The sequence below is a fragment of the Anolis sagrei genome, chromosome 4 (assembly GCF_037176765.1).
Source record: "Anolis sagrei isolate rAnoSag1 chromosome 4, rAnoSag1.mat, whole genome shotgun sequence".
Classification (NCBI taxonomy): domain Eukaryota; kingdom Metazoa; phylum Chordata; class Lepidosauria; order Squamata; family Dactyloidae; genus Anolis; species Anolis sagrei.
The window spans coordinates 7,226,104-8,379,536 of NC_090024.1; the positions used below are offsets into that span (position 1 = coordinate 7,226,104).

The window sequence follows — 1,153,433 nt, forward strand, 5'->3', positions numbered from 1 at the left end:
TCCAAAGAAGGAAGCAGAAAACAAGCTTGCTCCCTCCTCCCTGTGGCTTCCTCTCACATATTTATACATGGCTATCATATCCCCTCTCAGCCTTCTCTTCTTCAGGCTAAACATGCCCAGTTCCCTAAGCCGCTCCTCATAGGGCTTGTTCTCCAGACCCTTGATCATTTTAGTCGCCCTCCTCTGGACACATATAATATAAATTAAACATATCAATAAAATATACATTCATCGTGTCGCCTTGTTAAAAACGTTGTCTGGTCTCATTGTCGGCATATGTCAGTTACTCTGTATTTGGAAACACTTGTTCAAAAAGCGACGTCTTGACTGTTTTCTGGAATGTTAAAAGGGGGGTGGCCAGTCTAATGTCTATAGGGAGGGCATTCCACAGCCGAGGGGCCACCACCGAGAAGGCTCTGTCTCTCGTCTCCGCCAAATGTACTTGTGATCAAGGCGGTAACGAGAGCAGGGCCTCCCCAGATGATCTTAAGGTCCTAGATGGTTCATAAGGGGAGATACATTTGGACATGTAAGTTGGACCAGAACTGTTTAGGGCTTTATAGGCGAAAGCCAGCACTTTGAATTGTACCTGGTAGCAGAGTGGCAGCCAGTGGAGCTGGTGCAACAGAGGAGTTGTACGCTCCCTGAGCGCCAGGCCTGTAGTGGGAGGGGGGGGGGTTAGGGGTTCAACCCCCCCCCCCCAAATGTTTCAGATTTTTTAAAAAACCTGGTTTACTCATGAATTTTAACTGGTTAACCAAACCCCATGCTAAGTCTGTGAAATGCAAAAAATTAAGAGTCCCTCCAGAACTGCAAGCACTACCTCAAGCAAATATTGACAAATATTGATATTTATTCACGCTGTCATTACTTGCACCAATAGCCGATGTAGTGAAGCAACCAAGTTGGGAGTGTGTGTGTTGAATGCTCTCATTAAGGAGGCCAGACTTGGTGGAGGTGGTTGACAAGGGCGGAGCTGCAGGCTATTGAAGGTTGCTCTGCCCCCTGCTGTGCTCTTTGCTTCAGCGTGAGCTAGGAGGCAGGTTTCAACCCCCCCTGTGAAAATTTCAACCCCCCTGCAAAAATTTCAACCCCCCATGAAAATTTCAACCCCCCATGAAAATTTCAACCCCCTGTGAAAATTTCAACCCCCCCACAAAAATTTCAACCCCCCCCCCCGCAAAAATTTCAACGCCCTGTGAAAATTTCAACCCCCTGGTGAAAATTTCAACCCCCCCCCCGCAAAAATTTCAACCCCCCGCGAAAATTTCAACCCCCCCCCCCCACAAAAATGTCAACCCCTCCCAAAAAAAATTTCTGGCTACGGCCCTGCTGAGCGCCACTCCTATTAGCTCCCTTGGATATGAGCTATCCAAGATGCCGAATCATATTCCCAAAACAGAATCAGCAACTAGAAAAGTTTCTTTACTTTCCGGCTGAAATCCAGAAGGAATTATTGAGACTTGCGCTGCAAATCCTTAGTGTTTCTAGGAATGTGAGTAAAGTCTACACATATTAAATGATTGAGAAAAGTCAGATTTCAGGATCATGATCAATATCAGTACTGAGGTTCAGGTGTTATTTGAATCCATGTTAGCTGTGACTGACTCAGCCCTTCGAGTGAGCCAACAATTATAAAAATCAATGTTGAGGGGGTAATGAGCAGGAACCAGCAAGACAGATGGGAAACTCTCCCTTCTAGTCGACAGGCGAGTAGATCATGGTGCCTTATTTGGATATAACTGACGTTGTTCATCCAAGGCTCTGTCAGAGCTCTGGGCTATATCTGTCGTAGATCTTGCCGCAATTGTGTCTTACTTGGGAATAAATCTTCCGGGAACAGAAGGCGGGAATGCTATTTTCAGAATATGATATTCATCATGCTGGTGACTCCCACAGTGGGAGGCTAGTGATATTGGAATGGGAAACCGATTCATTGGGTGCATCTACACTCTTGAATGAATGCAGTTTTGGTGTTGAGCCACCACACCCCCTCCCAAATTAATTTAGACGTTTCAAGGACCTCCAGAAAAGTATATGATTTTCCTTGTATTTTTTTTGTTGTTCAGAAGTTGCTGAAAGCTCTGGGAAGACCCAGCAGCAACTGTACTCTGACCTCTATCAAATTATGGCAGTGTAGCCTAGAGGTTCATTACACCAAAGGAGCAAAAATCCCCACTGGACCCATCTAGTCTATATATGTGAAGATCTAAATTTCAGATTGTCCTTTAGGTTATGGCTAGTGTTCTGGTACGGCTGTACCAGGAGCTCCAACTTTATTTGCTTTGTATTAAATGTTTGCTGGCAGTCCAAGGTTCCTGGGATTCTGCAGATAGGTGGCTTCCTTTGGTTGCAGTCATAGGGCAAATCACCTGTTCATCATCGTTAAGTTTTGGTTCTGCCCCTTGCTCAGGGCAATTGGGAAGGGAAGGGAGCCATTTTTAGTTAGTCTCAGCAAGGAAAACTAATGTACAGGACATGTGCAAGCTTCCCTTGTACAAAAGCTTCAACCCTTAAGACTTTCCGGGGTAAAACAGTCTTAAGAGCATCCAAAACTTTCCGGGGGGGGGGGGGGAGTATTTAAACCACTTCTAAGAAATGTATCAAAATATAACTTAGAAACAGCTACTAATTTGTGACTGTTCAGATAATCTCCTGGGAATGGAAAAGGTTGGGCAAATCCCTCTGGCTATTTCCCAAGCCAGATATTAATAATCAGATTCAGTGTGTGTATGCAAAGATAGATAACTTTCTTTGCCAGTCAGATAAACCCCAAAGGTTGGTACTAGTAATATGAAACTGAAAGTCTGCCACCCCTCCATGGAAATAGAAGCTTAGAGTATGCGAATTTGTTAACTCTTTTAATGGCCGCCAAGGTCTTGATTACCCAAGATCAGCATCTTTGTCCCTTGAGTCATGCACCTTTGTTTCCTAAGGTCCGTATCTTTGGCACAGAACTGGACATTTGAGCTCATCAATGTAACTTTACCATTTGTTTTCCCCAGATTGTGCACTCTCAGGGGCCATCTCTGCAGTTGATTGGTCCTTCACTCTGACCAGTCCCCAGCTGCCATTCTCCCTCCCAGCCAATCAGGGTATAGATCCTAGCCTGCCTTTTTTTCAGCCAATCATGGGAGGGAATGGGAAGTTTGAATAGCTGTCAGAACTGTATAAAACATCTAGTATTTCCTCTGTATGTTTATACTTGTACATTTTAAAGCAAATTGCTGCACTTGCATCCTTTTTGGCTGAATTGTAGTCAAGGGCGGCTTAACCCATTACGCAAAGTAACCTTTTGCAGTATAGTTGATTTTGCCTAGGGGCGCTCTTGAGGCGCTCTTGGGGGAAAATAGACCTTGACATATGCGAGTTGTAATTACTGGGATGTATAGTTCACCTAAAATCAAAGAGCATTCTGAACTCCACCAATGATGGAATTGAACCAAATATGGCACACAGAACTCCCATGACGAACAGAAAATATATATATATATCAGTGATTGGTTGGGGCGGGGGGTGCCAAAATACTGTTTGCTTACTGTTGAAAATTACCTAAGGCCGCCTCTGATTGTAGTAAACCTTTGTGGTTTGTCTTCAACCTGGTGAGTTGGTTTCTCTGTTCTGGCCTCTCTGGTTTAGCATATGCTCGCCAGGCACAAACTCTCTAACAGCAGTCCTAGCTAAATCACTACATCTTTATCAGTCTGGATGAAAACTTTTGTCTTTTATTTTGGTGGGAAGCGAAGGCACTGATTTTGTCATTTTGCTTCTCCACTGAAAATGGAGGCAGACACATCATTGACGACTTCTTTTTTCAAAAATCCACTTTTTGGGGTCTTGTGTCAGTTTGCTTAATTAGTCAGACTAATGAATCTGCTGGAGCCTAAGAAAGGTCAATGAAAGTGACACTTTCAGAACTCACTTGGAAAGGGGAGATAAAGACAAAGTGTTGGATCAAAGTAGCTGCAGCATTTGCCAAGGAGCAAAAAGCAAAGAGACTGGGGATTTAACCCCATGTTAGCAGTGCAACAACAATAAGCACCCTTTGAAGCAAAGAGCCTGCCACTGCTCTAGAAAGGATTGTGTGAGCAATATTTGTGCTCAGTGTTTCTCAACAAAGTATTAGAATTCAAAGCAGATTTAGTTTTAGGAGGTGGCATACTTTGCAGCATTACCTTTGACTCTCCCAAAAATAATTGATGTTATATAAGCCCCGGAATTGTGTTTGCAAAGCCTAAAAGGTTATTCCTCCTGCAGACAGTAACAATAGACCGTGTACCATGATAGACAATTCAATAGGACTCCCGCATGACCTCTTAGCTGCTCCGCCTACCTTTTTACTTTTAATACATTTTCCAAGAGGACTAAATTTGCACGAGGGGAAAGGAAAATAGCACAGTGCAGAGGCGAGATGAATACAGGGTTAACCCTCAAGTGTGCTTTGCTTGTCAGAATAGCTTGTTCTGCGTTGTAGGCATCCATCCATCCATTCATTCCTTCTTCGTGCCTTGGAACATAGTATCAATAAACACTTCTAGGGCTCTCTCTTATAATATATTATACATACTGTGTGCTGCCACCCTAATGTTTGGTTAATTTTGGGGTCAAGTGGCAGCAATAAACCTTTTCTAGGAGAGACAAAAGGGGCTGCAATTCTGTTGGTGTGTTGAGCACTTGGAGGTTTCTCTACAGAAGTAGCTGGAACATGTTTGTCCAAAGAAACACATCTATCTGTGCTTCTTTTAGAAAGGGATCTAGGAGTCACAACAGACCACAAGCTGAACATGTGCCAATATTATGATACGGCTGCTAAAATTGTCACTTCAATTCTAGACTGGATCAATAGGAGTATAGTGTCTAGATTGAGGGAAGTCATAGTCCCACTCCATTCTGCTTTGGTCAGATCTCACCTGGAATAACCCTGTGTCTAGTTCTGGGTACCATAATTCAAGAAGGATATTGACAAGCTGGAGTGTGTCCAGAGAAAAGTGAGCAAAATGATGAAAAATCTGGAACCATAAATCCCTGATCCCTAGGCCTCTGAGGAGTGGCTTAGGAAGCTGGAGATAAAGAGGGGACATGATAGCCATGTTTGAAAGGATGTGACATTGAGGAGAAGGCAAGTTTGTTTTCTGATGCTCTGGAGATAAGGATACAAAGGAGCAATAGATTCAAATTGCAGAAAATGAGATTCCACCTAAACATTAGGAAGAAATCACTGCTGTAAGAGCTTCCTGGGAGTGAGGTAGAGTCTCCTTTGTTACAGTAAGTCGTAACAGGCTCAAGTATATGTGTGTGTTAAAGAAAACCTTATACTGTTGATTATTGTGTGCAGCTGCTATTGTAGGTGGTTCTGGCCCAGTTTACCTGTCCGACTGTATCTCCTGCTACAAACCACCTAGAATCTTAAGATTATCCAGGGAGGCCCTGCTCGCTGTCCCCCCACCATCGCAATCGCGGTTGGTGGGGACAAGAGACGGGGCCTTCTCTGCGGTGGCCCCTTGGCTATGGAATTCTCTCCCAAGTGAAATCAGATCTGCTTCTTCCCTCCTGACCTTCCAAAAAAGGTGAAATCCTGGCTGCGGGATCAGGCCTTTGTGGACTAGATCGATGTGATGGTAGAGCTATGGTTTAATTGATTCTGATGGACTCAAATGGACTGTGTGTAGGTTGATGATTTAATTCTGGTGATTGTTCTAATGTTTTTATGTATTGTCGAAGGCTTTCATGGCTGGAATCACTGGGTTGTTGTAGGTTTTTTCGGGCTATATGGCCATGTTCTAGAGGCATTTTCTCCTGACGTTTGCAGGCGAAACGTCAGGAGAAAATGCCTCTAGAACATGGTCATATAACTCGAAAAAACCTACAACAACCCAGTTCTAATGTTTTACTGTTTTTATGATGTTTTTATAATATTTTATACCCTTTTTACCTAAGATCTATATTTATGCTTTTGTTGTCAGCTGCCCTTAGTCCCTCTGCAGAAGTCGAGATAGGACGGGATATAAATGTCCAAAATATAAATAAATAAATAAATAAATAAATAAATAAATAAATAAATAAATATAGATGCAAGCCAGAGGAAAAGAGATCCGTCATGAACATAAGAAAGATCTTTTTGGTGGTAAGAGGTGTTTGATAGTGGAATACACTGCTGTCTGGGAGTCCAGTGGGATCTCCTTCTCTGTAGGCTTTTAAACAGAGTCTAGATAGCCAACTGTTGGGAGTAGCTTGATTGTATCTCCCTCCAAGGCACAATGGGGTTTGATGAATGGCCCTTGTGGTTTCTTCCAACTCTATAATTCCACGACAAATACATATCTGTACTCACTAACTTTTCCAGTTTATGTGCTTTTCATTACATTTACATTTCCAATGTATGTGCTTTTCTACACTCTTCTGCATTGTTGCAACCTGTAGCTATTTTATCTTTCCCCATTTCTATTCTACTAGAATACATATTGGATTATGCACAATTTTGGATATGTTTTACCAGGAAGATTTAGGATGCTCCTATACAGTAGAATTAATTCATGGCTCAATGCTATGTGATCCTGGAAGCTTCAGTTTAGTGAGGCACTAGTACTCTTGGGTGGAGAAGGCTAAAGACCTTGTGAAACTACAGCTCCCAGGATTCTATAGCATTCAGCCATGGTTGTGAAAATGGTGTCAAACTGGATTAATTCTACAGTGTAGATGTACTCTGGGCCCAGGGGGGGCTCGTCCATTATGCGAAGTAAGCGGTCGCAGAACACTTTTTTTTGCCAGGGGCGCAGAGGCACCTCTGTAAATGCCCCTTGACCACCACTTGAGGAGCGCCCCCTCGGCTCACAACAGCCCTAGCAGTCCGGGGAGAGCCTCGGCTTTCTTGCCTCGCTGCCAGGTGATCCCAAAGGGGCCGGGCCCTTGAGCCTTGCCTAGCCCCTCTCGTTCCTGCTCCACCCGGCCACCGGGTGCGTGAGCAGAGCCGGCGCTCAATTGTTCTCCACGTTCGATCCCTTCCCCATGACCGGCTCCCTTTCCCAATCCCCCGGCGCTCCACTCACTTCCTCTCCTCTCCTCTCCCCAATCTGCGGGTGGGCCAAGGGGTAGAGCCGCTGCGCCTGGCCCGCTTCGGGTCTGGAAGCGTGTCTGAAGACCCCAGTGTGCGCACCAAAAGTCGCCCCTTCTCCTGACTTTCTCTTCAGCCATTGGGACCAAGAGAGAGAGAGAGAGAGAGCCCCTCCAGGTGGAGGTATCTCTCACCTCCGCTCCCTCCTTTGTTTTTGCGCCTACCTTCAGGAAAGGTGGGCATCTCCACCTCTGTCTGTCTGTCTGTCTGTCTCTCTCTCTCTCTTGTTCCCAATGGCTGAGGAGAAAGTCAGGAGAAGAGGTGACTTTTGGTACACATGCCGGGGTCTTCAGGTACGCCTCCGGACCCAAAGCGGGCCAGGCAAGGAAGCAAGTGCGGCAAGTGTAGTTACTGGGATGTATAGTTCACCTACAATCAAAGAGCATTCTGAACTCCACCAATGATGGAATTGAACCAAATATGGCACACAGAACCCTCACGATGAACAGAAAATAGATATCAAGGATTGGGGGGGAGGGGGCAAAATACTGTTTGCTTACAGTTGAAAATTACCTAGGGCCGCCTCTGTCTGGGCCTGCTAATTTTGCGGGGTAAGACCCTGAGTGGTGGTAGGAAAATGGAACAGGTTGTTGTTCAGCTTCTGCCTTTGATACTGCGCTGCTTAGAGATCCCTTCTTATCACTCACATTTCTCTACACAATTCCATCTCCAGCCGACTATCAAATCATTCTCCCTTCTCTACTTTACATCATCTTTATGGAGACTAGAAGCAATAAATCTGTGCTGGAATGAGTCATCTTTCTGCTCTGGACTCCAAGGAACAGGAGCTGAAAACCAATATTGAACAAAAATGGAGGTCCATGTCAGTTTTACATTAAGTGGTTCTGAGCGGGGATATGAATGAGTCACCAGAAAGGGAAGCGGAGGGGGACATTTGACAGAAAATTATAGCTTGGAATATGAATCACTTGCCAAAACAGGCAGGAAAAGGGTCGGAAGCAAATGAAAAGCTGGAGATATTCGGTTTTGATGAACTGTTTGAGCTGAGGAGGGGGGAAAAAGCCAAACAGGCCATTCCTGCTCAAAGTGGGATGGATCTTTTTTCACTACCCCATTATTTTATTCTGAAGTGAAAGTGAATGTTACACAAAGGGATTGCTAATGGGTTCAAACGTCTACTGGGGTGATCATGTTCATTATTTGAAGAGGGCGTCCTACCATTTCAGAGCTTCAGTCTGGGCTTGGTAGAGCTGCTCATAAACCGGATCGGGATATAGGGTGGCAACTTGTGTTGGAAGGGGTTGCATTCCCCCTGAAGTCACAGGTCCCCAGCATGAGTGTCCTCCGGGACTCATCACTTATGCTTGAAGATCAGGTGTGGCGGTGGCCGGAAGGGCCTTTGCACAATTAAGACTCATGCGCCAGCTGCGACCGTACCTCCTGAAAGTGGATCTGGCCAGGGTGGTCCATGCCTTAGTCACTGTGCAGGTACAGCTGTACCAGGAGCTCCAATTTTGTTTGTTTTGCATTGAATGTTTGTTGTAGTCCTATGTTTCAGGGACTCTGCAGATAGGTGGTGCAGCTGGTTGGGAATCAGCTGCATTAAGATCACTACTGACCGAAAGGTCATGAGTTCGAAGCCAGCCTGGGTCAGAGTGAACTTCTGAACAACTTGTGTAGCTTGTTGTCGACCTTTGCAGCTTGAAAGACAGTTGCATCTGTCAAGTAGGAAATTTAGATACTACTTATGTGGGGAGGCTAATTTAACTAATTTACGAGGCCATAAACATCTCCAGCAAAGCATGCAAAGAATGAGGAAGTACTTCATCAGTGTCACAAATGGATGGTGAAGGTAAAGCTCCCCTGGTGGCCAGAAGCTGGAATGTAAAAACCTGTGAGTGTCTTTCTATATATGTTGTGTGACTATGGCATTGAATGTTTGCCATGTATATATACATTGTAATCCTCCCTGAGTCCCCTGCAGGATGAGAAGGGCAGAATATAAATACTGTAAATAAATAAATAAATAATTAAATGGAAGAAGGCACTCATGACATCTTCCTTGCCACATCTGCACCTGAAATTCCTTTCTCTAATTCTCTGGGAATGTCTGAATTGCCTGCTATTCGTGCCTTGAGACCTCTGCACCCTCTGTGTCTTCCCAAGGCCTATTCTCCAGGGAAAGCTCAGTTTCACTTACTCCGGTATGTGCAACATCTGCTGGTTGAGGGTCAGACCTGTCTGCAAATCTCTCTGAATGCTCTCAGACACTTAATTTTGAAACCCATCATCCTCATCAGAATCATCTGGCCCTTGTCAGGCTACAACAACCAGAATGGTTTTGTTTCCAGGGTTGACGGATGTGCAGCTACAAAAACCATGGGAGATATTGCAATATATGACCATTGAAGCAAGATTGCCATATGCACAAAGATGAAGCATTCAGATCTGCCCACTATGGAAGAGTAGTAAAATAAACCAATTGAACAGAAATTGATAAATTATCATGTTTGATTAAAGAAAGATCATATTAGGTGATCCCCTCATGACGTTTTGCAAAAGCAAAGAAAACGAGCTGTTAACTTTTGGGTTTGAAGGTTAGAAGGGTTGATTAGCGGAAGAAACTAAACTTATGTTAATGTTAGAGAGAATATTTAAAAATAACTGTGCTGAAAAGAAGATCGGAAGCCAACCTTTGCCTTTCCTCTCTTGTACTTTAGCTCTTTTCATCTTCTTAAATATCTTTCATTATATTTTTAGAACCTGTAATAATAATATTTTTTTAAAAAAGGAAATGAGACATTTAGAAGCATGGTATTAATTAGTGTGTCAGCTTTCTTCCTGAGACTAAACAAACAGTTAGAAATGTGATTATCTACTAATTTTCTTCTCAAATAAAGTAATTTTAACCATTTTCTTACCTTTGCAAGAAAGTTTTTTTTAAAAAAACGGTGAGGTTCTGAAAGCTGATTCACAATTTAGGACTCATTCCATGCAATATTCGCAGAGAAACAGTCTGCAGAGAAAATAACATTCCTGTGTACAAATAGTGTTTCCTGTGCAGAAAATACGGTTTCCGTCAGAAAACAGACACATGTGAATTTTGTGCAGAATATAGTCCTGGATGTGAAGATTCCCACCAGTCTACAATTCTGGTAGTCTGAATTTTTGATTATTTTGTTAATATTTTCAAATATAATAATAATAATAATAATAATAATAATAACAACAACAACAACACTTTATTTGTACCCCGCTACCATCTCCCCAGGAGACTCGGTGCGGCCAAACACAACAATACAAGCAATAATAACAACAATACAAGCAATTAAAAAAACATAGACAATAAAATACACAAAATTATCAATAAGACATCACACAATTAAAAACAGTGGGAAGGCCAAATGTAGAGTTAAAAATTGGAAATAATGCTGGGACATGGACGAAAGGTGATACCGGTGTCTGTGGAAGGGCATACGAGCAGACCTAAAGAAATGTAAAGTGCTTTGGAGGACAAAGTGCTATGGGATCATTATTCCGGGAAGGCACACTGGAACAGCCACGTCTTCAAGCTCCTCCTGAAGACTGCCAGAGTTGGGGCCTGTCTGATGTCTTTAGGGAGTGAGTTCTAGAATCGAGGGGCCACCACCGAAAAGGCTCTCTCTCTCATCCTCACCAATCATGCCTGCGATGCTGGTGGGATCGAGAGCAGGGCCTCTCCGGATGATCAAAGGGATTGTGTGGGTTCGTATACAGACATGCGGTCACGCAGGTAGGCGGGTCCCAAACCATTCAGGGCTTTGTAGGTAAGAACCTGCTCCTATCTATCTCTATAAACTAGTAACTATCTACTGTTATAACTTGCAGTAGACATACCAGTGGGATGGTGAAACCATTCTGGGTTTTGGTCTGAATGTTACATTATTGTTATTATTTTGATTACTACTATTGTTTGTTCATTTATTATATTCCATCCCACTTTACCTCTCCAAAAAGAGGCTCAAACTGTCTAACACTAAAACAATGCAATAACATTAAAACAGTGCATTATAGTAGCTTTCCAAGGTGTTGATCCTCTTTTTAAAACTAAAGGTAAAGCTTTCCCCTTAACATTAAGTCTAGTCATATCTGACTCTGTGGGGTGGTGCTCATAAGCCGAAGAGCCGGCGTTGTCCATAGATGCCTCCAAAGTCATGTGGCCGGTATGGAGCCTGATTGCATGGAGTGCTGTTACCTTCCTGCCAGAGCAGTACCTATTGATCTACTCACATTTGCATGTTTTCAAACTACTAGGTTGGCAGAAGCTGGGGCTAACAGTGAGAGCTCACTCTGCTTCCCAGATTTGAACTGCTGACCTTTTGGTCAGCAAGTTCAATAGCTCAATGGATTAACCCACTATGCCACTGGGGTTGCTGATCCTCTTTTAATACTAGAATTAATCACCTTGGATAGTTTTTGTAATGCTTGGAATAAAACTCACTTTGGATTTACTGCACCACTGTCCACAGATGAGTGGGCATTGAAATCACGATCCTGGTCAAGGATTCCTGGTCAAGGATACTACAAAAACAGATTGGGGTTATTTTTGTTGTTGGGTTTTCCAACCACTTCTGACAGTTGGTGATCTTGGAGCTAATATAGGGTCCCTTTTGGACAATATTTGCTCATAAGAGATTTGCCATTGCCTTCTTCTGAGGCTGAGATAACGTGGGTTCATTTACACTGTGGAATGAAGGCAGTTTGAGCATAGTATTCTCCTGGGTCATTTTGCTGGGATGGGACCGGGAGGCACTGTCTTACAGTGGCTCCAATTCTTCCCGGAGGACCATATCCAGATGTTGGCGATGGAGAAGTCCTGTTCGAACCTCCAGCCATTGACCTCTGGGATTGCTCAGGGTTCTGTTTTGTTCCCCATGCTGTTTAACATATACATGAAAATGCTGGGAGAGGTCATCCAGAGTTTTGGAGTGCAGTGCCACATGTATGTGGATGACCACCAGCTCTACTACTCCTTTCCACCTAATGCCAAGGAAGCTGTCCTGACCCTAAACCAGTGCCTGTCATCAGTAAAGGACTGGATGAGGGTTAAAAAGTTGAAAATTATTCCAGGCAAGACTCCTGGTCAGTTGGAAGGCAGGCTAGGATTCAGCCTAAAGACACAGATCAGCAGTTTGGTGGTCCTCATGGACTTGACATTGAACCTGGAGGTGGCCAGTGGTGGCCAGGAGGGCCTTTGCACAATTTAAACATGTGTGCTAACTGCACCCATTCCTTGAGAAGCCAGATCTGGCCATGGTGGTACATGCCTTAGTTACATCCTGTCTGGATGACTATAATTCACTTTACATGGGGCTGCCTCTGAAGAGTTCTTGGAACTTCAGCTGGTCCAAAGAACTGTAGCCAGGTTGCTCACTGGGGTTGGCTACAGGGAGTAGACAACCCCCATGTTGCAGTAGCTCCTCCGGCTGCCAGTCTGTTACCAAGCACAATTCAAAGTACTGGTTATGACCTTCAAAACCCTAGACCAGTGGTTCTCTACCTTGGGTCCCCAGATGTTTTTGGCCTACATCTCCCAGAAATCCCAGCCAGTTTACCAGCTCTTAGGATTTCTGGGAGTTGAAGGCTAAAAACATCTGGGGACCCCAGGTTGAGAACCACTGCAATAGACGGTTCATAGAATCATAGAATCGAAGAGTTGGAAGAGACCTCATGGGCCATCCAGTCCAACCCCCTGCCAAGAAGCAGGAACGGTGCATTCAAATCACCCCTGACAGATGGCCATCCAGCCTCTGTTTAAAAGCTTCCAAAGAAGGAGCCTCCACCACACTCCGGGGCAGAGAGTTCCACTGCTGAACGGCTCTCACAGTCAGGAAGTTCTTCCTCGTGTTCAGATGGAATCCCCTCTCTTGTAGTTTGAAGCCATTGTTCCATGTCCTAGTCTCCAAGGAAGCAGAAAACAAGCTTGCTCCCTCCTCCCTGTGACTTCCTCTCACATATTTATACATGGGTATCATCTCTCATCCTTCTCTTCTTCAGGCTAAACATGCCCAGCTCCTTAAGCCGCTCCTCATAGGGCTTGTTCTCCAGACCCTTGATCATTTTAGTCGCCCTCCTCTGGACACATTCCAGCTTGTCAATATCTCTCTTGAATTGTGGTGCCCAGAATTGGACACAATATTCCAGGTGTGGTCTAACCAAAGCGGAATAGAGCATGGGTAGCATTACTTCCCTAGATCTAGACACTATGCTCCTATTGATGCCGGCCAAAATCCCATTGGCTTTTATTGCCGTCACATCACATTGTTGGCTCATGTTTAACTTGTTGTCCACAAGGACTCCAAGATCTTTTCCACACCTACTGCTCTCGAGCCAGGCATTGTCCCCCATTCTGTATCTTTGCATTTCGTTTTTCCTGCCAAAGTGGAGCATCTTGCATTTGTCACTGTTGAACTTCATTTTGTTAGTTTTGGCCCATCATCTCTCTAATCTGTCAAGATTGTTTTGAATCCTGCTCCTGTCCTCTGGAGTCTTGGCTCTCCCTCCCAATTTGGTGTCGTCTGCAAACTTGATGATCCTGCCTTCTAGCCCTTAATCTAAGTCATTAATGAAGATCCTGAACAGGACCGGGCCCAGGACGGAACCCTGCGGCACTCCACTTGTCACTTCTTTCCAGGATGAAGAGGAAGCATTGGTGAGCACCTTCTGGGTTCGTCCATTTAACCAATTACAGATCCACCTCACCGTAGTTTTGCCTAGCCCACATTGGACTAGTTTGGACAGTTCTGATCAGCCATGGAGATTTTCCTCATTCTCTAGTTCCTTTGAATGCAAAGGGGCACCAGAACGGTCTTCATTGATTTGTTACTGCAAGGCGATCAGATCAGTAGATTGCTCATCATCCCATATTCAAGATGTGCCTCTATTCAAGAGCAGCGTCCTGGGTGACAAAATACAATCTCCCAGCATAAATATATGACTATTTCAATTTAAGTATGTTTTAGCATTCTAACTGCTTGCTCCCATAAGCTTGCGAGAAGTTATGGCTGCTTGGAATTCCATAGCATTGGCGGAAGACTTAATAAAACTGTCTGGGGGACTAATGAATTATTTAAAGACTGCATAAAGAAAATGTAACCTATGCATTTAAAGTAGGAAAATCCACTTTAACTCATCATTTCTGTCGTCTTTATCAATCTTCCCTTATATTTTTTTTCTTCCAAAAAGGAGGAGAAAGAAGAAAAAAAATATAATATATCAGTATTTTGTTTGTCCAAAGTGAATGAATTCAGAATAGAAATGGTATTGTCATTTAATTTAGGACAGTCCTTCGTTCGGCATAAATTTATATTGATCAAAAAAAGAGTTGACATTATGCATCCCGTATAGGTTTATTAAGTCACAAAGAGATTTGAAAAATAATTTATTTGGCAGGCTTATGTTTTTTCCTCTGCAAACAGATTCTGGTGGGATTTTGGAAGGAGAAAAAGGACATCCCAACAGACCATGACCTTCAACGTGATTGCTTGCTTATTTTTTCCTCCCTCCTGTCTCCTGAATAACAGCTAGTCATACTGAGTGGCCATATAAAAATATAATTCATTTCTCCATAGTTTAAACGTGTAATGCAACAGCTCATACCCTGCCTTCCTGGTGCCTTTGCCAAAGGAAACATGAATCACCACTTCCCCCCAGAAGAAAGGTTGAAAAACTCAATGGGAGCAGAACATAATAATATCTGAACAAAGTAGAGTTCCAAGCCATGGTCTTGAATCCTTTCGGGGAGAGACGGCAGGTTATAAATAAAGTACAGGGTTAGTCAAAATGAATAGGCCAATTCATTTTGACTAACCCTGTACATTGGCCTATTCATTTTGACTAACCCTGTATTATTATTATTATTATTATTATTATTATTATTATTATTATTATTATTTGAAACACAACAAGATGTGTCCACAGCAAACAAGATCACTCTGCTGGCTATTGTATTGAACCACATGTCGGACACTTCCCAAATGTCTAGGACTGTGTAGCGTATTGGTGAATAATGCGTGCAGATTTATTTATTTATTTATTTATTTACTTTGCTTATATTAGGGCTGGGCGGTTTCGTTTCGTTAATTCGTAATTCGTTAAAAATTCGTTATTTTTTTTTATAACGAAGCGATAACGAACCATTCTGGAGCAACTTAAAAACGAAACGAATTTTTAAATTCGTTTCGTAATTGTTTCGGATTCGTTATGTATTCGTTTCGTTATCGTTTTGAAGTCGTTTCGTTATTATTTCCGCATGTCTGGGGCAAGTTTTATAGTTGTTTTTTTGTTTAATTAGTGAAAAAAAATTATAATATCACACCAACAGTCAACAACAGAGGGAGAGGGAAGCTTCAGAAGTTCCCCCTGTCCCATTTGGAGGGTTTTTCAGCATATTTTGTGGTCGCGTCCGCCATTAACGAATCGATTCGTTATTGTTTCGAAATCGATTCGTTATTGTTTCGTAATTTTTTTAACATTTACGAAATTTCGTAAATATCGAACTTTTTAAAAGAAAAATTTCGGAATTCTTTTTAAAATCGAAACGCAAAACCCCCCAAAAAATGAATCGATTTTAGAAACAAATTTTTCCGTTGTTACCCAGGCCTAGCTTATATACCGCTGTTCTCAGCCCAGGGGCGACTCACAGCGGTGTACAACATAGAAAAACAAGGTTCAGGATTCAATACACAATCTAAAATATCAATCTAGCAGTAACCAAAAACATGAATATCAAAAACATCTACAATATCAATAATGCAAACAGCCATTCACGTCGTCTCATCGTTTGAACCACAATCCAGTATCATTTTCCATTGTTCCATTCCTGTCGTCATTAACAATTATTGCACTTCTTGTTCGAACGCCTTCTTGAACAGCCAGGTCTTTAATTTCCTGCGGAATATCATCAGGGAAGGAGCCAGTCTGATGTCCACGGGAAGGGTGTTCCACAGCCGAGGAGCCATCACCGAGAAGGCCCTGTCTCTCGTCCTCGCCAGGCGCGCCTGTGAGGCAGGCGGGATTGAGAGCAGGGCCTCCCCGGATGATCTCAAAGTTCTTGTGGGCTCGTAGGCCGAGATGCGGTCAGATAGGTCCCAGATCCCAGTAAGGTGACCTTCTGCAGGTGGCAGATGGTAATTTTGTCAATGCTGATTGTGTTTAACTGCAGGCCAAGGTTTTGAGGCACTGCCAGAGTTCTGTGATTGGCTCTGGCGTGGGGAGGTCGGCCGAGCCTCCTCCTAGCTGTTATCACGCTAGCCAATCACCGTCGAGCCGGGAGGAGGGAGGGGAGAGGGAATTTTGAAACTCACAACTGTGTATTTCCTATATAAATGCCATTTATTTCTGTAACCACATGCTTTGCTGGCGAATGATTGCGGCTCTGCATCCTATCCAGCTGAATTGCTCAATAAACATTTCGGTGGTGCTTCTTCAACCTTGGTGAGACTTTTTCTGGGAAATTAGGGAAATAAATATTGCTTAAAAATCAGGCTTCTCTTGGCTTGCCAAGGTAGCGTTCCCTCTTTGGTGGGTCCGCAGGGTCTCTCCTCCTGGGGCAGACCCTCCTAAAGTTCCTATCGACTTCAATAGTGTTTATTATGGCAATGTCAACAGGCTGCAGAAGGGAAAAGTCATGGCTTCGATTGTGTCTTCTTGCCTGGCGGAAAGGGTTCGGACTGGATGGCCCTTGGGGACTCTTCCAAATCTAGGATTCTATGATTCTATAACTTGGGGTTCAAACTACCTGTCCTGTTTGATCAAGGCAGGGGTGGATTAGATGGGAATCTCTCACAACTCTGTGATTCTTTGATTCCATATTCTGGACCAAAATGGTCAAAGGTCAGGAGGCTGCACTTTGGGAGGAACAAATGAGGGAGTTGATTAGATTGGAGAAGAAAAGGCTGAGAGCAGATGTGAGAATCACTGGTAGCAAGATATCTTTCCTGGGAGCCTTTTTGAAGTTGCCATAAATGAAAAAGACTGGGTGAGGAAACAAGGCTTGATCTCACAGGCTAGGAGGCTGCTGGGGAAAACAGCATCTCATTTGCATATCTTTGCATTTCAGTTCATTACTCCTGATACCATCTCTCCTTCTGCTATTTGCATTCACACATCTCAGCGCAAACAATGTGCCACGTCTCCCTTCCCAGAACGGCTCACATCTTGCATCTGTAATTCTCCCTTCTCTCTGCCAGCTTCAACTCGAGATCTCTTTTGCTTGCTATTCAAATTACAGATGTTTAAATATCCCGAGGTGCTCAAGTGTGGCAGCAGAGTGAGCGGCCTCTGCAGCGCCTGTCAAAGGCAGAACATGAAAGGCAGAGGTGTGCATGCAAGCCTGTTTTTTTGTAACTGTCTTTTGGGAAAGCGGTAATTTAGTTTCTTTAAAGGACAAAAGAAAAAAGGAGCGGAGGAAGGACTCACAAGCAAAAAGTCTGTTTGGCTTTGAAATCTTTGGGATTTAAAACTGTTGGATCAGGTCCTACCATCTTCAAGAAGTGAACACAAATTGGTTCCTCCAACTATTTTGGCAGCCTCCAAATATTTGCTCTTGGGATGTATCTTCACTATAGAATTAAGGTAGTTTGACACCTTTTTGGCTGCTATGGCTCAATACTATAGAATCATGGGAGGTGTAGCTTGGTGAGGTACCTAGACTATTGGGCAAAGGATTTCCCCAGGCAGTAAGAAGCCAGACCTCAAAAACTGCTAGGCCATTAAATGCTAATCAAAGTGGCCAACTGCTACATTCACATCTCAAACAGATAAGAGCTTTTTTCTCCTATCATGTCACTCCAGATATATGAACCCGATTTTCCTAGGATGCCTGCCATAGATGCAGGCAAAGCATCAGGAGAGAATGCTTCTGGAACATTAGCATTTGATGGCCAGGCAAAGCCTGGAGCAATCTTTTGTTGAGAGGTGATAAGATGTCCTTGTTTGTTTCTGCCAGGCCATCAAATGCTAATCAAGGTGGTCAGTTGAAACATTCACACCTAGCTCCAACAGACAAGAGTCCTTTGTCCCACCCTGGTCATTCCACAGATATATAAACCCTTTTTCCTAGTTCCAACAGACCTCACTACCTCTGAGGATGCTTGCCATAGATCCAGGCGAAATGTCAGGAGAAAATGCCTCTAGAACATGGCCATATAGCCCGAAAAAACCCCTACAACAACCCAATATTATGGCTGAAAACAGTCGAAGCTGGGTCTGGGCTCGAGTAAGTGCAGTGAATTCCTAAGTAGAGTCGAGGGAAGGTGCAAAAATGCAAATGTGCCAAGCTAGAGGGAATACCTTTGGCCATAAAGTGTCATAAAGTGCCATAAAGTTATCTGGTGAACTGCCTAATCAAAGACACAACAGAACATCCAAGTTCTTAAGTCCTTGCAGAAAATGGACAATGTGGGTGCTTGTCTGATCTCTTTAGGGAAGGAGTTCCAGAGCCAGGGGGCCACCACTGAGAAGGCCCTCTCCCTCGTCCTCACCAGCTGCAATTGAGACGGCGGTGGAAGCAAGAGATGAGCCTACGGATGATCTTAGGGTACATACTGGTTCATAGGGGAAGATGCGATCATGAAGATAGGCAGTTCCCAAACTGTTTAGGATTTTGTAGGTGATCACCTGCACCTTGAATTGGGACCTGAAGCTTATTGGAAGCCAGTGGAATTGTTTAAAAAGGTGGGTTGACCATTACAAGGAGCTAGTTACAGGTCTTTGGACCAACTGCAGTTTCTGGGCCATCTTCAAAGGCAGCCCCACATAGAGTGTGTTAGAGTAATCCAACCTGGAAGTAACGAGGGCATGGACCACCATGACGAAGTCAGACTTCATGAGGTACTTCATCTCCATGGATTATCTTTGAGAATCCATGGAGAAATTCTAGCAGACTGAAGGAAGGCAAATCTTGTTCCCATCTTCAAAAGGAGGGGAAAAGAGAACACAAAAAATGACCGAGTCAGCCTGACATCAATATCAGGAAAGATTCTGGAGCAAATCAATAAACAGGCAGCCTGTAAGCATTTAGAAAGGAATGTGTGCTGGTACAGCTGTACCAGGAGCTCCAACTTCCTTTTCTTTCTTTGAGTATTTGCATGTATTCCAAAGTTCCATGCATTTTGCAATAAGGTGCCTTCCCTTGGTTTGCAGCCACCTGCCTATCATCGTTGGGTTTTTTAGTTCCGCCCCTCTCCCCAGGGTTCAGGAAAGAAAGGGAGCCATTTTAGCTCAGTCTTACAGTTGAAAGCTTAGCTACAGGACATGAATCAGCTCCACCTGTAGAGAAGCTTCGTTTCTTACGAAATTCCGGGGGAAAACAATTCCAAAGGACTCCAGCTGGAGAATCTACAAAGCCTTGACTGGTAGGTCTACTCGGGACCCAAGAAGCAGTTTGGAGCCGGGAGTAGAGCCCACACCAGCAAAGTTTAGAAAGTAGATTGCCCAAGGAGGGGTTAAAAGGGTTTTCCTATTAAAGAAAAGAAACAGTTCACGAAGCCGGTTGCCTGTCCCTTGTGGACAAGATTAAGAAAACCACTAGTTGATTCAAAGCCTTGAAGTATTTGTTTGACCTGTTGAAGATCTGAGAAGTATTTGTTTGATTTATTGAAGACCAAACAATAATAAAGGACTTCGTTAAACTTTTCAAGCTTCTAAAGACTTTGTATAGGAAAATCCTTAGGGCCTCTCAGCTGAGGCACCCCGGCTTCCCGCTGGACACAAAGAGCACGTCCTGTTTAAAAGCCAATTGCTATAGGCCCAGCGCTTGACAGCACAGAATGCCATACTCACAAAAAGTCAACATGGGTATCTCAAAAAGAAGTCACATCAAAAAGAAGTCACATCAAAGTCACATCTCTCTTTTTATAATGTTACAAGCTTGGAAGATGAAGGGAATGCTCTTGATGTAGTATATCTTGATAGCAGCCAGGCTTTTGACAAGTCCAGGTTGACTTTTCATGAGTATGCCATTTTTTTCTACTGTTTAGGTGGATTAACTGTTTGAGTCACTATCATGGCTTCTTAGTTATGCCTGGAGTTAGTATAGAATTATAGAATCATAGAATCATAGAGTTGGAAGAGACCTCATGGGCCATCCAGTCCAACCCCCTGCCAAGAAGCAGGAATATTGCATTCAAATCACCCCTGACAGATGGCCATCCAGCCTCTGTTTAAAAGATTCCAAAGAAGGAGCCTCCACTACACTCCAGGGCAGAGTTCCACTGCTGAATGGCTCTCACAGTCAGGAAGTTCTTCCTCATGTTCAAATGGAATCTCCTCTCTTGTAGTTTGAAGCCATTGTTTCGCGTCCTACTCTTCAGGGCAGCAGAAAGGAAGCTTGCTCCCTCCTCCCTGTGACTTCCTCTCACATATTTATACATGGCTATCATATCTCCTCTCATCCTTCTCTTCTTCAGGCTAAACATGCCCAGCTCTTTAAGCCACCCTTCATAGGGCTTGTTCTCCAGACCCTTGATCATTTTAGTCGCCCTCCTCTGGACACATTCCAGTGTGTCAATATCTCTCTTCAATTGTGGTAGAAGAAGGAATTCTTCTTGGATTAGTTTCATAACCTTGAACTAGAACCATTCCACACCAGGTAAAATATCTATGCACTTCTGTATGCATAAGAAACCAACAGAATTCCAGTCACAACCTGAGATCCAGTTGTCGCTTCTGATGTTCAAACCAGAGAGCACATAATGAGAAGCAGCTGCTTCATGCTTTGGCTCCTAAGGGATCTAGGTCCCATTTCCTGGGACATCAAAATTCATAAGCATCACACAGCTTGGAGAAACCTATTTCGATCTCCATTTTTCTTTCTATTGCAAATTTCCAATTTAGCAATGGAAATTGGCATGATGCATAAGCCGCCCTTGCTCTGCGAGAGCTTGAAACGGTCTCGCAAATATATAATGAAATCATCAAAGGCATGCGACTCGATATCAGTAATCCAAGTCCTGAAATGTGTTGCTATAACATATAATAAGCCCTTACAGTTGGGAACAAAATTAGTCCAAGTGCTGTAAGCTGCTCCATCTTTAACCTAACTTGGCAATAGGATGCACATTCCATTTCCAGTTTAACCCTCTCCTTGAGACACCTGCCGTTCAAATTCAACTTACTTCCCTTTGGGGGAAGAACAGCAATAGAGATAGATAAAGAAAGAATAAAATGAAATTGTCCCAAGGCAGGAATAGGGAGGGAATGCATTTCAGAGACATCTGGGAGTGTGACTGCAAGGAAAAACAAACTCATCTATTTAGTGGTGATGGAAAATAACTTTTTGTAAATCTCCATACACACAATTGAACTGAAGACGTCATAGACTAGGCATGGGCAAACTTCGACCATGCCTGTCATAATCCCTATGAGAAATTCCATTGCACTACATTTATTTATTTATTTATTTCAAACATTTATATTCCGCCCTTCTTACTCCGAAGGTGTTGGGGTTCAGCCTGAGTTTGAACTTGAACCTGATTCTCTGTTTGTTCCTTCTGATGCTAATGAAAACATATTTACTGATGCTAATGAAAATGTACTTCCTGATGCTAATGAAAATGTACTTCTTGATGTCAATGCTCCTGAAATTAGTGAGGAAGAAACTTCTGTAGATTTGGAAAATGAAAGTACCAGTGTTCATGAGAATGTTTCAGAGGGAAGCGATGACCTTTCACTCCCTTCTGCACCTGGGAACCTTAATGAGAATAGAAGGGGCCAGATCTGGCAAGACAGAAGTAAATCACTCAGCTTGCGAAGGTCTTCCAGATTAAAAGAAATACAAACAAGGGCTTCAAAGCAGAGAGGCGTCTCATGAAACCAATTCCTTGGCTTTAAGTGCCTTCCGCCGGGCTGACTTTCTCAGTTCAGGCATCGTTTTAGATTGATGAAGACCTTGGCAGTTCTCCCGGTTTCCCTGGCCATCGTCTTGAAAGATTTCTAGGACATCAAGTACGATTAGTGGATTGCTAACAGGTTCCAGTATTTTACAGTATGGCTTTGCTGATTTTGCTGTGGCTTTTGACTTTGCATTTTCCTTTATTTTGTAACCATTTTTCTTCAATAAAAAAGGATTGTTTTTCACAGTCAAGTGTGGTGGATAGTTATCTTACGGCCTCGTTTCCTGCTCTGGATTGCAACAGAAGGGGACTCAGGGCGGAGCACAGCATATACACAGCAAACATTCAATGCCAGGACACAAATTCACATACAATACATAAACATTTAAAAAAATATCAAAATATTAAAATTTACACCATTTAAAACTGTTCTAGTCATCCGCGTCAAATCTAATTGGCCCCGTCATCTTTCCTATTGCCGCTTTATTGCCCTGTCCTGAAAGCTTGGTCCCACGGCCAAGTTTTACCATTCTTCTAAAGGACAGGAGGGAGGGGGGTGACCTGATCTCACCAGGAAGGGAGTTCCCTAGCCAGGGAGCAATCACCGAGAAGGCCCTGTCTCTCGTCCCCAGCAATTGTGCCTGTGACAATGGCGGGACAGAAAACAGGGCCTCCCTGGAGGATCTTAATCTCTGTGATGTGTTTGGACAGGTAATTTGGGCTGGGGTTGTTTAGGGCTTTATAGGTCAAAGCCAGCACTTTGAATTGTGCCCAGTAGCAAACAGGGAGCCAGTGGAGCTGGCATAACATGGGAGTTGTATGCTCCCTGTATGCCGCCCCAGTTATTAACCTGGCTGCCTCTCGTTGGACTATTTGCAACTTCTGAGCAGTCTTCAAGGGCGACCCCACGTAGAGTGTGTTGCAGTAGTCTATCCTAGATGCCCAACACTATTTCCACTGAAAGAGCTATTCCTCATTTGGATGTTTGGAATCATGTTAATTATGACTTGGTGATGCACATGAACACTTTGGCAAAGAAAGCTAAAGATCTTGTAAATCTACCGTATATACCCGAATATAAACCGAGTCACCTAATTTTAACCACAAAAAAACCCTGAGAAAATGGATTAACTTGAGTATAAGCCGAGGGTGGAAAATGCAGCAGCTACTGGTAAAATTCAAAATTAAAATAGATACCAATACAATTACATTAACTGAGGCATCAGTAGGTTAAATGTTTTTGAATATTTACATCAAACTGTAATTTAAGGTAAGACTGTCCAACTCTAAATTAACTCATAACTTCTTCAGTGTAAATGTGCTTACTTATCCTTCCAATGATAATAAAGAGAGTAAAATAATAAATGTAATAATAATAATAATAATAATAATAGAGCAAAATATTGCAAATGTAATAATAACAGTAATAATAGAGCAAAATAATAAATGTAATAATAATAAATAGAGCAAAAAATAAATGCAATAATAATAATAAAGTAAAATAATAAATATAATAGTGTGAAATGATAAATAATAATAATAGTAATAAATAGAGTTAATTTATAAATGTAATCTATATAAATAAAAATGTTCGTTTGTGGGATTAACATAACTCAAATACCACTGGACGAATTGAGACCAAATTTGGACACAAGATACCTACTAACCCAAAAAGCGACCATCACTCAAAAAATTGATTTTGTCGCTTGGGAGTTGTAGTTGCTGGAATTTATAGTTCACCAAGAATCAAAGAGCATTATGAACTCTGCCAATGATGGAACTGAACCAAACTTGGCACACAGAACTCCCATGACTAATAGAAAACACTAGAAGGGTTTGGTGGACATTGACTTTGAGTTTAGGAGTTGTAGTTCACCTACATTCAGAGAGCACTGTGGGCTCAAACAATGATGGATCTGGACCAAACTTGGCACGAATATTCCATATGCCCAAATATGAACACAGATGGAGTTTGGGGGAAATAGACCTTGACATTTGGGAGTAGAAACCAACATTTTTTATTACTTTATTTCCAGATCACCAGACTGGGTCTTTAATTAGGCGATCCCTCATTGGACAAGTAAGATGGTCTTCCATGATGGGTTTCCTTGTGGATTCGTAAGTGGCTGTGGAGCCCTATTCTTGACCCGCATCTTCTCCCACAGTGAAGGCACTGGTTTCCAGATGGAATGCGGTCCCGGTTGGGGTTGGCTTGACGCACCTTCCTCCTGGCACGTTTCTCTCTTTCACCCTCCACTTGTGCCTCCTCGAATTATGCAGCACTGCTGGTCACAGCTGACCTCCAGCTGGAGCGCTCAAGGGCCAGGGTTTCCCAGTTCTCAGTGTCTATGCCAAAGATTTTAAGGTTGGCTTTGAGGCCATCTTTAAATCTCTTTTCCTGTCCACCAACGTTCTGTTTTCCGTTCTTAAGTTCAGAATAGAGCAACTGCTTTGGGAGATGGTGGTCAGGCATCCAGACAATGTGGCTGGCCCAGTGGAGTTGATGGCAGAGGGCCATCGCTTCAATGCTGGTGGTCTTTGCTTCTTCCAGCATGTTGATGTTTGTCTGCTTGTCTTCCCAAGAGATTTGCAGGATTTTCCGGAGGCAGCACTGATGGAATCGTTCCAGGAGTTGCATGTGACGTCTGTAGACAGTCCATGTTTCGCAGGCATATAGCAGGGTTGGGAGGACAATAGCTTTATAGACAAAACTGGGTCACAGCAACGTGTGGCAGGGGATGGCTTGTAACAACAACAACAACAACAACAACAACAACAACAACAACAAAAACAACAGAGAAAAATAATAAATAACTTTGATTCGAGTATAAGCCGAGGTGGATTTTTTCAGCCTAAAAAAGGGCGGAAAAATTAGGCTTATACTTGAGTTTATACAGTATGTTTTCCATGATTCCATAGCACTGAGCCATGAGAGTTCAAATGGTGTCAAAATGCTTCAGTATTGATGCTCTATTGGCCCCTAATTAAAATAAGTGTTAGTACCAATCAGACCTCTAAGCGGAAGGCGTTTTGCAATTGGAGTGCCACAGCTGAGAAGTCTCTGATCCAATATGGTTGGATGCCTCTCTTCCACTGCAATCTCCACCAGTTAATAATATAGATCTCTATTGGGGACTGGTGTTCTTGGAGCAATGGAAATATTTTTGGAGATGGTGGGGAAAATGTGTCACAGTCCCATCTGTGCAGAATTTTATGACCACTCTCCCAGCACTGGATCGCGGCTGTCATTTTCTTTATATCGTGCACTCAGCCAGAGATGAAACAGAGGCCTCCAGCTGCCTTTTCTTTCTCCTTGCCAGCTCATTTCCTTTCCTTAAAAAAAAATCAGGACAGATAGCCATAAATTACATGAAAGCTATTCTTAATCACCCTCAGCAACATCGTTTATGGCACAGGCCAGAAAATATTTGTACATTGTAAAGGCAGCCTGACAGCGTGTTGTCTTGCCTTAATCATATCAGCCAAACGATTTGCTACTAAGTGCGGTAATGGATTTTTAATTAATATGATTATCGGCATCTTGGCTTAGAGCTCTTGACCCTGCAGAAATATTGCAAAGGTAGGACTCGGGAGGAAGAGCACTCCAGAATACATTGGAGAGGAGGACTTATCTCAGAGGAGATGGCTGGAGGGAACTACTATATATCCTCATGAATAAATAGACCTCATGTACAAGTCTAGGGCAGGCTGACATATTCGGCTTAAAGGTTTCTGGACCTATACATGAGCACATAGAATATTTAAAATGGCCAAAGATAGGATTTGTGAAGATCCTGAGTCATAGAATCATAGACTCATCATAGAATCAAAGAGTTGGAAGAGACCTCATGGGCCATCCAGTCCAACCCCATTCTGCCAAGAAGCAGGAATGTTGCATTCAAATCACCCCTGACAGATGGCCATCTGGACTCTGTTTAAAAGCTTCCAAAGAAGGAGCCTCCACCACACTCCGGGGCAGAGAGTTCCACTGCTGAACGACTCTCACAGTCAGGAAGTTCTTCCTCAAGTTCAGATGGAATCTCCTCTATTGTAGTTTCAAGCCATTGTTCCGCGTCCTAGTCTCCAAGGAAGCAGAAAACAAGCTTGCTCCTTCCTCCCTGTTGCTTCTTCTCACATATTTATACATGGCTATCATATCCCCTCTCAGCCCAGCTCCTTAAGCCGCTCCTCATAGGGCTTGTTCTCCAGACCCTTGATCATTTTAGTCGCCCTCCTCTGGACACATTCCAGCTTGTCAAGATCTCTCTTGAATTGTGGTGCCCAGAATTGGACACAATATTCCAGGTGTGGTTTAACCAGAGCAGAATAGAGGGGTAGCATTACTTCCCTAGATCTAGACACTATGCTCCTATTGATGCAGGCCAAAATCCCATTGGCTTTTTTTGCCACCACATGACATTGTTGGCTCATGTTTAACTTGTTGTCCATGAGTACTCCAAGATCTTTTTAACACATACTGCTTTCGAGCCAGGCGTCCCCCACTTTGTATCTTTGCATTTCGTTTTTCCTGCCAAAGTGGAGTATCTTGCATTTGTCACTGTTGAACTTCATTTTGTTAGTTTTGGCCCATCTCTCTAATCTGTCAAGATCGTTTTGAATCCTGCTCCTGTCCTCTGGACTATTGGCTCTCCCTCCCAATTTGGTGTCGTCTGCAAACTTGTTGATCCTGCCTTCTAGCCCTTCATCTAAGTCATTAATAAAGATGTTGAACAGGACCGGGCCCAGGACAGAACCCTGTGGCACTCCACTTGTCACTTCTTTCCAAGATGAAGAGGAAGCATTGGTGAGCACCCTCTGGGTTCGTCCATTTAACCAATTACAGATTCACCTCACCGTAGTTTTGCCTAGCCCACATTGGAGTCCAGCTGACATTATGGAGAATACCAAAAGTGTTGTAGTAGAGTCTGCTGGCAACGTTACAACTGATAGTAGGAGTAGTAGAGGAGAGATACGAGGTGCCAGGTGTTAGATGAGGAGCAGAAGAGAATTCGGGAGATACTTATGTCTTCCACAGACGAAGAATCCTTCGAAGGTTTCTCTGAGAGTGAAATGAGTGAAGAGGAGGAAGGAGATGGGCATAGAGGTATTAAGAGGATTACTCGGGAGCAAGAGTCAGATGTGGAGTGTCAGAGGAAGAGGATCCAGGACATACTTACTGCTCCCACAGAGGAAGAGGATTTCATGGGTTTTACTGGAAGTAATGGGTCTGGGAGTAGTGAGGATGAAGAGGAACCAGTGGATTGGACACAGGTTCAGGAGATCAGAAATGTGTGTACACAGCCCATGTCCACTTCACTCTAGAGGCACAAACTTAGCTGGTTACATTTATAGAGGTTCTTGAATGACTCTAGGCACTAAACAGATTTCAAAAGTTTTCTTTAGGCAAATGTTTCTTTCTTTAACAACCATTCTGGTAATACAAATAAACCACTTGACTTATTAACTGCATTGGCTCCAAGCCAAATCTTGATTGTATTGTCGAAGGCTTTCATGGCTGGAATCACTAGGTTCTTGTAGGTTTTTTCGGGCTATAGGGCCATGTTCTAGAGGCATTTCTCCTGACGTTTCGCCTGCATCTATGGCAAGCATCGTCAGAGGTAGTGAGGTCTGTTGGAAATAGGAAAATGGGTTTATATATCTGTGGAATGATTGGGGTGGGGCAAAGAGCTCTCTGCTGAAGCTAGGTGTGAATGTTTCAGCTGATCACCTTCATTAGCATTTGAAGGCTTGGCTGAGCCTGGGAAAAATGTTTTGTTGAGAGGTGTTAAGAAGTGCCTGGTTGTTTCCTCTCTGCTGTTTTGCTGTTGTAATTTTAGAGTTTTTTTTTAATACTGGTAGCCAGATTTTGTTCATTTTCATGGTCTCCTCCTTTCTGTTCAACTTGTCCACATGCTTGGGTATTTCAATGGCTTCTCTGTGTAGTTGACATGGTGGTTGTTGGAGTGGTCCAGCATTTCTGTGTTCTCAAATAATATGCTGTGTCCAGGCTGGTTCATCAGGTGCTCTGCTATGGCTGACTTCTCTGGTTGAAGTAGTCTGCAGTGCCTTTCATGTTCCTTGATTCGTGTTTGGGCGCTGCGTTTGGTGGTCCCTATGTAGACTTGTCCACAGCTGCATGGTATACGGTAGACTCCTGCAGAGGTGAGAGGATCCCTGCAGAGGTGAGAGGATCAAAGAATTAGTCCTCCCTGTGGTTCTATCACTACAGGATTCCTGTGGGATTTCTACTTCCACACAGGATCAACTACCTCTGTAGTTCACAACTACAGATCAGTTCCTTGATCCTCTCACTGGAGAATCCTCTCCTGTAACTCTCCGGTTATAGACTGCTGATCCACAGATCAGTCCTCTTCTGTAACTCTTCGGCTACAGACTACTGATTCACAGATCAGTCCTCTTCTGTAACTCTCCGGCTACAGACTGACAACTTTCAAAAAGCTGCGCTGCCAAGTGGCAGTTGGCAGTTGGCTCTGCTCCCATTGCTATGGCTACTCAGCTCAAGGCAAGCCAAGCCAGTTACCATCCCTAATAAAATACAATTCTACATACTTACCATTACTAACTACTGTCTAAACAATACATGACTATAGGAATAAAAATACACATAATCATACACCCTGAGCTTTAAGTTTGTTGTATCACAAGAAGGCATGGCACCCAAATAGTAAATTGGGCCTTTTAGATCTAGGAGCTTCATCTTGCCTAATAATATCAAGTCCCTCAACCATATCAAGCTTGAAGCTTCATGATAATATTTAAAATCTTGAGCACAGTCTGTTACAGTTTTCATCTTTGGAATGTTGAAGCATAGGAGTAAATGAAAATCTACTGTAACTTCATTTCTAGTTTCAGTCCTCAGCTGGGTGAATGAAATATTCGGCTGGCAAAATGTTGGATCTAACATTTCACCTTTTTCTTTCCTTTCTTCTTGAGGCCAAAGGTTTCTGTTGCAATGAAAATATGTTCAGAGAGTTGCCAAGGACAAGTGCTCTGAAGTAGTCCTGCATTCTTTTTGACCTTTACTTGAAAAAATTGTCCCTTTTTCTCTAGCAAGCAATTTGTTGGGTAATAGTTGCTTGGGACTTTGCCAAATATGAGGACTTGCTGACTCAAGGATTTCTTCTCTGTTCCAAGACATGAGCATTAGAAAATAGCCCAAAGAACACTCTCTTCTGAGATATCTATCTCTATCTACCTACCAATATCAGTTTCATTTTTGGCTATTTGGAATTACTTTATCTAAATTGAAATAAAGACCTCTCTCAAGGGCATATCTACACTGTCAAATTAATGCAGTTTGACTCTATTTGCTCAATGTTATGGCAGTTGTAGTTCGACAAGGTTTTTATTTTTCTCTGCCTCACCAAACTACAACTCCTAGGGTTCCACAGCATTGAGCCATGACAAGTCATGTGGTACCAAACTGCATTAATTCAACAGTGTAGATGCCCCCATAATTCTGCACTAAACTCTGGACACAGTGAAATTAAATATGTCTTTTCACCTCTTCTGAGGATGTTTTGCTCTACTTCATCCTGGTACAGAGAGATCTCTCTCTTCAACTTCCCACGTACCACAAGACTAAAAATGACATAAGGTGTGGTGAGTGGGAGAGGTGGAATTGGGTGAAGAACAGGGTTGGTTTCATGCACCAAATTAAATGTCCCATTTGTATAATTTACAAATATACTCAGACTCCTAGGAAGCCCATTGCCGCACGCTCTCCAACATTTCACAGGTGGAAACTTCAGAATGGGGTCAAAATAATGTTTGCACAACTAAAACTTGGGTGTTTGCACAACTAAGACTTGAGCGCCAACTTGAGCGCCAACTGCGCCTGTACCTTGGGAAGTCTGACTTGGCCACGGTAGTCCACAGCCAGCACGTCAATGACTTAAATCAAGAAATAGTTTTCATACATCTACAGAGGCACTCGCTGGAACACACCAGCAAGCGAGAGTCCAAAAGTGGCAGGCTCAAACACAGAACCTCAATCAATGGCGGATACCAAATGAGAGTCTCCCTCCTGGGCACACAGAAGACTGGGTGACTTGGAAGGCGCTGAACAGATTGCGATCTGGCACCACGAGATGCAGAGCCAACCTTCAGAAATGGGGCTACAAAGTGGAATCCACGACATGCGAGTGTGGAGAGGAGCAAACCACTGACCACCTGCTGCAATGCAACCTGAGCCCTGCCACATGCACAATGGAGGACCTCCTTGCGGCAATACCAGAATCACTCCAAGTGGCCAGATACTGGTCAAAGGACATTTAATCAACTACCAAGCTTGCAAACTTTGTATTTTATCTGTTTGTTCGTTTGTTTTTGTTAAAAATGTAATACAAATGTCTGGTTGCTGATGACATAAATAAATTATTATAAAACAGAATGTTGGTGGGCAGGAAAAAAGATTTAAAGATGGGCTCCAAGCCAATCTTAAAAACTGTGGCATAGACACTGAGAACTGGGAAGCCCTGGCCCTTGAGCACTCTAGCTGGAGGTCAGCCGTGACCAGCAGTGCTGTAGAATTTGAAGAGGCACGAATGGAGGGCAAAAGAGGGAAACACGCCAAGAGGAAGGCATGTCAAGCCAACCCCAACCGGGATCGCCTTCCACCTGGAAACCGATGCCCTCACTGCAGGAGAACATGCAGGTCAAGAATAGGGCTCCACAGTCACCTACGGACCCACCTTTCCCCTTCCATACCTACTCGGACAACGAGGGATCGTATAAGAAAGACCTCTTTTCCTACAATTTGAATCCATTGCTCTATTTTGGTTATAGAGTTGGAGGTGAAACAAAGAGCCATGTAATCCAACCCCCCACCCAATGCAGAAATCCACTCTGAAACTGCCCAAAAAATGGCCCTAGGGGCCATGTACTGCCTTGTAATTTGGAAGTTTGTTTTATTGTACCAACATAAACTGCTCCTTAACTATTTTCCTCCAAGTCTCTGTTAGAAAGAAGCCTTACGAGAGTAGAAAAATACTTGTCTGCACAACCCAGAATGATTAGTTCTGATCTGAAGAAGCCATTGCTGTCATCGAAAGTCCTTTGAGCTTGACATAACTAGGGCTGAACCATGCAACCTTCTGTCATTTTGTTACGGCAATAATGAAGCCATGGCTGTGCTCTCTATTCAAAATGACTTCCCGTTCGCTTCCTTACAAGTGCCAACATTTGTTTGCCTATTTGTTATTCTGCGAGACAGGAGGGCATTGAATTGTCACATTTCAATGTAGACTCCTGTGTTTATAAGTCGTGCTCCAAACTGGCACTGGGAGAGAGGCATTTCCACAAATTAGGCTTGTGATGCATTGTTGTGCCCCAACCCATTGGATTTGACAACCATCCACGACACTGCGTGAGAACAAAGAAGGGCCTGCTGCAAAAAGCAAACTTTGGCATTTGATGCTCAGTGTGACCTCTTTGCCTCCCCACCCTCACCCCATCCTGATCACAGTGGCATGCAAAAATGATAGCTACATGCCATGCATGTGTTTGTCTTACATGCTGGTTGGAACATCTGGAGTACATGAGATGGAAACAGGAGAACCACAGTGCCAAAGGAGTTGTGAGCAGTAAATGCTCACCTCCTGCATCTTGTTTTCTTGGCACGAAAGCAAAAGTAACAGCCCATTGCTGCAAAGCCAATTAAAATCAAATTAGTCAGAAGAGAAGCAGTGATGAATGTTTTCTTTTTGGTCTCCTCTGTTACTATAATGCATCAGAGCTGTCACTGAGAAAGCAGGGAGGTATTTGGATGACGTGCCATGGAGCTTATACATTTGCAGCTGGAATCCTGCTGTCAACAGACAGAATGTAAGTTGCCCTTTGTGGCTGGGATCCTGCTGGTAACTAGGGGTGTGCATAATGCCCCCAAACCTTCCTGTTTTTGGATATGTTTTCTGAGCTGTTGCCAAAATAACGAGGAGTGTGCCGTTTTCATTCTGGAAATGAAAACATTACTGCTCAAGCAAGGAGCTTTGAGATGGTAGAACAGAAGCTCTCTGAAGCTCTAGGTGCTCTCACTGCCTATTACAGGGAAAACCAGCTGATCCCTAACTCATCTACAACACAGACATGTGTATTTCACCTTAAGAACAGACAAGCATCCCGAGCTCTGGGGATCACCTGGGAAGGAATCCCACTGGAGCATTGCAGCGCACCCAAATACCTGGGAGTCACTCTGGACCGTGCTCTGACCTACAAGAAGCACTGCCTGAACATCTAGAAAAAGTGGGTGCTTTCTTAATGAATACAATTCATACAGTTGCTATATATAACCTTGAGATTTTTTGTATTATCCCTTGTATACTACACATCCCTGGGGAGTACATTACTCACAATGCCATCTAGTGGTGACTTCCTCTACACCTATAACTTTAAATGAGCCTTTAATTAACCTCTCTGTCTCCTCTACATCTGATGTGCATTTTCCTCTTTAAATAGAGGAAACCCCCAGATCCTATTCATACTCGCAATTAGAATCAAACTTAGAAGCAGAGTATCTTGTGAGTATACACCTATTTGGTGAAATATATTGGTAAAACATTTATTTTGATATATGTAACGTTTAAATGTTAATAGCCACAATTTGTTCCTTTTACCTAGATCCCATTGCAAAAAAACTTAAGTATCTCTTATGAGAACATATGTAAAAGACTGAACGTTGTAAGTATTTCTAAATGCATTTTATTTCATTATGTTCAACCTATACAATTGTAAAATGTATTTATGTATGTAAAATTTCAGACCACCCGAAGAAGGCCTAAAGCAAAGGCCGAAACCGGTCGTGGGAGACTGATTCATGAACATACAACGACATCACTAAAAGACTATACAGAACTTATTTCATATTGCTTAATTTTGTGACTACTGTGAATTGAACAGTCTAAGTTTCACAATTTACCTATTTGTTGGCTGAGTATGCATACCCAGTGTGGAACACATCTCACCATGCTAAAACAGGGGATGTGGCTCTTAATGAGACATGCCGCATTATCACGGGATGTCTGCGCCCTACACCACTGGAGAAATTACACTGTTTAGCTGGTATTGCACCACCTGACATCTGCCAGGAAGTAGCAGCCAATAGTGAAAGGACCAAGGCAGTGACATCCCCATCCCATCCCTTGTTTGGGTATCAGCCAGCATGTCAACGACTTAAATCTAGAAATAATTTTCTAAGATCTACAGAGACACTCGCTGGAACACCCCAGCAAGCGAGAGTCCAAAAGTGGCAGGCTCAAACCCAGAACCTCAATCAATGGATGATACCAAATGAGAGACTACTCCCTGGGCACACAGAAAAATGGACAACTTCAAAGATGCTGAACAGATTGCGCTCTGGCACCATGAGATGCAGAGCCAATCTTAAGAAATGGGGCCACAAAGTGGAATCCAGGACATGCGAGTGTGGAGAAGAGCAAACTACAGACCACCTGCTGCAATGCAACCTGAGCCCTGCCACATGCACCATGGAGGACCTCCTTGCGGCAACACCAGAGGCACTCCAAGTGGCCAGCTGCTGGTCAAAGGACATTTAATCAACTACCAAGCTTGCAAATTCTGTATTTTGTCTGTCTGTTCGTTTGTTTTTGTTAAAAATGTAATACAAATGTCTGGTTGCTGATGACACGATAAATAAATTCTGGAAAGATTTGGCCCATTGGAGACAATGGGGAAACTTTAGAGGCTTGCTTCTCAGACATTTTTAGGCCTATCAGGAGGAAACCTTCCTCTCTTGGAGGCCACATGTATGACTGCAAAGTACCTGCCAACTTTCAGAACATTTCACTAATTTTGCAGAATTTGGAAAAACCTTTTACCATAACCACAAAAGGGTTTTGGGAATTGTAGTCACTGCTGGTTGTGTCCATTCTCAGCCAATGTTGTGACTCAGCTGGAACCACAGAGTGCCTCTGATGAGGATGATAGGACTCAGGTTCACAATCTGGTTCAAAATGTCCCTGTTATGAGTCAATGAAGAACAGGGTGTGGAAGTTCAGTTTCCCACAGCAAGGAATGAGTTTGTTGATACTGAAACTAGCCAGGTGCAGGTGCAAACTGACTCAGAGAAGGAGGACAGTTCTCAGCCTGATAATGAGCAGGAAGGCAAACTGGATAACACTAACTAACAGTCTGACCTTGATGAAATGGGAACCTTAGATCGTGCTGACTGTTTGGAATTCAGAGTTCGAAGGAGTGTGAGAATAGCTAACTAGTAGGAGGTCAGAGGCCAAAGAAACACCTTCATGTTTTGCAAAGGGTATTAAGCAGTGTGTTTGGGACCAAACCTTTGTCAGAGCAACTTTATGTTAACCAAGAAGCTTGCATTTTGCTTGTCTGGATTACCTTGCAGTTCTGGTGTCCATGGTCTCAGGACTCAGTCATGTTCTCATGGGATTTTACTTTGCTGGTGCCTTTTTGGATCATGCTTCAAAGTGTTCTTTTGTATTGATCTTTTAGAACATTACTTTTGCTTTTAAGGACTTTTTATCTTTTACTTTTTAAGAAACCAAAAAAACTTCTGGCTGTGTGTAGTTTGGTGTTTTCAGCAAGGTGATGCTATTCTGAGGTGCGACAGCCAATCAGAGAATGGGCACAACCAGTGCTGATTGGCTGAGAAAGACACTTGAGAAACAGAGAGATAAACTTTGAATCCCATCATGCACTCTGTCACAGAGGGGTCTTTGGGAAGCAAGCTGGGATCACTTAGCTTCTTCTTCTAAAGAAACGAAGCAAAAAGGAAGGAAAGGAGCAAAAAAACCCCCTCTCATTAATTTATTATTTATTTACAACATTTCTACCCCGCTCTTCTCTACCCCCGAGGGGGGACTCAGAGTGGCTAACATTGGCAACAATTCGATGCCACAAATATCACACTATCACAACAATATAAACAATATAAAACCATAAATACACAATAGATTAAAAACAATAACATTAATTATACAGTTGTTGTGGCTCAGTTTGATTCTGAGTCTGAAACTGAACCCTGTGGGTCTTGTGAGCCAGAGTTCCCCGATGAAGAGGATGATGGGAGCCAGATTTCTGTTGTGCCTGCCTCAGACAGTGCAGCAGGAGAAACGTCAAGTCAGTTCTCAGAGGAAAAGAATGTCAGTGGGATAGATAACGGCCAGGTGGAGTTGTCTTCACCTTCTCAGTCTTCCCACTGTGATCTAGCCCAGCTGGACCAAGATAAAGAGAGCCTTGAAGATAGTGAATTAATGAGCAGGCAAGAACGCTTAGAATTAAGGGTTCGGAGGAGCTCTCGCTTAGCTGGTAAGCGAGAAGCCAAGTCGGCCAAGGGTCATCGCAATGCGTACATGATTGCAAAGAGTAAAGCCTTCTCGCTGACAAACGGGAGTTGTCAGTTCTATGTGGTTCTTTCCATGCAAACTTCTATGGATTAACCTTGGCTTTAAGCAGCTTACTTTTGGCTTCCTGAATCTGGGATTTTGGTTCTTGTTTTTCACTGTTTTACCATGAACTCTTGTTTGATCATTGCCTAAAGGATTATGCTTCATGTTTTTGCCTTTGGATCTTGGGAACTGTGTTTTTACATTTAAGCCTTTGTCCTGCTTGTGGAACATTTGCATTTCTTATTCTATGTTTTGACTTTGTTTTTTTTCTCAATAAACTACACAATCTACAGTTCTGGTGTGGTGGTGTTTGGGAGCAAGGTGAAACTACCCTGAGTTGCAACAACAGTCACATAACTGTTTCCATTATCATAACAATCATATGGTCCAGTTCAATATCCAAAGTGCCATTATGCCTGCTAACCAAAAGCCTGGTTCCAAAACCACAATTTCAATTTTTCCTAAAGGAAACGAGGGAGGATGCTGATCTATTCTTCCTGGGAAGCGAATTCGACAAGCAGGGCCGGTGGGACCGAGAGCAAGGCCTCTCCGGTGGATCTTAAACTATGAGGCAGAGAGTAGAGGGACATACGTCTGGACAAGTAAGCTGGTCTAATTGAAGAAGGAAAAGGAAGAGAGAGGAGGCAGAGTGCTGCTAGTGCTGCTCAGCTTCCATTAGCTGAAATATTTGGCTATTCATGACCCGTTTTGGGTTAGGGCTTTGGGTAGCCTTCCCCAATCTTTTTCGGCTGTTCCAAATGCTGAATTAGCCAAACTTCCCGAAGCAAAACAGATACCTGCACACAGTGCACACCTCTACTGGTCACATACATAATGTAAGATGCCCTTTGCTGGCATCATATCTAGTGTAAGTTGCCTTTTGCAGGTGGAATCGTGCTGGTGACATACTTGTGTAAGTTGCCCTTTGCAGCTGGAATCCTTCTAATGAAATACACAGTGTAAATTGCTTTTTTTTTTTTGCAGCTGTATTCTAGCTGGTGATTTAACAGTGGTCTAAACACCTAATATACCTGTACATATCATTTAAGATCATTATGCAATATCCTAACCTGTACCTACATCTGCAAGCACCCTGTTCCATGCTATGTATGCATTTTGCTTGAAACACTTTTGCAACAAAAAGTTTTGAAAGTGCTTTGCTTTGATGTGAGCTCCCCTTTGTTCTGTGTTAGGAAAAAAGGCAAAATGTAAATGTAATAAATAAATAAGTAATATTGTCGAAGGCTTTCATGGCCAGAATCACTGGGTTGTTGTAGGTTTTTATGGCCATGGTCTAGAGGCATTCTCTCCTGATGTTTCGCCTGCATCTATGGCAAGCATCCTCAGAGGTAGTGAAGTCTGTTGGAACTAGGAAAAAGGGTTTATATATCTGTGGAATGACCAGGATGGGACAAAGGACTCTTGTCTGCTGGAGCTAGGTGTGAATGTTTCAACTGACCACCTTGATTAGCATATAATGGCCTGACAGTGCCTGGAGCAAACATTTGTTGAGAGGTGATTAGATGTCCTTGTTTGTTTCCTCTCTGTTGTTGTGCTGTTGAACCAACCTGGACACACCATTTTATTTGAGAACACAGAAATGCTGGACAACTCTCACAACCACTATGCCAGACTACACAGAGAAGCAACTGAAATACACAAGCATGAGGACAATTTCAACAGAAAGGAGGAAACCATGAAAATGAACAAAATCTGGCTACCAGTATTAAAAAAAACCTCTAAAATTACAACAGCACAACAACAGAGAGGAAACAAACAAGGACATCTAATCACCTCTCAACAAACGTTTGCTCCAGGCACTGCCAGGCCATTATATGCTAATCAAGATGGTCAGTTGAAACATTCACACCAGCAGACAAGAGTCCTTTGTCCCACCCTGGTCATTCCACAGATATATAAACCGTTTTTCCTAGTTCCGACAGACCTCACTACCTCTGAGGATGTTTGCCATTGATGCAAGTGAAACGTCAGGAGAGAATGCCTCTAGATCATGGTCATATAGCCCGAAAAAACGTACAACAACCCAAATAAGTAATAAATAAATAAAAACATTATTTGGGCTGATTGAAGTAGAGCTGTTGAATCACTTTTATTTTACCAAATATAGAGTCACTATTCAACAACGAATTGGTTGGGTCTGCTCTGGTTTTGGCTAGGCACTTGGATCCCATCTCTTACTTAGCATTGGTTTTATTGGTTTAAGCCTGTTTCAACCTGCTTGCCATAAATGCCATGTTAGGCAACAGTTAATGGGAGGGATATGGTTGACTGCTTGTGTGGAAGGGTGCCATTGTTTACCTTATATAAACAAAAAAGAAGAATGATGTCAGGGAAGATTGAGCCGGAAATTAAAGATCCCATCATTTCTATCAGTGATCACTGTGAAATTTCCAGAGGCAGAGATGGCTAGAGTAATAAAAAACACAACAAGAAGGAAACAATAATCTATACAAAGGGGGTATGATTGGAAGGGATGGGGCCTGAAGTAATCCAAAAATCTATCACTGGGAGCCGTTTCTCATCTCAGCTTGTCTCTTTGAACAGGAAAGCTCATATTTCTTCCACTCAGAATGTGACAACATTCTTTTCAACACAGATATTGAAAAACCAGGAGAGTATTTCAGCTGCAGCCTCAGCCTTTTCCTTTATTCCAAAATTGTATATACAAGTAGATGAGGTTGCCAGGTATCAAGGACTTCCCCTTGTGTCTCCAATATTAGTATGTCCCGTCTAGGTGGAGGACGCAGTATCTTTAGTGATTTCAGCTTGGAGAGTTCTGTGCCCGGTGAGTCTTCGCTAAACTAGATCGGCCATGACAGAGTTCAGATGCTCAAGGTTGAAGGCAATCCACAGAGGCTTATTACAATTTATTTATTTAGATCTTTTATATCCTGTTCTTCTCTACCTCCGTGGAGGGACTCAGAACGGCTAACAGCAAAATTCAATGCAATACAATAAATAACATAATAAAGCAACATACAAGGCCTTCAAATGCCAATGAAGGTGGTCAGTTGAAACATTCACACCTAGCTCCAGCAGATAAGAGCTCTTGGCACCACCCCACTCATTCCACAGATATATAAACCCATTGTCCTCGTTCCAACAGACCTCACTACCTCTGAGGATGCTTGCCATAGATACAGGCAAAACGTCAGGAGAAAATGCCTCTAAAACATGGCCATATAGCCCGAAAAAACCCACAAGAACCTACTCCTCAGAGTGTTTCTGTAGTTAGAATCATAGAATCATAGAATCAAAGAGTTGGAAGAGACCTCATGGGCCATCCAGTCCAACCCCATTCTGCCAAGAAGCAGGAATATTGCATTCAAATCACCCCTGACAGATGGCCACCTAGCCTCTGATTAAAAGCTTCCAAAGAAGGAGCCTCCACCACACTCCGGGGCAGAGAGTTCCACTGCTGAACAGCTCTCACAGTCAGGAAGTTCTTCGTCATGTTCAGGTGGAATCTCCTTTCTTGTAGTTTGAAGCCATTGTTTCGTGTCCTAGTCTCTAGGGAAGCAGAAAACAAGCTTGCTCCCTCCTCCCTGTGGCTTCCTCTCACATATTTATACATGGCTATCATATCTCCTCTCAGTCTTCTCTTCTTCAGGCTAAACATGCCCAGCTCCTTAAGCCGCTCCTCATAGGGCTTGTTCTCCAGACCCTTGATCATTTGAGTCGCCCTCCTCTGGACACATTCCAGCGTGTCAATATCTCTCTTGAATTGTGGTGCCCAGAATTGGACACAATATTCCAGGTGTGGTCTAACCAAAGCAGAATAGAGCATGGGAAGCATGACTTCCCTAGATCTAGACACTATGCTCCTCTTGATGCAGGCCAAAATCCCATTGGCTTTTTTTTGGCCGCCACATCACATTCCTGGCTCATGTTTAACTTGTTGTGCACGAGGACTCCAAGATCTTTTTCACATGTACTGCTCTCAAGCCAGGCATTGTCCCCCATTCTGTATCTTTGCATTTCGTTTTTCCTGCCAAATTTAGCTTCTTCCTTCCATGCCATTTTGTTATGGTGTCAGGATTCACCTTTTACTTGGCTCTACATATCTACCTTTTGTCTAGGAACAAGTGTGCTAATTAAATGTTCTCCCTAAATAAGTGATATGGAAAACCGCCTTCATTTCACCCGTATATGGGAGCAGCCCTTTTAGCTAAGATTTTTGTCTCAATTTTCAAAGGGGAAAATAGTCCTCCCAAGCAGAAAATAAGAAGTAGGTACACCTCCCTTCTGCCACTTTCCACACAAATATTGTATTGTATTGTCGAAGGCTTTCATGGCTGGAATCACTAGGTTCTTGTGAGTTTTTTCGGGCTATAGAGCCATGTTCTAGAGGCATTTCTCCTGACGTTTCGCCTGCATCTGTATTATTTTTTCCTTTATTTCTGTACTTGGGAGTGGTAGAATAGAGAGGCAATGGCAAATCACTCCCTCCAATCACTTCCTCCTGTTCTGGATCCAAACAGAAATGAAGAAGTAACAAAAAGCACAGTATAAATTAAAACAGAATTTATTATTTTATTTATTTATTTCATATCATAGAATCATAGAATCAAAGAGTTGGAAGAGACCTCATGGGCCATCCAGTCCAACCCCCTGCCAAGAAGCAGGAATATTGCATTCAAATCACCCCTGACAGATGGCCATCCAGCCTCTGCTTAAAAGCTTCCAAAGAAGGAGCCTCCACCACACTCCGGGGCAGAGAGTTCCACTGCTGAACGGCTCTCACAGTCAGGAAGTTCTTCCTAATGTTCAGATGGAATCTCCTCTCTTGTAGTTTGAAGCCATTGTTCCGCGTCCTAGTCTCCAAGGAACCACAAAACAAGCTTGCTCCCTCCTCCCTGTGGCTTCCTCTCACATATTTATACATGGCTATCATATCATATATTTATATCCCACCCTTCTCCCCACAAGGAAGACTCAGCGCGGCCTCACATGAGCATCAGAGGATGCTAACCACATAATTACAATAAAAGTTACAATTTACAATAAAATCATTTTAAAACATTATACTACATCATCTGTAAAAATAAACAATAAGTTAATAGATTAACGTGCCAGTTAAACTAAGCCGAGCTGGGAGAATCCGTATCGCAAAATCCAAATTTCCTTTTCCTATTGCCACTGGCCTCTAATCGAACACCTGGCCCCAGAGCCAGGTCTTCCGTTGTCTTCTAAAGGACAGGAGGGAGGTGGCCAACCTGATATCCTTAAGGAGAGAGTTCCACAGATGGGGGTCACTGCCGAGAAGGCCCTGCCTCTCGTCCCCACCAACCGCATTTGCAAGAGTGGTGGGATCGAGAGCAGGGCCTCTCCTGATGATCTTAAGCTTCGTGGTGGTTCATAGCAGGAGGTACATTCGGACAGGTAATCTGGGCCAGAACCGCGGAGGACTTTAAAGGTTAAAACCAGCATTTTGAATTGTGCCTGGAAGCTAATCGGCAGTCAGTAGAGCTGGCGCAACAGAGGAGTGGTACTCTCCCTGTATGCAGTTCCAGTTAACAGCCTGGCCACCGACCGCTGGACTATTTGGAGCTTTCGAGAAGTTTTCAAAGGTAGCCCCATGTAGAGAGCATTGCAGTAGTCTATTCGGGATGTAACCAGAGCATGGACCTCCATTGCAAAGTCAGACTTCCCAAGGAACGGGAATTAATTCATGTTTAATTAAGACATTAAACAGTATAAAACACCACAAGAGCAATAAAAACAACATCATTAGCGTCTCCTTATTATCAAGCTTTGTCCAGTTCCATTGTCAAGTCATTCGATTTCCGATATTAGCTACTCTGCATTTGTGAACGCTTGCTCAAACAGCCATGTTTTTACATGCCTGCGAAACATTAAGAGTGAGGGAGCAGATCTGATCTCCCTAGGCAGGGTGTTCCATAGCCAAGGGGCCACCACTGAGAAGGCCCCGCCTCTCATCCCCACCGAAAGCGGGACCGAGAGCAGGGCCTCCCCAGACAATCTTAAACTTCTCGCTGGTTCGTAAGGGGAGATACATTCAGACAGGTAAATTGGGCCAGAACTATTTGGGATGTAACCAGAAAACGTAATGTCTTTCATTGCCCTTTCAGATAAAAAAACAAAACAAATGAACACATATATGCAAACACATTCTAACAATACAATGGAGAGTAATGGTTGCACCCCCATCTATAAATAACTGGGGAAACACATGGATTAATTTTTGGAGTTTCAACTCCTATCGAGGTAATGAGTCTGGCTAACTTGAATGACGTTCAAATTGGTGTATTTTCAGCTCGGCCAGGCTGTGCAAAGAAATAGAATAATCCCAGTTTTGTGCCTGAATAATTTCAACCTGTTCTTATTTCTGGGAAAGTGCTAATATTCCTATTTCCACATTAAGCCTCCATTAAGCATTTGAAAAAGAACTGAGAAAATAAATGAGAAAATGGCTTTTCGGGGTAAATTGCAGTAAATCCAGGCAGGCTATACCTAAAATCCTGTTCATCTGGTTACATGATTATATTCTGCTTGGCCCTCCATGGATATCGCTAAGCCAACACAGATGGCGGAGTATAGATTACTCCCTTTACAAGGGAACGAGGTGGCTTTTCTTCCAGGTATTGATTCCGAACAGTGGATTAGGCAAAGTGTTACAGCAGTCGAGAGAATGATATTGTAATGAATAAATAAGCTGAGCAGCAGGAAACAAATCACCGGGAAATGTTCTGAAAGTGTGCCAGCAGAGAAATGCCTGGCTTAGAAAGGCACACCTTATCCAAGCCTGTACTCTGTGGTTAGTAGGCTTGGGCGATCCAGTTCGTTAATTTCGTTATTCGTTATTGATTTGTATTTAAATTAGCTTACGATCCAATATCGAGCCATGCAGGAATAGTGTGAGGAGTAATTAAGAATTGAAACAATTTTTTCCAATTTTCGTAATTATTTCATAATTATTTCGTAATTATTTTGTAATTATTTCGTAATTATTTCGTAATTATTTCCGTATGTCTGGTGCATTGTATTGTATTGTATATTACATTATTATATTATATATTATATTACTATATTATTATTATATTATATTATAATTGTATATTATAATATATATAATATATATATTATATTATAATATAATATAATATAATATATTATTTTATTATATTATATATATATAATATTATAATAATAATATATAATATAATAATATTATAATAATATAATATAATATACAATAATATAATAATATTATAATATAATATACAACAATATAATATAATATAATATAATATAATATAATATAATATAATATAGTTATTGTTTGTTTTATCACACCAACAGTCAACAACAGAGGGAGAGGGAAGCTTCAGAAGTTCCCCCTGTCCCATTTGGAGGTTTTTTTAGCATATTGCACAATTGCATCCGCCATTAACGAATCGATTCGTAATTTACGAAATTTCGGAAATTTCGAAATTTTGAAATCTTATATTTCGTAAGTCCTCAGAATTTTGAAACGCTAGCGCACCCTAGAAACGAAACGAGTTTAGAACCAATTTTTTTCTTGATCGCCCAAGCCTAGTGGTTAGCATCCCATTTGTAACTTATGGGTAGGCATGTCCTTTACACAACTGGTCTCAAGCCAAAAGGATGTTCAGCTGCTGACAAACTCAGAGGTGTAAGGAAAGTCTGAAGCTGCACAACATGCATTATAGGAATATGGAAGATGAGAAGCATGACCCAGGAGAAACTAGACATTGTGAAATAAGAAATGGAATATATAAACATTGCAATACTTAGGGTGAGTGAGCTGAAATGGATAGGAATTGGACATCTGAATAAAACAGTGTTTTGCTCTTGAACGAATATTTAGAAGAAATGGGGTGGCACTGATACAGAGGAGCGGTGTAGAAAAGGCAAAGGATAGAATGCAAAATCTGACCAAAGCATATTGTTATTCATAGAATCATAGAATCAAAGAGTTGGAAGAGACCTCATGGGCCATCCAGTCCAACCCCATTCTGCCAAGAAGCAGGAATATTGCATTCAAATCACCCCTGACAGATGGCCATCCAGCCTCTGTTTAAAAGCTTCCAAAGAAGGAGCCTCCACCACACTCCGGGGCAGAGAGTTCCACTGCTGAATGGCTCTCACAGTCAGGAAGTTCTTCCTCATGTTCAGATGGAATCTCCTCTCTTGTAGTTTGAAGCCATTGTTCCTTGTCCTAATCTCCATGGAAGCAGAAAACAAGCTTGCTCCCTTCTCCCTGTGACTTCCCCTCACATATTTATACATGGCTATCATATCTCCTTTCATCCTTCTCTTATTCTTATTGTTATTATTATTATTTTACTGACACAAAAACACAGTATGTCACAGCAAATTAGATATAAACACTGGATTTCGTATCACAAAATCACAAGTCGAACACTTCCCAAGCGGCTAGGACTGTGTGACGTATCTTTGAATGATGTGTGCAGATCCAAGTCAGGTGGCCTTTTGCAGCTGACAGATCATGATTATGTCAATGTTTATTGTTTTCAAATGCCGGCTGAGATTTTTTGGCATGGCACCCAGTGTGCTGATCTCCACTGGGACCACCTGGACAGCTAAGTTTTTCCTGTTGTTTTTCCTCAATACGACTGTCACCTGGTATGATGACATCAATAATCCAAACTTTTTTTCTTTTCTATAATCATGATGTCTGGTGTAGGGCTGGGCGGTTTCGTTTCGTAATTTCGTAATTCGTTAAAAATTCGTTATTTTTTTGATAACGAAGCGATATTGAACCATTCAGGAGCATCTTAAAAACGAAACGAATTTTTCAATTCGTTTCGTAATTGCTTCGTATTTGTTTCGTATTTGTTTTGAAATCGTTTCGAAATTGTTTCGTTATTATTTCCGCATGTCTGGGGCAAGTTTTATAGCTGTTGCTTGTTTAATCAGTGAAAAAAAATTATAAATATCACACCAACAGTCAACAACAGAGGGAGATGGAAGCTTCAGAAGTTCCCCCTGTCCCATATGGAGGTTTTTTAGCGTATCGCGCGGTCGCGTCCGCCATTAACGAATCGATTCGTATTCGTTTCGTATTCGTTTCGTATTGTTTCGTAATTTTACAAAATTTTGTAAATATCGAACTTTTTTAAAGAAAAATTTCGGAATTCTTTTAAATATCAAAATGCAAAAAACCCCAAAAAATGAATCGAGTTTAGAAACAAATTTTTCCGTGGTTGCCCAGCCTTAGTCTGGTGTATTGTGTTCCACAATTTGGTTGTTGTTGTTGTTGTTGTTGTTTGTTGTTTGTTGTTGTTATTATTATATTATTGTTATTATACATTTTTCTCAGGAGAAGGCGACAATTTACAGTGTCATAAGCTGCTGAAAGGTCTATGAAGACAGCTCCTGTGATCTACTGCCTTTCAAAGCCATCTTCTATGTGCTGAGTCAAGTTCAGCACTTGCGATGTGCAGCTTTTGCCCTTCCTGAATACAGCTTTCTGTGGAAAAGCCTTTGAAAGAGTGCGTGTGTGGCATGCAGGCCCAGAAAGTGCTTGTGCCTGCCTGTATCCAAACGGCTCTCCTCTAGAGTAGAGAAACAGGTAAGAGAAGCCTCTTTAAAGCATGTGCCTGTCTACAGCTGAATGTCTATCTTCTAGAACAGGGGTCCTCAAACTTTTTAAGCAGAGGGTCAGGTCACAGTCCCTCAAACACTTGGAGGGCCGGATTATAATTTGGAAAAAAAAACATGAATGAATTCCTATGCACACTGCACATATCTTATTTGTTGTGGAAAAACCACTTAAAAACAATACAATAATTAAAATGAAGAACAATTTTAACAAATATAAAATTTATTAGTATTTCAAAGGGGAGTGTGGGCCTGCTTTTGGCTGATAAAATAGGATTGTTGTTGTTGTTATTGTGCTTTCAAGTCGTTACAGACTTGGATTGACCCTGAGCGAGGGCCGGGTAAATGACCTTGGAGGGCCACATCCGGCCCCCGGGCCTTAGTTTGAGGACCCCTGTTCTAGAATAACAACAGCTGAAATGCCTACAATGATTGGAAGGGGAGCCCCCCCCCCCCAATAATGAGCCAATAGAAAACAGGTTTTTCGGCACCCTAGAGCAAAAATGGATATTTGTCCTCCTGATTTCAGGAGGCTCCCAAAAATGGATTGGGGCCCCTACCTAAAGCTGGGACATGAAACAGGTCAAGGTTTACCCGGATTGCATAAGCCTATAGGAGATGCACCCAAGGTCCTTCTTGCTTGCCTGCACTTTCTTCCTCCAGTTTCCTTAAATCACACCACAAGATGAAACTACAGAATTTATAGCCACATTCTGCTGTTACAGCTGCCAATCCGGATGACTTTACAAAGGAGATTGTGGTTACCTCTGGCTATATGTATCACATCCAATGTCAAAGAAAGTATGTGTCTTTGTACCAGCTGTTGGATGTTTCAGGACTAGAAGGCATGATCATCAAGTTTGCAGACGACACCAAATTGGGAGGGATAGCCAATACTCCAGAGGACAGGAGCAGAATTCAAAACAATCTGGACAGATTAGAGAGATGGGCCAAAACTAACAAAATGAAGTTCAACAGTGACAAATGCAAGATACTCCACTTTGGCAGAAAAAATGAAATGCAAAGATACAGAATGGGTAACGCCTGGCTCGAGAGCAGTACGTGTGAAAAAGATCTTGGAGTCCTCGTGGACAACAAGTTAAACATGAGCCAACAATGTGATGTGGCGGCAAAAAAAGCCAAAGGGATTTTGGCCTGCATCAATAGGAGCATAGTGTCTAGATCTACCCCTCTATTCTGCTTTGGTTAGACCACATCTGGAATATTGTGTCCAATTCTGGGCACCACAATTCAAGAGAGATATTGACAAGCTGGAATGTGTCCAGAGGAGGGCGACTAAAATAATCAAGGGTCTGGAGAACAAGCCCTATGAGGAGCGGCTCAGGGAACTGGGCATGTTTAGCCTGAAGAAGAGAAGGCTGAGAGGAGATATGATAGCCATGTATAAATATGTGAGAGGAAGCCACAGGGAGGAGGGAGCAAGCTTGTTTTCTGCTTCCTTGGAGACTAGGACGCGGAACAATGGCTTCAAACTACAAGAGAGGAGATTCCATCTGAACATTAGGAAGAACTTCCTGACTGTGAGAGCCGTTCAGCAGTGGAACTCTCTGCCCCGGAGTGTGGTGGAGGCTCCTTCTTTGGAAGCTTTTAAGCAGAGGCTGGATGGCCATCTGTCAGGGGTGATTTGAATGCAATATTCCTGCTTCTTGGCAGGGGGTTGGACTGGATGGCCCATGAGGTCTCTTCCAACTCTTTGATTCTATGATTCTATGACTTGTCTCTTGCTTATGGGCTTCTCAACCGATTGGCCATAGAGTGAGCAGAATGTTGGACAAGATGTCATTTCCTCTGTTTCAGCATGTCTCTTCATCTGTTTGAAAAATCCTCTCCAACTATAATTTAAAAAATAATCACACACAAACACCCTGCCACAAAATTCTTTTTTGGGGTTGGGTCAGATTGACCAAATGAAGTGTTAAAATAGTTGATACTTCCTCCTACAAGTTTACAAACATCCAGGGACACTGAGACATTGCGCATGAAAAGGAAATTGCTTTGAGCATGATTTCTATTTTTGATTTTATTGCATTCTTTCCAAGATGGTTGACTCATCTCTTAGTAGAGAAAATTTTATTTTTTTAATTGAAAGAAAGATAACTTTTCTAGTGTAAGAATTATCACTTAGGCCCCTTCCACACTGTCCTATATCCCAGGATCTAATCCCAGATTATCTGCTTTGAACGGGTTATTATTAGTCTACTCTACCAGATAATCTGGGATAAGCAAATAATCTAGGATTACTAGGATCCACTCACTGAGTGTTGCTCATTGTTGCTGCTTATTGGCTCTGGGAATAGTGGGAAATTTAATAAACTGTAATTTGCTGATCCACACACAGAAAGGGTGTAGGAGGAAAGGTGTGACTGTCGCACCTCAGGGTAGGTTCACCTTGCTTAGAACACTACACACACCAAGGCTGTAGGTTTTGTAGTTTATTAAAGAAAAAGCAAAGCAAAGTTGCAAGAGTTCAATAGTCAAACAGGGTCTTAAATGCAAAGGCAGAGTTTCCAAAGTCCAAAGGCAAATAACATGAAACATAATTCATAAGCATTGATCAAACAAGATTCCATGGCAGCATGACAGAGTCCCAAGAAGCCAAGATCCACAACAAAGTCCCAAGAAGCCAAAAGCATTGAACAAAAACCAACGGCAATCCCAAGAAGTTATCAGGGTGTACGCTGAAGTTGCACTCACAAAAGGTTGCCTTCAATCAGCTCACTAAATATACTTTCCCAGCATGAAAGCATTCCTCTGACCTCTAACCTCTCTCTTGTTTGCAAGCCTTGTACTACAACAAATCCTGAGTTGCAAGCGATTCTCCCTATTTAACTGTGGAGTGCCTTCAAGGTCAAATGCCTCATTATCCTGGAGTTGGAAATCAACAGAATCGGCAGGCAGAGAGCTGCCAGGCTGACTCGCCTCCTCCGCCTGCACCTGAGAAGTTTCACTAAGATCAGAAACAGTTTATGACCCCTTTCAACAGCTGAATAAAATCCCATATTTTCTGCTTTGAATAAGGTTCTGTGGGGTCAGATAACCCAATTCAAAAAAGTTATTGTGGGATTTTCAGCCTTGATATTTTTGGTGATATGGCTCTGTGGAAGGGCCCTAAGATTACCAAAATTCAATTGGTACAAAACAAAATCAAATTTAGAGACCATAAGCATGATTAACTCTCTCCTCTCTCTCTCTCTCTCTCTCTCTCTCTCTCTCTCTCTCTCTCTCTCTGCCATAGACACAAAACATATATAAACATACACACATAGGCTATTTAACTTTCCAGCTTCATGAGGGTATGCTCGAATTCCGGCCACCGGGGGAGCTGTCACTTTACCTTCCACTTTTGACACTGATGGAGTACTTCCTCATTCTTTTGCATGCTGCTGGAAAGTTTTATGGCATCATAAATTAGTTAAATTAGCCTCCCCACATAAAACGGTACCTAAATTTCCTACTTGACAAATGCAACTATCTTTCGGGCTGCAAAGGTAGACAGCAAACTAGACAAATGGTTGGGAGCTTACTCCAACCTGGGCTGGCTTTGAACTCCTGACCTCTTGGTCAGTAGTGATTTTAATGTAATTGATTTCCAACCAGCTGGACCACGACCCTGTCTTTTTTTTTAAAAAAAAGAAATGATACAAAATCTATATGTAGTGAAGGAGTCACATACAGTTCATTTCTTTAGCTGCAAACCTGTTGTATCCTTTTCTCCATGAGACACAAGACAACAATTTCTAGTAACTACAGTACAAAGTGAAATTGCAAATGCCTTTCAATTTTTGTGTAATCCTGATTTGAGCTTCTATGCAAAAAATATTATACTTGTGGGTTTTCTGTAATCAAAGAGATTAAACCAAATGCAGGTGAAAGCGTAATCTTTGACTTGTTATTTCCAGATCTTTTGCTCCTATGAGGTTGGAAAGAATTTTGTCCATTTAACTTTTCAAATCTTCGTGAACGGCATTTTATGCATTTGTTTAATATCCTTTAGGAACAGTTTTCAAAGTGGTTAGTAGGAACAGTAAAAACACAATTAAAAGGACAGAATAAAACACAGAGCGTAATCACAGTGATATATAAAAACATCGGGAGGGAATGGGAAAGAATAAAAGAAGACGTTTCCAAAGCTCCTTGAAGACAACCAAAGTTAGTAAAACATGCTCTGATAACCGTTATCATCCAAATGGTGCTTGCAGGGATATTACTGCAGGTTGTGCCTCACTCTTAACCAAAAGGCTTGGAACAAGAAGTTGTTTGGATTTTGGATTTTTCGAATTTTGGGATATTGTTGTGACTCAGCTTGAGTCTAAGTCTAAAGCTGAGCTGTTTGGGCCTTCTGAGCCTGACTTTGGGCCTGAGCCTGACTTCCTGCAGGATGACGAGGAGGCTGATTGTTTCCAGATTCCTGTACAAGTTTCAGATGGGGCTGATAGTGTGGCTGCTGAAGGAGAAACAGCAAGTCAGTTCCCTGGGGAAAGGAATGTTCCTTTACTTAGAGAGACTGATACCGAGAGTGAAATCCCACACGGCCAGGTGGAGGATCTGTCCCAGCTGGACCCAGATAAGGGGTTGCATAGCCTTGAAGATAATGAATTAATGAGCAGACAAGATTGTTTGCAATTAAGGCTTTGGAGAAGCACTCGCTTGGCCAGCAAGAGAGAAGCCAAAGGTGCCAAAGGTCAATGCAATGCTTTCATGTTCGCAAAGGGTATTTAGCCTTGTAGCTGACAGGCAGTTTTTGTCAGTCCAACATTGCTGTTCCCATGTTAACTTCTAGAGATTTTCCTTGGCTTTTAGCAGCACGTTTCTGGCTTCCTGAGTCTGGGATTTGGGTCTTGTTTTCAACTGTTTACCATGGACTTTTGTTTGACCATTGCTAAAAGATTACGCTTCAGGTTTTTGCCTTTGGATCTTAGGAACTTTGCCTTTACATTTAAGTCTCTGTTTTGCCTATGGAACTATTGCATTTCTATTTCTTTGTTTTGATTTTGCTTTTCTCAATAAACTACAAAAACCTACAGCCTTGGTGTGGTGGTGTCTGGAGCAAGGTGAAAACTACCCTGAGTTGCAAAAGATATTTGTATTTGCATACATGAATGCTGGATGGGGGAAAGGGGGTTAGTCAACAGAATTCTGGTTGTGAGCGTGTGTTTGTTAAACACACCAGACCGGGTTGTGGTGCAGCTATTTGGGAGTCAGCTGCATTAAAAATCACTACTGACTGAAAGGTCATGAGTTCGAAGCCAGCCTGGGTCAGAGTGAGATCCTGACAATTCGTCTAGCTTGCTGTTGACCTTTGCAGCCCGAAAGACAATTGCATCTGTCAAGTAGGAAATTTGGGTACCGCTCATGTGGGGAGGCTAATTTAACTAATTTATGATGCCATAAAAATCTCCAGCAGCATGTGAAAGAATGAGGAAGTACTCCATTTGTATCACAAGTGGATGGTGAAGTGACAGCTGCCCCGGTGGCTGGAATTCAAACATACACTCATGAAGCTGGAAAGTTGAATGGCCTCTGTGTGTCTGTCTATATATGTTGTGTGTCTATGGCATTGAATGTTTGCCATGTATGTGTGCATTGTGATCCGCCCTAAGTCCCCTGCAGGATGAGAAGGGCGGAATATAAATACTGTAAATAAAAAAAGTCAATGTGGTTGGATATATGACAACCTAATTACAGTAGTCTCGCTTATCCAACCTTCGTTCATCCAATGTTCTGTATTATCCTCCTGCCTGGATCCACAGCTGTTTCAATACATTGCGATGTTTTGGTGCTAAATTCATAAGTACAGTAATTGCTACATTATATTACCGTGTATTGAATTGCTTTTTCTGTCGATTTGTTGTAAAACATGGTGATTTGGTGATTAATTGTAAAATCATAACGTAATTTGATATTTAATAGGCTTTTCTTTAATCCCTATTATTATCCAACATTTTTGTTTATCCAACATTCTTCCGGCCTTTTTATGTTGGTTACTCTTCTGTAACAGAACAATCTTGGAACCATAGAATGGTAGAGTTGGAAGAGATCCCCAGGACCATCTGACCCAACCTCACTCTGCGCCACAGGGAGACATCATTAACACCCTACCAACAGATGGCCACCCAGCCTCTGCTAAAATACCACCAAAGATGGGGAGACTCCATTGCACTCGAAGGCAGTAGCAGATTATTGAACAGCTCTTATGTATCTTTGGCATTTGTACATCCCCATATTATTAAAAATCCTCTCCCATGACCTCAAATTGATTGTATCCAATGTGGTTTCTGGGTGACCCAGGTAGTCTCTTCTAACTCTAAGACTCTGTGATTCTACTGGTATAGAGCAGTAGTTCTCAACCTGTGGGTCTCCAGATGTTTTGGCTTTCAACTCTCAGAAATCCTAACAGCTGGTAAACTGGCTGGGATTTCTGGGAGTTGTAGACCAAAAAACCTGGGGACCCATAGGTTGAGAACCACTGGTATAGAGGTCTGAGTACTGCTGAAAGCTTGAGCTAGATAAGTAGGGGCAATAAGATAGTAAGAAGTGAATGGCTGAGGTCACATTATTCCTGGTAAAGTTCTGGTGGTTCAGACATGCCTTCTTTCTGCTATGAATCCATGTACTACTGGAAAGATTGTTGGACTCGAACTAAAAACCAGGGTTCGAATCGCCAGTCAGCCCTTGCACCCCCCTCCTCGAGAATTATGGATAAATCACACAACATTTGAGCCTAAAAAGTGGGCATGGCAGCAAATCTTTGAAGAAATCATGACCATGGAAGAGATACAATCTGAGCCACAGAAAACTCCATGCTTAGTTCATCTTAGGGTTGCCATTAATGGGAAAGGACAAAGGCACACAACAAAAAGAAACATTCTCCAAAGTTGGAAACATCCATCATCTATTACTTACTTACTTACTTAGGCGATCACTTGTTGTCCGAGTAAGATTGTCCTCCAAGTGCAGTGTCCTGGTGGTGGGTACGTAAGTGACTGTGGAGTCCTATTCTTGACCTGCATGTTCTCTTTCAGTGAGGGCATCTGTTTCCAGGTGGAAGGCGGTCCCGGTCGGGGTTGGCTTGATGAGCCTTCCTCTTGGCACATTTCTCTCTTTTGCCCTTCATTCATGTGTCATCAAATTCTACAACACTGCTGGCCACAGCTGACCTCCAGCTAGAGCTCTCAAGGGCCAGGGCTTCCCAGTTCTCTCCCGGTGTCTACGCCACAGTTTTTAAGGTTGGCTTTAAGCCCATCTTTAAATCACTTTTCCTGTCTTCCAACATTCCATTTTCCTGGAAATCTCTTGGGAAGACAGGCAGACAAATGTGAGCATGCTGGAAGAAGCAAAGACCACCAGCATTGAAGTGATAGTCCTCCACCATCAATTCCTTTGGACCGGCCACATTGTCCTGATGCCCAATCACAACTCATCATCTATTATTCAGGTGCCAAAAGCTCTTGCCATTTCAACAATGCACAAACGTGCACTTTCTATACACCAGCTTTAAGGAAATGTATCCTTCAAAACATGGTACCTTATATGAATGTGCAAGCTTAGGCCATGGTCATATGCTATGCATGTGATCATATTCTATTCTATGTATATTCATACATCGCATATAGCCATGGCCTAAACTTACACATTAAAAAAAATGCCCTTGTCTTTCTTCTTTCTCTCTCTCTCTCACTCTCTCTTTGCAAACACTAATTAAAACTCCAATTTTTGAAAACTCAGTGTGAAAATGGTATATTTTTCATATGCATTTCTTAAAATGGATGTCTTTTTGTATGCAATATTTCCCAAAGGTCCACATTTTAACATCCATTTTGGAAACAAAAAGATAATAATAATAATAATAATAATAATAATACTTTATTTATACCCCGCTACCATCTCCCCTAGGGACTTGGTGCGGCTTACATGAGGCCGAGTCAACAATACATCAATACAAGCAATAACAACCACAATACAAAACAAAAAACAAATACTAATACAAACAATTAAAATAAATTTCATACATTTCAAGTTAGGTATGTTTTGTCCTCAAAGTTTAAACAGTTTTGTGGACACTTTCTCCTAATATTTGCATTTCTGTTCCTCTTGGACATGCATGCAAATATTATACAAATTGGATAACTGACAAGCTTGAGCCAACGTTTGCAAAGTGTGCAACTCTATTCTCGTTCATGCTTTGGGAGTGTGAATTATGTACGCGAGTGCGAAAATGCAAACACAACAAAAATTCTCCCCACCCGCTTCGGGTAATGCATTTTTATTTCTTTAATGATGCTATTTTGGTTCAAGTGCAGTGCAGATGTCCAAGGAATGGTTCAGGCTCTGTTATACCTTGGAGAAAAAAATGAGAGGTTGGCAATTTCCCCATGTCCGGTTCCTTTTGATGAGATACCATGACCCTTATGAGTTCAGTCCACTGGAATTTCCCCCTGAGACAGTCAACGTTTAGGATTGCGATGTCAAAAGTAATTCTACACGTGAACCACAAGGACCTTGCAAAGCTGAGTAGAAGACAGGGGGAAAGCAGTTTGTTGTTGTTATGTGTCTTCAAGTCATTTCCAACTTCAGGTGACCCCAAAAGGGATGAGAGTGGGAATTTAACCCTGGTCTTCAGAGTCTCTAGTGCTCAAAAACGATAAAGGAGCTTCTTACATGTCCAAAATCCTTAATGGGGAAATCCTCCTTGAGATTTATGGTCACTTGGCAAGTGCCTTTATCATTTTTTGCCTGCCAATCCCCAAAATAATGAGACTACACACCAGCATTTGGGTTTAAATATGGGCAACTTTTATGAATGGTTACCTATTACACTTTGACTGGATCTAAACCTATGGGCAACTTGGTGGCAAAACCAAGTAGCGTTCCCACCCGGCCTACCCTCGGTTAGTTAGGGTGAAACACCCGGGTCCCCAGGAAACCTAATCCAGGCAACCTCTAAGGAAAATGTGTTGGAGAAGTCCCTCTCGGAGTATCCGAGACCCAACTCTCCCCATTCCTAGACCATTAGAATCCCACCCCTCACCTCATCAAATTGAACCTTAAGTGAGTGTTTCAGTTAATGGCCTTCACCCCTGAAGGGGGTGCCTTGGGGGTATACCAAATTTTAGCCTTTTCTAACTGTTTACCGTGATCACCTATTTAATGCCACACCATCCCAATTTGCCCTGCAACAGTATAGGGTAGGCGAAAAAACCCTCCTAGAGTATAAGAGGGGGAAAAAATCCTACCCGGCTCCTTAACGGCAACCCTAATATACTGTTTAATGGACGGGAGTGGTGGGTCGACGCTTGGCTTTAGAATGAAGGGGCAGGGCAGGGTGGGAAAGGTTCTTAGTTTTGGAGTATGACTCAGTAGGTCAAGGTTTGTTTCCTTGCTATCAGCCCCTTTCTGATATTTTTCCTCCAATTGTAGAATGGACTTGAAGACTACAGTAATTCTACCACCCCAGTTCATATCCAGGTATTTCCTTTTCTTGGAAGGTAGAAGCAAAGAGTGACAGCCCACGAAGGCGGATTGTTGAGGGCTACATTCCAATAGCTGGCACATGACGATAATATCCATATTGTTGTGAGCCAGAGCCAAAAACAGATGGCAAAGATGATCTCCTTTGGCTGACTGCCTCCATGCTTGCATCACCAGGTGTGGGGATCCAAACCACTGAGAAAGGCTGTAGTCTACCTGATCTCTGCTTGGCTCTCCTCATACTCCTGATGCCAGGTATGGAGCAAGCAAAGGAGGAGGGGAAAAGGTTTATGGAAGGCTCTAAACTTACTGATAATTTCTTTACTCTCTCTACCCTCTTGATGTCACAAGGTGTGGGAAAGTCAGAGGGGAGAGCCAAGAGAGGATTATGGAAGTGTATGGCTGGAATATTGGGTCCAGATGATCTCAAAGCCCATACCTCCATGCATCAGCCTGCCCAGCATATTTGGTTTGATTTGGAAATGGGTTGATTATTACACACAACAGTAACAACAACTACAAGTGCAAACAAAACAAAACAAAGAGCAGGATTGCTGTAAGAAAGGTCAAACAATTCTTCCTAATGAGATTGAATTCTCACCTAATCAACATCTTATCTGAAAATCACGAAACATTTCACTTTTATTGCCTCCTAATTGAAAATAACTTGTAGTACAAATTTCATTCTAATCAGCTACTTTAGTGTGGCATTTTTTTTGACTTACAAAAATAAAACTATAGTCAATTTTGGGAATGAGGGAGGGAGGGAGACTAATGACGGGGTGAAATTACTATTATATCAGTCATGAATAGACATTTTAACTTCCCTGCTTTCCATCTCCTATTTTTATACCTCCACCTCAAGGTGAGCAGTACATGAATTGTGTAACTGTAATGAGCCATCCCATTTGTCACTATGGTGAGTAATCCTTTGTAATTAGAACAATGGGGAAATTCAGCGCAGCATGGCTGTCTTTGCAGAGTGGCATGTGGAGGTTCAAAAGTGGTGTTAACAAGCCAGGGTGGGAACGGAACTGGCGACATTTCAGAAGGACAATGAAGTTTCATTAATGCAATAATCCACTTGAATTCAGGCTCAAAAGTCTGAAAGTTCTTAACTTTCGAAAGCTATTTCTACACCAGGAAGTGTACTTTAGCGAACAGTTTCCCTGCATGGGAGCATTTCCGATCCAACATGTATGTGTTGAATCTGTGGACAGTGTTCAGGGGTATATCTACATTGAGGAATTAATGCAGTTTGATGGCACTTCAACTATCATGACTCATGTTATGGATTCCATCAGTGTTGCCTCCAAAAAAATCCTGCAAATCTCTTGGGAAGACAAGCGGACAAATGTCAGCATGCTGGAAGAAACAAAGACCACCAACATTGAAGCAATGGTCCTCCACCACCAACTCCACTGGACCGGCCACATTGTCCGGATGTCCGACCACCATCTCCCAAAGCAGTTGCATAGACACTGAGAACTTGGAAGCCCTGGCCCTTGAGCGCTCCAGCTGGAGGTCAGCTGTGACCAGCAGTGCTATAGAATTTGGAGAGGCACATATGGAGGGCGAAAGAGAGAAATGGAAGGCACAGCAAGCCAACCCCGACTGAGACCGCCTTCCACCTGGAAACCAATGCCCTCACTGCAGGAGAAGATGCAGATCAAGAATCAGGCTCCACAATCACCTACGTATCTTGGAAGACAATCCTACTCAGGCAAAGAGGGATTGCCTAAGTAAGTAAGTAAAGTAAATAAGTATGGAATCATGGGAGCTGTGGTTTTACAAAGTCTTTAGCTTTCTCTGTCAAAATGTGCTGGTGCTTCACCAAACATACAGCTCCCAAGATTTTATAGCATTGAGCCATGCCAGTTAAAGTGGTGTCAAATTGCATTCATTCTGCAGTGTAGATGCACCAGATCAGCTGGAAGTGCAATGGTCCCACAGGATGTCACCTTGTCCTCCGCTGTTAGGATTCTATGCTGGAGTGCTGCCATTCCTCTTTGGAGACTTGATACCATTGATTTTATACTCCAGAAAGTAAACTAGTAAAGCTATATTTAAGAAAATAAAAGGCAAGCATTCTGTATTACGGTTGTTGTCAAGACTGTCAAGCATCACAACCATCATCTATTTATAGGCAATGCAATTTAAAAACTTTGTGCTTTTTTACTCCATTAGTCAAGATGCAGCATACATTATACTTTTCAGTTTTTTCCCTTATTGGCAGCCACTCCTTTTCAGTTGGTCACTACTTTGCTAGTTGCACAGGTGCTCCCGTCTGACTTCAGATATCCATTGGAGGTCACTGAGTGCCATGGAGACAGGTGAGGTGGATTCAAGTTATGCCCAGGTTTTCTGGTTAGTGTAGTTAAGTCCTGAGTTACCTATTCTGGGAGGTATGGGTCCGCATCCTTATATTTTAACCCCTTCTGATGTATATGAAATTATGTTGTTGTTATTGTTGTGTGTCTTCAAGTAATTTCGGTATATGGTGACCCTGAGATGGACCTCTCACAGCTCTTTCTGGGGCTAAGAGTGGGGAATTGAACTCTGGTCTCCAGAGTTGTAGTCCAATGCTCAAGCCACTATACTTTGTGCACAGCACTGGGAAATTCCTATCTTGTTCAAAACAGGGTTGATATGAACTAATAATTAGCACCCAGTTTGTTCTCTAGTGGCTAAGGAACCCATCAGAGACAAGATCTCCCCTTCCATTTCTACACACTTTAAAAACAGTTTAAAAACAGAATCCCACAGAATTCATCATACGACACAAAACTACCGTATATTCTGGTGTATAAGACTACTTTTTAACCCAAGAAAATCTTCTCAAAAGTCAGGGGTCGTCTTATATGTGGGGTCATCTTATACGTGCAGGCATCATACACAAGAGTAGTCTAATACACTGGAGTAGTCTTATACGCTGGAGTAGTCTTATACACAGGAGTAGTCTAATGCATGGGAGTAGTCTTATATGCGGGAGTAGTGTTATAGAGCAGGTGCTGAAACTTCCAATCAAATTGGAGAATCTGTGGTTGCTGCATATGGTATGGGGAGCTCAAAAATGGCAATGGCCGTGTCCCTGTCATATGCAGTGACTGTATGAAAGCATTAAGTATAGTAGAAGAAAAGTACAGTAGAAGAAAATACTTTCGTCAATATTTGTGGACTTAATGCGGTCCCAATGGTGAGGTGAAGGGATGCTTCAATGGGAAGGTGTAAGTGAAGGGCGGAGTAAGCTGCAGGTGTCCAGTGTGCCCGGGGGTATGGAAAAAAGAGATAGAGTGGCTCTGGGCCCAGAAAAACACACCTCTTTTACCTGTCTGGCCCACCCTTATATCCTGTTACCATACCTCCTCCTCTGCCTCTCAGATCTCGCTCCTGAAGTCTGCAGTGAAGTGGTGCAGGTGCGCATGTGCGAGATCTAAGAGGCAAAGAAGGAGGTACAGTAATAGGAAAATTACCATATTGAAATCAAATCTGATGCTTTTAAAAAAAATTTGGTGTTCGTTGGAAGAGGGGTAGTCTTATACAGCGAATATATCCCAAATTCTATATTTTAACTGGAAAAGTTGGGGGTCATCTTATATGCCCAGTCGTCTTATATGCCGGAATATATGGTACTTCAATTGTTTCCTGAGGGGTGTTGTCTTAACAATGTGTTTAAAGTGTGTAGAAACACAGGTTTCAGGAGTGGGGTAGCAATCGTCTTCAGAGCTCCCCATTCATGAAGAAATGGGTAAAGGTGCTTGTTTACATGTGGGATGGGAACTATCAGGTCCCCCCCCCCCCCAATTTTTGATTGTTTCAGTGACGTTAAAGAGTGGGCATTCATGTGGATGGGTTGTTGTAGGTTTTTTGGGCTATACGTCCATGTTCTAGAAGCATTCTCTCCTGACGTTTCACCTGCATCTATGGCAAGCATCCTCAGAGGTTGTGAGGTGCCTGTGGATGGTTTCGAAGAGAGCCTCAATGCTCCTTTTCCCATTAGTGATTCTCTTGCTTCAAACTTTTATGGTATTTTTTTTTAAAAAAAATTATTTAGAAATTGTGCAATTTTGATATATCATCACTTTACTGTGATGCCCCCCTTTTACCCCTAGATTTTGGACTTCCTCAATTACAAAGTTTCCCTTTTTAAAAAAAGAAAAGAAAAAAGAAGAATGTGGAATGGACAAGGACTACACTCACCCAAGTGATAGCTCAGGATGCGGAGGATTACAGTAGAAAAGGACAAAAGTACATTGTGTGTGATGGGGGTGAATATTTCAATTTTCCTTATAATGGAATGGAACACTATGGTAAGAAGATAGGATGAAGTCCACAGTCCTCTAGGGCTGATGGGAGATGGATTCCAATCATATCCGGAGGCCCACATGCTTCTCACCCCTGTTAAAGTAGATGTGTTAATTTCTGCAAGAGGACAGTGATTCATGGAAAGTGCAGCTATATGTGGCAAGCTATAAAGATCCGACAGTGAATGAAGGACAGAGAATTCTTAATCAGATGTACTCTTAGTGCCTCTGAACATATGCCAAGAAGAGGGGAAAATTATATTAGCTTCTCTATCTAGTATGTGTCTAAGGCAGTGTTTCTCAACCTGGGGGTCGGGACCCCTGAGGGGGTCATGAGAGGGGTGTCAGAGGGGTCATCAAAGACCATCAGAAAACACAGTATTTTCTGTTAGTCATGGGGGTTCTGTGTGGGAAGTTTGTCCCAATTCTATCATTGGTGGAGTTCAGAATGCTCTTTGATTGTAGGTGAACTATAAATCCGAGCAACTGCAACATCCAAATGTCAAGGTCTATTTTCCCCAAACTCCACCAGTGTTCATATTTGGTCATATTGACTATTTGTGCCACATTTGGTCTAGATCTATCATTGTTTGAGTGCACAGTGCTCTCTGGATGTAGGTGAACTACAACTCCAAAACTCAAGGTCAATGCCCACCAAACCCATCCTGTATTTTCTATTAGTCATGGGGGTCCTGTGTGGGAAGTTTGGTTCAATTCAATCATTGGTGGAGTTCAGAATGCTCTTTGATTGTAGGTGAACTATAAATCCCAGCAACTACCGCTCCCAAATGACAAAATCAACCCCTCCCCACAACCCCACCAGTATTCAAATTTGGGCATATTGGGTATTTGTGCCAATTTGGTCCAGTGAATGAAAATGCATCCTGCATATCAAATATTTACATTATGATCCACAACAGTAGCAAAATTACAGTTATGAAGTAGCAACAAAAATAATTTTATAGCTGGGGGTCACCACAACATGAGGAATTGTATTAAGGGGTCACAGCACTAGAAAGTTTGAGAACCTCTGTTCTAAGGGCTTGTCTACATGAGTATGAAAACTCGGACACATTCTGAATTGGCTCCTGGCTATCTTCATGATGTTCCTTCAGTTCCAGTAAGTATTGTGGGTTAAACCAGGTTAATCCAATATAACTCCGTGTTATCAAAAGACAGGAGATGCTCCAGAATTTGCTTGAAACTTCAAAATATCCTACAACTTTGGGGCACTGTGGTAAGTGGGATTGGGTTTAATCCAGACTATTCTGTTGTCTACATTGAAGTTCCACCACCACCATCTTGTTCTCTCTGTAGCCATCAGCATGGGGAAAAGGGAATGAATCTTGCCCATGTCATCGCCATTGCTCCTCTAAGGTGGCCACAAAACTCTATGCAAGGTCGTGGTCATTGTGGGTGCTCCATACCGATATGCAGAGGTGCCCATGCAACCAAGGAGAAGGAGACATAGACCCCTTCCTTCTTTGTGATTGATGAGTGCCTCTTCTGAATTCATAACATCAAAGCTGTGATGGCAGGAGATCAAATGGAGCTCTGAGACTGGCTGGGAGTGGCGATGGTAATATAACAGGACCAATGTGGTTTTGGTCAGGCTGGACTGTGAGGACTTCAACCTGCTGCTGTAGTGGGTTCGAGGGGATATAGGCCTCACTGGATTTATTGGCCAGTATAGACTTTCTCTAAATCTGAAGGTAGCCTCCAAGAGGGACATCTCACATAGTCTGGAAAACATACATGGGATTTTGGTGGGGATGACTTCCAGTGTGCGACAATGGCGGAGAGACGGGCACTCAGTTCTCTCTGGAGAGGTGCCAGTTTTGCCAAGCGGCTGGGTAGAGTAAATACTCCCTTCCACTCATGGATCGAGGTGAGCAGAACAGCAGAACCAGGGGGCCAGCCGACGACCCAAAAGGGGGTCCTCTCCTCAAGAGGTATTGCCTCGGAGGAATGGCAGGCCGCAGCAGAAGCTCACAGGAGAAATTCCTGTAAATCTCCTTGCCATGCACATTTTAAATAAGAAGAAAAGAAAAGCATGAAAGTAAGTAGAACAAAGAAAGAGTAATCGGAAGGAGGTGGGGAAACTCTCTTTCAATGGTGGGCAAAGAAGAGAAGGAAGGGAAAGAGAAGAAGACAGAGGGGTAAGGAAGATAAGGGAAGAAAAGAAAAGAAAGATACTTTGGAAGGACTTCCAAAGAACATATAAGATCATACAAGAAGGTAAAAGGAGGTAAAAGGGAGAAAATATAGAAGGAAAGTCTGAGAAGCCTGAAAATAGAGAATATGGAATTGGAATAAGGAATAAAAGAACGAAGGGGAAGAAAGAAAGACTGAAGAATAAGGGGAGGAGGAGAGAGCGATTGGAAGGTACGAGCTGAATAGAGAGAAAGAGGAACGGGAAAAGGTATAGGGAATCTTCCAAACTTTTTTCTTGTGTTCTTTTTTTCTCAAAGACAATAACATCGAAATAATATTGAAAATACGAGAATACTAAATATATATTGATGCTACAATTAAAAAAAGAGTAAATTGAAGGAAACTGGTCCACTAGAGAAGTATGATTTTTTTCTCAAGTGGACCAGTTTCCTTCAAGGCCAGGGATTAGGAAAATGGCTCCCTGATTCAAGGAAAATTGTGCTATTATGGATAAACCAGCCAAATGGTTTCCTGCTAAACAGTCCCCAAAGCAGCCAGCCATACCTTAGACCGCTTCAAACGACACCCTCCAAGCTGCTGTATTGCACTTGTCTTCCTTGTTATTTCCCTGCTTAAGCATCTCAATAAACATGTGATTTTCTGCTCCTCTGCTTAGAACATAAGCCCATAAAGAGCCTGCAGGCTATAAACATCTCCTGCTGCACAGTAAACCATAAACAATCTCATCCCGACGGCTGGTGTAGTTTGCAGACTTTGGCAGCAGGAAATGGCGACACCACAAGGCAAATGCCTTGCATAAATAGATCCAATTGAAGAGATGTATAGTAGAAAGCCATGTTACTATAGTTATTCTGAAGTATATTATTCAAACGGTATAGTGATTTGCACTATTGTTTAGCTAATTGTGGAACAGTTGCTTGCCTTCAGCATATTGGTCACACTAAACTAAAACTTTGGACATTTTCCCCAGCTGTTATTCCTACTAAATACAGGTTGAACATCATTTTTCTGGAACTCCAGAATCTGGAAAACTCCAAAATTGTCCACATGGGTAGCTGAGCTAGTTACACCTTCGATTTCTGATGCTTCAGTGCATACAGACTTTATTGCATGCACAAAATAATTGAAAACATTGTATAGAATTTCCTTCAGCATATATATATATGCTACTCGGACAATGAGGCAATCCCTCATTATCTGAGTAGGATTGTCTTCCAAGATCGGTGTACTGGCGGTGGGTCCATAGGTGACCGTGGAGCCCTATTTTTGATCTGCATGTTCTCCCACAGTGAGGGCATTGGTTTCCAGGTGGAAGGTGGTCCCAGTTGAGGTTGGCTTGATGTGCCTTCCTCTTGGCACATTTCTCTCTTTCGCCCTCCATTTGTGCCTCTTCAAATTCTATAGCACTGCTGGTCACAGCTGACCGCCAGCTGGAGCACTCAAGGTCCAGGGCTTCGCAGTTCTCAGTGTCTATGCCAGAGTTTTTAAGGTTGGCTTTGAGCCCATCTTTCAATCTCTTTTCCTGCCCACCAACATTCCATTTTCCATTCTTGAGTTGGGAGTAGAGCAACTGCTTTGGGAGACAGTGGTCAGGCATCCAGACAACATGTCTGATCAAGCGGAGTTGATGGCAAAGGACCATCACTTCAATGCTTCATACACACATATGAGGATGAGTCAAAAGGTTTTGCCTCCTGTGTTATAAAAACGTTATGAATGAACACATAAAAGCATAAGTTGCTACAGATCATAGCCTGAATTGTCCTTTACATAAAACTACCATTCAACATAGTCACTATCAGTTTGTACATTTTTGCACCATTGTTTAACCCAGGCATCAAAACCATTTTGGAAAAAATCAGGATTTTGCTTCATGGCCCTTGATTTTAAAGCTGTTTTAATGTCATTCAAGTCATTGAATCTGAAACCACCTAGGTTGTCTTTCAAAGGGCCAAACAGGTAAAAGTCAGAAGAAACCAAATCATAAACATTATTTAAGCAATTATGGATTTCCTTAGGTGCACAAACTTCTTTTGCCAGAAATGCAATGACAGCTCTTTATTTTAGCTTCAGATTCATGGTTCTAATCAGTCAACCAGAAAAAGAAAAGGCTATATCCGTAGCGTAAGGTTACCTCTACCATATCATGCATAGATAGTCTATTAGCTGTGAAAGAAATAAAAGTTAGAGCAATGGAGGTATTACTTTTTGACATCTATCTATTAGGGCTGTCAAACCACGGAAAAATTTGTTTCTAAATTCGATTCGTATTTAGGGGGTTTTTGCGTTTCGTTACTTAAAAGAATTCCGAAATTTTTCTTTTAAAAAGTTCGATATTTACAAAATTTCGGAAATTACGAAACAATTTCGAAACAATAACGAATCGATTCGTTAATGGCGGACGCGATTGCGCAATACGCTAAAAAAACCTCCAAATGGGACAGGGGGAACTTCTGGAGCTTCCCTCTTCCTCTGTTGTTGACTGTTGGTGTGATAATTTTTTTTATCACTGATAAAACAAACAACGACTATAAAACTTGCACCAGACATACGGAAATAATAACGAAATAATAACAAAACAATTTCGAAACAATTACGAAACAATTTCGAAACAATTACGAAACGAATTGGAAAAATTCATTTCGTTTTTTAGTTGCTCCTGAATGGTTCAATATCGCTTCGTTATAAAAAAAAACGAATTAATAACAAATTATGAAATTAACGAATGAAACCGCCCAGCCCTACTATCTATCTATCTATCTATCTATCTATCTATCTATCTATCTTATCTAATCCGGAGTTTCAGAGTATGGTGTCATTTGTATGCAGATGACATCCAAATCCGTCACTCCTTCCCACCTGTCACTAAGGAGGCTGTCCAGACCTTGAACCAATGCCTGGCTGCTGTGTCGGACTGAATGAGAGCTAACAAATTGAAACTGAATCCAGACAAGACAGAGGTCTTCCTAGTCAGTCAAAGGGCTGAACAGGGCATAGGGCTACAGCCTATGTTGGATGGGGTTACACTCCCCCTGAAGACTCAGGTTTGCAGCTTGGGAGTGATCCTGGATTCATTGCTGAGACTGGGACCTCAGGTTTCGGCAGTGGCCTGAGGAGCCTTTGCACAATTAAAAGTCATGCGCCAAGTGCACCCGTACCTTGGGAACTCTGATCTGACCACAGTGGCCCACACTCTTGCTACATCCAAAATAGATTATTGCAACGCATTCTACATGGGGTTGCCTTTGAAGACTGTTCAGAAACTCCAACTAGTCCAACTGTCAGCCGCCAGACTACTCACTGGAGTGACTTACAGGGAGCACACCACATCCCTGCTTTGTCAGCTCCAATGGCTGCCAGTCTACTTCCAAGCACAGTTCAAAGTGCTTTTCTTGACCCACAAAACCCTAAATGGTTCAGCTCAGTTTATTTGTCTGAATGTATCTCCCTCTATGACACACCTCAGAGTTTACGATCATCAGGGGAGGCCCTGCTCTCGATCCCACCACCCTTGCAAGCGCAATTGGCGGGGATGAGAGACAGGGCCTTCTCAGTGGTGGCCACCCATTTGTGGAATGCACTCCCCAGTGAAATCAGGGTGGCTCCATCTCTTCTCTCCTTCAGGAAAAAAACTCAAGGCTTGGCTCTGGGACATAGCATTTGGGCAGTTGGCTGAGCAACAACTGTAATGACTTCTGAGAATTGTCAATGAAGAGACCTTGGACTGGAACTCTGGACTATGATTTGGATTTGCAGACTCAGACTTGGTTGTGTTAATATTTTAAGGGCCATTATTTTAAATGTATTTTAATGTATTTTTACTCTTATTGACCTTTTTATGTTAATTGCTGTGCTGTAATTGTTCTTTGTCAGCATCTAATGATCGCGAATTGTAAGCTGCCCCGAGTCCCCCTTTGGGGGTTGAGAAGGATGGGATATAAATGCGATATGTGTGTGTGTGTATAATGTATAACAATGATAGAAGATTTTGGTGTTTAGATTTGGGTCACATCTCCAAGACATCTCATTATGTACGTATCTTGGGAAGTCAGACTTGGCCATGATAGTCCACACACGTTACATCTCGAATAGATTACTTATACATGAGGGTGACTTATACACATGGATATATGGTAGTACCATGGTTTGCTTGCCTCCAAATACTTATTCACTAGCCTTTAGACTTCTGTTGCCAACACACCTATGCTTAAATAAATGTGTCCTTCGAGCTCTCTGGTTTAACTACTTTGGAGTCCACTCCATAAATCTTTGCTGTATTTTTTTTTAATGTTCATGCAGCACAGCCTGAATTATGCACATATTGAGGAGCTGTCTTCAAAACTGGGGTGACATGGATTTTCTTGTTTTTTTGGTGGTGGTGGTGGTGGGGGGGGGGGGTGGGTGGGTGGGTGGGAACTCTCAGAAATTATCTGCTGTACTTTCTTGACTTCCCATCATATTTTCTAGAGCGTTCATGTCATGGTTGCTGACCAGGCAATTTATTAGGAGCTGTGTTGGAAATGCTGAAATGAATGAGGAGCAGCCCTGCATCTTAATGCGCGTTCCCTCTACCCCCTTTCAATTGACTTCCAAACAATTTTAGCGGCACCAAACTTTTATCTGTGAGCAGGAAAGTAACGGAGCTGCCATTCCAAAAAGCAGCGCTCTCCCTTCCTCCTTCCCTTTGCCTTAATTTATATGAGTGTTTAGTCAATTTGAAGGTTCAGGTGGGTGGCAAGAAGTGAATAGTTTAAGCATTCCTGCCACATCTTGAATCATGGCTCCTAATTCTGAAGAAAAGATATTCAGGATCGGAATAAGTCAGTGTTTCCTTTCCAGAATCAAATATGAATTTTGGCATTGATATGTCACGCTTCAAATCAGTGCCGTGACGTCCAAGGAGGTCTTGACACTTCCCGCATGCCTCCAAAATGATTTGACCTTCAAAAAATGCATTTCTTTCCCTCTGCTCTATTATTCGTGCACACCTCTTCCTGGCCTGGCAGTCTACTTTGCTTCCTTTGTGATTTAACACAGGGAATTGAGTAGAGTGAATACTGGTCACAACCCCGGCGGTCTTAAATTATTTTCCAGGAATGAGAAGAGGAAATAGTTTCCTTGAAAAATGCACAGATAATTTCATGGTATTCAAGACATTGATGGGAGATGTGCAGAGGCTGGATGGCCATCAACTGGGTGTCCTTTGATTCTGTCTCCCTGCATGGCAGAATGGCGTTGGTCTGGATGGCCCTTGGGGACTATTCCAAATCTAGGAGTCTATGAAATCTCCAGACCTTGCTGGCCTTTGATCCCAATGATCCAGCAACAAGTCGATGGGATGTGCAACCTAGCAAGATCTGGTTGACAAGTCAGTGGAGATAGGAACCATGCTCAGACGGCATTAATTCTCCAGTGTAGCTTCATCCTAAGATGCCAGTTCTGGATGTCCAGAGATTTCTGAGACACTGCTGCTTATGGAGCCTAGAAGGCCAGATTTTTGGGTCCTCCAAGGGTCTGGAGGGATACATCCACTGCTTTAATAATGTTGGGGTTCAGCCTGTGTGTGAACCTGTACCTGACTCTCTGATTGTATTTCCTGATGTCAATGAAGATGTCAATTATTCTGAGGTCAATGTAGAAGATGACGGTTTGTGTAGTGAAAATCCTGCTGCTTTGGAAAGCGAAAGTACAAATTCCCATGAGAATGATTCAGAGCCAAGCCGTGAACTTTCACTCCCTTTTAGCTCTCCAGATAATCTGACACCTGGTCCCTTTAACGAGGATAGACGGGGGCAGATTTGGCAAAGCAGAGGCAAAGCGCAGAGTTTACGGAGGTCAGCTAGATTAAGAGAAATGCAAACACAGCCTTCAGGCACGTCACGAAATAGATTTCTATGCTTTAAAAACGCTTGGCCTGGATGCCCATTCAGTCCAGGTATCGTTTCAGATTCATGTACAGACTCTTGCAGTTCTCCTGCTTCCAGTGGGTTTGTTCCAAGGACTTTTCCTAGTGCTTCAAGGACGGTTAGTGGTTTGCTAACAGGTTCCAGGTTTCAGCAGTGTTGTTGTGGGTTTTTGATATTGATCATGGACATTTCTGGTTGCTGAGTTTTACTGTGACTTTTTACCTTGCATTTTTCCTCTATTTTTGTACTCATCTTTCATCAATAAAAAGGATTGTTTTTTTCCTGAAGTCAAGTGTGGTGGATTGTGGTCTTAGGATCCAGTTTCCTGTTCTGGGTTGCAACTATATATACACACACACACACACACACACACACACACACACATATATATATACACACACACACACACAATCATATTTAACTGTAGAGACACATATACATAACTACGCTTAACTTACAGTTAAAAATCAATGCTTCATCACTTTGAATTGGGCCCGGAAGCAGATTGGCAGCCAGTGGAGCTGGTGCAACAGAGGAGCTGTATACTCTCTGAGCGCTGCTCCTGTTAACAACCTGGCTGCTGACCTTTGGAGCATTTGGAGCTTCCGAAAAGTCTTTGAAGGCAACTCCACATAGAGCACGTTGCAGTAGTCTATACGGGATGGTTTAAAACCAAATATGTTTTATGGGAGAGTAGATGTTTTCAGGCAACTGAAATAACACTTCTGAAACTCTGCTGTTTTTGTGCATTGGCATAATCTCTGTTCCTAACAGATCAGAGACAACCAGGTTATCAGTCCCACAGCTGAGAACCAAATTTGCCTTGCATGAATACTAGTGGATATATTCCACTAAAAAGAAGATTGACTCAAATGGGTTTTTAGCTCTTCCTAGGAAGTTCATCTCCAGCAAAGGATCACCGCCTTGTCGGGGCGCTGGAGCTTGAGCACCTCAATGATGTCATGAGCGACACCGTGAAGGGACACCCAAGACGGGACGGTTGTGGCAGAGAGGTCAGACCAAGCGTGATCCCTGGGGAAGGCAATGGCAAACCACTCCAGTATCCTTGCCAAGAAAACTAAATGGACCAGTACAACCAGAGATATGTCGGTATGCCATTGGAAGATGGGACTCCCAGGTCGGAAGATGGCCAAAATGCTACTGGGGAGGAGCAGAGGATAAGTTCAACTAGCCCCAGATGTGATGACGCAGCTAGCTCAAAGCCGAAAGGAAGGCTAGCGGCCGACGGTACTGGAGGCGAACGACGAATCCGATGCTCTAAAGATCAACACACCATAGGAACCTGGAATGTAAGATCTATGAGCCAGGGCAAATTGGATGTTGTTATTGGTGAGATGTCAAGACTAAAGATAGACATTCTGGGTGTCAGCGAACTGAAATGGACTGGAATGGGCCACTTCACATCAGATGACCACCAGATCTACTACTGCGGACAAGAGGAACATCGAAGAAATGGAGTAGCCTTCATAATTAATAAGAAATTCGCTAAAGCGGTGCTTGGATACAACCCAAAAAATGACAGAATGATCTCAATTCGAGTGCAAGGAAAACCTTTCAACATTACAGTGATCCAAATATACGCCTCAACCACAGCTGCTGAAGAAGCAGAAGTAGATCAGTTCTATGAGGATCTGCAGGAACTACTGGATAATACACCAAAAAGAGACATTATTTTCATTACAGGAGACTGGAATGCCAAGGTGGGAAGTCAAATGACAACAGGGATCACAGGCAAGCATGGTCTTGGAGAACAAAATGAAGCGGGACGCAGGCTGATAGAATTTTGCCAGGAAAACTCGCTGTGTATAACGAATACTCTCTTCCAACAACCTAAAAGACGGCTTTACACATGGACCTCACCAGACGGTCAACACCGAAATCAGATTGACTACATCCTTTGCAGGTGGCGGACATCCATCCAGTCGGTGAAAACAAGACCTGGGGCTGACTGTAGCTCAGATCACGAACTTCTTATTGCCCAATTTAGAATAAAACTAAAGAGATCAGGGAAAATACACAGACCAGTTAGATATGATCTCACTAACATTCCTAGCGAATATACAGTGGAAGTGAAGAACAGATTTGAAGGACTAGATTTAGTAAACAGAGTCCCAGAAGAACTATGGACAGAAGTCCGAGACATTGTTCAGGAGGTGGCAACAAAGTACGTTCCAAAGAAAAAGAAAACCAAGAAGGCAAAATGGTTGTCTGCTGAGACACTGGAAGTAGCCCAAGAAAGGAGGAAAGCAAAAGGAAACAGGGATAAGGGGAGATATGCCCAGTTAAATGCGCAATTCCAGAGGTTAGCCAGAAGAGATAAGGAACTATTTTTAAATAAGCAATGCATGGAAGTGGAAGAAGACAACAGAATAGGAAGGACAAGAGACCTCTTCCAGAAAATTAGAAACATTGGAGGTAAATTTCAGGCAAAAATTGGTATGATAAGAAACAAAGATGGCAGGGACCTAACAGAAGCTGAAGAGATCAAGAGAAGGTGGCGAGACTATACAGAAGATCTGTATAGGAAGGATAATAATATTGAGGATAGTTTTGACGGTGTGGTGAATGAATTAGAACCAGACATCCTGAGGAGTGAGGTTGAATGGGCCTTAAGAAGCATTGCTAACAACAAGGCAGCAGGAGACGACGGGATCCCAGCTGAACTGTTTAAAATCTTAAAAGATGATGCTGTCAAGGTGATGCATGCCATTTGCCAGCAAATATGGAAAACACAAGAATGGCCATCAGACTGGAAAAAATCAACTTATATCCCCATACCAAAAAAGGGAAATGCGAAAGACTGCTCAAACTTCCGTACAGTGACCCTTATTTCTCATGCCAGTAAGGTAATGCTCAAGATCCTGCAAGGAAGACTCCAGCAATACATGGAGCGAGAGTTGCCAGATGTTCAAGCTGGGTTTAGAAAAGGTAGAGGAACGAGAGACCAAATTGCCAATATCCGCTGGATAATGGAGAAAGGCAGGGAGTTTCAGAAAAACATCTACTTCTGCTTCATTGACTATTCTAAAGCCTTTGACTGTGTGGATCATAATAAATTGTGGCAAGTTCTTAGTGGGATGGGCATCCCAAGCCACCTTGTCTCTCTCCTGAGGAATCTGTACAAGGACCAAGTAGCAACAGTCAGAACTGACCACGGAACAACAGACTGGTTCAAGATTGGGAAAGGCGTACGGCAAGGCTGCATCCTCTCACCCAACCTTTTTAACTTGTATGCAGAACACATCATGCGATGTGCGGGGCTGGATGAATGCAAAGCTGGGGTGAAAATTGCTGGAAGAAACATTAACAACCTCAGATATGCAGATGACACCACCCTGATGGCCGAAAGCGAGGAGGAGCTGAGGAGCCTTCTAATCAAGGTGAAAGAAGAAAGCGCAAAAGCCGGGTTGCAGCTAAACGTCAAAAAAACCAAGATTATGGCAACAAGAATGATTGACAACTGGGAAATAGAAGGAGAAACCGTGGAGGCCGTGACAGACTTTGTATTTCTAGGGGCAAAGATTACTGCAGATGCAGACTGTAGCCAGGAAATCAGAAGACGCTTCCTTCTTGGGAGGAGAGCAATGTCCGGTCTCGATAAAATAGTGAAGAGTAGAGACATCAGACTGGCCACAAAGATCCGCCTAGTCAAAGCCATGGTCTTCCCTGTAGTCACCTACGGATGTGAGAGCTGGACCTTAGGGAAGGCCGAGCGAAGGAAGATCGATGCTTTTGAGCTGTGGTGCTGGAGGAAAGTTCTGAGAGTGCCTTGGACTGCGAGAAGATCCAACCAGTCCATCCTCCAGGAAATAAAGCCCGACTGCTCACTGGAGGGAAAGATACTAGAGACAAAGTTGAAGTACTTTGGCCACATCATGAGGAGACAGGAAAGCCTAGAGAAGACAATCATGCTGGGGAAAGTGGAAGGCAAAAGGAAGAGGGGCCGACCAAGGGCAAGATGGATGGATGGCATCCTTGAAGTGACTGGACTGACCTTAAGGGAGCTGGGGGTGGTAACGGCCGACAGGGAGCTCTGGCGTGGGCTGGTCCATGAGGTCACGAAGAGTCGGAGACGACTGAACGAATGAACAACAACAGGAAGTTCATACTTTACAAAAAGGCTATTATTTTTCCAAATGGTGTGAATGCCAATTAATCTTGAAAACGTCACACTTCCAAAAGCCTTTGGAGATTCTGGTTTTCAAAAATGTTATGATCTCAAAGGTCATGCTTTTCCCCAAAAGTTATAAGTTTGACACCACCTTAACTGCCATGGATCAATGCTATGGAACCTGGGAGCTGAAGTTTGGTGAGATGTCTGCATTCTTCACTTGGGAAAGCTAACAACCTTGTAAAGCTACAACTCCCATGATTCCATAATAGTTAAAATGGTTCCATTTTAACTATCATGCATCCATTCATAGAATCATAGAATCAAAGAGTTGGAAGAGACCTCATGGGCCATCCAGTCCAACCCCATTCTGCCAAGAAGCAGGAATGTTGCATTCAAATCACCCCTGACAGATGGCCATCCAGCCTCTGTTTAAAAGCTTCCAAAGAAGGAGGCTCCACCACACTCCGGGGCAGAGAGTTCCACTGCTGAACGGCTCTCACAGTCAGGAAGTTCTTCAATTGCTTGCAAGCCTGATTCTGTGGGATGTATATTCTTTACTATTTCATCATTTGTATGAAACAACAAATGGTGAGCATTGTTTTCTTTCCATATTTCTGCTCAGTGTTTTCTCTATATTCCAGGGAGATTATTCAGCATAGAAGCTTACATTTATTTATGTATTTTTTTTGCTTTTATTTTGCAAAAGTCTTGGTGCTCTGTTATTCTTCCCAACAGGGTTTCCCAACTGTCAGGAAACCCATTTTTCAACCAGAAAAAAATGAATAATGAGGAAAGTTCTTTCCATTCCAAACTAATACACAGCTTTACGTTGACATGAAAAGGATTATTGCATGCTTGGAAGGATTCGGTCCCATTGTTCATCCTGGCAGAGCCTTTCAGGAGATAAGAAGATGAGCTACACTCTTGCTTTCCTGAAAGCAATGTTTTGGCTTAGCTGGGAGAAGTGCATATGAATAATTCGACTTTGCCTTCGCCTTTTCTGTTCTCCAAAGTTTAAGAGCAGTCTTTCTCATGCATTTTATCCTGGAGAAATATGATACCTATAGGCAAAGGAAATTAATTTCATAGAACCATAGAATCCTAGAGTTGGAAGAGACCCAAGGACCTCATCACATGGTCTTATAACTCGTTTGATATTCTTTATTTACTAGTGGTGCCTATTTATTTATTTCATTTATATTCTGCCTTTCTCACCCCGAAGGGGACTCAGGGCGGAGCAAAGCATATGGCAAACACTCAAAGCCACGACACAAATTCATGTATGCATACATAAACATTAAAAAATATTTATCTCAATGCACCATTTAAAACCATACTAGTCATCAGCGTCAAATCTAATTGGCCTGGTAATCTTTCCTATCGCTGCTTTATTGCCCTGTCCTGAAAGCTTGGTCCTACAGCCAAGTTTTTGCCATCCTTTTGAAGGACAGGTGGGAACGGGCCGATCTGATCTCAACAGGAAGGGAGTTCCATAGCCAGGGGGCAATCACCAAGAAGGCCCTGTCTCTCATCCTTACCAATTGCGCCTATGACAATGGGGGGACAGAAAGCAGGGCCTCCCCGGAGGATCTTAATCTCCACGCTGGTTCATAGGGAGAGATGCGTTCAGACATGGATCCTATGACATGACACAAGGTTCATTTTGTTCTTGTGGGTTTTTTCAGGCTGTAGGGCCATGTTCTAGAGGCATTTCTCCTGACGTTTCGCCTGCATCTATGGCAAGCATCCTCAGAGGTAGTGAGACCTCACTACCTCTGAGGATGCTTGCCATAGATGCAGGCGAAACGTCAGGCGAAATGCCTCTAGAACATGGCCCTATAGCCCGAAAAAAGACCTCACTACCTCTGAGGATGCTTGCCATAGATAAAGGCGAAACGTCAGGAGAAATGCCTCTAGAACATGGCCCTATAGCCCGAAAAAACCCACAAGAACCTAGTGATTCCAGCCATGAAAGCCTTCGACAATACAAGGTTCATTTTGTTGGTCCCTCATAAGCACTCATAGACAAAGAATCTGCCAAGTGATATATATTTTTTTGTAAAATGGGAAACAATTGACTTTAGAAGTGGAGTTTTCTGTGTGTGATGGCTAGACCTGTCTGTAGCTTGTCTTATGTGTTGGTGACACATCCTTCGGGGCACATTTTGGGGGCAGTCTTTTTCTCTGGCATGATTCTCTTTTGTGGAAAGGAAAATTCCACTACACGTGGAAGTCAGAAAAATGATCTAGGTCATTTTAAAAAGAAGCTGAAAAGTAAGTTGACAGAGACTACTTGGGATAGCCCAATGGGGAATGTTGAAAAGTATGTGTGTCTGTGGGCTGTTTATTGGGAAGGGATTCATAGCTTTTAGTGAGGAGACTCTGTGGAGATTGTTTTCAGATCCAGTCACTTAGTGACCGCTGTGGTTACACTTACGTTGTAGAATTAATGTACTCTGGCACCAGTTCAACTGCCATGACTCAGTGTTGAGGCACTAGCACTATCTGGCAGAGAAAGATAAAGACTTTGTCAAACTACAGTTCCCATGATTCCATAACATTGTACCATTGCAGTTAGAGTGGTGTCAAACTGCATTAATTCTAAGTGTAGATTTACCCTACATTTCTACCCTCCTTAAATGCCCCATTCTGAGTTCAATTTGGGGTTGGAAAATGACATAGAGGCACTATTTTCAAATGCTGGCCACCACTCGTGATCAAAACATATCCAAAGAAAATAAGATACAGACAATAGAAATGGTCTGTTGCCTCCAGGAAATCATCTCATTGAACATATGTATCTTATATACTCATGTAAATGTAAAAATAAATAGTTGGTAAATAAATCTTGGGTCCTTAATTTCAGCATCCAAGCAAGCCCTCGACGTATACATGATCTATCATATCATAGAATCATAGAATCAAAGAGTTGGAAGAGACCTCATGGGCCATCCAGTCCAACCACCTGCCAAGAAGCAGGGATATTGCATTCAAAGCACCCCTGGCAGATGGCCATATATCAATTTATATATGTGAATACATGGTATGTATATGTACCCATGAGATAATTAAAGCTCTTCTATCCCTCTCTTTATCGCAGGATCTCAAGGTCTCGTACAACATAAACAATTTAAAATATCTTCAGACCAAAATGATAAATGGGCCTCAATACAATACCACACAGAATTTCGCATGTGGACTTATTCCATTTGTGATTATTCATTCCTAGAATGAAAAATAAGGATCCTCGTGGTCAGGAAACCCTGTTTGTAAGAATAATAGGCCAACTAGAATTTTGTGAAATATTCCCTTATGTTCATTTATCTGGAAGTGTTGCAGAGGAATTATGCTATAGAGAAATAGGATGTAGGGTTTTGTTTGTTTTTGCTTTTCTGTGCAAAAAAAGTGGAATTTCTACATGGAAAATGGTGTTTCGCCACAGAAAATAACATTTATGTACAAAAATTGGATTTTCTGCGCAGAAAATGAGTTTTATGAACAGAAAATTGGGGGTGGGGTTTGCACACACACACAAAACAGAACAGTTCTTCTACAACCTCTGAATATTTGAATATGTGGACAGCATTGAGAAGAAATATTCTTTTTCCACTGCATTGGAGAGCAAACTTCATGTTAGCCTCTTAACATGCAAGGACTCATCTCCTTATTTTTCACATTTTCTGTACTCATGCCAGGGGCTTCCTTCCCTTGCTCTGACATGACTTAATGGCTATACTTGGGTATATCTACACTGACCAGTTGCCACGAAGGGTATCCAAACAAGCTCTGTGGTGGCCAATCTTCACATAGAATTAATCCAGCTTAAAGTAGAGCAAGGCCACCATAATACATCCTTAATCCATATCAGTAAACGTTGGAGATTGCTCTGAATCCTGTCTTGGAATTTGGAACAACCTGTGACTTTGGGTCCAAGGAAATTGTTGGGCCAGTTTCAAATTGATTGAAGGGCATGTAGATCCATCATTAATTCCTTTCTGCTGTGCTTTTGCATCTTTCTGATGCATATATGAGGTTTTGATGTGCTTAGAAGAAACATGGACACCATAGCTATCTCCAGAATCACACGAGAACTGAAAGAGGGAAGAAGAAACCCCTTTTCAAGCTGAAGGCATTGAGCGAGGTTCTTTTGGTTTATATTTAGCTTCAGCTCAGCTCTTTCTCTTCATTGTTGAAGAAATGTCCTCTTTCACATTAGGTCTCTTGTGAAGTTTATCATCTCATCTTACTTACTTACTTTTACTTACTTAGGCGATCCCTCGTTGGACGAGTAGGATAGTCTTCCATGATCAGTATTCTTGTGGATCCGTAGGTGGCTGTGGAGCCCTATTCTTGACCTGCATCTTCTCCCACAGTGAGGGCATTGGTTTCCAGGTGGAAGGAGGTCTCAGTTGGGGTTAGCTTGACGTGCCTTCCTCCTGGTCATCTCATCAATATTGTATCAATAGGAGTACAGTATCCCCTTTGAGAAAAGTCATAGTCCTGCTCTATTCCTCATTGGTCAGATCTCACCTGTAATAATCCTATATCCAGTTCTGGGTAAAATAAGGAGATGGAAAATCTTGAAGTGTCCAAAGAAGGGACATCAAAATGGTCAAAGCTCTGGAAGCCAAGCCCTATGAGGAGTGACTTAGGTTGCATCTACATTGCCCCATGCCCCAGGATCCAATCCCAGATTATGTACTTTGTACTGGATTATATGAGTCTACACTGTCAGATAATCTGGGATAAGAAGATTATATTGGATGAGATCTTGGGATATAGGGCAGTGCAAAATCAGAGAGCTGATTTTGTTTATCTTGGAGAGAGGGGACATGAGAGCCATGCTTAAATACTTGGAAGGATGTCACATTGAGAAGGGGGAAAGCTTACTTTTTGCTGTTTTAGAGGCGATGACACAGCAGAGCAATGGATCCTGATCTTTGTCCTCATTGCTCAATACATGTCCAACTTTCTTCTTAGGTCCTGGGTGAAGTTTATCTTCTCAACTTCATGTGAAGCAGAAGCAAGGGAAGACAAGAAAACCTGAACCTGTTGCCAATTCCTGCAAAAGATAGAAGCAAATCAGAAGCAAATTAGCAATGCTGGGCATTGCTTTTCAGTTCCAAAGCAAGTGTCCACCTACACCAAATGTGGGCAGTGAGTGACGTCCTTGGAAAGAACGTTTGTGTGCTTGTGCATCATTCCTGAGCGTTTACATGTTGGGAATGAGAAATGCTACAAATGCTCATGAGCCATCTCCTCCGAGCCCTCATTCTGCCAGCTCTGTGTAACTTTTTTGCTAGTTAGGAAAGAAACCAATTAAGCTTCTAACCTCAAAGAGAGGTACAGGGAAATTGAGGTGACTTCTGTAAAAGGAATCATATAATCATGACATCGGAGAGTTGGAAGGGACCCCAAAGGACATCCAGTCCCAATTCTGCCATGTAGGAAGACAAAATACAAGCCTTCACAACAGATGGTCATCCAGTCTTGGTCTAAAAACCTCCAGAGAAGGAGACTCCTCTGGACTCCAAGGCAGTGAATCAAATGCCCTGCTCAGGTCTTGCAAACTAAGTCCACCATGGCTTCACTGAATGACTCCATACAGTTGGAGCATGTAAGTAATCAGTGAGTGTGTGTGTCAATCATAAAATAAGATTAATAAAGCTGCTTGGCTGGGCTATGCCCGGGGAGCAGGCTGAGCCTGGGACTTTTGGATCCTGTTACATTTTTGTTCAAGCTTGAAACATGCAGGTGTTTGGAGCAGCAAAGACAGAGAGAATATGGAGTGTGCCCTCGCTTCATGAGTTGTTGAGGAGTTTATTTACATGGACATTTTAAATCTCCCATAAAAGGAGATTATGTGAGTTGATACAACTGATCACATTGTACCTACCTATGTTGTTCTGAACTACGAAGAGTAAACAACTTGTTATTTACTGTTCATCTGCATGACATATTTTCTTTCTCTGGCAAGGCAGTGTGTGGGCTGATCAAATGGGAACTACACATGGTTTATTTTTACATTATCCCAAACATACGCCATACATTGTATTGCAGGTTCCACCTCTTCTCTTTACTTACAGTCTTGTGGATGGAAGTGCCCCTATTTTTTCTATATCCAAATTGCCACAATCCATGCTAAGTTGGCTTGGAGAAATCCCGCGGACTGTAGAAATTCAAAAACAATGTAGTGATAGTGGCTGAGAAGATCTCAAAAAAGGACTGAGAATGCTTAGTGAGCTTGGAATGGTATTGATTAGAAGCAAAGATTTCTGCAGATGCAGACTGTAGCCAGGAATTCAGGAGACACTTACTTCTTGGAAGGAGAGCAATGACCAATCTCGATAAAATAGTGAAGAGTAGAGACATCACACTGGCAACAAAGATCCGGATAGTTAAAGCAATGGTATTCCCCGTAGTAACCTATGGATGTGAGAGCTGGATCATAAGGACGGCTGAGCAAAGGAAGATAGATGCTTTTGAACTGTGGTGCTGGAGGAAAGTGCTGAGGATGCCTTGGACTGTGAGAAGATCCAACCAGTCCATAATTCAGGAAAGAAAACCTGACTTTTCACTGGAGGGAAGGATATGAGAGGCAAAGATGAAGTCCTTTGGCCACAAAATGAGAAGACAGGATACCTTGGAGAAGAGAATGATGCTGGGGAAAATGGAAGGGAAAAGAAAGAGGGGCTGACCAAAAGCAAGGTGGGTGGATGTTTTCCTTGAAGTGACTGGCTTGATACTGAAGGAGCTGGGGGAGGTGACGACCGACAGGGAGCTCTAGCCTGGGCTGGTCCAGAAGGTCACAAAGAGTTGGAAGCGACTGAATGAATAAACAACAACAACAACAATACCAATCTTGATTTATTTCTTAAATGTGAGATGGCATACATTCAGAAGTGTCCTCCTCACTGAAGACCTCGTCATAAAGCCTTGTGAATATTTTGGGAATGTTTGGCGAAGGAAAAATGTGTGCAAAGGATTCATGTTTTTGCATATTATTCCATATCACAGCATTAATATAAAATATCTGGCTGGTTTGGGGAAATATGGTGTGTTTGGGGGTTTAAAAAGTGAGGATCGCATGAATAGATTTTTCCTAGAACTCCAAAAGAGCAAAAATATGGCAATTAATAGAGCACCAAACTGTATTAATTCCACTGTAGATTTCATGCACCACGTTAATTGCCATGGCTCAAAACTATGGAATTTTGGATAGTTTGGTGAGACACTAAAAACCTTCCTGCTGCTCGAAGAAGTGTATCTTATTTTAATTTAGGATATTACCTACTGCTGAGTTGTGCACGTCTGATCGAATTGATGTAACCCGACACCATTTTGAATGCCATTTGTAGTTTAGCAGAGTCTTTAGGCTTTTCTGTGAAAGAGAGCTGGCGTCTCATCAAGCAGCAACTCCTTTGATTCCTAACATCGAGACATGGCAATTAAGGTTGTGTCAAAGTGCTTTAATTCTACAGTGTAGATGCACCGTAAGTGTCTGAAATTGCAGAGCAGTTCTTGCAGGCGACAAAGAAGATGTCTGCAGCCCGCTCGTTTGTCTGCCAGGTGAGTCATTTGTTTTCAGGTTTTGTGTGGGAAGAGGTAAATTGTCGGCGGTGGAGAGGTCTCTTCATCTCTCACATGCCTTCTACCAAAGATGAACATTTTGCACATGTTTCATACAAAGAGGAGTGCCAGCAAGGAACAGGCAAGTGGGATACAGTTCGAAAAGTCAAGGCTAAGTTGGTCTCTGTCATCCATGTCCAACTTCTCAGTACAAATTGCAATGAGAAGTGAACCAGTTAGAATGCCAGTGCTCTTAACATCATTTTCCAAACCTGCCTTAACATCATTTTGAATACATTTTGGTAAATTGAGTTCAAACCCAAAGTGAACTAAAACTCTCAATCACACTTAGGGCAAATCTGTCAATTTGGTTTTATGCAGAATCAATCTTTTCCCCTCTTTTCTTTGGCCACCTTTATTTGCATTGAATGGCGTTGCAGCTTCAAAGCCTGGCTGCTTCCTGCCTGAAGGAATTCTTTGTTGAGAGGTGTTATCTGGCCTTGATTGCTTCCTATCTGGAAGCAGCCAGGCATTGAAACTGCAAGGCCATTCAATGATAATAGTTCTGGTACGGCTGTACCAGGAGCTCCAACTTCTTTTCTTTCTTTGAGTGTTTGCATGTATTCCAAGGTTCCATGCATTTTGCAATAAGGTGCTTCCCTTGGTTTGCAATTATAGGGCTAATGACCCATCAATCATCATTAGGTTCTTTAGTTCCACCCCTTTTTCGGGGTTTAGGGGGACCTCTAGTTTAGTTCACACAGAGAAGCCTTTTGTACAAGACGTGAATCAGTTCCAACTGTAGAAAGCTTCGCCTTTTAAAGCTTGTGCTGGGGGGAACTCAGTCCCACAGCTCCATAGCTTGTGCTGGGGGGAACTCAGTCCCACAGTCCCACAGCTCTACAGAGAAGCATAGCTTGTGCTGGGGGGAACTCAGTCCCACAGCTTTACAGCCAGCCTTCGCTGGGAATTGAAGACCTTTCCTCTCAGAAATCTACAAAAGGACTCTGTTTGGTAAGGACCACTCGTGGCATCCATAATGCAATTTGGACCGGGTGTAGGGGCCCACGCCAGCAGAGCCTAAGACAGATTGCCCAGGTAGAGGTCAAGGATTTCCCTGATAGTGAAGAAAGAGTATATGAAGATAGTTGCCTGTCCCTTGTGGACAAGATTAAGAAAGCCACCAGTTGATTCAAAGCCTTGAAGTATTTGTTTGATTTATTGAAGACCTAAGCACTAATAAAGAACTCTGTTAAACTTTCCAAGTTTCTAAAGACTTTGTTTAGGGAAATCTTTTGGGCCTCTAATCCAAGGCACCCCCAGTGTCCCATTGGGCATACAGAACATGTCCTGTCTACAGACCTTTTCACAAGCCCAGCGCATGACAGCACAAGTGTTGGGGTTCAGCCTGAGTTTGAACCTGATTCTCTGTTTGTACCTCCTGATGCTAATGAAAATATATTTACTGATGCTAATGAAAATGTACTTCTTGATGTCAATGCTCCTGAAATTAGTGAGGAAGAAACTTCTGTAGATTTGGAAAATGGAAGTACCAGTGTTCATAAGAATGTTTCAGAAGGAAGCCATGACCTTTCACTCCCTTCTGTACCTGGGAACCTTAATGAGAATAGAAGGGGCCAGATCTGGCAAGACAGGAGTAAATCACTCAGCTTGTGAAGGTCTTCCAAATTAAAAGAAAAACAAACAACAGCTTCAAAGCAGGGAGGCGTATCACGAAACCAATTCCTCGGCTTTAAGTGCCTTCCGCCGGGCTGACTTTCTCAGTTCAGGCATCGTTTTAGATTGATGAAGACCTTGGCAGTTCTCCCGGTTTTCCTGGCCATCGTCTTGAAAGATTTCTAGGACACCAAGTACGGTTAGTGGATTGCTAACAGGTTCCAGTATTTTACAGTGTGGCTTTGGGTTTTGATCTTCTTCATGGACATTCATGTTTGCTGATTTTGCTGTGGCTTTTGACTTTGCATTTTTCCTTTATTTTGTAACCATTTTTCTTCAATAAAAAAGGATTGTTGTTTCACAGTCAAGTGTGGTGGATAGTTATCTTAGGGCCTCATTTCCTGCTCTGGATTGCAACAACAATATTCAAAGTGGCCAATTGCCACATTCACAGTTGCCTCAAGCAGACAAACATTCTTTCTCTGACCCTGGTCATTCCAAAAATATATAAACCTCACTTGTTTAGTTTCCAACAGACCTCACAACCTCTGAGGATGCCTGCCATAGATGCAGGCTAAATGTCAGGAGAGAATGCTTCTGGAACATGGTCAGACAGCCTGGAAAACTCACAGCAACCCAGATACAAACTTGATTCAAAACCTATTGTATTAAAGCATTTTAAAAAGCATTATATCTTAAAACAGAAGCATAATGATACAAATGCAGCAGCCTTCCCATAAAAAGATCATTCCCCAGAGTTAAGCATCAAATACCAGTTTAAATGAAAACTCATGCAATGAAGGGATATCTAATCAAAAACAGAGTGACATTACACAATAAGGTTTGCCATGTTATGAACAGGCGGGAAAAGCATAATTAATTTCTCATAATATATAAATGGATTCACCCAGTGAATTGGCCCATTTAGCAGTTATTTTTGGACTGAAAACAGGCAGCATTTCTACAATTAAGATGAAACTTGAAATTTCCATCTGGTTTGTGGACAGGGGTATTATGGGCACTGTTTCACGGAATCACTCCTATGAGAGCTTTAACACATGTTGCTTTCTTTTTTTCCTAAAACGTAGCAGCAGAACCAACAGTGTGGGCAGACTTGCCAACTGTTTGCATCCTCAATGATGGCATAGACCTAGCATTGTTCTGGGTTGTGAATCTCTCTCAGTGGGCTATATCCTGTTAGTGACTTCCACTTGCAGGGATAGTAGTAGATCACACACTAGTTCCGCAGCTAAGAAGCCAATCTAATCCTAGGCTGTATCAATAGGAGTGTTGCATCTAGATTGAAGGAAGTTGTTGTTGTTTATTCATTCAGTCACTTCTGACTCTTTGTGACCTCCTGGACCAGCCCATGCCAGAGCTCCCTGTCGGCCATCACCACCCCCAGCTCCTTCAGAGTCAAGCCAGTCACTTCAAGGATGCCATTCACCCATCTTGCCCTTGGTCAGTCCTTCTTCCTTTTTCCTTCCATTTTCCCCAGCATAATTGTCTTCTCCAAGCTTTCCTGTCTTCTCATGATGTGGCCAAAGGACTTCATCTTGGCCTCAAATATCCTTCCCTCCAATGAGCAGCCAGGCTTTATTTCCTGGAGGATGGACTGGTTTGATCTTCTCATGATCCAAGACACCCTCCACATTTTCCTCCAACACCACCATTCAAAAACATCTATCTTCCTTCACTCAGCCTTCCTTATGGTCCAGCTCTTGCATCCATAGGTTATGATGGGGAATACCACTGCTTTAACTATGCGGATCTTCATTTGAGGGAAGTAATATAGATGTATGACACATGGCTTGAGAACACTAAGGGATCTAGGAGTATTAGTAGACCACAAGATGAGACCACAGCAAGATGCAGTAGCTAAAAAAAGTCAATTTCTGATGTGGTCAGACTTCACCTGGAATACTGTGTTCAGTTCTGGGCACCACAATTCAAGAAGGATATTGAGATGGTAGAAAATGTCCAGAGAAGGGCCACCAAAACCATGAATGTCTAATAAGAGCAACTCAGGGATCTGGGAATGTTCAGCTTGAAGAACAGAAGGTTGAGAGGAGTCATGATCAGCCAGACATGATCTGGCTACCAGTATTTTAAAAGTCTACAATTATAACAGTAAATCAACACTCAAACACAGGGGAACTCCAGAGAGGAAACAATCAGGGACAACTACTCATCTCTCAACAAAAGGTTACCCCAGGCATTAACAAGCCACATCCAAAAACTGCCAGGCCATCAAATGCTAATCAAGGTGGCCAACTGAAACATTCATATCTACCTCCAACAGACAAGAGTTCTTACTCCCACCCTGGACATTCCACAGATATATAAACCCAAATTTCCTAGTTTCCAACAGACCTCACAACCTTTGAAGATGTCTGCCATAGATGCCATATATTTCTCCATGCCTTCAAAAGAAGCTACAACTAAGGATAGTGTGTCTCCTCTGAATGAATGCCTGGAGGAAGTAATAGTGTGGATGAGGAAAAACAAATTGAAACTGAATCCAGACAAAACAGAGGTGCTTACCATCAGGGGTCCTAGTCTGAGGATGGAGGCGTGTCAACCAGTTCTGGATGGGGTTACACTCCCCCTGAAAGGCTGTGTTCACAGCTTGGGAGTGCTGCTGGATCCATCCCTCCAAATGTCAGCCCAGGTAGATGCAACAGTCAGTAGTGCTACTACCAGCTTTGGCTGATTTGCTGGCTGCACCCTTTCCTAGATTTGGAAGACCCAAAAGTGGTAGTACATGGTGGTACCTCAAGGTTGGACTTCTGCAATTTGTTTTACATTGGGCTACCTTTGTACCAAATTCAGAAGCTCCAGTTTTTTCAAAATATGGCAGCCAAATTGGTTATGGGAATATTCAGAAGTGAGAATATTATACCTATCCTAAAGTCACTCCACTGGCTGCCAATTAGTTTCCAGGCATAGTACAAGGTGTTGGTTTTGACCTTTAAAGTCCTACATGGTTTAGGCCCATGTTACCTTAAAATCATAGACCTCGTGGGCCATCCAGTCCAACCCCCTGACGAGAAGCAGGAAAATTGCATTCAAAGCATCCCTGACAGATGGCCATCCAGCCTCTGTTTAAAAGCATCCTGTGGTAAAGTGTGAATTTTAACCTACAGTCATGTATAATTATAGGTAGGTGTTTAAAGGGGCAAGTATTTAAAATAGCATAACTGGGGGGATGGTAGCCAGCTCAGCTCACTCTGAAATGGGTTGCCATGGTAAAAGGGGAGGAGCCAACTGCCACTTGGCAAGAGCAGGCATTTAAAATAGGCAGTTTGTGGTCAGAGAACCGCAGGGAAAGCTGGTTCTACTGTGTTGAGAATCAGGAAGGTTAAGGCTTTTAACCTGTGTTGTTTAAATAGGCCAAGCTGACTTATTTAGATTAGTAGTTAGAGTTTGAGGAAAAGAAAAAGGGAAGAGAACCCCTGTAAGAATCTTTACTGTAACAGAGATAACAGAGGGAAAGAATAGGCTAGTACCTGGAGTGATTTGTTAAGGAAAGAAACACATTTTGAAGGAAATAAGTTTAAAACCTATCTAGTGAAAAGAAAGGTCCTCTTAAGAGTTGTTTTATGAAAGATTATAAATGTAACCACTAAAGGAATGTGCCCCTAGGAGTTAAGAAACATTGAAACCATTAAGCTTCTATACTTCAATAAACTTATTACAGTTTCTCTTAAATCCAAGCCTCTGTTTCGTATACTTTCAAGTCAAGCCGAGCTACACATCAAAGGAAGATAAACAAAATATTACAGGCTAGTGGCTGTGTTATCGAATGTGTAGATTCATTACAAATTGTAGGAGACTGACAAATCAGTAACGTCCCTACAACTGGTGGCATCGTTACACCTCCAAAGAAGGAGCCTCCACCACACTCCGGGGCAGAGAGAGAGTTCCACTGCTGAACAGCTCTCATAGTCAGGAAGCTCTTCCTAATGTTCAGATGTTCCTTCAGAATTGCCTTCTCTTATAAAATCCACCGAGAACACTTAGGTCCTCTAGGGAGCCCGACTGGTGACCACCACCCAGAGGACCTTTTCATTGGCCACCCCAAGACTCTGGAATGACCTGCCAGTAGAGCTCCAACAGCTAGATCGGTTGCCGGAATTTAAAAACCACCTAAAGACACATCTTTCAGACAGTTTTTAACTATGAGTCTTTAACTATTGTATAGAAATGCGGTTTTAATGTGCATCTTCTATAGAAGTATGTATGTTTGTTGAATTTTTGCAATGTTCATGTTTTTTGTGTGTGTTGTAACCTGCCTTGATCGTTAGGGAGAGGCAGATAAGAAATATTATCATCATCATCATCATCATCATCATCATCATCATCATTATCTGCATTGTAATCTGAATTAATGCATTGATTCTACAATGCAGTTGCTGAACAAGTAACAGTAAAGAACAGGAAAACACAACTTCAGTAGAAATCTAATCCCTGCTTATAATTTAGAAAAACTGAAATTTGTCAAAACTTGCTGACGGTTGAGAACGTTGAGTTGCAGATCTGGAGACTTGTAATCTTTCAAACCAAAGATGTCTCTGACGTATGATATGTTTTCACAGGTACCAACAAATTGTTAAACATTTGCCTTTTGGGACTCCTCTCCAGCATCACAAACTTGTAAGTTATCTAGTTACTCAATGGCTGGCTCTTGAAAGTCATGACTCCTTCTGAGCCACTTAAAGCAATTAGAGATGATGGGAGCAAGGGAAAAAAAGCGTTTCACTCAGTTTGATGAAATAACAAGCTACACAGCCGCATATTTAAGAAATGGAAACGAGGAGCCCATGTTACATAATTACACTAAAGATGACAAAATTGCTGCGCTTGGGGAAAGCAACACAGAGAAAAATGTGCCCGCAGGTGATTTCCAAGTAGTTTGGGGTGATTTAACATCCCGCTGAAACATCTGCGACAACAAGCAAAGACAAGAAAAATATCTACCAAGTTTTTCATTTTGCTTTCCTAGATCATTTCAAAATATGTTGAGCTGAAGGGAAATGTTCACCTGTGAGATAAGTTACAACAGTTATGATTTCTTCTGGATTGAGGAGAAGAGCAGGAAAGAGATTAAACTGGGTAGACGTTTATCTTCATCATAATGAAGGTGACGAGAAGCTCTCGTGAAGCAAATTGCATGTATGGAACTTCAAGAAGTTCTTCCTAATAGTCAGGTGGAATATCTTTTCCGGAAATTTGAATCCATTGATTTATGACCTGGGGTACAACCACAGTATAGAAGTAATGCAGTTTGACTCATCTTTAACTACCATGGCTCAATGCTATGGATTCTTGGGAATTGTAATTTCACAAGGTCTTTAGCCTTTTCAACCAAATAGAGTTGGCATCTCACCAAACTGCAATTCCTATGATTCCATAGCATTGAGCCATGGCAGCAAAAGTGGTGTCAAACTGCATCCATTCTACTGTGCAGTTTAACCCCAAGTTTTACTACAAAAGTAGTTTTCTCCAGTGCAGATCATTTGTGTTAATATTTATACGTGGATTCATATTAGGATGAGTACTTACATGTGCACTTGGTTACATATTAAGTTGCATATTTCTTTTTTATATTCTTCAGTTGCCCAATCAAGTCTGAATTTGGTTGTGCATTTAGATGCATACACATTTGGCTTGTCATTTATTTATTTATTTACTTACTTACTTTATTTCTATACTGCTTTTCTCAGCCCGTAGGCGACTCAAAGCAGTTTACATAGTACAAATTATCACAAGACAATGTCATAGGCAATTAAAACACATTATACATAACAGTCAATATCAATAAACAATCATTATCATAACACCTCAGCACCAAATCAGAACCATTCTCATAATCCTTGTTCCATGTTCCTATGTTCGATTGCACCATATTCCTATAATCAATTGCACTGATTTAGCCAAACGCTTGTTTGAAGAGCCAGGTCTTCACCTTCCTCCGGAACGTCAACAATGACGAGGCCTGTCTGATGTCTACAGGTAGTGCATTCCACAGCCGAGGGGCCACCACCGAGAAGGCCCTGTCTCTTGTCCCCGCCAGGCGCACCTGTGATGCAGGCGGGATCGAGAGCATTCACTCTTTGCATTCAGACATGTTTTGATTTTTCCTTCTGTTGTACATTTGGTTCTGCATTAACTTATGTCAAGGTCTTTAGTTTTCTTTGCCAAAGAGAGCTGGTGCTTCATCAAACTTTGGAGTTTAAGATCTTTTGGGGAGGCCCTGCTCTCGACCCCACCTCTTTCACATGTGTTTTGTGGGGACGAGGGACAGGGTCTTCTCGGTGTTGGCCCCCCGTCTGTGGAACTCACCCCCCAGTGAAATTAGGTCATCTACATCCCTCCTTTCCTTCAGAAAGAAGTTGAAAAAGTGGTTATGGGACCAGGCCTTTGGGTAGCATGCTGACAATGACAATGATGACAACGCTATGGAAAATGGACTATGGACAAGTTTCTGATTGATTCACTGGTCACAGAATTCGGTTTAGACAAGGCCAACCAGCCAGTAATATTTTAAAACAGATTTTAATTTGAATTGATTTAATGTTTCTACCTGTATGCAATTATTGTATTTTATTATGTTGTATGTAGGGGCATCAAATCGTTGCCGGCTGTAAGCTGCCCTGAGTCCCCCTCCAGAGGTTGAGAAGGGTGGGGTACAAATAGTTGAAATAAAATAAAATAAAATAAAATAAACAACAACTTTCGGGATTCCATAGCACTGAGTCATGGCAATTACAGTGATGTCAAACTATATTCCACTGGGAAGATGGAGGCAGGGTACAAATAAAGTTATCATTATTATTTATTAGTAGACTAATAATAATAATACTTTATTTATACCCCGCCACCATCTCCTCAAGGGACTCGGAGTGGCTTACATGAGGTCAAGCCCAACAACACATCAATAAAACAAGAAAGCAATAAACAAAAACAATACAATTAGTATAAATCACATATAAACAATAACACACAAAGATTTAAAAACCCATGGCCATGGCCGGGCCAAATGTAATAGTTTAAACATTAAAAATAAATGCTGGGCATGAATAAGGTAGGATATATCTGCTAGGTGGGTGTTGTGGCTGAGATGTTCTGTGATGATGAGGATGATGGGATTCTGATTCCTGGCTCTTTTTCTGTGCCTCAGATCTCTGGGCCTGCGGCTCCCACAGACAGTGCAGAATCAACATCAACACAGCGGTTCTCAGGAGAAAAGAATTTTAATGAAGTAGATAGCGAACAGGTGGGAAAGCATTTGCCTCCTTCCCACGCTGATACTGAAAGTACTGAAAGCCTTAATAGTGACCTGACCCGGCAAGCTCATCTCGATTTGCGGGTCAGTCGGAGTTCTCGCTTGGCCGGCAGATGAGAAGCCAGCTCGGTGAAAGATCATCGCAATGATTTTATGTAATGTTTTCATGTTAGAAAGGTATTTAGGCTTCTTGCAAACCAAGGGAAAGCGTCAGTTCAATGTAGCTTATTGAACTCCCACCATGAAATAAAGAGTCAGACACAAGAACATGGATCTAAAGGGCCATTTTCTGACCTATTTATTGAAAGAATTTGCAGTAAGCTGTAGAGGGAAAATCTGTAAAAATGCAACATATAACTCATGGCTTAATGGCCACCTAGTGAGCCTAGTCCCTGGGCCAGGTGTCACTTCCTCTGACCACCTCCAAGGACAAGCGTGCACCAAGGATCCCGAGGGCCAAGCAAAATTCTTTGTCTGCACCTCTCAGCCGATCATAGTTGGAAAGCCATCATGAGGGCGCTCCCTCCCAAACCTCAGAGTTTTTCAAGAGTGAGAACCCTCAATCCAGCCCCAAGGGTAGCTCCCATTTTATGAAAACTTCTGGGGACTTTTGTGGGAGTCCACCCTTCACCCCCTAAGGCGGGGGTGCCACGGTGCCTACCATAACCATTTCACCTTTAACATGCCATGGAAACTTATTAATACTCAAGGAAACCTATTTAAATGACACCACCCAAAAGCCAATTACCACACCCATCTGAAACAGTATGAGGTAGGCGAAAAAACCCCCAATGCAAACTTGAGGGGAAAAAATTCCTACCCGGCCCATGTGCGACCAGTCTATACTCACACTGTCCATAGGGAGGGAGGGTGGGTCACGCCGTCCAAAGGAAACTGAAAGAAGAACAGAGCAGCCTCACCCAACTTTCTGCTCCGCCCCCTCACATGCATGGGCCAGCAACTACCTGGCCCAAACCAAGTCTGCCTCCTTCATGGGGTAATTCAAAATGCCCTCCCGCATCCTAAGCTTTGCTTGGCTGCGGGTGGGGCTTGAACTCCCACCATGAAATAAAGAGTCAGACACAAGAACATGGATCTAAAGGGCCATTTTCTGACCTATTTATTGAAAGAATTTGCAGTAAGCTGTAGAGGGAAAATCTGTAAAAATGCAACATATAACTCATGGCTTAATGGCCACCTAGTGAGCCTAGTCCCTGGGCCAGGTGTCACTTCCTCTGACCACCTCCAAGGACAAGCGTGCACCAAGGATCCCGAGGGCCAAGCAAAATTCTTTGTCTGCACCTCTCAGCCGATCATAGTTGGAAAGCCATCATGAGGGCGCTCCCTCCCAAACCTCAGAGTTTTTCAAGAGTGAGAACCCTCAATCCAGCCCCAAGGGTAGCTCCCATTTTATGAAAACTTCTGGGGACTTTTGTGGGAGTCCACCCTTCACCCCCTAAGGCGGGGGTGCCACGGTGCCTACCATAACCATTTCACCTTTAACATGCCACAAAAAGGGACAGGCGTCTGGCTAGTCCCTTTTCCCCACTAGGCTGGCCAACATCTCTTTTATTCCCTCTTTCAAATCACTCACAAACAAAACATTCCCCTCATCTGAGAGGTGCACTCCATCGGGCCTGAACAACTCCGGCCGTTTGAACACAATTTCTCGGTGCAGGACTAAACAGCCCCCAATCTGCCCCATGGCAGTTTCCAGTTCCCGATTGACCTTCCTTCTGGCCAAATCGAGTTTCTTGGGATCACAATCCCTTGGCCACCGCAATCATGGCAACGGTGCCAACCATGCAATCCGAACTACAGGCCACCATTGCCTGATGAGATTGCAATCTTTCTGGGCTTGATGAACACAATTTCTCGGTGCAGGACTAAACAGCCCCTGATCCACCTCATGGCAGTTTTCATTTCCCAATTGACCTTCCCCCTGGCCAAATCGAGTTTCTTGGGATCACAATCCCTTGGCCACTGCAATCGTGGCAACAGTGCCAACCCTGCAATCAGAACTCCAAGCCACCATTGCCTGATGAGATTGCAATCTTTCTGGGCTTGATGGACACAATTTCTTGGTGCAGGACTAAACAGCCCCCAATCTGCCCCATGGCAGTTTCCACTTCCCGATTGACCTTCCCCCTGGCCAAATCGAGTTTCTTGGGATCACAATCCCTTGGCCACTGCAATCATGGCAACAGTGCCAACCATGCAATCCGAACTCCAGACCACCGCTGCCTGATGAGATTGCAATCTTTCTGGGCTTGATGAACACAATTTCTCGGTGCAAGACTAAACAGCCCCTGATTCACCCCATGGCAATTTTCATTTCCCAATTGACCTTCCCCTGGCCGAAACGAGTTTCTTGGGATCACAATCCCTTGGCCACTGCAATCATGGCAACAGTGCCAACCATCCAATCCGAACTACAGGCCACCGCTGCCTGATGAGATTGCAATCTTTCTGGGCTTGATGAACACAATTTCTCGGTGCAGGACTAAACAGCCCCTGATCCACCCCATGGCAGTTTTCATTTCCCAATTGACCTTCCCCTGGCCAAATCGAGTTTCTTGGGATCACAATCCCTTGGCCACTGCAATCGTGGCAACAGTGCCAACCCTGCAATCAGAACTCCAAGCCACCGTTGCCTGATGAGATTGCAATCTTTCTGGGCTTGATGGACACAATTTCTCGGTGCAGGACTAAACAGCCCCCAATCCACTCCATGGCAGTTTTCATTTCCCCTTGACCTTCCCCCTGGCCAAACCAAGTTTCTTGGGATCACAATCCCTTGGCCACTGCAATCGTGGCAATAGTGTCGACCATGTAATCAGAACTCCAAGCCCCATTGCCTGATGAGATTGCAATCTTTCTGGGCTTGATGGACACAATTTCTTGGTGGAGGACTAAACAGCCCCCAATCCACCCCATGGCAGTTTTCATTTCCTAATTGACCTTCCCCCTGGCCAAATCAAGTTTCTTGGGATCACAATCCCCTGGCCACTGCAATCGTGGCAACAGTGTCGACCATGTAATCAGAACTCCAAGCCACCATTGCCTGATGAGATTGCAATCTTTCTGGGCTTGATGGACACAATTTCTCGGTGCAGGACTAAACAGCCCTCAATCCACCCCATGGCAGTTTTCATTTCCTAATTGACCTTCCCCCTGGCCAAATCGAGTTTCTTGGGATCATAATCCCTTGGCCACTGCAATCGTGGCAACAGTGTCAACCATGTAATCAGAACTCCAAGCCACCATTGCCTGATGAGATTGAAATCTTTCTGGGCTTGATGAACACAATTACTCGATGCAAGACTAAACAGCCCCCAATCCACCCCATGGCAGTTTTCATTTCCCAATTGACTTTCCCCCTGGCCAAATCAAGCTTCTTAGGATCACAATCCCTTGGCCACTGCAATCGTGGCAACAGTGTCAACCATGCAATCAGAATTCCAGGCCACTGTTGCCTGATGAAATTGAAATCTTTTGGGGCTTGAAAAATTAGTGCCTTTTCCTTTAATAGACCTGAATCATTGTCCCCCAAGTGTACAATTAACATATCATGAGGAGGTCCCCACCTCTCCTTGAATAACATTGATAATAGCACCCTGCATCGGAGTCCTCTTCTACCCCACCAGTCAACTATAACCTGGTCGCTCAGACCCAACTGGGTCCCAAGGTGACTTCAATGGGCATGTCTCTCCACCCAGAAAACCCAGCTATGGGCACAGACGAGGACACACCTGCGAAGCAATCTGCATCTGTGAACTAAACAAAAGAAGGGGGTCAATCATCACTGAGTCATTGTCTGGAATGGTTGTTACAACGCTTAAATGCCTTTGAGCACCATTTCCCCATGCACTGAACATCTTGGTCTTTGAATCCCACGCCATAGCGCTGCCCCAATCCAAAGGAATAAGTTCCAAAATTGACCCCACCCAAGCCCAAAATTTGTAGGGCCTGTGAGGTAACTTTCCAGAATTGATATTTTGTAAGTGGGAGGGAGCCCACATGCCTAAAAAGGACACACGAGTCTCTTTCCCTTACCTCTATGTATCGATGAAGAGCTCTCACAGGGCACAAGGTCTCATCAGCACAGGTAAGTAACTGCACTTTAGTTCCCCTTACCCGTTTGCTCCGTTTTGGAATAGTGAATATGCAAGATTGCCTATTCTGGCCCTAACTCCAGATCCTGCATTGACAGCGCCCTATCTGAGCCATCTCTATGATCTTATCACTAATTCGCTTACCTGCAGGGCCCCAGAGAAAGCAGTCAGAGCTGCAGCATGGAAAAGCAAGGCCTCGAAGTGAGAATGACAATTCCCAGGCCAAACATTTGCCAAACCCTTCAAGGTGGCTGGCCCCAGTGGCACCCGAGTATCTTTCATCGTGCCCACTCCCAAGACCGCCATTCTAATATATTATGGATCCCAAAACTCTTGGTTGGGTTTGGGTACCCCCGTCTTTCTATTGCAACTATCTTGAATCCCAAATTCCCAGCAGCATTTATTTTGGTCCCCTTGTTTCAAACTAGCATTGCTAGGGGAAAAACTAGTCCTTTCTAACAAATGGCCACTGTGGGCCCTGTCCCCTAGCATGAGGCGGGCAGGGTTCATGATCCTCATCCACATCTCAGGAAATGGCCTATCCCTTGGCAAAGTAGGAAAGGAGGCAGCCTTCAATGAAAAGACTCATCGTGGGAGAGCCATGCGGGTCCTTGATAGTCTGTATAAGCTTTCTGTATAATATCTAAGTATTAGGTCAAGGTGTAAGCCAACCGTGGCTGTACCCTGACAATGACTCCCATGTAAATATCCTAACTTGCTAACCAGTTATGCCAGGATCTATCTACCTTCTGTTTCTTTACCTCTTCTCATTCTTTGTCATCCAGTTGCTCCCAGTATTTATTTATTTTTATTATTATTATTTTTATTACCTTCCTGTGTAATAATGAGAATATATTGACATACTCACATACTCATCAACATACCCTTCAAACTTTTATCAATTGTTCTCTGAATAAGCTGATCTCCTAGCTCCATAGTCAGGTTACCTCGTGGGATGGCCGAGTAGGCTTGCAAGGTGAGCTGTTGTCACACCCAGCCCTGCCCATAAACCAACACTCCAGGCTAAGCTCCACTGGTGGCTTTGTATGTGCAGTGGCACCACCTGATGTTACTGTTGATGACGGGCCTGCCAGAGCATTTCCAACAGAAAGTGACCCAGGGCCTGCCACCGAGCTCGGTTGTGTGCCTATTGCCATAGGAACCAAGGGGGGTAACACCTACATAAGGTGGGGCCTGAAGCATAGTTGGTGCAATCTAAGAATATGTCAGGACCTGGGGTGCTGATAATGCTGCTGTAGAGGCCATTGGAACCAAAAAGGCAGGCACATGAGACACCACTGGTGCAAACTGAGGCATTGTAGGTACTCTGGCAGGGGCCACTGCTCCAGAAAAGGCAGGCAACTGAGGCACTGTTGGTGCCACCTGAGAATGGGTAACAGTCTGAGGCACTGGAGATAGTAATGCAGAAGCCTTGGTGCTAGAAATGACAGAAGCCTGGGGCACCGTTGGTGGCACCTGAAAATAGGAAGGAGCCTGAGGCAGTGATGGTAGTATTGTAGGGTAAGCAGGAGTCTGAGGCACCTGCAAAGGCACCACAGGAGCCACAGGGGCCCGCACACTTCCCCAGGGCCAAGCCCACCACTGCTGCTCCCAGGATTGTCAAATATTGAGAGGACCATGAGGAGTTCAATATTGCTGGCCCTGCAAAGGATTGAAGCTGGAGTGTAGCTGCACGTGCACTCTGGTGAGTGCCCTGTTGAAACCTCTGTGCAGGCAGCTGGGGCAATGGTGCAGCCCCCCAGCAGCGACCTGTTGAACCGGTGTAGTCCTCTGCGGCCCAGCAACTGCTTCAGGGCAGTAGTGCCCACCTCCTGGGCAGCAGGGCCCCCCTGCCCTCGGAATGTGTTTTCTCCATGAATGTGTTTACCTGCTGAAGCAGAGGGGCCCAGGAAATAAAGAAGTCAATCCCCAATTGATGGCCTGTGCCCTAATGGCACTGTCTGCCAAATGCAATGAAAAATGGTAAGTTTGATGAAACAAAATGGCTGCCAGTAGGTCAGGCTTCCATAAAGATACAACAAAATGGCCACCCTACTACCAAACAGGGTCTCTGCTGTTTAGAGATTAGGCCCAAAACAAAATGGCCGCCTTGCCAAGCAAAGGTATTAGAACAAAATGGCCGCCACACTACCAGACAGGCTTTCTCCTGGCCATGTGGTTAGGCCCAAAATCAATTATAGCTATCCTATCAATGTTAGTGGGGCAGAAAGTGTGGAATAACTATAATACTTTTTTTTTTTTTTTTTTTTTTTTTTTGAGGGGGAAGGGGGCAAAATAGCAAAGGTATAATTAGAGCAGCAAGCAGGGGCACTCCCCAGGCAGATTGCCCCCCCCCCCAACAAACAGGCCTTCCTCCCAGGAGCAGTTGGCACTGTGAAAGCCCAGGGAGCTGCTGGCAACTGCAAAGGAGGGTGAGCCTCTAAAGGGGCAAGAGAAGCACCCAGGGGCCCCTCCAAAGGAAGTCCTACCAGAAAGGCCTCTCCACAGGGAGTGGGGTGGAGAAGGACACACACACTTCCTCCCGGAGGCACGCAGAGGGAAGAGTGGGCTCTCTGGCACTGCTGCAAGAGAGGGCAGGCCAAAAGAAGGCCCTCCAAGGAAGGAAGAAGCCTGGAGGCAGCAGGGGCTGCAGGCCTCTGAGGGGCAAGGAAGGAGGTGGGCAGTCCTGGAAAGGCTCCTTAAAGGGAAAAAAAAAAAAAAAAAAAAAAACCAAGGTGCTGCCAGTGCCACTGGAGCCACCCAAGAAAGGAGCAGCCACCCAACTCACCCCCTCCCAGCCCCACTCAAACCAGCCTGGAAGAAGAGATCCAGTCCTGTGAAGAAGGCCAGACCAGAAGCTGACTCTCTCAGGCACAACCTCTTCTCACGCCGTCCAAAGGAAACTGAAAGAAGAACAGAGCAGCCTCACCCAACTTTCTGCTCCGCCCCCTCACATGCATGGGCCAGCAACTACCTGGCCCAAACCAAGTCTGCCTCCTTCATGGGGTAATTCAAAATGCCCTCCCGCATCCTAAGCTTTGCTTGGCTGCGGGTGGGGCTTAGCCTGAAAGCTTCATGGAATAACCTTAGCCTGGAAAGCAGTACGCTTGGGATTTCTTGCATTATGATTCATGGGGCAATAGTTTCATTGCTTGTACCTGGGACTCTGGTTTGAACTTTGCCAATAGGATTATGTCTCTTGCTTTTACCTGAAGATCTTTGGAATATAGTCTGCATTTAACCTAAATCTTTGGAACTTTGCAATGCTTATTCTTTATTTTGACTTGGATTTTTTTCCTCAATAAACTATAAAACTACAGCTCTTGTGTGGTGGTGTTTGGAAGCAAGATGAATCTCACTCTGAGTTGCAACAGAGGGTTTTAAAAAGAAGTGAGGGGAGCGCAATCCAATGAATAGTTAAAGTGCATTCTGAGGACATTTTGCTGGGAATTATTTCCTTATTTCGGGAAGGCACACTGGAACAGCCACGTTTTAAGGCTCCTCCTAAAGACTGCCAATGTTGGGGCATGCCTAATATCCCTGGGAAGTAAGTTACAGAGTCAGGGGGCCACCACCGAGAGGGCCCTCTCCCTCGTCCCCCACCAACCGAGCCTGTGACAGAGGCGGGAGCGTGAGCAGGGCCTCTCCAGATGATCGAAGAGATTGTGTGGGTTTGTACACAGAAATGCGGTCACGCAGGTAGGCGGGTCCCAAACCGTTCGGGGCTTTATAGGTAAGAACCTGCACCTTGAATTGGGACCGGAAAATAAACGGCAGTCAATGTAGCTCCTTAAACAGGGGGGATGACCGCTCCCTGTTACCTCTTTGTTTGTAGAACTCTACATGAGGACAGAGACATGTCTCTATGGGGAGGAAGGGCATTGCTACCCCAATGATTCTGGTCCCTAATAAAATAAATTCTTCATCTCTGTTGTGCTGCAAGTCATAGAGGGGAAAACAGTCCTAAACAAAGCATGGATTTTGTGGTTCTTGCCAATTTCAGAGGAGAATTTATCATTATTTTTCTTGCTCTGGTGCCAGATGCCTGTCTGCTGTCAGTTTCTCCATAAAAGCGTTTAATTCCCTGGAAGGCTGGGCAAGCAAATGCAATGTGATGGCATTCTTCCAAAAGATCCTAGGACTTTGAAAGCATGGCAAGCGACAGATCTTGTGTCCAAGGAAGCGTACGCTCCCGACTCCTGAGCTTCTTTCTATGAGATTAAAAGAATATGGAAGAAATGAGGAGTGACATATCAAAAATCAGATCTGTCCAGATTGATTTGAGTGAGTTTTTGTTTTTCCACATTAATCCCATTTTCCCTTCTCCCTGTTTGGAGCATGAGTTCTGGCATATGTATTCTGCATTTTTTTAAACATATAATTGGTTGTATCAGCTATGAATATGTGAATGACAGGATTGTAGAATCACAGAAGAGACTCCAAGGGCCATTAAGTCCAACCCTCTTCTGCCATGCATGAAGACACATCCAAAGCATCCCTGAGAGATGGCCATCAGCTTCTGCTTAAAAACCCCCAGAGAAGGAGATTTCACCAAGCTCTGAAGCAGCATATTCCACTGCCAAACGGCTCTTACCATCAGGAAGTTCTTTTTAATGTTGGATTCTATTTACCTGAACGTTTAAAACATTGCTCCATGTCTTAGTCTCTGGAACAGCAGACAAATCCTGCAAAAGTGGAATAACCCTAAATAAAAACACCCTGTTTGCAAAACCAAGAGTATGCCAGGTGGAATCTCCTCTCTTGTAGTTTGAAGCCATTGTTCCATTGCGTCCTAGTCTCCAAGGGAGCAGAAAACAAGCTTGCTCCCTCCTCGCTGTGACTTCCTCTCATACACGGCTATCATATCTCCTCTCTGCCTCCTCTTCTTCAGGCTAAACATGCCCAGCTCCTTAAGCCGCTCCTCATAGGGCTTGTTCACCAGACTCTTGATCATTTCAGTCGCCCTCCTCTGGACACTTTCCAGCTTGTCAACATCTCCCTTCAATTGAACATGAGGAAGAACTTCCTGACTGTGAGAGCCGTTCAGCAGTGGAACTCTCTGCCCCAGAGTGTGGTGGAGGCTCCTTCTTTGGAAGCTTTTAAACAGAGGCTGGATGGCCATCTGTTGGGGGTTATTTGAATGCGATGTTCCTGCTTCTTGGCAGGGGGTTGGACTGGATGGCCCATGAGGTCTCTTCCAACTCTTAGATTCTATGATTCTATGAATTGTGGTGCCCAGAATTGGACACAATATTCCAGATGTGGTCTAACCAAGGCGGAATAGTGCATGGGGAGCATGACTTCCCTGGATCTAGACACTATGCTACTATTGATGCAGGCCAAAATCCCATTGGCTTTTTTTGCCGCCTCATCACATTGTTGGCTCATGTTTAACTTGTTGTCCACGAGGAGTACTGCTCTCCTCATGGAAAGCAGTACTGCTCTCGAACCAGGCATTGTCCCCCATTCTGTATCTTTGCATTTCATTTTTCCTGCCAAAGTGGAGTATCTTGCATTTCTCACTGTTGAACTTCATTTTGTTAGTTTTGGCCCATTATCTCTCTAATCTGTCAAGATCATTTTGAATCCTGCTCCTGTCCTCTGGAATATTGGCTCTCCCTCCCAATTTATTGTCGTCTGCAAACTTGATGATCATGCCTTCTAACCCTTCATCTAAGTCGTTAATAAATGGGTTCCGAATCTGACGTCTATTGTTTGACACCACATGATGGAATCATGGAATCATGCTAGAGATATGCCTGTAGATTGAACTTTATTTAGATGGTTGATATGCTGAGAATTATGATGTGCCAACATTTACACTAGACATGTATGCAAGTCAAAAGGGAGGAATGTGCCAAGAGGAAGACGTATGAAGAAAACCCTTGTTGGGACCAGCTTCCACCTGGAAATCTATGCCATCAATGTGAAAGACCATGCGGATCCAGAATAGCTCTCCAAAGTCATTCACGGATTCACCGCCAAGGCTCTACCTCTGGAAGACAATCATACAAATGATCGCTCAAGATACGGCAGTGTAAATCCAACCAAAGTCTAGTGGCTGCCAAGCAGTTAAACTTAGCTTTATATAGAATTCTTACAAAACCCTGTTGTAGCGGGAATCCAGAATCAGAAGGCTGACCCATAAAAGTCTCAGCCATAATCCGCAAGCACTATTTCCAAACTGTGTGCGTCACTTTTGCTCTTTGCATCTCACGCTGGTCTCTTTTATCAGCCAAAAGTATCAGGTTGTTTTAGGACATAGCTCTGTACATGTTTGACGTAACTTGGAACCTCCAAGGGCGTGCAACAGGGTTTATATTTAAGCAGAGGCCTTCTTTGTCATACCTCTACTTTAATTAGGACAAAAGTGGGAAAAGTGTCATCCATGGATTACATGAAGCCCCTAGATCCCATTTTTGGAAGCCCCAAAGTTCTCTACCATTTCCCAAAAGTTCCTCAACTTCTCATTTCCTAAAACACAGGTGTGATTTTTGTACAGGTGTCGAAACTATGCAGGATAATTATCCTCTAAAGAGGGGAAATACTTATCGCCTCCAGCATCACAAAAATATTTATCTCCTCAAGCACCGTTGGACCCCACACCTGTTCTTAAAGTAGCCACATAAGAAAGAGGTAAGACCTTTCTTACTAAAACAACAGTTAGTACAGATATAAGTGCAATACAATATAACACAGATTTAAAGAACCAATACATCTCTAAAATACTCAGTTGATCCAATTAAAACTTGTTTCTGACCTGAACAGTTTAGAAATTATTTATTATACAGTATAGCAGCAATTAAACAGTTAAAAACAATTAAACGGTCGGTTCTCAGTTCCACAACATGTCAATAAACCAGTTTAACATTCAGCGTTCGCCGTCTCATAGTCCATAGTTTCAATTCCACATTATCAGTCCTGTTAATTCTAGTCGTCCATTGTCCTTAACTGCCAGGTTGCCCGAAGGCCTGGTCCCAGCTACACAGTGGCCCTTATTTCTCATGCCAGTAAGGGAATGCTCAAGATCCTGCAAGGAAGTAGACTCCAGCCATACATGAAGCGAGAGTTGCCAGATGTTCAAGCTGGGTTTAGAAAAGGCAGAGGAACGAGAGACCAGATTGCCAATATCCGGATGCTGGAGAATGGAGAAAGGCAGGGAGTTTCAGAAAAACATCTACTTCTGCTTCATTGACTATTCTAAAGCCTTTGACTGTGTGGATCATAATAAATTGTGGCAAGTTCTTGGTGGGATGGGCATCCCAAGCCACCTTGTCTCTCTCCTGAGGAATCTGTACAAGGACCAAGTAGGAACAGTCAGAACTGACCACGGAACAACAGACTGGTTCAAGATTGGGAAAGGCATACGGCAAGGCTGCATCCTCTCACCCAACCTTTTTCACTTATATGCAGAACACATCATGCGTGGATGTGCGGGGCTTGAGGAATGCAAAGCTGGGGTGAAGATTGCTGGAAGAAACATTAACAACCTCAGATATGCAGATGACACCACTCTGATGGCCGAAAGCGAGGAGGAGCTGAGGAGACTTCTAATCAAGGCGAAAGAAGAAAGCGCAAAAGCCGGGTTGCAGCTAAACATAAAAAAAACCAAGATTATGGCAACAAGAATTATTGACAACTGGAAAATAGAGGGAGAAAATGTGGAGGCCATGACAGACTTTGTATTTCTAGGCGCAAAGTTTACTGCAGATGCAGACTGTGGCCAGGAAATCAGGAGATGCTTACTTCTTGGGAGGAGAGCAATGTCCAGTCTCGATAAAATCGTAAAGAGTAGAGACATCAGACTGGCCACAAAGATCCATTGCCTAGTCCAAGCCATGGTCTTCCCTGTAGTCACCTACGGATGTGAGAGCTGGACCTTAGGGAAGGCTGAGCGAAGGAAGATCGATGCTTTTGAGCTGTGGTGTTGGAGGAAAGTGCTGAGAGTGCCTTGGACCGCGAGAAGATCCAACCAGTCCATCCTCCAGGAAATAAAGCCCAACTGCTCATTGGAGGGAAGGATACTAGAGACAAAGTTGAAGTACTTTGGGCACATCATGAAGAGACAGGGAAGCCTAGAGAAGACAATTATGCTGGGGAAAGTGGAAGGTAAAAGGAAGAGGGGCCGACCAAGGGCAAGATGGATGGATGGCATCCTTGAAGTGCCTGGACTGACCTTGAAGGAGCTGGGGGTGGTGACGGCTGACAGGGAGCTCTGGCGTGGGCTGGTCCATGAGGTCACGAAGAGTCGGAGATGACTGAACGAATGAACAACAACACACAAGGACACAAACTTGCAGAAATGTATAATTCCAAGTAACCAATCTATTGGTTCTAGCACATTTTTCACCCATTCTTTGGCTTTGGGCTCCAACTCCAAGAAATCTCAGGCAACCTTGACGACAATCAAGGATTGTTGGATCTGTCACCCCAAATTTCTGGAGGCCCAAAAGGCCCCCGTTCCTGCTGTCAGCAATACCAACATGGGTTGCAAATGGAGGGTTTTGCAAAAAGAGAAATAAAGTATGTTTCCTATAATGCAAAAAAGGTAAATTTCAAAACAGCGACTTTCCTAGCCCGGTTTCTTGCCTCCCATGCTGTTCTAGCTTTTTGACATGCAACAGCAGAAAGCAGCAGGAAAAGGAGAACGGAGGGAGGGAAGAAGGGAAAGGAAGAAACAAGAAGGTTACTCAGCAAAGTGGGGAAAATTTTTCTTTTCAAGACTGCCAGCAATCACTCGGCAAGCATTTCCCCAAAGCTCAGAGACACTGCCCCATAATTGTTCGTAATAACAAATAATAACACCAGTAGGCAGGAACAAATTGCTGAGGCTGTCATCTTGTTCCTTGGTGATTATTTTATCATTTCGCTTTTTGCAAGATGTGTGTGTGTGTTTCTTTTTCCTTTCTCCAAGGGACCCTGTCTTTCCCTCAAGACAACTGACTCACAACCAAAGAATAAAACATAGAGGTTGAGGAAGGCAGGCGCAAGAAGTAAACCCTGGGGATGGAGCCATTTTGCTGAGAAGACGTTCAAAGAGAAAGAAAGAAAAATAGTGCCTTAGCAATGCCCAAGTGGAACTGTGTGCCTAATCTCTGGGTTGTCTAGAGCTACTGCAAGGGTGCGTCTACATCAGTAATTCTCAACTTTTTTTTAGACCAGGGACCACCTGACCAGGGGCCACTTTGACCAGGAACCACTCTCTAACATTAGTACCAAAAGGGCTATTAATCAGTTTTTGGTTTGGTTATTTGGGGTGCTTATTCAGAAAATTTTACTGGATAGACCTCATCAGCTCTAGTTTCTGATACTTTACTTACTTGCTTGCTTGCTTACTTATTTGGTGATTCCTCATTGTCCAATTAAGATTGTCCTCCAAGTTCAGTGTCCTGGCAATGGTGACTATGGAGCCCTATTCTTGACCTGCATGTTCTCCCTTGACCTGCATGTTCTCCTACAGTGAGGACATCGGTTTCCAGGTGGAAGGTGGTCCCGGTCAGGGTTGGCTTGACGCACCTTCCTCGTGGCACATTTCTCTCTTTCGTCCTCCATTTGTGCTTCTTCAAATTCTACAGCACTGCTGGTCACAGCTGACCTCCAGCTAGAAGGGCCAAGGCTTCAATGTCTATGCCATAGCTTTTAAGGTTGGCTTTGAGCCCATCTTTGAATCTCTTTTCCTGTCCTCCATCATTCTATTTTCCATTCTTGAGTTCAGAGTAGAGCAACTGCTTTGGGAGACGGTGGTCGGGCATTCAGACAACGTGGCCAGTCCAGCAGAGTTGAACATATGCCATCGAGTAGTCACCATCCACTCGCGCACAGAAAACCATATTTCATAGATTTTGGCACTATAAGAGGGTTTTGCGAGACCAGGAGCTCTTGTTGCAACGGTAATGGTGAGTCCGCTGACCATATATTAGTTCTTGTGGACTATTAGTGATCCACAGACCACAGGTTGGGAACCACTGGTCTACACTATAGAATGAATGCTATTTAACACCACTTTAAGTGTCATAGCTCAGTGACATGGAATTCTGGGAGCTGTAATTTTGCAAGATCTTTGCCTTTTCTTCAAAAGAGGGTTAATGCCACACCAAACTACAACTTTTAGGATTCCATAGCATTCAACCATGTCCGTTAAAGTGGCATCAAACTACATTCATTTGGCATTATGGATGCAAATGCTCTGCCCAGAGACAGCTGCCTTCCATGTTGCAGAGTGAGTCATCTACTTTAGAGGTACCATCTGAGGTGCTGAACTCAAGGAGACTAACAAGAACCAAGAAATTGGGAATTTTACTCATAAACACAAAAACAACAATTGTCACCATGATTCAGGAAGGATATTGACAAGCTAGAAGATGTCCAGAAGAGAAAGGCCAAACTATGAGGAATGGCTCGGGGAACTGGGTAATGTTTAGTCTGGAGAAGATTCGAGAGGTGACATGATAGCTGCCTTTAAATATGTAGACCAGTCATTCTCAAACTCAAATTCTCCAAAAGTTTTGAACTTCAACTCTCGGAAGTGTCATCTGCCTTGGCTAATGATCAGAGATGATCAGAGTTAAAGTCAAAAACACTTATCACACTAGACCCTCCCTGGTGAGGGGGGGGGGGGTCACAAAGGGGGTGTTAAAGGGATTGCCAAAGAGCATCAGAAAACACAGTATTTTCTGTTGGTCATGGGGGTTCTGTGTGGAAAGTTTGGCCCAATTCTATTGGTGGGGTTTAGAATGCTCTTTGATGGTAGGTAAACTATAAATCCCAGCAACTACAACTCCCAAATGTCAAGGTCTATTTTCCCCAAATTCAACCAGTGTTCACATTTGGGTATATTGGTTATTCATGCCAAGTTTGGTCCAGATCCATCATTGTTTGAGTCCACAGTGCTCTCTGAATGTAGGTGAACTACAACTCCAAAACCTAAGGTCAATGTCCACCAAACCCTTCCAGTATTTTCTGTTGGCCATAGGAGCTCTGTGTGCCAAGTTTGATTCAATTCTATCATTGGTGGGGTTCAGAGTGCTCTTTGATTGCAGGTTAACTATAAATCCAAACAACTACAACTTCCAAATGACAAAATCAATCCCCCCCTCCAAAATCCCATCAGTATTCAAATTTGGCCATATTGGGTATTTGTGCCAAATTTGATCCAGTGAATGAAAATACATCCTGCATATCAGATATTTGCATTACAATTCATAACAGTAACAAAACTACAGTTGTGAAATAGCAACAAAAATAATTTTGTGGTTGGGAGTCACTACAACATGAGGAACTGTATTAAGGGGTCACAATATTACGAAGGTTGAGGAACTGCACTAGAGATTGTGAAACAGTAATGTAGGCAATGGGATCAATTTGCTTTCTGATGTATCAGATGAGTGTCTGCCTTCAAGTGACTTTCACAAAGTTTGCATGGGGTTTTCTCATAGGACCACCATGAGTCAAAGTCAACATGCCATCACAACAACTAGTGCTTTCAATGACTGCAGGAGCTATGACCCCCATTCTTGCTTAGAATCCATACTTGGAATGACCCATTTTGGAAATCAGGCTGAAGTTTTTGATTGGGACCTAGAGTATTGCAAAGACAGAGAAGCCACCAGCCCCACTACTTTTTGGAAGGGAAAAGCTATCAAAGTGTGTGAGTCTGCTTTTGCTGCTTTCTCCTTTCATTGCACCCATTCCTTCTTCCTCTAGTCCCCATCACACCTTCCTCAAAGTGAATTACCTTCAGAGTCCACCCTGAAAGAAAGTATATGCTCACCTCCAAGCGCTGAACAGTGCTGACAAACACTTTCTTTTCTGAGGATTGTTCTCTTTTTTCTTTTTCATCCCTCTTTGCTGGTGCAAAGGCAATCTGATCAGATCAGGAGCAATTTCATGGCAGGGAAAACAGTTTAACGTAAGGGCAAAGGAGAGAAACGAGACATAAAAGAGCCTCAGCCCATTAATTTCCACGGAGGTGTTCATCTACTTTTGTATAATAAGTTGGGAAGGCAGGTGGTGGCGTGGAAGGGGACAGTGTTCAATTCACCTTCTTAAAATTTTTGGACAGAGAGACATCTGGAAAAGACTCCAAAGGTCATATATTCCAACTCCATGTAGGATTTTAAACAGAGGCTGGATGGCTATCTGTTGGGGGGTGCTTTGAATGTGATTTTTCCTGCATCTTGGCAGGGGGTTGGATTGGGTGGCCCAGATTCTATGATTCTAAGATGCGATCTGTATTCGTGACAGATGACCATTCAGCCTCGGTTAAAAAACCTCCAGAGAAGGAGACTTCATCGGACTCCCAGGCAGCACGTTCCACCATCAAACATCTCTCACCATCAGGAAGTTCTTCCTATTGTTTAGGTGGAACCTTTTCCCCTGCCATTTGAATCCATAGCTCCATGTCCTAGTCTCTGGGGCTGATAATCCTGCCCCTCCTCAATGTAGTCCTTTCAAACATTCCAACATGGCTTGGCTACTATTTTCCCTCTTAATCTTCTCCTCAGAAGGCCTGACTTCCAAACCTTTGATCATTTTGATCAGACCTCACTACCTCTGAGGATGCTTGCCATAGATGCAGGCAAAACGTCAGGAGACAACGAATAAACATGGTAAGAAGCATGTCTTTACATGTCAAATTTACTTTAGTCTATGATCCTTGCCCCTCCCATTGGGGTAATATGATACCAGGATTTGGAATTTGGCCCATAGGCTGAGCATTCTTCTATGGCAGAAGTGGAGAAAAACAGCAGAGTTGCTGACTAGTTTTCCATAGCTGAAAGCCTGTCTTTTGAATGTGGTCCCGCTTCATATTCTACCTGCAAAGAAGCCAAGATTGCTTTGCCATGGGAAGTACCCAGCCTAATTCTGACGAGGATGCAAAACATCAGATGTTCAGTCTGTCTAAGCACTCCAAAACCTTCTGAACAGATGGACAGCCAGCTTCATTTCCTCTCATGATTAAATTTTGCGGAGCTCGGGTTCCTACCCCCCTGCTTTCAAAGAAATTTGCCAATTTCTGGAGTTCTAAAGAAAAAGAACCATAAGATGTTCAAACTACAAGAAAGGAGATTCCATCTGAACATTAGGAAGAACTTCCTGACTGTGAGATCTGTTCAGCAGTGGAACTCTCTGCCCCAAAGTGTGGTAGAGGCTCCTTCTTTGGAAGCTTTTAAACAGAGGCTGGATGGCCATCTGTTGGGGGTACTTTGAATGCTATTTTCCTGCTTCTTGGCAGAATGGGGTTGGACTGGATGGCCCAGGAGGTCTCTTCCAACTCTATGAGTCTATGATTCTATGTTTTCACCTGTCTTTGATGACTGGTCTCCTTTCTCTCTCTGCAATGGTTCCACATGCTGGCAGGATGAGGTTGATGACAACTGTATATTAAAGACCAAATGAGAACATTTGATTTGGGCATCCAACCCACCTTTCTAGTGAAAGAATATTTGTCTGGCACCATTTCTTTTATGATGGAGTGTCAATGAAGGCATTGAATGAGGATGATTCTTGCAGAACCGAGAGAGAAAGGAGAGGGCTGTGCCGATCTCCCTTCTTAAAACCAGAGCATCTCCTAGCAACTGGCAGGGAAGACAGTGAATGACACATTTTCTACAAACGGCTGAGAGATTCCAGAGCGGTAGCTGTGATGCTGTGGCAGGAAACACCCAAAAAGGAGCTAACCTTCTTTAAACTTCCTAAGGACTAGAACCTGCTTCTCCAGTAGATGGCACCACTAGATTTTGGAAAAGTCATCTAGTCTATTCTTTCACAGTAAGGACAGCTCAAGCTCCAACAAAGTTTGAACAAAAGTTGACTATTTGGTTGCTGAGGATTGTCAAGATGTTTCTGACTTAGAATCATAGAATCCTAGAGTTGGAAGAGACCTCATGGGCCACCCAGTCCAACCCCCTGCCAAGAAGCAGGAATATTGCATTCAAATCACCCCTGACAGATGGCCATCCAGCCTCTGTTTAAAAGCTTGACCCCCTGTCAAGACTTATAGTGACCACTATAATGTTGAACTCTCAATGTGAAAGGCAGTGTTATGGTCGATAATACCCCCAAGTGTTCAGAATTGCTTTCTCTCATAAATATCTTTGAACCATAGAATTAAGAACTGGAAGGGTCATCTAGTCCAAGCCCATTCTGCAATGCAAGAATCCACAGTGAAAGCAATCTTGGGAGATGGCCTTCCTACTTCTGTTTGAAGATCTCTTGTTCAACATCTTTACTAATGACTTAGATGAAGGGCTAGAAGGCAGGATCATCAAATTTGCAGATGACACCAAATTAGGAGGGATAGCCAATACTCCAGAGGACAGGAGCAGGATTCAAAACAAACTTGACAGATTAGAGAGATGATTGGCCAAAACTAACAAAATGAAGTTCAACAGGGACAAATGCAAGATACTCCACTTAGGCAGGAAAAACGAAATGCAAAGATACAGAATGGGGGACGCCTGGCTGGAGAACAGTACGTGTGAAAAAGATCTTGGAGTCCTCGTGGACAACAAGTTAAACATGAGCCAACAATGTGATATGGCGGCAAAAAAAGCCAATGGGATTTTGGCCTGCATCAATAGGAGCATAGTGTCTAGATCTAGGGAAGTCATGCTACCCCTCTATTCTGCTTTGGTTAGACCACACCTGGAATATTGTGTCCAATTCTGGGCACCACAATTCAAGAGAGATATTGACAAACTGGAATGTGTCCAGAGGAGGGCAACTAAAATGATCAAGGGTCTGGAGAACAAGCCCTATGAGGAGCAGCTTAAGGAGCTGGGCATGTTTAGCCTGAAGAAGAGAAGGCTGAGAGGAGATATGATAGCCATGTATAAATATGTGAGAGGAAGCCACAGGGAAGAGGGAGAAAGCTTGCTTTCTGCTTCCCTGGAGACTAGGATGTGAAACAATGGCTTCAAACTACAAGAAAGGAGATTCCATCTGAACATGAGGAAGAACTTCCTGACTGTGAGAGCCGTTCAGCAGTGGAACTCTCTGTCCCGGAGTGTGGTGGAGGCTCCTTCTTTGAAAGCCTTTAAACAGAGGCTGGATGGCCATCTGTCAGGGGTGATATGAATGCAATATTCCTGCTTCTTGGCAGAATGGGGTTGGACTGGATGGCCCATGAGGTCTCTTCCAACTCTTTGATTCTGTGATTCTATGATTCTATGAAGATCTTTCTCCAAAGGTGGTTTGGAGGTGACCCTCCACATTTGCAGATTTAATTTTTGCAGATATCGTTATTCATGAATTTAAGTAATACGTTCTAGGAATGAAACTCTTATGAAGTACTGTATCCACTATCCAAAGGGAGAAATCAGTCCTGAGCAGAGTCCAAAGTTAAGAGGTGAGTTGATGAAAGGATTAGTCCAAAAGTATGCACCAAAGATCAGAGAGACAGGCAGCCAGAGATGTCAGACAAAATTGCATATCAGTGGTTCTCAACCTGTGGGTCCCCAGATGTTTTGGCCTTCAAAACCCTAACAGCTGGTAAATTGGCTGGGATTTCTGGGAATTGTAGGCCAAAATACTTGGGGACCCACAGGTTGAGAACCACTGGCATAAAGCTTTGGATGGAAGCTGTTGCTCTGCCTCATTAGTTTGGTGTTCTGTGGAACCATAGACTCCTGGAGTTATAAAAGACCCTCAGGGCCATCTGTTCCAACCCCCTTCTATACACAATCAGAGCACTCTCAAAACACAACCTTCCAGCCTCTGTTTAAAAGCCTCCAAGGAACAAGCTTCCACCACACTCCAAGACAGTGAGTTCCACTGCTGAACACCTCTTACCTTCAGGATGTTCTTCCTGAAATTTGGGTAGAAACTCTTTACCTGCAATTTGAACCTATTGTTCCATTGTGTCCTAGTTTCTAGAGTAGCAGCAAACAACCTTGCTCCCCCCTCAATGTCATATCCTTTCTGATATTTAAACATAGCCATCATGTCCCTTCTCAATCTTCTATTCTCCAAGCTAAACATCCCCTGCTCTCTATTCCAAATCTCATAGGACTTGGTTTCCAGACCTTTTCCTGTTTGGTGTCCTTCTCCGGACACATCTCAGTTTGTTAATATGGTTCTTGAATTTTATGATGCAAAAGATTTCCTGGAAGTTTGGTGGAATCTCCTTCCCTGGAGATTTTGAAACAAAGGCTGGATGGTTTTCTGTCAGGAATGCATTTGATTGTATGTATCTTCCTGCCATGCAGAATGGGGGTGGATTGAATAGCTCTTTGAGGAGTCTTCCAACTATAGGGTTCTTCCTGATCATGCAAGCACCCCTTACTTAGGCAATCCCTTGTTTTCCGAGGATGATTGTCTTCCAGTATTCTTGTGGGTTCGTATGTGGCTGTGGAGCCCTATTCTTGCTCTGAATCTTCTTCCGCAGAGAGGGCATTGGTTTCCAGGTGGGAGGCGGTCTCGTCGGGGTTGGCTTGACGCGCCTTCCTCTTGGCACACTTCTCCGTTTCACCCTCCGTTCATGCCTCCTCAAATTCAGCAGCACTGCTGGTCACAGCTGACCTCCAGCTGGAGCGGTCAAGGGCCAGGGCTTCCCAGTTCTCAGTGTCTATGCCAGAGATTTTAAGGTTGGCTTTGAGCCCATCTTTAAATCTCTTTTCCTGCCCACCAACATTCTGTTTTCCGTTCTTAAGTTCGGAGTAGAGCAACTGGTTTGGGAGATGGTGGTCGGGCATCCGGACAACGTGGACGGTCCAGTGGAGTTGGTGGTGGAGGACCATCGCTTCAATGCTGGTGGTCTTTGCTTCTTCCAGCACGCTGACATTTGTCCGCTTGTCTTCTCAAGAGATTTGCAGGATTTTCCGGAGGCAGCGCTGATGCAATCGTTCCAGGAGTTGCATGTGACGTCTGTAGACAGTCAATGTCTCACAGGCATATAGCAGGGTTGGGAGGACAATAGCTTTATAAACAAGCACCTTGGTATCCCTACGGATGTCCCGGTCCTCAAACACTCTCTGCTTCATTCCGAAAAATGCTGCGCTCGCAGAGCTCAGGTGGTGTTGTATTTTGGTGTCGATGTTGACTGGTGGAGAGGTGGCTGCCAAGGTAGCGGAAATGGTCAACATTTTCTAATGTTACACCATTAAGCTGTATCACTGGCATTGGAGAGGGGTTGGCTGGTGTCTGCTGGAACAGAACCTTGGTTTTTTCAATGTTCAATGACAGGCTGAGCTTCTTGTATGCTTCTGCAAAGGTGTTTAGAGTGGCTTGTAGATCTTCTTCTGAATGCACACAGATGATGTTGTCATCAGCATACTGGAGTTCTATAACAAACAACCTATTCAGATAGCAAGCACCCCATTCAGATGACAGCAGACGTGCCCACGATGCCTGAAAGTGCTCATGAAGCTCCATGGCAAGTGAGGAATGACAGCAGTGGTGATGGCAGAAAGATAGTATGATGCGGTACCTTGGAGAGCTCCAAAAATCCTGGAGTCGATTCACCACCACACTGATGGACAAGCTACTAGTGCCTTTGATGCTTAGACTCATTTAATGCAGAAATGTGTTGTATATAAACATCCATCGGCAAGGCTTGTGTGCTGAAAGCATGGTGAATAGAGGACTCAGTTGACTGCTGACTGATCTCCAGAAGGCTGACCTGTGAATTGAGCTTCTGTAAGCTTTTAAAGCAAGTCCCAGGTGCATAATTAGATTTTCAGAGGCCGGGTTAGGCAGTCTTTCTTGCTAACATCCCAGTTGCATTGATCGCCGAGTCCAGGAGGATATGAGAGGCGAAGCAACTGACGGCATCTCTAATGAGGCAGCCCTCCTTTTGAACTCCAGACTGTTTCTAATTGCTCCTCAGTGGTCCTTTGAGGTGTCCCCCCCCCGCCCCCCCCCCCCGATTCTGCAAACAGCCTTCCATGTAAATGCATCTGATCTGGGTTAAACTATCCCTGGGGAAGGGATTTAAGTCCCACTCACTTCAAAGGAAGGCTATGCCACAAATCAGATTTCCGCGCCTGTGCAGAGAATAGAAAAGAGATAAGGAGTCGGTTCCTTCATGGCCAGTCTTGAGCACTGAATCATTGAATGGAATCATAAAATCTAAGGGTTGGAAGAGACCTCAAGGACCACCCAGTCCAACCCCATTCTGCCAGGCAGGAAGACACAACACAGGCACTCCTGACAGATGTTCATCTTTCTCAAAACCTTCAGAGAGGAAGCCTCCATTGGACTCCCAGGCAGTAAAGTATTCTACTGTCAAACAGCTTTCACTGTCAGGAAGTACTTTCCTTGGAGACTAGGATGCGAAACAATGGCTTCAAACTGCAAGAGAGGAGATTCCATCTGAACATGAGGAAGAACTTGACTGTGGGAGCTGTTCAGCAGTGGAACTCTCTGTCCCGGAGTGTGGTGGAGGCTCCTTCTTTGGAAGCTTTTAAACAGAGGCTGGATGGCCATCTGTCAGGGGTGATTTGAATGCAATATTCCTGCTTCTTGGCAGAAAGGGGTTGGACTGGATGGCCCAGGAGGTCTCTTCCAACTCTTTGATTCTATGATTCTATGTTTAGGGAACTCTCTTTGTCTGCTATTTGAATTCATTGTTCTGTTGTTTACATCCTTTCACCCATTTAAACATGGATATCATCTCCTTTTTTATTTCTCTTCTCCAGGCTAAACAGATCCATGTCCCTCAGCTGTTTCTCATGAGACTTGGCTTCCAGACCTTTGATCATTCGGGTCTCTTTTCTCTGGACAATTTCCAACTTGTTCATATCTTACTTAAATTGGACACAGGATATTCCAAAGAGTCCATGTGATAATAGAATGAGAGTATGATTTCCCTCAGTCTGGACACTATACTCATATGGATGCATCACGGGGTGACTGTGCCCTACACCACTGAAGAAATTACACTGTTTAGCTGGTATTGCACCACCTGGCATCTGCCAAGGAGTAGCAACCCTGTAAGCCGCCCTGAGTCCCCCCTCGGGGGTGAGAAGGGCGGGGTATAAGTAGCAGAAATAATAATAAATAATAATAACCAATAGTGAAAGGACCAAGGCAGTGACATCTCTGGCCCACCCCCTGTTTGGGTATCAGCCAGCACGCCAATGACTTAAATCAAATAGTTTTGTAAGATCTACAGAGACACTCGCTGGAACACCACAGCAAGTGAGAGTCCAAAAGTGGCAGGCTCAAACCCAGAACCTTAATCAATGGCTGATACCAAATGAGAAACTCCCCCCTGGGGACACAGAAAACTGGGCAACTTGGAAGATACTGAACAGACTGCGCTCTGGCATCACGAGATGCAGAGCCAACCTTAAGAAATTGGGCTACAAAGTGGGATCCATGACATGCAAGTGTGGAGAAGAGCAAACCACTGACCACCTGCTGCAATGCATCCTGAGCCTTGCCACATGCACAAGGGAGGACCTTCTTGTGGCAACACCAGAGGCACTCCAAGTAGCCAGATACTGGTCAAAGGACATTTAATAGAATACCAAGTCTGCAAACTTTGTGTTTTGTTTGTTTGTTTGTTTGTTTCTAATGCAATACAACTGTTTTGGTTCACTCCTGAGACAATAAATAAGAATAAATGCCCTCCTGATTTCGGGAGGCTCCCAAAAAATGCATCCCACCGAAAGCCGGGACGAATGCACAACCCTAGTGCTCACTTGGATGCCCCAGTGATATTTCATTTGCAATGGCATTTTCTCTGACACTGGATGATGGCCATCTGTCAGGGGTGATTTGAATGCAATATTCCTGCTTTTTGGCAGGGGGTTGGACTGGATGGCCCATGAGGTCTCTTCCAACTCTTTGATTCTATGATTCTAGGATTCTATGACTGGTTTATTGCCTTGCTCTCTTTCCTCCCTCTCCATTTGCTAGGAGGTTCATTAGAAAGTATTTCTGCATAAGGAATTATGCTGCAAAATAGTTGACCTGTACACTCTTTCAGCAGGTCAAGAGCTACACAACTCTTTAACTTCTCAACATCTTCCTCAGGCTTTCTTTCCTCCCAAAGCAGAGGCTGTGTATTGCTTGTTGTCTAGGAAAATTTCATAACAATTGCCTTGGTGATTTTTTTCTGCCAGCTTAAAGGCTTTCCGCAGCGTTATGAATTTCACTAACTCCACTTTTCCAGTGCTGAAGGAGAAAGAGCACTCTCCCAATTATCCCAAATTCAAAATAAATTGCAGTCAACAAGACTACTGCCATTACCTGTTCTCTCTGCAGAACTGGGACTTCTGAGCGAAATTACTTTGGATAATCTCCTATCAAAATGGGCTGTCAAGAAAGGTCGGGGAGAGGGAAGACAAGATAACTTTTACAGTAAAGTGAGCATAGTTTAGCAGGAAGTGTCAACCCTTTTCAAACATTTATATGGAGTGGAGTGTTGGACTACATCTCTGGAGAGCAGAGTTGGAATCTCTACTCGGCCCATGGCAATCAACTGCGTGACCTTGGGCCAGACAAATGCTTTTTGGATTGGGTTGTTGTAGGTTTTTTCGGGCTATCTGGCCATGGTCTAGAGGCATTCTCTCCTGACGTTACGCCTGCATCTACGGCAAGCATCCTCAGAGGTAGTGAGGTCTGTTGGAACTAGGAAAATTGGTTTATATATCTGTGGAATGACCAGAGTGGGGCAAAGGACTCTTGTCTGCTGGAGCTAGGTGTGAATGTTTCAACTGACCACCTTGATTAGCATTTGATGGCCTGGCAGTGCCTGGGGCAATCTTTTGTTGAGAGGTGATTAGATGTCCTTGTTTGTTTCCTCTCTGGTTTTTGGATTGATCCTAAAGGCCTGCACTTTTTATTGAAAAGAAGGAAATAGAGGTTTCAATTTCTATGGGGCTGAAACCTGTTTTGAGATCCAGGGAGAAATTTGCCCCTGGGCTCCATATAGTTAACCCCTCCTATTGAAAAATACTTTTTATATGCACCTTCTTTGGAGGCTTTTAAGCAGAGGCTGGATGGCCATCTGTCAGGGGTGATTTGAATGCAATATTCCTGCTTCTTGGCAGAATGGGGTTGGACTGGATGGCCCATGAGGTCTCTTCCAACTCTTTGATTCTATGATTCTACTTAAATCTTTGGACATTTTTGGATCTTGTGCATCTATCAGGCTTGTTTTCTAAGCTGACATGGGAACATAGTACTATAAAATATATGAAGAAGAGAAAAGGACACTTCAGTTCAATGTGTCACTTCAGGGCCAGGCAGAACCTTACTTCAGATCGAAGCATCTAAAACATTATCTGTTTTTGTTCTTTGATTATTGTTTTTATGGATCCCCTCTGCATTTCCTGATTTTCCTAGTTATTGTATTATAGAATGTGAGATATTTAGCAGGATTCGGAACAGGACACAGAACAATGGCTTCAAGGTACAGAAGGAATCCCACTGGAGCATTGCAGCGCACCCAAATACCTGGGAGTCACCCTGGACCATGCTCTTACCTACAAGAAGCACTGCCTGAACATCAAGCAAAAAGTGGGTGCTAGAAACAATATCATACGAAAGCTGACTGGTACAACCTGGGGATCACAACCAGATACAGTGAAGACATCTGCCCTTGCGCTGTGCTACTCCGCTGCTGAGTATGCATGCCCAGTGTGGAACACATCTCACCACACTAAAACAGTGGATGTGGCTCTTGATGAGACATGCCGCATTATCATGGGGTGTCTGCGCCCTACACCACTGGAGAAATTACACTGTCTAACCGGTATTGCACCACCTGATATCCGCCGGGAAGTAGCAGCCAATAGTGAAAGGACCAAGGCAGTGACATCTCCAGCTCATCCCCTGTTTGGGTATCAGCCAGCACGTCAACGACTTAAATCTAGACATAGTTTTCTAAGATCTATAGAGACACTCGCTGGAACACCTCAGCAAGCGAGAGTCCAAAAGTGGCAGGCTCAAACCCAGAACCTCAACCAATGGCTGATACCAAATCAGAGACTCCCTCCTGGGCACACAGAGGACTGGGTGACTTGGAAGGCGCTGAACAGACTGCGCTCCGGCACCACGAGATGCAGAGCCAACCTTCAGAAATGGGGCTACAAAGTGGAATCCTCGACATACGAGTGTGGAGAAGAGCAAACCACTGACCACCTGCTGCAATGCAACCTGAGCCCTGCCACATGCAAAATGGAGGACCTTCTTGCAGCAATACCAGAAGAACTCCAAGTGGCCAGCTACTGGTCAAAGGACATTTAATCAGCTACCAAACTCACAATTTTTGTATTTTGTCTGTTTGTTTGCTTTGTTCTGTTAGAAATGTAATATAATTGACTGGTTGCCCTGACACGACAAATAAATACAGGAAAGGAGATTCCACCTGAACATTAAGAAGAACTTCCTGACTGTGAGAGCTATTCAGTGGTGGAACTCTCTGCCCCAGAGTGTGGTAGAGGCTCCTTATTTGGAGGCTTTTCAGCAGAGGTTGGATGGCCATCACTTAGGGGTGCTTTGAATGCAATTTTCTTACTTCTTGGCAGGGGATTGGACTGGATGGCCCATGAGGTCTCCTCCAACTCTATGATTCTATGATTCTGAGATTAGCACAGTCATAGAAGTTTGATACAACTCATATCTCAGTTTTATACAACATTAACTATCAGAACCCCATACTACAGAATCCTGGGATCTATAGTTTATTGAGATATTCAAGGTCTTTAGTCCACTGTGTAATTTACAGTTAAAGGACTGACAACTCAGAAAACTACAAGTGCCTGGATTCCATCAAACTGATCTAACTATGTAGCATGGTTACATGGTGGGATGAATTTTCTGCTGTATCCACACTGCAGAATTATAGCAGTTTGACACCACATTAACTGCTATGCTATGGAGTTCTGATATTTGTAGTTTAGTGAGATATTTACCTTTCTCTGACAGAGAGAGCTCTGGTGCCCCAGCAAACTATGAATCCTAGTGTTCCAACAATGGAAAATGGTAACAAAAGTGGTGTCAACCTGCTATAATTCTGAGGTGTTATCTCTACGCAGATGATGTCCAAATCTTTCACTCCTTCCCACCTGTCACCAAGGAGGCTGTCCAAACCTTGAACTTGCTTGGCTGCTGTGTTGGACTGGATGAGAGCTAACAAATTGAAACTGAATCCAGACATGACAGAGGTCCTACTGGTCAGTCGTAAGGCCAAACAGGGCATAGGGTTACAGCCTGTGTTAGACGGGGTTACACTCCCCCTGAAGATGCAGGTTCGCAGCTTGGGAGGAATCCTGGACTCATCACTGAGCCTGGAACCCCAGGTCTCGGCGGTGGCTGGGAGAGCTTTTGCACAATTAAAACTTGTGCACCAGTTGCGCCCATACCTTGGGAAGTCGGATCTGGCCACAGTGGTCCATGCTCTTGTTACATCCCAAATAGATTACTGCAATGCACTCTACATGGGGTTGCTTTTCAAGACTGTTCGGAAACTTCAACTAGTCCAGCAGGTGGCAGCCAGATTAGTCACCGGAGCGTCATACAGATAGCATACCACCCCCCTGTTATGTCAGCTCCACTGGCTGCCAATCCAGTTCTGAGCACAATTCAAAGTGCTGGTTTTGACCTACAAAACCCTATACGGTTCCGGCCCAGTGTACCTGTCCGAACGCATCTCCCTCTACGTCCCACTTCGGAGTTTGAGATCTTCTGGGGAGGCCCTGCTCTCGACCCCACCTCTATCACAAGTGAGATTGGTGGGGACGAGGAGCAGGGCCTTCTCGGTGGTGGCCTCTCACCTGTGGAATTCACTCCCCAGGGAAATTAGGTCATTGACATCCCTCCTCTCTTTCAGAAGGAAAGTAAAAACATGGTTGTGGGACCAGGCTTTCGGGCAAACTGCCGGTTAGATAAGGACATTGACGACTAGAATCGCTAGTACTTGACAATGTGGAATGAATTTACGGACTCTGAGATGGCGAACGCTGAGCATTAGATTGTTTTTATTGATTTTGTTGTATATACTGACTGTTATAACTGTTTTAATTGCTGTTTATATATGTTTATTTGTACTATTGTGTAGGCATTGAATTGTGCCTTTGTAAGCCGCCCTGAGTCCCCCCTCGGGGGTTGAGAAGGGCGGGGTAGAAATGAGCGAAATAAATAAATAAATAAATGTGGAAGCTCTCTCAGATATAGATTTGGAAGATCCTCCTGGGTTTTTGGAAAGAACTTGGAAATGTTCATTTTGGACTTCAGGTATGAGAATTCAAGAGGCATCATGGCTCATGGTCATCGTTAATAGTGGTTCCTGGGAAATGTAGTTGCAAATATAACTTTTCTATGCTGCAGACCTGACTTACACAAAATATTAGGGTAAATTGATGAGCCCTGAGTGCTTTTCCCTCTACGGATACTGCATTATTATCACTCCTTCAGTTCACTTAAATTTGCTTTGAGGTATTTTTGATCACACATCAAACTGTCATCCCATCGTATCTCTCTGCCTCAACACAGTCCACTTCTTTGGCTCGGTATGAGTAAAAAGGACAATAAATTCTGTTTGTCCTTTTTAGAAAAAAATAGGGCAAGATATATGAAATTCACTTAAATCTCCAGCCCGACATAGACCAGGACAGGATTGGTGATTACCTCTTGGAAATTTATTAGCTTGCAGCCCACTCCGTATCCATGACTTTTCAAACTTTCTGACTTGTCTTGTCCTGGAGGAACTTTTAAAAAAGTGACTTTGAGATAGTTCAAAAATTTCAGAGGTAGGAAGACGGGACAATGTAGACCCAATTTAGTGTTGATGGAGGACAGATGCTGCTGTTGAACTGACGTGGGAGAAACTACTGAGCTTTGCTTGGGAAGTATACAGAGATGTGTTCTCAGCACGCAACCTTTTCAAATGGTGAGGACATTGGATTGTTCTTCTTCCCTTAAAAATTGATAACTAATGGACCTATAAATACTGCATGGCTCAAGTCCAGACTCTGAAAGTCCATATCTCCTTACATGAATCTTCCTGACTCTAAAGATCTTCACAAGAGTTCCCTTTCAGAGTCCCATAAACTCCAAGGTATGTCTTGGTGCTGTATGATTTAATCCCATGAGAAGCCACGTAGTTGCCTCTGCTCTCCTTTTGAAGGAGGCTCAAGCCTATAGTAGATTTGCTTTGGTAACAACATGGGAAGAAAGTACCCCTCCCTGCAGAGAGGGAGCAACACATCAACCGCAGGGTGGGAATACTCCAAGACATTGTGTGTTCTGCAACAGATAAGCTAGTTGTGAAGGTAAGGATTGCTGAACATGGGCTGAACATGGGCTGGGACTTGAGTGGCAATAGATATTTGGCTGAAATTTGCCCCAGAAAACATGTGCAGTAGAATCTTGATAGATAAGAAAAACCTATATATTGTGTGGTTAAGGGGTATGAGAAGACGGCAGCCATTTAAAGTACTATGACCTGCGTGTGAAGTATGGTTGTGAGGTCAATAACCCAAACTATATAGTCATTAGTCATCCACTTGAAAAGGAACAACTTTTTAAGCGCACACATCTCTGGGAATTTCTAGGCCTTTCTGGATGGTTTTGTGGCTGACTTCTGTTGGAAGCTGACCAGAGAATTGAATTGAGGGACCTAAAGATTTTTTTTGTCATGTAAGGAGCGACTTGAGAGACAGCAAGTCGCTTCTGGTGTGAGAGAATTGGCCGTCTGCAAGGATGTTGCCCAGGGGATGCCCAGATGATTTGATGTTTTACCATCCTTGTGAGAGGCTTCTCTCATGTCCCCGCATGAGGAGCTGGAGCTGATAGAGGGAGCTCATCCGCCTCTCCCTGGATTTGAACCTGCAACCTGTCGGTCTTCAGTCCTGCCTGCACAGGGGTTTAACCCACTGCACCACCGGGGGCTCCTAGAGATTCCTAGAGAGAATAATTTAATCAAACCAATGAATATACAAAGCTGCAAATGTGGAGGAGTAACTGCAGTTCATTTCCGAATTATGGCCCCATTGCAGTTTGGAAGCAAATGTCCTCTTTCTACACCAAGGTCTCTCTGAAGTCAAATTCAAAAGCTCTCAAAAACCCCTCCAACAAATGCATAGTGTATGTAGAGCTATTTTGATTCCAAGTTCTCCTTTCATTAAGGCTCCTGCCTTCTGCTTTTGATGCTAGTTGGCTTTGCACTGAATGTCACCGTTCTGATCAAGATCTCTTCTTGGCACCGACACGATCTGTCACCTTCTGTTGCCAGCTCAGAAATGTCACCGGCATCTGCTGTGCGAAAAGATTCAAAGAAAAGAAACTCCAGCAGGCTTCCCTTTTTCTTTCTCATTCTTTCTAGCACATTCAGGCACAGCGGAGGCAGGAAAATATCTCTCCCATCTCTCTGGAGTTGTTGATAGCTTTCAGACGATGCCCAACTGCCTTATGGGAATTTTGCAGGTTATGAGATTTGACCGTTATTTGCTCCAAACCACATAAAGTTATACAGTGATCTTTGGGGTAAATAAGTGATTGTTTTAGTCAAGTAAAGGACTTGAGAACTCATAACATTGGATGCATCTACATTGCAGTTTGACAATACTTTAACTGTCGTGATTTGATCCTCTGAAAACCCAGGGGATGTGGTTTGATGAGGCATAAGCATGCTTTGGCAGAGAAGGCTAAAGAACTTGTGAAAGTACAACTGAATCTGGTTGTTGGCACACGAAAAATATAACAATTCCATCAACTTTTGAGTAGTATATCAAAACAGTAGAGTATCCTGTTGATTGGGTTGCTGTGAGTTTTTCGAGCTGCAGGACCATGTTCCAGCAGCATTCTCCTGACGTTTCACCTGCATCTGTGGTTCATGATGTCTTCAGAGCTTTTACTGGGGATGACACAAGTGGAGTGTATACATACCTGTGGAATGTCCAGGGTGGAAGAAAGAATCCTTGGCTGCTTAAGGTAGTGGTTCTCAACCTGTGGTCCGTGGCCCAGCAGTGGGTCAGGAGAACGAAAATCCGGTCTGTGAACCTCCTTCCTCTTTATTTAATTATTTTAATGTATTTCCATTCCTTTTCACAGAGCTAACCAGCCCTACCCATTTTGGTACTAATGTTGGAGCGTAGTCCCTGGTCAAAGTGGTCTCTGTCTCTGATCAAGTGGTCCCTGGTCAAAGTGAGCACTTATCAAAGTGGGCCCTCATCAAAGTGGGCCCTGGTCAAAAAAAGGTTGGGAACCACTGGTTTAAAGCAAGTGAAAATGTTGCAATGAGCAAGCTTGAATAGCATTGAGTAACCATGAAATTGAAAAGTCAATTAGTGAGGATATCTGCATAGAGGTGGCCTGTTGATCTGTGGATTCAATTAGTCTACTTTAGTTGGGATTCCCAATGGGATTCAAGTCAACGTATTTTGATTGTCAAACTGGATTGCGCCAAAGAAAGCCCACCAATTCCTGTAAACCAAGCTGTGTGAGGGACAGGGGTGGGAAAGATTTTGGAAAAATATTCAAAAAATATATTTCTTAAAAAAATATCTATTTTATTAAAATACTTTAACAGTTGCATTGAAAGTTAAAAAAGAGAATTAAGATATGAAGTACAGAATAGAAAAACAAAAAGTGCAAAAAAGAAAACAGAAAAATAGAAAAGAGAGAGAGAGAGAAAGACTAGAAAAAGAAAAGTAGCTGACTTCCAATCTATCTTCATTCAGCTACAATGAATAACCTAGTCACCACCCTCCAGGTTTCATAGCATTGACTCTTTTCTTGAGGAAATATCCTATTCAAATTAGTCTTTCAAAACTTAAAATTGGTAAATTGTTTTCTTCTTCATTCAAAAAGTCAATAAAAGGTTTCCAGACATTCAATCCCCCCCCCCCCCCCACAGTATCCCTTCTTTTGATAAATAGGTTAATTTATCCATCTTGGACAAGTCCATTATTTTTATCATCCAATCTTCTGTTGTTAGTACTGCTGAGTTCTTTCATTTCTGTGCGTATAGTATTCTGGCTGCTGTGATCATACATTGCAGCAGTCTGTCATAGTCATTTATATCAGTCAGTCCAAGTAAAACAGTCTCAGGTTTTAATTGGATTGTTGTTGTTCATTTGTTCAGTCATTTCCGACTCTTCGTGACTTCACGGACTAGTCCACGCCAGAGCTCCCTGTCGGCTGCCACCACCCCCAGCTCCTTCAAGGTCAATTGAGTCACTTAAAGAATGCCATCCATCCATCTTGCCCTTGGTCAGCCCCTCTTCCTTTTTCCTTTCATTTTCCCCAGCATAATTGTCTTCTCAAAGCTTTCCTTCCTTCTCATGATGTGGCCAAAGTACTTCAACTTTGTCTCTAGTTTCCTTCCCTCCAATGAGCAGTCAGGCTTTATTTCTTGAAGTATGGACTGGTTGGATCTTCTGGCAGTCCAAGGCACTCTCAGCACTTTCCTCCAGCACCACAGTTCAAAAGCATCTACCTTCCTTCGCTCAGCCTTCCCTATAATCCAGCTGTCACATCCGTATGTGACTATGGGGAATACCATTGCTTTAACTATGCGGATCTTTAATTGGATATTTTTCCTCATTTCTTTCTAGATCAAATTATGGATTTCAATCCAGTATTTCTTGGCAAAATTACTAGGAGTGTGCAAAATGATAATTACAAATCAATATTAGAAACATGAAGGAAAGGTGGGAGGATTTAAGAACTGAAACATTCACCAATAATTTTAGTTAAAATTCTGTAACATTCAGATGTCTCCCAAGGTCAGTTTAATTTTCAGTACAAGCATTAAGCAACTTTGGTAAAGCCAAGTGAACATAAAGTGTTTCAAAAACCAATCCTTTTTCTTTGGCCTGATCCCCATAAGCAATGGCACTGGGGACAGAACTAGCAAAGTTAGGCAGGAGACTGAGAACACAGCACTCTGAGAAATGTGGTTTGGGAAGGCGAGGCTCCCCGTGGTAGAGAATGTAAAAAGCCCTGCCCTAAACTACATTTACCAGAATGCAGTGCTCAGGATCAGAAAGCCCCAATGAAGGCCTCAGCAGCCAGCCATTTAGAGTCAGTCTATTAATAATAAATAAAATTATTGAATCTGTAAAGAGCACTAAAGTAAGTAAATCTATATGAATAAAAGTGTAATGTTTGTTTGTGGGATTAGCAGAACTCAAAAACCACTGGACGAATTGACACCAAATTTGGACACAAAACACCTAACAACCCAATGTATGTCAATCACTCAAAAATTGTTTTTTGCCATTTGGGGGTTGTAGTTGCTGAGATCTGTAGTTCACCTACAATCAAAGAGCATTCTGAACCCCACCAACGATGCAATTGAACTAAACTTGGCACACAGTTCTCCTATGACCAACAGAAAATACTGGAAGGGTTTGGTGGGCAGTGTCCTTTGGTTTTGGAGTTGTAGTTCATCTACATCCAGAGATCACTGTGGACTCAAACAATGATGGATCTGGACCAAACTTGGCACGGATACTCAATATGCCCAAATGTAAACACTGGTGGAGTTTGGGGAAAATAGAATCTTGACATTTGGGAGTTGTAGGTTGCTGGGATTGCTAGTTCACCTATAATCAAAGAGCATTCTGAACCCCACCAACTATAGAATTGAGCCAAACCTCCCACACAGAACCCCCATGTGGGCCACAGCAACGCGTGGCAGGGGATGGCTATTAATAGTATAAATCTGTGCTAAGTTGAAGTTATGTGGTTGTGTGTCATAAAGACAGACAGACATTCAAGGGGGTGGCAGTGGTCGCTTTTTCACGGCGCCCAGAACATCCATGCGCAGCCTTCACTAACTGCAGAATGAAGGCGTGAAAAGGATTTTCTCAGGTGTTTAACCAACTGGGATTCCTCACCTTGGAAACTATGTTGACGCTATCACAAACTGGCTGAAGTTTTTATTTATTTATTTATTTATTTCAGGTATTTGTACCTCGCACTTCTCACCCCCAAGGATGAATGCAGCTCTATGTTATATAGCATTGTGGATCTCCATTCTCTCACTACACCAAGGGAGCCCGCTGTTCTATGCACAAACATCCGAGACATTGCAGTTCTCCTTGCTTGTGGTCTAAATCCACAGGAATGCATCCTCTTCCAGCAATCTCAGCCCGACTTCTTCCCCACCTCACGAGTCCTCCATTTGGCTTCAGAAGCAGTCTAATATTGAGAAGAGGAAGTATAAAATCTTTTAAAAGCAAGTAGCTTCCTTCTCTTGTGTCTTTTTCTCCTCTTTTCCCAATGGCTGCTTTGTGTTTGCAAGACTCATAGTCCTGTCTATTTATGTTGGTTTATAATTTACTGAGTTGTTCTTGATTTGTTTATTGATTTGTTTACATACTACTATTGACACTGAATGGTTGCCATTGTGTATTTTGTTGTTAGGTGCCCTGAGTCCCTTCGAAGAGATAGGGCGGGCTATAAATAAAGTTTCATTTCATTTCATTTCATAAATAGTTTTTGTCTATACTTTAAAAAATCCACAAAAATCTTTGTGTAAATCTTTCTGAAGCTTCTGGGGATTGTTGCCCTGTTTATCTTGTGCATTGTACATAAAATTCAAGTAGATAGCTCTTGTCGATTTTTTTTAAACTGTCAGGTTTCACAATGTATTGTAATGTAATATAGCTGAGTCATGCACTGCTAATGGGCTTCTATTGGAAATGCTGAGTCATGCATTAATTGTATATAGGGAATCATTTGGGGAATGTGTTCTGACCTAGTCCAGGTGATTGTGAATGATGTAATCCTGGGTTTGAGTTAAGTTAATGAGTTGGGAACCAATCAGAGATTGCTATGTGTAAAGGTACAGAATTGTATATAAGGAAGTCATGTACAGTGTATTTTCTCTCCTTGTGCTGTGATGCTGTTTGCCAAAGGCTCTGTGTAATGTATTAAAGGAACCTGTCTGCTAAGACAAGATATAACCGTGTGCTGTGGTAAGTTTGTAGTGTCATCTAGATTGGAGGGGAAAACAATAGTAAAACTGACAATAGCTGGGCATGTGCTCAAGTGCCTGTAAAGAGTTCCAGAGTGACTGCAGTTTGTGGGAGCAGTTGACTGAAAATACTGTGCAGGAAGAAGCTACTGGAAAGCGCTGTGCAACTGATCTGATGCTGAATTGTGAGATAAGTGAACATTCTGAAATTTGGTGGGCTAACACTGGTAAAAGTGTTTTACCATTGTAGCAAGTGTCGCCCCAATAGCTTTAAAAATGAGAGAGAAAGGAGCCCCTGAAGTTTCCCTAATAATAGTAATTATGTGCGATTTCTATAACTAAAGAGTAAAAAAATCATTACTTTTGTTATAGTAATGAATTTATAACTAACTAATACTATACTTTAGAAACACTTTAGAAACAAAATGTCAGTGTCCCCCAGTTTTGTAATGACTTTTGAACCATTTTTAAATGGATCTCACATTTCTAATAATTACATGCCCAGTCCACCACTTATGGTAGAAAACCCCACTTGTTAACATTTCTAACAAGTGTTAGAAACCCCTTTCATCATTCTAGAAGGCATTTCAGGACTCATATACATTCAGTACATCATTTTATAGAAATTTTATTTCATATTATGTGAATTTTAACCCTTTAGTCCACATTTGACAAGCTGGAATGTGTCCAGAGGAGGGCGACTAAAATGATCAAGGGTCTGGAGAACAAGCCCTATGAGGAGTGGCTTAAGGAGCTGGGCATGTTTAGCCTGAAGAAGAGAAGACTGAGAGGAGATATGATAGACATGTATAAATATGTGAGAGGAAGCCACAGGGAGGAGGAGGGAGCAAGCATGTTTACTGCTTCCCTGGAGACTAGGACGTGGAACAATGGCTTCAAACTACAAGAGAGGAGGTTCCATCTGAACACGAGGAAGAACTTCCTGACTGTGAGAGCCGTTCAGCAGTGGAACTCTCTGCCCCGGAGTGTGGTGGAGGCTCCTTCTTTGGGAGCTTTGAAACAGAGTCTGGATGGCCATCTGTCAGGGGTGATTTGAATGTAATATTCCTGCTTCTTGGCAGAATGGGGTTGGACTGGATGGCCCATGAGGTCTCTTCCAACTCCATGATTCTATGATTCTATGATTTTCTCCCATTCATCTATCATTATATTGTGCCCAACATTTTGTGCCCAGTTGGTCATACATTCTTTAACTTGCTCATCTAACTTTTGCTATTTCAATAACACCTTATACATCTTATATTAAATGTTCCCTCTAGGTCTTTGGGGTCACTTTCATTTCTACGCATGCATTAAAGGTAAAAGGTAAAGGTAGTCCCCTGACATTAAGTCCAGTCATGTCTGACTCTGGGGTGTGGTGCTCATCTCCATTTCTAAGCCGAAGAGCCAGCGTTGTCCGTAGACACCTCCAAGGTCATGTGGCCGGCATGACTGCATGGAGCGCCATTACCTTCCCGCCGGAGCGGTACCTATTGATCTACTCACATTTGCATGTTTTCGAACTGCTAGGTTGGCAGAAGCTAGGGCTGACAGCGGAAGCTCACGCAATACTATAGAATTAATGCAGTTTGACACCACTTGCCACAATGCTATGATGTCTTGGCAAGTTGTAGCGTGATAAGGCACCAGAACTCTTTGGCAGAGAAGGCTCAAGACCTTATCAAACAACAGCTCTCGGGATGTCATAGCATTGACCTATGGCAGTTACATTGCATAATATAGATGCACCCCTGTCACTTTTCCAGGGAAGGGATCTGTATTCCCCCTTCTTTCCCTTGCTAAATCAGCAGCTGTCCAGCCCCTGGTTAGTCATGAAATAGACACATGCAGCCCACCGCAGCCCTATGAACAAGCTAAGTGTGAGTCCACGATGCTATTATGAAATCCATCTGCTGGAGGGAGGAAAAAAAACCTCCCCACATTTGACTTCTCCAGCATGCTCCACAACGCTGCGTCATCTTGAGCAGCGAAACTCTTTAAATAAATTTCCGCTTCCCTGCCAGCGACCATCTGAGTATCCCAGCATCACTGTGTCACTCTGAGCAGCTTCGGTCTCCTTTTATGGTAGGGCTCTTTCTCGTTCAGAGCTGCAGAGCCGGGAAGCACTCAAAGAGCTACCTGGTTGGAGAAATTATGGTGACGGCTTCCCCTCAAACATGATCATAGAATCATACAGTTGGAGGAGACTCTAAGGGCCATCCAGTCCAACTCTCTTCTGCCAGACAGGAAGGCACAATCCAAGCCCTCCTCATAGATGGATATCTAACTTCTATTTAAAAATATCCAGAGAAGGAGACTCCACGGGACTGCTGGGCATCAGCATATTTGAAGATCAAATAACTCCTACCCTTGGGAGGTTCTTCCTAATTTTTAACTGGACCAAGGCAGTAACATCTCCAGCTCATCCCCTAAAATCATAGCATCATAGAATCAAAGAGCTGGAAGAGACCTCATGGGCCATCCAGTCCAACCCCCTGCCAAGAAGCAGAAATATTGCATGTATCAGCCAGCACGTCAATGACTTAAATCAAGAAATAGTTTTCTAAGATCTACAAAGACACTTGCTGGAACACCTCAGCAAGCGAGAGTCCAAAAGTGGCAGGCTCAAATCCAGAACCTCAATCAATGGCTGATACCAAATGGGAGACTCCCCCCTGGGCATATAGAGGACTGGGCAACTTGGAAGGCGCTGAACAGACTGCGCTCTGGCACCACGAGATGCGGAGCCAACCTTAAGAAATGGGGCTACAAAGTAGAATCCATGACATGCGAGTGCGGAGAAAAGCAAACTACAGACCACCTGCTGTAATGTAATCTGAGCCCTGCTACATGCACAATGGAGGACCTTCTTATAGTAACACCAGAGGCACTCCAAGTGGCCAGATACTGGTCAAAGGACATTTAATCAACTACCAAACTTGCAAACTTTGTGTTTTGTTTGTTTGTTTGTTAAAAAATGCAATACAACTGTTTGGTTTGCTCCTGACACGATAAATAAATAAATAAATAAATAAATAAATAAAATACTGGAATATCTTTTCTTGAATCCATTGCTCCATTATGCCCATCTCCAAAGTAGCATAAAACAAGTTTGTCCCTCCTTGTTGTCACCTCTTTCTTTTCCCCAAGCTAGACATACCTAGGTCCTTCAGTCACTTCTCCTAGGACATGGCTTCCAAACCATTGATTGTTTTGGTCACTCTTCTGTAGAATTCTTCCATCTGCTGCATATTCTTCTTGAATTGGTTTCCCCAGAACTGTACACAGGATTATTCCTGGTGAGGTCTGACCAAAGCAGAAGACAACGAGATTATGACTCCCCTTGATTTAGACCAGTAGTTTCTAAACACCCAGGCAATAAGACTAGATGGAAGAAGGAAAAAAAACCTTGTGGGTTCACAGTGCTTAGGAGCAGAGTTAGGGTTCCCAAATTGTTATCAAAACAATTTGGGAACCACTGATCTAAATCAAGGGAAGTCATAATCCCACTGTCTTCTGCTTTGGTCAGACCTCACCAGGAATAATTCTGGGTGTTTTGGAAATTAAGGACTTCATCACATGGACCTTGTGAAGCATTTATTTATTCATTTATTTATTTAAAACGTTTATATTCCACTCTTTCATCCTGAAGGGGATTCAGGGTGGAGCACAGCATATATACGGCAAACATTCAGTGCCGGGACACAAATTCATATACACATACATAAACATTAAAAACATTTATCTCAATATTAAAATACACCATCCTAGTCATCAGCGTCAAATCTAATTGGCCTCATAATCTTTCCTATTGCTGCTTTATTGCCCTGTCCCGAAAGCTTGGTCCCACAGCCAAGTTTTGACCATTCTTCTAAAGGACAGGACAGAGGGGGCCGACCTGATCTCACCAGGAAGGGAGTTTTATAGCCAGGGAGCAATCACCGAGAAGGTCCTGTTTCTCATTCCCACCAATCGTGCCAGTGACAATGGCGGGACGGAAAGCAGGGCCTCCCCAGAGGATCTAAATCTCTGCAATGGTTCATAGGGGGAGACGCGTTCAGACAGGTAAATTGGGCTGGGGCCGTTTAGGGCTTTATAGGCCAAAGCCAAGACTTTGAATTGTGCCTGGTAGCAAACAGGCAGCCAGTGGAGCTGGCATAACATGGGAGTTGCATGCTCCCTGTATGTCACCCTAGTTATTAACTTGGTTGCCTCTCGTTGGACTATTTGAAGCTTCCGAGCAATCTTCAAAGGCAACCCCACGTAGAGTGTGTTGCAGTAGTCTATCGTAGATGTAACAAGAGTGTGGAGCCCCATGACCAGGCATTGGGGATCATCTGTTTAGGGAAGGACACCATAGTGTTAGATCCCCAATCGTCCAGTTTCATATTATGTCTTCCCATCACACGTGCTTCATTTCTCAGTCTTTCCCTCGAACCTGTCCATGTTCCAAAACATCACATGGACAAGCCTCTCTATGTTCTTTTTTTAAAGAGGAAAAATCTTCACAATCCCAGATGTCCAAAAACTCGTGGTACTTCAGTATAGGAAAATTCCATTTCTAGAGATATCGGGATAGCGTAAGTCCACAAGTTATTACCTCCCACTGTATTTTAATATAACCATATAACTTTGTACTAATTGAAAACTTTGTACAAGCATTCGTGGCCACTGAGATTATGTGCCTCCTCTTTAGAGTGAAAATGGAAAGACTGAAGAGGAGAAGTAGGGTCCTGGGTCCTTGGTGAAATGTTAAGGGTCATTTGAAGAATGCTTGATCATACAGGAAAGGTATATTGATCAAGTAGCAGCAGAACACGGAGAGGAATATTGGAATATTGCATTCAAATCACCCCTGACAGATGGCCATCCAGCCTCTCTGTAAAAGCTTCCAAAAAGGAGCCTCGTCCACACTCCAGGGCAGAGAGTTCCACTGCTGAACGGCTCTCACAGTCAGGAAGTTCTTCCTCATGTTCAGATGGAATCTCCTCTCTTGTAGTTTGAAGCCATTTTTTCGCATCCTAGTCTCCAGGGAAGCAGAAAACAAGTTTGCTCCCTCCTCCTCCCTGTGGCTTCCTCTCACATATTTATACATGGCTATCATATCTCCTCTCATCCTTCTCTTCTTCAGGCTAAACATGCCCAGCTCCTTAAGCCGCTCCTCATAGGGCTTGTTCTCCAAACCCTTGATCATTTGAGTCGCCCTCCTCTGGACGCATTACAGCTTGTCAATATCGCTCTTGAATTGTGGTGCCCAGAATTGGACACAACATTCCAGGTGTGGTCTAACCAAAGCGGAATAGAAGGGTAACATTACTTCCCTGGATCTAGACACTATGCTCTTCTTGATGCAGGCCAAAATCCCATTGGCTTTTTTTGCCACCACATCACTTGCAAAGAACCTGATGAAGAGAAGAAGTCCTTGCACAATGGGATGAAGACATGTGGTACATACAGAATTACATTCTTTCATAATGGTTGTGTAGTGCAAATGATGTATCTTCTCAACGACAGTAGTAGCAGTATGTCAAATTTTCTAATAAATATTTCAGAAACAACATGACATTCCAGATGATGAGATCATTACATCTATACTTTAAATTGTTATCACGCACATCTAATGGTAGGGGTAAATATACAGCACCTGTCAAACATTGCTACATTGCTTCATATTTTATTTTACTTTTTAAAAAGGAAGAATGCACCTTTCCCATTATAATGACTACTAAGGATGGAGCATAGCGAATATTGATATCCATAATTTCAATATAGCAATTAAAATAGTATTACACTGCAATTTCAAAAGAGGGAGAAGCCATCCTTCAGAGTTTTGATATTTTTCTTTTGTACAATACTTGTCATTTTATTTATAAATAAACAAATAAGTACTATTAAGAACCATGACACCTGCGCTGTCAAAAAGACCTCCCACTGGAACACCCATAAGCAAATATCACTGTTCCGAAATGAGAAAATCAGATTTGACAGTTCCCATCCCATGTGTTTTTCAGTGGATTTGCCCATCCTCTCATGTGCTAGGGGCTCAAAACACGATTTCTCCCCCGTGTTTTGGCACAGTTCAGCTCCATTACCAGGACAAAAGGGGATGGATGACAGTCAGAAGTCTGTGATACTTTGTATTGTCAAAGGCTTTCATGGCCGGAATCACTGGGTTGTTGTAGTTTTTTCGAGCTATATGGTCATGGTCTAGAGGCATTCTCTCCTGACATTTCGCCTGCATCTATGGCAAGCATCCTCAGAGGTAGTGAAGTAGTTCATTTTCAGACTACTTCAACCAGAGAAGTTAGCCATAGCAGAGCACCTGATGAACCAACTTGGACACAGCATTTTATTTGAGAACACAGAAATGCTGGACCACCCCAACAACCACCATGTCAGACTACACAGAGAAGCCACTGAAATACACAAGCATGTGGACAATTTCCACAGAAAGGAGGAAACCATGAAAATCTGGTAGCCATGAACAAAATCTGGCTACCAGTATTAAAAAAACTCTAAAATTACAATCTAATGAACAAGGGTGTTACAGGTGATGAGAGAGAACGGTGTGTATATACTGGTAGGTTTGCTGCCACAACCCCAAATTACAGTTTGGGGAATTGTCTGGTCGTTGTACTTGAGGTAAAATGTCCCTATACACTGGTTCTTCCTTTTGGCTCCCGTTCTTGTGACTGAACTGTGGAGATGTGGAGGCTGACTGGATCTAACTTTTTATGCTGAAACAAGGCTGAGGCAGATTAACAGTAAACTAGAGAACAGGTTTATTGAAATATTTGAAGCAGACAACTCATTACTGAAAGGTACAACGCGTAGTTTGTTTCTGAAGCACAGACTTATCAAGCAAATGGTTTCTTTAGAAGGGGTAACTTTTTCTTAATGTGAGCTACTTTCCTCACACTATCCAGTAACATGTAACAGTGCGTTTCTACAACCAACCGCCCTTGGCTGCTCTCCAGAGTACCTAGGTTTCCACTAGCCTACTCTGAACTTTAGGGAAATAAATCCACTTGTATTCTATCCTAATACAAGTAAACAAGTCTTCATTTTGACTGCTTTAGTCAAACTACACAGAAGCCCTTGCTCTTTATTTATTCCCTAACGGTCTAATTCCTGGCTCACTAAGAAACTCTCTTCTCCCTGTCTGAAATCCTAACCTTCTCTCTCCTAGATCAAATCCTTCTCTCTCTCTGTCAGAAATGACAGCCTCTCTTTACACTCCTTCAACTCCTCCCCTTGGGGTCTGAACCAATCAGGAGTTAGCTGACTCCTCCCCTTGCCTCTCTGCCTTTACCAACATGTCAGCCATCCTGAACTGCCTTCCCAACATGGAGGCCAGCTCACTGACTCCCAGGCTGCGGCCTACGAAGCAAAGGTATAAGTTCATTACACACAACAACAGAGAGGAAACAAACAAGGACATCTAATCACCTCTCAACAAAAGTTTGCTTGAGGCACTGTCAGGTCATTATATGCTAATCAAGGTGGTCAGTTGAAACATTCACACCTAGCTCCAGCAGACAAAAGTCCTTTGTCCTACCCTGGTCATTCCACAGATATATAAACCCCTTTTTCCTAGTTCCAACAGATCTCCCTACCTCTGAGGATGCTTGCCATAGATGCAGGCGAAACGTCAGGAGAGAATGCCTCTAGAACATGGCCATATAGCCTGAAAAAACTACAATAACTCTGTGATACTTTGTCCTGGAAGGGGACCTGAAGTGTGTAGAAATGGGTCCAAAGAGATCCCCATTTCTTTTTTAAAGCAGAGGTTCCTTGAATTTGGATAAGATCTTCATATTCTGGCATGTACTTTAATAAAATGGGGTTTAAAAATATTTAAAAGGTTTTTTTTTTCAAAATTCCTGTTATGATTTTGGGGAACTCTAAGGCAGTGCTTTTAAAACTTTTTCCTCTCGTGAACCCATTTGTTGGAGAAATTTATATGTGACTTTATTTTAAAACAATTTGGTATTTTTAAAGCAATCTCTCTCCTCTTCCATACGAAAGTGAAATAAACTCTCCTGGCCAGTGCCCTTATTGTCAGATATATCAGCACCAAGTTGAGGCACTGAGAAAGGGAGGAGTATGAAGTACAAGAGAGACACTTGAGTCAGGGTGGTTCCAGACAGCGGTAAAGTCTGCACACCAGCCTGGAAAATGCACGCTTTTGGCGCTGGGTGTCTAGATGCTATCCTGGAAGGCGAGACACTCAGACTCTTCCCCAACCTCAACTCCCAAACCCATTAAAATAAAATAACTTACCTGGCCACCATTAGCGTGGTGGCAGAGGTCTCCTGGTGCATAGGAATGATAACCCAGGAGAAGAGGAGAGGAGGAAAATCACTCCTGCCCCCCTTCTCCCGGTGCATCATTCCTACATGCCAGGAGAGCTCTGGCAGCAGTCTAACAGCAACCAAGTAAGTTCTTTTATTTTTAAAAGGCTTTTCAGGAGGGTATGGGGAAGAGGTGGGAGCTGTCCTGGGTTTCTTGGGCTCTAGGAACTGAATAAACTGAGACAATGTGTTGTCGAGACAGCTGTGTAGATGGGCTCTGGAAGTCGCACAGCGCAATCTCCGGTCCCATTCACACAGCCCCTCACTTGGAAGATCCAGGTCTTTCCAGCAGACAAATTACCTTGGCACAAAGCAGGGTTTTCCTGCTTTGTGCCGAATAAAGTCACTTTTCCAACACAGGCTGTAACCCTATGCCCTGTTCGGCCTTGCAACTGACCAGGAGTACCTCTGTCTTGTCTGGATTCAATTTCAATTTGTTCGCCCTCATCCAGACCATCACAGCGGCCAAGCACCGGTTCAGGACCTGGACAGACTCCTTAGTAGCAGGTGGGAAGGAGTGACAGAGTTGGACACTCTGTTGTAAACAAATAAAATAAATAATGTTGCAAACAAATAAAATAAATAAATATCACCTACAATGTGTAGTCTGCCCTTCACATTTGCTGTGGTTAGGGGTGAAGGAGAGCTGGATAGAGAGATGGACAGATGGAAGGATAGACAGGGCGAGTGTGAAAGACAGTGGTAGGGATGTACATATACGGAGAGAGAGAAGGATAGAGAGATAGGAAAACAGACAGACCAGCAAGCAAAGTGATAGAGATGGGTGGGGAAAGAAAGAGAAGAAGGAAGGCGAATTTGAGAGAGCAAAAGAGACAGACAGATATTGAGAGAGAGATGCTCATCGAAAAGTATGTTAAATTGATAATTCTACCCTACTCCTGCTGTCAACTTGCTCCATTTCTAATGTATTCCCCCAATATCCCAAAAAAGCATCTCAGGTGGGTGGTGGCAGGCAGTGGGAGGACATGGGGGATACTGAGCCACCTCCCCCCGCATTCCCTGCCACCTCACAGAAGGCAGAAGGAATAGAAATAACGAGTAACACATTTCCAGCACTCGGCTTTCCACCCCCTCAGACTGCTGGCAGCCACTAGCTGATGAAGACCCCCATGTGCCAGGGAGTGAACAGTGAAAGGGGGCTGGGGGCAAAGACGCATACGTGTCTGTGTGAGTGTGTCTTTGCACATATTTATTTATTTACTATATTTGTATCCCACCCTTCTCGACCCTGAACGGGACTCAAGGAGACCTAAAGGAGAGGGAAAATTCAATGCCTTAAACAATTCAACAATTAAATAGCATTTAGTTAGAAATCTGTGGGAACGTACCAAGCCCTCAGACAGATCTCTTGCAAGGCTTGTAAGGCTTACTGGATTGGACAGGTTGGAAAATCTTGAAGCTCCCCAGGCTCCTCAGCTTCCTAAAGACATGAGTGCAGTTAGACGCAGCCCCCCCCTTCAAAAGGGAAATCAGCTAAAACAGACCCCTCCCCAATCAGGGAGCGGAACTTCAACATCATTGCCATGTCTAACTGCAAAATCAGTTGGATCAGAAGGAAGAAGTGAGAGGGAAGAACTGGGGAAATCAGAGAAAGAAATGAGCAATAGTCAAATGTTAAATAAAATAGCAGATCTGATCAAAAGTGAGACTCAGCTATTAAAACAAGATATCCTGACCAGTGCTAAAGAAATGAAATCAGAATTAGATATGGAACGAAAAAGCTCAGATAAAAAATTCCAGGCAATACAAGAAACCTTGAAAACAATACATGGAGAAATACAAACGAATAAAGCAGAAATTGAAAAAAACAAACAGGAACAACTTGTACTTAAACGGCAAACACAACAAAATGAAAATAGACTTTCAGATATGGAAAGAAAGTTTGTTTATATGCAAGACAATCAAAGAAGGAATAATGCAATAATTAAAAATTATCCAGAAGGGAATAAAAAAGAAGACCTGAAAGCTGAAATCCTGAAGTGGCTGCAAAAGATTACGCCGGTATTGAACTGGTCAGAATTGGATATAGAGAGAGCTCATCGCCTCCCGGCTGGAAGAAATAAAATAACACCCAGAAATATAATAATTCGATTCCATAATTTTGCAAAGAAGGAAGACCTGATGAAAATACTTAAGAAGAATCCTGATTACCTAAAGATGGGTGATTCAAAATTGGAGATATTTAACGACTACTGCCCAGAAACCAAGAATTGGAGATACTCAATGAAGCCTATCACGATTCAGTTAATGAAGGCTGGAATTTTGTATACTTGGGGATACCCTATCTTTCTTAAGTTCCAATGGAAAGGCAAGAGATACAGAATAGATTCACTGGAACAAGGTTATCAATTACTGGAGGAGCTTGGAATAGTAAGAAGACAAGAAAGAGACCGGAAGGAGGAGGAGGAAAAGGATCCGGATGGAGGAGAACTGGAGGAATTAATTGGTGCCGTTGGAGGAATCGAGATGTAAGAAGAAATTAAACACTGCAACAACGCTCTTTTTTATTTTTTTATCTAAAATGAGCACTCGGGGGGAGGGAGACTCTGGGCCACAGGATGACTTCACCCCCCCCCCTCCCCAATTGGGAAGGCCGGGGGCCATGATTGGGACGAGAAGTCCCGAAGATTGGAAGGGGAGGAAGGGGGGAAAGAGGGAAGTGGGGGGATTGGGGGGGAGGGGGAAATGGGGACTAAGGGTAGGGGAGGGAAAGGGTCAAGGGTTCACGTTGTTTCAAGCCACAAAAAAGCTTTTAAAGGGAAAGGGAAATGATGTCCCATAAATTAAGAATTTCAACGCTTAACACGAGGGGATTGGGGACGGTAATTAAGAGAAGGCGGATCGAATCTCTACTGAAGAAGGACGCGGCGGACGCCATCTTCCTACAGGAAACACATCAAAATAAACGGGGCTCGAGTGAGCTAAAGTCGAGTTGGATAAGGAACTATGAAACATCTTTTGGGTCATCAAAGTCAAGAGGAGTAGCAATAATAATAGCAAAGAAATGTAATTTTGTCATAAACAAGGTATTGAAAGATGAAGAGGGAAGATATATAATAATATATGGGGAAATAGGGGAGGAAAAATATGTATTAGTAAATGTATACGCACCAAATGTGAAACAGCAAGAATTTTATGAAAAAGTGCTAGAGCAAATAGAGAATTATCATCAACAAAATGTAATATTTGGAGGAGATTGTAATTGCTGTATGGATTTGAAGAAGGATAAAACTACGATAGCATCAAAAGCTAGAAATATTGAAACAACGGATTTAAGCAGAGTAATGAATAAATGGCAATTAAAGGATGTGTGGAGATTGGTAAAAGGGAATGAAAGTAGATATACATATTATTCATCGGTACACAAGGTGTATACAAGAATTGATTATATTTTTGTCTCCAAGAACATGACAAGTAAAGTGCTAAATGCTGATATAGGTATGATTAAGATTTCGGATCACGCTTTGGTTTCAATTGAGATTGCGTTGAAATGTGATTATGATAAAATGAAAAGGTGGAGGTTAAACACAAGAATACTAAATCATAAAGAGATAGTAGATAAAGTGCAAGCAGAATGGCAAGAAATATGGGGCTTCAACGAAAAGGGGGTGACAAAAGGAGTCCTATGGGATACTATGAAAGCAGTGACCAGAGGGTTATGTATAAAAGAGACAATTAACTTAAAAAGAAGGCAAGAAGAAAGGAAAAGGAATCTAGAAAGAGAAATAGAAGAGATTGAAAAAGCATATGTAATAAAGAGAGATACACGAATTTATGCTAGGTTAAGAGCAAAAAAAGAGGAATTGGATAAAATGGAAATAGACGAAGTACAAGAAAATTTAATTTATTTAAGGAGGGAATATTTTGAGTTTAGTGATAGGAATTCAAAGATCCTAGCCAAATCAACACAGAAAAAGAAAATGGAAGGAATGATAAACACGATAAAAGATAAAACAGGTAAATTATGTAGAGCTATGAAAGAGAAATTGAAAGTATTTGAGGAATTTTATAAAAATCTATATCAAACTAAAGCATGTCCCATAGAGGCAATCAGGAAATACGTGGAAGAAAATTGGGAGAGTAAGCTGGAGGAGAAAGATAAAGAGCTATTGGACCAACCTATTAAGAAAAAAGAAATAGAGGAAGTCATTAATAAATTAAAAGTAGGAAAAGCCCCAGGCCTGGATGGTCTAGGGACAGAGTATTATAAAAGCTTTAGAGAAGTTTTAACCCCAAAATTATTGGAATTGTATAATGGAATAATGAAGGGAGATAAAATACCCGATTCATGGAGGAGATCATTAATAATATTAATACCCAAACCTGACAAAGACTTAACAGACCCAGGGTCATACAGGCCCATATCATTAATAAACCAGGATGCAAAGATATTGTCCGCGATATTAGCTAATAGAATGAATAAATGTATGTATAAGTACATAAAAGAAGATCAGTGTGGGTTTATAAAAGGAAGACAAATGTCAAATTTGATAGGGAGAGCACTAAATAAAATTCATTGGGTTAAAGAGGGGAAGGGAAAAGCAGGGATACTATCATTAGACATTTTTAAAGCGTTCGATTGTGTGGAATGGGAGACACTAGGGGAAATAGTGAATAAATTTGGAATGGGAAATAAAATAAAAGGAGTACTAAAACAATTTTATTCAAAGAATTCAGCAGTGATAACTATAAATGATGGAGTGACAAACGAAATAAAAGTGACTAGAGGAACTAGACAAGGGTGCCCTTTGTCCCCGATATTATTTGCTATGGTGATAGAACTTTTTGCTAATAATATAAGGAACGATAAAAATTTAGAAGGATTAGGAAAAAAGGAGAAACAGAAGGTGAGCTTATTCGCTGACGATACATTGTTATTTATAGAAAATATAGTGGAGAAAATAGATAGAATAAAAGAACATTTGGAGATATTTGGGAAAGCAACGGGATTACAAGTTAATTGGAACAAGTCAGAAATGATGCTACTCAATTATACAAGAGAAGAAGAAAAAAAATTTATAGAACAGAGAAAAATGGGAATAAGAATTAAGAATAAATTAAAATACTTGGGAGTAATAATAACTAAGGATTTAAAAGAGATAGAGGAAGTAAATGTAGTAACTTTAAGAAAAGAAGTTCAGAAAAAGTTAATAGAGTACGAAGGTATACATTTATCCTGGTTTGGAAGAATAGCATTAGTAAAAATGAAAATACTTCCAAAGATAAATTTTATATTTAGAATGTTACCACTTCAAATCACAGAAGAAGAGCTAATTAGATGGCAACAAATGATTAATAAGTACTGCAATGGAAGTAAAAGAAACAGGCTAAACAAACAGTTATGGTATAGATCGCAAAAGGAGGGTGGACTAGCACTACCTAATATAAAAAAATATTATGAAGCAAGAAGATTAAATTTGGTTATAGAAGGAATGGTTAAAAAAGAGGGAATAGATTGGCTTAGTAATGAATCAGGAAAAGTGGAAGATGAAACTTGGAATATATTTTTTAAACAGCTTACTAGAAAAGAACTGAGGGAAATTAGAAACCCAATGCTGAGCAACATACTGAAAGTATGGAATAAATACAAGGGGAGGTTAATAAAGGAAGGATCAATTATAACCCCAATAGTGATGGAAAAGAAATTCCCAAAAAATTTAAAAAAAGCAATGGATAAAAAGGTAAGGGAAATAAATTTAGATAGAATAGGGGATTGGATGAAGGCGGAAATGAAGAGGGAAAGGATGTTGGAAGAGTTTAAAGAAATAAAATTATCATGGTTTCATTGTATACAATTAGAACAATGGTTAATAAACTGGAAAAAAAATAATAGAAACGGAAGCCAACTCAATCAATTTGAACAAATAATACAGAAGGGAAGGGCAGTAGAAGAACACGAAAACTTGAGAGGTATAATTAGCAAAATCTATAAGATACTAATTGAAATGAAGGATGGGAAAATGAAAAAGAGTACCCTTAAGGAGATTTGGGAAGAGGATTTAGGGATAAAAATAAGTGAAATAGAGTGGCAACAGTTATGGGGACAAAGACATTTAAAAAACCTATCGATACGTGTTAAAGAAAATTATTACAAGTTAATATGGAAGTGGTACTTAACACCGGTAAGAATAGCATATATGAATAAAAACAATTCAACAAATTGTTGGAGAGGATGTAAAGAACCAGGAACATATATACATATGTGGTGGCAATGTAAATATGTAAATAATTTTTGGGAGAAAGTATTTAGAGAAATAGAAAGTATAATGAATATGAAAATAGACAAAAGTCCTAGTATAGCCTTATTATCATTATATACCAATAAGCAACTGAAAAAGGAGGATAAAGAAGCGATAACAAACTTACTAACTATAGCAAGACTGCTCATAGCAAGGAATTGGAAAAAAGAAATGAATATACGAATAGAGGAGTGGTACAAGGAAGCATGGAAAATAGCATTAAATGACAAACTGACATGTATATTAAAGGTTAAAAAAGGTATATGGAAACAAAGTGATTTTGATGCTATATGGGGAAAATTTGTGGTAAATGGATTAAAAAATAAGGAAGGAAAATTACCGTCACAAGAAGAAATGAAATTTTGGACAGATGAAATGTAAAAAATGTGGCTTGAGACGGGTGGAGGGGAGCACTGAGGTGAAAATAGGGGGGAAAAAAAAAAAGAGAAAAGGGGAGGAAATGTCAAAGCAAAACAACAAAACAACATGTTAAAGAGGTTGATGTATAAAATGCAACAGTATGTAACAATTGTGATAAATCAATAAAAAAAATTAAAAAAAAAATCTAAATGAGGTTAAAAGCAATTAAAGCGTAAACAATTAGAGCTATAAAATAAGGTTATCCACAATCAAGGTCTGGCCATTCAACATACAACACCGCCTGAGCTCTGCGAGTGCAGCATTTTCCCAAATGAAGCAGAGAGTGTTTGAGGACCAGAACATATGTAGGGATACCAAGGTGCTTGTCTATAAAGCTATTCCCCTCCCAACCCTGCTATATGCCTGCGAAACGTGGTTTGTCTACAGACATCACATGCAACTCCTGGAATGATTCCATCAGCGCTGCCTCCAGAAAATCCTGCAAATCTCTTGGGAAGACAAGCGGACAAACATCAGCATGCTGGAAGAAGCAAAGACCACCAGCATTGAAGCGATGGTCCTCTGCCATCAACTCAGCTGGGCTGGCCACGTTGTCCGGATGCCTGACCACCGTCTCCCAAAGCAGTTGCTCTACTCTGAACTTAAGATTGGAAAACGGAACGTTGGTGGACAGGAAAAGAGATTTAAAGATGGGCTCAAAGCCAATCTTAAAATCTTTGGCATAGACACTGAGAACTGGGAAGCCCTGGCCCTTGAGCACTCCAGCTGGAGGTCAGCTGTGACCAGCAGTGCTGCAGAATTCGAGGAGGCACCAGTGGAGAGTGAAAGAGAGAAATGTGCCAGAAGGAAGGCACATCAAGCCAACCCCAACTGGGACCGCCTTCCACCTGGAAACCAATGCCTTCATTGTGGGAGAATATGCAGGTCAAGAATAGGGCTCTACAGCCACCTACGAATCCACAAGGAAACCCATAATGGAAGACGATCTTACTCGTCCAACGAGGGATCGCCTAAGCAGGCCATTCCAGTGATCGTTACACATAAAACCAAGCCATCTATTGCACTGTATTAGTTGCCGAAGGTTTGGTCACAAAGCCATGTTTTCACTTTTTTTAACATCAGGAGGGAAGGGGCTGATCTAATATCATTGGGGAGGGAGTTCCATAGTTGAGGAGCCACCACTGAAACGGCTGTGTCTCTCATCCCAACTATCCGCGCCATCAAAGTTTGCAGGACCGAGAGCAGGGCCTCTCCAGATGATCTCAATCTCTGAGATGGTTCATAGGGGGAGATACGTTCAGACAGGTAAGCTGGGCTTTATAGGCTAAATCCAGCACTTTGAATTGTGCTCGGTAGCAGCCAGCCTAGCTGATGCAACAGAGGGGTTGTACACTCCTTGTGTGTCACTCTGGTGAGCAATCTGGCTGTCACTTGGTGGACCATTTGGAGCTTCTGAACAGTCTTCAAAGACAACCCCACGTAGAGCCACATTATCCTGGGGTGTCTGCACCCTACACCACTGGAGAAATTAAACTGCTTAGCCGGTATTGCACCAACTGACATCCACCGGGAAGTGGCAGCCAATAGTGAAAGGACCAAGGCAGAGACATCTACAGCTCTTCCCTTGTTTGGGTATCAGCCAGCACGCCAACGACTTAAATCTAGAAATAGTTTTCTAAGCTCTACAGAGACACTCGCTGGAACACCCCAGCAAGCGAGAGTCCAAAAGGGGCAGGCTCAAACCCAGAACCTCAATCAATGGCTGATACCAAATGAGAGACTCCCCCCGGGCACACAGAAGACTGGGCGACTTGGAAGGCGCTGAACAGACTGCGCTCTGGCACCACGAGATGCAGAGCCAATCTTAAGAAATGGGGCTACAAAGTAGAATCCACGACATGCGAGTGTGGAGAAGAATAAACCACAGACCACCTGCTGCAATGCAACCTGAGCCCTGCGACATGGACAAGGAAGGACCTCCTTGCGGTAACACCAGAGGCACTCCAAGTGGCCAGATACTGGTCAAAGGACATTTAATGAACTACCAAGCTTGCAAACTTTGTGTTTGTTTTGTTAAAAATGTAATACAAATGTCTGGTTGCTCCTGACACAATAAATAAATAAAATAAATACCAAACTGACTCTCAAAGATAGGTATCTTCAGAAGGAGGTTTGCTGTGGCTTTCTTTTGAGGCTGAGAAACTCAGTGGATTCCTATTTCTGAAACCTGGTCGTCCAGGATCTTAATCCAAATTGCAGACTGCTGTATCACACTAGCTTATTGTTCCTAAGTCAACTTATGGTGACCCCATGAATGAGAGATCCTCAAGTCACCCTTTTATCAATAACACTGTTCAGGCCTTGCAAACTCAAGGGATATGGCTTCCAACAGCGAGTCTAGCCACCTGGAATGTGGCCTTCCTCATTTCCTATTGTCTTTTCTTGTTACTCCCATAAATTTTCATTGAGCAGTATGAGAACTGGCCACTGTGCATTCTTCTGCCAAATTATAATGGCTTTGGAATACAAATTTAATTTCTTTTGGCTTCATTATTGCCTTCCCCCAGCCTTTTCCCCTTCTTTGTCCTTCAATCCAGGCACTGCCAATTTCCACCCCCCTCCACCTAATTTTGAATAACTTCTGCTTAGAAATTAGAGCAAGGCTGAGAGACGCCCACATCGCATGTCTAGGGTGAAAATAACTTGCGACAGATGCCTCGCCTGGAAAACAAGTCAAGGATTCCCCACAGTTTTAGGGGGAAAGGAACTAGAATACAAGGCAGATATGACCCAGTTCTCAAACATATCAACAGGTGAAGGAGGTTCTTTGAATCCATGTCTCAGTTGGTCAAGAACATCATGGAAGTCGGTGTCTACGCCTACTTGATTAAGCTGGGTTAAATTGTTCTGGAACTGCTCCAATGTGACCCATAAATGTTCCCAGGGCTTTTTGGTTGTTCACATGGCCAACCAGGCTGAAGATGTGTTGGGGATGTTATTACTGGCATGGGGTTGCTGGTGATCTAACATTTATGGTTATATCTTTGGCTGCCTTGGTCCGACCTCAGCAGAAGCAAGGTCTACAGCAAGCATCTAGCAAGGAGCTGCTTGTTGGTAGCAATGTAGGCTGTTGGACATGTGAACCCATGTCCAGAGCCCTAAACGACTCCGGCACTGTTTACCTCTCCGAACGTATTCTCCCTTACGAACCATCAAGATTATTAAGATTGTCTGGAGAGGCCCTTCTCTCGGTCCCACCGGCCGCACAGGCGCGCCTGGTGGGGACGAGGGACAGGGCCTTCTCGGTGGTGGCCCCGCGACTCAGGAACTCTCTCCCACCGGAGGTCAGAACTGCCCCGTCTATCCTGACATTTAGGAAACGGGTGAAGACGTGGTTGTGGAGACAGGTTTTCGATGAATGAGACAACACCCTAGGATTTTGGATGGAAGATGATGTATATTTGATTTTAATATGACGACTGACCACCGTAGTTTTAAATATATTGTTATTTTAAATGTGTTACTGTAATTGTGAACTATGATATTTTACTGACTGTATGTGTTTTTATGGTTGGAAACCGGGCTGAATCCCTCAATGAGGTGAGAAGGTTGGTATAGAAAACTTTGAAATAAATAAATAAATAAAACCCAGCCTGATCAAACTTCTGGAAATCTGAGGTCACTCAGGAGCTACTTGGAAGCTCTGGAGTAAATCCTGTGTTCCCTTGACCTACATTAACAGCTGGACGCAGTACTTCTGCTGCAAATTGAGCCATGTGTCATCTGGTTTCCCTGAAGCAGCTAATTGATGAGTTCATTTTATTTTGTCCCTTTATGTAAGAATAATAATAATAATAATAATAATAACAACAACAACAACAATAACAACAACAATAATAAAAAAATAACAAAACTTTAAGGGAAGTCAATAGTAGTAAACTGCTTAAAGTGCAAAAGACAAAGAGTGAATACCTTAAAAACATAATCCAGAGCAGAAGAGAAAACGGGTGAAAGAAGGCTCTCCATGGACAGTTCCTGGGAAAAATTGAGAGCCAAACTGACAAAGAAAAAACATGGCTGTGGCTCACAAATGGGACTTTGGAAAAGGAGACAAAGGAGGGCCTGATTCTGGCAGCCCAAGAAGAAACCATTTGAACCAATGCCATCAAAGCCAGAATTGAAAATCACCGACAGATCCCAAAAAGTAGACTCTGAAAGGAAGCAGATAAAACAATAGATCACATTCTGAGCTGCTGCAAGAAGATCACACAGACAGACTACAAGCAGATGCACAACACTGTTGCTCAGATGATTCATTGGCACTTGTGCCACAAATACCATTTGCCTGTGACAAAGAACTGGTGGGATCACAAGCCTGAAAAAAGTTACAGAGAATGAACACGTCAAGATACTTTGGGACTTCCAAATTTAGGCTAACAGGGTTTTGGAGCACAATACTCCTGACCTCACAATCGTGTTAAAAAACAAAGTATGGATTGTCAATGTTGCAATCCCAGGCAACATCAAAGTCTTATCAGGTGGGGACTTTTCACACAGTGCACAGTGATTCCACTTTAACTGCCATGGCAACATCATATGGAAGACTGGAGTTTGTAGTTTAAGGAGGGATATTTAAAATTTTCAAAGGGGACAGCATGGTGAAGTGGTTGGAGAGTTGGACTACAACTCTGGAGCTCAGGGGTTGAATCCATGCTTGGCCATGAACACCACTGGTTGAATTTGGGCAAGTCACACTCTCACAGGGGACCTTAAGGTGACCTTATCATGGGATTTTCTTGCCATACTTATTCATAAGAGATTTGCCATTGCCTTTTTCTGAGGATCATAAAGTATGACTTGCTCAAAGTCACACAATGAGTTTCCGTCACCAGCTTGGAAATCAAACCCTGGTCTCCAGAGTCACAGTCCAACACTCAACACATCACACCATACTGGCTCCTTGTAATATCACCAGAAGTAATTTCACAAGGGATCTCAGGTTCTGGCACTGAAATAACTTTGATGTATTTGTTGAATTGATATTCTATTTTCTCTCCAAGAGAGATCTTAGGTGATATACCCTTGCTTGATAACCTTAGACATAGGCCTTCTTCTGGTTTGGTTTCCCCCACATGGGTAACTGCCCAGCATCTAGATAAGCCGATTAGTAGGAAAAACGAGGATCGTTGGAGAGATACTGCTGTGGCTTTTAGCAGTGAAGGAAAAGACTGAAGCGAGGAAATCTGCCATGAGCTGGATTGACAACGTCATGTGGGGGAGCTGAAATAGCAGCTTCTTAGCTGGCAAGGAGACCTAACGAAGCACTCTGACAAAGCCGTGGGTATGTGGGCTCAGCAAGATGAGGGAGACAGAACTGGTTATGAAGAGTGAGGAATGCAAAGTAGGGATGTATATCTGAGATCAAGGTGTGGGGAATATGCTGATGCCTCCCACCCCACACCTGTGCCCACCTGGTGTTACTAATCCTGCACCTTTGCTGTTCGTTTCCCCCAGAGTTTTTTGTGAGTCAGAGAAAGGGGGACCCCTGAGGCGGATGAGGGTGAAATCTGACATACTCCCACTCCGACCCAGGCGCACGATTTGTCCCGATTTGAGGTTCAGTCTGAGCGTGGGATTTCCTTCCTGTCTCACAATCTCAAGGATGTATTGAGATCTTTCTGCGCATGCACAGAATACCTTTCTGTGCCTCCCAATGACACGCATCAGATAATAATCTGTTGAGAAGGCCAGCAAAGGACATTAGTAAGAAGGCAAGAGATGCCTCTAAACATCATATTTTATTTGACCAGGAATTTCATTTTATTCAGAGTTTCTGAAGATTGCCTTTGGAGCTACAAAACAGCTGGTTAAAGTTATTGGTTGTGGCAATTGTGGGCGGTGTAGGCTTTATAAGAAACTTCCCAAAGCTTTGACAATTTTGTAGCAGTAGATGGAGGAATGCAATAGATTATTTTTTTTAAAATTCTATTTTTGACTGTTAACTGCAATCTAATTGACTTATGGTGATCCTATAAATAACAGATGTTCAAGTTCCTCTATCTTTAGCAGCCATGCTCAATTCTTGTAGATTCAGGTCAGTGCTGGCTTCCTTGGAACATCATCATTGTCACCATCAGCATCTCCATCTCCATCATCTCCATTTCCATCACCATCACCATCTCCATCTCCATCATCTCCTCCATCTCCATCTCCATCACCATCACCATCATCTCCATAATCATCACCATCATCTCCATCACCATCTCCATCTCCCTCTCCCTCTCCATCTCCATCACCATCAGCAGAATCTATATACCACTTTTTTTCCTGTTGAAGAGACTCAAAGCAGTGAAACCGCAAAGGGCTGCCAAATCACCTGGGTGATGGCTAAATGCATGCATGTATGAATACATGCATGTATTTTGACTCCATTTGAACTGTTGTGGCTCAAACAATGGAACTCTGGAATTTGTAGTGTGCCGAGGCACCAAAACTCTTTGGCAGGGAAGGCTATAGATCGTGTGAAGCTATGCCTCCTATGATCCCACAGCATCGAGCCATGACAGATAAAGTGGTATGAAACTGCATTAATTTGACAATGTAGATCAATGGTTGACCAGGAACCACTTGACCAGGGACAACTTTGACCAGGGGACACTCTCCAACATTAGTACTAAAAAAATTATGCATCAGTTTTTGGTCAAATTTAGATTCGGTTTGATTAGGGTGCTGATTCAGAAAATGCATTGCATAGACCACATCAGCTCTGGTTTCTGATACAGAACATATGCCATCCAATACTCAATATCTGCTTGCTAATGCCTACAGAAACCATATTTAATTAGCTTTGGCACTATAAGAGGGTTTCATGAGACCAGTTACTCTCATTGTAGTAACAGTGAGGCCATGGACCATATTTAAGTTTGTGTGGACCACTGGTGGTCCATGGACCACAGATTGGGAACCACTTGTATAGATGCACCCCTTGGCATTGTTGGCTCAAGGATAAGGCAGATGCCTCTGTTTCTCCTGAGTCACCTCCAATCATGTTTCACGTTTAGTCCAGTAGATTGTGCAGATGTCTAGAATTAAGTCGATAGAATTAAACTGAGTTGTCCCAATGTCTATGAAGTTGCATGCATGTGTATATGTGTGGGAGATTTAAACGTTCACCTGCCTTATCAAAGCATTTACTAATCCAGTTATATAAGTCACACAGCACTTTAATGAGCACTTACCAAGGGAGAGCAGCAAGCACACAGTATTGAGCGATGCGTTTGACGTCTGACTCGCTTCCATTATGCCTTTTAATTCAGCTCTGAAATTGCTTTGCAGGCTCTGGGAATGGAAATCGAAAACAAGAGGAGCACTTTGTATTCAAATGCAATGAACACAGGGATAGTTTGGTTTTTCTTTAAAAATGTTCCTTCTTACTTCTTGAAACAGGGCAGCTGATGCTAAGGAGTAGCGTGTGGCTAAAATTTGAAAGTATTTGTTGCAATCCAGAGCAGGGAACGAGGCCCTAAGATAACTATCCACCACACTTGGCTGTGAAAAACAATCCTTTTTTATTGAAGAAAAATGGTTACAAAATAAAGGAAAAATGCAAGTCAAAAGCCACAGCAAAATCAGCAAACATGAATGTAAATGGACAAAGCAAAACCAAAAGCCTCACTGGGAAATACTGGAATCTGTTAGCAATCCACTAACCGTACTTGATATCCTAGAAATCTTCCCAAACTATGGCCAGGGAACCGGGAGAACTGCCAAGGTCTTCATCAATTCTGAAACGATGCCTGAACTGAGACAATCAGCTCGGCGTATTGCAATTAAAACTCAAGAATGGGTTCCGTGAACCGCCCTTCTGTTTTGAAGCCAATGTTTTTAATTCTTGAATTCGGGAGGATCGACACAAACTGAGTGATTTACTTCTGTCTTCCCAGGTGCAGAAGGGAGGGAAAGTTCAAGGTCTCCCTCTGAAACATTCACAGGAACACTGGTACTTTCATTTTCCAAATCTACAGAAGTTCCTTCCTCACTAATTTCAGGAACATTGGCATTTTCCAAACCTACAGCAGTTTCTTCCTCACTAATTTCAGGAGCATTGGCATCAAAAGGTACATTTCCACTAGCATCAGTAAATATACTTTCATTAGCATCAGGAGGAATAAACAGAGAATTAGGTTCAAGTTCAAACTCAGGCTGAACCGCAACAGTATTCTTGATTTTCGTCTTCAAGGCATTCTCACTTGATAAGCATTATTGTCTTTTCTAGTGTGTCCTGGTTTGTCGTGATATGGCCAATGTTAGAAAACTCCAGTTTAGTCATTTTCTTTTCTGGGGATAATTCGGCTCTGATTTTTTTAGGACACATTTATTTGTCTTTGTAGTGGCACAGTGGGTTAAGCTGCTGAGATGCTGAACTTGCTGACTGAAAGGTCAGTGGTTCGAATCCGGGGTGTGGGTGAATTCCTGTTGTTAGCCCCAGCTTCTGCCAACCTAGCAAATGTGAGTAGATCAATAGGTACCACTCTGGTGGAAATGTAATGGTGCTCCATGCAGTCATGCTGGCCACATAACCTTGGAGGTGACTACGAACAATGCTGGCTCTTCGGCTTAGAAATGGAGATGAGCACCGCCCCCCAGAATCGGATACGACTAGACTTAATGTCAAGATGAAACCTTTACCTATAGTTGAGTAAGTCCACCCTTACTTACTTAGGCGATCCCTCATTGGACGAGTAAGATGGTCTTCCATTATGGATTTCACTGTGGGTCCGTATGTGGCTGTGGAGCCCTATTCTTGCTCTGCATCTTCTTCCGCAGCGAGGGCATTGGTTTCCAGGTGGAAGGCGGTCCCGGTCGGGGTTGGCTTGACGCGCCTTCCTCCTGGCACGTTTCTCTCTTTCACCCTCCACTCGTGCCTCCTCAAATTCTGCAGCACTGCTGGTCACAGCTGACCTCCAGCTGGAGCGCTCAAGGGCCAGGGCTTCCCAGTTCTCAGTGTCTATGCCAGAGTTTTTAAGGTTGGCTTTGAGCCCATCTTTAAATCTCTTTTCCTGCCCACCAACGTTCCGTTTTCCATTCTTAAGTTCGGAGTAGAGCAACTGCTTTGGGAGACGGTGGTCAGGCATCCGGACAACGTGGCTGGCCCAGCGGAGTTGATGTTGGAGGACCATCGCTTCAATGCTGGTGGTCTTTGCTTCTTCCAGCACACTGACGTTTGTCCGCTTGTCTTCCCAGGAGATTTGCAGGATTTTCCGGAGGCAGCGCTGATGGAAACGTTCCAGGAGCTCCACCCTTATATTCCCTCTCGGATTTACTGGGCAGCGTAATTATTGTGGTGGGTGCCCATCAGCTTCTCTTGGCTCCTCCTTCCAAGGAAGTGCTCAGCCTTCATGCACTCATAGCATGCAGAGTAGAATGAATGCAGTTTAACAACACTTTCCATAACATTGAGCCATGTCTAAATGTTATGGAATAATGCAAGTTGCAATTTATTGAGGCACTAGCCCTCTTTGCCAGAGAAGGGAAAAGATTTTGTAAAACTACTCATCCCATGATCCCATGGCACTGAGCCAATGAAGTTAAAGTGGTATCGAATTCTATTGAATCTACAGTGGAGATGCACCTGCAGCCTGCCTTTTCCTCAGTACAGGCTTTGGAAATTATTGCCTTTGCTGTTCTTATCAGCAGCGCTAGACCCGTGCCTGCAGGGAAGATGCCCTTAATATTGGCGCTGGCATTTCCTCTAAATGAAGAGCCCACGCTTTTGAAACATTCAAGTTGAACTTTTCAACAGATTGTCTTTTTTAAAGAAAAAAAATAATGTCTCCAAGTGCTGCCTTTTTTTCGCCCCTCCTGATTTTTTCTTTTCCAATGGTAATCAATTAGAAAGAATATTTGGTAATTATTCTCCACTTTGCTATTTAAAAACCCAACTGAAAAAACAGACGGTGAGAAAAAAATCCCTCCTCGCCTGAGTTTTATGAAGGCAATCTCATTAAGAAAAAGGTCCTTCCATTTCAATTATACATGTTTAAAGAAGAAAAACAAAAAAAATTCTTTTTCAAAGGTCACTCAGTGCTGGAGAATATATCTATATGCTCCATCTTCTTCTTTCCGGTGACTAAGACAATTACATAAAGTTCCTTTCTCTGGAATCGACACCCCAGGAATGGCGCGGAAGAAAGGGGGCGATCTTTTTGCACCAAAATAGTAATACATTCATTCCCAAAATGGTAAATTTTGCTGGCCCGCTAACAGTTCCTGACACAACACGCTTAACAACCTGCAATTATGTTTCTTTATAACAAGACCTTCAGAGAGACCCTTTTGAATGTATTCCTGCAGGGATTGAATTGAACATCCAAATTATGCTAAGGGTGGCTTCTATTCCTGAAAACTGAGCATCACAATTTGGATTTTCCCTTCAACTTTGAAGCACCTTTCCAAAGAATGGACTCGTTTGAAAAGAGGACTCTATTTTGGGGTTTAAGTGACATACGCCCTCAAATAATTGGGAGCCACGTGATCACTTATACAACGTGAGGAAAGGAATTTGCCACCAAAGAAAGAGAAAAAGATTACCACATCATGAGAAGAAAGGAAATCTTAGAGAAGACAATTATGCTGTGGAAAACAGAAGGAAAAAGGAAGAGGGGCTGACCAAGGGCAAGATGGATGGATGGGATATGTTCTATCGCCGCTGGACCTGAAATGAAGTGCCTTTAAGAGAGGATGTATGGCTTGGATCCAGCGGGAAGCCAGGGCCCCCGAAAAGAAGCCTTTAGAGAAATGTCCCTTATTAAACAGTCTTTATGAGGCTTGAGCTTAAATATAACAGTCTTTTATTGATGAACAAACAGGAATTGTAAAAACTTCCTTAACAATCTCTTGGCTCTTGCAATCTAGTTCACAGGGAACAGGCACTATCTTCAAAAACCTTGTTTAAAGGAAATTTCCCCTTTCTCGCTCCTCCCAGGCTGTTGTGAACCTAAATCTTATTGATGTGGATTCACTACTAGGCTGAACTACGTCTCAACTCCGAGCGAACCTATTGTAGCAGTCTATAGCTTGTAATCACTCAGCTGCTTTGATGGTTAGAGCTGTTATTCTCTCCGGAATTCCTCAGGGCTGTAAGGCTGTTTCCCCGGAACCTTTGGGAATCTTCAGAGGCTCTCAAGACTGTTCTCCCCCGGGAAGTCTTAAGGGACGAAGCCTTTGCACAGGACGACGTCTGTATACATCCTCTGCATTGACTTCCTTTTCTGAGACTAACTGAAAAATGGCCCCTTCCCTCCAAAAAACCAGAGAGGGGCGGGATCCTAACTATTATTGACAGGTGGCTTGCCCTATGAATGCAGCCAAAGGAGCCACCTATCTGCAAAGTCCCTGCAATTTAGGACTATGAACAAACACTCAGTGCAAAACACAAAATTGGAGGCCCTGGAACAACCGTTCCAGAACAGGAACCTTGAAGTGACTGGACTGACCTTGAGGGAGCTCGGGGTGGTGATGACTGACAGGGAGCTCTGGTGTGGACTGGTCCATGAAGTCACGAAGAGTTGGAAGTGACTGAACGAATGAACAACAACAACAACAAACCAAAATTGGCCATTTACTGACATGTGAGAGTACCCTAACAGCAAGACACCTTGATTCCTTCATCCATCGTCAAGCCAACCCTGATCGGAACTGTCTTCCACCTGGAAACCGATGCCCTCACTGTGGAAGAACATGCAGGTCAAGAAGAGGACTCTACAGTCCCCTATGAATCCACCACCAAGACCATACATTTGGAAGGCCATCATACTCAGACAACGAGGGATCACCTAAGTAGCACATCCGAAGGGAGAAATGCCATTGGTTGGAAATTGGTTGGAAGGCACACAACACCCTTTTAACATTTTATATTGCCTTTGGACTTTTAGGTGAATCTTGAATGGGGTTTTCGAAGCAAGATTTATTCAGAAGACATCTGGTATTGGGTTGTTGTATGTCTTTCGGGCTCTATGGCCATGTTCTAGAAGCATTCTCTCCTGATGCTTCGCCTGCATCTGTAGCAAGCATCCTCAGAAGTTGTGAGGTTTGTTGGAAACTAGGAAACTGCTATTGTTCTCCAAGGCTGAGAAAGAGTGAATTTCTGAAAGTCACTCAAAATGTGTTTCCACAACCAGCCAGGATGTGAACCCTGAGCTCCAGAATCCCAGTCCAGTGCCCAAATGAACAATGGCTACCATTTAAGGAGAAATACAGTTCAGCAAGGTGTCCACTTTCATTGGAGTTAAAAGCAGATGGGAACATAGGCAAAGGACAAAAAACTATATATGGGTTAAAGTGCTGAGCTGCTGAGCTTGTTGACCGAAAGGTCGCAGGTTCGATTCCGGGGAGCGGCGTGAGCTTTCGCTGTCAGCCCTAGCTTCTGCCAACGTAGCAGTTCGAAAACATGCAAATGTGAGTAGATCAATAGGTACTGCTCCGGCGGGAAGGTAACAGCACTCCATGCAGTCATGCCGGCCACATGACCTTGGAGGTGTCTATGGAACACGCCGGCTCTTCAGCTTAGAAATGAAGATGAGCACCACACCCCATAGTCAGACATGACTGGACTTAATGTCAGGGGACAACCTTTACTTACACACACACACACACACACATATATATATATATGCCCCACCTCCTGGGGGGTTAGGGACACAGGACCTCCACAATAATGGAAATCTATGGAAGCTGACCATAGAATTGCATTGGAGGATGTGGACATCTCTAAGTCCTCCAGCATGATTGGAGAAAATGAAGGATCTAGAAATTCCTTGACAAAATCTTGTAATGAAATTCAAGAATAATAAAATCTGCAAAAGTCAAATCTGCAAATGTGGAGGGACAACTATGAATCTGTTGGCTTTGATGGTATACCAATTCTATTGTTTCTACTCCTTGGGCATCTCCTTCAAATTCTGGACTAAAACTTGGAGCAGATCCAACATCTCACATAGAAGGAAACTACCTGCTGCCACGAACGTCTAAGAAAAGAACGTCAGCCACCGGCTCTGAATTGCGCATGGGATTCTTGACAGTTCTGGAAGAAAAGTGTGTGTTTCGTGGTTCAAAATGCAAATGAGCAGTGTTTTTAATTGACATTTTGAAAATGGGATTCCTAAATTTAGTCAGTTCATTGGGCCTGGAAGGTTTCCAGCACTCCCTGATTCTCTCCGCTTGTCAGTCATTTTATTTACTTGGTGCTCAACATTCACTGGAAGGCTTCCAAGCAGAATGCCTTTGAGTGAGAGGTGCGTTTGAAAGCAGAGCAAAAATAACAGGAAAGCACCATTTGGTAAATTTTGTTTTTCGAAGTCTTCTTTTTCTATTTTTGCACCCATTCCTGTTATTTACCAAAGTGAAAGTAATTAATTAGATTTTCGTGGGAGGAAATTAGACAAGGGAAATAGAAAAACAACAGGAAAAGCTGCGCATAGCTGAAGCTCCCTTCAGTCCTTTAAGATCAGCGTTTCTCAACCTGGGGGTCAGGACCCCTGGGGGGGTCATGAGGGGGTGCCAGAGGGGTCGCCAAAGACCATCAGAAAACACAGTATTTTCTATTGGTCGTGGGGGTCTGTGTGGGAAGTTTGGTCCAATTTTATCATTGGGGGATTCAGAATGCTCTTTGATTGTAGGTGAACTATAAATCCCAGCAACTACAACTCCCAAATGTCAACTCTGTTTTCCCCAAACTCCACTAGTGTTCACATTTGAGCATATTGAGTATTTGTGCCAAGTTTGGTCCGGATCCATCATTGTTTGAGTCCACAGTGCTCTCTCGATGTAAGTGAACTACAACTCCCAAACTCATGGTCAGTGCAAACCTTTCCAGTATTTTCTGTTGGTCATGAAAGTTCTGTGTGCCAAGTTTGGTTCAATTCCATCGTTGGTGGAGTTCAGAATGTTCTTTGATTGTAAGTGAACTATAAATCCCAGCAACTACAACTACCAAATTAAAAAAATCAACCCCCCCCCCCACCCCCACCCCTCCAGTATTCCAATTTGGGCATATCGTAGGTTTGTGCCTGATATGCCCATGTGGTCCAGTAAATGAGAATACATTCTGCTTATCAGATATTTACATTATGATTCATAACAGTAGCAAAATTACAGTTATGAAGTAGCAATGAAAATAATATTATGGTTGGGGGTTACCACAACATGAGGAACTGCATTAAGGGGTCACGGCATTAGGAAGGTTGAGAACCACTGTTTAAGATCCTTCAATGTCATATATAGTCAATGGATATGACTGAACCATACCTTGATATCATTGAAATAGTTAATGTCTAGATCAAGATCTGAATTACTGGCTCAGGCTTGACTCAAATTGGAGACAGTAGTAAGAAATCTGAAGAAGACTAGGAATGGCAACAATGATGATACCAGAGACAAACAGAACCATGGAAGAGTTGGAGGAAACCCCAAGAACCATCCAGTCCAACCCCATTCTACCATATCCCACCCTTGCATCAGGAAGCACACCCTAATAGTCAGAGGGAATCTCTTTTTTGACAGCTTGAATCTATCACTCTGTGTCGAGTGAACTCCCCCTTCAATGTGACGTCCTTTCCAATATATAAATACAGCTATCATATCCATTTTCAATTTTCTCTTCTTCAGGTGAAACATACACAGCTCCTTAAACCACTCCTCATGGAGATTCATGGCTTCTAAAACTTTGACCATTTTGGCCACCCTTCTCTGGACACCATCCACCTTTTCCATAACCTTCTTGAATTGTGGTGTCCAGAATTGGATGCAGGATTATTCCAGGTGACCAAAGGATATGAGAGTAGCACCATGATATCCCTCAATCTAACTACTAAACTCCACAGGATCATTGAGTGGGAAGAGACCACATGGACCATCTAGTCCAACCCTGTTCTGCCATGCAGGAAAAGCACAGAGTTCCCTGACAGATGGCCATCCAGCCTTTGTTTAAAAGCCTCCAAGGAAGGAGCTTCCACCAGACTCCAAGGCAGAAAGTTCCACTGCTGAACAGCTTTTCTTATGGTCAGGAAGTTCTTCCTAAAGTTCAGATGGAATCTCCTTTCTTAACATTTGAACTCATTGCTCCAAGTCCTAGTCTCCAGGGCAGCAGGAAACAAGTCTGCTCCCGCTTCTTTAAGACATATTTTCACATATTTATACATGGCTGTCATGTCTCCTCACAAACTTCTCTTCTGCAGGCTAAGCATACCCAGCTCTTTAAGACGCTCCTCAGAGGGATTCATGGTCTCCAGACCTTTGATCCTGTTAGTTGCCCTCCTCTGGACACCTTCCAGCTGAGAGTCAACATTTCTTTTGAACTGTGGTGCCCAGAATTGGACAAATGTTATTCCAAGTAAAGAGGGCTAACCAAAGCAGAATAGAGATGCACTATGACTTCCCTCGATCTAGACACTAGACTCCTTTTGATGTAGCCCAAAATCCCATTGGCTTTTTTAGCTACTGCATCACAGTCTTAGCTCATGTTTGCTTGTAGTCTACCAATACTCTTAAATCCCTTCTCCATGTCATTAGCCTTCTGTGCCAAAGAGTGCTGCTGCCTCAGCAAACTACAAGTCCTGGGGGCCATAGCAATTCAAGTGGTATCAAATTGCATTAATTCTACATTGTAGAAGAAAGGAGATTCCATCTGAACATTAGGAAGAACTTCCTGACTGTGAGAGCTGTTCAGCAGTGGAACTCTCTGCCCCAGAGTGTGGTGGAGACTCCTTCTTTGGAGGCTTTTAAACAGAGGCTGGATGGCCATCTGTCAGGGGTGCTTTGAATGCAATATTCCTGCTTCTTGGCAGAATGGGGTTGGACTGGATGGCCCATGAGGTCTCTTCCAACTCTTTGATTCTATGATTCTATGAATTCTGAGTTTGCAAGACCTGACTGCTAATTGATGCTCATGATGCTATTTCATTCAAAGAGTCTTCATACAACAAACCCAGCTTAGCTGAACACCACGAAAACAATTAACATCATTTTTTCTTAAATTAATCAAGAATAACTCATGTTCCATTGACTTCCATAGATCAACTACAAGCATGGCTAAGTCAGAATCTAACTCAATGACCAAGATTCTGCACCAAACCAGGAATGCACATTTCATATTTCTGCATGCATAGTTGCAAGTTGATTGTTCTACACAGTAATAGAAATGAATGGCAGTATTATGCAATTGAATTTACACCTGAATGTGCAAATACACAACAGAATGGAAATTTAATGTTCATCTCATGTACATATGCAACTCATATGGAGGTGCATATGCATGTACACAAACCACAAGCAAGACTTTGCTTCTGTGAGGTTGAAGTGTGTGCATCAGTCCTGGTTTCTATTTCCACACACCCACACTCACCACCTAGTCAGTCTTTGGCTATTCATGGCTTGAAGCTGTGACAATGACCACTAAGTGCTCCTATATAATGGGCGGACCCGGTGTTCTGAAATGTTCATCCGAAAATTGCAAGTGGGAGCCTTAGGACAGCCTGTTCCCGCTCCTTGTTCACAGAGATTTGTGTGATGTTCTTCTTTCAATTTATCTCAGCTAGCTTCCTCTCCTCCTACAGAAAGGGCGAGATGGATGGAAAAAAGGGATCGTTGAATGTAGAGGGGAAAATGGGAGAGGTTATCACCCCAAAGTATTCATCATGGCCTGAGTCCTGTAGGTTTAACCCACCTACAGGAGAGTCATTGAATCAGCTATTGAGGTTGAGTCAACACAGTTGAGCCCTAGTAATTCAATGTTGTTGAGACAAATGATATGGTTTAACTTATTATTATTCTGGATTCATTTTATAGTGAATGGGTATTATATGCTTGGATTTCCCAGCCCCTATTACAACCCAAGGTAGCAGTCTCCCACACCACTTGCAACATTGGATTGAAAGCATTACCTCATACAGGGTTGAAATCATAGTCCAGATCAGTCCATTGTCATTCAAACAAATAGGGTCTTATTCTAAATTTCTGCCTCTACTGTTCAAACGCTTGGTCCCATTGCCAAGTTTTGAGTTTCATTCTAAAAGACAAGAGGGAGGGGGCCAATCTGATGTCACTGGGTAGAGAGTTCCACAGGTGAAGGCCCCTCCTCTTGTCTCCACCAGTCACGTTTGCAAGGATGGTGGGACTGAGAGCAGGGCCTCTCTCATCGATCTTAGACTTTGTGATGGTTCTTAGCAAGAGATATGTTCAGACAGGTAAGATGACCAGAACTGTTCAGGGCTTTATAAGCTAAAGCCAGCACTTTGAATTGTGCTCAGTAGCAGATTGGCAACCAGTGGAGCTGGCGTAGCAGTTCCCAAAGGAACTTGGGGGGCGGGGGGGGGGGGGGGCTCACAAGACACTCAAAGGTGCAGACGCTGAAAATACAAGAAGTGCAAAGACGTAACACAAAAGCTATAACAACCAACATAGACATCACAAACCCCTGATCAAAATCAGTAAAAAGCAACAATAGTTGCTGGTATAAAACAACTGCAATCAATGTCAGTCTCATAAAGCCATAAAGACATGAAATATTTGGAAGGAATAGCATATTGAAGATGGACCAAGCTCCTTTTCTGCTGTTTTAGATATCCCGGTAGAGAGCAATGGATTCAAACTGGAGGAAAAAAAGATTCCATCTGAATATTAGGAAGAACTTCTTGATGCTAATAAACTTCATGATTTTGGGGATGGGAAGAACACAAGACTTAAAGCAAACTTAATATGGGAGAAAGATAAAATGGAAAGGATCTTCTTTTGAACCCAGATCTCAGCTAAATGGCTGAGCCATGGGTTCAAAGAGCACAAGAGGCAGATTTATAAGTAGACTCCTGCGCTCCCCATGGGTGCATCTACACATCTACATAATTAACTGGCATTACTAAATGCTGTGGAATCATGGGAGTTGTAGTTTGGTGAATCAGTAGCACCATTTGGCAGAAAGGCTTCTCAATCTGTTGAAGCCTTCTTCTGCCTTCACAGCCATTGTAACATGTACCATGTTATCCTTTGCCTGTTCCGCCGTTGAGGTCTTTGGGTCTTCGAACTGTGCTTGGTCTAGAACCTCCTCCGCGGCCACTCCTGGGAGCGCACAACTCCAGTCGTTGTGCCCGCAGGTTCACATGCAAGCCCCCTCACCACAACAAGGTGACAGTCCATCGAGGGGGAGTGTAGTAACAGTGAGGCCAGGGACCATATTTTAGTTCTTGGGGACCACAGGTTGGAAACCACTGATCTACACTGTAGTTTGATACCAGTATAACTGCCATGGCATAATACTATGGAAACATGGGAGTTGTCATTTGACAAAGTATGCATGCCCAGTGTGGAACACATCTCACCACACTAAAAGAGTGGATGTGGCTCTTAATGAGACATGCCACATTATCACAGGGTGTCTGCACCCTACACCACTGGAGAAATTACACTGCTTAGCCAGTATTGCACCACCTGACACCTACCGGGAAGTTGCAGCCAATAGTGAAAGGACTAAGGCAGAGACATCTCCAGCTCATCCCTTGTTTGGGTATCAGCCAGCACGTCAACGACTTAAATCAAGATATAGTTTTCTTAGATCTACAGAGACACTCGCTGGAACACCTCAGCAAGCGAGAGTTCAAAAGTGGCAGGCTCAAACCCAGCACCTCAATCCATGGGTGATACCAGATGAGAGACTCCCCCCTGGGCACACAGAGGACTGGGCGACTTGGAAGGCGCTGAACAGACTGCGCTCTGGCACCACGAGATGTAGAGCCAATCATAAGAAATGGGGTCACAAAGTGGAATCCACGACATGCGAGTGTGGAGAAGAGCAAACCACTGACCACCTGCTGCAATGCACCTTGAGCCCTGCCACATGCATGATGGAGGACCTTCTTGCGGCAACACCAGAGGCACTCCAAGGGGCCAGATACTGGTCAAAGGACATTTAATCAGCTACCAAGTTTGCAAAATTTGTGTGTTTTTTTATCTGTTTGTTTGTTTTGTTCTCTTAGAAACGTAATACAATGTTCTGGTTGCGGATGACACGATAAATAAATAAATTTGACAAAGTCTTTAGCCTTATCTGACAAGTGCTTGATCCTCACTAAACTAAATCTCCTAGGATTTCTTTGCATAGAGCTACTGCAGTTAGAGTGGTGTCAAACTAGATCCATTCTACAGTGTGGATGCACCCCAAGCCTTCAAACTCGCTAAAAGTTTGCCATTGAAAAAGGAAATCGAGCAAAAGTAAAAGTGACTTCCAGAAGGATAAATGGACGCTCCCTACTTGGGTCATTTCAAAAACGTTTTGTACTTTTGTACGCCTTTGTTCATCATGCTTATATTCCCCTTTGATTCTCCATTTTGACTCATCTCTGTGAATATTCAGGTGGTCGAGTGCCGATGGGACTGAGTCACTCAGCTCTTTGTAGCTTTCCATTTAATGAAATCCTCATAGCACAGTGGCATTTTCTCTTGCAAATCAAAGACTCAATGTTGAAGCAGATTTGAAGTTGGTCCGTGATGGACTCCCAATCAATGTGCCTCCCGTTTGATTTCACTTTTCACGCGGCACAGTCAAACCTTGTAGGTAAGCATATTGTGGAGTTGTTATGAAACCTCCCTTCTTCTCTCCCCCTTTATGTCCCTTTAAAAAGGATAAAACCTCTCATTGAAATGCTGCATGATTTCTTGTCAATATCTGGAAAGCTACCCTGCGTGGAACACTGCGTCACTGAGGTACAAGAGTCCAGGGAAATGTAGCCGCAAATAACTAACCAATTGCTGTTCTGCATTGGCAGAATCCACACTGTCCCTTTTGGGTATTTGAAAATGAACAACAACAACAACAACAACATGTAGGATAATTATTTGGAAGTTTATGGGGTTTCAGATACATATATGGCTTCTCATTACTTAACGCCGATGATTCACGCTTGAGAAGACCTGCTAGGAAATGACATTTCCATTAGGAACCAGAAAATAATAGCGGAAGAAGATGGGTTATCAAAATCTTTTCACTGAATTTGGCAAAGCTACTTTTGTGGACTCTCGTTGCCAGCATGACCACTCACCACTTCAGTTTGCATTTGCAAAAATAACTTTTCTGGTTTCCTTCTTGTATTTTGAAGCAGATCCCAGGCTTATGGTTGTAAGTAATTGATTTCCACAGCTACCGGTATGGGGAGCTAAAAATATAAGTGATTCAAGAGCATTTTTGCAGCATTTATATATGAGACAGAAATATTTAAATATTGTAATAAATGAATTAATTGCTTCTGATCTTCCAGAATGTAAACACAAAGCCTGAGCAGGTTTGCTTGGGTTCTAAATAAATAAATAAATAAAGCCCAACTGCTCATTGGAGGGAAGGATAATAGAGGCAAAGATGAAGTACTTTGGCCACATCATGAGGAGAAAGGGAAGCTTAAAGAAGACAATGATGCTGGGGAAAATGGAAGGAAAAAGGAAGAGGGGCCGACCAAGGGCAAGATGGATGGATGGCATCCTTGAAATGACTGGATTGACCTTGAAGGAACTGGGGGTGGTGAGGGCCGACAAGGAGCTTTGGTATGGGCTGGTCCATGAGGTCACGAAGAGTAAGAAACAATTGAACGAATGAACAACAGCATGGTCTGATCCGGGAGGAGATCCATGGGATTGACACTATGTGTTATTAGATGGCAGCAGCTCTATTGGCATCATTGGAATGTGAAGAATGCTGACCATTTTCCTCATCCCTCAATGAGGAAAAGTGTTTTAACATTTTGCAACAACTCTGTCATGGAAATGATCAATTGCTGTGAAACTTTCATATTTTCAGACTTTTGAGGGGGAAAAAAAAACAAACCTCTTGTGCAAAGAAGTTGGTTTTGCAGCAAGAAGACCCTTTGGAATAGAAAATACTGCATGATGTGCAAAATGCAATGCAAAATATGGCCAAAATGCTTTCTGCTTTGTCTCTAGGTACCTTTCCTCTTACAGCAGGGCCTCTCCGGAAGATCTTAACACCCTTGATGGTTTATAGGGGAGAATACATTTGGAAGTTTGTTGAGGTACCAGCACTCTTTGGCACTTCAGGATCTTGTAAAACTAGAACTCTTGTGGTTGCATAACATTGAATTAAAGTGGTATTGAACAGCATCAATTCTGCAATGTGGGACGCATCTACATTGTAGAACTGATGCAGTTTGACACCACTTTGACTGCCATGGCTCAATGATATGGAACCATGGGGATTGTAGTTTTGCAGATTCTTTAACTTTCTTTGTCAATGCGCACTGGTGGCTATCCAATAGAGTCTCCATGATTCCATAACACTGAGCCATGGCAGCCAAAGTGCTGCCAAACTTCATTAATTCTACAGTGTAGACACAACTGTAAACACACTGTATGCTGGGCTTATGAAAAATGTTTTCATAGAATCATAGACTCAAAGAGTTGGAAGAGACCTCATGGGCCATCCAGTCCAACCCCATCCTGCCAAGAAACAGGAATATTGCATTCAAATCACCCCTGATAGATGGCCATCCAGCCTCTGTTTAACAGTTTCCAAAGAAGGAGCCTCCACCACACTCTGGGGCAGAGAGTTCCACTGTTGAACGGCTCTCACAGTCAGGAAGTTCTTCCTCATGTTCAGATGGAATCTCCTCTCTTGTAGTTTGAAGCCATTGTTCCATTTCCTAGTCTCCAGGGAAGCAGAAAACAAGCTTGCTCCCTCATCCCTGTGGCTTCCTCTCACATATTTATACATGGCTATCATATCTCCTCTCAGCCTTCTCTTCTTCAGGCTAAACATGCCCAGCTCCTTAAGCCGCTCCTCATAGGGCTTGTTCTCCAGACCCTTGATCATTTTAGTCGCCCTCCTCTGGACACACTCCAGCTTGTCAATATCTCTCTTGAATCGTGGTGCCCAGAATTGGACACAATATTCCAGGTGTGGTCTAACCAAGGCGGAATAGAGGGGTGGCATGACTTCCCTAGATCTAGACTCTATGCTCCTATTGATGCAGGCCCAAATCCCATTGGCTTTTTTTGCCACCACATCACATTGTTGGCTCATGTTTAACTTGTTGTCCATGAGGACTCCAAGATCTTGTGTCTTGGTGGCGGATATGTAGGTGGCTGTGCGGCCCCATTTTTGATCCGCATGCTCTCCCGCAGTAACGACTTCGGTTTCCAGACAGAAGGTGGTCCCAGTCAGGGCCGGCCCGATGCACCCTCCTCCTGGCACATCTCTCCCCTTTGTCCTTGATTCATGTCCAGCACTGCTGGTCACAGCCGACCCCCAGCTAGAGGACCCAAGGAGCAGGGCCCCCCAGTTCTCCGTGTCCATGCCACAGTCTTTAAGGATGACCAGGAATGTTTTGACGACGTGGCTGTGTAAGTGTGATGATGATGACGATGTTGTATTGTAATATGTTTTTAATTGTGTAATGATAATATATTGTGTGATTTGTATTTTTGTATATGAACATATGTTGTGAACCGAATCTGAGTCCCTCTGGAGGTGAGAAGATCGGTATAGAAAACTTTTAAATAAATAAATAATAATAGTCTCCAGGGAAGCAGAAAACAAGCTTGCTCCCTCCTCCCTGTGGCTTCCTCTCATATATTTATACATGGCCCTCATCATGTCTTCTCTCAGCCTTCTTCAGGCTAAACATACCCAGCTCCTTAAGCCGCTCCTCATAGGGCTTGTTCTCCAGACCCTTGATCATTTTAGTCGCTCTCCTTTGGACACATTCCAGCTTGTCAATATCTCTCTTGAATCGTGGTGCCCAGAATTGGACACAATATTCCAGGTGTGGTCTAACCAAAGCAGAATAGAGTTGTACTTGACTGCAGGGGTTTTTGTATTTAAACAAATGATACATTTCTGTAGAAAAACTGCACAGAAATTGTATACATGTCATTTTGGTTTCACCTGGTGCGATTTGCACCCTCAAACCCCTAGATTAACACCACCATCAATTATTTGGGTTTTATAATTGAGGACAAATCCTAAACCTAGCTCTTGCAGATCAGTAGGTGTTTGCATCCTACTTCTTTTTTGCTTTCAGCGTTCCCATATAAACAGTTCCTGCTTGCTGAGCCGTTCTTTTGCTCCGAGCAGCCTCCCAGCCGCCCGGAAGGAAGGAGAGCACCAGAAAGAAAAAGGGAACAAGAGTGTCAACAAAGGAAGAAGGAGGAGAGGCTTAATTGAGATAATTTTAGCTGTTCAGAACAGCACAGGCAATCTGCAAAAACCATTTGGAGAGGAAAGAGAAAGGAATGGGAATAACCTTAGCACAGGGCTCCGGATATGCCAAATAAGGAGAAAATGGGGGAAAGGAGGAGGAAAAGAGGACCAGGTGGGTAGAAGAACAAGACCTTGTTACATAATGCTACATATCTTTAATTTAATTTTCCGGAACCTTGTAGATATCGATCTGCAATGTTATTATCCATTCGAGGTTGCAGGGCAATGCCTGCTGGCATTTCAGTCTTCATTTTGTGCATGCCTTTGTGAAGTAAATCTGTTTTTGATGGACATAGTTCAGTGGAGAGAGCAGGTGAAGCATAGTGGAAGGATGGACATTAAAAGCAATTTCTCTCTTTTTCTCTCCATTATCTCCTTGTGGACTTTTAAAAAAGATGTTTGTTAACTCATTTCCCCTACTAAACCTATTTTGTTGTGTATTTTACTCAATTTATACACTTTTTCCCATTGATTTTGACTGGTTCTGCACTGACCATATAGTGTATTTTGAACTGCATTGAACTGCATGATATGCTCAGTGGTTCTCATCCTTCCTAATGCCATGGCACCTTAATGTTGTGATGACCCTAAAACTATGAAATGATTTTTGTTGCTACTTCATAATGGTAATTTTCTGTTGTTATGAATTGTAATGTAAATATTTGAGATGCAGGATGTATTTTCATTCACTGGACCAAATTTGGCACGAATACCCAATACATCCCAATTTGAATACTGTTGGGGTTGAGGGGGATTTATTTTGCCATTTGGCAGTTTTAGTGGCTGGGATTTATAGTTCACCTTCAATCAAGGAGCATTCTGAACTCCCCCAACGATGGAACTGAACCAAACTCCCCTGACCAACAGAAAGTACTGGAAGGGTTTGGTGGGCACTGAGCTTGAGTTTTGGAGTTGTAGTTCACCTACACCCAAAGAGCACTGTGGGCTCAATGATGGATCTGAACCAAACTTGGCACAATTTTATTTATTTATTTATTTAAACTTTTCTATCCCGATCTTCTCACCTCCGTAGAGGGACTCAGACCGGCTTACAGCAAGGATTCAGTGCTACTAATACAAGTTAAAACATCATACAACAATACAGGATTAAAATACATATAGATAAAATACATATATACCAAATCGCCAAGGTAAAATCATGTTCCACTCAGTCCGCATATGTGGTCACTCACTTTGGTCTGTAACCAGTCTCAGCCATTATTCTGGGAATGCTTCGTTCCATAATTAGGATTTCACTAGCCTCCTGAAAGAAGAGGGAGGGGGCAGATCTAATCTCGCTTGGGAGAGAGTTCCATAGCTGAGGGGCCACCACAGAAAAGGCTCTGTCTCTCGTCCCCACCAAACGTGCTTGCGAAGGTGGTGGGACCAAGAGCAGGGCCTCTCTGGAAGATCTTAATGTCCTTGATGGTTCATAGTGGAGAATATGTTCAGACAGGTAAACTGGGCTGGAACCGTATAGGGATTTATAGGTTAAAACCAGCACTTTGAATTGTGCTCGGAAGCTAATTAGCAGCCAGTGGAGCTGGTGCAGCAAGGGAGTTGTGCGCTCCCTGTATCTAGCTCCCATCAGCAACCTGGCTGCCAAGTGCTGGACTAATTGCAGCTTCCGGGCAGTCTTCAGAGGCAACCCCACATAGACAGTGTTGCAGTAATCTATACGGGATGTAACCAGAGCATGGACCACCACAAATACTGAATACAGCCAAATGTGAACACTGGTGGCATTTGGGGGAAAATAGATTTTGATATTAGGGAGTTGTAGTTTCTGGGATTTATAGTTTACCTGCAATTTATAGTTTACCTGCAATTCTAAACCCTACGAATAATAGAATTTGGCCAAACTTCCCAAAGAGAACCCCAATAACAACAGAAAATACAATGTTTTCTGGTGGTCTTTGATGACCCCTCTGACACCCCCTCACAATCCCCAAGCTGAGAAATGCTTGTGTAGAACCCAATAACAACAGAAAATTCAGTGTTTTTTGGTGGTCTTTGGTGACCCCTCTGACACCCCCTCACAATCCCCATGCTGAGAAATGCTTGTGTAGAACCATATAATTAACTCAGTGCAGTTCAGTTGGAGAGCTGTTGGAGAGTGGTCTAAACAGCCTGGGGTGTGGTGGAATATCCTTTTCTGGAGGCTTTTCCACGGAGGCTATTGGGAGGGCTTTGATTGTGCCTTCCTGCATGGCATGGGGTTGGACTGGATAGGCCTTGGGGGTCTCTTCCAGTTCTAGGATTCTAGGATTCTACCTTAGGACTAGGCAATATGGGGTCTCATGGAGACACCTTTTCTCTCCCATCCACCATCTCATCCTGACCAAGACCAACCTTTTTGGGATCCAAACTTTCTCTGTCTTTCCTTCACTTTCTGCCTCCGAAAGAGAAGAGGAAGGGGAGGAAAGGGCAGGGAGGGGGCTTGGGGAGAACTCCTTCCCTTCCGGCCCATCCACCCCACTCTGGCCCACCATGCGGCCCTCAAGTTACAAAGTTTACCCATGCTTATACTATAGGATATATTTCAGAGGATGGTCATGGCAAAACTATATTTGAGTGTCCCTGGCCTAAGAAGAACCAATGAAATCCACGAGCTTGCCATAAATCAACACCTAAATTGAAGGCACATATGCATACAAGCAAAAGTCTAGATAACATATGTGAGAGAGCTAGTATAGTTAGCCTGAGGTTTTTCATCCATGGATTCCACCATCCACTTGAAATAATCCCAAAAGCGAATTTTGATGTATTGTCGAAGGCTTTCATGGCTGAAATCACTCAGTTCTTGTGGGTTTTTTCGGGCTATATGGCCATGTTCTAGAGGCATTTCTCCTGACGTTTCGCCTGCATCTATGGCAAGCATCCTCAGACCTCACCTCTGTGATCTTTATGTGCCCAGCGGGATGCCGGGGTGCCTCGGCTGAGAGGCCCTATGAATTTCCCTATACAAAGTCTTTAAAAGCTTGGAAATTTAACAAAGTTCTTTATTGGTGCAACAAATCAGTCAAATACTTCTTAGATCTTCAACAAATCAACCAAATATTTCTTAACTTGTCCACAATGGACAGGCAACTAGCTTCATGAACTGTTTCTTTCTTCTATGAGAGAAATCCTTTTGACCCCCTCCCTGGGCAATCTGTCTTTTAGGCTTAGCTAGCGTGGGGCCCTACTCCCAGTTCCAATTTGCTTTATGGGTACCCAAGTAGACCTTACTGGCTAAAACTCTGAAGATTTTCCAGCTGGAGTCCTTTGGATTTTTTCCACGAATGCTGTGGATCTGTTTCTTTAACCCCAACAAGGGCTGTGCTTTATTTCTTAGTAAAGCTGTGAGAATTGTCTTCCCCAGCCAATTTGGTAATAAGCTGATTACCCATCCAACAATAACACAATGTCACAGATTGGTCTGTGCAAAACAGAAATGTTGCCATTTTGGCATACTCTTAGTTTCACCTTCCTTACCAATCCGTCCGGACTTGGCAAGTTCTCTATAACTTTGGCCAAAGGCCACTTGAAACGAGGTAAGGATTTGTCTCTGAGGAGTACAATGTCCCCAACTTTGATGTTGGTTTTAGTATCCTTCCACTTCCTGCGACTCTGGAGTTGAGTCAAGTACTCTGTCTTCCAGAATCCTCTTTGATTGTAGGGGAACTATAACCCCAGCAACTACAACTCCCAAATGACAAATTCTATCCCCCGCCCCCAACAACCCCACCAGTATTCAAAATGGGTCATATTGGGTGTTTGTGCCAAATTTGGTCCAGTGAATGAAAATACATCCTGAATATCAGATATTTACATTACGATTCTTAACAGTAGCAAAATTATTGTTATGAAGTAGCAATTAAAATAATGTTATGGTTGGGGGTCAATACAACATGAGGAACTGTATTTAAGGGGTCGCGTCATTAGGAAGGTTAAGAAACACTGCTTTAAAAGGTTTAATTTCCTTTTTAATTCTTGTTTACTATTAGGCAGGAAAACTACAACATAGGCTGCATCTATTCTACACTGAAGAATTAATGCAATTCAACACAACACTTTCGCTCAATGTTGTGAAATCAGGAAATTGTAGTTTTACCAGGTCTTTACTCTTCTTTGCCAAAGAGTGCTGATACTGATCAGACTACAATAATAATAACAACAACAACACTTTCTTTATATTCCACTCTTCTCCCTGAGGGAACTCAGAGTGGATATGTAAACAGACACAGGCAAACATTCAATACCTTGATGACAATGACATACAATGAGATACAAATACATAGACAAAGGCAAAGGCTTCTCCTTTCATTTCTGGCTCTGGAGGCGGTGCTCTTTCTCCATTTCCAAGCTGGGGAGCTTGCGTCCATAGAAACTTCCTGGTCATTTTGCCTTTTCCCTCCAAAGAGGGTTTTTTTTTGTCGTGTCAGGAGCGACTTGAAAAACTGCAAGTTGCTTCTGGTGTGAGAGAATTGGCCGTCTGCAAGGACGTTGCCCAGGGGACACCCAGATGATTTGATGTTTTTATCATCCTTGTGGGAGGCTTCTCTCATGTCCCCGCATGAGGAGCTGGAGCTGATAGAGGGAGCTCATCTGCCTCTCCCTGGATTTGAACCTGCGACTTGTCGGTTTTCAGTCCTGCCAGCACAGGGGTTTAACCCACTGCACCACTGGGGGCTCCTCCAAAGAGGTACCTATTGATCTACTGACTTTTGCATATTTTTGAACTGTTAGTTTGGCAGGAGCTAGGGCTAACAATGGGAGCTCACCCCCCCCCCCATGGATTCAAACTGCCAACCAGGTCAGCAGTTCAGAAGCACAAGGTTTGAAGCCATTGCACTACCGTGGCCCCTACTACTCCCAGGATTTCATAGCACTGAGTCATGGCATTTAAAGTGATGCCAAACTGCATTAATTCTGCAATGTAGATGTATTCTGAGAGATGCACCAACCTCACAACCTCTGAGGATGCTTGCCATAGATGCAGGCGAAACGTCGGGTGAGAATGCTTCTAGAACAGTGGTTCTCAACCTTCCTAATGCTGTGATCCCTTAATACAGTCCCTCATGTTGTGGTGACCCCCAACCATAATATTGTTTTTGTTGCTACTTCATAACAGTCATTTAACTACTGTTATAAATCATAATGTAAGTATCTGATATGCAGGATGCATTTTCATTCATTGGACCAAACTGGGCACAAATACCCAATACACCCAAATGTGAATGCTAGTGGGGTTGGGGGAGGATTTATTTTGTAATTTGGGAGTTGTCGTTGCTGGGATTTATAGTTCACTTATAATCAAAGAGCATTCTGAGCTCCACCAGCGATTTATTTGAACCAAACTCGGCTCCCATGACCAATGGAAAACACTGGAAGGCTTTGATGGGCATTGACCTTGAGTTTGGGAGCTGTAGTTCACCTATATCCAGAGAGCACTGTGGACTCATGCAATGGTGGATCTGGACCAAACTTGGCACGAATATTCAATATGCCCAAATGTGAACACTGGTGGAGTCTGGGGAAAATAGATCTTGACATTTGGGAGTTGTAGTTGCTGGGATTTATAGTTCATTACAATCAAAGAACATTCTGAACTCCACCAACGATAGAATTGGCTCAAACTTCCCACATGGAATCCCCATGACCATCAGAAAATACTGTGTTTTCTTATGGTCTTTGGCGACCCCTCTGACACCCTCTCGCGACCCCCTCAGGGGTCCCGGCCCCCAGGTTGAGAAACACTGTTCTAGAACATGGCCATATAGCCTGAAAAACCTACAACAACCCTGTTATTTAATTGTTGAGTTGGTTAATTTGTAATGATTGAATTTGTTGGATAGTGTGTGTTTGTCTCTGTGTGAGAGAGAATTGATGAACTATAGGAATTGCAAACAATTCTAACAATTCTTTTGAAGACATTACATAAGTTTTCATAATCAATCAATTTATTAATATTCCTCCTGTCTCCTCATTGCTTTTGATTCCAAGGAGGATCAAATCATGAATTAATACAAGGGATGATACAAATTATAACACAACACCTGAGCAACAATATTTATCAGAAAGTATAGGACTTCTTTCATATTTCATATTTCTCTGATGTCCATGATTTAATATCTCCAACACACACAAAAGCACCATGGAGACCGATATCTCATCAGCCTTTAGGCCTCCTACCTATTAATTGAATAATAACTAGTTAGGGATGTTCCAGTGCAGTTATGCATAGCAATAGCAGCGGCAATAATAACAATCGCATCATAGCAGCTTAAAATTAAACAAAAGGTAATGTTAGTTTGTGGGGTTAACATAACTCAAAAACCACAGGACAAATTGACACCAAATTTGGCCACAAGACACCCAGTAACCCAAGGAGTGACCATCACTTAAAAAAATGATTTTGTTATTTGGGAGTTGTAGTTGCTGGGATTTATAGTACACCTACAATCAAGAGCATTCTGGACTCCACCAATGATGGAATTGAACCAAATGTGGCACACAGAACTCCCCTGACCAACAGAAAACCCTAGAAGGGTTTGGTGGGCATTGACCTTGATTTTGGGACTTGTAGTTCACCTACATCCAGAGAGCACTGTGGACTCAAACAATGATGGACATGGACCAAACTTGGCACGAATATTCCAAATGCCCAAATATGAACACAGATGGAGTTTGGAGGAAATAGACCTTGAGATTTGGGAGTTGTAGTTACTGGGATTTATAGTTCACGTGCAGTCAAAGAGCATTCCGAAGCCAACTAACAACAGAATTTCCCACACAGAACCCCCATGGCCAACAGAAAATACTGAAGGCCATCCAGTCCAACACCCTTCACCAGGCAAGAAAACATAATCAAAGCCCTCCTGACAAAAAGCCTTCCAGCCATAGATATAGATAGATAGATAGATAGATAGATATGATTGACACACACAGAGATATAGATTTGAATGGGACCCCCAGAGAAGGACAATGATATGCTGCATGTTCCAGAGTAGGCAAACCAGGCAATCTCCACATCAACACTGACAAAGAAATAGCAAGCCTTCCAGCCATAGATATAGATAGATAGATAGATAGATATGATTGACACACACAGAGATATAGATTTGAATGGGACCCCCAGAGAAGGACAATGATATGCTGCATGTTCCAGAGTAGGCAAACCAGGCAATCTCCACATCAACACTGACAAAGAAATAGCAAGAAATACTGCTTACCCTAAATAAATAATTAAATTAAATTAAATTAAATTAAATTAAACATATTAGAAACCAACACTTTCTCATAACTTTATTTTCCAGATCACCAGACTGGGCAACAGCAATGCCGGGCAGGGGACCGCTAGTTTTGTATATATCTTTAACATTAAGAGACTTATACTGTGCTCAGAACACCCTTAGGCAAAAGGCAATCATTGTTGCTAACGCTTAGGTATTCAAGTTGCTGCTGAAAATACTGTTTTCAGGGTTGAAAAAAATGTGAATTTTGGACAAAATAAGTTTCAAATTGGGAAGTTCTGTTTGGTTCAGGGTTCACTTCATCATCATCATCATCATCATCATCATCATCATCATCATGCTTTCCTCTCTCTGATGAGGCCCCATCTACCCTGCCATATAATCCAGTTTCAGAATCCAGATTATCTGGTTTGAACTGGATTATATGGTAGTGAAAAAGATCTTGGAGTCCTCGTGGACAACAAGTTAAACATGAGCCAACAATGTGATGTGGCGGCAAAAAAAGCCAATGGGATTTTGGCTTGCATCAATAGGAGCATAGTGTCTAGATCTAAGGAAGTAATGCTCCCCATGCTCTATTCTGCTTTGGTTAGACCACATCTGGAATACTGTGTCCAATTCTGGGCACCACAATTCAAGAGAGATATTGACAAGCTGGAATGTGTCCAGAGGAGGGCGACTAAAATGATCAAGGGTCTGGAGAACAAGCCCTATGAGGAGCGGCTTAGGGAACTGGGCATGTTTAGCCTGAAGAAGAGAAGGCTGAGAGGAGATATGATAGCCATGTATAAATATGTGAGAGGAAGCCACAGGGAGGAGGGAGCAAGCTTGTTTTCTGCTTCCTTGGAGACTAGGACGCAATGGAACAATGGCTTCAAACTACAAGAGAGGAGATTCCATCTGAACATTAGGAAGAACTTCCTGACTGTGAGAGCCGTTCAGCAGTGGAACTCTCTGCCCCGGAGTGTGGTGGAGGCTCCTTCTTTGGAAGCTTTTAATCAGAGGCTGGATGGCCATTTGTCAGGGGTGATTTGAATGCAACATTCCTGCTTCTTGGCAGGGGGTTGGACTGGATGGCCCATGAGGTCTCTTCCAACTCTTTGATTCTATGATTCTATGATTCTATGGTTCTATGAGGACTCATATAATCCAGTTCAAAGAAGATAATCTGGATTGAGAAACTGGATTACATGGCAGTGTAGATCCAGCCCGAGACTCTAATCCAGGCATAGCAAACTTGGGTTCTCCAGGTGTTTTGGACTTCAACTCCCACAATTCCTAACAGCCTATTGGTTGTTAGGAATTGTGGGAGTTGAAGTCCAAAACACCTGGAGGGCCCAAGTTTGCCCATGGCAGCTCTAAACAGCTAGGTTTTCTAATGCTCAAAAATGCATTTTCCATTCCCAACCATTTCCCCCCAAATATTTTCTAATATTCTTTCCATTTCTGCAAGATATTTGGTTTGCTAGAATTAGGGCTTCCAGGTGAAATAAAGGATGGGCTCCATGTACCGTTAATTATTGCATTATTTTCACACCAGAACACTTGCTCAAATCCTCTCTTCTGCACAATTAAAGGTACAGGAGACCTCCCTCTTGTTTTACTTGACAACTCTAGTTCGAAATGCATAATTCAGTGTTCAGCACATGTAACTTCATGAACCTGTTTCCCCCACACACCTCCCTAGACAAATGCTGAGCATATGGAGAGGAAGCGCAATCACATTTGACATGGGTTTTTTATATCTAGGAAATTAATTAACACTAATTTGTGGGAGGTAAAGCAATGAGTTGCTGTCCTTCAATCCTGTATTCAAATTGCAGCTGATGTTTTTCGACTGGCTTAATTTCGTATAGCTTTGTATAGCCGCCGGCTTTCCCCCTCCTGAAATGACTTTTGTAATTTGTTTAATAGTGTGCTGTCTATATTGGTTGCTTTTTAAAGAAAGGTTTTAAACATCTATGGCTGAAATTCACAATCACAGTTATGAATGCATATCCTAGAGCAGTGGTTCTCAATCTGTGGGTCCCCAGATGTTTTGGCCTTCAACTCCCAGAAATCCTAAGAGCAGGTGTTGTAATAAAGTCTGCTGGCAACACTACTACTGATAGTGGGAGTAGTAGAGGTGGGAAACGGGGAGCTCAGGTGTTAGAAGAGGAACAACAAAGGAAGAGAATTCGGGAGATACTTATGTCACCCACAGACGAAGACTCCTTCGAAGGTTTCTCAGAGAGTGAAATGTGTGAGGAAGAGGAAGGAGATGGGAGTAGAGGTGTCAGACAGATTACTCGTGAGCAGGAGTCAGAGGAAGAGCATCAGAGAAAGAGGATCCAGGACATACTTAGTGCTCCCATTGAAGAAGGGGATTTCATGGGCTTTACTGGAAGTAATGCGTCTGGGAGTAGTGAGGATGAAGGGGAACCATTGGATTGGACCCAAGTGCAAGAAGTCAGGAATGTGTGCATGCAACCCACATCCAGTGATACTTTTGAGGGTTTTTCCGGGGATTGTCAGTCTAGTGATACCAGGGAATTTTATTTATTTATTTATTTATTTATTTATTTATTTATTTTGTATACCGCTACTCCCAATTTGGCTCAGAGCGGTTTACAGAAATAGATTAAAAACAATACAATTAGCTTTAAAACAACCATAACAATAACAATAGGTAGCAAGGACAGACATAGCCCCGGCTGTTTACCCATCAAAAACTTGGCGGAAAAGAAAAGTTTTACAGGCTTTCCGAAAAGCAAATAAGTCTCGGATGGTTTGAGTTTCAACCAGCAAGGCATTCCATAAAGGGGCCACGATTGAGAAGGCTCTATGCCTAATAGATGACAAATTATAGGTCCGGATGTTAGGGACTGCAAGCAAATTTTGGTCCTCGGACTGAAGTAATCTCTGGAGTTCGTAGAGGGATAAGTGGGCCTTCAGGTATGCCAGCCCCAGATCATATAAGGCCTTAAAGGTTAGTATCAGCACCTTGAAAGTGATCCGGTACTCAATCGGTAGCCAGTGCAGCTGTTGGAGAATTGGGGTGATATGACACCTCGCCGGCACCCCGGCGAGAAGATGAGCCGCCGCATTTTGCACCAGCTGCAGTTTCCAGATCACTGAGAAGGAAAGCCAATGTAGAGGGTGTTACAGTAGACAAGCCTTGAGATGACCGTTGCCTGGATCACCATAGCCAGGTCATTCCTAGATAGGTAGGGAGCCAGTCGCCTAGCCTGGCGTAGATGGAAAAACGCAGATCTGCTCACAGCAGAGACCTGGGCCTCCATTGTGAGCAGCAGGTCCAAGACTCTTTACAGAAGATGATGAACGTAGTGTCTCGCCATCCAGAGTAGGCAGCTGGATCTCCCTCCCACCCAGACAGCCCAGCCAAAGGATTTCCATCTTTGCTGGATTCACCCTCAACCTGCTGGCACGCAACCATCCAGAATCATGGGGAGACCTAAGTCTTGACAAGAGGTAGAAGAGTTGGAGGGATGGGTGTTGGCGTTCAGCTGTAAAGGATAAGACAGCTGACAGTGATGAGGAAAGGGTGGAGGGCAACTCATCAATGGATGATGAATTGTAGGATAAATGAAGGCACTGGAGTAATGGAACTTTGCAGTAGGCAAAGTGTTGGTTTCATGCCTTGGGTCTTCTCGCTGCCATTTCTCTTGTTGGGCTTGGGTCCTGGAACTGCAGGTTGCTGTGTTCTTTGTGTGCTGACCGGCTTGGATTCTCGTAAGTGCAGATTTCCCCTCTCCTCGACCTCGGACTGTTTCTGACGATAACGCTGCTTTCTGGACCTTGGTATCTTCAACTGGGACTTCTTCGACTTTGGACTGCTTTTGGACAATGGCTTCTCTTCACGGTGTTTTTTTTGGGCTTAATATTTGAACTGTGTGTTTTTGGTGCCTTTTGCTAGAACTCTTGTTTAATCCAGATTTTTTGCCTATTTAATCCGGTTTATTTTCTAAGTTCATTTTTCAAGCTGCAAATTGCTACAAACTTTGAGTTTTGGCCAGGGACAGAGAATTAAGTGTCTCTGAGTCTTGTTTGCTTTGACTTAATAAACTATTGTTTTGATTACATTCTGTAAGCATTTGCAGTATAGTTGATTTTACCCAGGGGTGCTCTTGAGGCGCTTTTAGGGGAAAATAGACCTTGACATATGCAAGTTGTAGTTAATGGGATGTATAGTTCACCTACAATCAAAGAGCATTCTGAACTCCACTAATGATGGAATTGAACCAAATATGGCACACAGAACTCCCACGACTAACAGAAAATTGGTTGGGGGAGGGGGTTCCAAAATACTGTTTGCTTACCATTGAAAATTACCTGCCTGCCTGCATAAATACTAGTATAGTGTCTAGATCCAGGGAAGTCATGCTCCCCATGCTGTATTCTGCCTTGGTCAGACCACTTTACCTGGAATCACACTCTGTCCAGTTCTGGGTACCGCAATTGAAGGGAGATGTTGACAAGCTGGACTGTGTCCATAGGAGGGTGACTAAAATGATCAAGGGTCCGGAGAACAAGCCCTATGAGAAGCGGCTTAAAGAGTTGGGCAATGTTTAGCCTGCATAATAGAAGGCTGAGAGGAGACATGATGAGGGTCATGGATAAAGATATGAGCAGAACTCATAAGGAAGAGGGAGCAAGCTGCCCTGGAGAGTAGGATGTGGAACAACGGCTTCAAACTACAAGAGAGGAGATTCCATCTGAACATGAGGAAGAACTTCCTGACTGTGAGAGCCGTTCAGCAGTGGAACTCTCTGCCCCGGAGTGTGGTGGAGGCTCCTTATTTGGAAGCTTTTAAACAGAGGCTGGATGGTCATCTGTCAGGGGTGATTTGAATGCAATATTCCTGCTTCTTGGCAGGTGGTTGGACTGGATGGCCCATGAGGTCTCTTCCAACTCTTTGATTCTATGATTCTATGCTGCCCTGGAGAGTAGGATGTGGAACAATGGCTTCAAACTACAGGAAAGGAGATTCCATCTGAACATTAGGAAGAACTTCCTGACTGTGAGAGCTGTTCAGCAGTGGAACTCCCTGTCCTGGAGTGTGGTGGAGGCTCCTTCTTTGAAGGCTTTTAAACAGAGGCTGGATGGCCATCTGTCAGGGGTGCTTTGAATGCAATTTTCCTGCTTCTTGGCAGAATAGGGTTGGACTGGATGGCCCACGAGGTCTCTTCCAACTGGTAAAATGATTCCTCTTTGCCTGCGAGAATGAAATACATCCCTACCAGAAATTTCAAATACAGATCTTTCTGATCTGTGTCCCACAACCAACCCATCCCTATGTGACTTTGTGAGAATCAGCATTACTTCCTCCTAGATTTGTCTTTCATACAGAATTACTGTTGTAACAATTGCTGCATTTTTTTTCTAAATGAATTCCCAGGTGGGTGGATAATATGCTTTCTGGTTTTGTTAGGCCGTCTATCTAACACTCCCTCTCCATTTATTTTCTTTCTTTTTCAGTCCTAAAAACCAAAAAGTGTGGGGAAAAAGAAGTTGCCTGCGTACAGAGAGAAGAAAATCTGTCCTTGTGTCTCTCCCATGTACATAAACACAACCCACGCTGTCTACCCATTTCTCACTTTTCTTCTCCAGGCTTAATGGTACAAGTTCTTCCCTCTTTGCCTTCCTTTCTACTTTAATGAAGCTTTGCAACTCAGGCTGGATCTCACTGCTATATAATGCAATTTGAAACTGCATTATGTGGTCAGTGTAGACCAGGCATGGTCCAACTTTGGCCCTCCAGGCCCTACTGGCTGTTAGGAATTGTGGAAGTTGATGTCCAAAACACCTGGAGGGCCAAAGTTTGACAATGGCTGATATATACTCATGTATAAGCCAACCTATTAAATAAATTGAAGGCAGGTTTTCAGGCCAAAATTATCAATTCTGGTTTGATACATGGATAAACGGAGCGTCATTCTTCAAAGAGGGGAAAGCACCAATGACATCTAAGGGGACAATTCATTCCTGGCCGATGTCACCATTTTCCCATTTAGATATTTAGAATGATCAGAAATGTCACTTTGGAAGAAAGAGAGGAAGAGTTCTGTGCTTCTTTTAGCCCTGGAACAGTTATGCTTGTTGGGTTCTACTTATGCAACTGTGAACTGAATATGGATATTATGCAATGGTGAAAGAATATAACCACATGCAGAAGGGATGTACTTTTTTCACCATTGTATAATATCAGTGAAATCAACTGGCTAGACCCCTATGCATGAAGGACCCATAGGGTTCCAGCTAGCGTGGGCAAAGAATCGCGGAAGCACTGAATAATGGACTCTGGAGTCACCGGTAAAAAGCAGATTTCAGCTTTACTTGAGCAGTTCCAAAATATACAACATTCACCATGAAAAGACAAACGTGAAGAACACAGAACAAAGAGATAGGCACAAAAGCAAACTGCAGCTGGCAGGAAGTTATCTCTGGCACTGCCTAATGTTGCACACACCAAGAACTCAGGGTCATAGGGTCACATTCTCACAGCTAGTTACTTTGCTGTTTTTAACTCTACTGTGTAAACATACATCCTGGCAATACAATTCTATTACAATCACATTCCTACTACATGAAATTACATTTAAACATACATCATACATGAAATACACACTGACAATTTTCGGACAGTATCATTAGTGTTAGTCTACCCAAAAAAGAAGCTATAGGTGACTTACCACCAACTCATGTGGTTATTATGTTTCTGGACTACAGAATAAGCTTGGGCGGTTTCGTTTGTTAATTTCGTAATTCATTATTAATTCGTATTTAAATTAGCTTACGATCCAATATTGAGCCATGCAGGAATAGTGTGAGGAGTAATTAAGAATCGAAACAATTTTTCCAATTTTCATAATTATTTCGTAATTATTTTCGTAATATAATATAATAATATATAATATATAATACAATATATTATAATAATATAATAGACAATAATATATTATAATAATATAATAATAAATAAATATAATAATATATAATATAATAATATAATAATATAATAATGTAATATATAATAATATAATATAATATAGTTGTTGTTTGTTTTATCACACCAACAGTCAACAACAGAGGGAGAGGGAAGCTTCAGAAGTTCCCCCTGTCCTATTTGGAGGTTTTTTTAGCATATTGCACAATCGCGTCCGCCATTAACGAATCAATTCTAAATTTACGAAATTTCGTAAATTTCGAAATTTTTTAAAGAAAAAATTTGGAATTCTTTAAAAAACAAAACGCAATGGACCCCCTAAAAACAAAATGAGTTTAGAAACAAATTTTTCCGTTGTTACCCAAGCCTACTACAGAATCCAGAGCATCCTCAAACTGTGGCCCTCCAGCTGTTTGGACCTTCAACTCCGAGAATTTCTGGCACTTATTTAGATGAGCCCTCGTTGTCCGAGTAGGATAGTCTTCCAAGATCAGTGTACTGGTGGGTCTGTAGGCGACTGATCGAAAGGTCATGGAAGTTAAGTTACCCAGGACCTTTTCCTGGGAACCCATTGAAAACATTCCAGCATCCTGTGTTATCCATTCTTTAGCCATTTAAGAGCCATTGTACAACTCCAGGTAGACCGGAATGAAGCCATTGGCACCAATTAACTTGAGCTCTACCCACTTTCATTTCACCACTACATCCATAAGAGACAGACAAAGAAATGGCCACAAAACTTCACACTGAGCAATGACATTTAAAACAAAAGCCCTAGACTCAAAAACTAAGTACCAACAGTGGCATGTGGCATACCTCAGCCAACCAGCATGCAGATTCTAGCCAGCCCCAACCTGAGCCAATTAGCACTCGGAGTAGCAAGAAACATGTATTTTGATCTGTTGTCAAACTCCTATAAATGTTGTCATTGCAACATGTCAGCTCTGAGAGCACAGACTCCTTTGGCATCCACCTTGGCCAAAGTGAATACAGCCTCTGTTTCTTTGCCTTCAACCCTTCAGTACGTGTGAACAAGATCTTGGAGTCCTTGTGGACAACAAGTTAAACATGAGCCAACAATGTGATATGGCGGCAAAAAAAGCCAATGGGATTTTGGCCTGCATCAATAGGAGCATAGTGTCTAGATCCAGGGAAATCATGCTACCCCTCTATTCTGCTTTGGTTAGACCACACCTGGAATATTGTGTCCAATTTTGGGCACCACGATTCAAGAGAGATATTGACAAGCTGGAATGTGTCCAGAGGAGGGCGACTAAAATGATCAAAGGTCTGGAGAACAAGCCCTATGAGGAGTGGCTTAAGGAGCTGGGCATGTTTAGCCTCAAGAAGAGAAGGCTGAGAGGAGATATGGTGAGAGCCATGTAAATATGTGAGAAGAAGCCACAGGGAGGAGGGAGCAAGCTTGTTCTCTGCTTCCCTGGAGACTAGGATGTAAGGGAACAATGGCTTCAAACTACAAGAGAGGAGATTCCATCTGAACATGAGGAAGAACTTCCTGACTGTGAGAGCCGTTCAGCAGTGGAACTCTCTTCCCCGGAGTGTGGTGGAGGCTCCTTCTTTGGAAGCTTTTAAACAGAGGCTGGATGGCCATCTGTCAGGGGTGATTTGAATGCAATATTCCTGCTTCTTGGCCGAATGGGGTTGGACTGGATGGCCCATGAGGTCTCTTCCAACTCTTTGATCCTATGATTCTATGATTAACACCTGGAGTAGCAAAAAACATGTGTTTTGATCTGTTGTCAAACTCCTATAAATGTTTTCATTGCAACATGTCAGCTCTGAAAGCACATAGTCCTTTGGCATCCACCTTGGCCAAAGTGAATACAGGCTCTGTTTCTTTGCCTTCAAACCATCGGTGTCTCATTTGATCTTTGGAGCATGGCATGCCAGTCTCCCAAACTCGTGGTTCTTGTGTAGCTGAAATCACATAACAAAAGTGGTGATGGTTGTGTTAGCCCAATTTAGGGAGCCTGAGGCCAATCTACATTGCCATATAATGCAGCCTGAAACTGAATTATATGGTCAGTATAGACCAGGCATGGGCAAACTTCAGCCCTCCAGGTGTTTTGGACTTCAATTCCCACAATTCCTAACAGCTGGTAGGCTGTTAGGAATTGTGGGAGTTGGAGGCCAAAACACCTGGAGGGCCAAAGTTTGCCCATGCCTGGCATAGACTAATATAATGCAGTTTAACTGCATTGTGCTGCATTATATAAGTCTGCACTGACCCCATAATGTGGTTTCAAACTTGTGTTATGTGGCTATTGGTGATAAAGAGAACATGTTATTTGGTTTTTCTCTTAGAGACAGATTTGCCATTGAAAAAAAGAAAATAAAAGAGACTATCTCCATCTCTAACACCATCACATTTTCCTCCCGAATAATTTTACACAATCTGAGCGGAGGATGAGAAATAATAGCTGAGCTGAATTAATTTCAAAAGACAATTAGCATCTGGGAAATAAATCCTCTTATCTGTTCACCTTTCCTTAATTGCAAATGCACTGAGGGATAGGAACAGAACTAGATATCTGGTGTATAATCAGAGGTCCTAAATCCAAAATAAATGTGTACATGAAAAACAATTCCCTGGGTTGACTTGCTCCATTTAAGATCCAAAACAAAATACAGTCTGGGTTGCTGTGAGTTTTCCGGGCTGTCTGGCCATGTTCCAGAAGCATTCTCTCCTGACTCCCACCCTGGACATTCCACAGATATATAAACCTGACTTGCCTAGTTTCCAACAGACCTCACATCCTCTGAGGATGCCTGCCATAGAAGTGGGTGAAATGTCAGGAGAGAATGCTTCTGGAACATGACCACACATCCCAGAAAACTCACAGCAACCCGATGATTCCAGCCATGAAAATCTTCCACAACACAAAACACAGTCTGTTCTCCATATCAATGGAATATGCATCGACATATTGAAATAGTTAGGAAATATTTTAAAATAGAAAACACTCCTATTTATAGTGGAGTATTCTGAGCATTGTGGTCACATAAAAGTTACTTTTCCAAACTCTGTCTAGACCAGTGTTTCCCAACCTGGGGGTTGGGACCCCTGGGAGGTTTTGGAGGGGGGGGGGTGTCAGAGGGGTCTCCAAACACCTTCAGAAAACATAGCATTTTCTGTTGGTCATGGGGGTTCTGTCTGGGAAGTTAGGCCCAATTCTATCGTTGGTGGGGTTCAGAATGCTTTTTGATCAGGTGAACTATAAATCCCAACAATTACAACTTCCAAATGCCAACGTCCATTTTCCCAAAAAACACCATCAGTGTTCAAATTTGGGCATATTATTATTATTATTCATTTATTTACAGTATTTATATTCCGCCCTTCTCACCCTGCAGGGGACTCAGGGAGGATTACAGTGTACACATATATGGCAAACATTCAATGCCAATTTGACATACAACATATAGACATACACAGAAGCTGTTTAACTTTTTCTGGCCGCCACGGGAGCTGTCGCTTTCATCGTCCATCTGCGACGCTGATGAAGTACTTCCGCATTCCCCACATGCTGGAGTCTTTTTTATGGCCTCATAAATTAGTTAATTTAGCCTCCCCACAATTTAAGATGGTACCTAATTTTCCTACTTAACAGATGCAACTGTCTTTCGGGTTGCAAAGGTCGACAACAGGCTACACAATTGGTTGGAAGCCCACTCTAACCTGGGCTGGCTTCGATCTCATGACCTTTTGGTCAGAGTGATCTTATAATGCAGCTGATACTCATTTGTGCCATGTTTGATCCAGATCCATCATTGTTTGAGTCCACAGTGCTCTCTGGATGTAGGTGAACTACAACTCCAAAACTCAAAGTCAATGCCACTAAACCCTTCCAGTATTTTCTGTTGGCCATGGGAGTTCTGTGTGCCAAGTTTGGTTCAATTCCCTCATTGGTGGAGTTCAGAATGCCCTTTGATGATAGGTGAATTATAAATCCCAGCAACTACAACTCCCAAATGACAAAATCAACACCCCCCATCCCAACCCCACCAGCATTCAAATTTGTGTGTATCGGATATATGTGCCAAATTTGTTCCAGTGAATGAAAATACACCCTGCATATCAGATATTTACATTGCAATACATAACAGTAGCAAAATCACAGTTATGAAGTAGCAACGAAAATAATTTTTATGGTTGGGGATCACCACAACATGAGGAACTGTATTAAGGAGTCACGGCATTAGGAAGGTTGAGAAACACTGGTCTAGATGAAGCAATGTTTCAGTTTATCCATTCACCATTTCATGCTATTCAGCTGGCTCTCCATATTCACGGATTCAAACAGACAAAACTTAAAAATATTCCTATTAACACAAAGGAAACCTTGATTTTATTTATTTATTTATTTCACACATTTCTATCCCGCCCTTCTCAACCCCCGAGGGGGGGACTCAGGGCGGCTTACAAAAGGCACAATTCGATGCCAACAACAGACAATAAGATAAAACATGTATCAACAGCAATTAGAAAACAATTAAAACAATCAAGTTATAATGTATTGTCGAAGGCTTTCATGGCTGGAATCACTAGGTTCTTGTGGGGTTTTTTGGGCTATAGAGCCATGTTCTAGAGGCATTTCTCCTGACGTTTCGCCTGCATCTATGGCAAGCATCCTCAGAGGTTGTGAGGTCTGTTGGAAGTAGGAAAGATGGGTTTATATATCTGTGGAATGGCTGGGGTGGGGCAAGGAGCTCTTCCCTGCTGCAGTTATACATCAAGTTATACATCACAGTCAATAAAAACCCATGTAATGTTCAACATTCGCCAGCTCAGAATCCGTAAGTTCATTCCACATTGTCAAATCCTATCAATTCTAGTCGTCATTGTCCTTTGTCTACCTGCCAGATTACCCAAAGGCCTGGTCCCATATCCATGTTTTTAGTTTCCTTCTAAAAGAGAGGAGGGATGTCGATGACCTAATTTCCCTGGGAAGTGAATTCCACAGGCAAGGGGCCACCACTGAGAAGGCCCTGCTCCTCGTCCCCACCAAATGGGGGACAATGCCTGGCTCGAGAGCAGTACGTGTGAAAAAGATCTTGGAGTCCTCGTGGACAACAAGTTAAACATGAGCCAACAATGTGATGTGGCGGCAAAAAAAGCCAATGGGATTTTGGCCTGCATCAATAGGAGCATAGTGTCTAGGTCCAGGGAAGTCATGCTACCCCTCTATTCCGCTTTGGTTAGACCACACCTGGAATATTGTGTCCAGTTCTGGGCACCACAATTCAAGAGAGATATTGACAAGCTGGAATGTGTCCAGAGGAGGGCGACTAAAATGATCAAGGGCCTGGAGAACAAGCCCTATGAGGAGCGGCTTAAGAAGCTGGGCATGTTTAGCCTGAAGAAGAGAAGGCTGAGAGGGGATATGATAGCCATGTATAAATATGTGAGAGGAAGCCACAGGGAGGAGGGAGCAAGCTTGTTTTCTGCTTCCCTGGAGACTAGGACGCAAAACAATGGCTTCAAACTACAAGAGAGGAGATTCCATCTGAACACGAGGAAGAACTTCCTGACTGTGAGAGCCGTTCAGCAGTGGAACTCTCTGCCCTGGAGTGTGGTGGAGGCTCCTTCTTTGGAAGCTTTAAAACAGAGGCTGGATGGGCATCTGTCAGGGGTGATTTGAATGCAACATTCCTGCTTCTTGGCAGAATGGGATTGGACTGGATGGCCCATGAGGTCTCTTCCAACTCTTTGATTCTATGATTCTATTATTCAATCTCACTTGTGATAGAGGTGGGGCCGAGAGCAGGGCCTCCCCAGAAGATCTTAAACTCCTAGGCGAGACGTAGAAGGAGATGCGTTTGGACAGGTACACTGGGACGGAGCCGTATAGGGTTTTGTAGGTCAAAACCAGCACTTTGAATTGTGCTCCGAACTGGATCGGCAGCCAGTAGAGCTGACATAACAGAGGGGTAGTATGTTCCCTGTATGACGCTCCGGTGAGTAATCTGGCCACTGCCCGCTGGACTAGTTGAAGTTTCCGAACAGTCTTCAAAGGCAACCCCACGTAGAGTGCGTTGCAGTAATTTATTCAGGATGTAACAAGAGCGTGGACCACTGTGGCCAGATCAGACTTCCCAAGGTACGAGCGCAACTGGCGCACAAGTTTTAATTGTGCAAAAGCTCTCCCGGCCAGCACTGAGAATTTTGTTATTTTCTATCAGGGACACATTTTTTCTATACCATTTTATATAATGAGGCTTAAGCATGTATGGACTTTGGTATCCATAGGGGAGATTTGAATCAACCCCCAGTGGATACCAAGGACGTTTAGGGAGGAAAGCATGGAGTGTGTTCCCAAAGTAATTATAAGCCAGCCTTTCAAACCAGCCTCCCAGATATTACATTTGTCCACAGAAAGAGGCCATAGGGAATTTCAGCTGAGGGGCAACCCACTGTTTAGAAAATTACTTCAAAGCAAACCATGGATTGAAAGTATCTTCTTCCGACAGTTGCATTTAGGGGAGAGGAATAATGAACTCCCTATTCAAGTATATAACCATCCCCTACTGAGCACTCCAGATATTGGGCTAGTTTTTCATGTCATTTATGCAACATGCCTTTAAAACCATGACAGAATAAGCTCTAGCAAAAATGCGATGTGACCCATATTGTGACAAAGAATGTGGTCACCACAGGATCCCAAAAGGCACAAGCCATATTTGCCAGTTTTGTTTACTCTTGGCATTTTGCTCCCCTTTCTTCAATGAAAAAGAAGATGGAGTCTTGCAGAGGAAAGAACTAGAATGAAAAATGAGGAGGAGGGAGATGGAAAAATATGAGTTTTTTAATACTGGTAGCCAGATTTTGTTCATCTTCATGGTTTCTTTCTTTCTATTGAAATTGTCCACATGCTTGTGGATTTCAATGGCTTCTCTGTGTAGTCTGACATGGTGGTTGTGAGAGTGGTCCAGAACTTCTGTGTTCTCAAATAATATGCTGTGTCCAGGTTGGTTCATCAGGTGCTCTGCTATGGCTGATTTCTCTGGTTGGAGTAGTTTGCAGGTCCTTTCATGTTCCAAAGGCTGGATGGCCATCTGTCAGGGGTGCTTTGAATGCAATATTCCTGCTTCTTGGCAGGGGGTTGGACTGGATGGCCCATGAGGTCTCTTCCAACTCTATGATTCTATGATTCTCAATATGCAAACAATTGTATTGACAATTAAATGGCTTCCCTACCTATGGATCCCAGAACTAGTCCATTCTGTCTGACCCACAAGATAAGAGGAAGAATCTCAGAATGAGAACACTGCCTGAAAGGAAATTAATTCCTCCCAATGAGTTGTTTCTCCTGCATGGCTGAAATCCGGGTTGGAAAAGCTGTCATAGACTCTCCAGAAATCTCCTCCCTCTCTCCTTCCTCCCATTCATTAGACCTTGTTCTTTGGGTGTTTATTATTAGAATGACACAGTCCTGGCAACGGTGCTGATGCTCAATGAGTATGTTTAACAATGCCACCAGCCACTCTCCACCTCCCGGTAATGTTACCATGGCTCAGATTTGGACTGTGAAATCTCAGAGTCTGGAATTAGAGTCTCCAGGCTGGATTCAAAACAGGGTTCTTGCAACTTTTAGCTCAGACAAGCTAAGAAGCAGGACGAGGTGTTCCACAATTCTGCAAAGCAGAGGGATTTTACCTTACATTTTATTTCAGCCTTGACATTTGTGCAGGTACAATTGCACCAGGAGCTCCAATTTTGTTTGCTTTGCATTTAATGTTTGTTATAGTCCTAAGTTTCAGGAACTCTGCAGATAGGTGGCTTCTTTTGGCTGCAATCATAGGGCAAGCCACTTGTCAATTATAGTTAGGTTCCCTGGTCCTGCCCCTTTTTGGGTTTTGGAGGGAATAGGAGCCAGTTTGGGTTCAGTCCACACAGAGAAGGTTTTCATGCAGGACATAATACCAAGAGCTCCTGTAGAAAGCTTTGTCTTCTACGGCTTGGCCAGGGAGATATACAGCCTACAGCTTGGCCAGGGTTATACAGCCCACAGCTTGGCCGGGGAGAAAAGGCCCCACAGCTTGGCTGAGGATTTTGCAGCCTCACAGCTTCTTTGCTGAGGGAATCTGGCCCCACAGCACTTCAGCCAGCCATCACCGAAACCTGAACTCCTTCTTTTTCCCTGGAAGTCTACAAAGCTCTGCTTGGTAAGAGTCACTCACAGAAGGCAGAAGCAGTTGGTACTGGGTGCGGGGGCTCCATGCCAACAGAGGCAAAGACAGACTGCCCAGATTAGAAGTTAAGGATTTCTCCATTAGTTACAGTTAAGAAGATAGTGCCTGTTCCCTGTGGACAAGATTGAGAAAGAGCCAATAGACTGTTAAGAAAGCTTTGAAGTAACTGTTTGTTTTCATTAATAAAGAACTTTGTTGGACTTACTTTAAGCCTCTACAGAACTTTATGTAAGGAAATCCAAAGGCCTTTAATCTGAGGCAGCCCCGGCGTCCCGTTGGGCACACAGAATTTATGTCCTGTCTACAGTCTTATGCACAGGCCCAGCGTGTGACAGCACAACATTTCAGCCATAGTCTTTCCTTCCTAAGCAAATCTCTTGCCAACCTCTGTTCTTTATACTAGCAGTGCAAGCCCTCTTCCTCATTTGATTCTCCATTTAATATGCAAAACCAATTCCCTATCAAGTGTCTAGTGTGTTCCTACCATGATACCACTTGAGCAAAACCAATCTGTGCTGACGTCTGCTTCCAGGTTTGCATACTAGAAACATTCAAAGTCCTGAAATTTCATGGCCAAAACCTAAAACCTGAGGTGATCTTCTACTGAAGTTTCAAGGTTATAGACTATCGGAACTTAAAATAATAGAGTTGGGCCATCTAGTCCAACTCCCTTCTGCCATGCAGGAGAAGCACAATCAAAATATCCCTGACAGATGGCCATCCAGCCTCTGTTTAATAGTTTCCAAAGAAGGAGCTTCCATCACAATCCGAGGCAGAGAGTTCCACTGTTGAACAGCTCACATTCTCTGCTCCGAAGTGCAGAGAATTTGTTGAAATCGTTCTTCATTTTAATTATTGTATTGTTTTTAAGTGATTTTTGCACTACAAAAAAGATATGTGCAGTGTGCATAGGAATTCATTCATGTTTTTTTCAAATTATAATCCGGCCCTCCAACAGCTTGAGAGACTGTGACCTGGTCCTCTGTTTAAAAAGTTTGAGGACCCCTGCTCTAGAGCTTCTGATGACAATTGTTCATACTCATCGGACACCATGAGCTCACAGAGAAGGAACTCATCAACCTTCGCCATTTTCCTGCCCAAGTCAAAAAACCTGATTTTGGGATCAGGAACACCCCTGCAGAAGCAGGACCTGGGATAAGGCTTACTCTTGCAACACCGATAGCAATGGGCAGGTCGTCAGCCTATGGCTGCGGGTGTCGCCAAGCGGAAAAGAGCAGAAAAGACCGTAACTCGTGTCCACATTGGTCAGGTCATCATGTTCATCCATACCAAGTTGCAAAACAAGGAACATGTTATCGAAGCCCTGCACAGGACAAAGTTCAAGTTCCCTGGACATCAGAAGATCCACATTTCCAAGAAATGGGGCTTCACAAAATTCAACACTGATTATAGAATCATAGAATCAAAGAGTTGAAAGAGACCTCATGGGCCATCCAGTCCAACCCCATTCTGCCAAGAAGCAGGAATATTGCATTCAAATCACCCCTGACAGATGGCCATCCAGACTCTGCTTAAAAGCTTCCAAAGAAGGAGCCTCCACCACACTCCAGGGCAGGGAGTTCCACTGCTGAACAGCTCTCACAGTCAGGAAGTTCTTCCTCATGTTCAGATGGAATCTCCTCTCTTGTAGTTTGAAGCCATTGTTCCTTGTCCTAATCTCCATGGAAGCAGTAAACAAGTTCGCTCCCTCCTCCCTGTGGCTTCCTCTCACATATTTATACATGGCTATCATATCTCCTCTCATCCTTCTCTTCTTCAGGCTAAACATGCCCAGCTCCTTAAGCCTCTCCTCATAGGGCTTGTTCTCCAGACCCTTGATCATTTTAGTCGCCCTCCTCTGGACACATTCCAGTTTGTCAATATCTCTCTTGAATTGTGGTGCTCAGAATTGGACACAATACTCCCGGTGTGGTCTAACCAAAGCAGAATAGAGCATGGGGGGCATGACTTCCCTAGATCTAGACACTATGCTCCCACTGGCTTTTTTTGCCACCACATCACATTCCTGGCTCATGTTTAACTTGTTGTCCACGAGGACTCCAAGATCTTTTTCACACGTACTGCTCTCAAGCCAGGCACTGTCCCCATTCTGTATCTTTGCATTTTGTTTTTTTTCTGCCTAAGTGGAGTATCTTGCATTTGTCCCTGTTGAACTTCATTTTGTTAGTTTTGGCCCATCTCTCTAATCTGTCAAGATCGTTTTGAATCCTGCTCCTGTCCTCTGGAGTATTGATGGGTTTGAAGAAATGGTGGCTTAAAAGTGCCTCATTCCTGATGGTTGCAGAGTGACATACCTCCCCAACCGGGGCCCTTTGGACAAGTGGTGCGCCTTACATGCAGCATGAGGGCCTATCAATAAGATGCCCCATTGATTTATTCCTGAAGGAAAATTCATAAGAATAAAGAGTGCTCTCTCTCTAAAAAAAAGACAACTTTGTGCAATAAAGTCCTTAAGTTCTTCAGAGTTGGGGCTGGATAAATACTTTGATGAAGGACCACCCAGGAATGAAGTGCAGGATTTCCAGAAAAGGTAATACTGCAAAGCGGATGCTAGTCAGACAACACTAAGATGGCTCAGCATGAGGCAGCTCCTAACGGTCTGATGTCATTAATTGGCTCTGTCTTTATTTCCCAGCTGCTAACAATTGCAATCCTCTGCCCCTCCAATAGGCACTTATTTTGAGATTTTCAAGAGCTTGGATGAAAAGGATGTGTGAGGTATCAGTGCCGTTTTGAAGAAGCCAATGTACTGTTAGAAGCAATTCCGAGAAGCTATTTCTCTAGAGCATTCAAGGCAAACTCTTTGCGGAGCAGTTTCCCATTCATGCGGCTGCGATTCCTGGCCTTTCTTCTATTCAGGTTTGCTGTTGCCTCCATTCATGCAATGCTTCCGTGACATTGGGAGGAAAACCAAGGTCTTGTGAGCATTATTAAGTAGAATGGAAGTGAAAATGGTGTTGATTAATTCACAAGTTCACATGTCAGTCAGGTCCAGATCCCCCACAAAACAGAATAGAGCATTAATAAGGTTGTAGAATAAGGGAGCACTTGAGATGTGTTCAATGCTCTGCATATAAGGTTACCAGAGTGGAAAAGGAAGAGGGTTCCTGTACCATTGAGATCTGCTAAAATTCCCTATTTTACACAACCATTAAAGGTACAGAAACCCTCCCTAGAAATCTTTCCTGCACTTAAAGAATCACAGAATCAAAGAGTTGGAAGAGACCTCATGTAGTCCAACCCCATTCTACCAAGAAGCAGGAATATTGCATTCAAATCACCCCTGACAGATGGCCATCCAGCCTCTGTTTAAAAGCTTTCAAAGAAGGAGCCTCCACCACACTCTAGGGCAGAGAGTTCCACTGCTGAACGGCTCTCACAGTCAGGAAGTTCTTCCTCATGTTCAGATGGAATCTCCTCTCCTGTAGTTTGAAGCCATTGTTTCACATCCTAGTCTCCAGGGAAGCAGAAAACAAACTTGCTCCCTCCTCCCTGTGGCTTCCTCTCACATATTTATACATGGCTCTCATCATATCTCCTCTCAGCCTTCTCTTCTTCAGGCTAAACATGCCCAGCTCCTTAAGCCGCTCCTCATAGGGCTTGTTCTCCAGACCCTTGATCATTTTAGTCACCCTCCTCTGGACACATTCCAGCTTGTCAATATCTCTCTTGAATTGTGGTGCCCAGAATTGGACACAATATTCCAGGTGTGGTCTAACCAAAGCAGAATAGAGGGGTAGCATTACTTCCATAGATCTAGACACTATGCTCCTCTTGATGCAGGCCAAAATCCCATTGGCTTTTTTCGCCGCCACATCACATTGTTGGCTCATGTTTAACTTGTTGTCCACGAGGACTCCAAGCTCTTTTTCACACGTACTGCTCTCGAGCCAGGCATCGTCCCCCATTTTGTATCTTTGCATTTCGTTTTTCCTGCCAAAGTGGAGTATCTTGCATTTGTCACTGTTGAACTTCATTTTGTTAGTTTTGGCCCATCTCTCTAATCTGTCAAGATCGTTTTGAATTCTGCTCCTGTCCTCTGGAGTATTGGCTCTCCCTCCCAATTTGGTGTTTTCTGCAAACTTGATGATCATTCCTTCTAGCCCTTCATCTAAGTCATTAATAAAGATGTTGAACAGGACCGGGCCCAGGACGGAACCCTGCTTGTGGCACTCCACTCGTCACTTCTTTCCAGGATGAAGAGGAAGCAGTGGGGAGAATCACCTTCTGGGTTCGTCCATTTAACCAATTCCAGATCCACCTCACCGTAGTTTTGCCTAGCCCACATTGGACTAGTTTCCTTGCCAGAAGGTCATGGGGGACCTTGTTGAAGGCCTTACTGAAATCCAGGTACGCCACATCCACGGCATTCCCTGGTACGCCACATCCACGGCATATCTAAGCTCTTCTTCAAAAGCAGATGAACATTTGTATTCATCATGAAATTGTTATGTTTAGTTCTATGTTATAGAAGCAGAGTTCTCCATGTGTGATTTTATTTTATTTATTTTACCTTTCTCCTGGCAGGAGACCCAAGGCATCTTGTTGTCGTGTGTCTTCAAATCATTTCTAACTTACGGTGACTCTTGGATGAACCTATTCTGGGATTTTTGGGACTGAGAATGTGTGATGCCCACTGGGTTTCTATGGCTGAGAAGGAAATCGAAGCCTGGTCATAGTCACAGTCAAATGTTCAAACCATTATGCTACGCCGGCGGATGAGTCTATCACAAGGACAAAGGCAAGATGCTCCACTTAGGCAGAAAAAATGAAATGCAAAGATACAGAACGGGGGATGCCTGACTTGATAGCAGTACGTGTGAAAAAGATCTTGGAGTCCTTGTGGGAACAAGATAAACATGAGCTAAAAATGTAATGTAGTATATAAAAAAGCCAATGGATTTTGGCCTGCATCAATACTAGTCTAGATCTAGAGAAGTCATGCTCCTCCTCTATTCTGCCTTGGTAAGACTACTTTACGTGGAATCACACTGTGTCCAATTCTGGGCACTGCAACTGAAGGGAGATGTTGACTCTAAGCTGGAATGTGTCCAGAGGAGGGCGACTGAAATGATCAAGGAGCTGGAGAACAAGCCCTATGAGGAGTGGCTTAAATAGTTGGGCAATGTTTTACCTGAAAAGAGAAGGATGCGAGGAGACATTATGAGGGCCATGTATAAATATGTGAGAGGAAGCCACAGGGAGAAGGGAACAAACTTGTTTTCTGCTTCCTTGGAGACTAGGACACAAGGGAACAATGGCTTCAAACTACAGGAAAGGAGATTCCACCTGAACATTAGGAAGAACTTCCTAATGGTAAGGAGAGCTGTTCAGCAGTAGAACTCTCTCTCTACCCCAGGGCTCCTTCTTTGGAGGCTTTTAAACAGAGGTGGGATGGCCATCTGTCAGGGATGCTTTGAATGTGATTTTCCTGAATGCATAGGTAGGAAATGCACATCATGCATGGGTGCTCACTTCACATGCACATGGGTCATGCACCATTGCTAAAGACACACTGTTGTGCAACCACTGCATAACTTGAAGGGGTGTAACATCCCTGAGGATATGGCCACCCACCATACTGGCTGTAAGTAGGGAAACTCCAGGAGTTCAAAAAGCTACCCTTTTCAAGCTTTGCCAAATGTACTTTGCCGCAGCTGAAAACAAGATTGAGCAACTCAGTAGATGTTACAATTACAGAGCTACAGAACTGTGCTGGGATTAAAAGCAGCAGGAGCAAAAGGTTTGTGGAAAAAATAGTTTCAATCTACTGTGTGTACTCATGTGTAACTAGTAAAAAAATGATAAAAACCTGGTTGACTTATTGACAGGTGAATGTGGGCCATAACAAAATCCATAATTTTGGCCTCAAGACTTTCCTAGACTTACGCATGGGATAAACCTATACATGAGATTGATCTGTATACATGTGTTCAACTTCTACATGAGGCTGACTTATTCATATGATTGGCGTATACCTGAGGTTGATCTATACTTTTGTTCGACTTCTACATAAGGTTAACTTCTAAAGGAGGTTGATTTATTCATAAGGTTGACTCTTTGTGCTGCTACAGCTGTACCAGGAGCTCCGATTTCCTTTTCTTTCTTTGAGTGTTTGCATGTATTCCAATGTTCCATGCATTTTGCAATAAGGTGGCTTCCCTTGGTTTGCAGTCATGGGGCTAGCCACCTGCCTATCATCGTTGGGTTTTTTAGTTCCGCCCTTTTCCCCAGGTTTCAGGAGGGAAAGGGAGCCATTTTGGTTCAGTCTTACAGTTGAACGCTTAGCTACAGGACGTGAATCAGCTCCACCTGTAGAGAAGCTTCGTTTCTTACGAAATTCCGGGGAAAACAGTCCCAAAGCTCTGGCTGGGGAATTTACAGCCTTACAGCTTTAAGGAAAAGCCTTTAAAGGAAACAGTGCAACCCTTGTTGGGGTTAAAGAAACAAACCCACAACATTCGTGGAGAAAATCCAAAGGACTCCAGCTGGAGAATCTACAAAGCCTTGACTAGTAGGTCTACTCGGGACCCAAGAAGCAGTTGGGAGTAGAGCCCACACCAGCAAAGTTTAGAAAACAGATTGTCCAGGGAGTGGTTAAAAAGGGTTTTCCTCTTAAAGAAAAGAAACAGTTCATGAAACCAGTTGCCTGTCCCTTGTGGACAAGATTAAGAAAGCCACTAGTTGATTCAAAGCCTTGAAGTATTTGTTTGACTTGTTGAAGATCTGAGAAGTATTTGATTGTTTTGTTGAAGACATAAGTAATAATAAAGGACCTTGTTAAACTTTTCAAGCTTCTAAAGACTTTGTATAGGAAAATCCTTAGGGCCTCTCAGCTGAGGCACCCTGGCTTTCTGCTGGGCACAAAGAGCACATCCTGTTCAAAAGCCAATTGCTATAGGCCCAGCGCGTGACAGCACACTCTTACATGAGGTTGATCTACACATGAGTTGATGTATACATGAAGTCAACTTATATATGAAGTCCCAGCTGAACTGTTTAAAATCTTAAAAGATGATGCTGTCAAGGTGATGCATGCCATATGCCAGCAAATATGGAAAACACAAGAATGGCCATCAGACTGGAAAAAATCAACTTATATCCCCATACCAAAAAAGGGAAATGCGAAAGACTGCTCCAACTTCCGTACAGTGGCCCTTATTTCTCATGCCAGTAAGGTAATGCTCAAGATCCTGCAAGGAAGACTCCAGCAATACATGGAGCGAGAGTTGCCAGATGTTCAAGCTGGGTTTAGAAAAGGCAGAGGAACAAGAGACCAGGTTGCCAATATCCGCTGGATGATGGAGAAAGGCAGGGAGTTTCAGAAAAACATCTACTTCTGCTTCATTGACTATTCTAAAGCCTTTGACTGTGTGGATCATAATAAATTGTGGCAAGTTCTTGGTGGGATGGGCATCCCAAGCCCCCTTCCCTCTCTCCTGAGGAATCTGTACAAGGACCAAGGAGCAACAGTCAGAACTGACCACGGAAAAACAGACTGGTTCAAGATTGGGAAAGGCGTATGGCAAGGCTGCATCCTCTCACCCAACCTTTTTAACTTGTATGCAGAACACATCATGCGAGGATGTGCGGGGCTTGATGAATGCAAGGCTGGGGTGAAAATGGCTGGAAGAAACATTAACAACCTCAGATATGCAGATGACACCACTCTGATGGCCGAAAGCGAGGAGGAGCTGAGGAGCCTTCTCATCAAGGTGAAAGAAGAAAGCGCAAAAGCTGGGTTGCAGCTAAACCTAAAAAAAAACTAAGATCATGGCAACAAGAATGATTGACAACTGGGAAATAGAGGGAGAAAATGTGGAGGCCGTGACAGACTTTGTATTTCTAGGCGCAAAGATTACTGCAGATGCAGACTGTAGCCAGGAAATCAGAAGACGCTTACTTCTTGGGAGGAGAGCAATGTCCAGTCTTGATAAAACTGTAAAGAGTAGAGACATCAGACTGGCAACAAAGATCCATTGCATAGTCCAAGCCATGGTCTTCCCTGTAGTCACCTACGGATGTGAGAGCTGGACCTTAGGGAAGGCTGAGCGAAGGAAGAGAGACGCTTTTGAACTGTGGTGTTGGAGGAAAGTTCTGAGTGTGCCTTGGACTGCGAGAAGATCCCACCAGACCATCCTCCAGGAAATAAAGCACGACTGCACACTGGAGGGAAGGATACTAGAGACAAAGTTGAAGTACTTTGGCCACATCATGAGGAGACAGCAAAGCCTAGAGAAGACAATTATGCTGGGGAAAGTGGAAGGCAAAAGGAAGAGGGGCCGACCAAGGGCAAGATGGATGGATGGCATCCTTGAAGTGACTGGACTGACCTTGAAGGAGCTGGGGGTGGTGACGGCTGACAGGGAGCTCTGGCGTGGGCTGGTCCATGAGGTCACGAAGAGTCGGAGACGACTGAACAAATGAACAACAACAACATATATGAAGTCAGCTTATACCTGAGTTTATAAAATCATCCTACCATCCTAATCAAGGGCAATGGGGGGGGGGGGGGGTCTAATCCCTGAGTTAAGAAATAGAAAAGCATCAAGTTAATAAGCAGAATGGGGTTGTTTCTTCTTTTGATTAAGCCTCTGGATGCTTGACACAGTGGGGAAGAGATTATAAGTGGATCCTAATCAATAGCTCATTAATATTATCCCTGCCCACACATCCGCCTGCCGAGAAAATTAAGAAGTGGCGGATTGCAATTGAGCAAACTTTTTTAAAAAACAGCTAACAAGTTCGTCTGACCTTGAAATTATTATTTCGAGCATAATATTACTCCCTGAGGGTGGGTACAAGTTGGGAGTTGCCAATCAATGGCTTTGCGCTTGGCTGAAGGTAATAATAACAATAATTAATGGAAACCATGGCTGCCTATAACCATCATGTTTAAGCTCAGTCTCTAAGCACGGCACCCACTCATCTTTTAGCTGAAACCCCTGCCTGGAAAGTGTAGGATTTCTCACAATGAAGGACTGGAGGCAATGGCACTGAAGAGACAAATGCCGAACAAAGAACCATAGGGCTGGAACCTTTGAGCAGCGAGAGTCAATCAAAAATGTTCCCGGGCTTCAGACAATCTTTCCGTTTTTGTTTGCTTCTTGAAAAGGGGTCATTATCGCTGGCAGGTACAAAAATAGAGCCAATGGCACATTTTCATGCCCAGGACCTACCTCTGGAATTGCAGCTCAGGAGGATGTGGCTGCCTGGTCAACATGACCCCAACATGTTTATTTTGGGTCGGCTTTTGTTTTCCATTTACTGGATCATATACATAACACACCTTTGTTGCTTGGGAAGCTCTTTCAACTCCTTCAATGAGAAGTGTTTTTTGGGTGGATCTGGACTGTATAATTCACACAGTTTGACTCCACTTTAACTGCCATGACTCAGTGGTATAGAGTTCTAGGATTTGTATTCTGGTAAGTCTCCAGCCCTATCCTGCAGAGATGGCTAGAGGCCTTCTAAAATTATAACCCTTTTACCTAACTGTACTGAGTAGCTCTCAATCATGAAGGGGGAAAATGGCTCCTTCGGCCTTGCTGTCGTGACAGCTTCAGGACTCCTGTTCAGACATACTTATAGCACCTTGTCAGTGATCATGGCTTACAAAGATCTCCTCCAACTAGTCATTCTAGTCCTAGTCATCCGTAAACCAGATCAACAATTGGGTCACACTGTTTACAGAAAACCCACACACACAGATAGATATCTACATAAAAACTCCAACCATCACCCAAGTCAAAAAAGAAGCACCATTAAAGCCTTGGCAGACTGTGCAAAAAGAATCTGCAAACCCCACCTTCTCCAAGATGAACTGAACCACCTCAACTGGGCTCTCCAGGCCAATGGAGACTCCACCTCAGACATCAGAAGAGCTGCAAGATTGAGAAGAAGCCATGAGACTCAAGACAAAGACCCACCCAGAGGAAAAGTGTTCTTGCCAGACATCAAGGGAATCACTGACCACATAGGGAAGCTGATCAGGAAACACAACATACAAACTATCTACAGAGCCACCAAGAAAATCCAACAAATACTATGTTCAGCAAAGGACAAGAAGGATCCTCTCACTTCTGCAGGAGTCTACCGTATACCAGGCAGCTGTGGACAAGTCTACAGAGGGACCATCAAATGCAGCAACGTTGCCCAAACACAAATCAAGGAACATGAAAGACACTGCAGACTAACTCAACCAGAGAAATCAGCCATAGCAGAGCACCTGATGAACCAACCTGGACACAGCATATTATTTGAGAACACAGAAATGCTGGACCACTCCAACAACCACCATGTCAGGCTACACAGAGAAGCCACTGAAATCCACAAGCATGTGGACAATTTCAACAGAAAGGAGGAAACCATGAAAATGAACAAAATCTGGCTACCAGTATTTAAAAAAAACTCTAAAATTAAAACAGCAAAACAGCAGAGGGAAAACAATCAGGGACACCTAATCACCTCTCAACAAAAGATTGCTCCAGGCACTGCCAGGCCATCAAATGATAATCAAGGTGGTCAGTTGAAACATTCACACCTAGCTCCAGCAGACAAGAGTCCTTTGTCCCACCCTGGTCTTTCCACAGATATATAAACCCATTTTCCTAGTTCCAACAGACCGTACCTTGGGAAATCTAACTTGGCCACGGTAGTCCATGCTCTGGCTACATCCCATATAGACTACTGCAATGCTCTCTATGTGGGGTTGCCTTTGAAGAATGCCGGAAGTTTCAATGTTCCAATGGATGGCAGCCAGATTAATAACAGGAGCGACACCCAAGGAGCATACAACTCTATTGTCAAAGGCTTTCATGGTCAGAATCACTGGGTTGTTGTATGTTTTTTTGGGCTGTTTGGCCATGTTCTAAAGGCATTCTCTCCTGATGTTTCACCTGCATCTATGGCAAGCATGACCTCACTACGTCTGAGGATGCTTGCCATAGATGCAGGCGAAACGTCAGGAGAGAATGCCTCTAGAACATGGCCATATAGCCCGAAAAAACTTACAGCAACCCATCTCCTCCAACGTTTCTCTCCTGGGAGACATTCGGCAAAATTTTCTACAACTTCTGCAACAACACGATTAGCCATTTCTCAGGTCTCCCTTGGAAGCTCCCAAGAAACATGTCTGATCTTTGGGCTGCCCCAGTAGTCTCTCCTTAAAGTGGACTGAAACTGCATTAATTCTTTAATGTAGATGTACCTTCAGAAAACCAGAACTGCTTTGCTAAGCCAACACTGCAAGTAGGAAGAACAGGGCTTTAAGATAAGATGAAGGAAGTGTGGCCTGGAGACCACAAATGGATGTTTTTGTGGTCACCAAGGCCTACCTTGAGCCAAAGCACAAATGACGTGGCCAGTCATACCTTCTGAGGTCAGAGCAAATCTGGCATCTTTAAAGAAGTGGTGTCATAGTTGTGGTCCTCCAGGTGTTTTGGACTTCAGCTTCTAGGATTCCTGGTCATTGGACAAGTTGGGTAGGGATTTTGGTTGTGGAGGCCCAAACATCTGGAGGGCTACAAGTCTGACATCTCTGCTTTGAGATATGTGAAGCTATCAGTAAATCAATTGGGTTTTATTGCAGACTTTAAAGGACTGCAATAAATTTATTGGAAATCTAGAGTTCAGCACCCTGGAGAGCTCCTTCAAAGAGTGCAGTAATTACATTATGCAACACAACTTTTCTTCCTGGGTTATAAATGTCATTTCCTAATTGGTTCTAATATAAAAACATGGAAAATGTTTATGAAACTGCAAAACATTGTTTTTGTCGGACATACCGGGATTGTGGCTCAGCTGGCTGAGTGTCAGCTGTATTAAGATCACTCTGACCAAAAGGTCATGAGTTCGAGGCCAGCCCGGGCTGGAGTGGGTGTCCAGCCATTGTGTAGCCCATTGTCGACCTTTGCAACCCGAAAGACAGTTGCATCTGTCAAGTAGGAAAATAAGGTACCACCTTAAAGTGTGGGAGGCTGAATTTAACTAATTTATGAGGCCATAAAGAAAGAAGACTCCGGGGAATGTGGAATGCGGAAGAACTTCATCGGTGTCGTTGATGGACGATGAAAAGCAGCAGCTCCCCTGGCGGCCAGAAAAAAGTTAAATAGCCTTGGTGTATTTGTCTGTATTTGTTGTCTGTCAAACTGGCATTGAATGTTTGCCATATATGTGTTTACTGTAATCCGCCCTGAGTCCCCTGCGGGGTGAGAAGGGCGGAATATAAGAACTGTAAATAAATAAATAAATAAATACTGCAGCACATTTTGCTATAGTTTTTCAATGAATATTTCATAGAGTCTCAGCCAATTCAACCTAGTTTGTGGCAACCACAAAAACAAAGTTTCTGGAGTAGAACAACTACTTTATAAGTAAGTACCACACAATAAAACAGGAAATAACACTTTCAAACCAGGAACAGAACATTTTCAAATTTTGTTGCATAGTGTATGGAATTGAAAGAGTTGAAAGAGAATAGATCTCAAGAGCCATCTAATGTGATGCCTTTTTGCTACACAGGAACACAGAGGAAGATTCTCATAAGTGTCCTTCAGGATGGGACAATTGGGAACATTACTGCAAGGTATTTGGGAACAAAATATTGACAGTCCAAGCTCCTGCTTCCTGCTTCTTGGCAGGGGGTTGGACTGGATGGCCCATGAGGTCTCTTCCAACTCTTTGATTCTATGATTCTATGATTCTAAGTGGGAAACAATACGGTCTCCTATTCTTCATTACAGCTTTGAACTGTGAGTGATGAAAATGTGTATGTTACGCAAAATCTATGAGAACTGATTATAGGTTTCTCCCCTGTAATGAACCTGTGATGTGTGGATCTGCTCCTAATAAACGATCAGCCTTGAGAATCATGAAATCATGGATGGTGCCACAAAAGCCATTTAGTCCAATCCACCTGCTACACAGCAATATATAAAGTAACACACCCTGTTTGAAAATGCCCAAAGAAAGATTTTTGTACTGCTGAACAGATCCTATAATCAATCCTAATGTTTAGGTGGAATATCGCTTCCTCTAATTTGGATTCATTGGTTCACTTTATAGTGTTCAGAGCAGGAGAAAACAAGCTGGCTCCATATTCCATGTAACATCTTTTCACATGCACAATGGAGGACCTTCTTATAGCAACACCAGAGGCACTCCAAGTGGCCAGCTAATGATAAAAGGACATTTAGTCCTTAAACTTTATGTTTTTTAAAAAATACATTAAACTGTACCTTTGGTCTGCTTCTGATGCAATAAATAAATAAATATTTTCAGATACTTAAAGATAACTTTGTTCTGAGAGTTCTGAGAGTGCCTTGGACTGTGAGAAGATCCAACCAGTCCATCCTGCAGGAAATAAAGCCCGGCTGCTCATTGGAGGGAAGGAGACTAGAGGCCAAGATGAAGTCCTTTGGCCACATCATGAGGAGACAGCAAAGCCTAGAGAAGACAATGATGCTGGGGAAAGTGGAAGGCAAAAGGAAGAGGGGCCGACCAAGGGCAAGATGGATGAATGGCATCCTTGAAGTGACTGGATTGACCTTGAAGGAGCTGGGGGTAGTGACGGCCAACAGGGAGCTCTGGCGTGGGCTGGTCCATGAGGTCACGAAGAGTCGGAGATGACTGAACGAATGAACAACAACAAAGATAACTTTCATGTCAGTCTTCTTTTCACCAAGTTAAACATAGCCAGCCTCTTATGTCCTTTCTCAAAAGACTTGGGATGTATTGAAAATGTAGAATCAAAGCAGTTTGATACCATTTTAAGTATCATGAACCAATACTACAGAACCCTTGGATTTGTAGTCTGCTGAGGCAGCAAAACTCTTTGACACAGAAAGCTAAAGACCTTGCAAAACTGCAACTCCCAGGATTCCATAGCACAGAGCCATGGCAAATTAAAGTCGTATCAAACTGCATTTTATATGTGTAGATGTATCTTTGGTTTCCAAGTGTTGCTCATTTTAGCCACCCTACTTTGGACACATTTCAGTTTGTTTCTATCACTCATGAACTGTGGCACTCAAATCTGAAAACAGTATCCCATTATGGGATGCAACTGAGAAGCAATCCAGGGGGAAGTTTTTCCATAGCTTTAATGCCTTCGCTGGACAGATAGGTTGGCTGATTCAGTGCAGAGACTAAAAGCTAAATGTGTAAAATTGCACTAGCTGAGCAAATAAACTCACCCCCCCCCCCCCCATACACACACACTAGATGTGAAAATGCAGGAACACTACCTTTTTTTCATCTGGTTGCCCTAGCAACCAGGCATCACTAACCAAAAACAGATGGGACTTTACAAGAAAATCTGGGCTTGGGTAACCACGGAAAAATTTGGTTTTAAACTCGTTTCGTTTTTAGGGGGCCCTTGCATTTCATTTTTTTAAAGAATTCCGAAATTTTCCTTTAAAAAAGTTCGAAATATACGAAATTTCGTAAAATTACAAATCGATTCGTTAATGGCGGACGCGATTGCGCAATATGCTAAAAAACCCTCCAAATGGGACAGGGGGAACTTCTGAAGCTTCCCTCTCCCTCTGTTGTTGACTGTTGGTGTGATAAAACAAACAACAACTATAAAACTTGCACCAGACATATGGAAATAATAACGAAACAATTTCGAAACACTTTTGAAACAATTTTGAACCAATTACGAAAGAATTACGAAACAATACGAAATAAATTGGAAAAATTGTTTCGATTTTTAATTACTCCTCACATTAGTCCTGCATGGCTCAATATTGGATCGTAAGCTAATTTAAATATGAATTAATAACGAATTACGAAATTAACGAACGAAACCGCCCAAGCCTACTGAGCACCCTAGCCGTTCTGTCCAAAACCTATAAAGAAGGTGACCAGATTTGAAATTTGTGACCAATAGTTGGAGTTGTTATGTTGAAAACAGGAGTGGGCTTTCCAGTTGACTTCAAGTTACGGTGACCCTTATAATGAAGGATGTCCATGTCAGCTTTTCCTCACCAGCCGTGCTCAGTTCTTGCAGACTCAGTGCAGCCATGGCTTCCTAGATTGAGTATCTCTATCTGAAATGGGATCCTCCTCTTTTCCTACTGCTCTCCACTTTATTAAGGCTCATAGTAAAGGCTCATGGGCCATCCAGTCCAACCCCCTGCCAAGAAGCAGGAATATTGCATTCAAAGCACCCCTGACAGATGGCCATCCAGCCATCACAGTCAGGAAGTTCTTCCTAATGTCTAGATGGCATCTCCTTTCTTGTAGTCTAACAGAGGGTTGGACTTGATGGTCTTGGTGGTCTCTTCTAAGTCTGATTCTATGACTCCATGATCTTGTATGTTCTTTTTACCTAGTTCAGTTATCTCCCTCCCCTCCTTCTCCCTCTTCATTCCCCCGTGCATTCCCCATTTGCTTCTCCTTTGGCTTTTCTGTGCCATTTCTGCCATCTGCCTCCGTCAGCCCTCCGTCAGCCCTGTGTTACTTCCGGCTCTTCTCCATCTCCAATTCTGTCTGCTCACCTTCCTTTTATTAGAAACCCTTGATAGGCATGGTTGTCATGACATCCCCATCAGCCAGATATTCCCTAGGAAATCCAAACGGAAAATCCCTCGTTCATAGTCTCTCCCTTTAAGGGGGAAAAAGCCAGCAACTAACGACAACAATGGTGCATTGCAAGGGAATTGGTGGTCCGCCAACAATAAGAGGGAGGAAGGAAGGATAGACAAAGAAGGCCAAGCTCAGCAAAGATAATAGAAACAAAACCATGAAACAGAAATCCTTGTGTTGCCCTGTTGGAAAATATTCTGTGTATTTTGAACACTATTCAAATATATGCACAATTTGCATCTAAATATATGCATTGCCTTCATCTGCAGTGGGCAAATTGTTAGCTTAGGAAATAAAGTAAGGAAGGACTTTAGTCCACTTTCACCCAAGGATACATTTCACGCCGAGCTCTTTTGCATGTGATCATTACAGTGCTTTGATGCCACGTTCATTACCATGATTCTGTTCTAGGATTTTTATTTAGGCTTTCAATTGAGACAGTTCCAATCTCTCTCACTGCCTTCCCAAACTACAAATCCCAGATTTGTATGATGCTGCCATACAAAATCAAGTGAAATTGTGCAGTGTGAATGCACAATTTCACTTATGCCAGTATTTCTTAATCTGCTGTCAGTACCCCTAAGGGGGTCGTGAGGAAGGGTCAGAGGGGTCACCAAAGACTATAAGAAAACACATTGGTCATTGAGGCTCTGTGTGGGAAGTTTGGCCCAATTCCATCATTGGTGGGGTTCAGAATGCTCTTTTGATTGTAAGTGAACAACTACAACTCCCAAATGTCAAGGTCAATTTCCCCCAAACTCCAACAGTGTTCACATTTGGGAATATTGAGTATTTTTGCCAAATTTGGTCCAGATCCAGCATTACTTGAATCCATGGTGCTCTCTGGATGTAGGTGAACTACAACTCCAAAAACTCAAGGTCAGTGCTCACCAAACCCTTCCAGTATTTTGATTTGATCGTGAGAGTTCTGTGTGCCAAGTTTGGTTCAATTCCATTGTTGGTGGAAATCAGAATGCTCTTTGATTGTAGGTGAACTATAAATCCCAGCAACTGCAACTCCCAAATGTCAAGGTCTATTTTCCCCAAACTCCACCAGTGTTCACATTTGGGCATGTTGTGCCAAGTTTGGTCCAGATCTATCATTGTCTGAGTCCATAGTGCTCTCTGATGTAGGTGAATGACAACTCCAAAACTCAAGGTCAAAGCTCACCAAACCCTTCCAGTATTTTGTTTTGGTTGTGGGAGTTCTGTGTGCCAAGTTTGGTTCAATTCCATTGTTGGTGGAGATCAGAATGCTCTTTGATTGCAGGTTAACTATAACTCCCAGCAACTACAACTCCCAAATGACAAAATCAATCCCTCTCAACCCCCACCAGGATTCAAATTTGGGCTTATCGGCTATTTGTGCCAAATTTGATTCAGTGATATTTACATTACGATTCATAGCAGTAGCAAAATTGCAGTTATGAAGTAGCAACAAAAATAATTTTATGCTTGGAGATCACAACATGAGGAACTTTATTAAGAGGTCATGACATTCAGAAAGTTGAGGAACACTGACCTACACTGTTGAATTAATGCAATTTAGCCCCTCTTTAATAGCCCTGGTTTAATGTTATGGAATGCTGGGAGTTGTGGTTTTACAAGGTTCTCAGCCTTTTCTGTCAAAGATTGCTGATACCTCACCAAATTACAAATCACACAATCTCACAACACTGAGCCATGGCATTTAAAATGGTATCAAACTGCCTTGATTTGGCAGTGTAGAAGCAACCAGAATGAGGGAGGGAAAGAATATTCCCAAAGGTTTGCATCCTTGATGAAAAAAATATATCTTGACATATAGAAACACCCCATCGAGAATTCGGTTCTTTAATAATTCACAAGTTTTTTCTCCTTCTTCTGGTGGAGGATTCGTTTGTGCAAACAAACCAACCCACACAAAGCCTTTTCTGAGAAACCCCAGCATTTCTGCACAGAAAAATATGTTGCCTGCCGGAATGTCTTTATGCAAAGTACATTGGTTTCAGCACAAAATGACCTTTTTTAAAAAACCAAACTATATTTTTTAATGCAAATGATTTTTATTACATTTTTTTCCAAAAGTTATACAAAAGTACACATAAGCTGAACTAGTTGGTATGCCTGCTCAAGAGCTAACCTTGGGTAAATCATATGACATATGATATGTGGCTTGAAGCAGGGGAACTCTTTTTCTGTCCTGGAGTGTGGTAGAGGCTGGATGGCCATCTGTTGGGGGTGCTTTAAATGCAATTTTCTTGCTTCTTGGCAGAAAGGGGTTGGACTGGATAATCCACGAGTTCTCTTCCAACTCTATAATTCTATGAAGCCATTTTTCCATGTCCTAGTTGGGGAACTATTGTCCGATCCTATTGGGATACTTTTGCCTGATCCTACTGGGGAAAAAAATCTACATTGGAGCTCTACAAATGTATAATTGTACCACCTGATAACCCATCAATTTCTAAATACATGCCCAATACTTGTTGCTATTGTTGCTATTGCTCCTTCAAGTCTTTTATGATTTGTGGAGACCACATGATGAGATTTCGTGATAGGGTTCATTCAAGGTGGGTTTACCCTTGCCTTCTTCTGAGGCTGAGAGATTATGGCTTGTCCAAGGTTAACTAGCAGGTTTGATTACTGAGCAGGGATTTGAATCCTGGTATCCAGAATCATATCTCAAATCAGGACAGCATTTTGGCTCAAAGAGCATACATTGTGTGCATCTTCAAGATGTTCTCATCTTAAGGTAACCCTCAGGTGAACCTACAATCAGTTTCTTGGGTAGATTGTTCAGAGGCTGGGAGATGACTTGCCCAAAGTGAAAGGATTAGTTTCCATGGCCAAGTGGAGATTTGAACCTTGGTCTCCAGAATGGTGAGCCTACACTCAAACCATTATACCGGATTGGCTCTCAAAGGCTTCATTGCTACTGTGTTTTAGGGTTGCGTGTCCCCAAATCCCTGATTGTTAGTCTTACTAGCTGTGGTTTTTGACTGCTAATATCCAAACTATCTTGAGGATCACAATTGAGAATCATTATGTTACCCCATGAAGTTGACTTGTCACCAAATTCTTGAGATGATGAATCATAGAATCATAGAATTCAAGAGTTGGAAGAGACCTCATGGGCCATCCAGTACAACCCCATTCTGCCAAGAAGCAGGAATATTGCATTCAAATCACCCCTGACAGATGGCCATCCAGCCTCTGCTTAAAAGCTTCCAAAGAAGGAGCCTCCACCACACTTCGGGGCAGAGAGTTCCACTGCTGAACGGCTCTCACAGTCAGGAAGTTCTTCCTCATGTTCAGATGGAATCTCCTCTCTTGTAGTTTGAAGCCATTGTTCTGCATCCTAGTCTCCAGGGAGGCAGAAAACAAGCTTGCTCCCTCCTCCCTGTGGCTTCCTCTCACATATTTATACATGGCTATCATATCTCCTCCCAGCCTTCACTTCTTCAGGCTAAACATGCCCAGCTCCTTATGCCGCTCCTCATAGGGCTTGTTCTCCAGACCCTTGATCATTTTAGTCGCCCTCCTCTGGACACATTCCAGCTTGTCAATATCTCTCCAGACATCTTGTAAAGGTAAAGCTATTGATATTAAGTCTACTTGAGTCCAACTCTGTGGGGGGGTACTCATTTCTGTTTCTAAGCTGCAGAGCCAGCATTGTCCATAGACATTTCCAAGGTCATGTAGCTAGCAGGACTGCATGGAGTGCTGTTATCTTCCCGCTGGAGTGGTACCTATTGATGTACTCATATTTGCATGTTTTTGAACTGCTAGGCTGGCAGAAGTTGGTGCTAACAAAGGATGCTCACTCTGTCCTGTGGATTTGAACCGTTGACCTTCTGATCAGCTCCCAGGGACGAGGCCTTGGTAATGTCATGAACCATGGTACATTTAAGCAGCAATCAGTGCAACACAGAGGGCTGTGTTGCAAATCTAACAAAAATATCCCCATGCAGTTTTCAAGGTAGTTCTCTTGCTTTGAGACTCTTCTCCTTCTCCTGAAGGCTAGAGAAGAGGGTTCCAGACTCTGAGGTTGGAAGCACTACAAAGAGGCACCTATCCAAGGAGGAGCTGGCATCCTTCATGTCTATATTTCCATTGCATACATCAGAGAGCAAGCAAGGCATAGTGTTGGAAACCAGGGTTCAAATTCCCACTCAGCTATCAAACACTGGGAGATCTTGGTTGAGTCACACTCTTTCAGCCTCCTTTCTGAACAAATCTTGCCATGCAAACCCTGGGATAGGACCACCTCAGGTTTGACATAGGTGAGAAACAACTTTGAGGTGTACAAGAAAGGACCTTTGATATCTGAAGGAATTTATTTCCATGGCCATAGTTGCTGAAGCCTCATTATATACAAGGAAAAATGTGCTCCTTATATAAAATGATAAAGTCAAGGTTTGCATTGGGTAGGGGGCATATTTTCAAGATTTGGATATTTATATAGGATCCATGGATTCCTCACCAACATCAATATAATTGGATAGAATCTGGAGCCCCCAGTGGCACAGTGGGTTAAACCCCTGTGCTGGCAGGACTGAAGACCGACAGGTCGCAGGTTTGAATCCGGGGAGAGGCAGATGAGCTCCCTCTACCAGCTCCAGCTCCTCCGCATGAGGAGCTGGAGCTGGTAGAGGGAGCTCATCTGCCTCTCCCCGGATTCAAACCTGCGACCTGTCGGTCTTCAGTCCTGCCATGAGAGAAGCCTCCCACAAGGATGATAAACCATCAAATCATCCAGGCGTCCCCTGCACAACATTCTTGCAGATGGCCAATTCTCTCACACCAGAAGCAACTTGCAGTTTCTCAAGTCTCTCCTGACACAACAAAAAAATTGGATAGAATACTCCCTTTGAAAAGTTAAATAGGAGAAAGGAGGGCATGATGCACCCCAATTTCTCAAAGTACCAGGAAACTCCCAGATATTCTGCATCTCTCTCTCTAACCCTGAGAGATTGAAACCACTATCTTTCCAAACAATGCAAAGAAGAAGGAGATCCAAAATTCAATCAATGTCTGTTCATTTTCATTTAATTTTATTGTTTTTCAGTCCACAGCGTAGTGATGAAAGCACACACATACATGCATACATCAAAACTTTACCAGGCAGGAACTTCCAACTTTCAGCATCTTCCCATATGACAAAGGGAGAAAACTCCTCGGAGACCCCTCCCAAAAGCCCGTAAGGAACAAACCCCTCAGCTCATTTGGATCGTGCTTGTATTTAAGGATCTAATTCTATACAGCATAGGAAAAAATAATGAAAAATTCAATTGCAAATTTGGGGTGTGGGGGCACTAAGTTATGTAACCCTCCGGCCTTGCTAAAGCGGCTCCAATCCCACCCCCCTTCTTCAAATAGCAGCTGCTGCCCCCTTTCATCATCATGCCTTGGCATCACTCTCCTGTCATCCCCATCATCCCCGTCGTTCAATCTCTCTCTCTGAATGACGGCTTGGATTTCCGGATGGGGAAGCTCTGCCTTTCTCCAAAGGGAATCTCTTGATCTGCCGGTTATATAAGTCCCCGGTGTCCTTTTATGGCTCGGCTTCCTGCTTCATCAACCAGAGCCAGAGAGAGAGAAAAAAGCCGAGCATCATTTGCGTCTGTGGGCTGGGCAAGTGATTAAGCGACTGATTCAGGCTTACTAATTGGCAGGTTTCGCGAAGATGGGTGGATTTAATTTTGTGTCAAGGCCGTGATGGGTGGGACGCCCCCCTGTCCAATGCCTATTCATGTATTCACACACAAGGACACATCCCCCACTCCAAAATCTTCACCCCAACTAGGCATGTAGCTGGGGGGGGGGGGGCTTGAGGGTCTTCAGCCCCCCCAAAATTCTCATGATGGTTCGCGAAAAGGCCTTACTGGTGCATTATTTAAACTGTTATGTTTACTCATATCATGATCTGATCACCCTACTCAATATATCTCATATGCATGGGGGTATTGGGGTAATGATACAAAAGGTTTGCTAGGGTAGACCCTCTTTCACTCAGACTCAGCCCCCCCCCCCGAAACCCAGCCCCCCCGACCCCCCCCCCCCCCCGAATCGAAATCCTGGCCATTGGCCTGACCCCAACATTATTGTGGATATTATCATGCCCGTAAGTGTGTTGGACCCCCCAATTTTCCCATTTGGAAAAGACAGGAAGGCACCTTTTCCCACCCAGTTACCCTCTTTCTTTAGTTTGCAAAATTCTACTGGATACATTTGTATGCTGTGGGTTTTGTTTCAGAGGCAAAAACCTATGAAAAATGCATGAGGCCACTATGTCAACAGATACCTTGGAGGTACAGATAAACATGCCAAATACCCTGAATGCACCAGATCCCATTTGATCTTGGATGCTAAGCAGTGCCAGTCCTGGTTAACTTTGAGATTGGAGACCATCAATAAATAGCAGGTGCTGTCAGCTGTATTTTGGAGGAAGGATCCGGCAAAAGCTCCTCTGAGGCGTCTTTGCCTAAGAAGACCCTATGAAAATTCAATAGCAGGTGCTGTAGGCTGTAATTCAGAGGAAGGAACTGTCAAAACAATTTCTGAATATCCCTTGCCTAAGAAAACCCTATGAAAATTTAATGGGGTGGGCATAAGTGGACCAAAGACTTGAAGGCACATGCAAACATTCTCTCTGTGTTTAACAAAAGAGAGATGTAGGGAAAAGCATAAGGGGGCATTCTCGCCTTGGCCCCGGGGTGTGACACATTGCCTTTCAATCTCTCTCCCTCTTTTGTGAGGGGTCTCTTGGAGAGAGTGTTTTAATGAGGACCTTGCAGAGTGAATCAGTCCTTTCTCCTTCTCTGTGTGAGTGAGTAAGGGGTGTGGGAGGGGGTGTTGGAGGCTGAGAAGGAGGGAGCAAGGGGGCTGTGGTGGTGGTAGGGGGAGAGAAAAGGTAAGAATTACTCATCCATCCATCCAACTGTCTGCAGAACCTTTGAAAGTGCTTCTCGACTCAAGTCTGGGGGTGTGCGGGAGGGGGTGGGCAGAGCGAGAGGGAGGGGGAGGCAGGGAGATGTGCCAGGAGCTGTGTTTTCCACTGAATCCTTCTCCACCAATCAGAAGCCCGCTGGCAATGAGCAAAGAGGATTGGCTATGCCCACAGATGGAGCTGCATGGAGTATAAGTATGGGTACCCGGCTGAGCCGGAGACACATCACTCAGAGAAGCTGATCAGCTCTCTCTGTTTTTGCAGCTCAGACAGAGATTCAGAGCACTTGCTCGCTTCAAGTTCTCCGAAGGAAGGAAAGCAAGAGAGAAGCAGCAGAGGAAATACAGGCAAGAGCGAGCATCTTTGCATCTTCCTGAAGAGGACTGCATCCCTTCGGGATCAGGGATTAAAGGCAACCAGAGAAGCTGAAAACTTCTTCCATTTGATTCTTTCTCCTGGACTTGGACTGCTTTTGCACAACTGGACTCGGACGGAGACTCTTCTTGGGAGGTGGTTTCTGATTCGGTTGTGTTTGCGATTTTGTAGAGGGAAGCAGGAAGTCCTCTTTGGGACAGTAGGGTGGTAAGAGAACCATTTAAAGGGGATTCAAGTCCAAGTAGGTGATTGTAGCTGACCTAGCAACCATGCAGCTTGAGAACTTCAACCAGGGGAACATCCACTCTTTCCAGGGTCACCGCGGGGTGGTCAACAATAGCAACAGCAAGCCCAATGTCATTCTCCAGATAGGGAAGTGCAGGGCAGAGATGTTGGAGCATGTTAGGAGAACCCATCGGCACCTCCTGACTGAGGTGTCAAAACAGGTGGAGCGGGAGCTGAAAGGCCTGCAGAAATCAGTGGGCAAGCTGGAGAACAACCTCGAGGACCATGTGCCCTCGGCTGCTGAGAACCAGCGGTGGAAAAAGTCCATCAAAGCCTGCTTGTCTAGATGTCAGGAGACCATTGCACACTTGGAAAGGTGGGTCAAGAGGGAGATGAATGTCTGGAAGGAAGTCTTTTTCCGCCTGGAAAGATGGGCTGACCGGCTGGAGTCCGGTGGAGGGAAGTACTGCCATGCAGATAATACCAGGCAAACTGTCTCTGTTGGGGTAGGTGGCCCAGAGATTAGGCCAAGTGAAGGGGAGATTTACGATTATGCCCTAGACATGAGCCAGATGTATGCCCTGACACCACCTCCAGCAGGGGAAATCCCTCAGCCCCATGAGTCCTATCAGTGGATCACTGCCCCAGAGGATGTGCCACCTTCTCCAGTGGAGACCCAGATTTTTGAGGATCCCAGGGAGTTTCTAACTCATCTGGAAGACTACTTGAAGCAGGTAGGTGGGACTGAGGAGTACTGGCTCTCTCAGATCCAAAACCACATGAATGGTCCTGCCAAGAAGTGGTGGGAGTACAAGCAGGACTCTGTCAAGAACTGGCTGGAGTTCAAGAAAGAATTCCTTCAATACAGTGAGGGCACCCTGACTAGGGATGCTATCAAGAGGGAGCTGGATCTCCCCCAGAAGGAAGGGGAGCCCTTAGACCAGTTCCTCTGGAGGAAGAGGGACCTCTACCAGACTCTCTATGTGGAGGCTGAGGAAGAAGAGGTCATTGAGTATGTTGTAGGGACCCTCCAGCCTAAACTCAAGCGCTTCCTTAGCCACCCCTACCCTAAGACTTTAGAGCAGTTGATCCAGAGAGGGAAGGAAGTTGAGTGCAACTTTGATAACTCTGCAGATCCCAGCCCTCAGAGGACCCCAGAGCACCAACTAGGAGATTCAGTAGAGATCCTGCCTCCTTCTATTACTGCTAGTCCTGCAGCGAGTGACAGGACTCAGCCAGAAGTTTCTATTCCACCAACCACAGTGATATGAGCTATGTTATGATTGAAATGTTGGTTTATTGAGGATGATGGTTTCTTACTAGTGGAAACTTTCAGCCATGGGAGGCCTGAGGATATTCTCAGTCCACTGGCCATTAGGAAGAGAATTGCCTATTCTTTGAGATGGACCATGTGGAGAACATGGTTAGCCTGAATGCTCAAGAGGGGTTCAAGCTGGAGAAAATGATGGCTATTTTGAGGATTTCTTTTTTTTAAAGCCATTGTAGGGACTGGACTATGTGACAAAGGCAACCAGCCTTTTCTCTGTGGCAGAACTGGCCACCTTTCTTTTGGCATTGGTTGCCAAGGGAATTAAACATGCACAACCGAAGATCCTTCCCGCTTAGAATCAGTCCTGTCCTTCAATGGACTTTTCCTTCCAGGCAGTCTCCCTTCCTTCCAGGAATCCCTTCCAAGTGTTTTCTGCTTGCCTTCATATCAATCAATGAGCATTTGCCTACTCTCGAGAAAGCTATTGCTTTCTGCATTTCTTCCTTTCCCTCTCAAACTATATTGGAGCATTTCTGGCAAGTTACCACCAGGAGTTTCAGCCATGAAATGAACCCAATATTTGCTTTTCATATCAAGTGGGTCTCTAGAAGCTTTTGGGCTATGATATGATTATTAAGGCCTTTCAGCTCCAGAAAAACCATCTTCATCATAATAATGGACTAATTTATTTCTCTGTCTTCTGAAATGTGGGAGAAGATGGGATAACTGGGGTGGGATACTTATCTCATTAGGCTGCTAAGATGTTCTTACATTGTGGCTGGACAGTGGCAGGGGAAGGGGAGGTGTGATAAGACCTCCAAAGGAACTTGAGGAAAGATCAGATTGTACCCAAAAGCTATATGAGAGTTGTGGTGGGTGGGATACACAAACACAGCTCGAATTCAGACCTGAAATCAACCACACCTATGCCTCAAGACAACAGCAATGCTACAGAACCCTTCTACTGTTCTTTTGGAAAGACAGAATGGACATTTGAGTGATGAAATGAGATATCTAAACTGTAGCCAAGTCAAAAAAACGGTTGACAGACTTCCTCCCCACCATCAGACTGATTTGAGAAAGAAGAGCTTGAAGAAACCTCCAAATCCAGTGCCAGCAACACTGAGAAACTTGGTTAGTTGGACCAAGTGTTGGTGAGAGCAAGAGAGAGCACTGCAGAAAGTTTTCAGCCTCTAACTGCAGGAAGGAAACTACCGGCACCACTCAGCATCATGAAGTAGTCATTGCATATATGACTAAGAACATTGACTAACAACATTGTGGATCAAAAAGAAAGCAATAGAAGGAAGAATGTGTCTGAAGACAGCATCTGCTCCCTTTACCACCAGAGAAGCAATAAAGGACAACCTCGGGTGCGAATCCTTTCTTCAGGTTACAGGTAAGATAGCTCTTCCTTGACTAATCTGCTGTTAGATTGTGATGGGAGAACCCCTCAATTTAGAGGGCCAGAATCAGTCCTTAGAGTTGAACAAGATCCGCAGAGTCAGAAAGTACTGTTTTGGAGGCCGGGAACCTGCAGGAATGAGATGTATCTATGCCCTATCCAGACAAATAGGTTACTGGCCTATGATAAATTAGCAAAATATATTTATTAAAAATTGGGGCTGTTGTGGGTCATGGAAAAATGGCCAGAACCCATGTATTCTTCAGCTGCTTCTCAGATCTAAGAGAGAATAGAAGTCTGCTAGAACTTTAGAATCATAGCAGTGAGTCATGGCTCTTGAAGTGATGCCAAACTGCACTAATTTGACAGTGTAGATACACTCCTAGTGAACCCCCTTTCCTTTCGGCCTCCCAGTCCCTGAAACTAGCACCCAAGAGAGCTTTTTCAGTCCTTCCAGCTTGTTTAAATGTTTACCATTCTCTGGCTGTCAAAAAGCAAGATAAGAGGGAATCAGGCTTCTGGGAACAGACTGGCAGCTCCCTAGTTCCTAGGCATCAGTGCACTCTCTATTGTGACAGCAGACAAAAACTTGAGTTTGGGGTCACACAGAGAGAGACAAGTAAAAAGTACAAAAAGCAAGGCATGGGATGTCGCCACCGGCTCAAAAAGCATGATCTTTTTTTCTTCCAGTGAGTCATTTGAGAACTGCTGCGATCAAGCTAAGCACTTCCTGAATCGCATGTGGAGCAGAGATGGAGTTGGAGAGATGGCTCAGAATCGAAAAAGGCAACATGCGGCAGAGCTGGTTGGACATCGGACCCCAAGAGCTTCTGCTTCTCCCACAGAGAGATTGCCCAGAGAAGGTAATGAGCTTTCTTGGCTTTAGTAACTGAATTATTCTCCTTGTTAGGAAGTGCCTGGTCCCACTACGCTTGGTAAAATTCTTCCCAATAGAAGGAAACATTTTGACCCCTCTTTTGGGATACCACTTTGGAGAAAAGATGGACCTCACAACCTCTGAGGATGCCTGCCATAGGTGCAGGTGAAACGTCAGGAGATAATGCTTCTAGAACATGGCCATACAGCCAAAAAACCTACAACAACCTAGAGATGATAGTTTCTCCCTTCAAGGAGTGAGAAGATTCCCTAAGAGGGAAGAGTGAATTTTCAGGAGAATGACAGGAATTCCAAATATTAGGAATGTCACCTGTCAATCACTTCCTTATACCGTACTTGGCCCCCGAGGTCCTTCCTGACCTTGTCCATGTGTGCCTAAAAGTCATTTCTAACTTAGGCACACATGGACAAGGTCAGGAAGGACCTTGGGGGCAAACCTATCATGGACTTATCTAAGACTGAAATGTGTTACTCTCCAAAGTTACGTAATGGATTTCTATGACCAAGTGGGGAATTAAACTCCAGAGTTATAGTCTAGTGCTCAAATCATTGCATTACACTGGCTCTCCCCTAGCCATGCGGAATTTACTTGTCACAACTTTCCCAAGTTTTAGAGGATCTCTCTTTATATTTCTTCTCCTTGCCTCTGAATCCACCAGCTAACCTTTGTTTCATTCTTTTATTGTAGGACATGCATTTCCTTCTCCGACTACAGAGCCAACTCCTTGATTCTCTGTCTCAACTTTGATCACATGAGAAGACACATTCAGCTGTGAAAGTACAGCTCAGAAAGATGGAAGTGACATACCTGTCAACCTTTAGGGGCAGATGCTACAGCTCTGGGAGCACGAAAGGAACCATGGTTGCAAACAGAAGAAAAATTGCTTCCTGTAGACCACATCAATGAGTGAAGCAAGCAATGGCTACAGAAATATGGACTCTGAGGCTGGGGACATCAGGGGTGGTTGAGGTTCTTCAAGTCTTTTGATTTTGAAAATGTTTGGAACTGAAAATAACTGTGAAGAATTGGGGGGATTAAGCTAAAAAAAATCCACATTCTGTTGAGTTGATCTGAAAGGTCAGTTAACATAGTGGCTCAAGGTGAAGGACATTTCAGAGCAACGTCTTGAAATGAAAGGTGTGTGGCTGAGTGGCAGAAATGAGTCCAATCACCACAAGACAGCAATGAATGAGTCATATCCATCTTCCCACATTGACATTCCTCTTTTGTGTTCTGTACTACTGAAGGAAGCGCAAACAGATATACCATAGTATGCAGTATGCATTTACTAGATTATTTTTTGATGTTCAAATTGCTGTCACTTCATGTTCCACCTGTCAAACAGGTTGGATTGGAGATGGTTTGGGGTTTTATTTTCTTCATTTCTTCCAAAACCATGTGGTTCTATAGTAGGTGTGACTGTATACAAACGTTAGCTAGACCTCCAGAAAGACCTAAATAGTCATATTGGACTTTTTAATTTCTGCAAGCATTACTTGCAACAGCAACCATATGGTATCATAGGTCTTTTTAGAGATGGCTGAACCAATGGCTGGATATTGACTTCTAACCAACAGGAGCTTTCTCAGTAGCACTTCTGTTCATATATTATCAGATTTCTCTGAGAGATGTAGTGGTGCTACTCCTGAGCGAGAACCACGTGGGAAGACATGTGCATGATGCATCCGTACAACCAAAAAAAACAAAACAAAACAAAACATTGCTCCTGATTGTTTGTATTGCATTTCTCCAACCAGATTCTAGTTTTTACTACTGGATTTTTACAGTTTATTGTGTATTGTACAGAGCGTAGGGTTACTAATGCATTATGAATTTCCTTGATGCCAAGACTGGGGGGCTCAAGGATTCTTGTATGCGCCAATGACTTTGATTGTATGAGCCCACTTATTCCTCATGTTATCACATTTGTGGTGACTCATAAGAGGCTGTGTCAGCCACTGCTGTATTTTTTTTCTTCAAAAAATGGCATTCTTCAGTTACAAAACCAATTGTAGCAAAGTGTGTTCATAGCAAAGATATTTTTCCTTTTGAAGATTTCTACAATAAAATATATGCGTAAATAGAGATAGCCTTGTCTCGCTCTTCCTTTCCACCCACGTCAAATATGGTCCATTCATGACATGGAATGGCAAGGTCAAAGAAGCTGGAGTCAACTTTGCTTCTTAGTATTTTTGGGTGCGGGATGAGGGGTGGGGGTGGGGAAGAGAATCTCTTTCATCCTACAGAATTACAATAGGCTCTCTATATTTTGGGTTTAGGTTTATGGATTTTATGACCCATTCCCAGTGGCTCCCAGTAGGAACAACATTTTTAATTCAAGGTGTTTTCACTTTCTCATGGATCCTATTCCATTAAGCTCTGTGAAAGTGGAGAACATACTCTATATAGAATCATAGAATCATAGAATCAAAGAGTTGGAAGAGACCTCATGGGCCATCCAGTCCAACCCCATTCTGCCAAGAAGCAGGAATATTGCATTTAAATCACCCCTGACAGATGGCCATCCAGCCTCTGTTTAAAATCTTCCAAAGAAGGAGCCTCCACCACACTCCGGGGCAGAGAGTTCCACTGCTGAATGGCTCTCACAGTCAGGAAGTTCTTCCTCATGTTCAGATGGAGTCTCTTTTCTTGTAGTTTGAAGCCATTGTTCCGCGTCCTAGTCTCCAGGGAAGCAGAAAACAAGCTTGCTCCCTCCTCCCTGTGGCTTCCTCTCACATATTTATACATGGCTATCAAATCTCCTCTCCGCCTTCTCTTCTTCAGGCTAAACATGCCCAGCTCTTTAAGCCGCTCCTCATAGGGCTTGTTCTCCAGACCCTTGATCATTTTAGTCGCCCTCCTCTGGACACATTCCAGTTTGTCAATATCTCTCTTGAATTGTGGTGCCCACAATATTCCAGGTGTGGTCTAACCAAAGCAGAATAGAGGGGTAGCATGACTTCCTTAGAGCTAGACACTATGCTCCTATTGATTCAGGCCAAAATCCCATTGGCTTTTTTTGCCGCCACATCACATTGTTGGCTCATGTTTAACTTGTTGTCCATGATGCTGTGTGACAGATTTACCTTATAGTACTCATATATAAGTCTAGTAATTTTAATTAAAGAATCAATCCCCCGAATCTGGGTCGACTTAACCAAGGGTCAGTGTGAATACTGTGCCTTAATTCTTTTCAAAGAAGGACCATTCCCTTTTTGAAGCAGAGTGTCAAAAGGCTTGGTAGCAGATCTTAAAAGAAGCACCAGCCCCTCTGCTCTCTTTCCGGCCTTTTTCAAGGCCTGAGTTGGGAAATGTTGCCGTGATCAGAGTCAGCTGGCTACCCAAATTGATATTGGTGCTTTCCCCGCTCCATGGGGTGACCCTCGATTTATGCATGAGGAATATCAAAATCCATAATTTTGGTCCCCCAATCTGCCCTCAGTTTCTACATGAGTATATTCGGTAGCTAACATATTTCCCGTGGGTACGAAACACCTGAGTGTGCTATGAGTCATAACTGTAATTGTCACTGTTGGTTAAATTACAAATCAGCTGCAACAGATTAATCCGACCTGTTCCTGGTGGAGGTCTCGCTGGGCAGCACAGAGCGACGCCAAGGGAATGTGGAAATGAAATCATTTCTAATTTCCGTTCCTCCAAGCAGAGGAAGGTAGAATAGCTTTGATTGGGAAGCCGGCTGTCTGCCAGCCTTTAACAAGTCACTGTGGTGAGTGATTCTTTTACCAAAGTGCCCTCATGAGCTATTTATTTATTATCCTTCATGGACATGAGCTGGTTTCATTACCAACTTGGCCCTGCGCTGCCACAAGAACCTTCCTATGGAATTGAATTACAGTTGCTACTTCTGCAAAATAGCTCCGAAAAGTGACTTTCTGGACTGCAAAGCCTGTGGATTTTTGGTGTTACAATCAAAAGTCTCGCTTTTCCTGGAGTGTTTTTCACTGGAGTCTTTTTATGGCCTCATAAATTAGTTAATTAGCCTCCCCACACAAAGGTGGTATCTAATTTTCCTACTTGACAGATGCAACTGTCTTTCAGGTTGCAAAGGTCGGCAACAAGCTACACAATTGGCTGGACACTCACTCCAACCCAGGCTGGCTTCGAACTCATGACCTTCTGGTCAGAGTGATCTTAATGCAGCTGACACTCAGCCAGCTGTGCCACAATCCTGAGGAGATTAATAGATACCACTCCTGCGGGAAGGAAATGGCACTCCATTCAGTCATAGAATCATAGAATCAAAGAGTTGGAAGAGACCTCATGGGCCATCCAGTCCAACCCCATTCTGCCAAGAAGCAGGAATATTGCATTCAAATCACCCCTGACAAATGGCCATCCAGCCTCTGTTTAAAAGCTTCCAAAGAAGGAGCCTCCACCACACTCCGGGGCAGAGAGTTCCACTGCTGAACGGCTCTCACAGTCAGGAAGTTCTTCCTCATGCTGGCCACACGACCTTGGAGGTGTCTACGGGCAACACCAGCTCTTCGACTTAGAAATGGAGATGAGCACCACCACCCATATGGGCACAACTAGACTTAATGTCAGGGAAAGCCTTTACCTTTATCTAGAGAATATGGAATAGTGCAACGACATTTTGGAACAGCTATGGACTAAGACTTTGGATAATATGATTTTAAATAAGTGGTTTTAAGGCTTGATATGTTTTTAATAATTGTTTTAATGTATATGCTTACTTTAATATGTATGTTTGCATGGCATTGAATTTCTGCCTATGTATGTAAGTCGCCTTGAGTTCCCCACGGGATTAAGAAAGGCAGGGTATAAATTTGGTAAATAAATCAATAAACATGATGTAATGATTTGAGGTGTGGACAATGAGTCTGGAGACTCGGATTCAATTTTCCATTCAGCCATAGAAGTGCATGAGATGACCTTGGGAGAGTCAAATGTTATCAGATGCAGAAATGCTTGGTGATAATGTTGCCTTAAAGTTGCTATAAGTTGGAAATGATTTGAAGGCTCATAGCAACACAAACACATTATATAACAAATTTCCTCCTCTACTTACAGTTTCTTGATAACATTTTCTGTCTTGGCCATATAGAAAGCAAACACTTGGGAAGTTCCACCAAGATGTCAACAATTTCCACTCCAACTTCAATTTGGAACAATCCACATCACAAATTCATTTTTGTGATGTAATGGTTATCTAAGCACCACATTCTCTCAACGTTTCACTGATCGCTACACATACGTTTCCCTATTTTCCACCAAATCTATTGTTTACACTCTGACACAACTGCATTTACTCAGACCCACAAGACTCAAAACCTTTAGATTTACAACAAGCACTTCTCAACCTATGATACTCAGCCAAGGAAGTGGAGAAACAAATTGACAACACAAGATTAATACCCAGGAAGAAAATATACTGCAAGAAGACCAGAAAAACAATGACAAAACACCCAGAGTTGTCACCTTCAGTCTCTTGCTAAGAGTATTAAATGGAGCATCTAGGAGCTATAACCAATTTTGGAGAATAACACAGTGCTCTCATATGTATTTTATTGGCCTACTGACAGCCTCCAGATATTAAACAACTACTCAGTTACAACAGGATACACAATATGGATGGTATTACAGAGACAAGACTTTCTTCATGGCAGGGCTATGGACAAAGGCATAATACACATTTTATAACAGTAGTCTTTGCTCCTGCAGCTATAACAAGAAGGATCTTCTCAGAGAGAGTTTGAACCATGGAAAACTGACAAGTTGAACATGAGCCAACAATATTATGCTGCAGTTTAAAAATCCAAAGGGATTTTGGGCTGTATCAAAAGGAGTATAGTATCTAGATCAAGGGAAGCCTCTCTGTTTTGCTTGGATCAGATGCCACTTGGATTAACTCTGTGTCCAGCTTTGGGCACCAAAATTTAAGAGAGATATTGACAAGATGGTGTTCAGAGGAAGGTGACTCAACTATCAAAGGTTTGGAAACCATGAATCCCTCTGAGGAGCATCTTAAAGAGCTGGGTCTATTTAGCCTGCAGAAGGGAAACAACAAAACAACGAACTTTATTTATATCCCACCCCATCTCCCCGTGGGGACTCAGGGCAGCTAAGTTTGAGAGCAGACATGATTGCCATGTTTGCATATTTGAAGGGATGTCACAAGGGACAACATGCTGTACTGCATGGCTGATATCAAATGAGGGACTCCCCCCTGGGCACACACAAGACTAGGCAACCTGCATTTCGCATTTGCAATACTGCTGGTATTATACCCCTGAAAAACTCGCTAAATTTAACAAAGGGATCTCCAACGCCTGTTGGAAGTGTAAAGAGAAAAAGGGACTTTTATACATGTATGGTGGTCATGTAAGCGAATAAAAAAATATTGGAAGGAAATACATTCCATGACCCCCAAATTTTTAAGAACCAGCTTCCCTCTGAAACCAGAGACATACTTATTAGGGATATCTGAAACAAAACTGACTGAAAACCAGGAGAAGATGCCTTTTCTACTTAGCACTGCAGCCAGACTACAAATTGCAAGGCTATGGAAACAAGATGAAACTCCCAGAGAGGAAGACTGGATTATCAAAATATTTGACTTAGTGCAAATGGACAGTTTAACACAGAAACTAAACAATACCCGGAATAAAACGGACTGGTCAGACTTTAGAGACTTTATTAATGCAAGAAAGATCCCACTCATGATAGATTTGTCTAACTTTTGAAAAAAACAGACTTTTTAAAGTGATCATGAGAAGACCGGAATGAATGGTTTAAAACAATCTAGAAGTTAATTAATCTTCAGAAGACTTTGGGAAGTACAATCACTCTACAGGACTCTGTAGGAGGGGTGGTGGTGTTATGTTATGTTTAATGTTATTGTTAATGTATATGGGTTTTTTAAATGTTTTTAATGTTTATATGTAATGGTCACTATCACTTTTATCTGTCTATTGTCATTACTTGCTTTAGTCTTGCTGTAAATATAAAAATGCACAATAAAAATTATATATATATAAAAAAAACAAGACTAGGCAACCTGGAAGGCACTGAACAGACTGCACTCTGGAACCACTAGATACAGAGCCAACCTTAAGAAATGGGGCCACAAAGTGGAGTCCACGGCATGGGAGTGTGGAGAGGAGCAAACCACAGACCACCCACTGCAATGCAATCCGAGCCCTGCCACATGCACCATGGAGGACCTCCTTATAGCAACACTAGAGGCACTCAAAGTGACCAGCTTCTGGTCAAAGGACATTTAGTATAATGACAAGTTTTTAAACTTTGTGTTTTTAAATGCATCACAACTGTGCCCTTGGTTCACTCCTGGTACGACAAATAAATAAATAAATAGATAAGGAAAAGGGAGCAGAATTATTTTCTGCTGCCTTGGAAACTAGAACTCAATGCATCAATGGGTTCAAATTACAGGAAAGGAGATTCCACTTGGACATTAGAAAAATCTCCTGATTGTAATAAGAGCTGTTCAGCAGTGGAGTCTAGTAGGAGCACCTTCCTTGGAGGCTTTTAAACAGAGGCTGGATGGCCACCTGTCAGGGTTGTTTTGATTGTGCTTTTCCTGCATGGCAGAGGATCGGACTAGATGACTCATGTGATATCTTCCAGCTATATGATTCTACGACTTTTGGTAAGCGTTTTTTTGTTTTTCATTTAAAACAACCACTGTAAAGATTAGAAAGACTTGTATCAAATTACTCAGGTCTTGGAAAATATAGGTCTGGAGACATGATTTGTACAAGTGGAAGATAACAGAAAAACCTGGAAGGGCTTTTTTAGCCCCAGCTCTGCCATTCTCTTGGGATGCATCCTTGTGTCTTGTGCCAGATGCCTTTTATTCTGGCTCTATTCAGGAAAGCCTTCAAAGAGATCCAATCTCTGCCTAGTTCTGTGTTCCAATTCTTCTATTGGGCTTCCATTGCACTGGAGCAGTCATAGCTGGCAGCTCCCAAGTGATTCAGACAATTTGGTTTAGCTTGGAAGTGGCTCTCTAAGATGCTGAAATATTTTAGGAGTATGATTCAGTGCCTTGGAGAGCTTCTTTGGAGGATGGAGTAAAACCTGGCATGAATTACTTTCCACAATAACACGTGAGCCTTCAAATAATATGATGCTGAGATGCATCCACACAAAAAAACAGTGTCAGAAGGCAAGGTGATGCCTGTGCACCAGTCATTTGCAGCCATACAACCAGGAGCGAGGTACAGCCGTCAACCTCTTAGACCAGGATGTTGGACTTCAAAGCCTCTGAAAAAGTAAGTTGGCATGACAGTAGGCCATACTAGCACATATCACCCACAATGTCCAAGCAGTTAGCAGACAACAGCCAATAACAAGAAAGAAGAGCCCCATTTTTGCCATAGTCTAGTGGCTTTCACTCTTCTATTATTTGCCCACTGAAAAGGCCCTGAAATGACACCAGGAACATTGACAATGGACACTTACGGACAATAAGGCAACTGAAACTTTGCAGATGCATTAGAATGACATTGGACAGTGACAATGGACAGTGGACAGTGACAAATGAACATTGACAATGGACAGTTACGGACAATAAGGCAACTGAAACTTTGCAGAAGCATTAGAATGGAATGAGTTTTCCCCAGTAGTGTTAGGGAGACAAGAGAATTTGATCTAGCTTTCAGTAGAGCTAGCTAAAGTGTTGAATTCCAGCCTCTAAATGAATTCAGCACTTTGGATAGTTCCTTTATACACTAAAACCAGAATTCAGGTAGACTAGATACAGCTTCCTGCATAATAATCACGTACGTCTCCAAAGTCTTTCTCCAGAACTGAGGAGGCTGGTGTTCTTGTGCAGTTCCCAAAACCTCCCTTCCAACCTGCTGCAAAGCCCCAAGCCTACCTCATACAGGCTTTCCATGTGAACAGGTAGGATTAGAGAAACATCTGCAAATATCTACATAAAAACTCCAACCATCACCCAAGTCAAAAAAGAAGTACCATTAAAACCTTGGCAGACCGTGCAAAAAGAATCTGCAAAGCCCAAGATGAACTGAACCACCTCAACTGGGCTCTCCAGGCCAATGGAGACTCCACCTCAAACATCAGAAGAGCTGCAAGACCGAGAACAAGCCACGAGAGTAAAGATGAAGATCCACCCAGAGGAAAAGTGTTCCAGCCATACATCAAGGGAACCGCATAGGGAAGCTGATGAGGAAACACAACATACAAACTATCTACAGACCTACCAAGAAAATCCAACAAATGCTTCATTCAGCAAAGGACAAGAGGGATCCTCTCGCTTCTGCAGGAGTCTACCGTGTACCATGCAGCTGTGGACAAGTCTACATAAGGATCACCAAACACAGCATTGCCCAAACACAAATCAAGGAACATGACAGCACTGCAGACTACTTCAACCAGAGAAGTCAGCCATAGCAGAGCACCTGATGAACCAATCTGGACACAGTATATTATTTGAGAACACAGAAATGCTGGACCACTCCAACAACCACCATGTCAGACTACTTGGACAAGCCATTGAAATCCACAAGCGTGTGGACAATTTCAACAGAAAGGAGAAAACCATGAATATGAACAAAATCTGGCTACCAGTATTTAAAAAACTCTAAAATTACAACAGCACAATAACAGAGAGGAAACAAACAAGGACATCTAATCACCTTTCAACAAAAGTTTGCTCCAGGCACTGCCAGGCAATCAAATGCTAATCAAGGTGGTCAGTTGAAACATTCACATCTAGCACCAGCAGACCTTTGCCCCACCCTGGTCATTCCACAGATATATAAACCCTTTTTCCTTGTTCCAACAGACCTCACTACCTCTGAGGGTGCTTGCCATAGATGCAGGCGAAACGTCAGGAGGGAATGCCTCTAGAACATGGCCATATAGCCCAAAAAAACCCCTACAACAACCCATTTGCAAATCCCTTTCTCCTCCTCCTGGAGGCACAATGCTGACAGACGTACTCAGTCTTCTGCAATTTCAGTGCTGATTTCATATTTGTATGTCCAGGTACATTGTGGTTGCCAGACCTCCCTCCTCCCTCCTTCCTGCTTATGTTGCAGCACAGAATAAGAAAACTTTGGGGCTGTTTTGGGGGATGTATATAGGTCAGTATGATCCTAGAGACTAGGGCTCAAATCTCACTGAGCCATTAAACTCATTGGGTGAACTTGGACAAGCTATACTTGCTCAGCCTTAGAGAATGGCAATAACAAACCTCTTCTGATCAACTCTTGCTCTGTGACAGGGCTGCCTTCAGGTTGGCATAGATTGGAAACTATTTGAAGGCACACAACCAAATCAACAATAGTGAAAAACATCTCTTTATTATGCAATTTTGAGGGGATGTTGAATTAAAGTCAATAACAGAAAGCAGATGCATTGATTGGGTGACTGAAAAGGAAGCCATCACTTCATGGAGCAATAGAGTTGGAAATGACCCCAAGGGCCACACAGTCCAACTCTCTTCTGCAATGCAGGAATGCCACCACTTGATGTCAGCAGACTCTTACATACCAGTGATTCCATGTTGCACCCCCATTGTTGCTCTCTTTCCCAGGCTTCCTGCCACTGAAATACTCCGTCATTAAGGGTTCTTTCTCAAACCTGGAATATTGGAGTGTGGTTGCCATAAAGTTACCTTTGCTCACCATCTATCAGTCTGAGGAATGCATCCCTTCACCTTGAATGACTTGGTTATCTAGTGAGCTTGACCAATGCTCAGCTTCTATCTTTGCGTCCTTCCAAAATCTGCCATGCACTTTCCCAATGGTCTGTAATACACTTCATTTCCAACAGCCTAACCAGAAACTACACATCAAGGAAAGGAGGAGATTTTTAAAACTTTTTATCAGACTAATCCCTGTGGGGGAAGTGAAGAGGAAATATGTGACCACAAAACCAATGCCAAGAGGGACATGTTGATGTAGACAGCTCATCCAGAAAGACCTTCCACCCAATCTCATTTGATGGAGATATGCTATAAGTGCCACCAGTAAATGCCATGTGACCTTTGGGCCTCACCAAAGCCATTCGCCCATAGTTTCTAATCTCCCAATGTTTTTGTATGGCATTTGGCCATTTTTTGCACAAAAGTCAATGACAAGCACCATATACAGTAATGGCTCTACATCAGTGAATGATGATGATGATGATGACAAGGAGGACTTTGATTGTATGTTTCTGGATGGTTGGAGGTTAAACCAGATGGCCCTGGGGAATCTCTTCCATCTTTATGACTCTAAAAGTCAACTAGAAGACATATAATAAGAGCAGCCACAAGAGCAACATCTTTGCCGTATACACAGCAGGTTTCTGTGGTGAAATGGAAACTATTTACCATTGCTGCCACTACAATAACAATGCTGCCCCAAAACTTTTCTCCCAATCCCCATGAAAACCAACATGAGACTTCTCCATTTCATGCCCTGAGCAGATAAAATGTGTCTGCATTTACATGTGGAGGTGAACAATGTGAGACATTATGGATGAGACCAGAACACGCTAAATGTGAGGCCCAGTTCCATGGAAGTGTTGTGAGGAGGAGGAACAGGAAGGGAAGAGGGAGGTGAAAAAGGAAGAGGATGAGGGAGGAGAAGGAAGAGAAGATGTAGTTGTAGAAGAGGAGGACAAAAGAGAAGAAGTAGAAGGAGAGATGGAGGGGACAAAAGAGAAGGCAGAGGAAGGAGAAAAGATGGAGAAGGAAGGGGAAGAAGAGGAAGAGGAGGAAAGAGAAAAACAATAAGAAGAAAAGAAGGAGAGGGGAAGAATTGTGGCATAGTTCTTAGAGTGTTGGCCTTGGACATCAGGAACCCATTTTTCAATCTGTGTTCTCTCCTGGATATCTACGGGATGACCCTGAGCAGGTCACATTCTCCCAATTTCAACAGATGTTCATTCTGAATCTTTTCCAAAAACAAAAAAAATCTGATGATTGGGTCACCTTTGGGTCTCCATCAGTCAAGCACACACCCATCACCAAAACCAACATCAACATAGATACACGTATGCCTCACTTTTTGGCCCAGCATGCCCACATCTCTGCCCATGGATGCCCACGATGTGAGATTTTCATGCTGTTATGAATGACTCAGTCAGGAATATGAGCTGTCAGCCAAGTCACACTACTCACTGAAAACACTACTCATATCTTTTCCCTTCTCTTGGGACTCAAACTAGTTGGCTCTCCATTGACAGATGGAATCTAAAATAGTGATGATACACCGTTCATACCATTAAATCATATCCCCCTTCCACCAAAATGACAAGAAACAACAAGCCACTGTCCGACTGTGTATCTGCCTCCCTCCTCCCTCCCACACACACACCACCCACTCTCCCATTTTGGATGGTCGCCCGCCTTGTACCTTTTTCGATGGGATGCAAAACAAAGAAATCCCGGCTGCCTGCCTTTGCCATGCTGTCTGACACAAATAAAAAAAGGGAAACCAAGGGAAAACACAAGAACACCTTGTCTAAATTTGGCCCACCCCTTACATTCCCTTGGGGTTATGTGAGTTCGGCGCCTGTACATATTTTCGGTTTCTATGACACCAGGGGCTTTTCCACACAAAAGGCGAGAGATGTCAGTCACAACTGCACCCGCTGGCATGCAAATCTCTATGGAAACAGGAGGCAGGTTATCCGGTACAACAACATCTCCTTGCTTTCCATGGATGTTGGGAACAATTTCAATTCTTGGTTAATTTAAAAAATAAACAGCAATATAGATTTCTTTTTTCCCCACAAGAAATTAAAACCAGGAAAAATGTCTTTCTTTCACATTGCACACTTCTCTATTTTAAATGTTTTAGATTGAGTATAGTGCATTATAGTGAGTATAGTGTGGTGTTGGAGGAAAGTGCTGAGAGTGCCTTGGACTGTGAGAAGATCCAACCAGTCCATCCTCCAGGAAATAAAGCCCGGCTGCTCACTGGAGGGAAGGAGACTAGAGACAAAGTGGAAGTACTTTGGCCACATCATGAGGAGACAGCAAAGCCTAGAGAAGACAATGATGCTGGGGAAAGTGGAAGGCAAAAGGAAGAGGGGCCGACCAAGGGCAAGAGGGATGGATGGCATCCTTGAAGTGACTGGACTGACCTTGAAGGAGCTGGGGGTGGTGACAGCTGACAGGGAGCTCTGGCGTGGGCTGGTCCATGAGGTCACGAAGAGTCGGAGACGACTGAACGAATGAACAACAACAAAGGTTGCCTTAAAGTTACTATAAGTTGGAAATGATTTGAAGGCACATAACGAATGAACAACAACATAGTGCATTAATTTTAGCATGCTGCCTTGAGTTTCAGAATTTTTAAAAAGGTGGGATATAAATGATTAGAGTTACAAGCTGGGCACATGCAGGAAATGCCATGGATGGAGCATACCTGGATTTCGGGAAGGCCTTCAACAAGGTCCCCCATGTCCTTCTGGCAAACAAACTAGTCCAATAGTGAGGTGCCCCAAAGACTACAACTAAGAGCAATGGCTTCAAATTAAAAGAAAGAAGATTCCACCTGAACATTAGGAAGAACACAACTCTGAGAACTGCTCAACAGTGGATCTGTTCCATCTTCCAGGAGCATGGTTTACATTGCTTTTAAGCTGCATGGGATATAATCATAGAATCATAGAATCAAAGAGTTGGAAGAGACCTCCTGGGCTATCCAGTCCAACCCCATTCTGCCAAGAAGCAGGAATATTGCATTCAAATCACCCCTGACAGATGGCCATCCAGCCTTCGTTTAAAAGCTTCCAAAGAAGGAGCCTCCAGCACACTCCGGGGCAGAGAGTTCAACTGCTGAATGGCTCTCACAGTCAGGAAGTTCTTCCTCGTGTTCAGATGGAATCTCCTCTCTTGTAGTTTGAAGCCATTGTTCCGTGTCCTAGTCTCCAGGGAAGCAGAAAACAAGCTTGCTCCCTCCTCCCTGTGGCTTCCTCTCACGTATTTATACATGGCTATCATATATCCTCTCATCCTTCTCTTCTTCAGGCTAAACATGCCCAGCTCCTTAAGCCACTCCTCATAGGGCTTGTTCTCCAGACCCTTGATCAGTTTAGTTGCCCTCCTCTGGACACATTCCAGCTTCTCAATATCTCTCTTGAATTGTGGTGCCCAGAATTGGACACAATATTCCAGGTGTGGTCTAACCAAAGCAGAATAGAGGGGTAGCATGACTTCCCTGGATCTAGACACTATGCTCCTATTGATGCAGGCCCAAATCCCATTGGCTTTTTTTTGCCGCCAAATCACATTGTTGGCTCATGTTTAACTTGTTGTCCACAAGGACTCCAAGATCTTTTTCACACAGTACTGCTCTCAAGCCAGGCATTGTCCCCATTATGTATCTTTGCATTGCGTTTTTCCTGCCAAAGTGGAGTATCAACAGTGGATCTGTTCCGTCTTCCTGGAGCATAGTTTACATTGCTTTTTAGCTGCATGGAATAGCATTCCTTTGCATTTCCCCAGGGTTGTTATAGACCCAGTAGCACCCTGGAAGTTAAACAGTATCAGAGTCTGGAAAGCCAGGCTGCAGGCCCTCTGCAGTTATTGGTTTAGAAAGTATCTCTTTGGGTTTGGAGTCCGCCCTTTTTCCTGGGGTTGAGATCTCCATTTTGGAATCTCCCCTGCCTCCTTCAGTAGAGAAAAAACCCTCAGATGTGCTGTTGGTCATTCAGAAAGCTCTGAAAAATCATTGGTTAATAAAAAAAGATATTGCTTTTAGTGGATTTTGCCCCATATTTTTCTACATGGTCAATATGTTCTCTATCATGTACCTTTTTGTCTATTTATCTGTTTTCACACTCACATATTTTTAGAGTGACTGATACTCATAACTGAATAAGTTGCAGAGCTTTGTGGCTTCTGCTCATTTAACAAAACAAAATGAAAACAAGATGTGAGCTGCATCCAAGCAGCCCACATGGTTTGCTGATTTATTTATTAACTTCTGTTTGTTGATCGCTCTGACAGAAAGAGAGAAAAAGAGAGAGAAATAAACGACTTCCTTCTGGGTTCAACAACAAGCTTGCAAGAAGAAGAAATTGCATGGTGTTCCTCTCTTCGGGTTTGGTTAGATCTCACTTGGATTAACCCTGTGTCCAATTCTGGGCACCACAATTTAAGAGAGATATTATTGACTCCAAACTGAAATGCGTCCAGAGGAGGATGACTATCAAAGGTCTGGAGGACACGAATCCCTCTGAGGAGCATTTTAAAGAGCTGGGTCTGTTTAGCCTGCAGATGAGAAGGTTGAGAGGAGACATGATTATCATGTTTGAATATTTGAAGGGATGTCGTAAGGAAGAGGGAGCAGGCTTGTTTTCTATTGGCCTGGAGGTTAGGATTCAATGGAACCATGGGTTCAAATGACAGGAAAGAAGATTCCACTTGAACATTAGGAAAAACTTCCTGACCTTGAGAGCTATTCAACAGTGGAACTCTCTGCCTTGGAGTCTGCTGGAAGCTCCTTCCTTAGAGGATTTTAGAATCATAGAATCGTAGAAACCTAGAGTTTATTTATTTATTTACTTTATTTGTATACCGCTCTTCTCAGCCCTTAGGTGACTCAGAGCAGTTAACAACAACAGTTTCAATATACACAATACAAAATCATTGCACATTTAAAAGCAATAGCATAACAATTAATTAAACATCAAACATCAATACATCAATATAACAAATCCATCAGGTCTCATCAATAGAATCAGAATCCAGTCTCATTATCCATTATGCCATGTTCCGATAATCGATTACACTGCCTAGTCGAATGTCTGTTCAAATAGCCAGGTCTTTACTTTCCTCCGGAATACCAATAGGGAGGGGGGCCAAGCTGATATCTGCAGGAAGGCCGTTCCACAGCCGAGGGGCCACCATTGAGAAGGCCCTGTCCCTTGTCCCCGCCAGGCATGCTTGTGAAGCCGTCGGGACCGAGATCAGGGCCTCCCCAGACGATCTTAATGTCCTAACTGGTTCATAGGAGGAGATGCGGTTGGACAGGTAGGTCGGGCCAGAACCGTTTAGGGTTTTAAAGGCTAAAGCCAGCACTTTGAATTGTGCCCGGTAGCAAATTGGCAGCCAGTGGAGCTGGCGCAACAGAGGAGTTGTATGCTCCCTGAGTGCCGCTCCTGTTAACATCCTGGCTGCCGATCGTTGGACCATTTGAAGCTTCTGAGCAGGCTTCAGAGGCAACCCCACGTAGAGAGCGTTGCAGTAGTCTATACGGGATGTGGCCAGAGCATTGACTACCGTGGCCAAGTCAGACTTCCCAAGGTACGGGCGCAGCTGGCGCACTAGTTTTAACTGTGCAAATGCTCCCCTGGTCACCGCTGAAACCTGGGGTTCCAGGCTCAGCAATGAGTCCAAGATCACACCCAAGCTGCGAACCTGCGTCTTCAGAGGGAGTGTAACCCCGTCCAACACAGGCTGTAACCCTATGCCCTGTTCGGCCTTCCGACTGACCAGGAGTACCTCTGTCTTGTCTGGATTCAATTTCAATTTGTTCGCCCTCATCCAGACCGTCACAGCGGCCAAGCACCGGTTCAGGACCTGAACAGCCTCCTTAGTAGCAGGTGGAAAGGAGTGACAGAGTTGGACATCATCCACATACAGATGACATTGTACCCCGAAACTCCGGATGATCTCTCCCAGCAGCTTCCCAGTTGGAAAAGACCTCATGGGCCATACAGTCCAACCCCCTGCCAAGAAGCAGGAAAATCTCATTCAAAGTACCCCAACAGATGGCCACCCAGCCTCTGTTTAAAAGCCCCGAAAGAAGGAGCCTTCACCATACTCCCCGGCCCAAACTACCTGTCCAAATGCATCTCCCCATATGAACCATCACGGAGATTAAGATCCTCCAGGGAGGCCCTGCTTTCCATCCCACCATTGTCACGGGTGCGATTGGTGGGGATGAGAGACAGGGTCTTCTTGGTGATTGCTCCCCAGCTATGGAACTCCCTTCCTGGTGAGATCAGGTCAGCCCCCGCCCTCCTGTCCTTTAGAAGGATGGTAAAAACTTGGCTGTGGGGCCAAGCTTTCGGGACAGGGCAATGAAAGATGACAGGGCCAATTGGATTTGATACGGATGGCTAGGACGGTTTTAAATGGTGTTATTTTAAATAGTGTATTTTAATATTTTGATAAAAGTTTTTAATGTTTATGTATTGTATCCAGGCATTGAATGTTTGCTGTGTATATGCTGTGCTCTGCTCTGAGTTCCCTTCGGGGTGAGAAGGGCGGAATATAAATGTTTTAAATAATAAATAAATAATAAATAATACTCCAGGCAGAGAGTTCCACTGCTGAACAGCTCTCACCATGGGAAGTTCTTCCTAATGTTCAGCTGGAATCTCCTTTATTTATTTATTTATTTATTTATTTATTTATTTATATACAGCATTGTAATCCTGTTCTTTTCATCCCGAAGGCGACTCAGGATGGCGTACAGTTGGCAACAATTAGATGCCACAACAAACATACATACATACATCAGTTAAAAACATTTAAATCACATAATAAAATCCGTATAAAAACCATTAAAACTGTAATAATCAATGTCTTGCAGTTCAGCTCCTTATCCATTTACATCGTTTGAGCTGTTCCGTGTTCGTTATTTCATCATACTGTGTTTATCAGATTATGCTGCAGTTCCAAAGCTTGCTCAAAGAGCCAGGTTTTTACTCTTTTCCAAAAGGTCAGGAGGGAAGGGGCTGATCTAATATCCCTAGGGAAGGAGTTCCACAGCCAAGGGGCCACTGCTGACAAGCCCTGTCTGTCATATCCACCAGACTCACCTGTGAAGAAGGTGGGATTGAGAGCAGGGCCTCCCCAGACAATCTTAAATTCCTGGATGGTTCGTAAGGAGAGATACGTGTGGACGGGTAAGCTGGCCCAGAACTGTTCAGGGCTTTATAGGCAAAAGCCAGCACTTTGAATTGTGCTCCTGTGGTTTGAAGCCATTGTTCCATTGATTAGAGAGATGGGTCAAAACTAACAAAATGAAGTTCAACAGTGACAAATGCAAGATACTCCACTTTGGCAGAAAAAATGAAATGCAAAGATACAGAATGTGTGACGCCTGGCTCGAGAGCAGTATGTGTGAAAAAGATCTTGGAGTCCTCGTGGACAACAAGTTAAACATGAGCCAACAATGTGATGTGGCGGCAAAAAAAGCCAATGGGATTTTGGCCTGCATCAATAGGAGCATAGTGACTAGATCTAAGAAAGTAATGCTACCCCTCTATTCTGCTTTGGTTAGACCACATCTGGAATATTGTGTCCAATTCTGGGCACCACAATTCAAGAGAGATATTGACAAGCTGGAATGTGTCCAGAGGAGGGCGACTAAAATGATCAAGGGTCTGGAGAACAAGCCCTATGAGGAGCAGCTTAAGGAGCTGGGCATGTTTAGCCTGAAGAAGAGAAGGCTGAGAGGAGATATGATAGCCATGTATAAATATGTGAGAGGAAGCCACAGGGAGGAGGGAGCAAGCTTGTTTTCTGCTTCCTTGGAGACTAGGACGCGGAACAATGGCTTCAAACTACAAGAGAGGAGATTCCATCTGAACATTAGGAAGAACTTCCTGACTGTGAGAGCCGTTCAGCAGTGGAACTCTCTGCCCCGGAGTGTGGTGGAGGCTCCTTCTTTGGAAGCTTTTAAGCAGAGGCTGGATGGCCATCTGTCAGGGGTGATTTGAATGCAATATTCCTGCTTCTTGGCAGAATGGGGTTGGACTGGATGGCCCATGAGGTCTCTTCCAACTCTTTGATTCTATGATTCTATGATTCATTGCGTCATAGTCTCCAGGGCAGCAGAAAACAAGCTTGCTCCCTCCTCCCTATGTGTGACAGCGTGAGTGGCACCGCCTGTTTGTAGAACTTTAAAGTGCAAAGGTTTAAACTGTATAACATGCCCAAACTTGCCTAGTTTGTAAATGTATAGTTGGGTTGTTTGGTTATTTATAGCTGTCAGTCAATGTTGTTTGCACCAGTTATATTGCTTCCTCAGCTCAATTGCTTGGCTCCACCTCTTCCTGGAGGAGAGCAGAGCTTTTCCTTTTCCATTCTACCATCAAACTTTCTCTCAGATAGACGTGAGAAAGAGACCTGGCTCTAAAGCCCTTAATTAAGTTACCTCTCATCACCAATTCTAAGGTTTTTACTCTTGGGACTCATACTTCATACCCAGATTGCCCTGGACAACGTTAAGGAGACCCAAGTGCCTTCAAACTGGTCCTGTAGCATCAGAGGAAGGCTTTGTGTCTTCAAATATAGGCCATTTGGACTGGGGCTGTGAATGTTCAGGCATTTGCAGTCATTGAGAAAGATGGAACCTGGAAAAGCTTCTCAGCTGCGAAATCTCCTTGGACCCAAGACAACCAGAGACTGTAATATATATTTTCTTTACCCTCTTTGAAACTTCCAGCTTATTGCCTTAAAGGGATAACTCTTTGTGGAAAATAAAACCTATTTTGAGTTATCTACAGTGTTTTGGTCCTTGGGAGCTCCAGTTCTTTAAAGGAAGGCAAGAAGCAATCCCCTGGGGGAAAGATGTCACGTCTATGTCTCTTTCACTAAGAGTTATAGCCCCCCAGGTGCGACGGCATACTATAAGTTCCTCTCATATATTTGTAAACTGATGCTGGGTGGCTGTCTGTTGGGGGTGCTTTGATTGTGCTTTTCCTCCATGGCAGAGGGTTGGATTAGATGACCCATGCAGTATCTTCCAACTCTATGATTCTGTGATGTACACAGAGACACACATTATGAGATGCTATTTTGGGAGAACATTGTGTAGATCTCCACAAAGGGAACTATATATTATTGTGCTACCCACCTCGTTTATTAAATGACAAACATTTGTGGATCACTCTCAATCATTTAGTTTTATTATAGGATATACTTCTGGTCCAAATATGGGCAAAATATAGGGTTTACTATTATTCATAGTTTCAGGCATCAGAGTTGGGAGGGGGTGATCTTGGAATACATCACCTAAAGATATAGTTTAAATCTTTGGATGCATTTTTGTAAGCTTCATGATTGTATGAGTGAATCTATCCTGTTGACTTAATACAGTTTGACACCTCTTTAACTGCCATGGCTCAATGCTATGGAATCCAGGGAGCTGGTAAAGGTCTTGCGTCTTCCCTGCCAAGGAGTGCTGGTTCCTTATTGAACTACAGCTCCCAGGATTCCACAGGAGTGAGCCAGGAAAATCAAAGTGGTGTCAAACTGTATTAAACTCTGCGTAGATCAGTGTTGGGAGCCAAGTTGGTGGGTTGCACAGAGGGTGGTATATGGTTGGTGGGTTGTTTATATGTGTATGAGGAGCAGCTTAAGGAGCTTGGCATGTTTAGCCTGAAGAAGAGAAGGCTGAGAGGAGATATGATAGCCATGTATAAATATGTGAGAGGAAGCCACAGGGAGGAGGGAGCAAGCGTGTTTTCTGCTTCCTTGGAGACTAGGACGCGGAATAATGGCTTCAAACTACAAGAAAGGAGATTCCATCTGAACATGAGGAAGAACTTCCTGACTGTGAGAGCGAGACTGGGACATTTTAAAAGCCCGTCTCTTGTATTTTTTTCACATTCTGGAATCCCTGCATTTGCATGTACATACATAATGAGATATCTTGAAGAAAGGACCCAAGTCTTATAGCCTGAAGGCAATTTTGTACTGTATTTTTAATACTTACTTAGGCGATCCCTCGTTGTCCGAGTAGGATTGTCTTCCAAGATCAGTGTACTGGCAGTGGGTCCGTAGGTGACTGTGGAGCCCTATTCTTGATCCGGATGTTCTCCAGCAGTGAGGGCATTGGTTTCCAGGTGGGAGGCGGTCCCGGTCGAGGTTGGCTTGACACGCCTTGCTCTTGGAACATTTCTTTCTTTTGCCCTCCATTCATGCCTCTTCAAATTCTGCAGCACTGCTGGTCACAGCTGACCTCCAGCTGGAGCACTCAAAGGCCAGGGCTCCCCAGTTCTCAGTGTCTATGCCAGAGTTTTCAAGGTTGGCTTTGAGCCCATCTTTAAATCTCTTTTCCTGCCCACCAACATTCTGTTTTCCATTCTTGAGTTTGGAGTAGAGCAACTGCTTTGGGAGACGGTGGTCGGGCATCCGGACAGTGGAGTTGATGGCGGAGGACCATCGCTTCAATGCTGGTGGTCTTTGCTTCTTCCAGCATGCTGAAATTTGTCAAATGTCAAATGTATTTTTAATAATTGTGTGCATGAAATGAGTTTTGTGTACACCAAACCATTGGAAAGCAAAGGTGTCACTCTCTCATCCACCTGTGTGGACAAATTTTATTTTAAAGCATTTTTGATTTTGGAATTCCTGAGAAATGATGCTCAGTGTATTGTCAAAGGCTTTCATGGCTGGAATCACTGGGTTGTTGCAGGTTTTTCCAGGCTATATGGCCATGTTCTGGAGACAATTTTTCTCCTGATGTTTCGCCTGCATGTATGGCAAGCATCCTCAGAGGTAGTGAGGTCTGTGCTGGACAGAAGTGCTGGACCACTCTCACAACCACCATGTCAGACTACACAGAGAAGCCATTGAAATCCACAAGCATGTGGACAATTTCAACAGAAAGGAGGAAACCATGAAAATGAACAATATCTGGCTACCAGTATTAAAAAACTCAAAAATTACAATAGCAAAACAACAGAGGGGAAACAAACAGGCACATAAAATCACTCTCAACAAAAGATTCCCCCCAGGCACTTCCAAGCCATTGAATGCTAATCAAGGTGATCAGCTGAAACATTCACACCTAGCCCCAGCAGACAAAAGTCCTTTGTCCCACCCTGGTCATTCCACAGATATATAAACCCATTTTTCCTACTTCCAACAGACCTCACTACCTCTGAGGATGCTTGCCATAGATGCAGGCGAAACGTCAGGAGAAAAAATTCCTACAGAACATGGCCATATAGCCCGGAAAAACCTACAACAACCAAATGATGCTCAGATTTTGCAAGGAAAAACCATGACAAAAAGAGTAGCTGTGTTCTCGAACAATCTCTGGCTCCTCCAGAACAAGTATATGGTCATCTTCTAGTGGGCATAGGAATTGCAAAAATCCAAAGATTTCTAGACACAACATTTCAGCAAAAAGTAAAAGTCAAACTGGAACATATAGGGGACCATCTGGAGTAAAATGCAAACAAACAAAACTGAAACTCTTTAAAAGAGATTCAATAAATGACGGCAGAGAAAAAGAAGAAGCACTGTGTGGGATGTGGCAAGAGAAGGTACCTAACGAAAAACAAAGCACTCGTTCTAATCGGAGGCAATTGTTGTACGTGCAAAAGCACTTGCTAGATCACAGCACACCGTCTCTAAGTACAGAGGCTCCTGTGAGAGGCTTTTGTGCTGCTTCTGAGTACACAAAACTGCAGGTGTTACGGAGCCAGTTCTCAGATCCTTTGGAAAGCAGGGACTTCTCCTTTTATCGTCTGACCTTGAAGTAGTTCCATGTTTTTTGAGTTCATGCTGTGGATACTGGAATAGATGTCAATTGGTTGCAGTTAATGGGCCTCCAGCAGTGTATGAATGCACAGAAAATGAATGAGCTGAATAAGGCATCCGATGGCTCCTGGGCTGGAAATCATGAAGCTGGTATGCTAATGGGCGGAATACAAATGAGGCAGCATGTCCTGTTCCAAGCAGTAAATGTATATTTTGAATTAGGAGGCTGCTGGAGCTATGAAGGAGAAATTCTACATCACGGTCAATGCTTTGAAAATTTGCAAATCTGTAGCTACTTTGCAGAAATCCAACACAACTGTTAGTGAACTGTGAAGATGAACATCTTCTTATAAGCATCTGGCACTTCTCATGGCCATTGAACTCTTCTGAGGAGCACTGAGCAATGCCAATATGCATTGGTTATCTCCAGCTGCAACCCAATACTTTCCAGCTATTTAGCTCAGAAGTAGGTGGGTTTAGTTGACCCTCTTACTGAATATATCCCAAAAGTCTGTCAGTCAGACTTGCTTTCCGTCAACAAGGGAATCTAATATGATAATGAGTATTTATTGAAGCATATCTCCCACCTGCCTCAGTTTTGGAGGAACATTATACGTAATGGTTGTCACCACGTAATAGTAGCTGTCCCCCCTTTTTGGACCCCCAAAATCAGACATGGGCAAACTAAGGCCAGGGGACTGGATGCAGCCCCCTGGGCAATTACCTGTCATGTATTATGTTCTGCAGTTGATGGTGGTTGATGATGGAAGAGTTAATGTAAGTATTAGTTCTAAAGGGTTGAGTAATCTGTAAGTAAGCGTGCATGGGTGAAAACAATTAAGGATGGAGGCAGGCCCGTAGCCAGGATTTCGTTTCGGGGGGGGGGGGGGGTGTTAATTTTTTTCAGGGGGTCTGGGGGGGGGGGCTGAGTTTTTTTGGGGGGGCTGAGTCTGAGTGAAAGAGGGTCTAGCCTAGCAAACCTTTTGTATCATTACCCCAATACCCTCATGCATATGGGATATATTGAGTATGGTGATCAGAGCATGATATGAATAAACATAACAGTTTAAATAATGCACCAGGAAGGCCTTTTCATGAACCACTATGAGAATTGGGGTGGGGGGGCTGAACACCCTCAAGCCCCCCCCCCCCCCCCGGCTACATGCCTGGGTGGAGGTATGCAAGAGATAGGCTGCAGCTGGGTGTTTCTGGATATAAGGAGCTAGCCTTTGAACAGATCTTTGGGAGAAAAGTATTTGTCTTATTTTGGTGGTAGATGCTGCTGGTTTTCCCCCAGGTTTGTGGATTTTCAGTGTCCTGACCTGTCCCCTGAACCTTTGGAATCCTGGAACCTTGAATCTTTGGACTGGCTTTTGACTACGGTATAGACTCTTGATCCCTTGACTTTATTTATTGAACTCTTGGCATTTGACCACTGGACTGGACCATTTGACTACGGAGTTATCTTGAACCTGCAACAGATCTTATGGAATCTTGGGATTTGTAGTTTGAGGATGCACCAGCACTTTTTGGCAAAGAAGGCTCAAGACTTCAGTTCAAATGTTTTTCTTTGCCTAGATTTCAGTCCGGAAGCCTGTCCCGAATGGATACACTCAAGGATTCAGATGGAGGCAGATGGATGTGTTCTGCTCATTGGAAAAACTTTTTAGAGCAGAAAAATATACTTCCCCTCTATTCCATCTGCCCAACGAGATTCTCTTGTTCCAGACAGTTCCTAGTAACCTTTTGGTCATCGTGATTCATCTCATTCCAGGGCTGGACATTGAATCCAAAGCTGCATTTGCATCTGAGCAAGCCAAATAATTTTTCATCTCCAAAACACATCCCTGATGAATATGTATAACAGCATTGAATGCCCATAAACAATAAGACAAGACTACAAAACTTGTTAGCAGCTGTTCCGGAGCCAAATTCAGGGCTGCCTCTATAATTATGCTGGATGCGAGTTATACCGAAAGATGCCTCTGTCCTCATTCAAAGAGCCACTTTTTGAGCTCATGGTAATAAAAGGAGGGTTATTGTCACTGGCTATATTACAGATCTGATTTTTGTGTTTTAGAAAGGAAAGGGAATTGAAATTGATATTTATTTTCCATTGCTGCTGCTTTGAACAGATCAAGTTGCCAGCATCCTAGTATCAATTCAACTGTTTGCATGATGTGGGGAAAGCAGGAGTATTTTTCACTGTATTGTACTTTATAATATTTTGGGTGGACTTTTCTCCTGTGTTTCATTCTAATTACACAGTTCAACAAAACACAGTGAAGACATCTGCCCTTGCGCTATGCTACTCTGCTGCTGAGTATGCATGCCCAGTGTGGAACACATCTCACCACACTAAAACAGTGGATGTGGCTCTTAATGAGACACGCAGCATTATCATGGGGTGTCTGCGCCCCACACCACTGGAGAAATTACACTGTCTAGCTGGTATCGCACCTGACATCCGCCGGGAAGTAGCATACAATAGTGAAAGGACCAAGGCAGTGACATCTCCAGCTCATCCCTTGTTTGGGTATCAGCCAGCACTTCAATGACTTAAATCAAGAAATAGTTTTCTAAGATCTACAGAGACACTCGCTGGAACACCCCAGCAAGTGAGAGTCCAAAAGTGGCAGGCTCAAACCCAGAACCTCAACCAATCGCTAATACCAAATGAGAGACTCCCCCCTGGGCACACAGAAAACTGGGCGACTTGGAAGGCGCTTGGAAGGCACTATGATTCTATGATTCTATGAACAGACTGTGCTCTGGCACCACGAGATGCAGAGCCAACCTTAGGAAATGGGGCCACAAAGTGGAATCCACAACATGCGAGTGTGGAGAAGAGCAAACTACAGACCACCTGCTGCAATGCAACCTGAGCCCTGCCACATGCACAATGGAGGACCTCCTTGTGGCAACACCAGAAGCACTCCAAGTGGCTAGATACTGGTCAAAGGACATTTAATCAACTACCAAGCTTACAAATTCTGTGTTTTGTCTGTTTGTTTCTTTGTTTGTTTTTGTTAAAAATGTAATACAAATGTCTGGTTGCTGATGACACGATAAATAAATAGTTCAACAAAACAAATATTCTTGGTGACTTTAGGTGACTTCCTAGGGTGATTCGGGGCTCTAATTCAAAAAATTACCTTGGATAGATTGCATCAGCTCTTCTTTCTTGGATCATGGTTTTCTATGGGCAAGCGGATGGTGACTAAAATATGGCATATGTTCTGTATCTCAAAAACTAGAGCTAATAGGAGTAAACCAGTGCCATTTTTGGAATCTGCAGGCCAAATATACCCAGAAACAGGGCTACTCTTTTAAGAGCCTGCTGTGTTCAGTTACAGAAACAGCCCAGAAGGCAAAAGCTTCCCCATTGCGCATTCCTGCTTTGTCTGTTTTCTGAACTATATGAACTTCAGCCTGAGGCCAGCCTTACCAACACAATGGCTGTGGCTCCTTACAATTTCTGCAGTGATAACTCGAATACCGGCTGAAGAGAGCAGCAGTAAAAGGGAGTTCACTGGAGCCTGCAAGGACGAGGAGGGGTGGACTCATCACCAGAGGGCTGTTAGCCCAAGGAAGGGAGGAGGACATGGTTCTCAGGGAGCAGCTATCCCAGTTTGTTTTATTTTATTTTCATCTATGTTGTGTATTGTTTGTGGTAAAAACGGCCCATTGGGTGGGTACTGATCACTCTGGGACTGTTACACTTTCTATACTTTCTTTCCAAGGAGAGTGCATGTGTTGCATGCAGGCCTAGAGCTCCTATGCTAGCTAAGGCCTGCAGCTGAATTCTTCCTCTAGAGGAGAAACAGCAGGTAAGAAGAAACCTCCTTAAAGCTCACGCCAGAAAGGGGCATCTGGGTGGGAAGCATACACCCCCAAAATGGGCTGATAGAAAACTGATCTTTTGGTGCTGAAGAGTGAAAACAGATATCTGCCCTCCTGATTTTGGGAGGCTCCCAAAAAAAAATGGATCAGGGCTCCCACCAAAAGCCAGGACACGAAACAGGTCAGGGTTAACCCCAAATGCACAACCCTAATTGATACAGTATACAAGCAATATAAAATACACAAAAATATCATTTTATACATTTATTAAAGGGTTTAGATTTGATAGAATTTGTTGTGACTCAGCTGGAATTTCAGAGTGATAGTGTCAATGATTCTGATGGGGATGATGGGTTTCAGATTCGCAGTCAGGTGCAAAGTTATGATGTCCCTGTGTTAGACGAAGAAGACCAGGAACAGGGGGCAGAAGTTCAGTTGTTTCCCACAGCAAGGGATGACGCTGGGGAAAGTTAAACCACTGAGAGCCAGGTGGATTCAGGAAGGGAGGACGGTTCTCAGCCAGATAGTTCTCAGCCTGATAATGAGGGGAAAAGCACTAACAAGGAAATTGACCTTGATGGAGCTGGAGGCTTAAATAGAGCGGATCGGTTGGAATTTAAGGTTAGAAGGAGTGTCAGGATCACTAGAAGGCGAGAAAGGGAGGCTCGGAGCCATAGAAATGCCTTCATGTTGTCCAAAGAGTATTAAACAAGCTGTTTGAATGTGCCTCAGTGTCAGAGCAACTTCCTGCTTCAACCAAGAGACTTCAGATTTATCTTGCAGCCTTCATGTTCATGTTTCAAGATTTTGTCATGTTCTCATGGGACTTTGCTTTGCCTGTGTCTTCATGCATTTTGTTTACCTATGTTACCTTGGATTGATCTTTTGAAATATACTTTTGTCTTTTGAACTTTTTATCCTTTATTTTAATAAACCATAAAGACTACTTCTGGTGTGTTCTTTGGTGTCTTAAGCAAGGTGATTTTACCCTGAGGTTCGACAGAATTCATGGTAAAGCTGCTGTTCAGTCCTACTAGAACCACCAGTGACTTAGATATTGCAAAACTTAGAAACAGTGTAAAATATTTTTAAAATAAAGAAAAAAAATCACATCTCGTGCTTGATGTCTCCTTTTGTTTATAAACTTATGGGGAGGGGGGTGCTGTTGGGACTCAGCCAGTGTTTGAGCCTGAATCGGTGATTGTGTTTCCCCCTCCTAATGTTTCTGGGTCTGATGTGATTAATGGGGATGAGGTGCAAAATGGAGACACTTTGGACAATAATGTTACTGCAGACACTGATCAAGAGGGGTCAGGGGAAAGGAAAAGTTCTCATGAGAAAGTTTCTGTCAGAGCAAGGGAAGAAAGTTTAGTCCCTTCTCCAGGCTCGAGTTTGCAAGATAGCTTAACACATGGTGGAGTTAATGGGGAGATAAATAAGACCAGTCACCATCTGGAAATCAGCCAGAACTGTCGAGAGGTCCAATGTTTACGCAGGTCAGAAAGAATTCAGCAGTTAAGGCTAAAAACTGAGGGGAGTAGAAACCAGTTTTTGGGACTTAAATTGGGCCCTTAGAGAATCTTGTTCAGATCAGGCATCATTTGGAATCAAGCTCAAGTCTCCTGGAAATTCCTGTTTTCAAGTGACCTCGTCTCTAAGGATATATCTAGCTTTTCCAGTGGATTAGAAGTGACTAGTCTGTTCATGGTTTTCTATTGAAGGCTTTTGGTTATTCACTGCATTTGGGTTATTTGTGCAAGCTTTTGGACATTGTCATTATTCCTATGTTTGGACACTACTTATATTGCTGCCTTATTTGGCTTTTTGCTTTTGGACTTCTACCTATTTTATAATCATCTCTTTTATTGGCTCCAGTTATTCTTCAATAAAAAAGGACTCCTCCTTCATTCAAGGTGTGGTGTGATTAATGATTAGAGGGCCCTGTTCCTGCTCTAGGGTGCAATAGGTGCCATGGCTTGACAACAATAGGAATCACTAGGTCCTACAATGTGATTCTATGGCTTTCAGTAGAGATTAACCTTAGAGCCTTGCTGGAAGACCTAGAAATTACGAGTGAGGTTTTCTCTCAAGTGTATTTTTTCATTTTCATGCTGATCCCGTGTCCTTGGCCCGAGCCATTATGGAGGGATGACAAATCAGATAAGATCAATCAATTTCAATAAAACTCTTCTGGGAAGTACTAATATGAGGGCTCATCATGGCAAGAATACAGGATTTATTTTATTTATTTTTATTTCTCGTGTCAGGGCAGCCAGTCAATTATATTACATTTCTAACAGAACAAAGGAAACAAACAGAGAAAATACAAAATGTGTGAGTTTGGTAGTTGATTAAATGTCCTTTGACCAGTATCTGGCCACTTGGAGTGCCTCTGGTGTTGCCGCAAGAAGGTCCTCCATTGTGCATGTGGCAGGGCTCAGGTTGCATTGCAGCAGGTGATCAGTGGTTTGCTCTTCTCCACATTCGCATGTCGAGGATTCCACTTTGTAGCCCCATTTCTGAAGGTTGGCTCTGCATCTCGTGGTGCCAGAGCGCAGTCTGTTCAGTGCCTTCCAAGTCACCCAGTCCTCTGTGTGCCCAGGGGGGAGTCTCTCATTTGGTATCAGCCATTGATTGAGGTTCTGGGTTTGAGCCTGCCATTTTTGGACTCTCGCTTGCTGAGGCATTCCAGCGAGTGTCTCTATAGATCTTAGAAAAACTATTTCTAGATTTAAGTCGTTGGCGTGCTGGCTGATACCCAAACAGGGGATGAGCTGGAGATGTCTCTGCCTTGGTCCTTTCACTATTGGCTGCCACTTCCTGGCGGATGTCAGGTGGTGCGATACCGGCTAGACAGTGTAATTTCTCCAGTGGTGTAGGGCGCAGACACCCCGTGATAATGCGGCATGTCTCATTCAGAGCTACATCCACTTTTTAGTGTGGTGGTCCAGAAGCGACCAGCATGCAAGCAAGAATACAGGATGTATCAATTAAAGAAAAATATGATAATCTATTGGGGTTTTTTTTTTTGCTCATGTTGTGATGGCTACCCCACTGGAGGCAATTGGCTGACCTTTGGAAAGTACAAAATTCTGGGCTAGACAAGGCTTAAGTTTTCATTTGTTGCTTTCCTGACCTATGACTCAGAACACTGGAGTCTTTTAGCTTTGCATGAACCCTAAGGAGAAGAGCTAGCAAGAGCAGTACGTGTGAAAAAGATCTTGGAGTCCTCGTGGACAACAAGTTAAACATGAGCCAACAATGTGATGTGGCAGCAAAAAAAGCCAATGGGATTTTGGCCTGCATCAATGGGAGCATAGTGTCTAGATCTAAGGAAGTAATGCCACCCCTCTATTCTGCTTTGGTTAGACCACATCTGGAATATTGTGTCCAATTCTGGGCACCACAATTCAAGAGAGATATTGACAAGCTGGAATGTGTCCAGAGGAGGGCGACTAAAATGATCAAGGGTCTGGAGAACAAACCCTATGAGGAGCGGCTTAAGGAGCTGGGCATGTTTAGCCTGAAGAAGAGAAGGCTGAGAGGAGATATGATAGCCATGTATAAATATGTGAGAGGAAGCCACAGGGAGGAGGGAGCAAGCTTGTTTTCTGCTTCCTTGGAGACTAGGACGTGGAACAATGGCTTCAAACTACAAGAGAGGAGATTCCATCTGAACACGAGGAAGAACTTCCTGACTGTGAGAGCCGTTCAGCAGTGGAACTCTCTGCCCCGGAGTGTGGTGGAGGCTCCTTCTTTGGAAGCTTTCAAACAGAGGCTGGATGGCCATCTGTCAGGGGTGATTTGAATGCAACATTCCTGCTTCTTGGCAGAATGGGGTTGGACTGGATGGCCCATGAGGTCTCTTCCAACTCTTTGATTCTATGATTCTATGAGTACTCAACATCAGACTTGCATCTTTTAATTCTTCTTGCCTTCTAGGAAAAAAAAATCTGCCTTGGAAAACAGAGCCATTATGTAAAATGCTCTGAGTGGTTGAAAAGATATAGAAAGCAAGGAGAAAATATGTATTGTCTATATGTGTGATTTGCATTTGTGAGGGAGCTAAACCTAATGATGTTGTGACTCTTGGAACTGAAAGTCGTCACCAAAGAAGAAGTTTGGTTGAAGACACCTTTTCAAAAGAGGTTAGAACAATAGAACTCATCATACCCACTTGTCGATGTCTAAAAACTATATTTCAAGTGTTCTGGAACAAGCTGTCTTCTGATGACAAAAAGAAATTGTTCTTTGTCCATGTTTTCAGAGTCTTTATTCTTGTTTTTGGATAGATTTTTTTCCCAAGCTCTGCATTGAATCGAAACACCTGGCCACCCCATCACTTTTCCTGCCTAGGGGTGCATCTACACTGTAGAATGAATGCATGTCTCAGTACTATGGAAACATGGGAGTTGTAGTTTTACAATCTCATTAGCATTTCCTGCCAAAGAGAATTGGTGTCTGACAAACTACAAATCCCAAGATTCCATAATTTTGAGCAGTTGTTTGGTGTGGCTTGTTGGTGCCTGGGGCAATTTTTTGTTGAGAGGAGATTAGGCCTTTGTTGTCCTTCTCGAAGATACATTCTAACTCTGATTTTTAAGAGGCAAATCATAGAATCATAGAATCAAAGAGTTGGAAGAGACCTCATGGGCCATCCAGTCCAACCCCCTGCCAAGAAGCAGGAATATTGCATTCAAATCACCCCTCACAGATGGCCATCCAGCCCCTGTTTAAAAGCTTCCAAAGAAGGAGCCTCCACCACACTCCGGGGCAGAGAGTTCCACTGCTGAACGGCTCTCACAGTCAGGAAGTTCTTCCTCATGTTCAGATGGAATCTCCTCTCTTGTAGTTTGAAGCCATTGTTCCATTGCGTCCTAGTCTCTAGGGAAGCAGAAAACAAGCTTGCTCCCTCCTCCCTGTGGCTTCCTCTCACATATTTATACATGGCTATCATATCTCCTCTCAGCCTTCTCTTCTTCAGGCTAAACATGCCCAGCTCCTTAAGCCGTTCCTCATAGGGCTTGTTCTCCAGACCCTTGATCATTTTAGTCGCCCTCCTCTGGACACATTCCAGCTTGTCAATATCTCTCTTGAATTGTGGTGCCCAGAATTGGACACAATATTCCAGGTGTGGTCCAACCAAAGCGGAATAGAGCATGGGGAGCATGACTTCCCTGGATCTATACACTAGGCTCCTATTAATTTTAGAGGTTTTTTTAAAAAATACCAGTAGCCAGATTTCGTTTATTTTCATGGTTTCCTCCTTTCTGTTGAAATTGTCCACCTGCTTGTGGATTTCAATGGCTTCTCTGTGTAGTCTGACATGGCGGTTGTGAGAGTGGTCCAGCATTTCTGTGTTCTCCAATAATATGCTGTGCCCAGGTTGGTTCCTCAGGTGCTCTGCTATGGCTGACTTCTCTGGCTGAAGTAGTCTGCAGTGCCTTTCTTGATTTGATTATTCATGGATTTGATTAGTATGGTCTCTTTAGAAATCCTTCAGTGCAACCCTATGGTCAATATCTGCCACAAGTTGACCACAGAATTATGCTAAAGGACCTAGAAACTCATAGAGTGACGTGCTCTCAGATTAAAAAGATTTTTTTTTATTTTGCGGCTTTTCCAATGTCACTTTGGCTTCTAATTTCCACAAAACTGAGACAAAATTTTCACGTAACTGGCTGCATTGCAAGCAATCAATTCATCAGGTTGTTGTAGACTTTTTCGGGCTATATGGCCATGTTCTGGAGGCAATTTTCCTCCTGACGTTTCGCCTGCATCTATGGCAAGCATCCTCAGAGGTAATGAGGTCTGTTTGAACTAGGGGAAAGGGTTTATATATCTGTGGAATGACCAGGGTGGGACAAAGAACTCTTGTCTGCTGGAGCTAGGTGTGAATGACTCAACTGACCACCTTGATTAGCATTTGATCATCCTTGGTAATGCTTAGGCATGCCACTAGGTGGCAGTGCTGCAAAGTCATATTCCTTTCTTGACACACAATGAATTTTAAAAGTTACTGTTTGAGCTAGATTTTGAGAAAAAAATGTTTCCAGAAATCTGTACATTCAATGATTAACTCATTTTTAAGGCCTTTGCTTGCTCCTGCAGATGCACGTGAGCTGGAGTTTGCACATTTGATGAACTCTAAGCCTGTGGTCCAGACCAGGAACATAGTGCCACCAGTGGTCAAGCATTTCAACTTATAACATGATCATCCCTCTCATTCATCTCCATTTGACACAGTGGTACCATCTCCTTCAGTCATTTTAAATGAAAGAGGAACTGGGTTGCTGTGAGTTTTTGGGCTGTATGGCCATGTTCCAGAAGCATTCTCTCCTGATGTTTCACCTGCATCTGTGGCTGGCATCTTCAGAGGTTTGTTGGAAGTGAGCTAAGTTGAGTGTATATACCTGTGGAACAATGTCCGAGTGGGAGAAAGAACCCTGGTCTGTTTAAGGAAATGTGAATGTTGCAATTGGCAAGCTTGAATAGCACTGAGTAGCCATGAAGCTGCAAAGTCAATTGGTCAGGGTATCTGCATAGAGGTAGTCTGACAGTTGTGGCCTGGAGGCATCCTCCGTTTAGGTGGCGTCAACTGGCCCTTGATTGTTTGCTGTCTGGAGTTCCTCTGTTTTTGAGTGGTGTTCACATTTTACTGTCTTGATTCTGGGGTCTTTTAAAACCAGTAGCCAGATTTTGTTCATTTTCATGGTCTCCTCCTTTCTGTTGAAATTGTCCACATGCTTGTGGATTTCAGTGGCTTCTCTGTGTAGTCTGACATGGTGGTTGTGAGAGTGGTCCAGCATTTCTGTGATTCAAATAACATTATGCATCCAAGTTGGTTCAAGTGCTCTGCTAAAGCTGACTTCTGTGACTGAATTAGTCTGCATTGCCTTTTGTGTTCTTCAATTTTTGAGAGGATCTCTCCTGTCCTTTGCTGAACATAGCATCTGTTGAATTTTCTTAATGGGTCTGTAGATTGTTTGTAAGTTGTGTTTCTTCATCAGCTTCCCTATGAGGTCAGTGGTTCCCTTGGTGTATGGAAAGAACACTTTTCCTCTGGGTGGATCTTTGTCTTTATTCGTGGCTTGTTCTTGGTCTTGCAGCTCTTCTGATGCCTGTTGTAGAATACCTATTAGCCTGTAGAGCCCAGTTTAGGTTTAGGGGAACTCCTGGGATTGATAAATTGAAGGTTTATATGGAAGCACAACATGGCTTCCATTTAGAGCAAAGATATCAAACTTGTGGCCCTCCAGATGTTTGGGACTCCACCTCCCAGAGGCCCTAGCCGGCTTGTCTAATGGCCAGAAGTTTGGAAGCTGAAGTCCAAAATACCTGAAGGGCCGCAAGTTTGACACCACTGATTTTGAGGGTAATCTCCTGAAGAATGCTGGAAGAATGTGCTAAACAGCTACCTTGGATGCAGATCAGTTTCATGCACAAGAACTGAAGAAGGCAAAAAGCACAATATTTTGCTCACTTTATGCTGTTTTTCATTCTGTTTGTTCATATGTGTGTGTGTGTGTGTGTGTGTGTGGTGTGTGTATATCTCAATGATTAATTGCATCCTTCTGGGATCCAGGACAAACTTGGCAGAAATGCTGTTGGTTTGCTTTCAAATCATATGTGGAGAAAGAGAAAGAAAGAGAATAGAGATCGGAGAAGCTGAAGCTAGTCAGCACATTTGGAGTAAACTTTGAGCCATTTCATGTCCCAGATCTTGGTGGGGGCCCCGATCCATTTTTTGGGAGCCTCCCAGAATGAAGAAGGCATACATCTGTTTTTTCTCTGGGGTGCTGAAAGGTCAATTTTCTATTGGTCCATTATGGAGGGAAGGCACCCCAGGCTCCCCTTCCTGTGTGCTTTAAAGAGGCTTCTTCTTACCTGCTGTTTCTTTTTGTTCTGAGGAGGCACTTAGCTGCAGGCACTGGCAGGTATGCACACTTTCTGGGCCTACATGCCACACATGTACTTTTTTCCAAGGCAAGGAAGCAAGTTCTGTATCTTACTCTAGAGAAGGTGCTCAGCTGCAGGCACTGGCAGGTGCACACGCTCTCTGGGTTTGCATGTCACACATGCACTCTCTTTCCAAGGAGAGTGTGTGTGCATGCAGGCCCAGAAAACACTCTCTCTCTTACTCTAGAGGAGGTGCATGGGTGCAGGCACTGGCAGATGCACACGTTCTCTGGGCCTGCACACTGCACACACACACTCTATCCAAAGCAAGGAGGCACATTCTGGGTGGTGTGTGCGCTTTCTCTCTTGGGCCTCACCATGCCAGCCAGCCATGCACGCTTTCCATTATAAGGCATTTTAAGGAGACTTCCCACTTACAGCTAAGGAAAACCAATGGCCTCCTGGAAGAGGAGAGTCGTTTTCAGGGAATGAGAGTTTACTTTATGTTTACAGGAGGATTACTACAAAAATTTAACTGTGATACTGAAAAGAAGGCTTGGAGCCAGGATTGGCTCCTGCTTGCTTTTGTATCGAGCTGATTTTCGTACCAGAGAGGCCTTCCCATTATGTGCTCCTGAAGTGCCAAAAGAAATGAAAGAAACGAAGGAAAATGGAGAAACGAATTCCGCACACAACTCTATTATGGTAATAATTTTGAGAATGCTAGATATTTATTTTATTTATTTACAGTATTTATATACTGCCTTTCTCAACCCGGGGGAGGGGGGGGCTCACAGCGGATAAAAAGATAGAGTGTGCTAGAAATACAGTATAACCCCCAAGTACCAACACTCTGGTAGAGAAGGCCAAACTACATCTCCCAGGATTTCATAGCATTGATCCATGGTAGCTAAAGTGGAGTCTAAAGTGAAGCCTTTAAATCGACAAAAAATGCATGTGTTTACCAGAACTACAGAATGCAACACGCATTTTAGAATAGTCTAATTAGGAAAATGTTGCTGTTTCATCATTTCTTTTAATGTGACATGAAGGCCATTTGTAAGTTTGAAGGAAGACAATTAACAGCAACAACTAGGGATTTAAAAAACCAGAAGAAAAACTCTTATTTGTGTAATGTTCCAGTAAACCCATCTTTTTCTACTCAGACATTTGGAAGAGATGATGCTTTGGAGACTGTCGGAGGAAATCTCTGCAAAAGCACCATCCTAATTAATGAACTTTAAAAATGCTGCCAATGGGAAAATATTAATTTTGATCCATAAAGCCGACAGCGAAAGTACATATTAATTAGCACCGGCTTTCCTAGATGGTTCATTGTGGAGTTCTACCAAAGATCTATCTAAAATGATAGATGAAGGCAAAAATGTAGTTCTGCAGTGTTTTAGTCTCCTTCTGCATATAACTCCCCATTAAAATGATTGCAATTGCTATGAGAAAGTGCTTTCTCCTGGGCTATTCTAGCCACCAGCATTCAGAAGGCCTCCAAGTCAAGATAGTAGAAGATCTCTAGAGATGATCTATCCATCAACACTCAAGTCCTGTCCAGTACAAAAACTGGATAAGAAGAATTAGAGTGTGGTTAAGATTGCAAAAGTTTTTAATGAAGAACACACAAGTTAGGAGAGCTGTTTCTTTTTGTCCAAGTCTTCAGGGAAGGAGCTAGATTCCTCCTCACTTCTCCTCTCCTTCTGCTAAATTAACTTAATGCAACCAGTTCTTCACTTAGAATCATAGAATCATAGAATCAAAGAGTTGGAAGAGACCTCATGGGCCATCCAGTCCAACCCCATTCTGCCAAGAAGCAGGAATATTGCATTCAAATCACCCCTGACAGATGGCCATCCAGCCTCTGCTTAAAAGCCTCCAAAGAAGGAGCCTCCACCACACTCCGGGGCAGAGAGTTCCACTGCTGAACAGCTCTCACAGTCAGGAAGTTCTTCCTCATGTTCAGATGGAATCTCCTCTCTTGTAGTTTGAAGCCATTGTTCCGCATCCTAGTCTCCAGGGAAGCAGAAAACAAGCTTGCTCCCTCCTCCCTGTGGCTTCCTCTCACATATTTATACATGGCTATCATATCCCCTCTCAGCCTTCTCTTCTTCAGGCTAAACATGCCCAGCTCCTTAAGCCGCTCCTCATAGGGCTTGTTCTCCAGCCCTGTTATCATTTTAGTCACTCTCCTCTGGACACATTCCAGCTTGTCAATATCTCTCTTGAATTGTGGTGCCCAGAACTGGACACAATATTCCAGATGTGGTCTAACCAAAACAGAATAGAGGGGTAGCATTACTTCCCTAGTGGCTGTTTGACTTTGAGACTTATGGTGAACCCAAAGCAAACCTATCACGGGATTTTCTTGATCTTGGAGTGTGTGAGTCGTTAAGGTCATGTTGCAGCCCAGATCAGGAAACGAGACCATAAGATTAAATCCACCACACTGGACTGTAGGAAAAACAATCTTTTTTATTGATGAAAAATTGGTTACAAAAGAAAGGCAAATGCAAAGTCAAACAGCCACAATAGAAACACAGCAGTCAGGAAAATCTCTGAGCTTGAGCAAAATTCCAAAAACCATAAAACAAAAACCAGGAACCTGTTAGCATCTCACTAACCATGTACTTGAAAACTAAAAGCCTCTGGGATTACCGGCCATGGACAACAGGAATTCTGTCAAGGCACAGCCGCAGTCCAAAACGTTGCGTGATCTAACGAGACACCCGGAAGGAGGCCCCTTAAACCAAAGAAACTATTCCTTGAAACGCCCCTTGGCTTTGAAGCCTGGGCCTGTCTCTCCTGTAATCTATTTGACCTTCGTAGAAACTGTGAATCACTCCTGTTTCTAGCTATCTGTTCCCTTCAGTCCTCATTAAAAAAAAACCCAGGTGTGATTTCCTCTGGAGAGCTATCACGGCTGGATTCCAAAACATTTTCATCAGGCTGTTCAGTTTCACTTTCCTCGCCATTGACCTCAGCATCAACAACAGTTTCGACACTATCAGGGAGAGATACATGTTCAGTGGCTTGCTCAGTTGGAAATACAATCAGAGAATCAGGTTCACACAGAGATTGGGGCTCAGGTTCACACAGAGCAGAGCTGAACCCCAACAGGTCACCAGATGGGCTTCCAGGGCCAAGTGGGGAGTCAAACCCTGGTCTTCAGAGTTGTATTCCAATGTCCTTCCAATATTTTGGAATTACACATGCCCATAATCATATCTAGGGTAATCAATGGTGAAGAATGCTGGAAGATGCAGTTTAGCACTGCCTGATGAATGATCCCTCGTTGTCCGAATAGGTTAGTCCTCCAAGGTCAGTGTCCTTACGGTGGGTTCGTAGGTGATATGGAGCCGTATTCTTGATCTTCATCTTCTCCCACAGCGAAGGCATTAGTTTCCAGGTGGAAGGCAGTCCCAGTTGGGGTTGGCTTGACAAGCCTTCCTCTTGGCACATTTCTCTTTCGCCCTCCATTCACATGTCTTCAAATTCTGCAGCACTGCTGGTCACAGCTGACCTCCAGCTGGAGCACTCAAGGGCCAGGGCTCCCCATTTCTGTGTCTATGCCAGAGTTTTTAAGGTTGGCTTTGAGCCCATCTTTAAATCTCTTTTCCTGCCCACCAACATTCCGTTTTCCGTTCTTGAGTTCGGAGTAGAGCAACTGCTTTGGGAGACAGTGGTCAGTCCAGCAGAGTTGATGGTGGAGGACCATCGCTTCAATGCTAGTGGTTTTTGCTTCTTCCAGCATGCTGATATTTGTCTGCTTGTCTTCCCAAGAGAGTTGCAGGATTTTCTGGAGGCAGCGCTGATGGAATCGTTCCAGGTGTTGTATGTGATGTCTGTAGACAGTCCACATCTCGCAGGCATATAGTAGGGTTGGGAGGAAAATAGCTTTATAAACAAGCACCTTGGTATCCCTATGGATGTCCCGGTCCTCAAACACTCTGTGCTTCATTCAGCAAAAAGCTGCACTCGCAGAGCTCAGGCGGTGTTGTATTTCACTGTCTGGAGGGACACACAATTCTTATACCTAGTATAGAAAATGAGATCAGATTTTGAAGGCCTTGCCTATCAATCCATCCTTGGATCCAAAGTTCCAAACCCTCCAGTTTCTTCTTCTTTGTGTGAGTCTGGGAGTAACTATTAGTATTATTTCCCACATTTCTAACCCGCCCTTCTCAACCCCCGAGGAGGACTGGCAACAATTCAATGTCACAAGATAATACAAATATAAACAAATTTAAAAACAGTTTAAAACAGTAAATAGAACATTAAGTTAAAAACACATTTAAAATATTGTCATCAATCCATATAGTCAATTCCAGTCCCATTCAACATCCAAGGTGCTGTCATGCTTGCTGTCCAAAGGTCTGGTCCCAGAACCACAATTTAACCTTCTTTATGAAAGAAAGAAGGGAGGACACCAACCTGAACTCACTGGGGAGTGAGTTCCACAGGTGTGGGGCCACCGCTGAGAAGGCCCTGTCCCTCATTCCCGCCAAGCACACTTGTGAGGTTGGAGGGACCAAGAGCAGGGCCTCCCCAGATGATCTTAAACTGTGTGGCAGGACATAGGGGGAGATATGTTCAGAAAGGTAAGCTGGGCCAGAACTGTATATTTATTTATTTATTTATTTACCTTACTTATATACCACAGTTCTCAGCCCGAAGGCGACTCACAGCGGTTCACAACAAATACGAACAGCAAAAATTCAGTGCTACAGTATAGAAACAGTTAACAACCTAATACATTACACAATTAATAAACAGTTACTACAATACCCATTCACTGTCGCCTCGTCATCAAAAACATGTTCCAGATTCGTCATCCATTGTTCCATTCCAGTGTTCATTAACCAATCATTGCACTAATTATTCAAACGCCTGCTCAAACAGCCAGGTCTTCACTTTTTTTGTGGAATACCATTAGAGATGGTGCTAGTCTAATGTCCGTAGGAAGGGCGTTCCACAGCCGAGGAGCCACCACCGAGAAGGCCCTATCTCTCATCGCCACCAGCCGAGCTTGAGAAGCAGGCGGGATCGAGAGCAGGGTCTCCCTGGAAGATCTCAAAGTCCTGGTGGGTTCATAGGCAGAGATGCGGTCGGATAGGTATAGGGCTTTATAGGTCAAGACCAGCACTTTGAATTGTGGTTGGAAGTGGACTGGCAGCCAGTGGAGCTGACACAGCAGGGTGGTGGTGGTGGTATGCTCCCTACTCAATTTAGAAAGTATATCTTTCTTTTGTTTTGGTCAGCCATCTGAAGGAATGCCATATTCATTACTGGTCAAGAAGAATAGCAACAACTTGGAATTATCTAGAGGAAATGACAAGGGAAATTGGTATATTTGACTTGGAGAACAAATAGGTGATAGGATTATCCTCCTTACATATCTGAATAGATATCAAACCGTAGTTCCCAAATTCTGGTCTGCTGGATGTTTCCCAGAAATCTTGATTGTTGGCTATGCTAGACAGGGCAAAAGTTAGAGGACCAAAGTTAGGGAAAACCAATACAGAAGATGCAACAAACGTTGTTTTATTCTGCTCTGGTAACAATGATATGAGTCACTGGGCTCAGATCACAAGAGACTCGTGGGTTTTGGGTTGATTTTGTCATTTGGGAGTTATAGTTGTTGGGATTCAAAGTTCACCAACAATCAAAGAGCATTCTGAACTCCACCAGTGATGGAATTGAGCCAAACTTGGGACACAGAACTTTCATGACCAACAGAAAAGGGTTTGGTGAGCATTGACCTTGAGTTTTGGAGCTGTAGTTCACCTACATCCAGAGAGCATTGTGGATTCAAATAATGGTAAATCTGGATCAAACTTGGCACAAATACTCAATATGCCCAAATGTGAACACTGGCGGAGTTTGGGAAAACTGATCATAACATTTGGGAGTTGTCGTTGCTGGGATTTATAGTTCACCTACAATCAAAGAGCATTCTGAACCCCACCAAAGATAGAATCAGGCCAAATTTCCCACACAGAGACCCTCATGGCCAATAGAAAATACTGTGTTTTCTGATGGTCTTTAGCAACCCCTCTGACACACAATCACGACCCCTCCAGGGGTCCCAACCCCCAGGTTGAGAAACACTGTTCTATGGTGATATGTTCCTAACTCCTGCACTAAACTCTCATGAATGATGCGATTCCACAATGTCATTAAACCCAGGTTTTCCCATTTTGTCCTCACAGCTGGACATGGGAAATTATGTCGTATGGAGAAAAAAATAGATTAAAAAATACTTCCAAGAGAAATAGGTTTAAACAGCCTTACTTAATAGATTATTAGCTTAGCATCTCAAATGGCCCCTGATGAGCTTATGCCCTGGTTCTTGACAAGAGGGCAAGACATTCTGAAGTACACAAATGCCCAAGACAATGTTTTGCAACAATGATTCTTGGGCATTGTTTGTTGTTGTCGCTCAAAGCTTTCTTTTCAGCAACAGATTAACGGATTAATTTTCTAACGAGGGGTTTTTTATTTTGGTTTTTATTTTTTCAGGAGAAGCCGTGTGGAATGAGCTCTGTAAAAACCACAGAGTTAATATGGCAGCTCCAAAATCACTTCTGTGCTTTGTTTCTCTCCCTTGTGGCCCGATTGAAATTTCTAGTGGATTTAGAAAAGGCAGGGAGCTAATAATCTAACTAGGTAATTCTCACAGCTCATGAAAGGTATGTGATTTGAAAACACACACACACACAGGGGTAAGTAGTAGTAATGCAATGAGAGAGCTTGTGCTTTGTACCCAGAAGGTCACACAGGTTTGTCCTAACTTAAAGAATTTTTGTTTCCAAAATTCAAGTCTCCAGGGGCAGATGAACTACATCCAAGAGCTTTGAAGGAATTTATTTATTTATTTATTTATAAGTTTTATATACCTGCCTTCTCACCTCAAACGAGGACTCAGGCCGGTTCACACATGTGTTCAAATACAATAATATACAAAAACAGCACAGTGCATCATCATTACAGATTAAAAATATAAGTACAATAAAAACATCATCACATTACCCAAGCCAAGTCATCAATACAGTCACAGTCACAGTTCATCATCCTACTTCCATGTGGAAGAAGGTTAAAGACTCAGTCCTCAAATGCCATGTTCCAAAGCTAGGTATTTATTAGTTTCCTGAAGGTCAGGAGGGAAGGAGCAGAACTAATCTCTAGTGGGAGGGAGTTCCAAAGCTGAGGAGCCACTACCGAGAAGGCCCTGTCCCTTGTCCCCACCAAACGCGTTTGTGAGGGTGGTGGGACCAAGAGCAGGCCCCCTCTGGAAGATCTTAATAACCTTGATGGTTCATAGGGGAGAATCAGTTCGGACAGGTAAACTGGGCCGGAGTCGTTTAGGGATTTATAGGTCAGCACTTTGAATTGTGCACGGAAGCTAATCGGCAGCCAGTGGAGCTGGCGTAACAGATGGGTTGTATGATCTCTATACCCCACTCCTGTTAGCAATCTGGCTGCCGCTCATTGGACTAGTTGAAGCTTCCGAGCAGTCTTCAGAGGCAACCCCACGTAGAGAGCGTTGCAGTAGTCTAGACGGGATGTAACCAGAGTGTGGACCACCGTGGCCAAGTCAGACTTCCCAAGGAACTAGCGGAAGTAATTTCAGAACTACTGGCAATCATCTTTGAGAGTTCTTGGAGAATGGGACAAGATCCAGCAGAATGGAGGAGGGCCAATGTGGTCCCAGTCTTCAAGAAGGAAAAAAGGATGACCCAAATAATTACCATCTGGTCAGCTTCACGTCGATACCAGGCAAGATTCTGGAAAAGATGGTTAAGGAAGTGGTCTGCAAACACTTAGAAACAAATGCAGTCATCACTAATAGTTGAAACGGATTTATCAAAGACAAGTCATGCCAGACTAATGTGATCTCTTTTTTCAATAGAGTTACAAGCTGGGTAGATGCGGGGAATGCCATGGATGGAGTGCATCTGAATTTCAGGATGGCCTTCGACAAGGTCCCCCATGACCTTCTGGCAAAGAAACTAGTCCAATGTGGGCTAGGCAAAACTACCGTTAGGTGGATCTGTAATTGGTTTCACCTCACTTTCACCTCACTTTCTGTCCCTTGATAATTAGATTTTTAAAATGTTCACTTCTTGTGGAAACAAGGATTGGTGATAAAGCTTCAGTGGAGACACATGTTCCACTTGATAATATCTCTTTCGGGAGTGAAGTTCCCTTCTGGGGAGCAAATTCTTCTCACTTTCTGTTGTCTCACCCCTATTCTTCACTAGGAGTCGTTTGCAGATTGTATGTTTGTAACATGGGATTGCCTGTACAATGTCATATTAGATCAGATCTTAAAAGTTTTTGCATCAGTTGGTATTGAAAGATAATTCTCCTGCTGAATCTATTTTGCAAGATATGTTTCCATACTTTGGAAAGCTCCATTCTAGCTCAGTTTAAAACTCAGAATCAAATAACCATCTTGCCGACCTAAAAGCTATGTAAAAGGTAAAGGTAAAGGTAGTCCCCTGACATTAAGTCCAGTCATATCTGACTCTGGGGTGTGGTGCTCATCTCCATTTCTAAGCCGAAGAGCCAGCGTTGTCCGTAGACACCTCCAAGGTCATGTGGCCGGCATGACTGCATGGAGCGCCGTTACCTTCCCGCCGGAGCGGTACCTATTGGTCTACTCACATTTGCATGTTTTCGAACTGCTAGGTTGGCAGAAGCTAGGGCTGACAGCGGAAGCTCACGCCGCTCCCCGGAATCGAACCTGCGACCTTTCGATCAACAAGCTCAGCAGCTCAGTGCTTTAACCCACTGTGCCACCGGGGGCTCCTAAGCTATGTGCCACAACTTAAATCCAGAGCAGCCAGAATATCTGAAGTTGTATTCATTTTCCACCATGCTGGCCAGGGGAAAAGGGAGGGGTGAATTCAAGAGTTGGTTTTGCCTCCTTGTAGTTCCTCGACATTTTGCATTAATATCCAATAATGGTTTCTTGTAATGGGAATAGATTCCTTAATAGCAGTGTGCGTAAGTGACATCTCCCGAGTATCTTCTGCTCATTACCCAAGAGAGATTTTTCAAATTTTAATTACAAGCCAGGAGGAGACAAATCAATCACAGGGCAGCTATTTTCCCTTATCCCCATTGATCTATTAAAACATGCCTCACCTCCTCCTTTTTCACCTAGCAGTTATGGAAAGAAAATGTTGCCATAAGGGGCCAAGCCTAAAGGTAGCATTTGACACCACTGCCGTAATTCCTCTGCTGCTGAATGAACTTTTTATTTTCCACTAAAACACAAACACACACTTGCAATTAGCTACAAACCAATAATCAATGGTTATGTTGGAAGAATCGAATCATACTGAGATCCTATGTTACGCCCCTCATCCACAGATCCCAGTGTGACTCCCTATCCACAGATCCAATATTTATTTATTTTTGCTGCATTTGTTGACCGCCGTTCTCAGCCCTAGGGCGACTCACGGCGGTGTACAACATATAAAAACAATTTACAATAAAGCAGTAATCACTAACACACAATAATATAGTTACACTAAATAATCCGCTCCGTCTTATCGTAGAATCGTAACCAATCTCGTAAACCATATTCCGTTCCAGTTGTCATTACCAGTTAATGTAGCACTCAGTTAAATGCCTTCTCAAATAGCCATGTCTTTAGGCCCTTACGGAAGGACATAAGGGAGGGCGCCTGTCTGATGTCAACAGGGAGGGTGTTCCACAGCCGGGGGGCCACCACCGAGAAGGCCCTCTCTCTTGTCCCTGCTAGACGTGCCTGTGAAGCAGGCGGGATCGAGAGAAGGGCCTCCCCAGACGATCTCAAGGCCCTCGTGGGCTCATAGGCCGAGATGCGGTCCGCAAGGTATTTTGGGCCGGAACCGTTTAGGGCTTTGTAGGATAACACCAGCACCTTAAATTGGGCCCGGTAGCAAATCGGCAGCCAGTGGAGCTGGAACAACAAGGGCGTTGTATGCTCCCTGCGTCCCGCTCCTGTTAGTAACATGGCTGCCGCGCGCTGGACTAGCTGAAGCTTCCGGGCCGTCTTCAAGGGCAGCCCCACGTAGAGAGCGTTGCAGTAGTCAAGGCGGGATGTGACCAGAGCGTGTACCACCGTGGCCAAGTCAGACTTCCCGAGGTACGGGCGCAGCTGGCGCACGAGCCTAAGCTGTGCAAATGCTCCCCTGGTCACCGCTGAAACCTGGGGGTCCAGGCTCAACGATGAATCCAGGATCACACCCAAGCTGCGAACCTGCGCCTTCAAGGGGAGTGCGACCCCATCCAGCACAGGCTGTAACCCTATACCCTGCTCGGCCTTGCGACTGACCAGGAGTACCTCTGTCTTGTCTGGATTTAGTTTCAGTTTGTTCGCCCTCATCCAGACCATGGTTTTACTTGCCCACACTATCAATGGTTTTACTTGCCCACACTCCAAACAAATAGCCCACCAACATTTATGGTCATCTCTACGTCCTTCAGTGTGATTCTATTATTATTATTTATTTATTATTATTATTAACTTTATTTGTACCCCGCTAGCATCTCCCGGAGGACTCGATGCGGCTTACACAGGCCGAAGCCTCAAACACAATACAATAGAGAATATAACATCACAACAACAAGGCAAATCAAACAATAAGCAAAATAACATAACACCGCAATACTACACAAATCAAACAATAAGCAAAATAACAACAATGGCAGTACATCAGGACATTATTAAAAAATTGGTTCGGCCGGCGCACTGGGGTACAAGGGTTAAAAGTGCTGAATGGCAGGAGGTACGTAGGGTTAAAAGTGCGATGTGCAGCGACAATTTGTTATGCTAAGGTGCTACTAGGACTTGGGTGGGGATTCCTAGTCTGGGAAGGCACAACGGAACAGCCAAGTTTTTAAGTTCCTTCTGAAAACGGCTAGAGTGGGGGCCTGTCTGAGATCTTTTGGGAGGGCGTTCCAAAGTCGGGGGGCCGCCACAGAAAAGGCCCTGTCACGTGTCCCCACCAAGCGCGCTTGCGACGTGGGTGGGATCACGAGCAGGGCCTCTCCAGATGACCGTAACGAGCGCGTGGGTTCGTAGATGGTGATGCGGTCACGCAGGTAGGGTGGTCCCAAACCGTTTAGGGCTTTGTAGGTAAGCACCTGCACCTTGAATTGGGCTCGGAAAATAAATGGCAGCCAATGGAGCTCCTTAAACAGAGGGGTAGACCTCTCTTGATAATGAGCTCCGGTTAGTAACCTGGCTGCTGCCCGTTGGACCAATTGAAGTTTCCGAGCCGTCTTCAAGGGCAGCCCCACGTAGAGCGCATTGCAGTAATCCATTCTAGAGGTGACCAAGGCATGGACCACCCCAGCCAGATCAGCCTTCACGAGGTATGGTCGCAGTTGGCGCACAAGTCTCAGTTGCGCAAAGGCCCTCCCGGATACTGCCGACACCTGAGCCTCAAGTGTAAGCGAAGAATCCAAGAGGACGCCCAAACTGCGGACCTGTGGTTTCAGGGGGAGTGTAACCCCGTCCAACACAGGTGACCACCCTATACCCCGATCTGGCTTGCGATCGACCAGGAGGACCTCTGTCTTATCGGGATTGATCTTCAGCTTGTTCTTCCTCATCCAGATCGACACAGCGGCCAGGCACTCGTGCTTAAAGTCCAAAAATAGTGGCAGTATAAGGTTCATTATTTTGCAAGGAGATTCCCAAATTGGAATGTATTTAGGAAGTACAACCAAAATAGTGAAAGGCCTGGAAATCCCTACAAGGATTAAATGTCAAAGGACATTTAATAAACTACCAAGCTTGCAAACTCTGTGTCTTTTGTTTGTTTGTTTGTTTGTTCTGTCAAAAATGTAATACAACTGTTCAGTTGCCTGACACGATAAGTAAATAAATAAGTGTGCAAAGTGATCTTATAAGGCCTTTGAGTCAAAGCAAGATTGAATGGCACAACTACTTTCCATTATTTATATAATACACTTAGAATATATTCGTTCTGTATAAGAGATTTTCTTACACAAGGCAGACAAATCAGCATTGAATTGGAAACATGTCCAGAGAAATGGTCATAGGTCTAGAAACCAAACCCAACAAGGAGCAGCTTAGAGAGCTGGGTACCTTTAGCTTGGAGAAGACAAAATAAGGTGTGTGTTTTCGGGGGAGGGCTTAATAGCCATATTTAAATATTTGAAATAATGTTGTACTGAGGAGGGAGAGAAGCTTGTTTTCTTCTGCTCTAGAATCATAGAATCAAAGAGTTGGAAGAGACCTCCTGGGCCATCCAGTCCAACCCCATTCTGCCAAGAAGCAGGAATATTGCATTCAAATCACCCCTGACAAATGGCCATCCAGCCTCTGCTTAAAAGCTTCCAAAGAAGGAGCCTCCACCACACTCCGGGGCAGAGAGTTCCACTGCTGAACAGCTCTCACAGTCAGGAAGTTCTTCCTAATGTTCAGATGGAATCTCCTCTCTTGTAGTTTGAAGCCATTGTTCCGCGTCCTAGTCTCCAAGGAAGCAGAAAACAAGCTTGCTCCCTCCTCCCTGTGGCTTCCTCTCACATATTTATACATGGCTATCATATCTCCTCTCAGCCTTCTCTTCTTCAGGCTAAACATGCCCAGTTCCCTAAGCCGCTCCTCATAGGGCTTGTTCTCCAGACCCTTGATCATTTTAGTCGCCCTCCTCTGGACACATTCCAGCTTGTCAATATCTCTCTTGAATTGTGGTGCCCAGAATTGGACACAATATTCCAGGTGTGGTCTAACCAAAGCAGAATAGAGGAGTAGCATTACTTCCTTAGATCTAGACACTATGCTCCTCTTGATGCAGGCCAAAATCCCATTGGCTTTTTTTTGCCGCCACATCACATTGTTGGCTCATGTTTAACTTGTTGTCCACGAGGACTCCAAGATCTTTTTCACACGTACTGCTCTCGAGCCAGGCATTGTCCCCCATTCTGTATCTTTGCTCACTAGGGCTCACGATTAAAGCATCCTTGACAGATATCTAACTTCTACTTAAAAACTTCCAGAGAAGGAGACTCCATTGGACTCACGGGCAGCAGATTCCACTATCAAACATCTCTTACCATCAGGAAGTTCTGGGCACCACAACTGAAGGCAGATGTTGACAAGCTGGAATGTGTCCAGAGGAGGGCAACTAAAATGATCAAGGGTCTGGAGAACAAGCCCTATGAGTAGCGGCTTAAAGAGCTGGGCATGTTTAGCCTGAAGAAGAGAAGGCTGAGAGGAGACATGATAGCCATGTATAAATATGTGAGAGGAAGCCACAGGGAGGAGGGAGCAAGCTTGTTTTCTGCTTCCCTGGAGACTAGGACACAATGGAACAATGGCTTCAAACTACAAGAAAGGAGATTCCATCTGAACATGAGGAAGAACTTCCTTACTCCAAGGCACCCTGGCTTCCTGCTGGGCACAAAGTGCACGTCCGATTCAAGGTCAGTTGTTATGGGCCCAGCATGTGACAGAACACTCTTCAATCAGAAAAAGGGTAAGTCTGAAAGGACTGAAGACCATAAAAAAAAAAACCTGGGGCCCACATATGTTTGATGGCTCTTCTCAGAACCACCAAGTTATGGACAAGTTGTATGTTTTCAAAATGTTGTAGAATTGCAAGTAAAACCAGTGGAGAAGGATCACAAAAGTTGGGGGTTCATCCAGGTCCAGAGAGTTACACACTGTCAAGCTGTACAGTCAAAACTGTTACGGTGAGTTGTAAAAGTATCAGCACCAAGTCTGTGTGTGTGTTAAAGAAAACCTTATACTGTTAATTATGTGCAGCTGGTAATCTAGGTCAGCAAGTAGGCTTGAGCCACACCTGGTGGGGAATAACTGTATGTGGCTTAGAATACAGTTCAGCTCTATGCTCAAAAGCATTTGCTCTGAGGCGTCTTTTGCTTACAGCATTTTGCTCAACCATTTGCACCGCTCATTTGAAGGGAGATGAAGAAGCCAAGCTCTTTGTGTTCTGTATTTCTTACAAGGACTATGTAAGTTTGTTGCACTGTTTATTTTGTATGCAACACTGCAAGGTTATGTTTTAACTCTGTTGACAAGAGTAAAGTTTTCTGATTTTTTTTTCTCCTGCTTTTGTGCCAAGTTGTTGTGTCTTTTGCATCCTGTTTTCATCAATGCATAAGAGCAATGACTGCACTTCATGTTCCTTTCATAGCCTTAAATTGCAGCACTCATGTAAGGTTTTTTCTTATTTCCTTTCAAGGTTTGTCTTGAATGGGCCCTCCAAACCCATTTCACATTTTCCTGGAGGAGCATTCATTGTCATTGGCCAAGCTCAGGCTTGCCAGGGACATTAAAAACAATAAAAAGGTATTCTTATGTCAGTAGAAAAAGGAAAAAGAAGGAGGCGATAGGACCTCTTCGAGGAGAAGATGGGGCAATGCTGACAGGGGATAGGGAAAAGGCAGAACTACTTAATGCCTTTTTTGCCTCGGTCTTCTCACAAAAAGAAAGTCATCTTCAACCTCAGCAAGATGGAGTGGATGAGGGATTAGAGGGCATCCAACTCCAAATTGGGAAACAAGTCGTACAGGAATACCTGGCCGCTCTAAATGAGTTCAAGTCCCCAGGGCCAGATCAACTACACCCCAGAGTATTGAAGGAACTAGCGGAAGTCATTTCGGAACCATTGGCAACCATCTTTGAGAGTTCTTGGAGAACGGGAGAAGTTCCAGCAGATTGGAGGAGGGCCAATGTGGTCCCAATCTTCAAGAAGGGAAAAAAGGATGACCCAAACAACTACCGTCCGGTCAGCCTCACGTCGATACCGGGCAAGATTCTGGAAAAGATTGTTAAGGAAGCGGTCTGCAAACACTTAGAAACAAATGCAGTCATCGCTAATAGTCAACATGGATTTATCAAAAACAAGTCATGCCAGACTCATCTGATCTCTTTTTTCGATAGAGTTACAAGCTGGGTAGATGTGGGGAATGCCGTGGATGTGGCGTACCTGGATTTCAGTAAGGCCTTCGACAAGGTCCCCCATGACCTTCTGGCAAGGAAACTAGTCCAATGTGGGCTAGGCAAAACTACGGTGAGGTGGATCGGTAATTGGTTAAGTGGACGAACCCAGAGGGTGCTCACCAACGCTTCCTCTTCATCTTGGAAAGAAGTGACAAGTGGAGTGCCGCAGGGTTCCGTCCTGGGCCCGGTCCTGTTCAACATCTTTATTAATGACTTAGATGAAGGGCTAGAAGGCAGGATCATCATGTTTGCAGACGACACCAAATTGGGAGGGAGAGCCAATACTCCAGAGGACAGGAGCAGGATTCAAAACGATCTTGACAGATTAGAGAGATGATGGGCCAAAACTAACAAAATGAAGTCCAACAGGGACAAATGCAAGATACTCCACTTTGGCAGGAAAAACGAAATGCAAAGATACAGAATGGGGGACGATGCTTGGCTCGAGACCAGTACGTGTGAAAAAGATCTTGGAGTCCTCGTGGACAACAAGTTAAACATGAGCCAACAATGTGATGTGGCGGCAAAAAAAATTCAATGGGATTTTGGCCTGCATCAATAGCAGCATAGTGTCTAGGTCCAGGGATGTCATGCTACTCCTCTATTCTGCTTTGGTTAGACCACACCTGGAATATTGTGTCCAATTCTGGGCACCACAATTCAAGAGAGATATTGACAAGCTGGAATGTGTCCAGAAGAGGGCGACTAAAATGATCAAGGGTCTGGAGAACAAGTCCTATGAGGAGCGGCTTAAGGAGCTTTAGCCTGAAGAAGAGAAGGCTGAGAGGAGATATGATAGCCATGTATAAATATGTGAGAGGAAACCACAGGGAGGAGGAAGCAAGCTTGTTTTCTGCTTCCCTGGAGACTAGGACGCGGAACAATGGCTTCAAACTACAAGAAAGGAGATTCCATCTGAACATGAGGAAGAACTTCCTGACTGTGAGAGCCGTTCAGCAGTGGAACTCTCTGCCCCGGAGTGTGGTGGAGGCTCCTTCTTTGGAAGCTTTTAAACAGAGGCTGGATGGCCATCTGTCAGGGGTGATTTGAATGCAATATTCCTGCTTCTTGGCAGAATGGGGTTGGACTGGATGGCCCAGGAGGTCTCTTCCAACTCTTTGATTCTATGATTCTATGAGATACAGGATGGTTGTGAAAAAGGAACCACTTTGAGTCAATATCTAGTCTGGGAGCTAGAGGAAAGTAGACTGAAGGTACATTTCTGAAAGTCAGATGGATATTATATTGATGTGACCTCTGAGGAGAAGTTGGAAATTACATACTGACTACAGTACTGGGTTACACATCAAAGAGACATATACAGACATTTAAAATCAAATCCTGTAACAAACATATAAAGAAAGGTGACACAGAGACAGATTACGTATTTTCAAGGTGTGAGTTGCAAGCGACTGAGTGTCCGCCAGAAAAGGTTTTTGGCTTCCCACCTTGTAACACCAACCAGCTGCACTCTTGTAACCAATAGATCAGATAGTCTTTGAGTGGAAAGACGGAACCATTTACAAACCTCGTTTCATGGCACCAGTCTAGTATGTAACATCATAACTTAATAGTCTGTCTTCAAATCAAGAGCTATAAAAGAAGTTGAGTCTTAAAAGCAATGCACTCTTTTTTATTCTAGTTACAAAACAAGATTTCATCAATTTTTATCACTAGCCCGGGAGGCAGATGAATCTTTCCATATCTTCACTGGCAGTAGACAAAATGTAAGAAAGCATATTTCAAAGTGTCGTTCTTGGAAGCCAGGGTGCCTTCCTTCCTTCCTTCCTTCCTTCCTTCCTTCCTTCCTTCCTTCCTCCCTTCCTCCCTCCCTTCCTCCCTTCCTTCCTTCCTTCCTTCCTTCCTTGGCCATTTTCGATGCTCCAAGTGTTCTCAGAAGGTCTATGGGCAGAAAATTATTTTATTTATTTATTTATTTATTTGGGGATTCTTTTACCCCGCCCTTCTCACCCCGAAGGGGACCCAGGGCGGCTTACACAGTAAAGGCACGATTAGATGCCAGCATCACAACAATCATCTGAACTTACAGTAAAATTCACCATTTCTAACATCTTCATGCATTATTCCAATAAAAATCAATAAAATCAATAAAATCAATACAAACCTAAATTCCTCCCTTACGTTGTCAGTGTTTGCTGTCTCATAGATCCGTTTTTAATACCATTTCATCCATCCTGCTGATCTTTAATTGCCTGGTTGCCCAAAGGCCTGGTCCCATAACCAAGTTTTCACCCTCCTCCTGAAGGAGAGGAGGGATGGTGATGCTCTGATTTCCCCGGGGAGTGAGTTCCACAGGTGAGGGGCCACCACTGAGAAAGCCCTGCTCCTCGTCCCCACCAGCCTCACTTGTGAGAGTGGTGGGGTCGAGAGCAGGACCTCCCCAGATGATCTCAAGCTCCGAGGTGGGACGTAGCGGGAGATACGTTCGGACAGATATAGTGAGAAATTAGCTCCCAAGTGAGAAATTAGCTCCTAAAACCACCACAGTTCCCTCCACGCCTGTTTTATGATGACAAAATGTTATGCCAATATTTCTGTAAGTCTTTAATGTTCAAAGCCATAGTTGAGACGTCATTTTCTGCATGCAAGAGAGAGGATTGGGGGGGGGGGGGGGATTTCTGACGTGGCCGGCCTTTTGCCTCCTCTGATGTCTTTTGCTGCTACTTTGCAGCATTAGCAGCTTGTGGCCATCTCTGAATCCACTCACACCATCTTCATTTCCTCTTTCCCTCTAATCATCATAATTGCTCGGACTGCAAAGAGCTGGGTTTCTTTGGAGTAAAATTGTCAGTATTTCGTGAGATTCATGGGCCTGAAGGCACCAAATTGCCAATGAATCCAAATGCCTCTATCTTTTCTAGGGTTGAAAAACCCAGATAGAGACAACCATTGTGTATACATTCAATAGAAGTCCCGAGGAAGATATTCAGATGCCGCCCACACCTTCCATTTGCAATCCCAAGCAACCCACCTGTTCAATTATCTTTAAAGCTGGAGCTGCAAAACACCATTCTAAATGCCAGGCCGCTTGAGACTGTGTTTGCAATGTTGGAATGCTCTGATTTGGAAAGCCCAAGCCAGTCATTCTCTGGACAAAAGAGAAATGGAAAGAATATATTGGGGGAACAGGCCCTGAAGAAGTGGTTGGACATTTTAGTCCGATGTGCAATGAATTCATTTCCTGCAAAGTTATGGAGCTGGAGATCTGCATGTGGCACAGTTGGTAGGGATGAAATATCAGTCCTACTATATTTCCCAAGTGAGATATAGAGCTGGAATGAGCCCTGAAGCTGAGAAGGAAGGCAAACGGACAACAAACAAGAATTTTAGCTAAAGAATCGACCAAGTCCCAGCACTACTATCGTATTTTGTAGAAATTCAGAGTTATGCAGAAAATGACAGCACATGGGACAATATCTAGTGCATACATGTTCATTCTTAGCTTAGGTCTCTGTGAGCATCACAGAACATATTTACAGTTTGTTTGTTGTCTATGAGGATGTTCTCAAGGTCTGGCATTGGCCAGAACTGTTGCTTTTTCACCCTGGACATATAGTATTGCATTTCCAAGATTTCTAGTATTTGTTGTAATTCAGCAGTGAGGGGCTATTGATGGGTTTGTGGGATTTCCTGGGGTTCAAAGTGATGCAGAATCAGGTCAGGTTCAAAGTGTTGAAGATTCAGGCCAGAGAAATGAAACTGTCTCAGACAGTGCCGTGTTTCAAGGTCAATTACAAGAGACAAAAACAACATTAAATAAGGGATTGAGCAAAAAAGAATTAAGTTAAATGGAAAACTCTCAAGGGAAAGCACCTGGTGTATTTATTTATTTATTTATTTACAGTATTTATATATCACCTTTCTTACCCCTGGGGGGACTCAAAGCGGTGTTACACCTGGTGAAGCAAGTCTTCATTTACAATTCAGAGCAGAGAATTGGCTTCGTGGATCCAAAAGAGTTCGTGGGAAAGAGATAGAGAAAATTTGTGGGAAACGACATGATTTTATGAGTGCTTATTAACAGCCATTTGTTTACCTTATACAGTAAGCAGAGTCTCGCTTATCCAACATAAATGGGCCAGCAGAACGTTGGATAAGCAAAAATGTTGGATAATAAGGAGGGATTAAGGAAAAGCTTATTAAATGGTAAATTACATTATGATTTTACAAATTAAGCATCAAAACATCATGTTTTACCACAAATCAATAGAAAAAAGCAGTTTAATATACGGTAACGTTATGTAGTAATTACTGTATTTACGAATTTAGCACCAAAACATCACAATGTATTCAAACACCTGTGGATTTGGGTAGTAGAGGAGGAAAGAGAGGTGCTCACAGGTTGGATGAGGAGCAACAAAGAAAGAGAATTAGGGAGATATTCATGTCTCCTACAGACGATGACTCATTTGAGGGCTTCTCAGAAGGTGAAATTGAGGAGGAAGGAGATGAGAGCAGGGGTGTAAAACGGATTACTCGAGAGCAGGAATCTGACAAAGAGCATCAGAGGAAATGGATCCGTGATATATTTACTGCGCCAACTGAAGAAGAAGATTTTATAGGCTTCACTGGAAGTGATGGGTCTGGGAGTAGTGACGAGGAGGAGGATAGGTTGGATTGGACTCGTGTGCAGGAAATCAGATACTTGTGGACACAACCCACATCCAGTGTTACGTTTGAAGGGTTGAAGGGTTTTCTGGGGACATGTATCACCATGTATCTGGTGATACATGGGAAGACCTAAGTCTTGATAAGACATGGAAAGTTTGTGAGAGGGGCGTTGGCGCTCAGCTGTGGAGGCTAAAGCAGCTGACAGTGATGAGGAAAGGGAGGAGGACAGTTCATCAACAGATAATGAGTTGTAAGATAAATGTAGGCACTGCATCAATGAAACTTTGCAGAAGGCAAAGTGTTGGATTTGTGCCTGGGTCTTTGTAGCTGCTGTTTCTCTTGTTGGGTCCTGGAACGACAGGTTGCTGCTTTCTCTGTGTATCGACTGGCTTTGGATTCCCATAAGTGCTGACTTCCCCTCTTTTGACTTTGGAATGCCTGGACAACGACCCTGCTTTTTGGACTCTAATATCTTTGACTTTGGACTGTTTTTGGACTACGGCTTTGTGTTTTTCCACCTTGTTTACTTGCTTACTTTGAACTCTGTGACTTTAAAGGCGTCTGGATCCTGACACTGGTTTTGGATTTAAGTATCCAGGAAGTTTTCTATATTCTTGTTTTCTGAATTTTGTTCAGATTGTTCTAAGTATACCTTTTGTTTATGGAGTTATGCTGTTCTTGTGAGTTTGGGCAATTCCTGCACTGTGTTACCTTTGGATTTTTATGAGACATTTGGATTCTTGTGTGGCTATCACCTATTGCTAATTTTTTTTCTTGTTTCCTGATTTTTGATATATTTTATATGTTTTTTTTTTTTACAATAAACTGTTTGCTTATACTCTGGACTCTTGTGTAGTGCTGTGGTCTTAGGGGGCTCCAGGCCTGGAGTGCAACAGTTTGGCACAAATGTCAGAGTCCAGTAAAAACAATGCAGGCTATAGGGCACTATTGTCAAAATTGAGTTGATCAGGCTCACTAAAACAGATCAGCATATAGCTGAATCTTCAATTCTTATTATATGCTAACAGCACAACTGCACCTGGATGCACTTTATGCACGGAGATGCTTTGTTCATTATCCAGGGCACATGGACCATTCATTTACACCTCAATGCAATTTGCTAACAAGGTTCTGCTCCATGACTGCCATTTAATTCTATAAGCATGGAGTTACACTCCAGTTCGGCAGTGTAAGTTCTACCTGCCACCCATTTTTATTGACTTTCTGAAACCTTAATCCTGACAATAGGTTAGAATGAGAGGTTATGGCTGCCATGAGTTTGCCAAGGCAAGTGGCAATTGTTCTGTCGCGCGCTGGTCCTGTAACTGCTGTACTTTTCTATAGGACGTATACTGTAAGCCCAGCGGGAAGCCAGGGGCGCCTCAAAGAGAGGTTCTCAGGGATTTTTCTGAAGTGATGGGCTTTAGAGTCTTTGATGATGCAACAAAGTCTTTATTATGGAACAAACAACAAATCTTCAATGGTTCAAACAACACTTCAAGGCTTCCTTAGTCTAGTCCTCAAAGGACTGGCACCTGACTTTGATTAACTAAACTTTCTCTGTAGGAAAAAAACCCCTTTTAAGCTCTCCCAGGCTGCTTTTTATCTATGCCTCATCGGCGTGGGTCCTACTACCGATTCCAAATGCGTCTGGGTATTGAGTAGACCTACCAGCTGAGGCTTGAAGATATTTCAGCTGGAGTTCTGTGGATCTGTAATGCTGTTCTCCTTTCGAGAATTCTTAGAAACTTCAGGGCTGTTCCCTCTGATGCTGTGAGGCTGAGAGGCTGTGAGCTCTCAGCCAGAGCTTTTGGGACCTTTCTCCTGGAATTTATGCTTCTGTATCCCCGGATGTTATTTTTCCCTGGATGCTCCTTTTCCCCTGGATGGTTATTGAGAAAGGAAGCTTTTCTACAAGACGAGCTGGTCTACTTCCTATAGCTTAGCTACCTTGTGTGAGACTGCCCAAAAAATGGCTCCTTTCCCTCCCAGAGCCCAGAACAAGGGGCGGAACTAAAGCTTCATTATGATGGACAGGAAGCCTGCCCTATGACTGCAAAACAGATAACAGAAAGAAAATAAAGTTGGAGCTCCTGGTACAGCCGTACCAGCACAGCAACATAGAGTCTCTCTTTCTACTCTTGATAAAGCTCAGCAAAAGACTGCAGCATTGTCCAACCATGAATTTCTTCCCATTCCCAGTTCTGTTTTGTTGGCTGCTATTTGTGGGGGTGTGGAAACTTATATCACAATGACGCCATGCTATGTGTTTCTTTTACAAAATAGTATTTCTGGGGAGAAGATGTGGAGGAAGATTGATGCGCATTTCAGTAGCCTCAAATATTAGCTGTGTGGTACCAACATTAAGTGATTCCTTGTATATATAGCATTGTGTGAAGCTTGTTCCATTGTTCTGCTCTTCCAAATGAGGGCATTGCAGTGTGAATGGCGTCACTGAAATTTTCTTTCAATTTCTAACTCAAAACTCAGTGAATTTTTGCAAAACCCACTCACATTTTCTTTTGGTTCCCAGCTATTCCTCACAATGCAACCACAGTTTGACACCACTTTAACTACCATGGCTCAGTGCTATGGAATCCTGGGATTTGTAGATTTTTGGACAAGAAGGCTAAAGAGTGAACCTTAGAATCATAGAATCAAAGAGTTGGAAGAGACCTCATGGGCCACCCAGTCCAACCCCAGTCTGCCAAGAAGCAGGAATATTGCATTTAAATCACCCCTGACAGATGGCTTCTGTTTAAAAGCTTCCAAAGAAGGAGCCTTCACCACACTACCTCTGAGGATGCTTGCCATAGATGCAGGCGAAACGTCAGGAGAGAATGCCTCTAGACCATGGCCATATAGTCTGAAAAAACCTACAACAACCCTGCATAAAAGTCACTTTCAATACCAGCTATGGAGATGCTAGTCTGCTTTTAACAAGTGTAATCTCAGCCCAAGATCATGTGTCTGACAGTATTTAGAAAGTGTATTTTACAGCTGTGGGCATGTATTTAATATCACTCATTAGCACTTGGAGGTATTTCATCCAGCTCCCTTCTTGCTGCCCTGGAGGGTGACTTGGCTGTCCATTTTGCTGAAATGCAGAAAGATCAGGTGCTGTAAGTGCGAACTCTCCGGGGGAGTGAGCATGACATCCATGTCCCCTGGGGTACTTGCTTTTCCCCCTTCTAATTTGATGTCACCTGAAAATTTGAAAACCATGCCTCCCACCTACCTTCCTTCCAAACTTCAGCAATGGTCACAATTTTTCAGAACTTCCTTTCTTGCAGCAACACCACCACCCAACCCCAGACACCCACTTCCTTTCTACCACTTCGCCTATGTCTCCACATCCTCTCCTCCTAAGATAGCCTTGCAGTTCCCCTGATGAGTCAAACATCTCTTGAGGCCAGGCAAGCCTTGGCAGAATCTGGTGGCATCTGCATGTGGGTGGAAAGAAATGTCAGCAAAAGGTACGATGCAATATTACTTGGCGACAGCTGGTGACGATTGTCCCACGTCAACCAGCTTGCCAAGCCTGCTTGCCAGGGAATTCCTGCTGGGTCATCCCTGAGTCTTTCAGCTCCATGTTGATGTAAAGGGCAGGCGTAGGGGTTCTTGGTGGAACGCTCTTCTCCTTCCGCCACTTTCCATTCCTTTTAAGGAGATGGGCCAGTGGAAGCGGTGTTGTGCTGTGTATGTGTGTTTGTTCCATATTGAGTTCCTCATATCCCTACTGGGTGCATACATGGTGCCAGAGATGTGGGCAAGCATATGTAAGCATCTTTGATGTGTGTGTCTGTAGGCTGTGTTTAGTGACATGTTGGAGATCAATGGATGAGCAATGATTTCTGCATTGTTTTACGGAGTATTTATTAATTTACTGTATTTATATCCCGCCCTTCTCACCCCGAAGGGGACTCAGAGAAGAGTAGAAAGGACACTTTTAGATAGCCAAATTATATTGTGTGATCTTTGTGACTAGAGTCCTGTTAGTCAGTAGTGCTGATGTAGTTGGGGTTTATGGCAGTGTAAATATTTTGGCTGGCATACTCAATAAGGAAAACAATATGTAAAGCCAAGTGAAAGAATCCCACAACTCCTCTCCTACCCAATCCCAAACTCAACATACTAGTGAAATGTCTGACATTCATTGTGTAGCCTGGGGGGAAATGTTGCACAAGTAGGTGCTTGATAATTCTTATCTGAATGGTATAGGTATCCCTTGTTTAAACTGCTTGAGAGTGAAAATGTTTTGGTTTTTAAATTTTATTTTGGAGTCTCCACATTAGCATATATGTACAAGATGCGATATCTTGGAGATGACTCTAAGATCCACTGAGGAGGCCATTCTCTCAGCCCTACTACTGTCATCAGTGTGGTTGTGGGGACGAGGGAGAGGGCCTTCTCGGTTGTGGTCCCCCACCTCTGGAATGCCCTCCCCAGGGAAATAAGACAGGTCCCATCCCTCTCCTCTTTTCTTAAGAGCGTAAAGACTTGATGGTTTCACCAGGTCTTCAAGAATGAGTAATACGAGCTCCAACCCCTGGCTACTAGTTAGAATCTGGCCCTTCACCCCCACCTATTACTCAGGTCAGTTCCCTAATAGGCTCAGGAAATGAACAGCTACAAGCCTCATTATCACCATTGCTGAGTCTGGTTATGCACTTTACCTATTCTCCTGCCTCCCTATGGCTTATTTTGTTTACTTTGTATGTTCTTGTGTTTTTTTAATGATTTGGAATCTGTCCTGAGTCCCCTTGGGGAGACAGCGCGATATATAAATAAATTATTATTATTATTATTATTATTATTATTATTATTATTATTGTAGATGAGACACAAGTCTATGTATTAGGCTTGTTTGCGGATCTGATTTAACCGTTTTCCTTTAGCCAATCCAGCTTCTAGGGCTTTGTTGGATGGCCTAGCCATCATGGTTTTGGTCATTTGTAGTAGCCGATCATGGCTTCTCCTCCCCTATTTGGCATCACACGGCAGCCTGCTCGCTAACCTTGTTGAAACGGAGGCTCCCTTGAAGGGAAAAAAGGAAAGGATCTCAACAAGGGTGCTTTCTTAACCCTGTTGCTGAAACCCAGGCTCCCTTGAAGGGAAAAGAAAGAAAATGATCCCAGGAACAGAAAGGGGAGCCTTGGAAGCCTGTCCATTGCAACCAATGGGCTGGATCTAGCTTTATTTTCTGGCTATGGAATGAAAATGACTATCTGGCTACCCACCTGTTTTCAGGAGGCACATGAAAATAATTAAGGCAGTCTACCAGAATCCAGCCAGCAGAAATGGATTGAGGTTCAGCCAAAATGCACAAGTCTACTATGTATCTGATGTAAGCCGCCCCGAGTCCCCTTTGGGGATATGGTGGTGGGGTTAAAGTTTATTATTATTATTATTATTATTAATAATAATAATAATAATAATAATATATGTGTAGCAAGAAGATCATTTCATACAACATTTCTAATAAAATTATACATTAAACAAATATTGTGCAGATTGATGCACTAGAAAACAAAGGTATTACTATCTCAGTTAGTTTCCAGTTAGTTTCTGGGCAAAGCACAAAGTGTTGGTTTTGACTTTCAAAGTCCTACATAGTTTGGGTCCAGGTTACCTACAGGATCATCTTCACCTGTACAATCTGCCCCAAATACTTAGGTCCTTTGAGGAGCAGGTACTCCAGCCTGCCAGAATCTGACTGGTGACTGCCACCCAGAGGACCTTTTCATAGACTGCCCCACGAAGGCTGAGGAATAACCTGTCAAAAGAGATCCAACAGCTAAATGAGCTTGTTGTTTATTCGTTCAATCGCTTCCGACTCTTTGTGACCTCATGGACTAGTCCAGAGTTCCCTGTCGGCTGTCATCACCCCCAGCTCCTTCAGAGTCAAGCCAGTCACTTCAAGGATGCTATCCATCCATCTTGCCCTTCATTGTCTTCTCTAAGCTTTTCTGTCTTCTCATGATGTGGCCAAAATACTTCATCTTTGGCTTTAATATCCTTCCCTTCAATGAGCAGTCAGACTTTATTTCCTGAAGTATGGACTGGTTGGATCTTCTCGTGGTCCAACCTACTCTCAGAATGAGCTGTCAGAATTTAAAACACATCTCAACCCGCATCGCACAATGTTCAAACTTTCCCTTCTAAACCACCTTTCTATCTGTTTCATGTATTCGCCAATGAAAAAAGCATTGGTAATGGAGAAATCTCCAGCTATGTTTCTGCAAATAATCATACAGTGATGAGACACTTTCTGGAAGTCCTCACAAGGGCCCGATGATGGCGTTCCTATTGTGTATCCAACAACTCTTCCTATCTCGATAAATGTTGTGGACTGGGGACCCTGGGCCCGGTCCTATTCAACATCTTTATTAATGACTTAGATGAAGGGCTAGAAGGCATGATCATCAAGTTTGCAGATGACACCAAATTGGGAGGGAGAGCCAATACTCCAGAGGACAGGAGCAGGATTCACAATGATCTTGACAGATTAGAGAGGTGGGCCAAAACTAACAAAATGAAGTTCAACAGTGACAAATGCAAGATACTCCACTTTGGCAGGAAAAACGAAATGCAAAGATACAAAATGGGGGACGCCTGGCTCGAGAGCAGTACGTGTGAAAAAGATCTTGGAGTCCTCGTGGACAACAAGTTAAACATGAGCCAACAATGTGATATGGCAGCAAAAAAAGCCAATGGGATTTTGGCCTGCATCAATAGGAGCATAGTGTCTAGATCTAGGGAAGTCATGCTCCCCATGCTCTATTACGCTTTGGTTAGATCACACCTGGAATATTGTGTCCAATTCTGGGCACCACAATTGAAGAGAGATATTGACAAGCTGGAATGTGTCCAGAGGAGGGCAACTAAAATGATCAAGGGTCTGGAGAACAAGCCCTATGAGGAGCGGCTTAAGGAGCTGGGCATGTTTAGCCTGAAGAAGAGAAGGCTGAGAGGAGATATGATAGCAGCAGTGGAACTCTCTGCCCCAGGGTGTGGTGGAGGCTCCTTCTTTGGAAGCTTTTAAACAGAGGCTGGATGGCCATCTGTCAGGGGTGATTTGAATGCAACATTCCTGCTTCTTGGCAGAATGGGGTTGGACTGGATGGCCCATGAGGTCTCTTCCAACTCTTTGATTCTATGATTCTATGATTCTATGATTCTATGACTGAAGTAGGGAAGAAGCGGCTGTGTGTACATGTTCGTCACCACATGAGATCAGTACAGAATTCCAACCTTTGCAACAACCAAAGAAGACTTACACAAGTGTAAATTTGGCTTCTGCCTCCATGAAGTTATTTTCCATGTAAAAATGTCTCTCTGGAAGAATTCCAAATATTTTCCTAGTTTGTCTCCCTTCTAACCTAGCCATAAAAGGCACCTTGAATTTAATGAGATTTTAGAATTAAAGAATTCAATGCAATGGTATCCCTGCGCTATTCCACCCCCCCCCCCCCCCCCGCTCACTTCCAACCAGAGCTTTTAATAATGAACAGTATGACCAAATGACATGAAGTCCCTCTTTGAATAACAAAGAAGTAATTAGAGGAAAGTAATGTATCTCGGCTTGGCAGTTAGCGAGAGAAAAAGAGAAAGGATTTGTCTAAATGAATCACTTTACAAAAGGATGGCATTGTTTATCTCAGGTTGGGGACATATAAAAGGAGACATGATGAAAGTATTTAAAAATCAGTAATGGCACAGAGAAAGGAATTCTTCTGCTTTACTCAGAGCTCAAGCAAAAAGAAACATGTGAGAACATACAGACCTCTAATGAGGATGCATCTACACTGCAGAATGAATGCAGTTTGACACAACTTTCACTGCCATGGCTCAATGCTATAGAATATTGGGAGTTGTAGTTGTTTAGGATCTTTCAGGATAGAATGGCACCTTGCGGGACACCACATTACAGTTTCTTTTTTGAGGAGCAGCTATCCCCAAGCAGCACCATCTGGAACCTGCTTGAGAGGTATGACCAGAACGACTGCAGCACAGTGCCTCCAATACCCAGCCTCTCCAGGCGTTCCAAAAGGATACCATCATTTATGATACTGAAGGCAACAGAGAGATCTAGAAGCACCAATAGGGATACACACCCCTTGTCAATTTTAGGATGAAAATCATCAATAAGGTGACCATAGCGGCCTCAACTCTGTATTCTATTCTGAAGCCGGTATTTTATTTTATTTATCGTGTCATCTGCAACCAGAACATTGTATTACATTTCTAACAGAACAAAACAAACAAACAGATTTAAAAAATACACACAAATTTTGCAAACTGGTAGCTGATTAAATGTCTTTTGACCAGTATCTGGCCACTTGGAGTGCCTCTGGTGTTGCCGCAAGAAGGTCCTCCCTTGTGCATGTGGCAGGGCTCAGGGTGCATTGCAGCAGGTGGTCAGTGGTTTGCTCTTCTCCACACTCACATGTCGTGGATTCCACTTTGTGGCCCCATTTCTTAGGATTGGCTCTGCATCTCGTGGTGCCAGAGCGCAGTCTGTTTAGCGCCTTCCAAGTCGCCCAGTCTTCTGAGTGCCCAGGGGGGAGTCTCTCATCTGGTATCACCCACGGATTGTGGTGCTGGGTTTGAGCCTGCCACTTTTGAACTCTCACTTGCTGAGGTGTTCCAGCGAGTGTCTCTGTAAATCTAAGAAAACTATTTCTTGATTTAAGTCATTGACGTGCTGGCTGATACCCAAACAAGGGATGGGCTGGAGATGTCTCTGCCTTGGTCCTTTCACTATTGGCTGCAACTTCCCAGCAGATGTCAGGTGGTGCAATACTGGCTAAGCAGTGTAATTTCTCCAGTGGTGTAGGGCACAGACACCCTGTGATAATGCGGCATGTCTCATTAAGAGCCACATCCACTGTTTTAGTGTGGTGAGATGTGTTCCACACTGGGCATGCATACTGAGCAGCAGAGTAGCACAGCACAAGGGCAGATGTCTTCACTGTATTTGGTTGTGATCCCCAGGTTGTGCCAGTCAGCTTTCGTATGATATTGTTTCTAGCACCCACTTATTCTGAAGCCGGTTAAAAATAGGTCAAGGAAATGTGTGCCATCTATGAATGCCTGGAGTTGGAGAGCAACTGCCTTCTTAATCACCTTGCCCAAGGAAGGTTGGACACTGGTCTGTAATTATTAAGGTCCAGGGAGGGCTTCTACATCTCTCCCTGCATCTAACTACTGCTTCTTTTAAACAGAATGAAGTTTTCCTCTCTGAAAGATGTCTTAACAATTTGTTGTATGTGAGATTGAATTGTATCTGCTCCCTGGACGACTAGCCAGGATGGACAAGAATCAAGAAAGCAGGCTGTCTTCCTTACTTGTCCCAGCAGCTTGTCCACATCAACAGTACTCACCAATTAAAACTGATCCAGTGTAATCCCACTCACAGAGTTGCTGGACACCTCATTTTTGATCTCTGCTCCTATGACTAAGTTAACTCTTATGAAAGAGATTTTTTTTATTATTTATTTAGCAGTTTTGTATACCGGTCTTCTCACCTCCGTTCGAGGGACTCAGGCTGGTTTCGAACATCAATATTACAGACAGTCATTAAAACATCATATTCTAAATTACACTAAAACATTAAAATAGCAAAATACAATCATATAATTACAGTGGTCAATCATAATCAAAAAATCATTATTCGTCGTCATCCATCCATATCACAGGACCATGGCTCATTCGTCAAATGCCAGTCCCCAAAGCCAAGTTTTCACCTGTTTCCTGAACGTTAAGATAGAAGGGGCGGTTCCGATCTCCAGTGGAAGGGAGTTCCAGAGTCGAGGGGCCACCACCGAGAAGGCCCTGTCTCTCGTCCCCACCAGCCACGCTTGTGAGGCCGGTGGGATCGAGAGCAGGGCCCCTCCAGACGATCTTAGCAATCTTGATGGTTCATAGGGGAGGATACGTTTGGACTGGTAAATTGGGCCGGAGTCGTTTAGGGCTTTATAGGTTAAGACCAGAACTTTGAATTGTGCTCGGAAGCTGACTGGCAGCCAGTGGAGCTGACGCAACAGAGGAATAGTATGCTCCCGTTAGAAGTCTGGCTGCCGCACGCTGGACTAATTGAAGCTTCTGGGCAGTCTTCAGAGGCAACCCCACATAGAGAGCGTTGCAGTAATCTAAACAGGATGTAACCAAAGATGGACCACCGTGGCCAAGTCAGACTTCCCAAGGTACGGACGCAGCTGGCGCACAAGTTTTAATTGCGCAAAAGCTCCCCTGTCCACCACCGAGACCTGGGGTTCCAGGCTCAGCGATGAGTCCAGGATCACTCCCAGGCTGCGAACCTGCGCCTTCAGGGGGGAGTGTAACCCCGTCCAGCACAGGCTGTAACCCTATGCCCTGTTCGGCCTTACGACTGACCAGGAGTACCTCTGTCTTGTCTGGATTTAGTTTCAGTCTGTAGTCCCTCATCCAGTCTGTTACAGCGACCAAGCACTGGTTCTGCAAAATGGTTGCTAAAAGCATCACAGTGAGCTATTGAAGGTTTAAACAACAGATTTGGAGGGGAAGGTACTTGAGTTAAGCCTCTCATCATTCTGAACAGTTCAGCTGGACATGCAATTGCTGGTGCAATGTGTGCAGAGAAGAAAGTTTTTTTTCCGCTGCACATATTGCCACCTTATAGGAGCAAAGGTGCCCTCTATACCATGTTTTTTCACTGTCTACATAACTCAGAAGTTTTATAACATACTGATGCTTAGAATAAATTGTATTCACCTCACTCAGTGCTGTGAGAAGGTTAGACTGAAAGCAGTACTGGAGTTTGGTAGATCCTTTAGCCAAAATTGGTTTGTTGTCTATTTGCCTTCCTGTTCAGTTTCAGGGCTCATTCCAGCTCCAGGTTTCACTTGAAGGATATAGTAGGGCTGTTAGTTCAGATCCTGCCCAAAACTACAATAAAGTTCATAGCAATGGATCGAGTTTAGAAGCAACATTTCTACCAGTAACTAGTTATTCACCCTTTTCCTTTTTTTTCTCCAATTATGAGTGTTGATGTGCCTCATTACACTTGCAAATTAAATGTATAATGTTATAATTTCCCTCTGTAACTGTGGCTTTTGATTTACTTTTATAATTATTTGAATTGTCCCTGGAAATGAACTAGAAGCCAATGACAGGGTGCCAACCCTCAGAGTTATAAGCCCCTGTGTGTGCATCTTCCAAAACTTCTTTTCCTCACAGAGTGAAGAAAAATTTGGAAACCTTCTCCTCTTTTCCATATGTGCTATCAATCCGAAATGTGAGTCTTCCTCCACTATGCGCTCTTGCTGCCAGCCAATGAAAGCAGGTGCAGGAGGGTTTCCACTTAAAAAGGCAGCCAACGTTCGTGATTTCTCACTGCTGAAAATAGAGGGGATTTTGGCAGGAGAAGCAAGCGCTGCTCTTCAAGGCTTCCAAATGAGTAAGCTGGCCAGGAACCAATTCCAGGTTTCTGTATTTATTTTTCCTGAAGCTTCAACAACATCTTTGGTTATTTGTGGACTTACAAAAGAGAAATGCTTGCTTCAGGCTCAACAGATCTTGAATCTAACTCTATCTTGTGGGCAGCTGTGGAATTGCAGCCTGTTTGAATCACAGGATCATAAGAGTTGGAAGAGACCACGTGGGTCATCTAGTCCACCCCCTTTTGCCATGCAGGAAAAGCACAACACATGGCCATCCAGCATCTGTTTAAAAGCTTCTGAGGAAGGAGCTTCCACCACATTCCAAGGCAGAGAGTTCCACTGCTGAACAGCTCTTGTTACAGTCAAGAAGTTCTTCCTAATGTTCAGGTGGAATCTCCTTTGTTGAACCCATTGCTCCAAGTCCTAATTTCAAGGGCAGCAGAAAACAAGCTTGCTTCCTCTTCCTTATGGCATTCTTCCACATATTTATACATGGCCTGGCTCTCATGTCTCCTCTCAACCTTCTCTTCTGCAGGTTAAACATACACAGCTCTTTAAGATGTTTCTCAAAGGGATTCTTGGTCTCCAGACCTTTGATCATTTTAGTTGCCCTACTCTGGACATCTTCCAGCTTAGACACCAAGAACTGGGAAGCTCTGGCCTTGAGCACTCTAACTGGAGGTCAGCTGTGCTGCAGAATTCGAAGAGGCACGAATGGAGAGCGAAAGAGAGAAATGTGCCAAGAGGAAGGTGCATCAAGCCAACCCTGACCAGGACCACCTTCCACCTGGAAACCGATGTCCTCACTGCGGGAGAAGATGCGGATCAAGAAAAGAGCACCACAGCCACCTACGGACCCACCGCCAAGGCACCACATCTAGAAGACAATCATCCTTGAGCTATGTGGGATCACCCAAGTAAGTTAGTGTAAGTCACACCAAATAACAATAACACACATTGTTAAAGGCCTACTTGTTGTGACTGCAAGACATTTCCAGTATATAGTCACCTTAAAGTGAGACTATTATGGGTTTTTCTGGTGCTGAGAATGTGATTTGCCCAAGGTCATCCATTGGGTTTCCAGGGCCTAGCAGAGACTGTGGTCTTCAGAACTATCATTCTTTTTAAGCAGGCCTTTGGTTTTGATTCAGTCATCCAGAAGCTTTTCTTCACATGGGATTGAAAGAAAGATGTTTAGGAAAGAAAATTTTAAAACCTTCATGTATCTACACTGGAATTTAAAGTTGCTATTTAAGTTTCTGAATCCTAAACTAAAAGATAAGACCATAGAATCATAGAATCAAAGAGTTGGAAGAGACCTCATGGGCCATCCAGTCCAACCCCCTGCCAAGAAGCAGGAATATTGCATTCAAATCACCCCTGACAGATGGCCATCCAGACCAGCACTTTGAAGTTCAGACCCAAACCACCTAAACCTTCTAGCCACTGATAGCAGATGAAATGATCTTCTTTAAGCTACCTGTACTTGGTATAGTGGCAGGGCAACAATTAAATTATGTTTAGTCATGTACAATTTTGACATGAAGATTGGCACAAATTAGTTTGGGAATACAAATATTATTTGAAATAATATGTACAAAAATCTACGATGTAAAGATATGCAGTTCCATCCAGCTCTTGCTTCCCAAAATGCCAGTGTATGCTAAAAGCAAATATTTAACAATCAAACCACTGTTCCGGTGTTTCAAACTGTATACAAATTTACAACCTCCGTAATGACATTTTTGATGTCATGTGCATGATTTTCTATTTTTATTATTATTACAGCGGTTCATATTATGAAGGTGACACTAAACACAGGCTGCCTTTTACCAGAAGTATTCCATCTGAAGTTTGTCTTGAGGAAATTTGAAAAACAACACAGCACTATGAAAAAAAAGTTCTTGTGAGAACAATAAAATGGTTTTACTAGATCAGACTTGGGTAAACAAAGAAAATTCTTAAGAGAACAAAAATAAAATTGAATGACACCGAGTAAATAAGCGGGTTTTGTTGTCTGGTTGTGCTAATAAACAACCATGGGTAGAATTGCTGTCGTTGCAGGAGGTCAATCAAACTCAAGTACATTAAATATTTGCATATATATTTGCACAGACTTTCTGGGTGGATGAATTTTTCACTTCAGCTTTCTCTCCCAGATTCTTATGTTGAATTTGCAAGACATCCCTCCCTCTCCCATGAATAAAGAAACCTGCAAATTTCCCAAAGTACAGGTTGCCACAACACTGAACCTATAGGTCAGTGTTTCTCAACCTGGGGGTCGGGACCCCTGGGGGGGTCGCGAGGGGGTGTCAGAGGGGTCGCCAAAGACCATCAGAAAACACAGTATTTTCTGTTGGTCACGGGGGTTGTGTGTGGGAAGTTTGGCCCAATTCTGTCATTGGTGGGATTCAAGGGGCTCTTTGATCATAGGTGAACTATAAATCCCAGCAACGACAACTCCCAAATATCAAGGTCTATATTCCCCAAACTCCACCAGTGTTCACATTTGGGCATATTGAGTATTCGTGCCAAGTTTGGTCCAGATCCATCCTTGTTTGACTCCACAGTGCTTTCTGGGTGCAGGTGAACTACAACTTCCAAACACAAGGTCAATGCCCACCAAACTCTTCGAGTGTTTTCTGTTGGTCATGGGAGTAGAGTGTGCCAAGGTTTGTTCAACTCCATCGTTGGTGGAGTTCAGAATACTCTATGATTGTAGGTGAACTATAAATCCCAGCAACTACAACTCCCAAATGACAAAATCAATCTCTCCCAACTCCACCAGTATTCAAATTTGGGCATATTGGGTATTTGTGCCAAGTTTGAATGAAAATACATCCTGCTTATTGGATATTTACATTGGGATTCATAACACAAGCAAAATTGCAGTTATGATGTAGCAAAAAAAAAATGATGGTTGGGGGTCACCACGACATGAGGAACTGTATCAAGGGGTCGTGGCATTAGGAAAGTTGAGAAACACTGCTAGGTAATGTGAGTTTCAAAATGTTTACAGCAATTTGCGGAACCTAAGGACCATCTAGTTCTACCTCATGTCAAATTAGTCCAACTACTGATAAAGCATCCCTAAGCAGTGAACCCCATAGTCACCTACGGATGTAAGAGCTGGATGATAAGGAAGGCCGAGCAAAGGAAGAGAGATGTTTTGAACTGTGGTGCTGGAGGAAAGTTCTGGGAGTGCCTTGGACTGCGAGAAGATCCAACCAGTCCATCCTCCAGGAAATAAAGCCCGACTGCTCATTGGAGGGAAGGAGATGAGAGGCCAAGATGAAGTCCTTTGGCCACATCATGAGAAGACAGGAAAGCTTAGAGAAGACAACGATGCTGGGGAAAGTGGAAGGAATATTGTGTCCAATTCTGGGCACCACAATTCAAGAGAGATATTGACAAGCTGGAATGTGTCCAGAGGAGGGCGACTAAAATGATCAAGGGTCTGGAGAACAAGCCCTATGAGGAGCGGCTTAGGGAACTGGGCATGTTTAGCCTGAAGAAGGGAAGGCTGAGAGGAGATATGATAGCCATGTATAAATATGTGAGAGGAAGCCACAGGGAGGAGGGAGCAAGCTTGTTTTCTGCTTCCTTGGAGACTAGGACGCGGAACAATGGCTTCAAACTACAAGAGAGGAGATTCCATCTGAACATTAGGAAGAACTTCCTGACTGTGAGAGCCGTTCAGCAGTGGAACTCTCTGCCCTGGAGTGTGGTGGAGGCTCCTTCTTTGGAAGCTTTTAAGCAGAGGCTGGATGGCCATCTGTCAGGGGTGATTTGAATGCAATATTCCTGCTTCTTGGCAGGGGGTTGGACTGGATGGCCCATGAGGTCTCTTCCAACTCTTTGATTCTATGATTCTATGAAAAAGGAAGAGGGGCCAACCAAGGGCAAGATGGATGATGGCATCCTTGAAGTGACTGGCTTGACCTTGAAGGAGTTGGGGGTGGTGACGGCCGACAGGGAGCTCTGGCGTCGGTTGGTCCATGAGGTCACGAAGAGTCGGAAGTGACTGAATTAATGAACAACAACAACAACAAGCAGTGAACTTCTAATCTCTCTCTGGAGATTCTCCTCCTATGAAGGACAATCCACCACTTTCTGGGTAGTCCATTCCACCATGGAACAGCTTGTACTGTTAAGATGTCCTTCAGGAATTTTAACTGGAATCACCTTGAGCTGAGTGATTCTACTTCATTTTTAGTCATTTCCTGAAGTTGTTGTCTCTTAACCCTTCTAATTTATTCTTCTACCTGTTGGCTATGTAGCATAAATCTTTGCATGTGAAAGTACTCATGAAATGTGCTACAGAATCCTTGTGCTGAACAGGAATCAAGTTACCCTGCCATGAAGGAATAAACAACTGAAGAGCTCCTAAAAGAGGACTATCCAGGTTCTGTTGAAAGACCTCTAAAGAAGGAGGTCTACTACCCTTTGAAGCAGTCTACTCCACTACCGAATAGCTGTTACAGTCAAGATGTTTTTCCTAACGTTTAAGTGGAATTTATTTTTTTTATGATTTGAATCCATAGGTTGGTGTTATACCTGGAGTAACAGATGACCCACTCACATCATCTTCTCCATGACATCCTAAATATATTTGAAGATAGATCTTATGCTAACTTTCAGCCTTCTCATTTTCAGGCTACACTCAACTACAGAATTCTTGTGGCAACTAGAGTAAACCCATTCAATCAATTGTTAAATGGTAAGTCAACATATTAGGTAGGTTCTATTGATTTAATAGGACTAACTTGTTGATCTGATAGGTGTCTTGCGGCCAAATTTGGTGTCAATTCTTCCAGTGGTTTTTGAGTTATGTTAATCCCACAAACGAACATTAAATTTTTATTTATATAGATAGAATTAATGACAAAGAGGACAGACCTGAGGTTTTTATGACTGAATAGTAGTAACATGCCAGAATAGGATCTTTCAATTCAAGAAGGATATGGACAAACTGAAACATGTCCAGAGTAGTGCAAACAAAATAGAAGCCAGAATTGCAGTGGTTTGGACACAATCACACAAGGAAGAGTGGTGGAAAAACAGAGATATTGGATTCATTGGCGGTTTTGCCCCATCAATGAAAAGAGACATTAGGACTTTCTCATGCCAGCTGGTTGTGTCATCAAATTCCCATTGCTTTGGAAATGTAAACCTATTATTTTCTTACTTTAATGTCATTGCACAATGCTGGCAATTTATTGATGGAAATCAGATTTCTGCACAGTCTCCCTTTCTTCCCATGTTTACTAAACCCAGTGCATGTGCATTGTGGTTCCCCTGCTTTCTTTCCCTATTTTGCAACAATAGTCACATATTTTCAACACTCTTGTGAAATCTTCTTCAGCTTTGCAAAATTGGAAAAATAGTAGGTAATATTGGATTCATTGATGGACTTTTCCCATCAATGAAAGGAAAAAATCCAGTAGTGATTCAAACGCAAGGCGACTACTGTACAGCCATGACATTGTGTAGAAAACTCTATCCAAATGGGCTTTTTATCCTGCAGTATTTGTGCTTTATCAGCCTTGTGTGATAAAGTCCTCATTCTTCTTAGAAGTCTAGTCACAGCCATTTTTCGCAAATTTAAGTGAAAGCCTTTGGGTTTTGAAATTGTTGTATTGAATTTGTATGTGTTCATGGCTTGATTTACTTGTACATGTTCGACATTACATTGTGCATGTTAGTTTAATGTGTCAGTGGATCGTAAATTGCCTTTTACTGTTGCGCAAAGCAACTGTAAAAGCAAAGGTAATGTTTCAAAAGATCAGGATAACATAGCACTTGAAGCATAATCCAATAGGCATCAGCAAAGCAAGACCCAAGAGAACATGACAAAGTCCTGGAACCAGGAACACAAAGACTGCAAGGTAAATCCAGCCTAGCTTAGGCCAGCTCCTTAGGTAAACATGAAAGTTGCTTTGACAAAGATCTGGCCTCAAACCCCGTTTAATACCCTTTGCAAAACATGAAGGCGTTTCTTTGGCCTCTGGCCTCCCTCTTGTTAGCTATCCTTTCACTCCTTCGAACACGGAATTCCAACCGGGCGGCCCTATCTAAAGTTGCCGTATCATAAAGGTCAATCTGCTCGTTAGCTTCAGTCTGTTTTCTTGCTTGCTCATTATCAGACTGAGAACCAGGCAAAGAGCTATCATCCTTCTCGGAGTCAATCTGCACCTGGCTGCTATCTTCAGTATCAACACTCTCATGCCTTGCTGTGGGAAACTGCACTTCTTCTTCACTGTCTATAGCAGGAACATTTTGAACCAAACTGTGAACCCGAGTCCCATCATCCTCGTCAGAAACCCTCTCTGATTCCAGCTGTGTAACAACATTTACCTTCATATATTTCAAAGAGTTTTAAAGGGCTTAAATTAATTTCATTACATGCTGCTTGGAGAATTTTAGGTATAGGGAATGATTGTGAATATTATCACAAACACTTTCATAAATAATACATCCATAACATCATTCAGCCTGGAGCTATGCTTAGGATGTTATTTTGGTTGTGATTTTTATGAATAAACAATAGCATTTTATAGGCTTAAAGAAAAACGAGTCTTCCAGTTATTTTATTTTATAGGAAGTTTTCACAAGGTATGCAAATTTTTGCAATTTTACTACACATTGCAACAGCACAACAACAGAAAGGAAGCAGGCAGGGGCATCTAATTACCTCTCAACAAAAGTTTGCTCCAGGCACAGTCAGCCCATTGTATGCTAATCAAGGTGGTCAGTTGAAACATTCACACCTAGCTCCAGCAGACAAGAGTCCTTTGTCTCACCCTGGTCATTCCACAGATATATAAACCGTTTTTCCTAGTTCCAACAGACCTCACTACCTCTGAGGATGCTTGCCACAGATGCAGGCGAAACGTCAGGAGAGAATGCCTCTAGACCATGGCCATACAGCCCGAAAAAACCTACAACAACCCAGTGATTCCGGCCATGAAAGGCTCTGACAATACATTACTACACATTGTTCAGGATGGAGAAAAATGCCAAGCAGTTGATTTTCCAAGTGTTTTGATACATTTCCTTGAAGTAGTTAATGGAAATTTTCATATGCTGTTTTTAAATGCGTTTGCTAAGAGGAAAGAAAGCAATTTTGGGTAACTTGGGTGATTTGGACTATACCTCTCAGTGATGCTTTACTAGATGAAATTTGCACATAACCCTTTCCACTACCCAAATGGAAGAATTTGCTCTGGAAAAAGAAAGTTGGCCTGAAAGCAATATGGCAATACATGTAGGTAAAAGATGTCCTCCCTTACTTTCCAGTCCTCCAGCCACTCTTTGTAAGGCTATATTCCAACCCAATGGGCACAGGAAGTGATATTTCATCATTATTGGTGGCCATTTTGGCCAGGATGTGGCTGAAAATTGACTTCTATGACCTTCACAGTTGTTAGCCCTTGACTCACATTTATTTATTTATTTATTTACAGTATTTATATACCGCTTTTCTCACCCCTAGGGGGACTCAAAGTGGTTTACACATAGATAATGGCAAAAATTCAATGCCTTACAACTACAAGAGTAAAACCACACAGTTATTAAAACCATAAAACAATCTCATCAGTCAAGTCACCATTCCAGTCCTTGTCCCTCTGAAAGCTGCATACATCTATTGTCCGAAGGCTTGGTCCCAGAACCATGATTTTAATTTTTTTCTAAAGGTCAGGAGCGAGGGAACAGATCTTACCTCTTTTGGGAGTGTGTTCCATAGGCGGGGGGCCACAGCCGAGAAGGCCCTGCTCGTCGTCCCCATCAGCCGCATTTGCGCTGTGACGGGAGCGAGAGCAGGGCCTCCCCGGATGATCTTAAATTGTGAGGTGAGACGTAGGGGCAGATCTGTTCAGACGGGTAAGCTGGGCCTGAACCATATAGAGCTTTATAGGTCGAAACCAACACTTTGAATTGGGCTCGGAGATGGACGGGCTGCCAGTGGAGCTGGCATAACAGAGGGGTGGTATGCTCCTTGTATGCCCCCCCCCCCAGTTAGTAATCTGGTAGCCACCCATTGAACTAACTGAAGTTTCCGAACCATCTTCAAAGGCAGCCCCACGTAGAGTGCGTTGCAGTAATCTATTCGGGATGTAACCAGAGCATGGACCACCTCACATCACATACCTCGGGTTGTCCTTATTAGCAGAAACAACAGCAGTAAATATAGTACTACTATTAGTATTTTTAGAGCTGTTGGGTATCAGGTTAAACTGCTGTCTAGTGTCTAATGTTCTCCAGAGAAGGCTTTCATGGTTAATCTGAAGGTCTTTTGATCACGACACCAGCAGCAAATCACAGGGAGAAACATGTGAAAAGGCCTTGTTCCGGAAAAATAGCTCCCATCACGCCAGCGTTCACCTTTCTGCATAATCAAAGAATACATTTCTTCTGTGACTGGCTTTGATCAAACATGCACGGTACAAGATCATATTAACAGGAGCAGCCGGGGACCGAGGCAAAGATCTTGGCTTTGCAATTTTCTATTTTGATCAGAGACAAGTGCTTGGCTTTAACCTGGCATCACGTCCAAGGGGTGGAAGGCATCGCCATCACTCAGTTTCCTTCATTTCTTTCCCCGTTGTTATGCCAGGTGCATATTCCCCTGACTAATGGTCTTCTTCCATCATCAAGTTGTAGGAGGTTTCATTAGATGGGGCATGAAGCCCATGCATGTGTCATCAAGCACAAATGAATCCAACACTTCTCAAAATTGTAAGGGTCTTTTCCGGAGTCTCAGCTGAAGCCAGCAACCCAAGGATTAGCTTGTGTGGAGATATATAGGGAGAGAAGGAAAGATGAATAGATAGATGACAATGGGTGCATGTATATTGTAGAATGGATGCAATTCAGTACTGCTTTCTCTGCCATGGTTCAATGCAATGGACTCTGGAGAGTTGTAGCTTAGTAAGACACCACAACTCTTTGACAAGGAAGGCTGAAGATCTCATAAAACTACAATTTCCGTAGCATTGAGCCATGACAGTCTGGCAGGACAAGGATGGGAGCAGACTTGCAACTGGGAATAGATTGAAAGTGTAATTTTTCTTTTTAGTCGTGGAAGCTCTTGTAATGGGAGATGGGTCAGGTTGGCATACTCCAATTTCCTTCCTTTGATTCTGCTCCTCATAATTCAGGGGCACCAGTTTTGAATGACGTCCTTATGGACAACAAATTAAACATGAGCCAAGAATGTCATGCAGCAGCTAAAAAAGCCAATGGGATTTTGGCCTGCATAAATATGATTATAGAGTCTGGATCCAGGGAAGTTATGCTACCTGTCTATTCTGCCTTGGTCAGACCACACCTGGAATCACACTGTGTCCAATTCTGGAAACCACAATTGAAGAAAGATATTGACAAGCTGGAATGTGTCCAGAGGAGGGGGACTAAAATGATCAAGGGTCTGGAGAACAAGCCCTATGAGGAGCGGCTTGAGGAGCTGTGCATGTTTAGCCTGCAGAAGAAAAGGCTGAGAGGAGACATGATGACCATGTATAAATATGTGAGGGGAAGTCCTAGGGAGGAGGGAGCAAGCTTGTTCTCTGCTGCCCTGGATACTAGGATGCGGAACAATGGCTTCAAACTACAGAAAAGGAGATTCCATCTGAACATTAGGAAGAACTTTCTGATTGTGAGGAGCTGTTCAGCAGCCTGGGTTGGGGTGAGTTCCCAGCCATCACCCCAGCTTCTGCCCACCTTGCAGATCAAAAAGCCAATGGGATTTTGGCCTGCATCAATGGGAGTAAAGTGTCTAGATCCAGGGAAGTCATGCTCCCCCTCTATTCTGCCTTGATTAGACCACATCTGGAATATTGTGTCCAATTCTGGGCACCACAATTCAAGAGAGATATTGACAAGCTGGAATGTGTCCAGAGGAGGGCGACTAAAATGATTAAAGGTCTGGAGAACAAGCCCTATGAGGAGTGGCTTAAAGAGCTGGGCATGTTTAACCTGAAGAAGAGAAGGCTGAGAGGAAACATGATATCCATGTATAAATATGTGAGAGGAAGCCACAGGGAGGAGGGAGCAAGCTTGTTTACTGCTTCCTTGGAGACTAGGACGCAATGGAACAATGGCTTCAAACTACAAGAAAGGGAGATTCCACCTTAACATTAGGAAGAACTTCCTAATGATGAGAGCTGTTCAGCAGTGGAACTCTCTGCCCCAGAGTGTGGTGGAGGCTCCTTCTTTGGAGGCTTTTAAACAGAGGCTGGATGGCCATCTGTCTGGGGTGCTTTGAATGCAATTTCCTGCTTCTTGGCAGAATGGGGTTGGACTGGATAGCCCACAAGGTCTCTTCCAACTCTACGATTCTATGAATGGTTTTTTCCCAGTGAATGCCCCATGCCAAGGAAAACATTAGTTGGTCAAGGGGTCTGGAGTGTTAGCCTGAGGATAGTTGGCTAGAATGCATTATTTAGACTTATATGTTTATTGCTTCTTGCAAAGGGATATTGGAACCCATCTGTTAAGAGCCTAGTGTATCTTTATGTTTAGACCAATTTGCTATGATTAAATATCATATTACTAGCTGTCACCTGCCATGCGTTGCTGTGGCCCAGTCTGGTGATCTGGAAAATAAAGTAATGGTTTCTAATATATGTAATTCCTATATGCTTGTGGGTAAACAGTATTTCTTGTTGTTTCTATGTCAGTGTTGATGTGGAGAGTGTCTGGTTTGCCTACTCTGGAATATGCAGCATATCATTGTCCTTCTTGAGGTGTCCCTTTCAAATCTAGGATACTATATCTCTCTGTGTGTGAATCATATCTATCTATCTCTATCTATGGCTGGAGGGCATTGATTAGATGTTTTTGTCCTGGGGAAGAGAGTTGGACTGGATGGCCTTAAGTATTTTCTGTTGGGTTCAGTGTGGAAAATTTGCACCAATTCTGTCGTTTGTGGGGTTCAGAAATGCTCTTTGAACTCCCAAATGTTTGTTTTGTTGTTCATTCGTTCAGTCGTCTCCAACTCTTCGTGACCTCATGGACCAGCCCATGCCAGAGCTCCCTGTCAGCCATCACCACCCCCAGCTCCTTCAAGGTCAGTCCAATCACTTCAAGGATGCCATCCATCCATCTTGCCCTTGGTCGGCCCCTCTTCCTTTTGCCTTCCAATTTCCCCAGCATCATTGTCTTCTCTAGGCTTTGCTGTCTCCTCATGATGTGGCCAAAGGACTTCCACTTTGTCTCTAGTCTCCTTCCCTCCAATGAGCAGTCGGGCTTTATTTCCTGGAGGATGGACTGGTTGGATCTTCTGGCGGTCCAAGCCACTCTCAGCACTTTCCTCCAACACCACAGCTCAAAAGCATCGATCTTCCTTCGCTCAGCCTTCCCTAAGGTCCAGCTCTCACATCCGTAGGTTGTGACTCCCAAATGTCAAGGTCTATTTCCCCCCAAACTCCACCAGTGTTCACATTTGAGCACATTGAGTATTCCTGCCAAGTTTGGTCCAGATCCATCATTGTTTGAGTCCACAGTGCTCTCTAGATGTAGGTGAACTAGAACTCCCAAACCCAAGGTTAATACCCACCAAACTCTTCTAGTCTCCAGGGCAGAAGAAAAAACTCTAGAGTTTTCTGTTGGTCAGGGAAGTCCTGTGTGCCAAGTTTGGTTCAATTCCATCGTTGGTGGAGTTCAGAATGCTCTTTGATTATAAGTGAACTACAAATCCCAGCAACTACAACTCCCAAATGACAAAATCATAACTTTGTGAGTGATGGTCACTCCTTGTGTAGTGAGACGTTTTGTTGCCAAATTTGGTGTGATTTCATTCATTGGTTCTTTTGTTTTTAAGGTACTCATTATGCACAGAGCATTTTATATATCTATATATATATATATTTGAAATTTTGAGGAAATCTTGGTTTACAGCTGGTGCAAATGGACTTTTACAACCATTTTTCATATGGAGTTTCACTCCAAGGTAGGAGAAATCCTGGACTGTCATCCCCAGAATCTCCCTTCAACCAGCTTGACTGGCAGACTTTGGAAATAACCGTCCTCAAAAGTTACTTGCCAAGTTCTGGTGCCATATGCGTCTAGCTGAGCACACATGTGTTGTTATAATTCTTCTTGACTTCTCATTAAGCTGAGATTTTTGGCTTCTCCCTCCCCTTCTCAGGTGGGCAGCCATTATTACCCAACCCAGCTTCCCTCCCGAATGCTCTCATCTGCCTTTTCATTTCAATAATGGCTATAATTTATCCCAGGCACGTTCTCCCCTGCAAATCAGCAAGTGATTGTTTCACACAGTAAACAGAGGATTGCAGAGGAAAATAGATATCATATGCATATTACAAGTGCCCAAGGCTCCCTCTATCCCAAGTGTAAATAATAAGGCCGGGAGTTAATAAAGATCCACTCCATCCGCGGTCGGCGGCTGAGTTTCTAGCCTGATAAAGGTAAAACTGCTTTCCAAACACAGTTGGTCTTTTCACTGTTTGAGGGAAAGGGGGAAAGATGCTACTTCTGTAAATGCTTTCTAATGGGAATGGATGGAAGCAGGAAAATTGGCACAACATTCTGTGGGGTTTATTCATCCGACATAGCAGGTGGGCCATTATAAACAATCTGCCATGTGGCCTGGCTTTTCTTTTCACAAGGATGAGAGACAGGTGAGTAAACACAGTTTTAGCCTTCTAGAATTTAATTCTCACTCTTGGCTCTTGATGTTTGGGTTCTTTTTAGCAATCTGAAGGGATTTTTTTTAATCAATTTGAACATTGAACACAGCACTTGAACTGTCACAGCTTGATGCTATGGGATGTCTGACCAGGGTATTGGGTGGAAACCTGTGCTGGACGGGGTTGCACTCCACCTGAAGTCACAGGTCCACAGCTTGGGGGTCCTCCTGGATTCAGGTGTCAGCGGTGGCCGGAAGGACCTTCACACAATTAAAACTTGTGCACCAGCTGCAACCATGGTCAAGTCTGACTTGACAGTGGTGGTCCATGCCTTAGTTACCTCTAGACTGGACTACTGTAATGCTCTCTACGTGGGGCTACCCTTGAAGACGGCCCAGAAACTACAACTGGTCCAACGCACGGCAGCCAGATTGATAACTGGGGCATCCTACAGAGAGCGGTCAACCCCCCTGTTTAAGGAGCTCCACTGGTGGCTGTTTATTTTCCGGTCCCAATTCAAGGTACAGGTTATCACCTAGGTAGGTAGGTAGTCCCCTGACAAGTCCAGTCATGTCTGACTCTGGGGTGTGGTGCTCATCTCCATTTCTAAGCCGAAGAGCCAGCATTGTCCATAGACACCTCCAAGGTCATGTGGCCGGCATGACTGCATGGAGTGCCGTTACCTTCCCGCTGGAGCGGTACCTATTGATCTACTCACATTTGCATGTTTTTGAACTGCTAGGTTGGCAGAAGCTAGGACTGACAGTGGTAGCTCATGCCACTCCCCGGAATTGAACCTGCGACCTTTCGATCAACAAGCTCAGCAGCTCAGTGCTTTAACCCACTGCACCACCGGGGGCTCCTGGTTATCACCTACAAAGCCCTAAATTGTTTGGGACCCACCTACCTTCGTGACCGTATCTCTCTCCATGTACCAACCCGGGCCCTTTGTTCCTCAGGGGAGGTCCTCCTTTTGCCTTTATCAATCTCACAAGCTCATCTTGTGGGCACAAGGGAGAGAGCCTTCTCCTCTGTGGCCCCCAACTTTGGAATTCCTTTCCTGGGGAGATCAGTCAAACCCCTTCACTAGAAACGTTTAAAAAGAACCTCAAAACCTGACTTTTCCACTGCTCCTTTGGTGAGTAGGTGCACAGCATGATATCCTGCACCCCTCAACGTTTTCTGCTAATGGAGTTTGCGCCCTTCAAATACACACTGGACCACTGAGATGTGAAGTCCTCTCCTCCTTCCAAGTCCCTCAGGAGAAACCCTGTAGGTGTGAGTCTAAACCAAAAAAGCTTTTACCTCCAAAGAGAGCATCTCTAGATGCACAAAGTTTCCAAAACTCTTCATTTGAGTAACCAGCTTCACTTTCGGAATCAAAGTTACCTAGAAAAGATTCAGGTGGCTACTCTGTAAAACTTGAGCTACCTAATTCCATATTTGTCAACACCTCTAAATGCCATTGAGTCTTGACATGTTTCTTTGAAGTGCACTATCACTACATTGTATTTATTTATTTATTGACAGTATTTATATTCCGCCCTTTTCACCCCGCAGGGGACTCGGGGAGGATTACAATGTACATATACGTGGCAAACATTCAATGCCATAGACACACAACTTATATAGACAGACACTCAGAGGCTATTTAGCATTCCAGCTTTTTGATGAGGTATTCTAGCCACCAGGGGAGCTGCCGCTTCACTGTCCATTTGTGATACTGATAAAGTACTTCCTCTTTGCATCCTTGCTAGAGATTTTTATGGCGTTGTAAATAGTTAAATTAGCCTCCCCGCAGTTGCGGTACCTAAATTTCCTACTTGACAGATGTAACTGTCTTTTGGGCTGCAAAGGTTGACAACAAGCTACATAAATTGGAAGCTCACTCCGACCCGGCCTGGCTTTGAACTCCTTACCTTTCGGTCAGTAGTGATCTTAGTGAGGCTGACTCTCAGCCAGCTGCACCACAGTCTCGGTGTATCTATGTGTCTGTTCACTTATTGCTTCCAATGCTACGTGTCTTGAAATTGGATGATGGGTCTTGCTATGCTTTGAACATGCTGGCATATCACTTGCTTTAGGAGAAATTTGGATGAAGAATTCCCATTACCTAGGGAGGCCTATCATTGTTTTGGCAGATTCATGAGCCTGGTATGAGAAACTATAGTTGTCCAAAGGTTGTTCTCATCCTACATGGTATAGTTTGCTTTCTTGTTATCTGAAAAAAAATTCTTTATCACCTCACATGACCTTGTTTTCTGAACAGAAGCTCTGCTTGACATGCTCCTAGTTACACATGTGATGGGAATGAATGATCTGTCCCAGGATACTGGCTCAAAGTTTTCCAAAGAATACGTAAAATAGCAAATCAAACAGTTAATCAGACCCTAACATTGGATTATTCTCTTTATCTGATAATCAATACAGATCACTTAAAGAATTAATTAACATTTTTGTGTTTAGCCCCAAGGCTTCAAAGAGCTTCAAAGTGGAAAACTCTTGAGTTCTTTATCAATAGGATCTTGGATGAAATGTCTTTGGAATATTGCTTTGATGGGAAAACGATCTTCTTGTCTTTGAGATGTGAATGACGATTAGATAAACTTTTTCTTGACTTTGTCAGTCACTGAAGTGGCTTCGTCACCCCTCTTAAAGTGCATGTGAAGGTAGGGAAGAATGTTATTACTAGGAAAGATTCAAGGTAGCTTATTATGAACAGCATCTGAAAGAACTAGGTATATTTAGTCTGCAGACGAGAAGGTTGAGAGGAGACATGTATAAATATGTGAAAGGGTGTCATAAGGAAGAGGGAGAAGACTTGTTTTCTGCTGCCTCTGAAACTAGGACTAGGAGCAATAGGTTCAAATTACAGGAAAGGAGATTGCATTAAACATTAGGAAAAACTTCCTGACCATACAAGCTGTTCAACAATGGAACTCTCTGGGTTGTTGTAGGTTTTTTCGGGCTATATGGCCATGGTCTAGAGGCATTCTCTCCTGACGTTTCGCCTGCATCTATGGCAAGCATCCTCAGAGGTAGTGAGGTCTGTTGGAACTAGGAAAATGGGTTTATATATCTGTGGAATGACCAGGGTGGGACAAAGGAGTCTTGTCTGCTGGAGCTAGGTGTGAATGTCTCAACTGACCACCTTGATTAGCATATAATGGCCTGACAGTGCCTAGAGCAAACTTTTGTTGAGCAGTGATTAGATGTCCTTGTTTGTTTCCTCTCTGTTGTTGTGCTGTTCTAATTTTAGAGTTTTTTAATACTGGTAGCCAGATTTTGTTGATTTTCATGGTTTCCTCCTTTCTGTTGAAATTGTCCACATGGAACTCTCTGCCTCGGAGTGTGTTGGAAGCTCCTTCGCTGCAAACTTTTAAACAGAGATGGGATGGCCATCTCTCAGGGATACTTTGATTGTGCTTTTCCTGCATGGCTGGGGGTTGGACTGGATGGCCCATGTGGTCTCATCCAACTGTATTATTATATGACTCTACGATACAATGATATAATAATATTACCACAGCAGTTCGGATCTTTCCCATGCCCTCTCTTTCATTATTTTCTTCTACAGACTGAATGTACCCAGCTCCCTCAGTCACTCTTCATTGCAATTCATGATCTCCAGACCTTCTCCGAACAGATTTTGACAAGCTGGAATGTGTCCAGAGGAGGGCGACTAAAATGATCAAGGGTCTGGAGAACAAGCCCTATGAGGAGCGGCTTAAGGAGCTGGGCATGTTTAGCCTGAAGAAGAGAAGGCTGAGAGGAGATATGATAGGTAAAGGTAGTCCCCTGACATTAAGTCCAGTCATGTCTGACTCTGGGGTGTGGTACTCATCTCCATTTCTAAGCCGAAGAGCCAGCGTTGTCTGTAGACACCTCCAAGGTCACTTGGCTGGCATGACTGCATGGAGCGCCGTTACCATCCCACCAGAGCGGTACCTATTAATCTACTCACATTTGCATGTTTTCGAACTGCTAGGTTGGCAGAAGCTGGGGCTGACAGCAGAAGCTCATGCTGCTCCCCGGAATCGAACCTGTGACCTTTTGATCAACAAGCTCAGCAGCTCAGTGCTTTAATCCACTGTGCCACATAGCCATGAATAAATATGTGAGAGGAAGCCACAGGGAGGTGGGAGCAAGCTTGTTTTCTGCTGCCCTGGAGATTAGGATGCGGAACAATGGCTTCAAACTACAAGAGAGGAGATTCCATCTGAACATGAGGAAGAACTTCCTGACTGTGAGAGCCGTTCAGCAGTGGAACTCTCTGCCCCGGAGTGTGGTGGAGGCTCCTTCTTTGGAAGCTTTTAAACAGAGGCTGGATGGCTATCTGTCAAGGGTGCTTTGAATGCAATATTCCTGCTTCTTGGCAGAATGGGGTTGGATTGGATGGCCCATGTGGTCTCTTCCAACTCTTTGATTCTATGATTCTATGATTTTATTATTATACAATAATATAATATTACCATAGCAGATAAGGCCTTTTCCATGTACTCTCTTTCATTATTTTCTTCTCCAGACTGAATTTACCGAGCTCCCTCAATCACTCTTCATAGCAATTCATGATCTCCAGGCTGTCGACCATTTAAATCACTCTTCTCCGGACACATTCCAGCTTCTCCAAATCCTTCTTGAATTGCTTTGCCCAGAAATGGACACCAGAGTTTTGCAGGTGAGGTCTGAACAAAACAAAAGAAGGTGGGACTGTCATCTCCCTGACTGAGACTCCTGTTGCTGCAGCCTAGGACTGCATTGGCTTTTTTTAGCTGTTACATCACACTACTGACTCTTGTTCAACTTGTGGTCTACTAAGACTCCCAATTGGATCCCATCTGCAAATTAGATAAGCATGCCTTCTATTTCCATCATCTAAGAAATTGATAAAGGTGTTAAATAGTACTTGGTCCAGAACAGGACCCCTCTGTGGTATCCCAAAGGTGATTTCTCCCCAGGATGAAGAGGCAGAGTCATTCATAGAATCATAGAATCAAAGAGTTGGAAGAGACCTCATGGGCCATCCAGTCCAACCCCCTGCCAAGAAGCAGGAATATTGCATTCAAATCACTCCTGACAGATGGCCATCCAGCCTCTGTTTAAAAGCTTCCAAAAAAGGAGCTTCCACCACACTCCGGGGCAGAGAGTTCCATTGCTGAACAACTCTCACAGTCAGGAAGTGCTTCCTCATGTTAAGATGGAATTTCCTTTCTTGTAGTTTGAAGCCATTGCTCTGCGTCCTAGTCTCCAGGGAAGCAGAAAACAAGCTTGCTCCCTCCTCCCTGTGGCTTCCTCTCACATATTTATACATGGCTCTCATCATGTCTCCTCTCAGCCTTCTCTTCTTCAGGCTAAACATGCCCAGCTCCTTAAGCCGCTCCTCATGGGCTTGTTCTCCAGACCCTTGATCATTTTAGTCGCCCTCCTCTGGACACATTCCAGCTTGTCATTGGGGAACATTCTTTGGGTATGACCAGTCAAACAACATGTTTCACCCTTTCCCTCAGGTTTATGTCCATGTAGTAATGCTCAGAATTGTAGCTTAGATTACTATTCTGGCTAAATTTCCCACCTATTAAGCTAAAGACAGAAATGACATTGTCATCCGTAACCATCTTCTATGCAGAGAAAGCCAAAAAATATTCTTTCTGATCAATCACAGAAACGCCTCGCAGGATGCATTTTGCAGTCTGAACACAGAAGGGAGACAAAGACCTCGGTCTTCATGTGCTACATTCAAATGCATATATTCCACAGAATGTTAACATGTCCTGTTCAGTGTTGTTGCAGCAAAATCAGTGGGATTTCTTTAAAATGTTTTATTTGAATTGGATGGGAAAGAACTTGATGTTAAAAAAGTTTTGAAGAAGAACATATAAGGAGGCTCCTTATTGGTGGAAGACATGATTCGTGTGTTTTCACTGGTGGTTTTTCTGTGCTTATGCAATGGTCTTTGGTAGTCTACAATAGACATATAGAATCATAGAATCATAGAATCAAAGAGTTGGAAGAGACCTCAAGGGCCATCCAGTCCAACCCCATTCTGCCAAGAAGCAGGAATATTGCATTCAAATCACCCCTGACAGATGGCCATCCAGCATCTGTTTAAAAGCTTCCAAAGAAGGAGCATCCACCACACTCCGGGACAGAGAGTTCCACTGCTGAACGGCTCTCACAGTCAGGAAGTTCTTCCTAATGTTCAGATGGAATCTCCTCTCTTGTAGTTTGAAGCCATTGTTCCACGTCCTAGTCTCCAGGGAAGCAGAAAACAAGCTTGCTCCCTCCTCCCTGTGGCTTCCTCTCACATATTTATACATGGCTATCATATCCCCTCTCAGCCTTCTCTTCTTCAGGCTAAACATGCCCAGCTCCTTAAGTTGCTCCTCATAGGGCTTGTTCTCCAGACCCTTGATTCAAATTCAGATTCAGATCCAGATTCAAAACAAGCTGCCTCTGATTTTGGAAGTGTTATAAGAACATTATTACTAAAAGCCAAAGGAACCAAAGATGTGCATCATCACTGAGCCCTTTAATAATTCACACTGCAAAAAATTGCATTTCTCTTTTTGCTTTCTCTATGCATTTGAGGTAAATCTTGTCCCATTTCGTGACCTGGCTTTCATTGGGGGCCCATATCTGTTTTTAAGCCTCCCAAAACTGGGAAAGTTATTTTTGGTTCCTTTGTTTTGGGGGCCAAAAATCAGACCACTATGGAGGGGGCTTCCCATCCTCTGACTCCCATGCAGTCTTCTTGCCTGGCACCTGCTGTTTCTACTCTAGAGTAAGAGGCACTCGGCTATAGGCACTGGCAGGCGTGCGTGCTTTCCAGGACTGCCTACCCACCCCGCCACACATGCAATCTCTTTGTCACTCTGTCACTCCTTTCCACCTGCTACTAAGGAGGCTGTTCTGTCCTGAACCGGTGCTTGGCCGCTGTAACGGTCTGGATGAAGGCGAACAAATTAAAATTGAATCCAGACAAGACAGTGGTACTCCTGGTCAGTCGCAAGGCCGAACTGGGCATAGGGTTACAGCCTGTGTTGGATGGGGTCACACTCCCCCTGAAGATGCAGGTTTGCAGCTTGGGTGTGATCCTGGATTCATCACTGAGCCTGGAAACTCTGGTTTCAGTGGTGACCAGGGGAGCTTTCGCACAGTTTGTTTATTTATTTATTTATTTACTTTATTTCTATACCGCTTTTCTCAGCCCTCAGGTGACTCAAAGCGGTGAACAACATCAATATAAAACATCTCGAGACAAGTACAGGGCAATTAAAAACAATTGTAACAGAAATCATTAACATCCGTATAACAATAATTAGCGACTCAACAGTAAAATCAGAATCCAGTCTCATCATCCATTATTCAGTATTCCTATGTTCAATTACACTGTTTAATCAAATGCTTGTTCGAACAGCCAGGTCTTCACTTTTCTCTGAAACGCCAGCAGGGAAGGGGATGATCTGATATCTGCAGGCAGGGCGTTCCACAGCCAAGGGGCCACCACTGAGAAGGCGCTGTCTCTCGTCCCCGCCAAGCGCACCTGTGATGCAGGCGGGCAGAGAGCAGGGCCTCCCCAGATGATCTTAGTGTCCTAGCCGGTTCATAGGAGGAGATGCGTTCAGAGAGGTAAGAAGGGCCAGAACTGTTTAGGGCTTTATAGGCTAACGGCAGCACTTTGAATTGTGCCCGGTAGCAAATTGGTAGCCAGTGGAGCTGGTGCAACAGAGGAGCAGTATGCTCCCTGAGTGCTGCTCCTGTTATCATCTTGGCTGCCGAGCGTTGGACCATTTGAAGCTTCCAAGCAGTCTTCAAAGGCAACCCCATGTAGAGAGCGTTGCAGTAGTCTATACGGGATGTAACCAGAGTGTGGACTACCGTGGCCAAGTCAGACTTCCCAAGGTACGGGCGCAGCTGGCACACAAGTTTTAACTGTGCAAATGCTCCCCTGGTCACTGCTGAAACCTGAGGTTCCAGGCTCAGCGATGAGTCCAGGATCACACCTAAGCTGCGAACCTGCATCTTCAGGGGAAGTGTAACCCTATCCAACACAGGTTGTAACCCTATGCCCAATTCGGCCTTCCGACTGACCAGGAGGACCTCTGTCTTGTCTGGATTCAATTTCAATTTGTTCGCCCTCATCCAGACCATTACAGCGGCCAAGCACCGGTTCAGGACCTGAACAGCCTCCTTAGTAGCAGCTGGGAAGGAGTGACAGAGTTGGACATCATCTGCTTGGCCATGAATACCTTCCGAGTCACACACTCTCAGCCCAGAGGAAGTACAAGACATCTCCCAAGAAATCTTGTCATGAAAACCCCTTGGAAGATCCACCACAAATCAGAAAAATAAACCTTGAAGACACACAACAAGAAGGCACCTACCATCAAATATTTTTGTAGCTGCTGTAAAAGATATTTATATTTTAATTATGATGGGAGATTGAGCTCGGACTGGGTGGCAAAATGGCTTTGCATGATTCTGCTCTCATTACCAGCTGCAGAGAAGAGACGGTAGGAAAAGGCAGAAAATACATCCAGCTCATTGATACACAGGCCAGATTTATTTATACTATGTATTAAAATATCAATACCCCAGCCTCTGTTGTGGGATCTCAGGGCAGCCCTCACATAAAACAATGTAAACAATTCCAGATTAAATCAATAAAACAGCTTGAAGGAGATCAAAAGAGGCTGATCAAGTTGAGAAGTTAATAACAGGTGAAAAGGATGTCACCATTTAAAACCATAGAGGTGCACATTAAAAAGTAAATTCGTCCCCAAAGCATTGAATAAAAAGTTATGTTTTCACCTGGCACCAGAGAGGGTTCATCTACATGACAGAATTGATGCAGGTTTTTTTGGGCTATATGGCCATGTTCTCGAGGCATTTCTCCTGACGTTTCACCTGCATCTATGGCAAGCGGAGGGGCCACCACTACCTCACTACGTCTGAGGATGCTTGCCATAGATACAGGCGAAACGTCAGGAGAAATGCCTTGAGAACATGGCCATATAGCCCGAAAAAACCTACAACAGCCCAGTGATTCCGGCCATGAAAGCCTTCGACAATACATAGAATTGATGCAGTTTGTCTCTCCTTTAAATTCAATGGAATTGTGGGAGTCATTGTTTGGTGAGGTGGAAGCATTCTATAGCAGAGAAAACTAAAGACCTTGTTAAACTACAAGTTCCATTCTTCCATGTCATCGAGTAAAGTGGTGTCAAATTGTACTAATTTTGTAGTGCAGATGCACCCAAAGAAACCAAGTTTTACATCCATCTGTTCACCAAGGGAAGACATTTTACAATGGAGGTGCTATGAGCACTTTGAAACTTATTTTGTGTAAGATTGGCAGGTGGTTGTTTGTGCCGGAAACAATTCCTTATGCAGGCAACAGCAGTATGCAGGCAGCAGGGCTGGGCTTTAGCACAGTAGGTTAACCACCAACTACAGAAAATCTTGCCAATTGAAAGGTTGACAGTTCAAGCCTCGGTTGGGATGAGCTCCCAGACATCAGCCCAGCTTTTGCCCATCTAGCAGATCAAAAAGCCAATGAGATTTTGGCCTGCATCAATGGGAGTAAAGTGTCTAGATCCAGGGAAGTCATGCTCCCTCTCTATTCTGCCTTGGTTAGACCACACCTGGATTATTGTGTCCAATTCTGGGCACCACAATTCAAGAGAGATATTGACAAGCTGGAATGTGTCCAGAGGAGGGCAACTAAAATGATCAAGGGTCTGGAGAACAAGCCCTATGAGGAGCGGCTTAAGGAGCTGGGCATGTTTAGCCTGAAGAAGAGAAGGCTGAGAGGAGACATGATATCCATGTATAAATATGTGAGAGGAACTCATTGGAGGGAGGGAGCAAACTTGTTTTCTGCTGCCCTGGAGACGAGGATGCAATGGAGCAATGGCTTCAAACTACGAGAAAGGAGATTCCATCTGAATATTAGGAAGAACTTCCTGACTGTGAGAGCTGTTCAGCAGTGGAAGTCTCTGCCCAAGAGTGTGGTAGCTTTTAAACAGAGGCTGGATGGCCATCTGTCAGGAGTGCTTTGAATGCAATTTTCCTGCTTCTTGGAAGAATGGGGTTGGACTGGATAGCCCATGAGGTCTCTTCCAACTCTTTGATTCTATGATTCCATGAAAAGCAGGGAGGTAATTAAAAAGGTGCCCATAAGGACATGCTGATGATTCGATCAGGAGGTTATCTACGGACAACAAAGCTCCTCGGCATGGGCAGTGGCATGACAGAATCAAGCACAACCAGATGTTGGAGATGGAAAAATATGAGAAAAGCCTGTACCTCTGATTATGTATTGTCCGTCCTTGTCAATTATATAAATACATTGAATGCTTGCCGTATATGTGTTCTGTAATCCACCCTGAGTCCCCTCAGGGAAATAAAGTGGAATATAAGTAAAATATATTATTTGTGTAGAAAGTATTTTGATACAGAAATTTTCCATGCAAGTCAACCATGTCCAGATTTTTATTATTTATTTATTTATTTATTTATTTATTTATTATTCAAACTTATATGCCACCACTCCCCTGGGGCTCGGAGCGGCTTACAAGAGCAGGCTAAAATAGAACACAATTTAAAAACAATTTAAAACAATTTAAAAACAGCGATATCAAAGATCAAAGGCCTGTCAAAACAGGTATGTCTTACATGCCCTGCGGAAAGCTGAGGCACGGACTTCAGGTGGCAGAGTATTCCAAAGTGATGGTGCCACTGCTGTAAAGGCTCTGCGTCTGGTTGCAGTTAGACGCAAGGTCTTGACACTGGGGACCTCCAATAGATCTTGGTCCTCAGAACAGAGGGATCTCTGGGGTTGGTAGGGGGTGAGGCGGTCCCTCAGGTACATCAGCCCCAGACCATGCAAGGCCTTAAAGGTGAGTACCATCCCTTTGAAAGTGATCCGGTGCTCAATTGGTAACCAGTGCAGCTGCAGTAAGATTGGGGTTATGTGGCATCTCATTGGAATTCCCGCAGGAAGCCGAGCAGCTGCATTCTGTACCAGCTTGAGCTTCCGGATCACTGACAGAGGAAGACCAATGTAGAGGGTGTTACAGTAGTCCAGTCTTGAGATGACCGTGGCCTGGATCACCATAGCTAGGTCATCCCTGGACAGGGAGGGGGCCAGCCGTCTAGCCTGCCGCAGATGGAAAAAGGTGGTTCTGCTAACGGCGGAGACCTGGGCCTCCATCGTCAGCAGAGGGTCCAAAAGGACTCCCAGACTCTTTACCAATGATGACGGGCGTAGGTGAAGCTTTTAAATCTCTTTTTGTGTAGGAATGAATATTTCTGAAAATATTTATTTTCAAAGCAGAAAATTCTTTGGAAAAACATACATGAATTTTTCGCAAAATCAGACTCAGATTGCGAAAATTCTCATAGTTCCAAGATTCTTTGCATTGCAATTTCTGCACTATGGAATTGTGGAATTTATAGTTTTACAAGGCTTTCAGCCTACTCTATCAGCAAGTCCTGCTTATCATAGAATCATAGAATCAAAGAGTTGGAAGAGACCTCATGGGCCATCCAGTCCAACCCCATTCTGCCAAGAAGCAGGAATATTGCATTCAAATCACCCCTGAAAAATGGCCATCCAGCCTCTGCTTAAAAGCTTCCAAAGAAGGAGCCTCCACCACACTCCGGGGCAGAGAGTTCCACTGCTGAACGGCTCTCACAGTCAGGAAGTTCTTCCTTGTGTTCAGATGGAATCTCCTCTCTTGTAGTTTGAAGCCATTGTTCCGTTGCGTCCTAGTCTCCAGGGAAGCAGAAAACAAGCTTGCTCCCTCCTCCCTGTGGCTTCCTCTCACATATTTATACATGGCTATCATATCTCCTCTCAGCCTTCTCTTCTTCAGGCTAAACATGCCCAGCTCCTTAAGCCAATCCTCATAGGGCTTGTTCTCCAGACCCTTGATCATTTTAGTTGCCCTCCTCCGGACACATTCCAGCTTGTCAATATCTCTCTTGAATTGTGGTGCCCAGAATTGGACACAATATTCCAGGTGTGGTCTAACCAAAGCGGAATAGAGCATGGGGAGCATGACTTCCCTAGATCTAGACACTATGCTCCTATTGATGCAGGCCAAAATCCCATTGGCTTTTTTTGCCGCCACATCACATTGTTGGCTCATGTTTAACTTGTTGTCCACGAGGACTCCAAGATCTTTTTCACACGTACTGCTCTCGAGCCAGGCATTGTCCCCCATTCTGTATCTTTTCATTTTGTTTTTCCTGCCTAAGTGGAGTATCTTGCATTTGTCAGACTCAGATTGCGAAAATTCTCATAGTTCCAAGATTTTTTGCATTGCAATTTCTGCACTATGAAATTGTGGAATTTATAGTTTTACAAGGCTTTCAGCCTACTCTATCAGCAAGTCCTGCTTCCTGACCAAACTAGAACTCCCAGGAGTCCATGGCACACATTGAACTATGGTAGTTCAAGTTGCATTGATTCAACACTGTCGGCTTACCTTGGGTATACTTTTATCTTCATCGTCCAGCTTGAACTCAAAATACAGATTCCAGGTTTGAACTTCTTTCTGGTCATTCACATAACATATATTTTATTCATGGAAATCAAATGCTTAGGGAAATGGAAATCCTGTGGCAGGCTCTGTACAATAGAGTGCACTTGCCTTCTTCAAACTGTCAGCGTTATTCATCATCTCTACACATTTAGTAAATGCAACCGTAGATTATTTTACGCAGTCCTAGTGAGACCAGAAAAAGTATGAATAGTAATGAGTGCAGTGTCCAAAGAAAAAGCTAAATATAGAACGGGCAATCCTTTAGAAATGGCAGCCAAAAATGTGCTTCCCATTTCTGTTGTGATTTCATCAAATACCTTGACCTCTTTTCCAATTAGCCCTGGCACACAGATGATAAGGCTTCAAATCATAGTTTAAATGCAGACCATTTCAAAAGGAAGAAATTCATCAGTTTGGACTAAAAGAACCCTGGTCTGTCTAATTGAACTTAATATTTGGACAATCTTCTTGCCAAATCCATTTTGTCCAGCCTGTTAGAATCTAATTAAATGAGAATATTTTAATCATGTTGCATTTCAGACAGCGCAATGCAGCAAACTCCCAATTTGCAGGCCCAAAGAGGATGCCCTGACCTGAAATTAAACTCCATTTGGACTACTGTTTCCAAATGCTTTCCAGGTTTTAAAGGATACTGAGTTATAATCTCATGTCCAACAACTGGAAATCCAAAAGCTTTCACTGAGCAATTTTTGGGAGGGACCTCATTGAGAAGAGTTCATAGAATCATAGAATCAAAGAGTTGGAAGAGACCTCATGGGCCATCCAGTCCAACCCCATTCTGCCAAGAAGCAGGAATATTGCATTCAAATCACCCCTGACAGATGGCCATCCAGCTTCTGTTTAAAAGCTTCCAAAGAAGGAGCCTCCACCACACTCCAGGGCAGAGAGTTCCACTGCTGAACGGCTCTCACAGTCAGGAAGTTCTTCCTCATGTTCAGATGGAATCTCCTCTCTTGTAGTTTGAAGCCATTGTTCCATTGCGTCCTAATCTCCATGGAAGCAGAAAACAAGCTTGCTTCCTCCTCCCTGTGGCTTCCTCTCACGTATTTCTACATTTATACATGGCTATCATATCTCCTCTCATCCTTCTCTTGGAGGACTCTGTCCAGGTTTGGCCACCACAAATATTGAAAAGTAGAGACCTGTATCCAATCATAGAATTCGGCCACCAGACTGGTAATTGTTAGTAGATTTTAATTGTATTGACTTAATGTTTTAAACAATTTATCATTATTGGTTGTTATGTATTTTATTATGTGTATATAGAGGCATCAAATCGTTGCTGACTGGAAGCCACCCTGAGTCCCCTCCCAGGGGGTTGAGAAGGGCAGGGTACAAATATTGTTCGGGGGACAACAGCCTTGTGAACACTACTTTACCCATAATGTCTGGGAATCGCCAGAAGGCTAAATGGAGGGCTGCACAAACACAACAAGGACCACGTACCAAAAGCACAATAATACCAATTAAACAGCTCAAGGGAAGATCCCAGGGGCTCACATGTCTTTACACTAATGCACAGAGCATGGGAAATAAACAAGACGAACTCCAACTTCTAGCACTACACCACAAATATGATATCATAGCCATCACTGAAACCTGGTGGGATGACTCCTATCGCTGGAATGTAGATATCGAGGGGTATAACCTCTTTCACAGAAACCGAACAAAGGGGAGAGGAGGCGGAGTAGCCTTATATGTCAAAAACTCTTATGCTGCACAAGAAATTCAAGACAGCAATCTGGGAAACCAGCTTGAAATCATCTGGATAAGAATCAAGGGAACTGGGACTCAAAAAGATGTCGTTGTAGGCGTCTACTACAGACCCCCAAGCCAGGAGGAAGATCTTGATGAAGTCTTCTGCCAACAGTTGACCAAACAGGCACAGAAAAGAGATGTAGTAGTCATGGGCGATTTCAACTATCCCGATATTTGCTGGAAAACAAACTCGGCCAAGAGTACAAGGTCCAACAAATTCCTCGCTTGCCTTGCAGACAATTTCATGGTCCAGAAGGTAGAAGAGGCAACAAGGGGATTGGCTACTCTTGATCTCATCCTAACAAATGCGGAGGACCTGATCGATGCGGTCGAAGTGGTAGGATCCTTAGGGGCAAGTGACCATGTGCTCCTGCAATTTGAGGTACAAAGGAAGGCCGAAACTAAGACAAGTCAAACCCGCATTTTGGACTTTAGGAGAGCTGATTTCCAAAAAATGAAGGAAACGCTGAGCAGCATTCAGTGGACACAGATACTAAAAGACAAGGGAGCTACGGATGGATGGGAATTTCTCAAGAGTGAAATACTCAAGGCGCAATTGCAAACCGTGCCAACAAAGAGAAAAAATAGGACAAGTGCAAAGAAGCCAGAATGGATGTCCAAAGAACTTCTAACTGTGCTAAGACACAAAAGAGACATGCACAAGAAGTGGAAAAAGGGAGAAATCACCAAAGAAGAATTCAAACAAATAGCCAACACCTGTAGGGAAAAGGTCCGCAAGGCTAAAGCAAAAAACGAGCTCAGACTTGCCAGGGACATTAAAAACAATAAAAAGGGCTTCTATTCTTATGTCAGTAGAAAAAGGAAAAACAAGGAGGCGATAGGACCTCTTCGAGGAGAAGATGGGGCAATGCTGACAGGGGACAGGGAAAAGGCAGAACTACTTAATGCCTTCTTTGCCTCGGTCTTCTCACAAAAAGAGAGTCTTCAACCTCAGCAAGATGGAGTGGATGAGGGATTGAAGGACATCCAACCCCAAATTGGGAAAGAAGTCGTCCAGGAATACCTGGCCGCTCTTAATGAGTTCAAGTCCCCAGGGCCAGATCAACTACACCCCAGAGTATTGAAGGAACTAGCGGAAGTCATTTCGGAACCATTGGCAACCATCTTTGAGAGTTCTTGGAGAACGGGAGAAGTTTCAGCAGATTGGAGGAGGGCCAATGTGGTCCCAATCTTCAAGAAGGGAAAAAAGGACGACCCAAACAACTACCGTCCGGTCAGCCTCACGTCGATACCGGGCAAGATTCTGGAAAAGATTGTTAAGGAAGTGGTCTGCAAACACTTAGAAACAAATGCAGTCATCGCTAATAGTCAACATGGATTTATCAAAAGCAAGTCATGCCAGACTAATCTGATCTCTTTCTTCGATAGAGCTACAAGCTGGGTAGATGCGGGGAATGCCGTGGATGTAGCATACCTGGATTTCAGTAAGGCCTTCGACAAGGTCCCCCATGACCTTCTGGCAAGGAAACTAGTCCAATGTGGGCTAGGCAAAACTACGGTGAGGTGGATCTGTAATTGGTTAAGTGGACGAACACAGAGAGTGCTCACTAATGCTTCCTCTTCATCTTGGAAAGAAGTGACGAGCGGAGTGCCGCAGGGTTCCGTCCTGGGCCCGGTCCTGTTCAACATCTTTATTAATGACTTAGATGAAGGGCTAGAAGGCAGGATCATCAAGTTTGCAGACGACACCAAATTGGGAGGGATAGCCAATAGTCCAGAGGACAGGAGCAGGATTCAAAACGATCTTGACAGATTAGAGAGATGGGCCAAAACTAACAAAATGAAGTTGAACAGTGACAAATGCAAGATACTCCACTTTGGCAGAAAAAATGAAATGCAAAGATACAGAATGGGGGACAATGCCTGGCTCGAGAGCAGTACGTGTGAAAAAGATCTTGGAGTCCTCGTGGACAACAAGTTAAACATGAGCCAACAATGTGATGTGGCGGCAAAAAAAGCCAATGGGATTTTGGCCTGCATCAATAGAAGCATAGTGTCTAGATCTAAGGAAGTAATGCTACCCCTCTATTCTGCTTTGGTTAGACCACATCTGGAATATTGTGTCCAATTCTGGGCACCACAATTCAAGAGAGATGTTGACAAGCTGGAAAGTGTCCAGAGGAGGGCGACTAAAATGATCAAGGGTCTGGAGAACAAGCCCTATGAGGAGCGGCTTAGGGAACTGGGCATGTTTAGCCTGAAGAAGAGAAGGCTGAGAGGAGATATGATAGCCATGTATAAATATGTGAGAGGAGGCCACAGGGAGGAGGGAGCAAGCTTGTTTTCTGCTTCCTTGGAGACTAGGACGCGGAACAATGGCTTCAAACTACAAGAGAGGAGATTCCATCTGAACATTAGGAAGAACTTCCTGACTGTGAGAGCCGTTCAGCAGTGGAACTCTCTGCCCCGGAGTGTGGTGGAGGCTCCTTCTTTGGAAGCTTTTAAGCAGAGGCTGGATGGCCATTTGTCAGGGGTGATTTGAATGCAATATTCCTGCTTCTTGGCAGGGGGTTGGACTGGATGGCCCATGAGGTCTCTTCCAACTCTATGATTCTATGATTCTATGATTCTATGATTTGAAATAAATAAATGATCAAGGGAAGCCATAGAATCATAAAGTCAAAGAGTTGGAGGAGACCACACAAACTGCCCAGTCCAACCGCCTTCTGCCAGGAAGGAAAATACAATCAAAGCCCTGCTGACAGATGGCCATCCAGCCTCTGTAAACCTTCGTAGAATCATCGAATCATAGAATCAAAGACTTGGAAGAGACCTCATGGGCCATCCAGTCCAACCCCCTGCCAAGAAGCAGGAATATTGCATTTAAATCACCCTGACAGATGGCCATCCAGCCTCTGTTTAAAAGCCTCCAAAGAAGGAGCCTCCACCACACTCCGGGGCAGAGAGTTCCACTGCTGAACAGCTCTCACAGTCAGGAAGTTCTTCCTCATGTTCAGATGGAATCTCCTCTCTTGTAGTTTGAAGCCATTGTTCCGTGTCCTGGTCTCCAGGGCAGCAGAAAACAAGCTTGCTCCCTCGTCCCTATGACTTCCTCTCCTGTATTTGGATATCATGTCTCCTCTCAGCCTTCTCTTCTTCAGGATAAACATGCCCAGCTCTTTAAGCCGCTCCTCATAGGGCTTGTTCCTTTGATCATTTTAGTCACCCTCCTCTGGACACATTCCAGCTTGTCAATATCTCTTTTCAATTGTGATGCCCAGAATCGCCCATGAGGTCTTTTCCAATTCTATGATTCTATGATTCATGCTTTTTGAGGGGAAAAAGCAGGATATAAATGAAGTGACTGCTGATTGATTGCATTTGGCCTATAGAAAAGAACTATCTTGATGTGGATGTGGATGTGTTATATCTGAGAAAAATGGCTAAGCACTTCCATGGAGGAACCTGGGGATGTGTAAGATACCAACCGGATTCCAGCCCAAGGAAGTATCTTTCCTAAGCTCTTTCGATTCTACACTTCCATCTGCCTGTATTGGCAAACCCGGGGAGCCCCTTACAAGGTTTCTGATCTTTTGCTCTGACCTGGTGCAGCTGTTTCCCCGTATGTTGTCTCTGTGACAGATTTCTGAACAGCCGGGCCAAAATGTCGATGCTAGACTTGTCCTTCCTCCAAAAGCCCCCTGGCTGGTGCTTGCTGTCTTGCTTGGGAACTTGCCTTTCATTATCTCCTCCACGTAATAGGTTTTAAAGTGCCAACAGCCAATCTCCCTGTGGCATAAAAGACCATTTTGAACAGTAATGGTCATTGCCAAACAGGATGTAAATGGCTTCTCAGTTAGCGAGAGTCGGGTAATGTGTGTGTATACCAGGTGTTGAGTGCGGTACGCATTTCCGCATCATGGTTTTCATAGGTTTGTGGGAATTTGTGGCCACTTCTCTCTGTCAAAGACCATCTTGTGCACTTCTGTCTTAATATTTTGCCAAATGGGAACACTCACTTGAAGATGGAGCTGGATTGATTGTGTAGTTTAAGTGAAACAGCAGACACTTTTTGTTTAGCATCATGTTCAGGGAAGTTCTGGCTGATCATGCCTATTACTGGTGCAAATTACAATTGAACTTTTGCCAAAAGGAAAATAAAAGAAATGGACTAATGCTGAAATAATTCTCAATTATTTTAACTTGAACAACCTAATTGAAAAGACCTGAAAGAGAGTTGCAAGGTAGTAATTGGAAATGTCATTATTATATTGCAGCTTCTCCTTACAACCTCCAGAGAAGGAGACTCCACCAGACTTCCAGACAGCCGTGTATTCCACTACCAAACAGCTCTTACCATCAAGTTCTTCCTAATGTTTAGATAGAATCTCAACTTCAAGCCATGGGGAGGTGCTCTTGTTCCATTTTCCATGCTGAAGGAGCCTGCTCTCTGGGCACCACAATTCAAGAGAGATATTGACAAGCTGGAATGTGTCCAGAGGAGGGCGACTAAAATGATCAAGGGTCTGGAGAACAAGCCCTATGAGGAGCGGCTTAAGGACCTGGGCATGTTTAGCCTGAAGAAGAGAAGGCTGAGAGGAGATATGATAGCCATGTATAAATATGTGAGAGAAAGCCACAGGGAGGAGGGAGCAAGCTTGTTTTCTGCTTCCCTGGAGACTAGGACGCCATGGAACAATGGCTTCAAACTACAAGAGAGGAAGTTCTATCTGAATATGAGGAAGAACTTCCTGACTGTGGGAGCCATTCAGCAGTGGAACTCTCTGCCCCGGAGCGTGGTGGAGGCTCCTTCTTTGGAAGCTTTTAAACAGCGGCTGGATGGCCATGTGTCAGGGGTGATTTGAATGCAATATTCCTGCTTCTTGGCAGGGGGTTGGACTGGATGGCCCAGGAGGTCTCTTCCAACTCTTTGATTCTATGATTCTATGACATCTCTGCTCTTTTTGCCGCTTTTACCTTCCCGCCAAGGTGGTTCCTATGGACTCCTCATGGTGCGTATGAGAGTGCTCTGAATCAGAATATTCTAGAGTATTTCACCTGGTTTTGTTTTATACAAAACCAGAAGTAGTCCCTTACTGCTTTGGGAAATTCCTAAATCCTGCAGCATGGCATGAGGGCCAAAATTTACTCACTCACCCCTGGAGTGCTGTCATAAATACTACTTTTTAAGCATTAAAGGGGTTCTTTTATTTTGCTCACAGTGAGACAAAGTCTTAAGGCATTTTACAGAGAAAGAAGATAGATATACAGTCTATAGCTACATCGAGTACACAGACAAAGGAGATATTACATTTTACTCAGCATTCACACACATATATAAACATTCATTCATTCGTACATACACACATTACCATCACTTCTTCCTTCTCCTGGAGAAGAGAGCTGAACGTAGGCCAGATTGCTTCCCTTCAAATCAGCCATTCAGCAAATACACCATCTTTCTCAGTCCCTTGGAGAAGGGTGGTAGTGACCAGACCCTTCCTGTCTGTCACACTTTGAAAAATTAGAATGTCTCTTCTATAGAACATTTCTGCATATATTGTTCAAAACAAGTTGTAAATGACTGACAAGTTGTTTTCCCTAACTAAAACTTGCTGACTCCATCAGTTCGAGACAGATATTAGTTTTCCTTCTTAACTGATATTGGTTTAAGTAAAGAGCATTGTTTGACTTCCTTAACTTAAAAGAGTCATTGTCTTTGGTAATGTAAACATGTTGTTTTCTACCAAGAGTTGATCGTCTCTGGTCATCAATGTCTGCAATTCTAATTTTCATCAGGAACTTTTAATTAAAGTTCATGAATTCTCCTCCTTTTATAGTTTTCCAGGCCGCACTTATAATATAACAGTAATAATAATAATAATAATAATAATAATAATCTTTATTTATACCCCGCTACCATCTCCCCATGGAACTCAGTGCGGCTTACATGAGGCCGAGCTTCTTAGGATGACATCTTCAGCTGCTATAGGCCCCAGCCGTCAACCTTTCATACAATTTCATTCAAACCACTAATCACATTTAGCACAGTTTGTCCACTCCTTCTTCATTTTCTCAACTTAAATAGGAGACAATTTCAGTTGTACAATTTCTAATTCCTTTCTCAGAGATGGTTACTTAAAAGTAAAGGTAAAGGTTTCCTCTGATATTAAGTCTAATCATGTTTGACTCTAGGAAGTGGTACTCATCTTCATTTCTAAGTCGAAGAGCCGGTGTAGCCCATAGATTCCTTCAAGGTCATGTGGCCAGCATGACTGCATGGAGTGCTGTTACCTTCCCACAGAAGTAGTGTTGGAGCTCAGCCTGTGATTGTGCTTAAGGATCAGGATGCTTTGGATGTGGGGAATGATGACAAGGAGGTTCATGAAGGTAATGGTGTTTCTAATGATACTGATGCAGAGAATGACCAGGAGATCCCTGTTTCATGAGAATGTCCCTGAAGGGTGTGGGGATGCTGGTGTGCTCCCTGAATTGCTACCAGAGAATCCATATAATTTGGAGCTTGAGAACAGCTCAGCACCTGGCCCAGCTGCAGAAATTAATGAGCAAATAGATAGACGGGATGTTATTAGTCAAAATAGAAAAGCAGAACAGTTGCTCCGGCGTTCTGCTAGGCTCCGAGGAATAAGGCTAAAGTGAAACTAATTTCTGGACACTTGGGACATAGCTTAAAGAGGAGATAAAAGTCCCAAGTACAGCATCTGTAGTCAGATGAAGCATCGTTTGGAATCAAGTCAAGATCTTGCCCCTGTTACATGGAAGCGTTGCTTTGGAAAGATTCATGTTAAGTGCCTTTGATTTCATGTTTTTAATTCTTGGATTTTATGATTATGTGATTAAGTGCCTTTGATTCATGTTTTTAATTCTTGGGTTTTATGATTATGTGATTAAGTGCCTTGGATTCATGTTTCCAGTTTTTTTGGCTTTTACTCTAGAAGTTTTGCCTTTGTTTTTCATGAACTTTGACTGCTTAATTCCCTAGACTTTTTTGTTCCAGCTTATCTTCCTACCTAATTGGATTTACCTATTCCTTTAAAGTGCTTTTTACTTTTACCGCTTTTTAATTATCTTCAATAAACAGATTGCATTTTTATTCAACTGTGTGGTGTTTAAAGTCAGAGGGCTTTTCCTGGTCTGGAGTGCAACAAGCGGTACCTATTGATCTACTCACATTTCATAAGACCATAGAATCATTGAATTGGAAAAGACCTTGTGGGCCATCCAATCCAACCCCATTCTGCCAAGAAGCAGGAAAATTGCATTCAAAGCATCCCTGACAGATGGCCATCCATCCTCTGTTTAAAAGCCTCCAAAGAAAGAGCCTCCACCACACTCTGGGGCAGAGAGAGAGTTCCACTGCTGAACAGCTCTCTCTCACACAGTCAGGAAGTTCTTCCTCATGTTCAGGTGGAATCTCCTTTCCTTTAGTTTGAAGCCATGGTTCCGTGTCCTAGACTCTAAGGCTGTAGCATGTTTTAGAACTGCTAGGTTGGCAGAAGTTGGGGCTAATAGTGGGAGCTCACCCCACTCCCTGGATTTGAAGTGCCAACCTTTTAGTCAGCAAGTTCAACAATTCAGCAGTTTAACATACTATGTCACTGGGGTGGGGGGCTACTTAAGGTCACATTTTCCCATCCTTGAAGACGCTTGATGAACAGTGAAAACCATTTGTGTCTTTTTGCAGAGAAAAGAGACCAGAGTAGTGCTGGGATTTAGGTGGGTGGCGTCCCATGTGCTGCTGAAATTATTCTACACCTGATAGGGACAATTTCATTATATACTATCAGCTCAACATTATATACTATCAGCTCAAACCAGCTGATCCCCAACCCATCTAAAACACAGACATGTGCCTTTCATCTCAAGAACAGAGAAGCATCCCGAGCTCTGAGGATGACCTGGGAAGGAATCCCACTGGAGCATTGTAGCGCACCCAAATACCTGGGAGTCACTCTGGACCGTGCTCTTACCTACAAGAAGCACTGCCTGAATATCAAGCAAAAGGTGGGTGCTAGAAACAATATCATAGAAAAGCTCACTGGCACAACCTGGGGATCACAACCAGATACAGTGAAGACATCTACCCTTGCGCTGTGCTACTCCGCTGCTGAGTATGCATGCCCAGTGTGGAACACATCTCACCATGCTAAAACAGTGGATGTGGCTCTGAATGAGACATGCCGCATTATCACGGGGTGTCTGCGCCCTACACCACTGGAGAAATTACACTGTCTAGCCAGTATCGCACCATCTGACATCCGCCGGGAAGTGGCAGCCAATAGTGAGAGGACCAAGGCAGAGACATCTCCAGCTCATCCCTTGTTTGGGTATCAGCCAGCACGTCAACGACTTAAATCCAGACATAGTTTTCTAAGATCTACAGAGACACCTCAGCAAGTGAGAGTCCAAAAGTGGCAGGCTCAAACCCAGAACCTCAACCAATGACTGATACCAAATGAGAGACTCCCCCCTGGGCACACAGAGGACTGGGCGACTTGGAAGGCGCTGAACAGACTGCGCTCTGGCACCACGAGATGCAGAGCCAACCTTCAGAAATGGGGCTACAAAGTGGAATCCATGACATGCGAGTGTGGAAAGGAGCAAACCACTGACCACCTGCTGCAATGCAACCTGAGCCTTGCCACATGCACAATGGAGGACCTTCTTGCAGCAACACCAGAAGCACTCCAAGTGGCCAGATACTGGTCAAATGACATTTAATCAACTACCAAACTCATACATTTTGTATTTTCTCTGTTTGTTTGCTTTGTTCTGTTAGAAATGTAATATAGTTGACTGGCTGCCCTGACACGAGAAATAAATAAATAAATAAAGCTCAACTTTTGCTGTAATGCTTCAGTGTAGATCAACTGAAATAGCCCCCCCCCCCCAATTTAGAATGAAACTGAAATTTCATCTTAGTGCCGCTGACAGTGATTACACAGAATAAGTGATCCAGAGACTCTTTTCATTCATCATACAGAGAAGATTATTAAAGTCTCTCTTACTTGATTGTGCTGCGTTCACTTCACCCTTCCCCATTATTTCCTGGAGATGATATTTATCTGGCAAAATGAACATCCCAAATCCTTCTCTCCATGACTTTAAATGAACAAATAATCCACAAAGCTTTCGAGGACAATGCCATGCCGTCATTTCCTCGTGCTCATTTTCCCCTTGGATCCACGATGCCAATTCAGATCAGACATGACTTTGTGAAGACAATTAGTAATTAGCCATATCGTGCTAAAGCAAAATCCTGCATGCTTTCAAAGGCCTTCTCTCCCTTAAAATTCTCAAACAAATGTGAATCCGGAGAGAAAGAGACGCAGCGAGAAAGACAAGGAGTCAGCCAGAAAGAGGGAGAGAGAAAATGTGTTTTGAGTGGTGATTAAATTAGCTATTGCTCTGCTGAATGCTCTCTAGCTAGAGGGGACCAGGAGGATAAAAATGTTTTCTGTTGAGTACAATGATTTTGCAGATATTTTTGTTTTCAGTTTTGCTTCATGCTCTTGCTTTGTGGCTCAAGCATCCCACTTCCCCATACTATGTTTTTGCATATACAGTAGAGTCTTGCTTATCCAACCTTCGCTCATCCAACATTCTGTATTATCCAATGTTCAACTTGTTGATGGGAAGCTTCCCACCGGAGTGGAAATCATCTATCGGAGAGATGGCAAGCTGTTTAACCTCAGCAGACTGAAAACCAAAACCAAGGTTACAACAACATCTGTTATAGGACTCCAGTATGCTGATGACAAAGTCATCTATGCGCATTCAGAAGAAGATCTACAAGCCACTCTAAACACCTCCGCAGAAGCATACGAGAAGCTCGGCCTGTCATTGAACATCGAGAAAATCAAAGTGCTGTTCCAGCAGACACCAGCCAATCCCTTTCCAATGCCAGCGATACAGCTTAATGGTGTAACATTAGAAAATGTTGATCATTTCCGCTCCCTTGGCAGCCACCTCTCCACCAAAGTCAACATCGATACCAAAATACAAACACCGCCTGAGCTCTGCAAGTGCAGCATTTTTTCGAATGAAGCAGAGAGTGTTTGAGGACCGATACATCCGTAGGGATACCAAGGTGCTTGTCTATAAAGCTATTGTCCTCACCCTGCTATGTGCCTGTGAAACGTGGACTGTCTACAGACGTCACATGCAACTCCTGGAACGGTTCCATCAGCACTGCCTCTGGAAAATCCTGCAAATCTCTTGGGAAGACAGGCGGACAAACGTCAGTATGCTGGAAGAAGCAAAGACCACCAGCACCGAAGCTATGGTCCTCTGCCATCAACTCCGCTGGACCAGCCACATTGTCTGGATGCCTGAACACCGTCCCCCAAAGCAGTTGCTCTACTCCGAATTAAAGAATGGAAAACGGAATGTTGGTGGGCAGGAAAAGAGATTTAAAGATGGGCTCAGAGACAACCTTAAAAACTCTGGCATAGACACTGAGACTGGGAAGCCCTGGCCCTTGAGCGCTCCAGCTGGAGGTCAGCTGTGACCAGCAGTGCTGCAGAATTTGAAGAGGCATGAATGGAGGGTGAAAGAGAGAAACGTGCCAAGAGGAAGGCGCGTCAAGCCAACCCCGACCGAGACCGCCTCCCACCTGGAAACTAATGCCCTCACTGTGGGAGAAGATGCAGGTCAAGAATAGGGCTCCACAGCCACCTACGAACCCACCCCCAGGACACCGAACTTGGAGGACCATCATCTTCGGACTACGAGGGATCGCCTAAGTAAGTAAGTAGGTAAGTATTATTCAATGCACTCTGCATTCTGCCTGGATCCAAAGCTATTTCAATACATTGCAATGTTTTGGTGCTATATTCGTAAATACAGTAATTACTACATAATGTTACCGTGTATTGAACTGCTTTTTTCTGTCGAATTGTTATAAAACATGATGTTTTGGTACTAAATTTGTAAAATCATAATGTAATTTGATGTTTAATAGGCTTAATCTCTCCTTATTCTGCAACACTTCACTTATCCAACGTTCTGCCAGCCTGTTTAAGTTGGATAAGCGAGACTCTACCGTAACTGGAATCATTTTTATTTTGGGTTTCTCAGAGTAAACTAAGAAGATTAATGCACTCCAACTGGTCATAGCTTGACTCCTACAGGGACTTCCAGAATGCTCCATACATTTCCAGGATGCAAATGGAAAGAGGAATAGTTATTTAGTGGTGTACTAATAACATATACATTCTTGCCTGGAATCCTGTTGGTGACATATGCCAATGTTCCCTCTTATTGCACCAGCGTAGTTAACATTTCAGTTGTTGCGGAAGGAGGTATCCATATGTGGTATAGACACATGTATAAGTTCAGAAATTTTAGTAAAATGGTGCCAAAAATGGAGTTTTATTTATTCATTCTGTCAGAAGCATATTGAGGGTACAGTTGTAATGTATTTAAAAACATAAACAAAGTCAAAAACTTGGCATTATTCTAAATGTCCTTTGACCAGAAGCTGGGCATGTTGAGTGCTTCTGGTTTTACTGTAAGAAGGTCCTCTATTGTGCATCTGGCAGGACTCAGGTTGCACTGCAATAGATGATCTGTGGTTTGCTCTTCTCCACACTTGCATGTCATGGATTCCTCTTTGGAGCCCCATTTCTTAAGGTTAGTTCTGCATCTCGTGGTGCCAGAGCGCAGCCTGTTTAGCACTTTCCATGTTGCGCAATCTTCTGTGTTCCCAGGAGAGAGTCTCTCATTTGGTATCAGCCATGGATTGAGGGTCTGGATTTTAGACTGCCACTTTTGGACTCTTGCTTGCTGAGGTATTCCTGCGAGTATCACTGTAGATCGTAGAAAGCTATTTTTTTTTTTATTCAAGGCATTGGCATGCTGGCTGATAACAGGATGGGCCGGAGATCATAGAATCATAGAATCATAGAATCAAAGAGTTGGAAGAGACCTCATGGGCCATCCAGTCCAACCCCCTGCCAAGAAGCAGGAACATCGCATTCAAATAACCCCCAACAGATGGCCATCCAGCCTCTGTTTAAAAGCTTCCAAAGAAGGAGCCTCTACCACACTCCGGGGCAGAGAGATGTCACTGTCTTGGTCCTTTCATCATTGGCTGCTACTTTCTGATGGATGTCAGGTGGTGCAATGCCAGCTAAACAGTACAATTTCTTCAGTGGTGTGGGGCTTAGACATCCTGTGATAATGCAGCATGTCTCATTAAGTGCCACATCTACTGTTTTAGTGTAGTGAGATGTGTTCCACACTGGGCATGCGTATTCAGCAGCAGAGTTGCAAAGTGCAGTTCTGGTGTGAGAGAATCAGCCGTCTACAAAGACGTTGCCCAGGGGATGCCTGGGTGTGTTACGATCCTGCAGGGAGCCTTCTCTCATGTCCTCCAAAAATTAAGGTGACTTATCCACAGACCAATGTAGGGCATGGTTCCTTTATGAAAAAAGGAATCATGCCCTTCTTTGAGTAGAGTGACACAAGGTCTTCTGAATGACTGGGTGGAAAATAGTGGAAGTAGTGGGTGGCACTGACACTTTCCCTTCTTGACAGAATGGCCATCATCCTATCCTTAGGTGATATCAAAATCCATAATTTTGGCCCCCAAAGAGCATTTTCTATGCAAGACTTAATCTTGCTCATTGAGATATCATTTATTGGTTGGGGATTTAATTTGCATAACATTCACACATGGCTGGTTGGCATGGAGAACAGAATTTTCTGTACAGGAATTAAACACTTTGCACTGACACAATATTTCTACTCAGAAAATTTTGTTTTGTTGGCAAAGCAATCACAAGTGAATTTTCTGCAGAATAAGTCCCAAATTGCAAAAAGCCCCTCCCCCCAAATTGTGGCTTTTGAAGACAATTGTGGAAATTACTCACTAACCTGGAGAAGCATGTTAGAGAAGTATTGTCGAAGGCTTTCATGGCTGGAATCACTAGGTTCTTTTGGGTTTTTTCGGGCTATATGGCCATGTTCTAGAGGCATTTTCTCCTGACGTTTCGCCTGCATCTATGGCAAGCATCCTCAGAGGTAGTGAGGTCTGTTGGAATTAGAAAATGGGTTTATATATCTGTGGAATGACTGGGGTGGGGCAAAGAGCTCTTCTCTGCTGGAGCTAGGTGTGAATGTTTTAACTGACTACCTTCATTAGCATTGAAAGGCCTGGCTGAGCCTGGGGAAATCTTTTGTTGAGAGGTGTTAAGATATGCCTGGTTGTTTCCTCTCTGCTGTTTTGCTGTTGTAATTTTAGAGTTTTTTTAATACTGGTAGCCAGATTTTGTTCAACAAAAGATTCCCCCAGGCTCAGCCAGGCCTTTCAACGCTAATGAAGGTGGTCAGTTAAAACATTCACATCTAGCTCCAGCAGAGAAGATCTCCTTGCCCCACCCCGGTCATTCCACAGATATATAAACACATTTCCTACTTCCAACAGACCTCACTACCTCTGAGGATGCTTGCCATAGATGCAGGCGAAACGTCAGGAGAAAATGCCTCTAGAACATGGCCATATAGCCCGAAAAAACCCACAAGAACCAAGTTAGAGAAGATTTGAAGTCCCATATTCCAGAATAGGAAGTGGCCATTGAGAAGGCCACACAAAGTTGTTAAAAACTAAACGCAAGGCATTAAAGTGCAAGGTTAGAATGTAAAATTTAGTGGAGTTGAAAAGGCAAAGGGGAGAAAGAAAGTGATGCTTAAAGAAAAAAAAGATGCTAAACAGTATTGGCAGGTGGGATTTTCACAGCCTCTACCTGGGAAATATATTAAATGCAAAACAGAACTAAAAAAAGAGAGAGAGGGAGGAAGGATTATTGGTCTGGATAAAAAGTGCTAGCACTAAGTGCCGAAATAGCTTTGTGATGGCCCTTTTGACGATTTAGGGTGTTCATCCAAGTGTTTCGGCTTTTAATTCCCCCTGAAACAATCTCCGCTCCATTCCCCCCACCACTGCAGTGGAGATATAATTAATCCACTTACTCTTTGGTCACTCTTTTCATGCTTGGCACTCTCGCAGACAAGAAAAGTTAGATGCTGGAAACTTTAAAACTCTTTTACCAAATCTGCAGAGAAATCAACAAGGGATGGGTCAAAGGGAATCCTGTGTTCCTGAGATCAAGACAGGAAATGTCAATCCATAGTTGGGTTGCTCCTTACGTTTCACCTGCACCAATTGCAGTCATCCATGCCTTAGTCACCTCCAGATTAGACTACTGTAATGCACTCTATGTGGGGCTGCCCTTGAAAATGGCTCGGAAATTCCAGATGGTCCAACGGGCAGTGGTCAGGTTGTTAACTGGTGCTCCTTACAGGGAGAGGTCAACCCTCCTGTTTAAGGAGCTCCACTGGCTCCCATTCATTTTCCAGACCCAATTCAAGGTGCAGGTTCTCACGTACAAAGCCCTGAACAGTTTGGGACCTGCCTACCTGCATGACTGCATTTCTGTATACGAACCCACATGATCTCTCCGATCATCTGGAGAGGCCTTGCTCGCGCTAAACCTGCATCGCAAGCGCGATTGGTGGGGATGAGAGAGAGGACCTTCTCGATGGTGGCCCCTTGACTCTGGAACTCACTTCCTAAGGATATCAGGCAGGCCCCAACCCTGGCAGTCTTTAGGAGGAGTTTGAAAATGTGATTGTTCTAGTGTGCCTTCCCAGAATAATGAACCCTCAGCACTTTGTCCTCTAAAACACTTTATATTGATTTAGGTCTGCTCATATGTTTCCACTAACACCCCATCTCCTTATCTCGTCCATGTCCAGCATCATTTTAATTTTTTAATTACATTTGGCCTAGCCATAGATTTTAAAAGTGTGTTGTACTATTGTCAATGCTCATGTTATTGTCTATATGATTTATTTTAATTGCATGTATTGTTGTTGTTATTGCTTTTATTGTTGTGTTGTGGGCTCGGCCTCATGTAAGGCGCACCGAGTCCCTTGGGGAGATGGTAAAGGTAGTCCCCTGACATTAAGTCCAGTCATGTCTGACTCTGGGGTGTGGTGCTCATCTCCATTTCTAAGCCAAAGAGCCAGCGTTGTCCATAGACACCTCCAAGGTCATGTGGCCGGCATGACTGCATGGAGCGCTGTTACCTTCCCGCCGGAGCGGTACCTATTGATCTACTCACATTTGCATGTTTTCGAACTGCTAGGTTGGCAGAAGCTAGGGCTGACAGCGGAAGCTCACGCCGCTCCCCGGAATTGAACCTGCGACCTTTCGATCAACAAGCTCAGCAGCTCAGTGCTTTAACCCACTGCACCACCGGGGGTAGCAGGGTATAAATAAAGTTTTATTATTATTATTTATCCTCAAAGGTTGTGAGGTCTGTTGGAAACTAAGAAAATTGGTTGTTGTAGATTTTTCGGGCTAAAGCATAAAATCCACATTAGCTGATTTGAACTGGATTACCTTAGTCTACACTGCCATATAATCAAGTTCAAAAGCGCCCCCAGTGGCTCAGTGGGTTAAAGCCCTGTGCTGGCAGGACTGAAGACTGACAGGTCGCAGGTTTGAATCCGGGGAGAGGCGGATGAGCTCCCTCTATCAACTCCAGCTCTTCATGCGGGGACATGAGAGAAGCCTCCCACAAGGATGATAAAAACATCAAATCATCCGGGCATCCCCTGCGCAATGTCCTTGCAGACGGCCAATTCTCTCACCAGAAGCGACTTGCAGTTTCTCAAATCACTCCTAATACGACCAAAAAAAAAAATCAAGTTCAAAGCAGATTGTATGGATTGTATACAGCTGTGTAAGAGGGGCCTGAGAGAACAAAACTAATGGTTGCAGCAAATCTCACCTTTGCCTGTTCAGAAGTAAATATTTGAAATTTCCAATAACTATGACCTTGGAGAAACAATGGACAAGCAAGGACAGCTGTTCCTCTCCCTTTGAATGCGATTATATAATACAACAATTAAATACCATTATTGTCAAAAGATTACGAGCATGCATGCACAAAAAGCCATCCTTGACCCAAACCAATCAAACTGTGGCCAATATTTATCACAACCCATGAAAACATGGGATGGAAAATGAATTAATAATGAATGTGGTGTGTTTGGAAAGGTTAGCAATTAGTCCTATGCATTCTGTTTAACACCTGCAGGGGGCACTCTTGTGCTGAGTCAAATTAGAGTTCCTGCAGAATTCCCTTTGCAAACTTTCTGCATTATTAGGGACTGTTTTCTTTTCTGTGGTTGTCTTCATAGTAAGGGCACAATCCTTTACAGCAAGGAATGGAGGAACCCAAGTGGAGTTTTCATCCATCCGTGGGCAAGGGTTTGCAGACTATTGGCAGATGTAATTATTTAATGAAGCAAGGAGCTGCAATTGATTTTGTGACTCTGGGTGGAAATTAGAAGCCCAACTATAATTGTGCCTAAGCTTTTAATTTATCATCAATAACAATCCTTGTCTCTTAGACCTACGCTAATGGAAATTGGGATGTTAGCAACTCACCTTGCAAAGGTGACCTCAGCTTGAGAGCAACAGTTCTCCCAACATAGAATCCTAGAGTTGGAGGAGACTCCAAGGGACATATAGTCCAACCCCATTCTGTGCAACCCAAGTCCACTCAACAGATGGCCATCCAGCCTCTGTTGAAAAACTTCCAGGGAAGAAGACTTCATCACACTCCCTGGCAACATATTCCACTGTTGGACAGCTCTTACCATCAGTAAGTTCTTCCTAATGTTTAGGTGCTAATCAAGCTCTGTGGCAGATGGACTTAGGGTAGATCTACACCAAAAAATAGTCTGAGTCTGATGTAGTGTGCCATATATTCAATCAGATAGGATCACACAGGGATTTCCCAATTTGCTGTGGAGGCAGAAGGGAGTCATAGAATCCTAGAATCAAAGAGTTGGAAGAGACCTCATGGGCCATCCAGTCCAACCCCCTACCAAGAAGCAGGAATATTGCATTCAAATCACCCCTGACAGATGGCCATCCAGCGTCTGTTTAAAAGCTTCCAAAGAAGGAGCCTCCACCACACTCCGGGGCAGAGAGTTCCACTGCTGAACGGCTCTCACAGTCAGGAAGTTCTTCCTCATGTTCAGATGGAATCTCCTCTCTTGTAGTTTGAAGCCATTGTTTCGTGTCCTAGTCTCCAGGGAAGCAGAAAACAAGCTTGCTCCCTCCTCCCTATGGCTTCCTCTCACATATTTATACATGGCTATCAAGTCTCCTCTCAGCCTTCTCTTCTTCAGGCTAAACATGCCCAGCTCCTTAAGCCGCTCCTCATAGGGCTTGTTCTCCAGACTTTTGATCATTTTAGTCGCCCTCCTTTGGACACATTCCAGTTTGTCAATATCTCTCTTCAATTGTGCTGCCCAGAATTGGACACAGTATTCCAGGTGTGGTCTAACCAAGCCAGAATAGAGCATGGGGAGCATGACTTCCCTGGACCTAGACACTAGGCTCCTATTGATGCAGGCCAAACTCCCATTGGGTTTTTTTTTTTTTTTTGCCGCCACATCACATTGTTGGCTCATGTTTAACTTGTTGTCCACGAGGACTCCAAGATCTTTTTCACACGTACTGCTCTCAAGCCAGGCGTCCCCCATTCGGTATCTTTGCATTTCGTTTTTTCTGCCAAAGTGGAGTCTCTTGCATTTGTCCCTGTTGAACTTCATTTTGTTACTTTTGGCCCATCTCTCTAATCTGTCAAGATCGTTTTGAATCCTGCTCCTGTCCTCTGGAGTATTGGCTATCCGATTATTCATCAGTGCCACATGCAATTTGGTGCCATTGGATGGCCACCCTTTGTGTCCTTCTTGCTCTAAATGTTGGGGTGGTCTCCAGCCACAACACAGGCCCTGTCTATTGGTCGTTGACTGCAGTGACATCAACTGGGATGGCAATGGGTTCAAAGAGGGTGGAGAAGAAAAGTTGCTCTTCCTCTCCCCCTTCTTTCCTGGGGAGTCATTGCAAATGTTAGCCAAAAGATAGGACCTGTGTCATGGCTGCAATAAGGAGATGGTTGGTGATAATGGTTGGTGACTGCTGCCCTTGTTCCCTGGCCACCCAAGACTAGGAAACGGGGAAACCGTGTTATAGTTGTTACCTATTACATTTCAGAACTGGTCCAAAGCTGGGTGATAGTCTGGAACCTTTCTTTTTTTTTTGGTCATGTCAGGAGCGACTTGAGAAACTGCGAGTTGCTTCTGGTGTGAGAGAACTGTCCATCTGCAAGGACGTTGCCCAGGGGATGCCCAGATGTTTTGATGTTTTGACCATCCTTGTGGGAGGCTTCTCTCATGCCCCTGCATGAGGAGCTGGAGCTGATAGAGGGAGCTCATTCGCACTCTCCCTGGATTTGAACCTGCAACCTGTCAGTCTTCAGTCCTGCCGGCACAGGGGTGTAACCCACTGCGCCACCGGGGGCTCCTATGGATACAGGTAATACCAGCTCTTTAAGATCTAGTGACAAGTGAGAAAGGGACATGGAATGGAGTCAGTAAGGGTAAAAAGAAGGTTGAAAAAAAATTGAAAAAAAGATGTTAAAATAAATGCTTAGAAGTGTTGAGATAATGAAAATTTTGGACTGATGAGAATCATCACCATTTATATATATATCTCAATAATTATAGATAGTTAAAAATATTAAGATAATACAATTAAAATCTAAGAATTTCCAGTCTGGTGGACATTATCTAGCTGAATTCTGTGATTGGATACTCCATCAAACTTATCCATAGTCCATCGGAGCCCCCGGTGGCGTAGTGGGTTAAACCCCTGTGCTGGCAGGACTGAAGACTGACAGGTCGCAGGTTCTAATCTGGGGAGAGGCAGATGAGCTCCCTCTATCAGCTCCAGCTCCTCATATGGGGACATGAGAGAAGCCTCCCACAAGGATGATAAAAACATCAAATCATCCGGGCGTCCCCTGGGCAATGTCCTTGCAGACGGCCAATTCTCTCATACCAGAAGCAACTTGCAGTTTCTCAAGTCACTCCTGACATGACAAAAAAAATCCATAGTCCATTTCCAAGCCATGGTCAACATTGTCATTGTCCGCCTAATTACCCAAAGGCCTGGTCCCACATCCACATTTTTAACTTCTTTCTAAAGGTGAGGGATGAAGATTACCTAATTTCCCTGGGGAATGAATTCACAGACAGGGGGCCCCCACCGAGAAGGCCCTGTTCCAGCCAAGTGCATTTGAGACAGAGGCAAGGCTGAGAGCAAGGCCTCCCCAGAAGATCTTAAACTCTGAGGTGGGATGTAGAAGGAGATACGTTCAGACAGGTACGTTGGACTGGAGCTCTTGTGTCCTCATTTAATTGACTTGAGGTGGGTCTGAGTTCCAAGAGATATAGAGAATTGGTAGTCAAGAGAGAGGCTACTTCAACTGAAGTGATTAAAAACTTGAATATTCATGTCACTTTATGGACATGGAATTTTTAATGCAGAGGTGAGCAATAGGCTTGGGCGATCCAGTTCGTTAATTTCGTTATTCGTTATTAATTCGTATTTAAATTAGCTTACGATCCAGTATTGAGCCATGCAGGAATAGTGTGAGGAGTAATTAAGAATCGAAACAATTTTTCCAATTTTCGTAATTATTTCGTAATTATTTCGTAATTATTTCGTAATTATTTCGTAATTATTTCGTAATTATTTTGTAATTATTTTCGTATGTCTGGTGCAAGTTTTACAATCTCACATTTACCCCACTTCCGGTCCCTTTGCTCTGCTGCTTCCCTCCTCTTTCCTCATGCTTCTTCTTGCCTCACTCTGGGCTGCACTGGGCTACCTTCCTTCCTTCCTTCCTTCCAGCTGGCAAATCCCACATTCCCCCTTCCCTCCTCTTTCTCCTGGCACCCTTCTTGCCCAAAATTTCTCAATACTTTATTTTTCATACCCTCACTCTATGCCACAGGAATGCGTTGCCAGGTACTGCTAATATAAAATATAATATAATATAATATAATATAATATAATATAATATATATTACTATTATATTATAGTATTGTATATTATATTATATTATTATATTATAATTGTATAATATAATATAATATAATATAATATAATATACAATAATATAATAATATTATAATAATATAATATAATATATAATATATAATAATATAATATAATATACAATAACATAATATTATAATATTATAATATAATATACAACAATATAATATAATAATATTATAATAATATAATATAATATAGTTGTTGTTTGTTTTATCACACCAACAGTCAACAACAGAGGGAGAGGGAAGCTTCAGAAGTTCCCCCTGTCCCATTTGGAGGTTTTTTTAGCATATTGCGCAATCGCATCCGCTATTAACGAATCGATTCGTAATTTTACGAAATTTTGTATATTTCGAAATTTTTAAAAGGAAAGTTTCGGAATTCTTAAAAAAAAACAAAAACGTAAGGGCCTCCTAAAAACAAAACGAGTTTAGAACCAAATTTTTCCGTGGTTACCCAAGCCTAGTGAGCAAGTGTTGGCAGTTAAGGGGCCACACTTAAAGACTATTCTTGCCTAGAATCATAGAATCATAGAATCAAAGAGTTGGAAGAGACCTCATGGGCCATCCAGTCCAACCCCCTGCCAAGAAGCAGGAATATTGCATTCAAATCACCCCCGACAGATGGCCATCCAGCCTCTGCTTAAAAGCTTCCAAAGAAGGAGCCTCCACCACACTCCGGGGCAGAGAGTTCCACTGCTGAACGGCTCTCACAGTCAGGAAGTTCTTCCTAATGTTCAGATGGAATCTCCTCTCTTGTAGTTTGAAGCCATTGTTCCGCGTCCTAGTCTCCAAGGAAGCAGAAAACAAGCTTGCTCCCTCCTCCCTGTGGCTTCCTCTCACATATTTATACATGGCTATCATATCTCCTCTCAGCCTTCTCTTCTTCAGGCTAAACATGCCCAGTTCCCTAAGCCGCTCCTCATAGGGCTTGTTCTCCAGACCCTTGATCATTTTAGTCGCCCTCCTCTGGACACATTCCAGCTTGTCAATATCTCTCTTGAATTGCGGTGCCCAGAATTGGACACAATATTCCAGATGTGATCTAACCAAAGCAGAATAGAGGGGTAGCATTACTTCCTTAGATCTAGACACTAGGCTCCTCTTGATGCCTACTGCAACCCTGGATTTTTTGACAGGGCCCTCAACATTGTCTTGGGTTGCATGCAGTCCACGGGCCTCACTTTTCCAACCCTGGATCAACAAAGTTCTTAGTGGAAAGTATAATCGGAGAATTCTGAAATAGGGTATCATAAAGTCAATTCTGTTTCACTTGGGTCAGCCTGCCATTCAAAAAATGCTTCATCAGAACTTAAGTCAGCTTTTGAAGGACTTAATTGGTTCCTTCTCAGTATCCTCCCCAAGGCCTGGCGGAAAGGAGGCAGACAGGGACATGCAAGGATAAAGCTCTGAACGTGGGAGGCAGCAGTGGGGGGTTGTGTCTAACCAGGATCCTTAACACAGAAACATAATGGAGCATGAGATTGGTTCACCTGGCTTGGCATCAGTTCTTATTAAATCAAGAGTATATCACACTCCCATCATGCACTTGCCAAGGGCTGCCTACTCTTTCTAATATTTTTGGCTTCATTTAACTCATGCTTTATTTATTATAGTTTTATCCTGAGTTTCCCATAAAATACAAGACTGGACGTATGGTTGTTCAGGTTCCTCACCTCTATCCTCACATCAAAATGTTGAAGTTGAATGAAGTGGGCAACTTTTAAGAAGGTGAGGGTCAATTTTCCCCATATTTAAATTATTTTTCAACTCCACCATTTTTGGAAGAAGGCTGGGTTTTTATAATTGCAGTTGGTTTTATAACAACAACAACAACAACAACAACAATGTATTGTCGAAGGCTTTCATGACCAGAATCACTGGGTTGTTGTAGGTTTTTCCGGGCTATATGGCCATGTTCTAGAGGCATTTTCTCCTGACGTTTCGCCTGCATCTATGGCAAGCATCCTCAGAGGTAGTAAGGTCTGTTGGAAGTAGGAAAATGGGTTTATATATCTGTGAAATGACCAGGGTGGGACAAAGGACTTTTGTCTGCTGCAGCTAGGTGTGAATGTTTCAACTGACCACCTTGATTAGCATTTAATGGCTTGGAAGTGCTTGGGGGGAATCTTTCATTGAGAGTGGTTTGATGTGCCTGATTGTTTACTCTCTGTTGTTGTGCTGTTGTAATTTTTGAGTTTTTTAATACTGGTAGCCAGTTTTTGTTCATTTTGTTCATTTTCATGGTTTCTTCCTTTCTGTTCAACAACAACAACAACAACAACAACAACAACAACTTTATTTTTCTACCCCACCTCCATCTTTCCAAAGGGACTCGGGGCAGCTTACATGGGGCCATGCCCAGACAATGTACAGTTAAAAACAGAACAACAAAACATAAAATAGCATAAAAGAATATCATCATAAACAATACAATCAAACATCATAAGCAACAACATAGATACCTCTAATCTCATTTTTTGGGGGAAGGGATCAATATGCAAAACGAGTTACAGGATAGGTTGGTCAAGAAGATAGATAGAACAAATAGTAGACTAGGAATAGGGCAATTGTAACAGGATTAATCATTACAGCTTAGCTTAAAAAAATATAGTAGTTTGGCTAATATTAGTAGTTTGGCTAATATTTTGGCAAAAGTGCACAAAAGTGCATTTATTCTTACAAAAATGGTCTTGGATCTTTGAAGTCTTCAGGGGCAAAACATTGGGGTCATCTGGCTAATCTGCCAGATGGACTAGGAGATATTTCAGGTGAGCATCACTGTAGGATGCAAATTTACTTATTTTGTTTGATTAGTTTCTACCTTGTTAACTCCTGGAGGCTTTGAGTGTTACCCCCAAGCCCAGTTTGTGTTTCTTTCTTGGATTTTCTTGAATTTAAGAGAAGGGAAGAAAAATATTGGGACAAGATCCCATTGGGCACATATATATGCACAACTTAAAAGCCAGGGGTGCACCAGATGGACAAAGGAAGGAATGGAGGGGAAGGGACTGAAGGTTCACTTTGAGCATTGTCTGAAGCTTTGGTTCCTTCTACACTGCCCTATAAATTCCGCATTATCTGCTTTGAGCTGGATTATATGGATTATATAATCCAGTTCAAAGCAGATAAATTGGATTATCTGCTTTAATAATCTCAATTATATGGCCGTGTAGAAGAGGCCTTGGTAAGACTTAGCAATGTATTGCTCCAAGGCTAACCTTCCAGTGGTGTTGACAACAGAGTTGTCCTCTAAAAGCACTCTGTGAAGGTTGTCTTCTTAAATCACTTGGTCTGTGGAACAAAAGATAAACTTAAATCAGAGAGATTTATTGATCTTGGGACCACTAGAATTCCCTGCTCACAACAGCAGCAGCAACAACCACAACCACAACAACAGGGAGCATACAACTCCACTGCTGCACCAGTTTGCTACCAGGCACAATTCAAAGTGCTGGCTTTAGCCTATAAAGCCCTAAACGGTTCCAGCCCAGCTTATCTATCTGAATGTATCACTCCCTATCATAGAATCAAAGAGTTGGAAGAGACCTCATGGGCCATCCAGTCCAACCCCCTGCCAAGAAGCAGGAATATTGCATTCAAATCACCCCTGACAGATGGCCATCCAGCTTCTATTTAAAAGCTTCCAAAGAAGATTTCCACCACACTCTTGGGCAGAGAGTTCCACTGCTGAACAGCTCTCACAGTCAGGAAGTTCTTCCTCATGTTCAGATGGAATCTCATAGTCTGAAGCCATTTTTCTACGTCCTAGTCTCCAGGGTAGCAGAAAACAAGCTTGCTCCCTCCTCCCTGTGACTTCCTCTCACATATTTATACATGGCCCTCATCATGTCTCCTCTCAGCTTTCTATTTTTCAGGCTAAACATGCCCAGCTCTTTAAGCTGCTCCCCATAGGGCTTGTTCTCCAGACCCTTGATCATTTTAGTCACCCTCCTCTGGACACATTCCACCTTGTCAATATCTCTCTTCAATTGTGGTGCCCAGAATTGGACACAGTATCCCAGGTGTGGTCTGACCAAGGCAGAATATAGCATGGGGAGCACAACTTTCCTGGATCTAGACACTATGCTCCTATTGATGCAGGCCAAAATCCCGTTGGCTTTTTTTGCCGCTGCATCACATTGTTGGCTCATGTTTAACTTGTTGTCTACAAGGACTCCAAGATCTTTTTCACACATGCTGCTCTCTTGCCAGGCATCCCCCATTCTGTATCTTTGCATTTCGTTTTTATTTCGTTTTTTTCTGCCTAAGTGGAGTATCTTGCATTTGTCACTGTTGAACTTCATTTTGTTAGTTTTGGCCCATTTATCTAATCTGCCAAGATCCCATAGTCTTTGGGAGTAGGGAATTCCAGACAGTCTGCCTCTTAGCAGCTCTGAGGAAAATATATTTTCCTCAGTTTCATGGATCAGATTGCAAATATATTTAATCTCACCTTCTGGCTATGACATTGATCACCAGGGTTGATTTGGCTGGCTAGGCAGGTGTCCCCTTCCTCCCTCCACTCCATTTGCATTCCTCCTGAAGCTGCATACTAGGTGTAAGAGGATGATATCCCAGGTATAGAAGGAGTGTACCGATGTCTTCAGTCTTCAGTCCCAGATATACGATAGCTGTGCTCCCCTGACAGAACCTCCAAACAATGCTCACTACAGCAAGGTCAAGGAGATCCCATCCTATGGAATGCAGCTAATCTGATGATCATGACTAATCTTGGAATATAAGAGTTGGAAGAGATCCCAAGGGCCACCTAGTCCATCACCTTACCATTCTACCATTCAGGAAGATATAATCCAACGACTCCTGACAGACAACCATTGTTTAGCTCTGGCTCTTCCATCTTTCAAGGAAGCAACATATTCCACTATCAACAAGCATCACTTATCATCAGGAAGTTCTTCCTGATGTTTAGGTGGAACCTCTTTTCATGTAGTCAGAATCCTTTGCTCCGTGAAGCAGCAGAAAACAAGCTGGCTTCATCATCAATGTGACATCTTTTCAAATATTTAAAGATAGTCTTCAATCTGTCACCCTTTCAAATATTAAAGTGTAGTCTTGAAGTACCATTAGGAAAACAGTTTGCAACTAGTTCCAAAACTATCAGGAATAATAAGTGCATCAGGCATAATGTTTCATAGGTCGGATTGCATTTTCTCCTTCCTACAGCACAAGAAGCCAAAGGGATGATCCCAGGAAGTGGGTTTCTTACTTACCTGCCCAGCATTCTGTATTATTTTGTGTGATTTTAAAACTATTTATTTATTTAGGTTCTTGTGGGTTTTTTTCGGGCTATAGAGCCATGTTCTAGAGGCATTTCTCCTGACGTTTCGCCTGCATCTATGGCAAGCATCCTCAGAGGTAGTGAGGTCTGTTGGAATTAGGACAATGGGTGGACCAGCCTGGACACAGCATATTATTTGAGAACACAGAAATGCTGGACCACACCAACAACCACCATGTCAGACTACACAGAGAAGCCATTGAAATCCATAAGCATGTGGACAATTTCAACAGAAAGGAAGAGACCATGAAAATGAACAAAATCTGGCTACCAGTATTAAAAAACTTTAAAATGACAACAGCAAAACAACAGAGAGGAAACAACCAGGCACAGATTAACACCTCCCAGGAAGAGATTTTCCCAGGCTCAGGCAGGCCTTCAAATGCTAATGAAGGTGATCAGCTGAAACATTCACACCTAACTGCAGCAGGGAAGAGCTCCTTGCCCCACCCCAGCCATTCCACAGATATATAAACCCATTTTTCCTAATTCCAACAGACCTCACTACCTCTGAGGATGCTTGCCATAGATGCAGGCAAAACGTCAGGAGAAATGCCTCTAGAACATGGCTCTATAGCCCGAAAAAACCCACAAGAACCTAGTGATTCCAGCCATGAAAGCCTTCGACAATATTTATTTATTTACTTATTTTATTTTTATTCTGCCATTCTCATGATATTGGGGGTCAAGATGGCTAGCAGCAAACATGACACAACACAATAAAAACAGAGCAAATATATTCAAATTCTAGCCATCCCCTGCCACGCTGTGGCCCAGTCTGTGTATATATGTTTTGTGTGTGTATATATGCATATGTGAGTGTATATATTTGTGTATATATGTGTTTGTGTATATATGTTGTTTTGCACATGCGTTGTAATGTATTTCTGTTTTTTTGGCTTTTTAAGTCCCTTCGCTGTATTTTTCAGTATTTTTATGAGTGATAGTCACTTGTTGGCCTGATAGGTGTATTGTGTCCAAATTTGGTGTCAATTAGTCCTGCGGTTTTTGAATTATGCTAATCCTAAAACTAACATTACATTTTTATTTATATACATGAAAATCGAAAACCAGTTAAATCTTTTGTGTTTTTGAGCACAAAAGGTAAAGGTTTCCACTTGACATTAAGTCCAGTCGTGTCCGACTCTGAGGGTTGGTCCTCATTTCCATTTCTAAGCCTAAGAGCCGGCATTGTCCATAGACACCTCCAAGGTCATGTGGCCGGCATGACTGCATGGAGTGCCGTTACCTTCCCACAGAAACAGTACCTATTTATTTGAAAAAAAGCCAATGGGATTTTGGCCTGCATCAATAGGAGCATGGTGTCTAGATCTAGGGAAGTCATGCTCCCCATGCTCTATTCTGCTTTGGTTAGACCACACCTGGATTATTGTGTCCAATTGTGGGCACCACAATTCAAGAGAGATATTGACAAGCTGGAATGTGTCCAGAGGAAGGTGACTAAAATGATCAAGGGTCTGGAGAACAAGCCCTATGAGGAGCGGCTTAAGGAGCTGGGCATGTTTAGCTTGAAGAAGAGAAGGCTGAGAGGAGATATGATAGCCATGTATAAATATGTGAGAGGAAGCCACAGGGAGGAGGAGGGAGCAAGCTTGTTTTCTGCTTCCCTGGAGATTAGGACGCAAAACAATGGCTTCAAACTACAAGAGAGGAGATTCCATCTGAACATGAGGAAGAACTTCCTGACTGTGAGAGCCGTTCAGCAGTGGAACTCTCTGCCCCGGAGTGTGGTGGAGGCTCCTTCTTTGGAAGCTTTTAAACAGAAGCTGGATGGCCATCTGTCAGGGGTGATTTGAATGCAATATTCCTGCTTCTTGGCAGAATGGGGTTAGACCGGATGGCCCATGAGGTCTCTTCCAACTCTTTGATTCTATAATTCTATACTCACATTTGCATGTTTTCGAACTGTTAGGTTGGCAGAACCTAGGGCTAACAGCAGGAGCTCATTCCACTCCCTGGATTCAAACCACCGACTTTTCGGTCAGCAAGTTCAACAGCTCAGCAGATTAAATAGCTGTGCCACCCCAGGCTCTGTTGTGGAGCACACAATTATCAAAACACAGTTAAAACTATGTGATCATACAAAAACTACAGAAAGGGACAGCCTCACTGATATGCAAACTGTAAATACATTGACACACTCCCCAATTTGCTTCTTGAAGTAAACTGTGAGTAATTGTGGCAAATTTCTTGTTGTGAAAAAATAAGATTAAACATGCAAATTGGGAAATAAATGAATAAAATTAAAATAGCAAGATGGCATGTTATGTTTTTTTTCATTGTTTTGGAAAAGAAAGGTACTTGCAAGTTGTCAAAGTAAATAATGACCTCCAGGCAGGTGTGAATCCCACCTCATATTAAAAACAGTTCCCCAAGTTGTGATGTTAGTGTCAGAAGAAACTCACCTGGTTACTCCATTTTGCCATGAATACTAGCTTAGCATTCATAAGGTGTTTTCTTGACTTTGCTGAAGGCTTTGCTCAGCTGTTTAGTGTACAGTTGCTCCCTATATCCCTTCATTCATTCGCCAGCCTGATTTACGGCTCCGATTCTGCCAGTTGTGTGACATATCCTTCTTATTTATGTCACTGAGGCTTTCACTTTGAAGGCTTAGCTTATCCATCTCCAGCTCCCTAGTATGATCGGCTTCATAATTTCTTTGAAAACACTTAACGGGGGGAGAAGTGCATTGAAATGATATGACAAGATAAAAATGCCTCCCAGAGATGCAGCCTTCAACATGGAATAGAAGAGGGAACAGGGCTGGCAAATACCTGGCACTTGACTTATGAAGAAACAGGTACGAAAGAGACATCTTTTCACATATTTATACCTGGCAATCATGCCCCTGCTTGATCTTCTCTCAGTTCCCTAAGACCTCTTCCAGACAGGACCTATATCCCAGGTTCTGATCCCAGGTTTTATCCCAAATTATCTGTCAGTGCGGACTCATATAACCTAGTTTAAAGCAGAAAACTTGGGATCAGATCCTGAGATATAGGGCCTGTCTGAAGGGGCCCTTTGTCACTCTTCAGAGGGATTCATGACTTTCAGACCTTGGACCATTTTGTTGGCCCTCCTCTGGACCCCTTCCATCTGGTCCATTTCCTTCTTGTGACGGCGCAAGTGGCACCACATATATGTAGAACTTTAATCTGCAAAGGTTTGAACTATGTAACATGCCCCAACTTGCCTGTTAACCCTGTAAATGTATAGTTGGATTGATTGGTCATTTATAGCTGTCAATCAATGTTGTTTGCACCAGTTGAATTGCTCCTCCTGCTCAATTGTTTGACCCCACCTCTTCCTAGAGAGCAGGGCAGTGTTTACTTCTTCATTCTACCATCAGACAGCTTTATAGACGGATGTGAGAAAGACTTGGCTCTAAAGCCCTTGTTTAAGCTATCTCTTATCACCAATTCTCACGTTTTTACCCTTGAGACTCACACTTCATGCCCAGATCTTCCTGGACAATGTTGAGGAGTCTCAAGCACCTTCAAACCAGTCCTTTGGCACCAGAGGAAGACTTTGTGTCTTCAAATATAGGCTATTTGGACTGGGGTTGTGGATTGCTCCGGCATTCACAACCATTGAGAAAAGAGGGAACTTAAAAAGCTTCTCAGCTGCAAAGCTCCTTGGACCCAAAGCTTCAGAGACTGTAACATATATTTTCTTTATTCCCGTTGAAACATCAAGTTTGTGCCTAAGAAAGATAACAATAAATATCATTTCGAGTTATCTGTTGTGTCTTGATCCTTGGGAGTTCCAGTTTCCTAAAGGAGGGCAAGAAGCAATCCCCTGGGGAGAGATGTCACGTCCATGTTTCTTTCACTAAGATCTATAGACCCCAGGCGCGACGGCACACTTCTTGAATTGCTTTGCCCAGAACTGGACACAGGTAATGTCTCACCAAAGCAGAATAGAGAGTGATTATGATTTGGACACTAGACTCCCATTGATGCAGCCTAGAACTTCATTGCTTTTTTAAACTGCTGCATCACACCATTGATTTATATTCAGCTTTTGGTCTATTAAGACTCCTAGATTCATTTCATATATTCTGTTCACAGGGGAAGAAAAATCATATAATTCAGGAGGAATTTTAAATATGCGGCATTTGTTGAATTTATTTAATGGGTTGGACAGGATGGCCCTTGTCATCTCTTCCTTTTGATTTTTAGCTTCTTTCTATTTTATCGATAGTGTGTGTGTATGTGTATGACACATCCACACGCATCCACACACATATACATACACACACACACACTTAATGTAATACCATCTTTGTCTCAGGAGATGTGCAAGTTAGCTATAGCTACTAGACTTGTGCATAGAATTTGTTTCTTCTGTTTCCTCCATTTTTGGTACCTTCGGTACTTTGAGAGCCCATAACAGTAAGGGCCCTCCCAGTACAAAACCCCACCTGAAACGACAGCAAGCAGGAGCCAATCTCTGATCCTTTTCTGCTTTTTGGAATCACGTTTTAATCTTTCTTATTAATCCCCTAACAAACAAAAAGAAAACTCTCATTCCCTGTAAACTACTCTCCTCTTTGAGGAGGTTAACAGTCTTCCTCACCTGCAAGTGGGAAGCCTCCTTAAAATGCCTTGGAAAGAGTGTGTGCGGAGCTGCTGGTGTGGTGCAGCCCAGGAGAGAAGGCACACATGTCTGCCTGCAGCCAAGTGCTTCTCTAGAATGGAAACAGAACTTGCCTTCTTGCCTTTGAAAGAGTGTGTGTGGCATGCAGGCCCAGGAGAGAAAGCGCAGGTGACTGCCTACAGCAGAGTACCTCTTCCCTAGAATAAGAAACAGAGAATTTGCCTCCTTGCCTTTGAAAGAGTGTGTGTCGCATGTAGGGCCAGGAGAGAAAGCATGGGCACTTGCCTGAAGCTGAGTGCATCTCCTATCTCCTCTAGAGTAGAAACACGTAAGGAGCTTCCTTTAACTGCGTGCCTGCCTGCATTACTTAGCGCCTCTCCTCTAGAGTAGAAACAGCTTAAATGCCTAAAATAATAGGAAGAGGAGCCATGGAAGCACCCACTCTTCTGCCAATAATGGACCGATAGAAAACAGATCTCTTGGCACCCCCAGAATGAAAACAAATACCTGCCCTCCTGATTTTGGAATGCTCCCAAAAAACAGATCAGGGCTCCCATCAGAAGCTGGGACACTAAACGGGTCAAGATTTATCCAGATTGCGCAAGCCTAATAGTTACTAGCTCCCCACATTATATTCAACAGATGATACTTGTACTTTCTCTTTATGATATGCAATTGCTAATGTCAAATGTTGATACCTTTCAAGTCTACATGCTCATGGGAATGGCTGAAAGGTAAGGTTACTTTTCAGTAGTTTTCAATGTGCACATTTGTGCAACAAGCCCTAAACCTATAAAACCTTGAACAGGTGGAACAATTCATGCACCACAGACCCAGGACTGTACCGAATGAATAAAGCCAAGGAGGAGTCAGTAGGGAATTAAGCTGTTATGTATGACTGCATCATGGCACTGCAGCTCTGGGTTTGCGTCACATACTTTCATGCTGCCATTTCCCCAAGTGGTGGGGATTTTTCAGACACAGATTTTTATAGGACCTGAATCTTTGATAAGACCCTTTTTGTTAGGATACTGGATTGTTTACAGATTTCTGGTATTCATATCCCGTCTCTTCTCTACCCCAACAGGGGGACTCAGGATGGCTTACATAGGCAGCAATTTGATGCCATTACATGAACAATTAATACAATAACCATTAAACAAACCATCAAACCATTAAAATACATAAAATACATAAGCCATTAATTAAACACTATAAAAACATTTGTTACCAAATAGAACCGTATCCTCATGTAAATCGCCTTTCCAGTCCATTTCCACTAAAGTGCTAATTTATGTCTGCTGACCGAAAGCCTGGTCCCATAGCCACGATTTTACTTCCTTCCTGAAAGCCAGGAGGGATGGGATTGATCATATCTCGCTCAGAAGCGCGTTCCATAGGCAGGGGGCCACCACTGAGAAGGCACTGTCTCTCATCCCCACCAGCCGCATTTATTTATTTATTTAACTTGTATACCGCTACTCCCAATTTGGCTCGAAGTGGTTTACAGAACCAGATTAAAACAATACAGTTAGCTTTAAAATTTGTGATGTTGGTGGGAGCAAGAGCAGGGCCTCCCCGAATAATCTTAAGTTACGATGTGAGACATAGAGGCAGATGCGTTCGGACAAGTAAGCTGGGCCAGATGTACCAGATGAACAGATGGGATGAGTCAAAGCTCCTTTCTAACAGTAAACCTCTTCTCAATGGAGAGCAAGAGTTCCTCTTACTTCAGCAGTAGGGTGGTGGAACCAAGGTTGTAGGAGTGAAACATGAGGGATGAAGACTGAAGACCGACAGGTCACAGGTTTGAATCCGGGGAGAGGCGGATGAGCTCCCTCTATCAGCTCCAGCTCCCCATGCGGGGACATGAGGGAAGCCTCCCACAAGGATGATAAAACATCAAAATCATCCGGGCGTCCCCTGGGCAACGTCCTTGCAGACGGCCAATTCTCTCACAACAGGATGCTCATGGAACGACAAAAAAAGAAGAAGCTAGAATTCATTTACTTATTTATTTATTTACAGCATTTATACCCCGCCCTTCTCAACCCCAAAGGGAACTCAGAGCAGCTTTACAAAGGCATCAAATTAATGCCATATACACAATAGACAGAAAATAAACATATACATTAAACTTGAATAATAGAGCTGGAAGACACCACAAGGCACGTCTAGCCAAGATACAACTAAGAAAACTATTAAACCACTCTGGAAAGACACCTATCCTATATTGGGTTTGCATTTGTATGTAGACTTAATAGTTGTTGTACGATCTATTGTCTAGTTGAACAATAGATCGTACAACTTTAGAGGATTCTGTCTTGGATCATCTAGAGATCTTTAGATGTTCCTGTCTTGGGGTTTGCTTGGCAGAATTTGTTTGCCTTCCTCTGAGACTGAGAGAGTATTTTTGTGGCTGATCAGGGAGTTAAACACTGGTTTCCCATTGCCCAATGCAATTACACCATGTTGGCTCCCCACTCAGTTCTACTACCTAGCAATCACATTTCTGTGGCTGGACTAAGTGACCCAAAAACCTCTACATATTTATGTGAGGAATACAGAAATCCGAGTCTCTTTTCCTGGAGTTTGGATCCATTGTTCCATAATCTAGTCTCTGGAACTCAATATGGCCTCCTTTCAAACTACAAGAAAGGAGATTCCATCTGAACATGAGGAAGAACTTCCTGACTGTGAGACCCGTTCAGCAGTGGAACTCTCTGCCCCGGAGTGTGGTGGAGGCTCCTTCTTTGGAAGCTTTTAAACAGAGGCTGGATGGCCATCTGTCAGGGATGATTTGAATGGAATATTCCTGCTTCTTGGCAGGGGGTTGGACTAGATGGCCCATGAGGTCTCTTCCAACTCTTTGATTCTAGGATTCTATGATTTAACCATGGTTCTCATGTCACCTCTTCACCATATCTTCTCCAGGCAAACATATAGATTCTTCAGCCATTCCTGGTAGGTATTTGTGGTTCCCAGCAAATATGTCTGCAAAGGGAAGGGGGTGCTTTGCACCTCCCCTTCAAGACTCCTTGTTTCTAGCAACCCTTCCTCCCAGTTGCTAATGCAGAACTAATTGGCATATTGCTCAGATCACTTGGGCTTTGGCAATAGAGAAAGGCAGAATGAAGCAGAAATTAAACAGCTACAATTAATTATGTTTGCCTCTGAGTCTCACTTTGGTACCTGGAGGTTTCCTCACCGGGCTGCACTCTTATTATTCACCTTTCTCCCCAGGAATAAGACAAAGCTCTGGCAGAAATTAATTCAAATGAGTTTGATTAAAGCTCCACTGTCTTTGTCCTCTAACTGGTTGGCTCAGTGTGGATGCCATGGCTACTACAAGAATGTGTTGCAATGCACATTCCAAAGAAAACAAACAAAACAGCAGGTGTTTAAGACATAAGTAGAGTCTGTATATAATATCCTAGGATTCACCTAAGTTCCCATCCGTGATCTTTCTTTCTGACTTCTTTGAATAATATTATCTTGGAGTGTTTGCAAAAAAATGAGGGAATGGTGGGAAGCTCTTGGCTCCATCCCCCATGGTACCAATATGTTTTGGAAAAGTGGCATTAATAACCTTTTTTAAAAGAAAAATGATATCATATCCTTTTGGAAAATGTGAATCTCCATGAACATCTGGAGACCACCTTTTGAAAACCACAAGTCAAAGGAAGGCATGACCTTTGAAAAGGGATAATTGCACACAGGTAACTCAGCTGTTAAACTGATAAACCATGTCTTTGAACTGCCAGGGATAAAGACATGCCATTGCACAAAAAAATATACTTAGCTAACAGAGTTTTGAAATGTTTCTTAGAAGTTGAAGTTGAAATAGCAATTGCCTCAAAACATATACTCTCCCTTGGAACTGCTTAGTATAAAATATGCACTCAGAGTAAAAAAAAAAAACCAAAGTCTTCTTTAAAAAGTAACTTACCTTGCGTATTCACAAACATCTTATATTAATTCAGCATACAGGCATTTTCTAGATAGGATATGGCTTTTCTGTGTTGAGAACACAGGGCATCATTCTTAATCAGTAGTCCAAAGTCTTTAAGTATATATCTTATGAAAGTCCAAACTGTATTCATGGTTTCTCAAAGCAAACATATAGGAAACTGTTTTTGCATAAGTCCAAATGACATCTGCTTCCATTGAAGTCCAAAAGCATATTTATTTATTTATTTATTTACTTTACTTGTATACCGCAGTTTCTCAGCCTAACAGGCGACTCAACGCAGTTTACAACAAAGGTACAACAGTCAACAATATACAATTTAAACCATAAAAGCATAATACACAATATTGACACAACAATAACAACCCAATGCATCTCCTGACTAAAATCGTGATCCAGTTTCGTCGTCCATATTACCATTCCTGTAATCATCACATTCATTGCACCGATTAACCAAATGCCTGTTCGAACATCCAGGTTTTTAATCTTCTTCGGAACACCATCAGCGAGGGGGCTGATCTTACCTCCATGGGAAGGGCGTTCCATAGCCGAGGGGCCACCACAGAAAAGGCCCTGTCTCTCGTCCCCACCAGCCGCACCTGTGAAGCAGGCGGGATAGAGAGCAGGGCCTCCCCAGAAGATCTTAGGGTCCTGGTGGGCTGATAGGCCGAGATACGTTCGGATAGGTAGGTTGGGCCAGAACCGTTTAGGGCTTTAAAGGCCAACGCCAGCACTTTGAATTGAGCCCGGTAGCAAATCGGCAGCCAGTGGAGCTGGTGCAGCAGAGGAGTTGTATGCTCCCTGCGCTCCGCTCCTGTTAGTATCATGGCTGCCGAACGTTGGACTAATTGGAGCTTCCGAGCCATCTTCAAAGGCAACCCCACGTAGAGAGCATTGCAGTAGTCTAAACGGGATGTAACCAGAGCGTGGACTACCGTGGCCAAGTCAGACATACCTGCTTTCACCTCCACTGAGGTCTAAAGTGAACTGCTAACATTGAAGTCCAAAGCCATACTGATAACAAAATGGAGTCTTGTGTCTGAACAGGTTCAGTACAATCACATGTCTGTAGCCCCTCCCATACCAAAGCGGTCAGTCAAACTGTATTGTATACATACAATACAGGTTAGCAAATATAAACATTAACAAACAGTGAAGGCTTGGAAGTTTCCTATTTCCAACAATGTGTCATAACCCAGATCTTGAAGTTGGACAGAAGGAATGAGAGCAACCTCAAGTGTTTCTTTGCACTCCGTGGATTTTGCCTCTTTCTCACATTCTCCCCGTCTGCTTAATATCTTCATGTCTGGCAGTGTGGCGGGGGGGGGGGGGGGGGATGGTCACATTCTGTCCACATTATTTCTTAAATTTAAGCATGGGTATTAGGTTTGTGCGATCAATGAAAAAAATTAAATACTCATTACAAAATTAGAGGGTGGGAAAAATAATTTCTAATGTATTTCCGGAATTGAATGGGATCTGTATAAATAACTATAATTAGTCAATTACTTTTTCATTACTTTTCGTTAAGTAATTGTGACAGTGGGGAAATTTCAGGAGTTGCTTTCTCCCTCATTGTTAGAACTATTGCATGAAACTTGCTACAATTATAGAACACATTGTCCACTGTTAGCCCATCAAGTTTCAGAACATTTCACTTATCTATGGATTTTGGGGGATTTTAAAATTCTTTTGCAAACAGTATTTTTTTAAAAAACTGCAGGAGTTATCTCCTTGGATTTTCTATACAGTGACACAAGATAAGAACCTTTTCCACCCTGGCGCAACTGGGATGGGAGACACATTTGCCTCCTCCCCCGAGGAGAGAACAATGGGTTCCGTCGGAACTGCTTTGAAGGGGGTGGAGAAGGCCCTCTGCACTGTCCAGCCCCCTTCTTCATTCTGGAGCCAAGCATTGACCCACCACGGTGATGAGATCCAGTTTCTCAAGTTTCAAGTCTGTGTGCTTTCATTTTAAGCATCAGAATCCTGGGTACCCATCGTGCACAGATCTTCCAATAGCCAAGCAAAGCAATAATGTGACCCACACGTCCTTGTGAAATGCCAATTATGCTTGAAATTTCTCTCTGAGTGATACGATGATTGTCCTGAAACAATCTGTCAACCTTTTGCTTGTGAAACTTGGTGGTTGCTGTCACTGGACGTCCAACTCTTTGTTTGTCATGCAAGTTAGATGTTCCCACCTCAACATCTTTAAACTTTCTTGCCCAACAACACATAGTACTCACATCAACACAATCACCATAAACAGCTTGCATTCTCTGATTAATCTCCTTTGGGGTGACACCTTCTGCTGTCAAGAATTCAATGACTGCACATTGCTTAAGTCTCATTGACCCACTCTCTGTGCAGGGTTGCATACTTTGCACTTTAACAACACAATCATTCAATGCTAAGCAAAATGGAATTGTAGAGGAGAGTCTACTAAACAAGCCAGTACCTGCCGCATGCCAGTACTGCCATCTGTTGAAGAGTTACGAAGGTGGAGGCATTACTTCTCATTCAACCCTCGTATATACAAAATTTATGAATTAGATACGACTTATATATTAAAAATGAAGATTTGCACAACCCTAATATCTATCATGACCCCTCTTAGTCTTCTCTTCTCCAAGATAAACATTCTGCGCTCCCCAAGCCAGGAATTCAGGGTTTCCACATGTTTGACCATTTGTGCCACTTTCCTCTGACACGTTCCAGCTCATTTATGTGTATTGGCTTGTGTGGTGAATCTAACCTTTTGCCAGGAAGGCCGAAGCCTGAAAGGTCAGTAGCTGACATGTTCAGAGATAGGCAGGGAGCCAAGAGGCAAGAGGGAGGAGTCAGCCGACTCCTGATTGGCTAGAGCAGTCAGGGGTGGAGCTAGCTTTTAGAGGGGAAAAGGCTGTGTCTTTTTGACAAGCTGGGGAGTTGAGCTTTAAACATCGAAGAGTGTAGAAGGATAGTTAGGAAGAGGGAGCTGAGAGGAATTTAGACAGAGAGAACTTTTGAAGTGAGCCTTGGGTTTAGAGCACAGGATAGGCAAAGGTTCCTGAAACACTGTACATAGTAGGGTCAGTGTAGGAAAGCCTATTTTGCTCTGTGAGGCAGTCAGTGGGCTGCGCTCAGAGACACACTGTGTCAGAGTTGGTGAACAGTGTGAAGCAAGGAACTCACAGGAAACAAAAGTTTTAGGGTTAAAAGAAAGACTGCTTGTCTGAACAGCTAAACCTCAAGTAACCACATTACGCTTTTGTACCACTCTTATGAAGAGTTGATTTGTTCATCAAGTTTAAATAAACCTGTTTCTAATTTTCATCTTAAACTGGTGTCTGCCTCGGTCTGTCAATCTCAATAGATCTCAGCTAGCCTAAAGATAACTTAAGTTCAGTTCAGTCAGCAAGTGAAGCAGCCAGTAAAGAAGCACCTAGGGTTTGAACAAACTTTACCTATTTTCACATTCACACTTATGTTTTCCTCAGACATTAATTGAGGTGGCGGCGGCGAATCTACCAAATATATCGGTCAATAACTACATCACCGTTGGTCACTTAATGAATATATTACTGAGGTGGGATAAGAGAGTCTTTCCCCCTCATCGTAGTCATTTATCCTTGTTAAAGTAGTGTCCAGCTGAACGTCAACCCTGTACACTGGTGGGCAGTGGGTGAGATTGTTTGTCCACCCTGCCCAAGCCTGTACGTTGATCTTTATTATAGCTTGCCATGAAATCTTGTCCCATTAAGACTATTTTCTCTGACAACCTACTCAAAACAAATGACAGGTAAGCACAGAACAATATTTACATACTATTACCTCCAAACAACTCTTGATTTAATGCAGGTGCTGACCATAGGGATGCATTCCTGAAACAGCCATAAATCTACAGATGTAACATAGAAAATGGGGCCTGGAAACTGTTTTGGAATGCCTTCCAAGCTCATACCAATTACATGCAAATTTGTTGTGACTCTCCGATGTGGCTGTTAATGGAAATTAAAGCTGCACTCAAGAATGACAAATCTGAGTGCTACATTGAAATATTTCAAATGAACATGTAAATTATCAGGAATGTCTAACATGTGGCCTCCATGTAAATTGATTTAGTTTGTTTTTCTGATTTATTTTTCTGCTTTCCCAACACACACACACACACACACACACACACACATATGACCAAAATGACTGGATATAAAGGAAGGAGGACAGAAAGTTAGGAAGTCAAGAAGGACAGAAAAGAAAGAAAGAAAGAAAGAGCTAGCACTTTCATCCAGATGAGAAAGCAGTATCATATTGGATATCAAAGTATCTTATAAAGCACCGAGAATATTGCATAGTAAGTCATTAAACTATCAATGAAAAGAGAGGAGAAGAGAAAATCAAAGAGCTGGGAAGCAAGTCACAGTATGTGACAGTCCTACGGGAAATTTTATAAACACCCAGTTTCCCTTCCTTTGACACCATTACAGCTCATTAATCGGGTCTTGTCATCCTTTGAGATGTCACCTCTAAGATGTGATTGACATTTATTTTTCTTCCAAACTCAGTGGGTTACCTTTTCACATTATTCCAGATGAATATTCCCATGATTTTAAATTTGACTGGATTTGGGAATTATTATTTATTATTATTTCAAACATTTATATCCCGACCTTCTCAACCCCATGAGGGGGGACTCGGGGTGGCTTACAGGTGGCAGCCATTAGATGCCAACAACAACAAACAGTCACAATACAAAGCAAATTAATCTCCAAGGTGAGTCATGGAAGGAGATACGTTCAGATAAGTAAGCTGGGCCAGAACCATTTAGGGCTTTATAGGCTAAAGCCATCACTTTGAATTGTGCTTGGTGGCAAATTGACAGCCAGTGGAGCTGACATAATAGGGATGTGGTGTGCTCCCTGTATGCTGTTCCAGTGAGCCATCTTGCTGCTGCCCGTTGGACTAGAGGAAGCTTCCAAACAGTCATCAGAGGCAACCCCGCATAGAGCATGTTGCTGTGATCTATTCAGGATGTAACAAGAGTGTGGACCACCGTGACTAAGTCATACTTCCGAAGGTACGGGTGCAGCTGGCTTACAAGTTTTAATTGTGCAAAAACTCCCCTGGCCACCTCCGAAGCCTGAGGTTACTCCTCTTCCCACACTGAATAAATGGATTATAGACTATTTTTTTGCATTTTGGACCTATTTTGCAGCAACAGAAGAAAGCTGAGGACAAAATGAGAAAGACAGAGAAAAGCTGAGAACATTTTAAGTCAGTTAAAAAAGTGGAAAGGTGGAGGACTAATTGAGCTGTCTTTGGAAAATTGAAATAGTAGGAAAATATTCTGTAGAGGTCTATCAGCTTTTCATTAATCTAAAGCCCAGTTGGCAGCCTGTTGTGAAAGAGTTTTCTAAAAGGCTATTATTAGACAGGACATCTGCTTCTGGTCGCTAAGGCTAGTATCCCAAAGCAAAGCTTGCCTTTTGATCTTCCAGGGGAGCAATTACCTTCAATTAACCTTGATCTTGGCAGTTGACTTTCTCTTTTACATTTAGAGGAGATTCCAAGACCACTTTGTCTTTTTCAAGTGCAAACCACTGAGAATTGAGCAGTTCTGAGAATATGCTGACCAAGGATATGAAACAAATGCCCTGGAATATTAGGGGCAAATACTGTATATACTTGAGTATAAGCCGGCCCGAATATAAGCCAAGGCACCTAATTTTACCACTAAATGCACAGATGTCTATAATATGCAGTAGACAGGAAAGAGGGTGTATGGTATAGAGTAGTGATACTTCTCATATAGGTATTCAATTTATCCACATTTCACATAAGTATACTCTTAACATGGTAAGTGGTATATCTCTTACCATGATATACCACTTACCATGTTAAGAGTATACTTATGTGAAATGTGGATAAATTGAATACCTATATGAGAAGTATCACACTACTCTATACCATACACCCTCTTTCCTGTCTACTACCTAATTTTACCACAAAAATCTGAGAAAACATATTGACTCAAGTATAATTCAAGAACGGGAAATGCAGCAGCTACTGGTAAATCTCAAAATAACAATAGATACCACTAATATTACATTAATTATGTAAAACCCCGGCTTATACTCAAGTATATACGATATATTAGCATTGTTAAATTTAGGCTGGATAGTGCTGAACAATATCATGTATCCAATCTTCCTCTGGTAAATAACAATTAGAGGAAGATGCCTTCTAAATTGGCCAGGGAAAGGCAAGACATCAAATGCTTCCTTGTGATATATGATATATGATGATTTTAACCTGTTAATTGTTGAATTGCTGTTTTGTATGTATATATATTTGACATAGGCATCGAATTGTGCCTTCTTTGTAAGCTGCCCTGAGTCCCCCCTCAGGGGTGAGAAGGGGGGGGGGGTAGAAGTAATCTAAATAAATAAATAAATAAATAAATAAGGGTTTGTTTAGTGCACTCCTTTTTAGGTCAACAAATGGGCACGGGATGAATTTTAATTTATATATATTAAAAATTCCAGTGCATATGTATTTCAAATTATATCGCAACTTCCCTGAGATAAATTGCTGTAGGACTTTATTGCACAAAGCTGCTATTCCATAGTACAATCATTGACAATGAATACATATGAACAAAAACATTTTCCTTATTGCACATGTTGCACTCTAGCACTGGAACACCTTTTTGTCCAACACCACACCAGAGTCCAGTAATCCAGTAAAAGAATGTTTATTAAAGAAAGTATATAAAAAGGGTAAAAGGGCAATCCAATTGGGTAAGCGGAATAAAAAATGCAATTCTCAAAAGAAGCCAGAGTTCAATTGCATTAATACAAAAATGCCAGGGAACACAAAGTCAAGGAATCCAAAAAGACAGAATTAATCCAAAGGTATATCCATGAACATGAAAACAGGAACTTTCCCAAGGTACAATCTCCAAAGAAACACAGGCATAGACAGGAACATGAAACAGGAATCTTGACAATACATGAATCAGGAACTTGAGATCATAAACAGGAGACTAGTCTCCTTTAGCAATGTTGTCTCCTTTGAAAGAACTGAAAGTAAGCCACTTAATTTAAGCCCTCCAAGCCACCCGTGACACCATGCCCCACACATTTGGATCTCTGGGCCTTATCTGGAAGCCTCTGAGAAAATCTAGTTTGTTGGCTTTTCTGTTCTGTCACGCGCTGGGCCTGTAAAGAATTCCTTTAGAACAGGACATGCAACCTTTGCCAGCAGGAAGCCAGGGCCCCCAAAGAGAAGTTCTCAGAGGTTTTCCACCACAAATAGTCTTTAGATGGCTTGTGAAGTATAACAAAGTGTTTTATTAATGAACAATCAAACAGAAACTTCTCTTGTCTTCAGAAATTAAAAAATGATTCCAGGCTTTTAGGCAACTGGTAGTTTCCTAAACTTGCCCAAGAAGGTCAGGCAACTGTCTTTAATAACTTCTTCTTTACTTTAAAGGAAAGTCCCCTTTTTAACTTCTCCCAGGCTGACTGTAATCTAACCCTTACTGATGTGGGCTCCGCTACTGGGTCGAACTGCTTCTCGAACGCCGAGTGCATCTCCCAGTAAAGGCTTAGATGTTCTCCAGCTGGAGTTCTTTGGTCTTTAGGGCTTTTTCCCTGGAAATCTTTGGAGACTCTTAAGACTGTTCTCCCCCGGAAAGTCTTAAGGGTTGAAGCTTTTGTACAGGGGAAGCTTGCACATGTCCTGTACATTAGCTTTCCTTCCTGAGACTAACTAAAAATGGCTCCCTTCCCTTCCCAATTGCCCCGAGCAAGGGGTAGAACCAAAACTTAACGATGATGGACAGGTGACTTGCCCTATGACTGCAACCAAAGGAAGCCACCTATCTGCAGAGTCCCTGAAACCTAGGACTGCAACCAAACATTTAATACAAAGCAAATAAAGTTGGAGCTCCTGGTACAGCCGTACCAGCACATTTTCACACCCTTCATTCTCAAGTCTAACTTACTCTCCCTTGAGAACTCTTTGTCTTTCCAGGGCCTTTGCTCACGGAAACTGGTACTTTCATTTTCCCCTGTTGCCTGGGAATTAGCTGAAGAATCCAAAACAGCAGCCTTGTCTACCTGCAATTACCTCCGATCACGCACAGACTCCACACTTTAAAACCCAACATCCCCAGTCGACTTATCCTCTGAACATTCAGAAAAATCTTCTGATGCTTGCCAGATTACTATAGCACCTCTTCATTCATGCAATTCATGCAATTCATGCAATTATGTGTTTTTAATTCTGTGTTTTTTTAACAATACTGTTTTTAATTCTATTTTAAGATTTATATGTTGTAGGTTTTGAATCGTACTGTTTTAGTATTGTGTAAGCTGGTTTGAGTCTCATTTATGTGGTTTCATGATTGTTCTTCCACATACCTTCATGCGACGGTGTGTCTGGTCCCACTTGTATGTGAATGTACAGTTGAATTGTTTGGCTATCTACTGCTTTCTATCAATGTTGTTTGCATGTGTTGAATTGCCTCCCCTGCTTAATTCTTTGGATCCTCCCCATTCTGGGGAAGAGGGCAGGGCTTTCTTTTCATTCTACCATCTAACATCTCAGCAGATGGACGTGAGAAAGGCTTAGCTCCAAAAGCCCTCAGTTAAGTAATCTTTCTTCACCAATTCTTAAGTTTGTACTCTTAAGATTCATTCTTAGTGTCATGGGCCTGGTCCTGTTCAACATCTTTATTAATGACTTAGATGAAGGGCTGGAAGGCATGATCATCAAGTTTGCAGACAACACTAAATTGGGAGGGATAGCCAATACTCCAGAGGACAGGAGCAGGATTCAAAACGATCTTGACAGATTAGAGAGATGGGCCAAAACTAACAAAATGAAGTTCAACAGTGACAAATGCAAGATACTCCACTTTGGCAGAAAAAATGAAATGCAAAGATACAGAATGGGGGACGCCTGGCTCGAGAGCAGTACGTGTGAAAAAGATCTTGGAGTCCTCGTGGACAACAAGTTAAACATGAGCCAACAATGTGATGTGGCGGCAAAAAAAGCCAATGGGATTTTGGCCTGCATCAATAGGAGCATAATGTCTAGATCTAGGGAAGTCATGCTACCCCTCTATTCCGCTTTGGTTAGACCACACCTGGAATATTGTGTCCAATTCTGGGCACCACAATTCAAGAGAGATATTGACAAGCTGGAATGTGGCCAGAGGAGGATGACTAAAATGATCAAGGGATTATATGATTCTTCATATCCAGCTCACCTGGATGATGTTGAGGAATCTTAAGCACCTTCAAACCAGTCCCTTGGCATCAAGAGGAAGACTTTGGCCTTCAACGTAGGTCATTGGACTGGGATTGTGAATGCTCAGGCATTCACAGCCATTGAGAAAGAGGGAACTTGGAAAGCTTCTCAGCTGCAAAACTCCTTGGACCCAAGACTCCAAAGACTGTTTTTTTTTTTTTACCCTGTTGAATCATCAAGTTTATGCCTATGGAAGATAACTCATTGTGAACAATAAAGACTATTTTGAGTTATCTATAGTGTCTTGGTCCTTGGAAGTTCCAGTTCTCTAAAGGAGGGCAAGAAGCAATCCCTTGGGGAGAGGTGTCATGACCATGTTTCTTTCACTAAGATCTATAGACCCCAGGTGCGACGGCACACTTCATAACCCTACTTTTAAAAATTATTTTTAAAGCAATTTCACATTTTCACCAATGCTGCTCACACACAAATAAGGTAAATATACTGCAAAATGTTAAAGGAAACACTTGGAAATGGCGAGTTGGGGAAGATGTGAGAAAAGGATAATCCCACCCACAATGTCACTTCACTGTTGCCATGCTGGCACAGAAGCAGAGTGTTCTCATCACACAAGGCAGGTGATGGGAATATTGCAGAATCATCAGCTATTGATGGGTTTTGTCTATCAGTGACAGAAGACAAGTGAATCGCAGGGAGAAGCCAGAAAGGAAGTGGGATGTGCATGGTGTTGCATGATAGGAACTACCTTCAAAGATGACTGTACGTCTTTAATGCCAGTTTGCCTGCTTTGTGCAATGAAGTCCATAGGTGAGGACATTGTACCGTCATGCCTGGGGGCTATAACTCTTAGTGAAAGAGGCATGGACGTGACATCTTTCCCCCAGGGGATTGCTTCTTCCCTCCTTTAGGAAAACTGGAACTCCCAAAGACCAAAACACTGTAGATAACTCAACGTAAGTTTAATTGTTCACAAAGAGTTATCCCTTTAAGGCGATAAGCTGGAAGTTTCAAAGGGGTAAAGGAAAATATACATTACAGTCTCTGGTTGTCTTGGGTCCAAGGTGTTTTGCAGCTGAGAAGCTTTTCCAGGTTCCTCTTTCTCAATGGCTGTGAATATCAGAATAATCACAACCCCAGTTCCAATGGCCTCTATTTTGAAGGCACAAAGCCTTCCTCTGGTGCCAAAGAACTGGTTTGAAGGCGCTTGAGACTTCTCAACGTCGTCCAGGTTGGTCTGAACATGAAGCATAAGTCAAGGGTAAGAACCTCAGAATTGGTGCTGAGAGGTAATTTAATCAAGGGCTTCAGAGCCAAGTCTCTCTCTCATGTCCATCTGATAGAAAGTTTGATGGTGGAAAGGAAAAGGAAACACTGCCCTGCTCTCTAGGAAGAGGTGGGGTCAAACAATTGAGCAGGAGGAGCAATTCAACTGGTGCAAACAACATTGATTGACAGCTATAAATAACCAATCAATCCAACTATACATTTACAGGGTAAAAAGGCGAAATCAGACATGATACAACAGTTCAAATCCTGCAACTTACAGTTCTACATATAGGTGGCGCCACTTGCACCATCACAGACATGAAAGAAGCCTCCCACAGGATGGTAAAACATCTGGGTATCATCTGGGCAACGTCCTTGCAGACAGCCAATTATCTCACACCAGAAGCGACTTGCAGTTTTTCAAGTCGCTCTTGACATAAAGGAAAAAACTGTGTGAAATAGTTCTGAGCCTTTTAGCCAGACAAGAACCGATAAATCCCTAAGTTTTACTTTTCAGTGGAAACCACTAAGTTGGTTTTTAAGTGGAGAGCTGCATAATGATGTCATGGTTTGAGCATTGCACAATGAATCAGGAGGCCAGGTTCAAATCTCCACTTGGCCATCGAAAACTCCTTGGCATGTCACACACTCTCAGCTTCAGAAACCCCCATGAAAGTTTGCCTATTGGATCATCCTGAGTTGGAAATGACTTGAAGGTACACAACAACAACACGCCTCTTCCTCCCCCTCCCTTCCTTTTTCCTTAATGGGCTGTGGCAATCTCTTGAAATCCCATTCCAATCCTTTTGATGTCATCATTCTTGTAACTTCAAAAGAACTTCGGAATGGCCATATCAATTGTTTATTTTTTAAATTGAGTTTATTCTGGATGAAAAATATGCAAATACCATTCTACTTTATTACCATTCATGTCCCGCTGAGACTAGAGCTCTTGTTGGAGGCATGAGACCTCTTTTACATTCTCTCACAATCCTGTGCTTTCCTTCCTTGTAATCAAACCCTGTAAAACTTAGAATTGAGAGTAAATAGAATAGAATAGCTTTATTTGTCACTAGCCATCCCCTGCCACGCATTGCTGTGGCCCAGTCTGTGTATATGTGTTTGTGTGCATATATGTGTGTGTGTATATTTGTGTATATGTATATATGTAGTTTTGTGCATGTGTTGTAATGCATTTTTTTGGTTTCTGGCTTTCAAAGTCTCTTCTGCTGTGTTTTTCAGTTTTTTTATGAGTGATGGTCACTCATTAGTCTAATAGGTGTATTGTGTCCAAATTTGGTGTCATCTCGTTCAGTGGTTTTTGAGTTACATTAATCCCACAAATGAACATTATATTTTTATTTATATAGACTAGCCATCCCCTACCACACATTGCTGTGGCCCAGTCTGTGTATATGTGTTTGTATATATTTGTGTATATGTGTATATATGTGGTTTTGCACATGTATTGTAATTTATTTTTTTGGCCTTTTAAGCCCCTTCTGCTGTGTTTTTCAGTGTTATTATGAGTTATTCCAATTTTGTTTGCTTTGCATTAAATGTTTGTTTGCAATCCAAGGCTTGGGATTTTGCAGCAGGGTGGCTTCCTGTTACAGTTTGCAATCATAGGGCAAGCCACCTGTCAATTATCGTTAGGTTTCCTGTTCCTGCCCCTTTTTGAGTTTTAGTGGGAATAGGAGCCATTTTGAGTTCAGTTCTCACAGAGAAGCCTTTCGCACAGGACATAAAACGAAGAGCTCCATGTAGAAAGCTTTGTCTTCTACGGCTTGGCCGGGGAGATATACAGCCTACAGCCTACGGTTTGGCCGGGAGACATACAGTTCTACAGCTTGGCCAGGGAGAAAAGGCTCTACAGCTTGGCCAGGGTTTTACAGCCCACATCTTGGCCAAGGATCATACAGCCTTACAGCTCCTTTGCTGAGGGACTTCAGCCAGCCATCACTGAAACCTGAACTCCTTCTTTTCCCCTGGAGGTCTACAAAGCTCGGCTTGGTAAGGGCCTCTCGCGGAAGCCAGACGCAGTTGATACCGGGTGCAGGGGCTCCACGTCAATAGAAGCAAGTACAGACTGCCCAGATTAGAAGTTAAGGATTTCCCTATTAGTTAGTTACAGTTAAGAAGATAGTGCCTGTTCCCAGTGAACAAGATTGCAAGAGCCAATAGACTGTTAAGAAAGCTTGAAAGTACCTGTTTGTTTTCATCAATAAAGAACTTTGTTGGACCTATTTTAAGCCTCTACAGAACTTTGTTTTGGGTAGGTCCAAGGGCCTTTAATCTGAGGCAGGCCCGGTGTCCCGTTGGGTACACAGAATTTATGTCCTGTCTACAGTCATATACACAGGCCCAGCGTGCGACAGCACAGTTATGGTCACTCGTTGTGTCCAAATTTTGTGTCAATTTGTACAGTGGTTTTTTAGTTATGTTAATCCCACAAACAAACATTACATTTTTATTTATATAGATTGTGATATTGCACAATGAAATTACATACCCCCCCCCCCCCCCCACACACACACACATACCACAAAACAGCACACCCATCCCTCCGGCATGACTCCATGGAGCACTGTTACCTTCCTGCCGGAGAGGTACCTATTGATCTGCTCACATTTGCATGTTTTTGAACTGCTAGGTTGGCAGAAGCTGGGGCTAACAGCAGGAGCTCACGCCGCTCCCCAGATTCTGCCAACCTAGCAGTTCAAAAACATGCAAATGTTTTGGTCAGCAAGTTCAGCAGCTCAGCGCTTTAACCCACTGCGCCACCAGGGGCTTCTTGAAATTGAAATCAGCCAATGTTAAAAGGTTGCTATGTATTTTGAAAAAAGGGAGAAACAAAGAGAGTCCTTATGTAATAGTCAATGGGGAACCTACTTTTTTGAACTATAGCTCCCAAAATACTCCAGCCACTATGTCCATAGGAGCTCAATTGAAGGGAATTTTTCTATGCTCCGGAGGAAAGTACAGTAGATGAATTTTCGCTAAAAGTTCATTTCAAAGGGCTTCGGCTGGGAATGAAGAAATTATACTTTCCCCAGAATCTTTGGAAGAACATATTTCATAGCAGCTTAGCAATTGTGTTGGCTAGTGCTTCTGAAACAGCGGCTGATTATCAAGAAATTCCAATTCCTTCCTTATTGGAATCCATCCCTTATTTGTATGTTTGCCATTTTGCCATAAGTGACAGCTGTCCATCACAGCTGTAGATCTCTCCACGTGAAATATGGCAGCTATGAGATAGAGGAGTCCAGATGCTTCCCTTTTATGGCACCTTATATTCCAGCAGATGGATGCCAAATCCTAAACACTCACCAATGATGCCCTCTTCCCAATGTAACCCATCTTTTCTGAATCTGGGCCGTATATTGTTATTAGGCACCATTTCCATGCTGCTGCAAAAATATTTCGAAATAAAACAGAGGCACACATCCCTAGATCCTTTCAAAATGGCTTTCTTTATGGCTGTGCACAAGGCAGTCTATACATGCTTTTCATCTTCCCAATTATGAGGGAAAATGTAATAAAAGAGTAGCTGTAGGACCAAATTAGGATTCACGCTCTCTCTGGATGGAAACGAGAGGTGATAAAAATAATCAAATAAATACTGTGCTATTAAAAAAGAAAAGAGGAAAGAGGCTCATAAACACAAGTGGGTGGAAATATAAAACATGTTTAATAAAAAAGGAAAGAAGGTTGGAAAAGGTGGCAGACGGTGACTATGGAATTCATCTTTTTGCCCCAAATTATGGAAGGTCCTTCTTTGTCCTCTCTGCTAAAATCTCATTCTAGCAGGTTTTATTGAATTCACATATTGATGTGTCTGGAGGAGGGCAAACAAATGGCAAAAGATATGAAAACCAAGCATTCAGGTTTAGCAAGCTGGACATGTTTAATGTGGAGAAGAGAAGGTGAAGAGGGGACCTTTCAAATATAACTGTGCTGTCACGTGCTGGGCCTATAGCAGTTGGCTTTTGAACAGGATGTGCTCTTTGTGCCGGGATGCCTCGACTGAGAGGCCCTAAGGATTTTCCTATACAGAGTCTTTAGAAGCTTGAAAGGTTTAACAAAGTCCGTTATTATTGCTTAAGTTTTCAACAAACAATCAAATACTTCTTAGCTCTTCAACAAATTAAACAAATGCTTCAAGGCTTTTAATCAACTGGTGGGCACCTTGCTTGGAGAACTATTTCCTTCTTTAACAAGGAAAACCCCCTTTGACCCCTCCCGGGCAATCTGTTTTCTAGGCTCTGCTGGTGTGGGCCCTACTCCCGGCCCCAAATGCTTCTGGTTACCCAAGTAGACCTACCAGCCAAGTCCTTGTAGATTTTCCAGCTGGAGTCCTTTTGGATATTTTCTCCACACATGATGGAGCCTGTCCAGACCTTGAACCGGTGTTTGGCTGCTGTGTTGGACTGGATGAGAGCTAACAAATTGAAACCGAATCCTGACCAGAGGTCCTACTGGTCAGTCAAATGTCTATTTTCCCCAAACTCCATCTGTGTTCATATTTGGGCATATGGAATATTTGTGCCAACTTTGGTCCAAATACATCATTGTTTGAGTCCACAGTGCTCTCTGGATGTTAGTGAACTACAACTCCCAAACTCAAGGCCAATGCCCACCAACCCTTCTGGTGCTTTCTGTTGGTCATGGGAGTCCTGTGTGCCATGTTTGGTTCAATTCTATCATTGGTAGAGTTCAGAATGCTCTTTGGTTGTGGGTGAACTATAAACACCAGCAACTACAACTACAATGACAAAATCAATGTTTTTTGAGAGATGGTAACTCCTTTCGTTAGTACAGTGGTTCTCAACCTTCCGAATGCCGCGACCCCTTAATACGGTTCCTCATGTTGTAGTGACCCCCAACCATAAAATTACTTTCGTTGCTACTTCATAACTAATTTTGATACTGTTATGAATCATAATATAAATATCTGATATGCAGGATCTATTTTCATTCACTGGACCAAACTGGGTCCAGTGAATGATACGCCCAAATCTGAATACTGGTGGGGTTGGGGGGAGGGGGTGATTGAGTTTGTCATTTGGGAGTTGTAGTTGCTGGGATTTGTAGTTCACCTACAATCAAAAAGCATTCTGAACTCCACCAACGATGGAATTGATCCAAACTTGGCACACAGAACTCCCGTGACCAACAGAAAATACTGGGAGGTTGGTGGGCATTGACCTTGAGTTTTGGAGTTGTAGTTCACCAACATCCAGAGATCACTGTGAATTCAAACAATGATTAATCTGGACCAAACTTGGCTCAATATGCCCAAATGTGAACACTGGTGGAGCTTGGGGAAAATAGACCTTGACCTTTGGGAGTTGTAGTTACTAGGAGTTATAGTTCACCTACAATCAAAGAGTATTCTGAACTCCACCAACAATAGAATTGGGCCAAACTTGGCATACAGAACCCTCATGACCAACAGAAAATACTGTGTTTTCTGATGGTCTTTGGTGACCCCTCTGACGCCCCCTCATGACCCCTCCAGGGGTCCCGACCCCCAGGTTGAGAAACACTGCGTTAGTAGGTGTCTTGTGGCCAAATTTGGCAGCAATTCGCCCAGTGGTTTCTGAGTTCTGTTAATCCCACAAACGAACATTACATTTTTATTTGATATAGATTGAGAACCATCATAGTGTAGTGGCTGGAACCATGAGCCCCATCTACATTGCCATATAATGCAATTCCATAGTGCAGTTTAACTGCATTGAACTGTATTAAATGAGCTTATACTTCCATATAACACACAACAAGAAGTGCAACATAATGGTTTAATTCTATAGACAGTAAAATCCTACTTCAATCATGACTTATTGTATGGTTTTAACTAGATATGATTTTACTTGTATTTCTTTTTCTTCTATAAACCACCACGAGCCTCTCTTTTGGGGAAAAAGTGGGCTATAAATAGAGTAATTGATCAATTGATTGACTGATTGATTGATAAACACATCCTCCACATCCCCAAACTGCACTTAAAGGGCTTGTTTCTCCTCTCTGCACACCCAAGTGTCCCTATTAGCAGTTTTCTGCTGTATGAGTAATTATGGGTGGCTGCGTTCCAAGAAAGGCACTCGGATAACTTTTCGCCTGCAATAATGAGACCTGCTGGGAAAAGTATCTGCTTTGGAAAGACCCGAAAGCCCATAACAATGAGTTGCCAAATTACCTGGCAGTCTCCTTCCCTCTCTTTTTAACTGCTTTGCCTTAAAGTGAGCAAAAAGGCCAACCATTCCTAGCTACCGACTAGAATTATCAAGAGGGCTTTTCCTGATGTGCTATAACTCAATCATTAGTCTTGCTATTTTGTATAATGCCATCAATGCATATAATTTTACAGCATAATGCTGGTGGGGAGAAGTTGAAAATATGCATTGCCAAGTGGAGGAGAAGATCTTGACAGATTAGAGAATTGGGCTGAAACTAACAAAATGAAGTTCAACAGTGACAAATGCAAGATACTCCACTTTGGCAGGAAAAACGAAATGCAAAGATACAGAATGGGGGACAATGCCTGGCTCGAGAGCAGTACGTGTGAAAAAGATCTTGGAGTCCTCGTGGACAACATGTTAAACATGAGCCAACAATGTGATGTGGTGGCAAAAAAAGCCAATGGGATTTTGGCCTGCATCAGTAGGAGCATAGTGTCTAGATCTAGGGAAGTCATGCTACCCATGCTCTATTCCGCTTTGGTTGGACCACACCTGGAATATTGTGTCCAATTCTGGGCACCACAGTTCAAGAGAGATATTGACAAGCTGGAATGTGTCCAGAGGAGGGCAACTAAAATGATAAAGGGTCTGGAGAACAAGCCCTATGAGGAGCGGCTTAAGGAGCTGGGCATGTTTAGCCTGAAGAAGAGAAGGCTGAGAGGAGATATGACAGCCATGTATAAATATGTGAGAGGAAGCCACAGAGAGGAGGGAGCAAGCTTGTTTTCTGCTTCCTTGGAGACTAGGACGTGGAGCAATGGCTTCAAACTACAGGAGAGGAGATTCCATCTGAACATGAGGAAGAACTTCCTGACTGTGAGAGCCGTTCAGCAGTGGAACTCTCTGCCCCAGAGTGTGGTGGAGGCTCCTTCTTTGGAAGCTTTTAAACAGAGGCTGGATGGCCATCTGTCAGGGGTGATTTGAATGCAATATTCCTGCTTCTTGGCAGAATGGGGTTGGACTGGATGGCCCATGAGGTCTCTTCCAACTCTTTGATTCTATGATTCTAAGATCAAGAGAGAGGAGGAAGAGGAAGCAGCAATCTGGTATATGGTAATCTAGGTTCAATCTCCAGTTCTCGAGTCTTTAGGGAGACTCTACTTACTTAGGTGACCTTTCGTTGTCTGAGTGTGATGGCCATCCAAGTTTAGTGTCTTCCTGGTGGATACATAAGTCACTGTGGAGCCCTATCCTTGATCTGCATGCTCTTCCACAATGAGAGCATTGGTTTCCAGGTGGAAGGCTGTTCCGGTCAGGGTTGGCTTTATGTGTCTTCTTCTTGACACGTTTTTTCCTTTCACCCTCCATTCATGCCTCTTTGAATTCTACAGCACTGCTGGTCACAGATGGTCTCCAGTTAGATCACTCAAGGGCCAGGGCTTCCCGGTTCTCAGTGTCTATGCCAAAGTTTTTAAGGTTAGCTTTAAGCCCATCTTTAAATCTCTTTTCCTGTCCACCAATATTCCGTTTTCCGTTCTTGAGTTGGGAGTAGAGTAACTGTTTTGGGAGATGGTGATCTTTAGACATTTGGACAGTGTGACCATTCCAGCGGAGTTGATGGTGTAGGAGTATCACTTCAGTGCTGGTGGTCTTTGTCCACCTGTCTTCCCAAGAGATTTGTAGGATATCTTTAGGGAGAATCACTTCTTGAACAGAAAGGAGTTTATCTCTATTCTACAAACTAGTGGTTTGATAGTACTTTATCTGGTATGGCTGCATTTTATGGAAGCCTGGGATTACAGCATCCAAGCAATATCCAGGACCTACATAGCTCTAGCTGGCTCTAATAACAAGGAGAAATAAAGCAGTAGCGGACGAAAAAGCTGCTCAGTACTTGCTATTCTTGACACTGTAACTGTGATGGTGTTGGTTCACATTGTGGAAACTCAGAGGGGAGGCTCTTATTTATTGATTAATTGATTGATGAGGGAACTGTCCGTGTGGTCTGTAGAACCTTGCCAAATTGGTATCGCATCTGCATGCCTACTGGACTGAATCATGGCTGATATGAAGCTATACTTATCTGTAATGTGTTCAGTGATGCTTGAAACTGATTTCAGTTATGAGGAAGCCACTAGAGAGTAGTATGCTTGTGAAGCTAACCCAAAGATCTAATACTACATAAAGTAATACTTAATCTTCTTTCTATTTGGTCGGCCCACCTTATCACAGTACTGGAACAGGCTTCATGGCCCATTGAGTCCAAACGTTAGTAATTGTTGCAGGATCTTCAGCTAGAACTTCCACAGCAGACAACGGCCCAGTCTCTTTTTTGAAGACATACAGAGGAGGAGGCCCCACCAAGTCTCTATGCAATTGGCTCAATTGCCAAATTGTTCTTATAGTGGTTCTCAACCTGGCGTCCCCAGATGTTTTTGGCCTACAACTTCCAGAAATCCCAGCCAGTTTACCTACCAGCTGTTAGGATTTCTGAGAGTTGTAGGCCAAAACACCTGGGGACCCACAGGTTGAGAACCACTGTTATAGTATTTTAATGATCAGTTGAAATCTACTGTCAAGGTCATTTAATGTTAGCTATCATACTTATCACCTCAATGTTTGAAATACAAGAATCCATCTTTCTAAATATCAGCCCAGGTAGAGACAATGATCAGGAGGGCTTATTGCCAGCTTTGGCTGATACGTTAGCTGTGCCCTTTCCTTGGAGGACCTAACATAGTGCATGTGCTGGTAACTTTAGGGTTGGGCATCTGAAATGTGATTTACAGTGGGCTACCAGTGTGCTGGGGTTCAGCAGCAAGATGCTGGGGAATCCTCAAAAGATGAGGGGGATGATGGTTTTCCAACTGAGTTTGTGTGTAATCGGGCTAAAAAACAGGCTGCAGTGCAGGCCTTTGATCAGAAGAAGGGCCAGCAGGTGCAGATGAAACAGAGGATGTTTGGGATTACATCTTGAGAATCGGCCTTCAGAACATGGGGAGTTTTTGTGCAATATCAGATTAGGTCTCCTTGTGGAGGGAGATTAATTAGGTGGTCAGAAAGACTCTGTGAGAAGTCCTTCAAACCCCGGGAGAAGGTCTTGAAAACCAAGTGTCAAAGATATGACCTCATGGCTTCATGGCCAGGTCTGACCTTAAATTAAGTGATGTTTTCTTGGTGTCCTCAGAGCAGACAACATTGCATTAGAATCACGTTTCTGTTTCAGTTCTCATGTTCATGAGTGTAGTCTCCTGGGTTTGCCTTTGTTCCTTGTTTTCATGCTTATGGATTTATGCCTATGCTCTTGATTTCCTGGATTCCATGTACCTTGCCTTTTTGGACTACTGAATTTTGTATATATGTACTATTGCTTTTTGGGAAATGCCCTTTTCCCCTTTGCATACGCTTTTGTAAATAAACTACTGTAGTTAGATACTAGGCTTGTTTGATTAAAAAATGCTTCAAAACTCATTTCAGATGGGGGCACTGGTGGTTCAATTCTAAAGTCAATTCTGATTTTCACAGGAAAAAATGTTCAAAACTTTTCAAAACTTCCAAGACTTTCGAATCCTTTTGTTAATGGTTTGAAAGCGTTATTTCCTGTTTCATTGGGTAGTCTTTACTTTGAAAGTAGTTGTTTTACTCAAAGAGTGGGGAAAAGCAAACTGGAGGAAATTCACCTTTCTCTGGTTTATAACTCACTTCTCTGGCTTGAGCCAGAAGCAGGAAAAGCAAACTGGAGGAAATTTACCCTTCTCTGGTTTATAACTCACTTCTCTGGCTTGAGCCAGAAGCAGGAAAAGCAAACTGGAGGAAATTTACCCTTCTCTGGTTTATAACTCACTTCTCTGGCTTGAGCCAGAAGCAGGAAAAGCAAACTGGAGGAAATTTACCCTTCTCTGGTTTATAACTCACTTCTCTGGCTTGAGCCAGAAGCAGGAAAAGCAAACAGGAGGAAATTTAATCTACCTTTCTCTGGTTTATAACTAGCTTCTCTGGCTTGAGCTGAGGCCAGGGACCAGAAGCAGGGGAAAAGTGGAATCATTTCCAACTCATTTCCTGAGTTGGAAAAAAAAAAGGCAAGACTAGTTTCGGAAGGGCAAGGGAACTTCTGGTTTCCTAAAAAAGTTCAAAATTGCTTCAAAAAGGTAATCTTTCCAACTTTATTCCAAATAATGAAGGTTCCAACTGTACCTAACCATGCCTATTAGATACTACTGGACTCTGTGTAGTGCTGCGTGGAAAAAGTGACCTCAAGACTGGAGTGCAATACTGTGTACCAAGTCCACTGTGCTGTGTCTGCCATCAGGAGAGGTGGGTAACAAGTTAAATTATTTTTGCTATTATTATTATTATTATTATTATTATTATTATTATTATTATTATTATTAAAACCTTCAAAAATCCAAAGTAGTTAACTTGTGTTTTGTATCATAATCTCACAACACCAGCCAGTTGTCCCTTTCATAAAATCATACAATCATAGAATCAAAGAGTTGGAAGAGACCTCATGGGCCATCCAGTCCAACCCCATTCTGCCAAGAAGCAGGAATATTGCATTCAAATCACCCCTGACAGATGGCCATCCAGCCTCTGTTTAAAAGCTTCCAAAGAAGCAGACTCCACCACACTCTGGGGCAGAGAGTTCCACTGCTGAACGGCTCTCACAGTCAGGAAGTTCTTCCTCATGTTCAGAGGGAATCTCCTCTCTTGTAGATTGAAGCCATTGTTTCACGTCCTAGTCTCCAGGGAAGCAGAAAACAAGCTTGCTCCCTCCTCCCTGTGGCTTCCTCTCACCTATTTATACATGGCTACCATATCTCCTCTCAGCCTTCTCTTCTTCAGGCTAAACATGCCCAGCTCCTTAAGTCGCTCCTCATAGGGCTTGTTCTCCAGACCCTGGATCTTTTAGTCTCCCTCCTCTGGACACATTCCAGCTTGTCAATATCTCTCTTCAATTGTGGTGCCCAGAATTGGAGACAATATTCCAGGTGTGGTCTAACCAAAGTGGAATAGAGCATGGGGAGCATGACTTCCCTAGATCGAGACACTAGGCTCCTCTTGATGCAGGCCAAAATCCCATTGGCTTTTTTTGCCGCCACATCACATTGTTGGCTCATATTTAACTTGTTGTCCACGAGGACTCGAAGATCGTTTTCACACGTACTGCTCTCAAGCCAGGCATTGTCCCCCATTCTGTATCTTTGCATTTCGTTTTTTCTGCCAAAGTGGAATATCTTGCATTTGTCAGTTTGCAAGCATCAAGATCAAAGATCCATGCATGTCTGACTCAGACTACGTCCCTCCTTCTGTCTCCTTCCATCTGTTGCTTCTATACACAGATTTTGTTGGGTCAGGAGTTGAGATGGCGAGAAATGCCATTGGATTTGTCAATCCATATTAAAGTCATATTTCCCCACCTTCTGAACTTGCTGCAAGACTGTAAGGCCCTTGCCTCAAGCATTTGCACGTCTGAGCTGCTTAGGGAGACATTAAAATCTGCACAAAAGTGAAGCACACATTTTAAAAAGCGAATGACTAAAATGTGCATAATTGGGGGAAGTAAACAGAAACAGGTTTTAGTCAATGGGGGAAAAGTTCCATAAATTTAGGTAAATTGAGCATGGAAATGCACTAATTGGATGGAATGTGTAAAAAGAATAACACAAACAGCAAAGCAAGATGAGATAAAGATTTTTTCAATCTGATGCAAAGCAAAGATGAGAAGAAACTGCAGGCAGAATTTGGAAACAATGATGGAATCTGTGCTGGTACAGCTGTACCAGAAGCTCCCACTTTATTTGCCTTGTATTAAGTGTTTGCTTGCAGCCCAAGGCTTGGGTTTCTGCAGAAGGGTGGCTTCCTGTTAAAGTTTGCAGTTATAGGGCAGGCCCCATGTCCATCACCATTAAGTTTGGTTCCGCCCCCTGTTCAGGACAATTGAGAAGGGAAGGGAGCCATTTTCAATCAGTCTCAGCAAGGAAAGTCAATGTACAGACTTTCTCCTGTACAAAGGCTTCAACCCTTAAGACTTCCCGGGGGAGAACAATCTTAAGAGCAAAAGGATTCCCAAAGATTCCCAGGGAAACAGCCCTAAAGCTCTGAGGAATTTCGAAGGAAAAAACAGCTTTGAATATCTAAGAACTCCAGCTGAAGTGACTACAGGCCTACTGGTAGGTCCACTCGGTGCTTTGAGATGCAGTTCAACCCGGTAGTGGTGCCCACATCAGTTAGGTTTAGATTCACAGTTAGCCTGGGAGAAGTTTGGAAAGGGATTTTCCTTTAGAGTAAAAGTAAGAGTTAGAAGCCACCAGTTGCACAAAAGCCTGGAAGCATTTGTTTAACCTTTTGAAGACAAAGGAAGTTTCTGTTGATTGTTCACCAAGAAAGACTTCGTTATATTTCACCAGTCCTCTAAAGACTGTTTATGGTGAAAATCCTTACGAATTTCTCTTCGGGCCCCCTGGCTTCCCGCTGGGCTAAAGTTGAACGTCCTGTTTTAAAAGCAATTCGTTTCAAGCCCAGCGTGCAACAGAACAGAATCAAGACATGGAGCTTCTCATCTCTCTTACCTGGAGGAGATACATAATCTCCATTTTTGATGTGGCACATGGTATTTGACACTATTTAGTCCATGCTCAAATGGATTGGGTGGATACAACCATGTGATTAATGTATATGCCATAGGAAGCTGATCTATTGAATGTTGGAAATTATGCCTTTGTTATACCAACTTTTATATAGATGCTGATAATGGAGACAAAATGAGTCCAACCTGACTTTTAATGCCTTTGACCAAAGCTTCCATTTCATGACTGAGAAGGTATAAGGCCTACTTGCCTCTACCATCTCTCAAGACCAATTTAAGTAAACATTTCAAACAAAACACAGCCTATGTTTTCTAACACTATTGCTTTTTTCACCTCCTGTATTATTTTTCACAGCTTTTCTTGATGAAGCAGCCAACTGAATTCTGAAAGCTTGCGTAATATATTTTACACCTTTGAGTTAGTCTAATAAAGGTGTCACTGCAAGGTATATTTTGGATGTTGTGCTATCTGGCTGGGGATGATGATGAACTTAATTTGGGGATAAGCTTTAGCCTGTCAAATAGCTTCTGAAACCTAAAGAAGATTCACCACCGCACCAACATAGAATCACAGCATAATAGAGTTGAAAGAGACCACATAGGCCATCTAGTCCAACCCCATGCCATGCAGGAAAAGCACAATTAAAATACTCTGGACAAATGGCCATCCAGCCTCTGTTTCAAAGCCTCCAAAGAAGACGCTTCCATTGGATTCCAAGGCAGAGAGATCCACTGTTGAACAGCTTTTCTTAAAGTCAGGAAGATCTTCCTAATGTCCAGGTGGAATCTCATTTCCTTTAATTTAAATCCATGGCTCCATTGAGTCAGGAGAGAATGCTTCTAGAACTTGGCCATGTAGCCTGAAAAACCTACAACAACCCAGTGATTCCAGCCATGAAAGCCTTCAACAATAAATTGAACAACATCTCTCTGGGGAGAAACTGTTACATACGAAAATTGGAAAAACTAAGGACCAGGAAAGCACATCTACTGTGCTCCCTGACTTTCCTTCTACGCTGCAGAGACACAGATACCATCCCACAATTTCTCGCAGCCAAAAGGACTTTCAAAACACCACATTCTCACCGGATCTATGATCGCCTGGAACGCAACCTCTTACGAGAGAGAATTCATACCATCCGCAAAGGACTCGCAAACACAGACAAGGAACTGTTGCACCTCCATATCAACATCAGCCAGAAGACAAAATAGACACTCCAACAGACAAGAGTTCTTTCTCCCACCCTGGACATTCCACAGATATATAAACCCAATTTTCCTAGTTCCAACAGACCTCGCAACCTCTGAGGATGCTTGCCATAGATGTGGGCGAAAAGTCAGGAGAGAATGCTTCTAAAACATGGCCATATAGCCCAAAAAACCTACAACAACTCAGAAAGGAAACATCTTAGATTTGAGAAATAAGTTCAATATTATAAAATATATTATTTATTTGACTTTCCCTTTGCTAACCTTTAGCCTAAAGCATAGAAATGTAAATGTCCCTCACTGCAGCTTTTCCATTGGGGTAGGAAACAATAGAAGGGTCAATTTGCTCTTGGCTTAGGCCGACCAATGGTCAAATGACTTTTGTAACCTGGATTCCAGTATATTTGTTATGTGTCCATTTCTGCTAGAAATATATAAAATACAAAATACAAAACCTTGATTAAATGTACACTGATTTGACGCTTTTATACCATTCCAAAACTATAAATTCCCTAATTATAAATTATCTTTGATTGGGAGGAGGGGTCATGCTCTACAAAATAAATTAATTGAAGGAGAGGTAAGATGAGAAGGAGGAAAGGGAGGGGAAGGGAAGGGTGAGAAGGAGGAAGAGAGGGATGAGGAAGGAAGGAAGGAAGGAAGGAAGGAAGGAAGGAAGGAAGGAAGGAAGGAAGGAAGGAAGGAAAAAGAGAAGGGGGAGTGAGGGGAAGGGAAGGAAGGTCAGAAGGAGGGATGTGAAGGAAGGAAGGAAGGAAGGAAGGAAGGAAGGAAAAAGAAGGGGGAGTGAGGGGAAGGGAAGGAAGGTCAGAAGGAGGGATGTGAAGGAAGGAAGGAAGGAAGGAAGGAAGGAAGGAAAGAAAAAGAGAAGGGGGAGTGAGGGGAAGGGAAGGAAGGTCAGAAGGAGGGATGTGAAGGAAGGAAGGAAGGAAGGAAGGAAGGAAAAAGAGAAGGGGGAGTGAGGGGAAGGGAAGGAAGGTCAGAAGGAGGGATGTGAAGGAAGGAAGGAAGGAAGGAAGGAAGGAAGGAAGGAAGGAAGGAAGGAAGGAAAAAGAAGGGGGAGTGAGGGGAAGGGAAGGAAGGTCAGAAGGAGGGATGGGAAGGAAGGAAGGAAGGAAGGAAGGAAAGAAGGAAAGAAGGAAAGAAGGAAAGAAGGAAAGAAAAAGAGAAGGGGGAGTGAGGGGAAGGGAAGGAAGGTCAGAAGGAGGGATGTGAAGGAAGGAAGGAAGGAAGGAAGGAAGGAAAGAAGGAAAGAAAAAGAGAAGGGGGAGTGAGGGGAAGGGAAGGAAGGTCAGAAGGAGGGATGTGAAGGAAGGAAGGAAGGAAGGAAGGAAGGAAAAAGAGAAGGGGGAGTGAGGGGAAGGGAAGGAAGGTCAGAAGGAGGGATGTGAAGGAAGGAAGGAAGGAAGGAAGGAAGGAAGGAAGGAAGGAAGGAAAAAGAGAAGGGGGAGTGAGGGGAAGGGAAGGAAAAGAGGAGGGATGTGAGGAAGGAAAGGAGTGAAGAAGGCGAAAGGAATGAAGGAGAGGGAAGAGGAGAATGAAGAAGAAAGGAGGAGGAAGAGAAGGAGAAGGAAGGGAGGGAGGGGAAGGGGAGGAAGGAAAAGAGAAGAAGAGAGGGAGGAAAGGAGGAAAACGGTAAAGAAAATCTTCTTGCAGTTCAAGGAGCAGATGGTAAAACTCAGGCAGCTCCATTGAAATGACACCCCATAAAAGGTTTGCCGGATTATACAGGGCCATCAAGCAGTGCATTAAGGCTCGCAGCACTTGCTTTTTATTTACATGGCTCTTGCGCAGCCTTCGCTCTTCAACCTTCCCTGCAATTTAAGGCCCTTTCTTCCCAGGTCCGTCTTGTAGCAGCATCCTCTACCCAGAGCACTTTCGGCAGCCGCCCTTTGATAGCATCATCATCGTCTTTGCTTTTGCCAGTGCAGGTTGGTGATAAAATGCAATAAATTGCAAAGATAAATCTTAGTGGATTCAAGAAGAAATGGTGCCCTTTGAAGACCAAAACCTCATTGGAAGGTGGGGACAGAAAGAGAGAAGCTGCTTGACAAATCCCATTGAATTCCCCCTCCTTTTTGCAAAGAATGTCAGCACAGGAATTATGGAAATGTGACATGTGTTTTTACATCCCTCCCAGTGCTAGAGTGAGATTTCGTGGGCCAGGAAGTAATTAAAAACATGGCAAAAGAGAAGGCATTTTAATGGAGCTCTGTGAAAGGCCATCAAAGGTGGAGAGTAGACTTTGTCATCTGCATACCAATGGCAAAGGAATTAACGGGACAGGAAAGTGACTCCAGCCAGCACACGACTCAAAGGCCACCAGAATACAAAGTAATATTTGATGGATGGATTTCATTTTATCTGGCCGCCTCTCCAATTACCGCAGGGCAGAGAGTCGGCAGAACAAGGCAATGATGGGAAAACCCTGGGAGATGAAGTAAGCTGGAGGACTGGAACTAGGAGAAGTTGGTTGACAGAAGAGGAGAAAACATTTTATCAATATGCCAAGTCAACAGTGGGATGTAGCGGCAAAAAACCCAAAGCAAAATAAACCCATTTCTACAGTTCTGTCGCGCGCTGGGCCTGTAAAGAATTGTCTTTAGAACAGGACGTGCAATCTTTGCCCAGCGGGAAGCCAGGGAACCCAAGGAAAGGTTCTCAGAGGTTTTCCACCACAAATGATCTTTAGATGGCTTGTGAAGTATAACAAAGTCTTTAATTAATGAACAATCAAACAGAAACTTCTCTTGTCTTCAGAAAGATAAACAAATGATTCCAGGCTTTTATGCAACTGGTGGCTTCCTAAACTTGCCCACGAAGGACAGGCAACTGTCTTCAATAACTTCTTCTTTACTTTAAATGGAAAATCCCCTTTTTAACTTCTCCCAGGCTGACTGTAATCTAACCCTTACTGATGTGGGCTCCGCTACCGGGTCGAACTGCTTCTCAAACGCCGAGTGGACCTACCAGTAAAGGTTTAGATGTTCTCCAGCTGGAGTTCTTTGGTCTTTAGGGCTGTTTCCCAGGAAATCTTTGGAGACTCTTAAGACTGTTCTCCCCCGGAAGGTCTTAAGGGTTGAAGCTTTTGTACAGGGGAAGCTTGCACACGTCCTGTACATTAGTTTTCCTTGCTGAGACTAACTAAAAATGGCTCCCTTCCCTTCCCAATTACCCTGAGCAAGGGGCGGAACCAAAACTTAATGATGATGGATGGGTGACTTGCCCTATGAATGCAACCGAAGGAAGCCACCTATCTGCCACCTAACTTCACAATCAGGAAGTTCTTCCTCATGTTCAGATGTCGCCAATAGAATTCAAGCCAGTGCCATTTGGAGGAAAAGAATGGGAAAACATGAAGGAGTAAAAAGAAGAGGAAAACTCCATAACAGATGCACGGTTTACGAAATTAATCTAAGTGAAAGCCTGCTGATGGAAAATGACTTTCTTTCTCACTCTGGGTGAGAGGAAGCATGATGTTAATTCTCTCCCTGCCTCCCAATGCTACCCTCAAAAAATCTACACACCTCCCCTCCCCCAAATTATTCTGTCCATGGAGCCTACCTGCCTTTACTAACCTATAGTATCAATTTATATGCTAATGGTCCTTTGGTTTGTAATTCAAGGCAGATTCTGCCAGTGCTGGGTGCACAGCGCAAAATGCGCTTCATCTTGGAACAGAGGGACAGCGAGGATAGCCAAGGCTCAAGGAAACAAAAAAGGCATCAAATCCTCGATAATTGGATCATTGATGGACTTCGTCCCTGAAGATTAAGCTGCTGTTTCATCTCAGCTCCTCACCTGACTGGCAGGGAGTCTTTTCAAAGTAGTTTGAAATTAGTTAAGCTTCGGGGGGGGGGGGGGGGGGGGGAAGGAAGGAAGGGGAGCATGGAACTCATGCAAAGAGTCAATGGCTTTATTTTTGGCTTCTTCCAAATTGCCTCGTCCTTCAAAACAGATGAAATGGGAAGGCCTTTGGACCAGAGATGGAAGAAGCAGATTGTCCTGTGCTGTAATGCTGTTGCTGTTGTTATTGGTGGTGGTGATGGTGGTCTTCAAGTAAATTTTGACTTATGTTGTGAACCTATCAGAGGGTTTCTTGACAAAGTTTCCTTGGAAAAGGTTTACTATTGCTTTCCTCTGAGGCTGAATGCAGATTCATAACTTGGTCTCTAGAGTCATAGTCCAAGGTGCAAACCACTATGCCATGTTTGTTTGTTTATTTATTTATTTATTATTCAAACTTATATGCTGCCACTCCCCTGGGGCTCGGAGCGGCTTACAAGAACAGGCTAAAATCTAACACAATTTAAAAAACATTAAAAACAATTTAAAACAGCAATATCAAAGTCAAAGACCTGTCGAAACAGATATGTCTTACATGCCCTGCAGAAAGCTGATAAGTCCCGCAAGGCATGGAGCTTGGGTGGCAGGGTATTCCAGAGTGATGGTGCCACTGCTGTAAAGGCTCTGGTTGCTGTAAAGGCTCTGGTTGCTGTTAGACGCAAGGTCTTGACACTGGGAATTTCCAATAGATCTTGGTCCTCAGAACGGAGGGATCTCTGGGGTTGGGAGGGGGTGAGGCGGTCCCTCAGGTACATCGGCCCCAGACCATGCAAGGCCTTCAAGGTGAGTACCATCACTTTGAAAGTGATCCGGTGCTCAATTGGTAACCAATGCAGCTGTAGTAAGATTGGTGTTATGTGGCATCTCAAGAAGCCGAGCAGCTGCATTTTGTACCAACTTGAGCATCCGGATCACCGACAGAGGAAGGCCAATGTAGAGGGCGTTACAGTAGTCCAGTCTTGAGATGACCGTAGCCTGGATCACCGTAGCTAGGTCATCCCTGGACAGGGAGGGGGCCAGCGGTATAGCCTGCTGCAGATGAAAAAAGGTGGTTCTGCTAATGGCGGAGACCTGGGCCTCCATCGTCAGCAGAGGGTCCAAAAGGACTCCCAGACTCTTTACCAATGATGACGGGCATAGCGCCTCGCCATCCAGGGTAGGCAGCTGGATATCCCCACTGCCCGGTTGACTCAGCCATAGGATCTCCATCTTTGCTAGATTCACCCTCAACCTGCTGGCACGCAGCCATCCAGTAACGGCCTCGAGGCACTGATGGAAACAATCGGGTACAGAGTCCGGTCGGTCTTCCATCTTCAGCACCAGCTGAGTGTCATCAGCGTACTGGTAACACTCCAGCCCAAAACCTCGAACCAGCTGAGCAAGTGGTCGCATAGAGATGTTAAACAACAGAGGGGAGAGAGTGGCCCCCTGAGGAACCCCACAAGAGAGAGAGGGGGGACCTCTCAGAGACCAGGCCTCCCCTCTCCACTCGCTGTCCACGGTTGTGAAGAAAGGAGGGGAGCCAGTTTAAAGCTGTCCCCCTGACTCCAGCAACAGCAAGGCGGTGGGTCAAGAGATTGTGGTCGACTGTGTCAAATGCTGCTATGAGATCCAATAACACAAGCAGCGCAGACCCGCCCTGGTTAAGCAGCACCGACCCACCTGTTGGCTTTCTGTAATACTAATATCTCATTTAGTTATGCCATTGTTGGTATTCAATTCAAGGCAGCTTACCTATTAAATGGATTACAATATGTTTCAAAAAATAATGTCAAAATATCTGGGGAGGGAATTTCAAAGTTTAGGGGAAGTCATGGAGAAGGCCCTCTCTCTCTGGGATTGAAAGAGGATCAGATGAAGAGTGATGAACAACACCAACAAGTTCCATCAGCTGCTTTGGAATTTATATTCACCCAGCCTTGAGATAACAGATGCTGGATTGCTAAGTCTTTGTTATTTATGAGGAGCATGGCTGAGCATGGCCATTGTGCATAGCTGAGTCTGACAATTGTGCATGGCTGTGCATTTGAACGCTGTGCAAGGGAGTGACTTGTGAATGGCTGAGCATGATCATTATGTATGCTTAAGGCTTGTGCATGGCTGTTTTCATTATGCACGAGAAGTGATTCCACATGGCTAAGCATGGCCATTGTGCATAGCTGAACATGGCCATTGTGCATAACTGAGTCTGACAATTGTGCATGGCTGTGAATTTGAACACTGTGCAAGGGAGTGACTTGTGAATGGCTGAGCCTGATCACTATGTATGCGTACGGCTTGTGCATGGCAGTTTTCATTATGCACGAGGAGTGATTCCACATGGCTAACCATGGGCGTTGTGCATAGCTGAACATGGCAGTTGTGCATGAACAAAGGTTGTGCATGTGTGAGCATGAACATTATGCATGAATGAAGGATGTGTTTGACTGAGGATGACCATTGTGCATGGCCGAACATGACACTAGGTGTTGGTGGACATTGTGCATAGTTGGATAAGCCATATAGCTCAATGTGACTAATGAATCTGGATGATCATATAACCCATAGTTGAATATTCTCATTGCCCATGCATGTGCAACACACTTGGTTGTGCATTCAGTTCACATTTGATATCGTTGCTCAGTTGTACAGTATGATCATTCAGCTCTCTCTTGCTACATGCCTTTGATATCCAGAATAGTACAGGTTCACTCCATGGGACTTCTATGTGAAAAGATCGCAGAAATAGTAATACAAAACCAAACATAAGAAAGTGCAGATATTTCTATAGCCGACCAGAACTGTAGAAAGTTGTATTTTAAACTACAGCTCCCAGAATCCCTTAGCCAACTGAATTGAGATTGCAAATATCAGTTCCAAGAACCATTTTTAAGAATTTGTCGAAGGAGAAGTGGAAGCTACACAGCCCAGAATGCCCAATGCACAAAGCAAATTCGCAGAATATTACAGAAATAGACACAAGGGACAAATGCTCATCTTTTTGAGAATACACTGTGTGGTAGGAAAGAAGGATTTAAATTCCTTCCAGGGTGAATCCAAGGATTAAAATGAGCTCCTTTGCGCAAACAACTGAACAGATGAGACATGTTTTCATCACATATTGAATTATTTCAGTATAAAAAATATTTCTAAAATGACCTTCATCCAGACATGTTCCAGGAATAAGCAGATGTGTGTGTGTGTGTGTGTGTGTGTGTGTGTGTGTGTATAAAAAATATTTCTAAAATGACCTTCATCCAGACATGTTCCAGGAATAAGCAGATGTGTGTGTGTGTGTGTGTGTGTGTGTGTGTGTGTGTGTGTATGTATACACACACAAGGATTGACCTTGAAGGAGCTGGGGATGGTGACGACTGACAGGGAGCTCTGGTGTGGACTGGTCCATGAAGTCATGAAGAGTTGGAAACGACTGAACGAATGAACAACAACAACAACAACAACAACAACACACACACACACACATATATATAATACAAATTTTTACATTAGAATTCTTAAAGGATCAGAAACAATGGAAATGTAGATAAAAATGTATTGTCGAAGGCTTTCACTGGGTTGTTGTAGGTTTTTTCGGGCTATATGGCCATGGTCTAGAGCCGTGATGGTGAACCTATGACACGCGTGTCAGCACTGACACACAAGGCTATTTTTGATGACATGCTGCCACATGCGGCTGCATACAGAGAAGTACACCTTATAAGAGCCAATCTAATTCCATCCTTAAATTTGTAAAAGGCTCTACAAGTTTAACATCTGCACGTTTGAGCATTGTTCACTCCATAACTCAGCATGGATTATACATTTTTCTTATTTAAACTATAAATATTGCAAAATTATGGTTGTTTTCTTCCTCAAAGTTGATGCCCCACCCAAGTTATGCTCTAGTTTGTGGCAAATTTTGACACACCAAGCTCAAAAGGTTGCCCATCACTGGTCTAGAGGCATTCCCTCCTGACGTTTCGCCTGCATCTATGGCAAGCATCCTCAGAGGTAGAGTCTGACATGGTGGTTGTGAGAGTGGTCCAGCAGAGAGGAAAAAAACAAGGACATCTAATTACCTCTCAACAAAAGTTTGCTCTAGGCACTGTCAGGCCATTTTATGATAATCAAGGTGGTCAGTTGAAACATTCACACCTAGCTCCAGCAGACAAGAGTCCTTTGTCTCACCCTGGTCATTCCACAGATATATAAACCCATTTTCTTAGTTCCAACAGACCTCACAACCTCTGAGGCTGCTTGCCATATATGCAGGCAAAACGTCAGGAGAAAATGCCTCTAGACCATGGCCATATAGCCCGAAAAAACCTACAACAACCCAGTAGATAAAAATATTTTAAAACAGAAAAGGTGACCTAAATGCTATCAGTGTCTGAACAATTAAGAAACTCCTCAGGCTAATCTCAAGTGGAATAGGTTCATTGGAGCAATCACATTTACTTGGTTGCTAGCTTACTAAAAGAGCGACTAAAATGATAAAAGGTCTGGAGAACAAACCCTATGAGGAGTGGCTTAAGGAGCTGGGCATGTTTTGCCTGAACAAGAGAAGGCTGAGAGGGGATATGATAGCCATGTATAAATATGTGAGAGGAAGCCACAGGGAGGAGGGAGCAAACTTGTTTTCTGCTTCCCTGGAGACTAGGACACGGAACAATGGCTTCAAACTGCAAGAGAGGAGATTCCATCTGAACATGAGGAAGAACTTCCTGACTGTGAGAGCCGTTCAGCAGTGGAACTCTCTGCCCCGGAGTGTGGTGGAGGCTCCTTCTTTGGAAGGTTTCAAACAGAGGCTGGATGGCCATCTGTCAGGGGTGATTTCAATGCAACATTCCTGCTTCTTGGCAGGGGGTTGGACTGGATGGCCCATGAGGTCTCTTCCAACTCTTTGATTCTATGATTCTACCATTAAGCAGTTGATTTTTGTTTTAGTTGTGATTAAGGGTGCATCCACAATGTAAAATTAATGCAGTTTGACAGCACTTTCACCCTGAAGTCCCATGATAGGAGAAGCAGACACCTTCTGTGTATACTCCACACTGTGCATGAATCTGAGTCCTGACATCTGCTTCCATCTCCAAAAGTTGCAGGTGTCCATTCCACGCTGTCCAGTAAAAACAATCCTTATGCATGGTGCATATTATGCCAGTAGATGTCACTAACAGGATACTCTCTTTTGAATTCCCTTGATAAATTCTGATAGCTCTATTGACAATAACTGAGACATCACATCAGGGTTGCATCCTGTAATACTCCTCCATGTGAAGCCATGTATTAATTATCTTCTGAAGCACTCTTGGGTTGGATGGCAACACCGAGCAATGGAATAAATACACTAAACATGCAACCAAACGTGCACCTAAATGTCAGACATCCAATGCACAATGGATATCCATGTACCATATAAGGTGGCATCACATCACAACTTTGCTTCTACAACTAAGGCCTACACTGTCTGCTTTGAACTGGATTATATGGCAGTTTAGGCTCATATAATCCAATTCAATGCAGATAATGTAGATTATCTGCTTTGATAATCTGGATTTTCTTTTTGTCGTGTCAGGAGCGACCTGAGAAACTGCAAGTCGCTTCTGGTGTGAGAGAATTGGGCATCTGCAAGGACATTGCCCAGGGGACGCCCGGATGATTTGATGTTTTATCATCCTTGTGGGAGGCTTCTCTCATGTCCCCGCATGAGGAGCTGGAGCTGACAGAGGGAGCTTATCAGCCTCTCCCTGGATTCGAACCTGTGACCTGTCGGTCTTCAGTCTTGCCGGCACAGGGGTTTAACCCACTGTGCCAAAGGGGGTCATATAATCTGGATTATATGGCAGTGGTAGAAAGGTCCTAAGATAACTCCACATCAGACACTTCAGGTATGTGAATCTCTTCATAGGAGAATTCAACCACACATGAAAGATCAACAACATTCTGCCTTTAGTGACCTTTATTGATATCTCTTGGCATACTGCATTGCAGTTATGGATTCATAAACTCGAGTTACAGGTCCATAACCATTCCATATTCAGCTACAAGGGTTGAATGAAAAGTAATGCCTCGTAACTCCTCAACAGATGGCAGTACTGGTATGCGACAGGTACTGGCTTATTCAGTAGACTCTCTTCTACAGTTCCATTTTGGCGGGAAGCCTTAGCATTGGATGGTTGTGTTGTTAAAGTGTAAAGTATGGAACCCTTTGCACACAGTTAGTCAATGCGATTTAAACAATGTGCAGTCATTGAATTCTTGGCAGCAGAAGGCTTCACCCCAAAGGAGATTCATCAGAGAATGCAAGCTGTTTATGGTGATTGTGTTGATGTGAGTACTGTGTGTCATTGGGTGAGAAAGTTTAAAGATGTTGAGGTGGAAGCATCTAACGTGCGTGAGAAACAAAGAGCTGGACGTCCTGTGACAGCAACCACCGAGTTTCACAAGCAAAAGGTTGACAGATTGATTCAGGACGATCATCATATCACTAAGAAATGTCAAGCATAATTGGCATTTCACAAGAACGTGTGGGTCACATTGTTGCTTTGCTTGGCTATTGGAAGATCTGTGCATGATGGGTACCCAGGATGCTAACACCTGAAATGAAAGTGCACAGGCTTGAAATTTGATGGACGAGACTGTGGATCCCACCACCGTACAACATCCTCTATACAGTCCAGATTTAGCACTGTCTGACTTCCATCTGTTCCCGATAATGAAAGAAGATCTGGGGGGACATCATTATGCTTCTCATGAAGACGTTGAGAGAACTGTGCGATGCTGGTTGCGGAACCAGAGTGTCAACTTCTTCTGTGACGGCTTCAGAAAACTTGTTCATCGTTGGCAGAAATGTATCCAATTGTCTGGTTATTATGTTGAAAAGTGAATAGTGGTAGTTAAAGAACACATTCTAAGGATTATTTATGCGTTTGATTTATTAAAATATTCTCATCCAAACTCAAATAATGAAGGTGGAGGCATTACTTTTCATTCAATCATCATATAATTTGTATTCACAATTATTGCCATGATTGGAAATGCTGCCCAAAGCCCATTTGCAACTCCAAGGAAATACTCTGAGTAAAGAAGGTCTATTCTGCTGGCCATCAGGGTGCAATAAGATGGTATTTCTCGCCAGGAACCAAGGCTGTAATTTTCAGAAGTAGGGGACCCTTGTCACAATTCCTCATCAGATTGGAGAATGGCATTGGGAAGAGGCTGGAAATATCACTCTACTTCAAACTGATTGCTGGAACAACAGATCTCTGTCAATCAGTGAAGCTGCTGGCTTTTGAGGTGATGTGGGGAATTAGGACAGGGCATGTTACCTAGCTGGAGAAATTACACCACTGGAGAAATTACACTGCTTAGCCGGTATTGCACCACCTGACATCTGCCGGGAAGTAGCAGCCAATAGTGAAAGGACCAAGGCAGAGACATCTCCAGCTCATCCCGTTTGGGTATCAGCCAGTACGTCAACGACTTAAATCAAGAAATAGTTTTCTTAGATCTACAGAGACACTCGCTGGAACACCCCAACAAGCGAGAGTCCAAAAGTGGCAGGCTCAAACCCAGCACCTCAATTCATGGGTGATACCAGATGAGAGACTCCCCCCTGGGCACACAGAAGACTGGGCGACTTGGAAGGCGCTGAACAGACTGCGCTCTGGCACCACGAGATGCAGAGCCAATCTTAAGAAATGGGGCTACAGGGTGGAATCCTTGGCATGCGAGTGCGGAGAAGAGCAAACCACAGACCACCTGCTGCAATGCACCCTGAGCCCTGCCACATGCACAATGGAGGACAATGGAGGACCTTCTTGCGGCAACCCCAAGTGGCCAGATACTGGTCAAAGGACATTTAACCTTTGCAAAATCTGTGTGGTTTTTTTTCCCTTTTTCTTTTTAATCTGTGTGTTTGTTTTGCTCTGTTAGAATTGTAATACAATGGTTGCTGATGACACGATAAATAAAATCCTAGCTACAGAATTGCAATTAAGTCTGCCATATAGGATCTTCGGCATTGTTTCACTTTTGTCAGAATTCCTGTTATTTTGCCCAATAAGATGCAATTATCTAGATTTTGCTTTAAATTATATTACTGGCAGTATTTCAGTGGCAACTCTAGCAGCTCAGTATAGTGGGCCATTGCAGGTATAACCCATACCATCAGTAAATCCCAGAAAACTGGGCAACTTGGAAGGCACTAAACAGACTGTGCTCTGGTACCACGAGATGCAGAGCCAACCTTAAGAAATGGGGCTACACAGTGGAATCCAAATATTAATAGAAGAAGCTAGATCACACCTACAAGATAAAACGAAATCCAAGCTCTAAATATCCACACTGGGACCATAGGTGAGAACTTTCCTCCGCAAATCCCATATAACATGGTCTAAAACCCTCTTACATTTGCATAGTTGCACTGAATTCATTTTAAGCCTCTTGAACTCAGTGGATTAATAGTCTGATCCCTTGTTTACTTTTGAAAAGCACAACATGGAAAAGTTAATTGCTAAGACACTTTACCTGTGCACACAGGGCTCAGTTTATCTTACATGGGTTAGGGGGAGGCATACATTTCCTTCTTCCTTTTTCCAGGAGCAAAATACATACTTACAACGTCTCTGGAGCATTACGCTTTTTCACATTCCCTTCTCTTATTTTCTCTTTATAATGGCATTCTGCTTTTCCTCCAATGACCTTATGATTTCTCACCTTGGCATCCTAACAACGGCCCTGTGAGGTAGGAAAGACTCCAATCTGTACAAGGACCAAGTGGCAACAGTGAGAACTGACCACGGAATAACAGACTGGTTCAAGATTGGGAAAGGCGTACGGCAAGGCTGCATCCTCTCACCCAACCTCTTAAACTTGTATGCAGAACACATCATGTGAGGATGTGCGGGGCTTGAGGAATGCAAAGCTGGGGTGAAAATTGCTGGAAGAAACATTAACAACCTCAGATATGCAGATGACACCACTCTGATGGCCGAAAGCGAGGAGGATTTGAGGAGCCTTCTAACCAAGGTGAAAGAAGAAAGCGCAGAAGCTGGGTTGCAGCTAAACGTCAAAAAAACCAAGATTATGGCAACACGAATGATTGACAGCTGGGAAATAGAGGGAGAAAATGTGGAGGCCGTGACAGGGTTTGTATTTCTAAGTGCAAAGATGACTGCAGATGCAGACTGTGGCCAGGAAATCAGAAGACACTTACTTCTTGGGAGGAGCAATGTCCAGTCTCGATAAAATAGTGAAGAGTAGAGACATCAGACTGGCAACAAAGATCAGCCTAGTCAAAGCCATGGTATTCCCTGTAGCAACCTACGGATGTGAGAGCTGGACCTTAGGGAAGGCTGAGCGAAGGAAGATCGATGCTTTTGAGCTGTGGTGTTGGGGAAAAGTTCTGAGAGTGCCTTGGACTGCGAGAAGATGCAACCAGTCCATCCTCCAGGAAATAAAGCCCGACTGCTCATTGGAGGGAAGTATATTAGAGGCAAAGATGATTTTGGCCACATCATGAGGAGACAGCAAAGCCTAGAGAAGACAATTATGCTGGGGAAAGTGGAAGGCAAAAGGAAGAGGGGCCGACCAAGGGCAAGATGGATGGCATCCTTGAAGTGACTGGACTGACCTTGAAGGAGCTGGGGGTGGTGACGGCCGACAGGGAGCTCTGGCGTGGGCTGGTCCATGAGGTCACAAAGAGTCGGAGATGACTGAACGAATGAAGAACAACAAATCCCAAGATTAATGAGTGAATCTTTTAGACTGAGTGAGAAATTGGAAACATGTCTTCCTAGCCCATGTTTGAATTCCTGTTTAGAATTCCAGTCCTTCTAAGAGTCCAGCCTTCCAGATGTGTTGTTGGCTCTACAACAGTCATGGGCCAACTTGAGCCCTCTGGGTGTTTTGGATTTCCAACTTCCACAAATCCTAACAGCCTACTGACTATGTGTTGTCAAAGGCTTTCATGGCCAGAATCACTGGGTTGCTGTAAGTTATTTGGGATTTATGGCCATGTTCCAGAAGCATTCTCTTCTGACATTTCACTTATATCTATTCTGGTTGCTTCTGGAGTGAGAGAATCAGCTGTCTACGAAGACATTGCCCAGGGGATGCACGGATGCTCCACAACCTTGCAAAGAGGCTTCTCTCATGTCCCCGAAGGTCTCCGAAGCTCTAGGTGCTCTTACAGCCTACTATAGCCTCCCATCTCAACAGATACTTGCATGGCAGTAGATCTTTGCAATCTCTTCCAGCTTTATGGCTGATTACAGTCTTCAGAACAGACATGTGCAAACCTCAGCTCTCGAGATGTTCTGGACTTCAACTTCCACAATTCTTTGGAGGCCTTTAAGCATATATTTACCACTAGCAAAAGGCCACCATGATAGGTAGACAAAGAGGTAGAAGTTGAATTATAACAAACATTTATATCATGGAGAAAAAGACCAAACAGAATAAAGATAAACATCGCTAATATAGGGATATATCGACAATTCAGTGGTAGATAGACAATTAGATAGATCCTGATACTTTTTTGTTTAAGCATCGCTGACTACTATCCTCTTAAATGGCAAAAAATATATCACAGGAAAGTTTGTGCTTTACTATTTCAACGGGGAAACAGAAGAAATTGTTGGAACGTATAAATATTATTTGAAAAATGCAAGATCAGTGCTTCAAGTTATCATATTTATAGTATGTGTGTGTGTCGGGGGGATAGTTTTACTGATCTCTATGGCTTTCCTATAAAATCATAGTATCGAACATAATTTAATCATGGCAATTCTGACAAAGATTGGGTAATAGCACAGAATCAGTGAGATGGCTGATCTGTCTTGGATTTTAGTCTAAACACAAAACAATGCAATATTCTGACACTGTGGAGAAGAAAATCATTGTATTGTTGAAGGTTTTCATGGCTGGAATCATTGGGTTGCTGTGAGTTTTCTGAGCTGTATGGCTATGTCCCAGAAGCATTCTCTGCTGACATTTCACCCACATCTATGGCAGGCATCCTCAGAGGTTGTGAGGTCTTTTGGGAACTAGTCAAGTGGGGTTTATATATCTGTGTAATGGTGTTTTTTTTTTTTGTCGTGTCCGGAGCGACTTGAGAAACTGCAAGTTGCTTCTGGTGTGAGAGAATTGGCCGTCTGCAAGGATGTTGCCCAGGGGATGCCCGGATGATTTGATGTTTTTCTCATCCTTGTGGGAGGCTTCCCTCATGTCCCCACATGAGGAGCTGGAGCTGGTAGAGGGAGCTCATCCACCTCTCCCCGAATTAGAACCTGCGACCTGTCGGTCTTCAGTCCTGCCATCACAGGGGTTTAACCCACTGCACCACCGGGGAATGATGTCCAGAGTGAGAAAAAGAACTCTTGTCTGTTGGATGCAAGTGAAAATGTTGCAACTGGCCACCTGGATTAGAATTGAATAGCCTTGCAGCTTCAAAGACTGGCTGCTTTCTGCCTGGTTTCCAATAGACCTCATGCACCACTGAGGAATGATGTCCAGGATGAGAATAAGAACTCTTGTCTGTTGGATGCAAGTGAAAATGTTGCAACTGGCCACCTGGATTAGAACTGAATAGCCTTGCAGCTGCAAAGACTGGCTGCTTTCTGCCTGGTTTCCAATAGACCTCATGCACCACTGGGGAATGATGTCCAGGGTGAGAATAAGAACTCTTGTCTGTTGGATGCAAGTGAAAATGTTGCAACTGGCCACCTGGATTAGAATTGAATAGCCTTGCAGCTGCAAAGACTGGCTGCTTTCTGCCTGGTTTCCAATAGACCTCATGCACCACTGGGGAATGATGTCCAGGGTGAGAATAAGAACTCTTGTCTGTTGGATGCAAGTGAAAATGTTGCAACTGGCCACCTGGATTAGAACTGAATAGCCTTGCAGCTTCAAAGACTGGCTGCTTTCTGCCTGGTTTCCAATAGACCTCATGCACCACTGGGGAATGATGTCCAGGGTGAGAATAAGAACTCTTGTCTGTTGGATGCAAGTGAAAATGTTGCAACTGGCCACCTGGATTAGAATTGAATAGCCTTGCAGCTTCAAAGACTGGCTGCTTTCTGCCTGGTTTCCAACAGACCTCACAACCTCTGAGGTGGGCGAAACGTCAGGAGAGAATGCTTCTGGAACATGGTCAGACAGCCCGGAAAACTCACAGCAACCCAAAGACTATTATGTTTGGTATTTCCTCATTTTCCCTTAGAATCAAAGATACAGAAACCAACCTGGAATTCTTTCCGCATTTGCACAGAACCACATAGCAAAAGACATTTAAGGAGGATTCAAGTCAAAGAAAGGGAAATCCTTGGGTTTCAAGTTGTCTTTTTATTGAAGAAAAGAAAAAGAAGAAAAGAAAAAGAAGAAAAAAATAGATTTTTTTTCCCCAAGTAGATGTTACTCAATGTTTGTTTTTTTTTTCCAGTTTGTCTCAAAGTCCTAAGGCAATGTTCTCCATGTCCTCAATTTTTCTGGTCCGTTGACCAGGTTCCGCCCACTTTGAGAAAGCGGACGAGGAGGGGCCGCTGTTGAGTCTTTTGAAAGTAAAAGGAGGAGGGATGAGGCCACGTGACCCTTTTTGTACAAAGGCCTGCCGTTAGCTTTGTCTAGGATCTACTAACAGTCAGTATAATGACCTACATTCTTTTTTGTTCATGGTTTGCTTTTGTTTTTATTTTTAGAAAACCCTCCCTTACCCAGTAATGTTCGTTGTCCTTTTTTATTGTGAGTGTGTCTCTCTGGAGAAAGGTTGAATGGAACCCAATAGTCTTAAGAAAAGCTCCCACCAATTGTTCACACATCACAATTGCCGTTCCTCAAAGAGTTCTGAAAATCCAGTACAGAAGAAGAAGACATTTTTGGAGTTACTCCTCAGGACTTGCTCTCCCACCTCAATGACGTTGCTCCTGGAGAACAGCTAGAGAAATCCAGTCACCAGGAACATTTTTCTTGGTAGATCCCTTTCTGATAACTTCAAGGGGATGGAAGGCAGATGGGCATCTTTCTTGTCCTCCCATCAACATCCCAAGAACCAACTGACTGTTGGCCTTCTCCAGAGGAACAGTGGTCATTCGCTCCTTGGGTGGTTTCCCACTGAAATCTTCCTTCTGGTTGTAGGTTCCTTCACATCCTGACATCTATCAAAGTATCATTTAGCCACCTCTTCACTACTGAGAACTGGAGGCTGAGGTCATGTTCAAAAAACTTGGATCCTCCCCCATCCCCATATTTCCTTCCCTTCCCCTCGGCCTGCTTCCTTTCTCCTACCTTCCTTCCTTACCTGGGAAAGACCGTATTACGTTCTGCACCTACTGCTACTATGTTCTACAAAGTAATAGATTCCCCCCAATTCCGTCTGCAGAGAACAATACAAAGGTTACTCCGGATAGCCTTCCTCTTCAACCCAAGGGTTTCGCAAAGAAACCAACAGACTTTCCACGTTCCACTTTGATTCCGTTTAATTGGTTCTTTTTTTTTTTAATATATAAAAAAACATCTTATCGGCTTGTACGTTGTTGTTGTCGGTTTGTGTGTTGTTTCCTGGCAGGGGGAACGGACAGGCGCCCTCAGAGTCTTTCTTCTCTTAGCCTTCTCAGACTTCTGTCTGGAGGTCAATGATGTCCTGTCCCACCAGAGGGATGGTGGCCCCTGCCTTTTCCCATTCGACAGTTTTGAGTTCCAAAGGAGAGGGGGAAATAGGCTCCATGTCCTTTTTAACCCATGCCGGGGGCGAGTGGACCTTCCGGATTCCTTCCCAGGGTCTCTTGTTTGGCGTCTGCTGCTTTTCTTGCTACAGAGGAGGGAAAAAAGAGAAGGAGGAATTTAGCTCTCTTGGGCACTAAGCAAGGATAGCACTCTAGATTTAGGAAGTTAACTGGCAAATGCATTCATTCAAGATCTCCAGAGTGATTGAAATAGAACTCCAAGAACCAGGGGAGGGTTTTCTTGAACCACTATTTTTAAAGCTGTTGTCTATTTATTTATTTAAGTGTTTTTATAATTGTATTGTCGAAGGCTTTCATGGCTGGAATCACTAGGTTCTTGTAGGTTTTTTCGGGCTATAGGGCCATGTTCTAGAGGCATTTCTCCTGACGTTTCGCCTGCATCTATGGCAAGACTACCTCTGAGGATGCTTGCCATAAATGCAGGCGAAACGTCAGGAGAAATGCCTCTAGAACATGGCCCTATAGCCCGAAAAAACCTACAAGAACCTAGTTTTTATAATTGTTTTTAACTGTACCCTGATATTTGTTATGGCATCAAATAGCTGCCGACTGTGAACCACCTTGAGTTGCGTCTGGACTGATCAAGACCAAACTTGGCACACAGATCCCCCATGACCCCCTCTACATCCGGCTGCTGTTTGGAGGAGGATGGACCATGCATGATGGGATTCACAGTACCTTCACTAACTGATAACTGATAAAGAACACCTTTGCCACACAATGCTTTTCTCAAATAACCTGGGCAGCACCGGGTCCGCAAGCTAGTAAATTTATATAAATAAAAATGTAATGTTCGTTTGTGGGATTAACAGAATTTAAAAACCACTGACACCAAATTTGGACACAAGATACCTAACAACCCAATGTGTGTCCTTCACTCAAAAAAATGATTTTGTCATTTGGGAGTTGTAGTTGCTGGGATTTATAGTTCACTTAAAATCAAAGAGCATTCTGAACCCCACCAATGATGGAATTGAACCAAACTTGGCACACAGTTCTCCCATGACCAACAGAAAGGGTTTGGTGGGCAGTGTCCTTTGGTTTTGGAGTTGTAGTTCACCTACATCCAAAGATCACTGTGGACTCAAACACAGATGGATCTGGACCAAACCCTTCACGAATACTCAATATGCCCAAATGTAAACACTGGTGGAGTTGGGAGACCATAGAATCTTGACATTTGAGAGTTGTGGTTGCTGGGATTTAGAGTTCACTTACAATCACAGAGCATTCTGAACCCCACCAACGATAGAATTGGGCCAAACCTCCCACGCAGAACCCCCATATGGGTCACAGCAACGCATGGCAGGGGATGGCTAGTAAATAAATAAATATTTACAGTATTTATATTGTGCCCTTCTCACACTACAGAGGACTCAGGGCAGATTACAATGCACATATATAAACATTCAATGCCATTAGACATACAACATATATAGACAGACACAGAGGCAATTTAACATTCTAGCTTTCCAGCTTCATGAGGGTATGCTCGATTCCGGCCACAGGGGGAGCTGCTGCTTCACCGTCCACTTGTGACATCAAGTCCTTGATGGAGTACTTCCTCATTCTTATGCACACTGCTAGAAGGTTTTATGGTGTCGTAAATTAGTTACATCAGCCTCCTGGCATAAAGTGGTACCTAAATTTCCTACTTGACAGATGCACCTGTCTTTCGAGCTGTATAGATCAACAGCAAGCTATTAATGCTTAGGAGCTCACTCTAACTATTAATGCTCGGGAGCTCACTCCAACCCAGGCTGGCTTCGAACTCATGACCTCTTGATCAGTAGTGATTTAATGCAGCTGGCTACTAACTAGCTGCACCACAGCCCAGTCCTACAAAAGCTTTGGGTCATTGCTGTTGTCTTTGAAAAAGATTCCTCATTTTCTCCCATACTGGAAACAAATGTCATTAATGCAAAAGGATTCTGCATTCTGTGATGTCTGTGTGCATATGGAAACCATGAATGCATCCATGTTTCTGGTGGTGTCATTTGGGTATTTGTACATTTCCTTCTCAGCAGAGTAATGTGGTGTCTTTGTTTGATTGTTGTGTTAGGACATTGGGAAATCGGGATTTTGCATCCCCACTTGATCATGGAAACCTAATAGATATCCGTGGGCAAGGCATGTGTCTTCATTCTCAGAAGGACACAATGTTGACAAATTTGCAATAAAGTTGCTTTAAGATTGCCATAAGTTGGAAATTATTTGAAGGCACATAACAACAAACATTTCATTCTATAGAAATCACTATAGAATACAGTTGATGCATTGAATCAATGGAAATTGACAATTCAGCACTTCTTTTGGTTTCATTGATTCAATGAATCTACTCTAGTTGTGATTTGAATTGGATTTAGGTTGGGAACTCAATGGATATAGATTGGGTAATAGCACAGAAGCAGAGAGATGGCCGATCTGTCTTGGATTTTAGTCTAAACACTGAAAGAGCTGCTGAGCCCATGATGTGGATAGGCTTTGGGTAACTCATTTAAATCCTGGACTGGAACCCAAAGTGATTAAAGGAAATGAACAAAAGCCCAAAGTAAGGTAGCACCATCCTGAAAGAGATGTGTACTCAACCAGGGAAATTAAAGAAGCTGCTTATTTTAAGCTATTATAAATCTCAAGGAAAAGCAAATTAAACATTTGCCTCGTAAAAGGCACTCTGACCCTACCATTGACTTTGCTTTTTGCTAATGATAATAATAAACTCAAACAGAAGAAAAGGTTGAATGTGAACAGTTTTCACTTAGTGTTTGCATAGTAATTTTCCATGCAGGTGAAATAACTGCTGTTTAATGATTGGCCATAATATAGCCGGTATATCCCAAAGACGTCTTACATGCTGTTGAATGTAGTCTTTCAAAAAGTGCCATAAATGGTACAATATATTGTTGCTTTGGAACCAGATAGCTTAGTGGTAATGCTGAAATCTGGGTCAGCACTCTATCATTAAATAAATAAATAAATAAATAAATAAAATTAAATAAATTAAATTAATTTAGGGACACCAGGGTGCTTGTTTATAAAGCTATTGTCCTCCCAACCCTGTTATATGCCTGCGAAACGTGGACTGTCTACAGACATCACATGTAACTTCTGGAATGAATCCATCAGTGCTGTCTCTGGAAAATCCTGCAAATATCTTGGGAAGACAAGCGGACAAATGTCAGCGTGCTGGAAGAAGCAAAGACCACCAGCATTGAAGCGATGGTCCTCCGCCATCAACTCCGCTGGACTAGCCACGTTGTCTGGATGCCTGGCCATTGATGCTGAAGGATGACACATCCAGACATCTCCTGTCAGCATGCCATAATGCAATGAGAGGAGTTATGACAGGAACCCACAGGGTCTTCTGCTTTGTGACTTTGGTATCAGGGTCTGGATGCATCATCCTTTCTCACCCTGCTTGTGTCATGTAATATGTTCTGCAGTTGATGGTGGTTGGTGATGGAAGGGTTAATGTAAGTATTCGTTCTAATGGGTTGAGTGATCTGTAAGTAAGAGTTCATGGGTGAAAGCAATTAAGGGCGGAGGTATGCAAGAGATGGGTTGCAGTTGGGTGTTTCTGGATGTAAGGAGCGAACCTTGGAAATGATCTTTGGGAGAAAAGTATTTGTTATATTTTGGTGGTGGATGCTGCTGGTTTACCTCCAGGTTTGTTGGATTTTCGGTATCCTGACCTGTCTCCTGAACTCTTAGAATCCTGTAACCTTGAATCTTTGGACTGGCTTTTGACTACGATATAGACTCTTGATCCTTGGACTTTGTTTATTGAATTCTCGGCGTTTGACCACTGGACTGGACCTTTGACTATGGAGTTATCTTGAACCTGCAACAGTGTTTGCTATTTTTGTTTATTCTGTGGCTGAGTGCAATCTTTATGTTTTATATTTTGGACTATTAAAACAGCCAGAAAGTAAGAGCTGTTTAATTAAATTGTTTTCTACAAACTGGATTTTTGTTTGGTTCATCTCTGTCCCTGAATAAGGCAGAGCCCTAGCATCGTGACAGCCTGCCAGCTTCACAGAATGCCATCCTTTAGTACTGGTGCCTCTATTTTAAGATTTTGAGAGAGGTCTGATGGGGAGATGGAAAACAGCTACAACATCCTAGCTATGTGTTTAATGCAGGATATCAATAATCATTTTTCTGGACAAACAGTACTGGTGGAAACCCTAGTCTTGTATCAGAAGGCCTCTAATGTTACAGGCTCCATTCTTCTGCTGGATTGCTTTCAATGTTGGTTGAGCACTTATAGCATTTTCTATGCTTCTTTTCAAAGTCTAGGGTACTTCTGTTGTCTAAAACCTTATCATCCAAATTTAAGAAAAGTTTCCTTCCATGATCTCGGTGTTAGGGTTACCTGCTTATTTTCATGCTGATTAATTTCCTCCTTTACTTATCTTCTAACTAAGTTGCTATCGTTCTTATTAACTTTATTTATTATCATGCCTTTTTGCCAAGACTGGGACTCAAGGCATAGCTCACGTGAAAAAGATTACAATTAAGTTTTACTATATTCTCACTAATCACTTTAAATTACTCTGATATAAAACCACCAGGACATGATTTCTTAGTACTTGTCTTTAGTGCTTTAATTCTCGCTCTAATGGGCTATTGGAATATGAATAATTTTTACTATCTTGACTCACTGGGGGGGGGGGGGGGGGATAATGTGCATAATGTGTCAAGTCTTTTCTCCCTTATACTGGCAGTCTCCAAGTTACAAACATCAGACTAACAAATGATTCATAGTTAAGAATGGGGGTGAGACAACAGGAAGTGAGAGAAATCTACCTCTCGGAAGAGAAATTCATTTCCAAAAGAGTTTTTTTCCCCCATGTCAGGAGTGACTTGAGAAACTGCAAGTCATTTCTGATGTGAGAGAATTGACCATCTGCAAGGACGATGCCCTGGGAACTCCCAGATGTTTTACCATCCTGTAGGAGGCTTTCCTCATGTCCCTGCATGAGAAGCTGGAGCTGACAGACAGGAGCTCACCCCACTCCCCAGATTTGAACTGCCAACCTTTCAGTCAGCAGTCCTGAGGGTGCAAGTGCTTAACCCATTGAGTCTCTGGGGGAGTTATTATCATGGGGGAAAGGGAACTCTATTGAAACTTTCTCACCAATCCTAGTTTCCACAATCAGCCAAATTTTTCAAAACCCAGTTAGCACAGGACCAGAAAACTGAAATCTTCTGATCAGGGGCACAAGCAGCAGAACAAACACCACAGAGGTGTTAAACCTTCCCTGTGCTATCCAAAGCTAAACAATACACATTTTTGGCTTGAATTACAAAATGTACCTGTTCTGACTTACATACAAATTTAACTTAAGAACTTCTCTTTTTCATAACTTGATTTGTAATGGTAAACTGCTGGGAATGGTTGTGGCGCATGGGACAAAATATTATTTGAGAATGCAATACAATAATATATAAATAAATAAAATTATTGTCGAAGGCTTTCATGGCCGGAATCACTCAGTTCTTGTGGGTTTTTTCGGGATATATGGCCATGTTCTAGAGGCATTTCTCCTGACGTTTCGCCTGCATCTATGGCAGGCTTCCTCAGAGGTCTGCTGGAGCTGGGAAAAAAGGGGTTTATATATCTGTGGAATGACCAGGGTGAGACAAAAGGCTTTTGTAAGTTGGGCTAGGTGTGAATCTTTTCAACTGACCACCTTGATTAGCATACAATGGGCTGACTGTGCCTGGAGCAAACTCTTAATGAAAGGTGCTTAGATGTCCCTGCCTGTTTTTCTCTCTGCTGTTTTAATTTTAGAATTTTTTAATACTGGTAGCCAGATTTTGTTCATTTTCATGGTTTCTTCCTTTCTGTTGAAATTGTCCACATGTTTGTGGATTTCAATGGCTTCTCTGTGTAGTCTGACATGGTGGTTGTCAGAGTGGTCCAGCATTTTTGTGTTCTCAAATAAAATGCTGTGTCCAGGTTGGTTCATCAGGTGCTCTGCTATGGCTGATTTCTCTGGTTGGAGTAGTCTGCAGTGCCTTTCATGTTCCTGGATTCTTGTCTGGGCAATGCTGCGTTTGGTGGTCCCTATGTAGACTTGTCCAGAGCTGCATGGTACACGGTAGACTCCTGCAGAGGTGAGAGGATCCCTCTTGTCCTTTGCTGAACGTAGCATTTGTTGGATTTTCTTGGTGGGTTTGTAGATTGTTTGTATGTTGTGTTTCCTCATCAGCTTTCCTATGCGATCAGTGGTTCCCTTGATGTATGGCAGGAACATCTACTCCAACCAGAGAAATCAGCCATAGCAGAGCACCTGATGAACCAACCTGGCCTACTCGCTCACGACCCCCCCCCCCCCAGGGTCCCGACCCCCAGTTTGAGAAACGCTGGCCTAGTGCTTTTGCTGTGCAGCTAAGCATATGCAAAGTTATATAATTTTGTATCTCTGCAGATAAAAAGATAAGAGTCTGAAAAAACATGAAGTGAAAAACTGGTAGACCATTTTATCCCTTGTTGCAATTGAACTAAACTCCAGGCACATAATTTTGGATATTTGAGATCTAAGGCCCCATGTACACTGCCCTATAATGCAGTGCGGAACTGCATTATATAGGGCAGTATAGATGGGGTTTAAGTTTCTTTGTTGGGGAAATCTCAGTGGTGATTCCTGCATCTGGTGCCAGGACTACCTCTCTTATTAGGCAGCATGTCGGAACACAGGAGGAAAGATATATTGTAAGCATTGATTTTTATCCTGTTATCCTGTTAACCGCCTTGAGTTGCCTACGGACTGAGAAAGGTGGCATACAAATACAGTAAGTAATTAAGTAAATAATGTAGACCACAATAGAGAGTTCTGGCTAAGTTCTTTCAGAGGTCTCTCATTCATAGTTACCATCATACAAATTCAACTTAATGGCACTAAAAACCAATAACAATGACATTTAATTCATTATTATTTCACCAAAACTGGAAAAAATGACAGAGACAATCAGTTGTGCTTGAAAGTCATGATATTGACCACCCCACTCTTGTAGCACATTTGTTTATGGAGAGATAGAGATCTGAATTCCATTGTTTAATGTCAACGAAAGTAGGCCTGTTGAGTCAACTGTTGACTGGGAAGTGAACATGTAGATCAGTGGTTCTCAACCTTTCTGATGCCGCGACCCCTTAATACAGTTCTATATGTTGTGCTGACCCCCAACCATGTGGACTCAAACAATAACAGATCTGGACCAAACTTCGCACGAATACTCAATATGTCCAAATGTGAACACTGGTGGAGTTTGGGGGGAATTAAAGCTTTGTATTTGGGAGTTGAAGTTGCTGAGATTTATAGTTCACCTACAATCAAAGAGTCCCTTGAACCCCACCAATGATAGAATTGGTCCAAACTTCCAACACAGAGCCCCCATGACCAACAGAATGTACTGGAGGGATTTGGGATGAATTAACAGTGATTTAGGGGAGATGTTGTTCACCTTCCACCTTTCCGATGGGTCTTTGGTGACCCCTCATCACCCCCCCAGGGGTCCTGACCCCCAGGTTGAGAAATGCTGATGTAGATAAATCTGAGTGATTCAATAACTCTATTCTAACAGATGTTAACAACAGGATTCAAATTATGGTTGGGATAGCTGAAGGTACTCATATACACAATCCAACCGTCATTTTCTCAATGAGAAAGCAAGCAAAATGAGATAGGAACATGCTATTAATCTTCAGAACCTAAAAATAATAGTGATAGGCATTAGCAATGAAACCAAATGAGAAGAAACCCAAAGAAACTATACCAGAAAAAAAACACATATTTCATGAAAGAAGTTCCAACAGGGAATGTTTTGGAGAATGTTTTTTCACTAATTCAATGCTGGATTGTAGGATTAGAAAGGGGTGTGTGGCATAAAACATGCTAGTGATCTTTGGATATTGGCAAGGCAAGAGAAGGGCATTCTCAGTCAGGAATGGCTTTCAGGAAATGCAATCAAGGCTTTTATTATGCAGTTGGATGGATGAGGAGACTTGGCTAGGTCTTCTATGCTGGGTGATGTCAGGTGTGGAAGGGTCAAGGAAGCATTCAAGGGATGCCTGGCTTATAAAGGGAGAGGGCCAGAGGTTCATACTGGAGAAGGAATGCATTTGGAGACATGCATCATGGCAAGGTTTGGAGTGAAGGAGGTTCTCCAAGGAAATACAGGCAGTAAGACTTACGCTAGCGTTAGTTTTATCACTTCCACCCGAGGAAACACTCCACCGTTTTATAGCCTAAACATACAAGAAAGAACAGGGTGTTTTCCCCTTTTCAATCAACACAGTTGGGTTGGGCCACACTCATAAAACCAGAATAGAGGTATTAAGCCCAGGAACACCATATAGTAATGAGAGATGGGTAAGGATAATTTGGCAAGCTACTTGCCATGGCAAAAGCCAGTCCATGTAGGCCACCATGGGATGTTTCACCTGTCCAATGAGATTTCACAGTTGATGGACCTTCAGAGGAGAGCATATGGAACTGAGAAATACTTATTTTGAGGATCTAGATAGGTAGACATTGAGATCTCAACTTCTTGAGCTTCAAGATGGATGGGCCAATGAGATTTTCACGGTTGATGGACCTTCAGAGGAGAGCATATGGAACTGAGCAATACTCATTTTGAGGATCTAGGTAGATAGACATTGAGATCTCAACATCTTGAGCTTCAAGAAGGATACTTTACTTGGCGAAATTACAATATCAAAGGGTGGTGGTATATCACACTTTGTGGACTATGATGTCAGCCTTGAGGGGCTAAGGGTCAGTGCAATCCTGACATCTCTGCAGATGGAGCCCCCAATGGCACAGTGGGTTAAACCCTGTGCTGGCAGGACTGAAGACCGACAGGTCACAGGTTCGAATCCGGGGAGAGGAGTATGAGCTCCCTCTATCAGCTCTAGCTCCTCATGCGGGGACATGAAAGAAGCCTTCCACAAGGATGATAAACCATCAAATCATCCGGGCGTCCCCTGGGCAATGTCCTTGCAGACGGCCAATTCTCTCACAACAGGAGCGACTTGCAGTTTCTCAGGTCCCTCCTGACATGACAAAAAAAAAAAAATCTCTGCAGATAAAAGGATTGAGTCTGAAATAACATGAAGTGAAAACTGGTAGACCATTTTATCCCTTGTTGCAACTGAACTAAACTCCAGGCACATAATTTTGGATATTTGAGATCTAAGAACCCATCTACACTGCCCTATAATGCAATGTGGAACTACATTATATAGGGCAGTGTAAAAAGGTAAAGGTAGTCCCCTAACATTAAGTCCAGTCATGTCTGATTCTGGGGTATGGTGCTCATCTCCATTTCTAAGCTGAAGAGACAGCGTTGTCCATAGACACCTCCAAGGTCATGACTGCAGGGAGTGCCGTTACCTTCCCGCCGGAGCGGTACCTATTGATCTACTCACATTTGCATGTTTTCGAACTGCTAGGTTGGCAGAAGCTAGGGCTGACAGCGGAAGCTCACGCCACTCCCCGGAATCGAACCTGCGACCTTTCGATCAACAAGCTCAGCAGCTCAGTGCTTTAACCCACTGTGCCACTGGGGGCTCCTCATAGGGCAGTGTAGATGGGGTTAAAGTTTCTCTGTTGGGGGAATCTCAGTGGTGAGTCCTGTATCTGGTGCAGGACCACCTCTCTTATTAGGCCGCATGTCTGAACACAAGAGGAAAGAAATTACAGTCCTTTTGCCTGTACTGAGAAAGTCCTTTGCTATTGCTTCACTGTGCCTGTGGTATTGGTTGCATTAAATACTGCAAGTGGAAATCATCAGGGCAGGACACTTATAAAATATGGAATACAGGGCATGGTGATTATGTGTTTCTCCAAAAACAGCGGGCTCCAGGGGTCCTGAGAACCAAGCACTGTCAGCAAAAGAAAGGAACCACAGAGTTTGTGTGACAGCAAACCACACAATCACTGATAAGAGGAACCTTTTGGAACAAGATCATGGTCAGTAACCACACTAGCTGGAAATTACAGAAGCTATAGTTGACAAAGCAACTTTTTTCTGAACTTCATTGCTTCCAGTGGTGGGATGTCTTGCCTGATATCTGCATGACATTTTGGATGAATCAGTATACAAACTGATGTATGTAACTCCTTAGAGACTAACTGAAAAAAACAAAGTGGGTAGTATAAGCTTTCATAGCCTACTTCTCCAAATCTACAAAACCTTATTCTACCAACTTCTCTTTCTCAATTAGTCTTGAAGGTATTGTCGAAGGCTTTCATGGCTGGAATCACTAGGTTCTTGTGGGTTTTTTCGGGCTATAGGGCCATGTTCTAGAGGCATTCTCTCCTGACGTTTCGCCTGCATCTATGGCAAGCATCCTCAGAGGTAGTGAAGTCTGTTGGAACTAGGGAAAAGGGTTTATATATCTGTGGAATGGCTGGGGTGGGGCAAAGAGCTCTTCTCTGCTGGAGCTAGGTGTGAATGTTTCAACTGACCACCTTCATTAGCATTTGAAGGCCTGGCTGAGCCTGGGAAAGTCTTTTGTTGAGAGGTGTTAAGATGTGCCTGGTTGTTTCCTCTCTGCTGTTTTCTTGTTGTAATTTTAGAGTTTTTTAATACTAGTACCTCTGAGGATGCTTGCCATAGATGCAGGCGAAACGTCAGGAGAAATGCCTCTAGAACATGGCCCTATAGCCCGAAAAAACCCACAAGAACCTAGTCTTGAAGGTGCTAAAACACTCTTTTGCATACTGATGTTCCAGTATAGCATGGCTATGTCTTTGAATCTTGGAGAAATGTTGACATTCAGAATGGAATTTGCTTAACATTGTTTTTTTTGTCACCATAGCTGAGGCCATATAGTTCTAAAGAGCCACTAGCCATCGGTTGGTGCCTTTGACAATATTGGCAAAAGTGCCTGGTTACATAGAGAGGGGAAGGGGAATGGCTGACTGGTCTGAACTTTGTTCCACCATCACACTGGGATGGAAGTGGACAGTGTGCCTGCTCCTGGGACTATTCCAGAACATTGCTACTCAGGACTAGTTCTGCATTAATAATAATAATAATAATAATAATAATAATAATAATAATAATCCAGTTCTTGTGGGTTTTTTCGGGCTATATGGCCATGTTCTAGAGGCATTTCTCCTGACGTTTCGCCTGCGTCTATGGCAAGCATCCTCATGAGGACACTTAGAATCATAGAATCATAGAATCAAAGAGTTGGAAGAGACCTCATGGGCCATCCAGTCCAACCCCATTCTGCCAAGAAGCAGGAATATTGCATTCAAATCACCCCTGACAGATGGTCATCCAGCCTCTGCTTAAAAGCTTCCAAAGAAGGAGCCTCCACCACACTCCGGGGCAGAGAGTTCCACTGCTGAACGGCTCTCACAGTCAGGAAGTTCTTCCTAATGTTCAGATGGAATCTCCTCTCTTGTAGTTTGAAGCCATTGTTCCGTGTCCTAGTCTCCAAGGAAGCAGAAAACAAGCTTGCTCCCTCCTCCCTGTGGCTTCCTCTCACATATTTATACATGGCTATCATATCTCCTCTCAGCCTTCTCTTCTTCAGGCTAAACATGCCCAGCTCCCTAAGCCGCTCCTCATAGGGCTTGTTCTCCAGACCCTTGATCATTTTAGTCGCCCTCCTCTGGACACATTCCAGCTTGTCAATATCTCTCTTGAATTGTGGTGCCTAGAATTGGACACAATATTCCAGGTGTGGTCTAACCAAAGCAGAATAGAGGGGTAGCATTACTTCCTTAGATCTAGACACTAGGCTCCTATTGATGCAGGCCAAAATCCCATTGGCCTCACACTGGGATGGAAGTGGACAGTGTGCCTGCTCCTGGGACTATTCCAGAACATTGCTACTCAGGACTAGCTCTTCATTAACAACAATAATAATAATAATAATAATAATAATACTTTATTTATACCCCGCTACCATCTCCCCAAGGGACTCAGTGCGGCTTACATGAGGCCAAGCCCACAGTACATCAATAAACAAAAGCAATTAACAAAAGCAATCAATACAATACAATTAATATAAATCACATGAACAAAAAATAAGCAATAAACAATAAACAGTAGCACACAGCATTTAAAAAATCAATGGCCGGGCCAAATGTAATAATTTAACATTTAAAAAATAATGCCGGGCATGAACAAGGTAGGATATAACTGGGATTGCGTTTTCAAAGAGTGACTTGTGTAGATAAACTCTTTGTCACTGAAATAGAAGCCATGAGTTGCAACTGTTCCAAAAATAAATAAATAAAATCAGACATCTAAATGAAAAGACTCCAGGCTCACCTTGCTATCTATTGTTGGAGATTCCTTATCTTTCTCTGCATGCTGCAATTTCCGGTTCAAGTCCTGAAACATGTCTTGGTGACGTTTTCTCGTGTGCATGATTTTCTGTCACAGGAAAGAAAAGAGAGATCAGCGGAAACATGTAAGTCTTTCTACAAAGCGTTGGGACAGGAATGGTTAGAAGTCCTGAGCCTTACAGGAGCATTCACGTTTATGTCAGAATGGGAGACATCTACTTTAGTCAGACAGAACTAGACTGGTTACCCAGAGGACATGTTCTTTGGCTTCCCCAAAATTGTGGAATGGCCTGCTAGAAGAAATAGTTAGAATATGGTGGTTTAAGGAGCAGCTTAAGGAGCTGGGCATGTTTAGCCTGAAGAAGAGAAGGCTGAGAGGAGATATGATAGCCATGTATAAATATGTGAGAGGAAGCCACAGGGAGGAGAGAGCAAGCTTGTTTTCTGCTTCCTTGGAGACTAGGCCGCATTGGAACAATGGCTTCAAACTACAAGAGAGGAGATTCCATCTGAACATGAGGAAGAACTTCCTGACTGTGAGAGCCGTTCAGCAGTGGAACTCTCTGCCCCGGAGTGTGGTGGAGGCTCCTTCTTTGGAAGCTTTTAAACAGAGGCTGGATGGCCATCTGTCAGGGGTGATTTGAATGCAATATTCCTGCTTCTTGGCAGAATGGGGTTGGATTGGATGGCCCATAAGGTCTCTTCCAACTCTTTGATTCTATGATTCTATGATGGGTAAGAAACAAATATTTTTCCCCATGCCTCCCTGATCATCATCACATGCAAATGCCCTCTGAGCAACTGTTGCAGAGAAAATCCCATGGTTGGTTTGTTTTAGAGTCACCATATCTTTTTTTAGTTTGTACCCTTGTGGTTTTGCGTGTGTGTGTGTGTGTGTGTGTGTGTTCATTTTCATGGGATATAATAGTAGTGTAAGTAATGAGCAAGTACTTTACTGTCTTACAAATTGTATAATCATACTTATGCTGCAGATGCAGACTGTGACCAGGAAATCAGAAGACACTTACTTCTTGGGAGGAGAGCAATGTACAATCTCAATAAAATAGTAAAGAGTAGAGACATCAGACTGGCAACAAAGATCAATTGCCTAGTCAAAGCCATGGTCTTCCCTGTAGTCACCTACGGATGTGAGAGCTGGACCTTAGGGAAGGCTGAGTGAAGGAAGATCGATGCTTTTGAACTGCGGTGTTGGAGGACAGTTCTGAGAGTGCCTTGGACTGCGAGAAGATCCAACCAGTCCATCCTCCAGGAAAGAAAGCCCGGCTGCTCATTGGAGGGAAGGAGACTAGAGACAAAGTTGAAGTCCTTTGGCCACATCATGAGGAGACAGCAAAGCCCAGAGAAGACAATTATGCTGGGGAAAGTGGAAGGCAAAAGGAAGAGGGGCCAACCAAGGACAAGATGGATGGATGGCATCCTTGAAGTGACTGGACTGACTGGAGCTGGGGGTGGTGACGGCCGACAGGGAGCTCTGGCTGGTCCATGAGGTCACGAAGAGTCGGAGACGACTGAATGAATGAACAACAGCAACTTATAATGCTGAAAAATAATAAAAATATGGAGGGAAAAGAAAGAAACACAAAAATAGGAAGCAGAAAATGCTCACCTCAAAATCTAGTTCTGCGTACCGGGATTTCCGCCTCTGGAGAGGAAAAGGAAAACAAAGGTTATTAACAGTTGACAAAGTAGATTGTGTGGTAGATTGTGTGTGTCTGTGTCATATGAAATGGTTAATATTGTGTCACTCGACAAGACACAGATGTTAACCCAATGCAACGAATGGTAACTGACTAAAGGACTGGCAACATGGATGACGAACTGGATCACGTTTTTAGTTAAGAGTCGAACTGGATTGGTATTGATGTATGAATCGTGTTTTTATGTTTTTTATGTTTTTTATGCTTTTAACTTTTTTACTGTTGATTGTTATATTATGTTGTAAACCGCGTTGAGTCGCCGGCTAGGCTGAGAAACGGCGGTATATAAATAAATATAGCAAATAATATGATAAGTGCTATTGCAATAGCAGAAGTGAACATCATCCTCAGCTATTGTATTGAGTCCTCCTGAAATACTACAGGAAGGTCAAGAGAACTTGATGAATGAGTTATGTGGGCAAAGAGAAAATATTCCCACATTAGACACCTCCTATGCTGTACTGTCTCTGCTGCATTGCTGCTTCTGGCACTGTCCTGAAATATATTTATTTATTTATTTATTTATTTATTTATTTATTATTTGAACTTATATGCCGCCACTCCCCTGGGGCTCGGAGCAGCTTACAAGAATAGCTAAAATCTAACAAAGTTTAAGAGCAATTTAAAACAATTTAAAAACAACACTATCAAACATTAAAAGCCTGTCGAAACAGGTATGTCTTACATGCCCTGCGGAAAGCTGATAGGTCCCGCAAGGCATGGACTTCAGGTGGCAGAGTATTCCAGAGTGATGGTGCCACTGCTGTGAAGGCTCTGCGTCTGGTTGCTGTTAGACGCAAGGTCTTGACACTGGGGACTTCCAATAGATCTTGGTCCTCAGAACGGAGGGATCTCTGGGGTTGGTAGGGGATGAGACGATCCCTCAGGTACATTGGCCCCAGACCATGCAAGGCCTTAAAGGTGAGTACCATCCCTTTGAAAGTGATCCGGTGCTCAATTGGTAACCAGTGCAGCTGTAGTAAGATTGGGGTGATGTAGCATCTCATCGGAATTCCCGCAAGAAGCCGAGCAGCTGCATTTTGTACCAACTTGAGTTTCCGGATCACCGACCGAGGAAGGCCAATGTAGAGGGCGTTACAGTAGTCCAGTCTTGAGATGACCATGGCCTGGATCACCATAGCTAGGTCATCCCTGGACCTGTCCCTGGACAGGTAAATATGCTCCCTCAAAAACATTTCCTTTGGTCCCCATTTCAAAGAGCGAGACTCTTAAATGGTTCATAATTAGAACTCTTCCACTGGCTGTGTTTGGATTTCCTTGGTCACTTTATCTGCTTATTGGCTCCATTGTATTTCTAAATTCTAGGCTGTAGTTTTAATCAATTACAATGCTAGACATTGGGGAAATGAAATTTTCACGGAGGGATTTTTATCTGGGAGGCAAAGCTCACATTTCTCTCTTAAGTGCTGCAACTACACAGCTGCTGGCAATGAGATGGTTTGGAACACAAGAAGCTGCAGATATAACTGAGATATCGTGCATGAAAGACCAGGAATGACCACAAAGCTACCTGACACTCACCTCAAGAGAACTCATGGAAAGGGTAGAGATGTTCTCACCCTTGGGTATCACTCCAGGATGACCAGACTCGCCTGTGTCACACAAGCTGTTTGGCATTTTTGAGTCACCAGATTTGTTAACCAGAGGAGGTGACAACTGGTGTTGCTGCTGCTGCTGCATCAGCGGGGAAGCCTGAATCTCCCCACAGCTCATCCCCACAGGTTCCCTTGGGGGGCTCTTGACAACAAAGCCTGGGTCTGTGGCCATGCTGAGGTGGATGAGCCTCGTTTGAGGCATCTGGTCTATGTTGATGCTGTATTTTGTATCGTCCTTGGGCGGTGGGGGTGGCGGAGGTGGCTTAGGCCGCAAGGTGGAGGTGTTGCTGGGCAGGATGACATAGCTGGTGTCTATGGCTTGATCCTGTGCCCGGGAAAGCTCCGAGTCCAGCTTTTTGAAGATATCTCCGTCACAGATGTAGATGGACTTGGGAGGCTGGCTCTTGTCCTTCTTCAAAGTCAGGGTGTGATTGCTGAAGTCGTTGAGGTTGATGGCCCCTAGGTAATGTGGGGACCCTTGGAGGTGCATCTTGGAGACGTTGGCTGGAAGACTGTTGAAGTTTGACGAACCCTTCTGCTGGTTCAGCTTCAGCTTCTCCTCGTCCTGCAGAGAAGGACGCTTCAGAGTCCCCGTAATGGTCATGGTGCGGCAGGTGCCGATGTCTTTATTGAGCACTAACAAGTTGAGGGAAAAGTCATGCCATCAGTAAATGCAATGAAAAACATCTCGCAGTACAACAAAAAATCACAAAGACGCCACCAAACATATATCTTCTGTTGTCCTGAGCAGAGACCCTAGATCAGTGGTTCTCAACCTTCCTAATGCCGCGACCCCTTAATCCAGTTCCTCATGTTGTGGTGACCCCCAACTATAAAACTATTTTTGTTGCTACTTCTAACTGTCATTTTGCTAGTGTTATGAATTGTCATGTAAATATCTGGTATGCAAGATGTATTTTCATTCACTGGACCCAATTTGGCACAAATACCCAATACGCCCAAATTTGAATATTGGTGGAGTTGGGGGGAGTTTTGTCATTTGGCAGTTGTAGTTGCTGGGATTTATAGTTCACTTACAATCATACAAGCATTCTGAACTCCACCAATGATGGAATTGAACCAAACTTGGCACAGAGAACTCCCATGACCAAGAGAAAATAATGGAAAGGTTTGGTGGGCATTGACCTTGAGTTTTGGAGTTGTAGTTCACCTACATCCCGAGAGCACTGCGGGCTCAAACAATGATGGATCTGGACCAAACTTGGCAGGAATACTCAATATGCCCAAATGTGAGCACTGCTGGAGTTTGGGGAAAATAGACCTTGACATTTGGGAGATGCAGTTGCTGGGATTTATAGTTCACTTATAATCAAAGAGCATTCTAAACCCCACCAACGACAGAATTGGGCCAAACTTCCCACACAAAACCCCCATGACCAACAGAAAATACTGTTTTCTGATGGTCTTTAGTGACCCCTCTGACACCCCCTCGTGACCCCCCCCCCCAGGGGTCCCGACCCCCAGGTTGAGAAACACTGCCCTAGATGGGAGGATTGTTTCAGTCTATGAATCTGGAGCCCACAACACCACTTACATCTCAATCCTTTTTCCTCAATTAGTGGTCATGCTTTGAATAGCTGCTAAGGCAATGCCCAATTGAACCTTTTCACAAATTCAGCGTATCAGAGCAGAGAGGAAGAAATTATCTGATTTTTAATTTACCTGGCATGAATGCATTTACTTGACATAATACATTTCAAATGAATCTCCTCTCCCCGAAGCTTCCCAGGGGGGACTGCAAATTTTTAATAAAGATTTGAAATAATTCATCTATTATCTAGGGATGCCACAGTAATCCGCCAGATTAGTTTTGCAAGACAAATATTGTACTTGTGCTGGGAGAGACAATATTTAGTTTTATCCAATTTAATTCCAATCAGAAAAAAAAAACCAGCAACATCTGGATGTGCAAAGCCTTATTGCTTTTCTTGGGTGGGTGGGCTGCACAGTCTCTAAGATGTGTGTAAAGGGTCTGCAAAGTCCCATGTTGGACCTGGTATGCTTTCTTCCCATGCCCATTTCTCCAATATGCCTCGAGTAGGAGTGGGCAAAATATAGCTCTGGGTTTGCATGGGGTTCCCAGGGCCATTGTTGTGGCCCTCAACACATTTTGCTTCCATTGACTATAATTTTCCTGACTTGAAAAAGATAGGTATATTGCCTCCCTTGGAAGCCTTTGGGGCAGAGGATACACCTTTGGAAAAGGTGAATTAAATGGTAACTTTCTATTAGGATACAACACACACAGAAAATAATTGTTGGATGACTGATAGACTTTCACTGTTTGGGGGCTTTATGGCAGTTTGAATGACCTTAGAAAGCAATAGTGACAAACATGGTGCTTTTTTTTGGTCATATCAGGAGTGACTTGAGAAACTGCAAGTCACTTTTGGCGTGAGAGAATTAGCTGTCTGCAATTACGTTGCCCAGGGGATGCCCAGATGTTTTTGATGCTTTACCGTCCTTGAGTGAGGCTTCTCTCATGTCCCCGCATGGGGAGCTGGAGCTGATAGAGGGAGCTCATCTACACTCTCCCTAGATTAGAACCTGCGACCTGTCAGTCTTCAGTCCTGCCAGCACAGGGGTTTAACCCACTGTGTCACTGAGGACTCCTAACATGATCCTTATCCTTGGTCTACAGCAGTGGTTCTCAACCTGGGGTCCCCAGATGTTTTTGGCCTACAAGTCCCAGAAATCCCAACTAGTTTACCAGCTGTTAGGATTTCCGGGAGTTGTAGGCCAAAGACATCTGGGGACCCCAGGTTGAGAACCACTGGTCTACAGAATTACTTTCATTATAGATGTGAAACAGAAAGAGATTTTTAAACCTATTGCTTGAGCAAAATAATTATTTGGATTAGTGTCCCAGAAGGACAGAAAGTGTGTTAATTTTAGGTCTCTCTTTGCTCCCTTTGCTCCGACGCAGGCTCCAAATCATCTATTAGATGTAATGTCATCAGATAAAGGCAGCCAACATCTGGAGATGAACTACTTACCCAAACATAGGTTCTAATAAACCATTTCCCACAGGTAGGAAAAAGGGCCAGCTATGATGGCCATGATTAAGATAATTCAAAATATGGCTACAGTGTTATATGTGCTGTTGGGAGTTGGATTCCCATGATTCTTGGGAGGTGAAACACACTGTGCAGTAAGACCCCCATAATGGCACAACCAATATCCAAGGTTTCACTTACCTGCACTCCATGAAAAAAAAAAAGTCTCTCTAGAAAATTACTGTGTTCTCCAACACAATTTTATGATAACTTCCAGAGAAAACACAACATAGAATCCCCTGGAGGACCTAGCAAATTTCTATAGAGGACATCTCTCTGAATCTCTGGTTCCTCCCAGGAAACTCCATGGTATGCTGGGACTAGAAGTTGTGTAATTTAATGGATGGTGGTCAGTTGAAACATTCACACCTAGCTCCAGCAGACAAGAGTCCTTTGTCTCACCCTGGTCATTCCTCAAATATATAAACCCTTTTTCCTAGTTCCAACAGACCTCACTACCTCTGAGGATGCTTGCCATAGATGCAGGCGAAACGTCAGGAGAGAATGCCTCTAGACCATGGCCATATAGCTTGAAAAAACCTACAACAATCCAGTGATTCTGGCCATGAAAGCCTTCGACAATACATTAATGGCTTTGGTTCAATCCATGGTTTCAGGGAACTGTACTCCAGATGGGAATGTAATATTCCCCCATGGACATGGAAGTTTACTTTAGTGCAAAACCTGCAACTATAACAGGTAAGATAAGGCTGCTTTAAAGCCTGGATAAGGCATGACATGTCAAAGCTGACAGTTTACACATTGGAGGAAGCTTTTCTTGTTAAATTATTGCATGACAAATAAACCAACATATGGCTGCAATGACAATTCACAGATAAAACAGAAGCAAACTGAACAAACAGACAAAATATTTCCAAGTGGTGATATTTCCTTCTTGACTGTGTTATCTATATAAATAAAAATGTAATCTTCATTTGTGGGATTCACAGAACTCAAAAACCACTGGACGAATTGACACCAAATTTGGACACAAGACACCTAACAACCCAATGTATGTCCTTCACTCAAAAAAATCGATTTTGCGATTTGGGAGTTGTAGTTGCTGGGATTTATAGTTCACCTACAATCAAAGAGCATTCTGAACCCCACCAACGATGGAATTGGGCCAAACCTCCCACACAGAACCCCCATGTGGGCCACAGCAATGTGTGGCAGGGACGAGAAGCCAGCTCGGGGAAAGGTCATCGCAGTGCTTTCATGTTGGTGAGAGCCTAATGTTTTGATGTTAGTAAAAAGTATTTAGCCTTCTTGCAAACAAAGGGAAAGTGTCAGTTCAACGTAGCTTGTTAGCCTGGAAGCTCCATGGAATAACCTTAGCTGGAAAGCAGCACGCTTGGGATTTCTTGCATTGTGATTTTTGGGGCAATTGTTTCACTGTTTGTACCATGGACTCTGTTTTGAACTTTGCCTAAAGGATTGTGCGTCTTGTTTTTACCTAAAGATCTTTGGAAGTATATTTTACATTTAACCTAAATCTTTGGAACTTTGCATTGCTTATTCTTTATTTTGACTTGGACTTTTTCTTCAATAAACTATAAAACTACAGCTCTTGTGTGGTGGTGTTTGGAAGCAAGGTGAAGCTTACTCTGAGTTGCAACAATTACTATGGGCCTCAAAAAAGGACACTGGTGTGCGGCCCCTCGCATCTTGTCACTTTTTTTGCTCATTCCTTAATGTATAAATAATGTATAAATATTACATAAATATAAATAATGTATAAATATTACAATTAATGTAATATTTAATGTATAAATAATGTATAAATATTACTATTAATATAGCATCCCTACTTTGCGGATTTTCACTTATTGCGGGTGGTCATGGAACATAACCCCCGCAATAAGTGAGAGAACAGTGCAACTACATTGATTGTTTGCTGTATATGTGTATTGTAATCTGCCCTGAGTCCCCACGCTGAGATATTGCAGAATACAAACAAATTATTATTATTATTATTATTATTATTATTATTATTATTATGCATCTGTTTCTATCTCCCCACATAATGATCCTCACATTTATGTGTGACCTATGTCTCATGCATGCAATGTGTTACGCAGGTGTGCTTCATTTATGCATATTTCCAATGTGCATCCAAATAGTATTTGGTATGCTTTAATGCAGGGTCCTCATGTGTGTAACTCCACTTATGCACCCCTTCAACTTATGAGTGCTACACAGTCCCTGCCCCCCAATCATTCCACTAATAAGATGCTTGCCATAGTCTGAGAACTCCTAAATTGCCTTCCCCATGTGCTGCATGTGCCCACATCGGCTCTGTAGAGACCGCTTCTCCAGAACTAAGAAATGTTAAGTAGACAGAAGCCTGGAAATTGGAAATGATAGAAATAAATAAAGGAAGGGATGAGTGGATAGAAAGAAGTGGTGAATTAATGAAAAACCAAGAATGATTACAACTTGTCATGTTATTTTGAACACACAATGTTTTATAAATATAGGCCCAGATTATCTAGCTAGTCCTAACTAAGGTAGAGCCATTGGGTGAATTAGATTGGACTACATGTTGACTCACCATGGAACAACTGATCCAGTGGATCTACCTTAGTTGGGAGTAACCAACAGGATTTTAGCCACACTGTATGTGCATTGAGCAAGGAAATGGGGCTGTGTTTGCCCTTTTTCCTGGAAAGCCCAATATACACTGGTAAGCAACCATTTATGGTCCCCTTTCTGACCTGAAACCACCTAAATCAGATCCATTGACTCAGTTGTTGAATGGTGAGTCAACAGTTAAGTAAATCCCATCAATTCAATGTGTCAGCTCTAGATGAGACTACCAACAAGGATTCAGGCCATTATGAGGAATATTCGTGATTAAGGGCCCTTCCAGAGAGGCCCTATATCCCAGGATGTAATTCCAGGTTTCTTTTTATTCCAGTGCGGACTCATATAATCCAATTTAAAGCAGAAAACCTGGGATCAGATCTTGGGTGATAGGGCCTCTGTCTGGAAGGGTCTTAATAGACCATGACAAAGAGTAAAATAAAAAGAATCAGAAGAGGAGAAAGAAAGGAAATATCCAAGATGAAAACTAAAAACAATATTTTGGATAGAGGAGCACAGAGAAATAATTCTTCGCCTTTAACAGATCCTGGTTTGGAAGATTGGAGTTCTATGCAGGTTCTGAGAGAGCTGGGGATATTCTTGTTTGGAAGCAGGAAGAGGGATTTTAAGGAGCAACTAATGCAATTCCAAAAAGCATCACAGGTTTTCTTTGGTTGAACAAGGGATGCAGGAGGCAGGGCATTTAAGGGTTGGGCAGCATGGGAACACCCTTGGAAGAGCTGTCATTATCAGCAGGCACAACATTAGACCCAATTTAAGCAAAGGGCTGAAAGGAATACCTAAGGGTACAGGCTGGGAAGGAGCAAATGGGAAGCAAAAGAAACGGGGATGAAGGAGCTAGTTCACCTGTTATATCTTCAAGCACAGGCAGGGTCCAGAGGAAGGAGAGGAAACAGGTGGGAAGACCTCAAACATCCTTATAAGGATTTGGTCTAACTATGGCAGTGGTTCTCAACCTGTGGTCCTCAGGTGTTTTGGCCTACAACTCCCAGAAATCCCAGCCAGTTTACCAGCTGTTAGGATTTCTGGGAGTTGAAGGCCAAAACATCTGGAGACCCAAAGGCTGAGAACTACTGAACTGTGGCAAAGCTAATATCAGTTGGTCTTCTAGTATGATGAACTGTCCTGACAAGCTTCCAATGAGGAGAACACATCATTCATTACAACATCTATCAACCTGTTTGAAACATTCCCCATGACATGGTTGGGCCACTTTTGGGAACTGTGATGAAGCCTTTACAGATTGGCTTGTTTACACTATCTAATCTGGTACCTGTCTGAACGTATCTCCTTCTATGTCCCACCTCAGAGTTTAAGATCTTCTGGGGAGGCCCTGCTCTGGCCCTGCCTCTATCACAAATGAGGCTGGTAGGGACGAGGGACAGGGCCTTCTCAGTGGTGGTCTCTTGCCTGTGGAATGCACTCCCCGGGAAAATTAAGTCGTCTACATCCCTCCTCTCCTTCAGAAAGAAGCTGAAAACATGGATATGGGACCAGGCCTTTGGGTAATCTGGCAGTCTGACAAGGTAATGACGACCAGAATCTGGAAAGGACTATGGTAATGCTGAATGGACTTACGGATTTTAGAACTCGGTGAACATTGGCCACTAGATTGGCTTTTTAGTAGTTATTGTATTAATGGAATGTTTTAGCTATTGTGGTTATTGCTGTTATGTATTTTATCTGTGGAATTGTTGGCATCGAATTGTGCCGGTTGTAAGCCGCCCTGAGTCCCCCCTTGGGGGTTGAGAAGGGCGGGGTAGAAGTGTCCGAAATAAATAAATAAATAAATAAATAATTATACTAACTACTAACTAGGACTTGGAAATCTATCAAAATAGTTGCAGTAAGGTTATTTCAATGGGGGTGGATGGGACTAGTTACTGGAGTGGAGATGAGAGCATTGTCCCTAAATAGAAATTTTGCCCCCATCCCCATGAAACTATCCTTCAGTCCTCAAACTCTCAGCATTGCAGAGACAGAGACAACAAGATCTGGTCACATCTACAACTTATTTGCTGTGTCCACATTCTCTTGGTCACTTTGCTTGCCCATTTTCTTTGGAAGTCTTTACATGTCCAACTGAAGCTTTAAGGGTTTTTTTTCCAATGCTAGAAATTTAGTAAATTAAGGGGAGTTCCATTTTGGGGGGTAGAGGTATTATTTGGGTAGAGAAACCTTTCTTCCCTCAGTAAGCTCAAAATGGAAATGGGCAGAAGAAGATGGTGCACTTTGGACCTATCTTTTCCTATATAACACGAAGAAGTGGAATTATCCTCTTTTTACATCCAAAGATGAGGGAATGTAAATGTCTCCATCCACATTGTCTATTCTCCTTAGCTCTGGTCATTTCTGATAGAAAGGGCTGGGATCCTATCTTGGACTATGATTCCCAAAATCTCTTATATGGCACAGGACTTGTAGTCCAAAAAGAAATGTTTTCAGGCTTTCTTTGGGTCTACATCAGTGGTTCTCAACCTGGGGTCCCCAGATGTTTTTGGCCTACAACTTCCAGAAGTCCCATCCAGTTTACCAGCTGTTAGGATTTCTGTGAGTTGAAGGCCAAAAACATCTGGGGACCTCAGGTTGAGAACCACTGGTCTACATGAATGTATTTTACTCACATCAACTTATTTTACTCTTGCTTGACATGGACAACATCTTAAGGCTAGAGGAGAAGAGCAAAAGGAAAGTAGCCATTCAAGGTGTGGGTGAATTTGCAGTTCTTTGGAAGGGCAAGACGGATTGAGCGAGGGACAGCCCAGACACTACAAACTACACAATTTCACACAAAGAGAGAGCAAGGACGCATACATACATACATAAATATTGATAAAAAGAAAAGTCAAGTTCAATCCCCAAACCAGGTCACTTGATGATGCCTCACCTGTTATGTGCTCACCTGATCGACAAGCCATGTCTACGTCTTTCTCGAAATCAGTCTGAAAGACAGAGAAAATACAAAGGGGAAGTTGTCAGTGGGGCGGGAAGGAGTGGGTGGGCCTGGGACGGGATCTGAAATCCAAATATGTAAATAGGCAGACAATAATGCCAAAAACACTCTGATGAGAACAGAAGCACATAGAAGTGCCAAGCTATTTACTGTTGGAAGTAATAGTAATACAAGTGGGTTCAGCTCTTGAATATTGTAAATATTGTTGTTTTCATGGAAACTTTTTTAGTACAACTCAAGAATTTTTTGTGCAAAAGATGTCTTTGCAAAAGCATTCTTGAAATGTCAGAAATAATTCATTTTTTTCATGTGAGAATTAAATAAGCAATAGGTTGTTGTGAGTTTTCCAGACTGTATGGCAATGTTCCAGAAGTATTCTCTCCTGACGTTTCACCTGCATCTATGGTAGGCATCCTCAGAGGTTGTCTGCCACAAATGCAGGTGAAAAGTCAGGAAAAAATACTTCTGGAACATGGCCATACAGCCCAGAAAATTCACAACAACCCAGTGACTCTGGACATGAAAGCCTTGACACTAAATAAGCAATGCTTAATAGGCCTGGGTAACAACGCAAAAATTTGATTCTAAAATCGATTTGTATTTGGGGTTTTTTTTGTTTCGATATTTAAAATAATTACAAAATTTTCCCTTTAAAAAGTTCGGTATTTACGAAATTTCGTTAATATTTACAAAACATTTTGTAAAGATGGCGCCCTTTTTTTTCAATATTTTTTAAATATTTTTTAAATTTAATTATTAATTTAGTAGAATAGGGAGGAGAAATTATTATTAAGGAGGGAAGGCAGGCACTCACTCTGGCGGGCCCTCAAGCGCTGCCACCAAGTCGGGCCCAGCTCCTCCGAAGCAATGCGAAATTGGGAGAAGGGCTCCCCAAAGGCCATCTAGCCCAGCCCTCCGCTAAGGAATTGGGAGAACGAAGCACAGCCCTCCGCTAAGGAATTGGGAGAACGAAGCACACCCACCGCAAAGGTGAGGAAGGAGGGACGGGCCGCCTTCCCGCTGAGGGTCGCTCGCCCTCTCGCTCGCCCTCTCGCTCGCCCTCTCGCTCACTTGCTCAGCCGGCGCCTTCCCCGCCCTCTCCTCCTCCTCCTCCTCCTCTTTCAGGCTTTGCCTCTGACTGGCTAAGAGAGGAGAGAGAGGAGAGCTCCCAGCAAGCATCGCCAGGCCATCTTACGTATTTCCGAAATGGACGGAAATACAAAATTTTTTGGCGCCTGCCGTTTCGATATTTAAAAACACTTCCGGGTTTAAAAATAAGTTTTGTAATCGTTTTGTAATTGCTAAAATTAACGAATATTTAACGAATTACAAAATTAACGAACGAAACCGCCCAGGCCTAGTGCTTAATAGTCTTACGCGGAATGCCACAATGAATAGGTACTTTTTTCAGAGATGGAAAAAATATACGATACATGCTTCTAAATAAAATGGGAATATAATTCTGCAGTACCGGGGGCCATTCCAGGAAAATGGTTCCATTGAAACAGGAGAAGATAGGCCTCCAGTGTATGCGGCATGAAAGGAGTATCTCTTCCAATGACCACAGAGAAAGGGTTGCTCCATAACATGTTCTACATTTCTTTGACTTATCCAGGTTAATGGCAGTGAAACCTTAAAAAGTACATTACATCTGATGTGCGAGCGTGTGGGTATGTGTGCATGTGTGCATGCCTTCAGGCTTCCTGTAGAATTATGGTGTCATCATGAAATTTGTAGGGATTTTTAAACCAAGAAATATTCAGCTGTCGTATTTGTTGGAGCACTTAGGATTTGTTGGAGCTTTCCCATTCAAGTAGTAACCAGGGTAGACCCTGCTTAGCTTCCAAGATATATGTGCCTTCAATTCACCTGTCATATTATAGTGACCTCATGCATTTCATAGAATTTTTTAAAGCAAGGAATCCTAAGAGGTGTTTTGAGTAGTTTCTTCCTATGAAAGACAGCCTACTGTACATGGTTTTCATTGGCATCCATCTCCCATCCAAACTAGGATGGAAGTGCTTAGCTTCCAAGATCAGACAAGACCTGGTGCTTTTCCAGTATTAGGTAGAACTCCAGAAGGGTTTACATGGGCAACATGGGTCAGACCACACCTGGAATACTGTGTCCAATTCTGGGCACCACAGTTTAATGGAGTTTACAGGCTGGAATGTGTCCAGAGGAGGTCAACTCAAATGATCAAAGGTCTGGAGAACAAGCTCCATGAGGAACAATTGAAAAAGCTGGGCATGTTTAGCCTGCAGAAGAGAAGGCTGAGAGGAGACATGATGGCCACGTATAAATATGTGAGGGGAAGTCATAGGGAGGAGGGAGCAAGCTTGTTTTCTGCTGCCCTGGAGACAAGGATGTGGAAAAATTGCTTCAGAATTTGGCAGAAATCGTTGAATGATTTCAATGATTTCACCCAAACATTAGGAAGAACTTCCTAACTGTGACTGCTGTTGAGTAGTGGAACTCTTTGTCCAGGAGGGGGTGGAGTCTCCTTCTTTGGAGGCTTTTAAGCAGAGGCTGGATGGCCATCTATCAGGGGTGCTCTGAATGCTTCTTGGCAGGGGGTTGGACCAGATGGTCTATGAGGTCTCTTCCAACTTTGATTCTATGATTCTAGAGGACCTGTCATTTGTGTGAGGATGACATTGATGTTTTTCACAAGTGGCAAACTGTTTTATCCAACTGGAATGACACCACTAGATACAACCAACACTCAGGCTTCATTGGTGGATGTAGTGCCTCCATAAACATACCAAATGGGATGCTCCTCATCCAAAACAAGTCAGCACAGGATTGCAACCTACTTCAACTGGTGCCATCTTAGTCTATCACCCAGCAAACCTCTCCCAGCTCCCGACTGCAACTAATCTTGGCAGTCCAACCAGACTTTCAACCTCCAAACTAAGCCATGTGTAACTCCTCCACTGAGGCTCAAGCTCACACCTCCTGGGGACACTTAGTTGATATTGAAGCTACTAAAAATGCAAGGGAGAACTGGTTTCACCTGAAAAGAGGCATAGACAATGAAGTACTTAACCATAATCATGAAGACCAGCATGACTGAACATAATGCTGAACACATCAAGGAGAAACCATATTGTGTATTGAAAGTTGTGCTTTGTTCACAAAATATGACTTTCCCCATGAAATTCATGTGGGAAAAACATACGATTTTAATAAGTGAGAGAATACTTTGAGGCTGGATCGACGCTGCCGTATAATCCAGTTTCGGAATGTGGTTTAACTGCACTGAACTGAATTATATCAGTCTACACTGCCCTATAATTCAGATCAATGCAGTTAATCCACATTTCGAAACTGGATTTTAGGGTAGTGTAGATCCAGCCGGACTCTCAACTCCATCAGTCCTAGAAAGCCTCATTAGACCAAGAGGCACTTTATCCTACCATGAGTTGAGCATGTCCGTTCTGAAATGATCCTCCAGAATCTCCATTCCCTTCTTCTTGACGGTCCACCACTCGACATTTCACAGCATCCTGCACCTAAAATGAGATATTGTATAAGAAAGGGTCAGAAGAAAGTTTCTGACTACATGGGTTATGGGTCTAGGAAGCACTAGGACGAAAGTGGGTGGAAGCACAGAAATGGGCATTCATTAGAGAACTGTAACCAACTAGCTATTCATCTCATCCCACCCAGGGATGATGTGCTTATGAAGCAAGGATGCAAAGACTATTTGTAAATACTTCCCCAAATGATTACAAAACATGTTTTTCATGTATTGAGTAATCCTAATGAGATGACTTTTGGAGTGAGGTGAATTTTCACATTTTGGAACTTGTTCTGTGTGAAAATTAATACATGGCTTATGTGCACTGATCTTGTGATGCCCTCTAGGATCTCAGCTCTGCAATAATCATTTCTCATCAGACTAAAGGGATGTAGACAGTCTAGCCCTGCAATTCATAGGGAAGGAAGAGCACCATTCAGCATCTTTGAGGGCCCTAATGCCCTTGTTCAGACTGAGAACATTCTTAGTGAATTCCCCCACCTTTGTGATTTGTGTCACCTAGGCTTGGGCGGTTTCGTTCGTTAATTTCGTAATTCGTTATTAATTCGTATTTAAATTAGCTTACGATCCAATATTGAGCCATGCAGGAATAGTGTGAGGAGTAAATTAGATTCGAAACAATTTTTTCAATTTATTTCGTAATTATTTCGTTATTATTTTGTAATTATTTCAAAATTATTTAGTAAACATTTCGTAATTATTTCAAAATTATTTAGTAACCATTTCGTAATTATTTTTGCATGTCTGGTGCAAATTTTATAGTTGTTGTTTGTTTTATCACACCAACAGTCAACAACAACTGAATGTATCCCCAGATGTGGTTCACATCTCCCACATGCCTTTGTGATGTCACTGGCCCAAGCACATTAATTAAAAAGACTGTTTTCACTTGGCACCACGATGACACTAATTGGGCCTCAAGGGAAAGATATCCCACAATGGGCTGTTACAACCAAAACAGAGCTCTTCTCCATCCTTCCACAGTGCATTACCATCCCTGGTGTGACACCATGGAGGATTCCTGCCATAGACCTCAGACCTTGGCCAACACAACAGCAGATAGATACTCACCTCTCTTCTCAGGATGCAGTGGACCATGACAATGACAAAACCCTCCAAGGAGTCAAAGACTGCAAAGAGGATCTGGAAGAGCGCAGACCGGCGGTCAGTGATAGCCAGCACGGCTGACATCCAGGTTAGAGCGAGGAGAGGAAGGACCACACAGGAGCTCCACAGGGATGCCCTGTGAGAAGAAAGAGAAGAAAGAGAACATCATTTAGCTTTCAGGGTGTGCTGTGAGGTGATCACTCAGGTGAGTGACTCCCACCAGCCTTGTGCTCCCAAAGTTTTGCAGAGGGATCAACTTTTGGTACAGATCAGATTATATTCTGAGAGGCCAATGAAATAAAAATACAGGGGCATGCAGATAAACAAAAACAGCTTGGGTTGTTATCTCAGGTAGACCTCAGCTGACCCACTATGCACCTCTGCAGGCCAAGACAAAGAAAAAAAATCTAGAGCAGTGTTTCTCAACCTTCCTAATGCTGTGACCCCTTAATAGAGTTCCTCATGTTGTGGTGACCCCCAACCATAACATTATTTTTGTTGCTACTTCATAACTGTCATTTTGCTACTGTTATGAACCGCCATGTAAATATCTGATATGCAGGATGTATTTTCAAATCCCAAATACCCGATATGCCCAAATTTGAATACTGGTGGGGTTGGGGGATGATTGATTTTGTCATTTGGAAATGTTGGTGTTGCTGGGATTTATAGTTCAATTGAATTGAATCAAACTTGGCACACAGAATTCCCATGACCAAGAGAAAATACTGGGAGGGTCTGGTGGACACTGACCTTGAGTTTTTAGAGTTGTAGTTCACCTACACCCAGATATACTGTGGACTCAAACAATGGTGGATCTGGACCAAACTTGGCACAAATACTCAATATGCCCAAATGTGAACACTGGTGGAGTTTGGGGAAAATAGACCCTGACATTTGGGAGTTGTAGTTGTTGGGATTTATAGTTCACCCACAACGAAATAGCATTCTGAACCCCACCAATGATAGAATTGGACCAAACTTCCCACGGAACCCCCATGACCAACAGAAAATATTTGTTTTCTGATGGTCTTTGGTGACCCCTCTGACACCCCCTTGTGACCCCCTCAGGGGTCCCGATCCCCAGGTTGAGAAACACTGATTTAGAGCATGCTCATGGGTCAATTCTATGATAAAATTTGCAAACTTTGTAGACCACGTATTGGAACAACATCTTTATATTTTCCATGCGGATCTTTTTTTCAGGTTCAAGAAAACTCTGTTTGTTCCTGTTCTTCCTTTCTAGATCATAGCAGGCTCTTGGGATTGTAATAAATGCTTTTCCTTGTACCTGACTTAATGAAATTCTGAGTTAAAAGCCATACGGTGTATCTTTTTTTATATATACCTAAGACTGACATTCTGCTGGGGAGACACGAAATAACACGTACATGGCACTGCTGTGTTGCTACGGCAATGGAGAGCTTAAACAAGTCCATTACAAGGTTTCCCAAGGCTGACGCCTCTAACACACAGGACAATCTAATGCAGTGCTTCTCAGCCTTTGGCACTCCAAAGAGATGAGCTTTAGCTCCCAGAATCCCTGTACATCAGTTATATTGGCTGGAACTTTTGGAAGTTATAGTCCAAACCAACTGGAGGACCAAACTGAGAACCCATGATATAATGTTAGTTTTTCCCTCTCTCTATAAATGTCCTGAGATGTGATCCATTCTAAAGAGGACATTTGTACGGTCAAATTAATCTTCAGCTGCTGGGGCACTCCAAACTCAAGTTTATTGAAAAGAGCAAATGGTGAACTAGATGAACATGCTGGTAGTGGGAAGCAGGAGGATCTACTTTAGATTGATGTTGTTGTTGTTGTTCATTCGTTCAGTCATTTCCGACACTTTGTGACCTCATGGACTAGCCCACACCAGAGCTCCCTGTTGGCCATCACCTTCCCCAGCTCCTTCAGAGTCAAGCCATCCATCCATCTTGCCCTTGGTCTGCCCCTCTTCCCTTTTCCTTCCATTTTCCCCAACCTCATTGTCTTCTTTTGAACTGTGGTGTTGGAGGAAAGTTCTGAGAGTGCCTTGGACTGCGAGAAGATCCAACCAGTCCATCCTCCAGGAAATAAAGCCCGACTGCTCATTGGAGGGAAGGATACTAGAGACAAAGTTCAAGTACTTTGGCCACATCATGAGGAGACAACAAAGTCTAGAGAAGACAATTATGCTGGGGAAAGTGGAAGGCAAAAGGAAGAGAGGCCGACCAAGGGCAAGATGGATGGATGGCATCCTTGAAGCGACTGGACTGACCTTGAAGGAGCTGGGGGTGGTGACAGCCGACAGGGAGCTCTGGCGTGGGCTGGTCCATGAGGTCATGAAGAGTCGGAGGCGACTGAACGAATGAACAACAACAACAACATTGTCTTCTCCAAGCTTTCCTGTCTCCTCATGATGTGGCCAAAGTACTTCAACTTTGCCTCTACTATCCTTCCCTCCAATGAGCAGTCGGGCTTTATTTCCTGAAGTATGGATGACTGCTACTCTAATCCTCATGTGGTAGGAATTGTTTGAGTTGTATTTGTTTGATCCTTGGGAATATTGCAAGCTATACACATCTGCCATGGTTGAAAGAGAGTTTCTGTGCATGGAATCTCACGTGTTCCACTCAAACAGCCAGAGGGGGAAAAAAACAACCCAAGATGGAAGAGAAGTAAAATCCTGCACGCCATGTAAACCCTTTGTATGAAAGTGTGTCAATAATAATGGGTTCGTGGGACATTCTTCATACAATTTTCTACCCCTGGAATTAACTCATAACCCTGTTTGGATTTGTATGGAAAACACAATTTACCTGCAGGGAATAGTCAAAACCTAGTGCTTTGTTTCTGTATTCTCTATTTCTGGAATTTGTTTTGTATTTCTGCATTTGCATTTCTGTATTTTTCATAAATATTTTCTGGAAAATATCTCTCAATGGAAAACAAAGACCACCTGGGGAGCATTGGGAAGACTCGTTCTCTGTTATCATCCACATTAACCATCAGTTCAAAGGGTACAATCCTTTTTTTGAAGTGAAGAGAGACTTTTCAAAAGATGAATAAAATTTTCTTCAGACAGACTGAGCAGCATGTCAAAAAGTATTACAGTTTTTAAAAACTAGATTATAAATCCAATAAAAACACAATCCTACCATCCACCACTGCATATATCAATAGTGGCATGTCTCCCATTTCTACTTCCACAATTAATCCAACAGGAAAATAATTACCCCTCGAGACATTATATTAACAGAATTGACTTCCGGACAAGCACAGGGAGAGGAGAAGAGAACCCAGCCCAACCAAAAAGAATCAACAGAGATGACACAGGGATGAGGGTCGGAGGAGAGAGACTGAATGACACAGAAGCAGAGGTAGATATCTCATGCAAGGAACAAGCAAGTCAACAGGTCAGTTTGGCTATGGCAAATTACTCATTGGGGTTATGGGCCAGGGGCAATGAAGTGGCATTTGTATTTGCTCAACCCGATGCAGTCAATTCCAGTCTGTGACGTTCTGGATCTTGGGGAAACTTTTCCAATGGATGATCTAGCTATTCAGTCTTAAGTGTCCTGACATGCCCTCATTGATGCTCAGTTCTATCAATGTGTGAAAACAAGGCGTCTAACTGATATCATCATTTGTTAGGACTTTCTCAGAAATGTTTGTTTGGCTGGTGAATGATGTCAGTGGTCTCCAACATCATCAGAAAAAAGTGAATTGTGGTGGAACAGCTGGGATCAACGGGAAAAGAGAGTCCACCTAAACAGTAGGGAGAACTTCCTGAGGTAAGAGTTTTTCGACAGTGGAATATGCTGCTGCCTTGTAGTGCAGTCATTTCCTTCTCTGGAAGTTTTCAAACAGAAGCTGGATAGCCATCTGCTGGGAGTGCTTAGTTTGTGTATTCCTGCATGTCAGAATGTGGTAGAAATGGATGGCCCTAGAGGTGAAGACCTGGATGTTTGTGTAGGTGTTTGAGTAATTTAGTGCAATCTGGTAATGGAACATAGGAATGGACCTGGACTACGCTTGGATGATGAGATGATTGGGTACGGTTGTTTTTTGTAATAATTGTACATTGTAATTGCTTATTGTTAATTTATGGATTATGTGTTAAGTCAATTGTTATATGTTGTATGGAACCACTGCTGTTTCTACTGTTTTTACTGTTTGTGAACCGCTGTGAGTCGCCTTCGGGCTTGAGATACAGCGGTATATAAGCAAAGTAAATAAATAAATAAATAAATAAAATAGAGGTCTCTTCCAACTCTGTAATGCTAACAGAAGATAGATCTCCTTTGGATAACTACCATATGCTATTATATGTAAGATTAGGGTCAGAATTTTTGAGAATTAGTGTGGAGTAATGATTTGAGTATTGGGCTAGGGCAGTGATGGGCAATCTTTGGAGCTTGGTGTGTCAAAATTTGCCAAAAACCTGAGCATAACTTGAGTGGAGTGTCACTTTGAGAAAAAAACCCATAATTTTGCAATATTTATAGTTCAAATAAGAAAAATGTATAATCCATGCTGAGTTATGAAGTGAACAATGCTCAAACATGCAGATGTTAAATTTGTAGAGCCTTTTACAAATTTAAGGATGGAATTAGATTGGCTTTTATAAGGTGTATTTCTTTGTATGTGGCCGCATGTGTCTGTGTGTCATCAAAAATAGCCTTGCGTGTCAATGCTGACACGCATGTCATCGGTTCACCATCATGGGGCTAGGGGCACATTCACATTGTATTATTATTATTATTATTATTATTATTATTATTATTATTATTATGTTTAAAGCAATGCTTTTGGGTTTGGAAAGATTAGCTGTTTACTAGAAATGTTGCCAAGAGGACAGCTATATTTACTCAGTCTTTGAGGAAGCTTTTTCCATGGCTACCAGTCTCCTCACAGTAGACTCAATTCAAGGGAAAGCTTTATGAGAATTACCACTCCTCTTGGCGTCCCCCCAGCAACATCAAGGGTATCCCTCTGGGCAGCTAAACCAGGAAATCCCAACTGGATGGCCCCCCACGAGAGAGGGTCTTCCTCCAGGGGCAAACCAAAAATGGGCAACTTGGAAGTCCCTGAACAGACTCAGAAGCAGAGTGGGCAAATTAAAAGACAACCTGGCAAAATGGCACTACCAAAAAGAATCCCACACCTTGTGTGACTGTGGAGCAGAACAGACAACTCCGCAGCTGTATGCTTGTCCACTATGCCCTGCCTCATGTACAGAAGAATAATAATTGTTGGAGGCTACAGACAATGCCATTGCTGTTGCCCATTTTTGGTCAAAAGATATTAGCCCTACCAAAAAGAATCCCACACCTTGTGTGACTGTGGAGCAGAGCAGACAACTCCACATCTGTATGCTTGTCCACAATGCCCTGCCTCATGTACAGAGGAGGAATTGTTTGAGGCTACAGACAATGCCATTGCTGTTGCCCGTTTTTGGTCAAAAGATATTAGCCCTACCAAAAAGAATCCCACACCTTGTGTGACTAGCAGCAAAGCAGACAACTCTGCATCTGTATGCTTGTCCACTATGCCCTGCCTCATGTACAGAAGAATAATTGTTGGAAGCTACAGACAATGCCATTGCTGTTGCCCGTTTTTGGTCAAAAGATATTTAGCCGCCTGCACCCCTACTATTTTGATCAGTTTTATACTCATTTATGCAATGCTTTTGATGCAAAATAAAATTATTTTATTGTTGTTGTTTATTTAATGCAGTTTGACACCACTATGTAATCTGAGTTTTGTAGTTTTACAAGATCAAACAATGGCAGTGCCTCACCAAACAATGATTCCCATGATTCCATAGCATTGATCCTGTGGCAGTTTAGGTGGAATCTAACTGTATAAATTCTACAGTGTAGATGCATCTTAGGAATATAGAAACCAGGTTCTGAATCCCTGCTCAGCCATTGAAACCCACTGGATGACCTTAGGCCAGAGGTTCTCAACCTGGGATCCCCAGATGTTTTTGGCCTTCAACTCCCAGAAATCCTAACAGCTGGTAAACTGCCTGGGATTTCTGGGAGTTGTAGGCCAGAAACATCTGAGGACCCCCAGGTTGAGAACCACTGCCTTAGGCAAAAACAGTCTCAGCCATAGAGGAAGCAAATACTCTTCCGTCAAAAATACTCTGAGTGATTGGCCTTGAAGTCACTGTGAGTTAGAAATGCAAAAAAGCTTTTTAAGAGCAAAACAACAGGTTTTCTACTACCTCTAGAAAGGAAAACCAGGGGCTGATCTACATCTTAGGAGCAGTGAGTTCCCTCTAATTTTTCCAGTCGTTTACCAATAGATGAGTTGTATGAGAGTGCTGCCAGTAAAGAATCTCAGTCAGTGTTGTGTGCAATATTGAGGTAAAGGCTCCAAACAATTTGGATTAGCTTTGGGAAGGAGGAGGTGTAAAAATGAAAGTAGATCTACCAGTCCAACAAAAAATGGACCCACACAATCTCTTTGATCATCTGGAGAGGCCCTACTCGCACTCCCACCTGCATCGCAAGTGTGATTGGTGGGGACGAGAGAGAGGGCCTTCTCGGTGGTGGCTCCTCGACTCTGGAACTCACTCCCTAAGGACATCAGGCATGCCCCAACTCTGACAGTCTTTAGGAGGAGCTTGAAAACGTGGTTGTTCCAGTGTGCCTTCCCAGAATAATGAACCCTTAGCATTATGTCCTCTAAAAGCACTTTATACTGATTTAGGACTGCTTGCACGTTTCCACCACCACCCACCTCCTCTATCTTGTTCATGCCCAACATTATTTTTTTTAAGTTTAATTACATTTGGCCCAGCCATATATTTTAAATGTGTTTTGTGCTGTTGTTCAATGTTTATGCCATTTGTGTATGAGTTTTATTTTAATTGCTTTGTATTAGTATTTGTATTTTGCCTTGTATTGTGGTTGTTATTGCTTGTATTGATGTATTGTGGGCTCGGCCTCATGTAAGCTGCACCGAGTCCCTTGGAGAGATGGTAGCGGGGTATAAATAAATTATTATTATTATTATTATTATTATTATTATTATTATTATTCAGTTCTTGTGGGTTTTTTCGGGCTATATGGCCATGTTCTAGAGGCATTTCTCCTGACGTTTCGCCTGCATCTATGGCAAGCATCCTCAGAGGTGAGGTCTCCCCTCTGAGGATGCTTGCCATAGATGCAGGCGAAACGTCAGGAGAAATGCCTCTAGAACATGGCCATATAGCCCGAAAAAACCCACAAGAACTGAGTGATTCCAGCCATGAAAGCCTTCGACAATACATTATTATTATTATTATTATTATTATTATTATCATCATTATTATATTATATTATTATCAGATGGTTTTGAAAACTGGAGAAGAGGAATGCAACCAGTATCTCCAATCTTCATTGCTGCAGATTCACTAATTTTAGAATAGATGGAAGTATTGAAAATGGCATGAAATGAAAGCAAGAGAAAGAGAGGAACAGATAGCGGGGAAGCTGGTATATTACAGCGGAAGCTGGAAAAATGGCTGGAGAGGGTCTCATTACACTGTAGAGAGCTTTTAAGGAACTTTGAAGCCAGTACTGGGAGCTGAGGTAAAGGAGAAAGAAGAGGCAAATGGAAGAGAAAAGGACAGCTGCATTTAGCAAAGTCCTTTGGAAGCATGCCATGGAATGTGGCAGGAAGGGAAACCAATAAGGGGCGGGTTAGAATGTCCTAAAGCACAATTGAGCAGAAATGTATTTTGGGTGATGGCATCAAGAGGAATGTCATGTACTGAAAGAGAAGCAGCAGAAGTGTGGAAGGTGAAAGAACTCCAATCCTGAATGTCTTTTAAATGCAGGAAAAATACTATTGACACAGGAAGAAACTTATATACTCATTAGGCTTGGGTAACAACGGAAAAATTTGTTTCTAAGCTCATTTCGTTTTTAGGGGGTCCATTGCGTTTCGTTTTTTTAAAGAATTCTGATTTTTTTTCTTTTAAAAAATTCGAAATTTACGAAATTTTGTAAATTTCGAATTGATTCGTTAACAGCGGACGCAATTGCGCAATATGCTAAAAAAAACCTCCAAATGGGACAGGGGGAACTTCTGAAGCTTCCCTCTCCCTCTGTTGTTGACTGTTGGTGTGATAAAACAAACAACTATATTATATTATAGATCTTAGATCTTAGATCTTCTGGGGAGGCCCTGCTTTCTATCCCGCCTGCTTCACATGTGCGGCTGGCGGGTACGAGAGACAGGGCCTTTTCTGTGGTGGCCCCGCGGCTATGGAACGCCCTGCCCTTGGAGGTAAGATCAGCCCCCACATTGATGGTATTTCGAAGAAGATTGAAGACCTGGATGTTCAAGCAGGCATTTGGTTAACTCAGTGCAACGAATGGTAATTGATTAAAAGACTGGCAATATGGACGACGAACTGGATCACGTTTTTAGTTAAGAGTCGAACTGGATTGGTATTGATGTATGAATTGTGTTTTATGTTTTTTATGCTTTTAACTGTATACGGTGATTGTTATATTATGTTGTAAACCGCGTTGAGTCGCCGGTTAGGCTGAGAAACGGCGGTATACAAATATAGCAAATAAATAAATAAATAAATATTATATTATATTATATATTATATTATATTATTATAATATTATATTATTATATATTATATTATATTATTATACTATTATTATATTATATATTATAATATTATATTATATATATTATATTATATATTATGATATTATATTATTATATATTATATTATATTATATTATTGTATATTATATTATTATAATATATTGTATTATATATTATATATTATGATATTATATTACGAAAATAATTACGAAATAATTACGAAAATTGGAAAAATTGTTTCGATTCTTAATTACTCCTCACACTATTCCAAAATGGCTCAATATCGGATCGTAAGCTAATTTAAATACGAATTAATAACGAATTACGAAGTTAACGAATGAAACCGCCCAAGCCTAATACTCATGTATAAGTCTAGAAATGTGAGTCAAAAAATCAACCCCATAAGTTGGATTGATTTATCCATGGGTCAATGTGACTATTCTGCATTATCTCTTTTTTTAAAAAAGGAATAATCCTTTCCATTAAATAGTAATGAAAGGTGAGGCTTTAATCCCTCAAAGGAGAACCCAAAAGAATGACAGACTCCCCCTACTCTCTCCTCCATCGTTAGGAAGTAGTTATGGCTATAAGTGGCTGATGGTCCCAAGGTGACATTTCTACCCACAGGTCATATCAAAATACACACTTTTTGCCCAAAATGTGCCCTCGACTTGTATATGAGATCAACTTATACATGAGCATGTATGGCATGTCAGGTTTTTGGCAGGAGAATGAAAAACTTAATTGGGGGGTTCTATATACAATTGAAGATGATTAAAGGACTAAAGGAGTAAATTTAAGTGGAGGTATGGAATTGCACTCACTAGACTCACATGTACCCATCTCTCTGAACTTTTGCCATTTAATACTAGATGATGACTGAGCTTTCCAGCTGGATACAAACAGGAAATTGTACTTTTTTGGTGGTTGTGCAATTGACATATTTAGTTAATGATGTGGAACCATTTCATATGAGACTCAATCTGGTTGTTAATCATGATAGGATTAAGCCTGGTGTATCAAGAGGGTTTACTTATGTATTGATTCACCACTCAACCATTGATTGTATTGCTATTTTCCAGTTAGGACTAACCAACAGGATTCCATTGACATGGTGGCACATTCTTGGATGGTGCATAACTTTTAACTGATGTGTCCCATGCACCATTTGATTCACTGGTATTTCCAAAACACCTGGGCCTAAAGTGGGAGCCCAAAAAAAAAAAAGAGTTGAAATAACTTCTACATTTTCTGGATGACATATAGAATGCCTACATGCCTGACTTGGCCACGGTAGTCCATGCTCTGGTTACATCCCGTTTAGACTACTGCAACGCTCTCTACGTGGGGTTGCCTTTGAAGACGGCTCGGAAGCTCCAACTAGTCCAACGCTCGGCAGCCATGATACTAACAGGAGCAGAGCGCAGGGAGCATACAACTCATCTGCTGCACCAGCTCCACTGGCTGCCGATTTGCTACCGGGCTCAATTCAAAGTGCTGGCATTGGCCTATAAAGCCCTAAACGGTTCTGGCCCAAGCTACCTATCCGAACATATCTCTGCCTATGAACCCACCAGGACTCTAAGATCTTCTGGGGAGGCCCTGCTCTCGATCCCGCCTGCATCACAAGCACGGCTGGCGGGGACGAGGGACAGGGCCTTCTCTGTGGTGGCCCCTCGGCTGTGGAACGCCCTTCCCATGGACATTAGATCAGCCCCTTCATTAATGGTGTTTTGAAGAAAACTAAAAACCTGGCTGTTTGAACAGGCATTCGGATAAACAGTGCAATGAATACGATGAATATAGGAACGGAATTATGGATGACGAATTGGATCACGACTCTAGTTACGAGACGTTAATGTGTTGTTATTGATGTGTCATTACTTTGTATACTATGCTGTTAATGGTTTTTAAATTGTATGTTGTTATGATTGACTTTTTGCTCTTGTTGTGAACCGCGTTGAGTCGCCTACGGGCTGAGAAACTGCGGTATACAAGCAAAGTAAATAAATAAATACATAGTATCTTAGCCAAAGCAAAGTTCTCCCATAAAATGTGTTTTTTTTATCAGTAGAGAAAACATTTAGAACCTAAATTGATAAACATTAGAAGGCAAGAAAAATGGAATAGGCTGATTGACTTCCATTGAAATATTCAAGTTCTGAGTATCAAAATAGCTTCCCAAGTTTATCTAACTGCGCGTAGCATTTTAAAGAGTAAGAAAGTTAGCCATCTGAATGTAGACTAAGGGAAGGACAGAGGGTAGCAGAGGGGCTGGGTGGGCAGAAGTAACCAAACTGGGTGCAAAAGAGGAGCATGGAAAAGGAGAATCGTAACTAAAAGAAATAATTTCCAAAAAAAAAGGAGAAAGGAAGGAAGTTGAAATTAGAGGAACTAACATGGCGTTACTGGTGGCTGTGGCCGAAACTTCACCGGAAGACACCACTCCACACTTGGAACATTTGAGCGTGATGCCGTAAAGGGGCACTGCCATCTGACTGCAATTAAAATTAAAAGACTGAAACGAAACAAAACACTTTGCTCGTGAACACAAATGAAAAGGAAGGGGGAGAAAAGAAAAGAAAAGAAGGAAGGAGAGGGGGAGAAGAATATTAAGCTAAAATGTTTTGGGGGGAAGGGAGGGAAGCTGAATAAAATAAAATTTGAACCAACAACATCCATAGCTTGAAAGAGAGAAGAGAGAAAGATAGGAACAAAATAACAGAAATTGGGGGGTTGACATTCTCATCTGCATCGCTCTACATGAGGAAAACCATGAGCCCATCTCCCTCCCGTGCTAAATAATTGAAGAGCTGTGTCAAAGTCAATGGGTTTGGATGGAACTGTGTTGGAAAATGATTGACCATTTTTTTGCAACTGTGGTACCACAACACCACCCACTATAGCAGTGGTTCTCAACCTGGGGTCCCCAGATGTTTTTGGCCTATAACTCCCAGAAATCCTAACAGCTGGTAAACTGGCTGGGATGTTCCTCAGATGTTCCTCAGTAGATGTTCCCCAGATGTTCCTGGGATGTTCCTCAGTAGATGTTCCTCAGAGGAGCAAAGGCAATAGCATTGGTTGTGGAGACTACCACTTGTTTTGGGCATCTAATTGTGCCCCCACTGTAAGCCGCCCTGAGTCCCCCCCGGGGTGAGAAGGGCGGGGTATAAGTAAATGAAATAAATAAATAAAATTGTAGGTAGATCCTTCTGCTTGGCCATTCCATGCTGATGGTCCTGCTTATGTTTCTCTGTGATCAAAGTTTAGAGTCCAAATGGGTGAGATGCTATAACGCAGTGGTTCTCAACCTGGATGTTTTTGGCCTATAACTCCCAGAAATCCCAACAGCTGGTAAACTGGCTGGGATTTCTGGGAGTTGTAGGCCAAAAACATCTGGGGACCCCAAGTTGAGAACCACTGCACTATAGCATCTCACCCATTTGGACTCTAAACTTTGATGACAGAGAAACATAAGCAAGACCATCAGCATGGAATGACCAAGCAGAAGGATCTACCAGCAAGTGATAGTCTCCTCAACCAATGCTATTGCCTTTGCTCCTCTAAGGAACATCTACTTGTTGTCATAACCAAGACTTTTCTGTGAGAACTAACAGAGAATGCCCACTTGGTGGTCTTGATGTGATGAATAATTATTTCTGATCCACACAAAATGTTGCAGGAGCACAATGATGTAATTATGTGGAGGAGGTAATACATTAGTATATACCTCTATTATCCCTTCCTTTCTACATGTGCTGTTTTGCTCCTTCTCTATTGGGATGTCCTTTAGTTCAGATCAGGTTCCACTTCTGATCCAGCAACAAACAGGAATGTAAGTTGTTGGTCAGGTTGTTGGTCAGAATTCACAGATAGTCTGCATTGGAGTAAACTTATTGAATTAACTGGATTTATTGATGCTTTGTCTTTCCCAACTGGATAAGAAAAAAAATTAACAGACCACATTGAAAGTTGCTATTTGATATTTTTTACCTCATTTATAGGGTGTCCAATCAAGTCACTTTCCTTGTTTTTTCCCCCACTGCTACTCCCAATTTACACTAGTGGCACATGAAGTTCTAGTTGGTTACGGCCAAGGTTTTAGCCACCATTTTGCTTTACCAGAATCCATCTGAGAATACAGTACCAAGGTGACTTCTGGAGGAAAAACATAGCAGCTAACAACGGTTGCTGGAAATAAGCATTCTACTTAATGCTCCAACTCTCATAGCGTCAGAGGGATTTTCATACTGGGCCTTTTATTCTTGGATAGATACGTAAACCTTCACAAACTCTAATGAATAATTTTACTACTTCTTTTCCTTGTGGCGAGAAAGTAATGCAAACTTTCAGTTTTCAAAAACTATTTGTAGTTTGGAACTCATTCATAGAATCATAGAATCAAAGAGTTAGAAGAGACCTCATGGGCCATCCAGTCCAACCCCATTCTGCCAAGAAGCAGGAATATTGCGTTCAAATCACCCCTGACAGATGGCCATCCAGCCTCTGTTTAAAAGCTTCCAAAAAGGAAAAAAAATCCTATCACAGAACAGAATGCATTTTCTGTTCAGAAATTCCTATTTTCTGCACAAAAAGGTGATTTTGTGCAAAATAGGTCTTCAACTGCAAAAAATCTTACCTGTTTCTAACATTCTCTGTTTCAAGGTTTTGGGACACTCAATAAAAATATTTTGGATCAATTCTGGGATTTTAAAAAATCCCCAATTATGGGTCAAAGTTAGAGATGTTGAGAAAGAGAAAGTTCAACTGTAATAGAAAATGTATAAAGACATGGAGGCACGGTGGAATCTTGTTGATTTGCTGTCATATTATATTTAGCTATATAGTTCCTAAAGAGTGAAATAGATGGGTTGTTGTAAGTTTCTTTGGGCTGTATGGCCATGTTCCAGAAGCATTCTCTCCTGACATTTCGCCTGCTGTAGATGCAGGCGAAATGTCAGGAGAGAATGCTTCTGGAAAAGCCCCCCAAAAAAAACCTTACAACAACCCAGGGATTCTGGCCATGAAAGCCTTCGATAATACAGTGAAAAAGATCTCATCTCACATAATTTGATAAGGAGAATGCATCAGTTGACTCCTTTGCTATACATCTATTAAATACATTTGCATTCCAAATCTTTGCAGGAATTCCTTTTCCAACACAGTTCCAAAAATCCAAAAAACTGGGCTGAAAGCAGCCAGGAAATTGACCCAGCTCTGAGTTTTCCAGATCTTTTCTGCATTTCCGACAAGTAACACATTTCAAACAGGGCAAGAGACTGGTCAACCCCTTCAACATGGATAGCACATCTTTAAACCATTTCACATGCAAGCAAAGAAATTGACAGAAAAGGAAGGGGAGAAGATATGAAAAGTGAAGCCCCACATTTTCCTCGGTGTTTTTCATTTTCAGATCACATTCAACACTGTCAATAACCAGCCAGAGGAGGAATTCATAGAAACATGGCTGCATTTTACTAAGATCAGGAATTGCAGTTGAGAAGTTATTTAGCTGTGTGGTTTGATACTGGATTCATGTGTAACACAGATATGCATAATACCCCACGTGAAGGATAAGCAGAGTGTGACCTAGTTCTTATTCTTTTCAAGTTTTGTGATGATTCTCTGCTCTGTGTCCCACACTAACCACCTTCTCATCTAAATAATGGAATTCTCAAATACCTTTTGGTATGTTTTCATATATGCAGGTGCAGCTGTGGTAGATGGGCTCTTTCAAACCAGTCGATGGCCAGAGGATTTGGTGGGACTTGTACTTACAGTGGAAAACAAGCTTGCTCCCTTTTCCCTATGACTTCCCCTCACATATTTATACATGGCTATCTTGTCTCCTCTCAGCCTTCTCTTCTGAAGGCTAAACATGCCCAGCTCTTTAAGCCGCTCCTCATAGGGCTTGTTCTCCAGACCCTTGATCATTTTAATTGCCCTCCTCTGGACACATTCCAGCTTCCCAATATCCCTCTTCAATGGCGGTGTCCAGAATTAGATATGGTATTCCAGGTGTGGTTTAACCAAGGCAGAATAGAGCATGGGGAGTATGACTTCCATGGATCTAGACACTAGACTCCTATTTATGCAGGCCAAAATCCCATTTTAGCTGCAGCATCACATAGTTGGCTCATGTTTAACTTGTTGTCCACAAGGACTCCAATATCTTTTTCACATGTACTGCTGTTGAGCCAGGAGTTTCCCATTCTGTATGTTCGCATTCCCTTTTCTCTGCTGAAGTGGAGTGTCTTGAATTGTCCCCATTGAACTTCATTTTGTTAGTTTTGGCCAATCATCTCTCTAATCCAGGGGTCCTCAAACTAAGGCCTGGGGGCTGGATGCGGCCCTCCAAGGTAATTTACCTGACCCTCGCTCAGGGTCAACCTAAGTCTGGATCGACTTGAAAGCACACAACAACAACAACAACAATCCTATCTCATCAGCCAAAAGCAGGCCCACACTTCCCACTGAAATACTAATAAGTTGATATTTGTTAAAATTGTTCTTCATTTTAATTATTGTATTATTTTAAGTGTTTTTTTTGCACTACAAATAAAATATGTGGTGTGCATTGGCATTCATTCATATTTTTTTTCAAATTATAATCCTGCCCTCCAACAGTTTGATGGACTGTGAACTGGCCCTCTGTTTAAAAAGTTTGAGGACCCCTGCTTTAATCTCTTAAGATCATTTTGGATTCTGTTCCTGGAGTATTGGCTATCCCACCCAATTTGTTGTCATCTTCAAACTTGAAGATCATGCCTTCTAAGCCTTCATCTAAGTCATTAATAAAGATGTTGAGCAGGACCTACACTTATGAGACGCTTGTTGCCTGCTCCTTCTCCATTGACACAAGGGAACCATTTGGTTCCCACAATGTTGAGGAGATCTCCCAGAGCTCTGTGGCTGTTCAGCAATGGTGATAATGACAGGGAAGGTAATGGGATGGTCCAGTGGGCCTGAATTGTGGATTGTTTGACTCATCTGTGCCACCACTGTGAGTCAGCCACAGATTGTGTGGCCATGTCCAGGACCAGTCTGGAACATTACCACTTTAACTGCAGGTTAACTAGATTAGTCCTAAAAGAGTCTGGACAGGAATTATGTGCCCTGTGTTTCTGTTCACAACAAATATTTGTCCTGTAACATATCAGCAGGTAATGCCTAGAATCTTGTTGGTGGAGGCGCAGCTGGAAGAAGAAGAAAGTGGAGTTGGAGAAGTCGGTGCTGCAGTCCCAAAGGAAGATAGGCATTGGAACAATATGGTGCTCAGAGTTGGCAAATTTGTGACCATGTTGTTTTCTCTGAACACTTTTGCATGTAACCCTCATTCTTTTCTCTGAGGCAAATGCAGAAATGACATCTGCCTAGTTCTTCCTGGGGGAAATCTCGGAGGAGGAGTAGCCTCATTTTTTAAATGTTCAAAGGACTCTCCTGTGGGTTGGGCTGCAGCAGAGGGAGTGTGCTGCAGTGAATTCTTTATATTACGCACAGGAAGGTCTGGCCACACGAGACTATTTGGGCATGGCTTCAGAACAGATTGTAGAATCCAGCTCTGCTCTTTGGCATTCTTTTCACTGGAGAAAAGTAAGAAGCTTCTGCATGTAAAGTAGGGAGGTAGGCAGCCCTGTGGGGACCAGGAGACTTTCAGAATTCGTATCACAACAAAGTGCAACTCCGGAGCAAATCCAAAGACAGTAGACCCTCAGTTCACCAGAAATCACAAGTAGCTGGAAAAGTTGTACTTTAAAAAAATAGCTATCTTTATAATACAGTAAAGCAGCAAAATCTTCAGTTTTATTTGTCTTTACTTCCTTTTAACAGCTATATTTCAATATCAATACATAGTTTATGATGTAGGATATTAATATGGAATATAGTATTAGTTAGGTAAAGGTAAAGGTAGTCCCCTGACATTAAGTCCAGTCATGTCTGACTCTGGGGTGTGGTGCTCATCTCCATTTCTAAGCCGAAGAGCCAGCGTTGTCTGTAGACACCTCCAAGGTCATGTGACCTTCCCACTGGAGCGGTACCTATTGATCTACTCACATTTGCATGCTTTCGAACTGCTAGGTTGGCAGAAGCTAGGGCTGACAGCGGAAGCTCACACCGCTCCCTGGAATCAAACCTGCGACCTTTCGATCAACAAGCTCAGCAGCTCAGTGCTTTAAACCACTGCGCCACCGGGGGCTCCCTATAGTATTAGTTACACCTATTTAATAGGAACTCTTAGGCTTGTGCATTTTGGCCTAACATTGATCTCTTTCTTCTGGCTGGATTCTGGTAGACCCCAGTAACCATTTACACGCACCTCCTGAAAATGGGCAGGTAGCCGAGTAGCCAGATGTGGCCAGATCTGGGCCATTGGTGGCAATGGGAACTTACGAGGCTCCCCTTTCCATTTCTGGGATCCCTTTCCTTTTTCCCTTGGGTTTCAGCAACAGGAGTAAGAAAACACCCTATACACCCCATTATTGGGGGGGGGGGGTTTCCCAGGCTCCACTTCCTGTCATTTTAGGCATCATTTGTCCTTATATCCTTCACTAAGACCTGGTTTAAAAGCATCAGTTAAGATACCACTCTTTCTGCTATCCTTTCCCTTTTGTCTGTAGAGAAGACCTGGGTTTAATGCTACATTAAAGCTGTTTCTACTCTAGAGGAGAGGTACTGCAGGCAGGCACACACACTGTCTCTCCCTGCAGCACACACACAGCTTTCCAAGGCATTTTAAGGAGGCCCTGGGAAGGAAAAGCAATAGCCTGGAGCTATCTATTCTGGGCTTCCTTAAAAAAACCCTCTTTTTTCACTATTGCAGGCCCTGCCTGGTGTGGCACACTTCAATCTCCTTTCTGCTTTGGGTTTAATGTTTTGTTAAAGCTGTTTCTACTTTCTACTCCAGAAGAGAGGTAACTAGATGGTAGTCATTTTGCATTATTATTATTATTATTATTATTATTATTATTATTATTATTAAATTATTAATGCAAAGATACAGAACGGGGGACAATGCTTGGCTCGAGAGCAGTACGTGTGAAAAAGATCTTGGAGTCCTCCTGGACAACAAGTTAAACATGAGCCAAAAAGGCCAATGGGATTTTGGCCTGCATCAATAGGAGCCTAGTGTCTAGATCCAGGGAAGTCATGCTACCCCTCTATTCTGCTTTGGTTAGACCACACCTGGAATACTGTGTCCAATTCTGGGCACCACAATTCAAGAGAGATACTGACAAGCTGGAATGTGTCCAGAGGAGGGCGACTAAAATGATCAAGGGTCTGGAGAACAAGCCCTATGAGGAGCGGCTTAAGGAGCTGGGCATGTTTAGCCTGAAGAAGAGAAGGCTGAGAGGAGATACGATAGCCATGTATAAATAGGTGAGAGGAAGCCACTGGGAGGAGGGAGCAAGCTTGTTTACTGCTTCCTTGGAGATTAGGAAGAACATGAGGAAGAACTTCCTGACTGTGAGAGCCGTTCAGCAGTGGAACTCTCTGCCCCGGAGTGTGGTGGAGGCTCCTTCTTTGGAAGCTTTTAAACAGGATTGGATGGTCATCTGTCAGGGGTGATTTGAATGCAATGTTCCTGCTTCTTGGCAGAATGGGGTTGGACTGGATGGCCCATGTGGTCTCTTCCAACTCTTTGATTCTATGAGGAGGAGCAGCAATAGGCTGCTGTGTGATCCCATTATGGATGGGAAGCCGTGATGGCTGGGCCCTTGCCATTATGGCCTTCCAAAGAAGCCAAAGGAAATGACTAAAAAGAGATCTTGCTCAAGTTAGTAACTTTCAAGTGATCGGAACCTACATTTATCCAGCATCTGGTTATCCAGTGCTGGTTAACTGAGAGTCTACTGTACTTCTATTTTCCTCTGCACTGCCTCTCAAAATGGAGAAGTTAAGTAACACCATGTAACTTCCTATCACTATTTTGGCAGGGACTGCAGAGGAAATGATTGCAAAGGCAAACCTTTCCTCTGCAGAGTGTCTCAAAATAGCAGCAGAAGATGGATCTCTTTCTGTTGTCCCTTTGAGAATGGCTAGAGAAGATAACAAGCATTGCTAAAGTTTTGGAAGCACCTCTGGGGGTGAGGTATGGTTATCTTTGAATGAGTAAGGGAGCTTTTTGTATGGTTGGGTTGTTGTAGGTTTTTTCGAGCTATATGGCCATGGTCTAGAGGCATTCTCTCCTGACGTTTCACCTGTATCTATGGCAAGCATCCTCAGACGTTGTGAGGTCTGTTGGAACTAGGAAAAGGGGTTTATCTATCTGTGGAATGACCAGGGTGGGACAAAGGACTCTTGTCTGCTGGAGCTAGGTGTGAATGTTTCAACTGACCACCTTGATTAGCATATAATGGCCTGACAGTGCCTGGAGCAATCTTTTATTGAGAGGTGATTAGAAGTCCTTGTTTGTTTCCTCTCTGTTGTGCTGTTGTAATTTTAGAGTTTTTAAATACTGGTAGCCAGATTGTGTTCATTTTCATGGTTTCCTCCTTTCTGTTGAAATTGTCCACATGCTTGTGGATTTCAATGGCTTCTCTGTGTAGTCTGACATGGTGGTTGTGAGAGTGGTCCAGCATTTCTGTGTTCTCAAATAATATGCTGTGTCCAGGTTCGTTCATCAGGTGCTCTGCTATGGCTGACTTCTCTGGTTGAAGTAGTCTGCAGTGCCTTTCATGTTCCTTGATTTGTGTTTGGGTGCTGCATTTGTATGGTTTCTAGGCAAAATAAATGCCCCAAACTATAACATACTTTAAAAACAAATGTGGGTTGGAGGGCTTTGAGGAATTAGTGTAGGGCTTCTGGGGCCACATGCTGTCCCCTTTACTCTAAATCAGGCATGAGCAAACTTTGGCCCTCCAGGTGTTTTGGACTTCAACTCCCACAATTCCTAACAGCCTACTGTTTTCCCATTCCTGCTCTAAACCGTACTGTTATTTCCAACCAAAGTAGTGCCATTGAATCTATTTTATTAACCTATATATCCACCTACCATTCAAGTATTTATTTAATGTGTATATTTCCTTTGGGACAAACCAATAGAATTTCTGCTGGACCTGTTCCTATCTTGATCCTAAGCTGGCAGGAGATATGAGGAGATATGATAGCCATGTGAGAGGAAGCCACAGGGAGGAGGGAGCAAGCTTGTTTTCTGCTTCCCTGGAGACTAGGATGCAAAACAATGGCTTCAAACTACAAGAAAGGAGATTCCATCTGAACATGAGGAAGAACTTCCTGACTGTGAGAGCCGTTCAGCAGTGGAACTCTCTGCCCCGAAGTGTGGTGGAGGCTCCTTCTTTGGAAGCTTTTAAACAGAGGCTGGATGGCCATCTGTCGGGGGTGATTTGAATGCAATATTCCTGCTCCTTGGCAGAATGGGGTTGGACTGGATTGCCCATGAGGTCTCTTCCAACTCTTTGATTCTATGATTCTATGACTGTGAGAGCCGTTCAGCAGTGGAACTCTCTGCCCCGGAGTGTGGTGGAGGCTCCTTCTTTGGAAGTTTTTAAACAGAGGCTGGATGGCCATCTGTCAGGGGTGATTTGAATGCAATATTCCTGCTTCTTGGCAGAATGGGGTTGGACTGGATGGCCCAGGAGGTCTCTTCCAACTCTTTGATTCTAATTGTGTGAGTTCACACTGCATTCCGTGTTGCATTTGTGTTCTTTTAACAAACCACACAAGGGTGAAAAAGAAATCGCTTTCTCCTCTCTCTCTTACACACGACTGATTTCGCCCTTCTTTTTCCCCCCAATTGACCTTTTTCAGACAATCGCTCATGTTTTCTTCCTCCTTCCCTGACTGGTTACCAAGCGTGACTTATTAATTTCCGGTTTTCACCCATTTGCTTAGAGGAATGATTGATATAAGGCATACCCTGCCCGTTCCTTCAGTTTCTTATCTGTTATTCCATCTTTGGATACAAGTTTGTTAAACACCAGAATACCAATAACCATGTTCACCTGTTGGAAAAGAAACAAGAACAGATAGGTTTGTTTGGAAGCCCAATACACATTCAGGTCAAATTCAGCAAGACAATCCTATATTAACGTGCATTCACAGATTTCCTTGTCCTAAGTGAAAAACAAACCATGGATAAGATCCTGCATCAGAAACATACATCTATATAAATAAAAATGTAATGTTCTGGGTTGTTGTAGGTTTTTTCGGGCTATATGGCCATGGTCTAGAGGCATTCTCTCCTGACGTTTCGCCTGCATCTATGGCAAGCATCCTCAGAGGCACCTCACTACCTCTGAGGATGCTTGCCATAGATGCAGGTGAAATGTCAGGAGAGGATGCCTCTAGAACATGGCCATATAGCCCGAAAAAACCTACAACAACCCACTGATTCTGGCCATGAAAGCCTTCAACAATGTAATGTTCATTTGTGGGATTAACATAACACAAAAACCACTGGACGAATTGACACCAAATTTGGATACAATACACTTATAAGGCCAACGAGTAACCATCACTCATAAAAAACACTTAAAAACACAACAGAAGAGACTTTAAAAGCCAAAAAATAAAAATACCATACACACACACATATATATATAGAAACAAACACACATATATACACATATAAACAAAAATATACACACACATAAGCGCACAAAAACACATATACACAACTGGGCCACAGCAACGTGTGGCAGGGGATGGCTAGTCTAAAATATATTTACATTTTTGAATGAAATGTGCCCATAATCAGCCTTTAACATGAATAATTTCTGATACTGTTGCAGATTTTACAAACACACACACACACACACAAACACAAAGGAGTGTACTCATGATATTATGGCTATGATGTTTCTCCCCATTTGGCATCCAAACCTCACCTTGAAGTCAAGCTAATAGATCTCAGAAACAATGAGAAGAAACACTTCTGAGGGGTTTCTGTGGGTTTTCTGGGCTGTATGGCCATGTTCCAGAAGCATTCATAGAATCATAGAATCACAGAGTTGGAAGAGACCTCATGGGCCATCCAGTCCAACCCCATTCTGCCAAGAAGCAGGAATATTGCATTCAAATCACCCCCGACAGATGGCCATCCAGCCCCTGTTTAAAAGCTTCCAAGGAAGGAGCCTCCACCACACTCCGGGGCAGAGAGTTCCACTGCTGAATGGCTCTCACAGTCAGGAAGTTCTTCCTCATGTTCAGATGGAATCTCCTGACGTTTCACCCACATCTATAGTAGGCATCCTCAGAGGTTGAGGAGTCTGTTGGAAACTAGGCAAGTAAGGTTTACATATCTATGGAATGTAAAGGGTGGGAGAAAGAACTCTCTTCTGTGAATGTAAACACCACTTGCCTAGTTTCCAACAGATCTCACAACCTCAGAGGATGCCTGCTATAGATGTGGGTGAAATGTCAGGAGAGACTGCTTCCGGAACATGGCCAGACAGCCTGGAAAAACCCACAAAAACCCCTCAGAAGTGTTTCTTTTCTAGATACTTCAGTATGATTCTATACTATGAGAGACTGTTTCTGGAACATGGCCATACAGCCCGGAAAACTCACAGCAACCCAGTAATTCCTACCACGAAAGCCTTCAACAACACACTTCTGATGGATTTATTTTTGGAGCATGGGTAGATAATAGGCCTGTGCGGTTTCGTTCGTTAATTCGTTATTTCGTTATTAATTCGTTATTTTTACCACTTCCGACGCGATTTCAAAACACATTTTTAAACCCGGAAGGGTTTAAAAATATCGAAACAGCAGCCCCATATATTTTACGAGCTTCAGCTCGTGTCGTTAATGGGATGGAGGCTGCTGTGCTGCTGGTGCCTGGGAGCCAATCCGGCGGGGCGAAGGGGCGGCGCGAGCGCACACCCAGTGAGCCAAGCACCGCCCCTGCCTGTTGGGCGCCCGGCCCGCGCGCGCTCACCCTTACAACCGGCCTCCGCGCCATCCAATCGGCTCCGGCTCCTGCGCCCTCCTCCTCCTCCTCCTCCTCCTCCCAGCTGTGTTGCAGGAAGTGCCAGGAGGAGGAGGAGGAGGGCGCAGGAGCCGGAGCCGATTGGATGGCGCGCGCGGCTCCGGCTCCTGCGCCCTCCTCCTCCTCCTCCTGGCACTTCCTGCAACACAGCTGGGAGGAGGAGGAGGAGGAGGAGGGCGCAGGAGCCGGAGCCGCGCGCGCCATCCAATCGGCTCCGGCTCCTGCGCCCTCCTCCTCCTCCTCCTCCTCCTCCCAGCTGTGTTGCAGGAAGTGCCAGGAGGAGGAGGAGGAGGGCGCAGGAGCCGGAGCCGATTGGATGACCATGTTCCAGAAGCATTCTCTCCTGACATTTTGCCCACATCTATGGCAGGCATCCTCAGAGGTCTGTTGGAAACTACTAGGCAAATGGAGTTTATCTATGGAATGTCCAGGGTGGGAGAAATGAAAGCCATTCAATGCTAATCAAGGTGACCATTACTGCAACATTCACACTTACAAAATGTTTTGTAAATATTTACGAAATTTCGTAAATAACAAAACATTTTTTTGGAAAGTTTTGTAAATATTTTAAATATCGAAACAAAAAAAACACCCCAATTACAAATCGATTTTAGAAACAAATTTTTTCTTGATCAAACAGGCCTAGTAGATAAGTTAAACCTTGAATATTGAGTCAATAGATAAGGGAGTTACAGTATATATTGTTTTGCAAAAAGTCGTGAGCTCGTATTTTTTGTGTGCCTGCAGTGTTACTTTATGTGCAAAGTAACTATCTGATGTCCTTTAAGAAAATCTTGAAATGTTTGCAAAAAGGACATGTCAACAATATGCAAAAAAAAATCCCATAATCTATGGATGAGGGAGATTGTGTTCAATTTTTTTGTTCTTGAATGAGATAAAGTAAGATTTCCATCCTTCTGGATCAGCCACCCCTTTCATCATGCCTTGCTATGCCTCTCCCCCCATGCCCCCCAGCCAGTTAAGCTTCACTTAAGAGCAGTTATTGGCAAATCGGAACTGTCAGCAGGACTTTGGCCAAGGTCAGAGAAGCCTAGATTGCTTCCGCAGCAGATTCAGAGCTCGGGTGCCTTTCCCATGATGAACGTTTCGTGTCTGGGAAAAGCAGACCTTGGAATCCAACCAATTTTTCAGGAGAGTGCCAAGGAATACTAATTGCGGGAGACAACCAGTTCCTCTACATGAGAAACGGCGGGTCTCTTCAAGTCAATGCTTTCATAGGCCACCTCTCTACGTTCCCTTTAAATGTCACCCCAAAAACTCCTGAAAGGCATTTGGATCCAGGGTGGGAAGCCCACCAGGCCAATAGCCTTTGGAGATGTGTTGCTATAGGTCAGGGGAAGTTTACCCATGCCTGACCTATATGTTGTCTCAAACCTTGCAAACTTCTGATATTTCCTGTGTCATTTAAGCACAAAGTCAGTTTATCAATAAATTAACTACGGACCCTTCCACACAGTCCTATATTCCAGAATATCAAGGCAGAGTTTGGACTCAGGCCCCTTCCACACAGAAAATCCCACATTTTCTGATTTGAACTGGAATATATGGCAGTGTGGACACAAATAACCCAGGAAGCTTCCAGATAGGCACTTATCCCAGGAGCATTCACGGTTAAAAAATATGAATGTACCTGGGGCTGTGCTTTCTGGGGTGAGCGTCCAGATCTTTTCTTGGAACTTTCTGGGAGAACATCTGGACACTGTAACTCGTAGAATCATAGAATCAAAGAGTTGGAAGAGACCTCATGGGCCATCCAGTCCAACCCCTGCCAAGAAGCAGGAACTCCCTCTCCAAAAGCCCCCCAAAGCCATTTAAAAAACAAAAGAACTCACCTGGCCTCCACATTAGAGGGCTGCCGGAGCTCTCCTGGTGTGTAGAAATAATGCACCAAGAGTAAGGGGGGGTGGCAGAAGCAATCCCCCCCTTTCTCCTGGCGCATCATTTCTACACACCAGGATAGCTCCGGCAGCCCTCTAATGTGGAGGCCAGGTGAGTTATTTTGTTTTTTAGAAGCTTTTGTTTTTTTTTAAAATGGCTAAGTCAGCCCAGAAAACTGTGGGACTACTGTCTACACCGCCCCCTCAAAAGTCCAGAACTTTTGAGGGAGCAGTCCAGATACCAGAAGCACTGGGTTGATCCCACACCTTCCAAGAAGGCATGGAATAAACCCACTAACAAATTAATTCGCCACAAACCAGGGTTTTACTGGTTTGTGGTGAATTAATTCAGGTTTACCCTAGACATCATCTGGACAGCTCCCTTTTAATTGCAGGAACTCCCACATTAAAGGGGCTGTCTGAATGGGCCCCCAGTGAAAAGTAGGTATTTTGGGATTTTCTGCCTTGATATTTTGGGATATACGGCTGCGTGGAAGGGCCCTACATTTCCAGATAAGTAATTCCAAAACAAAGTGTCCTCCATGTATTGTCAAAGGCTTTCATGGCCAGAATCACTGGGTTGTTGTAGGTTTTTCCGGGTTATATGGCCATGTTCTGGAAGCATTTTCTCCTGATGTTTCACCTGCATCTATGGAAAGCATCCTCAGAGGTAGTGAGGTCCTCACTACCTCTGAGGATGGTTGCCAAAGATGCAGGCGAAACGTCAGGAGAAAATGCCTCCAGAACATGGCCATATAACCCGGAAAAACCTACAACAATCCAAAGTGTCCTCCAGTTACAGCACTGCCTTATCTTCTTCACAATAGTTTATTTTTGTATCATGACACCCCCCCCCCTTTTAAATAATGAAAGGTTACTAAAAGCTTGATTCCTGGAGTCTTTGTTTAGTTAAAAAGCCTACTAGTTCCTGATAGCAGCTAAACTTATCATTTCTCTAAGAAGCAAACCATTCTTTAATCTCCTCCTTCTTTCCCAAAGTTTCTAGCTCAAATTTACTGAGCTCTATAGAATTCATACTCTTAATTAATCTAGAACAGGATTCATGGGGAGAAAGGATCATAGCTTCACTACTTCTGCTTTCCTAAGGGTTATTTCATTTTGAGAAAGCCATTAAAATGAGAAATGGAAGTGAGGGGTGAAAACATGGATAAAGACCACATAGGAGGAAAATGCTCATAGGCGGGGATAAAATACCAAAACGACGGCCGCTGCGGGTCCCACAAAGGCATACAGCAGGCCTCCTTCCAAAGAGAGCCAACAGCTGGAAGAGAAAAAAGGAAGAAAAGAAAGGTTAGGGCAGAAGCAATGCTGGTCTCAAAGCCCAACAAAGCCATTAATATCACAAAAAGACTATCCTAACTCAATTTGACCAGAGACTTCTTAAGGTAATGGCTGAGCATTTTTCTGTAAAGCAGAAAGTGATGTTCAAGTTCATGTCTGAGAAAAGGGAGTTGCATGGGCCATCCAGTCCAACCCCATTCTGCCAAGAAGCAGGAATATTGCATTCAAATCACCCCTGACAGATGGCCAACCAGCTGTTCTACAGTATCCATACTGTTCTACTGCAGAATACTGACACTGAGCAAGCAATGACTTCTGCTTCTGTCCTTGCTTATTATCCCTTGTATGATACGGGGTGTTCAATGGCTATAACAAATTGTACATTGAGAGCACCAATGAATTGTTCTGCACTATTCAAGAATATGCAAATCCATGTGAAATGATGATACTAATCAAACTTCACTTATGCCACCATCAATTGAATATATAATTCACACAATGGCAATAAATAAGTAAATAAATAAATGGCAATAAATAAGTAAATAATACAGGGCAATGTGTAATGAAATGTATACATGTGCATGATGCTGACAGAATTTTGGACAAAGATTGTTGATGTCAAAGAAGTTCTCCAGACTTTGGTTGCCACAGTCAAGCTAGCGGGGTTCTCCTCTCCCACTCCTAATATTGGGTATTGCACCAAGTTTTGTTCTTCTGTTGTGAACATATGTCCAGTCTGATTCATACCAAGCTACATAGATTTCAAAGACAAGTATCTGGCAGAATGCTTTTAAAACATCATTGCTGAAAAGGTCACTTGAAGGTGAACACCTTCAATTTCTCCCAGATTCATCAAAAGTAAACATTGATTGACTTTAGGTTCCTCTTTGAGAGATTCCTTTGAGGTGATGCTTAGGTCTGTTTTCCTCTGAGCTTTTGGGAATCTACCACATGGACATCCCAGGTCCCTAAACACTATTCTGACTGCACTGTTGCTGTTTTCTCTTTGGGTGTCCCTGATAGCATCTGCTCTCGGTTCACAGCCATGCCAACACTTTGCCTTTGGGAATGAATCACAATCTGGGTTTCTGTTAGTCAGGAATCATTAGCAATATTCAGAAAAAGCTCAAGGACGGAGACTACTGTTGGAATTATAAGGGTCCCAGAGTGATCAGCTTTCTATTTGAGCTTCTTCAGCTACCAGGAGGGTGGCCAGACACCGTTCTTTGTAAACACAGATGCAATTGCTAAAAAGGCAAAAAACACAAGATTTCCAAGTGTGGGAATATTGTGGGTTTGAGCCGAATATGCAGATCTTTGCATGCCTGTATCACAGGATTTTTCAAATCTGGTTTTGTTTGTTGATTTTAGATGTTTGTTCCTGACTGGTCCATTCCTAAAAAGAAGGTAACACTTGAGTAGAAGGAAAATACTTTGTTTATGTGCCAGAAACTTCATGAAACATGTGGCCAGGACAAAGTTGTGCCCCCCTAGTCAATGTTGTACATATTTGCACAAGAAGAGGAATCAGGAACATTCATGTATGATACATGATACATTCATATAACCCAGGAACAGCACCCTTTTATTTGATGCCACATTGTCATATGTTCTGCAGTTAATGGTTGGTGATGGAAAGGTTAATGTGAGTTTTAGTTCTAGAGCAGTGGTTCTAAACCTGGGGTCCCCAGATGTTTTTGGCCTTCAACTCCCATAAATCCTAACAGCTGGTAAACTGGCTGGGATTTCTGGGAGTTGTAGGCCAAAAACATCTGGGGACCCCAGGTTGAGAACCACTGATCTAGAGGGTTTGGTAATATGCAAGTGGGAGTTCATGGGTGAAAGCAATTAGGGGTGGAGGTGTGCAGGAGATGGGTTGCAGTTGGGTGTTACTGGATTTAAGGAGCTAACATTGAGACTGATTTTTGGGAGAAAAGTATCTGTTGTATTTTGGTGGTGAATGGTGCTGGTTTTTCCCCCAGGTCTGTTGGATTTTTCAGTATTCTGACCTGTCTCCTGTAATCTTGGAATCCTGGAACCTTGAACCTTTGGACTGGCTTTTGACTATGGTATAGACTCTTGATCCCTGTACTCTGTTATTGAACTCTCGGCGTTTGACCACTGGACTGGACCCTTTTTTGACTATGAAGTTATTTTTGCTATCAGTTTTTGTTTATTCTGTAGCTGAGTGCTATATTTGTGTTTTATATTTTGGTCTATTAAAACAGTCAACAAGTAAGTGCTGTTTTAATTAAACTGTTTGATAAAACTGGGAGTTTGATTTATCTCTTCCTAAACAAGGTAAAGCCCTGGCAATGTGACACACGTGCACACAGCCAAATTTAGAGCCAGCCAGGCTCTAAAATGTGTCAATAATAATGTTCTGTTCCTGGGTTGAAAGTGTGTGTTCCTGTTTGATTGTTCAGTGCTGAATTGGACAGAAGTGGTCCTACCCTGTAAACTTTGTATGACAGATACTTCATGAAATGTCTGGAAGGCACAGTTTCTCTGCCCAGGACAAAGAATATAATTTTTGCAGTGATTCGCTGCAGTGATTCTCTGCATATCCACATCCTGAGGGTTTTTTTTTTTAAAGCACTGAAGTTTATGGTAGAAGTCCTGCAGTCTTGGGAGCTTCAAAATCCCGCAACAGTCTGCACAATGGAAGAAGAAATCCCAGGACCAAGAGGTCTGTATGTGGACCTCTTCTGAAGTCCCAGGAATTTTTGCCCCTGTTTAAAACCCGTGATTTAGTGCTGTCTGGAAGCGCCCTGAGATGGTCTTTTGTTTGATGTTAATTCATTATGGTTGCAATGTATCATTTTTATTGCAATCCAGATGTTTGATCAAATTCAGTGGCTTCCTGATGGGAACTGATGGCTCAGTCGGTGAACAGAAATATTAAAGTAAATGAATAAATAAATACATAAGTAGTGACTGCACAATGACATCCTAATGCTTTCACTGGGATGGAGGAAAGTCTTGCTTTCTAGGGTCTGGTGGAATTGCCCGATTGCCATAAGGATGAGAGGGGCAAAAATGAATGTTCAGGAAGTGCACAAGCGAAGCAATAATCACAGCCGAGGGGTTTCCCTTAATGTTCAATGTCTGAGTGTGTAACTACAAACCAAAGCAATTGTAGATGCGTGAGATTCAGGGGCCAGCATTGTGAATAAAGAGTAATAGAAAGCAATTTGGTTTTCCTTCAGAGATCATTGATTTTGGTCCCTGCTGGTAATTAAGGTCACGCATTAACCAACACAGTTCTCTTCTAATGCTCCATGCCGTCACGGTAGTTTGAGCTGAGGTCAGTATGTAGCATGAGGAGGATTTCCACTTGCTAGTATAGTCGGCCCTCTGTATCCATGAATTCTGTATCTACTATCCAACAGATTCAATAACCCACAGCTTGGTCTGCTGTGTGTGTGTGTGTGTGTGTGTGTGTGTGTGTATATATATATATATATATATATATATTGTTGTTCATTCGTTCAGTCGTCTCCAACTCTTCATGACCTCATGGACCAACCCACGCCAGAGCTCCCTGTCGGCTGTCACCACCCCCAGCTCCTTCAAGGTCAGTCCAGTCACTTCAAGGATGCCATCCATCCATCTTGTCCTTGGTCGGCCCCTCTTCCTTTTGCCTTCCACTTTCCCCAGCATAATTGCCTTCTCTAGGCTTTGCTGTCTGCTCATGATGTGGCCAAAGTACTTCAACTTTGCCTCTAATCCCCTTCCCTCCAATGAGCAGTTGGGCTTTATTTCCTGGAGGAGGGACTGGTTGGATCTTCTCGCAGTCCAAGGCACTCTCAGCACTTTCCTCCAACACCACAGCTCAAAAGCATCGATCTTCCTTCGCTCAGCCTTCCCTAAGGTCCAGCTCTCACATCCGTAGGTGACTACAGGGAAGACCATGGCTTTGACTAGGCAATGGATCTTTGTTGCCAGTCTGATGTCTCCACTCTTTACTATTTTATCGAGATTGGACATTGCTCCTCCCAAGAAGGAAGCGTCTTCTGATTTCCTGGCCACAGTCTGCATCTGCAGTAATCTTTGCACCTAGAAATACAAACCCTGTCACAGCCTCCACATTTTCTCCCTCTATTTTCCAGTTGTCAATCATTCTTGTTGCCATAATCTTGGTTTTTTTTAATGTTTAGCTGCAACCCGGCTTTTGCGCTTTCTTCTTTCACCTTGATTAGAAGGTGAAAGATATATATATATGTGTGTGTGTGTGTGTGTGTATATAATATGTTCTAAAAAACATATCTTGATTTTGCCATTTTATTTAAAAGACACTGCTTTACTACATTACTGCATCTAATGTGGTTTTAGCATTCATGGATTTTGGGATACAGATGGGTCCAGGAGTCTAACTCCAGCTAATACAAAGGGCGTATGATAGATTGTAGCATTCATGCCCAGCATTATTTTTTAAAATTTTTAATTTTACATTTGGCCCAGCCATAGGTTTTTAATTGCTTGTTGTGTTACTGTATTGCTCATTTTATTTCTGTTTATGAGATATATTTTAACTGTTTTGTATTGTTTGTTTGCTATTGCTTTATTATTGATGTATTGTGGGCTCGGCCTCATGTAAGCCGCACTGAGTCCCTTGGGAGAAGGTAGCAGGGTATAATGAAAGTTTATTATTATTATTATTATTATTATTATTAATAATAATAATAATAATAATTTATTTAGAACATTTATATGCCGCCCTTCTCACCCTGAAGGGGACTCAGAGCGGCTTACAAGGTATATATACATACAATATATTATTAACATAGTACAATATCAGTTTTAAATATTGCTATATTGCACTATATCAATTATACTGTAATATTATTAGTAATATTACATGTAATATATAATTATAATATCATATTATTATTAGTAGTATTATATTGCATTACATTACCATATTATAAATATTATATGTATATACAATATATTATATATTATATTATAACATATTATTATTATTATTATTATTATTATTAATTCAAGGTAGGCAGATAGATTATTTATTTATTTCCTATATTTATATCCTGCCCTTCTCAACCCCGAAAGGGACTCAGAGCGGCTTTACAATTGACAGCAATTCAATGCCGTCAACATACAATAGAAATTAAACGTATATATTAGGGCTGGGCAGTTTCGTTCGTTAATTTCGTAATTCATTATTGATTCGTATTTAAATTAGCTTACGATCCGATATTGAGCCATGCAGGAACAATTAAAAATCGAAACAAATGTTTCAATTTATTTCGTAATTGGTTCGTAACTGGTTCGAAATCATTTCGAGATCGTTTCGAAATCGTTTCGAAATCGTTTCGTTATTATTTCCGTATATCTGGTGCAAGTTTTAGGGTTGTTGTTTGTTTTATCAGTGATAAAAAATAAATTATCACACCAACAGTCGACAACAGAGGGAGAGGGAAGCTTCAGAAGTTCCCCCTGTCCCATTTGGAGGTTTTTTTTAGCGTATTGCGCAATCGCGTCCGTCATTAACGAATCAATTCGAAATTTATGAAATTTCGTAAATAACGAATTTTTTTTAAAGAAAAATTCGGAATTCTTTTAAAAAACGAAACGCAATGGACCCCCTAAAAACGAAACGAGTTTAGAAACAAATTTTTCCGTTGTTACCCAGCCCATATCAAAAGGAAAAATTAAAAGCAATACGAACATTAAAAACACGTTTTTAAAATCACCAAGTCCGAGGGCATAGTCAAAAGCCGTTTAGGTCGTTATTGCACATAATTCTACTTCACTAGCCACTGCAGAGACCTGGGGTAACTCCTCTTCCGACACTCAATGAATGGAGTATAGACTATTTTTGCATTTTGGATCTATTTTTGCAACTACAAAAGAAAGTTGAGGACAAAATAAGAAAGATAGAGAGAAGCTGTGACCATTTAAAAATCAGCTAAAACTATGGTCAGAAACTTACCTGTATACTACTGCAAAATCTGGTCTAGCTAAACAGATTACAATTATGCAAAGGGGAGCAATTTTTATGTCTGCATGACCCCCTTCAAAAAAACAACACCCCATTTTCCTAGCATAATTAAAATAGTAAGATGTCATTTGTACCCAACATTTCATTTTGAGAGGCACTGAAATATGAAATGGCTCCGTTTGTGCATAAGTTGGGGGAGGGCTTGGTAATTTAGGTGCAATAAAAAATCACCTGAAAACCGCTCCCTTGTTGTTGTTTTTTACATTTTGGGGGAGTTTTGAGGTTACATGGAAGCCTCATGAGCCAAAATCTTGGGGATCACATGGAATCCATGGTCTGTATTTTCTCCATCTCTGTTTTAGGTTTAAATAAAGATTGTTACTCACTAGTTCATGGTGCTGTATCCCTTGGCTTTAGTGAATCCCACAGAGATGGCCACCACTAAGGCAGGCAAGCCTAAATGGAAGGGAGAAAAAGATATTATATTCAATGTAATTATTTGTACATGAGTTTTCTTCAAATTATAGTCTTAAAATCATAGAATCATAGAGTTGAAAGAGACCTCATGGGCCATCCAGTCCAACCCCATTCTTCCAAGAAGCAGGAAAATCACATTCAAAGCATGCACAATAGATGGCCACTCAGCCTCTGTTTAAAAGCTTCCAAAGAAGGAGCCTCCACCACACTCCGGGGTTGTGAGTTCCACTGCTAAACAGCTCTCACAGTTAGGAAGTTCTTCCTGATGTTCAGGTGGAATCTCCTTTTCTGTAGTTTGAAGCCATTGTTCCACATCCTAGTCTTCAGGGCAGCAAAAAACAAGCTTAATCCCTCCTCCCTATGACTTCCCCATCATGTCGCCTCTCAGCCTTCTCTTCTGCAGGAGAAACATGCCCAGCTCTTTAAGTTGCTCCTCATAGGGCTTGTTCTCCAGATCCTTGATCATTTTAAGTCCATCTCCTCTGGACACATTCCAGCATAGAGTCAACATCTCCCTTCACTTGCGGTGTCCAGATTGAGATGTGAAATAACGGTCTATTATTTGAAATGCTGTATGTCACCACCATATCAAAGGTACATGTATCAAGGTTGTCATTTTCTTGGGAATGTGTGATGGAGGATACTTTTGCCTTGATGTCCTCCTTGGGGGTTTCCAATCACAACCTCTGATAAGTCCCAGAAGGTGTACCTACCTACATTGTAGAATGAATGCAGTTTGACATCACTTCAACTACTATGACTCAATGTTATGGAAACCTGGGAGTTGTCATTTCGTGAGGCACCAACACTTATTAGTAGAGAACGCTAAGGACAGTGCAAAACTATAGCTCCCCAGATTCCATGGTTTTGAGCTATGGCCTCAGGCCATGGACTTCCCTCCCATGGAAGGCCTGCTTGGCTCCCTCTCCATTTTCTTTCTTCTAGAAGGCAAATCATTCCTTATTTACCCAGAACATTGAAGGTTGAACTGGTCATTGCATAAGCTCCTTCAGTTGAGGTGTGGTGTACTTTTCATCATCACAATTATGCTGTAACTGACTTTTGGGCTGTTTTATATTCATGTTTTTAATGTGGTTGAATATTCCATTTTCAACTGTTGTGATATCAATTGTTTTAGTTTCATGTTTAGTTAACATATTGAGAGCTACCTTGAAGCTGAAACTGGGAAAAAGTTAAATTACTGCATAAAGTAAATTAATATAATAACTAGATGCACCAGCCACACGTTGCTGTGGCCAACCTTCCCTCCCTCTTTCTCTCCTTGTTTCTTTCTTTCCTTCCTTCCCACTTTCCTTCCTTCCCTTTTTTCTTTCCTTCTCTCCTTCTCTCCTTCCTTCCTTCTCTCCTTCCTTCCTTCTCTCCTTCCTTCCTTCTCTCCTTCCTTCCTTCCTTCCTTCCTTCCTTCATTCTCTCCTTCCTTCCTTCCTTCCTTCCTTCCTTCCTTCCTTCCTTCCATCTCTCCTTCCTTCCTTCCTTCCTTCCTTCTCTCTCTCCTTCCTTCCTTCCTTCCTTCCTTCCTTCCTTCCTTCCTTCTCTACTTCTTCCCTTCCTTGCCCTCCCTTTTTCTTTTTCTTTCCTTTTCCATTTCTCTCCTTTCTTCCTTCTCTACCTATTCTTGGACTGCAACTCCCATCTATCTACATCTCTCTCTCTCTCTATCTATCTAATCTATCATTTCTATCTGTAGGATTGCTGGAAGTTGCAATCCAGGAATAGGAAATTGGAAATATGCAGGGATTGGGATGCTCTCAAAGAAATCCAAAGAGAAGAAAGCTTACAGTGTATTTGGAACATCCTCCTCCCCTAAAGGGCCTGGTCTAGGGGATGCTGGGAGCTGCAGTCTGGAAGAGAAGGGAGCACCTTTGTAGGCTCTGGACTCTGTTGTGCTGAAGAATGGTTGGAGGAAGTGAAATCAGAATATATTGTTGCTTCGGGAATGTTTTGGGAAGGGATCTTGCTCATTAAGTCCACTTCTACCAAACAAAATGATTACCAATGCTGATGGAGGGGGAAGTGAGAGGGATCAATGGACCACCTTTCCCTCCCTCTCTCAAGTGGCCCCTTTCTCGTCTGCTGTTTCCTTTCTTTTCTCTCATGCAGGAGTCATTTTTGCACATGCACTGTATTGTCATTTACCTTTTTTGTGTTTTAAAGTTCTTTCTGCTTTTTGGGGTGTTTTATGACTGATGGTCACTCGTCGGTCCAAATTTCATGTCAATTTGTCCAGTGGTTTTTGAGTTATGTTAATCCCACAAACTAACATTACATTTTTATTTATATAGATCAGGGGTCCCCAAACTAAGGCCCAAGGGCCGAATACGGCCCTCCAAGGTCATTTACCCGACCCTCGCTCAGGGTCAACCTACGTCTGAAATGACTTGAAAGCACACAACAACAACAACAACAATCCTATCTCATCAGCCAAAAGCAGGCCTACACTTCCCATTGAAATACTAATAAGTTTATATTTGTTAAAATTGTTCTTCATTTTTAATTATTGTATTGTACAAATAAGATATGTGCAGTGTGCATAGGAATTCATTCATGTTTTTTTCAAATTATAATCTGGCCCTCCAACAGTTTGAAGGACTGTGACCTGACCCTCTGTTTATAAAGTTTGTGGACCCCTGATATAGATGAGCAACCTTTTTAAATCTTGTGGACTTTGTGGAGATCTGCAATGACCAACTTGATGCCAGTAGATGGAGTGTTGAGTCATACTTTCATTATTATTTCTGCTTGGAAACAACAGTGAACCAGCAGCATGGTATAATGGCTTGGATGCTGGACCAGGGCCCCTTCTGCACTGCCATATAAAATCCAGATGATCTGCTTTGAACTGGATTCTATGGCAGTGTAGAGTCATATTTGTTGTTCTTGTTCATTCGTTCAGTCGTTTCCGACTCTTCGTGACCTCATGGACCAGAGCTCCCTTCTGGCCGTCACCACCCCCAGCTCCTTCAGAGTCAACCCAGTCACTTCAAGGATGCCATCCATCCATCTTGTACTTGGTCGGCCCCTCTTCCTTTTTCCTTCCATTTTCTCCAGCATCATTGTCTTCTCTAAGCTTTCCTGTCTCCCCATGATGTGGCCAAAGTACTTCAACTTTGTCTCTAATATCCTTTCCTCCAATGAGCAGTCGGGCTTTATTTCCTGAAGTATGGACTGGTTGGATCTTCTCACAGTCCAAGGCACTCTTACTCCAGTTCAAAGCAGATAATGTGGATTATCTGCTTTGATAATCTGGATTATATGACAGAGTAGAAGGGGCTTATGACTGTACCTCCAAAATCTTCTCAAGATATTCACATCCCACTAAAGTACTTTCCAAATACTTAAGGACTTTGGTCCATGAGATTGATACCCTGCTTCCCCTCCCAAAATAGGGAAGGTTATTTCTATAAGAATTTAATCAGATTTGTGTATTTCTTCAAATCCTAAACATGGGAAAAGTGAACTTGGTCAATTTATCAATCAGGCTCTTGGCTGCTGAATTAGCATATAGCACAATGTTGGTATTTAAGCTTATCTAGGTGAATGTAGATTTATACTACACATGTATAAGATATGATCTTGGGTCTTATAATGGCATCCTCAAAGGTATAAACTACAGAATTTGAATTATTGTTTCTCTAGAAGCAGAAGAGGCCAAGGGATATTAGCAGTTGTAATCCCAAAGAAGCACATTGTCCATGTTTTGGTAGATACACCCAATCAGCTTTTTATATCAAGGACTTTTCATGCCATTCTTCACCTGCTTTCCTCTCTCATGGCTGAGTATCAGACAGGGACGCCCACATCTGCCTTGTCTGTTAAGGAAATCCTGTCCAACTCTTAATGCTCCATCTCCTTGTGACAATGGGAAGCAGTCTATCTCACTGCTAAGGAGAGGCAAATCCCATTAAGACCGGATGAGATCCCTTGTCGGCCTGGGCTTAGCTTCCCAATGACAAAAGCCCTCACTACAGATGCAATGGAATATGAGTCAGATTGTAGGAAAGGTGTCAGATTTCTCTCCTCCTTCTAGCAGTGCTTCTTAAAGGTGTCTCAACACATATAACTCATACCAATGGAAATAGCTCCAGTGGTCACCTAAGGTGTCTTAGAGACAGAGTACTACTTTTAGTACTTGGACTATGGCTCTGAGATCTTAGAGTGCATCTATAGAGTCAAATTATTGCAGTTCGATGCCACTTTAACTGCCGTAGATCAATACTATGAAATACTGGGATTTCTAATTTTATAGGGAACCAGTATTCTTTGGCAGAGAAGGCTATAGACCATGTAAAATTGTAACTCCCATGATTCCATAACACTTATTATTTCGTATCAAAAGCATTGCATAAATTAATATAAAACCGATAAAAATAGAAGGAGCACAGGTGGCTAAATATCTTTTGACCAAAAACGGGCAACAGCACTGGCATTGTCTTTAGCCTCCAATAATTCTTCCTCTGTACCTGAGGCAGGGCATAGTGGACAAGCATACAGATGCAGAGTTGTCTGTTCTGCTCCACAATCACACAAGGTGTGGGGTTCTTTTAGGTAGTGCCATTTTGCCAGGTTGTTCTGCCCACTGCACTTCTGAGTCTATTCAGGGACTTCCAGGTTGCCCATTCTTGGTTTGCCCCTGGAGAAAGACCCTCGTGGGGGGCCATCCAGTTGGGGTTTCCTGGTTTAGCTGCCCAGAGGGATACCCTTGCTGTTGCTGGGTATCCATAACACTGAACCATGGCAGTTGGTGTAAAATTGCATTAATTCTGCAGTATAGATGGATTGCCATCAAGGAAAGCCACTTGACCATGACAACCTCACCTCGGGCAAGTCCCATTCTTTCAGCCTATATAGCAGTGGTTCTCAACCTGGTGGTCTCCACGTGTTTTGTTCTACAATAATAACTATTTTTATATCCCATCACCACCTCACTGAAAGGACTCAGGGCGGCTTATATGGGGGCCAAGCCCAGCATAAACAAGGATTACAAACTAAAGAACAATTAGAAACATAATAACATATAAACAATCTAATTAAAACAACTTAAACTGGCAGAGTGAAAACATCATAAAATGCATCAACCATCAACAGGAAATGGTGGGCATGATCAGATTCAAGCGAGCAGGGCAAGGACTTGTGCAAAGTGGCTGAGGCTGGGGGTAAAGTGCTGAAAAAACCAAATCAATAAATTAGGGCTGGCAGACCTAATCAGAGACTAAACTGTCATTCAAAGGCACACTGGAACATCCAGGTTTTCAAGTCCTTGCGGAAGGTGGGGGCTAATCTAATCTCCCAGGGGAGGGAGTTCAGGAGCCGGGGGAGAGCCACCACCGAGAAGGTCCTCTCTCTTGTCCCCACCAACCATGCTTGTGATGGTGGTGGGAATGAGAGAAGGGCCTCCCCGGCAGATTTTAGAGCCTGCGCCAGTTCGTAGGGGGAGATACAATCATGAAGATAAGCAGGACCCAAACCATTTAGGGACTTATAGGTGATAACCTGCAATTTGAATTGAGACCAGAAACTTATCGGCAGCCAGTGGAGCTGCTTCAGTAGAGGCATTGTCTGCTCCCTGTAACTATCTCGTTAGGAACCTGACTACCGACCTTTGCACCAGTTGATGTTTCTTGGCCATCTTCAAAGGCAGCCCCATATAAAGTGTTTTGCAGTAATCTAATCTAGATGTAACCAAGGAGTGGACCACTGTGGCGAAGTCAGGCTTCTTGAGATATGGCTAGTCTACCAGCGGTTAGGATTTCTGGGAGTTGAAGGCCAAAATATCTGGAGACCAACAGGATAATGTGACACCCCCCCCCCCCCTGGAATAATAATAGTAATCATGATGATGATGATGATGATGATTATTATTATTATTTATGAGTATTTATATCCTGATCTTTCTCTCTCCAAGAAGCCAACACTAAAAATAAAGCAAATCTAGGAACATAGTGCCTAGATCTAGGGAAGTCCTGCTCCCCATGCTCTATTCCGCTTTGGTTAGACCACACCTGAAATATTGTGTCCAATTCTGGGCACCACAATTCAAGAGAGATATTGACAAGCTGGAATGTGTCCAGAGGAGGGCGACTAAAATGATCAAGGGTCTGGAGAACAAGCCCTGTGAGGAGCGGCTTAAGGAGCTGGGCATGTTTAGCCTGAAGAAGAGAAGGCTGAGAGGAGATATGATAGCCATGTATAAATATGTGAGAGGAAATCACAGGGAGGAGGGAGCAAGCTTGTTTTCTGCTTCCTTGGAGACTAGGATGCAGAACAATGGCTTCAAACTACAAGAGAGGAGATTCTATATGAACATGAGGAAGAACTTCCTGACTCTGAGAGCTGTTCATCAGTGGAACTCTCTGCCCCGGAGTGTGGTGAAGGCTCCTTCTTTGGAAGCTTTTAAACAGAGGCTGGATGGCCATCTGTCAGGGGTGACTTGAATTATTATTGCTTCCTGGCAGAATGGGGTTGGACTGGATGGCCCATGAGGTCTCTTCCAACTCTTTGATTCTAGTCAAGAAAGAAACATGAAGGGTTCTCCTTATGGTTGCCATAAGTCAAAAATAACTTGAGTTCTACAAAAACAACAACAAATTAGGACAGTAGGGCAGGTTGAAAGGCTTATTATCTCTAATTATTCCCTTAGAAATTGAATATGAATACAGTTCAAATAATTCAATATAAGGGATGTCATCATTCTGGCCAATAATGTGTTAACCAGATTGATGAATCAGAACCCTCTCTGGGCTGCCAAGCTTTCAAAGGATATTAAATGACAATTAAACTAGGATTAGTTGAGGTAAGACGAAAAGCAAATAAATTAAAGTCCTCTGAGTCAATAAACCTAAGCAACAGCAAATGGAGAGTCTCCCTGGAGAGAAAACCTTGACTTTGAGAGCTACGCTGCATGTTACACAGAAGGCGATAGCAGAGGAAGGTGGGGGAAATGTTACTTTGGTGCCAGTTCAGATTGGAGTGGGCATGTTTCATATCAGTGGAGCGGCAAATCTGCTTTGGGTTTGGTCCAAACTTTACAGGTGCTATCTAGAGTTGTTGTTCATTCGTTCAGTCGTCTCCGACTCTTCGTGACCTCATGGACCAGCCCACGCCAGAGCTCCATGTCAGCCGTCACCACCCCCAGCTCCTTCAAGGTCAGTCCAGTCACTTCAAGGATGCCATCCGCTATCTAGAGTACCAGACCAATTTTAGGAATCAGATTAAAAACCTTGGATAACTTTTTAAAAGTTTATATGAAAACCCAGAGCAGATTTGCTGCCCCACTGATGTAGGAGAGACCAGTCTTATACTCCTCCGTGTCCAAGTCCTCCAAAACCTTCTGGCGTACTTGGGAGATGATTTTGCTTAATGTTTGGTCATTATATGTACATTTTAAAGATATGTGGAGATTTTTTTAAATGTGGTGTATTTTTAAAAAGTAAAAGGCCCCTACCTTCCCACTCCTCAAAATACAAACTCAAGAAGAGTGGGTTGGATTCAGATTTGCTTATAGATTCAAAGTGTTGGGGAAAAAAAAACTACAAGGGCCACCCAATTCAACCCCATTCTGCCATACAGGAACACATAGAATATCTGTAGCATAATCTATGAAGTTGGCATCTCCATAATGAATATATGCCAATATTTTAGTCAATCCAAGTATTATTTTGAAAACATTATTAAGGAAGCTGGTAATATTTATCATTGAAGAGTGCATTCTACACTCTTCAATGATAAATATTTATCATTGAAGAGTGTAGAAACTGACTACAAGTATTGAGTAATGCGGTTGAGGTGTCAATTGGGATTTAGGGGCTGCATGTGGTCCAGGTACCCTACTTGCACTAAGCCATACTTTTGTAGAGAAGTTCATTAAAAATGGATAAAACAACAGAGATGGAGAGGAAAGCATGAAGAAGTATACAAAATGTCAACTTTGTGCAAGAAAACTAGTTACTTATTATGTAATAAGAATTTAGAGTTGAATTTTAGATTCCCCACCAGTTAAACCAATGGTTCCCAACCTTTTTTTGACCAAGGACCACTTGACCAGGAATGGAGCCCCCGGTGGCACAGTGGGTTAAACCCCTGTGCCAGCAGGACAGGTCGCAGGTTCGAATCTGGGGAGAGGCGGATGAGCTCCCTCTGTCAGCTCCAGCTCCTCATGCAGGGACATGAGAGAAGCCTCCCACAAGGATGATAAAAACATCAACTCATCTAGGCATCCCCTGGGCAATGTCCTTGCAGACGGCCAATTCTCTCACACCAGAAGCAACTTGCAGTTTCTCAAGTCGCTCCTGACACAACAAAAAAACCAAAACAAAACTTGACCAGGAACCACTTTGACCAGGGACCATTCTTCAACATTAGTACCAAAAGGGTTACGAATCAGTTTTTGGTCAACTTTACATTTGGTTTGGTTATTTGGGGTGGTGATCCAGAAAACTGCATTGGATAAACCACATCAGCTCTACCTTCTGAAACAGAACATATGTCATCCAGTAGTTGCCATTTGCTCACCCATAGAAAACCATATTTAATAAGCCTTGGCAGTATAAGAGGGTTTCACAAGACCAGTCACTTTCGTTGCAATGATATAGTTACAGTGAGGCCGCGGAATATGTTTCAGTTCTTGTGTACCACTGGTGGTCCATGGACTATAAATTGGGAACCACTGAATTAAACCTATTGTGACTCTAAGGTGAACCTATCACAAAAGTGAAGATTGTGTGATTCTATGATTCTATTCAGTGATTCTACCCGGAGCCACCCAGTGAACTTTTATGCTTAAGCAGGGACGAACCCTGGTTTTCAAGTCACGGTCCAACACTTGAAGCAGTTAATGTGCTTAATCTATATAAATAAAAATGTAATGTTCATTTGTGGAATTAACAGAACTCAAAAACCACTGGGGGAATTGACACCAAATTTGGACACAAGACACCTAACAGCCCAATGTATGTGCTTCACTCAAAAAAAAAATGATTTTGTCATTTGGGAGTTGTAGTTGCTGGGATTTTTAGTTCACCTACAATCAAAGAGCATTTTGAACCCCACCAATGATGGAATTGAACCAAACTTGGCACACAGTTCTGCCATGACCAACAGAAAATACTGGAAGGGTTTGGTGGGCAGTGTCCTTTGGTTTTAGAGTTGTAGTTCACCTACATCCAGAGATCACTGTGGACTCAAACAATGATGCATCTGGACCAAACTCTACACGAATACTCAATATGCCCAAATGTGAACACTGGTGGTGTTTGGGGAAAATAGAATCTTGACATTTGGGAGTTGTAGTTGCTGGGATTTATAGTTCTCCTACAATCACAGAGCATTCTGAACCCCACCAACAATAGAATTGGGCCAAACCTCCCACACAGAACCCCCATGTGGGCCATATCAACGCGTGGCTAGGGACAGCTAGTTGTTAATAAGATAAAATAACCTTCCTTCTATTATATATACTTTCAAAGTTATATTTTAGCTTAAAATGTTTACATTTTAAGTTAAAATTAAATGTCTGCATGAAAATTCTTATTAGAACATAGCCAAAATATTATTTTCTTCCCTGTTATGAGCTTGGAAAACAGCTGCCCAAAATTTTGAAAACTCAATTTCTCATCTAGAGAAGCAAAGTTCTTGCTTTCCTTTGTTCCTCCCTATCTCATCACATTTGGTTGTCAATTAAAGTGTAGAATGGCTGAAATTGAATTATTAATCCCAACTAGCACAGATCCATGGAACGCATGATGCTTGAATTTCCATTGTTGATGATTAACCAATATCCCATTGTTTCAGTAACCAGGTATTAGTACCTATTTACTCCTTTATTAACATATGAGATTACTTCATTTTTAGCGTCAAGTATGAGAAAGGAGGAACCCTCACCCCATCCAAGACACAGGAAGCGTTTTCGGATGATGCGGTTGCGTAACCGGCCAGTGACAGCCATATAGGATTGCCAGGCCTCCGTCAGCACCCAACAGAAGGAGGAGAGGAAGAAAAAGTGCAGGAAGGCTGCCACCAAGGTGCATATCACCTGGAAAGAGAGAGCAGAGAAAGATATATACATGAAAATAAAGATCTGAAAGGGAAAGTGGACAAACAGTTGGGTTGGAAGAGACAGAAAAAACACATATCACATAAACCAGACACTGGCAAACTTCAGCCCTCAAGTTCTTTTGAACTTCAACTATTGGATTTTAGGAATTGTGTGAGTTAAAGTCCAAAACACCTATAGGGCCAAAGTTTGTCCATGCCTGATAAGACCCATGTATACATTCATATATATGTTAACCTCATGTACAAGTTGAGGGTGGGTTTCTGGGGGTCAAAATTATGGATTTTGACATGACCCATGGATCAAGCAAATGTCATTTCACAGAGAGGGGAAAATACCAACATGGCCTCATCTGCTGCCATCATTTCCTCAGTCAGGAATTTAAAAAGCCCAGAAGCAGCACCATGGTGGACACAGTGGAGGAGGTCAGTGCTTCCTTTAGGTTTTCCTGGGACAGATGAAACTCTTTCTTTTTCCTGATAATCAGGGATAAGGAGGCAACCTGGGCTCAGACCCTGGGATATAGGGAAGTGTAGATCCAGATGGAGAGTTACCCTCCTCAGACCCAGTTTGTGGAGCACCAGGTGTGTTGCATTGGACCAGCCATCCATGACTTCTGGGAGCTGGAGTCCAAAAAACCTGGAGGCCAACCCTAACCCTAACCCTTTCCCCACTTTACTCAGAGATAGTTTCATTTTTTAAAAGAGCTAAAAAAACTCATATTGGCTTGTGGATAGTGATCCAGTTTTTGTGAGTTGATGTTTTTTGACTGAAGTTATTAGATGTATATGTTAGTATCTTCTGTAGGTTCAGTTCCCACATCAGGTTTCCATAGCAAACATTTCCACATGTAGAGTTATGCATTTTTCATTCTATTGCAATCCTTGTGTTCAACAGGAATGTTGTACAACTGAACCATGAGATTGTCTACAGTAGTCCTATACTCTTTACTGGACCAGAAGTAACTCCTGGATTTCCAGGAGACATTCAAGGCTTCTGATCCATAATGTGGGTGAAACCAGTTCCTTTTCTCCCTGGTCATGAGAGTGAGCTTTTACTAATGGTAACAAAAGTGATGGACAGAAATCTCTGGTGCTCCAGTGGTGGCAACAGGGGACCACAAAGGTAAAGGGAAATTCCAGCAGGTTCAAACCAATTTTGGCCATTCTGGATGATCTGGAATCCAACCCACCATCACAACATGGAGATGGATAGTGAAGGGCTGGGATGGAGTATTGCTACTCCAGACGGTCCTTGGCTTACATGTCTTGTGTAGATGAGCATGAAGTCATGAAATCCATGTAAATCCTGAATAATGTTTTGTATGCAGTGGTTGGGTGGCCATCTTTCATGGGTGCTTTAATAGCATATTTCTTCATCGAAGGGGGCTGAATTAGAAGGTATTGATGGTTCTCAGTAACTTTTGCTTCACTGGTTGTACAAATATTTATTGCACACCACAGTTCCCAGACCATTCTCTCCATCTCATGCGACTATAATTATAATGGAGTAGAAGTGGGGGGAAAAAACAACAAAACAAAACTTTTCCAAACTCTAGTCTGATTATTTGACACATTTGTTCCCTACATTAAACCAGCCAAAACCCAAATATTCTAGTTTTAGTAATCACAGCAAATGAGTTTCTATTTGCAATTTCCTTTGTGGGATTCTAAACATCAAGCTTCTTTTCTTCCTACCTTCAGAAATGATAGGATATTTTTTGTCCTTTGAAGCAGGAGATAAAGCTTGGCCAGGCATGATTTCATAATAAATAAAGCTGCCAAGCTGCAGCTGAGAGTACCTACGGCGGGCCCCTTTCCCTTTGTCTAATGCGACCGGTGGCAAAAATATGCACCGTTTTTATGTGGCCCTTTCATCTTCAAAGCTTTTTTGCAAATGCAGAGATGGATTTTCCGGATGTGGCCTGGTGGAAAAAAGTCTCTATCTGGGAGGGAATGAGGGAAAGGAGAGGGATAGCTAGCTATCATTCACTCAATAAAAGCTACAACCTCTGTTCCAGAAATAATTGTGAAGGAAGACCCATCATCTCTCTATTACTTTGATAATACCATCTACATTATATTTATAATAATGTATTATTTCATCATCAACAACATCACCATCAGCAACATGAAAAATGGGCTTCTATCAATTGTATAAGAGTGCAGAGGTCAAGTACTCTTCTACACTGCCATATAATCCAGACTGTATGGCAGTGTAGATTGAACTGGATTATATGAGTCTACACTGCCATATAATGCAATTCAAACCAGATAATCTGGATTTATATGTCATTGTAGAAGGGGCCTATGACAGTGGCGTTCTTTGGGCCATTTTAGGCCCACTATAGGTTATTATGGGTCATATCCTCTTGGGAAAGAAAGATCTTTCCTGGACCTAAAATGGTTTGGAAGGTGTCCAAAACATCTTGTTGAGGCTCAGCGTCACAGCAACGTATCTACTACCAGTTGCAGGAGAAGGAGGAGTGATGTTGAGTCAGACTTGGATCAGCGTCAGCTGAAGTGTATTCGTGATATCATTTTGGCCCCGAGCGATTCGGAGGCCTTTGCAGGGTTCGGCCCTCAGGACCTAGTAGAGTCAGATTACCGGGGAGTAAAGCGGGTGGCCAGTGAGTCTGACAGTGATGATGATACCCTGAATAAGAGACTTAAAGATACAGCTGACAATTCCAGTTCAGGGGAATTGGAAGCCAGTGAGGATGAAATGGTGGAGGAACTGGATTGGACTCTTGTTAAGAACGTTAGGGACATATGCACCCAAGCTACATCCAGCGATGAGTTTGAAGGTTTCCAAGGTACTTGGAGGGAAGGTTCTTCTTGGCAGAATCAGGAATTAGACCAACGATGGCAGCGTTGGCATGGCCAAGGGGCAGCAGCTGAGGGAAATGAATCAGATGCTAGTAATGAAGATCAATTAAGTGATGGTGACTGTGAATAAATTGAGGACGTTGGGATGTGTAAGTTGCAGAAGACAAAGTGTTGCTTATGTGCTTTGTGCTGCCTAACCTCTGTTTGGGTCCCTGGTATCCAGCTTTCCTGCCTTGTGTATCTTGACTTCGGAACCGTTCTATGTGAGTGACTTCATCCTGCCTCTGACCTTGGAATCGGCTTTAGACTACACAACTGCTTATCGGACTTTGTTATATTTCTGGACTCTGCTTGATATTGAAGCTATTTTGATTTTGTGTTTGCCACACGCTCAAGTTAACTCCTGCTTTCCTTTTTGCTGAGCTCAAGTCCTGGAAGATCCGGCTTATCACTTCTTTGTTTACCTGCTTGAAGGCTCTTTTGTTTTGCTAATTACACTGCTGTTAAGTGATGTTTTCAGTTAGAGACATATTAAAGACTGCTATTAACACTTCAATTGCTGTGTAAGACAATCTCTGTTACCTGAGTCACAACACATCTAGAGATTATCCATACAAGACATTTTTGGCCACATCCTCTGAGGGGATAAAAGCTTCTCCTGGATCTAAAATGGCTTTGAGGATGTCAAAAACACAGAGGAATTGTTCCTATAACTCCTATCAGTATTTGGTGCCAATATATCCATCCATCCAAAAATAACTGGAGCCTCAGTGGACATAAACATATCCCTGTGGACATACTTTACCCACTTTGGTCCAGGCAAATAGATATGAAACTTTTAGCCTTCTGGCCATCATTAGACATTGTTCTGGGAAAGAAAGCTCTAAGTGAAGAAGATGGCTATGCATCACCATCACATTCCATCAAGCAGAAGGCAGGTATCAGTCTTTGTGAGTGGATCAGGCATAAGCCAGTATGGCTTCATGAGGATGCTAAGCCAGGGAGCCATGGTGTGAAATGGCAATGACTCATCTTGCCTGCAGCGCATTGAAAGAGATCGAAGTGTGTCGGTTCACTGGAGGATTGACTGTTCAGGAGGAAGGGAGCATGATGAGGCCATGGATAAAACCAATGCATTCCTGTGGTGCCTGAAAAGAAGAGTGGTTCAGGACCTGGAAACCAAGTCCTGGGGGGAAACTAGAAAGAGCTGTCAATGTTTGTCTTAGAAACATGAAGACTCCATAGGATTGACAGTTCACAACCTTGAGGTTTCCAAGCCAAAATTTGATATCTAGAGGTAGGCTTTGATGGTAACATTAAATACTAGAATACCGAATCCACTTCTGGGCACCACAGTTTCAAAGAGATACTGACTAAGCTGGAAGGTGTCCAGAGGAAGAGTTCAACGAAAAGGATCAATGTTCTGGAGACCATGAATCCCTATGAGGAGCATCTTAAAGAACTAGGTATGTTTAGCCTGCAGAAGAGAAGGTTGAGAGGGAACATGAGAGCCATGCATAAATATGTGAAAGGGTGTCTTAAGGAAGAAAGTGCAGGATTGCTTTCTGCTGCCCTGGAGACTAGGACTCAATGGAGCCATGGGTTCAAATGACAGGGAAGGAGATTCCTTTGAACATGTGGAAGAACTTCCTGACTGTAAGGAGAGCTATTCAACAGTGGAATTTTCTGCCTTGGAGTCTGGTGGAAGCTCCTTCCTTAGAAGGTTTTAAACAGAGATTGGATGGTCATCTGTCAGGGGTACTTCGATTGTGCTTCTCCTACATGGCAAGGGTTGGACTAGATGGCCCATGTGGTCTCTCCCAACTCTATTATTCTATGAAATATCAGACACAGTTTCTTATGACTTGTAATTCAAATGTGTGTGGAGAGAGAGGGAGGAAGAAAATACAGTAAAGATCACTGTAGGTACCGGATACACTACCAGTAAGAACATCTGAAACTGTGAATCCAACTGGGTGCATTACCTGACTACCAGTCCCAGTATTCTCTCTAGGAATTTCCCAGGTTCTCCAATACAGGTAAGGTAGGCAAGGATTTTTTCCCGACATTAAGTCCAGTCGTGTCCCACTCTGGGGGTTGGTGTTCATCTCCATTTCTAAGCTGAAGAGCTGATGTGGTCCGTAGATGCCTCCAAGATCATGTGACCAGCATGACAACATGAAGTGCCTTTACCTTCCTGCCAGAGTGTACCTATTGATCTACTCACATTTGCATGTTTTTGAACTTCTGAGTTGGTAGAAGCTGGGGCTAACAGTGGGAGCTCACCCCACTCCCCAGATTCAAACTGCTGACATTTCAGTCAGCAAGTTCAGCGGCTTAACCCGCTGCACCACTGGGGGCTCCAATACAACATTACAGCAATTTCTGATTTATTTATTTATCATGTCGTCAGCAACCAGACATTTGTATTACATTTTTAACAAAGACAAACAAACAAACAGACAAAACCCAGAATTTTTATGCTTGGTAGTTGATTAAATGTCCTTTGACCAGTATCTGTCCACTTGGAGTGCCTCTGGTGTTGCCGGAAGGAGGTCCTCCATTGTGCATGTGGCAGGGCTCAGGTTGCATTGCAGCAGGTGGTCAGTGGTTTGCTCTTCTCCACACTCACATGTCGTGGATTACACTTTGTAGCCCCATTTCTTGAGGTTGGCTCTGCATCTCGTGGTGCCACAGCGCAGTCTGTTCAGCGCCTTCCAAGTCCCCAGTTTTCTGATGAAAGCATACTAGTAAATGTAGAGGGTGAACTACTCATTGATACCTTCAAAGTACTCCTGAAATTGTGGAAACAGCAAGGATGCTTACAGATGCAACACTGGTTGAACACTTTTGGCATTTGCCAGAAGTGTGGCTTGCTGCGGAAATGGGAGCGGATCTTCTGTGTTGCTGTTCCTAGCCTGGGGAACTCCCTACCACAGGAGGTTCACTTCCCCACTCTTGGCTCCCTTTCTGTGGGCAGGCAAAGGCTGCTTTGAGCCTTTAGCTCTTAATTCTTCTGGCAAATAAAGCATTTTAATGTGCCAACCTGTGTTTTATCGCTTTTTCATTGTGAATTAACTGTTTTCCAATTTTGCTCTTTTAATAGCATAGAATCATAGAATCAAAGAGTTGGAAGAGACCTCATGGACCATCCAATCCAACCCCATTCTGCCAAGAAGCAGGAATATTGCATTCAAATCACCCCTGACAGATGGCCATCCAGCCTCTGTTTAAAAGCTTCCAAAGAAGGAGCCTCCATCATACTCCAGGGCAGAGAGTTCCACTGCTGAATGGCTCTCACAGTCAGGAAGTTCTTCCTCATGTTCAGATGGAATCTCCTTTCTTGTAGTTTGAAGCCATTCTTCCATTGCGTCCTAGTCTCCAGGGAAGCAGAAAACAAGCTTGCCCCCTCCTCCCTGTGGCTTCCTCTCACATATTTATACATGGTTAGGCTATCATATCTCCTCTCAGGCTTCGCTTCTTCAGGCTAAACATGCACAGCTCCTTAAGCCACTCCTCATAGGGCTTGTTCTCCAGACCCTTGATCATTTTAGTCGCCCTCCTCTGGACACATTCCAGCTTGTCAATATCTCTCTTGAATTGTGGTGCCCTGAATTGGCATAACTTATTTAATATTTTTCAACCTTGTGTTTGATCAGTCTTTAGCTGTGCTTTGTTTCAAGCTGCATGGAGTCCCATGTTAGAAGAAAGGTGGGAGATAAATCATTGGCTCCAACGGCACTGTAATTATGTGAGTGCAGATTTATAACAAAAAGCACCGTATAGGTTCTCATTTAAATTTAGGTCTAGTATGTTACTCGTGTAGAGTCTGGAGGGGAAAAGGGAGAGAATGCGATGCTCACAATTTCCTGCCGCCGAGTGGAAACCCAGAAAGATAGATGTGAGTCCTGTTAATAGCCTCCCAGACTGTGGTTTTCCGCAGAGAACCTCATTTACTGTGAATTTCTTTTCCATCTCCAGCCTTCAGAACAACGGATTCCATCCCCTTTACTTACCCAGGTAGGGAGCGTGCTTTAGGATTCCTTAATTAAGGTCAGCAATTGGCTCCAGGCCTAGGAGATGGAAAAGGCGCGACGGAGGAGCAGAACATTTATTAAGTGGAACACGCTCCCCTGGCTCTCTTTGGCCAATCTGTCCTTTTGAATTTGAGAGATAAAAACCACTCAACCTCACAAGCCAGTCCTGTTCTTTGCACAGTGCCAGGAGGCAGCAAACTGCAGGCAGCTACTCAAAAGCCATCTCATCTGAAGTCTTTTCTTCCCTTTCTTTTTTTACTAGGGGCTCTCCGGAAAGCTTCCCAGGTTCCTGGAGGCTGATAAATAGGTAATTTGTTTGCTTGGATGAGGTAATGATTTAGCAAAGGGGGGAAAAAAATAAGGATCAGCTGTCCCTTCAGTGTTCAGTGAGTGTTCTCTGGTCACCAACAAAATGGGATCCTTAGCAGCAGCATCTCCAGCAAAGGATCACCGCCTTGTTGTGGCGCTGGAGCTTGAGCACCTCAATGATGTCATGAGCGAAACCATGAAGGGCCACCCAAGACGGGACGGTCGTGGCAGAAGATCCAACCAGTCCATCCTCCAGGAAATAAAGCCCAACTGCTCATTGGAGGGAAGGAGAGTAGAGACAAAGTTGAAGTACTTTGGCCACATCATGAGGAGACAGCAAAGCCTAGAGAAGAGAATGATGCTGGGGAAAGTAGAAGGTAAAAGGAAGAGGGGCCGACCAAGGGCAAGATGGTTGGATGGCATCCTTGAAGTGACTGGACTGACCTTGAAGGAGCTGGGGGTGGTGACGGCCGACAGGGTGCTCTGGCGTGGGCTGGTCCATGAGGCCACGAAGAGTCGGAGACGACTGAATGAATGAACAACAACAACAGCAGCATCATGGACAAAGATGCTCATCGGCATCAATTGGGTAAATATCTGTACAGTAAGTTTAGGTGGTGTACAGAAAGTGGATCATAATAAATTGTGGCAAGTTCTTGGTGGTATGGGGGTAGCAAGTCACCTTGTCTGTCACCTGAGGAATCTGTGTAACGACCCAGTAGCAACAGTAAGAACTGACCATGGAACAACAGACTGGTTCAAGGTTGGGAAAGGCGTACGGCAGGGTTGTATACTCTCACCCAACCTATTCAACACATCATGCGATGTGCAGGGTTTGATGAATCCAAGGATGGAGTTAAAATGGCTGGAAGAAACATTAACAACCTTAGATATGCAGATGATACCACTTTGATAGCCAAAAGTGAGGAGGAGCTGAGGAGCCCTCTAACCAAGGTGGAAGGAGAAAGGGCAAAAGCTGGGTTGCTGTTAAACATATAAAAACACTAAGATTCTGGCAACCAGACTGTTTGAGAACTGGCAAATAGAGGGAGAAAACGTGGAGGGAGTGACAGATGTTGTATTTCTAGGTGCGAAGATGACTGCAGATGCAGACTGCAGCCAGGAAATCAGGAGACATTTAGTTCTTGGGAGGAGAGCAATGACCAATCTCGATAAAATAGTGAAGAGTAGAGACATCACTCTATGCAGTCATGCCGGCCACATGACCTTGGAGGTGTCTACGGACAACACCGGCTCTTTGGCTTAGAAATGGAGATGAGCACCACACCCCAGAATCAGACATTACTGGACTTAATGTCAGGGGACTACCTTTACCTTTACTAGAGACATCACACTGGCAACAAAGATCCACATAGTTAAACAATGGTATTCCCCATAATCACCTACGGAGCTGGACCATAAGGAAGGCTGAGCAAAGGAAGATAGATGCTTTTGAACTGTGGTGCTGGAGGAAAATTTTGAGAATGCCCAGTACTGCAAGAAGATTCAACCAGTCCATACTCCAGGAAATAATGCCCAACTGCTCATTGGAGGGAAGGATAGTAGAGGCAAAGATGAAGTACTTTGACCACATCATGAGGAGACAGGAAAGCTTGGAGAAGACGATGATGCTGGGGAAAATGTAAGGAAAAAGGAAGAGGGGCTGACCAAGGGCAAGATAGATGGATGGTTTCCTTGAAGTGACTCGCTTGACTTTGAAGGAGCTGGGGGTGGCCACGGCTGACAGAGAGGTCTAGTGTGGGCTGGTCCATGAGGTCATGAAGATTAGGAAACGACTGAATAAATAAACAACAAAAAACAGAAAGTCAGCATGGTGCAATGGCTTACACGCTGGACTAGACTCCAGAGACCATGATCTGACTCTTCGCTCATCTATGGAAACCCACTGGGTGATCTTGGAGAGTCACATACTATTAACTCCAGAAAAAACATTGCTAGATTTTTCTTAGTGTTGGAAATAATGTGAAGGAACAAAGTAGCAACAGGTCCTGGACAGAGAGTTCCATTTTGCGAAAATTCAAGACTAGGAAAAGACTGATAGATGGCAAAGACCCGGCGAGTGGAGTTCTCTACTAACTTGTTTGTAATGGTTTCGGAATGATCAAGGATGCATCCACACTGTTGAATTAGTGCAGTTTGACATCACTTCAAATTGCCATGGTTCTCTGTTATGTAATCATGGGAATTGTACTTTGGTGAGGAACAAACACTAAGGAGAAGGCTAAAACTGTAAAACAGCAATACATAGGATTCCATGGTAGTTAAAATGCTGTCAAAATGCATTAATTCCACAGTGTAGATGCACCCTAGGATTGGATATTGGTCAAGCCTGTACAATTCTTTATTTCTTTTGGTTTGCTTCTTCCATATGTAGCCTTGTTGATCTATTTTCTAGTGGCTTTGTAGAATAGCAGACACTTCATCTGAGTGGGCTGAATCATGAGGATTGTAATTTTGACTTTGGAACAATCTGGGTAGTAGAAGTCATTGGTTTGGGACCTGATTTTGCCTTTTGCAGTGTGGCGGATGAGGAAATCTCTTAGCAAATGGACTGTGATGCTTCCATTGCTGTAGACCACTTACTGATTTATCTATCACCAATTAATCTTATCTTGAAGCAAAGATGGGTCTTACTTTTACATACAGTACAACTCTCATATCTGCAAGCGTACATCCCTGGACTTACCATGGAGACAGGAAACTATGGAAAACAGTTACCCTATTGAAATCAATTATTTCTGTTGCATACCATTGAATTCCACTGGAGACCTAGAAAACACTTCCTAGGTCCTCCAATGTGACTCTGTGGTAATTTCTGATGGATGCATACCACAGATCATGCTGGAGAGCTCACAAAATAATGGTATGGTGTAGAGAGGGCATATTTTGTCTGATGAAGGTAAGTGAAATCACAGATACTGATCACATGGATACAGCAGCCATACTTTTCCGAACAAAGTCTCTAAAAGATCTAGAATTTCAGCAAGTTCCAGCTCAGAAAGAACTTAGCTCCTTACCTTATTCCGAGTCTGGGTTTGCCCAATAAGAATGAGAGCATTGGATGATATGATAGAAAGGCAGAAGTTGATAAGGATGACTGAGCGCTCCGAACGGATGTACCTGCAGAGGGGGGACAAACAGGCAGAAGAAAGAAAAATTAATATCGGTGGTCTTCAACTTGTTAACAACTGAATCTATGTGGACCTCAGAATTGCAACATGGAATCCATTTCTGAAAGCCAAGGTATTACATGCATAATTCTAGGTGATAAACAACAGATCTTAGTGACACAACTCTGAGCTTTGTGGTCAATGGCCACAGTCCTATTAGGCTGCAGGAGGAGTGTAAAACTTTGTCAGATTTTTTAATGCAATGCAAACTGGACAAGTCCTAGGCATCGCCATCTCCCAAGTCCAACTTGTCTCCAAGGAGTTGGACCTGCATCAGGTTGCCTTCTACCTGCAGTTATCCAGCCAAAGAAATACCATTTCACCAGGAGTTTTCTCCTTCTTCAACATCTTTCAAAGTACAACTAGGACAGGGTAACATAGGACATCATCACATTAGACAATTTTCCCATTTTAGACACTGTTAAACTGAAATCCCTTGGTTGCCATCACATGACACAAGCCTACTTCAGGTTATTTGGAGCTGGCGATCTGCCAGCTTCAGCTGGCTATACATGCCTAGATGTGGGAAAAATCATGGATTTTCCCATGTGATGGTAACTAGCCATTTAAATTGTGCCAAACCATTTCATGACATCAGTTGGAGGGCGCTTCCAACTGTTAACCCTCAATCTTCTCTTGCTTCCATTACTCTCTCGGGTAATCTTCTCTTGCCACCATTACTCTCTCGAGTTGAAGGTACGTCCCCGCCCCCAACTTATTAAGATATATGTTTTGTATTATGACATGTGGAACCCCCCCCCCCATCTTGATTAGCCAATGCAACTTCTGAAGTATTATTATTATTTACCATTATTTTCTATATTTGTATACCACCCTTTTCAGTCCTCAGACGACTCAAGGTGGTTTTCAGGCAACTCAAGACTCAAGTAATTAAGTAATGATTGTAGACCCCTGCTTTGGTAGTCAGATGGCACAAACACCAGCCACTGGCACAATGTTATCCTTATTTAGTTCTCTGCCCTGTGGAGGTTTGATACTCCTGTTTTCACACAGTGGGTGGATCTTTTAAGAAAGAAAAGGGAGGATGAAGCAGGATGGGTGGGGACTCCACAGATGTGTGTGCTAGTAAATGAACCAGGCGAATCTAGATAAGAACAAATGTGATGGTGGAAAATTAATTCTCCATTAATTCTCCATTTAATTCTCCATTAACTCTGAACACTAATGGCAAGGTCTGGATCAACCCAAATCAATCCACATTATTAATCTAACGTGATGAGGTCCCAAGACAGATGTTCAACCACTGCATAAGTGAGTTGCATGTTGATCTCTGCCATAAAAATAACAGAAATAATACACCCTGGGTGCTTCCAGACTTCACAAAAATGTGTGCCAAAATGGGTTTTAAAAAGCTGTTTTGGCATGCATTTCTTTCCCCACACCTCCCCTCATGGGGGGCCAAGAAGCTGGGCTTTCCCCATGCTATTGCAGGTTTACCTTCTTTGTCTCAAATTAATCCTCTTTTACTGAAGATGTCATTTGGATGCCTCTGGTAAACATCTCACAAGGCTCGTATTTTGGACCCTGTCTGGAAGGGTCCTCTGGTAGGGATTTAGTTTTTGCAAGCCTAGGTGCATACAAGGGCATTTATACTTGCAAGTCCATCACATCTCAAACACAAAAGATACATCTTAAAATCCTTCTACTAATAATAAACACATAATCCTTTTTTCATGGGGTAGGCATCACTTGGGTTATGTGTGTCATCTTTTCTGAGGAGTTTTGGTATAGATAAATTTACTTAGTTATAAGGCATGAATTTAGATCCTTGAAAGATGTGTGTCTTTCTATAAAGGGTTGGCAGATGGCAAACCCAAGGCCAAATTGGGTGCAAGGAAAGCTGACAGCTGGTCGACCAACTCAAGGAAACTGTTCCTGCTACTGGCCTGAGGTGACAGCTATGGCTGCTGCAGCCATAGATACAAAGCCAAAGTTGGCTCAAACTTAGGGGAACTAAACCTCCCTTTGAAGCAAGGAGATGGAAGTGCTAGCCAATAACCAGTGGTCAGCAGGCCCAGAAATTATTTTCAATATCAGTGGGTGTGGGCTTCTGTGTATAAGTTGCTAGAAAGCTTGAGATGAAAAGTACAGTTGTATTTATATTTTGTTAATGAAAATTTCAGGGTGATAGATCAACCACTGTGGAAACAGATTTGCAGAATAGATTGGTTTTTGTTGTCATCAAGCATGAAACTATTTGCACAGTTCTGTATGACTGCAGCATATTGTAGGAAAATAAAGCATCCATATCCATGAGGGATACGTTCCAGCTCACCCGTAGTTAACTGAAAACACAGATATGACCAAAAATCATTAAATTACTCAACTTCTAATCTCAGCCGACTATTGAGATACTCCAGAAGACCCAGGGATTCCTAGAGAGACATCGCTCCTCCAGGAATTTGCTTGCTCCTCACTTGTGACTCTATGGTAACATGGGGGCAGGTGGGCATGTACCATAGAATTGCCTGGAGAACCTAACAAATTCACAGGGAGACCTTTGTTTCCTGGGCACACTTGCATAAGGAGGTATTTTAGGGTGCAGGTGCTTACCTACAAATTCAAGGTGCAGGTTCTTACCTACAAAGCCCTAGATGGTTTGGACCCGCCTACCTGCATGACTGCATCTCCATATATGAACCCACACGATCTCTTCGATCATCTGGAGAGGCCCTGCTCACGATCACACCTGCATCGCAAGCGTGTTTGGTGGGGACGAGGGACAGGGCCTTCTCTTTGGTGGCCCCCCGACTCTGGAACTCTCTCCCCTAGGACATTGGACAAGCCCCAACGTTGGCAGTCTTTAGGAAGAGCCTGAAGACCTGGCTGTTCCAGTGTGCCTTTCCAGAATAGGAAACTCCTAGCATCATGTCCCAAATGCACTTTGTTAGAGATTTAGGATTGTCTGCACATTGCACCTACCTCCAAAAACCTCTACATTTCACCTGTCATGTCCAGCACTTTTAAACTTTGTCCATTACATTTGGCCTGGCCTTAGGTTTTAAATACGTCACAGTATCATGTTTTTAGTGTTTTATTGTTTTGCTTGATGTTTTATTATTTGCTTTATGAGTTTTACTGTTGTATTTGTATGCTGTTGTTTTGTTGTGGCCTTGGCCTTTGTAAGCCGCATCGAGTCCTTCGGGAGATGTTAGCGGGGTATAAATAAAGTTAATAATAAATAATAAGTAATTTTATATATCCTTACAAAAAAGATTCCATATTCTTTCACAGTGCAATGAAGAGCAGGCACAGGTTTGCTTTCCATAATAAAATGGCCAACATTCTGTGAAACAGTCCCCGGGATGGCTGAGAAAGTCACAAGCACACTTATATACTCATATACTACAGATGCTATTGCTTCTATCCAACAGCATCTGCCATTGTTGAACAAATTTAGAGATAAAAGGTTGACTTTCCTAGTTCAAATGTAACTTCCCATTCAATATACAATTGATGGGTTGTGGTTGCTGTAATTGCACCTTGGTCAAGTCCATTCCATAGCTTGGGAAAGCCAAGGATTTTAGGACAGATATTCAGAGAAGGAACTTAGAACTATCTGTTACTGAGACACAAAGATGAGGAGTTTCTATTTGACTCCTGGCCTTTTTGGCTGCTGCACAAACCAATTGTCACTACTGGAAGCATGCCTGAGTAGTCCTGCATCTGGGAGAGATAGATCAATCAGAAGAAACAGGATCAGCAGGTCAAACTTCCTGCTGGCCTCCAGCCTAGAGAAGGCTGTGAAGTGGCAAAGGAGATAAAACCTCAGATTATTAAACACGAGATTGGATCTCAGTGGGCCAGCAGCCAATGGCCGCTGTGATCTGAGGCAGTGACAGATGTGAGTAACCTTTGTTGTTCCTTTTTATTTTGTCTTCCCAAGTATGAATTATAGTGATGTTACAGCACTAAATATTAGAATTTGTGGAACTTACTGTAGACTATGTTTTGCAACCACTTGTTTCACGGCTTGTGTGATATTGTGTGCCTTCAAGTCTTTCCAAACTTATGAAGACATATCATGGGATTTTATTGGCAAAATATATTCGAAGGAACTTTTTTAATGGCCTTCCTCTGAGACTTAACCAAGGTCGTCCAGTGGGTTTCCATGGCCAAGAAGATATTTGAATCTTAGTGTCCAGAGTTATTTCATTTCTATATGTGGTTGTGAAAGTTGGGCAGCGAAGAAAGTTGATAAAAGGAAACTCAGCTCATTTGAAATGTGGTGGTGGAAGAGAGTTAGACAAATGTCATGAGCTGCTAAAAAGACAGATAAATAGGTCCTAGAATAAAGTTTGAAAGCTCTCTAGAAACTTAGAGGACAAACTTAAGGCTATCATAATGTGGTCACGAGAAGACTCACCAGAAAAGACAATGATGCTTGCTAAGGTAGAAGACAATCGGAAATGAGGAAGATTGCATTTCAGATAGATAGGCTCAATCAAGAAGGCCACAGCCCTGAGTTTGTAAGACCTGGAAAGGGCCACTGACGATAGGGTGACTTGGAGGTCTCTCATTCATGGCATCACCAGAAGTCAAAGTCAACTTGACACTTAATAACAACAACTCCAGAGGCATGGGCCCCATCTAAACTGCCACAAAGTGTGGTGTAGCACTCACATTAGCCTGGGGCATCCAAAAGACACACACAGGTTAATGTATTATTATCCAAGGTAAGTCTTTTGATCCAGTTTGACTCTGGGTTAAGAAACACCAGCAAACATCCAGATCTTCCAAGATCTTTGCTAGTGTTGCTTCAACCCAGGGTGTATCCTTTCATGAGCCCATTTGAATGCTCTGGTAGGGGAAACTGTCATCTTGGATCACCATTTGTATTTCTGGATATGCATGGGTCAAGATGCAATGCAACTTTGGAGGAAAGAAAGGGGCTTCCTGATCCAAAGCTCAGTCACATTCTGAGTGATACAGATCCAAGAAATACCCTCATTTTCCCTGACATTTGGCTCCCACTTGATAGAAAGGAGTGCAAAATGTGCTTTTCACAGAAAAAGAGAAAGTGAAAGTGTGTTTACACTGTACATCACTTGAAATGCAATGGATGGCTATTTATCAGAAGGGCTTTGATTGTTTTCTTGCCCTGGTGAAGGGAACTGGACTGGATGCCTTAAGGAAGTGTTTCTCTACCTGGGTGTCAGGACCCCTGGGGGGGTCGCAAGGGGGTGTCAGAGGGGTCACCAAAGACCATCAGAAAACACAGTATTTTCTGTTGGTCATGGGGATCTATGTGGGAAGTTTGGCCCAATTCTACCATTGGTCAGAATGCTCTTTGATTGTAAGTGATCTATAAATCCCAGTAACTACAACTCCCAAATGTCAAGGTCTATTTTCCCCAAACTCCATCTGTGTTCATATTTGGGCATATGGAGTATTCGTGCCAAGTTTGGTCCAGATCCTTCATTGATGCGCACAACAGGCGTGGAATAGCAGCAGCCAAGTGTCAGCATGCCAAGGATGCAAGCTGAGGACATGGTTTGGGAACAGAGGCATGCACGAAAGTACAGCGGGCGGCAGGAGGAAGGAGTTCCACCTGCCTTGCATGCAGCCCCTCAAGCGTTCAAGAACGGACCTGGATACAGAAAAGGACTTTTAGATGGCCAGTTTTTGCATTTGGGCTTCCTTTATTGGGAGCAGGCTCCAGGGTTGGCGGCAAGGGGGGTGCGGTCCCTCCCCTTGTTGTGGCATGGGGCATGGGCCCTGGATCTGGTGTGGTATCCCCTGTAGCGGAAAGGGGGAACGCCTGGTGGTCCCAGGGGTGGCGAGTTGCGTTTGCCTGGTATTGTGCCGGCGGCACCCTGGCGTGTGCGGTATCGGGCAGTATTGGGCTGCCCGATCGTGATCCAGGACCCATGCTTGGCTGCCAACCCTTGTTCCTGTTATCAATAAATGAGTTGTGGCCATTGTTCATCCCAACATCATGTGTGAGCGTACTTCTTGGGTTGGCTGTGGGAGGTGTATCGCACTTGCACATGCAAATGTTGGTCCTGGGATTCCTGTGTGCCACATTGGGTTCAATTCCATCATTGGTAGAGTTTAGAATACTCTTTGATTGTAGGTTAATTATAAATCCCAGCAACTACAACTCCCAAATGACAGAACCAATTTTTTGAGTGATGGTCACTCCTTGGGTTAGTAGGTGTCTTCTGGCCAATTTTGGCAGCAATTCATCCAGTGGTTTTTGAATTACATTTGGACCAAATTTGGCACGAATACTCCATAGATAGTTGGTCATAGTTCTTTATCTATTTGGTGGTTTTAAAATGTCAATCGAACATTCTAAAAGTATCTGGAGGTTTACACTATTCAACAATCTTGGTTGGATGCTTGGATATGTTGGAATGCTCTTGATATGCACACACACAAAAATCCTGGGGACACAGTGCACTTTGTATTTTGTTGTACATTGCTAATCACTCTGAAATCAATGTAAATTAGCCTCTTCAATGGAGACTATTCTTGAAAAAAAATCTGCCTGGATTAGGATTACACAGCCTTTGTCAGTTTATCTGCTCACATGAATAGCCTCTCAATTTTATCTTAATTAAACCAACTGGGCGGGGAGGGGGACATATTTGGGGAGGCTGTTTGTATCTCTTCTGAATGCTCCTAGACTTCTCCCTGAATTAAGCTGCAACGTGGCAGATATGGGTCATTTGGGGTATTGCTGAACAAGAGCAAATGCTGTGCTCATTCAGTCACGCTCAGAGTTACACACTGGAAGGCATGGGGTCACTGGGAGCGATACAGCCACTCAGTGGGAAAGCCTGGATTGCTATAAGCTTTGGGAAGGTCACCTTTTGCTTCTGACCCTGTCGGGAGGTCAGGGGTGGAGAGTTCAGTAGAGCATGATGCCACCGGGTCAGAGATAACAATGGCACGGAAAGCAGAGCAATGCCATAGTATTCTGGCACAGTCTGTTACTGCTGCAAGTATAGTACAACCCTGGTATTCAATAGAGTAATATTGTATCCAACAAAATAGGTTCTCTCCATGAATTTTTCAAGTCCTCCAGGCGATTCTATGATACACTTCTCTTGAAAGATAACAAGAATAGGCCTGGAAGACCTGGCAAATGCCTAGAGAGGATTTAATGTTTCTTTCTCTGAAATAATGTCCAGACCACATTATATTCAATGACTCCCTTTCGAGTACTAACCAGGGATGATGTTGCTTAGGTTCAAAGATCAGATGAGATCTGGTGCATAGCGTTGTTTTCATTTAGCTGTTCAAAGTTGATATACCTTGTGAATATTTTGTTCTGTTCTGTAATATATTAACTCATCATATTGAATTTTGAAAGGATTTATAGCAGTGGTTTTCAACCTTCCTAATGCTGTGACCCCTTAATACAGTTCCTCATTTGTGGTGACCCCCAACCATAACATTATTATTTTTTGTTGCTACTTCATAACTGTAATGTTGCTACTGTTATGAATCATAATGTCAATATTTGATGTGCAGGATGTATTTTCATTCATTGGACCAAATTTGGCACAAATTCCCAATATGCCCCAATTTGAATACTGGTGAGGATTGGGGGGGGGGGGTTGATTTTGTCATTTAGGACTTGTAGTTGTTGGGATTTATAGTTCACTTACAATCAAAGAGCATTCTGAACTCCACCAATGATGTAATTGAACCAAACTTGGCACACAGACCTCCCATGACCAACAGAAAATACTGGAAGGGTTTGGTGAGAATTGGCGTTGAGTTTGGGAGTTGTAGTTCACCCACATCCAGAGAGCACTGTGGACTCAAGGAACATGAAAGGCACTGCAGACTACTTCAACCAGAGAAGTCAGCCATAGCAGAGCACCTGATGAACCAACCTGGACACAGCATTTTATTTGAGAACACAGAAATGCTGGACCACTCTCACAACCACCATGTCAGGCTACACAGAGAAGCCATTGAAATCCACAAGAAGCAGGTGGACAATTTCAACAGAAAGGAAGAAACCATGAAAATGAACAAAATCTGGCTACCAGTATTAAAAAAACTCTAAAATTAGAACAGCACAACAACAGAAAGGAAACAAACAAACAGGAAAGAATGCCTCTAGAACATGGCCATATAGCCCGAAAAAACCTACAACTTCAGGAGCATTGTTTTCAAGGCTTCTTTGGGAGGGGATGCAGAAATAACCTACATGTTGCTTATGAAAATGTAAACAGTATTTCAAAAATTGAAAAATATTGCTAAGGCATCAAGGATCCTGGACTGGCAAGACACTTTTCTGGACAAAACAATTATATACACATAAATATCTCATTATAGGATTTTCTGCACAGGAAATATTTCTATGCAATAATATTCTGCATAGAAAAAGCTGTTTCCTTTGCAGACAATGCAGCTGTTTTGGTGCGAAAATATTATTTCTGGGCAAAAAAAAAGAAGAAAAGTAATGAAGAATTACAACTCTGGGTTGTTGTAGGTTTTTTCGGGCTATATGGCCATGGTCTAGAGGCATTCTCTCCTGACGTTTCGCCTACATCTGTGGCAAGCATCCTCAGAGGTGGTGAACTCACTACCTCTGAGGATGCTTGCCATAGATGCAGGCGAAACGTCAGAAGAAAATGCCTCTAGACCATGGCCATATAGCCCGAAAAAACCTACAACAACCCAGTGATTCTGGCCATGAAAGCCTTCGACAATTACAACTCTGGTTGCTTATTGTCTAGAAAATAAAACAGAGAAAACAGATAATTTTTACCTCCAGACTGAGATGTATATGATGATCAAGAGCAAAAGCGTCAAGGAAGACACCCCACAGCCAACAATTAAGGTGACCGAAGGAACGAGCACTTTTTCTGAATTCTGAAATAGAGAAAAAAGAAACATTGGAGTAGGTTTGTTTTTTTTAAAAAAGACAACCAACCTATATTCCATAACAAGACATTTTCTAGGGATGCTTTAGCAGTAATTCAACCAGTCTGACTTTGGACCAATATTCTGTAGTTCTGCGGCTTTGGACAACTATCCAAGTCTGATGCATTTTGCATTTTAGGAGAGAATTGTTATTTGACGAGGAAAAGGTTTCAGTGGCTAGGGCTGTGGCTCTAGGGGTGCACACCACAAGAATGATACTCCAGGCTTTATATTTTGAACACGACAAAGTTTAAAACTCTGAAAAAAAAAAAAAAACACCCCACCATATCTATTTGCTGTGTTCCCATTGACGAAACTGTAAAATTGGCCCTCATATTTTTAGGTTTGGATTATTTGCAGATTATTTAAAATTTTCTCTCTTGAAAAATGCACTGGAATTTGGCCACAGACTCATGCTGGAGGACCTAGAGGTTCCTATGCAAAACATCTCCCTATGAATTTCTAGCGGTTCTGTGTTCAACTTCAATGTATGTTGACCATAAATATATGTTGCAGGACTTAGAGATTCGAAGAGATGTGTTCTTTCATGTTTTTTGAAAAGGAATTTTTTATCTTTATTTATTTTTATTTTAAAAATAGGATTTGACTGGGATGAAAATATATGGGACAAAATTTTGAAGAGGGAAAATAAAATAAACGATTTGTAATAAATTATTAACATGGTTAACCGAAAAGGAACAGGTCGAATCATGCATGATCAAATGGGCAGAAAATTTAAGGAGGCCAATTCAATTTAGAGAGTGGGAACAAATGTGGAACAAAAAGTTGAAATACACTTATGCAATGGATTTGAAGGAGAATCATAGAATCATAGAATTAAAGAGTTGGAAGAGACCTCATGGGCCATTCAGTCCAACCCCCTGCCAAGAAGCAGGAATATTGCATTCAAATCACCCCTGACAGATGGCCATCCAGCCTCTCTTTAAAAGCCTCCAAAGAAGGAGCCTCCACCACACTCCGGGGCAGAGAGTTCCACTGCTGAACGGCTCTCACAGTCAGGAAGTTCTTCCTCGTGTTCAGATGGAATCTCCTCTCTTGTAGTTTGAAGCCATTGTTCTGTTGCGTCCTAGTCTCCAAGGAAGCAGAAAACAAGCTTGCTCCTTCCTCCCTGTGGCTTCCTCTCACATATTTATACATGCTGTTCTGGACCTGAACCAGTGCCTGTCATCAGTGATGGACTAGTTGAGAGCTTACAAGATGAAACTAAATCCAAGCAAGACAGTCAGTCGAAAGGCAGAACAGGGTCCACCTTGCTCTCTGGATGTAGGTGAATTGGATGAAAATGTTCCACAGGTGGTACATAACACCAAAAAAATTAAGCCATATGTTTAAAAACAGATCAGATAAATGCTGGAAATGTTGTGATCAAATAGGTACATTCTACCACATGTGGTGGACATGTAAGGAAACATCTAAATATTGGTCATTAATCCATGAGGAGACACAAACAATCCTAAACAGAAAGTTTAAGAAGAAACCAGAGTACTATTTGTTAGGATTTACTGACTCGGAACTACAACTTGACGAAAACGGAGACAAACTGTTAGCATTTATTACAACAGCAGCTAGAATTATTTTTGCAAAATTTTGGAAAAAAAGAACAAATACCTACTATTGATGAGTGTCTGGATAAGGTTAAAGAAATAAGAGACAGGGACGAACTAACTTTTTTGTTAAAGAAAAATACCGGGAAATCTGTAAAAAGGACAGACTGGGTCCTTTTCTATGACTATGAAAAAAAATTAGAAAAATGAAAGAGACAAAGAAGATGTAAACAAAACAACGAAACAAAAGATAAGAAGATCCTGAGATTGGAATGGAAGTCATTTTATTTTATTTTTGATTTTTGTATTTTTGATTTTTGTATTCTTCCCCCCCCCCTCTCTTTTTGGTTGTTTTTTTGTTATTTTTTGCTTTTTTTGTTTTTTCATTGTGTTTTCTTTATTGATTGTGTTTCCTTCTTTCCTATCATTTTTTTAAATATTCCCCCTCTTTCCATGTATTTATGTCTAAACTGATTAAATCTATTTTTAAAAAAAGAAAAGGAATTTTTATCCATGGTTTTTCACTTTTGCATGGGTTTTGTACCTTTTAATCTAATGAATAAATGTCTAAGTCTTATGTTTATTTATTTATCTATTTATTTATTTGCAATATTTGTATACCACCCTTCCCAACCCCAAAGGAGACTCAGGGCGGTTCACAGTGTTGGCAACAATTCAATGCCATTGATAAAAAACAGTACGAAATATCAAAATTGCCCCTCCTCTGATTTTTTTTTTTGTCGTGTCAGGAGTGACTTGAGAAACTGCAAGTTGCTTCTGGTGTGAGAGAATTGGTCATCTGCAAGGACATTGCCCAGGGCACGCCCGGATGATTTTGATGTTTTTATCATCCTTGTGGGAGGCTTCTCTCATGTCTCCGCATGAGGAGCTGGAGCTGATAGAGGGAGCTCATCCACCTCTCCCCGGATTTGAACCTGTGACCTGTCGGTCTTCAGTCCTGCCGGCACAGGGGTTTAAACCACTGCGCCACCGGGGGCTCCTCTGATAAAACATTAAGCATTATTAAACACATCACATATATTTTTCAATTATTATAATGCAGGGAATTTGGGAAGTGAAAGAATATTGCCTTGCCCCATAGATACTGGTGACTATATGTGCAGTGAATACAAAAGAATGATTTTTCACACAGGACTAGGTAAACTATGGGTGTCCAGATGTTGTGGAACTCTCTGCATGTATATATGTGCCTTCAAGTTGCTTGATAATTTATGGCAGTGCCATGAATTTCATAGGCCTTACTTGGGCAAGGAATCCTCAGTGACACCAGATTTCACCTGATCTTGGATGGTAAACAGGGACAGCCTTGGGTAGTACGTGGATGGTAGCTGCCCCCCAATGAACATCAAGTACAGTAAGGTATTATATATGGAGGAACTTGAAAAACCACTTCTGAGCATCTTTTGCCTAGGAAAACTATATGAAATGTATGGGCCAGGAGTAGATCAATAGTCAACTTGAAGAATCTCTTGGAAGACCTTGTAAATCAGTGGTTCTCAACCTTCTTAATGCTGTGACCCCTTAATACAGTCCCTCATGTTGTGGTGACCCCCAACCATAATATTGTTTTAGTTGCTACTTCATAACAGTCATTTTACTACTGTTATAAATCATAATGTAAATATCTGATATGCAGGATACATTTTCATTCACTGGACCAAACTGGGCACAAATACCCAATACACCCAAATATGAATGCTAGTGGGGTTGGGGGGGGGGTTGATTTTGTAATTTGGGAGTTGTAGTTGCTGGGATTTATAGTTCAATTATAATCAAAGAGCATTATGAACTCCACCAGCGATGGATTTGAACCTCACCCATATTGTGCTTCAGTAGTTATATTTATATTTTTAATGTACCAAACATACCAAGTTTGTATGAAAATGTGACTATTTCCTGTGCTGGTCAATGACCGAAATAAATGATTTGATTTGTTTGAACCAAACTCGGCTCTCATGACCAATGGAAAACACTGGAAGGGTTTGATAGGCATTGACCTTGAGTTTGGGAGTTGTAGTTCACCTTTATCCAGAGACCACTGTGGACTCATGCAATGGTGGAATACTCAATATGCCCAAAGGTGAACACTGGTGGAGTCTGGGGAAAATAGATCTTGACATTTGGGTGTTGTAGTTGCTGGGATTTATAGTTCATTACAATCATAGAATCGTAGAATCAAAGAGTTGGAAGAAACCTCATGGGCCATCCAGTCCAACCCCATTCTGCCAAGAAGCAGGAATATTGCATTCAAATCACCCCTGACAGATGGCCACCCAGCCTCTGTTTAAAAGCTTCCAAAGAAAGGAGCCTCCACCACACTCTGGGGCAGAGAGTTCCACTGCTGAACGGCTCTCACAGTCAGGAAGTTCTTCCTTCTCAAAGAAAATTCTGAACTCCACCAACGATAGAATTGGCTCAAACTTCCCACATGGAATCCCCATGACCATCAGAAAATACTGTGTTTTCTTATGGTCTTTGGAGACCCCTCTGACACCCCCTCACGACCCCCTCAGGGGTACCGACCCCCAGGTTGAGAAACACTGTTGTAAATACCTAAAAAAAGCAATTTTCCCCGGACACTTGTAAGTGGAACCACAGATATGGGTTCTGTCAATACAATGTTCTTACTGTATTTTAAATGTTGACCACAAGTGGAGGCTCCTTCTTTGGAAGCTTTTAAACAGAGGCTAGATGGCCATCTGTCAGGGGTGATTTGAATGCGATATTCCTGCTTCTTGGCAGGGGGTTGGACTGGATGGCCCATGAGGTCTCTTCCAACGCTTTCATTCTATGATTCTATGATTCTATGATTCTATGATTCATGATGTCCAATTCTGGGCACCACACTTGAAGAGAGATATTGACAAGTTGGAATGTGTCCAGAGGAGGGAGACTAAAATGATCAAGGGTCTGGAGAACAACCCCTATGAGGAGCGGCTTAAGGAGCTGGGCATGTTTAGCCTGAAGAAGAGAAGGCTGAGAGGAGATATGATAGCCATGTATAAATATGTGAGAGGAAGCCACAGGGATGAGGGAGCAAGCTTGTTTTCTGCTGCCTTGGAGACTAGGACACGGAACAATGGCTTCAAACTACAAGAGAGGCGATTCCATCTGAACATGAGGAAGAACTTCCTGACTGTGAGAGCCGTTCAGCAGTGGAACTCTCTGCCCCGGAGTGTGGTGGAGGCTCCTTCTTTGGAAGCTTTTAAACAGAGGCTGGATGGCCATCTGTCAGGGGTGATTTGAATGCAATATTCCTGCTTCTTGGCAGAATGGGGTTGGACTGGATGGCCCATGAGGTCTCTTCCAACTCTTTGATTCTATGATTAAGTCATGGGAACTAAACCCTTATGAGGCCTGTTAAGACTTAAGCCTCCTCTCCATAATCTTTGCATCGTGGTAGGAAAAGCTGGACATAAACAAAAGGTCAAACCTGGTGGTCAATGGCCACTTTCTTTTCCAGAAATGTTGAAACGAACATGAAACATAGAATTGAAGGCACACTTCAAAAAATATATACAAGATTTCTCAAACTGTTTTCCCCCAACTGGCAGGATGGAATTATAACACACAGTCACAATGGTCAGGGAAAAAACTGCAAGCGTAGCGAAGCAAAGCAAAGCTCTGCATCCCTGACCAGCTTAGAAGAACCAGCTTAAACAAAGCTTATGGTGTGCGACTTAAGGAGCTCAGTGTGCTTCGGCTTAGTAGATTGAGAGGTGACGTGATTGCGGAAAGGAAAAGAGGAGGAATGGCATTTAGATAGCAGTGGTCAGGCTCAACCATCTCCCCAACATTCACACTTTCCAGAAGGTATGTATAGAGTCAAGATCCTATATAGGGATTATACTGCATACAATTCTACATGTGAAGGTTTGGTTACACCAGTGGTTCTCAAGCCTCCTATTGCCACGACCCCTTAATAGAGTTACTCCTGTTGTGGTGACCCCCCAACCCTAAAATCATTTTCATTGCTACTTCATAGCTGTCATTTTGCTACTGATATCAATTGTAATGTAAATATCTGATGTATTTTCATTCAATGGACCAAATTTGGTCCATTGACCAACTTGTGAGTTGTAGTTACTGGGATATATAGTTCACCTACAATCAAAGAGAATTCTGAACTCCACCAGTGACAGAACTGGGCCAAACATCCCACACAAATACTCAATACACCCAAGTTTGAATACTGGTGGGGTTGTGGGAGGGGGATTGATTTTGTCATTGGGGAGTTGTAGTTGCTGGGATTTATAGTTCTCCTACAATCAAAGAGCCTTCTGAACTCCACCAATGATGGAATTGAACCAAACTTGGCGCACAGAACTCCCATGACCAACAGAAAACACTTTGGTGGGCCCTTGAGTTTGGGAGTTGTAGTTCACCTACATCCAGGTAGAGCACTGTGGACTTAAACAATGATGGATCTGAACCAAACTTGGCATGGATACTAAATATGCCCAAATGTGAACAGTGGTGGAGTTTGGGGAAGATAGGCATTGACACTTGTGAGTTGTAGTTACTGGGATGTATAGTTCACCTACAATCAAAGAGCCTTCTGAACTCCACCAATAATGGAATTGAACCAAATTGGCACACAGAACTCCCATGACCAACAGAAAACACTTTGGTGGGACCTTGAGTTTGGGAGTTGTAGTTCACCTACATCCAGGTAGAGAACTGTGGACTTAAACAATGATGGATCTGAACCAAACTTGGCATGGATACTCAATATGCCCAAATATGCCCAACAGTGGTGGAGTTTGGGGAAGATAGACATTGACACTTGTGAGTTGTAGTTGCTGGGATTTATAGTTCTCCTACAATCAAAGAGCCTTCTGAACTCCACCAATGATGGAATTGAACCAAACTTGGCGCACAGAACTCCCATGACCAACAGAAAACACTTTGGTGGGACCTTGAGTTTGGGAGTTGTAGTTCACCTACATCCAGGTAGAGCACTGTGGACTTAAACAGTGATGGATCTGAACCAAACTTGGCATGGCTACTCAATATGCCCAAATGTGAACAGTGGTGGAGTTTGGGGAAGATAGACGTTGACACTTGTGTTCTGTCGCCGCTGGACCTGAAAGGAAGTGCCTTTAAGAGAGGATGTATGGCTTGAATCTATCGGGAAGCCAGGGTCCCCGAAAAGAAGCCTTTAGAGAAATTTCCCTCATTCAACAGTCTTTAGGAAGCTTGAGCTTAAATATAACAGTCTTTTATTGATGAACAAACAGGAATTGTAAAGCTTTCTTAGTAAAGAAACCAATTCTCTCAAACTTGTCCACAGGGAACAGGCACTATCTTCAATAACTTTGTTCAAAGGAAAATTCCCCTTTCTAGCTCCTCCCAGGCTACTGTGAACCTAAAGCTGACTGATTTGAATCCACTACTGGCTGAACTGCGTCTCAAAACCGAGCAGACGTACCAGCAGGCCTGTAGTCACTTAGCTGGAGATCTTGACGATTAGAGCTGTTATTCCCTCTGAAATTCCTCAGGGCTGTAAGGCTGTTTCCCCAGAACCTATGGGAATCTTAAAGAGACTCTTAAGACTGTTCTCCCCCGGGAAGTCTTAAGGAACGAAGCCTTTGTACAGGAGGACGTCTGTATACATCCTCTGCATAGACTTCCTTTGCTGAGACTAACTGAAAAATTGACCCTTCCCTCCAAAAAACCCAGAGAGGGGCTGGACCAGGGATCCTAACTATTATTGACTGGTGGCTTGCCCTATGAATGCAGCCAAAGGAAGCCACCTATCTGCAAAGTCCCTGCAACTTAGGACTATGAACAAACACTCAGTGCAAAACACAAAATTGGAGCCCCTGGAACAGCTCCAACTTGTGAGTTGTAGTTACTGGGATGTATAGTTCACCTACAATCAAAGAGCATTCTGAACCCCACCAGTGACAGAACTGGGCCAAACTTCCCACACAGAACCCCCATGACCAACAGAAAATACTGTATTTTCCGATTGTCTTTGGCGACCCCTCTGACACCCCCTCGTGACCCCTCCAGGGGTCCCGACCCCCAGGTTGAGAAACACTGGGTTACACTTTACAACCTTTGTGTTGAATGGCAAAGTCGCACAGGTGAATCCACACCTGAATGTGCATCTGCATGTACAACAACATCCCATGAGCAACTCTGAAACCACAACCTTCAACTGAATATAAGTGTTTTACAGTGGACGAAAATATCCAGCTGCTGTTGTAAGACAACTTATATATGTTTCAAAACACCAATAGGTTCTGGCCACTGAATAAAAGGAGTAAGACACATAGCTTAAGGCACATATTGTTGTTGCTGTGTTTCCAAGTCCTCTCCAATTGATGGCAACCCTTAGGCTATTTTGATTCTAGTCTCCAGAGACAGAATCCAATGCTCAAACTACCATATCATGATAGCAAAAACGTGACTCGGGGTCAGATTTTTCAAAGGGCAAGAACCTGGCACACTGTGCTGCATTTTCTTTTCTCCAGTTTTCCTTTTATAATAGATTTTATTTCATTTTTATTGTTTAATTGTTTTTTTATCTTGCATATGTTATGAATTGTTTTAGCTTTTGCTTCACTGTACGCTTCCTGTACTGTGAGATATTGCCTTCCTCTAAGGCTGTTGTTCATTCGTTCAGTCGTCTCCAACTCTTCATGACCTCATGGACCAGCCCACGCCAGAGCTCCCTGTCGGCCGTCACCACCGCCAGCTCCTTCAAGGTCAGTCCAGTCACTTCAAGGATGCCATCCATCCATCTTGCCCTTGGTCGGCCCCTCTTCCTTTTCCCTTCCACTTTCCCCAACATCATTCCCTTCTCGAGGCTTTGCTGTCTCCTCATGATGTGGCCAAAGGACTTCAACTTTGTCTCTAGTATCCTTCCCTCCAATGAGCAGTCGGGCTTTATTTCCTGGAGGATGGACTGGTTGGATCTTCTCACAGTTCAAGGCACTCTCAGAACTTTCCTCCAACACCACAGCTCAAAAGCATCGATCTTCCTTCGCTCAGCCTTCCCTAAGGTCCAGCTCTCACATCTGTAGGTTACTACAGGGAATACCATGGCTTTGACTTGGCAGATCTTTGTTGCCAGTCTGATGTCTCTACTCTAAGGCTGAGAGAGTGTGAATTGTATAAGTCGCTCTCTCTCAGATTCAAAACAGGTAAATATGAACAAACTTTCTCTTAGGGTTGCCATAGAATTATAGAATCATAGAATCAAAGAGTTGGAAGAGACCTCATGGGCCATCCAGTCCAACCCCATTCTGCCAAGAAGCAGGAATATTGCATTCAAATCACCCCTGACAGATGGCCATCCAGCCTCTGTTTAAAAGCTTCCAAAGAAGGAGCCTCCACCACACTCTGGGGCAGAGAGTTCCACTGCTGAACGGCTCTCACAGACAGGAAGTTCTTCCACATGTTCAGATGGAATCTCCTTTCTTGTAGTTTGAAGCCATTGTTCCATTGCGTCCTCGTCTCCAGGGAAGCAGAAAACAAGCTTGCTTCCTCCTCCCTGTGGCTTCCTCTCACATATTTATACATGGCCCTCATCATGTCTCCTCTCAGCCTTCTCGTCTTCAGGCTAAACATGCCCAGCTCCTTAAGCCGCTCCTCATAGGGCTTGTTCTCCAGACCCTTGATCATTTTAGTTTCCCTCCTCTGGACACATTCCAGCCTGTCAATATCTCTCTTGAATTGTGGTGCCCAGAATTGGACACAATATTCCAGGTGTGGTCTAACCAAAGTGGAATAGAGGGGTAGCATTACTTCCCTAGATCTAGACACTAGGCTCCTATTGATGCAGGTCAAAATCCCATTGGCTTTTTTTGCCGCCACATCACATTGCATATGTTATGAATTGTTTTCACTTTTGCTTCACTGTAAGCTTCCTGTACTGTGAGATATTGCCTTCCTCTAAGGCTGAGAGAGTGTGAATTGTATAAGTCGCTCTCTCTCAGATTCAAAACAGGCAAATCTGAACAAACTTTCCCTTAGGGTTGCCATGAGTCTGAAATGACTTCACAAGTAAATATCATCATCATTACCAATCAACATAACCCATTGTGGATGCAGGGCTGCTTTTTGTATCTCCCACCACTTACGTAGGATCGTAGGAAATGAATAAATCTTGAAAATATTTTAAGAAGAGTTTCAAATTGGCCTTCTGGTCATTTATCCAACCATTTTTTCCCCAGTTGAACCTATTTTAGGGGTGCTAAGGTGATGCAAAGTCATTTGGGATCTGGGAATTCAAGAACTACATGGACCTCTGCACAGAACACATCACTATGCCTTCCTTTATCATAATATAGGGAGTATGAATCTGTTACAAGTAAATGTGCTTGCAAAACATACAATTTTGTGATGGAATAAACATCATGTGTAGTTCACATCTGACCACTCTACACACTGTCTTGCCAGAGAAAAGATAAGCCACATAAGTGATCAATAAAGAACAAGAAGTTTACTCTTTGCATTACAGAACAATATATGTGCAATCCTTTGAACAGTTGCATTGACTCACACAATGTCCTTTGAGAGAGAATTCAAAATGTCCTTAAGTGTCCACATCAGAGACCTTCTTCTAGCAGCCAAGAAGCAAATCAATCTGTCTCTCTCTGCAAGCACCTGCACAACTAGTAGCCTGAATAAGTAACTGTTGCCAAAAGTCCCAGGCTCAGCTAGCTCTTATTTACTTATTATTTATTTATGTGCCACACTTTTATCCCACCCTTTTCAGCCCGAAGTCGACTCAGGGCGGCATATAGACTGGCAACAATTAGATGCCAAACACACATAAATACACCGTTTAAGACAGGTTAAATCACATAACATTCATATAAAAACTGTGGGTTGTTGTAGGTTTTTTTTGGGCTGTATGGCCATGGTCTAGAGGCATTCTCTCCTGACGTTTCGCCTGCATCTATGGCAAGCATCCTCACTACCTTTGAGGATGCTTGCCATAGATGCAGGTGAAACGTCAGGAGAGAATGCCACTAAACCATGGCCATACAGCCCGAAAAAACCTACAACAACCCAGTGATTCCAGCCATGAAAGCCTTCGACAATACATATAAAAACAATTTAAAACTATAAAAATCAATGACTTCTGGGTTTAAATCCACGCCCATTTGCATTGTTAAGCTGTTCCATATTCATTCACAATATTTGACCAACCAATCAGCTTCATGCCTTGCATTTTCAGTTAACACACACGCACATCAACTGATTTTTACATGCCCCAATACCCCTCCTTGTGTTAACAGAAAACAAGCCTTTTCATTTACACAGTACATTCAGAAATACACAAGTCACTCAATATTGCTAAATGTTTTTAAACACTCAACAGTTTAGTTAACACATCAGCCAGGTTCAAGTTAGTATTGCAGTAAATCAATTTGAGACAAAATTTTGCAGCCGCCAGCTAGAGAGCTGTGTCAGGACTACCACAGGTCATGATTTTTCTACGCCAAATCCTGGTACCTTGGATGACCCCTTGTGAAGTCACAGGGGCTAGATCCTGGGATATTACAAAACGGATACTACAAGGAGCAGCCCCTTATGATGCCATTCCATTACACGTGCCACATCAATCACCAACCCCAGTTGCATGGGGGATGATACAATTTGAATAAAAAACATCAGGTCGAATGATGATGATGATGATTATTATTATTTAGATCATTTCTACCCCGCCCTTGTCACCCCCAAGGGGGGACTCAGGGCGGCTAACCCAGGCAACAATTCAATGCCAACGGTATCAAAACGACAATATAAAATCCATTACATAACAATTAAACAGTGATATTAATTAAAATTACATAACCACATAGAACAGATCACATAATCACAGGTCATAAAGCCATTTCCAATTTTCAAACGATCCTATTGTCCGAGTTCAGTGCCTAAAGTGCTGCTAAAGTGCTCACTAGCCAAAGGCCTGGCTCCAAAACCATGTCTTTTATTTTTTCCTAAAAGTAAGGAGGGGGGATGCTGATCTAATCTCGCTGGGGAGCGATTTCCATAAGCGGGGGGTCACCACCGAGAAGGCCCTGTCCCTTGTCCCCACCAGACGTGTTTGAGATGCTGGTGGGGCTGAGAGCAAGGCCTCCCCAGTAGATCTTAAATTACAAGGTGGAACGTAGAGAGAGATACGTTCGGATAAGTAAGCTGGGCCGGAGCCGTATAACAGGACACTGGGGGAAAGTTCCTGGTGATAATAGTTGTTGGGCAGTGGAATCTGCTGCTGTTTTCGAGTGTGGTGGAGCCTTATTCTCTGAAAGTTTTGAAACAAGAGTCTGGATGACTATCTGTCAGGAGGACTTTGATTGTTTCTTCCTGCATGGTGCATTGGGATTGGACTGGAGACCCTTGGGTTCTCTTCCAACTCTGTCATTCTGTCATGCTATGGACTCCTGGGAGTTGCAGTTTGGTGATGAACTGGCACTCTTTGGCAGAGAAGGCTAAAGACCTTGTAAAACTAGACCTCTCAAGAATCCATAGCACCAGAGGTGGCCCTAGGTAATTTTCAATGGTAAGCAAACAGTATTTTGCCCCCCCCCCCCCAACCAATCACTGATACATATTTTCTGTTCGTCATGGGAGTTCTTGTGCCATATTTGGTTCAAATCCATCATTGGTGGAGTTCAGAATGCTCTTTGATTGTAGGTGAACTATACATCCCAGTAACTACAACTCGCATATGTCAAGGTCTATTTTCCCCCAAGAGCGCCTCAAGAGCACCCCTGGGCAAAATCAATTATACTGCAAAGGCTTACTTTGCGTAATGGATTGAGCCGCCTCTGCATAGCACTGAGCCAAGACAGCTAAAATGGCATCAGATTGCAATCATTCTGCATTGCACTCTATGTCTCCCTGCCTCAACCGTCTCCTTCCAATATGGGCAAACAACTTTCACCCATATGTTTTTTTTAATGCTAAAGAGGTGTGTTTTGTTTTCTTCCTGCATCTGAAGTTGCTCCCAGTGGGTGGTAATTGGATGTAACTGAAGAGGCATCTTTCTGTGAAAATCGCCTTTCAAGGGGAAGAAAGAGGATTTGTGCAGGAGAGAAAAACAGCCGAGGCCACAACAAGATGCTCCACTGAGATAAACAGAAGCGAAAGGCTGCCTCTTACCTGAGGACATGTTTCTTGACAAGTTCTTGGGAAGTGGAAAGACCTAGCGCGGCCACAGTGCACATTGCAGCTGCTAGAGGTAGAGGGATTATCTGATACACAGCAGCTCTGCAGGAGGGGTGAATGTTCTGTGTTTTTAACACAGCCCTGAGGCTGAATATTAGGAAGAACTTCTGAACATCTACTTTGAGGTTACGCAATTGCGATGTTTCACATATTCATGTGCGGCCACATGTAACAGTTCCACATTGATGTGTAAGAACATCCTGTGCAGCGAACAACCACGTACAATGGGACCACATTTAGAAATCTGATTTTGCAATTTTTAAACTCAGTTTAAAGCTACTTTTACAATATTTAAATCTGCTAAATTTAATGCTACTTTTGCAACATAGGGCTCTTCCAGACAGGTCCTAAATCCCAAGATCCAATCCCAGGTTTTCTGCTGTAAACTGAATTATATGAATCTGCACTGCCGGATCATCTGGGTGTGCTGGTACGGTTGTACCAGGAGTTTCAGTTTCATTTTCTTTCTATTGAGTGTTTGCATGTATTCCAAGGTTCTATGCATTTGCAACAAGGTGGCTTCCCTTGGTTTGCAATCATAGGGCTAGCCACCTGTCTATCATTAAGTTTTGGTTCCACCCCTTTCCCCAAGGCCATGGTAAGAGATTGAACCATTTTTAGTTGTCTTATAGTGGAAAGCTAAGCTACAGGACGTGGATTAGCTCCATCCATAGAAAAGCTTCATTTCCTACAGCATCCGGGGAAGAAATTCCGGGGAAAAACAGTCCCAAAGCTCTGGCTGGGAGCTTACAGCCTCTCAGCTTTACAGCATCTGAGGGAAACAGTCCTAAAGTTTTGGAAGAAAACAGACCCAAAGAACTACAGCTGGAGAATCTACATAGCCTTGACTGGTAGGTCTACTTGGGACCCAAGACCCAGATTGGAACCAGTAGTAGAACCCACATCAGCAAAGCTTAGACAGTAGATTGCCTTGGAGGGGTTAAAAAAAGGGGTTTTCCTTGTTAAAGAAAGAAATAGTTCTCCAAGCAAGGTGCCTGTCCATTTTGGGGCAAGTTAAGATGCATTTGTTTAATCTGTTGAAGATCCAAGAAGTGTTTGTTGTTTTATTGAAGACCTAAACAATAATAAAGAACTTTGTTAAGCATTTCAAGCCTTTTAAAGACTGTGTATGGGAAAATCCTTGAAGGCCTCTCGCCCGAGGCACCCTGGCTCCCCGCTGGGCACAAAGAGCATGTCCTGTTTAAAAAATAAATTATTACAGGCCCAGCGCATGGCAGCACACTGGGGTAAACAGAAAACCTGGGGTTAGATCCTGAGATAGAGTGTAGCAGATCCTGGGATAGAGTGTAGCACTTCCACATTGGACAAATTCTTCCATCTACTTTTACAGAGGAATCCATAAGATGCCAACCTGTTTGTTACCCTTTCCCAGGTGTTTTTACATGGATGCATCATAGAATCATAGGATCCTAGAGTTTGAAGAGACCGCATGGGCCATCCAGTCCAACCACCTGTCAAGAAGCAGGAAAATAGTATTCGAAGACCCCCGATAGATGGCCATCCAGTCTGTACTTAAAAGCCTCCAAAGAAGGAGCCTCCATCACACTCCAGGGCAGAGAGTTCCACTGCTGAACAGCTCTCACAGTCAGGAAGCTCTTCCTAATGTTCAGGTGGAATCTCCTTTCCTGCAGTTTGAAGCTATTGTTCTGTGTCCTAGTCTCCAGGGCAGCAGAAAACAAGCTTGCTCTCTTGCCAATGGGATTTTGGCCTGCATTAATAGGAACCTAGTGTCTAGATCCAGGGAAGTCATGCTACCCATGCTCTATTCTGCCTTGGTTAGACCACACCTGGAATATTGTGTCCTATTCTGGGCACCACAATTGAAGAGAGATATTGACAAGCTGGAATGTGATCAGAGGAGGGCGACTAAAATGATCAAGGGTCTGGAGAACAAGCCCTATGAGGAGTGGCTTAACGAGCTGGGTATGTTTAGCCTGAAGAAGAGAAGGCTGAGAGGAGACATGATAGCCATGTATAAATATGTGAGAGGAAGCCACAGGGAGGAGGGAGAGAAGTTTTCTGCTACCCTGGAGACTTGGACTTCAAAATACAAGAAAGGAGATTCCATCTGAAGATTAGGAAGAACTTCCTGACTGTGAGAGCTGTTCAGCAGTGGAAGTCTCTGCCCCGGAGTGTGGTGGAGGCTCCTTCTGCGGAGGCTTTGAGCAGAAACTGGATGGCCATCTGTCAGGGGTGCTTTGAATGCAATTTTTCTGCATCTTGACAGGCGGTTGGACTGGATGGCGCATGAGGTCTCTTCCAACTCTATGATTCTATGATTCTAACTCAAAACACTCAAAAATGTTTTCAAAATGAAGTAGGATATTATATCACATTGGGAGCACACTCTTTATGTTTGCTTCTCTCTGCGTTAGAATACCCACTTCTTCAATTGTTACATGAGGAACATGAACTACCTTCTCATACATTTTATTTTTTGCAGGTACACTAGCTGCTGGATAGTATCCAGACATATCTCTGTCCAAAAAACCACTGGTTCTTTGGACAGAAAGTCTCCCTTTTGCTGATGCCTGGCCATTATGGCCCTCATGGGCCTCTGTATAGGAAAGCTGGGAGAACATCACACTCTGCTAGCCTCAAATAGGAGCTTGTCCAAGTACTGTGGATACCTAGATCCATAGATGCCCATGTTCAATTATATACAATGGTTTGGTAAAATGGTATCCCTATATAAAAGGCCAAATCAAGGGAAATTTGCTTTAGGGAAATTATCAAGACATGGATGGTTGAACCCGTAGATACAGACTTAATGAGTAAGTGCTTTCGTTCTTAGGATCCCTCTCCATCTATGTCTCTATCCTGCCAGGATAGATGTAAAACTGCATTGGTGGGCGCTGCCTCAGTCTCTCTCTCCCTCTCCTTCTTCCTTCCTCCTCTCTCTGATTTCTATGGCTCTACACAGGGAGACGTTCAACTAACATGCCCAACTAGAGTGGAAGTAATATCTGCTATCCCTTGGGGACTCAGGCTGACTCTGCTCTCAAATCGCCTTCCTGGGAGCGGAGAGAAAGACATTGTGCTTGCTTCCCCCTCTCTCTTCCTTTTCTTCTGTATTCCTCCCTCCTCCCTTCTCTATTTTCCCTTGTTCTCCTTTCTTTTCTAAGCGGGGCTGCTTAACACCATCTCTAATGGAGATGCTTTCCTCCCTTCCGATTCCACATAAGCAAGAGAAAGGATTCGTTGAGGACAGTGTTCTCATAGAATCCCAACATCACAGAGTTAGAAGAGATCCTTAAGACCATTCTGACAAACCCCATTTTTGCCACATACGAAGACACAACCAAAGCACTCCCAACAGAGGACCACCCACCCTCTGTTCAAAAATCTTCAGGGAAAGAGCTCCAGGCATGCCAAAATGATGATTCTCCCCTCCAAAACTCTTACAGAATCATATAATCATAGAGTTGGAAGAGACCTCATGGGCCATCCAGTCCAACCCCCTGCCAAGAAACAGGAATATTGCATTCAAATCACCCCTGACAGATGACCATCCAGCCTCTGTTTAAAAGCTCCCAAAGAAGGAGCCTCCACCACACTCTGGGGCAGAGAGTTCCACTGCTGAACGGCTCTCACAGTCAGGAAGTTTTTCCTCATGTTCAGATGGAATCTCCTCTCTTGTAGTTTGAAGCCATTGTTCCGCGTCCTAGTCTCCAGGGAAGCAGAAAACAAGCTTGCTCCCTCCTCCCTGTGGCTTCCTCTCACATGTTTATACATGACCCTCATCATATCTCCTCTCAGCCTTCTCTTCTTCAGGCTAAACATGACCAGCTCCTTAAGCCGCTCCTCATAGGACTTGGTGTGTTATTTTGAGGTGCCAGGAGATTTTTAAAAAACAATGTCTTGGTGTTTTGGTAAAGCCCGGCTGCTCATTGAAGGGAAGGATCTTAAAGGCAAAGATTAAGTACTTTGGCCACATAATGAGGAGACAGGAAAGCTTGGAGAAGACAATGATGATGCTGGGGAAAGTGGAAGGAAAAAGGAAGAGAGATTGACCAAAGGCAAGACGGATGGATGGATGGTATCCTTGAAGTGACTGGCTTGACCTTGAAGGAGCTGAGGGTGGTGACCTTGATGGAGCTGGGGGTGGTGACGGCCAACAGGGAGATCTGGTGTGGGCTGGCCCATGAGGTCACAAAGAGTCAGAAGTGACTGAACGAATAAACAGCAACATGTCTTGGTTCAGAGGCCTTTCAGGTAAGTTTGAGGGCCACAGGAGCCCAAGAAGGTGAGATGACTGTTGGGACTGCTGCTGGGTTCACACATAGTGAACCTGAGAAGTGGTCCCCACACACTGCCTATCTAGGAAAGTGTGAACCTTCCTGAAATGTCCACATCTTTCCAAGTATTTTTTAATCTGGAGTAAACCTGGATTTCCAGGTTTACTGTGGGTTGAACTGGCATCATTTGGACATCTTGGAGTAATCCATTTTAAATTCTGAGTTTTTGAGCCCATGGAGATGGAGTCTTAGTCTTTATAGAAGCAGAAAACAACTGTAGTTAGATATATTATCGAAGGCTTTCATGGCCGGAATCACTGGGTTGTTGTAGGTTTTTTGGGGCTATATGGCCATGTTCTAGAGGCATTTTCTCCTGACGTTTCGCCTGCATCTATGGCAAGCATCCTCAGAGGTACCTCACTACCTCTGAGGATGCTTGCCATAGATGCAGGTGAAACGGCAGGAAAAAATGCCTCTAGAACATGGCCATATAGCCTGAAAAAACCTACAACAACCCAACTGTAGTTAGAATCCATTGCTCCCCTCCTTGATACACCATTATTTCAGATATTAACCATCTTGTCTACAAGCTAAGCAAAACCAGCTCCTTAAGTTGCTCCTCATAGGGATTCATGGTTTCCAGATATGTGACCACTTTGGTTGCCCTTCTCTGAACTTCTCCCAGCTTGTCCATCTCCTTCTTGACTTATGGTGCCCAGAACCAGAAATAGTATTATTTCAGGTGAGATCTGACCAAAGCAGAATAGAGTGGAACGATGACCTCTTTTGGTCTGGACACTATCCTCCTATTGATGCAGCCTAGAAATGCATTGGCCTCTTTGACTGTCACAACTCAATGTTGATTCGGTGTGAAAGATCGGAATGGACCATGCAGGAAATGGGCAGTAAGAGGGTGTGACTTCCTGAAAAGCCACATGCCTATGTAGGATGTTGGTCATGATTTCATATGAAGATATGACCATAAGCTATGATGGTTCAGACAAAAGGCTACCTTGCTCCAGCATCACACACCGACGAAACAGACTACAGGACATGAATGTAGTTGTATCTTCCCTTTCATGCTCCATATCAATGGATATTAGGGATGTGATTTTGTACTAAGTTTTTTTTCAAAGGTAAATTGAATTTGATAATGCATGAGTGATTCTCCTCATTAGTTCTTAACAAAATTTATCCAAGCGCAGAGTTAACAGTAACATTTCATTATATAACATGCTAGCTAAACATGTAGCATTTCTCTAGCTCTGTATACAATAGAATGCAATAGTTTGGTTTTAAAAATAGACATTTCCCTGAAACACCTTGTAGTTCCTCATCACCCATCAAATTTCCCTTCCTCAAACGTACAAACTGGGACCTGGTAAAAGACTATTTTAGACAGTGTAAAATAGAGATCATTACCTGAAAAATAAATTACAACTAAAGAAGAAATAACGGGGGAGTAAATCACCTTTCCATAACTATAGACACAAGATACCAAAGACCAACGAAGATTAGAGGGAAGTCAACAATTATTTTTTATCTTTCTCTTTTTTTCATAGAATCATAGAATCACAGAGTTGGAAGAGACCTCATGGGTCATCCAGTCCAACCCCCTGCCAAGAAGCAGGAATACTGCATTCAAATCACCCCTGACAGATGGCCATCCAGCCTCTGTTTAAAAGCTTCCAAAGAAGGAGCCTCCACCACACTCCGGGGCAGAGAGTTCCACTGCTGAATGGCTCTCACAGTCAGGAAGTTCTTCCTCATGTTCAGATGGAATCTCCTCTCTTGTAGTTTGAAGCCGTTGTTCCATGTCTTAGTCTCCAGGGAAGCAGAAAACAAGCTTGCTCCCTCCTCCCTGTGGCTTCCTCTCACATATTTACACATGGCTATCATATCTCCTCTCCGCCTTCTCTTCTTCACGCTAAAAAATGCCCAGCTCCTTGAGCCATTCCTCATAGGGCTTGTTCCCCAGACCCTTGATCATTTTAGTCGCCCTCCTCTGGACACATTCCAGCTTGTCAACATCTCTCTTGAATTGTGGTGCCCAGAATTGGACACAATATTCCAGGTGTGGTCTAACCAAAACAGAATAGAGGGGTAGCATTACTTCCCTAGATCTAGACACTATGATCCTATTTCCTTTTTCTGGGACTTTTTTCTCTTCCCAATACTATCTTTTATTTTCCTACTATTGTCTTAATTATAACAACAATGTTCTCCCACTTTCAATGTATACAATCATACTTTCTTTTTAATTTTATAAAACTCTTGAATAAAAATATATTTTAAAAAATTCCCTTCCTCATTTTACTGTCTCTGTCCATTCATAAATCAAAACCTTCCTCTATTCCTAAAAGGCCCTCTTGTCTTTACTTTTTGTTTAATCCTAACTATCTGACTGTTCAATAGTGTGCTGGTACGGCTGTACCAGGAGCTCCAACTTTATTTGCTTTGTATTAAATGTTTGTTTGAAGTCCTAGGTTTCAGGGACTCTGCAGACAGGTGGCTTCCTTTGGTTGCAGTCATAGGGCAAGTCACCTGTCCATCATCGTTAAGTTTTGGTCCTGCCCCTTGCTCAGGGCAATTGGGAAGGGAAGGGAGCCATTTTTTAGTTAGTCCCAGCAAGGAAAGCTAATGTACAGGACGCGTGCAAGCTTCCCCTGTACAAAAGCTTCAACCCTTAAGACCTTCCAGGGGAGAACAGTCTTAAGAGTCTCCAAAGATTTTCAGAGAAACAGCCCTAAAGACCAAAGAACTCCAGCTGGAGAACATCTAAGCCTTTACTGGTAGGTAAAGGCGTTTGAGAAGCAGTTCAACCCGGTATCGGAGCCCACATCAGTAAGGGTTAGATTACAGTCAGCCTGGGAGAAATTAAAAAGGGGATTTTCCTTTAAAATAAAGAAGTTTTTGAAGACAGTTGCCTGTCCTTCATGGGCAAGATTAGGAAGTCACCAGTTGCATAAAGCTTGGAAGCATTTCTTTAGCTTTACTGAAGACAAGAGAAGTTTCTGTTTGATTGTTCATTAATAAAAGACTTTGTTATACTTCACAAGCCATCTAAAGATAATTTGTGGTGGAAAACCTCTGAGAACTTCTCCTTGGGCCCCCTGGCTTCCCGCTGGGCAAAGGTTGCACGTCCTGTCTTAAAGGAAATTCTTTACAGGCCCAGCTCGCGACAGAACAAATAGGCAAGCCTCTGCTTTTATTTTTCTCTCACTCTCCAAATTCTTCTAAAAGCCGTGGTTGGATCTTGTCCATTCACACTATGTGTTTATAGAGCAGTGGTTCCCAACCTTTTTTTGACCAGTGACCGCTTTGCCCAGGGACCATTCCTCAACATTAGAACCAAATGGTTTACAAATTAGTTTTTAGTCAACTTTAGATTTGGTTTGGTTTCTTGGGGCGCTGAATAAGAAAATTGCATTAGATAGACCACATCAGCTCTAGTTCCTGTTACAGAACATATGCTATCCAGTGGTTGCCATCTCCTCACCCACAGAAAACCATCTGTATAAATAAAAATAAAAATTTGTGGGATTAACATAATAGGCTTGGGCGGTTTCGTTCGTTAATTTCGTAATTCGTTATTAATTTGTATTTAAATTAGCTTACGATCCAATATTGAGCCATGCAGGAATAGTGTGAGGAGTAATTAAGAATCGAAACAATTTTTCCAATTTTCGTAATTATTTCGTAATTATTTTCGTAATATAATATAATAATATATAATATATAATACAATATATTATAATAATATAATATACAATAATATAATATTATAATATTATAATAATATAATATAATAATATATAATATTATAATAATATATAATATAATATATTATAATAATATAATATATTATAATAATATAATATACAATAATATAATATAATATTATAATAACATAATATAATAATATATAATATATATAATATAATATAATAATATATAATATAATAATATTATAATAATATAATATAATATATAATAATATAATATACAATAATATAATATTATAATATAATATACAACAATATAATATAATATAGTTGTTTGTTTTATCACACCAACAGTCAACAACAGAGGGAGAGGGAAGCTTCAGAAGTTCCCCCTGTCCCATTTGGAGGTTTTTTTAGCATATTGTGCAATCGCGTCCGCCATTAACGAATCAATTCGAAATTTACGAAATTTCATAAATTTCGAAATTTTGAAAAGGACAATTTCGGAAGTCCAAAACCCCCCCAAAAAAACGAAACACCATCTCCCCCTACAAACGAAACGAGTTTAGAACGAAATTTTTCCGTTGTTACCGAAGCCTATAACATAACTCAAAAACCACTGGACGAACCGACACCAAATTTGGACACAATACACGTAACAGGCCAACAAGTGACCATCACTCATAAAAACACTGAAAAACACGGCAGAAGAGACTTTAAAAGCCAAAAAATAAAAAACTACATTACAACACATGAGCAAAACCACACACACATACACATATACACAAATACATACACACACATATACACAGACTGGACCACACCAATGTGTGGAAGGGGACGGCTAGTATTTAATAAGCCTTGGCACTATAAGAGAGTTTTGCAAGATCTGTCACTCTCATTGCAATGATGTAGCAATGGTGAGGCCGCAGACCATATATTACTTCTTGCGGTGGTCCACAGACCAAAGGTTGGAAACCACTGTTATAGAGAAACCATTCCAATGTAACTGTCATGGCTGCATCTTATGGCATCCTGGGAGTTATAGAGCCTCAGCTGAGAATTCTAAACATTCCGCTTTTAAATGGCAAATCTCACAAGCTTGGCCGCTTGCTATGGAATTATAGTATTGTGAGCCTTAAATCCTAACATCCCATAGAAAGCTAGTATAACAGTAAATGTGGACTCATAGTCTATAGGCTCTATAGCAGTGTTTCTCAACCTGGGGGTCGGGACCCCTGGGGGGGGGGTCATGAGGGGTTGCCAGAGGGGTCACCAAAGACCATTAGAAAACACAGTACTTTCTGCTGGTCATGGGGGTTCTCTGTGGGAAGTTTGGTCCAATTCTATCATTGGTGGGGTACAGAATGCTCTTTGATTGTAGGTGAACTATGAATCCCAGCAATCACAGCTCTCAAATGTCAAGGTCTATTTTCCTTAAATTCCACCAGTGTGAACATTTGGGCATACTGAGTATTTGTGCCAGGTTTGGTCCAGAGCTATCATTGTTGAAGTCCATAGTGCTCTCTAGATGTAGCTGAACTATAACTCCAAAACTCAATGTCAATGCCCATCAAACCCTTCCAGTATTTTCTGTTGGTCATGGGAGTTCTGTGTGCCAAGTTTGGTTCAATTGCATTGTTGGTGGAGTTAAGAATGCTCTTTGATTGTAGATGAACTATAAATCCTTGCAACTACAACTCTCAAATGACAAAATCAATCCCCCCGAATCCCACCAGTATTCAAATTTGGGTGTATTGGGTATTTGTGCCAAATTTGGTCCAGTGAATGAAAGTACATCCTGCATATCAGATATTTACATTATGATTCATAAGAGTAGTAATATTACAGCTATGAAGTAGCAACGAAAATAATTGGGGGTCACCACAACATGAGGCACTGTATTAAGGGGTCACGGCATTAGGAAGGCTGAGAACCACTGCTCTATAGCGTTGGAAGAGATCCCAAGGGCCATGCCGCCCAACCCCATTCTGCCGTGCAGAATCACACAGTCAAAGCATCCTCAACTGATGAACATCCATCCTGTGCTTATAATACCCCAGAGAAGGAGACTCCACCAGACTCCAAGGCAGCACATTCCATTGCTGAGCAGCTCTCATAATTATGCAACGTGAAAGGGCCAAAGACAAAGCATTGCTGCTGAACTTTTAATGGAACCTTCATTAAAAATATACAATCTTGAAAGAGGCAGACCCGGTGGTATTCGCTCTCTGGATCAGGACCTTGGCTGGGACTTTGGGAGCTCAAAACGCAAATGACAAGGGACCTCAAAGGGCTGGGTTAGGTTTTGCCAGATGAAGGAAGGAGCAGCTGCAATTCTGGCTCTGAGAGGGACTCAGCGTAGCAAAACAGACAGGTGTCATCCTTTGCCGAACGATTCCCCTATCATCACTCAGTGTTTAATGCAATACAAACTGACACTTGGCTTTCCTGTTTAGTTTGCCTGTGCCAGGCATCCAAGCCAGCAGCAGAAGCAGGCAAGAACCTGGATGCAGATGGCGGCTCTTGATGGGAAAGGGCCCAGATTGTTCCTCGGTTGTAGGAACAGCTTGGCGAGAGGCTCACACTTGGGATATGCGCTAACATCAAGGGCCAGTCCAAATACAGCTTCCTGGACTAGAGCCGGAGATAAGAAGAAACCTTCCACCTGGAACATATTCCCATAAACCTCCAGAGGTGTTCCAGTAAATGATAGAACAGGACTCTTTGTATGGAGGACACTCTCAGAGTTCATCCTCCAAAATCTCCCAGCCAGCACAGGAGTGGTCATACTCCAACAATGTCTATTTTGCATTGGGCTAAATTATTCACCTGCCTCTGCCAGGATCATTGTTCAGTCAAGTCCAACTCAATGTTCCACAATGGAAGCAAGAATCCAAACATGAACTGAACACACAAGCAAAGGAGAATATGCAGATGACACACAACTCTACTCCTCTTTTCCACCATACCCCAAGGAAGCTCCCCGGATCCTAGGCCACCATACCCCAAGGAAGCTCCCCGGATCCTAGGCCTGACAGCCATGATGGACTGGATGAGGGTCAGCAAACTGAAGCATAATCCAGACAAGACAGAGGTCCTTCATGGGGCCGATCAGGGTATACTGTGGCAACCTGCGCTTGACAGGGTTACACTCCCCTGAGGACTCAGGTCCGCTCTCTGGGCATCCTCCTGGACTCAATGCTGACGTTTGAAGCTCAGGTATCAGCAGTGGCTGGGAGGGCCTTCGCACAATTAAACTTGTGTGCCAGCTGTGAACATATGTATATAAGCCTTTGACCATATTTAGACTATGTATTGTCGAAGGCTTTCATGGCCAGAATCACTGGGTTGTTGTAGGTTTTTTCGCGCTATATGGCCATGTTCTAGAGGCATTCTTCCAAGCACTAACAAGATTCCCCCAGGCACTAACAAGCCACACCAAAAAACTGCCAGGCCATCAAATGCTAATCTAGGTGGTCAGTTGAAACATTCACACCTATCTTCAGCAGACAAGAATTCTTTGTCCCACCCTGGTAATTCCACAGATATATAAACCCAATTTTCCTAGTTCCAACAGATCTCACTACCTCTGAGGATGCTTGTCATAGATGCAGGCGAAACGTCAGGAGAGAATGCCTCTAGAACACGGCCATATAGCCCGAAAAAACCTACAACAACCCATATTTAGACTCCTTTAATGAATATACGTGAGGACCTATAGATTTTTTATCCAGCACTTTACAAGACTGAGACAGATTACCATTGTTTTCACCTGAATCTATTGCTGTATTTTATTCATTTTAACCAGGGGGCATTGTGAAGTTGTGATATTTATGTTGGTTGTTTATTGTTTTATGCTATTGTTTTTACACTTTCTGTATTTTGTGTGGTTGTGACTTTGAATGCCTTGTGAGCCGCCTTGAGTCCCTCTGGGAAATGGTGGCGGGGTACAAATAAAGATTATTATTATTATCATCATTATTGTACAATGTGAATGTGCCACAAAAATATCACTGCAGATCTGATAAATGTGAATTTAATATATTTGTGGGAATGAATGGAAGAATGGAAGGATGTATGGATGGAGTTAATAATTTTGGAAACACCAGTAAAAGACCAAGGCCTACAATGACTTAACTATTTGCTTGCTGGATTGTAATTAAAAGTTGCTAATGAGAACTGAAAAGTAAATTATGATAAAGACTCTGACAATGGTTCTTTCAAGTTGAGGAATTTTTTATAACATTCCTTATGTTGGGAAGGAAGTCAACGTAAGATCAACACCATTCAAGAAGAATCAACATCTAGCCAGAAAACTGAGATGGAACCAGGATGGAAGATATCTATCATCAATGTACAACTTTGGAAATACATCAGCAGAATATTCCTATAAAAGACTCAGTCTAATAATGCTTAAAGTGTGACAGACCTGAGGAGTCTGGTTCACCCACCATGCTCTGCTCCATGGGAAGGAGCGAGATAGTGTATTTGGAGAGTGGCAGATTTGCATGTGGAGCAGACTGATCACTTTGGGGCTTCTTTCTCAAGGGGAGAGGAAGAAGTGCACTTTTGGAGTCTTAGATTTTGTGCAGGGAATCAGGTTCTGCTATATGGAAAACAGAGATCTGATCCTTAGGGAAAATATGCATTTTGGAGTTTTGAAGTTATGGAAATTTTGGAACTATGCATTGGCAGGCTGCAGGAAAGCAGGGTCTGGCCTAACAGGTGCTTCTCCAAGGAGGGAGAAAAAGATATGGTAATATTTTGGATGCCTCATGATGAATGCATGTACATGTGAATGAAAATGTAACTCTCCTTAGTTTCTTTGTTAACCAATGTAATTGTGGATCCAATGTAGTTACATAGAATCTGTATGTCTGCATGGCTAAATGATTTTCTGCGGTCTGATATACCGTCTCACACTAAAAATTGCAATAAAAAGGACCTATGCTTTTAAGTTATTGAAAAGTTATTCGTGGCACATCCATGTACAATGGTCATGAAGTGACAATACCGCTTTGATGACTTGGAACCAAATGCATCCATTGGGCATTGGACTAAATTATCCATTTGGTTTCATAGGGAAATTAACAATAACAAACCTATATCCACGTGGTTCCATAGGGGAATTTACAATAACAATCTTATAATTGGAGGAATAATTGTTGAGTTTCTGCGTAGGAACTGAGAAACGTAAATTTTGGCACGTGTATTCATGCATTAATGGTGGTATATGCAACCTTTGGTGCTATCAAACAAGTTACTGAATGGAGAACAGAATACACTACCAAATGTGTATTCACATCCATGCACAATGACATCACACACATCATTCCATTTTTTCACCCTTAGACTGAATGCATCCATTCTGCATTTGGGTAGAATGTCTGATGGCTCCCATGAGGGATTGTGTAAGAGACCCACAGGATTCCTGCTGGACTTTGATGCTTTGCATTTAAAATAAAGATGACTTTGGAGGCAACCTCTGCTCTACTCATCTCCTCTATTCTCTTTCCACTGCTTATCCAATAACACTCAATAGCTGCCCATCCCTGAAAGCATGTTTGGAGAGCTTCGAGTTCCTTTTTCGGCACACTTTTGCCACTCGTAACAGGCCATTCCACATAATTATAGTAAATAAAATAGACCCAGAAAGCCATCTTAATGCAGCACTATTCATTAACAACTACTCTCTCCTCATTCTCTATTAAGCTGGCTCCATGGGAATATGGAGGCAATTTGTGTTTGGTAAACTGCTCTGCTTACTCTCATGGACTTAAGAAAAAATAAAGGATCCACAACGCCGCACATTGCTAATAAGCAGAGAAGATGTGAAAGGCTTGTGATTAGAATATCCAAAAGGATTTCCAAAGCCTTTGAAAGATAGAGGCGCAGAGGAATCATGTGAAGAAGAAACAGCAAGCCGTCCGCTCTAAAGGCCAAACCAGGTGCTTGGCTGTGTGTCTGCATAAAAGCTGTAAACAGATTAAATATGTATTAAACAATTTCGCAAGGGAAAGAGATGGTCTGGAATTCAACAATACAGTTAGGGATTCAAACCCTGCATTTACGTATCCGTAATGGGTCTGTATTGGATATCCCGTATGTATTCATGTAAACAATAAGACAAAATCCTAAAGTGTCAAACTATATTACTGAAGATGGAAGTTAAGAGGGTCCAGCAGTCACCAGCCATCCCCTCCCCAATGCCAGAGATACAACTTAATGGTGTAACATTAGAAAATGTTGACCATTTCCGCTACCTTGGCAGCCACCTCTCCACCAAAATCAACATCGACACCGAAATACAACACCGCCTGAGCTCTGTGAGTGCAGCATTTTCTCGAATGAAGCAGAGAGTGTTTGAGGACTGGGACATCCGAAGGGATACCAAGGTGCTTGTCTATAAAGCTATTGTCCTCCCAACCCTGCTTTATGCCTGCGAAACGTGGACTGTCTACAGACGTCACATGCAACTCCTGGAATGATTCCACCAGCGCTGCCTCCGGAAAATCCTGCAAATCTCTTGGGAAGACAAGCGGACAAACGTCAGCGTGCTGGAAGAAGCAAAGACCACCAGCATTGAAGTGATGGTCCTCTGCCATCAACTCCGCTGGACCGGCCATGTTGTCCGGATGCCTGACCACCGTCTCCCAAAGCAGTTGCTCTACTCTGAACTTAAGAATGGAAAACGTAATGTTGGAGGACAGGAAAAGAGATTTAAAGATGGGCTCAAAGCCAACCTTAAAACTCTGGCATAGACACTGAGAACTGGGAAGCCCTGGCCCTTGAGCTCTCCAGCTGGAGGTCAGATGACCAGCAGTGCTGCAGAATTTGAGGAGGCATGAATGGAGGGTGAAAGAGAGAAACGTGCCAGGAGGAAGGCGCATCAAGCCAACCCCGACCGGGACCGCCTTCCACCTGGAAACCAATGCCTTCACTGTGGGAGAAGATGCAGGTCAAGAATAGGGCTCCACAGCCATCTACGAATCCACAAGGAAACCCATCATGGAAGACCATCTTACTCGTCCAATGAGGGATCGCCTAAGTAACTAAGTAAGTAATTACTGAAGATGGAAGTTAAGAGGGTCCATGCCATTGTATATCCCTTTCTATATCTGGTTGTGAAAGCTGGACAGTGAAGGAAGTGGACAGGAAGAAAATGATCTCCTTTGAATTGTGGTGCTGGAGAAAACACCTACAGATATTACAGGCAGATAAAAAGATGCATAACTGGGTCCCATAGTTCCAAGTTCCCATAGAGCAGGATTGGGCAAACTTTCTAACTTGGGAGCCACATGATGGCCCGGAGCCGGGTGGATGAGTCAGAAGGAAGGGGGTTCTTCCCAAGCCCCCTCCCTGCCCTTCCCCCCACTTTCTGTTCTCTTTCAGAAAGTGAAGGAAAGATGGGAAATGTCTGGATCCTAAAAGGGTTGGCCTTGGTCAGGATGAGATGGTGGATGACAGAGAAAAAGTGTATCCATTAAACCCCGTATTGCCTACTCCTGGTATAGAATCCTAGGATCCTAGAGCTGGAGAGGACCCCCAAGGGCCACCAGCCCAGTCTCCTGCCATGCAAGAAGGCACAATCAAAGCACTCCCAATAGAAAGCCTCTGCGGAAAAACCTCCAGAGAAAGAGACTCCATCACACTCTGAGGCAGCCTATGCCACTTTCCAGGAAATTCTTCCTGATATTTTCAGTCAAATCTCTTTCCCTGCCATTTGAACCCATTCCCCCCTTTGCCATGGTCCCTAGAGAGGCAGAAAATTGGTTTTCCCCCTCCTCCTCCTCAATGGGACACCCTTTGCAATCTTGAAACATGGTTCTCATGTTCGCTTTCAACCATCTCTTCTCCCAACTAAACATCTCCGGCGTGGGAGGGAGGGAGGAAGAGAAAGATGGAAGGAAGGAAGGAAGGAAGGAGGGAAAAGGGAAGGAAGGAGGGAGGGAGGGAGGGAGGGAGGGAGGGAAGGAAGGAAGGAAGGAAGGAAGGAAGGAAGGAAGGAAGGAAGGAAGGAAGGAGGGGAGTGATGGAGGGAAGAGAGAGGGAAAGAAAGACAAAAGGGAAGGAAGGATGAAAGGGTGGAAGGGAAGGATGGAAGGGAGGGAGGGAAGGGAAGGAGGGAAGGAAGGAAGGAAGGAAGGAAGGAGAAAGGAAAAAGGGAGGAAAGAAGGAAGAAAGAAAGCACGAAAGGGTGACAGTCGAGTGAAGCCCTGTACCTGGAAAAGGGGCAGGTACACAAGCAAGTGATGGTTCTGGGTTGTTGTAAGTTTTTCGGGCTATATGGCCATGTTCCAGAAGCATTCTCTCCTGATGTTTTACCTGCATCTATGGCAGGCAACCTCAGAGGTTGAGAGGTCAGATGGTTCACTTGCCTGCATTCACATCTTTGGAAAGGAAAGGAAAGGAGTGGGTGCATAGATGAGTGTAGGTTCACTCATTCACATCTCCTTTCCAGTTATACGGTTTCCACCTGAATGAAGAACCATAGCTCCAATGGGACAGATATGTGCCTGCGTGAATTAAGGGTGCGTCTATTATGTGAGGAACACAAAAATACCAATTTTGCCACCCCCAACATGAGGGTGCAATTACGTATTACATGGTGGCATCTATTATTAAGTGGTGGCACTTATTACTCTCAAGGGGGTGGAAGCACAGATGAGTGAAGGTGCAGATCCTGTCTGATCTTGGAAGCTAAGGAGGGCCAGCCTTGCTAGTCCTTCGGAAGGAGACTACCAATGAATCACAGGTGCTGTAGGCTCAATTTCAGATGAAGAGACTGGCAGAACTACCTCTTAGTATTCCTTGCCTAAGAAAATACTATGAAATTCATGAGGTCGCCATAAGTCAAGAGGCAACTTGAATTCACACATGCTCACATACCTCCAGTTGGCCCTGGGCCATCCTTTGAAGAAACAGTTCTGCTATTTGTGTTTTGGAAGTGAGATTTAGGAGTCCTTGCAATGCAAGTGTTGTAGTTCAGTGTGTTAGTAGCGTTGCTACTCCTGGTAGCAGGGAGAAAAGGTCTGCTCAGGAGTCGGAGGGAGAACAACAGCGTAAGCACATTAGGGAAATCATTATGGCCCCAAGTGATACTGACACGATTTAAGGCTTCTCTGATTGCGAGATGGGGGATGGGGAAGGGAGCAGAGGTGTAAAGAGGGCTGCTTGCGATCCAGAGTCTGAAGGGGAATTGCAGAGGAAGCGCATCCGGGAAATACTTAGTGCACCAACAGAGGATGAGGATTTCCTCAGGTTTGAAAGGAGTTCTGGGTCTGGGAGTGATATGGAAGAGGAGGAATTGGACTGGACCCATGTCCAACAAATATAAGACATTTGCACTCAGCAAACCTCTAGTGAGGAATCTGAGGGGTTCACTGAGGATTGGCAGCCAGGGACCTCTTGGCAGGATCTAAGTCTTAGCAGACGCTGGCAGAGGTGGAGGGATGGGCGCTCGGATTCAGCTGCGGGGTTGGGGGCAGCTGAGAGCGATGAGGACAGGGTGGGGAGCTCATCAAGCTCTGATGAGGAACTTTGAGATAAAAGTGGGGTCTGTCTGCATGACACTTTGCAGAAGGCAAAGCGTCTTTATTGGACATAACTCTTTGTACTACCAACTCTTGACTTTGGGTCCTGGGCTACAGCTTTGTGTGTTCCTGAATTCCTGTTCCTCGGAGATTCCTGCATTCCAGCATTTGTTTACCAACGGCTTGACCATGGGCCGGTTTGACTACGTTTTTGGCTTTCTGGACTTTGAACTTTAATAACTTTGTGCTTGAACAATTCTTAGTTTTGGGACCTCGTTTTTCCATCTTCTGTGACTGTGTTTTTGTGTTGTGCCAATTTACAAGCGATTTGCTTAACTTTGAGTTTAATCCAGATTATAAAGCAGCGCTATAATCCGGGTTATATTTTTGTTTCTGGTATTGCTTTATTTTTTATGCCAAATTACTGCAGAGACTCTTTTGCACTGAAGTTAAGTGCTTGAAGAACTATTTTTGTATAATAAAGCTGTGTTTTGAACTCTTATCTTGTGTTTGGCTCTAATTAAGGCTTCTGGGTCCTGACAGCAACACTATTCTTACACACTTATCCAAAAATGCTTCTCTTTTAAAATATCGAGAAAAGTCTACAATATGTGTCAGTGCAGCCTTTCTCAAAGTCCAAAACACACATATTCACAAGGAAAAGGGAATCTGCCACAGCATTTATGGAGTTACCATAAATCCTGCTGGGACATCATTATCACCAGCCCCAGACAGTGTTGCTCATATGGAGGGATGACAGGAGATGAAACTCAAAACATCTGGTAGGGCTGCTGTAGTCTTACCCCTATCCTGCTCCTAAGCTTTCTAGTAAGGAGGCATAGTATATCCAGAAATCCTTGGGCCTAGCAGAAAAACATCCCTTTCTTTCTGGGCCTTTTGGCTATTATCAAGTGCAGTGTGTGTATGAGAGAAAAAGAGACAGACAGAGATCAAGATAGTAAAACATCTGGAAACCAAGTCCTTTGAGGAATGGCTTAGGGATCTGGGTATATTTAGCTTGGAGAAGGGAAGGCTGTGAGGTGACATGACAGCCATCTCTAAATATCTGAAGGGATGCTATGTAGGAGATGGAGTGAGCTTGTTTTTTGCTGCTCCAGGGACTAGAACACGAGCCAGTGGATTCCAATTACAAGAAGAAATATACCACCCACACATTAAGAAGAATATCTTGACTGGAATTGCTGTTTGACAGTGGAATTATTGAATTGTACATCTAGAAGGGGCCTCATGGGCCATCGAATCCAACCTCCTGTTCAATGCAGAATCCCTATTATCCAGATAAAGCATCCCTAGGAGGTTGCTGTGCAGCTGCTTTTGGAAGGCATCCAGAGAAAGAGGCTTCACCAATTCTCCAGGTTAGTGGTACCATTGCCAAACTGCCCTTATTGTTAAGAAGTTGCACCTAATGTTCGATCAAAATCTACCCTTCTGTATCGTCAAACCATTAAACCTGTTCCTTTCCTCCAACTAACAGAGAACAAACTTTCTGTGACAGACCTTGAGATGTTTAGAGAGTGCAGACATGTCACCCCATAGACTTTTCTCCAAGACTGCTTTGGAGGGTGGTGGATTCTCCTTTTGGACACCTCTAAGCAGAGCTTGGGTGAATGTGTTTCTGGAGTGCTTTAGTCATATGATCCTGCATGTTAGGAGACTGGGCCAGATGACCCTTGTGGTCTTTTCTAGCCTTAAGATACTTTCTGTTGAGCTATCTAGGGAGTCAAATGATATATTGAATTCAGCTCAGAAACTTCACAATTCTCTTCAAGCTTTGCATTAGGGCTGAGATGTGAATCTACATATTTTCTGAATGAGAAAACTGCTAATTTGGGGGAAAGTAAATGTCATGGGGGAAAAGAGTGCAGGAAAAGACAATTCACTCCCTTTGCGATATGGTCATAATCCAAATCCCCTCTCCCCAATTAATATTTGCAAAACATAGAAATGCACAGAATTGCATTCATGTTAGGAAGGAGCCCCCGGTGGCACAGTGGGTTAAAGCACTGAGCTGCTGAGCTTGTTGATCGAAAGGTCGCAGGTTCGATTCTGGGGAGCAGCGTGAGTTTCGGCTGTCAGCCCTAGCTTCTGCCAACCTAGCAGTTCGAAAACATGCAAATGTGAGTAGATCAATAGGTACCGCTCTGGTGGGAAGGTAACAGCACTCCATAAAGTCATGCCAGCCACATGACCTTGGAGGTGTCTATGGACAATGCTGGCTCTTCGGCTTAGAAGTTGAGATGAGCACCACACCCCAGAGTCAGACATGACTGGACTTAATGTCAGGGGACTACCTTTACCTTTACCTTAGAAATGGCTGAGAATGCCAGTGGGTTAAACCCTTGTGTGCAGTGGATTAAACCCTTATGCTGGCAGAACTGATGACTTGAATGTTGGGTTGCTGACCTGAAGGTTGCTAATTCAAATACATACAGGGGGAGAGCATGGATGAGGAAGAACTTCCTGACTGTGAGAGCTGTTCAGCAGTGGAACTCTCTGCCCCGGAGCATGGTGGAGGCTCCTTCTTTGGAAGCTTTTAAGCAGAGGCTGGATGGCCATCTGTCAGGGATGATTTGAATGCAATACACCTGCTTCTTGGCAGAATGGGGTTGGACTGGATGGCCCATGAGGTCTCTTCCAACTCTTTGATTCTATGATTCTATCAGCTCCAGCTTCATGTGGGGACATGAGAGAAGCCTCCCACAAGGATGGTAAAAACATCAAAAAAACATCCAGGCATCCCCTGGGCAACGTCCTTGCAGACAGCCAATTTTCTCACACCAGAAGCAACTTTCAGTTTCTCAAGTCATTCCTGACATGAAAAATATTTAAGAAGTTGCCTAGATGGAGAAATCTTTACAGATTTTATGGAATGTATTAGACATTTTTTAAAGTGTGATTTTGATAGAGCTGAACTAGTTTTCCAACTCTTTCTTTTCTGAAAAGCTTCCCATAGTAACACCTCCATGGCAGGTGAGCAGGCGGCAGTATCAATTTCAGAATAGCTGTATCAATTAAATTTGGCTTCAGCAAATGGTTAGTTTGTTTTTCCATAGAGCCACATCACTGAACATTTGGAAGGAACGTCTAAAACCCTGCCAGAGCAGGAAACGGCCAAAACCTTCCCAAGAGGTAGCCATCCAACTTCTGTTTATAAATAGCCAACAAAAGAGATGCCACCACTTTCCAAGATTGTTTATTCCCATCTTGACCAACTGTTACAATTAGGAGATTCTTCATTAAATTTAGCTGGCATCCTTTCTCTAGAAAACTGAACCCATTGGATCTAGTCCTGTTCTTTGAAGAAGTAGAAACCAAACACCTTCCATCTTCCATGTGAGAGCTCTTGAGATTTTTTTTAGTCGTGTCAGGAGCGACTTGAGAAACTGTAAGTTGCTTCTGGTGTGAGAGAATTGGCCGTCTGCAAGGACGTTGCCCAGGGGACGCCTGGACGATTTGATGTTTTTATCATCCTTGTGGGAGGCTTCTCTCATGTCGCCACATGAGGAGCTGGAGTTGATAGAGGGAGCTCATCCACCTCTCCCCGGATTTGAACCTGCGACCTGTCAGACTTCAGTCCTGCCGACACAGGGGTTTAACCCACTGCGCCACTGGGGGCTCCAAGATTGATACTGACCCTATGTTACTGATAATTGGTTTGACCTGAACTATGGTTTGAATTTGGATGATTTTAAATGAATGTTTTAATAGTTTAATGTTTTAATCACTGTTTTAATTGGAATTGTTATTTATGAATCTGTTTGATGGCATCAAATAGTTGCCTGTGGTAAGCCACCCCTCGGGGGTGAGAAGGAAGGGATACAAATATGCTAAATAAATAAATATACTGTTTTGATCCTTAATATAATTGTTGTCCCATGGTGGCACAATGGGTTACACCATTAACTGTTGAATCTGCTGACCTAAAGGTTGGCAGTTCGAAACCACGGTCAGGGTGAGCTCTCAACTGTTAGCCCTAGCTCCTGCCAACCTAGCAGTTCAAAAACATGCACATGTGAGTAGATCAATAGGTACCACTTCAGCAGGAAGGTAATAAAGGCGCCCATGCAGCCGTGCCAGCAAAATGACCAGGGGGTGTCTACAAACAGGCTCCTCAGCTTGAAAATGGAACAAGAGCACCTCACATGGCCAGAGTTGTGCACTGCCTCCAGAAAGCTGGAGATGAAAGGGGAAGCCTTTACTTTTGTTCTGTGTATTTGTATGTTACTAGCTGCCCCCTGCCATGTGTTGCTGTGGCCCAGTCTGGTGATCTGGAAAATAAAGTAATGAGAAAGTGTTGGTTTCTAATATATGTAATTTCTTTATGCTTGTGAGTAAACAGTATTTCTTGTTGTTTCTTTGTCAGTGCTGATGTGGAGATTGTTCGGTTTGCATTCTCTTGAACATGCAACATATAATTGTCCTTCTTTAGGGGTCCCTTTCAAGTCTATGATACTATATCTGTCATATACATGTATATGTGTTTGTGTGTGAATCATATGTAGTATTTTCTGTTGGTCATGGAGGTTCTGTGTGGGAAGTTTGGCCAAATTCTATCGTTGGTGGGGTTCAGAATGCTCTTTGATTGTAGATTAACTATAAATCCCAGCAACTACAACTCCCAAATGTCAAGGTCTGTTTCCTCAAACTCCACCTGTGTTCATATTTAGGTATATGGAATATTCATGCTGAGTTTGGTCCAGACCCATCATCGTTTGAGTCCACAGTGCTCTCTGGATGAAGGTGAACTACAACTCCCAAAGTCAAGGTCAATGCCCACCAAACCTTTCTGGTGTTTTCTGTTGGTCATGGTAATCCTGTGTGCCACGTTTGGTTCAATCCCATCATTGGTGGAGTTCAGAATGCTCTTTGATTGTAGGTGAACTATAAATCCCAGCAACTACAACTCCCAAATGACAAAATCATAATTTTTTGAGTGATGGTCACTCCTTGTGTAGTGAGACATTTTGTTGCCAAATTTGGTGTGATTTCATTCATTGGTTCTTTTGTTTTTAAGGTACTCATTATGCACAGAGCATTTATATATATAGATAGATAGATTGTTATTCCATTGGATTAAAGACACTGAATGTTTACCTATCTGTGTATAGAAATAACACTTCCTATATTGTTGAAAGATCTTCCATAAACAACATCAGAGACAGTGACACACGGTTCATCAATACTTTGTCAATACAATGAAACTAGAGCTTCCAAAAGTATTGATAAACCGTGTGTCACTGTCTCTGATGTTGTTTATGGAAGAAGATCTTTCAACAATATAGAAAGTGTTATTTTGTGTCACTCTGCCTGACATTGTTTAATTGTTATTTTGGAAGCTCTAGTTTCACTGTGTTGACAAAGTATTGAAAAATTATCTTCTATTTATAAACAGTCTTTAATTAATCGTGTGAATGTTCTCATGTTACATTCAATGTAGAAATTCTGGGAACATAGAAATTGCGATTAGCAATCTACAGTTTTTGTAATTGTTGTTATAGATATCTGTGCATGTTACACTTATAGGGATTTATAGTTCACCTACAATCATAGAGCATTCTGAACACCAATGATGGAATTGAATCAAACTTGGCACACAGAACTCCCACGACCAACAGAAAATACTGGAAGGGTTTGGTGGGCACTGACCTTGGGTTTTGGGAGTTGTAGTTTACCTACATCCAGAGAGCACTGTGACTCAAACAATGATGGATCTGGACCAAACTTGGCACAAATACTCAATATGCCCAGATGTAAATACTGGTGAAGTTTGGGGAAAATAGATCTTGACATTTGGGAGTTGTAGTTGCTGGGATTTATAGTTCACCTACAATCAAAGAGCATTCTGAACCCTACCAATGATTAAATTGGGCCAAACTTCCCACACAGAACCTCCATGACCAACAGAAAATACTGTGTTTTCTGGTGGTCTTTGGTGACCCCTCTGACACCGCCTGGCGACCCCTCCAGGGGTCCCGACCCCCAGGTTGAGAAACACTGGTTCATTCTAAGTGAAGTTGTGGCCTCAAAACCCAATGGTAAAAAGGAGAGAGTGCAAGAACAAGTAAGAAAGGTAGGTGGAGGATGGGTGCCAGGCAGGGAAAGGGGCTCCAGATTGTGTTGATCCTGTGAGAAATGTCAACCTTGTTTGGAGCCAGCTGTCAATGAAGTGTGGAATGTTATCCAAACAACAGACTGTGCGCTTGCCCTTTCTTTTCATTTTTAAAAGGAAAAAAATACACCTTGAAAGCAGGGTTAGAAAACACCACGTGGAAAAGGTAGCTTTAGGAAAAGCAAACTTCCACAGCATCCAGAACTGAGCAGGGCTTAGAATCTGAAATTGAGAAGCTAAGGGCGGACATAACTGGCAGCCTTGATAATATCAGTCATGACCTGAAATTGCTCTGGCTTTTAGTCTAAACTTTAAAGAAGCTATCCTTGGAACTGAACCTTACACCTCAAACACCTTCAGCACATTGGCTAGCTCCTTAAACACAATGGCTGACATTCTGTTGGTTTTTCCCCTTATGAAAGTAGGTAGACATTTGGGGTAGTGGCCCAAGTAATGGCCTCCTTAGAGGTTACAAAAGTGGAGTTATGCATGTGATGCAATTCCGCTTTGTGGCCCTCTATAAATTGTTGCATGTTGTGTCTTGAATTCTTGGTTGCACAGTGTGCACTGATTATTGTACAATGTACATGGTTTGTTTAACCCTACAATTCCTCAGTGAAGTGCCATCCTACAACTATAACCAAGGCTTGGGCACAAAGTTATGCAACATCTAGACCTCATCTGGAATATTGTGTCCAATTCTGGGCACCACAGTTCAAAACATATATTGACAAGCTGGAAGGTGTCCAGAGGAGCGCAACTAAAATGATCCAAGCTCTGGAAACCATATATCCCTATGTCAGTGTTTCTCAACCTGGGGGTTGGGACCCCTGGGGGGGGGGTCACGAGGGGGTGTCAGAGGGGTCACCAAAGACCATCAGAAAACACAGTACTTTCTGTTGGTCATGGGAGTTCTGTGTGGGAAGTTTGGCCCAATTCTATCGTTGGTGAGGTTCAGAATGTTCTTTGATTGTAGGTGAACTATAAATCCCAGCAACGACAACTCCCAAATGTCAAGGTCTATTTCCTCCAACCTCCACCAGTGTTCACATCTGGGCATATTGAGTATCCGTCCCAAGTTTGGTCCAGATCCATCATTGTTTGAGTCCACCGTGCTCTCTGGATGGAGGTGAACTACAACTCCAAAACTCAAGGTCAATGACCACCAAACCTTTCCAGTATTTTCTGTTGGTCATGAGAGTTCTGTGTGCCATGTTGGGTTCAATTCCATCATTGGCGGAGTTCACAATGCTCTTTGATTGTAGGTACACCCTAATATATCCCGGCAACTACAACTCCTAAATGATAAAATCAATCTTCCTCAACCCCACCAGTATTCAAATTTGGGTGTATTGGGTATTTGTTCCAAATTTGGTCCAGTGCATGAAAATATATCATGCATATTAGATATTTACATTAGAATTCATAACAGTAGCAAAATTACAATTATGAAGTAGCAACGAAAATAATGTTATGGTTGGGGGGTCACCACAACATGAGGAACTGTATTAAGGGGTCGCAGCATTAGGAAGGTTGAGAAACACTGCCCTATGTGGAGAGTCTTAAAGAGATGGATCTGTTTAGCCTACAGAAGAAATAGTTGAGAGGAGACATGTTAGCCATGTATAAATATCTGAAAGTGTATCATAAGGAAAAGGGAGCAGGCTTCTTTTCTGCTGCCTTGGAAACTAGGGCTAGGAACAATGGGTTCAAATTACAGGAGAAGAGGTTCCACTTGAACATTAGGAAGAACTTTCTGACTATAAGAAGAGCTGTTCAGCAGTGGAACTCTCTGCCTCAGAGTCCAGTGGAAGCTCCTTCATTGGAGGCTTTTAAACAGAGGCTGGATGGTCATCTGTCGAGGGTACTTTGATTGTGCTTTTCCTGCATGGCAGGGGGTTGGACTAGATGGCCCATGTGGTCTCTTCAAACTCTATGATTTTATGATCTCAATGATATAGAGTCTCAGCCACTGTGTCTGAGTGTCAGTATCAGTTAATTACAAGCAAAAAATCACGTCAAATACATTGCTAAAGTGACATATGGCCCTTAAAAAGCAAGAAAAAAGACCACACAAATGTAGTGGTCTTGGGATGAAACTGAGATAAGCAGCAAGTTGGTTGGCTCATCTATGGAAGAAACATGGGAATTCATAGAATCCTAGAGTTGGAAGAGACCTCATGGGCCATCCAGTCCAACCCCATTCTGCCAAGAAGCAGGAATATTGCATTCAAAGCACCTCCGACAGATGGCCATCCAGCCTCTGTTTAAAAGCTTCCACCACACTCCGGAGCAGAAAGTTCCACTGCTGAATGGCTCTCACAGTCATGGTTCTTCCTCATGTTCAGATGAACATGAAGAAGATGAAATAACAATTATACACAATATTTGGAGCCTCCATTGGTGGAAGTTCTACCAACATTGATAAAAAACATGAATATTGGATGCATTTAAATTCCACCAATGTGTTCCTTTTGTTTCCTGGCTTTTTAAGAGGCATGGAAAACAAGTATCCCGTTATGCACCAGGTGCTACATCTAGGAATGTAGCCCACCAGGACTTTGAAATCTTCCGGGGAGGCCCTGCTCTCGATCTTGCCTGCTTCACAGGCACGGCTGGCGGGGACGAGAGATAGGGCCTTCTCGGTGGTGGCTCCTCGGCTGTGGAACACCCTTCCTGCAGACATTAGACTGGCTCCTTCCTTGATGATATTCCGCAGGAAATTAAAGACTTGGTTGTTCAAGAAGGCGTTCGAACAGGAAGTGCAATGATTGGTAATGACTATAGTAATGGAATAACGGAAAATGATATTGGATTGTGGTTTGGACGATGAGACGACGCGGAATGGTTTTCGTAGTAATGATGATGTTTTTGTATAATTGTTGGATTGTGAATTGTTTTTATACTGTGTCTTGAATTTTGTTGCTCCTATGTTGTACACCGCTGTGAGTCACCCCCAGGCTGAGAACAGCGGTATATAAGCAAAGTAAATAAATAAATAAAATAAATAATAGGAAAAGAAAGAATATTTGTAAATATATATATTTAAAATGCCCCTTTCTATGAACACATTGGATTCAGAAAGCCCAACAAGAAGAGTCTCACACTATGAAAACCTTCACACAAACTTCTCACATGCTTGCTTTGTGCAGAAGCCACACTTTCTATACAAGGAGCAGCATTTATGCAGCATTTATGAGCTCCCCGTGGCACAGTGGGTTAAACCCCTGTGTCGGCAAGACTGAAGACTGACAGGTCACAGGTTCGAATCCGGGGAGAGGCGGATGAGCTCCCTCTATCAGCTCCAGCTCTTCATGCGGGGACATGAGAGAAGCTTCCCACAAGGATGATAAAAACATCAAATCACCCAGGCGTCCCCTGGGCAACGTCCTTGCAAACCGCCAATTCTCTCACACCAGAAGTGACTTGCTCCTGATATGACAAAAAAAAGATGCAGAAATACTATGTTTTGTGCAGAATGTCCCGCTTCTTGCCCAGAATGTGTTGTTTTCTCTACGGAGGCATTATGTGTGAATTTTGTGCAGAATCAATCCAGGATTGCAAATATGCTTTAAAAAGTGTGCCATTTTTGGAGATATTCATAAAGCAGGAAGAGCATTGCTGAAATTACTCATTGGCTTCCTTCAAGAGGAATCTCAGTGAAGAATTGTATCTCTCTCCTCACCCAGCACAGGCCCCTTGGGCTCCTCCACTTGTCGGGTGATCCAGTCCCGCTTCCCACCTCTCCGAAGGAGGAGGGCTAGATGCCAAATTGTCACGAGCCGAGGAGGTTGCGGCTGGGGTGAAATGGCCAGAGGGAGGAAAAATTAACAAGGCCTGAATGAAATCAATGCACTCTGACAAGTTGACAGCCTGGTAAGCTAATTACTACCGGGGCGCATTAATCAATGTGGAGAGAAGTACCGAGTCAACCAAAAAGACCTGACTCTTCTTCACAAAGATGGGAAAGGCAGCAGCCTGGGGTGGAGGTGGGACTACAATCACCTGATTGGTCCAGGAAAAATAAAAGCATCTAAGTATGCTTATAGAATCATAGAGCTGGAAGATACCCCAAGAAACCAATCAGTCCAACCTCATTTTGCCAGGCAGGAAGACACAATCAAAGCACTTCCAACAGATGGCCATCCAACCTCTGCTTAAATAGCTCAAGTGAAGTAGACTCCAGTGAACTCCCAGGCAGCATATTCCATTGCCTAACTTCTTGGACCATCAGAAATACTTCCCAATGTTTAGATGTACCTTTCCTGTATAGAATCATAGAATCATAGAATGAAAGAGTTGGAAGAGACCTCATGGGCCATCTAGTCCAACCCCATTCTGCCAAGAAGCAGGAATGTTGCATTCAAATCACCCCTGACAGATGGCCATCCAGCCTCTGCTTAAAAGCTTCCAAAGAAGGAGCCTCCACCACACTCCAGGGCAGAGAGTTCCACTGCTGAACAGCTCTCACAGTCAGGAAGTTCTTCTTCATGTTCAGATGGAATCTCCTCTCTTGTAGTTTGAAGCCATTGTTCCATTGCGTCCTAGTTTCCAAGGAAGCAGAAAACAAGCTTGCTCCCTCCTCCCTGTGGCTTCCTCTCACATATTTATACATGGCTATCATGTCTCCTCTCAGCCTTCTCTTCTTTAGGCTAAACATGTAATTTGAATTCATCATGTCAACTGCCATGGCCCAACGATATGAAAGGTCTTTCAGCTTCTTGGCCAAAGAGTGCTGCTGCCTCATCAAACCACAAATCCCAGGTTGGTTGGTGAATTGGATGCATGTCTGCTTCATTACATTTATGTCACACAATTCTCCCAGAATTCTCCCAGAATGGGGTTTAAGGTGGATAAGAAACATTTAAAAATGATCCAACTCATGAATTTGAAAACGTTAAAAGGAATACAGTTAAATAAGTCAGTTGGAAAACACTGAAAACATGTTTTAAACATAGTTTCAAACAAAGCTCTCAAAAGTGCAGCACGCTGCTTTATGCACCTACTCCTCCTCCTCCATAATTCAAACTGAAAGACCTGTCTGAATAAATATATCGAGGATAAATATATCTGGCAGCTGTAGTCCCCGAATAGTCCATTTTTAAGCTTGGCTAAATACACTCTCTGATTTCCCCTAAATTGGTAAATTAGAGAAACTCCACTTTCAACAGACGTGAAATTCACAGGTGGATATTTCCCTGCTTCTACAATACAATAACAGATACAATCAGAAACAGTGGTGAAGTCATTGCCAGATCCAAGTTCCCTTCTCTTAGTCTTTGTCTGGATTTACAGGATCCAAAAGCATGTGGGTATTCCAATATGTTTGCAGTGAGTGGTAGAGAACATGGTGAAGATCTGATTCAGTTCCAGTCATCTGGGGGGCACAGTTTAGATCAGTGGCTCTCAACCTTCCTAATGCCACGACCCCTTAATGCAGTTCCTCATGTGGTGGTGACCCCCAATCAGAACATTATTGTTGTCGCGACTTCATAACTGTAATTTTGCTACTGTTATGAATCGTAATGTAAATATCTGATTTGTAGGATGTATTTTCATTCACTGGACCAAATTTGGCACAAATACCCAATATGCCCAAATTTGAATACTGGTGGGGTTGTGGGGGGATTGATTTTGTCATTTAGGAGTTGTAGTTGCTGGGATTTATGGTTCATTTAAATTCAAAGAGCATTCTGAACTCCACCAATGATGCAATTGAACCGGACTTGGCACACATAACTCTCATGACCAACAGAAAATACTGGAAGGGTTTGGTGGGCATTGACCTTGAGTTTGGGAGCAAACTCTATGAAACAAATGACTTCTGAAATAAGTATGCCATTGAGCTACTCTGGAGGACCTAAGAAATCTCTAATGAGGAAACCTAACCATATCTAGTTCCTGACTATGGGAGAACATGCAGATCAAGAATAGGGCTCCACAGCCACCTATGGACCCACCACTAAGACACTACACTTGGAGGACCATCATCCTTCTGGCTACGAGGAATCACCAAAAGTATCTAAAGTATATCTAGGCATTGCTAAGCTCTCCAATGTAACTACAGTCAACATTCTATAGAAGTATATGACAAAATAACCTGGAACACATAGAAAATGCATAGAGACTGAGGACATAGTTTGTCAGATGTATGTATATGAAAGCATGATACTAAGGTAAAGGTAGTCCCCTGACATTAAGTCCAGTCATGTCTGACTCTGGGGTGTGGTGCTCATCTCCATTTCTAAGCCGAAGAGCCAGCGTTGTCCGTAGACACCTCCAAGGTCATGTGGCCGGCATGACTGCATGGAGCACCGTTACCTTCCCACCAGAGCGGTACATATTGATCTACTCACATTTGCGTGTTTTTGAACTGCTAGGTTGACAGAAGCTAGGGCTGACAGCGGAAGCTCACACCGCTCGAACCTGCGAGCTTTCGATCAACAAGCTCAGCAGCTCAGTGCTTTAACCCACTGCGCCACCGGGCATGATACTAGTCCTTAATAAATCCAATATTGCAGCCGCCAGATGATTGGAGCACTCAGACTCTATGCAGTAAGTTCTAACTTCAGCCTCTAAGATTGAGAAGGAAAACAGTTTCACTGCCACTCTTTTGCTGAATGAGATTTTTAGCAAGGCAAATGAGCTCTGGGAATGATTCTTGGTTGCTAATGAACAGCTGCAGAGCTGTTTTGCTTTGGGACCTTCTCCACGCTGCAACTCTGTCCACCTGATCTTATAAAACATGCGCTCAGAGACATGAAGAGGATGGGAAAACAGTCGGAAAGGGCTCCATAAAATGGATTGTTCTGAAACTTCTTCCCTCACACTAGTTTAGTGGCTAGCTGACTTTCCATTGTCGGTATGCTGTGGGTTGAAAAACCCATTGAAAAGCTGCCGACCCTTAAACACGTGCACATGGATGCTCATTTGACTTGAAATGGGACTTGATTTAGAACAAGGTCTTCATGCCCATAAATATGCATCAATAGGAGCATAGTGTCTAGATCTAGGGAAGTAATGCTCCCCATGCTCTATTCTGCTTTGGTTAGACCACACCTGGAATATTGTGTCCAATTCTGGGCACCACAATTCAAGAGAGATATTGACAAGCTGGAATGTGTCCAGAGGAGGGCGACTAAAATGATCAAGGGTCTGGAGAACAAGCCCTATGAGGAGCGGCTTAAGGAGCTGGGCATGTTTAGCCTGAAGAAGAGAAGGCTGAGAGGAGATATGATAGCCATGTATAAATATGTGAGAGGAAGCCACAGGGAGGAGGGAGAAAGCTTGTTTTCTGCTTCCCTGGAGACTAGGACATGGAACAATGGCTTCAAACTACAAGAGAAGAGATTCCATCTGAACATGAGGAAGAACTTCCTGACTGTGAGAGGTGTTCAGCAGTGGAACTCTCTGCCCCGGAGTGTGGTGGAGGCTCCTTCTTTGGAAGCTTTTAAACAGAGGCTGGATGGCCATCTGTCAGGGGTGATTTGGATGTAATATTCCTGCTTCTTGGCAGAATGGGGTTGGACTGGATGGCCCATGAGGTCTCTTCCAACTCTTTGATTCTATGATTCTATGAATACTTTCATAGGCAGATCCTTTGCAGCCAGCCATTCTAAATTTGAAAGTGGCTTGCAATGCAATGGCTGATTTCATTTGGTACTTGTAGGTGAAAACAGGCCATCTAACTATTTTTCTCGCTGCTGCTAGAAAGTCTACAAAAATGTAATTCAGAATTTCCTTTTTGCAAACTCCCTGCCACAGCCGCAAAGGCCCCACATCATGTTTATGTAGAGTAAATCTATGCTCCTGTAATTAACTTGCAATTGTGCTACTCTGTTCTTCTGCTGAATGCCCACATTGTACAACTGATGCTTTCCCTCAGAGAAGTGTTTCTCAACCTGGGGGTCAGGACCCATGGGGGGTGTTATGAGGGGTATCAGAGGGGTCGTCAAAGACCATAAGTAAACATAGTATTTTCTCTTAGTCATGGGGGTTCCGTGTGGGAAGTTTGGTCCAATTCTATCATTGGTGGAGTTCAGAAAGCTCTTTGATTGAAGGTGAACTATAAATCCCAGCAGCTACAACTCCCAAATGTCAAGGTCTATTTTCCCCAAACTCCACCAGTGTTCACATTTGGGCATATTGTGTATTCATGTCAAGTTTGGTCCAGATCCATTATTGTTTGAGTCCACAGTGCTCTCTGGATGTAGGTGAACTACAACTCCACAACTCAAGGTCAATGCCCACCAAACCCTTCCAGTATTTACTGTTGGTCATGGGAGTTCTGTGTGCCAAGTTTGGTTCAATTCCATCGTTGGTAGGGTTCAGAATGCTCTTTGGTTATAGGTGAACTATAAATCTGAGCAATTACAACTCCCAAATGTCAAGGTCTATTTTCCCCAAAATCCACCAGTGTTCACATTTGGGCATTTTGAGTATTCATGTCAAGTTTGGTCCAGATCCATTATTGTTTGAGTCCACAGTGCTCTCTGCATGCAGGTGAACCACAACTCCAAAACTCAAGGTCAGTGCCTACCAAACTCTTCCAGTATTTTCTCTTGGTCATGGGAGTTCTGTGTGCCAACTTTGGTTCAATCCCGTCATTGATGGAGTTCAGAATGCTCTTTGACTGTAGGTGAACTATAAATCCTAGCAACTACAACTCCCAAATGACAAAATCAATCCCACCAGTATTCAAATTTGGGTGTATCGACAGGATGGCCCGTGGGGCTACCAATTCAAGATACGTGTGCATACGCATTTTTGCCAAATTTGGTCCAGTGAATGAAAATACATCCTGCATATCAGATATTTACATTACAATCCATAACAGGAGCAAAATTACAGTTGTGAAGTAGCAACAAAAATAATGTTATGGTTGGGTTGGGGGTCATCACAACATGAGGAACTGTATTAAGTGATTATGGTATTAGGAAGGTTGAGAACCACTGCCTCAGAGTGTAGTAGAATCTTTAGAAGTTTTTGAGGAGAGGCAGAATGGCCATCTGCCTAGAGTGCTTACATGGTGTATCTCTGTGAGGCATAATCAGGTTCGACTGGATGGCCCTTGGGGCTACCAATTCAATATACGTGTGCATATACGCATAAAGTGACTGCTGCATCCACTAACCATAAAGAAACAAAGGGATTAACATTGTGATTGTAGAGGAAAGCAGCTGAAGCCACAATATCGCTTCAAGGTTTGCCCTGCTGCCTATTCAGCAGAACTGTAAATAGACAATGTCAACTCCATTGTAGTAGTATTTAAGGGTGAATGGAGTCTGACAGATTAGATTTCTGAAGTGGATCTTGTACTCCTGCTTTTGCAGGCAGTTTCCCCAAAACACACCTGCAAATCAATTTACTTTCCATCAGCGTCAGTCAGTCTGCCTGCCTGCCAGTGCATCTATCTTTCCGCAAATTCTTGTAATAGCTAGTCAATGATTTCAGAACAGGAACTCATATATCTATGATGTCAACATCTGGATGGCCCCTATCTCTCATTTATCTGTCCAGTCTCTTAAATTTGGGCACACTGCTTGTAACTACCATCCTGCATTGACTAAAGCAGGTATGGGCAAACCCAGGCCCGAGGGCCGGATGTGGCCCCTTGGGCTCTTTTCTTAGGCTCTCCTCTCTCTCACCATCTTATCCTTCCTTCTCTCTTTCCTTCCTCCCTCACTCCCTTTCTTCCTTACTTCCATCTTTCTACATTCCTCCTTCCTTCCTTTCCACCCTTTTGTCCTTCCTTACTGCTTTCCTTCCTCTTTCCTTCTCTCTTTCTCCTTCCTTCGTTCTCTCTTTCTACCCTTCCTCTCTCTCACCATCTTATCCTTCCTTTTCTTTCCTTCCTCCCTCACTCCCTCCCTTCCTTACCTCCATCTTTCTACATTCCACCTTCCTTCCACCCTTTTGTCCTTCCTTCCTTCCTGCTTTCCTCCCTCCTTCCCCCTCTCTTTCTCCTTCCTTCGTTCTGTCTTTCTACCCTCCCCCATTCCCTCCCTCCATCTTTTTACTTTCCTCCTTCCTTCCCTTCCAACCTTTTGCCTTCTTTCCGTATCTCTTTCCTCCCTCCTTCCCCTTTTCTCTTTCCTTCGTTCTCTCTTTCTACCCTCCCTCTCCATTCCCTTCCTCCCTCCCTCCCTTACCTCCATATTTCTACCTTTCTCCTTCCTTCCTTCCTTCCCTCTTTCCTCCCTCCTTTCCTCTCTCTTTCTCCTTCCTGCATTCTCTCTTTCTACCCTCCCTCTCTCCATTCCTTTCCTCACTCCCTTCCTTACCTCCATATTTCCATCTTCCTCCTTCCTTCCTTCCCTCTTTCCTCCCTCCTTCCCTCTCTCTTTCTCCTTCCTGCATTCTCTCTTTCTACCCTCCCTCTCTCCATTCCCTTCCTCTCTCCCTTCCTTACCTCCATATTTCTACCTTCCTCCTTCCTTCCCTTCCAACCTTTTGTCCTTCCTTTATTCGGTCTTCCCTCCTTCCTTCCGTCTCTTTCTCCTCCCTTTGTTCTCTCTTTCTACCCTCCCTCCCTGGCTTCCTTCCTTCCTTCCTTCCTTCTCTTTTTCTAGAGATGGAACAAGAGAACCATGTTTCAAGATTTAAAAGGGTGTCCCATTGAGGAGTTGGGGGGAATGATTGCTGCTCTAGAGACCAGGGCACAATTGAGCAATGAGTTCAAATGCTAGGGAAAGAGAGTCAACTGAAAAGATTAGGAAGAACTTCCTGGAGAGTGGCATAGATGACCTCAGAGTGTGGTGGAGTCGCCTTCTTTGGAGGCTTTTCCACAGAGGCTGTCTATCGGGAGTGCTTTGATTGTGCCTTCTTGCATGGCAGGGGGTTGGACTGGATGGCCTTTGGGGTCTATTCCAGCTCTAGGATTCTAAAATTAGAAATAGGCAATACTGGATCTAATGGATACACCTGTTCTCTCCCATCCACCATCTCATCCTGATCAAGGCCAACCCTTTTGGGATGCAAACGTTTCCTGTCTTTCCTTCACTTTCTGCCTCTGAAAGAGAACAGGAAGGGGGGGCAGGGAGGGGGCTTGGGGAGAACCCCCTTCATTCCGACTCACCCACCTGGCTCCGGTCCATCATGCGCCCCCCAAGTTAGAACATTTGTCCAATCTTGCTCTATGGGAACGTTCTCATTTGCTCTTGGACCTAGTTATGCATCTTTTTATCTGCCTGTAATATCTGCAGGTGTTTTCTCCAGCACCATAGTTCAAAGGAGATCTTTTTCTTCCTGTCCACTTCCTTCACTGTCCAGCTTTCACAACCAGATATAGAAAGGGTGTGCAGGTACAGCTGTACCAGGAGCTCCAATTTTCCAACAGACCTCACAACCTCTGAGGAAGCTTGCCATAGATGCAGGCGAAACGTCAGGAGAAATGCCTCTAGAACATGGCTCTATAGCCCGAAAAAACCCACAAGAACCTAGCTCCAATTTTGTTTGCTTTGCATTGAATGTTTGTTATAGTTCTAAGTTTCAGGGACTCTGCAGATAGGTGGCTTCTTTTGGCTGCAATCATAGGGCAAGCCACCTGTCAATTATAGTTAGGTTCCCTTTTTTGGGTTTTTGGAGGGAATAGGAGCCTTTTTGGGTCAGTCCACACAGAGAAGCTTTCCATGCAGGACATAATACCAAGAGCTCCTTTAGAAAGCTTCGTCTTCTACGGCTTGGTTGGGGAGATATACAGCCTACAGCCTGACCGGGGTTGTACAGCCTTACAGCTCCTTTGCTGAAGGACTTTAGTCCGCCATCACCAAAACCTGAACACCTTTTCCCTTGGAAGTCTACAAAGCTCTGCTTGTTAAGGGTCTCTTGCGGAAGCCAGAAGCAGTTGGTACCGGGTGTAGGGGCTCCATGCCAACAGAGGTAAAGAAAGACTGCCCAGATTAGAAGTTAAGGATTTCCCCATTAGTTAGTATACAGTTATGAAGATAGTGCCTGTTCCCTGTGGACAAGATTGAAAGAGCCAATAGACTGTTAAGAAAGCTTTAAAGTACCTGTTTGTTTTCATCAATAAAGAACTTTGTTGAACCTTTAAGCAATCTAAAGACTCTGTTTTAAGGAAATCCAAGGGCCTTTAATCTGAGGCAGCCCCGGCGTCCCGTTGGGCACACAGAATTTATGTCCTATCTACAGTCTGATGCACAGGCCCAGCGTGCAACAGCACAAAGGGATATACAATGGCATGGACCCTCTTAACTGTCATCTTCAGGATAAGGCTAACCCTTGTGGGATCCAAATGTTTCCCATCTTTCATTCACTTTTTTTTGCCTCTAAAAGAGAAGAGGAAGGGGGGAAAGGGCAGGGAGGGGGCTTGGGGAGAACCCCCTCCCTCTCAGCCCACTCACTCCACTGCCATGCATCCCCCAAATTAGAAAGTTTGCCCGTGCCTAGACTAAAGCAGGTCTGGACAATGTTTTCCATGGATAACATTTGAAAGTTGTACTTAAAATAAACATCCCTACTTTTCAAATGTGCCTATTTTTGCAAAATTATCCATTTGCATCCATCAGAGTGAGGATCTGGGCATGCAAGTTATGCCTTGTCCATAGATGATCAGCTAGGAAGTGTAGAAAGAGGCAAGGCTGTTGGACCTTGGCTTGAAATTTGATTCCCTGCATAGTCCAAAATGCAAAGTTTTAGGTTATGGGAATGTGAGAAATGGCTCTATGAATTGCTCAAGCCAAAGGATCCTACTGTGGAGAGACGTAAGTAATGGGAGCTCACACTTCCAAGCGGGACCCTACTTGCCTCAAGAAGATGAACAACGTTTTCCGTTGCTGCTTCTCTCACTAATGAAACATTTATGCATGCATTAACTTGCTAGCCCTGACGGTTTCCCGCTAATAGTACTCAAGAAAGCTAATAATAGAGATAAAATGTAAAACTGTAATGGGAAGATAAAGCACATTAATTTATTTTGAAAGCATCAATAGGACGAATAGCACCCACGCTGTTCTAATTTATTCCAGCAGCTAAGGGCTTGTCTGCACTAGCACAAAGCCCCGGATTTACACTGAATTGAATGCTGGCTATCTTCCTGATGTGAAGCTTCTCCTTGTTAGGCTGACTCTGACTTTGTCTCACTCTGGGCAAAGTTGGGAGATACTTCTGAAGCTTGAACACTCTGGAGTATCCTGTGGCTTCAGGCCAGTGCTGGGAAAGGGAATGGATGATGCCAACACTGAGAGAGCTCCTAGCCATTGAAGGCATCTCTACGGGCATTCGAATGGACTATGAAGAAAGAATGCAGGTCAGGCATGAGCCAAATTTGGTGTCACAAGAAATTCAATGTGCAGATTTGATAAATGCAAAATTAATATGAATGGAAGGATGGCAGGATGTATGGAGCTAATAATTTTGGCAACACCAGTATAATATTAAGGCCTGCAATGACTAACTACCTGCTTGCTGGACTATAATTAAAAGTTGCTAATGAGAAACTCGGATAAGAACTGGGACAGTGTGTTATTCTGTGTTCTCAAATAATATGTTGTGTCCAGGTTGGTTCATCAGGTGCTCTGCTATGGCTGACTTCTCTAGTTGAAGTAGTCTGCAGTGCCTTTCATGTTCCTTGATTCGTGTTTGTGCGCTGCGTTGAGAACACAGAAATGCTGGATCACTCCAACAACCACCATGTCAGACTACACAGAGAAGCCATTGAAATACACAAGCATGTGGACAATTTCAACAGAAAGGAAGAAACCATGAACATGAACAAAATCTGGCTACCAGTATTGAAAAAGTCTAAAATTAGAACAGCACAACAACAGAGAGGAAACAAACAAGGACATCTAATCACCTCTCAACAAAAGATTGCTCCAGGCACTGCCCGTCAATCAAATGCTAATCAAGGTGGTCAGTTGAAATATTCACACCTAGCTCCAGCAGACAATAGTCCTTTATCCCACCCTGGTCATTCCACAGATATATAAACCCATTTTCCTAGTTTCCAAAAGACCTCACTACCTCTGAGGATGCTTGCCATAGATGCAGGCGAAACGTCAGGAGAGAATGCCTCTAGACCATGGCCATATAGTCCAAAAAAACTTACAACAACCCAGTGATTCCAGCCGTGAAAGCCTTCGACAAAACATTCCTTATGTTAAGAAGGAAGTCAGCACAAGTGTTGTGTTTGTCAATACCAATCAAGAAGATCAACATCTGGCCCAGAAACTCAGATGGATCTAGGATGGAGGACATCTATCATTAATTTACAACTTTGGGAAACTTTGGGAAAGAAAGAAAAAAGGGAAGGAAGGAGAGAGGGAGCGAAGGAAGGAGGGAAAGAAGGAGAGAAAGAGGGAGGAAAGGAAAGAGAGAAGGAAGGATGGAAGCAAAAAGCGAAGGAAGGAAGGAAAAAGGTAAAGAAGGACGAAAGGAGAGAAAAAGGGAGGAAAAGAAAAAGGGGGAAGGAAGGAAAGAGGTAGAAAAGGAAGGATGGAGAGAAGGAAAGTAGAAGAGGGAAGAAAGGAAGGAAGGAAGGAAGGAAGGAAGGAAGGAAGGAAGGAAGGAAGGAAGGAAGGAGGGAGTGAATGAAGGAGGGAAAGGAGGGGAGAAAGATGGAGGGAAGGTTGACCACAGCAACGTGTGGTGGGTACAGCTAGTCTCATATAAAAGAGTAAATAGATAAAAGAAAGAAACCTAACATTGTTAGAAGTGTCCCTTAGTCTGACTCTCATCTTGAGACAGAGTGAGGCCTCATGAGGATCCTTTCTCAAACAAAAGGGTAATGAAGTATGGAACTACAGACTTTTTGGTAAGAAGTGGGAGGTGACCTCTACATGCAGGAAGGAAGCCAAACTCCTTGAGTTACATAGATCTAGGAAACAGAGGTGAAAATCAAACAGCAGGCATATTTGCAGGGATCCCTTAGAATCATAGAATCAAAGAGTTGGAAGAGACCTCATGGGCCATTGCTCTATATATAAGTTTTGGTGCTTCTACACTTCCAACATGGGGGACAATCCTCACTTTTTCTTCCTGATCATGTGGGCACCTGTATCAATGATGGAACAGGGTGATCTCATTCGTGTTGTTTTAAGATCAAGTAGGGGTGGCCTATATGAGATGAGTTGCCACAATGGAACAGATTTGCTCCCCAGCCATGTGGCCAATGGCTGGATCTGACCCTGCTCTGGAGCACAGCTACACTAGGTTAAATGGGTTGGTGTAGAACAGGGCTTCTTAAACTTTCCCACTGACAAGCTGGAAAGAGTTCAGAGGAGGGCAACTCAAATGATCAAAGGCCTGGAGACCAGGAATCTCTATGAGGACCATCTTATGGAGCTGGATCTGTTTAGCCTCAGAAGAGAAGGGTAAGAGGAGACATGGAAAACATTTATTTATGTATTTATTGCAGGTCGCTTCTGGTCGTGGAACACATCTCACCACGCCAAAACAGTGGATGTGGCTCTTATTGAGACATGCCGCATTATCACAGAATGTCTGTGCCCTACACCACTGGAGAAGTTACACTGTTTAGTCAGTATTACACCACCTGACATCAGCTGGGAAGTAGCAGCCAATAGTGAAAGGACCAAGGCAGTGACATCTCTAGCCCATCCTCCATTTGGGTATCAGCCAGCACGCCAATGACTTAAATCAAGAAATAGTTTTCTAAGATCTACAGAGACACTCACTGGAACACCTCAGCAAGCGAGAGTCCAAAAGTGGCAGGTTCAAACCCAGAACCTCAATCAATGGCTGATACCAAATGAGAGACTGGGCACATAGAAAACTGGATGACTTGGAAGAAATGGAGCTACAAAGTGGAATCCATGACATGTGAGTGTGGAGAACACCAACCCACTGACCACCTGCTGCAATGCAACCTGAGCCCTGCCACATGCACAATGGAGGACCTCCTTGTGGCAACACCAGAGGTACTCCAAGTGGCCAGATACTGGTCAAAGGACATTTAATAGAATGCCAAGTCTGCAAATTTTGTGTATTGTCTGTTTGTTTATCTGTTTTTAATGTAATACAACTGTTTTGGTTCACTCCTGACATGATTTGCCACATTTGTAACCCTTCCTTCTCACCCCAAAAGAGAAGCAGAGCAGCCTTACAAAGGCAACAATTTGATGCCACATATACATATACATAAATAAGCAAATGCATTAAAATCCAAAACAATTAAACCATCAAACATTGAAACATCAATTAAAATCACACAATCCAAGTCATACTCCAGGGACAATCCAAGTCATTATTATGCTATTTGGTAAGCTCTTATTGCATTACTCCAACTTAATGACCAAAAAATTGGTCATTAAATTGGAGGGGGCGACTGAATTGATAACCCAAGGGCCATCCAGTCAAACCTGATTGTGTCACATTCAAGAACTCCTGGCATATTCCGAGGCAGAGAGTTCCACTGCTGAACAGCTCTTTTTATACTCGGAAAGTTTTTCCTAATGTTCAAGTGCAATCTCCTTTCCTGTAATTTGAATCCATTGCTCCAAGTTCTAGATTCTAGGGCAGCAGAAAAAAGCTCCTAATGAGATCCTTTCACATACTTAGACTCTTGGGGAGAGAAAGCTAAAAACCTTGCAGATACACCCATCTTCTCACTCACAGAGCCCTTGCAAAGTGGGTTTGGAGCCTGGATTTCTACAAACTCCCTACCACAGGGGCAAAGCGCCTTCCTTGGATGGCCACCTGTTAGGGTGGCCATCCAAGGGTACTTTGGTGGCCATCCAAGGGGGTGGTTTCCTTGAAAATTCTTCCACAAATGGAAATCATGACACCATTACCTGATTCTACCTGGTATTGATTTCTATTTGGCTCAGAACAATCATGGAAGTCAACAGTCAAAACTGGAAACGAGTGAGGTATTATCCACCGTTTGTCTCACTCAATTCTTTTATTTTCTCAAAACAGCAACTTTACTGAAAGTATTGCATAATTCCCCCATGAATTAATTCTGCTATACAACTTTTGTGCAACCAATCCAAGACACCAAATCTGCAACGGAATGCCCAACCAAAGAAACTGAAAACTCAATGTGTATCCATCTGGGCACAGAGTCTAAGGTGCAACCATGTGCAATATGCATCCATTTTTATGCATATTGCACCTAAATTTCAAAGTATAAGACAAATCACTGCAGACTAATTCAACCAGAGAAGTCAGCCATAGCAGAGCACTTGATGAACCAACCTGGAAACAGCATATTATTGGAGAACACAGAAATGCTGGACCACTCTCACAACCACTATGTCAGACAACACAGAGAAGCCACTGAAATCCACAAGCATGCCGACAATTTCAACAGAAAGGAGGAAACAATGAAAATGAACAAAATCTGGTGACCAGTATTTTAAAAAAACTCCAAAATCAGGACAGTAAATAAAGAGGGACACTCAGAAAACAGGGGAATTCAAGACAGGAAACAATCAGGGCCAGCAAACACCTCCCAACATAGAATTCCTCAGGCAGGAAGCAGCCAGGCTTTGAAACTGCAAGGCCATTCAATGATAATCAAGGTGGACAACTGCAATATTCATACTTACTTCCAACAGACAAGAGTTCTTTCTCCAAACCTGCACATTATTCCACAGATATATAAACCCCATTTGCTCAGTTTCTAACAAACCTCACAACCTCTGAGGATGTAGGTGAAACGTCAGGAGCGAATGCTTCTGGAACACGGTCAGGCAGCCCAGAAAACTCACAGCAACCCAGTGATTCTGGCCATGAAAGCCTTCATAGACAACATATAAGACAAATGTTTGTCAAAAACTCCAGCCAATCAATTTTATATTGATCAGTTGTTTACTAATCATCCTCATCAAGATGTCTAGAAATCATTGACCTCTTAACAAAGAAGATCCTAAAAGTAATTAATTAGATACCACCCCTACCATGCAGGGGAAATTCATGTGCAATCCAATGTCAGAAAAAAATGTAACTAACGAACTTATTGGCAAACAAGTGTCACTTCACAGTTCCTCCTCACAGACTGTTCTCAAATTCATGTTTCAAAAACACAGGAGCAACTACACCAGGCATGAGCAAACTTAGGCCGTCCAGGTGTTTTGGACTTCAACTCCCACAATTCCTAACAGCCTACCGGCTGTTAGGAATTGTGGGAGTTGAAGTCCAAAACACCTGGGGGGCCAAAGTTTGCTCATGCCTGTTTTCCACTATATAATTATAGAACTACAAATCCCTTTTTGTAGTAAAAAAGGAAACACAATTAAAGCCTTGGCAGACCGTGCAAAAAGAATCTGCGAACCCCACCTTCTCCAAGATGAACTGAACCACCTCAACTGGGCTCTACAGGCCACTGGGGACTCCACCTCAGACATCAGAAGAACTGCAAGACCAAGAACAAGCCTCAAGAGTAAAGATGAAGATCCAAGAGTGTTCTTGCCAGACATCAAGGGAACCACTGACCGCATAGGGAAGCTGATGAGGAAACACAACATACAAACAATCTACAAACCCATCAAGAAAATCCAACAAATGCTATGTTCAGCAAAGGACAAGAGGGATCCTCTCACCTCTGCAGGAGTCTACCGTGTACCATGCAGCTGTGGACAAGTCTACAGAGGGACCACCAAACGCAGCGCCCAGACACGCATCAAGGAACATGAAAGGCACTGCAAACTACTCCAACCAGAGAAATCAGCCATAGCAGAGCACCTGATGAACCAACCTGGACACAGCATATTATTTGACAACACAGAAGTGCTGGACCACTCTCACAACTGCCATGTCAGACTACACAGAGAAGCCATTGAAATCCACAAGCATGTGGACAATTTCAACAGAAAGGAAGAAACCATGAAAATGAACAAAATCTGGCTACCAGTATCAAAAAACTCAAAAATTACAACAGCAAAACAACAGAGGGGAAACAAACAGGCACATAAAATCACTCTCAACAAAAGATTCCCCCAGGCACTTCCAAGACATTGAATGCTAATCAAGGTGATCAGTTGAAACATTCACAGCTAGCCCCAGCAGACAAAAGTCCTTTGTCTCACCCTGGTCATTCCACAGATATATAAACCCATTTTCCTATTTCCAACAGACCTCACTACCTCTGAGGATGCTTGCCATAGATGCAGGTGAAACGTCAGGAGAAAAACTGCCTCCAGAACATGGCCATATAGCCCGGAAAAACCTACAACAACCCAAATCCCTTTTTCTTACCATAGCTGCATCCTATAGGATCCTAAGGTTTGTAATTTGTCCAGACACTACAGATTTATGCTTCACTATTCTAAGCATTTTCCCTCTTCGAAGTGCCAAGAGCCACCCATGTTTGTGGGTTCGACTTTTTCAGATGTGACCATTCACAGTTGGTTAAAATGTTTTCTCCAGGAATCGTTAGGTCCTCCAGTGCGACTTCAAACAGGGTCAAACTGGAGAACCGACACATTCCTAGAAAGAATGCCTCTCCAGGAATCTTTAGGTTCTCCAATGCCATCCTATGGTCAAATCCAAGGTCCTTCAGCACAGAGCCATATTGAAGGATCTAGAGATCTCTAGAGAGCTGTTGTCCAAGTTAAAAATTGTCAACATTTCTCATTCATGTTTTTTCTCCACTTTTGCAGCCACCCCACATATAACGTTAGAAAATGTTCACCATTTCCTCTCCCTTGGGAGCCACCTCTCCACAAAAGTCAACATTGGCACTGAAATACAACACCGCCTGAGCTCTGCGAGTGCAGCATTTTTCTGAATGAAGCACAGAGTGTTTGAGGATCGGGACATCCATAGGGATACCAAGGTGCTTGGTTATAAAGCCATTGTCCTCCCAACCCTGCTATATGCCTGCAAAACGTGGACTGTCTACAGATGTCACACTCAACTCCTGGAACGATTCCATCAGCGCTGCCTCCGAAAAATCCTGCAAATCTCTTGGGAAGACAGGTGGACAAATGTCAGCGTGCTGGAAGGAGCAAAGACCACCAGCATTGAAGCAATGCTCCTACGCCATCAACTCCAATGGACTGAAGGCCACATTGTCTAAAAGCCTGATCACCCTCTCCCAAAGCAGTAACTATACTCCCAACTCAAGAATGGGAAACATAATGTTGGTGGAGAGGAAACGAGATTTAAATATTGAAGCAATGCCCCTACACCATCAACTCCACTGGACTGAAGGCCATATTATCTAAATGCCCGATCACCATATCACAATGCAGTAACTATACTTCCAACTCAAGAATGGGAAACATAATGTTGGTGGAGAGGAAATGAGATTTAAATATGGACTTAAAGCTAACATTTAAAAATGTGGCATAGATACTGAGAATTGGGAAGCCTTGGCCCTTAAGCGCTCTAACTGGAGGTCAGCTGTGACCAGCAGTGCTGCAGAATTCGAAGAGGCACAAATGGAGGGCAAAAGGGAGAAATGTGCCAAGAGAAAGACACGTCAAGCCAACTCTGACTGAGACTGCCTTCCACCTGGAAAATGTCCTCACTGCAGGAGAATATTTGGATCAAGAATAGGGCTTCACAGCCAACTACATATCCATCTCCAAGCCACTAAACTTCAAGGACCAAAATCCTCAGGCTATGAAGGATCACCTAAGTAAGTAAATCAAGATCAAGAATTGGGCTCCACAGTCACCTACGGACCTACCAACAGAACGCTGACCTTGGAGGACCATCATCCTTGGACTATGAGGGATCGCTAAGTAAGTAAGTAAGTAAGTAAATACACCCTGAAAAAGTGGATGGCTGATGGTACAATTCCCAATACTCCATGGCATGGAATTGTGACAGCTATAGTGGAATCATGCTGCCATAAATGTGGAATGTGGAGAGCAATGCATACAAAGGACTGTTCTAGTGAGAATGAACCAGAGCTCATCATTAAACCATAGTTTATTGTTCCATCTCAACACAAAGAAGAGGAAAGCAGAGGAAAGCGCTTGTGGCTGAAGGGCAGCGTTGCTGGGCTCATTTGTATAAAATTATAACTTGCTGTGAGTCCGAACAATATCTTTCCATGCATCTCTCTCTCTCTCCATTCATGCAGAAAACTGGGCCTGAATTGGGGAAGTGAATGAGCGTAAGGAGCAATGCAGGTGAAGGAGATGTGGGCTTTTCCACCCTTCTCACTCGGAGAATAAGGCCTTTCCTCTGCTCTCCTTTCGTATTCCTTTGCAAAGGGCTGTTTCTCCAAAGGCCAGCATCCCTTGCCCATCTTCCCTTCCCAATAGGACTGACATCTCAGGGAAGAGGGGAAGGTGAGGCTTGGGCCCTGCCTCGGGATCCAGCCAGCGTCACAGACAACACTGCATTTTTAAAAGCCACTTCAGTGCAGATGTTTCCATGGCAACTAGTGGACCAAATACATTAGTGTTTCTAATAATAAACCCTCTCGGAAAAACCTGCTTTCCCCAGGAACCCCTTAAAACCCCCTCCCGCCCCCACAATCTCTCCTACCCTCCCATTCTTGGGATGGAGTAGACTCTTTGGAGAGGGGGATGAAAGGAGAGAATTACGGGAAGGGCCTTGCAAGCGAGGAGGAAAGCCCTCGAGGACCGGCACCAAGCGGGGAAAGAGTGGCGCTCGGGGAGAGCCCTGGTCTTAAGGCAGCCACAAAGCTGGCTACAGCACTTTGAGAAGGAGATTGAAACAAAGCAAAGCAAAGCAAGTCAGTCCACCTCCATACTCCCCTAGCTTGCTTGCTTGCTTGCTTCCTTCCTTCCTCCCTTCCTTCTTTCCTTCTTTCCTTCCCCTTTCTCCTTCCTTCCTTCCTTCCTTCCTTCCTTCCTTCCTTCCTGCCTGCCTGCCTGCCTGCCTGCCTGCCTGCCTACCTTCTTTCCTTCCCCTCTCTCATTCCCTCCCTCCCTCCTTCCTTCCTTTCTCTCATTCCCTCCTTCCCTCCTTCCTTCCTTTCTCTCATTCCCTCCTTCCCTCCTTCCTTTCCTTCCTTCTGTCCTTCCTTCCCCTCTCTCATTCCATCCCTCCCTCCCTCCCGCCCTCCCTCCCTCCCTCCCTCCTTCCTTCCTTCCTTCCTTCCTTCCTTCCTTCCTTCCTCTCATTCCCTCCTTCATCCCTCCCTCCTTCCCTTCCTTCCTTCCTTCCTTCCTTCCTTCCTTCCTTCCTTCCTCTCATTCCCTCCTTCCTCCCTCCCTCCTTCCCTTCCTTCCTTCCTTCCTTCCTTCCCCTCCCTCATTCCATCCCTCCCTCCTAACTTCCTTCGTTCCTTCCTTCCTTCCCCTCTCTCATTCCCTCCTTCCTTCCTTCCTTCCTTCCTTCCCCTCTCTCATTCCATCCCCCCTCCTTCCCTCTTTCCTTCCTTCCTTCCTTCCTTCCTTCCTTCCTTCCTTCCTTCCTTCCTTCCTTCCTTCCCTTCTCTCATTCCTTCCTTCCTTCCTTCCTTCCTTCCCCTCTCTCATTCCATCCCCCCCTCCTTCCTCCCTTCTTTCCTCCCTTCCTTCCCTTCTCTCATTTCCTCATTCCCTCCTTCCTTCCTTCCTTCCTTCCTTCCTTCCTTCCTTCCTTCCCCTCTCTCATTCCATCCGTCCCTCCCTCCCTCCTGCCCTCTTTCCTTCCTTCCCTTCTCTCATTCCCTCCTTCCCTCCTTCCTTTCTTCCTTCTCTCTCTATTTCCTTCCTGCCCTCAGTATTCCCCTCTTTCTTTTCTCCTTCCTTTCCCCCTTCCTTTCTCCCTCTCTTGTTTATTTATTTACTCTATTTGTATCCCGCCTTACTCTATCCCGAAGGGGACTCAAGGTGGCTTTACATATTGCAACTATTCAATGGCTTTGCACAGCAAACAGTTGAAATACATTAAGTTAAGGATTTGAAATTAAAATTAAATGCACATTAAACACATTACAATCACTATTAAAAAATTACACCATCCACAATCGTAATCCGGGGCCCTTCCAAAAGTCATTGCCCATAATTCCGTAGCAATTATTGCACTGTAGTGAATCTCCAAAGACTTGACCCCAGAGCCAGGTTTCCACTTTCCTTCTGAAGGCTGGTCTTCCTTCCTTCCTTCTCTCTCTATTTCCTTTCTGTCCTCAGTCTCCCACTCTTTCTTGTCTTCTTCCTTTCCCCCTTCCTTTCTCCCTCCCTTGTTTATTTATTTACTCTATTTGTATCCCGCCTTACTCTACCCCAAAGGGGACTTGAGGCGGCTTTACGTATTGCACCTATTCAATGCCTTTGAACAACAAACAGTTACAATACATTAAGTTAAGGATTTAAAATTAAAATTAAATGCACATTAAACACATTACAATCGCTATTAAAAGATCACACCATCCACAATCATAATCCGGGGCCCTTCCAAAAGTCATTGCACATAATTCCATAGCGATTATTGCACTGTAGTGAATCTCCAAAGACTTGACCCCAGAGCCAGGTTTCCACTTTCCTTCTGAAGGCTGGTCTTCCTTCCTTCCTTCTCTCTCTATTTCCTTCCTGCCCTCACCCTTCCCCTCTTTCTTGTCTCCTTCCTTTTCCCCTTCCTTTCTCCCTCCCTTGTTTATTTATTTACTCTATCCTGCTTTACTCTACCCCGAAGGGGACTCAAGGCGGCTTTACATATTGCAACTGTTCAATACCTTTGAACAACAAACAGTTGAAATACATTAAGTTAAGAATTTGAAATTAAAATTAAATGCACATTAAACACATTACAATCACTATTAAAAAATCACACCATCCACAATCGTAATCCGGGGCCCTTCCAAAAGTCATTGCACATAATTCCATAGCTATTATTGCACTGTATGGATCTCCAAAGACTTGACCCCAGAGCCAGGTTTCCACTTTCCTTCTGAAGGTTGGCCTTCTTTCCTTCCTTCTCTCTCTATTTCCTTCCTGTCCTCAGTCTTCTGCTCTTTCTTGTCTTCTTCCTTTCCCCCCTTCCTTTCTCCCTCCCGTGTTATTTACTCTATCCCACCTTACTCTACCCCCAAGGGGACTTTACATATTGCAATTATTCAATAGCTTTGAAAAATAAACAGTTAAATTACATTAAGTTAAGGATTTGAAATTAAAATTAAATGCACATTAAACATATTACAATCACTATTTAAAAAAATCACACCATCCACAATCGTAATCCGGGGCCCTTCCTAAAGTCATTGCACATAATTATGTAGCTATTATTGCACTGTAGTGAATCTCCAAAGACTTGACCCCACATCCTGGTTTTCACTCTACTTCTGAAGGCCTTACTTCCATCCATCCTTCCTTCCTTCTCACTTTTTCTATCTTCTTTTTCCATTTCACAAAACTCACATACAACCCATACATTCCAAACTATCCACTTGCCTATTCATGACCGTTGACCCCCAAACAACCACCATCTCTCTGTATCAGTGGTTCCCAACCTTTGGTCCTCCAGTGTTTTGGACTTCAGTTCCCACAGTTCCTAACAACTGGTAAGTTGGCTGGGATTTCTGGGAGTTGAAGTCCAAAACACCTGGAGGACCAAAGGTTGGGAACCACTGCTCTATACTGAGAAAGGATAGCATTGTCCTATCTTTTCATTTTGTTGATTTCCCCTTCTGGAAAGATCATGGCCTTTTGGCCCCCTTTTGAGACAGGTCAAAATAACTCGAGACAAAACTCCAGCACCCAAGACCTACAAAGGCTACTCAGAGAGGAGAATTGAGATCAATAGCCAGCTGCTGATAAAGAGTTAAAGCCCCAGGAAGATCCTGGAGAGGGATGGAGTAATTAAGGAGCCCGGCCCATTCTTTCCATCCTCCCTTTCACCTCCAGCATTTCCACTCAAATCCACAGCCTGAGGCCTGAACCCAAAATGCCATCAAAACAAGGGGAGCTGTCCACTTCTCCTTCTTTCCTAGCCAAACTATATTTGACATCTAGTGGGGAAGGGGTCAGAATGTAGCAACGAGCATCCGACCAATTTTTGCAAAACCCTACTGTGATATTTCAGTGCAGTCACGCTCTTGGTCTGATTGATTTCTTTCTCCTTTATTATTTAGGTCACAGCTTCGCAACATGTAAATTCCTCGATGATTATGGTGCTTATTAGCATCTATATCGAGATGGTTAGATATGTGCACAATGGTTGACTACCTATCATCTGTGCCATGCACACACACACGTATACACACATGCATTGCCACACACACCCAGTCTGGATATATCTGTCGCACTAAAATGTCAACTGCTGGACCATTTCTCTTAGCTTTCTCTTTCTCTCCCTCTTTCTCTTTCTCTCTCTCTCCACCTCCTCGACATACGCCAAGGGTTTGTTCCATTGCTTGTCCGGACGCTCTGTTGGCAGCACTTACCATTTCAGCACTGAGCTGGGCTAAGATGGCGAAGGTAGAGATTCTGTCACAGAGGCATTTAGTTCGGAAAGGATCGACCGGGACTGTTCGGCAGCCACGCCAGGACCAGGCACCAAGCTGAGACGAGGAGAAGGAGGAGGAGGAGGAGGAGGAGGTGATGGTGGTGGAGGAGGAGGGTCTGTGAAAGGAGGGAGGAGGGGGAATTACGGTGCAGAGAGAGCAAAGAGAGACAGAGGGAGAGGGAGAGAGGCACATACACACAGGGAGAGAGAAGAGGGAGAGAAAGACAGGAGGGAGAGAAGAAAACAAGCATCACCAACACATTGCCAGGGGAAAAAAACACAGCATAGCATCAGCCAACTCCCCTCCCCAAGACACACATGGTCCACTCCTTCCCCCCAAGTATGACACTCATTTAGTTACACACAATGCTTTCAACACACCTGGGGTATCATCATTATGTCTCATGGGGTGCAACCATGTCCTACGGTTTCATCTCATACCTGGTGTGACCCATGGAGACTTCCACCCCATACCCCACAAAGCTGTCTTCTCCTCTACCCCAGATCCCACATTATAAACCTATTAACAACCACCTTCCCATCAAGTTTCTTCCACAACATTCTAGCTGAGGGTCTCAGAACATCTCCTCTGGTTAGTAAAGGTCCCACTCACAAAACTTTAGTTGGTCTCAGAACATCTCCTCTGGTTAGTAAAGGTCCCCCTCACAAAACTTTAGTTGGTCTCAGAACATCTCCTCTGGTTAGTAAAGGTCCCGCTCACAAAACTTGAATTGGTCTCAGAACATCTCCTCTGGTTAGTAAAGGTCCCACTCACAAAACTTTAGTTGGCCTCAGAACATCTCCTCTGGTTAGTAAAGGTCCCACTCACAAAACTTTAGTTGGTCTCAGAACATCTCCTCTGGTTAGTAAAGGTCCCACTCACAAAACTTTAGTTGGCCTCAGAACATCTCCTCTGGTTAGTAAAGGTCCCACTCACAAAACTTTAGTTGGCCTCAGAACATCTCATCTGCGTGGTGAAGGTCCTACCATGAATGCATCCAGGTAGTAAGGTGGTAGAGGAAAGCCTAGGTTTCTCAAAGACAGCACATGTGTGTGCTCATGCACAAGGTACCCATGTGCATCAAGTATGGACTCTACCATTGCACATACCTGGAGCATCTCGCTGGTATTCTCAGTGCTTGGTTCTCCAGGGATGCACCTCTCTCCAGTAATCCCACTTGGTTTTCTTCATAAGTGCCACAGACAACAACTCATCCTGCTGACACAGACCTTCGCTGACACTAACATAACATGCACACACACACAGCAAAACACCCCTCACTTTCTGTCTTGGCAACAACAGCAATGGTGCACGCCAGGCTTTGAGTGTTTTCCCAGAGATGCTCGCTCTTAATGTCACAACGCCCCAACGCTGACACATTGGCCTTGCCATAAACAAGTGCTCTCCACACCTCACCCACAACTACCTCTTTCTAAGGCAAACAGACTCACAGCCGTCTCATGCTCACACCCACAGCAACAGCTGCTGACACACCCACATCTCTTCCATGCTTGGCACTACATTTGTTATGGAAAAATAAAGAAAAATCCCTGTATTTCCCCTTAGGATGAAGCAAGTCTTTGGTATCTGATGGAAAAGAGGGATGCATCTGTCTCATTGACCTATGTCTTTGTGTTTGCCCCACACATTGCACTCTCAGGTGGACACTGTACCCTTAAAAAACCCCTACAGTACATCTAAGAGTTCAAAATATTGTTATGATCTGTAATCCTCAATACAACTGATGTCCAGGCTACCTGATGGAGTGGATCTTCTCATATCAGTCTGTCTGAGCTTTAGAATCAAAGACTTCTAAAGCTGGAAAAGACCTTAAAGGTCATCCACTCCACCTCATTTTGCCATGCAGGAAAACACAATCCAAGCCCACCTGACAGATCCAGTCTATATTTTAAAAAAACCCATTGAGATGGAGACTCCACCATACTTCAAGGTAACATAGTCCACTCCTCAAACCAGCAGGAAGTTCATCGTAATGTTTAAGTGGAATCTCTTTTCTTGGAGTTTGAATTAATTACTTTGTGTCCCTGGATGTATCTACACTGACCACTTATGTGGTTTGAGGACGGCTTGACAGGGCAGTGTTTACATGACACATGCCACAAATGTGTCCCACAGTGAGTCTTAAGGGCTCTAAACCAGGAGAAGCAAAGTAAAGGGATACTCAGAAATAGAGTCCATAATAAGCATCAAGCATTCCTAAGTGTAAACCACATTGCATGGTGAAAATAATTAAGGGATGGGTGCTCCAATGATCCATAAATGCACACTGGTGGAAGCAGATGATAAAAAAAAATCTGATTCCTCCATAACAATGAAACCATGGATCCTGTGGATCCTGGAACCAGCTTGAGGCCAGCCTCTGCAATACAAATGAGCACCATCAAACCAGTTTCGGGATTTTACATGTAATCATCTGCACAAAGAAAATACTACTGGTTTCATCCTGAGCTACATGGTCAGTGTAAATGTGCCCTTAGTTTCTGAAGCAGCAGAAAATAAGCTTGCCTTTCCTCAAGAAGACAACCTTTCCTCAAGAAGACAAAATGCATAAGGATGTGAGTGAACTACAATTCCCAGAATAAGGAGTTAATTCTTCCCAAATCCTGCCATTATTCAAAGTTGGCCATGTTGGGTCTGTATTCCAAGTGTGGTCGAGATATGATATCAGCTGGGTTCAGTGATATCTAGATTTATTTATTTTTGTCATGTCAGGAGGGACTTGAGAAACTGCAAGTCGCTTCTGGTGTGAGAGAATTGGCCATCTGCAAGGACGTTGCCCAGGGGATGCCCGGATGAATTGATGTTTTTATCATCCTTGTGGGAAGCTTCTCTCATGTCCCCGCAAGAGGAGCTGGAGCTGATAGAGGGAGCTCATCCGCCTCTCCCCGGATTTGAACCTGCGACCTGTCAGTCTTCAGTCCTGCCAGCACAGGGATTTAACCCACTGTGCCACCAGGAGCTCCGAGATATCTAGATAAGGGTGAACTACAACTCCCAGATTCCAAGGGCAATCACCCACCCAGCCAGTAATCACAGCTGACCATGTAGGTTCTGTGTGCCAAGTTTGATCCAGATCCATCATTGGCTGGATTCATTGTTTTCTGGATAAGGGTGAACTACAACTCCCAGATTCCCAGGGCAATCATCCACAAACCCAGCCAGTAATCACAGTTGACCATGTTGGTTTTGTATGCCAAGTTTGATCCAGATCCATCATTGGCTGGGTTTCCAGTGCTCTCTGGATGTAGGTGAACTACAACTCCTATAAATCAAGGTCAATTCTTCATGCCAGATGTGGTCCAGGTCCATTATCAAAGGGAGTCACAGTGCGCTGCCTTGATGCAGGGTGAACTACAACTTCCATCCTGTTGAGTCAGTCCCCCAAACCCCTCCAGTCTGTTCAGTTGCTGATCAATTCCTCTGTGTTTGCTGTGTGCCATAGGAAAGGGTAGGAAAGGGTCAAGGGAGAGGCAGTGGGCGAGGTCATGCAAATTCTACACAAGGAACCCTGGGATACCTGCCTGTGATGGAGGAAGCACATCAAATCTAGGATGAAATTATCCCCGAATGGAAGCATTCCTTGGGTGGCTAGTGTTTGGGGAGGACATTGGCAGCATTTGGGCGACATGTTCATGGTGCTCGCTATAACCTGCAATGTTAGTTGAAGGAGTGCTTTTGAAAGCTTATCAGCACTTGGAACTATAGCCTGTTTGTGGAGGTGTCTGTGTAAGTGGACACCTCCGCGACAGACACACGTATACATTTTTCACTTTTATTATGTGTATAAAAGAAGTTAAGGCAACCACTTTGACTCTCACTTGAGGGAGTGGAAATGGGATATTAATAAAGTGATTAGTTGACCAATTCAAGGTACTGAACCTCTTTGGGAGTTACAGACCAGTGCCTTGAATAGTTCCATTAACTTTTGGATGAGTGGTCCCCAAAGGTTAGTTCTCCAGATGTTTTGGTCTTCAGCTCTCAGAATTCTTAATTGTTGTCCAAATTGGTTGGGGCTTCTGGGAGTTGAAGTCCAAAACGCCCAAAAAACAAAAGTCTGGGAACCACTGGTCTGGAATAAATTGGCGGCTGGCAGCTTTACTTCTAAAGAGGTCAACAAGAAACCTTTATTCTGAAATGTGGCAGCTGGTACAAAATGGAAACGTCAAGTGTTTCCATACTATTGGACATAAGTTAACCTTATGAATCTTATTGGTAGTCCCAGCCAGAGTTTATTTTCTATTGAATCAATGGGTTTAAGTATATATTGACTCTGCATTCAGCAAGTCTGCTCTATGTACAATTCAGGCCATGTTATGTACCACCAAAGAACATCTCAAACTTGGACTTGTCTATGAAGAACCTCTTCGTGCCTTCGTATTGCCAAGGCCTGTGGGATATTTTATGGGTTATATGGTCAAGTAATGGCTAGTAGGCCTGTTTGATCAAGAAAAAATTTGTTTCTAAAATCGATTTGTAATTGGGGTGTTTTTTTGTTTCGATATTTAAAATATTTACAAAACTTTCCAAAAAAATGTTTTGTTATTTACGAAATTTTGTAAATATTTACAAAACATTTTGTAAGTGTGAATGTTGCAGTATGGTCACCTTGATTAGCATTGAATGGCTTTCATTTCTCCCACCCTGGACATTCCATAGATAAACTCCATTTGCCTAGTTTCCAACAGACCTCTGAGGATGCCTGCCATAGATGTGGGCAAAATGTCAGGAGAGAATGCTTCTGGAACATGGTCATACACTCATACAGCCCTGAAAACTCACAGCAAAAGAGCCTGGATGGATGCAGCCTTCAATTTGTGGCAATCAGATGCTATTGGTCTCATCTCAGGCGGGCCACGGAGGCAGAGCCGGCGCTGCAGGAATCCCCTCCCCGGCTCCTGCGCTCCGGCTCCGGCTCCTGCGCCCTCCTCCTCCTCCTCCTCCTCCCAGCTGTGTTGCAGGAAGTGCCAGGAGGAGGAGGAGGAGGAGGAGGGCGCAGGAGCCGGAGCCGATTGGATGGCGCGCGGAGGCCGGTTGTAAGGGTGAGCGTGCGCGCGCCATCCAATCGGCTCCGGCTCCTGCGCCCTCCTCCTCCTCCTCCTCCTCCCAGCTGTGTTGCAGGAAGTGCCAGGAGGAGGAGGAGGAGGGCGCAGGAGCCGGAGCCGATTGGATGGCGCGCGGAGGCCGGTTTTAAGGGTGAGCGCGCGCGGGCCAGGTGCCCAACAGGCAGGGGCGGTGCTTGGCTCACTGGGTGTGCGCTCGCGCCGCCCCTTCGCCCCGCCCGCCCCATTTACAAAACGGGCGAAAGCTCGTAAATACTGTGGGAGTTGCCGTTTCGATATTTAAAAACCCTTCCGGGTTTGAAAATATGTTTTGTTATCGTACCGTAAATGCAAAAATTAACGAATGTTTTACGAATTACGAAATTAACGAACGAAACCGCACAGGCCTAATGGCTAGGTCTGCTGAACTTTGGAAGTTATCTGTGTGGCTTAAGGATAAATGAAAAGGTTGGGTTTTTTGAGAGTGGGGTCCTGGCAGAGTTTGAAATGGATTTCTTCAGTCAAACAATGGCCAACATTCCCCCATGTATTGTGTCATGTATCGTGTTCTGTAGTTGAGGGTGGTTGGTGGTGGCAGGCCTAACAGTTGGTGATGGAAGGGTTAATGTAAGTCTTAGTTCTAAAGGGTTGAGTAATCTGTAAGTAAGAGTTCATGGGTGAAAAAAAATTAAGGGTGGAAGTATGCAAGAGATAGGCTGCAGCTGGGTGTTTCTGGATATAAGGAGTTAGCCTTGGGATAAAAATATTTGTCATATTTTGGTGGTGGATGCTGCTGGTTTCGCCCCAGGTCTCTGGATTTTTGGTATCCTGATCTGTCTTCTGAACTCTTAGAAGCCTGGAACTTTGAATCTCTGGATTGGCTTTGGACTATTTTTGATCCCTGTACTTTGTTTATTGAAACCCTCGACATTTGACCACTGGACTGGACCTTTGACTACGGTGTAGCTTTTGCTATCAGTTTTTGTTTATTCTGTGGCTGAGTGCTATCTTTGTTTTATATTTTGGACTATTGAAACAGCCAGTCAGTAAGTGCTGTTTTAATTAAACTGTTTATACAAACTGGGTTTTTGTTTGGTTAATCTCTACCTTAATAAGGCAGAGCCCTGGCAATGTGACATATTGGCCAATGGAGAAAAGGTCTGGCTGAAAGATATCTGGCTATGTGATGCACAATGGTGAAGACATCTTCCAAGACCACCCATGATACTCCCAGTGATTCTGGAACATTACGTTCTTACCATGCATCTTGTTATAGTCACATATCCAGATGTTTCTCAGCCATCTCCCACTCTCCACTGTCCACTATATGATCAAGGATGTGAGCCCTACAAGGAGGAAGGTGAGCCTTATGCGAGAATAGGTGATACCTTCAGAAAGCGAACTGATGATGCCCCCCTAAAAAGAATTTTGCCCATTTAAAGGAGATTACCCTCCCATCCTTACATTTCCAGCATTGCAGTAACTTAACATTTCAGGTGGACACTTAGAAATTGTTTAGGCACCGAAAAAAATAAGGCAGGCAATATTGTTATTGGATTGTGGCAAATAGAATTCAAAGGTGATAATGATTGTCAATGTCTTATTTTCTGCAATGCTGCAAATTTGGGGGGCTGATGGAAAATGTGGAGAGCCAATGTCCTAATTTCTCTCTCTCTCATAGATTACACCTTTGGAAGACACCTTCTGTAGTTCTGACATGGTGGAAGTTTACAAGGTGTTTCCTAAAGTAGGATCTAGATCACAATGATTTGAGAGACCCATGACACTTAGCTTGCAAAGAACCCCCAAAGAGATCAGAACTGTGACTTCCTGAAACCATGCTTGAGTTGGCCACTAGCATATAAACACATAAAAAGTCATGCAAATATTCAATCTGGATACCACAAACTGCTTTTCCCCATAACACATTTTCTCACTGAGAAACCTTTCATGGTTCTCAATCCTATTGCTAATTCTCAATATAGTGGACTCATTTGGATTTATTTAAGGATTCATGGAGTCTATGTGAGCTCAGACTTTAGACCAAGAGCTTGCAAGGCACCCTATGATTTCCTGAAATACCTTTTAGAAAATTAAAAATATTTTGCAAGAAATATAAATGTCTCTGTATGTACCCTGTTTGGTAAATTGACGGTATGTGTGTATTGTAATGTGAGACATTATATCTGTGTTTGGAGGAGGAAATTGGGGTAGTTAGTGTCAAGATGGATGGCCTCCCTGGAGAGAACAAAATACAGCAGCCATTCTGTAAAAAAGGCAGGAAAGATCCAGAGCACATACAATACCAAAGATATACCCACAGGCTGAAGACATGAGAAGAGACGTGGATAATGGAGTGAGAGAGAGACTCCGCTCGAGTCATGAGTAATGAACCAAGGACAAGAGCTCAGGAGAGAGAAAGGGTGATTTGTTAAAGCCAATCCTTGAAGCCTAGTTGTCAGTCCTAATTGCTTTACAAATATTACATGGAGACAAAGTGAAGAAGAGTGTAGGAATAAAAGTGAATTGTGCTGTCTCTCCATCCCCTGCTCATGAACTGAGAAAACAAGGACCTCTGGGTAGAGGATGGGCACATTCTGGTTCTTGACTTATGGTCCCCAGAACTGGAGACAGTGTTATTGCAGGTGAGGTCTGACCAAATCAGAATAGGTCTATGGCTCCCCTTGATCTAGGCACTAGATTTGTAATAAGAAATTCAATGTGCAGATTTGATAAATGTGAATTTAATATGATGTGTAGGAATGAATGGAAGAATGGAAGATGAATGTTTGGATGGCGACACCAGTATAATATTAAGGACTGCAATGAGTAACTACCCGCTTGCTGGACTGTAATTAAAAGTTGCTAATGAGATCTGAAAAGTAAACTCTGATAAGAATTGGGACAGTGATAACAAAAATGTTTACAATGTTAAGAAGGAAGTCAACATAAGATCAACACCAATCAAGAAGAGTCAACATCTGGCCAGGAACTTAGATGGAGCTAGGATGGAAGACGTCTATCATTAATTTACAACTTTGGGACTACATCAGTAGAATATTCATATAAAAGACTCAATCTAATAATTATCAAAGTGTGGCAGACCTGAGGAGTTTGTTCCACCCACTATGATCTGCTCCATGGGAAGGAGGGAGATAGTGTACCTATGGAGAGTGGCAGATTTGCATGGGAGCGGTCTGGTCACTTTGGGGCTTCTTTCTCAAGGGAAGAGGAAGAAGTTTGCTTTTGCAGTCTTGGATTTTGTGCAGGAAGTCAGGTTCCACTGTATGGAAAACAGAGATCTGATCCTTAGCATGGTTCTTAGGGAAAGAGGTTTTAGCATTTCGGCATTTTGAAGTTTTGGCGTTATGGAACTATGCATTGACAGGCTGCAGGAAAGCAGGGTCTGGCCTAACAGGTGCTTCTCCAAGGAGGGAGAAAATGATATGGTAATATTTGAATGCCTGAGGATGAATGTGTGTACATGTGGTGTGAATGCTGAGTGAAAATGTAATTCCCCTTTGTCTGTTTGTTAGTCCAATGTAACTGTAAGTTGTTGTACATTCAATATAGTTGCATAGAATCTGTATGGCTAAATGTTTTTTTTTTGTTTTTTTTTTTTTTTGTAATCTGATATACTGGAAATTGCAATAAAAAGAGCCTATGCTTTAACGTCATTGAAAAGCCATTCATGACAGATTCCTCTTGACGTAGCCTAGAATCGTATTGACGTTTTTAGGTGCCGCAACATACTTCCAGTTGATTAGAATAACACCATAAACAAGCAGGTTTGGAGAGAGGGTTGTAGGACAGAGGTTGAGTGAAATAAGCATGATGAGGGGTGTTTGTGAGAGCCAGTCTGTGCAACAACTGTGCCTCTACCTTGTTGTCAAAAAAGTTCTCACTTGAGTTTAATACTGGACTAAAATACCAAAGTACTTAGTACTTAGTTACAGATTTCAGTCCAGTACTTTTCACTCCACCTGTCCATATTTCCGCATGAACAAGGGGTTCTAGCCCTATTCTGGTGTCACTGTGTTTTCCTGAATATGGAAGCAAAGGAGTTCCTGGTTCCACCTCGGCTCAGTTTTCTCACAAAGAAAGCAACATGCCTGGAAATGAGATGTTTGTGCATGGAGACTCTCGACATGAGAAAGCCTTGAAAAGTCTCTAAGCAAAGAGTAACTTCTTATAATCATAGACAAGGGTCATCCAGTCCAACCCCCTGCCATGCAGAACTGTACAATCAAAGTACTCCCAACAGATGGTCATGCAGCTTCTGCTTAAACCTTCCACAGAAGGAGAGCCCAACACACTTTGAGGCAGCATATCCAACTTTCAGAGTTCTTAACTGTCAGGAAGCTCTTCATAATGTTTAGGTTGATTCTCTTTTTTGAAGTTTGCATCCATTGCTTCATGTCATAGAATCATAGAATCAAAGAGTTGGAAGAGACCTCATGGGCCATCCAGTCCAACCCCATTTTGCCAAGAAGCAGGAATATTGCATTCAAATCACCCCTGACAGATGGCCATCCAGCCCCTGTTTAAAAGCTTCCAAAGAAGGAGCCTCCACCACACTCCGGGGCAGAGAGTTCCACTGCTGAACGGCTCTCACAGTCAGGAAGTCCTTCCTCATGTTCAGATGGAATCTCCTCTCTTGTAGTTTGAAGCCATTGTTCCGCGTCCTAGTCTCCAAGGAAGCAGAAAACAAGCTTGCTCCCTCCTCCCTGTGGCTTCCTCTCACATTTTTATACATGGCTATCATATCTCCTCTCAACCTTCTCTTCTTCAGGCTAAACATGCCCAGCTCCTTAAGCCGCTCCTCATAGGGCTTGTTCTCCAGACCCTTGATCATTTTAGTCGCCCTCCTCAGGACACATTCCAGCTTGTCAATATCTCTCTTGAATTGTGGTGCCCAGAACTGGACACAATATTCCAGGTGTGGTCTAACCAAAGCAGAATTCTCTACACTAGAGAATGAATCCACTTTAAATCCGGTTTCTATCTATCTGGGGTTTGTAGTTTAGTGAGGCTATTAAAGGCTCCTCCCTAAACTACAATGCCCAGAATTCTGCAGGAGGCAGTAACTGGATTTAAAGTGGATTCAATCTCCAGTGTGATGAAGTCCTCATTAGTCTCCAGAGCAGCAGAAAACAAGCTTGACCCCTCACCGATGTGACATTCCTTCAGCTATTTAAACATAGCTCTCATGTCCCACCTCAGCCTTTTTTCCTCCAAGCTAAACATGACAAATGCCCTAAACTGCTCCTTGTAGAGCTTGATTTCCAAACCTTTGATCATTTTATAGAATCATAGAGCTAGAAGAGATCTTGTGGGCCATCTAGTCCAACCCCCTGCCAAGAAGCAGAAAAATTGCATTCAAAGCATCCTTGACAGATGGCCATCCAACATCTGTTTAAAAGCTGTTTTGGAGGCTTTTCTTCTTTGGACATGTTTTCGCTTGCCAATATCCTTCTTGTTCAGCAGTGGAACTCTCTACCCAGATGTGTGGTGGAGGTTCCTTCTATTGAGGCTTTTAAACAGAGGTTAGATGGCCATCTGTTGGGGGTGCTTTTCTGGATGGCACTCTGTTAGTGACTTCACCAGTGTTCACATTTGGGCATAGTGAGTATTCGTGCCAAGTTTGGTCCAGATCCATCATTGTCCTGGAGAGTATGTAGGTGAACTACAAGTCCAAAACTCAAGGTCAATGCCCCCCAAACTCTTCCTGTATTTTCTGTTGGTTGTGGGAGTTCTGTGTGCCAAGTTTGGTTCAGTTCCATCATTAGTGGAGTTCAGAATGCTCTTTGATTGTAGGTAAACTATGAATCCCAGCTAGGCTTGGGTAACCACGGAAAAAATTGGTTCTAAATTTGTTTTGTTTTTAGGGGGCCCTTGCGTTTCGTTTTTTTTAATAATTCCGAAATTTTCCTTTAATTTTTTTTGAAACTTACGAAATTTCGTAAAATTACGAATCGATTCGTTAATGGCGGACGAGATTGCGCAATATGCTAAAAAAACCTCCAATTGGGACAGGAGGAACAGAGGGAGAAGCTTCCCTCTCCCTCTTTTGTTGAGTGTTGGTGTGATAAAACAAACAACAACTATAAAACTTGCACCAGACATGCGAAAATATTTACGAAATAATTACAAAATAATTGTGAAATAATTTCGAAATAATTACGAAATAAATTGAAAAAAATATTTCGAATCTTAATTACTAGGGCTGGGCGGTTTCGTTTCGTAATTTCGTAATCCGTTAAAAATTCGTTATTTTTTTATAACGAAGCGATAACGAACCATTCAGGAGCAACTAAAAAATGAAACGAATTTTTAAATTCGTTTCGTAATTGTTTCGGATTCGTTATGTATTCGTTTCGTTATCGTTTTGAAATCGTTTCGTTATTATTTCTGCATGTCTGGGGCAAGTTTTATAGTTGTTGTTTGTTTAATCAGTGAAAAAAATTATAAATATCACACCAACAGTCAACAACAGAGGGAGAGGGAAGCTTCAGAAGTTCCCCCTGTCCCATTTGGAGGTTTTTTAGCATATTGCGCGGTCGCGTCCGCCATTAACGAATTGATTCGTAATTGTTTCGTAATTGTTTCGTATTGTTTTGTAATTTACGAAATTTTGTAAATATCGAACTTTTTAAAAGAAAAATTTCGGAATTCTTTTAAAAATCGAAACGCAAAACCCCCCAAAAGTGAGTCGCCCTAGGGCTGAGAACGGTGGTCAACAAATGCAGCAAATAAATGCAGCAAAAAACGAATTAATTTTAGAAACAAATTTTTCCGTGGTTGGACAGCCCTATTAATTACTCCTCACACTATCCCTGCATGGCTCAATATTGGATCGTAAGCTAATTTAAATACGAATTAATAACGAATTACGAAATTAACGAACGAAACCGCCCAAGCCTAATCCCAGCAACTACAACTCCCAAATGACAAAATCAACCCCCTCCCAACTCCACCAGTATTCAAATTTGGATGTATCGGATATTTGTGTCAAATTTGGTCCAGTGAATGAAAATGCATCCTGCATATCGGATATTTACATTAGGATTCATAACAGTAGCAAAATTATAGTTATGAAGTAGCAACAAAAATAATGTTATAGTTGGGCATCACCACAACATGTGGAACTGTATTAAGGGGTCACCGCATTAAGAAGATTGAGAACCACTGTACTATGCCATCTGCACAGACAAATTTCCTTAAGTATTCTTAGCCAGTGGACTTCTCTCCCACTCAGTTCTTTCCCTGCAATAGTAGCTGGACCAACTTCCATCGGATACATTTTCTGGGTCAACTTGTAGTAGTAAGCAGCAGCATCACTTAGACTCTGGGGATGGAAAAAAAAGTAAAGGCTTCTCTCAACTTGAGTGGAACAACTTCCACTCAGAAGTGAAAGAGCTCTGCTCTGCTGGGGTCTTCTCTCTCCCTCCTCTGCTTGGAGGTCAGTCAACTATCTGGCTGGGATCCATCTGCCAGGTCGATTACTAATTCAGAGCACAGGAGAAGGAGTCCAAGTTAATTCGCCTCCACAGAATTCCCCAAAGCAATTTCCACTTGCAGCCTTGGCAGTTTTCAAACCTCCTTTCACAACCTGAGGAAAAGCAAGCTGCCCGGTTAGATTGAAAAGCACTGGGCCACATGAAAATGGAAAGGATTTGCAAAGCTCAGGCAGGTTTTTTTGTAACTGAACAACATCCATGCTGAATATTCAGGATGTTTAGAGCATGCAGAGGGCTTGTACTCTCTTTAGGTTATTTGAGCTGCATCTCAAAACTAGGTGGGTTTTTGCTGCATTAAATTGCAGCTGGTTGCTTACCTTTCATAAGGACAGCAAATCATTGTGGGTTTCGGTTCAAATCCTGAAAGAGCCAACAGATTTTGGAAATAGGAGCCAGCACCATGGATAACAATTTTCAGGATCAGAGCAAAACCTGGAATTGAGACTAATTGCCTCATCAGATGGGGTGATTTTAGCGTCCTAGGATGCTTTGACTCTACCTGGGGGATGGACGCCGATGCCATCCATCATATGACATTGTGGGACTTTTGGAGTAGGCCATGCCCCCAACCTTAGTGATAGCATCACCAAACACTTCTGCACCAACATGGAGCCAGCACACACCCTCCCCGCAATGGCAATGCTTTCCCCATATGATGGGGAAAGTGTTGTTGGGTGGGAGCTGCTCGTGGGATGACAGATTTGCCCCACTTTGCCCAACCAAGGAAACAGAAAAAACAACAACAACATTCTAACATTCTCAAATGGATGAGAAGAGAAAGGAAAGGGCCTGAGAGATTTGCAGTACCTTCACTCACTCGACATCCTGCCAACAATGATGGATCAGGACCAATACAACTGCCAACAATGATGGATCAGGACCACAATTCACACTGAGAGCCCGCATGACCCACTCTACATCCTGGTGCAGTTTCCAACAGGATGGACCATGGATGATGGGACTTAAAGTACCTCCACTCACTTCTCAAGACTGTTCCAACCCTCATCTAATGACCGATCAAGATCAAAGTTGGCACGCAGAGCCCCCGTGACCCACTCTACATCCTGATGCTGCTTGGAGGAGGATGGACCATGGATGATGGGGCTTCCAGTATCTTTACTCATATTCTGAGACCTCTGTGAATCTCATCCAATGACTGATCAAGACCAAAGTCGGCACACAGAGCCCCCATGACCCATTCTACATCCTGATGCTGTTTCAAGTACGATGGACCATGGATGATGGGACTTGAAGTACCTCCACTCACTTCCCAAGACTTCTGCAACCCTCATCTAATGGCTGATCAAGACCAAAGTTGGCACACAGAGCCCCCATGGGCCACTCTACTTCCCGGTGCTGTTTGGAGGATGGAAGATGGATGATGGGACTTCAAGTACCTCCACTCACTTCCCAAGACTGCTGCAACCCTCATCTAATAACCGATCAAGACCAAACTTGACACACAGAGACTCCATTAGCCACTCTACATCCCGGTGCTGTTCAGAGGAGGACGGATGATGGATGATGGGACGTGCAGTTCCTTCACTCACTTCCTGAAACCACAGCGTCACTCATCCAAATACCAATAAAGACCAAACTTGGCACAGAGAGCCCCCATGGCCAACTCAACATTCTGGTGAGGTTTGGAGGAGGATGGACCACAGATGATGGGACTCGCAGTACCTTCACTAATTTCCTGAGACCACTGCAAGCCATATAAATAACTGATAAAGACCAACCGTGATACACAATTCCTTTCTCCAATAACCCGGGTAGCACCGGGTCCCCAAGCGTCATTGTGAAAGCCTGGTGAAGTGGGGTGCTTTGCCAGGGCTTTATGTAGAGGTCCTTAAGGGTCATCTGTTGTAGATCTGACCTGGAACAGTCCTAGATTCAGCACTTAAGTACTGAATCCAAGGCAATTGCCCAGGCAGTCTGGGACTGCATCAGCTCCAATGGGATGTCACCTCACTTTCCATGTTGCTGGGACTGCTCTAGCTAGCCATGGAGCTCTACCTGGGTTCTTGGTTGTCCCATGATAAGCAAGGAGAGGTTAGATCTCCCTTCCTTCATGCTGGTCATATGGGTGTCCTGTTCTGATGGCACAGACATGAGTGATGAAGGTCAGGCATTCAAATGGTCCATGGCTAGCTAAAGGTGGTGAAGTGTGGACATCAAGATGCGCCATCCCCTTATGCTGCTTGTCTGTTTGAGATAATCCATAGCTACATGCAAACTCTCGAGTATCTACCAATTTTGCGTAATACAGGGCAATATTGGCTAAAAACCACCAAAAAAATCCCCAGGACAATCACTGGAAACCACTGTACATCATGAAGACAACCAATAGTCTATTTACCATGAATATGGCATTTTTGGATCCTGTGCACAAGCTTTCAGAAGTCCTTGACTAACTGTTGGTTGTATTTCAATTCAATCCAAAGTATTTATTTATTTATTATTTATTTACTATATTTCTATACTGTCCGTCTCAGCCTGCAGGTGACTTGGGGCAGTTCACAGTTGGTATCAAGATCATAAAACACAATTAAAAACATTAAAATATTATAAAACCATAGCAAAGTCAATAACAACCAATAACAACCATTAGTATCTCCTTGCTGAAAACATTGGCCAATCACATCATCTAGAGATGTTTGTAGATTTTGTTCCATTTGTATTTTTAATGAACCAGGGTTTATTTGCACTTTCAGTCCTGATCCACAAATTAGAAACAAACCATCCAAAGATTCGGTGCTTCTGCCAAATATTGGCCATGTTTTCTACTCCAAATCATAGAATCATAGAATCAAAGAGTTGGAAGCGACCTCATGGGCCATCCAGCCATCCAGCTAAGAAGCAGGAATATTGCATTCAAATCACCCCTGACAGATGGCCATCCAGCCTCTGTTTAAAAGATTCCAAAGAAGGAGCCTCCACCACACTACGGGGCAGAGAGTTCCACTGCTGAACGACTCTCAGAGTCAGGAAGTTCTTCCTCATGTTCAGATGGAGTCTCCTCTCTTATAGTTTGAAGCCACTGTTCCACATCCTAGTCTCCAGGGAAAAGGAAAACAAGCTTGCTCCCTCCTCCCTGTGGCTTCCCCTCACATATTTATACATGGCTCTCATATCTCCTCTCAGCCTTCTCTTCTTCAGGCTAAACGTGCCCAGCTCCTTAAGCCGCTCCTCATAGGGCTTGTTCTCCAGACCCTTGATCATTTGAGTCGCCCTCCTCTGGACACATTCCAGCTTGTCAATCTCTCTCTTGAATTGTGGTGCCCAGAATTGGACATAATATTCCAGGTGCGGTCTAACCAAAGCGGAATAGAGCACGGGTAGCATGACTTCCCTAGATCTAGACACTAGGCTTGTATTGATGCAGGCCAAAATCCCATTGGCTTTTTTTGCCGCCACATCACATTGTTGGCTCAAGTTCTTCCTCATGTTTAGATGGAATCTCCTCCAAGCCATTTTTCTTTCAAAATTCATATTTTAATATCACCCATTTTGAAAAGAAATGGTTGAGACTATACAGAAACGGAATGGAGTGTAATTTTACATTTACTGTGTTATGTGGCAACAGTGCATTAGTAAACTATACTACGGTAGAACTGAATAGACAAGAAAATTGGAATGAATAGTTGCTGCATTCAATGTATACCTGCTTATGCATTGCAAAATGCACTGAAGAGATCTTCAAGTGCAGTGTGCAATGGTACCATAAGTGAAACAGCATGTCATGATATACTTTCCTTACACAATATACAACAAAATGCTTTATCTCTCTCTCCCAAACACACACACACACATTTTACTAAAAATAATTCTCAAATAGCAAGGATTCACCACATTACGGGCTTCTCTTCATCAGGGTTTCCAGACACTGAAGAAAGATATTTTTCAACACTTTTTCCAAAACTTTCTGAACATTCTGCTTTGGTCAAACCTCGCTTGGAAAACTGTGTCCAGTTTTGGGCATCACAATTCAAGAAGGAGATGGGCAAGGTGGAATATGACCAGAGGAGAACAACCAAATGGTCAAAGATGTAGAAACCAACTTGTATGCATAATACATCATGTGATGTGTGGGGCTTGACAAATGCAAGACTGGGGTAAAAATGCAGGAAGAAACATTAACAACCTTAGATATGCAGATGACACCACTTTGATGGCCAAAAGCGAGGAGGAGCTGAAGAGCCTTTGAATCAAGGAGAAAGAAGAAAGGGCAAAAGCTGGGTTGCTGTTAAACATTAAAAAAGCCAAGATTCTGGCAACTGGACTGATTGATAACTGGCAAAAAGAGGGAGAAAACATGGTGGCAGTGACAGATTTGGTATTTCTTGGTGCAAAGATTACTGCAGACGCAGACTGCAGCCAGGAAATCAGGAGACGTTTCCTTCTTGGGAGGAGAGCAATGACCAATCCTGATAAAATAGTGGAGAGTAGAGACATCACACTGGCAATGAAGATCTGCATAGTTAAAGCAATGGTATTCCCCGTAGTAACCTATGGATGTGAGAGTTGGACCATAAAGAAGGCTGAACAAAGGAGAGAGACACTGTGGTGCTGGGGAAAAATTCTGAGAGTGCCTTGGACTGCGAGAAGATCTAACCAGTCAATCCTCCAGAAAATAAAGCCCGACTACTAATTGGAGGGAAGGATATTAGAGGCAAAGATGAAGTACATTGGGCACATCATGAGAAGACAGGAAAGCTTAGAGAAGACAATTATGCTGGAGAAAATGGAAGGAAAAAGAAAGAGGGGCTGCCCAAGGGCAAGATGGATGGATGGTATCCTTGAAGTGACTGGCTTGACTCTGGAGGGGCTGGGGGTGGTGACAGCCAACAGGGAGCTCTGGCGTGGGCTGAACCATGAGGTCACAAAGAGTCGGAAGCAACTGAACGAATAAACAAACATCATGGAAACATAGAATCAAAGAGTTGGAAGAGACCTCATGGGCCATCCAGTCCAACCCCCTGCCAAGAAGCAGGAACATTGCACTCAAATCACCCCTGACAGATGGCCATCCAGCCCCTGTTTAAAAGCTTCCAAAGAAGGAGCCTCCACCACACTCTGGGGCAGAGAGTTCCACTGCTGAATGGCTCTCACAGTCAGGAAGTTCTTCCTCATGTTCAGATGGAATCTCCTCTCTTGTAGTTTGAAGCCATTGTTCTGCGTCCTAGTCTCCATGGAAGCAGTAAACAAGCTTGCTCCCTCTCCCTGTGGCTTCCTCTCACATATTTATACATGGCTATCATATCTCCTCTCAGCCTTCTCTTCTTCAGGCTAAACATGCCCAGCTCCTTAAGCCGCTCCTCATAGGGCTTGTTCTCCAGACCCTTGATCATGTTCAGATGGAATCTCCTCTCTTGTAGTTTGAAGCCATTGTTCCATTGCGTCCTAGTCTCCCGGGAAGCAGAAAACAATCTTGCTCCCTCCTCTCTGTGGCTTCCTCTCACATATTTATAGATGGCTATCATATCTCTTCTCAGCCTTCTCTTCTTCAGGCTAAACATGCCCAGCTCCTTAAGCCACTCCTCATAGGGCTTGTTCTCCAGACCCTTGATCATTTTAGTCGCTCTCCTCTGGACACATTCCAGCTTGTCAATATCTCTCTTGAATTGTGGTGCCCAGAATTGGACACAATATTCCAGTTGTGGTCTAACCAAAGCGGAATAGAGCATGGGGAGCATGACTTCCCTCGATCTAGACACTATGCTCCTATTGATGCAGGCCAACATCCCATTGGCTTCTTTTGCCGCCACATCACATCAAAAATTGAAACCATGACTGCTTATGGGAGCCAGGTATGTTTAGCTTCGAAAACAGGAGGTTAAGAGAGGATATGAGAGCCATGTTTAAATATTTGAAAGGATGCCATACTGAAGATGGTGCAGGGGATTCAAACCCTAAGAAAATATATTTACTGAAATGTTAGGAAGAGCTTTCTGATGGTAAGAGCTGTTAGTGTGTGTGTGTGTGTGAGAAAAACAGATATAGAAATACTTGTTCAGTAAATAAAAAATCAACCATGTGTGGTGTTTACTGCCATCATTCTTGGAAGCATGCATTTAGCCATGTGCTTGTGGGAAGCTCCATGCTGAAAGAATCTTTAATCCGATTAGCCGCTATTATTCAATTACCACTTGAAAAACTGAAAGAAGTGGCTATTGATCCACTTAGTCAGGGCAGGAAAACAAAGGGAGATGGCCAGTGATTTGACTGCCTGGATATTTTCTGAAACCATCCCATTCAAAAGATCACATCCCAAAAGAGCCGGATAAGAGACACGAAAGGTAGCTGATATGATAGTAGGGACGTATCAAGAAGGGCAGGAAAGGAAGGGGACAGAAAAAAGGGAAAGGCAGATTCCATCTTTTTCCCCCTATCACTAATGGTTTCAAACTAAACTAAAGCTTTGTGGAGTGATGGAGGACAAGATTAGTGAACCATCCGCCAATTAGGCAGGGCTGCAATGAGAGCTCATATTACAGCCTTGAGTCTGAAGCCTTAATTAACAGCAAAAACATTGCATTGCACCAAGAAATAACGGATCACCATCCTGATAAAGCATATGGCTCGAGAGATTATCTTGAGGGGGAGAAGTAGGGGATTACCCCCTTTCCAGACCGTAAATACAGCTGTTGCAAAGAGTCTTCTGTGATACTCTGTGATATCTTAATAGGCAGTTGACCTAGAAGGGCATCTCTGTTCAACTATGGAGATCCTTCTTGAATTTAGAAATTCTCCTGTTCAGCTGAAGGTGGCAATTGGCTCATGAAGCTTCCTACAAACTTCACTACTAATCAAAAGAGGTAAAGATCAAGGATTTAGTGCATTGCAAAGACAATGTGCAAGAAAGCTGGCATCTTGTTGGTTATCCATACCAAAAATTCAATTGAACATTCAAGGGTGAGTAAATCCCATTGATTTAATGGGTGCACTCTATACAAGATTAGCAGCAGGGCTTAGGATAGAATGTGAACCACTCCAGTTTCAAGAAGCCAATCTCAATAAAACTTAATAATAATAATAATAATAATAATAATAATAATAATAAAGCTTTATTTATACACCATCACCATCTCCCTTGTGTCCACCATGTGTCCAGAGGAGGGCGACTAAAATGATCAAGGGTCTGGAGAACAAGCCCTATGAGGAGCGGCTTAAAGAGCTGGGCATGTTTAGCCTGAAGAAGAGAAGGCTGAGAGGAGATATGATACCCATGTGTAATATGTGAGAGGAAGCCACAGGGAGGAGGGGGCAAGCTCGTTTACTGCTTCCATGGAGATTAGGACAAGGAACAATGGCTTCAAACTACAAGAGAGGAGATTCCATCTGAACATGAGGAAGAATTTCCTGACTGTAAGAGCCGTTCAGCAGTGGAACTCTCTGCTCCGGAGTGTGGTGCAGGCTCTTTCTTTGGAAGCTTTTAAAAAGAGCTTGATGTCCATCTGTCAGGGGTGATTTGAATGCAATATTCCTGCTTCTTGGCAGGGGGTTGGACTGGATGGCCCATGAGGTCTCTTCCAACTCTTTGATTCTATGATTCTAATATTATATGATTTTTTTCCTCCAAGCTAAATATGACAAATGCCCTAAACTGCTCCTTGTAGGGCTTGATTTCCAAACATTAGATCATTTCATAGAATCATAGAATCATAGAGGCTCCTTCTTTGCAAGTTTTTAAACAGAGGCTGGATGGCCATCTGTCAGGGGTGATTTGAATGCAATATTCCTGCTTCTTGGCAGAAAGGGGTTGGACTGGATGGTCCATGAGATCTCTTCCAACTCTTTGATTCTATGATTCTATCCCCAAGGGGACTCGGGACGGCTTACATATAGGCCAAGCCCAATCAATACAATACATCTGTATAAACCAACACAACAATAATATAAACCAAAAACTAAAAACACGATACAAAACCATTATAAATAACATATCAGCAATAAAAACACAACATATTAAGAAACACAAGGATCCAACATTGTGGTCAGGGCCTATTGTCATAGATTAAAAAACACTGACGGCAATAAAATGAGTTGATTGCCCCAATAGGTAGGGACATTTTGCAGAAAATTGGTCAGATCAGGGAATTATTGGTCTTTCTATCAGGGAAAGCACATTGGAATAACCAAGTTTTCAAGATCCTTTCCAAGATCCTTTCCAAGGCAAGGAGGCAAGTTCTCATTCTTACTCTAGAGGAGACACTCATCTGCAGGCGGGTGCACACACTTTCTGGGTCTGCACACCACACACACACTCTTTCCAAGGCAAGAAGGCATGGAGCACCACATGCTCGTGAAAAGAAGGCAAGGAGTCAGGATCAGTTCTTGCTTGCTTTTGTGTAGAACCGATTTTCCTATACGGAGTGGCCTTTCTGTTACTTGCTCCCAAAAGTAATGAAAGTAACCAAGAATGGATATACTGAAGGAAAATGGTCCCACACACAACTCCACTGGCCATGGCTTCCATTGATATTTTGTCCTTTTTTGCCATTTACCGTGACTTCCCAAAAATCATAATCTCAAGGAATGAGACATCAGTCCACATTCTGTCATTACTTTCACCTAAAGTTGAACCAGTTAATTGAAGGAATTTACCTATTTGTTCACCATCTAAGAAGTCATGCAATTGGCCTATTACAATTGGGACTGAACAATGGATTCCGCAAAGTGTCTGGAGATGCTGGCTGGATGGCCATCTGTCAGGGGTGATTTGAATGCAATATTCCTGCTTCTTGGCAGAATGGGGTTGGACTGGCTGGCCCATGAGGTCTCTTCCAACTCTTTGATTCTATGATTCTATGCCTAAAGAGAATGCAACTGCTGCCTGACATAGAGTGCTTGGAGGGTTCATGGGATATGTAGTCACTTAATTGAATAATCTAGCTGGAATACGTTTTTGGGCATTGTCTTATACAATAGTACATGTCTATGTAGTATAGGACAAGAGTACATAAGACTATCTGCATTCGCCTCATGACAAGAACACCCACAATGACAATGTTTATATATTTATAGAGATTAAATTATATGGAAATGCTTTTCATGTAAGTTGCTTTGAGTCTTCTTGTGGAGAAAAAAAGTCACATATAAATAACAACAACAACAACAACAACAACAACTCCAACATGGCTAGAGAGCTACCAACCTGCTGCTGTCATTGTTGTTAACTTTACCTCTGCTAAGTAGGCCAGTGGGGGTTACATTTTGCTAGTGTTAGAAAAGATCTCACAATCAGGCCATAAAATATTTAATCCTTCTCACTTCTTCCACCCACCCAAAGCCTCCTTACAGTATGACAGGCCTCTCCCATGTGTCCTTCCTCCTCCACAGTCCATTCTATGTCCTAGAGCAGATGTATTGCATTATGCAGCTCTTGTGTTGAATAACCATGTTGCTAAACTGAAACACACCCAAATGTGCAACAAAATGTACACGACATTGCAGGTACATGCACATAGAAGAACATATACACCTAGAAAGGTACTATGTGTGCAACTCCACTTCAGATCTGCAGATATGCTATATCAGACAAAAAATATGAAAGTTCTGCCTCTAAAATATCCAACTGATTCTAATGTAGCCCATTTCCAAACTTACATACATGATAAGATTAACAGAGAAATAAGAAGAAAAGTGTTCTTCCTTGATCAGACCACACCTGGAATACTGTGTCCAATTCAGGGCACCACAGTTGAAGGGAGATGTTGACAAGCTCGAATGTGTCCAGAGGAGGGCAACTAAAATGATCAAGGGTCTGGAAAACAAGCCCTATGAGAAGCGGATTAAAGATCTGGGCATGTTTAGCCTGAAGAAGAGAAGGATGGGAGGAGACAGGATAAGGGCCATGTATAAATTGCAAGGGGAAGTTATAGGGAGGAGGGAGCTGGCTTGTTTTCTGCTGCCCTGGAGACTAGGACGTGGAACAATGGCTCCAAACTACAGGAAAGGAGATTCCACCCAGGGGTGGTTCATCCATTACGCAAAGTAAGTGATCGCAGTACACTTTTTTTTTGCCAGGGGTGCAGAGGCGCGTCTGTAAATGCCCCTCAACCACCACTTGAGGAGTGCCCCCTCAGCTCACAACAGCCCTAGCAGTCCGAGGGAAGCCTCAGCAACCTATTACACAAAGTAAGCATTTGCAGTATAGTTGATTGTGCCCAGGGGCACTCTTGAGGTGCTCTTGGGGGAAAATAGACCATGACATATGCGAGTTGTAGTTACTGGGATGTATAGTTCACCTACAATCAAAGAGCATTCTGAACTCCACCAATGATGGAATTGAACCAAATATGGCACACAGTACTCCCACGACAAACAGAAAATATATATCAATAATTGGTGAGGGGGGGGGGGGGGCGCCAAAATACTGTTTGCTTACCATTGAAAATTACCTAGGGCCGCCTCTGATTCCACCTGAACATTAAGAAGAACTTCCTCACTGGGAGACCTGTTTAACACTGGAACTCTCTGCCACTGAGTGTGGTGGAGGCTCCTTCTTTGGAGGCTTTTAAGCAGAGGCTGGATGGCCATCTGTCGGGGGTCCGTTGAATGCAATTTTCCTGCTTCTTGGTAGAATGGGGTTGGACTAGTGGGCCCACCAGGTCTCTATGACTATGATTCTATGATTCTGTGAGGGATATTTTGTCAAAGCTGACGTATGTTTTGCTGCAGTCAGGTATTGAAGACAGAGGTAGATAATGTACTCCAAGGGACCCCAAGTTACACCAGCCTAAACAGCTTGGTGAATGAGTTAGAAGAGACTCCCAGGATCATTTGATCCATTGTTCAGCTAGTATAGGAATCCCCTGCCAAACCACCTGGGAAGTGGCCATCTAGTTTCTGTATGGAAACTTCAAATGAAGGGGTTCTCTACCAACATCCGTGAGCAAATGAATCTTAATGTTTAACCATAATTTCCTTTCTAGTTGTTTGAATCAATGACAGACTGACAGGCTATGTGATAGACAACTGGAGATGCTTTGGTCAGGACCTAGACCTTTTTCTTATGCAAGTCTATGACTTTGCATTTCGTTATTGCTCCTTCTCAAAGTAGAAGGGCAAATAAATTAGACAGTGTATATCCCAAAGAGACACAACCTCCTCTGTTATGAGTATCTAGATGGGAGAAGGCTGACGCCAGCCGCACACATAATGGGTCTATATTAGACTCTCAACACACAGCCTCGACCCACTTCAGAGCCAAGACCATCTGCATACGCACAAAAAGAAGATGTTGGATTAAGGATTAAGGCTAAGAGGGAGGGGGCAGGAACAGCTCTTAACACATTCAGCAAAAGCAATAGAAATCATCCAGGGATCAAGGCTTTAACATTGCGGCTCTAACTGGATCCCAGAGCCTTTCCTATTGTGCCTGGCTCTGTTTCGGAGTTCAGCAAGAAAGGCTTCAAAGTAGAGTTAAGAAAGTATTTGAGTTAAGAGAAGTGCTTCCTCAGCTGAGCTGTGCAGTCAGCTGAGAAGGGAGATGGAGGAGAACGTGAACATCAACATGGCTGGGTGAAGTCTGGTGTCTTCCAACACCAGGTCTCTGAAAATTATGCATGAAAGGTAATGTCTTATGTAACTTGGACCAAAGCCCTGATGGGGACTTGTTATCATAAACATTGCCATGTGTTCCTTTAGTGACGTGTTATATTGCTCATTATATTATGTATTGTATTCTCGAAGGCTTTCATGGCTGGAATCACTAGGTTCTTGTGGGTTTTTTCGGGCTATAGGGCCATGTTCTAGAGGCATTTCTCCTGACGTTTCGCCTGCATCTATGGCAAGCATCCTCAGAGGTATGTATTGTATTGTTGAAGGCTTTCATGGCCAGAATCACTGGGTTGTAGGTTTTCTCAGGCTGTATGGGCATGGTCTAGAGGCATTCTCTCCTGATGTTTCGCCTGCATCTATGGCAAGCATCCTCACTACCTCTGAGGATGCTTGCCATAGATGCAGGCGAAACGTCAGGAGATAATGCCTCTAGACCATGGCCATACAGCCTGAAAAAATCTACAACAACCCTATATTATGTATTACCCCATCAACCCTCATATTCACAGATTCCTCCGTCAATGTCTTAAAATACCCCCCCCCAAAGAAATTTAAAAATAAATGTTTGCCACTTTGTGCAAGAGAAATCATTTTACTGCACCACTGTCTATAAAGAGACTTTAGCACTTATTCATTTTGACTTTCACAGGGTACCTTGTAGGCTTGGTTAATCCAAAATAATTGGTTCAAAACTTGTTTTGGATGTAGGGGGCACTGGTGGTTCATTTTGTAATTAAATTCCGCATTTTTTTTTAAAAAAATCAGAACTTTCCAAAATTTCCGAATTGCTTCATTAATCATAGAATCATAGAATCAAAGAGTTGGAAGAGACCTCATGGGCCATCCAGTCCAACCCCATTCTGCCAAGAAGCAGGAATATTGCATTCAAATCACCCCTGACAGATGGCCATCCAGCCTCTATTTAAAAGCTTCCAAAGAAGGAGCCTCCACCACACTCCGGGGCAGAGAGTTCCACTGCTGAACAGATCTCATAGTCAGGAAGTTCTTCCTCATGTTCAGATGGAATCTCCTCTCTTGTAGTTTGAAGCCATTGTTCCGCGTCCTAGTCTCCAAGGAAGCAGAAAACAAGCTTGCTCCCTCCTCCCTGTGGCTTCCTCTCACATATTTATACATGGTTATCATATCTCCTCTCAGCCTTCTCTTCTTCAGGCTAAACATGCCCAGCTCCTTAAGCCGCTCCTCATAGGGCTTGTTCTCCAGACCCTTGATCATTTTAGTCACCCTCCTCTGGACACATTCCAGCTTGTCAATATCTCTCTTGAATTGTGGTGCCCAGAATTGGACACAATATTCCAGGTGTGGTCTAACCAAAGCGGAATAGAGGGGTAGCATTACTTCCCTAGATCTAGACACTATGCTCCTATTGATGCAGGCCAAAATCCCATTGGCTTTTTTTAATGTTGGAGAGAGATCTTTTGGGGCCTTGTAAGCTGATTTCACAAGTTAGGGAAAGAGGGGCTTGAATGTATGGGATTTGTAGTGTCTTTTTAGGCAATGCACAGCAAACAAATGAAATAACAAACAGCCAGCCCTGAGACCTTTTGGGGTCTTGTAAGCTGATTTCACAAGTTAGGTAAGGAAAGACTTGAAAGTATGGGATTTGTAGTGTCTTTTCTGGTAAGCAAACAAAGAAACAAACAGAGCAGAGAGAGCCATTTTGGGGCCTTGGAAGGTGATTTCACAACTTTGGAAGGAGAATTTGTGTTCAAAGAGTGGCTTGAATTGATGGGAGATCTAGTTCTATTGAGGCAATGTACAACACAGAGGCCGGAGAGAGCTGCTACAACGCTGGAGCTTTTACAAACGTTGGAGAGCTTTGGTTCCTCTGTGCTGCTCCTTCCACCCACACCACACCATGCCATGCACCCACACACCCCAATATTACCCATGCATTGCCCACCCATCCCAAACCCCAACAGCAACAACACACAAGCGACTGCAAGGCAGGCAACAGCCCTTCTCCGCTAGCCCTGCTCTTCTTCCAACCTCCCTTCGCAACCTCCTTTCCCTTTCTCTTTCTCTTTCCCTTGTCTCTTCCCTTCCCAGGCCCACAATGAGCCTCTGAGCCATGTGCTGCCCATATAGCGCCATGCCGAAACCCCTCCCCTGCCCAAAACGTCTCCCTTCATTGGCTGGGAGGCAATCAGCTTGCATGCTGGGGGGCTGCTTGCCTCCAGACGCTGACTCACTTCCGACTCATTTCCAGAGTCATATCAAAAATGGCGAGGGAAGCTTCAAAAGTATAACTTTTGAAATCACTTCAAGAAGGTAACTTTTCCGACTTTATTCCGAATTATGAGTATTCCAACGAAATCTAACCATGCCTAGTAGCTAGACCCCAGCAGAAACCAAAGGCCTGCTGTATTTTTCTTTCAGTTATATCTTTGTTTATTTTCTGGGGGAAATCAACCTTAGAGAGTATTTAAAGTCCCGCCAAATGGGGAAAAAATACCCCCAAAATGCCACCCAAGGGCATTTTGGCCCCAAAATGTTATAAGAAAGAGACACTACCCAAGATCTTACATTGTGATTGGGTATTCTAAGTTGGGAGACAGCAAAGCCTAGAGAAGACAATTATGCTGGGGAAAGTGGAAGGTAAAAGGAAGAGGGGCCGACCAAGGGCAAGATGGATGGATGGCATCCTTGAAGTGACTGGCTCGACTCTGAAGGAGCTGGGGGTGGCGACGGCCGACAGGGAGCTCTGGTGTGGGCTGGTCCATGAGGTCACGAAGAGTCGGAGATGACTGAACGAATGAACAACAACATTCTAAGTTGGCACACACATTGTAAAATGATGGCTGTGTTACTCCACTGAATATCAATGTGCAGAATTCATTGAGTTTCTGTCAGGTGCCTCCTCAGTCTCCTTGGGTGAAATGCCTAACCCTGAGGGCTATCTAGTACCATGGGTTGCTGACTTGAGATGGCCATTCACTAGCAGGCAAGCCAAGGGCACTCCCTCCTAAGTCCCAGGACTTTATAAAAGGGAGCAAATACATATACACTCATATATACCCATAGTTAATCTTCAAAGTACCCCAGATACAATATGGGATAGGCAAAAAAAAAAAAAACGATTTAGTCCCAAAGCAACCCGCAAATATCACATCTCACTGAATGTGAGAATGTGGGCTTCAAACTAAAGCAGTCAACCACTCCATGTCCTGAGCATGTTGCATCTTGGCTCATAGCACCAAATGCTTACTTCCCTGGCCTTTAGTAGAATAGACCCTCAAATTACCATCTTACCTATAGCTTACTTACTTACTTACTTATTTAGGCGATCCCTCATTGGACGAGTAAGATGGTCTTCCATGATGGGTTTCCTTGTGGATTCGTAGGTGGGTATGGGGCCCTATTCTTGACCTGTATCTTCTCCCACAGTGAAGGCATTGGTTTCCAGGTGGAAGGCGGTCCCGGTCAGGGTTGGCTTGATGTGCCTTCCTCCTGGCACGTTTCTTTCGCCCTCCACTCGTGCCTCCTCGAATTCTGCAGCACTGCTGATCACAGCTGACCTCCAGCTGGAGCGCTCAAGGGCCAGGGCTTCCCAGTTCTCAGTGTCTATGCCAGAGATTTTAAGGTTGGCTTTGAGCCCATCTTTCAATCTCTTTTCCTGTCCACCAACATTCTGTTTTCCATTCTTAAGTTCAGAGTAGAGCAACTGCTTTGGGAGATGGTGGTCAGGCATCCGGACAATGTGGCCGGCCCAGCGGAGTTGATGGCAGAGGACCATCGCTTCAATGCTGGTGGTCTTTGTTTCTTCCAGCATGCTGACATTTGTCCACTTGTCTTCCCAAGAGATTTGCAGGATTTTCCGGAGGCAGCACTGATGGAATCGTTCCAGGAGTTTCATGTGACGTCTGTAGACAGTCCACGTTTCGCAGGCATATAGCAGGGTTTGGAGGACAATAGCTTTATAGACAAGCACCTTGGTATCCCTACGGATGTCCCGGTCCTCAAACACTCTCTGCTTCATTCGGGAAAATGCTGCACTCGCAGAGCTCAGGTGGTGTTGTTTTTCGGTGGCGATGTTGACTTTGGTGGAGAGGTGGCTGACAAGGGAGCGGAAATGGCCAACATTTTCTAATGTTACACCATTAAGCTGTATCTCTGGCATTGGGGAGGGGATGGCTTGTCACTGCTGGAACAGCACTTTGGTTTTCTCGATGTTCAGTGACAGGCCTATAGCACCGTTTGCCACACTAGTCAACAAATTCAACACACTAGTCAACAAATTCCATACTTCCGACTTCTAAAACATGGCCATATAGCCCAAAAAACCTACCACAACCCACTTCCAAGTTCTGTTCCCATAACCATCAAATCAGAATCCAAGAAAGTCCAGGAGGAAGAACTTTTTCATTTAAGGCAGAAACAAAACTTTAGTTAGTTATTTTGAAATGGCATCTTCGTTCACTACATCTGTGCTTGTTCTCAAGACAGTTTTCACACTTGCTTGTTTCACAGATGCAGAGGAATCAGTGGGTGGTGTTCTTTTCCACCTTGCTGAGTCACTGGAAAAGAAACCGCATTGTTCACACGAAGGTGGACAAGAATGTCCTACCAGTGGGACTTTTCAATGTTTTCAGAGGTGTGGGTGGGCACAAACCTTGACGAAGGAAAGGAAAGGAAAGGGTGAACAACATTCAAGTGAGAGGAAAAGAACTTTTTGGATGGGCAACTTCATTTGTGGACAGATGGCCATAAAGCGGAGGCTGCCATCTCCTCCAGCCCTCCACATATTTGCCAGGAAAAGCCTCAGCTGTGTTCAGACACTTCCTCTTGTATAAAGTAAGCTGAAGAAAAGGGGACTACGGACATTATCACACCAGCCTGTTGACTCATCGCAATCACATTTTTAAACAAACAGAAATATACCATTATTGGGACAGTGACTGTGACACCTCACTGCAATGAGGCAATGCTAGTACTTTGTTGATATGAATTCCTGTGATCAGTCTTCAACACAAATTCATTTTTATCAGTGTTTGCTCTACGAATGCATGCACACGAATGTTTAAAATTATTCTCTTTCCCCCTCTATTTTGCCACAGTTGCATGGTTATTTGGTCATGGCAATATCTTCCTCCGCTTTTCCATATTGGGACTCCAGAGGAAGGATATTATGACACAAGGAAGAGTGGGAAAACAACCGATATATTGGATTCATGCACAGGGTTTTCCCTTTAATTAAAAGTAGTGCTCCAATCAAAACTATGGCCTATGTGACTATGGAAGGGTCACATCATCATGTGGTCAGCTAGGTTCTTCCAAAGTTGTTTTGATCTTGCCATTCTTGACCTTTATAAGCTCATATGATAAGGTCCTACTTGTCTAAAGTAAGCTCTCCTGCCTCCATGAAAATTGGAGAATTCTCCAGCCTGTTTAAAAGCTTCCAAAGAAGGAGCCTCCACCACACTGCTGAACGGCTCTCACAGTCAGGAAGTTCTTCCTCATGTTCAGATGGAATCTTCTCTCTTGTAGTTTGAAGCCATTGTTTCCCGTCTTAGTCTCCAGGAAAGCAGAAAACAAGCTTGCTCCCTCCTCCCTGTGGCTTCCTCTCACGTATTTATACATGGCTATCATATCTCCTCTCAGCCTTCTCTTCTTCAGGCTAAACATGCCCAGTTCCCTAAGCCGCTCCTCATAGGGCTTGTTCTCCAGACCCTTGATCATTTTAGTCGCCCTCCTCTGGACACATTCCAGCTTGTCAATATCTCTCTTGAATTGTGGTGCCCAGAATTGGACACAATATTCCAGGTGTGGTCTAACCAAAGCAGAATAGAGGGGTAGCATGACTTCCCTAGATCTAGACACTATGCTCCTATTGATGCAGACCAAAATCCCATTGGCTTTTTTTACCGCCACATCACATTCCTGGCTCATGTTTAACATGTTGTCCACGAGGACTCCAAGATCTTTTTCACACGTACTGCTCTCGAGCCAGGCCTCGTCCCCCATTCTGCCTATGATGATGATGAACGGTGTTTATTAGGTCCATATACATGAGCTCCAAACAGTTCCTTTCTCCCTCCCCTTCTCTTTTTAGATGGACTTTTGCTCCTGGATCTTTGAAAGAAGCTTCTGTGACAGCTGTATGGGTGGTTAGGCTTGTATACCCATCCCCCTCGCATCCACATTTGACTCTAGCTGTCAGGTTCAATTTGTAGTTGTCAGCCAGGAAAATGCTGAATTGCTTCTTGCGCTCATCGTTATGCTGCATTTGCTGGACTTGCCCTGGATGCATGCCATTTTGCATTAAACTATAAAGTTGCATTCCCATCACCACCAACAACTACCACCACCACTATGATGATGACGACTATGATGATGATCATGGGCATCGTCAACATCATCTCAAATATCATGTATCGTACAATTTTTGGAATTCTATTAGCATCTTATTAGTGACTAAGAGAAGAAATCATTTTTTTTGTTCAGTGCAGAACACTGGGGGACCTAAAGATTAGACAGATGCATTCTCTCTTAACAGCTGAAGGTCTTCCAGCATGACTGGAGGAAGTTGACTACAGAGTCATACCTAGATATTCCCAGAGATAACATTTTAATAAAATCTGTGAATAATCAAATCTGCAAAAGTCATAACTATAGAGGTGAAGAAGACATGACTGTAAATGGAAAATATAAATTGTATACAAATGTAAAATCTCCAATTATATATTAAAAACAACCATTTGATGTCCATGAGCTTAACAAGTAATTTTGTGAATAGGAATCTGAGGGGTACCAACTCTGGTGGATGTGTTTGGGGACTCCACCCAGTTCAGAGTTCCTGATCAAGGGTCTGGAGAACAAGTCCTATGAGGAGTGGCTTAAGGAGCTGGGCATGTTTAGCCTGAAGAAGAGAAGGCTGAGAGGAGATATGATAGCCATGTATAAATGTGTGAGAGGAAGCCACAGGGAGGAGGAGGGAGCAAGCTTGTTTTCTGCTTCCCTGGAGACTAGAATGCAAAACAATGGCTTCAAACTACAAGAGAGGAGATTCCATCTGAACATGAAGAAGTTCCTGACTGTGAGAGCCGTTCAGTAGTGGAACTCTCTGCCCCGGAGTGTGGTGGAGGCTCCTTCTTTGGAAGCTTTTAAACAGAGGCTGGATGGCCATCTGTCAGGGGTGCTTTGAATGCAACATTCCTGCTTCTTGGCAGGGGGTTGGACTGGATGGCCCATGAGGTCTCTTCCAACTCTAGGATTCTATGATTCTATGACTGACTGTGGGCTGACACATAGGCCAAGCATAGTCTATATTGCCCAGCATAGTCTGAACATTCCACAGGTTGACATTTCCCATTCGCTCCCCCACCAAGATTCAGAATTTTGCAGTGATGTTTCCTCCCAAATTGTCATTGAGTCAGTTCAGGTAGAGCAGGCATAGGCAAACTTCAACCCTCCAGATGTTTTGAACGTCAATTCCCACATTTCCTAACAGCCAGGAGGTTGTTAGAGATTGTGGGAGTTGAAGTCCAAAACACCTGGAGGGCCAAAGTTTGCCCATACCTGAGGTAGAGTATAGGAGAGAACAGAGAAGCATCTGACAATGCCGCATGCCCAAAAATCAATTAATGGTGTCTTCTGAAGAAATCAATTGATCATCAGTCAATTCATTTACAATCTGAGTTTTCCATAAAATGAGGATCCAGGGCCTTCCAGAGAATTCACCAGGAATGTAATGATTTTGCAGCTGGCTATGGATGTAGTCAGATATTACTCAACCCCTCCCCCCCCCCCCAATTTTCTCCACCAGCCATCAATCAAGGTGGTGGCAGTGGGGGGTTGGGGTATCAAACCAAATCCTAAATCCTGGGGGAGCTTTAGTGATTGCACAGGGTGGATGAGAGCACTGACCTCTGGAACAACCCCAAAACAGGTCGGATTTACACTGACTGCTTAACTCAGTTTCAAACTGGCATTGAAGAAAGTGGTTTCACCGTGCAGAGGTAAAGGTTTGGCTTTGACATTAAGTCTAGTTGAGTCTAACTCTGAGGGTGGTGCTCATCTCCATTTCTAAGCTGAAGAGATAGCGTTGTCTGTAATGTGACACCTCCAAGGCCATGTGACCAGCATGACTACATGGAGTGCCATTACCTTCCTGCCAAAAGGTACTTATTGATCTACTCACATTTGCATGTTTTCATACTGCTAGGTTGGCAGAAGCTGGGGCTAACAACAGGAGCTCACCCCATCCACGGATTTGTACATTTTTATTGTCTAGCTTTGCAATTTTTTGTTGTCTAGCTGCCACAGTTGGAAGCTAGCCTCATATGGCATTAAATGGTCAGTGAAGATGGGGTCACAGGTAAGTCTAAAGTGGACTTGTATTTGCATATGTCACTTACAGGACAACAACCAAATTGGTCTGCACATTGGTGGATGGCTGTGTGCACATCCCAGAAACATGCACACATGTTCAATGTGCACAGAGAAAGATGATTCTGCAAAGAAATACATATCTTTTTGTGCACAAAACATGCTTTTCTGAACAGAATAATCCCCCAGAACATTTCAAGATCTGGAAATATGGGGAGAATATAGAAAAGAAACATTACTTTCCCCTCATAGCAGGAAAAAACCCAACAAGAAATTATTTGTCCTTTCATGTAAGGATGAAACATTGAAAGATTTGCAACCCAAGCATGGGCGGTATTCTTTGGGCTACATAAAGATTAGTACAGAGAGAATGAATTTGCTATCGATATATAGGATAAAATCCTAGACTGATTGATCTAGCAGAAGGCAGCCATTTATGAGCTGTTTGTGCACCATGAACTACAAGTCTGCAGCCTTTATTGTTCATCATAATCGTGCCATTATTGTTTATTATTCTCGTAACTATCGCGTTTTCCCCATTTTAGTATTTATAATATGCTCCAGAACCGGAGCCGGAGCAGCAAACATCATCGATCACTTTCAGATTATGCAATTCTTGCTGTTTTGTTGTCTCCTCATTCATCTTGCTCTGAAGTTTCAGTGTTTCTGAACAGAAGGTGTGAAATGCAGTCTGAGCAGCGCTGCGGCCTGGGGTTTATTGCATCCTACATTATGCTCTCTGCTCCTGCCACCCTTACATTGCAAAAAGAAGAAAAAGGCAGCTTCCAACATGCAGTGGCTTAAAATGTAAGGGACCAGACACCTTACCAGATTTAAAGTGCATGCGTACAAGTGCACGCACAGCACACACACACAACGGCCATAAGTACAAGTACGGCAAAATTGCAATCCCGTCTTGGTGTCTCCTCCATCACATTTATGGGCCGTTTTTGGGGAGAGAGTCAACATAAAGGTAGAGGTGTTTAATGGTTTTCCATTCATTCTGCCTCTCCTGCAAATATTCCTTGGCTTGTGTTGTTGTTGCTGTCACCGTTATTGTTGTTTCTCTTTACCCAGACGCCCAAGAGGGAGGTGAGGATGCTCTGGAGCAAAGGCTATGAATCCCTTTTCATCCAAGGGTTGCATTTAATTTCAGAAAAGTCATTCCCATGTGCCTTCAAGTCAATTTCAAACCCTGGCAACCCCAAGGCAAATCTGCCATGGGGTTCTCTTTCCAGAGAGGGGTTGCCATAGCCTTTCTGTGAAGCTGAGACCAGCACTTGTCAAGGTCACTCTGTGGTTTTTAATGGCCTGGCAGGGATTTGAACTCTGTTCTCCCAGAATTATAGTCTCATCTTCCAACCACTGCACCATCCTTGCTTTTCTGGGGCCATGTTCCAGAATTAGGTGAAAGTGGTAGGACCAAAAAAACCAATTTATTTGCCTCAATAGATCTTCCTGTATGCCGGTGGTTCTCAACCTGAGGTCCCCAAATGTTTTTGGCCTACAACTCCCAGAAATCCCAGCCAGTTTACCAGCTGTTAGGATTTCTGGGAGTTGAAGGCCAAAAACATCTGGGGACCCCAGGTTGAGACCCACTGCTGTATGCCTTTGAAAGGGGTTACATTTTTTAGATAGGGGACCAACTCCAGGATATGAGATTCTCCACTTCTGGATTAGGGACATCAGCAGAGAATGAACAAGAATATGCTATAGTAACTCATTCATGAATGTCGTATCTGCCCTTGCAAGTTAACCAAGGTCAGACTTGGTTAGCATTTGTTACTATGAGATAGAATCATAGAATCATAGAATCAAAGAGTTGGAAGAGACCTCATGGGCCATCCAGTCCAACCCCCTGCCAAGAAGCAGGAATATTGCATTCAAATCACCCCTGACAGATGGCCATCCAGCCCCTGTTTAAAAGCTTCCAAAGAAGGAGCCTCCACCACACTCCGGGGCAGAGAGTTCCACTGCTGAACAGCTCTCACAGTCAGGAAGTTCTTCCTCATGTTCAGATGGAATCTCCTCTCTTGTAGTTTGAAGCCATTGTTCCATTGCGTCCTAGTCTCCAAGGAAGCAGAAAACAAGCTTGCTCCCTCCTCCCTGTGGCTTCCTCTCACATATTTATACATGGCTATCATATCTCCTCTCAGCCTTCTCTTCTTCAGGCTAAACATGCCCAGTTCCCTAAGCCGCTCCTCATAGGGCTTGTTCTCCAGACCCTTGATCATTTTAGTCACCCTCCTCTAGACACATTCCAGCTTGTCAATATCTCTCTTGAATTGTGGTGCCCAGAATTGGACACAATATTCCAGGTGTGGTCTAACCAAAGCAGAATAGAGGGGTAGCATTACTTCCTTAGATCTAGACACTATGCTCCTATTGATGCAGGCCAAAATCCCATTGGCTTTTTTTGCCGCCACATCACATTGTTGGCTCATGTTTAACTCGTTGTCCACGAGGACTCCAAGATCTTTTTCACATGTACTGCTCTTGAGCCAGGCTTCCCCCATTCTGTATCTTTGCATTTCATTTTTTCTGCCAAAGTGGAGTATCTTGCATTTGTCACTGTTGAACTTCATTTTCCTGTCATCTGCAGGTGAGAGGTTCCTTTAAATCAATGGTTCTCAACCTTTGGTCCTTTAGGTGTTTTGGACTTCAACTCTCAGAAATCCCACCCATCTTGGACTTCAACTCCCAGAAATCCCAGCCATCTTACCAATTGTGGAAGCTGAAGGCCAAAGCACCTGGAGAACCACTGTTTTAGATGTATGCAAAGACTTCTTCTGTCTCCTCAAACTGCAAATACCAGGATTCCTTGGAATGTTGTCATGGCAGTTAAAGAAAAAAAAATTACATAGGCACTTGGTATCCACTAGAGTTTAGTTCCAGGACCTACCAAAGATGTCCACACCCCATTATATCCACTGGTACTGTTAAGTGATGCTCCTTATATAAATGGCAAAATAAAACAAAGTGTATTTTGGAATAGGCAGAAAAAACAAAATGCAAAGATACAGAATGGGAGAGGATGATGCCTGGCTCGAGAGCAGTATTTGTGAAAAAGATCTTGGAGTCCTCGTGGACAACAAGTTAAACATGAGCCAAGAATGTGATGTGGCGGCAAAAAAAGCCAATGGAATTTTGGCCTGCATCAAGAGGAGCGTAGTGTCTAGATCAGTGGTTCTCAACCTGTGGGTCCCCAGGTGTTTTGGCCTACAACTCCCAGAAATCCCAGCCAGTTTACCAGCTGTTAGGATTTCTGGGAGTTGAAGGCCAAAACATCTGGGGACCCACATGTTGAGAACCACTGGTCTAGATCCAGGGAAGTAATGCTCCCCATGCTCTATTCCGCTTTGGTTAGACCACACCTGGAATATTGTGTCCAATTCTTGGCACCACAATTCAAGAGAGATATTGACAAGCTGGAATGTGTCCAGAGGAGGGCGACTAAAATGACCAAGGGTCTGGAGAACAAGCCCTATGAGGAGCGGCTTAAGGAGCTGGGCATGTTTAGCCTGAAGAAGAGAAGGCTGAGAGGAGATATGATAGACATGTATAAATATGTGAGAGGAAGCCACAGGGAGGAGGGAGCAAGCTTGTTTTCTGCTTCCTTGGAGACTAGGATGCGGAACAATGGCTTCAAACTACAAGAGAGGAGATTCCATCTGAACATGAGGAAGAACTTCCTGACTGTGAGAGCCGTTCAGCAGTGGAACTCTCTGCCCCAGAGTGTGGTGGAGGTTCCTTCTTTGGAAGCTTTTAAACAGAGGCTGGATGGCCATCTGTCAGGGGTGATGTGAATGCAATATTCCTGCTTCTTGGCAGAATGGGGTTGGACTGGATGGCCCAGGAGATCTCTTCCAACTCTTTGATTCTATGATTCTATAAAACAAAGTGCTTTTTGGAATTGTAGTCCAAAAATCAAACTTGGTTGACTTATCCATGGGTCCATTCTACCTTATCTCTTATCCCCTTCTCTGAGTAATGTCAATGGTCCTACAAGTTGAGATAATAAGGCACACTAGGTCTGAAGTGGTATATATGTCTACTTGAACCTGCCTGCAAAACTAATGGGCGTGCATCAGGGACCTTTGCCTTTTGACAGCTTTTGTTTTGTTCCCTTCTAACTTACTGAAGTATTATGAGAAGAGAAACATATCCATTGGAGAATATTTTAAACCCAGCATTTATTAACCAAATTTTCGGGGTGGTAAAGGGAATATACATCAAAAGGTCTATTTTCTTTGCATTCCTATAACTGTCAGTAATAAAAATAAGAACAGTGGGAGAATAATCTGTGTTTCTGGGGAACGGAAACCTATTTACGGAAGCTAGAATTTGGCCATTTCATCCATCTTGCTTTAGCTTTTTGTACTCCTATTTTTACTATCCATCCCATTTATAAGTTTGCTGTAAGTCAAAATCCAAGGAGAGGGAAGGAGGGGGAAAGGAAGGACAAAGAAAGGAAGGAGGGAAGGAAGGTTCCATAATCAACATTCTTGTTTCTACAGCCAATCATTTTGCTCCAAACTGGGACAGATGTCAAAACATCTGTGTAAAGCTGTCAGCTGCTTTTCACACTGGAGTTAATCCCAGTTCCAGGGATGAGTAGCAGAGAGATCAGGGGGGATTTTTTTCCCTCCGGGAAGCTTCCTACTGTTCTGTGGTGAGAGGAAAGGAGAGTGTGATGTTGCTAATTAAATACCTGCTAATGTGGAGGCAGCTGAAATTGGGAGGCTTCTAATTAAAGAAGGAAAGCAAAACACACATCAGTCCATTTGCCGAGAGCTCTGCTAGGGAAGGTCCTCCTTCAAGGCTCCTCAGATGGACAACTAAGAGGCAGAGCTGATCTGAATTAAGGTTAGCATTTTGCTTGGTATATATACCTTTGTAAATGGACTTAGAATCATAGAAACATAGAGTTGGAAGAGACCTTATAGGGCATCCAGTCCAATGCACTTCCATGTGCATATGATTGGATTGAATACTTTTGCAACATCGGTATTCATTTTGGGGCTGCCATGACATTACAGCACACAAGCATCCATTGCATAATCGTAAAGTGACATCACAACATATGAGCATCCATTGGGAACTACAAAGTGCAATTGTGAAGTGCAGTAGCCCAAAGCACAATGAGCACTGAGCACAATGAGCACTGGCCTGCATCAATAGGAGCCTAGTGTCTAGATCTAGGGAAGTCATGCTACCCCTCTGTTCCGCTTTGGTTAGACCACACCTGGAATATTGTGTCCAATTCTGGGCACCACAATCGAAGAGAGATATTGACAAGCTGGACTGTGTCCAGAGGAGGGCGACTAAAATGATCAAGGGTCTGGAGAACAAGCCCTATGAGGAGCGGCTTAAGGAGCTGGGCATGCTTAGCCTGAAGAAGAGAAGGCTGAGAGGAGATATGATAGCCATGTATAAATATGTGAGAGGAAGCCACAGGGAGGAGGGAGCAAGCATGTGTTCTGCTTCCCTGGAGACTAGGACGCGGAACAATGGCTTCAAACTACAAGAAAGGAGATTCCACCTGATCATGAGGAAGAACTTCCTGACTGTGAGAGCCGTTCAGCAGTGGAACTCTCTGCCCCGGAGTGTGGTGGAGGCTCCTTCTTTGGAAGCTTTTAAACAGAGGCTGGATGGCCATCTGTCAGGGGTGATTTGAATGCAATATTCCTGCTTCTTGGCAGAATGGGGTTGGACTGGATGGCCCAGGAGGTCTCTTCCAACTCTTTGATTCTATGATTCTATGATGCAGTCCAATGTGCACCCTGACACCAAAGCGCATCAGAAGATCACCAAGCTTTCTCGCTATTTTGAATCTTCTCAATTTACTAGCAAGGTTTCATTCCATTTCTGCAGTAAGCAACAATTCATACGGTTGCAAGGTACAGACTCTGATGTGGTAACTCAGCCACAATGTTTTAGGAAAACATGACTGTGAGAGCTGTTCAGCAGTGGAACTCTCTGCCCTGGAGTGTAGTGGAGGCTCCTTCTTTGGAAACTTTTAAACAGAGGCTGGATGGCCATCTCTCAGGGGTGATTTGAATGCAATATTCCTGCTTCTTTGGCAGGGGGTTGGACTGGATGACCCATGAGGTCTCTTCCAACTCTTTGATTCTATGATTCTATGATTTTACAAACACCACCACAATTCATTGTATTTTAACAAATCAAGAAATGGCTAAACAAGAATTACCAAGTGAAGATAGTCAGTTGTTGGTTGTAACCCAACAACTGTTTTTGCAAGTGCTACTATTTTCAAAGACCCAAGTATCTCTTCCCATCTCCTTCACTTCCCTCTCTCTTGCTTTCTCTTTCTTTTTCTGCTTCAACATTTTTGCATAAAGTCACCCCAAGTTTGTTCTGCCCTGATTCTAATTAATCCGCAAGGTATGTGCATGTTTTAATCCACAGGAAAATTTGCATCTAATACATATTTAGCTCTGCATTCCTTTTTTGAAGAAAAGGGGGAAAAGTGGGTTGTGAGTTTTTCAGGATGTATGGCCATGTTCCAGAAGCATTCCCTCCTGACATTTCACCTGCATCAATGGCAAGCATCCTTAGAGCTTGTGAGGTTTATTGGAAATGAGGAAAATTGGGTTTATATAGCTGTGTAATGATGTCCAGGGAGGGAGAAAAAACTCTTGTCTGTTGGAGGTAGATGTGAATGTTTCAACTGGGCACCTTGATTAGCATTTAATGCCCAAGCAGTTTCAAGGTCTGGTTTCTTACTGCCTGGGGGAATCTTTTGTTGGGAGATGATTAGCTGGCCCTTGATTGTTTCTTGTCTGGAGTTCCTCTGTTGTTGAGTGTTGTTCTTTATTTGTTGTTTTTCATTCATTCAGTCATTTCTGACTCTTCATGACTTCATGGACCAGTCCACGCCAGAGCTCTCTGTCGGTCGTCACCACCCCCAGCTCCTTCAAGGTCAAGCCAGTCACTTCGAGGATGCCATCCATCCATCTTGCCCTTGGTCGGCCCCTCTTCCTTTTTCCTTCCATTTTCCCCAGCATCATGCTCTTATCTAAGCTTTCCTTTCTTCTCATGATGTGGCCAAAGCACTTCATTTTGGCCTCTACTATTCTTCCCTCCAATGAGCAGTCGGGCTTTATGTCCTGGAGGATGGACTGGTTGGATCTTCTCGCGGTCCAAGGCACTCTCAGAACTTTCCTGCAGCACCACTTTATTTACTTTATTTGTTCTTTATTTATTTACTTTATTTGTTCTTTATTTACTGTTATGATTTTAGATTGGTAGTCAGATTTTTGTTCACTTTCACGTTTTCTTCCTTTCTGTTGAAATTGTCCACATGCTTATGGATTTCAATGGCTTCTCTGTGTAGTCTGACATGGTGGTTGTGAGAGTGGTCCAGCATTTCTGTGTTCTCAAGTAATATCCTGTGTCCGGGTTGGTTCGTCAGGTGCTCTGCTATGGCTGACTTCTCAGGTTGAAGTAGTCTACAGTGCCTTTCATATTCCTTGATTCGTGTTTGGGCGCTGCATTTGGTGGTCCCTCTGTAGACTCCTGCCTTATACCATGATACTTCTGGGCCATTAAATGCTAATCAAGGTGGCCAATTGAAATGTTCACACCTACTTCCAACAGACAAGAGTTCTTTCTCCCACCCTGGACATTCCACAGATATATAAACCCCATTTTTCTAGTTTCCAACAGACCTCACAACCTCCGAGGATGCATGCCATAGAAGCAGGAGAAACATCAGGAGAGAATGCTTCTGGAACATGACCAGACAGCCTGGAAAAATCACAACAACCCAGCGATTCCAGTCATGAAAGTCTTCGACAATACATTGAAAAAAGTTTTTTTAAAGAAACAAAATACAACGCATTGCCTTTAAAATAGGAACTTAGGATCATAAAGAAGCTATGGTTGGGGATGAGGACACCTATCTTTATGGGAACACCATGAACTGTTGTACAAACTGGAAGAAATTTTGCATAAGGAGAACTCAGACATTTCCTTCCTTCTTGTTGTGTGCCTTCAAGTGATTTTTTTCCTCATGATGACTGTAAGACCTACATTGGATTTTCTTGACAAGGTCTGTTCAGAGGTGGGTTTGTTATTGTCATCTCCTTAGTCCAGGGATACTGAATTCATTTTTATCAAGACTTGCCTCAGCCTTATGGTTGCCCTCAAAGGCCTATTGAATCCATGGATGATGAATCCATGGATACTGAGGATCAACTTTAATTTATTTATATATTAGTTGGTGATTTTTAGTTTTTACCCAACTTGGGTCCCCAGGTGTTTTTGAATGACAACTCCCATCACTTTTGATTATCCACCATGTAGACTGGGTATAATGGGAATTGCAACCCAACAGTACTTGAAGCTCTGAGGTTGGAGAACGTTTAAATGGTATGTTAAAGTCAGACATCATATCCACAGCCCTTGTGTCTAAATCCAAATCACATTCTCCTGACTAAACAGAATAAACTAGAACCTTCCAAATGTTACTGTATCACAACTCCCATCAGCTTTAGTCATGATGCCTAAGAATGAGGATTCAGGCCCTTGTCTTCCAGACTGTTGCAATCCAGAGCAGGGAACGAGACCCTAAGATAACTATCCACCACACTTGGCTGTGAAAAACAATCCTTTTTTATTGAAGAAAAATGGTTACAAAATAAAGGAAAAATGCAAGTTAAAAGCCACAGCAAAATCAGCAAACATGAATTTAAATGGACAAAGCAAAACCAAAAGCCTCACTGGGAAAATACTGGAATCTGTTAGCAATCCACTAACCGTACTTGATATCCTAGAAATCTTCCTAAATGGCCAGGGAACCGGGAGAACTGCCAAGGTCTTCATCAATTCTGAAACGATGCCTGAACTGAGGCAATCAGCCTGGCGTATTGCAATTAAAACTCAAGAATCGGTTCTGTGAACCGCCCTTCTGTTTTGAAGCCAATGTTTTTAATTCTTGAATTCGGGAGGATCGACGCAAACTGAGTGTTTTACTTCTGTCTTCCCAAATTTGGCCCCTTCTGTTGTCATTACAGTTAACAGGTGCAGAAGGGAGGTAAAGTTCAAGGTCTCCCTCTGCAACATTCTCATGAACACTGGTACTTTCATTTTCCAAATCTACAGAAGTTCCTTCCTCACTAATTTCAGGAACATTGGCATTTTCCAAACCTACAGCAGTTTCTTCCTCACTAATTTCAAGAGCATTGGCATCAAGAGGTACATTTCCACTAGCATCAGTAAATATACTTTCATTAGCATCAGGAGGAACAAACAGAGAATCAGGTTCAAGTTCAAACTCAGGCTGAACCCCAACACAGACACTCAAACCATACCATACCGACTCTGGACCTCCTTTCTCACACCAGTTAAAAGTCCAACCACTGGCTGTTTATAGAAATATAAGCCAATAAGATTTTATCTATAGTTTGCATGAAAAAAGGTTGCATTGAGGATATTGGCGTTTTTCTCCAAAGTGAGAGGTAGTAGGGTTGGGAAGAAAAATCTGTGCTTAAATCCTTGGAAGTCGATAGTAAGGTTAGACTAAAATATTGTGCTCTCTAGAATACTGTTGGAAGACCATCTCTGTAATTTAACACTCTCTTTGAAAAACCTTAGGATGAGTCTGACACCATCACTGCTTGCGTTGCCAAGACTTCAAGCCAAGAGCTATCCCTTGGCAGTGACAGCTGTTTCCATGCTTTTAGCAGTTGACCTAAGGTCATATCAAATTCAAATAAATCCCGTTTTCTTAAAAAACGTCAAGTGAAACAGCGCTGTCCTTTCAGCACCACAGGAACATTCCTTCCCTTCTGAGAGAACGCTCCCTTCACTGTAGGTTGCACAGTGCCGCCTACTGCTGGGCAGACAGCTATGCCATCCTTCACAATTCCTCAGCAGTTATAAACTCATGTCCATCCCAAGAAGCTGCCAAGACTGGCTATTGATCCAGCTGTCAGTTCTGGCTCAAGCATCGCTCTCTCCTCTAATCCGCTTTGCCAGGCAGTGAAGAATCCAATGCCTCTTAGCTGTCTTGGTCGTCAATGGACTGGGGTTGGGTGCATCTCAACTTGAAGGAAAGCTTGTCTTAAACTTGCTCTCTAAGATGGCCCATGTCAAGGAAATGCCCATTCCTCCACAGTAAATGAAATGTGTCAGGTATTTAAGAAAGTGAATCATTGATTATCTCCTTCATCCATGACAAGAGGAATAATTACTGCAGTTTTCTCCACACAAGCATTGCAGTGTTCTTCCTTCCCTTCCAAGGGATGTGAAGGAATTCTTCTGAGCATACATTTTTTTCCAATGACAACTAATTAGAATTTGTCCTCCACATACAAAGTTTAACTTTAGCAGATATGATAATCTGTGGATTTTATTTAATATGTTCTTAATATCTCACGGAATCACTAGGTCCTCTAGTCAATGTCCACCAGAGGTTGACAAAGGATCACACTACTGAAGGTAGATTCTTAGAGACAATGCTTGCCTGGACATTTGGATAGCCTCCAGAGAGATTGTATGGGCATACATAGATATAGGGTTGATGACACTTGATTTGAAAACAGTACATATGAAAGGAATCTAGGAGCCTTAGTAGATCACAAACTGAGCATGAGACAATAATATGCTGTGGCAGTTTGACCCCATTGCTCCATATCCTAGGGTACATCTACATGGTAGATTTAATGCAGTTTGACACCACTTCAACTGCCATGCCTTAATGTTATGGAACCATGGTTCTTGTAGTTCTGCAAGGTCTTTAGCCTGCTCTGCTCGAGAGTGCTGGTGCCTCACTAAACTACACTTTCCATGATTCAATAGCATTGAGCCATGGAAGTTAAATTGGGATCAAAGTGCATTAATTCTACAGCACAGATGCAGCTGCAGGTTCCATCTAAGAACTAGTAATGTATTTTGGGCAATGTGGCATATTCCACGTCATGTCTCCTGTTGTAATCCCTCATGTTTACATATTCAAAAAGGGAAACTACAGTGGGCCAACCATGTTCACTGGCATCAGGGGCATAGGGCCTCAGTCAAAGTGAGAAAAAAACACAAATCAAAATAATTATCTTTTAACCTGATAGAATCCCTCTCTATAAATGTCTAGGTCCTCCAGAATGACTATGTGGTTAGCCTCCACTGACTACAGAATTGTACTGGAGGATTTTGACATTGGTATCCTATACCCTCTATGAATCTCTAGGTCCTCAAGCATGATTCTATAGCCAATGTCCATCAGATGTTGGCCACAGTGATGCTGGAGAGCACATCAATCCAATTCATGAATAATCATCTCTGCAGAACTTAAATTTACAAAGAGGGCGGAGTGAACTTGCATTATGATGATGATGGCGATTTAGATTGCCTTAGGGATACCTGATGGTAGACACTAAAACAACTAATTACATAAATACATATGCACAATAAAATAAAATATATCAAGCTGGAACTTTGCTGGCATATGTGTCCACGTGTCCTTCCTTACAAACTCCATACTCAAAAGGCACTACCAAGTCCCACAAGGTGCTGATATTTCCACTGTTTGTGCATCAATCTCATAAATGGCATTTAGTCATCTGATTGCCTTGAGTAATATATGATATCCATCAACAGACAAAGAAATGCCTCATTTAGGGCATCATAGGGACAACAATTGCTTCAGTTTGTCCCTTTTGATGCCACCTTTGACAATACATTCTAGTGCATACTAGCAAATCAAAACCAGTGCTCTGTGCATGCATTAAAAGCCATGGATTAACTCAACCAGGTTGCTTTAATGTAGCTATTTCAGAGTATATGAGTGATGCACACTCCCCTCTAGCGGCAGGCCTGTAGGGAGACCACAGCTCCACATCTTCCACTCATGTCTTATGTGTTTTGCCAATATATAGAAAGAAAAGGAACATAAACATACTACGGTGCTCTGCTGAAAATTGTACGGAGACTCCACTTTAACTGCGATTGGACAACTCCACATTTAGAGGCAGCTGCAGGACTGCTTAAGAAAGAAACCCACAAATACCAGTATGCTGGTTATAGGGGAGATCTAGGGACTAAAAAGCTACCTGCAAATATTCTCATCCCCGGTGAGAAAGGATAAGAAAAGGTTGTCAAGAGATGCAAAATGTTGTGTCATGAAAATGAAAAGAGCAGCATATATTTTCCATCAGTGGAAAAGAAAACAGCAACAATAATTAGGTTCTTGTAGGTTTTTTCGGGCTATAGGGCCATGTTCTAGAGGCATTTCTCCTGACGTTTCGCCTGCATCTATGGCAAGCATCCTCAGAGGTAGTGAGGTCTGTTGGAAATAGGAAAATGGGTTTATATATCTGTGGAATGACTGGGGTGGGGCAAAGAGCTCTTCTCTGCTGGAGCTAGGTGTGAATGTTTCAGCTGACCACCTTCATTAGCATTTGAAGGCTTGGCTGAGCCTGGGAAAATGTTCTGTTGAGAGGTGTTAAGATGTGCCTGGCCATTATATTTCAAATACACTATAATGGTGCACCCCACAAAAACCTTTCATGCTTTCAACCTCAAAGACTTTTCCAAAAATCCCCAGAATCTTTCATAATGGGACTCTCTACATCAACGAAGTTGGTGGGGGAAGCAATTTGCCTCTCCCCCGGAATAATTGAGAATGGGTGGTTCCGGTGAAACCACCTAGGAGAGCGGAGGCTGGCTGAGCTATTCGGTCAGCCTCCGTCCTCAGTCTGAGGCGAGACTTCAACCCACCACACCCACCCACTGACAGTATAATATTTGGTTGCCTGCTGGAACCGGGTAGGAATTTTTTGCCCTCTATGTTCTGGGTTTTTTTTCCCCACCTACCCTATACTGTTATTAGGGGCTAGCTGGGATGGTGGCTTTAAATAGGCTAGCATAAATAGCACAAGAAAACACAGGCATTGAGACATACACAAGGCACCCCTTAAGGGTGAGGTTCATTGCACAACAAACACTCACCTAGAGGTCATCAAATGGGTGAGGGGACATCACTTGGCCCAGAAACAGGAGAAGCTGATATCAATAATTTGAGACAGGCTTCTCCAGACTTTTACCTTTGAGGTTGCCCGGTTGGGGATCCAGGGCACACGGTATTACACACTAAATAGCCGAGGACGCTGCCTCGGTTGGCCACCAAGTTCCTAGACACATAGTTTAGTTCAGTTAAAGTTAAATAGGTAACATTTAATAAAGTTGCCCAAATTTGAATCCAAACTATTGTTGTCCAGTCTCGTTATTTCAGGGGTTAAGGGGCAAATTACCTTGTAGGGAAACAATGCTTGATTTTTCCCATATTCACATACATTTTCCCACTCACAGACCATCAGTGAGCAATTGCATTAAGTCTTGAGGGATATTTTTCTGCCCCAGAGAAAATTTGGGGGACCATAAGGACTTCCAGAAATCAACCCCCCCCCCCCTTTAAATACCCCGGAAGAAGCCAAAAGTAAAATGTCATCTTAGGGACCCCGATAGCATCTCAAAACTATTTTGGTGACCCTCGACCTCTCCACATCTCCAACTTACTGTTTCTTCTATCCCCCAAAAAGCAGGGGAATTGCTGCTCCTGTCCTGGAGGAATCCAGCAATTCCTGTCCTTTTTAGAGGTATAGATTGTGGGATTGTGGCGCAGCTGGCTGAGTGTCATCTGCATTAAGATCACTCTGACCAAAAGGTCATGAGTTCGAAGCCAGCCCGGGTTGGAGTGGGTTTCCAACCATTGTGTAGCCTGTTGTCGACCTTTGCAACCCAAAAGACAGTTGCGTCTGTCAAATAGGAAAATAAGGTACCACCTTAAAAGTGTGGGGAGGCTAAATTAACTAATTTATGAGGCCATAAAGAAGCACTCCAGCGGGAAAGCATGCGAGGAGTGCGGAGGTACTTCATCAACATCGCAGATGGACGATGAAAGCGACAGCTCCCCTGGCGGCCAGAAAAAATTAAATAGCCTCTGTGTATGTCTGTATATGTTTGTATGTCAAAAATTGGCATTGAATGTTTGCCATATATGTGTACACTGTAATCCGCCTTGAGTCCCCTGCGGGGTGAAAAGGGTGGAATATATATATAAAAAGCTGTGTATAGAACACAAACTGGTCTGGAGATGTCGAGGGTCAGAAAAACATCTTCAGGAAATCATATGGAGTTCTTAGCAAGATATGTTACCCATCCCTAAAGTAAGCAAAGCTCTGCACCCCAGTGTTGCTCAGAGGGAGGACATTTGCTGTCTCCACCTTCACAGATTCATTCTTTGGGCTGAGCCAGAATCCTTGGGAGGAATTTCCTGGTGCATTAGCAATTCTGAGCACATTCAAAGCAAGCTACAAGGGCAACAATGGATTCCAAACTTCTGCAGGGGGTTTAGCTTCCAGCACCGAAAGATGGCAGGGAGGCAAAGAGGGTCTCAGATTTATCCTTTACCTCAGCTTCAGTTATGATGTTCTGTGGGTGCATATGTGTACATGTATGTATGCAGGTGTCAATTTCTACCATGTGCAGTGGCATGGAAACACATCAACCACCTCCTGGTGAAACAGGAATGCCCAAGAAGGCTATAGCAAACAAATCCTGGTGGAATTTGTGTGTGCACACAATGGCTGTGAAGGGAGGGAGGATGAAATGAATTCCTAGTGATGCATAAGCCATGGGAAGTAAGTAGGTGCAGGTGCAAATGTTACAAATATGCAGAGAAAGAGAGCAAGGGATGCCCATAGAAAGAAAGCAGCTGTGTGGAAGAGATATGTAGAATCATAGGACCAGAGATTAGAATTATAGAATCATAGAGATGACGAGACCACAAAGGCCATCCAGTACAACCTCCTGACATACAGGAACTCACAATCACAATCCGGTGGCGCAGTGGGTTAAAGCCCTGTGCCGGCAGGACTGAAGACCAACAGGTCGCAGGTTCGAATTCGGGGAGAGGTGGATGAACTCCCTCTATCAGCTTCTCTCATGTGGGGACATGAGAGAAGCCTCCCACAAGGATGATAAAAACATCAAATCATCTGGGCTTCCCCGGGCAACGTCCTTGCAGACAGCCAATTCTCTCACACCAGAAGCGACTTGCAGTTTCTCAAATCGCTCCTGATATGACCAAAACAATGAAAATATACATATGGATATCCATATCCATATCCATATCCATATCCATATCCATATCCATATCCATATCCATACCCATACCTATCTATCTATCTATCTATCTATCTATCTATCATGCATATGCATATAGACACTGTATAATGATTTAAGCTGCATGCAGGGACAAATATAAAATGTCTTACAGTCTCTCTCTGTCTGTGTTTGTATAAGAAAAAGCAGCCATCAAAAATAACAGCTCAGAATAATCATCCTTGAAACTAAAATCCTGTACAATTGTTAATTTTCCAACCTCCCTTCCCTTGCCCCAATAATGTATACAGATCTCAAATGCACTGTGAAAACCCATTTTTTCACCCTCTATGCATCCTCTGACAAACTTTGCCAACTATGCCAACAGCAATGGTCCCCAAATTCCACATATCCATTCAGCAAGGGAGATTTCAGTGATACCGTACCAGCTGTGTCACTTGAGGCCTGTCCAGAGTTGACGTGAGTCTCCAAAATCCTTTGCTCCCTCCCTCGGTGAGGACGTCTCATCTGGTTTTTGGAGTCCTTGGCCTCCTCCGATTTAATTACTGGAGCTAATTTATTCCCTCCCACGGATGGTTGTAGGCACCCCTTTCTCTCCAAACAATTCCGCCCTCCTCACAGTAGAACGGAGTAACTTTTAGGTCCGGGTACTTAACCAAACCATGTGATGCGTAAGCATGGAAACCCGTGAGAAGGCTCACTCGGTCAGTACACAACAGGAGGCACCCGGGAGCTTGAAATCTGGACATCTCCCAAAAAGCTTGGGAAGAGAGGGAGATGACAAAAAAAGGGCGTTTCCTTCCCTTCAACTCAAAAGGATAGAAGGGGAAAGGGGGTGAATTGGAAATGCCCACCAAGTCCTTAAACCTAGGACCTGATGTAAAAAGGAGGAGAGAAAGAGTGTTTCTCTCTCAAGTCTCTCCACCTCTGAAGACAAGGTCAAGATGTAGGTCATGTTGGCATCTTGAATGCCATGGGTCAGCCAGCTAACCCTTGGCATTGTTGGACATTCAGAGAAGGGAGGGGATGTTTTCATTTGCTCCTGGGTTTGCAAAAGAGGCGAAGGGGAACACACTGATCTGCTTTTAAGGTAGAGCTGTCTCTCTCATTTTCATTCTTGTTCCTTCTCTCTTGCTCTCTCACACAGGCACAACTACTATTGTTCTCTTCCCCTGACATATCAACATTCAGGAAATAAGAAACTCTCAAAGTGCCATAGCAGGACTCTTTAAACCCAGACATACAGAAAAGACAGAGAGGGAATGGAGCACCTCATAAAAGCCCAATATATTGACAAGAGGCGAGGGAAGCAGACTATTCTCTTCTGTTATTGATTTTCAGTGGCTTTTCAAACTGGAGAATTTCCCAGGGGAGCAACTGCATGAACAGCATTGAAAATGGATATTACGAGGATTGATATCTTTGGGATTGATATTTGCATAAGAAATAGCATTTGGAGACTCAGTGCCTTCTCACAAGAGGAAGGAAAAGCAGGACTGCAGCAGGGTAATATGGCCTTCAGTGGGGGCATGTCGTTGTCACTCTGCAGTTGCAATCCCATGGATGACACTTTTAAATGCTGAAATAATCTATATGAATATTGTGGGATTAACACAATTTGTGAGATTAACAGAACTCAAAAACCACTGGACGAATTGACACCCAATTTGGACACAAGACACCTAACAACCCAATGTATGTCCTTCACTCCAAAAAAATGATTTTGTCATTTGGGAGTTATAGTTGCTGGGATTTATTGTTCACCTACAATCAAAGAGCATTCTGAATCCCACCAACAGTGGAATTGAAACAAACTTGGCACACAGAACTCCCATGACCAATAGAAAATATTGGAAGGGTTTGGTGGGCAGTGTCCTTTGGTTTTGGAGTTGTAGTTCACCTATATCCAGAGATCACTGTGGACTCAAACAATGATGGAGCTGGACCAAACTCTACACGAAGACTCAATATGCCCAAATGTGAACACTGGTGGAGTTTGGGGAAAATAGAATCTTGACATTTGGGAGCTGTAGTTGCTGGGATTTATAGTTCACCTACAATCACAGAGCATTCTGAACCCCACAAACGATAGAATTGGGCCAAACCTCCCACACACAACCCCCATGTGGGCCACAGCAATGTGTGGCAGAGGACGGCTAGTCTATTAATAAGTTCCTCTCCAGCTTATGCCGTGCAAAGATTTCCTATGTAAAAGTTCAATTCAAGGAAGAAAGGGTCTACCAAAACATTAAGATGAAATTCCTGAGGCTTAGAGCTGTTCAACAGTGGAGTGTGCTGCTGGGTGCAGGGTGGAGTACCTCCTGCTCTGAAGGTTTTGCACCAGAGACTGGATGACCATTCATTGGAAGTGCTTTGATGGTGTGTTATTGCATGATCAAAGCAGTGCTGTAGAATTTGAAGAGGCACGAATGGAGGGCAAAAGAGAGAAACATGCCAAGAGGAAGGCATGTCAAGCCAACCCTGACTGAGACTGCCTTCCACCTGGAAACCAATGCCCTCACTGTGGGAGAACATGCAGATCAAGAATAGCGCTCCACAGTCACCTACGGACCCACCACCAGGACACTCATCTTGGAAGACTATCCTACTCGGACAACAAGGGATCACCTAAGTAAGTAAGCAGTCTTAGGTAGTACAGTCTCTACTGGGCCCTCTTAACCAACACTGTCGTATGAACTTTGCCCTAGGTCGGGTCCTCCTTCTCAGTGAGACCCAGGAACTTAAAACTGGCCACCTGCTGCACTTGGTCTCCATTTATGACTAAGGGCTGGATTTCTGGTCTGTTCTTCCTATAGTCCACTATGAGCTCCTTGGTCTTGTTGATGTTAAGGACTGGATTATTGTCCCTGCACCATGAGAGTAGCTGATCCATCTCATCCAAATAGGCAGATCAATTCCCTTCAGAGATAAGAAGCTCCACCACATTTGTATCATCTGTAAATTTGATAATGATATTGCTATGGTTTGTTGCCATCACACTGGCAACAAAGATCCGCATAGTCAAAGCCATGGTATTCCCTGTAGTAACCTACGGATGTGAGAGCTGGACCTTAGGGAAGGCTGAGTGAAGGAAGACCGATGCTTTTGAGCTGTGGTGCTGGAGGAAAGTTCTGAGAGTGCCTTGGACTGCGAGAAGATCCAACCAGTCCATCCTCCAGGAAATAAAGCCCGACTGCTCATTGGAGGGAAGGATACTAGAGACAAAGTTGAAGTACTTTGGCCACATCATGAGGAGACAGCAAAGCCTAAAGAAGACAATTATGCTGGGGAAAGTGGAAGGCAAAAGGAAGAGGGGCCGATCTAGGGCAAGATGGATGGATGGCATCCTTGAAGTGACTGGACTGACCTTGAAGGAGTTGGGGGTGGTGACGGCCAACAGGGAGCTCTGGCGTGGGCTGGTCCGTGAGGTCACGAGAGTCGGAGACGACTGAACAAATGAACAACATTGCTATGATGGACAGGGATACAATCATATGTGTACAAAGTGAAAAGCAGAGGACTCAACACACAACCCTGTGGCATCCCAGTGTTGAGAGTGAGAGCTGATGGGGTATGGTGACCTAATCTAACCCTCTGGGAATGTCCAGACAAGAAGTCTCTAATCCAGGAACAGATTGAATATGAGAATCCCAAATCCATGAGTTTAGACATCAGTCTATGTGGAAGGATTGTGTTGAATGCAGAACTAAAGTCTGCAAAAAGCATCATCACATAGTTCCCCCATCATTATAGGTAGGTCAGAGCAGTGTGGAGTGTGATGGCTATAGCGTCCTCTGCTGATCTGTTGGCCTGTTTTTTGCCAAGTGATGGCTATATACGACTGCCCTAGACAGAGCTATTTTCACATTTCTCCAAAGGAAAGCCTAATCCAAACTTTGATGCAAAGAGGCCCAGCCTTATGAGATACTCTGGGGAAGGAACCGGCTGAGAGATCATCTCAAACTGTGCTGATAAGTGGTTAATAATTGCTTCCTGTGAACGACCCGGGAAACTCACCAGAGTAACCCAAATCACTTTGCTTGCAGCTTTCAATTTTGCCTGCTCCAGCAAAGCTCATTCATCATCTGTGCTCCCTTCAAACGTAAACAAGAAATCCTCCCCAGGTTGTCCAACTCGGGTGAAAAAGGTGGGGCAGGGGGAGGGAGGAGGAGGGGAGCTCTGGCCCACCTTCCCCATGTGCAATCGCCAGGGGAAGAGTGGATTTATTAAATCAAAGAGCCATTATTAACAACGCAGCTTAAATATCTATCTAAATGCAAATTAGTACAAGATAGAGAGTGGGTTTTTTATTCCCCCTTTTTTAGAAAAAAAATCAGATAGTTCATGTGACAATCTCATAGTGTGGAGACATTTTCCTCTGCAGGGCTGACAAAAACACACTGTTAAGACAAGCACCGAGATCAAAGGCACAGGGTGCAACTTTGTGCACAGAGTGGGATGGATTTTTGTTTGGGAATCGTAACACCAACTTTTGTGCACACTAGTCCTGCATAATGTAATGTGCAGGCATATCATATGAACATGTAATGTGTATCCATGCACAATGGCAATAAATGTACAAGATCCCAAAATGTTTGCATGAGTGGCTGAGATTGCTTTCTGATCATTCAATTACACAGACTTGGTTTCGTGCTTAAGGTATTGTATAAACATACCTTCAGGGTATGTATGTATATAAGATGCATGATATATATGTTACAGAATATCAGAGAATTTCATGTTTAGAATTGGGTCCTAGTTTCAAGATATGCATTATGTGCGCACATACACACTGTGCAGGTACAACTGCACCAGGAGCTCCAATTTTGTTTGCTTTGCATTTAATGTTTGTTATAGTTCTAAGTTTCAGGGACTCTGCAGATAGGTGGCTTCTTTGGCTGCAATCATATGGCAAGCCACCTGTCAATTATAGTTAGGTTCCCTGGTCCCGCCCCCTTTTTGGGTTTTTGGAGGGAATAGGAGCCTTTTTGGTTCAGTCCACACAGAGCAGCTTTCCATGCAGGACATAATACCAAGAGCTCCTGTAGAAAGCTTCGTCTTCTATGGCTTGGCTGGGGAGATATACAGCCTATGGCTTGGCCGGGGAGATACAGCCCCACAGCTTGGCCAAGGATCATACAGCCTTACAGCTCCTTTGCGGAGGGACTTCAGTCAACCATCACTGAAACCTGAGTTCTTTCCCCCTGGAAGTCTACAAAGCTCTGCTTGGTAAGGGTCTCTCGCGGAAGCCAGAAGCAGTTGGTACCGGGTGCAGGGGCTCCACGCCAACAGAGGCAAAGACAGGCTGCCCAGATTAGAAGTTAAGGATTTCCCCATTAGTTACAGTTAAGAAGATAGTGCCTGTTCCCTGTGGACAATATTGAAAGAGCCTATAGACTGTTAAGAAAGCTTTAAAGTACCTGTTTGTTTTCATTAATAAAGAACTTGGTTGAACCTTTAAGCAATCTAAAGACTCTTTGTTTTAAGGAAATCCAAAGGCCTTTAATCTGAGGCAGCCCCGGCCTCCCATTGGGCACACAGAATTTATGTCCTGACTACAGTCTGATGTACAGGCCCAGCATGCGACAGCATACACACAGACAATGTTTATCCTGCCTTTTCTCTCAATACAGGGACTCAAAGAGACTAAAAGCAACCAACTTTTGTGCACACTATTCCTGCATAATGTAATGTGCAGGCATATCATTAGATGTTCATATGAACATGTAATATGTATCCATGCACAATGGCAATAAATGTACAATTTTGAACCTGCAAACGAAAATAGTTGATGGCTGCTGCACTTGGATAAAAGTGTGCTATTACTTTCCACAGGGGATGATACTCATGCATAACACATCATCAGAATGGTAGTCAAGATGTAATTTAAATGATAGTTTTATGATTCAGCAGCCTTGCTTTATCTATATAGGTTGAGCACCCCTTATCTTGAATTGCAAAATCTGAAAGACTCCAAGATCCCAAAATGTCTGCATTAAGTGGCTGAGATTGCTTTCTGATCATTCAATTACACAGACTTGGTTTCATGTTTAAGGTATTGTATAAACATACCTTCAGGGTATGCACGTATATAAGATGCATGTATATATGTTACAGAACATCAGAAAATTTCATGTTTAGAACTGGGTCCTAGTTTCAAGATATGCTTTATGTGCATACATACACAGAGACAATGTTTATCCTGCCTTTTCTCTCAATATAGGGACTCAAAGGGACTAAAAGCAACCATGATGAAATATAATAAAAACAGAGCAGATGCATTGAAATATGATATTAAAATATTCATATATTCAAAAATAAATTTAAAAAATCTCAAACCCACTTATCATAGAATCATAGAATCTAAGAGTTGGAAGAGACCTCCTGGGCCATCCAGTCCAACCCCATTCTGCCAAGAAGCAGGAACGTTGCATTCAAATCACCCCTGACAGATGGCCATCCAGCCTCTGTTTATGATCCAAAGCATAGGCTGCTCAACCTCCATATTTTAAGTCACCAAACAGCCTTGGTCCGTCACGACCACTCCTTGCCTAATGTGCAAAATGCATGCACCTGTGTACAAAGTATGGCCGTGTACATCTATCAGTAACGTACATACATGTGCAAGGGAATTCTATGAAAAAATGATGCCACATGTTTATGCAACCTTGACATCTCAAATTGGGTAAAAAATATCCAACCATTTCTGATGTCTGTGCATGCATAAAATGCCGACAGGATGCCAACCCAGATGTTGACAGAAATTATTGTTCTATCAGTTTAGACATTCTTAATCAGTATTTTTTTAAAAAAAACTTAAAAGGGATTATCATGTAGAATATTGTATAGGTTCCAGCAGTCACCAGCCAACCCCTTTCTGATGCCAGAGATACAGCTTAATGGTGTAACATTAGAAAATGTTGACCATTTCCACTCCCTTGGCAGTCACCTCTCCACCAAAGTCAACATCGACACCGAAATACAACACTGCCTGTTGTATTGACACCGAAATACAACACTGTGCGAGTGCAGCATTTTTCCGAATGAAGCAGAGAGTGTTTGAGGACTGGGACATCCGTAGGGATACCAAGGTGCTTGTCTATAAAGCTATTGTCCTCCCAATCCTGCTATATGCCTGCAAGACGTGGACTGTCTACAGACGTCACACTCCTGGAATGATTCCATCAGCGCTGCCTCTGGAAAATCCTGCAAATCTCTTGGGAAGACAGGCGGACAAATGTCAGTATGCTGAAAGAAGCAAAGACCACCAGCATTGAAGCGATGGTCCTCCGCCATCAACTCCACTGGACTGGCCACATTGTCTGGATGCCCGACCACTGTCTCCCAAAGCAGTTGCTCTACTCCGAACTCAAGAATGGAAAACGGAATGCTGGTGGGCAGGAAAAGAGATATAAAGATGGGCTCAAAGCCAACCTTAAAACTCTGGCATAGAGACTGAGAACTGGGAAGCCCTGGCCCTTGAGCGCTCCAGCTAGAGGTCAGCTGTGACCAGCAGTGCTGCAGAATTTGAAGAGGCATGAATGGAGGGTGAAAGAGAGAAATGTGCCAAGAAGAAGGCATGTCAAGCCAACCCCAACTGGGACCGCCTTCCACCTGGAAACCAATGTCCTCACTGCGGAAGAAGATGCAGATCAAGAATAGGGCTCCACAGCCACCTACAGACTCACAAGAATTCTGACCCTGGAAGACTATCCTACTCGGCCAACGAGGGATCGCCTAAGTAAGTAAGTAAGTAAGTAAGTAAGGTTATGTATAGGAGAAGAGATGGTAAGGAAGAGGGAAGGAGGGAGGAAATACAACTACAAAAAACAAAAAAGGATGTTTGGTACACCTTCATTTGCTCCATGTTACCCCACATTATCATCTCAACATCAGTTAAGCATGATTCACTTAAGATAAAACTAAAAACAACAACCTCACTGGACTTACACATCAGCGTCATCCCAGAGGATACACGTCTGGTTGGTCGTTCCCTGCCAGAATGAAAAAGAAAAGGACAAAATAAGATTACTGATGTTGAATACAATGGCTTTGAGTTAAGTCTTAGTCCAAATACCCAATTAATTCAAATAGTAGAGAAAACATGCAATGATGGGCAAGCACGAACTCTGTCATTGTTTTCTACATGTGGAGAGAAAGTAGAAACAAAACATCTTTTGTTCAAGATGATTTTCCACCAGATTGGAATCCTGAAAAACAGCCTTAGTGCAAGTCGTGTCTTTCCACACCAGTAGGTTCTCCGATGGAAATACTTGGACATTTTTGTTTGATGTGGCACACTTGGATTTAGTTCTAAATTGTGAAAATTGAACATGGCATGCACGTTGCATATTGCATATAGGATATGCGTGTATGCTTGATCTAGTAATGGTGAAATCAGAAATAATGCATGTCTCTGTATGCAGTAATGGTGTGCAATTCAACCAAAAGACATGCTGTTTCGGGGTCCAATGTCAGCCAGCACCTCATTTTGTTTACCAGGAAGTTACTCAAATATGGAGGGGTGTTTCTGTTTTCTTCACAAAGATTCAGCCCATTGGCTACAATGAAAAATTTTAAAGGCTCAATCCCATCATTTTAATGCCTATCTGGATGAAACCTAACATCATTTCTGATTTTTTCCAATTAATTTGTAAGCCTGTTATTTTGCCAAATATCTCTAAATGTGACTTTATTCTATCCATATTGCCACATATATTTTTAATTGTCAATAATGTGTCGTCAGCAAATAAACTAATTTTTTGTTTTGTTGTTCCTACCCCTTCTAATTTCGTATCTTTTCTTATTACATTAGCAAGTAATTCTATCACTGTGGCAAACAATATTGGTGACAAATGGCAACCTACCTCAATTTTAGACACCATTTACAACTGTAGGCCTGCCAAGTTTCAAAATAATTCACCAATCTACTTTTTTAGAATTATTTTAAGTTTTAACCATAACCTTTTCAAAAAATAAGATAAACCACAAGATAAGGTTTTGGGAATTGTAGTTGCCATGAGTCCATTCTCAGCCAATCAGAGCATGGACACAACCAGGCTTTTTATTGGCTGAGCAACAGAGAGAAAGAAAAACTACAACTCCCATCATGCTCCGACAGGAACTCTGAGATTTTTCAATGCCCACTCTATGCAAGTGCTGCTGGGAAACTGAGTTCCCAGTGGGTCAGCGGGGCCCTCTCTGGAGGAGAAGCCTAGGAAACTTTCCAAAAAGAAATGGAAGGATGCTGCTTCTGCCGGGGAGTGAGAAAAGTAAAGACACAGCAGATCCTCGCTCAGGTATGGAGACTTAACTCTTTTTTCTCCAGGAACCGATATAATCTGGCTCCCTTAATTTGTTTTGCCAAGCTTTGCAGCTCCCTCCTCCCCATTGTTTTTGGATAATATACGAAATGGCCCATCAAATATTACAAATCATTTTCATTCAAACTGATTTGGGCTCAGGTCTAGTATGCAAACACTTGCTGATACATGGTCTCAACCATTGTCTGAACATGGTCTGATTGGGATATTCAATCCTACTGAACATTGTCTCCTTCCTTCCTTCTTTCCTTTTTTTTAAAAATAGAAAATATATCATTCACATTCAGGGTCCTGTGGAGCCCCCGGTGGCACAGTGGGTAAAACCCCTGTGCTGGCAGGACTGAAGACCAACAGGTTACAGGTTCGAATCCGGGGAGAGGCAGTTGAGCTCCCTCTATCAGCTCCAGCTCCTCATGCGGGGACATGAGAGAAGCCTCCCACAAGGATGATAAAACATCAAAATCATCCGGGCGTTCCCTGGGCAACGTCCTTGCAGACGGCCAATTCTCTCACAACAGGATGCTCCTGACACGACAAAAAAAAGGGATCCTACTGGATTACAAGTGTTTTCCATAGCCCCTGAAAACATGCAGGAATTTCTTTGTACATGATTTTCATTTCTTCCATGAATTTCTACATTTTCAAACGCATATTAATGCACTCCACTTATCCTACAGATCCTAGTTCCATTTCTATTTCCTGAATGCCATGAGTGTCCAGAACAGAAACACATGGCACACAGGAAGAGGAATATGAGCCACATCTGTGCAGTAAGTGAATTGGTGCTTGGAGGCAGCTAAGCTCTTACCTGTGTCCATTCAGCCCAAGCAGAAGAAAGATACAAACTGGAATTTTATTTTTCATCTTGAGAAAAACTCAGTAGTGAGGTAGTTGGCACTTACATTGTACAGGTGGGAAAATTCAATTTCCATCGGTGTAAGGAGGGATCGAGGAGCTGGTTTCACCGTCACGGAAAGGACTCTAGAATTGAGCACTGTGGTGTTCCTAGGCAGAAAGAAGAAAAGAAACACAAATTAAAGGCAAATTATAAAACTGTTATTATTTGACAGCTGAAAAAATTTTTTATTGATGTATTGGTTTTTAGGCCTGTTCCTGGGAGCATTTGGAGCACTAATTCAGAAAATTGCATTGGATAGGCACCATTAGCTTCGGGTTTTTTAAAGATAGGGCTATCATGATTTTCTAAGAACAAGCAAATAAAGACTGGTATTGGCATATTTCTATATGTCAAAAACTAGAGCTGATAGTGAGAAACTGGTGCCATATTTTGAATCAGCAGATCAGATATACTTAGAAAGAAGTCTAATATTTGAGGCACCAAAATGTGTGTTGGTTGTTGTTGCTGTTGTTGTCATCATTACCTCCCTTTTCTCTAAGGACAGAGAATCATAGAATCATAGAATCAAAGAGTTGGAAGAGACCTCATGGACCATCCAGTCCAACCCCATTCTGCAAAGAAGCAGGAATATTGCATTCAAATCACCCCTGACAGATGGCCATCCAGCCTCTGTTTAAAAGCTTCCAAAGAAGGAGACTCCACCACACTCTGGGGCAGAGAGTTCCACTGCTGAACGGCTCTCACAATCAGGAAGTTCTTCCTCATGTTCAGATGGAATCTCCTTTCTTGTAGTTTGAAGCCATTGTTCCATGTCCTAGTCTCCAAGGAAGCAGAAAACAAGCTTGCTCCCTCCTCCCTGTGGCTTCCTCTCACGTATTTATACATGGCTATCATGTCTCCTCTCAGCCTTCTCTTCTTCAGGCTAAACATGCCCAGCTCCTTAAGCCGCTCCTCATAGGGCTTGTTCTCCAGACCCTTGATCATTTGAGTCGCCCTCCTCTGGACACATTCCAGCTTGTCAATATCTCTCTTGAATTGTGGTGCCCAGAATTGGACACAATATTCCAGGTGTGGTCTAACCAAAGTGGAATAGAGGGGTAGCATGACTTCCCTAGACCTGGACACTATGCTCCTCTTGATGCAGGCCAAAATCCCGTTGGCTTTTTTTGCCGCCACATCACATTGTTGGCTCATGTTTAACTTGTTGTCCACGAGGACTCCAAGATCTTTTTCACACGTACTGCTCTCAAGCCAAGCATTGTCCCCCATTCTGTATCTTTGCATTTCGAGACTCATAGTGTCTCATCATCTTAAAAAATATACAACTTAAAAAAACTCATAAAATTTAAGTTTAAGCCCTATACTGTTCTTGGTTTGAAACAGAGCTGCAAATCAAGCAGCCCTGCAGATATTATTGTTGGAGTGCAAATCCCAGCATTCCCTATCATTGACTATTCAGACTAAGGCTGCTGGGACATGCATTGCAACACTTCAACAATTGCATGATTCCCAGCTCTGGTTTGAAAGTATTTTTATCCCATATGGGCACATAAGGCCAGTGATGTTAAATCTATGGAGGGGCTTGTTCAGCACTTGGACAGTTCTTTTAGAGCAAGCATGGGCAAACTTCAGCCCTCCAGGTGTTTTGAACTTCAACTCCCACAATTACTAACAGCCTACTGGGAGTTGAAGTCCAAAACACCTGGAGGGGCAAAGTTTGTTCATGCCTGTTTTAGGGCCCCAGGTAAACCCTGGAGCAGATTCACTGCCTCATAGACATGGGAGCTATTAGGCTTGGTTGATCCAAAATAAAAATGGTTCAAGACTCATTTTAGATGTAGCGAACACTGGTGCTTCGATTCGGAATTGAATTCTGAATCCTCCCCCCCCCCCTCAAAAAAATGAAGAATTTTCCAAAATTTCTGAATCACTTTATTAATGGCGGATGCGATTGCGCAATTTATGAGATTTCTAGTGTCTTCTTAAGAAAATCTCGGTAAACAAAGAAAAAAAGAAACAGCCCTGCCCTTTTTGCCTTGGAAGATGATTTCACTACTTTGGGAAGGAGAGTTTGTGTCCAAAGAGTGGCTTAAATTGATGGGAGATCTAGTTCTTTTGAGGCAATGTGCAACACAAACTAAAAAACACTGAGGCCAGAGAGACCAGCTACAACGTTGGCTTTTACAAATGTTGGAACGAGTGCTTTGGTTCCTCCATGTTGCTCCCACCCACGCCACTCACCCACACACACACTACCCTTGTGGTGCCAACCCGACCCAAACCCCAACAGCAACAACACACAAGCAGCAAGGCAGGCTGTACCCACTGCCCAGCCAGCCGCCAGCCAACCAAGCACGGCTGACAACAGCCCTTCTCCCAGCCCTTCTTCCTTTCCGTTTGCCTGCCGTGCTCTTCTTCCAACCTCCCTTCAACACAACCTCCCTTCCCTTAGTCTTTGTCTTTCCCCTTCTCCTTTCCCTTCCCGGCTCCGGATGACCCTCTGAGCCATGTGCTCCCCTTTATACACAGCAATGGCTGCCTGTTCAGAAACCCCTCCCCTCCCCAAAACTTCTCCCCTGATTGACTGGGAGGGGAGGCAAGGAGCCTCCCAGCAGGGTGGAGGGCTGAAAATTTCTAATTCACTTCCTGAGTCGTAACAAAAATGGAGAAAGCTTTGGAAGGGCGGAGGGACTTCCAAGTTTTTAAAATGCTTCAAAATCGCTTTAAAAAGGTAACTTTAACGAAATTATTACGAGTAACGAGTAATCCGATGTGGCTCTATCCATGCCTAAGAGCTATCACAGCCTTTGGGCAAAAATGAGTAATTTAAAACACTACAACACAGGATTGTTGTAGCCATTAGGGCTGGGCAACCACAGAAAAATGTGTTTCTAAACTCGATTCGTTTTTAGGGGGTTTTTGCGTTTCGTTATTTAAAAGAATTCCGAAATTTTCCTTTAAAAATGTTCGATATTTACGAAATTTCGGAAATCATAAAAGAATTACGAAACAATTACGAATCGATTACGAATCGATTGGTTAATGGCGGCCGCGATCGCACCATACGCTAAAAAAACTTCTGAAGCTTCCCTCTCCCTCTGTTGTTGACTGTTGGTGTGATAATTATAATTTTTTCACTGAGAAAACAAACAGCAACCCTAAAACTTGCACCAGACATGCAGAATCAATAACGAATCAATAACGAAACAATAATGAAACAATTACGAAACGAATTGGAAAAATTCATTTCGTTTTTTAGTTGCTCCTGAATGGTTCAATATCACTTTGTTATAAAATAAAAATAACGAATTTTTAACGAATTACGAAATTACGAAACGAAACTGCCCAGCCCTAGTAGCCATGTATGAGGAGCGGCTTAAGAAGCAGGGCATGTTTAGCCTGAAGAAGAGAAGGCTGAGAGGAGATATGATAGCCATGTATAAATATGTGAGAGGAAGCCACAGGGAGGAGAGAGCAAGCTTGTTTTCTGCTTCCTTGGAGACTAGGACGCAATGGAACAATGGCTTCAAACTACAAGACAGGAGATTCCATCTGAACATGAGGAAGAACTTCCTGACTGTGAGAGCCGTTCAGCAGTGGAACTCTCTGCCCTGGAGTGTGGTGGAGGCTCCTTCTTTGGAAGCTTTTAAACAGAGGCTGGATGACCCTCTGTCAGGGGTGATTTGAATGCAATACACCTGCTTCTTGGCAGGGGGTTGGACTGTGTAGTGAACTCATACCTTTCTGATTAGGTCGCAGCCTTTAGAGACAGTGAGCCGACTCCATCTTAGTGAGGGAATGCAAGGAAAGTCAGTTCAGCAGAGGGGAGGTGTTTAGCTATGCCAGGATTGGCTAGGACAGATGGGAGGAGCTGGAGCTGTCAGTGAAAAGAGGCAGGCAACTGCTGACAGGGGAAGAAGGGATTTAACATCACAGAAAGAAGAAGGGTTTTAAACAGTTGAGGGAAGAGGGTAGTTTTCGAGTGAGCAGATTTCCTGAGGGAGAATGTTTGACAGGCAGGTGTGGCTATAGAGTGAACCTGTGAACTGGTGTGGGGGAAAAGCACACTGGTTGTTATACACTCTAAAAGTCAGGGTATCCTAGGAAAGCTAGATACGCTGAGGGGACAGATAGGTTTAGTCTGTCAGAGGGAATTTGCTCACGTTGACGAACAGATACCCAGTTGGGAAGTTCAGTAAGCTTGTCAGGACTTAGGAACTGTTCAAGAAGATTGTGCTGTGCTAACCATATATGCTTTTGTAACTCAAAGAAGAATCCAGTTGGTTGTTCCAATATATTTAAATAAACTTTGTTCTAGTTCAACTCTACATGATGTCCTCACATTGATTCATTCCATCAAGTCAGTTCCAGTAATCTCTAACATCTTTTGGCATCATACACTTTAAAGGGAGTTAAAGGAAGGGCTGAGGCACAACAAGCTTTACCTCACACATAACATCAAGTTAAATTCTCAAAATCTATTTGAGTGGTGGCAGTAATACCTCAATACACATCGAGCTTTGTGACAGGTGTCCAGTTGGAGCCTTAGAAAACAAAGTCCTCTACTCCGTTCCTTCAAATTGGTACTAACGGCTGAACGGTCATTCAGTCCTGTTTACATTGGTGTCCAGCTGTGAGCAATATAACAGCCTATGGAACATGAGAGTGTGTGTGCTAGGGAATATATTAGAAGCATTATTCCTTAGAGCTCAGACTGGATGGCCCATGAGGTCTCTTCCAACTCTATGATTCTATGATTGATGGGAGATGACATTGGTCCCACCAGACTATTACTCTCCATATTATAAAATGAATGCTATAATAGATGCCTGCACAGCCAGATCCATGGATGCAGCCGAATATGGTATCTTCCAATCCAAAAGATATACGCACATTCAAGGCTAGCTGTGTTGGCCGCAGAACAAGTTATACAGGTTGTGTCTCCCTTATCTGAAATGCTTGGGATCAGGGAGTTTTCTCCTCAGAAACATTCCAAAGGTGCATTTTCCATCCGCTCAGAATAATTACTTGCAATATTTCAGGATCATCAAATTCTGGGAGAATATTTCACCAGAAACCAATTTTTCAACTGTAGAAGAATAATGGGAAATATCCTTTCCATCCCTAGTGTGAGTAACCTGGAAGAGGATCCAGAATGCATGCCAGCACCAGCTGTGTCCTACTGTGTCTAACTTTTATGTCCCACTGATGCTGTTTTGCTAATGGAAACCCACAGCAGGCAGCCCCAAGGAGCATCGCCCGTTTGCTTGCTCGTCTGCCGCCTGCAATTTCCATCCCAACCTCCCCGATCCTGTGGCTGCCAATTCTAAATCAGTAGGTGCTTAAAATGATAGCAGGCTGGGATGAGAGAAAGATGGGGCAAAATTTTCTGGGAAAATACTCTCCTGTTAATCAGTGCAGAACGGATTTCAGCGGTGCCAGGAGGCAGACTTAAAACTGCTGCCTCGATACCAAGCTCATCCTTGGAGGGAGGGAAAGTGTGATGTAGGATCACGGAAGAAATCTCAGCTGTTACCAACACAGATTGCTGAGCATTGCAAACCCCAAAGCAGTCTGGAAAACACAGCGGGGCTGCTCAAGTAGGAAGCATTGGCACTCACAAAGCATCACAATAGGACAAGAGTCCCCTCTAGAGAGTAGGGGAGACTCACTCAGGAGATTATTACACAGCTTCTTCAAACATGAGTGAAAGTGCAATTAAATTTGTTGGTAAACCAAAGGTTTACAGCTCGGAAAACTCACAGCAACCCAGGAATAGAGTATGTTATTTTCAGTTAACAGGGGTAGGGGAAGTTATAGGATGGGGAAAATATGGGATTATTTTTGCATTTGATTGTTTTGTTTTATTCTGTCTTCTAATTTAGTGTCAATAATGTTATTATTATTTTTTTGAATTTAAGTTACATTGCTTGAAAATAAAAAAGAAAATCGTATAGGAATTTTTAAAGAACATTTTAAAATACTCTCAAATATTTTTTGCATTCCTACTGTATTCCTGATTTCTTTTGTGTGTGTGTGTGTGTATGCAAATACATATACATACTTGATCACTTATCACTCAAATGTTTCCCAATTTTGCATATAATATCTAGTCCTTAAATAAATTTTACTCTTGATCTTTTATGAATAACTAGCCGTCCCCTGCCACGTGTTGCTGTGTCGCACATGGAGGTTCTGTGTGGGAGGTTTAGCCCAATTCTATCGTTGGTGGGGTTCAGAATGCTCTGTGATTGTAGCTGAACTATAAATCCCAGCAACTATAGCTCAAGGTTCTATTTTCCCCAAACTCCACCAGTGTTCACATTTGGGCATATTGAGTATTTGTGTAGAGTTTGGTCCAGATCCATCATTGTTTGAGTCCATAGTGATCTCTGGATGTAGGTGAACTACAACTCCAAAACCAAAGGATACTGCCCACCAAACCCTTCCAGTATTTTCTGTTGGTCCTGGGAGAACTGTGTGCCAAGTTGGGTTCAATTCCATCCTGGTGGGGTTCAGAATGCTCTTTGACTGCACATGAAACTATAAATCCCAGCAACTACAATTCCCAAACATCAAGGTCTATTCCCCCCCAAACTCCATCTGTGTTCATATTTGGACATATGGAATATTTGAGCCAAGTTTGGTCCAGATCCATCCTTGTTTGAGTTCACAGTGCTCTCTGGATGTAGGTGAACTACAACTCACAAACTCAAGGTCAATGCCCACCAAACCCTTCCAGTATTTTCTGTTGGTCATGGGAGAACTGTGTGCCAAGCTTGGTTCAATTCCATCCTTGGTGGGGTTCAGAATGCTCTTTGATTGTAGGTGAACTCTAAATCCTAGCAACTACAGCTCCCAAATGACAAAATCATAATTTTTTTTGAGTGATGGTCACTCCTTGTGTTGTGAGACATTTTGTTGCCAAATTTGGTGTGATTTCATTCATTGGTTCTTTTGTTTTTAAGGTTCTTATTATGCACAGAGCATTTTTTTATATATAGATATAAACATGTACAAAAAAGATATTAAAAAAGAAATATGGAATCAATGTAAAACATTGACTACATGTGAATCACTCTTGTTCAGATGGCATAAAAATTCTTAACGTGAAGCCAGTAGCTACATACCTGACATCAATAACTGTAGCACAAAATGCCTATACTAGAAACTGTGAAACAAATAGTTGGTGTCCTGTAGTTTTATTTCAAAAAACCAATTTTAATTTTGATTTTTGAGATAGTTGTGGAACCTGTATCAGGCCTGGGCAAACCTTGGCCCTTCAGGTGTTTTGAACTTCAACTCCCACAATCCCTTACAGACTAACAGCAAGTCCAAAACACCTGGAGGACCCAAGTTTGCCCATGCCTGATCTCTATGATGTTTTTGCAGAACCCCTCTGGGTTCGTCCATTTAACCAATTACAGATCCACCTCACCGTAGTTTTGCCTAGCCCACATTGGACTAGTTTGTTTGCCAGAAGGTCGTGGAGGACCTTGTCGAAGGCCTTCCTGAAATCCAGGTATGCCATGGATGTAGCGTACCTGGATTTCAGTAAGGCCTTCGACAAGGTCCCTCATGACCTTCTGGCAAGGAAACTAGTCCAATGTGGGCTAGGCAAAACTACGGTGAGGTGGATCTGGAATTGGTTAAATGGACGAACCCAGAGGGTGATTCTCCCCAAGGCTTCCTCTTCATCCTGGAAAGAAGTGACAAGTGGAGTGCCATCAGAAGGGTTCCATCCTGGGCCTGGTCCTGTTCAACATCTTTATTAATGACTTAGATGAAGGGCTAGAAGGCAGGATCATCAAGTTTGCAGACGACACCAAATTGGGAGGGATAGCCAATACTCCAGAGGACAGGAGCAGGATTCAAAACGATTTTGACAGATTGGAGAGATGATGGGCCAAAACTAACAAAATGAAGTTCAACAGTGACAAATGCAAGATACTCCACTTAGGCAGAAAAAAAGAAATGCAAAGATGCAGAATGTGGGACGACGATGCCTGGCAGGACGTGTGTGAAAAAGATCTTGGAGTCCTCGTGGACAAGTTAAACATGAGCCAACAATGTGATGTGGCGGCAAAAGAAGCCAATGGGATTTTGGCCTGCATCAATGGGAGCCTAGTGTCTAGATCTAGGGAAGTAATGCTCCCCATGCTCTATTCCGCTTTGGTTAGACCACACCTGGAATATTGTGTCCAATTCTGGGCACCACAATTCAAGAAAGATATTGGCAAGCTGGAATGTGTCTAGAGGAGAGCGACTAAAATGATCAAAGGTCTGGAGAACAAGCCCTATGAGGAGCGGCCTAAGGAGCTGGGCATGTTTACTCTGGAGAAGAGAAGGCTGAAAGGAGATATGATAGCCATGTATAAATATATGAGGAAGCCACAGGGAGGAGGGAACAAGTTTGTTTTCTGCTTCCTTGGAGACTAGAACGCGGAACAATGGCTTCATACTACAAGAGAGGAGATTCCATCTGAACATGAGGAAGAACTTCCTGACTGTGAGAGCCGTTCAGCAGTGGAACTCTCTGCCCCAGAGTGTGGTGGAGGCTCCTTCTTTGGAAGCTTTTAAACAGAGGGTGGATGGCCATCTGTCGGGAGTGCTTTGAATGCAATATCCCTGCTTCTTGGCAGAATGGGATTGGACTGGATGGCCCATGAGGTCTCTTCCAACTCTTTGATTCTATGATTCTATGAACCCTAGGATTCCACAGAGCACTGTGTGGAAACCACAGATCCAAAGGGTATCAAAAGCTCATTTCCAAAACCTATCCAGAACACACTCTTCATCCTTACCTTTGGAGGGCAAGGATCCCACCCAGATTTCGGTACAGAACTGTCCCCACCACAAAGACGGCAGAGTCATCTGTCTCTGTGAAGAAATAAGAAGACAAGCAAGCAACATAATAAGGAAGGAAGGGAGGGGTATCAAAATGTTCTGGACAGGAGTAATCCCATCCCCTTTCCATTGGTATGCCCCTCTGCTTACCTGAAACCCCTGAGGAGAGGATGCTTTTAGACACCGTGACCTTGTCTTCGGCAGTGCGCGCCCAATCCACCATCCCTCGCCAGCCTTTCATAGGGAAGCTAATGTCTTTGGCTGCATTGGCAGGGAGCTTCTGAATGCTGAGGACTTGAGCAGAGAGAGAGAACAGAAGGAAATCAAGCCAACTCTCCCAAACTTTGTGCAAACCAAAGAGGTGAAGACCATTGGTAACTTACATGCAAAATTTGACATACCCGGAGAAGAGGTTAAATTGTTCTCATATAACCGAACATTCAACTCAGAGAAGGAGATGTTGTTTTTTTTTTAAGAGTTAAGATAAGAGTTAAATTTCCACATATAACCCAACACTCAATGCAGAGAAAGAGATGGTTCTTTTTTTGATTAGCATCAAGTACAGTATTCAATTGACTCGTAAGTAAGTCAATCCAAGGTTTTTTGGCTTCTTTTCTTTTACTAGTCTTATTCCTGAGTGTGTGTGTGTGTGTGTGTGTGTGTATATATATGTTGTTGTTCATTCGTTCAGTCGTCTCCGACTCTTCGTGACCTCATCGACCAGCCCACGCCAGAGCTCCCTGTCGGCCGTCACCACCCCCAGCTCCTTCAAGGTCAGTCCAGTCACTTCAAGGATGCCATCCATCCATCTTCCCCTTGGTCGGCCCCTCTTCCTTTTGCCTTCCACTTTCCCCAGCATAATTGTCTTTTCTAGGCTTTCCTGTCTCCTCATGATATATATATATAATTATAATTATATAATAATTATATAATAATTATAATATATAATAATTATAATTATTATTATAATAATAATATAATAATTATATAATAATTATATAATTATTATTCAAACCGCCTTCTTTCACCTACGGCAGGCTAGACGGCTGGCCTCCGACCTGTCCAGGGACGACCTAGCTATGGTGATCCAGGCTACGGTCATCTCAAGACTGGACTATTGTAATGCCTTCTACATTGGCCTTCCTCTGTCAGTGATCCGGAAGCTCAAGTTGGTACAATATGCAGCTGCTCGGCTTCTTGCAGGAATTCCGATGAGATGCCACATAACACCAATCTTATTACAGCTGCATTGGTTACAAATTGAGCACCGGATCACTTTCAAAGGGATGGTACTCACCTTTAAGGCCTTGCATGGTCTGGGGCCGATGTACCTGAGGGACCGCCTCACCCCCTACCAACCCCAGAGATCCCTCCATTCTGAGGACCAAGATCTATTGGAAATTCCCTGTGTCAAGACCTTGCGTCTAACAGCAACCAGACGCAGAGCCTTTACAGTAGTGGCACCATCGCTCTGGAACATTCTGCCACCTGAAGTCAGTGCCTTACGGGACTTATCACCTTTCAGCAGGGTATGTAAGACATACCGGTTTTGACAGGCTTTTAATGTTTGATATTGCTGTTTTTAAATTCTTTTAAATTGTGTTAGATTTTAGCCATTCTTGTAAGCCGCTCTAAGCCCCAGGGGAGTGGTGGCATATAAGTTCAAATAATAAATAAATAATAAATAAATAAATATGTCGCCACTCCCCTGGGGCTCAGAGTGGCTTACAAGAACAGGCTACAATCTAACACAATTTAAAAACAATTTAAAACAATTTAAAAACAATTTGAAAACAGCAATATCAAAGATCAAAGGCCTGTTGAAACAGATATGTCTTACATGCCCTGCAGAAAGCTGATAAGTCCCGCAAGGCATGGACTTCAGGTGGCAGGGTATTCCAGAGCGATGGTGCCACTGCTGAAAAGGCTCTGCATCTGGTTGCTGATAGATGCAAGGTCTTGACACTGGGAATTTCCAAGAGATCTTGGTCCTCAGAACGGAGGTATCTCTGGGGTTGGGAGGGGGTGAGGCGGTCCCTCAGGTACATCGGCCCCAGACCATGCAAGGCCTTAAAGGTGAGTACCATCACTTTGAAAGTGATCCGGTGCTCAATTGGTAATCAATGCAGCTGTAGTAAGATTGGTGTTATGTGGCATCTCATCGGAATTCCCGCAAGAAGCTTCCGGATCACCGACAGAGGAAGGCCAATGTAGAGGGCGTTACAGTAGTCCAGTCTTGAGATGAGTTTGTCTTCTCCTGATTTGCACATTCCTTAGTAAGTCCTTAGTAGAAGGCTGGCTATTGTTTTCTTGAAGTGGTTACACATATAGTGCTGTTGTGCATAAGGACACATACTCTGTTTCTTATTCAGCTGTGCATTCAGTTCCGCAAGGACTACATAACGCAACGAATGCAAAATGTAGGATCTTGGCCATTATCATCAACTGCAGTAACCATTAGGAAAGTGCAAATCAGGAGAAGACAAACTCATTGTTCCAACAGACAGATTATACGGAGATTCTTTTCTTCTATGTGGAACTCTGTGTATTCCATTGTAAATTTTAATAACAAACATATTACTCTGTGTCTTTTATTCAACTGAATGTTTTTCTTCCATTGTCTATTTTCATAACCATTCATTTTGAATTTTCCTAAATGCATTTCTCAAGCACATGCTATTTTTGCCCTTAGATTTCTTTGTTTTCTGTATTTTAGAAAAGTAGAGATACTGGGAAAAATGGAAGGATAAAGGAAGAGGGGCCAACCAAGGACAAGATGGATGGATGGTATCCTTGAAGTGACTGGATTGACCTTGAAGGAGCTGGGGGTGGTCACAGCCGGTAGGGAGCTCCAGTGTGGGCTGGTTCATGAGGTCAAGAAGAGTCTGAAGCAACTGAATGAATAAACAACAACAACAGGGATGCCCAACTGCAAATTAATTTTCCATCTGGGAGGTGCAAATTGGTGAAAGGTCTAGTCCAGTGGTTCTCAACCTGTGGGTCCCCAGGTGTTTTGGCCCACAACTCCCAGAAATCTCAGCCAGTTTACCAGCTGTTAGGATTTCTGGGAGTTGAAGGCCAAAACATCTGGGGACCCACAGGTTGAGAACCACTGGTCTAGTCAACATGAATGGGAATTATCACCCATTCCCATCAAAAATGATAGATCTACTGTTAGGTCTCCATAGGTGTCCTTTGACTGTCAGCAGTGTAAGTATCCATACACACTACAGTGTTAAGGTCTTCAGAGTTTGTGATAAAATTTTGGGAATTGCAGGGGTCATTACACCATTAGAAGCCATATCTTTAATAGGATCTCCAGATCTCATGGCCCGACTGCTATTTTCAAGCTTTTCAACTGAGGAGGAGGAGGAATTTCAGGATGAGAGCCCTATCTTGAAAAGTGTATGCAATGCATGTACAATTGGCTAGCCTGTTTGAGTGCTAATTTTTTAATGAATTTGTTCATGCATTTCATCTATGTCCTCTAGAGTGACTCCATGACCAACTTCTAGTGGACGTTGACCATAGAACATCATTCTGGAGGACCCAGAAATTCTCAGAATTTTTTTTTACACAAAAACTTCAAATGTTTGTACCCCCCCCCCCCCCCCCAATTTCGTATTGGATGAAGATCTTGTGTTGCAGCATAAAGGTTCCACAGGTGCAACCTCACTCTCTCTTTCTCTTCTTACTCTCTTAAGTTCACCATTCTGTTTCTATGCCATCTTCCATGGCCATTAGTGGCAGCGGATCTGAGAATGGTCTACCTATTTCCCTATAGACAGATGCAAATTGATGATGTTTGAGTAAATGATGTCTATACTGATTGGCAGATGGCGATGGGCCAGATGCTTCTCCAACCATCCCTGCACTGAGTGCTCATGATATTGAAGCGATGTGTGTGTTCTTTCGTCATTGCAGAGGGAGGAATTGAATACAGTCTCAAGAGTACAATTCCACTTCTATCATGAAAAACTGGATATTGATTTGAACATCTGATTAAATGCCCAACTCCTTCCAATGAGGATGTACACAAGCTTAAGACATCAACAGGATTCTGGCTCTGTTATGATAAATTTTGCCCCCTTTATGCCAAAAATGTGGTTTCTAAGTGAGTGGTACATAATGCTGTACAATACAGAGATTGGGGCATTTGCATTTGTGACTCTAATGCCCAACATCCCTATTGGCTCTCCTGGCTGAGGGGGTTCTGGGATTTTGTCCAAGTAAGAACAAAACTGAGTTGTAGGTTTTTCCAGGCTATATGGCCATGTTCTAGAGACATTTTCTCCTGACGTTTCACCTGCATCTATGGCAAGCATCCTCAGACCTTACTACCTCTGAGGATGCTTGCCATAGATGCAGGCGAAGCGTCAGGAGAAAATGCCTCTAGAATATGGCCATATAGCCTGGAAAAACCTACAACAACCCAGTGATTCCGGCCATGAAAGCCTTTGACAATACAAAGAACAAAACATTGAAGTTTTGACATACTAGAGTAAAAGGGCATCTTATGTCAAATGAGAATAGTGGTTATAGCTGTTCGTCCCACCAGCTCAATAGACATCTTGAGCAATGACCAATCTCATTTGCCCTCGAGGAACTGGGAAACTGACACTTCTTGTTTGATGTTTGATGTTTTATTTCATGTCTGATATGATAGGTTGTGTTTTTCATTTAATGTTCGTTCTTAAGTTATAATTTGCTTTTATATGCTGGGTTTTATATGCAGATGACACCACTCTGATGGCCGAAAGCGAGGAGGAGCTGAGGAGCTGAGGAGCCTTCTAATCAAGGTGAAAGAAGAAAGCGCAAAAGCTGGGTTGCAGCTAAACATAAAAAAACAAGATTATGGCAACAAGAACGATTGACAACTGGAAAATAGAGGGAGAAAACGTGGAGGCCATGACAGACTTTGTATTTCTAGACGCAAAGATTACCGCAGATGCAGACTGTGGCCAGGAAATCAGAAGACACTTACTTCTTGGGAGGAGAGCAATGTCCAGTCTCGATAAAATAATAAAGAGTGGAGACATCAGACTGGCAACAAAGATCCACCTAGTCAAAGCCATGGTATTCCCCGTAGTAACCTACGGATGTGAGAGCTGGACCTTAGGGAAGGCTGAGCGAAGGAAGATCGATGCTTTTGAGCTGTGGTGTTGGAGGAAAGTGCTGAGAGTGCCTTGGACTGCGAGAAGATCCAACCAGTCCATCCTCCAGGAAATAAAGCCCGACTGCTCATTGGAGGGAAGAATAGTAGAGGCCAAGATGAAGTACTTTGGCCACATCATGAGAAGAAAGGAAAACTTAGATAAGAGTATGATGCTGGGGAAAAAGGAAGGAAAAGGGAAGAGGGGCCGACCAAGGGCAAGATGGATGGATGGCATCCTTGAAGTGACTGGACTGACCTTGAAGGAGCTGGGGGTGGTGACGGCCGACAGGGAGCTCTGGCGTGGGCTGGTCCATGAGGTCACGAAGAGTCGGAGATGACTGAACGAATGAACAACAACATGCTGGGTTGTCAATTTTCATTCTTATGGGTATATTGTTATTATGTTCAGGCATTGAATGTTTGCTTTTTGGAATCTGCCCTGAGGTCCTTTGGGGAGATCGGGCAGAAAATAAATAAATAAATAAATAAATAAATACTATTATTATTGTATTGTTGAAGGCTTTCATGGCTGGAATCACTCAGTTCTTGTGGGTTTTTTCGGGCTATATGGCCATGTTCTAGAGGCATTTCTCCTGACGTTTCGCCTGCATCTATGGCAAGCATCCTCAGAGGTGCTTGCCTCACCTCTGAGGATTCTTGCCAAAGATGCAGGTGAAATGTCAGGAGAAATGCCTCTAGAACATGGCCATATAGCCCAAAAAAACCCACAAGAACTGACTATTATTATTAATAATAATTGTATTTAGCTACTCCAGGGTAAGGAATCTTAAGCCCTACATGGCCCCACCAGTATTGGGCAGGAACCCACTCTAAACGTAGGCATTATGAGTCAATATTTTTGGACACATCTCTTGGTCATTTTTATCATGAAAGAAGTGAAAAGAAGGTTTACTTCCTGTTTTCCTAAATGCTTTCCTTGTGTATAAAATCTTTGAGATTGTAGAGGCAATAGAAGGGAAGTAAGTTAGACTTTTCTCATTTTGAACAGAAAAAAATGGGGGTCAAGCAAAGTTCTTGGCAAGCATCTGCTCCCTGATCCATTTTATTGGAGATGCTGCGGATGGAGTGCTCTGTATGCAAAGCACACGCTCTGCTCAGTTTCCCTGAGCCGTGCCACTCTCCAGCCTAGAATTGCCTGCTTCTTGGTTTTTAGCTAATTTTTAGTTTAGTGAAATGAAAAGATCCTACAGGTCAAATCATATGTTTACCTTTAGTTTTAACATAAAGAAAATATAAAATGGAACCAGCTCAGCATTTCTTTTTCCTCTGCAAAATGAGCCACATAAACAGCATCCTTTCTTCGTGGATGCACAATCCACTTCCTGCAGTGATAACTCCACTAACAAGAAAAATTGTGCTTTCATCGGCTGGCTTCCTTTAGACTGTGTACCAGCTACAAGAAGTAGCCACTGAGGACTTTATGACAAAAGGAAGTCAAGAACTGAGGATTGGTCCAATCTTCTCACCCAGATTTTCAGTCACTTGATAGGAATCCTGGAAATCTTTCATACGGAAGCCAATGACGTCAATGAAGTCTTCCACCAGTCTAAAGAGTTCCTTGGCATTTGGTCCCATCTGCAAAAAGATACATTGTTTAATTCAACTACGGCCTGCCTCAGGGGAGCGTGCTTGCCCCATCCATGTTCAACATCTGCACAAATGACCAGCCACTGCCAGAAGGGACAGAGAGTTTCATCTATACTGATGATCGTGCCATTACCGCTCAAGCAGGGAGCTTTGAGATGGTTGAACTGAAGCTTTCCAAAGCTCTAGGTGCTCTTACTGCCTATTACAGGGAAAACCAGCTGATCCCTATTCCATCTAAAACACAGACATGTGCCTTTCATCTCAAGAACAGAGAAGCATCCCGAGCTCTGAAGATCACATGGGAAGGAATCCCACTGGAGCATTGCAGCGCACCCAAGTACCTGGGAGTCACTCTGGATCATGCTGTTACCTACAAGAAGCACTGCCTGAACATCAAGCAAAAAGTGGGTGCTAGAAACAATATCATACAAAAGCTGACTGGCACAACCTGGGGATCACAACCAGATACAGTGAAGACATCCGCCCTTGCATTGTGTTACTCTGCTGCTGATATGCATGCCCAGTGTGGAACACATCTCACCACGCTAAAACAGTGGATGTGGCTCTTAATGAGACATGCCGCATTATCACAGGGTGTCTGCACCCTACACCACTGGAGAAATTACACTGCTTAGCCAGTATTGCACCACCTAACATCCGCCGGGAAGTAGCAACCAATAGTGAAAGGACCAAGGCACTGACACCTCCAGCTCATCCTCTGTTTGGGTATCAGCCAGCATGTCAATGACTTAAATCTAGAAATAGTTTTCTAAGATCTACAGAGACACTTGCTGGAACACCTCAGCAAGCGAGAGTCCAAAAGTGGCAGGCTCAAACCCAGAACCTCAACCAATGGCTGATACCAAATGATAGACTCCCCCCTGGGCACACAGAGGACTGGGCGACTTGGAAAGCACTGAACAGACTGTGTTCTGGCACCACAAGATGCAGAGCCAACCTTCAGAAATGGGACTACAAAGTGGAAACCTTGATATGCGAATATGGAGAGGAGCAAACCACTGACCACCTGCTGCAATGCAACCTGAGCCCTGCCACATGCACAATGGAGGACCTTCTTGCAGCAACACCAGAAGCACTCCAAGTGGCCAGATACTGGTCAAAGGACATTTAATCAACTATCAAACTCACAAATGCTGTATTTTATCTGTTTGTTTGCTTTGTTCTGTTAGAAATGTAATATAATTGACTGGTTGATCTGACACGACAAATAAATGAATAATAAATAATAAATAAATTCAACTACAAGTCTCTTTGACAATTGCTGGCAACCCAAGGCTAAGTTTCACATTGGACATTCTTGGGCTTTACATACAAATGGTTGTAGGCACATAGGCTTAGAGAAAACCCTGGTAGGAGACATGATAGCTCTTCAAAATGTCACCAAAGCAATCAACTTGGGCTGGGAAAAATCTGGGAAATGCTCTCCCCGCTCCCACACACACACTTTCACACATGCACAACTTTCCCATTAGAAATATATGGTTCACCTACCAGTTGAGCCTCTTCCCACTTGTCCCGGTTGTCTTCAGTCAGTATGTTGCTAATTACTTGCACAAAGTTCTAGGAAAAGAAGATGGTAGAGAAAGCTGTGATTCCATCTAAGGATTGTTTTCATCCTATAGACACCAGGTCTCAGGAATGAAATGTGTTCACACTCAGGGTGTGTTCTTGCTTCCTTAATCTGCCATTTGATTAATTCTTGCATGGGAGTGATAGGCCATCTAACTACTTAGACCACACCTGGAACATTGTGTCCAATTCTGGGCACCACAATTCAAGAGAGATATTGACAAGCTGGAATGTGTCCAGAGGAGGGAGACTAAAATGATCAAGGGACTGGAGAACAAGCCCTATGAGGAGCGGCTTAAGGAGCTGGGCATGTTTAGCCTGAAGAAGAGAAGGCTGAGAGGAGATATGATAGCCGTGTATAAATATGTGAGAGGAAGCCACAGGGAGGAGGGAGCGAGCTTGTTTTCTGCTTCCCTGGAGACTAGGACGAGGAACAATGGCTTCAAACTACAAGAAAGGAGATTCCATCTGAACATGAGGAAGAACTTCCTGACTGTGAGAGCTGTTCAGCAGTGGAACTCTCTGCCCCGGAGTGTGGTGGAGGTTCCTTCTTTGGAAGCTTTTAAACAGGGGCTGGATGGCCATCTGTCAGGGGTGATTTGAATGCAATATTCCTGCTTCTTGGCATCATTATTTTTGCTGTGATTCCCCCCCCCCCCACCCACCCACCCACCCACCCAACAGACCAACAGCTGAGTATCTCACCCACTAGCTCACCTGAACATCACTGGGGTTTGGACTATAATAGGCCCTGCGGAAGATCTCGGTCATGTTCCTGAGTACATCAAAGGTTGAAAGAAGATCCCCACTGTAGCTGGTTCCATCCTGAGAGATCTCAACCAGGTTTTGCAAGACCTCTGATATCCCGTCTCCTATCAGACCCCTCTGGGCTTTTGACAGATGCTCCCTTGTCTAGCAAGAGAACAAAAAAAAAAGACAACTCATCAGAATAAATATCAAAATATTAACCTGTAAGCATCTCAAAATCTTGAAAGGAAGAACAGATCATGTAAACACTTGGGACCACCTGGAGAATGACACTGCAGGTAAGGAAGCTCTTGGATAGCCTCTTCAAACAGGTTGGGCAAAAGGCACTATGCACTGGAATGCACAGATGGTTAGAGATGGGGCTATTTAAGGATGGTCCACCCTTCTACATATCACTTTAGCTTTGGTTTATGACATCCCCCCCCCCCCCCCAACTTTGCTGGTTGCTTGAGGGCCCGATAGGAAATTCCTCCTCTTTATCTGTTTTTGTTTGCCTTTCCCATATTATATCTGGGGGACTCTGATGATTAATTATGGGTGGTGTCAATAAATAGGTTTCCCCTGCAAGCATCAGAGGGAGAATATAAAAGTCGAGTATACCTTGGCACTCCCTGGGGCAACCTGTGACCTGAAGGCTATGAAATAGCCAGCCCTTGGGTCTAACTTGAAGGGTTTTCTCCCTTTTATGAAGTTCTGGGACTTGGGAGAGAGTGCCCTAGGTTTGCCTTCCAGTAGCACTAGATTACTTTTGGGGGTCCAGTGTATTGCCAAGGAAAGGATGAGAAGGTAGCCATAACTTAACACGGTCTATCTGGATCTGCTTTTTGCTCATCCCCCCCACACTCCAATCTGAACTCAATAGATGCATCCATGGCAGCAACACAGGCATGATCCATTTCCTTCTCCTTCTCTAGTCAGCACAAGGAAAGGGTTATAGAAATACATATATGAACCATGTGTGTATGTGCAGGTTTTATGGCTGAAATGGACTCAATCCACCCATCCAGACAGCCCCAAAGCCTGGAATTATTCCAGAATTTCCTACAAACTCTAGAACAGTGTTTCTCAACCTGGGGTTTGGGACCCCTGGGGGGGGGTCACAAGGGGGCGCCAGAGAGGTCACCAAAGATCATCAGAAAACACATTTTTTTCTGTTGCTCATGGGGGTTCTGTGTGGAAAGTTTGGCCCAATTCATAAGTTGGTGGGGATCATAAGTGAACTATAAATCCCAGCAGCTACAACTCCCAAATGTCAAGTCTCATTTCCCCGAACTCCTTCAGTGTTCACATTTGGGCATAATGAGGATCTGTGCCAAGTTTGGTACAGATCTATCATTGTTTGAGTCCACAGTGCTCTCTAGATGTAGGTGAACTACAACTCCCAAACTCAAGGTCAATGCCCACCAAACCCTTCAAGTATTTTCTATTGGTCATGGGATTTCTGTGTGCTATGGTTCAATTCCATAGTTGGTGGAGTTAAGAATGCTCTTGATTGTAGGTGAACTATAAATCCCAGCAACTATAACTCCCAAATGACAAAATCAACCCCATCAGTATTCAAATTTGGGCATATTAGGTATTTGTGCCAAATTTGATCCAGTGAATGAAAACACATCCTGCATACTGGATATTTACATTCCGATTCATAACAGGAGGAAAATTACAGCTATGAAGTAGCAACAAAATTGATGTTATGGTTGGGGGTCACCACAACATAAGGAACTGTATTTAGGGGTCACGGCATTAGAAAGTTTGAGAAACACTGCTCTAGAAACACTCCCCCAACCTTTTTTGTATGGGGAAAAGATGGATTGAGGGCAGCACTTGATCTGGGGTATTTTTATTGTTGTTTACTAGTGTAGACAACAATAATCTAGGTCCACCTTATCCATCTAGTTACCAATATGACCCTGAACTGAAGAATACTCACTCCAAAAGCACTTCTACTACTATCTTTCCATTTTAACTGCTGTGTTTGTAGCCTATAGAATCCTGGTGTCTGCATTTTAGATTTTGAATTTTTAGTCAGGGACTTCTGGTTCCTCACTAAACCATTTCCATAGGATACATCCATGGTAGGAATTATAATGCTACACTTGTGAATTGTGAAAGGGTTCCCATTCTAGATTTGTCAAATCTCTGATTCAGATTCAACACTCACCATCATCTGTATGTTCCTGTAGTCAATGGAAACACATTTGACGTATGTTGGAATTGTCCAATAGGCAATGCCTTCTTCATCTAGCAAACACCTCCGCAAGATCAGTCCTGTGAAAAAGCAGAAAGAGCATAACCAGGAACAATATATTCAGGGTGGTGAAACAAAGGTTTCCTTATTATTATTATTATTATTATTATTATTATTATTATTGCAAACTTAGCTATATATCACCTTTTCCCTAAAAGATGGGCCGAAACTAACAAAATGAAGTTCAACAGTGACAAATGCAAGATACTCCACTTTGGCAGGAAAAACGAAATGCAAAGACAAAGAATAGGGGACAATGCCTGGCTCGAGAGCAGTACGTGTGAAAAAGATCTTGGAGTCCTCGTGGACAACAAGTTAAACATGAGCCAACAATGTGATGTGGTGGCAAAAAAAGCCAATGGGATTTTAGCCTGCATCAATAGGAGCATAGTGTCTAGATCTAGGGAAGTCATGCTCCCCATGCTCTATTCTGCTCTGGTTAGACCACACCTGGAATATTGTGTCCAATTCTGGGCACCACAATTCAAGAGAGATATTGACAAGCTGGAATGTGTCCAGAGGAGAGCGACTAAAACGATCAAGGGTCTGGAGAACAAGCCCTATGAGGAGCGGCTTAAGGAGCTAGCATGTTTAGCCTGAAGAAGAGAAGGCTGAGGGGGGATATGATAGCCATGTATAAATATGTGAGAGGAAGCCACAGGGAGGAGGAGGGAGCAAGTTTGTTTTCTGCTTCCCTGGAGACTAGGACGCGGAACAATGGCTTCAAACTACAAGAGAGGAGATTCCATCTGAACATGAGGAAGAACTTCCTGACTGTGAGAGCCGTTCAGCAGTGGAACTCTCTGCCCCGGAGTGTGGTGGAGGCTCCTTCTTTGGAAGCTTTTAAACAGAGGCTGGATGGCCATCTGTCAGGGGTGATTTGAATGCAATATTCCTGCTTCTTGGCAGAATGGGGTTGGACTGGATGGCCCATGAGGTCTCTTCCAACTCTTTGATTCTATGATTCTATGATCAGGGCTCAAGGTGGTTCATTATAGTTTCCTTATGTAATCCTTCCACTAGTCAAAACCTATCTCAAAATAAACTCAGGACCACATATTCTCGAGTGAAAAAAAATCACTGCATTGTGCCTGAATTGTGGGATGTATCATCATAATCACAACAACAATAACAACAACAATGCACACTGTTTCCACTGTGCATTGAGATCTTCCATGGGGAGAAATGATCAAGTACAGATGAGTAGACTAGGCTCTGTAGCTGAGTATATGAATCTCTTAAGTAAACTATAATTCCAAGGATTCCAGAGAATGAAGTTAGAATGTATTGTCGAAGGCTTTCATGGCTGGAATCACTAGGTTCTTGTGGGTTTTTTCGGGCTATAGGGCCATGTTCTAGAGGCATTTCTCCTGACGTTTTGCCTGCATCTATGGTAAGCATCCTCAGAGGTAGTGAGGTGAGGATGCTTGCCATTGATGCAGGTGAAACGTCAGGAGAAGTGCCTCTAGAACATGGCCCTATAGCCCGAAAAAACCCACAAGAACCTAGAAGTTAGAATGATTAAAGGAGTATGATAATTGCATACCTCCAGATTGGATTACTGTAATACACTCTACATGGGGCTGCCCTTGAAGACGGCTCGGAAATTTCAATTGGTACAATGGGCGAAAGCCAGGTTAGGTTCTTGTGGGTTTTTTTGGGCTATAGGGCCATGTTCTAGAGGCATTTTTTCCTGACGAAAGCCAGGTTACTAACTGGAGCGACTTACAGCGAGTGGTCAACCCCCCCCCCCCCCCCCCCCGTTTAAGGAGCTCCATTGGCTGCCATTCATTTTCCGGTCCCAATTCAAAGTGCAGGCTCTTACCTGCAAAGCCCTGAACGATTTAGTACCCACCTATCTGCATTTCTGTGTACGAACCCACACGATCTCTTCGATCATCTGGAGAGGCCCTGCTCTTGCTCCCACCCCCTTCACAGGCGAGAGAAAGGGCCTTCTCTATGGTGGCCCCTCCGACTCTGGAACTCACTTCCCATGGATATCAGGTAAGCCCCCACATTGGCAGTCTTTAGGAGGACCCTGAAAACATGGCTGTTCCAGTGTGCCTTCTCTGAATAAAGGAAACAGTTCCATGCAAAATGTCCTCAGAAGCACTTTAACTACCCGTTGGGTTGCTCTCCCTACATTTCCTTTAGAACTCTGTTCACGCCCAGTGTTTATTTTTAAATTTTTAAACTATTGCATCTGGCCCGGCCATAGGTTTTTTAATTTCTCTTTGTTATTGTCTATATGTGAGTTATATTAATTGTATTGTTTTATTTGCTTATTGCTTTGTTGTTTTTACTGATGTGTTGTTGGGCTTGGCCTCAAGTAAGCTGCCCCAAGTCCCCTTGGGGAGATGGTGGAGGGTTATAAATAAAGTATTATTATTATTATTATTATTATTATTATTATTATTATATCTGTGGCGTGAAGATCCAAACAGCGATGGGCCAAAGCTAACAAAATGAAGTTCAACAGTGACAAATGCAAGATACTCCACTTTGGCAGGAAAAACGAAATGCAAAGATACAGACTGGGGGACAATGCCTGGCTTGAGAGCAGTACGTGTGAAAAAGATCTTGGAGTCCTCGTGGACAACAAGTTAAACATGAGCCAACAATGTGATGTGACAGCAAAAAAAGCCAATGGGATTTTGGCCTGCATCAAGAGGAGCCTAGTGTCTAGATCTAGGGAAGTAATGCTACCCCTCTATTCTGCTTTGGTTAGACCACACCTGGAATATTGTGTCCAATTCTGGGCACCACAATTCAAGAGAGATATTGACAAGCTGGAATGTGTCCAGAGGAGAACGACTAAAACGATCAAGGGTCTGGAGAACAAGCCCTATGAGGAGCGGCTTAAGGAGCTGGGCATGTTTAGCCTGAAGAAGAGAAGGCTAAGAGGAGATTATTATTATTATTATATCTGTGGTGTGAAGATCCAAACAGCAAATGCTAAATGTTTCCCAAATGGCAAATCTCAGGACTCCTAAACAGAAAGAATTCAAGTGGTATTAAACCAATGTGTTTGTGTAAAACCAATCATCTCAAATGTAGTGGTTGCTCTTTCAGTGAACAATATCTGCATAGCTGTTGACAGTACATTTGTGTTTTCCCCACCTTGGACCTCAGAAAAAAATGACAGTACAGTGATTATAGGTGGACACTAGGCTTGGGCGGTTTCGTTCGTTAATTTCTTAATTCGTTATTAATTCGTATTTAAATTAGCTTACGATCCGATATTGAGCCATGCAGGAATAGTGTGAGGAGTAATTAAGAATCAAAACAATTTTTCCAATTTTCGTAATTATTTCGTAATTATTTCTGTAATATAATATAATAATATATAATATATAATGCAATATATTATAATAATATAATATACAATAATATAATATAATAATATATAATATATATAATATAATAATATATAATATAATAATATTATAGTAATATAATATAATATAATAATATATAACATAATAATATTATAATAATATACAATATAATATATATAATATACTACATTATAATAATATAATATACAATAATATAATATAATAATATTATAAAAATATAATATAATATAATAATATAATATATAATATAATATATAATAATATAATAATATTATAATAATATATAATCTAATATATATAATATAATATATTATAATTATGTAATATACAATAATATAATATAATAATATTATAATAATATAATATAATAATATATAATATAATAATATTTTAATAATATAATATATAATAATATAATATAATATAATATAGTTGTTGTTTGTTTTATCACACCAACAGTCAACAACAGAGGGAGAGGGAAGCTTCAGAAGTTCCCCCTGTCCCATTTGGAGTTTTTTTTTTTTAGCATATTGCGCAATCGCGTCCGCCATTAACGAATCAATTCGAAATTTCCGAAATTTCATAAATTTCGAAATTTTTTAAAGAAAAAATTCGGAATTCTTTAAAAAAACGAAACACAATGGACCCCCTAAAAACAAAACGAGTTTAGAAACAATTTTTTCCGTTGTTACCCAAGCCTAGTGGACACACATCACTTGCTCCAGAACCACGTGGGAGAATCTCAAACCAGGAGGAAAATATCCAGCAGCAGCAATGCCAGCTTCCTTCGAAATCAAATAGCAGCTATTCATCACCTTATCAAGACCTGAACTGTGTATCCTCCATTATCCTTGTCTCTTTTAATTTGGACTGATGTGTTGCTTTGGCAACTCCTTTATGTTGTGGAAACCTGCCTTTCCCAAAGGGTTGGAATACACAAGTTAAAATTGTGCTGGTGGAACGAGAGAATCTATGCGGCCACTTTGCTGCCTTCTCCCCCAACAAGTCCTTGGAGTGGACCCAAGCTTTCTTCATCAAGAGCTTCTAGAGGTCAGTTTCCATTAGGTTCACACAGCTAGCCTTCCCATTTGAAGCCACTTTGGCAATTCATCTTCAGACACGGTTCCTTTAGGCCAGCTGCTCTCCTGGCACCTCTTCCAAGCTTAGATGTCCAGTGAAGACAGCTCCTGCCGTTCTGACATAAAGAGGCCAAAAGAGTCCAGTTGGAATCCTTGTTGAAACCCCGGGAACCAAAATGTACTCGTCTGGTTTTCTTCTGGAACAAAGAACCTAATGATCGATTCTTTCACATGGTTTTGAAATTGTTGCCAATGAGCTACTGTATGTTTTTAGCAGTTTGAATTTTGTATCGAGTGAGCACCGGTAATATTGATCCAGCCCTTGGCTGACTTCCACAAGAGCCAGGAGTTATGGACCCCTTAAATATTTCCTTCTGGATTTGAAACAGCAAGCAAGCTTTCCCATAATTAGACAGGTTGGCTGTGAAGTTTGCCATACAAAAATATTTTGAACAGAATAAAGGGTGAGATTGTCCAATGGAAAACAATTTAAAATCTCTATATATCTAAAACTATGAATATTAGTGTTTTGGCAATGAGATACCATCTCACCACACTAAAACAGTGGATGTGGCTCTTAATGAGACATGCCGCATTATCACAGGGTGTCTGTGCCCTACACCACTGGAGAAATTACACTGCTTAGCCGGTATTGCACCACCTGACATCCACCGGGAAGTTGCAGCCAATATTTATTTTTTACTTATTTATTTACTTTGCTTATATACCGCTGTTCTCAGCCCAGGGGCGACTCACAGCGGTGTACAACAGAGAAAAAACAAGGTTCAAAATGCAAGACACAATATAAAAACAATCCACAAACCATCATTAACATAAACATCATCATCAAAAACATCATCATTACTACAAAAGCCATTCTGCGTCGTCTCATCGTCAAAACCACAATCCAGTATCATTTTCCGTTGTTCCATTCCTATAGTCAATTACCAATCATTACACTACTTGTTCGAACACCTTCTTGAACAGCCAAGTCTTTAATTTCCTGCGGAATATCATCAGGGAAGGGGCCAGTCTGATCTCCACGGGAAGGGTGTTCCACAGCCGAGGAGCCACCACCGAGAAGGCCCTATATCTCGTCCCTGCCAGCCGTGCCTGTGAAGCAGGTGGGACCGAGAGCAGGGCCTCCCTGGACAATCTCAAGGTCCTGGTGGGCTCATAGGACGAGATGCGGTCAGATAGGTATCTTGGACCGGAACTGTTTAGGGCTTTATAGGCCAATGCCAGCACCTTGAATTGAGCCCGGTAGCAAATCGGTAGCAATAGTGAAAGGACCAAGGCAGTGACATCTCCAGCTCATCCCCTGGTTGGGTATCAGCCAGCACGTCAATGACTTAAATAAAGAAATAGTTTTCTTAGATCTACAGAGACACTCGCTGGAACACCTCAGCAAGCGAGAGTTCAAAAGTGACAGGCTCAAACCCAGCACCTCAATCCGTGGGTGATACCAGATGAGAGACTCCCCCCTGGGCACACAGAAGACTGGGCGACTTGGAAGGCGCTGAACAGACTGTGCTCTGGCACCATGACATGCAGAGCCAATCTTAAGAAATGGGGCCACAAAGTGGAATCCACGACATGCAAGTGTGGAGAAGAGCAAACCACTGACCACCTGCTGCAATGCAACCTGAGCCCTGCCACATGCACAATGGAGGACCTTCTTGCGGCAACACCAGAGGCACTCCAAGTGGCCAGATACTGGTCAAAGGACATTTAATCAACTACCAAGTTTGCAAAATTTGTGGGTTTTTTTATCTGTTTGTTTGTTTTGTTCTGTTAGAAATGTAATACAATGTTTTGGTTGCGGATGACACGATAAATAAAATAAAATAAATGAGATACCATGACAGCTTTTTCAGAACAAACTCTAAATATTGGCACGCCAGAAGAAGTTTACCATAGAATCACCTGGAGGACCTAACAAATGCCTAGAGAGGCTGTGTTTTCCTCCCCCAGGCAGAGATAAGTGCAACCACGGATATAGGTTTCACTGTTATGGGGATCTTGCCATAGTTCCCCTTTTATGTTGGCTGTACTGTAGTTCATTATTTTGTATTAAATAAATCATTTGTATTTGCAGACACACATGTTCTGTTGCATTATATCTCTGAGATTCCATACATGGACAATGTGCATGGAACTTGCAGGCTTTTATTATCTGGCAGACCATAAATCTGCCAGATATATGAATCTATCTAGGGCCTGGGGTCTTTAGCAAAGGTTCTCTTCTAGGTCCCATCATGGTCACAAGCATGGTTGGTGATGATGCAAAAGAGGTTTGAGTGCATATTGGTGACTGTTCATATGTGGTCAAAATCCACTGAGCCATGTCAGTTCAAGTGGCATCTAAGTGGATTAATTATGCAGTGTAGATGCACCCTAAGTATAAATGTGTCAATGGAAGATCTTTCTTTAGATGCTAAAACTGACTTTACATCATGTTGGAAGAAAGGTTTGGTGCAGATGATGGTTACACTTCTTGCTTTCCATGACGCAATATGGACACAAAGGCAAGACAAGGATGTAAACTTTTGCTTCCATTGCCAGACACAAAGGCATTTGTTTGTAGGAGAATAGTACTCTATTTTGGCCTCTCTCTTGGCTTTCCTTCAAAAGATACAGAAACAGAATCAAGGTCATTGCTTCTTACCTGTGGCATTACGGGGACATCGGACGGCTGCAGCATCTCCAGCAGGGGTCTCCTTCCAGATCACAGAAGCAAAGCTATCTTCATCACAGATTTCATGGGGCTCTGTAAATCAAGATGGAAAGTTAGATTAGGAAAAGAGAGAAAGATTGGGAAACACAAAGTACATGGTTAAGAAGTGCAAATACAATAGGGAACGATGGATGAGATAGCAGACAACCCATCAACTGATTCTGAAAGTTAAGTATCATATTCTACCTAGGGGAAACCTCCTCAGATAATGAAATGGAATAAATGAGTCCAACTTTCTACTCTGGAAACAGAGAATGTAGAGTGAATGCAGTTTGACACCACTTCAGTGTCTCAATGTAGTGGAATCCTCCGAGTTGTAGTTTTATGGAGTGGTTGACTTTACGTGGACTCGCTGTTTCGTGGATTTTTTATAAATACTAATATAAAATATTTACATTACAATGGGACTCAGAAAGGGATGCTGGTATGTGGGCCGGGACTCCCTCCGCCAGCTCCGCTTGCCCTCCCATAACTTGGAGCATACCCTGCTGCTGAGTATGCATGCCCAGTGTGGAACACATCTCACCACACTAAAACAGTGGATGTGGCTCTTAATGAGACATGCCGCATTATCACGGGGTGTCTGCGCCCTACACCACTGGAGAAATTACACTGCTTAGCCGGTATTGCACCACCTGACATCCACCGGGAAGTGGCAGCCAATAGTGAAAGGACCAAGGCAGAGACATCTCCAGCTCATCCCCTGTTTGGGTATCAGCCAGCACGTCAATGACTTAAATCTAGAAATAGTTTTCTAAGATCTACAGAGACACTCACTGGAACACCTCAGCAAGCGAGAGTCCAAAAGTGGCAGGCTCAAACCCAGAACCTCAACCAATGGCTGACACCAAATGAGAGACTCCCCCCTGGGCACACAGAGGACTGGGCGACTTGGAAGGCACTGAACAGACTGCGCTCTGGCACCACGAGATGCAGAGCCAACCTTCAGAAATGGGGCCACAAAGTGGAATCCACGACATGCGAGTGTGGAGAAGAGCAAACCACTGACCACCTGCTGCAATGCAACCTGAGCCCTGCCACATGCACAATGGAGGACCTTCTTGAAGCCACACCAAAAGCACTCCAAGTGGCCAGCTACTGGTCAAAGGACATTTAATCAACTACCAAACTCACAAATTTTGTATTCTGTCTGTTTGTTTGCTTTGTTCTGTTAGAAATGTAATATAATTGCCTGGTTGCTGATGACTCGATAAATAAATAAATAAATTGCTATGTATTTTATAGACTGTCAACACTGGATTCATTGTGAGCCCAGTTTTTTTTTTAATTTATGTAGGCATTCCCACAGATAGGATTACCACCTATGAATTGATTTTTTTGTCATTGTCTTTCAAACTCTGAGGAATAGGAGAGTATTTTAGAGGTTCCTACTGTCTCAGAATAATAATGGGACTTGATATATTAACTGAGTTGGATCTGTTTGTGGAGGTTGCATATCTAGATTGTGGACTTTCCAGAAGTGTATACTTAGCCGCTGTATGATGGAGAACGTTACAACAGAGTTTTCTTTATAGACCTAAAATAATGCTATAGATGTAAACGAACTCATGAAAATGCCCTTAAATGATTCTACAGCTCTGACAAGGAGAGACAGAACCTCAGTCTTCAAGGTACTAAAATAAACTCAGCACCCTGTTTGAGTAATGCAGGCCTTTATGGGGAGAGGTTATTTATGAGACACAAACCACTGGAAGCTGTCAGTCGGGTATTAAAGCTATTATTCACCTTTAAGCATGGAGAGGGGGACATATTTATTTCACAGTTTTCAATTACATTTTCCCTATTTTATTGGGCATGTAAAACAAGGTGTAAACAGGGTGGTGAACACCCAGCCTTCACTGGAAAGGGAGAGTCTAGGAAGACTGAAACTAGAACGGAATTAAGATTTGGAAAAAAAGGTTGCAGGAATTCTCTTGGCATGTGTATATATTGTAAAGCTTAACACCACTTGAACTGCCATGGTTCAATGCTATGGCAGCATGGCAGCTGTAATTTTACAAGGTCTTTAGTCTGTCAAATAGTGTTTGAACCTCATCAAACTACACATCTCAGGAACATTGAGGCATCAAGGGTCTGGAGAACAAGCCCTATGAGGAGCGGCTTAAGGAGCTGGGCATGTTTCTCGGCCTATCAGCCCACCAGGACCCTAAGATCTTCTGGGGAGACCTTGCTCTCTATCCCGCCTGCTTCACAGGTGCGGCTGGCGGGGACGAGAGACAGGGCCTTTTCTGTGGTGGCCCCTCGGCTCTGGAACGCCCTTCCCATGGAGGTAAGATCAGCCTCCTCGCTGATGGTATTCCGAAGAAGACTAAAAACTTGGATGTTCAAGCAGGCATTTGGTTAATTCGGTGCAATGAATGTGTTGATTACAGATTGGTAATATGGATGATGAAATTGGACCAGGATTTTAGTTAGGAGATGGATTGGATTCTGATTTACGTGTAATATTGTGTATTATGTTTTTATGGTTTTAATTGTATACTGTGCACTGTATATTTTGTTGTAAACCGCGTTGAGTCGCCAATTAGGCTGAGAAACGGCGGTATACAAGGACAGTAAATAAATAAATAAATAAATAGCCTGAAGAAGAGAAGGCTGAGAGGAGATATGATAGCCATGTATACATATGTGAGAGGAAGCCACAGGGAGGAGGGAGCAAGCTTGTTTTCTGCTTCCTTGGAGACTAGGATGCGGAACAATGGCATCAAACTACAAGAGAGGAGATTCCATCTGAACATGAGGAAGAACTTCCTGACTGTGAGAGCCGTTCAGCAGTGGAACTCTCTGGCCGGAGTGTGGTGGAGGCTCCTTCTTTGGAAGCTTTTAAACAGAGGCTGGACGACCATCTGTCAGGGGTGATTTGAATGCAATATTCCTGCTTCTTGGCAGAATGGGGTTGGACTGGATGGCCCATGAGGTCTCTTCCAAGTCTTTGATTCTATGATTCTATGGAAGTTCAAGTGGTATCAAACTACATTCATTCCACAATGCAGCTTCACCAAAAGTTAGTCAAAAGTAGTTATTGTTTATTTGTTCCGTCATTTCCAACTCTTTGTGACCTCATGGAGTAGTCCACGCCAGAGCTCCCTGCCGGCTGTCACCACCCCCAGCTCCTTCAAGGTGAAACCAGTCACTTCAAGGATACTATCCATCCATCTTGCCCTTGGTCGGCCCCTCTTCCTTTTTCCTTCCATTTTCCCTAGCATCATTCTTTTCTCTAAGCTTTCATGTCTCCTCATGATGTGGCCAAAGGACTTCCACTTTGTCTCTAGTCTCCTTCCCTCCAGTGAGCAGTCGGGCTTTATTTCCTGAAGTATGGACTGGTTGGATCTTCTCGCAGTCCAAGGCACTCTCATGATTTTCCTCCAACAGCACAGTTCAAAAGCATCTCTCTTCCTTCACTCAGCCTTCCCTAAGGTCCAGCTCTCACATCCGTAGGTGACTACAGGGAATACCATGGCTTTAACTGTAGAGATTTTTGTTGCCAGTCTGATGTCTCTACTCTTCACTATTTTATTGAGATTGGACATTGCTCTCCTCCCAAGAAGTAAGCGTCTTCTGATTTCCTGGCCACAGTCTGCATCTACAGTAATCTTTGCACCTAGAAATAAAAAAGTCTGTCACTGCCTCCATGTTTTCTCCCTCTATTTGCCAGTTATCAATCAGTCAGGTTGCCATCATCTTGTTTTTTTTTTTGATGTTGAACTGCAACCCAGCTTTTGCACTTTCTTCTTTCACCCTGATTAGTAGGCTCCTCAGCTCCTCCTCGCTTTCAGGCTGTGTGGCCATGTTTCAGAAGCATTCTCTCCTGACGTTTCACCTGCATCAATGGCAAGCATCCTCAGAGGTTGTGAGGTCTGCTGGAAACTAGGAAAATGGGGTTTATATATCTGTGGAATGTCCAGGGTGGGAGAAAAAACTCTAGTCTGTTGGAGGTATGTGTGAATATTTCAATTGGCCACCTTGATTAATATTTAATGGCCTAGCAGTTTTCAAGGTGTTGCTTCTTACTGTCTGGGGATATCCTTTGTTGAGAGGTCATTAGCTGTCCCTGATTGTTTCTTGTCTGGAGCTCCTCTGTCTTTATTTAATGTTATGATTTTAGAGGCATTTTTAAATACTGGTAGCCAGATTTTGTTCATTTTCATGGTTTCTTCCATTCTGTTCAGACTGCATGTACAAAATTTCAACCACGAAGAATGGGAGATATTTTGCTGAGTAAATACAGCCAGTCCCCAGATTTACAGATTTTGCATCTACATATTCAACCGGCCATAGCTTGAAAATATTTTTTAATCCAAAAAACCTTGATTTCACCATAAATAATACCATCTTTTTTAAAAAATAGTGATTGTATACAATGGGTCTTGACTATCAGTGGATTTTGCTATCCTTCTACCAAACCTCAGTGGACCCCAAGGGCCCATTGTATGTCTTTTCATGCAAACAAGTTCTCTTCTATGTTGAAAAAAATCAGAAATTTCTGAACACAATTGCTTTCAGCTTACAAAAAAATCACATTCCTTGCATAAAAAAGAAATTTTCCGCACACACAAAATATTGGGTTGTTGTAGATTTTTTCGGGCTATATGGCCATGGTCTAGAGGCATTCCCTCCTGACATTTCGCCTGCATCTATGGCAAGTATCCTCAGAGGTAGTGAGGTGTTGGAACTAGGAAAAGGGGTTTATATATCTGTGGAATGACCAGGGTGGGACAAAGGACTCTTGTCTGCTGCAGCTAGATGTGAATGTTTCAACTGACCACCTTGATTAGCATATAATGGCCTGACTGTGCCTGGAGCAAACTTTTGTTGAGAGGTGATGAGATGTCCTAGTTTGTTTCTTCTCTGTTGTTGTGCTGTTGCAATTTTAGAGTTTTTTAAATATTGGTAGCCAGATTTTGTTCATTTTCATGGTTTCCTTCTTTCTGTTGAAATTGTCCACATGCTTGTGTATTTCAATGGCTTCTCTGTGTAGTCTGACATGGTGGTTGTGAGAGTGGTCCCGCATTTCTGTGTTCCGAAATAAAATGCTGTGTCCAATAAAATCCAGGCACAGTCAGGTTATTGTATGCTAATCAAGGTGATCAGTTGAAACATTCACACCTAGCTCCAGCAGACAAGAGTCCTTTGTCTCACCCTGGTCATTCCACAGATATATAAACCCTTTTTCCTAGTTCCAACAGACCTCACTACCTCTGAGGATGCTTGCCATAGATGCAGGCGAAACGTCAGGAGAAAATGCCTCTAGACCATGGCCATATAGCCCGAAAAAACCTACAACAACCCAATCATTCCGGCCATGAAAGCCTTCGACATTACACAAAATATTATTTTCAGCACAATGCCATCTTTTTCTTTCTGTATGCAGAACAAATCCTGAACTGCAAAGTGTAGTAGTTGTATTTGAGAGTTTTGCTGCAGAGCAGAGAAAATTAATCATTCATGCCTGCCCATGAGAACCAAATTAACACCGACTTACATCCCAGTATTAGCTGTGTAATAACACTGATGTGTTCACACACAGGATGGTGAATGGTCTGGAAACCAAACCCTATGAGGAATGGCTTAGAGAACTGGATATGTTTAATTTGGATAGGAAAAACCTAAGAGCTGATATGATAGCCATCTTCAACTGCCTGGAGGGATGTCTTGTATCAAATGGAGCAAGCTTGTTTTCTGCTGCTCCAGAAACTTGAACATGAACCAATAGATTCAAATTACATGAAAGGAGATTCTGCCTAATTTTTTCAGAAGAGCTTTTTGACTGTAAAAGCTGCTCAACAGTGAAATAGATGGCCTCCAAGGGATGAGTCCTTCTGCAGAAGAGGTTGGAGAACCTCCTTTGTGTAGATCAGTAGTTTCCAACCTTCGTACGGCCGCAACCCCTTAATACTGTTCCTCATGTTGCGTTGACCCCCAACCATAAAACGATTTTTGTTGATAACTTCATAACTGTAATTTTGCCACTGTTATGAATTGTAATGTAAATATCTGATGTGCAGGATATATTTTCATTCACTGGACGAATTTTGGTACAAATACCAGACATGCCCAATATTGGTGGGGTTGGGGCGGGGGATTGATTTTGTCATTTGGGAATTGTAATTGCGGGGATTTATAGTTCACCTACAATTAAAGAGCATTCAGAGTTCCACCAATGATAGAACTGAACCAAACTTGGACCAACAGAAAATATTGGAAGGGTTTGCTGGGCATTGACCTTGAATTTGGGAGTTGTAGTTCACCTACATCCAGAGAGCACTGTGGACTTAAACAATGATGGATCTGGACCAAACTTGGCATGAATCCTCAATCTGCCCAAATGTGAACACTGGTGGAGTTTGGTGAAATTTTGGAGTTGTAGTTGCTGGGATTTATAGTTCACCTACAATCAAGCATTCTGAACCCCACCAATGACAGAATTGAACCAAACTTGGCACACAGAATTCCCATGACCAACAGAAATTACTGTGTTTTCTGATGTTCTTTGGCAACTCCTCTGACACCCCCATTTCCCCCCCCCCCCAGGGTCCCGACCCCCAGGTTGAGAAACACTGATGTAGATAGATGAAACAGTCAAGGATGTTTGCTTATTATACACCTGGGATATTGTGTACACCTGGAATATTGTGTCCAATTCTGGGCACCACAATTCAAGAGAGATATTGACAAGCTGGAATGTGTCCAGAGGAGGGTGACTAAAATGATGAAAGGTCTGGAGAACAAGCCCTATGAGGAGCGGCTTAAGGAGCTGGGCATGTTTAGCCTGAAGAAGAGAAGGCTGAGAGGAGATATGATAGCCATATCTCCATGTGAGAGGAAGCCACAGGGAGGAGGGAGCAAGCTTGTTTTCTGCTTCCTTGGAGACTAGGACGCGGAACAATGGCTTACAAACTACAAGAGAGGAGATTCCATCTGAACACGAGGAAGAACTTCCTGACTGTGAGAGCCATTCAGCAGTGGAACTCTCTGCCCCGCAGTGTGGTGGAGGCTCCTTCTTTGGAAGCTTTTAAACAGAGGCTGGATGGCCATCTGTCAGGGGTGATTTGAATGCAATATTCCTGCTTGGCAGGATGGGGTTGGACTGGATGGCCCTTGAGGTCTCTTCCAACTCTTTGATTCTATGATTTTATGTACTGTATATTGTACCCTCATATTTGGGGAATGGAAATATGAGATAAAATGTATTATTATTATTATTATTATTATTATTATTATTATTATTATTTCTACTACTATGACTGCCTTCAAGACAGTGGTTTCAACTAGATGGCCCCTTCCAAACCCATGGGTCTATGATAGGAGCCACACAAAAGGAGAGCCATTGAGGACATGAACCCATAATTTGACACCTAGCCTTCTTCTATGCTGGTAAAAATGCTGGCACCATGTCCTTAATTTCACTCTTTCAACTTTTCCTCCTGCGCTAAACTACCTTCTTGGGAAACAAAGCATGACACACCACATTAGGGATGCTTGTTAGAAATGCATTTCTCCATCTTGCCTGAGAGTGTAGGAGTGCTCCTTTGCTCAGGAGGGAATATCGTGATCCCTTTAATTTTTAATATCCCTTTGTAGCAAAATCCTTTTTTACAAGAAGGAGGCACACAGCACTGGGAGAATTGAATATCTAACCCAATTATACCCAGCTCCTCTTCACATTTTAGTATTTTTTTCAAAAAAAAAATCAAATTACAGGGGAGTTTGATGTTCTTTCCCCACTCCTTTGCAGCACAAAAAAAAAATCTGCTTTTTAGTTCAATGAATTTGATCACTAGAAGATCTGAGTGCCATGCTATCATAGGGCAGAGTAACATTTACTGATCAAGGAATGCATAACTATTCTCAAGGCTGGAATATCACTTGGAGTGCATATACACTGTAGAATTAATTATCTATTATTATTATTATTATTATTATTATTATTATTATTATTATTATTAACCAGCCCAGGTGGTCCCAGTGGTTATCGGCACACTGAGTGTTGTAGTTCAGTGTGTTGGTAGCGTTGCTACTCCTAGTAGCAGGGAGAAAAGGTCTGCTCAGGAGGCGGAGGGAGAACAACAGCAAAAGCGCATTAGGGAAATCATTATGGCTCCAAGTGATACTGACACGTTTCAAGGCTTCTCGGATTGCGAAATGGGGGATGGAGAGGAGAGCAGAGGTGTAAAGAGGACTGCTCGCGATCCGGAGTCCGAAGGGGAATTGCAAAGGAAGCGCATCCGGGAAATACTTAGTGCACCAACAGAGGATGAGGACTTCCTGGGGTTTGAAAGGAGTTCTGGGTCTGGGAGTGATATGGAAGAGGAGGAATTAGATTGGACCCATGTTCAACAAATAAGGGACATTTGTAACCAATCCACCTCCAGTGAGGAATTTGAGGGGTTCACTAAGGATTGGCAGCCAGGAACCTCTTGGCAGGATCTAAGTCTTAGCAGACGCTGGCAAAGGTGGAAGGATGGGCGCGCGGATTCAGCTGCGGGGCTGGGGGCAGCTGAGAGCGATGAGGAAAGGATGGGGAGCTCATCAAGCTCTGATGAGGAACTTTGAGATAAAAGTGGATTCTGTTTGCATGATACTTTGCAGAAGGCAAAGCATCTTTATTGGACATAACTCTTTGCACTGCCAACTCTTGCATTTGGGTCCTTGGCCTACAGCTTCGTGTGTTCCTGAATTCCTGTTCCTCGGCGATTCCTGCATTTAAGCGTTTGTTTACCAACGGCTTGACCACAGACCGGTTTGACTATTGTTTTTGGCTTTCTGGATTTTGAACTCTTATAACTCTGTGCTTGAACAATTCCTCGTTTCGGAACTTCATTTTTCCATCTTCTGTGACTGTGTTTTTGTGCTATACCAACTTTCAAGCGATTTGCTTAATTTTGAGTTTAATCCGGATTATAAGGCAGCACTATAATCCGGGTTATATTTTTGTTACTGGTATCGCTTTATTTTTGATGCCAAATTACTCCTGGAACTCTTTGCACTGAAGTTAAGTGCTTTGAAATACTATTTTTGTACAATAAAGCTGTGTTTTGAACTCTTATCTTGTGTTTGGCTCTAATTAAGGCTTCTGGATCCTGACACTGGGTGCCATGGCAAAAGATCTTAGCCGGCATTTGGAAACAATAAACATTGACAAAATCATGATCTGTCAACTGCAAAAGGCCACCTGACTTGGATCTGCGCGCATCATTCAAAAATACATCACACAGTCCTAGACGCTTGGGAAGTGTTCGACTTCTGATTTTGTGATACGAAATCCAGCATATAGATCTCATTTGCTGTGACAAACTGTGTTTTTGTGTCTGAATAATAATAATAATAATAATAATAATAATAATTCAGTTTGAAACCAGGCTACAGAATCATAACACTTGATGTTTTGCAAAGCATTTATCCTTCTCTACCAAAAAATGCTGATGCCTCAGGAAACTTCAACTTCCATGATTCCGTAGCCTTAAGCCATGGCAGTTAAAGCAGTGCCAAGCTACATCAATAGGAGCATAGTGTCTAGATCCAGGGAAGTAATGCTACCCCTCTATTCTGCCTTGGTTAGACCACACCTGGAATATTGTGTCCAATTCTGGGCACCACAATTCAATAAAGATATTGACAAGCTGGAATGTGTCCAGAGGAGAGCGACTAAAATGATCAAGGGTCTGGAGAACAAGCCCTATGAGGAGCAGCTTAAGGAGCTGGGCATGTTTAGCCTGAAGAAGAGAAGGCTGAGAGGAGATATGATAGCCATGTATAAATATGTGAGAGGAAGCCACAGGGAGGAGGAGGGAGCAAGCTTGTTTTCTGCTTCCTTGGAGACTAGGACGCGGAACTATGGCTTCAAACTACAAGAGAGGAGATTCCATCTGAACATGAGGAAGAACTTCCTGACTGTGAGAGCCGTTCAGCAGTGGAACTCTCTGCCCCGGAAGGGGTGGAGGCTCCTTCTTTGGAAGCTTTTAAACAGAGGCTGGATGGCCATCTGTCAGGGGTGATTTGAATGCAACATTCCTGCTTCTTGGCAGAATGGTGTTGGACTGGATGGCCCATGAGGTCTCTTCCAACTCTTTCATTCTATGATTCTATGATTCTATCATTAATTCTACAGTGTAGATGCACCCTCAAAGTGAGGAGCTTCTTATATTTGGTTGAGATGAGCCTGAGGAAGGTTTGTAAACCTAGAACTACAAGTTGCCCAACCGTATGCTAGTTGGTAGCCACACCAGGGATTTTGGATTTGGACTCCTGAAACCCTGTTCAGATATCAACTGATATTTGTTGTGTGACACAACAAAGAAAATAAGGAAGATCTCCCCATTAACCTAGGTCGGAAAATTAAAGGGGGATCCCACAGCTTTTCCAACTATCACTCTCAGAATCTCCAATTAACATAACTAATGGTGCTTTTGGGGAGGTGCAATCCAGAAAGGAACTTCTCTAACCTTAGCTTTTCATAGCCTTTGACATATTTCTGGTGGTTATGGACTCTTCAGTAGTTATTGTTCTCAAGTAGTAGCCAGAATTCATTTGGTCAGTGTCAACTGGAGTAGAATTGCTGAAATGACTGCTGAATGGGGAGTCTACACATGGCAAGTAAAATCCAGTTAATTTTGTTTAGTTGATTCTTCTTTATGCTAGTTGAGACTAATGATAACATTTAGGTCTATATCTTGCAGAATTCCCTACCCATGCTGGTTGGGAGGACTCTGGGAACTATAGTCCCAAGCTCTGTTTCTGAGAATCTTCACATTTGAAGATGGCATTCAATGGTCAGTCTAGCACAGAGCTTGGGGGAAATCAGTTTTAGAGAGTACACTGTGCTAGCGGGGGGATTGTTGGAGCTATAGTCCTTCCAGCATTAGCTGACTTCTCAACCTAGGAGGAATACCATGATGTCCTTGAGCTTCCAGGATGAAAACCACCCTCAAACCTCATCTACATTGGCCTGTTAACCTGTTGGTGACCACATGTACTGTCCCGATTCCACAGCTGTGGCGGCTTGGAATGCAGATAGCCCATCCTGGGTGGGACTGCTCCCATTGGATGTTCCCTTACCGTTCATCTCTCCATTGCTGCTCCCAGGTGACCACAGAGCTCCTTAAGAGCTCTTACAGGTATCTCATGTGGACACCTTCAGAAGTAGCAAGAAGGTGTGATGATAAGCTCAGGGAAAACGGAGATGGCTGTGGTGTCCCATGTGGACTCAATTCTGCTGTCCAAATAATACTGAAGCTGTTGTGTTGCTTCAGAGTTTTAGACAAACTTTGGAGCATTCCTGGACTTTTCTTACTTTGTGGCTAATCTGGATTAATTGGGTTTACCCTATGATACCTACCAGAAGTAGAGGACCATTGTGCAGACAGCCAAGAATGAACACACAGTGAGTAGGGCTACGTGGGGTTGCCTTTGAAGACGGCTCGGAAGCTCCAATTAGTCCAACGTTCGGCAGCCATGATACTAACTGGAGCGGAGCGCAGGGAGCATACAACTCCTCTGCTGCACCAGCTCCACTGGCTGCCGATTTGCTACCGGGCTCAATTCAAAGTGCTGGCGTTGGCCTTTAAAGCCCTAAACAGTTCTGGCCCAACCTACCTATCCAAACGTATCTCGGCCTATCAGCCCACCAGGACCCTAAGATCTTCTGGGGAGGCCCTGCTCTCTATCCCGCCTGCTTCACAGGTGCAGCTGGCGGGGATGAGAGACAGGGCCTTTTCTGTGGTGGCCCCTCGGCTATGGAATGTCCTTCCCATGGAGGTAAGATCAGCCCCCTCGCTGATGGTGTTCTGAAGAAGATTAAAAATCTGGATGTTCAAACAGGCATTTGGTTAATCGGTGCAATGAATGTGATGATTACAGGAATGGTAATATGGACGACGAAACTGGATCACGATTTTAGTAATGAGATGCATTGGGTTGTTATTGTTGTGTCAATATTGTGTATTATGCTTTTATGGTTTTAAATTGTATATTGTTGACTGTTGTACCTTTGTTGTAAACTACGTTGAGTTGCCTGTTAGGCTGAGAAACTGCGGTATACAAGTAAAGTAAAGTAAATAAATAAATAGGGCTTATTAGGCCCATGTGGACAAGACCTCAGTTGACTTCTTGCCAGCAGATCCACTGGTGCAGGTGGCAAAGAATATATTTCCTCATCCACTGTGATTTTCTTTTTTTAATCACTGAGTTATTTTAGTTGCTCAGCTGAATTTCAATCTGGCCCATGCAAGTTTTTGCATAACCCAGCTCTATGATTAGCATCTAACATTGGGGGCGGAGGGCTGGGAAAGATAAAGTTCTGAGAAGCCACTGAAAGTGCACATGTTCAGAATATTGTTCTATTAATATTCCAAACCAGTGAAGAAAGCCTAAAGGGAATGGTGTTTGCTTTCAAACAGATCTGAACATCTGAATCAATTCTTGCTTTTAATTAGATTTAGTTATTTTCCATTTTGGCAAGACCATTTTTTAGAACAATGTTACCCCAGGATGAATACTCACCTGGACATCTTTTCTCGTTGCACTGCTTGAACTCCTCTCTGGTGCCTTGGCACACGCTTCCTCCAAAGAAAGGACCGTAGCACGACCGATCCCGCTTCTGTGTCCCACCTCCACACGTAGCAGTACAGCTTCCCCAAGGACCCCATACTTGCCACTTTCCATCCACTGCAGAAAGAGGAGGAAGATAAAAATGTAAGACAAAGAGAGAGCAATTGCCTAAAAACAAACTGCGCCTTTAAGAAGTCTACCATGCACCCCAGAAGTATGTAGTTTCAGATATACCATTATTAGCTAAAATGGGACCGAGATCTTCATTAATGGCCTTAGGTGTGAACAGAATTGTATTGGGTCATTTTGCACATACATATTCACTAGGGTTTTCTCATTAAAATGAATGTCCATCCCTAGCACAATGGTGGAGTGACCTGATGTGATGACTGTGACCTGATGCACAATGGAACTATTGTACATCTGGAAACTGGATAGGAAATGCTAGAGCACAACAGGAGTGCCCAGTTTATTTATTTATTTATTTACAACATTTTTACCCTGTTCTTCTCACCCCCGCTGCGGGACTCAGAGCGGCAACGATTTGATGCCGCAATAATTACAATTATAATAACAAGATTAAAACATATAATACAATAAATTAAAACATTAGTTAAACAATCATAAAGCCTTTCCATTACAACAATCATATGGTCTGATTCAATGTTCAGGAGCCGTTATATCCATTAGCCAAAAGTCTGGTTCCACAACCACGTCTTCAGTTTTCTTCTGAAAGAAAGGAGGGAGGGTGCCGATCTGATTTTGCTGGGGAGTGAATTCCACAGGTGGGGGGCCACCATCGAGAAGGCCTGTCCCTTGTCCCCACCAGCTGTGTTTGTGAAGCTGGCGGGACTGAGAGCAGGGCCTCCCCAGCGGATCTTAGTCTACGAGGTGGAACGTAGAGGGAGATACGTTCAGACAAGTAAGCTGGGCCGGAGTCATATAGGGCTTTATAGGCCAAGGCCAGCACTTTGAATTATGTTCGGAAATGGACCGACAGCCAGTGGAGTTGACATAACAGGGGGGTGGTATGCTCCCTGTATGATGCTCCAGTGAGCAATCTGGCACATTGGAAGTACTCAATGCACAACAGTAGTCAATGCACAACAGAATTGCTCAATTCACATTGGAGCACTTTTGCAAAGCCTAGGTGCACATCTTTGCAACCCGCTACCATGATTGATAAGATTATGAACAATAGACTGCAATGTAGGATCTCACCCTTTACATTTCTTGTGGTTAGGAGCACAGAACCCTTATAAAAGTGGAAATTTAGGGATCTTTAGGTCTTCCAGTACCACTTTATGGTAAATGCCAACCAAAAGTATAAAGTTAGGATGGAGGACCTAGAGATTAGACTCCTAGGGAGGTCTTCAACTTCTGGAGGAGGATCTGGAAGATCCGGAGAGAGCATATTACTCAAATCCTTGAGCAATTAAATCCTCAAAAGTTAAATTCACAAATGTGTGTGTGTGTTGGGGGGGAGGGGGTGTCAAATGTATTTCTTCATATTCTTTTATATTCCTTTGTATTCCTTAGTTTCAAACCAGTTTACAATCACTATTATTTTCAGTTGAAAATTCCCAGCACACAAAAGGCAAAAAGCAAGGCAAGTATTATAAAATTAAAGCATGTTGACGGCCACTTACCATTATGAAACAACAGTGATAAATAAAAGTTCAGCACATTGTACAAAGTGTGTACCCCTCCTCTCCAGAAAGCACATATGCAGTTACAATGTCATATTTTGGCTGCAACAGGAAAGTTTATAATTTATTATTTTAAGGGAAGATCAATAATTTTGAAGTTTTTCTCCCCACTGAAGAGAAAGCAAGTATTTCTGCAGAGTTTTTGGCCTTGTATTCCCATATCCAAAGGTATTTTGATAAATTATTCTGGATCTGCTTTAGCTGGAGATCCTGCACTGAAACAGGGGACTGGGCTTGCTGACCTTTTCTAACTATATAATTCTATCAGAAGAAACATTCTTAGGCCTTTCTAAGACTTCTGTGGCAGGCATTTTTATTTATTTTGTATAGTACAGGCTCGAGTTGCATCCTGGTGTGTTTTGGCCCTTCAAAAGCATTTATCTTACGTGAAAGCAAGAGCAGGACTGTTCCAGGCATTTAGCCTCCTAAGTGTAATGCACATAGGTCGATTAAACAGATGTCCCATCAAACATAACTGGGCTAAAGACCTATATAAACTCAATTGCCATGACATATCCAACCCAAGAAGGAACAATGAAGGCTTGGATAAGGTCACATCTTCCCATCCTTCCACCTCCTCACTGACCTTTAGAAGCCGAGGCTGCCAAGAGAGATATCATCAGTCTTTCATGGAAAGTCATGCCTGGCTTGACTATGGAAGTCAGGAACGTGGTTCCTTATATGACTAACCTGGGCATTGTCGAAGGAAGCAGTCTCGGGTCTCCACCCAGTGTCCTTGGCACTCGGCTCCCCCATAGGATGGTCCATTGCACTCTCTCGTCCGCTGCTGGGTCCCGTTGGAGCAACTGGTGGAACAGGAGCTCCAACTGGACCACTCGTTCCAGTTGCCGTCCACTGAGTGGCCCAAAGAAGGAAAAGAAAAAAGGCAGAATGTGAAAACCGCTTTTGCACAGCAGGGTAGCAAGCCTGCCAGTTTTCCTTCTTTATGGAAGTCAATGCAAAAAGTATGCTTTCTTAAGTAATGGTTACTTAGTAGTAGAAACCCTAAGAGATCCATGGCCTTCAAAGGCTATATATCCACTGAAGTAATAATTAAGCCATTCCAAGTCCATTCTCTCTTTTCCTATCTTGCCTTTTTGTTTTTCTCACCCTTCTCGTTCTCTCTTTCGCTTTCTCTTTCTCCTTCATCCTATCTGTATACCAGTTAAGGTTGCCCAAGAGAAAACTGAAGGCTATCCCTCTACCTTGAATTGTTATGTAGAAAGGTGGTTTTCATCAGCTGTTTCTTTTAATCTAGTTCCATGACAAGCAGCACCTGCTGATATTCCTATACAACTACAGGAGCTCTCTGTAGTTTTCAACCTGTCAATCCTGTCTATGGGCTACATATAGCTCCCAAAATCATACTCCTCTCCTTTTGTAGTTTGAATGGACTCCTGGCCATCAAGGGAAAGAATTTAAATAAATAGGCAATATAAGGTTGGTATCTTCTGCACACATCTGTGAAATCATAGAATCAAAGAGTTGGAAGAGACCTCATGGGCCATCCAGTCCAACCCCCTGCCAAGAAGTAGGAATTTTGCATTCAAATCACCCCTGACAGATGGCCATCCAGCCTCTGCTTAAAAGCTTCCAAAGAGTGTGGTGGAGGCTCCTTCTTTGGAAGCTTTTAAGCAGAGGCTGGATGGCCATCTGTCAGGGGTGATTTGAATAAGGAAAAGAAAGAAGAGCTAGACATCAAATGAGAAGTATGAGGGATTTGAAGGAGATTAAGCATATGTTTGTGTTTTCCAAAGAACCTCATCAAAGTGGGAATAAAAATAGAATAGTAGGACTATGCCATAGAAAGGGAAAGAGGAAAGGAAGCAACACTCTTATATATTCCAACAGACCTCACTACCTCTGAAGATGCTTGCCATAGATGCAGGCGAAACATCAGGAGAAATGCCTCTAGATCATGGCCATATAGCCTGAAAAAACCTACACCAACCCAGTGATTCCAGCCATGAAAGCCTTCGACAATACTCTTAGGACCATTTGAAGTGGAGATGGAAAAAAATGTTGAAGGACAGAAGCACAGCTATTGGAATTTGGAGGTCCTCAGGAAACCCTTAGATATCTGCGTGTCCCCAACATTTATTCCATTTTTGTGAATCAGAAAAGATATTTCAATAGGTTTGGCCAATAAATTCATTCATTGAAGTCCCTCCCCAAACAGTTTCCTCCCTCCATTCATATTTGGAGGTGGGGAAGCAGGAATCCAGGAGAGATGGAGGAAGTTGGTGGAATCTGGGATACGGAACTCTGCAATGGTCCATAGACATCCAATTAGTTACATGACTTCGATGCCTCGCTGAAGGCAAGGTGAAGCCTTCCCAAGGGTGGTGCCATGAAGTGGTGTAGCAACAAGGAAGCAAAAGGAAGGCATCCCTTCAAGAAGAAATTTCTATTATTCCACCTGCTTTCCTCATCTATTTCATCTCCCCTGCCATTTTTGTCCAAAACCTCCAGTATTGTGGCTGGAAAATAATGTTGGCTAGTTCAGAACAAAAGGAGATGCTTCAAGAGAAGCTCCCCAAAATCATAAAAGAAGAAAATTATCATTTCTAGTCTATGGACTATGGGCAGAAATTTGCTTCTCCCCTATCTCCTCATCAGATGAGGGACGAATCAGTAGCATGCTTCACTTCATTGTCCCTTTAAGAATTGAGCCCATCAGCTTCCATTACACAATGTATTACACAATGTATTACTACTACTCAGTGCTTAAAGGGGTGATGAAGTGGAGCATGACACTGCAGCAGCAACACAGGAGGCTTACTATGTTAGATCAATGGGGAGAAGCCAGATGGCCGACGCTTCCCCCCATGGGGGGAATGCCGTGATGGGTTCCGCACACAAACAGTGTGACTCCAGGGTGTAACTATAGGGCTTCTTCACACTGACTGCCGGAATTGTCACACAGCATGGTGAATCCGGCACTTGCCATCGGGGGGATGGTGGTCACTGGATTCACCATTATATGTGGTGATTCCAGTGGCCAGTGTGAAGAGGTCCCTATAGTTTACCCTGGAGTCTCACTGTGTTCTGCGAAGTCCAGCTGCTGCCATGAACAGGTGTCCTGTCACCACTACTTTGGCCAACTGGTGCTACTGACCAATCTATCACCAGTGTTTCTCCTACCCCACCAGAAGAACAGTAATGTCTCTGTTTGTAAACATGATGCATTCAGAGCAGGAAACTTGCTTCCAAGCAGGATCATATTCCCAAGCACACCATTTCCACCACAAAATTCAGATATGTTTATGGGACTAGGGAGAGCTCAAGGAAAAAAATGGCTGCAAACTTCTCCACTGGCTCCCAGTCCCCCAGTTTCCCATCCCTGAGCTGCCAGAGATGACTAGATTGGACAGACAACTTGAGCACTGTGAGGAGACAGAAAAGATAAACATCCCATGGATTTAAAGAGCAGCTTTCATGCCAAAAGACACGCAGGCAGGGGAAGGGAGAGAGCATGTTTAGAGAAAAGCAATTTACCGAATCCCCAGGGCTGCTTTTGGTGTTGTTGTTTTTTTCTTGTCAAAGCTGCCTCGAGTTTGACAAGATGAGTTTTTTGTCCCTCCCGCCCGCCTTTGGCAGCTCAACATCACTTTCTTCTGTAATATGCACATAAGTCACTGATGATTGGCATTGCCGGAGCTAATATCATAAAACCATCAGGTTGTTCGGGGGTTGTAAATAGAAGGAAGCCAAGACGTGACTATTTTGAGCTCAAAATGCCACTTTTAAAAATTTCCACGCACTTACAGCTGTCCAAAATCTCACGCCTGCTGGAAACCGGTACTGCCAGAAAGAATCCAGCCAACTCCTGCCTAATAGTGAGCACATAACTCTTTGCACCACTTAATTACCCAAATAGACCATGGAGTCCTCCAGTCAGAAAATACCGGCGATAATTTATCATGCGACTGGCAAAGAAAGAAAAACCCTTATGCAAAGTACAAGTTAGGGGTGAAATATGAATCCTTTTTATGAATGCAATATATCTTGAAAGACTTCCTGGCATGACAGACTGGGTTTAATTATTTCTGGAAAGCTTCGGCTCATTAGCACAGGGCTCATTAACTCTTAAGCAAAAAGGAATCTGGGGGTCAGTTCCCAACCAACAGTGTGGCTAGAAATGTCCATAGGGTTACCAAAATGACTCCTGGCTCTATGGCACATTATTTAATTCACTGAAACAATACAGATTAAAAGGTATGGGGTTTGGTGTACCTGAAGCCAAGAATGGAGCAAACAAGGTACATGCAGGTTAAATAGCCTGAGGTGCCTCAAAATGTGAGCCATGGTAGAAGTTGGGATAGGCTTAACATTGCTAAGCTTGTTAATTTTCAGTGTCAAAGGCACTCATTCCAATCATAAGACCATAGGATCACAATACTCTAAAAGGCTATATGTGATCTTGGAAGCTCAACACCAGTAGTTCTCAATCTGTGGGTTCCCAGATGTTTTGGCCTTCAACTCCCAAAAATCCTAGCAGCTGGTAAACTGGCTGGGATTTCTGAGAGTTGTAGGTCAAAACACCTGGGGACCCACAGGTTGAGAACCATTGCTCAACAGGATCAGTCTTGGTTAGCATCTTGATGGGAAACCACCAATGAATCCCAGGTGTGCTTTCTAGGCCTGGGCGGTTTCGTTTCGTTAATTCGTAATTCGTTAATAATTCGTTAATTTTTCCAATTACAAAACGATAACGAACCATTCTGGAGCAATCATTTAAAAAAACGAATTTTTAAACACGTTTTGTAAATGCTTCGTATTTCGTTATTGTATTCGTTTCGTTATTGTTCCGAGGTCGTTTCGTTATTATTTCCGCATGTCTGGGCCAGTTTTATGGTTTAATTAGTGAAAAAAAGTTATAATATCACACCAACAGTCAAGAACAGAGGGAGAGGGAAGCTTCAGAAGTTTTTGGAGGTTTTTTAGCGTATTTCGCGGTCGCGTCCGCCATTAACGAATCGATTCGTTATTGTTTCGGAAATCGATTCGTTAATTTTTTACCATTTACGAAATTTCGTAAATATCGAACTTTTTAAAAGGAAAATTTTGTAATTATTTTAAATATCGAAACAAAAAAAAACCCAAATACAAATCGATTTTAGAAACAATTTTTTGCGTTGTTACCCAGGCCTAGTGCTTTCCTTGTACATCAGAGGAAGGAGCTGAAAAAAATGACTTCTGACTAATCCTTGCCCAAGAAAAGCCTATGAGGTTGCTATAAATCAATAGATGACTTGAAGATAACACATTTGGATGGCTCAAAACAAAAATTCTTCTAGTCCAGGCAAAGAAAAAAAATATATTCCAAAATGGGTTGTTGTAGGGTTTTTTCCGGGCTATATGGCCATGTTCTTTCCGGACGTTTCGCCTGCATCTATGGCAAGCATCCTCAGAGGAGTGAGGTGTTTTGGAAGTAGGCAAAAGTGTTTATATATCTGTGGAATGACCAGGGTGAGACAAAGGACTCTTGTCTGCTGGAGCTAGGGGTGAATGTTTCAAAAATATATTCCAAAATGTTTGGAGAATATCATTGAAAACTGTGTTTCTCAAGTGTTGGAAATTTTGAAGAAGAGAACCTCGAACTGATGAAAATCTTTGCAATTTGGGACTTTTTCCTGTGCAAACACCCTACTTTTTTTTTTTTGTAGAAAACAGCATTTTCTACAGAGGAAACATCATTATCATTCTCTCTCTCTCTCTCTCTCTCTCTCTCTCTCTCTCTATATATATATATATATATATATATATATATATAGTTTTGGCACAAAAATGAAGTTCCATGCGCAAAACTTTCTATTTACTGCATACAAAAGCTGTAAATTTTGCATGAAATAAATCCCCAAACTAAATTGTCTTCCAAAAAATGGACAGCTTTCAAAAACTATCTCAAAACAGATATATTTATTGCTTCTTTAAAGAAAAATATTACTGAACAATTAATACTGATGTCACAATATGTTACAGGCAGTAAATATAAGTCAATAGACCTCAACTGTTTCTCTACAGCTTCAGCTATTCAACTACCTGCTGCTTCAACTTGGAGATGCCATGTAACCATCAAGTATTTTGTATATATGCAGCTATATAGGTTGGATAGTAAAGGACCAAAGTCGCCTATAGTTATGCAGTGGTCCTCCCATATCGGTGGAAGTGAAGGGTCCCGAACACTTAATACTTTTCAAATATACCTTTTCCAAGAACACCCTAGCATAGGTGTCCATAAACTGAATAAAAGACAAAGCAATGGATTCACATTATAAGAAAAGAAATTCCACCCAACTTTGGGAAGAACTTTTTGGAACTGTAAGAGTATCTGAGTGGAGAATAGATTGTCTTGGAGGGTGATGTACTCTCTTATTTTTGGAGGTTTTTAAGCAGAGGCTGGGTGGCCATCTGTTAGAGAACTTTGATGGTGTATTCCTTGATGGAGGAAGGAAAGTTATGGTCCCTCCAACTCTTAGGGTTCTATAAAGGGCAACTCCCCATTGCTTCTTCTGAAATCAAGTATTAGCAATTCCTCTTTCAAATAGAATACCATGGTATTCCCTGTAGTAACCTACGGATGTGAGAGCTGGACCTTAGGGAAGGCTGAGCGAAGGAAGATTGATGCCTTTGAACTGTGGTGCTGGAGGAAAGTTCTGAGAGTGCCTTGGACTACGAGAAGATCCAACCAGTCCATCCTCCAGGAAATAAAGCCCGACTGCTCATTGGACGGAAGGATACTAGAGACAAAGCTGAAGTATTTTGGTCACATCATGAGGAGACAGCAAACCCTAGAGAAGACAATTATGCTGGGGAAAGTGGAAGGCAAAAGGAAGAGGGGCCGACCAAGGGCAAGATGGATGGATGGTGTCCTTGAAGTGACTGGACTGACCTTGAAGGAGCTGGGGGTGGTGACGGCCGACAGGGAGCTCTGGCGTGGACTGGTCCATGAGGTCACGAAGAATCGGAGACGACTGAATGAATAAACAACAACAACTTTCAAATAGATGGTATAATATTTTACATACCCAGCTTTTCAGCATCAGAAAAAGAACTTCCAATCACTTCTTTTGTTTGGGCATTTTTGGCAGTCCTTCGAGTACTGAGAGCCTCAAAGCAACCAAAGCACACTCCTCAGTCTTCTTGCACTTGCCTGTCCTTGGTAGGTGGGTTGCAATGGGTTTCTCTATAGCTCCCTGCCATGTTCCATCTAATTCTTCCACCCACCCCCTCTTCATCCTGAATGGCCAATTTCCCACTTTTTAATTAATATCAAAGGGGGCGTATAAGGAAAACAACTTCCCGGGAGTCTGCCAATTCTTTATTTCTGAATGTCCAGCCATTTAATTATCTCAGCCTCACTGCAGCAAATCAAAACCAGCCAAAGCCACAATCTAAGTGGAGCTTTGCTGCAATTCCACGGTCTTTTCTCAACTTCTTACCTCTCCCTGCTCTTTTCTAAAGAGCAGCTCATGCCTCTCTTGTGCTTCTATGCATAAAAACCACTGCATTTTCCCTGCAGTGGTGAATTCTCAGTGCTTGCAATTATAAAACCCAGAAGCCATAACTAAAGTATAGCTAACTGAGAAGGCACTAAGGTAATGGGTTATCCTCATTGTCACCTTTCAGTCACTCCCCCTCCTCAGTTCGGTGCTCATTTGGCAGCTATTTGTATCTGTGCACTGCAAAAGACATTGACTTTCCTCGATGGGTTCCTGAGACTAGTATCTTAACAACAGAAACAAATATGTTGAAAAAAATGAGATACACATGGGTTATATACTGATGAGGAGAAGTGATATAAACTTCATCCCATGGAGGTCCTTAAGTCAGGGGATAGCAAGGGAATCCATTGGGCAATTGGGTGAATACGTGAGGCAGTGGTGATAGGCCTTGGGCATTGCCTCACATTATCCCATTACCATCATACACCATTTCCTGTCTGCCCCCAGTTTGGTTCCATGGTGTCCTCAGCTTAGTCTATGAGAACACGGGTAGTCCCCCATGTTCTCAGGACTGCCTTTTAGCATGCTGCCAAGATGTAGCATATACAGAACTGGGATGAAGCCCTGCTGGAAGTAGCTCTGCATCATATGATGGGCTCTGGTGGGCTCCATCCTGGCTGCATCTTGGCAGCATCCTAGGTTAGGAAACCCATGTGATAAGGTCCATAGGATCCATTTTTAAATATACTAGGAATGTCATGTAGGATTTGAAGCAATCTTAGTTTGTTCTGCTCCAGGGGATAGAATCTAGTCCAATAGATTCAAGGATGATAGGGAGATAGATAGATAGATAGATAGATAGATAGATAGATAGATAGATAAACAGACAGATAGACAGATAGACGCGGACAGGGGGTGGGTGGGTTATGAGATTCTGATTAAACATTAGGAGGAACATCCTGTTGGTAATAGCTATTGAGCAATGCAATAGACTCTATTGAAAAGTGTCAGGGTTCTCTTTTATTGGAGATCTTTAGGGAGACATCAGATGCCCACCTCTTAAGATTGCTCGGATAGTGGATTCCTCAAATGGCACAAGTATGGTTAACATTTTTTTGGAGGCCCAATCGTAGCATTCTATAATGACATATGATGGATGGATGTATGACAAGAAGACAGACAATGTAGTTCAAAAATAATTCTCTTTTATTTTGAGCTGCAGAATATATCTTCATACTCAACTCTGATCTCTCCATTGGGTCAGAGTGGCTAATGACCTTGGTTGCCATGAGTAGGCACCACTGCTATAACTATGCCAGCACTGAAAAAATGTTGTGGGTTCTATAGGTGTTAAATAAGGCAAGCATCCAAGAAATGGGCATATTAAAGCCAACAGTTTCTGTCAACATCAGCAAAAGGCTATAGCTATGGAGATACATGCACCTCTTTTGAGGTGCTCAACCTTTCCAGATTTTATGGACAGCCTCCTTCCACTCCATAGGTTGTCTCTCCTGCCCCCAGAAATTGCCACTAATTTTTAAAATATATTGCAGTCCTTTTTGCATTAAAGATATCAAATGTTTCAAAATCATAATTGAGGTGGATTTATATATTTTTTAATTGGGTGGGGAGGATTTTTGGCAGTCCATGAAGGGACAGAAAATTGGTCCTCAGGCATACTGCAGCTGCCTTATTTGACTTTGAAAAGAAATCAGGACCATGGCCAGCTCCAAGGAGCATGGCCTTATTAAATTTTGAGATGTTTTGACACACTCATAAGGTCTTTTGCAATGTTATTTTGGCTGACAATCTGGTCCCACCTTTTGGAGAAGCTGACTATGGGTTTGTTTTTGCTTGTTTTATTTGCAAAACAACAGTTCTGCAAGTACCATCACTTATGAAGCAAAGGGTGTGGATAAATTACTAAGGAAGCTCCCATGCAAAATTGGGGAGAAGGGAAGTCCACCAAGTGTACAAGAGCAAATTCTGAAGTCTTCTCAACTTCTCTGATGACTCTTATATCTCCTCCTCATCCAAATTCTCTCCTGGTCACCTAAGGTTAATTATTTTATTTTTTCCATGGCTCACGCTGCATTTTCTAAGTCAATTAGAAGAACTTCTAATAATAACTCTAGATGTTAAGTACTTGTCATTTTCTCCAACTTTGAGATCTTTCACTTTGCTGACCTCTTCCCTACCCTGCTGTGTCATTCTATGCACTGAAGTTACATGGCAAAAAGTAACATTCTTTTGATGATGGGATCACACATGCAATTGTTTTGAGATTGTTCCTGTGCCATGTTTTTGCTGCACTCCTGCTGTGCTCTTACTCATTAGAAAAACACCACACAAAAGAATCTTCACACAGCCATATGTGCTGTCACATCAAGACTGCTTTCTATGCAGTGCTATGACTTTGCACGCATGCATTGGTTATGTTGAAAGAAGGAAGATCCAAAATGATAGAAGGTGATTGAAAAAGTGTTCTTTCTTTGTGCAAAATTCAGAACTCTTGAACAATGGAGTTCTTAATGCATCCATTGCATCTCGGAAATCTGTCCAGCTCTGGGTACTACAGCTCAAGGAGGATATTGACAAGCTGATTTGTAACCAGAAAGGGTTGTACAAGGTGACCAAAGGTCTGGAAACCAAAGCTTAAGAGAAGCTGGGCATGCTTAGCTTGGAGAAGAGAAGATGAAGAGGTAATAGGAGAACCATTAGGGAATTGCACATTTTCAACTTGGACAAGAGAAGATGAAGAGATAATGGGAAAGTCATTTTAAATATATGAAGTGATGTCATGTGAAAGACGGAGTGAAATGGAATCTCCTTTGCTTGTGATTTTAATCCATTGGTTTGTGTTGTATTCTGTGGAGCAGCAAAAGGCTCTATCTAAATATTAGGAAGAATTTATTTACCATAAGAGCTGTTTGACAGTGAAACTGACTGCCTTAGAATGCAGTAAACACTGTCAAATACAAATGGATAGCTAGTGCCATGTAATGTTTTCAGTGTTGGGCTATGACACTTGAGTCCAGCATTTGATTCCCCATTTCTCCATGGGAATGGACTGAGTGGTTTTAGGTGAGCCCCTATAATAGATCTGCCTTACAGTTGCCATAAATCAGAAATAATTTGAAAGCATACAACAACAACAAAAACAGATTGGTTGAACACGTTGATCAAATGTGTTGATCTATATTAAATTTTTGTTGTATAGCTCTATGTTGCAATGTGGCAGAATTGGCAGAAATAGGGTAGCAACAGTAGAAGCAAGATAAATTTGCATACGTGCAGCCGATTGGTCTTATTCAGATGAGTGAAGGCCAGGATTTGAAAGGGCCACTGAGCCAGAATGGCAGTTGGGGGGAAGAGAGTTGAACATTCCAAAGGGGCGGAGTTAAGTTAAAATAGGAGTTAGAGAGTCAGAAGAAGTCAGTTAGGGATTCCTGTTTGTGAAGGACAGTTAGGAACTTCTGTGAGAGAAAAGCAGTTAGGAAAATGGAGCTTAAGTTTTAAGGAAAATAAAGAAGTGCCAGTGTGGTTTAAGGCAGAATATAGTTCTGTCAAGAGTGTATGAAAAAGTAACATAGTTGTTGATGTGAAACAGCTGAAGCTTAATAGGAAAGTTAACTAAGTGAATGATATTGTATGTAAGACTCAAGATTGTAACAGAACAAACAAATGTAACCATAAGCGTTGGAGCCAGAAGCTATAAATAAACTTTGTTACTTTATTTACTACAAGAGTGTCTCAAGCTTGTAATAATATAAAAGCCTCAACATAAAAGCTCACAAGACAGCCCCAGCCAATTTAAAAAGGGGAAAATACATCAATACAAGGTAGCAAAAAGATTTAAAAGACAATATTTTTCCCCTCACATCGTCACACATAAAAAGACACCTGTAAAAGGACTGAAGTAGTGAAAAGACGTCCCAAACATCTTTCAGGAGTGCTTTAGTTTATATTCTTGAAAGCCAGGACATTGGTCCTTGTGCTCCCTTCCGATACTGCAGTTTAAGGCTTCAGTGATTCTGTTGTTCAACCACAATCTGAGACCCCAAAGTAAAGAGAGAAATTCAGACTACAAATGTCTTAAAATGATGATGATGATGATGAGGTTGGTTACAATGTACCATCCGAATGCTATCTTTTTTACTTTCAAATTTTGAAATGTCTTAATCATTGGCTAGTTCCCCTCACTGGATGACCAGTGAGGGAAGTTTTATTTCCAGTTTACCTGGGCAAAGTGCAATATTACAGAACTTGGTTTGCTTCTCAGGTCCCTCACAAGGATTTCCACCAAACTGAGGAGGTTTGCAGGTCCGAGTGCGGTCCCTGTATCCTCGTCCACAGGTTGATGAACACAAGCTCCATGGTGACCACTCATCCCATGCCCCATGTACTGAAAGGGAAACAAAGAAGAGAAGAACATCAGAGAAGCCATGTTGAATCAGACCAAAAATGCTACCAGTCCAACATTCTGTTGACACAGTGGTCAATTGGACACTTAAATGGGATGATTGGCAGTCAGAAATACTAATACTGGAGTAATCTAAAATCATAGATTTGGAAGAGACCACAAGTAGCCATTGATGGCCCCATCTTCTATGAATGTATCCTGTTTCTTTTTGAAGTTATCCAGGATGTTTCCATAGATTTACCTGCTCCCTTGTGTATTTATCCAATCCTGCTTTGAAGAAATCCAGGCAGGGAGCTATCACTGAAGCAGTCAGCATCACAATGTATCTATGTGTTTCAACTCAACCCCACAGAGATAAATGTTTTGTTGTTCTACCTTCTCCAAGTGATGGTTGCATGTATCATTTGGTCTCTGCTCCATGTGAAGCTCTTCCATTTTGCTCTCATCAAATTACACAGCTGGAAGATACTTCTTGGGTCAACCTGTCTAGACTATTAGAGTGAGAACATTTTCTAGTCTGGATCAAGGTTTTCTTTATAAACACGCAGAGACAAGTGCAATTTAATTTGGAGAGAAAATGTGCAATTATATAGTAGTTTGTGGCATTATAAAGAAGTTTCAAATATCTCTGGGGGGGCTTTAAACAGAGACTGAATGGCCATCCACCAGAACAGATAGTATATTCCTGCATGGCAGAATGGGGTCAAACTGGGTGACTCTTAGGGTCTCTTGCAATTGTATGATTTGACCATTCATATGAGCTTCTTGCCAACATGAGGTCATTTCTGGCCCTCCGCTTAATATGCAAATGGGCAAATCCCTCTATTTCCAGTTCAAGTTAATTTCACATATTTTATGCATAATTCCTTTCAGTGCCTGCCTACAAATTCGGTTTTAAACATGCATATCAATATCTATTTAATAGTATTTATGCATTCATCTGGTCTCACAATACCATTTAAATATGTATTTCAATATTTAAACTGTCAAAGGCTGCCAGAAGCTGTTTGTGTGGTATGTTTACATATGATTTTTTCTTTGGGTTTTCATATTATAAACTTTTTTAAAATATTTCTCCTTTGAATAACCTTGGTATGGGTCACCTTGAAAGGTAGGATCTCAAAAAATAATCACAAACATTTAAATACAATGTATTATCATTCCACTTGTAGAATGAATGCAGTTTGACATAGCTTTAACGACCATGGTTCAATGCTATGGAATCCTAAGTGTTGTAGTTCAGTGTGCTGACAGCGTTGCTACTTCTAGTAGCAGAGGGGAAAGGTCTCCTCGGGAGTCAGAGGGAGAACGGCAGCGTCAGCACATTAGAGAAATCCTCATGGCTCCAAGTGATACCGATACTATCCGGGACCCACCAAAGCTCCTCGGCGCTGCAGTATCGTTCCCTTTAGGGGGGATCCTGACTTAGAGGCGTTCTGGCTTCTCAGATTACGACAGGAGGAATGAGGAAGGTGTAAAAGGTGTAAAAAGGACTGCTCACGAGCCGGAGCCTGAGGGGAATTGCAAAGAAAGCGTATTCGGTAAATACTTAGTGCATCAACCGATGAGGGTTTTGAAGGGAGTTCTGGGTCTTGTAGTGACATGGAGGGGGAGGAATTGGATTGGACCTGTGTGCAAGAAATAAGGGACATCTGCAATCACCCCACCTCTAGCGAAGAGTTTGAGGGGTTCACTGGGGACTGGCAGCCAGGGGATTCCTGGCAGAATCTGAACCCTGATGGTAATTGGCAGAGGTGGAGGGATGGGCACTCAGCTGAGGACTTGGGAGCAGGTGACAGCGATGATGAGAGGGTGGGGAGCTCATCAGGCTCTGACAATGAGCTTTGAGATATAAGGCGGTTCTGTTGGCACATTTAGTTGCAGGAAGCAAAGTGTCTTAATGGGACTTAATTCTTTGCGCTGCCAACTCTCACCCTTGGGTCCTGGGTTCCAGCCTCCTGTGTTCCTGAACTTCTGTGTTCCTGAACTTCTGTGTATCCAGTGTTCCAGCTTTGTTCTACTTTGGATTGACCAATGGACCGGTTTGACTACGCTCTGGCTTTTCTGGAATTTACTTGCTTATATCTTGGTGACTAAAACCTTCTTTAAGTTTTGAAACTGCATTTTTATGCTTCAGTGACTGTAATTTGACTATATCCTGATTTTTGAGCAGTTTGCTACACTTTTTGTTTAAAGCGGATTATAAGTCTACAATATAATTCGGATTATATTTTTGTTTGCTGTAATGACTTCTTTTTGGTGCCAAATCACTCACAGGACTTCTGCACTGTTGTTAAGTGCATTTTTGATCCTTTGTTTCTAATAAAAGCTGTATTTGAACCTTTATTTTGTGTCTGGCATTGTTTACAAGCATCTGGATCTTGACACCTAAGAGTTGTAGATTTACAAGCTGTCTGGTATTCCCTGTAGTAACCTATGGATGTGAGAGCTGGACCTTAGGGAAGGCTGAGCGAAGGAAGATAGATGCTTTTGAACTGTGATGTTGGAGGAAAGTTCTGAGAATGCCTTGGACTGCGAGAAGATCCAACCAGTCCATCCTCCAGGAAATAAAGCCCAACTGCTCACTGGAGGAAAGGACATTAGAGGCAAAGCTGAAGTACTTGGGCCACATCATGAGGAGACAGCAAAGCCTAGAGAAGACAATTATGCTGGGGAAAGTGGAAGGTAAAAGGAAGAGGAGCCGACCAAGTGCAAAATGGATGGATGGCATCCTTGAAGTGACTGGACTGACCTTGAATGAGCTGGGGGTGGTGACGGCCGACAGTGAGCTCTGGCGTGGGCTGGTCCATGAGGTCACGAAGAGTCAGAGATGACTGAACAAATGAACAACAACAAGTCTTCTCTGTCAAAGAGTGATGATGTCTCACAAAACTACAACTCCCGGGATTCCATAGCAATGAGCCTTGGTAGCTTATGTGGTGTCAAAACTGCATTCATTCTACAATGTAGATATACCCATAATATTTTCATTGAAGATGTTCTGCTGCACATCCCAACTAACAAATCTTGACCATGGTCCTATGGTTGGAAGAGGAAGGAGAGCTGGAAAGCGTGAAGATCATCACCTGGACAGACAGCTGAGTTGTTGCATTGCCGTTGCTCTCGGAGGGGCCCACTGCATTGGGTGCTGTAGGAATACGAGACACAGAATCGTGTCCGGGTCTGCCAGCCCTCCCCGCAGGTGGTCGAACACACACTCCAGGGAGACCACTCCTCAGCAGCTGGATCACCTGTTATGGGTTCAAGCAAAAGCAGTTGCCTCATCTAGAGTCAAACCATTGGTCTAGGTGGCTCTGTATAGTCTAACTCAGGAACGGGCAGACTTTGACTCTCCAGGTGTTTTGCACAATGGGAGTCCAAAACAACAGGAGGGCCAAATTTTGCCCATGTCTAGTCTAACCAATGAATACTGGTTTACTAAGGCTATGTTTAAAAAAGTACCTATGAGCCACATACAGCCCTGGACTCCACTTTTGTGGCTCCGAAGTTCTGCAATATTCCCCACAAAACAACTTTAAAAAATGGCACGGTTTGGGTAATTTGCACCCAAAAACGGCACAAGACATCAATGTAAACATGAAAAAAAAATGACCATGCAATCTTTCCCAGAACCATTGACAACTAGAAATGAGATATTGTACCATATATCTGAATAACTTTTCCATGTCCTTCCAAATATTGCCTTCATAAATTGGATATATAGGTTGCATACCTATTTGCGGAGCAGGATACCCATACTGTTGGAACTCATCCGTATCATCCCGCTTCCGGTTGTCGGTGGACCTCAGGGATTGACTCCGGGAATTGTAATGTCCATTTGCTGGAAGACAAGAAAAACACAAAGTGAGTAAGCATGCCATTTCCCCTTCAGTATCTTTTTCTATACAGACAGTCCTTGGGTTACAAACATTCGATTTACAAATGATTCATAGTTAAGAACGGGGGTGAGACCACAGGAAGTGAGAGGAATGCACTCCTGGAAGAGTTGCCATGGGGAAAAGGTGTCTCCACTGAAGATTCCTCACCAATCCTTGTTTCCACTATAAGCCATTTTTTTCTCCAAAATTTAATGACCACAGAGATAGAAAGTAAGATGAAATCTGGGTTCTTGTAGGTTTTTTTGGGCTATATGGCCATGGTCTAGAGGCATTCTCTCCTGACGTTTCGCCTGCATCTATGGCAAGTATCCTCAGAGGTAGTGAGGCTTGTTGGAACAAGGAAAAAGGGTTTATATATCTGTGGAATGACGAGGGTGGGACAAAGGACTCTTGTCTGCTGGAGCTAGGTGTGAATGTTTCATCTAATCACCTCTCAACAAAAGTTTGCTCCAGGCACTGTCAGGCCATTATATGCTAATTTATTTATTTATTTATTTATTTACTTCATTTGTATACTGCCATTCTCAGCCCTAAGGCGACTCATAGCGGTTTACAACAAGCAAAAACAAGGCAAACAATCAAGGCAAAAATTCAATGCGGCATCAACAAGGTACTTAAAAACAGTTAACACAGAAACAAATTAAACTATTTAACAGTAATAAACATTCAGTGGCATCTCATAACTAGAATCATGATCCAAACTCATCAGTCGTAGTTCCATTTCCTGAAATTCATTGCACTGCTTATTGAAACGCCTGTTCAAATAACCAGGTTTTCACTTTCCTCCGGAATACCATCAATGAGGGGGCCAATCTGATGTCCGTGGGAAGGGCGTTCCACAGCCGAGGGGCCACCACCGAGAAGGTCCTGTCTCTCGTCCCCGCCAGCCGCGCCTGTGTTGCAGGCGGGATCGAGAGCAGGGCCTCCCTGGAAGATCTCAAAGTCCTAGTGGTTTCGTAGGTGGAGATGCGATCGGATAGGTAACTTGGGCCAGAACCGTTTAGGGCTTTATAGGCCAAAGCCAGCACTTTGAATTGAGCCCGGTAGCAAATTGGTAGCCAATGGAGCTGGCGCAACAGAGGGGTTGTATGCTCCCTGTGTGCCGCCCCTGTTAGTATCATGGCTGCCACACGCTGGACCAATTGAAGCTTCCGAGCCGTCTTCAATGGCAACCCCACGTAGAGAGCATTGCAGTAGTCTAAACGGGATGTAGTAAGAGCGTGGACTACCGTGGCCAAGTCAGACTTCCCAAGGTACGGGCGCAGCTGCCGCACAAGCTTTAACTGTGCAAATGCTCCCCTGGTCACTGCTGAAATCTGAACCCTAATCAAGGTGGTCAGTCGAAACATTCACACCTAGCTCCAGCAGACAAGTCCTTTGTCCCACCCTGGTCATTCCACAGATATATAAACCATTTTTTCTAGTTCCAACAGACCTCACTACCTCTGAGGATGCTTGCCATAGATGCAGGTGAAACGTCAGGAGAAAATGCCTGTAGACCATGGCCATATAGCCCGGAAATGCTCACAACAACCCAGTGATTCCAGCCATGAAAGCCTTCTACAATACATTAAGAATTAAATCTTCTGAACAGAGGTACAGGCAGCAAAACACACACCACAGGAGTAGTAAGTCTTTCTTATACTATCCAAAGACAGATTTTCATTCCAAAAAATCCTCAGTGTTATGGGAATGAAATAATTCCCCCTCTCACAAGTTTTTACTGAGTTCTGGACTATCAGTGATTCAAATTCTATACAACAATTTAGGCATTGGTGAGATATTGTCTATGTTCCAAGTGATACTATGCTATTTATTGTGTTCAATGGGCTCATGTAATAAGCAGGCCTTTTGTGTGCAGGGATCATGAATACAAATCATTCATGAATTCATATAGCCAATGATGATGATGATGGTGGTGGTAAACACAGCTATATTTATCTACCACTTTCTTTTGAGATGATTGTTGATCGGTAAATAACTTTAAAGTTCCCAGCATGACTCTCATTATGACCTTAATTTAGTCAATAATTTCATATGCACTCAGGAATAATTTTGTAGCTAATTTAGTGATTTAAAAAAGACATTGTATGCCCACATACTAAATGTCAAACACAGCTTTTTCATTACAGAGCCCAGATACATTAAGAGGGGGAGATTGAACAGAATCATTACTGCAAACAAAATGAACTACCATTACTATCAAAGACTAAAGAATGTGAAATGCAAGCCATCAAGGCATTTGATAGAGTAGCTTTTCTTCAACACGGCACACTTTACTACACACACACCGCATAGTTAGTTAAACTGTGGCACTCCCTGCCATGAGATGTAATTATTCTTGCCAACTGGTGCTGAGCTTTGGGTTTGAGTGCCACCAGTACGCTGATGACACCCAGCTCATTCTGAGGATGGAGGGCCAGCCAGACTCTGTACCCGAAAATTTCCATCAGTGCCTTGAGGCTGTTACTGGATGGTTGCGTGCCAGCAGGCTGAGGGTAAACTCAGCGAAGACGGAGATCCTTTGGCGGGCCATCCGGGTGGGAGGGAGACCCAGCTGCCTACCCTGGATGGCGAGACACTATGTCCATCATCTTCTGTAAAGAGTCTTGGTGTCTTATTGGACCCTCTGCTCACAATGGAGGCCCAGGTCTCTGCTGTGAGCAGGTCTGCGTTTTTCCATCTACGTCAGGCTAGGCGACTAGCTCCCTTCCTGTCTAGGAATGACCTGGCTACGGTGATCCAGGCGATGGTCATCTCGAGGCTTGACTACTGTAAAGCCCTCTACATTGGCCTTCCTTTGTCAGTGAGCTGGTGCAAAATGCGGTGGCAAGTCTTCTCGCCGGCAAGGTGTCGTATCACCCCAATTCTACAACAGCTGCACTGGCTACCGATTGAGTAACGGATCACTTTCAAGGTGCTGCTACTAACCTTTAAGGCCTTATATGGTCTGGGGCTGGTGTACCTGAGGGCCCGGTTATCCCCTACCAACCCCAGAGATTACTTCAGTCCGAAGACCAAAATTTGCTTGAAGTCCCCAACATCCGGACTTATCATCTGTCCTCTACTAGGCAGACAGCCTTCTCGATTGTAGCCCCTTATTTATGGGGCCCGAACTATCCGAGACCTACTTGCTTTACGGAGAGCCTGTAAAACCTTTCTCTTTCGACAAGTTTTTGATGGGTGAATAACTCGGGACCATGTCTGTTCTTGTTTTTATTGTACTATTTTAAAGTCAATTGTATTGTTTTAATCTATTGCTGTAAACCGCTCCGAGCCAAATTGGGAGTAGCGGTATACAAGTCAAATAAATAAATAAATAACTTGAAAGGGAGATTGGATAAACCCTTGGATGGTAGACTGAAGAGCAAGTATTGGCCTTTCCTTGGGTGGTAAGTGACTAGCATAATGTAGTAGCTGAAATGTTGAACTACGGCTCTGGCAACCAGAGTTCAATTCTTTGCTTGGCCATGGAAACCCAGTGGGTGACCTTGGGCAAATCACATGTTCTCAGCCTCAAAGAGAAGCAAACAAAGCTGCCTCTGAACAAATCTTGCTAAGAACCCCCTGTGATAGTTTGCCTTGGGGTTGCATGAAGATGGAATTGACTTGAAGGCAAGGAACAACCAATGTCCACAAAGAGCAAACACATGAGGATGGAATTGAAGTCAGTTGAAGATCAAGCATGGGCAATCACAAGGCATCTGTATTAATGGAACTTCTGGAATTATATGCTGATCGTGTTACCCAACTGAGATAGAACTACCGTATAGACTACTGCAATGCTCTCTATGCGGGGTTGCCTTTGAAGACTGTCCGGAAGCTTCAAATGGTCCAACGCTCGGCAGCCAGGTTACTAAAAGGAGCGGCACTCAGGGAGCATACAACTCCTCTGTTGCACCAGCTCCACTGGATGCCAGTTTGCTACTGGGCACAATTCAAAGTGCTGGCCTTAGCCTATAAAGCCCTAAACGGTTCTGGCCCAACTTACCTGTCCGAACGTATCTCCTCCTATGAACCAACTAGGATGTTAAGATTGTCTGGGGAGGCCCTGCTCTTGGTCCTGACTGCATCACAAGTATGGTTGGTGAGGACGATAGACAGGGCCTTCTCAGTGGTGGCCCCTCGGCTGTGGAACGCCCATCCCACAGAAATTAGATCAGCCCCCTTCCCTGTTCACATTTTGGAGGAAAGTGAAGACTTGGTTGTTTAAGCAGGCATTTGAATAGACAGTGTAACTAATATAGAGATAGGGAACATTTGGATGATGACACTGGATCTTGATTTTAACTATGAGATGAGATGAGATGTTATGATATTTATTGATTGTTATAATGCTATTCTTTTAACTTGTTTTTAACTGTTTTTATCATGTTTAAGTATTGTATTTGCTTTGTTAACCGCTCTGAGTCGCCCTGAGGGCTGAGAAGAGTGGTATACAAATATAGTAAATAATAGAATACGATCAAGATCTGTCCGGAAGCTCATCAGATATATACCAAACGCAAGTGAATGTGCAACCACATGAACATGAAATCAACCAGAAAAGGCACACTAGAATGTGCCCAAATACACAACTGAGTATGCTTCTGACACTTCCAACTAAAGGTGGCTATTCCTCATTGCACAATAACGTTCAACCACATCCATAGAAGAATGCATGCGTATGTAAGAGACCAATAGAATTCCAGGCAATATGAAGTCTTTTCATGTTTCACACACATTAAAACTCCCTCACAAGTGCCACTGTAATTTTTTTTTTGGCCTTTGCATACTAGGATTGTGCAACTCAGGTAAACCTTGATCTATTTTGATGTCCTGGCTTTCACAGGGGGCATCGATCTGTTTTTTGGGAACCTGGATTCAGGAGAGCAGATATCTGGGAGGGGGGCATTGAGGCTGTTCCTACTCTAGAGGAGAGGCACTGCAGGCAGGCACATGCGCTTTCTCTCATGGGTCTGCATGCCACACACACTCTTTTCAAAGCAAGGAGGCAAGTTCTTACAGCTGTTTCTTACTCTAGAGGAGGGGCACTGGACTACAAGCAGGCAGGCACACTTTAAGGAGGCTTCTTGTTCTTAAAGCTATCTGCTCTAGAGGAGAGGTGCTGCAGGCAGGTGCACATGTGCTTTCTCTCCCGGGCTGCACCGTGCCAGGAGCTTCACACACTCTCCAAGGCATTTTAAGGAGGCTTCCCACTTCCAGGTAAGGAAGAGCGATGACCTCCTCCTGGAAGATGAGAGGTAACTGAGAGTATATTTCAGGGAATGAGGATTTTATTTTTAGGTTCTTGTGGGTTTTTTTGAGCTATATGGCCATGTTCTAGAGGCATTTTCTCCTGACGTTTTGCCTGCATCTTTGACAAGCATCCTCAGAGGTAGTGAGGTCTGTTGGAGTTAGGAAAATGGGTTTATATTAGGCTTGGGTAACAACGGAAAAATTTGTGTCTAAACTCGTTTCGTTTTTAGGGGTCCATTGCGTTTCGTTTTTTTAAAGAATTCTGAATTTTTTCTTTAAAATTTTTTGAAATTTACAAAATTTCGTAAATTTCGAATTGATTCGTTAATGGCGGACGCTATTGCGCAATATGCTAAAAAAACCTCCAAATGGGACAGGGGGAACTTCTGAAGCTTCCCTCTCCCTCTGTTGTTGACTGTTGGTGTGATAAAACAAACAACAACTATATTATATTATATTATATTATATTATATTATATTATATTATATTATATTATATATTATTATATTATATTATTATAATATTATTATATTGTATTATTGTATATTATATTATTATAATATATTGTATTATATATTATATATTATTATATTATATTATGAAAATGTTTCAACTGACCACCTTCATTAGCATTTGAAGGCCTGGCTGAGCCTGGGGGAATCTTTTGTTGAAATTGTCCACATGCTTGTGGATTTCGATGGCTTCTCTGTGTAGTCTGACATGGTGGTTGTTGGAGTGGTCCAGCATTTCTGTGTTCTCAAATAATATGTTCTCAAATAATAGAATTCTACATTCAGCAAAGGACAAGAGGGATCCTCTCACTTCTGCAGGAGTCTACCGTATTCCATGCAGCTGTGGACAAGTCTACAGAGGGACCACCAAACGCAGTGCCCAGACACGCATCAAGGAACATGAAAGGCACTGCAGACTACTTCAACCAGAGAAGTCAGCCATAGCAGAGCACCTGATGAACCAGCCTGGACACAGCATATTATTTGAGAACACAGAAATGCTGGACCAGTCACACAACCACCATGTCAGACTACAGAGAGAAGCCATTGAAATCCACAAGCATGTGGACAATTTCAACAGAAAGGAAGAGACCATGAAAATGAACAAAATCTGGCTACCAGTATTAAAAAACTCTAAAATTACAACAGCAAAACAGCAGAGAGGAAACATCTTAACACCTGTCAACAAAAGATTCTCCCAGGTTCAGCCAGGCCTTCAAATGCTAATGAAGGTGGTCAGTTGAAACATTCACACCTAGCTCCAGCAGAGAAGAGCTCTTTGCCCCACCCCAGTCATTCCACAGATATATAAACCCACTTTCCTAACTCCAACAGACCTCACTACCTCTGAGAATGCTTGCCATAGATGCAGGCGAAACGTCAGGAGAAAATGCCTCTAGAACATGGCCATATAGCCCAAAAAACCCACAAGAACCTAGTGATTCCAGCCATGAAAGCCTTCGACAATACATTGATTTTATTCTTGTTTGCTGGGGGATTAATTAAAAAGATGAAACTGTGATTCTTAAAATCAGAGGAGGAGTCAAGTTCGGCTACTGCTTGCTTTCGTGTTGGGTGGATTTTAGTATTAGTAGGGCCCTTATCATTATGGGCTCCCGAATTAAAAAAGGAAATTGAAGAAATGAATTCCACACACATACTATTTGTATTCAAAGACATAACCGTGTTAGTCTGGATCAATAAGCAAAGGGATGTTGTAGCATCTCTGAGACTAAGGGAAAGAAAGAAGTTGGTAACATAAGCTTTCATACACCAAGTCTATCTGTTTTTAAAAATTTATTGAATTTATGTTACACTTTTGAAAAATCTAATAAAAATTGCGTATATAAAAATGTGGATTTTTTTTTTTTTGGAAAATTATGCATGATTAATTCTTGCATGTGAGAATGAAATAAGTGAGGCTTTGCTTATGGACTCTGCTTGGCCCCAAATGTGTTGTTGTTGAGACAAGAAGGAGCCCTCCTTAAAAATGCAGGCCTTTTGCCCCAATCAATTTTAATTGGCAAGAGGCGCTGACAGCTGAGACCCGCAAAGGCAGCAGGGGAGGAGAAAGCAATCATACAACTCATTAGGAACTGAGATCTATCTTTAGGGGGGTCTCATCGCAGGGAACCTGAGTGTGGAATGAGACAAGTCGGATGGGATTAGTTCCCACTGAAGGAACATGCTGTGGCCTGCCGAGGAATTTATCTCCTGATCAATACCAGGCACTGTGTTGAAAACTCCTCCATTTCTGCAAACAAAAATCAGTATCTGGAAAATACTAAGTTTGGGAATGGCTCCTGCACTCGTAGCTTGATACCAAGTTTTGATCTGAGAAGTCCAAGTGTGCATCCACACTGCCTAAGGGTTCATCTACATATGCACACACAGGGATGTTGGAAGATAAGCAGAGTAATCCTTGGTTAGTCACATGGATGGGAGACTGTCAGAGAATACCAAATGCTACATTTTAGTGTAGGAACTGGCAAAACCACCCCTGTGGTTTCAACAGTGACAAATGCAAGATACTCCACTTTGGCAGGAAAAACGAAATGCAAATATACAAAATGGGGGACAATGCCTGGCTTTAGAGCAGTACGTGTGAAAAAGATCTTGGAGTCCTCGTGGACAATGTGATGTGGCGGCAAAAAAAGCCAATGGGATTTTGGCCTGCATCAAGAGGAGCATAGTGTCTAGGTCCAGGGAAGTCATGCTACCCCTCTATTCTGCTCTGGTTTGACCGCACCTGGAATATTGTGTCCAATTTTGGGCACCACAATTCAAGAGAGATATTGACAAGCTGGAATGTGTCCAGAGGAGGGCGACTAAAATGATCAGGGGTCTGGAGAACAAGCCCTATGAGGAGCGGCTTAAGGAGCTGGGCATGTTTAGCCTGAAGAAGAGAAGGATGAGAGGAGATATGATAGCCATGTATAAATGTGTGAGAGGAAGCCACAGGGAGGAGGGAGCAAGCTTGTTTTCTGCTTCCTTGGAGACTAGGATGCAATGGAACAATGGCTTCAAACTACAAGAGAGGAGATTCCATCTGAACTTGAGGAAGAACTTCCTGACTGTGAGAGCCGTTCAGCACTGGAACTCTCTGCCCCGGAGTGTGGTGGAGGCTCCTTCTTTGGAAGCTTTTAAACAGAGGCTGGATGGCCATCTGTCAGGGGTGCTTTGAATGCAATATTCCTGCTTCTTGGCAATGGGTTGGACTGGATGGCCCATGAGGTCTCTTCAACTCTTTGATTCTATGATTCTATTGTTTGAGTCCACAGTGCTCTCTGGATGTAGGCGAACTACAACTCTAAAACCCAAGGTCAATGCCCACCAAACCCTTCCAGTATTTTCTGTTGGTCATGGGAGTTCTGTGTGCTAAGTTTGGTTCCATTCCATTGTTGGTGTAGTTCAGAATGCTCTTTGAATGTAGGTGAACTATAAATCCCAGCAACTACAACTCCCAAATGACAAAAGCAATCATCCCATCCCAACCCCACCAGTATTCAAATTTGGGCGTATTGGGTATTTGTGCCAAATTTGGTCCAGTGAATGAGAATACATCCTGAATATCAGATATTTACATAACGATTCATAACAGTAGCAAAATGACAGTTATGAAGTAGCAACGAAAATAATTTAATGGCTGGGGGTCACCACAACATGAGGAACTGTATTAAGGAACTGCGGCATTAGGAACGTTGAGAACCAATGCATTAAAAAGTGGATTCATAGTGGCATAACTCTACAGTTTGAAAGGGCTCTGAGCAAAAGGGCATTGACAATGAACAAATATTAAGTCTTCTCCACTGTCTGGAGGTACGTCTCCCACCAATAAAGAGGTTTTGCTTTCTGTGAGCCGAGTGCTGAGGAAGACATCAGAAGAGCTGCAAGACCGAGAACAAGATGAAGATCCACCCAGACGAAAAGTGTTCTTGCCATACAGCAAGGGAACCACTGACCGCATAGGGAAGCTGATGAGGAAACACAACATACAAACTACCTACAGACCCACCAAGAAAATCCAATCAATGCTATGTTCAGCAAAGGACAAGAGGGATCCTCTCACTTCTGCAGGAGTCTACCGTATACCATGCAGCTGTGGACAAGTCTACATAGGGACCACCAAACGCAGCAGCATTGCCCAGACACAAATCAAGGAACAGGAAAGGCACTGCAGACTAACTCAACCAGAGAAATCAGCCATAGCAGAGCATCTGATGAACCAGCCTGGACACAGCATATTATTTGAGAACACAGAAATGCTGGATCACTCTCACAACCACCATGTCAGACTACACAGAGAAGTCATTGAAATCCACAAGCATGTGGACAATTTCAACAGAAAGGAAGAAATCATGAAAATGAACAAAATCTGGCTACCAGTATTAAAAGAAATTACAACAGCAAAACAACAGAGAGTAAACAATCAGGCACATCCGATCACTCTCAAGAAAAGATTCCCCCAGGCACTTCCAAGTCATTAAATGCTAATCAAGGTGGTCAGCTGAAACCGTCACACCTAGCTCCAGCAGACAACAGCCCTTTGTCCCACCCTGGTCATTCCACAGATATATAAACCCTTTTTCCTACTTCCAACAGACCTCACTACCTCTGAGGTTGCTTGCCATAGATGTTGGTGAAACGTCAGGAGAAAATGCCTCTAGAACATGGCCATATAGCCCGGAAAAACCTACAACAACCCAGTGATTCCAGCCATGAAAGCCTTCGACAATACATATGCTGAGGAAGAGTTTTGCACTCACCCCCATAAATGGCTTTATTTTCTAGGTTCTTGTGGGTTTTTTCGGGCTATAGGGCCATGTTCTAGTGGCATTTCTCCTGACGTTTCGCATGCATCTATGGCAAGCAACCTCAGAGGTAGTGAGGCTTTATTTTCATCTATGTCCCTGGGTTTTTCTTTCTTGTATTGGGATGATCTAGGAAGCTCTTAGTGGTGGTAAGAGGAATCACATATGAGAACAGGAGTCTAGAAGGGACACAGATTTCTCCGCTGTTTCTGAGAGACACTCGTGGAAAGAGCCACATTTTCAGCTTGCCTAATATTTAGGCAGGTGCCACTGCGATAGCATGGCAGAACAGAGAGTTTGCAGCATGGAGTCCCTGTGCCATGCCTGAACTGCACACTTTGAAATGTCAGGTGCCACTTTTGCCAGGCAATGTGGCATTCTTTCAAGTGGCTCTTTGGCAGGACATGTTTTCAAAGAAGAAGCAGAAGCTGAGGGTGATATTCTCAGCAATTCTGTTGCCTGCTTGCATGAATACCCTTCCTGGGTGTTGGCACTTCACACCACTGTGCCAGGCATGATGTCAACATCTTTCTGCTTTGACTGATATGTATTTAATGCTTTTCTTGGGGAGATAGCCGCAGAGTCAAAACAAATGACCTGGCTTTGTTGCAAATCCAATGTATCTAAAAACTGGATACCTACTTTGAGAAGGAAAAAAGTAAATCCCTGCTAGTTGTGTGGGATCACAAGTTTGCATGAGTAGTTATAGACACAGTATCAAAGAGTTGGAAGAGACTACAAGGTCCATCCAGTCCAAATCCCTTCTACCATGCTGGATTACACAATTGAAGCATTTCCAACAGATGGCCATCCAGCCTCTATTGATAAAACTACAGAGAAAGAGATTCCACATGACAGCATATTCCTCTAGTGAGCAGCTGTTATACCAGGATGTTCTTCCTGATGTTTACAAAAAATATAACTCCATAAACCAGGGTCAACTTATTTAAAGATCAGTTGATCCACTTTACCTTTATGAATATCAACAGTGTCGAAAGACAAGAACTTGGGTTGTTGTAGGTTTTTTCAGGCTATATGGCCATGTCCTAGAGCAGTGGTTCTCAACCTGGGGTCCCCAGATGTTGTTGGCCTACAACTCCCAGAAATCCCAGCCAGTTCACCAGCTGTTAGGATTTCTGGGAGTTTAAGGCCACAAACATCTGGGGACCCCAGGTTGAGAACCACTGTTCTAGAGGCATTCTCTCCTGATGTTTCGCCTGCATCTATGGCAAGCATCCTCACTACCTCTGAGGATGCTTGCCATGGATGCAGGAGAAACATCAGGAGAGAATGCCTTTAGAACATGGCCATATAGCCCGAAGAAACCTACAACAACCCAGTTATTCCGGCCATGAAAGCCTTCGACAATACATTGAAGATGAGCTTGGTCTATCTCATCATAATTCATTTCCTCTATTTAGGGCTGCATCCACAACCGTCAAAACAACCTGGAGTTCTGGGCTCTGGAGTTGCCCCGGAACAGCAAAGGAGCCAAAGTCTTTTCCAAGTCAAGTAACAGCACACTATGGTCAATGCTACTGTTTTGCTAGCTGGTGATGTTTCTGATAGAATCACAGAGAAGAAACACAACACAAGGGCCATCCAATTCCTTGCCATCCAGGAACATACAATCCAAGCCCTCCTTACATAGAATCATAAAATCATAGAGTTGGAAGAGACCTCATGGACCATCCAGTCCAACCCCCTGCCAAGAAGCAGGAATATTGCATTCAAAGCACCCCTGACAGATGGCCATCCAGCCTCTGTATAAAAACCTTCAAAGAAGGAGCCTCCACCACACTCCGGGGCAGAGAGTTCCACTGCTGAACAGCTCTCACAGTCAGGAAGTTCTTCCTCATGTTCAGATGGAATCTCCTTTCTTGTAGTTTGAAGCCATTGTTCTGCGTCCTAGTCTCCAGGGAAGCAGAAAACAAGCTTGCTCCCTCCTCCCTGTGACTTCCTCTCACATATTTACACATGGCTATCATATCTCCTCTCAACCTTCTCTTCTTCAGGCTAAACATGCCCAGCTCCTTAAGCTGCTCCTCATGGGGCTTGTTCTCCAGACCCTTGATCATTTTAGTCACCCTCCTCTGGACACATTCCAGCTTGTCAACATCTCTCTTCATCCTCCACTTAAAATCCTCCAAAGAAGGAGACTCCACTGGACTCTCAGGCAGCGTATTCCATTGTGGAACCCCTTCTGGTGAAGTGATGACAAGATGCTCTGCCCTGTGAGCATCAAAAGTGAATCACCGGCAAGGCTCTACCAGGAGCTGCTTCTATCTGGGTCTGTTTGATGTGTAGGTAATCTCAGATCTAGTCTGACCCCAGTGTCCATTCCGCAAAAATACTGGAGTAAATTACAGTTCACCCTGTCCTTGATTGTGCTTTGAAACCGGCTGTACGCCAGGTGGACTATTCACAGTAGTTGCAGAGTAAGACCATTTTATTTGTCCATTTTAGCACAGCCCTTGATATCCTCTGGGGTTTGGCTCCAATTTCCATTGCATACGATGGCATAGGAAAGAGGTGTTCCTTACATAAGATGACAAATTTATTGTTTGCATTTTGGACTTTTCAAGCAGTGGCTGGTTGAATCTGTGGATGAAGAATACATGGATATGAAGACGAGACTGTACGTGGTCAGGGGAGCTTTTGCACAATTAAAACTTGTGTGCCAGCTGCGCCCGTACCTTGGGAAGTCTGACTTGGTCACAGTGGTCCACGCTTTGGTTACATCCCGTTTAGATTACTGCAATGCTCTCTACGTGGGATTGCCTATGAAGACTGCCCAGAAGCTCCAACTACTCCAACAAGCAGCAGCCAGAATACTAACACGAGCAGGGCACAGGGAGCATACTACTCCTCTGTTGCATCAGCTCCACTGGCTGCCAATTAGCTTCTGAGCACAATTCAAAGTGCTGGTATTAACCTATAAAGCTCTAAACGACTCCGGCACAGTTTACCTGTCCGAATGTATTCTCCCCTATGAACCATCTAGATTGTTAAGATCATCTGGAGGGGCCCTGCTCTTGGTCCCACCAGCCTCGCAAGTGCGGCTGGTGGGGACGAGGGACAGGGCCTTCTCGGTGGTGGCCCCTCGGCTCTGGAACTCTCTCCCACTGGAGATCAGAACTGCCCCTTCTATCTTGACGTTCAGAAAATGGGTGAAAACTTGGCTATGGAAATTGGCATTCGACGAGTGAGTCAATATTCTGTGATATGGATGGATGATGAATGACGAACAATGATTTTATTGTGATGACTGACCATTGTAATTATTTGACTGCGTTTTGCTATTTTAATGTTTTAGTTTAATATGTAATATGATGTTTTTAATGACTGGTTGTGATATTACTGTTGGAAACCTGCCCGAGTCCATCGACAAAGGTGAGAAGACTGGTATACAAAACTGCTAAATAAATAAATACATAGATGAATGCTCTCATATTCCTCCAAGCAAGTACAGTAATTTTCCACAGATATACAAACCTCACTTGCCTAGTTTCTAACAGACCCCACCTTAAGAACAGACAAGCATCCCGAGCTCTGAGGATTACATGGGAAGGAATCCCACTGGAGCATTGCAGTGCACCCAAATACCTGGGAGTCACTTTGGACTGTGCTCTGACCTACAAGAAGCACTGCCTGAACATCAAGCAAAAGGTGGGTGCTAGAAACAACATCATACGAAAGCTGACTGGCACAACCTGGGGATCACAACCAGACACAGTGAAGACATCTGCCCTTGCGCTACGCTACTCTGCTGCTGAGTATGCATGCCCAGTGTGGAACACATCTCACCACACTAAAACAGTAGATGTGGCTCTTAATGAGACATGCCGCATTATCACAGGGTGTTTGCGCCCCACACCACTGGAGAAATTACACTGCCTAGCCGGTATTGCACCACCTGACATCCGCCGGGAAGTAGCAGCCAATAGTGAAAGGACGAAGGCAGAGACATCTCCAGCTCACCCCCTGTTTGGGTATCAGCCAGCACGTCAACGACTTAAATCAAGACATAGTTTTCTTAGATCTACAGAGACACTCGCTGGAACACCCCAGCAAGTGAGAGTCCAAAAGTGGCAGGCCCAAACCCAGCACCTCAATTCATGGGTGATACCAGATGAAAGACTCCCTCCTGGGCACACAGAAGATTGGGCGACTTGGAAGGCGTTGAACAGACTGTGCTCTGGCACCACGAGATGCAGAGCCAACCTTAAGAAATGGGGCTACAAAGTAGAATCCTCGACATGCGAGTGCGGAGAAGAGCAAACCACTGACCACCTGCTGCAATGCACCCTGAGCCCTGCCACATGCACGATGGAGGACCTTCTTGCGGCAACCCCAGAGGCACTCCAAGTGGCCAGATACTGGTCAAAGGACATTTAACCAAATACCAAATTTGCAAAATCTGTGTGGTTTTTTTTCCTTTTTTTCTTTTTCTTTCTAATCTCTGTGTTTGTTTTTGCTCTGATAGAATTGTAATACAATGGTTGCTGATGACACGATAAATAAATAAACAGACCCCACAACATCTGAGGGTGCCTGAAATAGATGTGGACAAAACATCAGGAGAGAATGCTTCTGGAACATGGCCATACAGCCTGGAAAACTCATAGCAACCAAGCATTCCAGTGTTTGCAAGTTGTGGACAGAACAGGACAAGGTGGAATGGAATAACAGACGAGAAGGGCCCTGCCCAAACCAGCCTCTGCTGTTATTTTTGCTTTTATGGATGACCCTATACTGTTGGGAAATAACTTTTCATGAGGCTTCCTCATACCCTGATTTAATGAGTTACACTTGTCATGGGCTCTTATTTTATCTTTTAATAACTTTTTTTAAAAAAAAGTATTGCCGTGTGAATGCTTTCATAACAAGCACACCGTGATCACATCCCATACTGTGAGGAGGATGGATGATCGGAAACATATATTCTGAAATAAATCAGAGGTGGGTGGAATACGCTGGTTGTGCTCCATAATTCATTCGTTTTTACAAGTACGACCCTGATTTGGTATTTATTTGTGTAACTTAATGAAGTTAAAATTAACTGCAGATAATCTCTGGTGCACAGAAAGTTAATGTGGTATTGAGGTGGGAGACCAATGGCTCATTTACTTCCAGTGGAAAGTGACCATAGACGATAGAGCAGACATGGGAAAACTTCAGGTGTTTTGGATTTCAACTCACACAATTCCTAACAGCTAGAAGGATGTTAGGAATTGTGGGAATCGGAATCTGAAACACCTGGAAAGCCAAAATTTACCCATGCCTGCCATAGAGTCACCTAGGAGTTTCCTATATAACTGTCCCCCCTCCCCACACACACACACACATGTTCAATGTTCTATGCCTTTACCCCACACAAGTGGGGGTATATTTTAATTTAAAATATTTCCTAAATGATTGGTTTTTTTCTGCTCAGATGAGAAGAATCTGGGACCAAGAGAAATCTCAAATGTGTTGCTTTGAACAGTAGACAATACTTTCTGCACAGAATATATTTCTATGCAGAAATATTTCCCATGCACAAAATTCTGTAATTCAGGATTTATTCTGTGCAAAAGGTATATGTGATTAATAGGTATAGAAAACAACATTTTCCTGTGCATGAAATACCTATGGAAATATTCTTTACTGCCTCAGATGGGAAGAATCTGAGACCAAGAGAAATCTCAAATGTGTCACTTTGGAACAGTAAACAATATTTTCTGCACAGAATATATTTCTATGCAGAAATATTTCCCATGCACAAAATTCTGTAATTCAGGATTTATTCTGTGTGATTGATAGGTATAGAAAACAACATTTTCCTGTACATGAAATACCTATGAGAATATTGTTTACTGCCCTCAAAATATTCTTTCCAGTTTCTCTAGGTGCATCTTCACTGTAGAATTAACACACTTTCACTTCTGTTTGATCTCCATGGCTCAGTACTATGGAATTATGGGTGTTGTGGTTTTATCTGCTAGAGTGATAGTGTTTCACCAAACGACAACACCAGAATCCCAGAACATTGAACCATGATAGGTAAAGTGATGTCAAACTGCAACAATTCTACAGTTTAGAAGGTAGGGTAAACTGCGATCCAAATGAACAAAATCTGGCTACCAGTATTAAAAAAAACTCTAAAATTACAACAGCAAAACAGCAGAGAGGAAACAACCAGGCACATATTAACACCTCTCAACAAAAGATTTTCCCAGGCTCAGCCAGGCCTTCAAATGCTAATGAAGGTGATCAGTTGAAACATTCACACCTAGCTCCAGCAGAGAAGAGCTCTTTGCCCCACCCCAGATATATAAACCCATTTTCCTAGTTCCAACAGACCTCACTACCTCTGAGGATGCTTGCCATAGATGCGGGCGAAACGTCAGGAGAAATGCCTCTAGAACATGGCCCTATAGCCCGAAAAAACCCACAAGAACCTAGTGATTCCAGCCATGAAAGCCTTCGACAATGCATCAAACTTCTGCTGTGTCGACCACACTTTGCTGTTCCATGGCTACGTGTGCCCTGGTTTTCATCTATGAAATGCTGCAATGTAAGAACGTGCTTTTAATATACCACTTCTTTTACTATGAATCATAGAATCATAGAATCATAGAATCATAGAGTTGGAAGAGACCTCATGGGCCATCCAGTCCAACCCCCTGCCAAGAAGCAGGAATATTGCATTCAAATCACCCCTGACAAATGGCCATCCAGCCTCTGCTTAAAAGCTTCCAAAGAAGGAGCCTCCACCACACTCCGGGGCAGAGAGTTCCACTGCTGAACGGCTCTCACAGTGAGGAAGTTCTTCCTAATGTTCAGATGGAATCTCCTCTCTTGTAGTTTGAAGCCATTGTTCCGCGTCCTAGTCTCCAAGGAAGCAGAAAACAAGCTTGCTCCTTCCTCCCTGTGGCTTCCTCTCACATATTTATACATGGCTATCATATCTCCTCTCAGCCTTCTCTTCTTCAGGCTAAACATGCCCAGTTCCCTAAGCCGCTCCTCATAGGGCTTGTTCTCCAGACCCTTGATCATTTTAGTCGCCCTCCTCTGGACACTTTCCAGCTTGTCAACATCTCTCTTGAATTGTGGTGCCCAGAATTGGACACAATATTCCAGATGTGGTCTAACCAAAGCAGAATAGAGGGGTAGCATTACTTCCTTAGATCTAGACACTATGCTTCTATTGATGCAGGCCAAAATCCCATTGGCTTTTTTTGCCGCCACATCACATTGTTGGCTCATGTTTAACTTGTTGTCCACGAGGACTCCAAGATCTTTTTCACATGTACTGCTCTCGAGACAGGCGTCCCCCATTCTGTATCTTTGCATTTCATTTTTTCTGCCAAAGTCAGATGCTGGATGGATGAGTGAAGAAGCAGCCACTGTGCGTTGAACAACAGTACAATAAAATATGTTGAGAAATATGAAGTTGGTCACACAATTTGGGTGTTAAATAGAAGGGTATATAGCACAGCTGTTAGGTAATGAAGTGAGTGTATATTTACACCTCACAAGACTGACATAGGCTATCAGCCACAAATTCCTTCTTCCGCTGACCTAGAGTGCTCCCTTTCTCCTTCTGTCAGATGCTGGATGGATGATACCAGATATTGGCTGCTGCTACAGCAAGATGTGCTTGGCCTGTGAAATTGTTCCCTTGGTCCAAATCCAAGAGATGGCAGAGGTCTCCGTGTCTGAATTAGCAAGGAAGAGACCGCTGGTTCCTTTGCTTCAGGCAAGCAATAAACAGAAATCACTAGAAATACAGGAAGCTGTCCGACAAATCAGCTTTTTACAAACTGGCTGGACACAGAGGGGAAAAAAGGCATCATCTGGGAAAGAAATAAAAGAAATGGCCCTTTCTAAATGTGAAGCAATTTTGTTTTCAATCCACAATAAGCAGTAAGTTTTACAAAGACCCAGAAGGCATCTGACTTTTGCCTTTGAAGGTCCTTGAAGTTATGTATTAGTATGCAAAGACTAAAACTAGATGTCAACAATTTTTTTGACTTTGAGCCAGGGTGAAGGATTGGTCTTGGTTGGCTTTTCTTCTAGAAAGGTTTGCCAAAGTGATCAAGGGTCTGGAGAACAAGCCCTATGAGGAGTGGCTTAAGGAGCTGGGCATGTTTAGCCTGAAGAAGAGAAGGCTGAGAGGAGATATGATAGCCATGTATAAATATGTGAGAGGAAGCCACAGGGAGGAGGAAGCAAGCTTGTTTTCTGCTTCCCTGGAGACTAGGACGCAATGGAACAGTGGCTTCAAACTACAAGAGAGGAGATTCCATCTGAACATGAGGAAGAACTTCCTGACTATGAGAGCCATTCAGCAGTGGAACTCTCTGCCATGGAGTGTGGTGGAGGCTCCTTCTTTGGAAGCTTTTAAGCAGAGGCTGGATGGCCATTTGTCAGGGGTGATTTGAATGCAATATTCCTGCTTCTTGGCAGAATGGGGTTGGACTGGATGGCCCATGAGGTCTCTTCCAATTCTTTGATTCTATGATTCTAAGTGTTGTATTTATCATAGTTCTGGACAATGGTTTGTTGTTGTTTATTTGTTCATGAGGTCACGACTCTTTGTGACCTCATGGACCAGCCCACACCAGAGTTCCCTGTTGGCTGTGGCCACCCCCAGCTCCTTCAAGGTCAAGAGAGTCACTTCAAGGATAACATCTATCCATCTTGCCCTTGGTTGGCACCTCTTCCTTTTTCCTTTCATTTTCCCCAGCATTATTGTCTTCTCCAAGCTTTCCTGACTTCTCATTATGTAGCTAGAGTAGTTCATCTTTGCCTCTAATGTCCTTCCATCCAGTGAATAGTTGGGCTTTATTTCCTAGAGTATCAACTGGTTGGATCTTCTTGTGCTCCAAGGCACTCTCAGAATTTTCCTCCAGCACCACAGTTCAAAAGCGTCTACCTTTCTTTGCTCAGCCTTCCTTATGGTCCAGCTCTCTCATCCATAGGTTACTATGGAGAATACCATTACTTTAACTATGCAGATCTTTGTTGCCAGTGTGATGTTTCTACTCCTAAGTGGGATCTCTTTTCCTGCAGTTTGAACCCATTCTTCTGTATCTTAGGGTTCGGGGCAGGAGAAAAGGAAATGTGCTTCTTTTCAATATGGCATCTATTCAAATATTTCAATAGACCAATTGTGTCTCCTCTTTTCTCTTCTCAAATTAAACATTCTTTTTAGGCATGTTTCCAGATCTTTGACCATTTTAATCATCCTCCTCTGGACACATTCCAGCTTCTCCATGTCTAGACTTTGGTGCCTAGAACTGGAGACAGCATTCCAGGTGAGGTCTATGCATATGTAAAGTTGAGAGGAGACATAATCACCATGTTTAAATATTTGGAAGGTTATCATAAGGAAGAGGGAGCAGGCTTCCTTTCTGCTACCCTAGAGACTAGAACTCAATGGAGCAATGGGTTCAAATTACTGGAAAGGAGTTTCCATCTGAATATTAGGAAGAACTTCCTGACCATGAGAGTTGTTCAACAGCAGAACTCTCTGCTTCCTTGGAATTTATTAAGCAAAGGTTGGATGACCATCTACAAAAGTGTTTCTCAGCCTGGGGGTCGGGACCCCTGTGGGGGTCACGAGGGGGTGTCAAAGGGGTCACCAAAGACCATCAGAAAACATAGTATTTTCTGTTGGTCATGGGGGTTCTGTGTGGAAAGTTTGGTCCAATTCTATCGGTGGGGTTCAGAATGCTATTTCATTGTGGGTGAACTATAAATCCCAACAACTACAACTCCCAAATGGCAAGGTCTATTTTCTCCAAACTCTACCAGTGCTCACATTTGGGCATATTGAGTATTTGTACCAAGTTTGATCCAGATCCATCAGTGTTCTCTGGATGCAGGTGAACTGCAACTCGAAAAACTCAAGGTCAATGTCCACCAGACCTTCCCAGTATTTTCTCTTGGTCATGGGAATTCTGTGTGCCAAGTTTGATTCAATTCCATCATTAGTAGAGTTCAGAATGCTCTTTGATTCTAGGTGAAGTATAAATCCCAGCACCTACAACTCCCAAATGACAGTATCAATCCCCCCCAACTCTACCAGTATTCAAATTTGGGCGTATTGGGTATTGGTGCCAAATTTGGTCCAGTGAATGAAAATACATCTTGCATATCAGATATTTATATTACAATTCATAACAATAGCAAAATTATAGTTGTGAAGTAGCAACAAAAGTAATTTTATGGTTGGGGGTCACCACAACATGAGGAACTGTATTAAGGGGTCACGGCATTAGGAAAGTTGAGAACCACTGATCTACAAGGTGAAGGAGCAAGAAAAAATGGTGTAACTAAAGTATGTTTTTATAGATGTACATAAATACACTTTCATTTGCCCTTTCTGAAAAATGGTAAGAGAGGGACAATGGATCTCTCCTGCTTTCTGTTCACATTTGCCTCACATCGCAACTGGCCGTGTCTATTTTGAGCTCCGATGGTGAGACAACAGGGGAGAGAACTTCTGGCATGCATCTTCCTGTACTTCGAGACGGATTAATCAAATGGAACAAGAAGAAGATGAAAGCCTAATGCACTGGAAAGTTTTCATTTTATGTTTTCAGCTACAACATGATTTTAACTTTATGGAAATGCCAAACAAGGAGTAAAATAATTTTAGGCAGCAACGGACCCATCCTTTTTTGATCAAAGGCCTAAACTTAGCGATTAATCATGATTAGTGTATTGTGTCTAGATTACAGGTTATAGATATAATTAGGAGTATAGTATCTAGATCAGGTCTCATATACTGATATATAGAATGTTAGGAGTATAGAATCTAGATTGAGGGAAGACATAGTCCCACACTATTCTGCTTTGTCCAGACATCACCTGAAATAATATTATGTTCAATTTTGGGAAGCACAATACAGAAAGGAAATTGACAAACAAGAAAATGTCTGGAGAAAGGCAACAAGAATGGTAAAGGTCTGAAAGCCAAGGGCTATGAGGAGCGGTTCTGAGAGAAGTTTGGCCTGGAGAAGTGAAGTTGAAGAGGGGCATAAGAGCAACGTTTAATAATTACTTGAAAGAAGGAGAAGGAGAGTGACCATGTACCTCTTTTTTGTCATTCCTCCCATAATGATGTCCTCTTACTGTACTTCCCTCCACCTGTGTGAAAGCCTGTCTTCACTATTCCATCTCCTATGAGTTTATTCCCTCACAAATATTTCTTTTTCTTTCTCATCCCGAGTTTTATCATTTTATGTTGTACATTTGGCCCGCTCATTGTGATTCATTTCTCATTGCATTATCTTATTCTATGAATATGATGTAGGTTTGCTCTCTCTCTTGCAGCCAACATAGAAAAATTCAGTAGGGAGCCAGAAATTCTGCCACACACTTCCAGAGAGAAAGTGTGCTAAAAAATGGATATTCACATCTCGCAACTCAAACTCCAGAGCCTCCTGTAAATGCATTTCATCTTCCTTTCATCTTTGTTGAAGAGAAGGGCATCGGTGAACAGGTTCCTCCAAGCATGTCACTCTGTTTGGCTTCTAATTAGCCTCATGAAAATCTCAAAGGATTTTACAAGTTCCAGAAACTCAATACCAGTACAGAGGACAGCAACCATTCATAAACATTACATCACAGGCATGATCTAGGGCTTAACCTCGTCTCTCCGTTATGTTTGGAGTTTGACAGAAGTGAGTCTACAGACGCTTCAGACTCTTAAAAAATGTGGGCTTTATTCTTGTATTATTTGTTTCTTGTCCAATTCCACTTGTCCAAAGTCTCCCTAGATGCACACAAGAAAGCCTGGGGTGGATGAGTCATTCTAGTCCAGAACCAAGCTAGTCTGGCTGAAGAAATTGATTTTCTACAAAAAACCCTCTCCTTCTATATGGCAATGGTCTTTGATTATAGATCAGGTCTGAAAATACTACCTTGGAGGCCTGAGGCTCTACTACCTTCATGTGAATGGACATGGTAGCAAAAGATAAGAGGTTAGAAAGGATTCAAAGATCTGTCTAAAGCAAAAGTATGTAATTGGAAAGAGATGAAGAATGCCATTTTCCCCCAAAAAATCAGGATTAATGACTTCCTTTTCATTTGTTTTGAATGCCTTCAAGTCATTTCCAACCTAAAGCGAACCTTCTTTGCAAGATTTGTTTGGAAAAGATTTGAGATGATATTGTGCACACATTCACACAGGTACAGAATACGGCTCGGAACTGGTGTGAAAAAGGCCAGTTCTAAGTCACACAAGGGTGTCCTGATCCACTTCAAGGGCAGGACACCAGCCCAGCAGTGCTGAAGACATTTTGGCAGGACTGAGCATGGCCATGATTTGTACCCTCTCTGCACCCCTGATTCCACTCCCCCACCCAATAAGACAGACAAAGAATTTATGGCATAATAGTAGCCCCTTTTTTTTGGTTCCGTGCCATTGGGTAGTAAAGGAACTGGACCAAACTCTCCCCCCACTCTTCTCATGTTCTTTTGTCTCAGCATGAGGAAAAGAAAGCTCCTACCAGGCTTGTCGGCCAATGTTCCTCTATATTGCATTATTCAACAATGTAGATGCATCCTGAGAGTGGGTTTCATAGTTGAGAAGATATTTAAACCCTGGTCCTCAGAGTTATAGCCCGGTGTTCAAGATATTACACTATGTAGGGTCGTGCATTCAAGGTAAACCTTGTCTCACTTTGTGTCCCAGCTAACGTTGGGGGGACCAATCTATTTTTGGGAACCTCCAAAAATTGGGAGGGTTGTTTTCGGGGCCCTGAAAATCAGACCATGGAGGAGGGGTTCCCACCCACTGGCTCCCCGTCTTGGCATATGTTTCCATTTTTCTTACCTGGCACCTGATATTTGTCTTCTAGAACAGTGGTTCTCAGCCTGGGGTCCCCAGATGTTTTTGGCCTACAACTCCCAGAAATCCCAGCCACTTCACCAGCTGTTAGGATTTCTGGGAGTTGGAGGCCAAAAACATCTGGGGACCCCAGGTTGAGAACCACTGTTCTAGAGTAAGAGGTGCTTTGCTGCATGCACCTTCCAGGCCTGCCTGCACACCTGCAACACATGCACTCTCAAAGAGTGTGTGTGTGGCAGGGCATGCAGGTAGGCCTCGAACGTGTGCATATGTCTGCCAGTGCTTGCAGCTAAGTGCATCTTACTCTAGAGTGCAGAATAAATAAAGTGGATACAGCATAAAGGAAGAGGTCCTCGTTATCCACCAGGGTTGGGTTCCAAAACCCTCACCCCAATGGATATCAAAATCTGTAAATTGCCAAATTCCATGATATACAATAGTGTGGTGCCGTGATTCCAGAACTTCAGTTTTCCAGGTGTTTTGGACTACAGCTGAGGCTTCTGGGAGTTGAAGTGAAGAAGGGCTGGAGGACCAGAGTTTGGGAATCACTGGAAATGGTGTCCCTTATATAAAATGGCAAAATCACATTTAATTTTTTTGGATTGGATTTTTTTGGATTGGGAAGTCGGACTTTGCCACGGTGGTCCACGCTCTGCTTACATCCCGTATAGACTACTGCAACACTTTCTACGTGGGGTTGCCTCTGAAGACTGCCCGGAAGCTTCAACTAGTCCAACAAGAAAGGAGATTCCATCTGAACATGAGGAAGAACTTCCTGACTGTGAGAGCCATTCAGCAGTGGAACTCTCTTCCCCGGAGTGTGGTGGAGGCTCCTTCTTTGGAAGCTTTTAAACAGAGGCTGGATGGCCATCTGTCAGGGGTGATTTGAATGCAATATTCCTGCTTCTTGGCAGTATGGGGTTGGACTGGATGGCCCATGAGGTCTCTTCCAACTCTTTGATTCTATGATTCTATGAGCGGCAGCCAGATTACTAACAGGAGCAGGGTACAGGGAGCATACTACTCCTCTGTTGTGTCAGCTCCACTGGCTGCCAATTAGCTTCCGAGCACAATTCAAAGTGCTGGTGTTGACCTATAAAGCCCTAAACGACTCCGGCCTAGTTTACCTGTCCGAACGGATTCTCCCCTATGAACTGTCAAGGTTGTTAAGATCTTCTGGAGGGGGCCTGCTCTCGGTCCCATCACTCTCACAATCGCGTCTGGTGGGAACGAGGGACAGGGTGTCCTCGGTGGTGGCCCCTCGGCTCTGGAACTCTCTCCTGTTGGAGATTAGATCTGCCCCTTCCCTCCTGACTTTCAGAAAGCTGGTAAAATCTTGGCTTTGGAATATAGCATTTGCAGAATGATGATTGAGTCAATAACGGCTGACCACACTGGCGGATGGTGATGAATTTGTGATTTTACTCTGACGACCTGGCTTTTGTAATTGTATGACCTGTATTTTAATGTATTTTTGTATTAATGTATTATGATGCTATTATGTCCAGTCTTGATAAAATAGTAAAGAGTAGAGACATCACACTGGCAACAAAGATCCGCCTAGTCAAAGCCATGGTCTTCCCTGTAGTAACCTACGATGTGAGAGCTGGACTTTAGGGAAGGCTGAGCGAAGGAAGATCGATGCTTTTGAACTATGGTGTTGGAGGAAAGTGCTGAGAGTGCCTTGGACTGCGAGAAGATCCAACCAGTCCATCCTCCAGGAAATAAAGCCCAGCTGCTCATTGAAAGGAAGGAGACTAGAGACAAAGTTGAAGTACTTTGGCCACATCATGAGGAGACAGCAAAGCCTAGAGAAGACAATTATGCTGGGGAAAGTGGAAGGTAAAAGGAAGAGGGGCCGACCAAGGGCAAGATGTATGGATGGCATCCTTGAAGTGACTGGACTGACCTTGAAGGCGCTGGGGGTGGTGACGGCCGACAGGGAGCTCTGGCGTGGGCTGGTCCATGAGGTCACGAAGAGTCGGAGACGACTGAACGAATGAACAACAACAACAATGTTCATTCTATGTGTGTATGGATTTTCTGCTGTTAGCCGGCCTGAGTCCCTCTTCGGAGGTCGAGAAGACCGAGTTATGAAATCTCCAAATAAATAAATAAATAAATGACTAAAAATGCTTTCAAGCCATAGATGATAAAACCTATAAGTACAGAATCCATAGATCCATGGACTGTATTATGACTGGATAAACTCAATCACACACAACGAAGGGCCTGAGTTTGCCAGACTTCAACAGGGAAATTTATGACTGGTGTCTCATTCAAAGGGCCAACATAACTAAAAACTGACTGGGTTACAAATAGCAGCAAATGACAACAAATAAATATTGATTGGTTGGTTGGGTGATTTGAAATAATGAAACTTTCACAAGTGTCAACTTTCCCAAACTTATCTAAGCGTGGCCAATTTCTCATTGATCCAACGGTTCGGCTCTACTTGGCTAAACAGTTGGATTTAGGCAGCTGTGTGATTAATGTTACTGCTCCTCATTGCACTTTTTATTACCCCACTATCTGGATGATTGACTTGTATCTGTAATTTTTTTATTTGTGCCCTTGTTTTATTTGTATTTATTATATGCGAGTCTGGAAGGCATAATCAAATTAAAGATTGGGACGTAAATTATTGGAAGGCAGAAACAAATAAATGCATGAATTCATAATACATGATAAAGACCAGCTTCTCTAAGTTCCATAGAAAACTAGCAATCATTCTGTACAGCCCAGCTCTTCAGATTGCTTGAATGTCAAGTAGCAATGGAAATAATATTCAAAAATACGTGGAAAATATTTTAAAAACATGCTTTTTCAGTGTTGAGCAACCTTGATGGGAAGAATCTTAGACAGATGAGAATTTTGCAGTTTAGGAGTAGTTTTGTGCAATACGTAAACCGCCCTGAGTCGCCTTCAGACTGATATGGGCGGGATATAAATAATGTAAATAAATAAATAATAATAATTAAGTCCCCATGGGGAAATGGGGTGGAGTATAAATAAAGTTTGATTGGTTGTTGTAAGTTTTCTTTTTTGGCTATATGGCCATGTTCTAAAAGCATTCTCTCCTGATGTTTTTCCTGCATCTATGGCAGGCATCCTCAGAGGTTGTGAGGATGCCTCACAATCTCTGAGGATGCCTGCCATAGATGCAGGAGAAACGTCAGAAGAGAATGCTTCTGGAACATAGCCATATAGCCCAAAAAACCTACAACAACTCAGTGATTGTGGCCATAAAAGCCTTTGACAATACAAAGTTTGATGGATTGATTGATGATGAGCATAAGACAATCATGTTTTATGTGTATTATGGTTATGAAGAATTATTATAAACAAATTCATTCTTGACAACATGGGCTATCTGATGTAAAGAATGGCAAAGGCAGTTGGAATCAGAAACTAATAGCAATTGGGTTTTCTCCTTCTAAGATGTCGAGAGGAGGGTGACTAAAATGATCAAGGGTCTGGAGAACAAGCCCTATGAGGAGCGGCTTAAGGAGCTGGGCACGTTTAGCCTGAAGAAGAAAAGGCTGAGAGGAGATATGATAGCTGTGTATAAATATGTGAGAGGAAGCCACAGGGAGGAGGGAGCAAGCCTGTTTTCTGCTTCCCTGGAGACTAGGACGCAATGGAACAATGGCTTCAAACTACAAGAGAGGAGATTCCATCTGAACATGAGGAAGAACTTCCTGACTGTGAGAATCGTTCAGCAGTGGAACTCCCTGCCCTGGAGTGTGGTGGAGGCTCCTTCTTTGGAAGCTTTTAAACAGAGGCTGGATGGTCATCTGTCAGGGGTGGTTTGAATGCAATATTCCTGCTTCTTGGCAGGGGGTTGGACTGGATGGCCATGAGGTCTCTTCCAACTCTTTGATTTTATGATTCTATGATTTTCAGATTTTTTAATTACTGGGACCAGGTCTGTGAGACAGGTTTGCTTTTTAGAATGTTTACTAGACGCTGCGTAGCATGCAATAATCTTTCTGATATTGGGCAAGCAGAAATAGATCTTTGTGAAATACATTTGGGTTCAAGATACCATCGATCATATAATCTGGGGCTGTCTCTGTTACACAGATGACTGCATGGATTTTCTCCCTTCGCTCACTAAGCAGGCGACTTGGGAATTAACCCTGCGACTGAACTTGGTGGGCCTCTTATCTTGTCTGCTCTTTGGCATTTCCTCCAAGATACCGATGATGGACTTCTTGTCATTTGATCTCTATATAGGTTTGTGTATTTTATTTCTCCTGTTCTTTCAAGGTGCTAGTGGGCAGTCATATTAGGGCCTTTTGGCCTTGTTTAATTTGTGACCACTGTAAGAACATAGGCTAGACCTTGATAAATCATAGAATCATAGAATAGAATCATAGAATCAAAGAGTTGGAAGAGACCTCATGGGCCATCCAGTCCAACCCCATTCTGCCAAGAAGCAGGAATATTGCATTTAAATCACCCCTGACAGATGGCCATCCAGCCTCTGTTTAAAAGCTTCCATAGAAGGAGCCTCCACCACACTCCGGGGCAGAGAGTTCCACTGCTGAACGGCTCTCACAGTCAGGAAGTTCTTCCTCATGTTCAGATGGAATCTCCTCTCTTGTAGTTTGAAGCCATTGTTCCATTGCGTCCTAGTCTCCAGGGAAGCAGAAAACAAGCTTGCTCCCTCCTCCCTGTGGCTTCCTCTCACATATTTATACATGGCTATCATATCTCTTCTCAGCCTTCTCTTCTTCAGGCTAAACATGCCTAGCTCCTTAAGCCGCTCCTCATAGGGCTTGTTCTCCAGACCCTTGATCATTTTAGTCTCCCTCCTCTGGACACATTCCAGCTTGTCAATATCTCTCTTGAATTGTGGTGCCCAGAATTGGACATAATATTCCAGGTGTGGTCTAACCAAGGCAGAATAGAGGGGTAGCATTACTTCCCTAGATCTAGACACTATGCTCCTCTCGATGCAGGCCAAAATCCCATTGGCAAGACAGATTGGCAAGAAATTGTTGAACCTCCCTAGAATTTCTCACTGTCATTGTGAGAACAAAATAAGCACTGCTTTTCCACCATCAACTTTTTTTTGCACAAACAAGTGTCTTTTCAATTTGTGAAAAAAGACCCACATGTATGTACTAGCCAAACCCGCATAAAATATCTCTTTTATGGCAGAAGAGATCTGTCTCTTCTGGCAGACCTAACCAGACAATCTTTAAGCATGAATTTTAAATGTGTGTCCTTTGTTTAATCTCTATTTTGTGTATATATTTATATGTATTTTATAGAAATATGGTTTAATATGTAGCTTTTATAGATATACATTTTAATATGTGTATCTCTAATGTTTTTGCAATGTTTATGTATTTTAATTATTCTGTAACCCACCTCACACCATGAGGAGAGGCTGGTAAAAAAAATGTTGTTGTTGTTGTTAAATGGATGAAATCAATGTCCTCACAGCGAAGAGATGTGGTGCTTGGATCATTAGGGGCCAAAACCGACCATAATCTACTGCAAAGTTACCAAGATATAAACACTGAAATACAACATCGCCTGAGCTCTGCATGTGCAACATTTTTCTGAATGAAGCAGAGAGTGATGACCAGGATATCCGTATGGATACCAAGGTGACTGTTTATAAAGTTATTGTCCTCCCAACCCTGCTATATACCTGCAAAATGTGGTCTACAGAAGTGGTTCTCAACCTGTGGGTCCCCAGGTGTTTTGGCCTACAACTCCCAGAAATCCCAACCAGTTTACCAGCTGTTAGGATTTCTGGGAGTTGAAGGCCAAAACATCTGGAGACCCACAGGTTGAGAACCACTGGTCTACAAACATTATACGCAACTCCTGCAATGATTCCATCAGCGCTGCCTCTGAAAAATCCTGCAAATCTCTTGGGAAGACAGGCAGACAAATATCAGCATGCTGGAAGAAGAAGCAAAGACTACCAGCACTGAAGTGACACTCCTATGCCATCAACTCCATGGAACTGGTCACGTTGTCCGAATGCCCAATCACCATCTCCCAAAGCAGTTACTTTGCTCATAACTCAAGAACAGGAAACAAAATGTTGGTGGACAGGAAAAGAGATTTAAAGATGGGCTTAAAACCAACCTTAAAAACTCTGGCATAGACACCAACAACTGGGAAGCCTTGGCCCTTGAGCACTCTAAGGGGAGGTAGGCTTGGACCAGCAGTGCTGTGGAAATCCAAGAAGCACAAATGGAGGGCGAAAAGGGAGAAACATGCCAAAAGAAAGGCATAACAAGCCAACCCTGGCCAGGACCGCCTTCCACCTGGAAACTTATTTCCTCACTTTGGGAGAACACGCAGATCAAGAGTAGGGCTCCACAGCCACCTACGGACCCACTGCCAAGACATACATGTGGAGGACCATCATCCTTGGGCTACAAGAGATCACCTAAGTAAGTAAGTAAGGAAGGAAGGAAGGAAGTGCGAAGATAGTCACTACTAAGCTAGATGGATCAATTTTCTGAGCCAAAAGTTGAACGAATGGCCCAGTGACCGTGCTGGGTGGATGGAGCCAACAGCTAAAAGGCATAGGTTCTCATACTGCTTGGGCTGGTCACTCATTCTCCATAAAAGAAGGCACACTCATCATGGGAAGATACGTGCAACATGCATTGAAACAAGGGAAGTGTGACCATAGGGTGGTTTCAGCTCAATGTCTGGAAAGTTAAGCACTACTTACGGTTACAAGCTTTCCGGTTGCAGAGTCTCCCTTCTTCTAAGACTCCTTCACAGATGAGGCCATCTTCAGGAAGGGGTTGACAGGTCCGGGTTCGGGTCTGGAGGCCTCCCCCACAATCCCTGGTGCATTCTCCCCACATTGACCAAGGGTTCCATCCACCTGAAGAGGCAGACAGGGGAAAAAACTCTTAACCTTCATGTATCCTTGAACAAGTAGGAAAAAATCTAAAAGGATGACACCTTGGACGAGCAAGAAGCAATGCCAGGAAGATGCACTTGTTATTTAATAAACATTTCTGGTCTCTCTCTCTCTCAGCTGTCTTCATTAGGGGAATTTATTCAGCACTTAGCCAGACACAAAATTGCATCTCTTGTTAATGCCAGCAGCTGTGTCTCAAAAACCTTATATAGTGATGGCATCGTATTGGCCCTGCTTCATGCTTCCTGGAGATTGTGTGACCTGCACAAAAATAATCAGTGCCCCCAAATTTCAACTGCTTACCATTTGCTAGGAGTTTTTTTCCTAAAAGAACACACAAGCAATCTGGACAAAATGTCTACCTACCTCAACTGAATTCATTTATTCTGGGACATTTGAGGTTGTACCACCAGCTCACGGTAAGATAGAATCATAGAATCAAAGATTTGGAAGAGACCTCATGGGCCATCCAGTCCAACCCCCTGCCAAGAAGCAGGAATATTGCATTCAAATCACCCCTGACAGATGGCCCTCCAGCCCCTGTTTAAAAGCTTCCAAAGAAGGAGCCTCCACCACACTCTGGGGCAGAGAGTTCCACTGCTGAACGGCTCTCACAGTCAGGAAGTTCTTCCTCATGTTCAGATGGAATCTCCTCTCTTGTAGTTTGAAGCCATTGTTCCGCGTCCTAGTCTCCAAGGTAGCAGAAAACAAGCATGCTCCCTCCTCCTCCCTGTGGCTTCCTCTCACATATTTATACATGGCTATCATATCCCCTCTCAGCTTTCTCTTCTTCAGGCTAAACATGCCCAGCTCCTTAAGCCGCTCCTCATAGGGCTTGTTCTCCAGACTCTTGATCATTTGAGTCGCCCTCCTCTGGACACATTCCAGCTTGTCAATATCTCTCTTGAATTGTGGTGTCCAGAATTGGAGAGAAGATGGGGAGTTTGTTCTCACACACACCAGCTGAAGCCGGTATACCCATTTTGCTTAGGGATATTGAAAGGTCAAATAAAAAGTAATGTATCATAATTAAATGCCAAAAACATACAAGAATTCTTTGTGGGAAGAATGGACCATGAAGACTTTGAGGCACACAAACATGGAAATTGCACAAAAATACCTTTTAAAACTATTGATTTTCATTCATTTGGCACTGGAATCTCATTGACTGGTTCACTCCCAACCAGAATAGATGGCAGAATGAGGAATCAACATGGACGTTAATGCAACTGATTTGATGGCTTTGTCCTGGTCAAGACTAACAATAGACTTTAGGTTGCAGTCCTAAACATAGCAGGCTTGGTTGCTAGGTTTAGGATGGCAACCTAAAATGGTTCAAAACTTGTTTCAGATTTGGGAGCACTGGTGGTTCGATTCTAAAGTCAATTGTGAATTTTTCCGAAAAAATTGCAGAACTTTCCAAAACTTCCAAAACTTCTGAATCGATTCATTAATGGTGGGTGTGATTGCGCAATATGCAGACAACAGCACTGGCACTGAGGAAAATCATAGAAACATAGAATCAGAGTTGGAAGAGACCTCGTGGGCCATCCAGTCCAACCCCCTTGCCAAGAAGCAGGAATATGGCATTCAAATCACCCCTGATAATGGCCATCCAGCCTCAGTTTAAAAGCTTCAAAAGAAGGAGCCTCCACCACACTCTGGGGCAGAGAGTTCCACTGCTGAACGGCTCTCACGATCAGGAAGTTCTTTTTCTTCTTCCCTGGAGACGAGGACATGGAACAATGGCTTCAAACTACAAGAAAGGAGATTCCATCTGAACATTAGGAAGAACTTCCTGACTGTGAGAGCTGTTCAGCAGTGGAACTCTCTGCCCCGGAGTGTGGTGGAGGCTTTTTCTTTGGAAGCTTTTACACAGAGGCTGGATGGCCATCTGTCAGGGGTGATTTGAATGCAATATTCCTGCTTCTTGGCAGGGGTTGGACTGGATGGCCCATGAGGTCTCTTCCAACTCTGATTCTATGATTCTGTGAGAGTACCTTGGAATCATAACATACTATGATCAATATATATGATAGTTTATGTTCATTTCATAAATGTTACCCTCAAGCAAATGTTGAACAGCCAATATGGAACTGCTATTTCATCGGGCAGCATATATAGTATTTTCATTTATTAGTACAAGCAACAAGAAAAACTGCAGTTCACAATGGCAACTTTAGAAGAAGAATTCTTGCCCAAAGAAGCAAAAGACACTATAGAGCAGAAAATAGTAAATTAGATAAACTTCTTAAAACATTGCCAAGAAATAGAAAATGCATCATGCACTGGAGGCACCAGAAGAGATCACACATTTCCATACTGGTTGCACTTGTTGATTTATATCTGCATATGAATATTCTGAATTAATTACTAGCATTTAAATGGAAATACATATTTTGACATAATAGGGAAGCTTAAGAGCAAGTCATCTGGGCACCATTCCAGCCCTGAAGTCCAGATGCCTCTTAGATTTGGAAGGGACCCCAAGGTCATCCAGTCCAACATCATTATGCCATGCAGGAATACTCAATCAAAGCACCTGACAGATGGCTATCTAGCCTCCATTTGAAAGAAGGTAACGCCGGCACACTCCCAGGTATTCCACTGCTCAACAGCTCTTATGGTTTTCTTTTCCCTTTTTTGTGGTCTATGCCTTTAAACTGATCTGGAACTAGACATGCCATTCAACACTCTATGGATCAAGCAAGGTTCACCTGATCATAGAATCAAAGAGTTGGAAGAGACCTCATGGGCCATCCAGTCCAACCCCCTGCCAAGAAGCAGGAATATTGCATTCAAATCACTCCTGAGAGATGGCCGTCCAGCCTCTGTTTAAAAGCTTCCAAAAAAGGAGTCTCCACCACATTCCGGGGCAGAGAGTTCCACTGCTGAACAGCTCTCACAGTCAGGAAGTTCTTCCTAATGTTCAGATGGAATCTCCTTTCTTGTAGTTTGAAGCCATTGTTCCGTGTCCTAGTCTCCAAGGAAGCAGAAAACAAGCTTGCTCCCTCCTCCCTGTGGCTTCCTCTCACATATTTATACATGGCTATCATATCTCCTCTCAGCCTTCTCCTCTTCAGGCCAAACATGCCCAGCTCCTTAAGCCGCTCCTCATAGGGCTTGCTCTCCAGACCCTTGATCATTTTAGTCACCCTCCTCTGGACACATTCCAGCTTGTCAATATCTCTCTTGAATTGTCGTGCCCAGAATTGGACACAATATTCCAGGTATGGTCTGACCAAAGCAGAATAGAGGGGTAGCATTACTTCCCTAGATCTAGACACTAGGCTCCTCTTGATGCAGGCCAAAATCCCATTGGCTTTTTTGCCACCACATCACATTGTTGGCTCATGTTTAACTTGTTGTCCACGAGGACTCCAAGATCTTTTTCACTATCGTCTAATGAATCATCTAATGAGTGGAGGACAGAATTACTCTTCAATCAAGTGTCGATCTGGCTATATCACATCTAAACGCAGTGCCTAGAGTCTATTCATGTCAGAGAACAAGCTGGGACTTGAATCTGAAACCCATAGATACATGCCCACATCAGGTGATTTTTGAAGTTATATGTTCTTTCTTTAAGACTGCCTTAGAATATTTGGCAACCTGAGTTGAAGAATCACATGACATCCTTTCTTTTATATTACATACTGAAAAGGTAACACCAGACCAAGAACTTATTTATTTATTTTTTTATTTATCGTGTCAGTGCAACCAGTCGATTATGTTACATTTCTAACAGAACAAAGCAAAAAAAAAAAAAAAAACACACACATACAAAATACGAAAATAATGAGTTTGGTAGTTGATTAAATGTTCTTTGACCAGTATCTGGCCACTTGGAGTGCCTCTGGTGTTGCTGCAAGAAGGTCCTCCATGGTGCATGTGGCGGGCCTCAGGGTGGATTGCAGCAGGTGGTCAGTGGTTTGCTCTTCTCCACACTCGCATGTCGAGGATTCCACTTTGTAGCCCCATTTCTGAAGGTTGGCTCTGCATCTCGTGGTGCCAGAGCGCAGTCTGTTCAGCACCTTCCAAGTCACCCAGTCCTCTGTGTGCCCAGCGGGGAGGCTCTCATTTGGTATCAGCCATTGGTTGAGGTTCTGGGTTTGAGCCTGCCACTTTTGGATTCTCGCTTGCTGAGGTGTTCCAGCGAGTGTCTCTGTAGATCTTAGAAAACTATTTCTAGATTTAAGTCATTGACGTGCTGGCTGATACCCACACAGGGGATGAGCTGGAGATGTCTCTGCCTTGGTTCTTTCATTATTGGCTGCTACTTCCCGGTGGATGTCAGGTGGTGCGATACCGGCTAAGCAGTGTAATTTCTCCAGTGGTGTAGGGCGCAGGCACCCCGTGATAATGCGGCATGTCTCATTAAGAGCCACATCCACTGTTTTAGTGTGGTGAGATGTGTTCCACACTGGGCATGCATACTCAGCAGCAAAATAGCACAGCGCAAGGACAGATGTCTTCACTGTATCTGGTTGTGATCCCCAGGTTGTGCCAGTCAGCTTTCGTATGATATTGTTTCTAGCACCCACTTTTTGCTTGATGTTCAGGCAGTACTTCTTGTAGGTAAGAGCACGGTATAGAGTGACTCCTGGGTTCTTGGGTGCGCTGCAATGCTCCAGTGGGAGCAAGAACTGTATTCATTTCAATGGTCATGAAGGAACAGCATGCTCCACCAGACATTGGTAGCATTCCAGTTTAGAGTTTTGACACACAACTCTTTCCTTCAACACTTGTCTTGCTGCTTCCTCGGGCAATCACTTTGCTTAATCTAATGGTAAGACATGCCCTGCCATCTTCCAACACATGCCAAATAGACAAGTTGACCTTCAAGAGATTTGAAGGGCAGAATTTCCCGTCTCCGCTTTCCCAAGCAAAGACTTCTCTGATGGCATGCACAAGTTGGGTGACTTGTCTTTTCCACTTCCTGGCAGGAGATAGATCGTGTTTCAGGGCCATCAATGTCTATTGACATAATGGCATCCCCTTAATGTCTCACACAGCCTGATCGATTGCCTATCTGTAACCAGACACATTTCAACTGGGGAAGAGCCAAACGCATCTCCAATTCATGCCATTAAGAAGGACTAGCTCTCCTCCTCCTCCTCCTCCCTTGGCAAGTTGGGAGGCAGGAAGCGGATCAGGCCCTGTAGTTTGATAGGTGAATGACTGATCTGTCTCTACCCCCTCCTGGACTGGTGGTTAAGCAAAATGCTTAATTGCTGTAATGCATTAAAAGGCAATTCCATCATGCTACTGCAGCATTAAGTAAAATTCATGTCTGCCGTCAAAGCTGACTGCCAGTCAGAAAGGGGCCCTTCTGTTCAGTGATGGGTGAGGGAAACGGGTCCAAGTTTTACGATACAATCCATTATGGTATCATTAAAAACCATCAAGAGGGAATGGGGTAGGTTTGCTTTAATTAATGAATAGATCTGGACACACTGGAAGAGCAAAGTACTAACATGGCTTCTTAATAACTCCTCTCTTCTGCCTCAAATCTCTTTTTGAGAGGGATAACTGTATTGGATGGCAACCCAATAAGTGTTAGCAGACCCAGAAACAAACATGAAAGTGATTTGAACTCCCACCATGAAATCATAGAATCATAGAATCATAGAATCAAAGAGTTGGAAGAGACCTCATGGGTCATCCAGTCCAACCCCCTGCCAAGAAGCAGGAATGTTGCATTCAAATCACCCCTGACAGATGGCCAAATAAAAAGTCAGACACAAGAAAATGGATCTAAAGGTCCATTTTCTGACCTATTCATTGAAAGAACTTGAAATAATCTGTAGAGGGAAAATCTGTAAAAATGCCAAATATAACTTGGCTTAATGGCCACCCACTGAGCCTAGTCCCTGGGCCAGGTGTCACTCCCTCTGACCACCTCCAAGGACATGTGTGCACCAAGGATCCCAAAGGCTAACCAAAATTCTTTGTCTGCATTTCTTGGCCCATCATAGTTGGAAAGCCATCCTGAGGGCACTCCCTCCCAAACCTTAGAGTTTTTCAAGAGTGAGAACCCTCAATCCAGCCCCAAGGGTAGCTCGCATTTTATGAAAACTTATGGGGACTTTTGTGGGTGTCCACCCTTCACCCCCTAAGGCGGGATGCCATGGTGCCTACCATAACCAATTAACCTTTAACATGCCTTGTAAACTTATTAATACTCAAGGAAACTGTGCCGTCACACTTGGGGGCTATTTTTCTTAATGAAGGAGGCATGGACGTGGCACTTTCCCCCCAAGGGATTGCTTCTTGCCCTCCTTTAGGAAACAGGAACTCTCAAAAACCCAAAACAAATAACTGCAAATAACTCAAAATACGTTTTATTGATCACAAAGAGTTATTTCTTAAAGCAATAAGCTGGAAACTTCAGAGGGGTGAAGGAAAATATACATTACAGTCTCAATTAGTCCTGGGTCCAAGGTGTTTGAAGCTGAGAAGCTTCACCAAGTTTCCTCTTTACCCAATGGCTGTGAATGCCAGAGCAAACCACAACCCCAGTTCAGATGGCCTATGTTTGAAGACTCAGGATCTTCCTCTGGTGCCAAAAGAACCGATTTGAAGGCGCTTGGATCTCCTCAATGTTGTCCAGGACGATCTGGACATAAAGCATCCCAAGGGTAAAAAACCTCAGATTTGGTGCTAAGAGGTAACTTAAATCAGGGTCTTTTAGAGTCAAGTCTCTTACTCACGTCCATCTGGTACAAACTCTGATGGCAGAATGAATAGAAAGGAAGCACTCCCCTCCTGCAGGAAGAGGTGGAGCCAAACAGTACTGATTGACAGCTATAAGTAACCAATCCATACAACTATACATAAGCAGGGTAAAAGGGGCAGGATTAAGCATGATACAACAGTTTAAATCTTGCAACTAACAGTTCTATACATAGGTGGTGCCACTCGCGCTGTCACAGAAACCTATTTAAATGACACCACCCCAAAGCCAATTACCACACCCATCTGAAACAGTATGGGGTAGAAGAAAAACCTCCCTAATGCATACTTAGGGGAAATAATTCCTACCCAGCCCATGTGCAACCAGTCTATACTCACACTGTCCATTGGGAGGGAGGGTGGGTCATGCCATCAAAAAGAAACTGAAAGAGGGGGGCGGAGCAGCCTCCTCCAACTTGTTGCTCTGTCCCCCTCACATGCATGGGTCAGCAAACTAGCTGGCCCAAACCAAGTCTGCCTCCTTCATGGGGTAATTCAAACTGCGCCCCCGCATCTTAAGCTTTGCTTGGCTGCAGATGGGGTCACTGCAGGATAGGTCCCCGAGTATAAAGAATGAGAGATCAACTGTTATAAGAGGGTGTCGTTATCTCTTGAGGTGCTTCAGTCCCTGTCCACTCCACCCATTGTCTTTTTTAAGTATTTGAAAAGATGTCAGACTGAAGACAGAGTAAACTTGTTTTCTAGTGCTCTAGAAACTAGGATATGTAGCAACTGATTCAAACCACAGAAAAAGAATCTCCATCTGAACATTAGGAAGAACTTGAGATATTGACAAGCTGGAATGTGTCCAGAGGAGGGTGAATAAAATGATCAAGGGTCTGGAGAACAAGCCCTATGAGGAGCGACTTAAGGAGCTGGGCATGTTTAGCCTGAAGAAGAGAAGGCTGAGAGGAGACATGATAGCCATGTATAAATATGTGAGAGGAAGCCACAGGGAGGAGGGAGCAAGCTTGTTTTCTGCTTCCCTGGAGAGTAGGATGCGAAACAACGGCTTCAAACTACAAGAGAGGAGATTCCATCTGAACATAAGGAAGAACTTCCTGACTGCGAGAGCTGTTCAGCAGTGGAACTCTCTGCCCCGGAGTGTGGTGGAGGCTCCTTCTTTGGAAGCTTTTAAACAGAGGCTGGATGGCCATCTGTCAGGGGTGATTTGAATGCAATATTCCTGCTTCTTGGCAGGGGGTTGGACCGGGTGGCCCATGAGGTCTCTTCCAACTCTTTGATTCTATGATTCTATGATTCTAGGGGTGATTTGAATGCAATATTCCTGCTTCTTGGCGGGGGGTTGGACTGGATGGCCCATGAGGTCTCTTCCAACTCTTTGATTCTATGATTCTATGGAAAGAGTTTTTCAACAGTGGGATATGAAGCCTGGGAATTCAGTGAAGTCTCCTTCTCTGGCAATTTTTAAGCAGAAGCTGAATGGCCATCTGTTGGGAGTGGTGTGATTGTGAAGTTATGCCTGTTAGAATGGGTTTAGACTGGATGGCCCTTGGGGTCTGTTCCAGTTCTCTGATTCTATGGATACCAACCTGCATGTTTTCTCTACCTTTTGCATTAGGGAATATAAAAGCGCTTCTGATTTCCGGCCCATCCCTCTTGCCATTACCCCAGTTTGCACAGAAGGACAGCCATTGCCAGATCTCTTTCAGAAATAGATTCTAACACCTGGATAGAGCTGGGGGTGGTGATGGCCAACAGGGAGCTCTGGTGTGGGCTGGTCCATGAAGTCACAAAGAGTTGGAAATGACGGAACTGTTGAGGTTCAGCCTGAGTTTGAACTTGAACCTGATTCTCTGTTTGTTCCTCCTGATGCTAATGAAAATGTACTTCCTAATGCTAATGAAAATGTACTTCTTGATGTCAATGCTCCTGAAATTAGTGAGGAAGAAACTTCTGTAGATTTGGAAAATGGAAGTACCAGTGTTCATGAGAATGTTTCAGAGGGAAGCCATGACCTTTCACTCCCTTCTGCACCTGGGAACCTTAATGAGAATAGAAGGGGCCAGATCTGGCAAGACAGGAGTAAATAACTAAGCTTGCGAAGGTCTTCCAGATTAAAAGAAATACCAACAACGGCTTCAAAGCAGGGAGGCGTTTCACGAAAGCAATTCCTCGGCTTTAAGTGCCTTCCGCCGGGCTGACTTTCTCAGTTCAGGCATCGTTTTAGATTGGTGAAGACCTTGGCAGTTCTCCTGGTTTCCCTGGCCATCATCTTGAAAGATTTCTAGGACACCAAGTACGGTTAGTGGATTGCTAACAGATTCCAGTATTTTACAGTGTGGCTTTGGGTTTTGATCTTGTTCATGGAAATTCATGTTTGCTGATTTTGCTGTGGCTTTTGACTTTGCATTTTTCCTTTATTTTGTAACCATTTTTCTTCAATAAAAAAGGATTGTTTTTTCACAGTCAAGTGTGGTGGATAGTTATCTTAGGGCCTCGTTTCCTGCTCTGGATTGCAACAGGAATGAAAGAACAACAACACAGAACCTGGATAGTTCTGCAGAACCCAGAATAGTCGCAGAAGAGGTGGCCATACATTTGAGAGCGGATTTACTTTGCAGGCAGCAACAGATTCACACATCAACCCTCCCAGGAAGCTAACTTCCCAGTTTCTAACCTGAGTGAACACATATTTTCCTGGGAGAGATAGTGAACTCATATGTTTAAAGTATTGGGATGTTCTTCCTAACAATCCTAAACATGAATTATTAACTAGCCCCATGCCTCCTTGACATTGATGGTGTATTGTTGGAAAACTCTCCTTTGATGGAGAGATGTACACAAGATTAGTTTGGAAATGTTGTGGATTGTTGTATGGGCAGGAGATTGGGTCTGTTGGCCCCATCGCTTCTATGATTCTGGGCTTCTTTTGATAGCCAGGAGTTCCCTCACTATGAAAACCAAGTTTTGAAAATAGAAAATACCTTATAAATGTGAAAAATAAACCATGAAGCTGGGACAATGGAAGAAAGAAAGTGAAATCTGACATTAATGCAGAGTGGCATAAAAGTGGCCTAAAAGCTCCCATCCAAAGACTTTTCTGCTCCACCAACATTTTGAAGAGGGGAGACATATGATTCTGCATCAACTGTTAGGAGGCATTGTACATTTAGCATTCCAGAAGTGGATGTAGTAGACCGAAGCCAACAGCTGATTTAACATCACACTAGACAGGATGTCAGTTTCCAAGCCAAGCAATCTCGCCCTGAAGGAAAGAGATGCACGACTATTTATAGCAGGCCAGAAAGTCCACCCAGCAACAGCAGAAAACAATACAGAAACAATTAGTAAGCACCAATCATTACGCCCTAATGGATAAGTAGTAAGTAAGCACCAATTAAAAACTAATCACATTGAACCTTTTCTTTGTTTTTCAGATTGATATGGTTATTGGGAATGAAATGTCTATTTGTCAAGGACAGCCTATAAATGCTTATGTTCATGTTCTTTGAGATTTCTTGTCAATTTGTAGCTCCCAAAATTATTTTCCTGAATGAAGAAACTTTTCCTTCAGCATCTATATATATAAAAATGCTCTGTGCGTCATGAGTACCTTAAAAACAAAAGAACCAATGAATGAAATCACACCAAATTTGGCAACAAAACATCTCACTACACAAGGAGTGACCATCACTCAAAAAATTATGATTTTGTCATTTGGGAGTTGTAGTTGTTGGGGTTTATAGTTCACCTATAATCAAAGAGCATTCTGAACTCCAACAATGATGGACCTGAACCAAATTTGGCACACAAGACTCCCATGACCAACAAAAAATACTAGCAGCATTTGGTGGGCATTGACCTTGAGTTTGGGAGTTGTAGTTCACCTACATCCAGAGGGCACTGTGGACTCAAATAATGATGGATCTGGACCAAACTTGGCACGAATATTATATATGCCCAAATATGAACACAGATAGAGTTTGTGGGAAATAGACCTTGGCATTTGGGAGCTGTAGTTACTGGGATTTATAGTTCACCTCCAATCAAAGACCATTCTGAATGAACCTCACGAATGACAGAATTGGGGCAAACTTCCTACACAGAACCCTCATGACCAGCAGAAAACACTTAAGGCCATCCAATCTAACACCCTTCACCAGGGCAAGAAAATGTAATCAAAGCCTTTCTGACAGAGAGCCATCCAGCCATAGATATGGATATATATGATTCACACACACACACAGATAACATATCCTAGATTTGAAAGGGACCCCTAAAGAAGGGCAATGATATGTTGCATGTTCAAGAGTAGGCAAACCAAACAATCTCTACATCAACACTGTCAAAGAAACAGCAAGAAATACTGTTTACCCACAAGCAGAAAGACATTACATATATTAGAAACAAGCACTTTCTAATTACTTTATTTTCCATATCACCAGACTGGGCCACAGCAACGTGTGGCAGGGGACCGCTAGTTAATTTATAGACTTGAGCTTGGTACCATTTGTAGTCATTCCCTTTGGCCAATCCGGCTCCTTTGGTTTGATCCAGTATCCATAACGGCAAAGGCCCAGCCATCACGGATTCCCATCTGAAAAGGGCTCTATTCGGTATCACAGTTTAATCTTTTCGATTCTCCTTTATTTTCCTGATTCTTTTTATTTAGTGGGACTGACTGGGAGTTGGGGACCTGAGGGATGTTGGGTGAGGCGTGTGTGTGTTTGTGGGGCTTGGAGAGTCACACTTTTTCTTCTTTTTCTCCTTCCCTTCCTCTCCTTCTGAAAATACTTCTAACAGATAATAATAATAATTAAAAAATGATAGTAATCCCAGAAAAGAAAAAGAAATACCTGCATCTCCTCTAGTGTAGAAAGTAGAAACATCTTTCAGGAAGCAAAACCCCAAGCATTTAGAAAACTGCAGGCAAAAGAGGGGATTTTTAAGGTAGTCCAGGGAGGATAGCTCTACTGAGCTCTAGGTCATCGCTCTTCCTTCCCTGGGCCTCTTTAAAATGCCTTGAAAAGCTACATGGCATGCTGCTGGTTCTGGTAGAGAAAGCGTCCTCTCGAGTAGAAAGAGCTTTAAGAACCATTACACATGGTCTCCTCTACACACAGAAGGGAAAGGATCAATAAAGAGTGGTATCTTAATTCTGAAGCTTTCTAAAAATCTTAATGAAGGATATTGAAGGAGAGTCTGTGGGAAGTCCACGCAGAATGGCTGGATAGGGTTCTTTCTTAACTCCATTGCTGACACCCAGGCTGCCTTGAAGTGAAGAAAGGGAAGGCTCCTAGGGAAAAGGGGAGTCTCTTAAGTTCCTCATTATAGAATCATAGAATCAAAGAGTTGGAAGAAACCTCATGGGCCATCCAGTCCAACCCCATTCTGCCAAGAAGCAGGAATATTGCATTCAAATCACCCCTGACAGATGGCCATCCAGCCTCTGTTTAAAAGCTTCCAAAGAAGGAGCCTCCAGCACACTTCGGAGCAGAGAGTTCCACTGCTGAACGGCTCTCACAGTCAGGAAGTTCTTCCTCATGTTCAGATGGAATCTCCTCTCTTGTAGTTTGAAGCCATTGTTCTGCATCCTAGTCTCCAAGGAAGCAGAAAACAAGCTTGCTCCCTCCTCCCTGTGGTTTCTTCTCACATATTTATACATAGCTATCATATCTCCTCTCAGCCTTATCTTCTGAAGGCTAAACGTGCCCAGCTAGTTAACCCGCTCCTCATAGGGCTTGTTCTCCAGACCCTTGATCATTTTAGTCGTCCTCCTCTGGACACATTCCAGCTTGTCAATATCTCTCTTGAACTGTGGTGCCCAGAATTGGACACAATATTCCAGGTGTGGTCTAACCAAAGCAGAATAGAGGGGTAGCATGACTTCCCTGGAACTAGACACTAAGCTCCTATCATTGCCACCAAAGGAACAAAAACGGATGGTTTTTTTTTCAGATGCAGAATGAATACACCCATTTGGCAGCATGCCAGTGTTCGGGAGGCATGCAAAAATGGATATGGGGGGCTTCTGGTATCCAGCAAGCAGAAACAGATAGTGATTCACGCAAAATGCACAAGCCTATTGATTTAGTGTGAAACACTTTCAATCAATCACTTTATTTAAAGCCCACCTTTTCACCAAGGCTAGAGCTCAATGACGATTATTCAAGAAGGAAAGGCTTTGGCCTCATGGCCATCCTTTGACCTTCTCCATCAATCTCAAACTTGGCCCTTTGCAATCCCCATAAAACAAGATGGCACCAGTAGGGTAGAGATAAAGTAGTTCCATCTAGCTTCCATGCCCTCAAGATGAAAACAGAACATGGGTGAAAGTAACATCAATATATGACTGAGGTGGCAAAAGCTATTCATGAGAGAGAACTATATTGATTGGTAGAGGTTTGCTTTTGCCACAGACTACTGGAGAGGGCAAGATCTCACCTTCTTTGCTTCCTGTTGAACCACAGAATCACAGAACTGGAAGGGGTCATAGAATCATAGAATCAAAGAGTTGGAAGAGACCTCATGGGCCATCTGGTCCAACCCCATTCTGCCAAGAAGCAGGAATATTGCATTCAAATTGCATTCAAATGGCCATCCAGCCTCTGTTTAAAAGCTTCCAAAGAAGGAGCCTCCACCACACTCCGTCCCATGTTTATAAAGTCCAGCTAGTGCAGTGCAGAATCTCCAGCTAGATTCAGGGCTTATTAGATTCAAACTATGTTTACTTTTTGAACTCCCATTGCAGCAATTGCAGTAAGCTGATGACAAAAGCAGAGATGAAAGAAAAGGAGAGAAACTGGGTTATATTTTTAAAAAAACTGGAGGGGGGAATTATAACATTCCCCCCATTGGATACATTGGGGCAGTTCAAGTCAAAATAAGTCATTTGGAGGGTATGGGATCAAATGAAAGCAAATAATACTCTAGCCTAAAATAATCCATAGAATCATAGAATCATAGAATCCTAGACTTGGAAGAGACCTCATGGGCCATCCAGTCCAACCCCATTCTGCCAAGAAGCAGGAATATTGCATTCAAATCACCGCTGACAGATGGCCATCCAGCCTCTGTTTAAAAGCTTCCAAAGAAGGAGCCTCCACCACACTCCGAGGCAGAGAGTTCCACTGCTGAACGGCTCTCACAGTCAGGAAGTTCTTCCTTATGTTCAGATGGAATCTCCTCTCTTGTAGTTTGAAGCCATTGTTTTGCGTCCTAGTTGCGAAACAATGGATCATAATTGAATCATACTTTTCAAGTTAAGAAACGTCATACAGTACTCACTAGTCAGGCCTCAACCGGAGCACTGTATTCAGTTCTAGTGCCTTGTTTTTGGAAAGCTGCAGTCAAACTGTATTGCGTTGGAGCTGGAGTGGGCTCAGGGAAGGGCAATTGGGATATATAACAAGTTGGAGTGGATTCAGAGAAGGGCAACCAGGATCATAAGAGTTACGGGAATACAATGATGAGGATCTGGGCAACTTTGGCCTGATGTAGAGAAGAGTGAAAAGGACATGATTGCCCTCTTTAAATATCTCAAGGGCTTCCACAAAGCCCTTGTTCTCTGCTGACTCAGAGGGCAGAACTAAGTTTAATGGTTTGGAGTTATAGAAGGGTAGATTTCAATTATACATGACAAGGAACCTCTTGAGAGCAAGAGCCATTCAGCTATGGAGCCAATTACCTATAGAGGTGGTTGAATCTCTTTCTCTCGATGTCTTCAAAAGCAGGCTGCACAGCTGTTTGCGGGGGATGTTGTAGCTTGATATCCTGCTCTGAATGTTGGACTTGATGGCCCATGAGACCCACTTCCAATATCATGTTTCCATGGTTCTCTGCCTGTAATTTTTGTATCAGAGATCTTTTAGTGACAGGTCCCTCAGTTCTGATCTGGGATTTGTTTTTCCAGGCCTCCCCAAGACCTGTTTGGTGAAATCCATCATATTAGAAATATTATTGGCCTTGTAAGACAATCTTATATAGGGTGCAGTAGCATAAATTCCTTTTTTTCAAAACTTAATAAAACCCATTGTATGAATCAGAATTTTTTATATATAATGTAGGTACATACCTAAAGTTTTGTTTTACGTAGTTTTGAAGATCAAATTAGGTAGGTGACATCCCCCATTCTCCACACACTGACTAACTCAATTTCTGGCTTTTGTCATGTCCAATTCTGGGCACCACAATTCAAGAGAGATATTGAGAAGCTGGAATGTGTCCAGAGGAGGGCGACTAAAATGATCAAGGGTCTGGAGAACAAGCCCTATGAGGAGCGGCTTAAAGAGCTGGGCAGAAGAGAAGGCTGAGAGGAGATATGATAGCCATGTATAAATATGTGAGAGGAAGCCACAGGGAGGAGAAAGCAAGCTTGTTTACTGCTTCCCTGGAGACTAGGACACGGAACAATGGCTTCAAACTACAAGAAAGGAGATTCCATTTGAACATTAGGAAGAACTTCCTGACTGTGAGAGCTGTTCAGCAGTGGAACTCTCTGCCCCAGAGTGTGGTGGAGGCTTCTTCTTTGGAAGCTTTTAAACAGAGGCTGGATGGCCATCTGTCAGGGGTGATTTGAATGCAATATTCCTGCTTCTTGGCAGGGGGTTGGACTGGATGGCCCATGAGGTGTCTTCCAACTCTTTGATTCTATGATTCTTGCCAGCATAGCAGGCATTATGTTGGCAATTTCTTCCTGGATGTTGGTCTTCAAATCTTGTAGGGTCCTTGGACGGTTCACATAAACACGGGATTTCAAAAAAGCCCATACAAGATTTGAAGACCAACATGCAGGAAGAAATTGCCAACATAACACCTGCTATGCTGGAAAGAGTCATGACAAATGCCAGAAATCGGTTTATTCAGTGTGGAGAATGGGGGACATCACCTACCTAATGGACTTACCTGCAGCAAGTCCAACGTGCGGCAGCCAGATTACTAATGGGTGCTGGGTACAGGGAGCACACCACTCCGCTGTTACACCAGCTCCACTGGCTGCCAATTAGCTTCCGAGCACAATTCAAAGTGCTGGTGTTAACCTATAAAGCCCTTAACGACTCCGGCCCTGTTTACCTCTCTGAACGTATTCTCCCTTACGAACCATCAAGATTATTAAGATCGTCTGGAGAGGCCCTGCTCTCGGTCCCACCGGCCGCACAGGCATGCCTGGTGGGGACGAGGGACAGGGCCTTCTCAGTGGTGGCCCCGTGACTCTGGAACTCTCTCCCACCGGAGGTCAGAACCGCCCCATCTATCCTGACATTTAGGAAATGGGTGAAGACATGGTTGTGGAGACAGGCTTTCGATGAATGAGACAACACCCTAGGATTTTGGATGGAAGATGATGTATATTTGATTTTAATATGACGACTGGCCACCGTAGTTTTAAATATATTGTTATTTTCAATGTGTTACTGTAATTGTGAACTATGATATTTTACTGATTGTATGTGTTTTTATGGTTGGAAACCGGGCTGAGTCCCTCAATGAGGTGAGAAGATCGGTATAGAAAAAAATTGAAATAAATAAATAATTTGATCTTCAAAACTACATAAAACAAAACTTTAGGTATGCACCTACATTATATACATATGGTTCATACAATGGGTTTTATTAAGTTTTTAAAAAAGGAAGTTATGCTGCTGCACCCTGTATATTAGGCTTGTGCAATTTGGCTAGAGGGCAATCTGTTTTTGGTCTCCCAATTTCCTTGGGTACCCCAATCTGTTTTCAGGGCCCCCTCGAAAATTGACTAACGGAAAATCTGCTTTCAGCTAGGCAGCCAAAAGATCCAGGAGGAATCCATTGGTGGGAATGGGAAACTTACAAGGCTTCCCTTTCGGTTTCTGGGACTCTTTCTTATCTTCCTTTCAAGGAAGTCTTGGTTTGAGGAATGGGTTTAAGGAAGCACCCCTCTTGGGACCCTTTTATTTTTTCCTTTCAAGGCAGTATGGGTTTGAGCAATGGGGTTAAAGCAGGGACGGCTCAACCATTACGCAAAGTAAGCATTTGCGGTATAGTTGATTTTGCCCGGGGGTCCTCTTGAGGCGCTCTTGGGGGAAAATAGACCTTGACATATGCAAGTTGTAGTTACTGGGATGTATAGTTCACCTACAATCAAAGAGCAATCTGAATGCCACCAATGATGGAATTGAACCAAATATGGCACACAGAACTCCCACGACGAACAGAAAATATATATCAGTGATTGGTTGGGGGGGGGGGGGGGGAATACTATTTGCTTACCCTTGAAAATTACCTACAGCCTGGGTTAAGGAAGCAGTGGGTAAGGCACATCACTGAGTCAGGGCTCAAGGGAAACACTGTGCAAACAGCACATGGCAGCCTCTCCGTGTGCTGCATTGTGCCAAATAAGGAAGGAGGAGTCATGATCAGCTGCCACATGGTCCCGTTACAGACGAAAAAATGTCATGGCTGAGCCCTTACCGTTATGGCCATTCGACCAAGCAGAATAAGCTGGCTAGGCCAAAGGGAACTGACCACTTTGAATCCATGCACAAGTCTATTATATATGTCATCCCCCTTTCAACATGACTAGCTAAATGGATGAACCTGTATCTCATCACTACCAAAACTTATGTTAACTGAGAAGCATTTATCAGGAGGTCTTAGACAGCTCACAGCTTACATTAACATTAGCCATGCCTGGTTGGCTTTCAATTGGGTAAAATCAACTTTTTTAAAAAAAAAATCACTGCTTTCTTTCTTCCTATGGCTGCAGGGTTGTTTGCAGATGAATGTCTCTGGAGCTATTAATACAGTAGAGTAGCAGCTGCAATAACAAACTCATTGGGAGACTGTGGATTAAAAGAAATGCCTCTGGATGCAAAAAGATCTTTTTTTCTTTCAGTTTTACTGCTCATGTTAAGGATGTTCAAAATACTTGGCTTGGTGAGCTCGACTCTATGGATTGCATTAGAACTGGGGTGGGCAATCTGCAGCCCTGTAGCCTGCAAAGGCACTTTTTTTTAGCCCTTGAGTCTTCCAGACATCTTTTTTCTGACAACAAAAAATAAAGTAGGATAGTGAAGAGAAATGATAGGTAGAATATCAACTCATTTTGAGATGTGGTGCTGGAGACGCATTACCACAGATAATATTTATTTATTTATCGTGTCAGGCATCCAAACAGTTGTATTACATTTTTGACAGAGACACTTGCTGGAACACCTCAGCAAGCGAGAGTCCAAAAGTGGCAGGCTCAAGCCCAGAACCTCAACCAATGGCTGATACCTAATGAGGCTCCCCCCTGGGCACACAGAAAACTGGGCGACTTGGAATGTGCTGAACAGACTGCGCTCTGGCACCACGAGATGCAGAGACAACCTTCAGAAATGGGGCCACAAAGTGGAATCCTTGACATGTGAGTGTGGAGAAGAGCAAACCACTAACCACCTGCTGCAATGCAACCTGAGCCCTGCCACACGCACAAGGGAGGACCTTCTTGCGGCAACACCAGAAGCACTCCAAGTGGCCAGATACTGGTCAAAGGACATCTAATCAACTACCAAGCTTGCAAACTCTGTGTCTTTTGTATGTTTGTTTGTTTGTTCTGTCAAAAAAGACAAATAACAGAATCATAGAATCATAGAGTTGGAAGAGACCATATTGGCCATCCAGTCCAACCCCCTGTCAAAAAGCAGGAAAATTGCATTCAAAGCACCCCCAACAGATGGCCATCCAGCCTCTGTTTAAAAACCTCCAAAGAAGGAGCCTCCACCACACTCCAGGGCAGAGAGTTCCACTACTGAACAGCTCTCACAGTTAGGAAGTTCTTCCTAATGTTCAGGTGGAATCTCCTTTGCTGTAGTTTGGAGACATTGCTCTGCATCCTAGTCTCCAGCAGAAAACAAGTTTGCTCCCTCCTCCCTATGACATCCCCTCACATATTTATTCATGGCTATCATGTCTCCTCTCAGTCTTCTCTTCTCCAGGCTAAACATGCCCAGCTCTTTAAGCCGCTCCTCATAGGGCTTGTTCTCCAGAACCTTGATCATTTTAGTCACCCTCCTCTGGACACATTCCAGCTTGTGAATAACTCTCTTCAATTGTGGTGCCCAGAATTGGGCACAATATTCCAGGTGTGGTCTAACCAAGGCAGAATAGAGGGGTAGCATTTCTTCCCTGGATCTAGACACTAGGCCCCAATTTATGCAGATGAAAATCCCATTGGCTTTTTAAGCTGCAACAACAGGTTCTAGAACTCTATCGAGAACCCAAGATGACTTGAGGCTATTGCACTTTGGCCATAGTATAAGAAGACATGACTCATTAGAAAAGGCTATGATGTTTAGTAAAGTAGAAAGCAGAATGAATAGAGGGAAACTGCATTCTCACTGGATAAACTCAGCCAAGGAAGCTATGGCTGGGTTGTTGTAGGTTTTTCCGGGCTATATGGCCATGTTCTGGAGGCAATTTTTCTCCTGACGTTTCGCCTGCATCTATGGCAAGCATCCTCAGAGGTAATGAGGTCTGTTGGGACTAGGAAAAATGGGTTTATATATCTGTGGAATGACCAGGGTGAGACAAAGGACTTTTGTTTGCTGGAGCTAGGTGTGAATGTTTCAGCTGATCACCTTGATTTGCATTCAATGGCTTGGCAGCTATGGCTGCCTGGAGTTTGCAAGACCCAAACAGACTTTTGAAGATTGGGTGATTTAGAAATCTATCATTCATAGGGTCACCACAATACAAAGTCAACTTGACTACAGTGAAAAACAACAAAAGGGATGCATTTCTGAGAATGGCTCACTGCAGGATCTCCTGATATATTTCAAAATGAAATGATGCAACAGATCTTTGCTATCTACTGAAGTGTGATTCTTCATAACAACACCAGATAACCAAATCCATGGATGCTCAAGACCCATTATACACAATCTATATAAATAAAAATGTAATGTTCGTTTGTGGGATTAACATAACTCAAAAACCAATTGACGAATTGACACCAAATTTGGCCACAAGACACCTACTAACCCAAGGAGTGACCATCACTAAAAGCTGATTTTGTCATTTGGGAGTTTTAATTGCTGTGATTTATAGTTCACCTACAATAATAGAGCATCCGAACTCCACCAATGATGGAATTGAACCAAACATGGCACACAGGACTCCCATGACCAACAAAAAACACTAGAAGGCTTTGGTAAGTATTGACCTTGAGTTTGGGAGTTGTAGTTCACCTCCATCCAGAGAGCACTGTGGACTCAAACAATGATGGATCTGGACCAAACTTGGCACAAATATTCCATGTTCATGGAAGTGAACACAGATGGAGTTTGGGGAAAACAGACCTTGACATTTGGGTGTTGTGATTATTGGGATGTATAGTTCACCTATAATCAAAGAGCATTCTGAACCCCACAAACGACAGAATTGGGGCAAACTTCCCACACAGAACCCCCATAAGCAACAGAAAATACTTAAGGCCATCCAGTCCAACTCCCTTCCCCAGGGCAAGAAAACGTAATCAAAGCCCTCCTGACAAAGAGCCATCCAGCCATAGATATAAATAAATATATATGATTCACAAACACAGAGATATAGTATCATAGATTTGAAAGGGACCCCTAAAGAAGGAAAATTATATGTTGCATGTTCCAGAGTAGGCAAACCAGACAATCTCCACATCAACATTGACAAAGAAACAACAAGAAATACTGTTTAACCACAAGCATAAAGACATTGCATTTACTAGAAACCAACACTTTCTCATTTCTTTTTTTTCCCAGATCACCAGACTGGGCCACAGCAATGCGTGGCAGGGCACAGCTAGTGGTATAATAAAAATGGTGTCCCTAATATAAAACATCACCATACCTTTGCTTTTGGTGTTTACTTTACCACCCTTTTTGGTCAGTCTGGAGTATCTCAGGTTCCCTCAAGTGTATGGCAGGGCCCTTCCAGCCATACAACCCAGAAAATCAAGGAAGAAAATCTTACAATATCTGATATGAACTGCGCTATCTGAGTTCACACTGCTGTATATTCCAGTTCAAAGCAGATAATATGGGATTTTCTGGGTTGTAGGTTTTTTCGGGCTATATGGCCATGTTCTAAAGGCATGTTCTCCTGATGTTTCGCCTGCATCTATGGCAAGCATCCTCAGAGGTAGTAAGGTCTGTTGGAATATGGGATTTTATTTGGCTATGTGGAAGGGCCCTCGGTTGCCGACATGTAGAGCAGTGTTTCTCAACCTGGGGGTCGGGACCCCTGGAGGGGTCACGAAGGGGTGTCAAAAGGGTCGACAAAGGCCATCTGAAAACACAGTACTTTCCGTTGGTCATGGGGATTCTGTGTGGGAAGTTTGGCCCAATTCTATTGTTGGTGGGGTTCAGAATGCTCTTTGATTGTAGGTGAACTATAAATCCCAGCAACTTCAACACCCAAATGTCAAGGTCTGTTTTCCTCAAACTCCACCAGTGTTTGCATTTGGCCATATTGAGTATTTGTGCCAAGTTTGGTCCAGATCCATCATTATTTGATTCCACTGTGCTCTCTGGATGTAGGTGAACTACAACTCCAAAACTCAGGGTCAATGCCCAGCAAACCCTTCCAGTATTTTCTGTTGGTTATGGGAGTTCTGTGTGCCACGTTTGGTTCAATTCACTTGTTGGTGGAGTACAGAAGACTTTTTGATTGTAGGTGTACTATAAATCCCAGCAACTACAACTCCCAAATGAAAACACACACACACACCCACAACCCCACCAGTATTCAAATTTGAGCATATCAGGTATTTGCGCCAAATGTGGTCCAGTGAATGAAAATACATCCTGCATATCAGATATTTACATGACGATTCATAACAGTAGCAAAATTATAGTTATGAAGTCGCAATGACAATAATTTTATGTTTGGGGGGTCACCACAACATGCGGAACTGTATTAAAGGGTCACGGCATTAGGAAGATTGAGAAACACGGATGTAATGAGAGGCAAATCTCTCCAATAGGTCAATCCACTTGTGAAGAGCATTTAATGGATCCAAGGCAGGAGGCTAGCAAGAACATTGACATGGAAGTCACGTGGAGATCACAGTTAAGCAGCGGTTCTGCCTGAGCGAGAAAGCTTTGCCTCCCGACCCATCTCCACCAGAGAAAACACATGCTGGCGGGGCTTGTGAATCAGTCTAACAGATGGCATCCAAAGAGTCTCTCCGCGCATCCTTTGCAGCAGGCAGGAAAATTAGATGTCTCCTCGTCTTTCCAATATGCCTTTCCCACCCCATCTCATGCACCACCTCCTCGATAACAGTAGGGAAGCTGTAACAATTGGCATTTCAAGGCCCGCGTAGCCATTATGTACAGAGCTGAAATGTCTCAGAATTAAAATGGGAGGAAGAAATCATTCGGGGAGGTTAAGCCTCACATTTGGAGTGCTTAGCAATGAGGAATTTCATGGAGGAAAATGAAAATCACTGGTTTCCTTTTCATTGCAACCCTGTTTCACTCTGAACCCACTTTCTAATTTACTGCAATGCTAGAAATTTGGGAATGGAAGGAAGATTTGGCGGCAAAAAAAGCCAATGGGATTTTGGCCTGCATCAATAGGAGAATAGTGTCTAGACAGGCCCGTAGCCAGGATTTCGTTTCGGGGGGGGGGGGGGGGGCTGAATTTTTTTTCAGGGGGGGTTTTGGGGGGGGCTGAGTTTCGGGGGGGGGGGGTGAGTCTGAGTGAAAGAGGGTCTACCCTAGCAAACCTTTTGTATCATTACCCCAATACCCCCATGCATATGGGATATATTGAGTATGGTGATCAGATCATGATATGAATAAACATAACAGTTTAAATAATGCACCAGTAAGGCCTTTTCGCGAACCACCATGAAAATTTCGGGGGGGGGGGGGGCTGAAGCCCCCCGAGCCCCCCCCCCCCCCCTGGCTACATGCCTGTGTCTAGATCTAGGGAAGTCATGCTCCCCATGCTCTATTCCGCTTTGGTTAGACCACACCTGGAATATTGTGTCCAGTTCTGGGCACCACAATTCAAGACAGATATTGACAAGCTGGAATGTGTCCAGAGGAGGGCGATTAAAATGATCAAGGGTCTGGAGAACAAGCCCTATGAGGCGCGGCTTAAGGAGCTGGGCATGTTTAGCTTGAAAAAGGGAAGGCTGAGAGGAGATATGATAGCCATGTATACATATGTGAGAGGAAGCCACAGGGAGGAGGGAGCAAGCCTGTTTTCTGCTTCCTTGGAGACTAGGACACAATGGAACAATGGCTTCAAACTACAAGAGAGGAGATTCCATCTGAACATGAGGAAGAACTTCCTGACTGTGAGAGCCATTCAGCAGTGGAACTCTCTGCCCCAGACTGTGGTGGAGGCTCCTTCTTTGGAAGCTTTTAAACAGATGCTGGATGGCCATCTGTCAGGGGTGCTTTGGATGCAATATTCCTGCTTCTTGGCAGAATGGGGTTGGACTGGATGGCCCATGAGGTCTCTTCCAACTCTTTGATTCTATGATTTCATTATGCAGGCGGTATTTCATTTGGGGTGTAATGCCATCATTCTCTGTCCCCAAGCAACACCACAAACCACATTTGTCTGTACCCACATTTATCTGGGGACATTATCAGTCAGTATAGAGTGGTGGTTTGAATATTAGACCAGGATACTTGGAGAATAGGGTTTGGTTCCCCATTTGGCCAAGGAAACCCATTGACCGACCTCAGACAAGCCATGCCCTCTCAGCCTCCAAGGAAGGCCATGGCGAACCCCTTCGGAACAAATCCTGGCAAGAAAACCTTATGATTGGATGCACCTTAGGGTTACTATAAGTCATAAATGACTTGAAGGCACACAACAATAGCTATTTAGTTGTCTGATTTGAAAGAAAGTAGGATTAGTCCAATAGTTCTGTTCTTTCCCGTTCCCCTCTGGGCCACTCCTGCCAAACACAACAAAATGCCTTCATCAAAATCCCACATCATGCTTACATAGCATAACTCTACCCTGACATGGGAAAGTGGTGGTTGTGCTACGCTAGGGATGCAATTCTTTGCTAAATTAGTTCTCAGAGGATGGAAGCAATGAGCAATGTTAGCAATTTTCTTCCCACTGTGAAACATCATTGAAAAACCATGCCATTTTTGAAGTCTTCGAGACTCATTCTGTGCAACCTTCCAATGGCTTATCATGCTGAAACAGTCCTGCCCACACAGAAAATTATATTTATGTGCAAAGTTATTTCCTGCCCCCCAAAATGTGTGATTTTTGTGCAGAATAAGTCCCCAACTACAGCACTTTCTGCACAGAGAACAGCATTTGCTCTGTTGGTTACATTCCTTTAAGGAATGATTGTAGATGTTTTGGTCATGGTGGGCAATTGCCAAAGAGTAGAAAGGGCCTTTTGCTCCTTTGAGTCTTGAATACGTGAGGAAAGTAAGGTTGTTGTTGATGATGATGCTGTAAAGGCAGTTGCAACAGTTCTTATTAAATACTAGGGTTGTGCTTTTGGGGTAAACCTTGTCCTGTTGTGGGGCAAGGTTTTGGTCATGGGTGGGCAATTGCCAAAGAATAGAAAGGGCCTCATAAGGAGACAGCAAAGCCTAGAGAAGACAACTATGCTGGGGGAAGTGGAAGGTAAAAGGAAGAGGGGCTGACCAAGGGTAAGATGGATGGATGGCATCCTTGAAGGGACTGGACTGACCTTGAAGGAGCTGGGGGTGGTGACGGCCGACATGGAGCTCTGGCGTGGGCTGGTCCATGAGGTCACGAAGAGTCGGAGAAGACTGAATGAATGAACAGCAAAGAAAGGGCCTTTTGCTCCACTGAGTCTTGAATAAGTGAAGAAAGTAAGTTTGTTGTTAATGATGTTGCTGCTGTGGTAGTTGCAGCAGTTCTTATTAAATACTAGGGTTGTGCTTTTGGGGTAAACCTTGTCCTGTTGTGGGACAAGGTTTTGGTCATGGGTGGGCAATTGCCAAAGAGTAGAACGGGCTTTTTGCTCCTTTGAGTCTTGAATAAGTGAGGAAAGTAAGGTTGTTGTTGATGATGATGCTGTTGTGGTAGTTACAGCAGTTCTTATTAAATACTAGGGTTGTGCTTTTGGGGTAAACCTTGTCCTGTTGTGGGACAAGGTTTCGGTCATGGGTGGGCAATTGTTAAAGAGTAGAAAGGGCCTTTTGCTCCATTGAGTCTTGAATAAGTGAGGAAAGTAAGATTGTTGTTGATGGTGATGCTGTTGAGGTAGTTGCAGCAGTTCTTATTAAATACTAGGGTTGTGCTTTCAGAGTAAACCTTGTCCCGTTGTGGGGCAAGGTTTTGGTCATGGATGGGCAATTGTCAAGGAGTAGAAAGGGCCTTTTTCTCCTTTGAGTCTTGAATAAGTGAGGAAAGTAAAGTTGTTGTTGATGATGATGATGTTGTGGTAGTTGCAACAGTTCTTATTATATGCTAGGTTTGTGCTTTCGGGGTAAAGCTTGTCCTGTTGCGGGGCCCGGATTTGTTGGGGACTCCAATCCATATTTTTCAGAGCCTCCTGAAATCGGGAGGGTTATTTTCAGTTTGGACCCCCCAAAATTGAACCATTACAAGGTGGGCCTTCCCACCCACTGACTCCCCTTCCTGGAATGTGCTTTCGTTCTTACTTGGCAGTTGCTGTTTCTACTCTAGAGTAAGAGGTGCTCAGCTGTAGGCACTAGCCAGGCATGTAGCCGGGGGAGGGGGGGGGCTTGAGGGGCTTCAGCCCCCCCCCCCCCCCGAAATTCTCATGGTGGTTCACGAAAAGGCCTTACTGGTGCATTATTTAAACTGTTATGTTTATTCATATAATGATCTGATCACCATACTCAATATATCCCATATGCATGGGGGTATTGGGGTAATGATACAAAAGGTTTGCTAGGGTAGACCCTCTTTCACTCGGGCTCAGCCCCCCCCCCAAACCCCCCTCCCCTGAAAAAACTCAGCCCCCCCCCCCCCCCGAATTGAAATCCTGGCTACGGGCCTGGCACTAGCAGATGCAGACACTTTCCAAGCCTGCCTGCACACCACGGCATACATGCACTCTCATGGGAAAGACAGAGTTTATGTGGCAGGGCATGCAAACAGTACCTGTAGCCGAGCTCCTATTACTCTAGGGTAAGAGGCACTCAACTGCAGGCATGCTCCTGACCTGCCTGCATGCCATGCTACACACCCCACCACACTCTCCGAGAGTACATGTGTGGCTGGGCATGCAGGCAGGCCCGGAGCATGCCTGCAGCCGAGCTTCGGGCCTGCCTGCACAACCTGCCACACACACACACTCTTTCTAAGTGAAGGAGGCAAGTTCAGCTGCAGACAAAAGCAGGCTTTCGTGTCAAGCAGATTTTTGTGTGGGAAAGGTGCTTCCCATTTCATGCTCTGAAAAAAAAAAAAGGAAGACATGAAAGAAATGGCAGGAACAAATTCTGCACGCCACTCTATTAAATACCTGCAGATAACACCATTTCACATCTCATCAGAATATTTTTTTTAAATATCCTCTATCTCCTCCTCCTCTTCCTCCTGAGTGTTGCCTTTGGCTAGAAGATTTGACTTCAAAATCGTTAGCCTATAAAGCCCTAAACGGTTCTGGTCCTACTTACCTCTCTGAACGCATCTCCTCCTATGAACCAACTAGGGCACTAAGATCATCTGAGGAGGCCCTGCTCTCCGTCCCGCCTGCATCACTGGTGCGCTTTGCAGGGACGAGAGACAGGGCCTTCTCAGTGGTGGCCCCTCGGCTGTGGAACGCCCTGCCTGCAGATATCAGATCGGCCCCCTCCCTGCTGGCGTTTCGGAGGAAAGTGAAGACCTGGCTGTTCAAACAAGCATTTGATTAAACAGTGTAATTGAACATAGGAATACGGAATAATGGATGATGAGACTGGATTCTGATTTTACTGTTGAGGCGCTAATTATTGTTATACTGATGTTTAATGATTTATGTTATAATTGTTTTTAATTGCCCTATACTTTTCTCGTGATGTTTTGTATCGATGTTGTTCACCGCTTTGAACATAAATAAATAAATAATTCCCTCTGTAAATAAAAGCTTCTCCTAGGTGTAAAACAGGCCAGGCATCCCAACACATGTCCAATTGTCCATCCAGAAATGCAGAGGGCATTTTACCCCCCCCCCCCCCAAAAAACCCCCCCCCCGCTAAATCTTATATATCCCTGAAAAGTATTGTAGTGTCTGTCCCATGTACTGTGCTTTCATATTGGAGACCGAGTGGAGAGTATGCAATTGAAACTATCAATTTCCCAATAGAGAGCAAAGAGTAGAGAGAGATTTTCAATGAACACCCATGGTTCTGCCAGATACAAGATCTCAAATCCATCATACTGGCTTGGCCACTGCACTCAGAAGTCAATGTTCAGCCCCACCTTCAAGCTAACCTACTATGCCAGGGGTCCTCAAACTAAGGCCCGAGGGCCGGATACAGCCCTCCAAGGTCATTTACCCGGCCCTTGCTCAGGGTCAACCTAAGTCTGAAATGACTTGAAAGCACAACAACAATCCTATCTCATCAGCCAAAAGCAGGCCCACACTTGCCATTGAATACTAATAGCTTATATTTATTAAAATTGTTCTCCATTTTAATTATTGTATTGTTTTAAAGTGTTTTTGCACTACAAATAAGATATGTGCAGTGTTCATAGGAATTCATTCATATATTTTTTTTCAAATTATAATCCGGCCCTCCAACAGTTTGAGGGACTGTGACCTGGCCCTCTGTTTAAAAGGTTTGTGGACCCCTGTACTATGCCATTACATTTTCAGAGTTGATTGTAGGTCATCACTGACCTCTACTGGACAGAACCAGATCTGCTCAATTATGTTGAGATCCGAAGAAAGTCCTTGAGATGTGAATCAATGGCTATTGTTGATCTTTAGTATAATGCCAGCAGGATGTGAGGAATGATACAGCTTGTAAGTGGCAAAAATATTGCATTGGACACGGAAACCATATTCAGATGGCAGGGATACTAAAGTGTGTCCTCACTGCAATGATGATCTCAACCTGTTATATATACCAGAAAAATAAAAGAGCTTTCTGGTAGTTAACAAAGTCAATCAACAGCCAGTGGGTCCTTGGTATCCATTGGGCTTTGGTTGCAGGACTCCACCTGGATGCTCAAGTCTCATTAAATACAATTGCATTGTAAAATGGTATCCCTTATATAAAGTGACTAGCCGTCCCCTGCCACGCGTTGCTGTGGCCCAGTCTGGTGATCTGGAAAATACAGTAATGGTTTCTAATATATGTAATTCCTTTATGCTTGTGGGTAAACAATATTCCTTGTTCAATGTATTGTCGAAGGCTTTCATGGTCGGAATCACTGGGTTGTTGTAGGTTTTTCAGGCTATATGGCCATGGTCTAGAAGCATTCTCTCCTGACGTTTCGCCTGCATCTATGGCAAGCATCCTCAGAGGTAGTGAGGCAAGTATTCCTTATTGATTCTATGTCAGTGTTGATGTGGAGATTGTCTGCTTTGCCTACTCTGAAACATGCGGCATATAATTATCCTTCTTTAGGGGTCCCTTTCAAATCTAGGATACTATATCTCTATGTCTGTGAATCATATCTATCTATATCTATATCTATCTATCTATCTATCTATCTATAGCTGGATGGCTCTTTGTCAGGAGGGCTTTGATTATGTTTTCTTGCCCTCATGAATGGAGTTGGATTGGATGGCCTTAACTATTTTCTGTTGGTCATGGGGGTTCTGTGTGGGAAGTTTGCCCCAATTCTGTCATTCATGGGGTTCAGAATGCTCTTTGATTGTAGGTGAACTGTGAATCCCAGTGACTACAACTCTCAAATGTCAAGGTCTATCCCCCCCCCCCCCCAAACTTCATCTGTGTTCATATTTGGGCATATTGAGTGGTTGTGCCAAGTTTAGTCCAGATCCATCATTGTTTGAGTCCACAGTGCTCTCTGGATGTAGGTGAACTACAACTCCAAAACACAAAGTCAATGCCCACCAAACCCTTCCAGCATTTTCTGTTGGTCATGGGAGTTCTGTGTGCCAAGTTTGGTTCAATTCCCTCGTTGGTGGAGTTCAGAATGCTCTTTGATTGTAGGTGAACTATAAATCCCAGTAACTACAACTCCCAAATGACAAATTCATAATTTTTTTGAGTGATGGTCACTTCTTGTGTTGTGAGATGTTTTGCTGCCAAATTTGGTGTAATTTTGTTCATTGGTTCTTTTGTTTTTAAGGAACTCATTATGCACCGAGCATTTAGATAGATAGATAGATAGATAGATAGATAAACCAAACTTTGCTTTTTGGATTTTTCCTTCCAATATCTTCAAGCCACGGATGGTTGTATTTGTGGGTGCAGAGTTTGTGGATATGGGGGGCTGGCTGTATTTATTGTACTATTTTAAAAATCTACTACAAACGTGGAACCCATTATGCAAGTATTTGATAGCTTTCCTAAATGGCTGAGGATAGGCAAATGGGCACCAACAGGAAATAAGTCCAAGACAAAGGATAGATCATTGTCGTCATCTTTGTCATCTTCATCATTGTCATTGTTGTTAATCTAATTGGATCAAGATCACTGAATAATTCGCCCCCACATGAGAATAAATGGGAAATATAAGGGACAGCCAATTGATGGGGACAACGTCATGACGCACGATAGGTTTGTCAATACAGAACACATGCCAAATTCCTGTCTGAGTCAATTATGTTCACATGAATATTTTTCATTCTTTGCTGAGTTTATAACTCCAAATCCCAATAACAAATATTGTTCTCATTACTTTTTTAAAGGAGCAAATAATAACCATATGTAGCTAGTTAGAAGTATACTGCAACTTGTTATTTTGCTTTCTAAAAAACGTAAAGATTTCCCTTGACATTCAGTCTAGTTGTGTCTGACTCTGGAGGGTTGGCACTCATCTCCATTTCTAAGCTGAAGAGCCGGCGTTGTCCGTAGACACCTCCAAGTTCATGTGGCCATCATGACTGCATGGAGCATCGTTACCTTCCTGCTGAAGCGGTACTTATTGATCTACTAACATTTTGCATGTTTTCGAACTGCTAGGTTGACAGAAGCTGGGGCTAACAGCTGGAGCTCAGCCCACTACCCAGATTCGAATAACTTACCCTTTGGTCAGCAAGTTCAATACTTCAGCTGGGCCATTAGGGAGTTTTCCATAACCACAAAAAAAAATGGAAGTTGGTACTTGGGATCCTTGGGGGATGTAATGCCAATTAGTAGCATTTGATAATTGAAATAAAATGAAGTGATGCAACTTATTCTGGGCACCACAATTCAAGAGAGATATTGACAAGCTGGAATGTGTCCAGAGGAGGGCGACTAAAATGATCAAAGGTCTGGAGAACAAGCCCTATGAGGAGTGGCTTAAGGAGCTGGGCATGTTTAGCCTGAAGAAGAGAAGGCTGAGAGGAGATATGATGAGGGTCATGTATAAATATGTGAGAGGAAGCCACAGGGAGGAGGGAGCAAGCTTGTTTTCTGCTTCCCTGGAGACTAGGACGCAATGGAACAATGGCTTCAAACTACAAGAGAGGAGATTCCATCTGAACATGAGGAAGAACTTCCTGACTGTGAGAGCCGTTCAACAGTGGAACTCTCTGCCCCGGAGTGTGGTGGAGGCTCCTTCTTTGGAAGCTTTTAAACAGAGGCCGGATGGCCATCTGTCAGGGGTGATTTGAATGCAATATTCCTTCTTCTTGGCAGGGGGTTGGACTGGATGGCCCAGGAGGTCTCCTCCAACTCTTTGATTCTATGATTATCCATAGATGAAATAGGTAAGTTAATGATATCTGCAGGAGCCTCTGGTGGCACAGTGGGTTAAACCGCTGACCTGCTGAACTTGTTGACTGAGCTCCCACTGTTAGCCCCAGCTTCTGCCAACCTGTTGTTGTTGTTCATTCGTTCAGTCGTCTCCGACTCTTCGTGACCTTGTGGACCAGCCCACGCCAGAGCTCCCTGTCGGCCGTCACCACCCCCAGCTCCTTCAAGGTCAGTCCAGTCACTTCAAGGATGCCATCCATCCATCTTGCCCTAGGTCGGCCCCTCTTCCTTTTGCCTTCCACTTTCCCCAGCATAATTGTTTTCTCTAGGCTTTGCTGTCTCCTCATGATGTGGCCAAAGTACTTCAACTTTGTCTCTAGTCTCCTTCCCTCCAATGAGCAGTCAGGCTTTATTTCCTGGAGGATGGACTGGTTGGATCTTCTCGCAGTCCAAGGCACTCTCAGAACTTTCCTCCAACACCGCAGTTCAAAAGCATCGATCTTCCTTCGCTCAGCCTTCCCTAAGGTCCAGCTCTCACATCCGTAGGTGACTACAGGGAAGACCATGGCTTTGACTGGGCAATGGATCTTTGTTGCCAGTCTGATGTCTCTACTCTTTACTATTTTATCGAGATTGGACATTGCTCTCCTCCCAAGAAGGAAGTGTCTTCTGATTTCCTGGCCACAGTCTGCATCTGCAGTAATCTTTGCACCTAGAAATACAAAGTCTGTCAACCTAGCAGTTCAAAAACATACAAATGTGAGTAGATCGATAGGTACTGCTCCAGCGGGAAGGTAATGGCACTCTATGCATTCATGCTGGCCACATGACCTTGGAGGTGTCTACGGCATTGTCCGTAGACACCTCCAAGGTCATGTGGCCAGCATGAATGCATGGAGTGTCATTACCTTCCCGCTGGAGCAGTATCTATTGATCTACTCTTCGGCTTAGAAATGGAGATGAGCACCAACCCCCAGAGTTGGGCACGACTGGATTGAATGTCAGGGGAAAGTCTTTACTTTTACCTAATGACATCTACATTTTTTGTGTGTGGCTATAATGCAGTCATTCTTAAACTCCAGTCCCCAGATTTTTTCATTTTTCAAAGTGGAGCGGAAAATCCTCTCTGGATTTTACTCTGAACTTTAAAGAGGCATCCAAGGTAATGAATGTACCTCAAAGTAGGAAGGTTTTCATTCTTTTACCTCTGGATAGTTAGGTTTTTCAAGTTTTTCAAGACAAAGTTGAAGTACTTTGGCCACATCATGAGGAGACAGGAAAGCCTAGAGAAGACAATTATGCTGGGGAAAGTGGAAGGCAAAAGGAAGAGGGGCCGACTAAGGACAAGATGGATGGATGGCATCCTTGAAGTGACTGGACTGACCTTGAGCGAGCTGGGGGTGGTAACAGCCGACAGGGAGCTCTGGCGTGGGCTGGTCCATGAGGTCACGAAGAGTCGGAGATGACTGAACGAATGAACAACAACAAGCTAGGTTTTTCATACTTCATATAGCTAGTATTTCCATACAGGGTGCAGTGCTAGTTCGCATTGGGATGAATTACAATGATGATGATGATGAATTAAGATCTTTCATGACATGTGGGCATGCGAAGCCCATTTTGCTCTGTGCAAGGAGCCAGGAACCAAGTCCTCTGCCTGGGAGGGGAGGCAGGGAGCCATAAAAGCACATGAAAGCGCTCACCCTGCCTTCACATTGGAAGAGCAAATGGGCTGACAGCCAGCATCTCTCCCTTCCTCGTCTTCCACCTCTTTGACCTGTCAGTTACGTTCCGTCATACCAGGATCAGTTAATAATCACAGTCACTTTGCAAAACTGAGTGAAGCGGGTTCTTTCTTTAAAGAAGGTCTTAGATCTGACATGAATAATGATACAGGAGATTACATCCAAGAAAGCAGGGTTAGTTTGGGATCACAGGGAATTACAGAATGATAGAGTTGGATAGTGGATACACAATCAAAGCACTCTTGACAGACATCCATTCAGCCTCTGTTTTTAAACCTCCAGAGAAGGAGATTAGATCAGACTCCCAGGCATCATATTTCACTGAGAAACATCTCTGACCATGAGGAAGTTTTTCCTAATGTTTAGGTGGAATCTCTTTTTCTGCCATTTGAATCCATTGCTCCATGGTGTCTTAGTCCCTCGAGCAACAGAAAACAAAGCCCACTCCTTCCTCAATATGAAATCCTTTAAAATATTTAAATATTAGCTTGCGGACCCAGTAGTACCTGTTCTGTCGTGTGCTGGGCCTGTGAAGAATTTTCTTGAGAACAAGATGTGCAACCTTTGCCCAGCGGGAAGCCAGGGGGCCTAAAGAGAAGTTCTCAGAGGTTTTCCACCACAAATGATCTTTAGATGGCTTGTGAAGTATAACAAAGCCTTTTATTAATGAACAATCAAACAGAAACTTCTCTTGTCTTCAGTAAAGTTAAGCAAATGATTCCAGGCTTTTATGCAACTGGTGACTTCCTAAACTTGCCCACAAAGGACAGGCAACTGTTTTCAATAACTTCTTTTTTACTTTAAATGGAAACTCCCCTTTTTAACTTCTCCTAGGCTGACTGTAATCTAACCCTTACTGATGTGGGCTCCACTACCGGGTCGAACTGCGTCTCAAACGCCGAGTGGACCTACCAGTAAAGGCTTAGATGTTCTCCAGCTGGAGTTCTTTGGTCTTTAGGGCTGTTTCCCTGGAAATCTTTGGAGTCTCTTAAGACTGTTTTCTCCCGTAAAGGCTTGGATGCTCTTAAGTCTGTTTCACCCCGGAAAGTCTTAAGGGTTGAAGCTTTTGTATAGGGGAAGCTTGCACAGGGCCCGTACATTAGCTTTCCTTGCTGAGACTAACTAAAAAATAGCTCCCTTCTCTTCCCAATTGCCCTGAGCAAGGGGCAGAACCAAAACTTAATGATGATGGACAGATGACTTGCCCTATGACTGCATCCAAAGGAAGCCACCTATCTGCTGAGTCCCTGAAACCTAGGACTGCAAACAAACATTTAATACAAAGCAAATAAAGTTGGAGCTCCTGGTACAGCCATACCAGAACAGTGCCCGTGTTATTTGAGAAAGGCATTGTTTGTTTTTTGAAGTTTGGTAATATCAGTTTGGTTATGTACAATGCTATTTATGAGGAAAAAAGGCAGTATTTCCTTTTGTTTTGTTTTTTTATGAATGCTCCCATTAGAAACTGCATAAGGATATGGGTGAACTACAATTCCCAGAATAATGGGTAAATCCTTCCCAAACCCTGCCATTATTCAAAGTTGGCCATGTTGGGTTTGTGTGCCAAGTTTGGTCCAGATGCAACATCAGCTGGGTTCAGTGATAAGGGTGAAGTACAACTCCCAGATTCATAGAATTATAGAATCATGGAGTTGGAAGAGACTTCAGGGCCATCCAGTCCAACCCCATTCTGCCAAGAAGCAGGGAAATCACATTCAAAGCACCCCCTACAGATGGCCATCCAGTCTCTGTTTAAAAGCCTCCAAAGAAGGAGCCTCCACCACACTCCGGGGCAGAGAGTTCCACTGTTGAACGAACGGCTCTCACAGTTAGGAAGTTCTTCCTCATGTTCAGGTGGAATCTCTGCGACACTGATGAAGTACTTCCGCATTCCCCGCATGCTTTGCTGGAGTCTTTTTAATGGCCTCATAAATTAGTTAAATTAGCCTCCCCATACATAGGAGGTACCTAATTGTCCTACTTGACAGATGCAACTGTCTTTCAGGTTGCAAAGATCGACAACAAGCTACACAATTGGTCGGAAGCTCACTCCGACCCGGGCTGTCTTCGAACTCATGACCTTTTGGTCAGAAGTGATCCTAATGCAGCTGGCACTCAGCCAGCTGCGTCACAGTCCCGGAATTCCAAATTCATTTAAATGCCACTGTCTTCCTAGCTTGTCATTAAAAGTTAAAATATCATTAATTCTACCACTTTAGAACTCCGTCAATGTACTTTGCCTTTTATTGGCTTTCCAATAGCACTGGCTGGTATCTTCTACATCAGTGAGATGATGAATCCACTTTGAGTTTTGGTACACATTTTAATCAGAGTGGAGATTGCAGGCAATAAATCAGAAGAAGAGGAGGACTTGGGGAGCAGCTATTAAAGAATTAGACAAGGCCCTGAAGTGTAACATTATATATTGAATACTAACTGAGATGTCTTATGCCCTTCTATTTCCCATTTCTATGTGTGGAAAACCAGACAGTGCGGTGAACTGATAGGAAGAAAATCAACTCATTTGAGATGTAGTGCTGGAAGAGAGTTCTGAAAACACCATGAAGTGCTAAAAAAGACAGACAAATGGATCTAAGAGCAAAGCAGGTCTTCCTAGAAGCCCAGATGACTAAACTAAGGCTATTGTACCATGGATATATCATGAGAGGACAGGATGCAATGCTTGCTAAGGAAGAAGGTAGTGGGAAAAAAGGAAGACCATATTGCAGTTGGATGGACTCAATCAATGGCCACTATGACCGTAAGATCCGAGCAAGTGACTTGAAGGTCTTCACATTCATGATGTGACGGCGCGAGTGGCGCCACCTATGTGTAGAACTGTTAGTTGCAAGATTTAAACTGTTGTATCATGCTTAATCCTGCCCTTTTACCCTGCTTATGTATAGTTGGATTGATTGGTTATTTATAGCTGTCAATCAGTATTGTTTGGCTCCACCTCTTCCTGGAGGAGGGGAGTGCTTCCCTTTTTTCATTCTGCCATCAGAGTTTCTATCAGATGGACATGAGTAAGAGACTTGACTCTAAAAGACCCTGATTAAATTACCTCTCAGCACCAATTCTGAGGTTTTTTACCCTTGAGACTTATGCTTCATGTTCAGACCAACCTGAACGACGTTGGAAGTCTCAAGCGCCTTCTTTTGGCATCAGAGGAAGATCCTGAGTCTTCAAACACAGGCCATCTGAACTGGGGTTGTGGTTTGCTCCGGCATTCACAGCCATTGAGGAAAGAGGAAACTTGGAAAGGCTTCTCAGCTTCAAACTCCTTGGACCCAGGACTAACTGAGACTGTAACACAGTGGTTCTCAACCTTCCTAATGCCATGAACCCTTAATACAGTCGCTCATGTTGTGGTGACCCCCAACCATAACATTGTTTTTGTTGCTACTTCATAACAGTCATTTTACTCCTATTATAAATCATAATGTAAATATCAGATATGCAAGATGTATTTTCATTCACTGGACCAAACTGGGCACAAATACCCAATGCACCCACATGTAAATGCTAGTGGGGTTGGGGGAGGATTGATTTTGTAATTTGGGAGTTGTAATTGCTGGGATTTATAGTTCACCTATAATCAAAGAGCATTCTGAACTCCACCGGTGATGGATTTGAACCTAATTTGCCACAAAAAACTCCCATGACCAACGGAAAACACTGGAAGGGTTTGGTGGGTATTAAACTTGAGTTTGGGAGTTGTAGTTCACCTATATCCAGAGAGCACTGTGGACTCACGCAATGGTGTATCTGGAGTCTGGACCAAACTTGGCACAAATACTCAATATGCGCAAATGTGAACACTGGTGGAGCCTGGGGAAAACAGACCTTGACTTTTGGGAGTTGTAGTTGCTGGGATTTATAGTTCATTACAATCAAAGAACATTCTGAACTTGACCAACGATAGAATTGGCTCAACTTCCCACATGGAATCCCCATGACCATCAGAAAATACTGTGTTTTCTGATGGTCTTTGGCGACCCCTCTGACACCCCTTCGCGACCCCCTCAGGGGTCCCGACCCCCAGGTTGAGAAACACTGCTGTAATGTATATTTTCCTTCACCCTTCTGAAGCTTCCAGCTGACTTCTTTAAAGAAATAACTCTTTGTGATCAATAAATCTTATTTTGAGTTATCTACAGTGTTTTGGGTCTTTGGAAGTTCCAGTTTCCTAAAGGAGGGCAAGAAGCAATCCCTTGTGGAAAGATGCCACGTCCATGCCTCTTTCACTAAGAGCTATAGCCCCCAGGCGCGATGGCACACATGATGTCACCATAAGTCAACATTGGCTTGATAGTAGTTAAAACAATAACATCACAAATTTCAGAATGATCAATGGTATCCAATCATTTGGAGAAGACCTCTGAATTGTGGTCTGCTCCTTAAGTGCTTCTTTCCATTTGAAAGTTATTTGGGAAGCAAAGAGTTACACCATCTTGGTTCCCTCTGTCTTAACCATCTGCAAGATTACACTCAACTCTCCCTGAGGCCTGTCACAAATTAAATGACAGAACCACCAAAAGAATGATGAATGGCTCCCAGCAGTGAACTGGAGATAGAACAAATGACAAGCCACATTGCACAGCCAAAGACTGCCCACAGAAGGACGAAAAGTATATTCTGCTTGACAAAAGGAAATTATAGTGGTCCAGGTCATGGGTCTGTGGTTTATTAATATAGCTGCCAGAGTTGGCTGGGTGCAAACTAATGGGATGTGAGCTTGTTTAAATTATTTGACATAGTTTTGAATCAGATCTCCAGAGATCAGCAAGAGGTCTTTTGGAGGAAGAGACAAATAGGCAGATATCTGGGTTAAAGAGTCATTTTTTTGGTTGAAAAGGTATGTTTCATGAGTGTTTTAACTGTGTTTTCCTATGTAGCAAAAAGTTCAGTTGGATGGGTTGTTGTAGGTTTTTTCGGGCTATATGGCCATGGTCTAGAGGCATTCTCTCCTGACATCTTTATCTTTATTCAACATCTTTATTAATGACTTAGATGAAGGGCTAGAAGGCAGGATCATCAAGTTTGCAGACGACACCAAATTGGGAGGGAGAGCCAAGACTCCAGAGGACAGGAGCAGGATTCAAAACCATCTTGACAGATTAGAGAGATGATTGGCCAAAACTAACAAAATGAAGTTCAACAGTGACGAATGCAAGATACTCCACTTTGGCAGGAAAAAACGAAATGCAAAGATACAGAATGGGGGATGTCTGGCTTGAGAGCAGTACGTGTGAAAAGGATCTTGGAGTCCTCGTGGACAACAAGTTAAACATGAGTCAACAATGTGATGTGGTGGCAAAAAAAAAATAAAAATGGGATTTTGGCCTGTATCAATAGGAGCATAGCGTCTAGGTCCAGGGAAGTAATGCTACCCCTCTATTCTGCTTTGGTTAGACCACACCTGGAATATTGTGTCCAATTCTGGGCACCACAATTCAAGAGAGATGTTGACAAGCTGGAATGTGTCCAGAGGAGAGCGACTAAAATGATCAAGGGTCTGGAGAACAAGCCCTATGAGGAGCGGCTTAAAGAGCTGGGCATGTTTAGCCTGAAGAAGAGAAGGCTGAGAGGAGATATGATAGCCATGTATAAATATGTGAGAGGAAGCCACAGGGAGGAGGGAGCAAGCTTGTTTTCTCCTTCCCTGGAGACTAGGATGCGGAACAATGGCTTTAAACTACAAGAGAGGAGATTCCATCTGAACATGCGGAAGAACTTCCTGACTGTGAGAGCCGTTCAGAAGTGGAACTCTCTGCCCCAGAGTGTGGTGGAGGCTCCTTCTATGGAAGCTTTTAAACAGTGGCTGGATGGCCATCTGTCAGGGGTGATTTGAATGCAATATTCCTGCTTCTTGGCAGAATGGGGTTGGACTGGATGGCCCATGAGGTCTCTTCCAACTCTTTGATTCTATGATTCTATGACGTTTTGCCTGCATCTATGGCAAACATGCTCAGAGGTAGGCAACCTCAGAGGTAGCAACATCACTACCTCTGAGGATGCTTGCCATAAATGCAGGCGAAACGTCAGGAGAGAATGCCTCTAGACCATGGCCATATAGCCCGAAAAAACCTACAACCCAGTGATTCCGGCCATGAAAGCCTTCCACAATACATTCAGTTGGATGGTCCTTATGGTCCTTTTCAGGTCTAAGATTCTACGAGTGGAGCAAAATATCTCCAGTGGGGATTGATACTTTTTCATTGGAGTATTTTTAGAGAGAGGTTGGATGGCAATCTGTCAGAAATGTTAAAGAAAGGCATTGAGCTTGGTAACCCTTGGTACCTCCTGCCAACCCAATGTTTTTTATGATTCCACATATTTCTCTTGTAGCATTTACCCGTGTTCCCCTCTCTGCTTTGAAATCCCTCCCAACACCATTTCAAATAGCAGAAGCAAGGTGGCTTTACCATCTGAATTGCATTGATTGCTGGAATGGAGTCAGACCCCACTGAGAAGATTGCTGAGTTCGATTTGCTGTGGTTGGAGATGGAGTTGATCTGGGCAGTTCTGCAAAGCCAGAAGGGATTCCATTTGTGCCAAATGATTCATCTTTCATCAGAAAGACCCAGCTGCTGAGGATCAATACAAGTTCTTGTTTCCAGCCTCTTAATTAAATCTGCTCCTGGGAACCACCTGAAGACCTAGTCTTATGTATTCCAGGTCTTGTATACACATTATACTTGAATTTCCCCTCTCACTGCACATTGTGAAATTTATCATAGTGCACCAAGTAAAAAAGCTGCCTTAGCAAAATGTGTCCCACTAAAGCTAAACTGCCATAGGTTGGTGGGATTAATCCTTGCTGCTAGTTAAGTTGACAAAGTCCAAAATGCCAGTGTCAAATGAGATGGTCCACAACAAACTGGCAATCTAGTTTGAGAAGAACAAAACTGTCGAAGGGGAAATACCTTCTATTATCCCAGGCTGGGGAGGCAAATTCCAGGAGGACTCTCATATTATCTATGTTAAAGGTGGGGAAAGAATGGATAGCATGGATTGTACAATTGTTAGGTATTTTTTCTACGAATGATTCTCCCTAATATCTCCAAAATAGCTTTAGGACAGTGGTTCTCAACCTATGGGTTCCTATGTCTATAAGAATCAAGGAAAATTACTATAAAACAATATGGAGGTGGTATCTAACTCCCATTAGATTAAATCAGATTGATAAAAATTACTCAAATCAGTGTTGTCAGGAAATAGGGACGTACCTTCATATGTGGTGGTCATGTAAAATTGTACAAAATTTTTGGGAAAGCATATTTAAAGAAATAAGAGCAATAATAAAAATAGAGATTAAGACTACACTAAAATTAGCTTTATTACTTATACATGACAATACAATTCCATCACAAGAGGAGAAATAATTGGTTTCTAATTTGATAATAGCAGCTAAATTGCTAATAGCAAAATACTGGAAAGAAAAAAAAAGAAATTCAACTGGAAGAATGGTATAGGGAATTTTGGAATATAGCTATTAACGATAAGCTAACCTGCAATATTAAAATTAAAAGGGGAATATGGAAACAAACAGATTTCTGGAAAATATGGGGAAAATTTATTGAGTATATTTTTAATGAGGGAAAGGGGTACAAGCCAGCAACAGAAACAATGACATTTTGGAATTGTGAAATAACATGAGTGGGTTGGTCCTGGTGAAGGGGGCACAAACTAAGGGTAAAGGGAAGAGGGGGAAAATGATATAATACTAATTATAAAGAAATAAAACATGTATAAGTAGATAAAAGGTGTGTGATAGAGATATACATAGTATAAGTTGTAACGGAATGATAAGAAATATGTTTAAAGATGTATTTGATTATTTTTACTGTTAGATTGTATATACTCTGACAAATTCTTCTATCTAAGATGTTGTAAAAAGAGGGAAGAATATATGCTTATACATTTTGTTTGATAAATGTATAATAAAAATTATAACCCCTCAACCTATGGGTTCCCAGATGTTTTGGCCTTCAACTCCCAGAAATCCTAACAGCTGTTAAACTGGTTGGGATTTCTGGGAATTGTAGGCCAAAACACCTGGGGAGCTACAGGTTGAGAACCACTGCTTTAGGAGGTCCAAGGGACAATTTTGCTATGATAACCCAAGCCAGTCTATGCCCAGGACAAGCTCATTTTTCCCAACCAAAGGTGAAGCAGAATTCCTTCTCATTGATCTTTCAGGTGCTAGGATGGTCTAGGCAAGGCCAAAAACATGGCAGGATTATTTCCACGCCCTTTAAGGCACATTACAATCTTTCAGTTTTGGGGCCAGATGAATGTGAATCTCTTGTGTCCTAACTCCCCAAAGTTGGCCACCCTATTTGAATCTGCCACCTGATTCCCTCTGAGACTGAGTAGATGGGATGGAACCAGAACAGAGTAGGACTCATTAGATCAGGGGTCCTCAAACTTTTAAAACCGGGGGCCAGTTCACTGTCCCTCAGACCGTTGGAGGGTCAGACTATAGTTTTTTTCAAAAAAAAATCAATAAAAAATTCCTCTGCACATTGCAGATATCTTACTTTGCTGTCTGGAAGGGCCCTTAGAGGGGGTTCTTTCTAGCCCTCTTTAGGCAGTAATTCCAGGAGCAGAGAATGGGAAATCTTCCTATTTCTAGTCTGAACAAAATCTGGCTACCAGTATTAAAAAGAAAAACTCTAAAATTATAACTGTAAATAAAGAACAACACTCAAACACAGGGGAACCCCAGACAAGAAACAATCAGGGCCAGCTAATCACCTCTCAACAAAGGATTCTCCCTAAAAACTGTCAGGCTATGAAATGGTAATCAAGGTGGCCAATTGAAACATTCATACCTACCTCCAACAGACAAGAGTTCTTTCTCCCACCCTGGATCTTCCACAATTTTCCTAGGTAAAGGTTTTCCTCTGACATGAAGTCCAGTCGTGTCTGTCTCGGGTGTGGTGCTCATCTGCATTTCTAAGTTGAAGAGCCGGCGTTGTCCGTAGACACCTCCAAGGTCATGTGGCCGGCATGACTGCATGGAGCGCCGGGGCAGCCTCCCTTGGCTGGCTCACACTGTCCATCAGGCCTGATGGATAGCGTGAGCCTGCCAAGGGAGGAGCAGCCCCATGCGGCCTACTCGAGCATAAAGCACCTCGCAAGGTGCTTTACGCGCGAGTAGGCCACACGGAGCAGCTGCCCTTGGCTGGCTGACGCTGCCCATCAGGCCTGACGGATAGCGTGACCCAGCCAAGGGAGGGGCACTTTGTGGGGGGGGGCGCTCCTCCTCCGCGGGTCGGATAAGTGCCCTTGGCGGGCCAGAAGTGGCCCGCGGTCCGTAGTTTGGGGATCCCTGCATTAGATTCTGCACTGAAATGGGTGGTCTCATAGGAGACCAAGGCTAGTCATGACATAGAGTTGGAAGAGACCATGTGGGCCCTGTAGTCCAACCTCTTGACATGCAGGAAAAGCACAAAGTATTCCTGGCAGATGGCCATCCAGCCTCTGTTCAAAAGTCTCCAAGGAGGGAGAGGAATGTGAGATGAAGGTGGTCAGTACCCTGTTGCTGTGTGCCTTTAAGTCATTTCTGACTAGCAATGATTGTAAGATGAAGCTGTTCTGGATTTGCTCAGTTGTTTTAGTTTGGTTTTATGAAATATTTGTTCAGAGGGTGATTGGTAACAACAACAACAACAACAACAACAACAACAACAACATTTTATTTGTATTCCACTCCATCTCTCAGGGTGGATTCCAACATACACAAACACAAAGGCAAACATTCAATACCTAAAAACAATGACACACAGATAAAAGTAAAGGCTTTCCCTTTCATCTAGGGCTCGGGGGTGCTCATCTTCATTTCTAAGCCAATGAGCTTGCGTTGTCCATAGACAACTCCTAGATCATGTGGCTGGCATGACTGCATGGAGCACATTTTACCTTCTCGCTGAGGCAGTACCTATTGATCTCCTCACACTTGCATATTTTTGAACTGCTAAGTTGGCAGAAGCTGGGGCTAAAAGCGGGAGCTCACCCCATCTGTGAATTTGAACGACCAACCTTCTGGTCAGCAAGTTCATCAGTTCAGCAGTATTGTTTTATTTTTCAGCTGAGAGAATGTGGCTTCTCCAAGTGGAATTCCACAACTAAGAAGGGATTTGAAATCTGATCTCACAGAATTGTGATCCAACACTATAGCGTTAGACTGCACTGTCAGTGAGTTAAGTCAAGGAGATAGAGGATAACATTATCCTCCCAAAACTAAGGAGGAATTGCATGGTGTCGTCTTCTTGGTGAATTGCAAGATTGCACAATTACATGCACAATTAAAGTGCATGCACAATCATAGAATCATAGAATCAAAGAGTTGGAAGAGACCTCATGGGCCATCCAGTCCAACCTCATTCTGCCAAGAAGCAGGAATATTGCATTCAAATCACCTCTGACAGATGGCCATCCAGCCCCTGTTTAAAAGCTTCCAAAGAAGGAGCCTCCACCACACTCCGGGGCAGAGAGTTCCACTGCTGAACGGCTCTCACAGTCAGGAAGTTCTTGCTGATGTTCAGATGGAATCTCCTCTCTTGTAGTTTGAAGCCATTGTTCCGCGTCCTAGTCTCCAAGGAAGCAGAAAACAAGCTTGCTCCCTCCTCCCTGTGGCTTCCTCTCACATATTTATACATGGCTATCATATCTCCTCTCAGCCTTCTCTTCTTCAGGCTAAACATGCCAAGCATGCCAATGCATACAGATGTGCAGTCTACAATGATGCTTGCTTACCATGCAAAAGTGCTTGATAACAATCAGACACAAATGCACTTGTAAATTGAAGCACAATGCACAACTATGCACAATGGTGCTGTTCTTCACATTTTATTCTGTTTAAATTTTTGTAAACTACCTTCATTCTGAGGCACGGAGGAAAGGTGAGAAATTTATTCAGTCCATCATTGAATTCATCCTAGAGAGGAGAAAATGGCTTTCTTATGCAGAGATTTAGAAGAGTGTGTCGATGTGATGGAGTATTGCTTGTGCATTTTAATTTCCAGAGTTCTCGCTCTGGAGTGTGGAAGACCTGGAGAGCATGAGATAGCATCTCTGGGCTTTTACTTGGAACAACTTTTTTCCCCTCCTCAAAGCGCAGAAAGATGTTATTTATTTATTTGTTACATCTGAAAGGAATCTTTATCTTTGGCATCCGCAACTTGGCAGAGGATGGTCTCGCTTTGTAGCAAGAGATCCATTTAAATGCAAATGTTGACTTTTTCCCTTGTCTCCACAGGGGAAACGCTTTTGAATACCATTGCAATCTTTCTTTTCTTCCTCTCTCTCTCTCTCTCTCTTTTTAATTTTAATAATCTCCAGCAAAGTGGATGCAGGTCCTCTCTCGCCAAACAAATTTCAGCTCAAGTCATAATTTAATTAGATGGAGAGCTGTTACAGGGCAGATAGATTTTAGTTGGCAGCTCCTCAGCCTTTGTACATATCATTAAACGGTTTATATATCATTAAATAAGCAGTGGTGTAACCTGGTAGAAACCCATAGATGATACAGTATAGAGCTTGAGATTCATGGTGGTGTCTGCCTACTTGGTAATGCTTGTTTAGATTCCACGTCTGGGAGGAATGCCAGATATTCCTTTATATGAAAACCGCAAAGAATGACCTCAGGTTACCCTGTGGGTTAATAAATTAGAGACACCTGATGACAGATAGTAGGGCACACTCTAAAATTTGAGTGTGCACTAGACTGTGGTGGACTGAACAAAAAAGGGGAAAGCTAAACCTCTTTTTGGATAAGAGGTTTAGCCGCTTTGGTTAGACCAATTGGACACAATATTCCAGGTGTGGTCTAACCGCTTTGGTTAGACCACACCTGGAATATTGTGTCCAATTCTGGGCACCACAATTCTAGAGAGATATTGACAAGCTGGAATGTGTCCAGAGGAGGGCGACTCAAATGTTCAAGGGTCTGGAGAACAAGCCCTATGAGGAGCAACTTAAAGAGCTGGGCATGTTTAGCCTGAAGAAGAGAAGGCTGAGAGGAGATATGATAGCCATGTATAAGTATGTGAGAGGAAGCCACAGGGAGGAGGGAGCAAGCTTGTTTTCTGCTTCCTTGGAGACTAGGATGCAATGGAACAATGGCTTCAAACTACAAGAGAGGGGATTCCATCTGAACACGAGGAAGAACTTCCTGACTGTGAGAGCCATTCAGCAGTGGAACTCTCTGCCCCGGAGTGTGGTGGAAGCTCCTTCTTTGGAAGCTTTTAAACAGAGGCTGGATGGCCATCTGTCAGGGGTGATTTGAATGCAACATTCCTGCTTCTTGGCAGGGGGTTGGACTGGATGGCCCATGAGGTCTCTTCCAACTCTTTGATTATATGATTCTATGATAAGCAATGCATTGCGTGAGAGAGAAGAAAAGAGCTATATCAGAGTCACAAATAGGCTGCCATTCAACATGCCTCCAATGCAGGAAGGGAAAGCAAGGACCTAGCCTTCCATATTCCCTTGTTCCTGATAACTTGAATGTTGGGGTATGTTAAGAAAAATAGTAATGTTACCCTAAATGCCAATAACAAACAGCGAGGAGAGATATACAGTGTTCCCTCGCTACTTCGCGGTTCACTTTTCGCGGACTTGCTGTTTCATGTGTCTTTGCCTCCTGGCAATGATGGAGCTGTTGCATTCCAGGACAGGAAAAGTCCTCTGACTGCAAATACCACGCCGTTGATTGGAAAACAATCCTTTTATTGAAGATTGGCGGGGACGGGGAGCAGGGCCTTCTCGGTGGTGGCCCCCCGCCTATGGAACTCGCTCCCCGGGGAGATTAGATCGGCAACGTCCCTTCTCTCATTTAGGAAGAGGCTGAAGACCTGGATGTGGGACCAGGCGTTTGGACACCCAGGCAGTTAAAGAAAGACCTGATGACGAGCTGGAATTGGACCGGATGGATCTACGGAACTCCGAACTCTGAGCTCAGGATTAGCCTACTATTGTGTTTATGGTGTTACTATGTATTGATGATCTAATTTTAATTTTGTAATTGCTTACTTGTTTTTATATTTGTATGTATATGTGATAAGGCATCGAATTGTGCCTTTTTCTGTAAGCCGCCCTGAGTCCCCCCTTGGGGGTGAGAAGGGCGGGGTAAAAGTGACGGTAATAAATAATAAATAAATAATAATAATTTAAAAGCAGCAAGTAAAAGAAATAGGTAAATCCAATTAGGTAAGAAGATAAGCAGGAGCGAAAATAGTGCAGGGTAAAGTTCAGCAAAATCCATAAAAACAAAGTCCACACTTCTCTAATATAATTCAGGAAAACAGGAAACATTAATCCAAGGCATTCATACATTCCAAGAATCCAAACCATGAACAAGAAATACTTAGACAAGAATCTTCCAAGCAAAGCTTGCACGAAACAAGGACGAGAACTGCACTTGATTCCAACAATGCTTCATCTGACTATATTTCCCATACTTGGAACTTTTATCCCCTCGTTAAGCTATTCCACACACTCAGGAATTGGTTTTGCTTTACTTGAGATCCCCTTATCTTTTTCTGTTGGAGCCTGGCAGAGCGCCGAAGGCACTGTTCGGCCTGTCTGTTTTTACTAATTTCCTCTCGTCTATCTATTTGCTTATTAAGTCTCGCAGCTGAGCCAGGTGTCCAGTTGTTTTCAAGCCCCAAATCCTGGGAACTCTCTGGTAGCAATTCAGGTAGTACACTATCATCCCCACACCCTTCAGGGATATTCTCATGGGAAACTACAGTATGCACAAGGGTCTTCTCGTCCTTCTCTACATCAGTATCATTGACTAAACCATTGCCATCTTGAAATTCATTGGCATCACTTCCCACATCCAAAGCACCCTGATCCTGAAACACAATCACAGGCTGAACTCCAACACAAGCTTGGAAGGGTTTTTCACCCTCCCCCCTCAGGAGAGAGCCAGTCAGTCCCTACTTTGCGGATTTTCACTTTTTACAGGTGGTCCTAGAATGTAACACCTGCAATAAGTGAGGGAATACTGTATGCCTACATAATATCAATAGCATAAAGGTTGAAAAATAATTGCTTAAGACAATTAACCATTTCTGTAGCAAGCATCCACACTGTTCGTGAATAATTGCCTAAAGTGAAAGTCCAGATGAACATGATGGCTATATAATTTAATATATGATATATTTCATATACTGATATGGAATGCAACAATATTATAGTTGCATGTTTAAGTTAAAAGCGTGATCTAGTAATTAGTAGAAATGATACTAAATGTGTTGAAATATTAACAAGGTTTTCCATGATATTTTTCATTCTCTCATGTTTAAACTAAGACAATGTTTCAGCAGTGGATTTTCAGTATGTAATGTTATCTAGAGTGAAAATTACTTATAGTTTAAACTGTATGGTTTCAGAAATGCATGGGTTAAAACACAGAGATATGTAGTATTGGTAGAGTGTCACTTTTGGAAGTTCCTGTGCTGACCGGATGAAGAAGTAGAGATAAGAAAGAAATGTGCTTCTTGCAGTGTGCTGAGATGTGAGTGGACATGATTGAAGATTGTCTTGTATATTTATGTAAATAAAGATAAAACGCCACTTTCAGTGAAAGCTGAATTAAGGAGTCCGGTCTTTACCAGTTCATGCCTTCAAGTAGAAACTTGGAAGGTCAAAGCAGCTGAGATAAGGAAGGTGATTTATCTCAATTTCCAACAGGCTGGTTCAAATCTGGATAAACCTTGACCTTTCTTTTGGTGGGGAATCAGATCTGTTTTTGGGAGCCTTCCAAAATTGGGAGGGAAGATATTTATTTTCACTCTGGGGGTGCCGAAAGATCCACTTTCTATTGGCCCATTATTGGGGGGGGGGGCTTCCCAGGGTCCCTGTCCCGTCATTTTATTCAAGCATTTAAGCTGTTTCTTACTCTAGAGGAGAGGTGCTCAGCTGTGGGCAGGTGCGTACTTTAAGGAGGATTCTTACCAGTTTTACTCTAGAGAGGCGCTTGGTTGCAGGCAGGCACACACGCTTTTTCTCCCATGCTGGAAAGCCACACACATTCTTTCCCAGGCAAGGAGGCAAGTTCTCTGTTCCTTACTCTAGAGTAGAGGTGCTCGATTGCAGAGAAGCGTGCACATTTTCTCTCCTGGGCTGCACCACACTAGCAGCCACACACTCTTTCCAAGGCATTTTAAGGAGGCTTCTCACTTCCAGGTAAGGAAGAGTGATGACCTCCTGGAAGAGGAGAGTAGTTTTCAGGTAATGAGGGTTATCCTTTTGTTTGCTGGAGGATTAATAAAAAAAAGATTAAAGTGTGAAGCCGAAAAGCAGAGGAGGGCCCGAGATCAGCTCCCACTTGCTTTTGTATCATGTGGGTTTTTGTACTGGGAGGGACCTTCACATTACAAGTCCCCAAAGTACCAAAGGTACTGAAAGAAAAAGAGGAAGCAGAAGAAACTAATTCTGTGCACAAGTCTATTGCATACATATTTATATGTATATAAATGGATACTCATGATAAATTGCCTTAAGTACTGTAGAGTGTTGATGTTAATGTCAATGTTTGGTTTAACAATTATAAATGTGGTGAACAGAAGTTGATAAAGGTGGCTCCAGGCAAAATTTGCAAAGGGCAAAGAGACTTTCAGAAAGGTGTTTTCAGTTTTTTCCCCCCTAAATTAATTCAGTATTTTGTGGCCATTGCATAACATCTCCTAGCATTGGTTTGGCCTTGTGGCTGTTTGGAAGTGATTGAGTGGGGGGGGGGGGGGGGGTGCTCATCTACACTAACAATTTACCATAGTTCGGATCACAAATGGTTTGACAGAAACTGGTTTTGTTGTTCATTCGTTCAGTCGTCTCCGACTCTTCGTGACCTCATGGACCAGCCCACGCCAGAGCTTCCTGTTGGCCGTCACAATAATGGCTCCCCTTTTTTGAAGGGGCAAAGGGAAAAAAAGAGCAACTACTATGTGGTGAAATACAGTAATTTGGTTTGGAACTGTTTTGGCAGAAAACAGTTTTGCTGTAAGGATGAATAGATTGCCATTTCTGGAAGAGGTTTGAGGCCAGGACAGTGATTACTTTTACTACAAAAGGTTGATAGCTACCGGATATTTCTTTTTCATTTCCAGGCAAGATGCACATATGTGCTCCAGAGACATATGAGGAAGAAGAAAGAAGTGGAAAATGACAGCTAGCAGTGGAGGTATTCAATTACCTGCTCCAGGGGGTCAGTTGGCCACCTGTTGCCCAGCTATCCTCCTGGGGATTTCTCATCACCCCCGCCCCCAATTTTGCAATACACATCAATGTTTTGGGTGTTTACAATTTGCTTCACATTCTGTGCAGCCGATTTCACTGTGCCATGTCGTTTATACTGCAACCGTGCTGCAGTTTTGCCCAACTTTGCTTGATGAGCTTTTTTCTCCTTAAGGCACTTTGATGGCATTCTGCCACAGTAAAAAACTAGCATCAAACTCAGTATAGATGAGTTCAGAAAGAAAGAGACAGACAAACTTATTGCGTTCTTCCTAGAGCAGGAGCAGAGAGGGTGCAGCCCAAGGGTCATGTAGTCCATGCTCTGGTTACATCCCGTATAGACTACTGCAACACGCTCTACGTGGGGTTGTCTTTGAAGACTGTCCAGAAGCTTCAGCTGGTCCAATGGACAGCAGCCACGCTGCTAACAGGAGTGGCTCTCAGGGAGCATACAACCCCTCTGTTGCGCCAGCTTCACTGGCTGCCTGTTTGTTGCCGAGCACAATTCAAAGTGCTGGCTTTGGCCTATAAAGCCCTAAACGGTTCTGGCCCAACTTACCTGTCTGAACGCACCTCCCCTTATGAATCATCAAGGACTTTAAGATCATCTGGGCAGGCCCTACTCTCAGTCCCGCCTTTGTCACAAGTATGTCTGGTGAGGATGAGAGTATGGTAGTGGTAGTATGGGTGTCAGAAGGGGGAAAAGGAGTGCTCGTGAGCAAGAGCTAGATGAGGAACAACAAAGGAAAAGGATCTGGGATATACTTATGCCACCTACCGACGAAGAGACAGGTCCTTCTCAGCGGATATCAGATCAGCTTCTGCAGTGCCTTTCATTCACAGCTAGCTCCAGCAGAGAAGAGCTCTTTGCCCCACCCCAGCCATTCCACAGAGATATAAAACCATTGTCCTAATTCCAACAGACCTCACTACCTCTGAGGATGCTTGCCATAGATGCAGGCGAAACGTCAGGAGAAATGCCTCTAGAACATGGCCCTATAGCCCGAAAAAACCCACAAGAACCTAGTGATTCCAGTCATGAAAGCCTTCGACAATGTTGAAAGTTGTTGGGAGTTGAGACCGCTCCCCAAAACAACTGACCCCCAAATGAACAAAAAAAACCACAAATTGCTGACCTCTGCCAACTTCCTACCAAAGGCTTGCTTTTTTAAATAGACTCTTTCCCAAAATGGCATCAGGAGGTGCTTCAACATAACTTTCAGTTGCCATTACAGTTGCAAAGGCAGCACTTGCAAATATCTCATTCTACAAACTCAGACTCAGTGCAGCAATTCCACACAGAAAGGTCCAACGGCTTTTGCAAGCGAACTCACAAATGAATAAGACATCAACAAGATTTTGGTCATTGTCGCTATTATGAAACTGGTGGCGGGGGTGTAAGCTGAGCGGTGGAGGGAGGAGGGAATCGTCAGCATTCAGACAGAGAGACCTTCCATTAGAAGAGACCTTCTCCCACCAGAAGGCACAGCCTGAAATGCATCCAAACCCTTTCCTCCGAGAGCCTCCTTTCTCACCCCGTGTGCTGGTCTCATTCAGGAGACTGCCACCCTCTCTCTTGGTTTCGTTCCCAGTTTCCTCCCTACCAGTTTTAAATTGGGAGTCTGCCCATTTTTAAACTTAATTTTGTTACCATGGAGACAATGATTTTGTGGAGGTGGAGCTTGTGGGCATTCATAAAATAAAGATCTCAGAAAATCAATCCGTTCCTTCAGCCCACGCAGCAATCAAACCTGACTATTGGCAATCCAGGCCCTGCCAGATTTCTGATCCTGAGAAAAGAAACTTGTGTTGAGCACTCCTACATGGAGAAGATGGAAGGACTTTGCCTTCCACGGGAATGGCCTTTTATTTATAAATAGTTCAAGCCACATTTCCTGTGGTTAAAACACTCCAAAACTCTATGTGTGATAAATCTCAAGGAATGAAATGCAAAGATACAGAAAGGGGGGCGATGCTTGGCTCGAGAGCAGTACGTGTGAAAAAGATCTTGGAGTCCTCGTGGACAACAAGTTAAACATGAGCCAACAATGTGATGTGGCAGCAAAAAAAGCCAATGGGATTTTGGCCTGCATCAATAGGAGCATAGTGTCTAGATCTAGGGAAGTCATGCTACCCCTCTATTCTGCTTTGGTTAGACCACATCTGGAATATTGTGTCCAATTCTGGGCACCACAATTCAAGAGAGATATTGACAAGCTGGAATGTGTCCAGAGGAGGGCGACTCAAATGATCAAGGGTCTGGAGAACAAGCCCTATGAGGAGCGGCTTAGGGAACTGGGCATGTTTAGCCTGAAGAAGAGAAGGCTGAGAGGAGATATGACAGCCATGTATAAATATGTGAGAGGAAGCCACAGGGAGGAGGGAGCAAGCTTGTTTTCTGCTTCCCTGGAGACTAGGACGCAATGGAACAATGGCTTCAAACTACAAGAATGGAGATTCCATCTGAACATGAGGAAGAACTTCCTGACTGTGAGAGCCGTTCAGCAGTGGAACTCTCTGCCCCGGAGTGTGGTGGAGGCTCCTTCTTTGGAAGCTTTTAAGCAGAGGCTGGATGGCCATCTGTCAGGGGTGATTTGAATGCAATATTCCTGCTTCTTGGCAGAATGGGGTTGGACTGGATGGCCCATGAGGTCTCTTCCAACTCTTTGATTCTATGATTCTATTCTATGATTCTATGCCAGGCAACCAGAATCACCAAAACTAAAGACATAAAAGCAGAAAGGATAAGCAAAATCAGAGGAAACCAATTTGATCTGATTTTCACATTGAAATATTTGAAAAGATGTCATCTTGAAGATGGTGAAAGGTTGTTCTCTTCTGCTCCAGAGACTAGAGGCTTGTCTAAACCAGTGTTTCTCAACCTGGGGGTCGGGACCCCTGAGGGGGTCGTGAAGGGGTGTCAGAGGGGTCGCCAAAGACCATCAGAAAACACAGTACTTTCTGTTGGTCATGGGGGTTCTGTCTGGGAAGTTTCTATCATTGGCGGGGTTCAGAATGCTCCTTGATTGTAGGTGAACTATAAATCCCAGTATCTACAACTCCCAAATGTCAAAGTCTATTTTCCCCAAACCCCATCAGTGTTCACATTTGGGCATACTGAGTATCCGTACCAAGTTTGGTCCAGATCCATCATTGTTTGAGCCCACAGTGCTCTCTGGATGTAGGCGAACTACAACTCCCAAACTCAAGGTCAACACCCACCAAACCCTTCCAGGATTTTCTGTTGATCATGGGAATTCTCTGTGCCAACTTTGGTTCAATACCATTGTTGGTGGGGTTCAGAATGCTCTTTGTTTACATATTAACTATAAATCCCAGCAACTACAACTCCCAAATGACAAAATCAATGCCCCCGCCAACCCCACCAGCATTCAAATTTGGGCATACTGGGTATTTGTGCCAAATTTGCTCCAGTGAATGAAAATACATCCTGAAGATCATTATTTACATGGCGATTCATAATGTTAGGGTTATGGTTGGGGGTCACCACAACATGAGGAACTGTATTAAGGGGTCGTGGCATTAGGAAGGTTGAGAACCACTGGCTAAACTGATATTTGTCCAGGGAAGTCATGCTACCCCTCTACTCTGCCTTGGTCAGGCCACACCTGGAATACTGTGTCCAATTCTGGGCACCACAATTTAAAGGAGACGTTGACAAGTTGGAATGTTTCCAGAGGAGGGTGCCTAAATGATCAAGGGTCTGGAGAACAAGCTGTATGAGGAGTGGCTTAAGGAACTTGGCATGTTTAGCCTGAAGAAGAGAAGGCTGAGAGGAGACATGATGAGGGCCATGTATAAATAAGTGAGGAAAAGTCATAGGAAGGAGGGAGCAAGCTTGTTTTCCGCTGCCCTCAAGACTAGGATGCAATGGAACAATGGCTTCAAACTACAGAAAAGGAAAACATTAGGAATAATTTCCTAATGGTGAGAGCTGTTCAGCAGTGGAACTCTCTGCCCCTGAGTGTGTTGGAGGCTCCTTCTTTGGAGGCTTTTAAACAGAGGCTGGATGGCCATCTGTTTGGGGTGGTTTGAATGTGATTTTCCTGCTTCTTGGCAGAATGGGGTTGGACTGGATGGTCCACCAGGTATCTTCCAACTCTATGACTTTATGATGGTCCAGAAACAACTTTTGGGTGTCCAAATGATATCCAGAAACTTCTGATGCCTAATGAGGGGGCAAACAAGGCTGGACGAATTTAGACCTGTGTTGAAAGTTTATTTATTTATTTATTTAACTCTGTTTCTGCCGCTGTCAGCAAAATATATTTTTGTGCTATAGCAAAAAAAATAGATGGTATGTGCGTAGTGCAACTTACACATGCTAATCAACAGCCAGTGAATATCACTGCTCAGTGGAAACGAGAAACTGGATCTCCCAAATCCCAATGGATCTCAAGAGATTCCACCTAAACATCTCAAGAGATTCGACCTCAACTTAGGTTACATCCCAAATAGACAACTGCAACTCACTTGGAAACTCCAATTTGTCCAATGGCGGCTAGATTGGTTCAATGGAGCGGCATACAGGGAGCATACCACCCCCTGTTACACCAGCTCCAATGGCTGCCCGTCCAGTTCCAAGCACAATTCAAAGTGCTGTTTTTAGCCTATAAAGCCCTATACGGCTCTGGCCCAGCCTACTTGTCCGAACACATCTCCCTCTACGATCCACCTCAGAGTTGAAGATTGTCTAGGGAGGTCCTGCTCTCAGTCCCGTCTTCTTCGCAAACACATTTAGTGGGGACAAGAGACAGGGCCTTCTTGGTGGTAGCCTCCCACCTGTGGAACTCACTCCCCAGTGAAATTAGGTTGGGGCCATCTCTCCTTTCCTTCAGGAAAAAGCTCAAATTGTGGTTTTGGGACCAGGCATTGGACAGTAGGCTTAGCAGCAATCGTAACTGATGTATGCAAACTGATAATTGACAGGCTTTGGAAAAGGGTCCCTGAATCATAGAATCATAGAATCAAAGAGTTGGAAGAGACCTCATGGGCCATCCAGTCCAACCCATTCTGCCAAGAAGCAGGAATATTGCATTCAAATCACCCCTGACAGATGGCCATCCAGCCCCTGTTTAAAAGCTTCCAAAGAAGGAGCTTCCACCACACTCCGGAGCAGAGAGTTCCACGGCTGAACGGCTCTCACAGTCAGGAAGTTCTTCCTCATGTTCAGATGGAATCTCCTCTCTCGTAGTTTGAAGCCATTGTTCCATTGCGTCCTAGTCTCCAAGGAAGCAGAAAACAAGCTTGCTCCCTCCTCCCTGTGGCTTCCTCTCACATATTTATACATGGCTATCATATCTCCTCTCAGCCTTCTTTTCTTCAGGCTAAACATGCCCAGCTCCTTAAGCCGCTCCTCATAGGGCTTGTTCTCCAGACCCTTGATCATTTTAGTCGCCCTCTTCTGGACACATTTCAGCTTGTCAATATCTCTGAATCGAACTTGGGTGCTGTCATATTATTGTTAATAATGTTTTAATCGTCTATTTATATTTAATGTTTTAATCAATGTTTTAATTGTGTTCTATTGCTATGTTGTGTGTTGGCATCAAATTGGTGCCGGTGTAAGCTGCCCTGAGTCCCCCCTCGGGACTTGAGAAGGACGGGGTACAAATGTTTCAAATAATAAATAAATAATAAATAACATTAGGAAAAATATTGATGGTAAAGCGTTGTTTAACAGTGGATATGCTGCCTAGGAATCTAGGCAGCAAACCTTCTCTGGAGGTTTTTAAAAAGAGGCTGGATAAACCTATGTCAGGAGTACTTGGATTGTGTGTCCCTGCAAGACAGAAGAGGGTTGGAATGGATGGTCATTGGAGATCCCTTTATGATCTTCCTGACTGTGAGAGCCGTTCAGCAGTGGAACTCTCTGCCCCGGAGTGTGGTGGAGGCTCCTTCTTTGGAAGCTTTTAAACAGAGGCTGGATGGCCATCTGTCAGGGGTGATTTGAATGCAATAGTCCTGCTTCTTGGCAGGGAGTTGGACTGGATGGCCCATGAGGTCTCTTCCAACTCTTTGATTCTATGATTCTATGATTCTATGTCAGGAGTACTTGGATTGAGTGTTCCTGCAAGACGGAAGAGGGTTGGAATGGATGCTCAATGGAGATCCCTTTATGATTCTGTGTTTAGTTTCCTGACTTGCTTTGCTTTAGGTTCTTGTGGGTTTTTTCGGGCTATAGAGCCATGTTCTAGAGGCATTTCTCCTGACGTTTCGCCTGCATCTATGGCAAGCATCCTCAGAGGTATACCTCTGAGGATGCTTGCCATAGATGCAGGCGAAACGTCAGGAGAAATGCCTCTAGAACATGGCTCTATAGCCCGAAAAAACCCACAAGAACCTAGTGATTCCAGCCATGAAAGCCTTCGACAATACATTGCTTTGCTTTGCTTTCCACCTTGGCAGGCACATCAACATTTCTCTCCATTGTTATTTCCCGCACACTCGCAATATGTGAATCTGTGCCTTTAAAACTCCACACCACCTAAACCGATGACCCTCACAGCTGTTATTAAATGACATCTGATATCTCCACTTCTTTTTGCCAATCACCTGGAGCTGATATCTCTAGAATCAGCTGGAACATTAATGGGATGTTTGCACTCTCTGACAGCTGAGAAATCGGAGGAAAAGACATTGGTAGCCCCAGGGACCTTTGTAGCATCAGAGATTAAGTCCATCACTCATTCCCTTTAGATACTTGAAGAAGCCAAATATAGAAAAATATCCAAAATGTTGCTCATCTACAGCTGTTCTGGGAGACTACAGCTCAAACTGACAGACTGGTCTGGAAAGTGCAAATAACTGGGGCTATGCCAATATTACAGTACGAGTGCAATGAATACTACACATCATTTTCGTTCAAACTGATTCAGGCACAAACTTAATAAATAGATGCTAATGACATGGTGTCCTCAATCCTTACCTGGTGTGATGGGACCATTCCACTGCTGATATCAGAGGGTGGGATTCTCCTCCTCTTCCACTTTCCCTACTTCCTTTTGCTATTCCCAATGCATTGATTTGTTCCTTAAATACATTTTATTTCAAAAGATAACCTCAGTTAGAACTGCAAAATTACTTTAATATTTTTAAAACTATTGAGCATTGGAAGTAGTAGGATGAAGTTATGAGGTTATGCAAAACTATCAACACAGGACCATGGATTGGTGAAATGACACACCTGTGTGAATGTAGAGACTTCCAATACCAAGGGTGTTCGTTCCAGTATATCACCACTATTGGTAATCACTTGACTATCCTAGAATTGTGGCTTGATGTGATAAAGTCACAAGAATCAGTCCGTCGGATTGTGGCAGTTTATCTGTCCTAAGTCAAAGATAGTCAAAAGACAGTATCCAGCCAGCAAAGAAGATCATGGTGAATGTCTTCTGAGATGATAAAGGGGTGATACTGTTTGATTTCTTTAATGCATGGAACTGTTCCTTCTCCCAGAAGCCTGATTTCCCTTACTTTATAGTTGCTTGAGGTTGCTTCCTCTTGCATTTTCTCCCAGGGCTACTGCAGCTTTGCAAGAGTCCTAAAAGTTAATAGTATCAGAGTCTGCAGACCTCTTTGCAACTATTGGCTTAGAGAACAGCTCTTTGAGTTTAGGGGCCGCCTTTTCTCCCAGGGAAAGATCTCCATTTTAGATTCTCCCCTGCCTTTTCAGTTTGAGGAAATACTTCAGACGTGCTGACGTCTAGGCAGTTAGCTCTGGGAGAACCATTGCAAAAACTAAATTAAGTAAGTTATATTAAGCTATGGATAGTATATAAACATTATAGATAAGTATTAAGCTATATTGAGTTAATATAGATAGTGTATTGTGTATTGAGAAGAGAATGATGCTGGGGAAAGTGGAAGGCAAAAGGAAGAGGGGCCGACCAAGGGCAAGATGGATGGATGGCATCCTTGAAATGACTGGACTGACCTTGAAGGAGCTGGGGGTGGTGATGGCCGACAGGGAGCTTTGGCATGGACTGGTCCATGAGGTCACAAAGAGTCAGAGACGACTGAACGAATGAACAACAACATTGTGTATTGAGCTGTATTGAGATATTATAGATAGATAAGCTTAATTGTGCCATTACCGCTCAAGCAGGGAGCTTTGAGATGGTAGAAGCTCTCCGAAGCTCTAGATGCTCTAACTGCCTATTACAGGGAAAACCAGCTGATCCCTAATCCATCTAAAACACAGACATGTGTCTTTCACCTTAAGAACAGACAAGCATCCCGAGCTCTGAAGATCACCTGGGAAGGAATCCCACTGGAGCATTGCAGCGCACCCAAATACCTGGGAGTCACTCTGGACCGTTCTCTGACCTACAAGAAGCACTGCCTGAACATCAAACAAAAAGTGGGTGCTAGAAACAATATCATACGAAAGCTAACTGGCACAACCTGGGGATCACAACCCGATACAGTGAAGACATCTGCCCTTGCGCTATGCTACTCTGCTGCTGAGTATGCATGCCCAGTGTGGAAGACATCTCACCACACTAAAACAGTGGATGTGGCTCTTAATGAGACATGCTGCATTATCACAGGGTGTCTGCGCCCTACACCACTGGAGAAATTACACTGCTTTGCCGGTATTGCACCACCTGACATCCGCCGGGAAGTTGCAGCCAATAGTGAAAGGACCAAGGCAGAGACATCTCCAGCTCATCCCCTGTTTGGGTATCAGTCAACGACTTAAATCAAGACATAGTTTTCTTAGATCTACAGAGACACTCGCTGGAACACCTCAGCAAGCGAGAGTCCAAAAGTGGCAGGCTCAAACCCAGCACCTCAATCCATGGGTGATACCAGATGAGAGACTCCCCCCTGGGCACACAGAAGACTGGGCGACTTGGAGGGCGCTGAACAGACTGCACTCTGGCACCACGAGATGCAGAGCCAATCTTAAGAAATGGGGCTACAAAGTGGAATCCACGACATGCGAGTGTGGAGAGGAGCAAACCACTGACCATCTGCTGCAATGCAACCTGAGCCCTGCCACATGCACAATGGAGGACCTTCTTGCGGCAACACCGGAAGCACTCCAAGTGGCCAGATAGTGGTCAAAGGGCATCTAATCAGCTACCAAGTTTGCAAAATTTGTGGGTTTTGTTTGTTTTGTTCTGTTAGAAATGTAATACAATGTTCTGGTTGCGGATGACATGATAAATAAATAAAATTGAGAAGATTGAGTTATATAGCTATAGAGAAAGAGTCTTCACTGCTTTATCTCCAGAACTAACCTTAAGTTATAGATAGGGGAAAAACCTGCTTTTTTCTAAACCACAACAGCTTAAGGTTAGGGTGTAAAGATTCCAGGATCTTATCTGCCATCTGGAGAAAAGGGTACCTCTGTAACTAAAGAAAAGAAAGAATATTTTTGTAGCTTCATCTATTGACTGTTTGTTTGCAACTTTGATGAACTGTGCCAAGTCTTCAAGGACTTTGAATAAATAAATATCCTTTTTTGATGTTTAAACCACTAATAGTCTCAGTTGCTGAGTATCTCAAGCTTCTCAATATAGACACCTGCAGTTCGCTCGGCAGAGAGAGAAGCACGTCGCAATTTTTGTTTTTTATATCATCTGGGCGGATGGCACAGGAACAAATATGGACCATGAACACTACATTGCATAACTCCAGAAACTTTGACACATGTGAACCATTGAAGTGGTCAATGCTTCTATAACCACTTCAATGAGAACAAGGCCTCTGTGTAACTTAAGAAATAAACTTGAGTCTACTGTCCTCCAAAGTTCTACTTGTTCTCAGGTCAAGGAGACAACCCATGATATGTAAACTGGGCCTTCCCCTGGAGGTAACCCAGACTGGCTTTGTCAGCAGTCAACATGAAAGAAGCTGCATCCAGAGCACTCCGCTTCTCAGTTGTGTCCTGAAATGGGAGCATCATCTGCTAGGCAGAAGACAGCTAATTCAAAATGCCAACTGAGGAGGGTTGGGGTGTGTTTGTGGGGAGGAGAAGGACGAAAGGTCAAATCTTCCTCCTCTAGGCTGGAAGCCAAGAGACTGCTCAGTTGGCCCTGTAGGTCACTGCCATCTTTTGTTCTCCTGATTGTTTGTGTTTATAAATATTAGATGATGCCACGCAATGAAGAGAAAGGGCATATGGGTGGGGGCTGCATCGATTTAGAAGAGATGGTTAGGATTGTGACGGGAGGAGAACGCTTCCCAGGGACCTCTCCTAACCTTATCACAAGAGGAATGCAAAATCGGGTTGGTCACTTCGCCAGCATGCCAAGGGCCTAGCTGTACAGAGACACGTCTGAGATGTCAGTTCCATGAGCCCTTATGCTTTTTGACAATGGTGATAGCAGGGAACAACAAGCAAGGCGCTTAACCATCAAAGGATGTGACCTGTCTTTTTATAGAAAGTCTGGAGATTTTTGCTTATATGAGCACCATGCTAGGTTATGATGCCAACTGTTGGTTTTTAGTTTCACACTGTTCTCATCTTCTTCCATGTTGCAACAAATAGGAGGCTGTCTACATGGACCATAATCTGTACTCATCACAAATGGACCACTGTCAATCTTATTATTTATTTATTATATTTATTAATAGCACACATTTTCTCTCTTAAAAGAGACTCAAAGTGGTGGTAATACACAGTGGCTTCTAATTAGTATTCTGTGATTTTTTATAGCTTTGAACCAACTTTGCTTTATTTTAGACAAAGTCAAGGGATACTCCAGTGGAAGGTAAAAGGAAGAGGAGCCGACCAAGGGCAAGATGGATGGATGGCATCCTTGAAGTGACTGGACTGACCTTGAAGGAGCTGGGGGTGGTGACGGCCAACAGGGAGCTCTGGTGTGGGCTGGTCCATGAAGTCACGAAGAGTCGGAGATGACTGAACGAATGAACAACAACAACTCCAGGGTTTACTTGAAGCTTCAGAGTATCTCAAGTTTCTGGGCTGTCTGGACAGCTGGATTTGGTCCAATTTGCCCCAATCCTCTATCCAGACAGGCACCATCACCATCAGCCTTTCCTTGTGATGATCTTCAGAGGGGTGGGTTGTGTCAGGTACAGTGCCTAACCTGTCTTCCAAATCAAAAGTCTCACTTGCAAGTAAGAGGGTTACTATATTGGTATAGACAAGCTCTCATTAATGGGATATCATGAAAATATTTAAAATATCATTATTTGTTGCTAAATGCCTTCAAGTTGACACTGACTAACAGCAACCCTATCTTCTCTTGGTATGATTTATCCAGAGAATTGCTATGATGGCACACCCGAGCCTTTGAGAAAACTATAGTGTCTGGCTTTAATCGGGGGCTATCTGTATACCTTCTGATAAGATCAAGACCCTTAGCACATAGAGGCACTTAAGGCAAGGTGAAAAGATAACCAAAATGAGATTACTGAAAACAAGATGAATAAAGTGTTAACTCCACTATCATAAGGTAACTTAAAACAATACATTACAAAATGAGATTTTGCTGGTTGTAGTAATCTCTCTGGAGTCTTCTGCCTCTGGTGCAAAGCGATGGCTTACAATAAGTTTATTTCTTGTGAAGCTTAAGCTGGCCATAAGCTTCTGTTGTCTTTTGGACTGGTGGTTTAAGAATACTGCTGAATACAGGTGCTAAGGATGCCTGATTTTTGGATTGCTTGTGCCGAGGGTTACCAGACAATACCCAAACTACTATTCTCTATAACTCTACTACAGAAAAAGGAATAGTCCAGCAAAGGAGTTCTATACAGGAAATGGAATAGACCAACTAAGGCTGGCCTCTAGGGGTTTTTATGCTCCACCCAAAAGTAATACAAAGGAAGGTATCTGTTCTGTCACGCACTGGGCCTGTAACAGCTGTCTTTACTATAGGACATACACTTTAAGCCCAGTGGGAAGCCAGGGGGGCTCAAAGAGAGATTCTCAGGGATTTTTCTGAAGTAATGGTCTTTAGAGTCTTTAATGATACAACAAAGTCTTTATTATGGAACAAATTAAACAGATATTTCTCAAATATTCAATGAGTCAAACAACACTTCAAGGCTTTCTTAGTCTAGTCCTCAATGGACTGGTACCTGACTTTGATTAACTGTACTTTCTCTGTAGGAAAAAAAACCCTATTTAATGACAGTTTAATATCTATGCCTCATCGGTGTGGGTCCTATTGCCTATTCCAAATGCGTCTGGGTATCGAGTAGGCCTACCAGCCGAGGCTTGTAGATATTTCAGCTGGAGTTCAGTGGATCTGTAATGCTGTCCTCCCTCCGAGAATTCTTTGAAAACTTCAGGGCTGTTTTCCCTCTGATTGTTGTGACGCTGAGAGGCTGTGAGCTCTCAGCCAGAGCCTTGGGACCTTTTCCCTGGAATTTCTGTTTCTGTTTCCCCGGATGTTCTTGAGAAAAGAAGCTTTTATACGGGACAAGCTGGTCTGTGTCCTATAGTTTAGCTTCCTTATGTGAGACTGCCCCAAAAATGGCTCCTTTCCCTCCCAGAGCCCTGAACAAGGGGCGGAACCAAAGCTTAATTATGATGGACAGGTGGCCTGCCCTATGACTGCAAACAGATAACAGAAAGAAAATAAAGTTGGGGCTCCTGGTACAGCCATACCAGTATAGTATCTACACTATTGGGAAAACTTAGAAACCGGGGGAATTGAAGCAGAGGAGAGAAAAAGGCAGCGCTAAGACTTCACAATTGTCCTTGCCTTCCCTTGAAGCTGAGAGAGTATATTTGTCTGTGGCCACCCATTTGGTTTACATGGCTGAGCAAAGATTCATACCCTGGTCGCCACAGTCATAGTCTGATGTATTAACCACTGCACTCCCTAGCTTAACAAAACTATACTATAGGTTTGACTCAGTCCAAGAATCATAGAATCAAAGAGTTGGAAGAGACCTCATGGTCAAGTCCAACCCCATTCTGCCAAGAAGCAGGAATATTGCATGCAAATCACCCCTGATAGATGGCCATCCAGCCTCTTTAAAAGCTTCCAAAGAAGGAGCCTCCACCACACTCAAGGGCGGAGAGTTCCACTGCTGAACAGCTCCCACAGTCAGGAAGTTCTTCCTCATGTTCAGATGGAATCTCCTCTCTTGTAGTTTGAAGCCATTGTTTCGTGTCCTAGTCTCCAGGGAAGCAGAAAACAAGCTTGCTCCCTCCTCCCTGTGGCTTCCTCTCACATATTTATACATGGCTATCATGTCTCCTCTCAGCCTTCTCTTCTTCAGGCTAAACATGCCCAGCTCCTTAAGCCACTCCTCATAGGGCTTGTTCTCCAGACCCTTGATCATTTTAGTCACCCTCCTCTGGACACATTCCAGCTTGTCAATATCTCTCTTGAATTGTGGTGCCCAGAATTGGACACAATATTCCAGGTGTGGTCTAACCAAAGCAGAATAGAAGGGTAGCATGACTTCCCTAGATCTAGACACTATGCTCCTATTGATCCAGGCCAAAATCCCATTGGCTTTTTTTGCCACCACATCACATTGTTAGGTCATGTTTAACTTGTTGTCCACGAGGACTCCAAGATCTTTTTCACACGTACTGCTCTCGAACCAGGCATTGTCCCCCATTCTGTATCTTTGCATTTGCACAAAAAAATCCTACCAGAAATATCCCAGGGCCAACATTTCCAATCTCTGTGGCTAGATAAGGGGTTCACCACTACCTCATCTTTTTATCTGAGCAGCTGGAAGATGATTCCCCAGGATTCTGTAAGCCAGATACAAACAAAGGAAATTTAATTGTTCAGAAGCTAATCTTAATTGTTGTGAGGATACTACAAAAGAAGCTACTAATGTAAAAGCTTACTTCCATTTCCAAGCCACTGGTCTGTTCATAACTACATTATCTAAAAGAATTTACTGCTTACAAAATGACTCCTTTAATATCTCTGGATAATTGTTGGTTTTGGCCCATGATTGTAATAATTATTTTAGAAACCCTTTATTTGGTGGCACAACTCACCCCCATTACACACTGGTAGCTGTGTGCCTTCAGGTTGTTTCCAAATTATGGTGACTATAAGATAAACCTGTCTGGGACTGAGAGTCCATTACTCAATGAGTATCCATGGCTGAGTGTATAGAATTGAACCCTGGTCTCTTGGGCTATAGGTTGATGTTAAAACACCACACCATGGTGGCTCTCAGTACACATATAGGGTCATCTCATTTACTTGTTTGCTTGAGATTTTACTGAAATCTCTTTAAGCTAGGGATGAATTCCTTCCATTCCATTTGCGGAGTAATTTGCAGCATTAACGGAAATGCACATTTCAAGACAGAGTTAAATACACATTTTAGTATGTATGTATTTTGAAATGTTATTTTCAGCCAGTAATTGTGTCTGACTGTTTGGGGAGCATGAATCCTGATTGCTAACTAAATTCCTGCCAGCAGATCAGTCCAGAAGATTCGGTTCAGATCAATTTATTTTAGATTTTGCAAGAATCAAATACTGCAAACGTCCTCATTTTAATCCCACCTTTTGAATACAGTTCAGGGAAAGTAATAAGAGACAATTAAGGATCTCAGTATAACATATTCACATTAAAAAGACTCAAACCTTTTTCTGTATATTTAAGTGACCCAGGTTGATCATTTGGGGAGCATCAGTGGAGTAACACATGAGCCAGGAGATGTACCCTTGAACTGCAAACAATGAAAACTGATGCAGAGACACAATGCTCATACAAGCGGCACCAACAATGTTCAGCAGCCAAAGAAGATATCCCCATCAATAATAATAATAATAATAATAATAATAATAATAATAATGAACCTTTATTTATACCCTGCTACCATGTCCTGCAGGACTCGGTGTGGCTTACAAGAGGCTGAGCCCAAATACATCAGAAACAAAAAACACAACAACAACAATACAACAATAAATAACTCACAGCAAAGCAAAACAATAACAAAAATCACAATGCATTTAAAAACCTGTGGCAGGGCCAAATGTAATGGTTAATTTTTTTAAAAATGGTGGGCATGTCCAGGTGAAATAGGATGGATATTTTAGGGATAAGTGGGGGTGCAGGCAGTTATAACTCTCTCGTAAAGTGCATTTGGGACAAGTTGCTTGGGATACCTTAATCTGGGAAGGCACACTGGAACATCCATGTTTTCAAGCTCCTTGTAAAGACTGCCAATGTTGGGGCATGCCTGATGTCCTTGGGGAGGGAGTTCCAGAGTCGTGGGGCCACCACCGAGAAGGCCCTGTCCCTCGTTCCCACCAATCGTACTTGTTATGCAGGTGGGATCGTGAGCAGGGCCTCTCCAGATGAACAAAGAGATTGTGTGGGTTCGTATACGGAAATGCGGTCACGCAGGTAGGAGGGTCCCAAACCATTTAGGGCTCTCTATTATTACACTAGAACCTCAGTCCTATTGAGATCTTCAACTAGAACAGCTTTTTTGAATCAATGATACAATGGTCAGAAATCCCATTGATGTAATGGGCCTACTATAACTGTCAGTGGCAATAGGGTTCGGGCCATGCTCCTACTGATCTTCTCTCAGGGTGCATCCAGACAGTACCTAAAACATCTGCCCTCTTACATTTTTAAGTGGGGCAGTCAAATGAAAAAAAATTCTTTGGGACAAAGTGGGGAAACCCTTCTATGTCCCAAAGTAATTTGATATTGGATTACATCCAGGTCTTCCTGAAAGAACCGCATCTAACCCACTATGGCCACTATCTGGACTGCCCCTCGGAAATTCTGGGACTCCCGAGGGGGGCAGACTGCACAGTCCTCTGAAGTTTCCTGAATTAAACCAGTCTGGAAAACTCAAAGGGATCTAACCTCCTCCCCAACACCCCCACCCCCAAACGCCTTTTAAAAGGAAAATAACTTACCTGGCCGCCTTTAATGTGTTCCTGTAGCTCTCCTGGCACATAGAAATGGTGCGCCAGGAGAAGGAGGAGGAGGAAAATAGCTCCTGGTCCTCCCTTCTCCTGGCACATCATTTCTACTTGCTAGAAGAGAGGCAGTAGCAAGGAAATGTAGATAATATGAATAAGTAGATAATATGAATAGTTGATGGGTAAGTTATTTTTTCTTTTTAAGGCTTTCCTGGGAGGTTTTTGTTAGTGTGTGCGTGACCTGTCAGAAGGTTTGGCAGGGCATCTTTATCTCTCCCCCCCCCCCCCAAAGTTCAAGCTTTCTAGGGCATGTGTGGACTGTAATGCGGGCCCAATCGAGTTTCTTAAACCCGATTGGGCTCACATTAAAGTCCTGTGTGGAACTGCCCTCAGTTGGAAAGCTCATCCATTTTAGGAGTCGAACTGCTTTTTAATAATCACCATGAGGAACTTGGAGTTTCTTTTGGTAGAATTCAAAGACGTACCCATGTTATTTTGAAACAGTATGGAAAAAGAGACTAGTGTTGGGTAACACAAACTTTCATTGACCATGTAAAATGTAATAAATGAGCTGGTTGTGTGTCCGAAATCAATAGAAATGTAAGACTTTGTAGGTGTGGTGATGGGGTGACTATGGTCCTTGGGACACAAAGGTGGGAAGAAAACTATTGCGCCAACTGCGACCATACCTCGCGAAGGCTGATCTGGCCGGGGTGGTCCATGCCTTGGTCACCTCCAGACTGGATTACTGTAATGCGCTCTATGTGGGGCTGCCCTTGAAAACGGCTCGAAAATTCCAACTGGTCCAACGTGCAGCAGCCAGGATGCTAACTGGGGCTCCTTACAGAAAGAGGTCAACCCTCCTGTTCAAGGAGCTCCACTGGCTGCCATTTATTTTCCGAGCCCAATTCAAGGTGCAGGTGCTTACCTACAAAGCCCTAAACGGTTTGGGACCTGCCTACCTGAGTGACCACATCTCCATCTATGAACCCACACGTTCACTTCGGTCATCTGGGGAGGCCCTGCTCGTGATTCCGCCTGCATCACAAGCGCGGCTGGTGGGGACATGAGACAGGGCCTTTTCTGTGGTGGCCCCCCGACTCTGGAACACCCTCCCAAAAGATCTTAGACAGGCCCCTACATTGGCAGTCTTTAGAAAGAACTTGAAGACCTGGCTGTTCCGATGTGCCTTTCCAGAATAGGAAATCTCCAATAACAAGTCCTCGATGCACTTTTAGTAGAACTAAGATTATTGCACACCGCACACTGCACTTGCCCTATAATCCTACATGCCTCCTGCCACATCAGCACTTTTAATCCTGTACCCATTACTCTGGCCCGGCCCAGTTTTTATTGTGTCTTGATATACTGTCTATTGCATGTCGTCAATATTGCTTTAACTGTTTTTAATTTTGCTTTTGGTGTTATATTGTTTGTGTTGTGTTTTGTGGCCTTGGCCTTTGTAAGCCGCATCGAGTCCTTCGGGAGATGCTAGCGGGGTACAAATAAAGATAATAATAATAATAATAATAATAATAATAAGCCAAGATAATATGAATAGTGGAGGGATTTATTGAAATGTAGTATGATGCTGACTGGGAAGCAGAAAACTGGCCAAGACAGCTTTCATGAGATTAGACCATTAGCCAGTATTATAATATGTGTAGTATGACAGGAAGTCATTGTCTATGTTCAATCTGCTGTTGATGGACTGAAGTTTGTGGGCCTACTCCAATTCTGTTTCTCTTTCCAACTCCCTTAGTAGTTCACAGTCTTTGAAAAAAAAGCAATTTTCCCATTTTGGAAGCACAAAAACAAAGACTTAAAGAGGAAGGTACAGACTCATTTTGGTGCCCTGCTTATCTCTTCTTATGTCTACTGTCTAGTTCCTTTTGTGATCCAGCAAATGTTTCCATCAAGTACAAAAGAAAATAACAGCTTTTTAAGAAAGTATGTAGCCTAGACCAGGATAAAGGCACGAATCATTTTTTGCAATGTGGTGGATTTTAACAGGAAAAATAGGTGGGTTTTCTTTATTACTAGAATGACTATAGTAGGCCTGAGCCATTTGGATGGCCACTTGTTTTTAGGAATTGAAGCTCCAGATTGATCATGTAGCACACTGATAATAACTGAGAAAAAGAAGTTGGCAGCATACCAATAAGTTTTCACAGACAACTACTACTTCACCCACATTTGTGGTTGTTCTGTCGCCGCTGGGCTTGAAATGAAATGCTTTTAAAACAGGACGTGCAACTTTATCCCAATGGAAAGCCAGGGGCCCTGAAGAGAAGCCCTTAGAGAATTTTCCCCCATTAAACAGTCTTTAGAAGGCTTGAGCTTAAATACAACAAAGTCTTTTATTGATGAACAATTAAACATAAACTTCTTTTATCTTCAAAGATTAAACAAATGCTTCCAGGCTTCAAGCAACTGGTGGCTTCTAACTGTTTCTTTGCTTTACTTCCAAGGAAAATCCCTTTCTAGCTCCTCCCAGCCTAACTGTGAAACTAGACCTGACTGATGTGAATCCACTACCGAGCTGAACTGTGTCTCAAAACTGAGTGGACGTACCAGTAGGCCTGTAGTCACTTAGCTGGAGTTCTTGATGTTTGAAGCTGTTATTCCCTCCGACATTCCTCAGGACTGTAAGACTGTTTCCCTGGAACCTTTGGGAATCTTTAGATGCTCTTAAGACTGTTCTCCCCCGGGAAGTCTTAAGGGTTGAAGCCTTTGTACAGGAGAAAGTCTGTACATGTCCTGCACATTGACTTCCTAGCTGAGACTAACTGAAAAATGCCCCCCTTCCCTTCCCAATTGCCCTGAGCAAGGGGCGGGACCAAACTCAACGATGATGGACAGGTGGCTTGCCCTATAACTGCAACCAAAAGAAACCACCTATCTGTAGAGTCTCTGAAACTTAGGACTGCAAACAAACATTCAATGCAAAGCAAACAAAATTGGAGCTCCTGGTACAGCTGTACCAAAACAGTGGTCTTAATTTTGCTAATCCCAACCACCAAGGATAAACATAGGGAAGTATGAGGAACTCTTTGCTACTGCTGGACTTAGAAGTCCAAAGGTATTTAAACTACAAAAAGGAATGTGTGTATAATAAAATTAAACTCTCTTAGACACATACAAACATGGACTCATAGAGTTGGAAGAGTCTTGAGAGGCCATCAAGGTCCATCCCTCTGTGTTGCATGAATACACAACTAAAGCAATGCCAAAAGTTGTCCATCCTATCTGTATTTACAGACCTCCAAAGAAGAAGAATCTATCACACATTGAGGCATTCTCTTCCACATATGAATATTTCAGTACAGTTCAGTTCTTCCACACATTTATGAGGAATCTCTTCTCTTGTAATTTGAATCTGTTGGCTCATATCCTAGTCTATGGAGCAGCAGCAGAATACAGGTTTGTTCTATCTTTCACATGACAACTCTTCAGATATTTAAAGAGCACTATTATATCACCTCTCAATCTTCTTTTCTCCAAGTTAAAAATACACCGCTCCCTAAGACATCATTTGCAGGGCTTCACTTCCAGATATTTGGACATATCTGGGTCCCATGTTTAGAGAAAAGCAAGATACTCGTACAAGCAAGCAAGCAACAAATTAATCTTGCTTGCTTTTCTTGGGACACATTTCAGTTTGTTAATGTCCACCTTGAACTGGGGAGACCATAACTGGACATGGTATTCCATCTGAGATATGGCAAAGAAGAAAAAAGTAGGGCCATGACTGTTCTGTTGCGCTCTGGGCCTGTAAAGAATTTCCTTTAGAACAGGACGTGCAACCTTTGTCCAGCAGGAAGCCAGGGGCCCCAAGGAGAAGTTCTCAGAGGTTTTCCACCACAAATGACCTTTAGATGGCTTGTGAAGTATAACAAAGTCTTTTTTATTAATGAACAATCAAACAGAAACTTCTCTTGTCTTCAATAAAGCTCAACAAAATGCTTCCAGGCTTTATGCAACTGGTGACTTCCTAATCTTGCCCACGAAGGGCAGGCAAATGTCTTCAATAACTTCTTCTTTACTTTAAATGGAAAATCCCCTTTTTTAACTTCTCCCAGGCTGACTGTAATCTAACCCTTACTGATGTGGGCTCCACTACCGGGTCGAACTGCGTCTCGAAACACTGAGTGGACCTACCAGTAAGTCCAGTAGATTCTCCAGCTGGAGTTCTTTGGTCTTTAGGGCTGTTTTCCTGGAAATCTTTGGAAACTCTTAAGACTGTTTCCCCCTGGAAAGTCTTGGATGCTCTTAAGACTGTTTTCCCCGGAAAGTCTTAAGGGTTGAAGCTTTTGTACAGGGGAAGCTTGCACACGTACTGTACATTAGCTTTCCTTGCTGAGACTAACTAAAAATGGCTCCCTTCCCTTCCCAATTGCCCTGAGCAAGGGACGGAACCAAAACTTAACGATGATGGACAGGTGACTTGCCCTATGACTGCAACCAAGGGAAGCCACCTATCTGCAGAGTCCCTGAAACCTAGGACTGCAAACAAACATTTAATACAAAGCAAATAAAATTGGAGCCGTACCAGAACAATGACTCTCCTCAGTATTATTTATGCAGACTAGTTTTGTGCTGCATGTTGATGTGCTATGCCTGTTGTTGCTATCATGTGCCTTCAAGATGTTTTTGAGTTAAAGGCAAAGCTATCATAGGGTTTTCTTGGCAAGATTATTCAGAAAGAAGGTTGCCACAGAGCTGCTCTGAGGTTAAGAGACTGTGACTGGCCTAAAATCACCCACTGGATTTCTATGATCCAGTGTGGATTCAAACCATGGCCTCCAGAGTCCTAGTTCAAAATACAAACCAGTGTACCATTCTGGCTCTCTTAGCCTACTGTTAAGTCCTGCTCCAGATTTTCATGTTGTTTTCCAACTTCAGGCAGTCCTCAAGTTACAAACATTTGACTTACATTACATAGTTTAAAATGGCCCCCTGACTTTGGAACTCCCTCCCCAGAGAGATTTAGTAAGCCCACACAGTGTCGTCCTTCCGTAGGGACCTGAAAACCTGGATGTTCCAGCAGGTTTTTGAGAATGATTAGTCCCTAGGCCAGTGATGGGCAACCTTTTCAGCTTGGTGTGTCAAAATTCACCAAAAGAACTGAACATAACTCAGGTGGGGTGTCACTTCGAGAAACAAACCTTAATTTTGTGATATTTATAGTTTAAATAACAAAAAGTATAATTGTAATATATAACTATATTTAAGAAACCAAAAACTAATTATTTAACTTACCTGCATAGTGCAAATGAAGATGGCTCCTGCTATTTCTAATGGCGGGAAACGCCACCCATAGCACAGGCCCTCACCTCTCCCAGCCCCCCCCCCCCTTATTTCAGTAATTATGGTCAATTAGAAATCCATGATACTCCAGAACACTAGATTGGATGATGGTTGTTGAGAGGTGCATTGAAGCCATTGAAATACACAAGCATGTGGACAATTTCAACAGAAAGGAGGAAACCATGAAAATGAACAGTCTGGCTACCAGTATTAAAAAACTCTAAAATTACAACAGCACAACAACAGAGAGGAAACAAACAAGGACATTTAATCACCTCTCAACAAAAGTTTGCTCCAGTCACTGTCAGGCCATTATATCCTAATCAAGGTGGTCAGTTGAAACATTCACACCTAGCTCCAGCAGACAAGAGTCCTTTGTCCCACCCTGGTCATTCCACAGATATATAAACCCCTTTTTCCTAGTTCCAACAGACCTCACTACTTCTGAGGATGCTTGCCATAGTTGCAGGCGAAACGTCAGGAGAGAATGCCTCTAGACCATGGCCATGTAGCCCGAAAAAACCTACAACAACACAGTGATTCCGGCCATAAAAGCCTTCGACAATACATAGAACCTTTCTTGTTTGTAACTTGGGGACTGCCTGTATTTTTTTTTTTGAGCTCCAGGGTGAGAGGTGGCAACATTCTCTTACATTTTCCAGATGTTAGTCAAAGATTACTCATTCTCCATGAGGCTTAGTGAACTTCCACCTCCTCTCCCCAGTAACATTTAATTACCTTGTTGAAAGAGCCAGACAATTAACAAGATCTATAAACAACACAAACAAATGTTATTCATTGCCTTCGCTCCCACTGAAGATTAAGTTCTAAATGAAGGGACATTTGCCCCTATTCCCCATTAACGCTTGTCCTCCTCAAGAGACCATTCTGTTTTCTCACAAGGAGGCATCTCAAGGTCTTCACCTATTCTTGTTAAAGGAAAGGCCAAGCCACACATTTTCATATCAAAGCTCACCATACTTTCAAAACTTTAGAGAAACAACAGTTGCTTCAAAAATGGCTCTCTGAACTAAAGAGGAGGCAGAAGATCACTAGAATGATCCTGGGAACTGTTGTGATTGTACTGCTGGGGAGTCAGTCCTATCCTCTGAATAAGACAGTAGTTCCCAACCTGGGATCCCCAGATGTTTTTGGTCTACAACTCCCAGAAATCCCAGCCAGTTTACCAGCTGTTAGGATTTCTGGGAGTTGAAGGCCAAAAACATCTGGGGACCCCAGGTTGAGAACCACTGAAATAAGACATCATCCTAAACACATTTGGGGGCCCCAGCACATTGCATAATTAAAGTCCTCTCAATTTATATTGATTCACAATGCCAACATAATATGAAATCATGGAGCTTGATGGCACACCAGCACTCTCTGAATATTCTGACTATGAACTTTTGGTTCAACATGGGAAGGGACAGATGTTTAGTCCAAATTTCCTTTCTCTGAGGGCTATAAATTCACAATGATGACATTTAACATAAACCAGAGGCAAATGATCCATAGATAGTCCTCAAATAGTGTCTAGATTTAGGGAAGTAATGCTACCCCTCTATTCTGCTTTGGTTAGACCACACCTGGAATATTGTGTCTAATTCGGGGCACCGCAATTGAAGAGAGATATTGACAAGCTGGAATGTGTCCAGAGGAGGACGACTAAAATGATCAAGGGTCTGGAGAACAAGCCCTATGAGGAGCGGCTTTAGGAGCTAGGCATGTTTAGCCTGAAGAAGAGAAGGCTGAGAGGAGATATAATAACCATGTATAAATATGTGAGAGGAAGCCACAGGGAAGAGGGAGCAAGCTTGTTTTCTGCTTCCCTGGAGACTAGGATGCAATGGAACAATGGCTTCAAACTACAAGAAAGAAGATTCCATCTGAACATGAGGAAGAACTTCCTGACTGTGAGAGCCATTCAGCAGTGGAACTCTCTGCCCCGGAGTGTGGTGGAGGCTCCTTCTTTGGAAGCCTTTAAACAGAGGCTGGAGGGCCATCTGTCAGGGGTGATTTGAATGCAACATTCCTGCTTCTTGGAAGAATGGGGTTGGACTGGATGGCCCATGAAGTCTCTTCCAACTCTTTGATTCTATGATTCTATGATTCTAAATCTTCTGAGAGAGAGACACTGAAAATTGTATACATTTTCCAATCTCATACTTGTACTCCCTTGGTCAATTTACCTGCCCTTCTTTTTCTTTTGGATGTCTACACTGCCTTTCACACTAAAATGAAGTGAAATAGAATTTTAAATTGAGGCAGGCATTATTGTGTGTGTCAATACCCTCATTTTCCACCAGCTGTACAGACGTTTGAGTATTTGATTATTCGTGGATTTGATCAAGATGCTCTCTCTAGTATATCTAAGACCCCTTCTATGCTGTCATATAATCTAGATTATCAAATCAGATAGTCCAGATTATTTGAACTGGAATCCCAGGTCTCGGCGGTGGCCGGGAGAGCTTTTGCACAATTAAAACTTGTGCGCCAGCTGCGCCCATACCTTGGGAAGTTGTATCTGGCCACAGTGGTCCATGCTCTTGTTACATCCCGATTAGATTACTGCAATGCACTCTACGTGGGTTTGCCTTTGAAGACTGTTCGGAAACTTCAATTAGTCCAGAGGGAAGCAGCCAGATTACCCATCAGAGCGTCATACAGGGAGCATACCACCCCTCTGCTATGTCAGCTCCACTGGCTGCCGATCCAATTCCAAGCACAATTCAAAGTGCTGGTTTTGACCTACAAAACCCTATACGGTACCGTCCCAGCATATCTGTCCAAATGGATCTCCCTCTACGTCTCAACTCAGAGTTTAAGATCTTCCAGGGAGGCCCTGCTCTTGTCCCCACCTCTATCACAAGTGAGATTGGCGGGGACGAGGAGCAGGGCCTTCTTGGTGATGGCCCCTCACCTATGGAATTCGCTCCCCGGGGAAATTAGATCAGCGACATCCCTCCTTTCCTTTAGAAGGAAATTAAAAACATGGATTTGGGACAATCTGGCAGATAAACAAAGGACTACGATGACCGATAAGAGTAGACAATGTGGAATGAAGTTATGGACTCTGAGTTAGCAAACGCTGAATATGAGATTGGTTTATTGACTGTGATTGTTTTTAACTGTTATAACTGGTTTAATTACTGTCTTATATGTTATCTGTATTATTGTGTAGGCATCGAATTGTGCCTTTTGTAAGTTACCCTGAGTCCCCCCTCGGAGGTTGAGAAGGGCGGGGTAGAAGTACACAAAATAAATAAATAAATAAATAAATATGAGTTAACACTGCTATATAATTCAGTTCAAATCAGGATTTGAACTGAATAATCTAGATTTTATATGGCAGTGTAGCATTCCAGTGGGAGACTGAGATTTGAATCCTCGCTCAGCCCTAGAAAGCCAATGAATGGCCACACTCACAGCCTCAGAGAAAGGACATCTGCCCTTTGAACAAATCTCACCAAGAAATTCCATGATGGGTTTGCTTAAAGCAGTGTTTCTCAACCTTCCTAATGCCACAACCCCTTAATACATTTCCTCATGTTCTGGTGACCCCACAACCATAAATTAATTTTCATTGCTACTTCATAACTATAATTTTGCTACTGCTATGAATCATAATGTAAATATCTGATATGCAGGATGTATTTTAATTCACTGTACAAAATTTGGCACAAATACTTGATATGCCCAAATTTGAATACTGGTGGTGTTGGGATAGGATTGATTTTATCATTTGGGAGTTGTAGTTGTAGTTCACCTACAATCAAAGAGCATTCTGAAGTCCACCTGTCAGGTTTTACAATGTATAATGCTGAGTCATGCATTAACTGTATATAGGGAATCATTTGGGGAATGTGTTCTGGCCTAGTCCAGGTGATTGTGAATGATGATATCCTGGGTTTGAGTTGAGTCAATGAGTTGGGAACCAATCAGTGTCTATGTGTAAATGAAATGAATATAAGGAAGTCATGTAGAGTGTATACTCTCTCCTTGTGCTGTGATGTTGTTCGTCGAAGGCTATATGTAATTAAAAGAACCTGTCTGCTAAGACAAGATATAACTGTATGCTGTGGTAAGTTTGTAATATCATCTAGACTGGGGGAAAGACAATGGTAAACCTGACAATGGCCGGGCATGTGCTCAAGTGTCTGTAAAAGGTTCCAGAGTGACTGCAGGCTGTGGGAGCAGTTGACTGAGAATATTGTGCAGGAAGAAGCTACTGGAAAGTGCTGAAATTCTGCAACTGATCTGCTGCTGAATTGTGAAGTTAATCTCAACACCACCAATTATGGAATTCAACCAAACTTGGCACACAGAACTCCCATGACCAACAGAAAATACTGGAAGGGATTGGTGGGCATTGACCCTGAATTTTGGAGTTGTAGTTCACCTACATTAGTTGTGGACTCAAACAATGATGGATTTGGACCAAACTTGGCACAAATACTGAACATGCCCAATTGTGAACACCGGTGGAGTTTGGGGAAAATAGACTTGACATTTGGGAGTTGTATTTGCTGGGATTTATAGTTCACCGACAATCAAAGAGCATTTGGAACCTCAACAACAATAGAATTGGGCCAAACTTTTCCACACAGAACCCCCATGAGTAAGAGGAAATAATGTGTTTTCTGATGGTCTTTGACAACCCCTCTGATTCCCCCTCATGAACCCCCAGGGGTCCCAACCCCCAGGTTGAGAAACACTGGCTTACTTACTTACTTACTTAGGCGATCCCTCGTTGGATGAGTAAGATTGTCTTCCATCATGGGTTTCCCTGTGGGTCCGTATGTGGCTGTGGAGCCCTATTCTTGCTCTGCATCTTCTCCTACAGTGAGGCCATTGCTTTCCAGGTGGAAGGCGGTCCCGGTCGGGGTTGGCTTGATGCGCCTCCCTCCTGGCACGTTTCTCTCTTTCACCCTCCACTCGTGCCTCCTCAAATTCTGCAGCACTGCTGGTCACAGCTGACCTCCAGCTGGAGTGCTCAAGGGCCAGGGCTTCCCAGTTCTCAGTGTCTATGCCAGAGTTTTTAAGGTTGGCTTTGAGTCCATCTTTAAATCTCTTTTCCTGTCCACCAACGTTCCGTTTTCTGTTCTTAAGTTCAGGGTAGAGCAACTGCTTTGGGAGACAGTGGTCAGGCATCCGGACAACGTGGCCGGCCCAGCGGAGTTGATGTTGGAGGGCCATCGCTTCAATGCTGGTGGTCTTTGCTTCTTCCAGCACACTGACGTTTGTCCGCTTGTCTTCCCAGGGAATTTGCAGGATTTTCCAGAGGCAGCGCTGATGGAATCGTTCCAGGAGCTGCATGTGACGTCTGTAGACAGTCCACGTTTCACAGGCATATAGCAGGGTTGGGAGGACAATGGCTTTATAGACAAGCACTTTGGTATCCCTACGGATGTCCCTGTCCTCAAACACTCTCTGCTTCATTCGGGAAAATGCTGCACTTGCAGAGCTCAGGCGGTGTTGTATTTCGGCGTCGATGTTGACTTTGGTGGAGAGGTGACTGCCAAGTTAGCGGAAATGGTCAACATTTTCTAATGTTACACCACCAAATTGTATCTCTGGCATTGGAGAGGGGATGGCTGGTGACTGCTGGAACAGCGCTTTGGTTTTCTCGATGTTCAGTGACAGTGGACCATCCTCCACTGGCTTAAAGGTCACTAAATGATTTGAAAGCACCCTGCAACAGCACTAAGGAGCAACCCTCTTGACCACAATGCAGAAGCAACGGAAGCAATCTTTGGCCAAATGCAACCCTTCCTTCGAAGCCAGTTTCCTGCTCCCCACTTCGTGGTCTTGTAAATGTTTACTGAGGACACATATTAGCTCTTCTCCTTCCCAGCCTCCTTTTTCAAGAGCAAACATGAAATGTGTTGGTGCCTCTGGCAGTCCCTTTTATTGTCTAACATAGAGTTCATGCAATAAAGTCCGTTAATTAAAACATGAATATTTAAAATGGCTTTCAAGAATCGCAGTCTTATCTCACCAGAGGGGGAAAAGCAGAGGTGGCTGTTAAAAGGGAAAGGAAAGGAAGGAAAGGGGGTAGCATTGTGATTCAGACATGGGAACGTGGAGGAGAACGATGGCTATTTCATTTTGCCAGAAAACCATTCAATTATTTAATTGCAAAATGAGGACTGGTTCTCCCTTCCCCCAGCTCTAATGAATGGCACCAGAAGTTACATTTGGGGGAAGGAGGAGCCAGAGAGGAGAGGGAGATACAGCGAAGAGGAGAGCGTGTGGACTTTTAATTAAAGCGTTCTGTTTATGGCGGCCGAATTATCATTTTCAGCAGAGTGGTGCTTCAACACCGCTTATGGGTCCAAAAAGCTGATGTCTACAGATGACGGAATTGGCACAAATGGCTTGTAATTGTATTCTGGGCTTTCTCTAGAGAAGTGAGCACTCTAGAGATTTATAACAGGAGTAGGAGGTGCCCAAGCAGCCATCCAACACAACCTGTGATAGGGAATGCTGAGAGCTGCAATTCAACAACATTCAGGGGAAAGCAGAATTGCCATCTTTATTCTCTCAACATGCCTAGGAGGAACGTTAAAAAGGAAAGGGAAAGCTATTTGCTTGGGTCAAGGCAGACAGTTGAATATGGCTCTATATACAATCCTGAACCCAACTGTTGATCCCAGATAAGGTAGACTCAAAAAATTAAGGGGATTTACCTATGTTTTGACACACTATTTCACAACTGATTCAATAGGTATACTGGAAAATCCATTTTTTCTTTGCGTTGCAATTATTTTTCTCACAGTAATCGGTATTGTAATGTACGACCCTTGTATCCACAAAAACAGCACCCATAGTTTCTTCCATCCACTAAAATATGACTTCTGTGGGCATTAGAATAATAGAATCATGGAATCAAAGAGTTGGAAGAGACCTCATGGGCCATCCAGTCCAACCCCCTGCCAAGAAGCAGGAATATTGCATTCAAATCACCCCTGACAGATGGCCATTATCTAGGTTCTTTAGCACAGCTCTCTGGTATTCTTGGGCCAGAAGTCCTTCATTGAAATAGGGTTCACTATTACCCATTGTTTCACATATACATTAGGGCTGGGCGGTTTCGTTTCGTAAATTCGTAATTTGTTAAAAATTCGTTTTTTTTATAACGAAGCGATAACGAACCATTCTGGAGCAACTTAAAAACGAAATGAATTTTTAAATTCGTGTTGTAATTGTTTCGGATTCGTTATGTATTCGTTTCGTTATCATTTTGAAGTCGTTTCATTAGTATTTCCGCATGTCTGGGACATAGTTGTTGTTTGTTTAATTAGTGAAAAAAAATTATAATATCACACCAACAGTCAACAACAGAGGGAGAGGGAAACTTCAGAAGTTCCCCCTGTCCCATTTGGAGGTTTTTTAGCGTATTGCGCGGTCGCGTCCGCCATTAACGAATCAATTCGTTATTGTTTCGAAATTGTTTCGTTATTGTTTCGTAATTTTTTTTACATTTACGAAATTTCGTAAATATCGAACTTTTTAAAAGAAAAATTTCGGAATTCTTTTAAAAATCGAAACACAAAAACCCTCCAAAAACGAATCGATTTTAGAAACAAACTTTTCCGTTGTTACCCAGGCCTAATATACATGCAAGTCAGGGAACATATTCCTGTGGATACAGATGTCACACTATATTCTAGAATTATTCGCACTGTATCTGTTGTAGTACAGCGTGATAGTAACGTTACTACTACTGGTAGAAGGGAGAAGAGGACCTTTTAAGACTGTGTTTGGCATTCTTGAGGCTTCTGAGTCTTGACAGTATCTTTTGTGCATTTGTTTGGACCTCAAGGAAGATGACAACAAGTTTGCATTTCAAACCAAACTTTAAAGGGGTCTTCCTCTATTGTTTTAGGTCATACTTTAGAGGAGTCCTTCAAGATCCCGAACAGAGAACAAAAACAGCTTCTTTTACGTTATTTTCACCCTGAAATTCACACTGGAGCAGATTCAACGCCTCCACTGAAAAGGGTGATACCACTGTACAGTGGACATCAATAAACTCCTGTTGAAACCTCAAAACATATTTTAGTATCAGTTCACCAGGAGTCAGCCAGATTCAGTAGCTAAGTCCAACCCATCAGAAAACAGCCATTTTAAAATGGTTCTCTCAGAAGTGTATCTTCCATCAGAGTCTCACAAGGCTAAGTCATCCACACAGAAAAATTACTCCAGATAGAGACACAGTGTCGTTGGTACAGGCAAAGTGTGGTTCATGGGCTACACATGTCCCTCATCCTTTTAAAATTACTGCCATTCAGCAGTGGAACTCTCTGCCCTGGAGTGTGGTGGAGGCTCCTTCTTTGGAAGCTTTTAAACAGAGGCTGGATGATCATCTGTCAGGGGTGATTTGAATGCAATATTCCTGCTTCTTGGCAGGGGGTTGGACTGGATGGCCCATGAGGTCTCTTCCAACTCTTTGATTCTATGATTTTATGATTCTACTGTTGATACCCACCCCGCTCTCGAATATCTGTTTGCAGTCCCAGACAACTCTTCTAACCAAAAGGGACCAAAGTAATAATACTGTATAATAATAATAATAATAATAATAATAATAATAACAATAACAATAACTATAATAATACTATAATAATAATGATGATACTGTAATAACAATAACAATAATAATAATAATACAGACTACAAGCAGAGGCATAACACCGTTGCTCAGATGATTCATTGGAAGCTGTGCCACAAATACCATCTGCCTGCGACAAAGAACTGGTGGGATCACAAGCCCGAAAAAATTGCAGAAAATGAACACATCAAACTCCTCTGGGACTTCCGGATTCAGACCGACAGAGTTTTGGAGCACAATGCTCCTGACCTCACGATCGTGTTAAAAAAAACAAATTATGGTTTGTTAATGTTACAATCCCAGGTGACAGCAGGACTGGAGAGAAACAACTGGAAAAGCTGACATGATATGAGGATTTAAAGATCGGACTGAAAAGACTCTTGCACAAGCCAGTCAAGGTGGTCCCAGTGGTGATCGGCACACTGGGTGCAGTGTCTAAAGTCCTTGGCCTGCACTTAAAAACAATTGGCACTGACAAAATTGCTATCTGCCAGCTTCAGAAGACCACCTTACTGAGATCTGCATGCATTATTCACTGATACATCACACAGTCTTAGACACTTGGGAAGTGTCCGAAATGTGATCCAATACAACAGCCAGCAGAGTGATCTTGTCTGTCGTGGGTTCATCATGTTGTGTTTCAAATAATAATAACAATCATCATCATCTTTATTTATATTCTGCTTTATCTCCCCAGGGGAACTCAGGGTGGTTTCCAACATACAAAGGCAAACACTCAATGCCACCATAGAACAAACAAGTACCAACATAATAATCCTAGAAAAATCCCACATGTGAAAATGACATTAGGGTAAACTGGAAGAAGCTGGGATTTGTGCTTTTGGTCAGGAGTATTAACTTAGGCAAAAGCCCCAGCAGAAGAAACCTGCTCTGTGTTTAGTTATGTCTAATCTGACAGAGCAAGGCATTTAGAGAACTAATACATCAAAACCAGGACCTAATATATCAAAGACACAAAAAAAACCTAATTTTTACCCATTGCTCTAGTTAAATCAACACTTCCATATTAAACCACAGAATGCGGGGGATTAGGACAGCACTTACAGAAATCACTGAAAGATGAATCAACTCAAAGATGCAGGCGAAACGTCAGGAGAAAATGCTTCTAGACCATGGTCATATAGCCCGAAAAAACTTATAACAACCCAGTGATTCTGGCCATGAAAGCCTTTGACAATACAACTCAAAGTAGTCAACGAAAAAACCCCAGTGTTACAGTCTGTCTTGACATTTTGAGATACCCTTTCTTTCCAAAGATGAGAAAAATGTGTGGATATTCCTGATGTCCCTAATTTTATTCCTACGGACATTTTAGACAATGTTCCTTGATTTGATGTATGCAATTTTACATTGTACATTTGATGGCCTTTCTAGATGCCTTTGTTTTGTCTCGAGCAACCCATTGTGTGGTTATCTTGGCAGCTTCCCTCCTCTATCTAAGCAAGATCAATTCTGCAGATCATTGCTTTGAACTCAGAGATGGGGCAGCTCCAAGTGACAGACGTTCCAATAAATGCTGGGGAAAGGACAAGAACAGGAATCAAACGCTTGAGCCCAAGGAAAGACGGGTTTGCTGTCATCAAAATATTCCACAGAGCTTTGGCTGTTTACAAGCTGGAAAGTGACAGGACCAGAATCGAGTGCCAGGTCTCTTGACCCATAGTGGGCAAGCGTACAAAGAAAAGCTGGGCTGCTTTTTGTGGCATGAAATCCCATTGCCAGCAGGGACTCGGCCACCATCTCATCTGGCTTCTTCACCTCCTGAAATTAGTCAGGCATCTGTCCCCTCATAATCCCTACTGCAGTTCAACCAACATGGAGAAATTTCTATTTTTGCTCATGGAGACAAATCCAAAGTTTGTTCTAGTCTAGTTCAAGGATGGATCTCAAGACCCTTGTAGGTAGGAACTGAACTTTTTGGGGAGCCCATCTATACGAGACACAAACCCTGACCAGAAGTCACTCCTAAGAATTCAAATAACATCCAGGGACTTCTGACTCCTAATGCAGGGTAAATCTGGTTAATCTATTTTACCCCTCTTTAGCAGATGTTAGGAAGAAGCTTCCCTGAAACTCCAGAACTGCCCCACACTTTGGGGTTGATGTAAACAGCTAGACTGGCTCTAATGTGGAACTACTACTCTGTTCACATGAGCCATAGCTGCCACCCCATTTTCTCTGTTCTCCACATGTGGAAGGAATGTTCATGTCATATGTGAGGTTTTGCTGTGTTTTTAAGGAGGTGCTTGCAATATCCCCTTCTTGTAGAGTTCCAAATTTTAATTTTATCAAACTGTAACCCTCAGTATATTTATTTATTTATTTCCTATAGTAATACCCCGGGCTTAGGGCAGTCTCACAACAAGCACCATACGGTGCCATCACCATAATAAAACAATCAACAAATACATTAAAACAATTGATTAAATACGCCTGTTAAAACCAAATCCAAGTTTGAGTCAATTCATTGTCATGCGTTGCCTAAGTCTTCTTTATATAACACCGTAGCTAGGGATGACCTAGCTACGGTGATCCAGGCTACGGTCATCTCAAGACTGGACTACTGTAATGCCCTCTACATTGGCCTTCCTCTGTCGGTGATCCAGAAGCTCAAGTTGGTACAAAATCCGGAAGCTCATTGGTTACCAATTGAGCACCGGATCACTTTCAAAGTGATGGTACTCACCTTGAAGGCCTTGCATGGTCTGGGGCCAATGTACCTGAGGGACCGCCTCACCCCCTACCAACCCCAGAGATCCCTCCGTTCTGAGGACCAAGATCTATTGGAAATTTCCAGTGTCAAGACCTTGCGCCTATCAGCAACCAGACGCAGAGCCTTCACAGCAGTGGCACCATCACTCTGGAATACTCTGCCACCTGAAGTCCATGCCTTGCGGGACCTATCAGCTTTCCACAGGGCATGTAAGACATATCTGTTTTGACAGGCCTTTGATCTCTGACATTGTTGTTTTAAATTGTTTTTAAATTGTTTTAAATTGTTTTTAAATTGTGTTAGATTTTAGCGTGTTTTTGTAAGCCGCTCCGAGCCCCAGGGCAGTGGCGGCATATAAGTTTGAATTATAAATAAATAAATAAATTAGGGAACTCACACTGCATCACACCTGAGGGACTCTGAGCATTGAAGTCCAAAATAATGCCAGGGATCCTGCTGGTGTTTTTCATACTGTATATTCTCATGAATAAGTCTTAAGTTCAAAATTGACCACCAAAAGACTTGGATCAAATTATCCATGAGTAGATGTAAGTACTTTGCATAGAAAAGAACTATTCTCCTCTCCAAGTGAAGGGATGCTAAGCAATAGCTTGGTGTGTTCTTAAGTAGTGGTGGCACTTTCTCCTCTTTACAGAATGACCACTGCATATACAGGGGTTAAATCAAATTCTATAACGTTGACCCCATCCCACCCAAACCTGCTCTTGACTTATATGCCATGCCAAAATACCTAAGTGTATACAGGATATATATAAGTTCCCTTTTTCATTGGGTTGTGTTTATTTGGGCCACTGTGTAATATTTATGTGCAGTTCCCAATTGAGCTCTCCAAGTGTAAACTGCAGCACTTGCCTTTTCAAACTCTCGAAGGGTGCATCACTAGTGGCTAGGGCCTTTAATGTACTTCTTGGTTCATTAAGATTGCAGGAGCAGACATTGTGAACAGATCCATTTTAGCAATATTATTTGGCTTCTTCAGACAGCCATAACGGCAAGGGCTCAACTGCCATGTTTTTGTTTTTGTTTGTTTTTGCTCGAACCGGCCTATGTGGCACATGCTTCCTTAACCCCATTCCTCAAACCCAGGTTCCAAGAAAGAAAGAAAGAAAGAAAGAAAGAAAGGGATCCCAGGAATGGAAAGAGGAGCTTCATAAGTTCCCCATTGCTGCCAATGCACTGGATCTTCCTAGATATTTTGGCTGCCTAGCCGAAATCAGATATTTTAATTAGACAACTTTTGGATCTGGGCACCAAACAAAATTCAGATACCAAAATGGATCACCCTCCAGCTGAATTGCACAACCATTGCAAACAAGGCAATAAGCAATGCACTGACAATGTTGATATTCAGATGAACAGCCCAACTACCAGGTTACTATGACCAATTCTGGGCACCCCAATTCAAGAGCGATATTGACAAGCTGGAATGTGTCCAGAGGAGAGCGACTAAAATGATAAAGGGTCTCGAGTACAAGCCCTATGAGGAGTGGCTTAAGGAGTTGGGCATGTTTAGCCTGAAGAAGAGAAGGCTGAGAGGGTATATGATAGCCATGTATAAATATGTGAGAGGAAGCCACAGGGAGGAGGGAGCAAGCTTGTTTTCTGCTTCCCTGGAGACTAGGACACGAAACAATGGCTTCAGAGAGGAGAGGAGATTCCATCTGAACACGAGGAAGAACTTCCTGACTGTGAGAGCCGTTCAGCAGCGGAACTCTCTGCCCTGGAGTGTAGTGGAGGCTCCTTCTTTGGAAGCTTTTAAACAGAGGCTGGATGGCCATCTGTCAGGGATGATTTGAATGCAATATTCCTGCGTCTTGGCAGAGGGTTGGACTGGATGGCCCATGAGGTCTCTTCCAACTCTTTGATTCTATGATTCTATGTAAATATACTGCTTGTAAGTACTGAGTGTATATGCTTTTGGCCCCTACTTCTAAACTCTAACACATTATAACTGGAATGGTTTTCAGAAGGTGGGATGCTACAGTGCTTCGGTTCAGTATAATTTCCCACCTGCATAATTCAGTTCCCTGAAAGGCTGGTTTCAAACTGGAGACTCTCCTGCCAAGGCATTCATACAATATTCTGCAGGTGTTAGAAGAAAGTTAACAATTTCCCCTTTTCCCAACTATAGCCAGACACTGCCCTGCCTTAACCCATGAATGGCTGAGGAGTCAGTGCCTAGTATTATGAAATTGCCAGTTTTTGGGGGAGTGGACATGCATTCAAATTCAGTTATTGAATATCTCTTTCTGCAAATCCAGTATAGGCATGTAACAGCAGGTTATGCAAACATCTGTTACCATCAGAATGTTGGATTTGTTCCCCTCATCCCATCATCTAATAGCTGATCCTCTAAAGCAGAGGTTCCAGCAACTGAAGTTTGGTTATTCACCATGCAAATCATGTGCTTTGATGCTAATCTATAACAATGGTGTGGGATTTAGTTTGATTCATAATACTCAAAACTGCTTTAGACAAGGACGCATCAAATCTTGATTGCAGTGACTGGTTCAAGACAATGGTTTCTGGCCTCTGAAGGAGAGAAGAAGTCAGTATCTGCTAAAGTTGTGCAATCCAGGTAAACTTTGACCCATTTAGTGTCCAAGCTTTCAGTGGGGACTCTGATCCATTTATTGGGTGCTTCCCGATATTGGGAGGGCAATATCCCTCCCAATATCGAAAGATCAGTTTTTGTCATGTATCATGTTCTGTAGTTGATGATGGTTGTTGGTGGTAAGCCTAGCAGTTGGTGGTGGAAGGGTTAATGTAAGTCTAAGTTCTAAAGGACTGAGTAATCTGTAAGTAAGAGTTCATGGGTGAAAGCAATTAAGGGTGGAGGCATACAAGAGATAGGTTGTAGCTGGGTGTTTCTGGATATAATGAGTGAGCCTTGGGACTGATCTTTGGGAGAAAAGTATTTGTCTTGTTTTGGTGGTAGATGCTGCTTGTTTTCCCCCAGGTTTGTTGGATTTTCGGTGTCCTGACCTGTCTCCTGAACCTTTGGAATCCTGGAACCTTGAATCTTTGGACTGGCTTTTGACTACGGTATAGACTCTTGATCCCTGGACTTTGTTTATTGAACTCTCAGCGTTTGACCACTGGACTGGACCTTTTGACTGCGGAGTTATCTTGAACCTGCAACAGTGTTTGCTGGACTTTATGCTTTCTTCCATTGGCATCCCTTTTTCCTTGTGAAATTCTTTTATTAGATTGTAAACCTGAGGGCAAGGACTGCCAAATCAACAGTTTGCAAGCTGTTCTGGGAGCTTTTTTCCCCAAAAGGGTGAAGTATAAATATGCCAATCAATCTGTATCAATCACTCAATCAATCTACTCATATCCAATTTTTCTAGTGAAGTTCCTTGCTCAAAAATTTCATACAAAATTGTGGCTAAATTATGTATGCAATCTTTGTGTGCAAACCCCCGGGGGTTGAGAAGGGTGAGTACAAATATCTGAAATAAATAAATACACAAAGGTTGAGCATCCCCAATCCAAGATTTCAAAATAGCCTAGAATCCAAAATCATTCATGTGGGTGGCTGACAAGTGGCACCTTTGCTTTCTGAGGGTTCGATTTACACAACCCTGATTTCATATACATGATTCAAAATATTGTATAAAATTACCTTCAGACCATGCTTACAAGATTTATATGAAACATAAATGAATTTAGTCTTTAGAAGTGGGACTCATCACCAAACAGCTCTGGTCCCAAGTATTATGGATGAGATATACTTAACCTTTACTAGGAAGAGCTACATTAAAAATTGATACCTCTGTAGCATCGGATTCTGTATCCATGGATTCAGTCATCCATGGCTTGAAAATATCCCCCACAAAAAAACCCACAAACTCTACATAGCAAACATTGATTTTGCCATTTTATATAAGATCCTATTTATATAATGGGTCTTGAACATCCACAGATTTTAGGTGCCCACAAGGAGTCCTCAAGCAGATACAAGCAGATACTTACTGTGTTGAGAGAAATTGGGGGGAAGACCATATTTTTTGCAGAAATTTTCATAAGAATTCAAAGTGAATATGCATACAGTTTTAAAAATTGTATACTGAATGGCCTTTTTCACTGAACACACACATACACTGCAATGGGACTGAAGCAGCCTGATTTATTCATTGCTAACAGGTCCTCATGTTTCCCAACTTTTCTATCCTGAGCTTATTTCCCAACAAGTCTCTTCCCATACCCACAACCTCTTTGGGTGCACTGTTTTGTCTCATCAATTTACCTGGAGTACTGGGAGAGATATAAGAGGGAATTGTCCTCTCTTGTCTTTCTGATGATGAGACGTTCCCAAGCATGATGGTGGGATGTTCCCAAGCATGCTGGCCACACTAAACCTGGTTGCTTCTTTCTAACTTGGTTGCTGTGTTTTATTCCCAGTTCTGTTAAGCATTCATCCATTGGATGGGTCACCAGGGGACCACAAGGGCCATTTGGCTTAATGAAGTGTGCCATTGTTATTGCAGGATATTGGATTCCTGAGCAAAAGGCAGCGGTATAGCAATGTATATGTAATTATGATATGTGGATGTCCTAGGAATGTCCCATTAAGACTTACAAAACTGATGAGCACAATATGTAAATAGGGCAGGACTGTGGCTTACCACCCAGTTGGAGTGCACAAAGGCTAAAAATAAGACACACAAATAGTCAGGTCACCATAGAAGAAAACTTTTGACAGTATTCTGAGACAGATAAATATATAGCGGTTGAATGCAAGAGGTTCATGTAAGCTCATTTGGTGAGGACAGGAAGGAAGGGAGCATTCTTGGTGACTGCTCCTGTTGTTCATTCGTTCAGTCGTCTCCAACTCTTCGTGACCTCATAGACCAGCTCATGCCAGAGCTCCCTGTCGGCCGTCACCACCCCCAGCTCCTTCAAGGTCAGTCCAGTCACTTCAAGGATGCCATCCATCCATCCATCTTGCCCTTGGTAGGCCCCTCTTCTTTTTACCTTCTACTTTCCCCAGCATCATTGTCTTCTCTAGGCCTTGCTGTCTCCTCATGATGTGGCCAAAGTACTTCAGCTTTGTCTCTAGTCTCCTTCCCTCCAATGAGCAGTCGGGCTTTCTTTCCTGGAGGATGGACTGGTTGGATCTTCTCGCAGTCCAAGGCACTCTCAGGACTTTCCTCCAACACCACAGCTCAAAAGCATCTCTCTTCCTTCGCTCAGCCTTCCCTAAGGTCCAGCTCTCACATCCGTAGGTGACTACAGGGAATACCATGGCTTTGACTAGGCAATGGATCTTTGTTGCCAGTCTGATGTCTCTACTCTTTACTATTTTATCGAGACTGGACATTGCTCTCCTCCCAAGAAGGAAGTGTCTTCTGATTTCCTGGCCACAGTCTGCATCTGCACTCATCTTTGCACCTAGAAATACAAAGTCTGTCACGGCCTACACATTTTCTCCCTCTATTTTCCAGTTGGTCCTAAGTTGTGGAAATTCCTCCCATGGGAGGTTTGGTTGGCCCTCCAGCTGCCTTCTTTCCCTTGACAAGCAAATACAACTTTATTTAGGCAGGACTTTCAATCTTGTTGTAACAGAAGGAACTTTTAATTATGCACATTGTACTTGTATCTTCTTTATAATGTTTTTCATGTGCTTAAGCACAGCAACATGTATGTTGCATCCCAGCAATGCGATTTTTATGTTGGAGTAGCCAGAAGCATGAACATGTCTTGAATCTCTACATCAGTGTTTCTCAACCTTCCTAATGTCGCGACCCCTTGATACAGTTTCTCATGTTGTGGTGACCCCCAACTATAACATTATTTTCGCTGCTACTTCATAACTGTAATTTTGCTCCTGTTATGAATCATAATGTAAATGTCTTATATGCAGTGGGTATTTTCATTCACTGGGCCAAATTTGACACAAATGTCCAATATGCCCAAATTTAATACTGGTGGGGTTGGGGGAGGGGGGGGGTTGATTTTGTCATTTGAGAGTTTTAGTTGCTGGAATTTATAGTTCACCTACAATCAAAGAGCATTCTGAACTCCACCAACTATGTAATTGAACCAAACTTGGCACACAGGACTCCCATGGCCAATAGAAAATACTGGAAGGGTTTGGTGGGCATTGACCTTGAGTTTTGGAGGTGTAGTTCATCTACATCCAGAGAGCACTGTGGACTCAAACAATGTTGGATCTGAACCAAACTTGGCACAAACACTCTATATGCCCAAATGTGAACACTGGTGGAGTTTGCGGAAAATAGACCTTGACATTTGGGTGTTGTAGTTATGGGGATTTATAGTTCACATACAATCAAAGAGCATTCTGAACCCCATCAATGATAGAATTGGACCAAACTTTCCACACAGAATCCCCATGACTAACAGAAAATATTGTGTTTTCTGATCGTCACTGGCGATCCCTCTGATACTCCCTCGCCCCCCCCCCCGGGGTCCCAATCCCCAGGTTGAGAAACACTGCTCTACATGAATCATTTTCATTAAGTAAACCCAATTGCCTACAATGAAATTTAGTCTGCACGTACATTGGCCTATTGGCCTTCCTTATCCATGAGTTCTGAATCCACAGATTCAACCATCCAATGACTTGTAGGTAACAACAAATGACTTCAGAACACATAAGAAAGAGAAGGAGAAGTGTGTGTGTGTGTGTGTGTGTGTGTATACACACACACACACACACACATATATTAGCTCAGATACCCAGCGATGCCCAAATAAGGTCTTTTGTACTGCTATTAATTAGAAATAGTTCTTGTTTGCCTTTAAAAAAAATCAATGGCCCTATTAGAAAATACATAAGAATACGTGTGAACATTATGTATTTTTAGACAATTCCCTGCAAACCTTGGCAGTATTCAAAGTTGATCATGTTGGGTATGTGTGCCAGTTTGGTCCAGATCCATTCTTGGTTGAGTTCAGATCAGAGTACTTCACAATGTTCTCTTGACATGGGCAGACTGCAAGTCCCATCATCTTCTGTCATTTTCCCCACACAACCCACCAGTATTTAAAGTTGGTAATGATGGGTATGTGTGCCATGTTTGGGCCAGATCCATTGTCACTGATGTTCAGAGGACTCTCCAGATGTGGTTGGACTGCAACTCCCATCATCCAGGGTCAATTTCCCTCAAACCCCTCCAGTATTTTCTGTTGTCCATGGTGGGTCTGTGTGCCATGTATGGTCCAGATCCACTGTTGGCGGAAGCACAGGGTTCTCTGGGTGTGACAGCCATATTGGAAATCACATTTTATTATAGACTAGCTTGGGGACCCGGCGCCGCCCGGGTGATTTGAGAAAGGAATTGTGTATCAAGGTCGGTCTTTATCAGTTATTTATATGGCTCACAGTGGTCTTAGGAAGTTAGTGAGAGTACTGCAAGTCCCATCATCTGTGGTCCATCCTCCTCCAAACTGCAGCAGGATGGAGAGTGGGCCATGGGGGCTCTGTGTGCCAAGTTTGGTCTTGATCAGTCATTGGATGAGGGTCACAGTGGTTTAAGTAACTGAGTTACAGTACTGCAAGTCCCATCATCCATGGTCCATCCTCCTTCAAACTGCAGCATGATATAGAGTGGATCATGGGGGCTCTGTGTGCCAAGTTTGGTCTTGATCAGTCATTGGTTGAGGGTCGCAGTGGTTTCAGTAAGTGAAGATACTGCAAATCCCATCATCCATGGTCCATCCCCATTAGAACTGCATCAGGGTGTAGAGTGGTTCATTAGTACTCTGTGTGCCAAGTTTGGGTCTGGTCTGTGATTTGGAAGGGCTACAATGTTCTGTGGGAAGTGAATCAGGTGAAGGCACTGCAAATCCCATCATTCTTGGCCCATCCTGCCTTAAACCACACCAGGTTTAAAGTGGGCCATTTGGTCTCTGTGTGCCAAGTTTAGTCCTGATCTGTCATTGGTGTGGGCCACAGTGCTCTAAGGTAGTGAGTTAAAGTACTGTAAGCCCCATCATCCATGGTCCATCCTCCCTCAAACTGCCCCAGGATGTAGAGTGGGTCTTGCGGGGGGAATCTGTGTGCCAAGTTTGGTCTTGTTCTGTCATTGTTGGGGGTCCACAAGTTGTTTTGGACTTCAACCATTCCCGACAGCCTCAGGCCTTTACCTCTCCTCTCTGTGTCACCTCAAAATGTTGGCCAATCAGAGACCATATGCAAATTCTACTACAGTGGCAGCCAATCAGAACGCTGCCACATACACCTCCCGTCCTCCACATACAAACACTGACTTTTATTATATGCATAGATAAATATATGTGTATGTATGCACATGTGTGGATATGTACTTGCATGGGTGTTTGGCCCCAGGGTCCTCCAAGTACCCATCTTGTTGTTTTTGCAAAAAGAGAGAGACTGAGGGGAGGGGGTCAGCTCTTTGGCTCTCTTGTTCCATCCAGTATTCCCCTTCAAAACGGCCTTGGAATAATTGACTCCACCGCCAGAGTCAAAGAGGGTGTTAAATAACGCTGAACTCAGAAAGAACGAGACTGCACCGCTGCACTGTTTGCTGCTGTGCTGCTCATTAAATTACACATAAAAGTCCCCTCGTAGCAATAATGGGACTAGTTGCCTGTAAAACTCCCCAGTGAAACTAGATGTAAATTCCACCTTTCCTCTCTCTGCTACACCGATGGCGCATTCGGGAGGTAATTGCCGGTCTTTCCGCATTGTGATCATGTCCGTAAGCTATTGAGCAGAGAACAGAAAGGATGGGCTGCTTTCTCCTTCTCGCCTCCCCTTTCTCTACTGCCCAGCAGTTCTGCCTTTCTGATGTGGGATAAAAGGAAGGAAAGGCATTTTGATAAAAATTTAGTGCCGGAATAATGGCACAGATCAGAAAGCTTCTGCCTCCCCTTGCCGCAAGGTGGCATTTATAGGTTGGTAATGCAGTTAGTTTTGACTCATGGTAATTTCCCCCAAAGTGGGGTACTCTGGATGGGTGCCCAACTAGGGAACAGTCGTGTTCCAGTTTCTTTTTGGTAAGGATTTATGAAATGTCATAATCCCTCTCCAATGTCAGAAATACAGCTTAATGGTGTAACATTAGAAAATGTTAATCATTTCCATTACCTTGGTAGCCACCTCTCCACAAAAGTCAACATCGACACTGAAATACAACACTGTCTGAGCTCTGCGAGTGCAGCATTCTTTCGAATGAAGCAGAGAGTGTTTGAGGACCGGGACATCCGTAGGGATACCAAGGTAATTGTTTATAAAGCTATTATGCTCCAAACCCTGCTATACACCTGCGAGACGTGAACTATCTACAGACGTCACATGCAACTCCTGGAATGATTCCATTAGCACTGCCTCCAGAAAATCCTGCAAATCTCTTGGGAAGACAAGCGGACAGATGTCAGCATGCTGGAAGAAGCAAAGACCACCAGCATTGAAGCGATGGTCCTCCGCCATCAACTCCGCTGGACCATCGCTTCAATGCTGGTGGTCTTTGCTTCTGGATGCCCAACTACCGTCCCCCAAAGCAGTTGCTTTGTCTGGATGCCCAACCACCTTCCCCCAAAGCAGTTGCTCTACTCCGAACTCAAAAACAGAAATCAGAATGTTGGTGGGCAGGAAAAGAGATTTAAAGATGGGCTCAAAGCCAACCTTGAAAACTCTTGCATAGACACTGAGAACTGGGAAGCCCTTGAGCTCTCCAGCTGGAGGTCAGCTGTGACCAGCAGTGCTGTAGAATTTGAAGAGGCACAAATGGAGAGCAAAAGAGAGAAACATGCCAAGAGGAAGGCGTGTCAAACAAACCCCGACCAGGACCGCCTTCCACCTGGAAACCAATGCCCTCATTGTGGGAGAAGATGCAGATCAAGAATAGGACTCCACAGCCACCTACGGATCCACCAGTACATTGACCTTGGATGAATATCCTACTTGGTCAATGAGGGATCACCAAAGAAGAAGAAGATGAAATTTCATAAGCACTTAACCTAGTCTTGAGAATTAAGGGAAATGTGTGTCCTCAAAAATTCAATCTGTTCCATTTTAGCAGTGAGAGCTACTCTTTCAGTGACCAATCAGCACACCAAATGGCAAATGTATAGAAAAGTTGCCCATCTTTTCCCCATTTTCTCCCACTTTCTCTATTTTTCTTCTGAAGATGGATTTAGGGCTCTTTTCCCATTCATTGTGTATGCAGAGTCCTATGGAGTCCCTCTGTAAGTGTCCTTATGCCATGCGATGATCTCCCTGGGACTCCATTTCCAAAGTGCATGGAAACTGAGCCCTAAACCCGTGGGATGAAGTCCTAAATGAAAGAAAAAATCGAGTTCAAAACAGTACATGCTATGACTAAAAGGAGCCTTTTGCAACTTAATGTGTGTTCAACCCATGTTGAATTCACATTGCCATCTTGCTGGCACTCTTAATCTCTCTCTGTTGACCAGCTTCTCATTTTTTAATCACTTCTTGGCATGTAGATACAATCTTATCCTTTCCGTGCTGAGAACAGCTGCATCTATTGAATTTGGCCAGTGCAGATGGATTTTATTTCATTTGGGTTTCATTAAGAATTTAGTTAAATCCATAGCTCTCGTCATGGCCACATGGGACTAGAACTTGCACCAGTCCAGATGTGACAGAAAGCATTATAATAATACCTATCATCTTCTTTTGGCATCGGAAAGCACAAGACTGGGGAATATTGGCCTGCAACTGAGTTCAATCATATTTTTGTTTATGCTATTTGAGTACTTTAAATATGGATGGACAATCCTTTCTTTCCTCTTTTTGTAACATTAAGGTTGTGGTGCATGTTTACATCTCTATAACATAACATGTTCACACTGCTTATTTCATAACATCACTGTGAAACAGGGACATTGAAGGTTTCTGCCATGTATTGTCAAAGGCTTTCATGGCTGGAATCACTCAGTTCTTGTGGGTTTTTTCGGGCTATATGGCATTTCTCCTAACGTTTCGCCTGCATCTATGGCAAGCATCCTCATCCTCCAGCAGACCTCACCTCTGAGGATGCTTGCCATAGATGCAGGCGAAACATCAGGATAAATGCCTCTAGAACATGGCCATATAGCCCGAAAAAACCCACAAGAACTGAGTTTCTGCCATGGTTTGGCTGTATCTTTTAATTCACTTGGGAAATCTGTGAATCGACTCCTAAAACCACATCATTCCAGCATTGACACTGGTGCTGTTTTGTTGTTGTTTTATGTCATCATCACCCTGTTTTTCTCAAAGCAGTGATAGTAACTACTGATGATACAGCAAGATTCCATGGATCCACATAGTGCTGTGCGCATATTGAGAGCATCGCTATTCTCTGCTTTACTTCCAGGCTGTGTCCTTTCAACTTCCAGTAAGCAGGTGTAGAGAACCTCTGGGTACATTGTTATTACTTCCTCCTTTCACCCTATTCCAGTGTTTCTCAACCTGGGGGTTTCAGAGGGGTTGCCAAAGACCATCAGAAAACATACAGTGTTTCTCAATCTGGGGGTTTCAGAGGGGTTGCCAAAGACCATCAGAAAACATACATTTCTGATGTTCTAAGGAACCCTTTTGGCAGAGAATGCTGAAGATCTCACCACATGCTCTTCTCTTCCTTTTTGGTATCGGCGAACTACAACTTGCAGAATTCAAAACCACCCCCCCCCCAACCCCACCAGTATTCAATATTGGCCATGTAGGTAGTGTGCCAAGTTGGGTATAGATCCATTGTGGGCTGGGTACAGAGTGTTCTTTGATAGTTAACTATAAATACCAGCAACTACAACATCCAAATGTCAAGGTCTATTTTCCCCAAACTCCACCAGTGTTCACACTTGGGCATATTGAGTATCCATGCCAAGTTTGGTCTAAATCTATCATTGTTTAAGTCCATAGTGATCTCTGGATATATATGTGAGAGGAAGCCACAGGGAGGAGGGAGCAACCTTGTTTTCTGCTTCCTTGGAGACTAGGATGCGAAACAATGGCTTCAAACTACAAGAGAGGAGATTCCATCTGAACATGAGGAAGAACTTCCTGACTGTGAGAGCTGTTCAGCAGTGTAACTCTCTGCCCTGGAGCGTGGTGGAGGCTCCTTCTTTGGAAGCTTTTAAACAGAGGCTGGCTGGCCATCTGCCAGGGGTGATTTGAATGCAGTATTCCTGCTTCTTGGCAGGGAGTTGGACTGGATGGCCCATGAGGTCTCTTTCAACTCTTTGATTTTAGTTGTGGTGAGCCAGGGTTATAGACTGGAGCATCTCTCCAGAATTTTTCTGGATGTTTCTTCTGTGTGCATGGTTCTATGAACTACAACTCCAAAACCCAAGGTCAATGCCCACCAAACCCTTCCAGTATTTTCTGTTGCTCATGGGAGTTCTATGTGCCAAGTTTGGTTCAATTCCATTGATGGTGGAGTTCAGAATGTTCTCTGATAGTAGGTGAACTATAAATCTCCGCAACTACAACTTCCAAATGACAAAATCAATTTCCCCCAACCCCACCAGAGTTCAAATTTGGGTATATCAGGATTTGTGCCAGATTTGGTCCAGTGAATGAAAATACATCCAACATATCTGATATTTACATTACAATGTATAACAGTTGCAAAATTACTGTTATGAAGTAGCAACAAAAATTATTTTATGGTTGGGAGTCACCACAACATGAGTAAATGTATTAAGGGGTCGTGGCATTAGGAAGGATGAGAACCACTGCCCTATTCAGAGTCTTCACAAAATAATAATTTAACTATCTAATCATGCAGATTATTTTTTTCCTCCCCCCCCCCGAACCAAACTCAGCCCCCCCCCCCCCAAACAAAATCCTGGCTACGGGCCTGCATGTCGAGGTTTTGTAGCATATATCTTCCAAGTGAGAAAACCCCTCTCCTTAGTATTTCTGTCTCAATGGCCAGAGACAGGCATGTAGCCAGGGGGGGGGGGGGGCCTCGGGGGGCTTCAGCCCCCCCCCGAAATTTTCATGGTGGTTCGCGAAAAGGCCTTATTGGTGCATTATTTAAACTGTTATGTTTATTCATATCATGATCTGATCACCATACTCAATATATCCCATATGCATGGGGGTATTGGGTTAATGATACAAAAGGTTTGCTAGGCTAGACCCTCTTTCACTCAGACTCAGCCCCCCCCCAAAACTCAGCCCCCCCCAACCCCCCCTGAAAAATGTTTTAGCCCCCCCCCCCCGAAACGAAATCCTGGCTACGGGCCTGGCCAGAGATATGTACAATATCTCAGATGGCTTTTAAACAATCTCAGCAGAAAATGACTAAACAAAAGGCTCTCCAAACTACTGTTGATTTCTCTGAGAAGCTTTTGTGTACCTGCTCCCCTTCCCAAACTCAACAGCTCTGCCATTGTAAATGTGGACCAAATGTCTTCATCTTCCAAAGATAACTCTGGCTATGCTGAAGGACATTCATATCCAACCAAACAGTTACCACCTGCTACCTTTGGCCAAGGCCTACTGCAGCATTTGCTTAGAGAAAGCGACACAGGAAGCCCTTCCACACAGCCCTATTTCCTGGAATTTCAAGGCAGAAAATCCCACAATATCGGCTTTGAACTCAGTTATCTGAGCCCACACTCAGATAATGTGGGATTTTCTGCCTTGATATCCTGGGATATAGGGCTGTGTGGAAGGGCCCTAGGTTTCCCACACACAAACACAAGCAGAGGTCTCCTCCACAGCTGTGCCGGGGTGAGGAGAACACGTACGAGGGCAGGAGGAAGGCCCCCTGGCTGGTTGGGGGGCCCAGGGTGGGTGCCCCATGCTCGAAGGGGCTGCAGAAGGTCCGCTGGGGGGGCTTGTGGGGGAAGTTGAGGCTGGCACACACTTTTTTTAAAAAAAAATACATTACACTATATCTTTGGTTTGCCCCCGATATGATACATTAATACTCTAGAGGACACAGGTATTTCTAGCCATAAATTTTAAATCAAATCCATGAATAATAAAGTGTATGCCAAAAACTGAAATGTGGAGGGATGACCAATCTGGAGGGGGGGGGGGAATAATCCTTCATGACCCCAAGCACCCCAACTCCCCCTCCCAAAAAGAATGATAATCTACACTTTCTGGGGCTCCAAGCTATTGACTTCCTTTCTTGTCATCCTTGAATGAGCAAAGAGTTTGGGAGAAGGGAAAGGGGTTTATTTTTTTATGCCAGATCCAAGCTGCATTATGTGTCTGTGTAGAAGGGCCCTACAACTTTGTAAATTTATCATTCTATGTTTCAGTAGCAGTACTATGAAAACAATAGTTTGGACCTCTGGACTCTGAGAGATCTCAAAAATGGTAGGATTTTATGTCTCACATGTTTTTTTTTATTTCTACTAGGCCTGGGCGGTTTCGTTCGTTAATTTTGTAATTCGTTAAATATTCGTTATTTTTAACAATTACAAAATGATTACAAAACTTATTTTCAAACCCAGAAGTGTTTTTAAATATCGAAACGGCATCCTTCATCTTTTTTACGAGCTTCCGCCCGTTTCGGAAATGACGTTTTAGGGATGGAGGATGCTGGGTGCGCCGGGAGCCAATCCAGCGCTCCCAAGCACCGTGGCTCATTGTGATTGGGCGGGCTGTCCTTTAAAAGCGGCTCCGCATGGCCGCATTGCTCATTGCGAAGGCGAGGAGACGGGAAGTGCGGGAGGGAGGCTTGGCTTGCTTGCATTCATTCATTGCTTGCATTCATTCATTCATTCACATTCATTGTTGGGAGAGCGAGGGCGGTTTAAGGACCTGGGCTGGGAGCAGCGGGGAGGCTTTGCCCTGTTTTTGCCCCACAACAGGGCAGGGCAAGCATTTTGTTAATTTTCCATTTTTAAATATTTCTGATAAATATTTCTTTTATTCTTAAAAAAATTCAAAAAATATTCTAAAAAAGAAAAAAAAACTTGTGTGCCTGTGTGTGTGTTTGTCCCTGTCCTGTGGCTGTGTTCGCTCCACAACAGTCATTTTGCGCATGCGCAAATCGCGTCCGCCACTTTAACGAATCGATTCGTTATTACATTAACGAATCGACCCCCGTTTTAATAACGAAGTTTCAGAAGTGATTTGCGCATGCGCGGGGGTTCGCCATCTTAATGAATCGATTCATTTCGTAAATACCGAACTTTTTTAAAGGAAAATTTTGTAATTCTTTTAAATAACGAAACGCAAAAAAAACCCCAAAAACGAATCGATTTTAGAAACAAATTTTTGCGTTGTTACCCAGGCCTAATTTCTACAAGACAAGTGTGAAAAACATGCAGTCAACTAATTTTTTTAATTTATTTTAATTTTTTTTTTATTGCTAGCCCTAATCATTTCTTGTTGGACTGTAGATTCCAGCAGCCCTGGGCAACATTGTCAGCAATGAAGAATGTTGGGAATTGTAGTCAAACAGCTGGAGGACTCCAGAAAGCTCACCCTCTTCTAAGACATTAGACAATGAAGGAAGGGTCTTGGAATAAATTAGTAGATTCAGTCAGCTAGCCAGTTTGCACCTCTCTAATATTAACTCATCACCCTGGTCATGCAAACAAGTTTCCTAGTTTCCTGCATATTGAAATATTTATATAGAAATCTAAACCTCACTGAACCCCAGTTGAGACATGTGGTTCACAGTATCATGTAAATGCTGCAAATTTTCTTAGGCTGGTTAACACACTCTCTATTACCCTGAACACATTCTAGTACCCATCATTCTCTGAGAAAAAGATCCCAAAAGACTGTAAACCAGAGTCAACTTTTCAACATGATTTGAATATGGCAATCCACAAAACATTTCAAACCAGAAGACGTTTACCTATGCCCAAGACACTTGCTGTGACTTTAACACTACCAACAATAGGAAAAAGGAACATTTTCACCCCAAATCATTTCCGTTCCATTCAAAGTCTGGAACCAACAGCACCAAGTCACCTCACTTACCCAGTATATCCAGCCCGCTGCTGTCTTTGGGGCTGCTCAAGCAATTCTCCAAGTAAATCCCACCCTTAAAACAACCATCCTTCTTTTTGGTTATCCCAAGGATCTCGCTGGGCTGATCCAATGCCTCCCCGTTGGAGCAGGAACATGGTGTTTGCATGATGCCACATGGGTGGGAGCTGCTGCTAGTGGTTAAACAAGTATCCAGCCATTTGCACAGCATCTGGCAGGCAGCTTTGCTTGGACTCCGGTTGCCCACAACCAGGTATTCCACAGAGAAATCTCTCTCCTGAACTTTGAAGGGCTTCCACCGGACAGGGCCACTTTCTAAGGGAGACCCCATCTGTTTCATCTGGAGGAATTGCTTGTTGGACTGGAGGAAGGCATATCGGGTGGAGCTGTCACAAAGGTTCAGCACATCATCGAAGCTCTCCATGCCCAGGTACGTCCGTGTTGACTCCAAGAACGAGTCAAACTGGTATGTGCGTATCAGCTGGTGGTCACACACCCCGGCGGGCTTCAAGACCTTCATGTACAAAGTATATCTCCTTGGGTCAGGATTCTGGATAATCCAAGAGCAACGGGAAGCGTTCAAAGGGAAGACAGCAAACGAGGAGAAATACCCAAAGAATTTGCCCTGGACCAATGTTGTGCATGAAGATTGCCCCAAGTCCAGGGCCACTGCCGTCCACACAAAGAAAAGTGGCAATAACAAAAGCAGGTTCAAGGAATATCCAGCGCTTCTCCTCATCCTAGGTCCCTGGTCCTTTGGAACTCAAAGTAATGGCCAGGTAAGGTGCAGATCTTGGACATAACAAGAGGGGGGAAAAGAGAGATCTCACTCTAGGCTCTCCGTGAGATTAATCCAGCCTTCTCATGTCTGGCTTCAGGCTCCTCCTTGTGGCTTGGCAGAGAACACCTGGAAATGAGAATAAGAAGAGAAAGCACAGTTAATTGCAAAATACAGAATGGTTCAATGCAGGCATGTCCAGAATTTCCTTTAGAGATGAGTAATATCTCTCCACCAAGTCACATGTGGAAGTTATGGCTGTCAGACCAAGGAGACATGTGTATGGAGAACATAATGCTGTCTCCACTCCACCAAGAGCTCATACCACAAGTGACTATCTTCAATTTGGATTTCTTTTGCAGAGGAGTAAAAACCGGCTAATGCACACACATATACACACACATGTCCTGAAAAAGCCTCCTCCTCAGTCCTGCTCACATCAACTCATGACCAACACTAATGAGAAGCGAAATTGCACAATCTCTCCCCCAGCCATCCACCCACATTTTCCATACACACACACACAATGCAAACCATCAAACACATATGTAGGTACAGCACCCTCCACAGTTTCAGTATCAAGAAGAACTGGGATTGACTCTGATCCAGAATCTGGTGTGTGTGTGTGTGTGTGTGTGTGTGGAACAGATGACTCAGTAACATACCTGGGCTCAGAATGGAGACTTCAATCAAGACATAAGAAGAAGATGTGTATTTGAAACCACAATGAAGAAGGATCTAGACAAGATTCTTAAGCATAAAGAAATATCACTGAATACTAATATTAGGATTAGGATCCAATCATATTTCCTGTTCCTATAGTTTGTTTTGGAAGAATACTAATGTTAGGATTAGGATACAATCATATTTCTCATTACTATATATGGCTATGAAAGCTGGACAGTGAAGAAAGCTGATAGGAAGAAAATCACCTCATTTGACATGCGGTTGAAGAGAGTTCGACAGATAGCATGGACTGTAAAGAAGACAAACAAATGGATCATAGAAGAAATCAAGCTAGAACTCTCTTTATAAGCCAAGATTAGTTAGGGCTTGTCACTACTGGCTCTTGTCTCCATCTGAACAACCATGCTTCTGGTTAGCAATGCAAGATGGAATCACTTAACCTGGTTTTACCCCATTTTTGGAGAAGTCAGGGAATGTTCTGGAGTGTCCATGAAACTGCAGAGCAGCCCCACACTAGAGTTGTTCGTGGATCTGTTTTCCTTCATTACATCAGATCTTTCGTGACTTTCGTTACCGTCTGAAGCCCATAACGAGAAGCCCCCTCCTTGTACGAAAATCAGCTTGACACGAAAGCAAGCGGGAACCGATCCTGGCTCCTCACTTGCTTTTTGTGAGCAGCCTCCTTGCCTTGGAAAAAGTGCATGTGTGGCCTCCAGCCCCAGAATGTGCACGCACATGCCAGCAGCCGAGGGTCTCCTGTAGTGTAAAAATAGAACTTGCCTCCTTGCCTTGGAAAGAGTTTGTGTGTGGCATGCAGGCCCAGAAAATGCTCATGCCTGCCTGCAGCCAAGTGCCTCCTCTAGAGTAAGAAACAGAACTTCCCTCCTTGCCTTGGAAATTGCATGTGTGGCATGCAAGCCCAGAAAGTGTGCATGCCGAGCACCCCCCCCCCCCCTTGAGTAGAGTAACGGGTAAGAGAAGTCTCCTTAAAGCGAGCACCTTCCTCCAGCTGAGTGCCTCTCCTCTAGAGTAGAAACAGCTGAAATGACAAACATGATGAGAAGGGGAGCCTGGGAAGCCTGGGAAGGGGAGCCCCCCCCCCCCAATAATGGTCTAATAGAAAACGGATCTTTTGGCATCCCAGAGCAAAAAGAGATATCTGCCCTCCCAATTTTGGGAGGTTCACAAAGATGGATCGGGGTCCCCACTGAAAGCTGAGACATGAAATGGGTCAAGGTTTACCTAGATTGAACAAGCCTACCCCACACTTCAGAATAATGTGGACACCCAAACTAATTAGAACAGTTTAATTGTCCTCCTAGCCAGGCATCATCATCCCCTTTTCCCTGCATAACAAAATCCAAAACCCACAAGCAGCAATTTCTTTTTTGGTCCAACTTCAAAGCATAAAAACCTATATCATGCAAGCTTCTTCATCAGGCAAAAATGTTAAAAATCACACAGGAGAACAATGGGGATGATGCTCTAGTCACAGACCTATGTTCTGCCTGAGATGTTGTCGATTAAGATTGTACTGAGGGATTTCAATGCCAGCAGAAGCTGCTCCTGTTATTTGCCCTATGAGGACAAAGAGCAATAAGAAGACAGGTAATAAAATGTCAACTCCATTAGCAATGGAAAAGTAACATCTTGTGAGATCCAATTGTCTCTGTTTTATCTCTTCTCAGCACACGAGAAACACAGTTTTTGACCACTTAAAAATGTTTCTTAAATTTTCTTCCCACACCTACTAGTAATTTTGCCTATATACAAGTATATTTTTAACTAAACATTTGAAGCACAGGATACAATGGAAGAAAATAAAAAACCTCCCCCACCTGAAGTGAGAATTAATCTGACTGTAGTGAAAGCAAAGGTAAAATAAGTTATCGTTTTTGTTGTTGTTGTTAATATATACATAAGTTCTTGTGGGTTTTTTCGGGCTATATGGCCATGTTCTAGAGGCATTGCTCCTGACGTTTCGCCTGCATCTATGGCAAGCATCCTCAGATATAATATATACATACATACAATATGGTCAAGAAAGGTGGGATATAAATCCAGTAAATAATACTTATCCAGGACCAATGTGGAGTGGCAAAGGCTGGATCAGGACTAAAATAGTTTAGACTGCCCACCTCCCCTGTCCACACACACACAGAAGTGCTGCAGAGATGAGAGGGAGTCCTGACTGTCCAGTGCTGACAAACCAGCTTTGGCACTACCAGAGAGCCACCTTTATCAGCCCCCTTTTTCTTGTGATCGCAGTGGCCAGTGGGTGTCAAAAGAGTTGTGCCAATTGCTTGTCACCTGGGGTGATGCTAGACAGTGTGATGAGGCAATTGGAGAAGGGAGGAGAGGATGGAGGAGGGATTTCTCCCTTCTGCAATTCCATATCTCTATAACACCTGAGCGACAAGTGATGGACACTAGTCATGTTGTATCCGCTGGCTACAGTGGCAAGAATGGGGAATTGTTAGGATTCTCTCCCACTTCCTAGGTAGATGGGATAGTCATCGAAACCATCCCAGTAATGATCCATCATTCAACACTCCAAATTGGCCACAAGATAGTGTCTGTGTAGAGCCACCCTAAGAGTCTAAGACAGAGTTTCTCAAACTGTGCTCCTCCAGATGTTTTGGACTTCAACTCCAACAATTCTTAACAGCTGGTAAACTGTGATTTCTGGGAAGTCCAAACATGTGGAGGGGCACAGTTTGAGAAACACTGGTCTAAGAGCTTACCAAGGAGTCAGGTAGGAGTGAAATATCATCCCTACTGTATTGTCGAAGGCTTTCATGGCTGGAATCGCTGGGTTGTTGTAGGTTTTTCAGGCTATATGGCCATGTTCTAGAAGCATTCTCTCCTGACTTTTCCCCTGCATCTATGGCAAGCATCTTCAGAGGTTGTGAGGATGCTTGCCATAGATGCAGGCAAAACATCGGAAGAGAATGCTTCTAGAACAAGGCCATATAGCCCAAAAAACCTACAACAACCCAGTGATTCCAGCCATGAAAGCCTTCGACAATTCTCTCCTGATGTTTCACCTGCATCTACGGCAAGCATCCTCAGAGGTTGTGACCTCACAACCTCCGAGGATGCTTGTCATAGAGGCAGGTGAAACGTCAGGAAAGAATGCTTCTAGAACATGGCCATATAGCCCGAAAAACCTATAACAACCCTATCATCCCTACTTTTTCATCCCAGGTGGGACATGATAGAATCATGGAATCATAGAGTTGGAAGAGATCTCATGGGCCATCCAGTCCAACCTCATTCTTCCAAGAAGCAGGAAAATCGCATTCAGAGCACCCCTGGCAGATGGCCATCCAGCCTCTGCTTAAAAGACTCCGATGAAATAGCCTCGACCACACCCCATGCCTGAATGAACACTGAAACTAAGCAGAGAACAAACAATATCTTTGGCTCAAGGAATTACCAAGCCCAACACTGATTGCATTCCAACCTATTCACATCACCGGTCAAGATAGGTCAAGCTGATTTTCAGCATCAGTATTGTATAGAACCTCAGCGTTAAACAGATAATGACAAAGTATGCATGGAGATAGCCATCCATCCTGTGTCCCTGGACCACCTGAGATAGGAAAAAGGGATGGCCAATTGGCCATGTAACAGCTGTGGCTGGCTTGGTCTCAGAACTGGCTCAACAGGGGCCCAAAGTCATGGACTGCTCCTGGTTCTTGGGAGAATTTGGAGTAAACCATAACTTTGGTTAATGTTGTTCAAGGCTACATTGAGGTGGTCTTGGACGTTATTAACCAAATCAGCTCTGTGCATTGTTCAGCTGCTATGAAGCTGATTTGTCCATGCTTCCTGTAGCTTGAATCCAGGACAAAGGATTCAAGCTACAGGAAGAGAGGTTACACTTAAACACTAGAAAAATCTTCCTGATGGTAGGATCTATTGGATGGCAGAATATGCTGCTGCCTGGAAGTGTGGTGGGGTCCTCCTCGAGGTTTTAAAGCAAAGGCTGCACTTGTAAGGAGGGCTTAGACTTTGTATTCCTGCATGGCAGTGGGTTGGATTGGCTGGCCGTTGGAGTATTATTCCAGCTCTAGGAAAGGTCTCAAGGGACCCCCAAACAACTGACGCGATGGAATATCATTGCCAATAATCCAAAATGGTGGCCACACATTGGCTCACACAGTCTTCCAAGATTTCTGAGATGCTGAAAATGGTCCTCAAAACCTTGAACTAGAAAAAAGAAGGCCAAGGTTGTCAACACTTCTCATCATCTCCTTTTGCATTGTGAATGACAGTGATCCCATAAGCCGCTTTCAAACTCAGCTCATGCCTAGGGAATTGGGTGGATTCCAGCACTCCGCCACAGGAGATAATGCTTGGATTTGCCTCCTACAGACCTCTCTGCACACTCCCAGCCACACACCTCTTAAAAGCCAACAAACTTTAACTAAATATCCCCATTAAAAGGATGCTGTGTTCCGGCTGTTAGGTCTCAAGATTGATTTCACCTAAACCAGGACCCATCTGGAAGGTTTTATGGTCAAGGAATGCAAACATCTCCCTCTTTTGAATGGATCCCAACTGCAGTGGGGAAATTTAAAAGCAGAATTAAGCACTCTCTCAGACACATACATGCCCACAATACGGAATGCTAAAATGTATATATGCTATATATAATCTTGTTCTGAAAGCACCTGGTCTCCAATACATTCAGTAAAAAAATCTATAAAATAGCTAATCACATTTCCTAAATGGTATATTGTGGGATGGTGAGAGAAATAGTTGTCTTAGCAGGAAAATGTTTACTGAGACCTAGGGTGGTCTTTGGTACCTTATAGATTCAATCTCCTATCTATAAAACAGGAATTATCCTTGGCCAGGGATTGTTGTTGTAAATTCAGGGAAACTGCCCACATTTTGGAGGTTCTACTTCATTCCGGTAGAGGGCAGTAGTAACTTGCATCCAATGAGCATCCAAACACAGCATATCTCAATTCCAAAGAAAGCTCAGAGTTGAAGATTTCCTCCCCCAAAAGATCTTTTCAAAGCTCTAGTGTCCAATAATCAACCTGGTACACTGAAAAGACTCGATATAAACTCTACATGTGAATTGCAGTATGTGATAATGGCTCACTATAGAAAGCCTGGCAGTAGAGCCAAATCCATGAAATAGAGAATAATTTATTGAAAAAGTTACGCTTTTGGTGAAGACAGCACAGAAACCTGACAAAGGGAAAGCTTCCCGAAATGTGGTTAAAACAACACAGGGATACCTTGTCTTTGTTTTGCTTCTTCAAGAACATTTGAGTTGAATATTTACTGGGTTGTTGTAGGTTTTTCGGGCTATATGGACATGTTCTAGAAGCATTCTCTCCTGACGTTTCACCTGCATCTATGGCAAGCATCCTCAAAGGTTGTGAGGTTGTGAGGATGCTTGCCATAGATCCAGGCAAAACATCAAGAGAGAATGCTTCTAGAACATGGTCATATAGCCCAAAAAACCCACAACAACCCAATGATTCTAGCCATGAAAGCCTTCGACAATACATTGAAACTTTACTATGCTTCTAGAACATGGTCATATAGCCCAAAAAACCCACAACAACCCAATGATTCTAGCCATGAAAGCCTTCGACAAAACATTGAAAATTTACTATGCTTCTAGAACATGGTCATATAGCCCAAAAAACCCACAACAACCCAATGATTCTAGCCATGAAAGCCTTCGACAATACATTGAAAATTTACTATGCTTCTAGAACATGGTCATATAGCCCAAAAAAACCTACAACAACCCTATCATCAAGTTCTTGTGGGTTTTTTGGGGCTATATGGCCATGTTCTAGAGGCATTTCTCCTGACATTTCGCCTGCATCTATGGCAAGCATCCTCAGAAGCACCCTCACCTCTAAGGATGCTTGCCATAGATGCAGGCAAAACGTCAGGAGAAATGCCTCTAGAACATGGTCATATAGCCCCAAAAAACCCACAAGAACTTAGTGATTCCAGCCATGAAAGCCTTTGACAATACAACCCTATCATCCCTACTTTTTCATCCCAGGTGGGACATGATAGAATCATGGAATCATAGAGTTGGAAAAGACTTCATGGGCCATCCAGTCCATCCTCATTCTTCCAAGAAGCAAGAAAATCACATTCAGAGTACCCCTGACAGAGGGCCATCCAGCCTCTGCTTAAAAGCCTGCGATGAAGGAGCCTCCACCATACCACCTACTTGAATGAACACTGAAATTGAGCAGAGAACAAACAATATCTTCGGGAGAGAATACTTCTAGAACATGGCCATATAGCCCAAAAAACCTACAACAACCCAATGATTCTAGTCATGAAAGCACTGACAATACACTGAATATTTACTATTTGAAGCTAAGACACAGCTGAGGAAAAAATGATGAAGCTTTAACTGGACTAGAAACCTCTCACAGGAGAGAGAATTTACAACGGCGTCTACACTCGGTCTTTAACATTGCCTGCTACCGTTACATGATTTATGTTGTTTGGATGGTTTAGCTGCATTAAACTGATGTTTATATACTTTAGAACCATTTAGAATCAGTGTTTACAGCAGTAAACAACATTTTTTTTTTTACGATATATAGATACCTGTAAATTAGATAAATTGTAGTATGCAACCAAGAGCTTATCTGTGTACATGAGTGCAGGGAAACTGCACTTGGCTACAAGAAAACATGGGAACACATAGATGTATAACCATATGGTGCTGTCTCTCCCTAAGTGAGGTGTTGATGCCGATATCTCAGTAGTATCTACTTAACACAACCACTGTTGGTTCTTTCAAGACCTCAGGCAATGATCTCAGCTAACATGGATGGAACTGTGAACATAATAAGATCAGGAAACTACCACCCAGAGCTTGGGAATGTTCCTTTTTTGGACTACAATCCCCAGAATGTCACCTTTAGGATTCTGGATGTTGTAGTCTAAAATGGCATTTGTTTCCAGCTCTGAGGTCATCTCCTAGCTCAAGGCTGTGAATCATGAATTCATTCAGATGTTGTCTGAATAAGGGTTCATTTCTGGTGTGTTGGTTCCAATGTTTCCCAATCAGAAAATGCAGAGATGAAGGCAGAATGATAAGTCAAGTGCATTGTTTTATTGATCAAGGGAAGATGTGAAGGGAGAGACAATCCCAGATCTACCTTGGCTTCCATTGGTATGTTATGGACTTTGAAATATAATGGACTTTGTTCTAATTGCAATCTCAGTTACAATCTGTTTTCTCATAGAATCATAGATTCAAATATGGAAGAGACCTCATGGGCCATCCAGTCTAACCCCCTGCCAAGAAGCAGGAATATTGCATTCAAATCATCCCTGACAGATGGCCATCCAGCCTCTGTTTAAAAGCTTCCAAAGAAGGAGCCTTCACCACACTCCAGGGCAGAGAGTTCCACTGCTGAACGGCTCTCTCAGTCAGGAAGTTCTTCCTCATGTTCAGATGGAATCTCCTCAGTTTGATGTACATTCACTATTGTCATGTCTTCCACCTGTGATTGGTGGGTTGTGCATGGCAGGAACTTTAATCAAGTTATCTGTGTGCAATAGTCTTAGGTGATGGGATTTCTTGGTCTCCCTAAATGGGATGATGGGAGCTAGGCTGTGTTGATGAGCTTTCAGATTACCTTAGGTTGGATTTATTAAGTCCCCGAATTATCAGCTTCTGGATGACATTCTGATCTATTGTGTTTACCAGGAGGATAGCTGACAAGCAGGTTTCACCAGCTCTCTATAGCATCACAAGTGATAAGGAATGCTAGGGACTGTGATCTAGCAACATCTGGAATGCCAAAAGATTCCCACCGTAGCTCCACATTCAAAGACCATCCACAATATCTTAGTTTACTCAATATCTCCTGGCTTTTTTGTCCAGAATACAGATTCAAGATGTTTTGAACTTCCATTTACTCTTATATTCTAGATATTCACCATTTTTTTGCATTTTATCTCCATCAAACTACAAGAGAGTCCATCTGAACACGAGGAAGAACTTCCTGATTGTGAGAGCCGTTCAGCAGTGGAACCCTCTGCCCCGGAGTGTGGTGGAGGCTCCTTCTTTGGAAGCTTTTAAACAGAGGCTGGATGGCCATCTGTCAGGGGTGATTTGAATGCAATATTCCTGCTTCTTGGCAGAATGGGGTTGGACTGGATGGCCCAGGAGGTCTCTTCCAACTCTTCGATTCCATGATTCTATGATCAACATGCAGATACATTCAAAGTCATTCCCACATATGGTGACCCTAAGTCAGAGCTATCAGCAAGAAAGGGAGATTTCCTTCCTTTGAGACTGAGTATGCCTTGCCAGAGGCAAGTCACCCAATGGGCTTCCATGGCCAAGTGACGAGTTGAACCCTTGCCTTCAAAGTCATAATCCGATGCACAAACCACTACACCAGTGGTTCTCAACCTAGGGTCCCCAGATGTTTTTGCCTTCAACTCCCAGAAATCCTAACAGCTGGTAAACTGGCTGGGATATCTGGGAGTTGTAGGCCAAAAACATCTGGGGACCCAAGGTTGAGGGCCACTGCACTACACCATGTTGGCTCTATAAGGCACAATTTGAGGAGTAAGCTTCACTATGTGCAGAAATTGAATCCTTAATATAGATAACCAAATAGGATTGGTCATGAGTGTCATTGACTTAAGGTTCTAAATCCTGGAGTTTTAGTCCTCAGTAAAAGTAGACTTGTTAAAATGATGGGGTTATATATTTATCTGTTGGCAAACTGCTAAACCATTGAATCAATTGAATGCGTCCACCTGAGGGTGGGTGACCGGGACAGAATAGGGATTCTGCTAGTGTACCGTCCACCTCGCTGCACTACAGTCTCCCTACCTGAGCTAGCGGGGGTGGTCTCGAGCCTGGCGGTGGAGTCCCAACGGCTCCTTGTGCTGGGGGACTTCAACATCCACGCCGAGGCAACCCTCACAGGGGCGGCTCAGGACTTCATGTCCGCCATGGCAACCATGGGGCTGTCCCAACGAATAACTGGCCCCACCCACTGTGCTGGACACACATTGGACTTGGTTTTCTGTCAGGGATGGGAGCAAGGTGGCGGGGTGGAGGAGTTGTCTAGCTCTCCGTTGCCATGGTCCGACCACTTCCTGATTAGATTTAGACTCACTGCGCCCCCTAACCTCCGCAAGGGTGGAGGACCCATTAGGATGGTCCGCCCCAGGAGACTAATGGATCCAAGTGGATTCCTGACGGCTCTTGGGGAGTTTCCCGCCGCCGCGGTAGGTGATCATGTCGAGGCCTTGGTCGCTCTCTGGAATGGGGAGATGACCAGGGCTATTGACAAGATCGCTCCGGAACGTCCCCTCTCGAGTAACCGAGCTAAACCAGCCCCTTGGTTTACTGAGGAGCTGGCAGCGATGAAGCGAAAGAAGAGGGTTCTAGAGAGCGTGTGGCGCTCAGACCCAAGCGAGTCAAACCGAACACGGTTTGTGTCCTTTTTAAGGGCATATGCCGCGGCAATAAAAGCCGCAAAGAAAACTTTCTTTGCGGCCACTATTGCGTCTGCAAAAAACCGTCCGGCGGAGTTGTTTCGGGTTGTCAGAGGTCTTTTAACTCCCCCAATTTCAGGTGGGAGCCCTGACAACTCGGCAGCACGCTGTGAAGCATTTGCTCGGTTCTTTGCAGACAAAGTCGCTTTGATCCGCGCTGGGCTGGACGCCGCATTAGATGCAGTCTCTGTGAATGTGACACAAGCACCTGCTTGTCCGATTTTGTTGGATTCTTTTCAGTTTGTGAAACCCGAGGATGTGGACAAGATACTTGGAGGAATGAGACCCACCACGTCCATCCTAGACCCCTGCCCATCCTGGCTTCTGAAAGAGGCCAGAGGGGGATTGGCCGAGTGGGTAACGGTGGTGGTTAATGCCTCCCTTCGGGAAGGCAAGATTCCAGCGAGCCTAAAACAGGCTATTGTAAAGCCGCTGTTGAAGAAACCATCACTCGACCCCACTAAATTGGACAACTTTCGGCCTGTTTCCAATCTTCCCTTCTTGGGCAAAGTCATGGAAAGCGTGGTGGCCTCACAACTCCAGGTATTCTTGAGAGACACGGATATTCTGGATCCGGCACAGTCTGGTTTCAGACCGGGACATGGTACCGAGACGGTCTTGGTCGCCTTAGTGGATGATCTGCGCCGGGAGCTAGACAGGGGGAGTGTGTCCCTGTTGGTGCTCCTGGACCTCTCAGCGGCCTTCGATACCGTCGACCACGGTATTCTTCTGGGGCGCCTTGCAGGGATGGGTCTTGGGGGCACTGCTCTGCAGTGGCTCCGGTCATTTCTGGAGGGTCGTACTCAGAAGGTGTTGCTGGGGGACTCCTGTTCAGCGCCACAGCCGTTGACCTGTGGCGTTCCTCAGGGTTCCATCTTGTCCCCCTTGCTGTTTAACATCTACATGAAGCCGCTGGGTGAGATCATCCGGAGTTTCGGGGTGCGGTGTCACCTGTACGCAGATGATGTCCAACTCTGTCACTCCTTCCCACCTGCTACTAAGGAGGCCGTCGAAGTCCTGAACCGGTGCCTGGCCGCTGTAATGGTCTGGATGAGGGCGAACAAACTGAAATTAAATCCAGACAAGACAGAGGTACTCCTGGTCAGTCGCAAGGCCGAACAGGGTATAGGGTTACAGCCTGTGCTGGACGGGGTCGCACTCCCCTTGAAGGCACAGGTTCGCAGCTTGGGTGTGACCCTGGACTCATCGCTGAGCCTGGAGCCTCAGGTTTCAGCGGTGACCAGGGGAGCATTTGCACAGCTTCGGCTCGTGCGCCAGCTGCGCCCGTATCTTGGGAAGTCTGACTTGGCCACGGTGGTACACGCTTTGGTCACATCCCGCCTCGACTACTGCAACGCTCTCTACGTGGGGCTGCCCTTGAAGACGGCCCGGAAGCTACAGCTAGTCCAACGCGCGGCTGCCATGGTGTTAACGGGAGCAGGACGCAGAGAGCATACAACGCCCCTGCTGTCCCAGCTCCACTGGCTGCCGATTCGCTACCGGGCCCAATTTAAGGTGCTGGTATTATCCTACAAAGCCCTAAACGGTTCCGGCCCAAAATACCTTGCAGACCGCATCTCGGCCTATGAGCCCACGAGGGCCTTGAGATCTTCCGGGGAGGCCCTTCTCTCGGTCCCGCCTGCCTCACAGGCACGCCTGGCGGGAACGAGAGAGCGGGCTTTCTCGGTGGTGGCCCCCCGGCTGTGGAACACCCTCCCTGTTGAAGTCAGACAGGCGCCCTCCTTGTTGGCCTTTCGTAGAGGCCTAAAAACATGGCTCTTCGAGCAGGCCTTCAACTGAAAGTATCTTGAACGACACTGGAATGGACTAGGATTACGAAATTGGCTATGACCCCAGGACTTGACGAAGCGGATTTTTAGGATAAGTATATGTTATGTTTGTATTGTCGAGTTTGTATTGTCTAGATCTATTGTACACTGTTCTTTTTGTTGCTGTTCACCGCCCCGAGTCGCCCTCGGGCTGAGAGGGGCGGTCAATAAATACAATAAATAAATAAATAAATAAATAAATAAATAAATAAATTGATCTGCTCTGTTAGGACTAACTAATTGGATCCCTATTTTTAGATGTACATGATTTATAACTTGCATTTTCCTCCTCACTCCCTGCATGTATTCAACTGAAGTAACCTCGCCTGTTATCTTGAAGAAACTCTGAATATTCACCGCATCTCTGAAATGCCATCCTTTGGATGCCAAGCTGAATTATTGATGAGCATACGATTTTGTTTTCTGCCCACCATCTGTCTTCCCCATTTTGAAGGAAATGAGTATGTGTTGACCATTCCATGCAATAACTCACCCATCCATAACACTGACAGTTTCAATTGGCTAGCCAAAGGGAGGAGAAGAAAAAGAGAAGAAGTCATAAAAGACTCAAGCTTGTTTGTGGACACCAAATAGGCCTTATCTGTTTAAGGATGAGAAAAGCACCACAGCTGTGTCTGGAAGGTCCCATGTCACTGAGGTGTTGGATCATGTCCAGGATTTGAACAGCTTTAAAGAAGCTTTCCATAGTGCTGAACCTACTGGAGATAAATGTCCCAGAACTTTAGAAAATTCCTTTCAAATTTTCCTAAAAGCTCAACATTATTGCAGATATGAAGTAAAGGTCAAACCTGAACTGAAACCTGGAAAGGAATCATTTGCCCCATCAGTATGGGACCCACCAGTTATCATTGGACCATTGGGTAGGATTAGCTATCAGAATGAGTACAAACTAAGAATAGGGGTGCACCTATCTTGCAGAATGAATGCAATTTGATACACCTTTAACTACCATGGCTCAACAAGGTAGAGGAGGAATAGGGGGGAAGAGAAAGAGAAGTTGCCGGCTTTAGCATAAAAAGCCCTAAATGGTTCTGCCCCAGCTTTCCTGTTTGAACGTCTCGCCCTCTCTGAACCATCATGGAGATTAAGATCATCTGGGGAGGCCCTGCTCTTGATTCTACCTCTCACAAGTGCAATTGGTGGGGATGAAAAACAGGGCCTTCTCAGTGGTGGCTCCTTGGCTATGGAATTCCCTCCCCAACAAAATTAGATCAGCGCCCTCCCTTCTGGCCTTCAAAAGAAAAATAAAAACTTCACTATGGGACCAAGCCTTTGGGTAATAAGCAGTATAAGCAGTATAAAGAATGAGCAGGGATTATGCGCAATAGACATGACATTTGGATTGGCCTAGACCAGTGATGGGCAACCTCTTGAGCTTGGTGTGTCAAAATTCACCAAAACACCAAGCATAATTTGGGTGGGGTGTCACTTCGATAAAAATGGCACCCATAGCGCAGGCCCTCGCCTCTCCTCCCCCTCACTTATCTCAGTAATTATGGTCAATTAGAAATCCTCGACACCTCAGAACAGTAGATTGGATGATTTTGCTGTGGTTATGTGGGTCCTTGTAATGGAGATCACAGGTCTCCTGGGGCATTCTGCTGCTCCCTGCTCCATTGGCTGGAAGTGAGGTCAAAGATCCCCTAATGGCCGAACTGGAAGTCCCAGAACTAGAAGCTCTGTGCTGGAGTTCTGTTTTGGTCTACAGACCTCCGTTATAGAGTGTCTACACTACACTACAGCAAATGTTTCATCCTAAGCTACTGCACCTTCTCGGCATGTGGCCCCACACTTCTCTGTATGCAGCCGTGTGTCATCAAAAATGGCTACACGTATCAGTCCTGACACACGTGTCATAGGTTCACCATCAGGGGCCTAAACTGTGATTGATGTGAGTTTAATGTTTTATATTGATGTTTTTAATTCCATGTTTTAATGTTAAATGATATTGTGTTTTGTGATTTAATTGATACTTGTATGTTATTATCGTTATGTTAGGTTTCTGTATGTGAGGCATTAAATTTCGCCATAATTATGTTGGAAACATAAGTCCCTCGCTGGGGTGAGAAAAGTGGTATACAAGTGAAGTAAATACTTAAGAAATAAGAGGGAGAGGAACAAAAAAAAAGAATGAGAAGAAAGAGAAAGAGGGAGATGAGAACAAGGAAAAACTGGAAGAAGAGGAAAAGCAAGAAAAAGGAGGAAAGAGAGAAAGAAGAAAGTGGAGAACAGGAAGAAAAAGAAGGAGAAGAAAGGAGGAGTGGTGGACGAAGAGAAATAAATAGAAAAAGTAGTGAAAGAAGGGATGAGGAAGGGAATTCCTAAATGAATGCACATATTAGGGAGGGGGATACATGGATGTGTAAAAACAAAATACCAAACATTAAAGATTTAGTACAAATCAAAGTTGGGCAGAAAAGGCAAGTGGGGATGGAAAATATGAAGCAAGCAGAGAGAATTCAACAATGAATTTGTCCTCCAACCAAGAAGGTCTGCAACTCAGCCACTTAAGGGAGAATGAATGCATGCAGGAGACAAGACTACTAGCCTTGGCTACAGCTGCAAAGAGCAAGGAAAGGGTGAATCAGAAAGATGGCCGGACTTCACCACCAAAGAGCTGAGGAAAAAGACCAGAGGCGGAAAGCGAGCTGCGTATTTTCACTGCTTTTCCGCTGCAAGGCTGGAAAGCCGTCCCCTCGCTAATTCCGGCCCCTGAGTCAATGAGAGTGGACAGTTATGGCCTTCAGCCTCATTTCAACTTCAGATAGTGACAAGGGAAATCGAGAGATGGGGGAAAAAAACAATCAAAACGAAGCCAGACAAAATGCAAATGTTAGTAATGGAGCTGATTGTATGGCACCCGGAATGTAGTGTGGGAGAGCAGGAGGGCAGGGGAGAATTTTAATAGGAAAGCAAGAGACTGACTTTGAAGACTTGATTTGGAAGCTGCTAGGGTCAGTTCAGGACAGGGATGTTCCAGCTATTGTCCTCTTCTCCTTCATCGCATCTACTGCCTCCACATTTGCGCCTATATTGACCCGCTTGAGGGCTTTATTCCCCTCCAGGCCAAAGGAGGGAAATCTTTGCAAACCTTTGTAAATTGTGTCCTTACAGACCAAAAAAAAAGAATCATTCTGTCACTTTCTTTCTTGCTACCAGAAAGGAATAAAAATGGCACTATTTTTGAAAACCATTGTTATTTCAATATTACTATGTGCACAAATATTGCAATTCCTTCATGCACAAAACCGATTTTTCTGCACAGAAAAAAATATTGCAGTATAGAAGATGCATTTTCTGTTCAGAAAATAGAAAGTGTGTTTTAAATTGCTTTAACTTTAAGTTGTTTATTTTTTTTAAAAAAAACCTTCTGTATTAATAATTTTATTTATTTACATGTTTGTTTACATTCAGAGTTGTCTAAATGTAGGAGCTGGCACTGAGCTCTGCTTACACCCTTTCTTTCTCTTTTCCACCCCCTATGCCAGGTATGGGCAAACCCCAGCCTGGAGGCTGGATGTAGCCTCTTGAACTCTTTTCTCAGACACTCCTCTCTCACACCATCCTATTCTTCCTTCCTTCCCTCTCTCTTTCCTTCTTTTGTCTCTCCCTCCTGTTCTGTCGCTGCTGGGCCTGTATTTGGTTGGCTTTAAATATGGGATGTGTAACCTTTGCCCAGCAGGAAGCCAGTGGCCTAAGAAGAAGTTCTCAGAGGTCTCCACTACAAAAGAATCTTCATATGGCTTGAAAAATACAACAGTCTTTTATTAATGAATCAAACAGGTAATCAAACAGGTACTTCAAAGTTTTCTTGATAAAGAATTAGTTCTCTCAATCTTGCCCACAGGGGACAGGCACTATCTTCAATAACTTTCTTTAAAGGAAAATTCCCCTTTTTAACTTCTCCCAAGGCTGACTAAAATTCAACCTTCATTGGTGTGGGTTCTGCTGCCAGGCTGAACTGCTTCTCGAGAGCTGAGAGGACCTACCATCAAGGCAATGGATGTTCTCCAGTTGGAGTTCTTTAGACCTTAAGACTGTCTTCCTGGAAACTCTCAAGGCTGTGGGAAGGTTTCCCTGGAGTTCTTAGGAGACTCTTAAAGCTGTTTTCCCCTGGAAATTCTTTCCCTGGAGATTCTGTTAGAGTTTCTGTGACCCTGGAATTCTTAAAGGTTGAAGCCTTTGTACAGGGGAAGTAAACACATCCTATACATTGGCTGACCTGGCTGAAACTAAAACACAAAATGAATAACTTCCCTACCAAACCCCAAAAAAGGAGCGGGACTAGGAAACCTAACGATAATTGACAGGTGAGTTGTCCTATGATTGCAGCCAAAAGAAGCCACCTATCTGCAGAGTCCCTGAAACATAGGACTACAACAAACATTCAATGCAAAGAAAACAAAATTGGAGCTCCTGGTACAGCTGTACCTGCACACCTCCTTTCCTTACCTCCCTCTTTCTCCCTTCCTCCTTCCTTCCCTTCCACCCTTTACTCCTTCCTTCCCTCTTTCCTCCTTCCTTCCTTCTCTCTCTTTCTCATTCCTTTCTTCCCTTTTGTCTTTCCTCCCTCCTTCCATTGCCTTCCACCCTTCCTTCCTTCTTTCCATCCATCCTTCTCTTTCTTTCTTCCTTTTCTTTTTCCTGCCTCCTTTCCTCCTGAGGGATGTTTAACTGGGAGAAGAGAAGGTTGAGAGGGAACATGAGAACTATGTTTCAAGATCTAAAAGGGTGTCCCATTGAGAGAGGGGGGCATTGACTTTCTGCTGCTCTAGAGGTGGGTCAACAATCAAGTGAGGAATGAAGAAGGGGGCAGGCGAAGGCTGTTAGTCTAGCTCTGCCCCTTCCAAGTAGTTCTGGCTGGAACTACTTGGTCTCTGTTTGGGGAGGAGGCAAATCTATCTCCCCCCCCCCCATCGCCACCTGCACTGGAGTGGGAAAGTCCCTTCTGAGCAAGAATGTTTTATGCTCCAAAATGTCATTTTCTGGTTTAAGAGAAGACGGGAAACCTCACATATATAATTCACACACAATTAAAGGGTTTTTTTCAAACTCTGCCTTCAAGTCAACTCTGCCTTATGGTGACCCTGTTTCTAGTATTTGCATTTGCTTCACTCGAAGGCCGAGAAAGTGAGACTTGCCTAGACTCATCAATGTGGTTTCCATGGAGGAGCAGGAAGTCAACCATGGTCTCCTCAATCCTGGCCCAATGTTCAAACCACTATCACTTTTGCACCATAAACAGAATCAGGCAGCATGGCTAAGATCCAAAAAATGTAGCATTTCCCAAACTTTGACCTTCATCACTCTGTATCAGTGGAGTTGATAGAACCATTATACATTTTAATGTGAAATTTCAAGAGTGCAGAACCTGTTTAGGCATATAGTTCAGCACCTTGGATAGTTCCTTTAATAATCACAGTGAACACCATGGTGAGCTGACATAGTGTAAAGGTAGTTAATGTGGTGTCAAACTGCATCAATTCTGCAGTGTAGATACACTCTGTGATTTAATCTAAATCCCACAGTGGGTTCACCACTTTGCCATGACACTGACGTTACAAGCTTATCCTGTATGTTCTCCTCTCCATTATAGGCAATTGACAGTTGATTCCTTTTCATCTCTTCCTCTTTGAATTCTCTTTCTCTCTGCCTTGTTTTCCTTTTATAAAATTACAAACATTCAGAATCACCAGCTGATAGGCTGAACTGCAACGTGGGACCTTCAGCAGCAGAGTTTCCATGGCATCCTGAGCATTGATGGAGCTTTCCGAGTTGCTACAATACAGTGAAAGGAGGGAGGTTAAAAACTATGCACTGTCTCTTAAATGCACAGCTTTCCAATGGATGGAACAGGTACAGCTTCCTCTCTCTGTAATTTAAAATGAAGTCATCTCTAAATCAAAGTAGAGTTGCTTTTGATCCCACTTAAGTGTCCCAGGTTAAAAAAGTGTAGCATAAACAATGATTCTTTGGCAGTCCATTATTGACAAATGGAATCATAGAATCCTAAAGTTGGAAGGAATGTCATGGACCATCTAGTCGAACCTTCTGTTCAGTAAAGGACCTTCAATGGAAGCAGCTTCAGCAGTGAGCTGTCCAGCCTCTTCCTGAAGACATTTAGAGAAGAAGACCCACCAACTCTCTAGGCTCATTTCTAAACTGCTGTAACCATTACTTCAAAACAGTAGACTAGGTCCTACCCACTCGGGCTGTTGAGGAGAACAGGATCTTTTAGCCTCAGGTGTATCCCGATGTGTTGTGTAGTCTAAATCTCCACTTGCAGCATTATTCATTGATTTTGCTCTGTAGCACTAGTTCAAGATCCAACCATTATACTTATGTAGAGTATAGTTTAGTAGGCATTGTGCTGCAACAGCCTTAATTGCACACCATCAAATAGGCATGTACAAGAGTTGTTATGTGGTTTCAATCATTTTGGACTTATGGTGATCGTATGGTGGACCTATCAGAGAGCTTTTGGGGCAAGATTTGTTCAGTGGGAGTTTTCTTTGCAGCCTTCCGTAGCTGAGAGTATGTGACCTGCCCAGAATTATATAGTGTGTTTCCATGACTAAGCAGGAAACACCACTTTATAATTTATGTGAAAAGGTTGAAAGAGCTAGGCATGTTGGCTTTGATGAAAGAAGACTGAAGGATGAGATGAATGCAGCCTTTAAATACCTCAAAGAAAAGGGGGCATGCCTTCTATCTTGTGATCCATAGGAGAAGACCAAGTCTAATGGTTTGAAGTCACAGGAGCGTGGGTTCAACTGAATACTAGAAGGAACCTTATGACAATATAGAGCAGGTCATCATTTGACCTCATTGTCTAGATTCCTAATATAGATGTCTTCATCTAGGATTCCCTAGTGGCACAGTGGTTTAAACTGCTGAGCTGCTGAACTTGCTGACTGAAAGGTCAGAAGTTCAAACCCGGGGATTGGGATGAGCTCCCTCTTATCTATATGTATTTTAACCTTGTATTGTTGTATGATGTTCTAACTTGTATTAGTATCATTGAATCCTTGCTGTAAGCCAGTCTGAGTCCCTCTACGGAGGTGAGAAGATTGGGATATAAAAGTTTTAAATAAAAAAATAATTGATTAATTAATGTCAGGGGAAACCTATACCTTTACTTAAATGTCTTCAAAAAGAAGCTGGACAGATATCTGCTTGGGATACTGAGCGGAACATTGAACTCAACCACCCATGAGGTCCCTTCCAATTCTATGATATATGACTCTAACTTCTAGATGTTGGAGGAATCCTGCACATCTCTCGCTCCTTGTAGAATTAAGACATTAGCCTTCCCTTTCTCCCTTGCTTTTCACACATCAAGGTTACATGATGTGGTGCAATGTCCAAGGGGAAGAGTGTTTTGTTCTTCCATAGAATTGAGAATGGCCAAGGTCTCTGTACAAGAACCCCCTTCCTCTCATCTCCTGAGTCAAGTTCGAACTAAGAGCCTCCATCGAGCAGGTGATGGTTGGAAGCTGTCAAATCTTTTGTGGGCTTCCATCACTGTGATCTTCGTTTCTTAGCAACTCTCTCTGCTTTCATCAAAATACTCAAGCAAACAAAACAAAACCCACAAATGTCTCTGCCTTTAGCTTGCTATTTTGAGCTGAGATTGTGCCTGTTTCAAGTTTGTATCTAGTGGACAATACATAGCACAAAACAGCACCACTCACAAACTTGTGGCATTGAGCAAAGACTGGAGATCCTCGGAAGGGTGTGCTGAAAGCAAAGCTGAATTATATCAGGCCTTTTCATCAGTACTACAATAGAAACCTCCCTTTCTGCAACAAGGCTGGAGATAATTGTATGTGGGAGAGGAGTAGTTACAGAACGATGGAGTGCTGTCCTGAATAGAGATGGTTTGCCCACACAATCCTCATGGGTTAAGAGTATCCACGTAGTCCATGCAGGAAGCCATAAGTCTGAATGAGATTTGTTCATACACCAGTGCTTAACAAAATTGGATTGGCAATGCAGCTTTTCTCACTACACCATCCCTGATTGGTTGGAATATTATGCAAAAGCAAAAGAAGATCTAAGGAGGAAATTTTCTCAAATAAGTAACCATAAGAAGAGAGAAATGGGGGGAAATAAGCATCAACGTCTAGGAAAATATGAGGAGGGTAGGCGAAGCAGCTGACTCAATAGCTTTTGGTTATGTGTTTGAAATACGAGGCTCTTCCGAGTTCAACAGAGGGCAAACAGTCCGAAACGATGAAGCTGAATTTTGCAGCTCAAATAAAGGAGTTGTGAAGCTGATAAGGAAGGGTGGAAAACCACGTGTCTTGTTTCAGAGTGTCAAGAGAGCAGCCGTGTGTTTATCTCTAGTTCAAGAAACAGACAATAGAGAAACACAGATAGTCCAGATTCCTATACAACAGTGGTTCCCAACCTGTGGGCTGTGGCCCAGCAGTGGGCTGCGAAAATGAAAATCCAGTCTGTGAACCTCCTTCTTCTTTCTTTCTTTATTTTCTTTTATTTATTTTATTTCCGCTCCTTTATGCAGAGCTGATCAGCACTGCCCCTTTTGATGTTAATGTTGGAGAGTGGTCCCTGGTCAAAGTGGTCCCCAGTCAAGTGGTCCCTGGTCAAAGTGGGCCGTGGTCAAAGTGGTCACTGGTCAAAATGGGCCCCACTCAAGTGGGCCCTAGTCAAGTGGGCCCTGGTCAGAGTGTGCCCTGGTCAAAGTGGGCCCCAGTCAAGTGGGCCATGGTCAAAGTAGATCCTAGTCAAAGTAGCCCCTGGTCAAAGTGGGCCCTGGTCAAAGAGGGTCCTAGTCAAAGTGGGCCCTGGTCAAAGTGGTCACTGGTCAAAGTGGGCTGTGGTCAAAATGGGCCCTGGTCAAGTGGCTCCTGGTCAAAGTGGGCCCTGATCAAATTGGGCCCTGGTCAAAGTGGGTCCTAGTCAAGTGGGCCCTGGTCAGAGTGGGCCCTGGTCAGAGTGGGCTCTGGTCAAGTGGCTCCTAGTCAAAGTGGACCCTTGTCAAAGTGGGCCCTAGTCAAAGTGGGCCCTAGTCAAAGTGGGCCCTGGTCAAAGTGGTCACTGGTCAAAGTGGTCACTGGTCAAAATGGTTACTGGTCAAGTGGCCCCTGGTCAAAGTGGCCCATGGTTAAAGTGGGCCTGGTCAAAGTGGGTCCTAGTCAAAGTGGGCCCTGGTCAGAGTGGGCCCTGGTCAGAGTGGGCTCTGGTCAAGTGGCTCCTGGTCAAAGTGGACCCTTGTCAAAGTGGGCCCTAGTCAAAGTGGGCCCTGGTCAAAGTGGATCCTTGTCAAAGTTGGCCCTTGTCAAGTGAGCCCTTGGTCAAGTGGGCCCTGGTCAAAGGGTCAAAGTTGGCCCTTGTCAAGTGGGCCATGCCCAGGGCATGGGCAAAGTGGGCCATGCCCAGGGCATGGGCAAAGTGGGCCCTGGTCAAGTGGGCCCCTGTCAAGTGGGCCTTGGTCAAAAAAAATTGGGAAGCACTGATGTACAAAGAGTGCGGTTGAAGTAGTGCATAATCCAAGCACAAAAAGCAGCCAAAGAAGGATCTAAACCCATTCAGGGTAAGAGCTGTTAAAGAGCGGGGAAAGTTGCTTTTTGGAAGTCCAATGGAGTCTCCTTCTTTGGAGGTTTTCAAACAGAAGCTGGATAACTATGATGCAGAAGGGCTTGAATTGGGTATATCCTCGTGGTAGGACAAGATGAGACAGGATAGCCCTTGTGGTTTATAAAGTAACTCAGTAACACTACATGATTTTAGAGAGTTACTGAAAATAATATTCCAAGGAGAAAATGGAAGGTCAAGAGACAAGAGAGCAGGATGCCAAAAAGAGATAGTGGAGCGAATTGTTTTATAGCACAGAAATGGTTTTGGATGTACTAATTTGTAACCAGCTGCAGCTCAGAAGACTTGGCCTAATTATCCAAGCATTTCCTATTTAAGGTAGGCCAAGCCTGTGTTTTTGTTGCCAGCATTTCAGTTTTTGATATCCTGAAGGATAAGGTGGCTTAGCTTCCAACTCTCTCTGTTCAAGGTCTATATCATGGACTCTACTTAAAGGGAATAACTGACTGGAGCCTTGATCGGGGTTCCCATCTTTCCCTTCCTCATCTGAGGAGACCTCCTTCGGGTAGGACATGACATTATGGAGACCTAACCACTCAGCAAACAGGGATCTTCAAAGATGTGAAGAACTGTTACATGGAATATGGAGGAAGCTTGTCTTCTACTAATCTAGAAGATGGAACCCCTCATTAATAGAATAAAGTCTCAAGGAAGGAGATTCTGACTAAATATTTGGAAGGACTGCTTGTCAGTAAGAGCTGTTTGATGGAGTGATGTGCTACCTGTGAAGGTGGTGCACTAGTAACCAGGAGATTACAGCTTTCAGTGTGATTTTTCTGCTTCTTGGCAGATTGGGGTTGAACTGGATGACCCATGAGGTTTCTTCCAACTTTGTGATTCTGTGATTTATTGGATTTGCATGTCCCAAGGATATTTTAGAAGTGGAGGCATGTGATGACAAGTGATTGTACTAGATGACTTTTGGTTGTTATGTCCCTTCAAGTTGTTTCCAACCTACAGCAACCCTTAGGTCAGTGGTTCTCAACCTTCCTAATGCCACAACTCCTGAATACAGTTCCTCATGTTGTGGTGACCCCCAACCATAAAATTATTTTTGTTGCTACTTCATAACTGTAATTTGCTACTGTTATGAATTGTCATGTAAATATCTGATGTGCAGGATGTATTTTCATTTACTGGATCAAATTTGGCACAAATGCCTCATATGGCCAAATTTGAATACTTGTGGGGGTTTTTTTTTGGGGGGGGGGGGGTTGATTTTGTCATTTGGGAGTTGTAGTTGCTGGAATTTATTGTTAATCTACAATCAAAGAGCATTCTGAACTCGACCAATGATGGAATTGAACCAAATTTGGCACAAAAAATTCCCATGACCAACAGATAATACTGGAATGATTCGGTGGGCATTGACCTTGAGTTTTGGAGTTGTAGGTCATCTACATCCAGAGAGCACTGTGGACCAAAACAATGATGGATATGGACCAAATTTGGCACAAATCTTCAAGATGTCCAAATGTGAACACTAGTGGAGTTTGGGGAAAATAGACCTTGACATTTGGGAGTTGTAGTTGCTGGGATTTATAGTTCACCAACAATCAAAGAGCATTCTGAACTCCACCAACAATAGAATTGAACCCATCTTGGCACATGGAACTCCCACAAGCAACAGAAAATACTGGAAGGGTTTGGTGGGCATTGACCTTGAGGTTTGGAGTTCTGGTTCACCTACATCCAGAGAGCACTGTGGACCCAAACAATGATGGATCTGGACCAAACTTGGCACAAATCTTCAATATGCCCAAATGTGAATACTGGTGGAATTTAGGAGAAACTAGACCTTGACATTTGGGAGTTGTAGTCTCTGGGATTTATAGCTCACCTACAATCAAAGAGCATTCTGAACCCCGCCAATGATAGAATTGCGCCAAACTTTCCGCACAGAACCCCCATGACCAACCAAAAAATACCATGTTTTCTGATCATCTTTGGAGATCTCCCGGGGGTCCTGAACCCTAGATTGAGAAATGCTGCCTTAGGTGAATCAGAGGGCTTTCTTGAGGCTGTTCAGAAGAGGTTTGCCATTGCCTTTCCTTGAGGCTCAGAGAATGTTCCATGTCCAAGGACAGCTGGTGTGTTTTCAAGGTCAAACAGTGGTTCAAATCCTAGTTTCCAGAGTTATAAGTCCACACTCAAACTATTACATCACATTGGCTGCTATTCATTTCTACAATTCCATTATTCTCAGATACAATGGAATACTTTAATAGGTCCATTGCCACAGGTCAGTGTGTTGTTGATACTGTGTTAAACAGTTTCCAACTTATGGCTGCCCCAAGGTGAAACGATCCTGAAAACATGTGTTCAGAAGGGGTTTGCCTTCCTCTTGGCGAGACAATATGCCCAAGGTCACCCAATGGGTTTCCATTCCTGAGCATGGATTCAAACCCTAATCTCCAGAATCATAGACCAACACTCAAACCACTTCACTATACAGGGTTTTATAGGTTGTAGTAAACTAATATGTAATTAAAGGATTCAACCACTAGGTGACTCCAAAGTCTACAAATCAACCTCTTGGTGCAACAACTAACCCATTGAGTAAAAGTGTTTGTGGCCCCATCTCCACTGCCATATAATGCAGTTTCATTATGCCGTTTAACTGCAATGAACTGCATTATATGGCAGTGTAGACTCGTATAATGCAGTTAAACGACATTATGAAACTGCATTATATGGCAGTGGAGACAGACCTTATTGACAGATGGGCAATGCATTGCATAGTGTTCTTGCCATACATCAAGGGAACCACTGACCGCATAGGGAAGCTGATGAGGAAACACAACATACAAACTACCTACAGACCCAACAAGAAAATCCAACAAATGCTCCATTCAGCAAAGGACAAGAGGGATCCTCTCGCTTCTGCAGGAGTCTACCGTGTACCATTCAGCTGTGGACAAGTCTACATAGGGACCACCAAACGCAGCATTACCCAAACACGAATCAAGGAACATGAAAGGCACTGCAGACTACTCCAACCAGAGAAGTCAGCCAAAGCAGAGCACCTGATGAACCAACCTGGACACAGCATATTATTTGAGAACACAGAAATGCTGGACCACTCTCACAACCACCATGTCAGACTACACAGAGAAGCCATTGAAATCCACAAGAATGTGGACAATTTCAACAGAAAGGAAGAAACCCACAAAATCTGGCTACCAGTATTAAAAAACTCAAAAATTACAACAGCAAAACAACAGAGAGTAAACAACCAGGCACATCAAATCACCTCTCAAAGAAAGATTCCCCCAGGCACTTCCAAGCCATTAATCAAGGTGGTCAGTTGAAACATTCACACCTAGCTCCAGCAGACAAAAGTCCTTTGTCCCACCCTGGTCTTTCCACAGATATATAAACCCATTTTCCTACTTCCAACAGACCTCACTACCTCTGAGGATGCTTGCCATAGATGCAGGCGAAATGTCAGGAGGGAATGCCTCTAGAACATGGCCATATAGCCCAGAAAAACCTACAACAACCCAATGCATTGCATAGTTTCCCAAGCCAAAATGTAGTGCACTACTCATTTATGGGTATCCCATCAGAGGTTCAACAAATTCCCCCACCTTTTTGGCAAATTTGTTGTGATTGTTTTATTTTAAGAAAGGACATCATTATGGGAGTTGCATAGAAAGGGGTGCAACTGTATGGCCTTTGTGGTCTTTTCCAACGCTCTAATTCTATACATGATGTGAAGCTTGATGTTCAGACCCCTCCAGCATAAGCCCCTTGTTCAAGATAAAAAGCAAAGCCAGAAAACTCCAATGTTTTGACGAATTCTGCAGTCTTAATGGACTCAGCCCCATCCTCCTCTCCTCCTCTCTCTTTCTCATCTTCTCAATCCACGCTCTCCGCCTCCACTCGGAACTTAGTGCAATGACGTAGCCTAGAAGAAGCCCACACAGGCTTCTCGCCCAATCCCAAGTCCCTCTAGTGCATTTGTCTAAGTCACATTTAATTTTAAGAGCAAGGGGAAAAAGAGGAAAAAAACAAGCTCTCAAGGAAAAGATCTTGCTTAGCAGCAACTGCCAAGAGCAACTGTTTTGGTGATTCATACATAATTCAGAAAGTAAATGTTGGTTGAAAAATGTCTTCCCCCCCCCCCCCAAAAAAAAAAAAGCAAAACAAAACAAAACACAAATGCCTTTGGCAGATCAAGCATTCAAAACATTTCCTATTCAATACATTTCTCTATGAACTAAAGGAAGATATTTTGGTCAAAAAGAGAGAACCGCTTTGAAGAGTTTTTCACCAAATATATTGAGACACACTGGGAACAATGAATCGCTCTTAGGTAATGCTTTCATTCATTGGGAAAATTGATCTGGAGGTCTTTGTAGTAATTTGGCTTTACTAGTTAAATGTATCAGGTATTATTGGTTTTGATGGGTGAACAAACTGGGCTATGTCTGTCCTTGCTACCTATTGTTATTGTTATGGTTGTTTTAAAGCTAATTGTATTGTTTTAATCTATTTCTGTAAACCACTCTGAGCCAAATTGGGAGTAGTGGTATACAAGTTAATTAAATAAATCAATAAATCAGTGGATCCTAAGCTGTGGTTCGTGGACCACCAGTGGTCCGCAAGACAAAAATATGGTCCATCCCTCACCATTACTACACCGTTGCCTCAAAACCACATGGCAACGAGAGTGAGTGGTCATGCGAAACCCTCTTATGAAAATATGGTCCATGCCTCACCATTACTACACCGTTGCCTCAAAACCACATGGCAACGAGAGTGAGTGGTCATGCGAAACCCTCTTATAGTGCCGAGGCAACAGGGATGTCAGGAGAGGAGAGGCTGACTATCCACAAAAGATTACTACTACCACGTCAGCTCTACATGATTAAATATGGTTTTCTGTGGGTAAGCAGATGGTGCCTACTGGATGGTATATGTTCTGTATCAGACGCTAGAGCTGATGTGATCTATCCAATGCAATTTTCTGAATCAGCATCCCAAATAACCAAACCAAATCTAAAGCTGACCAAAAACTCATTTGTAACCTTTTTGGTACTGATGTTAGAGAGTGGCCTCTAGTCAAGTGGCCAAAAAAAGGTTGGGAACCACTGGTATAAATGGTGCAATAGAGGCTTGGATTCTATTGATAATCCCAACTAGAGTCTACCTAGGAGGGTTGTGTGAGGATCCCATTTCTTTCTGTATGTGTGGCACATCTGGCACCTCCGGCATCTTCACGAGCATGTAACAGAAAGGGGCCCTCAGCACAAAACCTCGCTTGACACAAAAGCAAGCGGGAGCTGACCAAGCTTGCTCCCTCCTCCCTATGGCTTCCTCTCACATACATGGCTATCATGTCTCCTCTCGGCCTTCTCTTCTTCAGGCTAAACATGCCCAGCTCTTTAAGCTGCTCCTCATAGGGCTTGTTCTCCAGACCCTTGATCATTTTAGTCACCCTCCTCTGCTGAATACCACCATTCTGCATTCCTTCATCTATATCATTCCTTACATCTTTGTTGCAACTATCCATCAAAATTGCTTTGACTTTGTTGCCTCCTCTTCCCCAGAGTCCTTTGTCAACACCATCAGCCTGACAACTGGTTATAATCTAGCAGCCAAGGGAAAGCATTGCATTGTCCTCTCCAACAATGCCTCTGGACACACCAGGAGTGGATGAAGCCTAGCTGTTTGTTCTTCCAGATCTACTCTCCATGGCTGAAAGAACTTCAAGGTTTGCAAAGTGCTACTAAAACTCAGCGGGGCGATCTCGTTCTCTATATTAAGCACCTGATGGGGTAATTTTATTCCATATTAGCGATTGCCAGAAACCACAAAAAATGGAGTGTATCTCCTGGGTGGATGAATCCAAAAGTGAATGCAGCAGAGAGGTACAAGATGGGTGATTAAAGCACATCAGGCAATGTTATCTTCTCCCTTCATCTCTCTCCAATTTATTTGTTACCAGGGAAGAAAATGTTAAATGCTAATGGGAGTAGAATAAAGTCCTGTTTTTGTATTGGCGGTGTCAGGACAACTCCGTAACCATGACAACATGCAGTTCAACTGATCTTCTATAAGATAATGTTCTTTTATTTTTTTCACCAGCAATTCCTTTTCTTCTCCCAGTGTTTTTCAGTTGAGCAATGGTAGAGCCATTTGGAAATGTGTGGAGAATGCTACACTGTCGAGTGAATGCGGTTTGATGCCACTTTAACGGTCATGACTCAATGCTATGGAATTGTGGAAGTTGTACTTGTTCATAGTCTTTAACTTTCTATGCCAACGAGTGCTGTTACCTCACTGAACTGCAAATTCCAGAATTCCACAGCAATAAGACAAGGCAATTAAAGTGGTGGCAAGCTGCAATAATTCTACAATGTAAATGACTATAAGAAAGCACTCAAATACAAAGGATAAGCAAAGGGTGAAACTGAACATAATTGCAGCATTCACAAAAGTATTCAGACAAAAGGGATGACAGTTTAGATTTTTCTCCATTGTTGGAGATGTCACAGATATTGGTCAGTAAGCACCTGTGGCTTTGACGCTGACCAATCCCACCCAGGAGTCATTCACAATAAGTGCTGATAATCTATTTCTCCAAAGGCCAAAGGGAAATTAGAAGCTATACAAAATATATTATAAAGACGTGGAATTTTGCAGCCAAAAAGGTGATGTGGTGGCAAAAAAAGCCAATGGGATTTTGGGCTGCATCAATAGGAGTCTAGTATCTAGATCCAGGGAAGTAATGCTACCCCTCTATTCTGCTTTGGTTAGACCACACCTGGAATATTGTGTCCAGTTCCGGGCACCACAATTCAAGAGAGATATTGACAATCTGGAATGTGTCCAGAGGAGGATGCCTCAAAGGATGAAGGGTCTGGAGAACAAGCCCTATGAGGAGCAGCTTAAAGAGCTGGGCATGTCTAGCCTGAAGACAAGAAGGCTGAGAGGAGACATGATAGCCATGTATAAATATGTGAGAGGAAGCCACAGGGAGGAGGGAGCAAGCTTGTTTTCTGCTTTCCTGGAGACTAGGACGCGAAACAATGGCTTCAAACTACAAGAAAGGAGATTCCATCTGAACATCAGGAAGAACTTCCTGACTGTGAGAGCTGTTCAGCAGTGGAACTCTCTGCCCCGGAGTGTGGTGGAGGCTCCTTCTTTGGAGACTTTTAAGAAGAGGCTGGATGGCCATCTGTCAGGGGTGCTTTGAACACAATTTTCCTGCTTTTTTGGCAGGAGATTAGACTGGATGGCCTATGAGGTCTCATCCAACTCTATGATTCTATGATTCTAATTTGATAAGCAGAAATCAGAGGAAACTATACATAGTAAAATAAGAAATGGAATGGACATGTGTGGATTTGATTATTTACAGATTTGATTAAAGTGTTCAATCTCTATGTCCTCCAATGTGACTTTATCAACAGTGTGTGCAAGTGACTGATCACAAAGTTATGCTGAAAGACCTAAACATTCTTCAACATAGCTAGAAATTGCTAAGTCCTTCAGCATAATTGGATAGGATTAATGGAAGTTGCTCATAAGTACATGGTAGAGAATCTAGAGATTCCTAGAGAGGTGAAGAGCTGACTATTAGACATGTGCGTGAAATTTGTTCCTACCATTTCTTTTGTGTCTTCCATTTCTTTGGAAGGATGAAACAGGAAGCCCGCTCCCCACATGAAAATCTGCTTGACATGAAAGTCTGCTTCCATGTGCATCCAAACTTGCCTTCTTGCCTTTGGAAAGAGAGTGCATGTGTGGCAGGGCAGGCAGGCGGGCAGGCTCAGTGCTCAGCTGCAGGCATGCTCTGGGCCTACCTGCACGCCCCACAACATATGCACTCTCAGAGAGTATGGTGGCAGGACACATGTGGCAGGGTATGCAGGCAGGCAGGGCCTGAGTGCATCTGCAGCTGAATGCCTCTTACTATAGAGTACAAACAGAAGGTGCCAAGTGAGAAGAATGCACGCCAGGAAGGACTGGATGGACTGGATGGCCCGTTAAAACTCTTTACGGCCAGGGTCCATCGTACCTTAGGGACCGCCTCTCCTTCTCCCATCATCGGAGGTCACAACGACCAGCCCGGCTTGACTTGCTCCGTGTGCCGGGTCCTGCAGAGGTGCACTTGGAAAGGACCAGGTGCAGGGCCTTTTCTGTTTCTGCCCCTGCCTTGTGGAATTCCTTGCCACCCTACATGAGAGCCATGCGTGACTTAGGGCCTTTTACTCTCGCACTTAAGACCTGGCTTTTTACTAGAGCATTCAATCTCTGTTAATTTTTAATTTTTCTATGTATGTATTTTATCTTTTGTAATTTAGCTGTAAATCGCCTGGAGCATTCTCGGATGGAGGGCGATTAATAAGTTATTAAATGATGATGATGATGATGAAGGGGAGTCAATGGGTGGGAAGCCACCCTTCCCCCATAATGAAAAAAACCCTTCCAATTTAGGGAGGCTTACAAAAAATGGATCGGGGCCCCGAACGAAAGCCGGGACACAAAACAGGACAAGATTTTCTCCAAACGCACATCTATTGACTATAAAAATTGCAACACTCAGGGCAACTGAGTAGACAAGAACTGTTTTTAGTCACATTATTATATAGTATTTTACTATCGACATAAAAATCTAAGAAGAAACGGGGTAGCATTAATAGTGAAGAGAGATGTAGCGAAAGCAGTCAAGGGGCACAATATAAAGTCTGGCTTAATCATGGCAGTAATCATTCAAAAACATCAATATAACATTCTAAGTTTATGTTCCAACTGCAGAAGCAGAAGATGAAATTGTAACTGGAGTCCAGAAGAAAAGTGATGACACACCAAAACAGAATATGTTGGGAATCACAGATGATCAAAATGCAAAAGCAGGAACCAGAGCAGAACCAAACATTGTAGGAGAATTTGGCTTAGGACAAAGAAATGAATCAGAAGAGCCAAAGATTGAATTTTGTGAAGCCAACATTTTGCTCACTGCAAACACATTCTTCAGGTAATGTGCCACTGTATTTTTAGTTTCTCTGTAAAACTTGACAGTGAAGTCAGGGAGGAAATCAACTTATTTGAAATGTGGTGATGAAGGAGAGCTCTGCAGATACCCCGAACTGCCAAAAAGACAAATACATGGATCCTAAAGCAAATCAAGTGTGAACTCTCCCAGGAAATCAAGATGACTAAAGAGAGACTGACGTAGTTTCAACACATCCTGTGAAGACATGACTCACCAGAAAAGACAATAATGCTTGGTAAGGGAGAAGGAGCAGGAAAAGGGGAAGAGTGCATTATGGATATAGAGCAGGCATGGGCAAACATGGGCCCTCCAGGTGTTTTGGACCTCAACCCCCACAATTTCTTACAGCCTCAGGCCCCTTCCTTTTCCCCCTCAGCCTGGGGCTGTTAGGAATTGTGGGAGTTGAAGTCCAAAACACCTGGAGGGTCTGAGTTTGCCAATGCCTGATACAGAGATTCAATCAAGGAAGCCAATACCCTGTATTTGCAAGTCCTGAACAGTGCTTTTCAGGATAGGATGACTTGGAGACCTCTCATTCAAGGATCACCATAAATCATTGACATCTGTCAAAACAATGATAATTTACCGTATATACTCGAGTATAAGCCGACCCGAATATAAGCCGAGGCACCTAATTTTACCATAAGAAACTGGGAAAATGTATTGACTCGAGTATAAGCCAAGGGTGAGAGGGTGAGAAATGCAGATGCTACTGGTTTTGACCTTTAAAACCCTCTACGGCTCCGGCCCAGTGTACTTGTCCGAACGTATCTCCTCCTATGTCCCACCACGGAGTTTAAGATCTTCTGGGGAGGCCCTGCTCTCGGCCCCACCTTTATCACAAGTGAGGCTGGTGGGGATGAGAGACAGGGCCTTCTCAGTGGTGGCCCCTCGCCTGTGGAATTCACTCCCTGGGGAAATTAGGTTGTCAACATCCCTCCTCTCCTTCAGGAGAAAGCTGAAGACATGGATATGGGACCAGGCATTTGGGTAGTCTGGCAGGGTAACATGGTAATGATGACTAGAGCTGGAAATGACTATGGCAATGCTAAACGGATTGATGGATTTTAGAACACGATGAACGCAAGTTTTAGAGTGGTTTTTAGTTGATATTGTATTGTGCTATGTTGTACTGTATTAATTGTCTGTTTTTAATCTATTGTGTTTTGCTATTGCATTTTATTGTAAGTGTGGGCATCGAATTGTGCCGGATGTAAGCCGCCTTGAGTCCCCCCTAGAGAAAGGCGGGGTATAAATGACAGAAATAAATCAGTAGGTTAAATGTTTTTGTGTATTTACATAAAACTGTAATTTAAGATAAGACTGTCCAGCTGTCCAAACCATTATGCTAACCTTCCTCAATGTAAATCTGTTTACGTATCCTTCCGATAAAAAATAAGATAATAATAATAATAATAATAATAATAATGCATAGAGTAAAATAATAAATGTAATAATAATAATAGAAGAGTAAAATAATAAATGTAGTAAAGGTAAAGGTAGTCCCCTGACATTAAGTCCAGTCATGTCTGACTCTGGGGTGTGGTGCCCGTTTCCATTTCTAAGCCGAAGAGCCGGCGTTGTCCGTAGACACCTCCAAGGTCATGTGGCCGGCATGATTGCATGGAGCGCCGTTACCTCCCCGCCGGAGCGGTACCTATTGATCTACTCACATTTGCATGTTTTCGAACTGCTAGGTTGGCAGAAGCTAGGGCTGACAGCGGAAGCTCACACCGCTCCCCGGAATCGAACCTGCGACCTTTCAATCAACAAGCTCAGCAGCTCAGTACTTTAACCCACTGCGCCACTGGGGGCTCCACATAATAAATGTAGTAGTAGTAATAATAATAATAATAACAATAATAATAATAATGAGTAAATAATGGAAATTTAATAACAGTAATAGAGTAAAATAATAAATGTAATAATAATAATAGTAATAATAATAATAGAGTAAATAATGGAAATTTAATAACAGTAATAGGGTAAAATAATAAATGTAATAATAACAATAGTAATAATAATAATAGAGTAAATAATGGAAATTTAATAATAGTAATAGGGTAAAATAATAAATGTACTAAAATAATACTAATAATACTAATAACATAGTAAAATAATAAATAACCTTGACTCAAGTATAAGCCGAGCCTCAGGCTGGGCAGTTTCGTTCGTTAATTTCGTAATTCGTTATTGATTCGTATTTAAATTAGCTTACGAACCGATATTGAACCATTCAGGAGCAACTAAAAATCAAAACGAATTTTTCAATTCATTTCGTAATCGTTTCGAAAACGTTTCGAAATTGTTTCGTTATTACTTCCATATGTCTGGTGCAAGTTTTATAGTTGTTGTTTGTTTTCTTAGTGATAAAAAATAAATTATCACACCAACAGTCAACAACAGAGGGAGAGGGAAGCTTCAGAAGTTCCCACTGTCCCATTTGGAGGTTTTTTTAGCATATTACGCAGTCGCGTCCGCCATTAACGAATCGATTCGTAATTGTTTCGTAATTTCCTAAATTTTGTAAATTTCGAACTTTTTTAAAGAAAAAATTCGGAATTCTTTTAAAAAACGAAACACAAAAAACCCCTAAAAACGAATCGAGTTTAGAAACAATTTTTTCCGTGGTTACCCAGCCCTAAGCCGAGGGGAACCTTTTTAGCCTAAAAAAGGGGCTGAAAAACTAGGCTTATACTTGAGTATATACACTACTTGCAAACATGACACACAGGAAGCTAGTTCTTTTCCTTCCTGTTGTGTCTGCACTTTTCCATCTATGTGTTTGTTCCATCCCATTTCCTCATCAGTTTGCAAATAGTTTTTCTTTAAAGTTATCTTGAAAATTCACCCGCTGTTTTGTATGCAATTTGTCCTAATGTTTGGGTTTTTTTGTATACATTTTTCAATCAGGAGACCGCACTGTCAACAAGCAAAAAAAAACTCTGGAAAAAAAACCCTACACAGATAAACACAGAGACAGAGGATAATTGTGTTCCTGATTCATGTATTATTTTAGGAATTGCAAATTAGGACGATTGGCACAAAATTAGGGATATCTGCTATCTCCATTGTGAGGGAATGGTGAATCTAGTCTAGATTTGAATCTGAAATTTGAAATAAATACTGATGGTAGTAAAGCCTATTCTCAGACTAAAACCCAGAATGGATTTAACACGCCACTGAGATGGAAGCTACCCAGTGTCATGGGATTCAGCTGTGGCCCAGACTAATGGTGCCCCATTCCTATTTGTGGGGAGAATCAAAGGCAAAGATGCCACGACACACACAAACACACTCATTCAAGGCATTTCAATTAGTGTGTTCTTTCCCCCTTGCAGCTGCATCCCTATGCATCATTTTGGATACCATCTGGAAGCCATTTTTCAAAAACTGTGTTTTTTTCTCAGAGGGGTGAGGAAGGATGCAAGGATTTTTAACTGAAGCTGAAATGCCCTCCTGTTCAACCAGACATTACTGGGTGCCTTGGGATCTCAGCTAAATACCCATAGCAACAAAGCAGGGAGGTTATGGGGCAAAGGAGAAGACATGGAATGATTCTTGGGGAGCCAATCACTGCATAGAAAAGCTCAGAAAAGTTTCTGCATCAGGACTGCAATGGCCAGAATCTCTCAGTCAGCTGGGGAATTCTTGGAGCCGGTGTGCCAAAAAGTAATTTTCCCAAACTCTCCAAGATAGGAACAATCGCTCCATGTTTATTGTTTTTATTCTGGAAGGGCCTGGAGGAGAGATAAAAAAAATATCTGCAGTTGCTTTTGTAGCTGTTGGACTTCTTCACAGTGTGACACTGCATTGCAGCAGAAGGGGAAAGAGAGAGTGAATTAAGGACCTTCTCAGTGAGACATCAGATGGAGCTCCAGCAGGGAAGAGTCAGCATCTTTCAGAGAGAAAGAGGAGAAGTTCTAATCAAAGCAAGGAATGAGAGATCTTTTGAGTCCATCAGAAGAATGTTCACATAGAGATGTACCAAAAGAACCAGAGTTTAGAGGGCTAATTGACCTCAATACTGCCATTTAGTGAAAGAGTCTGGACCAAAAAAAATCCACACCTGTTGAGATTACAGTTCTCTTGCTGATCGAGAGCTGAAGTCTAAATTCAACTGTATCTGAAGGTCTAGGGAGAAAGAGAAGAGAAGGCTTAATGAAACTGTTCCTATGGAGAAAGAGACGAGGCAGGCACAGCTCCATCATGCCTTGGCCCAGATGAAAGACCTTCCCTCCATCCCAACTGACACTGCCCTAACAATGGGAATGAGAGAAGAAGAGAAAGACACAATTTCACAATGGCTAAGTCCAAAAGCAGATGAAAGGCTTTCCTCCATCCCAACTGCCATTGCTGTGACATCAAAATAGAGGAGGAGGAGGAGGAGGAGGAGGAGGAGGAGGAGGAGGAGGAGGAGGAAGAAGAAGAAGAAGAAGAAGAAGAAGAAGAAGGATAGCCAATACTCCAGAGGACAGGAGCAGGATTCAAAACGATCTTGACAGATTAGAGAGATGGGCCAAAACTAACAAAATGAAGTTCAACAAGGACAAATGCAAGATACTCCACTTAGGCAGGAAAAACGAAATGCAAAGATATAGAATGGAGGATGCCTGGCTCGAGAGCAGTACATGTGAAAAAGATCTTAGAGTCCTCATGGACAACAAGTAAAACATGAGCCAACAATGTGATGTGGCAACAAAAAAAGCCAATGGGATTTTGGCCTGCATCAAGAGGAGCATAGTGGCTAGATCTAAGGAAGTCATACTACCCCTCTATTCTGCTTTAGTTAGACCATACCTGGAATACTGTGTCCAATTCTGGGCACCACAATTCAAAAGAGATATTGACAAGCTGGAATGTGTCCAGAGGAGGGCGACTCAAATGATCAAGAGACCTCATGGGAGAGACTGTACTGGAGAACAAGCCTTATGAGGAGCGACTTAAGAAGCTGTACATGTTTAGCCTGAAGAAGAGAAGGTGAGAGGAGTTATGATAGCTATGTATAAATATGTGAGAGGAGGGAGGAAGCTTGTTTTCTGCTGCCCTGGAGACTAGGATGCGGAACAATGGCTTCAAACTACAAGAGAGGAGATTCCATCTGAACATGAGGAAGAACTTCCTGACTGTGAGAGCCGTTCAGCAGTGGAACTCTCTGCCCCAGAGTGTGGTGGAGGCTCCTTCTTTGGAAGCTTTTAAACAGAGGCTGGATGGCCATCTGTCAGGGGTGATTTGAATGCAATATTCCTGCTTCTTGGCAGGGGGTTGGACTGGATGGCCCATGAGGTCTCTTCCAACTCTTTGATTCTATGATTCTATTATTCTAAGAGCAGGAGGAGGAGGAGGCACTGCGGCTCCATTATGCTTAGCCCCAAAAGCTGATGAAGCTCTTTCCATCCCAACTGCCACTGCCTTGGGATGGAGAGAGGGAGAGGGAGAGAAGAAGAGGGAGGTATAGTTCCATCAGAGAAGAAGAGGGAGGTATAGTTCCATCATTCAACTGTATCTGAAGGTCTAGGGAGAAAGAGAAGAGAAGGCTCAATGGAGTTGTTCCTATGGAGAAAGAGATGAAGCAGGCACAGCTCCATTATGCCTTGGTCCAGATGAAAGACCTTCCCTCCATCCCAACTGACACTGCCCTAACCATGGGAAAGAGAGTAGAAGAGAAAGATACAGTTTGAATGCTATAGGATCATGGGAACTGTAGTCTGATGAAGTCTTTAGCCTTCTCTGCCAAATAATGTTGGTACCTCCTCATTGCCGCTCAAGTGGTGTCAAACTGCATTAATTCAATAGTGTAGATGCAACTAGCTAAACAAACACTCAGACTGGCAACAGTGCCCCTGATGGCAGAGCAAAGCACTACTTTTTTCCCTTTAAGATTGCCTCCCAGAAGTGAGAAATAAAAAAAGAAACCTACTTGCACAAACATATGCCTCTTTAGTTGTTTACTTCAAGGGCTTTAACTGAGCCATACGACAGAAGCCTGGGCATTTTTGCCAAGCTTATGAACTCTGACAAGTCTGCAGCCCTGAGCAGAATCTTCTACATACTGTTTACTTGCATTCTCTCCATATAGTTGTAATTTGATGTGATCTGTCAGCCTTTGCGGATGGCTCTTTGCAGAAGTAAGAAAAGGGGGGGGGGGGGTCACCGCTAGTTAATATTCCAACTGTCTCTATTAGAAAAGCTTGGGTTGAGGCTTTACTATTTGTCTCCTGGACCAATACTGATGTATTTGGTCCACTCCCTCATTGAAAGAGAACTGGAGCACGACTGAATTCCAAGGCAGGGGAGAAGAAGAAGGGAGCGAGAAGAATGTTTTCCCTTACTCCTCATTTTAATTGGAAGGCAAATGACTCATTAGGAATTAAATAAAAGAGTTAAAGAAATAATCAGAAGGCCCATAGTTGGTTCTCGCCAGCTTTTACCTCTAGCAGATTTCCTGTGAAATTGCATCATGTCTCGGAATTGGTGGGTGGCATTGCAACAACTGCATGGCATTCATGGATTCCAGCTGTGCCCATTCATAAAACAGGAGCCCTTATTTATTTATTTTTTAATTCTGTATGGATCCAGAATACTTCGATGCAAGTTTGTTCCTGTTAGAGGTGGGCTGTCTTCAAGCATGAGGTGGTGTGGTCAGAATATGTCAATACAGTCATAGAATCATATGGATACAGAGTTGGAAGAGACCACAAGGACAATCTAGTTCAGCTCTGTGCCATGTAGGAAAGCACAATCAGATGGCAATCTAGCTTCTGTTTAAAAATCTCTAGAGAAGGAGACACCTCTGGACAGCTGGCTCCATATTCGAACAGCTCTTAAGAAATGCCCACTGCCTAAATACCCTGAAGACAGAAGATCCTATCTGAAAAAAGAACGACCCAAACAACTACCGTCCGGTCAACCTCATGTCAATACCAGGCAAGATTCTGGAAAAGATTGTTAAGGAAGTTGTCTGCAAACACTTAGAAACAAATGCAGTCATCGCTAATAGTCAACATGGATTTATCAAAAACAAGTCATGCCAGATTAATCTGATCTCTTTTTTCGATAGAGTTACATGCTGGGTAGATGCGTGGAATGCCGTGGATGTAGCGTACCTGGATTTCAGGAAGGCCTTCGACAAGGTCCCCCATGACCTTCTGGCAAGGAAACTAGTCCAAGGTGGGCTAGGCAAAACTACGGTGAGGTGGATCTGTAATTGGTTAAATGGATGAACCCAGAGGGTGCTCACCAATGCTTCCTCTTCATCCTGGAAAGAAGTGACGAGCGGAGTGCCGCAGGGTTCCGTCCTGGGCCCGGTCCTGTTCAACATCTTTATTCATGACTTAGATGAAGGGCTAGAAGGCAGGATCATCCAAGTTTGCAGACGACACCAAATTGGGAGGGAGAGCCAATAGTCCAGAGGACAGGAGCAGAATTCAAAACGATCTTGACAGATTAGAGAGATGATTGGCCAAAACTAACAAAATGAAGTTCAACAGTGACAAATGCAAGATACTCCACTTTGGCAGGAAAAATGAAATGCAAAGATACAAAATGGGGGACGTCTGGCTCGAGAGCAGTACGTGTGAAAAAGATCTTGGAGTCCTTGTGGACAACAAGTTAAACATGAGCCAACAATGTGATGTGGAGGCAAAAAAAGCCAATGGGATTTTGGCCTGCATCAATAGGAGCATAGTGTCTAGATCTAAGGAAGTAATGCTACCCCTCTATTCTGCTTTGGTTAGACCACACCTGAAATACTGTGTCCAATTCTGGGTACCACAATTCAAGAGAGATATTGACAAGCTGGAATGTGTCCAGAGGAGGGCGACTAAAATGATCGAGGGTCTGGAAAACAAGCCCTATGAGGAGCAGCTTAAAGAGCTGGGCAAGTCTAGCCTGAAGACAAGAAGGCTGAGAGGAGACATGATAGCCATGTATAAATATGTGAGAGGAAGCCACAGAGAGGAGGGAGCAAGCTTGTTTTCTGCTTCCCTGGAGACTAGGACGCAATGGAACAATGGCTTCAAACTACAAGAGAGGAGATTCCATCTGAACATGAGGAAGAACTTCCTGACTGTGAGAGCCGTTCAGCAGTGGAACTCTCTGCCCCGGAGTGTGGTGGGGGCTCCTTCTTTGGAAGCTTTTAAACAGAGGCTGGATGGCCATCTGTCAGGGGTGATTTGAATGCAATATTCCTGCTTCTTGGCAGGGGGCTGGACTGGATGGCCCATGAGGTCTCTTCCAACTCTTTGATTCTATGATTCTATGATTCTATGATTCTATGATCTTAGAAACTAAGCAGATTCAAGACAAGTGGCATCACTACTATTAGTGACACCCAGTATGGTAACTCATGGTTTTGCTCCCATCAACCTCTTCCCATAGCAGACCATGCCACAACATTTTCACTGAAATACTAGAAAGTATGGAGGAAAAGAAACAGTGACTATCAAAACCAGGAGCAATGAAAACAACAGTGTGTACTTGTAGAATATGCCAGCAAAATATCTTTGTAACTGGGTAATAATGACAGCATCAACATAGAGTTTTAGGCTTGTAAGTCTTGCAAGTACATGTAAGCTGGGCTTTTAGTTTGATGTTGTTTTGAAGTCTTGTATACTTTGATACATGTATTGGTATGTTTGGCCTATATAAGATTGTGTTTGGGTTTAAGGTTGTATTCATCTCGATGTTTCACTACCTGTTTGTGATTTATTATTATTCCTTGTAGGTATCCATATGTTTTATACCACACGCCTTTGGCAGAGCCTACTGCTTTGGTTGTTTTACTGGAAAGCACCATGTAAAAAATATAAACAAACAAGAAGAACAAGGACAATAACAGGCTTATGAAAAATACCTTTATGGATACATCTAAGTACAGGGATACTTTCAGTAAAAATAATAAAGTTTGGCTGAAACACTGGAAAAAGAACCTACAAAAAGAGACCAGACAACAACCTGCTGGGGCTGCTTTAGTTGGCAGTCCTGCACTGAGCAGGGCATTGGACTTGATACCAGGTGTTGTGGGCTATATTTCAGAAGAAGGCAATAGCAAACCATGTCTGAGCAGTCCTTGCCTTAGAAAATGCTATGAAAATAATGGGATAGCTATATACATGCACACAAAAGAAACATTCAGAAAAATCCTGGAGAGAAGTTCCAGTCTATAACCCTGGTGGCTCATCACAACTAGAATCATAGAATCATGGAGTTGGAAGAGACCTCATGGGCCATCCAGTCAAGAAACAGGACAATTGCATTCAAAGCACCCCTGACAGATGGTCATCCAGCCTCTGTTTAAAAGCTTCCAAAGAAGGAGCCTCCACCACACTCCAGGGCAGAGAGTTCCACTGCTGAATGGTTCTCACAGTCAGGAAGTTCTTTCTCATGTTCAGAAGGAATCTCCTTTCTTGTAGTTTGAAGCCATTGTTCCGCGTCCTAGTCTCCAGGGCAGCAGAAAACAAGCTTGCTCCCTCCTCTCACATATTTATACATGGCTATCATGTCTCCTCTCAGCCTTCTCTTCTTCAGGCTAAACATTGTCCAGCTCTTTCAGCTGCTCCTCATAGGGCTTCTTCTCCAGACCCTGGATCATTTTAATCACCCTCCTCTGGACACTTTCCAGCTTGTGAATATCTCTCTTCAGTTGTGGCCAACAGAATCATAGATCCTCTCTAATCACCATACAATCTATCAAACTCAACAAAAACAGTTCACTGAACAACAGGATTGTTGTCTTTCAAGGACAACCATGATATACAGTATTAATAAAAGCATAAAAGGTAGGTTGCATAGCAGCACTAACAAGAGCATGTGGAATCCATAGAAACCAATGAAGTGAAAAATTGAAGTGAGGATTCCAGAGTAGATTTGGTTTTCCTATTCCTGTATCATAAAGGGTCTGTTCAGATGAGAAGAAGTACTTTCTGTTTCAAGATCTGCCTCCTGATCCCAGCCATATTCAGATTTCGTCCAGAAAATTTACTACCATGGGAATGAATGTCATTAGCATCCATTTAAATTGGCAAAACCAAGTTCATATTCACACTTGCAGCTTCTGCAGTGTGAAAGGAGGAGTCATTTTGGAAATCATAGTGTTATTGAGAAATCAGACCTTTAAATTATGAATTATTTGGTTCCTGTGGGTTTTCTGGGTTGTATGGCCATGTTCCAGAAATATTATCTCCTGACCTTTTGCCTACATTTATGGCAGGCATACTCAGAGGTTGAGTGGTCTGTTGGAAACTAGGCAAGTGATGTCTATATAGATCTGGAATAATGTCTAGGGGTGGAAGAAAGAACTCTTATCTGCTTGAGGCAGGTGTGAATGTTGCAATTAGCTACCTTGATTAGCATTCAAAGGCCTTATAATCTTATCTTATGAATTATTATATGTGCTGCATTGAGATATACACCTCAGCCAGCACATATTGGATTTTCCCTTGCATGCTGGTAAACCTTTATGAATTTTATTGGAATGTTGCCTCACAATACCTAGGATTTCATTAATGCAGATCTTATAAAATGATTCCCAAAATTCTTTTCCATACCTGTTTTTCTGTACCACATGTATGAGTGCCACCCCAATCTCAGGTTAAATCCTTCTAGTGTCAATGTTTTTTTCATTTTTTAATAATGACCATTCCTTAATCCAGACTAGTGCACATGCCTCGAAATAGGTTTTGGTCACATCATGAGGAGACAGCAAAGCCTGGAGAAGACAATGATGCTGGGGAAAGTGGAAGGCAAAAGGAAGAGGGGCCGACCAAGGGCAAGATGGATGGATGGCATCCTTGAAGTGACTGGACTGACCTTGAAGGAGCTGGGGGTGGTGACGGCCAACAGGGAGCTCTGGCGTGGCCTGGTCCATGAGGTCACGAAGAGTCGGAGACGACTGAACGAATGAACAACAACAACAAGGTTTTGAAATTTGGAAGGCCGAAGCCCCCTCTTTCCTTTTTATCTATCATGATCTTGTGTTTGATTCTCGGCTTTTTGCCATTCCAAATAAATTTCGCTAGTTCTCTGTTCCATTTATCAAATACTTTAACATTTCTAATAATTGGCAGATTTTGAAATAAATACAAAAGTCTGGGTAAGATGTTCATTTTGATTAAGGCTATTTTCCCAAGCAGAGAAAGCTTTAGGAGTTTCCAATTTGTTAGATCTTTCTTTACCTTTGCCCATGTTGTCTCGTGGTTATTTTTAAATAATTGAGCGTTTTTAGCCATCAGCCAGATTCCCAGATATTTAATTTTGGTACTAATTTTGAAGCTGGTCATTTTGGTTAATTCTTCTTGCTTAGGTTTGGGCATATTTTTAGTTAGAATCATTGTTTTATTTTTATTCAATTTAAAGCCTGCTACCTCACCAAACTCTTCTATTTTATTTAACCATTCTTAATGGTTAAATAAAATAGAATAGAATAGAATATTCTTCGTATATTCTTAATGGGGTCCTCTATTATGCAAATAGCGTCATTGGCGAACACTCTTATCTTATAATCCTGCTTCACTACTTTCATCCCAATGACATCTTTATCCTCTCTTATTGCTTTTAATAGTGTTTTTAATGCCAAAACAAATAACAGAGGGGAGAGTGGACATCCCTGTCTGGTACCTTTGGTGATTGCTATTTTTTCCATTCGTTGATCATTAATTTGTATTCTGGCCAACTGGTCTGCATAGATCACATTTATGGGATTTTAAAAAGAAAAAAACCAATATCTATTTCATCTAATAATAATTTAAAGAAACTCCAGTTCAGATTATCAAATGCTTTCTCAGCATCTAGAGAAAGCCAGGCCACCTCCTTTTGAATATTGATATCATAGTATTCTATGGAATTTACAATTGTTCTTATATTTTCCTTTACTCCTTTACTCCTCTGTTCGGCAGGAAGCCTGCTTGCTCCTTACCGATCCAATCATTCAAGAACCTTTTTAGCCTTTTTGCTAGGATGTTTGCATATATTTTATAATCGGAGTTTAGTAAGGAGATTGTTCTGTAGTTTTGTGTTTCTAATGGGTTGGATTTTTCTTTTTTTATTAATACTATTTCAGCTTCTTTCCAGGAATCAGGTATTGTATTAGGTTTGTAATGCTATAGGATTTCAGGCAATAAACCCACAATTACCATAATCCCTTAACAATGCCTTCACACACCTACCAATGGAACCAAGAAAGGTCACAGAAATTGCCTCACCCCTGTCCTTCTCCTGTCAATACATTTGGGCTGACTAATACCCATTGTCTCACAAGCACAGACCACTATCCTCCCCAGACTGGGGAAACTACCATCATTACCATCCATTACCTCAAACCCACCCATTTTTTTCCTTCACACATCACAATAGAGGTGGAACCAGCATTGACCACAAAACTTCAAATTGAGTAATGACAACCTATCAAATTCCACTCCAAACTTTGAAACCCCTCAGAAAAAATGTTAGACAGTGCATCCCAGCCAACCAGCCTGCAGATCCTAGCCTGCCAAGACTTGGATCAGTGGACACTCAGGGCAGCAGAAGACCTTTGTTTCAAACTGCTATAAATATTTCTGCATGTTTGCACCAAGGTATGCCAGTTCTTTGGAGGGCTATCTTCACTGACATCCTCTGGCCATTGAGAATAAAGCCTCCGGTTTTGCCTTGAGCCCATCTGTGTCTTATTTGGTCCTTTGGAAGCTTGGCACTCAGGGCCCTGAACCCACCTGGGCCTCCATCATCAGCAGAGGGCCCAAAAGGAATCCCAGACTATTTACAAATGATGACGGGCATAGCACCTCGCCATCCAGGGTAGGCAGCTGGATATCCCCACTGCCCGGTTGACCCAGCCATAGGATCTCCGTCTTTGCTGGATTCACTCTCAACCTGCTGTCACACAGCCATCCAGTAGCGGCCTCGAGGCACTGATGGAAACAATCGGGTACAGAGTCTGGTCAGCCTTCCATCTTCAGCACAAGCTGAGTGTCATCGGCGTACTGATGGATTGAAACTACAAGTCCTTCTAAACAGTAGGAAGAATGTCCTGATAGTAAGAGTTGTTTGACCATGGAATCTGCCATTGCCTTGGATTCTGATGGAGTCTCTGGTCTGAAAGTTTCTAAAGAGAGGCTGGATGGTCATCTGTTGGTGGTATTTTTGGTATATTCCAGTGGAAACTAGGGCTGGGCGGTTTCGTTTCGTTAATTCGTAATTCGTTAATAATTCGTTAATTTTTTCAATTACAAAACGATAACGAACCATTCTGGAGCAATTATTTTTAAAAAAACGAATTTTTAAATACGTTTCGTAAATGCTTCGTATTTCGTTATTGTATTCGTTTCGTTATTGTTTTGAGGTCGTTTTGTTATTATTTCCGCATGTCTGGGCCAGTTTTATGGTTTAATTAGTGAAAAATAATTATAATATCACACCAACAGTCAACAACAGAGGGAGAGGGAAGCTTCAGAAGTTTTTGGAGGTTTTTTAGCGTATTTCGCGGTCGCGTCCGCCATTAACGAATCGATTCATTATTGTTTCGGAAATCGATTCGTTAATTTTTTACCATTTACGAAATTTCGTAAATATCGAACTTTTTAAAAGGAAAATTTTGTAATTATTTTAAATAACGAAATGCAAAAAACCCCCAAAAAACGAATTGATTTTAGAAACAAAATTTTCCGTTGTTACCCAGGCCTAGTGGAAACATGAGGTTGGACTAAATGGCCCTTGGGGTCTCTTCCAGCTTTAAGATTCTATGATTTTATGACCTCCTATGTTGCTGAAGCTACAATTGAAGACACGCTTATAAAGACACTGATAATACCATAGGCAATTTCAACAGGGGCAGATGGATATATTATGACTGAGGATCTAGATGTATAATGATACCTCATGTGCAACTCTGATTCCTTGAACTGAATACAAATGCTCTTCAGGGGACAAAAATATTCAAAAGTTTCCATAGAAATAAGGCCAATGGGTTGTCCTTTCCCCAGTGCAGCAAATTTCACATTCTATTTGAAATACAGAAAAAAAGCATTGTATTCAACCCTGGAAACGTTATTTGTGTTGACTTCAAAAACCACAACAAGGCCATTTAAAAGTACTTATTCTAGGATTAAAGCTAGATTTTAGAAAGAGGCCCCAATTATCCATGGAGTTGGACACTCATTTCACCGGCCATTCTATGACCAACTAAAACAAACCGATTCAAAGAAACGATCAAAAGAGAACAAGCTCCAGAAAGGATGAAAGAGGGACTTTGCAACTCCCTTCCAAATGCCTGTTAAGACACTGAATTTGTTTGGCTACTTTGTTCCAGAATTCAAGGGAAAAGTCAAGCCATTTAAGATACTAATGACAGGTTTGCTAATTAATGACTCAAAGCAAAGCTGAATGTGATTAATGATGTAACCTCTAGATCAATAGCCACGTAAAAGAACGATTATCAGCCACAATCAGCAGCATAATCAGCCAACAGTCACTTTTTTGACCCCAGTGTTGTCTCTTCAGGGCTTCCTGTTCAGTTGCTTTACAGGGAAATTAATCACTCCATACTTCGAGAAGAACCCATTCAGAGTCTCTTCAAGTTTCTCCATCTACACCAGCAAAACAATCCAACTCTATTTCAGAATATCCTTCCCTTGAACTGACTCAGAGTTGTCTCTTTGGCACAACACCTACTCTCAATACACTGGGCTGGCATTGTATTGATGGCCAAACTAACATTTCCTTTTGTCGAATTCAGATTGCAGCCACTTGGTTTCTCCTTCTACATAGGGCCATTTCAAGCTCCTCCTGAAGACTGCCAGAGTTTGGGCATGCCTGATGTCCTTAGGAAGTGAGTTCCAGAGTTGAGGGGCCACCACCAAGAAGGCCCTCTCTCTTGTCTCCACCAATCACGTTTGCGATGCCGGTGGGAGCGCGTGTAGGGCCTCTCCAGATGATTGAAGAGATCATGTGGGTTCGTACACAGAAATGTGGTCATGCAGGTAGGCAGGTCCCAAACCGTTCAGAGCTTTGTAGGTAAGAACCTGCACATTGAATTGGATCCGGAAAATGAATGGCAGCCAGTGGAGCTCCTTAAACAGGAGGGTTGACTGCTCCCTGTAAAGAGCTCCAGTTAACAACCTGGTCACCACCCATTGGACCAACTGAAATTTCCGAGCCGTTTTCAAGGGCAGCTCTACATAGAGCGCATTACAGTAGTCCAATCTGGAGGTGACTAAGGCAATAGGTACCACTTCGGTGAGAAAAGGCAAAAAGATGCTCCAAGCAATCTTGCCAGCCACACAAAAGGTGACAATGCAGGCTCCTCAGCTTGAAAATGGAGAAAGCACCTCTCCAGAACCAGAAATGAGCACCACCTCCAGAAGCCGGAAATGAAAGGAGAAGCCTCTGCTTTTGTTTGTGTTTGTGTGTCTCATTGTATATGACTGCAAAGGCACTGAATGTTTGCCTATGTATGTAAATGCTGTGATCCGCTCTGAGTTCCCTAGGGGAGAAGGGCAGAATATAAATATAAGTGTATTATTATTATTACTATTATTATTTTATTATTATTATTATTATTATGGCAGTTCAAGTAGCATTAAACTGCATTAATTTAACAGTCTAGATCAGTGGTTCTCAACCTTGCTAATGCCGTGACCCCTTAATGCAGTTCCATATGTTGTGATGACCCCCAACCATAATATTTTTTTTGTTGCTACTTGATACCTGTCATTTTAGTACTGTTATAAATCGTAATGTAAATATCCGATATGCAGAATATATTTTGATTCACTAAATTGAGCACAAATACCCAATATGCCCAAATGTGAATGCTAGTGGGGTTGAAGGGGGGGGGGGGGGAGGATTGATTTTGTAATTTGGGAGTTGTAGTTGCTGGGATTTATAGTTCACCTATAATCAAAAAGCATTCTGAACTCCACCAGCGATGGATTTAAACCAAACTTGGCACAAAGAATTCCCATGATCAACAGAAAACCCTGGAAAGGTTTTGTGGGCATTGACCTTGAGTTTGGGAGTTGTAGTTCACCTATATCCAGAGGAGCACTGTGGATTCATGCAATGATGGATCTAGACCAAACTTGGCACGAATACTCAGTATGCCCAAATGTGAACACTGGTAGAATCTGGGGAAAATAGACCTTGACATTTGGGAGTTGTAGTTGTTGGGATTTATAGTTCACCTACAATCAAAGAGCATTCTGAACTCAACCAACAGTAAAATTGGGTCAAATTTCCCACACAGAATCCTAATGACCACCAAAAAATAATATGTTTTCTGATGGTCTTTGGCGACCCCTTTGACACCCCCTCGCGACCCCCTCAGGGGTCCCGACCCCCAGGTTGAGAAACACTGGTCTAGATGCACCCTCAGCCTAGTCTCTCTCCCAAGGAACTGAAAACTCTCCAATTTCCATTTCCCAATAGCATTTTCTTCTTGTCTTTGTTCTGTATTGCACATTTTCTTTGCTTTTTCCTTAGATCGTTATGGAAACCAAACTGGGGGGAAAACAAAAACCCTAGTTGCATCAACCTGAACTTCTTAAAGGAATGACAACAGGGCACAAAAACGTTCAATAACAAAACACATCTCCTGGCGATGTGTTTCGGACAGCCAGTGACTGAGCTGAGAGACCCCTGTTTCCATGGAAGCCCCTTGAAAACATAGCCTCTATTTGAACTCTAATATTTATTTTAATTGGCTAATTAATTGCCTAATCATTTGAAAGCAAGACAGTTAATCAATTTTAAAATCCTTCTTCTATTGACAGGGTGAGTCACTACCCATTCTGTAAAGCTATTTATTCGAGTTCTTTTGTGGGTGAGGGAATTCAATCAAAATAAAAGCTACAGTTCCTGATTGGTTACCATGTAGAATTTCCACATTTCAATAGAGGAAGCTGTCAGGAAAGATCACACGAAAGCTACAGAATCCAAGAAATGAAAAGTCATAGCTGCTAGGCAGGAGATGCTTGATCTGCAGTTTTCTGAGAACCTGCAAAAGTGCTGGTGGACTTTTCCTGCCGGGAAAGAAAGAAAGAAAGCTCAAGGAGTGGACTGTGTGCTTTGCTAGCAAAAGATCTTGGCTCCATCCCTTGCCTCTCACACACTGGGAGAAAAAGACAGAGAGACTTTGCTTTTAAGTGTTATGCAAACATAGAGTTGGAAGAGACCCTAAGGACCTAGAAGGCAGGATCATCAGGTTTGCAGACGACACCAAATTGGGAGGGATAGCCAAGACTCCAGAGGACAGGAGCAGGATTCAAAATGATCTTGACAGATTAGAGAGATGATTGGCCAAAACTAACAAAATGAAGTTCAACAGGGACAAATGCAAGATACTCCACTTTGGCAGAAAAAACGAAATGCAAAGATACAGAATGGGGGACAATGCCTGGCTCGAGAGCAGTACGTGTGAAAAAGATCTTGGAGTCCTCGTGGACAACAAGTTAAACATGACCCAACAATGTGATGTGGCGGCAAAAAAAGCCAATGGGATTTTGGCTTGCATCAATAGGAGCAGGCATGTAGCCAGGGGGGGGGGGCCTTGGGGGGCTTCAGCCCCCCCCCCCCCCGAAATTCTCATGGTGGTTCGCGAAAAGGCCTTACTGGTGCATTATTTAATCTGTTATGTTTATTCATATCATGATCTGATCACCATACTCAATATATCTCATATGCATGGGGGTATTGGGGTAACGATACAAAAGGTTTGCTAGGGTAGACACTCTTTCACTCAGACTCAGCCCCCCCCCGAAACTCAGCCCCCCCCAAACCCCCCCTGAAATCTTTTTAGCCCCCCCCCCAAAACGAAATCCTGGCTACGGGCCTGAATAGGAGCCTAGTGTCTAGATCTAGGGAAGTCATGCTACCCCTCTATTCCTTGGTTAGACCACACCTGGAATATTGTGTCCAATTCTGGGCACCACAATTCAAGAGAGATATTGACAAGCTGGAATGTGTCCAGAGGAGGGCGACTAAAATGATCAAGGGTCTGGAGAACATGCCCTATGAGGAGTGGCTTAAGGAGCTGGGCATGTTTAGCCGGAAGAAGAGAAGCCTGAGAGGAGATATGATAGCCATGTATAAATATGTGAGAGGAAGCCACAGGGAAGAGGGAGCAAGCTTGTTTTCTGCTTCCTTGAAGACTAGGACACGAAACAATGGCTTCAAACTACAAGAGAGGAGATTCCATCTGAACATGAGGAAGAACTTCCTAACTGTGAGAGCCGTTCAGCAGTGGAACTCTGTGCCCCGGAGTGTGGTGGAGGCTCCTTCTTTGGAGGCTTTGAAACAGAGGTTGGATGGCCATCTGTCAGGGGTGATTTGAATGCAATATTCCTGCTTCTTGGCAGAATGGGGTTGGACTGGATGGCCCATGAGGTCTCTTCCAACTCTTTGATTCTATGATTCTATGATTCTATGACTGTTTGTTATATTACTGTTGGAAACCGGCCTGAGTCCCTTGACAGAGGTGAGAAGACCGGTATACAAAACTGCTAAATAAATAAATAAATAAATTGTCGAAGGCTTTCATGGCTGGAATCACTGGGTTGTAGGTTTTTTCGGGCTATATGGCCATGTTCTAAAGGCATTTTCTCTTGATGCAGGCAAAACGTCAGGAGAAAATGCCTTTAGAACATGGCCATTTAGCCCGATAATACCTACAACAACCCATGAAAACTTTGTGTGCTAGAAACTTTATGAAACATGTGGAAGGCACATTTTCCCTTCCTGTTGTCTCAGCCCCATTCTTCACTATGATTTACTGATTTCGGGAGGGATGGCAAAAAAATGGATCCCCTTTTCTATTTGATTTTTTAAAATTAAATATCAATAATCAAAATGACCTTAAGGCTGGAGAGCTGGAACAAAACTAACAAATTAAATTTAATCAGGGAGAATTGAAAAGCATTACACCTGGGCAGAAAAAATGAAAGGCGCAGATATTGGATAGGTGACATCTGACTTGACAGCAGTACATGTAAACAAGGATCGCAGAGTCTTAGTAGACAATAAACAGAACATGAGTCAACTATGTGATGTGGCAACTAAACACAATGTGATTCTAGGCTGCATCAATAGGTGTCTCCAGATCAGTGGTCCACAAGAACTAAAATGTGGTACATGGTCTCACCGTTGCTACACCATTGCAATGAGATCGGCTGGTCTCGCTAAACCCTCTCATAGTGCTGAGACTTATTAAATATGGTTTTGTGTGGGTGAAACTACTGGATGGCATATGTTCTGTATCAGAAATGAGAGCTGATGTAGTCTATCCAATGCAGTTTTCTGAATCGGCACCCCAAATAACCAAGCCAAATTTAAAGTTGACCAAAAACAAATTCGTAAACCTTTTGGTACTAATGTTGGAGAGTGCTCCCTGGTCAAAGTGGTTCCTGTTCAAGTGGTCTCTGGTCAAAGTGGTCCCTGGTCAAAAAAAGGTTGGAAACTGCTGATTTAGATAAGGAAAGCAACAACAAAACTCTGCTTCTATTCCACTTTGGTTAGACCACACCTGGAATATTGTGTCCAATTCTGGGCACCACAATTCAAGAGAGATATTGACAAGCTGGAATATGTCCAGAGGAGGGCGACTAAAATGATCAAGGGTCTGGAGAACAAGCCCTATGAGGAGCAGCTTAAGGAGCTGGGCATGTTGAGAAGGCTGAGAGGAGATATGATAGCCATGTATAAATATGTGAGAGGAAGCCACAGGGAGGAGGGAGCAAGCTTGTTTTCTGCTTCCCTGGAGACTAGGACGCAATGGAACAATGGCTTCAAACTACAAGAGAGGAGATTCCATCTGAACATGAGGAAGAACTTCCTAACTGTGAGAGCCATTCAGCAGTGGAACTCTGTGCCCCGGAGTGTGGTGGAGGCTCCTTCTTTGGAGGCTTTGAAACAGAGGTTGGATGGCCATCTGTCAGGGGTGATTTGAATGCAATATTCCTGCTTCTTGGCAGAATGGGGTTGGACTGGATGGCCCATGAGGTCTCTTCCAACTCTTTGATTCTATGATTCTATGATTCTATGACTGTTTGTGATATTACTGTTGGAAACCGGCCTGAGTCCCTCGATAGAGGTGAGAAGACCGGTATACAAAACTGCTAAATAAATAAATAAATAAATTGTCGAAGGCTTTCATGGCTGGAATCACTGGGTTGTAGGTTTTTTCGGGCTATATGGCCATGTTCTAAAGGCATTTTCTCTTGATGCAGGCAAAACGTCAGGAGAAAATGCCTTTAGAACATGGCCATTTAGCCCGATAATACCTACAACAACCCATGAAAACTTTGTGTGCTAGAAACTTTATGAAACATGTGGAAGGCACATTTTCCCTTCCTGTTGTCTCAGCCCCATTCTTCACTATGATTTACTGATTTCGGGAGGGATGGCAAAAAAATGGATCCCCTTTTCTATTTGATTTTTTAAAATTAAATATCAATAATCAAAATGACCTTAAGGCTGGAGAGCTGGAACAAAACTAACAAATTAAATTTAATCAGGGAGAATTGAAAAGCATTACACCTGGGCAGAAAAAATGAAAGGCGCAGATATTGGATAGGTGACATCTGACTTGACAGCAGTACATGTAAACAAGGATCGCAGAGTCTTAGTAGACAATAAACAGAACATGAGTCAACTATGTGATGTGGCAACTAAACACAATGTGATTCTAGGCTGCATCAATAGGTGTCTCCAGATCAGTGGTCCACAAGAACTAAAATGTGGTACATGGTCTCACCGTTGCTACACCATTGCAATGAGATCGGCTGGTCTCGCTAAACCCTCTCATAGTGCTGAGACTTATTAAATATGGTTTTGTGTGGGTGAAACTACTGGATGGCATATGTTCTGTATCAGAAATGAGAGCTGATGTAGTCTATCCAATGCAGTTTTCTGAATCGGCACCCCAAATAACCAAGCCAAATTTAAAGTTGACCAAAAACAAATTCGTAAACCTTTTGGTACTAATGTTGGAGAGTGCTCCCTGGTCAAAGTGGTTCCTGTTCAAGTGGTCTCTGGTCAAAGTGGTCCCTGGTCAAAAAAAGGTTGGAAACTGCTGATTTAGATAAGGAAAGCAACAACAAAACTCTGCTTCTATTCCACTTTGGTTAGACCACACCTGGAATATTGTGTCCAATTCTGGGCACCACAATTCAAGAGAGATATTGACAAGCTGGAATATGTCCAGAGGAGGGCGACTAAAATGATCAAGGGTCTGGAGAACAAGCCCTATGAGGAGCAGCTTAAGGAGCTGGGCATGTTGAGAAGGCTGAGAGGAGATATGATAGCCATGTATAAATATGTGAGAGGAAGCCACAGGGAGGAGGGAGCAAGCTTGTTTTCTGCTTCCCTGGAGACTAGGACGCAATGGAACAATGGCTTCAAACTACAAGAGAGGAGATTCCATCTGAACATGAGGAAGAACTTCCTAACTGTGAGAGCCATTCAGCAGTGGAACTCTGTGCCCCGGAGTGTGGTGGAGGCTCCTTCTTTGGAGGCTTTGAAACAGAGGTTGGATGGCCATCTGTCAGGGGTGATTTGAATGCAATATTCCTGCTTCTTGGCAGAATGGGGTTGGACTGGATGGCCCATGAGGTCTCTTCCAACTCTTTGATTCTATGATTCTATGATTCTATGACTGTTTGTGATATTACTGTTGGAAACCGGCCTGAGTCCCTCGATAGAGGTGAGAAGACCGGTATACAAAACTGCTAAATAAATAAATAAATAAATTGTCGAAGGCTTTCATGGCCGGAATCACTGGGTTGTTGTAGGTTTTTTCGGGCTATATGGCCATGTTCTAAAGGCATTTTCTCTTGATGCAGGCAAAACGTCAGGAGAAAATGCCTTTAGAACATGGCCATTTAGCCCGATAATACCTACAACAACCCATGAAAACTTTGTGTGCTAGAAACTTTATGAAACATGTGGAAGGCACATTTTCTCTTCCTGTTGTCTCAGCCCCATTCTTCACTATGAGTTACTGATTTCAGGAGGGATGGCAAAAAAATGGATCCCCTTTTCTATTTGATTTTTTATTAAATATCAATAATCAAAATGACCTTAAGACTGGAGAGCTGGAACAAAACTAACAAACTAAATTTAATCAGGGAGAAATGAAAAGCATTACACCTGGGCAGAAACAATGAAAGGCACAGATATTGGACAGGTGACATCTGGCTTGACAGCAGTACATGTAACAAGGATCGCAGAGTCTTAGTAGACAATAAACAGAACATGAGTCAACAATGTGATGTGGCAACTAAACACAATGTGATTCTAGGCTGCATCAATAGGTGTCTCCAGATCAGTGGTTCCCAACCTGTTGTCCGTGGACCACCAGTGGTCCACAAGAACTAAAATGTGGTCCGTGCTCTCACCGTTGCTACACCATTGCAATAAGATCGGCTGGTCTCGCTAAACCCTCTCATAGTGCTGAGACTTATGAAATATGGTTTTCTGTGGGTGAAATTACTGGATGGCATATGTTCTGTATCAGAAACGAGAGCTGATGTAGTCTATCCAATGCAGTTTTCTGAATCGGCACCCCAAATAACCAAGCCAAATTTAAAGTTGACCAAAAACAGATTCGTTAACGTATTGTCGAAGGCTTTCATGGCTGGAATCACTAGGTTCTTGTGGATTTTTTTGGGCTATAGAGCCATGTTCTAGAGGCATTTCTCCTGACGTTTCGCCTGCATCTATGGCAAGCATCCTCAGAGGTAGTGAGGTCTGTTGGAAGTAGGAAAAAATGGGTTTATATATCTGTGGAATGGCTGGGGTGGGGCAAGGAGCTCTTCCCTGCTGCAGTTAGGTGTGAATGTTTAGCTGCTCCTTGCCCCACCCCAGCCATTCCACAGATATATAAACCCATTTTTTCCTACTTCCAACAGACCTCACAACCTCTGAGGATGCTTGCCATAGATGCAGGCAAAACGTCAGGGGAAATGCCTCTAGAACATGGCTCTATAGCCCGAAAAAATCCACAAGAACCTAGATTCATTAACCTTTTGGTACTAATGTTGGAGAGTGCTCCCTGGTCAAAGTGGTTCCTTTTCAAGTGGTCTCTGATCAAAGTGGTCCCTGGTCAAAAAAAGGTTGGAAACAGCTGATTTAGATAAGGAAAGCAACAACAAAACTCTGGTTCTATTCTGCTTTAGTTAGACCACACCTGGAATATTGTGTCCAATTCGGGCAGCACAATTCAAGAGAGATATTGACAAGCTGGAATATGTCCAGAGGAGGGCGACTAAAATGATCAAGGGTCTGGAGAACAAGCCCTATGAGGAGCGGCTTAAGGAGCTGGGCATGTTGAGAAGGCTGAGAGGAGAGCCATGTATAATGTGAGAGGAAGCCACAGGGAGGAGGGAGCAAGCTTGTTTTCTGCTTCCCTGGAGACTAGGACACGAAACAATGGCTTCAACCAACAAGAAAGGAGATTCCATCTGAACATGAGGAAGAACTTCCTGACTGTGAGAGCCATTCAGCAGTGGAACTCTCTGCCCCGGAGTGTGGTGGAGGCTCCTTCTTTAGAAGCTTTGAAACAGAGGCTGGATGGCCATCTGTCGGGGGTGACTTGAATGTAATATTCCTGCTTCTTGGCAGAATGGGGTTGGACTGGATGGCCCATGAGGTCTCTTCCAACTCTTTGATTCTTTGATTCTTTGAAGGTTAGTTTTCATCTGACATTAAGTCCAGTCGTGTCCGACTCTGGGGTGTGGTGCTCATCTCCATTTCTAAGCCAAAGAGCCACTGTTGTCTGTAGACATCTCCAAGGTCATGTGGCCAGCATGACTGCATGGAGTGCTGTTACCTTCCCGCCAGATTTAGTGAGACCTTACCTGAACACTGTGTCCAGTTCTGGGCATCATAAGTCAAGAAGGATATCTACAAACTGGAACATGTCTAAAAAGGGGGAACCAAAATGGTCAAAGGTCTGGAAGTCCTGAATCTCTATGAGGATTGGAACAGTGTAGGGAGGAGCTTGGTATCTTTAGCTTGGAGAACAAAGGCCTAAAAGGAAACATGGTAGCCATCTTTAAATATTATGAAGAGAGCCATCTGGAAGATAGAACTAGCTTGTTTTTGGCTGTTCTGGTGATTAGGACATAATGGAGCAGTACATTCAAACTTCAAGAAAAGACATTCCACCTAAAAATTAGGTAGAACTTCTTGATGTTAAGAGCTGCTGGGCAGGAGAAAATGCGTCCTGGGAATGTGGTGGAGTCTCCTTCTCTGGAGGTTTTTATTCAGAGGCTGGAAAGCCACCTGTCTGGAGGCAGAATGGCATTGGACTGGATGGACTTTGTGGTTTCTTCCAATGCTATGATTCCATAAGTTCATGAAATGTCAATATAATATTTTGAGCCACTGCTCTAATTTTGCAAAACAATAGTGAACCACATCTTGATTCCATAAGTTGTGAAGACAAATGTGACGCCTTCCCTGAAGGCACTGGTCAAAAGTGTTACTGCCTTGATCTTATAGCCAAATAATTATTGGAGACTTCTAATCAAGGTGAAAGAAGAAAGTGCAAAAGCTGGGTTGCAGCTAAACATTAAAAAACCAAGATTATGGCAACAAGAATGATTGACAACTGGGAAATAGAAGGAGAAAACATGGAGGCAGTGACAGACTTTGTATTTCTAGGTGCAAAGACGCAGACTGCAGACGCAGACTGCAGCCAGGAAATCAGGAGATGCTTACTTCTTGGGAGGAGAGCAATGTCCAATCTCGACAAAATGGTGAAGAGTAGAGACATCACACTGGTAACCGAGATCCACATAGTAAAAACAATTGTATTCAATTGTAGTCACCTATGGATGTGTGAGGTGGACCATAGGGAAGGCTGAGCGAAGGAAGAGAGATGCTTTTGAACTGTGGTGTTGAAGGAAAGTCCTGAGAGTGCCTTGGACCGCGAGAAGATCCAACCAGTCCATCCTCCAGGAAATAAAGCCCGGCTGCTCACTGGAGGGAAGGACATTACAGGCCAAGATGAAGTACTTTGGCCACATCATGAGAAGAAAGGAAAGCTTAGAGAAGATAATGATGCTGGGGAAAATGGAAGGAAAAAGGAAGAGGGGCCGACCAAGGGCAAGATGGATGGATGGCATCCTTGAAGTGACTGGATTGACCTTGAAGGAGCTGGGGGTGGTGATGGCCATCAGGGAGCTCTGGCATGGGCTGGTCCATGAGGTCACGAAGAGTCTGAAATGACTGAACGAATGAACAACAATTATTGGTGAGATGCTGTAAAGATTTGAGGCTGAAATGCAGCTGAAATGTGGCGCTTTTGTGCATCTTGTAAGATGGCAAAATTTCTCAGCACAGTTTTTGTTCACAGCTAATTTTTCCCCATGTAATATTTTCCCTGCTTTTGTTGACTCGCAGATGCATCATCTTTCAAAATGTTAAATGTTGTCGCCTATTTGCTAGGCAGCAAAACAGAAGTTCTTTTGACGGAGAAGAAAAAGGAACAAGCAAAGGGAACCAATCTGCCTTTTGGAAACGTAGCTCTGTTTTCTCCTTCTTTTTTGTCCCCCTGCTAATGAATTTGACTTTACTGCTCGCTCTTCCCCCATTCATTCCGGCAACCCATTATAATGCCCAGTCTTGCCTTCCTTGTCAAGCTTTTCAGCTCTCCTTTCTAATCCTTATTAATTAACTACTTAATAGCTTCCAATTATTTCTTAAACACATGAATGGACCAAGATTTTCTTTTTCTGGGTTAGAGACAGCCTTCTGCCAAGAGCCGGTGGTGCCTCCAAATCCCTGAAGAAGTCTTTCAAGGAAGGAAGGGGAGGGCACAGACTTATAAACAGCTTCTTCCAAAGAGGGATCAAGTGTTGGCATCTCTATTTGGCTTTTTATTTTCTGTTCTATTACTGCTTGAGGTGGGACCCAAAACTTCAATTATGCATTTTAAATTGTGAGTTTTGAATTATTGATTGATTGATTTGAATGCATTGAATGTATTGTACTTTTAAATAAATGCTTGAATTGGTTTATGTGTTATGTTTTCAACTGATGGTTCAGGTGCTGTTCCCCACCTTGATTCATGGTGAAAGGCAAGCAAATAATACAGTTGGCCCTTTGTATTTGCTGGTTGTGTTTTTGAGATTTGATTATTCGTGAATTTGATTGATGTGTCATGGTGACAGAGCGCAGTCTGTTCAGCACCTTCCAAGTCACCCAGTCTTCTGTGTGCCCAGGGGGGAGTCTCTCATTTGGTATCAGCCATGGGTTGAGGTTCTGGGTTTGAGGCTGCCACTTTTGGACTCTCGCTTGCTGGAGTGTTCCAGTGAGTGTCTCTGTAGATCTTAGAAAACTATTTCTTGATTTAAGTCGTAACCAGAGGCGGCCCTAGGTAATTTTCAATGGAAAGCAAACAGTATTTTGGCACCCCCCCCCCAACCAATGACTGAGATATATATATATATATATATATATATATATATATATATATATATATATTCTGTTCGTCGTGGGGGTTCTGTGTGCCATATTTGGTTCAATTCCATCATTGGTGGAGTTCAGAATGCTCTTTGATTTTTGGTGAACTATACATCCCAGTAACTACAACCCGCATATGTCAAGGTCTATTTTCCCCCAAGAGCACCTCAAGAGCGCCCCTGGGCAAAATCAACTATACTGCAAATGCTTACTTTGCGTAATGGGTTGAGCCACCCCTGGTCGTAACCTAAGTCTGAAAGTACTTGAAAGCACACAACAACAACAATCCTATCTCATCTGCCAAAAGCAGGCCCACAATTCCCACTGAAATACTAATAAGTTTATATTTGTTAAAATTGTTCTTCATTTTAATTATTGTATTGTTTTTAAGTGGTTTGTTTTGCACTACAAATAAGATATGTGCAGTGTGCATAGGAATTCATTTATGCTTTTTTCAAATTATAATCCGCCCCTCCAACAGTTTGAGGGACTGTAATCTGGCCCTTTGTTTAAAAAGTTTGAGGACCCCTGGTCTACAGCAATGGTTCTCAACCTTCCTAATGCCACAATTCCTTAATACATTTCCTCATGTTGTGGGGACCCACAACCATAACATTATTTTTGTTGCTGCTTCATAACTATAGAATTATAGAGCTGGAAGAGGCTCCAGGGTCATCTAATTCAAGTCCATCTGGGACAGTTTTTCTCAACCCGTGGCCTTCAACTCCCAGAAATCCTAAAAGCTGGTAAACTGGCTGGGATTTCTGGAAGCTGTAGGCCAAAACACCTGGTTACCCACAGGTTGAGAACCACTGATCTAGGAAGACACATTCCAAGCACACGTGGCACCCAGCTTCTGCTTAAAAACTGCCAGAAAAGGAAACCCAATCACCTTCCCAGACATCATATTTCATTGTTGAACAGCAATTTCCACCAGGAAGTTCTTTCTAATGCTAGATCTCTTGTCCTGCAATTTGAATCCACTGCTCTGAGCCCTGGTGCCTGAAATTGAGAAAACAAGCCTATTCCAGCTGCAAAAGGACATCCAGAATGGGGGACGCTTGGCTTGAGAGCAGTACATGTGAAAATGGTCTTGGAGTCCTCGTGGACAACAAGTTAAACATGAGCCAACAATGTGATGTGGCAGCAAAAAAAGCCAATGAGATTTTGGCCTGCATCAATAGGAGCATAGGTGTCTAGATCTAAGGAAGTAATGCTACCCCTCTATTCTGCTTTGGTTAGACCACACCTGGAATATTGTGTCCAATTCTGGGCACCACAATTCAAGAGAGATATTGACAAGCTGGAATGTGACCAGAGGAGGGCGACTAAAATGATCAAGGGTCTGGAGAACAAGCCCTATGAGGAGCGGCTTAAGGAGTTGGGCATGTTTAGCCTGAAGAAGAGAAGGCTGAGAGGAGATATGATAGCCATGTATAAATATGTGAGAGGAAGCCACAGGGAGAATGGAGCAAGCTTGTTTTCTGCTTCCTTGGAGACTAGGACACGGAACAATGGCTTCAAACTTCAAGAAAGGAGATTCCATCTGAACATGAGGAAGAACTTTCTGACTGTAAGAGCCATTCAGCAGTGGAACTCTCTGCCCCAGAGTGTGGTGGAGGCTCCTTCTTTGGAAGCTTTTAAACAGAGCCTGGATGGACATCTGTCAGGGGTGCTTTGAATGCAATATTCCTGCTTCTTGGCAGGGGGTTGGACTGGGTGGCCCATGAGGTCTCTTCTAACTCTGTGATTCTATGATTCTATGATTCATGTTAACTATGTAAACATGACAATTATGTGACCTTCTGTTTTCCATGTTTAACATAACCAGCTTCCTAAACCGTTCCTCAGCAGGAGTCACGGTTTCCACTATCACAGAATGGTCACAGAGAGCTTTAAAATCCTTTCTCTATCCATCACCTTTCACTAAAAGGGATCCTCCTTCCCAAGCATCTCCTGCAAAATCTCATAGTAACTGAAGTCAGTAGAGCACGAAGGAGACACACGAGAGAAGATGGAACTCAAGGATGACCTGGAATAACCCCAGAGAAGAGCCTGCTAGCTCCTGGTTTCTGCTTATCTCTGTGACTTTGAGGGCAAGGGATGAGTTTTTGGCTTCCTTGAATGTTGGTGATCTGATTTCCAAATTAAGCCCTTAGGGGAACTCAGTACATTTTAGAGGAAAGCATCCACTAACATTTAAAAGAAGCCTAATGAGTTTCAACAGCAAGAAAGACGGAATGGCCTTCTCATGTGGGGAAATAGTATCTGTTTCTTTACTGAACAGCTGCATGAATTTCTTCTTTTTTTATCATATCCTTGCTGCAGGAGAAATAATCCCACCTAACTGGAACAGATGGAATGGAATTGGAGGTCATATGGTCAAGTCACATATGTGAAAAACCTGCCAACGACGGGAGTCCATGCAAACGTTCCTCCAACATTAGTCTTTATCCACTTCTCATAGAATCACAGAATCACAGAATTGGAAGAGACCTCATGGGCCATCCTGTCCAACCTCATTCTGCCAGAAGCAGGAAAATTGCATACAAAGCAACCCCAACAGATGGCCATCCAGCCTAGAATCATAGAATCATAGAATCAAAGAGTTGGAAGAGACTCCATGGGCCATCCAGTCCAACCCCATTCTGCCAAGAAGCAGGAATATTGCATTCAAATCACCCCTGACAGATGGCCATCCAGCCTCTGTTTAAAAGCCTCCAAAGAAGGAGCCTCCACCACACTCCGGGGCAGAGAGTTCCACTGCTGAACGGCTCTCACAGTCAGGAAGTTCTTCCTCATGTTCAGATGGAATCTCCTCTCTTGTAGTTTGAAGCCATTGTTCTGCGTCCTAGTCTCCAAGGAAGCAGAAAACAAGCTTGCTCCCTCCTCCCTGTGGCTTCCTCTCACATATTTATACATGACTATCATATCTCCTCTCAGCCTTCTCTTCTTCAGTCTAAACATGCCCAGCTCCTTAAGCCGCTCCTCATAGGGCTTGTTCTCCAGACCCTTGATCATTTTAGTCGGCCTCCTCTGGACACATTCCAGCTTGTCGATATCTCTCTTGAATTGTGGTGCCCAGAATTGGACACAATATTCCAGGTGTGGACTAACCAAAGCAGAATAGAGAGGTAGCCTCTGTTTAAAAGCTTCCAAAGAAGGAGCCTCCACCATACTCGGGGCAGAGAGTTCCACTGCTGAACAGCTCTCACAGTCAGGATATTCTTCCTCATGTTCAGATGGAATCTCCTTCTCAGTCTATTTCATCATATCTAGCAATGACACCTTAGAATAACCCCCTGGCTTCAACCTCATTCCTCAGATATTCTATTCCTTCTTTCTATTTTTGGGTCTCTTCTGTAAAAAAGAATACTTTTTCTGAAACTAGCAAGTCATGCATGATTCCATTTCCAGCCAAGTTTGCAACCCAATTAAACTGGCGTATTTTGGCTCAAGTTGTGTGCATGCTTTAGCTGACATCGTTAATATGCTACAGGTGTGTGCCTATTCTCAGTAGCAGGGCTATCACATCTCTTCCAACCAGAATATGGAAAAGTTACTTTTTAGACTACAACTCCAAAAATCTCCCTGTGAAAAGTAGGCAATCTACTAAAATTGCCAATAAGTTGGAAAAAGCACAGCAGATGTAAGGGTCATTGCAAATTTTTCAAGTGTTTCGAAAACTTGGTAAGAAATATCCTGAATTGATGCAAATTAGTAAAGTGTTGTTCTGTCCAAAATTTGCACTTAGATATTTTAGTTACACAGACTTTTAGCCATCTTTTCTTCTAGAGTGGTTCTCAGCCTTCCTAATGCCGCAATCATTTAATGCAGTTCCTCATGTTGTGGTGACCCCCAACCATAACATTATTTTCGTTGCTACTTCATACCTGTAATTTTGCTACTGTTGTGAATTGTTATACAAATATCTGATATGCAGGAAGTATCTTCATTTATTGGAAATATTTGGCACAAATACTTGATACACCCAAATGTGAATACTGGTGGGGTGGCGGGAGGGGGGGGGGTATTGATTTTGTCATTTGGGAGTAGTAGTTGCTGGGATGTATAGTTCACCTACAATCAAAGAACATTCTGAACTTCACAAACGATCAAATTGAACCAAACTTGGCACACAGAATTCCCATGACCAACAGAAAATACTGGAAGGGTTTGGTGGGCATTGACCTTGAGATTTGAAGTTGTAGTTCACCTACATCCAGAGAGCAATAACACTTTACTACATCATGTGTCTGTGTGTTTGTCTTCAAGTCCCCTGCTGACTTGAATTTCGTGTTTCAATAAGGAAGACCCAGAACTGGTTTTAACTGTTCCTCTGAAATATAGCAATAACATCTGGAATTCACTGATGGCTTCTGAGCCTAACCAAGGCTGGCTCTACTTAGCTCCCAAGGCCAATATCTCTCTCTCCATGTGTGTGTGTGTATATATATATATTAGGCCTGGGTAACAACGGAAAAATTTGTTTCTAAAATCGATTTGTATTTGGGGTTTTTTTTTGTTTCGATATTTAAAATAATTACAAAATTTTCCTTTTAAAAAGTTCGATATTTACGAAATTTCGTAAATGTGAAAAAAATTACAAAACATTAACGAATCGATTTCCGAAACAATAACGAATCGATTCGTTAATGGCGGACGCGACCGCGAAATACGCTAAAAAACCTCCAAAAACTTCTGAAGCTTCCCTCTCCCTCTGTTGTTGACTGTTGGTGTGATATTATAATTTTTTTTCACTAATTAAACAAAAAACTTGCCCCAGACATGCGGAAATAATAATGAAACGACCTCAGAACAATAACGAAACGAATACAATAACGAAATACGAAGCATTTACAAAACGTGTTTAAAAATTCGTTTTTTTAAAAAATTGCTCCAGAATGGTTCGTTATCGTTTTGTAACTGAAACAATTAACGAATTATTAACGAATTACGAATTAACGAAACGAAACCGCCCAGCCCTAATATATATATATTCAAGCAATTCATCAACTTATGGAAACCCCATGAACACTGTAAGGTTTTCTTATGCAAAGAATATTCAGAAATGGTTTTCCTCTGAAATATAGCCAATAGCACCTGCAGTTCATTAATGGACACCTACCCAAGTACTATCGAACACTGAACCTACTTAGCTTTGAAAAACAGACAGGGTCTGGTGTCTTTAGGATATTTTGTCCACTTATTGCATCATAGTCTCCAACTTTTCACAGATGAAAACCAGGACACCCATAGCCAAGGAACATTAGAATATAGTTAGGATTGCACGAGTCATTATTGAGGAAGAACAGAGAAGACAGGAGGGGTCACAGCACTTTGCTTTTACCCAATCCTCCTCCTTTCTCTCCTGCACTTTTGAATGCAATTCAGTTTGCAGCAGCTGAAGTAAGCGGAAGACAAAAGGGGAATAGGACAGTCTTAAAATCAGCTGAAAACTAGGAGGATGGGAAAATCCATGGAAACTCTTTCTGCCAAATCAGGACCATTGGAGATCATATTGTTCTTGAAGGTGTGAAAGGACCTGAGTCTCTCTTTACAGGGACTGGAGGAAAACAGCTGCTTCTTTGAATGGTTGCAATGAATTCAGCACCCAAGGGCGTAATCTGCCGAGAGTGACCTTACATGCATGCCTGCACACTGAGCCCTCTCTCACCCTTCAGATTTAATGTGCAGTCGACAAAATGGCCAAGCCTAATATCTTTATGGATTCAGCTTAGAAGAAGACTAGGAAAAGAAAGCCACAAATCTCCTGGCCATCAGCTTCAAGCGTTTGCTGATGCACAGGATGATGTCGAAGGCTGTCATGGTAACGGACTCCTACCAAGCCCAAATGCCAGTCAGCGAGTGCCGAGGCTGGTGGGCAGATGCTTCAGATTCCTAAGCAGGAACCTCAAATATAAATGTTCAAGCTAGAATGAAATTCAGAATGTGATGTCCCCTCCTTCAGCTCGGAAAACAATAGATGAAGAAGGTAGGGAGGGAAGGAGGAGCAGCTTAAGGAGCTGGGTATGTTTAGCCTGGAGAAAAGAAAGCTGAGAGGAGACATCGTAGCCATGTTTCAATATCTTAAAAGGATGTCACATTGAGAAGGAGGCATGCTTGCTTTTGGTTGCTCCAGAAAATAGCAATGGGTTCAAATTGCACAAAAAAAGACTCCATCTAAAGATTAGGAAGAACTTCATGAAGATAAGAGATGTTGGAAAGTAGAATGTGCTGCCTGGGGTTGTGGTAGAGTCTCCTTCTCTGCAGGATTTTAAGCAGAGGCTGGATGACTATTTTTTGGAAGGTCTTAAATTGTGCATTCATACATGGCAGGATAGTGTTGGAGTGGATAGCTTTTCGGATCTCTTCCAAAATGTAATATTCTACATTTCCAAAATGTAATATTCTACATTTCCATGATGTGGCCAAAGTACTTCAACTTTGTCTCTAGTATCCTTCATTGGAGGGAAGGATACTAGAGACAAAGTTGAAGTACTTTGGCCACATCATGAGGAGACAGCAAAGCCTAGGGAAGACAATTATGCTGGGGAAAGTGGAAGGCAAAAGGAAGAGAGGCCGACCAAGGGCAAGATGGATGGAGGGCATCCTTGAAGTGACTGGACTGACCTTGAAGGGTGGTGACGGCCGACAGGGAGCTCTGGCGTGGGCTGGTCCATGAGGTCACAAAGAGTCGGAGACGACTGAACGAATGAACAACAACAACACATTTCCATACTCAGAAGCATATCCTACATGTATGAAGAAAGCCTGCAGGTTATGCATACAGGCATGAAGACTGATGGTCCTTCTGGTCTCTTCCAATTCTATGATTCTATGAACTCAAAGAAAATTGACTCATTTGAGAAGAGGTGCTGGAGGAGAGTTCTGCAGATACCATGGGCTGTTAAAAAGAAAATGAATGAGCCTTAGAGCAAATCATGTCTGAACTCCCTAGTGATGCCTGAATTCACCTTTGCGCCTAGCCTGGTAGTACTAACTAAACAGTTTATTGAAGAAAGCAAATATAAAAAGGCAAAAGACAATGTAAAAAGCAATGTCCAAAAAGCAATAGGAAAAAAGCTTTCAAGAGACCATAGTCCATATATATCAAAGTTCTGTTCAAAGGCAACAAGGTACATGGAAAAAAACAGGAACCAGGAACACAGGAACTTCTTCCAAAACATGGATCCGTGAACATGAGCACAAGACTTTCTCAAAGTTGTTAAACATAAACTTGAACATAAAACAAGAACAAGACTCAAGGTATACACGATACCACAGTTTTGCTGGCTCTAACCCTTTCAGTAAACAAGGTCCACAAGCCATGAAGTCATGCCTTTGACATCTGGTCCGTTTCAAGGATTTCTCAGAGAGTCTCTGTGACCTTCATAATCTGGCTCTGTTCTCCCGGAGATCGAGTCTCCCTACTAACTTCAGGTGTTTTCCCAGGAGAAAGACCTTTCCCTTCCAGCTCCTTATCTTCTGTTGCCAAGGAATGACTAGGGGAAAGGTCTTCCCTATCTCCCAATGACAAAGTATCTCCATCTTCTCCCTGTTCTGAAGATATTTCTTCCTCACCAGACACAAACCTATCCTCCCAGACTCCATCATGATCCAAGATCCTCTCATTTCCCAAACTAAAAAGCCAATCATTCCTCACAACCCCTGACTGAACAAGCCTCTGGCTGAACCACAACACCTAGAACACATTGCTAAATTGAGGGTTTCATACTTCGGGCATATCATGAGGAAGCATGACTCACCAGAAAGGACAATAATACTTGGCAAGGTAGAAGGCAGTACAAAATATGGAAGACCACATTAGAAATGGATATTTATTATTTATTTAGCAATTTTGTATACCGGTCTTCTCCCCTCTATTGGGGGACTTGGGCCGGTTTCCAACAATAAAATCACAAAACAATCATTAAAAACATCATATAACATATTCAATTAAAATGTTATAACAGCAAAATGCAATCACATAATAACAATGGTCAGTCATCATAGTGAATTCATTGTCCATCATTCATCGTCATCTATCCGATCACAGAAATATTGATTCACTCATCAAAAGCCAAACCCCATAGCCAGGTTTTCACCCGTTTTCTGAATGACAGAATGGAGGGGGCAGTTCTGATCTCCAGTGGGAGAGAGTTCCAGAGTCGAGGGGCCACCACCGAGAAGGCCCTGTCCCTCGTCCCCACCAGACGTGCCTGAGAGGCCGGTGGGACCGAGAGCAGGGCCCCTCCAGATGATCTTAACAACCTTGATGGTTCATAGGGGAGAATACGTTCGGACAGGTAAACTGGGCCGGAGTCGTTTAGGGCTTTATAGGTTAACACCAGCACTTTGAATTGTGCTCGGAAGCCAATTGGCAGCCAGTGGAGCAGACGCAGCAGAGGAGTAGTATGCTCCCTGTACCCTGCTCGTGTTAGTATTCTGGCTGCCGCTCGTTGCAGTAGTTGGAGCTTCCGGGCAGTCTTCAGAGGCAACCCCATGTAGAGAGCATTGCAGTAATCTAAACGGGATGTAACCAAAGCGTAGACCACCATGGCCAAGTCAAATTTCCCAAGGTATGGGCGCAGCTGGCGCACAAGTTTTAATTGTGCAAAAGCTCCCCTGACCACCGCTGAAACCTGGGGCTCCACGTTTCAGGATAGACTCCTTTAAAGGAAGCCATGGATACCCTGAGTCTGCAAGACCTGAGCAAGGTGACATGGATTTCTCTCACTCTTGGAGTTGAAGAAGTGTAAAAGACAGGATTCTATAGGAAGCAACAGTCCCGAGTCTACAAGACCTGAGAAGGGCTGTTGAGGACAGGAGGTCCCCCATTCATGGGGTCACCATAAGTCAGTGACTGCAGTCAATAACAACAAAATTCCATGAGCCCTAGTTCAATACTGAAATCACACCATGTTGGCTCTTTATCTCACGGGGTCGAAAAGAACGTCTCTCCTACCCTTGGGATCCCCTTGAAATTCCCTCCTCCACGACCTTTCCAGAAGAATGACCTAGTAACACCATTCACTTGGCTGCCGTACAAACACACACGCACACTCCCCGACTCGTCGCCTCCCAAATGGGCTTGCGATTCAGGCATGGTTGGTTGGGTACAAAAGGATCTCTGTCGGTTTCATTCAGGCAGGAACAAGTGGCTTCAATAGCTCCGGGTCCATGTGAGACCCAGAAACAGTGCAGTCTTGTGTTAAGGTTGAATGAGGGGAACGGAGAGGGGCGGAGGGGGAGGGAGGAGGAGATGTGTTGATTTGGTTAATTATTGACTCATTCTTCAAAGTGGAGAACTAGCAGTGGGGGGAGAGGAGAAAGAAAGGAGAGAGGGAGGGAGTTCTTTCCATGCTGAGCTTTGCCTTGAAGCTGAGAAGATGCTGCAGCATCCTAAGTATCCAGAGAAGGGCAAGTAATGGGGAATCAGGGGGAGGACAGTTCAGACGCCAACCTGGCTTTTACATAGATTATCAACAGCAGGTTGAATATCCACAGCTTTGGAGAAATACAATCACTGCAAAATATCATCATGATTGTGGGTCTACATGGGAGCCAGTTGTTTCCCTGAAACTGAATGTTTCCCCAAGTCCATGGAAAGAGCAACAAATCCTATTTTGTCCATCCCCATAGCATTGCTGTGGTCCAATTTGGTCAAATCTCACTCCCATTTTCAACTGCGTGACCGCATCTCTGTATATGAACCCACACGATCCCTTCGACCATCCGGAGAGACCCTGCTCTTGATCCCACCAGCATCGCAGGTGCGATTGGTGGGGACGAGAGAGAGGGCCTTTTCATAAACATACATCCTAACACATACAGGCTGAATGGCTTCCAAAATACTGCAGGAACCACATCTGGCTCAATGGATCCACCTTCTAAATTTAGACACATCTCCCCCAGGACATTTTAGATCTAACAAAGTTAACTTCAGACTCACTTTCTGTTGGGTAGAATATGTTTCCTCTGGGCCTAAAAATAGCCTCTAGAGAGCCAGACCCATGGGGGCATTTGGGGGCAAAGAAATTTTTGTTCGGTGCATTACATAATGCATAAAGTAGGCTTTAGAAGCTTGCAAAGAAGAGAACATTTTCCCATGTGCCTTAAATAACAGAGGAACTGTTATCAAACTATGGGTCTGGTTTCTCATTCTGAGCCCCTCTTTCTAGGCAGAGTGAATGCTTGTGCCAATTTGGCTTCCTTTGCCCTTCCCAAGATGATCTGCATTGTACCATCCCAACTTTTTTTTGGACTGGGTCAAGACAACACAAGGCTTGTTGAAATCAGAAGCTGTTGTTTTGTGGGGCTGTGCTGGGATAGCAACTCTCTGCCTGGATCAAGAAGGAATTGCAAGGGTTGGAAATTGGTCTGGAGACTCTTGGAGGCTCAACAGCATCATTCACAATTGTAGGGAAGAGACCCTTTAATGTGTGGAAGGCAAACACAGACAGAAAACACATTTGCTGAGAAGAAGATTTGAACACTTAAAGTATACACCATGTAACTTGGAAATAAAAGTATTTAACTTTGCTAAATGGTATTCATCTTTTATTGCTCACCCCCACCAACACCCAATCGCATGTTTTGCATTAAAGAAAAAAATGCACTTCTTTCTGATGAAAATAGGAAACTTCCTTGTACCTTCATGCCATTGGCACTCTACTTGGAAGACCTTTCTCATCATAATCATTCCTATGTGTTCAATACTATCCATGGGTTTAACCCTCCATGGGTTAAAAATATTTTTCAAAAATTTCAAAAAAGCAAAACTTGATTTTGCCATTTTATATAAGGCATTAGGTTTGTGCACAGATTCATTTTAGTCCGTCCCCTTCAGCCAATCTGGTGGTCTCCCGAAATTTGGTCAGCAGGAATGGATCGAGGTTCAGCTGAAATGCACAAGCCTATAGGCATACCATTTTTTATGCTGTTGTATATAATGGGACCTGAATATCCATGGATTTTGGTGTCCACCAAACCAACCCCCAAGTGGACATCAAGAGTTACAGCACTATGGAAACCTGGGATTAATAGCTGTATTAGGAGCTAGAGCTCTCTGGCTGAGAATGCTAATCGCCCCTCACTAAAGGGCATATCCCAGAATACCACAGTGCTGTAATAAGATATTACTATAGCACTGTAATTGTTTAAGGGGACTAAGTTTTGTAAATTCTGCATTCAATAGGAGGAGAGAGGAGGGAAAACAACACTGCTATATCCTTGCCTAGCTTGTCTTTTCTTCCCTGTTAACACTTTTTGCCATCTTGACCACACTCTGGTACTACTTGGCCAACCACACATATCCTAGTTTTCACTTGTGAAATGTTGGAAGATTGACGCCTGGCAACCAGTCTAGTGTAACACTAGAGAACTTAAGAGAATCTGAGACCATATTTGTCTTATCTGTGAATAATCAAATCCACAAAAGTTAAATCCAGAAATATAGGGGCCAACTGTACATGCTTCAAATTAGGAGTTCATGAGGAATTAAGGTGTTGGGAATTCAACTATAAATTGATCCAGGTTATTGTAGATATCCAGATTTGAACATTGAGTTATAGTCTCTGATGCCCTGCAACAATAAAAAAAAAAAAAAACCATTTATTCTTGATGTCATTCCAAGCTGATGAGAAACAGGGCTACGTTTTCCTTGCAGATTCATAGGAAATGTCTAAGATGGCATTTGAAATGGGACAGGTGGTGAATAATATGCAAATGAGCTTCTCCCCAACTGATGCATCTCACATGTCCTTTGCAGAAAATGTTGCATGAGAAGTCCTGTTAGTCACTCAATGAACAGTAAACGAAATCGCAAATTGGAGCAAGTTAGTGGCTTAAAGCCCAGGGAGAAGGGGATTTGGAAACAGGAAAAAGCTCAATTCCATCGTTGCTTACTTTTTGAGAACTATGAGCTTTTAGCCAGATAGTAGCTTCCTTATCAGTGGGAAGTAAGGCCAGATTTTAGGCCAAAATGTAAAGAGTGTGCAAGATGTTGACCATGTTTCCACAACTGATTCAGCACCTTGGATATCTCCCTTCACATCTATCTATCTATCTCTATCTATCTATCTATCTATCTATCTATCTATCTATAAATGCTCTGTGCATAATGAGTACCTTAAAAACAAACGAACCAATTAACGAAATCATACCAAATTTGGCAACAAAACGTCTCACTACACAAGGAGTGACCATCACTCAAAAAATTATGATTTTGTCATTTGGGAGTTGTAGTTGCTGAGATTTATAGTTCACCTATAATCAAAGAGCATTCTGATCTCCACCAACGATGGAATTGAACCAAACTTGGCACACAGGCCTCCCATGGCCAATAGAAAATACTGGAAGGGTTTGGTGGGCATTGATCTTGAGTTTTGGAGTTGTAGTTCACCTACATCCAGAGAGCACTGTGGACTCAAACAATGATGGATCTGGACCAAAATTGGCACAGCCACCCAATATGCCCAAATATGAACACAGATGGAGTTTGAGGGAAATAAACCTTGACATTTGGGAGTTGTAGTCACTGGGATTTACAGTTCACCTACAATCAAAGAGCATTCTGAACCCCAGCAATGATAGAACTGGGAGAAACATTCCATAGAATGGCACATCTTCATTCATATTTTGCAATGTAAAAAGTTACAAACATACCTAACCAAATAAATAATAATTAAAAATGAATGTATGTGTGTGTGTGTGTGTTAAGAATCCTAAAACCACTATGCAGAATAATGGCCACTTTCGCTCACAGATTATTTACATGGAAATATTGTGCTTTCTGATGGTCTTTGGTGACCCCTCTGACACCCCCCGCAATTCCCCCGACCCCCAGATTGAGAAACACTGTTCTAAGCTTCGTGGAAAGCCATTTTAAATTATTTTGCTATCCAGCCATAGATATAGATAGATATGATTCACACACAGAGAGATATAGTATCATAGATTTGAAAGGGACCATTGAAGAAGGACAATTATATGTTGCATGTTCCAGAGTAGGCAAACCAGACACTCAACACTGACAAAGAGACAAGAAGAAATACTGTTTACCCACAAGCATAAAGAAATTACATATATTAGAAACCAACATTTTCTCATTACTTTATTTTCCAGATCAACAGACTGGGCCACAGCAACGCGTGGCAGGGGACAGCTAGTTCAATCTGAAATCTGGACATTCGTCATGGTCCTGAGGCCAGATCAAAAAGACTTCCCTTTAACAGCTCATCCCATGTATGAATATGATATATTAGCTCAGTCTTAACTTACCCTGATCAAGTTTTAATCCTCTTTATAATACTTGAACACAGCTTGTGTTGTTAGACAAAATGCTGATGATGTATTAATTCCCACTGTGTGTTTAGTTAAAAGCTTATCCTAGCAGGTTCTATGCTTTCCATTACATCCAACTTTATTGTACATCTGAGAAAGCCGTGATGAATTGCCCATCCAGCTGGGTGCCGTTCTCTTTGTAGAAAAGTCTAATGTGCTATAGCTGATTTGCTATAAAAGCAAAAATGGGAAAAAAGGCCAGTAATCAAAGCTTCCTGCTTTCACTCTCGATAAGGAAGAGAAGCTGACTAATTAAAGAGTACTTCTCTACTGCTCCTCTTCCTTATTGTTGCTGAACAGGAAGCAAGAAAAGACACAATCTGCAGAGAGGAAATTCTGAAATAAACACAAGTAGTAGCCCTTACAAGAAAGATCCTCCTCTCGTTCCAGCTGCTTTTGCCCTGGCTTTGGAGGGAGAAAAGAAGAAAACTGACACAGTTCTACCAAGTCTAGGACCAGAAGCAGACGAAAAGCCCTCCTTCCAAAAGCCAATGCCAGGGCCTCAGAGGGAGATAAGAAGGAAGCACAGTCCCTTCATACCTAGGTCCAGAAACAGATCATAGAATCATAGAATCAAAGAGTTGGAAGAGACCTCCTGGGCCATCCAGTCCAACCCCATTCTGCCAAAAAGCAGGAATATTGCATTCAAATCACCCCTGACAGATGGCCATCCAGCCTCTGTTTAAAAGCTTCCAAAGAAGGAGCCTCCACCACACTCCAGGGCAGAGAGTTCCACTGCTGAACGGCTCTCACAGTCAGGAAGTTCTTCCTCATGTTCAGATGGAATCTCCTTTCTTGTAGTTTGAAGCCATTGTTCCACGTCCTAATCTCCATGGAAGCAGTAAACAAGCTTGCTCCCTCCTCCCTGTGGCTTCCTCTCACATATGTATACATGGCTATCATATCTCCTCTCATCCTTCTCTTCTTCAGGCTAAACATGCCCAGCTTCTTAATCCGCTCCTCATAGGGCTTGTTCTCCAGACCCTTGATCATTTTAGTCGCCCTCCTCTGGTCATAGAATCATAGAATCCAAGAGTTGGAAAAGACCTCATGGGCCATCCAGTCCAACCCCCTGCCAAGAAGCAGGAATATTGCATTCAAATCACCCCTGACAGATGGCCATCCAGCCTCTGTTTAAAAGCTTCCAAAGAAGGAGCCTCCACCACACTCCAGGGCAGAGAGTTCCACTGCTGAACGGCTCTCACAGTCAGGAAGTTCTTCCTCATGTTCAGATCGAATCTCCTTTCTTGTAGTTTGAAGCCATTGTTCCACGTCCTAATCTCCATGGAAGCAGTAAACAAGCTTGCTCCCTCCTCCCTGTGGCTTCCTCTCACATATGTATACATGGCTATCATATCTCCTCTCATCCTTCTCTTCTTCAGGCTAAACATGCCCAGCTTCTTAATCCGCTCCTCATAGGGCTTGTTCTCCAGACCCTTGATCATTTTAGTCGCCCTCCTCTGGTCATAGAATCATAGAATCCAAGAGTTGGAAGAGACCTCATGGGCCATCCAGTCCAACCCCATTCTGCCAAGAAGCAGGAATATTGCATTCAAATCACCCCTGACAGATGGCCATCCAGCCTCTGTTTAAAAGCTTCCAAAGAAGGAGCCTCCACCACACTCCGGAGCAGAGAGTTCCACTGCTGAACGGCTCTCACAGTCAGGAAGGTCTTCCTCATGTTCAGATGGAATCTCCTCTCTTGTAGTTTGAAGCCATTGTTCCTTGTCCTAATCTCCATGGAAGCAGAAAACAAGCTTGCTCCTTCCTCCCTGTGACTTCCTCGCACATATTTATACATGGCTATCATATCTCTTCTCATCCTTCTCTTCTTCAGGCTAAACATTCCCAGCTCCTTAAGCTGCTCCTCATAGGGCTTGTTCTATGAAAGGTCCACCCTCCATACCAGGTCCACCCTCCATACCAGCTGCCATTACCCTGGCCTTGGAGGGAGAGAAGAACTGCCTTTACTATGCCTTCATACCAGCACCCAAGGAAAGGTCCTATCTCCACCCCAACTACGACTTCCCTTGTCTCAGAGGAAGAGGAGATAGCCACAGCTCCATCTTGTCTAGACCTAGAAACAGATCCAAAGCCTTCCATCCATACCAACTGCCATTGCCTTGACCAGAGAGAGAGAAAGAGAAAGGGAGGGAGAAGGAGGGAGAGAGAACAAAAAGCCAAGATTTGCTGAACTTAATCTCCTCCTACCCTGCTATCGCTTTTACCTTTTGTGTCATGTCTCAAATTAGATTGTAAGCCTGAGGGCAGGGAACTGTTTTGTTGTAGTTTTACTTGTAAAGCACCATGTACAGGGATGGCACTATATAAATAATTGATAATAATAACAGTGTCTTACCTCTCCGTAGCAGAGATTACGATCTTTGATCAGGTCAGAAAAGTCATAGGAATGCAACAGAAAACCCTGAAAAGTTTTAGCAAAGTTGTAGCCTGCATATACATGAAAAGTATCTGAACGTATGACTTTTCTAAAGAATAGCATATCTACAGAACCAGTCCTAGTGTTGAAGCCAATGGGGTAGGCTTCCAAGCTCATCTGTTCATCTCTGTTTATTATTATTATTATTATTAGTATTATTATTATTTTGAAAAGTCCCCACGTAAGCCACCACAAGTCCCCTTGGGAAGATGATGGCAGGGTATAAAAATAAAGTTGCAGTAGTAGTAGTAGTAGTAATTATTTTACTGTCACAAAAACACAGTATGCCACAGCAAACGAGATATATATGCTGGATTTCTTATCACAAAATCACAAGTCAAACACTTAGGTCTGTGTGATGCATTATTATTATTATTATTTTGGAGTCCTCATGGACAACAAGTTAAACATGAGCCAACAATGTGATGTGGCGGCAAAAAAAGCCAATGGGATTTTGGCCTGCATCAATAGGAGCATAGTGTCTAGATCTAGGGAAATCATGCTACCCCTCTATTCTGCCTTGGTTAGACCACACCTGGAATATTGTGTCCAATTCTGGGCACCACAATTCAAGAGAGATATTGACAAGCTGGAATGTGTCCAGAGGAGGGCGACTAAAATGATCAAGGGTCTGGAGAACAAGCCCTATGAGGAGCGGCTTAAGGAGCTGGGCATGTTTAGCCTGAAGAAGAGAAGGCTGAAAGGAGATATGATAGCCATGTATAAATATGTGAAAGGAAGCCACAGGGAGGAGGGAGCAAGCTTGTTTACTGCTTCCATGGAGACTAGGACACGGAACAATGGCTTCAAACTACAAGAAAGAAGATTCCATCTGAACATGAGGAAGAACTTCCTGACTGTGAGAGCCGTTCAGCAGTGGAACTCTCTGCCCCGGAGTGTGGTGGAGGCTCCTTCTTTGGAAGCTTTTAAACAGGGGCTGGATGGCCATCTGTCAGGGGTGATTTGAATGCAATATTCCTGCTTCTTGGCAGAATGGGGTTGGACTGGATGGCCCATGAGGTCTCTTCCAAATCTTTGATTCTATGATTCTATTATTATTATTATTATTATTATTATTATTATTATTATTATTATGTCCTATTCTCAGATGTTGGAGAAGGTGGTTGATTGTGATCATAATCATATGTATCTATATCCCATTTTCCTCTCCTAAAGGAGATTTAAAGATTGCATGGAGTTGACTACATTCCTGGACAGATGAAGAAGTTCTCATTCTGACAATATGGAGAATAACTTCAGTAGAAACATAAAAGCAATGGTAGTTGAGGAGAAGACATTTGTTACAGCTTAAAATGGGAATGGGGATCTGGGTACAGTGGTTGGTGAAACAGCTGCATTGCCATCTTAAACATAATCTCTGTCATTAAAAAGAAACATAGATTCATAGAGCTGGAAGCAAATGCAGGGCCATATAATCCAATATCTACCATGAATATTTAAACCTTGTGGCATCTGGGTTTTCTCATAGTCCATACTGGGTTTTGGTCTGAACTTTAAAGAAGACATCCAGAGGAGGGACAGCCAAACTGGTCAAAGGTCTGGAAATTAGTCATGTGTGCAATGTTCATCATGTTTTCATTCCTTTTGTTTCGTTTGGGGGCACAAAACGGTACCCCCCCCCCCCCCCCCAGTACGAAAATAAGCCAAAAACTAAAGTAAGTGGGAACAGTTGTCATTTATTTGCCTGATTTTCATGTCAGACAGCCCATGGCCCATGTGCTTGTATCTATCTCTGAGCCCTGCCTGTTGGGTCCACCTCACCTGCTGCTTGCCTTGCCTTGCCCGCCTGCTGCTCGTCTTCTCTGCAGACAGATCACAGGAGCGATATCTTAAGCCCTGTCTTTAAATCCAGATCTTTTCTGCAGACAGAGAGGAAAGCATCACAGTAATAGTAGTAACTTAAACCCTGTCTTTAAACCCAGGTCTCTTCTGCAGACTGTGAGGAAAGCATCACAGAAATAATGGTGGTAATGTAAACCCTGTCTTTAAGCCCAGGTCTCTTCTGCAAACAGAGAGGAAAACATCACAGAAATAGTGGGATAGCTGAGGGAACTGGGAATGTTCACTTGATAAACACATCGAAAAGTTTGAAAAAAGGTCATATTGAAAATGGAGAGGCTGCTCCAGACTCAATAAGAAGGAGGAGGAGGAGGAGGAGGAGGAGGAGGAGGAGAAGGAGAAGAAGGAGAAGAAGGAGAAGAAGGAGAAGAAGGAGAAGAAGGATACTCTCTGCCCCAGAGTGTGGTGGAGGCTCCTTCTTTGGAAGCTTTTAAACAGAGGCTGGATGGCCATCTGTCGGGGGTTATTTGAATGCGATGTTCCTGCTTCTTGGCAGGGGGTTGGACTGGATGGCCCATGAGATCTCTTCCAACACTTAGATTCTATGATTCTATGATTCTATGAGACCGAAGGCCTGATTCTTGCAGCCCAGGAGCAAGCCATCAGAACCAATGCAATTAAGGCCAGGATTGAAAAATCAGCAGATGACCCAAAATGCAGACTGTGCAAGGAAGCTGATGAAACCATGGACCATCTCCTCAGCTGCTGCAAGACAATCGCACAGCTGGACTACAAACAGAGGCACAACTCTGTGGCCCAAATGATTCACTGGAACTTCTGTCACAAGGACCACCTGCCAGCAGTAAAGAATTGGTGGGATCATAGACCCACAAAGGTCATGGAAAATGAACAAGCAAAAATACTGTGGAACTTTCAAATCCAGATTGACAAAGTTTTGGAACACAATACACCAGACATCACGATTGTGGAAAAGAAAGAAAGTCTGGATTATGTACGCTGCCATACCGGGTGACAGTCCCATTGAGGAAAAACAACAGGAAAAACTCAGCTGCTATCAAGACTTCAAAATTGAACTGCAAAGGTTCTGGCATAAACCAGTACAGGTGATCCCAGTAGTCATTGGTGCACTGGGTGCCGTACCAAAAGATCTCAGCCGGCATTTGGAAACAATAAATATTGACAAAATCACAATCTGTCAGCTGCAAAAGGCCACCTGACTTGGATCTGTGTGCATCATTCAAAAATACATCACACAGTCCTAGACACTTGGGAAGTGTTTGACTTGTGATTTTGTGATACGAAATTCAGCATAGAGATCTTGTTTGCTGTAACATACTGTGCTTTTGTGTCAGTAAAATAATGATAATGATAATGATAATGATAATAATCTTTATTTATACCCCACCACCATCTCCCCCATCTCAGTGAAGACATCTATCCTTGCACTATGCTAGTCTCTGCTGAGTACGCATGCCCAGTGTGGAACACATCTCACCACACTAAAACAGTAGATGTGGCTCTTCATGAGACATGCTGCATTATCACGGGGTGTCTGTGCCCTACACCACTGGAGAAATTACACTGTTTAGCCGGTATTGCACCACCTGACATCCATTGGGAAGTAGTAGCCAATAGTGAAAGGAGCAAGGCAGAGACATCTCCAGCTCATCCCCTGTTTGGGTATCAGCCAGCATGTCAACGACTTAAATCTAGAAATAGTTTTCTAAGATCTACAGAGACACTCGCTGGAACACCTCAGCAAGCAAGAGTCCAAAAGCAGCAGGCTCAAACCCAGAACCTGAACCAATGGCTGATACCAAATGAGAGCACACAGAAGACTGGGCGACTTGGAAGGCACTGAACAGACTGTGCTCCGGCACCACCAGATGCAGAGCCAATCTTAAGAAATGGGGCCACAAAGTGGAATCCACGACATGCGAGTGCGGAGAAGAGCAAACCACTGTGGCAAGCCCTGCCACATGCACAATGGAGGACCTTCTTGCGGCAACACCAGAGGCACTCCAAGTGGTCAAATGACATTTAATCTGGTTAAAGGACATTTAATCAACTACCAATCTTGCAAATTGTGTGTTTTGTCTATTTGTTTGTTTTGTTCTGTTAGAAATGTAATACAATTGACTGGTTGCCCTGATGCAACAAATAAATAAATCTTCCCAAAGGGGCCTTGGGTTGGCTACATGAGTCCAAGCCCAGTAATGCATTACAAAAAAATAGCATAAAAACATAAAACACACATTGCAATAAGATAAATCAAGGAGATGAAGGAATGGGTTTGATCTGAAGGAAAAGATATTCCACGTAAACATTAGAAGGAACTTCCTGATAGTAAGAGCCATTCAACAATGGATTATGCTTCTGTTGTGGAGTATGGTGTGGTCTCTTCTTTGGAGGTTTTGAAAAGGAGGTCATCTATATGGAGTGGTAGAATGGTGTTGGACTGGATGTCCCTTATGGTGTCTTCCAGACCTATGATTCTATGAATTTGTCAGTCAGAAATGGCTAGCCCTTCTGATTCTGTAAAGTGGTTGGGGAAATGGAATAAAGACATCGCAGCTCCTGAGCAATTCTTAGGTGATTGCTGTGGGACACCATGGTGCCTTCCTTGATCCCCTTTCCAATCTGGCTTTAATCTGATTCTCCTGTTGTACTTCGAGCCAGGCTACCTTGCAATGCAAAGGCTCCGTGAAAAGCTGTGTGTCACTGGCAGATACTGTACCCTGCTGAGTCATTCTGGCAGCCGCTCAACTATTCATTGCTCCAAATCACTGTGATTCAGCCTTTAGCTCCATGAAAGGGGCATTGCTGCATTAAAGCAAAAATGTTCACTCTGCTGCACTGTAAAAATGAAGACATCAAACAATATTTTGGTGAAGGGTGTAGAAATGAAGTCTAGCCTACGGGCAATCCAGGCAAAAACAAGCACAGCTGATTTGTACATAATAAGAGGAGGGAAATTGTTATGACCCATCGCACCATGACACGCCGCTCCAGCAACAGACAGAGCAAGCAGGCAGATAGGACCTCCAGCAAAGGACTATATTTGTGTCTGGAATTGTCTTAGAGGGCAGAAACATCAACGTGTCTTCCTGCATAATCTCCCTAACCCAATCCACCCACCTCATGGGGAATGTGTACATCCAGTTGTTACACTACAGGATTACAACTTTGCCATATCTTTCAACTATTTTGCACACAGTAGTCGGAATCCTATTTATTAGGACTTTATTTCACAAACCTGCTAGTCCACTACAGCTGCATTATCATTGATAGTGGATTCATATTGCACTGAGCATCTTCAATATCGCCCTTCTCTTCATTTGCTCAACTACGGTAATTTGCCAATCCATTGTCCAGCAATTACGTTTCCTCACACACTTGTGAGGCTACTTTCTGATGTACTATTATTATTAACATTATTATTATTGCAATTATGCAGATCCACCATTTCTTAGAAGATGCAAATCTATATAAATAAAAATGTAATGTTCACTTGTGGTAGTCACAGAACTCAAAAACCCCTGGATGAATTGGCACCAAATTTGGACACGATACACCTAACAACCCAATGTATGTTCTCCACTCCTTCCTGTCCCTCCTTTCTTCTTCCTTTCCTTCTTTTCCTTCCTCCCTCCCTTCCTTTCCTCCTTCTTTCCTTTTCTTCATTTCCTTCCCCTTCATTTCCTTCCCTCCCTCCTTTCTTCACCCCCTCATTCCTTTCCCTCCTTCCTTCTCTTCCTTTCCCTCCTTCCCTGCTGCAGACTACTCCAACCAGAGAAATCAGCCATAGCAGAGCACCTGAGGAACCAACCTGGACACAGCATATCATATGAGAACACAAAAATGCTGGACCACTCTCACAACCACCATGTCAGACTACACAGAGAAGCCACTGAAATCCATGAGCATGTGGACAATTTCAACAGAAAGGAGGAAACCATGAAAATGAACAAAATCTGGCTACCAGTATTTAAAAACTATAAAATTAGAACAGCACAACAACAGAGAGGAAGCAAACAAGGACATCTAATCACCTCTCAACAAAAGTTTGCTTCAGGCACTGTCAGGCCATTATATGCTAATCATGGTGGTCAGTTGAAACATTCGCGCCTAGCTCCAGCAGACAAGAGTTCTTTGTCCCACCCGGGTCATTACACAGATATATAAACCCTTTTTCCTACTTCCAACAAACCTCACTACCTCTGAGGATGCTTGCCATAGATGCAAGCGAAACGTCAGGAGAGAATGCTTCTAGACAATGGCCATATAGCCCGAAAAAACCTACAACAACCCAGTCTGTTTTATGCTGCTTTAAAGACTAGAACAAATTATAAGAAAATTATAAGAGAGATATTGACAAGCTGGAATGTATCCAGAGGAGGGTGACTAAAATGATCAAGGGTCTGGAGAACAAGCCCTATGAGGAGTGGCTTAAGGAGCTGGGCATGTTTAGCCTGAAGAAGAGAAGGCTGAGAGGAGATATGATAGCCATGTATAAATATGTGAGAGGAAGCCACAGGGAGGAGGGAGCAAGCTTGTTTTCTGCTTCCTTGGAGACTAGGACGCGGAACAATGTGGACTCTTCCTTCTTTGGGGGCTCTTTAAACAGAGGTTATTTGTGCCACTAGACCAATATATAATTTGGTCTTTTAGTATTTTAGTATTTTAGACTGTGGTGGAAGCTTCTTCTTTGGAAGCTTTTAAACAGAGGCTGGATGGCCATCTGTCAGTGGTGATTTGAATGCAATATTCCTGCTTCTTGGCAGAATGGGGTTGGACTGGATGGCCCATGAGGTCTCTTCCAACTCTTTGATTCTATTATTCTATGATTCTATCTTAGGGTTTTGTCATTCTCCTGAAAAGCTCTGAATTTAGCCTTCTCTGTGTATGTGTGTGTTTGCATGTACACAGAGACAAGGAGATTCTTGCCAAGCCCCAAAAGTGAGTTCTTCCTATCTGATGTGTAGGCAGGAGGCATCATTATCCCAGGCTGCGCTAATAAAATCCAGCTCTCCTTCACCTTTAGGGGATCCTAGCCACTGACATTTTAATTAAGCCATTTGCTTCTCCCCGTCAGTTGCTGTCAGGGAGACAGTGGCGTCCTGGCCGCCCTGCATAAACACACGCCCAGTGTGCTCACGTACAGCCTTCATTGCTGGAATACTTAAGCGACATCCAGTGTCTTCTGCTCTGCCCTCAAGCAACGCAGGTGCAAGAAGGGACAAAACAGATTGCGTTGGGACTCCAAATGAAGCTAGTGCTGGGGGAAATTTGTTTTGCTTCTCCCTTGCTGCACGGTAGCACAATTGGAATGTTCGTAGGCCGACATTGTAGGCCAAACCAAACTAGTCCTATGTATTGTCGAAGGCTTTCATGGCCGGAATCACTAATCAATAATATGCTGTGTCCAGGTTGGTTCATGGAACCATGGTTCAAGGAACATGAAAGGCACTGCAGACTACTCCAACCAGAGAAATCAGCCATAGCAGAGCACCTGATGAACCAACCTGGACACAGCATATTATTGGAGAACACAGAAGTGCTGGACCACTCTCACAACCACCATGTCAAGCTACACAGAGAAGCCATTGAAATACACAAGCATGTGGACAATTTCAACAGAAAGGAAGAAACCATGAAAATGAACAAAATCTGGCTACTGGTATTAAAAAAAACTCAAAAATTACAACAGCAAAACAACAGAGGGGAAACAAACAAGCACATAAAATCACTCTCAACAAAAGATTCCCCCCAGGCACTTCCAAGCCATTGAATGCAAATCAAGCCGTTCAGCAGTGGAACTCTCTGCCCCGGAGTGTGGTGGAGGCTGCTTCTTTGGAAGCTTTTAAACAGAGGCTGGATGGCCATCTGTCAGGGGTGATTTGAATGCAATATTCCTGCTTCTTGGCAGAATGGGGTTGGACTGGATGGCCCATGAGGTCTCTTCCAACTCTTTGATTCTATGATTCTAAGGTGATCAGCTGAAACATTCACAGCTAGCCCCAACAGACAGGGGTCATTTGTCTCACCCTGGTCATTCCACAGATATATAAACCCATTTTCCTACTTCCAACAGACCTCACTACCTCTGAGGATGCTTGCCACAGATGCAGGCGAAACGTCAGGAGAAAAATTGCCTCCAGAACATGGCCATGTAGCCCGGAAAAACCTACAACAACCTAGTCCTATGTAATTTGCAGTCCTTTCCAGCGCACATTTCCAAGACATTTCTGGCGAATTGTACCTCCAGGGAAGACACAAAACATGTCCAGGAAGCTGCTTAAGCCCTCTCATATTGTCTTTTTCCATCTCAAAGGTCACCTCCTCTCTCCTAAATGCTTTCTCAGCCCAAAAAGGAGTGATGACAAATTGGGGTGAGGGTTTGATGTCAACACTCTGGGTTTTTCAGTCTGAACTTAGAAGGAGCTATCCATGGTGACACAATCTTTCCGCTTCCTCTGCTAAGACCTTCACTCATGCTTTAGTCATTTTTTTTTTACCTTGCTTATCACAATCTTCTTTTGTCTGGTCTTCCATTATCTCTCTTTAAGGTCCATCTACACTGTAGAATTAATGCAACTTAACACCATTTTAACTGCCACAGCTCAATGTTATGGAATACTGGGACTTGTAGTTTGGTGGGGAACTCTGGCACAGAAGGGTAAAAACTTTGTAAAACTTTGTAAAACTACAATTCCTATGTGAAAATGCTATTGTTTCAACCTCAGAAGCACCCTAGAACCCTGCAAGGTAAGGACCTTGTATCCCCAGAGGATATGTTCTCAGGTGGAGTATAGTTATGTGACACTGTAGGCGTGCCCAAAGGACTTTACATTCCCTCACCTCTGGTTTCACCATACTGTCAGAAGTGTGTTGGAGGAATTTGATAGATCCCCCAACACACTTCTGGGTGAAGCGTACCATAAAACTGCCTGGGAGATCTAGGAAATTTCTAGGGATAGTACACAGAGACACATTTGGGGATTGGTAAGTGAAACTATGGGTTCTGTGGCTATGGAGGGTCTCACTGTACTGCTCCTACCACTTTCTTGTGCAATCCATTTCAAAAGGAATTGAATTGAAAGACATTGTTTTATAGATTTTTATTGTTTTTATTGTTTCTATAGCTTTTTGATGGCAGGGACCTAACAGAAGCTGAAGAGATCAAGAGAAGGTGGCGAGACTATACAGAAGATCTGTATAGGAAGGATAATAATATCGAGGATAGTTTTGATAGTGTGGTGAATGAATTAGAACCAGACATCCTGAGGAGTGAGGTTGAATGGGCCTTAAGAAGCATTGCTAACAACAAGGCAGCAGGAGACGACGGGATCCCAGCTGAACTGTTTAAAATCTTAAAAGATGATGCTGTCAAGGTGATGCATGCCATTTGCCAGCAAATATGGAAAACACAAGAATGGCCATCAGACTGGAAAAAATTAACTTATATCCCCATACCAAAAAAGGGAAATGCGAAAGACTGCTCCAACTTCCGTACAGTGGCCCTTATTTCTCATGCCAGGAAGGTAATGCTCAAGATCCTGCAAGGAAGACTCCAGCAATACATGGAGTAAGAGTTGCCAGATGTTCAAGATCAATGCTTTTGAACTGTGGTGTTGGAGGAAAGTGCTGAGAGTGCCTTGGACTGCGAGAAGATCCAACCAGTCCATCCTCCAGGAAATAAAGCCCGACTGCTCATTGGAGGGAAGGATACTAGAGACAAAGTTGAAGTACTTTGGCCACATCATGAGGAGACAGGAAAGCCTAGAGAAGACAATTATGCTGGGGAAAGTGGAAGGCAAAAGAAAGAGGGGCCGACCAAGGGCAAGATGGATGGATAGCATCCTTGAAGTGACTGGACTGACCTTGAAGGAGCTGGGGGTGGTGACGGCCGACAGGGAGCTCTGGCGTGGGCTGGTCCATGAGGTCACGAAGAGTCGGAGGCGACTGAACGAATGAACAACAACAACATATCTTTTATATGTATTATGATGTAATGTAATGGCTTTTAACTGATATGTATGTATTATATATGGCCTCTAATTGTTGCTGGTCTGTGCACTGCCCCGAGTTGCCTTCACGCTGAAATAGGCAAGATAAAAAATGACAAAAATAAAAAAATGGCAATGGAAAGTGACTTCCTGTTGCCATTTTGAGGGTGCTTGCAGGACAAAATAGAGGCCAGTGGGCATGCTGTGTATGTATGTGTATTGTGTGGTGTAGGCTATTCGAAAGTTAGGGTAATTGGCCTTTCACTCCCAATCAGTTCCTTACTCTTTGAAAATGGCTTGGAAAGAAAGGCTTACATCCCCTTGCTCTCACATGCAATTGACATGTCCTACAATTGCAATTCTCTAGCAATCACAGGCTTGTTTCACTCTTCAATGTAGACCTTTCCACAAGGTATGTTTCTTTGAGAAATGGCCTGTTTTCTCAAAGGGTTTTGCTTTTCAGACTCCAGAATCTCCCACCACATAACAGAAGCTTATTGCTCTGGGAAGCCGAGAGACATTTCCTGAAGATCAGTATTGGCAACAGCACTCGGGATGTGTCACTTGGCAAACCTAGCGTTACTCTTCACGCACAGAAGCCTCCCTTCGTCCACCCACCTTGTGCAAATGCCACTGCTTAGACGCTGTTCATCGGCAAGAACATCCCTTGCCTTTTAAACCAGTTTCCATGCAATAACCACAGAACACCAGAGCTTAGCTCTTCCTCCCTGCCTGCCTCCCTCCCACAGTCTTTGCACGGTTCTGCTTCACATCTCCATGGCAGCTGCCGTTTCTTCCCAAACTACGCAGAAGTCAAGGGAATGTCAGGTTCCCTAAGATCACCTCTAAAGAGTGCAGTATATGGGCAACGAAGACAATAATACCTGATTTCCCCCATGGTTTGGAACACTCAAGCTAACTAGAATAGCAATCACATCTTGGGGAATAAGGCTTAAACCAAGGTTACAACAACATCTGTTATAGAACTCCAGTATGCTGATGACAATGTCGTCTGTGCGCATTCAGAAGAAGATCTACAAGCCACTCTAAGCACCTTCGCAGAAGCATACACGAAGCTTGGCCTGTCACTGAACATCGAGAAAACCAAAGTGCTGTTCCAGCAGTCACCAGCCATCCCCTCCACAATGCCAGTGATACAGCTTAATGGTGTAACATTAGAAAATGTTGACCATTTCCGCTACCTTGGCAGCCACCTCTCCACCAAAGTCAACATCGACACCGAAATACAACACCGCCTGAGCTCTGCAAGTGCAGCATTTTCCCGAATGAAGCAAAGAGTGTTTGAGGACCGAGACATCCGTAGGGATACCAAGGTGCTTGTCTATAAAGCTATTGTCCTCCCAACCCTGCTCTATGCCTGCGAAACATGGACTGTCTACAGACGTCACATGCAACTCCTGGAACGATTCCATCAGCACTGCCTCCAGAAAATCCTGCAAATCTCTTGGGAAGACAAGCAGACAAACGTCAGCATGCTGGAAGAAGCAAAGATCACCAGCATTGAAGCGATGGTCCTCTGCCATCAACTCCACTGGGCCAGCCACGTTGTCCGGATGCCTGACCACCATCTCCCAAAGCCGTTGCTCTACTCTGAACTTAAGAACAAAAAACGGAAAGTTGGTGGACAGGAAAAGAGATTTAAAGATGGCCTCAAAGCCAACCTTAAAAACTCTGGCATAGACACTGAGAACTGGGAAGCCCTGGCCCTTGAGCGCTCCAGCTGGAGGTCAGCTGTGACCAGCAGTGCTGCAGAATTCGAGGAGACACAAGTGGAGGGTGAAAGAGAGAAACATGCTAGGAGGAAGGCGCGTCAAGCCAACCTTGACCGGGACCGCCTTCCACCTGGAAACCAATGGCCTCACTGTGGGAGAAGATGCGGGTCAAGAATAGGGCTCCACAGCCACCTACGAACCCACAAGGAAACGCATAAAGGAAGACCATCTTTCTCATCCAACGAGGGATTGCCTAAGTAAGTAAGTAAGTAAGGCTTAAAATGAAACTGCATGAAGTTCGTTTTGAAAACAGAGTAGACCTTGGCATCAACTGGTGTTGGTTCCAGGACCCCTTGTGGATACCAAACTCTGTGGATGCTCAAGTTCAGGACCTGTCTATCTTCGAGATCGTATCTTTCCCTATGATGAACAGCACATACTTTAAGATCATCTGGAGAGGCTCTGCTCTTGTTTCCGCCACCATCTCAAGCGTGGATGGTGGGAGAGGGAGAGCCTTTTCAGTGGTGGCCCCTTGGCTCTGGAACTTGCTATCCAAAGAGATCAGATTGGTGCTCACCCTATCCATTTTCTGCAAGGAGTTAAAAATCTGGTTGTTCCTCTGTGCATTTGATTAGGCAGTCACCAGAAAACTGGATTGATATCGCCATAGCCCTTTAAACTTTTGATGGCCTTCCCACCTGTAATCCTGTTACTGTAAATGCCTAAAGATGTTACCTTCCCAGCAGTAACCCAAACTGAATTGAAACACATTTTGCACTTTCCCTGGGCTCTATCTAGTATTTGAAACACAACAAGATGAGTCCACAGCAGACACTCTGCTGGCTGTTGAATTGGATCACATGTCGGACCCTTCCCAAGTGTCTAGGACTGTGTGATGTATCGGCGAATAATGCGTGCAGATCCCAGTAAGGTGGCCTTTCGCAGCTGGCAGGTGGTAATCTTGTCAGCGCCGATTGTGTTTAAGTGCAGGCTATGGTCTTTAGGCACTGCACCCAGTGTGCCGATCACCACTGGGACAACCTTGACTAGCTTGTGCCAGAGTCTTTGCAGTTCGATTTTTAAATCCTCATATCGTGTCGGCTTTTCCAGTTGTTTCTCTGCGATCCTGCTGTCACCTGGGATTGCAACATCAATATTTATTTATCGTGTCGGGGCAACCAGATGATTGTATTACATTTCTAACAGAACAAAAACAAACAAACAGACACAAAACAAAATTTGCAAGCTTGGTAGTTGATTAAATGTCCTTTGACCAGTATCTGGCCACTTGGAGTGCCTCTGATGTTGCCGCAAGAAGGTCCTCCATTGTGCATGTGGCAGGGCTCAGGTTGCATTGCAGCAGGTGGTCAGTGGTTTGCTCTCCTCCACACTCGCATATCATGGATTCCACTTTGTGGCCCCATTTCTTGAGGTTGGCTCTGCATCTCGTGGTGCCAGAGCACAGTCTGTTCAGTGCCTTCCAAGTCACCCAGTCTTCTGTGTGCCCAGGGGGGAGTCTCTCATTTGGTATCAATGATTGGTTGAGGTTCTGGGTTTGAGCCTGCCACTTTTGGACTCTCGCTTGCTGAGGTGTCCCAGCGAGTGTCTCTGTAGATTTTAGAAAACAATTTCTAGATTTAAGTCGTTGACGTGCTGGCTGATACCCAAACAAGGGATGAGCTGGGGATGTCACTGCCTTGGTCCTTTCACTATTGGCTGCTACTTCCCGGCAACATCAATGATCCATACTTTGTTTTTTAACACGATTGTGAGGTCAGGAGTCATGTGCTCCAAATCTCTGTCTGTCTGAATCCGGAAGTCCCAGAGCAGTTTGGCGTGTTCATTCTCTGTAACTTTTTCTGGCTTGTGATCCCACCAGTTCTTTGTGGCACAAGTTGTTGTTGTTATTGTTATTATTATTATTTTTATTATTATTATTATTCAGTCTCATTACATACAATGGGGTTGTAAAAAAGTGTCCCTTGTATAAAATAGCAAAATCAAGAACCACAATAATATTTCCAAGCCATAGATTCATAATCTATAGATGCAGAGGGCTGATTATAACCTCTCAGACTTCACATCCTACCATTTAACATCCACCAGATGCCATCCCCTCCTTTCGTGCTTAGCTTCATCTTCAGTTTCTGGGGGAAGAAATGACTTAGAGTTTTCCCACAAAATGGGCTGCAACCACTGTGCTGTCTGGAAGATGACATTATATATTAATTAAATGTAAATTATATATTAATTAACTAGCACATTGCAATGCTGTTGCACAGATACATGTGAAGGTGGGGGTGGGGGAGAGATATAAGACTGGATTGGACTAATTCAATCCATTCATCTTAGTCCTACCTACACTGAGAAAGTGAAGGAATCTCACCAATGCTGAGTTTCTAGTTAAGATTGGCTGTCTCAGTCCAGTAAGACATCTCTCCAACATGACTCCATCAAGAGAGATATTGACAAGCTGGAATGTGTCCAGAGGAGGGCGACTAAAATGATCAAGGGTCTAGAGAACAAGCCCTATGAGGAGCGGCTTAGGGAACTGGGCATGTTTAGCCTGAAGAAGAGAAGGCTGAGAGGAGATATGATAGCCATGTATAAATATGTGAGAGGAAGCCACAGGGAGGAAGGAGCAAGCTTGTTTTCTGCTTCCTTGGAGACTAGGACGCGGAACAATGGCTTCAAACTACAAGAGAGGAGATTCCATCTGAACATTAGGAAGAACTTCCTGACTGTGAGAGCCGTTCAGCAGTGGAACTCTCTGCCCCGGAGTGTGGTGGAGGCTCCTTCTTTGGAAGCTTTTAAGCAGAGGCTGGATGGCCATTTGTCAGGGGTGATTTGAATGCAATATTCCTGCTTCTTGGCAGAATGGGGTCTCTTCCAACTCTTTGATCAGAAAAAGATCAGAAAATCAAGCTACGAATAAAGCAGAAAACAAGATCTTGGCGTTAGACTGCAGCATGGAGGGGGGGAGGTGTTCCACGAGCCGAGGGGCCCCCATAGAGGTCGTGGTGGGAAGGAGGAGATGCGGGAAAAGGAGACCTCGAATTTGGCTTAATTCGGACCGCTTACCCATATTAACAACCCCCAACCGGTCTCCTAAGGTAAATTGGTGTAACCAGGTGAGCGGGCCCTCTGGTTTGAAGGTGGTGTTGCTGAACGCCAGATCTGTCAACGGTAAAACGACCTGGATCCAGGATTTAATCCTGGAGGAGCGGGCAGATCTGGCGTGCATTACGGAGACCTGGTTGGATGAAGCTGGGGGTGTAAACCTCTCCCAGCTTTGCCCTCCAGGCTTCTCCGTACAACACCAACCAAGAGCCGGAGGACGGGGAGGCGGGGTCGCAGTGGTCTATAGAGATTCCATCCATCTGACCAGGAGCCCCATCCCGCAGACCACAAATTTCGAATGCGTCCACCTGAGGGTGGGTGACCGGGACAGAATAGGGATTCTTGTAGTGTACCGTCCACCTCGCTGCACTACAGTCTCCCTGCCTGAGCTAGCGGGGGTGGTCTCGAGCCTGGTGGTGGAGTCCCAACGGCTCCTTGTGCTGGGGGACTTCAACATCCACGCCGAGGCAACCCTCACAGGAGCGGCTCAGGACTTCATGTCTGCCATGGCAACCATGGGGCTGTCCCAACAAATAACTGGCCCCACCCACTGTGCTGGACACACATTGGACTTGGTTTTCTGCCAGGGATGGGAGCAAGGTGGCGGTGTGGAGGAGTTGTCCATCTCTCCGTTGCCATGGACCGACCACTTCCTGATCAGATTTAGGCTCACTGCGCCCCCTAACCTCCGCAAGGGTGGAGGACCCATTAAGATGGTCCGCCCCAGGAGGCTTATGGATCCGAACGGATTCCTGACGGCTCTTGGGGATTTTCCCGCCACCTCGGTAGGTGACCATGTCGAGGCCTTGGTCGCTCTCTGGAATGGGGAGATGACCAGGGCAATTGACAGGATCGCTCCGGAACGTCCCCTCTCAAGTAACCGAGCTAAACCAGCTCCTTGGTTCACTGAGGAGCTGGCAGCGATGAAGCGAAGGAAGAGGGAACTAGAGAGCGTGTGGCGCTCGGACCCAAGCGAGCCAAACCGAGCACGGTTTGTGTCCTTTTTAAGGGCATATGCCGCGGCAATAAAAGCCGCAAAGAAAACTTTCTTTGCGGCCACTATTGCGTCTGCAAAGAACCGTCCGGCGGAGTTGTTTCGGATTGTCAGAGGTCTTTTAACTCCCCCCACCTCAGGGGGGAGCCCTGACAACTCGGGCACGCGCTGTGAAGCATTTGCTCGGTTCTTTGCAGACAAAGTCGCTTTGATCCGTTCTGGACTGGACGCCACATTAAATGCAGTCTCTGTGGATGTGACACAAGCACCTGCTTGTCCTATTTTGATGGATTCTTTTCAGTTTGTGAAACCCGAGGATGTGGACAAGATACTTGGAGGAATGAGGCCTACCACGTCCATCCTAGACCCTGCCCATCCTGGCTTCTGAAAGAGGCCAGAGGGGGATTGGCTGAGTGGGTAACGGTGGTGGTTAATGCCTCCCTTCGGGAAGGCACGATTCCAGCGAGCCTAAAACAGGCTATTATAAAGCCGCTGTTGAAGAAACCATCACTGGACCCCACTAAATTCGACAACTTTCGGCCTGTTTCCAATCTTCCCTTCTTGGGCAAAGTCATGGAAAGCGTGGTGGCCTCACAACTCCAGGTATTCTTGAGAGACACGGATTATCTGGATCCGGCACAGTCTGGCTTCAGACCGGGACATGGTACCGAGACGGTCTTGGTCGCCTTAGTGGATGATCTCCGCCGGGAGCTAGACAGGGGGAGTGTGTCCCTGTTGGTGCTTCTGGACCTCTCAGCGGCCTTCGATACCGTCGACCACGGTATTCTTCTGGGACGCCTTGCAGAGATGGGCCTTGGGAGCACCGCTTTGCGGTGGCTCCAGTCATTTCCCATGGACTTGCAACCATGACCATGGACTTGCAACCAAGGATAACGAACTGAATTACGATTTTAACTATGAGATGTTTTCGACTTGTATTGGTGGCCCGATACTAAGTATGTTCATACTATGTATGTTTTATGTCTTGTATTTTGATATCTTATTTTATATTTTTAAGTGACTATTGTATTTTAACAAGTTGTAAACCGCAATGAGTCGCCGCACAGGCTGAGATATTAGCGGTATACAAGTGTATCAAATAAATAAAATTTCTGGAGGGTCGTACCCAGAAGGTGTTATTGGGGGACTCCTGTTCAACACCACAGCCTTTGACCTGTGGTGTTCCTCAGGGCTCCATACTGTCCCCCATGCTGTTTAACATCTACATGAAGCCGCTGGGTGAGATCATCCGGAGTTTCGGGGTGCGGTGTCACCTGTACGCAGATGACGTCCAACTCTGTCACTCCTTCCCACCTGCTACTAAGGAGGCTGTCGAAGTCCTGAACCGGTGCCTGGCCGCTGTGACGGTCTGGATGAGGGCGAACAAACTGAAATTAAATCCAGACAAGACAGAGGTACTCCTGGTCAGTCGCAAGGCCGAACAGGGTATAGGGTTACAGCCTGTGCTGGACGGGGTCGCACTCCCCTTGAAGGCGCAGGTTCGCAGCTTGGGTGTGATCCTGGACTCATCGCTGAGCCTGGATCCCCAGGTTTCAGCGGTGACCAGGGGAGCATTTGCACAGCTTCGGCTCGTGCGCCAGCTGTGCCCGTATCTTGGGAAGTCTGACTTGGCCACGGTGGTACACGCTTTGGTCACATCCCGTCTCGACTACTGCAACGCTCTCTACGTGGGGCTGCCCTTGAAGACGGCCCGGAAGCTCCAGCTAGTCCAGCGCGCGGCAGCCATGTTGTTAACCGGAGCGGGACGCAGGGAGCGCACAACGCCCTTGCTGTCCCAGCTCCACTGGCTGCCGATCAGCTACCGGGCCCAATTCAAGGTGCTGGTGCTAACCTACAAAGCCCTAAACGGTTCCGGCCCAAAATACCTTGAGTACCGCATCTCGGCCTACGAGCCCACGAGGACCTTGAGATCATCCGGGGAGGCCCTTCTCACGGTCCCGCCTGCCTCACAGGCACGCTTGGCGGGGACTAGAGAGCGGGCCTTCTCGGTGGTGGCCCCCCGGCTGTGGAACTCCCTCCCTGCTGAAATTAGACAGGCGCCTTCCCTCATGGCCTTCCGCAAGGGCCTGAAAACCTGGCTCTTCGAAAAGGCCTTCAATTAAGTGCTATTCTTTGGAATGACCACCGGAATGGAATATGACTACGAGACTGATTATGACCCAAACAAGACGAAGCGGATTTTTAGTTTTAGTTTAGCTGTGTGTTAGTAAGATGTATGTTGGCCCTGAATTTTGTAACTGTTGTCTCTATGTTCTATGTTCTGTACACCGCCACGAGTCGCCTTCGGGCTGAGAGTGGCGGTTAACAAATGCAAATAATAAATAAATAATAAATAAATGATTCTATGATTCTATGATTCTATGATTCTAAGAGAGCTCAACTCAGGAAGACCAAAATGCCAAATATTTTTCACCACCATATTTCGTGAAGCTTGGGCAAAACTTAATTTGTCTGTGACTCTTGTTTCATGCAAAACAGATGGTTTTTGCCCTTGTGAAGCTCACCACACTCACAAGGCAAGTGTGACAGGAGAGGCAAACGAATCAGGAGGACAACAGACTACTCAGTGATAATAATGTCATGCAACAAAACAAGAGTTTTGGTATTTTCCAGCACAGTCATCACTTCACATTTACAGTATCCTAGATGAAAGTGGAAAAGCTATGAATGAAAAAAGACCATCTTTCTAACCTGAGAGAATATCTCTCTTGTAGGACTCTCTAAGTCAGTATTTCTCAACCTTCCTAATGCCGCAACCCCTTAATCCAGTTCCTCATGTTGTGGTGACCCCCAACCATAAAATTATTTTCATTGCTACTTCATAACTGTAATATTGCTACTGTTATGTATTGTCATGTAAATATCCGACATGCAGAATGTATTTTCATTCACTGAACCAAATTGGGCACAAATATCTGATACGTGGTGTTGGGGATTGATTCTGTCACTTGGGAGTTGTACTCTCTCCATCTCACCCACCGTGGGGAAATTCTTGATTCAGCGACTATGGTGATTTGGTGGATTATAGGAGCAGAGTCAGTAATGTTGACTAACCAAGTAGAGAGATGAACTCTACTTTTCCCCCAAAGAGTATGAATCTCCTCTCAAGTTTTCTTTGTTTCTCAAATAGAAATACTGAGCAAATGTCCTTTCAGAAAGCTTTTTCAGTCTGATCCGCGGGCCAGCCCTTCCAAAGGAGAAAAGCCAAATGAATAAGCCTGCAATTGGCTATAATTAGCCCTTACAATGCAAAAGTATAATTTGCCCTGAATTATGCATAAACCAAAGTGTTGGTTCTATCACAGTGAAGTCAATTTCCTTCCTTCCTCCAGCTGGAAAAGCTAAGAGAGGGGAATTATTGTTATTATTTTTTGGTAACGATGGAGAGGCTGAGTGCTGAAAGTAGCACTGGTCATGCACTCATGCGCAACACTCATGTATATGCATTGGCCAAGATCCTAGGTTGTACTGGCAGAGCATAAAGCTCCTCCAGATGTAGCTCTGCTTCCTTCCCACTTCTTTTGCTCTTCACTTACCATTTTGCAGTCAGGCTGCCCCCTCCCAAAGCAGCTAAGGTTTAGTTATGACAGATTCCAACATTTGGCAGCATTCAAAATGTTGGATGGATACTGTCGTATGTTTTCCAAAAGTCAGGTGCATGCTTTGCACAAAAACATACTTTGGAGGTCCAGAATAATGCCTTTTTTTAGTGTCCTACTTAACAGCCCCTACCCTCCACTAACCTCTGAATGGTTGTCTATGGAATGTATCTCAAGGATGTAATGGTAAAGCTAGAGAATGGGATCATTGTGGATAGAAATGCGGAATACTTCCATCTTGTCCCCCCTCCCCCCAATGTATCCGGAATCATAGTCCAGCATGCAATGCACTACACCGCACCGGCTCACCTTCCTTCTACGGCAGTGGTTCTCAACCTTCCAAATGCCGCGACCCCTTAAACAGTTCCTCATATTGTGGTGACCTCCAACCATAACATTATTTTTGTTGTTACTTCACAACTGTAATTTTGCTACTGTTATGAATTGTCATGTCAATATCCGATAGGCAGGATGGATTTTCATTGTCTGGACCAAATTTGGCACAAATACCTGGTATGCACAAATTTGAATACTGGTGGAGTTGGGGAAAATAGACCTTGACATTTGGGAGTTGTAGTTGCTGGGATTTCTAGTTCACCTACAATCAAAGAGCATTCTGAGCTCCACCAATGATGGAATTGAACCAATCTTGCCACACAGAACTCCCATGATGAACAGAAAATGCTAGAATGATTTGGTGTGATTGACCTTGAGTTTGGGAGTTGTAGTTCAGCTACATCTAGAGAGCACTATGGGCTCAAACAAAGATGGATCTGGACCAAACTTGGCACAGATACTCAATGTGTCCAAATGTGAACACTGGTGCAGTTTGGGGGAAATAGACCTTGACACTTGGGAGTTGTAGTTGCTGGGATTTCTAGTTCACCTACAATCAAAGAGCATTCTGAACCCCACCAACGAGAGAATTGGGCCAAAGTTCCAACACAGAACCCCTATGACCAACATAAAATACTGTGTTTTCCTATGGTCTTTGGCGACCCCTCTGACACCCCCTCACGACCCCCTCAGGGGTCCCGACCCCCAGGTTGAAAAACACTATTCTACAGCAACCAAAACCAAAGAGATATATATGCATATAATGTGTAAGTGTGATTTTATAAGTCATCAAAAAGATTCCATGCATACCAACAGCCTTGGTGAAAAATAGTGTCTTCAAGACTTGTATGAGAGGAGGAATTTGCATACTTAGAAGAACTAAAATTGACCATGTCAGATTTTTATACATATGTAAAATTTATTTATTTATTTATTTATTTATTTATTTATTTACTATATTTGTATACTACTCTTCTCAGCCCTTAGGTGACTCAGGGTGACTCAAATCTTCTTAGGATGGCATGTCTATGCTCACCACTCATGTGACATTATATCAAGGGGACATACTGGAATACCTGTCCAATATGGAAACAACTATGTTAGTATCTTATCCATTACAATGGGTTTCTAAATAAACCAAGTGTTGCAATAATTGGTTGTTGTAGGTTTTTTCAGGCTATATGGCCATGTTCTAGAGGCATTCTCTCCTGATGTTTCGCCTGCATCTATGGCAAGCATCCTCAGAGGTAGTGAGTCTGTTGGAACTAGGAAATTGGGTTTATATGTCTGTGGAATGACCAGGGTGGGACAAAGAACTCTTGTCTGCTGGAGCTAGGTGTGAATGTTTCAACTGACCACCTTGATTAGCATTGCCTGGGGCAATCTTTGGTTGAGAGGTGATTAGATGTCCCAGATTGTTTTCCCTCTGTTGTTTTGCTGTTGTAATTTTAGAGTTTTTTTAATACTGGTAGCCAGATTTTGTTCATTTTCATGGTTTCCTCCTTTCTGTTGAAATTGCCCAAGAGGGATCCTCTCACTTCTGCAGGATTCTACAGTATACCCTGCAGCTGTGGACAAGTCTACATAGGGACCACCAAACACAGCATTGGCCAAACACGAATCAAGGAACATGACAGGCACTGCAAACTCCTTCAACCAGAGAAATCAGCCATAGCAGAGCACCTGATGAACCAACCTGGACACAGCATTTTATTTGAGAACACAGAAATGTTGGGCCACTCTAACAACCACCATGTCAGACTACACAGAGAAGCCATTGAAATCCACAAGCAAGTGGACAATTTCAACAGAAAGGAAGATTGTGCTTATATGAGTACTGTGCGTCATTGGGCAAGTTAGTTTAAAGATGTTGAGGTGGGAAAATCTGAGTTGCGTGACAAATAAAGAGTTGGACGTCCTGTGACAGCAACCACTGAGTTTCACAAGCAAAAGGTTGACAGATTGATTCAGGACGATCATCATATCACTCAGAGAAAAAAATTCAAGCATAATCGGCATTTCACTAGAATGTGTGGGTCACATTATTGCTTTGCTTGGCTATCGGAAGATTTGTGCACGATGGGTAGTGGAAACAGAGTGTCGACTTCTTCCGTGATGGCTTCAGAAAGCTTGTTCATCGTTGGCAGAAATGTATCCAATTGTCTGGTAATTATGTGGAAAAGTGAATAGTGGTAGTTAAAGAGCACATTCTAAGGATTATTTCTTCATTTGATTTATTAAAATATTCCCATCCAAACCCAAGTAACGAAGTTGGAGGCATTACTTTTCATTCAACCCATTCGTAGAATCACATGGAACCATCTAGTCTGAGTCCATTCTCTCATACAGGAATGCACCATCAAAGCACTCCATTCAGCCTCCAGGGACGGAGACTCCACTACACTCCAAAGCAGTGTAACACTGTCAACATACAGTGAATCCTTGCCTTTTAAGGTAGATCACCCAGCCTCCTTTCTTAGCCTCTTCTACAAAAGCCTTGCAGAGGTCTTGCACCATGGAGGCAGCATATATTTCAGGCTAATTACTGAGTTAATTATGCTGGAGGATGGTGGGGGAGGGAAGTAGATAAGCAAACAGATGGAGATCAAGAGAAGTTACCCAAGTCAAGAATGCCTTGTGGTGCTAAAAGGTGCCATTAGGATTAATTTCTACACCACATTGGCTGTGTAGTTGGTGCCTCTATGTGTGTGTATCTACTATATCTCTTTCTATATGAAAGACATAGCTTCTCTCTTTAGCATATTAGTGGGCATCTTCAAAATCTCCTGGAGAGAAGTATCAGTCCTGCTCAAATGACATCAGCAGGAAGGTAACCTTTTTCTTATTAGGAGTGAGAAAATCTATCAGAAAAATCAGACAGGGAGAATGTTGGCTCTTTGATAGATGCTGGGTGGAAGCAAGGCAATGATTTTCTTCCTTCTGTCGGGAAGCTGTGTTTCACTGTGAAAGCCAGAGATGATACATGTGGATCCAGGATAGAGCTCCACAGCCAAGGAAGCACCTCCAAGACTCTACCTAATCAGACTCTGCTACAAGTGATCGCCTATGATGATAACCAGGGGGAGAAACTTCTTTCAAATGGAGGGAGAATATCAATTCCACAAAAGTTATGGAAGTTGCAGGCACAAAAATGTCTGCATATTTTCCACTAAAACTCTTATTGCTAGTAACTAAGGATGCATCTATTCTGTCAAATGAATACAGTTTGACACTCGAAAGCAGTATGTGTGAAAAAGACCTTGGAGTCCTCGTGGACAAGAAATTAAACATGATCCAACAATGTGATGCAGCGGCAGGATTTTGGCCTGCATTAATATGAGTCTAGTGTCTAGAATCATAGAATCAAAGAGTTGGAAGAGACCTCATGGGCCATCCAGTCCAACCCCCTGCCAAGAAGCAGGAATATTGCATTCAAAGCACCCCTGACAGATGGCCATCCAGCCTCTGTTTAAAAGCTTCCAAAGAAGGAGCCTCCACCACACTCCGGGGCAGAGAGTTCCACTGCTGAATGGCTCTCACAGTCAGGAAGTTCTTCCTCATGTTCAGATGGAATCTCCTCTCTTGTAGTTTGAAGTCTAGATCCAGGGAAGTCATGCTACCTCTCTATTCTGCCTTGGTTAGACTGCACCTGGAATACTGTGTCCAATTCTGGGCACCACAGTTGAAAAGAGATGTTGACAAGCTGGAATGTGTCCAGAGGAGAGTGACTCAAATGATCAAGGGTCTGGAGAACAAGCCCTATGAGGAGCGGCTTAAAGAGCTGGGAATGTTTAGCCTTCAGAAGAGAAAGCTGAGAGGAGACATGATGGCCATGTATAAAAATATGAGAGGAAGTCATAGGGAGGAGGGGGCAAGCTTGTTTTCTGCTGCCCTGAGACTAGGACACAATGGAACAATGACTTCAAACTACAGGGAAGGAGATTCCACCTCAACAGTGGTCCACGCTCTTGTTACATCCCGAATAGATTACTGCAATGCACTCTACGTGGGGTTGCCTTTGAAGACTGTTCAGAAACTTCAATTAGTCCAGCGGGCGGCAGCCAGATTACTCACTGGAGCATCATACAGGGAACATACCACCCTCTGTTGTGTCAGTTCCACTGGCTGCCGATCCAATTTGGATCACAATTCAAAGTGCTGGTTTTGACTTACAAAACCCTATAAGGTTCCAGCCCAGCGTATCTGTCCGAACACACCTCCTTCTACGTCCCACCTCGGAGTTTAAGATCTTCTGGGGAGGCCCTGCTCTCGGCCCCATCTCTATCACAAGTGAGGTTGGTGGGGACGAGGAGCAGGGCCTTCTCGGTGGGGACCCTCACCTGTGGAATTCACTCCCCGGGGAAATTAGGTCATCAACATCCTTCCTCTCGTTTAGAAGGAAATTGAAAACATGCATCTGGGACCAGGCTTTTGGGGAATCTGGCAGATAAAAGGACAAGCAATGACTAGAACTGATGGATTCGACAATGTGGAATTGAATGTATTGACTCTGAGTTGGTAAACGCTAAGCCTTAGATTGGTTTTTTAGGGACTGTGATGTATAAGTGAATTGTTTTTAATTGTTTTAATTGACTTAATTGCTGTTTATATATGTTTTATTTCTTACTTTGTTGTTGTGCTGGCATCGAATTGTGCCATTTTGTAAGCCGCCCAGAGTCCCCCCTCGAGGGTTGAGAAGGGCGAGGTAGAAGTGAGAGAAATAAATAAATAAATAAATTAGGAATAAATTCCTGACTGTGAGAGCTGTTCAGCAGTGGAACTCTCTGCCCTGGCGGGTGGTGGAGGCTCCTTCATTGGAGGCTTCTAAGCAGAGGCTGGATGGCCCTCTGTCAGGGATGCTTTGAATGGGATTTTCCAGCTTCTTGGCAGGGGGTTGGACTGGATGGGCCATGAGGTCTCTTCCAACTCTAGGATTCTATGATTCTACATGAACTGCCATCACTCAAGGCTATGGAAGTGTAGAACTTCCATTTCTACAAGTTACTTAGCTTTCTCAGCCAAATAGTCCTGTGGCCTCAATGATCTTCAAATTCCAGAAATCCATTGCATTGAGCTATGGAAGTTCAAATGCTGTCGCATTGCATTCATTCATGCTTTAGAGGCTTTAGAGATCCTAGGCTTTAGAGATCCTATATGCTATAGTGCTTTGAATGCTGAATCTGGACTCTGAGAATAACTAAAGTTTTAGAGAGCTAGCATGGTGTAATGGATTACATGTTGGACTCGATTCAATTTTTCTGTCCTAAATGTCCTCTTAATGACACTCAACACATTTTTGGGCCTCATTGGGCCAATTTAGGTCAAGAGGAAGCCATTTTTCTCAACAGGGAGTGCCCCAGAAGTCATCTTCTGAGAATTACAGCAGATATGGACAGCATACTCACATCCTCCACACCCACACACACAAACAAACACAACAGACATATTGAAGGAGAAAGCTTTCCAAAAGCAGTTCTTTTTTATGCAATAGTATAAGGAATTCCAAAACGTAAGAACAAAAAAAAAGAACCTGCTTGTTTTAATCACCAAGACAACACTAAAAGGCTTAGATGCACTCAGCACATTTATATCATATTGTCACCCTCATCTTATTAGTACATTTTCCATATGGGAAAATCCAGCTGTTGCTATGGTAGCCTTGTCACATGCTGCCACTTCCACTGAGCTTTGATTCCAAAGGTTGCCTCCTCTTCTCCCCTTACAGAAGTCTTAATTTATTCTGGAAGACAATGAGGAACAAGAGAAGCAAGCAAAGATGTTGAATTGCGGGCAAGGCTCTAAAGTAGACATCAGGAAAAACTCGGAACATCTGTCATTTGGATTGTGAATCTTAGCAGTTTGTTCCACCTATCTAAAAAGATCCTCTTCGGGACATCATGTAGGTATAAGTTCATCACTTGGTCCATCGAGTAGCACTTTCTCCAAGTGTCTCTCGGCATCAGAGCTTGGAAATATGGAACCAAAAAATCCAGTTGAAGGAACTTTCTGACCATCTAGTCCAGTGGTTCTCAACCTGAGGTCCCCAGATGTTTTTGGCCTCCAACTCCCAGAAATCCCAGCCAGTTTACCAGCTGTTAGGATTTCTGGGAGTTGTAGCCCAAAAACATCTGAGGACCCCAGGTTGAGAACCACTGATCTAGTCCAAATGTCTACCACACAATAATATGGAAGCACTCTTAAGCAATGGTTATCCCAGTGGTTCTCAACCTGGGGTCCCCAGATGTTTTTGGCCTCCAACTCCCAGAAATCCCAGCCATTTTATCAGCTGTTAGGATTTCTGGGAGTTGTAGGCCAAAAACATCTGAGGACCCCAGGTTGAGAACCACTGATCTAGTCCAAATGTCTACCACACAATAATATGGAAGCACTCTAAAGCAATGGCTATGCCAGTGGTTCTCAACCTGGGGGCCCCAGATGGTTTTGGCCTACAACTCCCAGAAATCCTAGCCAGTTTACCAGCGGAGAGGAAGCCACAGGGAGGAGGGAGCAAGCTTGTTTCCTGCTTCCTTGGAGACTAGGACGCGGAACAATGGCTTCAAACTACAAGAGAGGAGATTCCATCTGAACATGAGGAAGAACTTCCTGACTGTGAGAGCCGTTCAGCAGTGGAACTCTCTGCCCCAGAGTGTGGTGGAGGCTCTTTCTTTGGAAGCTTTTAAACAGAGGCTGGATGGTCATCTGTCAGGGGTGATTTGAATGAAATATTCCTGCTTCTTGGCAGGGGGTTGGACTGGATGGCCCATGAGGTCTCTTCCAACTCTTTGATTCTATTATTCTATGAAAGTTGGGTGGAATTCTTTTTTCTTGTACTGTATTTCGAATCCATTGTTTCATGTTCTAGCATCAGGAAACAAGCAGGTTCCATTCTCCAAGTAATCTCCCTTCACATTGTCTCAGTCTTCTTTTTTCCAAGCTAAGGATATCAATTAAGGGTGTATCCATACTGCAGAATTATAGCCATTTGATACCACATTGAATGTTGTGGCTCAATGCTATGAAATTCTGGGGTTTGTAGTTTTGTGAGATATTTACCCTTCCTCTTTCATTGTGCCACAATAAACTAGAAATCAGTGGTGGGAGACAGGGCCCATCTACACTGATAATTTAATGCAGATCAAACGGCATTACACTGTGAATGTAGACTCATACAATGCAGTTTAACTGCATCACCTTTTGAGGAAGTCTATTCCAATCTCAAAAACTCTTATAGTTCAAAAGTTTCCCTAACATTAAGATGGACTTTCTTTTCTTGCCATTTGAACCCATTGGTTCATGTTCTAGTCCTTGGAGAAATAGGAAACAAGCTACAAGGCATCCCTTCTGGTATGTGTAGATTGCTGCCATATCACCTTTCAGAAGAAACAAATAAAATAAAATAAGTGTCCTTGAAATAATTTTCAGGTTTCAGAGAACCTGTCACAATGCCAGGGCTCTGCCTTATTCAGGTAGAGATGAACCAAACAACCACCCAGTTTGTATCAAATAGTCTAATTAAAACAACACTTACTTTCTGGCTGTTTTAATAGTCCAAAACATAAAACATAAGATAGCACTCAGTCACAGAATATAAAACAAAACTGACAGCAAACACTGTTGCAGCTTCAAGGTAACACTGTAGTTAAAAGGTCCAGTCCAGTGGTCAAATGCTGAGAGTTTAATGAGCAAAGTCCGGGGATCAAGAGTCTATACCATAGTCAAAAGCCAGTCCAGAGATTAAAGGTTCCAGGGTTCCAAGAGTACAGGAGACAGGTCAGGATACCGAAAATCCCCAACCCTGGGGGAAAACCAGCAGCATCTACCACCAAAATAAGACATAGATGCAGGCGAAACGTCAGGAGAAATGCCTCTAGAACATGGCCATATAGCCCGAAAAAACCCACAAGAACTGAACAAATACTTTTTTCCCCTAAAGATCAGTCCCAAGGCTAGCTCCTTATATTCAGAAACACCCAACTGCAGCCTATCTCTTGCATACCTCTACCCTTAATTGCTTTCACCCATGAACTTTTACTTACAGATGACTCAATCCTTTAGAACTAAAACTTACATTAACCCTTCCATCACCAACTGCTAGGCCTACCACCAACATCCACCAACAACTGAATAACATGATACATGATAGAACCCCTGCATCATTTTTGAAATTTACATAGCTTAAAAAATCTGTGTGTCACAATCTCTCACAAAACCCATAGTGGAAACTCTGGGCTGAGATATACTGATCTTAGCATTACCTAGGCCTCATGTATTCTAAACAATTAGAGTTCTATGATGTCTCTTTGACAGCCATGGCAACATTCTATAGAATCCCAAGATTTGCAGTTTTAGGGAGGGCTTTGAGCTATGCTAGAAATGCTGTAACTGTAAGATTATGTGCCCAAGACCAACAGCATGAAGGTATGACTGCATACAGTGCCAAGCCCCAAGAACATCCTCTTAAGAAACAAACGAGATCTTAATACATTCTGTCCTGGTCACATAGACCATAGAAAAGGATTGCCATGTATTCATTAGATATTGCTCAGGAGCACTTTGTTGTTGTTTGCATAACTCTGAAGTTCTATAAAGCACTGATGCCAGGAATAAACCTTATCTATCTCAACCAGACTTGTGAATAGGTAGCACTACAGCAGTGCTGGGACCAGAGTCCTCCTAAAGACTGCCAGAGATGGGGCGTGTCTGATGTCCTTGGGAAGTGAGTTCCAGAGTTGGGGGGCCACCACCAAGAAGGCCCTCTCCCTCGTCCCTACCAATTGCGCCTGCAAAGGATACAGAAGTTCTGATACTTCAATCCCACACAACAAGAACATCCAAGATGGCCTTTCTTCTCACAGTACCATTTGTTACATGGGGAGTATTGTATTGGTGATTGACCAAGGAATAATGAGACCAGACACAGAGAATACAGTTGAAACAAAAGTCACCCTAGAGCAGTGGTTCTCAACCTTCCTAATGCCATGACCCCTTAATACAGTTCCTTATGTTGTGGTGACCCCCAACCATAAAATTATTTTCATTGCAACTTCCTAACTGTAATTTTGCGACTATTGTGAATCATAACATAAATGTCTGATATGCAAGATGCATTTTCATTCACTGGACCAAATTTGACACAAATACCCAATACACCCTAATTTAAATACTGGTGGACTTTGTGGGGGGGGGGGGGTTGATTTTTGTCATTTAGGAGTTGTATTTGCTGAGATTTATAGTTAACCTACAATCAAAGAGCATTTTGTATTCCTCCAACAATAGAATTGAACCAATCTTGGCACACAGAACTCCCATGACTAACATAAAATACTACAATGACTTGATGGACATTGACCTTGAGTTTTGGGATTGTAGTTCACCTATATGCAAATAACACTGTGGACTCAAATAATTATGGATCTGAACCAAACTTGGCACAAATAATCAATATACCCAAATGTGAACACTGGTGGAGTTTAGAGAAAATAGACATTGACATTTGGGAATTGTAGTTGCTGGGATTTATAGTTCACCTACAATCAAAGGGCATTCTGAATCCCACAAATGATAGATTTGGGGAAAATTTCCCACACAGACCCCCCATGACCAACAGAAAATACTGTATTTTCTGATATTCTTTGGTGACCCTCTGACACCCCCTTGCGACCCCCCCAGGGGTCCTGACCCCCAGGTTGAGAAACACTGCCCTAGAGTGCAATCCAATAATTGGTATTTAATCAGCAGCCTCAGACATTTTGGTGAATGGTGAGAGATTCTGGGAGCTAAAGTCCAAAATCTTTGGAAAATCAGACTTTGAAAATCACTGATATTATAAATCTGTCTTGCTTCTTTTTGCTACTTTATTCCATACTTCCTATGGCAATGGGTCATCCAGCTTGATTGAGTGCAACAAAACAAGGCCACAGTACCTGCTTTTGGACAGCCAACCTACTGTCAGCATGTTCACATGGCATGCCTTGTTTTGATTGCATTTTTGATTGAGGAAGACTGTCATATTGCCAGGCCTAGTTTTCACTGTTTCTGTTGCTCTTTAGTTTTCCAGAAGCAAAGTGCTGGGGAGCCAATACAACTCACTCAGCTTGTGTCTCTTTTCACAGCCCATCTCCAATTCTGCTCCGAAGCCTTTTTTAATGTTTGGCATTCAAAACCTTTTAACAGCTAAATAGCCCATTTACAGCCTCCTATCTACCAGGCAGAGCCGATAAATCAATGATGGGCATCACATCACTTGATGTGCAAGTCAGCAGGGCAAAAGAAGAGTATAATTTGAGAGGAAAGGAGTGGACATTTTTTTCCTTTTAGCCTGTTTTGATTGAATGACAGTGATGGCATCAGACATAAAACAGGTTATTTTTTCTCAAGTTTAACTGTGTTCACACATATACATAACATGAAGCAGAGCAGCATCTTTCAACCTTCTGCTTATCTCTTCTATATATGTTACATAGGACATAAAATAGAATCAAAGAATGGAGAATCATAAAGTTGGAAGAGACCTCTTGGGCCATCCAGTCCAACCCCCTGCTAAGAAGCAGGAAAATTGCATTCAAAGAACCCCCAACAGATGGTCATCCAGCTTCTGTTTCAAAGCCTCCAAAGAAGGAGCTTCCACCACTGTGCTGGTACAACTGTACCAGAAGCTCCCACTTTATTTGCCTTGTATTAAGTGTTTGCTTGCAGCCCAAGGCGTGGGTTTCTGCAGAAGAGTGGCTTCCTGTTAAAGTTTGCAGTTATAGGTCCATCATCGTTAAGTTTGGTTCCGTCCCTGTTCAGGACAATTGAGAAGGGAAGAGAGCCATTTTCAGTCAGTCTCAGCAAGGAAAGTAAATGTACAGGACGTGTACCGACTTCTCCTGTACAAAGGCTTCAACCCTTAAGACCTCCCGGGGGAGAACAGTCTTAAGAGCAAAAGGATTCCCAGGGAAACAGCCTTAAAGTTCTGATGAATTTCGGAGGGAAAAACAGCTTTAAATATCTAATAACTCCAGCTGAAGTGACTACAGGCCTACTGGTAGGTCCACTCGGTGCTTTGAGATGCAGTTCAACCCGGTAGTGGAGCCCACATCAGTTAGGTTTAGGTTCGCAGTCAGCCTGGGAGAAGTTTGGAAAGGGATTTTCCTTTAGAGTAGAGTAACAGTTAGAAGCCACCAGTTGCACAAAGGCTTGGAAGCATTTGTTTAACCTTTTGAAGACAAAAGAAGTTTCTGTTGATTGTTCACCAATAAAGACTTTGTTATATTTCACAAGCCCTCTAAAGACTGTTTATGGTGAAAATCCTTAAAAATTTCTCTTTGGACCCCCTGGCTTCCCTCTGGGCTAAAGTTGCACGTCCTGTTTTAAAAGCAATTCGTTTCAAGCACAGCGCGCGACAGAACAACCACACTCCTCGGCAGAGAGTTCCACTGCTGAATAGCTCTCACAGCCAGGAAGTTCTTCTTCACGTCCAGGTGGAATCTCCTTTCCTGTAGCTTGAAGCCATTGTTCCATTGCGTCCTAGTCTGCAGAGCACCAGAAAACAAGCTTGCTCCCTCCTCTCTATGACTTCCCCTCACATTTTGATCCATGGCCCTCATCATGTCTCCTCTCAGGTTTCTCTTCTGAAGGCTAAACATTTTGTTTGTTGGTGTAAATCACCTTCAGGTCAACCTCAATTAATGGTGATCCTAAGTATGAGAGACCTCTGAGTAATCCTATCCTCAACATTTTTGCTCAGATCTTGCAGACTGAGGCCCCTTCCACACAGCTCTATAAAATCCTCATAGAACTGGATTATATGGCAGTGTGGACTACGATAATCCAGTTCAAAACACATATTGTGGGTTATTTATTATTTATTTATTTTCCAATTTGATGTCCAACTAACAAACAGATTCCAAAAAATAACAATTATAATTAAAACCGGCAAAAACATAAATGGTTAAAACAGCAATTAAAATTATGCAAGTTCAAAATTGTAGTTCAGAATCAGTCCATTGATCCATCACTTTAAGAGGTCTCAAGTATTGCTTTGCTATAGTTACTGCTCAAATACTTAGTCCCATAATCATGTTTTAAGTTTTTTCCTGGAAGGCAGGACGGAGGGGGCTGTTCTGATTTAATTGGGGAGGGAGTTCCACAGGTGAGGGGCCACCACTGAGAAGGCCCTGTCTCTTGTCCCCTTGATATCTGCCTTTATATTCTGGGTTATATGGCTGTGTAGAAGGGTCCTTAGGGAAACCATGGCTTCCTTGACTGAGTCTATCCATCTGGAATGCAATCTTCTTTTTTCCCCTCACCATCCAGCTTACCAAGCATTAGTATGTTTTAGTAAATCATCTCTTCTCAAGTTTGGCAAAAATATGACAGCCTCATCTTAATATTCTTGCCTTCTGGGCACTCTTCAGGCTTGATTTACTCTAAGACCTAACCCTTTAGTAGAATTCTACTCCAATGACACATTTCAAATAAGTTGATTTTCTATCATTTTTTTCTGCTATGTTTTCACAATCATATAGAGAAATGGGGAAATCAGTTTCATGAACCATCCAAACTGTAGTTTTCAATGCTATATTTTTGTATTTGAGGATCTTGTCTAGTTTCATCGTCGCTGCCCTTCAAAGTCTTAGTGCTCTTTTGATTTGATTTGATTTTTTGGCTACAGTCTCCACTCTCATTAAAGATTGAACCAAGGTATGGGAAATCTTGAACCATGTTGATGTCTTCATCCTCTATTTTATCACTGATGTAAATAACAGATGCCAAGGAATAACACCTGGCTGTCAAGGTCAGACCACTATAAATCTCTCACTAGTACAGAAGAGACTTCATTGCAGAGAACTGAGCAACAATCTCCCATACATTTGACTAACTCCTGACTCTTTGGACTGGCTATAAGCCATCTAATAAGGCAGTGTTTCTCAACCTTCCTAATGCCGCAACCCCTTAATACAGCACCTCATGTTGTGGTGACCCCCAACCATAAAATAATTATTGTTGCTACTTCCTAATGGTAATTGTGTTACTGTTGTGAATCATAATGAAAATATCTGAAATGCAGGATGTATTTTCATTCACTGGACCAAATTTGGCACAAATACCCAATAACGGAGCTCCATGCAGTCATGTTGGCCTTGGAGGTGTCTATGAACAACACCAGCTCTTCGGCCTAGAAATTGAGCACCAACCCCCAGACTTGGACACGACTGGACTTAATGTCAGGGGAAAACTTTTATTTTATCTTACCCAATCTTCCAAATTTCAATACTGGTGGGGTTGGAGGGAGAATTGATTTTGTCATTTGGGAGTTTTAGTTACTGGGATTTATAGTTCGCCTACAATCAAAGAACATTTTGAACCCCACCAAAGATGGAATTGAACGAAACTTGGTGCACAGAACTCCCATGACCAAGAGAAAATACTGGAAGTGTTTGGTAGCCATTGACCTTGAGTTTTGGAGTTGTAGTTCATCTGCATCCAGAGAGCACTGTAGACTCAAACAATGATTGATCTGGATCAAACTTGGCACGGATACTCAATATGCCCAAATGTGACACACTGGTGGAGTTTGGGGAAAATAGACCTTGACATTTGGGAGCTGGTAGTTGCTGGGAGTTATAGTTCACTTACAATGAAACAGCATTCTGAATCCCGTCAATGATAGAATTCGGCCAAACTTCCCACATAGAACCCCCATGACCAACAGAAAATATTGTGTTTTTATGGTCTTTGCTGACCTCTCTGACACCCCCTTGTGACCCCCTCAGGGGTCCCAACCCCCAGGTTGAGAAACACTGTAATAAGGGCTTTGTTCCTCCTTCCTGACTGCTTCCATTGAGCAAGTTTAGATGAACCCCATCACTGGACTTCTCATTGTGATTCTGCCTATTAAAGTCTAACCTCCCTGGCACTTAGAATCATAGAATCAAAGACTTGGAAGAGACCTCATGGGCCATCCAGTCCAACCCCCTGCCAAGAAGCAGGAATATTGCATTCAAATCACGCCTGACAGATGGCCATCCAGCCTCTGTTTAAAAGCTTCCAAAGAAGGAGCCTCCACCACACTCCGGGGCAGAGAGTTCCACTGCTGAATGGCTCTCACAGTCAGGAAGTTCTTCCTCATGTTCAGATGGAATCTCCTCTCTTGTAGTTTGAAGCCATTGTTCCATTGCATCCTAGTCTCCAGGGCAGCAGAAAACAAGCTTGCTCCCTCCTCCCTGTGGCTTCCTCTCACATATTTATATCTCATTTGCAACTTTTAAGCACATAACAATTGTTCTGAAATAGGTCTGGAACCAAGAAAGCTTCTATACAACTCAGGTTAGCTTTAGAAAGAGTGACAATAAAACAAAATGAAATGTTTTTTGCTGTGGTTCTATTGCCTTGGTTGTGGATGGACCCACTATTTTCAAAATACCCTATTTTTTTCCTTCTGTAATGTGGATGGCTACTGAAAATATGCCATGCACTCCACAGATACGACAAATTTAGAAATTGTATTTTGTGTGCCAAAATGGAGATTCAAGTGTGCAAAATGAAAAGGTTTTCAAGATGCATTCGGATGCACAATTTTGGATGCTCCAAAAATAATTCTGGGTGAAACACACTGTTTCCAGCACACCCCAAAAATTATTTCTGTACACACATGTGAGATGGAGATGAAACACACTGGGAAAGGAAATGGCAAACTTTGTATAACTTAATGTATTGTCGAAGGCTTTCATGGCCGGAATCACTGGGTTGTTGTAGGTTTTTCCGGGCTATATGGCCATGTTCTGGAGGCAATTTTTCTCCTGATGCAGATGCAGGCGAAACGTCAGGAGAAAAATTGCCTCCAGAACATGGCCATATAGCCCGGAAAAACCTACAACAACCCTTTGTATGACTTGTCTCAGAAAAACCCATGAGGTCTAAGTTGTTAGACAACAACAACAACAACAACAACAACAACAATAATAATAATACTTTGTCTGTACCCCGCTACCATCTCCCCAAGGGACTCGGTGCGGCTTACATGAGGCCGAGCCCACAATACAACAATAAACAATAGAAACAGTAATACAAAACAATAAATAAACTCATAAGCAGAAAATAAGCAATAAACATTAACAATAACACAACGACGTTTAAAAACCTATGGCTGGGCCAAATGTAATAATCAAACTTTTTAAAAAATAATGCTGGGCATGACAAGGCGACATACAACTAGGATAGAAGTTCTGGAGAGGGATGAAATGTGCAGACAAACCTAGATCATTAATAAAGTGCATTTAGGGATATATTGCTGGGAGTTTCCTTATTCTGGGAAGGCACACTGAAACAATCACGTTTTCAGGCTCCTCCTAAAGACTGCCAGAGTTGGGGCTTGCCTAATGTCCTTGGGGAGTGAGTTCCAGAGTCGAGGGGCCACCACTGAGAAGGCTCTCTCCCTCGTTCCCACCAGTCGCGCTTGCGGTGGTGGTGGGAGTGCCAGCAGGGCTTCTCCAGATGATCGAAGAGATCGTGTGGGTTCATACACAGAGATGCAGTCACACAGTAAGCAGGTCCCAAACCGTTTAGGGCCTTGTAGGTAAGCACCTGCACCTTGATCTGGCCACAGTGGTCCACGCTCTTGTTACATCCTGAATAGACTACTGCAACGCACTCTACGTGGGGTTGCCCTTGAAGACTGTTCGGAAACTTCAACTGGTCCAGCGAGCGGCAGCCAGACTACTCACTGGAGCGACATACAGGGAGCACACCACCCCCCTGCTGTGTCAGCTCCACTGGCTGCCGGTTCAGTTCCAAGCACAATTCAAGGTGCTGGTTTTGACCTACAAAACCCTGTATGGTTCCAGTCCAGTGTATCTGTCTGAACGTATCTCCCTCTACGTCCCACCCCGGAGTCTGAGATCATCTGGGGAGGCCCTGCTCTCGACCCCACCGCTATCACAAGTGAGGTTGGTGGGGACGAGGAGCAAGGCCTTTTCAGTGGTGGCCCCCCACCTGTGGAACTCACTCCCGGGATAAATTAGGGCGTCAACATCCCTCCTCTCCTTCAGGAGTAAAGTAAAGTAAAGACGTGGTTGTGGGACCAGGCCTTTGGGCAATCTGACAACTAGATAAGGACAATCAGACGAATAGGACTGACAGGACTGACAATGTGGAATTGGAATTTGGACTATGAGATAGCGAACGCTGACCGTCTATGAGGAGTAATTGGGTTTGTATTGTTTTATTGGTTTTATTGGTTTTATGGTTGTAATGCAGGAATTGTTGTTTAACTGTTCAACTGTTTAACTGTTTAATTGATGTTATTTTGACCGTTCCCTGTATGGAGCACCAGTTAACAACCTGGCCGCCGCTTGTTGAACTAATTGAAATTTCTGGGCCGTTTTCAAGGGCAGCCCCATGTAGAGTGCATTGCAGTAGTCCAATCTGGAGACAATATGAAGGAACTGTGTGCACACTGACACACAAAAATAGTTATAAAAATGAATTTTCCACATAAATCCTCAAATCTTGTGGCAGATATAGGAATGACAATCTAGCAACCCCTGAAGGTTTACATAAACACACCCTTGTGATAGTGAAATGTGCGCTAATGTTTCAAACCACAGTATATATTAACCATCCCCTAGTTACTGACTATGTCAGAAGGAAATGATGAGAGATGCTATTCAAAACATCTGGAAAGCACCAGCATGGTGAAAAATATTTCATGAGTTACTGCACAACAAAGAGTCCTACATTTGATCATAGAATCAAAGAGTTGGAAGAGACCTCATGGGCCATCCAGTCCAACCCCATTCTGCCAAGAAGCAGGAATATTGCATTCAAATCACCCCTGACAGATGGCCATCCAGCCTCTGTTTAAAAGCTTCCAAAGAAGGAGCCTCCACCACACTCCGGGGCAGAGAGTTCCACTGCTGAACGCCTCTCACAGTGAGGAAGTTCTTCCTTATGTTCAGATGGAATCTCTGAACATATAAGCCATTTGGAAACCACCTGCATGGGAAAGGATATTTTTTGAGCTACTACACCACAAAGATTCCTGCACTTGATATAAGCCATTTGGGCAGGCAAATCTACAATGGGAAAAGAGCTTATATGGTTCCTTTGGGGGTTATTGCATATTTGCTGCTGTACCAAAAAAACCCCCAAGCTGCATTTCTGATGCTGACCCTGAGGATAATGAAGAACTCTCCAAGAAGTCTATTTGGCATTTTAATGAGGTGATGTTTTGCAAGGGCTATTGAAGCATCGCAATTAGTACTGCCGAACAGGAGGCCAAAACCGATGAACAAAGGATGATTTCTTCCCCAACTGGGAGGACTCCTGTTAATGCTTCGCCTATGCCAGCAAGCCAAGGCAGGCTGTTTCCCTTGGAGTTCTTACATTGAAGGAGAATGTGTCAGGTCCATCCAGCTCAGCAGCGAGAAGCTGGTTCTCTCCTTCGCCCTCATCCCCTCTCCTATGAAAGGTCAGATGGATTCATTGCTGCAGGCTCCAGGATGCCTGGAAACCACAACTTCTTAAGCTCCTCATTTGGAAACCTTTTGTGCAGAATTACCATAACTGCAAAAGTAGCTGTGAACTTTGGATGCATCGACACTGTAGAACTAATGCAGGTTGACACCACTTGAACTGCTGTGGCTCCATGCTGTGAAATCCTGGGAGTTGTAGTTTACAGAAGCACAAGCTCTTGTTGACAGAAGAGGCTAGAGACATTTTAAAACTACAATGCCGATGGTAGTTCATGTGTTGTCAAACTGCATTGATTGTGCAGGTACAGCTGTACCAGGAGCTTTGCATTGAATGTTTGTTGCAGTCCTAAGTTTCAGGGACTCTGCAGATAGGTGGCTTCTTTTGGCTGCAATCATAGGGCAAGCCGCCTGTCAATTATAGTTAGGTTCCCTGGTCCCGCCCCCTTTTGGGTTTTTGGAGGGAATAGGAGCCATTTTGGGTTCAGTCCACACAGAGAAGCTTTCCATGCAGGACATAATACCAAGAGCTTCATCTTCTACGGCTTGGCCGGGGAGATATACAGTCTACAGCTTGGCCGGGGTTATACAGCCTTACAGCTCCTTTGCTGAAGGACATCAGCCAGCCATCACAGAAACCTCAACTCCTTTTCCCCTGGAAGTCTACAAAGCTCTGCTTGGTAAGGGTCACTCGCGGAAGCCAGAAGCAGTTGGTGCCGGGTGCAGGGGCTCCACGGCAACAGAGGCAAAGACAGACTGCCCAGATTAGAAGTTAAGGATTTCCCCATTAGTTAATGTACAGTTTATGAAGATAGTGCCTGTTCCCTCTGGACAAGATTGAAAGAGCCAATAGACTGTTAAGAAAGCCTTGAAATACCTGTTTGTTTTCATTAATATAGAACTTTGTTGAACCTTTAAGCAATCTAAAGACTTTGTTTTAAGGAAATCCAAGGGCTTTTAATCTGAGGCAGCCCCGGCGTCCTGTTGGGCACACACAATTTATGTCCTGTCTACAGTTTGATGCACAGGCCCAGCGTGCAACAGCACATGCATTAATTCTGCAGTGTAGACACACTTGCAGGGAAAGATAAAAGGAAGAAGACTGAATACTTTACAAAGCCCAAGCTACTTACCCAAAAATATTTTAACTGATTTTCTGGGGGGAAATTATTCTCGAACCAGTGGCAAATGTGATGGTTTAACTCCCACATCCTCATCTGCCCCTCCAAAAAAACCCAAATAAGGTCAACATTCTGCCAAAATAGTATCCATTAGTGATATTATAGAATCGATCATAGAATCAAAGAGTTGGAAGAGACCTCATGGGCCATCCAGTCCAACCCCCTGCCAAGAAGCAGTTCTGGACTGCCAAAAATTATTACACTGATATAAAGAGAAAGCCTAATTTGCAAAAAGAGAATTTGGAGCTGAAAGAGGATTCTAAGACCCAAGACACTACAAAAAGAAAGAGATCAACCATAAAATTCTTTGAACTTCAAAATTTCATTGGGGAAATTTTCATTACACAAACTATATATTATTTTCCTGCACAGTAAATGTGTTTAGGGGGATTTTGAATAGAAAAAAAATGCAAAATACACTCATTTCTGCATAAAAACATTTGAGTTTGTGCAGAAGACAATACATATGCTTTTATGTAAGCACAATCTCAGTCTGTGAAACTTCATGTCATTTTCCTCAAAGTAAAGATTCCTTCACAGAATTTTTTTCCAGTACTTTTTCTGATTGTATTTTCTGTGCAAAACCATTTATCTTCATACAGCAATCAGTAAATTTTGTGCCAAATAGTTATTTTATATCTGATAAACCTAGACATCCTGCGCATTCATGTGATTGAACAGCTGTATCATTGCATGGAATAGTTGTATCCATCACAATTATAGTAAGAAAAGTTCTCATTTTGATTGGATTTTCAAATTCAAAATTTTCTCCATCTAATAATGTATCTGGATCCAACATGTTTTTGTCTTATCATGTGTTAATGTTATTGTTGCTATTGCCACTATCATTAGTAACATTCCAATTTCTCCAAAAGACAGAATGCAAAGCAGGTTGATGTTTCAATCTCTTGTATTAGATTCAGGGAAGGAATTATTTTTCTTGTTGTCCATGGTCCAACCATATTAAAAACATGTCAGCACAGCCACGAACCAAAACCTACATTGCCACTGCAGGAAATACTCCAGAAACAGCTTGCGGCTCTATTTATAGGCCTTGTTTTATTGTCCCCGCTTGGTGCACCAGCTTGGACCGTTTCCTCTACTTCTGGGAGGGTTCATAAATAGCCAGCATGTAAGCACCAGAAACTAGATCTTATGTTCAACCTTTCATTATGATGATAGCACAAAACAAAAACCAAGAGAGAGAGAATGCTAGAGTATACCAGAGGAAGGCAATGGAGACTGTGAAAGGCCCAAAAGAAGACGGCAACTAAATATTAGGATGAACTTCATAACTGTAAGAGTTGTTCCAACTATGGGATCTGCGAACCCCACCTCCTTCAAGATGAACTGAACCACCTCAACTGGGCTCTAGAGGTCAATGGAGACTCCAACTCAGAAATCAGAAGAGCTGCAAGACCGAGAACAAGCCACGAGAATAAAGACGAAGATCCACTCAGAGGAAAAGTGTTCTTGCCATACATCAAGGGAACCACTGACCGCAGAGGGAAGCTGATGAGGAAACACAACATACAAACTATCTACAGACCCACCAAGAAAATCCAACAAATGCTATGTTTAGCAAAGGACAAGAGGGATCCTCTCACTTCTGCAGGAGTCTACCGTGTACCATGCAGCCGTGGACAAGTCTAAATAGGGACCACCAAATGCAGCATTGCCCAAACACGAATCAAGGAACATGAAAGGCACTGCAGACTACTTCAACCAGAGAAATCAGCCATAGCAGAGCACCTGATGAACCAACCTGGACACAGCATTTTATTTGAGAACAAAGAAATGCCGGACCACTGCCAACCACCATGCCAACCACCATGTCAGACTACACAGAGAAGCCACTGAAATCCACAAGCATGTGGACAATTTCAACAGAAAGGAGGAAACCATGAAAATGAACAAAATCTGGCTACCAGTATTAAAAAACTCAAAAATTACAACAGCACAACAACAGAGAGGAAGCAAACAAGGACATCTAATCACCTCTCAACAAAAGTTTGCTCCAGGCACTGTCAGGCCATTATATGCTAATCAAGGTGGGCAGTTGAAACATTCACATCTAGCTCCAGCAGACAAGAGTCCTTTGTCCCACCCTGGTCATTCCACAGATATATAAACCCCTTTTCCTAGTTCCAACAGACCTCACTACCTCTGAGGATGCTTGCCATAGATGCAGGCAAAACGTCAGGAGAGAATGCCTCTAGAACATGGCCATATAGCCCGAAAAAAAACCTACAACAATCCATGGGATGGACTACTTCAGAGGGTGGTGGACTCTCCTTCTTTGGAGGTCTTCAAACAGAGGCCATCTGTTGTAAGTGCTTGAGTTATAGATTTCTATATGGCAGACTTTGGACGAAATGGTCCTTGCAACCCATTCCAACTTTATGATTCTGTAATGCAAAAAAGCAAACAAAACAAAAACAAAAAGACAATGGCAGCTAGTGGTAGTGTAGATGCACCAGTAAGAAATAATGCTTTATTCCTGGAATACCTGTTGAATGTGGCTATTCTAAATGGGTGTTAATACAGCTTTGTTTCATAAGAAATTACTGAAAGTCAACAATACAGTTAAAGAGGGGATTAAAAAGGAAGTCACTGCTGCCTGCAAATAAAATTTCTTCCCCTGCCATGGTACTCCTTCATTTCTCAAATGTGTAGCATCATTTTTATTGATTTTTTGTCGTGTCAGGAGCAACTTGAGAAACTGCAAGTCGCTTCTGGTGTGATAGAATTGGCCGTCTGCAAGGATGTTGCCCAGGGGACGCTGGGATGTTTTGATGTTTTATCATCCTTGTGGGAGGCTTCTCTCATGTCCCCACACGAGGAGCTGGAGCTGATAGAGGGAGCTCATCCGCCTCTCCCCAGATTCGAACCTGCGACCTGTCAGTCTTCAGTCCTGCCGGCACAGGGGTTTAACCCACTGCGCCACCAGGGGCTCCATGTAGCATCATAAAAAGGCAAGACAATGAAAATCATCTACAGCTAAAATTTTGATACAAATGTGACACAAAATTTTCTAGGTCTTCCAGGTGATTTTAACATGATAAAGCTTCTATTAGGTAAAATAGAAGTCCAAACCTTAATAGCTTATATTAGCACTTCTTATCTTCCCAATCTTTGGACCTCCTTTTCTTTTTCCTTTTCCTTTTTCATTCTCCTTCCCTTTTTTCCCCAATTTTCCCTCTTTTTCTTTTCTTTTCTTTCTCTTTTTCTTACTATTCTTGCAACAAGGCAGCTCCCAGCTAGGTTAAAATAAAATAAAGCTAAAGCCAAGTGACAGTAGAGTCTGAAGAGGCATCAAAGCTCTTATGTCCCCCTTTCTTTTTCATCCGAGCAACAACCACGGACAGCTCCAGGTGACACAATGATAAACCAGACACAAGTCCAAAAGTGTGAGCCTGGTGTGTTATTACTTCATCCTTTTGTGTGCCTTAAGCCCTTTTGTTGTTGTTGAAGGGCTAGGTGGAGAGTTAGGATTGACTGAGAAAATCATCAACTGAAGCTTTCACTGTAAGACAAGATGTTCTGTGCCATAAAGCATGCCTGACAAGAGTTCAGTGCAGCCTTTTTCTTTAATAGCCCTGTGGCAAGAGATTTCGCAAACATCTGAAGCCATCCTGAGATCAGATTCTATTCCAACAATTAACTGGCTGAAAATATCTATCTATCTATCTATCTATCTATCTATCTATCTATCTATCTATCTATATCTCAAGGATGAGGGACATGGGAAGGGGATTATGTTAAATCAAGGATGGTGTTGGGGATCAGCAGCAAGATGCTGGGGAATCCTTAGAGGATCAGGGAAATTATGGTATTCCCACTGAGACTGTGTGTGATCAGGCTGAACCACAAGCTGAATTGCAAACCTTATATCAGAGAAAAGTGCCAGCAGCTGCAGATGAGATAGAGGAAATTTGGGATTCTGTTTCTTGGGAATCCACTTTCAGCAGATGGAAAGTTTTCCCGTGATATCAGAGTAGGACTCTGCATGGAGGGAGTGAAGGATAGATTAATTAGGCAGTCAGAAAGACTCTGTGAGAAGTCCTTGCAACCTTATGATGAATCCTTGAAACCCAGGTGTGAAAGGTATGACCTCATGGCTTCTTGGCCGGGCCTGAGCTTAAATTAAGTGGTGTTTTCTTGGTGTCTTCAGAGCAGACAACATTGCCCTAGAACAGTGGTTCTCAACCTTTCGAATGCCGTGACCCCTGGATACAGTTCCTCATGTTGTGGTGACCCCCAACCATAACATTATTTCGTTGCTACTTCATAACTGTCATTTTGCTACTGTTATGAATCACCATAATGTAAATATCTGATATGCAGGATGTATTTTCATTCACTGGACCAAACTTGGTACAATACCCAATGCACCCAAATTTGAATACTGGTGGGGTTGGGGGGAGGTTGAATTTGTCATTTGGAAGTCTGGTGCAAGTTTTATAGTTGTTGTTTGTTTTATCACACCAACAGTCAACAACAGAGGGAGAGGGAAGCTTCAGAAGTTCCCTCTGTCCCATTAGGAGGTTTTTTTAGCATATTGCGCAATCGCGTCTGCCATTAACGAATCGATTCGTAATTTTACGAAATTTCGTATATTTCAAAAAAATTTAAAGGAAAATTTTGGAATTATTTAAAAAAACAAAATGCAAGGGCCCCCTAAAAACAAAACAAGTTTAGAACCAATTTTTTCCGTGGTTACCCAAGCCTAGTATTCCCACTGAGCCTGTGTGATCAGGCTGAACCACAAGCTGAATTGCAAGCCTTAGATCAGAGAAAAGTGCCAGCAGCTGCAGATGAGATAAAGGAAATGTGGGATTCTGTTTCTTGGGAATCCACCTTTAGCAGATGGGAAGTTTCCCCATGATATCAGAGTAGGCCTCCGCATGGAGGGAGTGAAGGATAGATTAATTAGGCAGTCAGAAAGACTCTGTGAGAAGTCCTTGCAACCTTATGATAAATCCTTGAAATCCCGGTGTGAAAGGTATGACCTCATGGCTTCTTGGCCGGGCCTGAGCTTAAATTAAGTGATGTTTTCTTGGTGTCTTCAGAGCAGACAACATTGCCCTAGAACAGTGGTTCTCAACCTTTAGAATGCCGTGACCCCTGGATACAGTTCCTCATGTTGTGGTGACCCCCAACCATAACATTATTTCGTTGCTACTTCATAACTCTCATTTTGCTATTGTTATGAATCACCATGTAAATATCTGATATGCAGGATGTATTTTCATTCACTGGACCAAATTTGGTACAATACCCAATGCACCCAAATTTGAATACTGCCACCAGGTTGGGGGGGGGGGAGGGGGTTGAATTTGTAATTTGGAAGTTGTAGTTGCTGGGATTTATAGTTCACCTACAATCAAAGAGTATTTGAACTCCACCAATGATGGAATTGAACCAAACCTGGCACACAGAACTCCCATGACCAACAGAAAATAATGGAAGGGTTTGATGGGCACTGACCTTGAGTTTTGGAGTTCACCTTCATCCAGAGGGCACTGTGGACTCTAATTATGATTGATCAAGACCAAACTTGGCACAAATTCTCAATATGCCCAAATGTGAACACTGGTGGAGTTTGGGGAAAATAGACCTGGACATTTGGGAGTTGTAGTTGCTGGGATTTATTGTTCATCTACAATCAAAGAGCATTCCGAACCCCACCAACAATAGAATTGGGCCAAACTTTCCCCATAGATCCCCCTTGACCAACTGAAAATATTGTTTTTTCTGATGGTCTTTGGTGACCCCTCTGACACCCCCTCATGACGCCTCCAGGGGTCCCGACCCCCAGGTTGAGAAACGTTGCCCTAGAATCAAGTTCCTGTTTCAGCTCTCATGTTCCTATAAAAGTTTTGCTTTGAAAAAGCTACTGTTTTCGTGCTATGATCTTGATTACCTGGATTCCATTTACCTTGCTTTCGCGGACTGCTGAAATTTGTACATATGGACTACTACTATTTTAAGCACCTCTTCTACAGCTTTTGGGGAATTCCCTTTTCCTTGTGTAAATTAACTGCTGTAGTTAGACAATACTAGACTCTGATGTGCTGGGTGAGAAAGGTTGACCTCAAGGCTAGAGAGCAACAGATGGAGGTGATGTTAAAATTCAACCCATCTCACTCCTCTCCAGTGACTTTTCTGGCTGGGGTTCTGTTATAGTCTGGTATTATTTTGAAGGCAATAGGACCTCTAAACCTGAATATGTGTGAGAGGAAGCCACAGGGAGGAGGGAGCAAGCTTGTTTTCTGCTTCCTTGGAGACTAGGACGCGGAGCAATGGCTTCAAACTACAAGAAAGGAGATTCCATCTGAACATGAGGAAGAACTTCCTGACTGTGGGAGCCGTTCAACAGTGGAACTCTCTGCCCTGGAGTGTAGTGGAGGCTCCTTCTTTGGAAGCTTTTAAATAGAGGCTGGATGGCCATCTGTCAGGAGTGATTTGAAAGCAATATTCCTGCTTCTTGGCAGAATGGGGTTGGACTGGATGGCCCATGAGGTCTCTTCCAACTCTTTGATTCTATGATAAAAATATCAGTAGGTCTGTAAAGCTACAATTATTTTATTTTAGCATGCAAGGAGTGATATTTACTGTCGTTTTCTCCTATCTTGCAGCAGTATTTTTTTTTGTACTTTCCTCTCTATATTCAAGCACTCCAAAGCATTCTGGGGGATATTTTTAAGCTGAGGAAAAATATGTTTCCTGAAATAATAATAATAATAATAATTAATAATAATAATAATAATAATAATAATATTTCAGGAAACATATTTTTCTGGATGAGTGGGATAGAGGAAAGTGCAAAATAATAATTATAATAATAATTATTATTATTATTTCAGGAAACATATTTTTCTGGATGAGTGGGATAGAGGAAAGTGCAAAATAATAATTATAATAATAATTATTTTTATTATTTCAGGAAACATATTTTTCTGGATGAGTGGGATAGAGGAAAGTGCAAAATAATAATAATAATAATAATAATAATAATAATAATAATAATTTTGCAATAATTAATAATTAACTTTATAGAAAATTTGTTGTTTTTTTTGGGGGGGGGAGTGAAAAAAATCCTGTGCTTCTCTGCACAGAAGTGTTCCCCAGAACTTTTCCGGAGTTCAAATATGTGCAGAAAGCTGCAATGAAGTGTCTCTGCTGTCTTATTCTTCCCGTCAGCATTTTCTTGATGGTTGGAAAACACAATTTCCCAGCAGGAAAGAAATAATAGAAAATATTCAATCCATCCCTTCACACTGCTGGAGCTATTTGTATTAATATTGAACTTCTCTCTATCCCACTCATCCAGAAACAATTAAAGAATCATGCTTAACAACTGGAATAAGCATCTCCGAGTGAGGATAAAGAGAAATCAACCATTTCTGAACCTTGTCACCTTCGTCTGAATTCACTGATGAGTTTTCCTTTTCTCATTTCCACCATATTTTCTGGATCAGTACTTCTGGTATTTAAAGTAATTGTCTGGCATCCTGTTAGTGACATGTGAAAGCTTAGGTCCAACTTGCTCCTAAGTGACTCACTGTTGTGGTTACTACAGAGGCTTGGATTCTCTACTGAGCACGAAAGAACTGAACGGCCCAAAAAACCCACCTTTTAAAAGTGGTACAACCCTTTCCAACACTTACTGGTTAGTAGGCATGCCATTTCAGGATCCATTTTCAGCTAACCCCTCATTCTATGTATTGTCGAAGGCTTTCACGGCTGGAATCACTAGGTTCTTGTGGTTTTTTTCGGGCTATATGGCCATGTTCTAGAGGCATTTTCTCCTGACGTTTCGCCTGCATATAGATCCTCAGAGGTAGTGAGGTCCAACAGACCTCCAACAGACCTCACTAGCTCTGAGGATGCTTGCCATAGATGCAGGCGAAACGTCAGGAGAAAATGCCTCTAGAACATGGCCATATAGCCCGAAAAAACCCACAAGAACCTAACGCCTCATTCTGTTTACCAGGAAGTTACTCAAGTCGGGAAGAGTGTTGCTGTTTCAATTCAGCAAAGATTCGGCCCATTGATTACAATGGGAAACTTTAAAGGCTCAATCTTCAATCATTTTAGGCCTATCTGCACGAAACGTCTATTTTAGACCTCATTTACAACTGCAGGCCTGCCAAGTTTGTTTGTTTGTTTGTTTGTTTGTTTGTTTATTTATTTATTTATTTGGGTTGTTGTAGGTTTTTTGGGCTGTATGGCCATGTTCTAGAAGTATTCTCTCCTGACGTTTTGCCTACATTTGTGGCAAGCATCCTCAGAGGTTGTGAGGCTTGTGGAAACAAGGAAAAATGGGTTTATATATCTGTGGAAAGTCCAGGGTGGGCCCGGTCCTGTTCATCATCTTTATGAAGGGCTAGAAGGCATGATCATCAAGTTTGCAGATGACACCAAATTGGGAGGAAGAGCCAATACTCCAGAGGACAGGGGCAGGATTCAAAACGATCTTGATAGATTAGAGAGATGATTGGCCAAAACTAACAAAATGAAGTTCAACAGTGACAAATGCAAGATACTCCACTTTGGCAGGAAAAACGAAATGCAAAGATACAAAATGGGGGACAATGCCTGGCTCGAGAGCAGTACGTGTGAAAAAGATCTTGGAGTCCTCGTGGACAACAAGTTAAACATGAGCCAACAATGTGATGTGGCGGCAAAAAAAGCCAATGGGATTTTGGCCTGCATCAATAGGAGCATAGTGTCCAGATCTAGGGAAGTCATGCTACTCCTCTATTCTGCCTTGGTTAGACCACACCTGGAATATTGTGTCCAATTCTGGGCACCACAATTCAAGAGAGATATTGACAAGCTGGAATGTGTCCAGAGGAGGGCGACTAAAATGATCAAGGGTCTGGAGAACAAGCCCTATGAGGAGCGGCTTAAGGAGCTGGGCATGTTTAGCCTGAAGAAGAGAAGGATGAGAGGAGATATGATAACCATGTATAAATATGTGAGAGGAAGCCACAGGGAGGAGGGAGCAAGCTTGTTTACTGCTTCCATGGAGATTAGGACAAGGAACAATGGCTTCAAAATACAAGAAAGGAGATCCCATCTGAACATGAGGAAGAACTTCCTGACTGTGAGAGCCGTTCAGCAGTGGAACTCTCTCCCTGGAGTGTGGTGGAGGCTCCTTCTTTGGAAGCTTTTAAACAGAGGCTGGATGGCCATCTGTCAGGGGAGATTTGAATGCAATATTCCTGCTTCTTAGCAGGGGGTTGGACTGGATGGCCCATGAGGTCTCTTCCAACTATGCTCCTTCCTCTGGAGCCAGGCATTGTCCCCCATTCTGTATCTTTGCATTTCGTTTTTTCTGCCTAAGTGGAGTATCTTGCATTTGTCCCTGTTGAACTTTGTCACTTTAGAGTTCAGATTAAAACCCAGAATGGTAGCTCCAGCTTCCTAACTTCAGAACCATCCATTTCTGCTAGGTAGCCTCCATCTGTAACAAGCAATGTGCTGGGAAGTAGAATTAGCCAATTCGGGAACTTGCATTGTAAACCTAATGAGTTTCGGTAAATTAACCTTGTTCTGTCTCCTTAAAGTTAGGAAGTGTGACTTTATGGTGGGCTTCGGTGATTTTTCATGGCATGATTTGTGTGCACTTAAAGAGTCTGATTGCTTAATAGTACAACACTGCAATAGAAAGGAAGCAAGAAAAATAACCCTCTAGACATAAATGTCATTCAGGCTGAAATATTTATGACTTCTGTAAAAATCTTCTCTACATGATAAAGTTGTGCTGATCCTAAAGAGGCCTAGATCCAAGGAAAATGACAAGAGGTTGAAGACTGTAGGTCATAGAATCATAGAAACATAGAGTTGGAAGAGACCTCATGGGCCATCCAGTCAAACCCCATTCTGCCAAAAAGCAGGACTATTGATTTAAAGCACCCCTGACAGATGGCCATCCAGCCTCTGTTTAAAAGCTTCCAAAGAAGGAGCCTCCACCACACTTCAGGGCAGAGAGTTCCACTGCTGAATGGTTCTCACAGTCAGGAGGTTCTCATATTCAGATGAACTCTCCTTTCTTGTAGTTTGAAGCCATTGTTCCGTGTCCTAGTCTTCAAGAAAGCAGAAAACAAGCTTACTCCTCCCTCCCTGTGAATTCCTCTCACATATTTATACATGGCCCTCATCATGTCTCCTCTCAGCCTTCTCTTCTTTAGGCTAAACATGCCCAGCTCTTTAAGCTGCTCCTCATAGGGCTTGTTCTCCAGACCCTTGTTCATTTTAGTTACCCTCCTCTGGACACATTCCAACTTGTCAATATCTCTCTTGAATTGTGGTGCCCAGAATTGGACACAATATTCCAGGTGTGGTCTAACCAAAGTGGAATAGAGGGGTAGCATTACTTCGCTAGATCTAGACACTATGCTTCTATTGATGCAGGCCAAAATCCCAATTGTGGTGCCCAGACTTGGACACAGAATTGAACCATGGCAGTTAAAGTGATGTCAGACTACATTCATTCTATAGTGTAGATGGAGCCTTGGTTAAGAATTTAAGAGCCTTCCTGAATTACACCAAAAGTCAATCCATTCTAGCATTCCAAAAAAAATTCTCAGGGATGTCAATGGGTCAAAAAGAGCATTTTTTTTCAGATGGTGAACAAAAATGCCTATTTGGCAGCATGCCCATTTTCGGGAGGCACTGGAAAACAGATATAGGGTCCTTCTGGTACTCAGTAAGCAGAAACGGATAGTGTGCTGGTACAGCTATACGAGAAGCTCCAACTTTATTTGCCTTGTATTAAGTGTTTGCTTGCAGTCCAAGGCTTGGGATTCTGCAGAAGGGTGGCTTCCTGTTAAAGTTTGCAGTTATAGGCAGGCCATAAATCCATCATCGTTAAGTTTGGTTCCGCCCCCTGTTCAGGACAACTGAGAAGGGAAGGGAACCATTTTCAGTCAGTCTCAGCAATGAAAGTCAATGTACAGGATGTGTACAGACTTCTCCTGTACAAAGGCTTCAACCCTTAAGACCTCCCGGGGGAGAACAGTCTTAAGAGCAATAGGATTCCCAAGGATTCCCAGGGAAACAGCCCTAAAGCTCTGAGGAATTTCGGAGGGAAAAAACAGCTTTGAATATCTAAGAACTCCAGCTGAAGTGACTACAGGCCTACTGGTAGGTCCACTCGGTGCTTTGAGACGCAGTTCAACCCGGTAGTGGAGCCCACATCAGTTAGGTTTAGGATCACAGTTAGCCTGGGAGAAGTTTGGAAAGGGATTTTCCTTTAGAGTAAAGAAACAGTTAGAAGCCACCAGTTGCATAAAAGACTGGAAGCATTTGTTTAACCTTTTGAAGACAAAAGAAGTTTCTGTTGATTGTTCACCAATAAAGACTTTGTTATATTTCACAAGCCCTCTAGAGACTGTTTATGGTGAAAATCCTTAAGAATTTCTCTTTGGGCCCCCTGGTTTCCCACTGGGCTAAAGTTGCACATCCTGTTTTAAAGGCAATTTGTTTCAAGCCCAGCGCACGACAGAACAGATAACAATTCACTTGTAGTTCACAAGCCTAATAAATATTATCGCCACAGAAAGCACTGTTTCTTGCCTAGGTGATTCAGGAATCCTATACTGCCAGGTGGATCAAAATATCTGCAGTGGACATTACTATTGGAGGGACTCACCAATTCAACTACTGGTACAGTTGTTATGGTGTCCATTTTACTTTATCTATTTTGTGACAAATAAATCTCCTCCAAAAGCCTAGATGCAATAAAGGCACCAGCTCCTGAAATTTATGGGATTAGAAATTGACATGATGGCACACACATACTCACACATTGTATGGCATTTGGGTATTTCTTTTAAACAAAGACCCTCGTGTGCCTCTAGTTTGCTATAGGTTTTAAAAATAGCAGACTGGTTTAATAAAGAGTAAATCATTTTAAACAATCCAGATGGCAATCAATCATAGCTGAGAGCAGGCAGATCCCAGTAGGTGCAGTTCTGAGCTGTGAAGCCGTACGTTTTCCTTTAGATTCATGCTGCTTCCATGAGTTCTCTAGACATCGTTGGGGAAGGCATCCTCACTCTGCATAACATACAGTTGGGAACTTTCCATTATCTGAGGCCCACAGAGATCATCCATTTGGTGATAATGGGAAGCAGTTATTGAGGGGGGCGGTAGTGGTGGTTACTTTTTATATGATTTATATTCAAGAGAGTTGTTAGTCTCAAAATCACAAGAAACCCAAAGATCTTCCTCATTTTCACTCTCTTCTCTGGTCTGAAATAGCTCAGGAATGTGAAAAGCATAGTACAATGGCCAGACTACTTACGACAGAAGAATATATTGCCAATATATATTTCTATTCTTATTAAAATTATTTATTTATTTATTTATTTACCATATTTATATACCGCCCCTCTCATCCTGAAGGTGCATGTGCCTAATTGCATCCGAGTGCCTCCTGTGGAATAAACTTGCCTTGGAAGGTGCGTGTGGTATGCAGGCCCAAAAAGCACATGCACCTGCCTGCAGCTGAACACCTCCTCTAAAGAACAAAACAGGTAAGAAGCCTCCTTAAAGCATGCACCTGCCTGCAGCTGAGCACCTCTCCACTAGAGTAGAGATTAAATGCCTGAAATGACAGGAAGGGAAGCCTGGGAAGCCCCCCTCCATAATGGGCCAATAGAGAACGGATCTTTTGGCACCCAAAGCAAAGACAGATATCTGACCTCCAGGCACGTAGCCAGGATTTTGTTTCAGGGGAGGGGGGCTGGGTTTGGTTCGGGGGGGGGGGGCGAGTCTGAGTGAAAGAGGGTCTACCCTAGCAAACCATTTGTATTGTTACCCCAATACCCCCATGCATACCTACAAGAAGCACTGCCTGAACATCAAGCAAAAAGTGGGTGCTAGAAACAATATCATACGAAAGCTGACTGGCACAACCTGGGGATCACAACCAGATACAGTGAAGACATCTGCCCTTGCGCTGTGCTACTCTGCTGCTGAGTATGCATACCCAGTGTGGAACACATCTCACCACACTAAAGCAGTGGATGTGGCTCTTAATGAGACATGCCGCATTATCACAGGGTGCCTGCGCCCTACACCACTGGAAAAATTACACTGTCTAACCGGTATTGCACCACCTGACATCCGCCGGGAAGTAGCAGCCAATAGTGAAAGGACCAAGGCAGAGACATCTCCAGCTCATCCCCTGTTTGGGTATCAGCCAGCATGTCAACGACTTAAATCTAGAAATAGTTTTCTAAGATCTACAGAGACACTCACTGGAACACCTCAGCAAACGAGAGTCCAAAAGTGGCAGGCCCAAACCCAGTACCTCAACCAATGGTTGATACTCAATGAGAGACTCCCCCCTGGGCACACAGAGGACTGGGCGACCTGGAAGGCACTGAACAGACTGCGCTCTGGCACCACGAGATGCAGAACCAACCTTCAGAAATGGGGCCACAAAGTGGAATCCTCGACATGCGAGTGTGGAGAGGAGCAAACCACTGACCACCTGCTGCAATGCACCCTGAGCCCTGCCACATGCACAAGGGAGGACCTTCTTGCGGCAACACCAGAGGCACTCCAAGTGGCCAGATACTGGTCAAAGGACATTTAATCAACTCTCATACTCACAAATTTTGTAATCTGCTTGTTTGCTTTGCTCTGTTAGAAATGTAATATAATTTGACTGGTTGTTCTGACACGACAAATAAATATGGGATATATTGAGCATGGTGATCAGATCATGATATGAATAAACATAACAGTTTAAATAATGTACCAGTAAGGCCTTCTCACAGACCACCATCAGAATTTGGGGGGGGGGGGGGGAGGGCTGAAGCTCCCCAAGCCCCCCCCCCCCCCCCCCGGCTACATGCCTGCTGCCCTCCTGATCTTGGGAGGCTACCAAATATGGATAATAATAATAAGAAGAAGAAGAACAACAACAACAACAGTACACTTTATTTATATTCTGGCCTTCTCTCCTTGGAGACTCAGAGCAGATTACAGTGTTTACAACAGACATAGGCAAACATTCAATGCCTTACAGTCACATACAATGAGACAGGCAAACACAGATAGGCAAAGCTTCTCCTTTTTCCTTTCTGGCTTCTGGAGGTGATGCTCAGCTCTGGGGAGGTGTTCCTCTCCATTGTCAAGCTAAGGATCCAGCATTGTTACCTTCTGGTCGTGTGGCTGGCAAGATTGCTTGGAGGATTTTTTTACCCTTTTCCGCCTATTTATTCACTCACATTTGCATGTTTTCAAACTGATAGGCTGACAGAAACTAGGACTAACAACAGGAGCTCACCCTGTCCCATAGATTCGAACTGCCAACCTTTAGGTCAGCAGTTTAGCACCTCAAGGGTTTAACCCATTGCACCACCATGGCTTCTTATATAAGAACTCCAGCACCAACAAAAAATATTTTCCAAACCTATTTGAGATGTGCAATTTCTAGCTAAAGGTGAAAGGGTCTTTGAGTGAAATTTGCAAATGCTAAGCAAGAGGCTTTGAATGAAATTAACAGCTAAAGAGAAATATACACTTTCTCTGTAGAAAAGGGGCAACACGGAAGAAAACGTTTTTAAAAAAACAAGATGTGACATGTAGAGGTCATACAAAGTTCAAGCTACATAGGAAGAAGTTGTGTTGTGGTTAAGTTCAAAGGTTGTGGTTAAGCACAGAGTCTGCAGGTACAAGAAGGTACTTTCCATCAAAAGGTCAAGGGAGAGGGGCTGGAAAGAGAGTACTTTCCATGACCTATTATTTGACTATAAAAGTCAGCAGAAACAGAAGAGGGGCGCGGCAGTCTTTGAAAGCACAAACAGAAGTGTTTCTGTCCGTCTCATGTTGATCAGCTTGATTAAATGGTGTCTTACATGAACCAATTGGACTCTGTGGATTTCTACGAAAGGGACCCCGCACCCTAAACCCGTGATCCCTTACAAAGGTACTCAGAAATATTTGTTATTCCCAGCAACAGGGACCAAAAAAGAGAGAGAGAGGAATTACGCATCCATGCATGCAAGGATGCGATATTCTAAGATTTACGTCCCTATTTCACTCCAGAATTTCTGCTCTGATGAATGCATAAAAACAAGAATTGATGCTTTATTTTATATTGAAGGAAGGCATATCTATCATTAAAACTTTTTCTAAGGGGTTTTCTGAGATCTGAATCAAGAACAAATTCATGGTGCCATTTTTATTAAGAAATCACATTAATTTACTTTCTCATTGCTGGCATTTACCCCAAGATTGACTTTTTTTTAAAAGGCTCCCAACAACCTCCAAAGGAGATTATGCGGCATGCTCTCTAATCAACAGCAACTTCAAAAAGGCTTAAAGCTCAAACACAACCAGTGGGGAACCTTCACAAAAAGCAGCTTTTAAGCAGGAAACAAATAGGGTTGTTTGGGTTGTAGTGCTAGGAGGTGGATTGGGGGCTTTGATCATTTAATTGTTGCAGCTTTCTAAGGTAGTGGGGTTTGCAAAGCCCATAAAGGGCAAGGATCTGCTTTACTGTGTACAGAATCATAAAGCAGACTGTTTGCAGAGGATAATGAGTGTTTGAACTTGTGTCAACCTCCAATTCTGTAATGTCTTCAAGGGTTGAAGGAGGGGTTGCAGTGAGACGGAGGGAGGGGCTCCAATTTCTGCACTCTTTGGTCACCTTTAGGTCATGTAAACAACTGCTGGCTAGCCCTGATCTCTCATAGCTAGAGTTCATAGCCCTTTGGAAACACACTGAACTGACATCCTATATCATGGTCCTATAGCGCAAAGGGTCACATAGTTACACAATGATCTACCTCAGTCATCTTCTGAAGACTATTATGTGACCATTTGTGGAGTGGCCGGTGGGCTTGTTGATTCTCTCATTGTGCATTAGAAAAAGTGCACAATGTGTTTCTGTAATCATAGTGAATCAGATGGTGCTTTGACAGCACTGGTGAACTGTTACATCCAATCCAACCCCACTGGCATACAGGAACACCAAATCAAAGCACTCCAACAGATGACCATGCAGCCCTGCTTAAAATCTTCTCGAATAGGAGACTCTGGCCGGATCCAAACAGGCCCTAATCCCGGGAGAACCTGTGTCTGAAAATGCAAATTTTCCCGGAGGCTTGTTCACGCCTACACCAGAAAGTGTACACTTTCTGGCATGCATGTCCAGAAGTTATCTCGGGACTAGCCCACGAGAATGTCTGGCGGCCCAACCCACCCCCCAAGCCCCCAGACACCTTACAAAAGTAGTAAAAACTTACAATCCTTCAGTAGAAGCCTTGGACAGCTCTCCCAGCACATAGAAATGATGAGCCAGGAGAGCAGGGGGGACAATTTTCCTCCCTCCAGTAGAGCCCTCCGAGGCTTCTACTGGAGGATTGGTAAGTTTTTGCTACTTTTCTAAGGGGTCTGGGGGCTTGGGGGTGGCGTGAGAATGGTGATTGGACTGCAGTATTCTACAGTCCAGACCCGGAAGTATTGGATTTATTCCGCGCCTTCCAAAAAGGTGTGGAATCCAGCGTACCTGGATTTCAGTAAGGCCTTCGACAAGGTCCCCCATGACCTTCTGGCAAGGAAACTAGTCCAATGTGGGCTAGGCAAAACTACAATGAGGTGGATCTGTAATTGGTTAAGTGGACGAACACAGAGGGTGCTCACTAATGCTTCCTCTTCATCCTGGAAAGAAGTGATGAGCGGAGTGCCGCAGAGTTCCGTCCTGGGCCCGGTCCTGTTCAACATCTTTATTAATGACTTAGATGAAGGGCTAGAAGGCAGGATCATCAAGTTTGCAGATAACACCAAATTGGGAGGGGTAGCCAATACTACAGAGGACAGGAGCAGGATTCAAAGGGATCTTGACAGATTAGAGAGATGGGCCAAAACTAACAAAATGAAGTTCAACAGTGACAAATGCAAGATACTCCACTTTGGCAGGAAAAACGAAATGCAAAGATACAGAATGGGGGATGCCCGGCTCGAGAGCAGTACGTGGGAAAAGATCTTGGAGTCCTCGTGGACAACAAGTTAAACATCAGCCAACAATGTGATGTGGCGGCAAAAAAGCCAATGGGATTTTGGCCTGCATCAATAGGAGTCTAGTGTCTAGATCTAGGGAAGTAATGCTCCCCATGCTCTATTCTGCTCTGGTTAGACCACACCTGGAATATTGTGTCCAATTCTGGGCACCACAATTCAAGAGAGATATTGACAAGCTGGAATGTGTCCAGAGGAGGGCGACTAAAATGATCAAGGGTCTGGAGAACAAGCCCTATGAGGAGCGGCTTAAGGAGGTGGGCATGTTTAGCCTGAAGAAGAGAAGGCTGAGAGGAGATATGATAGCCATGTATAAATATGTGAGAGGAAGCCACAGGGAGGAGGGAGCAAGCTTGTTTTCTGCTTCCTTGGAGATTAGGACAAGGAACAATGGCTTCAAACTACAAGAGAGGAGATTCCATCTGAACACGAGGAAGAACTTCCTGACTGTGAGAGCCGTTCAGCAGTGGAACTCTCTGCCCCGGAGTGTGGTGGAGGCTCCTTCTTTGGAAGCTTTTAAACAGGGGCTGGATGGCCATCTGTCAGGGGTGATTTGAATGCAATATTCCTGCTTCTTGGCAGGGAGTTGGACTGGATGGCCCATGAGGTCTCTTCCTACTCTTTGATTCTATGATTCTATGATTCTATGAATAAATCCATTAATAAATTAATTCACTAAAACCAAGGTTTTCCTGGTTTGTAGCAAATTAATGCGGGACTGCCCAGAGCATCGTCTGGACAACCCCCATTTTATTGTGGAAGTATCCACAATAAAGGGTCTGTCTGGACGGGCCCTCCATGATACTCCAAGGCAGCATATTCCACTTTCATACAGATCTTACCATCAGGAAGGTCTTCCTAATGTTTAGGTAGAATCTCATGTCCTCTCCTCTCAGCCTTCTTTTCTCCAAGCTAAACATACCCAGATCCCTCATCCACTCTTTATGGGACATGGTTTCCAAAACTTTGGCCATGTTTATCACTCTTCTCTGGAGGCCTTTCAGTTTGTTAATATCCTTTTTGAATTGTTTTGCCCAGAGCTGGACACAGGGCTAGTCTGACCAAAGCAGAAGAGGCTGGGACTATGGCTTCCCTTAATCCTAATTTGTTTTATTGATAGATAAGAAAGATTGGGATGTATTCATCCCTTTTGCTCAACAAAGATTGGGACATTTGTCAACAATAGAATTCATGATTTTTAGTAAAGTGCTACCAATAGCAGAAGTATGATCACATTATTGTTAAAAATATACATTATATTACATGAAGGTCACGAGTTGGAAACGACTGAACGAATGAACAAGAAACAATATTACTAATAATATTGCAGTATAATGGTATAGTACAATATAGTAATATATAATGCTCATATTGTGCTATGATAATAATAGAATATATTGTATTTACATATTACTTGAAAGCCGCTCTGAGTTCCCTTCGGGGTGAGAATTGCGGCATATAAATGTCGTAAATAAATTAACACATCTATATAAATAAAAATGTAATGTTCATCTGTGGGATTAACAGAACTCAAAAACCGCTGGGGGAATTGACACCAAATTTGTCCACAAGACATCTAACAACCCAATGTATGTCCTTCATTCATAAAAACACAGCAGAAGGGACTTAAAAAGCCCACAAAAGCTAAATGACGAAAAGCTAAATGACAATACAGAAAAAAGGGAAGAAAGAGGGAGGGAAGGGGAGAAAAGAAAGAAAGAAAGAAAGAAAAGAAAAGAAAGAGGGAGGGAGGGAACGAAAGAAGGAAAGGGTTGCGTGTGCACGGGCGATACACCTCCCCCCGCCAACCCAAGAAGAACCACTCACACAAGGTATTGGGATAAACAATGGCCACAACTCATTTATTGATAACAGGAACAAGGGTTGGCAGCCATGCATGGGTCCTGGATCAAGATCGGGCAGCCCACTGCTGTCCGATACCGCAAGCCACACAGGGGTGCCGCCGGCACAATACCGGGCCCAATGCACTCGGCACCCCTGAGACACCAAGCGTTCCCCCTTCACCACTGAGGGGGGGGATACCAAACCGGATCCAGGGCCCATGCCCACGCCAACCAGAGTTGTGACGAAACGCATGAACAACAGCAAGAACAGGTAACTGTGACAGCTGACAAAACAAACTAACAACAAACAGTTCCCGGAACCATGCAGGGTGGGTGGGTGGATCAGCTGCTGCCGGCCCAGGGACTGATGGTGGGCACAAGGGCAGCCTTAAGTAGGGTGCCCACGAGGGAGGAGAGGCCAGCTGTGGGCTCTCCTGCCAGGAGGCGTGGCCGGCAGCTGATAGGGCCACCTTATCTAAACCGCGGGAACTTTCCCGCTGGGTGAGGGGGCTTCTGGGAAGAAGAAGCCCCCCTCAGGCCAAATGGCGGGGGGGGGGGGGGGAACACCCCACACCGCAACCTCCACGGCCTGGTAAGTCAGGCCATGCCATATAAAGAAGCATGGAAGCAAAGAGAGAAGGAAGGAAGGAAGGAAGGAAGGAAGGAAGGAGAGAAGGAAGAAAGGAGAGAAAGGGAGGGAAAGGAAAAGGGGGAAGGAAGGAAAGTTAGACAAGGAAGGAAGGAGAGATGGAAAGAAAAAAGGGAAAGAAGGAAGGAAAGAGGGAGCGAAGGAGAGGGAGGGAAGGAAAGAAGGAAAGAGAGAAGGAAGAAAAGAGAGACAGAATAAGAGAAAGAAAAAGGGGGAAGGAAGGATGGAAAGAGATAGAGAAGGAAGGAAGACAGGAAGGAAGGAAGGAAGGAAGGAAGGAAGGAAGGAAGGAAGGAAAGAGGGAGTGAAGGAAGGAGGGAAAGAAGGAGAGAAAGAGGGAAGGTTGGCCACAGCAACGCTTGGCGGGTACGGCTAGTAAATAATAAAAAATAAAAAGGAGTAGACTAATAAGGAATAACAACCATTCAATAGAGAGTGGGAAGTTTGTAGGTTTCTTTTTTTTTAGTTGTAATTTAGTAATAGTAGACAGTATGTAGTCATGTAGTTTTGGTAGCTTTATGTACCTAAAATGCTTGTTGATGTTATTCTTTCTCCCTCACGAATATTTTTTTTTGAAAAGAAGCCTCTACGTACGAGTGTTAATTTGGAAAGAGCTGTGTTCTGTGGAATGAACCGCAGAGACCCACTCTCCATATGTTTCTATCAATCCTAAGCCTACACTGATGGAATAATTTTCCTACTGGAGAACATGCCGCTTCTGGCTCTGTTTTTATCGACAGAAATGGGCAAATGTCCCTTCTTTCCTAGCATAGCTTTTAAAGGACAACATTCAAAATACGGAGTGATAAAAACCCTGAAAAACTCATCCTCCGTCTTCTCTCTGATGGGCCAAACAACTTTTACCATCAACCTTTCTTATATGCATTTGGCACCAGCAATCTTTAACAATGGTATTCCAAATTCAGTTTGACTTGCGAGCTTCAAACACCACAAATTCTGACAGCGCAGTTTCTCCGGTTATTTGCCATTATCTTCCCCATTTGTGTTTTGCAGGCTCTCGAAATGAGTATCTGTTATTGTTACCTAGTGATTTGAAAACTGCCTCTGGGTTTGGAGGACGGGAACGCTCCAACGTTTCATTTATCATATCTGTCAGGACACTGCCAGTGTTTGCGATGGCATGCCACGCAAATGAATTTTACTTGCTTGATCTACAAAGCAGGATATACCTGGTAGGCAGTAAGCAAGGAGGGTGGAACAAGGGAAAACATACAACACAATGCATGTTCACGTAGTGCAAAATACAGTGTTATCAGGCATTCATAGAATCATAGAATCATAGAATCAAAGAGTTGGAAGAGACCTCATGGGCCATCCAGTCCAACCCCCTGCCAAGAAGCAGGATTATTGCATTCAAATCACCCCTGACAGATGCCCATCCAGCCTCTGCTTAAAAGCCTCCAAAGAAGGAGCCTCCACCACACTCCGGGGCAGAGAGTTCCACTGCTGAACGGCTCTCACAGTCAGGAAGTTCTTCCTCATGTTCAGATGGAATCTCCTCTCTTGTAGTTTGAAGCCATTGTTCCACGTCCTAGTCTCCAGGGAAGCAGAAAACAAGCTTGCTCCCTCCTCCCTGTGGCTTCCTCTCACATATTTATACATGGCTATCATATCCCCTCTCAGCCTTCTCTTCTTCAGGCTAAACATGCCCAGCTCCTTAAGCCGCTCCTCATAGGGCTTGTTCTCCAGACCTTTTATCATTTTAGTCGCTCTCCTCTGGACACATTCCAGCTTGTCAATATCTCTCTTGAATTGTGGTGCCCAGAACTGGACACAATATTCCAGATGTGGTCTAACCAAAACAGAATAGAGGGGGGGCATTCATTTTAGAGATGACACAACCCAAATATTACAAGAACAGCATACTGGCACTGCAAAGTCTTTTCTTTCAAACCCAATACTAGGCTGCAACCTTTTTGAAATTGTTCTTACAGATGTTTTTAAAGAGCTCTCAAGTGTCTTAACTCATTTTTAGTTATTTATTCAATGTTTTACAAGTGTTTTCTACTTACTTTGCATCACCTCAGGGGCCTCAGTAGTGCAGGAGGTGATAATATATCACCTGTGAACACTGTTTCCCAAACCATCAAAATCTACTCTTGGACAGCAGCTGTGATGTGTGTAAAACTGCATACTTTCTGGCAGAATCCGTTGAACCAGAAAATGCTGGGAGGCATATTCCTTACGTGACAAATGGATTGGATACTCTTGCACATATCAGGGGTGTTTATTGTAGCAATGGATATAGTCACTTACTTCATTCTCATGCACAAGAGTGAAAGATTTTGGAAGTTGCTCCCCACAGGGTGAAAGCCAAAGTGCATCATTTATTTTGTTGTCATTTCAGAACCTTCTTGTGAAAAATTCATTGGGAAGGAAAATTTTAGTTTTGTACAGTAAGCAAGCTATTGTGCAAATAAACCTGTTGCTTCATCTCCAAGCATGTTGGCATTTCGTTTCTGCACAAATGCAAGGTTCCTCCCACATACTTATTTATTTCACCCTCCCTGACTATCCTTCATAAAACATGTAGGATAAGAGCCTCTCTAGTTCAGATACTCCAATTCTCCTGACACCATGTAGCACTCTCTCTATTCTTATCTTTCTCCAAGATCAATCTGTTGATTAGGCACAGATATGTGGGAGTAAAACTACAACAAAAACTAAAGTTGTGTCTATATGGATAAAAAAAACCCACCTAGCTAAAATAGACAGTTGGTTGTCTTCATGACCTCTTCTCAGCCATTGGTTGAAGTTCTGGGTTTGAGCCTGCCACTTTTGGACTCTCGCTTGCTGAGGTGTTCCAGCGAGTGTCTCTGTAGATCTAAGAAAACTATTTCTTGATTTAAGTAATTGATGTGCTGGCTGATACCCAAACAAGGGATGAGCTGGAGATGTCACTGCCTTGGTCCTTTCACTATTGGCTGCTACTTCCTGGCGGATGTCAGGTAGTGCAATACCGGCTAAGCAGTGTAATTTCTTCAGTGGTGTAGGGTATAGACACCCTGTGATAATGCAGCATGTCTCATTAAGAGCACATCCACTGTTGTACTGTGGTGAGATGTGTTCCACACTGAGCATGCGTACTCAGCAGCAGAGTAGCATAGTGCAAGGGCAGATGTCTTCACTGTGTCTGGTTGTGATCCCCAGGTTGTGCCAGTCAGCTTTTGTATGATATTGTTTCTAGTGTGGCTAGTTAGGAGTGACAACAGTGACGAGGAAGAGGCGACAATCCACTGGGGATGATGTAATCATAGAGTTGGGAGAGACTCCACAGGCCTTCCAGTCTAGCCCCATTCTGTCACATATGAAGACATGATCACGGCCCCCTAGACAGATGGCCATCTGGTCCCTGTTTAAAAGCCTCCAGAAAAGAGGACTCCACCACAATCCCAGGCAGCATATTCACCTGAAATAGTTCTTAGGGCCAAGAAATGTTTCCTAATGTTTCTGTGGGATCCCTTTCCCTGAAATTTATATCAATTCCTTCATGTCCTAGTCTCTAGAGCAGCAGAAAACAATGTTACCACCTATCCAATGTGACATCCATTCCAATATTTAAGCATGTCTTTCATGTCCCACCTCAACTTTCTCTTCTCCAAGTCAAACCTCCTCAATAATAATAATAATAATAATAATAATAATAATAATAATACTTTATTTATAAATAATACTTTATATCTCCCCAAGGGACTCGGTGCAGCTTACATGGGGCTGAGCCCACAATACATCAGTAAAAACAATAAAAACAGTAATACAAAACAATAAAATAAAACTCATAAACAGAAAATAAGCAGTAAACATCAACAATAACACAACAACATTTAAAAAACCTATGGCTGGGCCAAATGTAATAGTTAAACTTTTAAAAATAATGCTGAGCATGACCAGGTGAAATATAACTAGGATAGAAGTTTCAGAGAAGAATGGGGCGTCAGACAATCCTAGATCACTAATAAAGTGCATTTAGAGATATATTCCTGGGAGTTCCCTTATTCTGGGAAGGCACACTGAAACAACCAGGTTTTGAGGCTCCTCCTAAAAACTGCCAGAGTTGGGGCATGCCTGATGTCCTTGGAGAGTGAGTTCCAGAGTTGGGGGCCACCAACGAGAAGGTCCTCTCCCTCGTCCCCACCAATTGCGCCTGCAATGGAGGTGGGAGCACGAGCAGGGCCTCTCTAGATGATCGAAGAGATTGTGTGGGTTCATACACAGAAATGCGGTCATGCAGGTAAGCGGGTCCCAAACCATTTAGGGCTTTGTAGGTAAGAACCTGCACCTTGAATTGGGACTGGAAAATGAATGGCAGCCAATGGATCTCCTTAAACAGGACCCCCTAAGCCACTTCTCACAGGGCTTGGTTTCTAGACTTTGGGTCATTTTGGTTACTTTCTCTGGAGATGTTCAGTTGGTCAATATCTGTCTTCAATAAAGGGGCCCAGAACTGGATGTACAGTGTTCACATCAGAGTGTACTGGATCCAGGGCCAAAGTTACACAGGTTAACCTACCTGGTGTAGATGAGTCCTAAGTTTGTTTTCTTTCTCTGGTAGTTTGTTTTCTTTCTCTGTGGAGCTGCTGAACTGTTCAACTTCTGCATAGTGCATCCATTGCTTTCCTTAAGAGATCCACTATGATTTCTTATCTCCAAATAGTCTGAATTCTGGGTCACCTGTACACAAAGATCATCTACTACCCCTCAGCTATTCTCTTTTGCACCCCATCCTTCAGATTTTGGGGAAAACAGCATCCTTTCATTTGGAAATATATATATGCTAAAATGGCCCCTCCAAAAATCTCTCTCTATCAAAATCAGTTATGTTTATATGTATTTTTGTTCCACAAAAATACATAAAACTTCTTCGCGGATTGTTGGAACTGGACCAAACATGGCTTACATAGCTTTCATTATCCAGGTTAAATTACTGATGAAATTTGAATGGAAAAATCCACCCATCTTGGGGCCAGGACCCCCAAAATGAACCTGATGCTACAGTGCACAGTAGGCTTGTTTGATTAAAAAAAATGGTTCAAAACTCATTTCGGATGTCGGGGGTGCTGGTGGCTTGGATCTAAAGTCAATTCCAATTTTCACAGAAAGGAAAGGAAGGGAATCCATCCAAACTGGTTTAAACTGACACAGGAGGGAAACGAAAGGAAGGAAATCCATCCGCACTATTTCGAAGCATCTCTGGCTTGAACCAAGGCCAGGGAACAGAAGCAAGGGAAAATCGGAATCATTTCCAACTCAATTACTGATTCGTAAGAGAAATGGTAGAAAAAGTTTCAGAAAGGACTTCCGGTTTCCTTAAAAACTTCGAAATTGCTTCAAAAAGGAAATCTTTCCGAATTTATTACGAATTACGAAGATTCTGACAGAACCTAACCATGTCTAGTGCACAGATACAAGAGGGCACCATATGGAGATGAAGGCCAATTCAGAGGGAGAAAGACAAATGGAAGAGGGCTCCTTCACAGAGAGCCTGCCCACCATTGCAAAATCATTAATTATTTAGAATAGTGGTTCCCAACCTGTGGTCTGCAAGAACTAAAATATGATCCACGACCTTACCATTACTCCACCGTTGCAACGAGAGCAACCGGTCTTGCACAACCCTCTTATAGTGCCAAGGCTTATGAAATATGGTTTTCTGTGGTCAAGCAGATGGCAACTACCGGATGGCATATGTCCTGTATCAGAAACTAGAGCTGATGTAGTCTATCCAATGCAATTTTCTGAATTAGCATTTCCAAATAACCAAACAGAATCTAAAGTTGACCAAAAACTAATTTGTAACCCTTTTGGTACTAATGTTGGAGAGTTGTCCCTGGTCAAGTGGTCCCTTTTCAAAGGTTGGGAACCACTGATTTAGAAGCTGAAGAGATAAGAAAGCAGGTGGCTGGTAGTTCTATCAACACCTTTGCAATTCTGGGTATATATGCTTGTGCCGTCACGCCTGGGGGCTATTATTCTCAATAAAGGAGGGATGGACGTGGCATCTTTCCCCCAGGGGATTGCGTCTTGCCCTCCTATAGGAAACTGGAACTCCCAAAAACCCGAAATGCTGTAAATAGCTCAAAATAAGTTTTATTTATTACAAAGTCATTTCTTCAAAGCAATGAGCTGGAAAACTTTAGAGGGGTGAAGGAAAACATACGTTACAGTCTCAATTAGTCCTGGGTCCAAGGGGTTTGAAGCTGAGAAGCCTCACCAAGTTTCCTCTTTCCTCAATGGCTGTGAATGCCGGAGCAAACCACAACCCCAATTCAGTTTGGCCTATGTTTTGAAGATTCAGGATCTTCCTTTGATGCCAAAAGAACTGGCTTGAAGGCTCCTGGGTCTCCTCAATAATTGTCCAGGACGATCTGGACATAAAGCATGAGTCCCAGGGGTAAAAAACCTCAGAACTGGTGCTAAGAGGTAACTTAAATCAGGGTCCTTTAGAATCAAGTCTCTTACTCACGTCCATGTTGCAGGAACTCTGATGGCAGAATGAAGAAGAAAAAGGAAAATCTCCCCTCTTGCAGGAAGAGGTGGAGCCAAACAGTACTGATTGACAGCTACAAGCAACCAATCCATACAACTATACATAAGCAGGGTAAAAAGGGGCAGGAATAAGCATGATACAACAGTTCAAATCTTACAACTAACAGTTCTATACATAGGTGGCACCACTCGCGCCGTCACAATGCTAGTACAGGCAGTCCCTGAGTTACAAACATTCGACGTACAAATAACTCATAGTTAAGAATGAGGGTTACACAACAGGAAGTGAGATAAATCTACCCCTCGGAAGGAACATTCACTCATGTGAGGGTTAACATGAGGAAAAGGTGTCTCCACTGAAACTTTCTCACCAATCCTTTCTACAATAAGCCCAAATTTTTCAAAATCCAATTGTCACAGGGACAGAAAGTGAGGTGAAACATTCTGAGCTGGGCACAGGCAGCAAGAAGTGAAGATTTAATTTGGAGGGGAACGAATGATTGCGGAAACATTATAAGGCTTAAACTAAGACTTAAATCCAATTGCTAGCCCCCTGCTAGAGTGAATACATTAAATCAGTGGCATTTATATAAATGCTGAAATGAGCAATTGAGTCGTTGATTCAATAGGTGTACTCTAGTTGCTCCTGGCAATTCAGCAGCTGATTTAGGAAATCATTCAACAAGCCTTCTGTATTTGGGACCACCAACTGGATTTAGGTGTAATTTTGAACTCCTCTAACTAACTAACAAGTAGTAATTCTCAAAATATCCAAGTGGTTCTGTTTCTGCTTTTCTGCAATTCTCAGAAGCATAAGCACAAACAGAAAGGAAAGGTTATTATAATCTTAGGGGTTTTTTTTGTTTTTTACACACACACACACACACACACACACACGTACATGAAACTAGTTACCTAGATAGAGAGAAAGTTTGAACAAAGAAGTAGTATGCTGGAAAATAGGTTGCAAATAGTACTGTGATCACAGGTGGGAAATGGTACAATTGTTGCTGATTTCAAAAAAAGCAAACATGGATCTATTTGGTGTGTTATTGATGCCTTTGTCACCATGTAATGGTTTGTACTTCTGATATTTTGGATGAACCTTCCTTGTTTATAAGAGACAATAGATGCAGGTGTGCATCTTTACACAATACAATCTGTCAGGACAAAACACTCAAGCAGAATGGTTGGTTTGGTAATGCAGATGATAACAGAACATTGACAAAGTATTCCATGCAAAACATGGTTCAGACCGCTGATTTTTGTTAACATTGTAGTATTCTAGGTTATTATTATTTGAGAACACAGAAATGCTGGACCACACCAACAACCACCATGTCAGACTACACAGAGAAGCCATTGAAATCCACAAGCATGTGGACAATTTCAACAGAAAGGAAGAGACCATGAAAATGAACAAAATCTGGCTACCAGTATTAAAAAACTCTAAAATTACAACTGCAAAACAGCAGAGAAGAAACAACCAGGCACATCTTAACACCTCTCAACAAAAGATTTTCCCAGGCTCAGCCAGGCCTTCAACTGCTAATGAAGGTGGTCAGTTGAAACATTCACACCTAGCTCCAGCAGAGAAGAGCTCTTTGCCCCACCCTAGTCATTCCACAGATATATAAACCCATTGTCCTAATTCCAACAGACCTCACTACCTCTGAGGATGCTTGCCATAGATGCAGGCGAAACGTCAGAAGAAATGCCTCTAGAACATGGCCCTATAGCCCGAAAAAACCCACAAGGACCTAGTGATTCCAGCCATGAAAGCCTTCGACAATACATTGTAGTATTCTTTGGACCCCCAGTTGCAGTCTGATCTTAGAAACTAAACAAGGTCAGGTCTGAGTGATTGGTCCACAGGAAATGCCATCATCATCAACAACAGCATTTATATTCTGCCATTCTCACCCCAAAGGGAACTCAGGGCAGATTGCAGAACACATACACGGCAAACATTTGATGCCATTAAACAGCTAGGACAGACAAGAGATAGAGGTATTATGTCGGCATTTTTCCCAACTTGGGCATCCTGGAGGTTATGCTTGATCATAGCCATAGGGGGTGCTGTCGCTCCATCTTCTATGGCAGTGGTTCTCAATCTGGGAGTCCCCTGGTGTTTCAGCTTACAACTTCCAGAAATCCCAGCCAATTTACCACCTGTTAAGATTTCTGGAAGTTGAAGGCCAAAACATCTGGAGGCCCACAGGTTGAGAACCACTGCTCCATAATGAAGAGCCTTGATCACAGACTTCCTTCTTCCTTTGAAAGCTGGCATTTTCTGGTATTTCTATTATGGTGCCATAAAATACCTCACTGCTTAAGCACTGCCTAATTTCTCTACTCACAGCTCACAGCTGTTTTCAAATTGGTTAGGTGGACAGTAAACTGGGCTGAAGGACAGGTGCTCAACCCAACCAGGGTTTCCAACTGCCAACCATTCAACTGTTAAAATGTATTGCTGATGGTGATTAACCACCTGTGCTAAAGCCTAGCCCATGGATCTCCATTTAGGCTTTGGAAAGAATTAGACTTGCCAGTATAGAAATCCATTGATGGAGAGGCGTCATCTACACTGCCATATAATGCAGTTCAGTGCAGTTAAAATGCATTATGAAACTGCATTATATGGCAGTGTAGCTGTCACCAGAGTTGGCAAAACTGGCCTACAAGAACCAAATATCAGCTTCCTATGTATTTTTCCTTTATTGGAGATCCATGATGAGTCATTGAGGACAGTATCGGCCACCAGAACAGGTTTTTGTACCACAAGACTGAAATCCAAAACAGTTCAATTTCCTCTCCAATCAATAAAAGTGACTACCAATTTGACTCCAATTGATTTCCTTCCTCTGTGTATATGTGTCTTCAAGGCTTCTGTTAACTTATGGCAACTTTTTGAGCTTTTCAAATGTGGACTGAATGAAAAGTGATGCCTCCACCTTCGTAACTCCTCAAAAGATGGCAGCACTGGTATGCAGCAGGTACTGGCTTGTTCAGTAGACTCTCCTCTACAGTTTCATTTTGGTAGGAAGCCTTAGCATTTAACAGTTGTGTTGTTAAAGTGTGCAGTATGGAACCCTGCGCAGACGGTCGATCAATGTGACTAAAGCAATGTGCAGTCATTGAATTCTTGACAGCAGAAGGTGTCACCCCAAAAGAGATTCATCAGAGAAAGCAAGCTGTTTATGATGATTGTGTTGATGTGAGTACTGTGCATCATTGAGTGAGTAAGTTTAAAGATGTTGAGGTGACAGCTTCTGCTGTCAAGAATTCAATGACTGCATGTTGCTTAAGTTGCATTGACTGACTGTCTGCACAGGGTTCCATACTTTGCACTTTAACAACACAACCGTTCAAAGCTAAGGCTTCCTGCCAAAATGGAACTGTAGAGGAGAGTCAACTGAACAAGCCAGTACCTGCCACATACCAGTACTGCCATCTGTTGAGGAGTTACAAAGGTGGAGGCATTACTTTTCATTCAACCCTCGTAGTTTTCTTAGACAAGACATAGCAAGGGGATCTAGGAGATTCTACCTCTGGAATGCAGCCTGCAAATATTCCTTGGCTCTTTCCCACAATTAACCATCACTGACCTCATTTAGCTTCCAAAATTCTACCACAACATACATTTAATCTTCAGCCTTGCATACATAATAATAACTGTTACATTTTTCCACCTCTATGATGTTTTAGGGCCTTCTATGCTTCAACTGAAGCTGGAAATTGATACCTTAATAGCTTCTCCGTTACTGAAAGTCTAGAAGTGCATCTATACCAATGGTTCTCAACCTATGGTCTATGGACCACCAGTGCTCTGGAAGAACTAAAATATGGTCCATGGCCTCACCATTACTATATTGTATTGTTGAAGGCTTTCATGGCCGGAATCACTGGGTTGTTGTAGGTTTTTTCGCGCTATATGGCCATGGTCTAGAGGCATTCTCTCCTGACGTTTCGCCTGCATCTATGGCAAGCATCTTCAGAGATAGTGAGGTACCTACAACAACCCATTACTATATTGTTGCAATGAGAGTGACTGGTCTTACAAAACTCTCTTTTAGAGCCAAGGCTTATTAAATATGGTTTTCTGTGGGCAAACAGATGGCGACTACTGGATGGTATATGTTCTGTATCAGAAACTAGAGCTGATGTGTCTATCCAATGCAGTTTTCTGAATCAGCTCCCCAAATAACCAAACTGAATCTAAAGTTGACAAAAAACTGATTCGTAACCCTAGAATCATAGAATCAAAGAGTTGGAAGAGACCTCCTGGGCCATCCAGTCCAACCCCCTGCCAAGAAGCAGGAATATTGCATTCAAATCACCCCTGACAGATGGCCATCCAGTCTCTGCTTAAAAGCCTCCAAAGAAGGAGCCTCCACCACACTCCGGGGCAGAGAGTTCCACTGCTGAACGGCTCTCACAGTCAGGAAGTTCTTCCTAATGTTCAGATGGAATCTCCTCTCTTGTAGTTTGAAGCCATTGTTCCGCGTCCTAGTCTCCAAGGAAGCAGAAAACAAGCTTGCTCCCTCCTCCCTGTGGCTTCCTCTCACATATTTATACATGGCTATCATATCTCCTCTCAGCCTTCTCTTCTTCAGGCTAAACATGCCCAGTTCCCTGAGCCGCTCCTCATAGGGCTTGTTCTCCAGACCCTTGATCATTTTAGTCGCCCTCCTCTGGACACATTCCAGCTTGTCAATATCTCTCTTGAATAGTGGTGCCCAGAATTGGACACAATATTCCAGATGTGGTCTAACCAAAGCAGAATAGAGGGGTAGCATTACTTCCTTAGATCTAGACACTATGCTCCTATTGATGCAGGCCAAAATCCCATTGGCTTTTTTTGCCGCCACATCACATTGTTGGCTCATGTTTAACTTGTTGTCCACGAGGGCTCCAAGATCTTTTTCACACGTACTGCTCTCGAACCAGGCATTGTCCCCCATTCTGTATCTTTGCATTTCATTTTTTCTGCCAAAGTATCTTGCATTTGTCACTGTTGAACTTCATTTTGTTAGTTTTGGCCCATCTCTCTAATCTGTCAAGATCGTTTTGAATTCTGCTCCTGTCCTCTGGACTATTGGCTATCCCTCCCAATTTGGTGTCGTCTGCAAACTTGATGATCATGCCTTCTAGCCCTTCATCTAAGTCATTAATAAAGATGTTGAACAGGACCGGGCCCAGGACGGAACCCTGCGGCACTCCACTTGTCACTTCTTTCCAAGATGAAGAGGAAGCATTAGTGAGCACTCTCTGTGTTTGTCCACTTAACCAATTACAGATCCACCTCACCGTAGTTTTGCCTAGCCCACATTGGACTAGTTTCCTTGCCAGAAGGTCAATGAGAGTGACTGGTCTTGCAAAACTCTCTCTTAGAGCCAAGGCTTATAAAATATGGGTTTCTGTGTGTGAACAGATGGCGACTACTGGATGGTATATGTTCTGTATCAGAAACTAGAGCTGATGTGCCTATCCAATACAGTTTTCTGAATCAGCTCCCCAAATAACCAAACTGAATCTAAAGTTGACGAAAAACTGATTTGTAACCCTGTTGGCATTAATATTGGAGAGTGGTCCCAGGTCAAAGTGATCTTTGGTCAAGTGGTCCCTGGTCAAGGAAAGGTTGGGAACCACTGATATATACTATAAAATCAATGCAGTTTGAGACTACTTTAACTGCTATGGCTCACTGCTGGATTTGTCTTTGGTGAGCCACCAAAAGTCTTTGAGAAATAAGACTTGTAAAACGACAGTTCTCAGGATTCCTCTGAGCCATGGCAGTCGAAGTGGTGTCAAACTGCATTACTTTTACAGTGCACATGCACTCTCAGAGAAACCCATCTGCTCCACAAAAGAGGCCATCTTAGTAATTGAAGTCAACCTCAATACCTGCTGTGACAAAATGTGGCTATTCTCTCTGCCTAGAAGGCATTTTGATAGACACATCAAATGTTCTGTCAAAGAGTCAACAAATACCTCACAGCCTAGCTGTCAATGTGCAGGTTTCTTTGTCCAATTATGGCTGCTCTAGCAAGAGAACCAAACAATGCCCCAAAATGTTGAAGAACAAACACCACCATCCCATCAGACATAACACTTTGAACTAGGGATAGAAATCCTTGATTATTGCAATGTCATATATGGAGCCAAATAGTGACAATGTTTTTCTTTATGCTCTAGGACAGTGGTTCTCAACCTTGCTAATGCCGTGACCCCTTAATGCAGTTCCATATCTTGTGGTGACCCCCAACCACAATATTGTTTTCGTTGCTACTTGATACCTGTCATTTTACTAAGACTGTTATAAATCGTAATGTAAATATCTGATATGCAGGGTGTATTTTCATTCACTGCACTAAATTGAGCGCAAATACCCAATATGCCCAAATGTGAATGCTAGTGGGGTTGGGGGGAGGATTGATTTTGTAATTTGGGAGTTATAATTGCTGGGATTTATAGTTCACCTAAAATCAAAGAGCATTCTGAACTCCACCGGTGATGGATTTAAACCGAACTTGGCACACAGAACTCCCATGACCAACAGAAAACACTGGAAGGGTTTTGTGGGCATTGACCTTGAGTTTGGGAGTTGTAGTTCACCTATATCCAGAGGAGTGCTGTGGATTCATGCAATGATGGATATGGACCAAACTTGGCATGAATACTCAATATGCCCAAATGTGAACACTGATAGAGTGTGGGGAAAATATACCTTGACATTTGGGAGTTGTAGTTGTTGGGATTTATAGTTCACCTACAATCAACTGAACTCGACCAACAATAGAATTGGGTCAAACTTCCCACACAGAATCCCAATGACCAACAGAAAATACTATGTTTTCTGATGGTCTTTGGTGACCCCTTTGACACCCTCTCATGACCCCCTCAGGGGTCCCGACCCCCAGGTTGAGAAACACTGCTCTAGGACAGTGCTTGGTAGATAGCTTTTAGGAGTGCTTTCGTTGTGTATATTCCTTCATGATATGGCAAAGGATTTAACTAGATGTTCCTTGTGGTCTCTTCCAATGGAGAGATACCATGGAGACTTAAGGGGCTAATTCTGACCCCCGCCCACGCAAGAATGTATCTGTAATCGATAATTCACATCATATTTGCTCTTTGTGTGAGCATGATGATGGCCTTTGTTCTCTATCTTCTGATTCTTGTTTTATTTGAGAATACTACTCTATGCATTTTGTGCCTTTTTGTCATGGCTTTGGGCTTGTACAATAAAATTATTTGAAATTTAATATGCTATCATTCTATGACTGCTGGACATGCTGCACATGGTGTATGAACATTGTATTTTATTCCATTTCTTTCTCTGTCAAATCTTTTGTCTCCACCTCTGGTTTGGATGCACTCTGCTTCTGCCGTTCGAAACTATTGCTTCTCCTGCTGTCAGCCTGCATTCACAAGGGATAGAGAACATGTGGTCCCTCTGATGTTGCTGGACAGATCCTCTATAATCTTTCAACACTGGTTGCACTGGCTATGGATGATGGAAGTTACAGATCTATGGAAGGCCATATGTTTCCCCCTCTGGATAGATAGGAACACAATCAAATGCAATATGCTACTTGTGAGCATGTAAGACTGGCTAATCCAACAGTAGCTTCAGCTGGCTCAACATCTTGCTTCCAGTGGTGCCCAGCCAGATATTTCTGGCAAAGCCAGAAACAAAAACTGAGGTATGAAGGCCTTCTGTGCTGTTCATCCTCCTGGCAATAGGTCTGCAGAGACAAACTGCCTTTGAAGTTGTTTTGCTATTGTTGAGTTGTAAATAATAATATACTTGTTGTCAAAGGCTTTTATGGCTGGAATCACTGGGGTGGTGGAGGTTTTTTTGGGCTATATGGCCATGGTCTAGAGGCATTCTCTAGAGGAGCAGCACTCAGGGAGCATATAACTCCTTTGTTGTGCCAGCGTCACTGGCTGCCAATTTGCTACCGGGCACAATTCAAAGTGCTGGCTTTAGCCTTTAAAGCCCTAAACGGTTCTGGCCCAACCTATCTGTCCAAACGCAACTCCTCCTATGAACCAGTTAGGACATTAAGATCATCTGGGGAGGCCCTTCTCTCGATCCTGCCAGCTTCACAAGAATGCCTGGCGGGGATGAAAGACAGGACCTTCTCAGTGGTTGCCCCTCAGCTGTGCAATGCCCTTCCACAGAAATCAGATCGGCCCCTTCCCTGTTGGCATTCCAGAGGAAAGTGAAGACCCGGCTATTCGAACAGGCATTCGACTAGGCAGTGTAATTGTTTGTTGGAACACGGAATAAGGATAATGAGACTGGATTCTGATTCTATCAATTAGACGTGATGGATTTGTTATATTGATGTTTGATGTCTGATGTTTAATTAATTGTTTACTATTGCTTTAAATGTCCAATGATTTTGTACTATGTATATTGAAACTGTTGTTGTTAACCGCTCTGAGTTGCCTAAGGGCTGAGAAGAGCAGTATACAAATTAATTAAATAAATAAATAAATAAATAAATAAATTCTCTCCTGACGTTTTGCCTGCATCTATGGCAAGCATCCTCACTACCTCTGAGGATGCTTGCCATAGATGCAGGCGAAATGTCAGGAAAGAATGCCTCTAGACCATGGCCATATAGCCCAAAAAACCTACAACAACCCAGTAAGAGACTTAGTTAAGAAAAATATAAAATAAATAAATAGTTAAGAGAGAAGTGTTTCCAACTTGGGAAACATTGCAGAAAATTCAAGATGGCACTGAGGATGAATGAGTCACATCTGGCATATAAAGAATACAATATGAAGAATATAAAGAATACAATATAAAGTTAAATTGGTTTGAGGGCTGGGACATCTGTAGGGATAACAAGGTGCTTGTTTATAAAGCTATTGTCCTTCCAACCCTGCTTTATGCCTTCGAGATGTCACATGCAACTCCTAGAACGATTCCATCAGCGTTGCCTCTGAAAAATCCTGCAAATCTCTTGGGAAGACAAGCAGACAAATGTCAGTGTGCTGGAAGAAGCAAAGACCACTAGCACTGAAGCAATGGTCCTCCGCCATCAACTCCGCTGGACCGGCCACGTTGTCCAGATGCCCAACCACCGTCTCCCAAAGCAGTTGCTCTACTCCAAACTCAAGAACAGAAAACGGAATGTATTGTTGAAGGCTTTCATGGCTGGAATCACTAGGTTGTTGTAGGTTTTTTCGGGCTATATGGCCATGGTCTAGAGGCATTCTCTCCTGATGTTTCGCCTGCATCTATGGCAAGCATCCTCAGAGGAAGTGGGGTCCTCACTACCTCTGAGGATGCTTGCTATAGATGCAGGTGAAACATCAGGAGAGAATGCCTCTAGGTCATGGCCATATAGCCCCCAAAAACCTACAACAACCTGGAAAACAGAATGTTGGTGGGCAGGAAAAGAGATTTAAAGTTGGGCTCAAAGCCAACCTTGAAAACTCTGGCATAGACACTGAGAACTGGGAAGCCCTGGCCCTTGAGCGCTCCAGCTGGAGGTCAGCTGTGGCCAGAAGTGCTGTAGAATTTGAAGAAGCATGAATGGAGGGCGAACGAGAGAAATGTGCCAAGAGGAAGGTGCATCAAGCCAACCCTGACTGGGACCGCCTTCCACCTGGAAACCAATGCCCTCACTGTGGGAGAAGATGCAGGTCAAGGATAGATCTCCACAGTCACCTAGGGACCCACCACCAGTACACTGATCTTGGAAGTCAATCCTACTCAGACAACAAGGGATCACCTAAGTAAGTAAGTAAGTAAGTATAAAGGATACCCAAGGTTTTTGTATGATGAAGAAATATTAACTATGAATATGCACTGACTTGGGCAAATGTGGTTTGCTGACCTTAGAGTTCATGGGGGAAAGGCTCCATTGAAGGTGCAGAACCATAGTTTCTCAAGGATTTTTTATTTGTGGGTGGCAATTTCTCTGCCTACTTTGTGACTCACTTTAGAAAGACAGTGACATTTCCACCCAGCCAGCTTCTGAATTTACAATGAATCGTTGGTGAGCTACAACCTTGAACTATAGCTGTGACGTGAAACAGCATACGTGTACATAAGTGCCTAACAGCAGATAAGTCATATTGCTGTTAGTTGACATCACTTCCTGCAAAACTTATTTGAAATGAAGATTATCCAGCTTCAACACGAAACAGGCCTCCTGTCTATTGTAGAGTTAGCAACAGACTTGAGCCTGAATCAGTTTGAATGGAAACGGTATATAATATTTGGTGGTCTGTTGTGTATAATATCCAAAACAGAATGAGGGAGTGGGAGGGAGAAGCAAAGTCTGGCAAAATGGATTAAGGGAGCTGTGACGGTCTGGATGAGGGCGAACAAATTGAAATTGAATCCAGACAAGACAGAGGTACTCCTGGTCAGTCGCAAGGCCAAACAGTGCATAGGGTTACAGCCTGTGCTAGATGGGGTCGCACTCCCCTTGAAGGCGCAGGTTCGCAGCTTGGGTGTGATCCTGGACTCATCGCTGAGCCTGGAAACCCAGGTCTTGGCGGTGACCAGGGGAGCATTTGCACAGCTTAGGCTCGTGCGCCAGCTGCGCCCGTACCTTGGGAAGTCTGACTTGGCCATGGTAGTCCACGCTCTGGTTACATCCCGCTTAGATTACTGCAACGCTCTCTACGTGGGGTTGCCTTTGAAGACGGCCCGGAAGCTTCAATTGGTCCAACGTGCGGCAGCCATGATACTAACAGGAGCGGGACGCAGGGAGCATACAACCCCCTTGTTGTACCAGCTCCACTGGCTACCGGGCTCAATTCAAGGTGCTGGCGTTGGCCTATAAAGCCCTAAATGGTTCCGGCCCAAGATACCTATCCGACCCCATCTCGACCTACGAGCCCACGAGGACTTTGAGATCTTCCGGGGAGGCCCTGCTCTCGATCCCGCCTGCCTCACAAGCACGGCTGGCGGGGACGAGAGATAGGGCCTTCTCGGTGGTGGCTCCTCGGCTGTGGAACACCCTTCCCGTGGACATCAGACTGGCCCCTTCCCTGATGATATTCCGCAGGAAACTAAAGACTTGGTTGTTCAAGAAGGCATTTGAACAAGAAGTGCAATGATTGGTAATGACTATAGGAATGGAACAACGGAAAATGATACTGGATTGTGGTTTGGACGATGAGATGACACGGAATGGCTTTTGTAGTAATTATGATGTTTTTTGATGATGATGTTTTTTGGTTAATGCTGGATTGTGGATTATTTTTATATTGTGTCTTGAATTTTGAACCTTGTTCTTTCTATGTTGTAAACCGCTGTGAGTCGCCCCCGGGCTGAGAACAGTGGTATATAAGCAAAGTAAATAAATAAATAAATAAATAAATTTTATTGGTTGCTGGAGAGGAAGGAGTTAAGTCTGCATACCTGAGGCAGGGATCTGTTGAGCGTTTTTTTTTCTCCCTCCCAGCAGAAGCAGAGTCCCTCCATTTCTTTTTTGGAAACTTTCCCTAGGCAACTCCTCCAGAGAGGTCTCTGCGGTCCTACTGGGAACTCATTTTCCCAGCAGAAATTGAATGGACAAGGCATTGAAAAGTCTCTGAGTTCATCTCAGATGGGAATTGAAGTTTCTGTGTGTGTGTGTGTGTGTGTGTTTCTCAGCCAATAAAAAGCCTGGTTTGTCCATGATCTTATTGGCTGAGAATGGACACAAGCAGTAGCTACAATTACCAGAACCTTCTCTTGCAGTTTGTCTTATTTTTAAACATGTTGATGCAAGCCAATGGGATTTTGGCCTGCATCAAGAGGAGCATAGTGTCTAGATCCAGGGAAGTAATGCTACCCCTCTATTCTGCCTTGCTTAGACTACACCTGGAATATTGTGTCCAGTTCTGGGCACCACAATTGAAGAGATATTGACAAGCTGGAATGTGTCCTGAGGAGGGTGACTAAAATGATCAAGGGCAGGCATGTAGCCAGGGGGGGGGCTCGGGGGGCTTCAGCCCCCCCCGAAATTCTCATGGTGGTTCGCGAAAAGGCCTTACTGGTGCATTATTTAAACTGTTATGTTTATTAATATCATGATTTGATCACCATTCTCAATATATCCCATATGTATGGGGGTATTGGGGTGATGATACAAAAGGTTTGCTAGGCTAGACCCTCTTTCACTCAGACTCAGCCCCCCCCCGAAACTCAGCCCCCCCCGAAACCCCCCCTGAAAATTTTTTAGCCCCCCCCGAAACGAAATCCTGGCTACGGGCCTGATCAAGGGTCTGGAGAACAAGCCCTATGAGGAGCGGCTTAGGGAGCTGGGCATGTTTAGCCTGAAGAAGAGAAGGCTGAGAGGAGACATGATGAGGGTCATGTATAAATATGTGAGGAAAGGTCATAGGGAGGAGGGAGCAAGCTTGTTTTCTGCTGCCCTCAAGACTAGGATGCAATGGAACAATGGCTTCAAACTACAAGAAAGGAGATTCCATCTGAACACGAGGAAGAACTTCCTGACTGTGAGAGCCGTTCAGCAGTGGAACTCTCTGCCCCAGATTGTGGTGGAGGCTCCTTTTTTGGAAGCTTTTAAACAGAGGCTGGATGGCCATCTGTCAGGGGTGATTTGAATGCAATATTCCTGCTTTTTGGCAGGGGGTTGGACTGGATGGCCCATGAGGTCTCTTCCAACTCTGTGATTCTATGATTCTATGTTATGGTTAAAACTTAAAATAATTCTAAAAACTCAGTTGATTGGTGAATTGTTTGGAAACTTGCCAGGCCTGCAGTTGTAAATGGGGTCTAAAACTGAAGTACGTTCCATGAAGACAGACCTTAAAATGACTGAGGATTGAGCTATTTAAGTTACCCATTATAGCCAATGGGCTGAATCTTTTCCAAATGAAAATGGCAATACCCCTCCCTATTTGAGTAACTTCCTGGTAAACAGAATGAGGGGCCAGCCAGCAATTGACCCCAAAATGGCATGCCTTTTGTCCAAATTGCACACTTCTAATAAGCAATATCTGCTCCAATCTCCATCTGCCATTAATGGAACCATCCAAAACCCAGGAGCTCAGTCCACTTTTGTATTTGACCACCATTATCTTCAGGTGAACCATGGTATAAAACCAGCTTTGGAAAGGTCATCTACTGCAATTCTCTCTAAGAAAGGTGCAGCCTTCCTATATTTTTCACAACTGAGCACCCAAGAGAAGCCATGCCAAATTTCTGAGAAGTCATTTTGCTAATTCTAATTTTTGCTGGCAAATCTTCCCCAGGTAAGAAAGGAACACCAATGTCTACTATCTGGACATCCAAATGCTTAGCCTATTAGGAACATAGTATTTTTAATGGGCACACTGCTACAAGAGGCGTTAAAGCTTGTTCATAAGAGGTTCTTCCTTGCCCGAAGTCCTCTTAGATATGAGGCTGGAAAATTAAGAGGACTTACATCATTGCGTACCCACACTCTTCATGATGTGGGCAGGTGGTTCCACCGTCAGTTCTCAAAACAGTCACAATGGAAAGGTGGGTTGCCAGGCATACTGCATGAAATATTTTCAGTATCCAACATTTCTAACACTCCACAGTTGGGAACATCCAGGATTGTGGCTGCCATTTAGAACAGCTATCTCCCTCCCACGGGTTCCGCATTTATCTTCAGCTCCTTGTTTTTTAAATTGATACAGAGGCAGATGTATCTTTATATCAGGAGTGGGGAAGGTATGACATATGGACCACAAGCAGAGCCTGGACCTCAATTTTGCAGTGCCTGAAATCACCACCACCACCAGTACCTCAAAGCCCTCATAAGTTGGGAGTAATTTTCAATCAAAAACAGCACTTCTTCAATGCAAAAAGACCCCAATGGGATCTCCCTCCATGTCACAATGCCAGGGCTCTGCCTTAGTCAGGTAGAGATGAACCAAACAAAGACTCAGTTTGTGTTAAACAATTTAATTAAAGCAGCACTTGCTTTCTGGCTCTTTTAATAGTCCAAAACATAAAACATAAAGATAGCACTCAGTCACAGAATATAAAACAAAGCTGACAGCAAATGCTGTTGCAGGTTCAAGATAACACGGTAGTCAAAAGGTCCAGTCCAGTGGTCAAACACCAATGAGCAAAGTCCAGGGATCAAGAGTCTATAGCATAGTCAAAAGCCAGTCCAAAGATTCAGGAGACAGGTCAGGACACCAAAAATCCAACAGATCTGGGGGAACAACCAGCAGCATCCACCATCAAAATATGACAATACTTTTCTCCCAAAGATCATTTCCAAGGCTCACTCCTTATATCCCAAAACACCCAGCTGCAACCCATCTCTTGCATACCTCCACCCTTAATTGCTTTCACCCATGAACTCTTACTTACAGATTAGTCAACCCTTTAGAACTAAGACTTACATTAACTCTTCCATCACCAACTGCTAGGCCTACCATCACCAACCACCATCAACTGCAGAACATGATACATGACACTCCTGTCCGTTAATACTTCCATTTTCATAACAATTCCTCTCAAAATGGTGGCAGGAAATGATGCAAAGTCACTTCTGGTCATCATTTTCAGAGGATAACAAAAGAATGTGAGCTTGCTATTTGGGACATGTAGCCCACATCATGGAAAGCGGGGATCTGAGGGGAAACTGTCACCCAACTTCCCTGTTTTATCCCACAATGGTAACTAGAACATAGTGATCCTGAATTAGTCTTCTTTAGAAGGAGATAACAAACATCCAAGCTGATTCCCTGCACAAATCCCAGCTGAAGATATTTCAGAACTGCTTGCTACAACTCTACCTCTGAGCCACATTCTCCATTTGACCATCTAAGTTACAAATATATGCACATGTCGGCTCTGCCCTTTATTTTAATATAAATGGCAGAGACAAGTTATTTCTGGCAAGGGTTGCATACCAATTGACTCAGCTTCCAAGGAAGGTCACATTTGCTATTATTGAGCACTAATGGATTTAACACCCCACCAAAGGCCCTGCTTTCCCCCCTTTTTGCTATATTGCTTCCATGGAGTGTCCAAATGCCAGCTGAAGATGTTTGGGAATGAGTTACTACTGCTCCACCTCTGAGTTATGGCACCTGCTAAAACAGTGTTTCTCAACCTGGGGGTCGGGACCCCTGGAGGGGTCGCGAGGGGGTGTCAGAGGGGTCACCAAAGACCATCAGAAAAGTATTTTCTAGTGGTCATGGGGTTTCAGTGTGGAAAGTTTGGCCCAATTATGTCATTGTTGGGGTTCAGAATGCTCTTTGATTGTAGGTGAACTATACATCCCACCAACTACAACTCCCAAATGTCAAGGTCTATTTTTCCCCCAAACTCCACCAGTGTTTACATTTGGGCATATTGAATATTTGTGCCAAGTTGGTCATGATCCATAATTGTTTGAGTCCACAGTGCTCTTTGGATATAGGTGAACTACAACTCCAAAACTCAAGGTCAGTTTTACAATGGATATTTTAAAATTGACAATCATACAATCATAGCATTGGAAAGGAGTTCATTAGCTACCAAATCCAACTTACTGCTGGATGCAGGATTTCCAACTAATGCAACAAGTTTGGTTCAATTCTACAGTTGGTGGAGTTCAGAATGCTCTTTGATTGTAGGTGAACTTTACATCCCAGCAATTACAACTCCCTAATGACAAAATCAATCTCCCCCCAACCCCACCATTATTCAAGTTTGTGTGTATCGGGTATTTGTGTCAAATTTGGTCCAGTGAATGAAAATAGATCATGCATATCAGATATTTACATTATGATTCATAACAATATCAAAATTACAGTTCTGAAGCAACAACGAAAATAATTTTATGGTTGGGGGTCACCACAACATGAGGAACTGTATTAAGGGGTCACGACATTAGGAAGGTTGAGAAACACTGTTCTAAAGCTTGACTATAAATATATACTGTATACAACTCCACAGGGTATACATTCTAGGACTTCACGTGGATACACAAAACCAATCATAATGGCACACCCTGTTGAACAAATGACTTCTGGTGGAAGCGTGCTATAGAAGAGTGGTGCACAACCTGTAGCTCTCCAGGTGTTTGGATCTCAGCTCCTAGAAGGTCTAACCATTGGAGAGCTGACTAGGGATTCTGAAAATTCGAGTCCCAAACAACTGGAGGGCCAAAGATATGCACCACTGCCATAGAATCACCTCTGTATGCATCATAAGGTCTGCAGCACAACACTATGGTCAACTTCCAGTGGAAACATACTATGGAATCACCTGGAAGGCAGCTCTCTAGGCATTGTTACATCATCCAGCACAACTTTATGGTCAACTTCCAGTGAAAGAATATCATAGAATCACTTTGAAGATACTGTTGAAGGCTTTCATGGCTGGAATCACTGGGTTGTTGTAGGTTTTTTCGGGTTATATGGCCATGTTCTAGAGGCATTCTCTCCCGATGCCTCTAGACCAGGGGTCCTCAAACTAAGGCCCTCCAAGGTCATTTACCCGGCCCTCACTCAGGGTCAACCTAAGTGTGAAATGACTTGAAACCACACAACAACAATCCTATCTCATCAGCCAAAAGTAGACCCACGCTTCCCATTGAAATACTAATAAGTTTATATTTGTTAAATTATTCTTCATTTTAATTCTTCATTTTTCGTATCTCCCTCTACGTCCCACCACGGAATTTAAGATCATCTGAGGGGGCCTTGCTCTCGACCCCACCACTTTCCCAAGCGAGGCTGGTGGGGACGAGGAGCAGGGCCTTCTCAGTGATGGCCCCTCACCTGTGGAACTCACTCCCAGTGGATATCAGGGCATCGACATCACTCCTGTCCTTCAGGAGGAAGGTAAAGAGGTGGTTGTGGGACCAGGCCTTTGGGCAATCTGCTAACTAGGAAGGACAACCAGACAAATAGGACCGGCAGGACTGATAAATGTGGAAGGAAACTCTGAACTATGAGATGACGAACATTGACCGGCAATAAGGAGTAATTGGGTTGTATCGGTTTGTATGAAATTTCATTGGTTTTATTGGTTTTAGCGGGTATAGATGTAATGTATTGTTGTCAATTGCTAATTTGCGCTATTCTGTTTTATTGCTGTTGTATGTTACGGGCATCGAATTGTGCCTTGGATGTGTAAGCCGCCCTGAGTCCCCTTCGGGGTGAGAAGGGCGGGGTAAAAGTAAACCAAATAAGATAAATAATAAATAAATTATTGTATTGTTTTTAAGTGTCTTTTGAATTACAAATATGATATGTGTAGTGTGCATAGGAATTCATTCATGTTTTTTTTTTTCAAATTATAATCTGACCCTCCAACAGTTTGAGGGACTTTGACCTGGCCCTCTGTTTAAAAAGTTTGAGGACCCCTGCTCTAGACCCTGGCCATATAGCCCAAAAAAACCTACAACGACCTACTTTGAAGATACGTTTCTTGGCATTCCTGAATCCTATAGCCCACTTCCTCCCAATGAGTACCGTAGTCTCACCTGGGGGACCTAGAAATGCATTGAGAGGCCATAATTTGTCAGAAATTGGAAAATTAAACCATAGGTACCAGTCCTATAAGGATCATTCCGTATGTTGACTCTACCCACTAACCTAATAGAAATATCAGATCCAAATTACTTCTGGAAAAGATTGCACACCCATTGGCTAAGCTTCAGGGAAAGGGTGCATTTGCTTTGGAGCAGTTTTCAATGTCACATCCCACAAAGCCCTGCTTCTCTCCCTTGCTGTGCAGCCTGCATGGAGTACAACTTATTTTTGGTCATCTGGTCATTTTCTGATCAAAGCTGAAGGACATGGGAGGGGAGGTTTCAAAAGGAAGCAGCAGGGAAGAAAAGGAGGAAGAAAGCCTCCCACGGATACGATTCGGATACCACGCAGAGGGAGGAAAAGAGAAAGGGAAAACATACTCTCAGGGAAGAATAAAGGGATCTTTCATTTTCCCCAGCCGAGGTAGCCAATTTAAATTTTCATAAAGCAGGCACTGATGTGTGTCTTTGTGAAATGAAGTGCCCAATCAGGCAGGCCTGTGAGTTAAATTACGATCATTCCTCTCCACCATCACCCCCTCCCCAAAGGAAGTGGCTTCTCTAAGAATCAGAAAAGATTATCTCTGTATAATCAAAATAACGCCACAGTCCTCGCTTTGGGGTTGACTGTAAGCAATTTTCAATACTTGGATGCGCAAGTGAATGGAGCATGCAGAGTAACCCAAATAGCTGTTAGCTTTCCTACTGGAAATCACTCCTACTGATGGTGATGATGCGGGGGGCTTCCTACACATTTCTATCATTTTTAGGAGAGGGGTGGGAATTTGATGAGATATGGGTCACATCCAGACAATGTAATTACCATTTAAAGACCTCTTGGAGCACTCATGGATCTCCAAACCCACAAATACTCCCATTTTTAGGCAACTCCTCAGGAATCCATAGGTAAAGGTAAAGGTTTCCTCTGACATTAAGTCCAATCATGTCTGACTCTGGGGTGTGGTGCTCATCTCCATTTCGAAGCTGAAGAGCCAGCGCTGTCTCTAGACACCTCCAAGGTCATGTGGCCAGCATGACTGCATGGAGTGCTGTTACCTTCCCTCTGCAGCTGTATTTAATGAAACATATTATATCTTGCCACCAGTTATAAAGGATCCTATATTATACCTTGACACTGCTCTAAAGGATTATAGATTATTAATCCCACAGCTGTACACCACTTTAAAGAATCATGGTCTGATATCTCAAAATAAATCTCGCCACTGGACACCAATATAATTCTGGCACGGAGCGTTTAGATGTATGTTGAGGTAATGTGTATACTCTGGTAGAGTTGCTGCCACCACCCAAAGTAATTTGGGAATATTAAAGAATGGTTCCCTGAGATAAACTCTTTCCTGCCCACCAGCTCTCCCTTTGGCTGTGATGTAAAGATGTTAAAAACCACTGGAATTCTCACAGAATGAATCACCACTGAGGCTTATTCAAAAGTTGAAGTAGAGAATATGTTTATTGATATAATATAAACAAACAATCAACTATCTTCATTGATGAGGCGCACAAGCTTGAATGGTTACTGAGGCACGATATTCTTAATGGTTACTTAAACAGGTTTCTTAACTTAAATATGAGTAAGACTCCTCACTCTACCCCAGATAAACCTAACTAGGTTGTTCCCAGAGCAATTAGCTACACTCTAAACAGAGTCCTCTAAAAGCTAAACTACTCTGACCCCAGAGAGCAAACCACTTGTGTAAAAAAAAATCCCACACAAGCACTCAGGCATCTACTTTGACCCTCCTGGCCAAATAATGCAGAATCGCCTGTCACAAATGCCCTCTGACAGAAAAATCTCAGCTAACCATACATCCACCTCTCTTCTCTGTTCCCAAAACCCTCTTTCTTCTTCAAAGCCAAAAATCAATCTCCCCTCTCTTTCTGTCAAGCTGACAGTTTTTCCCTCTCTCGGCTAAAACTCCTCCCATCTGCCCTAACCAATCCAGAGAGAGCTTCAGCTCCTCCCCTCTTCTACTCTTACACTCCCAAGATGTCTGCCTCCCTCGCTTACACTCCCAAAATGGAGGCCTGCTTACTGACATCTCAGGCTCCTACTTTGGCCTACAAGGTAAGAGTCATCATATACTTATTGATCTACTCACATTTGCATGTTTTTGATTTTGCAGGAATGCATAGTCCTAATGTATCCCACTCCATTAAGACCTCAGCCAAAAAAACACTGTGTCAAGTTCTGGGCATCACAATTCAATAAAGGTATTGACAAGCCAGAACGTGTCCAGAGAAGGGAGACCAAGAGTCAAAGATCTGGAAACCATGAATCCCTATTTGGACAAAGACTTAGGGAGCAAGGGATGTTTAGTTTGGAGGAAAAAGGGATTGGAAAAAGTGGACGTGATAACCATTTTAAAATATTTGAAAATACGTCACAATGAGGAGAGAGCATGCATTCCCCCTGTTGCTCCGGAAACTAAGACATGGCACAATGGACTTAAGTTGCAGGAAAAGAGATTCCATGTCAATATCAGGAAGACCTTTCTGAAGTTAAGTTTCATTTGACTTTGGAATATTCTGTGTGTGAGTATGATGGAGTTTCCTTCTCTAGAGACTGGATGGTGACCAATTGGGATTCTTGGATTGTGTCTGTCTGCATGGCAGAATAGAGTAGGACTAGTTGCCCCTAAGGATCTCTTCCATCTCTATGATGCTAAGATCCTAGGAGTCAAGCAGTGCCAATTCCAGTCATCACAGTGGCAGCTATGCAAGGGTGGCCAATGCCCTCTGATGCTGCAGAAGGGCTGTGATTTGGTGGATCCAAACCCTTGGGACTACCGATTCTCAGAACTTCAATGTCTACCTCTATCTTGTGATAAGACAAAGCACAATCCTGGGAGCATATGTGGCCCTACAAGGAAGGATGAGAGTTGAAGCTTTACAGAGTCTTTACCCTTCTCTCCCCAAAAGTGCTGATGCCTCATCAATCTACACATCCCAAGATTCCATAACATTGAGTCATGACAGCTAAGCTGGTGTCAAGCTCAATTATTTCCACAGTATAGCTGAACTTTTATTTAGCATAAAATATACATGTCATCTTTTGTATCAAAAGCCACATTTTCTGTGAAGAAAACAGTATATTGGGTACTAAAATTAATATGTTTTAATGTTTCTGACATAATTTATAATATAATGTTAGTACATAATATAGCATAGAATTTTTAATATTTTCTGTTGAAGATTTTGCCTGCTAAACTGAAAATGTTGCTTTCAGAGGTTAAATGAGTTGCAAAAAAAAAAATTTCGCAAAATTTATTTACAATATTTATTTATTTATATTCTGCCTTTCTCACCCCGCAGGGACTCAGGGTAGATTACAATGTACATATACATGGCAAGCATTCAATGCCATAGACACAGAACAGATATAGACAGACACAGAGGGAATTTAACATTCCAGCTTTTCTTGAGGGTATTCTGGCCACCAGGTGAGCTGTCCCTTCACCGACCATTTGTAACACAGATGAAGTACTTCCTCATTCTTTGCATGCTTGCTGGAGATTTTTATGGCCTCGTAAATTAGTTAAATTAGCCTCCCTGCATAAGCGGTCCCTAAATTTCCTACTTGACAGATGCAACTGACTTTTGGGCTGCAAAGGTCAACTGCAAGTTACAAAAAATTGGTCGGAAGTGCATGACCTTTCGGTCAGCAGTGATCTTACTGCAGGTGACTCCCAGCCAGCTGCGCCACAGTCCTACCACAGTCAAAACTGCAAAGATAGTCCTTATTTGCCAGTTCTCCTTGTCACGATTCAATAAAGAACTTTTTGGCTTGCTTGCTGTGAGTTTTCCGGACTGTATGGCCATACTCCAGAAGCCTTCTCTCCTGACGTTTTGCAGGCATCCTCAAAGGTTGTGAGGTCTGTTGGAAACTAGGAAAATGGGGTTTATATATCTGTGGAATAAGTGAGAGAAAGAACTCTTGTCCGTTTGAGATAGGTGGAAATTAGGGCTGGGCGGTTTCGTTTGTTAATTTCGTAATTCGTTATTAATTCGTATTTAATTTAGCTTACGATCTGATATTGAACCATGCAGGAGTAATTAAAAATCGAAACAATTTTTTTCAATTTATTTCGTAATTGTTTTGAAATCATTTTGTTATTGTTTCGAAATTGTTTCGTTGTTGTTTTGTAATTATTTCCATATTTCTGGTGCAAGTTTTAGGGTTAAAAAATAAATTATCACACCAACAGTCAACAACAGAGGGAGAGGGAAGCTTCAGAAGTTCCCCCTGTCCCATTAGGAGGGTTTTTTAGCATACTGCGCAATCGCGTCCGCCATTACGAATCGATTCGTAATTGTTTCGAAATCGATTCGTAATTGATTTGTAATATTACGAAATTTCGTATATTTCGAACTTTTTAAAAGGAACATTTCTGAATTCTTTTAAAAAACGAAACGCAAAAACCCCCTAAAAATGAATCGAGTTTAGAAACACATTTTTCCGTGGTTGCCCAGCCCTAGTGGAAATGTAGCAATTGGCCACCTTGATTAACATTTAATGGCCTAGCAGTTTTCAAGGTCTGGCTTCTTAGTGCCTAGGGGAATCCTTTGTTTCCCCATTTTCTAGTTTCCAACAGACCTCACACCATCTGAATATGCCTGCCATAGAATGCAGGTGAAACTTCAGGAGAGAATGCTTCTGGAACATGGTCATACAGCCCAGAAAACACACAACAACCCAGTGATTCCGGCCATGAAAGCATCCAACAATACAACGTTTTGGCTTTTTAAATCTTATTTCCATCCCCAGTTTAAGTCTATCTTGTGAGTATTAGACCTCACCAATAATGACCATATAATGTAGTTCAAAACTGCATCATATGGCAGTAGAGATGGGGCCCTAGACGTTGGCAAGATTGTCACCAAGAATGTCCTAATATACTGCTTGGTTTTCCAACTGTGATGCTACAGCAGTTTGCTCTAAACAGTTGCTTCCTCTGCAAGAATCAATCTGGAAAGCTATTCCCAGCCTGGAGATAATGCCAGTGCTACTTGCTAATGTCTGCAAAACAAGATGCTCTGAAAAACATAGGACCAAAAGCCCTTATCCTTTCCTTGCTTTTCCTAAAATTTGCCAGCTTATGCATGTCTTATTGTGCAAACTCACATGTTCCTTGCAGAAGCCACCCTTTCACATGGAACATGTATGTCTTTGCCATGATCATCTTTTGAATGCTGTCAAATGGCTTTCAATAAGCGCTGTCCTTATTTAAAGTTCCATCTACACAGTTTGAAACAGCAATATATGAGTCTACACAGTGTTGCCTGATTTCAGGTACTGCAAGAACTGTGAGTTCAGAGGCCCAGTGTGCCAAGCTTCAAATATCCACTGAGACGTAAACGGATTGAAGGCAAAAGAAACAGAATCTGCAGTCTCAAAACTGACATGCTGCAATGAAAATTTAACAGAAATCTTTATAGAACTTTGGCAATAGTTTGAAACAATAAAGATCTTCTTCTTTTGCCTCACTCTTAAAAATCAGAATACAAAAGTTTTGAAGTTATCCTTTTTTTAATTCATGCAGTAAGTCCCCGTTGTATTCCATGTTGGCGGAAAGGCAGTATAATCAATCAGTCAATCCCATTAAACTAAAAGAAGGCTCAACATCCGGTAAAACTACAACTCCTATGATTCCATACCATTAAGTCATGCCAGTTAAAGTGGTGGCAAATTGAATTAATTCTACAATGTAAATGCACCCTAGAGCAGTGGTTCTCAACCTAGGGTCCCCAGATGTTTTTGGCCTTCAACTCCCAGAAACCCTAACAGCTGGTAAACTCGCTGCCAGAGAGGCAAACTAGGCTGGAAAACATATCTTTCCAGCCCTCTTACGTTAGTAGAAACAAAGCATGTGGGAGGAGAACACTTTGCTGTTTGGTAAACATGTTTTGATGCCTCCCAAGCCAGAGTTGCCTTCATCCATCTCTTGGATCACTTTTTCAATACAAATCTCTCCTTATATGTTGAGATCTCACACTGTAAATCAGCACCTGCAATACGTGGAAAGGTGGGTTGTGTAGAGAATTGATATCTTTGCTTTCTTACATCTGCAATATGTGGAAAGGCAAGCTATACAATGATTGGATACCATAGCTTTTTGCACTGGACAATTCTGGACAAATCACACAGAGAAAACAGTGATAGGTTCACCTTGGGTTACAGAGTTCAATCAATTTAAATTTTGAAAGACCCTCCTGGGGATTTCCAAAAATGCACAACAGTTTGAAATCCCTTTAACTATTATACTGGTAGTTCAACTTTATAGATTCTAGGACTTCTGGTTTGAGGAGCTTCTTAGTTCCCTTGAACCTCCTCAAACTAGAGTTCACTAGAACTAAGGTACTGAGTTCTCTTCAATTTTACTAGAAGTACATGGGAGCACGTCAAGTCAACCCCAACCGGGACCGCCTTCCACCTGGAAACCAATGCCCACACTGCGGAAGAAGATGGAGAGCAAGAATAGGGCTCCACAGCCACATGTGGACCCACAGGGAAACCCATAATGGAAGACCATCTTACTCGTCCAACGAGGGATCGCCTAAGTGGGAGCAATAACAGGGGAGCAGCAGAAAATTCCAAGTATGGGTTGAGCAACCAAATTCAGAATACTCCAAAATCCAAAACTCTCCATGTGGGCGTCTGGGAAGATGCCACCTTTGCTTTCCAATTGTTTGATGTACACAATGTATTAAAAACCTTGAATATCAAATTATGTTCAGGCTATGTCTATAAGGTTACCTATGAAACATACATGAATTTCATGTTTTGATTTGGGTCCCATCTCCAAGATATCTCCTTATGTAAGTAAATGGAAATAAAAATATTCCAAAATCTAGAGGGAAAAATCCAAAATTCCAAACACAACTGGTCCAAGGTACTTCAGAAAAGAGACACTCAATCTGTACCCTCGACTGAATGCATATCCCAATAATCTATATAGATGAAGCATGACAAAAAGAAGGCAATTCAAGTTTTGAGAGCCAGAAAAAGGGAGATTCTGATAATTTGGTTGAGGACCACAACAGTCCTAGGGGTCCATTTTTGACACCAATTTCCCCCCATCCTTTCTGTGGAGACAATTGATTACAACCCACATATCAATGGAGGATACCTTCCTGGACTTTGCGTAGATGTGTAAAACCATGGATAATAACAAACCCTATTGAAATGAAGGACTTCTGGCCCAAAAATATCATGGAGAAAATACCTAGAGAAGACACAGTTTGTCAGACGTGGCAAATGAAAGTAAAGATACCGGTTCTGCAGTTATGACAATTGTACTGAACTGTACTATCTGCAGTGGTTCTCAACATGTGGATTCCCAGATGTTTTGGCCTTCAACTCTCAGAAATCATAACTGCTAGTAAACTGGCTGGGATTTCTGGGAGTTGTAGGCCAAAACACCTGGGGACCCACAAGTAGAGAACCATTGACCTACAGCCTTTGTATTGTATTGGTCAGCTTCTGCTATGGTTTCCTCCCAGAACAGAGAGTATTTCCAGGCCATGCCGAACTTCAACACTTCTTGCCTTCTTCCCCAATGAGAAAACACTGTATGTTGAGATATTTCTTGACATCAGTTCCATCCTGATGGCTTAATCAGATTCCAGGGCATAAACAGTGTTCTGTTTCTCTAGCCTTGAAACTGGGACTTCAGTCAAACAAGAGAAGCAGAAAAGCTTCCCTCAAACCAGGATCCTGGCACATCGCAGGTCTTCAGAGAGGGAACCATAAAGCACAAAGCAGATTTCTTGAGGCAACGAGGTCTTGGCATTGGATTTCCATCATTCATATGGCCCCCTCCTCCCCTGCATTTCCAATCTTGTATTTTAACTGCACACCAAGGAACCACATCACTCCGGGCATAATCCCCTTTAAAAGATCCCACCATAGGCCAAGAAGAGCAATATTTGGAGAAAGAGTGCCATCTCTCGGCAACATAGAGGAATTTCCATTTATTCAAAAGATGAACCTCACCAAGCATTATTTTGTACCAAACCATCACATCACTTTGGTATACACACTTTAAATAAAGAGAGGAAAAAAACAGAATGGAAAAACTATCCAGCTTACAATTAGCTGTTGGGAGCATCCAATCAAGCAATTTTAAACTCATAGTGATCCCAAAGTGACATTATAGTATTTTCTGGGTTTGAGAAGATATGGCTTTCCTGGGGTGTCTGTCTTTCATGACAGAGCAGGAATTTGAACCCTGGTATCCAAAGTCATAGGCTCCATCTACACCAGGCATGGGCAAACTTAAGTTCTCCAGATGTTTTGGACTTCAACTCGCACAATTCCTAGCCACCTACCGGTGGTTAGCATTTGTGGGAGTTGGAAGTCCAAAATACCTGGAGGGTCAGAGTTTGCCAATACCTGATCTACACTGTCATATAATACAGTTTCAAAGCACTTATCTGTCATGTATCATGTTCTGTAGTTGATGGTGCTAGGCCTAGCAGATGTTCTAAAGGGTTCTCTTAGTTCTAAAGGGTTGAGTAATCTGTAAGTAAGAGTTCATGGGTGAAAGCAATTGAGGGTGGAGGTATGCAAGAGATGGGTTGCAGCTGGGTGTTTTGGATATAAGGAGCGAGCCTTGGGACTGATCTTCGGGGGGGGGGGGAAGCATTTGTTTTATCTTGGTGGTAGATGCTGCTGGTTTCCCCCCAGGTTTGTGGATTTTCGGTGTCCTGGCCTGTCTCCTGAACCTTTGGAATCCTGGAACCTTGAATCTTTGGACTGGCTTTTGACTACGGTTGAGACTCTTGATCCCTGGACTTTGTTTATTGAACTCTCGGCGTTTGACCACTGGACTGGACCTTTTGACTACAGAGTTATCTTGAACCTGCAACAGTGTTTGCTGTTTTTGTTCTATATTCTGTGGCTGAGTGCAATCTTTATGTTTTATATTTGGGGCTATTAAAACAGCCAGAAAGTAAGTGCTGTTTTAATTAAAATGCTTGATACAAACTGGGTATTTGTTTGGTTCATCTCTATCTGAATAAGGCAGAGCCCTGGCATCGTGACAATTTCATGGCAGTGTAGATGGGGCCACAGTACAACACACAAAGCATTATGCCATGCTGACTCTTGTGCAACCTTGACAATTTGTTATTATTGTGAAGAGGTTTTCTAACTCCTCTATTTTGGAAAAAAAAACCATAATGCTTTCAAAGGTAGTTCAGAAAGTGGTACTAGATCCTGTCTTATTTTCAAAGTCAAGCAGGGTTGGAGCTGGTTTGATACTTGGAAGGAGGACCATCGAGGAATATCAGGCCCTGTATACTTCCAGAGAAGGCATTAGTGATAGAAATCCCTATGAAATCCATAAGGTCTCCATAAGTTGCCAGATGGCGCAAATGTTTTTACTCAACAAGTCACAAAGTTAAACTATTTTTCTAGCAAGGATGTACATACATTTTGCAAGAGTGAGAAGGGCTTATTTGGTTATAGAAAGATCTTATTTATTTAGGGAAGAGAGAAAGATAGTTTTTAGAGAACTGCTGTGATGAAGTGGTGTGTACGCTGGACTCTGACTCTGAAGACCAGGGTTCATTTCCATGCTTGGTCATAGAAAGCTCATTAGGTGACATACTCTCAGTCCCAGACAATCCTGTGTTAGAGCTGCCTTAAGTTGGAACTGATTTCAAGGTTCTCAACAACAACAAAGCATGATTTTGCATATGCCAGGCAAATATCACAGTAAGATGAAGAGAGTGGGAAACATAAGATCATATTGAAGTCTTAAATATATCCCAAGATGGAAGGTACATAACATAGGAGACTTCGGAAGACAAGCTTCTGAGTTCTCACACTTAGAGTCAAGTTGTAGGACAAATGGTGTCCTGAACCGATCTGGGGAAAGATGAGGAGATAAAACTATACACAGAATGGCTATGATGGATGAGTAGACCTACAGAGAGATACTATTGGGAGCGTAGAAAAATGCCATTTCCCTTAGAAGAGTTCCTGATGAAAATCTTGATTTACAGAAACTGCGTTTTCTCTTGTCAAGATGAAAACTCCTGTCTGTGTGTGATTCATTGCCTCTGTTCTCCATCTCTCGCCTGCTACCCATCCCTGACTACTCATTTTGAGTTAGAGACACCCTGTGCTTGTGAGAAAGACATTCAGCCCAATGGAAAGAAAAAGAGGGATGGACCCCAGTTCTAAATGACTTGGATGAGATTCCTCAGGAGCATTTCTCCCAAGTCCTTATTCTATCCCAATTACTCACAACAGACGTGCCATGAATGAAGATGTATGCTCCATAGAAGATCTTGGAGTCTAAGGCAAATGAAATAACTTCACCCAATTAATTCAGGACAGTTGGACTCAATACCATTAATATGTTTGGGTGTACAGCGGGGATATGTAGCCATTTTTCTAGTTCACTATTTGGAGGGTCATGCGTGGGTTGAAGGATTCCAACATTAGTTGGAGTCCTTCAATCCAAGCATTACCTTCCAAACAAGCTTTGAAATTTTGCATGGCTTCCAGTCTAGTGAAGGCAAGAAGATCAACCTTCTCCTGTTAGCTCAAAGGCAAGGAATCCATGGTTGGTTGACCACTCATGGCCATCAACAGCTTTCATTGGCCTCACATTCCCCAAACCCTTCACAATTCCCCACAAAATGCTGTAGTTCAATCCTGTATAGGTTTACTCATCAGTTCAATCCTATGGCATTCAACACCAACTCTCCCTGTGGAAGATTTAGAGCTTAATTTGCTCTTCCAAATCTCAACCCAAACAGTTAAAAACCAAGGAAATTGCTGCTCAATGTCTGGATGATTTCCAAAGTCGACTACCAGAAAGACACCATTTTATGCTGAGTGTCCAGCTGAACTCCCATGGATTTTGCAAGAGAAAACCCACAGCCAGGGAAAGCATGGGTTTCTCTTGGTGTATGCAAACCAGCAGACCAAAATACAGGGTTTTTCAGGCATCCTAAATATCTACATTGTGACTGTTTAGGGAGGACTACAGGTATTTAACCCCAGCTCATAGGGATGGGAGGAGGAAAACCATTTCTTATGCTGTTCATATTCCCGTTGCTTTTTCCTCAGCTGTAAATCTAATCCACTCAGCCCCCTTATTTTTAGCGCACTGCCAGCATTATATTTTTCTGAATCCTTGCATTTGGGATTACTCAAATACCCTGACATTTAACGGTCTTGGCAATAAACAAAGAAATACATAAATCTCTCTGGCTCTATCTCACTGGTATTTTTCCAAAGTTCCTTTTCAGAAGGATAGGTCACCATCCAGTTCTTGAGGAGCAGACACAGTTTTGACTCTCTAAAACACAATTGGGACCAGGACCTCCCTTCGTCCAAGGAATCTAGGCCATAATTGACACCCAAATCTCCACTCTGAACTTAGAAAACACCCAAACACAGCTAAATTTTCCATGAAGATAAGAAGCATGGCCTTTGAAGGAACCACTTAAAGTCTTGGTCATTTATGGAAACAGCCCAATTATTTTCTTTCTCTCTCAAAACCCAGCTGGTCTACACACCTGTTGAGTAGAATCTGAGCACTTTGTTGGGCACCTTCCCATTGGAATCCCATATACCTAATTCTCACATGGGGTTTACTTCCTGGAGTAACCTTCTGCTGCTTTACATGGGAGTAAGCAATCTTCTTCCCTGAATTGATTATTTCGATGGGAAAGGTACCACATCTAGTCCACCCTTGAAGGAGAACTGGGAAAAGGCAGGGACTTGGAGGGTAGTATTGGAAAGGTAGAGGAGGGAAGAGGAAGTGGCCCTGATCCAGGTGAATATGGATCCACCAACACCTCCTATGGTAGACTTCCCAAGGGGATCCCATTCATGACCACTTGAAGGACACCTTTCTCTTTTCCTTGAGATTTGGGTGGGTGGAAAAGGCATATAAGGATTCAGTACGTGATCCACAAACCCATTGAGCCAAAGCCAGGGGCTGGATGATGACTCCAGTCAAAGCTATAGCTGTGTCCCCCAAGTTTTTATATGGGAGTAAGCAATCTTCTTCCATGAATTGATTATTTCTATGGGAAAGGTACCACATCAAGTCCAGCCTTGAAGGAGAACTGGGAAAAGGCAGGGACTTGGAGGGTAGCCTTGGAAAGATAGAGGAGGGAAGAGGAAGTGACCATGATCCAGGTGAATATGGATCCGCCAACACCTCCTATGGTAGACTTCTCAAGGGGATTCAGTACGGGGATCCATAAACCCATTGAGACAAAGCCTTGGGGATGGATGATGTCTCCAGTCAAAGCTATAGCTGTGTCCCCCAAGTCTTTACATGGGAGTAAACAATCTTCTCAAGTAGACTCCTCAAGTAGGGGATTCAGTACGGGATCCATAAAGCCATTGAGACAAAGCCATGGGGCGGGATGATGTCTCCAGTCAAAACTATAGCTGTATCCCCCAAGTCATTACATGGGAGTAAGCAATCTTCTCAAGTAGATTTATCAAGTAGGGGATTCAGTAGGGGATCCATAAACCCATTGAGACAAAGCCATGGGTCTGGATGATGTCTCCAGCCAAAGCCATAGCTGTGCCTCCCAAGTCTTCTGGCTTTATTGAACAATGGATGGCTCCTCCAAAGGCAATTTCTGCCAATATTCCCCAGAGAGATGCCTTTGTCAGGAGCTCAACATGGAGATGGGGGAGAAGATCTCTTCCTTCTTTCCCTACCTTCCTACTTCATCGGTCTCTTCCTCTTCAACTTCCCCATGAGACTCCATGAGAATGAGGGAGCCACTCCTAAACCTGGGGGACACCACAAGCGAGAACCTCCAAAATAGCAGTGATGGTAGCTATAATCTTCTCTCCACCCTTTTCAGGTGGCAATGCAACCCTTCAACAGGTATAGGGGAGAAGAGGCGAAGTGTAACCCTTTCCCAATTCTTAAAAAGAGAGCAGTGGCTTGGGATTCTCTCCCATCTCCTTCCCAAATGCATCCAAGAAGGGGAGAGGAAGGAGGAGGGAAGCTTGCAGCATCTGGCCAGAGAAAGGAGCGCTTTCTCCCTTCCTTGGAGCAAGAACTCCTTGCTGGAGGCAATGGTCTCCATGGAGCTGCTGAAGAATCGCTCTCTTTTTATTATTATTGATTCCAGAAGGGAGGCGCGCAGCCTTGCAAGAAGCCAGCTGCGTTTAGACCCTTCTGGGCACACCTTCGCTTCCCTCCCAAAATCCCTCTCAAAAAGAAGCGCCCTTCCCCCCTTTGACCTTGCTTTGATATTCAAGAGTTGGCCCTCTTCCCTGCCAAGATGCTGGGGGGCAAAGAAGACCGAAGGGTTGGTGGTATCTGTCCCTATAATGCCCGCCCTCCCTTCGCCTCTCTCTCATCCCAGACACCAAAAAACCAAGTCCTGCTGAGAGTGAGGTCGGACATCCCAGGAATGGGAGAGGTTTCACCCCCCTGAAGCCATGGGGAAAGTGGGCACACGAGAAAATGGGGCAGCTCAATGCCTTTCTCTATCAGTTTCCTCCTCTGCATAGAGGGGCAGTCATATCTTTGCTGGTCAAAATAATATCCAGACAATCCCCTAAACTCAATACCTCCCTTCCCAGAGGAATCCGTTAAATGCCTACAACATAAAACCAGAGCCTGTGTATGCGCCCCTGCGCTTGTCTGGGCAAAAATGGCTTTCTTGGTGGAGCACGGCAGCTCTAGCTTCCATAAGACATCCTAGGAGATCAATGGGACTCCTTGGGAGTAAACTTCCTTGGCCTGAGAACGGGAGCCTTTGGGAGAAGGCATCTCTGGTGGCTTCCTTGAGGGTCTGTTTCCCAGAGTGCCTGAACTGGGTGGTGATTCTAGTATGCTCCTTATCAGGTGCTTGTGGGATGAAGCCCCCAGAAAGAAAAGAAAGGGGGGCTTCAATACTTCCCTTCCCAGAGGAATCCGTTAAATGCCTACAACATAAAACCAGAGCCTGTCTATGAGCCCCTGCGCTTGTCTGGGCAAAAATGGCATTCTTGGTGGAGCATGGCAGCTCTAGCTTCCATAAGACGTCCTAGGAGATCAATGGGACTCCTTGGGAGTAAACCTCATTGGCTTGAGAACGGGAGCCTTTGGGAGAAGGCATCTCTGGTGGCTTTCTTGAGGGTCTGCTTCCCAAAGTGCTTAAACTGGGTGGTGCTTCTAGTATGCTCCCTATCAAGTGTCTGTGGGATGAAGCCCCCAGAAAGAAAAGGAAAGGGCAACTTTTATGTGGGGGGGGGGGTGTCAAAAAATTGCTGTCTCCGGCCTCTTTCCCTTCCATCTCTCCTAAGAAATATTTGAACTGTGGAGATCGGAAACTGGGAAAACGCATAGCGAGAGAAAGGAGATTTGCCCAACACGAATGGTCACTCCGGGGTTTACTCAGGAGTAGATCCCATTGGAGTCCAAGTGGCCCTTTCCCAGATGCAGGGAACCCTCTAAGGTTGGACCCGAAAGCTTTGTATTTGAGTCCAAGTCAAGGTACGATGGGGGATTGTTTGGGTTGGTTTTCCAACTGGACATTTCTGATAGGGTGGGAAGGTCTAGCTTTCCCGTTTCCCCATCTTTCCCCTTCTGCGGGTTTTAGAAGGTCTGTCCTCGGAGAGTGGACCCTTCTCTCCCCACTCCCAAACTCTCCTTCCCTCTTTCATCTCACCAAAAACCCAAGTCAGACACTTCCAGAGAGGCTCCGAAACAACTCGATTTCCTTTCCCGAAGTTCGAACCGAGACACCGGAATATATTTATATGTATTGTGACAGTGATGGATTGAAGACCGCGGAGGAACTGAGTGGAAACTCCCGTCAAATGGGGAAAAACACATTCCCACCTTTCCCGAGGATATTCCAAGGCGCTCTTATGGGGCAACCCTTCCTTCTCCTCCCGCTCAAGTTGGACCCGCCACGGAATCCACGCCCAAAGAATCCACTCCGAGAGAAATCACGATCAGGAGGGTCTCCTCTTACCTTGCTCTCAGGCGCCTCCGGGGAATTATCTCCTCCTTTCCCCCAGTTGGATCCAATTCCAAATGGAAACGATCCACAAACCCAGAAGTAAGAAAATGGCCATTGGCGAAGGGAAGAAGAAGAAGGGAGGTCAATCAATCCGCTTGCCTTCTCTCTCTCTCTCCCTTTCCCAATCCACGCGTGGAAATCAGGAGAGGATAGTCCGAGCGGGAAGAAGAAGAAGGGCGGTCAATCCGTTTGCCTTTCTCTCTCTCCCCCTTTCCCAGCACACGCGTGGAAATCAGGGGAGAATAGTCCGAGCGGGAAGAAGAAGGGAGGTCAATCCGCTTGCCTTCTTTCTCTCCCCCTTTTCCAATCCACGCGTGGAAATCAGAATAGTCCGAGCGGGAAGAAGAAGAAGGGAGGTCAATCCGCTTGCCTTCTTTCTCTCCCCCTTTTCCAATCCACGCGTGGAAATCAGAATAGTCCGAGCGGGAAGAAGAAGAAGGGAGGTCAATCCGCTTGAATTTTTCTTTCCCCCTTTCCCTATACACGCGTGGAAATCAGGAGAATAGTCAGAGCGGGAAGAAGAAGAAGGGAGGTCAATCCGCTTGAATTTTCTCTCTCTCCCTTTCCCAATCCACGCGTGTAAATCAGGAGAGAATAGTCAGAGCGGGAAGAAGAAGGGAGGTCAATCCGCTTGCCTTTCTCTCTCTCTCCCTTTCCCAATCCACGCGTGTAAATCAGGAGAGAATAGTCCAGGCGGGAAGAAGAAGAAGGGAGGTCAATCCGCTTGAATTTTCTCTCTCTCCCTTTCCCAATCCACGCGTGGAAACCAGGAGAGGATAAAACACCGTCATGAAGGGAAGGCAAAGCCAAGGAAACTTTGTCCCCGAAGGCTTCCTTGGGTGTTGGACTGGAGAGGCAAAAACGGGGGGTGAATTGGAGGGCTGGGAAGTGGGGATGAGGATGAGGGGAGAAGAGGAAGGGTGGGCTCTTGAGCAAAAGGAGAGGAAGCGTCCCTGAATTGGGGATGATTAGATCCAGGAGGCAAACTGAGGCAGAAGCTGATTTCTCCTCTTCCTTCCGGAGCCAAGATCCATCCAAGGTTGGTCCAAAAAAATCAGAATCCCTCTTCTTCTTCCTCCTCCTCTTCTTCCTTTCCCCCCTCAGTTCCGGCTTCCCTGCCTCTTTCCTTCCTCCCCAGTTGTCACTGGACGCGGGTCTGTGTAGCCGGAGGCTGCATTCAGGATTACATCAGGCTTTTATAAGCTTTCCTGCTCACACGTTCGCGAAAGAGAGAGAGAGAGAGAGGGAGAGGGATGGCTTGGAAAGGAAGGAAGGAGGGAGGGATGGAGAGAAGGAGGGGTGGAGGAGAGAGGAAGGCGGCCAGGAGAGAGCTCTCTCTCCCTCTCTCTTCCTCCCTCGCTGTGTGAATGAGTCGCGTTGGGCGAGGAAACCCGGATCCCCGTCTCCCTGCGTAAAAAGCGCCTTTGTGGGCTGGCCTCGCGCGACTATTTCTTCGCCACCAAAATAATAAACGAGCGAGACAGCAGTAAGTATGGACCAGAGGGAGGAGAGAGAGGGGAAAAGAGCCTTCTCTAGATTGCTTCCCACCCGGAGAGAACTTTATTGCAACCCAGAGAGAGAGAGAAAGAGGCGACGGAAGAGAAGAGGAAGGGGAAGAGAGGGAAGGGGGCGGGCGAGGAAGGGGCAGACAGTCACACGCACACACTGATGCACACGTTAGTAACGTTACACGTTAACTACACACTCATCTTGGCACCCAGGCACAAGCTGGAAGGCTCATCCCCAGCTCAGGGCATCTCCATCCTCTCCAGATTGCAAGGAAGGAAAAAAGAAGGGAAAGGAAGGAAGGAAGAGGAAGGGGAAGAGAGGGAAGGGGCAGAGGAAGGGGCAGACAGCCTCACGCACACACTGATGCACACGTTAGTAACGTTACACGTTAACTACACACTCATCTTGGCACCCAGGCACAAGCTGGAAGTCTCATCCCCAGCTCAGGGCATCTCCATCCTCTCCAGATTGCAGGGAAGGAAAAAAGAAGGGAAAGGAAGGAAGGAAAAGGGGAAAACGAGGGATGTGTGTGGGGGGGGGAGAGTTCTCCGCAGCCGGTGGCGAGAAGAGGAAGAGGAGGAGGAGGAAAAGGGAGGAAGGAGCTGGGTTGGGGGCGATGCAGAGGCGAGGAAGAGGAAGGATGGATGGAGGATGGAGGATGGAGGCGAGGGCGCACGGCTCGGCACCCTGCCTCGCTCCGGATGCCTTTGGAAAGCGCAAAAGACTAAGATCGAGGCTTGGATATTTGGAATTAAACCTTGGTGAGGATGTGGGTAGCGAGGTAGGGGGCGTGGGACCCCCTCCGTGACCAGGAAAGGAGGAGGCGTAACCCCCGCGGAGACGGAGAGGAGGAGGCGGGTGGGTTGCGCCTCGGAGCGTGTTTTGGAGAGGCAGCCAAGGCGCAAAGAGAGGCTCCTTCCTGCCTCCGCTGCTCTGAAGACCCAGACCTTCCCTTCAAGGCCACGCAAACCCACTCGCCCCCCGAGGGAGAGACACGCCACCCACGGGGTCTCTTGCCCACCATCGCCTCTCACCCTGCTTGCCACTCGTGGCTTGCTTCATCCCTCTCCAAATGGGATCTATGTCAGGCATCCTCAGAGGTTGTGAGGGCTGTTGGAAACTAGGCAAGTGAGAATGTATTGTCCAAGGCTTTCATGGCCGGAATCACTGGGAAGCTGTGAGTTTTCCGGGCTGTCTGGCCATATTCCAGAAGCATTCTCTCCTGACGTGTCTGGTCATGTTCGAGAAGCATTCTCTCCTGACGTTTCGCCCACATCTATGCCAGGCATCCTCAGAGGTTTGTGAGGTCTGTTGGAAACTAGGCAAGTGAGAATGTATTGTCGAAGGCTTTCATGGCCGGAATCACAGGGTTGCTATGAGTTTTCCGGGCTGTCTGGCCATGTTCCAGAAGCATTCTCTCCTGACGTTTCGCCTACATCTATGCCAGGCATCCTCAGAGGTTGTGAGGTCTGTTGGAACCTAGGCAAGTGAGAATGTATTGTCCAAGGCTTTCATGGCCGGAATCACTGAGTTGCTGTGCGTTTTCCCGGCTGTCTGGTCATGTTCCAGAGAAGCATTCTCTCCTGACGTTTCGCCCACATCTATGCCAGGCATCCTGAGAGGTTGTGAGGTCTGTTGGAAACTAGGCAAGTGAGAATGTATTCTCGAAGGCTTTCATGGCCGGAATCACTGGGTTGCTGTGAGTTTTCCGGGCTGTCTGGCCATGTTCCAGAAGCATTCTCTCCTGACGTTTCGCCCACATCTATGCCAGGCATCCTCAGAGGTTTGTGAGGTCTGTTGGAAACTAGGCAAGTGAGAATGTATTGTGGAAGGCTTTCATGGCCGGAATCACTGGGTTGCTGTGCATTTTCCCGGCTGTCTGATCATGTTTATATGTCTGTGGAATAATGTTCAAGGTGGGAGAAAAAAACTCTTGTCTGCTTCAGTCAAGTGTGAATGCTGCAATTGCCCATCTTGATTAGCATTGAATAGCCTCGCAGCTTCAAAGCCTGGCCATTGCTGCCTACACAATCATAGAATCATAGAATCCTAGAGTTGGAAGAGACCTCATGGGCCATCCAGTCCAACCCCCTGCCAAGAAGCAGGAATATTGCATTCAAAGTACTCCCAACAGATGGCCATCCAGCCTCTGTTTAAAAGCTCCACCACACTCTGGGGCAGAGAGTTCCACTGCTCAACGGCTCTCACAGTCAGGAAGTTCTTCCTCATTTTTGGAGGCATTAGCTGGACCTGATTGATTCATGTCTGAATTTCCCCTGCTTTTAGAGTTTTGCTTTGTACTTACTGTCCCGATTTTAGAGGTTTTTTAAAATACTGGTAGCCTGTTCATTTTCATGGTTTCCTCCTTTCTGTTGGAGTTGTCCATATGCTTGTGGATTTCAATGGCTCCTCTGTGTAGTCTGGCATTGTGGTTTTTAGAGTGGTTACTTCTTCAGAGGAGAGCAATCACAAATCTCAATAAAATAGTGAAGAGTAGAGACATCACACTGGCAACTAAGATCCGCATAGTTAAAGCAATGGCATTCCCTGTAGTCACCTATGGATGAGAGAGCTGGACCATAAGGACGGCTGAGCGAAGGAAGAGAGACACTTTTGAGTTGTGGTGCTGGAGGAAAGTTCTGAGAGTGCCTTGGACTGCGAGAAAAGCCAGTCCATCTTCCAGGAAATAAAGCCCGACTGCTCATTGGAGGGAAGGATACTAGAGACAAATTTGAAGTACTTTGGCCACATCATGAGGAGACAGCAAAGCCTAGAGAAGACAATTATGCTTGGGGGGGGGGGGGGAGGAAGGAAAAGGTGGTTAAATCAAGGTCCCAACTCTTTTGTGGCCACTCTGAGACTTATCTTCTTCCTCTCTAATGTACACTAAAATAAACTCTATTGATTACTACAGGTTATCTCTCACTGACTCACAAACGTTTGGAATATCAGCCTGTGGATGGATAGTGTCCCTGTGTCAAAGGGGCAGAGATGAGGCTGTCTAAGAACAATATTTTTGAGAGGTTGAGAGACTCAAAGGCCAAAACTGATCATCAGTCCCAATTAGAGAATCAATTCTGAGGGGTTGGCCTCCACATTGGCACAGATATATAGAATTCAGGTGAGTATGACCTATCAAAGGCAGTGGAATCATAGAATCATAGAGTTGGAAGAGACCTCATGAGACATCCAGTCCAACCCCCTGCCAAGAAGCAGGAATATTGCATTCAAACCACCCCTGACAGATGACCATCCAGCCTCTGTTTAAAAGCTTCCAAAGAAGGAGCCTCCACCACACTCCAGGGCAGAGAGTTCCACTGCTGAACAGCTCTCACAGTAAGGAAGTTCTTCCTCATGTTCAGATGGAATCTCCTTTCTTGTAGTTTGAAGCCATTATTCCACATCCTAGTCTCCAGGGAAGCAGAAAACAAGCTTGCTCCCTCCTCCCTATGACATCCTCTCACATATTTATACATATTGGCTATCATATCTCCTCTCAGCCTTCTCTTCTTCAGGCTAAACATGCCCAGCTCGTTAAGCCGCTCCTCATAGGACTTGTTCTCCAGACCCTTGATCATTTTAGTTGCCCTCCTCTGGATATATTCCAGCTTGTCAATATCTCTCTTCAATTGTGGTGCCAGGAATTGGACACAATATTCCAGGTGTGGTCTAAGCAAGGCAGAATAGAGGGGTAGCATGACTTCCCTAGATCTAGACACTATGCTCCTATTGATGCAGGCCTAAATCCCATTGGCTTTTGTAAGGGGGTAGTGATGCTGCGTTAATGGTGTGTATGTATTGCCTAATCTGCTGTCCACACACATCACACAAAGACCAATGAAGCCTGTTCCCATGGAGTTAAGTCAAGTGAAGCCCATCAAGACAGACTCTTGAAAGACTCAAAACGGCACAGCTCTTTTTGTGAGGATCACCCTCCTTATCTATTGCTGATATCCACTACTTTGCAGTGAAATGATTTATGGATTTTCCACCAGCCTGCTCCTCCTGCTTTGGATTATCAGCCTGTGTCTGAGGAAGGGCGATGCTTCTCAGAGAAATAGGCCTCCCTTTCTCCACAATGTACAAAATTGCACCAAAGGCACAAAGAAGAGCATTTAGGCCAGAATCCTGATAGTTTGCCCTACATATGTGTAGAAAATGGAGCACAGATTTGGCCTCTTGGAGTTATATAGCATTTGAGCAACACTGCCATCCAATTTGGTAATGAAGTAGCAGAATCAAATACAATTTTGTATCTCAGTGAGCAATGGACATTCATGCACAGCATGCACATTTTCATTCACAATGCTCAACCATGAACATTTTGGTCTGATGAAACATGGCTGTAGAATACAACCCCTTCACCCACAGGATTGATATACCAATGATTTCACCTACCTACATAATGTCTAGGAACTGCCAAGGTCTTCCAGCTGATTCTGTCATGAATGACTTTTCAATAACTTTAAAGCATGGTTTCTTTTTATTGCAATTTCCAGTGTGAGAGGGTATATCAGATTACAGAAAAGCATTTAGACATTAGACATACAGACATACAGATTCTATGCAACTACATTGGATTTACAATTACATTTGGTTAACTAACTAACAAACAAAGGGGAATTACATTTTCACTCAACATTCACACACATGTACACGCATTCATCCACATGCATCCAAAATATTACCATATCCTTTTCTCCCTCCTTGGAGAAGCACCTGTTAGGCCAGACCTTTCTTTCCTGCAGCCTGCCAACATATAGTTTCATAACTTACATAATGCCAAAACTTCAAAATGCTGAAATGCCAAAAACTTTTTTCCCTAAGCACAATGCCAAGGAGCAGATCTCTGTTTTCCATACAGCAGAACCTAACTCCGTGCACAAAATCTAAGACTCCAAAAGCACACTTCTTCCTCTTCCCTTGAGAAAGAAACCCAAAGTGACCAGAATAATGCTTTCCCATAGCATATCTGCCACCCTCCATAGGGACACTATCTCTCTCCTTCCCATAGTGGGTGATACAGACTCCTCAGGTCTGCCACACTTTGAGCGTTATTAGACTGAATCTTTTATAGGAATATTCCGCTAATGTAGTCCCAAAGTTGTAAATTAATGATAGACATCTTCCATCCTGGATCCATCTCAGTTTCCTGGCCAGATGTAGACTCTTCTTGATTAGTGTTGATCTTATGTTGACTTCCTTCTTAACATTGTAAACATTTCTGTTATCACTCTCCCAATTCTTATCAGAGTTTACTTTTCAATTCTTACTAGCAGGTTTTAATCACAGTCCAGCAAACAGGTAGTTATTGCAGGCCTTAATATTATACTGGTGTTTCCAAAATTATTAACTCCATGCATCCTTTTCATTCTTCCATTCATTCCCGCACATCATATTAAATCCACATTTATTAAATCTGCAATGATATTTTCATGACAATTCTATAGTATGTTTCAATTGGAAGTCACTTTGGAGGGCCCAGCAAATACATTGGGAAGATGCCTCTTTAGGAATTTTTGAAGATCTCCAGGGTGACTCTATGATAACTTTAAGCAGAAGATATTCATTTCAACAGTCTCACATTTCCATTGTAAGGTCATAAATGGATACAGGAATTGTACTCAACTCAGGAGTGTGAAGCAGAGCTCCAAGACAAGATCACTCTCCATGGAGCTCAAGAAGAATACTTTGTCCAAGGAGATATCATGTGTGTTTGCAAGGGTTCGTGGCCATCTCAATAGAGAAAAGGCAGTATTGAACACAACTGACCTTCCTTCAGTGACATCATGACAAAACAGAACAAGTTGTCTCACTGTTGATGGTACTCAACTTTGCAACTCTGTATTGTGGTTTCTTCAAGTAGCTGACATAAGAAGGACAGGCTCTTATTAACAACAGAGACATCAAGATGTCCATAATGCCAATAGCTTCAATGGACATAAGGGCTGGGACCATATATTGAAAAATGGAGTTATAGAGTTATGCTCATGGAGTTCAGTAAAATCACTATGTTGGCTAGTAGTGAAGTTATAGAACTAAATGCATTTGTACATCTCGCTGAGAGCAGAAGACATCCATGTGCAATGGACATCCATGTGCAAAAGACATCCATGTGAAATACACAAATGTCTCTCACAATGCTCAATCATGGTTAGTGGCCATGTCTGTGGAACTCTGACATTGGTGGTATGCCCTCTAGTGTAGAGTGCCCTTTTCAGATCACTGCATCAATGCATGGATATGAGGAAGCAGCTACAGCATAACCGTTGTAGCTACATATCAAAATATATAGCACAGCTTGACAAAAGCAGAATGTGACTACACCTCCCAGAATCCCCATTAACAAGAATTTCCCCAAAAAGTCATTATTCCAAGCTTGGGTTTTCTCACCATTCAGGATGCAAGTTGATGGCGGGTTGTTTTTGCTGCTCTGTGAATTGCTTTTGCAAAACAGGGTGTCTCATTTGAGAAGTAACACTTTTGCCAGTCTGTGCCCTTGGCACAGTGCCCTACTCCCAGCCCCCTAATTCTGGGTTTGCGCTTTCCTTTCAACTTTACCCTGCTATTTCCCCCTCCCCATGCTCAATTAGACCGGCAATTACATGGTCCACTGTGTGCAGAAGAATACAGGCCTGGGCACACAATAATAAAGCAAAGCACACCCATAACACAAAGACTTTGCCAAGTGATTCAGAGCCTGGATGCAGAAGAGAAGCCAACGTCCCATCTCATTGGCTTGGGGCAGAAGGGAGGAAACGGAAGGTGGGGTGGAGTGGGTGGGGCTGGGAATCATGGAAATGTGTTGGTGAGCTTGGAGCAACAAACAAATGCATGCCCTGCATGACAAGAATGTCAATAGTGTTGCACTTTCTTTAGGGCATTTCTTTGGCTATAAGAGGGGTGTTCATTAAAGATTTCCCCTGACCCACTTCCTGTGGACTGAGAGCAATGAAACTTGGCACAGTTATAAGTCCGTCTCTATATAGGTGCCACCTAGGGACACACACTTCTCCCATCTTTTTAAGCAACTGTAAACACCTTGCTTGTAGAAGTTGACAGGTTTCTCCAAAAGCTACTTTGTGACTTTGGAAATCAGAGGCTCGTCATCTGAAAATGCTTGCCCTTCAAAAATAACTTCATTGTTGGAAAGATGTGCGAGTCCAACGGTGCGAGGTTGGGTGAAGAAGAGGGATGTGGGAGAATTTCCAAGTCACAGGAGCATGCTTCTTCCATTTGGGCAACAGGTGAGTTGTGAACTGGGGCATTGTCTTGCAGAAGGTGGCATGCCACATTGACTCTTGTTTTGGATGGCCTCCCGCAATTTCTGCAGCAGTGAAGCCTAGTATGCCCCAGTAGTCATGGTACCCTTTGCTAGGAAATACATCAATCCTACTCCATGCTGGTCTCAAAAAACTGTGAGCATGACCTTGCCTGCCGAGAGTTGAGCACGTGCCTTCTTTGGAGGCAGTGAGTCACAATGCTTCCATTGCATCAACTGGACTTGAGTCTCAGGATCATAGTGATGGACCCAGCTTTCATCCTGTGTGGAGCTGGGTATGTTTAGCCTGAAGAAGAGAAGGCTGAGAGGAGATATGATAGCCATGTATAAATATGTGAGAGGAAGCCACAGGGAGGAGGGAGCAAGCTTGTTTTCTGCTTCCCTGGAGACTAGGACACAAGGGAACAATGGCTTCAAACTACAAGAAAGGAGATTCCACCTGAACATGAGGAAGAACTTCCTGACTGTGAGAACCGTTCAGCAGTGGAACTCTCTGCCCCGGAGTGTGGTGGAGGCTCCTTCTTTGGAGGCATTTAAACAGAGGCTGGATGGCCATTTGTCAGGGGTGATTTGAATGCAATATTCCTGCTTCTTGGCAGGGGGTTGGACTGGATGGCCCATGAGGTCTCTTCCAACTCTTTGATTCTATGATTCTATGATCAGTCTGTTGAAAACATCCTCATGGTTTCCATGGCACATCATTGTCAGTAAAGCCTGAAAGCATTGGACTCGTTCCTGCTTCTGGAAAGTGGTGAGTAGCTGGGGGACCCAGCGAGTGGATACCTTATGCAGGTGAAGATGGTCTTGGGTCATGGAGCCCACACTAATTATGTCATTTTGGGCTACGTAGTGAATGGTTGCCCCACCCGCAGCCAAGCAAAGCTTAGGATGCGGGAGGGCATTTTGAATTACCCCATGAAGGAGGCAGACTTGGTTTGGGCCAGGTAGTTGCTGGCCCATGCATGTGAGGGGGCGGAGCAGGAAGTTGGGTGAGGCTGCTCTGTTCCTCTCTTTCAGTTTCCTTTGGACGGCGTGACCCACCCTCCCTCCCTATGGACAGTGTGAGTATAGACTGGTCGCACGTGGGCTGGGTAGGAATTTTTCCCCCCAAGTTTGCATTGGGGGTTTATTCGCCTACCTCATACTGTTTCAGATGGGTGTGGTAATTGGCTTTTGGGTGGTGTTATTTAGGTTTCCTTGAGTATTAATAAGTTTCCATGGCATGTTAAAGGTGAAATGGTTATGGTAGGCACCGTGGCACCCCCGCCTTAGGGGGTGAAGGGTGGACTCCCACAAAAGTCCCCAGAAGTTTTCATAAAATGGGAGCTACCCTTGGGGCTGGATTGAGGGTTCTCACTCTTGAAAAACTCTGAGGTTTGGGAGGGAGTGCCCTCAGGATGGCCTTCCAACTATGATCGGCCGAGAGGTGCAGACAAAGAATTTTGCTTGGCCCTCGGGATCCTTGGTGCACGCTTGTCCTTGGAGGTGGTCAGAGGGAGTGACACCTGGCCCAGGGACTAGGCTCACGAGGTGGCCATTCAGCCATGAGTTATATGTTGCATTTTTACAGATTTTCCCTCTACAGCTTACTGCAAATTCTTTCAATAAATAGGTCAGAAAATGGCCCTTTAGATCCATTTTCTTGTGTCTGACTCTTTATTTCATGGTGGGGGTTCAAACACGCTATCTTCCAAAATGGCAACCTCCACTTGCTGGATGATGTGTTCAGCAATAGCAGAGTGGGGCCACCCTGGAATTGGTGTTGTTTGCATCGAAGTCCAACCACGTTGGAATCGATGATGCCATTTCTTGACTACATCATATGATGGGGAATCCTCACCATCAACCTTTTTCATTTAATCGAACATCTCATTTGGTGTGTGGTCTTTCAAGGAAAGGAACTTCAGGACTGCTCTGTATTCCACTGGATTCATTCTCAAACCTCCTAGCATTTCAGCATCTGTCACATCAAGACTGTTCTCAGTTCTGAGTTGTAAATTGGCATGTAATCTATAGAGACTTCTATCATACATGTGCAGTTTTAGCATCCTGTGATAAATAGATGTCAGTCAGGGGAAATCTTTAATGAACGCTGTTCATATCTCACAAATCTCTGCTGTCATTGGGGGATATTCCCACCCTTGACTCTTTGAATTAGCAGATGCACCACAGCAATATCATAGAATCATAGAATCAAAGAGTTGGAAGAGACCTCATGGGGCATCCAGTCCAACCCCATTCTGCCAAGAAGCAGGAATATTGCATCCAAATCACCCCTGACAGATGGCCATCCAGCCTCTGTTTAAAAGCTTCCAAAGAAGGAGCCTCCACCACACTCCGGGGCATTCTCTGTGTTCAATTCCCTTGGAGAACATGGGGACAAAACAGAATGGTTTAAAAAGTTTTAAAAGTTTGCAAATACATATTTATAGTCATTCCTCCATAACTATAGAATTGGCACCCAGCAGTTCCAATATCCACAGTTTGAATTTACTCAGCCCTCTAAAATTACAGATTCTACATCCAGCAGTTCCAACATCCACAGTCTGAAAAATAAAAAAAGATCTAACAGCAATTCTTGATTTATTATTTATTATTTTATTTATGTTCATCCTGCCTTTCTCCCCATAGGGACTCAAGGCAGCTAACAGTAGTGACATGACACAATAAAATAGAAATTAAAAACAAGACAAATGCAAATACATGAGAATATAATTTTCTTAACAAAAACAATTTAATATTTGTGTTAAAATACAATTAAAAACCCAATTAAAACACAATTAAAATTACATCTAAAAACCAGACTTCCCCTCCCAAATCCCATGCATAACGTCCGCACGGGACTCCGCTTAATACACCATTGTATATAATGGGACATGAATATTCATGGATTTTGGTATTGAGGGATGGGGGATACTGGGCCCAAACCTCACACATACCAGCCCCACCGTACTTATTTATTATTCATTCTACCTAGTCTTTGTATTTTTGATTCAATAAAGAAAGAACATAATACAATAGTGATGATAATGAAAACAAGCAAGATTTTTGACATATAATATTACAACTGCAGAGCTGCAGTCTACCTACTACTACAAACTATAAACCTAATCATAACATGAAAACCAAACACACACACACAGAAAGAACTAAACTAGCAAATAAACAAGAAGACAGTTCTATAAATCTCACACTCACTATCCCCTGGTTTTTACCACTTGTTATCCTACTCCCTTTGAATTTATTTATTTTAGTTATTTACTGCATTTATATACTGCTTTCCTCACCCCCGAGAGGGTCTCAAAGCGGTATACATCAAATAATGGCAAGATTCGATGCCAACATAGAATGAAAAACATCTTAATGTAACATTATACTCACATAATCCAGAATGACAATGGTATTATGAAACCATACTTCTGTATTTGGTAATTAATAAATCCTGCAAATTGATAATTGCCTCTATTGTGGTTTTGAAAAGATAGTAAACTCTCTATTTTGGGAAGTCAGGATATTATACAAGACAGTTACTTACTTACTTAGTTGGGCAATCCCTCATTTTCCGAGTAGGATAGTCTTCCAACATTGGTGTACTGGCAGTCCGTAGGGGACTGTGGAGCCCTATTCTTGATCTGCATGTTCTACCACAGTGAGGACATTGGTTTCAAGGTAGAAGGAGGTCCTGGTCAGGGTTGGCTTGATGAGCCTTCCTCCTGGCACATTTCTCTCTTTTGCCCTCCATCCGTGCTTCTTCAAATTCTGCAGCACTGCTGGTCACAGCTGACCTCCAACTGGAGCGCTCAGGGGCCAGGGCTTCCCGGTTCTCAGTGTCTATGCCAGAGTTTTTAAAGTTGGCTTGGAGTCCATCTTTCAATCTCTTTTCCTGTCTTCCAACATTCCATTTTCCATTCTTGAGTTCGAAGTAGAGCAACTGCTGGTCCAGTGGAGTTAATGGCAGAGGACCATCGCTTCAATGCTGGTGGTCTTTGCGTCTTCCAGCACACTGACATTTGTCCACCTGTCTTCCCAAGACATTTGCAGGATTTTCCGGAGGCAGCGCTGATGGAATCATTCCAGGAGCTGCATGTGACATCTGTAGATAGTCTATGTATAGCAGGGTTGGGTGGACAATAACTTTATAAATAAGCACCTTGGTATCCCTATGGATGTCCTGGTCCTCAAACACTCTCTGCTTCATTTTGGCCTGCATCAATAGGAGCATAGTGTCTAGATCTAGGGAAGTAATGCTACCCCTCTATTCTGCCTTGGTTAGACCACACCTGGAATATTATGGCCAATTCTGGGCACCACAATTCAAAGAGATATTGACAAGCTGGAATGTTTCCAGAGGAGGGCGACTAAAATGATCAAGGGTCTGGAGAACAAGCCCTATGAGGAGCGGCTTAAGGAGCTGGGCATGTTGAGCCTGGAGAAGAGAAGGCTGAGAGGAGATATGATAGCCATGTATAAATATGTGAGAGGAAGCCACAGGGAGGAGGGAGCAAGCTAGATTTCTGCTGCCCTGGAGACTAGGATGCAATGGAACAATGGCTTCAAACTACAAGAAAGGAGATTCCATCTGAACATGAGGAAGAACTTCCTGACTGTGAGAGCTGTTCAGCAGTGGAACTCTCTGCCCTGGAGTGTGGTGGAGGCTCCTTCTTTGGAAGCTTTTAAACAGAGGCTGGATGGCCATCTGTCAGGGGTGATTTGAATGCAATATTCCTGCTTCTTGGCAGGGGATTGGACTAGATGGCCCATGAGGTCTCTTCCAACCCTTTGATTCTATGATTTTATGATTCATTCGGGAAAAAGCTGCACTCGCAGAGCTCAGGGGGTGTTGTATTTCAGTGTCAATGTTGAATGTAAGACTTTGACCTGTGGCCAGGGACCATAGGAAAAGACAAGACAGCAAGACCTCCGTAATTGCAGAACCCAAATCCACAGTTTTGCTTCCCCAAATCTGGCAACAAATGGTCTCATTTGCTATTTGCTTGGCTCTTCAGGCAATTCTATGGCATGGTTCCACTGGAAGTTACCAAAGAATTGCACTGAAAAACCTAGCAAATGTCTAGAGAAGGTATCTCTCTAGGAATTCTTAGGTTCTAGGAATCCTTAGGGTATGCTGGAACAGGAGTAAGCTAATTTAATGAGGTGCAGTCATATCTGCTGCTTCAAGTAACTGCTGCTCCAGCTGGAAACACATCCTGCAAAGATATGAGAGTCTGACTCCATCAACGATCTAAAACTGCTCTTGTTGTCATTGTCTTTGTAACTACAGTCTTGTATCGGGTGCTTGAGATGCATCTGTTATCAAAAACCAGACCCCAAAAGGATGAACCTCAGAGTCCAGGCCTCCATAGGGAATAATAAGAAGCCTGCATTGACCTTCTCCCTAGTTTCAAGCTACCTTTCATTGAACTTCCCTAGAATGTTGCAGAAGTGCTATCCATACCTTGGCCCTCAGGGGACATACATTTATATATAATCCCTTCACAATGCCTTGAGAAGATACATTGAACATATAATGTGCTTTAGGAAGAGCCGCGGGACTTCTCCCCATATGATCTGATTTTATTCCTGGGAATGTTTCCTCACCTCTATTGCAAAATTGGACCCCCAATGAATTCACCCACACCCTCATCACCCATTTGTCTACCTGCCTGGCACTTATTGTATTAACTGGAGCAGAGATATCAAAACCCATTTCAGTCCATTATCTCCCCCCCCCCCCCCCCCCACATTATTCCTTTCTGTTCTTGCCCTTCTCCTGGACAAATCAGTAAACAGACACAAGCCTTCAAAATAATCCAACAACTATTTATTAAATTTCCCACCATGACCAGATCCAATAAGACAGACAGAGCTCCTAGACCTATCAGAGAGTGTGACGGCGCGTCTGGCCCCACTTGTATGTGAATGTACAGTAGAATTGTTTGGCTATCTACTGCTTTCTATCAATGTTGTTTACATCTGCTGAACTGCCTCCCCTGCTTAATTGTCTGGCTCCTTCCCTTCCTGGGGAAGAGGGCAGGGCTTTCTTTTCATTCTACCATCAAACATCTCAGCAGATGGACGTGAGAAGGGCTTAGCTCCAAAAGCCTTCAGATAAGTTTTCTGGCCCAACCTACCTATCCGAACGTATCTCGGCCTATCAGCCCACCAGGACCCTAAGATCTTCTGGGGAGGCCCTGCTCTCTATCCCGCCTGCTTCACAGGTGCGGCTGGCGGGGATGAGAGACAGGGCCTTTTCTGTGGTGGCCCCTCGGCTATGGAACGCCCTTCCCATGGAGGTAAGATCAGCCCCCTCGCTGATGGTGTTCCGAAGAAGATTAAAAACCTGGATGTTCGAACAGGCATTTGGTTAATCGGTGCAATGAATGTGATGATTACAGGAATGGTAATATGGACGACGAAACTGGATCACGATTTTAGTCATGAGATGCATTGGGTTGTTATTGTTGTATCAATATTGTGTATTATGCTTTTATGGTTTTAAATTGTATATTGTTGACTGTTGTACCTTTGTTGTAAACCGCGTTGAGTCGCCTGTTAGGCTGAGAAACTGCAGTATACAAGTAAAGTAAATAAATAAATAAATAAATTCAGTTAAGTCATCTTTCTTCACCAATTCTTAAGTCTGTACTCTTAAAATTCATTCTTCATATTCAGCTCACCTGGACGATGTTGTGGAATCTTAAGTGCCTTCAAACCAGTCCCTTGGCATCAAGAGGAAGACTTTGTGCCTTAAATTATAGGTCATTGGGCTGGGGTTGTGAATGCTCAGGCATTCACAGCCATTGAGAAAGAGGGAACTTGGAAAGCTTCTCAGCTGCAAAACCCCTTGGACCCAAGACTCCAAAGACTGTAACATATTTTATCTTTATCCCTTTTGAATATCAAGTTTATGCCTAAGGAAGATAACTCATTGTGAACAATAAAGACTATTTCGAGTTATCTATAGTGTCTTGGTCCTTGGAAGTTCCAGTTCTCTAAAGAAGGGCAAGAAGCAACCCCCTGGGGAGAGGTGTCACATCCATATTTCTTTCACTAAGATCTATAGACCCCAGAACAGAAAGTGGGACAGAAAGTGGATCCTAGTTGGTACAACATTGGACTAATGTTTGTGATAGCTAAAATCACAAATCATACCAACACTAAAGAACGGATGCAGTTTGACACTGTTTTAACGGTCACAACTCAATGCTGTGGATTCATGGGGGTCCTAGTTTTTCAAAGTTTTTATCCCTTTCTGCCAAAAAGTGCTAGTGTCTGACCAAACTATGTTGTTCATTCGTTCAGTCATCTCCGACTCTTCGTGACCTCATGGACCAGCCCACGCCAGAGCTCCCCGTCGGCCGTCACCACCCCCAGCTCCCTCAAGGTCAGTCCAATCACTTCAAGGATGACATCCATCCATCTTGCCCTTGGTCGGCCCCTCTTCCTTTTGCCTTCCACTTTCCCCAGCATCATTGTCTTCTCTAGGCTTTCCTGTCTCCTCATGATGTGGCCAAAGTACTTCAACTTTGTCTCTAGTATCTTTCCCTCCAGTGAGCAGTCGGGGTTTATTTCCTGGAGGATGGACTGGTTGGATCTTCTCGCAGTCCAAGGCACTCTCAGAACTTTCCTCCAACACCACAGCTCAAAAGCATCGAAAGATCCGCCTAGTCAAAGCCATGGTATTCCCTGTAGTCACCTACGGATGTGAGAGCTGGACCTTAGGGAAGGCTGAGCGAAGGACCAAACTATACCTCCCTTGATTGTATAGCATTGAGTCATAGTGGTTAAGATGGTGGCTAACCGCTTTAATTCTACAGTGTACATGCGCTCTTGGTTAAGTACATTTAACTGAGGAACTTCTATTGGTGCATCCATCCCCAAATCTGTGTTGTTCGGAGCATTCAGCCTATGCTCCGATCATCCACAGAATGGATCTTTTTTCTGACAATATGCCTGAAGCCCATTAACATAAATTTGGAGTTATGATTGTGACCACGGTGTCAAAATCATGACAAAGTAGTGGTCCTGAATATGTGTAAAAAACCCCACCATGTGCAAATTCTGAGCAGAATCAGTTCCATACTGTGAGCAGTTTTGGGGAACAGCCGTCTTGAAAGACTTTCTCGCAGCAGGAAGAAAATTGTTTCAATTACTTGCTGTTTCTTTCAAGAAGGAAATTAGCAAAGAATTACAGCCCTAGCATAGAAGGGGTTATTTTGTAATGAATAAGCCTCGCTAGCTAATTTTGCTTTAGCCTGGCATTTCAAGGCTAGGAAGGGACCAAAGGAACCAATTTAGCTGCTCTCCTTTTGCTCGTATTGTTCTCATTGCTACGGGAGCATCACTGGGGTTGGTGTCATCCAGTCTTGTAACTCCTGATGTCAACCCATGAATATTTCCCCACACCACTCCATACCACAATATTATAGCTAAAATACCCCTGAAACTGAAAAAAAAAATCCCAGTAATTATAACCCCCCCACCCACCAACAACAAAAGCAATAGTGCTTGCTTATAATATGTTGCAGATGGAACCACATAAATAGAAACATCATTGTCATTGGGTTGTTGTAGGTTTTTTCGGGCTATCTGGCCATGTTCTAGAGGCATTTCTCCTGACGTTTCGCCTGCATCTATGGCAAGCATCCTCAGAGGTAGTGAGGTCTGTTGGAACTAGGAAAAAGGGTTTATATATCTGTGGAATGACCAGGGTAGGACAAAGGACTCTTGTCTGCTGGAGCTAGGTATGGATGTTTCAACTGACCACCTTGATTAGCATTTGATTGCCTGGTAGTGCCTGGAGCAATCTTTTGTTGAGAGGTGATTAGATGTCCTTGTTTGTTTCCTCTCTGTTGTTGTGCTGTTCTAATTTTAGAGTTTTTTTTAATACTGGTAGCCAGATTTTGTTCATTTTCATGGTTTCCTCCTTTCTGTTGAAATTGTCCACATGCTTGTGTATTTCAATGGTTTCTCTGTGTCATCTGACATTCACACCTAGCTCCAGCAGACAAGAGTCCTTTGTCCTACCCTGGTGATATAAAGTGATATAAAGTTGCATGTGAGAAATTAATGCATGAATGGTGTGTGTATGTGTTCAAATCCAGTTTCCTTTAAGAACATTAGGAAGAACTTCCTAATTGTGAGAGCTGTTCAGCAGTGGAACTGTCTGCTCCAGAGTTTGGTGGAGAATCCTTCTTTGGAGGCTTTGAAACAGAGGCTGGATGGCCATCTGTTTGGGATGCTTTGAACGTGATTTTCCTGCTTCTTGGCAGGGGGTTGGACTGGATGTCCCATGAGGCCTCTTCCAACTCTAGCATTCTATGATTCTAAGATGTGGTAAGAAAACTATGGTCCATATATAGTCCTCTGGTGGTTTCTTAGCTCTCCCCCCACCCTAAAAAAGTTCAATTTTCCCCAATTTTTGCAAAAAAATAATTCCAATGTTTTGCTCCCCAAGTCTCCCCAAATGTGAAGTATGAGGTGCAGAAGAATATTGAGGCTCTGAAGACATTTCTCAAGGAATACAGTTGGGCTCGATGTTGTCCCCAAGAGTCACCCATTCCCTGGAATTTCTATAATCTCAAGAGGCATCTAGCATTGATGGTTTGGCAAATGTTTTCCTTTTTCTTGGCAAAATAATGTTAATGGCAATTTTTGCTGCATTCCCTATCCCTTTGGAGATTTTTCAGGACATGTTGACTGGCCGTATTCCTCTGCCCCTTCCTAAAATGTCCCATATGTCACGTCATTCCAGGGCATTCTGCTCTTAGGGGATGGATGGCCAAATAGCCATTTTTAAAGCAGTAATTGGACGTGGGCAGACATTCACTATTATGTGTGAGTCATCCTAAAAAGGTGTTTTAAAAAAAATAGAGTGGGATATACATTTTAATTAAATAAATCATCCACTTAGAATACAGTGAAGCCTCATGTCTTCTTTTTCTGAGCCTTACCTAAGAGTGGTGTGTGTGTGTATGTGTGTGTGTGTGTGTATGAGTGATTTGCCCTTAAAAATCGAATTTAGCATTTTTAAAAACTGTTTTATTAATGGAATCATGGAGACGTAGAGTTGGAAGAAAGCCACCTAGTTCAATCCCATTCTGCCATACAGAAATACACAGACAAGGTAATCCCAACAGATAGTCATCCTGCCTCTGTTGTTGACGTTGTTGTTGTTTCTGCTCCACTCTATTTCTCAACCTGCGGTCTGTGGACCATCAGTAGTCCACAAAAACTAAAATATGATCTGTGGCCTTACCATTGCTAGACCACTGCAATGAGAGCGATTGGTCTCACAAAACCCTCTTATAGTGCCTAGCAGGCTTGGGCAATCCATGGTTCTAAATGGTTCTAAAGTACTTGCAAAACTAAAGTTCTGGTGGTGAAAATTTCAGAACTCTAACAAAACTCTCAAAATTTCATAATAAATGGCAGTTCCTAATTGGTTCTGTCATTAAAATCACCAATAATGAAATAATAATTAAATTTTGAAAGTTTTGTTAGAGTTCTGAAATTTTCACCACCAGAACTTTAGTTTTGTAAGTACTTTAGAACCATTTAGAACCATGGATTGCCCAAGCCTAGTGCGTAGGCTTATTAAATATGGTTTTCTGTGGGCCAGCAGATGGTGACTATTGGATGGCATATGTTATGTATCAGAAACTAGAGCTGACGTGGTCTATCCAATGCAGTGCCCCGAATCAGTACCCCAAATAAACAAACCAAATTGAAAGTTGACCAAAACCTGATTCGTAAACCCTTTTGGTACTAATGTTGGAGAGTGGTCCCTGGTCAAAGTGGTCCCTGGTCAAGTGGTCCCTCATCAAAAAAGGTTGGGAACCACTGCTCTAAAAAAAGATACCCATAAGGCTGTTGAAATGCCCACAAAGATGGAGTTTCTCGAACACTTCACAGCATCATACTCCACTGCCGAACAGTTCTGATCATTAGGAAGTTCTCTCTAAAGTTTAGGTAGAATCCCTTTTCCTTTTATTTGAACCCATTGTTCCAGGTCTTGCTCTCTGGAGCAGAACAAGTACATTATATCCTTTCAGATATTTAAATCTGGTTATCATGTCCTCCCTAATTCTTCTCTTTTCCCTACCAAATTTTTAAAGCAACTAGCTATATGTAAGGTTACCATCAATGGAGTCTGAAAAGTCTTATTTATTTATTTACTTCACTTGTATACCGCTCTTCTCAGCCAACGGCGACTCAGAGCGGTTAACAACCAGTATCAACAATACAGTACAAAATCATTAGTCATTTAAAACAGTAATATCAATTAGTTAACATCAGGACATCAATACAACAATACAGGAAAACAACAATCCATCACGTCTCATCAATAGAATCAGCATCCGATCTCATTGTCCATTAATCCATATTCCAGTAATCAATCAATTGCACTGCTTAGTTGAAAGCCTGTGCGAAGAGCGAGGTCTTCACTCTCTTCCGGAATGCCAATAAGGAGGGGGCCGATCTAATGTCTGTAGGAAGGGCGTTCCACAGCCGGGGGGCCACTACTGAGAAGGCCCTGTCTCTCGTCCCCGCCAGGCGTGCTTGTGAGGCCGGCGGGACTGAGAGCAGGACCTCCCCAGACGATCTTAACGTCCTAACTGGTTCATAGGAGGAGATGGTTCAGACAGATAGGTCGGGCCAGAACCATTTAGGGCTTTAAAGGCTAAAGCCAGCACTTTGAATTGTGCCCGGTAGCAAATTGGCAGCCAGTGGAGCTGGCGCAACAGAGGAGTTGTATGCTCCCTGAGTGCCGCTCCTGTTAACAACCTGGCTGCCAATCGTTGGACCAATTGAAGCTTCCGAGCAGTCTTCAGAGGCAACCCCACGTAGAGAGCGTTCCAGTAGTCTACACAGGATGTCTTATTCTGGGAGTCATTCATAATTTATCAGCTGACCCAACCAGCATTTGGATCAGGACTCTGAACAGGGAGGTGCACAGAATTTAGTCAAGTAAAATAAAAGAATTCAGTTTAAGACATCACAACTGAAGATAAATCATGGTTGGCACATGACAGACCTGTCAAAGACAATGTCCCTATAAAAAGTTGTTACATTATTTTACTTTTCCAAGGCTAAGATGGTGGCAATGGGGAATAGATGTGTGATAGATCGAATCACAGGCAGTTGTTAACCAAATGAGTGATACTGACAAGCTAGAACGAGTCCAGAGAACGCCAACCAAAACTATCAAAGCTTTGGAAGCCAAGCCTTATGAGAAGCAGCTCAGGGAGTTGGGTACGTTTAGCTTGAAGAAAAGAAAGACTGAGAGGGGAGGTGACAGTCATGTTTATTGGAAAGAATGCTTCATTGAGGAATGGGGAAGCTTATTTTCTGCTATGTCAGAGACTGGGACACAATGGGACAATGGATTTAGATTTCAGGAAGAGAGTTCCCCTAAACTTTAGGAGTGTTATAGTTCAACATATGATTGTGTCTGATGTCAATGGGGATGAAGGTTTCTCTGGGCCTGAGTCAAGCCCAGGCCTTGCTGCGAGGCCCGAGGTCTCTCATGAAAGGAGTGCTTCCCCTGCAGATTCACAAGGTCAAATTCCTGGGAGAGGCTCACAGCAGTCTTTCTCTGAGAAACTATTTTCTGAAGATGATTTGTCAGGTACAGAATTTAATGAGGGTAAGCTAGAAAGCAAGACTTTTGTAAACTGAGACAGTTCTTAGGATTGGAGAAGGTCAATCCGTCTCATAGAATCATAGAATCAAAAAATTGGAAGAGACCTCATGGGCCATCCAGTCCAACCCCCTGCCAAGAAGCAGGAATATTGCATTCAAATCACTCCTGACAGATGGCCATCCAGCCTCTGTTTAAAAGCTTCCAAAGAAGGAGCCTCCACCACACTCCAGGGCAGAGAGTTCCACTGCTGAACGGCCCTCACAGTCAGGAAGTTCTTCCTCATGTTCAGATGGAATCTCCTCTCTCGTAGTTTGAAGCCATTGTTCCGCGTCCTAGTCTCCAGGGAAGCAGAAAAAAACTTGCTCCCTCCTCCCTGTGGCTTCCTCTCACATATTTATACATGGCTATCATATCCCCTCTCAGCCTTCTCTTCTTCAGGCTAAACATGCCCAGCTCCTTAAGCCGCTCCTCATAGGGCTTGTTCTCCAGACCCTTGATCATTTTAGTCGCCCTCCTCTGGACACATTCCAGCTTGTCAATATCTCTCTTGAATTGTGGTGCCCAGAATTGGACTCAATATTCCAGGTGTGGTCTAACCAAGGCAGAATAGAGGGGTAGCATGACTTCCCTAGATCTAGACACTATGCTCCTATTAATGCAGGCCAAAATCCCATTGGCTTTTTTTGCCGCCACATCACATTGTTGGCTCATGTTTAACTTGTTGTCCATGAGGACTCCAAGATCTTTTTCACACGTACTGCTCTCGAGCCAGGCATCCCCCATTCTGTATCTTTGCATTTCGTTTTTCCTGCCAAAGTGGAGTATCTTGCATTTGTCACTGTTGAACTTCATTTTGTTAGTTTTGGCCCATCTCTCTAATCTGTCAATGAAGGGTTTTCTGGGCCTGTGTCTGATGTCAATGGGGATGAGAGTTTCTCTGGACCTGAGTCAAGCCCAGTCCTTGCTGAGAGGCCCGAGGTCTCTCATGAAAGGAGTGCTTCTCCTGCAGATTCACAAGGTCAAATTCCTGGGAGAGGCCCACAGCAGTCTTTCTCTGAGAAACTGGTACAGAATTTAATGAGGGTAACCTAGAAAGCAAGACTTTTGTAAACTGAGACAGAGTTCTTAGGATCGGCGAAGATCAATCCGTCTGCTGGAAAAGAAAGATAAGAAATCCATATCTGGTTGTAAGGGCAAGTGGAATGCTTTCCTTTCGGTTCTTGGGACAGGAAAAGCTTTATATTGATGCAAACGAAAGGTTTGAGCTCAGTCTTATCAACAATGGAACTTCATGACAGTCTTATTTTCAAATGGATTTCTAGTTTCATGTTCCAAGTTTTGCCAGGTTCCTGTTTCATGTATTGGAGTTCCATGCTGTGGTGTTCTCTGGATTTTGCATCCTTGGATCTTGTGTTTTTTTACCTTTGTACCTTGAAGTTCATAGACTATATTGTATCTCTGAACTATACTGTTTTGGACTATACTGTTTTGCCATTTTTACTGCTTTGTTTACATCTACCCTTCAATAAACTGCTTACTGATTTTACTTTACTGGTGTGGTGTTTAAGGACAGAGGTGTTCCTGCTCTGGGATACAATGACAAACTCTCTGATGAGTAGAACTATTCAACAATGGAATCTGCTCCTGTCTGGAAGTTGGGTGGAGTTTCCTTCTCTGGGTTTTTCTTTTAAAGCAGAGAATAGATGCCCATCTGACAGGATTATTCTGATTGTGGATTCCTGAATGGCAAAGGTTGGAGTGGATGGCCTTTGTGGTCTCTTCCAACTTTTTGATTCTCCAATTCTCTGACTGATGGCACTATCTTCTAAGCATAGGGAATTGTTAACTAGGATTTCTCCATGGATGTGCTTGAAATCTGGTAGATGTTATCTCCACAGATGGAGTAACGAAGAAATATAAGTGTCATCTAATGGTATTTTAAAACTTTTAAACAGACTTAAACCTAGCATGGGAATATTCCCTTTTTAATCCAACCATTTAAAAAAGTAGACAGCTCTGTTGTGTCTGTTGCGTTCATAACACTTGCCCACTGAACAATATGGGTTTTTAGGATTTCATTTTCTGACTCTTAAGATATGAATTCTCCATTTACACAAATGAATTACTTGCAACTATATTCTGACAATTTATGGCTTTATCTCCACAGAAGATACAATAGCAACTGTCATGTAAATCTGCAAAAAAATTGAGAAAGAACTTATAATGAACACTTTCCTTGAAAAAAGAAAAGAAGTTAAAGGATCCAAGCAACAACTCCCATACCCATTTCTTTGACATGTATACCCTCAGGAGGTTCTACTATTGTTTCAGAATTATTCCAATTTAGTTAGAGGGTTATTTTAAAAAAGTTAGAACAACTTCTGAATTTTCCATATTGGTCCCTGGAGAGTTTTAAGATTTCTCTTTACGCTCTGATCCAACACGGTTTGTGTTAATTCAGGCTATTACTGAAGTTTTCCAAACTTGGATTTTAGTTGGCTCTGGCCATTAGAGCTCACAGTCCTCACCCTGAATTTCAGAATTTATCTCAATGCCCTCTATGAGTCACCAGGACCCTCTTCATGCCTGATGTTTTTTCAGTTTTTCAGCTGCAGGTGGCAAGGCAGGATATTTGAAGTAGAAAAGCGGCTGCAAGGATAGAAGCATTTCTGTAACAGTTGAGCTTCAGGAGCTCTAAAATCCATGTTTTCCCACATTTTGCCAATAAAAATAAAGGCATGCATGGCCCACTCTATGAATGACACTACACTGTAGAATTAATGCCTTTTGATACCACTTTAATTGATATGGCTCAACAGTATGGACTTCTAGGAGATGTAACTTAGTGAGGCATCAGACTTCTTTTGCAGAATCATAGAATCAAAGAGTTGGAAGAGACCTCATGGGCCATCCAGTCCAACCCCATTCTGCCAAGAAGCAGGAATACTGCATTCAAATCACCCCTGACAGATGGCCATCCAGCCTCTGTTTAAAAGCTTCCAAAGAAGGAGCCTCCACCACACTCCGGGGCAGAGAGTTCCACTGCTGAATGGCTCTCACAGTCAGGAAGTTCTTCCTCGTGTTCAGATAGAATCTCCTCTCTTGTAGTTTGAAGCCATTGTTCCGCGTCCTAGTCTCCAGGGAAGCGGAAAACAAGCTTGTTCCCTCCTCCCTGTGGCTTCCTCTCACGTATTTATACATGGCTATCATATCTCCTCTCATCCTTCTTTTCTTCAGGCTAAACATGCCCAGCTCCTTAAGCCGCTCCTCATAGGGCTTGTTCTCCAGACCCTTGATCATTTGAGTCGCCCTCCTCTGGACACATTCCAGCTTGTCAATATCTCTCTTGAATTGTAGTGCCCAGAATTGGACACAATATTCCAGGTGTGGTCTAACCAAAGAGGAATAGAGGGGTAGCCTGACTTCCCTAGATCTAGACACTATGCTCCTATTGATGCAGGCCAAAATCCCATTGGCTTTTTTTGCCGCCACATCACAAAAGGTGATGCAGAGAAGGTTCAAAATTTTGCAAAGCTATTGTGTGATTTCAGTTCTGCTAAATTCATGGGCTTGGTTAGCCCAGAGTGTCTGGATCATCCAGAAGGCCAAATCAGACACAGTCTGATTTCCTCATAACAAAGCTACTCTCATAATTCCTTAGTGCTGAGTCATGACAGTTCAAGTGGGATCCAATTGCATTAATCCTATGGTGTAGATAAGTGGTTCTCAACCTGGGGTCCCCAGATGTTTTTGGCCTACAACTCCCAGAAATCTCAGCCAGTTTACCAGCTGTTAGGATTTCTGGGAGTTGAAGGCCAAAAACATCTGGGGACCCCAGGTTGAGAACCACTGGAGATGCACCCCTTGTCTATTTTCTAGAATCACTATCCAAGAATGTTACCTCAAATTGTTTTATGTCCAGGATTTCATTTCACTTTCTAATTGGTCTGTTCCCAAAGCAGACAAAGTATAGGCCTGAAGACAGAGATGCCTCCTAAAACTATTTCTGTGGCCTTTGACTCCTTCTTGCCCCTTGCCTCATTTTCTTCCAACTCCTAGCTTTCTAGGGGTCTTCTCTTCAGAGAATGGGTATTATCACAAGAATGGTCACATTGAATGGAGGAAACTATGGGCTCACCTATATGTACCACATAATCCATGGATAGAGTAGCAATACAACAAAGTGGCCCCAGATGTGGCTACCCTCTCTATGCCCATCTTGTAGCAAGAACTGTTGTCTCCAAACCTACACGTGAATCCTTTGGCTGTCTGAAATACACCTCTATAGTTGTGCTGCCTAGAGTAATGGCATGTGCCCTTTCCACAAAAACTTTGAACAAAGCATCCTCAAAAGGGAAAATGATGAAAAAGGAATGCTGATTTACAGACAGAACATGAAACTGAGGGAGAGAAAGGAAAAATATGGAAATGATGTGATCCAGTGTTGGAAAATGTGAGCTGCCCTTGTGTCAGTGCTCAAACAAACATATGAGAAGTCTTTGTATCCTTGACTTGCTGCTTAGTTACCAAGACATCACTCAGAAACATCTCCTACTCTATGCAATCCATAGGCAATATTCAGTACCAGCAGCCAGATTGTGTGAAGGAGGTCCATATACCTTCTGATCATGGGGAAGAGAGGATGATACTTCCACTCTATTGAGACAGGCTGTGACAATATGTTGCTTCTGATTGTGGCAGACTTGCTTGCTAGTGGAAAGGATGGAAACATCAACATCTGTACACCATGATTAGAAAACCAACAGACCACCTGATCTAGCTGCTGGTGATGAAGGTGTACTGAGATGACATAGCATTGCTAAATACAGTCTCATTACAGACATGTAACACTAGGTGATCCAATCCAACACCATTCTCCCAATGCAGGAAGACATGGGTATGTTCCAGCTTGTCCATATCCTTCTTGAATTGTGGTGCCCAGAAGAGGACACAATATTCTAAGTCACTGGCTTTTCAGATGCAGGAATGGAACCATTTGTGTAATCTCTAAAGCCCTTTGCAATCCAACTTTTCTGTGTCACATTCCTCAGGTTCCCAAGAATGGGATATAATATTCCCCAACCTGTGTTGTCCTTTACCAGAGAAGGGCACTCCATTTCCTCTCTCCTGCAGTGAAAAATCAGCTTGATGAGAGGCATTTTCAACTGAAAAGTTAATAATGGGGGGAAAATGAAAAAGCCTCTTTTTTTACACTGATGTGGGAGCCACCAAGCATCACTGGATCTAAGAGAGCTTGAAAATTTGTTCACAGTGGCATAACGGTATCCTTCTGGGGCGCCTTGCGGAAATGGGTCTTGGGGGCACTGCTCTGCAGTGGCTCCAGTCATTTCTGGAGGGCCGTACCCAGAAGGTGTTATTGGGGGACTCCTGTTCAATTATTTATTTATTTTATTTATTTATTTCTTGCATTTATTGACCGCCACTCTCAGCCCTAGGGCGACTCGTGGCGGTGAACAACAACATAGAAAGACAGTGTACAATAAATCACGACAATACATAACAAAACTACTACTACATAACATATACTTATGCTAAAAATCCGCTTCGTCAAGTCCTGGGGTCATAGTCGATTCCATAGTCATAGTACATTCCAGTGTCGTTCCAATGATATACTCAGTTGAAGGCCTGCTCGAAGAGCCATGTTTTCAGGCTCCTGCGAAAGGCCATCAAGGAGGGCGCCTGTCTAACTTCAGTAGGGAGGGTGTTCCACAGCCGGGGGGCCACCACCGAGAAGGCCCGCTCCCTCGTCCCCGCCAGACATGCCTGTGAGGCAGGCGGGACCGAGAGAAGGGCCTCCCCGGATGATCTCAAGGTCCTCGTGGGCTCGTAGGCCGAGATGCGGTCTGCAAGGTATTTTGGGCCGGAACCGTTTAGGGCTTTGTAGGATAACACCAGCACCTTAAATTGGGCCCGGTAGCAAATCGGCAGCCAGTGGAGCTGGGACAGCAGGGGCGTTGTATGCTCTCTGCGCCCTGCTCCTGTTAATAACATGGCTGCCGCGCGTTGGACTAGCTGAAGCTTCCGGACCGTCTTCAAGGGCAGCCCCACGTAGAGAGCGTTGCAGTAGTCGAGGCGGGATGTGACCAAAGCGTGTACCACCGTGGCCAAGTCAGACTTCCCAAGATACGGGCGCAGCTGGCGCACGAGCCTAAGCTGTGCAAATGCTCCCCTGGTCACCGCTGAAACCTGGGGCTCCAGGCTCAGCGATGAGTCCAGGGTCACACCCAAGCTGCGAACCTGCGCCTTCAAGGGGAGTGCGACCCCGTCCAGCACAGGCTGTAACCCTATACCCTGCTCGGCCTTGCGACTGACCAGGAGTACCTCTGTCTTGTCTGGATTTAGTTTCAGTTTGTTCGCCCTCATCCAGACCATTACAGCGGCCAGGCACCGGTTCAGGACTTCGACGGCCTCCTTAGTAGCAGGTGGGAAGGAGTGACAGAGTTGGACGTCATCTGCGTACAGGTGACACCGCACCCCGAAACTCCGGATGATCTCACCCAGCGGCTTCATGTAGATGTTAAACAGCAAGGGGGACAAGATGGAGCCCTGAGGAACGCAACAGGTCAACGGCTGTGGCGTTGAACAGGAGTCCCCCAATAACACCTTCTGGGTGCGACCCTCCAGAAATGACCGGAGCCACTGCAGAGCAGTACCCCCAAGACCCATCTCTGCAAGGCGCCCCAGAAGAATACCGTGGTCGACGGTATCGAAGGCCGCTGAGAGGTCCAGGAGCACCAACAGGGACACACTCCCCCTGTCTAGCTCCCGGCGCAGATCATCCACTAAGGCGACCAAGACCGTCTCGGTACCATGTCCCGGTCTGAAACCAGACTGTGCCGGATCCAGATAATCCGTGTCTCTCAAGAATACCTGGAGTTGTGAGGCCACCACGCTTTCCATGACTTTGCCCAAGAAGGGAAGATTGGAAACAGGCCGAAAGTTGTCCAATTTAGTGGGGTCAAGTGATGGTTTCTTCAACAGCGGCTTTATAACAGCCTGTTTTAGGCTCGCTGGAATCTTGCCTTCCCGAAGGGAGGCATTAACCACCACCGTTACCCACTCGGCCAATCCCCCTCTGGCCTCCTTCAGAAGCCAGGATGGGCAGGGGTCTAGGATGGACGTGGTGGGTCTCATTCCTCCAAGTATCTTGTCCACATCCTCGGGTTTCACAAACTGAAAAGAATCCAACAAAATCGGACAAGCAGGTGCTTGTGTCACATCCACGGAGACTGCATTTAATGTGGCGTCCAGCTCAGAGCGGATCAAAGCGACTTTGTCTGCAAAGAACCGAGCAAATGCTTCACAGCGCGTTGCCGAGTTGTCAGGGCTCCCACCTGAGATAGGGGGAGTTAAAAGACCTCTGACAATCCGGAACAACTCCGCCGGACGTTTTTTTGCAGACGCAATAGTGGCCGCAAAGAAAGTTTTCTTTGCGGCTTTTATTGCCGCGGCATATGCCCTTAAGAAGGACACAAACCGTGTTCGGTTTGGCTCGCTTGGGTCCGAGCGCCACACGCTCTCTAGAACCCTCTTCCTTCGCTTCATCGCTGCCAGCTCCTCAGTGAACCAAGGGGCTGGTTTAGCTCGGTTACTTGAGAGGGGACGTTACGGAGCGATCCTGTCAATTGCCCTGGTCATCTCCCCATTCCAGAGAGCGACCAAGGCCTCGACATGGTCACCCACCGAGGTGGCGGGAAACTCCCCAAGAGCCGTCAGGAATCCATTCGGATCCATTAGCCTCCGGGGCGGACCATCTTAATGGGCGGACCATCTTAATGTTCAACACCACAGCCTTTGACCTGTGGGGTTCCACAGGGCTCCATATTGTCCCCCATGTTGTTTAACATCTACATGAAGCCGCTGGGTGAGATCATCCGGAGTTTCGGGGTGCGGTGTCATCTGTACGCAGATGATGTCCAACTCTGTCACTCCTTCCCACCTGCTACTAAGGAGGCTGTCGAGGTCCTGAACCGGTGCCTGGCCGCTGTAATGGTCTGGATGAGGGCGAACAAACTGAAATTAAATCCAGACAAGACAGAGGTACTCCTGGTCAGTCGCAAGGCCGAGCAGGGTATAGGGTTACAGCCTGTGCTGGATGGGGTCGCACTCCCCTTGAAGGCGCAGGTTCGCAGCTTGGGTGTGATCCTGGATTCATCGTTGAGCCTGGATCCCCAGGTTTCAGCGGTGACCAGGGGAGCATTTGCACAGCTTAGGCCCGTGCGCCAGTTGCGCCCGTACCTCGGGAAGTCTGACTTGGCCACGGTGGTACACGCTCTGGTCACATCCCGCCTTGACTACTGCAACGCTCTCTACGTGGGGCTGCCCTTGAAGACGGCCCGGAAGCTTCAGCTAGTCCAGCGCGCAGCAGCCATGTTACTAACAGGAGCGGGGCGCAGGGAGCATACAACGCCCTTGTTGTTCCAGCTCCACTGGCTGCCGATATGCTACCGGGCCCAATTTAAGGTGCTGGTGTTATCCTACAAAGCCCTAAATGGTTCCGGCCCAAAATACCTTTCGGACCGCATCTCGGCCTATGAGCCCACGAGGGCCTTGAGATCGTCTGGGGAGGCCCTTCTCTCGATCCCGCCTGCCTCACAGGCACGTCTGGCGGGGACGAGAGAGAGGGCCTTCTCGGTGGTGGCCCCCCGGCTGTGGAACACCCTCCCTGTTGACATCAGGCAGGCGCCCTGCCTTATGGCTTTTCGTAAGAGCCTAAAGACATGGCTATTTGAGAAGGCATTTAACTGAGTGTACATCATCTGGTAATGACAACTGGAATGGAATATGGATTACCAGTTTGGTTATGATTCTACGATAAGACGGAGCGGATCATTTTTAGTGTAATTATAGTAGTGTGTATTAGTGAGATGTTGTTTTTTCGATGTGCTTTATTGTAAACTGTCTTTTATATATGTTGTACACCGCCGTGAGTCGCCCTAAGGGCTGAGAATGGCGGTCAACAAATGCAAGAAATAAATAAATAAATAAATAAATAATAAATAACTTTTGAGTTGGCTTAGCCAAAGTATTGTCACAAGTTGGATTTCAGAGAACCAGAGTGCAATTCACAGCTCAACTTATGCCCAACCAAACAGATCTAATGGTATGCTGGATTTCAGTTGTTGTCATCACGTGCCTTCCAGTCATTTCTGGTGTGGGGTTTTTCTAGGGTTGACTATGTGTGGGGCTCACCCAAGGTCACCCAGTGGGTTTTCGTGGCCGAATGGGGATTCCAGCTTTGGTGTCCAGAATCATAGCCCAACACTCAGATCACCATATTGGTTCTCAATTTTCAGTTGCCCATTTCTTAATAAGTCTATGAACTATATCCTAATAAGACTATGAAGTATATAGTAGATAGATAGATAGATAGATAGATAGATAGATAGATAGATAGAGAGATGAGAGATAGATAGATAGATAGATAGCTAGATAGATAGATAGTATATATAGACGAAGGGCTAGAAGGCAGGATCATCAAGTTTGCAGATGACACCAAATTGGGAGGGAGAGCCAATACTCCAGAGGACAGGAGCAGAATTCAAAACGATCTTGACAGATTAGAGAGATGGGCCAAAACTAACAAAATGAAGTTCAACAGTGACAAATGCAAGATACTCCACTTTGGCAGGAAAAATGAAATGCAAAGATACAAAATGGGGGATGCCTGGCTCGAGAGCAGTACGTGTGAGTCCTCGTGGACAACAAGTTAAACATGAGCCAACAATGTGATGTGGCGGCAAAAAAAGCCAATGGGATTTTGGCCTGCATCAATAGGAGCATAGTGTCTAGATCTAAGGAAGTAATGCTACCCCTCTATTCTGCTTTGATTAGACCACACCTGGAATATTGTGTCCAATTCTGGGCACCACAATTCAAGAGAGATATTGACAAGCTGGAATGTGTCCAGAGGAGGGCGACTCAAATGATCAAGGGTCTGGAGAACAAGCCCTATGAGGAGCGGCTTAAGGAGCTGGGCATGTTTAGCCTGAAGAAGAGAAGGCTGAGAGGAGATATGATAGCCAAGTATAAATATGTGAGAGGAAGCCACAGGGAGGAGGGAGAAAGCTTCTCTTCTTCTTCCTTGGAGACTAGGACACGGAACAATGGCTTCAAACTACAGGAGAGGAGATTCCATCTGAACATTAGGAAGAACTTCCTGACTGTGAGAGCTGTTCAGCAGTGGAACTCTCTGCCCTGGAGTGTGGTGGAGGCTCCTTCTTTGGAAGCTTTTAAACAGAGGCTGGATGGCCATCTGTCAGGGGTGATTTGAATGCAATATTCCTGCTTCTTGGCAGGGGGTTGGACTGGATGGCCGATGAGGTCTCTTCCAACTCTTTCATTCTATGATTCTATGATCCCTTTGGATAACCCTTTAAAAATCCAGATGAAAACCTGGGGTGGATTTCCCAACCCACTGACTTGACCAAGTGCCTCTGATTTATGGGTATTTCAGGACAATTGCTCCAAAAGATAAAACTGGGAAGGAGGAGTATGATGAATGGCCTGTCAGACTGGTTTAATCTTTGTGCATTTGTCTGTGATTATTATTAGCATGGCCATCAGGCATAATTACTATGAACATTGTTTATTATTCTGTACTGATGTCACAGCCAGCCCTGGCCATTACTCCCAGAATCAAGACAGTTTATCATCATGAGATGAACTCCAATTTCAAAAGGGACATTCAAGCTATGTATTTTAATTGCTTGATTGATGTTCATAGCAGCCTGCATTAAATGTATATAGTTCTCTCCCTGCGCGTGCATCTTGCCCTACTCGACTTGACTGCCAATTCTTTTTACAATGTTTTGGGACCTCCGTTTGGTTAGTTAGCATTGGAATCTTACGTTGAGCAGTTTCAAATGTGTACACTATACTTTACACATTTGTTACTGTTTAATTTTCATGTTTACGATCGTGGCACTATTGCCACAATTGCAAATCTCTAACTTAACAACAAGCAGCTGCACTGAGCAACAGAGGCCTTTTCAGTTGGAAATTAGGGTGCTGCATGATACCAATTTCAGCTCCTGCCAACAAGCTGTGATGATGGTACAAGAGGATGTGATAAGGGACTTACATCTGAAAGTTGCAAAATAACTCACTGGTGGGAAGAGGCTGAAAATGTCAACCTGTTGTGACCTGCTCGGGGTAGGTTTAAGAACCAGGTCAGATTAGAAGATGAGTCATATGATGCAGTTTGATACCACTTGAACTGCCATGGCTCAGTGTTGTGGAATCATGAAAACTGTATTGTTCCAAAGTTTTCTCCATCAAAAAGTACTAGCATCTCATCAAACTACAAGTCCTAGGATTCAATAACATTGGTCATGCTGCAAGTTGCTTCTGGCACAACCTGGGGATCACAACCAGATACAGTGAAGACATCTGCCCTTGCGCTATGGTACTCTGCTGCTGAGTATGCATGCCCAGTGTGGAACACATCTCACCACACTAAAACAGTAGATGTGGCTCTTAATGAGATATGCTGCATTATCACGGGGTGCCTGCGCCCTACACCACTGGAGAAATTACACTGCTTAGCCGGTATTGCACCACCTGACATCCACCAGGAAGTAGTAGCCAATAGTGAAAGGACCAAGGCAGAGACATCTCCAGCTCATTCATTGTTTGGGTATCAGCCAGCATGTCAATGACTTAAATCTAGAAATAGTTTTCTAAGATCTACAGAGACACTCGCTGGAACACCTCAGCAAGCGAGAGTCCAAAAGTGGCAGGCACAAACCCAGAACCTCAACCAATGGCTGATACCAAATGAGAGACTCCCCTCTGGGCACACAGAAGACTGGGCGACTTAGAAGGTGCTGAACAGACTGTGCTCTGGCACCACGAGATGCAGAGCCAACCTCAAGAAATGGGACCACAAAGTGGAATCCACGACATGTGAGTGTGGAGAAGAGCAAACTACTGACCACCTGCTGCAATGCAACCTGAGCCCTGCCACATGCACAAGGGAGGACCTTCTTGCAGCAACACCAGAGGCACTCCAAGTGGCCAGCTACTGGTCAAAGGATATTTAATCAACTACCAAACTCGCAAATTTTGTGTTTTGTCTGTTTGTTTGTTTTGTTATGTTAGAAATGTAATACAATTGACTGGTTGTCCTGACACGACAAATAAATAAATAATATTGGTCGTTCAAGTGGTGTCAAGCTGCAGACTAGCATTTCCAGCCCCTTTCCACCAGTGAGTTGTATTTCAACTATCAAAAGCAAAATGCACCCACATTTACACATTCCAAACTACATCAGTAATACAGGGTCTAACATTATAACTACCAGAGCCCCAGATGGTGCAGTGGTTAAAGCACTGAGTTGCTGAACTTGCTGATCGAAAAGTCTCAGGGAGCGGTGTGTGTTAGGGTGGCCAGCTTCTGCCAACCTAGCAGTTCAAAAATATGTAAATGTGAGTACATCAATTGGTGAGAAGATAACATGCATTCATGCCGGCCACATTACCTTGGAGGTGTCTACAGACAATGCTGGCTTTTTGGCTTAGAAATGGAGATTTATTATTTATTTATTACGGTTGCTTATACCCCGCCCTTCTCACCTGGGGGGACTCAGGGCAGCTTACACAAACAAGGCACAATTCGATGCCTGTATTACAAAAACATAACATCAAAAACATAACACCAATAACAACAATAATTATAACACTGATAACAATTAACGTAAACAATCAACATTATCGGCAGGACTAGCCATAAAACCCGTAAAAAGCAATTAAAACAATAAAAGCAATACAAACCTCATTGCTGGTCAGCGTTTAACCGACTCATAGTTAGGTTCTACTTTCCACACATTGTTTATTTATTTATTTATTTATTTATTTACTATTCTTGTATACCGCTGTATCTCAAGCCCGAGGGCGACTCACAGCGGTTTCCAGAAAGCAAACAACAGAAACAGTAAAAACAGCAGTAATCAATATATCATAACAATTAAACTACACAATTCCATTTCTAGCAGTAAACAACATCAATACACAATTATCACAAAAACCCACCCGGGTCGCCTCATCATCCAAACGTGATCCAAATTCGTCATCCATTGTTCCTTTCCTATGTTCAATTACCAGAGATTGCATTGAATTACTCAAAAGCCTGCACAAACATCCAGGTCTTCAACTTCCTACGGAATGTCATGAGAGATGGTGCCAGTCTAACATCTACAGGAAGGGCGTTCCACAGCCGAGGAGCCACCACCAAGAAGGCCCATTGTTGGTCCTATCATTCTGGTTCCGTGTCTAATTGTCAGGGTGCCCAAAGGCCTGGTCCCAGAGCCACGTCTTTACCTTCCTCCTGAAGGCAAGGAGGGAAGTTGAAGCCCTGATTTCCCCCGGGAGTGAGTTCCACAGATGGGGGGCCACCACTGAGAAGGCCCTTCTCCTCGTCCCCACCAGCCTCACTTGTGATAGCGGTGGGGTCGTGAGCAGGGCCTCCCCAGATGATCTCAGATTCCGAGATGGGACATAGATGGAGATACGTTCGGACAGATACGCTGGACCGGAACCGTAAAGGGTTTTGTAGGTCAAAACCAGCACCTTGAATTGTGCTTGGAACTGAATCGGCAGCCAGTGGAGCTGACATAACAGGGGGGTGGTGTGTTCCCTGTATGTCGCTCCAGTAAGCAGTCTGGCTTCCGCTCGTTGGACCAGTTGGAGTTTCCGAACAGTCTTCAAGGGCAACCCCACATAGATTGTGTTGCAGTAGTCTATACAGGATGAGGACCAACCCCTAAAATCGGACACGAGTGGACTTAATGCCAGGGGAAAACCTTTGCCTTTACATTATCTACATTATGCCGTCTTATATTTGTTTTTTTTTTCTTTGAGCTTTAGTTCTTCATCATGGAACACAAAGACAAAGATCTTAAATAGGATTGTATAAATCTCCAGAGGTGGATTCATATATTTCATGTGCCTACCCTAAATGACAATGTTAAGGAATAAAATGCGTGACCTGTCCACAACTGTAAATGTCAAATACATTTCATCTGCATCTTGCGTGTATAACATGTTAATTTCATGTGCATCACATACAGATCTCATGTACCTGTGTTCTCGAGCTATGATACCCCTCACCCTTGCAAGGGACCTCAAGCAAATTATATATATATATATATATATATATATATATATATATATATCTTACTTATTAAAATATTTTTCAGAGATCCAGAGTTGTGAAATGCCAAAGCACTAGAGGTTCTGGAATGGACCTAGCAGCAGCTGTACCCTACAACTCTATAGTATACATTCTAACTCTTTAATAAATTGTATCAATGTGATGATTTTGTATAACTTGTATCTTTTATATATTGTGTCAATTCCTACTAGATGAAGTATATAAATTGTTTCACTTTCTATTATATGTAACTTGACAGCAGCCACCTTTCCATGCCCCTGTTTGCATAGTCCATTGGGAAAGGGGACAGTGGCCAAGATCCCTCCAGCCATTTCCCAAACCAGATAACTATCAGAACTATTGTATATAAATATAGATAATTGATCTTCTTTACCAAAAGAAACGTCAGGATGTTTGTCCATTTAACCTAAGACTGAGAGTCTGCTATTTCCATGGAAGAGGAGGATTAGTAGATGTGCATTCATTAACTCTCAGTGATGACAGCCAAGCCCTTGATTATCTGAAAAAAAACAACACTTTTGTCTTTTTTAATCTTGCACCTTTATCTCATATGGAACTGAAAATTTGAGTTGACCAGGGACTCATCAGCATATCCACACTACAATTTGTTCACAGTATTTATATTCCACCCTTCTCACCCCACAGAGGACTCAGGGTGGATTACAATGCACATATACATGGCAAACATTCAGTGCCATAGACACACAACATATATAGACAGACACACAGAGACTATTTAACATGCCAGCTTTTTGATGAGAGTATTCTGGCCACCAGGGGAGCTGGCACTCCACCGTCCATTTGTGACATTGATGAAGTACTTCCTCATTCTTTGCTTACTGGAGATTTTTATGGTGTCATAAATTAGTTAAATTAGCCTCCCCGCATAAGTGGTATGTAAATTTCCTACTTGACAGATGCAACTGTTTTTCAGGCTGCAAAAGTTGACAGCAAACTACACAAATTGGTCAGAAGCTCGCTCCGACCCAGGCTGGCTTCGAACTTATGACCTTTTGGTCAGTAATGATCTTAATGCAGCTGACTCCCAGACAGCTGCACCACAGTCCCAGTGCTGTGCAATTTTCTCGTGGACTGAGCCATCCTATGGGACATCTCTGAAATGGACTGGTTCCTTGAATTATCCTATCACTAGCTTTCTTCCTGCCATGGAAATCCTAGCCTATGGCTGTGGTGTCAAGGGAACTCCCAGCCAATCTGGGTGCAAATTCTAGCTGGCCTCTTTTCCAGCCAAACAGGATAGGGAGTGGGGGGAGCGGGTCGGAATAGCTATAAGAACCAAGATGTTCTGTATTTCTCTGTGAATTTATGCTAGTAGCATAAACTCACAAATTGCTCACACAAAACCACAACTGGGACCACTACTGCTTTCCTCCCACAACCCCACCTTGCTTACGTTGTCACTGAGTGACACATCCCAGTTTCTTCCATCTGAAGCAAATTGTTTGTACTTGCATCCTTCTTTGGCCAGATCGTAATACATCTTTGACTGTGTTGCCTTCAACCTGGGAGCTTTTTTCTCTGTCCTGGCTGACCTGGTTTAGTGGATGCTCACCAGGTACTGACCTCTTAACCGTGGCCCTAGTTGAAACCACTGCACCTGTGCATTGGCATGGACAATATGCAGTAACTGGGTTCAGCTTGCACAACTTTGAAAAGAATGCAGACATTCTACATCAGACAAAAATCTTCAATTGATTCCACTGGGGAACTTACATATCCATAAGATGCTCAACACGATTCCTACCTAATTAATTAATTAAGTTGACAAGGCACATCACTACCTGTATTCCTGCCTAATTAATTACATCTTCTATGGAGGGAAGCTCCATCAATTTCAACAGCAGGTTGTCCTTGGATCTTTCTCTCTGCTTGCAGTGCTGTTCTGTTTCCATTTGAGCACCAGGTACCTTAGGGACTGTGGAAGCAAACTTTTCCATTCTCACAAACCTGTTGAAATCAGACAAGTCTTTACTTGTTGGCTTAAGAATATTATGGAGGACAATTTTTGACTCTGTGTGAAGAGCATTTCAGAGCCAGGGGGTAGATATGAAGACTACTCTATTTTGGGTTGTATTATTTTGACTGAACTGTTTTTAAGAGCTTATCTTTCTAAATTGCCTTTTCTTCTTTTAACCTGAGGTGTGAATTGTTTTAATACCATAATCAGTTTAGTTCTATTTTTAAAGTTCACCCTTTGTATATTTTTATTGTGTTGTTCTTTTCAATTGTGAGCTGCTTTGAGTCCCAGGTGCATCAAGCCAACCCCAAACGGGCCTTCCACCTGGAAACCAATGCCCGCACTGCAGGAGAAAAAGCAGATCAAGAATAGAGCTCCACAGTCACCTACAGACCCACTGCCAATACACCGATCTTGAAAGACAATCCTACTCAGACAACGAGGGATCACCTAAATAAGTAAGTACAATGTCCACAGTAAGGTAATGCTCAAGATCCTGCAAGGAAGACTCCAGCAATACATGGAGCGAGAGTTGCCAGATGCCAAGCTGGGTTTAGAAAAGGCAGAGGAACGAGAGACCAGATTGCCAATATCAGCTGGATAATGGAGAAAGGCAGGGAGTTTCAGAAAAACATCTACTTCTGCTTCATTGACTATTCTAAAGCCTTTGACTGTGTGGATCATAATAAATTGTGGCAAGTTCTTGGTGGGATGGGCATCCCAAGCCCCCTTCCCTCTCTCCTGAGGAATCTGACCAAGGACCAAGTAGCCACAGTCTGAACTGACCACGGAACAACAGACGGGTTCTAGATTGGGAAAGGCGTACGGCAAGGCTGCATACTCTCACCCAACCTTTTTAACTTGTATGCAGAACACATCATGCGAGGATGTGCGGGGCTTGATGAATGCAAAGCTGGGGTGAAAATTGCTGGAAGAAACATTAACAACCTCAGATATGCAGATGACACCACTCTGATGGCCGAAAGCGAGGAGGAGCTGAGGAGCCTTCTAATCAAGGTGAAAGAAGAAAGCGCAAAAGCTGGGTTGCAGCTAAACATCAAAAAAACCAAGATTATGGCAACAAGAATGATTGACAACTGGGAAATAGAGGGAGAAACTGTGGAGGCCGTGACAGGCTTTGTATTTCTAGGTGCAAAGATTACCGCAGATGCAGACTGTGGCCAGGAAATCAGGAGACGCTTCCTTCTTGGGAGGAGAGCAATGTCCAATCTCGATAAAATAGTAAAGAGTAGAGACATCAGACTGGCAACAAAGATCCGCCTAGTCAAAGCCATGGTATTCCCTGTAGTCACCTACGGATGTGAGAGCTGGACCTTAGGGAAGGCTGAGCGAAGGAAGATCGATGCTTTTGAGCTGTGGTGTTGGAGGAAAGTGCTGAGAGTGCCTTGGACTGTGAGAAGATCCAACCAGTCCATCCTCCAGGAAATAAAGCCCGACTGCTCACTGGAGGGAAGGATACTGGAGACAAAGTTGAAGTACTTTGGTCACATCATGAGGAGACAGGAAAGCCTAGAGAAGACAATTATGTTGGGGAAAGTGGAAGGAAAAAGGAAGAGGGGCCGACCAAGGGCAAGATGGATGGATGGCATCCTTGAAGTAACTGGAATGACCTTGAAGGAGCTGGGGGTGGTGACGGCCAACAGGGAGCTCTGGCATGGGCTGGTCCATGAGGTCACATAGAGTCGGAGACGACTGAATGAATGAACACAAGTAAGTAAGTAAGTACAATGTTCACTGTAGACACATTTTGTTTGAATGATGTCACAATTCACTAACAATGCTGTGATTCTAACATTACACTGCAACTCGGTGTAGGATGTCAGTTGCGATCCTCTCACACAAAACCACAACTGGGACCACTACTGCTTTCCTCCCACAACCCCACCTTGCTTACGTTGTCACTGAGTGACACATCCCAGTTTCTTCCATCATCTCCTTCCTTCTATCACCAGATCCCATCTTCTCTCCCTTCCATTTCCTTCGGCCTCTTGCCTCCGTCTCTTCTTTGTCTTTCCCTTTGCTTTCTCCTGCCAAGCTGATTCATGCCAGCCCTCCCATACTCTTCTTTCTTTATGTTGCACATACAACTGCTCCTCTTCAAAGCCCAGCCACTGCTATCATGTGTGCCTTCCTAGGCATTCACATCCGCCTCCCACATCCACTACACTTAGAGAACAAAGAGCGTTCGCCATCCGTCAGAGACAAACAACAAAGGGTTGTACCAGTTTAAGCTGGTGGCAAGGCTAAGTAAGTTTTCTCTGGGCTTCCAGAGGGAAGCGGAAAACATTATTTACTAGTGAATCACTTACTTTATTATTATGATGAATAGTGTATGAGTGGAGAGAAAACAGACATATTATCAAACTACCTGGCTTTGCACAGATAATTCTTTTCTTAGAAAGGTATTGAGAACTATTTTGCCATGGCTCCTTTCTGAATCATCCAGTGGGTTTTTTTTTTTTTTTTGGCCAAGTGAGACATTCAAATCCTGGTCTCCAAAGTTGTGGTTCAACACTCAAACCATTACACATTGTTCTGTCGCGCGCTGGGCCTGTAACAGCTGTCTTTTCTATAGGATGTATTCTTTCTTTCTTTCTTTCTTTCTTTCTTTCTTTATTTATTTATTTTAGTATTTATTTAGCAATTTTGTATACTGGTCTTCTCCCCTCTATCAGGGGACTTGGGCCGGTTTCCAACAATAAAATCACAAAACAATCATTAAAAACATAATATAACATATTCAATTAAAACCTTATAACGGCAAAATGCAATCACATATACTTTAAGCCCAGCGGGAAGCCAGGAGCACCTCAAAGAGAGATTCTCAGGGATTTTTTTTGAAGTGATGGTCTTTAGAGTCTTTAATGATACAACAAAGTCTTTATTATGGAACAAGCAACAAATCTTCAATGGTTCAAACAACACTTCAAGGCTTTCTTAGTCTAGTCCTCAATGGACTGGTACCTGACTTTGATTAACTGAACTTTCTCTGTAGGAAAAACCCCTTTTAACCTCTCCCAGGCTATTTACTATCTATACCTCATTGTGCGGGTCCTACTACCGATTCCAAATGCGTCTGGGTATCGAGTAGACCTACCAGCCGAGGGTTGAAGATATTTCAGATGGAGTTCCGTGGATCTGTAGTGCTGTCCTCCCTCAGAGAATTATTTGAAAACTTCAGGGCTGTTTTCCCTCTGATTGCTGTGAGGCTGTGAGCTCTCAGCCAGAACCTTGGGTCCTTTTCCCTGGAATTTCTATTTCTGTATCCCCAGATGTTCTGTTCCCCTGGATGCTCTTGAGAAAAGAAGCTTTTCTACGGGACGAGCTGGTCTACGCCCTATAGTTTAGCTTCCTTATGAGAGACTGCCCAAAAAATAGCTTCTTTTCCTCCCAGAGCCCTGAACAAGGGGCGAAACCAAAGCTTAATGATGATGGACAGGAGGCCTCTCCTATGACTGCAAACAGATAACAGAAAGAAAATAAAGTTGGAGCTCCTGGTACAGCCGTACCAGCACACACATAATGCAGATGGTGTAAGGTCAACACAGATGCATGTCTCATTTCTGTGCCGTTTATGGCCAACCTTTTATACCAGTGTTTCTCAACTTTCCGAATGCCGTGAACCCTTAATATAGTTCCTCGTGTTGTGATGACCCCAACCATAAAATAATTTCCATTAATATGTCATATCTGTAATTTTGCTACTGTTATGAATCATAATGTAAATATCAGATATGCATTAGGCATGGGCAATCCGTGGTTCTAAATAGTTCTGAAGTACTTACAAAACTAGAGGGCGGTGGTGCTTTGCTTCTAAAGTGTTGCTAAAGTTCTGGTGGTGAAAATTTCAGAGTTCTAACAAAACTTTCAAAATGTCATTATTATTTCATTATTGGCGATTTTTATGACAGAACGAATTAGGAACTGCCATTTATAATGAAATTTTGAAAGTTTTGTTAGAGTTCTGAAATTTTCACCACCAGAACTTTAGCAACACTGTAGAAGCAAAGCACCAGCACCCCCTAGTTTTGTAAGTACTTTAGAACCATGCCCAATATGCATGATATTTATTATTTATTTATTTCCTATACCTTTACCCCACCCTTCTCATCCCCGAGGGGGGACTCAGGGCGGTCTCACAAAAAGCATCATTGGATGCCGGCACCATAAAAACAATCAGCAATACATTAAAAGTATTAGAAACAGTAATGAAACATTCAATTAAAACACATTCAGTGGACCAAATTTGGCACAAATGCCTGATACACCCACATTTGAATACTGGTTGAGTTGGGGGATGGGGAGATTGGTTTTGTCATTTGAGAGTTGTAGTTGCTGAGATTTATAGTTCACCAACAATCAAAGAGAATTCTGAATTCCACCAATGATAGAATTGAACCAATCTTGGCACACAGAACTACTACAAAAAGTACTGGAGGGATTTGAGTGGAATTGTCACTGATTTATTATTTACTATATTTATATATCGTACCTCTCAGCCCAAGGTCAACTCAGGGTGGTTTACAAAATGGCACAATTCAATGCTCACAATAACATAAAAACAGTTAAAACATTTAAGATAAATAAAATTCAGTAAATAGTAAAACCGATAACAACATAGATCCTCTGCATCTCATTTAGGGAGATGTAGTTCACCTACATCCAGAGAGCATTGTGGACTCAAACAATGATGGATCTGGACCAAATTCAGCATGAATACTCAATATGTCCAAATGTGAACACTGGTGGAGTTTGGGGGAAATAGACCTTGACATTGGGGAGTTGTAGTTGTTGGGAATTATAGTTCACCTACAATGAAAGAGAATTCTGAACCCCACCAATGAGAGATTTGGGCCAAACTTCCCACACAGAACCTCCATGATCAACAGAAAATATTGTGTTTTCTGATGGTCTTTGATGACCCTCTGACACCCTCTCACAACCACCCCAAGGGTCCCTGACCCCTAAGTTGAGACAAAGGTTTCCTTTTGCCAATGTCCACTGGGGTATTCTGCTGAGTCACATCCATTTGCACTCACCTGCTTTTCCACTTTCAGAAGCATGAGAAAGCAATAAAGATCCTATGGAAACACAATCATTTGCTAACCCTCAAAACAATTTGGAGGGGGAAAAATCCTTGGGTTGCCATCTGAGCATTTTTGGACAGACCCCAATGCATTTAATAACACGATGCCTGGCCAAATTCCCCCATGCCCCTCAAATTGGCTGCAGCCGCTCTCCTTTGCTGCATGTTCCCGGACTCACGCTTCCTTCGCAGTTGCTCTGTTGCTAGAATTATCCTCTCCGTACATTCCCATCCTGGGCAGGATGCCTCTTTTGTGTCTTATGAAATTGAGAGATAAGAGCATTAGGGGGCCCATAAGGATTAAAATATGGACATGCTGAAAGAACGTCTTTGCCGGCACAATATTTCTGTTCCAGACCTTTCCCCCTTAGCTAGCCAATTAAGATGTACTTGGATTCTCAAGTGGCTTTTCCTTCGTCAGAAAGGCGAGCAGCGGGCCAGTTGGAAAAGAAAAATGGGAAAGTAGGAAGTTTTTAATGAAAGAAAACAACCACAAGCATATAGGAATTAAGGACCCTTCCACACAGTCATATAACCCAGAATATCAAGGCAGATCATCCACAATATCTGTGTTGAACTGGGATATCGGAGTCCACACTGCTATATAATTCCCTTCAATGTGGATTTTATACAGCTGTGTGGAAGGGGCCTAAGAGAGTCATCTTGGTGTAAGAGAGGCAGTGCGTTGTATTGGTCTGGGCGCTAGACTAGGATTTTCGCCAGACCAAAGTATAATCCCTGCTCAGCCCTGAAAATCTACTGTGTGATCTCTAGGCAAGTCACAGTTTTATCCACCTTGGAGAAAGGCAATGGCACTTACTTACTTAGGCAATCCCTCATTGTCCGAGTAGGATTGTCTTTCAAGATCGGTGTACTGGCAGTGGGTGCATAGGTGACTGTGGAGCCCCATTCTTGATCCACATCTTCGCCCACAGTGAGGGTTTGGTTTCCAGGTGGAAGGCGGTTCTGGTCGGAGTTGGCTTAATGCACCTTCCATAAAGGTATGTCTTGTGGATATGGGGCTGTACTGTATATCACAGATTTGCCAGTGCCATTGTTGATGCAGAAGAGGCCCCCTTTTGATAATAATTCAATTTATGTTTTAAAAGTACTTATTCTTTGTAAAATGGTCCAGCTCAGTGGTTCTCAACCTGTGGCTCCCCTGATGTTTTGGCCTTCAACTCCCAGAAATCCTAACAGTTGGCAAATTGGGTGGGATTTCTGGGAGTTGTAGGCCAAAACACCTGGGGACCCACAAGTTGAGAACCACTGGTTCAGCAGAATACCCAAATGTGACAAAAGGACCGGGCTGCAGTGGAGCTGGTTGGGAATCAGTGGCATTAAAATTACTACTGACTGAAAGCTCATGAGTTCAAAGCCAGCCCGCATCGGCATAAGCTCCCGACCATTTGTCTAGCTTGCTGTCGACCTTTGCAGCCTGAAAGACAGTTGCATCTGTCAAGTAGGAAATGTAGGTACCCCTTTATGTGGAGAGGCTAATTTAACTAATGTACGACATCATAAAAATCTCCAGCAGCATGCAAAAGAATGAGGAAGTACTCCATCGGTATCACAAGTGGTCAGCTCTTCTGGTGGCTGGAATTTGAGCATACCCTTATGAAGATGGAATGTTAAATAGCCAGTGGGTGTCTGTCTATATATGGTGTGTGTGTATGGCATTGGGTGTTTGCCATGTATATGTGCATTGTAATCTGCCCTGAATCTCCTGCGGGGTGAGAAGGGGGGAATATAAATACTGTAAATAAATAAATAATAAATAAAATACCTTCCATGACTCCTCGAAGCCATTTGGAAACATTTGTGGACAAATTTTGACTCCCCCCTCCCCCGGCCCAATATACATATATAGACCCACCTGGAGAAGGAGGTCTTGAAGGACATGTAAAATAAAGAAACTAGCCAAAGAGGGGAAACCTTTATCTTTACCTTTCAATAAAAGTTTTATTTTTATAACTATTTTATATATTTATTTATCTATTCAGGGTTTCATTAAAAATGGGCAAAAAGGGGCTGCAAATGAAAAATGTTAAGAAGAAAGGGATTCCACCTGAACATTAAGAAGGAGATTCCACCTGAACATGAGGAAGAACTTCCTAACTGTAAGGACAACTGTTCAGCAGTGGAACTCTCTGCCCCAGAGTGTGGTGGAGGCTCTTTCTTGGGAGGCTTTGAAACACAAGCTGGATGGCCATCTGTTGGGGGTGCTTTGAATGTGATTTTCCTGCTTCTTGGCAGAATGGGATGGCCCACAAGGTCTCTTCCAACTGTAGGATTCTATGAGTGTGAATAAATGTTCAGCCCTCAACTGAGTCATTCTAAGCCACTCAGTAACGACTCTCTTCTTTCTTTTGCTCTTTACTTGAGATAAAGGTTATGGATCTGAAATAAATGGCAATAATAAACGTAATTATAAGAGAGGCCCAGGAGAGAATTAATAGCAGCCCGCATATTATTCTTGCTTGTATGGTGGCGAGACTAATAAATGGAAATTTGCAAGCATGGTGTACTTTTGCAGTTTAGTGCAATGCAAACAATATTTTGTTCCTTAATTTTTAATAGCCCCACAGTGCAAACCTTGCAGTCGCCAGCCACTGATTTGTTGGGGACGAGGAATTGGAAAAAAAGAAATGAAATCCGCATATGTTTATAGGTAAATGCATATTAATGAGGGACTTTTTAAACATGAAACCCTTTCTGGAGACTAATGAGAAATTTAAAAAGCTATTTTAATGCATTGACTCAGTGGATTGTGTGTGGAGTGTTGTAGAGGTTGTATTTTCCATGTAAACAATAATGGGTAACCTGTGGTTTTTGAGATATTTCACAGTTCAACACTCAGAAATCCTAACCAACATGGTTAATAGGAATGAACGGTGGAGATTTATCAGATGTTGTGTTATGGAAAAAGGTCTCTCAGTGAAACTGGCTGGGAAGGGGGACATGGAGGAAATAATGCACCGGAGACTTTTAGCAACAGCGTCCGAATTCACCCCTTTCTATTAGTGACCCAGAAGACCATGTCCCCACTGCTTCCAGTCTGAGTACGCCAGGTGCTTTAGCGCAACTAAGCTCATTGTAGAGCTGCTTTTCAGAGAATCTGGAGTGCTTACGAGGAGGAGCCTACGAACCCATTTATGTTCCATTTATTCAAGGGGAAAGCAGCTTATCTGTTTCAGAAAACAGGGGCCTTAACAGGAGATTAGCAGGCAAAGCAATTCTGGGCTGCAAAGAGCAAAAGGTCAGGCAGACAAAACACACCAGAGATATTCCATGTACACCTTTAACACCATTGGTCATTTCCCCAGATGGCAAAAAGCTGGCTATCCTAACAGCGTATGTGCACTGTAGAATCATAGAAGAAAGATGGAAGAGACCTCATGGGCCATCCAGTCCAACCTCCTGCCAAGAAGCAGGAAAATTGTATTCAAAGCACCCCTGACAGATGGCCATCCAGCCTCTGTTTACAAGCTTCCAAAGAAGGAGCCTCTACCATACTCTGGGGCAGAGAGTTTCACTGCTGAACAGTTCTCACAGTCAGGAAGTTCTTCCTCATGTTCAGATGGAATCTCCTTTCTTGTAGTTTGAAGCCATTGTTCCGTTTATTTATTTATTTATTTATTTTTATTTACAGGTTTTACATTCCGCCCTTCTCACCCCTCAGGAGACTCAGGGCGGATTACAGTGTACACATATATGGCAAACATTCAATGCCAATTTTCGACATATAAACATATACAGACATGCACAGACTCTGGATGCATCTACATTGTAGAATTAATGCAGTTTGACCCCACTTGAACCTCCTTGGATCAATGCTATGGAATCATGGCAGTTGTAGTTTCACAAGATCTGACTTGCACGCAAGGGGTGTTGAGATCTAAATGGGATATCGCATATAGATATAGTATTTTCATATTACCATCTGCCTTTAGCCTACCTAGGATTTGTAATTTTTCTAGGACACAGAGAGAACTCTATGACAGAATTCAATTGCTGTAGTTTGATAGTGTGCACACTAGAGAATAAACATCTCAGAAAAATCTTGAGTGATTTCAGCTCTGCTAGATCATGGGCTCAAAGGTCTGGAGTGTCTAGTAGGCTTGGTTGATCCAAAAAAAAAATGGTTCAAAGCTAGTTTCGGATGTAGGGGGCTGGTGGCTCGATTCTAAAGTCACTTCCATTTTTTTTTAAAAAAATTCAAAACTTTCTGAAACTTCTGAAACTTTCAAATTGATTTGTTAATGGCAGACATGCATGCACAGTAGGAAAAAACAGCACTGGCACTGGGGAAAATTCAGGGAATTCTTCCTCTCTCATTTTTAGACCAATCCTGATGAAACTTGCTACAATGGTAGAACACATGAACCACTGTTCGCTTACCAAATTTCATAACCTTTGACTTATCCATGGATTTTTGGAGAATTTTCAAAGTTTTTTTTTTAAAGTAAACTTTTTTTTAATAATAAAGAATATCTGTTCCTGGTTTGAAAGTATTATTTCCTATTTCAATGGGTGGTCTTTACTTTGAAAGTAGCTGTTCTATTCTAGAAACTTTGTTTGTGTGGCACAAACTGTGTTAAATTGTTGGAGAACAGAAATCATAGTGCAGACCCCATCAAGGGACATCTAGACGGACCCCCTTCTTCTGGGCAGAAAGGAACAATTCAAACTCTCCTGACATCCATTTACTTCCTCTACTGAATTGGAGGGGACCCTCAAGACACATCCATCCATTTATTACTTTTTGCAGATGTAATCATCAATCATTTTTTTAGTCATTACTTATTCACGTAAAGGGTTAGCTGGCTGTAGCTGGCTACCCCAGTGCCTTGTTCGTGGCAATCATAATTGGTTTTTCTAAGATCTACAGAGACACTCGCTGGAAAGCCCCAGCAAGCGAGAGTCCAAAAGTGGCAGGCTCAAACCCAGAACCTCAATCAATGGCTGACACCAAATGAGAGACTCCCCCCTGGGCACACAGAAGACTGGGCGACTTGGAAGGCGCTGAACAGACTGCGCTCTGGCACCACAAGATGCAGAGCCAATCTTAAGAAATGGGGCCACAAAGTGGAATCCTCGACATGCGAGTGTGGAGAAGAGCAAACCACTGACCACCTGCTGCAATGCAACCTGAGCCCTGCCACATGCACAATGGAGGACCTTTTTATAATAACACCAGAGGCACGCCAAGTGGCCAGATACTGGTCAAAGGACATTTAATCAACTACCAAGCTTACACACTTTGTGTTTTGTCTGTTTGTTTGTTTGCTTTGTTAAAAATGTAATACAAATTTCTGGTTGCTACTGACATGATAAATAAATAAATAATGATTGGTTTTTAAGCAGTGTATGTTCTTTTGGCTTTGCAAAAATTGCTTATTGCTTTGCTGCCTCTTTAGACACCTTTGTAGATTCAATGAGTTTATTTTATATTTAGACAAAGACTGCTACAGACATCTATAGTATTTTTGGGTCCTTCAGTCATTTTGGCTAATTAGCAGCCAGGCAATGTGGGAAATATAGTTTAACAGCAGGGCTTTTTGCAATCTCTATCATTGGGGGCCTGGCCTTCACAAACTACAACTATTGCTCACCTCACCCTCCTTGCATCGCCGGGGGAAGGAAACCATGAGATTTAAAAACTTGCTTAATGGTTGTGAAGACATCCAAACATTCTTGAATATTTCGGGAAAAAAAGGTAAGTGGTTCCAATTCAGATCCCCCCTCCCACCTTACCTGCATGGTTCAAAACTGCTTTGGAAGTCAAAAATCGGAAGTTTTTTCTGATTTTCAGGCTTTTTCGAATGAACCTATCCAACACTAGTGTCAACCTTCCCAGGAACCCAAATGAGACACAGACAGGTAGAAGGCCAAAACAATGATTAGGAAATGATCAATGGAATAGAACTATGAAACTCTGGAAAACGAAACGCTGAGCATGAGAATAGTTTTTATATGATATGTTATATACTGATTGTTTTGATTGTTTTAACTGTGATAATTGTTTTAACTATGGTTTTGTACATTATGTGTAATTTGTATAGGCATCGATTTGTGCCTTTTTTTGTAAGCCGCCCTGAGTCCCCCCTCGGGGGTTGAGAAGGGCAGGGTAAAAGTACCCAATATAAATAAATAAATAAATAAAACAGATGTTTATTGTCAATAGCCAGATAGGATGTCAAAGGAGAAAGCATACCAAAGTACTGGCATACCACAATTATAAATACAGAGCATTTTTATTTAATTTGACAGCTATTCAAGAAACGTGTGCCAGCTCCTGATTGCCTTTGAAACTGCCCAGGTACAATCCGCATCCTGAGTGGCTCAAGACTCTGTCATTGCTCTTTGGCTCTTCTTGTGGCCGTAAATTTAATGCAAAATACTCCACTTTGGCAGAAAAAAATGAAATGCAAAGATACAGAATGGGGGATGCCTGGCTCGAGAGCAGTATGTGTGAAAAAGATCTTGGAGTCCTCATGGACAACAAGTTAAACATGAGCCAACATGTGATGTGGCGGCAAAAAAAGCCAATGAGATTTTGGGCTGCATCAATAGGAGCATAGTGTCTAGATCTAAGGAAGTAATGCTACCCCTCTATTCTGCTTTGGTTAGACCACATCTGGAATATTGTGTCCAATTCTGGGCACCACAATTCAAGAGAGATATTGACAAGCTGGAATGTGTCCAAAGGAGGGCGACTCAAATGATCAAGGGTCTGGAGAACAAGCCCTATGAGGAGCAGCTTAAGGAGCTGGGCATGTTTAGCCTGAAGAAGAGAAGGCTGAGAGGAGATATGATAGCCATGCATAAATATGTGAGAGGAAGCCACATATGAATAATGGCTTCAAACTACAAGAGAGGAGATTCCATCTGAACATGAGGAAGAACTTCCTGACTGTGAGAGCCGTTCAGCAGTGGAACTCTCTGCCCCGGAGTGTGGTGGAGGCTCCTTCTTTGGAAGCTTTTAAGCAGAGGCTGGATGGCCATTTGTCAGGGGTGATTTGAATGCAATATTCCTGCTTCTTGGCAGGGGGTTGGACTGGATGGCCCATGAGGTCTCTTCCAACTCTTTGATTCTATGATTCTATAAAAAAAAACTGTTATTGGTTTATTTTGAAAAGTTTGTCTGTTTATTGATCCACCTCTGAGAGGGGAGCAATTAGAAAGGAAAGTAATGTGACACTGAGAAATGGGTCCACGATGGGCTTAATGGGTTGGCTCTGGTTAACACAATGGGGTTCATGTTCTCATACGGCTGTACCAGGAGCTCCAATTTTATTTGCTTTGTATTAAATGTTTGCTTGCAGTCCAAGGTTCCTGGGATTCTGCAGATAGGTGGTTTCCTTTGGTTGCAGTCATAGGGTAAGTCACCTGTCCGTCATCGTTAAGTTTTGGTTCCGCCCCTTGCTCAGGGCAATTGGGAAGGGAAGGGAGCCATTTTTATTTAGTCTCAGTAAGGAAAGCTAATGTACAGGACGTGTTCAATCTTCTCCTGTACAAAAGCTTCAACCCTTAAGATTTTCCGGAGGAGAACAGTCTTAAGAGTCTCCGAAGATTTCCAGGGAAACAGCTTAAAGACCAAAGAACTCCAGCTGGATAATCTCCTAGCCTTACTGGTAGGTCCACTCAGCGTTTGAGACACAATTCGACCCAGTAGCGGAGCCCACATAAGTAAGAATTAGATTACAGTCAGCCTGGGAGAAGTTAAAAAGGGGATTTTCCTTTAAAGCAAAGAATTAGTTATTGAAGGCAATTGCCTGTCCTTTGTGGACAAGATTAGGAAGCCACCAGTTGCATTAAAGCCTGGAATCATTTGTTTAACTTTCTGAAGACAAGAGAAGTTTCTGTTTGATTGTTCATTAATAAAGGACTTTGTTATACTTCACAAGCCATCTAAAGACCATTTGTGGTGGAACACCTCTGAGAACTTCTCTTCGGGAGGCCCTGGCTTCCCACTGGGCTCAAGTCACATGTCCTGTTTAAAGGCAATTATTTACAGGCCCAGCGCGCGACAGAACAGTTCATCTTAACACACAATAAGGTGGTCTCAGGTACTGGTTAGTCAATAGACCTCTCCCAGGGAGCTAATACAGAGGTCTGGGGAAAGGGAACATTTTCAGACTAGCCCAGATCATATCATGCTGGATAGATAAAGGAAACTCAAATTTATTGTATCTCCATCTCCCAATCTTCCTAATTCATTGCATGGGGATTGTGGTAATTTTATATGAGTAAGGTAAAGGCGAGGTGAGTTCACGTTCTGGGGAATTTCCAAGGAATTTCACAGAAAGGTTATTTTTAGGGCAATTAGAAATGACCAAAAAAGGGAAATGCAAAAGACTGCTCCAACTTCCGTACAGTGGCCCTTATTTCTCATGCCAGTAAGGTAATGCTCAAGATCCTGCAAGGAAGACTCCAGCAATACATGGAGCGAGAGTTGCCAGATGTTCAGGCTGGGTTTAGAAAAGGCAGAGGAACGAGAGACCAAATTGCCAATATCCGCGGGATAATGGAGAAAGGCAGGGAGTTTCAGAAAAAACATCTACTTCTGCTTCATTGACTATTCTAAAGCCTTTGACTGTGTGGATCATAATAAATTGTGGCAAGTTCTTAGTGGGATGGGCATCCCAAGCCACCTTGTCTCTCTCCTGAGGAATCTGTACAAGGACCAAGTAGCAACAGTCAGAACTGACCACGGAACAACAGACTGGTTCAAGATTGGGAAAGGCGTACGGCAAGGCTGCATCCTCTCACCCAACCTTTTTAACTTGTATGCAGAACACATCATGCGATGTGCGGGGCTGGATGAATGCAAAGCTGGGGTGAAAATTGCTGGAAGAAACATTAACAACCTCAGATATGCAGATGACACCACTCTGATGGCCGAAAGCGAGGAGGAGCTGAGGAGCCTTCTAATCAAGGTGAAAGAAGAAAGCGCAAAAGCCGGGTTGCAGCTAAACGTCAAAAAAACCAAGATTATGGCAACAAGAATGATTGACAACTGGGAAATAGAGGGAGAAAATGTGGAGGCCGTGACAGACTTTGTATTTCTAGGTGCAAAGATTACTGCAGATGCAGACTGTGGCCAGGAAATCAGAAGACGCTTACTTCTTGGGAGGAGAGCAATGTCCAATCTCGATAAAATAGTAAAGAGTAGAGACATCAGACTGGCAACAAAGATCCATTGCCTAGTCAAAGCCATGGTATTCCCTGTAGTCACCTACGGATGTGAGAGCTGGACCTTAGGGAAGACTGAGCGAAGGAAGAGAGATGCTTTTGAGCTGTGGTATTGGAGGAAAGTGCTGAGAGTGCCTTGGACTGCGAGAAGATCCAACCAGTCCATCCTCCAGGAAATAAAGCCCGACTGCTCACTGGAGGGAAAGATACTAGAGACAAAGTTGAAGTACTTTGGCCACATCATGAGGAGACAGCAAAGCCTAGAGAAGACAATTATGCTGGGGAAAGTGGAAGGCAAAAGGAAGAGGGGCCGACCAAGGGCAAGATGGATGGATGGCATCCTTGAAGTGACCGGACTGACCTTGAGAGAGCTGGGGGTGGTAACGGCCGACAGGGAGCTCTGGCGTGGGCTGGTCCATGAGGTCACGAAGAGTCGGAGACGACTGAACGAATGAACAACAACAACAGAAATGACCATCTGGCTGGCTATATTTTCCTATGCAGCCAGAGATAATAATTCGTAATTTGGGGTCCAGTTTCTCAATATCACCAGCCTGCCATAGAATCATAGAATCATAGAGTTGGAAGAGACCTCATGGGCCATCCAGTCCAACCCCATTCTGCCAAGAAGCAGGAATATTTCATTCAAAGCACCCTTGACAGATGGCCATCCAGCCTCTGTTTAAAAGCTTCCAAAGAGGGAGCCTCCACCATAGGATGGAGTCATGACAGGTCTGGTAATATTAAACTTTTCTAACTGAGGAAGGTGGATATATAGAGTTTGCAATTAGTTTGTAGTTAATTTATTCAGATCATTTCTCATTTATGGTGACCCTTGGTTTTTTTCTGGGGCTGAGCATGTGTGAGTCAGCTATAGAAACCCAGCCAGTGGTTTTCTATAGCTGAACATTGGTTTTTACCGTGCTGCCACTGTTTTTAATTACTATCATTATCACTACTACCATCATCAAAATATATTTTTTTGTAATATACTTGTCCAGCAGGCTCTAGCTCAATATTCCAATGGGAACGCTCGTCTTCACGGGCAGTACCTGACTGCATAGAAGCCCCTTGGATTGAATCTCGATCAATATTGAAATATTGGATTTAGCAGCCTAATTGTGTCCTATATTGCAGTCTTGGCCCATACTGAGAGATTGGTTTGATAATGTTGTGATAATGAACACATAGTTTTGCAGTATACGCAGTTTGCGGGGAATAAGTCCCACCGGGATGCGCCTGGACTTGCTTTTGGCAGGCCCGTAGCCAGGATTTCGTTTCGGGGGGGGGGGGGGGCTAAAAAATTTTCAGGGGGGGTTTCGGGGGGGGGCTGAGTTTCGGGGGGGGGGCTGAGTCTGAGTGAAAGAGGGTCTAGCCTAGCAAACCTTTTGTATCATTACCCCAATACCCCCATGCATATGGGATATATTGAGAATGGTGATCAAATCATGATATTAATAAACATAACAGTTTAAATAATGCACCAGTAAGGCCTTTTCGCGAACCACCATGAGAATTTCGGGGGGGGGGGGGGCTGAAGCCCCCCGAGCCCCCCCCTCCCTGGCTACATGCCTGGCTTTTGGAATGGGCACGCATAGGATTTCACTGTTAATTGATTAAGTAACAATTTAGTCAATAGAAAGGCTGTACTTCATTAAACAGACCAAGCTATTATTTCACCCTCTGGCATGCTGCAGTGCTTTGTATTCCTTCTGGATACAGTTTACCTAGATGCAGCTATTTGGATGGATGTGACGTGCCGTTCAGGTTGAATCTGAGTTATGGCAACCCTCTTAAAGGTTTCTCTTGGCAAGATTTATTCAGCTGAAGTTTGCCATTGCCTTCATCTAAGGCTGAAAGAACGTTCACTCAATGGGTGTCCATAGAGTCCTAGGATCCTAAACTTGGAAGAGATGCCAAGGGCCATCCAGTCCAACCTCATTCTGCTAGGCAGGAAGACACAGTTGGTTATCTAGCCTCTGCTTTAAAACCAGAGAAGGAAACTCCACCAAACTCTCACGAGAAGGCTTTACTGGTACATTATTTAAACTGTTATGTTTATACATATTATGATCTGATCGCCATGCTCAATATATCCCATATGCATGGGGGTACTGAGATAACAATACAAAAGGTTTGCTAGGGTAGATCCTCGTGTTCCCCCCCCCCCAAATCAAACTCAGCCCCCCCCCCCCCCAATCAAAATCCTGGCTATGGGCCTGCCTTGGTTATAAGGCTTCTCAGCTCCTCCTCGCTTTCAGCCATCAACAGGGGCGGCTCAACCATTATGCAAAGTAAGCATTCACAGTATAGTTGGTTTTGCACAGGGGCACTCTTGAGGCGATCTTGGGGGAAAATAGACCTTGACATATGCGAGTTGTAGTTACTGGGATGTATAGTTCACCTACAATCAAAGAGCATTCTGAACTCCACCAATAATGGAATTGAACCAAATACGGCACACAGAACTCCCACGATGAACAGAAAATATATATCAGTGATTGGTTGGGAGGGGGGCAACAAAATACTGTTTGCTTAGTGCTTACCATTGAAAATTACCTAGGGCTGCCTCTGGCCATCAAAGTGGTATCATCTGCATATCTAAGGTTGTTAATGTTTCTTCCAGCCAGTTTAACTCCAGCCTTGCATTCATCACATTGCATGATGTGTTCTGCACACAAGTTGAATGGTTTTGGTGAGAGTAGACAGCCCTGACGTACTCCTTTCCCAATCTTGAACCAGTCTGTTGTTCCATGGTCTGTTATTACTGTTGCTACATGGTTGGTATACAGATTCCTCAGGAGAAAGACAAGGTGACTTGGTATCCCCATTCCAACAAGAACTTGTCATAATTTAATATGATCCACACAGTCAAAGGCTTTAGTATAGTCAATAACACAGAAACATATGTTTTTCTGAAACTTTCTGCTTTTCTCCATTATCCAGTAGATATTAGCAATTTGGTCTCTTGTTTCTCTGTCTTTTCTAAACCCAGCATGAACATCTGGCAAGTGATTGGCCTGAACTAGACCTTTCCAATGGACAAAGCTAAAGGCCATCACCAAACTACAAATCCCAAGATTCCTCATGGAGGATGTATGGCAATTAAGCTGTCTAGAATAAATACACACTTATGGTGCAGTTACACTGTAGAATTAATAAAGTTTGTCACACTTCAACTACCATGGCTCCTGTGCTGCCACGGGGTGGGCCTGTAATAATTGATTTTTTAAACAGGATGTGCTTTTTGTGCCCAGCGGGGAGCCGAGGTGCCACGGGTGAGAGGCCTTCAAGGATTTTCCCATACACAGTCTTGAAAAGGCTTGAAATGTTTAACAAAGTTCTTTATTATTGCTTAAGTCTTCAATAAAACAACAAACACTTCTTGGATCTTCAACAGATTAAACAAATGCTTCTTAACTTGCCCCAAAATGGACAGGCACCTTGATTGGAGAGCTATTTCTTTCTTTAATAAGGAAAACCCTTTTTAACCCCTCCCAGGCAATCTACTGTCTAAGCTTTGCTGATGTGGGTTCTACTACCGGTTCCAATCTGTGTCTGGGGTCCCGAGTAGACCTACCAGTCAAGGCTATGTAGATTCTCCAGCTGGAGTTCTTTGGGTCTGCAAAACTGTTTTCTTCCGAAACTTTAGGACTGTTTCCCTCAGATGCTGTAAAGTGGAGAGGCTGTAAGCTCCCAGCCAGAGCTTTGGGACAGTTTTTCCCCGGATGCTGTAGGAAATGAAGCTTTTCTGCAGATGGAGCTAATCCACGTCCTGTAGCTTAGCTTTCCACTATAAGACTGAACTAAAAATGGCTCCCTCTCTTCCCATGGCCCTGGGGAAAGGGGCAGAACCAAAACTTAACAATGATAGATAGGTGGCTAGCCCTATGATTGCAAACCAAGGGAAGCCACCTTGTTGCAAATGCATGGAAACTTGGAATATATGCAAACACTCAATAGAAAGAAAATGAAGCTGAAGCTCTTGGTACAGCCATACCAGCACAGCTCCATACTATGCCATTCTGGGAGCTGTAGCTTAGTGAGACACCAGTCCTCTTTGGCAGAGAAGGGTAAACACTTTATAAAACTACAACTTCCGTTGGGCCATTACAGTTAAAGTGGGGTCAAACTGCTTTCTACAGTATAGATGTACCCTTAGTTTGCAATCAGGTATCAGTCATTGAGCAGATACATTCATTTTGACAAAAAATAAGTCTCCAACTGGAAAAGTAATTTGTGAAGAAGTCAGGGATTGCACATGAACATTTACTGGCAACAAAATGGAGTAATTTTATCACATGCAAATACCCTTTACAATGGTAATGATGACAATTTATTTCAGCAAGAGTTACAAGCAACATTTGCAAAGCATTCTGGGGATTGATCCAGCAGACTGGACGGCTTATTGGCACGAGCAGGACTTTTGATGTAGAAGAATGCAGTTCAGGTTGTTGTTTTATTTCCAGGAGAGGAGACGTTGCCTTTCCTTGCACCAAGCCAAAGGGTCAGTGGCTCTGCCACCGAGGGCTTTTCAGGATCATTACAACCTGGATGAGCTCATCGTGATTCATAGGCAACCCGGATGAATCATCCCTTGGCTCCAAATCAGATGGCGGGCTATTTACATAAATCCATCAACACATCTTGTGGAATATCCCAGGGAGAGAAACCTTAAGAAGGGGATTTCCTATGCAATGGTGCAGGGAATATAATTCTGAAAATAGACTGCTTCCTGGCATTTATGGGATTTAGCCTGAATGTGACTGAATTATTCAGAAAAGCACAAAAAGCAAATATTCTATAGAAGGCATTTTCATTTTTTGCCCCCAGTGAAAATTCCAATGCATACAGCTAGGGTCAAAGTTTGAGATAAAACTTCAAAATGTGTGAAAGAACGAGTTACTTTGTTCATTACTATAATCAAGGGATCCCCAAACTAAGGCCCATGGGCTGAATGCTACCCTCCAAGGTCCTTTACCTGGTCTCCACCCTAAACATTAGAGTTAGGGTTGTCCTATGTCGGAAAGTACTTAAAGGCACACAACAACAGTCCTAATTAACTTGACTACCTCATCAGCCACATTCCTATTGAAATAATGGTAAAATTGCTCTTCATTTTAAATACTGTATTGTTCTTTCTTGTACTGTTAATGTTATTGTATATGATGGAAGGAAAACTCTGAATACCAAGTAGCTAAAATCTGGGGAATTTTTTTTTAAAGTAGTGCTCAAATGAAAATATTGTATAATGTCTCTATTGGAGATCTTGTGGTTGTATGTCTTCAAGTCATAGACATTTTATGGTGATCCTACAATGGGGTTTTCTGGGGCTGAGAGGGTGTTTCCATAGCTGAATGAGGAAACAAATCTAGGTCTCCGGAGTTGTAGTCTAATGTTCAGTCCAGTCCTAGTCCGATGCTCAAACCATACACAATGCTACTCCTATTATACATGTAGTTTTCAAAAATAGAATCACACCTAAACCATGTGGGACTTTACTAACCAATTATTTGTACATCATCCAGAAAGTAGTTGGCAATCAGTGGAGTGATTTTAATGCAGGTGTGATATGCACACTCATGGGTGGATTTTGAACTAATTGGACTTTCTGAAACTTGGTAGAGAAGTAGCCCAATATATAGCATATTGCAGAAGTCCAACTTTCTGCAATGAGCCTTCCACATCCACATGTTCTGCATCATGGATTCAGCAAAGACAGCTTGAAAAAAAATCAGGAAAAATAAATCCAAAATGCAAACTTTAATTTTGCTGTGGTGGAACACTGGACTTCTGTGTTGACATACCTTTATGTAGCCTCCATCACTTCACTGATCCTCATGCTCAATCTGTTATTTCCTTGAATTGTTCACCACTTTATATAAGGGACACCATTTTACCATGTCATTGTATATGATGGAACTTGACATCCATGGATTTTGGCATTCAGGGGGGGTCATGGGACCAAACCCTCATAGATGTTGAGACTCAGCTGGCACCACAGAGACAGACTGATAGTGTTGTGACTCAGAAGGGGTCTCAGAGTGACTCTGACAAGGATGATGGGATTCAGGTTCACAATCAGGTTCAAAATGTTCCTGTTGTAGACAATGAGGAACAGGGTGTACAAGTTCATTTTCCCACAGCAGAGAATGATGTTTTTGATACTGAAACTAGCCAGGTGCAAATTGATTCAGAAAAGGAGGACAGTTCTTAGCCTGATAGTATTTATTATTTATTTTGAACATTTCTACCCCGCCCTTCTCAACCCCCGAAGGGGGACTCAGAGCGGCTTACAAAAGGCACAATTCGACCCAAGCAATACACATAGTAAGATAAAATACATAGCAGCGACAGTTATAAATAGTTAAAACAGTCCAATTATACAATAACAACTAATAAAAGCCAATCCAGTTATCAACATTCGCCAAGTTCAAAATCCGTAAGTTCATTCCGCATTGTCATAATCCTATCCAACTCTAGTCGTCATTGTCCTTTGTCTGTCTGCCAGATTACCCAAAGGCCTGGTCCCATATCCGTGTTTTTAGTTTCCTTCTGAAAGAGAGGAGGAATGTTGATAACCTAATTTCCCCGTGGAGTGAATTCCACAGGCGAGGGGCCACCACCAAGAAGGCCCTGCTCCTCATCCCCACCAACCTCACTTGTGATAAAGGTGGGGCTGAGAGCAGGACCTCCCCAGAGGATCTTAAACTCCGAGGTGGGACGTAGAGGGAGATGCGTTCGGACAGGTATGCTGGGCCGGAGCTGTATAGTAGGCAGGAAGGCAATCAGGCTGACACTAATGAGCAGCTTGATCTTGATGAAAGAGGAATCTTGGATTGGGTTGACCGTTTGGAATTCAGAGTTCGAAGGAGTGTGAGAATAGCCAACAAGAAGGAGGTCAGAGGCCAAAGAAACGCTTTCATGTATTGCAAAGGGTATTAAGCAGTGTGTTTGAACACAAACCTTTGTCAGAGCCACTTCTCTCTCCACCAAGCAGCTTGTGCTCGTTTTCCTGTGTCCATGGTCTTGGGATTTTGCCATGTTCTCATGGGACTTTGTTTCGTTGCTGCCATTTGGAATTCTGCTTTACAGTGTGCTATATTTTATTGATCTTTGGAACATGACTTGCTTTTTAAACTTTTCATCTTTACTTCTTAATAAACTACAAAAACTTCAGCCTGTGTGCAGTTCTGGTGATTTCAGCAAGGTGAATCTATTCTCAGGTGCAACAATATATACTAATAAATCACTACATTATCTTTCTTAAACCCAGGGAACCTTGGTTGCTTTGTCTTCTTCATTGTGGCAATTAGAAATGAAGCACTCCTGGCAGTACTTAGAACCCATAAACTTTATTCCACTGATTTATTTATTTTTTTGAGAGTGCATTAGTAGCATTTTCCACCAATCCACTTTTTCTATAAAGTACATGTGTGTGGTGGAGTAGACCATTTCTTTCATTTTTGCTCAGCCTTCCTATTATTCTCCTTTCTCCTCTTACTAACAGCCTAAACTCCAGATTACTTAGTTTCTAACCCTGCCACCTCCATCAATCAGAATCCTAGCAACAGCCTGGATCTCAAAACCTTTCTGCTTTTGAGTGTGTGTATCTGAGTATTTCCCCATCTTGAAGGAACCAGCTAGTTATTTGTGATATCCACTTACTGCATGCCGGATGTGAAGCCCTCTCATAATTCCCTAGTGCAATCATTGGGTGTATTTTTATGTCTGAGTTTTTCACTGAAATTCCCTTTCAGATATCCCTATGTAAATGTTGGTTCTTGGTAATATTCAGCCTAAGACACCCTCCTCTCAAGCTTAAAATATCTCTCGCAGGCATGCAGACTCAGAGTTCATGCATGTATGTTAGGAAAATACTTGGTAACACTAACAGAAATGTAATAGTCATGCAATTTTAGTGTATGTGTGTGTGTGTGTGGGGGGGGGGGGGTATCCATTCATCTTTTAAAAAATCTAGTCCAGTAAAATCCTCAATGATTTAAGACCAGCTTGGTGATAATATAGCGGAAATCACAGGACCTACAAATAACTGGCAGTCAGGGGACTAAAGTAACAAAGTGTTCAGTGATTTGTAAAAGTTCAGCCTATTTTGCAGGTATTGAAATGGAGCAATTTGGAGTGGCTGTGGATGGTGAGATCCATGCTGTGGAGAGCCAGAACCCGAAGCCATGAGCCAAACCCGTTAAGCAGTGAGTGGCTCCAGAGCTCAGCCATCCTTTGGATCCGTACGCTTGGTGAGCATAAAAAACCCCAATCCAACGAAATAAAGTTCACCAAAATCAGCTGAAGTGATGATAGCTTACGGTAGCCCCCTAAAGATAAGCTGGGATACATAATACAGCAAAGCATGCATTTTAATACATTTTCAGGTTCAAAATTCCTGCTGACCCGAGCTGGAAACCCAATCCAACGAAATAAAGTTCACCAAGTTGGAAAGAAGTCATCAAGGATTTTACTAAAATCAGCTGAAGTGATGACAGCTTGCGGTAGCCCCCTAAAGATAAGCTGGGATACATAATACAGCAAAGGATGCATTTTTATACATTTTCAAGTTCAAAATTCCTGCTGCTCCGAGCTGGACCCAGCCCTCGTGATGTCAGTAGGATTTCCCTGTAGAGGTGGGAGTTTGGGTTGTGTAACTCTCCAGAGAGTTGCTGGCTGCTACTGGGTCCCCTCAGTTAGAGGGTAGCTGCCAGTGGCTCCTTTGGCGCCCAGGAGGACCTGTGGAACTCTCTGCTGTAGGTCGGCATCATATCAATTCATTAATAAAAGAGACGGGCCCTTTCTGGGCTCGATAACAGTATTGCTGTAATACATTTCTCAGCATGCTCCATAGTTGTCTACGATGCTTAGAACTCCTGGAAACATTGTTGTGCAATTTGAAGTTGTTTCTGACTCATGGTGGCCTTAAAGGGTTTTCTGGGGCTGGAAGTGTGTGACTCACCTGAAATCAACCCAGAAGGTTTCCAGGGTCGAGTGAGGTCTTCAGAGTCATCATCTAATTTTCAGCCCATTACACACATACAGTCGCCCTGGAAACATTAATCTAATGAATTAGACCATTGAATGGTCTAGAAGACCAAGAAAGATCTTCACCTGACAAACAAAGGAGAACAGTGCAGATACTAAGAAAGCATCTACACTGTGGAATGAATGTAGTTTGACATTACTTGAACTGCTAAGGCTATGGAATCAAGGGAGATGTAGTTTTATAAGGTCTTTAGCCTTCTCTGTCAAAGAGTGATTGTGCTGGTACGGCTGTACCAGGAGCTCCTACTTCATTTTCTTTCTATTGAGTGTTTGCATGTATTTCAAGGTTTCATGCATTTTGCAATAAGGTGGTTTCCCTTGCTCTGCAATTATAGGGCCAATGACCCATCAATCATCATTATGTTCTTTAGTTCCGCCCCTTTCCCCAGGGCTCTGGGAGGGAAAAGAAAGACTTCAGGCAGTCTTTCAGTTTTGGAAGCCCAGTTACAGGACGTGAACTTTCCCCACCTGTAGAGAAGCTTCGTTTCTCACAACATCCGGGGGAAACAGCCCTAAAGCTTCTAAGGAAAACAGTTTTACAGCACAACCTTTGTTGGGGTTAAAGATACAGATCCACATCATTCGTGGAGAAAATCCAAAAGGACTCTAGCTGGAAAATCTACAATGTCTTGGCTGGTAGGTCTACTTGGGTAACCAGAAGCAATTGGAGCCGGGAGTAGGCCCACACCAGCAAAGCCTAGAAAACAGATTGCCCGGGAGGGGTCAAAAAGGGTTTTCCTTGTTAAAGAAAGAAATTTGTTGAAGACGTAAGCAATAATAAAGGACTTTGTTAAACCTTTTAAGCTTCTAAAGACTCTGTATAGGAAAATCCTTAGGGCCTCTCACTCGAGGCACCCTAGCTTCCCACTGGGCACAAAGAGCATGTCCTGTCCAAAAGCCAACTGCTATAGGCCCAGCGCATGGCAGCACAGTGATGATCAACTCCCAAGAATCAATCAAAGACAACACATATAATGGTTCTAACTCCAACTGAGACTAACAATGTGACTTCGGCTCAAGTGAAATCTTTACATTTGTGGAAATCTCTATCATAAACTGGGAGAATTTATGGCACAATAACCAAAGAAGTTTTAGTTGTTATTTTTTTCTATCCTGCCTTTTCCAGTTTGGGATATAAAGCAACTTACAACAAGTTAACAAACACATTATTAAAAAGATACAAAAGTTAAAACAATAACATTTTAAAATCAGATAGAAACATGTATCATTGGATACAAACACCACAACACATGGCTCTACATTTTAAACCCTGCATTCACATTCACATTCCAACTTTCGCTCATCCAACTTTCTGTAGCATCCAATGCTGTCTGCCTCCCACCTGGATCCACAGCTATTTCAATACATTGTGATGTTTTGGTGCTAAATTCGTAAATACAGTAATTAGTACATAACAACCCTGCATATCACATAATTACATTACGATTCATAACAGTAGCAAAATTGTATTGTCGAAGGCTTTCATGGCTGGAATCACTCAGTTCTTGTGGGTTTTTTCGGGCTATATGGCCATGTTCTAGAGGCATTTCTCCTGACGTTTCGCCTGCATCTATGGCAAGCATCCTCAGAGGGGACCTCACCTCTGAGGATGCTTGCCATAGATGCAGGCGAAACGTCAGGAGAAATGCCTCTAGAACATGGCCATATAGCCCGAAAAAACCCACAAGAACTGAGTAGCAAAATTACAGCTACGAAGTAGCAACAAAAATCATTTTATGGTTGGGGGTCAACCACAACATGAGGAACTGCATTAAGGGGTTGTGGCATTAGGAAGGTTGAGAACCACTGAGATATAGTCTTTTCCTTCAGCTTGTGTCTCTTGTTTCATTTCCTAATCTCTAGAGCAGTAGAACACAAACTCAACCCTCTCCTCAATGTAACATCCTTTCAAATATTGAAACAGGGCTCTGATGTCCCCTCAAAGCCTTCTTTTCTCCAAGCTACACATCTTACCCAGCTTCCTCAGCAGCTCCTCACAAGGCTTGGCTTCCAGACCTTTGACCATTTTGATTACCCTCCTTTGGACCAGTTCAGCTGGTCAACATGTTTCTTGAACTGTTGTGTCCAAAACTGGACACAGTTTTATTCCAGGCAAGGTGTGACAATGTAGAGTGGGCCCATAAATTCCCTTGATTTGCACACTGCATTCCTATTGATGCAGTCTAGAATCACATTGGCTGTTTTAGCTGCTGCATCACACTGTTGACTCATGTTCTGCTTATGGTCTACTCAGACTCTTAGATCCCTTTCATATGGACTGTTTTGAAGTGAGGTGTCACCCATTCTATATCTATGCCAGTGTTTCTCAACCTGGGGGTCGGGACCCCCATGGGGGTCACGAGGGGGTGTCAGAGGGGTCGCCAAAGACCATCAGAAAACATAGTATTTTCTGTTGGTCATGGGGGTTCTGTGTGGAAAGCTTGGTCCAATTCTATCATTGGTGGGGTTCAGAGTGCTATTTTATTGTGGGTGAACTATAAATCCCAACAATTACAACTCCCAAATGGCAAGGCCTATTTTCTCCAAACTCTACCAGTGTTCACATTTGGACATATTGAGTATTTGTGCCATGTTTGATCCAGATCCATCATTGCTTGAGTCCACAGTGTTCTCTGGATGTAGGTGAACTACAACTCCAAAAAACTCAAGGTCAATGTCCATCAGACCTTCCCAGTATTTTCTCTTGGTCATGGGAATTCTGTGTGCCCAGTTTGATCAATTCCATCATTGGTGGAGTTCAGAAGGCTCTTTGATTTTAGGTGAACTATAAATCCCAGCAACTCCAGCATTACCCAACCTCAATCACCCCCAACCTCACCAGTATTCAAATTTGGGAGTATTGGGTATTTGTGCCAAATTTGGTCCAGTGACTGAAAATACATCCTGCATATTAGATATTTAGATTACCATTCATAACAGTAGCAAAATTACAGTTGTGAAGTAGCAACAAAAATAACATTATGGTTGGGGGGTCACCACAACATGAGGACCTGTACTAAGGGGTCGCGGCATTAGGAAGGTTGAGAACCACTGATCTATGCATTTCAGTTTTTTTCTGCTAAAATAGCTGGTGACACTGGACCCATTATTTTCAATAAAAGCACTTTTAGAACTGGATGGCTTGAGTTGAAGCTTTTTTTTTTTCTCGTTCCATGAAAGAGAACATGGAAGCCCTCCATCTCTGCCAGCAAATGAACCCTTCTGGATAAGCGACGATGCTATTAAACAACACACTTAATTGCCTTAGGTGATTATTTCCCTTCCAGGAATGCAAATCTGGCTAATCTGATTGTTTTATTTTGTCAGACCTTTCTAACAATGGGACGCGAGCCCATGGACATAAAGAACAACAGAGATATTAAAATATGAGACCCACCAGGGACCCCGTGGTGAATGTAAATGCAAATAAGAGCTGGAGAACAATTATGTGGAGGGTGATATAAATATTTAAAGCAGTCTTTTTATTATCTCTCTGAAGATCTGCTTCTAGGGATGGGAGCTCCTATGAGAGGATCTTGGTGATCGGTGCTATTGGTGTTGGAGAAGGCATTGTTTCAATTAGAGATCGAAAGAGGTCAGTCTTGTCACCTCTTCATTCCCTTGGTGCCTTGGGCATCCCAGTTGTCTAAAGTTGTAGGAGAGCCATTCTGAAATCACAGACCATAACCTTGTTAGTGTCACACACCATGAATGGAATGAATCCACTGCACATCAAGCAAAAAAAGTAAGGTGGGCTCTCAGTATCCATTGAGGTTTGGTTCCAGGACTCCCTTGGATGCTTGTCCCAAGATATACAATGACATAGCAAAATAGTATCCTTTATTTAAAAATGGAAAAACCAAGGTTTGTTAAATTTTAATATATATATATATTTTCAATCTACAGATGAATGAATTTATGGATGCAGAAATCATGAATACAATGGACTGGCTGGATAATATACAACGGCATACGAATATGATGTCCCTCATATAAAATGACAAACATCTCAAATGAGAAGACAAACATCTCAGGGAGAAGCTGAGGACCTGTTAAATAGTCTAAGGCATGCATCCTCAAACTGTGGCCCCCCAGATGTTTGGGCCTTCAACTCCCAGGATTCCTGACAATTGAACAAGCTTGTTAGGGTTTCTGGGAGTTGGAGGCCCAAACAACTGGGGGGGGGGGTCACAGTTTGAGGATGTCTGGTCTAAGGCATTGTTTCTCAACCTGTGCATAGAATCATAGAATCATAGAATCAAAGAGTTGGAAGAGACCTCATGGGCCATCTAGTCCAACCCCCTGCCAAGAAGCAGGAATATTGCGTTCAAATCACCTCTGACAGATGGCCATCCAGCCTCTGTTTAAAAGCTTCCAAAGAAGGAGCCTCCACCACACTCCGGGGCAGAGAGTGAACGGCTCTCACAGTCAGGAAGTTCTTCCTCATGTTCAGATGGAATCTCCTCTCTTGTAGTTTGAAGCCATTGTTCCGCGTCCTAGTCTCCAGGGAAGCAGAAAACAAGCTTGCTCCCTCCTCCCTGTGGCTTCCTCTCACAGATGCTTTGGCCCCCAGCTCTCAGAAACCCTAACAACTGGTAATTCTATCATTGGTGGAGTTCAGAATGTTCTTTGATTGTAATGAACTATAAATCCCAGCAACTACAACTCCCAAATGTCAAGATCTATTTTCCCCATACTCCACCAGTGTTCACATTTGGGCATATTGAGTATTCGTGCCAAGTTTGGTCCAGATCCACCATCGCATGAGTCCACAGTGCTATCTGGATGTAGGTGAACTACAATTCCCAAACTCAAGGTCAATGCCCACCAAACCCTTCCAGAGTTTTCCATTGGTCATGGGAGTTCTGTGTGCCAAGTTTGGTTCAAATCCATCGCTGGCAGAGTTCAGAATGCTCTTTGATTAGAGGTGAACTATAAATCCCAGCAACTACAGCTCCCAAATGACAAAATCAATCCTCCCCCAACCCCACTAGCATTCACATTTGGGTGTCTTGGGTATTTGTGGCCAGTTTGGTCCAGTGAATGAAAATGCATCCTGCATATCAGATATTTACATAATGATTTATAAGTGTTGTAAAGTGACTGTTATGAAGTAGCAACAAAAACAATGTTATGGTTGGGGGTCACCACAACATGAGGGACGGTATTAAGGGGTCACGGCATTAGGTGGGTTGAGAACCACTGTACTAGGTGGTTGTGTTCACACACTGCACTGGGCTCTAGCTACCAAGGAAACTTATCTTGGCATTACAGTACAAAGCTCATGGAAACGACAACTCCGTGTCTTGCAGCTATGAAAAACAAACACAGCAGCATTATCAGGCGACTGGAAATAAAGCAGCCCGCCCGCATCATAATGCCATTACGTAACACTGTCATACATCAGCGTTCAGAATGTCGTGTGCAGTTGTGGCTGCCACTACACCTAAAAATATGAAAAGACATTGTCAATCAAATTGACAGAATATACAGAACAAGGAGTGGGGGCTGGAATCAGAATGGAGATGGGCTGAAGCAAAAGGGGTTTTGGACCCTAGAAGAAGACAGGAAAATGGGCTAAAGATATATGGAACTATAGAAAATCATAACCTGGAGGTTGGGAGTGAAAAGCAAAAGGACTGTGTGTGTCACTCAAAAGACCTTGGTTGGCAGGAAGCTTAAGAGAAATAAAAGGAGGGTTTTCTTTCTTGGTTTATAATTATACTGAGGGAATGCATTGCTGTAAATGCCTCTTTGCATAGGATTTTTTTCCTCTTCTTTTGCAAGGTTTTATCGAAAGCAATTCTTTGCTGGCTGAACACAATTGAATTACTGTACATGCAGTAGACTCTCAGTTAACCAGAACACAAACAACAGGAACTCTGAAGCAAAAAAAAAATAAAATCAAAGAAATAATACTTTAAATAAAAATTAAAATAAATTGTTGTCCTCATGGACAACAAGTTAAACATGAGCCAACAATGTGATGTGGCAGCAAAAAAAGCCAATGGGATTTTGGCCTGCATCAATAGGAGCCTAGTGTCTAGGTCCAGGGAAGTCATGCTACCCCTCTATTCCGCCTTGGTTAGACCACACCTGGAATATTGTGTCCAATTCTGGGCACCACAATTCAAGAGATATATTGACAAGCTGGAATGTGTCCAGAGGAGGGCGACTAAAATGATCAAGGGTCTGGAGAACAAGCCCTATGAGGAGCGGCTTAGGGAACTGGGCATGTTTAGCCTGAAGAAGAGAAGGCTGAGAGGAGATATGATAGCCATGTATAAATATGTGAGAGGAAGCCACAGGGAGGAGGGAGCAAGCTTGTTTTCTGCTTCCTTGGAGACTAGGACACGAAACAATGGCTTCAAACTACAAGAAAGGAGATTCCATCTGAACATGAGGAAGAACTTCCTGACTGTGAGAGCCGTTCAGCAGTGGAACTCTCTGCCCCGGAGTGTGGAGGAGTCTCCTTCTTTGGAAGCTTTTAAACAGAGGCTGGATGGCCATCTGTCAGGGGTGATTTGAATGCAACATTCCTGCTTCTTGGCAGAATGGGGTTGGACTGGATGGCCCATGAGGTCTCTTCCAACTCTTTGATTCTATGATTCTATGATTCTTCATAGGGCTTGTTCTCCAGACCCTTGCTTTTGATATTAACCATGGATGTTGATGGTCATTCTGCAGAGAGGGGAAAGGGCAGTTCCACTTAAAGGGACCACAAGGAACTGCAACAGGGATCCTTCTGATTGTCACAACCACATTTGCTGGTGGGAAGGGTTTGGAAATGTCATCCTTCTTGAGCCATAATTACCAGCTGAATAAACCTCTTTCACTCAGTGGCACTGCTGCCTTTTAAGGTGAATTGGAAAGGGCATTTACACAGCAGTAATGCATTGGGCTACAGCTCTGGAGACCTACTTGGCCATGGGTGATCTTGAGCACAGGGTGACCTTGAGCAGTCCCAGAAGGCCCCTGACAAATTTGCATTAGGGTCACCACCATACATCAGAAATGACTTGAGGGTAAAGAACAACAATACTGTCAAATCCTTGAACCCCAAATGCAAGCAGAGCATACATAAATAGTCCAAGGTTGAGCTGATAGGTCCACGGAGATGCCAAACAATCACAGCGCTACACAAGAGAGAAATCCAAATGTGTGTTCCAGGGTCAAGAGCCAATTAACAGAAATGCCCGAGACACAAGTAGTCACACCTCCCATAGATGTTCCTTCAGGGCATGGCTGAGGAAGCTGCTGCTCTTTTCTGGGCTCCGTCTCTACTGCTAAACCTTCTACCAGCAATCCCTCATCCATGCGGTCCACAACAGTAACACTTCATCATCTCACTGAATACAGAGCAATTACAGTTCCATAGCTTTGTGTTACAAGTCTGTAACTGCAGTATTGAATGTCAGCTGTTGTAGTTGTTTTATTTTGTGAACCAATTTGAGCACCAGTTTGGAGGAAGGTGGGGTACAAATAAAGTCCCTTATTACCACTTGGTGCTTGCATGCATAGCATTGGAGAAGAGCCGGCATTCTGCTTATGGCACTTAACCAAGGTCCTGCTTCAAACACTTCCCATTTGTACTTATATTGCTCCTACCTTGGGTGATTATTTACTGTTTTCCTCTCATTACCTAATTGTAGGAGAGAAATTGTACGAGAGAAATCAATCCCTTCCCATTTTATAACAAACTTTTCTTTATAGGCAAAGATGTTCAAATTTCCCAGAGCTTATATCATTATCTCTTACCTCTCTTGAACTCCCTCAGATTAGTTTTTATTCCTACAGGTGTGAAAGTGGTGTGGCCATCTTCCAACAATGATCCTTGGAGAAGGCTCCATGCTGTTTATATGCAAGATCTGTGTTCACATTGGACACCAGTGGATATTGGTGACTCTGGCGTTGGTGCAGTAATGAATCTACTTGGCTTTGGGTTCAAAACATATAGGAGCTTGTCAAATTGCTCCTTATTGCTAAACCTAGAAGTCAAGATGACCAACAAGACTTTGGCCATACCATTAAATGAGATGACTCCTTAGAAAAGACAATAATGCTTTGTCAAGTGGAGGACAGTAGGAAAAGAGGAAGATCACATATCAGATAGATGGATTCAATCAAGGAAGGCATCATCCTATGTTTGCAAGACCTACGCAGGACTGTTGGAAACTAGGAAATTTGGGTTTATATATCTGTGGAATGTCCAGGGTGGGACAAAGAACTCTTGTCTGTTGGAGCTAGGTGTGAATGTTTCAGTTTTCTCCCACCCTGGACATTCCACAGATATATAAACCCAAATTTCCTAGTTTCAATAGACCTCACAACCTCTGAGGATGCCTGCCAAAGATGCAGGTGAAATGTCAGGAAAGAATGCTTCTAAAACATGGCCATATAGCCCAAAAAACCACAACAACCCAGTGATTCCAGCCATGGAAGCCTTCGACAATTTATTGTAATTATTTCTGCTTGGCCTCATGTTAGCCATCCCGAGTCCCTTCGGGGAGATGGTGGAGGGATATAAATAAAGATTATTATTATTATTATTATTATTATTATTATTATTATTAAGGTCAGTGAATCTCAGTTGCTGCTTGGCTGAGTGGTCTGGTGGAAACGTCATTGGTTGAATTTGAAGGTAATCTGTTGCCTGCTGTGGTTACCCCTGGAAGGTTCTGAGGATGAAATTTGGTTATGGCTGGGTGTGCTGGTACAGCTGTACCAGAAGCTCCCTCTTTATTTGCTTTGTATTAAGTGTTTGCTTTCAGCCCAAGCCTTGGGATTCTGCAGCAGCGTGGCTTCCTGTTAAAGTTTGCCGTTATAGGGCAGGCCACCAGTCCTTCATCATTAGGCTCTCTAGTCCTGCCCCCTTTTGGGTTTAGAGAAAGGAAGGGAGCCATTTTTTAGTTAGCCTTAGCAAGGAAGGCAATGCACAGGATGTGTCCAGGTTTTCCTGTGCGAAAGCTTCAACCCTTAAGACTTCCCAGGGGAGAACAGTCTTAGGAGCATCTAGAGATTTCCAAAGGTTACCAGGGAAACAGCCTTACAGTCCTGAGGAATTTCGGAGGGAATAACAGCTTTAAACATCAAGAACTCCAGCTAAGTGACTACAGGCCTGCTGGTAGGTCTGCTCGGTGTTGAGACGCAGTTCAGCCTGGTAGTGGATCCACATCAGTTAGGTTTAGGTTCACAGTTAGCCTGGGAGGAGCTAGAAAGGAATTTTTCTTTGAAGTAAAGCAAAGAAACAGTTAGAAGCCACTGGTTGCTTAAAGCCTGAAAGCATTCGTTTAACCTTTGAAGACAAAAGAAGTTTATGTTTGATTGTTCATCAATAAAAGACTTTGTTGTATTGCTCAAGCCTTCTAAAGACTGTTTATGGGGGGGGGGGGGGAAATCTCTAAAAGCTCTTCTTTGGGCCCCCTGGCTCAAGTTGCACATCCTGTTTTAAAGGCACTTCATTTCAAGCCCAGCGGCGACAGAACACTGGGGAATAATGGTTTGAAAGTGTTACTGAAAGTCTTTGGATAATGGGATTCCAGGGCATCTTGAGGACTCTTTGGATTCGTGAGAAAGGTCTGAGTGGGGCCTCATAAGGTAATTTATCTATTCCTCCTTTTTCTTGGGGTCCACTTTCAATAACAGGAGTTAACAGCAATCTCCAGCAGATATGGCACTATCCTAAGTTCTGGAATGTATTAAGTTTTCTTTTTTGAGGCATCAACATGTTCTCAACACCAAATGTAGAATCCTGAAAACCACCATCATCCTTCTTCCTTCCCCAAAAATGAGTGCTGTGTTCAACAGTGACCAGTAGATGGAGTAAATGCAAATGTAGAGTACTAAATCATAAAGAAACTGCTATTTTAACCCTAATGCCCTGCATTTTGCCCTGTTTTGCAATTTACAGTTGTCCTATTAAGTGCTGCTTAATATGAGAAGAGAACTGGCATTTGACAGCAATCATTTACTGCAAATTCTAACAGTTTCCTCACATGTATTATTCTCACCTTGGGTTTCTAAACGTTTGCAATCATGGCTGTGAAGAAGAGGCTGAGAAATGTACTTGGGATATCTCCCTGGTGAGGTTATATGTAGCTTGTCTTAAAGTGACTCGACCAGTTTTTCAATCCAATCCTGTACAAGTCCCACATAAATCTGTCAGGGGCTACCTAGAGTTTCATAAGGAGGTCTCTTCCAAGGCACTTCCAGACAGGACTAAAATCCATGCCGAAGCAGGTTTTAAAAACCCACTTTCATGTGGATTTCAATCCCCACTCCACCCAAAATTCGGGATGGCATGCAGCCACCACAAAGCCCCCCAGATTTACACCTAATCCCTCCTTCTCCCCTTTCCTGTCTCCTGGTGCATCATTTCCTCATGTCAGGAAGACATGAGAAGGAAACTTATGGTGCTCAGGTACATTTTCCTTAATTTTTAGGTGTAAATTTGGGGTTTGGGGGGAGGAGATTGGCACCATCACACACCTTTGGGCTCCAGAAGCCAAAAGATTTGGAATGGCAAATGGGGACTCACTCCTGTATAGTCCCAGGTCTAATCCATAACATTTTGACTGTCAGAGCTTAGGGCCTGTTCACACTGGGCACCAGTGGATATTGTTGGCTCTGATGTTGATGAAGTAATGAATCTACTGTGGCTTTGGGTTCAAAATGTATAGGAGCTAATCAGGAGCTTCCACAGCAAACAAGAGCGTGGCCAGACACCATTCCCTGCAAATGCAGAAGCAATCGCTACGAAAGGCTAAAAACGTGAGATTTCCAGGTGTGGGAGTATTGCGGTTTTGAGACAAATATGCAGATCTGTATGTCCTTGCAATCAGAAATCACGTTCAGCAAAGGACAAGAGGGATCCTCTCACTTCTGCAGGAGTCTACCATGTACCATGCAGCTGTAGACAAGTCTACGTAGGAACCACCAAACGCAGCAGCATTGCCCAAACACGCATCAAGGAACATGAAAGGCACTGCAGACTACTTCAACCACAGAAGTCAGCCATAGCAGAGCACCTGATGAACCAGCCTGGACACAGCATTTTATTTGAGAACACAGAAATGCTGGACCACTCTCACAACCACCATGTCAGACTACACAGAGAAGCCATTGAAATCCACAAGCATGTGGACAATTTTAACAGAAAGTTGGAGACCATGAAAATGAACAAAATCTGGCTACCAGTATTAAAAACTCTAAAATTAGAACAGCACAACAACAGAGAGGAAACAAACAAGGACATCTAATCACCTCTCAACAAAAATTTGCTCCAGGCACTGTCAGGCCATTATATGCTAATCAAGGTGGTCAGTTGAAACATTCACACCTAGCTCCAGCAGACAAGAGTCCTTTGTCCCACTCTGGTCATTCCACAGATATATAAACCCCTTTTCCTAGTTCCAACAGACCTCACTACCTCTGAGGATGCTTGCCATAGATGCAGGCGAAACGTCAGGAGAGAATGCCTCTAGACCATGGCCATATAGCCCGAAAAAACCTACAACAACCCAGAAATCACAGGATTTTTAAATGTGGGTTTGTTCCCAGGTTTTAGATATTTGTTCCTGATTGATTGGTTCCCAAAAAAAGGTGATAGTTGAGTAGAAGGCAAAAACATTGTTTGTGTGCCAGAAACTTCATGAAATGTGTGGAGGGCACATTTTCTCTGGCCAGAACAAAGAATGGAACTTTTGCAGTGATTTGCTGCAGTGATTTTCTGCATATTCCCGTATCCACATCTTGGTCTTTTTTAAAATAAAAAAAACTGCTGAAGTTTCTGGCAGAAGTCCCATGCCATCCTCTAAATCTTGCAACCAAGCATCAAGTCTGGACAATGGAGGCAGAAATCCTGGGACCAAGAGGTCTGTATATGGACCTCTTCTGAAGTCCTGGGATTTTTGCCCCTGTTTAAAACTCGTGGTTTAGTGCTATCTGGAAGCACCCTGAGTGCTATGGAAACGTGGGGTATGTAATTTTACAAATTCATAGTCTTTTTAGGCAAGGAGTGCAGGAGCCTCAGCACACTACGATTCAAAGTGTATAAATTCTCCTGTGTAGATGCTCCCTAAATTGCTATTGGATTTATTCATAAACCCACTCCTAGTTTACAATTTCTGCTTAGCACATTTCTAAATAATCTAGAACTCTTTTTTGGACGTTTTTGATCCTTTCCCACAAAGAAAAACAAGCATCACCCACGCAACATGATAAAAGAAAATGAAATGCCAATCTTAAATATATTTTATCAAATGTAAATTGTGTTTTAGAAATTAGACACGACTGTGAGGAAAGTTCAGTGTAACCTTTTGCTCTTAGGTTTGTTTGCTTTTGGTTTTCCATTTTTATAGCATTTCTGATGCTCGTCCTATCCAGGTTTGTAATGTTACTGATTCAACAATGCAATCCTATTTTCTCTGGAAGATGGTCATACTCACTCATGAGTGATCGCCCATGATGATGAATAGAGATTATTATTATTATCATAATTATAATACTTATTATTTTATTTCTTTCCCACTTCTGTCTAGATGTGTTCCATGAGCAAAGTATATGTCTTTCTCGTGAACTAAATTAGCATTTACTCAAAGAGTATGAAATAATTTGAAAGCCGCCTTATAACATCCTTTCCTCCTCCTCCAATATCCGCTGGATAATGGAAAAAGGCAGGGAGTTTCAGAACAACATCTATTTCTGTTTCATTGATTATTTTATTGACTATTCTAGGTTAAAATTGCTGGAAGAAGCATCAAGCAACCTTAGATATGCAGATGATACCACTTTGATGGCCAAAAGCGAGGCAGAACTAAGGGGCCTTCTAATCAAGGTGAAAGAAGAAAGTGCAAAAGCTGGGTTGCAGTTAAACATTAGAAAAAGGATTATGGCAACAAGAATGATTGACAACTGGGAAATAGAGGGAGAAAATGTGGAGGCAGTGACAGACTTTGTATTTCTAGGTGCAAAGATGAGTGCAGATGCAGACTGTGGCCAGGACATCAGAAGACGCTTCCTTCTTGGGAGGAGAGCAATGTCCAATCTCGATAAAATGGTAAAGAGTAGAGACATCACACTGGCAACAAAGATCTGCATAGTTAAAGCCATGGTATTCCCTGTAGTCACCTACGGATGTGAGAGCTGGACCTTAGGGAAGGCTGAGCAAAGGAAGAGAGATGCTTTTGAACTGTGGTGTTGGAGGAAAATTCTGAGAGTGCCTTGGACTGCGAGAAGATCCAACCAGTCCATACTTTAGGAAATAAAGCCCGACTGCTCACTGGAGGGAAGGATATTCGAGACCAAGATTAACTATTTTGGCCACATCATGCGAAGACAGGAAAGCTTAGAGAAGACAATAATGCTGGGGAAAATGGAAGGCGCCACAATTCAAGAGAGATATTGACAAGCTGGAATGTGTCCAGAGAAGGGCGACTAAAATGATCAAGGGTCTAGAGAACAAGCCCTATGAGGAGTAGCTTAAGGAGCTGGGCATGTTTAGCCTGAAGAAGAGAAGGATGAGAGGAGATATGATAGCCATGTATCAATACATGAGAGGAAGCCACGGGGAGGAGGGAGCAAGCTTGTTTACTGCTTCCATGGAGATTAGGACAAGGAACAATGGCTTCAAACTACAAGAAAGGAGATTCCACCTGAACATGAGGAAGAATTTCCTGACTGTGAGAGCCATTCAGCAGTGGAACTCTCTGCCCCAGAGTGTGGTGGTGGAGGCTCCTTCTTTGGAAGCTTAAACAGAGGTTGGATGGCCATCTGTCAGGGGTGATTTGAATGCAATATTCCTGCTTCTTGGCAGAATGGGGTTGGACTGGATGGCCCATGAGGTCTCTTCCAACTCTTTGATTCTATGATTCTATGACATTAATGGATTCTATAACATAATGCTATGTTATCCTAGGAATTGAAACTTTACAAAGTCTTTAGCCTTCTCTGTCAGTGAGTGCTGGTTCCTGACCAAATTACAACTCCCAGGATCCCATAGCATTTAACCCATGGCAGTTAAAGCCATAACAAAATGCATTAATTCTGCAGTGTAGATGCAACCTTGTCAACCCATATGGGCTCTTAAGACTGCATAAGTCCCCCGGTGGCGCAGTGGGTTAAAGCACTGAGCTGCTGAGCTAGTCCTAGCTTCTGCCAACCTAGCAGTTCGAAAACATGCAAATGTGAGTAGATCAATAGGTACCGCTCCGGCGGGAAGGTAACAGTGCTCCATGCAGTCATGCCGGCTACATGACCTTGGAGGTGTCTACGGACAACGCTGGCTCTTCGGCTTAGAAATGGAGATGAGCACCACACCCCAGAGTCAGACATGACTGGACTTAATGTCAGGGGACTACCTTAACCTAACGAAGGGCACCAATACATTCATTTTGTATCCAAACAGAGCTAGCAATGTTGTACTACAGAAGTTCATTTCCCATTTCTGTCTTTTTCTTGCCCTCTTCACAAGCACAGAGCCCTTTTGCAGGTGAAAATTGGGGCCAGAAGCTTCCGTTAGTGCTATTTTCATTTTTTTTTCACAACGTCTGCGTTGGGGAACAGCGTTATCCACAGGGTTTTCCTAAATCGGAAAATCGTGTAGCAAGTCAAAATGCAGGTCAGCTAAAGCAGATGCAGCTCTTACTAAGTGGTGTAATAGCTGCTCTTGTCAGACTGAAGGAGCATTCTGCAAATTGATCAGGAAGGAGAGAAAGGGTATTCAACATTTTGATTCCATGTATCATAGTAGTAGTTTCAGGAACCTAATAAATTCAATAGAAGTCAAGCTTTAAAGTGTCAGACTGAAATATCTGAATGAATGTCATATTGAAGACGTAACAAGCATGCTTTCTGGGGCTCCAGAAACTATAATATGATAAAATAAAACTTTATTTATATGCCGCTCTGTCTCCCCGAGGGGGACTCAGGGCGGTTTCCAAGCAGCATCACCAAAACATACAGAGTAAACAGCATAACATAAAATTAACTAAGCATGAAATAATCACAATAACACATATATTTTAAAAATAATCCTGCCTGTTCAGAGCAATTAAAAGGCCGGGCCGAGGCTAGTGCAAACTCAAAATATGAGGACATAGAGCAATGGAGTTTAACTTGGACATGGAGCAATGGATTCAAATTAGAGGAACAGAGATTTTGCCTAAAAATTAGGAAGAATATCCTGATGGGAAGTGCTATTCAGCAGTGGAATGGATTGTCTGGAAATCTGCTTTCTGGAGGTTTTTGAACAGAGGCTAGATGGGCATCTGTTGGGAGAGCATTCATTGTGTCTTCCTGCATGGCAAAATGGAGTTGGCTTTGGTGGTCTCTTCCAGCTCTATGTTTTATAGTCCCTACATAGCCCCTAAACTCCATAGGGATCATGAATACATAGAATCATAGAATTGTATTGTTGAAGGCTTTCATGGCTAGAATCACTGGGTTGTTGTAGGTTTTTCCGGGTTATATGGCCATGTTCTAGAGGCATTTTTTCCCGACGTTTCACCTGCGTCTATGGCAAGCATCCTCACTACCTCTGAGGATGCTTGCCATAGATGCAGGTGAAACGTCAGGAGAAAATGCCTCTAGAACATGGCCATATAACCCGTAAAAACCTACAACAACCAAATCATAGAATTGTTGAATTGGAAGACACCATGGGCCATCCAATCCAACTCCCATTCTGCCAAGAAGCAGGAAAATCTCATTCAACGCACCCCTAACTGATTGCCATTCCGCCTCTGCTTAAAAGCCTCCAAAGTAGAAGCCTCCACCACACTCTGCAGCAGAGAGTTCAATTGCTGAACAGCTCTCACAGTCAGGAAATTCTTCCACATGTTGAGGTGGAATCTCCTTTCCTGCAGTTTGAAGCCATTGTTCTGAGTCTTAGTCTCCAGGACAGCAGAAGACACGCTTGCTCCCTCCTCCTCCCCATGACTTCCCTTCACCTCTTGATACCTGGCCTTCATCATGCCTCCTCTCAGCCTTCTCTTCTGCAGGGTAAGCATACCCAGCTCTTGAAGCCGCTCCTCATAGGGCTTATTCTCCAGACCCCTGATCATTTTAGTCACCCTCCTCTGGACACATTCCAGCTTAAAGTCAACATCTCCCTTCAATTGTGGTGCCCAGAATTGGACACAGTATTCCAGGTGTGAAAATCCATAACTCTAGGTTACTCTTTTGTAACTATCATAAAGGATTCTGGCTGCTCACATTGAAAATTATTTTGATTTTATCTGCTTTGTTTATTAGTCTTTATAACAGAGGTTATAAAATCAATTCCAATTCTGTTTATTTTTTTTTGTAAAAAAATATTTTATTGAATTTTTTTTTATATAAATGAATAAAATAAATAGTTAAATAAGAAAAAAGTGATATAGGATAGGATGGTGTGGAGAAAGAGGGAGAAAGAAAAATCTTGTTTTCAAAATGGCACCTCATATGCCCATTTCCTTCTCCTGCCTTGTAGTTCCTATGACATTATATGTAGAGACATCTTTTTCAGAGCTAGAATTGTTGCAGCTGCTATAAGTCTTGACACATGGTTGCCCCATTGTAGGATTTTCTTGGCATGATCTATCCAGATGTGTTTTGTCATTGCTTCTTCTAGCCAAGTAGAAATTTGACCCTGGTCTCCTAGTCCAACATCCAGAGGCTCAACTTATCATCCAAGGCATTCTTACTACTTCCATGAAGGATGAAGAGAAGGTGTTTTGAATGGTGTCTTCATCCTAATGTTAATTTCTGATCTGATGAGGAGATTCAGGTTTTTATTTTTATTTGGGGGGGGGGGGATATCAATGGCAGTAACCTGAAAAATGTGTATTAAAATATGAATATTTTTGACATGCACAAAATGTCAATATGTATATGTATGGGATGCTGGTGGTTAAGTCTTCTTACAGGGAAGGATGGAGTTAGGGCAGTGGTTCTCAACCTGGGGTCCCCAGGTGTTTTGACCTACAACTCCCAGAAATCCCAGCCAGTTTAGCAGCTGTTAGGATTTCTGGGAGTTGAAGGCCAAAAACATCTGGGGACCCCAGGTTGAGAACCACTGAGTTAGGGAATGAAGGAAGGAAGAAAAGAAGGAAGAAAGGAGAAAGCAAGAAAGTAGACCAAAGCAGACAGAGATCAGATGTGGGCCAAAAGTCAATTTGACACTGGTGGAACATAAAGTTCTGCCAATGTACTATTTACATAGAGATCCAAAGAGAGAAACATGTCCAGAAATCACATCTTACTAAATTAGCTGGTCTGTCTTTTGGCTGTATACTAAGTCTGATGCTCGGTATTTGGGGAAGGTTGTTTCACAGAAGTAAATCTTCATAAATATTATTTCAAAGGCCAATAGTTCCCCATAATCCACACATTCTGGGAGGGTAACAATGACCAACAAGTCAAGTGGACCTATCACAGGGTTTTGGTGACAAAAATTCTTCAGAGGGGATTTGCCTTTGCCTTCCTATGAGGCTGAGAATGTGTGACATGCTCAGGTCATGTGGTGGGTTTCATGGCCAAGCTGGTACTCAAACCCTTATCTCCAGAGCCATGGTTCAAGATTTGAACCAGGATACTATGTTGACTCTCAAGAGAACATTAATTAGTGGTAAATCAATGAAACAGTTTGTTTATTTATTTATTTATTTATTGTGTCATCCGCAACCAGAACATTGTATTACATTTCTAACAGAACAAAACAAACAAACAGATAAAAAACCCACAAATTTTGCAAACTTGGTAGCTGATTAAATGTCCTTTGACCAGTATCTGGCCCCTTGGAGTGCTTCCGGTGTTGCTGCAAGAAGGTCCTCCATTGTGCATGTGGCAGGGCTCAGGTTGCATTGCAGCAGGTGGTCAGTGGTTTGCTCTTCTCCACACTCGCATGTCGTGGATTCCACTTTGTAGCCCCATTTCTTGAGGTTGGCTCTGCATCTGGTGGTGCCAGAGCGCAGTCTGTTCAGCGCCTTCCAAGTCGCCCAGTCTTCTGTGTGCCCAGGGGGGAGTCCCTCATTTGGTATCAGCCATTGGTTGAGATTCTGGGTTTGAGCCTGCCACTTTTGGACTCTCGTTTGCTGAGGTGTTCCAGCGAGTGTCTCTGTAGATCTAAGAAAACTATTTCTAGATTTAAGTTGTTGACGTGCTGGCTGATACCCAAACAGAGGATGAGCTGGAGATGTCTCTGCCTTGGTCCTTTCACTATTGGCTGCTACTTCCTGGCGGATATCAGGTGGTGCAATAGCGGCTAAGCAGTGTAATTTCTCCAGTGGTGTAGGGTGCAGACACCCTGTGATAATGCGGCATGTCCCATTAAGAGCCACATCCACTGTTTTAGTGTGGTGAGATGTGTTCCACACTGGGCATGCGTACTCAGCAGCAGAATGAAATAGGTGATCTACAGTATTTCCTGTATTCCTGTCAGCAAGTGATCCAGGAATCAGTTGGTTGGACTGTAAGAGTTGTTGAGAATTATTTCAGTTCATGTCAGGCACAATGTATGAAGTAGCAAGAAGGGAGAAGCAATAGAAGCAAAAACTGTTCAGCAAGTCCAAACTCCAGATAAACAAAGTCAGCAAGAGTAATAAATAATAGACAGTCCAAGGTGAGGAAAATATAGACGTCAAAAAGTACTATTAGTTGCCAAGACGGAGGGCTGAAAGCAACAAAACTGCACAGAGAGACTGAGAGATTAAAAATTTCATTACCCCAGATAACTAATTAGGTCAGCGTCTCTTACTTAACAACAGTTGAGGAGAACACAGTATTTCTTTGTCTCTTCATTGCTTAATAGTTATTTTAATGGATCTTCAGCACCTGTAATCCCCTGGTAGGGAGCCTCAACACTCAATGCCTTGGACTTAGGACTTCATTAGATGCAGGTTTCCCTGTTTTTCGACATGCTTTAAAAACATTTTAAAGGTGGAGTCTGATTAGAGCTCATCAAACAATGCAACAGTATGTCTGGCACTTCCCCATAGGACTTTAAAATGTTTTAAAGTGTTTAGAAACTGATGTTTTTGGAGTCAGGAGGCAATTATCTCCAGAGCTCTCAATTTGGACAGAAACAGCTAAAGGCACTTATTTTAAGGTGAGATGGGAATTGTCAAATTCCCCCATTTTAGATTGTTGTAGTGACATACTTGTGGGTGATCCAAAATGTGCATTGGTGCTCTTTTTCTCACTGTTAACCCTCTTGCATGAAACTTATTCAGTGTTTTTAAAAATAATTTATTCTCCAGGAATCGCATAATTTTAATATATAGCTAGTTTGTTGTAGCTATATTTTTCCCTATATTTTCCCCCCTCTTCTTTCCTTTTCCCTTATGAGTCTCATTTAGATGGTAAGCCAGAAGGAATTGTCAACCTAATGATTTGTTAGAATCTTGGGAACCTTTTTGGCTGAAAGGCAAAATCTAATACTCTAAATAAATAAATATCTTCTAAGTGGAAAAAGAAAGAATTATATATGGTATTTGCTAAAATAATAGTTTGTTCTAATAGTCGCGCTCCAGCCACCTAAAATGAACACAGTAAACTGCAGTGGTCTAGAATCATAGAATCATAGAATCAAAGAGTTGGAAGAGACCTCATGGGCCATCCAGTCCAACCCCATTCTGCCAAGAAGCAGGAATATTGCATTCAAATCACCCCTGACAGATGGCCATCCAGCCTCTGTTTAAAAGCTTCCAAAGAAGGAGCCTCCACCACACTCCGGGGCAGAGAGTTCCACTGCTGAACGGCTCTCACAGTCAGGAAGTTCTTCCTCATGTTCAGATGGAATCTCCTCTCTTGTAGTTTGAAGCCGTTGTTCCGCGTCCTAGTCTCCAAGGAAGCAGAAACAAGCTTGCTCCCTCCTCCCTGTGGCTTCATAGAATCATAGAATCAGTTCTTCCTCATGTTCAGATGGAATCTCCTCTCTTGTAGTTTGAAGCCATTGTTCCGTGTCCTAGTCTTCAGGGAAGCAGAAAACAAGCTTGCTCCCTCCTCCCTGTGGCTTCCTCTCACATGGCTATCATATCCCCTCTCAGCCTTCTCTTCTTCAGGCTAAACATGCCCAGCTCCTTAAGCCGCTCCTCATAGGGCTTGTTCTCCAGACCTTTTATCATTTTAGTCGCTCTCCTCTGGACACATTCCAGCTTGTCAATATCTCTCTTGAATTGTGGTGCCCAGAACTGGACACAATATTCCAGATGTGGTCTAACCAAAGCAGAATAGAGGGGTAGCATTACTTCCTTAGATCTAGACACCATGCTCCTATTGATGCAGGCCAAAATCCCATTGGCTTTTTTTGCTGCCACATCACATTGTTGGCTCATGTTTAACTTGTTGTCCACAAGGACTCCAAGATCTTTTTCACACGTACTGCTCTCAAGCCAGGCGTCCCCCTTTCTGTATCTTTGCATTTCGTTTTTCCTGCCAAAGTGGAGTATCTTGCATTTGTCACTGTTGAACTTCATTTTGTTAGCTTTGGCCATCTCTCTAATCTGTCAAGATCATTTTGAATCCTGCTCCTGTCCTCTGGAGTATTGGCTATCTCTCCCAGAAGGACCTTCTCTTTCTACAAACACAAAACTCCTTTTTAAAGCCACCGGACAGCTTTTAACATTTAGCCCTATTGCTGAGTAGGATTCTAAAACCCATTCAGTTACTGGCAGAGGTCTTATCCTCCACTCCAAAATAAGTACTTTACCACATTTAACTGCCATGTTTCCATCTGATTGTATTCTAGGATTTGAAATATGATGAGGCACTACAGTTTACTATCTCATAAGATGGAACCATGGCAGTCACAATGGAAACATAGTGCTATAATTGTCATGAAAATATCATTGTAGATTTCATAAATGTGGATTTAATGATGTGTGGGAATGAATGGAAGGTGAATGTATGGATGGAGCTAATAATTTTGGAGACGCAAGTATAATATTAAGGCAGGTAGTGACTACCTGCTTTCTGGATTGTGATTAAAACCTACTAATAAGAGCTGAAAAGTAGACTCTTATAAGAATTGGGACAGTGATAGCAGAAATGTTTACAATGTTAAGAAGGAAGTCAACATAACATCAACACCAATCAAGAAGATCAACATCTGCCAAGGAAACCGAGATGGAGCTAGGATGGAAGACATCTATCATTCATTTACAATTTTGGGACTACATCAAAAGAATATTCCTAGAAAAGACTCAGTCTAATAATGCTCAAAGTGTGGCAGACCTGAGGAGTCTGTTCCACCCACTATGCCCTACTCCATGGGAAGGAGAGAGATAGTGTACCTATGGAGAGTGGCAGATTTGCACAGGAGCAGTCTGGTCACTTTGAGGCTTCTTTCTCAAGGGAAGATGAAGAAGTGTGCTTTGAAGTCTTAGATTTTGTGCAAGGAGTCAGGTTCTGCAGTATGGAAAACAGAAATCTGGTCCTTGGTATTGTACTTAGGGAAAGAGAAGTTTTGGCATTTTAAAGTTATGGAAGTTTTCGAACTATACGTTGGCAGGCTGCAGGAAAGCAGGGTCTGGCCTAACAGGTGCTTCTCCAAGGAGGGAGAAAAGGATATGGTAGTTTTTGGATGCCTGAGGATGAATGCATGTACATGTGTGTGAATGTTAAGTGAAAATGCGATTCCCCTTTGTTCATTTGTTAACCAATGTAATTGTAAATCCAATGTAGCTTGCATAGAATCTGTATGTCTGTATGTCCAATGTCATTCTATGTCTAAATGTATTTCTGTAATCTGATATACCCTCTCACACTGGAAATTGCAATAAAAAGAACCTATGCTTTAAAATCATTGAAAAGTCATTCATGACATAATTGTGTCATGTGAAATGGGCTCTTGATACACAGGCTTAAGTTCTCAAGAGGATTCAGACCACGTGAGTATAAAAAGGAGGGTGTTTGTGGATATAAATTCAACAAATGCTGTCAGGTGTTTTATTGCCTATGGATGTTAATTGTTTTATGTTTACGGAGCATATTTCAGCAATATACTTCATCTTCCAGATGGCAGAAAAAGGACCTTGAACCTCTCAAAATGTGTACTGGGGGGTGGGCTATAGCACAACTGGTAAATTACTACCATCAGCAATAAGATCTACCAACCAAAAGGTTGCCAGTTCAAAGCCCAGGTTGGGGTGAGCACCTGACTGTCAGACCAGCTTACAGTTTACCTAAGCAGTTTGAAAACAGCTTAGAACTGTAAGTAGAGAAATTAGATACTGCTAAAAAGCAGGGGAGGCGTTTTACTACACCCTAATGCCATCAACCAAAAGGAAGGAGAAAGTCCTGATGGCTTTTTGTCATAGAAGATGGAGCAACAGCACTCCCCTGTGGCTGGATTTGAGCACAACCTCCAAAGGCACAAAAAGCTGGACATTGACACAACATGCTCAAGTAGGGAGCTTTGAGATGGTAGAACAGAAGGTTTTCGAAGCTCTAGGTGCTCTCACTGCCTATTACAGGAAAAACCAGCTGATCCCCAACCCATCTAAAACACAGACATGTGCCTTTCATCTCAAGAACAGACAAGCATCCCGAACTCTGAAGATCACCTGGGAAGGAATCCTACTGGAGCATTGCAGCGCACCCAGATACCTGGGAGTCACTCTGGACTGTGCTCTGACCTACAAGAAGCACTGTCTGAACATCAAGCAAAAAGTGGGCACTAGAAACAACATCATACAAAAGCTGACTGGCACAACCTGCAGATCACAACCAGACACAGTGAAGACATCTGCCCTTGCGCTGTGCAATTCTGCTGCTGAGTATGTATGCCCAGTGTGGAACACATCTCACCACAAGAAAACAGTGGATGTGGCTCTTAATGAGACATGCCGCATTATCACGGGGTGTCTGCGCTCTACACCACTGGAGAAATTACACTGCTTAGCCGGTATCGCACCACCTGACATCCACCGGGAAGTAGCAGCCAATAATGAAAGGATCAAGGCAGAGACATCTCCAGCTCATCCCCTGTTTGGGTATCAGCCAGCACGTCAATGACTTAAATCAAGAAATAGTTTTCTAAGATCTACAGAGACACTCGCCGGAACACCTCAGCAAGCGAGAGTCCAAAAGTGGCAGGCTCAAACCCAGAACCTCAACCAATGGCTGATACCAAATGAGAGACTCCCCCGTGGGCACACAGAGGACTGGGCGACTTGGAAGGCACTGAACAGACTGCGCTCTGGCACCACGAGATGCAGAGCCAACCTTCAGAAATGGGGCTACAGAGTGGAATCCTCGACATGCGAGTGCAGAGAGTGCTGCAATGCACCCTGAGCCCTGCCACATGCACAATGGAGGACCTTCTTGCAGCAACACCAGAAGCACTCCAAGTGGCCAGATACTGGTCAAAGGACATTTAATCAACTACCAAACTCACAATTTTTGTATTTTGTCTGGGTTTTTTTTTTTTTTTTTGCTTTGTTCTGTTAGAGATGCAATATAATCGACTGGTTGCACTGACACGATAAATAAATAGACACAACATACCTCATTTCTGTCTGTTTTGTCCTGCCTGTCCAAACAGCACTGAATGTTTGCCGCATATGTATACTGTGATCCGCTCTGAGTCCCCTTGGGCAGAATATAAACAAAGTGTTGTTATCATTATAATTATTACTGTGAGCTGACCATTTTGTGATTTTTATTTCCTTCACAACATCCATTAATTTTGAATATTCACTTACAGTTTTAAAATCCAGTAGAAAAGTAGTATATTTTGAAGAAGAGGCATGCAGTGTAGCAGTCCACACACCCACATTCCCAAAGCAAATCCCCAAAATGCCTGAAACTGTGTTTATAGCCAGACCAACAAATGAGCTCTAACTTCACTGAAGTTAATAGGTCTTCCCAACAGACCATTCAAGACCAAGATACCCCAAAACAATTTCATTTGCAAGAAGAATGGCTCTCAACAGTGGTGAAGGGGAATTCCCTTGCCATCCTAACTTCTACAGGGATTGAAATTAAGCTCAGGATGTGGTTGATCACGCCACTGTCCCTGCTAAAAAAAGCTTATGACATCTTATCCAGAGAAACCTGGTTCCACTTCAGTGCAACAATGGCTCACAGGATGAGAGAAGAGCAATTGGAATGCTGCTGCATTATTCCCACAACTGAGAAAAGTTCCTATATTGGATGTCAACCAACAACTGAAAAGACATCATCTGTGCAAAAAAGAAGCCAGTGATACCTTCTTCCAATTTCACTTCCAAACTGAAGTGATATTTCCAAATTTGAACATTCTTTGTTGTTCATTCATTCAGTCGCTTCCTAACCTTCATGACCACATGGACCAGCCCATGCCACAGCTCCCTGTCGGCCGTCACCACCCCCAGCTCCTTCAAGGTCAAGCCCATCACTTCAAGGATACCATCCATCCATCGTGCCCTTGGTCGGCCCCTCTTCCTTTTTCCTTCAATTTTCCCCAGCATAATTGTCTTCTCTAAGCTTTCCTGTCTTCCCAATTTCCAACCTGGGAGACCCATCTTCTGATGGCATACCGAAATATCGCTGGTTCTACTGGTCCATTTAGTTTTCTTGGCAAGAATACTGGGGTGGGTTGCCATTACCTTCCCCAGGGATCGCGCTTGGTCTGACCTCTCTACCACAACTGTCCTGTCTTCAGGGTCCCTTCACAGTTTCGCTCATGGCATCATTGAGGTGCTCAAGCTCCAGTGCTGTGACAAGGCAACAATCCTTTGCTGGACTTGAACATTTTGCTGGGGCCTAAAAAAAATAACTTGTGTATAAAGTTATAGAGGCTTGTTGTGGATACACTAGAAATAGTGACCAATATCTATTAAGGCACAAGTGCATTCATATATTTTCAGACACATCAACTATCTCCCTACAACTCCTTGTTGCTTTTATTTTGACTGTAGTTTTTCTTAACTCCTGATTATTACTGTTTGCATTGATGTTAAAGACTTGGATTAAAGAACTCAATTGGTTCATGAATAAACACTTAACTTCATCACTTCTTGTTTGGAAACATGTCACCAGGGATAGGAACTTCAGGTGCAGTGAAGCAAACAATCTGGTAGGTGGCTTTAGGGCTTGTGTACATGAATAAAAAGCCCTGTGCTCGTCTCAAATTCAGCGCTGGCAGTCTACATGACACATGGGAACTTCTAGTAGGCATCCTATTTCTTTAGCCCTTAACCCAACTTTGCTGTATATTAAGCAAATTTGGAGAAAACTCTGAAGTTTGCAGAAAATCACTGAGTATTGGTTCAGTTTTGGTCCAATTGACTGTCCGCATGGAAACCTCCAGTACCACCATCATCTTAGGGTTGTCTCGGTGTCATCATATCTGCTCCCAGCTGGTCATGGAGGACCTCGAAACTGCCTGATCATTTCGGTCATGACTGCTGATGGGTGCCGGAATGATCAGAAAGAAAGAAATCACTCTACCTCTCCCTTCTTGATGGTGCAGATGCCATTTTATGACCTCAGCAGATGTGACTACAATGGATAGACCATTGGTTCCCAACCTGGGGTCCCCAGATGTTGTTGGCCTACAGGTTGAGAACCACTGGGATAGACTCTCTTGGGGAGTTCTATGCCTGGTGGGGCACAACTTTGGGAATAGGGATCTGTTTGCCTATGCCATTGTGGCCTGGAACACACAGCTATACTAGCATTATTTAGAGCAGATCCAATTTTCTCCTAGCTTGAGTTTTATTGCATTGTTTACTACAGAAAGGTACTGTAGTCCAGCCCCTAAAGTCTGTGTTTCTTCACTGTCTTCCTAATCTTGCTGTTAAAAATGCTCTGAGCCAGACAAAGAACAAAGAAGAAAATTCAGGCTGGGTGAACACAAACAGATTATGTGAAAAGGAGCTTTATTACGTGAGATATTATAGCAGATATTCTACATCAGTGTTGGTTAAGGTTGATTTCCACACACAGAGATACACATTAATGGTGATATGCAGCCCTACAGATGAATGGACATGTTGCATAACTGAACCAGGACACCAAATGTGCAATGAAGGTTAATGTTCATCTATGAATGCATATCCATATTGAGTGCATAATCCATGCTCAATACAAAAGTTCCCAACTGTATGACATGCAAAGGGGCATCACATGTACAGCTATGTTTTTATATAAGTTGAACTAAATTTGGACATTCTACGTCAGGCAACACTTCCACATGAAAACTTCAACAAGCATAATAATAATAATAATAATAATAATAATAATAATAATAATCTTTATTTGTATTCTGCCTTATCTCCGCAAGGGGTACTCAGAACAGATCCCAACATGCTATGGCAAACAGTCAATGCCTCCACAAATAGACAAATATTAACATAATAATCCCAGAGGAACCCCACATATCAAAACAACATAAGAGCCTAACATCAATAAATTAAACCCATAATTATTTCTGCCCATTTCACCCTACTACCATGAGCATATCCAATCTCATTCTATGTGGGAAGGTAAAGAGAATCAATATTAGTTAATACGTGAATTGAAGACTGCTTGGGCTTCCTAGGGTTCTCTAGATAAGTCATGGAGATAATTTTGTCTACCATTTGGTAGCATATTGTCAGAGATAGCAGTACTGGGTTTGTTGTTGTTGCAGCCAGGAAATCAGAAGACGTTTACTTCTTGGGAGGAGAGCAATGACCAATCTCGATAAAATAGTGAAGAATAGAGACATCACACTGGCAACAAAGATCCGCATAGTCAAAGTAATGGTATTCCCCATAGTTACCTATGGATGTGAGAGCTGGACCTTAGGGAAGGCTGATTGATGGAAGAAAGATGCTTTTGGACTGTGGTGTTGGAGGAAAATTCTGAGAGTTCCTTGGACTGCGAGAAGATCCAACCAGTCCATCCTCCAGGAAAGAAAGCCCAAATGCTCACTGGAGGGAAGGATATTAGGGGCAAAGATGAAGTCCTTTGGCCACATCATGAGAATACAGGAAAGCTTGGAGAAGACAGTGATGCTGGGGAAAACAGAAGGAAGAAGAAAGAGGCGTCGGCCAAGGGCAAGATGGATGGATGGCATCCTTGAAGTGATGGAACAATTGTTTCATAGAAAGCTAAACATTTTAATAAATGAATGATACAGGGATTCCAATTGTGCAACAAGAAAAAAATCAACATTGTAACAACAACAACAACAACAACCTGTCAAAGGTAAGACTCAATATTGAGGACTAAATATTTAACTTTGTGATTATTTCCTTTCCACTGGCTCCTGGGGTGAAAATATGCATTCTGTTCTCACCAGCAATCAAAAATTCAACAATTTTTCCTAGCTTCCTCCTCCTTCATCTTAAATGGAAAAAATAGTTCAAAAATAGTAAGAGGGGCTAAACTAAACTGACAGGCATTAATTACCTGGTCAGGGGGTGATGCTAGAGTTTTGACATTGTGTAGGAGAACAGAAATTCTGACTTGTTCTTAATTGCGGACATTTTTCCACTCCTGGATCATTTCTGCTCTATGTACTGTTACGTAAGTTGAAGGACAATATCACATTGAAGCACAACATCCATAGCAAAGGAGTCCACCAGCCACCAGACAACCTCTCATGACAACCTCTCATTGGTCCATAAGGAACTTATTCATGGAGGTGCATGGTAGATAATTGTTGACTTGGTTCCTTCAAATTTATCACGGATAAGGTGTGCTCCATGGTTGTTGGCTAAATGCAAAACTGTTGTCCACTCCTTATTCCTTACTCGGCCATCTTTGTGAGACAGTACCAAAACCATGACAGTATGATTCAGGAGAAATAAATTCAAAGTATCCTTCAGCTGCTTATATGGCAAATTAATGATCAGGTTTGTGACGGCGCGAGTGGTGCCACCTATGTATAGAACTGTTCGTTGTAAGATTTAAACTGTTGTATCATGCTTAATCCTGCCCCTTTTTACACTGCTTATGTATAGTTGTATGGATTGGTTGCTTGTAGCTGTCAATCAGTACTGTTTGGTTCCACCTCTTCCTGTAAGAGGGGAGAACTTCCTTTTTCTTTTCATTCTGCCATCAGAGTTCGTACCAGATGGACGTAAGAGACCTGACTCTAAAGGACCCTGATTTAAGTTACTTCTTAGAATCAGTTCTGAGATTTTTTTTTACCCCTGGGACTCATGCTTTATGTCCAGATTGTCCTGGACAATTATTGAGGAGACCCAGGCGCCTTCAAGCTGGTTCTTTTGGCACCAAAGGAAGATCCTGAATCTTCAAAACATAGGCCATCTGAACTGGGGTTGTGGTTTGCTCCGGCATTCACAGCCATTGAGGAAAGAGGAAATTTGGTGAGGCTTCTCAGCTTCAAACCCCTTGGACCCAGGACTAATTGAGACTGTAACGTATGTTTTCCTTCACCCCTCTAAATTTTCCAGCTCATTGGTTTAAAGAAATGACTTTGTGATAAATAAAACTTATTTTGAGCTAGTTACAGCGTTTTGGGTTTTTGGGAGTTCCAGTTTCCTATAGGAGGGCAAGAAGCAATCCCTTGGGGGAAAGGTACCACGTCCATCCCTCCTTCATTAAGTCTAATAGCCCCCAAGCGCGACAACACAAGGTTGGTTTCTGTTGTGCCAAGCTATCCATTTTTAGTCCATGATCAGTGATAGCTGAGGAGGGTGAGGAGATAGCAGATGATTAGAGGCTTCCATGGACTATAAGAACTTCTGCCTGAGGCCAGTCTTACCAGCACACTGTACGTGGCTTCTTACAATTGCTGCAAGGACAAATCAACTCCCGGCTTCTAGCTGAAGATAGCAGAAGTTAAAAGGGAGTCACTGGAACCTTCACGAGCCTGCTCTGCTCAGTGGCAGAAACAGCCCAAAAGGCAAGAACTTCTCTGTCTAGCCTTTCTGCTTTGCCTGCCTTCTGGACTATAAGAACTTCTGCCTGAGGCTGGCCTTACCAGCACAGTGGGCTTGGCTCCTTACAACTTCTGCAGCTGAAGACAGCAGCAGTAAAAGGGAGTTCACTGCAAGAGCGAGGAGGGGTGGATTTGTCACCAGTGGGTTGTTATCCTAAGGAAGGGAGGAGGGCATGGTCCTCAGGGAGCAGTTACCCTAGTTTAATGTATTGTCGAAGTCTTTCATGGCCGGAATCACTTGGTTGTTGTAGGGTTTTTTTCGGGCTATATGGCCATGTTCTGGAGGCATTCTCTCCTGATGATGCTTGTCACAGATGCAGGCAAAATGTCAGGAGAGAATGCCTCTAGAACATGGCCATATAGCCCGAAAAAACCTACAACAACCCACTGTCCCAGTTTATTTTATTTTCATCTATGTTATTGTTTGTGGTCAGAGGCGGCCCTAGGTAATTTTCATCGGTAAGCAAACAGTATTTTGGCACCGCCCCCCCTCCAAAAGAAAATCACTGATATATATTTTCTGTTCGTCGTGGGAGTTCTGTGTGCCATATTTGGTTCAATTCCATCATTGGTGGAGTTCAGAATGCTCTTTGATTTTTGGTGAACTATACATCCCAGTAACTACAACTCGCATATGCCAAGGTCTATTTTTCCCCAAGAGTGCCTCAAGAGCACCCCTGGGCAAAATCAACTATACTGCAAATGCTTATTTTGCGTAATGGGTTGAGCCGCCCCTGTTTGTGGTAAAAAACAGCAGATCGGGTGGATACAGGTTACTCTGGAACTGTTACACCAGCTGGTGGTGAGAGAGCCAACTAACTGAAGGACTGAGAATCAATGACAGGGCAACCAGAACCATCTAGGACAGTGTTTCTCAACCTGGGAGTCGGGATCCCTGTGGGGGTTGCGAGAGGGTGTCAGAGGGGTCGCCAAAGACCATCAGAAAATACAGTATTTTCTGTTGATCATGGGGGTTCTGTGTGGGAAGGTTGGCTCAATTCTATCATTGCTGGGGTTCAGAATGCTCTTTGATTGTAGGTGAACTATAAATCCCAGCAGCTACAACTTCCAAATGTCAAAGTCTATTTTCCCCAAACTCCACCAGTGTTCACATTTGGGCATATTGAGTATTCATGCCAAGTTTGGCGCAGATCCGTCATTGTTTTAGTCTACAGTGCTCTCTGGATGTAGGTGAACTACAACTCCTAAACTTAAGGTCAATGCCCACCAAACCCTTTCAGTAATTTCTGTTGGTCATGGAAGTTCTGTGTGCCAAGTATGGTTCATTTCCATCATTGGTGGAGTTCAGAAAGTTCTTTAATTGTAGTGATCCAAAGATCACAGTGGACTCAAACAATGATGGATCTGGACCAAACTCTACACAAATGCTCAACATGCCCAAATGTGAACACTGGTAAAGTTTGGGGGAAATAGAATCTTGACATTTAGGAGTTGTAGTTGCTGGGATTTATAGTTCACCTACAATCACAGAGCATTCTGAACCCCACCAACAATACAATTGGGCCAAACCTCCCACACAGAACCCCCATGTGGGCCACAGCAACGCGTGGCAGGGGATGGCTAGTACCTTATATCCTGGACCAGAGCAGTAATGAACTGGGATTAATATTATCATTGCCTCCCCCTCGCTTTTTGTGGGGAAGGGGGGAATTAGTCATTATGTGACTAATTGCATTATTCATTGCCTCGTCATTGTTTTCATGGAGGGGACCTTAAGATTAATAACAGGATGTTATAAAATTTGCAAAATTTAGCTTAAAATCTTTCTAGTAGTGTAGAAACTTCAAAAAGTGACTAAAATCTAAGTCAATATCCATCTCTTTAAGTAGCACCATTCCCAATCATTATGTTACATTTAAAAGCTATCTTTGAATTATAGACTCATTTCACCACTTGACACAGACAGACAGACAGACAGACAGACAGGCATATAAACACACACATAAAATTCCCTCCTACAGTTGATAATATAATTATTAGAGTTGTGCTCAGTATGCTTGGGTGCACTAAAACATTTTATCTGCTTTTTGAAGGAGAGCGATGATGGGGCCATTTTGGTTTCCTTGTTTATGTCATAAACAGTTGTACTTATGACATCATATTCTATGGCACACCCATGTTGTAGTAGAATGATCTCAGTATCCACAGGGGTATATTTCTAGATGTTGCATTAATATGTACAATCAGTACAATCCCCTTATCCATGGAACTGGTATCTAAAATTTAATGTATCCATGTCTGACTAAATATGTTCTCTCCAGGCGATTTCTACATCCCCTAGTATGACTCTATTGTATCATTTGGCCAGAAGTCCTTCATTTCCATAGGGCCAGGTATTATCTATGGTTTTGCATATTAATTCAAAGTCTAGAAATATACGCCAATGTTAACTACAACATGGGTATGTCATAGAATATGATCCCATTAGTAAAACTGTTTATGCCATCATCAGCAGGATGGATGAGTAGTCTAATTTTCACCTCTCTGTGTCACTTACAGAATACTAGCTAATATGTCCTGGATATTTTATCTATTTGTTCCGTTGCGTGCTGGGCCTGAAACAGCTGTACCTTTCTATAGGACGTATACTTTAAGCCCAGTGGGAAGCCAGGGTGCCTCAAAGAGAGGTTCTCAGGGATTTTTCTGAAATGATGGTCTTTAGAGTCTTTAATGATACAACAAAGTCTTTATTATGGAACAAACAACAAATCTTCAATGGTTCAAACAACACTTCAAGGCTTTCTTAGTCTAGTTCCCAATGGACTGGCACCTGACTTTGATTAACTGTACTTTCTCTGTAGGAAAAACCCTATTTAATCTCTCCCAGTATCCACAGGGGTATATTTTTCAGACATCTATGCCTCATCGGTGTGGGTCCTACTACCGATTCCAAATGCGTCTGGGTATCGAGTAGACCTACCAGCCGAGGCTTGTAGATATTTCAGATGAGGTTCAGTGGATCTATAATGCTGTCCTCCCTCAGAGAATTCTTTGAAAACTTCAGGGCTGTTTTCCCTTTGATTGCTGTGAGGCTGAGAGGCTGTAAGCTCTCAACCACAGCCTTGGGACCTTTTCCCTGGAATTTCTGTTTCTGCTTCCCCAGATGTTCTTGAGAAAAGAAGCTTTTCTACGGGACGAGTTGGTCGACATCCTATAGTTCAGCTTCCTTATGTGAGACTGCCCAAAAAATGGCTCCTTTCCCTCCCAGAGCCCTGAACAAGAGGTGGAACCAAAGCTTAATTATGATGGACAGGAGGCCTGCCCTATGACTGCAAACAGATAACAGAAAGCAAGTAAAGTTGGAGCTCCTGGTACAGCCATACCAGCACAATACTGGATTCAAGACCTCAGTTCAATTTTGACTCCTTCTTGGAGTCAACTGTTGATGAACTTGGTGCTTGAGGCTTCCAGCCTATAAATCTTTACTGATTTTGGGGTCCTACTTGACAATTGCCCATGGCATAATGCTGACAGCCAACTTGTCCATTGTATAGTAAGAGTTTTGTTTCCACAGTAGATATCTGTCCATTATACAATAAGATTCTTATACCCATGGGGAATGTATTCCTGGCCAGACCACAGATATGTGAAACTGAAGATAAAAGTGAATACCATTAAATTACCTTACGTCTGGTCCCAACATACCATAGAATTGGGTTGGAGGAGTCCTGAAGATCGATCCTCTCTAGGAATGTGTTAGATTCTCTAACATGGTAACGTGAGTGAATCACCTGGAAGACCAAGCAAATACCTAGAACAAATATTTACCCCAGAGATGAGTAAGTGAAACGGTGGGTATGGATCATTGTATTTCCTGGTTCTAAAATGTACTGAGAGGGCTGAGATTTCTTCATTTCCTCCAATGTATTGGCTTCTTCTAAAAGGCTTCCTTTTCTGATTTTTGTGTGAAATTTGGACAACATCTGTTACATCAGCACAACCTGAAATGTTGGGTGTTTTCATAATTGATGTTGTTCTTCTGGTCCATTGTACACCTGCATCCCTCATCCCATCCAGCTGTTACCCAGTAGAAACCAAATGGCAGAGCAAATCTATTTGGATGGGCTACATCTGGTCCATAAATATGTAATGATATTTCTCTGGAGGGACCTTCTAGGCAACCCAGTAACTGTGGCATGTGGGTCACGGGCCGAATCTAAACTAGGCCAGCTTTTTAAAAGTTAAAAATAGAATGAGCTCAAGCTCTCATTTCTAGTCTGTGACAAGAGATTTTTTAGGAGTCAAGTTAATTTATTGACTGCCTATCTGGGAAGAAAAACTTCTCTTCCTTGTTCCAATGTCCAGATTACTGGAAAACTCAGAAAGTTGGTCTGAGGACCTTGTACAAATAGGACCTTGCAGAAACAATAGGGATATACATCTGAAAGTCATTATTGTAGTCTTTCATTCACTTTAATAAGGAAAAGGGGAGTTCATGGAGTCTGTCCACCACCAGTGGTTGATTGCCCCAATGTCATTGAGATGATGAATCCATATTTTGGGTAGGTTTAAGGTGTTATCCAAAGTTCTTAACCTATCTTGGAGATGAGATTCAGACTCTTGGGTAACTTCCTTAAAATTTATACTAAAACCTGGAGTGTATTTACCGCACTTCTCCGGTGGAAGCTTCAAACCACCACTAGATGTCCAGTCTTTAATGCACATAACATACGTCAGTGTTGGGATGTGTGTGGTTAGTTGGCCACATGTGGCCTACAAATCCCTTTATTGTGGCCCACAGTGTCCCCTTAGGAGTCCTGAAAACTCCCCAACCTCATTGGGAACATTTTTCAGTTCCAAAAATGAATAAGGAAGGGGTTCAACATCACTTCAACAGTTTTCCTTCACACCGTTTCTCACCTAGACATCTCCATAATCTGAAAATAATGTTCAAAATTGAATTGGACATGGTGTTGTATCATTTCCAGTTTGAGTACCATATGAGTTGCAAAGATGGGGGGAAATGGGGTACGAATCCACTCTCATTTTAGGAACTTCTATAACCAAGTCTAGGTATCTCTACTTCTGTCCTATCTCTGATGTGTTTCCTTAAAAAAGTCAATCTTATATCTAGAATAATTCTGTTTTTGCCATAGTCTCAGTATCCTCTTTTTTTTTACCCTAATGCCAGGTATTTCTTCTATCATGCCAGTTTTAATGACAGAAAACTTCCCAGAAAATTTAAAAAAAGAACTTGAAGTAGAACTTTATGGAAGAGGTTTAATGAAAGTAAAAGACTGGGATCGGAAAATGGTAAATATGGATAGAATAAAAGAGGAATTAGGAGACTTAGATTGGTATAAGTATCTACAATTGGGTAAATGGTCAAGTGATATAAGGAAAAAGTATAATGGAGGTAGGGAATACACAAAAATAGAAAAGATGATAACACAAAGGGAGACTAAAGAAGAGAATATAACATTAAAAGGCACAGTAAGTGATATCAATAAACTGTTATTAATGCATGAACAGGAACAAGATTATTTGAATCAAGTATGGGAAACAGACTTGGGGGGGGGGGGAATGAATAATCAAGAATGGGCAAACATATGGAATATGAGAATACAAAAAAAATATGTCTATCAGAATTAAAGAAAATTACTACAAAATGATATGGAGGTGGTATCTAACCCCTATTAGATTAAATCAGATTGATAAAAAATATTCAAATCAGTGTTGGAGAGGTTGTCAGGAAATAGGGACGTATCTTCATATGTGGTGGTCATGTTACATTATACAAAAATTTTGGGAAAGCATATTCAAAGAAATAAGAGCAATAATAAAAATAGACTGAGATTACACCAAAATTAGCTTTATTACTTATACATGATAATATAATTCCCATACAAGAGGAGAAAGAATTGGTTTCTAATTTGATAACAGCAGCTAAATTGTTGATAGCAAAAAATTGGAAGGAAAAAAAAAGAAATTCAATTAGAAGAATGGTATAGGGAAATTTGGAATATAGCGATTAATGATAAGCTAACTTGCAATATTAAAATTAAAAAGGGAATATGTAAACAAACAGAAAATATGGGGAAAATTTATCGAGTATGTGTTTAATGAGGGAAAGGGGTATAAGCCAGCAAGAGAAACAATGATATTTTGGAATGGTGAAACATGAGTTGGTTGGTCCTGGTGGAGGGGACACAAACTAAGGGTAAGGGGAAGAGGGAGGGGGAAAAAGTATCAAATTTTAAAAAACAATAAAATAAAATAAAAACATCTCAGTATCCTCGCTCTTTACACTCTGTCTGTCTGAATTCATATTGAGCATTCTTATACACAAGTGCATACACATTGCAGTGCCGATGAAAATGAAAATACCAGACCACTGCCCCATGCTTTGCTGATGCACAGACTATGTGTCAAGGTTATGAATTCACTCAAAAACCATTGGGACCCCTTCAGTTTGTGGTTGTCTGTTCACCTTCCCTTCTGATTTGTCCTGTGTAAAGCTAGGTCCCAGGGATTGCCTGAAGACGTGACCTTCTGCTCCTCTGCCGTTCACTAAGCTTTCAATCTTTCCTTTTTAAAGAAGAGCCGAATATGCCGAACACATACTGGGTTGCTCCAGGTTAAGACATTTCACTAGAGATAAGCGGGAGCAAAACCTTGCCTCTGAGAAAACCAAACCCCATGGTGGCCTAAGAACCGATCTAAATTTCAAACCTTTCTTAATGTCTAATCTTCTTTAGTCCTTCTAAACAAAAATCCCTTATATTCATATATGCATCAACTCCACATTCTGATACAGTGGTTCAAAGATTCCTGTTTGAATTGGATGCATTAAGTTTAGGTTCTCTTGATTTGTATGAATATCATTCATGACATTGTTTTAGGAACTCTTTCCTGAAGGTCATCTAAAAGTTCTGTTTTGGCCAGATTTGGGTATATCAGGGTGGACATATTCTGGAGGCCAATGATGAAACATTATCCTATTGTCAGTTTCTCCAGAGTTCTGGATGATTTCAGTCACATTTCTGCATTATGCAAGAATGCCAGCTTAATGTAAAACAGTGTATGTAATTAAAATATGTTTATAACGCGAAAAGACATATTTAATTATTCAATAAGGAAATATATTGAGTTGTTGTGTGGTTTCCGGACTGTATGGCTGTGGTCTAGCAGCATTTTCTCTTGATGTTTCACCTGCATCTGTGGCTGGTATCTTCAGAGGATTCTCAGAATACACTAAGCTTGATTTCAGCATTTCCCTAATCCCTTAAATCAGTTGTTTCCAACCTTTTTTTTTGACCAGGGACTGTTTGACCAGGGCCCACTATGACCAGGGAGTATTCTCCAATTTATTTATTAATTATTTATTTACTATATTTCTATACCACCCTTCAACATTAGTAATAAGAGGGTTACGAATCAGTTTTTGGTCAACTATAGATTCGGTTTGGTTATTTGGGGTGCAGATTCAGAAAATTTCATTGGATAGACCACATCAGTTCTAGTTTCTGATACAGAACATATGCCATCGAGTTGTCACCATCTGCTTACACACAGAAAACCATATTTAATAAGCCTCTGCACTATACAATGGTTTTGTAAGACCAGTTGCTCTCATTGCAATGGTGTAGTAATAGTGAGGAGCATATTTTAGTTCTTGTGGACCACTGGTGGTCCACGGACCTCAGATTGGGAATCACTGCCTTAAACTATAGATGCATTCTCCAATCCATCGAAACAGGATATATTTTGTCCTCTTACTCAAAACCTTTTTCAAGAGATGCCGAGATTTGAACCAGCAACTTTTTGAATGGAGAACAAGTGCTTGCCCTCAGAGCAGAAGTCCTACCACCTTGGAAAACAAGATGGTAAAATGTGTCTCCTTCTACTCAGAGTGCATTCACACTGCATAGTTGCAGCATTTTTTTTGTCTTCCAAGCAGTTGTTTTTTCAGTGAAAGACAGGCCCATCCTACACCAATAAAGAAGGTAAAATATGATGTGACTTAATTGCTACCTTACAACTTGTAGAATTAAAACTGCAAAGTCATGACTTTGTGAATTTTTTAATTCTTCTGAAAAAATCCTGCAATCATGGGTCTTCAGGAAATGTTTTGACAACCAGTTGGAGAACATTTCATGAGATTTACCCAAATGTTATGAGAAGGCAATTTCATATTTTCCAATATTTATGAAACTTATCTGATCCTGTAAACCACTTTGAAGCTTTATGTCAGGTTTATTGTTAGTAACAAAAGCTCTGTTGTCAATTCAGGCAAGGCAGCCATTGATCTAGTAGATTATCTGGAGATACTGTTAACATGAAGAAATACATCATATAACCACAAAGCAAAGAATCATGTGATTCTGTCATGCGTCTCATTGTTTGTCCAGACTAGAATAGATGCACGGAAGGAATGGAGATTTCTTACGTTGAGGAAGAGGAGGAGGAGAAGGAGGAGGAGAAGGAGGAGGGCTGAGTGGATAGAACAGAGTAAACTCCCCACACATATAGTTCACTTAGGTAGCATTGAGTTTAGCTAGATTGTTTTAGATTGTGAGCCTCAGGGCAAGAAACCACCAAAGCAAAAATTTATAAGATGCATGTTATAAATACTCTAAATCAGGGGTTCTCAAACTGTGCTCCGTGGAGCCCTTAGGGTACCACGAGTGATAATCAGGGGCTCCATGGTGCCATGCTGCTTCCCACCTCTTCCTCATTCTTTCTCCTCCTCCTGAGAAATGCAGGGAAATTAAAGTTTGGGCCTGCCGAAACAGCACCAGCAGCACCATTCTCCTAGGGCACAGATCCTTTCTCCCCTACCTCCCTCATTGCCCACACTCTTTTCCTTGCCACCCAGACCCCCTCTTGCCTTCTCTGCTTCCAAAACCCTATTTCCCTCCCACAGCTCAGGAAGTGCTTTGATTGTGCTTTTCGTGCATAGCAGGAGGGAATTGAACTGCATGGCCCCTGGGGATGCTGCTATTACTACTACTACTACTATTCCTATTACTACGGAGGCTGTAATGCGATATGTCAGGAGTGCTTTGTGTTTTTCCTATATGGCATAAAGGGGTTGACTGGGTGGCCTCTGGAATTGCTCCTATTATTATTATTATTATTATTATTATTATTATTATTATTAAGGTTGAATGTCCATCTTTTGGAGGTGCTTTTATTGTGCATGAGGGGGGTTGGACTGGATGGTCTCTGGGGTCTTCCACTGAAATACTGTTAAGTTTAGGTTGGTTAAAATTGTCCCTCCTTTCGCTCCCACCACTGTCACAAACACGGTTGGTGGAGACGAGAAAGAGGGCCTTCTCGGTGGTGGCCTTCCACCTCTGGAACACCCTTCCAAGGGAAATAATACAGGCCCCATCCTCTCCTTAAAGACCTGGTGGTTTCACCAAGCCTTTGAGAATGACCAGTACTAGTCCAGCCCTAGACATTGTGAGTCTATGGCCTTGTACCTTCCACCTATTATCCCAGTCACTCCTCCAATAGGCCCTGGTAATGAGCAGTCACAGACCTATACTTACTACTGCTGTTAGCCAGTTTAGCACTTTACTCAGTTCCCTGGCCCCCATATTCTGGTTTTGCACTAGCCTTGGCCTGGCCCTTTTTAAATTGCCTTGACCTACTTTTTCTCGGCCCTAACAAATAGGTATGAAGAACCAGCAGGATTACTTTTAATATATATGTGTTGTGATAATTTTATGCTTATGTTGTTTTTGATAATTTTATGCTTATGTTGGTTACTCTGTATGTTTTGGTGTATGTCACTTGGAAACCGCCTTGAGCCCCATCAGGGAGATAGAGTGGTATATAAATAAACTATTATTATTATTATTATTATTATTATTATTATTATTATTATTAAACCCAGGTACCTTCTACAGACAGAAGGGAAAGAATTGCAGAAGGAGTGCTACCTTAACTCAGATGCTTTTAATCCAGGTCTTAATGAAGGATATAAAAACAAATGATGCCTAAAATGATGGGAAGGCGAGCCTGGAAAGCCCCCACCCCCATTGCTGCCAATGAGCTGGATAGAAAGTGAATATTTCAGCTTCCCAGATAGAAAAAGGATTTATGTCCTCCCAAATTTGGGAGGTTCCCGAAAAATGGATCGGGACCACCACCAAAATCCAGGTCAACAAAACCAATCACCGCTTACCCAGATTGCACAAGCCTACTAAATATGTGTATACATAAGAAGGCATCAATGTAACCAGTGCTAGGGATGCTCTGCCTGTGACGCGGGGAATCCAAATTTGAGAGGATCTATCCAAAGGGCTGAAACTGTTTTCTTCAAGGTTTCATCCCTTTGGATAGAGTTCAGTCTCTTTATAGTTTGGAATAGAGCCCAGACTGAGTTCACCACACCCAAAACATGGGGGATACTAACCATCACTGGTTATGGTGATGGTGTTGTCTTCCAGCTCAACAGAAAGCCACTGCATGCAAGGCCCAAAGGACTTAAAATATTTTGGTGCCCACATATACATCTAAAATCTAATATAAAGCATAGTAAACCATGAAAATGTTATTTTTTAAATGAAATAAAACTTTCAATAAGATGGCACAAAATATTTATTTTGGCATACTTCTACTTTGGGTTGTTGTAGGTTTTTCAGGCTATATGGCCATGTTCTAGAGGCATTCTCTCCTGATGTTTCGCCTGCATCTATGATAAGCATCCTCAGAACCTCACAACATCTGAGGATGCTTGCCATAGTTTCAGGTGAAACTTCAGGAGATAATGCTTCTAGAACATGGTCATATAGCCCGAAAAACCTACAACAACCCAGTTATTCCAGCCATGAAAGCCTTCAGCAATACATAGTTCTACTTTATTGATATCTGAAAAGTTTTCTCCTTTTTCTAATTGCAAAGTGTTTTATTGTGGGAACTCATTTTTTGTGGACCTGATTCAGCTGCACCATTTGCAGTTTTGAATCATGTGGCCCATGGTAAACCCAGCAATGGAATATTTCTGTAGTGCCTCCCTTTCTTTGATTCCCTGAGCATGGGATTATTTTGGGTTGTTGTAGTTTTTTTAGGTTATGGCCGTGGTATAGAGGCATTCTCTACACTAATGCACAGAGCATGGGAAATAAACAAGACGAACTCCAACTTTTAGCACAACACCACAAATATGATATCATAGGGATCACTGAAACCTGGTGGGATGACTCCTATCGCTGGAATGTAGATATCGAGGGGTATAACCTCTTTCACAGAAACTGAACAAAGGGGAGAGGAGGCGGAGTAGCCTTATATGTCAAAAACTCTTATGCTGCAGAAGAGATTCAAGACAGCAATCTGGGAAACCAGCTTGAAATCATCTGGATAAGAATCAAGGGAACTGGGACTCAAAAAGATGTCGTTGTAGGCGTCTACTACAGACCCCCAAGCCAGGAGGAATAACTTAATGAAGTCTTCTGCCAACAGTTGACCAAACAGGCACGGAGGAGAGATGTAGTAGTCATGGGCGATTTCAACTATCCCGATATTTGCTGGAAAACAAACTCGGCCAAGAGTACAAGGTCCAACAAATTCCTCGCTTGCCTTGCAGACAATTTCATGGTCCAGAAGGTAGAAGAGGCAACAAGGGGATTGGCTACTCTTGATCTCATCCTAAAAAATGCGGAGGACCTGATCGATGCGGTCGAAGTGGTAGGATCCTTAGGGGCAAGTGACCATGTGCTCATGCAATTCGAGGTACAAAGGAAGGCCGAAACTAAGACAAGTCAAACCCGCATTTTGGACTTTAGGAGAGCTGATTTCCAAAAAATGAAGGAAATGCTGAACAGCATTCCGTGGACACAGATACTAAAAGACAAGGGAGTTACGGATGGATGGGAATTTCTCAAGAGTGAAATACTCAAGGCGCAATTGCAAACCGTGCCAACAAAGAGAAAAAATAGGACAAGTGCAAAGAAGCCAGAATGGATGTCCAAAGAACTTCTAACTGTGCTAAGACACAAAAGAGACATGCACAAGAAGTGGAAAAAGGGAGAAATCATCAAAGAAGAATTCAAACAAATAGCCAACACCTGTAGGGAAAAGGTCTGCAAAGCTAAAGCAAAAAACGAGCTCAGACTTGCCAGGGACATTAAAAACAATAAAAAGGGCTTCTATTCTTATGTCAGTAGAAAAAGGAAAAACAAGGAGGCGATAGGACCTCTTCGAGGAGAAGATGGGGCAATGCTGACAGGGGATAGGGAAAAGGCAGAACTACTTAATGCCTTCTTTGCCTCGGTCTTCTCACAAAAAGAGAATCTTCAACCTCAGCAAGATGGAGTGGATGAGGGATTGGAGGACATCCAACCCCAAATTGGGAAAGAAGTCGTCCAGGAATACCTGGCCGCTCTTAATGAGTTCAAGTCCCCAGGGCCAGATCAACTGCACCCCAGAGTATTGAAGGAACTAGCGGAAGTCATTTCGGAACCATTGGCAACCATATTTGAGAGTTCTTGGAGAACGGGAGAAGTTCCAGCAGATTGGAGGAGGGCCAATGTGGTCCCAATCTTCAAGAAGGGAAAAAAGGATGACCCAAACAACTACCGTCCGGTCAGCCTCACGTCGATACCGGGCAAGATTCTGGAAAAGATTGTTAAGGAAGCGGTCTGCAAACACTTAGAAACAAATGCAATCATCGCTAATAGTCAACATGGATTGATCAAAAACAAGTCATGCCAGACTAATCTGATCTCTTTCTTCGATAGAGCTACAAGCTGGGTAGATGCGGGGAACGCCGTGGATGTAGCGTACCTGGATTTCAGTAAGGCCTTTGACAAGGTCCCCCATGACCTTCTGGCAAGGAAACTAGTCCAATGTGGGCTAGGCAAAACTACGGTGAGGTGGATCTAGAATTGGTTAAGTGGACGAACACAGAGAGTGCTCACTAATGCTTCCTCTTCATCTTGGAAAGAAGTGACAAGTGGAGTGCCGCAGGGTTCCGTCCTGGGCCCGGTCCTGTTCAACATCTTTATTAACGACTTAGATGAAGGGCTAGAAGGCATGATCATCAAGTTTGCAGACGACACCAAATTGGGAGGGAGAGCCAATAGTCCAGAGGACAGGAGCAGAATTCAAAACGATCTTGACAGATTAGAGAGATGGGCCAAAACTAACAAAATGAAGTTCAACAGTGACAAATGTAAGATACTCCACTTTGGCAGAAAAAATGAAATGCAAAGATACAGAATGGGGGACAATGCCTGGCTCGAGAGCAGTACGTGTGAAAAAGATCTTGGAGTCCTCGTGGACAACAAGTTAAACATGAGCCAACAATGTGATGTGGCGGCAAAAAAAGCCAATGGGATTTTGACCTGCATCAATAGGAGCATAGTGTCTAGATCTAAGGAAGTAATGCTACCCCTCTATTCCGCTTTGGTTAGACCACATCTGGAATATTGTGTCCAATTCTGGGCCCCACAATTGAAGAGAGATATTGACAAGCTGGAATGTGTCCAGAGGAGGGCGACTAAAATGATCAAGGGTCTGGAGAACAAGCCCTATGAGGAGCGGCTTAAGGAGCTGGGCATGTTTAGCCTGAAGAAGAGAAGGATGAGAGGAGATATGATAGCCATATATAAATATGAGAGAGGAAGCCACAGGGAGGAGGGAGCAAGCTTGTTTTCTGCTTCCCTGGAGACTAGGATGCGGAACAATGGCTTCAAACTACAATAGAGGAGATTCCATCTGAACATGAGGAAGAACTTCCTGACTGTGAGAGCCGTTCAGCAGTGGAACTCTCTGCCCCGGAGTGTGGTGGAGGCTCCTTCTTTGGAAGCTTTTAAACAGAGGCTGGATGGCCATTTGTCAGGGATGATTTGAATGCAATATTCCTGCTTCTTGGCAGGGGGTTGGACTGGATGGCCCATGAGGTCTCTTCCAACTCTTTGATTCTATGATTCTATGATTCTATAAACAGAGGCTGGATGGCCATTTGTCAGGGATGATTTGAATGCAATATTCCTGCTTCTTGGCAGGGGGTTGGACTGGATGGCCCATGAGGTCTCTTCCAACTCTTTGATTCTATGATTCTATGATTCCTGATGTTTGGCTGCATCTATGGCAAGCATCCTCAGAAGTAGTGAGGTCAAAATAATGGGATTATTTTGATTAAGAGTGAATCCAGCCCTGCCTGCACACCAATTATTCCTTGTTCAGCTGCTACTGATGCAATGCATTTTCTTTCATATGATCTGGATTACTTGGTAGCTGGCCATGGGGGCTGCAGTTGGCAAGATTTGGTGCTGTGTCAAAAAATACCTCCCTCCTTGCCTTACTCCACATTATAACACATGATTTCTCATTCTTCCCACTGCTGTTCCTTCGCTTGATTGTTCCTTCCCACACAGCCTCCGTTCGGCAGAGCTATTCATCCACAAGCCACGCAAAACTCCTGAGCTGTTGTGATAGTTTTACCCTTTTCCCCTGTCCTTGCTGTGTTGTCCTTTCGGCCTCCGATGACCGGGCATAGAGTTTGCAGGCTAGGAGTCATGGACCGAACCATTTTCCATAGGCTCACCCAGTCCCTTCCGTCCCACACAGTCTCCTTCCTTAAAGGCTGGCCTGTCAAAGAAATCCAAATTTATGACAGCCAAATTGGACCCTCACCGGGCTGATGATTCATACACAGATGTGTGTACATAACAATGATACTCTGTCGCATGGAGAAAAAAAGCAATAAAAATGCCATGCTCAGTCTCTGATAAGGATTGGAGAACTGGCTCCATTTGCTCCTTTAAAAAAAATCAAGTTATTTCCATCTCATCACAGCATTCTTCAATATAATTAAAAATGGAATGTACCCAAATTTGTGGTGGTGGTTGTAATTATAGGCCTTCAGTTTGACTTCAGCGTTGACCACTATATGGGGCCAATTTGAGTGTTGGACCATAGCTCCATTGACCAGGGTTTGGATCCCTGCTCAACAGTCAAAATTCACTGGGTGACCCTGAATAAGGGACTTTCCCTCTCTGACAAAGTGGGGAGGGAGAGCAATTTGCCTCCTCCCCTGAATGAAGAGGAGGGATGGTGACATCAAAGCATCCCGAAAAGGAGCGTGGCTAATCATGGGGCAGCCAGCCTCCTCATTCCAGTTTTGACCATCAACCACTCCCACCCATTAATAGTATAGCTTTGTGTTTGTGCTTGCCTACTGGGGCCAAGTATAAGGAACAAGTAGCAACAGTAAGAACTGACCATGGAACAACAGACTGGTTTAAGTTTGGGAAAGGCATAAGGCAGGGTTGTATACTCTCACCCAACCTATTCAACTTGTATGCAGAACACATCATGCGATGTACAGGGCTTGACGAATCCAACGCTGGGGTTAAAATGGCTGGAAGAAACATTAACAACCTCAGATATGCAGATGATACCACTTCGATGGCCAGAAGCAAGGAGGAGCTGAGGAGCCTTCTAACTAAGGTGAAAGAAGAAAGTGCAAAAGCTGGACTGCCATTAAACAAAAAAAAAACCCCCAAGATTATGGCAACCAGACTGATTGATAACTGGGAAATAGAGGGAGAAAATGTGGAGGCAGTGACAGACTTTGTATTTCTAGCTGGAAAGATTACTGCAGATGCAGACTCCAGCGAGGAAATCAGAAGATGCTTACTTCTTGGGAGGAGAGCAATGACCAATCTTAATAAAATAGAGAAGAGTAGAGACATCACACTGGCAACGAAGATCCGCATAGTCAAAGCCATGGTATTCCCTGTAGTCACCTACGGATGTGAGAACTGGACCATAGGGAAGGCTGAGCAAAAGAAGGTAGATGCTTTTGAACTGAGGTGTTGGAGGAAAGTTCTGAGAGTGCCTTGGACTGTGAGAAGATCCAACCAGTCCATACTTCAGGAAATAAAGCCCAACTACTCATTGGAGGGAAGGATAGTAGAGGATAAGATTGAGTACTTTGGCCACATCATGAGAAGAAAGGAAAGCTTAGAGAAGACAATGATGCTGAGGAAAATGGAAGGAAAAAGGAAGAGGGGCCGACCAAGGGCAAGATGGATGGATGGTATCCTTGAAGTGACTGGCTTGACCTTGAAGGAGCTGGGGGCGGTGACAGCCAACAGGGAGCTCTGGCGTGGGATGGTTCATGAGGTCACGAAGAGTTGGAAGCGACTGAACAAATGAACAACAAACCGGAGCCAGGTAGGTATTTTTCCTTTCTATGTTCTAGAAAGGTTTTTTTGCCTACCCTATACTGTTTAGGAGCTAGCTTGGATGGTGGATTTGGTAAATAATAGGCCTAGTGTAAATAGTTAGGGAAACACAAAAGAATTGGGTTGTGGGCCTTTATTCAATACACTCACATTGATGTATAGTTAAGGGGTGATGTTAAATTAAATGGCCCAGAAACAGGAGGAGTCTGGTCTCAACAACCTTGGAGGAGGCTTCTCCATATATTTCCCTTTGAGGTTGCCCGGGTGTAGGTCACCAGGGACCCAGATAGGAAAAGTTAAATAGGTAACATTTAATAAACGTTGCCCAAGTTTTAATCCAATTTACATGTGTCTTGCCTCCTCATTTTGGGGGCAGGCAGGCAAATAGCACATTCTCAGCCCCAGAAGACCCTATGATAGGTTTGTTTTAGGATTTCCATAAGGTGAAATGTCCTGACGGCATACACCATGACCATCACGAAGGGCTGTTCCAGACAGCACTTAAATGAGAGTGCAGTCAAGTTTTAAAAACACGATTGCACTCGCATTGAAGTCCACACACTTCCCAGAGGGAGGGGTGTCCACATGCCGGACTGTCGAGCAGGGCACTAGGACAGAAAAGAAAACCCCTTAAAACAGTCTTTAAAAAAGCAAAATAACACACCTAGCAACCATTTCCTCTTCTCCAAAGTTCTCATGGATCGAACCAATGACATGCCATGGAGAGGGAGGAGGAAAATCATTCACGTCCCCCTTTCTTGGCATGCCCTTGGTACAACAAATGAGAACTCTAAAGAAGAAGAAACGGCTGCCAGGTGAGTTATTTCACTTTTTTAAAAGGCTTTTTTAAGGGGTTTAGTGAGGGGGAAGGGGCTGTTTTGGGTTTTTTGGGCTCCAGGGGACCAAGAATCCCGAGACAGATTGTGTAGATGGACACTGAAAGTTGCGTGGCATGATTCCCAGTCCTAGCTACACAGCCCCCACAGATGGAAAGACACAGGTCTTCTTAAAGACGTGTTCTCTTTCCAACAGTCAAATAATCTTGGCTCAAAGCAGAGTTTTCCTACTTTGTGCCGAAAGCATTCATGTTTTCATGGAGCATCATCTGGAGCCCCACTTGAAGAAGTGGGAGGGTGCACATTTTAGGTCCTGTCTGAATGCTTCCCAAGATGGCAACCTGTTTTAAGGTTTTCTTGGTCAGATTTCTTCAGAGAAGGATTTACATTGTCTTCCTTTATGGTGTGATTGCCCAAAATCACCCAGTGGGTTTCAAAAGCTCAAAAGGAATCTGAATCCTGATCTCAACAAACCCTTCAATACAATCATATAACACAGAATATCAAAGCAGATAATCCACAATATCTGCTTTGGACTGGGTTATCTGAGTCCACACTGCCGTATAATCCAGTTCATTGTGGACTTTATACAACTGTGCAGAAGGGGCTAAGAAACCTAGTCCAACAATCAAACAACTTCAACAAACTGTCCAACAAGCTGCCAAATGTCATGCACTTTTTTGTGTTCTCAGGATTTGGAAAATTGAGGTGTGCATTAGATTTAATAGCACATTTGACTCGAGTAGATATGGTATTACTGAGATTTAAATGTGAGGAATTTTCTCTCAGGAGCTATGTTGGCTGGGTGATTATACATATCATCATCAAAAAAGTAACTTTCCTAAACTGTGATGGGAATGTTCAGACTTTTATCTCAAGCAATCTCATTATCACATCCCTGAATTGTTTGATGTGTTGTAAATATGCAATGGAGTTTGGAACATTAGGTCTGAAAATTAATTCACTGATGTTGACCTTTACAAATATGGAGATGAATTCATTGTTGTTAACATTAACAACACAAAATAGTTTCCTTCCTTGAATTGCATTAATTTGTTAGGCAATTCTTTCACTTTCAAAATGAGCACTGGGACTGGCAGAGAATGCTATGTGTGTGCTCACTGCTGGCCCCTTGTGACTGGTTTTGTTATTGCTAGTTTCAACTGTGCTTTTTAAGGGCCCTTCCAGACAGACCCAAAAATGTGACACCCACCGGGCTTTTATCTGAGGCATCGGGTAAGAGCAAATTAATTTGGAACAAAACAGAATTTACCTGCTTTGTTCCAAATTAGTTAGATACCTGGTAAGACCCAGGTTTTAGGTAAGATCCGGGCCTTACCAGACATGGACCCAGTGTGGTTTGGGCCTGGGGACTGTGTCATGTGATTCCTGGGCCCAATCGACACAGCCATCTTGGTTTTTCGGGCTCCATGAGCCTGAAAAACCAAGAGGAATCCCTCTTGCCCCACTATCCCGCCTACAGCCCTAAAAACTTTTATAACTTTCCAGGCTGCCTGGCCCAGCGAGTCCTCCTGGCACATAGAAATGACACACCAGAAGGGGGGAAAGTGAGGAACAGCCCAGTATGTTTTTAACAGTTTTAGGGTTTTGGGGAGAGGGGGTTGGGGTGTTTTGATACCATCCTGGTAGTTACTGGGTGGTCTGTAGCCACCCCACCAGGAAAGTCCAAGGGTGTTTTTGGGGGGAGGTGGGGGCTTAAATACATACTAAAGCAGGTTTTGAAAATAATAATAATAATAATAACAACAAAGTTTTTGTTATTTTGTCTCACCCTGGTCATTCCACAGATATATAAACCCTTTTTCCCAGTTCCAACAGACCTCACCTCTGAGGATGCTTTCCATAGATGCAGGCGAAACGTCAGGAGAAATGCCTCTAGAACATGGCCATATAGCCCGAAAAAACCCACAAGAACTTAGTGATTCCAGCCATGAAAGCCTTCGACAATAATAATAACACTTTATTTATACCCCGCTACCATCTCCCCAAGGGACTCGCTGCAGCTTACATGAGGCCGAGCCCAAAATACAACAATATAAGCAATAACAACAATACAAGCAATTTAAAATAACAAAACAATAAAACAATAACACATGCATTATCAATAGGACAACACACTTTGAAATCTATGGGTAGGCCAAATGTAATTAAAATTAAAAGATTAAAAAATAATGCTGAACATGGACGAAAAAGTGATAGGGCAGTTTGTGGGAACATACGAGCAGACCTAAATATATCAAGTGCTTTGGAGGACAAAATGCTATGGGGTCATTATTCTGGGAAGGCACACTGGAACAACCACGTCTTCAAGCTCCTCTTAAAGACTGCCAAAGTTGGGGCATGCCTGATGTCCTTAGGAAGTGAGTTCCAGAGTCAAGGGGCCACCACCGAAAAGGCCCCACCAATTGTGCTTGCGATGCAGGTGGGAGCGTGAGCAGGGCCTCTCCAGATGATCGAAGAGATCATGTGGGTTTGTATACAGAGATGTGGTCACGAAGTTAGACGGGTCCCAAACCGTTGAGGGCTTTGTAGGTAAGAACCTGCACCTTGAATTTATTTTATTATTTATTTCTGCTACTTATACCCCGCCCTTCTCACCCCCGAGGGGGGACTCAGGGCGGCTTACAAAAAGAAGGCACAATTCGATGCCTATATCCAAATACATACAAATATAAAAACAGTTACAATCATTAAATAATTAACAGATTAAAAACATCAATATATAGCACCATAGCATAGTATTTTCTGAATTGGGTTCAGAAAATGAATGGCAGCCAGTGGAGATCCTTGAACAGGAGGGTTGACCGCTCCCTGTGAGGAGCCCCGGTTAACAACCTGGCTGCCGCCCGTTGGACCACCTGGAATTTCCAAGCCGTTTTCAAGGGCAGCCCCACATAGAGTGCATTACAGTAATCCAGTCTAGAGGTGACTAAGGCATGGACCACCCTGGCCAGATCCGTTTCAGCACACATTTAACTGCAGTCTGAAAGTACCCTAAGTTGCTCTCTGGGACTTTTTAGATGTGTCAGATTACCAATTGCTGCGGATGTTAAGATTTATACTTCAAAGTTTCTGGAAACTGTCAGCTTGGGAGGCTATCATAAAGCATGTGACCCAACAACATTTTAAAATATTGATCATCGCCTGTTCTTTTCTTTCCACACATTTCCATGCCCAACAACATATAGTCTATTCATGTATCCTTCAAACATCATAGATAGTTTGTCTGGGTGGGGAAAGGGAAATAAGAAATGATGGCCAGAATTCAGGATCACACTTACGGAGTGCACCTACACTGTGGAATGAATGCAGTTTGGCACCACTTTAACTCTTATGACTCAGTGCTATGAAATCATGGGAGTTGTAGTGGTACAACTTCTCTGTCAAAGAGTGCTGCTGTCTCACCAGACTACTAATCCCTCAAATCCATTTTACTGAGCCAAGGCAGTTAAAGTGGTGTTGACTGATATCAATTTTACCATGTAGATGCACCCGCAGATGTATAACCTGGAGTTAGACATCCATAGCAATCAATGAGGTGGCACCCAATGGGGTTTCCATGCTTGCTCATTCAGCCCATTTCCAGGCCTCCTATCCTGCCATTCATCATTACTGATGAACACTAGACATGTGACTAATCCCCTTTTTCTAATGTCAGAAGTGAGCAGCTGGTGACAAAATATTTATGTCCTCAGAGTATTTTGGATTTCAGATTTCCAGATAAGAGTATCTCAAACTGCAGATTCATTCCAATTCATTTTTTGAACAAAGTAGATTTCCTGCACAGAAAGCAAAAGGTTTTTGCAAAAACCCACATCAGAATTCTCATTGCTTTATTAGTCTTCCTAAATTATCAGGAAACTCAGTTTTTGGAGTGGGAACCCAATAACAGAGAATATTCATCCCATTGATAATGTCGGTTAACCAACATTTTAATATGTTAATCCTCATTGGTACTCCATTAGTTATTTATATACAGCTAATTATTCCCAGACCTCCTCTGGGTGAAAAGTGCCTTCATTATCCAAAACTGGTGTACCTTATATACCTACACATTGGCATATTGCAACATGAAAGTTTAGTTTTGGGGTTTTTCCCCCTCAATATTTTCATGGATGTAGCACCTGAGGATACATGGGGTTGACTGCACTCTTTCTTAAAGAAGTATCTTGCTCCCAAGAAGATCCATCACTCTTTGCACAAACACTTCCAATCCATAAGACGCTGGTGGTCCTTTGAGAAATTAAGCTATTGTCAGTGCGTAATTCATGTATGATGTGTGTTTAAATGTAATTTTATGTGATAGGATTGTGATTGTAATAGAATTGTATTGCCAGGATGTAGTTTGACACAGAAGGGTTAAACAGCAAAGTAACAAGCTGTGAGAATGTGACCCTGAGTTCTTGCTCTGTGAAAGATTAGGGAGTGCCAGAGATAAACTTCCTTCCAGCTGCAGTTTGTATTAGTTCCTATCTCTTTCGGTTTATGTTCTTCACGTCTGTTCGCTGATGGTGTATGTTGTCTATTTTGAGCTGCTTAAGTAAAGCTAAAAACTTTCTTTTACCAGAGACTCCAGAGTCCATTATTCTGAGCTTCTGTGATACTCTGCTAACGCCAACAAGAGATGTGGCCATCTCTGCCTTATTCCTCATCTGATGGTCTGGTTTGGCAGCAAGGAACTTCTCCAGTAAATGATGAAAGAAATGGATTGTCTTTGCTATTTCCGCAAAGGGGACAATGGGACAAATGAAGATGACAGTCCAGTGATACTGAATCAGTTTTTGTCCAACTCATCGATCTGGTTTCTGCATCCACCACTGCTGCAAGTTGGAGGTGAAGAACACCTCAGTATCTGAGACCAGTCAAAATATTGGTTCCAAATGTTGGTGTAAATGTAGATGGGCCCTTAACTATGAAACCAGGTCAGTTCCATTGCTAAGTTGCATCTCCTCTTCTCTCACTTCAGACTTGCTGAGCATCAGCTGCTGTGAGCAATGCAGGTTTGTTGTCCTGTCAATCAGATTGACAGGAGCAGATTGATATTTCCATCCCATCCCACAAGTACTGTCTGGTACAAGGAGAAATTATGGCAGGTATCCTGTTTCTGACTCTTGCACTAGAGATTACTCACAGAGTGTAGAAACATGAATCTGCTATGTCCCAATCGATAGGACTCCCATCACTCACAGCATCTACTGCTTGGTAAATTTGGATTGCAGAACCTTTACAATTCCTACCCATTCCTTACTCTTTTAAATATGTAGGATTGTGAATACAAGTCAGTCATAAATATGTAGATTATACATTCATGACTGCATTTGTGAATTCTAGAAAATGTGCAAAGAAATATGTATGTGTGAGCATGTATAAATACTAACTTGGGTATTTGGCAATGCCCAGGTTTGATATTTGGTCATTTGCAATGCTGTTCCCCCCCCCCCCCCCAAAAAAAATCATTTTTTTATTATATGAATGGTACCATTAAGAACATGACTTACATCATGTCCAACCCTAGTGGGGACGGGGGCAGGACTGTGAAAAATTTATAAAATTGATCCAAAGGACACTTCACACAAGTATATTGGTTCACACAAGTATCGGTTCAGCATCTCCTCATTCTGTGCCTCATCAATATTTTCAAATAACTGCAAACTTTTAACAGAAGTAGTCATTTTGAAATGACATGAGAAGATATGATGTGCTGATGACTGAGGAATAAATAACACCCATAGCACACACAAAAGGCTCACTCAACTCACTGTTACAATCTTGGGGTGACAAACAACCTTGTATAGAGTCACCAGTAGTTTCTGAAAGGTTTTGGCATGAATCTCCCATTGTAAGGACAAATACAACAAAGCAGACATCTTTTCTTTCTTTCTACAAGATTATAGATTGATACCATTTCAACAGTCAAGGCTCCATCCAATGGAATCATAGGATTTGTAGTTTGCAAGCATGCTCCATCTTCACTATGAAATCCTTTCAAATATTGAAATATGGCTAATATGTTTACCATACTGCTCCATTTCTGAGCACAATTCAAGATCCTGGCTATGGCCTATAAGTCTCCATGATGCTCAGGTTTAGGTTATCTGAGATACAATAGATGATGTCTCTCCTGTCCCCTTCTGAGGCGAAGGGAAAGAAAAATAGACCCATCTGTATATTGAGGATATGAGAGAAGGTCTGAGGAACTGCCTTCCATGGGAGGCTAGGCTGGCCTTCTTTCTATTATGATCCTGCTGGTGAGCAAAGTCCTTGGCTGAGATCCCACATTGAACCTTAAGGTGATAAGAGATATGTGTCCCAATGTGCAATTTATCCTGATGCACAACATGTGTCCCAATGTGAAACATGTCCCATTTTGTATAAGGACCCACTGTGCATTGCTGGTTCCATTTGTGCAATGCTCCTGGAGATGCACGGTGCATCTACACTGTAGAATTAATGCAGTTACTGATCACTTTAATTGACATGGCTCAATGCCTTGGCATCATGAGATTGGCTGTTTGGTTAGGCAGCAACTTTTTGTCAGAGAAGACTAAATACCTTGAAAAACTTCAACTCCCATGAGCTATTGCAGTTAAAGTACTCCGAGAATATGATGCAATATCATAGTTTATCTTAATGTGATTGTTAATCAGCCTGCGATAGTAAACACCTAACAGGATACCAGCTTTTGTAATTTAGCGAGTGTTTGGCCCTTATCTGGTTGTTATGAAAAGGCTTTTAATGATGGAAGTCGTTCTTTCCTCTCTTCTGTGTCGCATTTGAATGATTTTGAAATTGTTTTAATTGAATGTTCAGTTTTAATATGCTAATGTAATTAACAATTTTTTTTAAAAAAAAACCCTTCAGTGTCAGATATTATTGGTTTTCGCTGTGTTCTTGTTCCATTCCTTTTGTAAGCTGTCTTAGGCCTTGAACTGGGAGAAAAGCTAACATAATACGACCAAACAAGCAAGCAAAGAGAGCATACATGGCACTTTCTCAAACACTTCATTGTATTCTACTTTATTTTTCATGTCAAACAGGTTGAACATCCCTCATCCAGAATTCTGAAATACACTCCAAAATTGTCCATATAGGTGGCTGAGATAATGACACATTAACTTTCTGATGGTTCAATGTATGCATGCTTTGTTTCATGCATAAAATAATGTAAATATTGCATAAAATTGCTTCAAGCTATATATTGGGAGTATATGAAACAAATGCACTTAGGCTCCAACTCCAAGATATCGTATTATGTATGTGTAAAGAACGTATCAATGCCACCAATAAAATATAAAGTCGTGCGTTAATCCCACCAAATGGGATTACCAAAAATGTACAGAAAGTTCCTAGACCGCTAATAAATTAAACTGCCACCAATATGTTTAGAGACGCTGGTCTTAAAGTCTCTGTTTATCCCTATTTGCGTTGTGAGGTAACTTTGGTAGAGTGGAATGCACCGAACGTAAAATCAATGGAGGAGGCAGGTTTAAAATACAAAGAGAACAAGTTTATTGTTAAACAAAGCGTAATTGTTGCAATATTGAGATGTTGAGCTTCCCATATGCTTGATGGTTACAATATGGCTTGGTTGAGATACATTCAGGCTTTAGATGTTACAATCTTATAAACTCCTTCTACAGTGAAGTGCTTTATTATTTCAGTGTTCCTTGTTGTGAATATTCTCACTGTTTGTCCTATACCGGATCAAACCACTGATCTCCAGTCTTTCACTACTGTCGTTCCTAAAACCCCCTCTGTTAGATTCTTTTTAACTCAAGCAATCTAATGAGGTTTCACCTTCAGCTCCCTTGCTGAAGAAATATTCACAAATATTAAGAACTAACTGAATCTATACTGCTTCACTCCACAGAGCCCCTAATTGACTCTGCCCTCTTCTCAGGGTCTCATCCTCCTGACTGAAAATTAACTGTCACTTTCAAACCTTTTTCTCCTTAAGCTCCGCCCACCTCCTCTTCTGCCTTGTCACCATGGCAACCTATCTCTCACAGCTAGGCCACGGCAACCAATGTAAAACATAAATACAGTTTAAACACAGTATAATAAACACTTTATAATAAGCATTTCTCTACAGTATGGATATGGAAATATAGGTTTTCCAAAATCTGAAATCCAAAACATTTCTAGTCCAAAGCATTTTGAGTAAGGGATACTTAACCTGCATATGCAAGTGTAGTACTTCCTCTAATTGTTTTCCATCTGATCTTCCAAACAGTTATTGCCCTTTTCTCTATAACTACATTTGTCAAGAATGACTTTTCAATAACTTTGAAGAATAGGTTCTTTTTATTGAAATGTCCAGTGTAAGAGGTTATATCAGATTACAGAAAAACATTTATACGAAGAATGACATTGGACATACAGACATACAGATTCTATGCAACGACATTGGATTTACAATTACATTGGTTAACAAACTAAAAAAGGGGAATTGCATTTTCACTCAACATTCACACACATGTACACACATTCATCCACATGCATCCAAAATATTACCATATCCTTTTCTCCCTCCTTGGAGAAGTACCTGTTATGCCAGACCTTGCTTTCCTGCAGCCTGCCAACATATAGTTTCATAACTTGCATAATGCCATATCTTCAAAATGCTGAAATGCCAAAACTTTTTTCCCTAAGCACAATGCCAAGGACCAGATCTCGTTTTTCCGTACAGCAGAACCTGACTCCCTGCACAAAATATAAGACTCCAAAAGTGAACTTCTTCCTCTTCCCTTGAGAAAGAAGCCTCAAAGTGATCAGACTGCTCCCTTGCAAATCTGCCCCTCTCCAAATACACCATCTCTGTCCTTCCCATGGAGCAGAGCATAGCGGATGGAACAGACTCCTCAGGTCTGCCACACTTTGAGAATTATTAGACTGAGTCTTTTATAGGAATATTCTGCTAATGTAGTCCCAAAGTTGTAAATTAATAATAGACTACTTCCATCCTGGCTCCATCTCGGTTTCCTGGTCAGATGTTGACTCTTCTTGATTGGTGTTGGCAAACACAATGCTTCTGTTGACTTCCTTCTTAACATAAGGAATGTTGCAAACATTTCTGTTATCACTGTCTCAGTTATTTTCAGAGTTTAATTTTTATTTCTCATTAGCAACTTTTAATTATATTCCAGCAAGCAGGTCATTGCAGGCCTGGGTATTTTACTGGTGTTTCCAAAATTATTAGCTCCATACATTCTTACATTCTTCCATTCATTCCCACACATCATATTAAATCCACATTTATAAAATCTGCACATTAAATTTTTGTGCCACTTTGATATTGCATCCCATTCAAGATCCGATTGTTTATAGTTCACTTGGAGCAAGTGAGAGGGAGATTCTCCCAAGTGAGAGGGAGGGGAAAGATGCAGCTTGCTTCCTTTTTCTCCCCAATGTCTTCTCCCAATATTTTTGATAACAGGGATATATATTAGCCAACATCCTACATCAGGGCAATGTAGCATAAACTTCCCCATGTGGAATACTGTGTCCAGTTCTAGGCACCACAGTTCAGGAAAGATGTTGGCAAACTGGAATGTGTCCAGAAGAGGGCAACCACGATGGCCAAGGTCTGGAAGCCAAGTTCCATGAAGAACACCTTATAAAGTTTGGTATGTTTAGCTTTAGAAGAGAAGATTAAGAGGGGACATGAGAACCTGATGATGGAGCAGGCTTGTCTTCTTCTGTTATAGATACTAGGACATGAGGCAATGGATCCAAAGTACAGAAAATGAGATTTTGCCTAAACATTAGGAAGAACATCCAAGCTGTTCAGCACTGGAATATACTTCCCAGGAGTCCAGCGGAGTCTCCTTCTCTGGAAATGTAGAAACAAAGGCTGAATGACCATCTGTTGATAGTGTTCTCATTGTGGCTTCTTGCCTGGCAGAAGAGGGTTGGACTGCATGTCTCTTCCGACTCTATGACTCTATAATTCTATGATTCGAATATGCAATCAAGCACACAATCTATATAAATAAAAATGTAATGTTTGTTTGTGGGATTAACGGAACTCAAATACCACTGGACGAATTGACACCAAATTTGGACACAAGACACCTAACAACCCAATGTATGTCCTTCACTAAAAAAAAGATTTTGTCATTTGGGAGTTGTTGTTGCTGGGATTTATTGTTCACCTACAACCAAAGAGCATTCTGAACCCCACCAACGTTGGAATTGAACCAAACTTGGCACACAGTTCTCCCATGACCAACAAAAACCATTGGAAGGGTTCAGTGGGCATGGACCTTCAGTTTTGGAGTTGTAGTTAACCTACATCCAGAGATCACTGTGGGCTCAAACAATGATGGATCTGGACCAAACTCTACACGAATACTCAATATGCCCATATGTGAACACTGGTGGAGTTTGGGGAAAATAGAATCTTGACTTTTGGGAGTTGTAGTTGCTGAGACTGATAGTTCACCTACAATCACAGACCATTCTGAACCCCACCAATGATAGAATTGGGCCAAACCTCCCACACAGAACCCCCATATGGGCCACAGCAATGCATGGCAGGGGATGGCTAGAAAAACATAAATGTGTGTTTATGGCCATGGAGATCATAATGTAATCAACTTGCAATACACAGGCATGCAGGAGCAACCCTATTCAAGCTACCTTGAACTCAATGCAGAGAGTTCAAGGTGGCAGAAATTACATCAAAAGGTCCAATTATTTCCACAGGGAAAACTACATTTATGTGAGTTTTCAATAAGATGCAAACCCAAGACCCAATAGGATGTGTTGTCAAAGGCTTTCATGGCTGGAATCATTGGGTTGCTGTGAGTTTTCTGGGCTGTATGGACATGCTCCAGAAGCATTCTGTCCTGACATTTCTCCCACCCTGGACATTCCACAGATATATAAACCTCACTTGTCTAGTTTCCAACAGACTTCACAACCTCTGAGGATGCCCGCCATAGATGTGGGTGAAACATCAGGAGAGAATGCTTCTGGAACAGCCTGGAAAATCACAGCAACTCAACAGGATGGTTTGCTTGTTTCCAGATAGCCCACTGCTCCTAGTACTGAATTGAGAGTTTAACATAATTTCTGGGCTCTTATCACTAGTCCTTTTCTTGGCATTAGACATCTATGATAAAGGTTATTCCTCCCTTTCCCTAAGAAACAGGGGGGAACACCCTCAAAGGATTCAAAACAAAATTCAAATTGCCTTGTGAATCCTCTTCCCATAGCAATCACTTAGGCTGCTGCCAAGGGAAAGTGGAAATGCCCATGTTTGGCTTCCTAGCTGCTCTGCCCACCAGCCCTGCCACCCTCTACGTAATAACAAAGGAGACTTGATTAACTGACTCACTGTGCCAGGGAGGGGGGCAAAGAGAAAGGGAAGGGACCATTATTTATATACATTTGTGTACGTACATAATAGTGGGCTTTTAATTGGACTCGGCTCTGCAGATTGGCTGGCATTTCGGCAGCTGAGGGGGCTGTCCCTCATCTGAGCTGTCAGACTGACTCACTGGCTCCTGAGGCTGGCAAGAAAGAGGAGCTGGGAAAAGAAATGGGGGAGAAAGAGCAAGAGAGGGGAAAAAGAAGTCCATTGTGAGTGTGGAGTGTCACCAGAGCTGGAGAATGGCAAGGGGGACACATCCAGGCTGATTCATACTTGCAAAAATATGTACATGCTTACGGGGGCAATGTAGAGAAATATCTTTTAGACCAATGTTTCTCAACCTGGGGGTCCTGGGGAAGTCACGAGGGGTGTGCCATCGCGCCTGAGGGCTATTATTCTTGATATTCTTGATAAAGGAAGGATGGACATGGCATCTTTCCCCTAGGGGATTGCTTCTTGCCCTCCTATAGGAAACTGGAACTCTCAAAAACCCAAAATGCTGTAAATAACTCAAAATAAGTTTTATTGATCACAAAGAGTTATTTCTTTAAAGCAATGAGCTGGAAACTTCAGAGGGGGTGAAGGAAAACATACGTTACAGTCTCAATTAGTCCTGGGTCAAAGGGGTTTGAAGCTGAGAAGCCTCACCAAGTTTCCTCTTTCCTCAGTGGCTGTGAATGCTGGAGCAAACCACAACCCCAGTTCAGATGGCCTATGTTTTGAAGACTCAAGGTCTTCTTTTGGTGCCCAAAGAACCGGTTTGAAGGCGCTTGAGACTTCCAATGTCGTTCAGGTTGGTCTGAACATGAAGCACAAGTCTCAAGGGTAAAACACCTCAGAACTGATGCTAAGAGGTAACTTAAATCGGGGTCTTTTAGAGTCAAGTCTCTTACTCACGTCCATATGGTAGGAACTCTGATGGCAGAATGAAAAGAAAGGAAGCACTCCCCTCCTGCAGGAAGAGGTGGAGCCAAACAGTACTGATTGACAGCTATAAGTAACCAATCCATACAACTATACATAAGCAGGGTAAAAGGGGCAGGATTAAGCATGATACAACAGTTTAAATCTTGCAACTAACAGTTCTATACATAGGTGGCGCCACTCGCACCGTCACAAGGGGTGTCAGAGGGGTTGCCAAAGATCATCAGGAAACACAGTATTTTCTGTTCATGATGGGTGTTCTGTGGAAAGTTTGACTCAATTCTCTCATTGGTGGGGTTCAGAATGATCATTTATAGCAGGTGAACTATAAATCCCAGCAACTACAACTCCCAAATGTCAAGGTCTAGTTTCTCCAAACTCCACCAGTGTTCACATCTGGGCATATTGAATATTCATGCCAAATTTGGTCCAGATCCATGATTGTTTGAGTCCACAGTCCTCTCTGGATGTAGATGAACTACAACTCCCAAACTCAAAGTCAATGGCCACCAAACCCTTCCCTTAAGTTGTGTTGGTCATGGGAGTTCTGTGTGTGAACTTTATTTTTATTTCTATCCCATTCCTTCTCAACCCCCGAAGAGGGACTCAGGACAGCTTACATTTGGCAGCGATTCGATGCCACTACATATAACACAGCAATATAATAACAGGGTTGTTGTAGGTTTTCTGTGTTATATGGCCATGTTCTAGAGGCATTTTCTCCTGACGTTTCGCCTGCATCTATGGCAAGCATCCTCAGAGGTAGTGAGGTCTGTCGGAACTAGGAAAAAAGGTTTATATATCTGATATATATATATGATGAACCAACCTGGACACAGCATTTTATTTGAGAACACAGAAATGCTGGACCACTCTCGCAACCACCATGTCAGACTACACAGAGAAGCCATTGAAATCTATAAGAATGTGGACAATTTCAACAGAAAGGAGGAAACCATGAAAATGAACAAAATCTGGCTACCAATATTAAAAAACTCTAAAATTACAACAGCAAAACAACAGAGAGTAAACAATCAGGCACACCTAATCACCTCTCAACAAAAGATTCCCCCAGGCACTGCCAAACCATCAAATGCTAATCAAGGTGGTCAGTTGAAACATTCACACCTAGCTCCAGCAGACAAGAGTCCTTTGTCTCACCCTAGTCATTCCAAAGATATATAAACCCTTTTTCCTAGTTCCAACAGACCTCACTACCTCTGAGGATGCTTGCCATAGATGCAGGCGAAACGTCAGGAGAAAATGCCTCAAGAACATGGCCATATAACCCAGAAAAACCTACAACAACCAAGTGATTCCGGCCATGAAAGCCTTCGACAATACAATGCCACCAATATTAAAACAATAAGTAGAACATTTATTAAATCAGTTTAAAAAACCCCAGTATTAATAGCCATAACATCCTTCCATATCCAAATACATGTCCAATACTATCTATGTCTGTTGTCGAAAAGCCTGGTCCCAGAACCTGACTTCAATTTCTTTCTAAATGACAGGAGGGACGGAGCCAATCTTGCCTCAGTGGGAAACTAATTCCACAGGCAGGGGACCACAGCCGAGAAGGCCCTGTCTCTCATCCTTGTCAGATGTATTTGTGATGATGGCGGGAGCGAGAGCAGGGCCTCGCTTAAGCTTTGGTTCAATTGCATCATTGGTGGGGTTCAGAATGCTCTTTGATGGTAGGTGAACTATAAATCCCAGCAACTACAACTCCCAAATGACAAAATCAACCCCCCCCCCCAAATGCCACCAATATTCAAATTTGTCTGTATTGGGCATTTGTGCCAAATTTGGTCCAGTGAATGAAAATACATCCTGCATTTCAGATATTTACATTACGATTCACAAAATAGCAACATTACAGTTCTGAAGAAACAACTAAAATAATTTTAAGTAGTCACCACAACATGAGGAACTGTATCAAGGGGTTGTGGCATTAGGAAGGTTGTGAACCACTGCTTTAGACTAGTATCCCCCAGGAACCCAAAAGGGACATACTCTGGTTTGTTGTATTGTCGAAGGCTTTCATGGCCGGAATCACTGGGTTGTTGTAGGTTTCTCGGTCTGTATGGCCATGTTCTAGAAGCATTCTCTCCTGACGTTTCACCTGCATCTATGGCAGGCATCCTCGGAGGTTGCCTGCCATAGATACAGGCAAAACGTTAGGAGAGAATGCTTCTAGAACATGGCCATACAGCCCAAAAAAACCTACCACAACTCTGTGGTTTGTGTCGTCACTGTCTGGGCCTCACCCTGGGCCTATGTAATCACCTGCACAGTAAAAACACTTTTTCCAATGTCAGTTTGAAACTGAATTAAGTGGGTAATGTAGATAGCCCCTTGGAAGATTCTCATGTATAGGTTCACCATAAGTCAAAGTTGACTTGACTGTGCTGTGCTGGTACAGTTGTACCAGGAGCTCCAACTTTATTTGCATTGTTTTAAATGTTTGCTTGCAGTCCAAGGTTTCAGGGACTCTGCAGAAAGGTGGCTTCCTTTGGCTGCAGTCATAGGGCAAGTCACCTGTCCATATCGTTAAGTTTTGGTCCCGCCCCTTGCTCAGGGCAATTGGGAAGGGAAGGGAGCCATTTTTAGTTAGTCTCAGCAAGGAAAGCTAATGTACAGGTCGTGTGCAAGCTTCCCCTCTACAAAAGCTTCAACCCTTAGGACATTCTGGGGAAGAACAGTCTTAAGAGTCTCCAAAGAGTTCCAGGAAAACAGCCCTAAAGACCAAAGAACTCCAGCTGGAGAATATCTAAGCCTTTACTGGTAGGTCCACTCGGTGCTTCGAGACGCAGTTCGACCCGGTAGCAGAGCCCACATCAGTAAGGGTTTGATTACAGTCAGCCTGAGGGAAGTTAAAAAGGAGATTTTCCATCTAAAGTAAAGAAGAAGTTATTGAAGACAGTTGCCTGTCCTTCGTGGACAAGTTTAGGAAGTCACCAGTTGCATAAAGCTTGGAAGCATTTGTTTAGCTTTATTGAAGACAAGAGTAAGTTTCTGTTGTTCATTAATAAAAGACTTTGTTATACTTCACAAGCCATCTAAAGATCATTTGTGGTGGAAAACCTCTGAGAACTTCTCCTTGGGCCCCCTGGCTTCCCGCTGGGCAAAGGTTGCACGTCCTGTTCTAAAGGAAATTCTTTACAGGCCCAGCGCACAACAGAACAAGTACTTAATAACAAATCCCTATATCCAAGGCCAGCTGATGCATTTGGGAAAGTAGGCACAGTCTGGATGACTACAGTCATCTTCCAGTCATATCATCATCATTTGTTGTCCTGGGGAAATTCACCATCATGACATCTTGAGAAATGACACAACAGAGAGAGAGAGGAGGGAGAAAGAGAGCAAAGCCAAATGGAAAGGCAGTTCTGTGTTAATCTGCCAGCATTGTGACTTTCTGCCAGGGGGATGCTGCTGAGTGCCATAAGTCATGACCGGGACGGCTGGCATTCAGTGTGTCTGACTATAACTTGTAATTACTATTGCATTCAGGTCCAAAAAGCGTTGTTATATGTTGTAGAAAAATAATTCAACAACCCTGAGATATGTAGATGTTTACACAGGGCAAAAAATATTCAGCTGATTCTGTAGATGACTTACACACGTGTAAGACAACAACAGGATTCTGGACATTAATATTAATAGCCAAAATCTACATTATGTACAAAAGCCATAGAATCCTACAGTTTGAAGAAACCCTGGAGGGTCCTTTCATGCAGGAACACACAATTAAAACATTCCTGACAGATGGCCATCCTGACTCTGTTTACACTTAGAGGGCTCCTAGGAAGGGAAGCAGGAAGGAAAGAGAGAAGAAAGGAAGTATAAGATCGTGAGAGACAGGAGGGCTCAAGGAAAGAGGCCAAAGGGTCGCATCAGGCCCCCGGGCCTGGGTTTACCCATACCTGGTATAGAGCCTGTGGATATGGAGAGAATTGACTGAATACGAGGGATGAATGAAAAGTAATGCCTCCACCTTCGTAACTCCTCAACAGATGGCAGTACTGGTATGCGGCAGGTACTGGCTTGTTCAGTAGACTCTCCTTTACAGTTCCATGTTGGCAGAAAGATTTAGCATTGAACGGTTGTGTTGTTAAAGTGCAAAGTATGGAACCCTGCACAGACAGTCAGTCAATGCGACTTAAGCAACGTGCAGTCATTGAATTCTTGACAGCAGAAGGTGTCACCCCAAAGGAGATTCATCAGAGAATGCAGCTATTTATGGTGATTGTGTTGATGTGAATACTGTGCCTCATTGGGCAAGTAAGTTTAAAGATGTTGAGGTGGGAACATCTGAATTGCATGACAAACAAAGAGTTGGATGTCCTGTGACAGCAACCACCGAGTTTCACTAGCAAAAGGTTCACAGATTAATTCAGGATGATCGTCATATCATTCAGAGAGAAATTTCAAGCATAATCAGCATTTCACAAGAACGTGTGGGTCACATTATTGCTTTGCTTGGCTATCGGAAGATCTGTGCATGATGGGTTGTGGAAACAGAGTGTCAACTTCTTCTATGATGTCTTCAGAAAACTTGCTCATCATTGGCAGAAATGTATCCAATTGTCTGGTAATTATGTGGAAAAGTGAACAGTGGTAGGTAAAGGATTATTTCTGCATTTGATTTATTAAAATAATCCCAAGCCCAAGTAATGAAGGTGGATGCATTACTTTTCATTCAACCCTTGTATATAGAATACTAAACACCTACATAGGATATTGGCCATAAATGGATAATCAGAAGTCAGGGTGTGTGACAAACTACTGTGCTGTCGCACACTGGGCCTGTGCATAAGACTGTAGACAGGACATAAATTCTGTGTGCCCAACGGGATGCCGGGGCTGCCTCAGATTAAAGGCCTTTGGATTTTCTTAAAACAGAGTCTTTAGATTGCTTAAAGGTTCAACAAAGTTCTTTATTAAGGAAAACAAACAGGTACTTTAAGGCTTTCTTAACAGTCTATTGGCTCTCTCTCAATCTTGTCCACAGGGAACAGGCACTATCTTCATAAACTGTACATTAACTAATGGGGAAATCCTTAACTTCTAATCTGGGCAGTCTGTCTTTGTCTCTGTTGGTGTGGAGCCCCTGCACCCGGTATCAACTGCTTCTGGCTTCCACGAGTGACCCTTACCAAGCAGAACTTTGTAGACTTCCAGGGGGAAAAAGAAGGAATTCAGGGTTCAGTGATGGCTAACTGAAGTCCCTCAGCAAAGGAGCTGTAGGGCTGTATAATCCTCGGCCAAGGTATGGGACCTTTCTCCCCGGCCAAGCTGTAGAAGATGAAGCTTTCTACAGGAGCTCTTGGTATTATGTCCTGCATGGAAAGCTTCTCTGTGTGGACTGAACCCAAAATGGCTCCTATTCTTTCTAAAACCCAAAAAGGGGGCGGGACCAGGGAACCTAACTATAATTGACAGGTGGCTTGCCCTATGATTGCAGCCAAAAGAAGCCACCTATCTGCAGAGTCCCTGAAACTTAGGACTGCAACAAACATTCAATGCAAAGCAAACAAAATTGGAGCTCCTGGTACAGCTGTACCTGCACAACTACAGTACTTCTTATTCTTATTCTGATTATATTCATTTGTGTTAAAAGAGACTCAAAACAGCTCTGAACCTACTGACTGCTTGTCAGTCAGTTAGTCTATCTGTCTGTCAATCAGTCAATCAATCAATCGGCCTGTCTGTCTCTCTGCAATTCCCAATCTGTCTATGGTCACAATTTGCAATCCAGAACCTTTATATGAGGTTGAGGTCGTATTATTAAGCTGCTTGAGATGTATGGAGGGGGCACATATTTTTCACACTTCAAATGCGCTTAAACATGCTTTACCCAACAGTGAGGAGGAGGGAGTTTGTTCAAGCAATCCATACCATTTTTATTTTTAAAAAATGCATGTGGAGATACACTCATTTAGGAAAGAAAACACAAGGAAAAGCAATGGGAGGGGGAATGTATTCCGTTATCTTATTTCTTAAAAGGAAGTAAATGCCAAATGAACCACATATGGAGATGGGAAAAGGAATAAAATTATTTTGGTGAAATGCTTCAGTCCCTCGTAAAGCTTCAAAATAAAACCTAGAGTGGTTTTTTTTGCTGCATTTGAGATGGAAGCCACTTCCCACTGCAGAAGTCGGTGGAAGTCTGTGGAAGCAAGCATTTTTTTTTTCATGTCAGGAGCAACTTGATAAAGTGCAAGTAACTTCTGGTGTGAGAGAATTGACCATCTACAAGGACATTGCCTAGGGGATACCTAGATGGTTTTGATGTTTTTACCATCCTGTGGAGGTTTTTCTCATGTTCCTACTTGGGAAGCTGTAGCTGACAAAGGGAGCACACCCACTCTTCCAGGATTTGAACCTTACTTACTTACTTACTTACTTACGTGATCCCTAGTTTTCCGTGGATGATTGTCTTCCAATATTCTTGTGGGTCCATATGTGGCTGTGGAGCCCTATTCTTGCTCTGCATCTTCTTCCGCAGTAAGGGCATTGGTTTCCAGGTGGAAAGTGGTCTCGGTCAGGATTGGCTTGATGCGCCTTCCTCTTGGCACGCTTCTCCCTTTCGCCATCCATTCGTGCCTCCTCAAATTCTGCAGCACTGCTGGTCACAGCTGACCTCCAGCTGCGCCAGGGCTTCCCAGTTCTCAGTGTCTATGCCAGAGTCTTTAAGGTTGGCTTTGAGCCCATCTTTAAATCTCTTTTCCTGCCCACCAATATTCTGTTTTCCGTTCTTGCGTTCGGAGTAGAGCAACTGCTTTGGGAGATGGTGGTCGGGCATCCGGACAACGTGGCTGGTCCAGCGGAGTTGGTGGTGGAGGACCATTGCGTCAATGCTGGTGGTCTTTGCTTCTTCCAGCACACTGACGTTTCTCTGCTTGTCTTCCCAAGAGATTTGCAGGATTTTCCGCAGGCAGTGCTGATGGAATCGTTCCAGGAGTTGCAGGTGACGTCTGTAGACAGTCCACGTTTCACAGGTATATAGCAAGGTTGGGAGGACAATAGCTCTATAAACAAGCACCTTGGTATCCCTACGGATGTCCCGGTCCTCAAACACTCTCTGCTTCCTGTTGGTCAGCAGTCCTGCTGGCACCAGGGTTTAACCCATTGCACCACCGGGGGCTCCATCAGCGAGCAATAAAAAACATTAAATGAACATATCACCATTTTAGGACTCCAACGTTTGTCCCCAAATAATTGTTCAGGCTCATTCTGTAGGCTCTGAGGATATCCAGAATTAATTTTTAACAGAAGGGTAGGCTGACGGAGATCCGAAGGCATCTTCCTATGAACTCACCAGGGACTTGAGATATTCAGAGGAGACTCTGCTCTAGATCCCGCCTGCTTCACAATCATGTTTGGTGGGGACAAGAGACAGGGCCTTCTCTGTGGTGGCCCCCCGGCTGTGGAACTCCCTGCCTAGGGATATTAGATCACCCCCCCCCTCCCTCCTGACCTTTTGAAAAAATGAAAAACTTGGCTCTTTGAGCAAGCTTTTGGTACCGCGTCATAAACAGAATCGGAAAATGACCCAGGAATGGCTAAGGAGGATGGAACGGATTAGGATCAAACATGAATCAAACCTGACTGTGAGAGCCATTCAGTAGTGGAACTCTCTGCCCCGGAGTGTGGTGGAGGCTCCTTCTTTAGAAGCTTTTAAACAGAGGCTGGATGGCCATTTGTCGGGGTGATTTGAATGCAATATTCCTGCTTCTTGGCAGAATGGGGTTGGACTGGATGGCCCATGAGGTCTCTTCCAACTCTTTGATTCTATGATTCTATGATTCTATGAAGTCATAGTTTAAAATTTGTTATTGTTCACTGTTTTTATGTTTTTAGATATATTGTGATGTTTTTCTCTGTTTTTATTGATGTATATATTTTTATATGGCATCGAATTGTGCCAACTTGTTCGCTGCCCTGAGTCTCCTTAGGGCTGATATGGATGGGGTAGAAATGGAGCAAATAAATAAATAATAAATTCAGAATATTGTCAAAAATTGGACCCTAATATTATAAATTATGATACATGACTCCATTGGAACCCACATTGACTTCTTCCTTTGTCCTGCAGTAACTTTTCACGAATTTCCCTTGGAATATTGCCTCAGAACACCTCAGACTTCAGGATCCAATCTCATAATTGTAATCTTCTCGCAATACACTGGGGAGACTTGGGGAGACATACAATAGGTATGCACAAGAGCCTCTGGGTCTTTAATAAAAAAATAATAAAACTTTATTTATATACCACTCTATCTCCACGGGGGGACTTAGGGCGGTTTCCAAGCAACAACATCAAAACATACAGAGTCATAACATGAACAAAAAATAACAGTAACAGCAACATAAGCATGGAATTAGAATTACCCAACAACAAATAAATATTAAAAGCAAAAATCCTGCCTGCTCTTCATGTCTATTTGTTAGAGCATGGAAAAAGAATGGGTCAAGACTGATACAAATTGAAATAAGATGGGACTGGCATTTGGGTACGGCACTGTAATTGGTAAATGACAAAAGTGGGGATGGGCTATTTCGGGGTGCCTGTTAGGAGAATGACCAGGGTAATATATAGGGGGCTAGGTCGTGTCCGGACAGTGTCTGGGCTGAGCTAGCACTGGTCACTCTTGAACATTTGTTGAAACCACCAAGTCTTCAAACTTTTACAAAAAGAGGGGAGGGATGGGGCCTGTCTTATTTCCCTTGGAAGGTTGTTCCAGAGGTGGGGGGCCACCGCTGAGAAGGCCCTCTTTCTTGTCCCCACCAACCATGCTTGTGACGTAGGTGGGAGCAAGAGGAGGGCCTCCCCGGGGGATCTTAGATAGGCTGTGTATTCACAATTAGTTGTGTATTCATAATTGTGGTATGTCAGTTCTTTCTTCTGTTTCCCTTGATATGATATGATTTATTCCTGGAAACCTTTTCTCATACATGCCACCAAACCAGGTTCATTCCTGGGGCTCTCGTTGAAATAGCTTATATCTTAAGAAGTCTTTTGTTCTTTGTATCTGGCACCCATTTTACTAACCAGAGCTGAGATATCAAGACCCACCTCAGCTCATTATTGATGTACCACAACATTCCTTTCTGATTGCACCTAGAATCATAGAATCATGGAATCAAAGAGTTGGAAGAGACCTCATGGGCCATCCAGTCCAACCCCATTCTGCCAAGAAGCAGGAATATTGCATTCAAATCACCCCTGACAGATGTCCATCCAGCCTCTGTTTAAAAGCTTCCAAAGAAGGAGCCTCCACCACACTCCGGGGCAGAGAGTTCCACTGCTGAACAGCTCTCACAGTCAGGAAGTTCTTCCTCATGTTCAGATGGAATCTCCTCTCTTGTAGTTTGAAGCCATTGTTCTGCGTCCTAGTCTCCCGGGAAGCAGAAAACAAGCTTGCTCCCTCCTCCCTGTGATTTCTTCTCACATATTTATACATGGCTATCATATCTCCTCTCAGCCTTCTCTTCTTCAGGCTAAACATGCCCTCTCAGAGGTGGATCAATAAACAGATACAAACTTCAGAATAATCCAGTGACAGTTTATTAAAGTTTCCCACCTTGGCAGAGACCAATCTAGGGAAGTCATGCAACCCCTCTATTCTGCTTTGGTTAGACCACACCTGGAATATTGTGTCCAATTCTGGGCACCACAATTCAAGAGAGATATTGACAAGCTGGAATGTGTCCAGAGGAGGGCGACTAAAATGATCAAGGGTCTGGAGAACAAGACCTATGAAGAGTGGCTTAAGGAGCTGGGCATGTTTAACTTGAAGAAGAGAAGGTTGAGAGGAGATATGATAGCCACAGGGAGGAGGGAGCAAGGGAGGAGAGAGCAACCTTGTTTTCTGCTTCCTTGGAGACTAGGACGCGGAAGAATGGCTTCAAACTACAAGAAAGGAGATTCCATCTGAACATGAGGAAGAACTTCCTGACTGTGAGAGCCGTTCAGCAGTGGAACTCTCTGCCCCGGAGTGTGGTGGAGGCTCCTTCTTTGGAAGCTTTTAAACAGAGGCTGGATGGCCATCTGTCAGGGGTGATTTGAATGCAATATTCCTGCTTCTTGGCAGGGGGTTGGACTGAATGGCCCATGAGGTCTCTTCCAACTCTTTGATTCTATGATTCTATGATTCTAACCAGCGATTATATCAAACAGAGCTTCAAACTAGCCAGGGAACAGATCCTAGCTAGACACTTTCTGAACCAATTGAGAACTAGTGTGGGGGTATTTTTCCCCACATAACGTTTATTCCAAAGATATGAGGAATGGGGAAGGGTACAAGAGTGGGAGTTTTGAATGGCTGTCAAAATACAATAAATAGGCTGTGCATTCACAATTGTGGTTTGTCAGTTCTTTGTGATGCTGTCTCTGCTGACATCCTTTCTGACCATTGAGACTAAAGACTCTGATTTGGCCTTCAACCTTTCTGTGTCTCATCTGGCCTTTTGGGAAGCAAGGCATGCAGGGCTCCAAACCCGCAGTTCTTGCGGAAGCTGAAATTCGCGTAATAATATATCAAGCAATGGCACAAGCAATAATGCATTGATGTGGATTTCCTTTTCATATATTTTTTTTACAATATTTAAAGGCTTAGTACCAGTTATTGCCTCTTCAGGTTATTCCTTGTGTGTTTGATTTCATGCCCGAAGGCTCTTTGTACTGACTCACAGCAGGGACAGAAGCGGAGGGTTATCAGTGAACAACATCTAACAGCAGCTTTCACTCTGGGTAACAAAAGAGATGGTGGGGTGGGCGGGAAAAGGACTTTAATGGCTTCTCAAATGAATTAAGTATCAGACCGAGTGGTATTTAACTTTGAAGCCCTGAGCTATATTTCTGAGGGCAGCGGGCATGTTGTTTTCTGTCTCTAATCGATAACTGAATCCAAAGGAAAGGAAAGGGGCTGTTGGCAAGCTGACTCATTTTCTCCAAGTACAGGTAGAACATCAGTTCCAATTGTGTGTTTCAGAAACTGGCTATTTTCTTAGAAATAGAAACTTATATTAGAGTTATTCCACTTAAATTCCAATGATGCTGAGTTATACGGGGACGAAATAGGGACATTTTCTTCCCAAGTAAGATTTTTTTCACTACCAATTGATATTTTCCTTCAATCCCAAATATGTACTTGTTGTTCATTTGTTCAGTCGTCTCTGACTCTTCGTGACCTCACGGACCAGCCCACGCCAGAGCTCCCTGTTGGCCGTCACCACCCCCAGCTCCTTCAAGGTCAGTCCAGTCACTTCAAGGATGCCATCCATCCATCTTGCCCTTGGTCGGCACCTCTTCCCTTTACCTGCCACTTTCCTCAGCATAATTGTCTTCTCTAGGCTTTGCTGTCTCCTCATGATATGGCCAAAGTACTTCAACTTTGTCTCTAGTATCCTTCCCTCCAATGAGCAGCCGGGCTTTATTTCCTGGAGGATGGACTGGTTGGATCTTCTCGCAGTCTTCTCTAAGCTTTCCTGTCTTCTCATGATGTGGCCAAAGTACTTCATGTTTGCCTCTAATCTCCTTCCTTCCAATGAGCAGTCATAGTGTAGTGCCTAAGTGTAGTACTATACATTTGTCTCAATTTAAATATATTTTATTGGTTTTAACCCAACTCTCTAATGTAATATCATAGAAACTTGTATAAATATGTGAGAGGAAGCCACAGGGAGGAGGGAGCAAGCTTGTTTTCTGCTTCCCTGGAGACTAGGACACAATGGAACAATGGCTTCAAACTACAAGAGAGGAGATTCCATCTGAACATGAGGAAGAACTTCCTGACTGTGAGAGCCGTTCAGCAGTGGAACTCTCTGCCCCGGAGTGTGGTGGAGGCTCCTTCTTTGGAAGCTTTTAAACAGAGGCTGGATGGCCATCTGTCAGGGGTGATTTGAATGCAATATTCCTGCTTCTTGGCAGGGGGTTGGACTGGATGGCCCATGAGGTCTCTTCCAACTCTTTGATTCTATGATTCTATGAAACTTAGAGTTGGAAGTGACCTCATCCATCATCCAGTCCAAACCCCTGCCGAGAAGCAGGAAAATTGCATTCAACGCACCCCTGACAGATGGACAGCTAGCCTCTGTTTAAAAGCTTCCAAAGAAGGAGCCTCCACCTCACCCCAGGGCAGAGACTTCCACTACTGAACAGCTCTCTCACACAGTTAGGAAGTTCTTCCTAGTGTTCATGTGGAATCTCTTTTCCTGTAGTTTGCAGTCATTGTTCTGCATCCAGAAAAAAAGTTTGCTCCCTCCTCCCTATGACTTCTACTCACATATTTGTACATGGCCATCTTGTGTCCTCTTAGCCTTCGCTTTTGTAGACCAAATGTGATGGTACAGCTGTACCAGAAGCTCCCACTTTATTTGCTTTGTATTGCAGCCCAAGGCTTGGGATTCTGCAAAAGGGTAGCTTCCTGTTAAAGTTTGCAGTTATAGGGCAGGCCCCCTGTCCATCATTGTTAAGTTTGGTTCCGTCCCTTGTTCAGGACAACTAAGAAGGGAAGGGAGCCATTTTCAATCAGTCTCAGCAAGGAAAGTCAATGTATAGGACGTGTACAGACTTTCTCCTGTACAAAGGCTTCAACCCTTAAGACCTCCTGGGGGAGAAGAGTCTTAAGAGCAAAAGGATTCCCAAAGATTCTCAGGGAAACAGCCCTAAAGCTCTGAGGAATTTCAGAGGGAAAAACAGCTTTGAACATCCAAGAACTCCAGCTAAAGTGACTACAGGCCTACTGGTAGGTCCACTCGGTGCTTTGAGACGCAGATCAACCCGGTAGTGGAGCCCACATCAGTTAGGTTTAGGATCACAGTCAGCCTGGGAGAAGTTTGGAAAGGGATTTTCCTTTAGAGTAAAGAAACAGTTAGAAGCCACCAGTTGCACAAAGCCTGGAAGCATTTGTTTAACCTTTTGAAGACAAAAGAAGTTTCTGTTGATTGTTCACCAATAAAAGACTTTGTTATATTTCACAAGCCCTCTAAAGACTGTTTATGGTGAAAATCCTTAAGAATTTCTCTTCGAGCTCCCTGGTTTCCTGCTGGGCTAAAGTTGCACGTCCTATTTTCAAAGCAATTCGTTTCAAGCCCAGCGTGCGACAGAACACCAAACATGCCCAGGTCTTTAAGTCGCTCCTCATAGGACTCGTTCTCCAGACCCTTGACCTTATGTTATGGTCATGAAAATAACTTGAAGGTATATTCAAAGAAAAGAGGCAGGCAAATTGACCAAAGGAATGCCAAGGGAATGCAAGACTTCTAAGTATGAAGAGTTTTCAGTGCACCACTCTTTGCAATGCTAGATATTTTTGTAAGGAATGCCAATTTCAAAGGGTGCGCAGCAGGGGGTGGGGGGTGGACTGAATACTTATTTGAAAGGGCAATGCTCTTATTTTGCTCTATCCTTCCCATGGCTTCACCCCAATTAATTTTCAACATTGCAAAATTTCAAACTGTAGAAATGCCTTCCCTGTTTTTCAAGTATAGAGAAACCCATAACAGTATATGGGAGACAGTGGCCAAGAAAATCCAGTTAACTGAAGGTGAAGCAGCAGCCATTTTGAAATGCTTTATTTAGATAGCGATGCGACATCAGTTACCATAGTTTCCCTATCCCACCCCTTCCATTTGCAACATGTTTGAATAAAGGCATTTTTTAAATCATTTGAACCTTTTGCAATGCAATAAAATTATTACATCTATTCAGAGGCAGTCAACAGATCCCTCCTTTTTGCGATTCGTCAAATATCCCTTTGTGTTTTCCGTTTTATAAAGAAATTAATATAGCAGGGTCATAACAAAAAGAGGAAATTGGTTTTGAAATTATTATTGAAATTCAATATCCCTTAAAAAGGGGTCTCGGTGACTGAGCTTATCAAGGGAGTTATATAGTAAATAGGCTTTTGTTACATAAATGAAGCAATCAGAAGTACATCAGAGCTGGTTCATGCATGCATCACAGACACTGCATGATATCAAGTCATGTATGTGTGGTAGGCTGCTGTCTACTGCAAGTCTAATGGCTAAAGCCAATAGAGTCCACGTCCACTGGGCATACATTCCAAGATCCCATTCCCTATGGATACATACTTGGGCTGAAGCCATACCATAGAAACACTTTTGAGGACCTAGAGAGAGGTGGGTGTTTTTTCTTTTTCTTTGGGGGGTATGGTTAAGTAAAATATATAATGTTCTAGCTTGGATTGGCCTTGGACTAAATGCATAGAGAGAATGGGAGAGAGGAAGAAATGTTATATAGTCTATGCAAATGATACCTTTTAAAGCAGTGTTTCTCAACCTGGGGGTTGGGACCCCTGAGGGGGTCGTGAATGGTTGTCGGAGGGGTTGCCAAAGACCATCAGAAAACATAGTATTTTCTGATGGTCATGGGGATTCCATGTGGGAAGTTTGAGCCAATTCTATCGTTGGTGGAGTTCAGAATGTTCTTTGATTGTAGTGAACTATAAATCCCAGCAACTACAATTCCCAAAAGTCAAGGTCTATTTTCTCCAGACTCCACCAGTGTTCACATTTGGGCATATTGAGTATTTGTGCCAAGTTTGGTCCAGATCCACTATTGCGTGAGTCCAAGGTGCTCGCTGAATATAGATGAACTACAACTCCCAAACTCGAGGTCAATGCTCACCAAAGCCTTCCAGTGTTTTCCGCTGGTTATGGCAGTTCTGTGCAGCAAATTAGGTTCAAAATTGTCGCTGGTGGAGTTCAGAATGCTCTTTGATTACAGGTGAACTATAAATACCAGCAACTACATCTCCCAAATTACAAAATCAATCCTCCCCAACCCCACTAGCATTGACATTTGGGTGCATTGGGTATTTGTGCCCAGTTTGGTCCAGTGAATGAAAATATATCTTGCATATCTTATATTTACATTATGATTTATAACAGTAGGAAAATGACTGTTATGAAGTAGCAACAAAAACAATGTTATGGTTGGGGGTCACCACAACATGAAGGACTGTATTAAGGAGTCACGGCATTAGGAACGTTGAGAACCACTGTTTTAAAGGGTTGGATAAAAAATACATGAATGTATTGTCGAAGGCTTTCATGGCCGGAATCACTGGGTTGTTGTAAGTTTTTTGGTGCATGGCCATGTTCCAGAAGCATTCTCTCCTGATGTTTTACCTGCATCTATGGCAGACATCCTCACAGGTTGTGAGGTCACAAACTCTGAGGATGCCTGCCATGGATGCATGCGAAACATTGGGAGAGAATGTATTGTCGAAGGCTTTCATGGCCAGAATCACTGGGTTGTTGTAGGTTTTTCGGGCTATATGGCCATGTTCTGAAGGCATTCTCTCCTGACGTTTCACCTGCATCTATGGCAAGCATCCTCAGAAGGATGGTATGTCAGAGGTACCTCTGAGGATGCTTGCCATAGATGCAGGTGAAACGTCAGGAGAGAATGCCTTCAGAACATGGCCATATAGCCCGAAAAAACCTACAACAACCCATTAGGAGAGACTGCTTCTGGAATATGGCCAAGCTGCACAAAAACTTACAACCCAAAAATAGATTAGTTTGATTAGCAGGAAGCATTTAAAGCTAGCTATGGAAAATTGACAACAGCTCCCAAAATCCACAATGATCACCTGGGAAGTTCTCAGAGTTGTAATCTCTAGAGCAGCATTTCTCAACCTGGAAGTTGGGATCCCTGGGGGGGAGGCGCGAGGGGGTGTCAGAAGGATCACCAAAGACCATCAGAAAACACAAGTATTTTCTGTTAGTCATAGGGTTCTATATGGGAAGTTTGACTCAAGTCTATTGTTGGTGGGGTTCAGAATGCTCTTTGATTGTAGGTGAACTATAAATCCCGACAACTACAACTCCTAAATGTCAAGGTCTATTTTCCTCAAACTCCACCAGTGTTCACATTTGGGCATATTGAATATTCGTGCCAACTTTGGTCCAGATCTATTATTGTTTGAGTCCACAGTGCTCTCTGGATGTAGGTGAACTACAACTTCAAAACTCAAGGCCAATGCCCATCAAATGCTTTCAGTTTTTTCTGTTGGTCATGGGAGTTCTGTGTGCCAAGTTTGGTTCAGTTCTACTGTTGATGAAGTCCAGAATGCTCTTTGGTTGTAGGTGAACAATAAATCCCAGCAATTACAATTCCCAAATGCCAAGGTCTATTTTCCCCAAAATCTACGAGTGTTCACATTTGGGCATATTGAGTATTTGTGCCAAGTTGGGTCCAGATCCATCGTTGTTTGAGTCCAGAATTCTCTCTGGATGTGGGAGAACTACACTTCCAAACTGAAGCTTAATGCCCATCAAACCCTTCCAGTATTTTCTGTTGGTCATGGGAATTCTGTGTGCCAAGTTTGGTTCAATTTCATCATTGGTGGAGTTCAGAATGCTCTTTGATTTTATGTTAACTATAAATCCCAGCAACTACAACTCCCAAATGACAAAATCAATTCCCCTGCCAACCCCACTAGTATTCAGATTTGGACATATTGGGTATTTGTGCCAAATTTGGTCCAGTGAATGAAGATACATCCTGCATATCAAATATTTACATTGCAATGCATGACAGTAGCAAAATTCCAGTTATGAAGTAGCAACAAAAATAATGTTATGATTGGGGGTCACCACAAAAAGAGGAACTGTATTAAGGGGTCACGGCATTGGGAAGATTGAGAAACACTGCTCTAGAGCTATCCAGAGGAGGCAGGAAGCTACAGTGCCAGTTTGGCTCCAATTCCATTCCTAGTTTTGGTGTGAACTCTAAGGGAGCTATCCAAAGTATTGAACCTGCTTGGGGACATTAAATCTTGTATTTTGCATGCTTTCTTTAAAATTCAGACCTGGACCCAAACCTGGATCACTTTCTCATTGACATTGTGCTGCAGCACATTCTTTGGTAATGACCATGTGATGCAAATGCAGACCAGTGAGAAGGGATCTGCCAGCCCCCGTTGGTGACAACTTGCATCATGAGAATTTCTGTACCCACATACCTGGTCTATGACTCTGATTTGAAATCCTGCTGGGACCGCAGGCACAGCACATGCCCCCACACTTGGGATGCGAGCTCTGAAAAAGCACTCAGTGCCACTCCGAACGAGATGCTGTTACCTTGGCAATTGTTACCACGAGTTTCTGGGAAGGAGAGGAAGGAGTGGGGGATCGAGAAAGCCACCACCGTGGACCGGAAGTCTGTAATGCTGTATTACAAAATGAAATTGGCAATAATGGAAGGGCCTGAAGTCTTCACATTGTCTCAAAGCAACTTTTGCAGAGAAGATGCTTGGTTAAGTGTCATTCTCACATCCCCAAAGTCTAGAAACCAACCCTCATGAAGAGTTAGGTATGTTCAGTTTGTAGAAGAGAATCATAGAATCAAAGAGTTGGAAGAGACCTCATGGGACATCCAGTCCAACCCCATTCTGCCAAGAAGCAGGAATATTGCATTTAAATCACCCCTGACAGATGGCCATCCAGCCTTTGCTTCCAAAGAAGGAGCCTCCACCACACTCCGGGGCAGAGAGTTCTGCTGCTGAACAGCTCTCACAGTCAGGAAGTTCTTCCTCATGTTCAGGTGGAATCTCCTCTCTTGTAGTTTGAAGCCATTGTTCCTTGTCCTAGTCTCCAGGGAAGCAGAAAACAAGCTTGCTCCCTCCTCCCTGTGGCTTCCTCTCACATATTTATACATGGCTATCATACCTCCTCTCAGTCTTCTCTTATTCAGGCTAAACATGCCCAGTTCCCTAAGCCGCTCCTCATAGGGCTTGTTCTCCAGACCCTTGATCATTTTAGTCGCCCTCCTCTGGACACATTCCAGCTTGTCAATATCTCTCTTGAATTGTGGTGCCCAGAATTGGACACAATATTCCAGGTGTGGTCTAACCAAAGCAGAATAGAGGGGTAGCATTACTTCCCTGGCTGCCAGTCATTGGACTAGTTAAAGTTTCTCGGCAGTCTTCAAAGGCAGCCCCACATCGAGTGTGTTGCAGTATTTTATTCGGGATGTAACAAGAGCGTGGACCACCGTGGCCAAGTCAGACTTCCCAAGGTACAGGCGCAGCTGCTGCTCAAGTACATGACCATATAGTCTGAAAAACCTACAACAACCAAATCGGACACAGATTAAGCCTGCCTAAACCTGTGTTCTCAAGGTCCCTATCCAAAATGGCAGAGAGGAGCCACAGAAGCCAATAATCTGTGAACAATCAAAACACAGAAATGGAGAGAGATGGTTGCACAAATAGAGCCGATGGTTTCACAGTGAGCATATAAACAGCATTGTCAGCACTCTACGGATTTAGAAAAGGTAAGGTCCTCAGCTTGAAGAAAATGGTAGTTTTTTGGACGACTGAGCCAGCTTTCAGTGAACTTGTGAGCAAATGGGTAGCTTGTCTGGATTTCTCTTCCTCTCTCATACACACTTTAGAATGATTGCTACCTAAAAAGAGCTTGTTGTTGACATCCACCTCCACAAACAATTGAAAATGCCATTAGAATTCATTCTCTTGCACTGAATCATAAGAAAAGGAACTATATTTTAAAATAAAAGGTCTCACAAGAACAATAAGAAAGTCCAGGAACTTCTGAGTAATCAGCTGCCACTCCACCTTCGGCATGCCTCCCCATTTCCATAGGTCTCTCCTAGGACAATGCTTACGTAGATGGTGTTGACAGCAGGACAATAATGTGAGGTGGCATTCCCAGCATTCAAGAGCCACCATTTATAATCACAAGAAGAACAGGTTTCCATGCACACAGATGTGTTCCTAGAATGTATTGAGCGAAAAAACAATGTCTCACTGTGTGATGCTTGAGATTTAGCTACAGAAACAGCTTCGCCAGAGGAAACATTTCCTCACCTGTTTTCACAAGTTTGAGTGGCTATGTCTTGTGTCAGAGGTGTGGGCAGAAGGAGGAGTGAGTGGTGAAAGAAGGCGAAGACCCCCTTCTGAAATTCCATCATTGCTAATTTATCTCTCCAGTCTTTAATAGATAACTCTTTTTCCCCTTTTCAAGTTTTGGCTATTATTAGTCTTTTGGCAACAAAACAATATTGACAAATTTCTTCATCTCCTGCACTGATACACCTTCTAAATAGTCCTAATAAGCACATTTCTGGGTTTTTCTTGACCGTTTTGTTAATCATATTGTTTGTTTCTTTCACCACTTTTTTCCAATTTTTTAAAACTATATTACAAGTCCACCATACATGGAAAAATCACCCCTTCACCTTCTTACATCTCCAGGAAGTCGTTGTCGTGTTTTCTCTATTTTAGCCAATAATTCTATTTTAGCCAATAATCCAATTGGCTGTCCTTCTTTCTTCACAACTGTGGATAGCTAGTGGAGAGGGGAGGCCTAGTCTCTGAGAGGTCCCCTCTATCTTGTAGGGTTCCTCAGGGGGCCATTCTCTCCCCTCTGTTTAACATTTATATGCATCCACTTGCTCAGCTGGTTCGAGGTTTTGGGCTTGAGTGTTACCATTATGCTGATGACACTCAGCTGGTGCTGAGGATGGAGGGCAGATCGGACTCTGTACCCGATTGTTTCCATCAGTGCCTCGAGGCCGTTACTGGATGGCTGCATGCCAGCAGGTTGAGGGTGAATCCAGCAAAGACGGAGATCCTATGGCTGGGTCAACCGGGCAGTGGGGATATCCAGCTGCCTACCCTGGATGGCAAGGCGCTACGCCCGTCATCATTGATAAAGAGTCTGGGAGTCCTTTTGGACCCTCTGCTGATGATGGAGGCCCAGGTCTCCGCCGTGAGCAGAACCGCCTTTTTTCATCTGCGGCAGGCTAGACAGCTGGTCCCTTCCCTGTCCAGGGACGACCTAGCTACAGTGATCCAGTCTCTAGGTCCTCCAACACAATAATAGTGTGCTAGGATTGGAACCCTTGGTGGCGCAGTGGGTTAAAGCACTGAGATGCTGAGCTTATTGACCAAAAGGTCGCAGGTTCAATTCCGGGGAGCGGCATGAGCTTCCACTGTCAGCCATAGCTTCTGGCAATCTAGCGGTTCGAAAACATACAAATCTGAGTAGATCAATAGGTACCACTCCGGCAGAAAGGTAACGGCACTCCATGCAGTCATGCCGGCCACATGACCTTGGAGGTGTCTATGGACAATGCCAGCTCTTTGGCTTAGAGCACCACACCCCAGAGTCAGACATGACTGGACTTAATGTCAGAGGACAACCTTTACCTTTACCTTAGGACTGGAAGCAAGGTAACTCAATGACATTTGATCATATCCATAGGTTCAAGTTTCTGTGGCCTGGATACATGGATACAAGGATCTCACTGATGCAAATGAGAACATTGCCCCTCCAAATAAGCATTCCTCAATTCCAAGATGCAATTTTCCTTCAGTTCCGATTTCTAGAATTATGAAGAGTGAGTGTGTGTCTGCATTGTGTGTGTGTCTGCACTTATATTTTAATCCCATATCCCTCCGACACTTCAGCACTTTTTAATCCTGTACCCTACTCCGGCCGGCTCAGTTTTTAATAATGTCCTGTTGTATTGCTATTGCTATTGTTTTCTGCTTTAACTGTTTTATTTGCTATGTATTGTATTGTTGTATTGTGTTGGGCTCCGGCCTGTTGTAAGCCGCATCGAATCCCTTGGGAGATGCTAGCGGGGTACAAATAAAGTAATAATAATAATAATATAATAATAATAATAATAATTGTAGGATTTATGCTTTTTGACACCACTTGAACTGCCATGGCTCAATGCTTTGGATTTCTGAGAATTGTAATTTGGTGGGGCACCAGCAAAGAAAGCTAAAGACATTGCAAAACTACAATGCACCCAGACACTGAACATTATTTGCAGCTTTATTATTTGCTCTGTTGACTTTCCCTTGAAAACCCCACCTGCAGCTTTTCTTTGCATGTTCATATTCTGTTTTTAAATGGTCATCAGAAGTCTTAAATTTACTACAACATTAGAAATGTTGGGGCTAAAGGAAAATTTAATAAGAGTAAACACAGTTCTTACTTGGAGAGTGAATGCCCTTTTTTGCCCCTAGATCCTAGCATCCCTGGAGTTAAAACTTAAATAACTCTTTAATATAACCACCAATAGGTTTGTTTTACGATTGCAGGAAGTCAGAAATGAATTGAAGACACACAACAAGAAGAAATAGCTTTCTATGGTAAATAAAATGGCAGTCTCTGGAATGTACAATTGAAACAGAGTATGTACCGAAACTTACCAAAATTGAGGCAAGCCCTTTCATTTGCTTTGCATACAGTTATTGAGCAGATAAGGGGAAATAATATGCTAGCTGCCCTTGGAAATGTAGCTAAGGCCTCCAAAGTGAAATGCATTTGGTGTTTAATCCACTTGGGAACCAAGGAGAGTTTTAAGGAGGGGGCAATGTTCTCATCCCCTCCATAGCTTTATGTCTGGCTGTCAAACAAAATGACCCTGTGACGCCTCACTGCTCAAACGAGAGGTCCTTCTTGGAAGATCTCCCTGCTGGGCCTTTGGAGCCCAAATGAAAGGAGAAGGAAGTCTTAGATAAAGGGGACCACTTAGTTGAGTTGGAGAAATGGAGGAGGAGGAAGCAATGAGGGAGGGGACGAGAAGCCAGAGGAAGGAATTAACAAGTCTGTCCCACTGGCAGATTCCTGGACCTTTGCTTATTTCTCCTCCCTTCCATTCTCTCCTCCAAGTGGTTATTGATGTGTTGTCAGGGGTGACCAAAGTGGTAGGCACAGGCAGGGATGGAACAGCGGGGCTTATTGCAATTAGAAGAAGGGCACTTCCCCCTGCCCCAGATGTTGTTGGATCTCAGAGACTGACTCTGAGTTGTTGTAGGTTTTTCGGGCTATATGCCCATGTTCTAGAAGCATTCTCTCCTCACAACCTCTGACGATGCTTGCCATAGATGCAGGCAAAACGTCAGGAGAGAATGCTTCTAGAACATGGCCATATAGTCCGAAAAACCTACAACAACCCAGTGATTCCAGCCATGAAAGTCTTCAATAATACATTGAGTTTTTGTGGGTCATCCCCAGGCCAGGGATTCAAAAGGAAATGGTTGTGTGCCAGTCTCTATCTCATCTCCAGTAATATACTACAATATGAAAAGTGAATTGGTTTGTTGCTGCAACTTGCAAAGATTCTCAAAGGTTATCTAGCTTCTGTTCTGAACATGAGGAAGAACTTCCTGATTGTGAGAGCCGTTCAGCAGTGGAACTCTCTGCCCCGGAGTGTGGTGGAGGCTCCTTCTTTGGAAACTTTTAAACAGAGGCTGGATGGCCACCTGTCAAAGGTGATTTGAATGCAATGTTCCTGCTTCTTTGCAGGGGGTTGGACTGAATGGTCCATGAGGTCTCTTCCAACTCTTTGATTCTACGATTCTATGTTTCCATGATTCTTCCCTCTTAGTCACTGAGGCACCAACTCTCATCTTCTGCCCTGTTTTGCATGCATCTTCTATCTAGAATTAAGCAGGCAAATGAAATGCATCTTCTATCTAGAATTAAGCAGGCAACCTCTTTAGTTAAGACTTTCCAAACAGGATATTATGTGATGTGGGTGTATTGATTTGAATAATAATAATAATAATAATAATAATAATAATAATAATAATAATAACAATAACAATAATAATATGTGACCAATTGTGGTTCCATTTACATTTAATGCATATTTCTTAATGATATCACTGGGGGATGTACCTTGATCCTAGATTTAGGCCTATTAATCTCAGGGGCCTGGAATGACTCTGAAATCATAGAATCATAGATTTGGAAGGGACCCAAAGGACCATCCAACCCACCTCCTTTCTGCCAAGCAGGAAGACACAACCATGATGCTCTTAAGAGATAGCTATCTATCTACCACACTCCCAGGAAGGATATTCCACTCTCAATCGGCTCTTACTATAAAAAGGTTCTTGCTAACATTTAAGTGGGATCTCTTTCCCCACAGTTTGAATTCATTGCTCCATGTCTCAGTCTCCAGGACAGCAGAAAACAAGCTGACTCCCTTCTCAACAATCGTTTTCTTCTTTCATATGCTTTTTCTTTCCTGTTGTAATTGATTCTGCACAAAATCTACATGTTTAAACTACTCTCTGTGCAGTAAAATACTCTTCTATGCCCTTTTTGGAAGGGCATAGAAGCATGCTATGTGAAAAAAAAATCCTGTACAGGAAATTTTGTAAGTGAGGTCTGATTCTGCATGAAATTCACATTTAGTAGGTTTGGAAAGAAAATATGATTTTCTGTGCAGGAGGCAGCTTTTTCTGCATAGCAAATAGTATCTCTGTATATTTTTCTGTGCAGAAAATATTGCTTCATGCACCAAAAATGCTGTTTTTTTCTCAAAACAACTACAATTTTGCAGTTTTGCACAGAATATTTTCCAAGCTATGAAGATCTGTGTCAGTCCAAGATTGTTCTCAAGATTTTCTTAGAATCATAGAATCATAGAATCAGAAGAGACCTCATGGGCCATCCAGTCCAACCCGATTCTGCCAAGAAGCAGGAATATTGCATTCAAAGCACCCCTGACAGATGGCCATCCAGCCTCTGTTTAAAACCTTCCAAAGGAGCCTCCACCACACTCCGGGGCAGAGAGTTCCACTGCTGAACGACTCTCACAGTCAGGAAGTTCTTCCTCATGTTCAGATGGAATCTCCTTTCTTGTAGTTTGAAGCCATTATTTCGCGTCCTAGTCTCCAGGGAAGCAGAAAACAAGCTTGCTCCCTCCTCCCTGTGGCTTTCTCTCACATATTTATACATGGCTATCATATCTCCTCTCAGCCTTCTCTTCTTCAGGCTAAACATGCCCAGCTCCTTAAGCTGCTCCTCATAGGGCTTGTTCTCCAGACCCTTGATCATTTTAGCCGCCCTCCTCTGGACACATTCCAGCTTGTCACTATCTCTCTTGAATTGTCGTGCCCAGAATTGGACACAATATTCCAGGTGTAGTCTAACCAAAGCAGAATAGAGGGGTAGCATGACTTCCCTAGATCTAGACACTATGCTTTGCATTTCGTTTTTTCTGCCTAAGTGGAATATCTTGCATTTGTCACTGTTGAACTTCATTCAAAACTATTACTTCAAATATGTTTAAATATATTTTCCATCTCAAGTTGAAAGCAAAGTCCATTTGGGGGGAAATGGTGGCCAATATAGGCTTCACTTCCCCAAGACTCAATGATACCTTGATACCTGCCCAGAGGGTGCATCTGCAATGTGCAATTAATACTGTTTAACACCATTTGAATTACCATGACTCAATGCTACAAAATCAAAGGAGTTGTAGTTTGCCTTTAGCCTTCACTGCTAAGCAGTGAAGGCTAAAGCTATTTCTCCCATGATTCCATAGTATTGAGCTATGGCAGTTTAGATAAATCTTTAAATGGGAAGGATGGTGGATGTGCATTTCTGACCTTGCACTCTTTCTACATCAATTTAACCAACTGGAATTGCCAGTCGCTGAGTGAATTGAATCAGTATAGTATTTTTTTTCCTGTTGTTCAGCTCACTTTTTTTCTGCCTGCTTTATCCCAGGCTCCAGTGGGAAAATGTATTATCTTTATCTCTTTGCAGAGCACTCAATGAGAAGAAAAAGCTGTTGAAAAGTAAATGAGACTAAAATAAGCACCAACTGGAAATGGTAAGTACCGCTTGTTCCTGATTTTAGTATGTCGAAAATATCTCGCACTTGTAACCCTAAAAGATCAGCCAGGACTATTTCAAACAGCAGAGTCCACCAGAAATATCAAGTGACTTATCTATAGTGGGGGCAAAAGAACCCTTCCTAAAGATAAGGCTGGCTTTGGTGCTCTGAGGATTAAAATGTCTAGTTCTCAAATAGATTGATCAAACCTGCCTAGCAAGGAAGTGTTTCATTACCTCCCATGGTTCTGCTCTTGTCTCTCCAAAGATGTTCCCAAAGTTCTGAGGAGGCCCAGGAGGTTTCAAGATGAAGTTCTCTGTGAACCACAAGAGGTCCACCATGAAGTAGAAGAAGGCCTTCACAGGAATGAACACTGCCTTTAACCTGAGAGAATTAGAAACATCATTGATTTGACCCAGAAAAAATGGTCTGAAGACACCGAACCCATTTCTCCTGCTGAATCTAAGTTGTCCAGATGGAAGATTACCTAAAATCCATGAGTCAAGCTACCTGAGCATTTTAAGGTGTTGAGAACAGGTGACCACTATAAAGAAATAAATATGGACTAGAGGTCTTTGGAGGTAACATTGTCACCTACTTCCAAACACTCATAGAGCTAAAACTGGAAGGGGGGCGTGATTCAAATTCAAGCCCTGCTGTAATTAACTCATACCTTTTCTTCGTAGGCCGCAGCCTGGAAGTCAGTGAGCTGGCCTCCATGTTGGGAAGGCAGCTCAGGATGGCAGACATGATGGTATAGGCAGAGAGGCAAGGGGAGAAGTCAGTTAACTCCTGATTGGTTCAGACCCCAAGGGGAGGAGTTGAAGGAGAGTGTAAATAGGCTATCATTTCTGACAGGAGGGAGAGAAGAATGATTTGATTGGAGAGAGAAGGATTTGATCTAGCAGAGAAAGGATTAGGATTTCAGACAGGGAGAAGAGAGTTTCTGAGTAAGCTAGGAATTAGACTGTTAGGGAATAATTAAAGATCAAGTGCTTCTGTGTAGTTTGACTAGGGCAGTCAAAGTGAAGGCTGGTTTACTTGTATTAGGATAGAATACAAGTGGGTTTATTTCCCTAAAGTTCAGAGTAGACTAGTGGAAACCTAGATACTCTGGTAGGCAGCCAGGGTGGCTGGTCCAAGAAACACACTGCTACATGTTACTGGATAGTGTGAGGAAAGTAGGTCACGTTAAGGAAAGGTTACTCCTTCTAAAGAAACCATTTGTTTAATAAGTCTGTGCCTCAGAAACAAACTACGCGTTGTACCTCTCAGTAATGAGTTGTTTGCTTCAAACAAAGTTTACCGTTAATCTGCCTCAGCCTTGTTTTATTCATATAAGGTTAGGTCCAGTAAGCCTCTACATCTCTACAGTTCAGTCACCAGAAAGGAAGCCAAAAGGAAGAACCGGTGTATAGGGACATTTTACCTCAAGTACAACAACAAGACAATTCCTCAAACAGTAATTTGGGGTGGTGGCAGCAAACCTACCATTACACATCCCCTGTGTCCCTCATTTTCGTTTACACCTGCTTATACACATCTTGAAGCACCAAATAGTAAGTTAGACATTTACATGTTGAGTGCACACTGTAACCAGTTACAGGAGGCAGTTGTAGAATTCTCTTCAGACCTTCATCCTCACTATCCAAATGTTTAATTTATTTCCAAGTCTTTGGGGATGTTGAATCATGGAAATTAATGCCACCCCATAGCCCTGCCATCAAGTTTAGCTGTAGGTATTTTCAGGGAAATTCAATTGCCTGAACAAAGCTATTTTGAAATGGGAAGGTTTTCATTTTCAAGGGATCTCCTCCTACCTGAACAATAGTTCAAGAGGTGTTGCTGGTGGATTATTAAACAAAGAGTAGAACAGAAATTTGCTCAGTTCAGATTTAACTTATTTTCCACACCTTAATGTGCACATAGATAATGTTTTTTTTTATATATAAATTTTATTTCACAACATTAAAAAGACACACACAGTAATCACACATACAAACAGCTAATTACAAATATGACAAATATAACAAGATACAAATATACAAATACATTAAAAACTTGGCCAACCTCAGTTGGCCGGACCTCCTCTCTCCCACTCTAGTGGGTTTTCTCTTAAGCTTCGTTTACAGTCTTCATTTGTACATAGAGATGTATGTATTTTCTCCGATACTTAGTTCTTGTATAAATATATTCAATATTGTTCTTTTTGTTTCAAAGTCTTTCATGCCAATACCTTTTGTTGTCCTATCTTTAAAGATTCTCATGTTTTCTAACTCATGATTTTCTTTTATTTCTCACTGGTTCATTTTGTTTCCTAGATTCCCTTTTGCCCATTAACTTTGACCTTGCTCCTTTTCCTGGTCTGTGTTGATTTGCGTTTTAGAGTATTATTTGATGTAAAGACAAAAGTTTTAATTGAAAAATTTGCACCAATTATCTTAGTTTGCGGGGTGAAAAGCTCATAATTGCAGGGGGGGGGGTATTAGCCCGTTTATAGTTTTAGCTTTTTCTCCTTCAGCCAATCCTCCACCGGTGACCAGTTTGTCGCTGCAATCGGTATATTCCGTGTGTTTGAAAGGATATATGATAAGTAATCCATATTCTTTATGTCCACTATTTTGTTGATCCATTCTGACTCCGATGGCATTTCCTTTTTTCTCCAAACTTTGGCAAGGAGTATGCGAGCCGCTGTGACCAGATAGATAAATAGCTTATCAGTCTCTTTGTCCCATATTTTTCCTGTTAAGCCCAATAGGAATGTCTCTGGATTCAAGGGAATGTTTTTTCTTAATATTTTCTGGCAATTTTCTTGGATTATTTTCCAGTATGCTTTTACTTTTACACAGGTCCACCACATGTGTTTATATGTTCCCTCCTCTAGCCCGCATTTCCAACATTTATTGCACATAGATAATGTTGATAGGTTTTGTAGCATAAATTTCCACAACAAAAAATCTATTGATTGTACAGTAATCCCCATATTTACTGGACTAGTATCTGTGGTTTCATTTATCCACATCCAACAAATCCTCCTTAGGGATTTGCAAAGCCCTCAAGTATAGCTCTATGGTATTCTTACACCATAAGATCTTCATTTATTTATTTATTTATTTATTTATTTGGGGTGCTTCTACTCCGCCCTTCTCAACCTCCTAGGGGGGACTCAGGGCAGCTTACAAAAGGCACAATTCGATGCCTAACAATTACAAAGTACAATACAATATACAATACACAAATTTACCATATAATATCACAGTTATAACTAATTAAAACAATCAAACAGTATACTAGCATCAATAAAAACGTCTTGTGGTCAATGTTCACCAAATCCAAGTCCGTAAACCATTTTGCATCGTCATTGTCCTTTCCTACTCTGGTCATTATTGGTTGTCTTTGTCCATCTGCCAGCTTACCCGAAGGCCTAGTCCCACATCCAGGTCTTTAGCTTCCTTCTAAAGGAGAGGAGGGATGTTGATGTCCTAATTTCCCCAGGGAGCGCATTCCACAGGCGAGGGGCCACCACCGAGAAGGCCCTGTCCCTCGTCCCCACCAGTCTCGCTTGTGATAAAGGTGGGGCCGAGAGCAGGGCCCCCTCAGCAGATCTTAAACTCCGAGTTTAACAGAGTTTAGTGTATCAGCTATCCACATGAAGTTTGGGAATGTATCTGCTGCAGATATGTACGACTGTCTACATACTTGATGGAATATCAACTACACACAAGTGCATGAGAAAACAAATGCACATCAGAACGCACAACAAAACATGTAATGCAATAGGCAATGTCGAAACTATTTCTGACATTTTCATCAGTCAGACAATGATGTCTACATGAAGTCTGGGAATGTATCTGCTGCAGATATGCACTACTATCCACACGGCAGCACTTAAGCAAACCCGACTAGAGCTCCATGTCAGCTGTCATCACTCCCAGCTCCTTCAAGGTCAAGCCAGTCAGTTCAAGGATACCATCCACCCACCTTTCCCTTGGTCTGCCCCTCTTCCTTTTTCCTTCCATCTTCCCCAGCATCATTGTCTTCTCCAAGCTTTCCTGTCTTCTATGTGGCTGAAGTACTTCATCTTAGCCTCTAATATCCTTCCCTCCAATGAGCAGTCAAGCTTTATTTCCTGAAGTATGGACTGGTTGGATCTTCTCGTGGTCCAAGGCACTCTCAGAATTTTCCTCCAACACCACAGCTCAAAAGCACCTCTCTTCCTTCTCTGGTCCATGAAGTCACGAAGAGCAACTGAATGAATAAACAACAACAAGGGACACTTTTCACTCTGGCTGTGTTTTGGAGCAGTTTTAGCCAAAATAAAAGTCACCAGAGGCTTCAGAAGCTGTAATTTGAAGCCTAAAGTGTCAAATGCATCCAACAGACCACCAGTCATGGGTCATGCTTTGTTCATTGTTGGGCTTCACTGTTGTCGTAGGTATGACCAGAAGTGAAGGATGAATTTAATGAAGGGTCTGGTAATTGGGGTAGTTGGGGCACTTTTCAGCTGTGTTAGAAGCTAAATATTTTAAAAATGTTTCATAGGATCGCAGAGTTGTAAGAGACCCCGACGGCCACCCAGTCGAAACACATTATTTGATTCAAAAAACTCTTTAAAAGGGAGATTTGATCTTAATTCAAGGTAGCTTATTTCATGTCTATCATATGAAAGCTGACTGGCACAACCTGAGGATCACAACCAGATACAGTGAAGACATCTGCCCTTGCGCTTTGCTACTCTGCTGCTGAGTATGCATGCCCAGTGTGGAACACATCTCACCACGCTAAAACAGTGATGTGGCTCTTAATGAGACACGGGGTGTCTGCGCCCTACACCACTGGAGAAATTACACTGTTCAGCAGGTATTGCACCACCTGACATCCGCTGGGATGTAGCAACCAATAGTGAAAGGACCAAGGAAGTGACATCTGTGCCCCATCCCTTGTTTGGGTATCAGCCAGCATGCCAACGACTTCAATCTAGAAATAGTTTTCTAAGATCTACAGAGACATTCGCAGGAACACTTCAGCAAGCGAGAGTCCAAAAGTGGCAGGCTCAAACCCAGAACCTCAATCAATGGCTGATACCAAATAAGAGACTCCCCCCTGGGCACACAGAAAACTGGGTGATTTGGAAGGCGCTGAACCCACTGCGCTCTGGCACCATGAGATGCAAAGCCAACCTTAAGAAATGGGGCCACAAAGTGGATTCCACAGCATGTGAGAGTGGAGAAGAGCAAACCACAAACCACCTACTACAATGTGCCCTGAACCCTGACACATGCACAATGGAGGACCTTCTTATAGCAACATCAGAGGCACTCCAAGTGGCCCGTTACTCGTCAAAGGACATTTAATAGAATGCCAAGCTTACAAACTTTGTGCTTTAAAAAAAATGCAATCAAACTCTTTGGTTTGCTCCTGACACGATAAATAATAAATAAATTTCATGTCTTATCATTAATTATTGGGACTTGGAAGCCTAAGGGACATTTGTCATTTAGGCTTTATGGACCAAAAATTAGTACCAGGAACCACAAATTGGCCTCCAGTTTGACCTTCGTGGTGTAGATTTAACCTCCTGTTTAGGAATGGAATAAAATTTCATATCCAATTTTTTTTATATTCCATTAAGTAGCATTTCTGGGGGGTCAGCAGTAGTAAAAAAAGTCTTTGAGTGGATAAACTGTCCCACAAAGTCCATTTCTAGAATGACTTCATTTCTACCCTTTCGAAATGCCGCAGAAGCATTTCACTTTGTGAAGAACATAAAACACAAGTTTCACCTTCAGCTGGCTCTGTAGCACCGCCTGGACTCTTTTCTGTCCCTTTCTTCCTGCTAACCATTACATTTGCAATTCAGATGCTTAGTTACACCAACCTGTCAGATGCATTGCCAGAGGGAATAATGTTCCATCCAGAAACAATGGGATATATTTTGAAAGGTAGGATATAAGGCTGCAGGTATAAGTCGAAGGAGTATTTTCCCCCTGCATTTGAATGACTGACATACATCTTTCTGCTGCTATATTAATTTTCTAAGAGGGAGCCATGTTAGCTCTCAATGTAAAAAAGAAAGGTGGTAGAAAAATAAGGAGGAAGTCTTGCATTGCAGTATTTTTAAGACTAACAGCTTTATGTTTCTTATATGACTACTCCATTTCTAGGGAACGAACAAAATGTACATAGAGAGCAGTCTAATGGCATCACCTTCGAGGTTAACCTGCCTTCTAATTGCTTGTCAAATTTCATAGGGTTTTCTTGGGCCAGTTCCTTTCTCTGAAATATAACCCATCACACCAGGTATTCAGTGGCAGTTCTCCCATCAAGTACTAAAGACATACCCTGCTTAGCTTCCAAGAACTGTTATAGAACACCAGTATGCTGATGACAATGTCCTCTGTGCACATTCAGAAGAAGGTCTACAAGCCACTCTAAACACCTTCGCAGAAGCATACGAGAAGCTTGGCCTGTCATTGAACATCGAGAAAACCAAAGTGCTGTTCCAGCAGACACAAGCCAACCCCTCTCCAATGCCAACGATACAGCTTAATGGTGTAACATTAGAAAATGTTGATCATTTCTGCTACCTTGGCAGCCACCTCTCCACCAAAGTCAACATCAACACCGAAATACAACACCGCCTGAGCTCTGCAGCATTTTTCTGAATGAAGCAGAGAGTGTTTGAGGACATCCGTAGGGATACCAAGGTGCTTGTCTATGAAGCTTTTGTCCTCCCAACCCTGCTATATGCCTGCGAAACATGGACTGTCTACAGACGTCACATGCAACTCCTGGAATGATTCCATCAGCGCTGCCTCCAGAAAATCCTGCAAATCTCTTGGGAAGACAGCTGGACAAACATCAGCATGCTGGAAGAAGCAAAGACCACCAGCACTGAAGCAATGTTCCTCCGCCATCAACTCCACTGGACCAGCCAGGTTGTCCAGATGCCCAACCCCCGTCTCCCAAAGCAGTTGCTCTACTCTTCACTCAAGATCAGAAAACGGAATGTTGGTGGGCAGGAAAAGAGATTTAAATATGGGCTCAAAGCCAACCTAAAAAACTATGACATTGACGCCAAGAACTGGGAAGCCCTGGCCCTTGACCGCTCCTGCTGGAGGTCAGCTATGACCAGCAGTGCCGTAGAATTTGAGGAGGCACGAATGGAGGGTGAAAGAGAGAAACGTGCCAAGAGGAAGGCACGTCAAGCCAACCCTGTCTGGGACCGCCTTCCACCTGAAACCAATGCCCTCATTATGGGAGAACATGCAGGTCAAGAATTGGGCTCCACCGTCCCCTACGTACGCACCGCCAGTACACTGAACTTGGAAGACAATATTACTCAGACAATGAAGGATCACTTAGGTAAGTAAGGATTTTACCTAAACATTACAAAAAAAATTCCTGATGATAAGAGCTGTTCAGCGCCGAAATATGCTGTCTCCTAGGAGTATGGTGGAGTCTCCTTCTCTGAAGGTCTTTAAACAAGCTGGATCTCCATCAGTTGGGAGGGCTTTGATTGTGTCTTTCTGCGTGGTTGAATGGAGTTGAACTGGATAGCCCATGGAGTCAAGAGGAGCATAGTGTCTAGATCTAGGGAAGTAATGCTACCCCTCTATTCCACTTTGATTAGACCACACCTGGAATATTGTGTCCAATTCTGGGCACCACAATTCAAGAGAGATGTTGACAAGCTGGAATGTGTCCAGAGGAGGGTGACTAAAATGATCAAGGGTCTGGAGAACAAGCCCTATGAAGAGCGGCTTAAGGAGCTGGGCATGTTTAGCCTGAAGAAGAGAAGGCTGAGAGGGGCTATGATAGCCATGTATAAATATGTGAGAGGAAGCCACAGGGAGGAGGGAGCAAGCTTGTTTACTGTTTCCATGGAGATTAGGACGCGGAACAATGGCTTCAAACTACAAGACAGGAGATTCCATCTGAACATGAGGAAGAACATCCTCACTGTGAGAGCCGTTCAGCAGTGGAACTCTCTGCCCCGGAGTGTGGTGGAGGCTCCTTCTTTGGAAGCTTTTAAGCAGAGGCTGGATGGCCATCTGTCAGGGGTGATTTGAATGCAATATTCCTGCTTCTTGGCAGAATAGGGTTGGACTGGATGGCCCATGAGGTCTCTTCCAACGCTTTGATTCTATGACTCTATGATTCTATGAGTCTCTCTCAGTTCAATGATGCTAGGGTTCTAATTTTGTTAATCCTTTTTTTGGAAGGCTAGTTGTCTTCAGTGATTGTTGAAAGAGACACCAAAAACATCAAGTACTGGCATCTGTGCCTCTATTATCTTTTGAAAATACCTGGACAGAAGAAGAATCATTGGCATGTAGGGCAAAAGGAGAAAGGAGTTAGGAGGGGAGATAATGTACCAATTTTGAAAGTGGTTGTTCTTGTATCTACTACTGCTATTGGCCAAGAACATTAAGGAGAAGCCAAAGAAGTCGGATAAACGGCCCAGCAATGTAGCCCACTCCACATTACACCACAACTATTGAGCAAGCAAGAAGAAACTGGAGGTGGACATTGAGAATATTTGCCTCTGAATTATGTTTTCTGCATTTTGGCAAGATCATAATTATAGCTCTGTAAACAACTGGATGATTAAATCACAGCAAATAACAGTGCGAAAATCAAATTTGAGACAAGGCTGTTGTAGACAGTAAATTGAAAGTGTGTGACTTCGGTTTATATGGCTTCATCTAAAAGGGTTATTTTCTTCTCTGAAAGCAAAAAAAGACATGAGTGATTTAATTTAGGTTAAAATGAAAGTTGCTCTTGGCAACAACTCAGGGCTTGCGTGACCATAGATTTCTCTGCGTAATGGATTAGCGAGGTTTGGATGCTCTCTCACCTACGCTTTCCTAACTTAGCAGAAGTTAGGAATGGACTCAACGTTTTGCTATTTTAGATGCTAATGCCAGTTGTAGGAAATAATGACATCAGTAGAGAATTTTCCCCATTGCCAAGTCAATGAAAAATGACAAACATAAATTAATTCAAATGGAAACTTAAGTAAAGTGCTCAGTACGAAAATTCAAGGTGCATGTACTAGGCATGTGCACTTGGTACGGATACATTTGGGGGTCGGAAGTTATTCGGAAGTAGAGCACTTCGACAGGGGGTACCGACGTGCCTGCACACGACCCCCCAACATTAGTAGTTTAATAGGGCATCAGCACTTTTTGGCAGAGAAGGCTAAAGACCTTGTAAAACTGCAACTACCATGACTCCATAGCAATGGAGAACTTCGGAAAAGACAAGAACTTTGGAAAAATAATGCCTGGAGAGGAGTAATGTTGAGCTAGATTGCAGTGGAGTACTATGGCAAGTTCGGAGGGGCAATCTACTTTTCTGGGACTCTTTGGGGCAGTTGAATAGTCTGCTCAGAAATTCCAAAAGCAACAACAAAAAGGAGAATGGTAAGTCCAATTATGGTTTTGAAATATTGCTATGTAGAATCATGGAATCAAAGAGTTGGAAGAGACCTCATGGGCCATCCAGTCCAACCCCATTCTGCCAAGAAGCAGGAATATTGCATTCAAAGCACCCCTGACAGATGGCCATCCAGCCTCTGTTTAAAAGCTTCCAAAGAAGGAGCCCCCACCACACTCCGGGGCAGAGAGTTCCACTGCTGAATGGGTCTCACAGTCAGGAAGTTCTTCCTCATGTTCAGATGGAATCTCCTTTCTTGTAGTTTGAAGCCATTGTTCCTTGTCCTAATCTCCATGGAAGCAGTAAACAAGTTTGCTCCCCATGTATATGCATGTATAAGTCCAAAAGTTAGTGAAATAATCAAATGAAAAAATTGGGGGCCCTTTCACACAGCTGAATAAAATCCCACATTTTCTGTCTTGAACTGGAATATATGGCAGTGTCAAAGCAGTTGCTCTACTCCAAACTCAGGAATGGAAAACGGGATGTTGGTGGGCAGGAAAAGAGATTTAAAGATGGGCTCAAAGCCAACCTTAAAAACTCTGGCATAGACAGTGAGAACTGGGAAGCCTTGGCCCTTGACCACTCCAGCTGGGGGTCAGCTGTGACCAGCAGTACTGCAGAATTTGAAGAGACACGAATGGAGGGCGAAAGAGAGAAATGTACCAAGAGGAAGGCATGTCAAGCCAATCCCAACTGGAATCGCCTTCCACCTGGAAACCAATGTCCTCATGCGGGAGAACATGCAGGTCAAGAATAGGGCTCCACAGTCACCTACGGACCCACCGTCAGTACACTGATCCTGGAAAACTATCCTACTCGGACAATGAGGGATCACCTAAGTAAGTAAAGTATGGCAGTGTGGACTCAGATAACCCAGTTCAAAGCAGATATTGTGGGATTTTCTGCCTTAATTTTCTGGGTTACATGGCTGCGTGGAAGGGCCCTGGGTTGACTTATCGGATAGTAAGGGATGAGATGTTTTTAGCATTATATAGTTTTAAGGTCTAGACTATCTTTTCAAAACTATAGTCAGAGTAAGATCTTATAAGTATCTTTTATAATGGTGTTAATTTTTAATTTATATTCTAACCTAATGTAAATGTTGTATTGATGTGGATGGATGATTGTAAGGTGGGATTCTATACTGCTCACTGGACGGAGCCCCCGGTGGCACAGTGGGTTAAACCCTTGTGCCGGGGAGAGGTCACAGGTTCAAATCTGGGGAGAGCATGGATGAGCTCCCTCTATCAGCTCCAGCTCCCCATGTGGGGACATGAGAGAAGCCTCCCACAAGGATGATAAAATATCAAAACATCCAGGTGTCCCCTGGGCAACAACCTTGCAGATGACCAATTTTCTCACACCTGAAACGACTTGCAGTTTCTCAAGTCGCTCCTGAGAAGACAAAAAAAACCCGAAATTTTCTATTATATATATAGTCAAAACAATCATCCCAAAAAAACCCTGGTTTGACTTATCCACAGGTGAAGGAGTCTCAATGGGGTGAGAGACACAAAACTAATCCCGAGGTCATGTTGTACCTTGAGGTCATGTTGTACCCACCATAGAGTTGAATGGAGGAGGGTCTCAACTGAATATAAAGCAGCTTCATATGTTCTGAAATCTGAAAGCATTAACTGCACGTACAAAAAGCATCTCTATGTGCAGCAGGAATGTTTGTGTGTCTGCTACCACTGTGAACAATGAGAGAGGAAGAACAAAGAAAGAGAGGCAAGACAGCTGCAAATAGAGCTGTGAACCCTTTCCATCATATCTAGCGGAGTATCTAGGGAGATATCTGAAAGTGCTATTTCTCACTTCCTCGGTGTATGGCACCTGGTGGCGATGAAGGCTGTCTAAAGTTTAGAGGTCTCCATGTATCACAGAAAAAGGAACGAAGGGTCAAGACTGTCGGAAGCATCATAGGTTGACTGAAACCAAGGGAGTCCCCTGTACTATTATCAGCCAAAAAAAAATCAATATAAGTAAGCACACACACAGAGCTCCGGAGATGACTGCTAGGGAAAGGGAAAGAATAAGCACTTGTGACAAGACACAGTCTCTGGGCAGTTGCACTTTTCCTGAAAAATGCATTATCACAGAGCAAAGGTTGCGTGGAATGAACCCAGCAGGTGTTCCCTATAGCCACAATCACAGCTTAAGGAATCATTCGATTTGTGTCTCTCTTGTCTGAAAGCTGCTCAAGGGTTGTGGAAATAAACCTCAGCTTGGTAGCAATTGGGGAATCAAAATAGAAATCATGGGGATTTTGTCATTGTTGGAAATTTCCAGTGCAAGTTCCCAGCTGGTGGCATCACTACAGAGGGAGCAGCACATGCCAGATGGCAACATCAGGGAGGGTGGCACCAAAATGAATGTCTCTCCACCTGTCCAAGGTGGCCGAGGTCTCCCCCTTCTCTTTTCCCCCCTTCTTTCCTTTTCTCATCAGAACTAGCCCTCCTCAGTTGCAGTCTCCTAAGTCCCTAGCCCAGGCATGGGCAAACTTGGGCCTTCCAGGTGTTTTGGACTTCAACTCCCACAATTCCTAACAGCCTACCGGAGGGCCCAAGTTTGCCCATGCCTGCCCTAGCCCAACTCCACAAAAGACAATGTAATAAAAAGCTAGTAATAATCATTAAATCTGTTGCAACTCAGGATAGATTCGCCTTGATCAAAGCACCACACCACACCAAGGCTGAAGGCTTTGTAGTTTATTGAAGAAAAAGCAAAGTCTTTAACATAGAAGTAAGGTTTCAAAAGTTCAATGGCAAAAGCAGAGTCTTAAATGCAAAGGCAAAGTTTCCAAAGTTCAATGGCAAATGACATGAAACATAATCCAAAGGCATTGATCAAACAAGATTCCATGGCATCATGACAGAGTCCCAAGGAGCCAAGAACAAGACAAAGTCCCAAGAAGCCAAAAGCATTGTCCAAAAGCCAAGGCGATCCAGAGAAGTTACAAAGAGTTGACTTCAAACAGCTTGTTTAATATGCTTTCCCAGCATGAAGGCATTCCTTTGACCTCTAACCTCTCTCTTGTAAGCAAGCTTCGCACTGCGGCAAACCCTGAATTGCAAGCGATCCTCTCTATCTAAATCTGCAGAGCCTTCAAGGTCAAATAACTCATTACCCTGGGACTGGGAATCAGCAGGCTGAGAGCTCGCAGGCTGAGAGCTTGCCTCCTCCACCTGCACCTGGAAAGTTTCACTACGATCAGAAACATCTTCTAAAACACTATCCCTTGCCATGGGAAACTGAAACTCCTTGTCTTCAGTATCAACATCGTCTGTATCAACTACAAGAACATATTCAGGAATCTGAAACCCATCATCCTTTTCTTGAGACTCCAGCTGAGTCACAACAGAATCATTGAGTTGGAAGAGACCTCGTGGGCCATCCCGTCCAACCCCCTGCCAAGAAGCAGGAAGGTAATGTATAGAAGCAAGATTGTATTATATTTATTTATTTAGACCATTTGTATCCCAATAAAATACACAATTACACAAAATAATAATAAATATGCATTTAAAAACAGTTTACCAAGTTTAAAACATGCTCCAAATTAGTCCAAAAAATGTGGTCCATACAATCTCATCTAAGCCAATAAAAACCATCTATTCTGTGCAAGCTTGCTCCCACTGTCAAGTCTTAAGTGTCTTGCAAAAAGTCAGGAGAGAAGGGGCAGATTTAACCTCTTTAGGGAGGGGGTTCCACAGCCAAAGGGCCACCACGGAGAAGGCCCTGTCTCTTATCCCCACCAAACGCGATTGCAATGGTGGCAGGATCGAGAGCAGGGCCTTCCCAGATGATCTTAAAGGCCTTGATGGTTCGTAGGGAGAGACACGTTCGGACAGGTAAAGTGGGCCAGAGCCAATTGTTATATTATATGTTATTATATTTTTTGCTGTATGTTGGGCTTGGTCCCCATGTAAGCCGCCACAAGTCCCTTCGGGGAGATTCTGGCAGGCTATACAAATAAAGTTGTCATTGAGGTTGAGCCAGAAGAATAACAATAATAAGTCCAAGGTCCCATCCACAAAGGCAAAGATAGGCATTGAAAGTCAGATCAAAATAGATCTACAGCAGAGAAGTGTTGTGTAACTGCTTGATTCATAGCTCCTGGTTCAACTTTTTGGTTGCTCCTTGATTCAGCAGTATTTGTAATAAAGATAATATCACATCCCCAGCCCCTCCTTTGTTCAGGCCTCTATCAATGTTGGTTTTTTGCCTTGAACTTGCTGGAAGCTGCTAACTTTAGTTTTCACTGCAGGCACTTGCAAAGGCGCCAAGGTAGTGACTGCTGGGAGCAGGACAAGCTCTCACAGTCAGCCTTAACCCAACAGACACAAAATGCAATAGAACAATAGGGCGCTAACGAGCACACAAGCAAATAACCCCACCCCCAGTTCACACAAACATTACAAACACAAAGCTTTAACCCAACAAACTTTCTGAAAAGACTCTTCAGGGCTGGCAATGTTTAACTCAATTTATTTTATTTATTTCATGCATTTCTACCCCACCCTTCTCCCCCCAAAAGGGGACTAAGGGCAGCCTCACACAAGCACAATACGATGCTATCACCATATAAACAGTCAAAAATACATTAAAAACATTCAAACAAATAATTAAACAATAGATTAAACATGCCAGTTAAAACCAAATCCAAGTCCGGGTTGATTCAATGTTGCAGGTATTCTAAGTCTTCTTTCCAATTGCCGCTGTCCACTAATCGAATGCCTGGTCCCAAACCCAAGTCTTAAATTTTCTTCTAAAGGACAGGAGGGAGGTGGCCAACCTGATGTCCCTGGGGAGAGAGTTCCACAGACAGGGGGGCACTGCTGAGAAGGCCCTGTCTCCCGTCCCCACCAACCTCATTTGCGATGGTGGTGGGATTGAGAGCAGGACCTCTCTTGATGATCTTAAACTTCGTGATGGTTCGTAACAGGAGATACGTTCGGACAGGTAGTCTGGGCCAGAACCATTTAGGGCTTCAAAGGTTAAAACCAGCACTTTGAATTGTGCTCAGAAGCTGATCGGCAGCCAGTGGAGCTGGTCTAACAGAGGAGTTGTGTGCTCCCTGTACGCCTCTCCAGTGAGCAACCTGGCTGCTGACCGTTGGACTAGTTGAAGCTTCCGGGCAGTCTTCAACGGCAGCCCCACGTAGAGTGCATTGCAGTAGTTTATTTGGGATGTAACAAGAGCATGGATCACTGTGGCCAAGTCAGACTTCTCAAGGAATGGGCACAGCTGGCTAAACAGACCTGTGGATATAATTCATACAAATCATATTATTCTCTAAAATGATCAAGGGTCCGGAGAACAAGCCCTATGAGGAGCGGCTTAAGGAACTGGGCATGTTTAGCCTGAAGAAGAGAAGGCTGAGAGGAGATATGATAGCCATGTATAAATATGTGAGAGGAAGCCACAGGAAGGAGGGAGCAAGCTTGTTTTCTGCTTCCCTGGAGACTAGGACGCGAAACAATGGCTTCAAACTACAAGAGAGGAGATTCCATCTGAACATGAGGAAGAACTTCCTGACTGTGAGAGCTGTTCAGCAGTGGAACTCTCTGCCTCAGAGTGTGGTGGAGGCTCCCTCTTTGGAAGCTTTTAAACAGAGGCTGGATGGCCATCTGTCGGGGGTGCTTTGAATGCAATATTCCTGCTTCTTGGCAGGGGGTTGGACTGGATGGCGCATGAGGTCTCTTCCAACTATGATTCTATGACACATGTTCAGTTTAGGCAATCTATTCCACAACATTTGTACAAAACACCATGTTGACTTACTCTGTTTGCCAAGCAATCGGTATTTGGAGAGCCAATGACTGATAGTTCCTCCCCCAGTCAATTTCTATATATGGTTGTAAAAGCTGGCAAGAAGAAAATTCATTTGAAATGTGGCACTGGAGGAGAATTCTGCAGGTATCATGGACTGCCAACAAATGAATAAATAGTTCAAGAGAAAATCACTCTTACTAGAAGCCAAAATGATTAAACTGAAACTCTCCTACTTTGGCCATAACTTGAGAAAACATAAATTATTGGAAAAGACCATAATGGTTGGGTTGGACTAAAACATAAAGATCTAATCAGGTTTTTGTGTTTAGTCACAAGGCTTGAAATTGCTTCAAAGTAGGAAAACCCGAATTGTTTAGCCATGGAATCTCAGATAAACCATCTTTGGAAGATTGCTAGGATGAGAAAATTATCTTCTTATCTTAATCTATGAATAATGATTAGACACGTTTATTGCAGTTTGGCTTCTTTTTATTGACTTTCTTAGTCATTAATCATTCCACTGATTTGTTGCCCATCCTAAATCGGATATGAAAATGTGAAACCATGATAATTACCAGGAAAGACTCGAAGTATTTTATTATATAAGATGAGGATAAGATATTTGAAATGTGTTATTTGGTAATTTATCTTTGTGCCTTGCTTAAATAAAACACAATAAGAGATGATGTTGAAGGAGGAAAATTTTATTTATTTATTTACAATATTTATATTCCGACCTTCTCGCCCCGCAGGGGACTCAGGGCGGATTACAATACACATATACATGGCAAACATTCAATGCCAATTAGACATACAACATATATAGACAGACACAGAGGCAATTTAACATTCCAGCTTTTTCAGCTTCATGAAGGTATGCTTGATTCTGGCTCACTTCCAGCCACAGGGGGAGCTGCAGCTTCACCGTCCATTTGTGACACTGAGTCCTTTGAATTAGTTAAATTAGCCTCCACGCATAAAGCGGTACCTACATTTCTGTTGTGGTTCAGCGTGATTCTAGGCCTGAGATGGTCTCTGATGATTAGGATAATGGGATTCAGATTCCTGGCTCTTTTTCTGTGCCTCAGACCCCTGGGCCTGCTTCTGAGGCTCCTACAGACAGTGCAGAGTCAACACAGCGGTTCTCAGAAGAAAAGAATGTTAACAAAGTAGATAGCGAACAGGTGGAGAGGCCTTTGCCTTCCCACGCTGATAGTGAAAGTGCAGAAAGCCTTGATAATGACCTGACCCGGCAAGCCCGTCTTGATTTACGGGTCAGGCGGAGTTCTCGCCTAGCCAGCAAACGAGAAGCCAGCTCGGGGAAAGGTCATTGCAATGCTTTCATGTTGGTGAGAGCATAATGTTTTGATGTTAGCAAAATGTATTTAGCCTTCTTGCAAATGAAGGGAAAGTGTCAGTTCAATGTAGCTTTTTAGCCTGGAAGCTTCATGGTTGGAAAGCAGCACGCTTGGGATTTCTTGTATTGTGATTCTTGGGGCAATTGTTTCACTGCCTGTACCATGGACTCTGTTTTGAACTTTGCCTATAGGATTGTGCCTCTTATTTTTTCCTGAAGATCTTTGGAACTATATTCTGCATTTAACCTAAATCTTTGGAACTTTGCAATGCTTATTCTTTATTTTGACTTGGACTTTTTCCTCAATAAACTATAAAACTACAGCTCTTGTCTGGTGGTGTTTGGAAGCAAGGTGAAGCTTACTCTGAGTTGCAACAATTTCCAGCTTAACAGATGCAACTGTCTTTTGGGCTGCATAGGTCAACAGCAAGTTAGACTGATGGCTGGAAGCTCACTCCAACCTGGGCCAGCCTTGAACTCATAACCTCTCAGTCAGTAGTGATTTAATGCAGCTGGCTATCAGCTAGTTGTGCTACAGCCTGGTTTGCAGATACACCAGGCCACCATAAACACCAATAAATTGGTCTGATTGCAAGTCAAGCTTGACCTCTTCTTTGGAAGAGACTGTTGTACTGTAACCTGTGGATATAATTCATACAAATCATATAATTCTCTGTAGTAGCATCCCAGTTGTTGAGTCTCTTACCACTGGAGGCCCTGTTGGTACCAATGTTATTATTGATACACCAATTTTTTCAGGACTACCTGATTTCATCTTGGCTGTACGTGTCTTATAGTTGTACTATTTAATATTGTTCAAACTGTAACCATGGAATCTGTATCCATGGCTTCACTTACCTTAGACTTTGGGGAAAATGTATTTCTAGGAATTTGTTCCCAAGACTGCCATTTTATTTATTTATTTATTTACAGTATTTATATTCCACCCTTCTCCTTCTCACCCCACAGGGGACTCAGGGCAGATTACAATGTTCATATACATGGCAAACATTCAATGTCATAGACACGCAACATATATAGACAGACACAGAGGCAATTTAACATTCCAACTTTTTCATTAGAGTATTCTGGCCACCAGGGGAGCTGTTGCTCCACTGTCCATTTGTGACACTGATGAACTACTTCCTCATTCTTTGCAGGCTTGCTGGAGATTTTTATGGCATCGTAAATTAGTTAAATTAGCCTCCACATGTAGGCAGTAGGGCTGGGCAACCACGGAAAAATTTGTTTCTAAACTCGATTCGTTTTTAGGGGGTTTTTGCGTTTCGATTTTTAAAAGAATTCCGAAATTTTCCTTTAAAAAACTTAGAAATTTATGAAATTTCAGTAATTATGAAACAATTACAAAACAATTACGAATCGATTCGTTAATGGCGGGCGCGATCGCGCAATACGCTAAAAAAACCCTCTCCGTCTGTTGTTGACTGTTGGTGTGATAATTAATAATTAATTATTTTTTTTCACTGATAAAACAAACAGCAACCCTAAAACTTGCACCAGACATACGGAAATAATAACGAAACGATTTCGAAACGATTTTGAAACGATTTCAAAACAATTACGAAACAATTACGAAACGAAATGGAAAAATTCGTTTCGTTTTTTAGTTGCTCCTGAATGGTTAAATATCGCTTCGTTATAAAAAAAATAACGAATTAATAACGAATTACGAAATTAACGAACGAAACCGCCCAGCCCTAGTAGGCAGTATCTAAATTTCCTACTTGACAGATGCAACTGTCTTTCGGGCTGCAAAGGTCGACAGCAAGCTACACAAATTGGTCAGACACTCACTCCGACCTGGGCTGGCTTTGAACTCATGACCTTTTGGTCAGTAGCGATCTTAATGCAGCTGACTCCCAGCCAGCTGCACCCCAGTCCCAGTGCCATAGACTTATAGGACCTGACAAATTCTTGGTGAGTATGCCTTTCTACAAATCTCTTGGTTGTCCAATGCATGTCTGTGGTATTGGAAGCATTCAGTTGTAGCCACAGTTTCATGCACCCATGGTCTGACTAAGACCCCATCCTCTGTGGATATGGGGGTCTTACTGTAATTAAGTGCAACTCATCAATGTCCTTCCTAAAGAAAATATGTTTGGGGTTGTTGTAGGTTTTTTGGGCTGTATGGCCATGTTCTAGAAGCATTCTCTCCAACCTCTGAGGATGCCTACCTTAGATGCAGATGCAGGTGAAACATCAGGAAAGGATGCTTCTAGAACAGTGGTTCTCAACGTTCCTAATGCCATGACCCCTTAATACAGTTCCTCATGTTGTGGTGACCCCCAGCTACTAAATTATTTTCATTGTTACTTCATAATTGTAATTTTGCTACTGTTATGTATCGTTATGTAAATATCTGATATGCAGGATGTATTCTCATTCACTGGACCAAATTTGGCACAAATACCCAATATGCCCACATTTGAATACTGGTGGGGTTGGGATGGGAGGATTGATTTTGTCATTTGGGAGTTGTAGTTGCTGGGAATTATAGTTCACCCACATTCAAAGAGCATTCTGAACTACACTAACAATGGACTTGAACCAAACTTGGCACACAGAACTCCCATGACCAACAGAAAATACTGGAAGGGTTTGGTGGGCATTGACCTTGGGTTTTAGAGTTGTAGTTTGCCTACATCCAGAGATCACTGTGGACTCAAACAATGATGGATCTGGATCAAACTTGGCACAAATATTCAATATGCCCAAGTGTGAGCACTGGTGAAGTTTGGGGAAAATAGACCTTGACATTTGGGAGTTGTAGTTGCTGGGATTTATAGTTCACCTACAATCAAAGAGCATTCTGAAGCCCACCAATGATAGAATTAGGCAAAACTTCCCAGATAGAACTCCCATGACCAACAGAAAATACTGTCCATGATGGTCTTTGGCGACCCCTTTGGCACCCCCTCGCGACCCCTTCAGGGGTCCTGACCCCCAGGTTGAGAAACACTGTTCTAGAACATGGCCATACTGCTCGAAAAACCTACAACAACCAAGTGATTGTGGGCATGAAAAGCCTTCAACAAAGTATTTTTTTAATAATCCTGGAAACTTTAGCTGATTCAAAATATTGCACCAGGATTACTTATAACAAGCATGTGCCTTCCATCTTACAGCAGTTTCATTGGCAGCTAGTCTGGTTCTGGGCACAGTTCAAAATGCAAGCTATGATCTAAAACACCAATTAAAAATTGGGACCTGTTTATCCGTAGGACCTTCTTCCTGTCTTGCCAACATCTGAAGTACATTTGGAAGGGCCGTAAAGGTGGGATTTCTCATATATTGATCCAGGCTGTCGTATTCCCTGCCAAAGAAGGCCTATCTGGCCTCCTCTTTTGATGACTCCCAGACACACCTTTTGTTCAGATGCACCTTTTAGTCCATAAGCCAACTCATTACAGGAGTGTTCGCTACGTAACCATTGGTATCACTCATTTTGATCCATTTCCATCATGTGCCTTCCCCTCCTCCTTGGTTTTCTGTTTTACTTTGCATTTTATTACAGTTTTATTGTGTTCACTCATTTATTTCATTGCACTGCATTGATCATTTTACTGCTGTTTTATTTATAAAACCATTAAATCCTGTTTTGTTGTGTTCACGTATATTATCATTTCATTGCAAAGTTGAGCAAGGCAAGAGTAGGGAGATTTCTTTTAGCCTCCAGCCTGAATTCACTTGTAGAGAAGTTATTGGGGGGTTTGGGTGAGTGTGCTTTAAGCCATGGTTTAGCTTAAACCACATTCACCCAAGGGATTTGAAATATGGTGTGGGAGGACTGTTTCACTAATACTATAGATTTTCAGAAAGTCAAATATATGCTTCTAAGTGGAATTCAAGCTAACTAAATTTAGGTTATCATGCTTTGGACGTCTCATCTGGAAAATGCACCATGAATTAAAATAGTGCAAGTTGGACTTCTGTCATCACAGCTAACCATACAATGGCCAAATTCATCCCCAAAACCACTTATAAGCAGTTCAGATTATCCATCTATCTATCTATCTATCTATCTATCTATCTATCTATCATCTATCTATCTATCTATCTATCTATCTATCTATCTATTTATTTATGTGCTGGTACGGCTGTACCAGGAGCTCCAACTTTGTTTGCTTTGTATTAAATGTTTGCTTGCAGTCCAAAGTTTCAGGGATTCTGCAGATAGGTGGCTTCCTTTGGTTGCAGTCGTAGGGCAAGTCACCTGTCCATCATAATTAAGCTTTGGTTCCGCCCCTTGTTCAGAGCTCTGGGATGGAAAGGAGCCATTTTTGGGCAGTCTCACACAAGGAAGCTATACTATAGGATGTAGACCAGCTCGTCCCGTAGAAAAGCTTTTCTCAAAAATATCCGAGGAAACAGAAACATAAATTCCAGAGAGAAGGTCCCAAGGCTCTGGTTGAGAGCTCACAGCCTCTCAGCCTCACAGCAATCAGAGGGAAAACAGCCCTGAAGTTTCAAAGAATTCTCTGAGGGAGGACAGCATTACAGATCCACAGAACTCCAGCTGAAATATCATCAAGCCTTGGCTGGTAGGTCTACTCGATACCCAGACACATTTGGAATCGGTAGTAAGACCCACACCGATGAGGCATAGATAGTAAGCAACCTGGGAGAGGTTAAATAATTTTTTTTCCTACAGAGAAAGTACAGTTAATTAAATTAGGACCCACACTAATGAGGCACAGATAGTAAACAGCCTGGGAGAGGTTAAATAGGGTTTTTCCTACAGAGAAAATACAGTTAATCAAAGTCAGGTACCAGTCCATTGAGGACTAGACTAAGAAAGCCTTGAAGTGTTGTTTGAACCATTGAAGATTTGTTGTTTGTTCCATAATAAAGACTTTGTTGTATCATTAAAGACTCTAAAGACCATCACTTCAGAAAAATCCCTGAGAACCTCTCTTTGAGGCCCCCTGGCTTCCCGCTGGCTTAAAGTATACGTCCTATAGAAAAGTACAGCTGTTACAGGCCCAGCGCGCAACAGAACAATTTATTTAAAACATTTATATCCTGATCTTCTCAACCTCCGTAGAGGGTCTCAGATTCTCAACCCAGCAATTTTTAAGCTCCCTCTTTGTTGCCTGTCACATAGTCTTTAGCCAAAATAGCACTCACCACAAAAGCACACATATATGTCATCTTGGTTGTGAACTATCAAAGTATAGTTTAACTTTTTTGAATCTTCTAAATGATGGCCATAATCATTATTGGGTTGTTTTAGGGTTTTTTTGGGCTATATGGCCATGTTCTAGAGGCATTCTCTCCTGATGCTTCGCCTGCATCTATGGCAAGCATCCTCAGTGGTATAGCCCGAAAAAACCTACAACAACCCAGTGATTCCGGCCATGAAAGCCTTCAGCAATACCTAATCATTATTGTTGAGCATTCTAGCTGGAGGTCAGCTGCAGGCCCATAGTGGGGGGGGGGGGGTTAGGGGTTCAAACCCTCCCCGAAATGTTTCAGATTTTTTAAAAAACCTGGTTTACTCATGAATTTTAACTTGTTAACCAAATCCCCATGCTAAGTTTATGAGATGCAAAAAATTAAGAGTCCCTCCAGAACTGCAAACACTATCTCAAGCAAATATCTCAAGCAATTTATTCACACTGTCATTACTTGCAGCAATAGCCAATGTAGTGAAGCAACCAAGTTGAGTGTGTGTGTTGAATGCTCTCATTGAGGAGGCCAGACTTGGTGGAGGTGGTTGACAGGGGCGGAGCTGCAGGCTATTGAAGGCAGCTCTACCCCCTGCTGTGCTCTTTGCTTCAGCGTGAGCTAGGAGGCAGGTTTCACCCCTCCCCACGAAATTTTCAAACCCCCCTCAAATGTCAACCCCCCCGAAAAAATTTTCTGGCTACGGCCCTGGTCAGCTGTGACCAGCGGTGCTGTCGAATTTGAAGAGGCACAAATGGAGGGCAAAAGAGAGAAAAGTGCCAAGAGGAAGGTGCATCAACCAACCCCGACCGGGATCTCCTTCCACCTGGAAGCTGATGCCCTCACTGTGGGAGAACATGCGGGTCAAGAATAGGGCTCCACAGTCACCTACATACCCACCGACAGGACACCACACTTGGAGGACAATCTTATTCAGACGAGGGATCGCCTAAGTAAGTAAGTTATTGTTGTGTTCCAAGTCGGCATTGTTCTTGAATGTATATGGAATATTGTGCATGGCCAATCCCATTTCATTTAAGCAATGAACATACACAACATGATTGGATTTTTGTCATGTTTTGACATGTCTCTGTCCATTTCTTCAGAATGGAAGAAGCTGTCTCAACCCAATTTAGAGATGACCAATCAACAAAACCAGAACTAGAGAGTTGGGTTAAATATGGTCCACTTTATTTGTTGTAAGAACTTAAGGTAATTGGACCTAGAATCATAGAATCAAAGAGTTGGAAGAGACCTCATGGGCCATCCAGTCCAACCCCCTGCCAAGAAGCAGGAATATTGCATTCAAATCACCCCTGACAGATGGCCATCCAGCCTCTGTTTAAAAGTTTCCAAAGAAGGGGCCTCCACCACACTCCGGGGCAGAGAGTTCCACTGCTGAATGGCTCTCACAGTCAGGAAGTTCTTCCTCATGTTCAGATGGAATCTCCTTTCTTGTAGTTTGAAGCCATTGTTCCTTGTCCTAATCTCCATGGAAGCAGTAAACATGCTTGCTTCCTCCTCCCTGTGGACCTGAAAAGAGCAAGATGGGGAAGGACAGCAACCTGATGTAGGTCCAACTGAGGCCAGATGTCTACCCTAGATTACCTTCTCCTGCCTTGGACCATCTGAGCTCCAAGGGCAATCTCAATTTTGAGTTACTCTTTGACCAGCTGCTTAATAGAAGGTAAACCTTAATGTAACTTTCATCCAAATTACAGGATCTTGTAACTGAGAACAAAACCCACGTCAGCTTCAAGGATATACTCCTTCCCTACTCCCAAGTTCTAGTACTTATGAAGACGATTCTGGAGACATACTGTACACTAAAAGGCTGTCAAAGTATTCACTGAACTCTTAAATCGTCTCACTCTACCTGCCAAAGAACAACCTGTTTACTGAAACAACACATCACTCTAGAAAATGAAAGGAAATAGCAGGTAAGGAAATTCCTACTGAAGCAACCAGAAAACTCACTATGTCCTTCCAGCTGATAGGTGGGCCATGAAACAATGATTCAAAGAGGCATCTGGGAGCATCTCTGCCTTAAATAGCCTAAAACCCAATTCCATCAGATACCATATTCTGGTACCTGACTCTAGAGGTCATCAGAAGAGTACCCTCCTCAAAGGGTCTTTCTGCTACACTAGTCCAGGCATATATTGTATAACTAGCCCAATATGGTCCATCTGAATACCAATGACTCGGATTGAAAAATTCCTAAGTCTTTGTTATCTTTCCTTTTTATTAAAATAACTAGCCGTCCCCTGCCACACGTTGCCGTGGCCTGTTTGTGTATATGTGTTTTGTGTGTGTGTGTATATTGGTGCATATGTACCTTGGGAAGTCTGACTTGGCCATGGTAGTCCACGCTCTGGTTACATCCCGTTTAGACTACTGCAACGCTCTCTACGTGGGGTTGCGTTTGAAGATAGCTCGGAAGCTCCAACTAGTCCAACGCTCGGCAGCCATGATTTTAACAGGAGCGGAGCGCAGGGAGCATACAACCCCCCTGTTGCGCCAACTCCACTGGCTACCGATCTGCTACCGGGCTGAATTCAAAGTGCTGGTGTTGGCCTTTAAAGCCATAAACGGTTTGGGCCCAAGCTACTTATCCGACCGCATCTGTGCCTATGAACCCACCAGGACTTTGAGATCTTCCGGGGAGACCCTGCTCTTGATCCCGCCTGCTTCTCAAGCTCGGCTGGCGGGGACGAGAGATAGGGCCTTCTCGGTGGTGGCTCCTCGGCTGTGGAACGCCCTTCCTACGGACATTAGACTAGCACCATCTCTAATGGTATTCCGCAAAAAAGTGAAGACCTGGCTGTTTGAGCAGGCGTTCGAATAATTAGTGCAATGATTGGTTAATGAACACTGGAATGGAACAATGGATGACGAATCTGGATCATGTTTTTGATGACGAGACGACAGTGAATGGGTATTGTAGTCACTGTTTATTAATTGTGTAATGTGTTAGGGTGTTAACTGTTTTTATACTGTAGCAATGAATTTTTGCTGTTCGTATTTGTTGTGAACCGCTGTGAGTCGCCTTCGGGCAGAGAACAGCAGTATATAAGTAAGGTAAATAAATAAATAAATAAATAAAATATGTGTGTTTGCATATATATATGGTTTTGCGCATGCGTTGTAATGAAATATTTTTGGCTTTTAAAGTCTCTTCTGTTGTGTTTTTCAGTGTTTTTATGAGTGATAGTCACTCATTGGCCTGATAGGTGTATTGTGTCCAAATTTGGTGTCAATTCATCCAATGGTTTTGAGTTATGTTAATCCTACAAACAAACATAACATTTTATTTATATAGACTAGACATCCCCTGCCACATATTACTGAGGTCCAGTCTGTGTCTATGTGTTTTGTGGGGGTTTATATTTTTGTATATGTGTGTTTGCATATATGTGTGTGGTTTTGAATAATGATCCCGTAGCACTTTGTCCTCCAAGCACTTTATATTGTTTTAAGTCTGCTCGTATGTTTCCACAAACGCCCCATCACTTTTTCGCCCATGTCCAGCATTATTTTTTTAATTTTTAATTACATTTGGCCTACCCATAGATTTTAAAGTGTGTTGTCCTACTGTTAATGCTTATGTTATTGTTTACTGTTTTTGTTTATTGATTTTAATTGCTTGTATTGTTGTTGTTATTCCTTGTATAGTTATATTATGGGCTCGGCCTCATGTAAGCCGCTCTGAGTCCCTTGGAGAGATGGTAGCGGGGTATAAATAAAGTTTATTATTATTATTATTATTATTATTATTATTATTATTATTTTGCGCATGCGTTGTAATGTTTTGGGGTGGTTTTTTTTTTTTTTTGCTTTTTAAGTCTCTTCTGCTGCGTTTTCAGTGTTATTAGGAGTGAGGGTCTCTCATTGGTCTGATAGATGTATTGCGTCCAAATTTGGTGTCAATTCGTCCAGTAGTTTTTGAGTTATGTGAATCCCACAAATGAACATTACATTTTTATAATAATAATAATAATAATAATAATAATAATAATAATAATAATTTATTTCTTCCCCACCTCTCTTCATGGCTCAAGGTGGGTTACAACATTGCTAAAACACATAATCAAAGCACATGATCATTTAAAAACACTCTGTAGAATACACATATTAAAACATCTTTCCATAAAATACATATTAAAATACACGAAATGAAAATAGAATGGAAGTTTAAGATTTTACATTAAAACTGTCTTTTTAATGGGAAGATGCCAAGCACTGAACATGAGGTGTTGAAGATGCAAAGTTTGTGCTCTACTGCCAAGTTATGGTTATTCCCCTATTCTTCATTGAAGATAGATCTCTGCAGATAGTTCCCAAGTGGACTTCCATTGACACATTGATGAAAGCCAGATCCTTCAGTTGATACCACATCATGACAGTCTGGAAAAGCTATATTTTAAAGCAACATTTCCAAGAAAATCTCAACCAGCACAGCTACTGACAATGATGGATGAGTGTTTCTGAGAATTACCCCCATGATCATTTCTTGGGTGCAACGAATGTTTTCTTTAAAACCTACAGAAAAGCTATCAAGGGCCTGAGTATTGTTAGTACTCCAAACTTAAGGAAAGTGGTTGAACCAATAGAATTTTTCTGTGTGTTGATTTGTCACTCATCTAGTTGGGCTTCGTTTTTGGGATCCTGGCTAAGAAGTTCAAAAAACTCAAGAAATGTTAATTAATTCTTGCCCAATGATGTTGTAAGCCATTAAGGGCTGATCTGAGCAATACACAAGCTACATCTAGCCAGTCCTGGCACTACATGATTGACTGTTTTCATTCGGGAAAGACAGAATCAGAGAAAAGACAATGTTCATTGTGCCACCTTTATTGGATGTCAGCCTAGAATTCGCCATGTACCTGGGCATGGGGGTTCCATGTGAAATCCATCAACTGCTCTCGCCTTTTTAATTCCTTCCCTCATGGCCTCTTTATGGAGTAATCTGAGAAGTACAGCATCTGAAATATTGACTGAAGCATCTTGAGTTATTACACCAGGCTTATCATGACATTCGCTTTCTCTGAATTTAATACCTTCTGTTGCCCTTTTGGTACAGAAAAAAATGAATAGCATGAGGTGTGATGGGAATCCTCCACAAGTCATAGAAAGTGATGAACACCATCTATTACTGGAAGAAGATTACTGTGTCCTCTTGCAGTTGGTTTAATTACAGATACTAGGGTTCTTTGGCATTTTTTGTGTAATTTCATGTGTATTTATAGCATCTTTTCCTAGGCTGGTAGTTTCCAAATGTATTGGATTGCAGCTCCCAACATCTCCCACTTTATGGAGACCTTGCATATGAGAGATCTCCAAGAGTTCTGTTCACCAAGTAGCCCTGCATGGTTTCTTTGGTCAAAGCAATCCAGTTGGAAGCTAAGAACACTAAAATAAGACTATCATACTTTGGATCTACCATGAGATGATTGTGCTGGTACGGCTGTACCAGGAGTTCCAACTTTATTTGCTTTGTATTAAATGTTTGCTTGCAGTCCAAGGTTTCAGGGACTCTGCAGATAGGTGGCTTCCTTTGGTTGCAGTCATAGGGCAAGTCACCTGTCCATCATCGTTAAGTTTTGGTTCCGCCCCTTGTTCAGGGCAATTAGGAAGGGAAGGGAGCCATTTTTAGTTAGTCTCAGTAAGGAAAGCTAATGTACAGGACATGTGCAAGCTTCCCCTGTACAAAAGCTTCAACCCTTAAGACTTTCGCAGCCTATATTTTGTCTACCATCATAAGTATGACTAGTGCCTTATACATGTGTAAGATTTTCTACATAAGTTGTTAGACTTTTTGTTGAAAGTTGTGTAATTGACATCACATATACAGTATGTCTTGCAAATTATTTATTTATTTGTCATGTCAGGACAACCAGTCAATTGTATTACATTTCTAACAGAACAAAACAAACAGACAAAACACAAGATTTGCAAGTTTGGTAGTTGATTAAATGTCCTTTGACCAGTATCTGGCCACTTGGAGTGCCTCTGGTGTTGCTGCAAGGAGGTCCTCCATTGTGCATGTGACAGGACTCAGGTTGCATTGCACCAGGTGGTCAGTGGTTTGCTCTTCTCCACACTCGCATGTTGTGGATTCCACTTTGTGGCCCCATTTCTTGATGTTGGCTCATCTTGTGGTGCCAGAGCGCAGTCTGTTCAGCACCTTCCAAGTCGCCCAGGGGGGAGTCTCTCATTTGGTATCAGCCATTGATTAAGGTTCTGGGTTTGAGCCTGCCACTTTTGGACTCTCGCTTGCTGAGGTGTTCCAGTAAGTATCTCTGTAGATCTTAAAAAACTATTTCTAGATTTAAGTCATTGACGTGCTGGCTGATACCCAAACAAGCATACACTCTGAACCGAAAATGCACATTTCATTGTGTACTTAGCTGTACAATCAAGGGTGCCTTTAGTTGCAGAATATGACCATTCAAAGCAAGATAACACAATCCATGAATAACTCTATATGTGGAGATTTGTGCTGATTCAGGCTGAATGGCAAAGTTGCACAAATATGTAGATGCACTATGATTCTGTACACACAATGCCAATTTTGCACGTTCGAACTGAATGCTGGCATTTGTCATTGGGCAAAGCTATTCAACAGCATCCTTAGGGGAAATAGGACATGCGTAAGTCACCAACAGGATTCCAGTTGTGTTTATAGCTACTCTTTCCAGAGATATTATTAAGAGATGGGGCATATCTCCTTGCAATAAATTTCAGCTTCCCACACAATAAGATATATAGATATATGCAGATAGAAATGGTGGAGACAGAGATTATAATGATATCTCACTCAGTTCTATGCTGTTCCAATCTATAGCCAATCTATTCTGAGTCAGCTCTTAAGAGTAATGGGCAAGCAAAGCCTATACATTTCCTTGCACTGTATTGATTCCCGGCATCCCAGTATTTCCTTTCTTGCCAGCTTACTAGGCAGAAGTGGTCCTTTAGGGGATTCCCTCATGCCTGCCAACTTTAGCACACAGGAGAACTTAGAGAATTCCAATGCACCTCAATTTTGATCCTTTTTTACACAAACCATCGGTCGGCATGGATAGGGTAGAATCAATAGCACCACGTGGGTTCCTTCCGAAAGCATCAGAAGTTAAATGCAGGAAGCAAAGTTTTTAAACTTTGTGTAAAAACAAATGGGATGTGTAGGAAAGAGTGCGGAAAATTGAGTTCTGGAGATGTGTGTGTGTGTAGCCCCTGAACATCAAATAGTCGCCCATCCGTTACTTTTGAATCTGTTAGGGATCAAGATATATCAATTATTATTATTATTTACAGTATTCTAACCTTCTTACCCCACAGGGGACTCAGGGCAGATTACAAAGTACATATACATGGCAAACATTCAATGCCATAGACACACAAACATATATAGACAGACACACAAAGGCTACTTAACATTCCAGCTTTTTTTTATGAGGGCATTTTGGCCACCAGGGGAGCTGTCACTATTTGTGACACTGATGAAGTACTTCCTCATTCTTTGCATGCTTGCTGGATATTTTTATGGCGTTATAAATTAGTTAAATTAGGCTCCCCACATACACTCCCCACATTTCCAACTTGACAGATGCACTGTCTTTCGGGCTGCAGAGGTCAACAGCAAGCTACACAAATTGGTCAGAAACTCACTCTGACCCAGGCTGGCTTCGAACTCATGACCTTTTGGTCAGTAGTGATCTTAATGCAGCTGCAACCCAGCCAGCTGTGCCACAGTCCCGGTGCTATCAATAATGCATCTTAGATTTTTCTGTTTATAGGCAAGCCTGGGTTTTTATGACAATTTTAATCAGACATTTTTTATAGTTAGAAGAGACTTCAAGGTTCATCCAATCCAACCCACTCTGTCATGCAGTAACACTAAATCAAAACCCTCTTCACAGATGGCTATCCAAAGAAGGAGACACTACCACAGTCATTGTCATCATCATCATCATGGGTGATCCCTCATGACTGATCCATCAAGACTGATTGTCTTCCAAGGTTGAGTTTTGTCAGTGGGTCCGTAAATGACTGTAGAGACCTAGTCTGAATCCACATGGTATTTCAAATTGACAATATCGATTTCCAAATAGAAGATGGTCATAACAAGGTTTTTCTTGATGTGCTTTCCTCTTGACATGTGTCTTCCTGTTGCCCTGTGTCCATGCCTCTTGAAAGTCCATAGTACCTTTAGGTCAGTGGTCCTCAAGTTGTGGGCCCCCAGGTGTTTTGGCCTATAACTTCCAGAAATCCCAGCCAGTTCAATAGCTGTTAGGATTTCTGAGAGATTAAGGCCAAAACATCTGGGGACCTAGAGGTTGAGAACCACTGGTCTAGTCTAATCCCTTGCTATGGAAGTATGCACAAACAAATGATTGCATAAAGATAGGCTTCAAATGAAGGAGAGTCCACTATCCTCCGTCTCAGTCCATCCCACTATTGAGCAGCTCTTACCACTGCTTTAGGTCATATCTGACCTCCAGTTACAATTCTTGAGTGCCAGTTGTTATTCATTTTTCAGTCGTTTCTGAGTCTTTGTGACCTCATGGACCAGCCCACGCCAGAGCTTCCTGTCGGCCGTCACCACCCCCATTTCCTTCAAGGTCAAGCCAGTCACTTCAAGGATACCATCCATCTATCTTGCCCTTGGTCAGCCCCTCTTCCTTTTTCCTTCCATTTTCCCCAGCATCATTGTCTTCTCTAAGCTTTCCTGTCTTCTCATGATGTGGCCAAAATACTTCATCTTTGCCTCTCATCTCCTTCCCTCCAGTGAGTAGTCAGGCTTTATTTCCTGAAGTATAGACTGGTTGGATCTTCTCGTGGTCCAAGGCACTCTCTGAACTTTCCTCCAACACCACAGTTCAAAAGCATCTGTCTTGCTTTGTTCAGTCTTCTCTATGGTCTAGCTCTCACATCCATAGGTTACTACTGGGAATACCATTGCTTTCACTATGCAGATCTTCATTGCCAATGTGATGTCTCTATTCTTCACTATTTTATTGAGATTGGTCATTGCTCTCCTCCCAAGAAGTTAGGATCTTCTAATTTCCTGGCTGCAGTCTGCATCTACAGTAATCTTTGCACCTAGAAATACAAAGTCTGTCACTTCCTCTGCCTTTTCTCCCTCTATTGCCAGTTATCAATCATTCTTCTTGCCATAATCTTGATTTTTTTATGTGTAGCTGAGTGCCAGTAGCAGTTGACAAATAAATCTGATTTTGTTCTGTGCCTGGATCCACACCACCAAAATAATTCATCCTTGGAACACGCAACATTCCTCTTTTTTTCAAAGCAAAACTGCTTCTTTTTGATGCCTGGGGGTTTTAATATGATTTCTAAACATGCCTCTCTTACTCTGCATTTTCTAGGAAAAGCTTTTTCTGCACATATGCCTCATGCACCAAACCAAGTTTGGGGTGAAATTACTCTGCTTGGGAAAATATATAATTTTAGAACTGGAAGTGTTTTAAAGGATATCTAGTCCAGTTTATCTAGACAGGTGCCTCAGAAGGTGGCACTTTCTCCATTCTTGGAGGCTGGATGTCAATATTTCAGAAGACCTTTAGTCGTGGGTTGTGGCACTGGCAAAATATCAGGCTAGATAAATAACCCTTTGGAACACACATTGTGCATTTTCCCAGATGAATCACAAATGAATGAAGAATCTGTTTGGAGCAAACGTAGTACTTCAAACCAATTGCCAGATCTTCTGTATTTGAAACCAAAAGCACTGTACTCAAACTTCGAAATACTGAGATTCCCTCTGGCAGGCACATCTTTTCTAACTCCCAATTTATCTACACATGGTACGCACATTCTCCTGCAGCTGAACTTTGCTCATAATACAACAGAGACTTTAGAATAAAGAGCTCTTATGAGATGGAATATCTGTCTTGTGTCCTCCCTGGTTTTTCAAGTGTGCCTTCGGGCTCGGTGCTATAAATGAAGCAGCTGTACATTTGAGACAAGGCACTTGATATTGATCCTGGAGAGTCAGTTTGGAGCCCATGCAGGAAGGTAGAAAATAGAATGTAACTACAGTCCAAAAAAGATGCTGCAATCTCACCTCTGAATCGTTGGAGTTTATGTGCTCATTTCTGGTGAGTGATTCTTTAGAGATGTCCGTCAAAGAGAAGGGACCTGAAGGTCATCAAATACGAAATGGAAGAATGGCTCGCAAACAATCTAGCTGCCCTCTTGCATTGGAGAGGATGACTGGCAACTTGTTAGTCTGTTATGAAGTCGTAAGTTAGAGTAACAGCTTCATATTCTCATTTGGAATCATGGAATTATTGCCATGACAGCAAATGACCTTGAAACCCAGCTTAAAAGCCAGTCGAAAGTCCAAGGCAATGATGAATAGCATGTTGCAGTATGATTTGACCATCTCTCTTCTGCAAGCAACAGATTCCATAAAAAGCAGAAGCAGCGACCATTGTGCAGATTTGACACAACCAGAATCTCAGTGATGAAACAACCAGGATCTCGGTGATGAAGAATTGTGACAGATTGTGCTGCTGCCTTTAAATCATTTGTGTAACAAGGCAACATTTGATATAACTTTGAAGTTTATCCTTTTGCAAATGTGCAAAGATGAAACTCAAAAATGCATATCCCCATCTGAAGCTTTTCTGCCTAAAGTGCCTTAATAAATGGTATGTCTGTGGGCATTCTGCATATTGTCTTGAGTGTGTGAGTTGGGAGTGCTTTTTGCTGCCCTTTCTCAGATAGCAAACTATGGATTTTGATTGAACATTTGAACATTGTTGACAGTGAGAGTGTCATGGCAATCAAAACATTAGGAAAACCTTTCACTGTCAGATCTGCTCAAGAGTGGAATAGATCTTCTCAAGGAGTGGTCGTTTCTCCTTCTTTGGAGGTCTTTAAACAATGGTTGAATGGGCAAGGGAGATAGGTCGATCAATAAGCATGACAGAATGGGAAGAAATTTGGAGGGGAAAAATTAAATACACATATTGGGTTGTTGTAGGTTTTTTGGGGCTATATGGCCATGTTATAGAGGCATTATCTCCTGACATTTCGCCTGCATCTATGGCAAGCATCCTCAGAGGTAGTGAGGTCTGTTGGAACTAGGAAAAAGGGTTTACATATCTGTGGAATGACCAAGGTGAGACAAAGGACTCTTGTCTGCTGGAGCTAGGTGTGAATGTTTAAACTGACCACCTTGATTAGCATATAATGGCCTGACAGTGCCTAGAGCAAACTTTTGTTGAGAGGTGATTAGATGTCCTTGTTTGTTTCCTCTCTGTTGTTGTGCTGTTGCAATTTTTGAGTTTTTTAATACTGGTAGCCAGATTTTGTTCATTTTCATGTTTTCTTCCTTTCTGTTGAAATTGTCCACATGCTTGTGGATTTCAATGGCTTCTCTGTGTAGTCTGACATGGTGGTTGTGAGAGTGGTCCAGCATTTCTGTGTTCTCAAATAAAATGCTGTGTCCAGGTTGGTTCATCAGGTGCTCTGATGACATACAAACTATCTACAGACCCACTAAGATAATCCAACAAATGTTACATTCAGCAAAGGACAAGAGGGATCCTCTCACCTCTGCAGGAGTCTATGGTATACCATGAAGCTGTGGACAAGTCTACAGATGGACCAGAAAATGCAGCATTGCTCAAACACAAATCAAGGAACATGAAAGGCATTGCAGACTACTACAACCAGAGAAATCAGCCATAGCAGAGCACCTGATCAAGATGGTCAGTTGAAACATTCCCACCTAGCTCCAGCAGACAAGAGTCCCTTGTCCCACCCTGGTCATTCCACAGATATATAAACCCATTTTCCTACTTCCAACAGACCTCACTACCTCTGAGGATGCTTGCCATAGATGCAGGCAAAACATCAGGAGAAATGCCTCTAGAACATGGCCCTATAGCCCGAAAAAACCCACAAGAACCTATTATTATTATTTGTTTATTTATAGCATTTCTACCCCACTCTTCTCAACCCCCCCGGGGGGGGGGGGGGGGGACGACGACTGAGAGCGGCTAACAAAAAGGCAACAATTTGATGCCACAATCAATAACACAGTATAAAACCATAAATGCATACAAAGTTAAAACAATAGCAATTAATTTACCAAATTATCATAACATTCATTAAAACAGTCATTAAAACAATATGCAGTCCACAAACCCACTGATAGAACAATAAAACCGTATCCTCATACATATCGTCTTGCCAGTCTATCTCCAGTCAGTGCTGCTTTATGTTTATTGTCCGAAAGCCTGGTCCCAAAACCAAGATTTTAATTTCTTCCTGAACGCCAGGAGGGATGGAGTCTATCGTATTTCATTTGGAAGCTAATTCCACAGGCGGGGGGCTACAACCGAGAAGGCCCTGTCTCTCATCCCCGCCAGCTGCGTTTGTGATGTTGGTGGGAGCGAGAGTAGAGCCTCCCCGTATTATCTTAAGTTACGAGGTAGGATGTAGAGGCAAATGCGTTCGGACAAATAAGCTTGGCCAGAACCGTATAATGCAAACAAGTTAAAAGGTACTGGCATCAGATCTACAAAAAAGATAGAAACAATCCTCCATCTGAAATTTGACTTCAAGCCTGATTATTTCTTACTTGGTATTACAGATTTTGAAATGAACAAGACCACTAACAAGATCTTCTTCTATCTAATAACGGCAACCAGAATAACACTGGCACAAATATGGGAAACACCAAAAAATTCCCACTACCGAAAAATGGATTCTGAAAGTGATGGACATCATGAATATGGACCTCCTCACCCAAAAACTTGCACAGAACAACATACAACAGACTGAGGAAAATTTATGGAATTTCTAAAAAAGGAATACAGAGGAATTTATATAAAGGAAAATTAAAAGAAACTCAAAGGACAGGATGAAAAATAAGAAACCAATGCTACACGAATCCAAAAGATTTTGAGACAAAAATAGAACTTTGGAAAAACTGAACCTGGAAGTAACTCATAGTGAAAACTACCCTTCATTTTATCCCTTTTCTATTTCTATTTTTTCTTTCCTTTCCTTTTTTCCCTTTTTCTTCTTTCCCCCCTCTTATGCCCCATTTTTTTCTATTAAGTTTCAAACTTTTCTTTGAATTTAATGTTCCTCCACTTCCAATGTACCTTCTCTAAATCAACTTTTTATTTTAAGCTTAACTTTCAATAACGATTATTTGGAAAAAAACAACGTATTTCAGGAGTGTTGTCTATTATTGGATAAGAAGGGATTGGATGAGGTGGCACTTGAAGTCTCTTCCCATTCCAGTATTCTATGGCATTCCCATATTATTCCAATGAGCTGTGTTTTGGTGCAGTGGACAATGGCAGCTGTGGTTTCCATATCAGTCTGAATCCATTCTAGGGTTTAACCTTAAGTTTGAAGAACCTGTTGAAGGAGCTTAACCTATTTGGGATTTTGTGAGATTCTTGGACTCTGGATCAAAAGAGAAGGTTTCTTTAAAACAGCTTTGAAGTTGGAGTTTTTGAAGCATGACCAAAGGAGATGGTAACAATCTAAGGTGCTGAAGTAACAATCTAAGGTGCTGAAGTAACAATCTAAGGTGCTGAACCCTGTCACGAAAAAAGATGCACACACTTGGACAGGGTAATTTTATGGCAAATCCATTCCTAGATCCAGTTCATGTTAGAATGTTCTGAACTAAGTGCTAACAGTCCATTTCTGGTTTTCTTTTAAGTGTCTGAGAAGACAAAACAGTTGGCCTTGGATGACCACAGAAAAGCAGAGCCTGCATCCCTTAAGCATCCTAGTAGTTTGTCTCATTGCTTTGAGAATTTCAGGCCTCTAAACACAAGAGACAGGGTTTTTTTTTATAATGCAAACAAAACAAACAAATAAACAAATTTTAAGGCATGCATCACTTAACTAAGAGGAAAGTGGTCAACATTATAATCAGATATTGGTTCATCAAGAATGTCATATCAATCTTGGGAAGTATGACTTGGCCATGGTGGTCCATGCTCTGGTTACATCCCATATAGACTACTGCAACGCTCTCTACGTGGAGTTGCCTCTGAAGACTGCCCGGAAGCTTCAACTAGTCCAACGAGCGGCAGCCAGGGGTACAGGGAGTACACTACTCCTCTGCTGCGTCAGCTCCACTGGCTGCCAATTAGCTTCCGAGCACAATTCAAAGTGCTGGTGCTGACCTATAAATCCCTAAACAACTCCGGCCCAGTTTACCTAGTTTACCTGTCCAAATGGATTCTCCCCTATGAACCATCAAGGTTGTTAAGATCTTCTGGAGGGGCCCTACTCTCGGTCCCACCTCCTTCGCAATCGCGTCTGGTGGGGATGAGGGACAGAGCCTTCTCGGTGGTGGCCCCTCAGCTCTGGAACTTTCTCCCATTGGAGATTAGATCTGCCCCTTCCCTCCTGACTTTCAGAAAGCTGGTAAAATCTTGGCTTTGGAATATAGAATTTGCAGAATGATTATTGAGTCAATAACGGCTGACCACACTGGCGGATGGTGATGAATTTGTGATTTTACTCTGACGACCTGGCTTTTGTAATTGTATGACCTGTATTTTAATGTATTTTTGTATTAATGTATTATTATGCTATTATGTTTATTCTATGTGTGTATGAATTTTCTGCTGTTAGCCAACCTGAGTCCCTCTTCGGAGGTCAAGAAGACCGGGTTATAAAAGCTCTAAATCTATATAAATAAAAATATAATTTCCGTTTGTGGGATTAACAGAACTCAAAAACCACTGGACGAATTGACACCAAATTTGGGCACAAGACACCTAACAACGCAATGTATGTCCTTCACTCAAAAAAATGATGTTGTGATTTGGGAGTTGTACTTGCTGGGATTTATAGTTCACCTACAATCAAAGAGCATTCTGAACCCCACCAACGATGGAATTGAACCAAACTTGGCACACAGTTCTCCCATGACCAACAGAAAATACTGGAAGGTTTTGGTGGGCAGTGTCCTTTGGTTTTGGAGTTGTAGTTCACCTACATCCAGAGAGCACGGTGGACTCAAACAATGATTGATCTGGACCAAACTCTACACGAAGACTCAATATGCTCAAATGTGAACACTGGTGGAGTTTGGGGAGAACATAATTTTGAAATTTGGAAGTTGTAGCTGCTGGGATGTGTAGTTCACCTACAAACACAGAGCATTCTGGATCCCACCAACGATAGAATTGGGCCAAACCACCCACACAGAACCCCCATGTGGGTCATAGCAACGCGTGGCAGGGAATGGCAAGTAAATAAATAAATATAAATCTTTAAAGTAAAGGTAAAGATTTTCCCCTGACATTAAGTCCAGTCGTGTCCGACTCTGGGAGTTGGTGGTCATCTCCATTTCTAAGTCGAAGAGCCGGCATTGTCCATAGATGCCTCCAAGGTCATGTGGCTAACATGACTGCATGGAGTGCTGTTACCTTCCCGCCAAGGCGGTACCTATTGATCTACTCACATTTGCATGTTTTCAAACTGCTAGGTTGGGAGAAGCTGGGGCTAACAGCAGGAGCTTACTCAGCTCCCTGGATTTGAACCACCAACCTTTCAGTCAGCAAGTTCAGCAGCTCAGCCATTTAACCCACTGCACCACCAGGGAGCCTTATCAATCTTTATTACAAACTGTATGATGATATGATATGAAGATTGTCCCCTCCTTTGAATCCCTACCAAATATCTTTCTGAGAATGATAGGGCCAGGATCTCCACTGTTCAGTCTGCATGCCAAAATGTTAAAGAGAGAAATACGAATATTACATTTACAAATTGATATGCAAGACTGGGGGTTCAGTTCTTGCTATTTTTGTTTCCAGTGGAAATAAGGAAGGAAGGAAGGAAGGAAGGAAGGAAGGAAGGAAGGAAGGAAGGAAGGAAGGAAGGAGTAATTGCAGGGAATTTCTTGTAAAGCAAGAAATTGGGTTGCCCATTTTTGGTCTAAAATTATTTAGCCGCTTGTGTTCCCTCTATTTGATCAGTTTTATACTGATTTATTTATCCAATGATTTTGACACAAAATAAATAAGGAAATTTCTTCCTGATGTTAGAAATTCATCAAAGTTTGCATTTTCTGAAAATTATTTACAATTTGTTCTGTAGGACTTATGCTGTACAAAATGTATTTATTTATTCTTTACTTCATTTATATTCCGCTCTTCTCACCCTTATAGGGAACTCAGAGCAGCGTACAGCATCAATCTAGGCAAACATTCAAAGCTGCAATTGTACACACAATTGAACATAAATTAAAATCATTGAACAGAAACTTAAAACACAATTTAAAACCATTAAAAATATTAAAACATGAATCCAAAACACAAATCACACATTGCACCAATCCTTAGTCATAGTTCAGCTGCTTCATTTTAAACATGTCATGGTGAGGTTTTTTTTATTTCATATCAAAAGCATTGCATAAATTGGTATAAAACTAATAAAAATAGAAGGAGCACAAGTGACTCAATATCTTTTGACCAAAATGGGCAACAGTGACCGCATTGTCTGTAGTCTCAAACAATTCTTCCTCTGTGCATGAGGCAGGACATTGTGGACAAGCATACAGATGCGGAGTTGTCTGTTCTGCTCCACAGTCGCACAACGTGGAGGATTCTTTTAGTTAGTGCCATTTTGCCAGGTTGTCTTTTGATCTGTCCACTTCTCTTCTGAGTCTGTTCAGAGACTTCCAAGTTGCCCATTCCTGGTTTGCCCCTGGAGGAAGATCCTTGTGGAGGCCCATCTAATTGAGATTTCCTGGTGTAGCTGCCCAAAGGGATACTCTTGCTGTTTCTGGGGGAATGTTAAGAGGAATAGTGGTTCTCATGAAACTTTTCATAGAATCATAGAATCAAAGATTTGGAAGAGACCTCATGGGCCATCCAGTCCAACCCCCTGCCAAGAAGCAGGAATATTGCATTCAAATCACCCCTGACAGATGGCCATCCAGCCTCTGTTTAAAAGCTTCCAAAGAAGGAGCCTCCACCACACTCCGGGGCAGAGAGTTCCACTGCTGAACGGATCTCACAGTCAGGAAGTTCTTCCTCATGTTCAGATGGAATCTCCTATCTTGTAGTTTGAAGCCATTGTTCCGCGTCCTAGTCTCCAGGGAAGCAGAAAACAAGCTTGCTCCCTCCTCCCTGTGGCTTCCTCTCACATATTTATACATGACTATCATATCCCCTCTCAGCCTTCTCTTCTTCAGGCTAAACATGCCCAGCTCCTTAAGCCGCGCCTCATAGGGCTTGTTCTCCAGACCTTTTATCATTTTAGTCGCTCTCCTCTGGACAAATTCCAGCTTGTCAATATCTCTCTTGAATTGTGGTGCCCAGAATTGGACACAATATTCCAGGTGTGGTCTAACCAAAGCAGAATAGAGGGGGTAACATTACTTCCTTAGATCTAGACACTATGCTCCTATTGATACAGGCCAAAATCCCATTGGCTTTTTTTGCCGCCACATCACATTGTTGGCTCATGTTTAATTTGTTGTCCACGAGGACTCCAAGATCTTTTTCACACGTACTGCTCTCGAGCCAGGCATCGTCCCCCATTCTGTATCTTTGCATTTCGTTTTTCCTGCCAAAGTGGAGTATCTTGCATTTGTCACTGTTGAACTTCATTTTGTTAGTTTTGGCCCATCTCTCTAATCTGTCAAGATCGTTTTGAATCCTGCTCCTGTCCTCTGGAGTATTGGCTATCCCTCCCAATTTGGTGTCGTCTGCAAACTTGATGATCCTGCCTTCTAGCCCTTCATCTAAGTCATTAATAAAGATGTTGAACAGGACCGGGCCCAGGACGGAACCCTGCTGATGGCACTCCGCTCGTCACTTCTTTCCAGGATGAAGAGGAAGCATTGGTGAGCACCCTCTGGGTTCATCCAGAGTCTGTTCAGAAACTTCCAAGTCACCCATTCCTAGTTTGCCCCTGGAGGAAGACCCTCATGGAGGTCCATCCAATTGAGATTTCCTGGTGTAGCTGCCCACAGGGATACTCTTGCTGTTTCTGGGGGAACGTTAAGAGGAGTGGTGGTTCTCATGAAGCTTTTCCTTGATTTGAATCTACTGGGAGGAGGCTGGTAGTCATGCAGTGGGTGGCTTTCACGGCGTTCAACCTTATTTCTCTCACAGTTAGCAGCAGCTTCCCATCACACATCGGGGGGAGGGGGAGCAATGCCAGTTAGCTTGTAAACAGGCATTAATAGGTGTTACATTACCTTTCCATCACTCATCACTCATCTATCCATCACTCACTTTCTTTTTTTTTTTAATTTTTTTTATTGATTTATCACAATTATTACATACTGTTGCATTTTATACATCAACCTCTTTAACATGTTTTTTTGTTTTTTGCTTTGACATTTCCTCCCCTTTTCTCTTTTTTTTTTTCCCCCCTATTTTCACCTCAGTGCTCCCCTCCACCCGTCTCAAGCCACATTTTTTACATTTCATCTGTCCAAAATTTCATTTCTTCTTGTGACGGTAATTTTCCTTCCTTATTTTTTAATCCATTTACCACAAATCTTCCCCATACAGCATCAAAATCACTTTGTTTCCATATACCTTTTTTAACCTTTAATATACATGTCAGTTTGTCATTTAATGCTATTTTCCATGCTTCCTTGTACCACTCCTCTATTCGTATATTCATTTCTTTTTTCCAATTCCTTGCTATGAGCAGTCTTGCTATAGTTAGTAAGTTTGTTATCGCTTCTTTATCCTCCTTTTTCAGTTGCTTATTGGTATATAATGATAATAAGGCTATACTAGGACTTTTGTCTATTTTCATATTCATTATACTTTCTATTTCTCTAAATACTTTCTCCCAAAAATTATTTACATATTTACATTGCCACCACATATGTATATATGTTCCTGGTTCTTTACATCCTCTCCAACAATTTGTTGAATTGTTTTTATTCATATATGCTATTCTTACCGGTGTTAAGTACCACTTCCATATTAACTTGTAATAATTTTCTTTAACACGTATCGATAGGTTTTTTAAATGTCTTTGTCCCCATAACTGTTGCCACTCTATTTCACTTATTTTTATCCCTAAATCCTCTTCCCAAATCTCCTTAAGGGTACTCTTTTTCATTTTCCCATCCTTCATTTCAATTAGTATCTTATAGATTTTGCTAATTATACCTCTCAAGTTTTCGTGTTCTTCTACTGCCCTTCCCTTCTGTATTATTTGTTCAAATTGATTGAGTTGGCTTCCGTTTCTATTATTTTTTTTCCAGTTTATTAACCATTGTTCTAGTTGTATACAATGAAACCATGATAATTTTATTTCTTTAAACTCTTCCAACATCCTTTCCCTCTTCATTTCCGCCTTCATCCAATCCCCTATTCTATCTAAATTTATTTCCCTTACCTTTTTATCCATTGCTTTTTTTAAATTTTTTGGGACATCACTCACTTTCCATCACTCATCTGATCTCACTAGGAAGGGAGTTCCACAGCCACTAAGAAGGCTCTGACTCTTGTCCTCACCAAAGGCACTTGCAAAGATGGTGAGATATACCCTCCAGCATCTCACAAGAGAAAATGAAGACATTTGTGGCCAAGCAACATCAGAGCATGCTTAAGGTGATCCAAGGTGATCCAAGATGAGCAAGAGAAAGAACAGATGAGTGAAGAGAGGCTGCCATAGTTTGCTTTTGCCTGAGGTTGCATCTGCACTGTAGACGTAATGCAGTTTGGCACCACTTTAACTGCCATGGCTCAATGCTGTGGGATGATGGAAATTGTGAAAGAACATTATAAGATCTTGAGTGGTAGCAGATTGGCAGCCAATGGAGCTGATGCAACAGGAGAGTTGTATGCTCCCTGTACACCACTCCGGTGAGCAACCTGGCTGCTGCCCGTTGGACTACTTGAAGCAACCCCTTGTAGAGCACGTTGCAGTAGTCTATTTGAAATGTGATGACAGCGTGGACCATTGTGGCGAAATCTTTTTTTAAAAAACTATCTTTATTAGAGTTTCATTTACAATTATTAAAAGAAAAGTTGAGAAAGGGATTGAGGGAACTTGGGGTGGGATGGAAGGATTGGCACAGATAGTGCTCTGGAGTTGAAGTGTGGGGAAAGAGAAGAAGCAAAAGAAAAGAGAGAAAAAGAAAAAAAGAAAAAGCATGGAATAAAAATACGCAGATGTATATTGACTTTCTAAGAAATGGGTGCAGCTGGCGCACAAGTTTTAATTGCATGAAAGCTCTCCTGGTCACTGCAGAAACCTGGAGTCCCAGGCTCAGCAATGCACCCAAGAAAACTCCCAGACTGCAAACCTGCGTCTTGCATATTGCTGTTTTGCACCAAAACAGTATTTTCTGCATAGAAAGAACATTTCCTCTTTCTGTTATGCAGAAATACTAGTTTTTGTATAGAGAAAGCTGTTTCATGTGCAGAAAGTGTGATTTTCATACAGAATACACTCCAAACTGTGAAGATTTGACCGCATAGGGAAACTGATGAGGAAAAACAACATACAAACCACTTACAGACCCACCAAGAAAATCCAACAAATGCTACCTTCAGCAAAGGACAAGAGGGATCCTCTCTCCTCTGCAGGAGTCTACCGTGTACCATGCAGCTGTGGACAAGTCTACATAGGGACCACCAAATGCAGCAATGCCCAAACACACATCAAGGAACATGAAAGGCACCGCAAACTACTCCAACCAGAAAAATCAGCCATAGCAGAGCACCTGATGAACCAACCTGGACACAGCATATTATTTGAGAACACAGAAATGCTGGACCACTCTCACAACCACCATGTCAGACTACACAGAGAAGCCATTGAAATCCACAAGCATGTGGACAATTTCAACAGAAAGGAAGAAACCATGAAAATGAACAAAATCTGGCTACCAGTATTAAAAAAAAACTCAAAAATTACAACGGCAAAACAACAGAGGGGAAACAAACAGGCACATAAAATCACTCTCAGCAAAAGATTCCCCCCAGGCACTTCTAAGCCGTTGAATGCTAATCAAGGTGATCAGCTGAAACATTCACACCTAGCCCCAGCAGCAGGCCCGTAGCCAGGATTTCGTTTCGGGGTGGGGGTGGGGTGAATTTTTTTCAAGGGGGATTTTGGGGGGGGGGGCTGAGTCTGAGTGAAAGAGGGTCTAGCCTAGCAAACCTTTTGTATCATTACCCCAATATCCCCATGCATATGGGATATATTGAGTATGGTGATCAGATCATGATATGAATAAACATAACAGTTTAAATAATGCACCAATAAGGCCTTCTCGTGGACCACCATGAGAATTTGGGGGGCTGAAGCCCCTCAAGCCCCCCCTGGCTACATGCCTGCCCAGCAGAAAAAAGTCCTTTGTCCCACCCTGGTCCTTCCACAGATATATAAACCCATTTTTCCTACTTCCAACAGACCTCACTACCTCTGAGGATGCTTGCCATAGATGCAGGCGAAACGTCAGGAGAAAATGCCTCTAGAACATGGCCATATAGCCCGGAAAAACCTACAACAACCCTGTGAAGATTTATTTTTATCAGTCCAGAACTCTCATCTTCAGGGCTGTTCCAACACTTGAAAAAACAGTTTTTTCAACCATTTTTCAAATATTTTGAATATTATTTCCATCCTTTTGCAGGACAAAAAGAACAGCCACACCAAACAGAGCTCTAGACTTCTGGGAGGAAGAGAGCATAACAAAAACAGTGCGATTCAAGCTTATATTATTCAAGGAAATATGAGGCAAACTCGTCCCCCTTTGACATTAAAGCACCTATTAATTAAATTGTAGCATTCTCTTTAATACCATGTTGGGGAGGGGAATCTCATCCAAAAAAAGAACGCTCAGAAACAGAACCCTGAGAACTGCCCCACTCACAAACAAAAGCCATCTAATTAAGCCTTAATTAAATACAGCCCGGAATGGCTTAGCAGGAATCCTCTTGTGCTGAGACATTCCCAGGCTCCAGACAGCATAATGAAATACTTAGCTTTGATTTACTCGCACCAGAAATATTCCAAAGACACTTCCCTTTCTGATATCTAATTTGAAGCAAAACAGAAAGGAGGAAATTGCTCGGCTTCTGATGGCAATAAGGATGATTTAATAAAAGGTTGCTACAGTGGTCTAATAATTATAACAAAGGAGCAACTGAGACAGAAGGAGCGGAAATATCTGGCGCAGGAAAGCAGAAGGGAGTGCCTTCGGAGAAAAGATGTTCGTCCTTTCTTCCTAACTGCTGGTTCCTGGAACGAAAGAAGGAGTGCTTCTAACTAGAGCCTTCCCTCCAATTAACTAAAAATATGACTGGCTTGACTACTGTAGATCCATTTTAGATTATTCATGGGACTGCAGATACTTTTTTCAAATGGTTAGCAATGATGATGTCTCAAAGGCAATTCTTTGCAGACCTCCTCCTACTCTATAATCACTTCTCTGATTCTCTGTAATCACCCGTACAAAGGAATATGTGAAAATACACCAAAAAACAAGCTTCTTGAATGCCTGAAAATGGTGATGAAGAGAACCCAAAACAGGCAAGAATTGTCATGTTCTACAAAATGCACCTTTTCGTGCAGAAAATAGCACCATAAAACATTGAAATACACAATCGCTATTACAAAAGTGAAACCTATAGTTACATGTTCGTGAGTGGTTCACTTGCATAAATTTTACATATTCAGTGTATTATTGAAGGCTTTCATGGCTGGAATCACTGGGTTGCTGTGAGTTTTCTGGGCTGCCTGGCCATGTTGCAGAAGCATTCTCTCCTGATGTTTCACACATATCTATGGCAGGCATCCTCAGAGGTTGTGAGGTCTTGGAAAATAATTGGGTTTCTATATCTGTGGAATATCTAGGGCAAGAGAAAGAACTCTTGTCTGTTTGAGGAAGGTGTGACTGTTGCAATTCGTCACCTTGATTAGCATTGAATGGTCTTACAGCTTCAAGGTCTGGCTGCTTCCTGCCTGGGGGAATCCTGTGTTAGGAGTTACCTTGGGAAGTCTGACTTGGCCACGGTAGTCCATGCTCTGGTTACATCCCGGATTGATTACTGCAACGCGCTCTACGTGGGGTTGCCCTTGAAGACTGCCCGGAAGCTTCAGATGGTCCAGCGCTCGGCAGCCAGGTTACTAACGGGAGCGGCACTCAGGGAGCATACCACTCCTCTGCTGAGCCAGCTCCACTGGCTGCCAATCCGCTACCGGGCACAATTCAAGGTGCTGGCTTTAGCCTATAAAGCCCTAAACGGTTCTGGCCCTGCTTACCTCTCCGAACGCATCTCCACCTATGAACCGACGATGACGTTAAGATCGTCTGGGGAGGCCCTGCTCTTGGTCCCGCCTGCGTCGCAGGCGCGGCTGGCGGGGACGAGGGACAGGGCCTTCTCGGTGGTGGCCCCTCAGCTATGGAATGCCCTACCCGTAGACATCAGGCAGGCCCCTTCGTTGCTGGAGTTCCGGAGGAAGGTCAAGACATGGCTCTATGAACAGGCGTTCGGTCAACAAGGCAACTGAACTCATGAAGACGGTATGAATGAACAAAGGAATGGTAGACGGATTATGAGAACAGAATCTGATTTTTACTGAGGCGTTGATGACTACGTTGTGTTGTCTTGTATTGTCTGTCGTGTATGTTGTGTTTTAACTAATTGTTATTGTTATATAAATTGCATTGTAAACTACACTGAGTCGCCGAATTAGGCTGAAAAATGCGGTATAAAAATAAAGCAAATAAAATAAATAAATAAATAAATTATTAGCTCCTAGATTGGACTACTGTAATGCGCTCTACGTGGGGCTGCCCTTGAAAACGACTCGGAAATTTCAACTGGTCCAATGGGCAGCGGCCAGGATGTTAACTGGTGCTCCTTACAGAGAGAGGTCAACCCTCCTGTTCAAGGAGCTCCACTGGCTGCTGTTTATCTTCTGAGCCCAATTTAAGGTGCAGGTGCTTACCTACAAAGCCCTAAATGGTTTGGGACCATCCTACGTGCATGACCGCATCTCCGTTTATGAACCCACGCGCTCACTTTGTTCATCCGGAGAGGCCCTGCTCGCGATCCTGCTTGCGTCGCAGGCACGTCTGGTGGGGACGTGAGACAGGGCGTTTTCTGTGGTGGCCCCCCGACTCTGGAACACCCTCCCCAAAGATCTTAGACAGGCCCCTACGTTGGCAGTCTTCAGAAAGAACTTGAAGAACTGGCTGTTCCGATGTGCCTTTCCAGAATAGGAAAACTCCAACAACAAGTCCCAGAAGCACTTTACTAGAAATTAAGATTGCTGGCACACTGCACTTACCCTATAATCCTTACATATCACCTGTCACATCAGCACTTTTAATCTGTACCCATTACTCTGGCCCGGCCCAGTTTTATTGTGTCCTGGTGTATTGTTTTACTGCTTGTTGTTTAATATTGCTTTAACTGTTTTTAATTTGCTTAAGGTTGTGTATTGTTATGTTGTGTTTTGAGGCCTTGGCCTTTGTAAGCCGCATCGAGTCCTTCGGGAGATGTTAGTGGGGTACAAATAAAGATAATAATAATAATAATAATAATAATAATAATAGCTGTCCCTGATTGTTTCTTGTCTAGAATTCCCCTGTTTTTGAGTGTTGTTCTTTCTTTGTTGTTCTGATTTAAGATTGTTTTTTAATACTAATAGCCAGATTTTGTTCATTTTCATGGTTTCCTGCTTTCTGTTGAAATTATCCACATGCTTGTGGATGTCAATGGCTTCTCTGTGTAGTCCAACATGGTAGTTAGAGTGGTCCAGTATTTCTATGTTATCAAATAATATGCTGTGTCCAGGTTGGTTCGTCAAATCCTCTGCTATGGCTGACTTCCCTGGTTGAAATAGTCTGCAATGCCTTTCATGTTCCTTGATTTGTGTTTGGGCAATGCTGTGTTATGTCTCTGCTTGTAATCTATCTGTGCGATCTTCCTGCAGCAACTGAGTTGGCCAAGGTCTTTAGGCACTGCAATCTGTAGACTTGTCCACAGCTGCATGGTATACGGTAGCATTTGTTGGATTTTCTTAGTGGGTCTGTAGATAGTTTGTAGGTCTGTAATGTAATGAATATGTAGAAATCATGAAAGTCTCCCTGTTTGCTCTTAAGGTGCATGTACACCATAGAATTAATGCAATTTGACACTGCTTAACTGTGATGGCTCAATTCTATGGAATCATGGGGGTTGTAGTTTTATTTATATCTTGTATATTATTTTAACTTGCATTTATTTATTCCTAGCTTGGGTATCCGGCTGTGCTCGGTTATTTGAAAAAGGCATTGTTTGTTTTGAGGTGTTAGGTAATATCATGTAGTTCATTAAAAGGTAAAGGTAGTCCCCTGACATTAAGTCCAGTCATGTCTGACTCTGGATTGTGGTGCTCATCTCCATTTCTAAGCCGAAGAGCCAGCGTTGTCCATAGACACCTCCAAGGTCATGTGGCTGGCATGACTTCATGGAGTGCCGTTACCTTCCCGCCGGAGCGGTACCTATTGATCTACTCACATTTGCATGTTTTCGAACTGTTAGGTTGGCAGAAGCTAGGGCTGACAGCGGAAGCTCACGCCGCTCCCCGGAATCGAACCTGCGACCTTTTGATCAACAAGCTCAGCAGCTCAGTGCTTTAACCCACTGGGCCATTAGAAAATACATAAAGTTGTGGGTGAACTACAATTCCCAGAATTTTGGGTCACTCCTCCCCACACCAGGCCTGCATGCACAGTTGGCCAAGGTCTTTAGGTACCACACCTAGTATGCCAGTCACCACTGGGACCACCTTGACTGGCTTGTGCCAGAGTCTTTGCAGTTCAATTTTTAAATCCTTATATCGTGTCATCTTTTCCAGTTGTTTCTCTTCAGTCCTGCTGTCACCTGGGATTGCAACATCGACAATCCATACTTGGTTTTTTAACATGACTGTGAAGTCAGGAGTATTGTGCTCCAAAACTCTGTCTGTCTGAATCTGAAAGTCCCAGAGTATCTTGACGTGTTCATTCTCTGTAACTTTTTCCAGCTTGTGATGCCACCAGTTCTTTGTTGCAGGCAGATAGTATTTGTGGCACAAGTTCCAATGAATCATCTGAGCAACAGTGTTATGCCTCTGCTTGTAGTCTGTCTGCGCGATCTTCTTGCAGCAACTGAGGATGTTATCTATTGTCTTATCTGCTTCCTATCAGAGTCTACATTTGGGATCTGTTGACTTTTCAATTATGGCTTTGATGGCATTGGTTCTTTTTCTGCTGCTTCTTCTTCTTCTTCTTCTTCTTCTTCTTCTTATTATTATTATTATTATTATTACTATTATTATTTGAAACATATCAAGATGTGTCCACAGCAAACAATATCACTTATTATTATTATTATTATTATTATTATTATTATTATTATTAGCAGACAGGATTAAAATACACATAATAAATTAACTCGCATTAGATGTTTTAAGCACAAAAACATCATCCAGTGGTGTTGCCACACTAGAGTACAGCATGACTTCGCATCATGACATGTGTTCAATGAAACAGGTAAAGGCAAGACGCCTAACAATGCAGAAGAAGACGGATTCCAGCCGGCACAGAAACTCGAAATGCAATAGAGGCTAAAGGAGTCCTGCTGTGGAATCTCACACAAAAAGCAGAGTGAGAATAGATGCATGTGGATTGAAAACAGAGCCTAGCAGGAACTGAAGTCTGTGCCAAACACAACACAAGGAAGAGCGGAGCAAAAATCTATTTTGATAAAACATGATTATGATTTTGCTGGGAAAACACTTCTTGCAAAATATCTGATTCCTAAAATTTTGACCTTGATAAGATCTGGGAAAGGTTCCACAGAAAATGAAGCTAAGCAAACTCAGTCCATCACGTTTGGGGGGGGGGGGGGGGGGGCATGGAGTTCCTAGCAAGCTTGTATTTTTCGTAACTTGAGTTGAGTTTAAACTGAGTGCATCTACATGGTAGAATTAATGCAGTTTGACACCACTTTAATTGTACCAGGAGCTTTGTTTGCTTTGCATTTAATGTTTGTTGCAGTCCTAAGTTTCAGGGACTCTGAAGATAGGTGGCTTCTTTTGGCTGCAATTATAGGGCAAGCCACCTGTCAATTATAGTTAGGTTCCCTGGTCCCAGCCCCCTTTTGGGTTTTTGGAGGGAATGGGAGCCTTTTTGAGTTCACACAGGACATAAAACCAAGAGCTCCTGTAGAAAGCTTCGTCTTCTACGGCTTGGCCGGGGAGATATACAGCCTACAGCTTGGCCGGGGAGAAAAGGCCCCACGGCTTGGTTGAGGATCATACAGCCTTACAGCTCCTTTGCTGAGAGACTTCAGTCAGCCATCACAGCAACCTGAACTCCTTCTTTTCCCCTGGAAGTCTACAAAGCTCTGCTTGGTAAGGGTCTCTCACGGAAGCCAGACGCAGTTGGTACCGGGTGCAGGGGCTCTATGCCAACAGAGGCAAGTACAGATTGCCCAGATTAGAAGTTAAGGATTTCCCCATTTGTTAATTACAGTTAAGAAGATAGTGCCTGTTCCCAGTGAACAAGATTGCAAGAGCCTATAGACTGTTAAGAAAGCTTGAAAGTTCCTGTTTGTTTTCATTAATAAAGAACATTGTTGAACCTTTAAGCAATCTAAAGACTCTGTTTGGGGGAATCCAAGGACCTTTAATCTGAGGCAGCCCCGGCGTCCCGTTGGGCACACAGAATTTATGTCCTGTCTACAGGCCCAGCTTGCGACAGCACATTAACTGCTATGGCTCAGTGTTATGGAGTCCTAGGAGTTGTAGCTTTCTCAAATTACAAAGCCCAGAATAACATCTGAAGGGTCATACAGTCTAACCACCTTCTGTCATGCAGGAACACAAAATCAAAGCAATTTCAATAGATGGCCATGCAGCCTCTGCTTACAAACCTCCTTAGGAGACTTCACCATACTTCAAGGCAGTGTATTCCACTGTCAAGCAGCTCTTACCATCTTTATATTTATGAAGATCTCTTTTTCTGGAGTATGAATCCATTGTTCAATATCCTAGTCTATGGAGCAGCTGAAAATAAACCTGCTCTATCTTCCATATGAACTTCTTTCACATATTTAAACAAGGCTTTCTCGTGCACTCTTCTCCATCTTTTCTCCATTCTGAAATATACCCAGATCCTTAATCCACTCATCATAAGGATTCATGGTTTCCATACCATTGATCATTTGGGTCTCCCCCCCCCCCCCCACGCAGATCCATTCCAACTTGTCACTATCTTTCTTGAACTGTTGTGCCCAGAATTGGAGACAGTATTCCAATTAAGAGCTGACCAAAGCAGATTAAATGATAATATTACTTTTCTCAGTCTAAACACTAGACTCCTATTGATGCATTGGTTTTCTTTTTTAGTTATTACATCACATTGTTGATTCTTGTTCAGCTTTACTAAGACTCCTAACTTCCCTTCACCTGCACCGTTGTCAAGCCAAGTGTCACCCATCCTGTATATGTGTATTTTATTTTTCCTGCCCAAGTGTAATAACTGACATTTCTCTCTGTTGAAATTCATTTTGCTCTCCAATTGGCTATGGTCACCCTAGGTCAGCATTTCTCAGCCTGGGAGTCGGGACCACTGGGGGGTCATGAGGGGGTGTCAGTGGGGTCACCAAAGACCATCAGTAAATACAGTATCTTCTGTTGGTCATGGGGATTCTGTGTGGGAAGTTTGGCTCAATTCTATCATTGGTGGAGTTCAGATTGCTCTTTGATTGTAGGTGAACTATAAATCCCAGCAACTACAACTCCCAAATATCAAGGTGTATTTTCCCCAAACTCCACCAGTGTTCACATTTGGGCATATTGAGTATGAATACTCAATATGTTTGGCCCAGATCCATCATTGTTTGAGTCTCCCGTGCTCTCTGGTTGTAGTTGAATTACAACTCCAAAACTCAAGATCAATGCCAACCAAACCCTTCCAGTATTTTCTGTTGGTCGTGGGAATTCTGTATGCCAAGTTTGATTCAATTCCATTTCTGGTAGAGTTCAGAATGCTCTTTCATTGTAGGAGAACTATAAAACACAGCAATTACAACTCCCAAATGACAAAATCAATCCCTCCCCCTACCCCATCAGTATTCAAATTTGGACATATCAGGTATTTGTGCCAAATTGGATCCAGTGAATGAGAATACATCCTGCATATCAGATATTTACATTATGATTCATAACAGTAGCAAAATTACAGTTATGAAGTAGCAACAAAAATAATTTTATGGTTGAGGGTCACCACAACATGAGGAACTGTATTAAGGGGTAGTGGCATTAGGAAGGTTGAGAAACACTGCCCTAGGTTTTTTGGTTTTGGTTTATTTTGGGGTTTTTTTTGTCATGTCAGGAGCAACTTGAGAAACTGAAAGTTGCTTCTGGTGTGAGAGAATTGGCCGTCTGCAAGGACGTTGCCCAGGGAATGCCTGGATGATTTGATATTTTTATCATCCTTGTGGGAGGCTTCTCTCATGTCCCCCCATGAGGAGCTGGAGCTGATAGAGGGAGCTCATCCACCTCTCCCCGGATTCGAACCTGCAACCTGTCGATCTTCAGTCCTGCCAGCACAGGGGTTTAACCCACTGCACCACTGGGGGCTCCTGAACCTAGGTGAACAGGTGAGAAATGTTCACTCGTTCTTAGAGATCCTGGGTAGACAGCATCTTGTGTGGGGAGAGGCCAATATTTGACATGATGTGCCTTCAAGTCACCTCCAATTTATGGTGACCCTATCCTGGAATTGGTAGGAGTACTTCAAGGGAAGTTTTAAATTGCCTTCCTCCCAGGCTGAGAGAATGTGACTTACTCAAGGTCATCTCATAGGTTTCCATGGATGAAAGGGGATTCGGAACCTGGTCTCCAAGCGTCTAATCCCAGAACTCAAGCTTCTACATTGCTCAGATTACAAAATCTTCAGCAGTGGAAGATAGGTCATCAAGAATAGCAAACAGTCACTTCTTTGTTTGCTCCAAGATATTCATGGAGACGGGTGGAGGGACTGAGAGGAGAAGGTCCAAGCCTTCCTCAAAGTCCAAATTCTAAACCAATTCCATATCCTCCCACAAACCATACAGCTCCAGCAAAATCCACTTTGACACTATTCAACAGCTCATTGTTTTAAATGTGAATTTCATATTATCTTATTTTTGTACAAAATTCTTGACTTACTCATCTTTTCCAGAAGTCATGTTTCTCATCTGACTTTTATATATTCTTTTTCACGTCTAAGCCCAGGGTAACTCTGAGTGTCTGTCACCTCAGCCTTCCTCATTAGAGATCATGAAGTCAGCAATGATTCTCCTGGAATCCAATTTAAGAGTGAGTTGCCAGGGAGCCCCTGGGAGCTGTGAGTGTGTCAGTAACCTGTCAAGTGTCAAGGTCGTCCATCATGGTTATTGGGACTATGCCAGGCAGCCTACAGCAATTTGGAAGAATTCCTTCTCCCTGTGATGCCTGGACAACAGTAATGAATAGCATTGTTGTTTAGCTTCTGATCATTTCCAGCATATAGTTGTTGTTGTTGTGTGCCTTCAAGCCATATTATGACTAATGGCAACCCTAAAGCAAACCTACTACGGGGTTTGGGGGGCTTCAGAGTATGCAACTCAATCAAGGTCACCAAGCAAAGAATTAAACCATTGTCTTGACTCCAGTGCTCAAACCACTATATCACACTAGCCTAGGGATCCAAATTTGAGTCCCAACTAAAGTAAACCTATTTAGGCATCGAGCTTCTCTCCACTGTCCAAAGAATGCAGTTTGATACTACTTTTACAGCCAGGGCTCAATGCAATGGAATCATGGGAATTGTAGTTTTACTAGGTCTTTAGTCATCTCTTCCAAATAGTGTTGATGTCTCATTAATCTGCAAATTCAAAAAAAACCTATTCTAGTAGGGACTACTAATGCAGTTTTGGTCAACTATCCAATCCTGCTCAACACCACATAGAATCATAGAATCAAAGAGTTGGAAGAGACCTCATGGGCCATCCAGTCCAACCCCATTCTGCCAAGAAGCAGGAATATTGCATTCAAAACACCCCTGACAGATGGCCATCCAGCCTCTGTTTAAAAGTCTCCAAAGGAGCCTCCACCACACTCCGGGGCAAAGAGTTCCACTGCTGAACAGCTCTCACAGTCAGGAAGTTCTTCCTCATGTTCAGATGGAATCTCCTTTCTTGTAGTTTGAAGTCATTGTTTCGCGTTCTAGTCTCCAGGGAAGCAGAAAACAAGCTTGCTCCCTCCTCCTTGTGGCTTCCTCTCACATATTTATACATGGCTATCATTTCTTCTCTCAGCCTTCTCTTCTTCAGGCTAAACATGCCCAGCTCCTTAAGCCGCTCCTCATAGGGCTTGTTCTCCAGCCCCTTGATCATTTTAGTCTCTCTCCTCTGGACACATTCCAGCTTGTCAATATCTCTCTTCAATTGTGGTGCCCAGAATTGGACACAGTATTCCAGGTGTGGTCTAACCAAGGCAGAATGGAGGGGTAGCATGACTTCCCTAGATCTAGACACTAGGCTCCTATTGATGCAGGCCAAAATCCCATTGGCTTTTTTTGCCACCACATCACATTGTTGGCTCATGTTTAACTTGCTGTCCATGAGGACTCCAAGGTCTTTTTCACACGTACTGCTGTCAAGAGATAGAAATAACATCAAAATCATGACCTATAATATTTTTGTGGAGTTTTTCAGCAGATGTTTACTATATTGTATTTTAAAATATCCCTGAAGTTAGATATAGCCTCAAAACTGTTTGTTTTTTTTTCACAAGTTTCTGTTCAGATATCAGCCAGCACGCCAACGACTTAAATCAAGAAATAGTTTTCTAAGATCTACAGAGGTACTCACAGGAACACCTCAGCAAGCAAGAGTCCAAAAGTGGCAGGACAAGAAAACGTAATCAAAGCCTTCCTGACAAAGAGCCATCCAGCCATAGATATAGATAGATCGATATGATTCATGCACACTGAGATATAGTATCATAGATTTGAAAGGAACCCCTAAAGAAAACAATTCTATGTTGCATGTTCTAGAGTAGGCAAACCAGACAATCTCCACATCAATACTGACAAACAAACAGCAAGAAGTGCTGTTTACCCACAAGCATAAAGGATTATATATATTAGAAAGCATTGCTTTATTTCCCAGATCACCAGACTGGGCCACAGTAACGTGTGGCAGGGAATGGCTAGTTTATATAAATAAAAATGTAATGTTAGTTTGTGGGATTAACATAACTCTAAAACCACTGGACGAATTGCCACCAAATTTGGACAGAGTATACCTAACAACCCAATGTATGTCCTTCACTCAATTTTTTTATTGTGTTATTTGAGAGTTGTAGTTGCTGGGATTTATAGTTAACCTACAATCAAAGAGCATTCTGAACTCCACCAATTATGGCATTGAACCAAACATGGCATACAGGACTCCCATGACCAACAGAAAACACTAGAAGGGTTTGGTGGGCATTGACCTTGAGTTTGGGAGTTGTCGTTCACCTACATCCAGAGAGCACTGTGGACTCAAACAATGGTTGATCTGGACCAAACTTGACACAAATGCTCCTTATGCCCAAATGTGAACTCAGATAGAGTTTGGGGAAAATAGACCCTGACATTTGGGAGTTGTAATAATAATAATAATAAATCTTTATTTGTACCCCGCTACCATCTCCCGAAGGACTCGGTGCAGCTTACATGAGGCTGAGCCCAAAAAAACAACAATAAAACAACAACAATAATACAGCAAAATAAAGCAAAAACAAGCAATAACATTAACAACACACAATGACGCAGTTAAAAACAATGGCCGGGCCAAATGTAGTAATTAAAATTAAAATTAAAAGTGCTGAGCATGTCAGGTGGGGTGTTTGAAGGGGGGTATGCAGATATCCTAGATCTCTGAATAAAGTGCGTTGGGACATAATGCTAGGAGTTTCCTTATTCTGGAAAGGCACACTGGAACATCCATGTTTTCAAGCTCCTCCTAAAGATTACTAGCGACAGGGCATGCCTGATGTCCTTAAGGAGAGAGTTCCAGAGTCGAGGGGCCACTACCGAAAAAGCCCTATCTCTCGTCCCCACCAATCGCGCCTGCGATGCCGGTGGGATCGTAAGCAGAGCCTCTCCAGATGATCGAAGGGATCGTTTGGGTTCGTACACTGAAATGCGGTCACGAAGGTAGGCAAGTCTCAAACCGTTTAGGGCTTTGTAGGTAAGCACCTGTACTTACTGGGATTTATAGTTCACCTACAATCAAAGAGCATTTTGAACCCCACCAATGACAATTGGGGCAAATTTCTCACACAGAACCCCCACAAGCAACAGAAAATACTTCAGCCATCCAGTCCAACTCCCTTTACCAGGACTAGAAAACGTAATCCAAGCCCTCCTGACAAAGAGACATCCAGCCATAGATATAGATAGATCGATATGATTCATGCACATGGAGATATAGTATCATAGATTTGAAAGGAACCCCTAAAGAAATCAATTATATGTTGCATGTTGCAGAGTAGGCAAACCAGACAATCTCCACATCAATACTGACAAAGAAACAGCAAAAAGTGCTGTTTACCCACAAGCAGAAAGAAATTGCATATATTAGAAACCAACACTTTCTCATTATTTGTTTTCCAGATCACCAGACTGGGCCACAGCAACGTGTGGCAGGAGACGGCTAGTCACAATATAAAATATAAACAATATAAAAACATATATAAAAGCCAATAAAGTATATTAATCAAATCCACAAAAGCTAAACCCACAAAAGCAATTTGCTCCCCCAGTTTGCCTTCCCAGTTCACCCTATCACAGGTCTAGTAAGGATCTACTCTAGCATAGCTGCTACTTGATACAAAGCTTTTTTCTAGATAGTTGAGAATGTGATGGGAAAAGATACCTATCTTGATATGACAGCACAATATAAAATATTTAGTTTATCTCAAGTTACATATCTAATAACAAAGTTTCCGTAGACATCTTGAAATGTAAAGAAGCATATTAAAATGCAATTAAAATACAACAAAAATGCAACACGAGCCACAAATAAAACCCAGTAGAGTAAAATGCACCTCTTAAAACATCATGTGATATTATAGAATTGTGTAATATCCTTTCATGCTTTCCTTTCGTGCTGCTGCTTCTGCCCTCAGTCACATTTCTGCCTTTATTGTGCAAATAGGCCAACTCTTTCTCCATGTAGATTGTAATTTAAGTTGTCTGTGGATATTTTTAATCTGCTCATGAGCTGTTGGTGATGAGTGGGGTACATGTGAGTCAGTTTCATCCTTGATCTCAGGATAAACCTGTGCTTCTTACGTCCAATGATTCAGATGGATGTGGTTTCCTTTTTCTCTCAACAGTCCAGGCATTTGGAAACAACACCTGGTCTCTTGCCCAGGAGGTTGTTTTGACAACCACATCAACATGTGGGATGACTGTGCTAGATTCTCAATGTTCAGACCATGATTTGAGCTGGTCAGTAAGAATTCTATACTACAAAATGTGTTTTGAATGTACCAGGGTTCCCACTTCCATTCCTTGGTATCTTCCATGAAAAGCTTTGGTATCTTGGCTGCACACCAGTGGTTCCCAACATGTGGTCCACCAATGGTCTGCAAGAATGAAAATGTGGTTTGTGGCCTCACCATTACTTCACCATTGTCTTGAAACTACATGGCAATGAGAGTGACTGGTCTCATGAAACCCTCTTATAGTGCCAAGGAAATGAGAATGTCAGGGGGGAGGGGGAGGCCACAGGCTGACTACCCATGAAACATTACTACTGGACTACTAGTGGCATATGTTTTGTATCAGAAACTGGAGCTGATGGGGTCTATGTATCCAATACAATTTTTTGAGTCAGAAACCTAAATAACCAAGCCGAATCTAAAGTTGACCAAAACTGATTTGTAACCCTTTTGGTATTGATGTTGGAGAGTGGTCCCTGTTCAAGTAGTCCCTGGTCAAAGTGGTCCCTGGTCAAAAAAAAAAAAAAAAGGTTGGGAACCACTGCTATACATAAATTGCTCCTGATGACTGCCTTCAAATTGACTTCCATTCATGGTCACCCCATGAATGAGAGACCTCCAGGTCATCCTGTCTTCAACAGCCCTGTTTGGTTTTGCAGACTCAGGGCTAATGCTTCATTGAGTCAATCTGTATGGAATATGCTCTTCCTCATTTCCTAGTGCCTTCCACTTTTCCAAAAATTACTATCTTTTCTAGTGAAAAATGTCTTCTACCATTATGTCCAAAGTTTGATGGCCTCAGCAAAACTACCTCTGAGGGTGCTTGCCATAGATGCAGGAGAAATGTCAGGAGAGAATGCCTCTAGAACATGGTCATATAGCCCGAAAAAAACCTACAACAACCCAGTGATTCCGGCCATGAAAGCCTTCAACAATACAATGTCCTCTTTTTGTTCATCTAGTACAGTGGTTCTCAACCTGGGGGTTGGGACCCCTGGGGGGGGGGGGGGTCGCGAGTTGGTGTCAGAGGAGTCACCATCAGAAAACACAGTATTTTCTGTTGGTCATGGGGGTTCTGTGTGAAATGTTTGGGCCAATTCTATTGTTGGTGAGGTTCAGAATGCTCTTTGATTGTAGGTGAACTATAAATCCCGTGAACTACAACTCCCAAATGTCAAGGTCTATTTCCCTTAAACTCAAACTGTGTTCATATTTGGTCATATGGAATATTTGTGCCAAGTTTGGTCCAGATCCGTCATTGTTTGAGTCCACAGTGCTCTCTGGATGTGGGTGAACTATAATACCCAAACTCAAGGTCAATGTCCACCTAACCCTTCCAGTTTTTTCTGTTGGTCATGGGAGCCCTGTGTGCTTTGATTGTAGGTGAACTATAAATCCCAGAAACTACAACTACCAAAAGTCAAGGTCTATTTCCCCCAATCTCCACCAGTGTTCACATTTGGGTATATTGAGTATTCATGCTAAGTTTGGTCCAGATCCATTATTGTTTGAGTCCACAGTGCTCTCTGGATGTAGGTGAACTACAACTCCAAAATCCTTCCAGTATTTTCTGTTGGTCATGGGAGTTCTGTGTGCCACGTTGGGTCCAATTCCATCATTGGTGGAGTTCAGAATGCTCTTTGATTGTAGGTGAAGCCTAATATATCCCAGCAACTACAACTCCCAAATGATAAAATCAATCTCCCTCAACCCCACCAGTATTCAAATTTGGGTCTATGTGATATTTGTGCCAAATTTGGTCCAGTGAGTGAAAATACATCCTGCATATCAGATATTCTGAGCTGGCGAATGTTGAACATTAGATTGGTTTTATTGATTGTGATATATAATTTGATTGTTTTAATAGCTTTATAATTGCTATTGATACATGTTTTATCTTATTGTTGTTGTTGACAAACACTGATCTAGTATTTTGGAGTGAGTTTGGACTTGGTTTACTCTAAAACCCTTAATTTCTCTTTTTAGCCATGCCCAGAACTCTTTTTCAGTATCACATTTCATATGGGTTGATTTTTTTTTCTTATCAGCTTACTTTTCTATCCAGTTTTCACACTCAAATGGGAAATTAATATTGGGTTAGATAACAGGTGGGCAAACTCTAGTGGATCCACAGGACCCACCTGGCTCAAAAGATTGATTTTCCCCAAATACTCCCATTGGGAAGATAGGATGGGATAAAAATAGAATTGTTGCTGTTGTTGTTCACCCCGAGATTCCCTCCAAGTAGATAGCATCATTTTAACCACATCCTGTAGACCCAGGAAAGACCCCATGATGAGACTGAAATGTATAAAGGGCAAGATTGTATTAAAAGTTGCTTTAAAGAGGTCAGATAATCAAGAATGGGAGTTATACAACTGACTTCCCACTTGGAGATCAAAACAAGCTGACACCTCCCACTTTCTTTCCTTCTTTGCCACTCCTTGAATCGTGTGTTCTCAGCTATAGCAAGGCTTCACCATCACCACACAAAGTGAGAACTATGGGGAGACCTTCATAATTCATTCCCAAATATCTCAGCTTCTATTTTTAGCCTGCCACATCTTCACACTAGAGTTCAGGATATACTACTGGCATTTCTCATTAGCGCTCTTACAAGTCTACTCCGGTGAAAAAGCACAAAGGCACAGAGGTGTGTGAAAGTTTTTGTGTGTGAATGATGAATACAATGGGAAAGCTGGTGACAACAAAGATGAAAACCATTACAAAATAAGCAAGATACATCTTCTTTTGACCTGTTTTCCTTATGTCTAAGCACTTACATTGGTGTAGCTATGTTGTTTACAAGGTCCAGGGGGCTTAAAAACATGGTTATCCCAATGTAAGTGCTTAGTGGCATCGAATTCTGGGATTTGTACTTTTGTGAGATATTCATCCTTTACTGTCAGATTTCTGGTGTCACAACAAACTACAAAACTCAGGATTCCATATGATGGAACCAAAGTGGTGGTGTCAAGCTGCTATAATTCTGCAGTGTAGATGGTCTCATAATCAGCACATCATCATATTTACAAAATTCAAAGTGTCTGGTCACTTGTGTTATTGTTGTTCATTCGTTCAGTCACTTCTGACTCTTCGTGGTCTCATGGACCAGCCCGCACCAGAGCTCCCTGTTGGCTGTCACCACCCCCAGCTCCTTCAAGGTCAAGCCAGTCACTTCAAGGATGCCATCCATCCATCCATCTTGCCCTTGGTCGACCCCTCTTCTTTTTTCCTTCCATTTTCTCCAGCATCATTGTCTTCTCTAAGCTTTCCTGTCTTCTCATGATGTGGCCAAAGGACTTCAACTTTGTCTCTAGTCTCCTTCCCTCCAAAGAGCACTCGAGCTTTATTTCCTGAATTATGGACTGGTTGGATCTTCTCGCGGTCCAAGGCACTCTCAGAACTTTCCTCCAACACCACAGCTCTCACATCCGTAGGTTAATATGGGGAATACCATTGCTTTTACGATGCGAATCTTTGTTGTCAGTGTGATGTCTTTCTACTCTTCACTATTTTATCAAGATCCATCATTGCTTGTGGCTACTTTTTTTAAAAAAAAATCAAAGTTGGACTGTAGGGTTAATGGTAATTATAATCAGTGCAGAACTGCCTCTCTGGAGGCAAGGATTTGTATTTTTTGGGATTATTTTAAGTTTTTTAAAAAATATTTTAAGTTTTAACCATAGCATTTATAAAAATACGACAAACCGCAAGGGAGTTTTCTGGGGATTGTAGTTGCAGGTTGTGTCCATTCTCAGCCAATCAGAGCATAGACACAACAAGGCCTTTTACTGACTGAGAGACAGAGAGAGAAAAAAACTTCAACTCCCATCATGCTCTGAGAGGAACTCAGAAACTTTTCAATGCCCACCCAATGCAGGTGTTGCTGGAAAAGCGATTTCTCAGCAAGGCCCTCTCTGGAGGAGGAGCCTAGAGACCTTTCTGCACCCAGAGAGGAAGAAAGGATGTTAGAGCTAATCCCATCTTCTCCAGGGGTCCCTGTGGCAGACCCCTGACTCAGATGCATTGCAGACTTAACTCCATCCTCTCCAGTAGCTGATAAATCCACCTCTCTTGATCCATTTTGGCTGGCTTTCCAGTTGCTGTCTCCCTGTTCTGTTTTCAGGGGATTATACGAAATGAACCACTGAATATTATAAATCACTGTTGGTCAAACCGTTCTGGGCCCAAGCCTACTCACTGTGTGACGGTGCAAGTGGCGCCACTTATGGGTAGAACTGTTAGTTGCAAGATTTAAACTGTTGTATCATGCTTAATCCTGCCTTTTAACCGTGCTTATGTATAGTTGGATTGATTGGTTATTTATAGCTGTCAATCAGTGTTGTTTGCACCAGCTGAATTGCTTTCTCAAGCTCAATTGTTTGGCTCCACCTCTTCCTGGAGGAGGGGAGTGCTTCCCTTTTTTCATTCTGCCATCAGAGTTTCTATCAGATGGACGTGAGTAAGAGACTTGGCTCTAAAGGCCCCTGCTTAAATTACCACTCAGCACCAATTCTAAGGTTTTTTACCCTTGGGACTCATGCTTTATGTCCAGATCATCCTGGACAATATTGAGGAGACCCAAGTGCCTTCAAACCAGTTCTTTTGGCACCAGAGGAAGGTCTTGTCCCTTCAACATAGGCCATTGGACTGGGGTTGTGTTTATTCCGATGTTCGCAGCCATTGAGGAAAAAGGAAACAGGAAAACATATTGTTGAAGGCTTTCATGGCCGGAATCACTGGGTTGTTGTAGGTTTTTTCGGGCTGTATGGCCATGGTCTAGAGGCATTCTCTCCTGACGTTTCGCCTGCACTGTGGCAAGCATCCTCAGAGGTAGTGAGGTCTGTTGGAACTAGGCAAAAGGATTTATATATCTGTGGCATGTCCAGGGTGAGGAAAAAGGACTCTTCTCTGCTATAGCTAGGTGTGAATGTTTCAATTGACCACCTTGATTAGCATACAATGGCCTGACTGCGCCTCGGGCAAACTTTTGTTGAGAGGTAATTAGATGTCCTTGTTTGTTTCCTCTCTGTTGTTGTGCTGTTGCAATTTTAGAGTTTTTTTTAATACTGGTAGCCAGATTTTATTCATTTTCATGGTTTCCTCCTTTCTGTTGAAATTGTCCACATGCTTGTGTATTTCAATGGCTTCTCTGTGTAGTCTGACATGGTGGTTGTGAGAGTGGTCCAGCATTTCAGTGTTCTCAAATAAAATGCTGTGTCCAAGTTGGTTCATCAGGTGCTCTGCCATGGCTGATTTCTCTGGCTGAAGTAGTCTGCAGTGCCTTTCATGTTCCTTGATTCGTGTTTGGGCAATGCGTTTGGTGGTCCCTATGTAGACTTGTCCACAGCTGCATGGTACACGGTAGACTCCTGCAGAAGTGAGAGGATCCCTCTTGTCCTTTGCTGAACGTAGCATTTGTTGAATTTTCTTGGTGGGTCTGTAGATAGTTTGTATGTTGTGTTTCCTCATCAGCTTCCCTATGCGGTCAGTGCAGGCGAAACATCAGGAGATAATGCCTCTAGACCATGGCCATACAGCCCAAAAAAACCTACAACAACCCAGAAACAGGAAAAGCTTCTCAGCTGCAAACTCCTTGGACTTCAGAGTTTGTAAAGTATATTTCCTTTATTCCTGTTGAAACATCAAGCTTATGCCTGAGAAAGATAACTCATTGTGAACAATAAATACCATTTCGAGTTATCTGTTGTGTTTTTGGTCTTTGGGAGTTCCAGTTTCCTATAGGAGGGCAAGAAGCAATCCCCTGGGGAAAGATGCCACGTCCATACCTCTTTCACTAAGAGTTATAGTCCCCAGGTACGACGGCACACACTGGGCACAGACCTCTCTATTTTCAGTCCTAGTTGAAATTGCTGCACTTTGGAATAAGTTACACTGAACCTATGCAGGAACTGTTTAAATATATGACATGTGTGTAAGATTCTCCATATTTATGTATTATTTATAAAAGAAATAGTTAAAGATGCCTGTTGTTCATTCTCCCCTGTGAGTATAAAAATCAATAACGACTTGTGTACATAAGTTGAACCCAGCACCTTAGAAACTGTTCTGGGGTCCCCGCTTTCTCAAAGATACCAGATTTTTCTCCATAGTTTCTGTTGCATTTGTGTAGAGCAAAGATATCTCTCCTCATAAAACTGAGAAAAAGGAGGGGATGAAAAAAAAGCAATAAAACTGGAGGTCACAAAGAAAGCTCAGGCTAATAATTGAAATTATTCATGGAAAAGAATAAAAAAATATTACAGCTGACACAATCACCAGTTGAATGTTTGGAAAGAGGAGCAAAGAAACAGAAGCAAGCAGAAATGGCTTGGAATTAATTCAGGAAAGAATATTAAAGGTTATTACCAGTAAAATTTAAAAGTGCCATATCTCACATCTTTCTCTTCTTTTGCTCTGTAACAGAAATTTCCAGTACTGAAAGAAAGTGGGTTGTGTTAAAATGAACTTGTGCTGATGGTGGCAAATTGTTCCTGAAAAGGACTCTTTTACATTTTTTTCCATGTTACTACAAATCTTAGGTTGGAACCAGGGGTGCATCTGCACTGTAGAATTAATGCAGTTTAGCACCTCTTCAACAGCCATGGCTCAGGGAGTCTTGGGATTTATAATTTGGTGAAGTACCAACACTCTTTGGTAGAGAAGGCTAAAGACATCATAAAACTACAATTGCACGACTCCAGAGCATTGAGCTATGACATTCAAAGGGCTGTCAAACTCCATTAATTCAACATTATAGATAAGTACCTAGACATACAGTTCAAAAGTTGTGACCTTGTTGGTACCTAACTATCTCATAGTTTTTTCTGATATCTTAAATAGGCATTTGCCATTCTAAGTAAGCAGTAACACTTCAGGTGGCAGTTGGCTCATAGCTCCTTGTTCTGGCACGGCTGTACCAGGAGCTCCATCTTACCTTTCCTTTGTTGAGTGTTTGCATGTATTCTAAACTTCGATGCATTTTACAATTAGGTGGCTTTCCTTAATTTGCAGTTATTGGGCCAATGACCCCTCAGTTATCATTAGGTTCTCTAGTTCTGCCTCCTTTTGGGTTTTGGGAGGGAAAAGGAGCCATTTTAGCTCTGTCCACACAGAGAAGTCTTCGTACAGGATGTAAATCAGGTCCTTCTGTAGAAAGCTTCATCTTTTACAGCTTGGCTGGGGGAATACAGTCTCAGCATAGCCTTTGCTAGGAATTTACAGCCTTATAGCTCCTTTACTGAAGGGATCCAGCTCCACAGCGCTACAGCCAGCCATTGCTGGGACCTGAAAGTCTACAAAGGACTCTGTTTGGTAAGGGCCACTCGCGGCAGCCAGCAGCAGTTGGTACCAGGTGTAGGGGTCCCATGCCAGCAAGGTCTAAGACAGACTGTCCAGATAGAGGGATAGAAGGATTTCCCTGATAGCGAAGAAACAGTTTATGAAGATAGTTGCCTGTCCCCTGTGGACAAGATTGAGAAAGCCACCAATTGGTTAAGAAAGCCTTGAAATAGTTGTGATTTATTGAAGACCTTAGCAACAATAAAAAAACTTTGTTCAACCTTTAAGCAATCTAAAGACTCTGTTTAAGAAAATCCTAAGGCTTCTCATCTGAGGCAGGCCCGGCGTTCCGTTCCGTTGGGCACTCAGAATATACGTCCTGTCTACAGTCTCTTCCACAGGCCCAGCGAGTGACAGCACACTCCTAGATCATGTATAAGAAGCACTCTTTCCCCTATAGAAGCAGTTGGGCATTTTTCTCCCATGAGGAACCAACACATGCTCTTTTTCTTAGGCGATCCCTCGTTGCCCGAGTAGGATAGTCTTTCAGGATCAGAGTACTGGCTGTGGGTCCGTAGGTAACTCTGGAACTCTATTCTTGATCTGCATCTTCTCCCACATTGGTTACCAGGTGGAAGGGTATTGGTTACCAGGTGGAAGGTGGTACCGGTTGGGGTTGGCTTGACACTCCCTCCTCTTGGTACATTTCTCTCTTTTGCCCTCCATTCGTGCCTCTTCAAATTCTACAGCACTGCTGGTCACAGCTGACCTCCAGCTGGAGCACTCAAGGGCCAGGGCTTCCCAGTTCTCGGTGCCTATGCCAAAGTTTTTAAGGTTGGCTTTGAGCCCATCTTTAAATCTCTTTTCCTGCCCACCGACATTCCGTTTTCCATTCTTGAGTTCAGAGTAGAGCAACTGCTTTGGGAGATGGTGGACAGGCATCCGGACAATGTGGCCAGTCCACAGGAGTTGATGGCATAGGACCATCGCTTCAGTGCTGGTGGTATTTGCTTCTTCCAGCATGCTGACATTTGTCTGCTTGTCTACCCAAGAGATTATTAATTTTTTTGGTCATGTCAGGAGCGACTTGAGAAATTGCAAGTTGCTTCTGGTGTGAGAGAATTGGCTGTCTGCAAGGAGGTTACCCAGGGGACGCCGGGATGATTTGATGGTTTTATCATACTTGTGGGAGGCTTCTCTCATGTCCTCGCATGAGGAGCTGGAGTTGATAGAGGGAGCTCATCCGCCTCTCCCCGGATTCAAACCTGCGACCTGTTGGTCTTCAGTCATGCTGGCACAGGGGTTTAACCCACTTACCCAAGAAATTTGCAGGAACAAGTAGAATGGTGCATGTGGTTCCATTACATGGGAACATGTTCATTGTGCAAAGATGCACATTAAGATGTCCAATGCACATTTTATGTTCAGTTGTACACTTGGGGCTGGGTTCAAGTGTGCAACACATCCAGTTTAAACACAGGGACTGTGTAGCACAATTCAGGCACAGCTCTGTATGCAGAGATGTGTGTTACATAGCCCTGATGTAGGATACTACTTCATGCAATCTCTGTCTGTGTGTATTCTGATTTGATGATGATGATGATATCCCAATTTCATCTCTTACAGTGAGACTCAAAACAGCTGAAACATTAATTTTTATATTGCATTTTGCCAATTCCACTTGACAACATAATTAGTAACAAAGATGACTAGGAAATTATAGGAATTGTATTCCAGCATGTAAACATACCAAGAAATTTTAGATTCAAATACATAAAATGATTCAGAATGTTTTGGGGAAAAATAACCAATTAAAACCTAAGACTTTTCTACTTGGTCTGACTGAATCAAACAACTATGGTAGACTATTGCAATATATGATCACAACAGCCAGCTTGCTCTATGTGCAGAAATGGAAAAACTCAGTAGCACCAAGGATTGGATAAAAATGATGGAATTGGCCAAGATATTAATATATTTACTAAAAGAAGGGTCATTGGTAAGAATTGAAAGACTGGAAACCTTGTATTGACGTTTTGCATGAGAAACGGGAGGACTTGCCAATTTTGAGTTTTGAAGAATAATTTGGAAGGGTGGGGGTTGTTCAAGAAAGGAGTCAAAATTGGGAAGGTGAAGCTTCCATTGTTTTCTTTTTAGGCAAGGTGAGGATAGATCGGAAGTCATCTACTTTTACTGTTTTCTTCTTTCTTTTTCTTTTATTTCTTTTCTTTTCTTTTGGCATTTTTTGTGTTTTGACTCTATGTTTCTTTTCTTGATTCACTTTTTTAAACGTTTACTATAACCTGCCGGCACAGGGGTTAAACTCCTGTGCCAGCAGGACTGAAGACCGACAGGTCACAGGTTCGAATCCGGGGAGAGGCGGATGAGCTCCCTCTATTAGCTCCAGCTCCTCATAGAATCATAGAATCAAAGAGTTGGAAGAGACCTCATGGGCCATCCAGTCCTACCCCCTGCCAAGAAGCAGGAATATTGCATTCAAATCACCCCTGACAAATGGCCATCCAGTCTCTGCTTAAAAGCTTCCAAAGAAGGGGCCTCCACCACACTCCGGGGCAGAGAGTTCCACTGCTGAACGGCTCTCACAGTCAGGAAGTTCTTCCTAATGTTCAGATGGAATCTCCTCTCTTGTAGGGGACTCAGGGCGGTTTACAAATGGTAGCTATTAGATGCTGACAATAACATGAATTACATTACAAAACAAATTGACAATTAGATGAACAACAGGATTACAAATATACATTAAAATATTAAAAATAAAACATTAAAAATTGAAACATTTAAAAAACATTTAAACCAATATCACTACTATTCATAGTCATAATCCGGGCTGTTCTAATAGTCCTTGCTCATAATTCTGTATCTGTCCATTGCATTGGTTCTCCAAAGGCTTGATCAAAGAGCCACATTTTCACTTTTTAATGAAAGATCAGGAGGGAGGAGGCCATGGAGAGGGAATTTCATAGCTGAGGGGTCACCACTAAGAAGGCCCTGTCTCTTGTCCTCAACCAGTCATGCCTGCGAAGAAGGTGGGACCGAGAGCAGGGCCTCCTCAGACAATCTTAAACTCCAAGATGGTCCATAGGGGAAGATCAGTTCAGACAGGTAAGATTGGCCAGATCTATTTAGGGCTAGGCTTAAACCAGTACTTTGAATTGT

At 43.1% G+C, this 1,153,433-nt stretch overlaps 2 protein-coding genes across 2 annotated transcripts; one reads left to right on the plus strand and one right to left on the minus strand.

Annotated features, from left to right (window-relative positions):
* Nucleotides 1-205,895: 205,895 nt before the first annotated feature.
* ARC (activity regulated cytoskeleton associated protein) lies at nucleotides 205,896-211,948 on the plus strand. The gene is made up of 3 exons (XM_067467248.1): nucleotides 205,896-208,957; nucleotides 209,654-209,826; nucleotides 210,549-211,948. The coding sequence occupies exon 1, from the start codon at nucleotides 206,333-206,335 to the stop codon at nucleotides 207,557-207,559; it is 1,227 nt and encodes a 408-aa protein (XP_067323349.1). The 5' UTR covers nucleotides 205,896-206,332; the 3' UTR covers nucleotides 207,560-208,957; nucleotides 209,654-209,826; nucleotides 210,549-211,948.
* Nucleotides 211,949-376,667: 164,719 nt separating this feature from the next.
* Nucleotides 376,668-944,799, minus strand: ADGRB1 (adhesion G protein-coupled receptor B1). The gene is made up of 33 exons (XM_067467249.1): nucleotides 942,845-944,799; nucleotides 772,331-773,246; nucleotides 675,204-675,362; nucleotides 645,419-645,526; nucleotides 644,772-644,936; nucleotides 641,502-641,667; nucleotides 630,505-630,677; nucleotides 628,058-628,222; nucleotides 615,470-615,571; nucleotides 608,277-608,383; nucleotides 606,065-606,259; nucleotides 605,270-605,338; nucleotides 603,637-603,745; nucleotides 597,145-597,288; nucleotides 596,952-597,027; nucleotides 588,191-588,293; nucleotides 585,916-585,959; nucleotides 530,268-530,445; nucleotides 468,414-468,517; nucleotides 459,506-459,608; nucleotides 449,122-449,272; nucleotides 439,134-439,203; nucleotides 432,696-432,762; nucleotides 427,509-427,594; nucleotides 418,031-418,129; nucleotides 406,988-407,159; nucleotides 405,792-405,887; nucleotides 402,322-402,361; nucleotides 393,662-394,371; nucleotides 392,029-392,064; nucleotides 390,385-390,489; nucleotides 386,285-386,338; nucleotides 376,668-378,149 (listed from the first exon to the last, which is right to left on the minus strand). The coding sequence occupies exons 2-33, from the start codon at nucleotides 773,076-773,078 to the stop codon at nucleotides 377,952-377,954; spliced, it is 4,902 nt and encodes a 1,633-aa protein (XP_067323350.1). The 5' UTR covers nucleotides 773,079-773,246; nucleotides 942,845-944,799; the 3' UTR covers nucleotides 376,668-377,951.
* Between the last annotated feature and the right edge of the window lie 208,634 nt (nucleotides 944,800-1,153,433).

What these genes read in the sequence shown, in the direction of transcription:
- ARC (XM_067467248.1), top strand. Translation starts at nt 206,333, where the DNA reads ATGCAGCTTGAGAACTTCAACCAGGGGAACATCCACTCTTTCCAGGGT.
- ADGRB1 (XM_067467249.1), bottom strand. Translation starts at nt 773,078, where the DNA reads ATGAGGAGAAGCGCTGGATATTCCTTGAACCTGCTTTTGTTATTGCCA. An exon ending in AGACATGGCTTGTCGATCAG is followed by an intron (nt 394,372 to 402,321) that starts GTGAGCACATAA and finishes TCAACTTGTTAG; the next exon opens with TGCTCAATAAAGACATCGGC. An exon ending in CTCCAACAATAGATAGCAAG is followed by an intron (nt 386,339 to 390,384) that starts GTGAGCCTGGAG and finishes TTGTATGTTTAG; the next exon opens with GCTATAAAACGGTGGAGTGT.